General features: G+C 41.0%; 6 protein-coding genes and 1 long non-coding RNA gene across 19 annotated transcripts in view; 4 read left to right on the top strand and 3 right to left on the bottom strand.

Annotated features, from left to right (window-relative positions):
• The window catches only part of PACRG (parkin coregulated), a 242,846-nt gene extending 238,434 nt beyond the window's left edge, over nt 1–4,412 (bottom strand). The window contains exon 1 of one of the 2 annotated variants that reach the window (XM_081855209.1): nt 4,013–4,412. In XM_081855209.1, coding sequence (XP_081711335.1) covers nt 4,013–4,150 — 138 coding nt within the window. In that variant the 5' untranslated portion in view covers nt 4,151–4,412. The remainder of the gene's footprint in view (nt 1–4,012) is intronic. The other variant, XM_081855208.1, reaches the window with a different exon arrangement.
• A 2,701-nt stretch (nt 4,413–7,113) lies between these two features.
• On the top strand, nt 7,114–651,049 carry PRKN (parkin RBR E3 ubiquitin protein ligase). Of its 3 annotated transcripts, XM_081855182.1 has the most exons (13): nt 7,119–7,275; nt 120,278–120,441; nt 210,501–210,738; nt 237,811–237,929; nt 316,746–316,829; nt 334,816–334,931; nt 359,191–359,250; nt 419,990–420,126; nt 555,074–555,135; nt 560,916–561,065; nt 633,876–633,962; nt 648,736–648,853; nt 649,114–651,049. In XM_081855182.1, the coding sequence occupies exons 1-13, from the start codon at nt 7,269–7,271 to the stop codon at nt 649,221–649,223; spliced, it is 1,452 nt and encodes a 483-aa protein (XP_081711308.1). In that variant the 5' UTR covers nt 7,119–7,268; the 3' UTR covers nt 649,224–651,049. The 3 variants fall into 3 exon arrangements, with proteins under 3 accessions (XP_081711310.1, XP_081711308.1, XP_081711309.1); XM_081855184.1 differs by lacking the exon at nt 633,876–633,962 and having other exon boundaries at nt 7,114–7,275; XM_081855183.1 differs by lacking the exon at nt 359,191–359,250 and having other exon boundaries at nt 7,123–7,275.
• On the top strand, nt 168,473–173,669 carry LOC309338209. Its single transcript, XR_014154809.1, has 2 exons — nt 168,473–168,520; nt 173,474–173,669. It is a non-coding gene; the product is annotated as an uncharacterized lncRNA (long non-coding RNA).
• Nucleotides 651,050–678,168: 27,119 nt separating the features above from the next.
• AGPAT4 (1-acylglycerol-3-phosphate O-acyltransferase 4) lies at nt 678,169–719,834 on the top strand. 6 transcript variants are annotated; one of them, XR_014154795.1, is made up of 11 exons: nt 678,169–678,213; nt 683,243–683,478; nt 694,436–694,605; nt 695,263–695,424; nt 697,380–697,533; nt 701,269–701,371; nt 701,602–701,677; nt 703,806–704,004; nt 712,271–712,458; nt 717,725–717,822; nt 718,137–719,834. XR_014154795.1 is itself a non-coding variant. In XM_081855194.1 (9 exons), exons 2-9 carry the CDS (start codon nt 683,301–683,303, stop codon nt 712,354–712,356), a joined length of 1,128 nt encoding a protein of 375 aa, XP_081711320.1. In that variant the 5' UTR covers nt 678,169–678,213; nt 683,243–683,300; the 3' UTR covers nt 712,357–712,606. The 6 variants fall into 6 exon arrangements, 4 of the variants coding, with proteins under 4 accessions (XP_081711320.1, XP_081711322.1, XP_081711321.1 ...); XR_014154794.1 differs by lacking the exon at nt 717,725–717,822; XM_081855194.1 differs by lacking the exons at nt 717,725–717,822; nt 718,137–719,834 and having other exon boundaries at nt 712,271–712,606.
• Nucleotides 719,835–721,061: 1,227 nt separating this feature from the next.
• On the bottom strand, nt 721,062–793,118 carry MAP3K4 (mitogen-activated protein kinase kinase kinase 4). 5 transcript variants are annotated; one of them, XM_081855163.1, is made up of 27 exons: nt 792,737–793,118; nt 757,111–757,298; nt 753,398–754,773; nt 749,146–749,388; nt 747,960–748,106; nt 747,432–747,589; nt 746,819–746,935; nt 746,359–746,458; nt 746,175–746,258; nt 745,105–745,371; nt 743,666–743,815; nt 742,566–742,727; nt 741,439–741,572; nt 740,339–740,417; nt 740,042–740,120; nt 737,631–737,727; nt 735,714–735,833; nt 734,222–734,322; nt 732,828–732,908; nt 731,347–731,538; nt 730,698–730,768; nt 730,489–730,605; nt 729,053–729,212; nt 726,832–726,954; nt 725,514–725,620; nt 723,311–723,490; nt 721,062–721,625 (listed from the first exon to the last, which is right to left on the bottom strand). In XM_081855163.1, the coding sequence occupies exons 3-27, from the start codon at nt 754,766–754,768 to the stop codon at nt 721,605–721,607; spliced, it is 4,461 nt and encodes a 1,486-aa protein (XP_081711289.1). In that variant the 5' UTR covers nt 754,769–754,773; nt 757,111–757,298; nt 792,737–793,118; the 3' UTR covers nt 721,062–721,604. The 5 variants fall into 5 exon arrangements, with proteins under 5 accessions (XP_081711289.1, XP_081711285.1, XP_081711286.1 ...); XM_081855159.1 differs by lacking the exon at nt 792,737–793,118 and adding an exon at nt 776,660–776,844; XM_081855160.1 differs by lacking the exon at nt 792,737–793,118 and adding an exon at nt 776,660–776,844 and having other exon boundaries at nt 740,054–740,120.
• An 11,187-nt stretch (nt 793,119–804,305) lies between these two features.
• Nucleotides 804,306–831,273, top strand: PLG (plasminogen). The gene is made up of 19 exons (XM_081855172.1): nt 804,306–804,430; nt 807,744–807,882; nt 808,496–808,602; nt 811,990–812,104; nt 813,989–814,128; nt 814,866–814,986; nt 815,976–816,094; nt 816,359–816,521; nt 816,667–816,794; nt 817,579–817,750; nt 819,790–819,950; nt 821,465–821,613; nt 822,310–822,403; nt 824,153–824,273; nt 826,017–826,094; nt 826,703–826,843; nt 828,272–828,378; nt 828,867–829,012; nt 830,666–831,273. Exons 1-19 carry the CDS (start codon nt 804,382–804,384, stop codon nt 830,825–830,827), a joined length of 2,412 nt encoding a protein of 803 aa, XP_081711298.1. The 5' UTR covers nt 804,306–804,381; the 3' UTR covers nt 830,828–831,273.
• Nucleotides 831,274–831,869: 596 nt separating this feature from the next.
• Nucleotides 831,870–852,394, bottom strand: SLC22A3 (solute carrier family 22 member 3). Its single transcript, XM_081855178.1, has 11 exons — nt 851,716–852,394; nt 844,895–844,998; nt 843,598–843,752; nt 841,850–842,018; nt 840,812–840,929; nt 837,042–837,139; nt 836,720–836,934; nt 835,579–835,687; nt 834,727–834,839; nt 833,682–833,802; nt 831,870–832,195 (listed from the first exon to the last, which is right to left on the bottom strand). Exons 1-11 carry the CDS (start codon nt 852,127–852,129, stop codon nt 832,141–832,143), a joined length of 1,671 nt encoding a protein of 556 aa, XP_081711304.1. The 5' UTR covers nt 852,130–852,394; the 3' UTR covers nt 831,870–832,140.
• Between the last annotated feature and the right edge of the window lie 19,687 nt (nt 852,395–872,081).

Raw genomic sequence — 872,081 nt, 5'->3', positions numbered from 1 at the left:
TACAGCTTACGTGTTATTGCTGATACCCAGAAATTTCTGTACCTCAAAATCTTCTGCAGCAATAAATTTTTGCATTTATCACTTTAAACACACTTCCATTTTATCTAGGATGTGTTCACTACTAGAACTATCAAATAGTAATACTTCTACCACAAACACTAGTCTCTGAAAGCTACAGAGCTTCATTGATTGTACAAATAGGCTATTTTTTTGGGGGGGGGAGGTCAAACTATTATTTATGACACTTGGTCTTGCAGTCTCACTTAAAATTGTTTTAAAAGCCTCTCTCTTTTTCCTCCCCACACTAAGCAAAACAACAACAACAATCTGTAATATTTCAGATATCAGTTTAGTTGGTGAAATAACATGTTGGAAAGGCTTTTAGCTAAAGTAAAGCCTGACAATCTGGCAATTTGTTCCACTTTTATCAATAAGAACTCTGGCCTTTTGACTCAAAAAGGAAAACATCATTATATATGGTTCAGCTTGGTCTCATTTTCTACACATTTGTTCAAAAAACTTTACACATAATTGCCGTGGTCAAAGAGGGCAAGCCTTGCTCCTGTACTTCTTCATATTTGATAATTCACACTGACCAATCTTGGCAGTCATTTTTTCAAAGCATAAACTGAGGGGCCAACATTAAGTACAAGACATGTCTTGCCCCCTAGTCTTGCTGGTGTCAAGATGTAAGTGCACAGCCAGTCAAGGCTGGTCCATTAGGACCAATGGAACACTGCTCCATTGAACTCAGCCTGCCCTCAGTCAGCGCCCACCTGCCTGTCTACTTACTTGCAATCAGCTCAGGATGGGGGGGGGGATGGGGATGGACAATGACAACTACCTATCAGCTCCCTCCTTCTTAGTCTTAATGTTGTCCTTGTAGAACTCAGCAGGGAGGAGGGTAGGGACAAAAGAACAACTAGTTGGCTCTACCTGTCATTGGCTCTAGCATCACCTACCACTGCTGGTCTCACTACATCCTGCCCTACCAGCAGAAGTCTTATTCTGCTGCACATCAAACCGGGGAGGAGGGTAGTGAGAACTGAGGGTGAACAAGTTAACCTTTAAATGTGCATTTTAAAGTTGTAGGTACTAAAAATTTTATGGCAAAAACTTGGATTGGATGTTTTATTTACTGCATGGGCATTGGAAAAACCAACTACTTACACACACATGCTTCACCCTTCAGAAATGTTTGCTATCACATTTTAAAACTTATCTCTCCAGCATGAGGGCTAAAAATATATTGTTAAGCTACAACTTGACATTCCCTGAATTTTTACTGTTCATCCTAATTCTTGCCAAGCTTGGAGTGGTAGACGCACAAGTGGACCCATACAAAATAGTTAGCAGATACAGGGTTTAAGTAGGCAATTTAAGCAGCATCCCTTCAGCATACTGAGCACCTAAATGGACCCTTTTGAGAAAATACTTTCTGTTTGACATGTATTTTATCTATTAAAAACGGTAAATTATTAAGCAAAAACAATGTAACCATCCTCTCAAACATAAAAAACTTACAGCAAACTGCTTGCATCAATGTTAAATTTGTCCAAGGATTCTACTATTACTAGAAGAAACTATTAATTGTCTCACAACATTTAACCTCTACAGTATTTTTCTCAAGGAATATACAGCAGGTTGTTTTTTTCTAATGCAAAGAACACTATTGGTTACTGAACAATGTCTTTAGTTTTCTGGCATTACAGTCAATCTCACATCATTATTATAATTATATAATTCATTACACTCATAGTACACATTAAAACATTATGAAGTCACACTGCTGGCAGAGGAGCAAGGTGGGCGAATGTACTATTACAACAATGGGGTAAGAGGCTCTATCACCCATAATAACTTGCTGTCCAAGAGCTGTTAAAAACAGGCAGTGCAGGCTTGGGGAATCTCAGTATTTGGAAACTATTATAAGATTCCTTCAAGGCCCCTTTCAATTCTGCAAACTTCCCTCCAAGGACTTGGTTTTTGAAATATTTGCAGCTCTGCTCTGAAGCTTCTCTTTGGCTAAGGCATCAAATCATCAACCCATTTGTAACAGGAGTCCTATTAAAGTCAAAGAGACTGCTATAAAATTGATAGATGGCAAACTGATACTTATAGCTGCAAATCACATACTTCAAAATAGTCTCATTGACTTCAGTGATACTACTTCTGAGGAAGTGGCTGAAGGGGTGCAACCTACACATAACTCTGCACACAGCAGCCTTTACTCAGTAATGTCCTGCCATCAAGAGCATTGTCCTATGCTTTTGCTTATGATGCCATGCCTTCAGCAGCTACAATGTTTCTCTTCCAAATAGAGTAGGCATAAAAATTAGTTTCGCACCTCACATAGAGTGTCTCAACCAGAGGCCCTTAATTTTTATATGAAATACACATACATGAATCCTCATATGTCTTTGCAATACAGGGGCAGGATCCTATTCAAAGAAGTGACTCATACAGGGTAAGGTGTCATGGGCGGGGTTTGCTGGAGATGAGGGATGCACAAAGATGGCAGGACAGTCTGTTTCTGGATTGCACACCACACTGCAAACCTGCACAGATTTATCTGGGGGAAAGTCCTACTGAATTTAGTAGGACTTGTTTCATATAGAAATGTCCTCTAAGTGCTACAGAAAATATTATTTTTATTTTTAAAAATTTCTATCCCACCCTTCTTCCCAAAGGAGCCCAGGTTAACAGAAGAGATGGTGATGTACTGCACATGGGCTAGAGATCGAGTCTCACTGAAATAGTAGGACTTACTTTTGAGAAAAGAGTAGGCTCAAACAATAATTTAGCCAATTCTATGCAGGTCTACTCAGAAGCAAATATTCTGCAACGGAATTTACACCTAGGTAAATGTTACAAGCCTGCAGCCTAAGGCCTGTAAACACACTACAGTGTAAGCCCCATTGACCCATTGACTTTCTAAGTAAACTTGCATACGCTTGCACAGTAATTCTCTACCCTTTGTTCAAAATATTAGAATGTTTGAATGATCACGTCTACATCAATGAATCTTCCTAAATGCAAGCAGTAGTTTGCCAAACTTTGTGAAAGTGTAGTTTAAGTCTAAAAATTTGATAATCCTAAAAGCAACATGAATAGCAATCCCTGTGAAATACAGGATTATGTGGGCTCAATGAAAGATTTAAAAACAATGTTTGTGGTAACACACAGGGGAAGTACCGATTTACAAGTTTTGTCCTGATATCTACAGGTCTATAAGATGGCATACAAATTTAATAAATAATAATAATAGAAGTTAAACAAGGCTCACAGCTCCAGTCTGTATAAAAATAAGCAGTGAGATTTGACAATAGAAATGATTCTAATTAAAACCAGATAAAGAAAAGCGGCTTTGGCCATAGATCTAAATTATTATAGCTGTTGCAGGTGAGGTGGGATATATTATGATGACAGGAGATTGTGTATATATACAGGGCCAGATTTAGGTTTGATGAGGCCCTAAGCTAATGAAGGTAATGCGGCCCTTTATAAGTCCAGCTGTCCTTTGTCAACAACAAATTGTCGCTGTTTTTTTGTGTTGAATATATGCTATATGGTAATTTATGGACCTAATAGGTATCTAAAGCCATTTGCCACTGTTGCTGTATGTATGTAGGTTTTATTTTATTTGTTTTTTTATCTTCTATTTTGGAAATGTACATCGAGTGCTTTTTTCCTTTAAATTTTTTGGGGGCCCCCAAGAGAGTGGGCCCCTAAGCTATAGCTTGTTTAGCTTGTAGGTAATCCTGCATACACACACACACACACACACACAGTGTAGACTGGTTAAAGTGTGGCTTAAATGGCATTGCCCACCGTAGTGGGTGAAGTTCCTTTGGAGGAAGGTGTGCGCCAATGATGCCCAGGGGCACTTTGCCCAGGCTGGCCCTTCCCCACCTCTCGCGAACGAGTCTGCAGCCCCTTCGTTCCCGGTGTGGCTCCAGAGGGGGGAACCAAACGAACCGACAGCCAGCTGCAACTGGCTGGTCACACATACCACGGTGTTTTTCATCATGGCTTTGACGGTGAATCCATCGCTGACCTGCTTCTTGCTTCTTCTGGCATGCCTCAGAGGCTCCTGCAGTTGTGGGGGTCTGTCTTTCTGGGGGCTGGAGCCCTCTTTCTCCGCCACCATCACCTCAGGCGGCTGCTTGGGAAATTAAAGAACGTGAGGACGGAAATTCACAAAAACAAAAAACCCGATAACGACCTTTTTTTTTTTTTTAAAGCACTCCTCCCCTTTCCTAAATTCCGTCCCCCTGCATCAGCTCTTCCTCAGCCCCCGCGCAGGCTTCGGTGCAGATTCGGGATGAAGGAAGGGGGAGGGGGGAAAGATTGGCCTGTTTCTAACACCAACTCGCTTCTAGGGACTCCGTTGCTAGGCGACGCGTCAACAACGAGCATGTGCAGCTCGAGAACGCTGCCCGTGCCGGGAGCCTCGACACCACCGCGAAGCTGGGCTCGATGCGCACGCGCGGTAGCAGCGGCTGAAGTCCTTCGCCTTCTTGTCTTGCCCTCAGTTGAGGCGAGGTTTTTCTTGCCTCTGGCTGAGAACCTACGAGTGACTCGAACCCGGAAGGACCTGAAAGGCGTGCAAAGGTCTGCCGGGAGGCGAAGCGGGGCCCGGCACCGCTCTTGCGGGACTGAGGCAGGTTAAAGAGGACAAAGTATCCGGCGAGAACAGAGCATGCTCGATAATTCATATTAAGGTCGCTGCGCCGCCCTCACCTGCCGTTGAACGCCCCAACGTTTATGTCAGTTGAAGAAGATAGGGAAAATTAGGTTGTCCTATTATAATGAGAGATCGTGTCTGCTCCTGGTCCCGGAGAGGGAAGGTTAATAGGATTGTGCTCTGGGAAGTACCGTAGAAAGGAAAAAATAAAGACAGAGATACCACCTCTCATGGAAATAGAACCACACAGAGCTGGAGTTGGGAGCATAGCTGTCAACGTTTCCCTTTTTTTAAGGGAAATTCCCTTATTCCCAATAGGATTCCTCGCAAGAAAAGGGAAAAGTTGACAGCTATGGTTGGGAAAGAACTGACGGTCATCTAGTCCAACCCCCTACAATACAGGAATCTCAACTTGCGATCCTCTATCCACTTTGAAACTAGAGTGGACCCCCCCCCTTTGCTTTGCAAATGTGCTAGAAGTTTATTGCAATGTGCTAGCAGTTTTATTGCTGCACCACTAGGAGGGTTCCTCTCCATCATCCCTGCCCCGCCTCCACTTGTGAATTATTTTTCTTTTCCTTTATTTCCAAAACATTGTTTCGTATAGAATTGCTGATAATACAGACAGTGCAGAAATCCTGTGCGTGCTCTGCTGAAATAAACAGGACTCGTTTCCAAGGATCTTAACTGATCACTCTCCACTCCTGCAAAAGCAACTCATGGGACAGAATACTGTATATATTATCTATTGCTGACTTCTGTTTATCTTGGGAGACAAGTGCACCTTCAGGGGTGAAGTCAACAGAAAACTGTTGGAGAGTTACAGTGTCTGCTGTGGCTGTAGAGACTGATATGGGAGAGACATGTTTTGTTGCAACTGAAAAGTTGAAGGCTTCCGGTTGTGCTGATACAGATGCATCACAGCATTTCTTCTCTCTGCGCTCCTCCCACATATCATTCCTCCTCTGATCACTGCTGCGGATAAACCACTTGACTGTCTATCGCCCGGCACTGTGATTGTCTGCAAGCATGGTGGGGTTGATGTTGCCAGCATTCATGTCTCATTTGCAGACATCTTTGTAAGAGTTGATTCACCAATGAGCCTGGTGCCTGAAGAGCATGTCGTTGGGGATCCTGCCATCTTCCATTCTGTGGAATATATTCCATTCTGTGAAATATGTGTGTGTACACACACACACACACACACACACACCCCTACACATTATGCCTGTTTTACTGCTTTTGTTTGACTCGCATATCGTATTAGATTTTAGTACACTGATGTTAATTTTTTTTTATAAAGTTCACATAATTTTTGGTAACTTGTGCTCTGAACACACTTGATAAAACTAAACATTATTTCATTTGGTAACTTGGCGGCAATATTACTCAGAAGTGTCATTTAATTTCATAGGTCTTCTTCCCAGAGAAGGGTTGATTGCAGCCTTAGGTTATGTACATTTATTTAGTTAGTTATTTACATTTCTATACTGTATTGCCTTTCATCCAAGGATGACAGGGCGGTTTGAATATAAAAACAATACATACCATTCTAATAAACAAAAACAATACCACCCCATAAAGTTTAAAAGGCCATAGATTGTTTAGTTAGCCAAAGGCTACCTGGGAGTGAGCATCATAGAATTCATTGCTTCTTACTTCTCAGGAGATATGTGGCAGGTTTGTGCTGCATTTGCCATAGGACTAACCAAGGCATATCTTTGCTGTTTTTGTGTTTTTAACTGATTTTAATTATCCACTATGTAAATCTCCTTGAGACTGTGGTTTAGAAGGTGGATAATAAATCAACAATAGTAATAAATACACACGTCTGTTCAGAATTCAACAGAGCTTACTTCCAGGTATAGGAATATTGCAGCTTAAATATCCTGGGAAGTGTTTTAAACTCACACTTCCTTATTGTTACTTTTCCAACACTTCAGTTCACACTTGATTCACCTTTGACACATTTCTTGGGAGTGGTGGAACCCAGCGGGACTTACACCTGCGTAAAAATTGCTATATGAATGTGCTGCACCTGCTACAAATACGCATCCTCTCTCTCCACCTCATAAAGCTAGTGAAATCGTGGTAAGCAAAGGCAAAAAGGTCATAGGATATGCCTGTGAACGAAGCAGTAGAGGAATGCCGTGCTCAGCGCGCCCACTCGCCTCACAAAGGTTGAGGGCAAATTATCCCACCCGCCCTTTAAATCACTGAGGTCCTGAATGCCTGCAGCGGGACTCAGGCGTCGCTTTTATTCCTGTCTCCTGGTACTGAACACAACAAGGCGGCGGCGGGAGGGCAGATACCAATATTTGCTTGTGCTGTGTATTATTGCTGTAGCGACGTCCTGTTATGCGCTATTTATAGACATTAGCAGGGCGAAGCCGGGGAAGTGAGCAAGCAAGGAGACTACGTTTCCCAGAGTGCACTGCCGCAAGCAGCTCCTCACCTCGCCTGCGCAGTATTCGGGTTGCAGCTCGGGCGGCCTGCAGGGAGCGTTGTATCCTGAAGGTTGACATTGCTGTGAATGTGGACAGGGCAGGCTATGTGAGCGCCCCCTCCTCCTCCGCTGGCTATGATAGGTGAGTGGGACCCGGATGCAGCGTCCCCCTTTGATCCCCTCCCGGCACTACGGGGAAATGGCGGGTGGGTGAAGGGTGCTCGTGGTTCTTCAGGAACAGTGCAGTTTTGCTGAATATCCTAATCCGTATGTATGAACACAGAAATACACCCACGTGACACCGCAGCCTGTGAGCTCCAGTTTATATAAATTCTATGTAGCTCGTACACTGCCAAAATACCCGCTGAACATTTTACTTTCTCCATATACATACATATGTATTCCCCCCTTTTTTGCATTCCATCCCACTTAACAAATAATAACGAACGTATCTTTTTAGGTACTTAACAGGCTTCTGATCCAAACAGTAATGCTGTTCATATCACAGAAATGCCTTGGTTAGTGATTGGGGGTGGCGGGGGGAGAGAGACACCTTTCTCCTAAAAAGAGCAGCCTACTCTTTTGTAACACCAAAAGCTCACTGCCTCCTCCATCTGGATGCTACTTTGCACACTCAGCCCTCCCCAGTGTGAGAGCCAAAACACCAGGTTAGGTTAAGCACCCCTTAGGGAGAAAAAGTTTTCACTGTGACACTTATTTTTGAAAGCAGCAGCAGCCAAACTAGCAGCTATTGCTGGCAAGGAGCGGTAATCAGCCAGTAAACAGCTATTTCTTCCTCCTGGACCTTTTTATTTTTAGTTTACCTTATTTCTTCCTCCTGTTACCCTGTAGCAGAAAATGGGCACTGCCGCCCTATCTTGCTGCCCTGCTGCTGTGGTTCTTGAGCTCAGGCAAGCTAGAGAAAGTGCTGTCTGCTTCTCTACCTTCGTTCTCCAGCTCATCCCCTCTAGGCATAGGCAGAAGAAAGCCAGAGCCTCTACCCATTCACTTGTAACCTTGGTGGTACAACATAAGTTAAGGAGCAGCCACCTCATCCTCTCACTCCCCTGTGTCATGGGGCCCTGTGAACTCAGTCCTTCCCATCATACTGTCAAGAGAAAGGTGATGAATAAGGAGGCAGAGGTAACTACTCTTCAAAGAGCAACCTCTGCCTGCTTTTGCTGCCTCTAGATGGCTCCTAGTCTTTACTGCTGTGCCACTCTAGAAAGGGGATGCCCAGGAGCAGGTAGAGTCTTCCAGAGGGGTCTGGCATGTGATCAGTCACCTGTGGTGTGTAAAGCAAGTGTATTAAATGGTCAGGCCACACCCATTGCGGCCATGCAATCCCTGGAGGGATGGCTGGGGTGAATGTGGCCCTAGATCCAATAAATGAATAAACAGTTTCATAGAGAGAGCCTCAGGTGAGATCGCCAACCCTTTGTGGTATACTGCTCAGAGAGAAAGGGGAAAAGCAGAGAGTAGGCAGAAGCAGGTGTCCATTCTTTCTCTCTAGGCAACACTATGGGTGTAATCCTTCCCACTGTGTTGCCCTCAGAAGATGAATAAGAGAGAGGAGACAGTAGAAGCACAGTAGAGACACACCCTCCCTCTTTTAAAGTGAGAGACTTCAAAAGAGAAGGTGCTGGACTGGAGGTTACAGAAGTTTGGGGGGTACCTCTACCCTTCCAGCTTCTCCCCAATCTCTGTTGCAGGGCTTAAATAAGATCATTCATGTTGGTGGAGGTCATTGGGCTAACCTAAACAAAACAACTCTTCTGAAACATCTGTTTTGATGAATTAAGATTTCCCATTAAGCAAAGGGGACTCTTTTTTTATTTAATATTATTTATTTAGAGCATTTGCACCCTACTCTTCAGCCAAAAAAGAGTGGCTTACATACAATCAAATTAAGACAAATCCCTATCCATAGGCTTACAATCTTAACAAAACACAACACACAAGGGACAGGGAACAGGGACGGAAGAACAAAAGCAAAAGTAGGCAGCAGTTTCTAAACAGTTTTTTCTATGATGACTAGCTGGCACATAAACATAGTGTTCTCCACATCCTTCATTGGTAAGAAGTCCATTAACAATGCTGGACTGGAGGGTTTAGTTTGCTTTGGATGAGATAGCACTAAGACACATTTTATTTACAAATAGACACAATGGAAGCAAATAGGCTTTAGCAACAGCTAGCCGAGCTATTGGTTCCTAAAGAACCATTGTTTTAGCTACCTGGATGGGACAGCACAGTTAAGCTACCTCTAGTGAAATATATTCACACTCTGCTTCTTCCCACCTTACAACTGCAAACTCAGGCTCATACCATTTTTTCTTCTCTTCCCCTTAGCTGGTGGGTTATCACCTTCCCAACTCTGATGTGTATTGCATTTCAGAAGCTGGAGAGAGAGCCCCAGTTGTCAGAAATGTTCCTCTGCTTTTGGTCACACCCTTGTCCACTTGGGCCTGCTCATATTAATCAAAACAGCTGGACTCACAATAGAAGTTTCTGCCAACATGTGATCTGTCACAAATCATTCCTGCTATGATTCATAGCTATTGGGCCTGAGTTGCCAATTTCACTAAATGTTTTCTAGCTTGCAAGACCATGGAAGAAAAGGAAGCAAGGCTTAAACAAATTTTCCACCATCCAACAGAGAGTTGCAGCACAATCCAGTACATGATTACTTGGAAATTAACCCCAATCGTGTTGAGTGAGGTTTATTACTAGAAAAGCGTTCATGCGGTTGCAACCTTAGGCATGGCTAAACCAACGGAAAAAAACCAGATTAAACACATTATAGTCTGCGGTTATATTGTGGCCCAGACCACAGCAGTGATGTAACCATATTGTACTGGAAGGAAGAAGGAGATCATTCCCATAAGCCTCTTATTTTATTTATCCCAAGGATCTATATGCACCTCAACATAGTAATTTTTACAGGTTCTACTTCAGTTATTTGGAACTTTATATAATTAGTAATTTATGGTAATTTATACCAAAAAAAGAACAGATGCATATTTATGTTGCTTCAGCCATATTTTTTAAAAATGCTCTTTGATACATTTTAATTGATCTGTATATTTTGCGATACATTTTGTGGTTGGTTGATTCATGGATTTAGGTGTTCACAAGTGGACTGGAATGTCTGTGAAATGTTCAGAAAAGCTGTGATGGTTGCATAGTGATACTCGTTTACTTCTGAAGGATGTGTTTTTTTATATCCCCAAGAGATTGTGCATCCTTGGTCTGAATATCCGAAAAGCTTTTAAAAGTTAAGTTTGGTGGTTTAGTCTGTGTGGGTTTTTTCCCCTTTTCTTTTTTTCTTTTGTCACTGAAAACACTAAGTGAAGTATTTGTAATAGCTCCCTTCATTTTAGTTCTTGCTACTGTCTTGCATTCCAGAGGGAATTTGTGGAAAGTCTGGCTTTCAGTAAAAAGCTGTGTGTGTGTGTGTGTGTGTGTGTGTGTTTCTGTTCTTCAGTAAATAATGTGGAATACTGAGGAAAATTCTATACTCCTTGATAAAGCATACATTTGTTGAAATATTGTGTGCCAGTCTGCTGCATCTTGTTTTGCTGACAGTTATTGTTATCCAGGGTAGAATCACTACTTCCTTTCTGGACAGCAGTGGAGAAATACTACCTGCAAAGAATATTTTATCAGGCCTCTAACTCTATCAGTAGCTGTTATGTGCGGGGCGGATTGATCTAAATAGTCAATTTAAATCAAATTTCCAAGGTTCTAATGCATATATTTCCTGAACAATCATGCATACTAATTGGTTGCTATGAAAATTAAGTGGTACATGTTCACAACTGAATATAGCTTTTATACTACCCAGGAGAATAATCCAAAACCTCTCTTCATGGATACTGTTTGCCTTTTGCACTACAGAAAGTAGACTATACATGCTTAAGGACACTGAGGAATATCAGTTATTTGAAGACTGAACCCTGCAATCTTATACACATATACCTGAGAGCAAGTCTCCCTGGGTATCAAGAGACCTAGATGTTTACTCAGAAGAATAGGATTACATGGTAAGTGCCCAGAAATTTCCAGACACAAGCGCTGGTAGGAAAACATTATCCCATGATATGGAAACTCTACCAAATTAAACTCAAATGAGCGCGCAGCAGACAAAACTATGACTAATAAAAGCGATACATATAGTTTTGCTGAATTGATTCCATTGTGAACCATAAACACAGGCTAGCTGAAAAATGTATCATGTTAAAACTCCACTTGCGCAGCTGATAAAATTAATTAAGTTAAACTACATATGCAATGTAGCAGGGTGGTTGGTACCAGTTTAGATAACACACACGCTTTGTTTCTGTCTTAAATATGGGAAAGCAACAACAAAAAGCATCACCACCATTGCCAAAACAACACCATATCATGAAAATTGTGGTGTGTAAACCATGCCACTGAGAAGAGCCCCTTTAACTGGTGTATTTTAAAGGACAAGAAACCATAAACATCACCAGTGCCTTGTGATGAAAATCATGTGCCCTAGGTTGGGGCCCTTTTAACCTATTCAGTAATCCAGCCCTGGTAAAAATGGCCACAATTTCTGTCATCATCAGAAGGTGCAGCACCAAGTATATATCTTATTGACTGTTCTGTGACCTTTCCATAGACCACCTGAATGGATCTCACAGACCACAGTTTGAGAACTACTTAGTTCGCCTAGAAGACTGACATTGCAGCACAGCCATGCCCCACGTGATAAACCTCTGCCTTACACATTTTTGTGTGTGGAGAGTCCTTTGATGATTAAATGCAAAGCATTTTGTGTGCAGTTGCATGGAAGAAAGTGATTCAGCTTAATTGATCCGTTGCTTGCATTCTGAAAATGCTGTGGCAAGTACAGTGGGTACTAAACTGCAGAACCTCATGTGCTGCCTTTCGGTCAGAAGGAGAGAGAGGCTGAAGAGGTTGAATCACTTCAGTCTTGTTCATCCGAAACAGATGCAGCGCACTACCAAGACTGACTTTTGCAGGGCATTAAATGTTCCAAACCAGCAAGCAGTGCTATTTTTCTATAAAAAAAAGGGTTCCAGAACTCTTCACAAATGCCTTCCTTGTTCTCTTTCAACGGCAATGGTGTCCACCTGAGAGGTGCTGAAACTAAATTCCTGTGAGTTCCGGCTGAAAAAAAGCCCCGCCAGTAAGGAACATAATGCATGTGTGTAGCCTCAGCTTTGGGACTGTGCGCACCAAATCTAGTGAAGTGTCTCATGCGTGGACACCTTATTTTCTGTGTTTGCGTAAGAGGAAAAGTTACGAGTTTGGAAGCAAGCTATAGGCTTGCATGGGCCCTCTCCCAACCCCTCCATCTCCCTCTGTAGGGTAGAGAGAGATGACCTGGGAATCCAGGAATTGAATCTCCAGTCAGCCATGAAGCTCTCTAGGTGACCTTGGAGCAGTCAGTGCCTCTCAGCCTAACCTACCTCACAGGGTTGTTGTGAGGATTTAATGGGAAGGGGAGAACCACATACACCACCTTGACTTCTGTGGAGGAAAAGATGGTACATAAATGCAATAAATAACTAAAAGTGTGGTATCCCCTTGTTCTTTCTGTGCTGCCCATAACCATGGTTCAGATGTACAAGGACACTGGCCTCTCTCCAGGATTCCTTCTGACTGCAGAAGCTGGTTAAGATTTTTGGGGACTGTGTGTTTATATCCTACATGTTGCTCCTGATCATCAGCTTTATGTTTGTACTGCCCGGCTGTGTTCCTTTTTCAGTCTTAATTTTCTAATAAACTGAAATAATTTTGGGCACACATAAGGTTTGCGTTTCTTGCCTTTGCTGATCTGGTATCCTCTGTGGAATACATTCAGTAGAAACATCTGTTCAAGACTTCAGAATAATTACAATATCACTAAAAGCTTCGTAACCAGGTTACTGAAACTTAATGTTAAAAATCTGATTTCCATTGATCTAATCCTTTCAGGTTCTTTCTTTCTTTCTTTTTTTCTCCCCTCAATGAAAAAAGAAATGACAGCAGGACAAAACTGATTAGTATTTACATAATGTGAATTTTAGTAGGCTTTCTTTTTTCTGCTTCTTTCTTTTTTGCCTGTTCAAGTATACTTGTTTATCAAGCTCTCTTAAGGCCTTTTCACCTATGCTGACCCTCTTCAGTTATGTGCTATTAATTCATCCTTTTACCATTATGGCATACTGATAATCAGCATTTAATGTTAGACTCTTCTGGGGAGGTTTTGCCTTGTACCCCACCACTTTTTAAGGTGAGACTGGCATATATGCATTTGCGGTGTTGTCTTAGTTTTGGAACTCTGCTCAGTGCCTTTCCTTTTGTCATCCCCCCCCCCCCCCCGGTCTGATCCCCAGAGTGGGGTTTTTTTAAGTGATGTTGCTGGTTTCACTAAGTTTTTGTTTGTTTGTTTTTTGAAGCAGCACAGTAAGTCCCACAGTGGTCAGTGGGGTTTTTCTCCAATTACACGAACATAGGATTGCAGAATGGTGCTGAGGTTGCCTAAGGCTAACTAGTGAGTTGGTGGCTAACTAGAGATTTGCACTACTTTCAACTAGCTGCTCATGCTCTTAAACTAGCTCTCAACTTGATCCTCTCCCTGCTGTTCATTCTGGAATTTTTGATATGCTATTCTAACTAAAGCCTTGTGACATGAACATCAGATCATTGTAAGCATTGGGTTGGCCATAGCTTTTGTTGGGCAATTTTGTAGACATTGCAGTCTAAATTTTAAGTACTGCTAAGCCAGTGAATATTTGAAGTTCCCCATTAAACCAGATTTGGTGGTACTAAAACAGAAAACTAAAAAGTGCTACCTGGCTTTGCATTGATGCAAAACACTTGTATATATCTAAGTGTTTAACTGTAACAACTGATGTTGTTTGTGTTAACCTAGCATTAAAGAACAGAACTGTTTAGTCATTATGAAATATTTACTCTGGATGTTTGATTATCAGATGAGCTGAATTCCAAATAAGTGCTATTATTTATATTTAGAATTCCGGTCTTCTACACAGACACAAAATGTAGTCAAAAAGTTCAAGTTTCCCTCTGTGCAGACATAATCCCAGTCTCTCTCTCTCTTTTTATATTAAATCATGACATATCAGTTTTCCTGAACCAAAAATGGGTTAGAATAAAAAAAAGAAAAAGAAATCCAGACCCAGTACTTAAAACACATAGAATATAAAAATACAATAATAATTCCATTTGAACCACAACACACACAAATCCACAGTTGGCAAATGAAAACTATATCGCACGGTTATCATATCCAGCTCCCCAGGGTTAGATGAAATAGATGAGTTTTGTAACTCCTCCAGAATACCATCAAGGACAAACAATATTTGATCACACTCTGAGGTCATTCAGGATCCTCAGAGTGATTGTAAAAACTCTTCCCTTATCTGTTGATGACTTCATGTAGTGAGGTAATATGGAACAGAGTTGATTTGATGAGTGCAACTGGTGTGAGGGGTTTGTAAAGTGAAAGACAGGCCATAAAGCATGTTGTCTCAAGACCGTGGCACAGATGTGAGATAAGTTTGTCACAGAACGGGTTGTATACATTCTTGTCTTTCTGTGTTCTTCAGGAGATGAGCTGCTGCTAGGAATGGAATTTTCTGAAAATCCTAATTTGGAGCTTATTCACATGACTGTTTTTTTACTGTCCTTCTCCTTGATGTTGACTATTTTTTACCAGTTTCTCTAAAAAGAAGAACAGTTATTGCATGATTATATCCATCTACACACGTGTGGGCTGTGCCCACATGAGGGCATTTGTTTGTTCATGGGTCACTTTATGTTCACACATGAGCACTCTCAATTTTATGTCTTTGCAATCGTATCCCAGTGTTTCTCATCTACACTAGTGGGCAGTGCTTGATGGGATATCTTTGGGCTGTGTGTTGCTCCCTCCCCTTGAGCAATTAATATTCCCCACCAAACTTAAGTTAGGGAAACCTGAGGTCCATTGTAGGCATGTGCACAGGTACTTTTTAGATTCTGCATTAGGGAGGTAATTGGGCATTTAATGGCCATTGCACAACACACAATTGTAAGATTTGGGATATGGCTGGAGCTTAATTGAGCTGTTGGTACAGAATGGTAAGGTATATCACATTGTTGAGAAATGTTAACATTTAAATTAAAAGTACTCAAAGGTCATTGTAGAACAGATAATTTTATTTGATTTTATGACCTATGTCTGTATCTAATAGGATCCCTGAAGATGACTGTACAGTGGTACCTCAGGTTAAGAACTTAATTCATTCTGGAGGTCCATAGTTAACCTGAAACTGTTCTTAACCTGAGGTGCCACTTTAGCTAATGGGGCCTCCCGCCGCCGCACAATTTCTGTTATCATTCTGAGGTAAAGTTCTTAACCTGAGGTACTATTTCTGAGTTAGCGGAGTCTGTAACCTGAAGCGTCTGTAACCCAAGGTACCACTGTATACATTTTTATACTTGCTCAATGTTTGTTTGTTCTCACAGTCCTTTTTATTATTTGATCTTTTACTTGGTTTTGTCAATTATTATTATGCAATTGATTTTGTGTTTAGGATTTCTCAAACAAACACATGACAAACATGCATGTACATTTCAGCATACATGTAAGTTTTGTGTCATTTCAAAAAAATAAATTTTAGTTTTGTTTTTATTTTGCATTAAATATTGGAAGGCAGCATAACTTTTCAGTGCTTTAGGGCAGGCACAGGCAAACTCGGCTGTCCAGGTGTTTTGGGACTACAATTCCCATCATCCCTGACCACTGGTCCTGTTAGCTAGGGATGATGGGAGTTCTGGTCCCAAAACATCTGGAGGGCCGGGTTTGCCAATGGCTGATTTAGGGCCTCTATTAGTCTTGATTTGTCCCTGTGTGAAAACCTGTGGACCGCCTTATGTAGATTCAGGTCCTAAGCAAAATGCAGGAGCTGCATTTATTTCAGCTAGAGTTTACAATGCTGGCAGCAAGCACTTCAAATGTTTGTTTTCCATTAGAATATTTCTGTTTCTGCAAAATTGTTTTTATTTGGCTCTTCTTTCTCTCTTTTGCTACCCCTCCCCCCTGTTTTAATCTCCTGAAATAGCAGATTAAGCTAAAAACTTTTCCCCAGTACTTCTAACAGTTTTCTCCAGAATTATCTTGTTGGAAGAAAATATTCCATCTGCTTCATTTCTTAACATAGCAAACCTCATAAGTGAGCCTTGTGATAGAGACTGGCTGAATTCCACACAATGTGGTTGTTGGCCCCAAGCAAGATGAATACAATCTGTTTTCTCTAGTTCTATTAAAGGGAGAGTCGAGCGCCTTCATTTGCCTCTTGATTTTGTGATGCTTATGTTTTATGCCCTCCTTTCTTATAATAGCAGACTCCCTGCTGCTCACTCATGTTTGTATCCATACAGGTAAGCATCACACACAAATTTCAATACCTAGTGCGGCAGTGCTTTAGCATTTAAAGCCAAGTCTTCATAGGCCTTTGGCTGCTTGACTTCAATTAATCATTTGAAGTTTGCAGAGGCGTTTAAGAACTTTGCATTATTCTTTCCAAGAGCATACCTGTTCTGTGAAAGTTTACCTGCGTAAGAAAGGTGCAGATTGTCAACTGAGCATTCTTCTGGTGGATTTTGCCCATATTGTGCACATTGTATTCAAAGGTGTGGTAGAATTTTCTTTTGCCTTCCAAATGCGTCACTATTTTTTTTTCTGTATGCCATAGGTTTTTAATTTTCTGTTTGATAAATCTAATACTAAAAATGCAATAACTGAAATTGAGATAAAGCATCTGTTTCATTGAGTTTAGCATTTGGCTTGTTAAAATCCACCAAGACTTTTAGACATAGGAGCCAATTCCTAGGGCCAAGGGGTCTTTGCCCCCCAATAAAATATTTAAGAGAGCCAGCCCCCCCCCCAAAGTTGATGGGCATTGCCATTCAAATGGTGTCTGTGAACCACATCATGTGATTGATTATGAAGGTTAGGGTTCACTTGCCCCCCAATATATTATTCAAGTTGGCACCCCTGTTCTTAGGGGTGCTATCTCAAAGAGACCCCATTCTGCAGAAGTAAAGAATTCCTCACCCTTGGCCGACTCTTCTGGAATTTTCACAAGGCACTGTGTTTTATGGAGCTTTGATTTGATATGTACCTACCACTGTTTCAAGATGGCTGCTGTATCTGTTGGGGAATGCTGCTGGGAAGGCAAAAACATACAGTGGTACGTACCTTGGTTCTCAAACTTAATCCGTTCCAGAAGTCCGTTTCAAAACCAAGGCACACTTTCCCATAGAAAGTAATGCAAAATGGATTAATCTGTTCCAGACTTTTAAAAACAAGCCCTAAAACAGCAATTTAACATGAATTTTACTATCTAACAAGACCATTGATCCATAAAATGAAAGCAGTAAACAGTGTACTGCAGCCACACAATCAGTCAATCAGTAGCTGAACTGGGTTCCACACAGTCACAAAAACAAAATTAAAAGAGCCACAAAAGCAAAAACGCAAAATAAATAACAAAAACAGACCTCAGTGTAACACTCAAAACAGAAGTGTGACACTCAAATCGGTAGCAGAACACTCAAAACGGAGCACATTCGGCTTCCGAAAAATGTTCACAAACCGGAACACTTACTCTCGGGTTTGCAGTGTTTGGGTTCCAAGTTGTTTGAGTACCAAGGCATTTGAGAACCAAGGTACCACTGTATATGCAAGTAGACCAGTTTAGATGAGTGAAAAAAAATCGTCCCCAGCCCTTTTGAGGAGCTGGCAAGGTTCACAGTGATACTGTTCTCTTGAACAAAGCACTGCGAAAATAAAGTTGATGTGGGAAGGGGAAAGCTTCTTAAATAATATTGGACAGAGCCAGCACGCCTGAATCACCCCTTCTCTCTGCCATCCAGATACCCATGAAAAACCCTTCTCTAATCAGCTGTTGTCATTTAACCCATTTCTGCTGGGAGGCAAGAGCAAGGGAACCTGGAGTGGATGGACCTCCTCCAGGTCTACATTCTCCTTCCTTAACTGTACCATCAGTAGGTATACATAGGTATCTTCTGTGGCCCTCCCTCAATATATGTCAGTATCATCCTTCACTTCTTTTCTTCTCTTCTTGTTGGCTATCGGGGGATCTGTCCCCCTCCCCATTGCGATGCCATATCTGTGCATTGCTATTCTTAATAAAAGTGAAGTGCTGCACGGGACTTAGATAGCCATGGTTATTTGCATTGTCACTCATTGAAATGGTTCTTGACAACTTGTGTCAGCATTTGTCAACATTTATATTAAGGTTGCATTGTTAGATCTTACTTCATTCTGCAAATGCAGTTGTTGTTGGTTTTTTTTTTTGGAGCTGTTTATTTCATCAGCTCACCTGAACTAGGCTAAGAACTGGTTATAAACCCATGCAGTATGAGATTGTGTGGCACAGATTAGAAAGCTGATTTAACATGAATACAGTTTTTTAAATCTTAAATTTCTGAAAAGGAATATAATGAGCAACCTTTGGAAGATAAAGCACATTCTAAACAGAGAGGCTTAATTTACTCTGTCATTTGCACAGATGAAACAGAAGTGGGGAAAGACAAGAGCTAGCAATATTGGCTGTCTTTGTTTCACTTTGAGTGAAACTTACACATATTGCATTGCTATATATCATTACTGTAAAATTAAGGTACTTTGAGCTTTGTTGCAATTATATCAAGTACCTATGGGTTTGGGGAGATGTTCTTGGTGGTTTTTGAAGCAGTGGGATTTTTTCCTGCAACATCGATTTTCTTAAGCTAAGTGCGCCTATTATAATAAATGTGCTCATTAAATAGCACTGCCTGGTTTCCATCTCCTCCAAAACATGCTGGTTGACGCTTTTACTTGCAAGTAAAACTGCAGAGTGTGTAGGATACTCCTTTTGTTATTATTTTACCTGAATAGCACCTTTCATTTTTTAAGGCAGAACTCTGGCCAAACGGGGCTCCCAAGCAGACTAGCTGGGAATGTTGGGTGTACATTAAGAGTAAAACGCACACATGAACTAATGTGCCAGTTTGACATTTTACTTTGCAAATTGTTTTTTTTTTTTTTTTTTATAAATATTTATTAAAGTTTTTAAATATAAATGCACAAATAATAAACAGTCTTACTTCTATCACAGACATAATTTCATCACTTCTTTGGGCTCCCTCACGTCTCCCGCTCCCATTTACATCGTTAAAAGTTTTTTCCAAACAAATTATCAACTTGTTTACAATCTCATGTCCACTCATTCAAATATAATCTAGCACTTCTTCCAAAAAAATTTATATTTTCTTTAGTCTCACTTATCATCAAATTTCAAATCTAATTTAGTGGTGGCCAGTTTTTTATAATCTAGCATCCTTCTTAGCATTCAACCAAATTACAATGTTTTTGTAGATACTTCTTGAATTTCTCCCAGTCTTCCTCCATCTTCTCTTCTCCCAGGTCACGGATTCTGCCAGTCATCTCGGCCAGTTGCATATAGTCCATCAGTTGCATCTGCCACTCTTCCAGTGTGGGTAGATCTTGAGTTTTCCAGTTTTTTGCGATGAGTATCCTTGCTGCCGTTGTTGCATACATAAAAAATGTTCGGTCCTTCTTTAACACCTTCTGGCCGACAATACCCAGAAGGAAGGCCTCTGGTTTCTTTGTGAAGGTATACTTAAATACCTTTTTCAGCTCATTATATATCATTTCCCAGAAGACCTTCACCTTAGGGCATGTCCACCAGAGGTGAAAGAATGTTCCTTCGTTTTCTTTACATTTCCAACATTTATTATCAGACGAATGGTATATTTTGGCAAGTTTAACTGGGGTCATGTACCATCTATATATCATTTTCATTACATTTTCCTTCAGAGCATTACATGCGGTGAAGTTCAGCCCAGTGGTCCACAACCTTTCCCAGTCCTCAAACATAATGTTATGCCCAATGTCCTGTGCCCATTTTATCATAGCCGATTTAACCATTTCGTCTTGTGTATTCCATTTTAACAGCAAGTTATACATTCTAGATAATACCTTAGTCTTTGGTTCTAACAATTCAGTTTCTAACTTCGATTTCTCCACCTGGAACCCTAACTTTTTATCATTTTTAAAAACTTCTTTAATCTGAGCATAATGTAACCAGTCTCGCACCTTATCCTTCATTTTCTCTAAACTCTGCAATTTCCAATTGTCTCCATCTTTTTCTAATATTTCCCAATATTTTGGCCATTTAGCCTCCATATTGGGTCTTTTTAGGGCCTTAGCCTCCAGAGGTGAGAGCCACCTTGGAGTTTTATTTTCCAGTAAGTCTTTGTATTTTGTCCAGACATTAAACACTGCTTTCCTGACAATATGGTTCTTAAAGGCCTTATTGATCTTAACTTTATCATACCATAAGTATGCATGCCAACCAAAAGCATTGTTAAAACCTTCCAAGTCCAACACGTCAGTGTCTTCGAGAAGTAGCCAGTCTTTTAGCCAGCAAAAAGCTGCGGCTTCATAGTACAACTTTAAGTCTGGCAGGGCAAAGCCCCCTCTTTCTTTCGCATCTGTTAATATCTTAAACTTAATTCTGGGCTGGTTGACGCTTTTACTTGCAAGTAAAACTGCAGAGTGTGTAGGATACTCCTTTTGTTATTATTTTACCTGAATAGCACCTTTCATTTTTTAAGGCAGAACTCTGGCCAAACGGGGCTCCCAAGCAGACTAGCTGGGAATGTTGGGTGTACATTAAGAGTAAAACGCACACATGAACTAATGTGCCAGTTTGACATTTTACTTTGCAAATTGAATCAGAGAATTCTCAGCGACTGTGTAATAGGATGCTGAACATAACTAGTAACAAAGTGTGAGGATGACGTAAACCCCTCTGACCTTTCCTTAAAAAAGAATGGGAAAAGCTTCAGTTATTATGGTGAAGAAACACAGGAATGTAGAGCTGGAAGTTCAGCTAATCTAGCCACCTGATGTCAACAATCCTACAATTTCTATGCCATTTTGTAGTCTTTTGAAACATGCACACAAATGAATCTGTACTGTCAAGATTAAAGATGCCGAGTCCTATATTCTCAAGGGACACTGCCAGAAAGTGGTCTGGAAGGTACAAATGTTGTGCAAACTGACATCCTCACAATTATTCCTCCCTCCCACCACTCAGCAGTAGTCATTAGCCATGATGGCTAAATGGAGCCACCATAAGAATCAGTGTGTGTCAATATCAGACACCAGGAACAAACAACGGGGGACAATTGTCCTGTGAACTTCCCAGAGACATCTGCACATGATTGGGAAACCCAGCCAGATGGGCGGGGTATAAATAATTTTTTATTTTATTTTATTATTTGTTTGTTTGTTTGAAATGGGGACTTGGATTGGAGGGACTTTAGTCTTAGTTACCCAGGCTCCTTCTAATAACTAAACTAAGATTTAAATGTAATAAGGATGTAAATAAGCTGTAAGTGTAATCTGTGTACTGTTTTTCAAGGGAGTGACTTGTATCTCCATATATGGAGATTAATCCTGTGTTGTTACTTGGAACTTCTCAAATGCATTTTAGTTTTTTTTTTTTTTAAATCCACTTATCCTGGGACCTGAAGCAGGATACAACTGTGAAATAACATTCTTTGTAAAAATAGACAATCCCCTGCAAAATGTTTCAGTTGGGTTTCTGCACATGTTTCAGCCTAGAAGAGGAGAGCAGCCCAAATTCACACCCAGAATGTTTTGCGCACTGCCTGGGGGTGACAGGCAGGCATGACAGTTGTCAGCAGGGAATCAACCTTGGATTTTCTCTGCCAGAACTACAACTCTCAGAAACATAAGACTGTCTATAATCAGTGGAGCGAGTCTTTGAAACCGAGCCTGATCACATCTTGCACAGCTAGTGAATGGCAGGAAGACATCTGATAATAGAAGCCATGGCAGTTTGATCCTCAAAGCACCCACTCTCTCAGCCCATTAAAATGAATGCCTGAGCTGTAACGATGGCATCTTGAGAGACAGCGCCGTAATATATTTCTAAGGTGGTCAGAGGAGAACAATACAATAAATAAATTAAAAAACAATATATGTGTAAAGCGACCTTTTTTGAATGTTGCTGCTGTGGTGCTTTTATTTTAATCTCAGAAGCTTCAGGTAAAGAGTGTCAAGTACAGTTGTACTGAAAACTAGCAACCACTTGAGCATGACAGATTTACAGAACTTAAATGTTTCCACTGTGGCTTTTTGTTAACTGCCCGGTTGCTTGTCTGCTTAGAGAACCACTTGTTCAAACAATAGCAAATGAAAATGCCCATACAGTATTGTAAACCAGAAATCATTATTTTTCATCCTATGGCTTTGCTCCGACAGTCATTGCAAAAAGGTTGCCATTTTATTTTTATTTCCATTCAAGTGCCCTGTATTAATGTGGTTCTTATTTTATGCACTTTTTAATCCTTGTTTAACACCCATGAAACCTATGTCCAAATGACCTCTTCAGATTATGCACCCTACTTGTGGGCCGAGAGACTAAGGAAAACCTTTCATTGAACTTCTCCAAGGCAAAGTGACCTCCTCCGTTGGATTCTCTGGGGTGGGGCTCACTGTGGGGCTCACAGCTGAGTAGCACAAGTTATTTCCCCAACAGTTTTCGTGTGTTGCTGCTGGTGCAAACGGCAGGAATAGCCGTGTGGGCAGCCTATCCACAATTTTGCACTTGCCACACTGCCTAGTGTTGTCCTGGGGGCTGTGTGTGTGTGTGTTAGGGAGGGCTGGAAGTGGCAGCTACCGTAAAAAATGGTGGTGAATGTGTAGAGAAAATCCTGCGGACAGGGCTTCTTTTTCTAAGGGGACAGGGAGGGTGAGTAAAACAAAAATTACCAGATATTTTTTTCTTCAGAAAAATGTCCTCCGAAAAATTTCAGCTGAGCTCGAGTAAATACCATACTTTAACGGGCTCTGATAATAGGCTGCACTTGGGAAATGACATTGATTTTAGATGCTTTTTTTATTCTTATAAGCTGAACAGCTATAAAGTATTTTCAATTCCTTCTCATTCCTTTATATAGATTATACTGCCTTGCATTGCAGATGGCAGATGTGGACAAGATCAGCTAGTATTGACAGTTGTCAGCGTTTGACTTGAAAGCACTGGAGATGGGCTTTGTACCAAAACAGTCAGATCGAATCCCAATCAAGGCCGCTGGTGTTAGCATGGCTTTTGTTGTTGCTGCTGTAAATATGATACCAGATAGGAATGGGTTGTACTAAATCCCATTGTAGGGATGTCCCTTTCTTCTTTCCTTGGGTCACATTTTTATTTTAATCAGCTTAGGTGCATTTCTTTTCTGTGGAATACAGTGGTACCTCGGGTTACAGACGCTTCAGGTTACAGACGCTTCAGGTTACAGACTCCACTAACCCAGAAATAGTACCTCGGGTTAAGAACTTTGCTTCAGGATAAGAACAGGAGGCCCCATTAGCTAAAGTGGTACCTCAGTTTAAGAACAGTTTCAAGGTAAGAACGGACCTCCAGAACGAATTAAGTTCTTAACCCGAGGTACCACTGTACTTGTTTGTGAAATTAGTGGCTTGTCACAGCACTACTGCTGCAGAGGAGCAGTTTCAGTTTATTTCCAAGGTGGATGCAAAGGCAACTCAAAAAATCGGACTATTCTGGATATTGTTGGTGAAATCTTGAGCATGTTTACCTATGAATAAATCTTACTGAACACAGTGGGATTTACTTATGAGTAAGCATATGAGTCATGTGTCCCTTTCATTATTTGTATTATTTGTAAAGCCAAAATGGTCACCCGCAATAATAATAATAATTTATTATTTATACCCCGCCCATCTGGCTGGGTTTCCCCAGCCAATATGTCACCCCTGGTTTGGTGGTAGCAAATTGGAGGAGGCCATATTGCTGCCCGGTTTTAGGGGCTGAAGTTTGACGCCCTCCACACACACACTTTTTAAAACAACTTTTATGCCACTTTTCAAAACAAGGGTTCCTTCCCCCCCAAAAAACCCCTACACAATCAATAGCATATAAAGGAATACAAAAGGAATATAATAAAATAATGGCATCATCTGAATACAATCACTAAAACAGCATACTGGAAGAAACTGGAAATTTTAAAAATGATTTTGGTGGTGGGAGATTTGCCATGATGTCTCTCTTTTTTTCAAACACACACACGCAATCCCCCCCCCCAAAGTTTCTAAGAAAAGAAATACCCAGCCACTGCCATAGTAAGCCCCCAGTCACCCAAATGTGTATACGACTTTGCATTGCTCATGTAGAGGCTACTTTAGCCCTTTGGGGGCTTTGCTTCAGATGCTCCCCCTTGAAATGAGGAGGCTGCTCCCTGCACGATTGCTTTGGAACAAGCCCAACTGAACTTGCTGGGAGGTACTGCTTAATCAACATGTGTGGGATTCGGCTCTTAAAGTGTTTAGAAATGGGGTGTAAGAACTATAGAACTCTTTGTCCTTAGATTTGGTATTGGGACATGAACATAAGGAGAATGGTTTCAATCATTGCTCAATATGCTGCTTCTCCAGTGAATATTAATTCTGTTAACACATGGTTCAAAATATGTGGAACATCCATGATGATAAAACCATATGATCATTGCTACAGACAGAATTAGCAATAGATGGGTTTTGTCTTTGCTGTACGAGCAATCAGAAGAGCTGAATTCCTAATCCAATTAGTTTGGCATTTTCGTCATATGCTGAGTAACATTTGCTTTAGGAGTAAATAGAATTAGGTATCTGAATACTGACAGAATCCATTAGAAGTGCATGAAACACCCAATTTTTGACATTTCAACTTGAGATTGGTAAAACTGAATAGTCTGTTCAGTAAACTTCAATGAAAATCCTTGATATTAAATATTTTATATGGTTGTTTCTTTGTATATATTTTAAAAATTTTATATATGGTTGTTTTATAATGGCCTATACTTTTAATGCCTAATAAAGGTTTGGTGAAGAAGAATCTGTTCAGTTTGTTTAAGACTGGTGCACTACCAAAACATTCCCAAAGCACCCTCTTCCCATAACTTCCCCAGCTTCCTTTCACCCTGTGGGTGAGTTGACCATCCGAACAGAAAAGGTGGACTGTGTCATTGGCTGCCTGTTAGTTACCATCTACTGTGATTGACCAAGCCATGCCAAAGCTAAAAGAGAAACTTTTGAGCAATAGACTGGCAACTGATCCTCTTAAATCTTGTCATTGGTGCAAGTGAGTTTCAAACTTTCTTTTGTGGAGCCCCAGAGTTCCTCAGTGAAAAAGAAAAGAGGATGTTGTTGACGAGCAGGAGAATGTTGTGTTGAGGGATGGTGAGACACAACAGGCATGGCTTGTGCATTGTAGAACATCTCCTGGATCATCTTCAGTGTGCAGGGTTTCTCGGCGGAGAAGTCAGTGTGGAGAGGGTTACTTGACAGTTTGGAAAATTACTCGTATGAATGCTGTTTTTCTTTCTTTCCTTGCAAAGTTTTTTCTTCAGTACAAATAGTACAGAGAGAGAGAGAGATGTTCCTGTCGTGAACCAAGGAAGTTGCCATTAAAAATTAATAACTAGCCTGGTTTCATGTGGCCTTGTAGTCTCCTGAAGGAGTGAAAATGGTACACTCTGTAAAAACCATCCTGTTCGTCAGGTCTTGACAAATCGGAAGCATTAAACAAACCAACAAACCCCCAAACACTCCATACACAACAGCTGCTTGTTAACAAGGGAAGAAAGGTGACTTGGATGCATCAATACTTGAATGTCTCCAAAGGACTGGCAAATCATGTATCAGAAATAGTAGAGATGAGTATCTTTGAGCCTGAAAGTGTTACGCCAATAGCGAACTCCCCTATTAAGCTTCACTACTCTGTTTTTTTAAAACTGAAAAACAAAACCCCATGCCATTGTGTTGATATTTATAGTAACTGGTACAAGAGGAGAACAACCTGTAACTGTTAGTCTGTCAGCAATCATCCCAGCAATTGGGCATTTATGTTCAAGTGTTGATAGAAACACTATAGCGTAAAGTATGGCCTATGACAATCTGGAAGGGATATTGATCATCCTTTGTGTTTACCACAAGAGTGCTTAAGATGAAATAGTTACTAGAAGACAAAATTAAAGTACATGCTTACCGTTACTTTTTATATATCAATGCCACTGCACACTTTTTACTTTAAGAACTGCAGAGTAAATTTGCATTTTTCCTCTTCCTTAGCATCCCGTTTCCCCTTTTGTGCATTCTTTTAAGTAGCAAGCCTGAGGGCAGAGACTGCTGTTATCATTGATTAGTAAGCCATTCTAAGAACCCTTTGGGCCAAATAGGAAGGAAATGTTTGGTTTTTTTAAAGACATTAGAGGCCATAAAGCACTTAAAAGATTTTAGTGACCCCTTATATATCTAATTCAAAATATAAACAATAATGATCTGGAAAATAAAATTTTATTTTTGGAAGTGAATCAAAACCTACAGTAAGATGGAAAATAATGTTTATTTTTGTATACATCCACTTTATATTTGAATTTTTTTTCTTTCTTCTAATTGCAAAGACTTTGATCAGATCCTGAAAACTAATCTTACGTAACACATCTGCTTCTATACTTGGTAGAGATAAAGCATCCAGCCTGCCTTGTTGCATAGTTGTTCTGTTGGGATTTTTAATATACTTCAACTGAGAAAATGAAAACTCAGCTGAGTCATTTGTGACTATTAATGTTAAAAATATACAGAAGCAAATTTCTACATTTGGAAAGGCACACTCAATATTGTATTTTACCATTATTTTATAAAGTTCAGCATGACTGAATCTTGTTTTTACATTTTTTGTTGATGCACTAAACAGGCAATGGAAAAATTCTGTGGTGCCCCCTCCTCTTGATGCCCTAAGCACATGCTTATTTTGCTTAATGGTCAATCCAGCTCTGGTTTACATATTTTGTTTTAGTATTGTTCCACAAATACTAAATTGACTCTGACCCCCATAACATGGATGGTATTAATTTTCACACAGTTACAGATTTTGGTACATACTAATGATTGGTTAGTTGTGGAACTATTTCGAGCCTGAATTAAGCTACCACCCCCCCCCAAAAAAAAATTCCAGACACAATTGGATTGAGTTCAGAATAGCAAAATAAAACACGCTGAAATTGGAGGAGCTGGTATACATCATCAAACATACCGTAATCTGTCTTTTGTAGTGTTTACAACATGTTACTAAAGGGTAGTCGGCTTACTTGAAATGAAGGCAGTCTATTAATTTAAAATTGATTGGAACATCATCAAGAAATGATGAGGGTAAATCAAGAAAATTAAATAACATTGTCTAAAGGGAAATGCGTAGTAAGTAATGGAACGCCAGCTGCGTAAGATCTTACAGTAGATGAAGTTTTCACATCTGTATTATTCAGATGAAGTTCTATATTGTTTGATGTGCTTGTTTTAGTCACCAAAAGAAAAACCCAATGCTTTTTTTGGGGTGGGGGGAGGAACTATACACAAAAGGGAGTCACCAGTTAATGGCTGTGTTCACATCTGAATGTGTGGATACCATTGTTGGATACAATTACGTAATATGTCTGATCTGCAGAATAAGCTGTGACTCCTTATTTGGGGTTTTCATTTGGCCTTGATTCCTCCTTTATTAACTCGGGTTCCCTTTTCACAAACAGGAGCTCACAGATGTCAAGTCATTTATGTTTCTCCTTTGTTTTGCATTACAGTAAGAAGTGAAGTTGTGAAAGGAGGTGTAGAATTTAGATATCTTCAGTCTCACCAATTATAGGAAGTCCTGCAACTTGTAAGCCGCCTTGAGCTTGTTTCCTTTTTCTGAGCATAAGGCAGAAAATAATGGCTAGGCACCTGAACTGGCCATTGCGTTCTGATTTTTTTAAACCTATTTTTTCAACATAGAAAATCCCTTGATCATGTGTGCTGAGCCACAACATATAAATGGCTTGCTGCCTGGAAGCAGCTGCCATAGGGAGCAATTTAAAGTGGTCTCTAATGCAGTGGCTGTTTGATATGCAGCCTTCTGATGTGCCTGATAGTTCCTACCTGATGTGCCCAGTAGATACGCTTGCATGATTTTTATTATACGATTATGCCTACAATAGCTAATTTTATGATGCTCTCCCAGGCTTTTTATCTGAAGCAAGTTTTCTCTTCTATCTGTGATTTGAGCATGCATTACTTTTTACAACATTTTATTTACTGTTTCATTAGATAATGAAATAAACAATCCTTCATATATTTCTAGACGTTTCATAAATGTCTGCAGTATATTCTGGTGTTACTATGTCCCGGTCTTTAAAAGGAAAACTGCATTAAATTAGGTATCCATGGTGCCTCTTTGGTTGGATGGGTGTTAAAGAGGGTGTATTAACTTTAATTGGCTGTCAGATTTTTTATTTTCATGGTGATCATTATTATTTGGTGGAAGGTACAAAGGAGATATTATGTGATTGGTGGCAGTAATAGATGGCTGTGACATTCATACACTGGGTTTGAGATCTAGGGAGTAAGTAGGAAAAAACACAAACACAACCATGGAAGAAAAATCCAAGAACAACAAAAAAAGGACAGCTGTCCAAATAGATATGGGGTTGTATTCAACATAGCACCCCTTCTCCTTCAGCCCCCATAAGTCCCCTCAATCTGTTCTGGGGTTCTCTCAACCCTCCAAATCACATTTGGGGATGGCATGGGGTGTGCCTGGGGAAAGGGGTGGGGGGGGAATTTCCATTGCACTTATGCTCCAATATAAGGAACAGATTATGGATTATATCTTATTCTGGGCACTGAGGTTTGTTAAGGGTTGCTGGGAATTGTTATTCTATGAGGGGTACACTATGGTGCCCAGACTTCTTTGAAGGAAAATACTTCAAAAAAAGCTCCGGCATAGCTCATCCAGTGCCTAATCCCAGCTGAGGAACACTGAAATAATGCATACAAACCAGGCAAAATCTAAAATGGCCAGTAAAATTTCCATGGAAGTCCTCTGCAGCGCTTCCTTTGACCAGCCATTCCTTTAACGTAGGCTGGCAATCCTTTTGGAATGAGGGCTTTATTTACTTACTTACTTACTTACTTGGTGGTGTGCCAAGCCCATGATGGATGGTTTTCAACAAATAACAGTTCAGCCGCTGACCTTTTTGAAGGACAAGGTTTTAAAGGTGAGTGGAGGCTTCCAAATAGGCATCATATATTCTCACTCAAAGAGGCAAGCTCTTAAAAAAACAACAACTATTGAGGAGGTTATACGTGTATTCTATTTCTGTCCTAACAAAATCAACATAGGTGAAATGAGAGGGGCCAAATGTTGCTCTTAATTTAGCCTCAAGCTCCTTTTTTGTTTTTGTTTTTTGTTTTGGTATAAGAACCTGACCCCTTTGTGTTAGTTTACTGAAGTATTTGTCCCTTATGAAAACCAATACAATCAGCAGAGCCAGCATAGATAAAGAACCATATAGGGTTGTATTATACTGGCAAGACTGTTTTGTGACCATGTTCTGCAGGCAGACTGGAGGTGACAGTATTATTTACTTTTGTTGCTTGGGGTCCAAAGAGAGAATAAATTGCTATTGATTTTTGGAACATTATAGTGAAGTGTCTGAATGCCTACAGAATAGCTGGGTGGCAGGACAGCTGCAGAGATTGTATAGAGACTGCCTTTTAAAATGAAAATTTGTTTTCTGGTTAAACTGTTTCTCACCCCCCCTCCAAATTTTAAGAGCTAGTAACAAGAAATCTTAACTATGGCTACTGTTTCTATTATTATTAGGAATGCCTCCATTGTAGAATCTTGAAAAAAACTCCAGTATGATATTGATTAATACTTCTGTACTCTGTTTGTGATGGTATAGTGCATCACAGAAAGTATTTTTAGTGTTGGTGTCTTATTAACTACTACCTTAGAGCCATTTCCCCTATAGATGTAATAGTTGTAATAGTTGTAAGCAAGACTATAGAATGCTAATATTATGCATCTAGTGTAATATGTACATTTCTCTAATAAGCTGATTTCTGTTGTTGGTATAGTGCTGAATTCTCACGTTTGTCCTTGTAGGAAAAATACTCATTTTCCTTTCTGAATTTTGTTGTCATTTTTTCTTTCTTCCTCCCATTCTCTCACACACATTTCTCATTTCCCCCTCTTTCTAATTGCACCCTTTTCTTTTGGATCTATAATCCAATCTATCTTGTAGTGACACCTGCTGGGGGAGGTCTAAATGGAAGACCTACAATTAGCCATGGCTGCTTCCTGTCAGCTCTCCCCCTTGAGTCAACAGTGTGCACCCTGTTTAGCAGCCTGGAATGAGTCATGCTTCTGAACTTCCCTTGAGGCCATCTGCTGTCATCTCTTTCTGAAGAAGCCGACTCCAGTGCCAAACTTACTGAGACTCACTGCCTCGCCAGAATTCCGTTGTAAATGTTGACTCCTGTAGCTAACACTCGGGCTTCCTGCGCCAGAGAAATCGGGATCCCTGCTGGAGAACAGTTTGGTTGTGTGCACAACAATAGGTCTCTAAGTTATAACATTTAAGACATCAGATCTAAAAACCAAAACTTTGTGGAGTCCATTCTTTTGGGAGAGTGGTGTTAACAGCAAACACACAAAATAGAGTCCCGTGGCACTTTTAGAGGCTAGCAGATTTACTGTGTCGTAAGCTTTTGTGGACTAGGGCCCACTGCAGCAAGCGCATTGAATTTTATCTTCAGTTGACAGGTATACATGGCTAGAGAGGCAAAAAAATGCAAATAGTGGAGTCAAAGGCTACGAAATGCAAGAGGCGCAAAAGCAGGATCATTGACTCACAAAGCGGGAGGGGGGGGAGGAGTGTGAAATGTCAGGTAAAATAAAACAAAAAAATGCCTTAACTATAGGGTTGGTTGTTGGGGTTTTTAAAGAAAAATTTGAAAGTGTGGATTGGGTTAGATGACAGCCAACCTGATCCACACCTTTAAACTTTCAGTCTTTGGCCTGAGAAGACCATCTTTGAAAGCATGGATCGGGCCTGCTATTTTTTTTTTTTTTTAATAATATTTATTAAATTTTGTTTGACAATAAGTATATATAAAAACATATCAATTTCAGATATCATCATTTCATAAACATCCTTGGACTTCCTCACGCCTCTTGTTCCTACTCTCTAGACTCATAAGTTTTACCAGCAAATTATTAACTTAATTTAGTTTATCTAATTAAAATTTCCCAATATTCAAATCTCAAATTTAATCTTTTAGATTTCTTTTGTCAAAGGTTAATTATAGGATACCATTTATCCACAATTTATCTTATTTTTCAATTACATTGACTTTTATACATAAAGGTTATTAATTTGTTAGAGCCTTGATGTTACAGATCTTACATTTTTCTTAACATTCATACAGTTTACAATGCTTTTGCAGATAGTCTTTAAACTTCTTCCAGTTCTCCTCCTCCAATTCTTCTCCCTGGTCTCGGATTCTGCCAGTCATCTCATCCAGTTCCATATAGTCCATCAGTTGGATCTGCCATTCTTCCAGTGTGGGCAAGTCTTGAGTTTTCCAGCCTTTAGCAATAAGTATCCTTGCTGCTGTTGTAGCATACATAAAAAAGGTTCGGTCCTTCTTTTGCACACTCTGGCCGACAATGCCGAGGAGGAAGGCCTCTGGTTTCTTAAGAAAGGTATACTTAAATACCTTTTTCAGCTCGTTATATATCATTTCCCAGAAAGCCTTCACTCTAGGGCACGTCCACCAGAGGTGAAAGAATGTTCCTTCAGCCTCTTTACACTTCCAACATTTATTATCAGGCAAATGATATATCTTTGCAAGCTTGACTGGAGTCATGTACCACCTATATATCATTTTCATAATGTTTTCTTTCAAGGTATTACATGCCGTAAATTTCATACCGGTGGTCCATAACTTTTCCCAGTCAGCAAACATGATGTTGTACCCTATGTCCTGTGCCCATTTTATCATAGCTGATTTGACCGTTTCATCCTGTGTATTCCATTTTAGCAGCAAATTATACATTCTTGAAAGTATCTTAGAGCTGGGTTCTAACAGTTCTGTTTCTAACTTTGATTTTTCCACCTGAAATCCTATCTTTTTGTCCAACTTAAAGACTTCTTTAATCTGAGCATAATGTAACCAATCTCGCACTTTATCTTTTATTTTCTCCATACTCTGCAACCTCCAGTTATCTCCATCTTTTTCTATTATTTCCCAATATTTTGGCCATTTGGCCTCCATATTGAGTCTTTTCGGGGCCTTAGCCTCCATTGGTGATAGCCACCTTGGGGTCTTATTTTCCAATAAGTCTTTATATTTTGACCAGACATTGAACACTGCTTTTCTGACAACATGGTTCTTGAAAGCCTTATGTATTTTAACCTTGTCATACCACAGATACACGTGCCAACCAAACGCATTATTAAATCCTTCCAAATCTAAAACATCAGTGTTTTCAAGAAGTAGCCAATCTTTCAACCAGCAAAAGGCTGCTGATTCATAATACAACTTTAAGTCTGGCAGGGCAAAGCCCCCTCTTTCTTTAGCATCAGTTAGTATCTTAAACTTGATTCTGGGCTTTTTGCCCTGCCAGACAAATTTAGAAATATCTCGTTGCCACCTCCCAAAACACTCCATTTTGTCCACTATTTGCAAAGTTTGAAATAAAAACAACATCTTTGGCAATACATTCATTTTAACAGCAGCAATACGTCCTGACAAGGAAAGTTTCAATCTTGACCAGACATCTAGGTCTTTTTTAATTTCAGACCAACATTTTTCATAATTATCTTTAAATAAATTTCTGTTCTTCGCTGTTGTATTTACCCCTAGATATTTTACTTTTTTAACCACATTTAATTCTGTCTCTTTTTGAAACCTTTCTGACTCTAAAGAAGTCAAATTTTCCCCCAAAACCTTAGTTTTTTGTTTATTAAGTTTAAATCCTGCCACTCGACCAAATTCCTGAATCAGTTTCAGTACCCTTTTAGTGCTAGGCTCTGGCTCCTGTAGGGTCAAAACTAGGTCATCTGCAAATGCTTTGGATCGGGCCTGCTATTAACGAGGCAGCCTTCAAAGGTGAAAGTGCCATTCAGGCTGGCTGGATCTGTGCCTTCAAAGCTCCTGGGCCTTCTTAATGTGTGCCTTCAAAGGTGAAAGAATGGAGTGGATTGCGTTCACTATCAGTTGGGCTGTCAGATTTATACCTTTGCAGCTCTTCTCTTCAGCTGGGCCACCTGCTGCCTGAGTAGACCTTTGAAAATACTCCACAGGCTAAACTGGCTGTCAGCCAGTTTGATTAATACTCTCAACATGGGTGGGATGAAATTAAGCACCAGACCATGGTCTTGAATAAGCCCTAATTCAATGGAATCAAACTTGCTGATAATAATCATGCTCCTTTTGTTTGTTTTCTTATATTGCTTTCACTTCTAGATAAGCTAAGAGTTAATTGCTTAGTTTGCCTTTTGTTCTCACTTCTGAGTAATGGAAAAAGTTGGCATATTGAAAGGAATAAGAATGGTATTGGAAGTTTCTTGATCCATGAAGGAGGTTTCTTGTTTTGTGATTGGATAAGGCAGTATTCTTTAAAACATACTTTATGGAAATCAAATGAGCTAATGTGGTTGGTTGGCAAGATAGCAATTTTTATGATAAGAAAGTAAAATTACTTTGAAAAGAAGTGCTTTAATTGAAATCCCATTTAAATAGTAAAATTATGTTATTGATTATGATCAAAATGTCCCTGATGCTGATGAATTAATCAATCCCCATATTAGTCATGTTATAAATCTTTTGGTGGTAGTGGTAATGGAAAGTGAATGAGATGAATCTTTTAAAATTATAGTGGCACATTACTTTTTATGTGTAACTTCTTTTGCTCTCCGCATTGTATTTGAATGGAAAGAGCTTTTAAGAGCCACAATAGAATAGCTCACAATGAAATCTAACCTGTATTATAAATCAAGTTGAAATCAAACTGGTTTATGCCAATAACAAGTATGTTTAAAAATCATGACAAAGTGCTTTGTGGTTTTCTGAAAAATGACTTTGGTAGTGATTCTGCTGAGGAACAAGTCTTTTAGTAAATAAATACTTACATGTATCTAGTGCAAAAAGAAAATGAAGAATTCAGTCAATATTTATGAAGCAAATGTTCAGTTGTGCTTCCAATGTGTACAAGAGCTTTTTAACACAGCAAATGCTATATAATATACATAGTATATTTAATATACATCCTTATAACAATGTCTAAATGAATAGTCGAAATACAGTGGTACCTCGGGTTACATACACTTCGGGTTACATACGCTTCAGGTTACAGACTCCGCTAACCCAGAAATAGTACCTCGGGTTAAGAACTTTACTTCAGGATGAGAACAGAAATTGTGCTCTGGCGATGCGGTGGCAGCGGGAGGCCCCATTAGCTAAAGTGGTGTTTCAGGTTAAGAACAGTTTCAAGTTAAGAACGGACCTCCAGAACGAATTAAGTACTTAACCCGAGGTACCACTGTACACTATGGATTAATATGTAGTTGGTCCCTGCATGGGGTAAAGCGAACTGTGGAAATGTACTGTTTATTTTGTTTATTTTGTTTTTTCTTGGTTACATCTTAGTAATATTCATTCCATTTATTTATTGGAATTTATTTTATTTTGTGGTAAAGGTTGATGATTTCTTATTTATGCAATAGTTATAAATGTCACTAAAAGTTGTTGCCAGGGCCCTGGGTTCTGCCATGCCTGAAAACATGCTTGGTCCTCTATAGTCCTATTAGCTCTTGTCACTTAACCAAGTCTGAGAAATCTGTTGAGGAGTGCTAGGCTGCAGAAGCAGATCCTTTCCACTGACTTTGCAGCATTCAGGACTAGAAACTTGTTTTGAAAACAAAAGCCCTGAAATTGTTAAGATGATGAAGTCTGCACCCAATTCTGAATATGGCTCTTGCACAATATTCTCGCATGAAAGACACAATTGTGAGAATTAGCCAGCAGTAAATGTGCATATATGCATCCCAAAATGAGACGGGACAACAACAGAAATGTGCTTTTTGCAGTAAAACCAGCCCTGCACCAAATGCAGGTGAATAAACCTGCAGTGTACATGCTGGTGGAAACTGTATGAAACAAATATATAGTAGAAAAAAGAATCTGTAATGCACTTTCAAACTACAACCAGGGAATTCAATTTTAAGTCATCTAATTCTTTGAGATGATTTACCGCACACTAAAAGAATTTATTTCTGTAACACTTTCTGTAATCCAGGAACTAATGAAGTTTTTTGCTTCCTCTGGGAAGGTGAATATATTGGAATGTCCTCCAAAACATAGCCTACGTCTTTCTGAATAAAACAATGTCTCAGCGGATGAATTTTAATTATTTGCTTCTCTGAATGTTAGCATATTGTATTTTCCCCTGATTTAACTGAGACAAGAAATTAAAGGTGCCAAATTCCTTCTGCATAATACCTGTGCGATAGCTGCAAGCCTGCAAAACTCTGTGAGAGCAGGTATAGTTGAATTTAGTCCAGACTCTCATTGTATTCTTGGATTTTGCTTTAACCTTTGGCTTTTTGCAGCAGCCCGACATAATGTCACTTTTCAAGATACCCACCACCCACACATACTTTTCAGACTCTGAGCCATATAGATTAGATGAGCAAACTGCTCCCAAAGAGCTCTGTGTATGATAGAATGTATGGCAAAATGGTCACATGTATAAGATTCAAGATTAAGCCCAGCACAGACAAAAGTAAAGGTTGTTGCATAGTCCAGCGAGGACTATGACATTGCAGTAGCTGTGCAAAGCTGTTCCTGGAGGTTGTGATGACGAGCTGTTTGGGAGCACACAATTAGCATGGATGATGAGATGTGGGTTGCTCTTCCTTTGGATAAAGTGCAACAATACTGTCAGAGCTAGAAGATTCACAAGTCATTGCTCAGGGTCTTCCGGGCAAAGTCTGAGGCTTTGCTACAATAAGTGGTGTTGTAGCAAAGCTTAACATTAGTCTTTTTTACTAACACAACAGTAATGACTTTCAGTCATTATTGACTCGGGCTGTGTTTGTAGTGGCTGACCTAAAGGTGAAAGGCCCCACATCTCATTTCCAGTCCCTTGAGAGATCTACTCCTCCACAATTTAATTTGATGGAATGCAATTATCGGCCAATTGATTTTCATTGATTGTGCTATGGGCCATAAACATGATAACGCTCCTGTAGCTGCCAGCCATTAATTCCTCTGGGAGATTCTTCAGGCAGCATCCTGGGCAACAGAACAACCATTTAAACGCGAGGGCTCAATCCAGGCAGCAGAGACAAAGCCTACAGTCTGTCTAGCTGTGTAAGAGCTTAAGGTTAGCACAGACAAGAAAAGGACGGAAGTTGGAGACAAAGACAGATGAGACATCAGAGTACACTAAGAATGTTTGTGTTTATATGAAGTACCTTTTGAATAAAAAATATTTTTCTCCCATCTTGGCATTATAATTTTACTGACATTTTGGGTGCGTTCTGTTTGAAGGGTTCATGTGTTGTAAGTTTGGAGACTTAGACAGGGAAGGTGAATGGGGCAAGAAAGACAGCAAATGTTGTTTAATAATCAGTGGCAACACTACCAGGCACAACTTCTGCTAGGTGGATAACTTCCTAAATGGTCAAGGGAGGCTTTTGAATAGCTAGGAAAATCTACATGGTCCTAAAAGATGGTGAGAGGGAGAGTGCAAAAGAGAGAGAAAGAAGGGGGGAAACAAAGGAAACAGCTTGCAGTTTTAGAGTGGGGGGAACTGATTTTTGGGGCTCTGTAAACTAACAGCATGCGGGGATACAGGAATCGCTCTCTGAAGATCTGATGGGTAGTGGATTTGGCTGTTCACTGAAGTGTTTAAGCCTCCACCTACCCTCAGTCTGTATACAGTATTTGTAAATAAATCAATTATTATTATAATATTGATTATTACATTATTTTTATTTTTAAAAGCTCCAAGTTACCACCTTTTAAGGCAATCATATTTGGGTAAGTGCTACACCCCTGTAACTTCTCACCATATGGGGAAGTTGGAGCAAGTGTAATTAGTTTTAAGCTCCTGATTCAGAACCTGAATCTGCTATGGAAGGAAGTGTGTCCTTCAAATTGTAGAAGGCTTTTGATCCGGGAAAAGATTCTGTGAACAGAAATGGGATGAAGGTATAATTTCCCAAATTGTTTGCTTTGCAGCCCTTTGCAAACGAGCCCTCCTGGAAAATCACTCCAGACTTTGGGGAACCCTTTGGAACAGCATGGGGAAAGCGAATTGTTGCCAAAAAAAATAACCCTCCCCCTTCTGTTCACAGAAGCCTCTGCTGGGTCAAAAACCCTTCCATGATAGAATTAGAACATAAGATTGTTATGTTAATGGTGGTGGTGATTTTAACTTATGGAATCACATTTTATTCCTGATGTAATTTGCCTCTTCTCCTTTTTCCTCTCACACTGGCACTGTGAAAACTGTCATGCCCACATATGTCTTACACGTTTTTGAAGATGTTAAATGCAAATTTCACCTTAAATGTTTGGATGCAACTATACTTTTCCCACAAATATTTTGATAAAAATTTGGCACATTGACTATGTGTTCTGAAACAGAAACTTGACACTATTCTTTTTTAGGTATATACATATATACATGCCATTTCACTTTGTGAATATGTGTGTAGCTTTATTTTTGATTCAGCATACCCAGTATGTAACAGATGGCAGTAAAATCTTGTGATTTTCAGAATGGGTTTTTTAATGTGGATACAAAGAAAAAATATTTTACATTTAAGAATTTACCACAAGTATTTCTGCGGATATACACAGTGCTGTAGGAGATTTCCAAAGGTGTGCAAGGCCTAGGGTGTGGCTTTGCACAACTCAACAAGATGTACAACAACTTGAGATTGTTTCAGGGACTTGGTTGAGAAATATTTTCTGTATAATTAATTTACATTGCGTGTGTTTGTACGTAAGTCTGTATATGTGTGTGTGTGTATACATACATATATATATATAAAATGTAGCACCTCCTAAGTTTTGTCATTTATTTGTAGAAAAACGAATAATTAAGAAACCTAAATATAAAAGAAATGGACGAGACACATCTGGGCGAGGGGGGAATTTGTATTCTCAAACTGTTTCTGAAGGTGTTCAAAATACATTCTCAATCTTTTCTCTGACATTGTAATTACAATGTTTCTAAACAGTTACATAATTTTATAGAAGAAAGATTTGAACCTGTAACAACAAAATCCCTTTGACAAAAAACCTGTCATTCTGAAATTATGTACTTCGCAGTAAATGTGCCATCTAGTAAGAAAATGCTCTACAAGTGCTCTCTATTAATTTAGAAGAATAATTATGCGTTACCTTTCCTTTGTTACAGTGGAGTAGTACAGAAATTGACCAATATGGTCTCTGTCTTCAGCTGGGCATAAATTACTGTTTTAAGGACTGTGGCAAAGGATACAGTGTTTAGACCACTTGGGATTTTTTCTTTTGAAGCTTTAGTTGAAAGTATGGTCCTTAAAAAGGGACTTCTTCAAATAAGCCATTTGGATACAGTGGTTTCGAGTTTTGTAAAAAGGGTCTGCTGGAATCTTCCCCAGCAAAGCACAGCTTCCTTTTTTAAAATTTGTGTCTCTGTGTGTGGTGTTAATTGCAGCATCACAATGGCACTCAATTATTTTGATTTGTTTATCCAGAACAGTTCCTAATTAGTGAAGCTGCAAATCCTAAAAGCACTTACCAGCCCCACTGAACACAATGGAACTTCCAGTTAAACACGCGTAGATTGGACTGTCTGATATCTGCCCTGCATAAAATGGAGAACTTATGATCATTTGAACAGGGGGCTGGGGTTGGTATGTGGATGGTCCTGCTTTCTGGTGCAGTACAAAATAGCCATTCCTTTATGAACTATGGTTTGCAAAAGTATCGGAGTGTGTTCTCTGCATTGTCATTAGTTTTGTCTTAGTGTCAATGCAGAAAGGGTGGAATCTTTCCTCCCACCTGAATCAAAAATGTGACTTCATCCTCCGAATGGATCTTTTTTCTTAGATAAGGTGCAGTTCCCCCAGCCTCTTCTGTCTTTATTGACATTCTTGGCAAAAAGCATAAAGGAGGTAATTGAGACTGCTGCCGCTGCTGCTGCTGCTGTTGTGGTGTGGTTAACTGTCCACTAGGATCCCCTGTTCATGTTGGCACACAAGCAATACTGTCACACTGTTCTTAAGAATCAGATTGATGACCAAGTCCCTGGGGAACCTGGTGCTAACAATATTTGACACAGTGACCTATTAAGTGTTTGCTTTGGGCACTTTTCTGTTTCTCCAAAGATAGCTACATGCAGCATGGGACAGGTTGTTAAGGGTAATTAGAGGTTTCAGACGGAATCTACTAGTACTGACAAAGTTGTCATTCTTGAAGGCTGACAAAACATTTTGGTTCTGCCTTCACAGCCTTAGCAGTAGAGGAACTTCGTCAGTTAAATTGCAGTGGACTGTTTTAAGTACCGCATAACGGGTCTAGCGATAGCACTGCAGTCCATATTCACTATATGGCTTTGCAGCGTTGCAGTGGGGAAACTATTGCACAAAGCAAGGGTAAAACAGCTTCATTGCATCTATTTATTTATTTAATAAACCTAAAGTTTATTAAGTAAGACATTTTAAGAAGGCAGCGCACAGAATTTATGCCTCAAGCAAGTATATAGCAAAAATGTAAGGATTCATAACCTAAAATCACAATACAATAATAATGCAAATAAATATCTACCACTGTGACTAATGTAGATAATATGTGGGCTAGCTGGCATACATCAGTTTACTAATCAACACAATTTTTGTGAACTAGCAGTGCAGCCCTAGCCCGACCCCCCTCGCTCTCCAGGCTTCAGGAAGCTATCCGCAAGCCGTGGGAGACACAACTCTCCCACGGCTAGTGGAGACCTTGCCGGCACCCAGAAGCTTGGGGCGCGCTGAGCTCAGCACGCCCCAAGCTTCGGGCTTCACGCGGCGCTCCGCTAGCCGTGGGAGCGACTTCGCACGGCTCTCCCACGACTAGTGTATAGCAGCCTGTTCTGGGGGCTGGGGTCGGGGGAAGCTCGGGCTTCCCCTGCCCCGGCCCCGCATCTGGGGGGGAGATAATTTTTTTTTCTTTATTTCCCCCCCAAAAAACTAGGTGCGTCCTATGGGCTGGTGCGTCCTATGGGGCGAAAAATACGGCAGTTGCTGCATCTAACCTCCAGGCTGGAGCCAACATTTTCCATTTTTATGGCAGCTGAAAGAGATCTATTCAAAAAGTGTTTAAACCCCATTTTATCAGCAATGACTTCTGCAATGTTGTTGATAAAACGTTTTTTTTGTAAAAGTTTGTAATCATGAATGTGTCTTTGTATATGGTCCAAACCCCCCGCTCAAAAATCTTGAGATCACTAAGAATTTGAGCCCCTTGATGCATGTGTAGGCAAACCTGGTCCTGTAGCAAGAGTTAACATTTGCCTTCCAGTATTTTCATTTCCAAATAGGATTTCATGTTTTATCGTCAGAATACTCTTAACTAGAGTTTCACGCTGGGTTTTCTTCCATTATTCCTAGAAGCTGAAATGAAATCTAGCTGGATGAGAAATGTGCAGCACTAATTTTTTACATCTTAAAGAATGCCAAATAAAATATATATCCCCATATACATACCTGTGTTGGATGAAAACAACAACTACCGTATTTTTCGCCCTATAGGGCGCACCGGCCCATAGGACGCACCTCGTTTTTTGGGGGGGGGGGAATGAATAAAAAAAATTTACCCCCCCCAGCCGCGGGGCTGCGGCGGGGGAAGCCCGAGCTTCCCCTGACCCCAGCCCCCAGAACAAGCTGCTATCCGCAAGCCTTGCGAGCCCGGCGGCAACTCCCTTCGTGAAGCACGGGGCGCTCTCCGGAGGGCGCCCCGTGCTTCGGGCTGCAGGCTGCCGCCCGCAAGCCTTGCGAGCCCGCGGGAACTCCCGTTGGGCACGCAAGGCTTGCGGACAGCTGCGCGAAGCACAGGGCGTCCTCCAGAGGGCGCCCCGTGCTTCGGGCTGCAGGCTGCTGCCCGCAAGCCTTGCGGGCCCGCGGGAATTCCCCCCGGGCGCGCAAGGCTTGCAGATAGCTTCCTGAAGCCTGGAGAGCGAGAGGGGTCAGTGCGCACCGACGCCTCTCGCTCTCCAGGCTTCAGCGAAAGCCTGCATTCACCCCATAGGACGCACATACATTTCCCCTTCATTTTTAGAGGGGAAAAAGTTCGTCCTATAGGGTGAAAAATACGGTATATTGCCCCCAGCGCACCGAGTATTAGTCTCTTGTCCTGTACCAACCTTCTACCACCTGGACCCTTCTGGAAGTTTTCAAGTGCGGCTCCCATCAGCCACAGCCAGCTCAATTGTCTGGAGGTTCCTGGGTTGGCCTGTGCCTCTGAAAGCAAAGAAGCACTTGTTTCTCAACTCCACCTCAGTAGTTCAAGCTGTAAACGAGCTGTGTAGGGAACTAATGCTTTTTTGTTGTCCTCAAATATTTCTTTCTTTCTCTTTAAGAAACATTTCAGTGTGGGATAAACCGCTGCTGGCCTTGGTAGATTTGTGGTGCACATTTGATCAGTAATCTTAATACTTTTGTTGTTCTTCTCTATATGATGTGATTGATGGTATGTCTTACAGGTGCAGTCTAAAAGTAGCCTAAGAACAAATGGCAAACTGATAGATGGTCTGCCTTCAGTGGGATTTTGTTTGCAGAGGTAAATTAATTTTAAGAATAAAACTGAAAATGCTTAATAGCTGCTGTTTTGGTCCTTGATACTGAGAGGTGTGTTTAACTATATGGTTTTGAGATTTATATCTGAGAGAAGAAAGCCACTTCCTTGCCAGGCAGCTAAAATAATGGACTGTTCAGTGAGTTTCTTTTCTGGGTAGATTCTGTGTGCCCTTGCAAATTTATAATTCTGCTACACCTAAGCTATTGGTTGACCCCTCTTGGAGCTGCATTCCTATTTTCCCCTTCCTCTCATACCCAGGAATCTCTTTTCTTCCTTGATTTGCCCAAGCCTCTTTACTTCTGATGCAGTTGCATCTATTCCCACCCACTCCTCCCCACCCCCTGCTTGGTTCAGCTTTCTTGCTATTTTGTTTACTGTATTTATCACCTATTCTATCAAGTCTACACTTGCTGTTGCAGACCCTAATAATCAGTGCTTTTTATAGAACAGTGGAATGACCAGATTCACACTCTCCCCAGTCCTGTCAGCTTTCCCCCTTCTATGGGGCTATTCACCATATAGCATGCTTCCCCCTCTTCCTGTGTATCTGGTGACAATACAGTGGTACCTTGGGTTAAATACTTAATTCGTTCCGGAGGTCCATTCTTAACCTGAAATTGTTCTTAACCTGAAGCACCACTTTAGCTAATGGGGCCTCCCGCTGCCGCCGCGCCGCCAGAGCACGATTTCTGTTCTCATCCTGAAGCTAAGTTCTTAACCCGAGGTACTATTTCTGGGTTAGCGGAGTCTGTAACCTGAAGCGTATGTAACCTGAAGCGTATGTAACCCAAGGTACCACTGTACAGGACAAATATCCCTGTAACTGAAGATGGCAGAACCAGAGAATTCACATCAGAGGGTTGAAACAAAAAAGAATTCGGGGGGGGGGGAATGGAAAACATAATTTCATGTAAATAAGTGTAAAGTGATGCATTTTTTGGGGGGGGGGATTCTTCATTTCACATGGAGTCTGAGCTGGTAGTGACTGACAGCAGCAAGACCGTGAGATCATAATGCATAGCTCACGGTAGATGTTGACCCAGTGTGTAACAGCTCTGCGGGGAAAAGCAAAACTGAAGTGCTGATATCATAACGCTGTAATACCAATCTCTGGTGTGACCACATTTGGAATATTGTGTAAAGTTCTGGTTACCTTCCAACAAAAAGGAGCTGGAAAAGGTTCAGAAAGGGGTAATCGAAATGATGAAGGGGATGGAATAACTCCCCTATGAAGAAAGCTTACATCATTTGGGGTCTTATAGTTTAGAGAAAATGTGAGTAAGATGAGACATGATAGAAGTGTATGAAATTATGCCTGGCATGGAGAATGTCGATAGAGAGAAGCTTTTCTCCCTCTTTTATAGCGCCAGAACTTGTGGCCACTCAATGATGCTGAATGTTGGAAGATTCAGGACAGAATAAAATGAAGTATTTCTTTACCAGTGCATAATTAAACTGTAGAACTTGCTCTCAGGGGGACGCAGTGATGGCCACCAACTTGGAGGGGTTTAAAAGAGTCAAAGTCATGGAGAATAAGGCTATCAGTGGCAACTGGCCTCCACAGTCAGAGACAGTATGTTTCTGAATACCAGTAGCTGGAAACTGCAGGAGGGGAAGAGTGCTGGTATCCCACAATATGTTTTTACAGGATAAGGTAGTCCCATCATTAGTTCTTTCCCTGCTGCTTGTTTTAGTTGCTCTGCTTCTAAAATTCTTTTTTTTTATTAAATGTTTGGATTGATTTTTTGTGTGTGAAATGAAGATAAATAAGGTTGAAATGAAGCTAAAATAATAGAAAATAGACGGTATTAGTCATTTGGGCTACTCGTCTGTCAATAAATTGCTTGATTTGGCTCATTAGTTAAGAAAATGGGAATTTATACTGCAATAAATTTTAGGAATAGCAAGTCTACAAGTATACGGCGTGTGAGGGTTAGATAATGACATTCTTGTTTCTTGCAGTAGTTTAATGTATGTAAGGAAAACGCAAACATGCCAGTGATAGCAGTTTATGGCTGTTAGCGTTTGTCAGATTGTAAAGGCAACTTTAATGCATCATCCGCAGAAGGAAAATTTCAATGATGGTAAATTAGTGGGAGGGGTCATAACGCAATGATAGAGCGCAAGCTTTGCATGTACAAGGTTCCAGATTCTATCCCTATCACCTCCAGATAATTTAAAGCTCCATTTTAGCGGTGATTTCAGTATAAGCCATTTTGTGGTCTTGTGCTAAAGGCCTTACAGTGGTACCTCGGGTTAAGAACTTAATTCATTCCGGAGGTCCGTTCTTAACCTGAAACTGTTCTTAACTTGAAGCACCACTTTAGCTAATGGGGCCTCCTGCTGCCACTGTACCACTGCTGCGCGATTTCTGTTCTCATCCTGAAGCAAAGTTCCTAACCTGAGGTACTGTTTCTGTGTTAGCGGAGTCTGTAACCTGAAGCGTCTGTAACCCGAGGTACCACTGTATTTGTACATCTAAATATCCCCAAGGTAGAGGTAGCACCATATGAGCAGTTCCTAATATGGTTGAGCTGCAGTTTTTTAACCATGGCAGCCCAACACCCCCCCTCTACAAAGTGGTTATGTCAGGGTAAAAATACCCAAGCCATGTAAGTAGACATCTGTTAAATGGCTTCCTGTGTGGAATTTCCACCATGTAGCTTCTAGTGGCAGGTTGTGTATGAATTAGAATATAAGAAAAGTGGAACAAAGAAAGATTGTTTCCTAGGTTTGGGGTGGTGGTTATTGATACCTTCTTCTGTTCCATGTGCTTTGAGATTATCCTCAAAATAGGTTAGGGTAAATATTAAGGTTTCCTTGAGAGAGGAAACTCTTTTTTGTTGTTGACTCCAGCTGACACTAAGGCTTTAACTAGAATCATGTCCAGCCTGGTCTTTCCTACTTGTGAGCAAGCAATTCCAAACAGCAACAATTTAGGCTTGAAAAGTGGATCTGCTGGCTTGCAATATAAAGAATGCCAGATCTGAACTAGCTGTCTAAAAATACTCAAGCTTGTACATCATGCATGTGTTTCTGCAGAAGGAGCTAGTATATTTGCTGCTAATTTTACTTGTGCTTAAGCACTTCTCCAATTGAAACAGAAGCTGGATGCATTTTACAGGGTGATATGTGTACCAATATTTTGGCATTCTGGAATGATGTGCATGCCAAGCCAAGTTTTTTTAAAAGTATATGGTTCAGAACTCGCTGCAGGCCTACACTCAAGACAGTTTATTAATGGTGGTTCTTGTGCTTTTCACTACTGATCATCATAGCCTCAAAATGACCAGACGTATCAGGAGACATCTAATCAATCAAAGCACTTCATACATTTATTCTTCCTGTAAATTCATCCTATTTTATCTGCTAAGTCTACTGGCAGGAGAGAGGAATGTGGTAATACTTTAACAGGGACAGGGCCTTTGTTCAGTGCACTAAAAGCATGACTGGGAAGAATGACAGATGAAGAACTCTTGTTGGATGAAGTCCTTTAGATGGCTGACTGGCAGATCAATGCCAAGATCGGTAAAGAGTTGCTGGAGTAGTGCAGTTGGAGTGTGAAATCCAGCTGAAATTCCTTCCTGTAGGAAGGAAATCAACTTGTTAATGGACAAGTCACTAACTGTTAATAGATTTGTTAATTAGCCAGAGGGATAACCTTTTAATGATTTAGACAGTTTGATGTATTAATTATTTCACACTACTCCAATATACTCTGCTATACTGCCTTCCCTTACCCTTAAAAAAAGTCACTACAAAACCATAAAGATACACTGGGAAAACTCACTTTTCTTGGTCGCTTATTACACCCAGGGCTCCTTTGGGAGGAAAGATGGGATATAACTTTAAGGAAATAAAACTTGGGGGATGATTGTCTTAACTTGAGAAGAACTTTCAGCAACAAAAGCTTATTCAGAAATAAGAGAATCTTCTAACTGCCTGTCAACAGTTAGAAGAATCAATTTTGACATAATTTATAGAATCCTATTTTAAAAATTATAATATTTATACAGCATGTCTGTGTGTATTACTGTGTATTACATATGTCCTCTGTTTCCAAAGTTCAGGGATGAGTGCTGTTGTGTAGGTGTAAGAGTAAGAGTAAGTAAGAGTTGTTCGACAGTGGAATTTGCTGCCAAGGAGTGTGGTGGAGACTCCTTCTTTGGAGGTCTTTAAGCAGAGGCTTGACAACCATATGTCAAGAGTGCTCTGATGGTGTTTCCTGCTTGGCAGGGGGTTGGACTCGATGGCCCTTGTGGTCTCTTCCAACTCTATGATTCTATGATTCTAGGTGCTCCAATACTACAGCAGCCCTGACAGTTGCTTACAAACTTAACATGAGAAAATCCTCAATCTTCCAAGGCAGTCTGTTAAAGAATGTGTACATACCATCAGGAATCTCTTAGTAGAAATCCCCTTGTAATTTTACACTGCTTGGTTTGGGGCCTACTCACTAGAACAAAAGAAAACACATTTGGTCCAGCATGTGTGAGAATAATTGAAGATTGCCTCTCACTTGTCTTTCCGCTGAGCTAATAATATCCAATCCCTTCAACCATTTCTCCAAGACATGGTCTTCTAACCTTCTTTGTTGTTCTCCTCTTGGCATGCTGCAGTTTGTTCATATCAATGTTGTTTTCATATGAGTGTTGACAAATATTTTAAGAGGTGTTTCTTGAGCAGCCAGGAAAGTAGAACTACCAATCAGTATACATTGGAATACATGAACTGAAATATCCAGCTGATCCAAACAGAGATGCACAACAGTTTATACGCTATAACAAAATGCATCTCCCCTGTCAGGTTATTTCCTGAGATATTAAAGTAAGCATAACTAAATTAAAAATAATTTTCATTATTATTCCTTCTCTTTATTTGCCTTATAATACTGTAATACTGGCTGGGAGGCTGTACAAGTAGACATATTAAAGCAGCTCCAATTACTCTGAAAGGTCACTTTTGTACTTTGAACACCAGGCAAATAATGGTAACATTTATGTGACTAAAAATTGCTCTCCCCCCCCCACCCCCACTAATGCATATTGAAATGATGCTCTAGGTTTTGTACTATCATCACACTTCTTCATTGGTTTTCAGCTCATGGTACATCTGAATGAACTTCAGCAGAAGAAATGGCATAAATGCCATGTGGGATTTCAATTAAATGCCCCCCTCCCCGCCACCAAGTTTGGTCCATCATTGCCAGTCATTCTTTCTTGTGCTTCCAAAGTCCTTCAAAGTAATTGTGTGTATGTGTGTGTGTGTGTGTATTAGTTGAAATTGGGCATTCTCTTCCAATTCTGTTTTCTTTTATCAAAGATTTTACTACCCTGGGAGATATGTGTGAATAAATTTGCCTATAATCAAATTAAATATTAATGGCTTCAAAATGGGCACAATAGAGATCTTGTTGTACAAGACTAATCAGGACTAATTAGTACATTGGCCCTTTGAAAAGCACAGAAATAAAAAAGGGGGGCGGGTAACCCCCATGTTGAGCTGCCTTATTGCTATTTCCCTGTAGGCAGTTGAGAAGAAAGCTATTACAAATCCAGTTTTGTGTTTATCATTTATACTATCCGAGCTGGATTCAACTAGCATGTTTCTGCTATCGGAAGCCAGCACAAGGACTCTCACAAGTGCAACAGGGCTGCCCCTTCTCCCAGCATTCCTGCATCTCCTCTGAATCCACTCTGAAGAGTCAGGACAATTCCCATAATATTAAATTCCAAAATATTAAATTGATGTAGCATTTATCTAGAGAATAAATGCTGGATTTGTATTATAGCCATTGTATAGTCACCTTGTAAATATTTAAATATTAAGTTGTAACCAGCTCGGCTGTAAATTTTCCACTTGTATCTTAGGGGCTTAATAAGTAGTGTACATGTATATAAACACTTACACCTTGAGCAGCAATGGTCGTGTTTGAAAGTTCATATTTTGAGTTAATACTATGAATTAAGACTTTTGCCTGCTTATGCAGCCCATTTGCTCCACACTTCATGGTTTAGGATTCTATATTTCTGGCTTGTTCCAAAGCTGGTAACCATAGTTTCCTATTTTGGCTGAAACAGGAAACAGAGAGTTCCTTACTTATTTAAAAAGCCAGAAATATAGAATCCTAAACCATGATTTCAAATTAATGATCCTATCTTACCCTGATGCTGTAGTTTCTCAGTATGGAGTGAGAAACTTTGGTTATTTAGTTGCTTCCTGGGTTAACTGTAGTTCGTCACAAAGGGGCTCTTTGTGTGGACAAAAGATCTATGCACATCTTGGCTTGTGAGGTGATATCATTATATGAACCATTCAGATTTGTCCTCAAAGTGTTATGGAAACATTTTAGGCCAACTACTTAGTTTCACTGAGGTGGACTGCCAGGCTTCTTCTGTTTAGGGGGGGGGGGGCAAAATCACTATCAATGAAGTTACAATGAACACAGGACTAAGAATATGCTGCTAGTTGTAATCTTCTGAAAGAGAGGTTAAGCATAACACTTAAACACACAAAGTAATGTTTAGGAATTTATGGCTCTGTAAATTTAGAGCAGCCTGGCTACCAGGACAAAAACTCTCATCTACATTAGCATAAGGTCTGCTTTCATGAACATCTCTACTCCCTGCAAGATTCATTATCAGCTCTCTCTACCTCAGATCAACACAGAAAATATAAAGCATGGTAAAGATTTTCCCTTCAGTTTCTAACTATTTGCAGCTGTCTCCAGTGTGAACTTGTGAAGAAGCCAAAAATAAGGTATCTGTTACTCATAAGTTTGCAAATGTTTGTTCTACATATTGATCCTTTTTCTTTCCCCTTAGTTTCTCCCTGTAATTTATGCCTAGCCACAATCTAAGCATTGGCACCACTTCATGAAAGCTAATAAGTTGGTGGTTTGTTTTTCCAAACCTCTGCTTCGTGCACTAGACGGTTTGGGGTTTTATGAATATGCATCCCCTTTTGCTTTTAGAAATACTTTGAAGACAAAAGGTGTTCCTGACACATCTTTGAACCTTTGCTGTGTTGTTCTGCAATTCATATTTTACATTTGAATGATTTACCTTTATTACAGTTAATTGGTTCCCACGTGTACAGCAACTGAATATATCATTACATAGCAAGTAATTTCCCCTCATTTTATACTGTTGCCTGTGAATAGAATTATATATATATTCATTCAAAGGCATTGTGTCTTCCACCACAGAAAAGCAAAATTATTTCCTATGACAGTCAATTTTATCATGTTACACAAACCAACAACCAAAAGATCAAGCCATCTCTTTTCTTGTTAGCCTTGTGGCTCCCTAAAGTACATATTCATCTAAATGTGGCATAACTATGCTATTTCGCCACCCCCCCCCCAAAAAAAACCCACACCAAACGTGGTGGTTTGGATTTTATCAGGAATTTCCTTTGATAATAAGAACTGTTTCCAAGTGATAGCTTGTTCATAAAATGTGCCTTGGTCTCATTTGTGCAGAAGGTGACAATTTTGTATTCTTGAACTTGCTATTTGAAAGTGACCATTTTGGCTGATTATTTGAAACAGTATGTGAAATTGTCACATTCACCTCTATTCATCCATTTCGACAAACATTTCATGCATACTGTTCTCCCTAGGCTCTCTCTCTCTGTTTTTTCTCTTTCTGTTTTGAGTTCCCCAGACTTCTGGAGTGTCCTTCTTCTCCCTTGGCTGCTCTGAATAGTGCCAGCAGCCATATGAAAAAAAGTTCATAAATAGTTCAGTTGTTTTGATGGTTTCAAGAGCAGAAAATCTATAGAATGTAGCACAGCTGAACTCAGGGTTTAATAATAATAATGATGATGATAATAATAACAGCAATACTTCATTTCTATACCACCTTATATTTTTAAGGAAATAATCTCAAAGCTGTTTACAAACTACATTAAAACTTCAACTAAAATAACCCAGAAAAAAACATTGCAGAAGAAAGTCAAATATAAAGTATCTATTCAAAGCAACAGAAGCAATAGAAAACTAAAATATTATCTTAAAGATTTCAAAATAAAACATTACAAAGGTCAACTAAACATTAGCAGAACATTGCCTTAAACATTTCAAAGAAAAATTTTACTAAAGAAAGTCAGACATAAAGTGCACATTTAAAACAGCATAATTAACCAGAATAAAATATCATAAGCATAGAAGATATCTGCTACCGTTGCTGCCAGTGGTGTTTTATGGTGGTCATTGGCTGTGGAAGCTAAGATTTGGTGACTTGGGTCAGCACTAAGAGGCAGCCAAGATCGTCTCTGCCCTCTTCATCAGCCTCAGCTTTTGTAGCTGGAGTCAGTCAGGACCCTGCCCTCCCAAGCCAGGTGGAAAGAGGCTAGCAGGTCTTCCAGGTCTCACAGCCAAGATGGGTGGCACCTCAATCAATGAATGTTCTCCACAGTTTTAAAATGACATCCTGAATTGGCCCTTGGTTGTTCTAGACCAGGGGTCAGCAAACCTTTTCAGCAGGGGGCCGGTCCACTGTCCCTCAGACCTTGTGGGGGGCCAGACTATATTTTGGGGGGGAAATATGAACGAATTCCTATGCCCCACAAATAATCCAGAGATGCATTTTAAATAAAAGGACGCATTCTACTCATGTAAAAACACACTGATTCCCGGACCGTCCACAGGCCGGATTTAGAAGGCGATTGGGCCGGATCCGGCCCCCAGGCCTTAATTTGCCTACCCATGTTCTAGACTTTCGTTCATAGCCCGTTTGTGTCTTTTTCTCATCAAAAAACCAGATGAGGAAAACTTTGTCTAGAAAGTATTGCTTCCAACTCAGGCTGCTGGTGCAGCTCACACAGAAGAACACACACATGTTCACCCCAATGAACATTTCTGGGAGAAAGAAACCTCCCCCTAGACCTAGGTTTATGCCAGTCTTCTTTTATCTCAGGAACTGCAATGCTTTGAATTCAGATTCTTATGTATTCGTCCCATGTAGATCTATCTACTGCAGATACCTTTAACAAGTTGGGGGGGGGGGGAGAGAGAATCACTTCATTTCAACTATGTTTTTTCTCCGATTTCCCCCAACAATTTGAGACAACAAAGGAAGTGCCCTCCTGCTGAATCGGATCAAAGGCCTGCCTCCTCCAGCATCTTGTTTCCTGCAGTAGCCAACTGCTTGCCTGTGAGAAACCCCCAGGCAGGATATGAGCGCAGAAGGCTTCTCACGCTCACGTTCCCCAGCGGCTGGTATTCTTGAGGCATGCTGTCTCTGATTCTGGAGGCAGCAAATAGCCATTATGTTTCTTAGCATTATTCTCCATGAATCTGCCTAATCCCTTTCACCAAGCCATCTAAGAAGGTGGTTGTCATCCCATCTCGTCTTAGTGGATTCCAAAGTTTTGACTATGCTCAGTGTGAAGACCTACTTTCTTTTGCCTGTCCTGAGATTCTCTCCCCATTCCATTTTATTAGATGACCCTGCATTTTAGTATTATGACAGAGGAAGAAAAACTCTCTTTCCTCTTTCTCTACACAGTGCAGACTTTTTTAAGGTTACTTATCTTTTATAAGCTTCCTCATCCTTTTTCTAACTCTTCTCCCCCCCCCATGTTAAAATTTCTTTGTATGGGAGTAGCTATAGACCCTGAACAATTTGGTTGCCATTCTATGCACCTTTTTCAAGCGACATCCTTTTTTGAGACACTGCGAAGAGGCTTCAATGCAACATATGATTAATGGAAACATGCAAGAATACAGTTTGGGGGGCCCTGCACTGCATTTCAGAACCTCTATAGTTCATGTCAAATTTAAAGATGAAATGCAAAGTGCCAGATATAATAACAACATCCCACTCTGTCCTTCAGGATAATGTTGGCTAGCTGGCAGTGAATGTTGCACAGTGTTGCATTCTGAGTTTTCCCATGAGAAGGAATCGTGGTCTTAAGCCTTGATATGTCATTTGATATGTTCCTTCACTGCTCAAACTGATTTGCTGGGAACAAAGAATCTCATTTGTTATAAGTGTTCCAGCGTGAGGAATCCTTGCAGCAGGGCAGAAATATTTTCTTAATAAATGCTGCCAATTAAGAAGCAAAGAACCTGCCCATTAGTCACAGGACAGTACGGAACACCATTGTAAAGATGATTTCATCCTCACATTTTTTTCTTTAGTTGCATTCACAATTTCATTAAACAACACACAGACAACGAAAGAACTAACATGACAGCACATGGCAAACTGAGAAAGACAAGAGCAGTAAGTTCCGTATGATGAAAACTTGACAGTTGTCATCTTATAGGCTGCACATGAAAGAGTCTGTTACTGTTATTTATTTTGTATTTGAAATCCCCAACCAAAAGATAACACTGTGATGAAAGCAGCAAGGCTCTGATAATAAAAAATAAAAAAATGGAATTATTTTGTGCTGTTGATGGCCTATACCATGTTTTCCATGTCATCACGGTTAGCTTCAGAAGACAAAGGGGGTCTAATATGATGAATCTTGATGGGATTCTAACTGCCTTGGGAGACTTTCTTGGCTTAGCCTTTGGCAAGGCACTTGTCGCCTTCCCTGGTGAGAAGTTCATGATGTTTCTTGGCATCCTTCCCAACATCAGAATGCAAGCCCCAATGAAGGAATCCTTTATGGGCAGCCATCCCCTACCGTATTATCATTTCAACCCGATTCACTTTCATAGTGTTATGAAAAAGAAATACATTCTTCGGTGGCCCCTATGGTGAAGAACCAGCTTCAGCTGTTTCGTCAACAGTGCCTTTTCCTGGACAGGAATCATTTGGTCATTGCAACATATGTGTTGGGGACCTCATATTTAGAATATTGTCATGCACATGCTTTGGGGCTGGTCCAGAGGCTTCACTTAGTATAGAATGCCGTGGCCCAGGCAGTGAGTGGTACTCTTTATCGGATGCACATCACACCAGTGCTAAGAAATCTGCACTGACAGCCTTAAAACTACCAAGCCAGTTTTAAGATTGTGTGTGTGTGTGTGTGTGTGTGTGTGTGTGTGTAATGTTTTTGCACATGTTTTCCAAACATAACATCCCATCTTATACAATATAACAAACCTTTGGCTATCACAGCCTAGGACTTCTGTCAACTTTGACTAATGGTTTTCTAACTTAAGATCCTGTTACTTTCATACAAAGTCCTCAACAACTTGGGAGCAGGTCACCTGAAAGGCCATCTTCCCCTCCGCTGCCTAGTAAGGGCATTAAGATCTTGCTTAGTTTTGTCACAACCTAATGATTATCAGCTTGGGCTTTTCCACAAGTGTTGTGGAATGTTCTCCCTGCTGAAATAGGGAAATCCCATCGGTTTTAGCATCCCACCATCTATTGAAGGCACACTTGCTTAGGCAAGCATTTCCTTGATCTTCTCTCTCACTTGAATCTCCTGCTTTGGTGGTTATTTTAACTGATTTTAACTGTTAGACTATTTTAATGGGCTTGTTTATTATATATTTTAATTATGAATGTTTTAATGCAGCTGTTTTACTATGGATTTTAATTATGGGCAGCTGTAGCTTTATACATAATTGGTTTTATTTTCATTATTTTGCTGTGAGCTTTTGTTTGTTTGTGAACCACCTTGGTATTTCTTCTTGAAATGAAAGGCAGTATATAAATTATTCTAATAGTAATGTAGTAGACAGGATTGTGTGTGGCTTGGTAAGACAGAGGCACAGTACATTAAATTCAGTGTGAAAAGCTGCAAGTTTGACTTGGAATCAGATCTTTCATAAGGGCTGTGTTCTGATCAGCCCCGGGCCCACCAATCTCATTCCTTCTCTCTGTATATGGGTGGGAAAGAAGAACTCTGGATGTACTGACAGGTAGTTTCAGCACAAATTCTGCTGCTGGAGATTGCACAAGATGTGAGGTGAGATTAGAAGCTTCAGAGCTTTTAATAGGAGCTGTGGGAGAAGAGGAATCGTGGGAGTAGAGAAATACATTTCCACTGACCCCTCAAACTGCTTTTGCAACACAGAAAGGTTTACAAAGACATGAAGCAAGAGAGGAGGAGGGCTATATGGGTATAGCTTTGTTTTAAGAAGAAATTGGGTACCTGTGCACACTAGTTTGTGCATGGATGCTCCCTTGGATTGACTGTCGAATGCAGTGGTTCATAACAATTGGCAATGATCTAGTTTTTGAGTGCCCTGGCCCAAAGGGCTACAGGGTTTCATTTGTTTGTTTGCTTTTGTTTTTGGTTAAAGAAACGACTGTGATCTGCTTTTGACACAAGGAACCTTTTTTAAAATTAAAAATGAACACATTTGTTACAATGTTAATTAAAATCTCATTCCTGTTTGTTCTTCAGTACTGCTTTATCAATTTAGTTTTGTTTTGTAATGATAAAATGGGATCTCTGCAGACTAATTGAAAGTGGCAACAAATTCTCTATCAAATATATTAGTTCATTCAGCTCCATTAGTTCCATTAGTGGATTTCCATTTCCCAGTGGAGCTCCCAGAACCTCTGGAGATGTCGCTGAATTATAATTCGTGTGTGCTATTTAATAATGCTCTCTCTCAAAAATTACACTGAGTTTAGTTATTGCATTATAAATAATAAGGCCTACATCAATGTGTTTCTGAGCTCTTTGAGTTAAATCATTTTCAAGCTTAATTGGTGGTTATGTTCTGTTCCCTTAAAGAGACAGAAACATGGCATCCTTTACAAACAGGAGGACTGCTTGTACTCCAGGCCTTAGATAGCAAAAACTGACGTCCTAGGCCCAAATGCATTTGGGCAAGGTCCAAACATCTTCTCAGGCTCACACTATGGGCTTCCATCAGTCCTGTGAAAGTTTGATTCTCTCCCTTGTTTCAGTTGCTTGACCACCCCCCACCCTTTATGATATATCTCAAACTGCTGTCAGAATTAACTTCCGTTTCAAGAGCAGATTGCTCTTCATTAATTTTTCTTTCAATAATTTATACTCTGCTTTTCAAGTCCAAAAATAAATGCAAAGTGGCTCACATATCGGGGTCAATAGAACATAACTACACACTGCATTGTTGTAAGGCTGGGGGGCGGGGAAGGGTGCTGTTTGTTTGGGGCCTAGCTTGTGACATGGAATCCAGGTGAGACAGGTTAAGGGATGGACACATGAGCCAGGGGCAGGAACATGGACATGAAGGTGCTGGTGATCAGGTTATGGATCATACAAAAGGAATCGGAGGGCAAGAGGCAGGAGACAGAGACAGAGGTTGTATGATGTGAGGAAACAGGGAAGGGCAAGGCAGGTGTCAAGAGAGGGTGTGTGGTATTACTCAGAATAGCCGAGAAGAAAGAGTTTTACAGATAGGATGGCCACTTACCTTTACAAAGAAGAAGAAACACATCACCTAAAATTTCCACAATTTATTAGCATAGACGCAAATCCAGAAAGTTGTGTCAAGTGAATGCAGAAAACCATGTATTTTATTTTGTGCCAGTTCCTCTGGAGCCTCCATGAGTTCAGCAGGCTTCTCTTTGCATCCTCCAATGTCTAGAAAGTGGCAAGACTGGGCATGGAAACACAGTGCCCATTTGTTTCACGTGATACTACTCACATGGGAGAATGAACACCTGAACAGGGCTTCTTTCTTTAATTTTTGTTAGGTACAGCTGAATGCAGAGAAGTTGGATTTTGAAAGATAATGCTGGCTGACAATTATATTGCGCAGATACATTCTTCTAAATTAAGAATGCTGACAGTATTCTGGATCCAAAGTGCTCTCAGATCATTGATAAATTGCCTGCCTGTTCTTGATTAAAGTTTGCTCCCGAGTTTTCTTTTGACTGCTTTCTCTACTGATGAAAATCATAAACAATGAATCATGAACGTCCTGTAGAAACGTCCCACAATCCGTAGCGGAAAGTTTGGAATCCATATTGCTAAATTAGGAACTATAGATGAGAAAAATGCCCATTTGCCCTCTTAGAACAGAATCTTTATCTGCCCCCCCCCCGCCTCAAAATATTACCCCAGCCTTTCATATTTAATTGTGTACAACTTTTGGGTTTGGAAGCAGGCTGCAACATATTTGCTTTTCAGCATAGAAACAATGTGACTAAAATGATACATAAAATTAAACATTGATTTGGAAAACTTGAAAAATTATCTTAAGGCACAGTTTAATTTTTTTAATTTTGGAAATTGAACAACTAGCAACATGTGGTGTTTTTATTTTTAAAATGCAGGGCTTTTTTTCAGGGAGAACTCACAGGAACTCAGTTCTGGCACCTCTCAGGTGGGTGGCATTGCCATTCTAAGAGAACAAGGGAGGTGTTCATGGTGAGTTCCGGCACCTCTGTTTCTAGAAAAATATCGCTGAAAAAATGTATACCACACTTTCCCTCTCCCATCAAAAAGAGTTGCTACAAGCAGCTTACAAGTATAAAAGTTTTTAAAAAACCACCCAGCCACTGAAATGCGAATTACCTAACCAAAAATGATAGCAAAATGCTCAGAGAGAGCAGCACTCAAATTCAATTCCTTAAACAGCAATGAAAGCAAAAGCTTCTTTACAAAGAAATGTTTTCAGTTACTGAATTACAGAACATTTTCTGTAAAGAAGTGTCAATGTCTGAATTCCAGTGTATCTGGCTAGGAGAGAGACTAAGCCTTGATTTCAGCATGATGCAAGGGATGTGCCCTATTTCAATTGGGTGCATCATTTGCTCGTGCAGCAGCACCATGGTAGGAAGCTGTGGCCTGAGGGTCAGTTCACACTGAAGGCAGGTGCATGGATGCTGTGCTACAGGGATGGGGAAACTTTTTCAGCCCAAGGGTTCCATTCTCTCCTGGGCAGCCTTCTGGGGACCACATGCAGGTGGTTGGTGGAGCAGTGAACATGAATTTTACTTTGGTACCATAGACTAATTTCTATACCCTGCTCTGATCCATGCAAACCATGTCCATGATCAGATTTCAAGGACACATTCCAACCCACCAAAACCACTCAAGGGTGGTGGGTACATTGCAGGACCAGTGAGGGGGTGTGGTATGGGAAGAGTCAAGAGGGCAATGTTTGGTCTCTGGGCTTGAGGTTTCCCTTCTCTGACATACAGGCAAGCACACATAAAGTGTTATTTAAATAGGGCATAAGAATAGTTCAGTGGTTTAACTGCATTGGTTTCTGGTACAGCTTGGCCATGCATGCTAACAGTTCATTTGTTCTTTATTGGCTGTGTGAAATGACATCATCAAATTCACTAACTTCTTGGTTAGGAGTATGAACTGTGGCACTTTGTATTCCAAGTGACACATTGCAGCTCTAGGTTCTTACCCTGATTGGATTACAGTGGTACCTTGGGTTAAAAACTTAATTCATTCCGGAGGTCCGTTCTTAACCTGAAACTGTTCTTAACCTGAAGCACCACTTTAGTTAATGGGGCCTCCCGCTGCTACCGTGCCGCCGGAGCATGATTTCTGTTCTCATCCTGAAGCAAAGTTCTTAACCTGAAGCACTATTTCTGGGTTACCAGAGTCTGTAACCTGAAGCGTATGTAACCCGAGGTACCACTGTACAAAACAAAGAAGAATTCCTCTCCACCTTTCTTTTCTCCTGCCTTTCCACTTACATTGTCTAGTGTCAGCAGAAGTAGGATAGAGGCATGGGCGTACAAGGGAGGGGGGCAGGTGCCCCCCTAGATGAAGTAAAACAATAGAAATACTTAACATACTTAACTAACCAATCATGTCAGTTCTGCCCTCTAACAAAAGTCCTCCCCCCCCCACAAAAAATTATGGCTATGCCCATGGATAGAGGTCTTATGGGAATCTCCCCGGTGCTTTGAATTCTGCTATGGTGGTATACCAGAAGCTAGGGATCCTGTGTTTATGAGTACATCTGAATGGCTCTTGTGTGTATTCACTGCTCACTGGATCTCTCGAACACCCACCTCCCAGAGAGGGACCGAATCCTTGCTGAAAAGTGTTCTTGTTGTGCCTGACTGAGGTGTGACCCAAGGAAATACTCACAAACAAAGATTTGGAAAAGGAAGCCTTCATTTATTGAAATGAAAGAATAAAAGGATATAACTCACAGTGCTGTGTTATGACTAATTTATGCACGGCAGCAATAGCATATGTAAATTTTGGGTGCATTTCATTATAGTCCTGACACATTCATAACTCTAAGCTAAATAATTCAAGATGCCCTATGCTAGGAGAAGGAAAAGGAAGGTTTGGGGGCACAAATATGGTATGTATTGTTGTGTTTTTATATTGTAAACCGCCATGTGATCCTCGGCTGAAGGGCAGTACAGTATATAGATAAATTAAATAAATAGGAATAATAATTTGTAATACAAATTTCCAGAGATAGATCATTAAGTTACACCTTTTTCTGGCTCGATGCATAGAAGAGCTCCAAATGGGAAGCAGGAATGGGGTGTTTCATGCTTGCAGGATTCTCTTGGCTCCAAACCCTGTGGTATCAGAAATCCCTCTTCAAGACTTTGTGTTTTAAATTTAGTGAATGCTGTCCTTGTGAGTCCAGAATGAAAAAGATGTGGTAGAGCTCAAAATAGCAAACCATTCAAAAATTAAAGAAATCTACTTGTAGCTCTAGTAACTACATTATGTGAGGGAGGGGTTTTAGTAACTGCAAAACGAAACATGATCAGTCGTGAAGATGTTTATATTTACTTACTCATCTCCCTGCCCCCTGCCCCAACAGATGTGCATCCTGGCTTCAGCTGCCTTAACAAATTTTAGATAAACAACCTCGGCTTCTAGTCCTGTTATGAATAATGTATACTTGGGAAAAATTCACCTCTAGCCGGGGAGGGGGGAGCATTTTGCCAACAGGACTAGATAAAAATCTTTCAAAGCCTGCATTTTGAGGCCCTTCCTTTGAAATTTGTCAATGTCATTTGATTGCTGTTAAAGCCAAGGCATTTGCATCATGTAATGAAGTATCAATGGAGAAAAGGGGGAAAGACAAATATTTCCCAGGGTGCACCACATTTTATGTCGGGCACAGTCCAGTGAGGTGAACCATAGTTCTGGTGCCATGGGCAATCCTCATACCTGTTAAATATAATTTTTCCAGGCCACCGCTCCCCTTTAATTAGATATTGTGTATCCCAGGGCCATTGGCCGCAGGGCCACTTCTAGAGCAGTAGTCCAGCAGACATCAAGGAAGAAGGCCTGCGGTGATGATCTCCTTATTGCCATTAGACCAGAAAGTGGCAATGAGCCAACAGGAAAGTCTATATAGGCTCCCCTGAGGGGTTGGAAGAGGTGTTTGGACCACATTAGACTCTTGCTCATAAAGTGTGATAGAATCTAAATTGAACCCCAGCAAAACTGGGTTATTTATCCTGCCTCTCACCCCTGAGACACAGTACTCAGACTCTTGGTTTGAAGAAGCCTGAAATTTTAGAAATCAGCACATGTTCTCAGCATGAACTCAGAATACAGGATACATGGCTCAAAGGTCCATAAGCAGAGTTCTAGGAAACATGGCTAGGTATAAGCAAAGATATTGTCCCAACACCTAACACAGGGCCAAACTTCGGTAATCTTGTGTAATATGGCGCCCTGTGTGAGGCCAAAATTTGGTGCCCCCAAATGGATCTTCTCAATTAAGGATCTTCTCAGTCTGAAGGTAGCCCAGTAAAGGGAAGCTTTTAAAAAATGTTTAATGTTTTATTATTATTTTATATATGTTGAAAACCACCCAGGCTGCAAATCATGGTTTAGTGCTCTTACTGCATTACTTACACTGAGGCCTAGTTCCCATTGACATGATAAGCTTATATCTCACTTCATTCAAGCTGTACTCTTGAATATTCTGCTATATAAAATTTCTTCCACACAGAAAAGTCAATGCCAAAGAAAAAAGTTCAAGCCAAGTCTTCCCTTTTACATGCCAATTTTTTAAATGTAAGGATTCCATGCACATCTTCCTTTGGAAACATGGCTGTCATTTGAGCCACCATGTACAGTCTGAAGTGGTACAATCTAGGGACAAGCTGACCACATCCCAGGAGTGTTAGGCCTCTATGGGGAAGGCTGGGAAGGGGAAAAGTTATTGTTGGAAAGAGGTTCCCTGAACAGGCTGGCTGGATCGTAGCCCAGAAAGACTTCTGGGAGCTTCACAGATCAGCTCCAGTAAAAATTCTAATTAGCAGAAACTATTGAAATTTAATTGAAAAAGATGAGTGATAAATTACATAATTGAAAAGGATTTTGCCTTTATAGAGGTGGGTGAATTATTGGTGCAGAGTGAGACCTGAACAAAATAATAAGGCTGGCCCTATTCAGTATATGTCACCCTTAGTACCTGAAGCTGTTCTGGCTATTAACTTCACTTAACCCCCCACTCCCTCCTAAAAATAATGGGAGTTAATCGATTTTTATTCAGAGTCCACACCACAAAGATTGTGGTTCAGGTTGGCTAGAGTCTTATCACAACTTGAGTGTTCCTGTGCATAGACCGAGCTTATCATGTTTTCTCTGCTCGGGTTATTTTTGAACTTCATACAGTTCAAAACATCTTCCCCTGTAGTGAGATGTGTGTCTCCAGATACATTAGCATTCACACTTCCCTAGAGAGAAATGCATGTTCCTTCCAAAGTGATTCACACATAGCAAGGAAGCATGAAAAGAGGAAATACAAGTTACTCACACATCTTCTGCTGGACTTTGTTTAAATATACAGAGGTAGCCTAAGATCAGAACGATTCTTATCATCTGAGAAGGGGCACAGCTCAGTGGCAGAGCATCTGCTTTGTATGCAAAGATTCAAGGTTCAACACCCAGCATCTCCAGGTGGGGCAAGGAGAGATCCTGCTCAGAAATCCTGAAGAGCTGCTGCTGCTGCTATTCAGTGCAGACAATACTGAGCGCAGTGGACCAGTGGTCTGACTCTGTATCAAGGCATCTTCCAATGAAAGGTAGAATGCAGGGGTGCGGAGTGGGGAGGAACTTCAGTTGGTGAAGATTACTAGTGATGTTGAGTCTATATCTGAAAGTATAAACATTGCAGACATTTAAAAAAAAAAATGAAACCATCAAGCACCCAAATTCATTAGCTCCAGACACTGGTTAAATTTCCCTATGAATCAATAGCCCTTCAAATAAAAGTTCCACACTCCAGATATACTGCATATTGTAGCCGTATCTTTATGTCCAAATGTAAAAGTGTAAAAGTACAGAGTTTGTCAGTGTCAAATCACACATTTCTCTACAACCCAAAAAGCATACAGTGGTACCTCAGGTTAAGAACTTAATTTATTCTGGAGGTCCGTTCTTAACCTGAAGCTGTTTTTAACCTGAAGCACCACTTTAGCTAATGGGGCCTTCTGCTGCCGCTGCGCCGCTGCTGCACAATTTCTGTTCTCATCCTGAAGCAAAGTTCTTAACCTGAGGTACTATTTCTGGGTTAGCGGAGTCTGTAACCTGAAGCGTATGTAACCTGAAGCGTATGTCACCTGAGGTACCACTGTACTTGGAATAGTCCGGTAGCCTCTGAACATGCAGTCTGCCAGGCTCTGAGACAATGCAGAATCATGTAGCAACTGTAGCCTTACGTAATTCCACATTCTGCCACAAGGACTAGCAACTTTGATTTAATGGAAATAGTTGGTTGAATTTCTATTTTATTTCAGGGCACAAGTACTGATATGAAGGAAGTAATGAATTCAGAAAACTAATATGAGGTTTTTCTTTTTCTTTTTTAAGTACAATTAGTGGAATGTATAGCTGCTGCCTGTGTGGGTGGAAGAGAACATCTGTCTTTAATTAAAGAAAGCTTGCAGTGTTAACTGGTCCTGTGGAATACAGAATTGCTAGGGGGGGAATGATACTCTAGAGTGGTATGTGTTCCTGTAAGCAAACACGCTGAGCAAACACTACACGGAAGGCTCCAAGGATATATACGGATGCTGCATTAAATTTGTCATTTTTATCAAGTGAATATTTTCTTCTAGAGGGAAAGGCTTTAATTTGCACTGTGCTGAGCAGGAAGCAATTAATAAAATGCAAGGATGAACCACATATTGATGGCAAGTGTGACCAAACAGAATTTGTTCAAAGGGCTGTTGTTAGGCCTGGATCTCACTGAGGCAGTAAACGAATCACTGGACTATATTGCTTCAGGCTGCATGTGGGGCCTCACACAAATGCTCCTCCCTCTGTACAATAAGATAACATTCCCCCACTCTGAGGCTTCCTTCTGACATCTAATTCGCCCTGTGGAGGAAAGGGTTTTTGTATGGATAAGCTTTCTGTTATATGAGTCTCCACCTGCAGGCTCTAAGAGTACAGCCTGCACAGGTTTACTAACTGAGTGAAAATTAGGCCAAACTGGACTGATGTTGCTATAATACACTTAGAAGGTAAATTGAAATCTAGAAGCCATTGTAGCAGCAGAAATCTTGGGCTTGGGGAGTTGTGAACAGCTGTGCTCCTCCACCCGCCTTTCCTACTTCAGAACATCTTGTAATCCTCCCAGAGAAAGCTTGTTAAATTTATACTGTTCAGCAAGGGATTTTCCCCAAAGGGAAAGCCCTCTAATGCTCAGGAGCCATTGTTATTCAGTTCACTCCTGGATATGTGATTACTAAACTCAAGGGTGGTTAACTGATCAGCATAGGATATGTTATTTGGCATTTTATGGGAGCAATGCAATTTCACGTGGTGTCTTTCAGAAGACAGTCCCTAGATCCTCAACCACGTTGCAAATTACCAGACAATGGGCAATCTGTTTATAAAATTGCAGAGAAGGTTAGTTCAGATTAGAAGCAGGGCAAACCTACAAGTATATGGAGTGTGTAGAGGTGAAAACATGTTCCGATTAGACAGGGATGCTCTGTTTACTGTGGAGTGGAAACCTGGGACCCAGGCTCCCACAATGAAAGATGACAGTAGGTTTTTGTATTGGGTTTCTTCCTGCTTTCTCTGTGTAATAATTAGTACATTCATCAAGGCATATTAAGCAGTTTCAAATTATTTTTCTTGGAGAATACTCTTCTCTTTCATTCATGGAGCTGAGAATTAACAAACTTGTAAATCACGGGGACAGCAGCAAATGCTGGATGCTAGCCAAATTAGGAAATAAGCAATTCCACAGGAAACAAAATTAATATAAATAAATAGGATTGTATTAAGTAAAATAGGGTTGCATTAATAACCAAATGAAAGCATGACAGAAATCTGTACTGTCAGAGCACATTTGAAACGTAGCATTAAACTGACATTGCTGCAAGACAAACATGGTCAAATACAAAGTCACAATTTCAGCCTTATGGCCATGCGTGCGGTCCTTTCAAGAAGTGTATTTGCAGTGGTATTGATGGGTTTATCCCTAAAGGGCCAGCCATTGCTACACTTGATTTGAGTCTTACACAGTCTGATTTTCTTGGTCACAGCATTAGAAGAGGCAGAACAGAAGAAAAAAACAAACCAACCAAGAGAATGCATATTTCTTAATTTAAAGTTTTAGTACATTGCAGAAACTATGGATTGGAACAAAACGTAGCATAACGGGAACAAGTTTCAGCAAACCTCAGGTTTGTGAATTCTCCTCCGCCCCATCCTCTATTAGCTTGGGCTGATGGGAGTTCTAGTCAAAAACACCTGAAAGGCACCAGGTTGGGAAAGGCTGTTTTAGTGCAACTGCTCAGTTGGTTCCCCAAGCTTAGTATCCCATAATTGTGGCAGTCATTTTTTAGTGTAACCCCACTCAATTTATTAAAGATAACCAGATTTGCCACAGCACAGGCAGACACGTAGTTTCTATTCTAATCTCTGATACGCCCACAAGCAGAGGCATAGCATGGGGGGGGGGGGAGCCAGAGGGGCTGTGACCCCGGGCACATTATTTTGAGAGGGCATGACAAGGCTCTGGGTGCCAGCAACCTGCGATACACCATTGCCCACAAGTTCAGTATTCCAGAATAGCAGGCGTATAATTATGAGAAGAAAAATACAGTGGTACCTCGGGTTAAGTACTTAATTCATTCCGGAGGTCCGTACTTAACCTGAAACTGTTCTTAACCTGAAGCACCACTTTAGCTAATGGGGCCTCCTGCTGCCGCTGCACCGCCAGAGCCCGATTTCTGTTCTTATCCTGAAGCAAAGTTATTAACCTGAGGCACTATTTCTGGCTTACTGGAGTGTGTAACCTGAAGCGTATGTAACCCAAGGTACCACTGTAAGAAGCTGTGAGAGGGCTGTCCCTGTGTGCATGTTCATAACTCCCACATTGATGGGCCGTGAGGCTACAAGGATACATTAGGGTTATGACTAAGTTTGGGCACAGCCTTCCATTAGCATGGAAAGGAAAACCTCACAATCTAAGAAGAGTGACATGTGAGCAAAGGTGGTAACCATCAGTTACAAAGTCACACTTAAAAATGTCTGCTGAATCAGCAGCTATTCCACTATAAACAGTAAGTGCGGAAAGACTATGCTTCAGCAAGAGAAGCATCCTGCATGAACTGAACTTTGAATCCTGGATGTGTATAAATGTATCGTTTACCATAAAACATTGTGGGTGAGTATATATATATATATTTCATCTGATAGTATAGGATCTTTGGCAAAACAAATTATTGAACATTATGAATAATATACCATTAGTCTCGACGGAAGCTACAAAGATGTGGAAAAGGAAGAAGGGTTCTCTGGAGAAAACTCACTCCAGTTAATAATAACCAGTAGCTGTAAAATTGGTACAAAGATTTGTAGGTAATTAGCTAAGAGGATGATACAAGCATATGGCCAGGCATTATGTGTTGCTTTTTTCATGCAAAAATTGCTACAGAATAGGCTTTTCCCCTAATTAACTTGTGTTATCCTTTGATTTATGCAGTGTGTTCCATACTACACTAAAACGTAATTTGCAAATTAATGTAAATATATCAACGTTGTTGGGCTATTTTAGTCAGAGTTTTCATTTCCAATTGGAAAAGCTTTTTGGAGACTATTCTTTAATCTAATTGTAGGAGGCAAAAGGCCTGCTTACATGTCATTTTGAGTATGTTTCTGGGTATTTTTATTCATTTATCAGTGACCTAAATTTGCACATTAAAATAATGGTTTCAGGAGTTAACTTTTTTTATAATTTGATTTTGTTCTGTAAACCACCCTGAGACCTCGGAGTATAGGGTGGTATAATAATAATAATAATAATAATAATAATAATATAGCAAGCTAGTCACAATTTCCATGTAAAATCTTGAGGCGCTTTAACTGAATTAGATTCTAAGCTTGGCCTAACTTGTCATTCTTTTAAAGCACAGAACCACACATATGAAATATCTTACCCTGATAACAGTGTTCAAACACTGTGAGTTTAGAGTTGGCCCTCTGCTTTGTAGATAGGAATTGGTTTCTCATTTTGTGGATTCCAGCTCTGAAGTGCTAGCCTAGTCCTCTTGCATGGAGAATATTTAAAGATGCAGCCTCCAATTCTCTGACTTCTTTGTACTCCGTTAATCACAGTATCACTTGGAATTCACAATAGTGATGAAAAACACTATATGTATCTTTGAGCATATTTTAGAGTGCATTATGACAACAGTTAGACAGTAGAAAAGCTGATAATAAAAGCCGTGAATTCAATGCATTTATAAATAAATATCAATAATAATGCCCAGTGGGAGTTTGCTGGCTATTCAGATTGCATCTTATACATTATCTCAGTTGGAGCTGGCCTCAGTGGCTGTCAGGCAGTTGTCAGGCAGTTGCTGCAACTCAGAGGGTGCCAAGAACCTTCAACTGATCAGAGGTGCTAAAAATGCTGCCAAGCACCTTGTGAATATGCTCAAACATAAACACAAAACTTAGGGACAGTTCACAGAGTGTTAAAATGCTCTGTGACTTTATTGACATGGTAACAGTGGGACAGCCAGTAGAGAGCAATTAAGACATGGCAAGATAGCAGAAGTCTGCAAATCTGGAAGACAGCAGCTGCCCAGTCTTCTTGGAAGCCCTGCATTGCTGATGGTGCTTTTTTCAACTACTGACTTCAAGAGTCCATAGTTTGTTTTAAAATATTTTTACATTTTGATGTAGCTTGGCTTATAATCTACACTACTCCAACGTCTCAATTGCCTAATACAAATGACATGCTATCCAACCCTAACATCTCACAATCTAAATTAGTAAAGGAAAATATGGGCATGTAAAAGAAAGAACAATGTATGTGAAAGCTCTCACCTGTGAGCATTTCATATGATCTTTTGTCTTGAGCGAACTGTGTTGAGTGATAAGCACTATTGACTGATGAAGCTGGCTGCGAAACCTGGATAATATCCAGAGAACAGGTCTCTATTTGGCTCCATTTGACTATTTGTACCACTTTCTCCATGGGAGTGGTGAGGAGTTTTCTGCAATCGAGCAGATATATATCACTTAGCTCTTCCAGCAAATGACTATTTGAAGAAGGCTTTCTCGCAACTGCTCCTACGTATATGGCCTTGTGCTTCCAGTGAACAACTATTTGAAGAATGATTTCGCTCCAGCTGTGTAATGTAATACTTACTGCATACACAACTGGTATAGTAAAGAGAGAGACATTAGTTCACCCTATGTTTATGAGTATCTCCAGGCTTGGACTTTAGTTTGCTTATTGTTTAGTAGGTTTATGAGTTTGTATACCTATTCTAGTAAAATTGTCCTTTATATTCATAAGCCAGTTTTTGGTGGTGTTGGTTTGTTGTACCACCCAGTGCACTCATAAGGAGCACTACACAGATTTGAGAAAATATCCACCTTGCCATTTACCAATCCAAATGAAACACATCAACTACATATGGCCACACATCAGCGGCTCAATGAACCTATTGTAGAAGACTGCTTTCTTGTCCCATGTGAGTACTCAAAGGGAGCAATTACGGTACCTTCTGGAATATAAGGGTTCCAGGAGTAGCCATTCAGGTGTCCAAGAACCCATTTCTCTTGCCTTGAACCAATTTCTAATAACACACTGCTCCTATTTATAAAAATGTAATCAATAAATTGGAGCAGAACATCTTCTAAACAAAGGGGATTTTCTGTCCCTTCCTTAGTACTGCAACCCTCTGTGCCACACTCCTGCAAGTTGAGGGGACTCCCCAGGACAGCCAGAGGGGTGATTAAGAAGAAATGAATTCAGGGAGTTAGGAGAAGAGAGTGAGCACTTTGTACAAGCAGAAGTGCCATTCCATCCACAGAAGTCACAGTTGAATCCAACCTAGTGTTTTTTATGGTTCAATTATGCTTAATTGAAGAAAAGGAATATTTTAACAAAGTGAAGCTGGACAGCAAACGATGCTGTTTTCTGCTGTTACCTTTCCTCTCTGCAGTCCAGATGTCTGGAGTGTCTGGAGCTGAGCATTGTTGAGTTGCTTGTGAGCTCATTTTGAATCATTTTGCCACCTGTCTTTAACTCCATCTTTTGTGGTTTGTTTGTGAGAAGCTGTCTTTTTGTGGAAAGACACTAAAAGACATATTTTAATGTCACTTTCCAACTCTGATGAGATTTCCAATAGACTATCATGTCATACATTTTTTTTCCTTTTTAAAACATTCCCCCAGTGATGGCTCTGATTTCATGAAGAGGAGCCAGTTATCCCTGCATTTTAAGCAAATGGTGAGCCAAGCAAGCACAGACACACCTTTGCTTCTGAGATTGCTGAGTGTCCCTGAAAGTGCTTGGCTTTTTATGTGGCTGGTGCCAACATATGACCCAACTTCCCCCATGCAGTCAGTACAGAAGACTTTAAAGTGGTGAATGTGTAGTAAGTAGCTATCTGCTTCCACTTGTTTTCCTGCACGCTAGAAATTAAAACTCCTTTTTTGGAGTACAGAAATAAGTTTTGTGCTTAGAAATAATCTGCATAGCTCATTTCATAAAGTCTATATAATAGCTCTGGTGTCTCTTTAACTAATGTTAACATATGCATGTATTGCTATTGAAGTTACAATGGTTTGTGGAAAACAGCATCACGGGATAATGGAGGAAAGACAGGCAAAAGGCTTCCCCCCTTTACTTTGAAGTTGCCTTGATAATATTATTTAATGATGAATGGAAATCCATTCTTAATGAAAGGACTATCTGTAGAAAAGAGAGCTGTGCCAAAACTCCAGCAGCAATACACCATTTTAACTTTAGGGACTTCATAGGGGTTATTCCAGGTTGCAGCAGCCAGTGGCCTCACACATTGTTTTCCTGTCTCTTCTCTCTCTCAGATAAATAAACAAAAACTTTTGTCAGTGCTGTATTCATCCTAGATGTATTGTATCAACTGCTATATTCAGTGGAGAAGTATCATCTGCTATATTCAGTGGAGAAGTTCAGCTGGTTGGCAGGGTGTGGAATAGATTTTTTGTTTCATTTTCTACCACATGTGTGCCTTTCTTGCACACACAAGTTTGAAATGACAGCTGGGAATTGCAAGCAAGGAGGATTTGTGTGCATTCTCACCTCTTCAATAAGAATGCCAGTTCTTATGGCTAAAAAGAAAGCAGCTCAGAAATGTTGAAGCTCTTTCTGCTATACTAACACCCCCAGCCATCAACATGAGGGTAGGAATGAGCTCTAAAAAGAGACTGTTTCTGTGCTTTGAATATCCTAAGCAAGGCCTTTTAAGATTGGGAGAAGGCCTTCTCGATCAGGGAATGTGGCTTCCTAATGGGTTTGAGCCCCATCACCTTCCATGCTGACAGTTGTTCTTATCTCACATTCTACTTTGGTCTGAATGACAGGTCTGGCTCACATGTCACAGTAAGCCATACCATGGCTCTCCACGTTATCCTTGGCTACAAGTTGCGGTTAAGAATGGGACAGCATGTTTGGACAACATGCAAAGGCAGGCTTCTGGGGAATCTTCAGCCTGCTGTTGCCATGATACACTGGCCTAAAAAGAATGGGGAAGAACAAAGCGGCTGGGATATCCCCAGGAGCCAACACATTTGTGCATGCTTGCTTAGCCAATATATTGAAAATGGACACACTCCATAGAAAGCTGTGGGCACTTAAGACCTATTGGTGTTGCTTCTTTTTAATGGTATCATGCAAAGAACTATATGCATGCACTCTGCTAATTTTTGTTTTACACATCAATGGACAGCCATAAAATGGGATGATTCAGTAGTTTGCGTACTGTATTTCCATTTGCTGCACCTAGATTATGTTTGCATTTCTCTTTTGTGTCTGGTGCATTTGATTGATTAATGAAGTTATCAGTAATTCAAATGAATATGCAGTTGGAATAAATAACCATTCAGAGGCCTAAGTGCCATTGAATTTTAGGTTTTCCTCCCATCAGCACCTATGAATTAATGAGCAATTGTATATAAAGCCATATGTATTCTGATATTGCATGCATCTCTCATTATCAGTTAACTTTTGTGTCTATTTCCTCCCAGGAAATGTAACACCTTTCATTTATCAACACTCATTTCCGGTATAATAATTTAGTGTCATATTTATCTGCACATGCTATATAATCTATAGGAATATATGTTTCTTTGTACAGTATTAGACAGTGGAATTTGCTGCCAAGGAGTGTGGTGGAGTCTCCTTCTTTGGAGGTCTTTAAGCAGAGGCTTGACAACCATATGTCAGGAGTGCTTGATGGTGTTTCCTGCTTGGCAGGGGGTTGGACTCGATGGCCCTTGTGGTCTCTTCCAACTCTATGATTCTATGATTGTATGATTAAGATGTATAACATGGTGCTTCTACAAGAAATATTCACCAGGATTAGAATAGTATTTTCCTAGATGTGTCATTCTAATACATTTGCTTTTACAGGGCATAGCACTTGTTTTTCACTTGGTACAAGCTAAAAAATGTCCATCTGAATCGTTCTCTTTGATGCTACATTTTTCTGCCATGGGAGGAAGCCACGAGTGTAGAGTTTTATTGGCTCAACAAAAATTCTTGCAGGTTGCTTACTCTGCTGAGCATTTAAATGCTGCTCTTGTTATATAGCAGTAAATGGATTGAACTGTGAATTAAGACTTAAATAAATATTTTTTAAAGAAAATAATTAAAGTTCTTACCACTTTACCTATGTTCCCAATAAGCATATATCCTGTAAGCTAATATATATTCTTGCACATTGTGCTCACTCACAACATAAGCTCATTGCTAGGGATGGAATTTTGTACAAAATCTCAATGTCAAGCTTATCCACAAAGTCCCTTCGCTTTCCTGCCTTGCTTCTTGAGCTCAGTGGAATGCAAGTTGTTCTTTAACTGTTTCTACTAAAAATATGAATATGAATATAGTTCTCACATATTCTAAGCATTATACTTGTTATCATATGCATTATTATTACTAGTATATGTATAATATTATAAACTGCAGGTTTGATAAACAGTATCTATAAAAACACATACAAGAATGTACATGACTGTATTTTTTAAAAAATCAAGTATTAACACTTATAAAATGTCAAGCCCCATGTGGGACTATATTTCTGCAGCATAAAGTTATATGCTTTAACTTATTTTAATATTATATTTTTACATTGTTGTAACCCACCCTGATAACTTGTGGTGAAGGATAGGTAAGATATCTAATACATAATAAATAAAATATGCATAATATTTACATATATTTGTGTTTAATTGCTTTGGGGGGTGTGTGTGTGTGTGTGTGTGTGTGTGTAGCATGAGGAGCTCAGACATAAGCAGGCACTTGTGTAAGAAACAGTCCAATGAGGGCAAAGCTTGAACGGGTTAGCACAGGGTAGCTCAGTTTGCCAAGCCCAAATATTAACTGGACCTGGATGAGGGGTTCACCCATTACTAGCTGGAATTAGAAAACGTTGACAAAAAAGGAGATCGGTTTACCCAAATGGAGGCAATATGGAATGGAAGAAGTGGGAGACAGCTATGGGGATTGCTTGGAATGACAGGAGTGCTCATCACAGTGCCCTATCCTTTCTTCTAATCACTTACTGCCCCCCCCCATGAGGCATTCTGTTTTTCACAACATTCCATCCACATCCTTCCTCTACAATCCATTTCTATAGTCTTCTCTTGTCTTTTAGCCATTCTACTTACTCTTTCTTAGCTGCTCTCCATTATACCCTACCCTCTTGCTGGCCACTCCCCAGAAAGTCCCAAAAATGTATTTCTGTTCTGTTCTTTTGTTGTTGTTGTTTAGTCGTTTAGTTGTGTCCGACTCTTCGTGACCCCATGGACCAGAGCACGCCAGGCACTCCTGTCTTCCACTGCCTCCCGCAGTTTGGTCAAACTCATGTTAGTAGCTTCAAAAACACTGTCCAACCACCTCATCCTCTGTCGTCCCCTTCTTCTTGTGCCAGACACTTAAAGGGACCCGCAACAATAATATGATGCATTTCCATGTCTTCTACTGGACATTCCATGTAATACATTTCAGCATGTAATCACATTCTCATTTGACGTCCGTAGCATTGATTCTAGTTTTAGTGTTGCCCTCATCCTGCAAGAATAGGGTGGAAAGATGAAGGCAAAATGTAGGTGCATGGAATCGTAGGAGAGTCCATTGTCTTAAATTGCAGAAGCCTTGACACAGAATTTCAATACTCCTTGGAGCATGGATAAATATGTACAGCCTTATCTGGCTTCTTGAACTGAAGGGTTTTTGTTTTAAAATCCTAGATCCTCTATCAGTAATAGGTTCATTTATGCTTGGAAAGTGCTGTCCAGGCACAGCAGTAATCTAAACACATTTACTAATCTATGAGATTGATCCCTGTACATACTAATTTAAATGCTATTTAAAATGTTGTGTATCTTCCTTTTTGGAAGCCTTGTGTTTCATGTAATATAGTATTATACAATAATTTACAGCAGCATATGCCACAAACACAACTAATGTCAAAAAGATGCCAATCAGCACAGTCAAGTTAAATCTCCTGCTGTGGGAATACTTTGCACTTTAAAAGTAGGCATATTTTATGCATAATGTAGATAATGTCTACTGTATGTTTGTAGTTTGAAGACTTTATTATTAGCAAGAAGCAATCAATTAAAATCAAGCTATAAACCTTACTGCTGTTCCCCGAGGCCCATGATAATATTTTGCAAAGAATGCACATTTTTTGTTTTGTTTTTAATCGTCTCATTAAGATATAATGATCTTCTTACATTATCATATCAAAATAGCTTGTTAATTGGTAGGAATGAAGTAAAGACCGATCCAAGTCCTGTCCCTGTTTATTTGCACTGAAAAGGTTTGAAGTTATATGGGAACATAGTTTGAAAAATGCAACGTTGGTCTGATTAACTTTGTTGTTGCTATAACAATAATACTAATACTAAAGAACCGAATACTTAAATAGCAGCAGGCATGCTATTTATCATTGCTTTGATCATGTCACATCTACTTCATAATAAGGCCTTTAAAATGACTTAATTAAAATAGAAAAATCATGAGATTTGTATATTTCAATTAAGGAATTCCGTGCCCGGGGTTCTAGGAAAACAGGAAATAGAACAATTTATTTCAGCAATGACAAATGAGCTGGGGGGAAAGAGAGAGCTATTCACCATACCCTTTACTTTACCATTTTCTTTGTGCAATGGTGGTTGGCATGGCTGGCATTTCTTTGTGGTGTGACGGTGCAGACAGCTACACAGGTAGCACTTGCAGTAGATTTCAAAGGGGGAAATTAAAGTATCTGCAGTCTCCTTGCCCCAGAAGGAAATGCAGGGAGGCTACAGAAAGAATGATTGACAGTGTTGGGCTTCCATCTTGCCATTCTTCTACACTTTAAACCATGCAAGGTAGTTCTGCACATCTCTCTGCAGCTTTCCAGATGTGTTTCTGGTTCCAGAAAAAAAGGACCCCTTTCTTCTCTCACTGCATAGTGCAGAGGAATTGTTTAGAGACCTTTGCTTCAGCTTTTTGATCAACCAGTTTGCCATTTCTTCCTGTATGGAAAATGTGGTTAATAAGAACTATGGAGGGCTTAAACAAGCCAGTCTCACAAACCTGGCCCTCAAATTGTCTTGTTTTGTAACCACATTTTGACTGTGTAAGGTTTAAATTGCAAAATGTTACGGATTTTTTACAATATAAAAAAATGAATCACTTATAGAAAGCTTGGGAAAGTTAAATTATGTTCATTTGAAACTTAAAAGATAACAATGGGAGCACTAGGCAAGCCTCGTTGGCAAGAGTTTCTGCACCCAGGACACTACAACTAAGAATGCCCTCTTTTGGGTTGCTGGCTACCTCACTTGAGGGCAGGTTGAGATAGGAGTAGACCCTCCATCAGTTACTTGGCTCCTAAGTCATTTAGGGCTTTCAAAGTTAACACTAGCACTTTGAATGGTGCATGTAGATTGGAAGCCAATGCCAAAAAGTCTGCAATAAAACGAATTGTAATTTCATCCATAGATTCCTCTAGGTTTAACTAGGTTTGGCAGTGACAACAAGAAAATTCCCTACATATTAACAGGGAGTCTAGTATAATGCTCCTTCCATCAATGGAATAAGAATGGATTTGAAGGAGAGAAAATATTTCCTGACTGCTAGTGCTTTAGCTGCAGGCTGATAAATAGTGTGGTTTGGAATCAATTTCAGCATTGATCTGAAAGATAATCCTCTTCACAACCACCACATCCTGGGGTTTTTACTGTCAGATGTGAAAACGAATGGCAGCTTCTAAAGAGGGGGAAAGAAAGGAAATGAAAACTGGGTGTGTAGCAAAAGGCTGCTATTCTTCTGTCACATGTGGGATAATACATTGCCAAAGTTTGTGGGGATGAGGCAGGAGGAAGTAAGGACTTAAATATGCTGAATAAAAATGTGTTTTGTACATCTCCCCACAACCCCCCCTTGCTGCCTGAAATTGAAAAATAAAAATGTTTACTTATAGAATTCGTATTTTCTGTTAAAAGAGTGCATTCTGCAATAATTTAAGTTGCGCTGTAAAAATCTACAGTACAGCCCCTAGATTATAGTGGATTAGTTTAGTGATAAATTGTTCCAGGGAAGAGTGGTTGCAGATATGAAGACATTAGTGGGGGTGTGGTGGGGCAGAGCTGCCCTCCTGACTTTGCCCTTACTGCTACTTATCTGGCGGGGGCGGAGGTTAGGTTGAGGCCTCATGGTTGTACCAGTGGGGTCAGTGCCACCAATCTGGTGCTCCCAGTGGTGCACGCATAGCCTCTTCCTTTGCCTTGCTTAGGTAAGCAGCGGTAATGCTGGTGTCAGGAGGGCGGCGCTGATTCACCACATACGCATGTCACTAGGCCTCCCCATTTGGCCTGTGAGCCTGTTTCAACTAAGCCACATTCAGCTGCCCTCCACCTGGTATCATAAATGGGACAGGCAAGGGTGAAGCTTAGCTGAAAGGGGCAGAGCCTGCAAATCTCATTGCAGTTTCCAAGAAGAGACAGGCACACAACACACATTAACCTGTATCTTACACATGTGTTCATGGAAGCATTGTTTTGGGGCTCTCTACAGGATATGGTTTGGGGCCACATATATTATTGCAATGGACACAGCCACATTTAAACATGCCAATTTAGGCTGCATTGACCTAGGAGTAAATTCCACTGCATTCAGTGGGACTTACTTCTGAGTAGATGCGGTTAGGATTTCAGCGTTAGGTTTGCTTATTTGAGGAAAGTAGTAAAAACCAATAAATGCCAATATTATCCTGCTTGCTTATGGGAATTAGCAATAATCACACCAATTACTATGATTAAGGTATTTATGTACACGAAATGGTGAACAGCAAGTAAAATAGCTTTGCAGCTTGAAATGCCAATGCCTAAAGATAAAATAGCAAGATGGTTAGTGAATACAAACTATGCAGGCTACACAACCAACATTACCTGGACCATAAGCTTAGACAGTTTATTTCAGAGATATAAAATCAAATGATAGTGTGCTTTACATGTAGTTCTGGAGCAGGTGTTTACAAACCCCACAGAACTGCTGAGAATGATGCTACTTGTACTTCAACGAACCTGGCTAAGAAGAGAGAAACAACATCTAAAGCCAAAAAGCAGGAAGTTAAGAAAAAGAATTCTTGCTACTGTAATCATCCATGGGGTTAGTTCAGAACTGGGGCGGGGGGGGGGGGGGAGTGATGGTGAAAAGTTTGAAAAATAGCCTGTTTAGCATCTCACAAGCCTGAACAAAATGAGGACTGAAAGGCACTCGTTTTATAGAGAAGGAACATCTTGGGGGGCATGGGCTCTGACACAGAGAATGAACTTGCTGAGGCCAGGATGATTATGGATAGGCTATTACATGACACAGGAAGTGAGCTGTCGTTAAACATCATAGTATAATTTTCTTACCAGAGAGTTACTTGAGGACTTAAAAAGGGCACTTGAGCAGTCAAAAAGAGCAATTGAGCCAATCACAGCATTCTTTCAGGGTTATCACTCTGCCCACTGCACTGCAATAAAGCGCTGTTGTTTTCCCAAGAAATTTAAATATTGGCTTAATCCAATTACATGGAAAGGGGCTTGCTAGAGGCTGCCCCTCGATTACTATCCTGAATCAATTAATACTAAATAAAGAGATACGTGCATTATATGTGACAGAGGTTATAGGGACTTAGTTGTTGCACTTTAGCTATCTATTATATATATTAATTATTGTGTGGAAATTTCCCTGTATAACAGCTTAGAATCATAGAGTTGGAAAAGACCCCAAGCATCATTTATTCCAACCCCCTTCCAATGCAAGAATATGCAAGCTATTCTTATTATCAGCACCACCCTCTAAGCAACAGAGCTAATGTGCATGATATTTTGGCAAGAAACACAAGAGCTTTCCCTAAATGAAGGATCTTGAGCTTATGCTTCCTCTGATTGCTTGCACTAGCGTTATGCCCATTGCTCAGAGCAAAGCCAAAATGAACTGGTAGTCTTGGGGCATGTTACTGCACTGCTCCCCAGTAACAAAAGGCAAGTAGTATCACACCACCATTTCATTGATTAAACAGATATTAGTGACATATTTAAGATATTGCAAAGTTGCATAATAGCCATTTATTTTATATGCATATAGCTATATTATACAGATGGGACGCGGGTGGCCACAGAGCCTAGGGCTTGCCGATCAGAAGGTCAGCGGTTCGAATCCCCGTGATGGGGTGAGCTCCCGTTGATCAGTCCCAGCTCCTGCCAACCTAGCAGTTTGAAAGCACGTCAAAGTGCAAGTAGATAAATAGGTACTGCTCCAGCAGGAAGGTAAATGGCGTTTCTGTGCGCTGCTGTGGCTTAGTCATGCTCGCCACATGATCCGAAAAAAACTGCGGACAAACGTCAGCTCCCTTGGCCAGTAAAGCGAGATGAGCGCCGCAACCCCAGAGTCGTTTGCGACTGGACTTGCCAGTCAGGGGTCCCTTTACCTTTATATTATACAGAGCATGGCCACACATAGACAAATAAGTACAAATATCTTCTCATTTTTTTCTGCTGTTTTTGTAAGTTCCATCTATAAAGTATTAAACAGATTAGCACACGGGTGGTTCTGACTTAGCCACTTAACCATATCTACATTTACTGAAATTAGATCTCCACTCTATTTATTGAAGAAACTGAGGTCCCAAAGCATGCTTTTAACAATATGGGGCGGGGGGGTGGATCAACATTTCTGAATCTGCAGTCATAGTCAATGTAGTATATAATAGCAGGATTTTCCTCCAGCTAACATGGAGAACAAATGTTTTTGTTAGGGCAAAGTATGGTTCAGTGACTACAGAACGTTGTAGCTGTAATTGTGTAAGAGGAATATGGCAAAACCTGGCGTCAAATATAAATTAGACTTCTGTAATTCAGCAAGTCCCAGGAGTTACATGGGCAATCAGCTTTCTCTTTTGTGGTTTGTATTTATTGAGGTTGAAAGTTGTGTTTGGTTATAGAGTGAGAATTTATGACATTTATGTGAGAAAATGAAATCCCATTGAGACTGAAAATGTAGAAAGCATAAATTATAGGTGTGAGTGAGGAAACCCTGCCTTAATAGACACAGTTGAAATAATGTTAGTAACTTTTTAACCACATACACACAAATGTATTGTAGAGAGCAACATTTACTTTCTTTTGTGAGCATTTAAGAAATACGATAGTAAGGCAATGAAAACAGACCTTACAATTGGATTGGATTGTGAATTGCTGTTGGTAGACATTTTCACCCCATGTCAGCAGCCAGGCACATTCCCCTCAAGTAGGCAGATGCTGGTGATTTTGTTGTTTTTAATGGCTTACACATGTCTTGCTTTTATATGTTTTTAAAACCCTCCTCTTTTTTCACAGTTCACCTCTTAATTTATTAATTTTTTAAAAAACCCCAAAGAAAACCTTGATAAATATATTAACAGACTATAGCAGTTGATTGTATGGTACAGAAAAATGATGATTGTGTCTAAAATATAACAAGGACTTTTATTTTTCATGACTGTGTGTTCTGATAATAAAGTATCTTAAACTGCCTGCAGTTACAGGCTATTTTTGGTTTAGGCTATATACTCCAGAGGCACTTGAGAAAATTTTAACATGCTTACACTTTCTTATTTTTGAAAAAGAAAGAAAAGTGCAGGGTAAAGTGGTGGCAGTGAGGCTGAAGGATTTGTAGTTTGGTGGCAGAGCCACTTTTATGTTTAAACAAAACCAAATTGTTAATAAATTTACATTTTAAAAAACTGGGGAAATGCAATGGGGGGAAAAACAACCTGTGGTTCTAAGGCCAGAATAACCATAAGACCAAGGAAAACTGTGGGGTATGTTGTATGCAAGCACAGTTTGCTAGCATTGCATGACACAAGGACTCCCTCAGTTTCTGTAGGTGAGTTAGTCTGAACAAGACCTTTTAAAGTGCCCCTGAATCGTGCATTAGAGTCGATACGGGGGCAATTGTATTATAGCTGGAAATGTAGTTATTTAGGGTAACATCCAAGGATGTTCACACATCTGCACAAGAGAACTCCACTTGCACAACTTGTCCCTGAGGTTTCCTTTAGTGCCCCCTTTCTCTTGCAAAATCTGCTCTGTAAGGTCTTCTCGGGGATACCAGCTGGGCTCCCTCAGCCTCGCTTGTATAAACCAAAGTTTAGGTATCTGTATTTCTTTTTCTTCTTTAATTTTCTGCTGTGACCAATTCACCCAGAACGCTCTAGAAACTTCCTAATGGTAGACTCTACCAATGGTAGGGACCCAAAGACCTTTCAGGTAAGCTTATTAAGGGAGACACTGTGCAGGCCAGTGCAGCGGAGAGGAGCAGCCAAGTGCACTTGTCCTGGGCCTTGAAGAGGGCTAAGTTGATTGGGGGATCACGCTAGGGGTCTGCCAAACTTACGCTGTCATGCCAAGAACAAGACTCCCACCCCGGGTCTCAAACAAGCTGTGCACAGGCCTGAATGTACATAAGGCAGTATTTCCACCTCAAAGGTGTTCGTTGACAGTGTCTGTAGTCTCAAGAGACACTGCTGCTGATACTAGCCTCTACGTGGCTTTTACCTCAGCGAAACTGCCTAACCCCAGCCCAATATTCCCACAACTCGGTCCAGCTTCTGAAGTCAATATGCCTCTGTTGTACTCCTGGCTCCTTGAACAAATCAGCCAACGTCCTTTGGTAAGACCTTTCTTTTCACAAGGCAGCCTCTTAGGCTAGCTCTGTCTCCATTATCCTAATCTTCACCAGACTAGTATTAATAACACACTGGGCATAAATAACTCAGTTTTCCCTCAACTTCCTCTGGTCTTATTCCTCACACAGCTCCAATCTGTTCTTTTCTCCCTTCCTCAGCTGTCCCTTCCTCAGGCTGATGAGACTAAATTTACCTGATCCAGGTCCGACTTAGTAAAATATTAAAGCAATTGTCGCTCTCTCCTCTGTCGGAACCTGTCACCAAGGTCTACTGCTAGTAGGTTTGCAACATTGTACCAGAATAAGGCCTTCAACTCCGTCACAGAAATCCCAAAACATTTTTCCCCTTTCAGACACAAGATTTCGAGGTATGTTGTGGGGCTGCAGAACAGAGGAAGAGGGAAAGCCCCACTGCATGTGCAGACACCCACTCATGTTGTGTTGGATCTCGACCCAAATGTATAACTTCATTAACATACTGTTTTATGCTGCAGGCTTCAAATGAGAATGGTTGTCGCCTAAGTTAAAAGTAATTCACAATGCAACATTTGTGGCTGTGTGGATGGAGAATGTGAAGTCAGGACTCCCTGGCATTTCATCCTCATCCCATTGAATGGGTTCTGGCTGACATGGAAATAAGAGCTGAATTGGCATGACTCTCTGGAAGCAGTTGGGTGGCCATATTCCCCCTTTCAGTGTGGTTCAATATGTATAATATGATTGGTACAATCCCTGTGGCAGCCATGCTCAGTGAAAGCCTGCTGTCTTCAGAAGCTAATATTGTATGTGGAGGATAGTGGCAGACAGAAAGCAAGCAAGGCCTACAGAGTGTAAATTATTTATCCACTGAAGACAATTTAATTAATGCAATATAAATGATAAATTTCTTATATATGAAATTTATTTTCAAAACGGTGGCTCTCTGAGACATCTGACTGTAGTTTAGTATGGTGCTGCTTGCATCTTGCAATTGTGATGAATGACATTCAGCTACCTATTTCTGCAGTCATGGTAAATGCAAAGAAGGAAAATAGCATATTTCCCTTAACTGTCATCTTCAATTTTAATGAGCATAAATACCACCAAAGGCTGCCATATTTAATTTTGTCAGTGCTTTATTCTGACCGCAGGCTTTTAAATGGTTTCACCATTTAGGAGACAAGAATTAGTCTTAGAAGCTGAGAAACTGTAGAAATCTCAGATCTGAGAAGGCGTGGAAAGTAAGTGTAACACAAAAATGAAAATGAAGATCTCTCCCCCCCCCCTTCCCTGTAGGTTCTGACCTGACTCGAATATTGAGCCTCTTCAGACAGTTTTGTTCCAAGCAATAATAATAGAAAGTATTTTATATATCCCAGTTATACTTTATTCACATCATTTAATTAATTTCTGTGACCAATTGCGTACTCACCTTCCCCAAGTTTTGATATTTAAGGTAACCAGTCGTAGTTCCTTATGTTGATAGTCACCCAAACATCTTACTAGTTCTGCAGGCTGTCCTGTAAGCACTGTCAAGAACCTATGTCATCAAGGGCTTGTATAAGCATATAAGCATATAATGAATGTGAGTTAGTACCTCTAAAGGCCTGATGTGTTGGAACTTGCAGTAAAGAAGGTGTGCTTACAAACCTAAACTGGAATCAACTGTCAGTTATCTTAACAGCAGAGCAGCCAGTGCAGTGGGACAGTGCTGTGGAGCTGTTTTCCCCCCAACACCATCATCTCTACCAATTACTAGAAGAGTGCAGGGGTGAGGTTAAGATGGCAGCAAAGTTGGGGCTTTGGGGGTACACTGGTGGAAGCAAATCATATGCTTGGGTTCAGACATAATGCTAAGACAGATCATTGCTTGTTCCTGTCAGTAGCAGGGGAAGAGTGAAGTACCTGCTATTTAAGCAGTGCACAAAGCACCTTGTATGTCCTGCATGAAACCATAGCTTATTTCTTTATACTATGGGTTAATGTATCATGCAAAGCATTAGGTGGCATGGGGTTGAATCACTCACATGGCCTGGCTGTATGCATCTGTGATTATACAGCTTTTTGTAGTAGTCAAAAAGAGAACGGTCAGCATCAGTGTGAGCTTCTTGTCATTGTTAAGAAATGATCATTCCTCAGTGTGATTTCTCCAAGACAAAGCCTCCTGGTTAATTCTAACCGAGTTGTGCTCTGAATTCAGTCATGAATATCCAAACATCTTCAGTTTTGTTGTTTTTTTAGAATTCATGATTTTGTGTAAGTCATAAGACCATATATAGTAGATGAAATGAATATATTGTTAGGAGTTTTGGGGTGAGGGGTGGGGTAGGCTGTATGCAAAGATCTTTTTAATCTCTGGATCTAGCACATGTTAACATCTAAGCAAGGATTCAAATTCCTGGAATAGCCAGGGTAGCTTCCTGGTGAGCTAATGGGCCATTAAGGAAACAAAAGAAGTGGCTTAGCACCAGAAAACAAATGGGTGGGCCCCACTCCCTCAGTTCACTAGTAGTTGGAAAGACAAAGGCCAGAGCTGAGGGTTCAGTGATGTGAGCTAGAGCAGGGGTCAGCAACCTTTTCCAGCCGTAGGCCGGTCCACCGTCCCTCAGAACATGTGGTGGGCCGGCCTATATTTTGAAAAAAATATATAAATGAATTCCTATGCCCCACAAATAACCCGGAGATGCATTTTAAATAAGTACAAGTACAAATCCGTTTATTGTGAGGACTATGCCTGTGCACAAAAATCAACACTACAGTAGTTAAAAATTGTTAAAATTCATTACATACTATGCCGACAAAACCTTCTTCCCACGAAATAGAAAAGGAGGGAAAACGAGCAGCGAGTCAAACAGACGATGAAGGGGTCTTTACATTGTCGTTCATAAATCTTTCCCTGGCTTTCATGGCCTTCATCACAAAGACCGCTACCACATGGGTAATGCGTGGGTTTGCATCAACTAACAAAAATTTTACTCTATCTTCAGGACTGCTTATAGAGTTGGGTATAATTTGCAGCAATGCATCTCTAAAGCCCGAATAAATGGGGCAATAGAGGAAATAATGTGTAAGGTCCTCTTTAATTTTCATAAGGCAAGGACATAGACGATGTTCTACTGGGGTTTTTGTGTATCTACCGGTCAGGTAAGCAGTTGGCAATGTTTGAAACCGTGCCATAGTAAAAGCTCTCCGAAGGGTGGGATCAGTGATTTCCACCAAGTAGTTGGCACAGATTTTGACTGCTTTTACTCGAGGGAGCCAGTAGGAAAACCCAGAGTTTTTTATCTTGGTGGAGTCCAGAAAGGCGTCTTTTTCAAAGATCCGTTCCCGAACTTTATCAGGGCTCCACAATTTGAGAGTATTTAACTCAGGTAGGTTGTATCTGGATAGAATGTCTAGTAGGCTTTTATGCCAAGTGGTATTATTTTGTAATGATACAAAGGCTTGTTTAGCCAATAAGGTGTTCGGGGCATCTATGAGGTTCGTAAAAAAACGCAGGAATCTTAAGTGTGCCCTGGCAGACACAGAAGGTAATCCTACTTCCACTCTTAGGAGAGCTGCCGGAGTACTCTGAGGGAGGCCTAGAATTCTTCTGAGATAAAAATTTTGGAAGATTTCAAGCCGTTCTAACAGCTTCTGATTCCAACCCCAGAGTTCTACTCCGTATAACATCTGTGGAATCACTTTTCCAACAAAATTTTTTAGTGCCGGGATCACCAATTGCCCTCCCCTCGAATAAAAAAAGCTGAGCAGAGCACCAGTTGTCCTACGTGTTAGAAGGGCTACAGTCTTGAAGTGGGCAAGCCAGCTAGATGTGGCTTGGAAAGTGATACCAAGATATTTAAAGAGCAGACTTTGTTCAATTTTGTGTTCATCTAGAGACCATCTAAATGTATGTCGAGCTCTAGTAAACACCACAATTTTTGTTTTATCATAGTTTATCTTTAGAGAGTTTTGAGAACAATAAGCTGCGAGCCCCTCCAGCATGCTGAGTAGACCCCTTCGAGTGAGTGCTATGACCGCCATGTCATCAGCATATAGCAGTATATTCAGGTGTTTGCCTTCCAGGGCAGGAGCTGATGACTTATACTTTGCCATATGTTGAACAATGTCATTTATATAAAAATTAAAAAGGAACGGTGCTAACAGACAGCCCGCATTTTAAATAAAAGCACACATTCTACTCATGTAAAAACACCAGGCAGGCCCCACAAATAACTCTAGAGATGCATTTTAAAGAAAAGGACACATTCTGCTCATGTAAAAACAAGCCAATTCCCGGACTGTCCGTAGGCTGGATTGAGAAGGCCCATGGGCCGCATCTGGCCCACGGGCCTTAGGTTGCCTACCCCTGACTTAGAGGCTGGAAGCAGCAGGCTCGGAAGCCAGAGACAGAGTGATGTTTGATTTCTGTTTGAATCCAAGTCTGCAGCTATGGGAGAAGCAAGACCCTCTTGGGTTGTAATGCTGTGAACTCCTCCTTCATAGGCTCAGGTTGTACAGATGTGTAAATAAACCACATATAATAAAGACACCACAGTCTCCGCTGTGCCTCATTCCATAGGAAAGAGGAACCCTGCCTTGATCCTCTGGAATCTCAGCACCGCTCAGAGATTGGGGTGGCATGCAACTATATTCAGCAACTGAATGAAGACTGTTACTGTCAGATCTCACCATACCCCACCAAATGTTTGTAACAGGGTTTTCCCGTCTTATCAATGAACGTAATAAGACCTGGCTACTGTAATAGGAATTAAAAGTTCTATTCATCATCTTCATCTGCTGTAATGGCAGCATTTGGCATGTGTTCACAGGGCTTCCCACAGTTCAGTTGATTTGAAAGAGTCTAGGTCAGATACTCACTAATTGTGGCTTTTGGTCTGGAACACATAGTGTAATTAGAAATCTCCTTAATTTGGTAGTTACTATTTAAGTCAAGCTGCTTGATCACTTCATACTTGTTATATAATTGTTAGAATTCTAAGCTGCACATGCAGAACACTTTGAAAAATCCTGTTATATTAATGTAATTAAAGATTAATTTAGATTTGCAGTTTTCAGTGCCCTATAGCAAAAGTCCTAGTTTTAAGTTTTAAAATATTCTAAAGTGGTTTGTATTTTTTTCCTACTCTTTATTTGCTATTGCAGAAACATATCACATAAGTGATGTATGAGAGCACAGGCAAGTTTATACTAAGCGAATATAGAAATGTAATACTATGTAAGTGTTCTTTTGTATGCTACGTAGTTCTCAGATTAGATATATTCATTTGACAACTGAATTTCCAAGTAACACTAGCATAACAAAGCATAATTCTTATCTTTCATTGCCTCTTCATAAGATAGCATCTTTTAATGAAAGTAACCAAATTTGGATCTATTTCTGCCCTTTTCACTGTTGTATTGTTTGAAACCACCAAAACCAATTTCTTTTGAGCAAAGGGGGAATTCTCTCTCCAGAAGAAGGTCAGACCTAGCCCCACCCCCCAGATGAGATGATGCTCTGCTATCCTATCTACAACACCGACTAATATAATGCACCACAAGCAATAAGTGCAGAACTAAAGCACATTATTTCATTCACAGGCTACATATCAATGTACAAACAAATAACATAAGTATTTGTGCATGGTTTATATATATGAATTACACAATTGTAAAATGGGTCATTTTTTTCCTAAGCTGTCTTCTAAAATGTACCCATTATATAGTTGGCGTACATTAGCAACACTGACAAAGAATTGAGTCAAAACATACCCAGAGCAGCAAATTGGTCAAGAAAGGCAGACCAAGAAGCTACAAGCTATAGGTCAACTTTGCATGCATGCATTGGCAAAAGAACTGAACATGTCAATCCAGAGCTAGGAGCATAAAACTGCCCAAACATTTCAATGCCTGAACATTTTAGCAGAAACCTTGGTCAGTGGGTAAGAGAGGAAATCCCTGACTGGATGGGTGCTGAGAAAAGTATAATTCTAAATGATAAAATACTAGGATAGTTCAACCAAAACTAATGCTGTGCATGCTCTATACTTTTAACTAACTTTCAAAGTACATTATTTCCCTCACAAGAATTCTGGGCACTGTAGTTAAGGGAATTGCAAGCCTGTAACCCTTGCTGAAATAAATAGGAATTTGAACTGCTTAACACTAGTTAAATTGTGCTTAAGATGTGCTTGTCCTGTGCCTAGAAAGCATGGGCCTGCATGGTTTTCCACTTGATGTGCTTCCTAGGCATGGATCTGAACTGATTTCCCCTTTCCTGGGAAAACCCGCTCTTTAGCTGTAAATTGGAACAAATGGCAATCCGTGGAATACCCAATTCCCATTTGCTCCAACTGAGCACTAGAGAGTGGTTTTCCCCAGAGAAAAGGAGTGCGACAAGTGGAAGTGTGGATAAGCCCAACGTTACCCACTTCAAAAGTAAGAGCACTTTGTTTTTCCTCCCAAAGAGGCAAAAAAAAATACATGCTATTTGCAAAATGTTTAAAAGCAGAAATGTATTAATAAGCCAAAGGAGAAATCTTGAGAAAATGGTATGGAAGGAGAAAACTGGAAGTACATTACGCAAATTATAAATCTATTATATCTACCAATAATAATTAACACAGAACTGCTCAATGAGACAACCTGAAAAATAAATGCACTTAAATAAAATGAGGGACACATTCATTTTCTGAAGACAGGCAGCTTCCTGAAATCAGTGATTGAAAAGTTTAGATTAGTTAGCAATCTCCTGCAGTGTTTGAGAAATGGAATTGGTCACTGAGAGAACAAGTTAATGAAGGTATTAGCAAAAGGATCAGAATGTCCACCAGCTGGAGTGCATTTGAGTTGTAGGGGCTAATTAAATACTCCCTGTTTTCATTGGCGCAATTAGTGTCTACTTAAATAATGGATGAATAAAATATGTTGTGTTCTACTTCAGCTGCTACCCTATCTAATACTGTTGTTCTTATTGATATTGTTAAAAATGCCAAAATGTTGGTGGGCTTTTCCAGAGTGAACGTAAGAAGCAGGCCTCAATATAATCTTAGTCTTACTATTTGAATCTGCATATGAGGCCAGGATTGAAATTCCTACTTAGCCATGAAGTTCACTAGGTGAACTAGGTGTGTTCCATCCTGAGTTCACATTCCAGGGTTACATCACTGTTACATATTTAGGTCTGGGAAGTGATTGTTGATTTGACTGCATATTAAGAGTTGGATCCAGACTTAGTCATGCTTAGAACTGACACATTGAAATCAGTGGTGCTTGTTAGAAATTACTAACTTAGTCCAATTGATTTCAAGGGGTCTTCTCTAAGCGTAAATATGTCTGAACCTAACACAAATAGTTTGTTTTGTTTAAAATTTATAGCCACTATTCTTATACCATTTGTCATGGGAGCACTCCTTTGTACAAAAAATGAACTTCCCTCTATGGTAGAAATAACTTGATTTTATCGGGGCGAGGGGGGGGATGTATGATAGTTATGGAATATTTTAAATTCTCTGTTTAAAAGGAAATGACAGACGGAAGAAATGCACTATTAGCCAAATATACATTTGTAAGTAAATGGTCAGTATTTTCAAACATCCTAGAATTTCTGTTTTTCTGGGGGTTTTCTTAAATTAAGTCTCTTGCTCTTCATATGTTGTTGCTGTTATTTAATAGATCTGCCAGTTTGCCACAAAGAGAGCCCTGTCAGTAGTCACCTAGCATGGATAATATTCTACCTCCCTAATTTGACTGACAGAAGAGGTCTCATTTTTACATTGCTGTCATGTGGTTTTTTTAAATCAGTAAATAACACACATTTGACTGTGGCAGCAGACATTAAGATAGACAGCAATGTCTTTTAAAATGTTTCTCCACTCCTGCAGAGGTGGAGTTTCTAAAATTATATTTTCATCTGTTCTGCCATTCTGGAATATCCCTTTCTAAAGTTTGAAATCCTATTTGTTAACTTCTGAGTATCACAATTCATGCACTACACAGACCAGATATTGCCATCCTTCTGCCACGTTGGATACAAGATGCATTCGAAAACATCTGGAGGGCACTAGACTGGCAAAGGCTGGCATAAGGTAACACTAGGAAGGTGAAATGAATTTAGCACTTACATGAACTAAACCACTGCTTCCCGTCTTGGAATAAAATACATTTGATTAAATGATACTATTATTTATGGACTGTCTTTCTGGATAATATCTATATTGGGAGGTATTAAGCATTATGTTTTTTGATAGTTCCATTGGCACGAATTGTTCTGCTTGCCTGATGGAACTCCCCCTGCTTTCCTCCCCCAACATGTGGCCAATTGTATGTAGATTAGCCATAAACTTGCATTATTCTTAAGATAATTTTCTGACTTTTGAGGGGATAGACTTAAGTTTTGCAATTATATTTTAGGTACTTGGTTAAAAGCTTAACTTCCATTAAAGTGATTCAGAACCAGTGTGGTGAGAGCAAGTCTACATAATTCATCATATCCCGCCCCCAAACTGAATGCAGTTCACCAGCCATGTGTGGCTGTAGTCACCAAGACCTATCATTGCTGCCTAACTTAAGACTGGAATGAGGGGGTATTTTAAGCATCTGGGAGGAACAGTGAATCACTAATGAGCTATGTTAGTCTGGTGGATCACAAATTGAGCAGAATTAAGTTAAAGGACCACAAGGACCTTGTCATAGTCGTGGTCTGGAAATAGACTCATATGGTGGCTTCAGGCTATGCAAGTTATAACACTTTAGTGTTGAAGTATTTATTATGTATTCAGGATTTGTGGATAATTGTCTATGATCCCATGTGCAGTTTCTGTGCATACACATGCAAAAGCTGATTCAGAGTTTGTCAGACTTCATGTTTCCAGAACAATTCTTAGATTATCTATACAATGAGGTGCATTCTTTTAAATGGACACTCTCCATACTACACTTGTGATATTTGAAATGAGAGTCCTCAGCTCTTTTCTCACTCCTTGATCCACACATTTAACCAACATAGGGCAGGGTGTTGGGCCACAGTTTCTGACCTCACCCCTAACTTCTGCCTAGGAGTTCAGGAGTTCTGATAGCAGTGTTATCTTCATGGTAAAGATGGAAGTCACATCAGAGTCTGAGTGATTTCTCATAGTTGCTAAGAAAAAGCTTGCAGTATCTAATGTGTGGTGTCTAACTTAGATAGTCTTCAGACTTCGTATCTGAAGAAGTGTGCATGCACACGAAAGCTCATACCAAGAACTGACTTAGTTGGTCTTTAAGGTGCTACTGGAAGGAATTTGTTTTGTTTTGACTATGGCAGACCAACACGGCTACCTATCTGTAATTAGATAGTCTAAGTGTGGCTGTCTGAAGGCCAGCAGAGTGCGATCTCTCTCTCTCTCTCTCTCTCTCTCTCTCTCTCTCTCTCTCTCTCATTCCATGTTACCACGATGACAAGGAGGGTGAGGAACCTGGGTTTTGCCAGCAGAGTTCTTGTTTACATTGACATGAATGGTTTGCAAAGTGGAGCAGTTTCTTCCATGTGACTGCATTTTCAAGAGGCTGCTACACTAAATTGCATGTGTTAATTAGATATTAGTCTTTAAAAATAAATAAAGAAAGAAATAAAGAGGATTTCAAGGTTGCAGCTGTAGCTTCCAGAAATACAAATCTGTTAAAAGCTCATTGTTCAAGCGTTCTCCCAAAGCATTTATCACCAAAAAAGTGTGTTTTTCAGTTTGCAGCATCATTTACCTTCAAAAGAAAACTATTATAAATAAGCCAATGGCATGTTATTAATCAGTGCAGTTATTTTATATATTTTATGTAGTTCAACAGTTTTGTGTGTGTGTAAAATTCTGTCTACTTTTTTGCTCAGAGTAAATAACAGTTCTAGACAAAATCATTTGTAAGTCACAGAACTCTGGTGCTGCTTGATAGGATCATAATAAAATGATACTTTAATGGCTTTCAATGTGGGTGTGTTGACAGGAGTATAGGCTGCTCATGAAAAATTCTATGTGGCATTTTATATCATTATTAAGTTGTCTTTTACTTTGAGAAAAATGAAGTTCTTGTTAAAAATTACAGAAGACTTCAGAGGCTTTTTAGCTAGAATTATTTTTTTATCACATCAAGATATTCCCCTCTGAATTGGCATTCACTAGGATTCTTATGCAATCCATCCAGGCAAAGCAGGTTGTAGAAGACATCCAAAAAACCAATAAAATGATGTCTTTGGAGGAGAGTAGTGTTGTCATATTTTAAAAAGTGAAAATCCAGAAATAAAGTTGTTGAGCTTTTTTGCAAGATCTCAGAAAAAGGAAATTCGCCATAATCTACGCTTCCGGCAACCCTAGAGGAGAGCAACTGTTTGTTTCTTTCAAGACCCATTGGAGGAAGCATTCAGATAGCCTGTGTTTTGCAGGACTATTGCAAATCTCTCTTGTTAATATGTCAGAAACCTTTTCATGTGTCTGCTGTCCTCTATAGAGTGAAAGTAGCATCCATCACAGGTAATACATTATTGTACACTAATGATCACACAAAAACATCATGTACCTCCATCCTAAGAAGGCCTTCCCAATGCAAATAACAAATAATAATTAATTTTATTTATAGCCCGCATTCCCCAGCCGAAGCCAGGACCAGGGCAGCTAACAACAATAAAATAGTACAACATTCTAAAATCATTTCATTATAAAATTAATTCAAATTAAATTGATGGCAACCATTAGTCTAAAGTTCTGTGAAGATTGCCAAAGGAGGGAGTCAGGCTGTGCCCTGACCAAAGGCCTGGTGGAACAGCTCTGTCTTGCAGGCCCTGCGGAAAGATGTCTAGTCCCGCAGGGCCCTGGTCTCTTGTGACAAAGCGTTCCACCAGACCGGAGCCACAGCCGAAAAAGCCCTGGCTCTAGTTGAGGCCACCCTAACCTCTCTGTGGCCTGGGACTTTCAGGATGTTTTTGTTTGAAGACTGTAAGTTCCTTTGTGGGACATACCAGGAGAGGCTGTCCCGTAGGTACGAGAGTCCTAGGCCGTATAGGGCATTAAAGGTTAAAACCAGCACCTTAAACCTGATCCTGTACCCCACCGGGAGCCAGTGCAGCTGGTATAGCACCGGGTGAATGTGATCTCGCAGCGAGGACCCCACAACACTTTGTGGCAGGCTCAATCAGGAAGCTTGAGTTTAAATCAGTGATGAAGATCACTGGGTGACCACCTATAACCTGCAGCTTCACCTGCTTCATAGAATTATTATAAGGACAAAATAGGGTACCGTAATTTCAGCTTCTTTTGAGAGGTTGCAATTCCAGTGTGATAGGATGCTCCAGCTAGGGAAATGTGTAACTTTTAAACTTCTACTCATTTAAAACAAATTATTTTTTTCTGATTGACAGAAACATTAGAAATTTGTCAAATAAAGGACCAAGTAATTAATCCCTGAGATGTGCATACAAAGGCAGAAAAAGAAATCACATGCAATTTTCTCCACCCCCAGTAATCCATAAATACAGCATCCGGAAAAGAAGCTTAACTTATGATATTGGTTTTCTAAGAGCATTATTCATATACAATAAAGATATAAACCTTTAAACCTTTCCTAACTTTTCATGAAATAACATCTGATAAATAATCATTACAAACAAATGTTTGATCATTCTGTCACATGCAGAAAAATGGAATGTCTAGATTACTGTCAGATCTATTCCTCTGCAAGTTGAAGTTGTTATGCAGAATCTCACAATCCTATCTCACTTTTCCCTTTGCATTCTTATATATAAACAATACATCATTCAGGGGTATTTTGCCTGGTTTCTCATTACAGGTATTCAGTTCTCTGCTCTGTTTTACAGCAACAGCCAAGCCAGCATAAGATCTAGGGTGAAAGAGGGGGTGGTAGCAAGGAGGTGTGAAAGTAAGAAGGAACTCCCAGTTGGTTGGCAGTGGGCCCTGTCAAATGCCCCAACCATTCTGGTCACTGACATCATGCTAGCTGTTGATAGCCTTCCTCCATGAATTCTTCTTCTTCGTCTTCGTCTTCGTCTTCGTCTTCGTCTTCGTCTTCGTCTTCGTCTTCGTCTTCGTCGTCGTCGTCGTCGTCGTCTTCGTCGTCCTCATCTTCGTCTTCTTCTTGTCTGGCTGCATTATATCCAATTCAGCAAGGTCTGGTAGGTTAAGCTGATATTGCCAGACATGCCCCACGAACTGACTGCTCTAACCTCATTGACGGTTAACTGCTCTGCAAATGGATTAAGTGGGGAAAAAAGCTGCACAAGTGTCTTATGAATGCATGCTTTGCATGAAACCTCACATGAACGAGATAAAACTATAATCTTCTTGGAGAATGAACAGCATATGCATTTCGTAGCATTCAATAGGCACTTTTCTAATTTTGTTTGAACTTTGTGATGTATTTCAAAGTGCTGGTTGGTGATACTAGTCTGCAAAGGCATCTGCATCGAGTTGGCAGGCAGATGGCTGGGCTTATGTTTTGAAAGTTGGTGAGGAATCTTAGATGGCTGCACTGTCTGGAGAGAACAAGCAAGAGTTTAGAATACTTGGGCATATGGTAGATGGTGGCTGCTAAACACATAATTGTGAAAGCTACTCCTAATTGTGGAACGGATGAGAGTGGAACAAGGGGGGGGGGGTTCCATAGAGATGTTAATTGTTTCTGCTTTTGATGAGGAACACTACAGCAGCGTAACAAATAGGATTATATGTATGTTTATGTTTGTATACATTTGATTGGAGAGCATTGTTTGACAATACCTTAAATTAAGACTCCTTTATTATATAGGAGCCGAGTCAGATACTATCAGTGGACTCTAACTGAATCTGTCCATCCAAAGCTGTATAAGGGTGACAATGAAGTTTAATGTTTTGGTCCTTAGACTTGATGCATCAGTATTGTTAGGTTGTGGGTGAACATATCAGACAACACAGCGGTTCTTCCAAAGCAGCTCTTTATTCGTAAGCTGGAACAGAACTGAACTGAAGGCCTCTGTCAGCCTGCTTATATAGAGCTCCAGTACCTTGTTATTGTAACAACTTTCTAAAACTATCCAATCACTGAACGTCACTTTCGATCCTTCATTTGCATACAAACTATCCAATCACTGAACGTCACTTTCGATCCTTCATTTGCATAACTATCTACAGTATCCCCCTGCTGGCCCAGGGTGAGAACTTCAGTACATAACAAGCATGAAATCACACTGACAGTCTCCACCAGAACCCACGAGAGTTGAGGTGCAGAGGGTACATCAAACCCCTGCTCAAGGTCAAAAGGGGACCTGGGAACCAGAGATTTCCTGGAACCTCAGAAAATGTTTACATATTGTATATACTCAAGTATAAGCCGACTTTTTCAGCACATTTTTTATGCTGAAAAAGGCCCCCCCACCGGCTTATACTCAAGCAAGGGTCCCTGTCGGTGGCTGTCGGCGGCGGAGGAACGAGCAGCCTGAAAGCAGCCCTTTTGGGCTGCTTGTTTTTCCTCCGCCGCTGCCGCCACCATCCTCTGCCTCTCAGCAGTACCCTAGGTGGGCAGGGGGATGAGAGGGGCTGGAGGGGGGACAGAGAAGGCCCCTCTGCTGTGTGCGCATGTGCGCGTGCACACACACACACACGCACACACACTCCAATCCACCAGGAGGTTTGTGGTGTGGTGAACCGGCTTATACTCGAGACAATAAGTTTTCCCAGTTTTTTGTGGTAAAATTAGGTGACTCGGCTTATATTCGGTTCGGCTTATACTCGAGTATATACGGTATATTGTGTAAAGACCAGCATTTACATTTTGTGTAAGCCTACATAAAACGCCATGACACTTCCTCCCCTGCCCACTTCCTTTTCTTCTAATGTGCGTCTGCCTACTTCTCCCAGGCAATCCAGACAGGTGGTACTGAAGTCCCAGCGAAAGATAGCACTAGTGGGAAAGGGAAGAATGTGGGCTTGCCTTGCCTTGCCTCTCCTGTGGGTCAGATGCTCTGCCTACTGAAGGTGCAGCAGGTGTCCACGCTGACAGCGGCCTGTCTTCCAGCAGAGTAGAGCAAAGCAGCTCATTGCCACCATTATTATCATAAACAAATGAGGAACTGATTACATCTGGTAAAATTACCATATTCTTCTGTGTATAAGACGCCCCCATGTATAAGATGACCCCTATTTTTTTTAACCCCAAATTAAGAAATTAAGTTGTTTAGCTTTTTTTGGGGGGGGGAGGTCACTTCCGCCAATTGCTCACCTGCCTGCCCGCCACTACTGATCGCTTGCCACAGCCACTGCCGATCGCATACCTCGCCACAGCCGCCAATTGTCTGCCCGCTCGCAGCCACCAACTGCCCACCCACCCACTTGCCACAGCCACCAATCACCTGCCCACCTTGCCACAGCTGCCAATCGCCTGCCCAACTGCCACAGCCACAGCCAATCGCCAGCAGGCCTTGTTGCAGCTGCCAAATGCTGCTGCCAATCTCCTGCTTGCTGCTGCCATTAATCGCACATCCCCCCTCTGCATTCACTATCCATGTATAAGACAACACCCAATTTTGGTCTAATTTTTAAAAGCAAAAACATTGTCTTATACACCAAAAAATACAGAATATTTTCCAAACAACTATTCATACCTTTTTTGACCTTACAGGCTACAGCTCATGGCACGATAGTGGGTAAAAACAGAATAACTAATAGAGAAGGGAAGGGGCCCCAAATAAACTTAGTACCCCCTTATAACATTCCTCCCAGAGCCCTGGCCTCCACAGAGCAGTTATGGTTACCTAGTTTTAGTAATGTTTGAAAACTTAGTGCTTCATGTTATGTCTTAAACAGTGGCGACATGGGGTAGGAGCATTACTGAAGCTTAAGCACATTTTGTTTGAAAAAACCCAGAAAGATACAGGTTGTGTCATTTTTGGCGACTTCACTATACTCAGTATAACTCTCAAACATTTCAACCAAATAAGGAAATAAAATGGACCACTGAAGTGGTGGTTAGTTGATTGCAATATAGCTTACCAGGTGTGATACCATAACAGTGTACCTTCATTACAGGTCTTAAGATGCTATTGCAGGAAGTTGTACTGGGAGGCTGAGCTTTCCTCCACGCTAAGCACTTAAAAGTTCATTTGAAGCTCTGGGCCTGATAATGCTTCAGGCAGTGTGGTTTTTAGTTGGTTTCTAGGAAGTGTGGTATAAAACGTATTGTCTTATTTGTCCAAGGGCTGCTATCCACCTTGATTGCATTATAGGCGGATCCTGTTTTTCATAAAAGGAAATTCTGCTGCTTGAGGTTGGTTGGATTTGCCTGAAGAAGGGTTTGACCAGGTCAACCTTTTTGTTCCAACACACCAAAGTGGTGCCCCCAGTTTCCCAGTGTAGGAACTGGCAACAAAAAGTGAGCTGTAGTGGGCTGCTATGTTACACGTCCGCCATTTGGTTCTGTCACATCCCTTCCAGTGCTGTGCTGTTATTTTTAATAATTGGGGAATACATGGAATTTCTGATTCCCAGACTTGTTTATAACAGGACTGTTACCTCAGGATTCCTTTCCTAAGTCCTCAGATCCCTCAGGCTTACTGGGGCTTACCTGGTAGCGACTATTCAGCCTTGTGTGTAGTAATATCAAGTGGAAATCAGGTAAAGGCAACATTACTTCACTTTGGAGGTTCTTACAGACTATCTTTAAGACTTATGAAAATCCCACGGGTTTCTCAGTATCATGTATCCCACAATATGATGAGACAGATTCTAAGTCCCCTTTCTCTGCACACCATTTACTTTAAAACACATTTTTAATCTCGCTGACATTTAAATTGTGCTCCAGGGAAAACATTAAGAACTGCCATCTCATTGAACTGAGTAGGTGGGAACAAAATTAGACTTAAAAACCTTTGCCTCCAACAGAATTGTTTTGTACTGGTTTCCTATGTGAAATATTTTCTCCATGCAACAATAATTGCTGTAAATCCATTTGATTTTTATTTGATTTTTTCCCCCAGTTTGAGAGAGACTGATGGGTTTTCTGTGGAACATACTTACAAAACAACTAAACAAGAAACACTGTTTAGTTGTAGCTCTGTTTTGCCTAAATGCATTCTTTGAACTTGAGTGATTTATCATTATCATTTAATTTGGGGCTATATAGTGTAGTTCTGCATGTAGTTCTGAGCTTCAAACTTTGATTCCAGTTAAAAACACAATTAAAACATGAAATTCGCTTCCACACCTTGTTATGATGGCTACCAACTTGGATGGCTTAAGAAGGAGTTGATACAAATTCATGAAGGCTAGGGCTACCGCTGGCTACTAGCCATGATGGCTGTGTACTTCATTCAGTGTCAGAGTCCGTGGACCAATAATAGTGCTGTTGCACTCAGGTCCAGCTTGCAGACTTCTTTCAAGCATCTCACTGGTCACTGTGAGAAAAGGATAGCGAAATAGATGGGTCTGATCCAGAAGGTCCCTTTTTATGTTCTAAAAGGTGAATGAGAACATTGCTCATACTAGGAGTGAAACGCTTAGTGACTCTGGGATACCAGCAAGGAAAGAGCAAACAGCTTTACATCTTATTGATTACAGACCTGCAAAGAATTGTAAGTTATTTATTTCCATCTAATTGTTATCTTAAGGGCAAAATACACAGAAAACCCCCGTGTGTAATTGATTCCGCCTTTTAAGGTGGTAGGTGGGTAATTCAGGGTTTGGTTATTACAATAATCTGAGTGGAGTTCAATGTAGCACTACCTGTCAGCTCAAGAATATCTGCATGCACAATGGAATGTTCTCCCCCTCTTTGCCCTGTGCACCCCCCAAAAAAAATGTTCTAGGGCCTACCCTCTGGTGTTGATTTGGGAAATGTGTGGGGCACACTCAGGGGGAGAAGGGAGGGCAAAGTCCCATTGCACAACAGAAGTCCTTGTGCTGGCAGGTCACAGCAGGAATTTCCAAATGCTCTTATTGAGAACCCCGTCCCTGTAATCCTCCTATATCTAATGTGTTCCTTTGATCGGCCCAAAGACTTAATTAAAGATTTGAAGGGAAGGAGTTGAGCTGGTATGCAGGTATTGAATGTTAAAGGAATCCATGGAGGAAGAGAAAGAAAGTGGAAAGGAAGCAGAGTATGCAAGGGAATGAGGCGGTGAAGAATAGGAATAAAAACAATGGGAAGAATGCAGGAAAGAGTGGCAGCAAAAGACCAAAAAGAATGTACCCTGCTCTTAAGGCTGTTACTGCATATGCTCCACAGGGATGGCCTGTCGAAAGGGCATCATATTACATGTGATTATTTCTTAGGGGCATTCACTGCTGTGGTATACAAAAAAGGTAGCCACAAAAATGTTTTTAAAGTGTGTCACTTTTGACACTTGGTCTTGAATATTTCCTAAAGTAAACCTTTGAACCTTGCTGTGAATATTGCACCCTGCCACTGAAGTCTCTTTATCACCCCTTTCCTTAAACAGGAAATGGTACCTCTACCAGCTCTAAGGTTAGCAAAAGGTTCTATATTTTGTTGACTGTACTGGAAGATGAAAAGGGAGAAGATCATCTTTATCTTCGCCTACTTCCTTCCTCTGTTCCCATGTTGAATTGTTCAAATCAGTTTATTTGACCAACTGCCCCAAACTGGGATGTGGGCACCGTTTATGTTAAAGGAAAGCTCAGTTGGTAGAGCCTGGGACTCTTAATTTCAGGCTTGTGGGCAACAGATTGCAGGGAGCTGGACTAGATGACCCCCCTGATCCCTTCCAACTCTACAACTCTATGATTCTATTGTCTTTATAGTGTTGCACATTTCACCTAGGCTACATATGAGTGCTGGCACCCGTGTTTCTAAGGTGATGGGAATGACTCTTCGCAAGACTCTTCTTGGGAATCTTGCTACCAAAGAGAAATTGTTAAATTGTTTTGGTTTATAAACAAATCCATGACTGCTAGCGTGGCCACTTTTTACTAAAATGCTTACAGATCCTCATTTTTATCACTTGTTCCAAAAACCTCTTGGGGACAGAAGTTGAAGCTAGATATCTATAATTCCTCCATTCTCCTTTTTTAAAGCAGGCGATATGTTTTATGTTCTACTGGAACTCACCTGCTGCCTTGAATCCTGCTTCTGGCTATTTCCTTGTAATAAGATAGCAAGAAGAGATGTCTTAATGTAATCCTGTGCTCTTTATACTTTAAACATGTTGAAAGAACCTCTGTTACACAGTTTATGCCACTATTTGTTTTTATCAGTTTGACTGGAGATATAATACATTATTAATTCCCTTTTCATGTGGATTTTTGTTACTGTTAGCACTTCTTGTGTTTTTGGACTAAGGGTGCTTTTATTATTCATTGATTAAATTTCATACAGGCTTTCAGATAAGAACTTGTTTTGCAAACAGGTCATTGAGATTTTGCAAACGGATTTTAAAATTTAACAAATTTCCCCCAGAAACGATAAATCCGAATTAAATTGCATTGGGGAATGCAGGCTGGCATTTTATGTCAACAATGTCATGCGGACAGTGTGAAAAACTTGCTTGCGTGAGGAGCATTGATGCCATAGTAAACACCAAAAGAAAGAATCCCAAATAGCCTACTGTTGCTTAAGTTTCATTCTGCCCTGTTCTGGAAACTGCCAAGCTTAGATACAAACACGTGTTTGTAATTTGTCACCCAGTTTTATATTGCTTCTGATACTTAAACAAATGTAATTTTATAAGAGAGATTTGTTTTTTCTCATGCCCTATCCCTTTCCTGCCATTTCTTTACCTTTTAGTTTTGCCTTGCTTTGCTCCTTTTGACTTCTGGGGGCATAGCTTGATGTATAAAGAACTGTACCATATTGTAGTCCTTTTAAGTTTCACTTGAATGTATGCTCACGTTGTGAATATCAGGGTCAAGGGAGGTTTGGAGAGGGATGACAAGGCACAGGGTTTTATAGGTTGCGGCTCTCGTTTACGGAACACTCTCCCAGTGATGTCTGCCTGGTGCTGACGTTACTATCTTATTGGTGCAAAGTTAAACTTTCCTCTACTCTCAGGCATTAGATGGCATGTATATTAGAGTTTACTTATATATGTATTTATATTATTACGTCATATTTGAGAACGGTGACTAAGAAATGTAATTATGATGGTTATCAATAACAATAACAAGCAGTTATGCTTCTGAATACCAGTTGCTAGAAATCCCAGGAGGGGAGAGTGTTCTTGCGCTTGGGTCCTGCTTGTAGGCTTCCCACAGGCATCTGGGTGACCACTGGAAGCTGGACTAGATGGGTCATTAGCCTGATCCAGCAGTCTCTCTCTTCCATTGACCTTATATCTCAAAAGCTCCATGCACAGGAACTGACAACTTCTGTGTATACGCAGATGACTTTCCAATTGCCCCCTTCCAGCTGCGGCTTCTTGTGCCTCATCACATGTCACCCTAGGGAGTTGACCTTCAAGAGCAGCTTTCAGGAGTCCATGCATGTCTGCAAGCAGAGGGCCGAGATTACGGCCTAGATTCATGCGTCTTCCTAGTTGATAGGGGAATATAGGTGTGAAAGAAAGACAAAACCAGAGCCAAGCAGGGATAATATATCTATTAAACATTTCCAAGGCCTGTGAAAAGAAAAAGAAAAAAAAAAAGATTCCATGTATCAGAAAACAGAATATTAAATATTAAAGTCGGTACCTGTGAACCCCTCTGGAAAAGACATTCTCTGTGTGATTGTCGTCCCCACCTGGTATGTATTGACAGCTGGGCAGCCCTTCTTGCCTGTCAAATTTGTCCCACTGAAGCTGTACTGTGCAGCTCATCAGAGGAGTATGTTCAGAAGGTAGGCAGGCAGCTAAACTGGATAGCTTGCCGAAAACAATTCAGATTGGAGGGGAGATGTGAAAGCAACAACTTGTTTTTGTGAAGAGAAGCTGGCAGACACATAAAGAAGAGAAACCCTACTTCTTCATTCAAAGTGTTTATTATCACTTAACTGTTATTTCGACTTAAGAATCATTTGCCATGAATGCACTCCCTGTGTCCCTTAGCTTGAAAACTGAGAACATTGCACTCTAAAACTGAAATTATATAAATGCGTAATTCCTTAACAATATGATGTGTGTATTTTGTCAGGGTTTTTCTTCTATAGCCAAAGATGGTTGCAATGGATGTATTATGTATTTGTTTTGCCTTGATGTCTGTGGCTTTCTTCATTTGCTTTTTTCACTACCTGCTTGCATGCAGTTTTGCTTGCCAAGTTGTTGTTTGAGTCTGAATAGCTTTGGGCCCAGACTAGGCTCCCACACACATCTCCAACCTCCACCAGACATGTTCAGGAGTGTCCTTATTTTCACCACTGAAATGTAGGAAAAGAATGCCAAGTAAACTGTACCGCTTAATATCCAGCAGTATATCTTTTACTATAATTTTTATACTTGTAAACTCACACAACTGGGAAATAATTTAGCACATGAAACTATATATTACTAAATTATTCTAATACACTTACTCTGAGGTTTGTTCAGGGACCAAAAATAGCTCTGCATTGGGGAAAGAAATCAGAAGCCAATCTGGGATTTCTCCTTATGCTTCTTGCAAGCTTTCTCTCTTGTATAAAACGAAAAGCTGCAAGGCGGATTTACAGCTTTAACTGGACTTGAACTAACCCATCACAGTAATGAACATAATTATTGTGGCTTTTTTTTAACCTACAGCAAAGTGTGATCACTGAGCACTGAATTATATTATTCATGTATTTTTGTAACAGGGACACAACCATATGTGTGTGAGCACGCATGCATTATTCTTCTGCCAAACTCTAGTGATAATAATAACATTTTCATTAACATTAATGTCGCAACATATTTTTATGATTCATAATTAATGCAGTGTGGTTTTTAATTTTTATAAGCTTGATGCACCAGTCTTTATTTTTGGTTATGAAGAGGCTTTCATTCTGTCTGTCTAGACAAGCAGTGATGGACTGTACAGGCTGGACGGTGAATGGGACATAAGTTTTTTTTCTCAGGCAGGGACTCTGTGTGCTTCTGTTTTTTAAAGGCCTTAGCGCAATGATAAATCAGTTTTAACTAAAAGCATCTAGAAAATGCAATTTTATGCATCCTAAATAGTGACTCATGTCATGCATGATAAACCATTAGGTCTTGCGTTGACAATAAAAAGGTTATGTTTTTGTAGTTTGTCTTCTGGTGCCTAAAAAAAGAAAAAAGAAAATATTGGAGATGCTGTTTACAACCTGGCAGTGCTTCCAGCATAAAACTGTTATTGAGCATAAAAGCATGAATTTTTCTACCACAAAGTGTTTCTTATTCAGATAAACCTGTCAAGTTGAGGAAACGAGCAATAATCTTGGATTAAAAGCGCATGACCCAGAAATCTTTACAAGTAATCTTACAAAAGGCTTCCTTCATTGATTAGTGTTTTAAGACTCTTATTTCCTTTGAATTGCTGTCCTAAGAGAACAGTACAAAAGATGTCAGACTGCAAGTTTACTTAACAGCCATGTAAATTCTAATTAGGTTGTCTTTGCATTCTCATATTTATGAGCAGAAAGTTTTAGATGCCTGCTGAAATATTCTCATTGATACATTGCTCCTCACTTTATTTTATAAAAATAGGTAGGCAGCCCATTGGGTTTTTTTGTGAGAGACGTGCATTGATTTGTAGTTTCATAGAATTCAATGCAGCCACTTGCATGGGGATGGCACCAATGGTTCTCTATTTTGATAAGTCTAGCTGGTGTTCCATGTTATCCAAATATCATCTAAAGGGATACCCAATTTTTGTTCTTTCATCTGCATCATAACTTGAATTTTAATACAGACTTGATGAAATTCTCAATGACATTTGTATTATAGTGAGTCAATAGATACTCTGTATTCTAGTTAGTTTTATCATGGCAGACTGAAAAAGTAGCACATGTGTCTCAAAATCTTACAATGTTAGAATGTTCCTGCATTTTATTTTTGTTTGGTTTTTTAAAGAAAATATCCTCACTCTTCTCAATTATTTGAGAATTTCCCATGCTCAATATAGTTGATTGGACCCTCTGACTGAGGGCCCAAATCCTGAAAGATGTCCCTATACTTTTGCACATAAATTGTAATTCTGTGGACAGTTTGGTGCTTTCAACTTCATGAATCGATACCAAATTTGTTTTGAACTTGATAACAAGGGATGATCTGTGGGCTTATCCATACCATAGCTTAATGTGGATTTTATACTTCTTATGTGCCCATTAATTCCACTCCACCCAGGAGCGCTTCACTGTATTCCAGTGCCATGGTATACTTTTCTTTACAAAATCTGAACTTGCCCGGTGTGTGGAAAATCTGAAGATAGATTTGCTCTGCTTTATGAACTGGTTTTCATTCTGCTTATGGCAATGTTTATCCACATTTTCCATGGATCTGCGGAGAGGGGCAGTCCTTTTTCATTTCTTCTGATCTCAAGATTTACAGCTTTCTGTATGAGGAGCAAGAAAACAGTAGGGCATGGTAGAGGGGCAGCGGAGGGAAAAATCTGAGAAGACAGTTCACAAACTTGTTAACTCATAATTAAACCATCAAATGTGTTGGGACCAGGCATAACCAATATACAAACATGTACTCCTCCAGTTGCAATGTAGATCTGACTTTTTGACCTCTGTATCACCAAGAAATTGCTATCCTTAAGCAATCCTCCCCCCTATTATCAAATTAGCATTTTGAATTGTGTTTATTGAGAGGAAATGGATTTTTAGAAGGCATATTTTAATCATGTTATGCAGCTTCTTCCATATTTCTTTCTGTGGCTCACTTCATTTTGAACTCAGCAAATAAGGCACCATCTATTGAGTAATGGTGATAATGACTTGATATTAATTTAGTGCATTTCATCTAGAGAGGTCCCAAATGGCTTTACAAACTGTCCCAACTGATCATACTAATTATGTACAGTATACAAGAAGCACTTCACTCAGCTTTAAATGGAAGTCCTAATGGGTCAGGTTAGTGCCTCGGCTATTTTCTTTCTACAGTTTTCCATTACTGGCAGCAATGGCGCACTTGGTGGCTAGATGTCGTTTTTTGCTCTAGAGTAGGAATGGACAAAACCTCAAGGCAAAAATTTGGGAGGAAAATCAGACTGGATTTTCCTGGAATTTGCTGATTTTTGCTCTGTATTATATATTCTTGTTATTTATTTCATTTATGAAGAGCTTCCTAAGAAGCATCTTGAAGCAATTTCACAGTACAATAAAACAAAATTGTATCCTCCTTCCTCCTCCAGCTAACATAAAGAACTGAGCAGTGTTCTTGATGTTGTGAGAAATTTTGTCAAGCAGGCTGAATTCCCTTCTGGGTAGTTTTATGGGGCCCACATGTCAGTGATAGACAGAGCCAGAGGCAAAAGTGGGCACGACAATTATTGTGACGCTTACCTTTTTGCATTGTACCCATGCAAAATCCAGAGGTTTATAACCCACATTTCTCTATCCTCCATCAATATAAGTAAGAGACATTACCACTGCTCAAAGACACATTACTGCCATGCAAAAGCACTCAAGGAGGTTATGGAGCAGGGCCAGTGAGGGGTGTGGCCTGAGGAGATGACATGATTAGAGTGAGTCCTGAAGGCTGGACAGAGAGGTCTGGAGGACCCACAGGCCTGAGGTTCCATACCTTTGAGTTATGTGGCAGTAAGTAGAAGAAAGCATACAGCTTATCTTTGAGTCGCTTGGGTATAAGACCCACGTTGCCCAGAGCAACATAGTGGCAATGTAGACCAGGCCTTAGCTTCACAAACAGACAGCCACTTACTCAAGACTCGCCCATTGAGCTTTGTACTTAAATACTTGAATCTAGGTTTCCGCCATCTAAGATCATAGTTACTAACCACACTGGTCAAGGATCAATTCAATGCTTCCTGCAAAGTTCGTTGTATTAAAATAAACATAATTTATTTGCTCTGAGTTGAATATTTGTATGCTGAAAACAACTCAAAAAGTTTGCTTATGGACAGCCATTTATTACAAAAGGAATTATTGTTTTGGAAGGCTGTGGTATTTACGGGATAGACCTTAGAAGACTTCTGTGCTGAATAAATACAAATGGCATAGTTAACAATTTTGCAAATGCATGCTATTTACATAATCCCTTTCACAGAGATATACATAATGTTGTCATGATCTGTTTGTGCTTAGTATTAATTAAAAAGCCAATTTGTCTTCTAATGGACCTTAAAAGCTCTCAGAGTTTTGTTTCATCCTTTGTTCATAGATTATGACCCAAGAGACTCATGGTAATGCTTGCTGTGCTCATCTAGGTGATCTGCCCAAAGGCTCCTCAGATGCTTGTTTAACAAAGGCAGCGACGTTTATTTGTACTCTTTTAAAAAAATGTCTGATATTGAAAGACAAGGACATGCTGGTAAAGGGAACAACTTTCACAGTGATGGCATGAACTTATTAGAGCCATCAAACCCAAAGGGTCTATGGGGGCACACTTCTTTCATACATCTGAGGTGAGCAATTTCAGAAACACCACAGGCTGTGGTCCAGCTTTTCAAAAGGTATTTGCTTTTTAGGAGGATGCTTCAATGAAATGTCAAATAGAGAATGTAGGAATCTGTCACACAGATACCTCAAATCCATGTTTCTATATTTTCTCCCTCTTACCATCATCACTTAGATATGTAGGTTTGTGCCCCCAAAGCTTGCTTTGTCATGAGTGGAGCACTTTTAGGCTCTCTCAGTTACATGCATACTCATGCACACCTGTGATGCACAAGAGTTTAGTTTAGTTTAGTTTAGTTTTTATGCACAAGAGTTTTGTATGGCTATCTGGTGATGGCAACTGACTAATGCAGTTGCATTACCTAGATGAATGTGACAGACTATAGTCCCCCAGAGCCTCACTGCCAATAGAAACTAAGTCTTTTCTTTACATTATAGTGTAAAGTGCCATGCACACTGGATGATTATAGATAGAGAAATAGATCAGTTGAACTGAGTAAGTCCACTTGCAGACTTGAGTATACTCACTTGGTGGATAGATGAACAGCAGCTCGTCTGACCAGACCGTACCATTTTAATATGAATATCAAGGATACATTTGGATCTTTATAAGTTAATACAAAATTATTTGAACCTTCAAACTTGTTATCCATCAAATATAGTTTCTTTTACATTGCAAAGTTCTGTGCATGTTAAATCATGAGCGTTGGGATATTTAGAAACTTGAATTTATACCCCCATAAAATTTAGATTTATAAAGTGGAGCTGCTGACATAGCTATACAGTATTTAATGACATGGTAATTTATTCAAGGAAATTAAGATTGTTTGACATACTATTTTTTGTGTTGATGAATTGGAAAGGCTTGCTTATGTTTGGATTTTACTTCCTTTCTTCTTTTTTGCAAATGCATTTTTAAGCTATGCAAATATATGTTGACTTCAGTTGTATTTCATGGTTCTTTTCCTTTCAGGCCCTTGGAAGGCCAGTGCATATGTTTGGTTGTTTATAGGTTTATTAGGTACTATGTTTGCTTTCATTTGAAATAAAGAGAACCCAGACTGCTCCTTCCTAGCAAATAAAGTTCATGGAAGGGCATAACTGTGTTGCTTCTTTTCTCAAACTACCCATGGTACCCTATATGTGGATCTCAGTATCCTTAAAAAATTGCCTCTTGTTCAGAATTCACCATCACTTAAGACAGGCTTGGAGAATGTTGGGTTGTGGGCCAAATTAGACCCATCCTCTGACCTATTTTGACTCACAAGTTCATTCTTCACAAGCCATACCCACCTTATGTGTGATGCCAAGTATGAGGTGGGTAAAGCCAAAGCTGCAAAGGAACAATTGAGAGCCTTCAAGTTCTCTCCTGATCGTTCCTCTGCAAGCAGGGCTTGCATGGGGCACCTTTTAGATTTCATGCCAAAGGCAAGTCCTGCTGGGATGGACAAAAGAAAACACTTTGTGAGGTTATGGGAATAATGTAGATGAAGGAAGCCATGCTGGCAAGGGTGAGAAGGGCAACAAAAGGGAAGAAGTTACGACATGCTTAATTGTATGAGACAGTAGCTCATTAGGCTTTATGACACCGTACTAAGACAGTAGCTTTTAGCTATGCAGATACCAGTTCCTGTGTGAGGCTTCTTCATACCAGTTCTGGTACTCAACCTTATATGTTATTCTGTAACAGCGGCATAGGTGGTCCAAGTCTATCTTGAATTGAGCTGATCTGCTCACACAGATAAATATATTGGATTTGCAAACAAGATATAACACTATTGTATTTTATTCTTCCACATAGAAGACACAAGTGTAAACCTTTCAGGCACTTCTTCTGAAGAATGCAGTTAAAGCGGTGGAGTCCTGAGCAAAGAAAACTTGGCTGTTAGGACTGCTCCAAGTTGTATAATTGTGCTTGCTTCAGAGTTCAGTATTCAGCCTCCTGTCAAGGTGACTCATGTTCTAAAGGTTCTATGCTCTGCCTTTTTTTCTGAATGTTCAAAGCTATCAACAGTACAGAGTTCTGTGGGAGTCTGGCCCACTCAAACCCGTTTTGAGAGAATCAGCTTAATCATGTGTTTTTAAACGTCATCAATACTAGTTAGCAGCAAAACACATCAGACGAAGAGCTGCCTCGACTAGCTGTTTCTCCACAACAGTCATGGGCTGGTTGCTGTTGATCTTGTTTACAAACCTTTTTTACAGTGATATTACAAGACAACAACTGTCTGGGCAGAGACTGAACTAAGAGATTAGCCTGGAAAACTGACTATTAGAGATCTGTGTCTCCTCAATAACATTTAGTAATGAGAAGTATAATTTCATCACATCCAGAATTTCCCTGCAAACAGAAGTCAGTGAATTAGAGCAAGTGTGGGGAATCACTGAACACACTGACATGACACGACATATCTTTTATTACATATCCCCTGTAACATACAGTGAATCCCTGAATACTAAACAGTTTATACCCACTATCTCAGGTTGGCTTTACTTGGTGAAAGTGACCTTGAGATGTCCTTTTCACCAATTCTCCCCCTTTTTGAATTCCTAGTGTCTTGAAGTCAGTGGCTTCTCCGCAGTCGGTCTCCCTCACCTCTGGTGTGGTCATGGTTGTTGCCTTAATTCAGAAACTAGCAGAGTGTGGCTTTATTCCCTTACATTATAAAGAAGCATAAAAAGTGGTGTGGAAATGAAATTAGGGCATAGCACAGGGCACTTTTTTTTAAGTGCCACTGGCATTCCTTAAATTCTACATACTTGGGTTTGAGATCTTGTGAGCTACAGATCCTGTGAACAGAATTATGCTCAAAGAATGAGAGGAGGTGGTTTCCTTTATGCACATTCTGAAAGTCTGGTTGAGTTGGAGAACCTTTAGGAGCAGTGCAGAAGCTGGTCCAGGAGGCTGCAGAAGAAGTGGGAATTGGGTGAAAATCACCTCCACATGATCATAGCCCCTTCTGTGAACAGAATAAGGCTTCCAGGCACAGAAAGTCTATAGGGTAGCTTCACACCATCTGTACTGAAGGCAGATGTTCAGGCAGTTCTCCAGTTCCAAATGATCACACCAAACCCCTGCAATCAAGCCCATAAACCTACTTAGCCTGAATGCCAGCCAAAACATAGTCTTGGCTTTGTTAGTGGAAGCGTCTATAAAGACCAAATTAAGTCATTTCCATATGCATGTTTTGATTGGTTATAGGGAAGGAGAAATGCGGGGGGGGGGGATATATAACGGGACAAAACAATTTAGTTCCTAGATGTATGAATTAACTATTATTATTATTATTATTATTATTATTATTATTATTATTCACATTATGGTTTCATAGCTGTAATCACTTACAGTCATACCTAGAGTTACAGACGCTCCAGGTAGTGTTTTTTCAGGTTATGGACCACCGAAACCCGGAAGTACCAGAACAGGTTACTTCCAGGTTTTGGCGGTCGTGCATGCGCAGGAGCGCCGAATCGCAACCCGCGTGTGCACAGACATGCAGCTGCGGCTTGTGAACATGCATCCCGCATGGATCACATTCGCAACCCGAGCGTCCACTGTATATTGTTAGGTTATCAAATATGTATAACTTTTAAAAGAACAACTGTTCTATATTTCTTTTCCACAAAACAAATACCGACTTAAACATTAACAAAACATTCATTGTCAACCCTTGAACCTACTTTTTAAACATTCCGTTTAGAAATCTTAGACAATATTAGTTGCTTTTTAATTCTGATTCATGATTGGATCAGGCCAGTAGCCCATTTACACCAGCATCGTGTTCTCAAAGTTGCCAGCTAAATGCCCATAGGAAGTGTGCAAGAAGAAACCGAGCATAGGACCTAGTTCTAAGAATGATTATCCTTTCATCTTAAACTTGTAAGCACATATTAGCCTCCAGAAGATCAAAAGAGACTATGAGGCTCTGGGCAGGAAATTGAAGCAATTAAATGCACAAATTGTCATCTCATCTGTCCTCCCAGTTGAACGACGTGGCCCAGGGAGAGAGGGAAAAATAGTGGAAGTGAACAACTGGCTTCGCAAATGGTGTAAACAGGAACGGTTTGGATTCTTAGATCACGGACTGCAGTTTCTTGAAGATGGACTTCTGGCAAGCGATGGGCTGCACCTTACAACGGTTGGGAGGAATGTTTTTGCCAAAAATCTCAGAAACCTCATCATGAGGGCTTTAAACTGACTAACGTGGGGGAGGGAGACAGTGCTCCTGAAGGTAGGAGTCTATCAATTGATGATGATCATCCAAATGTCATAGACCAAATGGAGCAAACAGCACACAGACCTAGTGGTGGGAGGAAAAAATCCTTAAATAAGAGACACGGGGGAATGATTAATGGACTTCAATGTCTGTACACTAATGCGCAAAGCTTGGGTAATAAACAAGATGAGCTTGAGCTCTTGGTACAGCAAACTAAATATGACATGTTACAGATAGGTAGCCGTGTTGGTCTGCCATAGTCAAAACAAAAAAAATTCCTTCCAGTAGCACCTTAAAGACCAACTAAGTCAGTTCTTGGTATGAGCTTTCGTGTGCATGCACACTTCTTCAGATACACTGAAACAGAAGTTTCCAGACCCTTCTATATAGTGAGAAGGTGGGGAGGGGTATTACTCAGAAGGGTGGTAGGAATGGGTGATTGGCAGATAGCTGTGATGAGCCTGTTGACGACTCTTAACGACTGCAATAGGTCTTACAGGAGGAAGCAAGGGGTGAAAAGGTGAAAAATGGCTTTGTCATGTATAATGAGATAAGAATCCAAGGTCTTTGTTCAGGCCAGGTTTCTCCATGGTTTTAAGTTTGGTGATAAGTTGTAATTCAGCAGCTTCTCTTTCCAGTCTATTTCTGAAATTCCTTTGTAGTAAAACAGCTACTTTGAGATCTTGTATAGAATGTCCTGGGAGATTGAAGTGTTCTCCTGGTTTCTCTGTCTTGTGATTCCTGATGTCCAATTTATGTCCGTTTATTCTTTGGTGTAAGGTCTGGCCTGTTTGTCCAATATAGAGAGCTGAAGGACACTGTTGGCATTTTATGGCATACACAATGTTAGACGATGAGCAATTAAATAGTCCCGAAATGGTATGTGTGATGTTGTTGGGGCCAGTAATGGTGTTGTCCGGGTGTATGTGGCAGCAAAGTTGGCATCTGGGTTTATTGCAGGCTCTGGTGCCAGTGTCCGTGTTAGGTCTGGTTGTAGTATTATTGTGGGTTAGGAGTTGTTTAAGACTGGGTGGCTGTCTGTAGGCAATGAAAGGTCTTCCTCCCAGAGCTTGAGAAAGAGAACTGTCATTGTCCAGGAGAGGTTGTAGATCTCTGATGATGCGTTGTACTGTTTTAACTTGGGAGCTGTATGTGATGACTAGAGGTGTTCTGTTATTTTCTTTTTTGGGTCTGTCTTGCAGCAAGTTCTCTCTTGGTATCAGTCTGGCTCTGTTGATCTGTTGTCTAACTTCATCTGTTGGGTATTTTAGTTCTAAAAAGGTTTGCTGTAGATCTCTTAGGTGAGAGTCTCTGTCTGTAGAATTGGAACAGATGCGGCTGTAACGTAGTGCCTGGCTATATACAATGGACTGTTTGGTATGTTTGGGATGGTAGCTAGAGGCATGTAGATATGTTTGTCGGTCAGTTGGTTTACGGTATAAGGTGGTGTCTATGTGCCCATCCTGTATTTTTATAGTAGTGTCCAGAAAATGTATTTCTTGCATAGATTGATTCATTGTTAGGTTGATTGTGGGGTGAAAATCATTGAATTTCTGGTGGAAGGTGTTCAGGGTCTGTTGACCACCCGCATGGCCCCACAGTATGCCAACATCTTCATGGCAGATTTAGAACAACGTTTCCTAAACTCCTACCCACTCAAACCTCTCTTGTACCTGCGATACATTGACGATATTTTTATCATCTGGACACATGGTCAACAGACCCTGAAAGAAATACATTTTCTGGACACTACTATAAATACATTTCTTCTGCAAGAAATACATCCTGCAAGAAATACCCATTCCTACCACCCTTCTGCAAGAAATCACCCATTCCTACCACCCTTCTGAGTAATACCCCTCCCCACCTTCTCACTATATAGAAGGGTCTGGAAACTTCTGTTTCAGTGTATCTGAAGAAGTGTGCATGCACACGAAAGCTCATACCAAGAACTGACTTAGTTGGTCTTTAAGGTGCTACTGGAAGGAATTTTTTTTGTTTTAAATATGACATAATAGGCATCACTGAAACCTGGTGGGATAAGTCCCACAATTGGAATGTAATAATGGAGGGATACAATCTATTTCAGAGAAACAGACCAGACAAGAAAGGAGGAGGAGTGGCGTTATATGTCAGGGATGTGTATACCTGTGAAGAGATCCAAGATTTAGAACCTCAAAGCCAAAGTGAGAGCATTTGGGTCAAAATTAAGGGAGAGAAGAATAACAGGGACCTCATTGTGGGAGTTTACTATAGATCCCCAAGCCAAACGGAGGACATAGATGATGCCTTCCTGGAACAGATGGCCAAGCATGCAAAAGGAAGGGAGATAGTAGTAATGGGGGACTTCAATTACCCGGATATTTGCTGGATGTCAAACTCAGCCAAGAGCATAAGGTCAAACAGATTCCTCACTGGCCTTGCAAACAACTTCATTGTCCAGAAAGTGGGAGAAGCAACAAGAGGAACAGCCATTTTAGATCTGGTCCTAACCAATGTTGATGACCTGGTTAGTGGGGTAGAAGTGGAAGGATCATTAGGCGCGAGTGATCATGCTCTTCTGAAGTTTACTATACAGCGGAAAGGAGCAGCCAAGCATACTAGGACTCAATTTCTTGACTTTAAGAAAGCCGACTTCATAAAACTTAGGGAAGTGCTGGGTGAGATCCCATGGACAGTAATACTAAAAGGAAAGGGAGTTCATGATGGCTGGGAGTTTGTTAAGAGGGAGATAGTAAAAGCACAACTTCAGGCAATACCAATGAGACGGAAACATGGAAGGTGCCTAAAGAAGCCAGGGTGGCTATCTAAAGAACTTTTAACTGAGTTAAGATTAAAAAAGGATGTGTACAAAAAATGGAAAAGGGGGGAAACCACCAAAGAGGAATTCAAACAAATAGCCAGCACGTGTAGACACAAAGTCAGAAAAGCTAAAGCACAGAATGAACTCAGGCTTGCTAGAGAGGTTAAAAGCAACAAAAAAGACTTTTATGGGTGTGTTCGTAGCAAAAGGAAGACCAAAGAAACAGTGGGGTGACTCAGAGGAGAAGATGGTGAAATGCAAACAGGGGACACAGAAAGGGCTGAACTCCTCAATGCCTTCTTTGCCTCAGTCTTCTCCGATAAAGAAAACAATGCCCGACCTGAAGAATTTGGAGCAAATGATTCAGCAGAGGAAACACAGCCCAGAATAACTAAGGAGATAGTACAAGAATACTTGGCTAGTTTAGATGTATTCAAGTCTCCAGGGCCAGATGAACTGCATCCAAGAGTATTAAAAGAACTGGCAGATGTGACCTCAGAACCACTGGCAGTCATCTTTGAGAATTCCTGGAGAACAGGTGAAGTCCCGGCAGACTGGAGGAGGGCAAATGTTGTCCCTATTTTCAAAAAGGGGAAAAGAGAGGACCCAAATAATTACCGCCCAGTCAGTCTGACATCAATACCAGGGAAGATTCTGGAGCAGATCATTAAGCAAACAGTCTGTGAGCACCTAGAAAGGAATACTGTGATCACCAATAGTCAGCATGGATTTCTGAAAAATAAGTCATGTCAGACTAACCTGATCTCGTTTTTTGACAGAATTACAAGCCTGGTAGATGAAGGGAACGCAGTGGATGAAACCTACCTTGATTTCAGCAAGGCATTTGACGAGGTGCCCCATGATATTCTTGTAAAGAAGCTGGTAAAATGCGGACTTGACTATGCTACCACTCAGTGGATTTGTAACTGGCTGTCTGACCGAACCCAAAGGGTGCTCATCAATGGTTCCTCATCATCCTGGAGAAGAGTGACTAGTGGGGTGCCACAGGGTTCTGTCTTATTCAACATCTTTATCAACGACTTGTATGATGGACTGAAGGGCATCCTGATCAAATTTGCAGATGACACCAAACTGGGAGGGGTGGCTAACACCCCAGAGGACAGGATCACACTTCAAAACGACCTTGACAGATTAGAGAACTGGGCCAAAACAAACAAGATGAATTTTAATAGGGAGAAATGTAAAGTATTGCACTTGGGCAAAAAAAATGAGAGGCACAAATACAAGATGGGTGACACCTGGCTTGAGAGCAGTACATGTGAAAAGGATCTAGGAGTCTTGGTTGACCACAAACTTGACATGAGCCAACAGTGTGACGCGGCAGCTAAAAAAGCCAATGCAATTCTGGGCTGCATCAATAGGAGTATTGCATCTAGATCAAGGGAAGTAATAGTGCCACTGTATTCTGCTCTGGTCAGACCTCACCTGGAGTACTGTGTCCAGTTCTGGGCACCACAGTTTGAAGAAGGACACTGAGAAACTGGAACGGGTCCAGAGGAGGGCAACCAAAATGGTCAAAGGGCTGGAAGCAATGCCTTATGAGGAAGGGCTAAGGGAGCTGGGCATGTTTAGCCTGGAGAAGAGGAGGTTAAGGGGTGATATGATAGCCATGTTCAAATATATAAAAGGATGTCACATAGAGGAGGGAGAAAGGTTGTTTTCTGCTGCTCCAGAGAAGCGGACACGGAGCAATGGTTCCAAACTACAAGAAAAAAGATTCCACCTAAACATTAGGAAGAACTTCCTGACAGTAAGAGCTGTTCGGCAGTGGAATTTGCTGCCAAGGAGTGTGGTGGAGTCTCCTTCTTTGGAGGTCTTTAAGCAGAGGCTTGACAACCATATGTCAGGAGTGCTCTGATGGTGTTTCCTGCTTGGCAGGGGGTTGGATTCGATGGCCCTTGTGGTCTCTTCCAACTCTATGATTCTATGATTCTATGATCTACTCTTTTGCTGTCATAGTATTGTCACAAAAGTTTAATGCTATTGTTCCTAATTGCTCGGTTGTTCATAGCTGACTTGCACTATTTGTCTGGCTATGCTACCCACAAATCTAGAAATGTCACATTTTTCAGGCAAATAATTATCAACTCCTTTAACAAGCATCCAGCTGCAATAAACAGACAGTTGTTTCAATAAAAAGACATTCCAAATGTTAAGGCTGCTGAAATATTAAGACCACTTATATTTATAATGAGCTGTTTGATAGTGTATGCTGCTGCTTGTACACACCAAGGTAGAGTAAATTAATTGCAGTACAGTCCTGTGTTTATTTACTCAGAAATACAATCCACTGAGTGCAATTCTACTTATTCCCAGGCCGTAGTTATAAACACATTTACTTGGAAGTAAGTCTTACTGTATGGAGAGCTTCCAAAAAAGAATTAGGATTTGGTGGTTGGTCCATAAAACAGGTGGGGAACTGGAGCCAGTTGGTGGGCCAGAGCCTTAAGTCCTGCCCCCCCTATAAATCAACATTAACAGGTGTGTTATTCTACCCACCTGTCAAAGTGCGAAGTGACTCTCAGCAAGACTCTGTTTGCAGGTGTGGTTTGCATTCAAATGGCCACCTCCATACTGATTGGCTGCAATGGGGAAATGTCCATTTGCCTTTTGAATCCCAGCTGTGCCTGCAGATCGACAAAGCGGGACTGGCTGACAGTGCCCATCAGTTGATTGGCACTGACCATGATCTGCCTCATCTGCATGAGGGAGTTTCTGCTCAAGAACTCCATAGTGCAGCTTTGTGTAGTCCCAGTAGAGCTGACCGTGTCAGTCGTCTGACTGGCAGCCCCACTTTTAATGGAACAATAGGGAGCTCACTTTAAGCTCCTGATTGTACCTACCTTCTGACCTACCCCCATCGGTAAGGGCAGGTGGCTATGGTTGGGAAGTGGACATTGTCTTGCAGGTCAGTTTGTTTTAAATCAATGTTGATTGTTTTTCAAACAAAATTGGGACCCATGCAATAGACCCCTTCTATAAAACATCAGAAGGTACTTTATCAGCTTTCTATTCTGTACCCCATCCTACAATAACCTTAGCAGTTGGCATGACAGTGGGCGCCTTTTTTCTTATATAATTTTTAATCCAATCTTGAAACCATTGTTCTATGAGAGGGGACTACTTGCATTATGTAATGGACCTTTTTGGCTTGTTCAAAAAGAATTAAACATCTGAGGGTAACTGTTCCTGACAGAATAAAGAAGTTACAATGTCCCAGTAACATTAGAATAATGTAAGCAGGATTTATTATGCCCTTCTTCCTTCCCTTTTTCGTTTGCTGGTAGAAAACATTATGCAAAGATGAATATTCTGCTGAGAGTATTATATGTTATGCAAATATGATGTGTGAGTATGTGTGTGTGTGAGAGCATATATATATTTGCAAAGGTATTAAATCACCGAGCAACAATTTTTCCAGGTTTGTTGAGTAGCAAAAAGACCAAGACCTATGCTACAGTGCTGAAAGCACAATTAAATTAAAGAGAGGACAGTGGTGAATAATTTGAAAATGTATTACAGCGTTACTAATTTGAAGTGTATGAAAGATTTTTTAAAAATAATTATAATGCTATTCATTTGTCAATGTCTTTATTTGCAAGGAATAAAGGCTTGTAGAGATTTAATCTTTTGATACATTGCCAAGCAATGCATTTTGTGTTATTGTGCTTTTGTTTCATTGTCCTTTTCAGTAATAATCGCTAGTATGTTTGGATACCTCTTTTATTGAATGTTCTAGCATCAGTGAAAATACACTGACATCTTTAACTCTTGGGTGGAGAGAGACTCCTTAGTCCTGTTCTGTTCAAGAAGGTGAACAGATAGAAGCTGAACACATAGACCTGGCACTTTAAAGGTGACTAGATTTGTGCATATTTTTCTACATTGTTGATGCAGTGTTGTCCTCATCCAAGTGTCAGCCTGTACTTTACCTCCATAATCAGGTTAGGGAAAAAGAATACAACATAAAATTACACACTGTCCAAATGTGGACGTACTGTAGTGCATTGTGTGACTCTTGAATTGTTTTTCATGTGTGGTGACGTGTTGCTCAGTGCCACCTATCACCACATCCTTGACTTCTGTTGATGATGTGCTTCTTGGTGGACTACCGATAGGACTGGGTACAATACATATGTATTTATATTATTATTTTTAGCCCACTGATTTGTGTAAGTTTGGTATATTGGTAAACTTGTATCTCAAAAATTAACTTTAAAATAGCCATGCACACAAATACCTGCATGCCTGACCACAATGAACTTCAGGTTTCTGGAAGTCAGGGAGGGCAGGGAAGGGCCATTTGAGGATAGGGACAGCGACACACAGTGCAAATGCACCCCATCAGCTACTGCTCACTAGGGTGAATGGGAGCTAGAGTTCAGTTAATTCATGTGTTGATGAACATGCACAAAAGCGCAAACTGAAACATAGGACCTCTGTGCCCCATTTGTGCCTTAACACGCTGGTTGTGTACACAGTCAGAATTAGGAAAAGAACCTAGATCCTAGTCTCTGGTTCACTGGTGGAGGAACGGGGGGCGGGGGGGCGCACCATCCCTGGCACCATTGGGCAGAGAGGTACCATCGTGGCCACCCTGGACATGCGCCACACACACCCTGCGCCAGGTGCCATGCCCCCAGGACGCACACCCTGCCCCGCGGATGATGTGCCATGCCCCCGGGACACGTGCCCTGCCACCAGGATGCGTGCCAGCCACGCCCTTGGTGCCAGAGCATGCAGTTTTGCCACTGCTCTGGTTTGGTATGCATGCTGGACAGTATGAGTCCCTTCCTTCCTCTTTCCCAGCAGCACAGAGCCCTGGTTCACATTTCACATATGTATCCATGTCATGACTACCTTAATGGGATGGAGGAGTCAGTGTGTGCTTTTCAATTTTAGCATGCCACAATGCAGAGGTGACATTCTGGCATTGCTCTGCACCTGGCTCCACATTCGGCCTGTACAATGGGGCCCCTGGCCCCCTAAAAAAATGGATTCTCTTGTACATTACATTCTCTTGTAATGAACATGGAATATTAGTCATCCCCTCTGTATGTAATCCTGAACTCTCAACTCTTTTTTAAAAGCAAGCAAGCAAGCAAAAAACCCTAACGCTTTTAATGTACTTAGTAAACCCAAACAAAACTGTTGAGGATTTCATAGTGGTGTAGAGCTTAGTTTTATGAATTCATAATGTAGTGCTTCAAAAATAACTTGAGCTGATCATTAATGTGTATGTAAACAATATTTTAAGTATTTTAAATGTATATTTTACCCCTTGAAATTGCTACTCAGTTTTGTAGCACACATTGTTTTTCATATACAGTTTTCAGCAAACAGGTCATGTCACATAATGTAACATGGCAAAATTGGCCTCAGGCTATTTTGGAGGATGGTGGACTTAGCTTCTAAATCTCTTCTTAAGAGTTTGTTCCTTAAGGGAATCCTATTATTTGGGTATGAGGTGGATAACAGACAAAGACGTGGTGTGTAAACTTTTTTTTTTAAAAAAATGACTGCCACAGGGAAGACAGTGGCAGGTCGAACTGTGAAGAACTCACAAGGGACAGCTGCCTTTGAGATGCGGAAAATCTTCAAGATTGCTCTAGGAACCTTCCTTTAATGGTTCACAACAGAAGTAAAGGGTGGGGGGGGAGTGCTTCTTATGCTAACCTCTAACAACAGATTCCTTTTTGGCCTGCCATAAGAAATGGCTATCCTCCTGGTGCTTAAATTGTATGCTAATTGATATCAGCAGAAATTCTGAGCAACAGTACAGTGTCAGTTCTCTAACTTTCTAACCCCAGGCCCTGCTTGATATGGATGAATATTACTGAGGCCAACCAGTCACAAAATGGTGATGCAGGGGCACAAGCAGGCACAGGCAGTCACAAAATGGAGTCAGGTGAAGCAGGGGCCATGTGACATGTCATGTGATACTGCTGGAGGTGGGATGCACAGAGAGTGATCTTCACCTTTGCTTGCCCTGACTCTGACCCAGTTCCTTGGCTGACAAGCAGGGGCTGGGGCTGGGGCACACGGAGGGCACTCAGCAGCGGCAGGGGGTGGCAGCCACCTAAATATTGGGGGTATAGCCCTCTTCCCCAAAATATTGGGGGGGGGGCTGGAGTCCTTTGCACCCCATATATTCAGCGCCCCTGAGGTGGAGGCAGGGTTTAGTACACCCAGCAGATAATTACTGGCTTCATTTTCTATTGATACCCAATCAATCTCTGCTTCCATGGATGGGCTTTCATAAACCAGGGGTGGTGTGGTGGGGAGAACCTGACAGGACAATGACCTCCATCAGTTTCCTTCTCTTTTGCTGTCTCCAGTTCAAAGGAAAGAGTGTGCATCCTGGATTTCCCTTAAAAAAAAGTTTGAGGACTATATGAATCTCCCTTCCATGTATCTTGTTCCATGTTTTATAGCGTACAAAGATAGCAACTGAAACCAGATGTGAGAAAGAAGAGATAGCCATTGTGCGATTATGGTAGTGCAAATGAATGAATCTGTGTCTTTGTGAACATCTATGTTTCTGGAGTATTTATTATGTAAATAAATACTCAGGGATTAGGAAAAGAGGTTCCATGCCTTTCTAGTTAGTTTACAGGGATTTCCGGTTTGCCCCATATCTTTTATGATTACTATCATTCACAAAGTATATGATTGATTTGATGTGGTTGATTTGATTGACACCCTATGCCCTTTTAATATGTAGGGCTGGGGGGGCTGTTATTGGGTTGTTGTTTTTGCTTTGATTATGTATTTTGTGGTTTTATATTTTGATTTTATTCTGTGAACTGCCCTGAGACCTCCAGGTATAGGGTGACATATAAATTCAATAAATAATAATGATGTAAGTTATATATATCAGATATGCAGATGACACAACCTTGATGGCTGAAAGTGAGGAGGAATTAAAGAACCTTTTATTTTTTTTTTTTTTAAATAATTTTTATTGGGTTTTTACATTTTATAACAACAGACACACACACAAAGACAAAGACAAACAAACACACAAATACAATTACATACCCTAAGTTTCTTTACCCACTTTCATTGACTTCCCCCCACCCCCTCCTCTTACATCCCAATTCCAAAATTAATTCAGCAAGTTCTTACCTAACCTCTTAAAGATATTCACATTGCTTTTAAAAATTAAAATCTTTTGTTTATCTGTATTCAACTATCCAATTCTCTTATAATCATTAACTTCTTTTTTTTTTTAAGGTCGATCTAACTTCCCCTTCACAAATTTTCCCTTTATTATATTAATTATAGGTCACATTGACCAAGTAAAACAAAACATAACATTTTAAAATTCTATTCTCTCCCCCCCCTGCCCCGGTTTCTGTCCCTTCCTAGACAAATGTCCAAAAAACAAACAAAAAATATTTCTAGCCCGGATTCCTCACGTCCGAGGCGTCTGATTCTCTGTCAGTCCCTCTCTGCCAGCTATGTTGGTAGTCCTCTTTGATGGTCCTAAGACCCCGAAGGAGTTCAGTCAGAGTCAGATCATATTTTCTTTCATTCAGAATGTTAAAGAGTGTTTGCTGCGAAAGACCATCTAGTTTTCCATACTCAAGAGAAAAGTCCCAATCATATTGCTTTGTTCTTTCTAGTTTTAATATTCCAAGTACTCCAGGGGCTTCTCTCTTCTTCTTTCTCATCTTTCGCAGGTCTGTAATCCAAAGGTCTTCTTGCTCATACTCTAACGCTGCAGATTTCTGGTTGATATTTTCCACTTGTAGTGTCTGAACTCCTTCTTTTTTCTCTGTCAATTCCAAAGGCATCTCTTCCTGCTCAGCTGCAGGATTTTTATCGTACATCTCCTTTGTGCATTCAGCAGAGTTGTTTGTTTCAGGATTCAAGGTCATAAAAACTTTACTCAGAGCCATACTCTGCTCCTGCAGGATTCCCACGAGAAAAAACATTTTTTCTATCTCCGCCAGTAATTTTCCCTCTGCAGCCATTGTAATGTCACTAATTCCCCCTAGGGGGCTTTCAGTTATTTAGTAGTCCTTTTCCAATAATCTGTTACTTTGTTATTATCAATACTTTGTTTCCAATCGCCTCAGTCCAAATGTATCAGCTTTAATTCCAAGAGTTATTAAATAGCAAAATTCTTTACTTTGTCCGCCCGTTTGACAGCTTCTTTGACAGCTGTCAAACTCCTTTCACTTCTTCCTCCGGGACCCAAATAGGACACTCCCGGGTTTTTTGGGGGGGATACACACAAAGTTCCAAATTCCCTTTCTCTCCAGCACAAAAATCTTGTTCTATCAAATTTGTGAGAAACTTTTAAATCATCAAAACAGTATTCATTCCGCCTTAATTCTCCGTTCCTTGCTTTGAAACGTCTATAAGTAGAGGGGGTGCGGACTTCCCTTTAACACATCCCCCGATCGTGCCGAATTCACAGGATAAAATTTTTAAAGTCCAAATTCCACTACTCACGGGTCCTTTGTTATCCAGTCCAAATTTTGGGAAGAAAGTCAGCGCTCTCCGGCCATGGCTTGCGGCTTCGCTCTACTGAGGTAGCGGTCTACTCTCAGCACCACGCCACTCTCCGTACCCTCTCCGCAGCCTTTAAAAAGGCTCTTCGTGGGTCGGGGAGGGCGCTTAAGGTGCCCACCGAGTCACCAAGTCCGCAGGCTTCCGCGCCTGCGGTTTCTGAGGGTCCCCGTGTCGCCGGCACGGCAAGACCCGTCCTCAGCAGAGCCGATTCCCTCCGGAGCTCGGAGGGAATCCGCCATTAGCCGTTCGCGCTAACCCGGAAAGAACCTTTTATTGAGGGTGAAAGAGGAGAGCGCAAAATATGGTCTGAAGCTCAACATCAAAAAAACAAAGATCATGGCCACTGGGCCCATCACCTCCTGGCAAATAGAAGGGGAAGAAATGGAGGCAGTGAGAGATTTTACTTTCTTGGGCTCCATGATCACATGGCGACAGCAGCCATGAAATTAAAAGACGTCTGCTTCTTGGGAGAAAAGCAATGACAAACCTAGACAGCATCTTAAAAAGTAGAGACATCACCTTGCCAACAAAGGTCCGTATAGTTAAAGCCATGGTTTTCCCAGTAGTGATGTATGGAAGTGAGAGCTGGACCATGAAGAAGGCTGATCGCCGAAGAATTGATGCTTTTGAATTATGGTGCTGGAGGAGACTCTTGAGAGTCCCATGGACTGCAAGAAGATCAAATGCATCCATTCTTAAGGAAATCAGCCCTGAGTGCTCACTAGAAGGACAGATCCTGAAGCTGAGGCTCCAATACTTTGACCTCCTCATGAGAAGAGAAGACTCCCTGGAAAAGATCCTGATGTTGGGAAAGATGGAGGGCACAAGGAGAAGGGGACGACAGAGGATGAGATGGTTGGATGGTGTTCTCGAAGCTACAAACATGAGTCTGACCGAACTGTGGGAGGCAGTGGAAGACAGGAGTGCCTGGCGTGCTCTGGTCCATGGGGTCATGAAGAGTCGGACACGACTAAACGACTAAACAACAACAAGTTATATTTCTGAAATAATGAAAAAGCAACCTTGAGTTGTGAATGGTGGTAGTTTGTATCTTACATGCCAAATGTTGGTGTATGATTTGACTGGTTGCCATAGCTCTGAATTTTGGAGTAATTTTTGGCATTCCACAAGTATGTCAACAGAAGTTATGCATTGCATTTATTTAAGTGAACTCTGAGAAAGACCACACTGCTCTAGAAAAAGACTTAAGGCTCTGCATAAAATATACAATTTTCTCTCCATCATTATTTTCTAGGCAATTATATCTCTGGGAGGCCAGTGTGTATGAATCAGTATTACTATATTTTAAAAGCTTTCCTTCAAAAGCAGCTTGCACACATGTGTTTCTTGCATTTGTTTGGAGAGAGAGAGGGAGAGAAAATATATTTGCTGAGCATATATTTCAATCTGTCCCAAGGGCAAGGCTAAACTCATATTAGTGATGATTGTACATATTGCTAATAAAGTCTGCATTTCATTCCATATAGTAAATGTAATTTAGGATGACATCTGAAACATAATGCATGTTTAATTAGTTAAGAAAATTACATGGTGGAATGTCTTACTTGGAATTATCTATCAAAATAATAAACTGCAATATAACAATGTTGCTCCTTTTAAAATGATAAAACACACTAACATTTTACAGTACCATTTTTCCCATTGTCCATTTTTCTTAGCTGTTTCTTGTGCCATTCTCAGATGCTTCAGACTTCAAAATATTCAGGCATATATATATATATATATACACATATATTTAAAATATGTCTTGTTCTTGGTCAGTATTTGTCAGGTTCAACTCTAGCCATGGTTTCCCAGTGGAGGTTGATTCAGACACCAGCATCTTCCAGCTCAAGGAGGTGGTTGCTAAGCGACAGGGAGTTCCAGCTGACCAGTTGCGTGTGATTTTTGCAGGGAAGGAGCTCAGGAATGACTTGACACTGCAGGTAAGTCTCCCTTGGTAGTTTCCTTTCTGGGATGCTGCCAGCCTAACTGCTTCTGCCTCTAACATTGCCAATCTGACATTCACTCCTGAGATCTAATAGAATAAATAGTGCCTGGGGATTCCTTGAACTTTACTCCACACTGCTTCATTAATTCTGACCTTCTTAATTATGCATTAAAACAGCAAGGCAAAAGGATGGGGAGGGGAGGAAGAAGGAAAATGAGAGGGGGAGGAGAAGAGATCTTTGCTTAGTGAATAAATGTTTACTGACTACAGGAGCAAGCTATGCACATTTTCTGTATCTGTTCAATTTCTACATTACTTATTCCATTTGAATCTTAATGAAGAAGGATGTGAATAAATTGTTCTAAATCAGGCTGCTCAGTCATCACGTTATATGAAATTTGTAACCCAATTGTGACCCCTGGAGGATAGTTGTAAGGCTGCTGTTGCTGCTGTGTGAGAGTGTGTGTAAGTGCACGTGCTGATGAAATAGAGTCCTTTTGAAGGCCTGATCGCAGAAGCCAGTAAGGTTCTCCCAAAGGCACCAAAGTGATGATTTACTTGCGGGGGGAGGAAGGGCAGAAAAAATTAGCTGATAGGGGATGGGAGATGTAGGAGTTGCTGAGTTCATCACATCCTCATGGTTTAGCTAACGGTTGTGTTAAAATGTAAAAATGAGAAGAAGGTAGCCTTAGGGAAGCCCCTGTTCTTTCAGCCAATGTCTGCCCTCCTCTTCTTGCAGAATGGGGATAATGATACTGGCTGGGCTCTCAGGGCTGTTGTGAGGATCGCTGAGACAATGTGCACAAAGTGCTGTATCAGAACTAAGTATTATTACACTGAGAGGGAAAACAGCTTGACTGTACAGGTGTAGAATGAATATACATTTTTGTAAGGCTCCTTGTAGCTATGATCTTCCCCGGTGCCTTCATTGTTACCAGCGTGTCTGATACTTTGTTCAATTGGGAGTTTCCTTTTGATCTGAACAAAAGATTGCATGTAATGAGGTTGCATTTCGGAAACCTCGAATTTGCCAGAGAGAATAAATTGCTCTGTTACTAGCAGCATTATTGTGTTCCTGCTGCTGCTGTCGTCACACCGTCAGTATGTGGTGCTTTACAGTTTCATAAGCCAAAACATCCAGTCTCTGCACCCCCGGAAATTCACAGTCTAAATATGGTAAGGGGGGAATGCAATAAAGGGAGAGGGAAACAAGAGACAAAGGCAGCAAGAGATAGATGTGAGAAAAATGCCATTAAAACATTAGGTTTGGTTCCATTTGGGTTTGCAGTTGGGTAATATGATTAAGGTGTTACAGGGAACACTTCATAGAATCGTCAAATCATAGCATTCCTGAGTTGGAAGGGACCCGAGAGTCATCAATTCCAACTCCCTGCAATGCAGGGATCTCAACTAATGAACACATAACAAAAGGCGCAGGACAGAACCCTGCAGCTAGGTATTTGCTTACCATCTCTTTTCCTATTTGGGCTGCATCTCCCTCCTTGCATTGTTTATTCTGTTATCACCAGGTTGGGGCCTGCTTTCCTTTTGGGTGAGCAGAGGGAAAGTAGGTGTTGAGCAGTTTCACCTTCTCTCTGTCACCCAATAGCATTTCTCAATCTTCTTCATGCAAAGGACCTACTTCTTGCTTGTTCTTTCTATTGCTTTGACCATAGCAGAATAAACCTTTATTATTACTTGCATTAAACCTTTATTGTAAGCCCGAGATCATTATGAGCTTTGGCCCACTGGACCTGCTCCCTACAACTGCTGGCTGCTCGTGTATACCCTTCCTTCATGATTTCTCCAATATTCCATTTCTTATACATGCCTTGCATAAAAATGTGAAGTTCTGAGGTGTGTGAGTCATGTATTCCTACTGTACAGCAGCAGCATCAGAGAACCAGGCACCTTCCTGTGGTCACCCAGGTAACTATCTAAAAGAGGAAAGTTTACCCAAAGGCAAACACTTCCTGTTTTCTAACCAGCACAGATTAATTGACCCTCATGTTTACAGCTGTGTGGGAGCATTGCTATGCATTGAGTAGCTGCTGTGTCTGGTTGCACAGAGAGCTGCTACTGTATTGACATCCTATCACTTCTCCTAGCCAGGTATGATACTTATCTCTTTGCAAAATGCTTTAGGGAGTTTGGGCACACAAAGGAAACTATAGAAATGCAAATTGCTCTTGTCATTCCTCAGAGCATCTTCTGCTGTGGAAGCATACAGTTGCTTCTGTGTCAAGTGTCTCCTTTCCCTTTCTGATGTCTTACTGGAAAAAGAGGGCCTTCCTTGCTGTTGCATCCCCATCTTATATATGATGTTGTTTATTAAAATGCAATAAACTTTTTATATGGGAAGCTTTTTGTTGATAAATGTTAGGATTGTAAGGTTTTGTTAGCTGTTCATATGTTTCTTACACCTGTCTGCATTGCTGTCTAATTCTGGCATCAAAGTGTTATAATTGTTGTTTAATTGTGTCAGGCTGTTTCTGGGTGAAATGCAAACTGTGACTTCAGTTTTCTTCAAACAGGGAAATATAGCTTCCTGCGGCTTGAAACAATGAATGTAAAATGGAAGGTTTATCTGTTTTTTCATAGTAACAAGAAAGGCTTCTCATGCCTGTGTCTAGTTCCTCACATTTATTCACAGTTTTCAGTCATGAGCTTGCTGCTTTGTTGACAATGCGCTGAGCACACACATTAGCAATTGTTCACAGCAAAAACTAGTCCTGCCTCTTGCGGAAGGGAGAACATCCTGTGATGTTTCAGCTGCTCTTCTTGCCAACTTTTGTTGTGAACATTTCACTTTCAGTTTATAGAAACTTAAGTCCACGGATGTGTGAGAGAGAGGATGGGCAAGAGCATGTTGAGGGCAACATGTACACTTTGGCATTCACGTGTTCGGGCAAAAAGAATCCATAGCATAGCAGAAATCAGGTTCGTTGAATGGGCGAGTGGAAGGAAATCTGCTTGCTAGCCTGTTGTCAACAGATTCCTCCAACATTCTTACATTTAGTAAACATCCTCCGACATTTAGTAAACAAACATTGACACTGTCAGCCTTGCTTAATATTGTATTTGCTGTTGGCATCTGTTCATTCCTGCGAATGAAACAGAAAATTTTCTGTGGACATATCACCCCATATCAGGATGTGAATCAGTTTAGGTAACCTGTTCTCCTGCCTAAGTTCCCTCTCTCACACACAAGAGCAATGGGAGAACAACACAGGGAAAGATATCACACGGTATTCTCTAGTCAGAAATGTGTCCATTATACAATTAATATATGCAACTCCCATTATTTTCTAGTTACATCTATTGCTTTTTGTGTTGCCAGTGTGGCCATATTTGCTCAAAGATGCTCTCTTTCTCTTGGCTTCAGCAGGAGAACTGAAGACTTTCTCCACTTGAAAGTTGAGCATAGAAAGCAAGGGAAGGAGTGGGCTGGAAAGGTTTTTGGCACAGGTGTGAAGAAGAGGGGTGCGTAAGGGAGATTCTGAGATGTGCTGTGGCTGTGACAATTTTGCTCAGTACTTTCAGGGTAAAATCACTATTCTCTAATGGTCTCCACAGGGATGTGAACACCACTGATAGTACAGGTCCAAATGAGATGTCCAGTGCACTATCCTGTCCGATTTTGAAAGCTGCTGGTATTTAGAAGCCATCTTGCTTCTAAGAGTTTGACTCTTGTCCATTGTGACTTTGGGTAGTGGGTGGGTTGATAGGGTGGGTCCAGAGAGTGGTGAATGTGTATGTATGGAAGCTGCATTTAAGGTTTAGCCTTCCCTTTAAAAAGTCCTCCTTGGACCCAGAAGCTTGCAATAATTACCACCCAGTTGCCACTACCTCTTTTGGGGGCAAGAGAGTACTGGTTGTCCATTTTCATGTGCTCTTTATAGAGACTTTATAAACAAACAAACAAACAAACAAACAAACATGTTTTGAGGAATCAGAATGGTTGGTGAGAAAATTCTGAGATTCACAACATTCAAGGATTGTGTCTCTCCATATGAACCCTATGATCATAATCTGAGGCCCTTCTTCATGTGGCTCATCCATGAGAGATCTGGAGGGTGGTGACACATGAACAGGCCTTTTCTGCAGTGGCTCTCCTTTTGTGGAATTCGCTCCCCAGAGAGGCTCACCAGGCACCTTCATTATACAGCTTTAGGTGCGAGGCAAAGATGTTTCTCCTCAACCAGGCCTTTGGATGATTAACATTCTATGTCCTTTTAAAGATGTTTGTGGAAGGGGAATGGGGTGGGGCTGGGTGATTATTGGTTTGTGGTTTTTTTGTTCTTTTTAAACTTATGTTTTTATCTTGTATTTTTATGTTGTGAACTGCCCTGAGATCTATGGATGGAGGGTGATACACAGGTTTATTAAACAAATAAATAAATTATCCAGTGTAAAATTTAAAATAATTATCTTATTTCCTTTGACATATTACTGTTTAAAGGAACATATCAGGAGCAGGATGTGAAGTAAATCTCACTGCTTGTAACTTGTACCAGATATAATTAGTGATACAGATAGTTGTGCTATTTTTTACTGTATACTTTATACACTCCTAAGAGGAACTGTAAATTACCACAATTTATGGAGCAGAAGGTTTAGATTTCTAAAATAAAAAAAATAAAAATAAAAATTATTAAATGGTCACAGACCAGATTAACTCGTACAGCTAGTCATCGAAACATAACACCGGAGAAAACAAAGGAGAATTTCAATACAGATTAGGCCATAACAACAATTTAAAATTAGACAGCATGAATAAAATTAAGTATTTGCCTTCACCTGCATGTTGACATTGGAAAGCTCTTGTTTCCTGCGCCTAATACACAGAATTTAGCAACATTGATCGTGATTTCAGGAACCTTATCTTCTACCAAGGCTCTCATACATTGGAGTTCTGGTTCATTTTTAAGCTTTTGTAGAACTGGGGCAATAAAGGTCAGGCGTAGATCCTCGTAATAACTACAGTGCAGCAATACATGCAAACTTGTTTCCACTTCCGATGAGCCACATGGGCAAACACGTGACTCATATGGTTTGCCCTCATATCTGCCTAACAGCAGGGCAAAGGGCAGAACGTTAAATCTGGCCAGGGTAAAGGAGTGTCTGTACTTAGGTATTTGTAAATCAGCCAGATAATTTGCGGGTGAGAACCCTCTCCCAAAGTCTCTAATTGTGGCGTGTTTATCCATTTTGCCCATATGACATTGCAGCTCTATGTCCCTAATGCGCTGGAGCACTTGACTTCTGGCTCTCTCATATCCTGCCGCTATCAAGATCTGCGGGGAGAATCCCAAGCTTCTTATCTTTTCAAACAGGGAAGCTTTCCAGGTAGAATGAAAGGTGTCTAAGAGTGTTAAGGGAGCCAAACCGGCCGGGGAAAAAATAAGTTTTAACCAGTAGTGTATCTTTAGAATCCACAGCCGCGTGTTAACGGGTAGTTGTCCAACTTCTAAGCGGACAGCTATATTAGATACACAGGGAGGGATCCCCAATAAACACCAATAGAATTTTGCTTGAAATGCCTCCATAGCCGCAAATTTTTTAAAACTACAAACCTGGGATCCATAAGTGAGTTGTGGGAGTATTTTTGCAGCAAAAACCTGGGAGGCCACCGGAACGTATTTACCCCCTTTCCCGTGAAAAAATCTTGTAAGGGCTTTATTGGCCCTTCCTGCGTTAGCAATGGCGTTTATCATCTGTTGGTGCCACGAGACCCTTTCCTGAAAAGTTATTCCCAGGTATTTGAAAGTTGCTACCTGGTCAATAGGTTGACCATTAATTCTCCATTTGTGTTTCCTTCTTTTTTTTGAAAACACCATAATTTTAGATTTGCTGTAATTTATTGATAGTTGTTCCGTTTGACAATAATCAGCAAGTGATCTCAAAAGCTTCCTCAAGCCAACGCAGGAAAAGGAGAGTAGGACTGCGTCGTCCGCATACAGAAGCACCGGGAGGGGCATACCTGCCAGTTTGGGAGGGTGGGCATTTTCATTCGCCATATTTACTGCTAGAGAGTTGATATAAAAATTAAATAGCGTTGGCGCGAGGACACATTAGATTTCTGTCCTTCCATGTAATTGAGTATTTGGGTGGGGGAGTGAATTATGTGCTAGGAATTTCCTGAACTAATTCACCTTCATCTTGATTTTAATGTGAGAAGTGATATAAATAAGGTCTGACTGACTCCATGTGTTGTAATTCAATTGGACTCTTTCTGATGAGAAAACTGTTGGGTTCACACAGTAGGAGGCAGTGTGAGCGTCTGCTGTGAGTTGAAATTAACATGATTAAGCAATTTGGGAAGTTCATACTTTTTGTTAATGTTCCCTGTAAGTAGATCTTTATCACAGCTCCATCCCCTGAAAAGGGCTGGCATTGGCACAAAAAAGACGGAGTCCAATGTCAGGACTGGTCGTTGTCCTCCTCAGATCACCACACAAACGCTTCTTGTTCTTTTATAACTTTTTATTGCGTATTAACAAAACAATCTTATAAATGGTTCTTATCTTTAACTATTCTTCCTCAGAGTCACTTCTTTCAGATACCTTCTGAGCTCTGCTTCTCCGTGACCAGCCACTCTCAAAATGGCGAAGGCGCCCTTCCCTTCGCTTTCCCGCTCTTTTTTCTAACCTCCTCACTAGAGCTGGCTTGTATCTTCCCTTCTCCGAATCTGAGCTAGAACTTAACCCTTGCCTTTCCTGGGAACATCCTGTCCCTCCCCGTTGTTCCTGTTGCTCTCTTCTATTAGATTCACTGCTCTCCTCCCCCCCTTGGGGAATGCTTTCTCCCTCTGGGAAACTGGAAACTTCTAACTCTTCTCTGACATCCAAATCGGCATGATTACCCCTTCCCTGCATATAATAATATCCAGTTTTCTGTGACCAGTTGCGCAAACGTACTTTAATGTATATGTTACTCATCATACTGGGAAAATACAGTGGCCATGAAGGGCTTGGCAGCACTAACCAAAGATATTTTTACTGCTTGAAATAAAGGGCAGGATGACAGTCCCTCTTTCCATATGCAGCTGAATCTCTTTCCAACACTGGTGATGGGTCAGTGTTCTCCAGTGCAGCAATATAAGACTAGTTTATATTGAACAGGGTAGGTTGCATGGCATTCACAGCTCTGGCCGTCTGAGGTGGCTGTCCTGCTCTGCCCAATACAAGGGCCAGCCCTAGGGCTTAGAAAACTCCAGTTTTGTTGTTGTTGTTGTTTAGTCGTTTAGTTGTGTCCGACTCTTCGTGACCTCATGGACCAGAGCACGCCAGGCACTTCTGTCCTCCACTGCCTCCCGCAGTTTGATCAAACTCATGCTGGTAGCTTCAAGAACACCATCCAACCATCTCATCCTCTGTCATCCACTTCTCCTTGTACCCTCCATCATTCCCAACATCAGGGTCTTTTCCAGGGAGTCTTCTCTTCTCATGAGGTGGCCAAAGTATTGGAGCCTCGGCTTCACGATCTGTCCTTCCAGTGAGCACTCAGGGGTGATTTCCTTAAGAATGGAGAGGTTTGATCTTCTTGCAGTCCATGGGACTCTCAAGAGTCTCTTCCAGCACCATAATTCAAAAGCATCAATTCTTCGGCGATCAGCCTTCTTTATGGTCCAGCTCTCACTTCCATACATCACTACTGGGGAAACCATAGCTTTTACTATACGGACCTTTGTTGGCAAGGTGATGTCTCTACTTTTTAAGATGCTGTCTAGGTTTGTCATTGCTTTTCTCCCAAGAAGCAGGTGTCTTTTAATTTCGTGACTGCTGTCACCATCTGCAGTGATCGGAAAACTCCAGTAGATTTTTTTTAAAAACCCTATTATTTCTTTTGAACAGCAGATCTCCATGTCCAAATGACAAACAGCCTCTTTATTTCAAAAGATGCTTGACTGGAGCTGCTCTTGGAGAAACATGTGTCCAAAGTTTCCTTGAACACAGGGAACTTTTTATTCTTTTGGTCCAATTCTTTGGATAGAGCCCTAAGAATCGCCCAGCCACTTTCAGGCTTAACTTCAGTGCAAAAAGTATCAGAAGCATATGCTACAGTTCCTTATTCAGCTGATCTTTCTTCTAAGGGTCAGAAGACTGCTTTGAAAACAGCTAGGTACATTGATAATTACAAACCAAGAGAATCAGCTATATTATGCATTTTTTATTATTTTTTGCTCTTGAAATTAGCCTAGACCTTCTGCTCATATCCATCACTTTTGCAACGTAGTATTAACATAAGTGGACTTCCTGTGAGTAACAGGAAGAATTCACTCAGCAGACTTATAGAAGCTATAACTAGCTTTTGAATTAATGAGTAACTAGTATGTCAGCTAAATTTTATATATACATGTTAAGAAATGCATAAATCACCATAAGAAATGCATAATTCTATTTTTCATTTTCAAAATAGAATAATGACTAATGATACTATTTCTGACTGATATGACTTATCTATTCCTTTGTGGCTCTAAAAACTGCTGAGAAGCATTTTGATAATTTGGAACTGGTGTAACCAGTGTTAGAAACTGAGATATGAAACTTAGGCACCACATGGCACCTTTAAGCCTAGGTTATGGGTGCAGCAACAGAATGTCTAGGCATGCTTTTCGTATAACAAGGATTCGAAGCTGAAAATGAATGAACTGCAGCTAAAATACTATGTTCATTTTCCACATGGTCTAATCCTTCCCCTGCCCACCCTCCTAATATTCTTAAGAGGGTCTCTTCTCCAGTCTTCAGAGAGTAGCTGGAAGTGGGGAGGCAGAAAAAGGTCCTCCTTTCCTTCCACTCCACAGTTTTAACGTGAAATCTTAGGTGCAGTACTGCATCCAGGGCTCAGAAACTGCCTGCGCGAATGAAATTCCCTGTTGCAAAATGCACCAAGAACAATAGGAGTTTTGAACACTGCATGTATCTTGGTGATGTATGTTACAGATATCATTTACTTTAGATATTAAGAATAATAAAATTAAGTCTAATAAAACTGAGATAGCAGATGTCAAAGATACCTGGGGTAGTCCAATTGCATCATTTTCCTTATGAAGTGTTTTTTCAAAAAGATATTTAAGTTACATGACATGGTTTATAACAGCATTGTATGCAATGCACATTTTCCAACTGAGGTTGAGTTTTCTTTTGTATTTTGACACGTTTCCACAAAACCAATGACTAGAGAGTCATCTGTCAGTCAACAATCTTGATTCATAGGTGATGAAGATTTTTATTTGTAGCTCTGAGATGTAGATTGCGTGGACAGGCGGAGTCCCCAGATCCCACGCGGTCCCCCTGTCATGTGGAATAACGACTCAAGACAACGTGCTATGGGATTAAATTGGCCACAACTTTATTAAATTTCAAATGTGGGTAGACCTTGGCTCAGGCATTGGGCGTTCTCCCTCCCCAGTCCCCAGCCGGGGACCTAGGGAGCATCAGGGTTATCCAGTGTTGGGGGGGGGGATGGGCCGGCTCTGGAGAACATATGTTCACGCAGAGATAGCCGCCCCCGTTACGCCGCCGCAGGGGAGAGCAATGACGACCTTTCGGCGTACGGCCAAAGCCTCCCTTCAAAAACCCCTTTAATGGGGAACCCTGGTATCGCCGCCGCAAAGAGGAAGATGGACTAAAGGATTCCGCCCAAGGCCTGATACCGCCAAAGTTGTGACGTTTTGCTACGGGAAAGGCGAAACCTGCCAATGCAGGGAAATTCCTTTCCAGCCCTTTAACAGCGACCTTAACGTAGCAGCGCCCGCATACCTGTGAAGAAAATTAACCTGCAAAACCTGTGAAGAAAGGTTAACCTGCAAAATAAGACATTAACTGAGGGTGGGTAGGGTGGGAGAAGCTCTGGAGCCAAGTGAGGATTCCCAGGTAAGATCCTCCCTCTATTGTGTGGGCAGGTAATCCCTCCCCTACCTGGCCTGGTCTCCTTGGCAACACTTCCCCCAGGTGGGATTGGACAACTGACTGAGGTAGGCGGAGACCTCCAGGTATCCCACCTGGGGGGAGGCAAAGCCAAGCCTATGCTGTTGGGGCCGCTCCAGATCTAGGGGCTGCACGCGTCCACGCAAAGGGCACCCCCCGTTTTAAGTGGGGAGCGGTCATTACAGAAGTGAATTGAAAGCCTTGCCTAGGAAAGGCAGTATAGATAGCAGCTGTCCACTACCAATAAAACTCTGAAGTGGATCACTGGCCATTTTAGCCTCTTCATTTGAAAGAGCATTACATGACGAAAGAGGCCAAGGGGTCATGCCATGCTGCTGCTGTAGTTTCATGTCTTTCTAATCCCACCACTGACATCCATGCATTAGGTGTGGACATCTGAGCCAGGGAAGCCTGTGTGTAGGCTGCCCTAGATAGTAGTCTTTTTTTCTACAGCCACTCTCCCTAATCTGCAGTTCAGGTTTGGGCCCCCTTGAAAATGTGTGGGAAATGGATGGTGGTGGCTATAGATGCATTTTTTTGGGGGGGGAGGGGGAGTAGAAACACCCAGAGGAGCAATTTAGGATCCATATATTCAGTATTTTTTTTCTTAAAAAATATTTAGGGGTTCTCTCATTTTGACTCAAGAAAATCACCATCTTATAGTTCAAATCAGGAAAAATAAATACAGTAAATGGACAAAAGTACAAGGATTCACAAAATGTTTAGGGGTATGTGTACCCCTGCATACCCCCTCCAAAAAACCACTGCATATACTATAGAATGAAGATAAAATGGCTGCCACTCCAAAGAGAGAGAGGGTGGTGAAGGGAAGGCCAGATTATTAAATTAAAAAACAACACAGAAATTCCCGTTATTGCAAAGATAAATAAAAAAAGGGCTAGTCTCAGACTGTGCAGCTCTTAGCAACTAAAATTAACAAGATGGCAGAAAAACTAGAGCTGGGACAAATTCATAGCAAACAGATAAAGCAACTCTATACTGCTGAGATGGCTTCTTGGTGTAAGCAAAACTGTGCAGCTTCTTTCAAAGGGATAATACCCATAGCTTGGTTTGGTTTCAGGTAAGCTGTTTCCTGAGGTAAGGGTAAGAAGTTCTCATTTGCATTTGTGTTATTTCAGCCTCTCTAATAAGCTGCAACATTTCCCCTGTAGGTGTTCTGTGTGAATAGTGTTTGAACCTGCACCCTAGGAGATGGCTAGGAGCTGCTTTTTATTCTTAAAAATTACAATCTCTCATATTTAGGAAAGGAAGGATGATGCTTGTACACAGTGAGTGAAATATTTGCATGATCCTGATGCATCTATTTATACAATCAGGCACAAAGTACAGGTTAACAATGGTTTATTTATGTCTGTTTTTAATTTTGTTTTGTTTTTTAATGTATGCCACTCTTCATCTGAAGATTTCAGGGTGGTTCATAGCATAAAAAGACAATATATAAAAAAAAATACAGTGGTACCTTGGGTTAAGTACTTAATTCGTTCCGGAGGTCCATTCTTAACCTGAAACTGTTCTTAACCTGAAGCACCACTTTAGCTAATGGGGCCTCCTGCTGCCGCTGCGCCGCCAGAACACGATTTCTGTTCTCATCCTGAAGCAAAGTTCTTAACCTGAGGTCCTATTTCTGGGTTAGCAGAGTCTGTAACCTGAAGCGTATGTAACCTGCAGCGTATGTAACCCGAGGTACCACTGTACATAATAAAAACAAGAAGAAAGGCAAAACAAACCAATAACCCCTTCCTCCCATAAACAAAGTTAAAGGAGCATAGAATGCTAATCAGCTAAAGGCCTGGTTGAAGAGAAATGTTTTTGCCAAGTGCCTAAGAATGTTTAATGAAGGCACCAGGTGAGCCTCCCTAAGGAGAGCATTCCACAAATGATTTTATGTTTTTATTGCTCTGAACCTTTTGGATATCTACTTTTTATGACACAGTGGTATATAGATATTTTTATAAACAAGTAATATAAACATAACACACAGTACTATCTAGCTCAGCTTTTGCTTATTTGTTATACTTATTTGTATTGCCTGGTAGCTTTGTCACATATCTTCGGAGCCAGGCAAAAGCATTCCTCATTCCCCAGGCCTTTGCCTAATTAAGCAATCTATGGCCTTTTAAAACTGTGTGTGTTGGGGGGGGTATTGTTTTTGTTTGTTACTATGTTATTTATTTTTGGGGTTTATATTGTAAACTGCTGTGTGATCCTCAGGTGAAGGGCGATATAGAAATGTAATTTTTTAAAAAAAAAAACTTTTACATTATCCCTTAATTAGGAAGCATATTAAACCTAAACAACCACTCTGTGAAACACAGTGATGTGCCCAAGACCACCCAGTGCACATCATAGTTCAGCAGGGATTTGAGCAAGAGTTCCTCGTGTCCATTCTGGACCATACCGGCTTGCTGTTTTATAGAAATGGATATGCCAACTCAATGGATATAATATGCTTCTATTTGGCTGTTGCTGTTAATTTCCTAAGCATCTGTGCCTTCGTTCTTTTCTCTTAAACAGTATAAACAGACCATGCAGGATAAACAAATCAGTAGTCTTCCATGAAATTGTTAGCACATTGTTATTAGCTGTAAGAAAATCCGCTTTTAGAAAAAGAAGAAGCAAGGAGAGGGCTACTGAAGTCTTGTTCTGATAAACTTCAGCCAGACAAATTACCCTCATCTCAGAATGTATAATTGGTTATACATTTGACCCACTTATTCTTGAACTAATGAACTCAGCTGATATTGCTGTAATAATTCAATAATTCAATGGCATTTTGCATAAAATATTCTATTTAAATTTTTCATGTTCCTTCTTTTTCTCATTATCAGTCTATGATCTGTTGGTTTCAGATTAATTATTGTCTAGCACCAATTATTGCCTAGCTTTGCTTTTGGCTTCTTTTCACACATTAACTTGGATAAAGAATAAGGAAAACAGAATCTTGTTCTTATCACTTCTGTAAAATTCAGAGGTATTTGTTCTAAAATCAATCAGTATCTTCATCAACCTAACTGACTTGCAAGTTGGAATCAGCAACAAAACATTGACTTTAAACTTTTGAGACGCTGGAGTTTCTAGACATTTAAAATCTGAAGACTGGGCATGTCAGATATTTTTTCTGGTCACATCCATGAAGACCAGGCAATTGGCCTGCTACTGTCTAGTTGGGGTTTGATTTTTAAAACTAGGAAATTGATAGGGGTTTTTTTCAGCTGGAACTCCCCAGAACTCAGTTTCGGCCCCACTCGGGTGGAGCCATTGCTATTATAAGACAACGAGGGAGGCGTTCATGGTGAGTTCCAGCACCTCTTTTTCTAGAAAGATAGCACAGTATAGCAATTCCAAAATGTCCCCTTTTCTGTGTACGTACTGATACTGTGTTGTAGTGCTGTATGGAGCCTTTAGTGTGATGCTTTGTTATCCTTTGGAAAACACTTTTAATGAACGTCAGGCTGGCACCTACTGTATTGGCCTTTAGGTACCTGATTAGAATTTGCTCATTCATCCAGGCTTTCCCTGAAGGGTAATCCATCTTTATTGATGTATTGATCCGATCTACTGTGATGCATTTGTGTTTGTTTTATGGTTGAAATTTTACATTTGTTTTTATGCTGTTCACCACCATGCTATTTTTGTGTTGTTGATATAGGTTGGTTGTTGTTGTTGGTTTGGTTTTTTTTTTTTAAAAAAATTAAATAAATGAATGGAGACAGGTGGGCTGCTTGCCCTGTCTCCTTGTCCACCTAATATCTGTGTGATGGATGATCATGGTATAATAGGGGCTTAAGCATGTAGAATGAAACATGTAGGTTCAGTAATATAAATCATAGCTCTCTTTCCTAGTTTATAAATGGTTGGCATACTTCTGTATAGGGAGACTATTGAAGAGTGCCTTTGGGGGTGAAGTCAAACTATTGGAGAGGAGAGTTACAGCATTACTTTCCCATCTTCTCCGACCATTGGCCATGACAATTGGGGCTGATGAACTACAACAACATTTGGAGGGCTACAGGTTCCCCATCCCTCACATTACAGGACTTGTGAACCTTATGTAGGCATTGGATTGAGCAACAGAAAGGAACGTTTCTCCTGTCTTTTTGAAAAAAATAATGATTTTTATTTTTGTTATTGGTGAAGTTTTGAAACCAGTCCATCTCTATTAGCAAAAAAGTCTTCATTCTGCTCAGTCATCTCAGCAGGAGCAGAAGTAAACAGTGGGGAGTATTTCTTTCATAGGAAGTCTGTATTCATGCTACTGCAAAAGAAGACATGCTAGAGCTGTCATTCAGCAGGAAATAATACAGCTAATCTGTTTTATTTTCGTCTGTGATTATATTTGGTTAGACGTGCTGAGTCAGTGTTAGTTGCTCAGTTGAAAACTTTTCTCAGGAGTGGGTGGGGGGAATTGCTTCAGGCTTCTGTTCAGTCACTGATGCCTGCTGTTCAGTGTCCCCTCCATCCCACCTTGATTGATCATACCCCTCCCCAGGCTCCACAGAGGCTCTTTGCTCTGCAGGAAGGTCAAAGGGAGAGATGCTTCTTCACTTTCTCTTCCAAAGTGACTGATCCCCCCCTTCCTCCAACCCAGGTTTCCACAAGTTGCCCCCCTCTCTGTTTCTTCTTCTTTCTCCTCCTCCTCCTCCTCCATCATCAGAACCTGCCAGCACAGGCCCGATCTAGGCAACACTGTGGGGCTCATGGCAGCCCAGAAGGCAAATTTAAAGCCCTTTTGGTGGCGCTGTGGGTAAAACCACAGAGCCTAGGACTTGTCAATCGGAGGGTTGGCGGTTCGAATCCCTGTGACGGGGTGAGTTCCCGTTGCTTGGTCCCTGCTCCTGCCAACCTAGCAGTTTGAAAGCATAACAAAGTGTAAGTAGATAAATAGGTACCGCTCCGGCGGGAAGGTAAACGGCGTTTCCATGTGCTTCTCTGGTTCACAAGAAGTGGCTTAGTCGTGCTGGCCATAAGACCCAGAAGGTGTACGCCGGCTCCCTCGGCCAATAAAGCGAGATGAACGCTGCAACTCCAGAGTCTGTCATGACTGGACTTAATTGTCAAGGGTCCCTTTACCTTTACCATGTTGGTGTGGTCCCTACAAGATGGAACAATTTGTATCTTATCTGTGCATACACCTTTGATGATTTTGTGGAATATCAGTTACATAAATCACATAGACTTTATAGTTGTTAGAAGTTCATTGCTGGCTCAAGTGGTGTTTTCCTGATGGAATGTGCTGTGCTTAGTGCATTAATTACTTCTGCCATCCGTTATCAAAGCAGCTGACTTCAAATCTTAAAAGCACACATGTTCACACACATAGGCAAAAGACTTGCATTCTATAATGGACAAGTCATCTGTTAAAATGAGAAGCTGGGAGACAAAATGTATAGAATGTCCAGCACCATTACACATTAATCTAATTACTCAGTCATACTGTCTTATTGTTTGGAAACTGAATATTCATGTTGCAACGTGGACAGTACAGGCAGCGATTGCTACTGTTTGGTGGGTCCTAACCAATTTGCAGTAAAATTCTATTTGTGGTTCATAAGCATTTTTACTTTCCAAACAGTTTATGAAAAATGATCAGCAGTAACCTGGATTCAGGGCTTGTTGTGAATGTTTCAACCAAACAACTTGCTTTGTTACATAACAATGTGGTAATTACATGAACAGATGATTCTGATTGACTCTTTGGGGCATTGAAGTAGACATTAAATAAAATGGTGGCTGCACCGCACATTTGCTGTGTGATTTTAATGTGTAGTGATCTTCAGCTGAAACATCTGCTATAATGAACTTGACATTTGCACTAATGACAGCATCAGTTTACTTAATGTCCTGCATTAAATTTGCTTCCCCAAAGAGTTGTCCTTTTGTCAAAGGCGAGGGCAAATTTGCTGCTGTTCTTTAGAAAACACATGTTGTTGCTTTGGGAAATAAGAACAGGAAATGGCCGCATTTATCCATGCAGGGCTGTCCAAAGTGAAACATGCTAGATTTGGTGTTGAAGCGCAAGACCAACACACTCAAGAGTGAAGCAGTGCATGGAAGCAACTGATGAAGACAGACTCAAATCCCTACTGCTCTTGATTGATTTCTTTTTTAATGAGATCTGGAAGAGAAGATAACATTGTTAACCAAAAGAGAAAAGCCTTTTCAACCAAGGCAAGGAGCCAGAGTCCGAACTATTCTGGATAATAACTTTGGCACTGTCAAGCCACAGTTAAGCACTTTAAAGTCTCATTGATTTTACTGGAAAAGTTAAACTATTGTATTCATCATAATAGCTAAGTCAAGATTCTATGTTCAGAAGTAGTATATATCTGAATGTTACAGACTAAACAAAGATAGGGGAAGCCTGCTGCCTTCTTGCCCTGCCTAGATGCAACTTGCTTGCCACCATTGAGAATACAAGGCTGAATCCTTGTACACATCCAGTAAGCATCATCTTATGTTCTGAAACATGTTGAAATTTCTTCCATTGGAATAATGACATTTAAATGTCCCTCACTTTGCTGGATTGTGCCCTTTATTTTTATGTGTGCATACCCCCCAAAAATCCCAATCTCTAGACACGTACTAAATTTTACCTTCAGGGACTCAATAAAGATATGCAGTCGAATATTACATTGACCGAAGAACTGGCTGCCTGCTGTATTATTTGCAAGTGTTCTATATGGAAACATAGTGATTAGATGCATCTGCATTTGGAAACAGCAGCAGCAACAGAAAATGTTCATTTTTCTTGGCTACTGAACCAAATCGTTTGACTGTCTGAGAGTAAAGGTTCAGAGCAGAGAGTGCTGAATGTGAAATGATAGCCTGTTTTGCTTTTTTTAAATTCATAGTTGCATCATGTTTTCATATTGCAGTGCAGAAGAACATAAAGCACTGCAACATAACAAGATGTGATGAGGCAAGGAGAAAAAAACAAATAAGCCTTCATTGTGACATCAGTTTGATTGCTTGGAAGTTGCAGAGAGATTTTGTAATTGTAGAGAACATAATATTGGCAACCTTGTGCATAGGCTAGCAAATATATTTTTAGCTTAACTAACAATTTTTCAAATAACACTTTTAGCCAGCTAAAAGGCGATTATTTTAGCCAGAGTGGATTTATGCTAATATCTGCATGCAAATGTAAACTAAATGCAGTCTCTCAGTTTTCTGGGTGATTGAATATGCCATAAGGTAGGAGCTTGTGGATATCAGAGAATGTGTTGGGATTGATTCCTTGTCCCCTTTCATAAAGCTTCCCTTTTTTCAGATCAGCAGATATTCTCTGTTGGAACTGATGAATATGTCAATCATATGAATGGCCCATCCTCTTCCGAAAGGAAGGATCTTTAGTATATTTAAAGTTGTTGAAAGTGGCACAGGATCTTGGTGCTTATCTAGCTTTTCTTAGGGTATAACTATCTGTGTGATAGTTTTAAGACTTCAGACAAGGCATCTGGTCCAAGCACTCAGCTAATAAGACAGATAACTGATAGTGTAGCAAGTCTACACATCTATAGTCATATTTAACCTTGCTGTCTGATTTGCAATTGGTACTCATCTTTTTAAAGTGTAGTAATATGGAAGGGAGGGACGCGGGTGGCGCTGTGGGTAAAACCTCAGCGCCTAAGACTTGCCGATCGCATGGTCGGCGGTTCGAATCCCCGCGGCGGGGTGAGCTCCCGTCGTTCGGTCCCAGCTTCTGCCTACTCAGCAGTTCGAAAGCACCCTTAAGTGCAAGTAGATAAATAGGTACCGCTTTATAGCGGGAAGGTAAACGGCGTTTCCGTGTGCTGCTCTGGTGCCGGTTCACCAGAGCAGCTTCGTCACGCTGGCCACGTGACCCGGAAGTGTCTGCGGACAGCGCTGGCTCCTGGCCTCTAGAGTGAGATGAGCGCACAACCCTAGAGTCTGTCAAGACTGGCCCGTATGGGCAGGGGTACCTTTACCTTTACCTTTAATGTGGAAGGGATCTTTGTGTGGAATAGTACTACATTCGTTTCATTCCTAGTGTATGCTCAAAAAGAATTTTATTGGCATGCTCTTGTTATACTCTCTCCACTAGTAAGATTTTGAAAATGTAACTTGTATCGTTGAGAACATTCTCAAGCTTACCAAAGGCCGGCATACACTTCCACAATCATTCTCATCTCTGAACACCACTATTCTGGAATCTGATTTCCCTCTCTTTTCCCTAGAGTGCCACTAGGTTTCATTTAAAGGGGCAGTAAAAAATTTGGAATCAATAAAATCAAAGATTAAGGCAGCAGACTCCAATTAGTTTTCACTGTACCACAGCAGAAGAAGAGACTAAAACTATCTGAAGCAAATGCTAGGTTTTAATTAAAAAAAAAAGTAGTTGATCCATTCCTCATTGTACAGAATGCTTCTTATTCATCCTCACAACAAACTCTTTGTAGAGGCTGTTGTTTTACTGCTGAAGGGCTAAAGGCTGAGAGTGAGTTTTCCAAGGCTGCTTCTTGAGTTTGTGGCTGAAGTGGATTTTTACTTGGGTCTCCCAGGTTTTAATCCAACCACATGGTCTTTTCAACCACACCTTAGACATTTGATTAGCACTTACACATAACATTGCATATTGAATGTAATATCTGCACAGGGAGAGTCTGGCAACAGTTATCCATGCTTGGGTACCATCTGTGTACCCATACTGAAATGCATGGTATGTCAGGCTGCCCTTGAATATGGTTTGGAAAGTTTAGTCAGTTAGAGATGCTATACAGTATTTCAAAAACATCCACAAAGTTGTTGAGCTATTTTGAGGTTGGAACTGTTTTTGCCTCTTTTTCTATCACGTTGCCATACACCCGGTTTTTCCCTGATATTTTGCCAATTCAGCAAAATTCTCCCTGAAAACCAGGAGAATATTACGCTGAGGCTAATTTGAGGAAAAGTGTTCTGCCAGGCCTAATGACTTCAACACAATTTAAAAACCTAAGCAGACAGATGTTGGAGTTGCAGGCAGTTGCAAGTGAATTTGACAACCTTTTCTGGGGATGCCCAGTCATAGGCCTTTTAAAAATAAAAATAAATAAACTATCTTAACCTGTTCGGGGTGGAAAGTACAAATCAGAATCAGTTTGGTCCTGGACAAATCCTAGGAAAGGTTAGTTCTGAAATTGGCCACATAGCTATCAAATGGGTATCTCAGAAAGGCAGAAGAGGTGTTTTCACAGGGCACACTAACAGTAAAGTAGATAATCTTCTAACATCACACGCTTCAAGCCACACTGGGTACTGAAGGTTGGATGCAGGACCTTCTACAATTGGCAGCCCTTGGGAAACTCCTGTTTAACAAACTTCAAAAATAAACAAACTTCCAGGAGACTTGGAGCTCTTTGCCAATTACCATAAGACGTACCTAGTTTTTAGAGGAGGAAAACAAGAAAAGAAATATTCTGAATCAAATGTTGTACTAAACTATTTAATAAACTATCGGTATATCGGAATAATATTTCAACCATGTAAAGTGAACAGCAGTCAACAGTGGCATCAAGAACCATCATCACTGTAATTAACAAATGAAGAGAGACTTTATCCCCTAGTAAGGGGGACAGGCAATGGAAATAGATGAGCTTTCCCACATTGAGCCCTTTAGATCTAAGGACTGTATGGTTTGGCCCTACACAATTATTTTAATAAAGCCGAAAGAAGTGGGACTTTCTTCCTTTTTGTTAGTTGCAAAAAGCTCTGGGGGCTTTCATATGAGGGAGGAATGAGGGAGAAATCTCATTCAATTCCCATTTAAAGTCAAACCTACCTAATTTACACCTTTGTACACAGCACAAGGACCAAACCACAGCCACCCTTCAAATTTCACACTTCTGCAAAGAAAGGCACTACTGTCCTAGCAAGACCATTGGCAGAGGGAGGGTCTTGTGTGGTGGCACGTCGCCTGTGGGAATGTGGGACGTCGCCCATGCGAGCGTCATCCCAAGGGGGTGGCACACCCACCCACCCATCCCAATGGGGCAGCTGAGCACGGGGGCAGAGGGATTACACGGCTCCTGCTGTGCTTGCTTTACATCCGTGTAAGTGGCTCCTGCCCAGCTTTGCTGCTTTAAAGCGAGCCACAGAGGAGGGAAGGAAGCGGAGCCATGGCTCCCGTCCATCCCTCTTCCATGCAGCATTCACTTCATAAGACGCACAGACATTTCCCCTTACTTAAGAGGACCGAAGACATATGATCAAACCATTTGTTTATTTATTTGCAATGATTTTTCTAATTTTTAATTGTTGTTTGCTTAATTCTTTATATAACTAGTCAACCATTATTTAACTATTTGGTTACATGGTTAGATGAATGGAAGAATAGCAGGTATATGGATAGTGTTGCAAAAAAGGGGTTGTTGGATTTGTCAGGGGGTGGTAAAGGGTGTGACTGAGAGGAAGAAAATTTTAATGAACTATTAATAACAAAAACTATATTAGGGGTTGCTTCCATTCTTTTGCAATAAAAAGCCCACCCCTTTATGGTGGGCCAGAAAGCAAATAAAGTGCTAAGGGTTAGGTTGGCAAAAGCAAAAAATGCAGTTACTTTCTCTCATTAACATTCAGACATCTATTTGACAGGGAGGCCTAAGACATCAAAGAAGATATTAAGAAATTGAACTAATATGAGAAGAGAAGCTGCAGCAAAAAGAAATCAATTTCATTAATGGCTTTTCTTCTATTTTTATTGCTCTCAATGTTCATGTTTTAAGCTAGAACAATGAAAGCTGTAAAAATGAAAGACAACCAAGTGTACTTAGCTGATTAAAAAGATACCTATAAATTATACTCAGTATGTTCCTAAAAATGCAGCAGAAGTTAAAGTATGAAGTATTGTATATGATGAAAAGTTGAATGTTCCTCAGGGATTTTATGGCTTTCCAAAACGTTTATCAGAAAATGAGAATTGGCATATTATATTTTAAAGTTCTGTAATATGATTTGAAGTACTCTGAAAATCTCACATGCTTGCATATTCTAAACACTAGTAGTCCAGTTTCCTTGACCTACTTATTTTTCTATACGGGTTTTTTTATCTTAACAAATAATAGTAACATGGCAGCAATACCTGGAACAATCTTTATTTGCATTCTCCTTATTAGTACTTAATTTACCTTTAAACTTCAAACTGAAAAATGTGAGGAACACTAGAGTTAATTTGGGGTATGTGCTATTTTCCTAGCATCCATTTCCCTAGTTCTTAGGGCTGATCCTTTTTGTAAACTTTCTCCTCACAGAATAATCCCTATGGGAGGTACATGCATGATTATTATTTGTTTGCCAAAACTCAGAATCCATGTTATCTCGCTATAAAAATCAGTGTGATAATTCCTTTCTTTCCACTGTTGTTATAAGAACATCATTTTTTCTTCTCTTTTGCAGTGTTATATTTTTACACTACTAGACACTGCACAGTTGAGTGGCTTAATGAACAGGAATTCAACAGAAATTCTTGATGTTTACTTCTTAGATACTGATAAGAAGGAACAGGGAAAAGTGTTGTTTCAAAACTTCTGGCTAATGCCAAATTGAAGCAGGGCCTGTCAATATGTTAATATGCAATTTTTAGTTATTGTTGATAGTTACCACTCTCCGCTACACAGTATAGAATTTTAATTATTAGAATCCTGAGATTCTGTCTGTCTTGGGAGACAATGGAGGAGTGTGCTTTTGGGGGTGAAGTCAAACTGTTGGAAGATGACACACCTGCTGTGCCTGTAGAGAACAGTATGGGAGAGACTTGTTTTCTTGCAGCTGGGGCGGATGAAGGCCTCCAGTTGTGCTGCTTCAGGTACGCCACAACATTTCTTCTCTCTGTGCTCCTCCCAGTAGTCATTCTTCCACTAGTCACTGCTGTGGATACCTGATCTGACTGTCTGTCTCCAGGTACTGTGATCTTCTGCAAGGGATTCCCATACTGCCAACCACATTTGCAGACATTAGTAATGCAGAGTTAGTCTGCCTACAAGCCTGGTGGCTCCCTGTAGATCATGTCCTTGAGGATCTTGCAGTCTCCCATTCTGTGTGTATGATCAAGCCAGTGTGGATGTTGCTGAGAAAAAAGTGTGAACATGCTGGGAATGTGGGCTTGGGAGAGCACATGTTTCAGACTCAGTCCTGCCATGTGATACCAAAAATCTACCTTCTGCACTGCATGTTGAAGATGCTGAGGCATCACTCCTGGTGTTTGTAAGTTACCCATGACTCACTTCCATAAAGCAGTGCGCTCAGCATGCAAGCCTGGTAGACCTTCACCTTGATATTGGACGCTAGCATCACATTCTCCCAAACCCTTTCGGAGTGGCAAGCCATTGCCATAGCTGCCATAGTAATACCCTTGTCCAGTTCAGCATTGATGGAGAAGTTCCCGGTTATGGTGGAACTCAGGTAGACAAAGTCATCTACCACCATAAGTATGTGATCACCAGTGCTGATGTGTGGAATGCTGGCGACGTCTTAACTCAGGATGTTGATCTTCATCAGGCTGATGGTAAGGCCAAACTCCCTGCAGGCTTGGACACAGTATGGAACTTTAGTTCCTGGAATCCGGAGAGTAACAGTGAGTGAAATAGTAAATTTCTTCCTACAACTAAAGACCCCTTTATGCACACCCTAAGCCACATAGGGTACTTTATTTGGCTGTGGTGTTTGGATTTGCAAACGTGTGGGCAGAATCTGTTGGATTGGTGCAAATCAAGTGATAAACCACCATGCAATTCAGCATCCCAACCTGGTTATGATATTTTTATACACATCACAACCACAGAGGAGAAAGTACCACTGGAAAATGGTTCTGTATGTGTGAGAAAGTGTTAAGTTAGTACAGATGAGTACAACATTTTGCTCACTTGGAATGAAAGTTAGCACTTATGATAATTGCTTGTATCCAAAGCTGTTTTGCAAAGCAAAAAGCACTGCTACTTGTGCAAGGTGACCCCCCAGTCTTTGCCAGTCTGGGGGGGTCACCTTGCACTCTCCTGCACTGCATCCTATATTGTTCCACCAATCCTCAGGAGCAGCTTTGCGAAGGTGTGGGGGACTGCAGTGAATAGAGGAGACGGATGGAAATGGAAGGTTGCCTTTACATTTGCTCAAATGTCTCTTTAGGTACCAGCCACCATGATGAAATGTTAAACGTGTGCCATTGTCAAAAATGGTTACTGCTTAATACTCAGGTTTCACATGGATTAAATGAGTCCATGTTGGATTATGCATTTAACAAAGTGAAACTTTGTTACAGTGAAGGAAAACAAAGACAAAAGAACTGCAGAAAGGGCATGGTGTTTACATTTGCATTAGACTCTGAGGGCAAATTCTGTTGACAAGTGCTACCTTTGTGGGAATAACCCAAGAGTTAGATGGGAAATCGAACATAATGGCAACCCTGAACCTCAATCACCCCTTGAGCTTCATCCACAGGAGGAAGCTTAGCTTAAATTACTGTAGCTTCTTCTGATTATTTTCAATCGAACTGCAGTCCTTGCTCAGACCAAAACTGAAATAAAGGCATTGTTTTAAGGCATATGCAGAGTACCAAATGAACCAAGTTTCAGTACTGTTTTAATTCCAAACACTGTTGAGCAAAAATATCCAACCCATTTTTCAACTTCTAAACATTTAAGAATGACTAGCCCTCTCCTTTTATACAGTTTGTTCCAAAAAGAGGCTTCTGTCAGTACAATTCCCACTGTTGTTTTCGTTGTTGTTAATGAAATAGAATGGTACATATTACCATAGATATATTTTCTAACTGGCTTTGTTTGGACTCTTTTTGTTTTCTATCCCATATGTTTTCATGCATGAGACAGTGTGATTTGTGGGCAAAAAGAGGTGCAGTTAACAAATATGCTGTGAAATTGAATTTGGTATTTAAGTGTTACTATGAAGCTACTGTGTGCAGACTTTGAAAATGTTTCTACACAAAGCCACCCAGACTCTTGTTAGATAAGAGCATTTGATGGGGGGCGGGGCGGGAAGGGGAGGAGTGGGAGACTCCATCCATTACAAGGACATTTCAGTATTTGAAAAATGTGGATAGATACATTGGACCACCTATTGATTGACATCTTCATGCAATCCTGCTTATTGGATTTAACTAAATCTTTCTTTGAAGTGTTTCTTAGGGGGGACGTGGATGCTTTTATAAAATTTCACATTCATTCATAATAGATTGGTCTGATTTGACAGCTATCGAATAAGGAGTTTATACCAGGCTATTTAAAATGTAAATAGAAATGTGAAGAAAATCTGTGTGCTGTTTTGCGAAAGCTTGCTTCATGCTTCAGTATTTTATAGAGTGTTCTATAGCAAAGCATATATGAAGGATAGTTTCTAAAACACAGGAGGCTGTTCTAAGCAGATATTGACAAAGGTAGAATTTTATCCTTTCTATGGGACCGAGTTTATGTATTTTTGGCAGTTCTTTCCTGTATATATAGTTCTACATAAGTTAACATTTTTCACTTTTCTTAGTTCTGCCACTGTGTATTATTTGTTATTTTTTATTGATTGCTCTCCTTTCCCCCCTTATGTGTATATGTGTGGTGAGGACTGGATTTTCGTCTAGTTAAAATGTCAAATGCTTTTGCTTTATCTGTTCAGCTTATGCCATCCTTTTTGTGTGTGAAATTTTATCTTCTCATCCCCATAAAAGTTTTATATCCAATTATAAATGTGTGCTTTAGCTAAATGCTGCTTTCAGCTATAGCAAGAGGTTCCACCAACATATTGCATAAAGCAAATTTGTAGGTGACACATCTGAGGAACTTAAAGGGAAGCCCAAAATTTTTTATAAGGCAAACCATTTTTTATTTTTTTTTATCAGAGGTGTTTGGCACTTCCCTGGGCTCTTACCAGATTATAAAACAAAGGAAAATGATGTGGAAAATCCTCCTCAAGAATGTAGGAGAAATTTTTGCAGGGAGCCAAGGCAGATTAGGATCTGTGGCCAGTGATTTTCCTTAGGAAATCAATGGTTGAACTTGAACGTGAGACCAATTCACCTGTTCTTATAGCTGGATAATAACACTGAATTTGAACCAGTAAATTCTTCCATATGTAGGCTAAAATTACTATCTGTGGTTTTATATATGCCTGACTTGTTAGTTGACTCCAGTTTCGAATCATGGAATTGTAGGGCTGGAAGGGACAACGAGGGTCATCTAGTCCAACTTCCTGTTTACCTAGTCCTAGATCTTTTCTTCTTCAACAGTTCAACCTATCCTAGGCTGGTAGCCATGTCCTGTCGGTGCAAGGATTTAGGCTTGTGCAGTTGAACTTTCCCCCCTCCTAGAGGTGCACACAGGGGGAGGGGGAACATGAATCCTTGCAGTATGCGTTAGTTGGATACCATCCACATGTTTCTGTTGCCCGTTGCTAATCAGTAAACAACTCTCTCTCTCTCTCTCTCTCTCACTCACACACACACGTCCTTTCATTATACTGCATATAAATCCTATTGGAATAGGGACATTAAAACAGTGCTTGTGAAGGAGAAGGGCTTTTGTTTGTATGTGTGTGTGTGAGAGAGAGAGAGCAGTGATGGCAGAGTATATTACACACCTTAATGCTACAGACCTTCATGAAACAACAATGAACGGAATTACAATGGTCAAAACAAAATAAAAAAATTCCTTCCAGTAGCACCTTAAAGACCAACTGAGTTAGTTCTAGGTATGAGCTTTCGTGTGCATGCACACTTCTTCAGATACACTGAAACAGAAGTCACCGGACCTTTCTATATAGTGAGAAGGTGGGGAGGGGTATTACTCAGAAGGGTGGTGGGAATGGGTGATTGGCAGATAGCTGCGATGAGCCTGTTGACGACTCTTAACGACTGCAATAGGTCTAACAGGAAAAAGCAAGGGGTGAGAAGGTGAAAAATGGCTTTGTCATGTATAATGAGATAAGAATCCAATGTCTTTATTCAAACCAGGTCTCTCCATAGTTTTAAGTTTGGTGATAAGTTGCAATTCAGCAGCTTCTCTTTCCAGTCTATTTCTGAAATTCCTTTGTAATAGAACAGCTACTTTGAGATCTTGTATAGAATGTCCTGGGAGATTGAAGTGTTCTCCTACTGGTTTTTCTGTCTTGTGGTTCCTGATGTCGGATTTATGTCCATTTATTCTTTGGCGTAAGGTCTGGCCTGTTTGTCCAATATAGAGAGCTGAAGGACACTGTTGGCATTTTATGGCATACACAATGTTAGACGATGAGCAATTAAATAGTCCCGAGATGGTATGTGTGATGTTGTTGGGGCCAGTAATGGTGTTGTCCGGGTGTATGTGGCAGCAAAGTTGGCATCTGGGTTTATTGCAGGCTCTGGTGCCAGTGTCCGTGTTAAGTCTGGTTATAGTATTATTGTGGGTTAGGAGTTGTTTAAGATTGGGGGGCTGTCTGGAGGCAATGAAAGGTCTTCCTCCCAGAGCTTGAGAAAGAGAACTGTCATTGTCCAGGAGAGGTTGTAGATCTCTGATGATGCGTTGTACTGTTTTAACTTGGGAGCTGTATGTGATGACTAGAGGTGTTCTGTTATTTTCTTTTTTGGGTCTGTCTTGCAGCAAGTTCTCTCTGGGTATCAGTCTGGCTCTGTTGATCTGTTGTCTAACTTCATCTGCTGGGTATTTTAGTTCTAAAAAGGTTTGCTGTAGATCTCTTAGGTGAGAGTCTCTGTCTGTAGAATTGGAGCAGATGCGGCTGTAACGTAGTGCCTGGCTATATACAATGGACTGTTTGGTATGTTTGGGATGGTAGCTAGAGGCATGTAGATATGTTTGTCGGTCAGTTGGTTTACGGTATAAGGTGGTGTCTATGCGCCCATCCTGTATTTTTATAGTAGTGTCCAAAAAATGTATTTCTTGCATAGATTGATTCATTGTTAGGTTGATGGTGGGGTGAAAATCATTGAATTTCTGGTGGAAGGTGTCCAGGGTCTGTTGACCATGTGTCCAGATGATAAAAATATCATCAATGTATCGCAGGTACAAGAGAGGTTTGAGTGGGTAGGAGTTTAGGAAACGTTGTTCTAAATCCGCCATGAAGATGTTGGCATACTGTGGGGCCATGCGGGTGCCCATTGCTGTGCCGCTGATCTGAAGGAACAGGTCATCACCGAATTTGAAGTTGTTGTGGGTAAGGACAAATTGGCAGAGTTTGGTAGCAAAGTCCGCTGTGGTTTTATCTGAAATGGTATTCCTTATAGCTTGTAAACCATCGTTGTGTGGGATATTGGTATACAGAGATTCCACATCCATAGTAGCTAGTATAGTATTGTTGGGAAGATTATTTAAAGATTGTATTTTCCTCAGAAAATCTGTGGTGTCACGTACATAGCTGGGAGCACTAATGGCATATGGTTTCAGAACAGAGTCCATATAACCGGAGTGGGTGTCCACTCCGGTTATATGGACTCTGTTCTGAAACCATATGCCATTAGTGCTCCCAGCTATGTACGTGACACCACAGATTTTCTGAGGAAAATACAATCTTTAAATAATCTTCCCAACAATACTATACTAGCTACTATGGATGTGGAATCTCTGTATACCAATATCCCACACAACGATGGTTTACAAGCTATAAGGAATACCATTTCAGATAAAACCACAGCGGACTTTGCTACCAAACTCTGCCAATTTGTCCTTACCCACAACAACTTCAAATTCGGTGATGACCTGTTCCTTCAGATCAGCGGCACAGCAATGGGCACCCGCATGGCCCCACAGTATGCCAACATCTTCATGGCGGATTTAGAACAACGTTTCCTAAACTCCTACCCACTCAAACCTCTCTTGTACCTGCGATACATTGATGATATTTTTATCATCTGGACACATGGTCAACAGACCCTGGACACCTTCCACCAGAAATTCAATGATTTTCACCCCACCATCAACCTAACAATGAATCAATCTATGCAAGAAATACATTTTTTGGACACTACTATAAAAATACAGGATGGGCGCATAGACACCACCTTATACCGTAAACCAACTGACCGACAAACATATCTACATGCCTCTAGCTACCATCCCAAACATACCAAACAGTCCATTGTATATAGCCAGGCACTACGTTACAGCCGCATCTGCTCCAATTCTACAGACAGAGACTCTCACCTAAGAGATCTACAGCAAACCTTTTTAGAACTAAAATACCCAGCAGATGAAGTTAGACAACAGATCAACAGAGCCAGACTGATACCCAGAGAGAACTTGCTGCAAGACAGACCCAAAAAAGAAAATAACAGAACACCTCTAGTCATCACATACAGCTCCCAAGTTAAAACAGTACAACGCATCATCAGAGATCTACAACCTCTCCTGGACAATGACAGTTCTCTTTCTCAAGCTCTGGGAGGAAGACCTTTCATTGCCTCCAGACAGCCCCCCAATCTTAAACAACTCCTAACCCACAATAATACTATAACCAGACTTAACACGGACACTGGCACCAGAGCCTGCAATAAACCCAGATGCCAACTTTGCTGCCACATACACCCGGACAACACCATTACTGGCCCCAACAACATCACACATACCATCTCGGGACTATTTAATTGCTCATCGTCTAACATTGTGTATGCCATAAAATGCCAACAGTGTCCTTCAGCTCTCTATATTGGACAAACAGGCCAGACCTTACGCCAAAGAATAAATGGACATAAATCCGACATCAGGAACCACAAGACAGAAAAACCAGTAGGAGAACACTTCAATCTCCCAGGACATTCTATACAAGATCTCAAAGTAGCTGTTCTATTACAAAGGAATTTCAGAAATAGACTGGAAAGAGAAGCTGCTGAATTGCAACTTATCACCAAACTTAAAACTATGGAGAGACCTGGTTTGAATAAAGACATTGGATTCTTATCTCATTATACATGACAAAGCCATTTTTCACCTTCTCACCCCTTGCTTTTTCCTGTTAGACCTATTGCAGTCGTTAAGAGTCGTCAACAGGCTCATCGCAGCTATCTGCCAATCACCCATTCCCACCACCCTTCTGAGTAATACCCCTCCCCACCTTCTCACTATATAGAAAGGTCCGGTGACTTCTGTTTCAGTGTATCTGAAGAAGTGTGCATGCACACGAAAGCTCATACCTAGAACTAACTCAGTTGGTCTTTAAGGTGCTACTGGAAGGAATTTTTTTATTTTGTTTTGACCATGGCAGACCAACACGGCTACCTATCTGTAACTGGAATTACAATGGTACCTTTAGTTACGAATTTAATTTGTTCCGGAGGTCCGTTCTTAACCTGAAACTGTTCTTAACTAGAGGTGTGCTTTCGCTAATGGGGCCTCTTGCTGCTGCTGCACTGCCAGCACATGATTTCCTTTCTCATCCTGGGGCAAAGTTCTCAACTCGAGGTAACTCTTCCAGGTTAGCAGAGTTTGTAACCTGAAGCATTACAGAGGCGTTTGTAACTCGAGGTACCACTGTACAGGGCTGTATTATTGAGCACACTTATTTGGAAGTAAGGTGCACAGTAACCAATAGTATTTAAGTATGAGTAAACAGCTACAGCCAACATGGGGAATCTTATTATCCCTTGGGAGTCATCATTAGTGGTTGCATGCCAGTGACAGGAGGGGCAAAGCCAGTGATTGACAGATCTGAAGTGAGTGGTGGACAAAGAACCACCCTTCCTCTCTCGATCACCTACTCCCTTCCTCTCTCTATCTCTCATTTTCATAGAATCATAGAATCATAGAATCATAGAGTTGGAAGAGACCACAAGGGCCATCGAGTCCAACCCCCTGCCAAGCAGGAAACACCATCAGAGCACTCCTGACATATGGTTGTCAAGCCTCTGCTTAAAGACCTCCAAAGGAGGAGACTCCACCACACTCCTTGGCAGCAAATTCCACTGTCGAACAGCTCTTACTGTCAGGAAGTTCTTCCTAATGTTTAGGTGGAATCTTTTTTGCCACCCCCTTTCCCCTCGTTTCCCCCCTGTCTTCTTCACTTGAAATTAGGGCAAGGTCTGCAGGTTGCCAATCTTTGATCTGTCTGTATGTTTAGGCAAATGAGATCCTTATAGATTTCCCTATATTTAGCGCCTGTGAATTCCCTAAACCCCATGAGTCAGTGCTTTTTTAATATAAAAAGTACTTTAAAAATGTGTCTCCTCCTCCCCCCGGGCAAGCTGTGAAATAAGATCGCATAATATAAGATGGAATAAACATTAGGAGACAATACAGTAAAGCTGGAACATAGTGCAGTGCTCCAGCAATGCTCCTTTCCATGGCCTGCCCCCACTTTCATTGTTGTAGATGAGCAACAGTTACCTCTTACCCTCACTGCAAATTGGTCCTGAAGTGCCAAAGATTCCCAGAAGCTGGGTTCATATCTCATCGATCAAAAATAAATAGGCCGTCTCTATCTAGTTATTCGGAGCAGCAACAAAATACCATAAATAAATGTCACCCTGGATGACTGTGAAAGTAATGCAGAATATTTTATAGGCATCTACTGTATATTCTGAAATCCTATCTGAAGTCAGAGACAGCTGTGCATGCTAAATGCCATGTGGGAATTTTGATGTTAAATGTATGAATCAAAACAAGGGAAATGGAAATCTTCCAGTATTGCTTGGATACCAACATTTAAGACATGGCAGCTGGCTGAATACCCGCCCTCCCTCTCACACACACATACTTTATACATCGACTTCTGCCTCCTTCTTGCCTCATGCTGAATGTGAAGAGAATTGAGGCTTCCCCAATATTTTTTATTTTGCTTGGAAATGGAGTATATGAGTATTAATCTCATAGACTGAAAACTGACACAGAAATTTCAGTTATAGACATTGGGTGGTATTCAGCTCTAGTCCTACTCGGAGTAAGCCCATTGATGTTAATAGCCATGATCAAGATAGGTTCAATGGATATACTGTGAACAGGACTTAGTTTAATATAACTCATTACATTTGCAGCATAAATCAGGATCTCTATGTCATATTCCCCCTCTCCAAAATCTGTGCAGGAATGTAACTTTCCTTGCCAGGTTCAACGGTGTTCACTAGCACAGGGAAAGACCATTTTCATCTGTTTGAAAATGTGAGCCCTCCCCTCAAATGCTTGTTTCAAGTCTGGTCCAGACCCACGGTTGCTTTCCACTTCAATCCCCAGCCAAGGGCTGGAGAACCTGTGACCCTCCAGATGTTCCTGGATTGCAGCTCACGCCATCCCCAACCACTGGCCATGCTGCTGACTACATCCTGGGGGTCTGCCCTAGTCCTCCTGTGTCAGTCCACCTTCCTGTCCAAGCTAAACGGAGGAGAGAATGAAAATGCACAAACCCCCTTAATGTTGCTTGCAAAGTGGGGTGGTGAGGTAACCAGTGCCTAGAGGGAGCTTGAATCATTAGCCCAGCAGATCTATCTACCTAAAGCTGCTGAAGTAGAAATGATGCTTTGAACGTGATCAGGAATGTCTTTTCCTTCCAGGATTGTGGGAGTTGTTGTTTAGTAATAATCTTGGCAGAAAATTACATTTATGAGCATGTTCAAAGCATCAGCAGCTAGAGACCTAACTAGCTAGTGAGATGGACTTCTACTGCTGGTTGCACACACACCTACAAACAAAGGGGTGTGTATGTCCGTCTTATTTTCTCCTCTCTCTTTCTCTTAGCTTGTGACACATTTTGGGAACATTCCTGTTGAATTCTCACAAAATTGAATGCTCTGTGTGGGGTGGGGTGGACATTTCTTTTTGAGAGAAATTGGGGAATGTTTACCTATGCCTAGTTTAAGATCTAAGCCAGTTTTTTAAAAGTTTTGCAATAGGCAGACAAGATGGGCTAGAGTAGGATGCCAAAGACTGAGAAGGAAAGGAAAGTGTGAGACACGTGAAATTCAGAGATTTGTAAACAAATAGGTTCATACTTGGATCAGACCAGTCCAGTATTGCAAAGATATAATCTCCAGTCACTTCCTGGATCAGAGGTGGATTTAGGCGTGTGTGACTAGTTGGGGCATGGAGCACTACAGGGGTCACCACAACTATTATGTAGAATGGAAGGTGAGAGAGGGGGCATCAAATTTTGGCATTGCACAGGACGTCACTGAAATTTGAGACCCCAAGATCTTCCACTGCCTGGATACTTCCTTAAAAAGCACAAGGAATAATTGCAATAATGGTTACATGTGAGAAATAAAGATACAAAACCAAGTCTGGAATAGAAACCAGCCAAAATGCTTGGCAAGAGCTAGAAAGCTGCACATAGCCTGCATCACCAATTAAGAATGAGGAACAATGCTGGTCAGAATATGTTGGACCCACTTAAACCTAGTTTCTGACCATAAAATTCAGGTATTGGAATTATAGACAGCACCGTGGTGTGAGGCCTTGAATAAACAAAGACCTCTTTTCTTCAAGCCCAGTAAGGACTCTAGCAGAATATCAGTTGAGAAAGACTCCTACTAACTTTGCTTATGTTATACCCCTTTCGAGTTTTGACGAGAGTTCTTATTTTATATAGTAGCCATTAGAAAGCACTAAGGTGCTATTCTGTGTTAACTATGAAGGAACAATCTGACAGCTTGAACTGTGACAGAGGATCATAGAATCATCGAATCATAGAGTTGGAAGAGACCACAAGGGCCATCGAGTCCAACCCCCTGCCAAGCAGGAAACACCATCAGAGCACTCCTGACATATGGTTGTCAAGCCTCTGCTTAAAGACCTCCAAAGAAGGAGACTCCACCACACTCCTTGGCAGCAAATTCCACTGTCAAACAGCTCTGACTGTCAGGAAGTTCTTCCTAATGTTTAGGTGGAATCTTCTTTCTTGTAGTTTGGAGCCATTGCTCCGTGTCCGCTTCTCTGGAGCAGCAGAAAACAACCTTTCTCCCTCCTCTATGTGACATCCTTTTATATATTTGAACATGGCTATCATATCACCCCTTAACCTCCTCTTCTCCAGGCTAAACATGCCCAGCTCCCTTAGCCCTTCCTCATAAGGCATCGTTTCCAGCCCTTTGACCATTTTGGTTGCCCTCCTCTGGACCCGTTCCAGTTTCTCAGTGTCCTTCTTCAAACTGTGGTGCCCAGAACTGGACACAGTACTCCAGGTGAGGTCTGACCAGAGCAGAATACAGTGGTACTATTACTTCCCTTGATCTAGATGCTATACTCCTATTGATGCAGCCCAGAATTGCATTGGCTTTTTTAGCTGCCGTGTCATACTGTTGGCTCATGTCAAGTTTGTGGTCAACCAAGACTCCTAGATCCTTTTCACATGTACTGCTCTCAAGCCAGGTGTCACCCATCTTGTATTTGTGCCTCTCATTTTTTTTGCCCAAGTGCAATACTTTACATTTCTCCCTGTTAAAATTCATCTTGTTTGTTTTGGCCCAGTTCTCTAATCTGTCAAGGTCGTCTTGAAGTGTGATCCTGTCCTCTGGGGTGTTAGCCACCCCTCCCAGTTTGGTGTCATCTGCAAATTTGATCAGGATGCCCTTGAGTCCATCATCCAAGTCGTTGATAAAGATGTTGAATAAGACCAGGCCCAAGACAGAACCCTGTGGCACCCCACTAGTCACTCTTCTCCAGGATGAAGAGGAACCATTGATGAGCACCCTTTGGGTTCGGTCAGTCAGCCAATTACAAATCCACTGAGTGGTAGCATAGTCAAGTCCGCATTTTACCAGCTTCTTTACAAGAATATCATGGGGCACCTTGTCAAATGCCTTGCTGAAATCAAGGTAGGCTACATCCACTGCGTTCCCTTTATCTACCAGGCTTGTAATTCTGTCAAAAAACAAGATCAGGTTAGTCTGACATGACTTATTTTTCAGAAATCCATGCTGGCTATTGGTGATCACAGCATTCCTTTCTAGGTGCTCACAGACTGTTTGCTTAATGATCTGCTCCAGAATCTTCCCTGGTATTGATGTCAGACTGACTGGGCGGTAATTATTTGGGTCCCCTCTTTTCCCCTTTTTGAAAATAGGGACAACATTTGCCCTCCTCCAGTCTGCCGGGACTTCGCCTGTTCTCCAGGAATTCTCAAAGATGACTGCCAGTGGTTCTGAGATCACATCTGCCAGTTCTTTTAATACTCTTGGATGCAGTTCATCTGGCCCTGGAGACTTGAATACATCTAAACTAGCCAAGTATTCTTGTACTATCTCCTTAGTTATTCTGGGCTGTGTTTCCTCTGCTGAATCATTCGCTCCAAATTCTTCAGGTCGGGCATTGTTTTCTTTATCGGAGAAGACTGAGGCAAAGAAGGCATAGAGGAGTTCAGCCCTTTCTGTGTCCCCTGTTTGCATTTCACCATCTTCTCCTCTGAGTCACCCCACTGTTTCTTTGGTCTTCCTTTTGCTACAAACATACCCATAAAAGCCTTTTTTGTTGCTTTTAACCTCTCTAGCAAGCCTGAGTTCATTCTGTTCTTTAGCTTTTCTGACTTTGTGTCTACACGTGCTGGCTATTTGTTTGAATTCCTCTTTGGTGGTTTCCCCCCTTTTCCATTTTTTGTACGCATCCTTTTTTAATCTTAACTCAGTTAAAAGTTCTTTAGATAGCCACCCTGGCTTCTGTAGGCACCTTCCATGTTTCCGTCTCATTGGTATTGCCTGAAGTTGTGCTTTTACTATCTCCCTCTTAACAAACTCCCAGCCATCATGAACTCCCTTTCCTTTTAGTATTACTGTCCATGGGATCTCACCCAGCACTTCCCTAAGTTTTATGAAGTCAGCTTTCTTAAAGTCAAGAAATTGAGTCCTAGTATGCTTGGCTGCTCCTTTCCGCTGTATAGTAAACTTCAGAAGAGCATGATCACTCGCGCCTAATGATCCTTCCACTTCTACCCCACTAACCAGGTCATCAACATTGGTTAGGACCAGATCTAAAATGGCTGTTCCTCTTGTTGCTTCTCCCACTTTCTGGACAACGAAGTTGTCTGCAAGGCCAGTGAGGAATCTGTTTGACCTTATGCTCTTGGCTGAGTTTGACATCCAGCAAATATCCGGGTAATTGAAGTCCCCCATTACTACTATCTCCCTTCCTTTTGCATGCTTGGCCATCTGTTCCAGGAAGGCATCATCTATGTCCTCCGTTTGGCTTGGGGATCTATAGTAAACTCCCACAATGAGGTCACTGTTATTCTTCTCTCCCTTAATTTTGACCCAAATGCTCTCACTTTGGCTTTGAGGTTCTAAATCTTGGATCTCTTCACAGGTATACACATCCCTGACATATAACACCACTCCTCCTCCTTTCTTGTCTGGTCTGTTTCTCTGAAATAGATTGTATCCCTCCATTATTACATTCCAATCGTGGGACTTATCCCACCAGGTTTCAGCGATGCCTATTATGTCATATTTAGTTTGCTGTACCAAGAGCTCAAGCTCATCTTGTTTATTTCCCATGCTTTGCACATTAGTGTACAGACATTGAAGTCCATTAATCATTCCCCCGTGTCTCTTATTTAAGGATTTTTTCCTCCCACCACTAGGTCTGCGTGCTGTTTGCTCCATTTGGTCTATGACATTTGGATGATCATCTTCATCAATTGATAGACTCCTACCTTCAGGAGCACTGTCTCCCTCCCCCACATTAGTCAGTTTAAAGCCCTCCTGATGAGGTTTCTGAGATTTCTGGCAAAAGCATTCCTCCCAACCGTTGTGAGGTGCAGCCCATCGCTTGCCAGAAGTCCATCTTGAAGAAACTGCAGTCCGTGATCTAAGAATCCAAACCGTTCCTGTTTACACCATTTGCGAAGCCAGCTGTTCACTTCCACTATTTTTCCCTCTCTCCCTGGGCGACGTCGTTCAACTGGGAGGACAGATGAGATTACAATTTGTGCATTTAATTGCTTTAATTTCCTGCCCAGAGCCTCGTAGTCGCTTTTGATCTTCTGGAGGCTATTGCTTGCAGTGTCATTGGTTCCCACATGAACCAAGAGGAAGGAGTATTTGTCAGTGGGTTTTATGATTCCTTGCAGTCGTTCAGTTACATCTTGGATCTTAGCCCTGGGGAGACAGCACACTTCCCGAGACATCTTGTCAGGCCCACAGATCACTGCTTCTCTTCCCCTCAGTAGGGAATCCCCTATCACCACTACACGCCTCCTCTTAGGTTTGGTCGGGGTTCTTCCGAGAGCTGTCCATTCCAAGGTCGCCTGCACATTCCCTGAGGACTGACTTTGCTGCTCATCTTCATATACCTGATCGACTGTAATGAGGGAGAGATCCTCAAATGGAGTCTGCTCTTTGTCTTCCATGCTAGGGGAGAGGACCTCAAGGCGATTGTGTATTTCTAAACAATCAGAGCGAACCCTGGGCCTCCTACTTCTTTGAGTCACGTTTCTCCATATATCTGGCTCCTGTGTTGGTGAACTAGCCTCCTTCTCAGGGGAGTCCCCTGTCTCCTCCTTGGTGGAGACGGTGTGCTTTGTTGCTTCCAAGAAGAGCTCCAGCTCTCTAATTCTTTGGAGCATAGCTACACGTTCCTCCAGTTGCTGGACTTTGTCTTCTAAGAGGGCAATCAACATGCAATTGCTGCTGGTAAAGCTGCCTGCAACCTTTGGCAAGATAGCAAACATTGCGCAGGAACCGCAGGCGACTGCAGCTGTTCCCTCACCCTCCATCTTGAGAACGTGTCGTTGGGGGTGGCTACAGCGGTCCTCCATCATAAAAAGCGTGCAGACAGGACAAATAACTCCCCCCCCCAAAAAACCTAGGTCTCCCCCAACAAACGTTTGAGACTAGCTCCCCTAAATCTAAAAGATGGATCAAACTGTGCGTGCCGCTAGGTGCGCGCCGCTGCCCTACAAGCTCTGATAAGCTCCTCCCACAGCTAATGGGTGGCAGTCTTGGGAAAGGTAGTTTTTGGTTCACCTTTAATGAAAAAGTTGGTAGCCAGTACCATAACAATAAACAAAGTTATCTGGAACAAAACAAGATGGGAGGAAAAAACCAACTTCACAAAAGAAATGGAAAATGAAATCTTTTCGTTTAATGTTCACACACAAAAATAGCTTTAAATTCACTTCTCCCTGTTCCTCAAATAATGTAGCATGGAAAATAATGCATAAATGACTGATGGAGAGGTAGAGATGTCTTTATGATGAGAAACATTTTCCTTTTGTCAAAAGAAAGACAGCCTGCATCACCGATCAACCCCCACGCTCCACACCTGTGCATGGCAGGGAGGAGAAAGTGTCAGTGATTGCTTCTAAATGTATCATTTAAATCATTATTTCCTTTATGTTCCTTTTTTGCCAACAATATAAATGTACATTTGTGGGGAGGAGAAGACGATGAATGTGAATCCCATCTCTGCTTTTTCATGCTAGCAAAACAAATGAATACATGGGGGGGAAATGACTTAGGGCTTGAAAGATGTATTCTCTGTTGCCCTAGTTTATGGAGTAAGAGCGTTACATTGGAAACTGCAAATTGGCAGCCTGCTATCATAGTTGTGGCCTTTGAAAGTCAAATGGCTTTATATCTGAGCTTCAGCTTATGTTAGGAGAAATTTAAGCTGCCTTTCTTTTTCTTCCCCTCCCTTCCTCGCCTTTCCCCCTTCCTAACTTAAACATCAGTCATGCACCGTTTTTTTTATTACAAATTTCAGAACACATCAGAGAGGGGCTGATTTCCCTGTGTGTTAAGGTAATCCTTTAAAGGTCACCGTCTAACCAATGTGAACTTCCAAGATAAGGTGCTGAGAGTGGGTATTTCTTTTCCTTGTGTGTTATTATGCGATAGGATATTTTGAGAGCTCACTTTGAAGTCTCAAGTCCTTGCCTGCTGGTTCCCAGTTTGCAAATGCTGACTTATTAATGGTTGTTGGTGAGACATGTACCTGTTCGTGTTCCATTGGCACAGAACCAAGCCTTTTAGAGTTTATGATTGGCTGGATATGAATGGAACTGAGTTTGAGGACAAAGTAAATAAATTTAATGGATAAAGATCAGACTACCATATCGACAGCTGAGTAAACATGCTTTTAGATGCATTAGTGTGGAACTTCTGTTCTGCTGTTGTAAAATCAAGTATGAGTTCTTGTAACATGTTTCCATTAAAGCACAGCAAATATGAATCAGATGGAGAGACTGTTTGAAAAATGACCTTCCATTCCTAAGTTGCTAAGAAGAGCTAATATTGTGAGGATTAGTGGAGGCAATGAGAGCAAATCAGGTCCTTCTGAGTGGTTGGCCTACCAGTTGTCAACCTGGATAAAAAGAAGCATGTAGAGGGATGTGGTGGCCATGGCAACAGTATACTTTAGACAGGTGGAGGCCAATCACTCACCATCGCTTCCTCAATGTGTACTTTGCAGCAGTCATGACTACCGCTACCAATAAGATGCAATAAGATACCAATAAGATTTTGGGGATGTATTTCTGCGAAGGTGCCTGTGCAAGGTGGCTTACATTCAAAAATAATGAAATATAAAAAGAATAGTACCAAAATGTAAAACTATATACTACCATATAACAGCATTTACACACTCACACCCAGAAAGGAACATAATTCAGCTACCATCACCCCACTAATAAACATCAATCTTGGAAGACCAGGGGGGAGGTAAATAGTTCTTTGTGGTCTTCCCAAAGGTTTGCAATGTAGAAATTTCATACAAGTCCAGTTGCAGGGAGTTCCATAGGTGTGGGGCCACCACCCACCTTACTGACATAATAGGTGGGCACACCAGAAGAACCTTCAGAGCAGATCTTAAAGTGTGGGCAGGAGTGTTTGTTCCCTGTACTAATAAGCTGGATGAACCTGTTTTCTTAAACCTTCTCCTGTACCTTTTACTATTTTGTTCCATATTTAACAGGAATGTCAACAATATAATCAGGGTCCCCTGACAAAACTGAAAAATAGAAGTTACGGGGGTATAAACAATTATTTTATGCAGTCTGTCTTTGCCATTCATATCCAGAAGCTTGTGTTATAAATATGTGTAAGTAGAAGTGTTTCTAATGGCACCAAACTCACATTTATATCCAATAAGCATAAAAATATTTTAAATGTTTATTAAAAAATCAGTCTTACAGTATCTACTGCAAACGGTTGACCATATCAGCAACATATTACAGCCTTTAAAAACCCAGTATTTAATATCCCTCATCATAATTACATGATATAAATTATGACAGTAAAACAGATAATTCACGCTACTGAAACAGGAAAGTGTTTCTATATCCTCTTCTCTGGATTGGGTTTGGCTGAACCTGTGTCTGGATGGTGTTACAAGATTTCACAGATTTTAATTGTCTGGCCACATGGAATGCAGACCTCTTTAGGCATGCAGAGCTTCATAATGTTACTCAGTTATGATTGTTGCCCATATGACTGAGGTGATTATTACCCTTGTAGTAGGTCTTTGAGCTAGTGGGATGGATAAAAAGCTTTTGTGTAAACCATCCCTGATCCTCTGACTCATCCAGTCAGTCTCCCACCCCAATCCCAACCACCCAGCCCATTAAACAAGGAATTAGGAGGGAAATCTCCTTACAGTTATTCCCATCATGGCTAATAAGTGGCGCTGCAATAAAAATGAAACCTTATTAAAACTGTAAGTGTTTGAGGAAAGAAATGAAAATGTGAAATTGCAGAGCCTGGCAGACTTTTGGCATTACTAACACAAAGTCCCACTATAAAGAAAAATGGGAATATTTAGCATCAATTCCTTTACAAAAATCAGATTCACTTTCTCTCATTCTACTATAATTCCTCGGTATTAAAAGGAGCTTATCAGAGTTGGGTAGTAGACTTTGTAGCTATACTTGGAGGAGTGCAGTAATATGTCCAGCCAGTCTAGAAATAATATATTTCTCCAAACATGAATGTAGCTGACATGTTCTCTTGACATATAAATATATTTACTACCAAGACAGACTGGATTTGTATCAATATATAGTAATTTATCCTTATATATTAATATTTCTTATCTTAATATTGATAATTTGTCACCTTTTTTTTTTTTTTACATGAGAGACACAAACGTTTGAGTGATAGCTCAATCAAAAGCATGTTCTTGAAAGTGAATTCCATTAAAATCAGTGGGGCTTTCAGTGGTTGGAATATGGTGTTCAGACAAATAAGGTAACAATGGTCCTAAATGTTTGCTTTTATAGAAACAAGCTGGAGTTCTGGGTTCCCCTCCCCCTTAGACATACCGAGCACAAAACCAGCAGATATTAAGAAAATAACATTAAGGTATATGAGTAATGTTTATAAGCAATAGTTTTGCCATTCTCTGAAGGGCATTCCTGTCCAGCTAAAAAGACAAATGGTTTTATTTTATAGCTGGTATCTAAAGAACCGGATGGCATGCCAAAGTTTCTGATGAGAATATTTCACTTGTGATGAAAAGTATTTTTACAATGTTAGCTGCTTATTTTTTTTTAAATGTCATTACAGACCATGTCATTACAGAGGAGGCAGGTTTAGTCGTTGTCTGAGGACTATCCCTGCCTCTGGGTCTGGTCCTGACCGGATGAATACTAGAATCAGCAAGGGATACCCACATGACCTGAAAGTGTTGCTGTGCAATGCCAGGTCAATGATTCATAAGACCACTGCCATCCATGACTTGATCGTGGATGGAGGACTTGACCTGGCATGTGTAACAGAGACTTGGTTGGATGAAGCAGATGGGCCTGTCCTTGCCGCTGCTTGTCCACCAGGTTTCTCTTACGCACAGCAACCCAGGTCATGTGGGCGGGGAGGGGGGGTTGCAGTGATTTTTAGGAAGTCATTAGTTTGCACCAGGCGTCCTATTGGGAAGACCCAGTTTTCTGAGTGCATGTTCTGGAAGTTGGGCAATAGGGGCAGTACAGGATTCCTTTTGGTGTACCGACCTCCCCGCTGCACCAAGGATTCCCTGCCCGAGCTGCTTCAGGTCGTGGCGGATGTTCTCCTGGAGACACCTAGCTTGGTCGTCCTAGGGGATTTTAACATCCATGCCGACACGACCTTACAAGGGGCCGCTCGGGACTTCGTGGAAAGCATGGCCTCCATGGGGCTGTCCCTGAATAAGTCTGGCCCAACCCATAGCCGCGGACATGCCTTGGACCTGGTGTTTACCTCTACGGATGTTGGTGATCTGACACTAAGTAAAAGCGAAACGAAAGAAGTGCCATGGTCAGATCACTTCCTGGTGCAACTGGACTTCTCCGCGACCCATCCCCTCTGCAGGGAGGTGGGACCGATTCGGATGGTCCGCCCCCGCCACTTAATGGATCCAAATGGTTTCCAGAGAGTGGTTGGGGATGCTTTATCCCATGTTGATGGCCTTTCAGCCGATTCCCTGGTGGCCCGCTGGAATGTGGAGTTAACCAGGGCTATTGACTGTTTGGCTCCGAAGCGCCCTCTCCGATTGCATGAAGCCCGGAGAGCCCCGTGGTTTTCCACGGATCTGAGGGCAATGAAACAATCGTTGAGACGGCTAGAGCGCCGGTGGCGGATAACTCATTCTGAATCTGACCGGACACGGGTTAGAGCTCAACGTCGAGCCTACCAAGTGGCGATAGCGACGGCGAAGAAGACTTTCTTCACCGCCTCTATTGCATCTGCAGAAAACAGCAGCAGGAGACTCTTTCAGGTGGTTCGCAATTTAGCAGAACCACCTGTAACATCGGGGCCCAGTACGGGCCACATGTTCTCCTGCAATGATTTTGCAAATTTTTTTGCAGATAAAATCGCTCAGATTCGGGAAGAAGTAGACTCCACCGTGGGAGCAGGGCCGGGGCGGGAGAGTGCTAGAGTCCTGTCTGGTCAAGTTGTGTGGGATCAATTTCAATCTGTTACCTCCGAGGATGTGGACAGGCTGCTTGGACGAGTGAAGCCAACCACCTGCCTCCTGGATCCTTGCCCATCCTGGCTTATAAAAGCTAGCCGGGAAGGACTGGGCGATGGGCTTCGTGGGGTGGTGAATGCTTCCCTCCGTGAGGGAGCCTTCCCAGACCCGCTGAAAGAGGCGGTTATTAAACCGCTTCTTAAAAAACCATCTTTAGATGCGGCCACGATGGCCAATTATCGCCCAGTCTCAAACCTCCCATTCTTGGGCAAGGTGATTGAGCGAGTGGTTGCTGAACAACTCCAGGCACGCCTGGAAGAAGCGGACCATTTGGATCCCTTCCAGTCGGGATTCAGGCCTCATCATGGGACTGAAACTGCCTTGGTCGCACTGGTTGATGATCTCCGGCGGGCTAGGGACAAAGGTGAGAGCTGTTTCCTAGTTCTGCTGGATCTCTCAGCGGCGTTTGATACCATCGACCATGACATCCTTCTGGACCGTCTTGAGGGGCTGGGAGCTGGGGGCACTGTCATACAGTGGTTCCGCTCCTTCCTCCTGGGCCGTGTTCAGAAAGTGGTGGTGGGGGATGAGTGTTCAGACCCCTGGCCGCTCACTTGTGGGGTGCCTCAGGGTTCTGTCCTCTCCCCCATGCTTTTCAACATCTACATGCAGCCGCTGGGAGGGATCATCAGGAGGTTTGGGCTGGGTGTTCATCAGTATGCAGATGATACCCAGCTCTACCTCTCTTTTAAATCAGAACCAGTGAAGGCGGTAAAGGTCCTGTGTGAGTGTCTGGAAGCGGTTGGAGGATGGATGGCGGCTAACAGATTGAGGTTGAATCCTGACAAGACAGAAGTACTGTTTTTGGGGGACAGGAGGCGGGCAGGTGTGGAGGATTCCCTGGTCCTGAATGGGGTAACTGTGCCCCTGAAGGACCAGGTGCGCAGCCTGGGAGTCATTTTGGACTCACAGCTGTCCATGGAGGCACAGGTCAAATCTGTATCCAGGGCAGCTGTTTACCAGCTCCATCTGGTACGTAGGCTGAGACCCTATCTGCCTGCGGACTGTCTCGCCAGAGTGGTACATGCTCTGGTTATCTCCCGCTTGGACTACTGCAATGCGCTCTACGTGGGGCTACCTTTGAAGGTGACCCGGAAACTACAACTAATACAGAATGCGGCAGCTAGACTGGTGCCTGGGAGCGGCCGCCGAGACCATATAACACCGGTCTTGAAAGACCTACATTGGCTCCCAGTACGTTTCCGAGCACAATTCAAAGTGTTGGTGCTGACCTTTAAAGCCCTAAATGGCCTCGGTCCAGTATATCTGAAGGAGCGTCTCCTCCCCCATCGTTCTGCCCGGACACTGAGGTCCAGCTCCGAGGGCCTTCTGGCGGTTCCCTCACTGCGAGAGGCCAAGTTGCAGGGAACCAGGCAGAGGGCCTTCTCGGTGGTGGCGCCCGCCCTGTGGAATGCCCTCCCATCGGATGTCAAGGCGATGGACAACTACCTGACATTCAGAAGACATCTGAAGGCAGCCCTGTTCAGGGAAGTTTTTAATATGTGACATTTTAGTGTATTTTTTATCTCTGTTGGAAGCCGCCCAGAGTGGCTGGGGAAACCCAGCCAGATGGGCGGGGTACAAATAATAAATTATTATTATTATTATTATTATTATTAAATTTTCATCAAACTCAAGGTTGTCAGGCTATTACATTTTAAAAGCTGGCATTTATCAATTTTCTCATGAAGGCCCAGCTTTCCATTTTGTGGATGGTGGAGAAAACCAATGCAAGTGACATGTACTTAGCAGAAGCTGGTTCAATGTACTGTGTACACACACACACACACACACACACACACACACACACACACATGATCCTTACTGGATATGGAAAGTTGATCACTGAAACTTTTTCCCTAGAGAGGAGGTGATAATATAAGCTGCTAAGCAGTACAAGTGCACTTTCATAAAGAGAGAGAAAGAGAGATGTACACTTTTTAAAAGCCAGCTATATGCAGTAGCATTTGGGTATTAACCCTCTGCACCCAAACGTAGCCCTTTTGCTAGGCAGCTTCAGATTTATGATGAAAGGTATTAGTTCTCTAGAGAGCATGTGAGTTGACTATTAGCCCTGGGCTTCAGAGCCTTGGATGCCTTATAGCTACACCAGCAGGTGTACAGTCATGGGAGATCTCCAGGGGTTAGGGGGTCTTGTCAAGAAGCCTCAGTAGAACAAAGACAGGAGATGTTTACCTCTCCCCATTCCTGAGAACCTTTGAACTTCAGACTAAGAATACTAAGTTAATACGGACAGGAGGTGTATGAGATAGGAACCAACTGTCAGTTAGTGTCAATGCTCTATTTTGCCCTCCAAAACAGTGAAGCAGCCTGTGTTCAGGAGATAACAGGGATTCCACATTGTATTGAGATGCAGAGTAGAGAATGCAGTGCAAATGTAAGTTAAGCACACATTCTCCACTTATTTCTCTTTTTTGCTGGGGAGGAATGGATGCACGTCCTAACTGTTGGTATAAAAGCAAGCAGCAGCAGGAGGAGGGAGCATTCTCAGAATGGCACCACGTGCACCTGAGCAACAGCCCCTGGAATACCCATGCATGCAGTGGGGCTGTACAGGGGCAACTTGCAGACATGTCCCTTTCTCCCTTTTCCTACATTGTTGCAGGTAACTTTTCCACTGGGAGGTGGTGGAGATGGAAGGAGGAATGTGTTCTACAGCTGGGCCAGAGATATGAATTGGACAGTTATAGAGCTATATAGTGGCAGCAAAAGCAACAGCACTTGTTGAGAAGAAAGAGGGGAGGGGGGTTAAGGGCAAGATAACAGCAAGCCGTATTCTGTTGTACCTTATCCCTGATGCTGCTGGATATGCTTATTTCCCCAGCAACAGTACTGCAAGCACTGTAAACTAGTTTTGGCTCTTATTTTATGGTAAAAATGCTGTACCTGCTCTATAAGCAAGTTTACTTTTTCTCCAGTTTGGCAAAGCAGGAGTGGGGGGCCTTTTTCCACCTAATGTGTAACCACATTCTCTGGTGTACAATCCTTCCTGGAGCTGCCTGCCAGCTGTGACTGGGGCCAGAGATAAAATTTTAGGTAGATCTGCAGACACTTCCACACCCCTCCACCCGCCATCCAGACAAAGCAAGAGGAACAGATTCAAGGACAGATTCCAACCCTGTAAAACCACTCAAGTGTGGTGTGAATTGAGTCTATAGAGATCAGGTATGGCCTGTTGAGAGTGTCACAATTGACCCAAGGGCTGGTGATTCCTTTCCTCTGATGCCACTCTGAGACCACTAAAAAAGCAGACGGGGGGAAAAACCACCACAATTCATCCACTGCCCGGAACTTTTCTTTCTCTACCTGGCACACAGAAAATGTGGAGATTAAATTAGCTAACCCCACCCCACCCCCAGTTCACACAGTTATTCCTTTCTGGCTATTTCGGAATTTGGGATATGATGGGAGGGTATGTGGTACGTAACAGTGGGCTGAACTGTGGATATCTGAATTTCTCCCTGTTTTATTTTCACAGAGGAATGGGATAGAGGAAAGGTATATCATTTGGAAAACAACCTAGGCATCAGTTAACATAGATGTAAAAGGAACAGCAAAATGCATCTTTCCTCTACTTATGTGTTAGGCTTATGTTATCCTAAGCATAAACCCAGTACTCAGATACCCACATATTAATTTGCCTGTTTTGTTTTCCTTGCCCAGTTCACTTATTTTCTCAGCTGTGTATCTTATCTATCTCCTCTGCATGCAGTTCATCATATTCAATAGCGTGACTTATCTCTTTATTTGTTTTCCATGTTTGGTCTGCATCTTCAAATATTTCAGTTCCCATAGGACTATTTTCAATCTCATTCATAAATGGAGTTGATATCACTCTTATCTTGCAAATATAAGAAAATAACCCTGGCTATATATTCTAAAGTGTAGAAGCAGCCAGTTGAGCTGTCAGCTGCAGTGTGAGATTGCCTCTCTGGGAATGTTTGGCTGGTCATTTTACAAACTGGGAATTTTGGGATTGCAATAATGACAGGGATGAATACCTGGGGATTATTGTCACTACCTTTTTTAGGGGTGGGGATGTCTTTCATTCCTATTTCTTTCTTAATAGACAATTCAACTAAGATAAAAAGTACATGCCATTTTTATATTGTGCTGTTTTTTTACCAGATAAAAATTACAAATCATTGTATGTGGTTATTGTTCCATACTAATTGGGAATACAGTTTGTCTGATGGGTCTGGTACAGGGGTTCAAATACCCTTACAATGCCTCTTAGCAGTGTAACTCATTGGAATCAGATGGCTCCTCTTGCAGTCACTCATTGGGTGAATATACATAAATATTTTGATGCACTTGCAGCTACTCAGACAACTGGTCAACTTCTGTATCAACCTGCTAAATGGTGAGGAGAATTTTACCATTACCAATGCAGTATTTTAAAATCAAGAAGTACTTTCATCTAGATCAGAAACATCTTAGGCAGCAAATCTCCTAGATGTAATCCCCTGCTTCCCATGTGTAGCATGTTTCAAAATTACATCTACTGAGACAGAATCTTGCACAGGATTTGGAACCAGCCACTATGTAAAGTAGCATTGAAATTGGCCTTTAAAATGTTTTGGCATTCCTTCATGATCACCATTTACCTGAGGCTCACCTATCTGAAAGGAAGTCAGTTGCAGGGAAAGAAGCTGCCACAGAACTCTTAGACAGCTATTGTTTCCTGGAAGATATTTCATCTGTCTGTTCTCATAGGAATCTTGGAGCCACTTGTTCATTTATAGAAATCTGGGGTCTCAAAATGTAACCAAATGGAGTCCATTCATCATTCATAGGCTGTGCGAAGAGTTATTTCATTGCATGTTGCAAAACTGTATGGAACTTCGAGCAAGACCTACTCAGTGGTGGCAATGCAGCTTTGGAACCAGTTGCCCAAGGAAGTCCTTCATACCACCTTGTTACAGTGGTACCCCGGGTTACAGATGCTTCAGGGTACAGATGCTTCAGGTTACAGACTCTGCTAACTCAGAAATAGTACCTCGGGTTAAGAACTTTGCTTCAGGATGAAAACAGAAATCGTGAGGCGGCGGTGCGGTGGCAGCGGGAGGTCCCATTAGCTAAAGTGGTACCTCAGGTTAAGAACAGTTTCAAGTTAAGAACGGACCTGCAGAACGAATTAACTTCTTAACCCGAGGTACCACTGTATAAGAATTCAGGTCCTGCGTGGAAATACAAGAGGAGTATTAAACCAAAGACCTATCTAGTCCAGCATCTTGTTTCCCACTGGTCACAAGCAGGATGATGAAGAAGAAGAGGAGTTTGGATTTGATATCCCGCCTTTCACTCCCTTTAAGGAGTCTCAAAGCGGCTAAGATTCTCCTTTCCCTTCCTCCCCCACAACAAACACTCTGTGAGGTGAGTGGGGCTGAGAGACTTCAGAGAAGTGTGACTGGCCCAAGGTCACCCAGCAGCTGCATGTGGAGGAGCGGAGACGCGAACCCAGTTACCCAGATTACGAGACTACCACTCTTAACCACTACACCACACTGGCTCTCTTAGGATAGAGACTTATCTAATTTTATCAGTTATTTAGAACTAAAGTGCTGAAATGGGTGGTTCTATTGCTTTTGCTTGTTCTTTAAATTATTCTATATGTTGTTTTCCTGCTTGCCATGTGTGCTTGATTTAGATTTTAGAAATTGTATATTTGGTGTAGGTGCCTTGTGGCAAAAACATGATGAAGCACTTTTAGAAGTAAAATAAATAAAAGAGATTCGTGCAGCCTTGCTTGTGTACCATATGCATGGTAGCTAAAATGTTATTTACCAAGGATTATCTTTTAAAACAGGATCTCTCTTTTTGAAAATAAAACCTTTAATAGAATGTATGCCCTCTACCCTTTTGAAATTTGATATGAAGATGAATTCAGGCCTCTCACTCCTGGAGGACAAAGAGACATATTAATAAATATATAGGTGATGGGACTTTTGACCAACCAGAGTTATTTACATTACTGCAGGGTCAAGCAGTTGCAGTAAGTGTTGGGAGGGGATGGGTGAGGGCCACATTCAGACTCACTGAAATGCTGTGCGAAGAGAGGCCTGAGAAGTTTTATGATTAAAGTAAAGTGCCATGACTAATCCGTATCATACAGCTTGGAAGCTGCTGAAAAATAAATATTTTGAATGCTGTTAATATTTTCCCTCTCAGGTGCTGGCATGTTATAAACACACATTTCCATTACTTGTAAAATAAGGTTGGTTATCTTTTTCATTCAGGATGCTGATACAGATGATAAATTATGGTAAGGTCACATTCAAATCAGCAGCATAGTTTTGGGGAACTGTATTGCATAAAACAACAAGCTTTTTTCAAACTAGATACTGCTGATCTATAATTATTCATTTTTTCCAAACCCATTTTCAGTTATTTGTAAAGCAGTAAAGCTACTCATTGCTTCAGTTTTAATGTTCCTCTGCTGACGGCTTAATGGTATTTACAATTCTGTATATGCCAACTCGGAAGTAAGCCACATTGAATTCAGTGGAGGCTACTCCCAATTCAGTGTGTGTAGAATTGTAGAATTGTATGTTTGCTATCTTGATTTTAAGATGGAAGGTCATATCTAGCTGGTGTACCTCCACAGATGGAAGGTACCTGTCAGTGGACTAGGGAGAGAGGCAAGTTGTAGCAATCTCCCTTCCCCTGCCTCCCAAAATCTGTTCTGGAGGATTGGGGAACCGTCTGGAGCAAATATAGGGGAAGGATGGGGGACTGTGAGGGGTGGTGGCAGAACATGCCTCCTCTGTTCTACCAGCAAATGCCTTCCTTTATCAAAGGGTCACAAAGTGAATATCACTCATTGATCAATACAATGAGCTGGTAAAAATATAACAGTGCATTCATACTGGTAGGCATGTGCAAAGCACCAGTGGTTTTGAATTATTTTTCCTTTTGTGCCTCTTGCAGTGCCATTTTGGATGGTCTCCTCACCACCTGGGTGGCTTTAATTGGCTGCAAGATGGGGTGGAGACCTGCAGCAGAAAGACAATGTGTGACCCTTTGGACCCTGGCCTTAATAAACATAAAAAAACACCCAGTAGATTATGGCATGGCATGCCCAACAGGAATGACAATATCATCACTTGCTCTGTGCATCAGATGCATTAGAGCAGATAACAGAAGGCCTGGGTCAACCTAAACATCCTCCAGTGGTCTTTGCTAGTCCTCTTTTCCTCTGCTGTAAGGCCTGCCACTCAGTACAGAAATCATCTCCATTGGATGAAATAAACAATTATTATGCCAATTTTATGGATTAATGCTTTTCTCCCCAATACTGGAATAGTTATACTCCTGGTGATTCAAGATTTTGGAGCTTGAACTAGTCATGTGACTGCTGTAAAATAAACTTGCTTCCTTAAGTTTAGCATGAAAAATACTGATGGACTTACAATATTGTTTGTATCCTAGCTGAAGTTTATTCTTTGCTTTGTAAATGTAATATTGAATTCTGTCTGGGAGGATTAATATAACTGGAAATTTTTATCTGTACATAACCAAACTACTGGCAAATCCGCAGAGCGTACTTAGTTCTACAGTAAGCAATTTCTAATCAGAACATTTTGATGTCAGCTCAGTGGCTTCTGAATTGGATTTACAGGAATTTGCTATGATGTGATAGCTTTCTTATTTTCAATCAGAAATGCAACAAATTTATGCAGGCAGTATTTTACTTTGAGTAATGAGGACAAGGGCAACAATTTACTTGATTGTACATTAATACTTTTGAGTTCTCATATTATTCTCAGAGAAATAAAAGTGGGTTGCAAAAATTCACCTTTGTGTTAAGATGTTAATTCTTCAGTTCTAGACCAGGGTGTTAGCAAGAGCCTTTGCAGATTAAATACCAAGTGAGACCTGTTTCCCCAGCTTAGATTCTTTATGGACTGTGGACCCTGATTCAATCAGTATTGGTTTGTTATTTCCTAATTGCTTGAACATTAATTAAAGCAACCTGGGGAGCTAGTGTGAAGGGCAACAGAATAAATTCTGTGGACCGTTTTAGTTCCTTTTGCATTTTTGCTTTCCCCCCCCTTACATTATTGTCCATTTAGGTGCTTACTGTAGGTCAAGCAGGGATTTCTCCTAACCTCATTCATAAGAATTTGCTTTGTACTGAGTCAGACCATTGCTCCAACCAGCTCAGTCCTGTCCATACTGCCTGACAACAGCTGTTCAGGGTTTTGCCTGAGTCTTTCCAGCCCTGTCTGGAGATGCTGGGGATTGAGCCTGAAACCTCCTTCATGCACAGCATTTGTTCTTCAATGCAAGTGCAGTCTCAGATGTTTCCTGCTTTAAAATATTGAAATAATTTTAAAGATCCTAAATAGCTGTTACCGCTTATCATCACCCAAAATGAGCTTTCTTTTTAGCCCTTCAGGCCTTTGAAAATGCTTCAGTTTCTCTTACAAACCAAAATACCTTTGTATCACGACATGGTAGTAAAACAAGAACATTTAAGTTCATAGGCAGGCACTGAAGGTTTAAAACCATCGTCACATTATGTAGTAGAAAAGATAAAAGAGGTTATTTAAATAGACATTGAAGCATAATAGAAAATAAGGTATACTTTGTTGTTTAATCGTTTAGTCGTGTCTGACTCTTCGTGACCCCATGGACCAGAGCATGCCAGGCACTCCTGTCTTCCACTGCCTCCCGCAGTTTGGTCAGACTCATGTTTGTAGCTTCGAGAACACTGTCCAACCATCTCGTCCTCTGTCGTCCCTTCTCCTTGTGCCCTTCATCTTTCCCAACATCAGGGTCTTTTCCAGGGAGTCTTCTCTTCTCATGAGGTGGTCAAAGTATTGGAGCCTCAGCTTCACGATCTGTCCTTCCAGTGAGCACTCAGGGCTGATTTCCTTAAGAATGGATCGGTTTGATCTTCTTGCAGTCCATGGGACTCTCAAGAGTCTCCTCCAGCACCATAATTCATAAGCATCAATTCTTCGGCGATCAGCCTTGACTAAAAAGAAAGCTTCCTTTGTCCTCCTGGTGTATAAGGCAGTGTGTGGGGAACCTGTGGTTCTCCAAATGTTACCATCCATGCCTATTGGCTGAGGCTGATGGGAGCTGGAATCCAACAACATCTGGAGGGCCACAGGTTCCTCACCCCAGATAGAAAGTGAGAAGCCACATGTTTGCTTAGCTGTGGAATTCCAGGAGGCAAATATCCATTTTCCAAAGCTAGACCTAGAAAACAAGCTATCTCCATGAGGCCCAAGTACATAAAGCCAGATAACAAAGATGTTTACCCATCTCCAAAACAAACTTTTCACCATATCTCTTCAGCATCAGTATCTCTTGAATCTTGTCCTAGGGAGAATCTGTCAGCACTCACCAAAGGATGCCAATGAATCAGTCAGTACTGCTCAGGATTGCAATAGAAAAGCGAATTGGGGAGGCTTATAGAAATAATACTATATTTACGTGAATCTAATGCACCATCAAATCTAATACGCACCTCAATTTTCAAAACCTTGAAACCAACAAAATATTTGTTGGCGCCATCAAATTTAATGCGCAGCCTGATTTTTGCGACATAATTTGGCCCAAAAAAATGTGTGCATTAAATTCAAGTAAATCCAGTAGGTTTCTATTCTCTAAGCCAGGAGTGGGTAACCTGTGACTTGCCAGATGTTGTTGAACTCCAGCTCCCCTCAGGCCCAGCTGTCACTGCCAATAGCCATGGATGCTGGGGACTGTAGTCCAACAGTATATGGAGGGCAACAAATGTATCCCTGCTCTATGCTAATGAGGTCTGAGTTGGATAACTCCGCATGGCTTGGAAAATCCTGCTTCCCGCTATTATACTTACTTGTAAAAAAGTGTTTTTAAGGTTGAAGGAGTATTCTTAATATGAAAAGCCACTGCTGGGACTTTTGTTCAGGTAGGAATACATTCTATGTGTGAGTTGTTAAGTCTCGCCTCAAATCCCTGTCCTGTGAAACAGGTATATAGTGATGTGTCCCTAAGGCTATGTTTTGAAGAAACATGATGTAGGGTGTATATTTTCAAGCAAACAAACCTCTATTGACTTTTTGTTTTGGTCAGCCTTTTTTTATTGAATCTTTATTGATTTTATTCGGGTTTGTTGTTGTAGCTGCTTTGTTTTAACTGTATTTTAAATGGACATTTATCTTTTGTTTTTGTTTTTTGTAAACCACCTTAGTAGAGCTTACCTTGAAAGATGGGGTATTAATTAATTAGCAATCATGTTAATTGCAGTGGTGAGTTGTAAAATAGCAATATCACAATTCTCAGCCGTTAGGCCAGTTAGTTAGGTTACCTGTTGGCCTCTAAAATGTGCTACATTATAATAATGCTACATGGGTAATTTATCCTCTCTTGGCTTTCTTCAGGGCCAATCAGTTCATTTCATCAACCCTTCCTTTAAAAGAATGTTAAGGCTCAGTTCTGCATAGTAGTCAGATCTGTTTACATTATTCTTCATGCATGTATTTTGCATGCATGCAATTGCACTATTTGCTCTGGTCAGCTTTAGCCATTGTTCATGAAAAGTAGTCCAAGCCAGTGCAAGATCAGTGGATTTAATGTCTAAAACCTGAAACTTGTTTTTGTGGTGGATTTGGGGGAATTATAACAACATATGAAGTACATTGCTGGATTAGACCAAAGGCCTGTTTTCCACAGTGGTCAACCAGATACTGTTTATACAATTTTAACTGTTTATGTTAAGTTGCATATGAAATAGGAACTTTTTAAAAAGTGCACTATGAAAGATTCCTCTATCATTTATGCTTGGAGAAAACAATACAACTGCTTGTGAATTATCTCCTTAGTTGACATAAAATTGTTGCTGAGAAATCAGCAGTTCAGGAAGACTGTCTGCTTGAATTTATACTTTTACGTTTTTGTGTAAGCAAGAAGTCAGTTACTCCAAGAAAAATCTGGTAACAGAAAGCTGCTGAAAAGGTATCGAGTGATGTTCTCTATGCATGTAAAAAGTGGTGGCATTCATTACAGTGCCTACAATGAGTGAATACTCTTTTCTTTATAGGAAGGTTACATAATATGGAGAAGTTTCAAAGCAGCTCAGTAGTTTTTCTTAGGGAGAACAAGAAAAATCAGGCAAACAGCTTTTGAAAAGATAATAATGCTTTGTGTGATGTGAAACTGTACAGACAGTATGTCCAAAATACTTGTTTGCTTTTCCAGCCTCATTTTGTTTCCTCTGTAGAGAATGGTTGTCAAAATAGCACTGCCCTTCCCAGCAGCAACTGATGACTTCTAAAGGAAAGCAACACAAACTGGAACACTCATTTGAGGGGGAGGGAACGCAGTACACATTTTATGGGAGATTCAGAGACAACAGACATTGAGATCGCCACATTTCATGCCAGTACAAAATATAATAAAGCTATGTGTTTATTCTTCTTTATGTGCTAACGGATTGTTTTACAGAAATACAATTTTCCATCATTCCCAGTGTCTATGGATGCTGCCATTCATGCTTGCATCAGTGATCCTGCCTCCTTTGGATTTCTCCACCCCCACTCTGTCACCCCCTTCATCTTCAATGAGTTTGGAAAAGGAAAGCAGATTGCCAAAAGGGCTCAGAGGGAGCTGTTTTGAATCAGTCTGGGCCCCGGAGTCTGGGCCTGATCCTAAATGATAGTAGACTCATTAAATTTCTAAATATTTTATTTATTTATTTTTTTAAAATAATTTTTATTAAAGTTTTCCAATTTAAAACAAATTAAATCCAATTTATAATCTTTTTCCAATAACCAGGACTTCCCCTCCCCTCCCCCTCTTGTCTTCCAGTTTAACAAATCAATTCAACAAATTCTTATCCCCAAATTACACTTATCATCAATAACCCAATTTTTCGAAAATTCCCATCCCCTAAGATCGACCTAATTCCCTTCCACGAGTTCCCCCCCTTCAAGAATAATGCAGATAAAAATAATCAAGATAAAAAATAGTTTTGCACCCTTTGGATTCCAGATTTCCCTCCCCCCTTTCCCGGTTGCGTTCCCAATATCCCTCGACATCTGATATCTTCCTGGGGTTCCCACATCTCACTAAACCCAAACCTCTCTAGTCCTTTACCAGTCATTTTTAAATTCGAATGTCCAATCATAGAAGGAGTCTATCTCAAAAAGGGGCCCATTTCTTCTATCCAGATTTTTATATCCAGGAGCAAAAACTCCAATTTTATTTCTGTAAGCTTGTCAAATCTGAATGTCCCAAATGTTCCCACTTCCAGTTCTGTCCAGATCTTGTTATTTCATTATTCTTATTAATCACACTCCTCCTTTTTATTTTTTGCTTTTTCCCTGCTCTTCTGCCGAAATGTTCTATTTCCAAAAGTTTCTAGTTTCTCTGCAGAGGCTTGTTATTCAGGAGCAAAACATTGCGTCATGTCCCTTTCATTTACATCCATTGTTTTCTGTAGTGTATAGACCTCTGTAGACAAAATAATGTTCCATTTCTGCAGTTTCCCAGGAGATAAAAAGTTCTGTTCAACTGTTCAAATTTCCAGTCAAAAACACTTGCAATATCCCTCAGCTCCTCTAGATGGATTTCAGTAACTGAGTTCCCTTCCAGATCACATCCACCAATCCAAGTAGCTTGTTGATCCTTATTTGAAACATTTTATATCCAATTTATAACCAATGTAACCGGCAAAGTCCTCATAACAAAGTCTCTGTTTTGTTCTTCCGTTTTGACAGCTCTTTGACAGCTGTCAAAACCTCCGTTTCTCTTCCCCAGGCATTTTCACCGATTGCTCCCGGGGTTCCGGGGGGGGGGTGCTTTTTAGTTCAAATTCCACTTTTCTCCTCCAGCTCAATCTTATATTTTTCCCTCGCGAAGTCACTAATTCATCAAGATAAGGTCACTCTCGATCTTAGTTGTTAAGTCCTTTGTTTTGGCTCTTCTACAATTGGGGGGGGATGACTTCCTTTTTATACCCCCCCCCCCCGCTCGCTCCGGATTTTAAAAATTTATCCCTCTTTTTAATCCATATTCCAATTACTCACGGGTTGTTCTTTTGGATCCAAATTTTCAATGGAAGAAGCCAGCGCTCTCCGCCAAATGGCATGCGGCTTCACTAGGCAGGGGAAGCGGAGGACTCAAAGCACCACCCCCTGCAGGCGCCCGCTCCGAAGCCTTTAAAAAGGCTCTTTCGCGGGCCGGGGGGGGGGCTTAAAGGTGCCAGCCGAGTCACCATGTCCATGGGGCTCCGTGCCCATGGTTTTTGCGGGTCCCCGCGTCGCCGGCGCGGTAGAACCCAGCCCCTGCCGAGCCGGCTCCCTCCGGAGCTCGGAGGGAGTCCGCCATTCGGCGATGGCGCCAACCCAGAAGTCTCTAAATTTCTAAATATTTTATTTAGAGGCAATAGGCAACACATTAGATAAATAGGCTTAATGGAATGCATAGTATGCCTGTGTTTTCATGACTCTTAAAAACAAAAATAATCCATTTCAGCAAATTTTCTTACACTTTGTGGATGCGCTCAGTGAAGACAGGAAAGCCTTGTCAATTTCACTTACTTTAAATTTTTATTTTTTTTTAAAAAAAATTAATTTTAAAAAAATTTAAAAAGCTAGATATTTTACTATTAAAATGTAAAAGTGGCTGGGGAAACCGAGCCAGATGGGTGGGGTATTGTTGTTGTTGTTGTTGTTATTATTATTATTATTATTATTATTATTATTAGGCAAGGTGGCCACACACACACTTATCTCTGCAGTTCTGTCATTTCAAGGCAAATTGAAGGTGAACTTGAAAAACAATATGTGAGTTTCAATTCATTTTTGTCTTTAAACTATAACAGCTCTCATTACACTTTTAACTCCAGGAATTCTCAAACTCCAAGAACTTCAGATTGATTGATGGCTTGCCACCCACCATTCCTATGGAAAAAGTGACACAGAGAGGTAGGGATACACACACAATCACCAAACATGCTGCAGACCACATCACTGGGCAAGCTGAGATAATTATAGCTTGTCAGATCACACCTCAAGGGATTGCACTTCAGTTGCAAAAGGTACAAATATCACTACGAAATGGCACTTTAAGATTGGTTCGGCACTCGGGAGGCATGGGGACAGTAAGGCAACAGTTTGGGAGGAACATCATCTACAGTCTTGCAGAGAGCAAACTGTGTTGATGCCAGAGAAAAAGGTTCCCATGTGGAAACATCCTGATAGGACTGTCATAAAGTTCAGAAAGAAAATGAGTAGGTCTAATTACATCAGTATACCTGGTTATCGTGTTCATTATGCCTTTCAGTACCATGGACAGTATATTTTGTACTCCTGCTTGTTTCGCTGTGCTGCTGCTTCCTGACTGAAATTTAAGTGTCGGTTTTAATACTTGGTTAATAGTAAGGTAAAGGTACCCCTGCCTGTGCGGGCCAGTCGTGACCGACTCTGGGGTTGCGTGCTCATCTCGCTTAAGAGGCCAGGAGCCAGCGCTGTCCGAAGACACTTCCGGGTCACGTGGCCGGCGTGACGAAGCTGCTCTGGCGAGCCAGCACCAGTGCAGTGCACGGAAACACCATTTACCTTCCTGCTATAAAGCGGTACCTATTTATCTACTTGCACCTGGAGGTGCTTTCGAACTGCTAGGTGGGCAGGAGCTGGGACCGAACGACGGGAGCTCACCCCGTCACGGGGATTCAAACCGCCGACCATACGATCGGCAAGTCCTAGGCACTGAGGTTTTACCCACAGCGCCACCCGCGTCCCTACTTGGTTAATAAGTAGATATTAATTTGAAAACAAGCCTCCTTGGTGTTGAGTACTACATAGAAATGACTCCATGGGACTTTTTGTAATTAGAACTTTGGATTTTGAACTCTTTCCCACTTTAGTACCTCAAACTATAAATTGCTCATCAACTTGGCTTTGAAGCTACTAAGCCTTGATGCCATTTTCAGTAGTTCTGCCAATATGAGCTGATTTCATCGTGAGCTCTTTTAATATGTGGTTGAACTATAGAGAATCTTCCTTGCAGCTCTGCCAGCTTGCTTGGCAATTACCATAGGGCTATATAAACAGGATATAGGCCTAGGCTGTCACAGTTTTCCTGTTGCACTGGTCGCTTTATTGGACTTGTCACATATACTTTTTTTTACATCAATCAAAACCACCCAAAAACAGTTTCATTGAAGGGAAATCTGGGAAGTGTGTTTGTTTTGCATCAGCATATTGGCTTTGAATCAAATAAAAAGAAAGGATCCGTTTAAGTACCCACTCAGAATTAAAGTGCTGTGCTAGTATCGCTATTGTTAATGGTTGAGAAAACACTTTCATTATAAGCTGCTTTTCTGATGCACATGGCTTTTTGAAAAATTATCCTTCAAGCTGAAATCTATCATAGTTACTCTCCGTCAAAAGGTGATTAGGCTTCTTTTCTTCTTGTTCTTTTTTTTTAAAAAAAAATCAATATTGCTTAGTGGTGTCTGGCTGGGACATTTTCAGCATCATCACTTGGCTTATCCTTCAGGGGAAAAATAACTTAAATGCAGCTACTGCTCTTCGCACTTAAAATACATTTTAGAATTTAACATCCCCGTCCCAAAAATTTAAGAGTTTAAGAGAAGTGTTAAAACTTTCACACACACACATTTGTTCATGTACCAAAAAGCATATAAATGGTACATTAAGACTCTTCTCTTCATCCCTTGGAACAGCTTGTCCCATTTCTGATAGCGTACTTTCCCCTGCCCTCTTCCCTCTGAACAGCCCACCCAGATAGTTTCCATCCTGTGAAAGTGCATCACCTTTATCTCTCTCCAACCCAGTCCTATGTACCAGGGAGAATGTTGAAACTGTGTTAAAAGCACAAAAAATTGGCTGGATTGAGAGAGAGAAATTGCCTGTTTAAGCTCTTAACAACTATATGTATTCTGTAGGTAAATATTAGAATGAGGGTGGGAAAATCTTTCTTATTCTTACTGTTTTTGCCTGCCCGCCCATACAGGCAAGCGGCCCTGAACTTTTAGCACTAATATAGCACAGTAGGAAAGAAAGAATGACAGAAAGGTGTCCTTTGCAAGCCCCAAACACCACTACAAGACTCCAGTTCCAGACTAGCTAGAGCTCTAGACAAAAGCACTGGAGATATACTGCAACATTTTGTTGTGGGCTCCCACACGTATTTCATATTATTGAAGAACTTGTGAGATGTGTTCAGTGTGACACATGCAATCTTCTCCTACACATTCCCTTAAGCAAAAGTACCTGGGCCTGTCAGACTGGGTGGAAAGAATGTGTAGTGATGGCTTCATTAAACAGTTGGCCGCTGAATAAACTCAGAGGTGACTTTACAAACTTGGTGTATTCTTGCTTACACTCTCAGCCAAACCTAGGGGAATGGTATTCTGTTTGTTTTGGATTATGACACAGAGATATTTCAAAATCCACATAGTTGTTATAACCATATAACTTTTGTAATAGTTTTAAAATAATCACAATTTGTCTGCAATAAGGGGCATCAGTGTATATGCATATGCATGTATGTGTTATTTGCTCATTTTAATCATGCTCTTCTTCTGAAGTAGTCAGTATGGTATATGCAGCAGTAAATTGAAGCCCCTGTCTGCCTCTAAATTGGGATGCAAATTTACCTGTGGAATGTTTGGCTCAGTATTACTTTCAAGGCAGTGAAAGGGAATTAGAACAGAAGTGAGAAATTTGTGGCTTCCCAGGTGGTGGTGAAGGGCTATTCCCATCAGCCTTAGCCACCATGGTCAATGATAATGAATGTTTGGCAATATCTGGCAAGTCACAGATTCCTCATGCCTTAATTAGAGGATTGCTTGAGATGTTTCATGTGAGACCACACAGAAAAATTTAATGCAAGTGTGTCCCTTATAGGTACTTTTATTTTACTATATATTACTCTGTAGCAAGTCACAATTCCTTTCTGCATGGTAGTTTAGGTTGAGAGTTAGTGGCTTGTGAAAAGCTAGTCTGAGAAATTCTTAAACGTGACTAGGAATGTGAAGCTAACCTTATATAGTGTATATTCAGCATAGTACGCTTCTTCATCAAACTACATCATCAAGGATGGGTGGTTCTGTAGGTATAATTATACCTGCCATTATCTCATTATCTTCAAGATGTGAATTTCAACTGTTGGCAGTGATGGAAAAGTACTTTTTTATGCACACACTCCACAGTAGATATTCAGTTGTCAGCTTACTTTGGCAGATTCCTCTAAATATATTATTCCTGCTCCACAGTACTGGGAATAAAAGATCTGAACATGGAGGTGCATGACAACCTCAGAAAGCTGCTGTGAATATTGTTTATCCGAGATGACATGGAAAGAGGCTTCAGTGTGTGTATTTAAACTGGTGTTGCAAGTCTAATAGATAAAGCTTAGGTCTTCATTATAGAAATTGTGTGATAAGGTTGCTATATTAGTCAAACATTTATCTTTGGTCACCAGGGGAGGATTCCACAATATTATGTTTTATAATTGCAAAATTATAGTAATTATCTGAAGAGTGGATAAAAGGAATGCCATGTTTGCTTGAGAAGACTACTTTCTGCCTTCTGCGCAAAGCAGATAATTAAGATTTAGAAGAACCTAATTGTATATGATTGAAAAGATTTGAAACTCCTTTTATTAATGCCCTAAAGTGGGGATGCTTAAAGATCTGAATAATTTATTTTGGGGAGATGAATTATTAATCAGATTGCATAACATATACTTTAAAAAGCAACTATATTGTGTTCATTTTTGCATAACCTATGTGGAGGGTGATGACAGTATGCTGAAAGTCAAATTTTGTTGACTTTCTGACAAATGCACCTCTTTTGCACCCATTAGCCATCTTCAGGCATTGTGCCCCACATATGATGTAAGGAAGAGCAGGGTTGAATTGTAACTGCACCCACTCTGTTTGCATTCTTCTCCCTGTCTGTGTATCCCTCTACTTGTCTGTGCATCCCTCCATACATGGATCAAGGATATAAATAGTGCAGGGAGTCTATATGAGTACAACTGGCTCCCTTATGCAGATGTTTACTCTCCAACACACACAAAAATTCAACGGGGGTGGGGGGTGGGGCAGTGCCTTGTCCTTCCTCAGCCTAACACAAATGGAATTACATAAGTGACAATTATGTCACTTGAATAGGGCCTTGGCTGCAGTCCTAGTCACAAATAATTTTGGGTAAATTCCTTGGATAGCCCTTGGATTTGCTCTCATGTAACTATGCACATGATGTTTAGTAATTATCCTGACTATTTTTGATGGGACACTGGTCTAGACTTCTTCCCTTTAAGTGCTGAATAGCCAACAGCAGCCACAGAGTGGTATGAGAGCTGGTGGAATATATTATTGTTCCCAGAAACCCGTTTCAGTGGCTACCTGGGTCCTTGTGTGGCATCACTTTGTAGGGAGAGCCTTCCACCTGCCTTCCATAACGTGGAAGACAATGTCTGATTTTCTCCAAGATTGTTTTCAGTGGGACACTGCCCTCGGCTCCTCCTTTACTTTAAGCGACTGCTGGTGCCTGGCCCAGAAACACTATCCTCCCCCCCATTTGTTTCTGGACCTAGTTCAAAGTACTGATGGTCATTTTGAGAGAAAAAAAACCATATGGTCTTGGGTCTGCAATCTAAGGAAGCTCCCTCTTCTCTTTGTTCCCTCTCCACTTCCTCAGGCAGGGTGGGTCTGTCTCCCTGCTTTTACAGTACTGAAGCCAATGGAACAGAAACAGGTTGTGGGACACACCGGCCTTTGAAACACACAGAGGCATGTGTGAGAATCATAATAGAATTGCAGGGTTGGAAAGGACCCTGAAGGGCCATCAACTCTAAGTCCTGATGCCCCCTTCCTTTTTTCTCCTTTACTTTTTGATGCTTTGCTTAAATGCTTACTGTGCTTGTGTGCTTTCTACATTGTTATTCTGATCCGTATGATTGTATTATGATGTACATCACTTTGGGTGCCATTTCTGTGGCAGAGAAGGCAGTAATGAAGGTTTTTAAATGTGGTGTTTTTGTTTTTTTTACTTTTACTCATCAGTACCTGAATTTTAAAATAATAGTAATAAAAATAATAAGAAAAACACATCTAAACTGCATGTTATATTTGAGTTTATGAGCAGTTTCTGCTATGCCATAGTTTGGATGAGGATACTTTAGTAAGTTAATTGAAATTCAATGTGAAGTGTACAGAACACAGCATTAAGAATCATTTCCTGCCAGCTGCTTCCCTGGCATATGTAAACTCAGCTCCCTGTGTTTGAGAGCCTAACTTGGCCTTCCATCTGTGTTCCCAGAGCAAAGTCCCTCCTACACTCAGTAATAGCACAGGGCATGTTTGTTCCTTACACTGGAATTATCAAAGCTGCAGTCTGTGATGTGGATTGCAGCACCAGAAACCAGTAATTATGTGGTCCTAGACTTCAAATGTTGCAGCGGTCAATGTCAAGCCCAGCAAGTAATGATAATAGATCCACACCTGCTGATCTTCCAGCTGCCAGAGAGGATGTGATAGATAGATACTATGGTGGCTCAGCTATGACTAATTTCTCAAGGGTGTATTTGATGCTCCTGTGGAAAATACTATTTTTGAATCTTACCTTCTATCCTCATCCCCTTTAGATATAATGCAGCAATTTGTTTGAAAATGCCCCTATAAACTGTGTTATGTGAAAACTAACGCACATTTCCAGGTTCTTGGCCATTCAATTTTTCATAGTGCAGCTTAAATTTGAAAAGCATCGAAAGTGTTTTTACTGAACTAACAACAACCATGCTACATAGTTAAGCTGGCTTTTAACACATTGCCCCACCGGCTGATTTCAGGTGTTTGTTTTTCGCCTCATACCAACATGTGGCAAATCATCTCAGCATTCTAATGGTGTCAACCACTGATTCATGGCATGTCTTTCAGATGTCCTTTTAATATGGTATCCTCGGAGTTTGAAGTTGGAGGTTTCTCACGCATATGCAGATATCGACAACTTTGGTTTCTGGGTTTAAAAAGGAAATGCGATAAGATATGGATCTTTCCTAAGATTTCTATCACAAATTAAAACAATTACAAAAATCTTACACCAGCTTCATATTGCCCATGCCGTGGACATGGTATCTGAAATACTTCTATGTACATTTTTAAAACGTTAGAAAGAGCAGAGCTAAAAGTACTCCAAATAATTAATATATAAAAATTCAGTGGGCTTTTGGTTGAGTGATAGCTAGCCTTTGGCTTTACAAATGCATGAGGTACTGCTCTCGTCTCTCACCCCTCACCCCAACTAGCCTTGTTTTGTGTTTCACAATTTGTCATGATCCAATCCAGGCCCAGTGCAGGGGAGGAGGAAAGGCAAGGCAAAAGCTTTTAGTGCAGGAGACACTTGCTTTGAGCTCTCGTCTGCTGCTAATTCTGTGTTCACTGCAGAGTGCCAGGCATATCCTCCCCACACCCTCCCAAATTATACCCCCCTCCCAATTCCAAATTCCCTGAGTGCTATTCATCTAATTTTTCCTCAGAGCAGACCCACTGAAATTTGTGTGATTAAGTTACCTCAGGCCATTGCCGTCCACCAGAAGGAGGGAGAAACTGGTCAATTCTCTCTTTCCACATGTGCTTTATACCCACAGGCAATAGAGAGATTAGCCTACATGTGAGGATATTCACAGCCACTTTAATGGGGAAAGTGTTGTTTGATTCCTTGACTAGAAAGGGGCATCTCAACATTTTCTGAAATACAAGTTTCACCTCTCCTCAGGCAAGCTGGAACTACTGCCACCTGATGCTTTTTAAAACCTAGGATGACTGTCTGCTAACACCGCCTTGCTACAAATAATAGCATCTCTCTGTAGTGTGTTTGTCTGCCACCTACCAGTTACTTCTCTAATGCAAGGGTGGCCCTCCAGAAGTTGTTGGGCTATAACTCCCAGCATCGCGGACCACTAGCCATGCTGGCTGGGGCTCACTGGATTTGTAGTCCAACAGCATCTGCAGGTACACAGGACAGCCAGTCCTGCAATGCACCATTTCTTGAATGGATGCAAAAAAGCGCCTAACCAAATATGCAGAAATTAAAAATAAAATAAAATAAGGATTGGTGTGGATATAAATATTATATAAAGCAGGTTTGAAGAAGCTGTAAAAAGAAGTTCAAGAGACGAATAAGAGCATAAGAAGAGCCCTGCCAGATAAGACTCGTGTAGTTAAGCATCCGCTTCTCACATTAGCCAACAAAATGCTTCTAGAAAGCTCACAAATAGGACTTGGGTACAGGAGCACCCTACCTTCTTGTATTCCCAGTAACTGGTATTCAGAGGTATACTGCCTCTGACAGTGAATGCAGAACAAAATTATAATGGCTAGTATCCATGGATAGCTTTAGCCTCTATGAAATTGTCCCATCTTCTTTTAAAACCATCCAAGTTGATGAAAATCCCACAAAAGTGAATTCCATAGTTTTAACTATGCCCGGTGTGTAAAAGCACTGTACTCCATTTTGTCTGTTCCAAATCATCCAACATTCAGCTTCATTGGATGTCCCCAAGTTCTAAACACGCTCCCTAGCCACTTTCTTTACATTGTTCATAATTTTATACACCTCAATCACTTTCCTTAGTTCTCACCTTTTTGTCTATAAAAGTGCAAATGTTGTAACAATTCATCATAACAGAATTGCTCCATCACCTTGATCATTTTGGTTTTCCTTTTTTGAAACTTTTCCAGCTCTACAATATCTTTTCTGAGTGAAGCAACCAGAACTGTAGACAGTATTCCATGTGTTTTTCACCATAGAGTTGTATAATGGCATTATGATGTTGACAGATTTTTTTCATTCACTTTTCTAACAATCCCTAATATAGATTTCACATTTTTGACAGATGCCACACATTGGGTTGACATCATCACCAAGGTGTCTACTATACAGTGGTAACTTGGTTTACGAACTTAATCCATTCCAGAAGTCCATTCTTAAACCAAAGCATTCTTAAACCAAGGCATGCTTTCCCATAGTAGCGGGGGACACAATTTACAAATGGAACACTCAGCAGGAAGCAAAACATGTTCTGCTTCCAAGGCAAAGTTCACAAACCAAAACATCTACTTCCGGGTTTGCAGCGTTCTTAATCCAAGTTATTCATAAACTAAACTGTTCTTAAACCAAGGTACCACTGTATCCCCAATGTCTTGTTCCTGGTTGGTCAACAAGAGTTCAGATGCCATTAGCATATACAGTGGTACCTCGGGTTACATACGTTTCAGGTTACAGACCCAGAAATAGTACCTCGGGTTAAGAACTTTGCTTCAGGATGAGAACAGAAATCATGCAGTGGCAGCATAGCAGCAGCAGCAAGCGCCACTAGCTAAAGTGGTGCTTCAGGTTAAGAACAGTTTCAGGTTAAGAACAGACCTCCAGAACGAATTAAGTACTTAACCCAAGGTACCACTGTACATGAAATTAGGCTTTACCAGAGAATGGTAGATAGCATTCTTCATAGGGATGACACCTCCTACTAGAAGAAACAGGCAGCGTCCCCTGAAGCATTTTGCCTCCTCTCGAGGGGAAGGAGTCATCCCTCTTGTCAGACCAGACCAAGCTTGCCTGTGGTTGGTGAAATTGGGTCCTCTTATTCTCTCTCAATTATTTGCCTTTTCTTGGTCTGTGCTCTTCCTATTGTGTATTTTGTGAGTTTGTATTTTGCTTTTCTTTTTACTGTGCTTCTTCCTCTCCATACTACAGTTTCTTGAATTGAGTGGGGTTTTTTTTAAAAAAATCCGTAGGACATTACTCCTTTGTTTTCCCTGTGTATGTTTCGTTTCTTCTTTATTCCCTTTCCCCTGTTTTCTCCTTGTGGCCCCAGGGGGAATGGGGTCTTCACAAGGGGCATTTTGACTTCATTGAGGTTCACTGAATGGAGCTTCTTCTTTGGTTGCTAAAGTGGGTCCCCCTGAACAACTGAGTTAAGCAGGAGCACCATTTTCTATTTACTTGTCATGTCATCTGCCCAAGCTGCTCTGTTAATCAAGCAATTTTGCACACCAAAACCCAATGTGATTGCTTGATTGCTCCTCCCTCCTGCACCATCTATCATTGTGGCTTTGAGTTTTGGCATTCTCCAGCCCTGTTGACATTCCTTGGGCCTGAGAACCGCTAGGGGATTGAGCAGTGTGCCAAAGGAGTTAGTGAAGTCTTTGCCTTTTGATACCCAAACTGTTTTCATGCTTCCTCTCCCTCTCTTAAAAAAAACATTTAAATAATCATTGTCCAGATATCATGCCATGTAACATATTCAAAAGGAGATATTTCCTCTAATAGAACTTCTGTCACACTGGGCAGGGAATCTGAGTTGGCTGTCTAACTAGTTGCTGAAATATTTGGTTTGGCAATATATGAATAATGAACTGGAATGAAAAGTGGAAGATACTACTGATGAAATAGCACACATCAATCATTCCCACTTTTAACAGCCTGTATATTCATTTAAAAAACAACAACAAAGAATGAAAGAGAATTAGCGTTTTGTTGTGAATGTCTGTCAATTTAGTGCTTAACAGTTGGCAGAAAAATGATTACCAGATGGGTAACTTGAAGTTTTAAGGACAGGAAAGGCTGTTTGGAGATAATACTTTAGCCTTACACATAAGCATCTCATTTTAAATATGCTACAATGGGCTATGAAAGTGTACTGGGACAAGCAAAAAGGTTTTCCAGCCCAAATCTTCTTTTTAAATCTAGAATTCATGTTTGAGAATTAATTTCGTATTTCCGTAGAAGCTAACGTATATACGGTTCTGCTATCACTTTGCTCCAAGGAAAAATTCAGGGCATATGATTTTGTCCTGAATTTTTTCTTGGAGCAAAGTGATAGCAGAACCGGAGCTAAATTGCACACAAGATGTATTTACTTCTGGTTCGTTGCCAGTATAATTCCTTAGATCTTTGAATATTTACTCGATTCAAAATGGGGCAGTGTTGCTATGAACTCCTTACCTGGTGCCCTCCAGATCTCTTAGTCTACAACTCCCATCAGCTACAACTGCAAGAAGTTATTTATATTGTACATAAACTCACTGAGTAAAAAATGATAAAATGACCTCACTACAGGGTGTGCCTATGGGAAGCATGCAAGCAAGACCTGAGGGCAGGACTTTCCAGGGAGTGTGGCCTACCTCTTCAATTAGATGATGGCTAGAATAATGTAACAAAAGAGACAAGTCTGCAGTGGTGTGGAGAAAATCATATGGCCTGCCTGGTGAGCTGCTGCACACAGATGGCACATCATGGCTTGAGTACAGTTGACACAAGAAGCTATTTAAAATGGCCTCCACTTGTCAGGTATATTTTCTGCACTGCCCCTGTATCCCAGTGATTTTAGAGAATTTTTCTTCTAGGTAAGTGTATCTGGGATCATAGCCTAAAGCACATTACAAATACAAAAGAAGCATTTGCCACTCTCTCATTTAGCTCCTTTTTATCTTTCCTTTTAATAAAGGGTTTTTCGATTTCAAAGGGGAGGAGAGCATTGTGGGTAAGGCAGTTATTTCTAATCTCTTGAAGTTTCATTCTAGTGACCTCAGGCAAAAATGATTCCCCCTATTTATCTAGACGATTAGAGCTCAGGTCTGAGATTTGCATAGCGTAAAAATTGTAGCTCTTTGTAAGTAATATTGATCGTTTTCTGTCCTTAGGCAATTAATACAAAAGGAAAGAAATAGTCTGCTTTGAGATTAGCCTTTAGGTAATATCTTTTAACACAACAAAGTCTAAAAATTTTATTTGTTTAATTAGATGTAACTCATGTTCCCTGCTTGTGGGAAGGGGACGTTCTCTTCCTGAAGGGGCCTTATCCAGCTAGCTATAAAGTCTCAGTTTCCAAGCAGCGCTCAGACTTCCACAATGCTTCCTTGTTACTCCATATGGCTTGCCTGCAATCTAATATGTGTATTATCAGGTGGTGGACTCAGGGCCATAGCTAAGGGGTGGTGAGGTGGCCCTACCGCCAGGGGCGCAGGTGATGGGGGGACGCAAAATCGACTAAAAATATGACCATAAATATAAATATTGATTATTGCCTCATAAGAAATGGTTTTAAATAGAAGGTTAATTGAATGGGGGGGTGGAGGAGAGGCAGAATGAAGAGCTAATTTGTCCGTGGCTAGGGGTCGCAGTCTGGACAGTTCTGCCAGCGGCGCAAGATCACCTAGCTACAGCTCTGGGTGGACTGGATGAGGGCAAATAAACTGTGCTTGAGCCCTGGGGAAATAGAGGCTCTTTAGGTGGATGGTTCCTGTGACTGTGAGATTGCCAAATTACTCATTCTGTTTGGGGTTGCATTACCCCTGAAGGAGCAACAAGTGCATAGCTTTGTCATTAGAAGCCCCAGCGGCTAGGAATGCATTTTACTAGTTTTGTCTGGCTCACCAGCTAGAATATCCATTCTTGGTTAGGGATAGCCTGGCCACTAAAGTCCATGAGTTGGTAACCTCGAGGCAGCATTTCTGCAATGTGCTCTATGTGGAGCTGCCCTTGGGCCTGGTTCGGAAGGTGCAGGTGGTCTAGAATGCAGGAGCCAGATTGCTGGTGGGGTCACAGGCCAAACAACATGCTACATCTAATGGAACACTCCTACAGGCCCCATGGCCTCCTCCGGCAACTGGAACAGCTACACTGTCCTGGTGTTCTGGGACTCACAGCTGCTGTCTTGTGAGCACCCGGTATAGCAGAATAAAAGCAGCACAGATGGAGGTGAGGAGGTATCTGGGCATACCTACTTTACTTCTACTAATTACAGATTAAAGAACATAACAAACACGTATGAGAGGAGCAGCCCTCATACAGACATTCTGTCTTATCGCAAGAAAGAGCAGAAAGAAAAAAATACAATAGTACCAGAGGTAGAAGTCACATAGACAGGATTCCTTTCTCACAGAACAGAAAGCAAACAATAGGATCAGATGATCCTTGCAATGGGAGAAGTGAAAGACTAACAACATCATTGTTAAAACATCTGCTAAACATTGTTAAAACTGGCTGCTCATCTACTGCACCTTCGGGACCACCTAAACCCTTATATCCCATCTAGATCCCCGAGATCATGTGCAGGGATGTTTTAGGGAAAGACTCATTTGACATCAGCGCAGAATAGAACCTTTAGTGTTATCAGCTTACTCCTGTGGAATATTCAGCCACTAGAGATTCAGCAGGCACTTTCTGTTTCAACCTTGAAACATCTGCTGAAAAACAGATGGTGCCATAGTTAAGACTGGTGCCGTAGTTAAGGCTGGCTATTAAGGACACACCTTTCCATTATGGTTAGCTGATGGTCTCTGTTCCGTCTGGAGATTTCTCTCTCGTTCTGGATAGTATTAACAAAGTTCCACAAAGCTATCATACATAGATTTATTGAAGATAATCAAGGCCCATATAGAAATATTACTCACATTCCAATAGGCCGTTCTATGGTTCTATATGAAGATGGTTAGAAGCTTTGTATTAAGTTCTCTGTGGAGCTCTGTAAGGACAAAAGTGAGTTCACCCTTCTTGGGCTTGCCATAACTAGACTGCCACTAGATTACAAAGGAGGAAGGGAGGTTTCTTCCCGCTCTGGCCGAAGTCAATAAAAGGGAGGTATTTTCCTGCTCTCTGGCAGAGCCAAAAGAAAGTAGAATATTGCTGTGCCTACATTTCCCAATACAAGGAATACATTTCCCAACCCACATTTCCCAACCCACCTTGGGATCTAAAAAGGGGGAAAGGCACTATCTTTTCTTAAAGGGGCAGCATTGTTACTCCTTCTACCTAATATTAAAACACAGATTTGCTATCACTAAATAACTGAACCCTGTGTGGGCAGAACAGTCTCTGATACTAAATTTCTCTCTACCTTCCTCCCCCCCCCCCGCATCTCTCTCTCTCTCTCTCTCTCTCTCTCTCTCTCTCTCTCTCTCTGTAAACAACTTGAGAAAGTGGTATATAAGTTTTAAAATAAATAAATAAATAAATAGTGCAACTCTTGTCTGTAAGGAGCATGTTCAGGTTATTTAGGTCGAATCAATTCATCAGATGACAGCTGTGAATTAATTCACCAGACTGACAGCTTTATTTTGTAGTGGTGGCTGGAAGGCTGTGGTCATTCCAACTCCAGCAACCTGGTGCTGAGATGGGACAGCCTTGGCAACCCTCTACCTAAAGAGAACATTTGGGCCCAGTAGAAGGCATCATTATTCCCTTGCCATCCCTGTCCTGTGTTCTGAATGCTGCTAACCAAGGAAGAAGCCTCAATTTGGCCACTTCCCAGGGTTGTGGCTTCTGTGTCTTATCCTGGCAGACAAGCAGCCACTTGTAGTTTTCCTGTTGCTGTTCAAATGAAGGCAGAGAAATCTCTAGATCTGCTTCTCATCTCCATTTTTGCTCCCTGTGAGTTAAGCAAGTGGAAGCCTTTCTTATCCACTCAGACATTTTGCATGGGCCCTACAATATTATGTGGTGGAAGATATAATGGATTATGGAGTTAAAGCAAACTACTGTGAAGAAGCCCTCAGCATAGTATTTAATACACATGTTCATGCTGCTTTGCAATGTCCCACTCCCCATTTTCATGTGAATTATATAGCCATCATTATGTGACCTTTGTTTTTCCCATAACTTGGATCCTGGAGGGAGCAATCAGAAAATATAGGGATTGCATTGATATGCAGATAAGAACTCTCTTCCACGCTCTACTCAGCTTGAATGGGCAGGGTGGCACAGAGCTCCAGTTGGTCTCCTGGGAACATTTTCTCTCACAGTGTGAAATTGCTAAAGTACTGGAAGAAAATGGAAGGTAGATATTATCTCCTGCTGTTGAGTCATGCTGAGCGCAAATGTCGAGGGATTATTCCACCAGTGTGGAAATGGTTCTCATTTGCAGTGATCTATTTATATGATAAAAACCAAAACATAGTTTTCAGTACTCTAAAAATGTGTAGATTTGATTGGGAGGGGGCCAGAGTCCAGAGACAGATTAGGAAGGGTGCGTCTCTTAGTAGTCAGTCCCCTGTGGCTAGGAGCTAAAAATAGTTGAATTACTTAAAGAAATTCTTCCTTAATCTACCCTACACAGTGACTGATAAAGAAGATCTAGCATTTTTATTAATTAGCTTGGTTTTTTTTTGTTTTTTTAAAACATTTTGCATTATTAAAATAATAGAAGTAAAATCGAAACCTCAGATATTATTTTAAACTAATGCTATTTTATTGAAGCTCTCTAGCTACCAATAAAGCAACGGATAAGTGCCACTTTTAGTCTCAAAAAATACTGCTAAAAGTGTTTGTTTGAGATTATGAGGTACCGACCGTTGAGGTTGCACCAGCGAATGGAATCCACAAACTTTGTGCTGCTTTGTTCCTCCCTGATCCGTTTTACTGTTGCGTGCACTGCGCTAAATCAAGGTTTGGCTTAGCATGCCATCTGAACCCAGGACTCATGTTTAAGCTCTCGCCTTCTTAACTATGAACTGTAGTCAAGCTTTTGTCTTGTTCAAGATCAGTGCAGGCTGTTGAACCCCCAGGCCAGATCAGGTTCATAGAGCCCAAATCTAAATCTGTACTTTCTAAAGGTGCCTCTTCCCGGCCTTACAAAAGTGCTACTTCTTCCTTTAGACTAGAGCACTATCAATGCTCTTTCCTTGTTTCCTGAGCACCTCCAACCTGCTAGTAAGGGCAGTGCACAAGAGGAAGGAGAGGTGCCTTTGCAAGATCATGATGAGTTGCCTTTGAAAGTTGTCTTCCACCCCACAGCAGCACTGTGATGGAGAGGAAGAGTCTGTCCTTGATAAACTGGTTTCCAAAGAGCAAAATATAGTGTTTCCTCCCCATTGCAGCGAACCACAATTATTCCACAATTATGAAGCCTCCCGTTCTTTCCTCTCCCCTAGGCTTGTCTTTTGTAGGCTGTGATGAAGCCTTTTGTATATGAATTTAGCACACCTTGTATTTTTGTATAATTTTCTTCCACGCTGTTGCAGTCTATGAGAATTTGGGTGGGATAGGCAATAAATAAATCAGCGTGATCATATTATATTCATGGTTTGTTTGTTAAGTATTGTCATCAGTCTCAAACCTTTTAAAGGAAGCAGATTGCAAGCATAGGTTGTTTTCTTTCTATCGTGTTAGCGGATGTCAGCTGCTGATGGATTAATCAATTCTTTTTTCACAATAAAAAATAGGACCTATATTTTGATATATTTTTAGACACCCCACAAAAAAAATCCCCACCCATTTAGCTTGATTATTAAATGGGCAAGTCATATTAAACTGGAAATGACCATACTGTCACAGTAGAAAGAATCTTGGTGTATGGATGAGTGAAATCAATTTGTTGGCTTGGGGAATTAAAGTTCTCCAGAAAGTGCCATAAATCTTCATGATATATCTGAGTGCTTTAAGTTTTAGCATTTGGATATTAAATTTAGTTGAAAGATTTTTTTTTGAAAGCACAACCTCATGTAGTTAAACAGCTCTGATGCCTGTGTTTCTCTGCACAAGTTTATACATAAAAGTTCTTCCTGCTAATATTAGCAATAATTTGCACTGCTTCAGCACACTTCGTGATTTACGTCTTGCAAACAAAAAGGAAATTGGTTTGACAAAAAAAAAAAAAGAAGTATTGAAACTGTAACTAGTTGCTCCCACCCCACCTCTCACACACAACTGTAATTTTCTGGTGTCCTTGGTTATCCTTCCAATTTGTATGTGTTTTATTTGCTTCTGTTGTTATTATTGTTGTTGTTAAGGGTGTATGGGCCTTCTTTGGTTGTAAAACAGTTAAGGCCAGTTCATTTGTGTTTAAAGTCCTGATAGGGAGTGTTTGTCTCTAAACCTCCAAGAGGCAATGGGATCATCTTCCTAGAGGTGATTCAAATGGGTACAAGGAGAAATGTGTTCTTGTGTTAGGGTGTCCATGCATCATATTCTGCAAAGGACAGACCTCTACTTGAAGGAGTATTTTGTTTGAAAGGCTGTCTGATTTAAATATAAAGAACCACAAGAAGGGAGAGCAGGGGCCTTGAACTCACTCACCACCAGCTTGCTCAACGACAGCAGAGTGAGCAGGCACACCAGTCATCCGGTTATAGTCTTCCCTACTATGGTGAGTTGCAATGTAGTTCTATTGTAGTAATCTTTTCCCCCTAAATTTGCACCTAGTCAAATACATAGGTATATGAAATTCTTCCACAAATTTGTGTCTTGTTTTGTCTTACTTTTTGGGTGTATGTATGTGTGTAAGCAGCCCAGATTCTGCATAATCCTGTAAGGATATACATTACAGCCTCTGTGGTACTGTAACCACAGGACTGCCCCAGATGAGTTTTGTTAGTTTCTGTAAACAAGCCCAAATTGACTTTTCCATTTTACTCTTCCGAAGTTATCTGATCAAGATGACAGTAGTTCTTTGCGTCTATTTTTCTGGGTTCCTCCCCTCCCCCTTCATTAAATCATAATGTGAGAACTTGAGATGGTGAGGCTTCAATCATGTCTTAAGAATCAGAAGCACAGAGGTCATGCTCTGCCATTCACATGACAATGCTGTCAGAAGAAGAGGTATGACCATGCATGGTATTTGGGAAATGTTCTATTCAGCATAGAAATAATAGCTGAAAACATTGCCTCATCATTCCAAGCTTCTGGATAAGCAAAAATTGTCACTTTCCATCATAGTGCCAGAAAACTTGTCTCTGCTTCCACATAATGAGATTATTTTTTCCCCACCTTCAAAAGCTACAGATTCTGCTTGCCCAGGAATTCACTGATATCCACAGATTCGCCAAATTAGTTAATATATATATATATATTCTTATCCTCCATGTAGATAATGTGGAGGGCCAGATGTTTGAATGTTATTTCCAGGGACTCAAGTTACGGATTGAACTTTGCATCATAACAGCTGGGTGTATTAATTTGCCATGTTACAGGGCTCTTAGCTCTGTAATTATGACAGCACCCCAGAAACAGAGATTCCAGGAGGCTTTCTGAGAATGACACAATGTGTAATTGAGTTTGCCTGTGATCCAAGGGCCTTTCTCAGATGGGAATGTGGTCCCTCAAAGGGTTTATCCTTTTACACTGAAGTAATAAATAAGGTATTAACGACAGTTTTTAAATGGCATGACTGTTGCAGCAGACAAATTGATTGGGCATAATTCTGTTTGCAATACTTTTTGAGTTTAGATACTATAATCACAATAGTACCCCTAGTTACACAGGGGTCAGATGTTTAAGTTTATTAGGAAGAAATTTCACTGGGAGGGGACATCTCTTTTTTAAAAAACAACAACAGAAAAATAGCTACATAGAGCCACTGCCATGTTGATGAGATAACTGTGGCATCTCTTTGATAGACTAAAGTTCAACAGCAGAATCCTATACAAGCATACTCTGAAGTAAGCTCCCAATTAGTTCAGGTGTACTATTATTTGACTGAGTTACAGGTTCAATTGTCACCCACAAAAATTATCATCACCACCATTGGATTACCATCTACATTTTAAACCTGCCTTCAATCCAAAGGCTGTTTGTGACTATTAATGATGTTTAAAAAGAAGAAGAAAAGCAGTGTACTCTAATAGCATTTATTACATTTCCAGAAATATAGTGCTCCTGAGGAATGTCCACATAGCCAGGGCATTGTTTTTTTCCAACCCCAGGAGATAAATAGAACCTTTGAAACCATTACATCTTATGTAGAATTTTCTCAAAGTCAGTAGCAAATCCATGGAAAAATCTATTTAGTACGAAGTTCAGACCATGTTCTACCTCAAGAAGAGTGGTGAGGATATGCAACAGTTCACTTAGATGTAACTGTGATTCCTATGTAATACTTTGTGTACGGTATATTTTTAGCGCTTAGAGATGCCTTGTTACAAAGTGTCTTCAATTCTCATTCCCATTACTTTTTAAACAAACCCACAGTTGCTTTGTGTTTTCAGATGTTCATTGATAATTCATAAATGAAAGAATGCATGTTTTAAGTACATGTGAAATTTATTCCAGAAATGAAGAGGATGATGCCTCACAGACTATTATATCTTGCTGAAACTTAGGGTAGCACTAGCCATTGCCCACTGAATGTCTGGAAAATTAAGTTCATCTCTCTGTTGCTTTTCAATTTGGAGACAGTTTTAAAGCTTAAACTGTTAACAGACAGGGTAAGATTAGCAGAGTGGAAGTCAGATCTCTTCAGGAAGAATGCATGAACTCCCTGCCAGAGAGATTCAGATGATAACTAAAATGGCAGCCTTCAGGACAGAGTGAACGGACTTGCTCTTAGCTCTGACTTTCCATAAATAATATGTTCTCCAGGAGAGATACAAACATGCTTTCTCTTTAAAGAGGAGAGGGAATACTAACAGTTAAGCAATGAGAAATAATTCCTACTTGACCCTGAGGAATGAGGAGAAACAGAAAAATCAAGTCACTGTATGTGCAATTGTGTTTGTTACTTTAATTTTCCATAGGAAATGCAAATACTGGGTGTATTTGGGTTGTATGTGTGTGTGTGTGTGTGTGTGTGTGTGTGTGTGTTGCTATGCTTTTAGTTGTTCAAATGGAGTCTCTTAACCTGAGCTATTACAAGATAATATGTATCCTTTTAGTTTAGTTTATTTATTTTACTCTTCTGTCCTTCTTGGAATAGTGAAAAGCTTTGTATGTAAAAAAAAAATCAAATGTAAAGTCATAAAATTAAATCATCATCATCATCAAACATGAGACAAAATAGTTTTAAAGAACTGAAATATTTAAGAGCAGAAGACAGATCACAATTAATAAAAGACAGATCAGACATTAAAAGCTAACTAAAATAAAAGCCTTAATCCACCAATAAGTATTGGACTGGTCCTATGATTTTTGGAACAAAAGCCTATATAGACTTTCTAGACCTCTGCAACTCACTAGCCCAGCTGCTTATATTAGTCTGCCATAACTGTGACGCTCCAAAGTTTTTTAGCTGAATTTTAGAAATGTTGTTTTATCCACCTTTCAATTATCATTGTGAATTGTTTGTTTCAAATTAACTAAATTATTATTAACTGTTGTTAGACAGCATGCCTCCATGGGCCAGGGTGTGCTTCATCTGACTTTGGCTGTCCCAGGGCAAGTTCATATGGCTTAGTTAATCTCTGAATAACATTACCTGTTCCTAAGTAATTTGCTAGTTTTGTTGCAGGGAAGGAAGGGGTTAGTGCAGTGTCAAAAGAAGACAATGAATAGATTTTGATGTAAGGGAAAAATCAGTGTTTTTGTTATTTCTTTTTCTGGATGAACATGGCAAGTAATATTTTTTTTCTTAAAAAGAAGAAGAGAGAGAGCGGTTTTTCAGTAGCTGATTCTACTTCCTTCAGGTATCCCAAGACGCGGATTTTCTAAAACCTGCCAATGCAAACTGCCTACGGTCAGATCCTGGAGCTCTTCCACATGCACAGGAGGGAATGCCATTGAAGTCAAGTGGTTAAAAGAAAATCAAATGGAGGGATTATAAATTTTGTTTGCCTTCGGAAGGAATTAAAGGGGGCTTCAGACTTGAATACCATGATTTTATTTTATCTTTCCAAAGGGAGAGACATCTAATGCTTTATTGCAAGTCTTAACTTAACATAAATCTCAATATACGGCAAATGGTATAACAATTGGGGGACAGGCTCAGTTAAACAGTTGCAGAACACATATTTCCTTCCAATAACGTCCCGTATCCCATTTTTTTGAGGGGAGACTGATGTGCTTGCAACTTATGATATATCTGGATCAGCACATGTAAGCAGGCATTTGATCTTATTCAAGATAATGTTCAGACATGCAAAATGAATTAATAAATCAAATCAGATACCTGCAAAATGTAGGTAGTGCTGATCCGTATTACCGGTGTTTGAACAGCTCCCTCACTCGCTACAGCCTATGGTGTGGAGAGAAGGACAATGTTGAGTACAAAGTGAAAGTGGGGTCCCTATGTGTCCTGAATGAAAGAATGAGGTTACAAAATGCATTTGAGAAGACAGGAAAATTGGTTTCCAGGTGGAGAAATCGAAACTAGAGACAGAATTGTTAGAACCCAATACTAAGAATTTATCAAGAATGTATAACCTATTGCTGAAGTGGAATACAGTAGACGAAACTGTTAAGTCAGCTATGATTAAATGGGCACAGGACATAGGTCATGACATTATGTTTGCGGACTGGGAACAGTTATGGACCACCGGTATCAAATTTACGGCATGTAATGCCTTAAAAGAAAATATTATGAAAATGATTTATAGGTGGTACATGACCCCAGTCAAGCTCGCGAAGATTTACCATCTGCCCAATAATAAATGTTGGAAATGTAATGAAGCCGAAGGTACCTTCTTTCACCTTTGGTGGACCTGCCCAAGGATTAAGGCCTTCTGGGAAATGATTTATAATGAAATTAAGAAGGTACTTAAATGTACTTTTCAAAAGAAACCGGAGGCATTTCTCCTGGGCATGGTCGGCCAATTGGTTTCAAAGAGGGATAAGATTTTCTTTATGTACGCCACTACAGCAGCAAGGATCCTTCTAGCAAAGTATTGGAAGACACAAGAATTACCCACACTGGAAGAATGGCAGACGAAAGTGATTGACTTTATGGGACTGGCAGAAATGACCGGCAGAATCCGCGACCAAGAGAAAGAGACAGTGGAGGAAGATTGGAAGAAGTTTAAAGTATATCTTAAGAACTGTTGTAAAATTGAGGAGTGATAAAATGTCAAGGGGAAGGAAGATGCAGAATTGCAGCTAAAACTGTTTGATGATTTAAGGTGAAATTGAGAATGACAATGAGTTTAAATTTAAAATTTAATTGGCAAAAGGGGTTATTGAAAAACTGCAAAATAAGGATGCAAAAAGGGTGAGGTACGGGGAAGTCTGAGAAACGAGGCGTATGAAAATGAGGTTAAGAAATGATATTTTTTGGGTGTGTTTGTATTTGTTGATGTTTGTGTGTTGTTGCTGTTTAGTGTTAAAAATTGGAAAATTAATAAAAAATTATATATAAAAAACAAAATGCATTTGAGAGCTGTAAAGGTGTTTGCAGGTATATTTGATTTTTAAGGAGGACTCACAATGGATTCTTTATTGGCTGTGGTTAGCATACTAAAAAAATAAAAATAAATCCCAGCTCTAAGGCTCCACTTTAGACAGGCATGACTCCCCCAAATAATTATGGGAAATGTGATTTATTTAAACTGCTGAGAGTTGTTAGGAGACCCCTATTCTCTGCACACAGCTATAAGTCCAAAAGCAGTTTAATAGTCTTCTTTCCAGGGAATTCTGGGAATTGCAGCTCTGTAAGAGGAATAGGGGTTTTCTAGGAATTCTCAGCACCCTTAAAAACTACAATTCCAGCACTCTTTGGGGGAAGCAATGGCTTAAAAACTACAATTCCAGCACTCTTTGGGGGAAGCCATGGCTGTTTAAAGTGGTATGATTCCACTTTAAATGTATGTTGTAAATGGGACTACAATGCTGATGTAATAGCCTTTTCTAAACCACCCTCATTACAGTTTACAGTGGTACCTTGGGTTACATACGCTTCAGGTTACATATGCTTCAGGTTACAGACCCAGAAATAGTGCTTCAGGTTAAGAACTTTGCCTCAGGATGAGAACAGAAATCGTGCTCCAGCGGCACGGCGGCAGCAGGAGGCCCCATTAGCTAAAGTGGTGCTTCAAGTTAAGAACAGTTTCAGGTTAAGTACGGACCTCCAGAATGAATTAAGTACTTAACCTGAGGTACTACTGTATTAACTTTGGTACTTCTGTACTGCCTTTACCAAATAGTCACAGGGTGACTAACAAATTAAAATAGTATAAAACAATTAAATCAGTTAAAATAGTAAACTCTTCTGTAAATATAACAAACACAACAACTTTCAACACATAGGTTTGATGAAACATATTATGACTTTGAGGTCAGGCAAGCTAGGTTGACAGTTCTGGGGTTTCTCAGTACGACAACTTTGATAGATGTTTGTTTTCTTTCAAGCTCAATGGGCATGTCAGGAAGGTATCAAGAAATTAAGTGCACTGTAAAATCTTCTTCTGTGTCCTTGCTTGGAGATGTTTTTCCATGGAAGCATCCCTTGGAAAGAAAAGGAGAAAAGCAGTGCAAACACATTTGTGGAGACATGCTCACATGCTTCCCTCTTTTGTCAGCGTATCAGGCACAGTGGAATCATTACATGTGTTTTTGTTGTTTGGAGCTCTGCAGGGTCACGACACATCCTTCAAATCTTTTTTTATTTTGCTGATCGATGGAGATGCAGCCACAGTGGAGTGTAAAATGATATTCATGTATCTTTCGCCTAGAAAGACAGGGAGATGTGAAGAAGGAGCTTTTGTGATAAGAGAGAAATCAGAACAAGATTGCTTTTGATAAAAGATTGATGAAGAGGCGTTCAGAGCTTGCAGGAGAAAACATTTGTGAAAACAATTGATGTCAGGAGCTTTGATAATACATGCAAAAAAAATTCATTTTAATATTTATTGCTTGTTTGGAAATTGATAGGCAGCTGCTGCATGATGAGGTCGTGAAAGGGGAGATTGGTTCAGGGAAATTCATTATTTCTGTCCATTGTTTTCTCTGTTTTGATATTAGATTGCCATCCCATCCCCCCCTTTTTATAATGTAATTTTTTGCCAGCCCACAAAATGGTTAGGCACCTCCCTAATACATAAGGAGACAGGAAGTACCTTCCTGACTGAAATAGGTCTCAGCTAAAATGCCGTATCTCACTTCAGATACCATGCTAAACCATGGCTTGCACTAACCATAGGTTTGAACCCAAACCATGATTTAAATTTATAAATATACAATAGGCAGACTATGGTTTAGAGCAGTATTGTTTAGAGTAGCAATGAGTCTCCCCATTGGCTCAATTACAAATTGCATTTTGAACTACAAGCCTTATTGGAGAATTCTCAGAAAGGTATTACAGTTTATTGGTTCTAATTCTTTGGGCATGTGCACTTTATTTTGAAGACAGATTAGCATTCTAGCACTACTGCACAGAAAAAGTGATGTGTAAATAACCAGAGGTAGGCTTTTCTAAAATACAAGGAGCTAAGATGGCTCAGTTATCTGGTAGGCCACATGCTGTCTCCCTATGTAAGTTGGCTTGATGATGTGGAGAAACCTTTTCCAGACTTTAAAACTGATTAATTTGCTATCCACAGAGGAACCTCACCTGATCTCCACGGCATGTAAATCTGGCAGAATTGTTTTGTTTTGCATTCCAAGCAGAGTAAGAATTTTGGGCAAATAAGCCTCAGATAAGAATACACTTGGGCGTTAAGAGCTTGGGATAGTAATATTCACAGTCCATTATTTTTAAACCTCAGCAACATCAATAAATTAGTCCCTTGCTTTTATTTTTCAGCAGTGCTTATTTTTATTAGTTCAAATGTAGGACAACGGTTCAAATTATGGTTTATTAATTGTTACATTATGCCAAAACACTTAGCACAAGCTATGGTTTGCAAATTAATTTCGAACTGTGATCTATATTTCTGGTTTGCTGACTGATCACAAACTTTGGTTTGTCATTCAGATACAGTGGTACCTCGGTTTTCGAACGTCTCTGTTGACAAAAAATTCAGTTTTTGAACGCCGTAAACCCAGAAGTAAATGCTTTGGTTTTTGAACACACCTCGGAAGTCGAACATGCCATGCAGTTTCCGCTGAGTGCAAGATCCTGAGGCCTAGCTGTCGGCTATTGAGTTTTCGGTTTTCGAAAGTTTTAGAACTCTAAGTCTTCCAGAACAAATTACGTTCAAAAACCAAGGTACCATTGTAGTATGCCAACCCATTGTTAACCTTGCTAAAGCATAGAGTGGTGTCTGAATTGAGGCCTGTGAATCAGTGTTTGTAAACCACATTAGAGGAGAAAGCTCAATAAGATCAGTCGCCTGCCATAGATTTTTATTAAACAACCTTGACTAGTGCTGGGGTAGCCTGCCCTACGTGTATTTTGTATTGTATGTGAAATAGAGTTTAAGTACTGGAATCAATGAAGTAAATGGCTTTTGTGGGCACTCTTGTAGAAGTATTGTGTGGCAAGGAACTGCATTTTATATTTCCAGCATAATGTAAAAACTTCATACCAGCTTTAAAAATGTAGGTATGAAAAATTAAGGCTGGTATGCATAATGGGAAACACTCTGAAATTGGATTTACTTTGTTTGATTTTTCAAGCCAACCTTATCTCATACATGGGAAGCATAACATAATGGGGTAGTAAACAAAAGTATTTTTTTTCTTAAAATCTTTTTGTATAACACTCCCTTCCAAAAGCAAAACCAAACAAAAAAAATGTGGATTTTTTAAAAATCAGGTTTTAATTATTCTCTAAAACATATGCTCTTTTGTGTCCCTTTGATATGCTGACATAACATAGATGGAAAATGGGCATCTTTTTGGTCTGTCTGGAGCCCAGTCTGTCATTTGCTTCTGCAGCCTAATCTGCGGATTTGCAACCAGTTAAGTTTGTGTTGGAACTTGAATAACTACGGCTTTAAGTCTCCCCCCCCCCCGGGATCAATGCCAAATGCCTCTTATTTGCTGACATTCAGTTATCCCAAATTTTTTGACACCCAGGTTGCAGAAATGGGATACAAATAAGGGTATTATTATATGGTATGCTGACTTAGCAGGAAAAGTTAGGTAGGCAGATTTCCTTTGGCATGACTATGTTTTGCACAACCTGCCCTATTCAGTTGTGGAATTGTATGATTGGGAGGGGTATATTGACTAATGCAGACCTCTATGATTGCTCTTCCCATCCAGCACCTCTAGTAAATTAACCCATATCAGTGGTACCTCAGGTTAAGTACTTAATTCATTCCGGAGGTCCGTTCTTAACCTGAAACTATTCTTAACCTGAAGCACCACTTTAGCTAATGGGGCCTCCTGCTGCCGCTGCATGGTTTCTGTTCTCATCCTGAAGCAAAGTTCTTAACCTGAGGTAATATTTCTGGGTTAGTGGAGTCTGTAACCTGAAGCGTCTGTAACCTGAAGTGTATGTAGTCCGAAGTACCGCTGTAATCTGGTGTGGCATAAGCAAAGACCCAGCAGTAAGCAAGGTTCATTAAGGCAAAAGCCATAGATAGCTCTAGCACAGAATACTCATGGGATCCCTTTTTGAACTTAAATTATAGTTGCTCATAGGACTTGACCCTTTGTTGTCCTCTGTTGTAACCTTTCGTTATAATTCACAGTGGTACAATGAGGACAAAGTCCCACTGCATCAAATGGCATGTTTTACATCCACTTCTTGTAGGATGAAGAATTGGTAGCATAACTCATGCACAATGCAAAATAGCAGAAAGCCTGGTCCATAGTCTTTGTCTAGGTTTATGGCAGTTCTTTTTCTGTATTAACTGCTGTAGTTAATACGTTTAGATGATTTAAGTTGTATCAGGGCATACAGTAGTGAAATAAAAGTGATAGTTGTGTTCAATCAAATTCACAAAGGAAACTGCCTTGATGAAGACAGCATACATCATAGCATTGCAACTGTGTTCATTTTTAATTTAGAGCTATAAAACTGTCATTGATCGGTAGCCTTCTGCATAAATATTGAAATGAGTTAAGGTCTTATGGGCTGTTCTGCAGCATGCAGTGCATAATACTTCTATTGGAAAGGGAAATAATAAGTTTGCTAACTCTGCTTATAGGTTTCAAGTGAATTTAGTACTCATTTTACAGTTGTTCTGTTCCTTTTAGTATCAGCTTGATAAGTTGTTAATGTCATTGTCAAAACACTAATAGCTGCCATCATTCTTTAAATCTAGTGGCAGAATAGGGTGGGTGGGTGGTCCTAGCAAGAGCTCGGTTTTAAAGCTGCAAATTGCCAGAAATGTTCTTAATATAAAATTCTCTTTAAAATTCTTAGATTTAATTTTTCATTTTGCAAATATTAATTTTGTGCCTATGAAAATGCCATCAATAATTTCTTAGGCATTTGTAACATGATGACATTCTAGTGGGGAGAACTTTAAAGTGAAAATAGTTTTTCAGAAGAAAAGAATAATGACTTTGCTTCTTTCCACCCCTTTTTTAAAAAGTACAGATAAAGTGCTCCAACTAAATAGAGACCGAATGTAGTATGGTTGAGAAAGTTGGACTTTGTTAAAATATCTGCCTGTGAACCTAAGCACAGATGCACATGAACACACCTCTTACAGATGTAACCACGGAAAAAAGTTAATGTGGGGTGGCACAAGTTGGTAGTATTGTTCTTGGAATCTTTACTTCCAAGACAATTACATGCTGTAGACAGGCTCCCATTGACCATTAGTATTTTGCTTACTTTGCAGGATTTGCCACTGATTAAAGAATAATATTATTAGTGTGCCAGCTCTAGTGAACGAGTAATAATCACACCAGGGTTGCAATCATAATTTTATTTTATGAAAATAAATAATGGTTTAAGAGTAAAAAAAAATAAATGGCTGTTGTGGTGTGCCATGCAATTACAGAAATATGTAAAGTAGAAAGGACTCATATGAGATTACACAAGCCACCTGCTCATGTTTCCTGCATTTCACTTACTGTTTTCAATGGAGTGGTGATGGTGGGCAGAAACTATGGGTGGAGAGATAGATACCTTTTGTGGAAGTGGAGCAGAGGCTGACCCTTAAAGGCTCAGATAAACAGAATGAGGAAAGGAGGGAATTCACATACAAAGTACTTGCTTTCTGGGAGAGATGAGAGGTACTAAGATTGGTGGAATGGTTGTTGTTGTTTAGTCGTTTAGTTGTGTCCGACTCTTCGTGACCCCATGGACCAGAGCACGCCAGGCACACCTGTCTTCCACTGCCTCCCGTAGTTTGGTCAAACTCATGCTGGTAGCTTTGAGAACACTGTCCAACCATCTCGTCCTCTGTCGTCCCCTTCTCCTTGTGCCCTCAATCTTTCCCAACATCAGGGTCTCTTCCAGGGAGTCTTCTCTTCTCATGAGGTGGCCAAAGTATTGGAGCCTCAGCTTCACGATCTGTCCTTCCAGTGAGCACTCAGGGCTGATTTCCTTCAGTATGGAGAGGTTTGAGCTTCTTGCAGTCCATGGGACTCTCAAGAGTCTCCTCCAGACCATAATTCAAAAGCATCAATTCTTCGGCGATCAGCCTTCCAGCTCTCACTTCCATACATCACTACTGGGAAAACCATGGCTTTGACTATACGGACCTTTGTTGGTAAGGTGATGTCTCTGCTTTTTAAGATGCTGTCTAGGTTTGCCATCACCTTTCTCCCAAGGAGCAGGCATCTTTTAATTTCCTGACTGCTGTCACCATCTGCAGTGATCATGGAGCCCAAGAAAGTAAAATCTCTCACTGCCTCCATTTCTTCCCCTTCTATTTGCCAGGAGGTGATGGGCCCAGTGGCCATGATCTTCGTTTTTTTGATGTTGAGCTTCAGACCATATTTTGCGCTCTCCTCTTTCAGCCTCATTAAAAGGTTCTTTAATTCCTCCTCACTTTCTGCCATCAAGGTTGAGTCATCTGCATATCTGAGGTTGTTGATATCAACAATCATCATTAGCATTAAAAAAATTAGAAAGTGTCTCAAAAGTGAAGCACTGTATAATGGTTACATTGAAAAGAAGAAACACCTAGCCATATATTTGCATGATCCAAAAGCATAAGACTATAATGAAAGGGGAAGAGACACAAAAGGAAGAAGAAAGGAGGAGAGGCAGAGATTAAAAAGTCAGAGAGCTGTTTTCTGTAATGCTGTAAAGAGGGAGATATGTGGCTGGCAAGAGTGAGTTCCAGAGAAAAGGGAACAAGAGAATTAGGTGAAGGAACATGATGCTTAAACAAGGTGAAATATAACAAGGGAACAAATGGAGAGAAAGAAGAGGTTAGTATTAGTATGAAAATAAGCTCTAAACTGAATTTCTGAAGTGGGAGTGTGTTGAAACTCGGATGAAGGAAGTTCAGGTACTGCCAGTTGGGTATATTTGTTATCTCCAGTAAATGATTATCTCATTATGAAGGCAGTCGACAGCGGCAAGCCAGGAGAGCAGCACATGTACTTAATGAGCAGCATTCATGCAAAACCTTTGTAATATGTTACCTTCGGCATCGCGTGGTAGATTAGATTTTTGTAGCTCATTTTGTTCATCTATCTGCATTAATCCCATAGGTTATTATACCACAAGGGTGGACAATTATGTCAGCATGAATGTTAAATGAAGGGCACTCGTGTCTTGTCAGGATCACTGATATAAATTTCACTCCCCATTCTGTATTCTCCAAAGACATACATAGCAAATGTTATCACAGACTGTATGTGAGAATATACTTTCTATTTATGGTTGCCATATTGTGTGTCCCATTATATTGAGTGGAATGATAATAGTATTGATTGCGTTTGGAGTAGTGGCCAAAGGTAGGTTGATGCCCTCTCTGATCTGATGCCATCAACAACACTTTCCTGTATACATGGTGCAACCAAATCTCAGTTCCATTAGTTTCATCAGGAGATAACAAAATACAGTGGGAGGTATATAACCATAGCATAAGGACCTTTCCCTCATTTGAGCTTTGTGCTGTGGGAGCCATTAAAATACAGTTCTTTGTTGCTCTATGAAATGGCAATATGGGAAGAGCCCATGCTGTGGCTCCTCCCACACTGGCATTCCATCCATTTTCACAAGGTGCTGGTGCAAGGAGGAGCCACTGTGTGATAAAAATATTTGCAGATGGGTAGTGCTGGTGGTTTTGACAGTTCTTCAAAAGGAGGTTAATTTTCAATATCTTCTCAATATTTTTTATTTTAAAAAAATAAAAATATAAACTAATACAAAAAACTGAAGCAATGTACAAGAGCATCTACAGGTGTAATAAAACATGATACCCATAAAAGCAATACAACATGAACTAAAAAATGACTGGCTGGCCATGAAAAAAATTAAACAACTGAATAGGCCTACCAGCACAAAAAGGTCTTCAAAAGATGTGTGAGTTAGCGAGGATGCTAATTTTGTCATTATGTAAATCTTGTCATGTTGTAAGCTGCCTTGAGCATTGTTTTTAACTGTGGAAGGGCGGGGTACAAATGAAGTGATGATAATGATGATGATCAAATGTTGAATGGAAGAGTATTCCACAGTATAGAATCAGCCACATTAAATGCCCGACTTCTAGCTGAAGCCAGTCAAGGATAAGGATAAGGATGAACATCTCAACACATGCATTTAAAGCACTGCAGTGTGGATACAAATATGCACCTGATGTACCCCACAGATTTAATGCAATGAATTCTGATGCGAGGAGTAAAGATGCATCCCAGTTGATGTTTGGTTAAGCTGAAAATCTGGAAATATTATCATCATTTCAAAGATGCCCTGAATACGCCATTATTAATTTTGCCAAATATTCATTTGCTATTCTAGCCTTCTGATTTTCTGGAATAGCAAAAGTCACTTGCCTTTAGGAAGATTGGAAAAGTTCTTAAATCTGAGGAATTCATTTGCATGTAGTACCTCATTGTTATTGAGAGCTTCATGATTGCCTATTTTTAAAGCTTGCATCCTTTAATTCGCTATGAATTGCTATTATAGTTCTTCAGAAAGAAATCTATAAAATTGTAGTGGCATTTTGAGTTTGAAAAAGCAATGAATAATTCCCACTCAGAGATATTGCACACATATAAAAACTTGCATTTTTTCATTTTCTAGCCAATATTTAAAATAAATAGAGTTACAGAATTGGGAAAGAATATCCAATGTGAAATCGCATACAGTGGTACCTCGGGATGCGAACGGGATCTTACAACTTTTCTTACAACTTTATGTTATTGTTTTATTTTGTTAAAAATACTAAGCCAAGCCACAATTATTTCTCTTTACTACACAAGGTCCCACTTTGGGAATTTATTTAACAATAAATTGACCATTGTCACTTTGGTCCCTGGGTATGTGTTGAATTGTATACTGTACAAATAAAGTAATTTAATGTAGTTTCTATTGAGACAAAAAAAATGTAATCATCTGTGGAAAGTGAATTCAGACCACCTAGAGATGCTGTGGTAGCATCGTGAAAATAAGCTGTATATGAGTGTTAGAGCTCTAATTCTGAAAGAGCCTATCTATAATGTGTGTAATTGGACCAAAGTCTTCCATTAAACATTGGGAAAACAACCCAGTGAACCCATAGAGAGACATTGACTTAATTTGGACTTTTGCACAGGGGCAAGGGTTGTGTCCTAATGGATTCTGATACGAGATACGGTGTTCCATTTGCTTCATTATTTGAGCTATTGGATTACTGCTTTCTCCACCCTAGGCTTTCTCAAGCAATTGGCTGTCTAGTAACAAGTTTTTACATACAGTACCCGTATTTTTCGCTCTATAAGACGCACCAGACCACAAGACGCACCTAGTTTTTGGAGGAGGAAAACAAGAAAAAAAATATTCTGAATCTCAGAAGCCAGAACAGGAAGAGGGATCGCTGCGTAGTGAAAGCAGCAATCCCTTTTGCTGTTCTGGCTTCTGGGATAGCTGTGCAGCCTGTATTCGCTCCATAAGACGCACACACATTTCCCCTTACCTTTTAGGAGGAAAAAAGTGAGTCTTATAGTGCAAAAAATACGATATATTAGAAGTATCCTATCTTAAACTAAATAATATCCCACCTTTATTTTCCCGAATGAGGGGTGGGGCAGGGTGTAACCCCCCCCCCCATTCAGGTTTTTAAATATCTTATGTGCCATTAGACCATGGAACTGATGTAATTACTTGCTTTTCCCAAATGATTTTCTCTCTGTGCACACAGCTTTTGAGAGATGGCAAGGGCTCCATGCTTTAAGTCCCGGGGGCAATAATAATCAGATATTGTGTGCTTAATTTTTCTCTCATGCAATGACTTCATTTTTGTCTCAGTCACCTTTAGTGTCTCTGTATTCTGTCCCCCAAAATGGATTTTCCATTAAAACATTTGTGATGTCTTCAGTTTTACATAAAACCCATTTTGTGTATCACAGCTTTCTCTAGTGTTACAGTCTCAACAATGTAGTGGTCATCATTAATATGTCATTTATTCCTCTTAGTATCTATGGGGAACCCTCAAAAGAAAGTTAGTGTCGAGCACAAATTTTCTGCTATATTAGGTCTGGTGGACCTTCAAATGTTGTTGGACTGCAACTCTCATAATCTCTTATCATTGGCCATGCTTGTTGGAGTTTATGGGAGTTGGAATCCAATAACAGCTGGAATGCCATAGCCCCCCTACTCCTGAAATAGATATTTATTTGTTTTACTTAAATTATTAATAATCCGCTCTTCGTTGGCCACATAATCCCAGAGGGAGGAATAGCATTAGAATGCAGTAAACACATAATTCATTTTAATACAACTGAACATAAAATCAAACAATATGGTAACATCATAGCTACATCAGCCAAGTGTAGACACTACTTTAACAACATGTTTTAGTGAATAGCAACTTTTTCAACTAGTGTTGAAACTCTGTTAGTGCTGTTGCTAATTGCACCTGGCAGGAGGGTGCATTCCAGAATTGGAATGCCACTAGATTAGCATTGATGTGCTTGTGATGCATCCTGTCCACAATAAACTGTTGTGTAAGCCCCCTTGAAATGAATGGGGTTTAGGAAAGATATTTCTGGAGGATTGTGCCCAGTACCATTGATTTAAGAGTACAGTGGTACCTTTAGATACGCACGCCACTGGTTGCGTATCCTTCAGGATGCGAATGCGGCAAACCTGGAAGTATTTTTCCGGGTTTTGCCACGCGCGCATGCACAGAGGAGGCATCTCCAGTTGCGAATTCCTCAGGATCCGACTGGAGCTCCAGAATGGACCCCGTGCGCAACCGGAGGTAACACTGTAGTTTCAGCATAATCATTAATATGCATTTTGCACTCATGGAGTCACAGTGAATTTGTGTTAATGTACTTATATTAAACTATTTAACTATAATGTTAAAAAAGGCTATTTAATGTTAACATGGAGTTGAAAGTTAAAGCTTAGTATTAGCATTCTTTGATTAATAAGCCAGTAAAGCCATTGCTCTGACAAGTCTCTGTTGACTGGATTATTACTTCCTTGGGGAAAAGGTTCTTAAATTCAATTTCAAGAATCAAATGCATTTTTTCACATTTTAGAATTTTATGTAAGAAATCAACATAAATATTGCCTTTCTGAAAATGATCCAAGGGTGGTGGTTGTCTTCCCGCCCCCTGGCCGATTATAAACAAATGCCAGATGTGGGGGTGGATGGAGGAAAGCAATAGTGCAGAACACATTAAAGTACAAATATTCCTACTCTGTCCCTGCAAATGACCTGGTGCCCAAATATTTGAAAGAGAACATCTTTCAGAATCTGCTAACCCAGTTTTTAAAATCTGCAGGGGAGGCTCTTCTAATGGTTCTGGTTGATAGATACTGCCTATTATGCAGTGGCCTGGAAGACATTCTTCCCATTGGTGGCACCTCACTTGGACAACTCCCTGCCTCTCAAGGTGTGTTACACATCCTTGAAGCAAAGTTTTCATTATATATTTTATTTTATGGGAATCTCTATTTAAATGTTAATAAGTTTCTTACCTCCCAGAGAGGTGGTCAGCCTTGTCACATTAGTTCATGCGCTGGTTACTTCTATACTGGATTACTGCAATGTGGTGCTTCCTTTGCTGCAGTTAGTACAGAATGCTGCAGCAAAATTGTTGACAAGGCTTTCCTGGTCAACAAATGGCCGTAGCCATGGAAGTTGGTCAAAGGCACTTCTAGCCACTGAGACTTCCTGAACCTCCAGTGACAGAGCTGGATTCGCAACACCCCAAATATATTTAAGACATGAATTCCCCTAGGCCAGATCTTTCCAAACTTTTCATGTTGGTAACACACGTTTTAGACATGCATCATTTCGCGACACAGTAAATAAGTTTTACTAGCAAACCAAAAGTTAAACTAACCCTTTTTCAGCCCTGGGAAGAGCATGGGGAGCATTCACGAGACACCTCTACACACTGCAGCCAACACACTAATGTGTCACAACACAGTTTGGAAAGCTTTGCTGTAGGCATTTGAGACTGTGCTGGGTTATTTGTTCCGATTTGTATGCTGCCATATTGTCAATTAATTGCATTTTTTTTAAAAAATTAATATACATTGTGTATTATTATTTTATTATTATTTATTTTTATTATTTTTAGGGATGCGGGTGGCGCTGTGGGTAATACCTCAGCGCCTAGGACTTGCCGATCGTCAGGTCGGCGGTTCGAATCCCTGCGGCGGGGTGCGCTCCCGCTGCTGGGTCCCAGCGCCTGCCAACCTAGCAGTTCGAAAGCACCCCCCGGCGCAAGTAGATAAATAGGGACCGCTTACTAGCGGGAAGGTAAACGGCGTTTCCGTGTGCTGCGCTGGCTCGCCAGATGCAGCTTGTCACGCTGGCCACGTGACCTGGAAGTGTCTTCGGACAGTGCTGGCCCCCGGCCTCTTAAGCGAGATGGGCGCGCAACCCCAGAGTCGGACACGACTGGCCCCTACGGGCAGGGGTACCTTTACCTTATTATTATTTTATGTAGTGTACACTGCTCTGCATAGGAGCCAGCTCCTAAAGGATGAACTCCTCCCCCCTAAAATATTTTATGGGGCTGGAGGACCCCAAAATTGATGAGCATTGCCATTCAAATGGTGTGTGCGTGCCACATCTTGTGATTAGTTATGTGGGATGGGGACTTACCTATTTTATTCAAGTTGGCACCCCTGCTGCCCTAAGGACAAAGGACAGTCTATAAATAAAATTAACAACAACAACGGGGTGTGTGTAGAGGTGTGTGGGTGGTCTTTCTCCCACCCACTTTGTTGTTAGTCACCTTGAATTTTTGGAAAGACCAATTATAAATGTTTCGAATAAGTAAATGTGGGTTTGCAATCTTTATAAGATTTCAGAGAGCATATAGCTTTTCACAAAATATTGTTCAGAGCTGCTACTGACCCACTGTTTTCTTGTTAAATGTTTAGAACTGTCTAAGCATTGTGACCCTGTAGTGAACATAAGCAATCCTAATTTTAGCAGTTTGCTTTTTGTCACTTTTTCTTCAGCCCCATTATTATTCATTGAAATTCTACATGAAATAGATAAGGGAATCACTCTGTATAAAAACCCCACCAAACTGGAGATGGGAAATGCTTCTTTTATTTCAGACTTGAATATTGATGGAGACTTTATTCTTGTTTTTCAGAGCTGTGACCTGCCCCAGCAGAGTATCGTTCATATTGTTCAGAATCCACAGAAAAAGGATGAAGAGGTTGAGACGGAAAGCAAAAATGTCTCTGGCATTCTAACAAGCAATGGAAGAGAAGCTGAAAGCCTCACTCGGGTGGATCTCAACACCAACCTGCTGCCTTCTCACTCAGCTGGCCTTGCTGTGATTTTAGACACTGTGGATGACGGCATCTCCCCTCTAGTTGGCAATTCTGGTAAGTTGCTGAACCCACACAATCCAAAATACAGAGGGTTTCTTTTAAAGCTGATTGTGCAGTAGGGAACAACTTTTCCCTGTTTTTTTGGTGAACCATATATAAAAAACCCCGGAGGCTGGGGCACTGTTTTTGGTGTTCTTTGAGCCCTGTTGCTTATATTCAAGGGATGCATGCTGTGATTATCCTGAGTTTGCTTGACAAGGCTGCTGCCATTTTATAGTTCCCCAAATCCATTTGGGAATCATCAGCCAGTCATGCTGGTGTGCATGTTTCTTTGTTTAATCCTCACTGTCATAGACAAGAAGCACATTGTGTATTCTGTTTAGTCTGCCAGCCCTCCTGGGAATCTCTATTTAAATGTTAATAAGTTTCTTACCTCCCAGAGAGGTGGTCATTCAGCTCCGAGGCACAATGTCATTCAACACTTGCCAGGGATCTAGAGGCATGGAGGGATGATCTTCTTGCTAAAGAGGGATATTTAGATTTAAGGAGCAAGAAGCACAGCTCTCTTCATCCTTTTGTAGCATTCTACATGATGGAGAGTTTAAGGATCACTAGAGTTTAAGGGCTTTGTGGCCAGCAGTGGAACAGGCTGAGGACCACAGTCATAGTATTATGTTGGTTGAAGCTTTCCTTCTCTAGCTGTCAGGGAACTGGTAATCTGATGCCATATCCTGGTTTTCCAACTCTTTTGGAATAATTTGGAAAGGAGATTTAAGAGTTGTGATGTGGAGAATTAGTTTCCATTCAAGCAGTGCAGTGAAAGAGTTGTTCAACAGTGGAATCAACTCCCACGAGAGGTGATGGAGGTTTTTAAGCAGAGGTTGGATGGCCGTGTCTCATTTATGATCTAGTTGAGTTTCCTGCATTGCAGGGGGTTGGACTTGATGACCCCCGGGTCCCTTCCAACTCTACAACTATATGATTCTATGGTTCTATACATGTTTTGAATATCTAGTGGCACATCCCTTCTGGGACAATACCTGAGGAAGACTCTCAGACTACATGGTTGGGGGAGACTTGAGTGTTTGAACCCTCTTCTACAAAAAAGAAAAAGAAAACCCTCAACACCTTCTCCCTGGATTGTATCCAATTTGTGCTATACTCAGAGCAGACTCACTGAAATCAGTTGACTTAAGGTAGTCATAACTTCAATGGTTTCATGATTTCAATGGGTCCACTCTGAGTATGACTTAGTTGGCTACAAGTTGGCTCTCTAGGTAGAAAGTTAGCATATCTGAGAAAAGGGCTGTAGCATAGCTTTCACTTTGATAAGCTCATTTTCTATGGGCAAGGCTCTTTAAACCACTCAAGCATGCAATAACCTACCATCACCATTAAGTGGTAGATCTAGGAAGGACTATACCATATTTTTCTTTTTTTTTTTTTTTTTTTTTAATAATATTTATTAAAATTTTCCAATTAATTACAAATTAATAAAACATCCAATTTCAAATCTTTTTCCAATTACATCCTTTCAGGACTTCCCCTTCCCTCCCCCCCTTGTATTCCAAATCTCTCAAATGATCTCAACAAGTTCTTCTCCTCAATTCAAACTTGTTATCCTTAACCCAATTTTTTTTTTTAAAAAAAACAACAACATTATTTTCCATTCCCCTAAAATCGGCTTATTCCCACCACGAGTTCCCCACTTTAGAATACCATATAAATGTATATAGCCTAAATAAAACATAGTTTACGCCTTTAAGGATTCCACATTTCCCACCCCCCCTTTTCCCGGTTGCGTTCCCAATGTTCCTCAATGTCCGATATTTCCACGTCTCTCTAAATCATAGTCCTTTGCCAGTCCTCTTTAATTTCGAGTGTCCAATCATGGAAGGATTCTGTCTCAAAGAGAGGCCCATTTTTTCCATCCAGATTTTTATATCCAGGAGTGAAAAACTCCAAATTATAATCCTTAAGCTTGTCAAATCTGGATGTCCCAAATGTCCCCACTTTTGACTTGGTCCAATTCTTGTTATTTTGTTGTTCTTATTGATCAGACTCCTCTTTCTATTTCTTTCTGTCCCTGTTTTCCTGCACAAATGTCCTAATTCCAAAAGTTAGTTCCTTTACAGAGGCTTGTTATTCAGAAACAAAACATTACGTCAAGTTCCTTTCATTCCACAACAGATGATTCCATTGTCTTCTTCGATGTAGTGGCCTCTGTAGTCATAATAATGTTCCATTTCTGCAGTTTCCCAGGAGATAAACAGTTCAGTTCCAATTTCCAGCTAAAACTTGTAATATCCCTCGGCTCCTCTAGGTGGATTGCAAAAACTGAGTTCTCTTCCAGATCGCATCCATTAGCCCTAGTAACTTTGTAATCCTTATTTAAAACAATTTGTATCCAATTTATAACAAATATAACCAGCAAAGTCCTTGTAACATAGTCTCTATCTTATTTTCCGCTTTGACAGCTCTTTGACAGCTGTCAAAACTTGCCTTTCTCCTCTCCAAACTCCGTCATCGATCGCTCCCGGGGTTCCAGGGGGGGTTGTTTTTAAGTCCGAATTCTACTTTCCTCCTCCAGCTCAATCTCATATTCTTCACTCGTGAGGTTAAAAACTTGCCAAAATGATGTTACTCCGATCTTAGTTATCAGATCCTTTGCTTTGATCCTTCTACAATGGAGGGGGTGGCTGACTTCCTTTTTTGCGCCTCCCCCGCTCGCTCCGAAATTTTTTAAAATTTTTATCCCTCTTTTTAGTCCAAGTTCCAATTACTTACAGGTTGTTCTTTTAGGTCCGAATTTTCAAAGGAAGAAGCCAGCGCTCTCCGCCGAATGGCATGCGGCTTCGCACGGCAGGGATAGCAGAGGACTCAAAACACCACGCTTCTCCCCGGCACCCGATCCGTAGCCTTTAAAAAGGCTCCTTCACGAGTCGGGAGGGCGCTGACGGTGTCAGCCGAGTCTCCATGTCCACGGCCCCCGTGGCCGTGGTTTTTAAGGGTCCCCGCATCGCCGGTGCGGTAGGACCCAGCCCCTGCCGTGCAGGCTCCCTCCGGAGCTCGGAGGGAGTCCGCCATTCGGCGATGGCGCCGACCCGGAAGTCCCATATTTTTCTGTGTATAAGAATTTCCCTCAGTTTTTTAAAGTTTAAAAATGGGAGTCGTCTTATACACAGATAGTGCATATGGGGGGATTTCTTTATTTGGAGTCCCAAAAAATAGGGGCTGTTTTATACACAGAGGCGTGTTATACACGGAAAAATATGGTAAGTTTTGAACATAAAGTTCAGTGCTTACTTTTCCCCAAATATCACCACCTAATATTTAGAAATAAATGGCAGTATGTCATCATATGGTATTATCATTTCCCTCATCTGAACTATGAATGTGGACACTGCATTTACAGGATTCCTTCCCCTGTCCTGAAGCAGTGGTTCTGTACTGAACTTGGTAGTGAATTCTGTAGGATCCATTGATTTTGCAAATACACATATAAGAACATAAGAAAAGCCTCACTGGATTAGGCGAAAGACTCATCTAGTCTTCCATCCTATTCTTACAGTGGCCAACCAGATGCCTTTAGGAAGTGCCAAGCTGGACCTGAGTGGAACAGTGCTCCCCTCCCTTGGGATTCTCAGTAACTGGTTTTCGGCGGCATCCTTCCTCCCGAGGGTAGAGCTAGAACATAGCCATTGTGGCTAGTAGCCATTGAGAATCTTATTTTCCATGACTTTGTCTAATCCTCTTTTTAAAGTTGGTGGCCATCGCTACATCTTGTGGGAGCAAATTTCATAGTACTTTCTTTTGTCAGATCTGAATTTTCCACTATTCAGCTGCAGTAGATGGCCTCAAGTTCTAGCATTGTGTAAGAGAGGGTAGAACTTCACAACACCATGCATCATTTTATCCATTTCTATCATATCCCCCCTCACGTAATTGCTTCTTTAACAAACTAACACTGATTATTCTAAGTAACTAAAAAGCTTTATGTGATTTTAAAAGAACTGTAGAAAAGAAACTGTAGAACTGTAGAAAAGAACTGCAACTCGCAAGAGGGTTCCCAACTTCTACAATTGACTTGATCAACCTCATGCTGCCAACTAATGATGAATGAGTGCAGTTTAGGACCGAATTAGTGCCTCACAATGCTCCACACATCACATTCTGAATGAATAATGTCGCAAGAGGGGTGCCTTGTCATTTCAATCTGATCAGCTCAGGTGGATGTAGTCCACATTTTATATTGTTTCTTTCTTCAGGTGTGTGCACACCTGTATTCAGTATTTGATTTTTTGTTCTTATTTGCAGGCTGATGCTTGTGTTGGAATAGCTATCACATCTGCTTAGGTTTCCCACAGTGCATTAGTATTTGGTTCTGCTGTCTGCTACTCATAACTCCCCCAGCCATAACGAATCCCACTTTGACAAACCAAAACTTAGCAAAGAGTCCTGATGGCAGGCTGACAGCACAGCAGATGCAGATGGCCCCTGTCTTTCCAACTACTTCATTTTATGATTCAGCTCAACTATATCTTACTTGTCATGAATAAGACAGCCTAGCTGAGTGACATTTCTGCTTGACTGGTAGTTAATGACAAGGAGTCTCTGGTGGGATGTTTTCTTTTCCTCAGGATATTCCAAGTTTCGCTATGACTAAAGGGAGGCAAAAAACACGGTTTTAATTTAGGGTGTTGATGATGATGTAAGCACAGCCATCTGTACTAGTGATAATTGTGACACATGGTTTCCGTGTTCTTTGAGGTAGTTTATGGAGGAAGATGCAAAACTGACAGGGATAGGACATTTGATTGATTTACCTCCAGAACAGATAACATATTGTGTTGTTTAATTGTAGGGAGAAATGAGGGACACTCTCATTTCCAAAGTATCTATATGTAAGGGTGGAGAAAGCTATGCACTCTGATTTTGATTATTTTGAATGATTGTTGGATATTTATACATTTGTTCTTTTGGCATTGTTACTTGTTGCTTTTGTAATGTATGACTGCAGAGTAGATGGCAGATTTAATACTTTGTCTAATAGGCAAAGAACCACCAGATATATTCAATTTGATGTTACTTTATCGGTATATATAAGGGACAGGGAACCCTTGGCCTTGCAGATGCTGTTGGGCACTAGTTCCATCAACTCCAGCCAGCATGGGCAATGTTCATGGAGTTGTAGTCCAATGTTATCTGATAGGGCAGAAGGTGTCTGTCTCTGGAAACCATGATACTTAGAGTAGTGTAATGGGCATAGGGTGGTTAGATGAAAAAGAAGATGGTTCTCCTTCCTTGCTTGACAAACCAATCGCTGCATCCAGAACAGAAAGGAGGGCAAGAGCCAGGTAAAGTGCATGGGAGATATTTTTCTATTTGTTTTGTTTGCTTCACAAAGGGCAGGAGCAAATGGAGACAGCTAACTGTCCAAGCACAGAGGGAATCCAAGAGCCCCAGAAAGCCCCAAAATGGGGAAGCTTAAGAGGTGTGAGTCTCCCTTGGTTGGAGAAGGAGCAAGCGCAAATAAAGCAAGGTCAAGACTCTAACCCAGGAGTGTAATAAACAATTTTTCTGTAGCCCCTTCCTGAAATGGTAAGAATGAAGGCTCTTTAAAAGGACTAAAACTAGATCTTTATGTTGTTTAGTTGTGGATTATTAGAGAGCATTTTAAAAAGTGTTCTGTGTTCCACTTTTGCCTGAGGCAAATGAGAAACCCAAGTTTCTGAGTTGCTTGTCACATTTCCAAAACTTATACTGTCAAATTAGTTTCAGGTCAAGTAACAGTATGATGTGCATCCCTTCTTCCCCATTTTAATAAAGGATTAGGCTGAGAACTCGTAGTCCTAAAATAAACTGCTTTTTTATTTCTTTCATCATCTTCTTGAGAACACCATCTAATGTGAGCATTGATCCATCCAAAATGGTCTCCAACATAGCATGCACATCTATATTGATATTGTGGAACATGAACCTGCATAAACACTCAACAAGTGAACCAGCTAAATCTAAGACAAGTACAACGGCAAAGTTATTACTGCATATGACCCATTTTCAGCCTCCTCCATAAAAAACAAAAACAAACCCCGAATGTCTAAGAATTTACCATTTTATATACAAAAACCAAGCCTTTATGTTCAACACAGGTCTTTGTTTGTTTGTTTTGCAACCACACACACGTTGCACAAAGAAATAATGTCCCTATTAGCCCAGTACCACTCTTGGATGGCTTAATGTTATAATGCATTTTGCAGATAAATCTACTTTTAGTCCATGTTGATCCGTGTGAATCAATAAATGTATGGCAGAAGCGGTATCTTCTTCAATTTGCATACATTAATTAGTTTATCTTTTCAAAGCTTTATCATGTTTTATGGCATAAGGAGGAGCCGCAACAAAGCATTTATCATAGGTCAATCTTGTTTCCCCCCCTGCAAGAATAGATAAATATAGGTATCTATTTTATGAATATCATATACATTTGTTTGTAGTAATGTAATACAGGTTTGGAAATATTAAGTACTCACTTGGTAGGGAACCTGTTGCTCTCCAAATACAGTAAAGAGATTAAATAATCCAGTACACAATAGATTCCTGTGGTACCTATGTGTAGCCCTTGGGGAGCCATGTTTCTCTGCAGGGAAGGAATAGAGATCTCTCTCTTATCCTAACAGAGTAACTGAAGGGGACTAAGAAGAAAAAACTGGTCAGGGCGGAGGTGAGAAAGTAGACACTCAGGCAGAATATTCTTTGTGGTGAGGGTATTGCCACTGTGATAGACATTTTTCTTTCCTTGTCATAGCCCATTAAACTTTAAAAGCCCTTCAGTTGTTACTGGTGCTTGGTGGCCTTTAGCACTGCTGAGGTATTGCTCTTCTGTAGTCAAGTGGGATTTGAATTAAAATTGTGGTTCCACACTCACAAAAATATCATGTGCTATGACAAATCACAACCCTGCAATGCTCATCCCCACAGCAGTGGCAAAAGTGGGGAGCACATTACTACCATAAGCGCATAAGTTACCTGTCACTCCTCTTTTCCTTCTCTGTCGAAATTTGGATTCTAAACTCTTCTTTTATTACTCTTCTGCGAGGTACATTAATAGAGCAATACAAATGACTATTATTGTTGTCATTTTTCATTATTACTACTGCAACATGTATTTATGGCACCTTGCATGACACTTGACTCAGAGTGTTCCTGATGTTAATCCAGTTCCTTCTTTGGGTTGAGCAAAGCATCCATAATGAGCATAAACTCAGAGAGTGTTATCTGCTTTAATAGGACAGTTGCTTCAAAGACCAGGAACTGTCATATTCTTAAATTTGTATACTACCCCAAAAGGGCATCAGATGTCAATCAGCCAAAGGCCTGGTTAAAGAGGAACATTTTCGTCTGGTGCCTAAAAGTGTATAATGAAGGCGTCAGCCAAACGTCTCTGGGGAAAGCATTCCAGAAACAGATCATATTGGATTAAAAAACCCATTGCACAAACTCAAGTTATTTCCTCTTGCCGTGGTAACGATGTACAAGGTTATATATTTCAAGGGAAATCACATTTGTTTAAATACTCTACACAGTGCTATCTTTGGATGGAATGTTTCTTTCTGACCCTCTTAAGTAGTCTGTTTGCACTGCAAGGAAATGTATTTGATTACCTTTTGTGTGTATATCTGGGCAATGTGCCACAAGGACATATCACACTTTAATTTGGTGTTGTTTGAAGCAAGGCTTTCTAAATAACATTCACTTTTAATTAAGTCATTACTTCTATTATCATCAAGGAACAACTGACTATGGGTGCACTTACCAAAGCCCCTGTCTAATGCTAAACATACAAACTAAAACACACCTTACTTTTCTGTAGTTAGCAAAAACTATGTTTCCCCCCCAAAAAAGGTTTGAAAGTTGGCTACATACACGGTATCTCCTGCTGGCCTTAGTGATGATTAGTATGTCAGTCTTCCTCACTGACATAATTCTAAATGTAAAAATTTGTATCTCCCCCTTGACCTTCTAAAAACAGCAGAAAGTGCTTTTCTAAGACATTAACATAATGGAACCTTTTCAGTAAAATGATAAATTGAGCCCATTTCAGCAAACAGAATGCATACTTGGTAATTTATTGCAGTCTTTGCCAATGCTGGGAACCTCATTCATATCATATGCTTTTAGTTCTAATGAGTATGGTGCCATTTCGCTACTTGCTTCACTTCTTTCATATTTGCCAAGGTGAGTAGCATTCTTTTGAGTGGAACCTGAGATGCTTTGGGGAATTCATTGCATCATGGCAACTCACCAAACATCTCTGGTCATTTTAAGCAATGTTTTGTTTTCATTGGAATTTCTTGTTTCTTCCATAAGAATGTTTGCAGTGAGAGAGTTTATGGAAGAAGGGCACAGCTATATTTTCATTCATATGTGAGAGTGAGAGTTCATAGGGGTTTGTTGTTTTTAATTCCCCTGCACAACTTCAGTTAGTTGTGTGAGCAGACCATAGTAGAAATTGTACTAGATGATAAATGTAATCATGGTGAGGGAAATAAAGTCAGATTAGTGACAACGGTTCCGAGTGACTAACTCTTCTGTTTGTTCTTATTTTCTGCCACTTGAAATTATGGGCCCTGGGAGCCCACAGTGTATCTAATTAATAACCTAAAAAAATAGTTAAGCCTCAAAGGAGGTGGGAGAAAACTATTGTATACATTATCCACAGAGAGACCATAGTTGATGCTGATAACTGTTCATTGCAAGACCTCAAAATTGCTTAACCAGTTTGCACCCATAAATTTTCATGGAAACTCAGGGTCTGGAGCAAAAAATATATGATATGATATGATATGATATGATATGATATGATATGATATGATATGATATGATATGACCTTGGAATGCACAGCCAAAGTTTCTCCTGCTCTCCTTATCACTCAGGGGGTTGGCTCAAGATGGCTGAAAAGCTGTGTGGCATCAGAGCATCTAAGCCAATGAAAGCCAGAGTTTAGAACACAGTTGTTGGTTGGTGGTGGATTGTAACTACAGTACTGTTGCTTGTGAATAAGCTACCTCCCTGTTTAAGGGAAAGCCATGAATTTGTACTCTTGGGAGAAAAAATATTTGCATAAAATCATTGTCGATATTGCTCTAAAATAAATAAATAAAATTAATTAATCTGAGAACACCTTTGTGCTAATCTACATTGGGGATCATGAATTTATATAGATTTTTTAAAACAAAAAAAGCAGAAAACCAATTATAAGCTGTAAACAGAAACAGATGTTTAGTTTGAGAGTCAATTTGCATTAGGTTAGTTATCATTTGCCTAAATTTCCCACTCTTTCTTTCATTCAGGAGAGGCTGGTGCAAAAGAGTGGAGTTGTGCTGTTGCCCTCCAGTCATTGTCCCTTACTGGGGTGGTGCAAGATCAAGGCAGGGCTGCAGCAAGCCAGAGCCATGTAAGCACATTGGCAGAGCTAATCTGGTGTTCCTGCTGGTGCACTTGCACTGCCCCAACCTCACACTCATCCTGTCCCATCTCAGCAAGTGGCACAGCACTGTGGTGCTTCTTTCTTTCTTTCTTTCTTTCTTTCTTTCTTTCTTTCTTTCTTTCTTTCTCATAGCAAAAGTTTAGAAATCAGTGTATTTTCTTCCACTGCTTATACTGCCAACCAGTACCACCCATAAACAACTCCTCAGTCATGCCAGTGACTCAGCCACTCAGCTACGTATTTGGTGCTATAACACACGTTAAAAGGGAAATAATTTTGTCAGGAGAGGTAATTTTGAAATGTCAGAGAAAGTACTGACTACAAGAGCAATTACTCTAGTAAGCACCATGTCAACACTCAAGCCCTGACCCATTTAGAGCCAGATAGTATCTAAATGGTATAGTAATGGTCTGTTTCCCGATTTTTGTTCTATCCATAATTGCAACAGTGTGTCTACACAGATTTCATTATGTTTTGTCCATACTGTGGGAATGCCTGCCTTCTTCTCACGCCTTGTGGTTGGTTAACCAGTTCTGGAAGTTTGTTTTCTCCTTCTAATGTGGAAAGGTAAAGGTGTGTATGCAGTGACTTTCCCTTTGGCTGTGCATTCCCTGCATTCAAAAAAGAAAACTGAGTCTGTCCAGTGCTGAACTACCCCTCCCACCTACCTTAACTTTCACAGGGGAGCTAATGTTTGATGCTCAACAATACACCTGCCCCGTGATGCTGCGTTCCTCAATGGACTGAACAAGATCTCTAAAGCAGGCTGCCTCTTTCAGCTGTTTTTCTTCAACCAAGCACAGTATTTCTCTAACACACACCCAGTACCACACACACATTAAGACACTGCAACCAGGATTCCCTCTTTGCAGTCAACAGTCAAGAGAAACTCTCTAATTAGGGGACCAATCAGTTATTGGTGGAATGAGGAAGTAATGAATCAAATGAAAATCATGAGGAGGAAAAGGGAAGATGCTAAGAACTGTCTACACTTGTGACGATTAAGATGCTGCTTTACTCTCTTTTTTTAAGGCTGGGGTTTTTTTGTGGTAGGGAATAATAGAACAATTGCTGGGAAAACTTGTGAAGATTACAGTTAGATGGCAGTGATGTGTGGAGCCATCACAAAAAGTGAGTGAACAAGCAGCTCTTGTAGCAGATTGTATTCCTTGTGGCAAGCAAGGTGGGATTCCACATTGCCTGTGGCAAATTGCTCAGACTGAAAAGGAGGTCTGCCACTTTCTAATAGTATATATTAAAGAATGTCATGCTGTGATAACAAGGAATATCACAAAGGTGTGACAAAACAGTTTTAATAACTTTAAAATGTAAGCGTGAACACATTAACTTTTTTGGAACTAACTCAATGATGTCTCCCTTGTCTTTAATCTTCAAACGATGGTTCTAGCCTATTTTTCCTGTGAGGCATTGCAAAGGCAGGTTTCACATGCATATTCATGGCACAATCCCTGTGCACCTCTGTTCTCTTTCAGCGGTGTAATGCAAGGGTTGGAAGGGGAGGGTGCCATTTCCAAGAAGTAGGCAATCTCTTGGTTTTCTCAGATACAGTGTAAAGTATGTGTACTGCTTTGAATTAGTGACACAGTCTTGCAAAATGAAATAACACACTAATGCCTGCATCTGAAATAGCTGCTGTGCATGAACAGCTGCTGAGTAGGTGTGATGATTTGTTGTACTGCATATATACTGTTGATGCATTTCTTAAAAAAATAGGTTTATTGAAGCCAATGGGTCTTTCCCAAGACTGTTATTCACAATACAATACAGAAGCATTTCCCTCTTAATGTGTTTTTTTGCTTAATTCTCTCTATGTTAATTTTCCCCCCTTTCAGAATGATACTAATGTGAATTTCTTTTTTAAAGATAGCAGAGTTTCTTCTATTAGAGTTAGTTGTCCCATTACAAAGAATTGTGGACTGCCATTTTCAAAGAGGAATCTCAGGTTGTTTGTTGTCATGGCAAAAAAGTGGATCCTTCTAAGCTAATATCACAGTTAAAAATAAATAAATAAATAAAAACTCCATTTGGTAGTAGCTTTCAATAGTATAATTGCATTTGTCGGTCTGTTTAGCCAACATTGTGATTTTGCATTGCAACAAAGTAAGACAACATTGACATACTGTGAAGATGTACCATGACAAATTGCCATGACATAGATATAGACATAATAATTTCTGTCTTGCTGGACATCTATTAAAGTGTCATTCTAAATAAATGAAAGAGATATTGATGGCTATAAGAGGGATTTTTATAGAACAAGCAGATCTTTTTTTAAAAAAACAACAACGACAAAACTGTGTCTCTCATCGATACAGCATGGTCTTTCTTTCTTTCTTTCTTTCTTTCTTTCTTTCTTTCTTTCTTTCTTTCTTTCTTTCTATTATAGTACAAAATGTGACATCCAAATGAATTATAGTTAAATCTCTCTTGGTCCATTTTTCTGAGCCTCATTATTTTCTTGAAAAGTAAATCATCTTTAAAAGCCGCTCATTTAAGAGAGGTTCTGTGTTAACAGGGCACCCTGGATGGAAAGAAATGCTGCAGATCAGTGTAAAATGCCTGTTATTGTCTAGACTTACGCTAACATAGAAGGTAATGAAATGTTTTTGCCTAGCTGAGGAAATTCTGTAGTTCTCTGATGGAGAGCCCTCTTATCAATGGTCATTTCCCCCCTTGCCCACATAATGATGTGATTCTCATTGGGAAAGGGAAAAGCTCAAATTACTTCAGTGTGGCCATGTATGCCTCAGGTGCACGATTAATATAACCAGTTCATGTGATTGCAGTGCAACTAGGCGCAAAATTAATTTAGGTAAAAATAGCTTTTCTTTGAAGAACAGCTGCTCTTTGGTACTGGTACTGGTGGGAGTGGGTGATGTCAGAGAGGGCAAGGGGGGGCAAGTGTCCCTCTCCTCAGACAAGGAGCTTACCCCCACCCCCTGCCACTGAATTCCTGTTAATTCTTCAAGGAAAGGCACAGTTCACATATACAAGTGCATTCATATATTATCATTTTTCAAGAGGCCAAGAGGCCAGTGGCAATCTACGGAGGGGAATGGGAAAGCATCTGATGTGAAGGAGAGAGAAGTAATTGAGGAGGCATGGAACCCCTGTTGTTGTTTTCTTGAGCACCTCTTGGTGTCCACCAGGCTGGGAATGGTTGCTATTTTATTATGCAATCACAGCTCCTCCTCCAATCACCCCGCTGAAAGGGTGGGATGCAGTCTCCGTTGTCATATAGTGTAATCATCCTATATTTAATGCTGTACTGTTTTTAACATTTGATTGGGAGCCGCCCAGAGTGGCTGGGGAAACTCAGCCAGATGGGTGGGGTATAAATAATAAATTATTATTATTATTACTCAAAATTATGAAAGTGTGCATAGAATTGTAGCCTTAGCTACCATGATGAATGTTATCTGGAGTGAGACATAGTCAAATCCTATATGTAAGCAAGAAAACTTACAGTTGATTTTTGTTTGTATTTGTCTTAGTGGAGTGTGGCTGGGGACACACACATTGTGGCTGGAGGTGGGGGGGGGGCAGCATTTGGAAATCTCCAGGACATGTGTACTGCCTTGCAAACAGTCCAATCAGCACTCCAAATGCACCCCCTCCCTGCCTCCAGCCACAATGTGTGTGCCAACCAATTCCCTCCTCTGTGATCTGGAGGCCCCAAGTACCACTTTTCTTGACTACTTCTAGTGAAATCTCTCCAGGTCCCTGTCTAATGGCTTCTCCAACTGCTGTTGTTTGTACAAACAACACAGTCCCTTTGCTGTTTTCTGTTCCCTGCCAACTTTCCTCCCACTTCAGGTGTGAGTGAGAAGTCATGTGTCATGCATATACTCCATAAAATATTTCGGAGAAGATTTTCCTGTCTAGTGTTGCCCTTTAGGGTCATGTACATGTGTGTGTTGCAGCTGAATTATAGGATTTTTCTCATGCGCTTCTCTGACATGCATGTGTGAGCGCAATTGTTTTGAAAAAGTGATTCAAATGAAATTAAATGAACAAGAAAAGACTCATCTATTCCTATGCCATATTTCCATACACATTCCTAACAGTTGATGGACATCTTGCTATCTACTAATAACATCAAAGGACAAAGAAGCCAAATGCTCAGTTTGTCTCTTGGTGTTGCCCTATAAATACATCTATATCTAGCTATGTCTAGTGTGCAACTCAAATATATTGATATGCAGATGTCCTTCTTTATGACAGTTGCCATGAATAGTTAATGCTGTCAGTTACGGCTTATTAAGAGTTTATAATACCATTCATAACATACTAACTAATTTATAAGCATGTCTGTGGCTTTTATGTTCTATCAAGTATTTATCACTGACCCTTACGAGGAAGTGTTACAGATTTTTCTGAATAATTTATATGTTTAATATAAAATTTAATGCTCCGGATTTCTGCCATGGCATTTATTTTCTTCCCCATATGAGTTATTCAGGGTAAGGAATATTTAAAACTCACTTAGATTGGTTTTGATCGTTCTCCCCCTTCCAATAATTTGCTGGGTGGTTTGCCACAATTTGATTCCCTTTAAAGTTCCTTCCCCTTTTAGGACATCTGCATAATCTTTCTTGTACAATATTCATTAATGATGGGTTAATACATACAAGGTTAGATTTAAGCCAACTATATGGTCCTATGCTGATGTAAGTCACTCCTCAAACCACTTATTCCCACCCCTGCCATTCAAGAGGCATAAACCTGTTGCTGAAGGGAAAGCTGTTGTATTCCATTTGTGTACCACTTCTTAATAAAAAGTGCTTCGTAGACAGTGTTAAATCAAGTTAAATTGTCATGTTATAACAATGCAAAATAACTTCTATAAAATCAAGAAGCCATTAACACTATATAATCAATTCATCTGCCAAGTATTTACAAGCAATCCAATAAACCTTCTCAAAATACTTCTACGTTGAGCAAAAGATATCAGAAAAACGATTTCATTTAGCTGCTCTAAGGGCCATTTAGAAGGTGGAAAATCTCACTTCCTTGGACAGCGAGTTCCATAAGGGATGGGGTGGGTGGGGCCTATCACCAAGAAGACTCTAGGTCTTTATAGTCACCCACCGTATTTCAGGCAGTTGAATCACATGTGGAAATACACCACTTTACTTTCAGGACCTCTCTTACACTGTGAAAGTGGAACAGCATTGTTGGTCTAGTACTTAGGATAATTTTAAGATTTTGTGGAGGCTTCTCTGTTTCCTTAACTGTTATTGGCAGCTCTGTGGCCCACCACACTTTTTTTTTTTTTTTTTTTTACGAAGTTTCTGTTTGTATGAAGCTACATGAAGTTGCCCCTGCCCAATTGCGGGCTGCTGTATTTACCCACTCTCACCCAAATAATGCCTCTGAAATGACAGTACATCCTGACACAGCATAATTCATTTCTAGACATGGGATGAATACCTGGACATTGGCAATTTCTTCTCCAGTTTCCATCAGAATTCTCCTGCATCCTTACCGGGGGCCAAAATTAAAGGGAAATTAAAGGGGAAAAAATCATTATTTAACTATGTGCGCATGTAGCCTATACAATGGTACCTCAGGTTACATATGCTTCAGGTTACATACGCTTCAGGTTACAGACTCCGCTAACCCAGAAATAGTGCTTCAGGTTAAGAACTTCAGTGAGCTTCAGGATGAGAACAGAAATTGTGCAGCAGCAGCGCAGCAGCAGCAGGAGGGCCCATTGGCTAAAGTGGTGCTTCAGATTAAGAACAGTTTCAGGTTAAGAACGGACCTCTGGAACGAATTAAGTACTTAACCTGAGGTACCACTGTACACTAATACCAATTTGACATCTTTCTGTTTTTGCCTGTTTGTCACCAAAACTACAGTGCATGCACAAGAGAAATATATCAACAAACTTGGGATTATCCTAAAATATGTACTACTACAAAAAAAGTCCCAGGCTACTGCAAGGGGTTGAACTAGATGACCCTTGCGGTCCCTTCCAATTCTGTGAGTCTATGATTCATGCTGTATGCATGCCTGCACCAAACATAATTGTGTATACTTTGTGGTACATTGCAATGTAATCTGCAGTGTTTTGTGTAAGGATGATATGAAGGGCTATATTGCCCTTGATCCTTTTTGACATCTTTAATTAAAGGCAGTGAAGAAACAAATTTAAATGTAGTCTGTATTAAAGTTAAATTATTCTAAAAAGGCAGCTAAGAGACCATTTTTCAGGCACTGGTCTTGGAAGTTAATTGGGTCTTACCAGCACAACCTTGGTCAGTCCTGGGACTGATTTATCCAGGTATGGAAAAAACAAGTTACTTGTCCTATCATACCTTAAGGAAACGTGTGCTTGATTTATTCCAAGTGAGGAATATAATCTTTGCTTTAAACTAAGCATCTAGAGTTACTGAGATACTGAATATTTATAAAAACAGAAGTTCCATTTTAAAAATCATTATATTCTATTGTTTGATTACAGCGAAAAAATGTAAGAACAGCACTCTTCACAAGAGGAATGAACGCGCAGCTGCTTCAAATGCTTTAGGTAGCTGTTTCAAGGTGTGTGTGTGTGTGTGTGTGCATGTGCGTGCATTCCTAGATAATACAGGCTCATTTTTTCTTGTCTTTCCCCACCAGGTGCACATTTATGTGTTTATGACCATGTTTAGCAAAGTGTATTTAAACAGAATATCAAGGACAACCTCTTTATCGTAGTCAAAATAATTGAGCAAGGAAATATGTTAGAAGGGACCACAAGGGTCATCTAGTTCAACCCCCTGCAATGCGGGAATCTCAGCTAAAGCTTCCATGACAGATGGCCATCCAACCTCTGTTTAAAAACCTCCAAGGAAAGAGAGTCCATCACCTCTCATGGGAGTCTGTTCCACTGCATAACAGCTCTTACTGTCAGAAAGTTTTTCCGAATGTTTAGTCGGAATATCCTTTCTTGCAACTTGAAGCCATTAGTTTGAGTCCTACCCTCCAGAGCAGGAGAAAACAAGCATGTTCACTCTCCATGTGACAGCCCTTAAGATATGTGAAAATGGCTATTGTATCTCACCTCAGTCCTCTATTCCAGGGTTAACATACCCAGCTCCTTCAAGCACTCCTCATAAGGCTTAGTTTTCAGACTCTTGATCATCTGGGTTGCCCTCTGCATACGTTCCAGCTTGTCAACATCCATCTTAAATTGTGGTGCCCAGAATTGGACACAGTATTCCAAATGTGGTCCGACTAAAGCAGAATAGAGTGGTACTATTACTTCCCTTGATCTGGACACTATTCTTCTGTTGATACAGCCTAGAGTAGTGTTAGCTCTTTTTTTTTGCTGCTGCATCACACTATTGACTCATGTTAAGCTTGTGGTCCACCATGACCCCTAGATCCTTTTCACGAGTACTGCTAATAAGCCAGATGTCCACCATCCTATATATGTGCATCTGCTTCTTCCTGCCTAAGTTCAGAACCTTACATTTGTTCCTATTGAAATTCACTTTGTTAGCTTGTGCCCAGATCTCCAGTCAGTTAAGGTCATTTTGAATTCTGATTCTGTCTTCTGTGGCACTAGCTACCCCTCCCAATTTGGTGTCATCTGCAAATTTGATGAGCATCCCTTCAACTCCTCCATCCCAGTCATTTATAAAGATGTTGAACAACAACGGGCCCTGGACAGAACCCTGCGGCACCCCACTTGTCACATTTTTCCAGGATGACAAGGAAACATTAATGAGTACTCTTTGAGTTTGGTCAGTCAACCAGCTATAAATCCACCTAACAGTTACCTCATTCAACTCACATTTTACCAGCTTCCTTGCAAGAATATCATGGGTAGTGATGTTAAACTCTTGAGAATAATCTTTTGGAGACTATTCTTGAGAATATTCTCAATTAATAGAAATATTAGAGAATTTTCATTTAAAATAGGAGTATAAATTTTAATGCATTGAAAATGATATAATTTTAATGGTCATGACTGGACCTAATGGTCAGGGGTCCCTTTACCTTTACCTTTAAACTTGTTCAGATGGCAATCGAAAACTGTATAGATACTTTTATTCAATGGGGCAATGCAGTGAATTTTTTGCACCAAACTTGAAATTGGAAATTCAATGTGAATCACTCACATTAATCACTAAGCCTGCCACATTTACCATCAATTTTGAATTCTAATTATGTTGCATATGTATGAAAAGTAGCTTTTAAAGTAAAAGAAATGTTAAAAAACCCTCAGGTCCACTACATGAGTACATTCTTTAATAAGCATATCTACATGGTACAGTATTTTCAGTGCAGCACTAATAGAATCAAGAGAATCAATATAAAGTTTAAGATAAATGCTATTATTTCCAGAAAATAAAACACAAATAATCTGTAATGACAAGTTACATAACATCAGAAATGCAAATTACTGTCTGCTTAGACAAGTAAGGCAACACACAACATATTTAAATTATAACTGATAAATTGTCACAAGAAAGAAATTTATTTAAAAAAATAGGCTTTAAGTAACAAGTCTCAAAATTATAAATTTATACTGACTCCTCAAACATCTTGAGAGGATAAGTCACCAGCTTCGCCTCCACTGGTAACAGAGTTTTCAGTTCCACACTGATCATCTGGGAGATCATAGAACAAAGTTGATGGTTGTATAAAATTCAATGAGCTTGTTAGAAGCTGTGTTTTCTTCTCTTCTAGGAGTCATGAGCTACATATGTAGGCTTTTCTGCTCTGTCTACAGTAAGCCTATTCCTTTTTGCTGAATGAATAACTCCATAAGTACTGAAGCTGAGTTCTGTTGCAGCTGTTGTTGGTGGCATATTTAAAATGTCCACAGCCACTCTTCGAACCAAAGCATGTTCCCTTCCACTGCATCCACTTTTTCAACATACTTCAATACATATGACTTGCTTAAAAAATCTTCCCTAGCACAATATGCTGCCAGCTCTGCCAAAATATCTTGTGTATCATTTGGTGCACCTGCTGATACTTTGAGATCAATGAACTCGGTACCTTGAATTTGTTCATCTCGTGATAAATGAATGCCATTATACTTGGGATCAAGTTTATTTGCAGCAAAGTGAATTATGCTGTTACACATAATTGTATAGACCTAGGTACTTTAAGTGTATAAAGCATTAAATCTACTTTCTGTAAAAAAAAATCACACTGTATGGCCAAGGGTTTGTTGTTGTTTAGTCGTTTAGTCGTGTCCAACTCTTCGTGACCCCATAGACCAGAGCACGCCAGGCACTATGGCCAAGGGTATAGAATTGCTAAGAATAAGGTCACACCAAAATAGGGGGGGAAAGCTATTACATATAGTTGAAATACATGGATTTCCTCCTTAATTGGAAGAAACCTCTGGCTGGTGAGACCCCCCAAATAAATAAATAGTAACTAGGAATCATGTTTGAATTTTATAGGTGGTAGTTGATTACCCTAATTCCAGAAGGTAAGCTTTTTGTGGAGGCATCTGAAAAGACAGAAGGTGGTATGCTGGCCTGTGAATACATTCTAAGTGTGATGAATGAATGCAAATAGTTCTATATTCATGCCAGAGGTGCACTAATATGCTCAAAGTAAATTGCTAAAATTAATGAAATAACATTTTCTTCTGCCTGAATTTGACATGCTGACATCTGCTAGGTGCATTATATAGACAGATATATGACTTTGGCTTCATGTCAACATTTCCTTTCTGAATGAGACAAGCAATATGATTAATAAGATACCAGCAGATACTTGTCTTGTGCTGCTATGTTTATTCCACGCTAGATCGTATGCCCTTACTCTTACCATAAGTACACTTTCTTTTGTTTATGCACACACTTGTTGTGTTGATTTTTACAGATAAAAGCATGGCCTGGTGATGCTAAGATGCAGTAGTTAAACAAAGTTGCATTTGACAAGTTTGAGCTGCTCAAAGTTTATTTTAGTAATGCAACAGAACCTGAAATAAGCTGACCAGGATCACTTTTGGTATTTAGTTGTGACTTGTCCTGAGGCGTTAGAGTGAAGGGTGTGTTAATAGTAGTAGTAATAGTAGTAGTAACAGTAGCAGTAGTATGTAATAAGTAGTAGTAGTAGTAGTAGTAGTAATAATAATAATAATAATAATAATAATACATCTGTGTGAGCTGTGTACATTGAAACACTTTCATATGCACATCTCTCTGATTTGATCTAGTTACTTTTATTCTGCTCCACCACCGAAGAGCTCAGGCAGGCCTGATACCAGCACCTGGTATCCTCAAGAAACAGACAGGCCAAGGGCCTTATTGGAGCCCATAGGTGCTGAGATATAGGCTGTGTAGTGAATGATGCTATATCAGGGTCACTATCGGAAATTTAAAATGGCGTCTTATAGCTGCCTTCTACTATCACAAAGTAACTTACCAACGAGCACATTGCTGACTGCCCTCTGAAAGTTGGAGCTGGTCTTTAGCTCAGGGCAACAGACATGGTTCTCTTCTTGCCTATTTTATCCTCAGAAGAACCTGTGAGGTAATTTAGGCTGAGAGACACTGACAAGCTCATGATCACCCAGACAACCTCACCTCCTTCAAGAAGAAATTGAGTATAAATGTGATGAAGAAAATGAATGTGTTTTTAAAAAAACATTTGGGGGAAAAATATTTTATTCTGTTTACTGTTGTAACTAGCAGGGTCCTGGAAGTTCAGTAATGAGCCTCTGTGGCTATGAGTTTTGTTACTGATCTAAAGAGACATTGGTACTGAGGGAGACTGAAGAGAACACACACACACACACACACACACACACACACACACACTTACATACAGTGGGACCACAGATTTACATTTGGGATATATGCTACTAAGCAACTTATCCAAATGTGGATTTTTACTCAGAACTGACAAGGTTACGTGTAAAAGATGGTCTCATCCTCTCCCACTCCTCACGTGCGCTGTTTCCTGACATTCATTACTCTACTTCTTTGGGCTGTGGTCTGTGTGTTTAAGTTTTGATCAAACAGGTAAATAATACAAATAATGAAGCCAACCCAGCAGAACAGTGTTTACCCTAACCCAGTTACAGATAGGTAGCCGTGTTGGTCTGCCATGGTCAAAACAAAATAAAAAAATTCCTTCCAGTAGCACCCTAAAGACCAACTGAGTTAGTTCTAGGTATGAGCTTTCGTGTGTATCTGAAGAAGTGTGCATGCACACGAAAGCTCATACCTAGAACTAACTCAGTTGGTCTTTAAGGTGCTACTGGAAGGAATTTTTTTATTTTGTTTTTACCCTAACCCAAATCATTATGTTTACAAAATAAGGAATTTTCTTTCTGTTTTTGAAAGACCTACAAAGGGATTGCTGTGAAGGAAATGATTTGCATTTATGCAACTCTGTAAAATTCAAATTTAGTCAGCGGAAGGATGGGGGATGGCTGGGGGTGGGGGGAGGTAGCCAACAGCAGTTGGAAGTAAATGGGATGAACAATCTGGATTCAAAAATGAAATTAGCCATGTGCATCAGAAACCAGCTGTTAGTTTCAGACTGAATAAATACAGCCCCAAACAGAGATTCAACATTTTCTAGCCAGTAACTGAGGTATTTGTACAATTCTTTCTCAGAAGTTTTAAAAACTAAATAGTTGGAGATGTGTTTTCTCTCATGGCTCTCATGTGTGCTTTGACCATTTGAATCAAATAAAAGCTGGCTGAGGCTTGTTTATTGTTTAAAGGATACCCACTTTTAACAGTGATCATTAATAGAATATTGTTAATTTCTGTACTTCAAAAGGAATGTTGGAATTATTTTAATGTCATGGTGCTGTTAATAACTTGGAATCATGTGATACTTTGATTTAACAGCCGTCTCAGCATATGGTTTGCAACAATTTCTTAAGTTAATTATATACCCATTCAAAAATAGTATACATTCTTACATATTTAATGTTACATTTAAAAAACAAAACAGAACTATGGAGACACTGTGGGTGCAAAAACCAACAACCCCCAAACCAAACCAAAAACAGACTCAGTGGGTGCTAAACAGAAAAAAGAAAAAGAAAAAGTATTCCAATCTGATGCCAAGATCTGTGCATTCAGATTATATTAGATATATTTGCATAGAATATGTGGAGTCTGAAAGATGGTAGGAAGGCAAGGAAGAATGCAATGCAAGAGACTCGCCATTTAGTCCCTTGGAAAGGGCTGAAATTAGACCCCTGCACTGGGTTGACAACAATTTTTCTACAGGGATGGGGTTGGCGTTATGCTCCTTCTGGCCACACATTTAAAGCATTGAGTTGTGGAGTCTCCTGCTCCATTTAATTTGGATGAATTGTGCAAACTGGGCATCCCCAGGGATCCCTGTTATCACAATGCCTTATATAATGTGGTGGAGAGAACTTAAAAAAATCCCTGCTGGATCAGGCCAGAGGACTATCTAGTCCAACGTCCTGTTCTCACAGTAGCCAACCAAATGCTTCTTCATGCTTGCTATTTCCCAGCAATTCGCAGGAGTGAACACGCTTGATCCACAAAATGATCCTAGAAAGATGAGTGTGTGAACATATTTTTATTATTTATTGAATTTATATACCACCCTATACCCAGAGGTATAGGGTATAGGGTGATACATACATAGAGGTAACAGAGTCTAAACCTAATGCTTCAATGGGAAACCCTACCTGCACGAGGTCATCTTTGGTTCTGTGATCTTTCACAAACTTGCCTGTATGTCAAGATAGTCTTGTTTAACAGAAGCTGGAATTCTCTACCATTCCACGCTGCACATTATCAACAAAACACAGTGATATTAGTGCATCTACAACATACACAGATTTTGTATATGTTAAGAGATTTCTGTCTTGCCCTCATTTCCTTCTGATCCAGTTCTATTTTGTATATCCAAATCAGATATCAATCTTTGCTATCAATTGACTGTGAAATGCTTTCTCCAGAGAGGCTTGACTCGGGCCTATGCTGATGACATTTCGTGTCCAGACCTTTTTAGTTCCCCAATTCTTTAATACAGACTCCTTTTATCTCCGAGAGGTTCTTATGCTGCTCTTCTTAGATTGTGGCTCCTGCTGCTTTTATGTTTTGAAATGCTTTTGATTGCATGTGTTTTATTTTGTGTTGTAAACTGCCCTAGGAATTGAAGGGTGGACTCTCCATTTCAATAAAAAAAACAAGTATCTATCTTTTCCTTTTGCAAGTATATGACATCGTATGAAACAAATAAGTGCTACTTCTGGCTCTAAAGGCAAATAATTTCTTCTTTATTTAAACACGTAGAAAAGACTTTACTTCCATTTCAGTACATTGTATTTAATTAATCCAGTCAATGCAAAGTTAAGTTTGTTAATATAATGATGCTTTCACCCATCATCTGCTATGGACAGGCTGATTTACCTAGGGATGTTAATGTACCAAATTAAATTACTGGCCTCAGGGAGGATTGGTTTTGAACTCTTTAGTTTAAACAATTGAATCAAATTAGTTTCCTTTGCCATTTTAATACTCATTTTTAAATCAACTCCTCCACTCCCAAAATTTGACAGCTTGGAAATAACATCCCTATTACATAGAATAATATATAATCTAGTTCAAACTAGAGCTCATTTGAAAGTTAGTGAAAACTTGCAATTTATTAAGGGCTTTTCCTAATAAATAATTGTTTTAATCATCATGAGGTACTGATGAATACAGTGGTACCTCAGGTTAAGAACTTAATTTGTTCTGGAGGTCCGTTCTTAACCTGAAACTGTTCTTAACCTGAGGTACCACTTTAGCTAATGGGGTCTCCCACTGCCGCTGTGCCACCACCTCACAATTTCTCTTCTCATCCTGAAGCAAAGTTCTTAACCCGAGGTACTATTTCTGGGTTAGCAGAGTCTGTAACCTGAAGCATCTGTAACCTGAAGTGTCTGTAACCCAAGGCACCACTGTAATGCACTGAGGAACAAACTGAATGTTACACTGTAGAAAGTATGAGAATGGTCTGGTAGCATATTCTCCTTTCTTTACGAAGTGTCCATGGGAAGCATTGCTTTGACATGAGCTCTGGACATACATTTTGAGAAGTAAACTTGGGTCTAGAATAGATCATTGGTAATCAACTGTGGGTGGGCAGAAGTTTCAGGGGGAAATGGGCTGGTAGGTGAAGGGTTAAGCATCTCCTTCTCCGCTCCTTTTGTTTTAAACACTCACTCTCATTAATGCCATGCAACTGAGAAGGGGCAGTCTAAGCTTTAAACTGTGGAGCTGCAGTCACCTGTAATTTGTCCCAGAGAGTGGCCAGAGCCTCACCAGGCAGTGTGAATGTTTATTGCATTTTCCCATGTCAGGGTAGGGCTTCCCGGTCTGCTCTGAGCAGATATTTAAGGGGATAATTCCTGCACAAAACCAGGAAAGCTGCAAGTATGGAGTGCTGCAAAAGAGCAATGAAATTTCAGACAAAAATGAATATTACTGTTGCATGTAAACCACAGTTGTTCTAAATACTGTTTGGGTAGAAGTGCGCAGCAGGCATGGTCTTCTGTGAGAGAGTTCCATGAGGGTTCTTGTCATATAATTGTCTAGTGATGGAGATTGCCCTATTTTGTCAGATACTCCTTTAGCCACAAAAGGCTTTAGGAGCTTCCATTGTACTCCAGTATCCCTATGTCTAGAACTGTCACTCCTTTACATCTGTCCATTATGAATATTTTCTCTATACTTGTGCTATTTGTTTTTAGTGTCTAGTGACCAGGATGGGTGATTGTCTTTTATATGTACTATAAGGCATTGAGTTATAAAAAAATCTGTCAAATGGAATGGCTGTGTGCTTTGGGTTAAAATGAATCTGGTGTGTTTAGTAACAAACACAGTGGTTCTTTAACGCCAGTCTTATATATGATTATATACCACACACACAGGGTTCAGTGTCACAGTCTTCACTCTGAGAGGATGATCAATGATACAGCAACAATTTATTGTTTTCCCATAAAACACAGACTCCCTCTCTCCCTCATGTGAAATGAAACACTACCTTGTGTATAGCACGTGTCTGTGCATGCACACACGTTTAGCACCAGAGTTTGCATGTAAAAATAAGATTTTTAGTTTTTAATTGGCCATTGCTGTATTTGCACATTTTAGCAGAGTGCCATTACTATAAAATATTAATGGAAAACTCCATGAAAATCCTATAGTGCCTGATTGAATGAGGAAAGACAAGGTTGTAAGGTTGATACTGCAGCAGTTCTAGTGATTGCTGGTGCTATGCCATAATTGCAATTTTCTGCATTAATACCACTTCAGAGTTGGTGTTGTGTTTGAGGCAGATTTATTTTCACCTCCTTTTGCCCCTGAAAACAAAGAGAGATAATCTCAATCAAGGCTGTTTGTGAAAAATTAGTCCTAACGATTCTCAGGGAACAGGGGCTGCTAATGTTAGATTAGGATTTGTGCAGCTTCTACGGCATAGTACATTCATGTTATTTTAATTTATTCTGATTGCTCTTGTACTCATTGCTGGAAATATTGCTCTCTACAGAAGCCCAATAACGTGGCTACAGAAGTGTGAGATTGCTACCAGTCCATCTGCATAAAGCAGCAGATGGGTCGCTGGAAATGTCCATTTACTCCCTTCTCAAATACCTGAGTGTGCCTCCTGTAGTGCTCTCACCATCTAGCAGCTATGCTGTGAGAAAGACAATTGACACGTTATTCCGGATCTCTGCACAGGTCCTGCTTGTTTGCAGGCTTCATCTACCTCTATTCCAGACATATTTCTGCTGTGTTAAGTTTAATGCTTGTGATTTCTTTTTAATAGTATTCATGAAAGAGACTGATGGCGCTGGGGCTTGAGCTTAGCCCAGTGGTAGCCCAGTGTTTTTGTGTAGGATTTTACGACGTACAGTAAATTGGAAATATGCCATAATTCACATATACACCACTCTTATCTTGCACATTATTTTTTTGTCAGAATTCTGCAGCTTATTGACAGTGCCAGTAAAACAGTGGTGTTCTGATGGGATAGAAACTACTCAGAAAAAAGAAATAAGAGCGTGGATGTAATATGTACACTATTGACTTAACAAATTCATGGTGCAATCCTATTGTTTACTCAAAAGTAAGTCCTGCTGTGTTCCTAGTAAATTTGTTTAGGATTGCAGCCTAACTTGAGGGAACAAAAATGGAGAGTATTTTGCATGCAAGGATGTCGTGAACATCCATAATACTACCCTTATTGCATGACAAATACTTTTTTAATTCTAAAAGACTGAAATTAATAGTTTTTGTTTGTTTTTTAAAAAATTGTGGTTCCCAAATAAAATGAACACAGTTGCCCCTCCTCATGCCCTCTTTTTATTCCACTGTTCGCTCAACTTAATGGCACCAGTAAATGTAGTTTACACCTTAAACTACAGGTAAATTAATTACAGTAACTCTGAGCCGGCTCACAACAAGAGCTTACCAGTCATATATTTAATGCTATCACGTTTTAAATTAGTCCAATAAATTGAAAAACCTGTAACTTGTCAACTTTTCTGTTTCATTCTGTGTCTAATGTTGAAAGATTGCCTTTTCATTAAGGAAGCAGTAAATTAACATTTGATAGCCTGACAGCTTTCAGTGCACACAAATGTGATTCTAGCATATTTTGGTGTGCTGAATTAACAGGGCCTGCCTCAGGATTTTGGTTGTCCATCAGGCAAGAATACAATCTTAATCAGCGAAAGGCTAAGCCAGTGGGGAAGGCAGACTAAGATAGTGCCGCTGCCCACCACCACCCCCGCCAGCATGACTTGTGAGATCAAACTTAGCTGCATGCAAAATTATTGATTTTAATTTTTAAAAATTCATCTCCAAACTCTTACCATGGTGTAATAAGCAGCCAGCTTCACCAGTGTCCATTATAGTACTTCCCAGGGGCAGAGCCTTGTATGGCTTTGTCCAGCTCCTTTGGGCATCCCCATTGGGCCACTTTGCATCTCAGCCAACAATCCATGCACTACCAAAAACAACATAGAGGGTAATTCTGTAAGTTAGTTCACCACTGTGTCCATCCAAAAGGAAGATGGAACTGGCCACTGTCATTCATGTCCTTTTTACCTCCAGGTTGGACTACTATGTAGGGCTACTCTTGAAGACCACCCAGAAACCTCAGTTGGCCCAAATTGTTGCTTTCAGATTGGTAGCAAGGCCTGGCAGTGTGGGTGGCTTTTTTCATCCAGAATTCACTGACACTGAGTTCTGGCACCTCTTTGGTGCTTTCTAGCAGCTCTTTAGTTTGGGGCTGTGCGCCAGAGGGTGGCATGGCGCTTGGGACTGCGTAATGCGACAATCGGGTTGTTGTGGCAGTCGGGTTGGCCTTTTAAACTGTGTGTGGAAGGGGGTATTTTTATTGTTTGTTATTATGCTAGATCTTTTTGTGCATTTTTTTATGTTGTAAACCACTCTGTGATCTTTGGATGAAGGGCAGTATAGATATTTAATAAACAACAACAGCTGACAGGTATACAGAACAAGAATGTATTTCATCATTCTGTTTTATAAGTTTCTTAAATAGTTGTCTACTTTAATTCCAGTAAATTTGGGCCCCTATAATTCTCTCTGTCTTGCTATTATGACAAATTAAGGCTTTGGCTTTTCTTTCTTACAAACAGGTGCTGCTAACTACAACAGGTTTTATGTTTTCTGCAAAAGTTTCTGCCAAGCTGTGAAACCTGGAAAGCTTCGGGTCCGCTGCAAAACTTGCAAGCAAGGGACACTGACTCTGGCAAGGGTAGGCAAGCATTTTTATATTTTATATTTTTCAAAAGCATATTGAGAACTTTGAAGTGATTGGCTAGTAAATATTGTGAAGAAACTCTGAATTTGGTGGATATAATGTTTTGTCTATCATTTGTCTATTTATAATACCCTTCCTAGGGAGGTCCTCCTGGTGCCTTTGTTTTTAGTGTTCAGTAGCGAGCAAAACTCTTTCTAAACTCTTTCTTGTGCACTTGTCCGATTCAGTTAGCTTGTTCGGCTCTGGTTGATTATTGTTCAGTTTCTCATATTTTGTTTCCAGTCTTTGTGATGAGTTTTATTTTCTTTTATTGCTTCTATGTTGTGATTTGGACTGTTGTTTTATTTACAGATAGGTAGCCGTGTTGGTCTGCCATGTTGGTCTGTTGTTTTATTGTAAGCTCTTCTAACCATTTCTTGGTAGGGGGTATAAAACAATATTTTAATGACAACAGCTCTTGTGGAGGGGGTGCTTCCAAGAAAATATAAAGGGATTTGTGATCATATAGCATACAATAGCATCTGGGCAGGCAAGGGGGAAGGGGGCTATAAATAGTTTAATAAGGACACCTCGGTGGGTTGTTCTTCCATGAAAACACAAAGAAATTTGTGATCATGCAATATGCCACAGAATCCTGGAAAACAATTAAAGTTTGAGGGTAGGTTGTACATAAGTTACAAACCAGTAATTTTAATTAGATGTTTAAATGATAAAAGTTTTTCCCTTCCACACCTATTCCAAAAATAAATCTCACTACAATGGAATATGTGTCACAATAATGAAGAAATAGATCCTCTGAGTATGTGCACAGAGTGCATTTCCATCACCATTAAATCAACTCTAAATTTTACAACTTTCCCCTGCAGAACTGGGTTTGAGAAGCAGGGGAGTTAGTAGGCTCAAGCCTTGGCATCATTTTTCAAAATTAAGCACCACAGTGTTTTCAGAAACAATAAACATCAAAAATTTATTTAAGGCATTTTAATAGGGCTCAGCCTGATTTATGGCACACAAGTGAAGATCACCAGTGAAAAAAACCATACCCATTCTTAAGCAGAATTCAAGAACACTGCACCTCTTCAGCCAGACCAGCTATCTGGATTTTTTAAAGACTTATTTCTGCTTGAGGAGAAAAGAGAAAACTATGTACGTGTTCATTGCAACCAGACATGAATGCCAGCAGTTTTGTAAGCAAAAGTTAGTGGTCCGAAGCACAAAAGCCTCTCAAGAACTGCTAAGAGACTTCTTTTTGGCCAAATATTCTTATACTTTCTCCTTGTCATTTTCAACCTGCTTCCAATCTTTTGCTCTTTGGGAGAGGAATGCAGCTGCCCTGCTTATTACTCCAGCAAAGGAAAAGGGACTGGAAATCAAAATGTCTTCATTTGAAAATATTTTAGGACATCTTTCTACGTACAGTACAGCTCATCCAAGGTGGCTCACGTAATAAAAATTCAATGTAATATCTACAAGTTATAAAACAGGACATATAATATGTAGACGTTTGGTTTCTATGTTTGTTTTTCTAGCACAATGAATAATATGTCACTATTTAGTGTAGCTATTTCCCCTCTGAATTAACAGAACTAGAATTGCTAAAGCTCACAAATGCAGCAGGTGGGATTCAACCGCCAAGTCACATCAGTGGAAGCTTTGCACAAGCGCCTCTGCCTGCTCAACCTCTCCTTCCCCCTGAAATTGGCTGTTGTAGGAGAATCCCTAGAACAGCGTGTAAGGAGAAAGGAGAGGGGATCATTCTATCCAATGAGCTGCAGTGCTTGCACAGACAGAGAGATTGTAGCAGCGCAAGGTTGAATTCCAACTCAGAGGCCAAAATTCAGTTCTGTACATAAAAGTAAAACTGAAAGATGCAGTCTGCATTGATTTTCTGTTTCTCTCATAGCTTTCATTGACTGTTTCAACTTTTGTGTATGTTTTGGTAATTAGAGGTTTCCACAACATCTAATACATCTATAGATTTACTGCAATCCTTTGTTATTGGCCTGTTTTCATGCCTAAAACCATCTGCTCAGCAGTTTTGCAAGTTGAGTATTGGCTTGGCTTACTTTGAAATTGGCATTTGATTTCTTTTTCTTTTTTGTATCGACAGTGAAGCTGATTATTCCTAAACTCTACATGTAAATATTTCCTCATAAGAAAGGGACCTTTAAAGCAGAGATGGAGGCGGATTTTACCTGGTCTTCATTTCTAAGCTAGTTTGCCTGATCCACATGTCCTGGAATAATACTCAGATCAGAATATAATTTTGGATTTCATGTTCCATTTAGTTTTATGATGTAGTTCTTGACTCTAAACATATACTAAAACATATTTTACAATGTGTATTTTAGGCTAAAGTATGCTTACAGTGTGAACATTAAAATAAAATGAGAATTAAGTACACATTTCCATGTTATTATTATTATTAGTATTATTATTATTATTATTTAAAAATGTTGACAGATTAATGCGGAAACCGGGTGAAATTATCTTATGAGAACATATGAAACTGGTACAGAAGGCAGCCTTCTCCAACCTGGTGCCCTCCAGATGTTTTGGGCTTTGACCTGCCTGTGGTGGCTGGGGCTGACGGGAGTTAGAGTCCAAAACATCTGGAGGATGCCAAGTCAAGAGTTCCCCTGGAGAAGGGATCTAGGGAGGATACAGGGAAGCACAAATTGGTTGGCTTAACGTCTGCCCTGCCCCCTTGTTAAAGTGGCCTTTGGGGCAGAGCTCCTGTTCCCCACCCCTATACAATGGCAAGCCCAGTATGCCATACTCAGTTGAGTGCAGCACCTTCTTAACTGATGCTTCAGATAGTACCTTTTAAGAGCAGTGTGATGGAGGCTGTGTTGCACATGGGGCATAGAATTCATTTCACTATCATCCCTGGTTCAAGAAAAATTGGCAGGTTTTTGCACTACAGTCATACCTCAGGTTGAATATGCTTCAAGTTGAGCGCGTTCGAGTTGTGCTCCGCGGCAACCCGGAAGTAACGGAGTGTGTTACTTCCGGGTTTCACCACTCGCACATGCGCATACACTCAAAATGACGTCACACGCATGTGCAGAAGTGGCGAAAAGCGACACGCGTATGCGCAGACGTGCCATCGCTAGTTACGTTTGCTTCTGGATGCGAATGAGGCTCCAGAACAGATCCCGTTCGCATCCCAAGGTAACACTGTACATGAAAAACCTGCTGGACCTGTTTGACCAGACACGATAACAGGATCTTACTTATTTGCGCCATCTTTGCCTCAAGTTTTTTTCTTTTTCTTTTTCTTTTTCTTTTTCTTTTTCTTTTTCTTTTTCTTTTTCTTTTTCTTTTTCTTTTTCTTTTTCTTTTTCTTTTTCTTTTTCTTTTTCTTTTTCTTTTTCTTTTTCTTTTTCTTTTTCTTTTTCTTGTAAGCAACATATAATACTTTCTGTGTTTTTAGCTTTTACTACTTTATCTGTAAGCCACCTTGAGTCGCAGTCTGGGGAAAAGGTGGGGTATAAATAACCATGGTAACAAGAACAACAAAACCCCTCCAGTGTCTTGTGCTCACCTTCATGTATGTCACCACAGTACACATATCTTGTTTCATAGGTAACATGGCAGAACATAAGCCAGCATTTGTTTCAATTATGCTCTTTTATTGGCATGAAAGAAAAACCTGTGTAAAATCCACATAAAATGTTGGGCAGCATTAACTTTCTTAGGCAACTTAATCCCTTTTGGGCTGGTAAGCTGGGAACAGACAACTTAATTGAATTGAACTTCACAAACACGCTCTTTTTCCGGCAGGAAGACTGACATTTTAAACATTCATAAGTAACCTTACTTTAAAACCCTCTTTAACTGTCATGCCTATTTGCATATTATTATTTTAAAATATGTTAGGAATGAATTTAGCATTTACAGAATGAGAGGAAAGTTAAAGAATCTCTTTTTTATACAAGAAAATTATTGATGACTTGAAGGCTGAATTTTATGAGTATTTCATGACTTACTGCTGTATGAGAGATTTGTTTGGAACTGGGTTTCATGATCAGGAAGCATCACTAGCAGTGCAAAGAAAGAGGCACATTAAGAGTCCTGGATTATACCAAGAAATATTGATAACTCAAGTCTTGCCAAGAGTATCCTCAGACATGCAAAGTTAGTCCAGAAGCAGTAAGTGCAAGTGAGTTTTCCTTCTGGCTTTCAAACGTATTCTTACAATGTTAAAAACTGTAAAATCATTGTGGCTGGTTTGTGCACTGTGCGCATTGTGTGCTCCTCATGTATTGTGTGCTGATGCTTGTTGATATAAAGGCTGCTTGGTATGGAAAGGCCACTAGGTCCCCCCTTGTGCTCCTTGCCCTCTCTGTCTATCTTGTATATTTGTAACAAAACAAAACAAAAATTCCTTCCAGTAGCACCTTAGAGACCAACTAAGTTAGTTCTAGGTATGAGCTTTCGTGTGCATGCACACTTCTTCAGATACACTGAAACAGAAGTCACCAGACCCTTCTATATAGTGAGAGGGTGGGGAGGGGTATTACTCAGAAGGGTAGTGGGAATGGGTGATTGGCTGATAGGTGTGGTAAACCTGTTGACAACTGTTAATGACTGCAATTGGTCTTATAGGAAAAAGCAAGGGGTGAGATGGCTAAAAATAGCTTTATCGTGTATAATGAGATAAGAATGCAATGTCTCTATTCAGACCAGGTCTCTCCATGGTTTTAAGTTTGGTAATAAGTTGCAATTCAGCAACTTCTCTTTCCAGTCTATTTCTGAAATTCTTTTGTAATATGACAGCTACTTTGAGATCTTGTATAGAATGTCCTGGGAGATTGAAGTGTTCTTCTACTGGTTTCTCTGTTTTGTGATTCCTGATGTCAGATTTATATCCATTTATCCTTTGGCGTAGGGTTTGGCCTGTTTGTCCAATATAGAGGGCTGAAGGGCACTGTTGACATTTGATGGCATACAGAATGTTAGAAGATGAGCAATTAAATAGTCCTGAGATGGTATGTTTGATGGGGCCACTAATGGTGTTGTCCAGGTGTATGTGGCAGCAAAGCTGGCATCTGGATTTATTGCAGGCTCTGGTACCAGTGTCCATTTTAAGTCTGGTTTTTGTATTATTGTGGGTGAGGAGGGGTGGCTTGATAAACTTAAAAAAGGATTAAACTCTTTAAAAAAATTCAACACCATAAAACTCAATGCAAAGCATAATTGGCAAAATTGAAAATTTCCCTGCAAAGCTTGACTGAATTGTGTGTTAATGCTAGGTAGAACTCCTAAAGCTGCTCATATGCTCTTTTGCAAGCCATGCAGTTGTAAATCTATACCTGACTTGCAGGTGGGTGGGAGGTTGTGATCTAAAGGCAGTTGAGCATTGTACTAGTCACAACGCTGGTGTGTAAAAAGCAGAGGCATACATGTTGTTTCATAAGTAAAAAAAAACCCTCAACAATCTACAGTTGGGTAATACCTTTTTAGGATCAACCAAAATGTCACAAAAGTGTGGCAAACTATTGAGTTTTATTTTTTCCCTTTTTTTGATTTTTTTTATTTTCAATGCAGAATCATAACAAAAATTACAAATTACAATGAATCCAAAATAATACTATACAAACAAAAAAACCGGAACATACAAAAAAAGGGGGGGGACAAAGGAAACAAAGCTAAACTAAACAAAAATGAAAAAGCACACATCTACAGAAAAAAACCATATCATTACGTACATAAACACAATTTGACTTCCTTCCTTTGTTCTAAGACCTCAAAAAATTTACTCTTACTGTATTGTTGTGTCTAATTAGATTACTTCCACCTTTGTACTGTTTTTTACACCATTTTTCTTTTTCTTTAACCCTGTAAAGCATCATTCATTACATACCAATATACTTACTGACCAAACTGCGGGAGGCAGTGGAAGACAGGAGTGCCTGGCGTGCTCTGGTCCACGGGGTCACGAAGAGTCGGACACAACTAAACGACTAAACAACAACAACAACATACTTACTCCAGAACAATGTTTTTTCATATACTCTTTAGCACAACCCCATTCTTTTAATAATTTCTGGTCCGATTGTCCCCTTATGTAAGCTGTGAGTCTTGCCAGATTTATGTATTCACAAAATTTAATTTGCCAATCTTTCACTGATGGAATTTTTCTGCCTTTCCAGTTTTTAGCTATAAGCATCCTGGCAGCTGTTGTTGCATAAATGAATACTTTCCTTTGATTTTCGGGGATATCATCTGTAATTAAACCTAAAAGGAATGCCTCCGGTTTTTTACTGAAAGATATTTTAAATATCTTTTTGAGTTCTTTATAGATTTCATTCCAGAATTGTTTAATAGGTCGGCATTCCCACCACATGTGAAACATTGTTCCTATTTCTTTTTTACATCTCCAACAGGTATTCGATTTTAATTTGTAAATTTTAGCCAATTTTACCGGAGTTAAGTACCATTGGTACACCATTTTCATAAAATTTATTGTATAACATGCTGTGAATTTAATATCATATTTCCATATAATATATCCTATATCACATGCCCAAAACTATTGAGTTTTCTAAAACTCTTCATCTGGCAAGATGTTACACAAAGCAAGGGGTGAGGGAGATGGGGTGTGTGTGTGGGAAGCAGTCAAATAGAAAAAAAATAGGTTGACGTAGCCATTAGGTCAGTTGTGTGTTCAGTTCCAAATTAGAGACGGCAGGTTGAATAAGTTCCTACCAAGTGCTACATATAAAGGTAAAGGGACCCCTGACCATTAGATCCAGTCGCAAATGACTCTGGGGTTGCAGTGCTCATCTCGCTTTATTGGCTGAGGGAGCCAGCGTACAGCTTCTGGGTCATGTGGCCAGCATGACTAAGCCACTTCTGGCGAAACCAGAGCAGTGCACGGAAACGCCGTTTACCTTCCCGCCATTTACCTTACCTATTTATTTACTTGCACTTTGACTTGCTTTCGAACTGCTAGGTTGGCAGGAGCAGGGGCCAAGCAATGGGAGCTAACCCTGTCGTGGGGATTCAAACCGCCAACCTTCTGATCGGCAAGCCCTAGGCTCTGTGGTTTAGACCACAGTGCCACCCACGTCCCAGTGCTACATATAGCAGTGCCTAAATCCATTCTGACATTCGTTCAAATTTCCATCTGATATTTTCCATTCTTCTGCAACTGGTTTATCGTCTTTCTTCCATTTTGCCTCCCACTGGTACAGAAATATACATTTTTTTACATATATTGTAATGCAACAGACATGCATATCCATGCCACCAACAACTATAACAGATAGTTCGATGTAATGTGTGCTTGTTAAACTGAAACAGATATTTGTGATAGGGCTAGAATCTTCTATTTGTGTTGATATGTTGTCTTGATTTTATAGGGTTGTGCCCTTTGGAGTCATAATTGCGCCAAAACAATTGCTAGCTAGCAGCATGATTGTTTAGCCAAATAGTTTTTCTTAACTCAAATACAGCACCAATATGCTTTAAGAGATTTGGGCTGAGGGGAGGAATTAAACCAGAGAAGCTTATTTGTTTCAGATTTGAAAGTTTTCACATCTTTCATCAACTTGATAGAAAACGATCATTTAAGCTGCTCCTCAACATGACTTAGCCTGTTCTTATAGACTTTTCACACTTCCTTTTCAACAACACACACTGATTTGTTTCTATATAACACTACGAATTGCAACGCCATAAACACACAGATTGGGAAAAGCTGACTTGCCTGTCACTACCATTAAAGTGTGCCTGTGTGAGCAGCATTGACAAGTTGCTTTGCATATGATATAACAGCAAGGGTTAAATGTAAAATGAAAACGGAAGAATGTTGGACAAGAAATCCTGGGTGCTGCAGAGCAAGATATTTTCTTTGTAAAGCCTGTTGGTAAAGAAGCAGACCTAGGTTATCAAACTAACTGTGGGGAGGGACATAGGGATTTGATTAGCCACTGTGGGAAACAGGAACATGGATTAGATAGGTCTTTGGACTTTTATCAGCAGGACTCTTCTTGTGTTTTTATGTTCCTGGAGGGAACCTGCAGGACTATGGTGGCAAGCCAAGAGGGATGGAAGTTTTGAGAGAGTAACAGGGCAGCTGCAGTATAACAAGTAACGGGTTTGAGAGGACAGCAAGTCCTCCAAGACACTTGCTCTCTCCTTTTATCCCCCCCCCCCCCCAAGATCTGAAGTAATAACTTTGTAAGTACAGTGGTACCTTGGGTTAAGAACTTACCTTAATTCGTTCTGGAGGTCCGTTCTTAACCTGAAACTGTTCTTAACCTGAGGTAACACTTTAGTTAATGGGGCCTCCCGCTGCCACCGCGCCACCAGAGCACGATTTCTGTTCTCATGCTGAAGCAAAGTTCTTAACCCGAGGTACTATTTCTGGGTTAGCGAAGTTTGTAACCTGAAGCATCTGTAACCTGAGGTACCACTGTAACAACTTGAGGAAGTAACTGATTAATTCACAGTTCCAGTCAATGCATGGTGTAGATTCTCTCAGTCTTTCTCTCTCATAAGTCTAGAACTTAGTACCATCCTATGTTAAAAAAAAAAAGGTAAATGACCCCTGGACAGTTAAGTCCAGGAGATTTTGGAACATACAAAAGGAACAATTTGTTCACATAGCACATAGTTAAGCAGTTGAAATTGCTACTGCAAGATGCAGATGATTGCCAACGTGGATGGCTTTAAAAGGGAACTAAACAAATTCATGGAGGATAAGACTATCAGTGGCTATTAGTCACAATGGCTATGTTCTACCCACTGTTGGAGGCAGTATACCAGACGTGCTCTCCTTCCAGAAAATGTAATACAAAAATTAACAATGACTTAGTTTGTTTCTAAGGTCAGAGAGCTCTTCCTTAGTAGTGGAAAGCCACCAAGAACACCTGCGTGCCCTCAGTGCATTGCTACTGTCTGTTACTGTTCCTCTTCATCTTAAAAGCTGCAGTAAAAGAAGAAGAAGAAGAAGAGTTTGGATTTGATATCCCGCCTTTCACTCCCTTTAAAGAGTCTCAAAGCGGCTAACATTCTCCTTTCCCTTCCTCCCCCACAACAAACACTCTGTGAGGTGAGTGGGGCTGAGAGACTTCACAGAAGTGTGACTGGCCCAAGGTCACCCAGCAGCTGCATGTGGAGGAGCGGAGACGCGAACCCGGTTCCCCAGATTAGGAGACTACCGCTCTTAACCACTACACCACACTGGCTCCCAAACACAGGACTCAGCTATACAGCTGCAAATAGAACGTTTTAAATGTGTTGTAAAGTGCAGTATACAAATGTGACACTAGATGGCGATGGTGAGCTATGGCAAATTCATTTTTTAAAAAAAGCATTTTCACAGCGTTTTTTATATGTGTGTAGATTCCCCCACAGTCTCTAAAGTGTTTCTGCTTAAGTGAAGTTTACATTTGTTGAGTGGTTATGAGGACCACAGTAATGGTGTCTTTATTTAGCTTGTAGAAACCAAAAATTATGAATTCACACAACCAAGTTATGACTAGAATGCAACAATTTTAGTCCAGGTGAACTCAGTGAAAGTTGCTTCTGAGTAAACTAGCACCACAAAGGCCTGCCTATTTATCTATACACTCAAAACACATGGCTCTTAAAATGTAAATGAAGCACTTTTTATGTACTATAAATCTTGCAGAGTAAACCATTCAAAAATTACTCAGAAGGGAAATCATTTTTTTAAGCAAGAGTTGTACATTTCTGCTTGTAATTCATTAAGTGAGTTGGGTGAGCAAGTCCTATGAATGATTTATCATATGAGGCAGCTGAGTGTAACACTTGGGTGTGAACAAAATTATATACTTTAAAATGTTTCAAAATTTGGACAAATACCAGTTCTTTCAGGCAAAGAGAGAGGGGAGAAAAATGCATTTAGTATTTCACCTGATCATAACATAATGTGAAGCAAACCTTTATTGGAAGGAGCTTGGAGCAAGTTTCTCTATGCTAGGTGAGAACTGTCAAAATGGAAGAGGAGAAAAATTAAAGTAGCTAATTTACTTGCAGAATAATTTTTCCAGAAGCAAATAACATTTTGGATCCAGATGACTGGCTATATAAATAAAATATTTTTTTAATAAATGCACAGCCAAGAACAATGATGTGTTTCCTTTTTCTCATGACTGTCTGAAGAGCGTGCTACCAATGTTTAAGATCATAGTTCCAAAGCTCACCAGTTTCACTGATAGTTAACTTCTAAAAGAATACTTCGTTCTATTCTGAGGGAGGAAATAAGTAGCACTTGTATTGATTTACTGTAAGTTAGTGTGTTGAGTGCTCAAAACGCCAGCCAAAAATCTACAGCCACCATCTTCTGCTGGAGTCTAGGGTTACTAGACTCGTGCCTTTAGTGGCTACCTTTAATATACAGAAAAGTAGCATATTGTGCTTTCCCCATCATTTACTCTCCATGCTAAGCTGAGTTTCACTTCTCTGATTGTAGGGACTTGTCAGGGTTGACCATATCATGAGCCATTTGGAGGCTGTCTGCCTCTTTATGATAGATGCAGTCAACACCAGCCACTGATATGGCCTCTCCTCTCCTGTTTCCTTCAGAAGCCATTCCGGGATACCAATGAGAGGCTTACCCACAAGGCAGCACCAGGCAGCTCATGAGCCAGCTGAAGGGCTCACAGAGGAAATGGGTTTAATAACCGTGGACAACCTGAGAGAGGAGAGCATACATGAAGTTTCACCAAAGAAGGATAAGGTTGTGAATGGCAACTAGTCTTGATGGTTGTGCTCTACCTCTACTATGGGAGGCAGCAGGAATACCAGTTACAGGGAATAAGAAATGTGGAGAGTGCTGTTGCCCTCTGGTCCTGCTTGCACACTTTCCATAGACATTTTTTTGGCCACTGTGAGTACAGGATGCTAGGCTAGTTGAATCTTTGGTCTGATCCAGCAGGACTTTGATTGCGTTCTTATGCAAGCCTCTGGATCACCTGAAGATACTATGAAGGAGTCACCCCCAGAATCTAAAGAAAGATCTTCATCCTCAGGCTGGTATAGAAGAGAGCTGATGCCCCTCCCAGATGGCCTGTGAGTCATCTGAAAGTGAGCCTTGTGCATATCTCTGCTTAATAACCCAAGTCTCAATACTGCCAAAGTTGTTTCTTTCGAAAGTTTACTTATGACAGTTGCTGCTGAGGTTCATATGTCCCTGGGCAAACTAATCGCCTAATTTGTTTGCTTCATTAAAGTAAAGACAGATTGATGTTTCATTGGCAATATTCCCTAGATGGTTCTGGACACTGAAAATCTATTATGTAATGGGGAAAAGGGGAACCAGCATTTTAATTATGAATGTAATTGCATTATAGAACAGGAGGTGGTCTATGTTTTAAGTAACAGTGGGGCTAAAATTAAAAATAAGCACACTGTTTACTTAAAGAGCAGTTTGCATTAATTCCAGTTAATCAGTGCAAAAGCATATGAGCATCTCTTTTGTCATGTGTTGCTGGCCTTAGGCAAATAGCCAGTCATTTTGAGAGGTTTTTGAAAGGTTGTTTTGCTTGATGATTGTCAGGGCCTGAGGGACAATCTAGCCTGAGATGGAAAAACCCAGTAAATTACATGACATAGTTGTTTGGAAGGGATGAATCATGTTTCATTTTAAAATCCTCTTTTAGAAGCTTCACCCACACAGAGGTATTGATATCAAACTAGAGCTCACAGTTTCACCTGGGGCTGATTTAATAAGTTTGTATGGGACAAAGTGTGGGTCCAGACAAATTAAACTTAGAACTTTTAAACCTTTTGGTTCTGTAAGTTAATGAATGAATACATATGCTTAGGACAGAGGTTCTCCAAAGACATTGGTGGGGGGGGGGGCTAATACAAATGCAGGTCAAACCAGAAGCCATTAGAGCCACTCAGAGTGATTCATAGGGTTATCTTTCAGTCATAGTACCTGTAAAGCACTTGCCATGATTCTGGCTTTGGAATTATGAACCTCTTTCCTGTATCATTTGCCATTCTGGGTAGAATCATCTCCAATATAATCTTGTATTAGTTATTAACTTTATTTCCCAAATTAATTTCATAATCATCTTTCTTATTCAGCTGTAACTTGCCAGTTTTTACAATTTGTTGTAGTAAATAACCTGCAATTCATTATTTTTATTTTCTAGCAGCCTATATGCTTTAAAATTTTACAGATGTTGTTATGCACATAGAAGTGATATGTGTGTATAGGTTGGGAAGGGAATAATGGCAAAGACTCAAGGGGCCTGTCATTAGGTATCCTAATGAACACACCAAGGTCAGGAGTGGAGCCTGAGGTTGCAGTGATGCCCAAATGACTTATGTTAAACTTTAACCTGATTCTCATGGTCCAGCTTTTGGCTATTTATGTATTGCAGCACTGAGCTGAGTGATATAGAATGTGCACACTATTGGGGGCCATGGGGGTGCTTGCTGTTCACATACTCAGAAGGGAACGTTGAGCTTCTGTTCCAGTTGTATGAATATGACACACCAAGGGCCCTTACCAGGGGCCAATCATATTGAGCCTGAGAGGACAGGCACAGGTGGAGACCTGGCAGAAGCCAGCTGCACCTCCTCCCTATAAAAGGGAATGGTGCCCAGCCTCTGGCCCTTCTTCAAGCTGGATTTCCTACCACCAGTCATTCTGCCCTGGAGTGAGAGGGTTGCAACATGCATGGACATTACTATGGAATACTCAGTCACTATATTCAGGACCATATTCCCTCCACACTAATTGGCCTGCCTGTAGGTTTTCACCTGCCTTATAGCAATGGTCGCAATTGGTGGTTGAGACATTGGTTCTGGATCTTAACATCTGGGTACCCAGTTAAAGGGGTCTAGGAAGGGGTATTGTTGTCCAGAAGCCCATGTGGGGACAGATGGGCCATAGCACCCCCTTGGAGAGATGGCCCTGGAGGGAGCATCACATTCAATGTATGTTGGTGGGGACGACCTTTTGTCTAGTGTTGACCATCCATTGTCAATCAGCAGGCGGGTTGGTTGATCTCGGATACATACCCAATGCTTTCGCCAAAACTGGTTTACATCTATAATCAGTAAAGCTGTGGCCTATTTCATCCTAATACCGCTGTTCGGTGTCTCATTTAACATGATTCGTCCCCTGCTCCAGACGGCGTGCTTCTCGCAATAAGGCACACAATGAGCTGTTTGGGCTAGAAAAACTAGTGATAAATAAATGAAAGCCGCTTCAGTGTGGTGCCCTTGAAATAGGTGAGTTTTTCTCTTACCTTGAATTTGCTTGTAACTTTTGACCTCATGATAGTTTCTCACAAGCATTCACAAATGCTCAGTTGGTGTTACAGCAATGTAGACCTGTTGTACCCTGTTTGTACAGTCAAGCTAATTAAAAGAAATCCATGAAAAGAATTGCTTCAGTTATGTGCAGAAATGGCCAAGGCTCCAAGCAGGTTTTTTTGTGTTGCTGTTTCTCGAAACAGCAAAGAACCAAAAAACTGGTTCTAGACTTTTTCAGTCCCTGGGTATAGAATAGAATACTTTCCCACGTATTATCAGGTATGTTAGCATCAACTTTATTTAATAAATTAAAACTTAAGGCCACAATTCTGAAAACAACTTATAACCTTTCCCTCCTCCTTGCCCTTCTTGCATTGAAGTTAGTGACATAGTGACAGGAAAAAGTAACATTTGTGGTAGCTCTTGTCCATTTTTGTGTCCTCAGGCTAGAAACCTTGATATTTGTGGGCACCCATCTGTCTCGGGAGACTATGGAAGAGTTCATCTTTGGGAGTAAAGTCAAACTGTTAAAGAGTTACAGTGCCTGTTGAGGCTATAGAGACCAACATGGAAGAGACATTGCTGGTAGGGCAGATGAAGGCACCCAGTTTTTCTGCTACAAGTGCACCATGGCGTTTCTTCTCTCTGCGTTCCTCCCAGCATTCGTTCCAGCTGTGGATACACAACCTGTCTTCAGGCACTGTAATTGTTTGCAAGGGATTCCCATATAGCGAAGGTTAAAGCTTGATATATGCACAGGTGTATGTTACAAAAAATGAAGAGACAATTCTTAGCACTCTCTCTCTTTCCCTCTATGTGTGTATGGCTATATCTGGGAGGGTTCAGTTTGTTTTGCAGGGTTTAAAACTGAAATTGCGGTTGCTTCAATGCTGTCACCATAGTTGAGCTTCAAGAATGAACAACTTTACCTTCCAAATGAACATCTTGTACAAAAATATACGGAGTGTTATGGTGACTGAGTTTGACCTAAAAACAAAGCCCATATGGATTTGCTCATTTTCAAGTGCAGATTGTTGAGGCTTCAAGTCTCTCACTTAGTCACAGTCTCTCTCTCTCCCCCGCCCCCCTCCATCTGACCATATGGTTGCCAAACCTAGTGGTAGAATGGGAAAGAAGTAAATATGATACAGCCCAAAAAGAGACTTGGGAATTGGAGAGTATTTTCATTTTCCACTCTGTTTCACAAGTGCTTTATCTCCAGGTAGTCTAAATTAATCTTGATGGGGTTAAGAAATAATCAAAATGTTTTAAAGTGTGAAAGAACTAACATGTTGAGATGTAGCTAAACAAGCTTTCCATGTAACAATAGGATCAATTGGTTTTCTTCCATGTATTAATAATGAAACCTGTGAAATTGTTTTCAGTAAAACATATAGTTTACAAGAATATCTGACTTTGATCCAAGGGCAGTTCTCAACAGCAAATTAACCACTCTACAGAATCTTCACCTATGTGTAATACACATTTGTTTCTGTCAAAGAGCACCTGCTTATCTGGGGTCTAAGAATGGAACTAAGGAGCAGAAGGAACAGGCATTCTGTTTAATGATGCCTTTTAGCAGTAGAATAAACATAAATTATTCCCAACTTTTGATGGTGCATTTGTAACATTTACTCCCTTGATCTCTTGTTATTTGAATGTGTTACTTCTAACTCTTTATCCCTGTGCTCCTCTTTGCATAGTTTCAGCCTGCATATGCACAGACCACATATAGGAATAATTCTGGGGCAAGTGATAGCAACAAGGAGCAAAGGGAGTCTATACAGTTTACTCATGAGTAAATTCTCTCCAGTGTTCTCATACCAAACAGCAGCTTGAAAAACTAAGCTGAGGTGTATAATTGTGAGCAATATTTCTTCAAAAATATGTATTACAGCCTGATGTTTCAAGTAGTAGGCAAATGTGCTGCCTATACATGAACAAATCAACTTGTTTCTGCTGTTCAACATGATTCAGCAGCTTGATTAATTGTTTCTACCTGTTGTCCAACTTTACATATATAGACTCTCCTAGAGGAAGCTGCTTTTCCTTCTGTGGTCAGGGATAGCCTTCCCCTTCTCACTATATCAGGAGGCTCCCCAGGTTTTACACTATCTTTCTACTTGTTACTTCCCTTACCCAGATTTTCCTTGGAGATTCTTTGAGTATTTCAGATTCCTGGTACATGTCCTGCATATGTGCTGCATGGGCTGCATATGTGAGTGATGGATGGATACTTCTTTGATGCAGAACTTGATTTAATTTTTATTTTTTTACAGCCAAGGAAAAAAGTCCATTCTTTCTTAAGTAATCTTTGTTGGTGCACCATGCTCATTTCAGGAACCATGATGGAACCTGAATAACTCAATCAAAATAAACACCAGCAAAGAAGTTCCCCAAAAAATAGTTTCTAGCTTATTGGTTGTAGAATTTGTCACCTGTCTGGGTTTACTTGGGGTTTTTTTTAAAAAAAGTTTGTTTTTTCCTCTGGTGGAGAACAAGTGGCAGATTCTATTGCGCTCATCAAATGATGCAGATTATATTACGCTCATCAAATGTCGTACTTCAGCTTTCACTTGTTGTTGCCAGCAGTGCTTTGCAACCTTGGGAGTGAGAGGTGAACTACTAAATAACATTCAGAGAAGTGGTAAATTATTCCTCACCAGCGTGCATCTGTTAAAAGTTGCTTCTGTGCTATCTGTTCTTCTCCCCCAAGAATAAGTGTGCTGTATTCACAGCATATGCTGTCCTCTACTGCCAAGAGCTGACCGTGCTAAAGTCATCCCTGAATCTGCTGCATCTGAATTGCCTAGATGACCACTTGTGTTGAGCATTGGGTGGCTTCTGACCCAAGTAAATGATTTGCCTTCCAACTAAACAGACTTCACGCAACTTTCTATACTTAAGGCAGCATGACAACACATTATATTAATAAAATATCAGTACTTTTACTGTCACCTTTCTAAAGGATTTGAAGGTTATCAGCAAATAAATACTTCTAGCATACTATGCAATAATTGAGGACCTGCTTCCAAATCATTCTAACTAGTTATGTCCAGTAATTAGTCATTGAAGCCCTTTCCCCCTCCAAAAACACACCCACCCTTCTTCTACCCTCTATGAGATCACTCTGGTCCTCAGCTCCCCTTTTCATTCTGTGCCCCACCCCCACCCCATTTCTTGCCAGCTACATGCAGGCCCTCATGTCCAGCAGGTGCATCGCTAGTCAGCATCCCATGCCTTGAATCTTTGTCCATTTTGTGATATTATAGTCAATTAAGGTTAGCAAGGGAAAGGGTAGTAAGCGACAAGCAGGCTGACTACCAGTTATATAAGAAAATGTTCCAGCAGGACCACTGATTACTAGCTACTCAGATATCATGTTTTGTAACAGCGTCAAGCGCTGTTTCTCCCACCCACCCTGCCCAATCAGTGCCTTCTTTCTCTCGCCACCTGCCTGATATTCGTGCCACAGCTGCCCCCTCCCACCACAGCCTTACCTTCCTCGGCGGCGGCGGTTAGGCTTCGGCCTTCTCACAGCCTTCTCGCTCTTGCCAGAGCCACCAGAAGTGGTGTGCCTTCTTCCAGAAGTGTGCTTCTGGATGCGCTGCACCCACTCCCAGGAATATGGCAGTGGCAGAGGTTGGCCACAACGGCAACAGAACCTATGGTGGAGAAGCGGGGCGGTTTCATTGAATCCGTGACGTGCTGCTTAATTTAGGACAGTTGAGTGGTGTGCCTTTGTATGGCTGATACTGTCACATTTTGAAATCTATCTTTGCAACCATGAGGGCTAGAAGCTTGTAAGAAAATAAAAAAAAGCCACTGTTTTAACAAAAGCTCACTGTGGATCTAGAGGCCTCATGCTGTTAAATATACCTAACCTAATCCAATGAACTGTGTCCCAAATAATGAAATAACTGTTTGATAAATCAGCCATTAGAGAGAATCCATCTGGTACTTTTGTCTCATCACTCCTTCAGTGCACCCTCAGTCTCTCTCCCTTTCTTCCTTCTTTGTGTGTCTAAACGAAGGCGAAACAGAAATGACTGATTCTGTTTTCTAGCTCTTCCCATTAGTTATTTATTTATGTCTGCTCTGGGGCTATGGAAGACAGTGGGAGGTATGAGAGTGATTTTGCACATCAATGTTTCAGGACAGTATCAGTATAAATGGCATTGGTATAGCAGTCTATCTTCCCATAGGCACTAATTAAAAAGCAATAAGAACCGAGAAATGTTTGTTTCCATTTCTTTGTGTCAGTATTTAATGTGCTATAGGTTTTTTTGTCATCCTTTCCCACTTGAATATAGCCACCCATTTAAAAAGCAGCATAATTAATAAACAAAACATTTTTTTAAACAACTGCCTCATCTCAACATGCACACACAAGCCACTGGTGAAAGCTGCATTTTGTATTCACATTTCAGTCCAAGTAAGAAGCCAGATTCTGATGCTTTGAACTCCCATATCAGTACTGGATTCAGTGGAAGTTCTGAATCCTCAAATCAGGTGAGACTAATAGAAGACTCTGAAAACAGAAGGCCCTTTCTCTCTGTATAGAAGATAATTAGTAAATAAACTACTTGTATAATGCTAAAAAAAATTAAATGCAGATGCTGGAAGTGAATAGAGCCTTTGGGGCAAGCTGGGATATTAAGTGAAGGTAATTTCAGATGCCACATTTTCTAAGAGACCTACATAATGAACATGTTAATTTTTGCTGTGTCAGGCACATATCTGTGTTCTCGGTTATTCCAAGAGCAAAGATACCTGACACTGCTTTTAACGCTACATATAAGCAGGTCTAATCCTGAGCATAGGAACAAAATGTAAAGTGCTTCAAGTCAATTGTGGGAAGCATGGAGAACAAATGAAATCAAGCCTGGCGCCTGCAGTTGATCAAGTTAAGCACTAGCCAAGGGTGGCAGTTGCCAGGAAGGCCTGATCTGCCCATACCACAATTCACTACCCTCCTCACCTGGATGCTTTTAAAAAGTGAGAGGCAGTGCCACTTATAATAGCGGGCTACAACAATTAAAACTCAGTTTTGAATTTGATCCAGCTGAGCTCCCATTGGCAGTGGTTGCATCCCATTTTAAATTACCCAAAATGTAGTGCCCCAGCCCACATATCTGTTGAACTTACGATTCCTTTAATAGATCTGTATTCCAGGTAGGACTGCAAATTAGGAGTGGTGAACTAGATCAGGCCCAAGAGCTTGATCCTTATTTCCCTCACATCCTGCAGGCCAAATTTGACATGTGAGCAAGGACAGCTCCTCCAGCATAGGAACCATCACACCAACTTGGGCAGTGATATCTCAAGAGGTGTCTGAATGCATAGAGAACAGGCATACAGACAAATTAACTGCTTTCTAAAATATAGAATAGGCTATTGCAACTTATCAGAACTATGCTAATGCCACTCTGGAAGCTCTGTTCCTGGTTCTCACAGACTCACCCAATACTAGCTACTGCTGATGAAATAGCCTTTGCTAGTTTTCCTCTGTTATTTCAGTCTATAAGTCTGTTTGCAGTAGCTAGGACCCTAAGATAAGTGAGCATAAGAAAAGCTTCCCCAACCCTCTTCCCCCTACAGACCCCTGCATTGCTAAAACCTTCCAAGGTGTATTAGGGGCCTCTCTTGAACAATGTGAGATGAGGTATAGGGGGCTACTTTGGAACTTTGGAACCACAGAAAATTGGGTGGAGGCTACTGGTGAGTTGTCCTTCTCTGGTTCAGGGATGATTTAAATCTTTGCCCCTGCCACAAACCCATTGAGCCACTATTTCTTAGTGCACACCCATTTGAAATCTGGGGGTAGATAACACTGATCTACCTTACAGGGCTAAAGTTAAGAAAATATAATTATGTATGTGATGCACTTTGAACATTCTAAAGTGTTACAAAAATTTAATATTTAGTATTACTATGAGAATCTGTGTCCTGTATCTATAGTTTTTCCAGCATAACCATCTAATATGTAAAGACTTCACCTTTAGAGAGAAACATGTTTACTCTCTTCAGAATAATCTAGCAGACCTTTAAAAAAATTATTTACTACAATTTTCACTCTAAAATTAAAGAGGAAAATCAACTTTATAGCTCATTTATAATGAATAATGGACAAATGGAGTTAAAATAAGCTTCAGTTGCTAGTAATATGGGTATTTTTCATCTCTTGCTCCCACAATATTATATAACTTAAATGTCATGCTGGTCTTGTAACATTCCTAAAAATGATCTAAACTGAACTTTCTCAGGTTCAGTGAAAGCATACCTGATGCCCATTTTTAAACTACTGAAAATTATGGAAATATTGACAGATAGATGACTATAGCACCACGAGTAACAGTCACATAATATTAACAGAGATAAAGTGGTGATGTTCATTTTAATTCACCATCTTGCCGGTTCTATTAGCACTGAAATCCTTTCATTGCTATTCTATCACTCTGTAAGCTTCTCAAATATTGCTTCAATCTCCTTTAAAAAGGAAGAAGAACTAGTGCTTGAGAAACACTATATATGGGGATATGTTGTGACAAATGTCATAAATTTTCAAGGCTTCCTAAAGTATGAAAAAAGTTGCCCATAAGCAATATTATCTGCTGTGTTTATTAAAGTGGCTTTACTTGAACATGCTGTGAAAGATGTTTATAAAATGTGAGAGAAGTTGTTTTTTGGGTGGGGTGGGGGGAATGTACAGCTTTACCTCTTCTTATTTTCCTGTCCAAATGAATTCTAAAAAGGACTAGACATGTTCCTGCAAGACAAGAACAACAACAGCCTCTTTCCAAATATGTTTGCTATTTCAGTGCCTTAAGTATCTCCAGAATGGGACTGAGTGATAGGAAAAGAAGAGTCTCTGTTTGTGTCTGCGCTGTCTGTTTCTACAAGACTAATATGGGGTGAGCCAAAGAGAAGGGATATGGGACAGATTAGGTCTTTAGTGCTGGCTGCAGAGCTGAATTTGGCTTTCAGCATTTAAGTTAAACTAAATTTATGCTTGAAATTTGTATATCATTCCTCCCCCATTTAATAAATTACAGATTGAGGTGCATTTTTAAACATCCAGGTAGCATCCATTCCATTGTGTGGATGTACCCAGCAATAGTAATGCTTTCTTCCACCATAAGTGGGGTGATTTAAATTATGTATTTTATTATACATGTCACCAACGTGAATTCATTTTCCGAAAGGAAAAAAAGTGCCTCCAGAATAGAAAGCTCTACAAATCCCATTTGCTGGAAGAATGTTGTTGTTTTAAATAAAAGGTCTAACACTCTTTGTATCGGGGATATTTCTTCAAAGTAGTCTGAAGGTGGGGCAAAAGTAAATGCTGTGCCTTCTGAATGCTGTCTCTGAAGCATTATTGGCAGGCATCATGCAGCACCGTGCACCCATGTAGCTGCAGACTGACCAGGCTGCAGATTTCACATGTGGAAATTTTGGATTCTAGTAGCTGAATCCAGAATTGCCCTTCCACAGACAGAAGAGTTCCTTCCACTTGTTGGTTCAGGCTATACAGGTTTGGGGAGCCTGTGCATTGCTGTAACTAACCATTATGCCATTCCATAACAATGCACTTGGTGCTTCAAGCAACAAAGCGATTTTACTTGCTGACTGCCATTTTTTGCCCAGTAAGTAAGTAAGTAAATTAAGTAAGTAGACAGACAGACAGACTTCTGATTAAATCCATATTGGGAATCAGTGGCTTTCAACTAATTCCCCTCCAATAATTTAAGTGAATAAAGTGAAATGATCATGGTGATAATATACAGTGCAACATCCCCTGTGACATGATCCACAGGGTCCCTTCCAACTCTACAATTCTATGATTCTGTGACTCTATGTAAAGTATGATTAGACATATGGCTAAGCCTGGCAACAATACAGATGCCCTCATGTGATGACCGGCATTGGCTACAGCTCGCTTTTGAGAGTATATTAAGTAAACTTGGTTTTGCCTCTGGGTAATGTGTGAAATGGCATAGATTTAAGGCTAAGAGTTTTCTTCTGGAGACTTATCTCTAAGTGCTGAGTTTCCTGCAAATAATTGTTTCCCTTTGCTAGGCGCCAGCCTATTCCATAGATACCCATTGGGGATTTATAGGCAGCTTCATTTCAAGCTGTCCCTTTAGGGCTACACAATATTTTTTAGAAAGCATCTTGTGAGACCAGCTGTTTCCCATAATATCCTTGGGACTATTGACTACCTTGAAGAGACATCAGAAATTTCAGAATGCCTCAATGCCTGCCTCTCGGCTGCATGAGGCCACATGGTCCCCCTGGGGCTGCAATTATGAATGCTGCCTGGCAAACTGCTATACAGAGCATCCCTTGGAATGGTTGGGGTCCCTGGGGAGTCCTACACAGCGCATTGCTCAATTGCTTTGACAGGTGTGCTTTGACTTCTGCAGCTTTTCTAAAGCATCACAGTCCTGGTCTATAAATCCTTGCTCCTTTATGCACAAAGACGGTGTTATCCTCTGATGTGTGAGCAAAGATTAGTTGAGGACTCCCAAATACTTTTATTTGTGACCCAGTGTCCATGTGATTGTTATATTGTAGGGGGGAACTGACATTTCTCAGAAAATAATTTCCTGTTTTCAAGCTCCTCTTGTTGTTGGATAAATTCAGTCACACCCCCCCCCAGAGAATATTTAACAAAATGCCCCTCCCATTTCACCATCCATTAATTTTGGGTGCAGCCAGGAGCCCCAATAAAAACTGTTTGATGTTATTTTAATGTTATTGAAGGAAGCAGTAGACTCAGTCCTCTCTTAGACTAAATTTGGAGGCCATTTTCACTTATTCAAATTGCTCCTGTGGCAGGATGTCTTTGCTTTTTGAAGGTCTCCAAATGCTTCTTGGAGTCTTGGGGAACCTGGTTATTAACCTCGCTCAATTCCTGTCACTGTCCATATACCAATTTCCTTTCTTTTGACTAGATCAGACATAGGCAAACTCTGCTCCCCAGATGTTTTGGGACTACAACTCCCATCATCCCTAGTTAACAGGACCAGTGGTCAGGGATGATGGGAGTTGTAGTCCCAAAAACATCTGGTGGGCCGAGTTTGCTTATGCCTGGACTGGTTGGAAAAGATGAGCTTGCTTATAGTAGCAGTTAAATGTAATACTGCTTAGAAAGTTAGCTTTATTCTCATGTTCTGCTGTCATAAAAATAGTGTTTTAAATTTGTGACATTACAGTTTCCATTTAAACAATTAGAGCTAGTTTTTAGAATAAACTATTTCCAATTTTAAAATAAAATAAAAGCAGTGACATCTGATGCCCTGCCCCCAAGTGGCAGAGGTCCATATGTCAATTACCAGACGTCCCCATCTCTGTCCATCTGAGATTCTCCTGTGTTGACATGGATTTTTCAAGGCCGCCATTTCCTATATCAGACTTGTTAAACTGAAGAGATATTCCTTTAAGCACAATGACCATGAACATATTTCTTCCATACAGTCTGAGGTTTGTGCACTGCACCACAAAAGAAAAGATTGACAGAGAGTGAATTGGATGTTGTCCTTCCCCAGGACAGTATTGGCTGACATCGTTGTTGCAAAACCAAGTTGTTTTTCAGGATCGTTTTGAAGATCATAGTCTTCCCCAGCCCCCTGCTGATGCACAAAGGGATTTATAGATATAGTCAGTGCCAATTATCTGTGTCTGCTTGTGGCACTCAAGGCACATTTTATGTGCTTTGATTGACAGTACCTTACATGTTCACCTCCCAGTTTTCTATAATTTATTTACATCTCATGCTTCCTTGTTTTCTGCATTATTAACTTAGAAAATGTATTAAGCAACTGGTGCTTTTGCTGGGTAAGGTCAAGAAGACCCGCTGTTCAAGCTGACTAAAAACAATAAGCAGAAGGTATGTAATAATGTAAAACAGCATTCTCTCTACTTCGTAGAGTGCTCTATACTGGCAACCCTATTGGTCTGGATTTGTTTTCAAAAGTCTCATACTGTGTTATGGAGAAGCCTCGCGTAGCTGTGTGTGCTATTATCTTTCTTAGGGGGTCATTGCTCTCTTTAAAACAATTTCTTAAAATTTCCTGGCACTATTTGCGTAAGCATCTGAAGCATAATACTGGGATTTTATCACTCATCTACTTGAAGAGTTTTCTTGCTTGCTTCCTCTCCCCCTCCACCCCACTCTTTTCACCCTGAAGCTATGTCACGAATGTTGACGGCATATCTGCGAGTAGTGATGGATTTTGAGTGTTATTTTGGCTACAGATAAACAGCAGGATATGTACCCAACAGTATAGTCATTAGGAAGATGCTATGGGGGCTGTTGACAGTTAAAACACTGATTTTGATTAATGAGCGGTAAAGATGAGCAGCATTTGCCATGCTTTCAGCACTTTACCATCTTCATCATCATCTAATTAATAGCCTTGCGTTATAAGTTAACAAATGTTGTCCACAGTTTGCTGAGTAGTTCACTTGCACATTTCATTTTTAAAAAATGAGAATTCTCTTATGTTGGGATTCATTTTTAATAGCTGCTTTTGCTAATTGTCCATTTTGGTATCTGCCATTAGTTCTCAAGAAAGCAAACAGCCACTGACAACCAACCAGTCTGAGAAACACTATCTATACACTCAAACTTTACTGATAACAAACTAGGCACTAGGGAATTCTGACAGCCAGAGTTTGTCTATTAGCCACTGGGGGAGGAAGGAGGTGCGGTGGGTGCGGCCCACCCCGGGTGTCATCCCTGAGGGGGGTTGACATCACCCTTGCCCCCTGGGATGCTTGCCCCCCCCCCGGGCAGCTAGCCCCGCCCCCAGATGCACAGTATGTGTGCCGATCCGGGTGCCAGAGCAGCTAGCTGCGCCTCTGCTATTGGCACCAGCATGTGTCACAGGGGACATATTTTATCAGCATTCTTATTTTGGCTCAATATTCTTCTGGTGGTTCTAGGAGTCCCCTACAAAGCCCAGTCTCCCAGAGGTCACTCAGCTGGTCCACTGAGTCCAAATTTCCTTTAATATCCCATAAAAGCCCAGCTACCGCCATCTACTGAGTTACAGTGAGCAGTAAGACTCTCATTTTATTTACTTGGTTACGTAATTCAAATCCAGCACATGTGGTGAGATCTGCTGACTTAGAATCCCCTAGAGCAGGACACATTCATGAATTACAAAACCAGTAAACATATTTTCTTATGGAAATAACAGCCAAAAGAAGTAACAATTATTAAAGAATAACAAATAATAGTTTTAATGTCCTAAACTAGCATGCATGACTTCCCTCTGCCTATGGGCTCACTGTCTTTGATCCCTCTCACTCTTTACTTTTCTCGACTCCTAACCCATTAATGCCTTTTAACAATCTCTTTCCTGAATTTTAGATCTCCAGCTCTTCCTTGCATGCCTCTTCTGACTTTCCCCACCTGTCATTCATTCCGATTCCACCTACTGTTCCATCACACTCCCCTGCTGTCAGTCATTATTCCACACACTATTTTGTTACATCCAGATTTAAGAAGTCCATAACATTTGGAATGGTGGAAATTGTTTCTGATTAAGGGTAGTGATGGGTGATTGTTTAGCAGTTCTGTGTTTAACAGTCTAGTCTTCTCCTTCCCCCTTCACTATGAAGCCACTAGATGAGTTTGATGAAGTTCAGTAGCGAGTTGCTATTAGTAAACTGAAAACTCCTAGCTCTATATTTTCTTTCCCCCAATTCTAGTCACTTTAGTGGTTCATTATTTAAGAAGTTAGCCTGTGGCTGAGGGCAGGAGAAGCTGCAAATTCAATCATCATATCTCAGTTGTATTGCTTAATTCCATCCCCCACCCCACCCCAGTCTCCTAATTTAAGCTCTAATTTCACAGACCGTAATTTTCGCATATTGTTGCCTTTCAGTTTCCACCTTACAATTTTCTCTTTTACATAAACTATGGTTTATGTAACCACTGAGCACATTCAATCTTCACTGAACTGTTTTTGGGTTCCCTACTTAGGGATATTTTTTGCTTTTAATTCTGCAAATCTTGAGGTTCTACCCAGCCTCATCATGCCTTGTTTTTCTGTGGGGATGGTACTGGTTTGGCTAAGGAGCAGCACTCACCTCTGAACTTAAAAAGCAGTGGGCGCATTTGACTGTGTGAACCCCAATTGCTTATTTGATTAGGAAAGAATGCTTATAAGTTTTGATGTGGGGAATATTTTGAAATATTATCAGGGAGGATCTAGTGTGATGGAAAAGGATGAGATAGTAATTATATTATATATGGGTTTATTAGGATCTTATACACTTAAGACACCTTTTGATGTAGATATGCGGTGCTGTTAATTGTTCAGAGCAGGGTCTGAAGTGGTAAGCACACAGACTGTAAATGGCAAAGCACATAGTGTATCCAAACAGTGTTATGAAGTCACACATACGAGGATTTAGTGGTGAGATTTATTTTTTGTTTAAGCCAGAATTTGTTGCTGTTTTTAGGAATTGTAACACACACACACAGAGAGACTGTCTGAACTAAATGTTTTTACATGGCTTACCTGCTATAGACTTGTAGTTGAAAAGCCAAAAATAAAAACAGCATAGTTGGAATCCATTTAATTTGTGACCTTTGAAATGTTTTTGTTGCATTCACTGCAGAAAAAACAGACCTTTAATTCCCCTTTGTCTTTCATATTTCATGCTGTTGGTCATTGTGATGATGTTTCCTTGAGCTTGTAACTAGTTTTTTTTTTTTTTTTAACTTTTTGGACTAATAATAGATTAAGACTGCAGTCCCATACATCCACCATAGCTCAATTGGTTAAATCATGGCGCTGATAATGCCAAGATTGGATCCCCATATACATATTCCTGCATTCCAGGGGGTTGGATTAGAAGATCCTCAGGGTCCCTTCCGACTCTACAATTCTATGATTCTATGCTTACATGGGCATAAGCACCATTGTCCTTAGTGGGGCTTACTTAGTAGATATTATTGATTTTGATTTTATTATGTAAGAATCACTTCCAAGAGGCATCCCAAAGGTATTTACAATATATAATAACATATATAAAAGAGTTATATACAGTGGTACCTTGGTTTAAGAACAGCTTACTTTATGAACAACTTGGATTGAGAACGCTACAAACCCAGAAGTAGGTGTTTTGGTTTGTGAACTTTGCCGTGGAATAAGAAAATGTTGAGTGTGTTTCATTTGTAAATTGAGTCCCCTGCTGCTGTGGGAAAGCACGCCTTGGTTTAAGAATGCTTTGGTTTAAGAACAGACTTCCAGAACGGATTAAGTTTGTAAACCAAGGTACCACTGTATATATAATAGTTTTAAAAAATTGCATATATGCAAACAATTTGCATATATGCAAACAATGTGCATCAACATTTTGTCCCAATTCTAAACTTTGGTGCTATCGCTGCTGTATTGGTACATACAAAGGGATAATCCTAGGTGAAGAATCCCAGGTGAAGGCACTGTTTCTACCAGTGCTGTTAACTTAATGTTTAGCAACAAGCTCTTCAGAGTAGAGGAAGAAATTTGCAAGTGTGAGCATGTGAACATTTATAAACAATGCCCAGGAGCTTAGTACGGTATATCACAATGCCATATGATTGGCATGTATTTTCATTACAGATAATTATAGGCAAAGCAAAACAGGGGGTAGCATTTACATTGAGTATCCTCTTATGTGCATCCTGTCCTCATTGGCTGCATTCCCATCCACAATAATAAGAAAGTTCTTGGAAATAGATTATCAGTTTAAGAAAGTAATACTTTACTTCATGTGCTGTGGATGCAATAAATGAGTGCAATCTATTTTCAGAGAAAGCCACAAGAAATGTCAATACCTGTTTTGGTGTTTTGTATAAAAAGCATAAAATGTGGAAGCCAATTCTGAATTTAAGGGTGCTCTCAGAATCACTTAAGAGGGTACATTTCCCCGTAACACCTTAGAAGGTATCATAATGTATTATTATTAGTGTGTGTGTGTTGTGTATTCTGTTCTCACCATCAAGAGCATGTTTGTATATTGTCCAAGGCTTTGTAGCTGATGCTTATGTAAAGGGAAATAGATTGTGGTCCTTAGGACAAACTATTAAAATGGATTATAATGAATGTTCCAAATGGCATTTTTTTTAGGCTGTGACTCCTGGGGATTAAATGTGGGAGGAAGTGTGCTGGAGCCTTCAAATGGCATCTAATATAAATCAAATGCATTTTAAGTATCAGAGCTCCTTGGAAAGCATTCTGACGCATGAATACAGTAGACAGTTTTGTAGTTTGACAGCTGTTATTTCAGGAGATGTATGGGTTACATTTTCTGTTTTAATCTCTTGTTCAAATTATAATGCTGTAGTTCAGGATGATTACTTGGATGCAATCCTACAGTTACTATACAATGGCCAGAGGTCAATATTTTAATCTTGTCACAATAACAGAATAGGACATCTTTAGTTGATTAGATCCACTTTTCATTTAGATCTTGACTGTTATTAATACAAGGATTCTTCCCCCCCCCTCCATAACTTGGACTTTACTGATAATTAAAAATAAATCTAAGGGGTATGTTCCTACTATTAAAAGTAGGTATTGCTCTCCCCACTGAAAAATGGGTTAGTGGTCTGAAAAACTTTTTTGTCTTTCCTCAAAATTTCTCAGATGTTTTGCCTGAGGAAAAATGCTCACTTCAAATTTTGTCTTATGGGTCTGGTGACAAGCTAGGCATCTGAAAAATCTCTTTGAGGAAATTTTCATAAACTTGCTCAGATGGTTTTGTGGTACTGAGTGTAAAACAACATGATAGTTTTTACATGGTCTGGTGACGAGAACCTGCTCGCCATCCGTAAATAATCAGTCTCACGCCAAGATGGGTTGCAGAAATCTCTGGCCGCAGCTCTCCTCTAGAAGCTGCTGTAGCCCCAACCTTTATTGTGTGCTGAAGAAGGATACAAATTCAAGGAGAGAGCTTTGCCTCAGTCAGCAGATAAAAGACAATACAATACATTAGTCTCATGTTCTCACACCAGACCACGCAGTTGATCATGCTATGCTACGTGAACCAATCATTTGGGACAGCACGAGCTCTCCACGCGTTGATCATGCTCCAAGCAATGCTTTCTGCTATGAAATCATCCTTGCAATAATAAACTTTTGCCCATGCTCTTATGGACAAATGACCATATTCCCACAGTCTGGATTTTTTTTTTTTAATCTCAACTTCTGATTGGCCTGGTGGTGTGCACAAACTCATGCACGCTAGGGCAAATCTGACTTTCTCTGAGGAAGAATCCATACCCGCTACCTGGTGGGACATCTTCAGGAGAAGCAAAGACTAAGGAGTAAACCCTACAAAGATCTGGAGTGCAGTCCCTAAGTTGATTGGATGGCTCCTTGTACACCTCCTAACTCCTGCAGCCAAGCTAGTGCCAAATGTATTGCTCTGCTTTCCTTTGGATTACACTGGCGAGGCCGAGAGTGGGGGGTCTTGTCATATAGGCAGTCCAGGACTTCCTTGTGCGCCAGATAGGTCACTATGCAGTTTGCCTTCATCCCCAGAAGCATACTCAATTGTCTTTTGAGACAGGTCGATGCCAGCAGCAATGTTGCATTTACTCCCAAAAGGAATAAAGTAGTGTAGATACATGGCAATGATATTCACTCCTCTTGTTACAGATGGGTAGCCGTGTTGGTCTGCCATAGTCAAAACAAAATAAAAAAATTCCTTCCAGTAGCACCTTAAAGACCAACTAAGTTAGTTCTTGGTATGAGCTTTCGTGTGCTTGGTATGAGCTATTCGTGTGTGTATCTGAAGAAGTGTGCATGCACACGAAAGCTCATACCAAGAACTAACTTAGTTGGTCTTTAAGGTGCTACTGGAAGGAATTTTTTTATTTTGTATTCACTCCTCTTGTTTGTTTTTATTACTATTTGCCCTTCGTCAGACATAAGCTGTCCAATGAAGATGCCAGACACACCTCTGCTTTTACAGGGAATCCCCTGTCCCAGGTCACACATACACAGCTGAACCTCTGAGGGTGGTGGAACTACCAGGAACAAAATGGTTGTTTGAAAGTGACTTATGAATATTGACTGAAGTTCAGCCAGTTATGTAAACTCACTACCATTCGCTTGCAGTGGGACTTAAACATGTGTAACTGAATGAAGCCAATTAGACTGAAACCACTGTAAAATACCTGAGATCTGATGAGAGAAATTTCTTTTGCTTAGCAAAATACTTTAGTATCGTGCTGAATCATTCCTTGTTTAAGCCACTGAAACTGCTCATAAGTGGTTTCAGGATTGCAGCCATAATCTTAATTGAAACAGTGGTTTTAATGAGGTTATTAGGAGAATGGAGGTTGTAGTTAGGCTATGTGATACTGCCAAAATATCCCTAAGCTTTTGGGTGGAATAATTGCAATGGGCAACATTCTCATTAATCATAGCTAATGGTAATGATAGCTCCCTGTGGTGGCTCATGAAGAGGTGATGGCCTTAATGAAAGCTGACTTACAAGGTAACAGATGGTGGCTACATTTTAGTATTTTTAATATGCAATTGCTCAGTTCTTTCTTCTTCTTTAAAAAAGAACTGTTTATTTTTATATCATGTAATAATGGAAGAATTAGGTCCAACTTCCTACAATGCTTTACGGCTGGTTTGTTTGTTTTTCATTAGGATATTGGCTCCAGCAATGCCCCGGAAGATATCTGAGTAGATAGCCCTTTCAAATATGATATTCCCTCTTGATTTTTTTGTTGTGTTTTGATTTGTTCTCTTGTAGACCAAGAAACTCTGTTTCCTCCTCCCATGATATGTCTCTGCATATCTAAGTGACCTTAATGATGAATGCAATGGAATTTAAAATAACTATTTTATTTTCTGTACTGTCTCATTCTTCACAGACACTGCTTTAATACTGAGAACTTTATTTTATTTTATCCTTGGAAGAAAGAATAGAAAATGTATAAACTTAAAGTTGGCACATTCCCTTTAAGGTATTTCAATACTGTTTGGGTTTATGTTTCTCTTTTTTAAAAAAATAAATATTCATTTTGCAATACAAAAATATAAAAACACGTAACCCAATTTTTCACAAATACATTTTTTTGAGTTCCCTCAGCTTTTCTGCAAATCCTCCGTTTTAGTCCTTCTTCCGCATTTCTTAATCTAATATTGCCTTTTATTAAAAACCTCCTCCCTCTTACTCCCTTTTTTACAATATTTCTAATATTATTTTCACAGAGCCTCTTGCAAACCTACAAACGTTAATTGTTCATCGCAAATACTTTTCAAATAGTCTACAAATTTACTCCAGTCTTCAGTGAATTTGTGGTCTCGTAGGCCTCAGATCCTTCCTGTTAATTTATCAAGTTCTGCGTATTCCATTAACTTCATTCTCCATTCTTCCATCGACGGTAATTCTTCTTGTTTCCATTTTGGGCTAGCAGTATTCTTGCCGCTGTTACTGCGTATAAAAAAAGCTTATAATCTTTTCTGTTTATTTCATTTCCTACCATTCCTAACAAAAATGCCTCTGGTTTCTTAACAAATGTATATTTTAACATTTTTTAAAATTCATTATATATCATTTCCCAGAAGCCTTTCACCTTCTTACATTCCCACCACATATGATAAAAAGTCCCATCCTTTTCTTTACATTTCCAACATTTATTACACATTTTGTACATTCTTGCTAACTTCACTGGTGTTATATACCATCTATATAACATTTTCTTTTAACGCAGTGCAGGCCGTAAATTTTAACCTTTCGTTCCATAGTTTTATCCATTCACATAACTGTATATTATATCCAAAATCTCTAGCCCAGTGAATCATAACTGATTTAATTTCTTCACCTTTGGTATACCATTCCAGCAGCAATTTATACATCTTAGATAAAATTTTAAAGTCATTATTCAATATCTCTATTTGAAATTTCAATTCTTTTTCAACATAACCTTTTTCTTTTAGTTCTTTTTCAAACATTTCATTAACCTGATAATAATGCAACCAATCATTAAGGTATTCTTTAACTTCCTCGTAGGGTTTCAATTTCCATTTACCTCCTTCTTTAACAATCAAATTCCCATATGTTACCCAATTCCCCCTCATATTGATCTTCTTTACACTCATCACCTCTAATGGAGACAACCAGTGTGGTGGGTTTATGTTTCTCAACACAGTTGTTTTCCTAGGTTTCTGCAGCCAGTTTTCAGGAGATATCACAAAAGTTGCTTACCAGGCTCCTTTAAATTAGGAACATAGGGTCATAGGAATATAAGAAGCTGCCTTATACCAAGTCAGACGGTTGGTGAATCTTGCTCAGTATTGTTGACACTGACTGGCAGTGGCTCTCCAGGGTTCCAGACTGGAGTCTTTGCCAGCTGTACATTGAGACTACAGGGATTGAACCTGGAACATTTTGCATGTGAAGCATGTTCTCTACCACTCGTTACTGTCCTAGTTTTGCAAATACAGCTCCTGGGGAATTTGTATTTCGTCTTCCTTACTTAATTCCATGAATAGCAACTTATGATTTGTATCCAGTGTTAATCATACTCAGAGTAGACCCATTGAAATTAATTTGACATGACCAACGTGGGTCCTTTTAATTTCAGTGGGTGTCCATTGAAGTTGAACTTAATTGGATGTGACCCCATGTTGCTAAACACGAGTTTTACTAACTCCCCCAAGGGAAAGTGTTTGGTTTTCCAGTAATAGTTTAAAGTTATGTTGACTTACTTAGGAATTAAAACTAATAATTTTGAAGCAAACAACAAACAAACAAAATCACAGGCTTTGCATATAGTGTCTTGTTTTAAATAATTCCCCTTAAAACTAGTAGATACTTTCTGAGAGTGAGTGAGTTCCTGTCTGAAGAAATTCAGACCCGCCTTCCCTAACCCTCCTTTTCCATTAGCAGATGCCTCTACTGAATCCAAAGCTCTTCTGCAAGCAAAAGGGTGGCATTAGGATCCAACCTACAGCATAACAAAATATTTGAAAGGGAAGAAGAGGCAAACATACAGAGAGAACGTTGGCATAATGTTTACAAAACAGGAAGGCAAAGAACATCCATCATCTGGATGGATGGCATCTCTAATTGTATTCCATTTTAATTTGGGCTGTTCAATAATGCATTGCGTTAGTCATCTAAGTTGCATATCTTCATGTTAAGCTGTGTCAAGAATAAGATAATAGTTTATTACATCTAATCAAACCATCACAGCATCGTCCTGTGTCTGGTAAATGAAAATAGTGTGCAGGGTTCTAGAGAGGAATTCCTAGGGAGTAGCTCAGTACAGTGGAAGTTTCTCTGTGCAAAAATGATTTCAAGTATCATGTGTCATATGGCATTGAAGCAATGATGATACAGATTTAGAAAATCCCTGCCTTACTTGGTGTGTACCCAGACACATGGGCTTTTAGAACATCTGCTTGAAATATTTAATATTTTCTTACCTTAACAAAGGGGTTATGCCCAATATTCACCAATCTTTAGCAGACTCCATTGAAAATATCTGAAATATGCATATGTGTGAGGAAGAAGAGTACCCCTGGTTCTGATCCCTGATCTGATGAACTAGGTAGCCAAATGACCCATAATCCCTTCCACTGCCACCCCCTCCCCCACATATGAACAAAGTCCCATGCCCTGTCCTAGTAAAGTAAGCAGGAAACAGGCAGTTAATATCGAGATTCCTGAAAAGAAGGGAATCTGAGGTCTTTCAGGGCCATGTACAGCAGGGTAGCCAATGTGGTGCCCTCCAACAATAATTGGGCTACAAAATCCATCACCATTGGCCATGTTGACTGAGACTGATGAGAGTTGTATTCCAGCAGCTTCTAGATGGCACCACATTGGCTGCTTCTGATGCACTCTGCCTAGGTACCATCCTTTTTATGCTCCCTGAGCCTGAGGACACTCTGCTAAGCAGTATATAGCTTTAAAAGGGCAACCCTGTGGCCTGGAATCCCTCACAGAGTCATCTTTCCAGATGCACATCGGAGGGCTGCTGACTTCATTGGCACAATAGCTCAGTGGAATGTGAGGCCCTTGGAAGTACAGGTATGATAGCCCCTTGATGAAGCTTGGGCTTAAGGGCTGCAGTCTTTGTGTAGTCTTGAGCAACTTGGGTTCAGAGATCTCAGGCTCAGTAGCAGGGCTCTATGCATAGTGTTTTCTCAGCCAACATCATGGCAACTTCGCCTTTTCATGTATTATTTTTCTTCTGCAGTTTTGTGTGATGGTTAGAAGATAGAATCAGCAGTTGTAGCTGGACACAAGGAAGTCTAATAGCAACCATAGCTAAATTTCCCCCTTTCACTCTTTCTGTCTGAATGAATGAATGAATGAATGAATGAATGAATAGCTTGGCCACAGCTGTTATGGGGATGAATGGATAATGGTACTACAGAAAACGGAACTAGGAAGAGCTGGAAAGATGCTATAACAAAAAATCCCAAAACTATAAGTAGGGAAAGCTTTAAGAAATTGTGGGGTGGGAAGCTTTAGGGCAGAAAGCACAAAAGCTGGAAGCTGGAAGCTGAGGCTTGCTTATGTCCAGCGTCAGATAGTCAAAGGCAGTAGTAGACAGGTAGAAATGGTTTGGAGGGGATTAGGTTTGGGTTAAAGATAGAAGGTAGTTTTCTCAGGGAGTTGAAGCTTGAAGGCAGTTTGAAAAGGGGATTACTGCTCATCATGTTTACACTCATCCCAATCTTGCCTCTCATAAATAGTTTTTCTGAGTTTTAGCAATGTTTCAAATCAAAAGCAATAGTGGAACAAAATAAAAGCACGTATATAATGTGGAAAGCAAAACCTTTCTCAAAATACTTTCAGCTCTCTCAGAAACTATTATCTGTCCCCAGCATATTCTCCTTGGTCAGCCAGTTGCAGTACTGACATTCCACTCTTACTCAAGGGACTTCCTGTTATCCACTTTGAGGCTTCTATGGTAGGGGAAGCTATAAATATAAATAACCTTGCTGAAGCAGGGAAGAAAAAATGGCAGGGTGTGCATCCACAAAATGGCATGCCTCAGTGGCCTTCTTCAGCCCCTATTATAATTGTTGAAGCATTCCCAGAGCTTTGGAAGAGAGGCTCTTAGAGGAATTTATCAAGCTTTTTGACAAACATAGTTCCTTGATTCCTAAGAGAACCCCGCTTCAGTGCCTTTTCAAAGCTTTCTGAGGGGATACAGAGAATCCCTCACACACAGAGAGAATTCCCCTTTAGCATCCGTCCTCATTCTCTTCCATTGGCCCACTTCTTCCTCTGCCATCTCCCTCAGCTTCTCATCTCTTTCTGTTCACCTCTTTTGACACACTCTTATCTCTCTTTCCCTTTCTTTCTCCATTATCTTCTTCACCCTACTTCCCTGATTATGGTGGCCCGCAGCAGACATACTACTACCCCTGTAGCTTTCAGTTAGTGGGAGGGAGGTCAACTGTGTGACTTCCAGCTAGACCTGCTGGATACCTTGGGGCTGGCAGTGACTGAAAGCTCAAACAATCCTGGCCCCAATCTACTAGAGAGCTTTTTGGTTTGTTTGGACAGGATAGCTTGTGGCCTGGTACTAGATGCCCATCCCATCAATTTAATGCTGCCCCCTACAGAGGCAAGGATGCCCTTTAAGTACCGTATTTATTGGAGTCTAATGTACCATTGAAACTAATGTACACCTAAATTTTCAGAACCAAAAAAAGTATTTGCTGGCGAATGTAAATGTGCCGTTGAATCTAATTCACACTTTAATGTTTGCAACGTAATTTGGCTGAAAAAGGTGAGCATTAGATTTGAGTAAATACGGTATATGGGCTGGGACGATTGCACTGGCCAGAGGAAGTGCAGCTGTGCTCTCACTGGAACCCCACTGGAGGTCACTTCTGTGAGTTGGTGCAGGAGATAGGTTTTATCAGGTTTTAACAAATGAGAGAACATATCAGCTGGATTCTCAAACTCTTTTATATTAAGACCAGTATTAGGGAATTAACAACTTCTGTTCTGTAGACAGAAATATTCAAGGAAGTGTTATGTTGTTGTTGGAAGAAAGGTAAGCTGGAGGGGATTTTTTTTGGGGGGGGGGGGCATGTTAGCAAAAATCCCTACGGTATAAAAACAGTTGGTTTTCTAATACTCCTGAGAAACCCATTCTATAGTTATGAGTCACTGGAGAAAAACTTCTGTAGAAAATCATTTATCTTTAACTGAAAGTTATTTTGGGAAGCTGGGAAGGGTGGGGGAGACTGCTGCAAATACATAGAAGGAGAGCTGACATATGTTTACATCATATGCTTCCTAGGTTTGACTAAGCATGAAATTTCCCTTTTGGGAAGGTGCCCTTGGGTACTGAAGAATGAAGCGATGGTGCACCTGTTCAGTTAATGGCCATCCACATTCTGAATAACCTGCTGCAGACACTGTGGGCCAAATTGCTGCAGGGAGTTGATTTGCCCTAATATGCATTCTGTTGCAACCAAAAATACTTCGTAAAATATTAGTGCTGTTATCAGTTTATTTTATGTTGGTCTTTACAATTATGCTTGGTGTTTCTTCATGATAAAAACATGCATGTGCCTGTCAAAAATGGCTTTAATCTAGAAACATATTAGAAGAAAAAAAGGAAAGGGAAAGAAATACACAGAGAGAGAGAGAGAGAGAGAGAGAGAGAGAGAGTTGTGTATATTTCAATTTGGGATAAAATGAATATTCAGTGTCAGTTACAAAACTAAAACACTCAGCTTAAAGAGTAAGATGATAAGGCAGTGAGAAAGAAATAAGTTTTTAAGAAACTTGTTTATATTGAAGTATTAATTATCAGAAAACATGTTCCAGAGCAAATGGAGAAGGCAGAGCATGGGTGACAAACAGAACAAGAAACCTTCAACATGACAAAAACAGAATCAGAAGGTCAATGGAGTGGTGCTTAAATATAAAACCAGAAAATGATAATAACCCCCTTACCGTCTGGTCTTGCTTCCTACCACCTCTTAATATTGAATAGTTGACAAACTTTTTTGTCTTTCTTTCTTTTTATTCTGACATGGTCTCCAATTGCTTTTGTTATCTAATTTGCTGCTTACATGTCTGAAATTTTGTTTACATAAATAGAAATGACAAATTTCAAATCAATGTAATAAATGCATTTGCTTGGATATTCTACTATTCTTGAGTGTGGATGAAATACTAGATATAGATATAGATACAGTTTTTGGAGGATTTTTGCTAGAAAAATATAGTTTTTCAGTAGTTCAAAGAGGCTATGGACGATTGCACTCCATTCTGTTAACTGAAAACATGTACCCCATAGTGGTGAGATTCTTTTTTCTCCTAGCCGGAAAAACCCCAAACCAGGACAATCCCTTTAAAAATTACTTTTAAACACAACAACCTGAATGCAGTGTCAAACACCAGCAATGTAGCCAAAATTGAAAGTTGTTTGCTTTAAGAGATGCTTGCTTTGGTGGTGAGGTTGGTGATTTTGTAGAGTGATGGAAGTATGATACAGTCCAGGAAGGTATTTTGATTAATTAGCCCAAACTTGAATATTTATCTTTTCCCCAGTAACTTCTTCCTGCATTTTCCTGTATGTGGAGCAGAGCTCTTAGTTTAGAAGAGGAGGGAATTAACTTCTTGTAGCAATATATTTCACGTGACATATTTCATCTCCGTGTGGTAGACTAAATTGCTTTCTTTCTGAGCAGCTGTTTGAAGGGATTCTTTCAGGAGGACTTCGGGTTGTTTGGCACCTTTCATAAACGTGATAGTTGTCATTTTGCTTCCAGTAGCATTGCTGTTTAAAGATGGCAAGAAAGCAAACCTAAAGCCATTCTTCTTTCAGGAAAGAGCCAGGGAAAGCAAACAGCTTTGTTCCTGTGTCTGACTCCCCTCCTGCTCCCCACACCATTCTTTATTCCTTCCTTTGCCAAATTGTTTTTCTCCTTTCTACCACAGTGAGCTCCTCTGAAACCAAGCTCAATTTATATTGCCAAGACAGATGCTATAAAGTGAAGGGGGACATGGCAGACGTTGAAAGAGTTGTATGTTTGCAAATGATTAGCTGTCATCGTATGTTTTTTGGTGCGGATTTTTATATTACTGAAACACTGGGTTGCGTAGAGGGGAGCAAGGTGGCTCCTTGCCCTTTTGCAGCAAGATTTAATGCCAGTGAGTTTGAAGTCTTGTGTTATACTTCTTGAGGGTACAAGAAATAGGTCAAATAATTTCATTCCAAAATAAGTATGGTGAAATCAAAGGAACTAAGGAATGATTCACCACTGTGAGCGACTCTGTATTACTCTCTTTATATAGCCTGGGTGACCTTTACCTAAAACTGGTGCCTGAAGGCATAGGTGTAGAATCTCCAGATTAAGATCAGATTGTGTTTCTTCAAAGAATCGTCGTCTCCCCCATATATGCTTAGATCTAAACAAATGCCTGATCCAGGGAACAGAGTTTGACAAGTATTTAACTCTAAAAAGAACAACTTTGAAGAAACTAAAACTTGAAGGACAACTGGGATTCAGAATTACTATTCTTTTTCTGAATGAGAATTTTAATTTCGTTGTTGTTGCAGGGCAAATCAGATGTCATGTGGTGCAACCCATCATGGCTCAGGCCAAATTCTCTGAACACATGTTCAGATTTGAAATGCAGAATCAGTGGATGATAGGGGAAAGTGAAATGCTTCCTATGCTTCCCCACCCGAAGGATTTTTGAAAGACAACTTTCAAAAAGAGTATTATTCTATTGGCATTATTACTAACTTGCTAGAACCCCAGCCACTCCCCATGCCCTCTGCCACAAAGATATGCTGCATTCCCAGGGTTATATCAAACCAGGAGCAGTTGGCATAGTAGAGTGAGAGTACAGAGCTGTCCTCCTGACCCAGATGTTTGTGCCACTTCTGGAGACAGTGAGAGTTGAGGCAGGGTGTCATTGTGATGCTTCTGATGGCGCACCTGTGCAGCTCCAGTCTCTCCAGAGCCCTCCTGTCCTGGTAAGCAGTGGCAGTGTCAGGAGGTCCACTTCACCCACACCCTCTTCTTCTTTGGCGATCACTCATAGCTGAGTAAGATTGTCTTCCATAAACACGGTTTTAACAATGAGTCCGTAAGTGACTGTGGAGGCCAATTCTGGATCCACACGTCCTTCCACAGTGGGGACATTGGTTTCTGGATGGGAGTTGATCACAGTGTGGATTTGCCAAGCGTGCCTTCCTCTTAGCATGTTTCTCCCTTGCGTCCTGAGTTCAAGTGTCTTCAAAGCCCATGACACCTTTGGTAAAGGCTGTTCTACAACTGGAGCACTCACAGGCTAGTGTTTCCCAGTTGTCAGTGTTTATACTACATTTTTTAAGATTTGCCTTGAGACAGTCTTTAAACCTCTTTTGTTGACCACCAGCATTACGCTTTCCATTTTTAAGTTTGGAATAGAGTAGTTGCTTTGGAAGACGATCATCAGGCATCCACACAACATGACCAGTCCAACAAAGTTGGATGTTGAAGAATCATTGTTTCAACACTGGTGATCTTTGCTTCTTCCAGCACACTGATATTAGTTCGCCTGTCTTCCCAAGTGATGTGTAAATTTTTTTCGGAGACACCGTTAATGGAATCTTTCCAGGACTTGAAGATGGCATTTATAAGTGGTCCATGTTTCACAAGCATATAGTAAGGTAAACAAGCATTTTGGTTTCCTTGCAAATGTCCCAGTCCTCAAACACTCTGCACTTCAATCAGGAGAAAGCCGCACTTGCAGAGCTCAGGTGATGCTGGATTTTGGCATCAATGTTGGCCCTTGTGGAAAGATAACTGCCTAGGTAGGAGAAGTGATCAACATTTTCCAACGTTACACCATTGAGTTGGATTGGTGGATTTGTTGGATTTGTGGTGCTGCAGAGGGGTTATTTTGTACGTGTGGTTCAGCACTTTGGTTTTTTGGATGTTGAATGATAGGCCAAGCTTTTCACCAGCTTCTGCAAAGATATTTAGGATGGTTTGGAGGTCATCCTCTGAATGTGCACATACTACGTTGTCATCAGCATACTAAAGCTCTATGACGGAAGTTACGGTAACCTTAATCTTTGCTTTCAGCCTGCTCAGATTGAAGAGCTTTCCATCTGTTCGATATATGATTTCTACTCTGGTGGGGAGTTTCCCTTCGACAAAGTGTAGGATCATAGCAATGAAAAATCCACACCCTACTGCACCAGTTGCTCTAGCATCCTGCTAGTAAGTCCTCCCACATCTCATGACTTCTCCCCTGCTTTTTGCCCCATGGACACTTCCATTACAGAATTAAAATTCTAGAGTTGGAAGGGACCCCAAGGGTCATCCAGTCCAATCCCCTGCAGTGCAGGAACCACAACTAAAGCCTTCCTGTGAATGCAAGTTGTTTAAAATTGTGTTTTCATGTTGTAATCTGCCCTGGGTGGTTTAGGGTGAAGGGCGGGCAATAAATAAATAAATATATTGTGCCTTCTGCACATTTCATTGTATATAAATAGTAGTTGTATAGCTGCAGTAATAGCATTTCTCCCTGTTGCGGCAGCATCTCATTCCAGCTAGAGGCAAATCCCTGCTGTGTCAAACGTTTCTTCATGCTAGTATATGATGAGTCCTTTGGTGAGTTCTGTGAGAACATGCTTCCTAGTCCTTTAGTGTCAAGGTGCAGCACTCGCAGTGAAAAAAGCCTTCCACTGGCAAGCATACAAGAACATCTAATTTTCCAATTCAGGCAAAAAGCTTTTCATGCAGCTTAATGTAATGCACAGGATAATCATTATACATAATGAATACCAGCAATCAAGAAGAATTGATGTGCGGGGGCCTTAGGGAGGTCCACAGGATGCATCATGTAGACAGTGATCCATCAATCATTCTCGTCAGTGGTGGCAACTGAAATACGCAGTGAACGTGTGAGAGCAGGCCATCAGCTGACAAGGAACAGTTCAGGCAAAATGGCTGAGGGTTAATAACTTGATAATAGAAGAATAGAAGGAAGTGGGATATGAGTTGTACTGAAGCTAAAGTATAACACTGTTTTTCTCTTTCTGTTGTAACAAATGTCCATTGTCAGTTAACTAGTAAAAATATTTTTTAAATATTGCAGATTATTATTATTATTATTATTATTATTATGAAAAATAAAGCAAACTGAATCTGATAATAGGTTAGCTTTCTGGGGTGTTTTGAGGAATTTATGTATTTATTTACAGACTGCCTGTATTTTAGGACAAACACATTCATTAAACTTTTTACATCATACCTTTAAATGTGATAGACTAGCAGCCTCATACCTGGCATTGCTCATGAATTGTATTTATGTTGATTATGTATTCTGTGTTTTAATATCGTGATTTTATCCGGGGAACCGCCCTGAGACCTGTGGTTAGGGCAGTACAGTGGTACCTTGGGTTAAGAACTTAATTCGTTCTGGAGGTCTGTTCTTAAACTGAAACTGTTCTTAACCTGGGGTACCACTTTAGCTAATGGGGCCTCCCACTGCCATGCAATTTCTGTTCTCATCCTGAAGCAAAGTTCTTAACCCGAGGTACTATTTCTGGGTTAGCGGAGTCTGTAACCTGAAGCGTCTGTAACCTGAAGCGTTTGTAACCCAAGGTACCACTGTATACTAATTTAATTAATTAAATAATAATAATAATAATAATAATAATAATAATAATAATAATTCAGCTTAAAGCAAGCTGGGTTATGCTCAGACTGCCTAGTTGATGAAACTTGTCTGCAGATATGCTTTCTCCATTTGAATGAATAAGGCAACAATAGTGCATGTGAGGACTGGCATGCTTTTCAGATCTCCCACACCTAGAAGAAATTGTTGATTTAAGATAAAAGTTTATATAAGGTCACAACAGCTGGATAGTCACAGAGAAGGCAAATTTCATAAATCTCATTTATATCAGTGAGACTTAATTCCACTGAATAGAGGTTAGTAATAAGATCGAAATTAGGGTAAGAACTGCATATATACTTGCCTAAATGATATAAAGGTCACAATCTTATTTTACTGTTGGTGGCAAGGTTATAATTTATTTGAACTTTGTGCATGAAGATCAAATTCAAATAATAGAGCAAATTTGTACAATCTGAAATTTTGGAAAGTTTGTTTTCAAACACCATAGGAGAACTTTTACTGTATTCTGAGACTGGTATATAACAGTGAGAGTCTATCCTTTTCCATTATTGAGTCTGTTGATTGCAGTTTAATTCGGGCATCCAGGAATCAATTAGGGGAAATATAAACAGGTATTTACATTTTAACAAGATTGAAAAGAAAATGAGCAACACAATTTTTAACTATGTTCATATTTCATAAGAATTTTTACTGAAACATTTTTAGAAATTAACATGCATTGTATTGTACTAAATGGTTTATTAGTGAATTTTGGAAATAGCATAGTGTTTATATATTTCAGAAGTCATTGAAAGGACTATCATACTGAAAAGGTACAGAAATATGAAAAATAATTTGAAACTATGGCTTTTTAGTAGAAAATATATAGCACATTGTTGCACGCCACCCCAATCTCCAAACAGTGCTAGAATCCAGGGACTCTAGGCACTTACCCAGGGTTCAGTTTCCTTGGAATATTGGACAGCAGAGACTGTGATGTCTTTAGGATATGTGGTTTATTTACACATATATACCGTATTTTTCACCCTATATGACGCACTTTTCCCCCTCCAAAAATGAAGGGGAAATCTGTGTGCGTCCTATGGGGTGAATGCAGGCTTTCGCTGAAGCTTGGAGAGCGAGAGGGGTCGGTGCGCACCGACCCCTTTCGCTCTCCAGGCTCCAGGAAGCTATCAGCAAGCCTGGGGAGCCCGCGGGAGTTCCCGCAGGGCTCCCTAGGCTACGGATAGCAGCCTGCTGCCCGGACCATGGGGCGCACTGAAGCAGAGCGCCCCACGCTTCGGGCAGATATCCGCAGCCTAGAGAGCCCTTCCTGCAGGGCTCCCTAGGCTGCGGGTAGCAGCCTGCTGCCCGGAGCGCGGGGCGCGCTGAAGCCGCGGCTGGGGGGGGAATAATTTTTTTTCTTTATTTCCCCCCAAAAAAACTAGGTGCGTCCTATGGGCTGGTGCGTCCTATAGGGCGAAAAATATGGTACATCATGAGCCTAAGATGGAGGGGCTCACAGCATCAATACCCCAATAAGTTGTTGCTTCTTGGATTCCAACAGTAATCTGGCATGCGTCTGATTCTTTGCCTCCCCAGCCTAGCGTGCTCTCTCGCTCCCTCCCTCCCTCCCCCCCCCACACACACCAAAAACAAAAAACTTCTGCCTTTAGCCTTTCTAACTACCAGACAGTTGAGGGTGGGGGCCCCACCCCTTTGCCCTCTGTCCCAAAGCCACCTCCTTTGAGCTATAATTTACAAAATAATATTATTTTGTGGCAGGGAGCAAGAAAGCTAATCACCAATATAGATGGTGATTCCAATGACCAGAGACGTTTCAACTTTGGGGAGATTATTTGGAGTAGGTCTTGACCTCACGCAGCTATATGTCAATGACGAGTAAGTGCTATGACTTTTGTGCTCCTCTCAGAAAATGCCTTTCAGAATCATTATGAAAATTTGGAGGCTAGTAAGCTTGTATGCCTTCCAAATGCAACTGTGTAATTGGAAAATGGCATTGGACCAAACAGGACAGGTGTTCATAATTCTAATCAATATGGTTTGAGCTCCTTCGCATGGTATTCAACTATATAGTTGATATAGCTTTATTGTGTCAATGCCTATTTTTTGTTTGTTTGTTCTCTCCATATCTTACTATGCTATTTACACCATGACTGAATGTTTGCACAAATACGTCCTATGAAAATACCATCCAGATAGAAGTAAGTTCCTGTACTCCAAAATATTTCAGTCAAATGTAAATGGACATTTTGCCATGTAAAATGCTATTGCATGCAATGACAGATAACAGAAATACAAAACTGAAATTCATTTTGGATTAAATTCTGCAATGATTCCTGCTTATTATCCCTAGCCAACACAAATATTAAAGGATTAATGGGAGTATTCAATATGTGAATTGTTATAAATAACACCAAATTAGCCTTCAGAGAAATGGCATTAGAAAACAAGTGCATAATAACAATACAGGAGTTTGGAATGACCCAGATTCTGATCTCATTTACATTAAATCAGTATCATACACAGTGGAACTGGTGAAATTAGTAATTACTTCAAGTATAGTAGGTGAGAATATGTTTCCATCTTGAAGATAATGCATCTCACACTCACCTGAATCAGAAGTGTCTGATTCAGCTGAGTGTGAGAGGCATTATCCTGTTCAGGACAGGTGACTCCATTATAACTTAGAGGCAAGTAGTATGGGTTGGTATTCAATCTTCTCTCTCAGGTAACTGACCATTTAGGTTTATCTCTGCATGTTTCATTCATCACTTGGGGTGTTCATGAGCCCTCATTTGTGGCCTTCCAAGTGGCCCTCCTGTTTTTGCACTCCTGGGCAGGTAGGAAGAAACATGAAGTTTCCTGAATGCTGGGTAGACAACTGTCTACAGCTGGTGAGCTACATTCAGTTGCATTCTGCTTGGTGAGCCTGGTTTGGTATTACATGTGCCCTGACATTAAGCATGATTAATGCTATCCAGGTTCCCTTGTCATAGATATTAGAGAAAAATAGATTCATATTTGTCCCAGAAGCCTTTGCTCTGTTGCTTAAGCATTCTAATTGTGGCATGTTGTGCTTTCATGAACCCTGCAAGACTCTTGCTGTGTAAACAACCTGCCTTATTATTGCTGCCTATTGCTTGTAGTAGAATGTTAAAGTATGCAAATATGGAATATATTTAGTTTTGATTCAGTCTCTTGGGATTTTTTTTTATTTCTGCCCTTTTCATTTTGCCAAGTGAGTATCTGAACCTTTGCCTACATACACCTGTGACATATGCCTTTACTTAGGCAAAGATAACATATGCTTCAGATAAGGAATTCAGGGGGAGCCTAGCTGATTAGATAGTCAAGATAGCACTGTTGACATTTTCTGCATATGATATAAATGAGTGAGGATAGGATGGAATATCTTTGGGCAATAATAGAATTCAAAGAGGTTCGTGGTAAGGCTAGCCCAAGGAGAAATGGAGACAAATATAGGGGGCTCAAACATGACCTAAAAGTAAAGAATCTTTGGAACTTAAAGCAGTCTGTTGTTTGGGAGATGTTGGGAAATACTATTCCCAGCCCGTAGCTGGAAATTTGGTAAAATTAATAGCTTTATCTTATCTGAAAGAATGCTGAAATTTAGATTTTCTTAACTGTTACATATTAGCCACGGGTTGCCAGCCTTTTTTGGTCACATTTGCTAACCAGATAAACTGTTGCATGCCAAGGCACCCGAACCACAAATTTCCCAGGAGAACAATAAAACACACCGACACAGAGTATTTTGGTTTATGGGTTCAAATAGGCCACAACTTTATTGATTTCAGATGTGAGTGGTTTGGCTTAGGCATTGGGGTGAAGCCAGGCTATATCTTGACTCCTGCTCATCTGCAGGGAGTCCATTGAAGGGTAAACCACCGATAGGGGGTTCCCTATGACTTACGTCAGATAGTGGCACCCTGAGGGGTCCCCACAGGGCTGTGACATGGCCCTAGCCCAGGCTTCAGCAGGGGCGTAGGAAGTGGGGGGCGGTCCGCCCCAGGTTCCATCATGGAGGGGGTGACAAATTATCAAGGAACAATTACTGCCCTACTAGGAGCACCTTAAAGACCAACTAAGTCAGTTCTTGGTATGAGCTTTCGTGTGCATGCACACTTCTTCAGATACACTGAAACAGAAGTTTCCAGACCCTTCTATATAGTGAGAAGGTGGGGAGGGGTATTACTCAGAAGGGTGGTGGGAATGGGTGATTGGCAGATAGCTGTGATGAGCCTGTTGATGACTCTTAACGACTGCAATAGGTCTTACAGGAAGAAGCAAGGGGTGAAAAGGTGAAAAATGGCTTTGTCATGTATAATGAGATAAGAATCCAAGGTCTTTGTTCAGGCCAGGTTTCTCCATGGTTTTAAGTTTGGTGATAAGTTGTAATTCAGCAGCTTCTCTTTCCAGTCTATTTCTGAAATTCCTTTGTAGTAAAACAGCTACTTTGAGATCTTGTATAGAATGTCCTGGGAGATTGAAGTGTTCTCCTACTGGTTTCTCAGAAAGTAGGAGAACACCAGTAGGAGAACACTTCAATCTCCCAGGACATTCTATACAAGATCTCAAAGTAGCTGTTTTACTACAAAGGAATTTCAGAAATAGACTGGAAAGAGAAGCTGCTGAATTACAACTTATCACCAAACTTAAAACCATGGAGAAACCTGGCCTGAACAAAGACCTTGGATTCTTATCTCATTATACATGACAAAGCCATTTTTCACCTTTTCACCCCTTGCTTCTTCCTGTAAGACCTATTGCAGTCGTTAAGAGTCGTCAACAGGCTCATCACAGCTATCTGCCAATCACCCATTCCCACCACCCTTCTGAGTAATACCCCTCCCCACCTTCTCACTATATAGAAGGGTCTGGAAACTTCTGTTTCAGTGTATCTGAAGAAGTGTGCATGCACACGAAAGCTCATACCAAGAACTGACTTAGTTGGTTTTTAAGGTGCTACTGGAAGGAATTTTTTTTGTTTTGACTATGGCAGACCAACACGGCTACCTATCTGTAACTGCCCTACTAGGGCGGTTCGTTGTTGTTGTTTTTTTAATGCCAAAGGTCTTATCTTACTACGCTCGGGATTATATAGCTATATATGAAATTTCATGCATATCAGTTAATATATTGACCCTCCTCCATGAAAATAGCTGTTTACTTGGCTGTTTTCCTATGTCGTGAAGGCTGAAATTTCAGTTCAGCGGAGCACTTACTGTTCCCAACCCTAACCCTGCGGAAAAGCATCTAATTAGACTTTAAATTGATTTTGACATGTTTTTAGGAGGTAATTTAATTATTGTTTGATTTTATACCAATGTTATATATCTGATGTTAGCCACCCTGAGCCCGACTTCGGTCGGGGAGGGTGGGATATAAATAAAAGTGTTTTTTTTTAATTACTTATTATTATTCCTTTGTAATAAAATATGAAATAATGTAAACCATTTTTGCAGGCAAAAATAAATTAATCTATGGGGGGGGTGACAAGAACTTTTATGCATCGGGTACCACCTGACCTTCTTACACCTCTGGGCTTTGGGCAGTATTCACACCCCGGATCCCTTTAACAGGATCCCTTTACTGAAGAGGGGCAGGCAAAGGTAACAACCTCCCCTCCAACCAAATGAAGGCTTACCCAATGCCTAACCGAACAAAGGTTGTGACGATTGGTACTAGGTAGGCGAAAGCCAAATGGCTGGTGCCAATTTGCCAAGCTTATCCGAGGGTAGAACATAGTAAATAAAATTACCACAGTTTCCAACCATTATTCAAGAATTGAGTTGTTCTCTGCATATTCTCCGTCCTATAGCAAATGAACCTTTAGCAAATCAGGCAGTCATATTTGATTTATATCTGCTCTAGTGCTAGCTCACACATAGAATAGATATGATCAGTAAAATTGTGCTGGCTCCTCTGCCAATCCTCTTCTTTTCCACAGTCAAAGGGGGGAAATAATTGACTTGGGAACTGAAAGTGAGGGCTGTGCAAGGTGCAACCCAAATAAACACCTAAATCCAAATCTCTTCTTGCACTTGGATTTCACACAATCTAGAAACTTAACAGCTGGACTTGGAAATGCTCAAGAAAACTTATTTATTTTTTGAATACTATTTTGGGATATGGGTTGTATCCTCTGTAGAGCTAAGGCAAATGTTCCTGCTTGACCATAGAACACCCCCCATGTGCCCACTGTATCTGTTCCAGGGGCTCCGCCAGTCCTCTGAAGTAGATTTCGGGTGGGTGTGGGGCACACACGAGAGTGGAAAAGGGAAGCCCCTTTGTATAAGCAGAAACCCTAGTGCTAATGGGATTTGTTAGTAGACCAATGTCCTTTATTGTCAATCCGTGCTCTGAAATTTCATCATTCTGATGTTTGTGTCTGCTTTGAAAAGGCTCTGTATCTGAGGAGACCAGTCTTTTTATGTAGAGATGTTCCTAATTGTACCCAGATTCCTCAGGGAAGCTATTTAAATAAAGAAGACAAAGAACAGTGGAAACTTGATAATATGAGTGGTAATGCTGTTCTGAAAGCTACATTAACTTGCTATTTTATCTAATATGTTTGCTTCTTCACTTGTCCAATTATACTTTCATTAGCAAACTAAATAATGTGTTACTTAAGCATTTAATTTCCAGTTGCATAATGCTGCAGTTTACGGAAAAGTAATGTGCTCACATCCTGTAAGTTTGTATTCTTTATATGATTTTTTACCCAGGTTAGGAGCCTAATTGCACATTACATTAGTGACCTAATGAGCAATCGCTTGGGGGAAAAAAGAATCTCATCCCTAAAAGGAGTGGAGTGACCCCGCCAGCACATCCGTGAGGATTGAGCATGCTCAGTGGGCATGGAATGTTGACTGACACTTAGGAGGAGTGAATAAGGTGGAATGGAGTATCCTGAAAGAAGACAAGCATGACTCATTGGATCCCTGAACAGGAGCATCCTACAATCCAACATTTTGTGCTGGGTCCTTTTTGTTCAAGCAAAATGGGAAGCTGAGCTTGATCCATATGGGTCTTTTTCTCTGGGCAAGTCAGGACACAAGTTGTAAGTAGATAAGCTAGTTCCACTCAGTCACCGGTAAGCAGCCTATAGTATTAATTTATTTTTCACCTTAGCTTCTTTTGTACCACAAAAAGAGGGTTTTGATATGTCGATTAAACTTTTATGAATAGAACTGACAAGCAAATCTCTACGATTACATAAGTATGCTAATTTATTTAAATTTAATTGATTAAAAACCAGGTATTAATCAACTGGTGAAAAAACATTTAATTTGTTGACAGCCCTAATTAGAATTAATAATAATGCTTATAAGCAGCATGTGAAACAGTAATCCCCGACTTTGTTTTGTTTGTTGTTTTACAAGGAGACCCATCAGTGGCATTTTGTGTTTACAGTGGTACCTTGGGTTAAGAACTTAATTCATTCTGGAGGTCCATTCTTAACCTGAAACTGTTCTTAACCTGAGGTACCACTTTAGCTATTGGGGCCTCTCGCTGCCATGCAATTTCTGTTCTCATCCTGAAGCAAAGTTCTTAACCTGAAGCGTATGTAACCCGAGGTACCTTTGCATAGGTAGTGCAAAGCTATGCATGTCAACTCGGGAGAAAGTCCTATTTGGTTCAGTGGGATTTAAACCCAGCTATCACTGTGAGATGCTCTACTGCCCATTTAGATAGGGCAAGGTTCATGGGAGCATGGCAAGGGTGAGGAAAAAGCAAAGGTGGAAATGATGCAGAGGCAAGTCTGCAGTAGAGGATGCCAGCAAGCAGTTCCCTTGTTACTTAGACAGTAAGCTCAGATAGTAAACCTGACCCCTAGGAGTTTTCATATGGATTGTATCTTATCACATGGCATGATGTGGCCTATTGCTGTCTGTGACGTTACCATATATGAGAGAGTGCTGGAGGGGAAATAGTTAAATAGGCTGCACAGACGGGACCCAGGGGGGTGGAGTCAGTGGGTCTATAAAGGAGTTTTGGAAGGAGTTCTGGGAGTTAGTTCGTTGGGAGTTGTGGGTGGGTGGGTAGTTGGTTGGTTTGAGTGGGTTGGCTGGTTGGGAAAGGCAGTTGGTAATAGAGAGACAGTTAGGGCAGTTGGTCTGTGAGTGTGGGGTGGTAGAGAAAGAGAGAGGAACATAAGACTAAGAAAGTAAAGAGGAACACTGTTTGGAAGGCTGTAATAGTTTTGTTTTAAGTCTGAAATAAAATACACTCTTCTTTATGAATTGAAAAGCTGACTGAGACTGAAGTGATTTTACCAGGCAGGACCTGGTTGGTGGCAGTGGATTAGTGGTGTACGGGTCAATAGTCCGTGAGACGACCAGGGGCTCCGTACTAACGCCACACTGTCAAAGAAGCTTCTTTGCTAACTTGGCTTGATATTCTGCATCTGGGCAAGAGCTTGGTGGCAGCATGTGGGCTGGATCCTCACCTGATATCCTACAGGCCAGATGTCCAGGGCTCACTGCAATCTCAAGTCCTGATGTGCAATGTGAGTTGGGTTACCCTTCATCACATTTCCAAGGCTAATTTCTCAGCTGAAGCAAATGTTTTCAGTCCCTTCCATTCATATATAATATGCACGACCCCTCCTCATTCCATTCTGTACGCTTGGACTGATACTACTCTGTTAGTGTATAATGGATTCTGTTAACACACAAAATACATTTTATTTTGTTTTCATGGCTTTTTATTTTTAAATATCTATTATATTTTCTTTTCAGAAAAATATAGCCAAGATATTATATAGGTAAAAAGTTTGATCAGGAAGAAGCAGGCACTTCCTGCTTTCTTTCTTTTGCATGTTCATACTCCCCTTATCTTTGGAAAGCAAGCACTCAACATCCTCAGATTTGCCAAGAGAAACTCTTGATGAGCTTAAATCTGTGTTTGGCACCAGAGAGCAGAAGGTCTGGGCACCAAAGCAGGCATCACTAATGTGCAGAGCCCAGGCTTTCCTATTGACAAACTTTTATGGCTGTCGACAGTCAGCAGCCTTGGCTGAAGGCACTTGCCCAGGGGAAATTTAATTGCCTTGTGTACTTCATTAAAGGGATAACTGTGATGGTGGGGGAAGGGGGTGCATAAATCTCAGCCAAATCTGGTAAACATATTTCTGGCACAATGCTAAATTACACTTTCTGCACCCCCATGTGCATTTGAAGACTCTTGATTCTCAAAGGGAACACTTAGAGCTGGCTATCTTTTAAAGAACACAGAAAGATGCTTAATTGGGACTCTTGCAAACTATAAAGAGATGTATTGGTGGGCATGCTGAGTAGCAAACTGGCTATAAAAAAAGTACTGACACAATTTAATTTTCATCTGTGTTGCAAGTAAAGATAGGCAAACTCTCCCAAGCTTGATTTGGATTCAGATTGGTAATTATGAGCAAAATACAGAAACACTTGCAGAAAAAGTTCCTTTTACCCCCAAGGCTTCTGTCTGCCATGACTGTGAGCCCACAAATCCCATTTCCTCCTGCACAATGACTGCTGTGGCTGCAGCCAGGGAAGGAGGAAACCTATGGTTTCTCCTCTTCCCCTTCTTCTTTCTCAGTCCCTTTTTCTTTCTTTTTTTTATAATATTTTTATTGAGTTTATGAAATACAGAAAAAAAGAATAAAAGACAGATATAAGAAATAAAATAGAAAAGTTGCAAATTTCCATATTCTTTTTTTCAGCAAATCTAATGGACTTCCCCGCATCTTCCTAACCCTGCGTTCTCTGTGATACAAAACATCAGCAATTTGTTAACTTATTTCAAAACTTATTGTATCTTTCATTTTATCATGTTACATAGTTTCCAAAATGTTGTAACCCAAATCTTATACGTTTTAGCTTAAACATAATAAAGTTATTTCATTATTCCACCTCTGACTTCTTGTACCTTAATTTTCATTTCATTAATTTACAATTGCTGAAGCTAGAGTTTCCTAAAAAGTGCATTTTTTAACATTCATACAACTTATAATGTTTTTTCAAATAGTCTTTAAATTTTTCCCAGTCTTCCTCGATTGTTTCTTCTCCCAAGTCTCGGATTCTGCCAGTCATTTCGGCCAGTTCCATATAGTCCATCAACTGCGTCTGCCATTCCTCCAGCGTGGGTAAATCTTGTGTCTTCCAATGCTTAGCAATCAGGATCCTTGCTGCTGTGGTAGCATACATAAAAAAAGTTCTATCTTTCTTAAATACTCTCTGGTCCACAATGCCCAGAAGAAAGGCCTCCGGTTTCTTAGGTAAGGTAAATCTAAGTACCTTTTTTAGTTCATTATGAATCATCTCCCAAAAGGCCTTCACTTTCGGGCAAGTCCACCAGAGGTGAAAGAATGTCCCTTCCGCCTCTTTACATTTCCAACATTTATTGTCAGACAGGTGATATATCTTAGCAAGTTTGACTGGGGTCATGTACCACCGGTATATCATTTTCATAATATTTTCCTTCAAGGCACTACATGCCATAAATTTCATTCCGGTGTTCCATAACCTTTCCCAGTCTTCAAACATAATGTTGTGCCCCAAGTCCTGCGCCCATTTTATCATGGCGGATTTGACTGTCTCGTCCTGTGTATTCCATTTAAGCAGCAAATTATACATTCTCGAAAGTAATTTATTTTTTGGCTCTAACAGTTCTGTCTCTAGTTTCGATTTTTCCACCTGGAATCCAACCTTTTTGTCCACTTTAAAAATCTCCTGGATTTGAGCATAGTGCAACCAATCTCGCACCTTGTTTTTTAGTTTTTCCAAGCTCAGCAACCTCCAATTGTCTCCAATTTTTTCAGTTATTTCCCAATATTTAGGCCAGTAGGCTTCCATGTTAAGTCTCTTACGTGCCTTGGCCTCCACCGGTGAGAGCCACCTCGGAGTCTTACTCTCCAATAAGTCCTTATATTTTGTCCAGACCATCAAAATTGCTCTTCTGACAATATGGTTTTTAAACAATTTGTGAACTTTAACCTTGTCATACCACAAATATGCATGCCACCCAAAAGCATTATCAAACCCTTCCAGATCTAGGACATCAGTGTTCTCCAATAAGATCCAATCTTTCAACCAGCAGAAGGCTGCAGATTCATAATATAACCTCAAGTCTGGCAGGGCAAATCCCCCTCTTTCTTTCGCATCAGTTAGTATTTTAAACTTTATTCGGGGCTTTTTGCCCTGCCAAACAAACTTGGAAATATCCTTCTGCCACTTTCCAAAACATTCCACTTTGTCCACGATCTGTAGGGCCTGAAACAGAAATAACATTTTCGGCAATACATTCATCTTTATAGCTGCTATTCGGCCCAACAAGGAAAGTTTCAATCTTGACCATATTTCCAAATCTCTTTTGATTTCTGACCAACATTTCTCATAATTATCTTTAAACAAATTCAAATTTTTGGAGGTCAGATACACCCCTAGGTATTTTACTTTTTTAACCACATTTAATTCTGTTTCTTTCAGGAACTCATCTGTTTCTGTAGTTGTCAATTTTTTTGCTAGAACCTTAGTTTTTTGCTTGTTCAGCTTAAATCCCGCCACCCGACCAAAGTCAGAAATTAATTCTAACACTCTTTTAGTACTAGAGACTGGCTCCTGTAATGTTAATACCAAGTCATCTGCAAAAGCTTTCAGTTTATATTGTTTCACTCCGACCTCAATTCCTTGTACAGACCGGTCCTTTCTAATCATGTTCAATAGCACCTCCAGAACTGAAATGAACAATAGGGGGGATAGGGGGCACCCCTGTCGTGTCCCTTTTTCAATTTTAAACCCCTCTGTCACCACATTGTTTACTATCAGTTTAGCTTTTTGTTCTGAGTAAATTGCTTCTATTCCATTTTCAAACCCTTTCTCAGTCCCTTTTTCCAGTCTCTTTCACAGTAAAGATACAGAAGAAATAGTACTAAGGTTGCATTTAAAGGCAAACCCATTGCCCATTTTGAAAAAAAAATATGAGTATGGAAACACAAAATTTTCAAACCTGTGGCTTGCCTTTTGAAAAACAGGGGCTCCACAGTACTTAGCTAACTGGGAACCACAGTATTATATAATTTATAGCCAGTCCCTCATCTCAAGACCTGAGGGTTGGTAACAGTAATTAAAATATATAAACCACCCAGGGTTTGAAACACAGTAAAAACTCTTCCATCTGCCACTGTTTCTGTACAGGCCAGTTTCCCTTGAATATTCAAAAAGGCACCAAAAGATGGTTGATATTGGCATGCCATACCTCAGAATAGTCCATTTTTGGGGTGTTATTGCCTAGAAGGGTCTTTGGAAAGTCAGAGAGCCCTGAACTTTAGTATGTGGTGGAATCTCAAAGCATAGGTCAAACAGCACAGAGAGAGGTGGTCCTTTGGGTAACAGGGCTGTATTTATATGTCAAAACCCAAACCTTGAATTGGACGTAGTAGCAAATTGGCAGCCCATGTAAATCTTTAAGGGCTGGCATAATATGGTCTGGCAAGGTCAAGCCATCAGCATGCTAATGGCAGCATTTTGCCCTACCTGCAAACTCAGAACCATCTGCAAGGACAGCACCACCTACAGTTGATTACAGTAACCTTAAAAGGGGCTTAGTAGAGTGTGGCTAACTATGACCAGACTACCCCAGGCTATGCATTATTTTGCAATACCTCCCATAGGGGACCAATAAGTTTCTGTTGTGTCCCCTTCCTATTGAAAATAGGATCATCTGGTGACCAGGATTCCATTAATGAACAGATGACACCAAGTCTTTCCCCTCCTTTTGCATCTGAACAACCATGGCAGTGCCTGCAGTTATTAAGTAGTGGTTGAGGATGCCAGGAATAAAAATCTGGGCCCCGCATGATGCAAAGACCACCCCTTCCCCTGAGATTATTTTCAAAGATCTGCCTTAATTATTTTATTCATTTATTGATGTTTTTATTCCAACCATCCACAAAGAAGCTTAGAATATAAGGAAATGTAAATGTAATGCAATCAATCAATAATGAAAACAATTTAAAACATATAAAACACATGCAAAAATATTCAGATAAGATAGTGCATGGGAACATTCCAATCTAGACCAGCAAGAATAAAACACAGAGCAATAACAATAAAAAAACCCACACACATCAGCATCAGCAACTGAAAGCAGAGTAGGATTAAAAAATAAAACTCTTTAAGGCTTGTTAAAAAATTACTAAACTGCATTTGCCAAAAAGGGTAAAAAAGGACATGTGTCTACTCATAAGGAAGCCCCATTGTGTTCAGAAGGATTTACTCCGAGCTAAGCAAATGTAGGATTGTAGCCAAAGAGATACATTTTGCCTCACTTCTCTTTTATTCCCCAAATAAGTGATCATATAAATAGCAGTCTGGTGGAAACATCTTTGGTGTTCTATTAAAAAAACATGTGAACAACCTTGACATTCTTTTTATGGGTAGGTCAGAATTGTTGTCACCTAAACCTCTAAATCCCGATTCTGAGAACAATTCCCTTAAGAACTTGTGTTGCCAAAGCTCTTATTTGTACTTCTAAAATGGGTTTTAAACTTGAGGAATTTGAGTGGTTGAGGTGTAAAGCAGATAGAGCAAATAAAATACTTTTTATCGTCACATTTAATTGTAAGGATTCAAAGAAATATGAATCTAAACTATAATATTACATTGATAGCAAAGGATACATAATTTGCTCAATAATAATTTTCGCTTGGCTGCATTTTATGATGTTGAACAGAATATAATCAGGCTTGATGACCTTTAAGGACTCCTTACAGGTATCTCAAAATGTATTCTGTACTCTACAAGGTCTCTAAATGTTCTTTTATCCAGGACTTTGAAAGACAAAGCTATTTTAAGATATATTTCATATCCTTTGTTTTAACAAAACTTCATAGTCTCAGATTAGCATGCTTCTTATTTTACCTCTGTTGAAAAGGATTGTGGCTGCAACCTTATGTACACTTGCATGGGACTGGGAGGAAGTCCCACTGAGCTCAGTTGCCTTACTGCTGAGTAGATATGTACAGGACTGCATTCTGTTCCATTCTCCAAGTATGATTTAAAAAAGAAGATGGTACTAAACTACTGTGAAACTTCCTGATAGCTGAGGGAAGAATATCATGAGTTTGTAAAGCATATTAGGATTATTATTTTTGAAATCCTTTGTAGGGTTTTGGCAGAGCGTATTAGTAACCTGGCTAGTAGAACTAATTTTCTTTCTTTAAGGGGAAGGGGAAATGATACATTTTTTTTTATATAAATATTTATTAAAGTTTTTAAATATAAATGCACACACAATAAACAATCTTACTTCTGTCACAAACATAATTTCATCACTTCTTTGGACTCCCTCGCGTCTCCCGCTCCCATTTACATCGTTAAAAGTTTTTTCCAAACAAATTATCAACTTGTTTACAATCTCATGTCCACTCATTCAAATATAATCTAGCACTTCTTCTAAAAAAAATTTATATTTTCTTTTAGTCTCACTTATCATCAAATTTAAATCTAATTTAGTGGTGGCCAATTTTTTATAATCTAGCATCCTTCTTAACATTCAACCAAATTACAATGTTTCTGTAGATACATCTTGAATTTCTCCCAGTCTTCCTCCATCTTCTCTTCTCCCAGATCACGGATTCTGCCAGTCATCTCGGCCAGTTGCATATAGATAGATTCTTTAGATAGATAGATTCTTTATTGTCATTACACAAGTGCAACATTGCACAAGTGCAACGAAATTGGATGCCATCCCTTAAAAACAACAAAAGCAAAACAACAACAACAACCAAACAAACCACATTCCAGCCACACCCACACCCACACTCATCAAACTCCCAGGTCACACTATCGAGTTACAGCATTTAAGAAGGCCACAGCTCTTGGGTAGAAACTATTTTTCAGTCTGTTTGTCCTTGACTTGATGTTTCTGTATCTCCTGCCAGAAGGCAGTAGTACAAACAGACTGTATCCCGGGTGAGATACATCCTGCAGGATATTGTTTGCTTTCCTAAGACAACGGGAACCGTACAGTTCTTCCAAAGATGGGAGGGGATGACCAATAATCCTTTGGGCTGTGGTTATGACCTTCTGGAGCACCTTCCTCTTCCTAGCTGTACAACTGGAGAACCAGGCACAAATACAGTATGTAAGAACGCTCTCTATGAAACCTCGGTAGAAGGACACCAGCAGTCTCTCACTCAGATTGTTCTTCTTTAAAAGTCTGAGGTAATAAATTCTCTGCTGGGCCTTCTTCACCAGAGCAGTGGTATTTGCGCTCCAAGTCATGCCCTGATCGATAGTCACTCCCAAAAACCTGAATTCCGCCACCCTCTCCACCCGTGGAGCTGCATCTGCCACTCTTCCAGTGTGGGTAGATCTTGAATTTTCCAGTTTTTTGCGATGAGTATCCTTGCTGCCGTTGTTGCATACATAAAGAATGTTCGGTCCTTCTTTAGCACCTTCTGGCCGACAATACCCAGAAGGAAGGCCTCTGGTTTCTTAGTGAAGGTATACTTAAATACCTTTTTCAGCTCATTATATATCATTTCCCAGAAGACCTTCACCTTAGGGCATGTCCACCAGAGGTGAAAGAATGTTCCTTCATTTTCTTTACATTTCCAACATTTATTATCAGACGAATGGTATATTTTGGCAAGTTTAACTGGGGTCATGTACCATCTATATATCATTTTCATTACATTTTCCTTCAGAGCATTACATGCGGTAAAGTTCAGCCCAGTGGTCCACAACCTTTCCCAGTCCTCAAACATAATGTTATGCCCAATGTCCTGTGCCCATTTTATCATAGCCGATTTAACCATTTCGTCTTGTGTATTCCATTTTAACAGCAAGTTATACATTCTGGATAGTACCTTAGTCTTTGGTTCTAACACTTCTGTTTCTAACTTCGATTTCTCCACCTGGAACCCTAACTTTTTGTCATTTTTAAAACTTCTTTAATCTGAGCATAATGTAACCAGTCTCGCACCTTATCCTTCATTTTCTCCAAACTCTGCAATTTCCAATTGTCTCCATCTTTTTCTAATATTTCCCAATATTTTGGCCATTTGGCCTCCATATTGGGTCTTTTTCGGGCCTTAGCCTCCAGAGGTGAAAGCCACCTTGGAGTTTTATTTTCCAATAAGTCTTTATATTTTGTCCAGACATTAAACACTGCTTTCCTGACAATATGGTTCGATACATTATTTTTTTAAAGTATGTATGTGAATGGAGTGGGAATATAAAGGCCTTGTTGAGTTTGAAGCTGCAGTCCTATACTCATTTACCTTGGTGTAAGCCCCACTGAGCTATATGTAAGGAAAGGCTTACATGTCATACATCACCATGATTGAAAGCTCTTAAAGTATTTCAATTTATTGTGAGTAGTGTTTTTGAATGAGATGGATTCCAGTTGGACTGATTTTGTGTGTGTGTTTCAGTATTAGATACTTGTTTTTAGATATTTGCTTCCATTGCAAATGGGTCTCATTGCTATACATGCTTTTTCTTTAGTTGTATTTTGGAGCTTTTGCAAAGTGCTGTTTATAATGTTGGCTCTGAGTGCTTTGGAATGAGCTTAATTCATAGTAAAGACTGTTGGACAGCTTCATTCTGTCAAACCAGAAAGAGGAAGGGCAATAGTATATTTAAATCAGTTGGGTATGCACTTTGGAACATGATGATAAAATACTTAACCCGTTTTTATTTTGTTCAGTGCTGTCTTTCAGAAAACATCATATGATCCCCTGACTTTAAAGCAGAACAAGTATGAGACCTTTATAGAAAAGAAAACATTTTCTTGGATATATTTCAACATATCAAATGAAGGAAGGAATAGGTTTCACTTTACTCTTAACATATCTATTTTTTGTTATGTGCTAAAAATGTCTGCTTGTTTCTTTAATCCCTCACAAATTAATCTTTTTTCTGGTGTCATAAAATAAGTGCATGACAAGGTAGAAAATAAAATTCACAGTGAGCTGCCAGTGTCTGTGACTATTTTGAGACAGGGATTTTCACCAGCCCTTTCTTTTTCTGAATCAGAAGTAAACTTAATAAAAAGAAAGCAGAGGCTTATCACAAAGGTAGACACCTAATCAGGCAGGAGAAGCTACTGATGATCACAGTCCAACCGTGCTGTCTGGTTTAGAAGATGCTGTCCAACAGAAATCTAAGACAATAATTAAAAGCAGAATGTGGGGGCAGCATCATTGATAACATAATAAGGTAGAAATGCAACTTCCTTTGTATGATTGATTTTGGACCAGCATCTAACATTTTCAGGCAGGGTGGTAGGGAGGAATCCTTTGAGCTAGAAGTTTCTGATGTGTATTCTCAGACCAGAAAAGAAACGTCTTTGTTGTTTGTACCATTTTTTCTTCTTTTCAAATTGGAAGTTAATCAAACAAGTTGCGTTGGAGTTCTGGGACTTGGGGGGGGGGGAGTTTTTGCTCTATTTTCAGATTAAGCTTTTCTTTCCGTTTGCCTCTCCTTGTACCCTTGCTGATACTTTCTCCATCAGATTTGGCAGAGTGAGCCAGGGGCTCAGTTTGCCTTTACTCCCTAAACACACACTTGCCATTTAATTTGTCTCAGCCCTTAGTATAATTAGTATGCAGCCTGACTTTGCTTACAGCTCGCTGCTAAAAGCACAGACCAAAAATGCCAATGTCTTCCACAGTCACAGCCACAGAATTAGAGCTGGGAAAGGACAAACAGGATCTATTCCCACCTTCTGTCCACACCTAGTACCATCTACCACCAACAGATTCAACTCCTCCCAAACCAGGTCATAGCTGGTTGCTCAGTGAGCTGTGCCTACAGAATAAATAACTAAAGATAAGACAAGCAAGACAGAAGTTAAAATGAAGTCTGACCTGTTAGACAAAGGAGATACTTATCTATCTCAGGCTAAATTAGGGTGGCCATGTGTCCTATTTTACAGTGCTCTGTTTGAAGGGCTCTCCAGTCCAAGGGTCATAGGCCAGGAGTCAGCTTGCGTGCTGAATAGCAGCCTGAAGGGGGAGAAGGCAGAATGGCTCCAGCTGCAGCGACTCAGTCTTGTAGGACACAGAGGAGGAGGCACTGATGAGAACCAGCTGGCTTCAGTCTTCTTAAACAGAGCTTCCAGCAACAGTCAGATGCTGGTAACAACGCTTGTCCTTCCTGGTCCTACTTTGCTGCTTCCTGCCCATCTTGACCCTTGACGCCATGATCATTGGATTCCCTGAACCCTGGACAGCCTGACCATGTGGATTGCTGTTTGCCTGACTTTGGATGCTAACTCGGCCTCCAGGCAAGTAGACCTCAGAGATTCTTCTGGCCTCCCACTCCACTCAGCTCTGAACATTGTTGCTCTGCAATGAGACTACAACACCAAGCCTGATAACCAAGATGAGGGAGAGCAGGAAGCCTTGAAGTTAGCATTTACAAATTACAAATTAAAATTTGTCCTGCTTTGTCCCTGCTTCTTTCCAGCTAGTTTCTTGTTTGAGGTTGAGAAATGCGTTCATATGTTTAAATTCATTCAACTCATTGGTTTTATCAGTTAACCAATCCAAAACGTTTATTTGACAACTTCAGTTAAAGCACCAATTCCATGGGTGCACAGCTGCCTACAATTAAGAAAGAATCTGCTCCTAGAAATGTTATTGTATTGTGATATGCTCTGATGTGCCTACAACTTCCAGGAGTGACACCTTAGTGCCTTCCACCTGCACTACATCAGGAAGATTTTGGGCATTACATGGCAGGATAGAGTCTCAAACAACTCTGTGCTCTCCCAAGTCCACATTTCCAGCGTGTTTGCACTCCTGTCACAGCAACATCAACACTGGCTTGGTCATGTCCACAGAATGGAAGTTGGCAGGAGTTGATTTCAGGCACCAGGCCCTTTGGCAGACCAACAAAGATGTCTGCAAATGAGATATGAAGGCTGGCTGGCTTGCTGACATCACCATGCCTGGTGACTATCACAGTTCCTGGAGACAGATATTCAGGTTGTGTATCCACAGTTGTGACCAGTAGAGTAATGACCGTTGTGAGGAATGCAGCGAGAAGAAACTCCATGGTGCATCTGTAGCAGCAAAACTGGATGCCTTCATCTGCCCCAACTGCAATAAAACACGTCTCTCCCATATCTGTCTCTACAGCCACAGCAGGTATGGTAACTCTCCAACATTTTGACTTCACCTCCAAAGGTGCACTTTTACGTTGTCTCCCAAGACAGACAGATGCCAACAACAACAAGACTATCCTGATGGACTGTTGCAGGACAGAAATTACTGAGGTTTGTCTGAACCATGATAATAAAATCTTAGTAGGAGTTGATCTGTAGTTTCTGGATATGCCTATTGAAGCATCCCATTTATAAATCTTAAAACAAATGCATCTGGTGGGAATATGTTAACATGATCGCATTATGATGGTGTCTACATTTTATCACTTCTGATGATAGGTCAAAGCCTTGAAGGCCATGCTTTGTCAAACTAAATATAATATGTGTTTACCATAGGTAATCTCATTGACACAGAATACATAGTAGAGGCTGAGAGGACCTCAGTTGGTACCTAAGCAGTATATGTTACTCAAGGACAGATCAAGACCTTGACTGAGACCACAATTTGCTCACTGATTTCTTTTTTGAGAATGTGTTTGGGATCTAAAGGGTCATTACATACTGGAAAATAGCTCTGGTGTCAGTTTCTATAGCTTATGACAAAGATAGCCAAACAGTTTCTCTTGTGTTTTAAAAATTTAAGGAATTCATTAAACTGCCCGCTAATGTGCACACACATATATAATAAAGGCTTGAACATTAGAGTAACATTAGAATGGGATGGGGGAGGGGGAAAGAAACAGCAGAAGTCAAGTGGTGACAGCAGTACTCTCGGCCCAGTATATCTGAAGGAGCGTCTCCACCCCCATCGTTCTGCCCGGACGCCGAGGGCCTTCTGGCGGTTCCCTCATTGCGAGAAGCAAAGCTACAGGGAACCAGGCAGAGGGCCTTCTCGGTAGTGGCGCCCGCCCTGTGGAACGCCCTTCCAGCAGATGTCAAAGTGATAAACAACTACCTGACATTCAGAAGACATCTTAAGGCAGCCCTGTTTAGGGAAGTTTTTAATCTGTGATATTTTAGTGTATTTTTTGTTTTTATGGAAGCCGCCCAGAGTGGCTGGGGAAACCCAGCCAGATGGGCGGGGTACAAATAATAAATTATTATTATTATTATTATTATCATTATCTCAACAATGGAAGAAGAAAGGTGGAAGAAATAGTGGTGGTTATTAGGGAGGGGCAAGTGGTAGCAGAATCCTTAGAGAATTGAGACATATCTGACCATGTGGAGAGAAGCCTGACAAAAGCTGGAGTTCTATACAGTGGTACCTCGGGTTACATACACTTTAGGTTACAGACTCCCGCCACCCCAGAAATATTACCTCGGGTTAAGAACTTTGCTTCAGGATAAGAACAGAAATCATGCAGCGGCGGCGCAGCAGCAGCAGAAGGCCCCATTAGCTAAAGTGGTGCTTCAGGTTAAGAACAGTTTCAGGTTAAGAACAGACCTCCAGAATGAATTAAGTTCTTAACCCGAGGTACCACTGTACCTTTTGGTTCTTTGCCATATGAAGATTTTAGTGCAGATAACTGAAACTTAGCGTAATGATTTGCTTCTCGGTAGCAGCCATCACATATAAAACACCACAGAATAAACTTTCCTATCCTCCTACATTATCACAAATACTGTATTTTTCAGCAGAGGTAGTTCACATATCCAGTCATGAGATACTGAGTGATGTGAGATACTGACTTGCAAGCACACACTTGAATCAACCCTTAGGCTGAAAGTAGATGTTGCTGGAGGCATAGGGCTACTGGCAATCAATCAGTCAATCAGTCAGTCAATCAATCAATCAATCAATCAATCAATCAATCAGTGTAGCAACCCTTATCTTCATCTCTTCTTTCACCTGTAGGTTTCCCATGTTTTTCACTTCATTGGCTGCTCCGTGGGCAGCAGAGAAGGTTGCATCATAGTGACATTCTGTAATGTCTAGTGGGGCTTCTGTCTTCTTCTCCCACCTACTGTAACTCTGTTTCCATTCTTAGACTTCAACAGTCTCTGGTCTAATATCTAAATAGTTTTTTAAAAGTTTCCATTTTTGCCCATCTGTGTTTCCTCCCCTCCAAACCTAACACATTTGAAGGGGTTCTATTTGCTGAGATCTACTGTTTTGTTAATAATTTTGGTTCAAGGGTTTGCCAGTTTTCTCAGGTAAGGAGATTTAATTGCTGTGTTGTTAATTTTTGCTTTGTTATGAAGAAAAATCTACCCCCGAAAAACCCAACCAGTTTGTCCTGGGCATTCAGCTATCTTGATCTGATTCCCACAACTATTTCTCACCCAAAGCTGACTTATCTTCTAGGGACTGGATTATCTCATGTGCTTGTTTTAAAGGAAAGGTTGACAGCTTTTTAGAAACCTGGTCTTAGCAGTGTCCTGTGTCCTGATAAAAAACACAATCAATCAATTTCAGTTCCGTTTATCTCCTTTCAGAAGCACACAACCTGTTCTGTCTGTGGAAGTGTGCTGTGGCATAGCTTGATTTGCAAGATTCAGTCTGTTGCTGTGATATACCTTAAGGTCCTTTCACTTGATATTGCTATATAACAAATGATCAGAACTTCAAATTATATAGCAAACAATTTTTGTACAAACATCAAACTGTTGATTAACACAATGAGGGTTTATTTGTGGGGGTGGCAGGGAGGGTGTTATTCTGCTTGAATAAGCCCATTCCTGCGTTCTGGTGTTGTATTCTCAGCAGAAAGCACACAACCAGAACCACTGATAGATGTTGAGAATGTTGGTGGGGAGGGAGAAATAGAGTTCATAATTGGTAGATATTTACACCACTGCTGGTTTCTTTAGCGGTACAAAGGCATTAGTGAAAGTGACAGGGACAAGTTATGAACCATTTACTTGGGCTATCTGGAGGGATTTAATCTCACTCGGGTCATGAAGTTGAGTATTCACTGGGAATTGGTGCTACTGTGATAGGCCATATCTGAAGGCCTGGAGAGCAGAGATAAGACTTTAAGTCCAGCTGGAATTAAAAGCAATAGAATTAGCTGGATTGGCATGCTGTAAACCTTTTGGTTCATATCCTGAAATGCCTCTGGATAGCAGTTCAAATCTCTTCCAGGTGGAATTTTGGCTCTAGGGTCTTTGCATGAGACAAATATAGATAATGTCAGGGACTTTCCTAGGAAGTACACAATAAAATCAGCCATACACAAATCATCATGCAGTCTTGTGGCTTTATTCTTAAAATGTGAATACTTTTCTTTTCCTTCAAGAAGGCTCATATTCCACTTGACTGCCACTCGCATGCTTATCTCCTATAAAGGAAGGATTGGGGGGGGTGTTTAAAATGTCTGTGCTTTTATAATGACTCAGGCAAGTTGTGAATGTGGCTGGCATATGCCTATCACTTGGAGATAACATAGTTGCAATCTGAAATAGCTTTAAAACATTCAAGCTGTGACAATTCAGCTCCACATAGTTAAGGTCTGTTGACTATTTTTTCAATAGAAAGGTTTAAAATGATATCTGAACGTATGGACCAGCTTTATACTGGATCAGACCATTGGTCCATCCAGCCCAGCATTGTCCTCTTTGAGAAGCATCAGCAGAGGTATTTCCCAGACCAGCTGCCAGGTTTGCTTTAACTACAACTACTGGGGATTAAAACTGGAACCAATATGCAATGCACATGCTCTAGCACACGACTTCTACTCTGAGTGAACACTTAGCAAACAGTGAGGGTTTTAAGTGTTTTCTGTTTCCATGGACTACAAAATTTAGCATTTTAAACATTTCCATTGGGAGGCTAGAACCACAGCTATGCTAGTGTGTGCTGTTTGTTTAACTGACTGCACCCTCATGTGATGTTTGTTTAACCAGTGTCTTCTGTGTTGGGTGGCTTATTTCATTTCAGTTCGTTTTAATAAGGGAGAAAACTGCTCTCAGAATGGTGGCAGATAATTCGTGTTGTGAAAGTGGAACAGTGGTTAGATTAACAACAGCTAAATATGATTGGTATCTGTAGCTTGAACAGTGGAATGGCAAAGTTTTTCATACCAGTAGGGATTTGGGTGACCTATCCATTCTGAAGGAAATCAGCCCTGAGTGCTCACTGGAAGGACAGATCCTGAAGCTGAGGCTCCAATACTTTGGCCACCTCATGAGAAGACTCCCTGGAAAAGACCCTAATGTTGGGAAAGATTGAGGGCACGAGAAGGGGATGACAGAGGATGAGATGATTGGACAGTTCTCGAAGCTACCAACATGAGTTTGACCAAACTGCGGGAGGCAGTGGAAGACAGGAGTGCCTGGCGTGCTCTGGTCCATGGAGTCACGAAGAGTCGGACATGACTAAACGACTAAACAACAACAGGGATTTGGGTGTGGTAAAGTATGACACCTAAAACAAAATAGAAAGGTGACCTCTTCCTGTGTTGTCTCTGCATATTTGTTTTTGTGAGTGTGCTGCTTAAATGTTGTGTTCGGTAAATACAAAGCATACATATGTGAAGAGAATACCTTTTAATAAACAAATGGAATAGGTTATATTATTATGGCTGACTCACATATTCTCAGCTTCTGAAGAGGACTTCTCTTGCTGCTCCCCAGCAAAAGGTCCTGCACAAGTGCCTCTTTAAATTCAAGCTATTATCACAAAATATTTCCTCTTTTTTTAAAAAAAATATATTTTTATTGAAACATGTTAACACAAATTATCAATCAACACAACCAATTACATTTCCCCTCCCTCCCTCTCCCACTCCTGGAACAACATCTTCCCTCTTAAGAAATATCTTATTGCAGTCACTCGGGTAAACCAAAGGAAATCTACAGTGAATATGAAGTTACTAACTGAGCACACTGAAAAAGAGTCTTTACAACCCACTTTTCTAGTTCGGTCCCTTTTCACCCTGTGAACAAATTTCCATGAGCCTAAGTTTCAGGGTACTGCCTTCTCAGGGGAATTTGGATAGTTCTCAGGTTCATTAAATGTTTCCTTTTGTCTTGGTGCTCTGTGAAGGACAGCTGGCTGAGAAAAGCACCTAAGGATAATGTGGGAGTACTTGTCATTTTCACAGACTATGGTGAAATATGTTCCCCAGATCTGTCTGTATAACATAAGACCATGGAATCTTCATGTCCTTGATAATTCATCCTTAACCTCATCCACTGGATGAGCGATCCCCTCAGGGAGATTCTTGTCACCTTCTTTCAGTAATGGAAGCTCTTAGGTCCATCTGTTAAAGGTGCATTTCTTTTTTTAAAATTTCTTTTATTCTTCACATGGCCTGAGGTGCTGGAGATCTGTATCTTAGAAGCAGAGTGTTAACATACATAATTTAAAGTTTTATTTTAGCTTTAGCTGCCAAAACTATGAGGAAGTAACCAACTTACTGAAATACTTAGCATTGCAAATTGTGCCATAATCTCTTCTCTGCTTGACAGTTGGAAATATTGTCTCTTGATCCAAACATATATTCAGCTAGTCTTTGTTTCCCTACAGTGACCAAATAGCTCACTTATGGTTCTTTTTTCAGTTGCCTGTGTGACTTCTAAGGGCTCCATCCCTGGCTGCCCTACCAGGAGTTAACAAGATAAGAAGGGTCCTCTTGGATCACACCAAAGCCCCATCTTGTCCCATATCCTGGTCTCCCAGTGGCCAGGCAGATACCTCTGGGAAGCCACAAGCAGAACCTGACTGAGACAGTGCATTCCTCACTTGCGATTCTCAGCAACTGGTAGCTTTGCCTTGAGTTTGTCATGGAGATCAAACAGCATCATTCTGCCAGGGTTAATTGCTAGAGGGACCTGCTTCTTTATTGGGATTGCATGCTTACCTGGTGAGAAATCTGGTCCCTTAAACAGATTCTGAAAATGGAAAATGAGCACTTTGTATCCCACATTATGTTCCACTGCAATAAATTATTTGCCCAGATTAACTTTTTTACAGTGCTCAAACCTGTGTAGCATCTTTCTTCTGTACTGTTATGAAGGAGCTTGAGTGTTTGTTTGTAATAGAGTAAGCTAGCAACTTGTGTTCATTTAACTTGTGTGTATTCACACAAGAAAGGGAGAGAAACCTTAGAGAGTGGTGGGAAGGCAGGGACTTTTAGTCCTCTCAGTTGCCTCATTGGGGGAAGACCCACTGGGAAGACTTGCTGCGATCACTAGGCATGCACTGTTTTGGTTTTTTTGAATAAAAAGTTAACATCACTGACACTGGGTGTTTCATTACTGACCACCTGCTGACAACAACTGGAATTCCCCCAAAGATTCTTGGAGAATGAAGATACTGTCAGTGAAGATATAGTGACTGGCCCACAGCCTCATGTTGTGCAGGTTTGATAGAGGGACCTGCCTGACTGGGTGGCCCAACTCTCACTGACAGGGATTCTGCAGAGGAAGATGCAGAAGTATTGTACATTTGTTTTTGTAGTTTATTCTGCTATACCATATACTGATTTCAGCAGCGAACCCCGATGATGATTCCTGCAGTATTTCCATATACAGTCGTATCTTGGAAGCCGAATGCCTTGCCACTTGTACGTTTTGGCTCCTGAAAGCCGCAAACCCGGAAGTGAATGTTCTGGTTTGCAAACGTTCTTTGGAAGCAGAACAACTGGCACGGCTTCCGTTTGGCTGCAGGAGCTTCCTGCAGCCAATCAGAAGCCGCTCCTTGGTTTCCAACAGTTTTGGAAGTCAAAGGGACTTCCAGAATGGATTCCAAGGTACTACTGTATATAGTAACTCTTTAATAATCTACAGTGGACGCTCGGGTTGCGAACATGATCCATGCGGGATGCATGTTTGCAACCTGCAGCATTCGCAACCTGCAGCAGTGCGTCTGTGCACGTTCGGGTTGTGATTTGGCGCTTCTGCACATGCACGAAGCACGATTTAGTGCTTCTGCACATGCGCGACCACTGAAACCCAGAAGTAACCCGTTCCAGTACTTTGGGGTTTCGACAAGTGCGTAACCTGAAAAAAATACAACCTCAAGCAACTGTTACCCAAGGTATGACTGTATAGACTTGTTTTGGAAACAGCACAATGACAATATAACAACATTTATTCCAGCTAAACACTCCCCCAATTCTTTTGTTGTCCTCCTTTACATAAACCTTCAGACAGGCCAGTTAAACTAGCTAGAACAATGTTCTTTTTATTATGTAAATAGGCTTTTATATTTACATGAAGTATTTGCCTTCTCTTTTATTGTGTTTTTAAAAAGCTAGATTTTCACAGCAACAAGCCAAACATAAGTAGGCAAAACAGAAATGTCTTCAGAAAATAACATGATGATTTCCGGGGTTTATAAATTCAGATAAGCATGCTTTGGCTGTCAGGATTATTAATAAGATTAGCCCTTGTTTGTTTCTGATGTTCTAATTCAGGAGAAGGAATTAGCTTGCCATATGCTTATTACTGGTCTCTTCTTATTGATAAAGACTTGCCCATCGTTGTTCGATATAGACAGTTCTGTATGCAGTGATTCATAAAGTAACACACACACACACACAGAGAGAGAGAGAGACAAAATTTGTGTTCCAACAGTTAAATAATATAGTATGTTGTTGACTTCCTTTTCTCTGCCCAGCTATAAATCACAAAATATTTTAACTGGTGTGGATGCTCTGATTTTAAAGGATGCATGTGCATGAACGCTGGTGTAGGAAATTAGGTGTTAGTATCTCCTAGAATTAAGATTTAGGTATCAGGGACCAAATGTTTTTTAGTTGCCCCTTGTCATCATTAGTCCTTAGCTTGAAAGCTATTGACATTGATCCAAGATGAGTGACAATTCACCTGACTTCATATTTTTGGCTAGCTGCTTGCTCTCATCCTTGGTTCAAAATCTGTTTGTGTTTCTCATGAGCGTGTTTTAAGCCCAGATTCCAAGGAAGCAGATAACAAGTTTGTAATGAGTACACAGGATAGACAAAGTAAAAAAATAAAAAATCCACTGGGAATAGGTTACCTCTCATAGTAAAGTAAGTTTCCTGCTGCTACACAAATATACAAGGGTTAAGGTTCCCTAAAGAAACAGATAATCATATGACACTTTGGTGAAATGTGTGATTCATTTTAGGATGGAGCTTATATTATGCAGGTAAACACATGTTTCCTGAGGAGATGTGACAGTTAATGTGAATGACTGGGTAGTGTGTTTGCAGTGAAGAATGTTGAGGAGAAGAAGTCCTTTAATCTCCTTTCACCTACAGATTCTCCCTTGAAAAAAGCTTCTTCTGCTTTGAGAACTCAGCTAAGAAGGATATGATGATGATGATGATGATGATGATGATGATGATGATGATGGATGAACCCAAGCAAACAGACATGAGCTGGGAGAATAATTTCCAGGGAATAATTGGCAGGTGGGAAAAAGATTTGGCACCTCCTCTCAGTCATTAGTGTTGGAACCCTCTCCTGCCCCCTGCCCTTATATAGGTAAACAATTTGTTTTACGCATTCAAAGTAAATAATCTATGGGTCTTTGACTGCAGCTCTGGAGCAAATCTATCAAAATCTTTTCTTGGATGAATTGGGTGTTATATTCTTTATATGTATGTATTTCCTCTAGAATAATGTTTCAGTAACATATTCCAGGTGTAATTGGTAAACTTTATAAATAGCAAATATGTATGCTAATCTGTTTTATGGTTTTAATATGTTAATGACATTTCTTGTTGGATACATATTTTTCTTTTTGAATTGATACACAGATTCTTTGCTTCTCTCTGGCACACTTGATAATATTTAGTCCCCCACCCATGGATGCTGATTTTGTGCAAAATAAAAAATGGACTAGGTAGCAATCTGTTTTCTTCAGGTATTGTGTGTAATCTTGATTTTACGGTTTTAAAGAGCAGTATCTGAGGAGCTGTGATAGAGCATTTTCCAGAACTTGACCATTTTTGGGGGTCAGGATGGATTTTAACCTAATGTGTAGTGTGCAACTAATATTTTCCAATCTAGCTTTAATATATATATATAGTATACAGAAAATTAAGGACTACGATATAGACATTTTGTTTCAGTGAAAGTTGGATTACTTAGGTGCTGCTTCTCTCTGCATGTTCATTTAGAAGAGACTTGAATTTTATTTATTTATTGGCGTCTTACAGTGTTAGTCCCACAAAAAAATGTTTTAGATAAAGCCATGCATATCGGTTACCATATTTAAACCAGTTTTAATTATTTGGGAATATTCATAGAGAGGCTGTGGGGATCTGCTTTCCCTACATCTTTGATTTATTACCTCTTGTGTATACTTCAGTGTGGCACAAATTATTTACATGGCAGCGCAGCACAAATTGTTATTTAGAAGACAAGGTTGCTAATTATTGTTGTTAATGGCAGAAATGCAAATCAAAGTCCTTGATTTGTATATTAAGTTGTCTTGGTGAGCTTATATGCAAATATGTCTTATTATGAGTGCTTTAAGTAAAAATGTGCTCAAAACTGAGAATTCACATGCAGGGAGAGATTAGAGGAGTCCCTCAGGGTTGGAGAATCTTTAGTAAAAAGGGTATTTTGTTGTTGCTTAAGCCAATTCACACAACAATACAAAAAAATCATTAATATTAATATTTTAGGTTTCTGTGTATTTTGTTCCAGATGAGTAGCAAAATTTGTAGTTTGTACCAAAATAAACATTTGCACACAGATTAATGCTTCAAAGTTAGCCATTAATCATGAATAAATGATGTGATTTTTGCTCGTCCTGCCATCCAACTTGCAATCCAAAGGTGAAATGGAATGAGAAACCAGGTTCAATTAAGCACAATTCCAAGTCACACTGAGACCATTTTTAGACAATTACATCTCAACACACTATGAATCAGCAAACCAGGAATTTTGGATTTGGATTTGATATCCTGCTCTATCACCACCCTAAGGAGTCTCAAAGCGGCTAAGATTCTCCTTTCCCTTCCTCCCCCACAACAAACACTCTGTGAGGTGAGTGGGGCTGAGAGACTTCAGAGAAGTGTGACTGGCCCAAGGTCACCCAGCAGCTGCATGTGGAGAAGCGGAGACACGAACCCCGTTCCCCAGATTACAAGACTACAGCTCTTAACCACTACACCATGCTGGCTCCCAAGTATTCTGTTAACCATATTTTCTTGTTTTGTCCAAACTGGGAAACTAAATAATTCATAGCTGTAATGGAATGTGGGGTTGCTTGTGCGTAAGTCGCAAACTGCTCCAAGCTGAGTAGTTTGGTCAAACTTTTCCCCGGCTGGACAGCCCTTCCTCCGTGGCTGTCTCAATCACTGGCAGAATCCGTCAGTGGGCGTTTCCTGAACTTTTTCCAACATAAAAGCTCTTTGACACCAAGTCGACGCCTCGCCTCCCTGCGCGGAAGCTTTCTGCGCAGAGTGGGCGTCCCAAGCAGAGGCTCTGTGCTCTCCCCGCTGGTTTTGCTGGAACAGTCTCGGAGCCTTCCCTCCGAAGCTCCCTCCACCTCCCCTTTCTTCCTAGCGTAACGCCTATCTCCTTCCCCAGCGGAAGTGAGCTCTCTCTCCCTACTGGGTCCTTCTCCTGCATCGCTCCTGCGCCTTACCTCCTCTCCTGTCTCCGATGGCAGTTCCCTGACAATAGCTTTGGAATGAGCCAGAATATTTATACAAGGTTTGTAGTTTACATAATATTCTGGCTTGTTCCGAAACTTTTTAAACTTACCGTAGTTACTTGAAGAATTCCTGATTTATTTGCTCTAGCAATAAAGGGAGGAGCAAAGGAGCTACTTGCACGGTCAGAAGGTTTACTCATATTTCAACTTCTTAAGCCAATATATGACAATCTGAAATATTAGTCAATTGCCTAAGCTTTCTTACATTAGCCCATGAATGAACTCTTGAGTGAACCAATGTGGCTGGAATCCATTCACTGCATGAGTGCTACTCTAGAGGAGTGAGCGAATGTCCCGGGACATTCGCAGGGAAACAAAAATGCTTGTTTACAAATCTATTGTACTACCAACCTTACTATATGCTTGTGAAATATGCTTGTGAAACATGGACCACTTATAAACGCTATCTCCAATTCCTCGAAAGATTCCATCAACGGTGTCTCCGAAAAATGTTACACATCACTTGGGAAGACATGCAAACTAATATCAGTGTATTGGAAAAAGCAAAGATCACCAGTGTTGAAGCAATGATTCTTCAACATCAACTTTGTTGGACTGGTCATGTTGTGCGGTTGCCTGATGATCGTCTTCCAAAGCAACTACTCTACTCTGAACTTAAAAATGGAAAGTGTAATGCTGGTGGTAAACAAAAGAGGTTTAAAGACTGTCTCAAGGCAAATCTAAAAAATGTAGTATAAACACTTACAACTGGGAAACACTAGCCTGTGAGTGCTCCAGTTGGAGAACAGCCTTTAACGAAGGTATCATGGGCTTTGAAGACACTCAGACTCAGGACACAAGGGAAAAACATGCTAAGAGGAAGGCACGCTTGGCAAATCCACGCCATGATCAACACCTGCCCGGAAACCAATGTCCCCAGTGTGGAAGGACGTGTGGATGCAGATTTGGCCTCCACAGTCACTTACAGACTCATTATTCAAACCGTGTTTATGGGAAACAATCTTCCTCGGCTACGAGTGATTGCCCAAGAAGAAAAAAGAAGAAGAGCAGTGAGCAAATAGTTTTGGGATTCAAATAATATTCCTTGTTGCTGCTTCTAAGTAAAATTTAATGAGAAGAGGCATGGCAACATTCCATTTTAAGAACAGAATAAGAGCCTCCTGGATCAGGACAATGGCCCATCTATTCCAGGATCCTGTTCTCTAACCGTGGTCAATCGGATGCCTGTTGGAAGTCCACAAACAAGATTCAAGCACAACAACATTCTCCCCTCCTGTGGTTTCCTGGAACTGGTATTCGGAAGCATTGCTGACTCCAGCTGTGGATTGCTGTGTTGCTATACTTTAGCAAGTAAATTTTCTGGAGTAGAAGAACAAAAACACACTTCTTGAATCCTATTAAGATTTATTTTAACATTTTGAAGTCCATATTTCTGTGTCACTAGAAGTGCCCATGTCAGCTAGCAAGCACCGTTTGAAAATAGTTCAACTTTTAGACAGTAACTGTCAAGCTAGAGCAACAGATACAAATTTCAGAAAGGAAGGGAAGCAAGGCAATCCAAGATTTTACATGCTCATCAAAATCAAAAGATTTTTTTAACAGGCATCACAATGTCTGTAAAGTGGGCAGCAGACTGATCTCTTGGGGAAGGCAGTACGACAACCTGAACAGATTAGCAGGCTTGTATTGTAAGAAGCAGTCCTTTAAGAACGTAGTGTTGAGTGACTCCCCACCAGCTTGTGTTGGATTGGAGAATAAGCTAAACAAAAATCAGGGACAGTTAAGTTTATTTTCTGAACCAGTCTAACTTCAAAACAGAAAAAGAGGCCACTGTTGCCACGACCTCTGCAGGTGAAGAGTAACATTCCAAAACTATTGAGCCAGATAAATAGCAAATTTTTAAAACCTGGGCAAATGCTCTTGAAAATAGTTGTAGAAATTCCAAAAGCTGTTAGAAAAGTTCTGCTTTCAAGCTTCCCTTTGTGGCAACACCATGACAATGATACACATTTTAGTGTTGAGATGGGCCTATCAGACATATTATCTCAGATACGGGACTGCTGGGTTAGCAATTACCGTACCTTCTTATTTATATAAAATTCATGCCACAGGCCATTTCTGAGATGGCATTGGAATTTTTACCTGGCCCCATTTTTGCTCAGCTTTTTGCTGTGAATAAAGCAAAACAATTACAATATAAGATTTCAATCCACAAGTGTCAATTTTGCAAATCTCTTTTAATATTTAAACGTAGCATGAAATTATGTTAATGACCAACCTCCATGGATACTGCGTTAAAAATCGGCAGAGGTGTCTTTTCTTGCTTCTGCTTCCACACGTCCACTGTCCTTCCACTCCCCCCAGAATAGCCTGCGATGGGTTTTGCAGACTAGAAGGGATACGTTTCCCAAAAAATCCAAGCAAATATTTGGGAGCAAAGTAATCATGTTTACATTATGATAATACCCAAGCATTCACTTGAAATCTAATGTGTGTCATCTCATTTAATAAATGTAGTCCAGTTGGATTAGCAATTATCAAGATATAAGGGCTGGTGAAATAAATGAAGCTTTACATGATAATATCTGTGGGTATTCAAATACATTTCCATGTTCTGAATTGAAATGAGATCTCCTATCACACAACAGTTAGCATATCATGTGGCCATTGGCTGACTCTAGGTTGCTGAAAGCCCCGTTTGTGCCGCAGCAAGTTTATTCCTAGGAAAGGGTGTTTGAACAGATGACGATAATTGCATGGTTCTCCTAAATTAAACCTGTTAAGAATACATTAAAAATTGGAAACCTAATTTGCCTCCTATAATAGTTTTGTATCAGAAAAAAGATGGGCTGTTTTTGAATATGCTATTCCTATACTAGACATAGAGCTTGAAAATGGGGAAATTGTACATTGTCAGTATACAAGGGAGGTACTGTTTTTGATAAAGGAAGTGGGGAAATGATTGGATGCCCTTTTGGGCATTAAGTATGTGATGCATGTAAATTGATGCACCTTAGGAACACAAGGATTGCCTAGCTGGATTAGACAACAGCTCTGTCTAGTTTAGCCTTCTGTTCTAGATGTGTTGTTGCCTTTTCTAACCTCAGCCTCTGTTATATTGTTTTTAAATAACCCTGCTAAACAGACTTGACCCTTCTTACTATTTTTTAAAAATTATCCTTTTAACTAAGCCTCTTATTTTTTGTAATTTCTCCCATTTAAAATTAAATACATCTGTGATGGATTTTCTGGGTAATTTTAATTAATATATGTGAGGAACTTTACATTTTCCAGCACTTTGACAATATTACATGCAAACTCATAGAACCATAGAATTGCAGAGTTGGAAGGGACCCCAGGGGTCATCTTGTCCAGCCCCCTACTATGCAAAAATCTCAACTAAAGCATCCATGACAGATGGCCATCCAACCTCTGCTTAAAAACCTCCAAGGAAGGAGAGCCCACAACCTTCCAAGGGAGTCTGTTGCACTGTCAAACAGCTCTTACTGCCGGAAGGTTATTCATAATAATAATAATAATATTTATACCCCGCCCATCTGGCTGGTTTTCCCCAGCCACTCTGGGTGGCTTCCAACAGAATATGAAAATACAATCGTCAGTCAAACATTAAAAGCTTCCCTAAACAGGGCTGCCTTTAGATGTCTTCTAAAAGTCTGGTAGTTGTTTCTCTCTTTGAGATCTGGTGGGAGAGTGTTCCACAGGGTGGGTGCCACTACTGAGAAGGCCCTCTGCCTGGTTCCCTGTAGCTTTGCTTCTCACAGCGAGGGAACTACCAGAAGGCCCTCGGCACTGGACCTCAGTGTCCGGGCAGAATGATGGGGGTGGAGATGCTTCTTGTAACTTGAATCCCTTGGTTCTGGAGCAAGCCTTCAGAGCAGGAGAAAACAAGCATACTCCCTCCTCCATGGGACTGCCTTTGAGATATTTGAAGATGGTTATCATGCCTCCTCTCAGTCTCCTCCTTTCCAGACTAAACATACTCAAATCCCTCAACTATTTCTAATAAGACTTTGTCTCCAGACTCTTCATCATCTTGATTGCCATCCTCTGCACAAGTTCCAGCTTGTCAATATCCTTCTTAAATTGTGGCACCCAGAAGTGGGCACAATACTCCAGGTGTGGTTTGACCAAGGCAGAATAGAGTGGTACTGTTACTTCCTTTGAGCAGGACACTATGCGGCCTAGAATAGAATCATAGGATCTTAGAGTTGGAAGGGACCCAAGGGTCATCTAGTCAAAGCCCCTGCAATGCAGGAATCTCAACTAAAGCGTCCATGACAGATGATCATCCAACTAATAGCATTAGTTTTTTTGCCACTGCACCACATTGTTGACACTGTTGGTGTCATCTGCAAAATTGATGACCACCCCCTCAATTCCTTCATCCAAGTTATTTATAAAGATGTAGAACAACGAGCCCAGAACAGAACCCTCCGGCACCCCACTTGTCACTTTCCCCCTGGCAAAATGAGGAACCATTAGTGAGTGCTCTTTGGGTTGGGTCAATGAAGCATCATAACCATTTAATACCTTCTAAATGGTTCAAATTATTTGATGAATCTCTGACTTCTGCTGACCTGAGTTTCTGATCTTTCTTTGATTTTGCAGGTCAAAAACTCAGTTCAATCTGGCATTTGATTAATTTGTCAGTTTACTGAATTTCTCTAGTACCATTTTGAGCAGGTTTTTTTAAAAAAAAAGGTGACTGAAACTTCCCTATTTCAGCTGCAGTTAAAACAGCACAATTTCTGTCAGAGGTTCTCGAAATTGTGAGGTGGATTCCCCTAGAGAGCAAGTGGTATCTGGAGTAAAAGTAAAAGATTGAGGGAAAGGATCTGGAAGCAGGTGACAACTCCTTTATCACCCAAGACCTGAGTAGATCGAATGCCCTCATACCAATCCACATTGGAATTGTAGAAACATTCCAGAGTCCTACGCCTTTAGTGGCACAGATGGTTGAGCTGTCATAGCACATAAATAATAAGGATAAGTTCTCGTGTAATTGCTTCTTCAGGGGTATGTGCTGCTCTGATGAAGTTTGAAATGCAGAAAATATGTGGGTGGGGCTTGTGGTGTTGTCACTCACTCTCTACACCATCTGAAGGTCAGTAGCATTAGTGTGGAGTGTGTGTGTGTGTGTGTGTGTGTATATGTGTGTGTGTGTGTGTGTGTGTGTGTGTGTGTGTGTGTGTGTATATATATGCCCCTCCTACGCAGTTTTCCTGTGATCACATAGAAGTAGCAACCATGCTATGCAATATAAGGATTGGTTCTAAAAGCATAATCTATAGATAATTTAATCTAAGGTTACTAGTGTGAGATTTTGACCAGCTTCTGCCCATCTGAAGCTGATACAGGCTCGTCTTATCTTGAGCCCAAGCAGAGCGTCGTCACACAGCAGAAGGATAAGCAGTATGTGCTACATTCTTAATTTTATTTACACTTCTATGCTGAGAGAATACAAACATGCATCTTGCCTCTGTGAGAGCAGAGAAGCAACTCCTTTCGGAAACAAAAAACACTGAGAGAACAGAGAAAAACAGGAAACCAGTGAACGTCACATCCAGTCTCCCATTCCCGTGGAAACCCAACAGTAACTCTGACTGTGGAATGCAAAACAATGTCCCGTGACTGCAGTTGCTGCTCAGTGAGGGAAATAGAAACCAACAACTAGACGTCCCCGTTTCCTGGGGACAGTCCCCGTTTCTACAAATCAGTCCCCATACAAAATCCATTGAAGTAGAAAAGTGTCGCTGGATTCATTGAAAACAATCTGGTAACCTTACTTTAATCAAGCCTGAGTGTCTGTGTGACCAAAATAAATACATGTTCTTTTCCTATTATTTACCCTTGTCTTCACTTTCCTTCCTCTGATGTTTCCCTCTGTGCTGAATTTTAAATTGTTTTGTTTGGGGATGAGGACTGAGAGGCTGAACCAAAATGTTCACGGAGAAAGTGAGTTTAGAGGGCAGATCTGAAGGAAGATACACACACACACACACACACACACACACACACCACTGCAAAAAGGCAATATTAATGTAATTGTATGGTTGCCTCAATATTCCTTTTGTGTGGTGTTTTACCTATAAATGCACGTGTTCCTGTGCATTGTTTTAGCACTCTTATCTCAGGGACCGTGATACTCTGTAAGATTGAGGAGGCACCTACACATAGCATCTGTGCACTATAACAGTGCAGGGACTCGGTTAACAGATCTGAGAAGCTACTGGAGGAAGGGACCATCTCTTACACTCACAGTTGGACTAAACACAAAGCTTCTCCATAGCTAGAAACCTCAATTTGAAGCATGGCAGCTGAAGGATATTTGCAGCATATATAGCCTAGCCACTTTCCCTGAAGATAAATAATTCTTCCCTCCTCTGTATTCAGTTGTTCATATGTTAATAGTAAATTATTTGTAAGTAATAAGTAAAATTGTGACCAAATTTTAAACACAAAATCTATACCAACCTCTTTCTTGTAAATTGCAAAGTCTCAGCAAAATATCACTTAAGTCTGTGAACCTTCTATAACTTTAGAAATTTGTAAAAAGACTATTACCATAGTTTACAGCTTGCGTATGGATGCAGTAAACTTGGGCTTTAATTATTCAGTTTTCCTTCTGCAATCCTCATTTATTTATTGCATTTGCTTTATGCAAAATACCATTTAAATAGATTCCGCTTCTAAGAATTGCTTTTTTAGAACAGAATTGTTGCAGTCACACAGATAATTCTTTCTCAGATGTTTAAATACTAAAGATTGACCATTAACCCTCTCCAGAAATTATGCTCCTCATTTTCAGTGAGTGCGTGAATCTTTAACCTCCATGTATTTACTAAAGGTCTGATACGGGAACCTGCACCTGGATGGTCTTCCTATTTGGTGGTTTATATATCTTGCATACACTTTCCCATTTTTCTTTATTTTAAAAAAATCCATGCCTCATATTTTAATCAGAACAAGTGCTTAAGTTGTCTTAGAAACAGTGAAAACTGTCTCACAGTAAGATCTCATAATGCAACCAATTCCCTCCAAGCAAAACAACATACATAAGAGCAGCAGTAAAGCAACAGAAAGGTTCTCATCTCAGCTTCCTGAAGCACTGGGAGAATTCAGCTGTTTTTCTTGGTCATCTGAACGACAAAATAAATGGTGCCAAGTGAATATGGAGGACATTCGGCAGTTGAGGAGCTGCCACAGAAAAGACCCTGTTCCAGATTTCTGCCTGCCTAACCTCCAGAAGAAGGCTGATCGCCAAAGAATTGATGCTTTTGAATTATGGTGCTGGAGGAGACTCTTGAGAGTCCCACGGACTGCAAGAAGATCAAACGCATCCATTCTTAAGGAAATTAGCCCTGGGTGCTCACTGGAAGGACAGATCGTGAAGCTGAGGCTCCAATACTTTGGTCACCTCATGAGAAGAGAAGACTCCCTGGAAAAGACCCTGATGTTGGGAAAGATTGAGGGCACAAGGAGAAGGGGACGACAGAGGACGAGATGGTTGGACAGTGTTCTCGAAGCTACAAACATGAGTCTGACCAAACTGCGGGAGGCAGTGGAAGACAGGCGTGCCTGGCGTGCTCTAGTCCATGGGGTCACGAAGAGTCGGACACGACTAAACGACTAAACAACAACAACCTCCAGCGGCAGTGAGGTCTCTGATGAAGATCTCAATGGGCAGGCAGGTTCACATGGGATAAAGATGTTCTTTGGATCTCTCAGACTCAGGCTCTTTTGTACTTCATTGGTCAGAACTCAGCATTTTGCATTGTGCTCAGAAAGTGGAAACTGCTTAAGATCTTTTATCTCAGGTGAAATATTTTCAGTGTGGTGAGCCCTGGCAGCTGCTATACCAGAAGTAATAGTATCTAAAGTGTATTTGCATCGGTGTATTTGATTTATGGCAGTGGGAACTAACTCAACATGAATGCATTTAATTTCACATTTCTGTAGTTTTGAATCCCATATCTTTCTGTAATGTGCTTTTACATTTAATGTACATTTCACTGTATGTTCTGGATTCATTACCTTTTTATTTTTATAGGGTTTCCTCTTTCCTTTTGTTATTTCTTGATTTAAGCAGTGTTATTATTGCTTTTCCCATCTCTTTGGGAAAATTCCAAAGCAGAGTAAGTGAAACTTTTCTTCTGATTTTTTTTAATAAAAAATATATCTCTTTTCTTTTTAAGGGTCCATCTTGCTGGGAAGATGTTCTGATTCCAAACAGAATAGCTGGTATTTGCCAGTCAAGAAACTGCAGTGGAGAAGTAGCAGTAAGAGACTGTCAAAATGTAATGACTGTCAAAAAGCAACATGACTCACTTAGGGAAATTAAACAGAAATACTAAATTGTCTCAGATTGTATATTTTTAACATAACTATGATTGAAGAAGGTCCTCAATTCAGGAAAAAAAGATAACATCAACATTTTAAAAGTGACATAGAAGTTAACTCTGTTGAGGTAGGAGTTTTGCCATGTGTGTTCTCATAACATGTCTACAACCTGCCTCTGAATAGTCACATCACTGCTGTGGCATGAAAATGATCCTTAAAAAATAAGATAAATGCCTCTTTGAACATCTAAATACTATAAATGATCCTTCCAGCCCAACGACATGATGGAAAGTCAGCTCTTTTCTATATAAATGCTGTTGTTTTGACTTGTCATTTGTATCTTGTCCTTGATTTTTAGCTGCATCACCACCAGTCCCCACCCCACCCCAAAGTGACATTTGAAATGCATTTGGAGGCATCTTCTTGGACCAAAACACCTGTGGAATTAGGAGGGAAGCTAAGAGAATGTTAGAGTAGCAACACTTGTCATGGGGATTTTACATATCCCTACTGCAAGTATTGTTGCCTTGGTAAAAATCAAATGTACCCTGTTGTAGTAAACTAATTTTCATTTTCATGGAATTATGCATATTGCGTGCTTGCTGGTTTTATGGCTAATGGCCACAGTTGAACTAAGCACCTTTCCCATTTATTTTCTTAAGTTTATGAATGTACGTATAACTGTGTTAGATTGCGGTTGTTGTTGTTTTTCTACAGGAGGGCTGAAATAAACATTGTTTTAATGACATTGTTCACACACTAACTCTGTCCTTTCTGAGTATTAACAGTCATGTTCAGAGGCATAACATTTGATAATATTTGAATATTTTCACAGTAGCCCGGACCAATCCCTAAAGTTTTCCAAACCTCTCCTGTATGTGCTGAAGCATGACTCATGTCACATGTTGTTTCAAGTCATGTTCTAATACGTTTTTGGGATCATCACTTCTTTTTGCCTCTAGGGTGCCTTTTACTTACAGGAAATAGGCAACCACTGGTGGGTAATTTGATGGATTGCTAAACTCTCCATATTATGTTGTAATCATCAGGCTACATCACTTTGGATTATGTGTGCATTTATAGTCTCATCTATGATCATTGCAACAGTGACTGCGTTTATAATGGGGCCTGACACCATGCGTAATTAAAAGCAGACAAAATAAATTCTGCTCTTGAAAACATCGTGGTAGCTGGTGGGATTTATACCTACTTTAAAAAGGTTTAAAAGTTGTTTTCAATCCATCACTGGAAAGAAAATACTTCTGAATACTTTCTTCCAGGGTGCATACTGAGTCCTGGCTGATATGGAGAATGAAGCCAGATAGCTTGCCTGCACCTTTTTCTGCAGCATTCTAGTTTTTTCTTGGGAGGAAAACCTGCTCCAAGATAATCCTTGATTATATCATGTAATTCTAACTGTAATTCTAACTTTAATCTATGATTAGAAGCCAAGATACATCTGGGTATTTCTCAGTCCTGGGAATACCCTTGCCTATGTTCTGATAACCAGAATCCAATTGCTATAATCTTCTGAACATGTGATACCTTTATCCTGTAGGATTTTCACTGGGTATTATGATGGTAGGTTTTTTTATTATCTTGTTGAGCACTTAAATTGATGAGGGGCACTATAAATATCTAGATTGCGATCTTAGACAACATGATTAGAGTTTTACCTCAGGATTTTGGTGTTTCATGAAATAGTATAGTGCAGACCTAGTCATTAGAAATGCTGCTACCTTTGAATTCATTCTCTACATAAAATGCACATATTTATATGCATTTTTAATCAAATGTTGGAAAATTGTGTTATCTGATTGATAGGCAAAACCCAGCCATCCTTTGAAATATGAAATTTGATGAATGTTTCCAATGCAGTTCTTCAACCAAGTCAAGTAATGTTTACACAATTGCGTATACCTGGGTAAAATGTGTGTAAAATGTATAGAAATGTGTTTATTAGAAGAAATTTGCACTAAATGCTGAATATATATGTGTGTGTGTGTGTGTGTGTGTGTGTACACACACACACACACCCCCCCCCCAAAAAAATCACCAACAGAGGTGGAAATGTGGAGAATTTTAAGCTGGAAATATGAGAAACTGAGACAGACAAAAAATGACAGATTTGCTCATTTCTAGTAGAGAACATGCATATGATCAGGTGGCATCCCCCCCGCCCCCCGTTTGGAAATACAGGCATACCTCAGAGATATTGCAGGATCGGTTCTGGGCCGAACAATTTATTCCCCCCCCCCCAATACATACAAAAGTTAGGTTTACAATATACTATAGTCTATTAAACCAGCCCCCTGCCTGCAGGGGTGGGAGAGGAAAAACTGGGTTCCAGCCCTAGCCATCTCTACTCCCATGGCCAGAAGAGGGGTGGGGGACAGGCTGCCCGAAAAGGAGCAATATCTGTAAGGCACAATAAAATGAGGTCTGCCTATAGTAGCTTCTATGATTTGTATCATGACCAAAGCAAAACCTCCTGTAGACAGATTCAAATAAAATCTTCTGGCTATTGCCTAATGGATATGTACTTTCTCCTCAAGGGTTCGATATTATTACATGCATTGTTCATTGGGGGAAACCATCACTGTACTAATTTTCCAACTCTGAAACTTGTAATGGGAAATTATTTTTAAAAGGCATTGTCATGTAAGGGAGCAGAGCCTTCCTGATTGTGAAATGAGTGGATATTCCTGTCTCATTTTTAAAGAGCCAGGCAATTAAGTAGTCTCTTTTCCTTAGTCAAGTTGTGATCGGCATGAAAGCATCATCAAGAGTCTCTTTCAGAATCACACTTTTGAGAAGGTGAGCAAAGAGACAGAACTATGACCTTGCTGAGAGTCACTCTGCAGTAATTCAACCGCAGGGGACTCATCAAACCACTGTGATGCACTGGAGAATATATCAGGCTAAGAGATTTATCCGGTCTCAGTGGGAAAATATTAGATACAGGGTTCAGATCAGTCAGAAAATGTTACATTCTGGATTTCTGGGCTCATGCAAATGACATTATTATCTAAACGTGCTCTTGATCCTGTCTCTTAACTTGGTTCATGGGAAGTGCTTCAGTAATCCTGGAGGCTGCTGCTGGGTGTATCTGATTTAAGAGGCTCATAACATAGCACGTGTTTAAAAGGGTGATGGTACATAGAGGAGAAGGCAGTCTGCAAATCTAAGCGTTCCAGCTGCTTAGTTCTACAAGTTAAAACACTCCTAGCACTTTTAAGAAAGAAAACAGCCAGAACATAGGAAGCAGCCATATCACGACATGGGTCTATCTAGCTCAGTATTGTCTATGGACTGAAAATAGCTCTCCGGGATTTCAGGCAGGGGTCTTCCCCAGCCTTATCTGGAGACTTGAGTGTTACAATGTTCTGCATACAAGGCAGGTGCTCTACCAATGAACTATGGCCCTTTGTGAAACAATATGCCTCTCCCTTAAACAGATGGTACAGCATATGAGCTAGGGGTTCTTCGGAAACATCATGCAGGGTTTCATTGCTGTACTTCCCCCCTCTCTGCCTCACAATTCCTTTTTTTCTTCTTCTTGAGTTAGAGAAATGGTGTGAATAGGATAATGGTGCAATTAGACATTTGTGTGAAGGCCCTGATATGTATGCTATCATCTACATGGTGGAGAGGATTATATGCTGCTGCTCCACCATATGAGGACCCCAGGTAGCACCTGAATTTAGGCAACATCTCAATTTATGTTGTACATTAAAATTATGTGCTTATTGGTGGATTTGGCTGTCCATATGGTGGATCAGGATCTACCCCTCCTGAAAAAGCATTGCAGCACAGCCAACTTGTCCAAACCTCCCCATCAGTCCAGCTTTAAGCACCTGACCATGACTGTGTGTTATCTCCACTGTCTGGTCAAAGTACCTCCAGTCTGCTTGGAAGCATCAGTCATAGCAGAGGGTCAGGTGACAGGTGGGAAGGAGACTTCCCTTCTCCTTTGCCCTGCCCTGGTCCCTCCCTTCCCTGTGGTTTTGCAAAAGCCAATTTGGCATTATTTCAAGTGGCTTAGCATATTCAACTTGGGAGGGCCGAGGTTTGTACAATATGCTAGTAACTCTGTTAATGTTAGTGGGACTCTTTCGAATTAAGTGGCTGGCTTTAGGTAATGTGCCAAATAAAGCCTAACATTGTGGGTAAATAAGTGAAAATGACCCATTCAGAACGGCTTCCGTGTCACTGAGATCACTTAAAAGTGCTGGCCAAGGAGCTTGAAAGGATACTTGGAAGTGCACCGAAGTGTTTCCAGTGTCACTATGCCTCAACGCATCCTTGAAGGGTCTGCCATGGCTTGAAATTTTATAGTGAGGAAAGAAAATAGACTCTGGGTGGCCTGTTATCCACAGTTTATCATGTCAGTGGTCTGTAACAGCTGCTTTTGGAGCCTGGGTAGCCTGTTATGCCAATCTGCCATTAATCTCCTGATCAATGATACAGCTTACTGTAACAGCTCTTTCTGGAGCTTTTAAGGCACGGTGTGTGAATGAATGCTCTGGGAGTTTTGAAGTCTTGGAGCATTAGCAGGAAAAAGTCTATGTTCAGATTCTGGGACTGTGTTTGCAGATTACGTTTATTTTTCAAAAAGTATTTATGAAAGCGAGGTAGTGTCAACCTGACCTGCTGCTGGGCTGGGACTTGGAGACTGTGGTGCAGCTTGTTAATTTGATCTTGATCCAAACTGGTGCATAACATGTCTCATCTTATGAAAGGGCAGGAGTCATTGTGTTATTGTTCTTTTAGTCATCCTCACTGGCAAGTACCGTATTTTTCGCTCTATAACACGCACCTGACCATAACACGCACATCGTTTTTAGAGGAGGAAAACAAGGGAAAAAACATTCTGAATGAAACAGTGGATGTATCATTTTTGGGCTTCATGCTGTGGCCACAGACATGTGATCTGATGGTGAATTTGGGGTGACCCAATGCCAAAATCCTGAGAATTCCTGTGGATCCATGCTTTGTAACCACGTTTTTGCACCATTGCAGCCCCAGGCAACAGTGGGTGCGTGATTTTTTTGGTGCAGGCTGTAGCCATGGACATGCTATGTGATCTGATGGTGAATTTGGGGTGACCCAATGCAAAGATCCTGAGGATCCATGTGGATCCATGCTTTTTAACCACATTTTTGCACCATTGCAGCCCCAGGCAACAGTGGGTGCGTGATTTTTTGGGGGGGGCAGGCTGTAGCCATGGACATGCTATGTGATCTGATGGTGAATTTGGGGTGACCCAATGCAAAGATCCTGAGGATCCATGTGGTATGCTTTGTAACCACATTTTAAGTGGGGAGCGAAGGAAAAACAAAGAAGGGACATTAGAGGGGTGTGCAGAGAAGCAGCTGGCTAAGAATGCAGGAGAGGGATTTAACGGGTTGGAGGAAAGAAAGGCAAAAGTTTTCCCCCACCCAAGCCAGCCATATCTATCTCTCTCTCTCTCTCTCTCTCTCTCTCTCTCTCTCTCTCTCCCTCCCTCCCTCCCTCCCTCCCTCCCTCCCTCCCTCTCTCTTCCTCCCCCCCTCTCTCTCCCTCTCCCCCAGCAGCACCGGAGCTTGCCTGGAGGGGAGGGGCTTTCCCTGCTCTTTGTTCCGTTTCAGCAAACACAGCAACGAAACAGAGAAGGGTGGGCAGTAAGACCCTGAGGCAGAATGCAGGAAAGCAGCCGCTTCCTCTTTTCAGTTTTCCCTTTTCCTTGAAGCGTCGCGATTTGATTTTTGCCTGGTTTTTCGGCTCCAGGGACCACACATTCGCTCTATAACACGCACAGACATTTCCCCTTCCTTTTTAGGAGAAAAAATCTGCGTGTTATAGAGGGAAAAATACGGTATTTGGGCAACTATTTTAGGACCCAAGTCAAACTGGAAAGCTGTCATGTGTCAGAAAGCTGAAACTAATTGGTACGCTCAGTTGTGTGTATGCCTGGGCCTCATATTGTCCAATAAGCATTTTTAATGTGAAAATGGATTTGGGCAGAGAATATTCCCTGAAAGAAAAAACCCTAAAATCTTAATATTTTTTTCACACTGGTTCATTGTTGTTTGCAACAGTGAATGTCTGCAGCTTTGGCAACGGTTCTTGTTCCTCCTAGTAACAATCATCTGTTCACATTGCCAGTTGGATTTGACTGTGCCTGCTTTATAAATTAGCCCCAAGTTATTTGTCTGCTTCCAAAAAGGCAAAATTATAGCCTGTGCTTTGCTCCTAAATGAGGTTAGTGGAGGATGGATGGAGCCCTCCATCCCTCTGTTGCCACCCTCTTGTACAATTTAAAAGCACAGTGGTAAGAATAAAAATAGCAGGCTGGAAACACAGCAAGGTTGTGGAAGAGGTGCAGAACACACCCTTCCACTATACTGTGGAAGTGCAGCATCTTCAACATAGTGTCAGTTCACTCCTGACTTTGAATCAGGGGTCTCCTTGGATAGGGAGTGCAGGAAACAGCCCACTATGCCACTTCCACTTCCACAGAGGAATCTCATTCTTGCAGAACTTTCGGGCTCCAAGATTCCAGCTGGAAGACAAGAGATTTCTAAACAAGGAGTCTGGGCTCACTTCTGGCTGTGAGAGCCTCACCCCATCAACCACAGGAGCAGAGGAGATAGGAGAGGCAGACAGGAGCTACCAGACCTAGCTAGCTGGACAAGGCTACTGTTAATCCGAGATTACGGTACTCAGTGGGGAAGCCTTCTGCTCAGGCCTGCCTGAGAGCTAGGAATGGGCAGATTATCCAGCTCAAATATAAGCTATTAGGAAGGGCTATTTGTTATTTTGAAAAATAGCCATGAAGCTGGAACAAACCATGCTCATGATGAAGATGTTCACACGGAGGTGGTGCCTGCTGTTAATGCCTGAATGCCATGGCTGAATTCTATTGGATCAGCTAAGAGACCAGCTTCACCAATGCACATCAAGATATGTGGAAGGGTGTGATGAGTTTCCATTGCTACTGCTGAAAGACCAGTAACCCTTGGCTACTTCTTTCAGAATTGTTCCATCCCAGCTGGTCATTGCAGGCACTTCGTAACAGAGGCTAGTGTCTGAGCTTGTTTCTTCCCATCTTCCAACTCTCTTCCTTTTGTGCCATGCCTTTTAGACTGCAAGCCTGAAGGCAGAGAATCTGAACTGCAAAGTTACTATATTGAACTTGTAACATGGAGAAAAAATTGTGAGCCACTCTACCTATTTTCTTCTGAACAGCAAGATTAAAAATAATGCTTTAAATAAGCAAATTTTAGTATTAACTCCCCACCCAGCTTGATTCAGAAATGAGTTTGCATCTTTGGAGAACATAATAATAATAATAATAATAATAATAATAATAATAATAATAATTTATTATTTATACCCCGCCCATCTGGCTGGGCCTCCCCAGCCACTCTGGGCAGCTTCCATAGAAACCAAAAATACAATAAAATATCACACGTTAAAAACTTCCCTGAACAGGGCTGCCTTAAGATGTCTTCTGAATGTCAGGTAGTTGTTTATCGCTTTGACATCTGATGGGAGGGCGTTCCACAGGGCGGGCGCCACTACCGAGAAGGCCCTCTGCCTGGTTCCCTGTAGCTTTGCTTCTTGCAATGAGGGAACCGCCAGAAGGCCCTCGGCGCTGGACCTTAACACTCTTAAGAAGCCCCTTAGAATTCAAAATTTCATCCATAATGTTCACTGTAGTATATCTTATTAACTTAAATCTTCATATATTTTTCATCCATTATTCTGGTTGGTAATTGCTGCTCAAGCAAACACTTCCCCAAAAGGATTTTGAAGGCTCTAATTAACTCTGGGAAATGCCACAGTGGAAAATGGATCTGTGCTGTTTCTGAGCTTGCTGCCCATTTATGGGAATGCCTTCAAATTGTTTTCTGGTATGTGTGGAAGCCCCTCTTCTTCTATTAAAAATGTGTTTGTTTATTTTAATGGATCAATACTTTAGAATTTCCACTACACCTTGCCTTTCTTTGTATGCTTGAACTTCATACATTTGCTGATTGGTTGTTTTGTCTTAAACTTTTAAAGAAGTTATGATTCTCTGGGAGCTTACCTCCTATAGGCATTTCCTTCTTGACAATGGCAGCATTGGCTTGCAATGGCAGTGTTGCTTTGTTCCATGTGTGCTATATGCACGTTGCCTGGAAATGTTCTTTGTTCTGAGATGGGTGTGAACATGCAGGTGCGTGTGGGTTTGCCCTTGTTCTTTCCTCATTGGATTTCCCATGCTTGGCAGTTACTTACTCCAAAACGTAAATGCCACTTGCCTTAAAAAGAGAGAGAGAGAGACATCTGAGCAACTTTAAAGGATTTGCTGTGATAGCCAAAGACTGCTGGTCTCATTCAGTAGCAGCCGGAGATTTGAGGAAAGGGATTTTGTTTCCACAGGGTGATTTCATTATATGTGATGGATAAAATATCTCAAGCAATTATATAAGAACCTGATACTATGTGTCTCAGCAGAGCAATGAGCTTATCTGTTGAAATAAAATCCCCAGTAAAATCTAAGCAGCCGACTACGTTTAAAATTTATATATGACGTTGAACTGATCTGGTAATACCACTTCCTACCTAATATAAATTATACAGTGGTTTCGTGGCTCCTTTCTCTAAGGATGCTCCTGAAATTCTGATCCAAATTTATTGCAGCGTTCTGGAGTTTCAGCTGGCCTTCTGAAGTGGAATATTAGGAATTATCCCTTGTTGCTGTTTTCCAATTTTTGTGGAAAACACTGTGCATGCATAGTTTGCTACAGTTCCTTTTCCTCCTTTTCAAACCTCCCCCAGTACATTACCAAAGTAGACATGCACAATGATAAACTGCAAAAGAAAAAGAAGAAATATTGATGCTGTTTGTAGGATTGTATTATTTTGTGTGTGTAAGAGTGCATGCAGTTTTTACTGATATGAGCTAGAAAATAAAAAGCAAAATTGATGTGATTGGCTGCTATTGTATCAAGATTATATTGGGGTGGTCTTTTACCAATGTGCAGCGGTATGTTTGAACATGACTAACAGCAGTCCTAACTATAGGAAGCTGGTGTAACTTAGGCCAGTGTAATTTATACCGGTGTAAGTTACCCTTATCCCAAATTCCATTTAGGAGCCCCATGTTGAGCCACCAGGTGAGTATAGGTCCTAGGTTTCAAGGATTGGACCTAGGTCACACAATCAAGCTGAACAGGGTTTGGAACAGGTGTAAGTCTCCCCTTGCCCTGTCTTGCCTTCACCACATCCCTTGAATATTCATTTTGGGTTTACACTGGCATAAATTATGCCATTTTAAGGAGCTTGCTCATTCAGAGGATCTTGATCTGTGCTGGAGTAAGAGACTTACAGCCTGGCTCAGGTGGGAATGCCCAAGATTCACTAAATCAAAATCATCTCATCCCTGTGGACCTTGGGTTTGGCTTGCGTTGTATAAGGCTATTCAGAAGTAAGCCCTGTTGAATTCAATATGACTTCCAGGTAACTCAGTATGGAATTGCACCCCAAAGGCTACAATCCTTTGTACACTTACTAGAGCATAAGTTCCAGTGCTTTTTTTCTGGAGGTATGTAGGGATACACATACCCCTAAACATTTTGTGAATCTTGGTACTTTTGTCCATTTACTGTATTTATTTTTCCTGATTTGAACTATAAAATTGTGATTTTCTTGAGTCAAAATGAGAGTACCCCTAAACATTTATTTTTAGGGGGAAAAGCACTGGTAAGTTCAGTTATATTCAGTGGAGCTTACTAAGTAGATCTGTATAGGATTTCACTGACCTAGGAGCACCAGATATAGGGCAGAGTGAATTAGAATAATAGTAAGGGGGAAATATTCTTACCCCTGCTTTTCAACAAGAAAAGTCAGTTTTGTTAATAATTCTAGGGCCTCATGATGTGCTATATAAAATGAATATTCTGCCACGGTAGAAATACACACACACACCTTGAAGTAAGATTACTTCTGACCATATTGAAAGAAATCTTGGAAGAAAAGAATAAAAAGGGGAAGACAAGTAATACAATATTTTCCCATTAAGCAAAACTTTGATAGAAGTCAAAGTCATTCCCAGTCCAACAAAAAATATGATATAACAAAAAAAACACCCAATTTTCTCTTTCATAAAATATGCATTGTCTTTTGTACAATGCTAATAAATTTTGAAATGACAATTTTGAACTGTTCTAAGAACTGAAAAGAACATCACTGGGATATTTGTCTTTTCAAACAATCATACATGATCCCTACTATTGTAGGGTTTATCCTATTTTATTTATTAATTTTAAATTAGCAATATGGCTGGGTGTGTGGGTATGGGTTACACAGTTGAATAAAGTGAAGAGTTATTGGCATCAGAAGACATGAGTCAGATACCCACTTATAAGGACATACTGAAAACCTTCTTGTACCAGGTTTGAGTAATAACTTATCTGTCCCCCTAAACTGAATGCAATCCACATGGCATACTTTCTGGTTTATCTAGAACAGTAATGGGGAACAAGTATAGTTGGACTCTTAACTACCACCATTCCCAGCCAGCATGGCAAATAGTCAAGGATGGTGGGAGTTGTAGTCCACACATTTCCCATGCCTGATCTAGCAGAAAAACTTATTTTGCTGGAACTATGAAAACGGAGTGGTATGTCGTCAAAGGCCACAGTATCAAAAACTGCTGGTTAGCATAGTCTGCAGAAGTTTCTCTGCCCATTTTTAAAAGGCATACATCATGGGTTTTTGTTTGTTTGTTTCCTTTGTATACCCCTCTGAACTAGATGAAATAACACACCCTGAGTGTCAAATTAACGTAAAAGACTTTGAATTTATATGCAATCCCAGATTCACTGTCTCTGATACAGTTTGAATTATTGTGACTAGTTATTCAAAGGATACAAGGCAGCTGGGGATGGGTGGAGGAAAATGGCTGGATGACATTGCATGGATTAAGTTTCTTTTCTAGATTATGTTCACTTGAATCTCTTTGAGAAATATGATTATATGGATACGCATTGTCGTGTAGATCAGTTCACCAATGTTATAGTTTCCTTTCCTATTTTAGTGTACTTGTTTAATTATTATGTGGCTTTGATCAGTGGCTTTTTCGTGAAGGCTTGGTTAGTTTGTTTGAAAAGGGAAGGGCACACAGATCTGACAATAAAGTGTTTCTTTTCCTCTTCTAAGTGAGACATTGCCAGAGGACTCAGTCTGTTAGTGTATTTGAACTTTTCCTTCATGGAGCCCCTTTGGAGTCTTAAATTGGCATACAAATTCAAATCTGATTGCCTGTGGAAATTAAGCCTGGAGGAATGGATGGTTTCTCTACAGGAAACACTTGATAATAAAATTGAACAGTTGGATTCTACTTTGAGGGCTGATATATACATGTAAGACCTGAAAATCAGCAGCGATGTCTAGCATAAGATGATGGAGATACATTTTAAATAGCTTCTTTGATGCCAAGCTTTATTTGTAGCTCATATTAGACCATACATATCTTTAACAATCTATATGTTAATGCAGTGGGCTGGGTTCAATACAGCTAGGATGAATCGTGACCTAAATTTTATTGCTGGCACTTAACCTCCTCAAATAATTCAGGCTGGATTCAACAAACTATGACGTCTAGCTATGGTTTTGCAATTTTCGTGTTATATTGCCCAGGTATGCAAAAGGAGGATGCGGACAGTTGAAAATGGGTTTAATCATGGCTTCAATTTTTCTAACTACATCAAACGATGCTGGTAGAGAGGGGGGGGAATATATTTTTATGGTATAACTTGTCTAGAGAGGAGGACTGGGATGAACCATCACAGGATGCTTACACTAAGCAGGGCTGTTGGTCCATTTATCTCAGGATTGTCTATACACAGACTGGCAGTGCTTCTCCAGGGTTTCAGAAAGAGGTCTTTCTTGGCCCTTCCTGGAGATGCCAGGAATTGAGTGGGACCTTCTGCATGCAAAGCAGATGCTCTGTCACTGAGCTAATGACTCTTCCCCAGGAGAATCATGTCCAAAACCCCTCTGTAGCAGACACTTTGTTTATTTAAAAGCCTTAGTAAACTGCTTAATATTTCAAAAATATCCAGTGGTGCAGAGTCTAAAATATAAGCAATAAATCATTCAAGGAAAAACAGAAGCTCGAAGCAATAATACAGAAATATGAAAGTAATTGGAACAGAAATTCAGACACATAAACCAGGGTCCATTCTTGTGGATCAAGGAACGCATGGGCAAAAAGATAAGTCTTCACAAGATGTTTGAAACAATTCACAATTGCTGCTTCACATAAGGCAGAGGGGAAAGAGCATTCTACAGTACAGGGGCCACAGCAGAAAATGCCCGTTTTTGGGTCACTGCCCTATGAGACTCTGTATGGTGTGATAGCACAAGTAGAATTTCTCCAGATGGTATAAATGCTCTTACAGTCCAGGTGGTCTTTCAGGTAACATGACTGAGTTGTTCAGGGCTTTGTATAATAAAAGGATGTTGAACATGGCCTAGGAGGTGATCAGTAGTTGTCAAGTACCTCAGGGTCCAGGGAGGGCTTCCCAAAAGATAACCCCCACTCCCCTGCTAGCTTGAATTAGCCATGGTGGGCAGGGTTCCAGAGAGCATGGTTCAAAATGCAGCTGCAAGGTTACTGACTAGAGTTGTTTTTTATTTGAGATTGTAAGCTGTTTTGAAGCAGAAGTATTTTTTAAAAATACTTGTTGCCCCAAGACACTCTCCTTGCCCCATTGCTTAATTTGTGAAATTCCACAAAATTTCATTTGAAAAAAATGTAGGAAGGAACTAGGAAACCTCTGGTCCTCCAGATATTGCAGGACTCCAAGTCCCACCAGCATGGCCCATCATCACTGAAGGTGGGAGCTGTAGTCTGACAACATCTGAAGAGCACCAGATTTTCCATTCTTGATGTAGTGAGAGGGAATACAGTGACTCAGGTGGGCAAAAATGTTACATAACAAGTTGTACTATTACTGCTGATAATAATGTATATCTCCAAGTTTAGTCAAAGCATTTCCAAGTAAACGGGCAGCAATAAGTTCTTGGGTAGCTCAATATAAAGGCTTTGAAAGTGCACAAAAAATTGAATATGACCATCGATAATAGAGCAATGTGAGTGTCTCTCTCCAATATCTGCTTTCTGTCTGTGTGCTGACTGACTGAACCCACTGCCCTTTTCAGAATGCCTCTGGCGAAGTCGGAGAAAAGACCTGCTATTCATGATAAAAGCTCTTTGGGCTCAGACTCCTTTGCCAGTTCTTCATCAAGGCTGTCCAGATCCAGTACGCTTGGTCTCAGTTAATAGATCAACTCTGACCTTTGTGGGAGAGAGCGAGCGGGGAGCGGGGGTGAGAAATGTATGAGAACACTTTAAAAAATATTTCTGAATGAGGTGCTAGGCCACAGAGGGGAAGTTATGATTCTGCATGCAATTTCATCATACTTCCTTTTCCCCGACTCAGGGCATGAGGCTTTGGATAATAAACTAAGTCTGAAAGAGACTCTTTGGGGGTATCAGGTGTGATGCCCCAAAGGTGACCAGGAGGGCTTGACTTCAGTGGTAGGTGGGGATGGGATAAGGGAGTGAGTCTCAGACTTGAACCCTCCCTGTGTCTTAGGGATGGGAGCATGACAGGACTGAGTATTGGAAGAGGCTTGAAAGTCAAACAAATCTGTTATAAGTGTTTCAAAAAATAGGTTGTTTATCAGCGGGTATTTTGAATCAAGCTCGAGGGAGAGTTGATGGGTGAGTTCTCTCTCTCTCTCTCTCTCTCTCTCTCTCTCTCTCTCTCTCACACACACACACACACACACACACACACACACTTCTAGCGTGTTAGCTTGTTCTTCCAAGTACTGCATAGAAAATAGAGGGTTACATCATTGAAGCAAAATGCTAACTGCACACAGACCAAGAGGCTGGATAGTTTGAGAGTTAATTGTACTACAATGGATTAAGTTCTTTGAGGTTTGCAGCCAGCCTGTTAATCAGCAAACAAATATTATCTGGATTTAATTTTGGGGAAAAATGTTACTTGTATATTTGGTAATCATGCTTTTTATGGCAATATTGTCCTTTAAAAACAAACAAAAAAGGATTATGCACAGAACGTACATTTATTGGCTGCTTTACAAAAACTAATAATTTCCTTTCTGTTAATAACTTGCACAGCATTCTACATAGAGAGCACACACAATTAGAATTCAAAAATAATTAGCAACATTTCCCCCCAAAATGCAGATTAATTACTAATGATGAAAGTTATAATATCTGGTCTCTGGAGACAGCAATGTAGCTAACTACAACTTAATGGAATATCCATGTGTAAGAAATGTGGTAGCTTCTTACGTGTCATAATTTCCTTCCCTGCTAATAAAAGAAGCTTGTCGGAAATAATAGCACAGGTTCGGTGGGAATTGCTTTGGGCGTAGCAGGAAACTCTGCCAATGGTGTTGATGATAGAAAGGGCTTAATATTGCGGAATGATACCTATCCAGTGGAAAGGAATGTTTCTGATGGCAGAGGCCTCAGCTGTGCCCAGACAGGTGGAAAGTTACCGCTGGTGGTTCTCTTGCCAGTAGAAGTAGGCAGAAAGCCATTATATGGCACATTTGAGAGATGGGGATCTGCTGCACTCAAAGCCTTTGCATCCCCCAAGGGACTCAATTCTTATGCCAGCCTGGAACTGGCATAGTGAAAAAGAAAGAAAAACTGCTCTTACACACACCTGTTCTGTTTTGCCTGGTGCAAGCTCACAGCGCTTGTGATTCAGCAATGGATCCATCCCTGCACTGCTCCCCAACCCCACTTAGGATTGTTCTGTAACTCCCCAGAAACTAGACCCACATTATATCAATTTAAACTTCATATCTAAATCATATTAATGATTAAATGCCTAGCAGTTCACCGTAGTTACAGCGTATTCTGTTACAAATCTGTTTATCTGAAAGGGACTCGAGGGCCATTAGCTCGAGGGCCATGGGAATGACATTAACAGTGCATCCTACAGTTTGAAAGCATACCAGCGTGAGTAGATAAACAGGTACCGCTGTGGTGGGAAGGTAAACGGCGTTTCCGTGCACTCTGGCACTTGTCACAGTATTCCATACACCAGAAGTGGTTTTGTCATGCTGGCCACATGACCCAGAAAAACTGTATGCGGACAAACACCAGCTCCCTCGGCCTGAAAGCGGAGATAAGCTCCGCACCCCATAGTTGAATTTGACTGGACTTAACCATCCAGGGGTCCTTTAGCTTTACCTTTTACCTTACTCAGAAGTAAGCCACATCAAGTTCCATGAGAGTTATTCCCATTTAAGTGAGTGCATAGGATTGTAGCCTACAAATATGTAAATTATTCTTAACAGATGTATAATTTTAATAATAATGGCAGAAGGACAAATTATTGGAGAAAGTTGTATTTTTAAATTCTCCAACTTTAAAATTCATATCAGGTTCATGATACAGAACCATATCTTTACCAGTGGTATTACACCCCTGCAGGAATAAAAAAAAGATGTTCAAGGAAATGTAGGTGATATCAATGTGTGAATACAGATTTTATGTGCATTTTGGTGAAACTGCAAGTCATTAACCATTAGTATTGACACCAAATCCCAAAGTCAATGATCCCAAAGTCTTGATAAATATCCAGATAAGTGTTATTAGGGCAAAATAGAAGGAGAGGAGAGGAAGAAATTGTGTGCTTTCATTCTTTTATCCTTTTTACTGGGTTTTCACAGCATTAGACTTTTTCTTAGACTCTTAGACTCAATTTCATGTTGGAATTCAGAAAGAACAGCACAATAATAATATTCTACAATATTCTAAAACACTTCTTGTGGTCATGATTGAATCACCACTTTGCAAGACAGACTTAAATTATCTGTTTTTATAAAATACTCAGAAGAGGGGGGTGTTGTTTTTCACATCACAATATTTTATTTTTTGGGAGAAGCACATGTTCATGTGATGCATGTCAGACTCCAGTAGTCAACACTGCTATAATATATCTGTTCTGGTCCATCAGTTGTTTTCAGTGCAACATGATGTAGTGCAGTCGGCAAGTTATTCATATCATGAAGAACAATGTGGGCATGAGTTTCTCCTGGCAATGGTTCTTGCTGTTTACAGGTCTGACAAATTTTGAAAATACCTAGTTGAAATGAATAGGATCAAATTATACCATAGAGCTGCATTCCTACTGTCAGGGAAGAGTTAGAGTTAGAAGTTTCCAGTTTCCCAGAGGGAGAATGTTTTCCCCAAGGTGGGGAGGAGAGCAATGAATCTAATAGAAGAGAGCAACAGGAACAACGGGGAGGGACAGGATGTTCCCAGGAAAGGCAAGGGTTAAGTTCTAGCTCAGATTCGGAGGAGGGGAGATACAAGCCAGCTCTAGTGAGGAGGTTAGAAAAAAGAGCGGGAAAGCGAAGGGAAGGGCGCCTTCGCCATTTTGAGAGTGGCTGGTCACGGAGAAGCAGAGCTCAGAAGGTATCTGAAAGAAGTGACTCTGAGAAATAATAGTTAAAGATAAGAACCATTTATAAGATTGTTATATAAAAAGTTATAAAAGAACAAGAAGCGTTTGTGTGGTGATCTGAGGAGGACAACGACCAGTCCTGACACCTGCTTGCTAGCTATACATTAAATGACCGTGTAAAAAAAACAAAACACTATGGAGGCAGTAAACTATATATTGGGGGGGACAACAGAATCCCTTTCATCAAGAAAAGTATATTCCTTATTAAATGCAGCACACAGCACAGTGTGTCGTGATAGTAAACTCTGTTCTTTGTTGCTGGGATATTTATGTCCTCTGTTTACACTTTGTCATACCCTTAGCAGTAGATATAATTCTGTTGGGTTTACAACACTTTGTACAGAACTGTACAGAAGCTCTCCAGTGATATACTTTTTAACTGGGTAACTTTTTATGCTTCTGTAATGTCTTTTTGGGAGGGGGGGTGTCCCCACTCCTTCTACAATAGTAAACAGCCACATAAACATCTTCTCTTGATAAGCAACATTTCTGCACTTGTTGCACATTTCTGTTTGTATTTCCATATAAGGTTATAGACCAGATTCTTGATACTCTCAGAGCTTAAAGGTGTGTTTGGTGATGGTTTCAACAGAGTTATGCTTTACTCACAATGTATTAATAGAAATAGAGCTGGAAGAGTCTAGGAGTCTGGCTTTCTGTCTCTGCCTAGTCAAAGGGCAATACCTTCTATTCTCTGGATTTCAACTCAGAAATTCATTAATCCTGGACCAGGGTAGGGAACTGATGGCCCTCCAGATATTTTTTGGGCCGTAACTCCCATCACCCCTGACCATTTCCTATGCTGGCTGGGGCTGAAGGGCGCTAAAGGCAGCAACATCTGAAGCATCACAAGTTTTCATTCTCTGGTTTAGCTTCCACTGCATTCATGTACTGCCTTGTCCTGGTTCTAACATGTTTCCCAAGCTAGAAGTGGAAGTGTACATATGTTACCTTGATTAGCATCTGGATGTGGGGAAATCCACTACCCAACACCAGACTCTTGTGAGTAAGGTATGAGTGAGGAATCAGCCTCCTGCATGTGGATAAATCTTTGTAGAATCCAGGACCTTTTTATTTCTGTACCAGTTTGGTTCTCCATTAATCCCTCATTCCTGCAAGAAAACCACCACAGAATCTATGCAAGTGCTAATGCATTCTCTTTCTTCAGATGATGTCCAAAGAGCAAAATATACACCTTGTACAAAGATACTGTGAGGCATCCTTCCTAAAGCATTCCTAATGAGCACTCCCTTTTTCCACGGGCAGTAGTGATTTATCTACTGCCTCAGACTTCACTTCGACTAAGATAAAGAGAGGACATGAAGTGCAAGTATGTAATCTTCCTTTTATCTCTTCTTCAATATTGCAGGAATTCTACTTTAAATGTGGAGCACACCCAACCTCTGACAGTGAGACATCTGTGGCACTGAACCTCATTACAACAAATAGTCGGTGCATATCATGTATAACCTGTACAGATGTTCGGTAAGTCAGCTTGAAGAATGCCAAGCACAGTATCCTGGCAATACTAAGACTGCATTTTTAGGGTGTGCTACTCAATTTTAATTCTGTTTTGTTACAATGGAATATGAATCACACTTTCCGCAATAGAGTTTCTGGGGGTTTTATAACAGAAATCATTGTGTTGATCCTGCTACTGAATCAATTGGCAATATGCATTACATTGCTTTCCCTCATCCAATCTATTAGGGACACAAATGTTGCGTACATATGCAATGATCATTTTTGCAATTCTGGAATAAAAACATTTAAATAATAATAAGGTCAAGGGATCCACTTTTAAATCTGGGAGAAGACAGTGGTCCAGTACAGAGAATCATTTTAAGTTTTATAAACCCGGTTTATGAACCTGGGAATTAGCATCAAAGCACTCTTTCCTCACACCATATCCTGATTTTGGTGTAATATTCAAGGCTTGTATTGTGCTAGAGTTCCCCATTAGGTCCATAAAGACAGCATGTTTATAGTTGTATACTGGAACTGTTCCATACTTAGTGTCAATTAACAAGCCAGGAAACCACAACTCTGACCTAATATAAGCCAATATCTTCATGCTTCAGCCAGTGTGTGGTAGGAGAGGTAGAGGGAAAGTGTTGAGCCCCAAGACATATTCCCAACTTTGTAAACCAGCATGTATGAAGCCTTGAATGATAAAAGTGGTCTTGAGCAGGGACAGGGAGAGAGAATTTCTGGAAAGGCATACACAGTTTGAAAATAAATAGATGTTATTTTTTTCTCCATCTCAAGCACAACACAATATAGTCCATTAAACTGTTTCGCTGTGCTGCTGGTGCTGCCTTGACTGTCTGCTGACAGTACTTTGCTGTAGAAAATGAGCCTTTCTGATAGGTTAAAAGATAAGTCAGCTTTGAAAAGAATAGTGGGATGCCCATCACTTCACAGATATTTGAGAGTTATAAAACTGTCATCTGTCTCTCTTACAATTCATCTTTCAGGCACACTATGCTGAATCACTTCAATAGCTTGTGCCGTCCATTAGGTCTAGAGTGTCACCCAGCTGCTGGGACGAAAAGTATTGAACACATTCCTTCTCTCTGCTTTTTAGGATGATAGAGACAAAAAAGTTACTTTTGGGTACTAAAGCTCATCCTGGGATAATTTGGTCATCTGTGTGGGGTCTATGTTTTGGTAGATCTGATTTTTAAAAAGCAATATAGAGGGAAGGAGTTGGAGCTGTTGGTCTTTTTATAAAAAATAGTCTGCCATCCAAGTAATAAAGAGAGAATTTTTTCTTTCTAAAAGGTTCAGAAAAAAGGTAACTGCAAAGAACAAGGGGCTGGAGAGCTTGAAAGCATGTAGTCCTATTCCCAGATTTAATTTTACAATTTCTATTAAGCACGTTTGCTAAAAGTGAAAATCAGGACAAAGTTGTTGTTGTTTGTTGAACTTTTTATTTTTTTAGTAAAAGCTACAATAATTTGAGTTTTGGAGCTTCTTATGGCATTTTGGGCACAATTTAACCCCTGTTGTTGGTTTTCTAGGGCAATTGCCCGATTTCCAAAAAATAATCCAGGATGCCATTTTTGGAGGTGAATTCTAGGACATGTCCTGGAAAATCAGGACGTATGGCAGCCCTAGCTAAATCCAGAGTTGGTATACCATGAAGTATAATGCCTTTTGGTGCTTCCTGCTTAACTGCAACAGAAGGAAAAACTGGGAATTGTCAGTTGTTAACACATGCACACATTTTCAGTTGCAGCATGCAAGGTGATGGATTGATATTTTAAAGATGGTCTGAACTGGTTCAGCAAACAGCAAGCACTTAAAACAAATACTGAATATTGTGGTCCCAGGGGAAATACATTTTTGTCAACTATTTCCAATGTTTTTTAAAATATATATTTTTAAAAGAAAAGCATCAAAAGAGTTTGGCATAACCCCTAGGCACTTGAAAATCAGACTCAGAAATCACAACAGTGTTAAGCAACATGAAAACAATATGGGAGAGCAAAAGGGCCTCATGTTATCTTTCAGGAACCAGGTTGTGTGGTGTACAGTTCCTCAAGGCACTATTATTGTTAGTGTTCCAAGAGATGCACAGGTATAAAATATACATAGGACCTAACCTTATTTACTAGAGAAGAAGAAATCCCTAGGAAGTTGAAGTTTTCATTGTTTTTTATTATCATGTTACCTTTTTTTTTTTAAAAAAAAAAAGCAAAGTCCATGGCAGAAAAATAACATAAAATAAAATTGCCCCAATGAGAATTTTATTAAGAATCGTGAGAGCTTCTGTTCATCTTTTCTCAATTTGCCAAGTTTTAAGGGATCCTTACTTTACTTGTTGTTGTTGTTTAGTCGTTTAGTCGTGTCCGACTCTTCATGACCCCATGGACCAGAGCACGCCAGGCACTTGTGTCTTCCACTGCCTCCCGCAGTTTGGTCAAACTCTTACTTTACTAGTGATAATATAACCAGGATGGCAAACCTCAAACAAGTGGAAAGCTTTCCATAACTGCATAATTTCAGGCTGATTCATATTGTCTTTACAAATCTGTAAAGTCTGAATACCAGTTGTATGTTGATAAGAGAGCTCTAAGGAAAATGCAGAATGTCAGAGACATGTTGGAATCTTCTCAGGGCATTGATAAGAAGTACACTACCAGTATGTGGGGAAATGTTTTACTGCCTCAATCTCACTTGCAAAGTATATTGGGGTACTAGAATGTTGCCATGTGGTGTTTCAGGAGAAGAACATTTTTATCTCTTTCCCCATATAATTTTTTTGCTTTTAAAAACAGTAATTATTAAACAAAAACTAAGAAACTGATATCAACGGTTTTAGAGTTTATCTTTATCAACCAAGCCAAATTGAAATGTGTCTCATGGTGGTTCAGTTTTCCCATACCCTTGCCATGTGTTGTGTGTGAGAAGAAGGGCACTTATTTGCTTCTCTAGGTTGGTTTCTACTGGAAGGGAAATGCACAGGACTATTTTTTATCCCATTATATTAACATAGCCTGGTGTAAAAAAAAACCCAAACCCATCCCATTTGTAAAATTCAGGGCAGATCCCAAGTATACATTTAAAGCATATCCAATGCACATTTAAAATACATGACTTTGCCCATAGAATCCTGGGAACTGTAGTTTAAGAGCACTGGAAACGTCAGTTCTTTGCAGGAAACTAGAGTCCCCACGATTCAATGGGGTGTGTGTCATGTTCTTTAAACATGCATTGAATGTCCTTTAAATATATAGGGTGGATCCACCCTGAGATAATCTTATATCTCCAATCATGAACAGAATTAGAAGAAAAATCAGAAATCCACTGAGGAGAGGATGGATGGAATTATTTATTTATTTATTTATTTATTTATTTATTTATTTATTATATTTTGCCTTTCATCCAAGGATCACAGGGCAGTTTACAACATAAAAAAATATAAAATGAGAACAAAAAATACATAATAAAACAAAAACAAGCTAATAACCCCACTCCCACAAACACATTTAAAAGGCTATAGAATGTTAATCAGTCAAAGGCCTGGTCACTGAATTCTGCAGCAGCTGAAGTTTCCAAACCGTCTTCAGCCCTATATATAACGTGTTGCAGTTAACCCTCATAGTTAAATAAGTTTACTGCCACTACACAAATATGTAGGAGTTTTCTAAGTCATTGTTCCCTAAAGGAATAGATCATCAGTTGTCACTTCCTCTTATTATGCCGGTAAACACGTGTTTCTTTAGAAGTTTTGATAGTTTATGTGAATGACTGGGAAATATATGCAGTGTGTTTGCAATGTGTGTTGAATTTGTATTGAACATACTTTAAATGTACGGTATGGATCTGCCCTCAGTTGGTGTTCTTGTGTGTGTGTTTTACCACTGGCATTTGGGGGGGGGTGTTGCATTTTCTTTACAGACTGCTTTACAGAAAGAAAACTATAATAGGTAAGTGGCTCAGATTTGTGGACATTGTTTATTACTTTGCATGTGACAATAGATTAGAAGGATTAAATTGTAGATCTACTTCTGTGTAAATTCTGTGAAGAAAAGTGCCCCTGGGTTGGATTTAAACCTTGTTTTTCATATAAAGGCTAGGGAGATCCAGACACTGCCATGGGAAGTGTGAATTACTTTCGATGACCTTATTTGCTTTTCATGGATTCCATTGCTTGCTTATTCCCTAACTGAAAAGAGAGCACTACCATGGCTGCTGATGGACTTGGTATACTGAATGAGCTGCTCAAACGAAGACTGCTCTTGTTGTTACTTTAGGATGTGATCCCACCAACATATTAGTCCAAACCACAACACATCAAGCCTGTCATCTCTTTTTTTTTAAAAAAAAATATTTATTAAGATTTTGGAGATTACAAAAAGAAAAAAGAAAAGTTAAACATACAAAAACAAAAACACTACATAAAACATTAAATTGACAAAACAAAACAAAAACAATTAAAACACTTCCAATATTTTCGATCTTAACTTTCATACACTTGTTTCATTGACTTCTTCAACGCCTCCCTTCAATTAACTATTTCAGCAAGTCCTTTCCATCTTCATCTATTTCCTGTCTTATAGTTAATTTTAACATATTATAACCTAGTTTTTTTCCCTTTTAATGCATTAACAATCTATCTGTACCTAGTTCCTTCTAACATTTCTGCCAAAGCCATATAGCTTCATTCTACCTTTTTTCTAATGCTCCTTAATTTTACAGTATTTCTGTAAATAATCTTTAAATTTTTTCCAATCTTCTTCCAAGCCTGTCATCTCAACTCATCCTATTGTCTCATTAAAAATGACTGACCTTTAAAGTCTGATTCTTTTGCCTATTGAATGCTGTTGTAAAAGCGAACAAGGAACCATTTTTTCTTTGGCTGGGTTCAGAATGCAGTGCTAATGAATTAAAAGGCTATCCACATGTTTGGAAGGAGACATCTCTGCTGTAATTTCACTTCTGAGGGATTGGCTTTATAAGATTCAGTATGCAATTGCACAGATTAAGGGTGTGATACATTCAGAGCTTCTCTTCATAGGTGTGTCCTCCCACAGTTTCTCCACCCAGCATGGCCATCAATTGTCCTTTTCAATTGTATATGCCTTACATGCTGCTGTGTTTGTTTTCCTTGAAAATTTCCAGAAAAATATTGTACTAAGAGCTTAGGCACTTTAACTAGTCTGCCTAGAGAAAAGCCAAACATATCACTTTTTATCCGCCTCCGAAATAAATGGGATTTAAAAAAAAAATCAATTAAGTGAAATGACAAATTAAGCATCAAAGAATTGTTACTAATTGGTTTAGGTCTTAAAGACCTGTTCAATCAAAGCAGAGTGCACAGCTATTAATGCTTATTTTCAGTTACCTACAAAACCCCATGATAAGACCTTTTATTGATGCTAGTACTTTGAAATGTGGATTTGGTATCTCTAAGTGACCTTCCTTTCTCCGTTGGCATGCTCAGTAGGATCTGCACACAAGCAGTTATATCAGCAGGGCTTCCCGAAAGTGTTAGAAGCCCTTGTGGGTGAGATGCGTTGTCGTGTCTTTTTATCTTACTTTCACTGCTGGTACATTGAGACACTCACTGTCAGTGATAGAGCAACAATGCCTTTCCTGCCGTTCTCTCTCTGAACCTCTCAAGGAAACGATCACACCTTCATCTCAATGCCAGACTTCTTAGTATCCACAACCAAACCTCTAAGAAAACTTTGGGATTAAATATTCATCTATTTTCAAAACCATTTTAACCTGCTTTTCAGCCAAAATAGGCTCCCGGAATGACTTACACCAGTAATAAGATGATGACATGATTTGCTCATCACCAGAGGCAGATTTAGGGGAGTGTGACCAGTTTGGTTGCACTGAGCCTTGGGGGTGCTGCAAGGGGCTCTGCAACCATTAAGCAGAATGGAAAGTGAGAGGCGAGGGGTGCCAAATCCACCTCTGATATCACATTGTGTTAGTGAGACGCACAAATGTCAACTCCCAGAGAGGAGCCTGCTGCTGCTGATATTGTGGTTGGTGTGGAGAGGGTTTAACCATGAGCCTGGGTTCCGGCAACAATGTAAGCCAAATGTTTAAGCTAAACCTTGACTTGATTCACCACATCAGCTAAAAGGGCCAGGGAGGAGAAAGCAGCTGCAAGCTGCTCCCTAGGATCCCACACATTCATGTGTTCACACTTAGTGTGGCTTGTGAATCAGGCCATTCCCTGCCTGCAATCTAAAACACATGGCACACAAGGAATATTAATTAGCTGGGAGGCAAAAAAGTGCAACTCAGGCACGCTTCTTAGTTTCACCTTCACATATTTGTGGAAGTGAATAATGCTTCCCAATGGCTCATTCTTTGTTGGCTATAGGAGCAGGAACTTACCTTAACTATTAATTTTTCAACATGCTTCTCTGTAGATCTTTATAAGAATCCTGAAAAGACCCCCTTTGAACTTCTGCTATGTTTCTAAACTTGCAATTGATTCTGGGTATTTCACAGACAGGTGTAAGGGATGAACTTTCTTTTGAAACCAGTCGGTGTGCAAGTAAATGTTTTAGTGTATTTCACTTCCACTCTGTTCATAACTTTCAGGAGAAGCCTGGCTTGTATTGTGGGCTGCCAGTTCCAGTCAGTTACAATATTTTATGCTTAACCATTTATGAAGCTTCCTTTTAAAAAGTTTTTACTTAGGACTCAGGTTGAAGTGCAGTGTTTCTGAGGCATCAGTGTTTTCAAAGGAGTGGTTTCCACTTGGTGTTTTTGGGTAATGCTCATTGAAAGGTTCCTAGGCAGTGGACATTTGGAGAGATCAAAGAGATGCTACCTGGTACCAATCATTGTGCTTGGAAGAATCATCCTACACAGATCAGTGAACTCTCTTAGTGGCACTGTAGTCCAATGTATAGAGAATAGGCTTCAAACCCCATCACTGCCATTTTCTTATTGCATGGCCTTGGACAACTCATTTATTGGCCCGATCATAATTATAGTGGCTTACTTCCCACTAAGTGCCTTGCAATTTAAATGCTATAGAAACATTATACAGTAGTAAAAGTTACAGAACTGTTTTGAAATATATCCACAACTCAGCATTCCTCTCCTGATTTACTCCAGTTTAACAGTATCAGATATTTGGGCGAAATAGCACAGGAACTGCTAGATAATCTACTTTTGATTTACAAGTATAAATTAGCAATTTAATTGGCCTGGAAATTTGTGCTGGGAAAAAAATAACCTGATTAACATTGTTCTATCTCCCCACCCACACCTGCATTTCCTGCTTCTCTCTCCTTGGATTAGTCACATGTGTTATCTCATCTAATCGGAAACTGCATGGCATTGCCATGATCCACAGCCAGTCAGATATATCTATGTGATGATGTTGCTGAGAGCATGAGGAAAGTGCAAATAAATCATGGATCAGTACTGAAAATCACTGAAAAAGGAATACTTTGGGGGGGAAGGGTCTGCTGAAAATGTGGGCCAAACAACCATAATCTCTGAATACTTTCTAATATCTGTTGTGTAGATATTTGAGTATCTGCTTAGGCTGACTCACATGACAGTGTTCATCATATGAATACTTGGTTATATGAAGCAATGGTTGCTACTAGATGAAACTAAGTACTAATCATGTTTCTTATCATGTACACACAATATCTTCATATCCATGGTGGTGATAAGCACCCTAAGTACTAGAGCATGGGTAGGCAAACTAAGGCCCAGGGGCCAGATGCGGCCCAATCGCCTTCTAAATCCAGCCCGCGGACAGTCCGGGAATCAGTGTGTTTTTACATGAGTAGAATATGTCCTTTTATTTAAAATGCATCTCTGGGTTATTTGTGGGGCCTGCCTGATGTTTTTACATGAGTAGAATGTGTGTTTTTATTTAAAATGCATCTCTGGGTTATTGTGAGGCATAGGAATTCATTCATTTCCTCCCAAAAAATATAGTCCGGGCCCCCACAAGGTCTGAGGGACAATGGACCAGCCCCCTGCTGAAAAAGTTTGCTGACCCCTGTACTAGAGTGATTTCTTCCTCTAATAACTGCCCATTCATCTAATGTTGTGAATCAGCAATAGGAACACTAGCAGTTGGTGGCTTGTGTCACTCAGCAACTTTGCACTATTGAAAAGTACTTCCATTCTTGCAAGATGGTGCGGTCCATTTTTGCCAAACCCCTTGCCTGCTGTAGCCCCCCCCCCCCCATGCCATATGTCTCATACTATTCTGGAGGGACCCCAAATCCTCAGAATTAGTTTTTGGGAAAGAGCACAGGGAAAGTTGCATTTGATAAGGTGGAACTGGCAAAAATTAGATAGAACAGTTTTTCACTAGCCCAGGACCATTGTTGGATACATTCCATGTCAGATCAATATGGTCATTTTTATTTAACTAATTATTCATTGTTGCAGAAGTCCCAGTTTTGACAGAGTAAATCCTTTTAGTGTGTCCCTGCTTCTGTTGCTCATGGCCAGACTCAAGGTGGCACATGCTCAAGCCATTTGCCACCCTCTTCATTGGTGTGTTGATTTCCAGCTTGTGGAATTAAAGCAACAATGAAGGCTGCAGTCCTAACCCCACTTACCTGGGAGTGAGCTCCACTGAATTCAGTCGGATTTACTTCTGAGTAGATTGCAGCCCCAGTTACATTTTTTGCTATCTGCTTAGCTTTTGTTCGTTAAGTTCAGTTGTCTATAATAAGAGAAGTAAGCTGATCTGAAAGGAAAAAGACAGTGACACAGAGAAGTTACAAACAACAATGGAAAATAATGAGCCTTTCTACTTAGCATCTAACTTTTTTGAAGCTGACAAACGATTATCTATGGTGCAAGAGGCACAATGCTATCAAAAAGCTGCTTCTTACAAAATGTCATGCTGGTGAACAAAGATAATTGATAATTGTGTAGGTGGCCAATTAAGCTGTTGCTTATCTAGCAGTCTTTCAAGACTGAACATGGCCATAACTTTCAATATATGTAGTGGAATAGTTTGTTTTCAGGGTAGGGAAAAAACAGCATTTAAATTTTTTTTTGCCTTGTTACAATAAGTAGCAACACTGCACAACCATGAAACAAAACTGCATCAGTATATTGAAAAGCAAATAGGATGCTAGTCAGGGAAGGACTTGCACTGTGGGCCCCTACCCAAGTAGCTGAGAGCTTTTGATGTTTCCAGAATGGTGCAGAATGGTTTCCAGAAAGGTCATGTAGCCACATGAGACCCCCATTCTGCAAAAATAACATAAGAAAGGGCCCTTAGTTGCTGCTTAACTTGCCTGGACCCTGTGATCAACATCTGAGGCTTTTCTTTGTGTGTCTCCTGCAAGAGATATTTGGGCCTTTTTGTGGTGGCTCCTCAATTGTGGAAAGCTATCCTCAAGGCAACTTAGCCGGTGCTGACATTGTTATCATTTGGTCACCAGCTGAAAATATTTTTTATTCTCTTGGGCATTTGGACAGCACTAATGGTCTGATTTTCAAATATTTACTTTTGGTGTTAATTCCTATGTGGATGGTGTGGTTATTTAATGCTATTTCATGATTTTTAGTATGCTTGTTTGGTTTTAATTTTTAATTTTTAAAAAACAAACACTTGTAGATGATATGATACTGCGTTTTAATTTTTGGAATACACACACACTCTCTCTTTCTGGGACTGTTAATCACCAAGTTCTATATCCCTACACACAACGACTGAAATAGTTACTTTGAGGATATATGTAAGGTAGGTCTTGGAGTACAACTTTCATCAGCCCCAGTCAGCATAACCATTCAGGAATTATAGGAGTTGTGGTCCAGGAACATCTGGTGGGCTCCACATTGGCTACCCCAGACCTAAAACAGCTGAAGAAGCTTTAGACCAAAGTGCCACCGCTGCAATTCACAAGCCTTTTTTATATGTTCCCATTCCAATCATTGGGACAGCTCACAAGCAAGTGTACTCATGTCAGTGCATTAATACTTCAACCAGGCACAAAACTGGCTGCAATCCTGTGCACTGGCAATAAGTCCCATTGAAATCAGGGGTGCTTACTTCTGAGTAGTAACATACCTCATTGTTGTTCCTTCCACAGCTGACTGTGGCTGAATGGAGTTGTAGTCTTGAACACCTGTAGGGCACCTAGTTGTTGGAAGCTCTTGTGCAAGCAACTGTCTGTCCTCGCTGGCTTGGTGAGAACATAACCAAAAGTATGTGAAGTGTCTCCTTGCCTACCCCTGAATCTAGAGCCCAGTTATGACACAAGTGACTGAGAACATTGTGGCAGAACTTGCACGGAACCCAGGATCATCGTCCTAAACTAACTGTACATTGGCTGATGTCCCTTGTGGATTTTGACTGAGAGAATTAGACGTGCTACGCATTCAGTTCCCCAAATTAGAATCTTGCAGGCATTCTCTAACGTGCTACAGCACTTTTTGCAGACTTCAAAAGCTAGTTTTACATAACTTAAATATCATCTCTAATTATTTTGGAGCATTTTAGACTTTAGCAAATGTTGATGTCAGTAGGGGGTAGGTTTGCACTCAGTAGGGTTTTCCATTAAGAATTCTCTCTTTGTGTACACGGGCGAGCACACACAATTTTTTTGTCCAAATATCAAAGTGACAAAAAAGGACCAGCTTTTTTTCCTGCAAGTCACATACATTGGTATTTTCTTAATGGATGTTTCTGGGTTTTCCTACTACTGTTTTCTTAGAAGAGAAACAACACAGCAAATTCAGTTTCTTCCCTCAAGGCATATTCTCTGTGGCCTGTGCTACAATATCGCCAAGCATCTGGCAGGAAACAGAGCCAGACAATTAAAGAGCTTTGCAGGAAGCAATGCAGTCTGCACTGTGTCTTAGAGAAATGTTATCGCTGTGAAGCTGGTCAATTTGCTCTTGTGTGAGGATTTCTGAATTTTACTGCTGGAACAGAGGAATCCACAAGTCAGTGCAGTGGCCAAAACAGAGGAGGCTGGTCATTAGGTCATCTCTCTTGGTACAAGCAGAACCAAAAAAATACAGCTCTATCAAGGTATTTGATGCTGACTCCTAGAAATGTGAAATTTCACAGTGTCCAACTTTTTCCCTCTAATGCTTTTGTCTGAGAAGTTCACCATCCCACCAGCTTCAGTAGTTACCAGCTGACAGTGGGCCAAACGATTTGGCAAGATGGGCTCTCTTACCCCATTATTGGTCTGCCATGTGTATGACAATTGGAACATTTTTTTAAAAGTCACTCCTTCGGTGAGGCTGTGTGGTAAATCATAATGTGTATGGACCCCCATTTGGTCAGAAGCATCCAGAAACTAGCTTTTGATGCCCTAGTAATGGTGCATTTCAAGTTCTATATGGTTTCTAAACTGAAAGCATATCATGTAAGAATCAAGGGACAGTTTGACTCAGTTAGGCTAAGCAGAGATAAACTAGTTCATTATGCATTGACCTGCACTCCCCCTTGGCTACATTTGCACCTTGCGGTGGATGGAAATCTTTTGTAAAACCAAGCTCCTGACTTTGGGCAGACTTTGAGCACCCCACCCCCCAATAAAATAAAATAAATACAATGGGGAAGGGGATCTATTACAGCAAATTCTGTGTGAAGGCCCTTAATTTCTTACTAGCAGCAGTCCAATTATTTTAATGTTTTCAGAATTAACAAAACTAGTAACCAAGTAGAATTTTTCTTTCACGATAAATGCTCCATTTTCAACAGCAGGCTAATATAATAGTTTTATATTGATAGATATGCTGTTCTGCAATAGATATGGTGTTTTGTGGAATGTTTTTAAAAATCACTTAATGAAATTAGAATTTCAGGCATGCTCAAGAAAAAAAAACAACAACCAAAAACATTTTTCAGTTCCATCCATGTATTTTATAAGATGAAGTTTAAGCACTTAACTTCTCCATTTGAAATAAATGGAAACTCTGAAAGGATTATGCCTGGTGTAAAGAACTTTATTATCAGACTTTTTAGAAGTATGCACTAAGTATTTTTTCCTTGGCATTAATTTCCCTAGGCATAACAGAGATAAATATTTCTTTTGACTTTTACTTTCAAGATTGCAATGTATATATATGAATATATGATTCTTCTTTTCTACATCATCAGAACTTTGTGGTGGCTTCAGATCAAACAATTTCATCTTCTCTTTTAGTTCACAGTTTGGTATAAACCCCAGAACACAATTCAACAGTTCTATTTAGTAGTTCCATCACAAGACTAGTAAATTAAATCAGATGTTAAATCGTGATGGTTTCCCATTTTCTTTGTATTGGTCAATGAGTCCAAAGACAAGGAACAAAACAGATTTACTGACGAAGTCTGTATCTAACATATTTGGGAAGATTTAATTAGCAATCCTGAAACACTAATTTGTTCTTAAGATGGCTTTTATTGCATGATTTTCACACAGCTTTGGCTTTCTTTCTCTATTCTCATTCATAATCCCTTTCTGTCATAGTAATGAGATGAAGGAGGAACACTGTAGAAGAATACAAAGGAGTGGGCTAGAGATCAGAGACCCCCTAGAGAAAAATTGCTAGTTGTGTTGAAACTATTGTAGCATCTTTTGAAATGCCTCAGAAGTTTTGTTTGTTTTAGATTTTGCTTTGGGCTAAATTTGGGTTGTGGTTCCAAAGATGAGGCACCACAAGCATCCTTACTTGGATTAAGTATTTTATTGTAAACGGATCATGACTTATCTTGCAGGTTGATTTCCAAGACTCTTAAGTTGTGCTTATTGAACCATGGTTGGTTCCATTGATCACAGACCAAAGTTAATCTTTGTCATGTATGCATCCTAAGGATTAAGCGGAAAGGGCCATAAACCAAGTATAGAGCATCTCTGCTTTTCATTCTGAAAGCCTTAGGTTCAACCCTGGGCATCTCCAGGTAAAACTTAGAGATGCCTGCTTGAAATCCTGAAGGGCCACTGCCAATCAGTGTAGACAATCCTGAGCTGCATGGATCAATGGTCTGGGCTCAGCATAACACAGTTTCCTAATATGTGCTCTTTTTTTGCTTTTTGTGGAACATTTATGACATGTGAAATATTAAAAGTAAAAAGTGCTCCTAATAAATAGGAAACACAAATGAAATGCAAATTAAAGCATAAAACCATTAAAAGGGGTAAGGTGTGTACCACTGTTTGAATACATCAAAGCTTATTGCACCTCCCAAGTTAAACATGTTTTAAAAACAGTGGCCCATACTGTCTTAAATGGCTGGAGTGAACAAGAAGGCCTTTATCTACTTGAGGAAAAGTCTACTACACAGATGATGCCAGGCTATTCCATAACAGGGGTGCCACTGTTAAAAAGGCCCTTTCGGGGGGGGGTCACCCACTTCACTTGGTACATTTTAACTTTTTATTGGCACATATGTGAATAATAGTCTGTATAATAATGGTTGTCTGCTTCTACAGTAGAAGACTCCAGTGCTGCTGAGGCATTGCTTTTGTGCAATCAGCTGGAAAGTATATTAAAATGGAAATTCCACGGAGTGCTTAATATTGAGCTGATTTATCCATATATATATATGTTAAGAAATTTAGAAAGTTTATTAGCTCATTTATATTCAAAAGAATTTCAAAAGCAGCATGCGATACAATATATGAATAATCAGATTTTTTGGGGGGGAGGACCCTACTAAAATGATATACTATTCCCAAATGAACAGCAACCAGGCCAGGATAATCCATCTTGGAAAATCTGGTAGAAGAATAAAATGTCTTCAGTGGGTGATGAAATGCCACCAGAAGGGAGCTTTTTAATATTGGAGCTGCTACACTAAAAGGCCTGCTACATGTCACCATAGTTCTGACCTTGGGGCCATGTGGGACTACAAGAAGCTCCTCCCCTGATTACTATAGTGACTGAACTAGTTTGTGGAGTTAAGACAATCTTTCAGCTACCCTGGTTCTAAGTTGCTAAGGTCCTTATAGACCAATATTAAAACTTTCAACCTGGTATGGTAGCATATTGACAGCTTGCTCAGATCCCTCTGTGCAGGTGTGATGTGCTGTTGATAGGTCGCTCTAGTTAGCAGCCTAGCTGCCACATTCTGCTCCAGCTGCAGCTTCTGGACCACATCTAAGGACAGCCCCAGATAGAGTGCATTATAGTAATTGGGTCTGTTAGTCAGAAGTTAGTTCCATTCATCAAAGGCTCCCTCTCATTTACAGATTTTGCCCTTCCACTTGGAATCAAGTATGAGAGCCAGGGTGGTATAGTGACTAGAGTGTCAGACCAGGACTTGGGAGACCAGCCTCATATAACCAACATGTTTAAGTCTAATTGAGGGGTTAATACCATAGCGTAAGCTGTCCTGCCAGGAGTAGCTCACTTTGAGGACTAGGTCAGGGGTCTGCAACCCGCGGCTCCGGAGCCGCATGTGGCTCTTTTACACCTTTGCCGCAGCTCCAGGGCGGATACTAGCGAGGGGAGGAGGCACATTGTGCGCCCCGACACTCCCCACTGTGGCGGGCACTGTACTGGCTGCGACGTCGCATGGGGGCGGTGCGTGCGCTAGTCACGCACCGTCCTGACGTCACCTTCCCGCCCACCCGCTACATTGTAAGGGGCATGTACGCTGGTCACTGCATTGAAAGGGGGCATGTACGCTGGTCACTGTTTTGAAGGGGAGTGAAGAACACACACACAAAAAAAGGTAACTTGTTAATTTAACGTTTATTTCTATGAGGAGGAGTAATTCTGAGGGGTCAAACAAAGAAAATAAAAAAGTGACAAAAAAGTTATTTTTATAATGACGAGTTTTGCGGCTCCCAGTTTTTCTTTCTTCGGAAACGGGTCCAAGTGGCTCTTTTTGTCTTAAAGGTTGCAGACCCCTGGACTAGGTAATCAAGTCTTTGTTCCCCAAGTCTACCAGAGAAGTTCAGTGTGTGAAGAAGCTAAGCTGGTTGTTGCAGCTTAGCTGCATGGCTCTTACAAGCCTTTCTTGAGTTCCTATACCAATAATTTATTAACTTTCACCATTGTAACTAAGCCAAGTTTTACTGTTTATGCTTTCTGACTGATGCATGGAAAAGCACATGAATCTTTGAAGGGTTAGTAAGTAAATCATTTTTAACTTACTAAACGTGTGGTCTTTTTCTATGCTGGGGGAAGAGGGGAACTTTGGAAGGGAATCACAGGGGCATATCTTAAAAGTCTAACAGCCTATATTTTCATGCTTTACTTTGCTGTATATTTTGTGGTTTTAACCAAAGAGTACTTGCCTCAAACTTGGGTCTTGGCATCCAGGAATTCTCCTTTTATACCTACTTTTCCTTGTCAACCACCACTATTCCTACTTGGCTGTGGAGTCCACTGGGTGACCTGAAGCCAGTCATAGCCTCTCATCCAAACCTACCCCACAGGGTTATTGCAAGGATACAGTGGACTGATTTCTACAGTAGTTGCAATTGCTGGACACTTTTCAAAAGCAGCCAGATGTATGTTGCTTATCATAATCTAGCCTGGATGTTATTTGAGCATAGATAATAGCTAGAAATATTTCCTAGAGAATCTTAAATTAGTACGCCCTGTAATTCATTTTTTAAGAAGGTGAAGTTTTCTTCCTTTGAGTAATGTTCTCACTTAGTTTAAACCAGCTATGAGCTGGCTCTGCCTTGTATGTTGAGCTTAGATTTTCAAATGCATTATTACAATGTGTCACAATAAATGAAATGCTTCTTCAGATATGTGAGATGTGGGATGGGGGGAGTGGGCTGCTTGAAAGACAGAATCCGGTGTCCATGTGCCCCTTGCTTTTATGTTGCTCTTTTATTTTATTTTGTTCTCTTGTCTAAAGGAAAAGTGAAAAATATTGCTTCCTTCATTACCAAATAGTTCTTAAGCTCATGAAAAAAGAGCCAGCAGAGAGTCTAGAAAAACCTTTGAAATCCCTTTCACCCTATCTGTGCTTCTAATTCTCTGAAAGAAACTTAGACAGCAAGGTTAGGGAAAGTGAGGAAAGGGGATAGCAAGGAGAATTATGACTTTAAATGAGTTTCCACTATCTGCTGTGATGATATAAAAAAAGTGTTTTGCTGTCTTCTGGCATCTTATTCCAGCTTTTCACTTTAGCAATGTTCCATGGTGCTGTGTTTCATAGATATTGGAACAACAGTAAGATTGGGGGGGGGGGGGAGCTCATAGCCTGATCCACGCATTCAGTGTTTTCACCTAAAGGTGCGATGTTTGTGTAGATTCAAGGTCATGCAATATGAACCAGAATTGACCCCAAACATTTTGCTGCTGGAAGTGAAGCACAATATATCACTGATCCCATTCAAAGCTCATTGGACTGGCAGTTCAGTCCTACTTTAATACCAGGTTATTTTATCCTCACCAAGCATCTCAGGTTCCAAAATAACTGCAGATGTCTTACAGTACCTGCTGGTGGACAGCTTAACATGGTAGTGAATTAACATTTCTCTCTTGTTCATCATGTTAAAGTACCGAATGTAGAATAGGAAACCCAAAGTCTCATGCTGTTCAGTCTTACTGTAGCACCACGCTGGGGGGGACGGGGACCTCTAGCATAAGATGTTGAACCAGCATAAGGGTGCTCAGGGTGTTAGAAGATGGCCCTTCTCCTTGTTTAGCCCATTCTCCAGCTACTGATGTACATAACACACAGGTATGAGTCAACTCACAATAGGTTTCCTGTAGTAAGATCCAGGTGCTTCATAAGGCAATACAGGACCAGAACAACATGTGCCCTCCTGATAGTTCCACCACCCTCAAGGGGATGGCCCATGAGAGAACATTCTCTGTGGCAGCCCCTAAATTGTGGAACACTCTGCCCACAAAAGAGCATCTGTCTGGCAACTTCACTTTGTTTGTTTGTTTGTTTAGTATACTGCCCTTCAACCGTAGATTTTAGGTTGGTTCACAACATAAAGTTTTCAGTAAATGCTGAAGATGCACTTCTTTGCCTTGACCTTTGACCCCCCCCGACCTATGTTTGTAGTAAAGGTAAGGTACCCCAGACTGTTAGGTCCAGTCGCAGACGATTCTAGGGTTGCGGCGCTCATCTCGTTCTATAGGCCGAGGGAGCCAGCGTTTGTCCGCAGACAGCTTCTGGGTCATGTGGCCAGCATGACTAAGTCGCTTCTGGCGAACAAGAGCAGTGCACAGAAATGTCATTTACCTTTCCGCTGAAGCGGTACCTATTTATCTACTTGCACTTTGACGTGCTTTCAAACTGTTAGATGGTCAGGAGTTGGGACCAAACAACGGGAGCTCAGCCCATTGCGGGGATTTTAATCATCGACCTTTGGAACGGTAAATTGTTTTAAACTGTTTTTAACATTGTGCTATTAAATTGCTGTACCCTACCCTGGAGCATTAGGGTGAAGGGTGGGATGAGGAGGAGGAGGAGGAGGAGAATTTTTGTTGTTGTTGTTGTTCTGGGACACGCAGTTTCCACAGCCCATGATAAACAAGTCCTCCTGCTCTTTTTATGTCCTACTATTACAAGTTGCCAGGAGTGATTAACTTGGTTCTCTAGTTTAAAAACAACAGTTTCTGCACAAGACATAATCCTTCATTCATCTGATTTTTATTTTCAGTTGACATATTTTATATGGGAAAATGGGTGACTGTGTTCATGTTGCATCCCACATTCCTCCTAGGATACCTTTGTTTCAATTCTCTGGGGATTCAATGTATGGGGTCCTTTATCCTATTTGAGTGAAGAGGTGTAGAAGAGCAGTAGATCAATACATAACCCCCCCAGTAATGTTTCTCAGACTGTAATCTTCTTGTTATGAAACACCCCCTCATGATGCTTAGATGTACTCTTCAGTGAGCTCCAGATCTATACAAAAAGAAAGAGTATTCCACTTACTTTCTGAACAAGGTGACCTTGTAAATGGAAGGTGAGTGCCAGACATGTGATTGGATGTCTGTAGTCAGTGCTATGGAATGCTGGGACTTGCAGAATCCCAACGTGTTGCTACAGCAACCAGCTGCGAGGGAGGAGGATTTAGTTGAGCCAATTAGGCAAGGAAAGTTACACTGCTGAGCGGGTCTGTGTGTTCTCTCTAAAAGATAGTGGGTCCCTGTGCACTACTGAGGAAACATGCATTATAGCTCTCTCATGCCAAGCACACCAAAACAAAGATGCTGCTCAGCATTTCTGTGTAAGGAACACACCTTTGTACTCAAAAGCCACACTCTTTTACTCTTGATTAATGCGTTCAGAATACCTATTGGCCCTGGTTCAGTATTCATAGTCACCAAAATAGATTGGAATCTCACTTTTACTCAAAAGCATAAATTGAAAATGGCAAAATTGTTTTTAGTTTACTGTACTTTTTCCTAGTGCTAATGTTAGGAATAACAATATCTTCCACTTCTACACCATAGAATTGCTGATTGAATGTACTTTATGGTCTGTAATTGTATTTCTTTCTCCTACCTCAGCACTCTGGTACTCAGATTCATTTGAGAGTTTGATTGACAGTGTTACCCCTCTCCCTTTTCCCCACTCAGCATTTGAAAATAAACTTAAAAGGAGGGAGGGACTGTTGCATGCTGATGAGCAATCTTTATCTGCATCCAGGTGCACCTCTGTGTTCTTCACAGTATCTTCAATACTGCCTTATAGAAAAAGGTAATTTCACATCAACTTTGGAAAATGGCAGTTTTGTTTCTCCTTTTAACTCTGTATACATTTTGAAAGTTAAGAAACTTTCATGATAGTTGTTTTTTAATATATATATATATATATATATATATATATATATATATATATATGCAGGTTTTGGTGTCCTCGGGTGTCTTCCCGTGTAAAAGTTGGGGTGTCTAGGCGACGTTTCGACGAGGTCTCACTCGTCATCTTCAGGCTGGTGCTTTCGGCTTCTTGTTACTGGAACAGAGCCTGTTCCAGTAACAAGAAGCCGAAAGCACCAGCCTGAAGATGACGAGTGAGACCTCGTCGAAACGTCGCCTAGACACCCCAACTTTTACACGGGAAGACACCCGAGGACACCAAAACCTGCATTCCTGTACCCGTGAAAATCTACGAAAGCAAATATATATATATATATATATAGGGAGAGAACTAAAAAAATCATGAAATACAATGAAGTAAAGTAAGTCACTAGGATGCGGGTGGTGCTGTGGTCTAAACCACAGAGCCTAGGGCTTGCTGATCAGAAGGTCAGCAGTTCGAATCCCCACGATGGGGTGAGCTCCCGTTGCTCGGTCCCTGCTCCTGCCAACCTAGCAGTTCGAAAGCATGTCAAAGTGCAAGTAGATAAATAGGTACTGCTCCGGTTGGAAGGTAAATGGCGTTTCTGTGCGCTCCTCTGGTTCACCAGAAGCGGTTTAGTCATGCTGGCCACATGACCCAGAAGCTGTCTGCGGACAAACGCCAGCTCCCTCGGCCAGTAAAGTGAGATGAGGGCTGCAACCCCAGAGTCATCTGTGACTGGATTTAACGGTCAGGGGTCCCTTTACTTTTAAAGTAAGTCATTATTTAAATTTTGGAGGATTTTCTTGACACTAATAGTTGTTTTCTCTGGTCTCAATCCCCTCAACCCCGACTCAGAGAAAGTGTCAAAAGAGGAGGAGGTAATGCTTTGGGAGATATTGCCCTCAACTTCAATGATTGTTCAGGCCAGGGAATTTGGCTTTATCTGACTTACGACACACACACCCTGCCCAATGCAGTCCTTATCATCTTCACATTGTTGGAACAAGTCACAACATAATTGGGCAATGGTTGTTTGTAAAACAGAGCTCAGGAGAGGCAGGTTGAACAGCAAATCTTGACCAAGTAGCATTCATGGGACCTCAGCATGCTGCTGAGACAACAGTTCTCCTTGGGTGAATTCCAGTCTCATTTAAAAAAAACAAAACCAACAACCTTGTATTTGTGACATTGCTCTGTTCATTGTTACTTCAGACTGCATTTTAATAATTTGACTCCATGATTTTGAACCTATTGTTTTGTTGTATTTTATTTTGTTGCTATATTTGTTTATTATGCTTCTTTTACATGAGATTCCCAGCAGTTTCTTATCCAGGGGGCTGATTGGATCCATGCCTCCTTAGTTTCAGCCACACTGCTGCTTTAGGTCTTCCCAGTCCATCACTTGACCCTTGAAACTGGAGTTAATTCTATAACCCTGGAGGCAGAGAGCATTTGGAATCTACTACTTAATCTGAGGCCATATTTTATTTACAGCCTTTCTCTGTTTGTCAGAGTATGTGTAAATTCACTTCACACTCCTCAGGAATCTTGCTCATAGTATAAAAGTTTGATGGTGCCTAACATGGTGGCTTGGGGCTAAATTTGACTTGGTATAGAAGAACTGTTGACAAACGTTTGCCCCTAGTTCAGTTGAAATAATGTTATATACGTACAGTATTCCCTGCTGTAAATATTTCATTCTTTGATCTTCAGATGCGCTTTTGGAAAGGGTTCCCAACTTCTCTCACTGTATATGACTTTTGTTTAGATACAGAAGAGGTTACTTTGTGTCATTACTTCCAACACATTTGTGTATAATGTTTATTAAATAGCCTCAGTACTCATTTGAAAAGTTTTCAAGGTAGCCCAAGAGAAAATACTATCTATCCAAGTGGATAGTGATCTTAATCTTTTTTTTATCTTTTCATAATGACCCAGACAGTCAAGTAGAATAAAAAAGGATGTTCAGGAAGAGAGAACAAGGTTGGTACAAGACAGGCTCATGCAAGGGTCGGTAATTGTGTACATCTCCCCCCCTTCCCTGCTGTAAAGCACCAGATAGATACTAAACTGCAGTCTCGTCAGTTAGTTACTGTAGTTTATGTTGGAATTGATAGAGCTTGATGAAGATCTGTGGGCAGGCTTTGTAGCAGCATGATCAGAACATTAAATGGAAGCTCATGTGACAGAATTCTAATTGGCCTCAGGAGTCTCATAGCAAGACCAAGGATTTGATTTGATTTGATATGCCACCTAATCCTTCAGCAATAAGTCTCACTGTGTTCACTTCCGGTAAGTGCTTTAGAGGTGCTAATGCGTTCTCTAAGAGTATCATCTAAACTGGACAGGTTTAACTGGTATACAGAGTTATATTTTCAGCTCTTTGATAATAAGAAAAATCAGTTTTGTGACTTGGAATATAAATACAAACGAATTGACCACAATCTGATTTGGGGGGGGGGGGCAGATTGATTTGACATCCAACCAGCTGATGTCAAGAAAATTAACCCAAATATCTAAATTCAGTTCTGTTGTCAGGTGCAGACTTTCGGGCTAAAATGCAGGACCTGTGAGCCTCTAGGAAACCTAAATTTGTTCTAGACAATGTTTAGATTGACTGTGGATTTTTGAGGGTAAGGAAGAGGATCATTATTCTGCAAGATGCTGCAAAACTTGGGAACTCATATGAATGAGTCATTTGGGGAGCTCCTGCTAGAGAATTATACAGAAAGCCCATGAACATGCTTTGGACCTGTGGATGTCATTGTCCATCTCTTTCTTCTTTGAACCTTGCTGCTATTATGATGTCAGTGCACAGTCTCAGTTTTATCTACGTATAATCAGCCAGAGAGTGTTGAACAAAGGAGGAGGATCAGAAGTGACATTCCCAGTTTTCACCAGTTCCTCACAGAGGAGATCTTTCATCTTGCTTCCACACAGCACTCCCAAGAGCCCTGTCTCAAATGCAATAGGTCTCCAGAGTTGTTGTGGTAGTATTGCGGCTTCTTCTTTCTGAATGATTGCCATATGATGGTTAGATTCAGATGTAGCCTCAAACCCTGATAAAATTTACTGACATTTTCCTGGTAGGCTTCAGCTCTCAATGCCATGTTTTAACCATTTCTCATTTCACTGACGTTGTGCCACTGTTAATAGAATACCAAAGAACTTCCTAGCCTCTATTCTTGTTCACTTTGTTTTCAAACCTAAGCTTGTGTTGAATTTTATGTTGGGAAATGAAGAGAGACAGACTGCAGAGAAGAATTAATTCCTTCATGTTTTTTCAACAGCTTGCAAATCAGTGTATTGTAACTTTCACACTGCATGCAAATAATCTAGCTTCCACCTTGGCTTCAAGGCACTCCTGCATCCCAGCACACCAGGAGATTTCAGACTGTGCTGTCTTAGCTTCATTTGAAAGGGGTGGGGGAAGCTTCATTTGAAATGCAATTGATAGTTTTTGACTGGAGGAAGAAGTGCAGTGAGGCCATCAGAGGACTGAAATGCATCTTGATTCAACCTTATCTAGATTTTTTAATTCCTTATTTTTATTTGGTTTGTGAAATATATTTTTTCAGTGCATGCCACTGGAGACAGTTGTGTGAATTGGAAAGGCGACCATACGAGATTCTAATTTTTGGGAGATCACACACAATCTGTTGTTTTCTAGCTTGCTAGAAAATAGGCCCAGTAAGATCTCTTTGCCAGTATAGTTTTTCTTCACATAGTAGCATATAAGCTTCAGAGACCCATTGCAGGAGCTTGTGCAGGGATGTTTTACCCATGGCTGGAAGATTTGGAAGTGGGCTCTGGGATTTCCCACTCCATATTCCCAGTCCCTGTCCAACATTCATTCTCCTTTCTCACCAGTTCTAACCATGGTTGATTACTGCATTGCTATGGATGTTGATTATGAGCTCATCCATACTGTTGTTTAATGTGGATAGTAAACTTCCTGTACATCCATTAATTTCCTGTTCTCCATATGGTGTTCTCCTCTAAATCACTGCCTTTCCACACTTTCCCCTCCACTAATTTGGATTTTCTCACGCGTCTCCTTTTTAGAATATCCCTGGTATGTGAAAATCCAGACTGTGGGAGGGGAATTTGTAGGAAGGCAGTGATTTGGAGAACAGCATATGGACAACAGGAAATTAATGGATGTACAGGAAGTTTACTATCCACATTAAACAACAGTATGGATGATACTAACCATGAGGCAAACAGGTCCAGAATTCCTCAATATTCGGTCTGCAGTCCTGCCATAATTTATCCTACCAAATGATAAGAAAACTATTACCACACATTAAGGACAGATGTGTGGCAAAATGGTAATTTACATCTACCACAAATTTCCTTTTAACCAGAGGTGGTTAACCAGCATCTAGCCAACCTCCTCCTTGCCTGGGGAATTCATGCTGAAGAGAAACGAGAAGGCTTAATCCTACATTTCACTGCTGATATCATAGCCATTTTGAAAGAGTGCCAGCATTACACCCAGGGACCTTTATTTTTTGTGCTGCAAATAGTTTGACATAACTTTGAAAGCATGTATTGATTAAAATAAATCGACTAAAAAAAAGCATAGTACCTTTCATGTTATGTATCACATATTCTCTGGAGCCAAAACAGATGCTTTTCTGAGGGAGAAGAAATTGAAATGGAATTGTGGGTGGGTGTGGGTATGGGTGTGCTTGTGCTTGTGCATGTAAGGCTTCTTGAATAAGTTGATTTCTGTGAATTCCTGTGTGAACTGACCTGATCTGCACCTACTGGACTAAGGTAGCAAACTTCTCAGATCAAAGTACCAACATGTGTATTTTAGGAGAAAATGTATTTTAGAGATGTGTACATTATGGTAAAATTGTTATTTAAATACCTATTTATAGATTTTTAAAAACCAAGAATTTGGAGATAAATGCAGGAACCAGATGGAATGGACATGAATGAACATAAATAAATCTGTTGCAGGGTAGAAACAGGCTGATACATACATCCTTACAGGCATCTGCACTTGCTGGCTTGAGACATCAAGGATCCCCCCTTTAGGAAATGTCTGGTTCACTTAAGCTGTTACTGAGTTTCCTCTGAACATGTATAAAGCTGTCAGTGATTATGACTCAGGCAAGTCCAGTGCAGCACAGGGTGGAGTGGACTGCACTGCACTGTGAATGAGCTTCTCAACAGCAGCCCCAAGTGTGAAGGATGTTGTTTGTTTTCTAATTTATACACATGTAATGGTCAGTGTAGAGGGTGGGGAGATAGAGCTGCACTGTCAGTCCACTTGATGGGCTTTTGACTACCCATTTCCCCTCCTAAGTACTCATTTATTGTTAATTATGATGGAAACAATAATGCATTAACCAAACATAAGTAACTTGGATTAATCAGCTGCTTTGCAGGCAGACACTTGCTCAATTCCCTGGAGTTCCCATCAGCAAATTGTAGTAATGATGCTGATTTGCACAGTACTATTGTTTCAGCTGTAAATACCTGAATTGATTACCCAGGAGCCCCTGCCTCAATGTAGCCTTGTTTTTGCTTTGTTCTTTATTATGTTAGGTATCCTGCACAGCAGGGGGCCTGTAACCACGACAGAGTCACCTTGGGACTTCAAGTATGGTAATCTAAATGAATTCTTTGTTGCTGTAAATTACAAACAGAACAACAGCCGCCTGCTCCCACATTTATAAATATGTATGGTTTCTCTGCCGTCGTGAAATTATTATGGCCAGGGATAGATCAAAGTGAATTAGCACCTGCCAAGTAAATTTGATAGGTCATTTTCACTTTAATTTTATTCCTGTGTGTCATGACACAGTACCAAAATTAACACTGATGTTGTCCTTTGTTACAGAAACCATTGATAATGCTAAACTGGGTGGCAGAATTTTTAATTGGTTCATAAGAGTTTCAGCCATGTAAGCCAGTTGTTCTGGCATTAAATAGAGACATCAGAATGGTATTTATTGTATTGCTAAACTACAAAAAATCAATGGCAGAGTTGTATGTAATGATCTTGGTCTAATAAACCATTGTTTGACTGAGAATGAGAATTGTGCTTCCCCCACCCCTTCTCTCATTGTGCTCTAATGAAAGACTTCCAGGGTTGTTAAACCACAGTTTTCTGTTGCATCCAAACTGGAAACTATGGTTTAATCTCCGACCACAAAATTATATCAATCCAGCACTGAAAGGAAGAATATAATCATTTTAATTTTTTTAAAAAATCATAATATCTCTATCCCATTTTCCTATGCAACATACAAAATTAAAACCACAAATTAACAACATATAATAATTTAGGCTGATTAATGTTAATTTAAAATATCAACAATGCTATTTTGAGAGGCTCAGCTATTTTTAAAGGACAGTCTAAACATCCAGGTCCTTTGTCAAGCATGCACTAGCTGTGCTCACAAAAGAACTTCATAAGCCACCTGTTGTGGCTGTCTATTGAGAACACAAAATCAGAGAGTCGTCAAACTGTGAAGCACCTTTCAGGGCCAAGACAAACTGTGGTGGTCTTTTTAAATAAATGTAGGAGAGAAAACATTTGGATTTTTAACAACTGCAGTTGGAAAGGAATTGGTTGACACAGAATGCCATAGGGACATTTTGACTGTGCATAGCATATATTTAAATACACAGGGAAAACTGCTCTGGACCAATTTGCATCAGATTGTATCTATGCACCACTGTTGTGGTTTGTACAGCTATTTTGACCTACATTTTGTTCAGTGGCACATGCCTAAGTGAGGCTCAGCATTGTCTCCATTGAAAGGATAGGCCAAAAATATTTTGGGTTGAGTCTAGGCACATCTGGGATGTTGAGAGAGGAGGTCTCATAACTGGTAGGATTTGGCCTGATGACACCCAAGAAAAGGGGAAGGTTGTAAAATGTCGTTTTTGCACTTTATATGGTGTCGAGCCCAAAGGCTTATGCACCACCATATTGTGTTAATGGGGGAGGGGGGATCTCAGGAAAGGTATGTTTTTGTTTACTAGCAAAGGCTGTCATACCTGACCCACCAAGTATACACATTTCTCGGAAGTTAAAAAATCAACCGGCAGAATTGACAGCATATGGGTATCAAATAACTTAACAACTAAAATTTAAAAAGCAGAAATACAGACCAAAATTATTACAGATCACAACCCAGTCACATTAGAATTAAAGGAATACAAGAAAACTAATAAAAGATGGAGACTTAATGAAAGATTATTAAATTTCAAAAAGATTGTGAAAAAAGCACAAGAACTACTGAAAGAATTTTTTGAATTAAATAAAGAACAGGATACAGACTTCAGGACAATATGGGATGCAAGTAAAGCTTTCATAAGAGGCTTTTACATACAACAAAGTGCAATAAGGAAAAGAAACAGAGAGCAAAAACTAGAACAAATAAGGAAAGAAATAGGAATAAATGAAAAATTATTAACAAAACAACCAAAAAATGAATTAATAAACCAAAAACTAAAAATATTACAAACCCAGGCTTCAGCAATATTAAATAGTGAAATTGAGGACAATATTAAATGGATGAAACAAAGGTCATTCGAATTTGCAGATAAACCCGGAAAGATGCTAGCCTGGCAACTGAAAAAGAGACAAAAGGAAAAACTGATTGATAAAATAGTGGAAGAGGGAAGAACTTTAGATAATCCTGAGGAAATTAAAAAGTGTTTTACAAAATATTATAATAAGCTATATAAAGCAGGAAATGAGAAAGAGGTTGAAATAAAAGAGTATTTATGTGGAAAGGATATACCTAAAATTAAGAAAGAAAAGATTCAAGAGCTAAACTCCCCAATAACCACGACAGAGCTTCATCAAGTGATAATTAAGATGAAACTGGGAAAATCCCCAGGCCCAGATGGTCTTACCGCAATACATTACAAAAAATTAGAGGAACCACTATTATCACCTATGAAGACACTCTTAAATAGAATACTAGAAGACGGGAAGATTCCCAACACCTGGAAACAGGCGCACATAGTAGTAATCCCAAAACAAGGACGAAATAAAGAGTTTATAACCAATTATAGACCAATATCATTAGTAAATAATGATTACAAGATCTATGCACAAATATTGGCAACAAGATTAAAGACAGTTTTGCAAGATTGTATAAATAAAGAGCAGGCAGGGTTCTTGCCGGGCAGGAAAATGAGTGACAGTATAAGAACAGTGATTGATATAATCAAGTATTTAGACATGAAACCAAGTAAGAAGGTAGCCTTTGTTTTTGTGGACGCGGAAAAGGCGTTTGACAAAGTATCATGGAAATTTCTAAAAATATTTTTAGACCAGATGGACATGGGAGACCAAATTACAAGAGGGCTAAAAGCAATTTATGAACAACAAGAAGCAAATATAATAATAAATAATGACACGACTGATTATTTTAAAATACAGAAGGGCACCAGAGAAGGGTGCCCACTTTCACCTTTATTATTCATTTTGGTTTTGGAAATATTAAATCAAGAAATCAGATTGGATCAAGAAATAAATGGAATATCCCTAGGAGAGAAAATATACAAAATAAGGGCATTTGCAGTCTTAATGGTGGAAAATCCAAAGGAAAGCATAGCAAAGGCTCTAGAAAAAATGGGAAACTTTGGAAGGGTATCAGGTTTTGCTTTAAATAAAGAAAAAACGAAACTAATGGTAAAAAACATGGGAGATCAAGAGAAAAAGGAACTGGTAGAAAACAAATTGTAAAAAAAGTGAAATATTTAGGAATACAAATAACAATGAAAAATATAAATTTGTTTGAAGATAATTATAAAAACATTTGGGAAGAAACAAAAAGAGAAATGGAAACTTGGACAAGATTGAAATTAACACTCTGGGGTAGAATTTCGGCTATTAAAATGAATATCTTACCAAAACTTCTGTTCCTTTTTCAAATGATTCCCATAATAGGTAAAGATGATTGTTTTAAAAAATGGAAAACGGACCTAACAAAGTTTATATGGCAAGGCAAAAAGCCACGGATCAAACATAAATTATTAACTGACATAAAAGAGCGGGGAGGTTTTGGACTCCCAGACCTGAGACTATATTACGATGCGGCATGCTTTACTTGGATCAAGGATTGGATCAAATTGGATAACAGTGACATTTTGGATTTGGAGGGATGGAACAACAGATATGGTTGGCATGCCTATCTAATTTATAACAAAGTGGCAGTCCATAAAGAATTTCTAAGCCATGTAATTAGAAATGCATTATACAAGGTCTGGGTGAGACATAGAAGGTTGTTAGAACCGAAAACCCCATTGTGGGTCTCACCGCTAGAAGTAATATCGGTTAAAAAGAAAAATACTATAGGAAGAATGGCAACATACCAGCAGCTCCTAAAGGAAGAACAGGGCCAATTAAAACTAAGACCATATGATGAGGTGACCCAATACTGTACCACATGGTTACAATATCACCAAATTGCACAAATATTCAACCAGGAAAAAGTAATAGGATTTGAAAAAGAAGAATCAAAATTACAAAAAGTATTATTACAAAACTCAAAAAAATATATATCAAAAATGTATAATTTATTATTAGAATGGGAATTGAAGGATGAAGAAGTAAAAGAAGTTATGATTAAATGGGCATGTGATATAGGATATGTAATTCGGCTGGACCAATGGGAGAAATTATGGAAATATGATATTAAATTCATGGCATGTTATACAATGAGAGAAAATTTTATGAAAATGGTGTACCAATGGTACTTAACTCCAGTAAAATTGGCTAAAATTTACAAATTAAAATCAAATACCTGTTGGAGATGTAAAAAAGAAATAGGAACAATGTTTCACATGTGGTGGGAATGCCGACCTATTAAACAATTCTGGAATGAAATCTATGAAGAACTCAAAAAGATGTTTAAAATATCTTTCAGTAAAAAACCGGAGGCATTCCTTTTAGGTTTAATTACAAATGATATCCCCGAAAATCAAAGGAAAGTATTCCTTTATGCAACAACAGCTGCCAGGATGCTTATAGCTAAAAACTGGAAAGGCAGAAGAATTCCATCAGTGAAAGATTGGCAAATTAAATTTTGTGAATACATAAATCTGGCAAGACTCACAGCTTACATAAGGGGACAATTGGACCAGAAATTATTAAAAGAATGGGGTTGTGCTAAAGAGTATATGAAAAAACATTGTTCTGGAGTAAGTATATTGGTATGTAATGAATGATGCTTTACAGGGTTAAAGAAAAAGAAAAATGGTGTAAAAAAAAAGTACAAAGGTGGAAGTAATCTAATTAGACACAACAATACAGTAAGAGTAAATTTTTTGAGGTCTTAGAACAAAGGAAGGAAGTCAATTTGTGTTTATGTACGTAATGATATGTTTTTTTTCTGTAGATGTGTGCTTTTTCGTTTCGTTTCGTTTTGTTTCCTTTTTTCCCCTTTTCTTTCCTTTTTTTTGTATGTTCCGTTGTTGTTGTTTTGTTGTTTTTTGGGTATAGTATTATTTTGGATTCAATGTTTGTAATTTTTGTTATGATTCTGCACTGAAAATAAAAAAAATTCAAAAAAAAAAATCAGATGTAACTGCCTAGACTCTACATCAGTTTCATTTCAAAGTGAACGATCTCCCAAGGAGCTATCTAGTATCTTGCCTGTCTGTTCCAATTCCTCAATTTTTTCATCACTCTTCAAACAGGGATCATTCATATCTGCTAGGATCTTTTCATACATAATGAAATGAAACAATCAGTGGGGAAGAGCCATGGTGCAGAGGCAGAGCATCTGCTTTGCAGGCAGAAGGTGCCAGGTTCAGTCCCTCAGTCATCTCCATGTAGGGCAGGGAGGGACCCCAGTCTACAATCCTGGAGAACCACGGCCAGTCAGTGTAGACAAATACAGAACTGGCTGGACAGCCCAGCTCTGGCTCAGTCAGTAGAACATGAGACTCTTAATCTCAGAGTCGTGGGTTTGAGTCCCATGTTGGGCAAAAAGATTCCTGCATTGCAGGGAGTTGGACTAAATGACCCTCAGGGTCCCTTCCCACTGTATCATCCTCTGATTCTATAATTCTAAGACAATTGGCTTAACTCAGTTTAAAACAGCTTCCTGTGTAATCCACCTAGCAGGAGTGAAACACGTTTTCTCCAGATCATCTTAAAATCCACAAACATGCACACAAAACAAAAACAATGTATATACGTACACACATTTTGTGAGGTTGCGTGAAAAGTTGAAAGAGAAACCACGTAGACTCAGACATTCAGAATAATCACCTTCAGGATTGTACCCAGTCCATTACACACCAACACACACACACCTGTCACTAAAATTAACCAAGCATTGCAGAATCCAGAAGTCACAAGGGAACAAATAGTACTGCTTGCTTTTATCTCATGACATGACATAACATTTGTGGCTGGAGTATAACTTGCCCTTTGGTTGGATTGGAGTACGAAGCTTAAGTTCAGGCCTCAAAACAGATATAACAGTAGCAGGTTTTATATCAACTGTAAAGTAGATAAATGTGACTGGTTGTGTTCCATTTTTGTTTCCTTTGCGGGGGGGGGGGGGCAGAAAAAAAAATGAGAGGATGGAAACTGCCATGCAGACCTCAGTTAAGGTTCACAAGTGTTAAGTTGTCCTGCATTGTTTCTGTAGTGCATGGTATTGGTGATTGTTGTCGTGTTGTGTCACTGGTTTGTAAATATCACTCCAGGGATGTACATAGGCCATTGAGAGCTGCCTTATACTGAGTCAGACCTTGGTACATCTAGCTCAGCCTTGCCTAAGCTGACTAGCAGTATCTCTCAAAAGTTTATGGCAGATTCTCTCCCAGCTATACTTGGTGATGCTGGGGATTGAACCTGGGACCTTGTGCATGCAAAGCAGAGTTAAGGCCCTTCCCCCAAGGAGTGGTCCAAGGGCCAGGGCCAGCTTATGGAGCAATGGCGTTCCTGGGTGCTGGGTGCTCCTTGGCCAGAGTGAAGGGTGGAGTTGTCCCAGCTGGAGTTGTGGGAGGAGGAGGCCAGGAGAGAAAAGAAAAGGGATGGGAGAGAGAGAGAAAGAAAGAAAGATAAGTGCTACCAAAGGTATGGTACAAAGATTGCCCACAGTTTCACTCATGAGGGAAACAAAATTACGGCGTTTTTTTTGCTTTTGTTTGTTCTGGCCTTTTGGATGTAACTTAGATAGGAGCCTGTAAATTTGCATTTGCCACTGATGTTAGTGTGAGCCATATTCCTCTTAGGCTGTGGAATCTAAAGGCATCTCAAGGCAATCTGGCAACCCACCTCTAAATGTGTTAATTGGCTTATATATTTGGAGAGCAAATGTAAGATTCTGGAATAATGTTGTACAAGTACACTAATAGGGGTGATGTTTTTTTTAAAAAAAAATGCACAGTAATTTAGAAATTAGTTAGCAACGATATCTTATAAAAAATGGGGAAACAGTTTTATTTATTTTCACTGAAAGAGATGTCATCTGGAAATGGAGGCAAAGGCACTTGTCATCCTAATGGGAAAGAAAATAATATTCTGAAAACAAATCTCATGTGGATGCAATACATGCTCTGATTCATCAGTTAATGTGCCTTGTTAGGCTTGGCTGCTTACCCCATTATCATGGTTGTTCCCACACACTCTAGCAAAATTTGTAGGCTTTTTTATGAGCCCAAAGCATAAAGTCATATGCAGTGATGTTATGTAATGTACAGCAATGTTATCTGGTGGGCTTTGAATACAAATTCTCTCTCTCTCTCTCTCTCTCTCTCTCTCTCTCTGTGTGTGTGTGTGTGTGTGTGTGTGTGTTGATTTCCTTTTTATCAGTCAATTTTTCAGCTGGTTTGCTGCTCTTTCCTAGTCACTGTGATGCACGTTACACAAAGTGCTACAGAGACTAGTAATGTTGAGTTTCTTGGGTGGAGCCAGTTAATAGCAACCTTCCCTATCCCTGGTCAGGGCAAAGGTAAACCACAGACTGAGGTAACCTAGCTGGCTTGAACACTGCAGAGTCTGTCTGAAACTTTAAGATGATGGCGATTTTCATATCCGACCCTATAAGTGTTCCTATTTTCCAGGGACATCCCTGATTTAGAGAAGCCATCCCAGTTTCTGATTTGATCCCAGAATGTCCCACTTTTCCTTAGGATGTCCCTATTTTCATTGGAGGGTATGGAGTTATCCAGCCCCCAAGCCATCTGAAGGCAATCCTGTATTGTTGTTGTTGTTTAGTTGTGTCCGACTCTTTGTGACCCCATGGACCAGAGCACGCCAGGCACTTCTGTCCTCCACTGCCTCCCGCAGTTTGATCAAACTCATGCTGGTAGCTTCAAGAACACCATCCAACCATCTCATCCTCTGTCGTCCCCTTCTCCTTGTGCCCTCCATCTTTCCCAACATCAGGGTCTTTTCCAGGGAGTCTTCTCTTCTCATGAGGTGGCCAAAGTATTGGAGCCTCAGCTTCACGATCTGTCCTTCCAGTGAGCACTCAGGGCTGATTTCCTTAAGAAAGGATACGTTTGATCTTCTTGCAGTCCATGGGACTCTCAAGAGTCCCCTCCTGTATAGGGAAGGGTTTTTTAATGTTTTATTATGTTTTTATATATGGTGGAAGCTGCCCAGAGTGCTGGGGCAACACAATAATATGTGTGGGGTATAAATAGTAAAATTATCATTATGTAATGGGATGCCCCAATTTTCATCGGATAAATATTGGAGGGTATGGTCTATTCCCCTTCATCCAAGGATCACAGGGTAATTTACAATATAAAAACACAAAAACAGATACCATAGTAACAAACAAACAAAATACACCCTAGTTTAAAAGGCCATAGATAGTTTAATTAGCCAAAGGCCTAGAAAAAGAAGCATGTCGCCTAAAGAGATGTAACAAAGGCGCCATGTGAGCCTCCCTGGGGAGAGTGTTCACAAATGGGGAACAACTGTAGAAAAGGCCCGTTTTGGTACTGCCACCCTCCAGACCTCTTGTGGAGGAGGCACATGGAGAAGGGCCTCAGATGATGGTTGCAGGGTCTGGGTCGGTTCAGCTGTTTTAGACCAGGCAAGGGGGCTTTGACAGGCTTCTAGAATCCTCCATTCTTTCTAAAGCATAGTTAGGACTTGCCTAGCTTTGGGAAGGAGGTAGAGGGCTCTAGGATCCTGACAGAGCCTCAAACCTTCCCAAAGCTGGGCACATGGTGTGAGGACTGTGGAGGGTGTCAGATTTGGGCCTCTTGCAAGGCACTGTATTACCAAGGCCCATGCTGACCCTGGAAGATTTTGTTTCTCCCATAGCCATAGTCCTGGATTTAAGCAGAAATCAAACATTTCTCTCCCTCTCAGGCATCTGCCTGTCTTCTGCCTCTAGCCCAGCACGTGCGTGTGCACACACACACACCCTCAACTCCCCTTTTTGTCCTTCTAACTACCAGCCATGTGAGGGAGGGGGCCCACCCACCTTTTATTTGGCTCAAAGAGCAACATCCTTTGTTACCCTTACGTCCCATACTTTTTTTTACATTTTTATTTATAATTTTCAGTTATATACATTTCAATAGATTTACAATCATTTTAACATTTCGAAACTCGACTACCTTCCCCTTCATTCTGCAGTTCCTTAAATTTACTATATATATATATATATTTCCTGTATATTCCAAATTAACTTAACTTATTCATTTATTCATCTACTTTAAATATATATTCTTATAAAACTGCAGGTTGTTACAATGATCCTGACAAGGTTCTTAACTGTTTACAGTTTGATCATAAATATTCAGTAAACCATTTCCATTCTTTTATAAAAAGTTTGTTATCCTGATTTCTTATTTTTCCGGTAAGTTTCACCATTTCTGCATATTCCATAAGTTTTTGTATCCATTCTTCTTTCTTCAGGACTTCTTCTTTCCATTTTGGGGCATTCTTGTCACTGTAGTTACATACATGAATAAATTTCTATACATTTTGGGTAGTTCTGCCTGTCAGCATCGCCCTTGAGCCAGTGCCACCAACTGAAACTACATTTCACTTCAGCCCTGACTGGGCTAGGTGAGCTGGGTAGCACTTCCAGAGACCAGCTTCCACACAGGAACAGGTCAAAGTGCTGTGGACTCACAGCTTAGAGTTGTGAGCACCGGATTCACTCCAACAAGAAGATAGTCGTCGCACAGCAGAGTACAGCAGAGTCTAGCAGAGCATATAAACGACTCGGAGAGCAGCTCTGTAGAATATCTTCTTTATTCTATCTACAACTATTATACAACTATATACAGAGCTAAATGAGGTCTAAGCATAAATGAATGCTGCACTACACTGAGTGTCTGCAGCTGCTCTTAGCAGCAACCTTATCCCTACACATGATCTGTAACACTCAGTCTCTCTCTCTCCCCGACACACTGACTGACTGACTCTTTGATGTGGTGCTGGAGCAGAATAAGTAGAGAGCAGAACACTGCCCCTCCTCTCTGGAGAATCAGAAGACTCATCAGGAGATTCTTGGATATGGGAGGGGTGAATTCTCCTCACTGCCCCTATAATTCCCAAAAGGAAAGCTTCTGGTTTAATGTCCCATATTTTGAGCCATTACCAAGACTCTGGCCTGGCTATTCCAACAATTGAACCCATGCTCAACCCAGAATTAAAAGAGACTCAGGCATGTAGTCTAACCCCCCCCCCCAAAAAAAAACTCACAACACTGTTATTTATCAGTTAAAGCATGATATATATTATTTTAAAAGTTTCAATTATAGTGCATCCTTTTTAAAAAAATAAGCCCTTTTAAAATGTGTCCCAAATTTAAAACTCATATACGTGAGTTAAAATTCGGTCTTCACTATAAACACAATTCAGGGTGGGAGTAAACTGACAAAGATTGAGCACAGGGCTTTTTTTTTAGCTGGAACTCAACGGAACTCAGTTCCAGCACCTCTCAGGTGGGTGCCATTGCCATTGTAAGGGAACAAGGGAGGCATTCATGGTGAGTTCCGGAACTGCTTTTTCCTGAAAAATAGTTCTTGGAAGTCTGCTCCCCCCAAAAAAAACCCATTGTTGTTTTTATAGTCAAGACCAGACTTTAGTTGAACCTTTTTAAAATGAATAATCTGGTTTACTTTTTTTTTTACAAAATGATTGGTTTTTTTTAAAAAAACAATGTTTGCTTAAAATCCACCTAGTTTAAAATGGAACAAACTTTGTTTGGAAAATGAAGAATCTGATTGATCCATTAAGTGGAGATTTTTAATCATAGCAATCTTAAAACAGTGTAAACAGAAAACAAGGAATGGCAAATGGCAAGTTAAGCATGTGGTTTCTTAAGCCTAATGAACTCTAGAAATCATTTTCTGAAGAAGTGTGTGTGTGTGTGTGTGTGTGTGTGTGTGTGTGTGTGTCTTTGAAGCAGCTTGGAGTGCAAGGATGTTTTAATCCTCTAACAGCTGTGGAGGTGATTCATCCTGTAGAGCTTTAGAAGATGGCTAAAGACTTGAGTATACAGCGAAAGTTCTGTTAGTATAATGTTCTGCTCTGGTAGAGTAGCAACTACGCTTGGCACAGAGCATCCCCTGCAGGTACAAGCTAATCCCAAACCTGGCATACCTCCAAAATGAGGAATCTTCCTGGCTGAACTTTTTGCAAGGAATAGCTTCCCGCTTTCATTTGCTGCTATTTGAGGATATTGGCTGCATTTCATGATTGTATATATTTGCTTTGGCAAAGGGGATAATTTTAAGGACCTCTCCTCCTCCTCATTTGCAGCTTTGCCATTTCTGGCACCCATTTTTAGTATGTGTGAGAAATGTGAAAAAGGAATATGTGCCACCTGGACGGCGTAAGAAGCTTTGCAATCATGAATGAGTTGAGATGTCTGACTTTGCCTGCCCTTGCAGGTGGCAGAAGTCTGCTGAGATGCCAGATGACAGTCTGAAAGAATAGAAATGGGAAAGAATTATTAGAATAGAAATAGCTTTTTTCCAGGCTGTGAGCATTTGAGGGGGGTGGGGGTGGGAAGGAATATCTGTGATGTGAAAAAAAGAAAGAAAAAGATTGTGCTCTCCAGACTCGGAAATAGTCAAAATGTTTTGTGTACTTTAGAAAGTTTCTTTAAATCTGTACTGGAGCTGGGGAGGCTGAGGATTTTGTTCAGGAACCATCACACATAACACTGGCATAGTGCACTAGGGATTTCTCCAGCATCAGCCATTTCAGATGAATGAGCAAGTGTAAAAGAACTGTAGAGGAACAACAGCAACCGGCTGCAGATCTGTAACAGGACACAGCCTTCTACATGACTACTTTGTGAACCTTTGGTAAGAGGCCTTGTTAAAGGCTAGTGTGAAGTCAAGTACCAAGTGACTTCAAGTGACTGACAGCTGCTGTGGATGCTCCCAAGAAGCAGTGCTTTTTTTCAGCCAGAACTCACCAGAACTCAGTTCTGGCACCTCTCAGGTGGGAGCCATTGCCATTCTAAGAGAACGAGGTTGACTGCATATTGCTTTATAAGTCTACAGTTCTCTAGGCAGAAGGAAGTCTGAGTAAGTGCTGAGTGGTATGTAATTTCCTTCTATTGTTTACAGTCATACCTCATGTTACGTCTGCTTCATGTTACGTTCTTTCAGGTTACATCCCGCGGCAACCCGGAAGTACTGGAAAGTGTTACTTCCAGGTTTCGCCGCTTGCACATGCGCAGAAGTGCAAAATGACGTCATGCGTAGAAGCGGCGAATCGCAACCTGCGCATGCGCAAATGCGCCACTGCAGGTTGCGCTCTTCTCATGTTGTGAATGGGCCTCTAGAAAAGATCCCGTTTGCAACCAGAGGTACCACTGTAATGGCTTTGGGAGGATTATCATGCCAAAGTGTGAGAAGACTTGAAATCTGTTGTTAGGAACATTTGTCTAGATTATTATTAATAATGAAATTATATATTTTTGGGGGGGCGTCTAGTTTGGCCAACTTAAATATCTACAATAGAAAGGCTGGATACACATTGTAGTGATGTGTAAATAACAGCCAGTCACAAAGCAAGAATAGAAGTCTGATGTGAGAGAACAGAGATATCTCCTGGTGCAGTCAAAAAGTGGCCGTGAGTGAGGAAGATGGCAAGGTTTGCAGATTCAGAGTAGCCTATGCGAATATTCTGGCCCATATGGTTTATTTTATTTCATTTAACAAATGTTATATGCTGCTTACTCAACCAAGAAGACATCTAGGAGAGCTCTATGTGGGGCTACCTTTGATGGTGACCCGGAAACCACAACTAATCCAGAATGCGGCAGCTAGACTGGTGACTGGGGACAGCCGCCGAGACCACATAACACCGGTCTTGAAAGACCTCCCAGTACGTTTCTGAGCACAATTCAAAGTGTTGGTGTTTTAAACAGCCCTAAACGGCCTTGGTCCTGTGTACCTGAAGGAGCGTCTCCACCCCCATCGTTCTGCCCGGATGCTGAGGTCCAGCACCGAGGACCTTCTGGCGGTTCCCTCATTGTGAGAAGCAAAGCTACAGGGAACCAGGCAGAGGGCCTTCTCGGTAATGGCGCCTGCCCTGTGGAATGCCCTCCCATCAGATGTCAAAGAGATAAACAACTACCTGACATTCAGAAGACATCTGAAGGCAGCCCTGTTTAGGGAAGTTTTTAATGTGTGACATTTTAGTGTGTTTTTTTGTCTTTGTTGGAATCCGCCCAGAGTGGCTAGGGAAACCCAGCCAGATGGGCGGGGTACAAATAAATTGTTGTTGTTGTTGTTGTTGTTATTTTCAAAAGACTATAAAAATTATGATTAAAAATACCAATAAAAGGAAGGCAATACAGCTATCTGTTTTATTTAACGTAACCTAACATTGCCCTTTTCCATTGTGTCCATTTCAGCTACTTGTGATCCTGTATTCCCTGTTCTTATAAATCTGCTTCCACATGATATACAGCTACATGAAAATAGAACAACCTGAATCAAACCTTGCATTTGGTTGAATTACAGTGTCAGCATGTGGTGGAGAAAGAGGAATTATGGGTGACAACAGCTTGAAAATATTTCTGCTCCAAGTTTTATTTCTCAGTGTCAATTATAATCAGTTGTTCTATTTTATTTTATTTTTCAACAAGAAGGTAGGAGGAATGTAAAAAGATACAACCAATATAGTGCAGGATCCAAGGTTATCTCAGCTGGGAGCAGATGAGGTTGACACAGAACATTCAAAGATTAAAAGGGGGGAAAAGGTTAAAAAAGACCAGCTGGCTTGGTAACATATTGCTGTTCAGTGAATGTTGCTACTAAATTGAAAAACAGGTTCAATCTGCAGGTTTCCAAGAAGCTACAGACAGGAATGCATGCTAAATGTGGGAGCTTCAGCAAAGAATGAGCAGACATGAACTGTGGAATGCTGTAGCTGCTGTTAGCAGCTGTTGATCTGCTTTCTGGGGCAGCAGTTAAGGGCAGCTGTAACATACACAGTTCTGGAGGAAAGAATGAATTAAATCAAAATATACTGCCTACTTGGGCCCTGGACACGGTTAGCTTGGCCACTCCTTCCTGTGCCACCAGCTTAATGTTTTCTAGGCAATGGTACTCTAACTGAAAACGGTTCCACACCATGATTTAGGGCAGTGTTTCTCCAACGTGGGTCCCCAACTGTCCTTGGACTACAACTCCTGTCATCCCTAGCGAGCAGGACCAGTGGTCTGGGGACCCAAGTTAGAGAATCACTGATTTAAGATATGTAAGTGGGCTTATATAAACTCAGATGAAAACACTGATTTTTAAAACAAGCCTTTGGTACTATAGTATTCAAAACCTATCCTAGGCAATTGCTTCTTTTTGACATTGATGTTCTCCTGACTTCATTGCAAATTATCTCTAAATTCTTCTCATGATTAGTTCTGTCTGGATTCACCATTCTTATCCACATTTTGGCATGTTAGGTGTAATGCCTGCTTTCCAAAGTGGGCTGTCTATGGAATCTTTCTTTTTTTGCTTTTCTGTAAAACAGCTGTTCGGTTCCTTGTAACACTGTGTGACTAGCAATTTGAATGCCATTATTTATGCTTCTCATCTGTGCTGTCCTGGCTGGATGAAGGGCTCAGACTCTGATTATGTTATCTGCCAAAAACTTTAATGCTCAGATCAGTACAGTACATAAGCAAGGCACGGGTCAAAGGCACATCTGGTGCAAGGCATATGCATAACTAGGGCTGGCCCGTCCATGAGGCAGCCGTCTCAGGTGGCAGAATCCCAAGGGGTAGGAGGTATATAAGAGGTAATACTGTACGTGAAAAGCAGTAGGCATTTGAAATCATGTAATGATTTGTTTAACTCATTCTGTGCCCACATTTTAATGGTTGTGAACCATCTCCTCCTGTAATACAGTTCCACACAGATCTGTTGAACTCCTCCGCTGCCAGCACCCCAAGCAATCAGATGGGGATATGTTGTTCAACTTTTTGGTTATGAGGAGATTAACCATGCAAAAAATTGTTTCAGACCTTTGTACGCATAACAAAACCATTCTCTGCCTTTTGACAAATATACAGTCTCACTTCAGGGATGTACTAGCATGGAACTTTAGTTGGCTCTCATTCAAAGACCTGCCATGCAGGTCCACGTGATTCTTCATTTCAATACCAGGAGCTGCTCCAAGTGTAATGAGTCCATAGCACTGCCCTTGGTACTGAAGTGTAAGGAGAAACCTAAAAAATGCAGAAATCTACAGTAACGCTCTTACATTCATGGGATCGCCTGGATTGCACAATATATGACAGAGACAGCCAGATGATCTGTTATATACAATGGAGAGGGTCAAGTAAGATTAATATTCCTGCCTCCCCTATTCCTTTACTTAACCAATATTTTTTCTTCTTCTGTGATTTTACATGGATTTTCTTGGCATCTCGATGTGTCCTTGTGACTACTACATTTTTCCCTGTGGCTGTTTTTCAGAGGCTGTGCACTGAATGATGGGAGATAGGTGGGAGTCAGGAGGAGATGGAAATGCATCCTTCTTTTTCCTTTGCTTTGAATTCTTCTAACATAAGCAAACTGCTTTTCAGTGGGGAGAAAAATGTGCTTTTTTTGTTGGTATTATTCTTTTGAACAGCTGAAATGGTCTGAGTAGTCCCTCAGGGTTTCCGTGAACACAGTTGTGATTTCGTCAACAAAGGAAAAATAGCAAAGTGAATGCTATGTTTTTACTTGCTGTGCCTGGATTTATGTAGTGCTGGAGCAGCTGCTGCTTCTCTCTTTCCCCACCCCCCAACAGTTCTCCGCTTCCTGAGTATTATGGAGCGGTGAAACTCCCCCAATGTCTTCTTAAAAGAGCAGAGCCTTTTAAAAATAATCCAGTGGAGCTTTGCTTATTATTAGTGTGAAACTGCACACTATGAAGAGTTGGCATGATATCCAGAAAAGGGGCATGGGGAGGACAGCAGGATGAGAAAATGCTGCTTCTTTTTATTCCCCAGCATTTGGTCAAGCAGATATAATGTTTGGTGTCCCAAGCAACCAAGCCTGTTTGTGTGGCCTTGGAAATAGCTGTAGCAACACCTGAGGAGCACAGAAAGATGGTGATGATGCATAAGGCTATCAGTGGCTACTAGCCACAATAGTTATGTTCTACCTGCACTGTCAGAAGCAGGATATCCCCAGATACCAGCTGCTGGGCATCACAAGTGGATAGAGTGCTATTGTGCTCAGGTTCTGCCTTTCAGTTTCCCACAGGCATCTGGTTGACCACTGTGAGAACAGGATGCTGGACTAGGTGGACCTCTGATCTGATCCAACAAGCTTTTCTTATGGGTTTAGGCATTTGGATTTTTGAAGTTGCTCTTCTTTGGGATATGATGGGGTTTAAACTAACAGTGAAGTGTAGGCAATAACAGATTGAAAACAATGATTGGTTGGCTGCTTTTTCCAACTTGTTCTTTTTTATTTAAAAGGAGCTCTCCGTTCCATTTCATCAGTGTTCCTGCAGGAGATGTGGTCCAAAACTTCATCACAGGGTCAGTCTCTCTCTTTGGCAATAGTCTCAGGGTGTGGCTTCTAGACTGGTTTGAAAACCAGGGTCCCACTGTCCCACACAGCAATCCCACACAGCAAGCTGTTACGAGTTTGTATCAATAGAAAAGGCTGTGGGAAGTAGTGCTTTCTTCTGTCTGTCCTGAATCTCCCCCCATTCAACTCTATTGGATGACTTTTGGGGCACTTCCAGACTGTCACTGTTTGTAGGGGAGGTTGGATTCAATCACATACCAGCAAATTCCAATTGTGCAATTAAAGCTGATTTGGAGCTTTTGCACAACAAGTCCACTTCCCTGAAATATCAAGCTCTTTGCCTTTACGAAAGCAATGGGGAAATGCAGTGGAAAGTGTTTGATGTGACATCATATACTCTCCCCACAAACAAATCAGGATGAATGCTCAATAAACAGGTTGTCCAGAGGCAACTTAAGTATTCTGTAAGAGAGAGAACACAAAAATCTTTATCCATTTTCTCTGCACCATGCATAATTTTTAAGCCTCTATTTTGTCTATCCCCATTGTGAGCCTTTCCCCCTCCCTAAACTAAAAGAACCCCAAATGTTGTAACATTTCCTCATGGGGAGCCACATCAGCAGGTGCTGCTCCTAATCATTTTAAAGATTCCCATCATAAAACTATTCCTAACTTGCATTGTTGTAGGAAAGGTACACCAGTGTCCGTAAGAAGAGCAAAGATGCCAGTCTGCTTGAAAAAGTACTAAGCACACAAGCAATTCATTGTGTAGTCTTTGCCATTTCAGCCCTTATGTTAATAATAGTGTGATACTTAAGCTTTCAAAAACCTGCCAGCAGACAGACTTTCAGCTCAAGTGACATTTATATTAAAGCAATGAAAAACAACAAGAAGTGTATTCTCCATCAAAGAGCACAGTGTGTCTCTGCTGTAAAATGTATCAAGTTTGCTTCATAAAATGATGGATGAGTCTTAAAGATATGAGTCATCTAGAAATAAAAGGATTCGGTACATGTTGAAAATCAAAAGGGTTACATAGCTACCTGCATTCCTACTGCAATATGAATAGCAAAACCTGACTGCTATTTCAAAGTACAAGAAAATGTTTTGAACAGGAATTTAGTTTCACTGGCCCAACATAAATTTAGGCAAATAAACGATCATCCTTCGAGAATTTTTCTTTTTTTTTGTAATTTGAAATATTCTTTTTTGACCATTAGTTGGTTCAAAGAAGATACTATTTCACTTACTCTGTGTTCCTTTAAAAATAAAGATGCTAGCAAAAGCTTAATCCTAATCAAAAAGGCAGGATTACAATAGATTACAAAACATTACAAGGAGCCAAATCAGCCTTATGTATATTATTCTAAAAAGCTTTAGTATACTTTGAAGAAATATTCTCTTTTATTCCAGTTTAAGTACAGTCCATATACAAAGCCATCTGCCAGTTTGTCTCATCTCAGTATAAAAATCCCTGCTATGGGATATATACTGGCAAAGCAGGATTTAATGATGATAGGAGTTGTAGCACAAAACAACTGGAGGGCATCAGGTTGAGGAAGATTGATCTAGGAGAATGGGATACTTACACTTGGCTCGTCTTAATCAATGTTGTATGTCCACTTGAGAAAGTAACATGTGGAATTGGGGGTGATGTATTTCAAGCATTTTTTCTGAAAAATGTCCCCCCCCAATTTACTTAAAGGCATGTCATCATTGTTTATGTAGTAGGCTGGTCTTTTACATTGCCCTACCAAGCTTATAAGGATTTTCGCACACATTTTCACCTAATCAGAAATCTGGAGCAGGAGAGGAAGGCAAAAATTTCCCTCCTCACTTGGAAGAGTGATGCAGATGTTAAGCTGACCATCAAACTACATTCACTTTGTGTTAATTTTCCAAATGGTAGGTAGGTTGGTAGCCAGAGTTCACCTAGATTTGTGCCTAGGTGGTGGTGACAGATTCTTGCAAACAATGCAAATTAACCCCAAGAGGAACAGTAGAGTTCGAAAGTTCAGTGCTTCTTGGAGACTGATTTATATATTTGACATTAGCTCATCTCATTCTTAAAGCTTAATGGGTTAAATCCAGTTCTGCCTCTTAGATGTCAGAAGGCTTTTTGATCCAGTATGAGGAGAAAAAATGAAGGAGAGCCAGTGTGGTGTAGTGGTTAAGAGCGGTAGTCTCATAATCTGGGGAACCGGGTTCGCGTCTCCGCTCCTCCACATGCAGCTGCTGGGTGACCTTGGGCCAGTCACACTTCTTTGAAGTCTCTCAGCCCCACTCACCTCACAGAGTGTTTGTTGTGGGGGAGGAAGGGAAAGGAGAATGTTAGCCGCTTTGAGACTCCTTAAAGGGAGTGAAAGGCGGGATATCAAATCCAAACTCTTCTTCTTCATCATCCTCACTTTCTCTTGCTACCTCCCGTGTCACATCTAACAGTGTTAGAGGGGGAGGGGGTTGTCTCACAGTCCTCTGGAGCAGATGAGGGGGCACAAGGGGCTGTAGGGGGGAAGGGAAAAATCAGTGATAATTACTTCTGCCACTTGCAATGGATCAATGAGCCTTCCATATGTGACAGGACACAACAGGATAACCAAGTGTGGATAGCAGTGCCTGATAATGTTCTAATTCATTATGTCTGTTGATTGTGTTCTAAACTATAGACTTTAATCTCAGTCTAGATATACAAAAATGGTTCAGCTGGGACAGTCAATTCCTAGCTTACTAAACCATCACTTAGCAACCAGTAATGAGCAACAGGGCTGTATGCTCCCTCCTCACCACTGTGCTCACCGCCTTCCTTCCTTAATGCTACATCCCAGTTTAATTAAACCACAGTTAACTGTTGTGTCCAAAGCAGGGAACTGTTTTAATGTTAGTTTACTAACCAGGATCTCAAACCAACTTCAAACTGTTACTCATTTTTGAGCATAACAGCTCACTGCACTTTAATTAAACTAGGATGTAAACACAGAGGGAAGGAGGAAATAAGGAGAAGAGTGAAGAGGGAGTGCACCATTTCATTCTTCCATCATTCATTCAAGACAGCTAAACTATGGTTTAGCAAGATGGGGTTTTTTTAAATTGAAAATGGGCCAATGCAGGCAGCAAAAGAAAGGCTGTAAGGTGTGATAGTTACATTTTCCCTTGATATCCGAAAAGCCAGCTACATGTTTCTACATGTATGTCAAGCTCAGTAGTGCAAGTACAGTGACAAGAGCAGGTGAAGGGATTAGTTACTATTTTCCCTATTCTCAGACCCTCAATACATTTTTGAAGTATCTCATGTGTGCAGCAGGTGTTCTTAGTTGTATATTGAAGCTCCCAGGATTTCTTTCAAATATAAGTTCAGAGAGGGATCAGAGTGTTAAATCAACCAGAAAAGGATGCCTGCTATTCATAGACTTTTTAAAAAAACAAAAAAGCAGTTCAGGTGTGTGTTTTATTAAATATATATTGCTTCAAATAAGCCATCATTACATTATTAAAGAAATAACTAACTACACTTCACTTCACATTGGAAACAGTACTTATACGGGCTATATATAGAGAACAATACAAGCATTAAATCAATCCATAGTCAACATATAACAGATACATTCATCACTGGCAACTGAAAGGTTTTGCATTTCCTTGGAAAATAAGTTGGCTTTGGGTTCAAACTTCCAGTCAGGAGGAGGTTCCATAATCCAGGTAACACCATCCAATATTTGCCTCCATGATGATCTAATCTTGATGCTTGCCTTGCTGTTCACATTTGACTTGTAAACTGTTTCCTTAGGAGGGAAGTGATGTCAATCTGCAAACCCTGAAGAAACTCTCCCCCTTTATGTACCCTTCCTGTCAGTTAAGGTTTACATCAGACTGAGTTCCTTGTTCCTTTCTTGTAGAAAGTCACAAACTGAGCAGGTAGTAGGATCTTCTTTATAAATTCCCCAGAGTTTTCCCAGAGAAACAACAATGGACATTTCTGATAGTCTTTAAAAAGGATTGTAAGTCTTACATCTTCAAGATGATATTGGGAGTTGAGTTGGTTATTTGATTGTGGTTGTTCGTTACAAGGGTAGGGAACCTGGCCCTCCACATGTTGACAGACTTCAACTCACATCAAAGCCCAGCCAACATGGCCTCAGTGATCGGGGATGATGGAAGTTGTAGTCCTAAAACAATTAGAGAGCCACAGTTTCCCCTTTCTTGTTCACTGGACATTCTATTGAGTATGAAGATTTATTAGCAGTTGCATTTGTTTTACTTTGTTGTGCGGTGTGAACAGGATAGATATTTCACATAAGTAGGCTTATCTCAGTCACTTGTATGCCCTCTTGGCACAAGGGCATGGTGAAAATCATTAGATCCTCATGATGGACTGCTGAAGCACTTCCATTTGGTTGAACAGTTTTCCTAAACTGAGAATTAAATTTTAACAGCCCCTAGCTTGGTATCTTAAGCATGCTTACTTAGAAATAAGTTTCAGTTAAATCAGCAAGGCTTATATCCAAGTAAATGTGCTTGGGACTGATGTGCCAGAGTCTTATGCCAGTGGCATAATAGCTAGGACAGAAGCAAAACCCAAGACAACTCTGAAATAATTGGAAAACAAGTTTAAATATGCAAAATTATACTTCTGTTTTTAGCTTTTAATTGCAGTGTATAAACACAGCATTTTCTGGGGGAAAGCAAGCAGAGCTCAAATAATGCTGCAACCATCTTGCCTGTACTCCATATGGATCCACAGAGGCAGGCCTTACAGCTGTATATAGCTGGCTCAGCTGTTTTAATTTTATATTTGTTAGCTTGCAGTCAATTTTTAGGGGAAGATTACTCACATCTGTTTCACACAGAGACGATATAATGGACTGGCACTAATCCCCACTTGCAAGAGGCTCACTGCTTTTAGCCCCATCTAGCAGCATTGGCCTTAGGTAATTTGTGGCTCTTCACAAAAAGGTGAATAGCCATTCTTTTTTCAGTCTTCAGTTGCCCAAACAATAATCATTCACTAAATATTACGGCCATAGGTGAATGTTAGTGCAGTCCAGAATCTGTCCCTGAGAGCTACTATTATGACACTTTGTATGAATAATAACCGCATTGGTAGTTATACTCCTTGGGATAAAAATGATAAGTCAGAAACAAATTTCTCCCTGTAGTGCAGTCTGCCACAACAAGGTGCAATATTGAGCTTTTATACTTCACTTTCAAACATCCTGCATTTTTCTTTCTCCCTGTTTGTTTTTTTAAAGACAAAGGTGGCTGGCACATGCTTTATCCAAGGTAAATTCAAATTGCAGTGTTAGTGGCTGTTTTAATTTCTCCATACTTCTCTTCTGCACCCAGATTAATTTGTGCCTATTAAGAAGTTAGTGGGTGATAGTCTACCCATGCAGTTAGAAATATTGAGGTTAACCCACCTAAAGTTAATTGTCACTGTGTCCTGCTGAAGCCAGCAAATCACAACTAATTTGATTCCTACTCCTTTTATTCTGACTGCCAGCAGGGCTGAACCTACCATTAGGCAAAGCGAAGTAATCATCTTGGGCAATAGATGTTGGGAAGCAGAACCCCCTAAACTAGCCTGCTTCCCTCAGGTGCTGTGGAAGATGCTATCCCATTGCCAGTATCAAAGTAACACCCAGTCATGTGGGGTGGGGAGAGGGTACTACATTGTCCTTTGACTCAGGCAGCACTGTCTGCCAGAACTATCTTTAATACTGAATCTTTCGCCCATGAAATTACAGTCTTCCTAATTGTCTAGCAGTGTTTGGCCTACTCAAACACACCAAACCATGAGTTGGCTTCTGAAAATTGCAATACTATCTTTAAGTAATAAAAACTGAATAATACAATACAAATCAGATTAAGCTACGGCATCAGGCTTCTAATAATCATAAGAATTAAAACAATTTTCTGCTGTTACCTGATGATTCCAAGGCAAGGTAGTCTCACATCCTCTAAATCTGCTAAGAGACTTCCTGCAGTTTATCTCATTATAAGGCTTTGATAGACTTCAGGTCCTGTGCACATTTAGGTATCTGCTGGGCTTGACCCTGGATATGAGCTTCCAAGATCATAATGTTGTTTTGTTGTTTTGTTTTAATTAAAGACCTTCTTGGTTCACAAAAAAAGTGCATTGTCTCCCCCCCCCCCAAAAGTAAAGTTTTCCTTCCATTTGATGTGAGACATAATACAGAGTAAAATGGGGGAAGAAGGAGGGGTGAGAGAAGGGGGAGAGGGGATTATGGTGGCAATATCCAGAATATTTGTGGGGTTTTATGCCAGCGTCACTTGTGTAGGTTCTCTATTCATTTATTTTATGTATGTGTATATGTATGTATGTATGTATGTATGTATATACATATATATGCATACATGCACTTACACACATACATACATACATATTTCTTGGTAGTGAGCAAGGTGGGGGCAGGGCGTGGTTGGTTATCTTTAGTTGATTGCAATGAGGTTTGTTTAGGGGGGTTGTTGGGTCAGGTCAGCCATATTGATTTGAAAATGTTTGTCTCAAGGAGGATTAGGAGCTCAACTTGATCTCCATCTTGGATTATAATTTGATTGGGGAAAGAATGTCAAATTGCTTCTCAAGCTAGCCCCATTTCCTTTAAATTTAATTTACCAAGTTGGCATATAGTGATAAGCAGCCTACAACAAGATGGAAGGGGAGGGTCTAAGGCAGGCTTCCTCAAACTCGGCCCTCCAGATGTTTTTGGCCTACAGCTCCCATGATCCCTAGCTAGCGGGACCAGTGGTGAGGGATGATGGGAATTGTAGTCTCAAAACATCTGGCAAGCCGAGTTTGAGGAAGCCAGACCTAAGGAGTCTGTATTGTCAAAAACCTCTGGTGTGTGGATAGTGGAGAATGAATGAACGATATATACACAGACACACAGGACCGGAAAACTTTCAGTTTATAGGATTGGACTATCAGAGTGAAACTGAGGGCGCTAAGGAAGGCAAATGCAGTTCTATGAGAAAGGGATTAAAAAGTAATTTTTAGTGTGTTTTTAAAATCAATTTTTATTAAAAGTTTTCAACATAAAATACAATAAAAGAAAAAAGCAAGAAGAAGAAATGGAAGAAAATAAAGAAGAAGAAAGAGAAGGAAAAAAGAGAAAGTAAATACAAGGTCCTCTATCACAATTCTATTTTAGCCCTTATTCCACACACAGAAGAGTGAAATCTCCCAACTCTCACCTGGGAGCTTCACCCTCTTCCCCAGCATCCTACCTTGGAAGATCCTCTCTACCCTGCCCTTCACACAGGACCCTTCATCTTCCATCCATCACCTTCCTGTGTGTATTTTCATTAATCAAAAATAGGGAACCGCGGGTGCAGCTACAAATTCTGTTGCTATTCAATATCACATGCCAATGAAACAACATGGTGGACTTTGATTATGTATTCTTTTCATGGGCACAGACTGACCTTGAAGCTTGATAGGACAGCATTTCAGGAAGGTTAATTTAAATCACTTTATTTTCACTGTAGCCAGCTTGGCACAGCTTAAATAGCACCGACAGCATTACAGAAATATAGAAATATGGCTTTGGCCCAATTAGCTAACACATTATTATTTATGGACTTACCTAGTGCCATTTACAGGATAAGAGTGTGCTGGGCAATAAAAAAAGTTGGCTGTAATTACAATGTACTCTCAGATAAAAAGTGCCAACCCATTAAAGGTTAAATCACTGAGATACTTAGGCATTACCTTATTGTTGAATTTGATAAGGATTTGAAACAGGAAGCCTATTCAATTGGTCAAATAGAGAAACTTGAGAGCTTTGAGAACATGGAAAAGGAGACATATGTTGCCCCTGAAGAGAAGGAAGGAGGAGCTGTAATTCTGCAGATGTCAAAGGAAAGCTGTAATTTAAGGCCTGACATGATGGCAGCAAAGGAAAATAAAAACTTGATGTGGAAAGTCTAGCCTGAATTGGAGAGTGAAAAATTGAGAGAGCTCCTTATGTGGAGATCTGAAGACCGAAGGATTATAAATTTGATTAAGGTGGAAGTTGGAGCTTTGGGGACATTTGGACTGGAAAGGAGTATGAAACAAGAGTTGGAATATCCCATAGGCTTTACTTTTAAGTATGGAGGTCTGGCTGGAAGAAACATGGATCCTGTTGGGCCAGAGCCTCTCTGAGATTTGGGGTTCAACATTAAGGACTATCAAAAAGGCCGGCAGAGAGGAATTGAGAGAGATTTAAGAGCCTCGGACGTGAGATCTCCAGGCTAATAGTATATTGAGACTGATGGACACTTGCTGGGGACTGAAACCGGGAAGGGGGTGGGTGGAGTTTGGGAATCCAAAGGGTATATAATTATAATTATAATTTGTTTTGTTTTTATTTTGTTTTGTTATTTGTACGAAAATTGGGAAAGTCGTGGAAGGGAATTTTGGTCGACTTTAGGAAAAATGTTTAAGAATGAGTATAGATGTATAAGTATTGATGTTTAAGTTTGGATAAGCTAAAACTGGTCTTTAAAACGATCTAAATTAAATGAAAATAAGGTTTGTAAAAATAAATTGAGGAAATGGATGAAAGAGAAAAAATAAAATAATAACATGTTAAAATAAATTATCAAGTTAAAGTTGAGAAATAAGTAAAAAGGATTTGCTGAGCTAATAATTTGAATTGGAATACAAGAAGGGGAGGTGTGAGGAGGTCTGAGAAGCAAGTTAAAAGAAAATAAGCAATTGAAATTTTATGTGTTTTTATTGTTTTAAGTTTTGTATTTTTGTATTTTTGGTTTATTTTTGTTTTTGTGTTGTTATTGAAAATGCTAATAAATATTCATTAATAAAATAAAATAAAACCTCAGCGCCTAGGACTTGCCGATCGCATGGTCAGCGGTTCGAATCCCCGCAGCGGGGTGAGCTCCCGTCGTTCGGTCCCAGCTCCTGCCCACCTAGCAGTTCGAAAGCACCCTTAAGTGCAAGTAGATAAATAGGTACCGCTTTATAGTGGGAAGGTAAATGGCGTTTCCATGTGCTGCTCTGGTGCCGGTTCGCCAGAGCAGCGTTGTCACGCTGGTCACGTCACCCGGAAGTGTCTGCGGACAGCACTGGCTCCCGGCCTCTAGAGTGAGATGAGCGCACAACCCTAGAGTCTGTCAAGACTGGCCCGTACGGGCAGGGGTACCTTTACCTTTACCTTTACTATGTAGTTTACATTCTGCTTCTTTTTTGTTGTTCCTTTTTCTGTTCCTATTTTAAGAAAATCATGTTCCACAAGTTATACAATTAAGGATTTCTTCATACAGATTCAATATGCTTTCAACAAAGATAGAAGGTTAGATCTTACAAATGCTACAAGGTGCCTAACACATTACATTGTGGGACCTTGGCAACCAAAGCTTTCCAGACTTTTCATGTTGGTGACACACTTTTTAGACATGCATCATTTTGTGACACAGTAATTCAGTTTTACTCAGTAAACCAAACCCTTTCCAGCCAGGAAGAGAGCGGGGAGCATTCATGCGACACACCTACACACTGCAGCCAACACACAAACGTGTCACAACACACAGTTTGGAAAGCTCTGTTGTAAACCATCATTCACCATTAAGCACCCAGTCCAAACCTAAGCTAAAAAAAATAGGACCAAAAATAAGGTATTACAGTACCACAAACTCTTTAATGGTGTTTGCATGCAATCTTACTTTATTTAAAATAAAATAAATAAATAAATGCAAAGTTAATTTTCTATTTTTTTCCTGTTAACCTAATGGAAGTAAAACTTTAAAAAACTGAAACTCCAGGTTAATAACTAGGTTGGCCATGCCCACTTTTTAAAAAATAAGGTCTGCTGGCCCTCCTGAATTCTGCCCGCCCCCCTTGCCAGCAATAGCTGCTTGGTGCTACTGCCAATGATCTGATTAAGACAATGTACATGCAGACCAATGAGGAGTTTCTTTTTGGGGGGCTGGGATTTAAAAATATATATATATTTGGGGAGTTTGAGGTGGATGGTGTACTGTGTTAGATGAGGTGACACAGAGTTTAACATTCTTTCTATTTTTATTATAAGCTTTGGCAAATAGCACTGTTTCCAGGGGCATGGTAGGGTGTTGTTGTTTTTTAAAGCTGCCTACCCCTCCCCCCAAAATGTTGGGCTTTCTTCTCTGCCTTTCCTGACACCTCTGAATACCCCATTCATGTTCCCCTGTTTTAGCCCATGAATAATTTTGTGCCTGCCGTCAGCTGTCCTACTGCTGAGCTTCCTACTCTTAAGCTTTCCAACTTCCTGGAACCACTTCTATTTTCCAGTACAGATCTTCCTGTTACCGTCCTCTGATCATTTTTATCCAAGCAAAACAGGCCTGTCATTTATCCCACAGAAGGCTGTTCATGAATACAACTATTGCCCATTTTATATTTCCTAACAGTTAGAATGTGATTTCTCCAAAGGACCGCATGCAGAGTTTCATGATCAAGTAGGGTTTAAAATGCAGGTCTCAAAAATTCAGAGTCCAACTCCTTATCCTTTACATCACAGTCCATCTCTGCCCATTGTTCGTCTCCATTCATGTGTTCAGAAAGTATCATCACAATTGCTTGCTTGAGTTTTATTTATTACCAGTATTCAGAGGAATCAGAGAGCTAACATTTCTCCACTCTGTGACTTCCTATAATTCAGAGCATTCTGGGTTTTCCCCAACTGTTTCACCAGCATCTCATCTCATGCATCTCAAGCGGAAAGACAGGGTCAAATGTACGCCTCTAATATTTTCTTCCAAAATCTTTCCATTACATCTGGCCTATCATCCTTTCCATTACATCAGGATATAAAAGAGTGCTTCACTGAAGCTGTGAACAATTCCTGCCTGTTTCATTTATATTTGAAAGTTAGATAATTTGTTCCCTTTTGTATTTGCTTCTAGTGTTTGACTAGGATGACCTTCTTCTTTTTCTAATGTTCTGGATGGACAGGCATCTTTCTCCTAATTTGTCCAAAACTGCTTCTGTGAAAATAACCTCTTTTATCCATTAGAATGTTAAGCCTAATTAATTTAGACAAAAGCAAGATGTGTAGCTACTTAACCTGTTAATATGCTTTTAGTGAATGAGAGAAAATTATATAATCATTAAGAAGGCATATTTTTGAACATTTAAAGATGAAGACAGAAGACACCATAAATATACATTTTTGAAAAGCAGGGACAGAGGTAGTTTGCAGAGAGGAAGTCACAGGAATGCTTCCAAATCTTTTCCTTTATTTTCCCTTACTATTTTTTATTCTTAGCAAAATCAGGAAAAAGAAAATGTTTTTGTTTTAGTTTTTAAAAACTTCTCCGTGTCGTATTGGTGAATAGTGTTTCTAACTTCTACCTTCATGTTCAGATGATAAATTGAGTGAAAAGCATGCAACTGTGTTTGCTCAGATTTTTTATTTATAAGGTTGGCAAACTGTTTTTTGTTTCATTGGAATGTAGCAATTAATGGTGTGCGTGTATGTTTATTTCTTCATAGTATAGGATCCTGAAACCCCTCATGAAACCTTCCCAGAGATATTGAACAGCTTGCTGGTCCAGATAACATTGAAGGAGGGGAGTATAGGGCCCCTAGTTTGATTGGTGATGGGGCCAAAGAGCATAATGGGTTAATAATGGGTTCTGCTGCTGGGTCCCCCCCCCCCCGTTTCTGCTGCCAGCATTTGGGGCAGAAGAACCGGCATCCTTATGTGGGGCTCTGGGGTTAAAGCCCTGGGAGCCACCAAAGCAGGAGGGGTTCCTATTGCAAGAGGTGGGGATGAAGCCCACGGTAATGTTCACACACATGTGTGAAACTGCATTGCATCCTATGGCATACTCCTTGGTTGTACTTGAATCTGGCCTCTTCTCAGTGTTTGGCCCAATTAATTCCAGCCACATGTCAGTGTTCTTCAGGTCCCACCTAGAGCAAGGGTAGTTAGAAGCCCTCTTGCAGAACTTGACATCATACCCTATGGCGACCATTAATCCCAAGGTCTCAATTAGCTAACTTCACCATTGCTGTTGGTCGTTCTTCCTAGGCCCTGGAATTATTCACCCAGTGGCATAAGTAGTTGATGGCCTACTTTTTCTGCCAACACACCTTTCTGTGCAATGCATCACTGTTGGTGTGAAGCTCTCAGATTCACTACCTTATCTTGTTCCTTCCTTGCTCCCGAGCCTCCCTGAATAGTAGGGATGGAGAACCTGTGTCCCTTCAGCATTGCCAATGGTCATTCATAATGGGAGTTGTATTCCAATGACACAGTTCAAATATATAAAAGGATGTCACATAGAGGAGGGAGAAAGGTTGTTTTCTGCTGCTCCAGAGAAGCGGACACGGAGCAATGGTTCCAAACTACAAGAAAAAAGATTCCACCTAAACATTAGGAAGAACTTCCTGACAGTAAGAGCTGTTCGACAGTGGAATTTGCTGCCAAGGAGTGTGGTGGAGTCTCCTTCTTTGGAGGTTTTAAGCAGAGGCTTGACAACCGTATGTCAGGAGTGCTCTGATGGTGTTTCCTGCTTGGCAGGGGGTTGGACTCGATGGCCCTTGTGGTCTCTTCCAACTCTATGATTCTATGATTCTATGATTCTATGACACCTGAAGGGCCACATACGCATAGTCCTGCTGCATAGTTTATGCATGCATAGCTTTTACTTACCAGCTTGTGTTACCTACTCTTCTCTGGCACATCTTACCTCTTTGGGCTCTTAACCTAACATTAGGCCAGCCTCCAGAATACAACAGATGCTCCTTCTGGCAATGGCAGAATTAGACTGAGGCCCATCCCTCCTCCATCACGCCAGATCCCAGACGCTTTTATTCTTCCCCAGCTTGGACCCACAGGGAGAAAAGCAGCACTAGCCATGCTGTGGTGCGTCTTTCCCCTACAGTTCTCTATCCTAGATCACACTATAATGTGACAGTTGCTGGAAGTCAACCCAGTTACTGCTGAAATCTCTTGTGACAGCTATTTAACACCTAATCAAGTGCTAAGCTGATAAATAATGCATTTCTTGGCATCATTCAGACCTTAATAAACATTGTAAAGAGTTTAGAGTTCCCAGCTTGTCTTTACAACTTTGCACCATTGCAAGTCCTGTTAGCTTTAAGTCAGTTGTTGATAAAATAGTTTATTCTTTCAAGAAGGATCAGGCATAATCAAGTATAAGCAGTCTGCTGGCTGTGATAAGCAGCCGGCATATTGCAAAAGCATTATTAACAAAATAAAATCGTAAGAGTCATATAAAGCAATTATATAAAATGTGGATGTTGCCCAGAGAAAACAGCTAAATGTTTCCAAAGAAGATCAGAAGTATTTTCTTACCACATAAGCTTCTAATACATAAATTGCATACTCAGGCAGCTCAAACTAGTCTTGTTTTGCCAGGCAGCTGCTACACCAAGCAAATGCCAGTGTTACTGAAACTTCTTTTGGCTTTCTTCAAAATTTATCCACTGTTTCCCCAAGCACGAGTCACTAAATTTGCTTCAAATGTTACTTCAGATAGAATGTTTTGGCTAATTAAGTATGTACAACTAGGGTTGGGTGAATTTGTCAATTTTTTATTTCTCTCAGTTTCGCACTTTTCCAGTCTTAAGTTCAGTTCCCCATATTTCCATAACAGTTTGTGATTTTTTTTTAAAGAAAAAAGTCCTCAGAAAAATTCATCAACATTTTAGTGCAAATTTCTCCCAGGCTGCAATAGCCATATCAGTGATGGTGGCCAAGTGAGGGACAGACAAACAAATAGATTGACAGATGAGCAAGAAACATAGACCAATGTGTAAGCATGCAAAAAACAAACCGGGGTGGGGGCTTATATTTGGGGGGGGGAGAAGGGAGGATGTTTGTGTGTAGAAAAGTTGAAAGTATAATAGAAAAAGGAAATTAAACAATTTTTTACAAAGAATTTTAGGTTAAAAATGAAAGTGGAGGCAAAATGTTATAAATAGAATAAGAGTGGGAGTTCAAAATTAAAAGGCAAGGATAAATAATGAAGTTAACTTGAAAAGGTGAAGTTAAAGACTTAAAATTAACTAAAAATTTAAAAAAATCAGTTAAAATTTATTTTAATTTTTCAAAAAGGAAAAAAATTAAAGGGGTAAAAAGAAACAAAAACAAAAAACCCTTTATTTATATATTTTAATAAGGCTCAATATTTTTTTTAAAAAAAACTTAATAGTTGAGCTGTCTCACAATAATGGTTTAAAAATGATGATGATGATGTGAAGTGAAGACAAAGGAGCTTGAAGAATGATGATCTGACACATTAGACTCCCTCCACCCTCGAGTTCTTATATGTTCCTGTGTTGAGTGAACTCAGATTAATAAATACACATTAGGGTAGAGAATATTAACAGCAAAAAGGCTACTGTTGGTTTGCAGCTTCTGAGAAGTGGGTGGGGCTATGAGAGAAGAACCTATCAGTCATTTTAGAGTTCACAACAGCAAATATTTAAAATGGGGTATTAAAACAGAACAGACAGCCATGAGGACAGATCTAGCCGCCCCATTTTTAGTCACTTTCCCCCTGCCCCTGATTACACCCAGAAAAGATTGGTTCTAATAGCATAAATATACATGTTTCAATCTGCAGCTCTGACAAGCTTCTTTCATCATGATGTTGAGAAATCCTGCTATGCCAAAGCTGTGTCTCTGCTGAATAAACTGCTAATTGTGTTGAACTGTGTGGTTTGTGTTGTGGTCCTCAGGAGACCAGGCTAAAATCAACAACCTCATTTTTCATTAGTGACCTAAGCTACTATGGGAATGCAGTTCTGAAGAACAGAAAGCTGTAATGCTTGAACAGCACAGTGCTGTAGACGGCCATTTCCCCCTCACTTTCATTTTCCCAATGTTATTTTTGTGCATTCCTCAAAGAAATTGCTAACTGTGCTCAAAGAAATATTTCCGTTATTTTAAAAAAAATAGAGTAAAAACAAAAATTTTACTTTAAAAAACGAAAATCAAGAGCTTGGCATTAAAGAAATGCCAAAACTGTAGTGCTGATTCCACGAAACACAATGAGTATTTAATTTGCTTCAATGGGGTTAATTAAATAGGGTTGGATTGGTTTTTTAGTATCTGTCCTAGGTTGAAACATTGTCCTTCATTTTTCCTTGTTAGCTTTTGGAGGACATTTTTGGGAGGAGGTACTATAAAATGAAATTTAAAAATGGGGGAGATTAAATTAAGTATTTTTTTAAAAAATAAATGTGCTCATTGTGCTCTAGCAGTGTAATTCCTTGGGTTTCACACCTCCCCCCCCCCCTTTCTGGCTTGCTATAAGTTCAGTCTTTCTGGTATTTTGATTCTGGCACACATACATTGTACATGCAGGGATGCTTGAGAAATTCTTCATTTATTCTGGTATGAACTAACTAGATCCACAATCCTAGACTCAGGTGCATATTAGAACTTACCTATCCACTAACACTCATCAGACATTTTAGTGATGAACATATGAAAGGACCATCAGCAATGGCTTTGGCAGACTTGCCCTCCAGACGGGCAAGGCAGACCCCTGGACCAGTGTGTGATGAGCATCAGGACGTACAGCAACCTCTGTGGTAATGGGAACATTGCTTAACCTATCAACATGTGTAGGGCATCCTTCGAAGTATCGTAGATTGCACCACAGGTGGGATGTGTTGGTATCTAGGGAGCAGGCCTAATTCACTCATTCACAGTAGCCGCTTTGCAAATCCAAAATGCCTGAAAAGAGCTACTGGTTTTTGCACTTTGTGACTGTTCCAAAGTTTTTTTGGTTTAAAAACTCGGTCAGAATGTGTAGTTTGAGAGAAAATGTGTTTAAACAGAAGTATTTTCATCATTTTTAAATATATATTTTTGGTGTGCCTGTTTTTTAAACACCCATGATTTTATGTGTGACCACTAATAGTGCTTTCCTATATGATCTCAGGTATTGGCTTGGGATGTACAGGACAAAGAGATATTTAAGGTATCCTAGGCCTAAGCCGTTCAGCTGAGGGCTTTGCCTTTGGTGAATGTACTGCTATCTGAATACTGCCATCCTAGAGGCGCTTCTGCATGTACAAGTCCACCATACCGTTCTTAACAGATTCAGCATGATGGGTTAAGTCTATGTATTTTAGTAGGAGAGTTAAGCATATGCTTAAACCTAACATTGAAATCAGTTGCTTAATTTTGGCAAGGTTGTCCCTTTTATATTACAACAGTATTTTTGTTTAAGCATATAGACTGCAACTGAGCATAGCGTTTAATGTGCTTACATGTATTGAAATTACTTACATTGATTTTAACAGATGCAAATTGGAGCCGCAGGATATGAAAAAGAACTGAAGTAAGAGGTTTAAGGACCAATATCAATCAATGCTTGATTGTTTAACCTGTATGTGTTAGGTAAAAAGCAGCAATGCCATTTTTCTGTTTTGATCCTAAATTTCAGTTGGGAGTACATTTGTAGTTTAAAAAATGCACCCTAGAAATGTTTTGTTAGAATAAATCCCCCGCAGCAGTTTATATGTGTGTGTGTGTCTACACATACACATATATATTCCCCTTGTACCTTTTAACAGTGTCCTAGACAAACTAAAATAGACATATAAATGGAAAGTGAAGAGGATTTCCAGGCAAAGGAACCAGTATACATTATTCATCAGCTGCTTCCTCTTCTGATGTTTTGCTATTTCCTTTCTTCCTTAGCAGAATAAAGAATATTAGAAGTGGTATCCACACTGCCATTTTTGCTTTTGTAGCTTCAGTACTGCAACAGGAAATCTTTCAGTGAGGGAGGAGTCACAGTGAGTTAAGAAAATAACAAATGCTGGGCATTCAGAAGCAAACATTTATGATACCCAAACAGATTTAAGCTCTGCAGTCTTTTTCTCTGTTTGCACAGAGACCCTTGGACATTCATAGGCATCTGGGATAACTTTTATCCTGTGTTATTGGAGCATAACAAGAAGACTATTTACTAAAACACAGCTCACTATGAGATTTTTTATTTCTTAACTTGAGGATGGGTCAGGGAGAATCACAACTCTAATCAAAATAAAAGAGGCTTCCTGGTTCTGATGAAGCTACCAGTTCAACTTCTGGACTTTAGCTAAAATTTACATTTTCTACATTGTGCCTGTTCCTTTTGTTTCTGTTTCCACATGTTCTGTCCATAACCTTATAGAGCAATTTTGCATGAGTAGGTATATGAGGGACGCGGGTGGAGCTGTGGGTTAAACCACAGAGCCTAGGACTTGCCGATCAGAAGGTTGACGGTTTGAATCCCCGCGACGGGGTGAGCTCCCGTTGCTCAATCCCTGCTCCTGCCAACCTAGCAGTTTGAAAGTACGTCAAAGTGCAAGTAGATAAATAGGTACAGCTCTAGGGGGAAGGTAAACGGCGTTTCCGTGTGCTGCTCTGGTTCACCAGAAGCGGCTTAGTCATGCTGGCCACATCACCCAGAAGCTGTACGCCGGCTCCCTCGGCCAATAAAGCGAGATGAGCGCCGCAACCCCAGAGTCAGTCACGACTGGACCTAATGGTCAGGGGTCCCTTTACCTTTTTAGGTATATGATAATTTATTCATATAGAAAGAAGAAACACATAACATAAACAACAGCTTCACTTTCAAACATCAGGTGTCAGGGATAGATTAATGAGAATCAGAATCTTGAATTTAAGAGAGAGGACTGGTGACCCTTCCTCTAAATTTGGATTTATCAATCTGTTTTGCCTCCATTGCGCTATCACTTCCCACCCATTCCACTTCAACACTTCCCCCAAGTTGAAAGGTGTCACTTTTGGTGGTCAGAAAAATAGTCGAGTGAATCCTAATGGCCCAGACTGAGCATCTCACCTACTCACAGCAAAAAGCTGTAAAGTGATGCAGAGAGAACCAATGTGTTATTTAAATGGCTAAATATTAACATTTATATTTGTAATATGAATACAGTTTTCCATCCTCCTGGCTTATCAGTCCTCTTGGACCCAGCCTGATTCATAGATTGTCTTGAAATCAAAACCAGGTATCAGGCTTATTTTCAATTTTGATACCATTGACCATGGTATCTTTATGAGCAATGGGTATTAGTGTGATGGGTATTAAGGCATTTATTTTATAGTGGTTCCAATCTCTAAGGTTGGTTTCAGAGGACAGCCACTTTTTAATTCATTTACAACCAGTCAGACTGCATTATTTGCTAGTTATTTTCTTCCTTGAGAGTACTTAGCTATATCTCTTGATGACTGATTGAAAGGGGTGAAACTAGGCCTCATTTAGCACTATTGAGCTGTCAGGCATCCAACACAGCTTGGGTTCTGGCTGTCTCATGCAGGTTGCTCCCTGGACAACCAGAAGCTTCAGTGGTTGCTTTCCAGTTCTTACAAAAATGTGTCAACATGCTGGTCCCCTGAAACTGCCTGCTTATTAACCGTGATGCCCAAAATACCTTCTGGGGTGTTATTTCTAATTATTCTATCTACTTCTTTCCTTTGATTCCTCACTTTGTTAAGAACCAGTTCATCATGTCATAAAGTAGTTTTCCCATATCTGGGGGACCTGTTGTTGGGTTCTCAACTCCCATTAGCCAAAGCCAGCATTTCCTAATAGAAATGATAGGATCTGCAATCTAAGAACATCTGGAGAGCATCAAGTCATACAGAGATACTGGAAACTTCTTTATGAATATCGTACATTTTGCATAATGGTGGTGGTGGGGAATGAGGAGGGGGAGATAAGCTGCTAACATATTTTTCTTCTAGGTAAATAATTTTTTACAATATAAGGAAATCATAGGATTTTTAACTAGTCCAGAGGAACAAGAAAAGTCCTGCTGGCATAACCCATCACTGGCAACCTTGCCAAAGTCAGCATCTGGAATCCAAATATCAACTGTGCCTTTGGATTTCTCCGTCCCCTTTTTTTGAGCAGCAAAATAGGATGTCATGACTAATTGAAAATAGATACTCATAGCAGCAAGTGCCTCTGATCGGTTATGGTGTGAGCCAAGCAGGTTGCCTTGGATCCCCACAGCTGCCTCTTTACCGAGTTCCCTGTTACTCCTCACCTAGGGTCTTCTAGAAAAATGTACAGATGTGGTTAGGTACAACCTTGCTGTCTGAAAAGGAACACTGTCCAATGGATAGGCAAGCCAATCCACTTGTGTTCATGTCACACTTTAACCATAGTTTCATTAGTTCAAACTGCTTGTTTCTCCATCCCAGCTCCTCAGGTGATCTGTTTTCTGAGCATTCATACTGATTTGTTTGCATAAAGTTTGTAGAAAGCTAGACAACATTGGGTATTTATTCAGCATTCAGTCTGGTTTGTTTGCAGGGAAGTCAGATGATGCTGCATTCCACACTTCCCAGTGCCTATTCTTGTCTCACCCCTTATGACAAAAGCCCCCTTCTTTGGGGGAAGCAGGCTTCCTGCATAAGAGCTGCAAATCAACTTTAATTCCCCAATCTGAATTTTGCTGGCTTGTAATTGAAACCCATCTGAAAGTAGTGATCACCTGGAAGCACACTTAGCCGTGCTTTAGAGTCCAGCTCTCCACTTTGCTGTGAGCACAAGCATGACAAAAATGGTAAAGCACTTTGTATGTGAAATTGCTGCCAGTTCCAGGCTTTGGATGGCTCTTGGGCAAACTTCTCTCTGTGGGTCCCACTTCTTGGGGGAGTTCACCTCATCCACATCCCACTGCCCATTTATTTGCTTCTCCCAGAGTGAGAAGAAGGCAAGGTGTGCAAACATCACTGCTCCTTCTATGAATAGTTCTCCTTGCTTGAAGAAGGTATATTATGAACAGGCAGTGATCACAGTGAGAAGGAAGAAAGCCTCAGGGCTCCAGTGATTGGCCATGGTGCAGGCTCCCTGGTGGGACTTAGAATCATAGAATCATAGAGTTGGAAGAGACCCCAAGGGCCATCGAGTCCAACCCCCTGCCAAGCAGGAAACACCATCAGAGTACTCCTGACATATGGTCGTCAAGCCTCTGCTTAAAGACCTCCAAAGAAGGAGACTCCACCACACTCCTTGGCAGCAAATTCCACTGTCGAACAGCTCTCACTGTCAGGAAGTTCCTCCTAATGTTTAGGTAGAATCTTTTTTCTTGTAGTTTGGAACCATTGCTCCGTGTCCGCTTCTCTGGAGCAGCAGAAAACAACCTTTCTCCCTCCTCTATGTGACATCCTTTTATATATTTGAACATGGCTATCATATCACCCCTTAACCTCCTCTTCTCCAGGCTAAACATGCCCAGCTCCCTTAGCCGTTCCTCATAAGGCATCGTTTCCAGGCCTTTGACCATTTTGGTTGCCCTCCTCTGGACACGTTCCAGTTTGTCAGTGTCACACTGTTGGCTCATGTCAAGTTTGTGGTCAACCAAGACTCCTAGATCCTTTTCACATGTACTGCTCTCAAGCCAGGTGTCACCCATCTTGTATTTGTGCCTCTCATTTTTTTGCCCAAGTGCAATACTTTACATTTCTCCCTGTTAAAATTCATCTTGTTTGTTTTGGCCCAGTTCTCTAATCTGTCAAGGTCGTTTTGAAGTGTGATCCTGTCCTCTGGGGTGTTAGCCACCCCTCCCAGTTTGGTGTCATCTGCAAATTTGATCAGGATGCCCTTGAGTCCATCATCCAAGTCGTTGATAAAGATGTTGAATAAGACCGGGCCCAAGACAGAACCCTGTGGCACCCCACTAGTCACTCTTCTCCAGGATGAAGAGGAACCATTGATGAGCACCCTTTGGGTTCGGTCAGTCAGCCAGTTACAAATCCACTGAGTGGTAGCATAGTCAAGTCCACATTTTACCAGCTTCTTTACAAGAATATCATGGGGCACCTTGTCAAATGCCTTGCTGAAATCAAGGTAGGCTACATCCACTGCGTTCCCTTCATCTACCAGGCTTGTAATTCTGTCAAAAACGAGATCAGGTTAGTCTGACATGACTTATTTTTCAGAAATCCATGCTGACTATTGGTGATCACAGTATTCCTTTCTAGGTGCTCACAGACTGTTTGCTTAATGATCTGCTCCAGAATCTTCCCTGGTATTGATGTCAGACTGACTGGGCGGTAATTATTTGGGTCCTCTCTTTTCCCCTTTTTGAAAATAGGGACAACATTTGCCCTCCTCCAGTCTGCCGGGACTTCACCTGTTCTCCAGGAATTCTCAAAGATGACTGCCAGTGGTTCTGAGATCACATCTGCCAGTTCTTTTAATACTCTTGGATGCAGTTCATCTGGCCCTGGAGACTTGAATACATCTAAACTAGCCAAGTATTCTTGTACTTTCTCCTTAGTTATTCTGGGCTGTGTTTCCTCTGCTGAGTCATTTGCTCCAAATTCTTCAGGTCGGGCATTGTTTTCTTTATCGGAGAAGACTGAGGCAGAGAAGGCATTGAGGAGTTCAGCCCTTCCTGTATCCCCTGTTTGCATTTCACCATCTTCTCCTCTGAGTGACCCCACTGTTTCTTTGTTCTTCCTTTTGCTACGAACATACCCATAAAAGCCTTTTTTGTTGCTTTTAACCTCTCTAGCAAGCCTGAGTTCATTCTGTGCTTTAGCTTTTCTGACTTTGTGTCTACACGTGCTGGCTATTTGTTTGAATTCCTCTTTGGTGGTTTCCCCCCTTTTCCATTTTTTGTACACATCCTTTTTTAATCTTAACTCAGTTAAAAGTTCTTTAGATAGCCACCCTGGCTTCTTTAGGCACCTTCCATGTTTCCGTCTCATTGGTATTGCCTGAAGTTGTGCTTTTACTATCTCCCTCTTAACAAACTCCCAGCCATCATGAACTCCCTTTCCTTTTAGTATTACTGTCCATGGGATCTCACCCAACACTTCCCTAAGTTTTATGAAGTCGGCTTTCTTAAAGTCAAGAAATTGAGTCCTAGTATGCTTGGCTGCTCCTTTCCGCTGTATAGTAAACTTCAGAAGAGCATGATCACTCGCGCCTAATGATCCTTCCACTTCTACCCCACTAACCAGGTCATCAACATTGGTTAGGACCAGATCTAAAATGGCTGTTCCTCTTGTTGCTTCTCCCACTTTCTGGACAATGAAGTTGTCTGCAAGGCCAGTGAGGAATCTGTTTGACCTTATGCTCTTGGCTGAGTTTGACATCCAGCAAATATCCAGGTAATTGAAGTCCCCCATTACTACTGTCTCCCTTCCTTTTGCATGCTTGGCCATCTGTTCCAGGAAGGCATCATCTATGTCCTCCGTTTGGCTTGGGGATCTATAGTAAACTCCCACAATGAGGTCACTGTTATTCTTCTCTCCCTTAATTTTGACCCAAATGCTCTCACTTTGGCTTTGAGGTTCTAAATCTTGGATCTCTTCACAGGTATACACATCCCTGACATATAACACCACTCCTCCTCCTTTCTTGTCGGGTCTGTTTCTCTGAAATAGATTGTATCCCTCCATTATTATATTCCAGTCGTGGGACTTATCCCACCAGGTTTCAGTGATGCCTATTATGTCATATTTAGTTTGCTGTACCAAGAGCTCAAGCTCATCTTGTTTATTACCCATGCTTTGCGCATTAGTGTACAGATATTGAAGTCCATTAATCATTCCCCTGTGTCTCTTATTTAAGGATTTTTTCCTCCCATCAGTAGGTCTGCGTGCTGTTTGCTCCATTTGGTCTATGACATTTGGATGATCATCTTCATCAATTGATAGACTCCTACCTTCAGGAGCACTGTCTCCCTCCCCCACATTAGTCAGTTTAAAGCCCTCCTGATGAGGTTTCTGAGATTTTTGGCAAAAACATTCCGCCCAACCGTTGTGAGGTGCAGCCCATCACTTGCCAGAAGTCCATCTTCAAGAAACTGCAGTCTGTGATCTAAGAATCCAAACCGTTCCTGTTTACACCATTTGCGAAGCCAGCTTTTCACTTCCACTATTTTTCTCTCTCTCCCTGGGCCACGTCGTTCAACTGGGAGGACAGATGAGATGACAATTTGTGCATTTAATTGCTTCAATTTCCTGCCCAGAGCCTCATAGTCTCTTTTGATCTTCTGGAGGCTATTGCTTGCAGTGTCATTGGTTCCCACATGAACCAAGAGGAAGGGGTATTTGTCAGTGGGTTTTATGATTCCTTGCAGTCGTTCAGTTACATCTTGGATCTTAGCCCCGGGAAGACAGCACACTTCCCGAGACATCTTGTCAGGCCCACAGATCACTGCTTCTGTTCCCCTCAGTAGGGAATCCCCTATCACCACTACACGCCTCCTCTTAGGTTTGGTCAGGGTTCTTCCGTGAGCTGTTCGTTCCAAGGTCGCCTGCACGTTCCCTGAGGACTGACTTTGCTGCTCGTCTTCATATACCTGATCGACTGTAATGAGGGAGAGATCCTCAAATGGAGTCTGCTCTTCGTCTTCCATGCTAGGGGAGAGGACCTCAAAGCGATTGTGTATTTCTAAACAATCAGAGCAAACCCTGGGCTTCCTACTTCTTTGAGTCACGTTTCTCCATATATCTGGCTCCTGTGTTGGTGAACTAGCCTCCTTCTCAGGGGAGTCCCCTGTCTCCTCCTTGGTGGAGACGGTGTGCTCTGTTGCTTCCAAGAAGAGCTCCAGCTCTCTAATTCTTTGGAGCGTAGCTACACGTTCCTCCAGTTGCTGGACTTTGCCTTTTAAGAGGACAATCAACATGCAATTGCTGCAGGTAAAGCTGCCTGCAACCTTTGGCAAGATGGCAAACATTGTGCAGGAACCGCAGGCGACTGCAGCTGTTCCCTCACTCTCCATCTTGAGAACGTGTCATTGGGGGTGGCTACAGCGGTCCTCCATCATAAGAAGCGTGCAGACAGGACAAATAACTTCCCCCCCCAAAACCCCTAGGTCTCCCCCAACAAACGTTTGAGACTAGCTCCCCTAAATCTAAAAGATGGATCAAACTGCGCGTGACGCTGCCCTGCAAGCTCTGATAAGCTCCTCCCACAGCTAATCACCTACCTCAACAGAAACCCTGCCCCTTCTGACCTTTGCACAGGGAGAGCAGCTAATCAGCCACAAAGAAACACACACACAAGAAAACCCTTTTTGCTCCTTCTTCAGCTGCTGCCCTGCAAGCTCTGACTTGGGCCTCAATGATATGTGAATGACCCCTAATGAAAAGCAAGCTGAGATATTTGCTGTTTCTTCACTTCTTTAAATATGCTTCTATCAATTTACATGCATAATAAGCTTATTAGAGACATCCTGATTCAAGTTGAATCTCACTAATGTCTCTTCCTCCCTTGAATACAATACTGTATATGTCATAAATATACCACGAAAATATAAATGTAAATATAAACATCCCACAGAAACTCTAAAAAAATCTCTTCTCTGTGAAGGTAAGTATACAATATGCTTAATAATAGGTTTTTTAAATAGAAATCTCTCTTTATAACCACATATAATAAATTCCAATCCCCATTATTCCCAGTTTTTTCTTAATATTCTTCTTCCTGGCTATTTTCTGATTTATCTTCTGATCGCTTCGTGAAATACAAATCACTGCTGTTTTCTCATAGTTGTTTTTTAGACATGTTCTTCAGTTAACTTCAGCAGCATCCTTTAAATGTTTGGGCTGAATGTTGAGGAAAGAAAGAGAACAGGGAATAATTGAATTATCTGACATTAACTTCATGCTCTGTCAACTATGAGGAGCAGAGGTAATATGCATTAAAAGTATAGCGAGGTTAAAATATTTCACAAACCCATGATGTTTGATTTCAGGTTCCTTGGTGAATTGCATTTTTCTTATTAAAAAATAAAACAGGACAATGTCTTTTGGACATTAGCCCCATCTAGAGGTAGAATTTAATGTTTCTGTCAACTTCAGTGCTTGGGAATACCATTGTACTAATGGGAGAAATAGTATCCAAAAACACTGAAAGGCTTCTGGCTATGGTGAGATGCTTTATTTCAAAATTGATATAGAGTTCTTGTTTCTTTAACAACTCTTCTGTCTGATGGAAGTTCCACAGGTGCAGTTTGCTCATTCTTAAGGGACTAGAAACCCTGTTCATCTTGGATTCTTATAAACCTAATGAATACTACCCCCCTACCCCCACAAACTAAACAAACAAACAAACAAACAAACAAACAAACAAAGAAGGGTCTACTTTAAGTAGTTACATTGCCTGAACATGTCATATTGGATTTGTAAAAGACAGTAAGATTACTAGAAACTCAAGCACAGATGTGCCTATATGTGAAAGTCAGACCCAACCCTCACTTTTCACCTTTGCTGTCCACTTAGGGTTGTCAGGTAACAATGCTGCAGTGAAAGTGGAAGCAACAACTTTCTCTTGGCCTTTCAGCCCCAATGCTCTGTTTTTAGTATATGATATAGGGAATGTGCACAGCCACCTTGAAGAGGCACAGCCTTCACACAATACTTGTCCCCAAAGAAGGTTTGCATTGTGTTCTGAACATCTTTTTGAGGAAGCTGGAACATGTGGATGCTTGCTGACACATATCTTGAATACTGTGAGAGGACACTTGTATTGCCATCCATATGTTACTGCATACATTATTTGTGTCTGCTACAAAGTTTAACCATGCTTGTAGTGATCGAAATTCTCACCTCCTAAATAACCAGCAGAAAAGGAGCCAGTTGTATCTACCTGAACACATAAAAAAATAATCTAGTAAACATTTGAATGTACCCAAGTGTGTTCTAGTTTGCTGAGACTGCTAGTGCTGCTATTTTATATCTAGAGGTCTTGTGTTTTACATAATGATTTGTTGTTGTAATATTTTGTGTTCTAACACGTTAGGAGTCAGCTTGGGGGAGGAGGTGACCTGATAGGATGCTGATAAACAATCTCTGTGAGAAACAGCAATGCTTGAAATTAACCACAGCCCTAAAATATACTTCCAGAGTGTTTCTCATTGGAGTAGCCAATATATAGCCTTCTATATGTTGTTGGGCTTCAGTTCCCATCAGCCTCAGTCAATATGGCCAGTGGTCAGGGATGATGGGAGATGTAGTCCAACAATAACTGGGGGGGGGGGGCACCAGCTTGGCCGCCCTGCCTCTTGTTTCATATTCTTTCCAAAGGAATTGTGAATGTTGCAGTTCTGACCTTACAGGTCTTTTTCAAAGTGATGTGAAAAGCAGCTCCCTGCTTGACACTGGAATTGAGGACATTCCAAAGCTGACACCTTTGTTATAATGACACAAGGGAGAGGGAAAAAGGCTATTCTAATAAAACCCATCAAGTTGAGATTCATATGGGCTGCCTCTCTCCTGCTCTGTTCCCATGACATAGTCAAACTGACAGTTCAGAGCTCTGTCCTGCTTGCTTTGTGTCTGATATACATTCACTATGAAGCGCAGGGGACAAAAGTAAAACCTCTAGCTTCTGGCTGTCAGAATGATAGAAGCAGAAAAGCGTGGCAGCCTAAGGGTAAAGAGAGCGAGAGAGAGCGCAGGAAAACAAATGCAAATTGAGATTAGCTGTTTTTGAGATATGTTTCGAACACTGGTTATCCTGATGTACTTGATTTGGTTTGGGGGGGGGCAGTGTCACATGAGAAAAGGTGGCGCCTTCCTATAGAAGAACACCATGCTTTCTAACAGCTGATAAGTTTGCAGGTGGGGGCTGAGGTCACTTGTAGATAATTATGAAAACTTAAATAATATACAGCTTAGAGAATTTGGATGTTACCTCTTCAGTGGTCAGTCATAATACCTTTGACTAGCAATGCCCATAGGGGAGTGCCAATCCTTATGCAGCCAAATGGCACCACACACACACACACACACACACACGGGGTAAACCAGAGGTTTGCAGAAATACAAGGAGACTAACACCCCCTGAGTTCAGCATGGCATAAGTTCTGGCATGTCTGTTTAGGATTGCAGCCTTGATCAGTGAGTGTTTACACAGGTTTTGTGAAGCATAAAGAAACTGGCTTCCATGCTGTCCCCGTGTTCCCATTGTTTGTTTTCAGCCTTCATTTCTCAATCTAAACATCTGAAGTTCAGGCCTGATAGGATCACGCTCTCTGACATAGAAGGCATGTCTGTCTGATCTGTGTTGAAGCTAGTCATTACTTAGTGGTCAGGAAAGGCACTTTGCACATGCCCTCCATAGCCTTCACCAAAAGCCCTGGAACCTTTGGTGGGAACAGACGCTAATGCTAGGGAAGGAAAAACAAAGCATCATTATTTATTTTTTGGTTTATTTTCTGTTCTTCTACATCTCCTTAATAGAAAAACAAGGTGACCTCCAATCAAATAGCAGTGCAAAAAGCTGCAGAAAAACAATGCAAATAATCCTCAGCAATGAAACAGAACTTTAACAATCACATGATCAGCTCAGGTCACTTAGTGCTTTTCTACATAAAAAGAGTTCCTAAAAACTGGAGGGTTTCTTGGGAAAGGAAATTGCATTAAACTGGGACAATCAGTGAACTGCTCTGTCCCTTTGTCACCCTAGTGCAGTGGTTCCCAGTTAGTTACGGTAAGTACTGCAGACCCCCAGTTTTACGAAACTCAAGCCATGGACCCTACTTCTAAAAAAATTCATATTGCTATAGTAGCTTTTGTTATGTGAATAGTGCCACGGACCCCCCTGGGTGGGTTACATGGACCCCCTGGAGTCCTCAGACCACCAACGGGGAATCACTGCTCTAGTGTAACACTCTAAGATTGAATATAAAAATCCAGGAAGGTTCACCCAGGGACTGGCACATGGGAGCTGTCCAAGGTTTGTAGGTTGCAGACCGTATAGTTTTTTAAAAAACAAACAGGGATGATTTTAATTCTCATGTGAACATTAGTAGTATGCATTTTCACTACCTGTGTGTATGTGTGTGTAAAAGAGTAGTGCAGCAGCCTGTTTGGCAGTTTCTGCTGCTCTCGAGTCTACATCACTGTCGTATTAGTCTAAGCAGAATGGAGCAGATTGTTTATTTTGGTTCAGCTCTGCTTCAGGCTGTAACATCAGATGTAGCTCCTACAGTGACAAATTCTAATTGCAGTGTCACAGATTAAACAAGGGCACAAAGGAGCCCCGCAAGCCTTTTTGCCCTCGTGGGAAGGAAAGGATTCTGTCGCTTTCTGTTTGCTAAAATTATTGTTGGTTGCATGACCCTGTGTGTAAACAGTCAAAAAAGAGCCTGGGTTTCCATATTCAAAGCACTGATTCTTCAATCCTCAGAAATATATTATTCCCCCCTGACCCCCTCACAATCCCCACCCCCTGGGTAAGCCTCTATATCCTTTAGATTAAAATTTTCTCAGAACTGCTACACGGCATAACATGATGCATTGGTTGTTCTGTATGAAATTGTTACCATATTGCTAAAAATTTGTGTGATTTATAATTACCTTTACATATCAGCTAACACCTGAAAGTTTAATAATTTCATCATTAAAATTAAAGCGAAGCAGAGGATTTATTTTTTTTAATTGCCCTTGTTCATGCTCACCCTGTTGACATAACTGAAGGTGTTTTCTTCTTACTAAAGAAAAGGCCTGCCAGTTCTAACAACCACAGATAAGCTTTCTGCCTTTGAAATATCTATGACTCGTAATGTGAGTGACCTTTTACTATAAAAGTTGTCTGTATAAATAACTAGAGTAAACATGAAGGTAAATGCTTTCAAGGTCTAGGCAGCAGGGGTTTTTTTGCGGGGGGAGCCTTGGCTGAGATTCCATTTAGTGCCTCTCAGAAGCAAACATACAGTATTAACTGTGAAGGAAGAACTATGGTCCCGTTCAGCAGACCAGGTTTACACAAGTGGGTTGTACTCAGCTATAGTATTACTTTCTCTCCGGGGATTTAAGCAGACTAGTTCCATGTAGGTCTGCAAACTCTGACATTAATCAATGCATTGCTTTAGGTGTGAAGAAATCTGCCACAGCTTCTGTTGGTTTCTCCTTCCCAATTCAAAGCACTTTCCAAAAGTAATCTCCAGAGAGTTGAAGGACAATCCCCCACCCACAGAGCAGAGTGGAAGGAGTAATTGGCAGAAGTTGCCTCCTCTCCACTAGCAGCACATATAGTAGGATGGAACCATAGAGCTGATCTCCTGACACTGGAATTGCTGCTGCCTACCCAGACAGGCATGGGGTGGAGCAGCAGCAAGCTTGGTGCCAAGCAGGTGCAGTAATGGGAGTGTCAGACTGGCAGCAGTGCTCCTTCTGGTGCACCTGCATGGTCCCAATGTTGATGTTGCTTCTGGCCCACCTCAGTCAACAGTGATACTGATGTTGGGAGGACAGCTTCACAGTTCTGCCCCATAACACATGGTACTACTGTCCCTATCCTCTACCGTTAGTAGATGCCTCCACTGGATCAAAGGCCGTTTTATGAGTGCAAAAGCACCAGTTGGGTTCTACCCATGCAACAGAATGTCACCTACTGATGTCATAGATCAGTGCTTCAGGCTGACACTTTAAACAGCTCATTTGAACACTTCATATTGTGAACTTGTTGTGATTTTGTAAACTAAAATTAGGTAGGCAGAACCAAGACTGTGGGTCATATCAGTGGCCAGAAGTCTGTACTATTGGACAGGTCCTGTTCCACAGTAAAGTTACTAAAAATGTGCACACTAATAGTGGCCTTCCATATCTGTTTCTAGTGAGGAATATGGAACTGAATAAATTATCAAGCATGGTAAAAGTTATTCATATTTGGTGGGAATACAGAGATGGAAAAAACAAAAATTAAAAACAGCCACAAAACAGGACATTTTTTAAAACTAATGTGGGTGTTGTGGGGGAGAGATACAGAAAATTCCCCAACCCTTGGATGGCCTAGTTCCTTTTCCTTCCATTCCTGCCCACACCTTTTATGTTGCAGAAAACTTCCTGGCTGGGGGAAAAAAACTGCAGGTGACTAGGTTGCTCTTTATTTCTGCAGTGTGTCAGCTGGAATGATGATATGTCATTATTTAGCATCATTCCAGATGCATTGCTGGGGGGAAGGATAGCAGATCAGGCTGATCAACATTGTTCCAACAGATGCATTACTGGGCAAAATGGAAGGCTATTTGGCCATCACCATCAGCTGCTTTCAGCTGCTTCAAATGGCTGGGGAAATTTCTGTGAAAACAAACAAATAAATAACCGCAACAACAACAGCAAGAAAAGCAAGTAAGAAATTGATAGGAAAAGTTTCTGTAGTTCCACCTTTACTGGTAAACCCCCCCCCATACTTTAACTATATAAAAACTTTCCCCTATCTCTGAGAATTTTAATGAAGAATGCTATTTCACAGGTTGTAGGTGGGGCTGCAAAAGTCGGAATGCATCTCATATTTGATAGCAATTAAGTCTTTCACGGCAGCTTGCACAACTGCTTGTTTATTATGGTAAAGTTATGTTTGATTTCACTCCATGCCATGGGAATATATATGTTCCTCAAGTTAATACAAAAGCTCAGGTGCTAGTGTCTATTCTGCGGTGCTGTAACTATTGTTTTTGACTAGGGATGGGATTTTCGGAAAATCTCAGTGTCAAACTTTTCTGCACAGATGTTTTCTAATTCTTAACTTGAGAAGAAACAAGGTTTTTTTTCAAAAGTTCCTCTAAAATTATGAACTGTTTTCATTTATTGCATGCAATATTATACATATAATACTATAAGCCAGAGGTTTTCAACCTTTTTGGGTCCTCAGCTCCCTTTACCATCTACATTCTTTTTGCGGTGCCCCTGTGAGCCAGCAGCCCCTTTTTGAACACACTCCCTTATCGAGTGTTCCCTCAGCCTCATCTCCTCTCCTCTTTCCTTAGGAGTCCTCTGGGCAGCCGCAGCTGCCACCCCTGGTCTCTGAGCTGCACCCCTCAGGCCCCAAAGAGAGGTCCCTCCTCACACTGCTCCACAGGGTCCTGGGAAGCACTCCCTGGCCAGCCCCAGAAGTATCATTCACCTGAGGAGCTTGTAGCCAGGGCTGCTGCAACAAACAGCTGTGCAAGCCCTTGGGAGGCATAGATGCGAGAGGACATCAGAGGAAGCGAGGAAAGGAAAGAGGAACAGGGGCCAGTGTTGCCCGCTGCACCCCTGACTATCATTCAATGCACCCCAGTGTGCCACGGCACACTGGTTGAAAACCACTGCTATAAGCATTTAAATTCCAGGTTTCCTAAAGAAACTAGCACATAAACGGAAACATACAACAATGCATACAGCTGTTTAGAAAAATTTATGTATTAATACTTATGGAGTTGTGCTCCAGTACTACAAGGGGCTTGACTCTTTCATATGTAGTATGTGTGTGTATGTGTGTTTGCATACAATTTTGCAATCTTTATTTTCAATGGCAGCACCCAATAAATTTTGACAAAAGCAGGCACTTAAATTCTGTGTATAAATCCCTTTACAACTGATTTCTCCTCCATCCTAGTTTTGATTTTGATTTACTATAAATAGATATCTTACCAGCAGCCTTCAAGCTCTTTTAGCTTGTTGTTTTTATCTATCTTTCTGTGATTCCCTAGTACTGTAATATAAATAGTTTGTATTATTAGACACTTGTATGGATTTTTTCCCTTTTAAGTACTCTTTTTAAGCCTACAAACAATAAATAAATACATTTCCCCACACCGAAATGACTAAAATAGTTCAGACACCCTCCCAGAGTTTCTTTTTTGATGGTCTTGTCTTGCCAACAAATTTGAGTTCTGTCTTTGTAAGAACATTCCTAATGCAAGGCAACACAAAGAACTGATGACTTATTGTAAGCAGTAGAGATTGTGTAGAATAGCATGGCCAGGGGCACAGCAAAGCTGGTGGAGGATTTTTTCCCCCCAGCTGGAAAGGAAAGTCAATTGAAGCTACATTCAGCACATATGACGTTGTGCCCCAATTATGGTAGAATTGCTTGTTGAAGTATTTCACTGCCAATTGCAGATATATACATATAGAGAGAAACCATGTTTTATTTCTTCCATTTTAGAGTGTTTTGTATTTGTAAAGAGCTTTCCAATCACTTTTTTAAGAGAGACACAAATGCCCCCCTTCAAATAGTAGATGTCACTATTCCCCCCTGTTTTTGTGATGCCCTGTAGAATGGAGGGTTGTTGAAATCCTGTTCTCAATTGGAGGGACCCCCCTAAACCCTAGAAATTAATAAATGGTAGGATATTGATTATTTGGGATGTGAAGGGAGAAACACAAGCTGCAGAGGAATTCCTGAGCTAACCCATGGAAAAAAACAACGACGATCTGGCCAAGGTAGGGCCATTAAGAAACAATACATGGCCATTGAGAGCCATTGGCAGTGCAAGACAACTGACCTTCCCCCTTTGCCCTGATGTGTGAACAAAGACTGGGGGGGTGGAAGGTACCCAGGGTAACTGGGTGTGAGGTGACAGGAAGAAAAAAGACTATGATCCATTTTGGGTAGGGCTGGGAGAGATGCCTTGAACTCCATGGCTGCACTGCTGTGGGGGGCAAGCCCCTCTTGAAATGACCATGCTGTAAGATCTGGACTCCCTCCATGCAGACTGAAGAGGTAAATAGGTGAATAAACCATATTTCTTAAAGCTATAACAGTCTCCGCTGTGTCTCAATTCCCCAAAGGAACACAGACCCTGGGTGAGTGCCTGGAACCCCCTGAGATTGCTCGGCCGAGAGTGGGGTGGCACCCAACTTTTGTAACAATACTTTTGTTCAAGAAGTTAGGGACTCAGGAGGCTTGAAAGAGTACATAAATGAAGCATTTGTGAATCTTAAATTTTAGAGTTTACCATTCTACTTTATAGAAAATATTTCTTTTATTGCTTGTCCAAAGTTATTAAAATTGGGACATCTCAGAAAATGTCTTTAAAAGAAACACATCAACAACCGAACTGTCAGCTGACAAGTCTGGGTAGAGGTGTTCTTTTTTAAGCTGCTGTGTTCCCAGAGTGTGGGATACAGATATTTCTACACTTCTGTCACTTCATGTTTGACTTTAAAAGTAATATGTGAGACAGAATTGGAGGGGGTGTAAACAGCTGACATGTCATGTGTACTTGGTGATGTGTCCTGAATACTAATTTGCTTCTAATCTGATAAGCCTCACCCCTCATTCCATGGCCATCTATAGTGAGGCCAGCTCACAGAGACAAGGTCCTTTCCTTAAGAGCGCTGGAACCCCATCTTGGTGCTGTTTCTAAAATCTGTGCTGCTTCAGTGCTCAAACAATTGCTTGTGGTTTGGTGATTTAAGATGTTTGAAGGCTACTGTTGCTTGATAATAAGAGACAGAGGAAATGTCATTGACTTCTCACAAGTTTTAATAGACCTAGCTACTTTTTGAAAAAGGGAGACAATCTGCTTCCTTCTTACAGGTTTTCTTTGGGGAGAGAAAACCAAAATAGGCAGCAGCAGAACTGTACAGTAGTACCTCGGGTTAAGAACTTAATTTGTTCTAGAGGTCCGTTCTTAACCTGAAACTGTTCTTAACCTGAGGTACCACTTTAGCTAATGGGGCCTCCCGCTGACACTGCGCCGCCGCCGTGCAATTTCTGTTCTCATCCTGAAGCAAAGTTCTTAACCCGAGGTACTATTTCTGGGTTAGTGGAGTCTGTAACCTGAAACGTCTGTAACCCGAGGTACCACTGTACTATTGATTACCATGGGAAGCAAGGACATAATCATTGTCGTGTGATATACCTAATTAAAGTGTATGGACTATAGATGGGACACTGTGAGCCTGAAGAGATGGCTTCCATCCCAACACCAGTGCAACAGGACACCGCTGTGCTGTAGATTATACCCTAGTCATGATGCACCTTGTAAGTGCCATGCAAATAATAATAATAATAATAATTTATACCCCACCCTTACAGTTGAGGCTAGAAAGATATTTCAAGTTTTTAGGAGTCAAAATCAGCGTTAAGAGCCAGCACCTCACAGAACTGAAAAGAGATGTAAATTCCCAAGCATAATTTTAGAAGTTGGGCAACTGGGTTCCTTAGCTGCATCCCTACTTAGCGAGCATGGGGTGGGAGTGGAAATGGCCTGGGCCACAACTGCCTTTCCTACATGGACTCCTCAGGTCCTTTCATTGTGGCAGTTCTGAGCATTAAACATTTTCTTCCTGGGTTTTTAAGTCCCTTTTAGCAAGAGGTTGTTTTCTTTTTCTCAGTTCAGTAGGAAGTGAAGTACACTAGAGGACGACATTGTTTTACTTGGCAGTGATGGATTTAGCTGCCACATTGGCACATTAGCCAAAGTGGGATGGGCAGGATCAGGCTGTATAAATAAAGTGAGATTTTCTGTCAGGCACTGAAACAAAATTTCTTTAAAGGTTTTATAAGGCTGACCACTCTTATTGGAAAAAAACTTCTATTAGTTGGTTTATCAGTTCCCCCATGGCCACTTCTTTCTTTTAACAACAACAAAAAATGTCTTTCAAACATAACTAGATGTGAAGTAGTCTTGTGTTCATTTGTGGAAGGACCATAGCTAAGTGGCAGAGCATCTGCTTTATGTTCAGAGACCCCAAGCTTAATCCCTGGCATCTCCACATAGAGCTGGGAATGTCTCCTCTTCCTAATGCATGTGTAGGGACATATGGGAGCAAAAGTTCAAGGCTACATTGTGGAACTGGAGGCAAAGGGGGATAGAAGCTCAGCACTTCTCCAGTGTTCCCAAAACCTTTGATCGTTTTCAGTAAAAATAAGATAAAAGGAGAGGATGCCCCAGCTTAACTCTTATGTTCTTAAAAGGGTAGAGTTTGAAATACAGCATACTTTTCTCTGCCTTTCAAAAGATAAATTTAGGTTTTTCAAGGGACAGTTTTCTTCCAAAAGTAATGATTAAATGTCATCTAAGTTTTAAAATAAAAATATTAAGTCTACTGATTTATTTAAGAAAGCGAAATTGGTTCCTATCCTTCAGGAAATAGCTTTAGAAATAATAAGGCCAAATTTATTTGTGTTCCATTTTCGTTTCAAAGGTGATAATTATAAACCAGGTTTTATAGCAAATCAAACTGGTAAGGAATATGCATTTCATTTAGCATCACCTACCAATGTAAATATAATTAAGCTTAATGAACTGTTGTTGCACCTCATGCTCCAGAGATTTTAAAACAAATGTAAATGCCAAGAACCAAATATTTTTTTTATTTTGAGATCAAAGAAATGTCCTTTTATTTCCATTTTAAAATGAATGAATTAACATTTAACAATTAATTAACATTTTAAAAGGTTTGCAGCATTTTAAGCTCCTACCCTCAGGTTGAAATAACCTGGGGGCACAATCAAAAAACAATTAAGCCCTTGTAGGTCCCATTGATTTCAGTAGTAAACATGCAGTGCAATCCTATGCATCTTTACACAGTCATAAGTCCCATTGCATTCAATAAGGCTTACGCTTTAGCAAGTTTGTTTTTAGAATTCCAGCCGTAAGCAAGTACTTAATTCTCTCACTTTGAAACCAGTCTAACTTCCAAGTACTTAATTTTGGTTGGCTGGCAAGAATATTGCATCACTCTCAGAGTCTGTCATATTGGATAGAACCAGAGCCAACTTTCACCTGAAGGAAGGAGGGATATGTCTTCCCATCTATCTCTAGCAGACACTGGTTCTTTTCATGCACATTGACCAGCCCCACCCCTGGATTCCCTCGCTGCAAATGTTCATGCTGCATGTGCACATGCCAGGGTCAATGCTAGGCAACATACATGATACTAGGAGAGGGCTACCTGGCACTGCGACACTCACACATTGCTCTTACGCTTGAGTGTAACTTCTGAACAGAGCTACTCTATTATGTGTGCAGGACTGAAGTCTCATACCTTTATCCTGGCTCTGGAAGTATGCCTCTTTTGTGGTTTTCAATTAACCACAGTGTAAATTGGCACATTTCTCCAAATGAACATTAGCTGTTTCTTACAAGAGTTTATTTCGTTGCTGGCCTATGATGTGACTGCTCATTTTTAAGTGTGCATGGTAACCACAGCCAGCTGAATTAAAAGAGAGAAAACTCTCAAGAGGAAATGACCTAAAAACTGCCGTTAATAAGTACTTCTTACATTTTCTGCAGTTTCTCTCTCCCCATCGCAGGGCCATGGAGAAGATAGGAGATGTAATCCATCACCATCTGGAGGGCAAAAGGTTATGCCCTCCCAGGCTAGGGATACCTGGATTCACATTCTCATGTTGTGCTGAAGCTCACAGAATTGCCAGAGGGCAGTCACACTCAGTTGCTAAACTAGTTCACTTGAGTGATAAAAACGGAAGGACCCACCTGCTATGTTGCTCCTATGAGCTCTTTGAAGATGGGCATCTAGCTCACAGTAGCCCACCAGCTCCCACATCTTGATGATAATGTTTTGGTGCTCAGCATTGAGACTGGGAGCTAAAAAACATAGTCTGCTAGGGTGGCAATGACCTTTTAAGAGTGTTCTCTATGTGCGTCCTTATGTGTATGTGGGGGGGGGGTGGAATTGTGTGCCTGCAGGAGTGGTGAGTGTGCACTTTGTGATCTGCATGTGGGAAATGCATTTGCATGCTACATGTCTGATGTCTCTCTGTGTGCACATACCATTAGCCATGTTCACCATCAGCATGTGTCTCTCAGGGTGGGTGACTGACCATCAATACAGCTGCCAGGTTGAAAAAAGTTAAGCCACCCCTGCTTTAGAAGAATACTGAACTATAATGTTATCAATAATGTGGGTAATCCAACCATAGTAAAGCCAATTGATTTCAATGGGTGGACTTATGTGCTCTCCTATTGAAAATCCATAGCGTCCTTAACATTATCTGGATCATTCCCCACTCCCTGGCATGTTTATGTTGTTTTTCCACCACTACCACTCTCCACTGTAGCTTGAATGGGAACTTTATGTCTTTGTGAAGTATCTGTTCTGAATCAAGCTGATTTCTACTGAAAATAGAAGAGAGGTAATGGAAGAGTTTAAAAGTATTTCATTCAAAACACTTTTAGTTATGTGAAGGAATCTTGGGGCATAGAAACATTTTATCTAGAAGGGCTCGAGATGGGAGCTACAATGATAATAGTAGTTCTATAACTTTTTGTAGGCCACAAGGGGTGTTCTGTGGGTGATGGTTGGCAACTTATCTGATCTCTGGAAGCAACTGAACTATTGAAGCCAAGCGTAAAGTTTGTCTGTAAAAGACAAAGTGCCAGTATCTGCTTTGGTAAAACTTCTCCAAGGAACAGAGCAGTTACATAATTCACCTTGCCTTTCAGTTAAAAGATAAAGTTTCATCCACACACTTCTGCTGCTGTGAAAATCCTTGGAATCTAAGGGCTCAACTAGACAGTGAATGCAAACAAATGTAATAAAACCCTGATGAATGCTTCTTCTATTGTTAGTAGCAGCTATAGGTGGGAACAGTTTGTAGTGGACATGCTTAACCCTGGCCTTGGCCACCACATCCCCACTTCCAACCTCTGCACCATGCTGCTTTACTCTCTGTAGGCTTCCAGACATGTTTAATATCCTCCAACATTTATGCAATGAAAATAGGGATCTCCTAAGGAAAAGCGGGACATTGCAGGAGCAAATCAGAAACCAGGATGGCTTCTCTAAATCAGGGACGTCCCTAGAAGATAGGGACACTTGGAGGGTCTGTCATGCTGAAATTTTCTCTTGCATACAACAAAGTTACAGGGCCCTGTCTTCTTTTGTATATTGTCACGATTTCTGTCATATATTTGTAACTAGAGTCCCATGTGCTTTTATGACCTATCACTGGCATGTGAAAAGGAAAGGTTGGTCAGATATAACTTGAATGGTGAGCTGGTAATTCGTTCCCTATCCTCTGAACAGATGTACATAAGCAAAATGTATCCCCCCCCCCTTTAAAAACAGCACTGTAAGTAAATGTAGGTTAGCTTACAGCTGTTCTGAGCTGTTCATCATCTCCCATTTATGAAGATGTGTCAGATGGTACGAGGCCAAACTCACAAAATGAATACTATTTTTAGCAGAACATCTCACAGTTGTGTAGTTTGTCAGATGTGCAATTTTACAGATTTAGGCTGTGTTCTTTGGTTTGCTTACCCTGAAGTAATCCCAGTGAAATAAATAGGATTATTTTGGAGAATGGCTTTTCAGGATTCCTCTGTGAGATAGCAATGGAAAAGGCAGGGACATTAAGTATTATGATTTTGAAACACCCCATCTGTGTGGAATGTGGCTGCTATTTTGAGAAATTCACTGAGCATTTGGTTCCTGTGTTGTATGAAACTGATTTAGACATTCATAAATAGAGCAGATGAAGTCTTCATGAGACTATACTGCTTTAGAATACATGTGGAAATTCATCTTTGTAGTGGCATTCTACTTGTTCTTAAAGATGCACCTCTTTACCAAAGGCATCCCCTTGATCTCATGTTTCCTGTTTTAATTGTTGTGCTGTGATTTTTTATTGTATATTTTAGTAATGAACATTATATTTTAATGTTTTCATGCAATTGTTGTATTGTGTATTTTAATTATGGTGTATTTTTTAATTATCCTGTCCTTAGCACTGTGCAATTGGTTTTCATGTTTTGTAAGCTGCTTAGAAGCTATCTGGGCATTAAGAAGTATATAAATAATATTTTATATTATGCTTCTAATTGTTAAAATCATAGGTTAAACTCTCATGGTTATGGGAAACTTCCTTAATATTCAGAGAGCTAAGAGGTAATTTCTTTAGTGCAAGTATGAGAAAACTGTAGTGTTCAGATGTTGTTATGGTCTGGAATGCTGGGAGCACCATTTGGCAGGGCACACACTAGCTAATCTTGCTTTAATGGCAGTAAATTTGCACAGATAGTGTCTGGCCTGGTCCAAAGGCGGGGGGGGGGGCACTGGGTGTTTAGGTGAAAGCTGCCTTCAGGTATCACTGAGTAATGATAAAGAATGAAGTTGGGCTATATAAACAATTACCATGATCATGTAAATTGCTATGGGAGAAATAAAATTTTAACTTTCGCTATTGCTACACCGGCCTTTCTTCTCTATCAAGTATGAGAGAATGAATCCTCTGTTGAATGTTTATCATATATCCGATTTGGTGGTGATAAATCTGATTTAGAGGTTAACAAATGTGATTTTGGGGTTATATGTGTGAACATAGCGTCCTTGATTTTCTGGAGTTTGGGTGTATTTGTTCATTTGCAGATTTATTTCCAGTGATGTGTCTCATCTTGAAAAATGCTTACTAACCTCCTGTGGATGTTAACAGATAAAATTGTTTTGGAAGAGTATAGAGATCCTCCAAAATTGAAAACGATTTTATGGTGCTTATATGGAAAGCTTTTGAAGCTAGGAGAAGATTGCTAAAACCAATAAAAAATACGTTAATGGGAAACTCTTGGGCATTTTATAATAAATATAGCCCTCTTGGGCGAAGGATGAGCAGCAGCACATTTATTTATTCCACAGCAACAGACTCTATATGTCTATTTCTGCCTCACTGAATGTAATCCTTGAGAGTCAACCATATAGACATATCCCTCTTTTTTATTATTATTTGGTTAAGATATTTGATAGAGGGGGAGAAAAATCCAATCGTCACCTACGAATAACCCCAGGGATTTTCACAGGTTCAATCACATTTTTTTCTCCTTTACGAATATCTGCAGGCTTTAGCTACTTCTGAAGCATTTCAGAATAGTGATGTCAACTTGCTGATTTTTAATGTGACATTCTCTTTAACCTCAGATTGCTTGGTCTCTCTCACCCACCCCACCCCTTCACCAAAACTGAAGGTAATGGACTAACAGGCGAGCAAGCTAACTCAAGGTTTTCATAAGCAGGCAGTGAAAGATGTAGCTTTGCAATCCTCTATTGTGTCTGCAGGTAATTCCATATGCTAAAAAGCTTCTTGCATTCCTAGCCACTGGACTGTCTCTCAATACATTAATAACACCTGTCACAAGATTTTGAGATATACTCAAACAATTTATTTCCCAGTGGGGCTCTTATCTAAACAAGATCAGTCTTCATATCTTTCTCCGTTTAGCCAGGATTCTGTAGCAGCAGCGTATTATCCATGGCTTGCTGTTCCTCAGCTGAGGGCCAGGGCTGGGGGAGGAAAGATGTACAGAATTATAATACCTCCCACCACAGCTTCTTTTTAATTGATTTCCCATCAAGTCCATACTGATAGTATAAAGGGATGGGGAGGAAACACAGGTACTGAGTTTTACCTCTCCCCTTTTCTTTGTCAAGGTACAACAATCGTTTTAGTAGTAAGGGTAATGGACAGTCAGGGGTCTCAGGTTCTGTGTCAGATTCCCCTGAAAATAATACAAATTTGCTTTCGAAAAACTAAAACAGAGGTAGTGTGTGTATTTCATAGGAAGCTTCCTTATGCCACCCTTGCATCATCTAGCATCTGCTTCTGATAAGGTCTTTCCCTGCCTTTCCTGGAGATTCTTGGGGCGGGGGTTTGAACCTGGACCTTTTGCATGCAGAGAATATGTTTCATCTCTGAACTACAGCCCCTCCCTTCCTGTTTTAATCAGGTAGGTCTATTTGCTCACCTGCTTAAAAGAACTATCCCTTGCTACTGAGGAATTGTTTCTGCAGGGAGTTAGAATGCTACTAAAACAACCCAATAGATGTTTTGTTGGCTAGGTAAGAAGCACTGTACTATCCATCCTCTCCTGTGCCCAGCTCTGCATGTTGGGCTGGTGAGATGGGAACCTTATGGGGAGTTTGTTGAGTGCGTTCAACCAACAGCTGCAGTGTATGTACCTCTATGTCAGGCAGTTCTTCCAGTTGCGTTCCTAGCTGAGGACTGCAAATGCCTCAACATATTACCTGTGAGAAGAAGGCTCTCTTCATTCCATTTCCTAAGTAGATTAAGCAAACGTGAACTGTTTCTTTCGCAAAAGCCTTGTTAACACAAGCAAATGTAATATTGAGTACAGGAGGTGGTGGTGATTTTGGTGGAAGGCCCTGTCCGCAGCCTACCCTTCATTCACAGGCTTTCTTCTTCTTTTTTCTTTGCACATAATTGTCTGTTGTCATAGAAAACCACAAGATGGGATGAAGGCCCTGTGTCAAAACTAGGCTATACATGTATACCTGCTCCACTTTCAGTCAACTTTAGGTAGAAAGAAGAAGTGAGGCTGCAGTCCTAACCTCACTTACCTGGGACTGAAGTAAGCCCCACTGAATTCAATAGGACCTACTTCTGAGTAGACATGATTTCAGCCTAAGTGTGTTTGAGGGCATAGCTGGAAGCATTTGAACTGTTGGCAGAGTTATAACGGGCCCCCGCCTGTGATTGATTAAAACCCACAAGTATGATAGTGGCTGTTCTTATGCAGTCCTCAACCTGTGTGCTTGGAAGTCAGCCCCACTGAGTTTAATGGCATCTGCACCCAGTAAGTGAATGCAGCAGGATTGCAGCCTCGGTTCTTCAGGGACTACATTAACTACAGTTTCTGAGATCTGCAGCGTATTCTGTCTGCTGCCTGCCTCTTTTTTTATATAAATCAGAACAGCAAGTGGTCAACTAATAAGGATTAGTAGTGGGGAGGTTTTATTTAATTCAGTTTGTAAGCTGCTTTATTCTGCGAAAATCCCTTAAAACACTGAGATTATATTTTTAATGGTACCAACACACTACCTTGAAATCTACAGTATATGAGGCTTTTTAAGGATATTTTGAAAGAAGATTATGCATGGAATATTTCGCTTCACTGAAGACAAAAGGACACACGCTGAAATAAGGGGGACTTGCAAGTTAAGTGTAATTCGGATATTACCCCATATGGTGACTTCCACATTATACCTGGGTGTTTTAATTTATTGAGTGGCTGATAAGTTTATTCTTGAAAGGAAGTGAAATACTTGAGCAGGTCATCCCTAATGACAATGATTGCTACTTTCCATTATATGGCAGGACACATGCCATTGTGCCATTGTGTAGCTTCCTCTTGGATGCACTGCCACTTAGAATCATAGACTCATAGAGCTGGAAGGGGCTCCAAGGGTCATCTAGTCTAGCCCCTTGCAATTCAGGAATCTCAGCTGAAGCATCCAAGACAGATGGCCATCCAACCTCTGCTTAAAAACCTCCAAGGAAAGAGAGTCCACAACCTCCTGAGGGAGACAGTTCCACTGTTGAACAGCTTACTGTCAGAAAGATTTTCCTTATGTTTAGTGGATTCTCCTCTCTTTTGACTTGAAGCCATTGGTTTGAGTCCTACCCTCCAGAGCAGGAGAAAACAAGCACACACAATGACGAAACACATACATTAGCTTTGCATGAAGAGACCAGCCATACCTTTGAAACCTGCATGAAATACCAGGGTGGGGTGGGGAGCAGAGAGCAGATGCAGCTTTTCCCAAGTCACATTTGAGGTACTAATGCTTTGGGAGGGGAAAAAAAGATGGCAATGCTTCACATGAAGAGCTGCTTTTCAGCTTGTCACTGCTGTTGTTGTAGGTTTTAGTTGTGGTCTGCATGCCATTGGTGGCCATACATGCCTCTGTGCATCTTGGATGACTGGCTGGGGACAGTGGAACCTAATGGGTAGAAGCTGCAAATGCCACTCTCTGTGACTAGGTGTCCTTTGGGACTAAGCTGAGAGAGGATGTCCCGGTTGGTTGGTTGGTTGGTTGACAGACTGCCATATATATATACATACATACATATATATATATATATATATATATATATATATATATATATCCCTTCACCCAAAGATCCTAGGGCAGTTCACAAGAGATAAATACAAAATGAGAATACAAATTACACAATGAAACAGAAACAGAAACAAGAACGAAACAATAACCCCGCTCTCACAAACACGTTTTAAAAATCATAGAATGTAAATCAGCCAAATGCCTGGTTGAGGAGAAACTGTTTATCCTGACCCCTTAAGATAAGTAATGTGTTTTTCATTTGTGATGCTATGGCCAGGCCTCCAAATTGCTTGCTGGAGTAATATCTCCGGTGTCTATATTTGGAGATGCAGTTATTATGGGACATGGTATTCACATTAAGACCATATACTGACAGATCCAAAGCATGGCATTACATTGCAACTCTGTCTGCAGCTGCTGTTTGTTTTGCTGTCACAGGCCTTTATTTTCATCCTGAAATGAATAATGGATCATGAATGTTTGACCAGCAAGGCAATCAGTGGCATGCAGTGCTTGGTGTCCATCAATAAAAGTAGCTGTGTTTCTTATTGCCTTTCCTAGTGAAGGGTGGGAGCACACTTACATTATGGGGTTTGTGGCAAAGAAGACTCTTATCCTGTGTCCTGTTAATGGCAGAAACTGCTGCAAGCTGTTTGGTCAGTGAAGGTTCTGAAGCTAGGTCACTATATTGTAAGGGTGGAAGAATAGACAATGTGTTGCCATGGGTGTGAAATTGCACTGTTGTACCAGTGCAGGGATTATGTCAATGTAGGCCAACACCATAGCTTTAAAGTAGATGGCTTCCTGAAAAGAATCCTGGGAATTGTAGTTTTCCCCTAACAGAGCTACAATTTCCAGCATCCTTAATACATTATTGTTCCCCCAGGGAGGAAAGCCATGCTTTAGATGTATGGTTGGAATGAGACTGTTGTGTTCCACTTGTGCAGCTGTTCATTCATCCTAAGTTCATTCATCCTAAAAGATTGTGGGGGATGGGGGGATAGCATCTTGGCAGCATGTCCCCCCCCCCAATTGAGATGTGCTCATTATCATTATAATGAATCTCTAGAAAGAGCTTTCAATGGTCTTAATTCCATATACCATATTGGCCTGAATATAAGCCTCACTTTCCCCCCAAATTCTGACCATGAAAAGTTAAAATGCGGCTTAAATCCGCAACCTTACAAAAATTGGCTTTTACGATATCACTGCTGAAACAGACATATGGTAAAACAGAACGGGTGTGAGTGCCTGCAGAATTTTAAGGGAGCAGCTTATGCTTGGGTATTGTCTTTTTTTCTTGTTCCCCCTTGAATTTTAAAGGTGTGGCTTATATTCGGGCCAATACAGTAATTCTGCTCAGGTTGAATTATGCAGCGCAAAACTGTTTTTGGAATTATGGCATAATATCACCAATGACTCTGTGGTTTATGTCCCCTCTCCAATCCTCAGAAACATGTAGGATGTTATTGATGGAGACTGAATTACATATTGGCGTTCTTTCTCCCCCCACTACCCTCCAGTCCCTGCTATTAAATTATTCACCCCTCTCCTCTCTGTGCAGTCTGTCTTAATTTAATTACAGTCCTAAAAATCAGTGTCATCACGTTTCGCGATAATCCTGTACAGCCATTGGTAAGCCTCATCCTCAGTGCTAGCATGCTGATGTAGCAGATCTGAGAGGTCTTGGGATGTAAGTCCTCTCTAGGCAGATGTTGTGTCTTTGTATGTTCCATATAAAGCATAGAAGACTGCTAGCATGAAGCAAAGCTATATAGGAATAGCATGACATAATAAAGACAAACTGCTTTATCCTTTCTCCCCTTTCCTTTTAGGAGCCCCGTGTTGGTATTCCAGTGCATACATCGCCATGTCATTTGCCTGGACTGTTTTCATTTATACTGTGTCACTATGCTGAACAATCGCCAGTTTATCCATGACCCTGACCTTGGCTACTCCCTCCCATGTGTGGGTAAGTTCATCCAATATTTTTCCCCTCTCATATTACTTGGCTTAAATAGTAGGCAGGAATTACTAGCTCAAATAACAAATATCTGTCACTCATTGTTTTTTTTAAAAAAATAATCATGGAATAATGATTTGTCTTAGCGTTTGCTTCTTTTGATGGACTGCCTATTGGTTTCAGAAAAACTCCTCTAGTCCTGTTCTGCCTTTGCAGTACTATATCTTGGTTCTAAAGGGCATTTCTTTTATAAGCATATGCATACATATTTTTTCACATTAGTATTTCATCATCATCAAGTGTTAAATGATGATAGCTATAAACTGCAGGGGGGAAAATAGAAAAGAAAAGCTGAATGACCTCCACATGTCTTCTTTAGAGTCAAATAAGTTGTTAACTTCATTGGCCTATCTTCAACAGCTAATAGGAAAAGTATGTAACAGGAATTTCAAATAACCTTCCTGGCTGGTGAAGTTATCTCTGTTAATTACCACTGTGTTGAGTGCATGGCAGATCACCCGCAGCATTTGTTAGGTTGAGTATCCTTTCTGCTTGACTAGGGAGAGAAATGTGGATTAGAGGCATCAAAAATGGTTGATTGTTGAACAACGAAAATTGCAAAACAGCTAATTTTCTTTTTTGCTCTTAGGTGTCAAATTTGCTGGCAGTACCATGCCATATCCATGTTTTTGTGACACATTGAGCATGGCAATCCAAATAATTTATTTAATGCTGGATGAGCCACTTCTGGCAATGGATTTCCATCCTGTTTCTTAGAAGTATTGGATCCAGGAGAGGTGTAATGTTTTCTGTTTATTTTCATTATCTCCACTCATGTTAGTAATGGCCATGGTTGAATTTCAAGCAGGCTCATTCTAACATTTATCAGAAGAGTTCCCACCTTAGGCATCAGCTTCCATGAAATACATGTACAGTTCATCAAATTCCAATTATTTAGTGGTTATCCTATTTTAACCACTGCAGCAGAGGAGAAGTCATTGGGATTTTCTTCCCCATGCTTCAAGCTGACACTACTATTAAAATGGTTTGGGACTCACTGGGAAATTACTTCATGACATTAAAGAGTCAATGCATTGCACTTTTAATTGAAATTTTTGTTGTCATCATTGTTGCTATTCATATTTTAGTTGTGGTCCTTTTGCTCTGTTTAGTTGGCTACTACTTTGGGACAAAATATTTCTTGATAAAGATATCAGTATTCATTTATTGGATTTATTGACATACTCCAGCAATCTATGGATTTTTTATTTTATTTTTTGCTTTACGTTTTTTATTCTCAGCTTGTTAAGTAGTAATTTAGCCTCAGCTATGTCTCAGCCCATGCATATCATCTGCTGTGGGTTTAACTAGATGTGACACTGAGTTCCAGGACACTTTCCATCATTTAAAAAGGAATAAAGGAAAACAGTCTTATAGGTCTGTGATTGAAAGTCTAGGAACTACCGGTGAAGCAACTGCTTACCCCACATTTCCTCCTGCAGTTTGTTTGCTAGAAATACTGCCCTACCCCTGTTTTGCCCACCTTCAGAATAAAATATGTGGGGACCTCATATTTTTTCTCTTCAGGCACAAAACTAGACAGCTGTGGGGATATTTTGTGTGGACAAGCAACAGAAGGGGAAAGAGTTAAGCCCACTCTGCCACTCTTCTGTTCCTGGCTGAATTTTTCAATTGCTGCTTTCCTTTAAAAAAAAAAGGTGTCGTTGACACAATAGATTGATGCTTAGCAAAGTAGCTGAGACTAATTTATCTTTTTGCTTCCACATGGCTTCTTTTGTGGGAAATATAAACCAATATCTTTCTAAAGAGCATATGTCAAAATGCACCATTGTTAACATTACTCAGCTGCAGGGTGAAGCTGAAGACAGACCCAACAGAACTGATTGTTCCATAGTGAAGACTTTTCATTTCCATTACTTCTGAGCAGTTGAATATAGGATTGTAGTGTGTCAATAAAAAACCCCTCTAAAATTAGTTTGTTATTCATACTTGTTGTTGTTTGTATACCACCCTATACCCACAGGTCTCAGGGTATACTTGTGATATTACTCCTTAGAAACACTGACACCATGGTTGTTGTTGAAATTTATATACCACCCTTCATTCAAGGGTCACAGGGCAGTTTACAGTACAAAAATACAACAGTTTTGTTGTATTCTGGACATTACTTTATAGATCTGTTTGAATTAAAAATAGGGTTACTTCAGCTCCAGTCAAGCCACTGATAAGTCTTACTGGTGTCACTGAGGTTGGTCCCAGAAATGCTAAAAAATAATATTCCTCCGTTCTCTTCAGTGCATATGGGTGCAAATACAGGAGGCAAAGTATCAGCTTTGTTTAGATTGCTTAAATGTTAAAATTAACACTGTTCATTCTGGTGTTGTTATTTTGGGGAAATTATATAACATCATTATCATAGCCAGCGGTTTCCATTAACATTTGACTCTCTGTTTTTGATGCTATCAAGGGAATGATCAGATCTTGCTGGAGATACACAGTATGGGGAAAAGAAAGTGCACCCTCTTTGAATTCTGTGGTTTTACATATAGCAATCATTTGTTCCTTAGTAAGTCTTAAAATTAGGTAAATACAACCTCAGATGAACAACGACATATGACATATTATACCATGTCATGATTTATTTAACAGAAATAAAGCCAAGATGGAGAAATCATGTCTGAAAAAACTAAGTATACCCCTACTGCTTCCATAGGAATTAATAGGCTAAGTAGCAGACAGGGGCTGCTAATCAAATGTCCTTGCTTAATTGATCATCAGCAAGTGCGCCCAGCTCTATTAAAGCCAAAGTTTCCGTAATTTGCTGGTCTGGAGCGTTCAGGTGTGTTTTAACACAATGCCAAGGAGGAAAGACCACACAATGCTCTTAGGGAAGCAAGTGCTGCTGCCCATGAAACTAGGAAGGGTTCTAGGCCACCTCCAACCAATTTTAAGTCCATCATTCTACAGTGAGAAAGATTATTCAGAAGTGGGAAACATTCAAGGCAGTTGCCAATCTTCTCAGGAGTGGACACTCCAACAAATTCACCCCAAGGTCAGACAGTGCAATGCTTGGAGAAATGGGAGGGGGGGTAGTTACATCTCAGGCTCTACAGGCCTCAGTTAGCATGTTAAATGTTAAAGTTCATGACAGTGCAATGAGAAAAAAACTGAACAAGTACAGTTTGTTTTGAAGGGTTTCCAGGAGAAAGCCTCGTCTCTCTAAAAAGAACATGGCAGCACAGCTTTGGTTTGCAAAGTTGCATCTGAACAAACCACAAGGCTTCTGGAACAACGTCCTTTGGACAGAATGAGACCAAAGTGGAGATGTTTGGCCATAATGCACAACACTACATTTAGCAAAAACCAAACACAGCATATCAGCACAAGCACGTCATACCAACTGTCAGGCACAGTGGTGGAGGGGTGATGATTTGGGCGTGTTTTGCAGCCACGGGACCTGAGAATCTTGCAGTCATTGAGCTGACCATGAACTCCTCTCTATACCAAACTATTCTATAGTCAAATGTGTGGCCATCTGCCCAACAGCTGAAGCTTGGCCAAAATTGGGTCATGCAACAGGACAAGGATTCCAAGCACACCAATAGAATGACTGAAAAAGAACAGAATCAAGGTGTTGCAATGGCCCAATCAAAATCCAGATCTCAGACCAACTGAAATGCTGTGCATCTCTCTCTTAAGAGAGCTGTGCATAAACAAATGCCAGCAAACCTCAATGAACTGAAGCAACGTTATAAAGAAGAATGGGCCAAAATTCCTCCACAACAATGTCAGAGTGCAAGTAGATAAATAGGTACTGCTCCGGCGGGAAGGTAAATGGCATTTCTGAGCGCTGCTCTGCTTTGCCAGAAGTGGCTTAGTCATGCTGGCCACATGACCCCGAAGCTGTTCGCTGGCTCCCTTGGCTAGTAAGGCGAGATGAGCACCGCAACCCCAGAGTTGTCTGCGACTGGATCTAACGGTCAGGGGTCCCTTTACTACTGCTAAAAGTGGTTCTACAAGCTATTGAATCATAGGGTGTCCTTAGTTTTTCACACATGACTTCAATTTTGACTTTATTTCTGTTAAATAAATCATGACACAGTGTAATATGCCATGTGTTATTGTTAATCTGAGGTTTTATTTACCTAATTTTAAGACCTGGTAAGGAACAGATGATTGTTATTATGTCTTCGTATGTAAAACCATGGAATTCAAGGAGGGTGAACTTGCTTTTTCCCATGACTGTATATATATCTGGATAAATCTAGAGGTCAAAAACTCTTCAGGAAAAGAACAGGATTTAATTCATTGGATCGCTGTAACTGAGAACAGAGATGTGTTTCATAGATGCATAGTAATTTGAGCATGAAATATGTAGTGAAAAATGTATTTTGTACAAATAGCATTTTTCAAATCAATTTTGTAACTTGTGTGCCTTAATGGCAGGGTCATTACACATAGGGTGCTTCCAGACATGGATGATTTAGTAGCACACAGTCATTTCGGTTCTGCTTTAAGATGGAAATGGAATAGCAACTCTTTTTTTCAGACTTCTAGAATCTGTCACCAAGTGGACAGACCTTTTTCCCCTGCTCCAAATGTGAGGGGAGTGCAGTAATTTTCATTGGGACAACTATGTTTATTTATTTCATAAAGTTTATACACCACTTGGTTGTAAAAAATACTACTCAAAGCAGTTTCCCCCATTATGTGTGGAGAAAATGTAGAATACTCCCCCTTGCTGCGTTTCCAGGCATGATCCTGTTACCCATTAGCTTCAGTTTAGGAAGGGAAAAGAAAATGGATATAAAGATAATGATGATATTTGGAAGAGGAAGGATTAAAGTGATTAAGCTGATTCTTAGAAAGGAAAGACATCATAGAGAACATTTATTTATTCTTTTTATGAAGCCATGATTGGACAAACAACCTGTTGAACAGCTGTGTGATGTATGTGTTTTAGAAAGAAAGCTGAACAGAGGGGAAATGTTGCATAGCTGTCAAGTGTCCCTTATTTGAAAGGACAGTCCCTTATTCCAGCGCCATGTCCTGCTGCTGTCCCTTATTAATGGATGTCCCTTAAATGATGTCCCTTAAATTTCAAAGGAAGCAGCTCCTCTCCCTGCTGGTCAGGGAGGAGGGATGCTCCAACTGTGTTGCTTGGCTGTGTTGCTCACCCAATAAGAAGTCTAACAATGACTGGGGGGTGGAGCTTGCATGCCTTGTGTGTGGCTAGTTAATGCAAGCTGAGGGTTTTTCTGAATGCTGGATGCCATTTTGTTGCACGTGCTGCTGCAAACTTTGCAGTGCAAAGCCAGACCGGGGAGCCATCTTAAGTTGAGGCTGCATAGGCCTTGTGGTACATGTGATTCAGATTCTAGTCAGTTGAACCTCTGGTTACAAAGTTGGTTGGACAGTGTTCTTGAAGCTACCAGCATGAGTTTGACCAGACTGCAGGAGGACAGGAAGACTGGAGTGCCTGGAACAGGTGAGGCTGCAGGTCCCTTATTTTGGCTGCTGGTCCATTATTTTCAAGGCTGCTGGTCCCTTGTTTTCAAATCTGTAAGTTGACAGCTATGAAATGTTGTGATCACTGTGTCATGTAGATGCCCTATTAAAAGTGAGTGGGCAGGGGGAACATGACTGTTCCACAGTAGATGTCTCCTTTGGAAGCAACCATAGATTAGAGGCCAGAGAACAAATACTTCTCATGTTATTTCAGATTAATATGTGAATACCAGTTTCCCAATCTACTTTCCTTCACTATGTGCACATTACTCTGCCCCTTCTCACTGTTAGCCTCCCTCGCTCCGGCTTTCATTCTTTCCTGGGCCTTTTGGCTGCCATTGGCTGAACATCCTCTGCTTTCTCCACTATTTGTGACATTAGGACAGCTGAAGCAATAATTGCCAGAGGCTTCAGAATCACCACAAATCCCTTACGATGAATGTAATGTGATGTGTGTGTATGTGTGTGTGCGTGTGTGTGTGCACATGTGCGCTGTGCTCCATAACTGGCATACCTGAATGTGGAGATCTAAGTTACAATCTGATAGATTGCCTAGAAAAATACTACCTGGTGTAGGGTTGTTTTCTATAGATAGTCCAGCAAGTATTGTTTAGAATTTATGAGGACATAAGATGCTGCTTTATACTTATTATCCTTCTAGCCTACTATTGTCTACTCTGACTGGCAGAGGCTTTCCATGGTATCAAGCAGAGAGGGGTGTTTCCCATCACCTGCTCTCTGACTCTGTTGATGTGTGATACAGGACTGAACCCACAATCTTCCATGTGTAAAGCATGTACTGAGTGATGAGCCCTACCCACTCCTTCGGAGGGTTAAAATTCATTAGACAATATCCAATCATGTCAATTCAGAATTCAATTCAGATTTCAGGGCTTCAACTTGCTGGAACACCAATATTTTACAATAGCTGGTCTGATTATTTAAAACAGAGCTATGATTTAAACCCATTCTGTGTGTAGATACTGAGACTTTGCACCTAGGATCAAAACCCACTACAAAATAGTTTTCTCATCTTATGGTAACTAAACTCTATCCCATTTCTCTTTATGGTGTCTTGAATTAATGAGTCTTCATGCATAGATATTTCCATGAGTACTGACCTCTAAATATCTTTGAAATAATTAATAAGGTGCTTAGAGGGATAGGCTTGCATATGCATGAAAGCACATTTATGGTTATTTAGCTAGTAGAAAGGGCACTGAAATTTCATCTGAAAAAAATGACACTTACAGAAAACCACACAGCGTATTTTAACATGAACCCTACCACTTTCCATTAAAAAGGGGTGGGGGAAGGATGATAACTATGTGGGGTTATAGCCCACAAGGGAGTATAAACATGTCATGGAGCAGGAATGCCAAGAGAAGAATGGTGAGGCTAAGAATTGCAAGCTTTTACATTGCTGCAAGCATTTTGCAAAAATGGCTCTACGTCCATTTACGCCTGAAGAGTTCATCATATTTTGTGACATATTCTAAAGAGATCGGAGAAAAAGAAGCTATTCCCATCAGAACTGTAAAATGCTTTTTGTATCTTGAGGTGATCTCTATATTATCACAGATAAATAAAGTTACCTCTAGTTGCTGTTGGGACTATTATTAAAAATTGTGAGGGGGCGGCACACACACTTCTTTAAGAGCAATATAAGAAGACTCCTGGGAATTGGTTCCTATGTGAGTATCCTGTAACAACAAGATATAATTGGTGGTGGGTTCTCAAGCCCCTGGTCTTCTAACAGGAGCTGTCTTTGGATTCAGTCCAATAATTGCCACCCTCAATTTTTCACCATCTTACATAAGGACCTCATATATTGGGCAGTTTCACTGCCAGAAGAATTGAGAGGTAAAGTAGCCTGAGCTGATAGGATATAGCAAAGCCAATGAGGGAAAGTGGAAATTAAAATGCATGGTGCCACATACAGCTCCTAATGCAAGGTGGCTGTGGGATCAGAGGCATGGATGCTGCATTCCCATGGCAGAAAACAGTTAGTCATCAATAGGTTTGCAGCTGAGTCAATACACTGCGGGCCCATTGCTGAGTAACCTTAACTCTTCAACAATTTAAATCATTGGTACACACTCCTCACCTATATAACTGTTCAGGATTAAATGGATGCAAGAGGGTTTTTAGCTTTCTTCCTGACAGATTTCCCATTCTTTCCAGTGTTCAGGGGTGAGGGTTGATGCTTACCCAACTGAAATGACGCCAGTCACACACAAGAGGGAAGTAGGAGCATGTTTGGGAGAAACAAGAGCTTTGCAGAAATACCAAAAAGTGGGCAAAATCCTCACAAAACAGCTGAAACAGAACTATGCATGTGTCAAAATCTGTGTGTGACTATCTCCTTTCATCCAAACAAAATTAAATCTGCAGTAATGTTCCCCTGGTTTCTCAGTGCATCCCTCCTTAGATTGGGTATTTGTGAATATGGTCAATTTCAGTGCTTCTCTGTCTCTTACTTTTGCTGTCTTAAATTTAAGTCATCCCATTTCCACAGCAGTTTGAGCGCGCGTGTGTGTGTGTGTGTGTGTGTTAAAATTTAGTGTGAATTTCTCCCAATGTACACATGTTTGTACACAATTGTGCCTAGTATACACAATTTTTGCAAAAGAATTTCCCCTAATATAATGCATTTTTGTGTGTTATTTTCACTGACGTATGAGTACGTTTCCAAGCATATGCATTTATGTAAACATTACTTGGCTGGAGAATTGTATTGCAAAATTCAGAGAAGTGCATATTTTGAAGGAAGGCTGTTTCAGTTTGTGTATTGTTTCAACAAGAGTGAATTAGGTAAGCTGGTATACAATGTGAACTGAATTGAATTTCTCCCCATCCTTACCTCAGACCTGAGCAATCTCCTGGCTGAGAAGGGTGAGATTTTAAGGCAGAGATTGGCCCCAATGCCTGCCTTCAAAGTATCCCTTTGAGCATTTTATATCTGCACCTTCAAAACCTCTCTGTGTGACCTTTCTCAGACAGGGAGGCTGCCCAGAGCTGAGTTCAGATAGTACAACCTCCTTATTTATGTATTATTTCAACTGTACAGTCCACCCTTCCTCTCCAAAGAGAGCCCAGGTAGCTCACAATAATAAAAAATGCATTAAAATTAAAATAACACTATAAACAAAATGCAAAAAACAGTTTGGGTTCGGAAGGTATCCTAACATGTGTTTTCTATGTGGTTTCACTCTCCCTTTTAATCAAACTGAAGATAGCCCACCAGCCATGTATGGTGGCCCAAAAGGGACTCAATAAGCTCCATTTTTGTTTCATGTCTGAAATTCATAAAGTTACGGGAGGAGGGCTGTCAAATATCTGGCATAGCAAAATGCATGTATAATAGGCTGTGTTTCATTAGATAAGGCACAGGCTATGGTATATGCAGGCCTGGTTTATATGCTCATTTTAAAAAGATATTTTTAATCACGAAGTCCCTCGTAATTCTTCTGTGGTTCATGTTCTCTTGAATATGCTTCAATATGATGAAAAAGAAAATGTTCAGTAGTATAAACCCAGAGTTTATCTGTTTTTCAGCACATGAACAAGAACACTAAACTAGACTGGAAATAATTTAAATGGTCATACTGTCCATTTTGCATTAGTGGGTTTTTTTAAAAAAGAAAGAAAGAGAGAGAGAAGTTTTTAATGGCATATAAATATTTTTTTGCATCATTTTATTTAAGACAGCTTAAATAATGGGCATTGTGGGAAACATAAAAGCAGAAGGAAAATATGCTTCGAGAAGAAGCAGCTATTAATGAGCAAATTCGCCCAATGTAGTAACTACATTGAATTTATTTTGTTCTTGAATTTATTTTGTTCACTTACTTGCAATGGTATATTAAATTGGTTCACACGGATAAAAAGCAAAGAAAAGCACAGTTTTGAGGGCAGTGAATCAAACTAGTTTTAGTTGCCTATAGAATGCTGCTTACAGCTCATCTAAAATGGCAATTGCTGGCAAATTAAAACAAGTGAATAGAAGAGAGATTTCTGCCCCCCACCACGTTTGTGTTTTCTCACCCCCCCTGCCCCAAAATAGTTAGAGTGGTGGGCAAAAAATGGCATGGACATTTCAGTGGTGACACATCTTAATGGAACTTATCCCCATAGGATGGGTCTTTGGCCCCCTCTTTATATCATTTTAAATGAGCCTTAAAAACTTATGTCTTTCAGTCTGCTTTCAGTTGCTGACACCCATCTGTTTTTTTTAAAAATACTATTGTTCTGTGTTTTATCCTTACTGGTCTCAATCAGGATGTTTTTACACTGCTATTTTATTTAATGTTTTAAATGTGTTTAATAATTCACATGGTTTTATGACTGTTTACGTTGTATTTATATTGGTTTGGTTATGTTTTATGTAAACCACTTTGTAGAAGCTTAGAAGCTTTAACCAGGAGAGTGGGATGTTAATACTTAAATAAATGATATACACAACCATAAAAAGTCATCCATTCAGACTCAGGTTTTAATTTGCCTTCTTTAATTTGCTGGCTTTTAATGAAGGTGTCTTTATGTACAGTTAAATTACCATCTCCATTTTCTAAGTTAAGGTGAGCTCCTGGAAATTTATTTATTTAAATGAAGGCATCTAATCTTCCCTCTATTAGAATTCCTAATGGTTCGTATGTGAGAGGGTTCCATAAGCAGGAATAGTTTTCAGCTGGGAAAACCATCACCAGGTGCTTTTAGTTATAACTTGTCTCCAGTAGACAAACTCCAGAGACCATTTGGGCTATGTGCATAGGCGTGTAAGCCTTCAATTAATATTCCTAGACTTACTTTTTGAGCTTTGGTCTCTTGCATGGCATCGTTGCCACATCTCAGAACTGATGAAGAATGTTCTCCTTTGACTATGAGTTGACTTTAATTAAATTTCTTTGCCTGGAAAGTGAAAATCTAATTTTCTTTTTGACATTTTCTATATTACTACTTAGACAAAATTATGAAAATAATTAATCCCTGTGAAGCAGACAGCAGCATTATAAGAGGTACAAAAATATTGCATATAAATAATACCACTAATCACCAATCTGTTATAATTTATTGATGTAAGTGCTTATTACAAATCTTAAATCAAATTTGTTCTTGATGTAGAGAATCTGCCAAACTACTGCAAAAAGTAGCTGGATATCAGTAAATGATTTTACAGCTACTTTGAATCATTTTTACGCCTGTAAAAAATCCGTTTATGTGACTGTTTCCCATCTTCTTCCAAAATATAAGCAAATATGATTGATGAGTTGTCCCACATAACATTGAGGAAACATTTGAACGCTCACTTTCAGCTTTCTGTTTCAAATGCTGTCCAGGCTAGAAGAGGATGGGAATGTTAACAGCATATATTTATGAAGCTAACTTGAGGTAGATCATCAATACTTCTAGTAAAGTATCTCAAAGTATCTACACCTAATTTGTTGCTTTAGCCCTAAATCAAAATTATTGCACATAGATATAATGTGACATAAAATACCTTTGGGGATCACCTCTTTGCACACAAACCAGCCTGCACATTAAGTCCATTTTAGAGGCCATTTTCATAGACCCTAAGGATCATCTATTTCAACCCCTGCAATGCTGGAATCTCAATTAGATCCTACATGGCAAATGGCCATCTAAGTTCTGCTTAAAAACCTCCAAGGAAGGAGAGTCTACCACCTCTCATGGGAGTCTGTTCCACTGTCAAAGAGTTCTTACTGTCAGAAAGTTGTTTAGTTGGAATCTCTTTTCTTGGAACTTGAATCTATTGGTTCTCCAGAGCAAGAGAAAACAAGCCTGCTCCATTTCCCATGTGACAGCCATTTAGATATTTGAAGTTGGCTATCATATCTTGTCTCAGTCCTCTGTTGTTATTTAATAATTTAGTTGTGTCCAACTCTTCGTGACCCCATGGACGAGGGCACGCCAGGCACTCCTGTCTTCCACTGCCTCCCACAGTTTGGTCAAACTCATGTTAGTAGCTTTGAGAACACTGTCCAACCATCTCGTCCTCTGTCGTCCCCTTATCCATCTTTCCCAACATCAGGGTCTTTTCCAGGGAGTCTTCTCTTCTCATGAGGTAGCCAAAGTATTGGAGCTCAGCTTCAGGATCTGTCCTTCCAGTGAGCACTCAGGGCTGCTTTCCTTCAGAATGGATAAGTTGAAGCTTGTGGTCTACTAAGACCCCTAGGTACTTTTCATATTTCCTACTGGCAAGTCAGGTGTCCCCCATCTTATATTTGTGCAGCTGGTTATTCCTGCCTCAGTGTAACACCTGACATTTGTTTCTACTGACATTCATTCTGTTAGTTTTGGCCCATTTCTCCAATCTGTTAAGGTCATATTGAATGCTTGATTCTGTCTTCAGCAGCATTGGCTACCCATCCCAGTTTGGTGTTGTCTGCAAATTTGATGAGCACCCCCTGCATACAGCTACATCCAAGTAGATGTTGAACCACAACAGGTTCTCTGTTGAAGGTACTAGCCAGGGAAAGGGTCCTTTGGGTTGTGGCATGCTGCCTTCAGAACACTGCTTTCAGGAAAGCAATCCAGCTGCCAAATCCCATGTCTTTTTTTAGTGCTGGAACAAATAGTGCAGTAGTGGTGTTTTTGACATGCAAAATACAGTCAACTAAAACGAATACCACATAACAGCACAACAAGATCACCAAGGAGTGTGGTGGTGTCTCCTTTGGAGGTCATTAAGCAGAGGCTTGACAACCATATGTCAGGAGTGCTCTGATGTTGTTGGCAGGGGGTTGGACTCGGTGGCCCTTGTGGTCTCTTCCAACTCTATGATTCTATTTAAGACAAAAGTGGGAAAGATCCTCACTGATGGCAGTTCTTGGGGTGCTTGGTTGTGGGAAGAACTGTTTACACCTGTATTTGATTGGAATTAGAATTGGATCAAAAATGTGAAAGGCTTCCACCCACATAGGAGGTAAATGGGACCCATAGCACTTTCCTTGTTTGCTGCATCCTGGTTGAATTGGTTTTATTTCGCTGTTATGATTTTATGTTCTTACTGTTTTGCTGTTTTTTTTATTTTTTATATGTGGTTTAATTGTTTGTTTCTGATTTGTTAGCTGCTCTGGGAGCAGAAATACTGAGGAATGAGACATATTTCCTTCATACCCAGTAAACAAATAAACTATGCATATTGGTTGTATTGATAGTGCTCCGTGCACTGGTCTTAGTCCCAAGCTGCTTCTGTTTGGGTATGTTGAAGGGAAAAGCAGTTCTGGCTTCAGATCAGGACATATGTGGCTTTGTCCCTGGAAGAGCACTGCAGCCCCTAGTGGAGAAATGTTCACATTGCATACACATGCACGACAAATGTTTTGAAATAAAAAGCACGTAGAAAGACAAATCTCATTGATTTTAACTTCCTAAAGAGATGCATATTCAAGTGTACAAATGAGAAGCTATAGCTTTTCACTTACTTCATACTGATTTATGAGCGTCAGAGCCATTAGCCCACTATTTAAGTACCTTAGAAAGTCTCTTTCTTAATTTCCAGTTCAGCAAGTACTCAGGTTCATGAGTGGCTCTGTTGAATATGGCTAAGTGTGTTTCAGAAGCAGAGCGGACAATGAGAGACTGGAAAAAATGGATCATTGTCGTTCCATGGGTAACAAAATGCCCCCTTAGTAAGTGGAAAGAAAAAAAGGAGAAAAAAGAACAGCAATGAAATGAATTTATTTGAAACTAGGGTGGGTGGGTGGGTGGGTGTGGGTGTGTGTGCACGCACACACACACACACACACACAAGTGTTTTCAACAGCGTGAAGAAAGACATCAGAATTTGGAACAGAATTGTTGACAGGCATTTGATGGAATATAATATAATATAATATAATATAATATAATATAATATAATATAATATAATATAATAGGAGGGTCCAAATTACATGCACCTCCAGCAACAGGGGAGATGCTTCTGATGGGACAATTCCACATCAGTAGGAAGTATCCAAATGAATGAGTAAGCTATATTCACCATTCTAATTTAGAACATGAACACACTTCAATCAACAGAGCCTGCACTGTTAACAGTGCCACACAGTACCCATTCCACAATTGTAATAGTTTGAGCTTTTAGTGTGGCAGCACCTACACATTGGAACCCCCTGTCTATTGATATCAGGCAAGCTCCTTCGGTGTACTCTTTCTGGTGCATGCTAAAAACATTCTTATTCAGACAAGCCTACCCAGATGTTTATAAAGTTGGTGCGAGTTTTATTGTCATTTTAACTTTTGAGAAGAATTAAATTATTGCTGTTAATTTTTCTTAGTGATAATTTTCTTGTTTTATTTTGAGGTTGTCTTTTCTTTTTAAAAAAAAAACAAGCAGCGTACAAAATTTTGTGAAATAAATAAAATAGGACATAATGACATATTGTTTTATTTGAATCCAGTGGTAACTCAGCATCTTTCTTAGATTAACTTGGAGTGCCTGATGTTAGCACCTTGAAATTGGCTCTGTGTGACATTCTTGAGATGCTGCTTTCTCTTCTTTCTTTAGACATATTCTGGCTCTGGATGTTGTTTGGTACACAGATAAGTGGATATATTAATGCCTTGCATTTCCACTATTTATGCAGCCACTGTATTTTCCAAAGCAGAATCCTCACAGGGAAGATGTGCATGCAGCTTACATATCTCCCCTAAATGAGTTCCCCATTGTACAATGCATTGACAGTGCAATTTAACCTAAGAATCGACCCTGGATTAGACCAAAGTGCATCTAGTCTCCAGCATTCACATTCAACAGTGGCCAGCCAGGTAAATTCCCCTTTGGAAGGTGAAAACCAAGGAAGCATGAAACACTTTTACTCCCTCTTGGTGTGTCCAAGGCTGCTCTTAAAAATATACATATAGGAGAGTTATCAATTAAGCTTAGCTCAAATATGGGCTAATGTAACACAAACAAACAGCTATTTAACATTTTGGTTTCTGCACACATAATGTCGATTAACAGAGTGTCAGAGACAAAAGGGAGCTCAGCTTTTCAGGTAAATAGAGTAGTGGCTGGACTGGTGCTGCAGGAGCGGTGCTGTCATTAGGCCAACTAGGCAGCCACCTAATGCACAGGCCTCAGAAAGCTCAAACTAATGACCGCTCCCCGCTTAAAACGGGGGGCGCCCTTTGCGTGGACGCATGCAGCTCCTAGATCTGGAGCGGCTCCATCAGCATAGGCTTGGCTTTGCCTTCCCTCAGGTGGGATACCTGGAGGTCTCCACCTACCTCAGTCAGTTGTCCAATCCCACCTGGGGGAAGCGTTGCTAAGGAGACCAGGCCAGGTAGGGGAGGGATTACCTGCCCACACAATAGAGGGAGGATCTTACCTGGGAATCGTCACTTGGCTCCAGAGCTTCTCCCACCCTACCCACCCTCAGTTAATGTCTTATTTTGCAGGTTAACTTTTCTTCACAGGTATGCGGGCGCTGCTACGTTAAGGTCGTTGTTAAAGGGCCGGAAAGGAATTTCCCTGCATTGGCAGGTTTCGCCTTTCCCATAGCAAAACGTCACAACTTTGGCGGTATCAGGCCTTGGGCAGAATCCTTTAGTCCATTTTCCTCTTTGTGGCGGCGATACCAGGGTTCCCCGTTAAAGGGGTTTCTGAAGGGAGGCTTTGACCGTACGTCGAAAGGTCGTCATTGCTCTCCCCTGCGGTGACGGCGTAACGGGGGCGGCTATCTCTGCTTGAACATATGTTCTCCAGAGCCGGCCCATCCCCCCCCCACACACACTGGATAACCCTGATGCTCCCTAGGTCCCCGGCTGGGGACTGGGGAGGGAGAACGCCCAATGCCTGAGCCAAGGTCTACCCACATTTGAAATTTAATAAAGTTGTGGCCAATTTAATCCCATAGCACGTTGTCTTGAGTCGTTATTCCACATGACGGGGGTGGGGGGGCGGAACCGCTCGGGATCCGGGGACTCTGCCTGTCCACGCAATAAACATGTATACACACTCAGCAAAGTTGCAAAAGAGACTAGTTTACTTGGCAACTATATATATATTGAGCTCCAAGCATCAGCACTTGACCTGAAGGAACTGGTGATAAAATTTGCAAAGCAAAAGGCACACAAACTGAAATTTTGATTCACGTAGGTAGCCGTGTTGGACCGACACAGTCAAAATAAATAAAAAATTGTCCAGTAGCACCTTCGAGACCAACTAAGTTTGTTCTGGCTCTAAGCTTTCATGTGTATCTAAAGAAGTGGGCATGCACACAAAAGCTTATAACCAGAACAAACTTAGTTGAAATTTTGATGTGCCTGATATTGAAACTTTTATTAGACTTGCACTTTTAACATTTCAATTCACAAGATTATTCAAAATGATCCCCATGCTAAAACATTTATTTTGTATTTGAGAAACATTGCCTTACTTATTACTGCAATTTAAAGTAAATTTAGCAGTTTCAAGTTTGGGGCTTTTCATTTTTTTTCTACAAGACATGTGTTTTTGAAAATTGAAGTTAGCAATTGGGGGGGGGGGATAGGTGCAAATACTTAGCCTTGCCTAGGGTGCAAAATAGCCAGGCACAGTTCCATTGGATTTTGTTCCATTGTCCCAGGTAACATCATGCTGGAGTAAGGATTGATATTAAGGGAGATTATTTAGTAATAAGTGCTAGCAGAGAGACAGTTTTTTGCTAGGTATATTGAAATGAGACTCTAAGGTAAATAATAAGCATTTTAGTAGGGCAGGGGAGGGAATCCTACTTAATCATATATTTTAACTGCTTGAAGCCATTCTAGCCTCTTGAGGAAATAGTGGCTCTTGTAACAGCATCTAATTATTTCTTTTCTAAAGAAGACCAACTGCACGAATAGCAATTATTTTAAAGCATTCCGTAAAGGTATTTCTCACCTAAAAAAAAAAACTTTCTAAATTTTAGGAAGAAAGATATTTCCAGGTCTATACAGCACAACAGAACAGGAAGGATAATGTTGAGTCTCTGAATTTGCAGTTGTCACTCATGGAAAAGACTGTGTCTCAGTTTCAAAAAGGTGATTATGTGGTGGGGTAATTTTTGGAATACTTCCTAGCAGTTTGTAAAGGCAAAAGTATTGGGGAAAGCATCCATGAGGAGTGTCAGTAGTTCAATTTTTTGAAGTGCTGTTGAAGGACACAAACAGATACTAGTTATTACAAATAAAACCCTTTCCTAATGGTCCTTTAGCACTCCCTATAGTAGTCAGCATGCTACATCTTCCTCCTCTACAAATGGTCATTTTCCTTTAGCAAGGATCATTTGCATAACCCCTCAAGTGTATGAAATCCTTGGCTATAAACAGATATATTATCTCCCTCAAAAATTACTCAGTGCATTCATAAGAAATCCTGATGGATTCTGTGATATGGTGTCCCACAAAGCACAGCTGTACTTTGTGAAAAGATCAAATTAAGAGATTTTGAAGCAATTTGATTTGTGATGATATGTGCCCCTGTTGTAGAGATGCGGATGCCCGATTCTTTAAAGAATACAGCATTTCTAAGGTATGGTCTTATCAAAAGAAGGTATTTTTGGAAATGAATGCAGGGGTGTGCATTAGATACTGATTCAGCAGCCAGGTGAAAAGCTCTCTATAGTTTTTAAAGCACGATTTAAAGTGTTGCAGATCTGCTGTTGTTAAAACACTACTTGCTTTGGGCCCCAGTTAAAGTTTACATTGAGTAGAACATTTAAATTGGGATTAGTAGAGCATCCCTTAGGTCATGTCAGGTTTAAAGCTCCACAGAGTGCAGCATTAGCGCCTCAAATGGGTGAGTGGCTTTTGGAGCACCAACAAGAGTAAGAGAGAGCATGGTTGTTGGAAAGCCATTCAAAGTCAGGCACTACAAAATGCAGTTCAATCCAAGTGGCCAGCTGTTAGGGCAAAGGATACTGGCAGAATGTCTCAGCTCTTTGAGACTGATTATTCAGGTTGCAGATATAGTAATAAGATAATAATAAAATTTATTATTTGATTACTGCTTGCCAGTATATGTATTTGATTTATTTTTCCTTGCATCTGCTTTTTGCATCTGCTTCCTTGCATCAGGCTTGGGAATATGGTACTGCAAGAAAGTGAAAGGAAACCTGGGATGAACCCATTGGATTCTCAAAGAAACTTGCTATGCTGTAGCAGAATACATTTATAGTAGATCATTATACTTTCTCTTAGGTTTTGGAACAGTTGTGTAAGGGTACTTATCACACTGGGGTTTGGTGTTCACCACTCATAAAAGTGCACCTGCAAATAGTAAAATTCAGGTAACATACTTAATAACATTGAGAAGAAGACATGGAGAATCCCCGTTATCTGCTAAACACGGAGTACACCAGCTGTTAAAAGCCCAATATTAACAAAACTTACTGAACTTCTCTGACATTATGTTAAATACTCTGTGTTCTCTATTTTCATAACTGCAACCAATTTTACCCTGAATAGCAACTGATGCAGTGAGATGCAATTGCATTAATGCCTCAGTGACCTATCATAACAGTCACTGCATAGATGTTATGATTTTATGCCAGATCCTGCTGCATTATGGCAGTCATGGTTGGTTTATTGATGACTCCATTAATTTAGTTGAAAGGACAGACATTTCAGTATTGATTTTCTAAGATATTCATGTGTAGGTTTGGCAGGTCAAAAATATCATCTTGTCCAATTTACAGCTCTTTGGAATCAGCAGCCTTTCCAGACTTATTAGCTTTACCTATTATTAGGGGATAAAACTCAATTAGCACTTCCAGTCTATCCTACGAAAAGAAATTTCCCCAAGGTATAGATGTGTTGCTTAATAATTCGCCTAGCCAGTTATATCCTGTCTTTAGTCAGTATGTGAAAGCTTTGGGAATATTTAAGTAATACAAAGAGAATCAGATTGCACTTCACATTTCGCAACAAGTCAATATACAAATGCTTGGCTGTCCTTTTGAAATTTGGTCAGTGTTGTTGAACTATTATTCTCATTAATCATTGGTTGCTTTTAAAATGAAGTCAAACTTTTACATTATGTATAGTGAAAAGTATACCAGATGGAAAGAACAGTGTGTTTTAGGGTGGCTGTGTTTTTAAAAAAGAAAAACATTGGCCATTTTTAATCTTTTAAAATAATGACATTGAAGGAAACCAATGACACTGTTGACCACTCCAGTGTGTGTCATTAAAAATAAAATATATTGGAAAGACATACCTTTCCAATATATTTTATTTTTAATGACACATTGTAAAAATGCGGCATGAATTTGACCCATATGTGTATGGCATATTACATAGGCATGCTCATCTGGTAGCCAGAAATGGATGGGACAACAGCACTATGCAGATATTCCATCTATACACTATAGATCTACAACACTGGTGAGGGTCAAGATCAGGCTTGTTCGCGATCTCTCTCTCTCTCTCTCTCTCTCTCTCCACCCCCCCACTTAACCCTAACACTTTGAAGGTCCTTTTGATAAGAGCCTGTATGTGTATACCATATCACATGTGAGTGCTACAAAATTAATATGTATTGAGATGTAAGTGTAAACTGCAGACAACCCATTAAACACGTGGATGCTGTGGACAACATGGAGTCATTTACAAAGTGGGTATGGAGTCATTACCCAATGTGGACAATGTGTACCCCATGTGGACAACATGGAGTCATTACCCAAAGTGGGTCCCACCACTGAAGCAGGTCTACATTGATTGTATGCTTTGACTTCATGTTAAATCCAGGTTTGCTGGATTTATAGTGGCTAGTGATTATTTCTCCCCCTGTTTAGATTGGTAAATGTACTGCTAGTGACACTAGCGGCTGTGGCTCCGATCTGGTGAAACACTCTGTCACAAGAGACTAGGGCCCTGTGGGACTTGACATCTTTCCGCAGGGCCTGCAAGACAGAGCTGTTCCACCAGGCCTTTGGCCAGGGCACAGCCTGACTCCCTCCCTCGGCAATCTTCGCAGAGCTCTGGCCCAATGGTTGCCAGTGGCTTGATTTGAATCAATTTTATAATGAATGATTTTAGAGTGTTGTGTTGTGTTGTACTGTTGTACTGTTTTATTGTTGCTAGCCGCCCTGAGCCCGGCTTCAGCTGGGGAGGGTGGGATATAAATAAAAATTATTATTATTATTATTATTATTATTATTATTATTATTATTATTATTCTACTAAAGAAAAAGCAATAGTGAGTGAGAAACAGCCAAGCTTGTTCTCATTGTGAGGTGCCCAAAACTGACTTTGGTTGGATTGCTCTGTTAAGAGTTTTAAACTAGCTTAACCATTTAAAACGATTCACCTTTCAGAGTCAATAAAGTTTTGGAAGGTGTGGCATCATTTGTGCTCAGCTGACCTTGACAATCATTTTTTTAAAAAAGTGGGGTCCTCTTGAAACCCAGAGTTGTGCTGATATTCTTGAGAATGGTGACAATTGCAACAGACACTGACATGCCAGTGCGAGTTCCACATGTTGCTAAAATTTACTATCTGAATCTTTGTCACATTTTCCCAGTGGATCTTTTTCCTATTCCACAAATTGAACAGCTTAGTCACTGATCAGCTTCTGACAGTACTTGAGTACAACCACCATACTTCTATTTTTTTAACCAAGACAGATGTTGGATACACCTTTCACACACAGAGTAGATTTAGTGATGTTGACTAAATCATTTTCAGAGAAAAGGAGAGGGAAATTGTGCATTGCATGCTTCCCAAATACATACAAATTGTTTTTATTATCATGAAGCTTTATAGCACTCTCCAGATATTACTGTGTGAGGTTTCATTTGCACATATAAGCAAAATCTCCACATGATGCTGTACTGTCACTACTAATAACTTTAACTGTAAAATTGTCAGTTCTGTAGCTTTTTAATTTTGTTCCTTTTGGGAGGAGGGCGTGTAAAACCTCACATACTGAGTCTGAATACTGTAGACGTATTTGTACATATTTGCAGGTTTTTTCCTGAATTGTCCTAGAATGTGCTTTGAGAGGGGGGAAATCTTTAAAAATACGAATGTAAACATGCATTTTCATATAGTTGGGGTTATGAAGTACAGATCAATGCAGAAATGAGATGCAGTAATCATGAGTGAACACGTTCAAAAGTGACACCAACCAGAAATGAACTAATGTGCCCATATCTATCCTGAGTATTGTTAAAGTTATGGATTTGGGGGATAGATTCCTACTTAAAGTAATGAAGCCTTTCAGTGCCACCATACTCATCTACAAAAGTATTCTCTCTACTGCCTATTATAAACATAACTGCTTTCTAAGATGGGTGGGAAGAGGTAGACTAGGATGAGGGATAAATTGCTCTGTCTTTTTAAAGATGTATTTTGAACTGACAACTGCATTAGATGATTTGGGGGAAAGCTGGATAGCAAAGTTCCTGTTTGCATATGACTCTAAGAAACATGGATCAGTTCATATAGGAATATGTCACAACTGAATTCTTCAAGCATCCCTGGCTGTCAGTGATGAGAGCTTTCCATTGGCAGCCTGGAATTTATACTTGCTAGATGCTAGTTAGCAGAATGACTATGTACTTTTTGAAATAAGCTGTAAAGTGTGATTGCTGTTCTTGTAGGAATTTATGATTGTGGAGATCCTTGCCACAATGCTGGAAACTAGATTCAGATCGCCTTAGTTATCCTTGCAGTTCAACACGTTCATAAATTTTTGATAGATGCTTTTTGTTTGTTAAAAGAATTGAGTCAAGGAAATATACTGGTGAATGCAGTGGGGTTTCCACTAGGTAGTATATTAGTGGAATAAGCCCTATGTAAGGTAATAAGCCCTCTTGGGTTAATAAAAAATATATTTCACACAGTGCACAAGGCTGAACTGTGTTTGTGTGAGACAGATTAACAAAGTGTTTCTGTCTTGTGTAATAATTTACACTGTGGTAAAAGGAATGTCATTAGCTCCAGGGGAGCTGCTCCAGGTTTTGCCTTGTGCAAGTGATCATTTGCATAGCATGCAAGACAGCAAACTCTGTTCCTGCACAAGACTTTTAAAATGAATGTGGGTTTTACAGGATCAGTAGCAGAGATGGGCTTGGAACTATGGCAGAAATGGAGCACTGTGTTATTTCTGTAGATTCCATTTTAACATGGAAATACATCAGATACGAAAAGGACCTCCAGTTACAGGCATAGTTAAAGTTTTCTATTCTGTATCATTTTAAACACACTATTAATTTGCTTTGCATCCAATTGTCACAGGAGAGCACCACCAAATTCCATTAAGTTCTGCTATTTTGCACAGTAAATAGCCATGAAAATGCCATGGTACTTAGTACAAATCCTTTGTCCCCTGCTAACACCTTCTATTACAACCGTCTAATTACTGTGTTCAGCAGTAACCTTTGGGGACTTCCATAGGTAATTAGAACTCCAGAGCTTTCCCACAATAATCCAGTAAGGACCTTTAACTAGAAAGGATTATGTGATACTAATATTTTCACAACCACACGTTCTCCACAGTTAATCGTTTCAATTAATATTTGGCAGCAATGCCAAAATTCACTAAGGTACATGCACAGTCTATTCTCAGGGAAGTTTTGAGATGAATGAGTTGCAGTTATAGCCATTGAAAGAATTCCTTGTGGGAAGGAGGCAATCTTTTTTAAATGCAACATCTCATTTGTGTCTTGGGAACCTTCTCTATTTATAATCAACTTTTTGCTACAGTAGTTAGAAAAGTGCTTAGTAAGTATTTAGCTGTCATCAAGGTGCATGTACTGAAAAGTCTGCCTAGTTATGTTTTCACTGATTCAAAAAAAGAAAAGAAAAAGACTTATTCATGATGGTGTTTCTTAAAATGTTGTTGGCCTATTCTGTTTATAAATTCCATCCCTCTTCATTGTCTGCCTTCATTCCCTGTGCGCTTATTGATTCCCTGCAATCCAGCATTTTTCAGAATTCAGAAATGTCTGCAGATTTAAATTCCCCTTATTTACAATCTGCATAAACTCACTTGAGTTTCAACAGGTTGCCAAGTCACTTCTGTGACTTGAATTCCCTTTACCATTTGTTTGTGCAGAACTGATGAAATGCTTCAAAGTATCAATTCTGTAATCTCAAAGAAAGTGTGTATATGATATATTTTTCTTTGGTCTTAGAAGCATAATCATTTTTTTCCTTAGGTATTGCCGTATGTCTAAACTTGATAATTGCTTAATTCCATCCCAGCACATATATCTATAACATATATCTATAACCATGTCATTTGCTCATTGTCTTCTGCCTCATATACTGCCTGATTATAATTCTGTTTTATCTCAAATAGTAACTGGGCTGGGGGAGGCATTTTAGAAGGGCTCATTCAGCATGTAGATTAAGAAAAGCATGCCATTTTCTTTGCATGAAGCCATAGATAGAGATAATATCCAATATCCATTTATCATAATATGCAACCTTTGATTAAATATCTTTTTTAGTGCAACTGTATGAGTGACTTTTTGCTTTGTGGCAGATTACGGAAATTAGAAAGAACTTTAGCACAAAATAAAAAGACATTTTGTTATATGCATATTAAATTAAGGAGAAATCCAATCTGGAACTTACGCTAATTAATGTAAAATAGGTGCTATTGAACTCCACAGTATTTCCAAATCATTGTTCAAAGTGCGTTATTTCTCTGAAATTTAAACACATCATAAATTGCCCCAATTTCTGGCAGTTAGCTCAACAGCTCAGTTTCTTTGAAGATTCACAGTGAGATAATTTTTTTAATGTTTCTCTGAAGGGGAGGCATGAGACTCTCAAAATGCTTATCTTCTTTTTTCATTTAATGACAGAATATGTCTCAATTAGATTACATGGCAAAACTTCTGAGTCCATAAGATGATCATTATGAAATTGTAATGAGAATAGGTTTATCACTGTCTTTCCACTAGTCTCAACTTTTTGAAGCACAACTTGAAATACTCCACTTAATCCAGAGATACCTGTAACTGATGAAAACAATTACATGATGAAAGTAAGGTGGAAGCAATGTAAGAATATAAGCAAATAAATGAAATAACATAACATAAATAGTGTGTGCAGAGCAATTGTTTCGTCATACAGGGTCACTGCCGTGCAGTGAAGTGAATCTAGGCAACTTAATTGTCTCTGTGTCCTCCACTATGTAGCTGCATTGCCAGATCTACAAATTTTGGCTTTGGGGGTCAAAAGGCTGCGCTGCTGCTCTCTATCCCTGACTGTGACTCCTCCTTGATGGGATTGGGTTCCTCTTTTGTGGTGACCACTTGCAATGTGCAGAAGTGGTTCCTAAACTATAAGCTATCAAAATATTTAATTAACCTTTTTCTTTTTTTACTAGACATCTCTGTCCATTGATCATTTACCTCTTCCCTTCCATCCAATCCCTGTTCTCTTTTTCTAATGCTCACACTCAGGTTTTGTTCAGTGCTAGTGCACTCCAGCCAAAGGAGCAAAGTTTTTCCCCCTATGCTTTTGAAATTAGCTTTCTTTACACTCACCCTTTCTATTTCCCCCATGCATAGAATTCCAAGAGGATGTGCTCATCTCCTCCCGAGGTTCCCAGTACTTCTGCCTCATTGATCAGTTCTTCCCTGTTGATGAGGATCAGGTCCAATATAGTCAATCCCCTTGTTGCTTCTTCTACCTTCTGGGAAATGAAGTTGTCAACAAATTGAGGAATTTGTTAGACTTTGTATTTGAGGCACAGTTAGAGTTCCAACAGATATCAGGGTGGTTGAAGTCTCTCATGACTACTGTATCTCTCCATTTTGAATGTTTGGTAATCTGCTCTCGTAAGGTATCACCCAAGTCCTCATTCTGGCTTGGAGGTCGTTGTGTACTCCCACAATAAGTCACTGTTATTTCCCTCTCCTGCATTTTTTTTACCCAAATACTCAACCTGCCTTCCGTGTTCCAAGACATGGATTTCTCCACAACTTTACATGTCCTTTACATAAAATGCTACGAATCAGCCCTTACTGCTTAGTCTACTCCTTTTGATAGGTTATGCCCCTCAATTACTGCATTCCAGTATTGAGTCTCATCACACCAGGTTTCAGTAATGCCTCTTATATCATATTTGCCATCCTGTATTAGGTGTTTTCTGTGTGTTGCTCTGGTTTCACCAGAAGTGGCTTAGTTATGCTGGCCACATGACCCGGAAAAACTGTCTGCGGACAAACGTCGGCTCCCTCGGCCACTAAAGTGAGTTGAGCGCCGCAACCCCAGAGTCGTTTGCGACTGGACTTAACTGCCAGGTGTCCTTTATCTTTATCTTTTATTAGGAACTCAAGTTCCTCTTGTAGCAACGAAAGTGTTATCCCACACTTCCCAGTGCATTTCCCCTTCACTTTCCCTATCACAAAAAATCTACCAGTAATCTTTTGATGAAAGCAGGTTTGTTGCACAAGACCTTTCAATAAACTTCAGTTGTGCAACCAGTCCTTAGTTTCAGGTTGCTATACAAAGACAAATTTCAAACAATCCCCCATTTTAAATTGCAGAGTCCATTTGAGGGCAAGCAGTTGCTTACAAAGTTTAACTCTTTCATTCTCAATCCCACTTTACCTTTCTACTATAGCTTTACCAGTGTCAGATTTACGTATAAGCTAAACAAGTTATAGCTTAGGGCCCTACTCTATTGGGCCCCCAAAAATTTTTGAAGGAAAAAATATATATTTCCAAAATATAAGATTATAAACAAATAAAATAAAACCTACATACAGCAACAGTGTTTTGTGTTGTGTAGGCTCCTATGATGTAAGTAATGGGCCCCACCTACAGCATATATTCAATACAAAAAACAGCAACAATTTGTTTTTGACAAAGGACAGCTGAACATATAAAGGGCCCCATTATCTTCAGTAGTTTAGGGCCTCAACAAACCTAAATCCGGCCCTGAGCTTTATTTAAGACTGTGGTGGCCAAACTTGGCCCTCCAACTGTTTTGAGGACTACAATTCCCATCATCCCTGACCACTGGTCCTGTTAGCTAGGGATGATGGGAGTTGTAGTCCAAAAACAGCTGGAGGGCCAAGTTTGGCCACCACTGACTTAAGATATTTACAAGAGATACAGGAATGACTGACATTTTGTAGAACAGCAATCCAGTGTTCCATTTCATTATTATTCTCTCTCAATTACTTTATTGTATTTGGGAAAGCAGCACTCAAACTTCACACACCATTCTAGGTTTGTCAAAACCTCTTCAGTTACAATTTCTTTGCTATCATAAAATGAGCTCCAGTTTGTTCCCAGGATGGGCAAACCTCTCAGGCAGAACTTAAACTCTGTTTGGGGGCAAGATAGGAGAAGCTGTTGTTTGAAGGTGCTCCAACGTTTCTCAAGGGCTAAATAAACTCCTTTCTAGACACAGCTTTGTGAAAATTGCTAAGCTCAATGAATTCTATTCTTTTACCCTCCACATGCTGTTTTGTTGCTTTCAGAAGTACAGAGTAAGAGAATTGGCAGCTGCTCAATGAAATTACTGTTAAGCTCACATCAAATGGAGAAAGTGCAAATCTGCACAGCCAAGGAGATGTCATTGTTTTTCAACTAACTAGTGAAAACCTGAATTCATCCTGTCTGACTAGGTTAAGAAGGCTGCACCTTAATTTTACTTCCAATAAACTTTTCTGCCAAAATTCACAGAATTTGTGGAGTTAGGTCCACTTAAACTCAACAAGAGTGAGAGTCAAGGAAATATACCCTCTATATTTAACTGCCTTAACTGACAATCCACAAAGCGTGCAGTCTCTGGTTTTTTTTTAAAAAAAAATCTCAATAGTAAGTGTAGGGGACTCTTGATTTTCATCAAGGTTAAAGTTTGCAGGGAGGTATAATTTAATCCTTCCTTCCCAAGCTTTGATTCTATTGAGAAGCATCAATCTCTAAACACACACAGAGAGAAAGGGAGAGCGCTATGAGGCTTAAGGGGAAATGCTTTTTTCCCTAAACTTCATGCTGAGGTTCCAATGAAAATTAGGGGGCTTTGCATTTAATGCTATTTTTAAAAAAAACCAGAGATGAGGCTAAACACTATGCATTTAATATCATCTGCACCAGCTAGATTTACCATACTTGATCATAGGTGACAAAGTGTAGTTACATTGGGGAAGGATTACAGATAGGTAGCTGTGTTGGTCTGCCATAGTCAAAACAAAATAAAAATGAGCTTTCGTGTGCATGCACACTTCTTCAGATACTCTGAAGAATTCTTCTTCAGATAATCTGAAGAATTCTTCAGATTCTTCTGAAGAAGTGTGCATGCACACGAAAGCTCATACCAAGAACTAACTTAGTTGGTCTTTAAGGTGCTACCGGAAGGAATTTTTTTATTTTGTTTTGATTGGGGAAGGAGACTTCTCCAAATTGTGCTATGGTACATTTTTAACTATGTGTGTATTAAAGTCAAATAATCAAGGATCATTCAGATTTAGACAGGAGAAATAAACCCATGTAATTCTCCAGTTCTTAACCTGCACTTAGATTTTGATGACAATTTAAATTTAGCAAGCCATTTGTGTAACTAATGTATTATGGCACCATACACCTGGCTTTTTATTCTAACCACAATGTTTATTTCATCCAGAATGGAGCAGTGAATAGAGGTGTGAGAGACTGAGGTGCCTATTAGAAATATATTGCCCATTTGTTGCTCTAGGTGGTAACTAATTTCAGGATAGCACAAGACTAGCAAATACATCCTTTCTAATCATGTGTCAGCTGATGGATGCTAATGTGGGGAAGATTCACAATGGAAGGAGAAGCTTAACCCTTCCCATGCCTGCTAGTTATTCTCAGCATATACCTTTGTAATAATTTTCCATTGCAGTTCAACTGCAACAGTTCAACTTCTTTCCATTTTGGACTTTAGCTTAGATCCTAGGATAGCCATTTTACAAACAAAAAATGGCTATAGCATGACAGCATTTGCAAGGGAGTCTCAGCAGGCAAGGTAAGAGTTAAGCACACACATATCCCCCTGCCAATTTTTTTCCTGCAGATTCCTCATTCCCAAAATTGTGTTTTGATGGGAACACAGGTTGAGAGCACTTTCAAGGAACCTTTGTTCTCTCAGTTAGTCACAGCACCACACAACAAATTCATGCTCAATGTCTTTAAAAAACCTGATAATGAAAGATTAAATTTCAGCTTCTCATCAGAGCATTTGGAACAGGGTGGTACAAGAAATTTTGTGGTCTTCAGAAATGTTTTTCCCGCTTTTTGAAATGTTTTATTATAGTTTAGCTATGAGAAATAACTTTTTGTGAAGTTTTTCAAATAATTGTGCCTATCATTTAAATACAAGTTTGCAGCGTGTACTTTTAAATATCTATTCCATAGCTTAATGAAGGCTCATATATATATATATATATATCTATGGGTTTTTATCATGTTCTGAACCTCCATAGCTTACAAACCAGAAAACCATTTTTTACGTTAGACAAAGTGATTGGTCTTGAGTTCCTTTGTTTCTCTTTCTTTGAACCACAATCTGATAACTTATTTTCATGAGCAAGATTATAAAAGAAAGGCAAACCAGAAAGAAATATATTTTAAAAGTTATTTTCTTCCAAGACAAGCATTGTGTTTCTTTTGAAATGAGGCCTTTTTCTTCTTTTTGCTAGATGTTTGAAAGGCATGTGAGATTTGCTTTGTCTCTCTCTCTCTCTCTCTCTCTCTCTCTCTCTCTCACACACACACACACACACACACACACACACACTGAAAACAATTTTGGATATGGATGCTCTTTTATTTCCCCAATTTATTCCCCAAATGGAATGGAATGAGCTGTGTATCTTCTCAGTTAATGCCCCCTGCTCAAAGCTCCCCTGACATAGAGCTTCCTATTTGACTGCACTTGCCCATTCAGGTCACTGGAGGTGGGAATGCTATTTGTGGAAACAGATCCATTTATTCCAAATATATACAAAGAAGCTTGCCTCTGGCCACATTAATTCATCATCCACCTTGACACAAAGTAAAAATAATAATAGGAGTTCTCTGATATGAACTTTTGAGTTTCTTCTGTAAATCATTTGGGTAACAAATGTTGATAGGCAGGGCAATCCTTTGCCCTTCTTATGCTGGAAGTGGAGGGGTTTAAATAAATCCATGAAGGATAATGCTACCAGTGGCTACTGGTTATGATAGCTGTGTACTGTATCCAGTATTGGAGGCAATATGCCTCTGAATACCATTTGCTGGGTAACACAAGTGAGAAGCCAGCCCCAACTGGCTGGCCATTGTAAAAACAGGATGCTGGACTTCATAGGCCTTTGGTCAGATCTGGTAGAGTTCTTCTTATGCTCTTGATCCACAACCTAACCAACTTCCCATCTTGAACTACATCTTCAACTGGACCACATCTGGAATTCTGTATCCAGTTCTGGGCATCACAATTTAAGAAGTATATTGACAAGGTGGAAGGTGTGCAGAGAAGGGCAACCAAGATGATCAAGAGTCTGGAAACCAAGCCTTATGAGGAATGGTTGATGGAGTTGGGTATGTTTAGCCTGGAAAAGTGGAGGCTGAGAGGAGATATGATGTCCATCTCCAAATATCTAAAGGGCTGTCACACAGAAGATGGAGCATTTATCTTTGCAACAGCCCTGTGAGGTAGGCCACACTAAGTTAATTGATGTATATAAGTAGCACGGGAATCCTGTTGACACCCCTGCTCTTCAGTGTATAAACAGTTCAGGTGATATGTCTCAAATTTTATATAATATCCTCCATTTGGATTGGTTAACTGCATGAGTTAACTGTTCTTACAAGGTTCATAAATATGCTGAAAAGAATTAGCTTTTGTGTGGTGCTAAATGTGGTTGCATATGCAAATAGGCAATGTTATTCTGAGAGAAACAGCAATGCAATATGACAAGTACTTTACTTTTCGGATTCAGGAAATGTTAACAAAGCAGTTAAAATGCTTTGAAAACACTGCTTTTTTCCTGTCTTCTAGCAAGGAAAATAAGAGAGTTCCCACTTCTCTTTTATTTCCAATGAGTTTTATCCCCACAGTCCCTACAGAAAATCGACGGATGCCACAATATGGCTCATAGCAATGTGTCTTGTTTGCAAGCATGTGGGGGAAATCAGCAGTAGCAAAATAGCACCTTTCCTCACTCGGGACATATGTTTTTCAAACTGCTTCCATTTTTCATCCTATCACTCTTGGCAAGCAAAGATATTTATCCTGTCATGTAAACTGGCCACAGGAAGTAGATCAGTGTAGTAAACTGGGGAGCTTACAGCATCATTCAAGTGATTAAATGGATTTTGCAGCATCTCTTCCTCCCACATGTCCCCGCTCCCAATCATCCTTATCTTCAGGATTAGATTCCATATTAGAAGTCAAGATAAGTATGCTTTTAGCTTGCTGAGGCTTCACACTTTTCAGTACACAAGGGCACAACACCATGCTTGGGTGACTTCAGAATGATTCAGACTTTTCATATAGTAAATTAAATCAACAAAAAATAGTTTTGGTAATGGTTAGAGCATAGCTAGAAAGGCAGGAGTTGGAATTCTCTCCTTAACTACCCATGCAAGCCTTGTACACACTGAGGTGCATTCAAGGAACTATGCTACAGATCTCCAGATATTGCTTGTTGGACCTTGATTTCATTTTGAACACGAATTAGAAAATGGAAATAAAAAAACAGATGTAGAGGAATATATAAGGTCCCAGGTGGATAAAGGATAAATGAAGCCTGGTAGGAAATAGAAATATACTTTATTGCAAAATATACATACAAAAAACATACAATATATAGGTTACTAGTTTTATTGTTATTAATTTTATTTCTAAACCACCCTTCATTGGACAGTCACAGGGTGATATACAACAGTACTGTATATAAAATCTTACAAAAATATGAACACACACACTATTAAAATACCATAAAACATATTGTGCGGTAGCTTGCTATGAACTAGAGTTGTGAAATTAATTAGCCATGTTCCTTGTAATTTCTGATTTTCTGAATTGAGCCTTTAACATTGTCTGACATGATTTCTCTATACCATTTCTGTATCCTATACAAGCTGTTTATGAGCAGGACTGATGGCAATGGTCAGCATCAACACCTGGCAATGTTAGGCAGAGTCCAGGCTCCAGCACCCTGTCATGGTCCCCTGATGATGCCAACCTTGGATCACTCCTTTATTATTTCTTATTTCTGTCCAGGCACTCTGAGCAGTGCAAGGCAGCTGAATCTAGCCATTCTTTTGAGTCACTGCAATCAGGGACAGTGTGTCCCATTTTGCTGTTAAAGCCAGAACAGGAATTGCCATGCTGTGGCCTGCCCTTCTGCCTCCGGTGGAGAGGTGGCACTGGCATCAGCTCTGATTCCATGTTATATCTGGCTGGTTTTGGCAGCCTCATCCCATCTACATAATGGCCGTGCTGGCCCTGACTACAATTGTGCTGACCTACAATTCTGTCTCTCTAAGATGCTGTGGAGAGTTAAAAGGGTAACTAGACCCAGCTGTCCACTACTGCTTGGAGCATTGCCACCAAGTTAAGCCCACCAGAACACTGGACGTTTTGCCCACAGCTCCCTCCAACCTGGAGCCAACCCCATCTGTATGTGCAGAATTTGGTAGGACTCAACAACTGCCCAGAAACCTGAGAGGCAAAGTTTTAAGTTTTTAAAGGCAAGTTTCTACTATCACAGTCACACAGATATGGCCCAGGCAGCTCCTGAAAGAATATGGTGCAATCTCCAGCACTGTAATCTGCTTCCATGGAAGAATACCCTGGGGATCATAAGTAATCTGCTCTGAAGTCTTTAGACACAAAGCGGGTTATGCATGGAACAGGTAGTGTCTGCAAATGTCCCATGGATTTTCTGTACCCTGTGGATAAGCATGAGCTAATAGACGCAGCAAACTTTGATTCCTGAGTAGAGGTTAGCAGTTATGGGATAATAGGTCAGTCTTCTTACTGATCATAGAAAGAACTGGTTAACTAACAGGAAGCAGAGATGATTGGACAGTTCCTGCAAGTTTAAACAGTGGTCTTCTCCAAGGATTTGTATTTGGACCAGTTGCTTTTTAACCTGTTCATAAATGGCATGGAGTTGGGGGGTGAGCAGTGAAGTGGCCACAATGTCTGCTTCCCACCATATTTAGTTCCTGAAACTGGTGACATGGTATTGTACATTTCCCTGAAACATGTCTTTTTTGTTATTTAAATAGCAACTATGGAGGTAGAGCAACCAAGACTGGGACTATACTACGTTGGTCCAAACGAACAGTTTCCATTGGTTCTGTAAAAAGAAATAGTAGATTATGGTGCTTCCTGGTAAATCCTAGTGATCAAGCTACTATACCATGTATCTCTTGAAATACCTCATCCGTTCATTTTACTGTGGATATACTTGAAATAGAACAGGCTTTTCAGAATCCTAAATTAAATGAGAAGTTCTTTTTAAAAAAACCCAACTAAAATTCATATCAGCTCCTCTGGAGAGCTGTGCAATTTGAATTTTTGTAATAGTTTGAATAGCATAAGTAATCCACAATTTATTCATTCATAGTTTATTAATTTCCAGTTCATTAGTGCAGAGCTCATAATGTGTGAATGTGAAATTAACTCTCAAGCCGGGTGGTAGGAAATCTACTCAATCAATGAAACATTTCTATTGACATAAGTAAAGTTTCTCATGAGGAAATGGAATATTGACAAAGGGTAGATGATCCACTGAAGCTGCACAAACAAATGTTAGATGATTCCCACTGAAGCATCTGCCAGTGGTGAATCTTCTGCCACTCTGTTTTAGAGGCTTTTAACTGTAGAACATTACTATTACAGTTTTGCTGGTAGCAATGATTCAAAATGGTGCTGCCATGTAGGCATAAGACATCTTTTGTCTGTATCAAACTATCTCCAGCAATGACTGCTTTGCAGATCAAACCCCAAGAGCTGTAAATCTGCAACTCTTTGTTGACTACATAGTTAATATTTTTGGCCTCGCAAACTTATGATTTGTTGTTACAGGTAGGTCTGCCGTAGTCAAAACAAAATTTAAAAAATCCTTCCAGTAACACCTTAAGAGACCAACTGTTACTGGGATGAGCTTTCATGTGCATGCACACTTCTTCAGATATCTGTGCTACAGTGCAAGCAGTGTAGCTGATACTACAAGATGCTTCCCTTTGTATCAGAGAGCGGGATCAAGCCCTTAGTTGATGGTTCTGGACAGAAACTCACTGCTGATTCATAATGCCGCATCTTACTGTCAACACAGACTAGAATTTTATTCTCCACAATGCCAAAGGCTATATGCTCCTTTCTGTTCCTTGTTTGTTGAACCTTTTGCTTTAGTGTACTTTAGTATAAGCTGATAAATATCATTTTATGAAAGCTTCATGTTTTCAGTGATTCTCCGGTGTCCCTCCCACATGCACACATATCCACACCAAAACTTAAGTAAACAAAGCATCAAGCACTAATAATGATTTCAATTATATGCATTCTTTCTCTTGTTCTCTCTCACACATATTTTTACACCAAATCTAAATGACAGACAAAATATCTTCCAGTAATACTATAGTCATACATCTTTTTCCTCAAGCATTTTAAAAATCAAACTAGCATTTTATGTGCTGGTGAAAATATGTAAACCTAGATAGCCTTTGCAAGGCCAGTCACCTGGATACAGAAATGCAGCAGCAGAACTCAGCTCATGTAATGAAGCTTTCCTGCTCCACCCCTTGGAAAGCCACTCTGGAGTCTAGTATCTTTGGAAAGTAAGTATAAAATCTGTGCATATGTACATTAAATATTGGCAGCAAATCTCAAGTATGAATGTATGTATGTATGTATGTATAGGCGGGAAGGTAAACGGCATTTCCGTGCACTCTGGTTTCCGTCACAGTGTCCCGTTGTGCCAGAAGAGGTTTAGTCCTGCTGGCCACATGACCCGGAAAGCTGTCTGCAGACAAACGCAGGCTCCCTTGGTCTGAAGCGAGATGAGCGCTGCAACCCTATAGTCACCTTTGACTGGACTTAACCATCCAGGGCTACTTTACCTTTACCTTTTCTTAGCAGAGGCATGGTTAGGGGGTGGCATATGGGACCTAAGCCCTGAGTATTTTGTTGTGGGATTTGGACACCCTACTTGTTCCTTCATCCTTTTTAAAACTTTTTTTCTTGCTTTGCCTGAAGGACAACTGAGTGCACTGCAAACCATGGGAGACCTCATTCACCCGCTGCCTTAATTTGCAGGGTGCCCAAGCCAGCAAATCATTTTTCCTCCTAAAAACTGACCTGAATTTCCATCTTTACTTAGAAATTAGCATATGCAAATTCCATGCAAGGGTGTGTCATAGACCTGTGTCCTGAGTCTTCTATGTACCAAGCACCACCCCTGTTTCTAGCCCGCCCTTTCCACCTCTCCTCTGTCCTCTTCCATTCTGTCATGTTAGAGCAAAAAGCTATTGATTTTCTAGTCAGTGTCATTATCTGAAATGCAGGGCATGCCAGTTGTTGTTTTGTTTCAGTCTCTCTGACAAAAGCTTTTCTTAAGCAAGAGCAATCTGGCAAATGAAATTAATAATATGCAATGAATAGCTGTGTGGAGTGGGAGGGGCAGAGAACGAGATCTTCTCTTAAGCTGAAAGGACACTTGGCATGTCTATTTCTCTGCACTTCCTTCCTGACAGTATGAGCTGTAAAAAGTTTTGTCTCCCTAGCAGAGAGTGCCCATTGCTTTATTCATCAGAACTGCAGCCCGAGTTGAATACCGTCCTTGCGAAAAAGGTTTTGGAGATTCCAGCCTGTAAAATCATCAAATGTGTGAGCATATATAGGCAAGCAAGGGCTTGAACGGTTGTAGTGGTGGTGTTTTAAGAAGGCAATTCGTTCACTACTTAACCCTGATGTGTAAGCACCTGAAATAACCAAGGGTGCCATGGTACATATTCAGTCATAAGGTACTGATCTCAGCAGAAGAGATTCTGCTTGAACCAGAAATGCTTAAACAGGATTAAAGATTTTCCCTAGAATATGTAGGCATTTCTGATAAAAAATGAGTGGTTTTGGTTATTAGCTTATTCATAATTAAATCCTTATATATCCATTTTGCCCTCTTTAAACCTACTGCCCCCTTATTCTGAAAAGCTCCTTTCGCCTCTTTTCCTCCTGCCTCTGTTATTCATAACGGATAATATTTAATGGTTTGATGGATGCTGCATGCCAGATAAAGGTCAGGCGCTTAGGCTCTCATATGCATCATAAGTACTCCCTCTTCTGTCTTAGGAGAGGCAGTGCAGTCATTTTGGGGAAGGTCCAAGGACTGAACAATGCCAGGGTCACGAAGATCTCAGATCTCCTCCGCCTCCTCTTCCCTAAACCCACCCGCTCCCTTTCACCAATCTTTTCTTTGACATGAGAAAATAGGCCCGTAATTTTGTGAGGATTGAGGTTGGCCAGGCTGTGCTGACAGCTTTGTATGCTACGTGGCCGTGCGCCATTTCCATCTACAACTGTGTCTTACACTGTTGGCTCTGCTGGATAAAGAGAACATTGTGTCTCTTGGAAGTGCTGCTGGCTCGTCCCCTGCTCTCCGTGTGAGAAAAGGAAATGTTCTGTCTATTCATGACTTAGCAACGGTTGGCAAAAATGATGTCATATCCATGGCAGCACCACACACACACACACACAGAGAGAGAGAGCGCAAAAGATCGGTTTCTAGACAGGGTTTTGCACACTGCACTCTGGGAGGGCCACAATAGAATTCAGAAACTTTAAAGCTCTATTCCGAGCAGATATATAAGCCTTCTTTGTTTTTGTTTTTCCCATGCTGGGAACAAATGAGAATTGTTCAGCACTTGCAAACCCAGCCACTCTTTGATAGGCGTCCCTTTAAAATATTATGTGGGGTTTTCAAGCCATCTCTTTGCTGTATAAATATTATAAGTGTTAGAGACATGCCATTACACACTGAGTGGATTACCTGAGTTCCTGATCACTGAATCTAGTAAGATCCAGGTACATGTTACATTGCTGTAAAGCAAAATGTTTATTTGTGAGTGGGTGTAGGAATACAGGTCTCTAGGTTTTAATGAGCAATTTCATAGTGCTGTTGTGGTTGTTTCAATATTGCAGGGTTTTCCTTTCCTCGGTGAGTAATCTTCCCTTAGTAGAAGCAGCTCTTAAATTATTGACTGGAATCTTAAGAACATAGGAAGCTGCCTTATTATAAGTCCATCTAGCTCAGTATTGTCTACACAGACTGACAGTGGCTCTCCAGAATTGCCAGGGGTTGAACCTAGGGCCTTCTGTATGTAAACTGATGCTGTACTGCTGAGTTATGGACCTTCCCCAAAACCATGTTGAGTGGACTTTAGTTACACAAGTATGCAGGCCCTAAATCAAAGATGGCCAATCTGAGCTGCCAGCAGCCCTTGACCTTATTCTGTGTGCTCCCCCCACTATAAAAGACAGTGGTTGCAGTCTGGAGAAACACACATGAGCTCAGATGCTCAGTCATAGAGTGCAGTGGCTAGAGCAGGGGTAGGCAACCTAAGGCCCATGGACCGGATTCCCAATCGCCTTCTCAATCCGGCCCGCGGACGGTCCAGGAATCAACATGTTTTTACATGAGTAGAATGTGTGCTTTTATTTAAAATCCATCTCTGGGTTATTTGTGGGGCATAGGAATTTGTTCATGCCCCCCCCAAAAAAAACATAGTCTGGCCCACCACATGGTCTGAGGGACTATGGACTGGCCCACGGCTGAAAAAGGTTGCTGACCCCTGGGCTAGAGTGTCATTCAGAAATATGCTCTTGCCAATACCTCCAGCAGCCTCTGTGATTAGTCTGCTGAGGTCACCACTTAGACATGTGTCTTTCTGGAACTTGACCACTGGGGATTAAGGAAAGGAGCAGAAGGGAGCCCTGAGGGAGGGATGTGATGGTCATGGTAGGCTGAACTGGTGTCCTCCTTCTCCTGCCTCCATAGGACAGAAGGCGGGGCAGGCAAAAGTGTCCGCAGACATCAGGTGTGTGAGCATATGAGCACGTGCATGGCAAAGGTGAACCATTTGTCCCCTTATTTTTGCATTTGAGGGTTCAAATAGTCACAACTCTTCTTTGCAGGTGTTTCAAGGGGAGGCGTCTCAAAATGCCTGTTGAAATGCGCAGTTTGTTGCATTTCTCCTTCTCCTTCTATGGCTCAGAAAGCACTGTGAACATGGAGTTCTTCAGACTTGCCTTCTAGCTTGCGTGGATTTAGGCAGCATTTCATACGAGGCAGGGCTGCTCAGCAGTCAGTCCTGTAATTTGTCAGCTCGTTTAAAACATTTGCACACTGTCCTTCAGTTTAAACAACTCCCAGGACAGCTCATAACAATAACAAAAACTATATCAAATATTGTAAAATTCAATAGCTAAAGATTAAAACAGCAGAGGCAGAAAACTGATCAGAGAAAGCAATAAAAGGTTGATTTAAAAACCAGCTATGGTGACATGCTGGAAGGCCTGAGCAAACAATAAAAGAGTTGCCTGATTGATGCTGGAGAGATAGTAAGCTTGGTGCCAGGCAAGTCTCCCTGAGGAAGTCATTCCATATACAGCTGAAAAGGCTGATAACTGCTCATCTCAGTTCAAGAGGCTGGTGGATTCAATGGAGAGCCTCTGAAGATGATCATAACATTCAGTCAGGGTCAAGTAGGACATGGTAGCCCCTTTGATACCAGAGTCCAAGCCAGTTTAGGCCTTTAATGGTAAGTACCAGCATCTTGAATTGTGCTAAAATGTATTCCCTTTGGGCCAGTCCTGGAACATAGACTAACACCTCTGTTTTTAACTGACTTTTAAGCATTGGAGAAGTCCTTAAAAGTACAATATTTAGCACATTTCAGTAGTCTCATCTGGAGACTACGAATGCATGGATAACTGCAAATAGGCTAATTCTGTCCAAAAGGGCTCATGGTTTGCATACTGGCCTTAGCTGAAATACGCAGTCAGATAATATCCTTATTAGGGCCAGCCAAAATGCAGCTGTTACCCAAGTGGTAAGGGTAGAAATGTGCAGCTATCATCTGGACAACTGCTGCACTGCAGCTTACCTGGATGGGGCAGCACACAACAGTGATGAAGTTGGGGCTGTATACAGGTGGAGCTAATTCAGTAGCCCCCACTGGCGTGCATTTGGAGGCCTGATCTTGCAATCTCCCTGGTCTTCTCCATCCCTGTCCTGGTAAGCTTCAGTGATGCTGGTGCTAGAAGGGTGTCTCTGCCTCTATGCCCCACCTGATGGGCCAATACTGCCCAAATGTCACAATATAATGAGTATGTGCTTGAGTTGTTCAGAACCCACATACATGCACACGCATGCACACAGATGCCAGAAAAAGCCTTTGTATGCATATAGGTTCACTGGGTTGAATCCACAGCCTTTATCATGTTTTGCTGAGCACTTCTGAGCATATTTTCTAGTTATGAAACTGTCTGAAAACACATTACTGTTTTTTGTATTTATTCAACTGTAACAACAGTGCTCATCACTACATTGGGGTTCAATAATTCATTGTATAGATTCTAGAGAAAATAACAATAAGATTCAAATTTTAGTTCTGCATTATAGAGGGGGAAATGCATTCACTAGCTGCATTAGGAGATGAACATTAAACATTTGTGCAGCTGGCACATTGCTAGCTGCTGTGCCAACAAAGCAAAAGCCAAAATGAGGTGCAATATGCTTATTGTGGCTGGATGCTAATGAGCTAACAGTTTCTATCATTGCTTAATGCAGTGTAGTAATGGTATGTGTGGTCATTATAAACAAGATGGAGCAGTGAGACATATGGGTAGAATATGGAATGGCTCACCTATGCATCATTCAAAGGGCATTTTAGCTATAGTGGATCTAGCTGTGGTGCTGCATGACTACAGGTCTAGTATATCGCAGTAAGAGTTTGAAATGAAATTGCAACTGACAACCAACATTGCAAGATGTCACTTGCCTCTCAAAGAATGCCTCTGTTGCTCAGTGAGCTAATCCATCCCATTACAGTTGTGCTTGTGGTAGGCAGAGGCCTTAATTATATCTAATAAGTCAGGGTGTTCATCCTTCACAGGTACACATAAAGGGAAATACCCAGTTTGGGTAACCCATTGTGCAACAGCCATTCCGCTAACAAGAGTTTCATTCTTTAAAAAAATAAAAAATAAATATTAACCGTCCAATCAAATCAAATTAAATCACATCACATAAATTCCAAATTGCAAAGCTGAATTTTAAAATTTTGTTGAGGGGACCCATATTTCAAGTTCCGAAGGGGGATTCTGATCGTCATCTTGCTACTGCGTTAATATCCAAATCAGTCCAAATAAAGTTCATAAAGTTCATAATTCTATCCAGTCTTATCTTGCTGTTTCCACATCTCATCTTGTTCGTATATTTTTTTCTTTTTTCTTTATGATCTCTTCAGATTATCTCCTTAAGCAGATAAACACCAATTATAATCCTGTGTGAATTTTTCCGTTCGTCCAATCCTCATATCAAGATGGTTTCCATATATCATCACTTTCATAAATAACAACGCTCTTTTCATCATTAATCTTGCAAAACTGTCGCTCTTAAGTCCCTCTGAGGAGTCACATCCACAATATAAAAGCAGCTCTATTTCTCCTCCCAGACTTAAGTCCTCTGACAGAACTTGCCAACATGGTGACGGTATTTTTAACTGTGTCATTCCAAAGCTCTTATACTTTGCATGATCTTCTTAAAACATGCTTTGGTTAGAAAGTTTATCTCCACACAGTCATAAATCCACAGCTTAAGTCATTAAAACGACATTTCTGACTTGTGGGGGGGGGGAGGGATTCTTGGTTAATCACATAGAGGAGAAAAAAGGAAAGCTTTCCCCCCTCCCCCCTCCAGCCCTTTGCCGTACCGAGCCTTGGCGTTTCTTTTCATGATTTATCTTGTTCCTCCGACCTGTCTTGTAACAAGAGTTTCATTCTTGGCCTTGCACAACAGTCAAATCCAATGGGTATCTTGAACTTGGAGAAGATGTGGGACAACACCTTTTGCAACTGCTATTATTATTCTACTTGATGGCAGTTAAACTTGTGCTAACATTACATAGGATCTCACCCATACCATTTTAATTATTTGGAGTGGAATATCTATTTTAAAATATTATTCAATATGACTGGAGAGACCGGCACTGCTGGCTCAAAGGCTAATATTTCAAGCATGTTGGAATACACCTGGATTATCATTTGCATTAATTTCTAAGATAGCGACAGGGATAAGATAAGGAATTTGTACTGATCACATTTCTGGGTCAGCTAGATTGTTTTACTTTCACTTTTGTGAAATAACTTGCTTTTATCTGGATACATCTTGCTTCCTATCATTCTTTGTTTTCATGCATATGTAAGTTTACAGTGGAATGAAATTGAAAACAGTCAGATTATTAACTTTTTATCATACATTTTCCAGATCAGGTTTTCAATCAGTGTGCCTTAGCTGTAAGCAGATCTGTGGTTTTAATTCATTTGGATACAACTGTGTCCTTTTTTATGCTTCATATTTTGCACAGAAAGGGGGGCAGGGAGATAGAATATCCAAAAAGATATTTGTGGTCTCATTTTCCTACAGCATCAGTTTTCTTCAGCTGCATTTGAGCAAACTGAGCAGAAAAAGTTCCTGAAGTTTCCCTCTTTGAGTGTGAACTGCTTAGATAATAATTGCTGGCTATTCATTTTTGGTGTAAAACAGGTTTATTTGTTTTGCTTCACAATAACTTTTAAAACTTACACTTATAATAGCCTTACTTCTATTCAGCACAAGGTTTATGTCTTTTATGAAAAGTATGCATGTGAGTGCATGTGTTTTGTCTTCAGTATGGGTCCACAGGGAACTGACCTTCCTGTGAGTTTACTACCCTGCTGCAGTCCAATATCCTGTCAGCTTTTAGCAATGATTTTCTTATGGAGGGAGGGGGGAAAGGGGAATGATCGTTTATAAGAACAGTGCAACACCACAAGTGCATAAGCCTATCAGCAAAGCCTACATTATTTGGCATAGGACTGCCTTTCAGTGGCATCAAGATTTGATCTTCATTTCCCTCCTCCAACAGTTCCTAATATATTCAATTATTCATTTTCTGCAATGTACTCAGGCTTGATTATTTAAATATATTTCTCATGACTTCCAATTGAATGAGGGCAGAAAGAGAATTGTACAGAAAGAGAGCTACCAGAGGAGGCTTTTTATATGCAATGAAATGAAAGCACCTTCCTTGTTTCTGTAATGCTACAATAATATTTTACATATTACTTTGGTCTTTCAATTTTTAGTGGTGCCCTGTGTGAGGCCAAAATTTGACGCTCCCCCCCCCCCTTACTTTTCATTCTGCTCAATTCACCATGTCATAGTTGTGATGCCCTGCAGTGCCCCCAGGCTTGGCACCCAGTGCGACAGAACCGGTTGTGCTGCTGTAAATCCACCACTGAATTCAGAGGGGTCCACTGAATGCAAAAGTACTTAGCTCAGAGTAGAAATAGGTCGGATTATAGTGTCTCATACCTGCCATATCCCAAAGCCACTGAGTGTGAAAGACTTCATCTTAAATGCATGTTTCTGGGAGGTGCACTGAAGTATTAGATTTGAATTCATTTCAAGGAAAGCATATGTGAATTTTCACTTTGGAAGTAACATAGGTCACCAAATATTAAGCAGTGCTCCTATGCAGCATCCATTCATTTCAGTGCTGGATTGTAGCCCTGCCCTTGCAACTTTAACTCAGTAAGGTGCATGTGGGCCTCTGCGAGGCTGCCATTTCACTTTACTTTTAGAGAATGTGTGCAGTGTAATTCTACATATGCAGCACCCCTAAATGTTGATGTGAGTGGGGAGCCCTACTTCCATGGAGGCTGTGAGCATCTCAGAGCCCATGTTTGTGTGCTTCAGATGACTGCTGGAATGAGGTTTCTGTAAGGAATGATAACACAACTTCATACATACAGTTGTACCTCGGGTTACATACGCTTCAGGTTACATACGCTTCAGGTTACATACGCTTCAGGTTACAGACTCTGCTAACCCAGAAATAGTACCTTGGGTTAAGAACTTTGCTTCAGGATGAGAACAGAAATCGTGCTCTGGCGGCAGCGGGAGGCGCCATTAGCTAAAGTGATGCTTCAGGTTAAGAACAGTTTCAGGTTAAGAATGGACCTCCGGAACAAATTAAGTACTTAAACTGAGGTACCACTGTACTTGGTCAAACCAAGTTGTCATCTCAAATATCTTTCTTAAAAATAGGTGTAAGAATAATCAGTTTTGGCCATGAAACTGCCATCTCCAAAAGCCTATTATTTAAAAACATGTGTCTAGTACATTTGTTAGAGTAGATATGTTTTAAAAAATGCTCACTTATTAAAAGTTCTGAAAGCACTGATCAAATAATGCATCTGGTGCTTTTAAAAAGGAGAGGTTCCTTATTTTTGAGGTTCCTTATTTTTACTCACCTATAGATACTACCATTTTCTTGGTTTTCAGTTTGGTATTATACGTTGATAACAGTGGGGCAAGCAGTTTATAATCCATTTTGTCTGTATAATTGAGAGCTCACCTCTTTATTTAGAAAACCATGAAATACAAAGTAAGCATTTGCTAATATTTCATCTGCTAACTAGTATTGTGAATAAATATTCATTATGGAGGTTGTTTTTTTAAAAATACTATTTAAATTGATTGTAGCCAACAAAATGAGTTGCAGTTGGAAGTGGGCTGTTAAAAAATGTTTTGTGATTTTATTGCTTGATAACATATTTTAAAATCATATGCCACCTCAAGATCGATGTAGCAAGTCGGATAGAATTTTTTAAATAAATGAATAGTAGGCAGCCGCCTGGGCAACATGATCTGGATCTCTCCATCCATGATATATCGGCAGATTTCAAAAATACAGGTGGTTGGGCATGTGGTTTGGTGGGTGCACTGTGCATGGTGGACCCAATGACAGAAATTGTTTCCCACGTTTTCATAGATGTATCTTATCACAGAGTGGGTGAAATGGAACAACAATGGCTGCATGCGTTGGCTCTCTCTTTCTGATTATCTGGTGTCTGCCTTCTTTTCATTTGCAGCTATAAATAGGATGGAGGAAAAATTCAATTTTGTTTGCATTACAATGAGAAATAACCTAATTTGCACTTCTCAGACTAATATGCAAAACAAAATGCCACCACCCTTCTAAATTCTCATTCCTCTGAATTTTGCTATGCACTTTTCTAACAAGTATGTAGAAACATGCATACATAAGGGAAAGATGAGCATTAATTAATGGAAATAACATACCAAAATGCCTGATATTATGCACATTAGTAAAAACTGGATGTAAAAATAATAAAAATTATATTATTATTATTATTATTATTATTATTATTATTATTATTATTAATACCCTGCCCATCTGGATGGGCCTCCCCAGCCACTCTGGACGGCTTCCATAGAAACCAAAAATACAGTAAAATATCACACGTTAAAAACTTCCCTGAACAGGGCTGCCTTAAGATGTCTTCTGAATGTCAGGTAGTTGTTTATCGCTTTGACATCTGCTGGAAGGGCGTTCCACAGGGTGGGCGCCACTACCGAGAAGGCCCTCTGCCTGGTTCCCTGTAGCTTTGCTTCTCGCAATGAGGGAACCGCCAGAAGGCCCTCAGCGCTGGACCTCGGCGTCCGGGCAGAATGATGGGGGTGGAGACGCTCCTTCAGGTATACTGAACCGAGGCCGTTTAGGGCTTTAAATTGTTTAATAGAATAAATTCATACTAAAATGCTGACAAAATTTCATGAGAATTTTTCTTTTTTTAAAAAGCCAGATTACTGCAGAATTATAGAGAACTGAATTTAAGTCTTTAAAAAGGACAGATTTGTGCCTCCTTAAATACTCATTTTTCATTTCAAATTAGTAAATTTCAGTATAGTATTAATTACATTTACCAAGCTATAATACTTTATTAAATACCTGGCGCATCCATATATCTTTTAAGAAATCTGAGACCTGGGAGAAGAATTGGTGGAGGAGGATTGGAAGAAATTCAAGGACTATCTACAAAAATATTGTAAATTGTATGAATGTTAAAGAAAGATGTAAGATTAGTAATAGTTCGGCTCCAACAAATTAGTTATAAGGAATACAAATCTAAATGCAACTGAAAGAAAAGACAAATTTTGGATAAATAGTATGTTATAATTAAGTCTCCAAAAGAGTGATTTAAATTCTAAAATTTGAGATTTAATATTGGAAAACTACATCATATGAATTGAAATAGGTTAATAATTTGCTAGCAAAATCTATGAGTTTAGAATGCAGGAACAAGAGATGTGAGGAAGTCCAAAGATGAGAATGAAATGTGGATATTGGAAAATACTATGTTATTATGTATGTTTTTTATTGTTTAAACAAAAACTTAATAAATATCATTATAAAAAAAACCATATATCTTTTAAGAAATCTGAAAGAATCAGAGTAACAGTCTGCTGACCCATTTTTCTTTTACACTCAAGCAATTCAACTGAATTAGTCGGTAAGTAGAAAAACATTTAGAGAGGTGGATGGGGATTTTGTTCCATAAATCCTACTCATATTAATTCTTGTGTGCTGTGTTGCAGCTGCTAGTCTTAAGTGCCTGAAAGACCTGCTATTCTTATGAAATCTCAAAAGCTAATTGTAGTGGTAAGAAACCCTATAGGAGGCTAAAAAGCAAAGGTTATAGGAAAAAGCAAGCACTATAAGAAATCAGACTCATGCTTCCCACCTGTTTCTCCACGATCACTCTCAGACTGTGAACCTGGCTTTTCAAAGGGAGTGCTACCTTGTCCAAAACTGGCTTGAAACCTTGTCAGTAACAGTACAGTGGTACCTTGGGTTACATATGCTTCAGGTTACATACACTTCAGGTTACAGACTCTGCTAATAGTACCTCAGGTTAAGAACTTTGCTTCAGGATGAGAACAGAAATCGTGCTCCTGCGGCAGCGGCAGTGGGAGGCCCCATTAGCTAAAGTGGTGCTTCAGGTTAAGAACAGTTTCAGGTTAAGAACGGAGCTCCGGAATGAATTAAGTACTTAACCCGAGGTACCACTGTATTTCCAACCCAGAAGCAGAGGTGCCAGCTTATGAGGCTGATGGGGAGGGCCAGTGTCGCATATGTGACGTCCCAGTGTCCCACGTGTGATGTTAGGATACTGGGAGGAGCCAAGGGCAGAGCTGACCACATGGCTTCAATGACTGGTGGCTCTTCCTCTGCCTCCTCCTGGAACCGCCACCAGTGGGAGACTGTCTTGACCCTCCTTCCCTTCCATGGCAGGAGGAGGAGTACAAGGAGCCGGCCACTGGAGCTGCATTACAGTTGTCTCTGCTCTTTGCCTAGCCCTGACCCCAAAATATGGGGGTGGGCAAATGGGCTTGGCAGGCTGGGGATGGTGCCCCTGAGCACATCTATCTTGTCTGGATTGCATTTCACTTTGTTAGCCCACATCTGGTTCATTGCTCATCTCAAAATATGGTTGAGGAGTTAGATGGAAGTCACTTTGGGGTGCTTTGTGTGCAAGGGGGGTTGCTCAAAAGGAGGGTGGAGGAGGCATGGGCACGAGGGTTAAGGTGAAGGCAGGTGCAATGTAGGTCTGCGGAATAGAATTGTGAAGTGGCTTCAGAAATGGGGTTGGGAAGGGGGAAAGTGAGCTTAGTTATTGCATGGGGTGGGAAGAAGCTGCTCCGGGGGAATAACTGCAGGGCGTTGGTGAATGGAGTGAGCATCGGCAGAGCCATGGGTGGGGACCTGTATGCTGAGAATGCAAGACTTTCATTTACATTGCTTTCTAATTAAAACTCTGGACATTTAAGTTGTTCTGAAATACAATATAGACTCGGAAGTAAGAGTTGTACTATGCTATAAAAATAGTGTAAGATGACAGGGAACCATGTTAAACGGAAGTGGGGGAAATGCACTACAAAGAGCAACTGGAAAAGTGATAGTAAATGATGAAACTATAGGAACAATTGCTGCTAAATTGGTCAGGCCATTCATCTCTGCATGATACTTGATTGTGTCATAGTTTAACCCAGTGGAATAAATCTTCTGTGTATACATGAAATTGCATTGGCAGACACTGTATCTGTCACAATAGCATTTTTCAGACACGGTCATGCTTGTTTCTTGTTTGATGTGTTCTTTTCCCATCACTTTATTAGCCATTTTGAGATCTTCGTGTCACTACCAGCACATTACTTTTGTGTGACACTATCCAGATAATTTCCAGAGTTCTCGTGAGGGATAACGGAGGGAGAATGGTATCTTGCAAAAGGCCAATATACCATTTATCCTGTTTTTCTTTAAAAACGACTATAAAAATAGGAGTTACCAAAGGAAAGTACATTTTGATAATACCTGATTGAACTGAGAGTTACACAGCTCACATCAGAAAATGCTTCTGTTGTTGTTGCAAACTTTCAGTTTACAAAGAATCTCAGGAAATAATGAAAAGGCTAGAGTCCTATACATACTTACCTGGGAGTAGGTGCCACTGAGTACAGTAGGACTTACTTTTGAATATATCAGGGGTAGCCAAAATGATGCCCTCCAGATGCTGTTCATCATCATTTGGTCGTCCATCATTGCAGACCATTGGCCATGCTAACTGAGACTGATTGTATCCAACCACAGGGCACCATGTTGGCTACCTCCAATGTATAGGAGGTATAGGGCTGGCCTGTCAATCTAAGTTATTCATTCACCAGTATCACCAAATCATACCTTTATTTAAACATCCGAAGAAAACTAAATGCCAATCAGCATGTGGGGGAGAGCTTTAATCCTGGTCCCGAGTCTCTTCATTTCTTTGTTAGTTTTTAAGCCACTGGCATCAACTTTTTGTTTTTAATTTGTACAGTGTTATTCTGTATCAAGTAAATACTGCTAAGCACTTTGGAGAGGGAGTCAAGGGAGGTTAAGAGGTTAACCTTACTGTGCATGTGATTTGGGACCCAGGGAGGCAGGAGGAAGCAAATGGGGAGGGGGGTTTCAAGGGAAAAGCTATTGGCCGAGAAAGGTTTAAGCAATGTGACAGGCTTCTCCAACATGGGAGTTGGAGGCTCATCAGCATCTGGAGGGCTAGAGATATTTTTGCTCATTATTTTGTATACTTATGTGCAAGATACCACTTATCTATTGACAGTAACAAAGTTAGTTTGTTGTCTGAATAAGGGTCGCTCACTTCAAATGAAGTCCATGTCATCCTTCCACCAGTGTGGAAAGATCCTTGATATAGTAGGCCCAATTCCTAGCCATTGTTCAAGAGCATACGAATTTTCAGTCAAATCAATGCCACCAACAAGAGCAAAAGGCAACTTTTGTGAACAAATAAGGGTTCATAAGATTCTGGATTTTGTACATTTTAGTCAATGACTATATGTAGTCTGTGGCACTGGGCATCTTTGCATGGTCTAAAACATTCTAACCTCTCCCCAAAAGCTAGTAACCTAGAACTGTATAACTGCCATCTCTGTGTGTAGGCAGGCCACCATACATAATTACATACAGGCCTTACCATGTGTGGCTGACACTGAGCACTGAATTGTCTTTGCAATGGCAAACAATGATTATTCCATAAAAAAAATAAGTAGTGTCTGCCCCAGATTCAGGTGCTCTCTTTGCCACTTTCACTACATTAATTGCATGCAAAATTATTGAATCTAAATGAGCAAACCTCTGAGCAATGGTAGAATACTAAGCTTGGATAAAGGACAAATAGCAGGCTAATCCTTTGATGCAAGAACTTGCTGATCACATCATCTGATAATCTTCTTCCAACTCTGTTATTGGGCAGCAGCATTTCCTGAGCCTATAGCAGTGATTGTTGAGCTAACCAGATTTCATTTTATGATTGTCTGAACTGTTTACATCAGAGTGCAATTGAATATTGGTTGACATTTCAGGGACTGCTCCACTGCCCCCCACCCACCAGGCAAAAAGGAACAAAACATTATAAAAATCCCAGACTCATTAGTTTCCTAACCCTTATTACCACCTTCCAAACATTATACTTCCCTGGGCCTTAGATCGTTTGCCTGATTCAGCATCTCACATTGTCCTTGCACTTCACTGCTAGCCTTTCTTCCTGGAACTGGTCAGTTTTTTGGCCATATTGCCACACTGGAGTAGGGAGTTCCTTTTTTTGGTTAGGCTCTGACACATCACTTTCTCCTTCCCTAGATCACACACAAACACACACACACACACACACACACACACACACACACACACACTGAACGGTTGGCACCAGATTGTTAACCAAAGTAGGAGAGTAATGACCTAGGAAATCATTTGTCTATCAGTTTGGGATTTGATGGATTAATGTATGTCAGATTCTCAAAAATTATTTGCATGTATACAGCACTTTGGGGTGTTGCATGCATTCAAGGAGAGAATGAATATTCCTCATTGAATGCTTACAAGCAGAATTGGGTTGAGCAGAGCCATGATACATCTTGCTGACACATCCTCACTCTGATGCTGTCAGCCACTGCTGCTGCCTTTCTCTGTCCCAAGGCCAAAACACTTATCTCTGAACAATGAAAGGCAGAGGAGAGATTGCAGTGGCAACTGAAGGCATTCCAGGCCTTGGTGGAGTGATTTTCCTACTAGTTACTACTGTAGGATTTCCTAGAATACCCAGCAATAAAGTGATAATTTTTTCTACCCAGAAGGCCCAGCACCAACAGTTTTCTACCGGGATTTCTTAATAGAAAAGATACCCTACAAAGGCCTGGGGTACCTACAGCTTCCAACTTCTTCTTTTTTACCTACTTCAGTCCCAAGGTTTGGTTCTTGTCCTTGGGGCAGTGGGAGGCAGCTGCAGTAGTAGGCACTTAATGTGTACCTTCAACGTTATGCATGTTCGCTTGGAATGCACACAAAGTTTCAATCACTTTCAGGCCAAGGAGAGGGATGCTTGCGTTGTTAGGATATTTCCGTTCCACCTTAAAAGGGAGCAGGATGTTTGTGTCACAGCCTGTATATTTCCTGTTCACAGGATGTTTCTGTTGTGTCTGTGCTTTCATTTCTCTCTGTGCCTGAACACGCAAACAGGCAGTCATGTTTTTTTCCTTTGTTCTGACCAACGCTGAATAAACTTCTAAATAATGCTCTCCTGCGTGCATCTTTCGCTGTGCGAATTCTGCTGATAGAGCGTGCATCAGCTCTGGAATGTGGCAAGCTATTTTCTGGAGCTCGTGTCGCTAATTGCTGATACTGTATCTACGGGAGATTGATGGATCGTCCGGAGGCGACGTGGGGGCCATGATGGGCTTTATCTCCCTGGCAGTATCCCAACATGCGCATCCCTGCTCTTAGTGTTCAAAGAACTTCACATACATTATTTCAGTCATCCTTACAACAACTTTGTAAGGTACGTCAGTGATATTATCCCCATATTGCAGGAGCTGAATCTGAAAATAAAATTGCTTGGCTAAGGCCACCTGTTGAATTCAAAGTTGAGGCAAGTGTGGGCCCAAGGACTACTCTTCCTTACGAATTTTTGTTGTGTTATGAAGGTTATAATTTGTTCTTCCAAAATTGGGGCCAAACACATGAACCATACATATGCCAAATCCCTTAAATGGGAAGTAGTTTTTCAATTAGAAAATGGCAAGACATTGATTTACAGTAATTGTTTTAAGTGTTTAATTAAACAGCATACTCAATTTAAATTAAAGAGCATACTCCATTTAAAGGTCACGGCAAATTGAGTTTTTCTAGATAATGGTCTCTTGGAGTGTTTATGGAAACAACTATTGATAGGGGTGACTTAAAAGATTAGAAAGGGAAGCACAGCTGGCTGAGTTTATTGTTCATGCCAAGTTAGGCTTCACCTACTCCTAAGAGAGAGATAACTCTGTTTCTCATATGTACTCCAAAATGTTTCAACTGTCTTCTCCCGCAGAACTGGAAATGCTCACTGTTTGTAATCTGAAATAAACAAATCTGTGAGCTGATTGTTGAGCTTGTTTGTAGGAGACAAGCCATGAGTTCAGATTTGGATAACATGTGAAGCCAAACCATGGCTTAGCACAAACTTGAGTGTTCCTTGTTAGGTCCATGCAGTCACTGCACTTTTCCAGACAAACCATGAGCTGTAAACTCAAGAGCAAACTAGTTACAGCTAATGGTTTGTCTGGAGCAAGACAAACCATGAGCCCACGTTTGAAAGGTATACTGCAGGCATAGGCAAACTCAGCCCTCCAGATGTTTTGGGACTACAACTCCCATTATCCCTAGCTAACAGGACCAGTGGTCAGGGATGATGGGAATTATAGTGTCAAAACATCTGGAGGGCCGAGTTTGCCTATGTCTGGTATATTGAGCCAAACCATTGCTTAGCTCACAGCATTGCAGCAGCAGCAGCAGGACCAGAGGTGGAAAAAAGTGGTTGCGATCACCTCCCTCTGAGCCTGCACATTTAATGTAATTGCTTAGCATTACATGCCAGCCAACAAGGGTGGAATAACTGTGGTTAAAAGGACTATTGTATATTTCAAGCATCTAAAGAGAATTAAAACTTCAGACCTTGGGAAACTTTACAACAGAATTGAAGTAAATTCAAAGAAAAAAATAGAGTTGTGATTCTGCACATTGATAGAATTTTGTGTGAACACCACACAACAATGTATTTTTTTCATAGCTTTAATGAAGAACTGAGGTTTCATGGTCCTAAGTCTCAGACCTTCCAGTTTGGTACTGTACTATGGAACAGGAGAGCTTTGAAGGCAGCTTTTCACCTTCATCTTATGAGTATGGATTATCCCTCTTTGGGGTGGGGTGGGGGCTGTCTCCTTCTATATTTTAGGGTTGCCATATTTCAAAAAGTGTGGAGCTTTTTTGGGGCAAAGTTGTTGAACCTTTTTGGCAAAATCACAAAAAAATTGAGGTTTCTTCCCCAGAAGATATTTTTCAGGGAAAACAACACTGCCAACATGGGTTGCCATATGTCCAGATTTTCCTGGGCATTTTAGCGATTTTCTCCTGGACAGTGCTTCTGACTGCAGTATGTATGGGAAGTACTGTATTTACACTTTTACTAACTCTTGAATGTATGTGTTGGGTAACATTATTCTTCATTTGTCTCTGGAGTGGGCGAATGCACTCAACATGATTATTAGAGCTGAATTGCACAAAGAATGATAAAACATTTACCCATTTATTTTGTACTGTTATTCAAGAGTACAAAAGAATAAAGACTAGAGAAAAGATTATTATGTAAAAGTACAAAAGGCTATAAGGAAGAAACGATTACAAAGAATTGACTTGGCTACTCAGTGTGATCATTATGCTCAGTAGGTATTGAGTTCAATTTATGATCATTATATTCAATAAATAATTACTTTTACTGACAACAAGACTAGCATATTTGCTCTAACCAGCAATTCCTAGCTTTATTTAATATATTGACCACTGAGTCCCCATTACTCTGCACTTCTTTATACTTCTCTGGATTCTAGACACTGAGAGAACAATAAAATTATTTTAAAAATTTATGGGAACAATTGGGAATAATCAGATTAGCATCAATGATACAGGATGATTAAAGTTAATATCATTAATCCCAATTGTTCCCGTAGTCTTCTATTTTAGTTCTTTGTTTTTTTACTTTATTGTCACTGCCTTAATGTATAATATCAATGTATCTGATCTTGGTCGTGGACAATATTCAGTTTTTCAGCATTAGTTACAGGGCTACTTTGAATACACGCCCATGTTTCACCAAATTTAACAAATACATTGGTGGGTGACAGGCATACAAAAAGATACACAATCTCCTGATATGAGGACAGGCTACACATCTTCCCTTGAGGGGAGCTGCAAAATTCTATTAATTCAGTAGCCCAGCACATCCTGTTTCCCCTGAATCTCTGTCATAATCCTTGTCAAAAGCCAAGGTATTTTGATTTGCAAAACTGAGGAGGAAAGAAGTAATGATTCTAGACTGAAATGTTCTCAAATGTTTCTCTAAATTGCACTAAAGTGATTTCTCCTACCTTTAGTCCCCAAAAAACCTTGCAGATGGTAAAGTGGGCAGTGTGTCTGAATGTTATTAGGTGTTATTTTGTTTTGGATGTATAGGATTGGGTGTAATTTATAACTCACAAATCTAGTCAAATATGACCCTGACTCCCTCATAATCAACAGTCAAGGGCTTTTAGTTATTAACAGCATATTCTACATCTATTAGCTGTCATTTAGAATGAAGAATTCAGTAAATGAAAGAGATTGGAAGGTCTTTTGTGACCTTTATTGCATTTCTACTGTAGACAGAGGAACATTTCATGTCTCAAACTGCAAATATTCTGACATGGTTGTGATCCTGACTAGTGTGTTTTATAGGATGCTCAAGGTAACACCACTCAGTTCTCTCTCTGTGTTTTTGCTTACTATCTATTGAGGGTGTCCTTCACAGAAATGCAAGGACCTTTAAAGTGATTTCCAGGCTTTCAATCCTCCTCTATCAGCTGCTTAGTGCCTCAGGCTCATCTAACTGTGATATATGGTAAATATTTTCCCTGGCAAGGAAAGTGCTCAGCGCTATTTCTGTGCATTGATTGAACACATTAGGCTAATATTTATCCATTTGAAACCTGGAGATTTAGCAGTACATCAATTAATAGTTAGGCACCGATTATACAAAGTAATTATACATGAGAATATCAAAGAATATTAAGCCTCTGGTGGAGGAGCCATCATAAATGGTTTAATGGTGATTAAATCTGGGAAAGCTGGAGTAGTTCATGCTTCTTATTAAATTTAAGCAGGCACATGACTCCCTCTGCATTGCAAATAAATAGGTGTTCCAACATCAATCCATCAGTTCAGTGACATATAGAAACCTTGAGAGTGGCCTCCTAATTCCTTGATACAGTCAATTTTGTGTGCTGCTGTTTTCTATGCATCAGGTAAACTACTGCATCATATATATATATGAGAGAGAGAGAGAGAGAGAGAGAGAGAGAGAGAGAGAGAGAGAATAGTTGACTACATCCCTTTTAATTTGTGTCATTAGTTCATCAAATGTTTGCCTCAGTCCTGAGATAATCCTAAAATGGCTTTTCAGCATAGTATCCACTCACTCTCTCCTGGGGTGATACAGCATTGGTGGCCTGGTGCCTCTCCTACGACCAGCTGCTGTGGGTCTCGCTTCCCATGATCAACGGGAAACAAATTTCCCTCTTCCACCAGTGGCTGAAATTCAATTTTGACATCCGTGATTCATCCAATCATGGACGAGCAGGTTTGGCCGCTGAAAGGAGCGGGCCTAAGGCTGACTCCAATGAGTGTTCATTCAGGTCCACTCCCAGGGTTTTAAAGCCGGCATAGCCTCCACTCAAGATGGCAGTCAGCTAGCATTCTCCCTCCCCCCTCTACTAATAGTTTATAAGGTGTTGCTTTGCAATTGTGTTGTAGCTTTATAGACCTTGCTATGGTTGCCGTGGTTGGGGCCAGGTGGGAATTTCTGCCATCAGACAAATTGGGCCCATCTGTGGGTTTCTCCTTCCACATAGCAATCATCACAACTTTGGTGGATATGGCATTGGGCCAGTTCCTAGTCATTGGTGGAGAGAGTGTTGGGAGCCTTTGCTTCCCCTTCCAGGCTGTTGGGGTATCCCATTAAAGGGATCCTGGGGAAGATGCTTCTGTCCTGAAGCCCATGAGGGGACTGGGGGCCATAGCCCTTCATGACACAGCAAGACTGGGAGTTGCACCCACTTGATCTCTGTCATGAGTCAACCCCAGATTCAACCTTGACCCCCAGTGTTTCTCCAATAGGTGGGGGGCTGGAGGTGATATTGGCTAACCCAAACCCATGCCAAACTCACTGACATCTTTAATCAATAAAGTTGTGGCATAATTTTAACCCATAAAATGTTATCTGTGGTTTTTTGTTTTACTGAGCTGTCCTGATGGGGTGGATTCATGGCACCTGGGCATGCAATTCTTCCATTATCCTACCAAAGTGGTTGTTAAGGTCGTATCTGCAATAGAGCTTCCCTCCACATCAGGCCAATATTTAGATACAATTGAGGGAAATCAAGATTAGCATCTGCCTAGAATGCACAACCTCTGTCAGGATTCCACAAAAGCACTCACCAGTCCTGGTGAGTATCCCTTCCTTCCTTTCTGAATCAAGGACATGATAAAGACTCATAAAGACTGTGCTCAGGTGGTGTTGAGAAGCAAGAAGCAATTCACTCTGAAGGAAAGTTGGAGGCAGAGTGCCAATTATTTTATACTTGCTAATGGGAGCTAGTAGGACTCCAGAGTGAAGACAAAGTGGAGGGGAAGGGGCATGCTGGGCTCTTCTTTCGAGCTGCAGGTCACTGAACTAACACTTGAGACTCTAACATAACAAACTGCTAACCTAAAAAACCAAATGCCCAAAAAATGGTATTGGAAAGGGAATTAAAATGGGGATTTTATTGAACAAAGTAAACATTGTTCCCTTTGGGAAATTGTGGCTGACCCAAATAAAGATTTTATCATTTGAAACAATGCTGTTGATACATTTATAATAATTGACAGAGGTGGGATCAGCCTTTAAAATTTGAAAGGGAAAAAGTCCCACAATGCCATGAAATATATCTGATGAATCTGATACTATTTCAAGTTTGCAGAAATATTATGCAGCTGCCTCGTTATGTGGGACTTGGTGCAAAGTCATCATGAGGAAAATTGAACCAGGGCAGTCTTTATTCTGGATTAGGTAATCCAGAGAACTATTGTCTCTGGCTCTGTCCACCTTTGACTCTGGTTCCACCTACCACTGACTTTTGAGCCCTGACAAATTACCCACAAGGGAATTCAGCCCTCCACAGAAAAAGGTTGCCTAGCCCTGCAATAGGCAGTGCAGACAATTGCTTGGATATCCACCAAGCAATCCTGTAGGCTTCTCCCATTCCAAACTTTTTGGGCAACATAGACTGAAGAAAATACAACCCACCGCTCTTTTTCCTTGGCCTTATACACTTGCGAGGCTCAAACATGTCTATTCACATGTAACAGGATCAGGGGAGGGAGAACTTCAATTGCAAACTATAGCTCATGAAGGATACACAATTCCACTTTGCTGCCTTAACATGACAAGATTGGGTGGGGGATGACGACGACGGGAAGCTAAATTAATTTTTTTTGCCTAGAGCACAAAATAGCTTGACCTAGTTCTGCCTGTGTGAAATGCACTGCAATTCAAATGACCTAGTGCAGTGTTTCCCAACCTTGTGCCTCCAGCTGTTTTTGAACTACAACTCCCATCATCCCTGACTAGCAAGACCAGTGACAAGGGATGATGGGAATTGTAGTCCAAAAACAGCTGGAGGCACAAGGTTGGGAAACACTGATCCTAGTGTATGTCAACAGCACAGCAGTGGCACAGAGCAATGCAAAGCATGAGGCCAGAGTGTGCGTCCTACAACTTTCCAGTTTAAACAGGACCATGATGCTGTTCTCTCAACTTAGTCAAACAGAGGGGGCCCCAGGTTTGAGGAAACCAGAGCAAGATGCCCTCAGGGAGCCTCACATCAGTGGAAGGAAGGATCCCCTTTTCTTTCTTTCCCTGCCCCCCAAACAAAAGAAATTGTTCCCTGTTGGGAACAGACCCTTCAACATTTCTCATGCATGTTGTCAGTGTATTGCCTCCAGTTTGCTTATCAAACTGCTTTTCAAAACCTTTTTTTAAAGAAGATGTTAAGCAAAAGGTGGCACTTGATAGAAATAGATTAATCTATCAGTTTGGATTTCCCCTCAGACCTTGATATCACCACCTTGATATTTCATAATATTGTCTATGAGTATAGAAAAACTTTTATAAAGAAACAAATAATAGCAACACAGGGAGGTAAAAAGGGGCTGAAGCAACCCTAATCCTCTGGAAAGCCATCTAATTCAGATTTTAATTTTATCCTGACTTGTTTTTAAGAGGCGATTTAATTACTGTTTGATTTTGTATCAATGTTTATATTTGATGTTAGCCGCCCTGAGCCCGGTCTCGGCCGGGGAGGGCAGGATACAAATAAAAGTTGTTATTTATTATTATTATTTTTATTAGATGCAGTGAAGGAGCATTCAGTGTCCACAGGGCTATGTTACACTTACTGTATGGACAAAACATTGTAAGTTGCACAGACCCAGGGGCGGCGCATCCCATTTTGTCACTTGAGGAGATATGGGAAATGCTGCTTTGCTGCTGCTGCTGCTGCTGCTGCTGCTGCCGCCACCTGTGCCACCCGCTCTGGTGGAGAAGCAGAACTGGCACCAGTGCTGATTTGGGGTGAGATCTTGTGCACTCCGCAAGCTCTCACACAAATTCAGCAAGATTTGACCAGGAATCTGTGCTGATGCCACTAGCAGGGCACCACCATCTTGGGGGCTACCACTGCCTAAGGCAGTTGCGTCATCATGCCTAGCAGCTGTGTCAGCCCTCTATACACCATAAAGCTGCAGGACAGAAATGTGAGAAGTCAACTGCATTTCCACTTGTAGTTCACAGTGAAAGAGCAGTGATTAGGTGGCCCAGGAGTCAGAGGTGCCATCTTCTTGAGAGAATGGAGGGGTCCGTGCATGAATGAATACATTTTTTGGGGGGTGAAACTGCCTTAGCCCCTAGGGCCTAGGGGTTGGCGCACCTGCCAGGAAGCCTCCGTATGGAAGCAGCTGTGCTGGAACTTCCTTTGATATTATCTCTCTCAGAGCACTTCCTCCGCCAGAAGAGGCTATATAGTGCTTGATTCTAGAGAAGCTCAAAGTGGTTTACTTTCGACTATTAACCCTCATCCAGTTATTTGTACATAATTCTCAGCTGTGCACAGATAAGTTACAATTGGCTTTTTGTAATCTTCTTTGAGGTTCATGGTCGTATTTTGTTTTGTTTTGTGTTTTACAATCAAGCAGTATATAAATTTTATTTAAATAAGTAAATGTCCCCTTGCCCCCTTTATGTCTATATGGCCAGTGTCAATGTATGAATGAATGAAACCTGTTCCCTATCTGCAGTGTGTCCTTTTCATTCCCCTTATGAAATGGAAGATTCATGTTATTATATCGTAATTATGGGACTATCTGGGTTGTTTTGTCCTTGAATGCAGACTTAATGGCACTGTGTCGTTATAGCTGGTTATCATATAATAGAATGATCTCACCTCCACAATTAGTTTTATTTCTCTTTCCGATTTTGACACTTCCTAAAATTAATATTTTAAGCTTATATTCTAAAATCTGGAGAAAGGTTATCCATTTTCTTTCCTTTCTCTTTCATCAATAGGGCACCACTGATACAACATGCAACCAAAATGACAAATATAACTCCCACTGATGGTGGTATTGTATCATTACTTATGGAACTGGACATGTGCATCAATGTGCATTAGGGAAAGTTTCCCATTATATGCAACAAGAAATGCAATTATATAAGTGTTCTGGGTGTGGAAGTAGTTGCTTGGTGCTGAGCCTGATCTAAAATTTAAAAGCCAGAATGGAGAAATGTTCCCCAGATCCTATGCAAAAAGAAGTGAACACTGTTAGGAAGAAGAGATTGACTCTTTTGCAGGAAAACATGATCATTTGCCATGGTTATTTACTTTGGTTTAATGTAAACTTCCATCACGTAGCCTTCCTTGTAATGCTCATAAACACCCAGAAGTCAAAAGTATATAACCAAAGTAAACACAGCATTAGAGAGCGGCTGAACCAGAGTAAGTAGTTCAGCAAATAAGCTTTTGGATTGATCTTCCATTTATATGCAGCTCGAATCTATATATTTGTTATTAATTGTTGTGCTTTCCTTTAAACAACAGTTGTTAAAAACAGATTTGCTAGAGCATCTGGAGCAGGAAAAGAGCAATTCTTTCATTAGCACTAGTACACCTCTGCCTCTTTAGTCAGAAGCAGAAAGCGACGTAATTATGCCACTGTATACCTGGCAAAGGCAACACATTCCAGTGTGAGGGAATAAACCAAATTTTAAGAGAATGTCCATCTGTAGCTGAGCCCTGCAGTCAGAACATTCATAAGAAGGGAGACTCTTTACACCATGAATAACATACAAACTGTATTTTAAAACAATGTTTTAATTACAGTTGTCACTATGCAGCAAGAAAGCTGTCACCAGCCAGAGGCATGAAATCACATAATTTGACAATGACAGGTAGGAAGCCAGATGTAAGAGACTATAAACAAATTCTGAGCCTGTTTTAACAGGTGAAAGAAGAAAAAACAGCAACAACCCGAAAGCTTAAAATTTAGGCAGGATGCTGAATATTTAAATCGTGAACTTTCTCTAGTGATTGATTAATCAACATTAAGTTAGTGTGGAAGGTTTATAATGTTTTATATTCTGCAATTGTATGGCTGGCATCATAAATCAATGCCCTTTCTAGCATTACCATCCCTATCAGGCAGTACTTGAGTAGCATATATAGTAAATAGCTTTGTTTTAAAATATATTTCACAGACAGTGGATATTTCCCCAAGTTTTTAACTGACTAGCAAGGGTGGGGGAACGTGTGGCCCTTCAGATGTTATTGAACTACATGTCCCATGAGCCCCAGCCAGCATGGCCAATGCACCATGCTAAATTGTGTTTCAGCAGCCTCCCACTGAAGGCTATAATATATGAAGCAATCTTCATAATGTGGACAATGAGCTATAGACAAAAGTCATCATTTGGTGGAGGTGCTTAAGCAACAGAGCTATAGTCATGTTCGATCCAAGGTGCAGAAACCAAATTGCCGTGTACATAAAAGTACGTCCTAATGCTTAAATCATAAAAAATGCTTCCCAGAACAAGATGACAAAGCCAGTTGGGTAATTGTGAGCTATGTTGGGCCATTGAGCCCTGAATGCTTCCAGTTCCCATAATCCTCTGATTTCTGGTGATGAATTTTATGTTTCATGATGGCTTCTAACACCAAAGTTAATCATCTGGATGAAGATACAGAATACAGTATAAATGACGAATGGGCCTTCTGCTTAGAAAAAAGAATTCATTTTTCACTGCTTAATTGTAGTAAGAGCCTGACATTGTGGGGTATTGGGCCAGGGTACGAAATCCATTATGGGCTATGGCAGTGCAGCTTAGGCTGCTCAGAATAGTATTTATGTGGCCTAAAATGCAACTTTACAGAATGATTAAATGTTTATTCATTGCATCAAGTGCGTGCTAAATTTTTAAGCCAGTAGGAGAAAGTTGCAATGTAAGTTTTAACTTCTTGAATATTTGAGGTTCTAAGCGTTGCATCTTCAAAATATGAAATGGATTGTCTTCATGTACAAAGAACCAACTATATGGATCGGCTGCTGCCTATATATGATTGCAAGTGATATCCCTGGAACAGCATCCATCATTTGGGAGAAAATGGGTGTCTAGACTGCCCTGTGTATTCAGTCCTGATATTATTACTACTCAATGGGGGCAAAATATGTGCTTGGGCTTATAGTGTTGTGGGAACAGCAGAACAAATTGGTGCATTCCAGTGCTTTAGTAACTATTTATTGTTACAAAACACCTGGAAAATCCTAAACATAAACTGATGCAATGTAGCATGACTATCTTAACTTGGTTTGGGGGCCTAGCTCCTCCTGCGCCCTTTAGTTGATGCAGCAGCAGCCAACTTCTGCCTGAAAGCAGTGCCTATATTGCTGTGAAACTGCTTGAGCTCAGTGGTATAAGCCCGAAACATGCTATTTCTGCTGGAAAATTCTCTAAAACATGACAGGGTTCGATCCAAGTACCCCCTTTTCCTTCCTCACAGATTGGCACTGTGGTAGTGCTCCCTATAATTTGTGGGGTAGAGAATGAAACACTAGACTAAGGCTTGTAGTTTTACTCATACAATCAGGTATTAAAATGACTGGCCAAAAGAAATCCACATAGAATCTCTAGTGAGTTGCAGGTGGGGAATCTCAAACTCCACTAAACCACAGCAAAGCACTCGAGAAAACACTATGGCACTAAGGTTAAATAGCATTTTGAACACTTGCAATGTGGCTGGCAAAAATACCTTAGTACAAAGCTTTTTAACAAGGTGGACTTTGTTTAATAACTATAATTCTTTGACATTACATTTTGCGACATTTCATTTGAAAGAAGAAAATGTTCTGCTTGTTCTGTACCCGCTAACAATACAGTGAAAGGAAAACATTGCCATATCTCAACAAGAAGCCACATGCCTCTACAACCTGCTGCAGGCGAATGAAATAGTCTGATTCAATTAGCCATCCAACAAAAGTATTTTTACTGGCTTAGAAGAGGGCAATTGCAAGGGGTTTGAAGGGGCTAGGCTCAATATGGCCCCTTGGAAGTGTCCAGTAGCTCTACCTGGTAATGAATTCAGGAAGAAAGACACATGAAAGGGCCAGACCTGTTTTACCTTTGATGGGTTTGGTTTTTTTCTAAGCAAATTGCTTGGGAATGGGATCCAGTTTGGGGTATTAGTGAGGAGCAAAGGGTTAAAATCTTCTATCCTCCCCCAACTGTCAGGGCTAAATCAGTGTTCGAAACTCCCATTGTTCTAGGCCCATTTTGCGACAAAGAATTTCAATTGTGTGAGCAGTTTTTGAGCTCTGGGCACAGCGCTGCGCCTAAGATTTCAGATTAAAACTGCAGAGTAGAAGGAAAGGAGGATCATTTTCTGCCTCCCCACTTCTAGCTACTCTCTGAAGACTGGAGAAGAGACCCTCTTAAGAATATGGGAGGGGGCAGGGGAAGGACTAGACCATATGAAAAATGAACATAATATTTTAGCTGCAGTTCATTCCTTTTCAACATTGTATTCTTGTTGTAAAAACATTGGGCTTGATGAGGCCTCCACACTGGTGATTTGTGTTTTTAAAATCTGCACATATTTTAAAGTTTTACATATAGGGAGCTAAAATTTAGACTAGTCAGCCCTGCTGCGTTCATTGTTTTCATCAAGGGATGGCTATCTGGTGTGTTTTTTTTAATGTCTCATCACTTCATGTTTTTATTGAACATTCTTGTTTCTCTTATTCCTTTACATTCATGTGAATATTCACTGTGTGGCAAGCACAAGGTGACTTGAATTTCTCTTCATCCTAAGAAACCCTGCGGCATTTTAAATATATCTTGCTTTGTTGAAAACCTTGCAAATCACAGTAATCCTTCCCTTTGTTTCCCCTTGATGATGAATATCCTTTTGAGAGACAAAGTGACTCCACCTTGCACTCAAGTCTAATGACTTCTGAGATTCTAAATTAGCCACATGATTTTTAATGCATACTGTTGCATTCTACAGCATGTTCATTGCATTAATCAAAATGTCCCCCTATTCCCATCAGTGAAGGGCATCATCTCATTTAGACACTTACGGGAATAGCCTCTTGAGGACCAGTTTATGTGTCCTCCTCTGCACTGACAAACCAGAAATTCTCCCAGGGACTTGTTACCTGTAAAAGCTTGTTAAAGCATCTTAGAGGTAGAATAGTGAACATTCATTCCAGTGTTTTTCTAGTTCAGCTACACTCTCTCTAGCTTCCTGTTTCTACACATTTCTAGAAAACAATGCTTTTGATTCTTCTGTTTGAAGAGTAACACTGGAGTTGGTACCTTTCTAAAGAACAGTCACCAGAAAGCATGTATCAGTGATTGTTTGCAGACATAACTTGCACAGATGTATTAGTTGTATGCCTTGTTATGATAACTGTTATGAAGTGTGCAGTTTGCACACAGAGTTGCAGTTCTCACATGCAACTCTGACGCCTCATTTTTAAATCTTTTGACATCAAGACCTGAGCACATCCCAAATTTGGCACTTTGTGGAGCCAAAGTATATTACCAATTATCACTCAAGCAATTCATTATAATGAAAGAGAATTAGCATATTGTTTAAAAAGATGTTAAACAGAATCAAGTGACACAAATAGCACACTACCAATAGGCCAGTTTTAAGAGTTAGCACTACTCATTCAGCTGATCAGTTGTAAAAAGATGCATAGAAATACATAGTAACATTGATCAGGGAGAAGGAATTGTGTAGGAGATATGCTGGCTGGAAAAGGGAGATTTGACTGAAGGTGGGTGCACTGGCGGAGGAAGAGGGGTGGGAGGATCCCAGTAGGGTGCTATTGCGGCTGCCTCTCTGCCCGCGCTGGGACCACGCCCCCTCAGGCAGCACACCATGCCCCCAGGATGCCCCCAGCCCTGTCCCTGCCTTCTCTCTGCCCCCCCCCCCCGGTGCCAGAGCATGAAGCTCCTCCACTGGGTGGGTGGCATCCGAAGGACAGTGGACGTTGGCTTGGGCCAATTGCTTTAGAAAGATAAGGCAGGTTGTCAAAGGAAGAAGGAAGTCTGATCCTTCTTTCACATGCCCTTGTCACTGATTCTCATTATTTCCCATTCATGTACACCTTCACCCTCAGGCCAATAATTCTCCCACTGAGAGTGCAAGCAGCACCTGTTGTCTCCTCTGACTTCTCTGTGATGCAGGGAAGAATGGAGTCTTATGAGTTTTATTCAATTATATATTCTTGTACCATGGTGTATCAAAACCAAAACATTTTAGAAAGGAAGATCATTGGAACATTTGCCATTCTCCTTATTTTAGCAGTCATGAGGCCAGAGTCATGAAACATGGTATTCCCGTTTTGTTATGCATTCTACATACACATGCATGCACACTGAGAGATCTTCAGAGTTTTACTGATTCCTATATTCATAACTTAAGTACAGTTCTGTATGGTTTTGACCTTTTCATGATTCCATGATTTGAATGACTGGCTACTCCCATTTCTCCCCCTGAAATGGCTGAAATGGTCAGCCAATGAAAATGCAGAATACTGAAAAGATCAAAGCAGTAAAACATGCTGCAGTCTTTCATAGGATATATTAGTCATTAACATTTTGCTATCACACCATAAAATATAATTTTTCTACATGCAGCTAAAGAGTATCATGGAAGTTGAAAGATACATTACGTTGAACAATAAATTTGATTCACTTATGTGGATATACAAATTCAAAACTTAGCAAATATTATATTGGTTGTTAATTGCCAGTTAAATATAATTATAAATTATAACAATATAATTTTAGCCCCTGCACTTGCAACGACATCCTGTAAAACAGCCCTTGCTGTGCTGCTGTGGTTAGATCCAGTGTGCCATAGACTCTTGTGTTAGCTTTCAGTACAAGCTGCTCTCATATATCCTAGGCAAGTTACCAATGCAGTATACAATTAATTAAACCATTTGTCACTAAAATGTAGATTACTTTGTAGGAAAGCCTGTCACTTCTCTTTGAACAAGTAATATTTAGGGCATTTACATGTTATACACAGGGTGCTTAAAGTGCCCACAAGACCCTTTATGTGGCATGATTAAAACAGTAGGCGCTGTCACCAAGGAAACAAAGACCTGAAGCTATTCACAAGCGGCCTTCATAGGCGAATAACAAATGTATAGTCTGGGATAATAAGAAGTTATAATATTTGCAAATAGGATAATAATGTATGTAATGAAACCTGTAATTTAATAACTCCAGCTTGTAAAGATGCCAGGACTCTCAGTACCACATTACTTGCTGTTCTGTGGTAGTGACTGTGGCTCATGGGCAATGACGCGGAGCAGCAAGAATGAATCTTCTTCATCAACCAGTCACTCAGTTATATGGTCTCATGTCGCTTGCTATGCAGCTCTGCCTTTTGCCCTTCATCATGCATTATGCTGCTCATGCATCCTCCCGTAGTATTCTATTTGTTTTCCTCTCTTTGCTGCTGGTGACCTTCTTCATCCACTGCTCCCATGCCAAAGTGCCTTAAAGGAACTGCAAAGTGTTCAACAGAACATTTTGAAAAACTGAACACGCATTCATGCAAGAAAATAGTTTAGCAGAGGTTGTGAAAGAAAAAAAACCTATGTGCCTTAAATGTGCAGGAGCCGCGTATAGAAGGATTGAAGGTTGCATCCAACTAAATGGGCTTAAGATAGTTGTCAGTACTCTGAATATGACTGAGTTAGATACAACCCTGAGTAACCAACTCATGGGAAATCCTCCATCCCCAATACAAACAGAACTGGGGACTGGTAGTGGTTATGCTGTGTGCACTTCCTCCACTTTTTCTTAAAACAGCAATGTCGTGTTGCTAGCTACTTTGTAAATGTCCTGGCCACAGCACAATAGAGGCTTAGGCACACGTAATTCTGTATAGTGGTACCTTGTTCTGGATTTCAAACATTTTTCGGAAGCCAAACATCTGATGTGGTTGTCGGCTATTGTTTCCAGGGCACCTGCACCAATCAGAATCTGTGTCTTGGTTTCTGAACATTTCGGAAGTCAAACAGACTGATGGAACGGATTAAGTTTGAGAACCAAGGTACCACTGTATTTGGCACTTTTGTTTTTGCTATTTATTTTGTGTTTTTGTTTCTGAGGCTTTTTCAGTTTATTAGTCTTTTTGACTCCGTGGAACCCAGTTCAGCTACTTATTGATTGTGTGACTGCGGAAATGGATAAAAGCCCCCCATCCAAACAATGACTATCATCAGTGCAAGTAAGAAAAAAAAAATAATTTAAATTTTTATCATCTACAATACTGTCTTTTTATTTTATAGTACAGTACATTGATTATTGCTTTCATTTTATGGATCAATGGTCTCGTTAGAGAGTAAAATTCATGTCAAGTTGCTGTTTTAGGGGTTGTTTTTAAAAGTATGGAACGGATTAATCCGTTTTGCATTACTTTCTATGGGAAAGCGCGCCCTGGTTTTGGAACGGAGTTCCGGAACAGATTAAGTTTGAGAACTAAGGTACCACTGTACTGGATTTTAGTGCCTATGTACACAGCTCCTATTTTACTGTGTGGAAGTCAGTTGCTGTTCAGAAGGAAAGAAAACAAGTTATCCCCTGAACATACATAGAGCACTCTGCAGCAGGGCAACTGGGAGGGCAGTCTGTTTCTGGTCCATGTCAGATCACGTGCTCATTCATAAGTCGGCTCTGACGGATTTCCACATCAATCTGAACACACACCAAAACACAAAAATTGCATTCTTTTTAATAGTTTTTTAAAATAATAATAATAATAACAATAATACACAATTCTGAATACATTTTATATTAAATGTGTATTTTTGTATGTATTTTAACAAAACATGGCCATTTGTATACAATAGTTTTTTTGGGTTTTGTTTTGTTTTGTTTTGTTTTTGAGTCAAGAATTGTATTGAAAAATTTGGAGGCATGTGAAAATGAAAGGATAATGGTGTTCTGGGCCATGTATTAGTCCAGGAAGTCTGACTCAGGTCATTTCACTTAAAAATGCAGGCTGAACCCTGCCACCCTAGCAATTGGTTGTGACAGAATAACACCTGCCTGTTGTATTTATTGAGTGGGCTTCTCTTTAGCAGTTTCCTCTCTGCCTGTCAAATCACATCATCAGTGGATCATACACATAAAGTAGTTATTGGCAATTGCTTAGCTGAGTTTATTGGGCCAATTTTGAAACTGTAAAAAAAAAGGCACAGAAACTTTTTTATTTTGATGTAAGGTTTTTAAAAATAATGTTTTATGTAGTGGTGACCTCAGTGCATTTCATTATAATTGTCTTAAAAATATGTCACATGTCTATAGTCAAATTTTAACAAGGATACTATAATGTGCCAGGTTAGAGTTTATTTCTATCTCTGATACATTTCATTTCCCAGTCTAAATTGCCGTATGTAGTTTTGTCCTAATTCTCGTTAAGGTTGCATGATACTTCATAGTTAAACAGCTCCCCACAGGAATTAATCAAGCTCTGCAAGAATTTGACCTGTGACTTTGTGTGCTCTTATTCTGTGAGGTTGATGTAGAATATGCATACAAATAATTTAAGTTCAAGAAAACCAATTAAATTCCAACTGTTGAGCACTGTTGCTGACAATTATTTTGCCCACAATGTTAGAATCCAAATAGCAAATACCTGTTTGAAATGTTCTCTAGTAATTACCATGAATGTGAAATTTTGTCACATTTTATGAGGCTATTATGTTGTCTTATATATGTATATAGCTTTAATTCTATCAATAATAATAATAATAATAATAATAATAATAATAATAATAATTTATTATTTATACCCCGCCCATCTGGCTGAGTTTCCCCAGCCACTCTGGGCGGCTCCCAATCAGTATTAAAAACAATACAGCATTACATATTAAAAACATCCCTGAACAGGGCTGCCTTAAGATGTCTTCTGAACGTCAGGTAATTCTTTATCTCTTTGACATCTGATGGGAGGGCGTTCCACAGGGCGGGCGCCACTACCGAGAAGGCCCTCTGTCTGGTTCCCTGTAGCCTCACTTCTCGCAATGAGGGAACCGCCAGAAGGCCCTCGGCGCTGGATCTCAGTGTCCGGGCTGAACGATGGGGGTGGAGACGCTCCTTCAGGTATACAGGACCGAGGCCGTTTAGGGCTTTAAAGGTCAGCACCAACACTTTGAATCGTGCTCGGAAACATACTGGGAGCCAATGCAGATCTCTCAGAACCGGTGTTATGTGGTCCCGGCGGCCACTCCCAGTCACCAGTCTAGCTGCCGCATTCTGGATTAATTGCAGTTTCCGGGTCACCTTCAAAGGTAGCCCTACGTAGAGCGCATTGCAGTAGTCCAAGCGTGAGATAACTAGAGCATGCACCACTCTGGCGAGACAGTCCGCGGGGAGGTAGGGTCTTAGCCTGCGTACCAGGTGGAGCTGGTAGACAGCTGCCCTGGACACAGAGTTAATCTGCGCCTCCATGGACAGCTGTGAGTCCAAAATGACTCCCAGGCTGCGCACCTGGTCCTTCAGGGGCACAGTTACCCCATTCAGGACCAGGGAATCCTCCACACCTGCCCGCCTCCTGTCCCCCAAAAACAGTACTTCTGTCTTGTCAGGATTCAACCTCAATCTGTTAGCCGCCATCCAACCTCCAACCGCCTCCAGGCACTCACACAGGACCTTCACCGCCTTCACTGGTTCTGATTTAAAGGAGAGGTAGAGCTGGGTGTCATCTGCATACTGATGAACACCCAGTCCAAACCCCCTGATGATCTCTCCCAGCGGCTTCATATAGATATTAAAAAGCATGGGGGAGAGGACAGAACCCTGAGGCACCCCACAAGTGAGAGCCCAGGGGTCTGAACACTCACCCCCCACCACCACCTTCTGGACACGGCCCAGGAGGAAGGAGCGGAACCACTGTATAACAGTGCCCCCAGCTCCCAGCCCCTCTAGATGGTCCAGAAGGATGTTATGGTCGATGGTGTCAAAGGCCGCTGAGAGGACTGTGTAAAATACAATGCTTAATTGTATTTTAATTATTGCTTTTGCTATGTTTCTAAAAGTTCTTGTTTTTATCTGTAAGCCACCCTGAGTTCCATCAGGGAAATAGGCAGGGTATAATTACATTACTACTACTACTACCCCCCAGATTGCGCCCCTGGAGGGTAAGCATATAAATATGGTATCCCCTGCCCCCACTATCAGTATGTTGAGTAATAATGTATTTAGAATTTCCAATGGATTGAAGTAACACATGGGGACAATGTAATTGTTGCAAATATGATGTCTCTGGCTAACCCAGTGATAAAAGAGACTATATTATATTGGCCTCTGGAACTTTGAAAATAGTATAGTAAAGTTAAAGTGCAAGTGGAGATGATGAAATGGTATGTTTAGCCACTTTTGTAAATTCCAGATACTGGCACTGTTCAGATTTGGTGGAGATATAAACATGATACAAATAATATCATTAGATTGATATATACCTGAGCCCCTTCTAGCTACCCCTCACAGATGTGTCTAAAGTTCTGATCTGCGTCTCTGGCACATACGGTACATTTTTTCATGGAGAAACACATTCATTAATTTTGTCTTTTACAGTGATCTATGGCATGTTTATAACAGGAAATTCTCTATCTTACAGAGAATGGATTCCTAATTGACATAAAATGGTGAGGATTGAGATGTGTGGTCCTTTTGTAAAGTCTCTTTAGGGAAAATCAGTAAATTTTGTTCTGTTTGGTTTGCATCTATAAAAATCAGATCACTTAGCAGCCAAGTTGTGTTTTACAAATACGACAAGGATAAAGATAACATGAAATAAAGTTACTTACAGTGAGCCAGTTTGAACTATCACCTCTTGGCTGATAAGTCAATATGTGAAGGGGCTCCCCCCCATATGCAGTCGCGAAGCTGCATGCTACGGTACTGGGGGTGGATGGGGACGTGGCTGCCGCATGTCCCGGGGGGTGGCATGCTGCCCATGGGGGCGTGGTGTGTGTCCTGGGGGCGTGGCATGTTTGCTTGCGGGGGCGTGGTGCCCGACGCAGAGGGGGGTGCGTGGCGTGTGCTGGGGCGGCAGGAGCGATGGTACCCCCCTCCTTGATTGTGCCGGGGGAGGTGCGCTTCTCCCACCCCTCCCTTCCTCCGCCAGTGCCCATTCATTCATCCCCCAGGAAACTTGACCATGGTTCCCTATTTCACCTGAACCTGACAACCATGGTGGCCAGCTTTGAAATAAGCCAGGATATTAAGCCAATTTAAAACCATGGTTTAATACTGGCTTGTTTCAAATCTGTTCACTATAACTACCCAATTCAAAAAACCCAAGAAACTACGGTTAATTTGAGACTTCCTCATATGTGTGCTTGCACTGCGAAGAGAGGAGCAGAGGAGCTGCATGCCCAGATAAAAAACCCATCCATATCTGCTGAGAACATTTGAACATAGTCTGTATTTGCACGAGTGCTCAAAATTCTTCATGGAAAATCCTATAAAGCAGTGTGCGTGTGTGGCAGTCTTCTGTATACAGTACTTGCCTTCTAAGAAAGCTCAGCCCTCGACCTGTGAACCTTTCTGCCCCACTGGAGATGGAAACTTATCACTACACTGAGAGGTGCAATGTCTGCTGAGCCTCAATTTATGTCCCATTTGCAGATCTGCACCACTACCACCAGCTTCCATTCTGTTGTTATCAGTGGCGTAGCGTGGGGGGTGCAGGGGGTGCCGGCCGCACCGGGCGCAACATCTGGGGGTTAGGGTTAGGGATAGGGTTAGGGGACGCAAATCCAGGGTTAGGGGGCGCAAATTACTTTCCTTGCCCCGGGTGCTGACAACCCACGCTACGCCACTGGTTGTTATTTCACTGTTCCATTATGCCTCTGGTTCTGCTCTACTTGCCTTCCTGCAAGAAAGGAGAATTTCAGAATGCTGATAATGGATTTAGTGCATGCACCCACAAGAAAGCAAGCAAAGAAACAAAAAAGATCCCACGTCCAAGTCAAAGAAATGTTTATTCCAAGGAGGGGGAGTTGCTCCAGCAAAGAGCATTTTTAAAAAAGGAAACTTAAAAATAATAATAAATACTCCACTCCTGGAAAAGAAGAAAATTTCATCATTATTATTATTATTATTATTATTATTATTATTAAAAAAATAATTCAAAAATACATTTTAAAACATATATTTGAGGTAAATTGGCTCTTTTAAAATAATAAGAAAGAACGATTTTTACAATATTTTAGAGTGTTGTACTCCTATAAAAATGCAAAAATTAGAAAATCTCTTTTTTCTTCTGGGGAATCATACTTTATCCATGAATAGTTAAATAAAACATTTTTGTTCCTTTTATTTTTTAAATTACTCTTAACAGGTCTTTAAAATTGTTTAATTAAAAAATAATGTTATTTCTTTGTTTTTACACCCACTGGATAACACCAGTTAATGAACAGGAGGTGGGTCTTGATCATGGGCCTATGTGCATAGGCCACTCTGACTTCCAGATTAAAGTGTGGAGATTAGGTATAGGGAAGGATGACTGAATACTGGGAAATGGCTATGTTGCAGCCAGGCCTGAGTCTTTTAGGATTTCTGTATGATGCACCTGTTTCAAATGTCCTGACATTCATACTTTACATTTTAAGGATTACACTTAACTTAAATAAACACCTAAAAAAACCTTGTAAATGTGTGAAGAGGAACCCGCAGAGTTTGCAGACGTGCAGAAAACACTTTAGTTTCCTCCTGATACCAAGGGTTACTGCCCAGGCGTGGCAGTTGAAAATTTACAGAATGGAAGCTGGGAATTCTGGAGAATGAAACCAGGTAGTGCCTTAAGGTCAGTGCTTTTTTTCTGGGGGGATGCAGGGGTACGCATACCCCTAAACATTTTGTGAATCTTTGTACTTTTGTCCATTTACTGTATTTATTTTCCCTGATTTGAACTATAAAATGGTGATTTTCTTGAGTCAAAATGAGAGTACCCCTAAACATTTTTTTAGAAAAAAAAAACACTGCTCAAGGTACTAAATGGTTGTATGCTATTATCAGTGCTTACACCCTGTCTCCAAATTTTGACTCTAGCGGACTTAGATTAACCTGCAGTTGCTTCATCTCATTTTTCAAATGACAACCTTGAAATTAACTTATTAAAAATTAGGAGTCAAGTGATCATTATTATGTATACTGCATACAGCCCAGTCTATCAAATTTTACACTTCCATCAAAGGTCTGGCAAATGCAAACCGCTCATATCACATAAGTACCAGAGCATCAGAACTTTGGCTTTGCCCACTGTTTGCATAAATGTTAACAACAAAGGCAATCTATGCTGTGCGCCAAAAAATATCATAACCATTATAATTAAAAAGCCTGACCTTTATCAAAATTCCTTGGTACATGCGCTTGCAATTTCTTCTTCTAAAGTGCAAACTCTCCAGCTGTTATTGTTATTAGGGCATGTTTTCCCCTGATTAACTTTTCAAGGATAATTTCTAGTTTTAAGTGATTAACTTTGTTACCCTGTTTAAGTCACTTGGCTGGATTCATGGTAATTTTATTTGAAGCAGAGACAAAGAAAAGTGATCCTTTATTAAGATTTGAGGCTATAATGTGCAGTAATTGGCTAGAAATGCCAATTAATGGAATGGCAGTCATGAATTTTGATGTCAGCCTTTTTCCGGATTCAGTTATATGCAGGAAGGGTGTTCTACTTCTGAAAATACAAGTTACACTCGTTGTTATGACTAAGTGGTGCAATTACCTGGCTTTCATGGATGACTGGCTTGAGCTATCACTCTGAAATGTAGTGTTGGGTGGAAACTAATTTTGTAAGATGAAGTTTGCTTCTTCTTTAAGGGTATGAAAGGCTGCCCAAACACCCTTCACCTGCATGTTATTCTCCCTTCCTAAAAGTTGCCCGTCCTTTGGTTTTCAAGAATGCTAATTTGCAAATTGCTTGCATGTTGTTCTGCCATTTTGACTTTTCTCCAGAACCTCACTCAAAAAGTCTCCATTCTGTCTCAAAAGGCAAGTTAATACAGGATTGGTCATGAAAGGCAAAATGGGTTGCATGCTTTCCTCCATTGTTGGGGTAGCCAACATGATGGCATCTACAGTGGTACGTTGGTTCCCGAACTCAATCCATTCTGGAAGTCCGTTTGACTTCCAAAATGTTTGCAAACCAAGGCATGGCTTCTGATTATTATTAATTAATTAATATTTATTATTTATACCCCGCCCATCTGGCTGAGTTTCCCCAGCCATTCTGGGCGGCTTCCAATCAAGTGTTAAAAACAATACAGCATTAAATATTAAAAACTTCCCTAAACAGGGCTGCCTTCAGATGTCTTTTAAAAAGAAGATAGCTGCTTATTTCCTTCACATCTCAAGGGAGGGTGTTCCACAGGGCGGGCGCCACTACCGAGAAGGCCCTCTGTCTGGTTCCCTGTAACCTCACTTCTCGCAATGAGGGAACCGCCAGAAGGCCCTTGGTGCTGGATCTCAGTGTCCGGGCTGAATGATGGGGGTGGAGACGCTCCTTCAGGTATACAGGACCGAGGCCATTTAGGGCTTTAAAGGTCAGCACCAACACTTTGAATTGTGCTCGGAAACGTACTAGGAGCCAATGCAGATCTCTCAGGACCGGTGTTATGTGGTCCCGGCGGCCACTCCCAGTCACCGGTCTAGCTGCCGCATTCTGGATTAATTGCAGTTTCCGGGTCACCTTCAAAGGTAGCCCCACGTAGAGCGCATTGCAGTAGTCCAAGCGGGAGATAACTAGAGCATGCACCACTCTGGCAAGACAGTCCGCAGGCAGCTAGGGTCTCAGCCTGCGTACCAGATGGAGCTGGTAGACAGCCACCCTGGACACAGAATTAACCTGCACCTCCATGGACAGCTGTGAGTCCAAAATGACTCCCAGGCTGCACACCTGGTCCTTCAGGGGCACAGTTACCCCATTCAGCACCAGGGAATCCCCCACACCCGCCTGGCCCCTGTCCCACCAAAACAGTACTTAAGTCTTGTCAGGATTCAACCTCAATCTGTTAGCCGCCATCCATCCTCCAACCGCCTCCAGGCACTCACACAGGACCTTTACCGCCTTCACTGGTTCTGATTTAAAAGAGAGGTAGAGCTGGGTATCATCTGCATACCCAGCCCAAACCCCCTGATGATCTCTCCCAGCGGCTTCATATAGATATTAAAAAGCATGGGGGAGAGGACAGAACCCTGAGGCACCCCACAAGTGAGAGCCCAGGGGTCTGAACACTGATTCCCCCAACACCACTTTCTGGACACGGCCCAGGAGAAAGGAGCAGAACCACTGTATGACAGTGCCCCCAGCTCCCTGATTGGCTGATTGGCCCCAGAAACAATGCCAACAGCCGAAACGGACGTTTAGCTTCCAAAAAACGTTTGCAAACAGGAACACTTAGTTCCAGGTTTGCAATGTTTGGGAGCCAATTTGTTCAGGAGCCAACCTGTTCGGGAACCAAGATACCACTGTATAGGTTGTTAGACGCCAGCTCCCAGCAACCCCAGCCAGTATGAGCAAAACTCAGGGATGATGGGAGTTGTAGTCCAGAAACATATAGAGGCCACTGATCCTCACCCTCCATTCAGCAGTAAGGGGACCTGCAGAATGTGTGCATGCCCCTCCATCCAGTTCCAATTTAATCAAAGCCTCACAGTAGAGATGATGAACAAATCTGTTTGTTTCCAGTCTGTGTCAATTTTACATGAAAAGGGCATGTCACTAGGAATAATTCACTTGTGCACATGACTCAGTCATATTTATATGAAAGAGAATGAATAGAATAAAATCATAGTCCATCTGGTTCCAACATGGTATTTCATGAGCTGGAAAGTGGGGAAAGCACTAAACAGGCCTGGGGCAGATTGTTCATTGTATCTGAAGGTGCCTTGTTTTGAAAACGCTTGGGCAAGGTTGCTCTTCTGAGAAGTAGGGCAGAGCAATTCCTGGAGTGCTCACCTGTTGTGTTATCCTCTCACCTCAAGCAATACCTAGCACATTATGATGGTGGTGACATAAATGAATTTAGTGTACCTATTCTCTCATGTAAACGTGGTTTGTGTTGGAGATTGTGTCTTGGCATTTGTGATAAAAATGCATAATGAAATAGAATCCAGCATGTGAAAAGCATCTCAGTACTATGATCTGCAGCCCAGAAAGATGCCAAAATGAGTGATTAATTTTGCTATTATCAATTACCAGAAATGCTGTTCATAGGGAATAGAAATTAAATAATGGAGGGGCTTCACTTACCATTCATATGATAAGCCAGACCTCAAGGCTAAAGGCAGAATCTTGACAAATAGGGAGAACATAATGATAGATGTTGACAGCTAGGATACATTTTATAATGGATCTTTTGCCATTTTGATTTGGGGCTGTTTACTACTTAGATTTGAAACTAGCAAGAGAGATGGTTTATTCAGTGCCTCTTATTTCTGTAAGCTGAAATATAGTTCTACAGTGTTGGTTACATTTTTATGCAGGATAATGGTGCCTAAAAGAATAAGAAATCAGAATATGCATTTGGGGTATGCACTCCAGTGCTTGATATATTATTTTGAATTATATTATTTTGAATTAAAAATAATAGTTACATTGGACTTGAAAGCAAAAGAGGACCTGAGGCATGTAATAGGAATGAAAACCATAGGAGTGAAACACTGTATTTGTTAAAGAATGCTGCTTAAATTCTAACTTTCCTGTCTGAATGCAAGAACCCAAACATCATCACAATAATTCTGTATTGTAGTTTAGCAAAACAAAACCAATATTAGAAAGGCTTTCTTTAGAAAAACATAGCAACTGATCCATTTTACATTTTTCTCTGTTACATAGTGGAATCCTAAATGCTGGACAACTGGCGTTTACAATGGATCTCTGCAGGAATAATTTACCAATGCAAAATCTACATAGGCAACTTCAGTTTCTCTATTTTTGCATAGAATTGATGGAGGATAACAGAATGCAAAAATATCCTGGCCATTATTGATACTGGATTCCATCATTCTTAAAGGAACATTTAAAAATTATTACGGTAATTACTAGTGGTCCTCTGTTGAATCTGCACAGAGCATCTTGTGTAAATCCTGCACAAATCTGAGGGATCATCAGGAAGGGCTTAGACAATATGCATAATGTGCACATATACATTTCTTGCAAGGAATGAGATGCAAGTCTGCAATTCATTAACTGAACTATAACAGTGCAAAGGTGTGAGGCTGCTAAAAAAATATTTGGACCCAGCTGTATACTTTTGTATCCTCCAACTCTGGGTTCAGGACATATTGTGCAAATTGAATGTAATTGCATCTATTTATTCTCTTTCTAAGACTTTTGATTTAAATAATACTACTACTACTAATACTAATATGTTGTTGTTGTTGTTGTTGTTGTTAAAATTTCTGTACTGCCCTTCATCCAACAATATAATAACACAAAAATACACACCATAATAACAAACAAAAACAATACCCCCACAGTTTAAAAGACCACAGATTGCTTCATTAGCCAAAGGCCTGGGAGAAGAAGGATGTTTGTGCCTGGCAACTATGTAACGAAGGCACCAGGTGAACCCCCCCTGGGGAGAGTATTCCACAAGTGGGGCACCCAATTTTGGCATTGCAGAGGGCACCACTGAAATTTGAGACCCCGGGATCTGCCACTTTTGTTTTGTTATTGTATGTGTGCTTTGAATCTTGCACAAACGGACCTAGTGGACTTTAGCTATAAGGTTTACTATTTGAACTCAGAATTAGATAGCTTTGATTTACAGTGGCAGCAGACAGCTTTTAAACCTGCCTGTTCTAATATATTTGGTGTTGAGGGTGACAAAATAGGAGTACAGTGGTACCTCGGGTTAAGAACTTAATTCATTCCAGAGGTCCATTCTTAACCTGAAACTGTTCTTAACCTGAAGCAACACTTTAGCTAATGGGGCCTCCCGCTGCCGCTGTGCTGCCAGAGCACAATTTCTGTTCTCATCCTGAAGCAAAGTTCTTAACCCGCGGTACTATTTCTGGGCTAGCGGAGTCTGTAACCTGAAGCGCATGTAACCTGAGGTACAACTGTAAATGCTAGAATAGCCTGAGCCAGTGATTATGTAGGACACCACACAAACTACTTTACATTTCTCTGAAGGCAACCTACTGTAGTTTGAACATAGCCCTGTTTAGGCATTCAGTTATTGCATGCAGTGAAATTGTGGAAGGCAGAGCAGGGGGACACTGCCAACCCCACCTCTTTTAACACATCCCCTTGATTATGCAGATCTCTAAATTGTGTAAGGATTGTCTACACAGGAAAAGGTGATACGCCAGAGGGAGTGGGGCTTAACAGAGTGCCTCCACTTTTCGTCATGCAGTTTTAACTATTCAGGTAGATAGCTGTGTTGGCCTGATGCAGTCGAAATAAATAAATAAATTTAAAAATTGTCCAATAGCACCTTAGAGACCAACCAAGTTTGTTCTGGGTATAAGCTTTCGTGTGCATGCACACTTCTTCAGATACACTGAAATAGAAGTCACCAGACCCTTATATATAGTGGGAGGATGGGGCGGGGTTTTTCTAAAAAGGGTAGTAGGAGATGGGTGATTGACTCAATGGGTACTGTATCAGAAGAAGTGTGCATGCACAAGAAAGCTTATACCCAGTTGAACGACGTGGCCCAGGGAGAGAGGGAAAAATAGTGGAAGTGAACAGCTGGCTTCGCAAATGGTGTAAACAGGAACGGTTTGGATTCTTAGATCACGGACTGCAGTTTCTTGAAGATGGACTTCTGGCAAGTGATGGGCTGCACCTCACAACGGTTGGGAACAGTGTTTTTGCCAGAAATCTCAGAAACCTCATCAAGAGGGCTTTAAACTGACTAATGTGGGGGAGGGAGACAGTGCTCCTGAAGGTAGGAGTCTATCAATTGATGAAGATGATCATCCAAATGTCATAGACCAAATGGAACAAACAGCACGCAGACCTAGTGGTGGGAGGAAAAAATCCTTAAATAAGAGACACGGGGGAATGATTAATGGACTTCAATGTCTGTACACTAATGCGCAAAGCATGGGAAATAAACAAGATGAGCTTGAGCTCTTGGTACAGCAAACTAAATATGACATAATAGGCATCACTGAAACCTGGTGGGATAAGTCCCACGATTGGAATGTAATAATGGAGGGATACAATCTATTTCAGAGAAACAGACCAGACAAGAAAGGAGGAGGAGTGGCGTTATATGTCAGGGATGTGTATACCTGTGAAGAGATCCAAGATTTAGAACCTCAAAGCCAAAGTGAGAGCATTTGGGTCAAAATTAAGGGAGAGAAGAATAACAGTGACCTCATTGTGGGAGTTTACTATAGATCCCCAAGCCAAACGGAGGACATAGATGATGCCTTCCTGGAACAGATGGCCAAGCATGCAAAAGGAAGGGAGATAGTAGTAATGGGGGACTTCAATTACCCGGATATTTGTTGGATGTCAAACTCAGCCAAGAGCATAAGGTCAAACAGATTCCTCACTGGCCTTGCAGACAACTTCATTGTCCAGAAAGTGGGAGAAGCAACAAGAGGAACAGCCATTTTAGATCTAGTCCTAACCAATGTTGATGACCTGGTTAGTGGGGTAGAAGTGGAAGGATCATTAGGTGCGAGTGATCATGCTCTTCTGAAGTTTACTATACAGCGGAAAGGAGCAGCCAAGCAGAGGCAGAGCTAGCTGCTCCAGCACCTGGAGCGGCCCACATGCTGTGCACCCGGGGGCGGAGCCATGGGGGCGGGGTGAATGTCCTGGGGGCACCACCTGCAGTAAGCGTCCCAGGGGGGAGACACCCAGGGGGGCACCGCCCACGGTGGGTGTCCTGGGGGGGGGGCGCCACAGCAAGCGTCTCAGGGGGTGAGCCGCCCATGAGGGTGGAGCGAGCTGCCGCCCATGAGGGTGGAGCGAGCTGCCCATGGCGGGCTGCTTCCTGGTTGGGGGATGGCGGGAGCTGCGCCGCTTTTCCAGCAGCCTTCCTCTCTTCCCTCTTCCTTTTGACAGCTTGGGGAAGCCACCCCCCCCCCGGAAGCAGCCTGGGAATGGGGGGGCAACAGTGTGCAACCTGCCCATGACACCCAAGCCTCCCCCGAGCTGTCAAAACAAAGGAGGAAGGGGGAAAGGCCACCAGCAAGGCAGTGCAGCTCCTCCCCTTCTCCCGACGGCTCAGGGTAGGCTTGGGAGTTGCAGGCAGGCGGCACGCCGAATGTCACCCCCCTCAGTGATGACACCCGGGGTGGACTGCCCCCACCACACACCCTTCCTCTGCCCCTGAGTATAAGGTAGCTTCCTATGTTCCTAAGTATATAACACCACATGTGGCTTCTGTGGATGTACGAATATAAAGAGAGAGTGTCCTGCTGCTTTCTTTTAAGTGGTAGCAGCAGGTATTTTAAGGGAAGTCTGGACTCCCTGGGTTTGTTGAGAGACTGACCAAGTGACCAGCCAGGGACAGGCTATTGTAGAGGGCCCTGGGGGTGTCACAAGTAGAGTGTACAAAACTTCAGATGTGCATTTGCTAACCTTACACTTGCTGCATGAGTTGCTCAGACACTTAAGGCCCAAACTCCATGTTACAGAGAGACAGCTAGGTGCTACTGACCCACATCTCCCAGAAACACGTGCAGGGGCAGCTGGCTCTGTTTTGCTTCATTGGCAGCTGCTTGCAGGTTGGCACAGAAGTGTGAACACAAAGAATTTACATCATTTCCTTCCACCACCCCCCTCAAAAAAATGTGTTTTCCCCTAATGTATAAAGTGGACACTTTCCCCAGGATACCAGTTCATAATAATCTCCTTGCCTGAATCCAAAAGCACTGAAACTTCCAGTGGTCATTGTGTGCAAGAATTCATGAATGAAAATGACACGGGGAAGAAATAAATGAATCTGAAACTTGATACATCTTTCTTGATACTGTTCCATGTTGAACAATGCTATTCAGGCATAAAATGGTTAAGAATCTGCATAATTTTCAGTTGAATTGATCCTAATTTGTGGTTAGAGATGAGCTCTAAAGTTTTATTGTCATCAGTTTTTCATCTGGAGGAACCACAGGGGCAATAAAAACCTGAGAAAATAATGAGGGGCAGGGAACCCAAGTGCTTATTGATATGATTGTGTTCCAGTAACTCACAAAACATTTAAAATTCTTCAGGTGTACAGAAATATTGTGGGTTTTATTGTTCAATTAAGTTATAATTTTTATACATTATTTTTGCCTTTAAATAAGATGAACCAAAATGCTGAAAAAAATAAACCAGAAAATGGGATCAAATATATATATAAGATGTGCAAGAGACATGTCCCAGATCAAATGTGGTTAGAATTTGAACAAATAAACAAAGCAGACTTATTTGCCGAGGGAGGTTGGAAGATTGAAAAGCATTGGGTAAGCACCTCATCTAGAAGCTAATATCTGTTCGTGGATGCTATAAAAAGTTGCTTGCATCAGCAATTTAAACATTTAAAAACCTTTAATATCTATACAGGTTTTAAAGCTATCTTGCGTTTCATTATTCCACCCCCCTAACACCATGTTTCAGTCCCACTTATAGCTGCTATCAACTGGAGTTCTTCATTTTCAGCTGAGCTGTTTAATTGCCTGGATTACCATGTAGGTTCCAGTAGTTTCTATTAAATTTATTTAGGGTACTACATAGCCATCAATTCAGCTCACTGTTTACAGATGATTAATAAAACAGCCTCCAAGCTAATTGACAAAAGGCTCCTTGATATGATAAGTAGAAAATGCCAGCACTAGCTAGCTGACATTAATTGATTTATTGGTAGACACTAGATAGGCATTCTTACACAAATTTTGCAAGGGGTTTACCTCTTATTAAACCAACATCACTTGATAAAAACTTAATTGCATAAATTGAGACTTGAACAAGTGTTATGACAGCCATGGGCAAAGTGCTCTCCTTCTGCAATTGGCACATAGTTATGCTATGAAATTAACTACCACAAGGTGATTGCCAACTTGGACAGCTTTAAAGGGGTGTTAGACAGATCCAATGGCTGATATGGCTATTATTGGCTACCTCCAGTATCAGAAGCAATCTTCCTCTGAACATTAGCTGCTGGGAGCCAAGAGTGAGAGTGCTGCTGTGCTCATGTGCTCCTTGTAGGATTTCTATTGGGGTCTGCTTGGTTTCTCCATGGACAGAATGTTGGACTAGATAGGCCTTTGGTTCAACCCAGCAGGACTTACTATGTTCTTCCACTGAAAATGAAATAAGACAGGCCTGAAAATTGCTTCAACAGCCAGAAAAAGCAGGCTGAGCCTTAAGTAGGACTGCAGGATCTTCTGGGTCACTATCCCCACCACGTGTGAGTATTTATCAAATGACAAAAGTGGGATGTGTGCACACATCAGAAGAAAACAGCCCTCTTTCAAGTATTATTCAACTCTCTTTTTTTCTCAAGTCTGCCTCCATTCTTATCTGAAGAAAAATGCATTAATGAAGCTACTGAATTTTCTCTCTCCAAATAAGACAGAAGGAGGAAATTGGCAATTGGGTACATGAATATTTAGTTCTGAGCTATCTTTCAGTTTTGGCTTCTCTTTTGAGTATTTGAGTATTCACATTTTAATGATTCAGCCTGGAGATTAAAAAGTATGTTTCAGAGCCCAAATACAATATGGCGAGTGCTTGACATTCAAAATGCAGAATGCAGAATTGGGGGGGGGGATGGGAAATCCCATTTAAGTTCTAGTATAATATTTGGCAATACGTTTTCAGTAAGTATGTTTACGTGACACTTCACTCCACTGAGTTCAATGGGACTTACTCCCAGCTAAGTGTGCACAGGATTGCAGTGCTAGTAATATTTTTTTAATTATTTTTTTTTAAAAAATACCAGTTATGAATTTAAGTAATATGTTTAAATCCTCCTCCCTCAATTAATGAATGATTGTTTGTCTTAGCCACTGAGATAATTTCTTGAGCCCCAGTCCATTGGCAGTCCATTACTAGGTCTAAACCCCACCATGTTATATATTTAGTGACAATGGAAAACGGAAAGCTTTTAAATAAATAATACGCCAAGGAAATATTTTGGATCAAAGCCACCTTCAAAACTTTCAATATCCCATGCCCATCGCTTGAAAGTGCATTTAAGAATTGGAGCATTGAGAGACAGAACACATAGCAGACATAATTAGAATTACAAACTGCGGGAGGCAGTGGAAGACAGGAGTGCCTGGCGTGCTCTGGTCCATGGGGTCACGAAGAGTCGGACACAACTGAACAACAACAACATTTTTTGTATTGCAGGGGGTTGGACCAAATGACTCTTGGGGTCCCTTCCACTTCTACTATTCTATGATTCTATGAACTGTTGTGCAGATGTATAATATGACAAAATATGAATATATTGCAGCAGTTTTATAGGCATCTGCCATTGTTTTGCCATAGCTTACTAAGGGTTCCCTCCAACTATGAAGCTGAAGTGGTCCACAAAACCCTTATTTTCACTGCATGCAGAACTCAATCCCCTTGACACATAACAGTCTCCCACTACACGTGCTTAGATGCAGAGCTTAGAAGTGGAGCCAGTAGGTGTTATTTCCAGCCAGCCTGCTGCCTGGTTGCTGTTCAGGCATCTGTCTCTGTGTGAGCTGCCTCCATTGAGATGTCATGTTTGAGGTGATGTGAGTTCCCCCCATCCTTTTCCTTTATATTATCTTCCCCTTATCTGCTAGCCTCAGCCAAACATAGAGTTAAGTATGCTTCAGCCTACTGAAACCCATGGGTTTAAGTGTGCTTAACGCCACGCTGAATTGTGGTCTCTGTCCATATTAGCTTGCAATCCATAAAAGCCAAAAGGATAGTGCCAAAGTAAGTGGGGGAAAGCCATTTGTTTCCCTGGAATCTTCATGGGAATATACCCTAGTCAAAAAGCTGAAATTAGATACGATCCATTGAATAGGAAATAGTCATTGCTTCCACATGCTATGGGCATTCATCTTTCTCAAACCCAGACAGATTGTAAATGGATTTTATCTTAAAGAAAGGTGGCTTTTGTATGGCATTTAGAGGTTGTATCCAACACTGCTGTTTCACTCACGCAGCAGACTTCTGCCCAACAGAACTCCCCCCCCCCCCGCTTGCTCACCTGCAGCCACCCGCACCTGGCTTGAGAGCAGTACATGTGAAAAGGATCTAGGAGTCTTGGTTGACCACAAACTTGACATGAGCCAACAGTGTGACGCGGCAGCTAAAAAAGCCAATGCAATTCTGGGCTGCATCAATAGGAGTATTGCATCTAGATCAAGGGAAGTAATAGTGCCACTGTATTCTGCTCTGGTCAGACCTCACCTGGAGTACTGTGTCCAATTCTGGGCACCACAGTTCAAGAAGGACACTGACAAACTGGAACGGGTCCAGAGGAGGGCAACCAAAATGGTCAAAGGCCTGGAAACGATGCCTTATGAAGAACGGCTAAGGGAGCTGGGCATGTTTAGCCTGGAGAAGAGGAGGTTAAGGGGTGATATGATAGCCATGTTCAAATATATAAAAGGATGTCACATAGAGGAGGGAGAAAGGTTGTTTTCTGCTGCTCCAGAGAAGCGGACACGGAGCAATGGTTCCAAACTACAAGAAAAAAGATTCCACCTAAACATTAGGAAGAACTTCCTGACAGTAAGAGCTGTTCGACAGTGGAATTTGCTGCCAAGGAGTGTGGTGGAGTCTCCTTCTTTGGAGGTCTTTAAGCAGAGGCTTGACAACCATATGTCAGGAGTGCTCTGATGGTGTTTCCTGCTTGACAGGGGGTTGGACTCGATGGCCCTTGTGGTCTCTTCCAACTCTATGATTCTATGATTCTATGATTCTATGCACCTTCAAAATCTCCTGCTCAAGAGGATTGGAGGGCCCCCTCTAGAGCAGTTTTTGGGGGTACATAGGGAGGAGAGAGGAAGGAGAAATCCCATTGTACAAGCAGTGTTCTTCTTGTACAGCATTGGATACAACCCAATGTTTTTCTTCATTTTCATCCTTTAAAAAAAATAGAGGTTACAAAAGTATGTGCATTGCTTCTTTTTCAGGTTGTAAAGTCTTTTCTGCAGATCAGTTACATTCAATGTGAGACATTATTTTTGTATACAGTAAGAGGTTGGGGGAGATGGGGGTGGGCTGGTATAACTTTCATTCTGTGTCAGTGTCCCTTGGGTAGGTTCTTTCTATTCATTTGTTACTTTTCCTTGGCAATGAGAGAGGGGTTTTTTTTGGGGGGGGGGGTCCAGGGCATGGTTTTTTGTTTGCGTGGTTGGGTGGGTAGTGGGTTGTTGGGTCAAGTTAGCCATATTGATTTGTATGATTTTGGTGGGTTCTTGTTGTCCTGTTGGGCTGTGTATAAATAATTTTCATTTTTTAAAGTAGGAAAAAAAATTTCTATAAAAACATACTGTAAAGGGGCTCCTTAAAACCCTGTTAATGACCTGTGCATTTCCAGATGTGATGGATAACATGCTTTCCCTACAGTGGTGCCATCAGGGCAGGACTTTGGGGCAAATATCCAGGGCCCCACTCAGCAGCTTGAAAAAGGGGGGGGACCCCAAATGCAGAAGGGTTGGTCTACTAAATACTGAAGTTACATTAGGATCTAAGGAGCCCTTACCCCCAGGAAGACCACTAAACTCAGAGTCCAAAATTACCTACCTGCGCCACATTTTCTCTGCAGTTCAGTACAGAATGAGGTTCAGCAAACTTTGTTATTTCCCAAAAACAAACAAACAAAAAACCACCAAGATAATAGCTTAGTTTATTCCAAGCACAATTCTGAATCCAATGTATTATGAACAACATCACTAGGAGCGCAGTGGGATCTGAGTTGTATCTGCCAACCCTTCCTTGAGCCTCCAGACTCACCCATCTAGATGCTGTTGCAGCATCAGTGGTTTGTCATGAACACAGAAGGGGAGATGAAAGTCTGTAGTTGAGTGGTAGGGCCCTTTTGCTTGATGAGCAGAGGGTTCTTAGTTCAATCCTCATTGTCATAAGGTATGGCTGGGAAAGACCCCAACTGAAACCTTAGAGAACCACTGTCATTCAGTGCAGACCAGTGGTCTTACTCTGTATATGGCAGCTTCCTATCCAACCTTCAGATTTGTTAGCCATCCTGAGAACATTTGTGCTGAAGGATGGGGCAAAAATTGTTTAAATCAGCAGAATGACCAGCACAGGCTACAGGATGGTAGATGCCAACAAAAGCTTTTTTTGTGGGGTGGGTAGAAACTGACTCTTGACATCCTCCTCCCCCAGAACAAGTTAGTACTGCCAAAGCTGGTAAGCCAAAGCAAGAGACACCCTCTCCCAATGCAGAAACTCACGTCCAGGCAACCAGTGCTTCAACAAGGATCTCTGGATCAGGGTCACGGCCCCAATATATTAAAGTTCATTCACAACTTGCTCTCCTAAACCTATTCATGACAATGTCTCTCGGTGGTGAAACTTTGTGGGATTTAAACAAAACATTTTACATGTTTAAAACAGCAAGTAAGTGAATGAATTCACGGATACATGCTTAGGCAGCATTTTCTGACAGAGGCAGCAATAATAGCTCTTGCACAAATCTACTTTGAAATATCCTTGGATATTCTATTTCCACAATAAAGAGCAACACGAGAAAATAAATTATTGATCAAGAACCACCGCTGTCATCTTGAAATTCAGATTACAGCCATATGCAGCATTTTTATTCTCCTTTTATCTCACCGAAACAATTCAAGGCTGAGCCATAAGGACAACCTCGCCTGCTGGTTGCCACACAGGTCTTCAGAAAGTTGCTGTGCTGCTTTGAAAGAAGGGAGCGTTTGGGTTAAACTGAAAGGGAGATTTCACTACGGAGAAAGCAGGGAGCAGACTTCATTACCCCGAACAAATATTTCCTTTCTTGTTTCGGACTAATATACATAAATTGGTATTAATAATTTGATTTCATAGAATCATAGAGTTGGAAAGTGCCATGAGGGTTATCTAGTCCAACCCCTTGCAATGCAGGAATCTTTTTGCCAAATGTGGGGCTCTAACCCATGATTAAGTGTCTCATGCTGTACCAACTGAGCTATCCCTCAAGCTTGAATTGATTTATTATATTTCTATACTGTTTTTCATTCAAATGGCCCCAAAGCTGCTTACAAACAATAAATAACAATAACATGATAGAACATAAAATAGAACATCACAAATACAACATAAATCATATAGAATAACTAATAAATCATTCTGTGCTGCTATTTCACGCTCCCTGGTCACTAATATTGCACTACTACTAAATTGCAATACATGTATATACAGATCCATAAAATTATAGTGAAATGGAACGTTAATGTTCCCCCTGTGGCACATACATGAGTGATGTAATTATGTGCCTGACATTGTGTTATGGGGGAGATGACTGCCCCCCTCCAATACCCGCCCCCCTCCAATACTACCACATCCGGGGTGTGGGTATGGGTGGGTGTGTATCTCACTGGTCCAGGAGGTGTGGAAAAGGAACATTCTGGACAGTAACGTACCACATTCTTGTGATTCTCAGTTTTCCGGACATAGCAGCAGATTCCTTCCTATGACATGCAGGTGCAGATATATACCCTGGCTGTGTTCAAACATCACACTAACCTGTTGTTTTGAACATGATGAAAATTTGCCACAACCAGCCTTGGACTCTCATGCTCCCTCTTCACCACTTTTCCTCTGGCCACAAGAAGTTTTTGCTTCAATTCTCTATTAATCACATTTTGGTGTTTTATCCACAACAAATTGACTTGTTGCTTGTCCAACTCATCTCTGTCATGAGCTCCATGAGTGATAGAAAATCTTTCAGTTACAGGTAGGTAGCTGTGTTGGTCTGCCGTAGTTGAAACAAAATTAAAAAAATTCCTTCCAGTAGCACCTTAGAGACCAACTAAGTTTGTTATTGGTATGAGCTTTCGTGTGCATGCACACATCTTCAGATATATCTTTCAGTGAATGGCTAATCTCATAGCCCATTTCAACAAATGTTTTATCTATGACTAAGTATGCAATAAGTTTTGGGAACTACTCACAGGTATATATGGCAATGAATCAAGAAGCTGGTAGCTATGGTTGCAATTCTTAATCAAGCCAGTTAATCAACTTGAAGACCTTCCAAATTAGTATCAAAAGTGCCCTTCGTTGGTACCACACACTTCTATTTTTTTCCATTCTAAACTGGAACATGCAGATTTATGCAAATCTATTAAGTGATTATAGAAAAACTAATCCGTAGAATTTCTTTAATTAAATGGCACCCCTAATACAGTATGTATGTGTTCCACTTCTATGGCATCCTTGCATGGGTTTCTCAGTGGTCTCCCATCTACCTTTGCTGATCAGGTCTGCACTCACTTACCATAACCTCAGTAGGTCTGAAGTGTCGGTGCTCCTTCACCATTCACAAAGTCCAGGTAATTAACTTTTGGATACGTAGCTTTGAGTGTTGTTAGAACACTGGTCTCAGAGACCCCTTTGCCTGCTGGAAAAGGTTCCATCTTTTCTAAGCAAATGCTCTTAGCTTCTCTTAAAAAGTGGAAAGGACAGCAAGGTTTCCTTTTTGCATGTGTAAGTTATCAGCTAGTACAGTATTTTATTAATCGTAGCTCATAACATGTTTGCTTTTCTTATTAGTTTTCTCTTTGAGTAAGAGGAATAAAATAAAAATCACTCTTCTTGTATGTTCTTGTCCTTGACAGTTTAATCACAGAAATGCATTTCAGCCTTTTGACATTTATTTATGGTAATGCAATTGATTTGGATTATGTAACCTCCCAATGAAAACCCAGGGAGCTAATGTTCTTTCTGAATTTATACTTAGTAAATTTAAGTGGATGAAAGTGGGGGGGGGGGAGATATTGGCAAAGCACAGAGACATTCAAGCATATGTCTTGCAAAACTCCATCCTATCTTTATTTAAGGATGCAGAATCCCATTTCCTGTTGAAGATGGTTATGGTCTGTTAGTGCTTCTAGGTGGTCTCCTGTTGTTGCAGCTCCTGCTTGTTTCAGATAAGAAATTATACTATGTGTGGGGGTGGCCTTTTCAAGAAATTCTTAGTTAAAGTGTAAGGTAAGATAAAAACAAGCATTCCTACTCAGGAACTTCAAAACGTAGCTATTTACCTCACAAGGCTCTGCATCCTTCAAAAGCATTTGTTGAATCTCTTTGCATTTTGAGTTTAGCCACTTATTTTTCTGATAAAGTTAGCATGAGAAGTCATGGCCTAATTTGCCTTCTGATTGAGTGTAATTTGATTTTTTCCCCCTGTAGTTATGGTTCAATAAAAAAACAGAATACCTGTAGGATTTTATTTGATACTGAATTCATCCTTCTGTGAGTTTTAATGCCCCATCTAAAAAAGACAATTGTTCCAGAGTTCATCAGAATGATTTATGGCACTGTAGCTAAAAAGGTTGTGCCAGATATGAATGTGTACATTAATTACATATTTGTCCTTTAGCACAGCCTGTGGAGCTACTGTTGGATCACAGGTTTCAGATGATCCCAAGAGAGATTTGCATCTAGAAAGCATTTTTAACATTTCAAAAGGAGTGGGTTAACTTGTGAGATGATCGCTAGGTAGAGAAAATAGAACCGGAGGGGGAATTCAGTTTTCTCATTGATACTGAGAGTTTGCCCGCATATATTAGGAAAGGGGTTTTAAAGCTTGAAGCTTCGGCAGTGAAGTACCGGTAGCTCAGACTGAGGTCTTATATAAGAGTTGGAGGCTCAGCCCCTTGAGCAGGACAAGTGTTGCATACACTTCCCCTCCTCCTGAATGGCATCATTTACAGTTAGCCTGGCACTTTGCTGGAAGCCCTGGGACCTCTACCTGTTACACTGCTCTGTTCTGCTTCTGTGGTGTTAGAGGTGACTGGGTGGGGCACAACAGATCCAAGAGCTGTCCAGGAACCCAACCACCTATCTATGAGACCTCTAGTATTGGGACAGGAATTTCTGTATCCTGTGGCCCTTTGGGTTCACTGCCAGTGTGGATATATGACGATGGGTCCTGCTAACAAATTCTTTCCTTCCAAATTTCTCCCTAGATGATGTGGTTCCAAATTACCCATTTCTCATCACAGAGTGGCACCAATACCATAGTTATATGTCATTATTTCAGATTGCATATCCAGATTTGAAAAGATTGCCTCCGTTTACTCTTTTCACAGCTTTTCCTTTGTTTGTAGCAAAATCCAGCACATCTCAAGCTTTCCTCTTTTGAGATTTCCTGTCCAATTTTTCACTTGCAAAAAGTATTTGGCTATTAGATCTTTGGCTTTTCATATAGAAGCAAACCACCTACTATTTTAGAATGTGCATTATCAGGTGTGGTGTTTTTTTAAAAAAAGTAGAAATCTAATTTACCATTTGCTTCATGGTTAGGAAGAACACTTGTACTCTGTCATTCAGACAGAACCATAATATACATTTATTTAACAGCTGTTTTTAAAGGAAAACTTTCTGTGACAAATTGATATTCACCATAGCATGGTTTAATAGTATGTTATTTTGTTGTGTGATTGGGACGATAATTAGCTATTATGGATTATGTATATCTAGGAGTAGTGTGCCTACACAATTTACACATGCATATGGTCACCTAAGAACCTTAAGAGCAGCTTTTCTGCTTCATTTCTGTGAGCCCATATCAGCTATGCATCTTTCGATCAGCTTGCTTCAAAGAGAGAATCTACAGCCTTGCATTCGTTCTATAGCACAGTCCAGATGTGTCTGTTACTTCCATGTAGTATTCTCAGAAGCTCTTAACAGTCTTTGTTAAAAAGTCCATTGTGCTAATTTGTTTGATTAATTTTGAAAGAACCTGGCCAGTCTTCCCCATTACATTAATGCTACTAATTTTCAACAGATGTTTTAAATAGGAAATGTTGCTAAGGGGACTATTGCCAGAATTGCAATGGTCTCATAAAAGCTGGATTTTAGTTACAATAGTTTTAATGGCATGGAAGCTTTGTTATGGGCAGTTGTGCCTGATTTATCTTCCACTTGCCAACCCTCCCAACTTGTAAGTACTTAAGACAGTGCCTCAATGTCCCTGAAAACATTGCAGAATTATTTAACCAAATTATGTGCCAATAAAATATACACTTATGTGAACAACCCCAACGTCTCTCTGCCTCTTGTGTTGACCCCTTACTCACTGCAGCCAAGAAAGACATGAGAGATTTTGACCTTGTAGTCGGTTCTGCTGGACAGTTGGCTGAAGAGTTTAATGGCACATTTCAAACTGGCTTGCAATTTTGTCTAAGTGCTCAAATAAAATAGAATATTAGCTCAAAATAACTTTACAATAAGGTTACTGTTTTGTGGGACACTACTGCAAGTGAAGCTGGTGTATTTGATAACTCTCATGGACTAGCATTGCAAATGGCATGCTAGGGATGTGTTAGCTCTTTTCCAGGGTGTGTGAGCATGCCAGCTTCATCCCCACCCCATCCCTCTCACTTTCCATGAGTACAAAGGCAATTGTCTGAAATAGCACTCATGGAAAATCAGAGTTCTGTGTTGGGCAGGGCAAGGAGTGCAAGGGGCTTCCTTGCTGCAGGCAGTCCACTTTAAGCTGAGACTGAGACTAGTGGGGCAGAGCTGTGTGCTTGTGCTCACACCCTACTCCCATGTGTTTGCTTAACATAGATACAGTAGACCCTCTGGATATGGATTTAATTTGTTCTGGGGGTCTGTGCACACTCTGAAAAATCTGTAACCAGAGGCACCACTTTTGTGCACGCATGCAGCGCAATAGAGTGCTTCTGCACATGCGTGCAGCATGCAGAATGGCGAAACCTAGAAAAATACTTCCGGGTTTCGCTACCCGAAGATTACTATTTCGAGAGGTACATAACCCAAGGGTCCACTGTAATGAGTTAAAGGCACAGTTTAATCCCAGAACATGGTTTTCAGCTGTTTTACAGTACAATTCTATACTAGTTTACTCCGATGTAAGTTCCACTGAGTTCAGTGTGGTTTAGTCCCAGGTAAGCATGTTTCTGTGCACTGCTCTGGTTCACCAGAAGCGGCTTAGTCATGCTGGCCACATGACCCGGAAGCTGTACACCGGCTCCCTCAGCCAATAGAGCGAGATGAGTGCCACAACCCCAGAGTCGGTCACTACTGGACCTAATAGTCAGGGGTCCGTTTACCTTTACCTTTAAGCGTGTTTAGGATTACAGCATTAGAGGATTAGAGGACAATCACACAGTGATGTTGGAAGATTCTTAATAACTCTTTTTTGCTGGGGTGGTGACTAATTTATAACCCTGTCGAGCCTACCTAGTAGCAAGCTCCATTACATCCTCATTGTGCCGTCCAGCAGAGCTTTTCCTCATTGGACGGGGCTTTTTACAGTCTGACCTGAAGGAGGTGACAGAACCAACAGTAGCTGGTTGTGACTTGACTCCTGGGACCTTGACTACCCTGTTACAGCAGATGAATCTCGAGAGCTGCCCAAAGCACTGTCTAGTCCTGTTATGTTGGATGAGTTTCAGTTAGCAAGGCTCAAGGACGTGGACAAGGTGCTTGGATTGGTCAGGGCAACCACTTGAGTCCTGGACCCTTGCCTCTATTGGCTGATAAAAATCAGCAGGAACAGCTGCTGGGCCAAGGAGGTGATTGATGCCTCCTTGAAAGAGGGGGATGTTCCCTTCCTGCTTGAAGGAGGCAGTGGTAAAACTACTCAAGAAACCCTCTCTGGATTCTGAAAATCTATGTAATTACCGACCAGTTGCCAATCTCCCCTTCTTAGGCAAGGTTATTGAGCAGGTGGTTATGTGGAGTGTGGTGGTTAAGGGTTAAACCTCCTGAGTGTCCTGTATCTGGGGAGGAGCTTCTAACGGAAGCTGCAGTTTCTTTGTCTGTGTGAAAGTTAGAGCGAGAGAGATGTGTCCAAGTTTGGATGGAAATATGGCTTGTAAATAAACACTGTTAGAGAGAAAGAACAGTGCGTGGACTTTCCTTTCCTTCTTCTCACACGGAGGCAACCACTGCTCAGCTCTGCTACTGCCTGAAGACGTTAACCACAAAGGCTTTGCGCAGAGAAAATGTACAGAGGTTTGGCGCAGAGGAAACGTACTGGACAGGCAGATATTCCACAGGTTGCAGACCAGATCCAGGCATTCTTGGAGGAAACTGATATTCTAGATTCATTTCAATCAAGGGTTAGGCCCGGTTTTGGCACAGAAACAGATTTGGTTGCCCAGTATAATGGCCTCTGTTGGGAAGGGGTGGAATATGTCCTTGTTAATTCTCCTCAACTTCTCACTGGCTTTCAGTAACATTGACTGTGGAACAGCTGTCTACGTTAGGGGTGGGTGGCACCATTTTCCATTGGTTCCTTCTTCTCTCTTCCATGAGAGGTCTGGAGAGCATGCCTTTTCTGTGGTGGCTCCTCGTTTGTGGAATGCTCTCTCCATGGATGCTCACCTGGTGCCTTCATTACATATCTTTACACGTCAGGCAAAAACATTCCCCTTCTCCCAGACCTTTGTCGAATTAAACAATATATTGCCTTTTAAACTGTGGCTGGTGGCATTATTGTTTTTTTTTGTTTCCTACGATGTTATGCATTTTTGTGTTTTTATATTGGAAACCTCCCTGAGATCCTCAGATGAGGGGTGGTATAGCAATTTAATAAATAAATAAATAAATATTCCCAATGAAGTTTTACTAAGTGGAACCACTTTATAATCTATCCCTTGGAGGCAGTAAAGCTTTGATAAAGGATAGAAACCCTTTAAAGGTTGCTGACTGTGCAAATGGTATGGCAAGCAACTGGTTGCCAAGTCCAAATGCCAGGAACTTTTAGCGTTGCCCAGAGGGAGAATTTCAGCCAGTGTCTAATTTCTAATAACAGTGTTAGGCAAAGTCTCATTTTTATAACCCACCCTTCACTGAGTCATTAGGAATCATCCCTTTACTATCTGAACTGGCAGGTCTACTGAGCTGATTGTATTAAACTTACCACGTTGAGCCACATAGTTACATAATGCCAAAAAATCAGCTACATGAATTGGCCTTTGTCATTCGGAAAGTTCCCACATCAGCACCCACCACCCACTAGGGATGTTCAGCATGGGAACTTAGCATGCTGTTCTTAATAATATCAGTTGGCCTTATGTGAAAAAACATCAGAAGAACCTGGCTGGATCAGACCAATGACCCTTGTACTCTGTCAGCCCGGGTTCATGGTAGCTACCCTGAAGCTTGTGGGAAGCTCAAAAGCAGGACCTGAGTACAACAGCAAGTAGTTCCATGCTCAAATTATGCCAAAGCATTCCATTCTATTTCTTTCCAAGGTCACTTGTGGTACAGTAGCTAGAGTTTCAGACTAGGACTTGGGAGACTGGAGTTCAAATTCCCACTCAGCCCTGGGCCAGTCGCTGCCTCTCAGTCTAACCTACTGTCCCTCACACGGTTGTTGTGGTGATTGACTGAGGGGGCAGAGAACCATGTACTTCACATTGAGCTTCTTGGAAGAAAGGTGGGATAGAAATACAATAAATAATTACCCTCCTTGCCAGTTTCCTATGCTGCTGCAGAAATGTCTAAGTGCAAGAGCTATGTGGGCAAGGCAGATGGCACAGTTTCTTCCTACAAGAGGTCTGTTAAGCCTCCAGGAAGAAAGAAGTCAGCTAGAAAACAATCCAATACAAAAGGGTAGCTGTGGGGCCTTTACAAAAATAGTAAAAACATTTTACTGTGCCTGAGTTTTCCAGAATACCTAGTCATAAAAAATAATTAGATGGTGCTGAAAACCTGAAAGTGGTATGATGGGCTAGACACTCCAGTATTCTAGCCTGATTCAGTAGAAGGCAGCTTCTTTTATTTATAGTTTATATTGTCAGTGGGTGCTCAGGTGCAAAACAAAATCTTGTTATTCTTATTCTGAAATGGGACTTTTCCAGAGAATATTATTATTTGGTTGCGATTAAGCATTCTGCAGTTTTCCTCACTTTAGGTTTCATCTATATTAATGAAGAGAATGTGTGAAGAAAGAGCTACAGTCAAACAAAATCTGTTAAAAAGAAAGGGGGGGCAAAACATTTCCCTTCTAGGCTCCTAAAATAGTGGTGGATAGTGCTTTTTCATAGACAAAAAAATTTATAATTTTGAATTCAAACCCAGTTTTGCTCTATTCTAAGTTGCATTAAATTCTTGTGCTGCAACTTATCACATTTAGAATAGGTTTGGTTTTTGTACATATAATTCATGGGATCATAGAACTGTAGAGTTGGAAAGGGACCCCAAGGGTCATCTAGTCCAACCCCCTGAAATGCGGGAATCTCAGCTAAAGCATCCATGACAGATGGCAATCCAACCTCTGCTTAAAAACCTCCAGTGAGGGAGAGTGCATAACCTCCTAAGAGAGTCTGTTCCACTGTCTAACACCTCTTACCATCAGAAGGTTCTTCCTGATGTTTAATCGGAATCTCCTTTCTTGTAACTTGAAGCCATTGGTTCAAGTCCTGTCTTCCAGAGCAGGTGAAAACAAGCTTGTTCCCTTTTCCATGTGACAGCCCTTGAGATATTTGAAGATGGCTATCATATCTCCTCTCTGTATCTTCTTTTCCAGGCTAGACATATGCAGCTCCTTCAACCATTCCTCATATATATGCATTTTCAAAAACGTTGCAGATTTGTCTTCATTTCACCATCCTAGTCTTACTGCTACCATGCTTATGGCTATAAAGCAGGATATCCTTGTTGACTATATCTTTTGATGATTTTTTTAAAGGTCTACCTAAGATTTTCACCTTAATGAGCTGGGATGACAAAAATGTCTGGAATAATTGCAAATCATGTGAGAAAACATTTTATCACCCTGAATTGTGTTACCTTTCAGTTTATTTGACTATTCCCTTTATTTTATCTTAGAAGAGGTTAATAATAGAAAAACCCGCTCTACCTTCTGTGTTCCATTTATCATTTCATATAATTTTATCATGACCCCCTTCTTAGTTTTTAAGATAAATAGTTCCAATATTTTCTGTGTCTTTATAAAAGAGCATTCCAAGCATTTACTCATTTTTATCAGCATTCAACCCCCTTATACATTTTGTCTCTCCCCAACCTAAATAAAGGCATGAGACAGAGAACTGGGTATAAGACCTACAAGTTCATTAAATGTAAAAGATCACAATGGGCATCAAGACATAACAATAACAACATCAATACCAACCCTCTTGCCTCCTGTTGAACAATGCTACCCCGGGTCTGCAATTGGTCAAAGTTAAAACAGCTCTTGATAGGAGCCTTTCATCACCTGCTCACCGCAAGGGCATACTGAGGGGGCACTTGGCTGTTCAAACCCCACCACCACCAGCATTTGTTGGGTCCAAACCTCAAGAGGCCTGGCCACCTGGAGCCCACAAGTAGCAAGAGGTTGTGTAACTATGCCCTCACTTTCTAGATATGTCATTACACTGTCTATACCAGGGGTCAGCAGCCTTTTTCAGCTGTGGGCTCGTCCACCATCCCTCAGACCATGTGGTGGGCCAGACTGTATTTTTGGGGGGGAAATGAACGAATTCCTATGCCCTACAAATAACCCAGAGATGCATTTTAAATAAAAGGACACATTCTACTCATGTAAAAACACACTGATTCCCAGACCGTCCGCGAGCTGGATTTAGAAGGTGATTGGGCCGCATCCGGCCCACGGGCCTTAGGTTGCCTACCCCTGGTCTATCCTGACTTACTTCCCTCCCTGTCTGCAATTCCTTCTTGCGCAGTAGATGGTGTGTTGGGGCTGTACTGTTCGCCTGACTTCCGCCTGGCTGAGTTGCTGCAGCATACTGAGAGGTTTGGACACAGGTGGCACTGTGGTCTAAACCTGGTTATGTTTTGACTAAATCTTGTAAAGAGTGTAATGGAAAGAGAAAGAATTGGGAGAATTAAATGAAATAAAGAATAATCAACACAGTAAGAAAAAGATATGTAAAAGGAAAGCTGCAGTGAGGTGGTGGGAAGTCACGGGTAGAAAAAGATTTGTATGGGAAGATGTATAATGTTTTAAGTTAAAATTTTATGCTGTAGAGAAATCAAGAATGTATGTATATGTACAACTTATACTCAATAAAAGATAAGTTACTTTCAAAGATTTCTGCACCATTCTCTGCCTTATGACTCACTCTTAATAGGCTGTTTGTATTTTGTTCTATTTCATAGTAACAGTCTTCCTCTTTCATTACATTCTGTGCAAGACATTTTTTACCTACAAATGTATAGCTAGAATTAGCATGTGCTGATGCCTCTCTGTGTTGCTTGCTTTGACATGGTTTGTTTTGGCTTTTCAATGACCTTAGATGATCATTCCTTTGTTTATAGCTTGCAGTACCACACCCGTGAAGTGTTGGCCAGAGGCAGGGCAGATTCCATTACCCCATGGTGGTGCACCATGCAGTTACTTGGAAGTCTATGGCAATTTATTTTATAGCACCTTGGATACTGTGTATGAAGAAGCATTGATCAGACTGGGACTATCTGAACAGCACTCCTTGTGGCATGGTGGGGAGCAGTGTCTTAGCACATAATTCCATGCTCTTACACAATCTAACAAGCTGTGTTACTGCACTGCCTATGCATGAACGACCCATTCCCCTCCCTCCCCCCAATCAATATCGAATGCAAAACTGAAATTTATGCACATGTCGGCATAATTTCATGACCACTTATGCCTGTGGTAAACACTGATCAACATGTACTAACCTGGTTATGTATGTGCACCCTCATTTGCAACTTGTAGCCAACCTGTTTCGACTCACTAGGCAGAGCAGTAAAATATTACAACTTATTATTTCTCTTCTGAGAGCAAATCTATCACTGTACCCCACTCACAGCCAAGAAATAGTGTTAAGTGGCACATAAATTTGCAGGTGATGACTGGCTTTACTAATGGGCTTGGTTCCATTGGCTAAACACCTCATATCATTAGAGAATAAGAGTGCTTTCCATAACCTAAAGTGTCTTGAATCAATTCCAGGTAATGTCTAAAATGCAAAGCCATTTATCATATCACTAATGATATGTATCCAATTTGCTGAAGTCCTATTCACAGCCATTTACTATACTATGTTTCGCCTCCCCAAACAAAAATAAGAACCAAACTAGTGCACTTTGTTTATCTAATTCAGGGACGTAAATTGTATGCAAAGTACTTCCATAAAACCAACACCCTCATTTTAGTGTTACCTGCAAAATTGTTGTATATAATAGATCATTTTTCTTTCCGTTTTCTGTTTTCCTTTAGTACCTATTTAATTTTTCTCATTTTTCCCATTCTCCTTGTGAGTCATCTTTACAACCATCCTGTTAAATACCTGCTGTCTTTAACAAATACTTGATTTCAATAGCATTTCGTCTACAGCTATTATTTGCAAAGAATTTAGAATATCCAATGAATTTCTTTTAGGTGGGTTAAAATTAACATAATTTTCATGGTGAAAGGTTGCTGCTTCAGGATGCAAAATTCTATTTATTTATTTATTTATTTATTTATTTATTTATTTATTTATTTAAACACCTTATACTATTTCAAGAAAGCTCTCTCAAGACTGCTGCTTCAGTGCCACTTTGATTTTTTGAAATTCTTCCTCAGGACATTTCCTCAATCAAACAGGGATCATGTAGCAAATACAATGATATACTGGTGCTGCATTAAAATATATATATTCCAACCTCCCCCATGTATGTTTCCCTAATGGTCCCAAAGAGTTACATTTGCCAACAGACTGGGGTGGGGGGAGCAACTGAGAAGGGCTAAGGCATTGTTCAGTATTGTAAATATGGTGTGACTGAGTTCTGGTGTATGGAAGGTGTCACATTGTGGGGAGGGGACAGAATAGCAACATTGTTGTAATTATTCATATAAACTGCTGTGGTTTTTTTCATGAACATAAAACTGTTTCATGAACAAAAACCGCAATAAATTGTATTTGAATCCTGGAAAGGCAGAGGCTCTTTGGGTAGGTGGTTCCAATGTCTGGGAGATAGGCAAGTTACCTGTTCTGGATGGGGCTCCATTCCTTTGAAGTAGCAGGTGTGCAGCTTGGAGATAGATCTGTCACTAGAGGCCCAAGTGTCCTCTGTGGTCCTTTTATCAGTACTGGGAGGAATTCAACATCTTTCTCTTCTTATCCTTCCATCAGTGCAAGCATTTTGGCTTGCCAGACATAACAGTTTCCCTTCTTCCCATGCACACTGTTCCAGGGGTTCTTCAGACCCTTGAACTAATTTGGGACAGGGCACACAAGGGGGAACAAGAGAAGAGGAAACTGTGTTGCACAAGTGGAAGTCCTTGTGCAGGGCTTCCACTGATGGGACTCATTTGAATCCCATTCTCTGTCTTATTTGCCAGCTACAACCATTCCTGTACAAGGATAGCCTGGCCACTGCATTCCATGCGTTGACCAACAACATGTGACACAACTGTTGGAGCATCTGCACTGGCGGTCCTTCTACTACTAAGCCAGAGCCAAGGTCCTTGTATTAATATGCAGAGCCCTGAACTGCTTAGGTCCAATGAACCTTAGGAACCACCGAAACCCTTATATCCCAGATCAATCTCTGAGATCATCTGCAGGAGTGTCACTGGTTGTCCCCTGGGTTGACAGTGCTCTGACAGCAACAAGAAACCATCATCTCAGTCCTGTGGAAAGTTCTGACTATAAAGATTCAGCAGGCACCTTCTGTTTCACCTTTTAAACACCCACGGAAAACTTTTCTATGCTGCCAAGCTAATGCAGGCAATTAAGAAAACATCTTTCTATAATGCTTAGTTGATGGTATTTGATTGTAAATGGTTACGTGTTATTATTATTATATATAGATATAGTTGTAAACCACTCTGCTTTTTTTAAAGACATAGTGGCATATAAATATGTTTTTATGAATAAACAAATATACATTTGAAGATTTATTCTGAGAAGTAGGTTGTGACTTTATTATGACTGTGAATGTTAGTGTTGGCTATAGCTGTTTATTCTATTCTGACAGTGGATTTTGGTTTTTCCTGCTGGTGTTCCCAAACCAAATTACCACTGTAACTCTCCCAGAATACTGGAAGCAATAAAGAAAAATCCACCTGGGCAAAAATATTAACATTTTAAAGTACCCTTCTTAAGCAGCAAGTGGAGGGGGAAATTTGCATGAAATCTTGACCATTTAAATCTTCTTTTTTTAATGAAAAGGCTGGCAAGGTTTCTGGATTGGCATTGAGGGGGGTGGGTTATAATGCTGGCATTGGGCAGCAGAGGCATGATAAACCACAATAGAAATGTGTTGCTTTGTTGGAAGCAAATTTAGCTATCGCTACTTGCTGTTGGCTCCATTGCTACTGGTAATTATTACTTGGATTTTGCTCAGAGAAGCCAGAGGCTAAATTGGAATATCTGGATAAGGGCAGGATGCCATTTCTTTTTGTTTGGTAGAAACAGACTTTCCCCCATCTTTCTTGAGGCGGTTTGTGGCTGATTCAAAAAGAAGTGGAGGCTTGTTGAGGCATTAGGAGAATAATAGATGCAGGCTATGCCATCATTTTGAATGTATATGAAATCATTACAATAACAGATGAGAAAAGAACTTTTCTTCCCAATGCATACAGGAGAGGAATAATGTTACTGCATACACAAGAATATGATAGAAAATGCAGCAAACATTGGGACTATTTGATTTGGATTTGTTGCTGCTGTTGTTTTCTAGCCAATTCAATTTGGCCTGAATTCACACTCCCCCCCCCCTCAATTACAGCATTTGTCTGTATCAGATTATGATGAGAGGTAATGTCAATATAATTTGTTTGGATCCATTAAATAAGAGAATTACCAAATCTGATTTATGCACGCCGCTTCTGGAATCTACCATGTCTTAATATCCATTGGTCTCTGCGATGGAAAAGACCATGGGTTGTTGGGATTTTGGCCATTTCTTTTTCCTGTTAAATTTTGAGTATTTACAGACGCTGCTGCAGTAAAGTCTGCTGCAGAGGAGATGCCAGGCACTTGGTAATTGTAGTAAGATGCAAATGAGGGAGAAATTGCAGCAGATTTGAAGATGTTTACATACACACACAAACACTGCTAAGGCAGCCTTTTCAGAGGCTTCTGAATATGCTCTAGCATTATGAATTGTATCTGCCTCCCTCATATCCTTCCTACTTGCTTTCTAGATCACACAGTGCTATTTTGGTGACAACATCTACATGCTGAAGCAGGTTTATCTAACATAAAATTATTCTAATGCTTTAGAAAGTGTTCAACATTTCAAGAAGGAAATTCCTTTGTTTGATATTTGGCTGTACCATCTCCATTCACCTTAAGCAAAGCAAACATTTCTGTTCGCTGCAAATAATTATGTGCTCCTGGTAATGTTTGCCCTGCCCCCTTTTTAAAAAAATAACAAATCCTGGCCTGTTTTCATGAATAGCACTAGGTGGCTGGTATCAACCATTTTAATTTCTCATAATACCCCGGAAATAACATAGTTTGTGGCATTGCTGGAAATTAAATGGCAGATCTGGTCACTCGGTGATGCTTGAAATGCAGGCGGTGGCCCTCTCAGGTAAGCCAGCCAGATCCTACCAATAATAGAGGAGGTGTCCATCAGAGGAAACTTTGCTGAAGACCCCTACAAACCTTGAGTCAATTCTGCCAATTATGCTAAAGTGGGGAGAATGTGGAACACGGAAATCTTAAGCAAAGTTGATGTTGAGGTAAAGCTGAGCATGGTCAAAACAATGAGCCTTGCTAACTTGCAACATTATCGTGACCTGGTGTTATCATATGATCTATTTTGAGCTACAGGTGAAACTCGAAAAATTAAAATATCATGGAAAAGTTCATTTATTTCAGTAATTCAACTTAAAAGGAGAAACTAATATATGAGATAGACTCATGACATGCAAAGCGAGATATGTCAAGCCTTTATTTGTTATAATTGTGATGATTATGGCGTACAGCTGATGAAAACCCCACAATATTCCACAATATGAAAATCCCATGATTTTCCACAATATTCTAATTTTTTAAGTTTAACCTGTATTATTGTTGAAGTTCTTTTGATCTGGCAGATTTCCCTAGAGTTCCCTCCCTGGCCCAGAATGGTGATGACTGCCTGACGCCCATCCCCACTCAGATGCCCTCTTCAGGAGCCCTGAATCAGGACCAGTTGTGGATTCTTGATATTGTGCATTCAATATTAATTGTGCATGCATCAATCTTCATACACTTTTATATGTATTTTTCCAGCATTCAAATGTGTGTCAGTAGACATATGTAGCTGGATGAATTTGAGTGGAGAAACTACAAAGAGAAGTGGTTACGAATGGCTAGTAAGCCCCACCTCTTGTCTGAGGTTTTTTCATGAGTTGGGATTCTGTGTCAGATTCTGTGCATTCAAACTGATAGCAAAAGGTGTTGCTCATTTACGGTTGACTGGAATGAGTTTCCATCTGGTCCAGTAGTTAACCCTTGCTCGACGTCGCAGAGCAATTGTGCATGACATCATTTTCCTTTGCACATGCCTATAATTATCACCTCTAAAGCAAAGTATGAAACTTCAGCTTGTACTTAAAATCATTTCTCAAAGTAGAGATTGGAAAATATCTTTAATTACACATAGTGAAGGTAAGTTGTGAATGCTGTTTTAATCTTCTGGATGGCTCTGAGGATTAAAATTAGATTTATGCATTTGCATAATAAAAGTAATGTTGTGAAAGAAAGCAGTTTGAGTGTGCGAGAGATAATTGCATTTGTGCGAGTTGCCTTGGGGCAGCCCTTATTGGATTGAGCTCAGCACTAGATATTACACTGCTGAAGCAGTTTGCATTTTTATGTAGCTGTGCAATAGAATTTAGATTTTATGCACAATTAGGCATGTATTGATGTATAGTATGTAGGCTTAGGCAATAAAACAGAGTGTGACTCTCCAGGGTAGCTTTTTTTGCTTAGAGAGGGAGGGGGAGGGAAAAGAATAGGAAAAACCCAGTCACACTTCCCAAAGAGGATTCAGTGGGGTAATTGTAGCTCTGTGTTGGCAGCAGTCCAGGTGCCTGCAGCATCAATATTCTGTGGTGTGTGGCCTCCTACTTCCTTGCAGTCTCCTGCTAAGGGTTCTCAGGTAGAGACAATGAAGGCGCATTGCAACGTTTTGACTGTGCAGATCCCATTGCCGCTAATCCTATCACTTGCCTCTCTGGCGTGTACCAAATTGAATCCACCTTGGACTGTTTACCCTAACATGCCTAATTAAAGGTACAGTTGCATCATTGTGTGTTTCATATATTTTGGGATGGTGATAACATAATGCGTAGCACTTTATGGAACACTTTAGTGTGTTCAAACCTCTTCACATACATTAACTCATTAACCTTTGCAACAAACCTTTAAGTCAATTTAACCCTGTATTGCAGGTGGTGGGGCATGTGTGCTTCCAAGTACCTTTCCTTTCTTGACCCAACCCCAAGCAACCTCTGTGTAGTGTAGCTTCCACATGCCTAGTCTTTTGTGCATGGTTACTTAATGATCTAACTCAGGCTTCCTCAACCTCAGCCCTCCAGATGTTTGAGACTACAATTCGCATCATTCCTGACCACTGATTCTGCTAGCTGGGGATCATGGGAGTTGTAGGCCAAAAACATCTGGAGGGCTGAGGTTGAGGAAGCCTGATCTAAGTCTAACTCATTTGGAGGATCAGATCTGGCTGTGAGAGTCCAGAGGCAGATGTTGGAACAATGCAGGCATCTGACACTTTTGTGGCACATGCAGAGCAAGCTTATACGTATTTACTCCAAAGTAAATTCCACTCTGTCTATTGGGGCTTACTCCCTAGGAAGTGTGTTTTGAATTGTGGCCTTAGACTTGTAATGGTGCTAATATAACAGCTATATAAAATTCATTCAATAGTTAGTCCCAACACATAATACATTTTTCTGGTAGGTCTTTTGCTCTTTACGGAATTCCAGAATAGGTCCCCAGGTGTTTTGTTCTTGCATGCAGAGTTAAACCCAGCAAATAATTAAATGCATGCTTTTAGATGTGAGCCTATCTACACTTTGATGCATGAAAGAATGATTGTGGTTTTTTTGCTTTCTGCTAGGAGTAATTGCATCATTAATTGCATCAGGATCTCATTCTGAGAACAAAGAAGGGACACTGGAAAATGCTGACGCGTCCCACAGTGTGCAGGGGTAGAAAAGAGAGATTATAGAGGGAATAAGAACTGAGTAATAATAGAACTAAAGAGAACAAGAAGGGACAGTCTACAATAAACAAGTTTTATGTTATTTGAAAGCCTTCCAAACTATGTTCGCAAATACTTTCTGTTATGACAGGAAAGAACTTGTGAATATTTAAGGCTAACAGTTGTTGTTTTTAAGCTGCTCTGTTATGCAAGTTTTGAGGAGCAAAGTTTTCCCAGGATCATGACATCTCAGTGGGCTCTTCCTTTCTCATGCAGCCCCCAGTTCCCCCCAATTTTGAAAAACTCTCCAGACAGGCACACCAACTCGAGGGCGATGTAGGCACCTTGCCCCCCTTCATATTTGTTTTAAAGGAGCTGGGCCCCTCAATCTTCTAGCAGGCAGGCATGTGTTGCATGTGCATGACATGTGCCGCAGGTCCAGTGGCCGGCTCCTCCAGTGCGCTCCGCCTCAACATCACACACACACACACACACACACACACACACACACACAATGCACGCCAGACCTCGCCATTCTTGGGGGCAACCTAGCGCCTCTGACTCCAGGCTAGTCTGGAGACGGAAGGAGAATCAGCAAAAAATGTTTTCTCCTTAAAAAAAACCTAACTTCTGCTAGAATCAAAGGCTCTTTTGTTCACAAAAGGCCACTTTTAGATACAAGCTGTTGTTGTAGGGTTGCCATATCTTGAAGAGCCAAAAAGAGGACAGCACAAGCCGCTGCCAGTCCGAGCCAATGAAACAGGTGGGTGGGTATAGGTGGATGGGGCCGCCGCACCCGTGTGCCTCTTTCCCCAACTTGAGCTGGCAGCAGTCCACCCAGATTGGCATGTTGGCCCCCCAAAAGAGGACATGTCTGGGTTTTCCCAAACATATGGCAACTCTATTACACAGTAATTGTTTTCAGATTGTAACTTGTTCTGGGTTTCAGGATAAGGGAGTACAAATATCTGAGTATCATCAAATACAAAGGGTTTACACATACAGGGGGGAAATTGTGGCAATTTAATTCAGGTTTCAAATCTTCAAATCAATTTCTGGAAAATCTTTTACTTTCTTCAAGAACTGATGTATTGTTCCTGGAAGACCATATAGAAATAACTACTATAATTTCATACATGAGTTTAAAATAGACATTTTCTGGGGGATAACTGAACTCCTGTTCAAGTATCACTGTCCTCTCTTCAAAACCCCTTAAAACCCACTCGATTTGTCTAGGATAACAGCTGTTAAAATGACCCTGCAGATAACAGCATAGTCAAAAAGCACTTGTATATAAAACTGTATCAATATGCAACTTTGTCATATAGTTTATATATATCAGACCTTTCTCTTTGGTCAGTAAATTTCTCTGTTAATGCAGTGCTGAAGTGCACTCAGTCACTATGCATACGAAACCATTTTTTGATCTATTTCTCAGTTGCAATGGTAAATCCAGCCCATGCAGCATCCCTAGTATATACAATTATGAATATAAAACACGTGTTTTATATATTTCAAAATGCATATACCAGTAGGCGTTGCATGCTGTTAATAACAGATAACATTAAATATGATGGATTTGCAAAAACGGTAATATTTTATGTGTTTTTTAAAATACATAGTGTGTGATCATCTGATATTTCTGTAGCATTTGTTCTCATCTGTCAATAAGTAATCACATAATTATATGTATTGAAAAACAGCTACTTTCACTTGTCAAACATTTGCTCATAGATCCCAGTCTCAAGCCCCACAGGGTGATTTTTTAAAAAGGCTGGTTAGTGATGTGTGACAACAGTCCTTGTATTTTATGTACTTCAACTCACAAATCTTAGTAAAAATATGCATTTAACTTTTTGAGAGAGTTGAAATGGAAGTTTAAAATTGGGACATAAAATATTCACTTTAGGGTTTTATAGGGAATTAACTACCATTTAGTCTGCTCATAACAGGACATTGCTGAGTCTTTTGTGTCCAAAAGTCCAGTTGAAACGAAGGCCTGATTAAATGCAACCTTGTAAATTTCTTCGCTATAATAAAATCTTCCATGGCCAAGCTAATGTTAATAATTTGTAAGGGAAGATAATAAGTGCTACCTAGATCTAAGTAATGATTTCCTAAGTATGGCTATAAATCAACAGCAGTGGAAGTTGGTGTGGTCTCATAGGAAGGAGAACTTATGTCAAATAATTCATACAATTATTAGTAATCTGCTAAAAGTGTTGCACAATGGGCTACCATAACACCTCACATGCACACAGTTTTATTATACCCTGTGATTTGTGTTACTCTCTTTTCTGCAGTCTAGGCAAATCTCAAGGAGACCTTGGCAGCACAGACAGAGCTAGTCTATGAATAGGCCTGTGTGCAGAAAATGAAATGGAATCCTAGTGTTGTTTTTAAAAAAGAGAAAATTAGCAAGGCAGGAATTTACAGACAGGTGACTTCTTGACTAGAAGTGAAGTGTTCATTCTGGTTCCCTTTTATCACCTGCTCTTAGCTCCCTCTTTCTATGGCAACAACAGTTATCCATAAATTATACATCAAAAACACCCCATTTGGAACCATTCAACTTGCCACAGGTTAGTATTTGTATGGTTAGACATGTTCTGCTCTAAGTAGCTTAACAACTGCTACTCTCTTTTCCTTTATGTAGCTCTGGTGATAGATTGCAGCAGGTTCAGTCAGCAGGGAGGGGTGGTCCTGCAGACCTGGATATGAGTATCTGCCACTTACAGGGCCAGGGGCCAGTGGTGAAGCTGGGGAGTGTGGGTACAGTAGCAGGAGTACCAGATTGACTCCACCAAAGGGCCCACACTGCCCCAACATCATCACTGTCCTGTGTCTGCACCATTCTTGTATGTAGCTGTGTTGCTACAGGGACACTGTCGGGATGTTGCAGGGAGATGAGGCCCACAGCATTGTCCAGCAACGTATTGGCTGCTCCTGAATTGCAGGGATGGTTTTAAGAGTCCTTTACTTTACTTCTGAAACATGCTCGGGTCCCTTTCAGTGCCCTCAGGTGGGAGGCAGAGCTTGCTGCTACTAAGAGATAGCTGCAGCCTCTGCTTAAGGCTCAGTCTAAGAGTGACTGCTGAGTAATACCCCTCCCCACCTTCTCACTATATAGAAAGGTCCGGTGACTTCTGTTTCAGTGTATCTGAAGAAGTGTGCATGCACACGAAAGCTCATACCTAGAACTAACTCAGTTGGTCTTTAAGGTGCTACTGGAAGGAATTTTTTTATTTTGTTTTGACCATGGCAGACCAACACGGCTACCTATCTGTAACTGCTGCTGAAATAACACGCGAGTCCCACACTTATAGAGGCTGCAGCCTGAGTCCTGTATGCAGCTGTGCAGGGTACCACTGAAGCCTTGCTTCACCTCTGTAGTGCTGAGGCTGCTGCTCCAAGCAGAGCAAAATGAAAGGCAATTGAGGGAAATAATACCTTATAAACTCATTTTTTTTCATGTCGCAGATATTTACTTCACTTTTTATAGTGTTACTTTGAAATTCAGGTGTAGTCACCATGGCTCTGTTATTAAAGGCTGTTTATATTTGGCAAGCCTAAAGTTTAGGATAAATATGTGGTTTTTTCCTCGGCTGGAGAAAAAGAATTTTAGTATGTCAGAGTATAAAATTTTGAATGGCTATAAAACACACAGCTGAGGGAGTTGTTACAAATAAGGCATAAGGCCAAGCTCTGGATCAATGATTGGATTAACAACCCAGGAGTCTAGTTTCATTGGTTCCCTAATGGCCTTGGAATGATCTTTAAAGGTAGCCACATTATTATAATATTGCTTTCCAACAATAAAAGTAGAATTTCATAATCAATTGAATTGTGAACCTATTCCCTGCAAAGACTTCTTGGCTATTTATCTTCTATCGCCAAGGGTAAGTCTTCTCCCCCACCTGCCTCCTGCTACACACAATACAAATTCTTGTATTCCTTTATATTACTAGAGTAGATAATTAATTTGGATGTCAACTAATTTTTTAATGATCCCGTTCTGCTTGGAATTGTATGCACATGGCCTAGGAGCTTTGCCTGGTGATTATGTCACTGGATGAAGAATTTAGCCCTGTAGAAGCAGCACTGCACACTGCAGCATGTTTGAATAAGAGTGTAGAAGTCAGCAACATAAAGGACTGAATCAGGCCAGGTTGGATCTGATACTAAAAGTGTGGCTGCCACCAAGAACAGTCTAAGCCCCTCCTGCTCTTTAGCATCAACGGAAACTTACCCATATATTGATGTCGTGGGCATTTTGTGTTTGTGCTGATGACTGGAGTCAGGGAAGTGCATCACATTTTGACATCAAGACACAAGCAAGTTGCTGAAAAGAGAGATAGGGAGCTAAATGGCTGCCATTTTTGGCAGCAGGCACACATTTATTTTATCCCATCTCCCTCAGGCCCATAGAGCTGCAGTAGAATTCTGAATGTGTCCACCCTAACTTTTACTATCAAATTTCAAAAGAGCAAATAATTTTAAATCACCAATATGTCTAGCATGAAAGTTCAAAATTGGCACTCCTTTTGCATTAATACTACGACATGATCTTTTTAGAGAAGCCTTTCTAACCATCAGTAGGAGCTTCCAGAAATTCCTATTAAAGTGAGATGGGACTAAAACACTTGCGCTCTTTTTTTCATTTATTCAAAAGTAAATTCAAGTAGGTAGTACTGAAGCATCCACAAAAACAAAATTTCATTGTGTAATCTTGCTTTTCTAGCTATATTTGAAGATTATAAAGTATACCACTAGTACTTGTCAGCAATATATTTGATGTTTCTTTGTGTCTTACAAATGAATGCAAGAACGCTGATCTCATAGTTTTCCTATCGCACTCTATATTGGCCTTTGCACAAAACACATTGCACAAAATACAGTGCCATTTGAGGCTTCACAGAGTTAATTTATAGATCTAGAGAGAATAAGAAAGCAGAGCTGGTCAGAATGTCAGACTCAGCATTCAGTAGTGAAGTGCTTTTACCTGTACATTCATGACCTTGAGTGAGATCTAGGATTAAAGGTGAGGGAAGTGTAAATCAATGCTTTGGCACCAAGCTGGTCACCATTTCCCAGCAGTCTACTAAGCCTTGGAAGGATTTAAATTATCCTGAAAAATGCTGAGAGGAAGAACGAATGAGGTACCTTAATGTCTGTGAGGAGGATTTTTTTGATGCTGCCTCTGCCTCTGCTATGGTTAAGATGACAGACGATGTTGAGTTCACCCGAGCTCTTAGTGGAGACTCATCTAGGTTGGGTACATCATTGCTGCTAGCTACTTTGAACTGTGTGTGTTGTTGAAAAATCTCTCCTGGGACTTAGTATTGGCTTTAAACTGCTTAATTTTATTTTATTATTTAGTTGTCATTGTTGTTTTTTCTGACTTGCATAAGTGCCTTGAATAAGTGTTTGGTAGATGGTTGTGGTATTCTTTTTTAATAAATATGAAGCTGCCGTATATGGAGTCAGACAACTGGAACTATTAGGCCAGTAATATCTATTCTTCCTGGCAGCAACTCCGCAGGGTTTTGAGCAGAAATGTTTTCCATCTCTGCTAACTTCAGATCTTTTTAACTGGAGATGCTGGGGACTGAACCAGGGATTATGCTCTATTCTGAGTTATATGGCTACTTCCCAGATTTTGTAGGGTACAGGCCAGCTAGACTTGAACCCAGAAACCCAAACCTGTCAAGAATGCTAGGCCTAAGCTGTGGAACTGCCCTTTATGAGGTAAATAACCCCTTGAACCAGGCATCCTGCTAGTCAGAACAGCAGTTCCCCAGCACAGCCACTGTTGCATGCTCCCTGACATCTTGCACATGATTGACATGATTGTCACTTTGCTATGAGGGACGTGTGATTAAAGCACCGTGTAGAAGGTGAGCTATATAAAATTTATTTACTGATAAATATTTGGAGTTGAGTGTTGATTTCATGCTCTTTATTTCAGCTCATGGTAAACAATGAGTGAGTGCTTTCCCCAAAAACCTCTGGCTATAGATGCATTATTTACACAATGGGTCCCGTGTGACTGGCTGATTCAGTTCCCCTCCTGGAGCCTGACTGGACTGTTCCTGCAGGCCGATCAGGTAGCTGATTCACTTGCTCCTGGAGCAGAATTGGGCGGCTCTTGCAGACCAATCAGGTTGCTGCCTTCTAGGATCCTACCTACCTATTGTTCTAGGATCCAAGCTCAGTACATAACATTTACTCAATCAGAGACTAATTTATGTGCTCACTTCTTTCTTTGGTAAAAGGGTCAGCCAATGGGTGTATAAGCCCTAAACCCAATTCCAATTTCTTCTGAGGTAGACTCTTAGGAGAAAAGTATTGCCTCAATAAACAAGTAAAATAACTCCCTGCTAACTTAACCTCCTACAACCAAATAACAGCCTAAACTAAGAAGTCTAAACTAAGAATATGCCATTGCCGTGGCAGACATACAGAGAAGAGAAATCAGCGTCCACAAGGGAAGAACTGGCAACACCATAGTGCTTGCTGTTGCCGATCAGACTGTTCATGAATTGTAAATTTGAGAGAGGCATGCGGATTTATTTTAATGGTCATGTTCGAACATTGTGCAGCCTTGTCCTATGTATAGTGGTACCTCAGGTTAAGAACTTAATTCGTTCTGGAGGTCTGTTCTTAACCTGAAACTGTTCTTAACCTGAGGTACCACTTTAGCTAATGGGGCCTCCCACTGCCGCCGCGCCGCCCCCTCGTGATTTTTGTTCTCATCCTGAAGCAAAGTTCTTAACCCGAGGTACTATTTCAGGGTTAGCAGAGTCTGTAACCTGAAGCGTCTGTAACCTGAAGTGTCTGTAACCCGAGGTATCACTGTATATTTACCAGAATTGTCACTGGTCCAATTAATATCATGGTAAACCATACGGTACGGTCTCCATCAACAAACCAGGCCAGACCACTTTGCTCCTCCCTTCTAGAGTGCAGAGAAAGAAACTACAGTCCCTGGCTGAATGGTATGTCTGAACTGAGGATTGTGGGGGCTTTTCCACTCCAAATAAACCATGACCTATAGACAAACATTGAGCAAAACAATCCATGGCACCTCGGTGCCTGTTTGGACATAATCCTAAAATAAGAATCATGACTTGTTTCTTCCACATGCTAGAGTATATAGCAAAGGAGCTCAGATTGACACATTCACACTGAGCCACTAACTATGGTTTTACATGATGTGCAAGAAAGCCATTATATCTGTTCATGGGTCAAATTACCATTAGCTCCCCAAAAACTTTCAAGACAGATCCCATGTAGTCAGTACATTCAAGAAGCTGAACTCTATGAAGTGTGTCAAAACACGTGTAGTAGTTCCAGGGAAAATGGAATATGAGAAATAGAGAATGCTGCATTTATTTTTAAAAAGTAAAGGTAAAGGGACCCCCTGACCGTTAGGTCCAGTTGCGGACGACTCTGGAGTTGTGATGCTAATCTCGCTTTATTGGCCGAGGGAGCCGGCGTACAGCTTCAGGGACATGTGGCCAGCATAACTAAGCCACTTCTGGTGAACCAGAGCAGCGCATTTACCTTCCCACCGGAGCAGTACCTATTTATCTATTTGCACTTCGTGCTTTCAAACTGCTAGGTTGGCAAGAGCTGGGACCGAGCAACGGGAGCTCACCCCGGCACAGGGATTTGAACCACCAACCTTCTGTTCGGCAAGCTCTAGGCTCTGTGGTTTAACCCACAGTGCCACCTGTATCCTTTTTTCTTTTTTTAAAGGTACAGCCCTTCAAAAAAATGCCCTCAAAAGATGGTTCTGGAGCAGGTCTTGCATTCTCAAGATGATAGATACCTTTTCAGTGGAACACACTTGAAAATGTTCTGGTTTATGACAATCCATTTACCTAAGAGATTCAGAAGTATATATTCCAATCCACTAAGAAGCTTTTGGTTTGGTTTGGCATTGAAGGACATATTCAAATAAAATGATTTGCACATGTAACGTCCCCTTTCTTTATTATGTAGATTTTTGTGTGGAGGGGTCTGGTCATGGTAGCTAAATAGATGACAACAACAGTAATGAGAAAAACAAATTATGATACTGGCTCTGTGATGTTAGCTCTGTGTTTCTTTGAATTTTAGTTTCTTTGAACCTGAGATCCCAAAGGGAGTATATACCTGCAATGATTAAAAAATGAATTCAAATATTTGCCTGTATCTCTATAACCAAATTCATGGGATCTATCACAACTGATAGTTTGTGATGTTCAGTGGACCCAGTACTGTTTGATGCACACATATAATAAGCACCTTTGTAAACCACCATGCTTTAGAATGTTCAGCTTTGAAGTTCATGTCCTGTTTGACTTTGGTCAAGTCTCTTCAATTCTGTACCATGATTGTACTGCTAACTTACTTAGTGCATCCAAAGTAATTAACAGCAAATACTTCCCTTGCTAAAATCTGAACTGTTTCAATGCTGTTTGGTACCCATTTGTTCCCCTGGCTGCTGCTGTTTCCTGCCTGGTGACATTTTTCTTAACTTTTGCCATCACTGCCTTTGCCCTCATTTGCCCTCACAGGCATTAAAATGAATTAGCAATGCCAACTGGTGTGCTTTTGTCTGTGGGTTTATTGGTGATATTCCTTGTTTCAGACGTATGAAATACATGAGTATCAAAATCACTGCAAATGGGAAGCACCTGTTGACATTCATGAGAACAGTCTAGCTGGCTTTAGCTCAGTCCTATCATACACTTACCAAAAAAACCAAAACCAACAGGCTCAAACTTTTATGGAAGCCATGCTTCATCCCCTGCCCACCTTCAGAAATTCCTCTCTTTAATTCAAGATGTGTAATTATTCAGAAATATGTGTAATTATTCAGTAGTGTAAGGGAACGCCACTATATATGTCTGTGTCCAAAGAGTCCTGGCAGTATTTGAGCACAAGAGCCCTCTTCCCTCCTGCTGTTTCCAGCAACTGGTATTCAGAAACATTACTGCCTCCAGCTGTGGAGACAGAGCAGAGTCATCATGACTAGTAGCCTTTAATAACATGAATTTGTCCAATCCTCTTTTAAAGCCATCTAAGTTGGTGGCCGTCGCTGCCTCCTGTAGGAGTAAGTTCCATAATTCAACAGTACACTACTTTAGGTACTTCCATCTGTCCTGAATCTTGCAACATCCAGCTTCATCACAAGCTCTAGTGTTATGAAAGAGGAAGAAAAAAAATTCTCTATCCATGTTCTCCATACCATGCATAATTTTATAAACTTATACCATGTCACATCTTACTCACCTTTTCTCTTAACCAAAAAGTCCCAAACACTGTGATATTTTGTCACAAGAAACTTTTTCTACCCCCCTTGATCCTTTTGGTTGCCCTTTTCTGAACCTTTCTATAATATAATAATTGTGTAGGTTGTTCAGTGACTGATTTTAATTTTTACTTACCTGTGTCAAAGGCTAACAAAACAGAGTCCTGAGCATTTTGCTTCATCCCCCAGAAGTTCTTCTACATAAGAGCGACATAGATTGGTGCACATGGTTAGAGATGTCCATATGGTAGCTCCTGTTCACACTATCAGCTGTGGTACAGGTATGTCTTGTAAAATGAGATAATTGCCCACAAACATACTTCAAGGTTCATACGCACATCAAAACCCACACCTTCACACACAATATGCATTTCTGTTTACTTCCTTTGGAAATATAACCATGTTTGATATGATGGATTGAAACATGAGTGCTATTAGAAGATAGTATTCTATAGTTCCTCTCAGTTAACAAACCTAATGCCTTCCTCCTTGTTATTTAAAAATATATTCAAAGGAGGAAGTTTCTTTCAGCTATTTTGTTTTTAAATTGTGTGTGTGGCCGTTCTGGCGGATAAGCATTTTTTTAAAGTATGGGCTGGAATGATTCCTGCATCAAAGCAACATCCCATTCTTCAGCATTGCATTAACATCATGAGCTATTTCAAGATTCTGCACCACTGCAGAAGCAGTTCATATTTACTGCTGCTCCAGCAGTGGATACGAAATGTAAGAACAAACTACATGCTGCATGCAATTGCATGTAAAAGGTAAAGGTAAAGAGACCCCTGACCATTAGGTCCAGTCATGGCCGACTCTGGGGTTGCAGCGCTCATCTCGCTTTACTGGCCGAGGGAGCCGGCGTACAGCTTCTGGGTCATGTGGCCAGCATGACTAAGCCACTTCTGGCAAACCATAGCAGCGCATGGAAACGCCGTTCACCTTCCTGCCAGAGCGGTACCTATTTATCTACTTGCACTTTGATGTGCTTTCGAACTGCTAGGTTGGCAGGAGCAGGGACTGAGCAATGGGAGCTCACCCCGTCGCAGAGATTCGAACTGCCGACCTTCTGATGGCAAGTCCTAGGCTCTGTGGTTTAACCCACAGCGCCACCCGCATCCCCACAATTGCATGTAGTGAAGCCCCAACCTCTGCTTCTCTCCAAAGGAATAGCAGCCCCCCCCCATCAGCTACTCACCACCACCAGCAGAGCACATAGGAGATATGACACAGGGACCAGTTCCTGTGGCAGATTCAGACTGATTGATTGATTTCTATACCACTTTTATATTAAAAATATCTCTAAGTCACATACAGAAAACTGAAGCAACAGCAGATGCCATCTCTGTTCCTGTGTCTACTAGTGGCAACAATATTACAAGACGTAATAATATCACCACATCAAGAGTTAATTTGCCTGTTCATCTCCCAGTGTGATAATATATATCACAGGGATGGGTATGCAGATGCTATCATTTGCCAGCAGTGCCCTTCTGCTTCCCATGTAGGACAAACAGGCTAGTTTCAATGCAACAGAATAAATGGACACAAATCTGATATCCACAGTGGCAACATTAAAAAAAAACCAGTATAGAAACATAACTGACCTGAACACACTGTAACTAACCTTAAAATGGCCATCCTTGAACAAGGAACTTCAAAGGTGGATAGTAATATAAAATCACTGAATTAAAATTCATCAAGATGTTCTTTTATCATCTGTTGCTCTTTTTCTTTTCTTTTTTACATTACATGCGTTAATTACCTTATCTGTGCCAGGAAGTCTGTGTTATCGTCAACAACTGTTTTGCCTTGTAAATGGCCACTCTTAATAACATAATTATCACCATCTGTACTTTCTGCATTTCATTTCCCCGCTACCTCACTATTACCGCCACCAACACACATATACATACAAACACATACAAACATATGTATATGTGTATGTCTGTGTTTGTGTACAAACACACACACAAAAACATAATTGTAACTCAGGATAACACTTCGTGGATCTGGAAAAGTGGACTCTAGTCCAACAAAGCTTATGCCATAATACATAGAGTACTTAGTCTTTAAGAAGCTTTGCTGTTCTCGGGAAAAGTGCAAACATTATTTAAGATAAGACAGCTTGCAATTTTACTATGTAGAGTTACAGAAATAGGTCTTAATGTGTAGGAGTGGGCGATGAAATAGCAGATAAAAGGCAGTGCTGGAACTTGCAAAGTGATACACCTGGGGAAAATATAACTTTAAGTATAAATGGCACACACTAAATTAGCAGTAGCTATTCAGGGCAGAAATTGTGGAGACATGTGGATAGCTCATTTAAAACATCAGTTGAATCTACTGCAGCTGTCAGAAAGAAGATAAAATACTGGATACAATCTTCTAAAGAAATGATAAAAAAGCAATGCAGACAAACTTATTGTGATCCAGTTCAAATTCATAGTAGCCAAACAATTCTGGTTACTGGAGCTAAGAAGTGAAAAGATAGGCCAGCTTCCAAAACCACATGCAAGGGAGCAGTAGTGGGTCATGTGATCATCCTGCATTAGCAGCTGTGACATCTAGCTTGGCCTGTGAGTTCATGGCCTCATGGGGTCAGTTCCTTGGCATAAATTCTGCATCTCACCCAGTTTCTTCGCTACATACATGACACATAAACATTTCATAATAATTTCCATATTGAGTTGTTATGGGGCTGATTTCAGCCATGTAAAGGTAAAGGGACCCCTGACCATTAGGTCCATAAGGAGTGTTAAAAGCAGGTGCATCTCAAAACACTGCTTCCTCCAAATTCACCTATCTGAAACCCCAAACTATACCCATTTAAAATGGTCAAGTCTCTATTTCAGTCTGTTCTTTGCTTTTTGTAGCACTTTTATGGCTCTCCCCACCATCTCCAATGTCTGATAGTTGAGAACATTTGTTGACAACTTTCTGGTACTTTTCTTGTCCCCCATCCCCCCCACCCCTCCCCATTTTCCTTTGTTAATTTCCATCCTTGAGTCTATTTCAGACTGATTACTAGGTTGTAACTTCAAAGATAGTTAGCCTCTCAACCATTTGAGTGGATAACTGGGTCCTGTTAAAGCAGGGAAAATGCCTTTTAAAAACAAGCAATTATCTGCTGATGTGTTTTTTTTTTTTTTCCTTAGTTAATGCGCAGTTTACTGAAATAATGCCATAGCTTATAGCTAGCCAAAAGTACATCACTATTTTGAAAGTTCTTGGATAAGGAGCACTTGCATCAAAATTAATTTACTGTCTAGAAACTAATTAGGTGCTGCTTCTCTGTTCTGTGTACTAGTTTATTTCAGCCCGTGTTTGTTCATGTGTGTTCTTCTGACTCTGACCTCTGCAGCACTTATTTAAATTACCTTCCAACTTGAGAGACTCTTGGAAAACATAATCACAAAACACTGTCAAAAAGAAGGCCACTTATCTCTTTGACTATCCTAAGCTGTCTTTAAAATTTAACAATTGTTTCCCCTTAAGACATTTAGTTGCATAAGGCTTAAAACCACACAGTGAAACCCTTTGTGTCTTCCTTTATTGGAAAAAATGTATTGGACTTTCCACCCCTCTAGAATAAATTTTGCCTAGATTGAAAAGAAGACGGAAAACACAATTGGCTAGAGCCATTTGAGATGTGGTTGATTAAGTGTTATATCATCTGAGTCACTTTTATCCTACAGCTCTTTCAAATCAATGGTAATAAGGCAAATGGATCATTCTGCATTTTAGAAATTTGGTGAGTTGATTTAATATCCTGATTTAGTAGGATAAAGGGCAAACAGTCTCTACTGGGCTATTATCTCATTCAGCATCAGCCTCTCAATCTATGAGAACAGAATCATAACACCAGGCTTGGAAGCAGCCACAGGAGTGATTGAATCAAGTCACCCAGACTCAGGTGTGAAGCTTTATGTGTACATGGGCAGCATAAGCCTCTCTGACTTTGCAGAGTAGATTTGGATGTGACATCTCCATGCCGCCAACTAAATATATGCACAGTGACAGCCCATAATGAGTGATGATTCTGCACTTCCAGACAGATGCAGAAATGACCATGCATTTGACTGGCTACTCAAGATTCTCATGTTCAAAGTCACCCTTGCTTTTAAAAAAAACAACCTCTAGTGGCATAGAAGCTACTGGCTTACTTGAACTGGAATGACTCTCACCAATGATCTCTCCTTTACTCTGTCTCAAGATATCCTTTATTTAAACTTTTAATAACTTTTTGTGCACCTGGACTAAGCAGGATTGAACTCACAGTACACCAGTTGATGCTTGGGGAGTTCAGTCTTGCTTTCTACAGGGATCAGCTGACTGCACAGTTGTCATGAGTTCCATTGAGGGGTCTAGGGGTGTGTGTGTGCGTGCGCGTGTGGCAGGCTCAGGAGGAAGGGTGTGAAATCAAAAAGCTAGAGTCTGATGACCCTGGGCAGGGTTGGGACAGGTTCCATTAAGCCCCCAAGAAGTCTTGTAGCTCCCCTAGGAAGATGCTATGGATCAGATCATGGGGAGGGATCAAATGGGGTGTTGGGGATGGTGAAATCTGGCTTTTGTGCTATCAGATACAGTTGTACCTCGGAAGTCGAATGGAATCCATTCAGGAAGTTCGTCCTACTTCCAAAACGTTTGGAAAACAAGCTGTGGCTTCTGATTGGCTGCAGGAAGTTCGGCTTCCAAAAGAACGTTCACAAACCAGAACACTCACTTCCAAGTTTGCAGTGTTTGGGAGCCAAAATGTTTGACTCGCAAGGCGTTTGGGATCCAAGGTATGACTGTAATTCCATTCACGTTTTTCCTGTTGGTGAGCCTCCATCCCCAAAGTTAGTCCTGACTGGCAAGCCATGCATTGAACAGGTGCTGTATCTTCCTCTGCCCCTTAGGACATGGAGGCACCAATGCTAGCACGAAGAGACCACTTAGACCCAACCCGCTCAAAGGAGTGCCCATTTGCTTGCTGTGTCTAAAGGCAGTTTGCTTGCTGTACAAAAGCTGTGCTTGCCACACTATTCAAAAGCAAGGAGCATGGCGACATATCACTCATTGTATGGCTAGGTTATACAATCCACCTGCTGTGCCTTTTAACTTTTGCCTTGCCTATGTACTGTACTGATTAGTTCATTAAAGATTTTAGCAGAAACTGAAATTCAAGTTCTTCCTCCAATGAAATCCTTGACAGCAGATGTTGTCACATATGACATCATATGTGAGGCAGGCACTCATGGTTCAGGAAAATCAGCCAAAATTGGCACACAGGCTGGAAGTTCCCCAATCCTGATTTAAAAGTTTCTGGACTATGGGTTGGGATGGGGTTGAGTCTTGATAGCAAACCCTCTCAATTCAGTATCACAGTTGTACATGACCTCAGGGTGATGGATTCTTAAAACTTTATTGTCTTACACTGTTACATTTTCCATTTGCAGCTTTTTTAAAGATGTGAAGTAATTACAATCAAATATGTATTCCTCAATGTTTTCCTGAAGTCACACAGTCCCAAGAGGGCTGGACCACATGTCTTTTCTGAAATGTGTAAGCTGTTGTTGAAACTTCCATCCCCTGGAGATGGGGGGGAAACCAAGCTAAAGCACCTTCTGGCAGCATTACACGAGCTTCTTTGTTAGGACTCTGTTTTTGCAACCTTGCTTAAGTTTATATGAAGGTTGGGCTGCTACTATGACAAAATTTGCAGTATCATAGATAGTTGGAATGTGCTTTCCACATGCGACATCATAAGCAGTATAATAATTAGAATAAGCGCCAGGACCAGACAAGTAATCAGGATTGGCCCTAGCATTAGGCAGAGTGCAGCACCACCACCTCAGGTAGCAGATGGTGGGGACAGCAATCCATGGCTATTCCCCTCGAGTCCCCCAACCATTCTCTCCTGTTGCCATACAGCCTGTCCTTAATCTGGCCTGCTGCCTCAGGTACAGTGGAGAACATTATCCCATCATCACCAGTGTTGAATAAAACTCATTTCCCATTCTAGTCAGCTGGTGCCCATGGAATGTGATGCCATCTTGTCCACTGCTTTCAGCAGCAAAATATCTTGCACTAGCCCTATAAATTCCGTCTCAATCAAAACAATGAACTCGCTTTACAAGTCCCTCAGGAGAGGAGGGGGAATTAGCAAAAATTGCTTTCCTTCTCTTACATTAGTGGACATTTCTGTTGGATCAAAATCCATTAACGTAAGAGCATAAGAAGAGCCTGCTGGATCAGACCAGTGTAGTGTAGTGTAGTGTAGTGTAGTGGTTAGAGTGTTGGACTAGGGCCTGGGAGACCAGGCTTCAAATACCTGTTCAGCCATGAAGATCACTGGGCAGCCTTGGGCCAGTCTCAGCCTATTCTACCTCACAGGGTTGTTGTGAGCATAAAATGGGGGAGAGAGCCATGTATACCACCTTGAACTCCTTGAAAGAAAGGTGGGTTATAAGTGTGATAGTTAATTACATCAAAAAAACGAAGATCATGGCCACTGGTCCCATCACCTCCTGGCAAATAGAAGGGGAAGAAATGGAGGTAGTGAGAGATTTTACTTTCTTGGGCTCAATGATCACTGCAGATGGTGACAGCAGCCACGAAATTAAAAGACGCCTGCTTCTTGGGAGAAGGGCAATGACAGGCCTAGACAGCATCTTGAGAAGTAGAGACATCACCTTGCCAACAAAGGTTCGTATAGTTAAAGCTATGGTTTTCCCAGTAGTGATGTATGGAAGTGAGAGCTGGACCATAAAGAAGGCTGATCGCCGAAGAATTGATGCTTTTGAATTATGGTGCTGGAGGAGACTCTTGAGAGTCCCATGGACTGCAAGAAGATCAAACCTCTCCATACTGAAGGAAATCAACCCTGAGTGCTCACTGGAAGGACAGATTGTGAAGCTGAGGCTCCAGTACTTTGGCCACCTCATGAGAAGAGAAGACTCCCTGGAGAAGACCCTGATGTTGGGAAAGATGGAGGGCACAAGGAGAAGGGGACGGCAGAGGACGAGATGGTTGGATAGTGTTTTCGAGGTTACCAGCATGAGTTTGACCAAAATGCGGGAGGGAGTGGAGGACAGGTGCCTGGCGTTCTCTGGTCCATGGGGTCACGAAGAGTCGGACACGACTAAACGACTAAACAACAACAACAAATGTTCTCACAATGGCCAACCCAATGCCTAGGGGACGCTCGCAAGCAGACCCTGGGCACAAGAGTGGTCCCCCTATCAGCAATTCCCATAAACTGGTATCCAGAGGCATACTGCCTTGACAGTGGACAGAGCCCACACACACCCCAGCCATGAGACAGTAGACTTCTCCAGATGGTTGGAAGGGGGGTTGTTGTTTTGTCCTTGCTTTTATAATGTATTTTGTCTTTTTATGTTGTATTTTTATGCTGTGAACCACCTAGAGATCAACAGATAAAGGGTGGCATACAAATTTAATAAATAGCAAAATAGTAATTATAACCACTTGCTTATGGAACCTTCCTGCTTTGCTCGCACAAGGTTTTGCATAAGTTAGGCTATATTTGGGTATTTATTGAGCATTCAATTTGATTTGCTACATGACAATAAGTATTCATCCTGATTCGCTAGTGGGGTGTTTATACATCTTCCCATTAATCATTTGTACCTCCCACACTTTTCAATGCGTTCCCCCATCACTTTCCAAACCACAAAAAGTCAATAAAAAGAAGGGTGGATTTGTTGTGCTGGGGTGACAATCAAATTTAAAGTAGGATTTAATATTAGAAGTATCTCACAAAGAAGAGCCCATTTTTAAATCATGTTAGACGTATTGACTTGTTAATCGGCAGGATGGGGTGGGGGTACTACACTGGTTTGGATTAGTTTGTTCTGATTGTATGCGTCCCGCACATCCCATTAATGTAAGATAGGTTAGTGAGAAAAGCACTTGAAACCAACCCCCAAAGCCTCTGTCTATTCATTCAATTTATGATCCTTAAAGGGGGGAAATCCTGCCATGAAGAATATGTTTATCACAATTTACAATCTTTGTCTAGACGAGCTCACAGGAACTGAGCCACGATCAAAAGTAAATCTTAACAGCTGAAATGGGAAGTTAGTGTGAAGAAACTGTAATTGTGTCAACACTTCCAGAGACACAAGTCAGAATTCTCTGGGTAGTGCTGTTATGTTTTCCCCATTAGAATCAATAAGGGCTGTGCAACAACCACTCTCATATTACCGTTCTCGCTTGAGACATGCATTAATATACACTTCTGAATTTATCTTCTATGTTCAGGGGGGTAATCCCTTCAGGAATATGACAACAGCTGGATGGAAGTGAGTGAGTGAAAATAGATGTTTCCAGGCCATGGCAGAGCTTTCAAGTATCTCTAGGATCGCCTCTCTCCCCATGAACTGAGGCCCTTCTTCATGTGCAAGATGTCTGGAGGGTGACAACCTGAGAACAGGCCTTTTCAGTGGTGGGCCCTAGCTTGCGGTACATTCTCTGCAGGGCAGCACACTTGGCACCATCTTTATGTGTTTTTAGGCACTTCTTTTTCTTTGCCCAGGCTTCTACCCCTGACTTTGAAGGGTGACAACGGGAGCTGTAATCACAACCCTCTCTTTTACTGCCAGCTAGGCAGTTATGGAAAGGGAAGGTAAGAACAAGGGAAAGAAAAATGGCAGCATGGGGACAAAATGGAAGTGAGCAGGCAGCAGACCTGTAGTTCTCTTCCACAGCATCCAGCCATTTCAACTGGGCTTGTACAAAAAAATATTGGGAGGAGCTTTGCTTCTCAAAATATAATATGTGTATGCAACTCCACAGCTGCACACATAAAGGCATAAGTTAACCAAGGTGTGGCTGTGTGTGTGCGCGTGAATTTCTCTTTGAAATTGTATATATGGTTGTGGGTTCTTCAGGAAGGCTAGTGTCTCAATAAAACAGAAAGCTGGCCATGGAAAAGAGAACAGTGATTGAGCTTGGGATGAGGCAGAGAAACCTTTTTTGGAATTATAGCTATTATAGTGATTTTGAATAAGTGTGTTCACAAATTGTATTCCTGTTTAGAAAGGCAAGTAAATCATCAGTTGAGTTGAAGTAGAGCCATGCAATCATTCTTATCACAGAAGGCCAGCAAAATAAAATAAAAAAGCCAGCTATCTCCTTAACATAATAACGTATGTTTTCAATAGTGTATATTTTCCTATTATCATCATTTTGTCAGTAATGGAGAAGATTGGTAAGTGCTTTGGAAAACACAAAACAAGTTCCAAACATGATGTGCTGGCAAATAAGCCCTTAAAATGAGGATAAAAACAACAGTACCTACAAAGTTTATTATGACCAGTTACATTCTTCCAGGGTTTTATGCTGCCCCATGGTCATCATGTTTGCAAAATAGGACAATTCAGTGTTTGTGTCCCATAAACAACCACCACCAGAAGTTACTCTCGTAATGCAGGGGGAAGCAGGGTTCTAGCATGAGAAGGAAATGGGCTCAGGTGGAAAGTGTTATGTATGGGACAAAGGTGGTACAGTACTTCAATAGGTCCACCTTTGCAAAATCCAAAGTACCAGTAGCACTGGCACCAATCAACATGACAATCTACAATCAACAATCTACATGATAAGGTGTTAGAATGGGGATGCTGCAGCTGGCATGTGACAAACGAGAATGGATCTATCAAACTGACCTGGCACAGAAGGTTGCTCTGGGTATGCTTTAAAACACACACACATACACACACACACACACACACACACACACACTCTCTTTTAATACACATTACAGCTTCACATATCTTTAGAGCTAGATCACCAAGTAACTGCCTATCAAATGTTGGAAGAAAAACGAGGACAACAGCTGTTCTGGATAAAGCATTGGAAGAAGGCATGGACTGGTATTTTCACATAATGAGAGATTGCTGCAGGTGATTCTAATATGACAGGGGCGCAGAACCTGTGGCCCTCCGAGTATAGTTACCCTCTATATGTGGACAACCAAAATTATTAAGGGGGTGAAGCAACTCCCCTTTGAGGAACAGTTAAATGTGGGGCTCTTTAGTTTAGAAAACAGACAACTAAGGGAGAATGTGATAGCCGTGTGTATGATTTTGCATGGCGTAGAGAAAGTGAATAGGGGAGGAGTTTTTCTCCCCCTCATAATTCTAGAATCTGGGACCATACAATGAAGCTGAATGTTGGAAGATTTAGGAGCGATGAAAAAGTACCTATTCATGCAGCACATAGCTGAACTATGGAATTCACTATCACAAATTGAGCTATAACGATTGCATTTTTATCCTAATTATGGGTGATATTTAGCTAAATTATACACAGTAGACCTACTGAAATCAAAAGACATCCATTGATTTAAGTGGGTTTACTCTCAGGATGACTAACACTGGATAAGACCAGATAATAAAGTGTTTTGTTTATTTCCTATGCAAAGAGTAAATTTTGTGCCATAAAGAAATCCTTTGACATTCACTGACAGAGCTGAAGCAATACATTCTTTCTGAAATACCATTACATAACTAATAATGTGATCCCAGCAGTCAAGTTTGGGCTGCTTAATTTGTTTCCATGGAGTAAGACTGTAATTCTGAGACACTGAAAAATTTTCTCTTTGTGATATATATTGCCTTTATTTTTCAGGGTGTTTTGTATATTATTTGTTGTCCGAGTATATTATTTGTTGTTCTAAGGAAAAGAATCCTAAATTAAGCTGCATTTGTTATCCAAATGATGCAGTTGATACTTAGGTCCGATTTTCAGCATGTGTCAAAGCGGTTTACCTACCTTCTCATTGAAAGTCTGCTGTTCAACAAGATCACAACCTATTGGGGCTGGATGAGGAAAATCATTGTGGTTTGCAATCCAAATCCCCTATTCTCATTGTAAGTTCTGTTGCTGATTACAGTCTCCATCAACAATGCACAACCTGCTTACTCTGAAGCAATCTATTATGGACTGCAGTGCAAGTTTCTACCCTGGGAAACACCAGTGGGTGACCTTTTTAATTTTTTTGTCTCTTTGATAAGCAAGCTACATTCACCATCTTCACTAATTATGCCTTCCAGGATTTTCATCAGCAGAGTATTAGTCATTGCTCGTAATGTAAGAAGCACAATGACATGTCATATACACTGTTATTTCATCTGTTATTATATTTTGCATGGAAGCAGGTTACATTCCGTTGCTGTTTTTTAAATCTCATGTGCACTCAAGATCAAGCCTGTAAGGATAAGTTCAGTGACATCATTGACACTTTTTCAGTTTTATATTGGTGTAAAGGAAGGCAGAATATTATCCTCCAGTGCGTTTCAATTCCAAACTGTCAGTTTAAAATGTACTATGATGTCCTATTAGATTGGGAGGTTGTGGAAGGACAGTGTGTATTGAATGCTGGCATTTTTCATAATTATGTTGCCTGCAGGGTTACCACCTGTCCTAATTTGATCTGATTAAGGTGAAATGCAAAATTGTCCTCATTTTGCAGAAGAGGGAAAGAGTGCCAGGTTCTATCACAGAGCACAGAGGAGGAGAGGATGTGATTATGGATATTGGCGGTGAGGGCGAGAAAGGGAAATGTATGTTGTCAGTTAAGCAGGAGATCAGATGCATGAAAATAAGGCTGGTCATCTATAGGGCATTGCTTTGATTTTGAAAGGAGCAATCCATTGTCTCTTGTCCAAATATTTAATTAATTGTGTGCATAATATCAATGTTCTGTTCTTTGTTTTGTTTTTTTTAAAAAAATATGTCTCTCTTGGCTGAATGTGTGTTTGTGAGCTATTTATTTGTAGGCTAGAATCATTGAAGTCTGAGGCATTTGTGTAGCAGTCTAAATATTTGTTCTAACTCCCATTGAAAGGCTAATGCTGGATTCACAAATGTGACTCAAAAGAACTGCACATGATGAAGTGTACTCCTTATCTCCTTTTAATACGTATCTTAGCAAAATAAGTGGAACAAAGCTGCTAATGCAGATAAACGTGGGGGGCAACAGTCACGGGTTGCCGGTCTCTGCAGCCACAGCAGGCGCTGTGATTCTCCAGTGGTTTGTCTTCACCCCTGGGGGCACACTCCATTGTCTCTTGAGACAGACAGAAGCCAACAACAAGGCAGCCGCCTTCTACTGAGTCAGAAGATTTGGTCTATCTAGCTTGGTATCATCTACAGTGACTGGAAGCGGCTCTCCCAAGGTTTCAGGCAAGGGACTCTCCCAGCTTCACCTGGAGATGCCAGAGGTTGAATATGGGACTTTCTGCACACATAGGCTCTAGCAATGAAATGAAATGAAGTAGCAACTGTGAACATTGCTGCTTTTGTAATCACTTATCATTACATTCCATAGTAAATGTGTGTTTTGAGTTTTGGCTAAGGAGTTTGGATCTAGGACCCAAAGCAACCTCAAAACCTACTTTAGAGGTCTGGAGCTTATTCCTGCTGTTTGCCACCTCCTGCCAACAATAATGTTTCTGGTGATAGTAAGCAAAGTCAGTCCTCAGGGAATGTGCAGGCGACCTTGGAACGGACAGATCATGGAAGAACCCTGACCAAACCTAAGAGGAGGCGTGTAGTGGTGATAGGGGATTCCCTACTGAGGGGAACAGAAGCAGTGATCTGTGGGCCTGACAAGATGTCTTGGGAAGTGTGCTGTCTCCCCGGCGCTAAGATCCAAGATGTAACTGAACGACTGCAAGGAATCATAAAACCCACTGACAAATACCCCTTCCTCTTGGTTCATGTGGGAACCAATGACACTGCAAGCAATAGCCTCCAGAAGATCAAAAGAGACTATGAGGCTCTGGGCAGGAAATTGAAGCAATTAAATGCACAAATTGTCATCTCATCTGTCTTCCCAGTTGAACGACGTGGCCCAGGGAGAGAGAGAAAAATAGTGGAAGTGAACAGCTGGCTTCGCAAATGGTGTAAACAGGAACGGTTTGGATTCTTAGATCACGGACTGCAGTTTCTTGAAGATGGACTTCTGGCAAGTGATGGGCTGCACCTCACAACGGTTGGGAACAGTGTTTTTGCCAGAAATCTCAGAAACCTCATCAGGAGGGCTTTAAACTGACTAATGTGGGGGAGGAAGACAGTGCTCCTGAAGGTAGGAGTCTATCAATTGATGAAGATGATCATCCAAATGTCATAGACCAAATGGAGCAAACAGTACGCAGACCTAGTGGTGGGAGGAAAAAATCCTTAAATAAGAGACACGGGGGAATGATTAATGGACTTCAATGTCTGTACACTAATGCGCAAAGCATGGGTAATAAACAAGATGAGCTTGAGCTCTTGGTACAGCAAACTAAATATGACATAATAGGCATCACTGAAACCTGGTGGGATAAGTCCCACGACTGGAATGTAATAATGGAGGGTTACAATCTATTTCAGAGAAACAGACCAGACAAGAAAGGAGGAGGAGTGGCGTTATATGTCAGGGATGTGTATACCTGTGAAGAGATCCAAGATTTAGAACCTCAAAGCCAAAGTGAGAGCATTTGGGTCAAAATTAAGGGAGAGATGAATAACAGGGACCTCATTGTGGGAGTTTACTATAGATCCCCAAGCCAAACGGAGGACATAGATGATGCCTTCCTGGAACAGATGGCCAAGCATGCAAAAGGAAGGGAGATAGTAGTAATGGGGGACTTCAATTACCCGGATATTTGCTGGATGTCAAACTCAGCCAAGAGCATAAGGTCAAACAGATTCCTCACTGGCCTTGCAGACAACTTCGTTGTCCAGAAAGTGGGAGAAGCAACAAGAGGAACAGCCATTTTAGATCTGGTCCTAACCAATGTTGATGACCTGGTTAGTGGTGTAGAAGTGGAAGGATCATTAGGCGCGAGTGATCATGCTCTTCTGAAGTTTACTATACAGCGGAAAGGAGCAGCCAAGCATACTAGGACTCAATTTCTTGACTTTAAGAAAGCCGACTTCATAAAACTTAGGGAAGTGCTGGGTGAGATCCCATGGACAGTAATATTAAAAGGAAAGGGAGTTCATGATGGCTGGGAGTTTGTTAAGAGGGAGATAGTAAAAGCACAACTTCAGGCAATACCAATGAGACGGAAACATGGAAGGTGCCTAAAGAAGCCGGGGTGGCTATCTAAAGAACTTTTAACTGAGTTAAGATTAAAAAAGGATGTGTACAAAAAATGGAAAAGGGGGAAAACCACCAAAGAGGAATTCAAACAAATAGCCAGCACATGTAGACACAAAGTCAGAAAAGCTAAAGCACAGAATGAACTCAGGCTTGCTAGAGAGGTTAAAAGCAACAAAAAAGGCTTTTATGGGTATGTTCGTAGCAAAAGGAAGAACAAAGAAACAGTGGGGTCACTCAGAGGAGAAGATGGTGAAATGCAAACAGGGGACACAGAAAGGGCTGAACTCCTCAATGCCTTCTTTGCCTCAGTCTTCTCCAATAAAGAAAACAATGCCCGACCTGAAGAATTTGGAGCAAATGATTCAGCAGAGGAAACACAGCCCAGAATAACTAAGGAGAAAGTACAAGAATACTTGGCTAGTTTAGATGTATTCAAGTCTCCAGGGCCAGATGAACTGCATCCAAGAGTATTAAAAGAACTGGCAGATGTGATCTCAGAACCACTGGCAGTCATCTTTGAGAATTCCTGGAGAACAGTCATCTTTGAGAATTCCTGGAGAACAGGCGAAGTCCCGGCAGACTGGAGGAGGGCAAATGTTGTCCCTATTTTCAAAAAGGGGAAAAGAGAGGACCCAAATAATTACCGCCCAGTCAGTCTGACATCAATACCAGGGAAGATTCTGGAGCAGATCATTAAGCAAACAGTCTGTGAGCACCTAGAAAGGAATGCTGTGATCACCAATAGTCAGCATGGATTTCTGAAAAATAAGTCATGTCAGACTAACCTGATCTCGTTTTTTGACAGAATTACAAGCCTGGTAGATGAAGGGAACACAGTGGATGTAGCCTACCTTGATTTCAGCAAGGCATTTGACAAGGTGCCCCATGATATTCTTGTAAAGAAGCTGGTAAAATGCGGTCTTGACTATGCTACCACTCAGTGGATTTGTAACTGGCTGACTGACCGAACCCAAAGGGTGCTCATCAATGGTTCCTCTTCATCCTGGAGAAGAGTGACTAGTGGGGTGCCACAGGGTTCTGTCTTGGGCCCGGTCTTATTCAACATCTTTATCAACGACTTGGATGATGGACTCAAGGGCATCCTGATCAAATTTGCAGATGACACCAAACTGGGAGGGGTGGCTAACACCCCAGAGGACAGGATCACACTTCAAAACGACCTTGACAGATTAGAGAACTGGGCCAAAACAAACAAGATGAATTTTAATAGGGAGAAATGTAAAGTATTGCACTTGGGCAAAAAAAATGAGAGGCACAAATACAAGATGGGTGACACCTGGCTTGAGAGCAGTACATGTGAAAAGGATCTAGGAGTCTTGGTTGACCACAAACTTGTCATGAGCCAGGAGGGCAACCAAAATGGTCAAAGGCCTGGAAACGATGCCTTATGAAGAACGGCTAAGGGAGCTGGGCATGTTTAGCCTGGAGAAGAGGAGGTTAAGGGGTGATATGATAGCCATGTTCAAATATATAAAAGGATGTCACATAGAGGAGGGGAAAAGGTTGTTTTCTGCTGCTCCAGAGAAGCGGACACGGAGCAATGGTTCCAAACTACAAGAAAAAAGATTCCACCTAAACATTAGGAAGAACTTCCTGACAGTAAGAGCTGTTCGACAGTGGAATTTGCTGCCAAGGAGTGTGGTGGAGTCTCCTTCATTGGAGGTCTTTAAGCAGAGGCTTGACAACCATATGTCAGGAGTGCTCTGATGGTGTTTCCTGCTTGGCAGGGGGTTGGACTCGATGGCCCTTGTGGTCTCTTCCAACTCTATGATTCTATGATTCTATGATTCTATGATTCTAAGCTAATAGAGCTCACAAATGCTTTGATTTTCCAGCTGAAAACAGAGTTTGGAGAGGTGATTAAATATTTTTCTCCTTCTTCAAATCTCTTTAACCTGAGGCCAGACATTATTTTTCTGTAGGCTATTTGGTTAAAAAGCATCCTACTTCAGTTTCATTGCTCTTTCAAAAATGACTGTCCTTTTTGCCTTTTACCTGTTCATTCTAGCAGCCATTGTAACCTCCAGTAAGTTGGAAACAGAATTCTTAGACAGCTGCTTTTGCTCCATGATGACTTTTATTCAGCTAGAGTTGGTTGTTGTTTTTTTTAGAAGACAACTTCCCCTCTTAGGATTGTTCTTCACCACATGCTGAAAACTCCTGACCTCACTCTTGCTTTCTGAAAAGGCCCGATAATCATCAAACACCAGTGCCAGCATGAAGGTACAAATCCAAGAGCAGAGTTTGCTTTGGAAATTCCAACTACTTTTTGAATAAAAGATGAAGAAGAAAAATCTTTTCATGAACTGGGTTGATTGTGCTAAATATCTAGTATGCCAACCGTGCAAAAAGCCTTTCACCCTTATTCATGCCATGAGGTTTCCACTGCAATATTTATGGACACAGTGCCAATAAAGAGAGGATATGGACTAGAGGAAGATGGTTACAGATACTCCTGTAGTTTAAAAAATATAATAAAATCCTGTTTGATATTACTTTGTTTTCTAAGTCTGTTGTGCATTCAGCCTCAAGATGCAAACAGCAATGTTCAACCAGATTTAGTAAATATAAATTACACGGCTTGTAGAACCCAAGACTGTGATTTCTGTAGTGGAGGAGAAGTATTCCTATCAGAGAAAGCTGTCCAGCAGTGTCAACAGTCAGAGAGCAGAATGCTAAGCAGAAGAGAAGTGGTCCAGAAGTCGCCTGCACTAACAGAAGCTCTATGGTGGCTTCTAGGCAGCAAAGGAGGGCTAAAGTCAAAGGTAGCCAATGAGGTACTCCCCAGATATTGTTAGACTACATTTCCCATCAACCACAATCAACATGTCCAATGATGGAAGTTGTAGTCCAACGAAATCTATTAGTTTCACAGGTCCTATCCATTAGCACAGGTGGGAAACCTCGGGCCCAGTGACTACGGTGGCCCTCCAAAATTCTCTGTCTAGCTCTTAGGACAGGCATAGGCAAACTCGGCCCTCCAGATGTTTTGGGGCTACAACTCCCATCATCCCTGACCACTGGTCCTGTTAGCTAGGGATGATGGGAGTTGTAGTCCCAAAACTTTGCTGTCTTAGGACTTTCCCTAAGCCAAACCCATCACCAGCTCTGCTCTGTACCCTCCTTGAGTGCTTGTATCTGGCTGGAATGTGTCCTTAAAATGTGGCCATGCCTCTTGCTTGGAGGATGGAGAGATACAACATGTGTGATTGTAGAAACCACTGACTTAGTGTGGTGTAGTGGTTAAGAGCGGTAGTCTCGTAATCTGGGGGACCGGGTTTGCATCTCCGCTCCTCCACATGCAGCTGCTGGGTGACCTTGGGCTAGTCACACTTCTTTGAAGTCTCTCAGCCCCACTCACCTCACAGAGTGTTTGTTGTGGGGGAGGAAGGGAAAGGAGAATGTTAGCCGCTTTGAGACTCCTTAAAGGGAGTGAAAGGTGGGATATCAAATCCAAACTATTCTTCTTCTTCTTCTTCTTTGGTGTGGCAGTAACGTAGCCTACTCTACAAAGGCCAGAGTTGTGTTTACTCCTGTGTGCATTTTTATCTCTGTCCCTACCCACTTAACCACCCCTAGGATGTGGATCCTGGAAAGGTGCTCACAAGGAATATGGCCCTTGGGTTGAGAAGTCCCCACTGCCACATTAGGAAGTGATCATAGTATTACAAAGATTGAAGGCAACAATAAGTCAGTGTAACTTTTGAGGAATAAGTACTCCATGAGGTTATCACTAGTTTCCCTTCCTCTAGGTTCAGAGTATGCTCCCATTCACTTGAATACTACTTGTTCTCAGGACCTTCTGAGTCATGAATCAAGGTTTTCAGTGCTTTACTATTATATGTCAGCCTTCTCAACAGAGCAATCTCCCCCATTTTCTTCAGCCATTCTACTGCTGCTGCAGGGTAGGTTGAGAGTTTCCATACAAAGTTTTGCTGTTTTCAGTAAGGTCACATTTCCTGTATTATATTCAGAATTGTGGTCCAAAATTATTTTATTTTCATATGCATAAAATCTGCCTGGTTGTTGTTGTTTTTGTTGTTGGTTGGTTGTTTTGCATCTCCAGCACTGCATGTCTTGTCTATATTTTTTTCAGGTACCAATGAAATATGATCTTTATCTGTTTCTTTTAGATCAGCACTTAATAATGCTGCTGGGATGTTCTCAGACATCCAGTCCCATTCAGCTTGTGAAGTGGTTAAATTAAAATTTGTTATATCCTGTTTCTATAGATTTTTAAGCACAAATAGGTGGGGTTTTCTCAAACATATAATCATGAATTGGCCAAGATTTTCAAAAGTGAGATACATATTGTTTCTCACTGCCTTGCCTTTTTCAGAAGCTCAGTCTATTAAATCCACAAATAATTCACCACATTTTACTCCAAAATTAGACATCAGTCCCACAATTTGAGAAAAGGAGTACCATGGTAGCTTCATATTTTATGGTCCCCAACGTGTCTACATGGGTGCTTAAAAACATCATCTGCACTTTACTATACTACTTTGTTGTGGGAAGCACTATTCAAAACACCACTGTATGTGCAGTAATCAGGTTTAGCATGTAAAGTGACAAGTGGCCCCTAGTAGCTAATCTAAAAATCTTGCACTACCAATCTTACTAGACAGGCTTGGAATTGGTTTTGGAAACATCACTGCCCTGAGCTTATTTGGATAGTCTGTCATACAGCAGAGTTTTAAAATATCAATTAAATTGTCAAAAGTAACAGCTCCTGGCACCATAAAATTCCTTTAATTTGGCCAAAACTGAGATTACAATAAAGCCCTGTGCTTTGAATACGTGTATAGATTAAAAAAAAAAAAAAAAAAACACCTCTCTAGAATGCAGGCTTTTTTCCCCTGCTGCTATTTTCTGCCATAAAGATTAGCCAGGAAGTATGTTTGAAGCAAATAGCTATAGCGGTTCATTTACTTTGAGTAATTTAGCTTTAAAGCATGCATTAAAATGAAAAGCGCTTCTGCTCGCGGAGGCCAGAGTTGCAGATAATCAGTCCAGCAGAATTTTCCCCATTGCAGCTGACACACTGTGTACATTGCCAGTAATGTATTTCATGTCATTTGTTTTATCTTTTCCAATCTCTTGCAAGGCTCTCTTGGCAGTTCCTGTGCAAGCACATTAGATGTGTGCACAAATTGCACTCCTTTTGCTTGTGATGTGTAAGCTGTGAAGAGACAGGACAGTTAAAATCAAGTTGCCACAAATCTTTCCTAAGAGACTTTTAGGTTGGCCTACTAGAAAGTGGAGAGTCAGCGTAGACCAGTAGCTTCTGAGACACAAGCCCTGCTGGATCAAACCAAAGGACCTTCCAGTCCAACATTGTGTACTCACACATTCTCTTTTCAGATGCCTTTGGGAAACTAACAAGGAGGACTTGAGCTTTGAGTTGCAGACTTGAGCCTAGGATACTGGGGTTACACTGGGAGGCTTTGGGCAAGTCTCAAAATACCCATCAACACAATGGGCATTGTAATGGTTCTAGGGGTTGCTCGTGCGTAAGCCGGTGCTTATCTCCCCGGCTGGGTGCAAACACCTGGCTGGGTTGCCTAAGTGAACCTTTTCTGTCCGGACAGCCACTCACCCGTGGCTGACTCAATCGCTGGCAGAATCCGTCAGTGGGCGTTTCTTAAACTTCTTCCAGCAAAGAAGCTCTTTGACGCCTAGTCTCCTCCTACTCTCTCTGCGCGAAAGCCTTCTGCGCAAGGAGGGCGTGGGCAGCGGAGGACCCCTACTCTCCCCGCTGGTCCCAGGCAAGGAGTCATGGGACAGCCTCGCCGCTTCCCCCATCTGCCCCCCTTCTCCACTGGTGCTACGCTGATTCTCTTCCCCAGAAGATGGGCTGCTTCTCCCGATCCCTGGACGCTCTCTGGAATCCCTCTGGCTTTTGCTCTCTCCCTCCGGCACTGATGGCAGTTCCCTGACAGGCATGATATAGATTTACTCCACAGGAATAATGTTCATGGAAGGGAACCTACAAGGACTCCAAAACTCTTGGAATTACTTAAATGCTGTCAAAATTATGAGAACAATTTGCTTATTAGAATAACCCTGTGCACATTTACTAAAAAGTAAGTTTCATGGTGTCCAATGAGCCTTATTTCGTAGGTTTGCTTATGATTTCAGTCTGAAGGCTTTGTGAATTACCGTAATACACACAGTGGGATAGAAGCTGCTTCTGTTTGGTGCAATAATGTGCCATGGAAAGACTTGCATGACTTGTATATTTTTGGGACTACAACTCCCATCATCACTAGCTAACAGAACCAGTGGTCAGGGATGATGGGAATTGTAGTCCCAAAACAGCAGGAGGGCCAGGTTTGGCCATAACTGGGATAACACAATGAGGATATCACCCATATGACTGCATGTATATCCAATGGCACAGCTTTGGATGCGGGGATGGTTTTGCTGTTCCGTTCAGCGCTGCTACTCCCTGGGAAGTGTTATAATTGCTTCTTTAAATGTGAAATACAAAGGGGGAGCTCTAGGAGAAGGAAATGCACCTGAATGCAAACTCTTTGAATTCAGCTGTTCAGGCACTTCTGTTTCCGTCTTGTTTGGCTCCTGTTTTCTGCTTGAGAGGCACTCCTAGCGTACCTGGAATGTGCCGTTAGGAACACAGAAAACTGGCTTGCACTGAGTCAGAGTCAACAGTCTGTCTCGCTCAGTACCGTTTTCTCTGAATGGCAATGACTCTTCTGGCTTTTTCAAACCTGGGTCTCTCCTAGTTCAACTTGGAGATACCAAGGGTGGGATTCAACTAATGAGTCCCATCATCAGAAGTCTGTGTAAGGACTTCTGACTGTGCAACAAGGCTTCCCCACTTCCTCCCTTCATGCCCCTTCCAAAATTGGCTAGGGGGGCAGTGGTCAGAGAACCTTCCTAACAGCACACAGGGGCATGAGGGAAGGGTTGTTCTGTCTGGCAAGCAGAAATGTTTTTCCTGATTGAACAATCAGTACAGCATTGAATTCCTCCCCTTGTATTGAATTTACGTACCCCCTTAAATATTTCTAGGCCTCATTTTATAGACAAAGGCATCACTTTGGGGCTTAGTTCACACAATGCAATATCATAAAAATATAGCACTATCATTGTCTTTCTGCTGTCCATCAGCAATAAGGTTTCTATCTATGTGTGAGCTGATCCCTTCAGCCAACTTCTTGTTTTTCACATGGTGGAAGCAAAACGGTTGCTACAAACCTCAAAGCATTTAATTAACTCTCGTACAATGAAGTCTCTATCTTTAGGCATCACTGTCTGACACTGCCTGACACCTCAAGAGTAATTAGAGTGTCATGGAGGTACAATTCTTCTGCACTGGATTGGACTCAATAACGATAAAGGTCTTTCATTTACATCAGTATTCTAATTAGTTTCAACAGTTTAGAGATCTGAAAATGACTGGAGGATTGAATCAGTATTTATTAGGGTATTGTGATGTCAACGCAATATTTCCAGCTTTGTTTCCATTGCAAATCATTCTTTCTGTGCTTTATATAAATCATCTCAGTGCTAAAAAAATTGAGTTCGTTTCTGTGTAAATCCCAAAGCTGGTATCTCTTAAATTTTTTTTTTAAAAAAAATCAACCAGTATTGGGTTCGGTTGTTTTTAGAATCTGCAATTTCACTAATTCTGGGATTTCTTGCTCGTCGGGGGGTGGGCTAGTAAACAGCCATGAATTTCTTTTTTATCCTGATCAGCATGAAAGGATGTATTTCTATGTAAATTCCTATATTGTTATGGTGATAATATAATGATGGCATTAATGCATGGGAAAGTATATATTTTATCTTAAAGGAAAATATATTATTTAGATGGAATAAAAGATCCAGAAAAACAAAAGTCCATTTGGTTTCACTGTATGATTTGTTAGTCATCTGCACAGCCTGCTATTTTCATTCATTATATGTGCCGTAAGTACCTGTGGGTGTAACTATACATGAGAGATAAAGAGTTTTTAACAGTCCTTCCCTCATCCCAGAGAATTGCTGAAACAGTAGGGTTTAATAGAACTTATGACTACATACATTTCTGCCAAGGTTGTGGGACTTTTAGAGACTTTTGGTTTTTGGAGTATCCTTGGTCATGTCACTGCTAGACACACCTAATAGCTTCATAGCCCACTGAAAAACATGTTATAAAAAATCAAGGGCAAAACACAGAATTAATAGTTCCTGTAAAACTACAGGAATTGTTTTGGTTATCTTTTTGATGCTGTAACAGTCTACAAAACCTTGCATAAGTTATTTCACTAATGAAAATCTAGGTAGAATTCATCTTGTTGGGATCATATCATCTGCAGTGGAGAAAAAATAAAGCTTTTTACTGATGTTTTCTAGTCTCTTGATCTACCTAATCTGAGATCTTACCCACACTTAGCTTTTGCCCTGTTCTTTTCAATCACAGGTCCATGCTTAAAAGCTTTGTGTCTGAGCATTGTTGACTTTTTGCCCTGGAGCTTTCCCCACGAAAACTCACTCTTTAGCACTCAGTCGGAGCAAACATCAATTTAGGTTACCCATGGATTGCTGTTTGCAGCAACTGAGCTTTAGAGAGCCTGTTTTCTAGAGAAAGCTCTAGAAAGAGTGGAGGAAGCGTAAGTGTGGATAACACAATTGTTTAGCTATTATTTAAAGACACTTATCCACTTCTTTCCCCTTTCTCATTTCCTTTGGTACCACCAAGTTTTCTTTTTACTGAATATGTATATTTGAGTATTTTCCTTTGTAGCTCAGGCTCCTTTTGTAAAGTTATACTTTACAGGGAGAATATAAGAGAGAGTTGCTATATTGAGGCTATGAGAGAGAGAGAGAGAGAGAGGGAGAGAGATTTACCGTATGTGAAAGACTGGTAATTAACCATTAGTGCAGTCCATGCAAAATGGATGTGAGTGCTGGGGCTGCAGATTTTCCTTCTTAAGCTTTGGCATTCATGGTTCATCATGAAACAAAAGGGTTTTTATTTAACCTTTAGTTGGTATAACATTGAACCCCTTGCCCTACTCTTTCCAAGCAAAGATGCGTGGTTTAATGTTAGAATGTTTTGTTAGAATGTTTTGTTGTTTTGTCCCAAGCTTTCCCTGTGAAAACTTGCTCTTAAAAGCTGAATTGGAACAAAGGTCAATTTGGGTTTTCTGCAGATTAATGTTTGCTCAGATTGAGCTTTAAAGAGCAAATTTTCATGGGAAAAACTGGGCAGGAGGTAAGGGCACTTGAAAACAGAACTTTAAGCGTTGACTCTGCCTGGGAAAAGCAGAGTATTTCATGACAATGTGTTCTTTTAACTTTCCAGAGTGGTTGCATCTTTAACACTTCCTTCAAAATGTATAATCTGAGAGTAAACCATTCCCCCAAATCCAGGAGAGCTATCACTCTGTCACTTGATTTTTTCGGGAAAGAAATGAATTATGTTTGTGTGTGTGTAGATAATATATTGTTGGACACTGGTTATGGGTGCCCAAGGCACTGATGTCACCATTCCCTTCCCTGCCCTGCCCTTCAGGCCCCCAGATGCTTTTCAGTAGTGGGGCACTTTTTAAGGGGAGCCAAGCTCAGCACTCTTCCATGGCGGCCCCCTACCATTATTAGTCAGTCAAAATGTAGTGCCCTGGGCATTGCATTTTGGGTAGTGAGATGGGGTGTGGCCACTATAGTTGGGAGTCAAGCTTAGCCCCCATTTAACAGTGCTGCTGCCTGTTAACTGCTGACATGTGCTTGGTGACACTATGGAGGGCAGCAAGTGGCAACACCAATGCCAAAGCAGCAGCAGGAGCAGAGAACGCATGCCACGCCATACCGCAGCCACCACAAGGCGGGCCATGGTTGGGTTGGGACCATGCCAAGGGCCTCCAAGTGTGGCGCTGGCCCTACGAATACACATGGTCTTTCCACAAGCAGCAGCCCCATGAGTGTTTCCAGGGTGTTTCCAGGGGTTGCCAAATGCCATCCCCATTCACCCGACTCTAGCAGATGTGAATAAAAACAAAACAAATGCATTTTCTCATTAAAGTCATTCATAAGCTGCGTTGCTGGTTGTTGTTGTTGTTATTGTTGTTGTTGTTAAAAAAGATAATACCCTACAGAAAGTTTTCCCTTGCTAATCTCTTGCTTTCTCATCATACCACGGAGAGAAGGCCAGACTATAAAGATGAAGACTACAATCCTTCAAAGCTTTCCTAGCAAGTTCTGAAATATGGTATAGCAGGATTGTCGGCTAATACTGTATATCTACTCCAGTTTTCAATAACATTTTACGATGCTACTTAAGCTGGGTATCCATCTCTGATGCTACATCTCTGTGTCTCCTCGCAGTATATCACACTCCCAGAGCCCATGAAAATAAGTTCTAAGCTGTATTTCTCTGTGTTCTTTTACTGCAGCTGGCTGTCCAGATTCCTTGATTAAAGAGCTGCATCACTTCAGAATTCTGGGCGAGGAGCAGGTGAGTTAACATCTGAAAGGCAGCGTCATGGTGTCATGAAAGATAGACGCTAATGAGACAGCTTCGTCTCTCTCTGGGGAAGCACCATGTGTCTCATGACCCTCTCTGCGCCCTGAAATTGGAACGGGGCACACGCAAACACACACACACACACACACACACACACACACAGTATATATGTTTGTGTGTAAGAGGCTTTTTTTCATTCTATCCATCAGCCTTGACAGGTTATTAATTGGTACATCTGCTATCTGCCACAGTTTTTCAACTCTGGGCTGCTGCAGTAAGCAGACAGTGTAAAATGGCAGACAGACAAACAGGGGAATGAGGTCTACTTAAACTGAAGACATATTCTTGCTTGGTGTGATCTCCTTATGCTTGGATTAGGATTGTATTTCTGCCATTTTTGAAAATCTGGTTACTGCCCTCACTATAGGTCAGCTTTCAGGCCGAGTCACAGCAAAGGCTGATTAAGTGAGATACACACATGCATTTCCCTTTTTAAAAATTCAGAGCTACAGCGGGCAGATTCTGTACCCTTTATAAAGGCTTTGTACAGCCTTTATAAAATCAGTCCTCATTTGGAAGGAACTGAACTGCTTTTTTCAGGATTGGGCTTGCAGAATGCATGCCCACCTTAAATTTATGATTAGGAATAGCATCTATGCATTGAGAGAGAGATTTGGGGAGAGATGTTAGGAAATCTAACTGATCCCTTTGTCTTCCTTTTGCAGAATGGCTGCACAACATCTGGTTGCCTCAAGGGGTTTTAAAACCTAGACAGAGAGGCCTAAATTGTATCCACTCACATCCACCTTTTAACATGTGTTCCCCACAAAAGACTTAGCCAAAACTAAATCACATACTCTTTGCTGTATAAAGAAGTAAAATATTTTACACCCAATACATCAGGGGTCACAAAAATGGGGCTTTAAACACGTGTCCATCCAGTCGGCAGAAAGATTCAAAAGGAGGTTCCAAAAATAGTTTTCAAGGAAAAAAAAACCCATGAACAGGTACTCTCCAATTAAGAGCAAACCCCAGGGGAGGAAAGTAACAGCCATCCTTAACTGTCCTGCCCGACACACAAAAGCTGTGTGTCCTTTGTCAGGAAGTTCGTACAGTATGTCGGGAAACAAACATGAAGGAAAACAGGTTGTGTGTATCTCCTGGTTGGGAAGATTTACAAGGTGGTGTTTTGGGAGCAGGAAGCCAGTGGTAGCCCCTGCTCTTGAATCTACATTCTTCCAAAAGAAAGAAAGTGGACTAACCTGGGAGAGAACAAAGCTTGCAACGTGCTTCTAAGTTCTTCCCAAGTGAATGAGTTCATAACCAAGGGACTTGCTGAAGGTGCTCACTCAGCTGAACCCTTGTATACATGCAAAAGGTGAGGCAAAAACTATCCCACACGATGATTTCTTGATAATGATTTCTTGGATGAGGTATTTGGTCACTGAACATTATTAGTATCAGAGTACAGTATATGCTATTTCATCTGGCCCCTGGGCTTCCTTCCAACCACCAGCTGTTCAGTGGGGAGCAGTTGTTAGGAGAAGGGACTTTGATGTTGTGCATAGTTGTACCTCTTTCCTCTGCAGGAATACCTGATAAAAGAAGAATAAAGCATGTGGGGGAAAGGTCTCAGCCCAGAGGTAGATGTGTGTTTTTGCAAATATGCAAAAAGTAGTCATTTGTTTTGCGATTGCATGCTTGCAAGCTTCAGCATGAAACTGCATTTTGAAGTTTGAGGCCTTAAATAGCTGTAAGGCAGGACTCAAAGTTCAACTGTGAATTGACCTTATTTGTGTTAATTCTGCTAGGATTACTGAGCTACGTTTGCCTTTTGTACAGTCAGAACAAATAAGGGATGTTGGAGAGCCCAACTTTTTTCTTAAAGTCTATGGAGAAAATGGAAAGTGAAGTTGTGTGGTATTATGAGGAATGAAATATGTGCTTCAATTTTCAGGAGTGAGTGTGTGTTTGTGTGTGTTAGAGAGAGGGTGGGAAGGAAAGAGGGAGAAAGAGAGAGAGATTGTGTGTTTCTGTGGTTGGAGACTGGCCCCATCCACTACTAGGTGACTCACAGCAGCTTTCCAGGAGGGTAATGTAGCTCTTGGGTCAAAAAAGGTTCACTACTCCTGAACTGTATCTGAGAGTTTTCTTTCATTATGGGCATGGGGGTCCTTATTATCATCCAGATTACGTCTTGAAATAATTTGGGACAGTGACACCATGTTTTTGGAGAAGAGCAATAAATGTGTTTCCCTTGCCTTTGAGATATGCCGTTCTTTGTAAGATGTGCTGTTACTGATATCCGAACTCCTTTCCCATTCTTTTTCCTTTCTTTATCTGGTTCCTTTGAGTGGACTTAATGACTTTGGATCTCCTTTTTGTGAACAATAAAGGCAGAATATATTCTCAAAGCTTTGTGCAGATATGATTTAAATATTCTTAGTGAGTTGTATAAATTAAAAATGTAGGAAATGTTCCTGTGACCCTTTTTAGCAAAATTATCTTTTTACTAAAATGATACAATTTGCTCCAGTTATGTTTACAGTGAGTAAAAGCCTGTCCCACTTAACTTATTTTACAAAAGAGTGGTTTTCAACATTGAGGCTGCAATTCAACACACACTTTCATGGTGGTAAATCCAATTGATCTGTGTGGGGCATACTTTAGATATTGCACTGCCAGTGATTCATCTGGACCAACAAAATATGCAGCAGCCAATTTCTCAAATATATCTTTCACTCTTTAAGAGAGGGTTTTTGAAAGTTCAAGCTTATAAATGAAGACCTTTCAGGAATCCTTGCAGGTGCATGAGCTTTATGATATTTTGGATTTCGAGCTTTTCTACCCTATTGGTTTGTCAATGGGTTAATTCAGAGAAGTGTAGGGAAAGTGAAAGTGGTACAACAGATATGACTGTGTTGCTTCCATTTTGTAAGTATCTTGCTTCTGATTATTTGAATGTATAGGGAGTAGGATCTAGAGATATTTTCCAGTTTCTCCCCTTCTTTCCAATTTGGGAATTATGGTCAGTTCAGTCTACACCTCCCTGCTTTATTTAAATCCTGATCTGCACATGCAGCATAATAAATTGGAAATAATGTGGTTGTATGTAGAGGTGGTGAATGGAATGTACTATTTTCAACTACAGGTGGGTGGGTGGGTGTGCCACAATTTTACAAGCTCCCTTGCATTAAAACAAAAACACAACTCCTGCAAGTACAAGATAAGCACAACAAATAATGAGATGGGGTGGAATCTTCCTCCTGATTTTTTCCCCAGTTGCATAATTTATTTATTTTTATAATGTGGGAATTCCAAAACGCCACCCTCCCTTTCAAGGAGCATCTCCACCCCCATCGTTCAGCACGGACACTGAGGTCCAGCTCTGAGGGCCTTCTGGCTGTTCCCTCACTCCAAGAAGTGAGGGTACAGGGAACCAGGTAGTGGCGCCTGCCCTGTGGAATGCCCTCCCATCAGATGTCAAGGCAATAAGCAATTATCTTACTTTTAAAAGACATCTGAAGGCAGCCCTGTTTAGGGATGTTTTAAATGTTTAATGCTGTATTGTGTTTTTAATATTCGGTTGGGAGCCTCCCAGAGTGGCTAGGGAAACCCAGGCAGATGGGAGGGGTATAAATAAATTATTATTATTATTATTATTATTATTATTATTATTATTATTATTATATAAGCCTGTCGGAATCCAAGCAGATAGGGGCTGACCTGCCCGCCTCTTTTGGAGAACAACCTAAGAGATACTAGATTAGGATGTATGTGTCTATGTATAATTATGTTGCTAACAAAGCTGTACCAGTGTTACTGTTATGTGCCAATTGTAAATAATTTCCTGTCTCTGTTTTCAGCAGTTCTTACTTTTATTTGTAAGCCGCCTTGAATCCCACCGGAGGAAAAGGGGGGATGATGATGATAAACAAACAAACAAACAAACAAACAAACAAATAAAAAACAACTGCCATGCTGTGCATGCTTACATGGGACTGTTTTTGAACATTCAATCTCAAAAATTATTATTTAATGCCCCTTTAAAGCAAGGAGGTATGATTGGAAGCGTGAATTATTCAACCCGTTTGAAAGTAGCTTATTTCACAACAGTACGGCCGTTTCTTACAGTGATACGCTGGTTCAGACAAGACTACATAATATTTGGGCGGGGGCGGGGAGGAATTAAAAGGAAGCAAAATGAAAAAGAGGTACAGTGTACCTAGGGTTAAGAACTTAATTTGTCCCGGAAGTACGTTCTTAACCTGAAACTGTTCTTAACCTGAGGTACCACTTTAGCTAATGGGGCCTCCTGCTGCTGCCGCGCCGTCGGAGCACGATTTCTGTTCTCATCCTGAAGCAAAGTTCTTAACCCGAGGTACTATTTCTGGGTTAGCAGAGTCTGTAACCTGAAGCATCTGTAACCTGAAGCGTCTGTAACCCGAGGTACCACTGTACCTTGAAAACATACTTCAGATTCAAAGGCAGGAGACAGCTCGGTCACTTGAGAGTAAAACGTGTGAATGCATTTAGCAGGATCTTCTCTTTTCAGATGCACCTATTTAGTTGCCTTGGGTAGCACAATTTTTTTTAAAAAAAAAAAATCTTGACAGTGCAATAATAGTTTAATGATTTGGCATGATTTCTCTACTGAGCCAGTAGAAAACGTGAAATTCCCTGACAAAATACAACTTTCCCTCCAAATCAAACCCAGTAAATCAATTTTGTTGCTTATAACTTACAAAAGCAGAATTGATTATTTTTAAAGTATTGTTTGTACATGAAAATTAAAAAAACAAAACAGCAATGCCCTTTATATCACACTGGAAGCTTTTTACTTCAGGTGCAGAATGATAACAGAAATTTTGGCAGCTCTTTAGCTTCAGCATGTGTGGCGCAGACTTTCAGATGTATTTGAGATAGACTTACTCTATCTCCCCACCTTTAACCATACTCTTTCTGCTCTGTCAAAGCATGGGAGGCATTGCAGAGCTGGGGTAGCTGTGATTATCAGCCTTTCTGTTCAGGAGGAATAGCATGGCTGTGTTCTGATATAATTCTTAACTATGAGCTCCCTCTTCTGCTTCGCTGTGGCCATAAAGAGGGAATCAGAAGCTTCTACTTTCACTTTAGATTAACTCTAGTTTAGCATGTCATCTGAACCCAAAACTGTGGTTAGTTGAAATAAACCAGCTTCATAAACTATGGGTCAGAGCTGGGTAGTTTCAGCTAACCATAGTTAAGATTAACCACAGTTTTTCAAGGTTTGGACTACATGTCCCAGTTTGCACAGCACAGTAAGCCAAACCTTGATTACAGGTATTAGTAACAGAGGAAAGAGCTTCACAATGATCCTATGTTCAGACAACACACCTTGGCTTGGTTTCCATGCAGTGCCGCTGAGCTAAAAGAACTGAGAGGGAACACAGCATCAGGGAACTGTGGGATCCTGCACATTTGTGTGTTTGCAGTAAGCCATGGTTTGACTTCTCATGTGTGAACAGAGCCTGCAGCAAGCAATGGTTCATCTAAGAAAGAAGCAAAAGCTTCTGGACTGCTGCAGAAACAGAAACTGCACAGCTAGCAGGAAAGAGGCAAAAAGGGACTTCTGTGAACTCCAAATCCTACTTGTGATGGGCTCAGAAACTCTTTACCACTCATATGCAGAAAGGTGGTTTTTCAGCCTCTGGTTAACTGGATAAATTAGAAGGTATGTTTGAAATGTTTAAATGCTGATAAAGCAGCACATTTTTTTTTCTCCTTTGCAGTACAATCGTTACCAGTGCTATGGTGCAGAAGAGTGTGTTCTGCAGATGGGTGGCGTCCTATGTCCTACCCCAGGATGTGGAGCCGGTCTGCTTCCTGAACCAGAAGTCAGAAAGATAGTGTGTGAGCCAAGCAATGGAATGGGCTGTGGGGTAAGGAAAAAATCCCAGTAGTTCTATGATTATCAGTTAAGGTTGTGAAGTAAAGGAGGGGTGGAGGGGGGTATCTGAATTTATCTGTCTCACTGGTGACTCTGAGCTGCTCTTCGTGGCAGAATGAGCAGATCCCAATAAATAATAATAATAATTCACTGCTGCAGCGCAGAAATGACCACTTTGTCATGTAGAGTATGTCTGTCCCAGAATGCTTTGCTTTAATTGGTTTGTGAAGTTGCTGATCTAAGTAGTTACAGTGAAGAGTGGGGCTGTGCAAATGACAAGCCAAGAGCTTTGACTCTCTTTAAAACTCCCAGCAGTCAGCAAAACGGTAAAGGTTCTGGAGCCAAAGGATTTGTTATAAGCAGCACTCTATTTAAACAGGTCTGGGGAGGGGCAGGGTGCGAAAGAGTCAAGTAAGTAAAATGATGCCGTGTGTTTTGAGCAGATCGATGAAGAATAATGCAGATAACATGACAGTGCCAAATGAAAGCTCGTTTTAAATAAATGTTGTCCAAACCAAACAGAGAGATTGCCTCTGCCTCTTCCCTTGTTTCATTAGCAATAGCTCTGTCAAACAGCAGCACCCTCCATTCATCAAGTAAGAACAATGGGGCTATGCAGCAGACCCTTTAGATAGTTGCTTTTGGCTCTGGATCTCAGGAGTCACCAACATCTTAAACCTAACCCAATCATTTAGTGGGGGAAGGTGATCCTGCCACTTCAGCATGGGTGGGGTTGCATTATTGAATACTCCTCAGCATCAGAGTCTCTGTTCATGGAAAACGAGCATGTCAAGGTTTTTATCTTGGGCTTGGCTTTCTCATAAGCAAACACTTGTGTGTGTGGCATGTCACTTTTAAATGGTGGGAAATTCCAATCATGCTCATCTCATATTCCCTGCTTGGGAACAAGGTAAAGCTGAAGGAGACAAACCATGGCTTTGCTCTCTGCAGCAGAACTCTAGGAGAAGCGAAGCAGCCACAATCTCTCTGCTTTTTGTGCTAAGCCACAGTTTACCTTAGAGTTCAAACTGAGCCATTAGACGCAGGTGTTGTGTTCAGGGATAACAAACATATTCCTAATATAATGTTCTTTGTTGTAAGGGATGCATGATAGCCCTATTTAAGTGACCCCCCATTGTGTTACCCTTTACCCTTGTGGAGCTGCTGAATATATATTTAGGAAAATGATATTAGACAATGTGTATCCTCTATAAGGTTCATTTGGACTCAGATTTAGTTTTGAAAATATATATTTTGCATGCTGCATACCTGAGAGTGATTTCCTGGCTTTGCTGTTGGCTAATCCTTTTTATTTTCACTCATAAAAACAATAATTTGATTTCCCAAGGGATTACCATTACACATTTTTCTTCCGCCTTCATTGCTATTCATCAGACCAATCTTTCTCGCTTTCATAGCTGAGATGTAAAGCACTGACGTCTTTAACACGGGAAACCAGCAAGAAAATATGGAAGCTGTTACACTCTGTGCCACCTAGCCTGACTGCTGAAAAAGCTGGAGTAATCAGGGCTCATGAGAGCTCAATAAATAAAGCACCTTTGTCTTGTTTTGTACTAGACTAGCATATTGCTTGCTATATATCAAAAGGATGTTTACTGTTCAAAGGGGAAGAAGTTCCATTCCTGATAAGGTTAGGCCTGAGTATCAAGGAAGAATACATGGTCTGCCTATTACAAATGTTATTTTATCAGGTACATGTGTAGCTCACGCCCCTATCAGTATTCACAGTACTAATTTTAATTTGTTGCTATGGAATGCAAGTGTAAAACAAGAGATTGAATAAGATTCTTGGAGACCTGTGGAGTGTTCTTGATGCTGGCAGGTGCTGCTGCTGCAATGCAATAAGAGCAAATTGCATCTCTGGATTGTATGCAGTCAGCATCCAACACAATATCTAGGTATATTTCTATGCACAGTGATTCCATTTTTGTGAATTCCAAATGCAAACTGATCTGATCCACGTCTCCTGGACAAATGTGCCGATGAATACATAATTATCCTTTAGATTTCATGCTTCTCTGAACTTGTGTTATATTTCTTGAATCAGAAAATTACCCAAATGCAGTGAGAATGCACGTTTTAGGATAAAATGCACATATATGTTGGGATAAAAATTGGTTTTGTACATACTTTGTAGTAAAAATACGTATTTAAGTGCAGATTAACATTGGAATGGATTTGACTTGTGAATGAACACATGCAAAAATGACATGGCCTGGAAATAGATGGATCCATCCCAATAGTGAGACTGTTCAATTCATTTGTTGGCCCATTTCTTGAATCTTGCTTCAAATCTGCTTACAGTACTTATCTAGAGAATAAAAGCAATTTTCAAAAGTAACCCAGTTACCAATCCACCTAACAGTTAGCTCGTCCATCCCAGCTTATTATTATTATTATTATTATTAGTCATAGTAATAGTACATCATCACCGTCATCTGTGGGGTAATACTAATGTTTAAGTATGTTTAAGCATGGGGCAAGAATTCCTTAGCCCATTTATAAGTCTTTAAAGTGCAAATAACAAGGATATCAATTCTCAAGTTGTAAAATAAAAGAGATTTCTCTTTGCTTGTGCTTTGGATTCTCTATCCCTTATTCATTTTGTTCCAACTCACACTCTTAAGAAAATGTGCTATAAATATATTATTATGGGCAAGGTAACATTGGAGGACGTTGCTGAGATTAAAGAGCTGGCTCACCACAGAATTGTTTCAGGACATCATGTTGTGACTTTTTTTTTTCAAGGGGAATGGAAATGAGACAGACATTTTCCATTATTGCTAAATGCTGAGTTGCTTGCATTATGCCACAGGCTCTAGGCAGTAATCATGTATAGCTTTCTTCTACTGAGTGGGCACTCTAGCCTGTAGAAAGTGGAATTCCATCTTGTTGACACATTATGCTTCTCTTTCTAAGCAAGTTGTTTCATTGCTAAAATATGACATGCTTCTCTAGGATAACTGAAATACTCTTTTCTGGTAATGTCTAACATGGTTTGCAGTGATCTGTAAGAAAACACTAGAGCCTTCAACATGGGCGAGTGTTGATAAGCCTTAATGTCGCCCTCACTTCACCATAGTGCAATGCAATTAACTTGCCATACCACTGCCAAATGACATTATTATTATCTCCAGTATATGTGCCGTGCTGTACTGCAACCCACTGATCCTGTGGCAGATGTAAAATTCAGATGTCAGATCTGACAACGTATAGCAGTCTGAAACCACATTTCCATTATTAAGAGTGTAGGTCATATTAATTATTCTCCTTCTGAGAAATGGCAAAACACAGTTTAGATGCTGAATGCATGTCTGTTTCTGTATTTGGATTTAAAATGAGTAAAAAACAGATAATTTTACCTATACCTATCAACTGCACCAAGATTTGTAGTTATTCCTAGCAGTGTTTTTCCACCAGTATGGGTAAGATGTAGACAGAATGGAATGGAATTTGTAGAAGTTGAAAATATAGCTTCAGACATGTCCCAAGCTTTCTGGATCTGATGGGAGTTTAGTCCAAATAATCTGGAAACCAGACTGGTGAAATCTGATGTATAAAAAATAGTGAGAATCCTTTAAGCCCACCCACATATGCATAGTGCATATGGATATTTAAGTTCCTAGGTTCAAAGATGTAATAGTAACATAAGTAATTCTGTATCTCTTACCCATAATATATTGCTGATACATTTGCTTACTGGAAGCACTGCAAAAAGAAATACTGGGCAGTTAGAAATAGTTGGCTACAGGAAAGAGGGTGATCCAGGCATAATGCAGGATACAGTGAACTTCCTTTGGAGGCGGAGGCTGTGTGTGTGTGTGTGTGTGTGCGCGTGCGTGTGTGCAGCCTTTGCACATTCTATCAGGAACAGTGTGACAAAGAACTAGTTCCACAGCCAGAGGCTGCAGCTGGCTGGTTTTTTTGTTTGTTTTGTTTGTTTGTATTTAAAGAAAGCTACAACCAAGAATTAATTCATGGCAGAGGGAAAATACATTTCAGGATGAAGGCATGGAATTGGGACCAGAAATGCAGCTAAAGCTGAAGTCCGATGCCCTGCCATATTTTTGGAGTGTGATCCATCTTTCAATTTTTTATAAGCTTTCTAATCTTGTTTTGCTGATAGCACCCAGCTCTTAAATTAGAGATCACTGGCTGGGGTTGCAGAGTCTTCTCAGAAAGGTTGTCCTCTTGCTGACTTCAGGTACTGTCTAAAGATGCATAGCACCTGAAGCTATCTAGAGGAGCAAGCACTTCCTCTTCCCGGTGAGGTCTTCAAGGATCTTATGGCTTCTGAAGCACTAGAGACAACATGGTGGGAAGGAAGGATAGCTAAGCCATATGGCCAGGTGAGAGAAATTTTCAGTGGGTTAAATTGCAATATCAAAGAGAATGCCATTAACAAGAAAACTACCTGTGGGCATGTGCTCCTTCTCTTCATGTGAAAGATGTCAGTCAGAGGAAGTGAACAGAAATGCTGGGGTTGAACACTTCATATTATTATAAAAATGCTCAAATTCTCAGAGAATCTTTCCAGGGCATAAAGGGGCATTTTCTACTCTCCCACTGACAGTGTATCATTTTCAACTGACTGCATCTGAAAACAGATAAGGCAAATCAAGATGAATCTAAAAATTAACATAATTGAGGACAAAAGTAGTGAGCTTTTGCTTTGAACAAAGAGGTGCATCACTGAGTCACAGAAAATGAAACATTAATGCAATCAGCTGAGGCTATGGACTGACTGGGAGTGACAGAGACCAACGACAGGGTCCCAATTATAGAACAGCCTTATCTGAGCAATCATCTACAAACGTTTCACATGTGAGCAGGAATAAGGCACATGGTCTGAATGATGAATATTGCTAATAATAAATATAAAAGAAATACATTGAAATCTAACTAAACTTCTCTAGTGCATCACACAAAAGACATTTCACAAAGAGTGCTTTGCATTCATCTTACGATATCACTGTATGTGAGAGCTATTTAAGAAATGGAAAAAGGTGGAAATACAAGATAAAGAGGAGGATTAGATCTAGTTACAGGTAGCTAGCTGTGTTGGTCTGCCGTAGTCGAAACAAAATTTTAAAAAATCCTTCCAGTAGCACCTTAGAGGATTAGAGTGAGCCTATTGACCCAGGATTTATAGTTTGTGTTTGCTCAAACTTTTGATAAGACAAACACAAAGAGCGACCTCCTTGGCTGTCACTTAATCTTTTGAAATGACCCATAAGACAGTTTTACAATGCATTCAGATATAATAAGATTATAGCAGCTCATAATCAGACAGAAAGTCCCCAAATGGCACCAATTAAGCAGTTGTGATCCACTAGTGTGGCCTTAAACACAAATGTATGTGGGAGTCCTAAATGAAGGAAACTAGGCCCTAAAACCTGGTTGTTCAGGAAATACTGGCCCATTTCAGGCACTATGCCGCTGTGAGGGAGAGCAGAGATATGTCTGCTAGTTTTGCCCACCCCATCATCCATCTTATCACTATGCCTCTCTCCACTGGACTCGGTACGTTGGAGGACAAACACCTGTAGCAGGATCCCTGCTGCCCTGTACTAGCACTTCGCTGCCCATCAGTCTCTCTGCTTCAGCTGACAAAGCTGGTCTCAGAGGTGGTGTTGAAGACTCCCAGTCTTCTGGTTCTGGGAGACTTCAATATCCATGCTGAGGCAGCTGGCTCTGGGGTGGCTCATGACCTCATGGACACCATGACAACCATGGGGCTGTCCCAGCATGTCACTGGCCCAACACACATGGCAGGCCACACTCTGGACCTTGTTTTTTCGACTGGGTAGTAAGCCCTGCATGAAGTCTGGGCAGATCCCGATAATTGCCTCAGCCATGTCGATTTGCAGCACAGCAGGTTCACAGTTAGATGACTGATTGCTTGAACTTATTTCAAACATATAGTTTGGAGTCTTCAGCATAATCCTAATTCTGATAATCTAATGAAACTTGTGCTATGCAGAGATGCCTTCCATTAATTTTATTCCTGTGTATGAGTTGTTAATATGTGAAGAACCTTGGTTATTCTTTTTTTAAAAAAATATTCTGAACTGAACAGCCCAGTCACTTTCCCCCTAACAGATGCAATACATATTTCATATTTGAAGTTTTAAAACAAAACTACAGAATTATCAGATTGTGAAAAGAGCATTCATTTGATTACTTAGTTGATGGGGAAACTGTTTTTCTTTAGTATTGGGTGTAGGAGGCTTATGTAACTTCAAATACCTCTCTGAATTGAAGACCAAGCATTAAAAAAATAAAAAAGCCTTCACTTTAAAAGAAATATTTTGGAACTGTTTCAAGTGGCTGAAAATAGACTTAGAATAGAAAATGTGTCTCAACCTGAACAATAACATTTCTGCTGCAAAGCTATATTACAAAAAGTAAAGGGAATATCATAAAAAACTGAAATGATCTGTGAAAAGAAAATAAAGTGATCCAATTAAACAAGAGACATCTCTAGCACATAAAAGGGAATGCTCTGAATTGAAAACAGGAGTGTGTTGTCGAGGACAATGGGCAACTGTATTTCAGATAGAAGCATGGGAAATAATAGACAACCAGATACACTTTGGACATAAAATAATATCCTACAGAAGACGGGGGGGGAGGATTCTGGTGGGGATAATATATCCTTGAGTAGCGTCCTTGGCTGAGGGCAGTGAGTCATGGTTGGATAGTCATATCTCGATTAATTTCATTCTATCCATACATTTCTCTGAAATTAAATTTTGCTACCACTAGCAAGTCCCCTACTTCCAAGACCTTTTATGCTAAATCAAATAGCAGGCAGTGTGACTATTGAGAGTATCTGTTCTGCTGGTGCTTAAGATTTGATACAGTTGAAAAGATACAGATCACCATTTAAAAAATACTAGAGTCCCACATGCTCTCTTAGGATCAGTTATGAACAAGGTTGGACAAGTTATTTGTGCATGTGGGCTCAGTGCTAGAGATCTTTTTACCAATTGCATTGAGATCAGTGGCGTAGCGTGGGGGGTGCAGGGGGGGCTGGCCGCACCGGGCGCAACATCTGGGGGTTAGGGAAATCCACGGGTTAGGGGGCGCAAATCCACGGGTTAGGGGGCGCAAATCCATGGGTTAGGGGGCGCAAATTACTTGCCTTGCCCCGGGTGCTGATAACCCACGCTACGCCACTGATTGAGATGACTCGTTATTCTCACTAGGACACCAGTTTTCACTCTTGGGCATCCCATTGCTTGTTTGCATGACATGGCACTTACTTACTTACTTACTTACTTACTTACTTACTTACTTACTTACTTGGAAAATTCATATCCCACCCTTCAGAGAATATTCTCTCAGAGCAGCTAGCATAAATTTAACATAGTAAAACAACTTGAGAAAATAATAAACACAGTAAGAGCAGTGGAAAACTAAAACAATGCAAGCCAGATTAAAAGCAATGCATAAAAACCCAACAGCTAAAATATATGGGTGAATAAAAAAAGGTCTTCACCTGGCCCTGAACAGATGTCTCCTTGAGGACAGTGTAGGAAAGTCAGGGAACCACAGCTGAAGGTGAGGGGACCAAAGAAGGGTCTCAAAGAAAGATACTGTAATAGAAACTTGTCAGATATGTGTTGAAAGCACTTAATATACCCTATACCCAAACCATTCAGCAGCCAGAAGTAAATTAGAAACCAGCACAGTTGTTTTCAAACTGGTGAGCTGTATTCAATATACCTGGTACCAATTATCAGTCTCTACAGATTTTGTACCAACTGCAGTTTCTAAGCTGTCATCAACGACAGCCCCTTGTACAACAGGTTGCAGTAAACCAAGTGGGATGTTAGCACATTATGAATAACTGTGACTAGGCTATCTTGGTCCTGAATATAGTGATTCATCAGTGCTAGTGGACAAAAGTCATCTAGTGACCTCAAGGCAACTTAGGCCTCCACAGAAAAGTAAAAATCTAATGACATCCCAGGCTTAGGAACCTCATCCTTCAGAAGGAGTGCAACCCTCCTCAAGACTAACCAAACATTGTCTTCCAAAATTGCTAGACCACCCACCAACAAAATATTCATCTTATTGGGATTCAGCTTCATTATTGGCTGTCCTCCTGTCCATAACTAAGACAACAGTCTGAATGCAAGCCAATGCCAGCAACCTGTATTTCTCTTACTGTTCTGCTAAGTAAATGGTGCATTGCCACCATTGCTAAAAATCTGGAATATCCTGGTTTTCCTCACAATGAGAGGCTTTTCAAAGATCTAAAGAGGCTGTAGAGGAGGTTAAACAACCTGTGATCCACTAAGCCAACCAAGTCCTTAGTGGCAAGCACATCCGTGTCCTCTCTTTGACTTAGTCAGGTTCTGTTTCCATAAGCTGCACCAGAAAGGTATGGGGCAAACAGCCTCTCGGACAAATCATCAAACTAGCTCCATGATTGGTCACTTGACAAGAAGACATTTTCCACTTCCAAATTTTATCTGAATCATAAACTAGAAATATAAGGCTTCAATATTTACTGTACAGTGGTACCTCGGGATGTGGACAGGATCTGTTCCGGAGCCCTGTTCATATCCTGAACAGAACCTAAGACACGTCTGCTCGTGCGCGGGTCACATTTCGCCGCTTCCGCATATGCGCATGGCGTCATTTTGACCGTCTGCACATGTGTGAGTGGCGAAACCTGGAAGTAACGTGCTCCATTACTTCCGGGTCGCCACAGAGTGCAACCCCAAAATACTTATCCTGAAGCGTATTTATTCCGAGGTATTACTGTATTGGCCCGAATATAAGCCGCTACCTTCAAATTCTGCACGCACTCACACCCATTCCGTTTTACCGTATGTCTGTTTCAGCAATGATATCGTAAAAGCCATTTTTTGCAAGGCTGCAAATTTAAGCCGCACTTGTAACTTTTCATGGTCAGAATTTGGGGGGGGGGGGAGTGAGGCTTATATTCAGGCCAATACAGTACTTGAAAGTTAACTCAGTCAAATTCAACAGAACTTACATGAAAGAAAATCTGTTTCAGATTACTTCTTTTCCAGAAATCTAAAATGTGACTAAAGCTCACCCTTTCTGAGAAACGCCCCCATTACTTTTATGGTGCTTTTCTGTCTTCTTGACTATGAACAATGTAATGGTGGAAAACATGGTTTATTGACAGGTTTGATCAAATCAATGAGAAAATAGCACCACATGCAGAACAAAATAATAGATTTATGGATGCATTTTTGAGATATGTGCTAAAAGATTTCACCGTTCAGGGAAACCTGTCACTGTTATTGTTTTGCTTCCCTTTCAAGCAATGTAATTCGTCCCAGTGGGGCATAGAATTAATTATTAGCAAATGATCACTTATATTATTTCAGTCAATAGACGTCCAAACAGCTCAATCTTCGTTTTCAGGGTGACATGTAGCTATTGAAAATTGCATTAAAGTACATTGACACATGGCAGAAACAAATTGCCCTCATAACATTTATAAATGCTGCTTGATTATAGAAATGTTATCTGTGTAATTTCAACATGTTAGACCTTACTACAGGAGAACAGTTGTGATTTCGCAGTGTGAACAGATTATGCTGATTTTCCACACTGGAGGCAGGGTGGGATGGGAATACTACCTCCTGTTCTGAACATTTTCATTGACATACTTGCTGGGAGAAGAAAAGAAAGCTCCCAGGTGAGAGCGGGGGGGGGGGGGGTCCACCACTTTCTGTTTGTGACAAGGTTAAGAGGTACCTTTGAGAAAGGACTCTCTGTTTTCTTCTCCCTTTCTCTCCCTGTTTTAGTTTTTATTTAGATTTGTTTCTTTTATCTTACTGTATTATGAAAAAGCTTTAATAAAATCTTATGGGGTGGAACTAAGATAATAGCAGAAAAGCTTTGTAAGCGAATTTGCAGGCAAGGTGTGTAATACACACTGGCTCACTCTTGGGAGAAGAGACAAGGGAGGCGCTCTGGTGTAAACCACTGAGCCTTTGGGGCTTGCCGATCAGAAGGTCAGCAGTTCGAATCCCTGCAACGGAGTGAGTTCCTGTTCCTCTGTCCCAGCTCCTGCCAATCTAGCAGTTCAAAAGCACACCAAAAAGTGCAAGTAGATAAATAGGTACCGCTGTAGCTGGAAGATAAATGACGTTTCCATGTACTCTTGTGTTCTGTTGCGCCAGAAGCAGTTTAGTCATGCTGGTCACATGACCCGGAAAACTGTCTGTAGACATTTGCCGTCTCCCTCCGCCTGAAAGCGAGACGAGCTCCGCAAACCCATAATCACCTTTGACTGGACTTAACCATCCTGGGGTCCTTTACCTTTTTTTTTTCTCTTGGGAGAAATGGATCCCTTGGTCTTGGGAAGTTTTAAAGTGGGGCATTAAAGGCACACGTGTTTATTTAGTCATGATCTTGAGCTACCAATATAATAGAAATGCACTTCTAAGCATTACATATTTTTTCCTTAAAACCAAAGTCTTTGGTTGCTCATATTGTTGTTTCCTTTGTTCTGTTACATCTGAAAATCAATAAAACACAGGAAAATTAAAATACATACTTCACAATTTTTTTGCATCTTTGTACTAATACAATGGTGTGCCAAGTCCTAAACATCTGTGGGTAGTACAACAATTTGGAAGGTTGTACATATGGAGTGGTTCAAAACTATCCAAATCCTCTTGGAAAACTTGCCCCCTCAGGAGAGGCTGGCCCCTCTCCCCGGCTCCCGGGCATGTTTGCCGGTGACCTATCCTGGCTGGCATCACGGCAGTCCAGGAAGATCTTGATAGGTGACATCTCCCAGCATGGAAGATGCACACCCCCTTCCCCTTGCATACCAGCAGGTGAAAGAAGAAAGTCAGAAAGTCTGTTTCATCTACGGTTTATTTCTGACTGTACAACTGTACAAAACATGTCCGATCAGTTCAGTCTCCTCCAAGCAACTACGAAAGACTTCCTTCACAAAAGCAACAGGAAGGTCTCATATTACACAAAGAACAAATCCCTGTGAACTGCCTGGTACATCCTTTCCCAGGGCTAGCCACATCGTGTGATGTAAACATCGAGCTGCTTGTTTGCAGCTGCGTAGTACTCATATTCCAACAAATCCTCCTCCTTTATCTCCCTCCTTTAATGTTTCCAGGCAAACGCGCTATAAATTTTTAGCAGTCCACACAGTAAATGAAATCAAAATGTCATCTTTTAAAACAAACAGGAATTCTGTTGTGAGATTTTTTAGCGTACCTTGAAGTGTTGTTACTCTAGTGGCAAAGTAGGTAACAGCTTAAAGCACCAATTAGCTAAGCCTGCAGCATGAATCCACACACTAATCTTTAAAAGATTGTCAGTATGGTGTATTGATTAAAGCAGCTTCCTCCCGTATGATATTAATATGATATTACCATCGGATATTACCATGACCATTGGTCATGGATGATAGAAGTTGTAGTCCAAAACACTTAGGGGAAACTGAAATAAGAGTGTCTGATTAGGCCTGGGGTTACTCGGCTCAAATCTTAATTTACTCACGAAGTTCACACTGGGTGATGTGCCGGTCACAGCCTAACTTGCTTTGAAGGGTTGTTGTGAGGCTGAAAGAGGAATAGACTAGCACCCCTGCTATGTATTTTCAGCTTACCTTTAACTATAATCACCCAACAAAAGAAAAGGCAGGCTTGTCAGGGGGAAAAAAATTTTCTCTCTTGAGGAAAGAATTCACACTTATTGACAAGTGGCATGAGAATCACTTCCTCATTCTTGTCTTCCAACACTGCTATGATAATGGTGCCCAAAAGAACCACGTGGATCAAGGCAATCACTTAGTTTCTTCCCAAAATAATGTTACCCATAGGGGTTAGTGGCTGTAGTTTTAGATAGATTGTTGTCTCCTCCCCCCACACCCCCATACAGCTTCTTTCCTCCAACTCCCCTTACAGCAGCCTTGCCTTCAACGCATACAAATTATTACTTTTTTAAGTGGAGAAATTGTTGGTATTTGTATTCAGAAAAACTTTTTCATGGCTTCTCAGTTTAACCTTTCCATCGACTTCCTCTGATTCATTGCAGAGAAAGATAAATGTTGTAGAACTGGGGAGAACAATTGAGTTTTTTGGGGGGGAGGTTGGTAGAATATACAAAAAAATCCTTTACTGAGGCTCTTCTCGCAGAATACAGTTTTTTGGCTGCATTTTATCTTGTGTTTTGCAGTAGAAGCTTTTATTATTAGTATAGTGTTCTTTCAGTAAAAGGGGACCATAGTGTTTTAGTAACATGCTATTACAGTCACGACTCTGTCATCATTTTTCATCTGAACCATCATTTCCCCCCAATAGCATTTACACCTTTTGTTATGCATTGTCCTGAAGATGTGTTTTGAAGCAATTCACAGAAGGAGGGGGTTATTATTATGTCGACTTGGGAAACGTACTTCAGATCTGACTTGATCAAGGCTGTTTTCAGAATAGGGTTTAATTTGTAAGTGAGGCTGAGCTTCCTTCACAAGTCAATAGCTAGCTTATTGCAGTCTCCAAACTAGACATAATGGCAGCAGCCATGTTTGGGGTTTTTTTTAACTTATTTGCCCAGGTAAAACTGAGACTGGTGGGGATCTGGTTAGAAATAGAGGAGAAATTTGGTTCAGTTTGCATTCATAAGCAACCCTACCTAATTTGCAACACCAGTTCTCTGGAACAGCCTTCTAATATTGTACTGCTTTTGATACTTCTTCCATTTTTTTTTTCTGTTTAGGCAAACCTACCCAGATTAGTAATTGTGTTATGTATATTTGTTTTTAAACCTGTTGGTTTTATCTAGAATTTGATTATTTTATTAAGTCTATTTGTTTTTAAACTGCTTGTGGTGTTTAGTTTAGTTTTCTAAATTAGGCAGTATATAAATCCTGTTAAAATAAATAAAAAATGACAGAAATGACTCAGACCAGGGAGGTAATAGGAAGGCTTAGTTCTCCTCACTGGGCCCTAAGATTGCACTATTTTATAATCACTTTTAACACAGCATTCTTTATCTGCTGTCATTGAGCATGGTGTCTGTGATTAATTGCAAAGTAAATAATATTTAGAAATATTGAGTACTCAACAAATCTACATGCCGATCTTGAGACATTTAGCAACTGAGGTAGAGGCTCAACAAGGGAAGATAAAACTACATTGATTTCCAACAAATGGCATCTTAGTACTGATCAAACAGTTATGTTCTAAATGCCTGGATTTTCGTTGTGGTCTGCCATGGGAGTCATATGTGGTGCCTCACTTGGTCTGAAAACCTTTCCTGTACCAAGTATGACCTGACTATTTTTGTCCCTTTTGCTATTGTTAATTTTCTCTCTCTACGGCATCCTTCTGATTTGTTATCTAAGTTGATCCCATCCATTATTCTTGGTGTCCAAAGCCAGCACCTCCAACCTCTACTGATTTTTCTAATTATGCAAACTTCCACTGGCTTCCTAAAAACAGACTGTGGTATCTTGTTTTTAGGTATTTGGAGGATTGGCAATCTTGCAGATGTATATGAGTGGCAAAAATTTGCTTTAGATCAAACAGTGGTTTCACACAAGCATTTATAACATCCAACTATGTAAACTATGCAATGGTATTTCTCTGACATCAGTAACTTTGGTTAATTATCATGAAATGAGTGTCCCAGTATCCCCCACTTCCCCAATTTCCAAGCTGCTTTGAGAGCATCATAATTGGTTCATGTTTACAGTTGGGTGACTTTCCATTCAATTTGAGCCACCACTGAGTAACTTTGAAAATGTCCACCCTATGGCTGATAGTCATGTGATTTCATCTTCTGTTGACTAGATCTCTGTTGTTTTGAGCCATGCATCAGCATAACCCTGATTTTAAAGAGTGGCTTCATCCTTTTAATAAAAACTAATGTGACATATCTGAGACCGTGTATCTGATTAAGTCATTGGTCTGCTGCCTGTGAAAACTCAGCCCTGTAAATCACTTAGTAAATCAGCACGGTAAATCTCTGACACATTGCAGCACCTGTCTTTTTGCAGCTGTAGATTAGGAATAGCCTTTTCTACTAATTCTGGAAAAGATGCTAGCTGCAGGGCGGGGGGGAAATAATGCATTTTGAAAAGCTACACACCCACACACATGTCATTGCTGTTCTCTGTAATGTGTAGCACTGCTTAGAGAGAACTACTAAAGCTTTCCCTGCTTTCTGGGTTTTTCTCTCTGTGACTGCTTCTTGCTACCTGGATATGAAAGGCCTGCCACCTAGTGTTACACCTGTTTCTGTGGTTGCTGCTGCCGTTCTTCCTTCCAAGCTTTGCTGCAGTCGTGCACAAGCAAAAGCCCTGTGAATTGAAACTGATGCTCCCAGACAGTACAATGCTCTGCATTTTACATTTTCCCACTCTCCTTGGTTTGGCTATTTACTGGAAACACCAGCTTTGCATAGCCCTAAGACAGCGAGAATGTCTTATGTTGTCTACTTCTAGAAGCTGTTGCAATGCCCTGTAGGGCATCCTAGCTGTTTGTCCTAAATTGAGATGACAGTGTTGCTCATATTAAATTGCCTTCTTGCTTGGCTTGGCATGCTGGGATCCATATCTATTAATGCAGGAGTGTCCAAGTGTCCTGCCAGGAAAGCAATTTGTTCCCCAGTAGGGTGTCTGTAAAGCAGCTGGTCTAGGAAGCCATCAGAGGTGATGTTAGGGGCAAGTTGTGTTTTTCTTGATTTAATGGAAATTTTTACTGATCCATCTCTGTCTTTCCCCCAGAAATTGTCGCCAAGGCAGCACATATCTATCTCCGGTTACCTCTCCTCCCTCTCTTACAGTCCTGTCATATCTTGCTGGTGGTGAGACAGCTTTCACAGCCTGAGCCTCATAATAGACACTCTGACAACAACCAATGTGCTATTAATGGATTTGGGGGTGGGGGAGCTGAAACGCCCTAAAGAGATGACATAGCTTTGGAGCATTCCTGTTAACCATCAGCTTTGAAACTTCTGTTCAAAAACACAGGAAGCTTGTCTCTTAGCTAGAGAGTTGAAGTATATGCACAAGCATTAACACAGATAGGCAATCACATTTAACCTCAGCGGGATAACTTGTGGGCAAGTCTGCTGGTGGTCTTTCAGATCCCGTAGTCATTGCTAATTCCTGAATCACAAGTGTTGCTAATGTACACAGCCACTAGATGCTTATTTTCAGCATAAATATGGTAAAGAGAAGAAGTGATAACAAAGTGGAAAGAAGGAAAGAGATGAATATATGGATTATGGCTGAGATTTCTGGGACTTCTTATATTTTGTGAAGGATGTACATAAGCAGTCACATTACCATATCCATTTAGTCTACACATTAAGAATCAGGGAGCAAAAAGCATGGATGATGAAGACTGCAGTAACCTTTCTTGACCTTGATTAGGGCTCTTTAATCGTATTGTTAGCCACGCCATTGCTTAGCTTCCTACTCAATACCAGGAGAATTTCTGTGCAGTGCTAATATAATAATATAGTTTAAGAAATTACAGTAGGGGGTCAGCAACCGAAGGCCCATGGGCCACAAGCAGGCCATGGGGGGTAAGTTAATCGGCCTATGGACCCCTGCCACCTGCTCGGGGACTTCTGTTGCCCACTCGGTCGACTCCCATGCGCTGCTCTAAACTGCCGCGGAGCAGAGTGGGGACTGCCTTCCGTTATGCTGGCCGGCTTCCCATTGGCTGCAGGAAGCTCCTGCAGCCAATAGGAAGCTGCGCACACCTCCCCCCCCAGAAGGAGCACCGGAAATAGCGTTTGCGTGCGCGTGCGCACACTCCAGCCCACCATGGCGTCTGCAGGACCGTGAACCGGCCCAAGCCACAAAAACTTTGCCGACCCCTGGATTACAGTCATGCACAGGTACACCTTACTATAAGCATTTATTTCCTTATTATTTGAGTGTATGGAATCATAGCATCATAGAATTGTAGAGCTGGAAAGGCCCACGGGGGTCATCTAGTCCAACCCCTGCAATGCAAGAATCTGTAAAGCATGTTACAGGAGTATGTGGCCTTAATCTCTGACCATTGTACATGATTTTATACAATCAAGGTAGATACCTCAACTCAAAGTATCTCAAGACTTCACTGTGCACCCAGTGTAGGATCAATAGGAATATGCAGACTTTCCTCCAGCATTGATATGAATGAGCAACTAAGGCTCACGCAGGAGCTGCTTTATTGGGGCTACTTGATCCTTTTGAGATGTTGAATTTCTCCCATTGGGTTTACTCAACTTAGTTGGATATAACCCATTCAGATTCGCTGTGTTTTTGAGTGTGAATTTTCATACAGTTCTAAAAAAATTACACAAATTAATGCAGAAATTGAAGAGACCAGACTTATGAATTAACACATGCAAAACTGAGACAGGCCTGAAACAGGCTGATCTGTTCATCTCTAGCTGGACATGGGTGGTGCAGTGGTCTAAACCACCAAACCTCTTGGGCTTACAGCAAGCAAACCAACCAATCAACCCTGAGTTCTTCTATTAATCATAGTTTCCCAGTTCAGATGAAAGAGAAACTATAGTTACAGCTTCAGAACAAGTTAGGATATTAAGAGATGGTTTGAATTTAGCTTAACATCCTGGCTTGTTACAAAGTCATTAGCTATAGTTCCTGATTTCAATAAAATGGGAAGCTATGGTTGACAGAAGACTTCCTTGCTGACGAGTGAAGTAAAGAGCAAAGTTGCTATATGAATGATGAAATGGGCATTTTGTCTTGGCTTATTAATCTGAGATATAATCATCTGAATGCAGACACTATGCTTTCCTGTTTGTAGCAGTCACTTTAGAAAGCTACTTGATTCAGAAAATACAGGTGGAAGGATGAAATCAGTCTGTTTGCTAAAGATGTACATTATGCTGAATTTACTGGGCTTTAAAGTCTTATCACAGTTTCATTTAACCCTGAGTCAAGATCAGAATAAAAAGCAAAGGCAGGAGGGTTACTACCAAGCACCAGGGGCAGAGGGGCTATGTCTATAAGAAAATATATATATAACTAACATAAAGGAAATGTAAAAGGGAGAGAACAGTATGAGAGTCCATTTGAGATGGCTCCTGTGGTTGCATTCATTGGTATCACTAAGAAGGATTTAGATTTGCTGTGAGCTTTCATCTGTAGCACAGACCTGGTTTCATCTCTCCTCACATAAACCCACATGCCTGAATCTCTGGTGGTAGGCCAGGAATTGTTCAGTAGTTGCTGGTATGATGATAAGTAGTCGTGAAAGGGAGAGGGAAAAGAAAGTGATCCATCCACATTGGGGGGATGGGACCCACAAACCTGTATTCTTAATAGGAAGCAATATAACAACAAAAGCAAGTGCTGACCCCACAAAGGCTTGCTGACCTTATTTTTTAAAAAAAGAAATCAGGTAGGGTTTCAGTGGTTGACAGAAAGCTTCACTATCCCACGGCTATATTTGAATAAGCAGGAAGAATATTATCAAAATCATCCCAGTCATCCTTCACCAATTTAAAACAAACAAATGTATTGCCTCTATGCCTAGAAGGCAGTAGGGACGGAAACTTAGAACTACATTTCCCAAACTCATGCCCTGAGATGTTTTGGACTACAATTCCCATCAGTCTTAGCCAGCATCGCTGATAGGAGTTGCAGTCCCAACCCTTGCAGAGTGACAGGTTGGAGAAATCTGGGTTAGAGAGTGACACTTGCTTCTATAAAGCTGTCAAGGAGTGAAATCAGCAAAGGGTGGCACTCCTCTTTATGTCTGAGGTGGCACTGGCCTTCAGTTTGAGAGTCATGCCTTGACTTCTGCATTGCACAAATGATATTGCAATATTTTCATTGTTTTGCATTTTTTAAGAAAGAGAAGGGAAAGTGGAAAAGGTAAAAAGATTAGATGTGTATGATTAAATTAAAAGCTGATCCTGTAAGGTAAAGGTAAAGGACCCCCGGACGGTTAAGTCCAGTCAAATGTGATTATGGGGTGCGGCACTAATCTCTGCTTTCAGGCTGAGGGAGCTGGCATTTGTCCGCAAACAGCTTTTCTGGGTCAGGTGGCCAACATGACTGCTTCTTCCTACTGCAGTGGTACCTCTTTATCTACTTGCACTGGTATGCTTTCAAACTGCTAGGTTGGCAGGAGCTAGGACCCTGTTGTATGGATTTGAACTGGTGACCTTACAACTCTGCTTGCTTTTTTCTCTCACACCTGGAGGGAGGAGGAAAGGAGAGGCATATGCAGCCAAAAGGCTTGTACATGAGGACAAAAGGTCATGATCAGTTTCATCTTAGGGTTGGTTTAGGCAAGTCTCACATGATCCTCTCCAGGAGGGCATAAAGCTGCTGATGGTCACATAGATTTACAATGAACATGGAAATATTGATTGTATGAACTGATGCCTCCAGGTGGGGAGGAGCACAGGGTCACAATTACAGGCAACAACCAACTTATGCACATCCAGTTGACATGCAACTACGCACCTGTGCGTTGCGCTAAACCTGGAAGTGACTTTACAAATGGGGAAAACGGCCCTAAAGGAGCCCAGAAAGGGCAAAAAGGCACAAAAACAATCCCATGAGCCTTTGCAAGTACAATCCCACAAGCCCTTGCACCAACTGTTGAGGCCTTTGGAGAGTTGGAGTTGGAATAAGGAGGTTTGGAGGGAGCAATTGTGGTGGAGTTTGGCAGGGTTTGGCATCTGGTAAGTGCTGCTGGCTTTTTAGGGGTTTTCAGAGGTTTGGAAGGTGTTTGCAGGCTTTTACACTGGTGTTTCAAATATACGCAATTTCACTAAAATGTGTGGTGCCTTGGAACATAACCCCAGTATAAATGGGGAATTGCCTATAGTGCAGAAATGCACACAGTGGTGATTATCCAAATCATAGAGGTCACCCATACAGCCCTTCATTTCCTAGATTTAGGAAAGGTTTTTATTTATTATGAGAGATAATGGGACGGAGCAATAGTAATGTAAGTAATTCATAATATAGTGATAATGTATGTAGAGATTAATTCCCTGTGGGATTGTGAGTTTTCATCTTGTTTTAAAAACTTTTTCCTAACACTACATGGCTGTTCTTTCCTGAGATCCTCAAGGACTCTGGGCAGAGTGAAACTGTAATTCAGATTTGTAGCTAACGTAAAGGTGATAGGAGGGCACAACCAAACACAGTATACATAGAAAGGAGACTGAACTGCATTAGAGAAACATGAGCAAAGCAATAACATAGGAATATATAATGTGTAAACACTGCTATAGAAGGTCAGCTGCAACAAATGGATTTCTTTTAAGTATGGAATACACAATCACCAATGGCTGTATTTCTGATAAAGATATAAAATGGGAGTTACAATTCCTATAAAGGTTAGGAGATACTGTAGTAAATTATATGCCAGTGTACCATGGAGTCCAAACAAATACCAAGAAAAAGATACAAGTATTTGAATGTTATTGTTACAAGCAATAGATAAGTATTTGAGCAGTATAAAGAATCACTAACTATTGCTTGGCATTGTATACCAGTTTTGTATGTGCAGAGAAATACTTTTATATTTGTACTTGTGCGTTCTAAACTATAGTCCAAAGTTTTACAGTTTTATCTCCATCTGCCGTTTGTGAGAAGTAGGCCCCAAAGGATGTGGAATATAAGCCAAACAAAAGTCTCATGAACAGGAGAGATGGAAAAGGTGCTGTCAGACCATTGGATTTTTCCTAATCAATGGGGAAGTAGTTGGTTTGAGGGCAGGGAAGTGTAGTATCTGGGAAACTGAAGAAGTTTTATATTAAAAGATTTATGTACTAGCCTTAAAAATGAATGCTATCAGGGTGGCTAAGCAGTAAAAATGAAGTCCAAACAATCAACAGTAAAATGAAAAAAGTTAAAACACAACAGGTTTAAAAGCAAAGCATCAGATAAAATAAGCTTCAGATAACATTTAAAAGGGAAATGATTATTATGTGGAATAAGAACAGCTGTACATTTCTTGAATTGATTGTCAGAAAAGCTCTTTTAAGGTCACTCCAAGAAGAAAAGGGAAGACAGACATGAACTGCTTTGTGGTGACTCTCCAAAAATTTAAAAATGAAATAAAAACTGTGGCTCTTATTCACATTTAAATTTGTTGCAAACATAGCATGGCAATTTGTATTTATTGCTATTTAATCATGGGAGAAAGAAAAAAATGGGTTCAGAATACTAATTGTGATGGGCTACATGAAAGAAAATTGTGCTGTTTACCCATAAGGTTAACAATATGTGAATCTTTTTTTCCTGAAAACGTTTTCAGTTACAAAAAAAAATTAACATAGAAAAAGAGTGCATTTTGGAAAAAGAAAAACAAATTGATGAAAATGGTGGATGCACCTTTTTACTTCTCACTCTCAGGAATACACATTAAATGCTGAACAATTACATTTGCCAGCATGCCTACTTGTTCATGTAAATAACCATGCAATTATGCTGTGTTTGTCTTTTGTACCATGGAAACTACAGGATCTCAGAAGAACTTTGGTGGAAAAATAAAAATTGAACCTACCAAGTTTTAAAATTATAACAGTAAAGTAGATGAGCAAGTTGTAACACATGGAGCTTAGATTCAGACACATCCATCTCTTTCTCAGTACATGTGAAAGTAAGGGAAAGCTAGGAGAGTTTTCCAGATTCATAATGAATTCTCAATAGGATAAGTTCTTAACAGAATATAAATTCACACCATTTAAAAAGGATTGCTAATTTTCTTTCTGTGTAATGTGTTTTAAACTTACCTTAAATTCAAAACAGACTTGGGCTGTTGTCCAGAATGTCACTTTGGGTGTTTCAAATTACTTGTGCACACCTATCATGGCTTTCAATGTTTCTGGTCTTTAAAAAAACTGCTGGCGATATAATTCAGAGGGGTGGCTTTTGTGTGACCAGCTGGCAATAGGACTTTGTTAAGAACTTTGCTACAGGATGAGAACAGAAATCATATGGCGGCGGCACGACGGCAGCAGGAGGCCCCATTAGCTAAAGTGGTGCTTCAGGTTAAGAACAGTTTCAGGTTAAGAATGGACCTCCAGAACGAATTAAGTTCTTACCCGAGGTACCACTGTATATAACCCCTTTAAGAGGGGGACCCTGGAATCGCCTCCACAGGGGGGTGAGTCACCACTTCATGCCCCTCCCATAGGCAAGACTAAAGGATTCCACCCAAGGCCATAACCGCCACAGTTGTGATGAATTGCTATGGGGAAGACAAAACCTGCCAATGCAGGAAAATTTCTTCTTGGTCCTTCAACAGCAACCAGTCAAAGACCATAGCAGCCCCCGCTAAACAGGAAGAAAAAGTTAACCTGCAAACAAGAAACATTAAACAAAGGGAGGGTAGGGAGGGTGACTCTCCAGAGCCGACTGCCTGGCCCCCTATTTATAAATAGGGCTGGCCCCACCTCCCAGCAAGAAACTTGATTACTGAGGCTGAGCGTGAACTTCCAAAAATTAATACTGAGAGGCAAGCCAGCTCCTGTTTGCCAGTAAGCTCCCTGGGAACTGTAGCAAAGGGCACCCGTAATGTAAAGTGTGAGTGCTCATTAATGAAAGCCTATCCTGAGTGGATCCAAATGTGACTCATACTCCAAAACTAGTTGAATACTCTTATAATTAGCTCACACAGTACTGTGGACTAGATGTGGCCACAAATCTCCCTGGATGTACATTGATGGCTGGGGACACAGTATCTATGATTTCCCACTACATTTAAACAGGTTTGGGGAATTATGGTTAGTTCTAGAAGTGGTTAGATGACTCTCAAACATGTTTTGATGCTGGCTAGTTTTAACCAACCACGGTTAGAAGGAAGTGTTTTATTAATTGAGTGGGGAAAATCAGATGCAGTTTAAAGCAAATTTTCATTTTGAAAAGATACGTACTGCAAATTTTATTGTACGTAACTGTCTCATGAAAATCTTGGCTGTGCTGCGTATAGATTCTCAGCAGAATAGAGAATTTCTGCGTGGCTCATCTTTATTGAGCAGTGATGAGGCACTCACGAAAGCTGGCTTGAATTTATCAGCTTTCACATAGGATAGAGGTCCTCTGATCAAGCAAAGTAATTTATGGTAGTCCATTACTGCCTGGAAAACAGCATTCTCACATTTGATGCCCACGTTTTGTTACTTTGTTGGTACCAAACCAGGAAATTACAGATATCTTGTGAGATTATAGCACCATGCTATACATCTCAAGCTGAGAATCCACAATATAAACATTTTGAGACCAAAATACTTAAATCTGTCGTTTGCACTGCAGCTTCTACATAAGGCAACTAGCAATTTTGGAGAAATTCCTTGTAGAGCACACTCTGTTTTTATACAATTTGCACCATATGACTCTAGTTGCTGATTTTTCCTGTCATTGGTCTTTCTATTTTCTGCCTGGCCTACTCATTTCACTCCATTTGACAAACCATTCACATCAGCTGCCAAGGGGGCAAAGGGAATTGTAAGCATTTGTCAATGAAAGGAAGAGGAGATTCTGTAGAGAACAAATAAAAATTACCCAGTAGGCATTAGTGCCTCAGCCTTTAACAAGGGTATTCTTTTTTCAGGTTCCCAAAGGATCATTTGAAGCTGCTGGCAAGCTTACATATCTTCACAGAAATGTCTAATTAGTCTCATTTAAAATAAATCCTTGATGTTGTACAATTCACATTGTACAGTGGTAATCCTTTTCTTAATTCAGATTGTACGATATGATATCAGGAACATTAAGTCTATAGGAAGTGCCTTTCATTGGTCAGTGAATGTACATAGTCTAGATAGAAATCTCATATCGCAAAACACCATCAGATGTCCCTCATTTACAAATGAAAGATATTGAAGTGCTTATCAGCAGCAAAATACTGATAGAAAACCCATGGGAGGCAAGTGGTTTTTTAAAGAACACTCCTAATCTAATCTGGCTAACATTTACATTAGGGACAAAGGAGTTTGACCCTAAGGGAAGTGTAGTTTGTTTGTTATTTTGGTCCTCCTTGATGCTGGGATGCTGGAGTAACTCATTTAAGTACTAGTGATACTTTTGACAATAGCTCTGGTCATTATTTTATTGTTCATATACAGTGGTACCTCAGGTTACATACGCTTCAGGTTACATACGCTTCAGGTTACAGACTCCGCTAACCCAGAAATAGTGCTTCAGGTTAAGAACTTTGCTTCAGGATGAGAACTGAAATCGTGCTCCGGCGGCGCGGCAGCAGCAGGAGGCCCCATTAGCTAAAGTGGTGCTTCAGGTTAAGAACAGTTTCAGGTTAAGAACGGACCTCCAGAACGAATTAAGTACTTAACACGAGGTACCACTGTATGTGTATGTGGCAGGAAAGACAAATAAAACAATATTAAAATTTGGTATTTTTTTAAAAGTTCTGTTTAGTATCCAATCCTCTTACAGACTTTGGATGTTTTCATGCATCATGTGTGCTGAGGGGCCACATTGATTTCCTGATATTCTTTGAATGGCTGGAGATCTCTCTTCCCTGCTTTTGGAAAGTTTAAGTGGAAGAGACCGATAAACAGTGTTGTTGCAGTTTTATAGTTTGAATTGTCCCGTGATTTCCATTGGGTTTTCTGTGGCTAGACAGTAGTAAACAGTGGGTCTTCCCAGGAAAAGCAGCGAGACAAAAGAAAATCCTCTTGGACCTGAGCCAGAAATCACAAGACAAATGGAAGAAAACATGGGACAAATGGAGATGTGGACGAGCACTTAGTCAAATAGAGAGGTGGGTATTTTTGAACTGGAGTTCACTGGGCTACGAAGCAGCCAGTGTGAGGTTGTCGGGGGTCCAGAAAATTTCTGTCTTTAGGATCTGCAGCTTTGCTATTTGCTGTGGGAGTCTGTTATTCCAGTATGCCATGTTTCCTTTTTAACAGCTGAATTTCTTCTGCCTTAGTGAAGCCTACATCCAAGGCCTTGAAGGCTTATGTTAGCAGTATCTTCTAGTTATTTTCCAAAGCCCAATATTTTTTGCTTGAAATAGGGAGACCTGCTCCTTGCTTATGCTGACTTCACTCACTGTGAGCTTCTTGGTGTTTTCTGGGGCCTGGGTGCCATGTTGTCCATCTGCATTTGTATACAACCACTAGGTTCTCCCTCCCTATAGGCCTGGAATAGGTTGTTAAATCACTTTCTTCCTCTCTTGAGAGGCCAGGTAGCATTCCTTAAGTAACTACCTGTTGTTTGATTCAGTGTGCAGATTATGGTATCCAATGGGGGTTTCTTCCCTCCGAGAGGCTGAAGAGCTCAGAAGATAGGCAGTCATTTTGTAGCACTGGTAGCTACACTCCCATTTTTTATTATTTTAATTGCCTCTTGCATTTCCTTAAATATATTCTGTGGAAGTCTTATTTGACAGGTGTCTTGGAAATAGAAAGCTGAAGATGCTATAGCAAAATCTTTAGCGTACTACCTGAGAAGCCTGGAGTGTTGAACTCACTTCACCTCTCTCATCCTCTTTTCTGTCTGCTTGCCCTGCTAATCTTCAACAGGTGTCATAACTGTTGACATCTAGACACCTGAGGCAAAATAACCTTCGTCACAACAAAAGGATCATTTGAAGTTATTGCATACGATTGCACATACAGAACTTTCAAGCAATAGCGTTTCATCTTTCTCTTTTTTTGCTGAGAAATTCAACCCCGTGCTTTATTTTTAAGGGTTAGAATGTAGGTAACATTTTAAATGGTCTCCAAAATAACCTTCCTTACACTCTTGCGAAAATGTATTTATTTTAAGTCTTTTTATCCAGCCCTTTCAAGGCTCCTAAAGTTTCCTGATTTCAATTTTGAATTCAAAGAATATTAAAGTCAGCATCATGATAATGACAATAAATATAGCCCTAAAGCCAAGGAAATTGATCAATTACTTTAGAGCAGGCATGTCCAAAGTCTGTTTTAGGGGCCTAATCTGGCCCCCTGGCCGGTTTTATCTGGCCCCTGCAGCAGTTTATTTCTTGGGGGGTAATACTATAAAAAAAGCTCAAAAAGTTTGGTTGGCTCTCACGCATGTTCACTTCATCAAATCTGGCCCTCTTTGAAAAAAGTTTGGGCACCCCTGCTTTAGAACCTACTGATGCAGTCGGTTTCTGTTACTCTTACAGCTCACCAACTCTCCACTTGCTGCCATTGACTGTGATGGCCAGAGCCTGTGATGGCACGGAGGCCTACATTCCACACAGCTATGGGTTGATTCTGTACTTTGAGATCCGTGGGCAAGATTTACTAAATTAACAGGAAATGTAACATTTTAACATGTTACATTTCTACACCATGTTTGTTCAGAACATACTGATGGGTAAAACACATTCCCCACTTCTTAATTGTGCTCTGTTAAAGCAAAATTTTCTGTGTGTGTGTGTGTGTGAGAGAGAGAGAGAGTGAGTGAGTGAAAGCAGAATATATCTTCTCCCCAGTCCAGTTATGAGCCAGATCAGATTCCATCATACCCAGTGACATTACAGGAAGCCAAAAAAGTTATGCTTTCTCTGTCATTCTCTTCTCTTCCACTCACTCACCTGTTTGCCTCCACCTGGGAATCCATGGCTTACCATCAAAGCAGTACCAAGTGCCAGGTACTGGGAAGAAGAGAGAAGGAAAGACTTCCCTATCTTGCTCGGTTCTGTCTATGGAGCAGCAGCAAGATAAGCAGAATGTGAGGTTCATAAGTGAAGGATCTGAAGGCAATCCGCTGTCTAGCAGTGAGGAGGTAACTCAGGGGTCATAATGCTCACTTTATACTTGATTATGAGCCACTCAGTTTTTGGGTCAATCATAACGGAGGTTTGTATTTTGAGCAAAGAAATACTAGTGCCAGTCTTGGAATCTAACTGGAAAGGGAGACTTCTGTGGGTGCTAATAAGGCAAGTTGGCTATATGGAAGCAGATATTAGAATATTGTATCTGGATAGATTCAAGGAAAATCCATACTTGGTTTCACCCTCACCTTTTTTTGTACAAGAAATGCAGTGAATTGATATATAATAGCATTTTAACACAAATCAACATGAAGGAGTGGCTGTCACACAGGAGCTCTTAAGACAAGTTAAGAGTTGTGGCAGGCTCATAATACTACAGTGTTTCAAGGGATTCACATGTTGTTACTAAAGTGAAGACTGATGATGTTCCAGGAGCTGGTGGCTAGAAGCAGCTTCTCTGACCTAAGTGCATGCTGTGTCTGATAGGATCTTGCGGAGAGCATCTTTGGGCTATTTTAGTCTTGCTGAGATGACTTCCAAACTTAACATTAATCTTCAAGCTAACAGCCAAAATACATCTTTATCAAGTTCATATGACCAAATTTCATTTTTAGTTGCCATTTTAAAAAGCCTTATAATTTATTTGTGTTTATAATTTCCTACATAAGATAATTGAACAATGTCATCAGACTTGTTCATATGTGACATAAATGCCTAGGTTGTCTTTCCGGTTGAGTGCAGTACTGAATCTTGGGCTTATGAACCATCTCCACTGTGGAGATCCAGCACACATATGATTGGTCACAATTCTCAAAGCATTTTGTCCACATCCCTGGGCAATGTCACCTGAAACTGATCCAAGGAATATAGCCCAGTGTCAGTGCTGTACTAAAACCAATTGCCTGCAAACACTTACAGTATATTTGTATGTATTTTTGGAAACATGTTATGGCAAGTGACCAAATTATCTGCTTGCCCCTGTTCTCCATGCTCTCGTAGACTGAGCTCTTCTGTGTGTGCTGTAGTTCGGCTTTAAATGTGTGATGATGTGTCTAGATAGTCTACTTCCAACTTCCCTTATAGAGAAATCGCAAGAATTTGCACTCTGTTTACTATGAGCATCAGTATGTTCCCTCCCTCATATCTTTGGTGCCAAATCACAGCTCTTATATTCTGGTTTGTTGCTTGCAACCAGATTCTTTTCTTCTTCTTCTACAGTCTGAGTAAGATGAATTATCCTATTAAATTGTGTTTTTACAGAAGTGAAGTTGCTTTATTGTTTGTCAGAGATCATGCTAGTAATTAACTTCAAACAACAAGAAATGTCAGTGGTCCCAGTGGGAACTCTTCAAAGTATGTTTTTCAAGATGTGGTGATAATTGTCTATCCTTCATGTACTAGTTCTTAAAGGATCTACCAAAGTTAGGGTGGAAAACCTTGCCTGCTAATAGAATGCTGGATCTGATTTGATAAATTCTACAGCAATTAAATTGGTTCTAATAGCATGCCAGCATATTAATGCTATACAAAAATGCTGTATAGTTGTATAGACAGACAAAATCCTGTCTTCCATAATGCAACATGTTATCTGATGGGCATTGTCTATTGGGTATAAGAAATAGTGACCTTCAGCAATTTTGTACTAATGTATTGGTATTAAGCATAGTATTATAGTAGTATAAAAATAATAACTATATTGTGGGCTAGAACCAAAATTGTCCCACGTGTCAACAGAAGTAATATTGTGATTATGAGAGCCTTTGATCCAGGAGATGCTCTTGAGGAAGGGGAGCAGAAGGGGCCCTCCCTTCTGCAGACCCCATACAATTTCTTGCTTTTCTGGGGGATCCCCTAACCATCCAGAGCAGGTTTTCAGGGGCACGGAAGGCTAGAAGTTGGAGAGGGGATTGGCAAAAATGGCATCCATTTCCATTGGCAAGAGTTTATGTGGGATTCCAATGGCTGGAGAAGTCTGTGGCTGAATGGCTCCTTTTATCATCAGAAACAGACTTCCCCATAATGCTGACCATCTCTAGAGTGAAAAAGCTAGTTTGGTCCTCATTCTCACTACAGTGTTGATCTGACCCTGATAAAGTTGCTATTTCTGGCATGAACCCATATGCTTTAGGAACTATACTAACTATAGCTGTGCAGTGAACTCATTTCACATAAGCCACTTTGCAGTTGTAAATCAGAAATAATTAAACTAGATTTGAACCCATGACCAAGTTGTGACAAGCTCCATTATCGATTCCACCATCCAGTTAGATTCCATCTGTGAAATATACGGGGGGGGGGGGGGCTTTGAGATATCAATCACTTTCCTTCTCAAATATGCGGGTAAAACATTTTTTCAGAACTTTTTTTTTTAAAAAAATCTTGATGAATAAAGGCTTTGATATATTTGTGATAGCGATCTTCCACTATTTAACCCTGAGGGAATATTTTCTGAGCTTTTTCTTGACTTGGTTAAATTCAAAACACAAAACAAACAAAATCTCAACAAAGGCACCCAGTTCTCTACTTCACAGATGGATATTGCTGGTTTATCATGGAAACTCTAAAATAAAGATGATTGATTATGATGGCACACAAAGTGCATGAAAGCACCTTGCCAGCTTTAGTGATCATTAACATATAATCTGAAAAAAAATAATGCTGTACATTTGTATACCTTTAGCTGTTTAATGAAATCTGAGGTGGATAGTCTCTGGGGTTTACATCTGATAAATATAATATGCTCTCCAGTCTCTCATAGAAATCATAAAATTGATGTATTTTTAGATTTGTTGTGTTCTCACAGCCAACATTTTGGTTGCAGGATCAGAATTCAGATGCCACTTACACTTGGGACTAAACCCATTGTGAGATATTTATATTTTTAAAAACCCTCACCATTATGTAACAATATGTGGTCATTTCCGAAACCAGCCAAATGGGAGAATGCAGGTCTGTATAGAAACAGACCAATGTCCCAGAAATATATGCAAATTTTAAGCAAACCCCATTGATTACTGAAAGTTGAAATAAAATCACCTATGAATAACAGTATTATCAGTTTGGTGGTAAGTCACTTTGCCTTGGGGCAAGTTAAAGCGATTAACACATTTAATTGCTAACTGGTTCTGAAATGAAATGAATTTTTCTTTGTAAAACGATACTGGTAGATCTGCTTGAAGACTTGTATTTTTCCCTCTGTCTTGTTGTAGAATTGTGTTGAACCATGGGTGATCTGTTCAGGAAGCTTTGCTAATGCCATCTTGGTGGTGAAGATAACCCCACAATTAATTGGCTGTGGTTGTAGCAATGAGCTCATATATGCTTATATTCACTTGGCTTGTTATCCTTATCTGTAGGTTTGGGGTGCTGGGCTCTGAGCCCAGAATGGGAAAGTATCTGTAAGACTTGGGTATTTGCCACCTATGCCCTTATCTGGGCAGGTGAAGCGATGGAAAGTCCCAGGCAACATGACATATGCTGTTTTGTGTATAAAGAATGTATACACATTTGCTTGGTTGCGGTCAAGCCATCTCCTTGCTCTGGTGTCCTTTCCACATGTGCAAAAGGCTATGGGACCTGGCAGAAGTCTACAGCTTTCTTAATAAAGCTCTAGAATGGATCACTCTGGCATCTTTGGCATCCTTCTTGGGCATCCCTTTGGGTCTATGGTTCAGGACAAGAATACTTTTAAATAGTACCTTGAAACTATTTCCTACCTTGTTATCCCTTCCAGTCAGGATTCAGGCCTCATCATGGGACTGAAACTGCCTTGGTCGCACTGGTTGATGATCTTCGGCGGGCTAGGGACAAAGGTGAGAGCTGTTTCCTAGTTCTGCTGGATCTCTCAGCGGCGTTTGATACCATCGACCATAACATCCTTCTGGACCGTCTTGAGGGGCTGGGAGCTAGGGGCACTGTCATACAGTGGTTCCGCTCCTTCCTCCTGGGCCGTGTTCAGAGAGTGGTGGTGGGGGATGAGTGTTCAGACCCCTGGGCTCTCACTTGTGGGGTGCCTCAGGGTTCTGTCCTCTCCCCCATGCTTTTCAACATTTACATGCAGCTGCTGGGAGAGATCATCAGGAGGTTTGGGCTGGGTGTTCATCAATATGCGGATGATACCCAGCTCTACCTCTCTTTTAAATCAGAACCAGTGAAGGCGGTGAAGGTCCTGTGTGAGTGTCTGGAGGCGGTTGGAGGATGGATGGCGGCTAACAGATTGAGGTTGAATCCTGACAAGACAGAAGTGCTGTTTTGGGGGGACAGGAGGCGGGCAGGTGTGGAGGATTCCCTGGTCCTGAATGGGGTAACTGTGCCCCTGAAGGACCAGGTGCGCAGCCTGGGAGTCATTTTGGACTCACAGCTGTCCATGGAGGCACAGGTCAAATCTGTGTCCAGGGCAGCTGTTTACCAGCTCCATCTGGTACGTAGGCTGAGACCCTATCTGCCTGCGGACTGTCTCGCCAGAGTGGTGCATGCTCTGGTTATCTCCCGCTTGGACTACTGCAATGCACTCTACGTGGGGCTACCTTTGAAGGTGACTCGGAAACTACAACTAATCCAGAATGCGGCAGCTAGACTGGTGACTGGGGGCGGCCGCCGAGACCATATAACACCGGTCTTGAAAGACCTACATTGGCTCCCAGTACGTTTCCGAGCACAATTCAAAGTGTTGGTGCTGACCTTTAAAGCCCTAAACGGCCTCGGTCCAGTATACCTGAAGGAGCGTCTCCTCCCCCATCATTCTGCCCGGACGCTGAGGTCCAGCGCCGAGGGCCTTCTGGCGGTTCCCTCATTGCGAGAAGTAAAGCTACAGGGAACCAGGCAGAGGGCCTTCTCGATAGGGGCGCCCGCCCTGTGGAACGCCCTTCCAGCAGATGTCAAAGCGATAAACAACTACCTGACATTCAGAAGACATCTTAAGGCAGCCCTGTTCAGGGAAGTTTTTAACGTGTGATATTTTATTGTATTTTTGCTTTCTATGGAAGCCGCCCAGAGTGGCTGGGGAGGCCCAGCCAGATGGGCGGGGTATAAATAATAAATTATTATTATTATTATTATTATTATTATTATTATTATTATTATGCTACAGGAACCACAAAGTTGATGCCCACATATCATATACCCAGATGCACTTGCCATGCAGACAGCCTCTATTACAGATATTCTTTGCATGTAAGCTCTTGCTGAAATCAGTTATCAGTTTGGATCAGAGATGTAGGGCAGCTGCCACACCTGTGATCCAATGCATACATGAACTCTAGTTCTAGGGTTATTCAGTGCTTCTAGCTGGGATGGGTAGTGGCAAAGAATGAATTTCCATTCATTCCTGTTCCATCTTTCAAAAGTCATGCCCAGCTATTGGCACATGACACTCCCGAATAACAAAATATTAATTAACAATTCCATCGACTCTACATGCAAACTATAAGTAGCAAAGGAGCTTTCAGAAGTCGGTTCCCAGCTGGATAAAATACTTGTTTACAGCAAACTGAACTCTGAAACTACCAGTCCTTGTCTATGTTAGTGATAGGCAAGATCCAAAATTGCTTCATTCCGTTATGCTGGGGACAAAATGTGTCCAGTGTTTTCTTCTTTTCTTGTGGCTCATTTATCCTTTGCCTCAACAATGAACTGGGGGCAAAAATCTCTGCTCATGCGAAGTCTTGCCATTTCAGGCCATTGGTCCATCTGGCCCAGTATTGCCAACACTCATTAGTGGCAGCTCTCCAGGGTTTCAGGCAGGGGTCTCTTCCAGCCCCTCGAGATGCCTGGATTGAACCATTGACCTTCTGCATGCAGAACACTGAGCTGTGTTCCTTCCCAAGCTGCATCCCTCCCCACCACTTACTTTGTGGCATCATTTGAAGAAATCCAAAAGCCCAGTCCATTAATTTATTTCAGATATTTGTCAACAGTCGTGTCATAGCAGTTTACTTTCCAGCTGCTGTGATAAGGAAGCTCTTCCTCTGTAGGAAACAGTCACTTTGTTCTGGCAAATAATATGGGGAGAATCATTCGGGACCCCTAACTGTAACTTGGTGGGAAATGTAAACTTTTTCTTCCCACCTGTCATATACAAAATGACATAAAAATTCTCCCCTCTAAGTACTGTACTTACGAGCTGTGCTCTGCAAAGCAGATGGGAAATGATGATAATGATGTGGCGCCAGCTTGAAGATATGAATGATCGAAGAATGATGGGTGTACTCCATGTTATATAGGGTGTGCATTCATTCCAGAATAAAAGAAGAAAATGAACCAAATGGGTCCAGTTCACTTCCAGTTATATTTATTCTTAACAGTGAATGTAGAGAGAAACAAATGGTGACTCCAATTCATATCCATTTGTTCCTCACTCACAGGGCTTTTTCCCCCAGACAGAACTGACCAGAAATCAGTTCCGGCACCTCTCAGGTGGGCGCCATTGCCATTCTAAGAGAATGAGGGAGGTGTTCATGGTTAGTTATGGCACCTCTTTTTCTAGAAAAATAGCACTGCTCTTTCACACCCGTTTAGAGTGGCTGAAGGGTCTTATTTAATCTCTGATGGTGTCAGCAGGAAGTGAATTGGTGGCTGCTGCTGGTGGTAGACATTTCTCCCAGAATTCCAAAGAAGAAATAGCTGCTGCCGGTGGTGCCACTATTCCCCCTTTAGAATGTCTTCAAATGGTGCAATATCTCTGGCATCCTGTGTGGAACATGGCAGCTACCAGTGGGCTGCTGGTCAGCTCAGTTGCTGTCACAGCGTCAAAAAGTGAAAAACCGGTAACGAATGTGAGTAATGAAATGGAGTTGAAACAAGGTACTGAAATATATTACATTTGAACCATTGTATACTGAAAGTGATGAGGGTTGGGGGGGGGGTTAATTAACAAAAAATAAATTAAATAACAAATGGGAGGGATGTCTTGCACATTCCTCCTTTGAAATTATGATGAAACTATCTAAGGATGACAGACATCTATGGCAGAGGATAAACAATGTTCAGAGGTCCAATAATAATTCAAACCTCTCTTGTCAGAACTATGGAGTATTCAAATTTATTCTAAAGCCACTTGGGTTAAATCATGCTGCCACAGCCATTCATGCCTAATATTTGAGCACGGACCTTTTAGGACTGAGAGGCAGCGCAGCACAGCTTACTTGTCCTACCTGCCAATGCCCAGGAGACTCCTATCACTACGTTGGTGTGGGGCTTTCTTGAGCACTGTCACACCTATATATATCTCTGGGACTGGCATATCAGAAAGTTGGCATATTTTCAAATAAATCATTTGTCAAATATTCCAGAAAACTCACAAATGCTTTGCAACATCACTTCATATCAGGGACTCAGGGACTCAATCTTCCTTTAAAGCCACCCCTATGGCCCTTGTCTCATTTTGCTCAGGAAACAAGAAACTGAATCCCTTGTTTGTTTGGGTTATACTCTCAATGTGCTCTCTTGTTTCTCAAATACCAAAATACCCTCAATTCAACTGTGCTATAAAGAAGATCCCTCTTGTTTCTTCAGCCAAGAAGGTCTTCAGTGTGTAGAAAACTGGCACTATTAAGGCCACTTCTGGTATGTAACAAATAACTCTGCAATGACTGATAACGTTATTGGACAAGTTTTCCCACAAATAACATCCCTATCCCCCCCCCCAAAAAAAAAGTCAAAGCACATTATTAGATCCACGTGGCACGGAACATCAAGGGGCGTCAAATACATAGGGAAGGTCTGCCTAATAATTGTATCTATGTATGACCTTGGCTTTGAATGCATGAAGTCTCAGGTTCAGCTCTGGGCATCTTAACTATGAAAAAAAAATGCCTTTCATGTGGCAAGCATAGGAGAAGCCCTTCAGAACCTTATCTCTTTAGGGATGAGACTGGAGTAGGTGTGTTAGAGATCTAATATAAAGCAGGTTCTTGTACCCTTCATTGGAAGTCAGGGGCGTTTCAGCATTGCATCTCAGCAACAGGTTGGAATAGGTGACTTCTGTGGTCAGAAGATCACTGCTGGAACATAGCAAAACACCATCTAGTTCAGCATGTTCTCATGGTGTCCAGCCAGATGCCTCCTGAACCAAAGCTACTACATGGCAACATTTTGTTACAGATCCAGGTTAACATTGCATGAAGCAATTGTTCCATCAGCACAAGGACTTCTCTTTGCATGATGGAACAATATTCCCCTCCCCTCTCCTTACCCCCCCCCCATATTGTTCTGAGGTTCACCCCAGTCCGCTAGCGCAGATTTGAGGATGGCACAGAAGCGAAATCCTGTTGCATGGGTGGTAATCTTTATGCTGGAGCAACTGTTTCCAAATACTGCCTATGATCATTATTATTATTCCATTTCCCAACAGTTGTGTTTCCTCATCTAGCTGGGGGGTGTACATGCAGATACTGGCTCCTGGGCCAGCTATGTTGAGGTATCAGAAGTAAGCTTGTGCTATTTCATTGCATGATCACCCTAAGCCACAGGTAAGGTTGTACCCTCCTTTGGATGAAGGGGACATTTGTCCCAGGTTCTGGCCCAGTAGAGTAAGGGTGCACAGCAAACATCCTCAATGATTCTGCTGCTACAGGGAAACTGACTGGGGAAACTGCGGCAGTTGCAGATTTATTCCAGTCACCCACTTTTGTCCCTGTCATGGGGGATTGGGCCTGTCAGCCATTCAGCTACATAATCCTCATGTGGTATATTCAGTGTGTTTTGCTGTGCTTGTGTATATGTATACCTAATATGCATATATAATTTGGCTTGAAATTGTACCCTCTTATAGCTGAAATGTGCCAAAAGGGCCACTGCTCTCTAATAATTAACTGCATTGGTTTATTGAGCGTTTCTGGCTTTTCTTCAGGTTACTTTGCTCTCTGGCTTCATCCAAGTTAATTAACAGACAGGCCTAATGTGTTCCCCCCTCCTTTTGTGCCTTGCCACTTAATTAGAGTTAAATGTGCAGTTTGTATTAGTCAGTTCACCTTCGCTTACCTAATGTTTTTCCTTATTATAAGTTTACTCTTCAGTTTTTACATTTTGTCGGGCGGTTCCTCTGTTCAGTGGTGTGTATTCTTTAAACAAATCCAACAAACCAAGAGCAGCTAGGCAGCATCCTCGCAGCTGATGTGAAACTGTGAAGCATGACTTCATTTCATTGTAATTATGGATTGCCCCAGTTAGAGTCAGGGAGGAGGGTGGTGGAGAGAATACACACGCTAATTCCTCTGTATTTCTAGCACTCTCAGAATTGATCACTGTGTGACTAATAAGCAGCTACCTGTGACACAGTTCAGTGGGTCTTCTGCTGCTTGGCTCGGACAGCTTTTATACACAGTATCAGAACCATTGCTTCTCATAGTCGCCCTTAATCACTTCCTCCAAAGTGGAGAAAACTGTGGGAGATTTTCTTGAGCCCTCGCAGATTTGTTTTTCTTTTCTGCAAGCCAGAGAAGATTTAAAGTCTCATAGCTATTTTGTTTCTTCCGCATGACCAGATTTTCCAGGGGAAAGCATTTTTTCCCCTTCCCTGTGTAACAAATGTAGTATGGCTAGAGTGTTGGTCTAGGATTGAGAAGGTACAGGTTCAAATCCTCAGTCAGCCAAAAAGCTCTCTGGGTGACTTTGAGCCAGTCACTGCGTCTTAGCTTAACCTATCTCATAAAATTGCTGTGATGATAAAACTGGGGAAGAGAAGACATGTTGCTTTGATCTCCTTGGAGGCAAGGCAGGATAGAAACAAATAAATGTGTCATTAAAAAAGTCCGCCAACTTGGAAATGTAAAACTGAACTTGCCTACTGAGTTCTGATGTGACTTTGTGTCTGTGTCAAGTGCTAGGGCTTTGATGTGTACACAGGCTGTTGTTTCCATGTGCGTGTTTGGGCATGAGTGCTAGGTTGATGGCTGAGTTGGAATAAGAACCTTGGTCAAAGGTTGCTTTTAATCCCTTGCATTTAATTCTTTGTGACACATGGGCTCTTTCTCTTCTCTCCTTCCTGCTGTAGAAGCAATGTCATTTTTCTCATGATGTCAGAAGGCAATTCTTTAGCCTTTGGTCTCCTACTTGAATAATGAACCATATTCTCTTCTGCACAATCTTCTGATGCAAGGACAAGGGTGTTATTGTTCTCCGCTAGTTGATGTAGGCTGTGCCTGAGGTGTTGTGCATGTGAATGAAGACATGCTGCACTCAGATCATCTCCTTGGAAGGTTTGCAAGGTCCTAGGTTAAGAGTGGGAAACACTCTTGTTTTCTGAACACTTAATAAGGCTGGTGGGAGAAAACAAGAAGTCTGCCACCCTCCTTCCTGATTCAAAATAAGGTCTGGGGATTAGTCATACGTTATCCTCTAGCGAGGGAAGAAACACATGTAATCAGGTTCCTCTTTGCCTATTCTGGCCTCTAAAGGAAGGATAATTCTACAGAACCCAAAGGGTTGTAGCAAACCAAAGAACAAGAACATAAGAAGAGCCCTGCTGGATCAGGCCAGAGGTCTTATGTAGTTTAGCTTCCTATTTTCTTAGTGGCCTATGGGAAATTCACAAGCTCGACCTGAGTCCCTCCTGAGTGGTGGTTTTTTGCCAGTGGATTCTGCAACATGTAATTGATTCAATAGTGGTGCATTAGTGACAGATTTATACTGGACCATCCACACACCATTTGGCTTTATTAGTTGTTCTGCAATGCTTCCCCAATTTGGAGGGGCATTCTTGCACCACAGCACAACAAAGTGGGACCAAAAAAACATACTGGAACATTCACAGTGCAGAAAAGTCAGTCTATTCTTTGTTTTCAGAAACTAGTGCAAGTGGGACTTTATTCCATGTGTCTGATCAGTCAACGCTAAATGTGTGAATCCGCTCTAAGAATGGCATTTGTTTGTTTACATGTTAAAAATTACCCTCAAGATCTACACATGCTACACGCTACAGAAGGCTGTGGCGAGATGAAACCTGTTTTGCCCATCATTCTGAAACTGCACAGAAAGCAGTTGTTGTTACTTTACTGTCTAAATGCCAACAGGTGCAAACACACTCAGCAATGCCCACAAAGTCAATTTTTCATCCTTGCCACAAAGGACCAAGTTTTCTACTGAGAAGCCAACATTTTCAATTTTATATATGCTGCCTGTCTAAATCTATGGTCACTTGGATAGTTTTGTTTGGGGTGAGGTGCCAAGTAATTTAGACAGCACATGTGTTCATATGGCACCGTTCCATCCCAACTCCATACTCAGAGACAGCCAAGAGATCATCTATGGGCATCAAGCACGGCTGCAGAAGGTAGGATTTGCAGCCAAGGAAGACATCCAAACAGCTGCTCATCCCTATGTTCTGTACCTTTGGTTAACATGCTTTGTGATCATTAATCCATATTTTTTCAATGAATTAAATGTCAAAAATAAGGCACCGCTTCCATTGTCTCTCCGTGAAATATTTTAGCCTTATCTGCTCTAGCTTGGTGCTTGTGAGAGTAAGAAGTAAGCAAATTCTTCCCTCGACTGCCTTTAAGCTTTCAAAGAAATGAAGAGACAGAAGCTGTACTGTCTAGCATAAATGACAAGCAACATTCTGGCTGAAAGGATCCCTGCTGTTGTTTTATATCAAAAACAATTAGTAAGGAATACGAATGTGAAAACCAGACACTTGGCTTCAAGCAGCAAAGCTTCTTACAGCTTACAGCATTTTCAGAGGTTTTTAACCTTTTCTGGTATCTATGGACAAGTGTCAGTCATGTTAGTACTTGGACAGAAAAAACACCAAGGCAGTCAGATTATTGAATGGGACTGATCCAACTTGCTTTCAGTTTGAAATGTAGATGGTCCCAGATTCAGTCCTCAGCATCTCCAGGTACGACTGGGAAAGATTCCCTGTCTGAAACCCTAGAGAGTCACTGCCAGTCTGTATAGGCATTATCTAACTAGAAAGATTGTTGATCTGACTCTGTATAAGGCAGCTTCTTATAAATGTCTTTCTTCCTATGCCACAAGAGCAGTTATGAGACAGATCTTCAGTTGTTTTAAATTGCCAGCAGAGACTACCATGGGCAGAGTATAAGCATGTTAAAATTGGTCCTAGGGTCATGCCATATTTTTACCCATGATTTATTTTTTAAGATGAAAAGGTTTCACCCCCTGGCAGGGGGGAAGCCTTTTTCAGTTTCTCATGGCTGTTTATAGCCACTTCCACCATCCTTCAACTGCTTTTAACATGCCATTTTCTCTCCCCCGCTGCCCGATCCAATCAGGAATCTCATGGGGCAATGATCTCACAGCGTTACTTAACTAGCCAGCTTTGGATACACAGCACTGTCACTCAAGGTGAAGAAAGCAGCATGTCAGGCTCCATCAGTCTCTGAGGGCAGGCTGCCCGAATGGGCCCACCACCCTCACAGGGAAGAATTGCCACTACTAGTCCTAACTTCCTACTGATGCTGTAAATTAAAAGAGGTTGAACAACGCTGTTTACAGTTCAGGATAGGCCATGGCAAGTTCAAATGAAGACCTCCAGCAGCCACATTTGAAAGCATGTTTGTTTGCAGGCTAACCCCTAGAATTGCATTCACCACCTCCATGGTGCGGATTTCTTCCCGTAATTTAAATGAGAAAGTGACATAATCCAATCCTTTCATTTAATTTTGTAAGTCGGCAGTGTTTCCTATTCATGGTCTGTTCGGGAGATTTTTTCCCAGCTACAGGAGTGCCAGTGAGAAAACCAATATACCCAAAAGTGAGAGAACATATCAAATTAAACACATAGCTCTTTTTGTTGTTTTTTATGTTAAGGAAACAATTGGATGAATGCATAAGGATGCCAGTGGGGAGTTTTGATTTAGCTCTTAGAGACAAATGATCAGAAGGCCCTTCAACAACATTTTGAAAAATTGAATAGCCCTTGGAGGACTATATTGGTGCAAAGCACAGTAAAGAGTGAATTGCAGCCTACTTTTGTAAACCACAGTTAGTCTCTTAAAGTTTGCAAAAACCTCCTGAGGTTCACTTGTTTGTAATCTCACAGCAGTAAGCTTGTACAACACATTTGTATGTCTGTCTTGGGAAAATTCCTGTGCTGAGTCAGTCTCACAAAGATGAAATCCTTGTGGTTCATTGATAGTATAAAAAACCTGAAATGTGTTTTGTTTTGTTCTATTTATGAAGATGTCCCATACACAGTTACCTTAAAGGTCAGTGTCTAAGTTGTTTCATTATGTGACTTGTACACCGAAGTACATATTGAAATGGATTTTATTCAAGAGCAACATCCTTTCACTGCTTCCGATACCACCCCAAATAGCCATAAAGGGAATTTTCAAACAAGCCAAACTTCAGGTTTTTACATGTGACGACTGGCACAGGTGCTGTTTTATGTGAAAGCAAGTTTACTTGGGGCAGGGTGTGGGAATGTATTAAAACATGTAGCTTCAATCTGTGGTACAGACCCAGGAGATTCACATGCTCTATTTTAAACATTTGAATTGATTCTAGGTTGATATGGCTACTTGGGAGCTATGGGTCATACATTCTGTTCAGCTCATATCTTAACCCAGAGGTGTCTGTTGACATCACAGAGAGACCCACTTTTTAGCAATCAGAACAACCCTTCTCTGTAACAGCCACTTCTCATTTAAAACAGAACAACTATGTTTGACATGGCATCAGGGCAAACAGCAAGGATGGGCAGTCTTTTTTCTGTGAGGACCACATTCCTTTGAGAGTGATCTCTCAAGGCTCAGATGGTAACTATTGGTTGAGACAAGGCTAGTGATGGGTAGGGCCAGAGCCAAAATTGCCACCTTTTTGCCTCCTTCCTTCCCTCCCTCCCTTCATTCTTCCCTTCCTCTTCTATCTCCCTCTCTCTTCCTTTCTTATCCAGTGGACTACCAGGAAAGGAACAAATTGCTCTTACCAGACTTTTAAGTTTAGGCTCAAGCTGTCTCACAAAATTAGACTGAGGATCACATTGCTTCCCACTAGTTTACAGTGACTCCAGCCAGAGTTATAGGAGTTACCTAACAATACCAACTGCTGGACAACTGTGAGACACTTCTGATGCTCACTTCCTCCCAGTGCAGTCACCTCCAAATACCAAAGTGATGAGATGCTAGTATACTCAGGTAGTTCCATGCTGGCTACTAGTTTCACACTGAATGCTTTCTAGTTAATAAAAATTATAGTGTTGATATTTAATTTCCAAAATGCTACCAAAAACAGGGACTTCGTCCTCCTTTTTTGCAAAATGCAAATATTACGAACAGCAACTGGATCCATCAGACCATATTACTTCAGGCTGCTGACCCCTCTGCTTGCCATTGTTCCCTTGTGGCTTTTACTTCATAAAGTAAAGTGAAGTACTATCTTTGTAAGGTATGTACATGTTTTCTTTCTTTGAAAGTTTGCTTATGTGGACAAGGACTGAGGGAGCATTTCCTGTGTGTTCTCTGTACCACTACAGTCCCGAGTATTTTCAAGTAACACAACGAATTACTTACCTGTTGTGCTGTAATTCGGTCTGTGTCAAATTAGGATCTTCCACATGTTGTACCTGTGATACAAAATTGATGTATTTATTTTTGTTGTGATTATTTTTCCTGAAAGCTTTTCAAAGGAAGGACAAGATGAGTGTATTCAGTGCTTTTATTTTAGTGCTGTGTGATAATCTCTGAATAACAGCCACACACACACAACACAATTTTCTGGCTTCTAATATCATAGTGATGATGTATAAAAGCTCAGAAAATTCAGCCAATCCAGCCTTGTTTACTTTTCTGCAGTATAAAATAACCATGTTTTGAGAAATGTGTGCTTTAATAATAGGTTTGTGTGTTCTGTGGGCTGCTGCTTTATAGCATCTGTGGATCTCATGCATTCTCTCTATTGAATAGCATAGCTTGGTGCTGCTGAAAAAAATACTGCCCCTCTACATGCCCAGTAATAGGCTTTTATAATCTCATGCTAATTTACAAGCAATAGCTATAAGCAGTATCTTAAGCATCTAAGGTATCTTAGGTTTTGAGTTGTTTGGTGGAAATGTTCCTTAGCACCTCTTTAAAAATGCCTTTTCTTGTCAGACACGTACACCTTATTTCAGAGCTGCAGGCAGGGAGTACATCTGGCATATGCAGGCCTTTGGGGAAGCCAAATGGTTGTCACAAGGCTAGTGATTCCTCAGGTGGCCAAAGGGTGGTCTTGATCCAAACAGCATGCCAAGCCAAACAATCCAGCCAGCAACCCTGCGTAATTCTTCCACAGTGTCAGTCATAACTAGGGATGGGGGGGAAATTAGATTCAAATTTAGTTTTAATGTGAACCTAGGGTTACCATATTTAAAAAGTGGAAATCAAGACACAAAAGATGTTGAGCAAAACTCGGGCGGGGGGGGGGGTGCTGCCATACATTTTAGCCAAAATTCTGGACGTATGGCAACCCTATGTGAACCTGCCTAATTCACACTTTCCTAAAGAACCAAAACACAGCTAACTGAGATTCACACTGCTCCAAATTTTGTGATGCAGTGTTCTACTGAAATAACGTGTGCAAATTAGGGGAGAGTGTGTACAACAATGTATCTACACTGAAAACAACCCGTGGCTAGATTTCACTGGGTGCCAGAAATGTTACACTAATTACCCCTTCCATTCTGAACACAGGAGAGGTGCAAAGAGCTCTCTGTGCGCAAGCAGGGCAGTAGATGCTTTTTTCCATTGATGGGAGAGCTATGCCTGCACCATTTTCTGGGCCTGTTAATTATTCTCCTCTTTTAGATGTAGCAGCCATTTTGTGTTATGCCACATACCCACAGCACCCATGTTATGCTTGGCCACATATCCCATGGCAGCAGTTCGTGCTGTGCCACACTCCATGGCAACCATTTCATGGCACCCACAGCACAAAATTCTGAATGTTCCCACTGGCTCCCAGGAGCTGGAAAGCCCTGCCCTGTTACTTCGGGGTATTAAATAACACATGCTGATTGGCTGAAAAGATGTCCATAGCTGCAACTGTATAGGAGACAAAATGAATGCAAGAATAGGAATAGGTCTAAAGGAGGAGAGGGAGGGATGCAAGCTGGGTCATGTTTGGTCACCAGCCTAGAAAATAAAATACTGCCTAAAATATATACAAAATTAAAAGGTAGTTTTAGAAAAGCAGCAGATTATATTATAAGATAAAGTTTTCACCAAAAATGTACTGCTACAAATAGAAAGCTGCCCATTTATTAGTGCACATCATAAATGTTGCTTTGTCAACTCTTATCATTCAAGAAGTCTCATAATAAAATAACTACTTATATATCTGTATCTGGATTGTACCATTTTTTATCTCTGTAATAGGTTACGGTAAAAAAAGAAAGAAAATGTTCTCCCTTTTTTTCTTTGTAATAGCCAGTCGTGTCAGATAAGATCTCTTTAGGCCCAAGCTGTGGGGGGAAAGTTTAATTTTGCAGCTATATAACATGATGGCTACAACAGGTTATACTAGCTAAACCAACATTATTATTTTTTCTGTCACAACAGAGTGATCATAAGAGGATCCAAGTATTGAAAGGAAATGATTACCAGAAAGATACTTTTAGTGCCCTGCCAGTCTGAGGGGATATAATTATTAAAATGCATTTTTTGTGATAAGAGACAAAGCAAGTAAAATCATTCTGTTTCTGTTGCTGCAACCCTATTCATACCTACCTGAAAGAAAGCCCTATTGAATGCAGTGGGACTCAATTTTTTAGTAAATGTTTAAAGGGCTGCGCTATACATATCCTGAATGAACTCCAGGTATCTTCTGCCATGTTTTCTGCACATAAGTGTATAGTAGTAGTAGTACAGTTAGGTGCTTTTTATGAGCTTTGTATCCAAGTATGAATACATGGAACAGGTCTTCCTTAATCCAGATCAGATTCCTTCTGATGTGTGTTTATGCACTGGAACAGTGGTAGGGAAATGACCTTTACCTTTCATATTTGATGCATAGCTCATCTCTTTCTGTATTTGGGTGTTTCTATCTGACTTCAAAATGTTTTGTAAGAACAGGCTCAGGGATGTTGTGATTACTGTAAGGGGCGCAGGTGGCGCTGTGGGTTAAATCACAGAGTCTAGGACTTGCTGATCAGAAGGTCCAGCGGTTCAAATCCCCGCGATGGGGTGAGCTCCCATTGCTTGGTCCCTGCTCCTGCCAACCTAGCAGTTCGAAAGCAACACGGTGCAAGTAGATAAATAGGTACCGCTCCAGTGGGAAGGTAAACGGCGTTTCCATTCGCTTCTCTGGTTCACCAGAAGCAGCTTGGTCATGCTGGCCACACGACCCGGAAGCTGTACGTCGGCTCCCTCGGCCAATAAAGCGAGATGAGCGCCGCAACCCCAGAGTCGGTCACGGCTGGACCTAATGGTCAGGGGTCCCTTTACCTTTTTACCCAAGAAATACTTAAGTAGTTGACTGAAATTGTACATTGTGGTATTAAGTCAGCCCAGACACATCTCTAGGTATGGCTAAAGAGAACATAAAACTTCAGTAATGTTTGTTAAAGCTTATAGAACTCCAACTCTACCTCATGACTTTTCAGTTGCAAATTAGTCTGTCCAACACTTAACTTATTAGTGGAATTTCGCTTTTGGAGGGTGGGGTGTAGGGCAGCTGCCAGCACTCTTCATATTCTTAGAGAAATTAGATAAAATTATTGAGAGATGTTGGAGTAGCTTTCAGTATATTTTATTATTCCAAGGAGAGAAAAGACAAACTCCAGAAGTCAGACTGGACTATGCTGGGTTCAAGGATTCTGAAATTTAAGAAATTTCAGGTCAGATGAGAAAGATCACAAAACATCATTCATGAGTTTAACCAAAGTCCAAACAGTCACATTTTAGAATAATGGATTGTTTTGCTGCTTACTGAGGCATGAGCAGGTTCATGTGAAATTAATAGTGGAGGGATGCGAAATCACAGACTCAGGCTATAACAATTTGTTTGTTCTTCCCACTTCAGTGCACGCTGATGGGAAATGTCTCTGACTGCAAAAAAAAATTCAAATACTATATCCACTTACTTGATTTGATTTATAAAGAACATATCATAGCCACCCCAACCTAAGCTCTGTGCTATCCCTTACAAGATTCAAACCTCACAAGAGGACTGAAATCACTCAGTCATAATATATAGATACCTGCAAAATGGAAATGAAATAGTGTAGTGGTGAAATGTCTAATAAGCTAACATGGCACATTTGAAATAATGCCAAAATTGAGGACTGTGTCCCTGAAAATTATACAATTATGCAAGATGGGATTGCAAAAGAAGTGGCAAATGAAATGGTCCAGATCTAACAAATGTACAGGGATATTGCAAATGGTGTGTGCAACCTTGTGGAATAATGTGGAACTATTTGATGTGCTGCACATGGAGGCATCAGTCAGTGGAGGTTATTGCTGAGTACAACAAATTGCAGATGGGGGTAAAGTGCACAAGATCAAACTGTCTACAGTAGTCACAAAGGTATCCTGTACATTTATCAGCAAGGTTCACAACACATCTGTCATGGCTCCCTCATGGGTCAAAGGAAACATGTACATACCATGGATCAATGCACTTACTTTCCTAGCTGAGGAATGTCAGGGTAGAAGCCCAACTGTGTGTCAGTAAATAAGAAATCTGGGTTGCTTGTTGATTTATATGTATATGTATTTGTGCAGAAATCTGGTCACATGTCTTTGTGTGTGGATTTTTGTTTGCACAGCAAATATTATGAATTGCTGATATTCAACTACCTGACATTCAGAAGACATCTTAAGGCAGCCCTGTTCAGGGAAGTTTTTAATGTGTGATATTTTAGTGTTTTTTGGTTTCTATGGAAGCCACCCAGAGTGGCTGGGGAAACCCAGCCAGATGGGCGGGGTACAAATAAATTATTATTATTATTATTATTATTATTATTATTATTATTATTATTCTGTTTGGGGGCCAGTCTTCCTTAAGGTCAGAAAGTAGTTATGCTTTATGTGCTTTTACTTTACAACCATTAAACCCTGACTACACAATTCATCTTCATTGTCATTTGGGATCACAAGCTTCCTAGCTACTTAGCTGCTGGCCCCAGCCCCAACTAGCTCAAGCAGTCAGAGCCCCTTCCACCAGGACCAGAGCACACAGCAATGAAACAGCCAACCAAGCAATAGTCATATCTCAGACTGTTAAAGAAACCAAGCAACCTAAAAAAATGCCACAAATTCACTTCCACTGTGCTTCTTCCAAAACTCTCGCATGAATCTCCCTCATAGTTGCTTCTGTTCACACCCTAATTTCTAAGGCCACATTTGCACACAACACTAAACTAAACCATCGCTTAGTGCAGATGAGTGGGCTCCTGGGAAGGAGACCACACCTACTTTGCTGCATCCTAGTCCTTTTAGCTTCATTCAGCAGCTAAGCATTTTGTCCAAACCCAGGATCATGGTTAAGCTTTCTCTTCCTTAGTTGCAAGCTGTAGCCAAGGTTTGCTCTTGGCTTACAGTGATGTATGATCAGGCCTATAAACGCACCTAGACTAGCTAGACTTGCTCACTCATCTGAGTGACTCATACTACCACTTTTCCCTTCCTTCCATTCTGCCATTTTTGAAATTGACCTCCATTGCACAGGAACTGTGCTGGGCAACTAAAAACACCAGCCGAGTCAGCACATGGACAGCATCCTAACCTGGCCCTAAAGACAGTCATCTGTTGGGACCTGCAACACTAGGGATTGTTTATTTTGTTTTGTTCCTTTACTGTACTCAGCAGGGTATCTATATTGTTTTCAGTCAACCAAAACCATTGTCTCATGATCCTCTGTGATTTCCCCATACTTGTGATAAATAAATCCCAAAGAGCATTTTCTCTCTTTTTTGTTGAAGGTTAGGTCACCCAGAATGAACCAATGCTCATTAGTAGTTCCTTCTCTCATGAAGAAAGATCCCTTTGTGTCAAAATCTGACCCTAGGAGAATTTCACAAACTAAAATGTTACCCCAACAGAACTACATTTGGCATTTATGCCCATGGCAATCCATTCTCAAATTATTTCTGCTTTATTCATCCTGCATCTTTTATTGTTCACCATCAGCTGTGTTACTGATGGGTAGTGTTGGTTCATATCTCTAACAAGATACAAATATGGTTTCTGTTAAGTGAAGCAAGGGTCTGTTCTGATAGAGACGGACACTGCAGATAAAGACTGTTTAGATTTATACCACTTGGAAACAAGCTGATGTATACAAGCATTCAGATGATAGTGAATCACCGGAATTCTGACTTACTTTTTTGCTTTCAAGTCTGTTTTTTACCAACAGCAATATCTGCCCACAAAAATCATATTGGAATCAGCAAGGATTTGTGGCATTGAAATGAGAGAATGGGAATTCTTTGCAGGCAAAGAATTGGGATAAGAGACTGACCTTCTTTTCACAGAAAATAAAAAGATTCCAGTCCACAAAGCAGCTTCTGAGGCTGCAATCCTACACACATTAATCTGGGACTAAGCCCACCGAACTCAGTAGGACTTGTTTTCGAATAGACACGTATAGGATTGCTCTGTATAGGATTGGGCCTTTTGAGGTGATCAGTTTGCAGTGCTGTAAATGTAAGGTTGTTGCTTCTTTGTTCCAACAATCTCTGATAAAGAAGTAGAGTGGAATTTCTCCCATTTGATGAATACAGCAAGCCTCCTAGAGACAACCCAAAGAAGTAATTTTGATAGAAATAGGAAGATACTTGCATAGCCTCATCTTTCAGCTGTGAAGAGAATTATAGTTGAGAGGCCATCCTTGGTTTGAAAATTTGAAAGGTTCATATAAGAGGGACATTGTCCACCAGTTTTGTAACAGAGTCTGCCCCTTAAATCCTGTGATCACTGTCCAGTTAAGAAACAAGAGAAATAGTGGCATCCTTTCACATATATTTATCCATTTTTGGGGTAATTTTTTCATGTTGTTCAGAAGGTAAGTTTCTGAGAATTAAATGTCACATTAAATGTTGCAGTGCTATTTTCTAGAAAAAGAGGTTCCAGAACTCACCATGAATGCTTCCCTTGTTCTTTTATAATGGCAATGGTGCCCACCTGAGAGGTGCCAGAACTGAGTTCTGGAGAGTTCTGGATGAAAAAAATCCCTGCATACTAGTATGCGAAAATAATTTAAGGGTGCATAGCTGCAACAGTCAAGGCAGGCCGGGTGCCAGCAGTATCCAAATCAGGCACTGGCTACAGGCCCCATCAGCACTGGCATAGGAAGGTGGGGGCGGGGAGAGTGGTCCGCTCTGGGTACCATCCTGGGTGGGGTGCCATCGTGGCTGCCCCCCAGGACGCGTGCCACGCCCCCGCAGGCGGTGCACCACGCCTCCTGGGACACGCGCCGACCACTCGCCCACTTGTTCTCTGCTCCCGATGCCGGAGCATGCAGCTCCACCACTGCCCATCAGCTCACTGGCCTGACCCAAATGTGGTACCTTTTACCACCTTCCTCACTAGATTCCCCCAGATAGTCATTTTAGCAGGTAGTAGTGCCACTTTTGAAAGGGAGCCAAGCTTGGCTGCCATCCACAGTGGTTGCCTGTCTTTTTAATTTACCCAAAATGAAATTCCTCAGCCTAGGTAGGTATTGGGAGATCCATGCCAATGGCCCCCTGGAGTCTTGACCCTGACCCTGAACCCAGCTACTGTTACATTTTGACTTGACAGAGTAAACTCAATAATGGGCAGCCTAGTGGTTGTATTGTGCTCTTTGCCTCTAATGTCAACTGACTAAGTTAGGAAGAGAGCAGTCTAGCCTGCTATGATCATAACTAAAATCTGTCTTTTGTTGATTTTATAATCATGGATGATCAGGATCTGTAACCCAGAAGCATCTATAAGGCCATAGGGCGCTCTCTCTCTCTCTCTCTCTCTCACACACACACACACACACACTCACACATTCAAACACAGGTAATTTTAAAGACCTATCTTAATCATGACTCCTAAGCCTTGCAAAATGAAATCCAACTTCAAAGACCAAGACTTGAGTTTAATAAAGTATTTGTTTCAATTTCTCAGAGGAAGTACCAAGTCTACCCAAGGTAAGGTAGCTGTAAATTAAAAATCTTCCTGTTCCCAAGGTTCTGTCAGCTGCTTTCTGGGATGCTACAGCTCTTGATGTGTCAAGGACTTTCTCGCTGACAGGATACCTCTCAGAGACTTCACTTAATAAGATGCTAAATTTGAAGAGAGTTGCAGGGAAGCCATGCCGTCTTAAATAGCTGGGGGGAAGCATTAATCAGTGCTGTGCTAATGAATTTTTAATTCATACCTGGAGAACAAATTGACTGTGGCTCCTAATCTGGTTTCAGGAGTGTCTTGACTTAAAAGTTATGCAGTTACAGGTACTCCGCTGTGTGTGTGTGTTCTTTATGTGCATAAAGAATTGCTTATTGGGGAGGGGATATCAAACTAGGGGTGCTGGGAGATAAGAACATGTCAGATGAAGGAAAGAATCTGTTTGTTGGGGGGCTGCAGTGCTCCTTTGTGTGCTCAGGCCGATTTTTGCGAAAGTGAAATAAAATATGTACATATTGGGCATTCATGTTAGATAGTTTTACTCCAAATATTTGTCATCCTCTATTTATGGTAATACTACAGCTATATTGAATGGAATGTTATATGCTGGGCCACTAGAGGATAGGGTGATGCACATGGACATCAGATTTTAGCAGGGCTCATCTTCTTCTCTCTCTCTCTCTCTCTCTCTCTCTCTCTCTGTTGTGGCTCATAAAAGAAAATGAAAATACATGCCAGCAGTAAACTTAGTAAGCTTTGCAAACTGGCCTGAGGTGAGGATGTGAAACTCTTCTTTATAAAAGAACATTGATAAAAGAACATTTTGTACAGTGGGATTCAGGCAGGGCTTTGTCTTCATTTTTGGACTATTGCAAGAATTTGGATAGATTGTAATGCCACCCATAGCGCTGCAGAGCCAGGTGATATTATTTGCCAATCTCTTGCAGTTTCATTTTCTTAACTGTTATAGTTGCCACCCATGCAGCTTTGTTTTTGAAAGCCCCCCCCCCCCACTCAGGAAGATGCAAGCTAGGCTAACAAATACCGGCGAATGCTTCTCAGTTTACCAAGTGGTAGCCATTTCCAGGGCAGACGTTTGCTTATTTACATACAATAATAAAAACAATGAAATTCAGTTAACAGTTTAAAAAATCAGTTAAAACAGCACAAAAACATGAGAGAAATCCATATAAAAAAAAAAAGCAGCAGCAAATATAACAGCACCAACATAAGCCAGTAACAGCTTAAACCAGGGTTGGCAAGCTTACTTGGAGTCCTTGGTGAGAGACATTAGAACAAAAGATCGGCCCTCAGTCAGGGTAACATTCATCTGTCTCAGAAGAGAGTCCTGAAGTTTTGTTGTGAGTATCAAAAAAAGGCCTCATAAGAAGAGGAGATAGAATAATGAAAACTTGTGGTGTTTTTGTGTTGTCTGTTTACAAATGTGCTGGTTGTGCAGGTGGGAAGCAATCATGTACCCACGCAGCATTTGTCCCAAATCAACATCAGGATTCCTCCCACCCCATAAATGTCTTGGCAACGTGCAACCACCAGCCTCAAGTAAAGCTGCTTCATGGTCCAGGATCAGAAGCAACTTATCTGAAAATCAGTTGCTGGGGAACAACTATGCAAATGTGCCAGCAGTTTCATATCTGGTTGGCCACGGTAGGAAATAGGCAGCTGAACTAGATAGGTCTTTGGTCTGATCCATCAAGGCCACTCTTATTAGCTATTCAAAAAATAAATAAATAATACGGCTAGAATTCTATTGATTTTGAGAAGCTAAAGGCATGTCTAGGTGACAGGATCCCAGGAGTGAAGGAACTGGAAATCTTCCCATGTAGTGATGTGTCACCTGAAGCCTAGTGCATCCATATGGTTTCATTAACAGTGTGATCAGTGCATTATGTAAGATGCAGGTGATAGCAGCAGCTGCGGCAGTGACAGTAGTTATGGGAAATGACAGGCCAGGTGTCATTAAATCAGTGGAGCTGTCAAATATTCTCAGGCAGAAGAAAGAACGTATCTCGTATGCCTCTCTCCTTCTTGGAGTGAGTTTAATTTTCTGTGAATGATAAGCGAGTGAGTATTTAAAACCAAAGTCCATTAATTTACAGCCCATGCATAATGTAATCTTTGGCAACTATAGAATTCCACCACGGTGCTCGGCTGATATTTTGATCTACAGAGACCATCCTCTGGTGGATGAAAGGAGTAATTTGCCTTTCATGCCTTTTCAGCCTTGAGCTTCATCTGAAAAAGATTGCTTGATTTGGGGAGTGGGGGAGAGGCAGAGGAAAAAAGAAGAGATTCTTATTCAAACAATATGTGGTACTTCTGCAGTGCAACATGGATGCTGCTGAAAGAAAGATATCCCTTTAAAGTTCAGCCCAGCTCATTTAACTTACAGTTTGATCTGTATTCTTCTAAGAGAAGTCAAAAGGTCAATGAATACAGTAATTAACTGCACGATGTATTCTCGTAGCTGACACTTCCAATAACATTCATTATACAGAGGAGTCTGAGCAGCAAAAGTGTCCAGTTTTCAGGGGGTGCTCTAGTTAAAACCTGCTTCTTGTGATAGGCTCAAGAAGCAAAGTCAACGATGATGAAAAACATTTGATGTGGCCGCTCTCACTTCAATCCTCTCTTCATCTCAGCGTGTTGCATATTTACTTTTATGCAGGGGTTCTCAAACAGGGGGCAGAGTTATTAAAAAAATGTTTGAGCCTTCCCTAGGTGTAAATAAGATTAAATAAAGAGCTAGAGTTCAGCTCTTCACTTACAAGGCAAGCAAAGAAAAGAAAAGGAGGGAGCTGTCACATCAGCAGGCAGGATGCTTGAGGGCTTATAGGTGTAATAAGCCCTAGAGAAACAAAAAGCTTGCTAAAACATAGTTTTTCCATATAGACTTCTTCAGCGAAAACAAGCTTATGTTTGTGCCATCCCATGTTGGTGTCAAATAAATTTCCACCTGTAGGAGTGACCTATCATAATGAGACTGATGCTGCATCTGCATTATACATTTAAGGCAGTAAAAAAAAAGGTAAAGGTAAAGTACCCCTGGATGGTTAAGTCCAGTCAAAGGCTACTATGGGGTGCGACGCTCATCTTGCTTTTCAGGCTGAGGGAGCTGGCATTTGTCCGCAGACAGCTTTCCGGGTCATGTGGCCAGCAGGACTAAACCGCTTATGGTGCAACAGAACACTGTGATGGAAACCAGAGCGCACGGAAATGCTGTTTACCTTCCCACCACAGCAGTACCTATTTTTCTACTTGCACAGACGTGCTTTCAAACTGCTAGGTTGGCAGGAGTTGGGACAGAGCAACAGGAGCTCACCCCGTTGCATAGATTTGAACTGCTACCGTTCTGATCAGCAACCCCAAGAGGCTCAGTGGTTTAGACCACAGCGCCATGCCACTTAGTCCTGGCTTCCCCCAAAGTGTCCTGGGAACTATAGTTTGTTAAGGGTGCTGAGATATTTAGGAGAACCCTAGTCCTCTCACAGCACTATGATTCCCCAAGTTCCCTGGGAACAGGGATTGATTGTTAAATCTGTCAGGGAAGTGCAGTGCCTATTAACAACTCTCAGTACCCATAAAAAACTGCAGTCCCCAGAATTCTTTGAGGAAAGCCATGACTGTTTAAAGTAGCATGAAACAGCTTTCAATAGTGCAAATGAAAATGACAGCATGGCCAGATGGGTTTGGCCAGGGTGGACCCCAAGACATTTTGCCATCTGAGATGAGACAGAAACTGTTGTCACTGCACCACACAATGCCACAAGTCGCTACTTGCTGCAGGCACCACAAGAAAGCCAACTGCAGGCTTAACCACAGTGGCATGGTAGTGGCTGGCAAGGGGGTGGACTCATCCTGGCAGCTGGGGGGGGGTAGGGCTTAGGTGGGGGAGACATGCATTCCACTGCCCCTCTCAAACTGCTGCCTGAGACAAGTAACTCAGTGTGGCTCATGGCCTCAGGTTTGGCCATTTTTGTGTCATTGGAGCTGTGCATGTCTTTAGGACTGGGATACCAAACAGTTTTTTCCAAAGGATGTTAATCATACTTCAAAGCCTTTCATGTTAACAAACTGTAAAGTGAGAGAGATGATAAGCTATGAAAACAAAACATGTTCTCAGGCTTAGGAGGATCCATGGAAAACCTGTATCTAAACATGTAGCCGCCTTTTCTGGCTTATTTCACCGATGGCCTCAAATAGCTTAATCTCACTGTTTCAGATTCCCCCCCCCCCAAAAAAAAGGGGAAAACCCTCCATACTTTTTCAGTTCAGCATGCTTGCAGAAATGCAAGATGGAGGTCAACTTTATGAGAGTGGCTGTGTTACTCAGATTTATTAAGATACATAGCGGTTCTATTGATCTGGGAGAACTGTAAGAGCCCTGGTAATGGGAAAAGAAGCAGCACGCTGTTGCCAGCAGCCGCTTTCTTTAAGCCAGTACTGAAGGCTGTATAATTTCCAACTGACTATGGAAGGGAATTGGTTTACAGCTCTGAATTTTTTCCCCTGGTTCTTAATTTCTGCTCCACATGTTGTCATTGATGTTTTAGGCTTCCTAAAAGCCATTTGTATTCTTAGGCTATGTGTGCACCAGCTGAGTTTGTGTGTGTGCTTTGTATCCGAATGGTACCACAAATAGCATGTACAGTCCACATCGTGTCCCCACACTTTGTTCTGATCAGGGCTCCGCTTCCTGGTGTTTTAGCATGAAGACAAAGGGCTCTGTGATGTATCCTCAGTGCTTATGTGGGCGAATGATGACAAAGTGGGAGCTATCAAAAAAGCAACAGAAGCTTTCTAAAAGCTCCATTCCTCTACCACCCACACACAAACATGGACACCACTCACTCCTCCATAGCACTGAGCCTGAGGAGTTGCTCTGACAGTGCTCTGTAACCACTAGGTTTGGGGAGTAGGCACCAGGAAACTTGGCAAAAGCCTACTATTCTCTAGCTTTGTGTCTCCCAAGTCTTCAGCAGCCTAAGTATGTGCTCTTTGCTGCTTTGGTGGGCAAGAGCCAGGGAAGCAGAGGAAAATTCACAGTGGATTAGACACACTTCAAGTTTAGTCCTTCTACTTCAGCATATTTATGCTGCTTAATGTTTGCAGATAGCATGGCTCAGTGGTAGAGAGCACAAGTTTTGCACATAGAAGACTCAGGTCCAGTCCCTGGCACCTTCCATTTACAAAAGGGGGCAGGGTGGTGATCTTAAGTTGCAGGGCTGAGAAAGATCTAAAGTTACTGAAGAAGAACAGAGGGCAAGTGAACCAACTGTCCGGCACAGTGTAAAGCTTCTTTACTCAAGCTATGTATCAACAACCTTTTGTTTGTTCTTCTGTATAATGACAGTCATAACAGATACTGATATGGTCATATCAAAGATTTATATAGTCATCCTGAATATCTCATTTTTCTGTTGTGAAAATCTATAACCCCAAAACTACTATTTAGGATAGTCCTTGGTAATAAGTACATGAACCGATAACAAAGGGACATCATTCATTTTTCGCGTTCTTTTTTTCTTTCCTTCAGGACTGCATGTCTCGGAGATACCACAGTTGTTTGTGACATCATAATTCAGTCACTTGTAAGGAATTGTGATGCTGTAGACAGTGGCCCGTGGCATGGTTACAAATGAATCAGTAGAAATGAAGAGACTGAAACAGAATAAACCATTATTTACACCCAGATACCTCACTAATCAGCACACATGGGGGGGGTATTTGCCAGAGTGGAATAGGGATTATTAAATGGGAGAGAGATTTGAGATTTGTTTGTAGAAAACTCCCTAAAGCACTTGGATTAAAATACAGCTGCGATGCTGAAAGTAAATCAGATGTTAGATTGCATTGGTAGGGTAAACAATGAGAACCAAAGCTTTAGAAGTGATGTTATTGTTATATAAGGCACTAGTCACGGTACACTGGAAATACAGTCACCCGTATTGTGGACTTCACTTGCTTTCGAAAAAGAATAACAGACAAACCAACACAGCCAAGAGCCAGAAAAACATTAATTGTTGAAAGGGCAAAAAATTATTTGGTTTTCCTTGGAGTAAATTAGTTCCTCCACTCTCAATATGTTGCCACATTACATGATCAAAAAGGTGAACACCACCATAAAGCTCACTCATGTTAAGATCTGTGTTTTACTAAGACATCTTGGGGACATAAATTTCACCATCAGTGGAGATGTATGTGTCTGTGCTTAGGACGTTATTAGCAGAGATTCAGAATGTTACCCAAGTCTTACATCATCTGCAGTCCTTCATAACGTAAAATTTGAATCCACCTTGAGATTGCTGTCAGAACAGGAACAAATAATGAGTTACATGGAATACAGATTTAATAAATTGAATAAATGAATGAATGAATAAAATCACTGTAGCCTTAGCTTGGGTCCTTCAAGAATGAAACCTGGCAAAACTAAAGTGTGAATGAATGTGTGTGTGAGAGAGAGAATATAATTTGATTCGGTAAAAGAACATTTAAATGGACAAATTAAAATTTATTCTAATCTATCCATCTTGCCATTTCTCTTATGATTTAATGATGGACCTTTGGGGAGAATTTTTATGCTAGGATAGCATGAAAAACACACCTGACATTTCATTCTGCTCACCTGTGACCTCCCTATTATCCTCTTCAATAATCCTTGAATGAAGCATTTCACGAGCTATTTGCTCTTTCCTGGCCATGTAATTATTATGCCCCTTATTCCTTTTGTTTAGCTGATTAATAAAAGTCATTTAATTTTTGAAAGTTTGAGGCTATTTTCTCATTTGGTATGCCTCCGCTAGGCATGTGTGTGTTACTATAAGATAACACTTGCAGGTCACTGAAGGCATTTGGCTTTACCTCATAGTTCACAACGCCCACAAGGCATGTTTTATCTTAGAATAACACATGCCTTGTCAAGTCTTCTTGCATCCAGGTTTGATGGACCGGCTTTCTGTCAGGTTCTCAAAAGAATGGTACTTAAAAATGCTTTTGGCTTTTCTTATTGTCTAGAGTTCAGAGTGCAAAGATGCATATCCTTCAGATATCAGATGCACATAATGGAAAAGATGTATGGGAAGGTATAGTGCTTGTTTCTAAAAGCATAGAGAGAGCAGCTTCTGTCTTCCTAAGGAGACAATCCAATATTAAATAGTAACATTCAGTTATATAACTCTTTAACAGGCTGGTGAAAATTCCCCTCAAGGAAGAGGTAAATGTGGAAGCTTGAGATTTACATGGACTTGCAGATCATTTACATTCCAATATTGTTCAGAGTTAGGCATGCCTAAACCCATTGAAATTAAAGGTCTTAAGTGCACCAAACTTTGCACAGAATTTGGCTGTTAGTCAGTCCTTAATTGTAGGCTTTGCAACAGTCTCCTTCAGGCAATTTACTTGTTGTTTTGGAAGCTGACTCCAATACACCCTGCTTGAAATTAATCTTCCTTATTCTGGTAAAGTTTAATATCACCAGTGGAGTAGCTCATGTGCTTTCAGGTATGCTCTTAGGTACTTTTGAATTGACACCTACATCTGTAGCTTTGACTCTGTCTACCAGGAGTAAAGAGATATATATTCTTGCAATGTAGAGCAGAGATTGTGGAATGATGGGACATTCAATGAGATTACAGGGCTGGATCCCGATGTATAGTTCAATCCTGTTCAATTCAAATGGATTGCAACCTTAGTCATTCTTAGAGAAGACCCACTGAAATCAATGAGATTTAAGTTAGACATGACTAAACTTCAACTGGTTTTACTGTGGTTGCCCTAAGCATGACTAAGTCTCTATATGGTCATTGCTATGGAAGAGACTAAGGTATTTTTGTGGGAAGGTATAACTCTGGGATAACAAGTTTATTAGTTGACCCTTTAAGAACTTCTTCATGAGTGCCATAGAGATAATGCTATGAATAATGTTATAGGAAAATAATGTTTGTTTTATGTTTTACTGTAAGCCACGTTAGAAGGATTTGTATCCAGAATGGTATTTTGAACAACACGACTTTTATTATTTATTATCTAAGGGCAAAGACCTCACCAATTCCCATGGTACATTTATTCATACCATCTTGAATAATTTTGGTGAAAATGAGTTGACTCTAGACTCACTTAGTTCCTAGTGAAATCAATGGGACTTCAAAATTGTGGTCATGGCTACTTTTTACATTGATTTCAATAGGACCCAGTGTTAGTAACTTAATCTGCATCCAACCCAGTATGCAAAAGGGTTTCTTAACATGACATTTTTAATCAAACTGATATTTGAAATATATTAGGTGATGTCATACTCAGAGTAGCTCTTTTGAAATCATTGGACTTAAATCTATTACTTTCAATGTGCCTGCTCTTAGCATAACTTTTTGTACATCAGCCATTCTGATGTATGGCTAAAGTTTAAATCTACAGATACTACCATGGACAGGGTTCCTGTACCTCAAGTAGTGGTGTAGAAAAGGAAATTTTTGCAGTCATGCCTTACAGTAGAGAACACAGATATTTTATTTTATTATGGCGTTCATACACTACCCCAGGGCAGCTCACAATGCCAGTTAAAATCAAAACAGCAATGATGAAATGTACCACAGTTAAAAAATAAAGAACAACAACTCAAATATTTATCTATTAGAAGAGCAGAGTTCTTTGGGTTTTGGTTTATTTTTTTAAGCCCTCCATCTCCAGTGGTTAAAATACAACCTCCTTCAGTACTTAGAGCACAATTTGTGTTAGGGTTCTTATCAGGGTCCCTATCAAGGGGAAGTTTCTAAGTACAGGAACTTTCTTCAGATCTTCGCTTGAAGATCCCAACTCTGGTGGTTCATGATTGATGGATTTAAGCTATAGTCAGGATTGTGAAAAGCTTTACAATCTCTAAACCACTTTCTTTTTTAGCATGATCCAGTCAAAAATGAATAATTATTTAATCCTATTGGTTTTAGTGAAGGGAGGTAAGCCTATGCAAAAGTTCTTCATTTGAAAGGAATGGTGTTTTAATTTGCTTAACTTTGGCTCATTCATGCTAATCGTAAGGGCAACTTGTCCTTCGCAAATTCTAGGTTGCCTTTGGAATAGCAATAGAAACCTATTGAAGAATATGTTTTTGATTTTAAAGTGTTTAAAGAAGAAATAAGTTTTTTTAGTAGGGTTTTTTTTTTAGTAAAAACCCAAACTTAAAAAGTTGGCTTATCATTTTTTGCAAGCACATCATGCATTGGGCAAAACACTTTATCAGTTGCCCTTTGCTTTACACTTTGCCTGCTCCATTATGCAAAGAGTATGGGGTAATTACTAAGCACAATCAATGTGAACACAGGTATTTCGGCGCGTGTAGCAGGGATTCAATGCAGATCAGCAGCTTCCTCCAGCTGTTTTTTATCTAAATAAAACTAGGAAGAGCCTAAGCTTCTTATATCCTCCCCCCTCTTTCCTTCTTGATTAATTATCTACTCGTATACACGTTCAAGAGTTTATGATGATAGACTCTGGATTATGTTTCAGCTTGTTATTGTTTAATTTACGCACAGTGCTGTAAGTGTACATGATGAGATATGCCAGGTAATCTCTCCCAAACAAATAGCAACAATGCTTCTGCAAGGGCAGCCCACAGCTATGTGCTTTTATTCCCATTTTCAGTGTGAACTACTAACATTTAATGTTAATTCAGCAGCTAACCTTATGGTAGAAAGCGTTTATATTCATTTTGAAAGTATTTTTTGGGTCCATCAATGAAGTTCTGATAACGCCCATCACCTGAAGGCCTGGCCAGCATAGGCTGTATCTAAGAAGTAATGGGACATAATCAGAACAAGATCTAATTATCAAACTTGGCTTTTTGCCACCCTGTGCAATTAAATAAATGGATAGACTCCAGTTTTATGATGACGTTTTAAAACATGCATGTGTGTTCCAGTAACATAGATAATTTTTCATTGCACATCTCAGTACCATTATGATTGTCACCAAAAATCCATTCCCAAAGGCTGGGACTGAAGAGAGCCCTAGGGAAATTTATGTCCATTTCTCACTGGCTTCCCCAGTGTGTGCCATTCCTGCACCATCCCTAGCCACATGGCATTCAAACCACGGAAAAGGAATTTCAGAAGCAGCCACACTGATGCCTTGAAACACCAGTATTCAAACTTTTTGACTGAAGGCCTATCACAGGGTTGCCATTTTTCAAAAAAGTGAAAATCCGGACAAAGGCCCGGGAATTTCCAGACATTTGGCAGCCGTAGCCTATCATAAGCCCAAATATGCATTTGGGAACTATTTTTTAATAGTTATATTTTTTTACATATATGTGTACAGTGGTTGTGCTGCCGTTAGCAACAACCTAATAGTGGACATTGATTTCAGCAAGGCATTTGACAAGGTGCCCCATGATATTCTTGTAAAGAAGCTGGTAAAATGCGGTCTTGACTATGCTACCACTCAGTGGATTTGTAACTGGCTGACTGACCGAACCCAAAGGGTGCTCATCAATGGTTCCTCTTCATCCTGGAGAAGAGTGACTAGTGGGGTGCCACAGGGTTCTGTCTTGGGCCCGGTCTTATTCAACATCTTTATCAACGACTTGGATGATGGACTCAAGGGCATCCTGATCAAATTTGCAGATGACACCAAACTGGGAGGGGTGGCTAACACCCCAGAGGACAGGATCACACTTCAAGACGACCTTGACAGATTAGAGAACTGGGCCAAAACAAACAAGATGAATTTTAATAGGGAGAAATGTAAAGTATTGCACTTGGGCAAAAAAAATGAGAGGCACAAATACAAGATGGGTGACACCTGGCTTGAAAGCAGTACATGCGAAAAGGATCTAGGAGTCTTGGTTGACCACAAACTTGACATGAGCCAACAGTGTGACGCGGCAGCTAAAAAAGCCAATGCAATTCTGGGCTGCATCAATAGGAGTATTGCATCTAGATCAAGGGAAGTAATAGTGCCACTGTATTCTGCTCTGGTCAGACCTCACCTGGAGTACTGTGTCCAGTTCTGGGCACCACAGTTCAAGAAGGACACTGACAAACTGGAACGTGTCCAGAGGAGGGCAACCAAAATGGTCAAAGGCCTGGAAACGATGCCTTATGAAGAACGGCTAAGGGAGCTGGGCATGTTTAGCCTGGAGAAGAGGAGGTTAAGGGGTGATATGATAGCCATGTTCAAATATATAAAAGGATGTCACATAGAGGAGGGAAAAAGGTTCTTTTCTGCTGCTCCAGAGAAGCGGACACGGAGCAATGGTTCCAAACTACAAGAAAAAAGATTCCACCTAAACATTAGGAAGAACTTCCTGACAGGAAGAGCTGTTCGACAGTGGAATTTGCTGCCAAGGAGTGTGGTGGAGTCTCCTTCTTTGGAGGTCTTTAAGCAGAGGCTTGACAACCATATGTCAGGAGTGCTCTGATGGTGTTTCCTGCTTGGCAGGGGGTTGGACTCGATGGCCCTTGTGGTCTCTTCCAACTCTATGATTCTATGATTCTATGATTGACCTACTAGTAGAAAACCAATGCCATCATAATAATAATTTGTGTTGAATCAGCTTCCTGATCTGCAATCTGTTTGGAGGTAAACACTGTATTTACTGTGGTATGTGGTCATAAAGAGCTTTCCTAAAACTGACCTGATACCTTAACTTGGAAACTAATTAAATGATGGTAAAAACAAAACAAATTCCTTCCAGTAGCACCTTAAAGACCAACTAAGTCAGTTCTTGGTATGAGCTTTCGTGTGCATGCACACTTCTTCAGATACACTGAAACAGAAGTTTCCAGACCCTTCTATATAGTGAGAAGGTGGGGAGGGGTATTACTCAGAAGGGTGGTGGGAATGGGTGATTGGCAGATAGCTGTGATGAGCCTGTTGACGACTCTTAACGACTGCAATAGGTCTTACAGGAAAAAGCAAGGGGTGAAAAGGTGAAAAATGGCTTTGTCATGTATAATGAGATAAGAATCCAAGGTCTTTTTTCAGACCAGGTTTCTCCATGGTTTTAAGTTTGGTGATAAGTTGTAATTCAGCAGCTTCTCTTTCCAGTCTATTTCTGAAATTCCTTTGTAGTAAAACAGCTACTTTGAGATCTTGTATAGAATGTCCTGGGAGATTGAAGTGTTCTCCTACTGGTTTCTCTGTCTTGTGATTCCTGATGTCCGATTTATGTCCGTTTATTCTTTGGCGTAAGGTCTGGCCTGTTTGTCCAATATAGAGAGCTGAAGGACACTGTTGGCATTTTATGGCATACACAATGTTAGACGATGAGCAATTAAATAGTCCCGAGATGGTATGTGTGATGTTGTTGGGGCCAGTAATGGTGTTGTCCGGGTGTATGTGGCAGCAAAGTTGGCATCTGGGTTTATTGCAGGCTCTGGTGCCAGTGTCCGTGTTAGGTCTGGTTGTAGTATTATTGTGGGTTAGGAGTTGTTTAAGACTGGGTGGCTGTCTGTAGGCAATAAAAGGTCTTCCTCCCAGAGCTTGAGAAAGAGAACTGTCATTGTCCAGGAGAGGTTGTAGATCTCTGATGATGCGTTGTACTGTTTTAACTTGGGAGCTGTATGTGATGACTAGAGGTGTTCTGTTATTTTCTTTTTTGGGTCTGTCTTGTAGCAAGTTCTCTCTGGGTATCAGTCTGGCTTTGTTGATCTGTTGTCTAACTTCATCTGTTGGGTATTTTAGTTCTAAAAAGGTTTGCTGTAGATCTCTTAGGTGAGAGTCTCTGTCTGTAGAATTGGAACAGATGCGGCTGTAACGTAGTGCCTGGCTATATACAATGGACTGTTTGGTATGTTTGGGATGGTAGCTAGAGGCATGTAGATATGTTTGTCGGTCAGTTGGTTTACGGTATAAGGTGGTGTCTATGTGCCCATCCTGTATTTTTATAGTAGTGTCCAAAAAATGTATTTCTTGCATAGATTGATTCATTGTTAGGTTGATTGTGGGGTGAAAATCATTGAATTTCTGGTGGAAGGTGTTCAGGGTCTGTTGACCATGTGTCCAGATGATAAAAATATCGTCAATGTATCGCAGGTACAAGAGAGGTTTGAGTGGGTAGGAGTTTAGGAAATGTTGTTCTAAATCTGCCATGAAGATGTTGGCATACTGTGGGGCCATGCGGGTGCCCATTGCTGTGCCGCTGATCTGAAGGAACAGGTCATCACCGAATTTGAAGTTGTTGTGGGTAAGGACAAATTGGCAGAGTTTGGTGGCAAGGTCCGCTGTGGTTTTATCTGAAATGGTGTTCCTTATAGCTTGTAAACCATCGTTGTGTGGGATGTTGGTATACAGAGATTCCACATCCATAGTAGCTAGTATAGTATTGTTGGGAAGATTATTTAAAGATTGTATTTTCCTCAGAAAGTCTGTGGTGTCACGTACATAGCTGGGAGCACTGATGGCATATGGTTTCAGAACAGAGTCCATATAACCGGAGACACCCACTGTAATAGTGCCAATACCTGAAATGATGGGGCATCCTGGATTTCCTGGTTTGTGTATTTTAGGTAGAAGATAGAAAGTTCCTGGTTGAGGTTCTGTTGGTGTGTTAGTGAGGATCTGTTCTTGGATGTGTGGGGGTAGCTCCTTAACAATCTTGTTCAGTTCTTTTTTGTATTCTTGTGTGGGGTCTGAGTCCAATTTTATGTAAAAGGCGGTATTGGAAAGTTGTCTGTGAGCCTCCTGAATGTAGTCAGTTTTGTTCATGATGACGACAGCTCCACCTTTGTCCGCTTCTTTAATTATAATGTCTGGGTTGTTTCTGAGATTATCTATGGCTCTCCTTTCAGCATGGTTTAGATTTTGTTGTAAGCGATGGTGTTTTCTGGTCACATCTGTTTGGATTCTGTGGCGGAAGCAGTCAATGTACAAGTCCAGTGTGGTATTGCGTCCATCAGGAGGGGTCCATGTGGAGTCCCTTTTTGTGTAACACTTTTTCGGTGGTAGTTGGTGGTCAGTGTTCTGTTGGGAGGGTGGTTGTTGTTCTCCAGTGGGTTGAGATGTGTTGTGTTGTGAAGTTGTTGCTTGTTCTGCTTTGTCTTGTTGTTGTGTGTGTTGAAAATACTCCTTCAGGCGTAAACGGCGGAAAAATGCTTCCAAGTCCCCACAGAACTGGATCATGTGTGGGGATTTGGCAGGGCAGAATGACAGTCCACGTGAAAGGACTGATTCCTCAGCTGGGCTGAGTGCTTGCTGTGAGAGATTGACAATATTGTTGATCTTGTTTTGATTTGTAGCCTGTAGGTTGGAAAGGTTAGAGAGTTTCTTGTTTTTCTGTTTTTTCAGTAGCTCCAGTTGAGAGTGGTAAATGTTTTGTTTTTCCTTTTGGAACTCTTGCCAAGCTTGGTGGTTCCTGATAGAGTTGTCCAATACAAGAAGTTCCTCCTTTATTAGCTTCTGTTTAGAGTAGAGAACGCTGATCAGATGTTTGAGCAGCTTCTTAGAGAAAGTGTTGCATAGTTTTCTTGCATATTCAGTGGGATACGTGGATTGTAGAGGGTTCTTAATTCTAAGACCCTTGGGTATAATGTCCAGGTTCTTGCATTTAGTAAGAAAGAAGATATCAGTCTGTACCTGTGCAAGTTTCTTGGTGAGGTTGATGGACTTCCATTTCATGCGGCTCAATGTGGTGCCTTCCATAGTTCCAGTTACAGATAGGTAGCCGTGTTGGTCTGCCATAGTCAAAACAAAACAAATTCCTTCCAGTAGCACCTTAAAGACCAACTAAGTCAGTTCTTGGTATGAGCTTTCGTGTGCATGCACACTTCTTCAGCTACAGCTAAATGATGGTAAGTTTAAGATGTACTCATTCACACAATATTCTGTTTTTACCATCTGCTGGAGGTGAAACACCACATTTCATTAGTTGTCTGGGATGGACTTTCTGCCTGCCTTCAATGGCAAGAGTCTGGAAACAGACACAGAGAGAGATGATGTACCAAGACATGAGCAGACTGTGGAGAAGTGCCCTTGCCAGGCACAAGGGAATGAGGAATTGGCCTCCTACATCTGGTCCAATGGCTTGTCATCTGTTTGTGACTGTGAGCCATTGATGGAGAATATATAGACTGCTGTGCTGAATGAAAAGACAATATACAGAGATGCCCCTGTAGAGCTGGGTGACTGGTAGGAATTTCAAGAAATCCAGAATAAAGGCAGGAAAACAGCAAGCTCTTACAATAAGTTTTGATAGATTTTTGAGGATTGGCTTCTTGCTAGGGAAGCAGTTTGTATTGACAATAGATGTTGATTTATTATGGCCAGAATCATTTGAGTTCCGAAAATAATTATTTTACTGCAGAAATGTAATCATGGTGTTTATCAGCTCAATGGGCCTCTGAGCTGTGCAGGGAAGCCTGAAACTGGGGAGATGGTGAAATACCTGACTGTATGTGAGCCAGATAAATAAGAACTCAAACTTCAGAACAACAAACCACAGAAGGATTGAGCTGGACACACATATTAATGATTCACGTGGAGATAATTAGATGAGTGAAACTGGAATTTACACTAAGCCTTAAATCCTAAGAATACTTAGCGAGTCTCCAAAACTAAGTCCCATGGAATATGATTGGGACTAGGCTGCAAATCTCCTAAATCATAGTTTGGGGGGCGGAATCATAAACCTATTCTCTATGGGCATAATCAGCTCTTTCCCCTCCTGCCCTTCTGTTAGTTATGGAAACTATGTTGAAAAGGAGTGTTTCTGTTGTTGCAACACAAATAATAGTGGCTTATCTCAACAAAAAACATGCAATAGAGATGATGAGAAAAAGGCCTCTATGAGAGATCAGTGAAGGAAGCAAAGGCCTTGAATGTGAATTCTGACCTCAGAAGTCTTTACATTTGCAGGAGTCTTTCACTTTTCCAGGTGCATAGGATCAGACCAAAAAGTGACACACATACCCTGCAGATCCAGGTCCCCACTATCATGCTTATGCCTCTGCCATCCCTGTCACCGCAACTGTACTCTCACCCGCAGCTGCAGCCGTGCAATGGTGGGGGAGGGAGTCATATCTGCCACCTGAAGCAAATGGCTTTACTTTGTCTAATAGATGGGCCGTCCCTGCTATTGAAATGCCGGAGCATAAAATCACTACTGGCAGTGACTATCCCAGTTGGACAAGGCAGCTCTTCTCTTTCACTTCTCCTCAGAGTCTTCCCAATACATTCTTTGCCAGTGATGATGATGGCAATGATGATTTAATTAAAAATATCTGTAAGCAGCGTACAGAAAATTGAAGCAACAGCAAACAACTTAAACAAAATATTACACACACACAAAAATTCCTTCCAGTAGCACTTTAGAGACTAACTAAGTTTGTTCTTGGAATGAGCTTTCGTGTGCATACGCAGTTCTTCAGATACAAAATTACAGTTACACACACACACACGTATACACAGTGCTTTTTTCTGGGGGGGCGCATACCCCTAAACATTTTGTGAATCTTAAGTTTGGCCTCCTTGAGTGGCAGTATTTCAATATGAGTAGGAAAATGAGAGTACCTCTTAACAAAATTTTTTTAGAAAAAAGCACTGTGTGTGTGTGTACACACATATTTTCATTCTGACATACCCTCCCTCTCAGCCTCTGGGATCTGGGAGCTCACCCATAAAAGTCTCACAACAAGAATAGTTCCTGGCAAAGTGGATATCACCCTCACTATGGACTCCCAAAGTGGATGGTACTTCCTCAGGCTGCCCTCAGCTGTGTCCCATTTACTTGCCCTCTCCACACCCAGGTCAAGGTCCAGCAGGTTTGTTGAGTTTCTCAAGGGGTCCAGAGGATGAGAAGAGGCTCCCTCCCTCCACTCATAGCTCTTCCTTCATGCTCTGTCCTCCAGCTGCCTATCCAAGTAGCTACATCTCCTTTTTAGTAAGGAGAGTGCACCAGCGGTACAATTAGATAATGTTAGACTCTGGACTTGGTAGTTTTATGATAAGTGGCTCTTTAGATGGTAATGTATATGACTTAATTTACTTCAAAATGTTGTAAGCCAGCCTTGCTATGTTTAAGGGCCTTCCTGCTTGTTCTGCTAAGTGTGTCTCTGGATGTCTGTCTCAGGGCTCAGCTAGATTGGTAAAGAAAAAGCGATTTATATGCGTTGTATACACAATATAACATTGTACCACCAGATGGCGCTGTGGAGCCCTGTTTTTCTCTACCTGTTTTCCTTGTTTAAATTTACGTGTTTAACTGAAACGCTTCTTTGATGTCTCTGGATCCAGCCTCAGAGTCTTGCCCTGACAGCACCACTGGAGAGCACTTTTCAGAGGCAGCAATGCAAGCCACAACTTGGGTTGTAGTGACAGCTCAAGCTGCCATAAGGAAAATGGCAAAAGTGATGTGTTTATTCCTGCTTTGGAAATGTTCTTTTCCCATTGCTTTCTTCCCTTGCTCTGAGATAGGTTGTGGGTGAAGAGGGTAGGGCAGAGAGAAATGCCATAGCATCTGAATTTATGGTGATTTAATTCTTAGCATCTTAATCTCTGGATACCCATTTTGAAAAAGTTGTTGTCGCATTCAGCCTTCTTAAGAAGACTCTGTGTCCTTGAAATAGGAGGCAGCCTTTCCTGCTTTTCATATGTTCCGGTACATCTGAATACCATTTCTCTTTATGAGATGGGCTTGTCAGGACCAGTTTTGCGTGTATCAGCTTTTAGTAACCCTGGACTGAGTCCTGGCTGTTCAGCATGACTTTCCCTCAGCTTGGCTGAGCTTTCCCATAAACATTGATTCACGTACCACTACTGCCATCTTCTGGAAAAAAGAATAACTCATTTTAGGCTGGGTGTATTTATATATTAACTAATTTTATTCCATTCATGAATCACTTCCCATAAACAATCTCAAAGTAGAAACATCAACACTTAAAACAATTAAAAAGAATTTTACATGCAAAAACTATTAAAGACAATTCCATGTATATTAAAAACAATTCCAGTATATAGCATGTGTCCTCCTGTGGAAGTATTACATCTTTGGTAATCAAAGTGGCACAAATGAAAAGGAAATATAACTGAGTTGTCTAACAGCTCTCATATATAGTTAACGTAATAACAAAGATTAATTGTGGACTCCTTGCAGCTTCCCTTTATTGTAAATACCCAGTCAGGACTGAGTCCATGCTTTATTGGAATAACCCTGTAAATGATGACAAGCAACAGATTGTAATTAACTAGATATATGTATGGGTGTATATGCCATCAATATATGTGGCACTTTACAGAATAACATAAGCAAATTAATAAATGAACTTTTGTCCCTTTCTCAAGGAAATTAATTCTGAATTGCAGCAGTGGTGAAGACGAGAATGTTCCCCCTAGTAAAACTACCCTTCAGTAGTCTTACTGAAATACAGTAAAGATGGTAATGGATTTGCATTTTAAAAAAAATAGCTCAGCATTTCATAATTAAGCATAAACAAGTTATGTGGCATTGCTCCCATTTTATGACTTTGAGGCCCAGCAATAAATGAACTAGTCAAAGTTAGATCTGTTGGTATATTCATGGTTAGAATTTTTAAACAAAAATATCAATTAAGTAATGCTAAAGAAGGCGCCTCTGTGCATAGGCAGCATGCTTTCCCCTCACCACTGAGCAATTATAGCAACCACCACTAACCCACTTAGAAATAGATAGCCAGGCGTATCGTTTGATGACACACCTTCCACGCAGATTAGAGCCCCAACTCCTTTCTCAGAAGGTGTAACCATGATGCCACCTCCAGTGCCAGGAAACCACAACAGAGCAAATGCATTCTGTTCCCCTCCACACACAATCCACTCCTTGCTTTCCCACCACCATCCTGCCAAACTCCTGCTGTTGTGCCGCTACCAGTCTAGGCAGGGCTGTTTTTTACAAACATGCTCCTTTGAAGAAGGCTACAAAAACCCTGCTTTAATAACAACTGTGGTGCAAAAATCCCTGTCTCTTCTACCTCTTCCAATTTATGCAGCAGTGTTCCTGATCTGGTATACTTTTCAGATTTTGGAGATTTTTATAAACTTCATTTATTCATGTGATTTTCTTTAACCTTGTTTTGAATACCTTTGTGCCACCTTCTTGTAAATGTTTCTAGTAGTAAATGGTTTCCAAACCCATTTGCAAATCACCCAGTAATGTAATTCTGATATTTATTATTAGATAACCTTATTCCACAGAAATCCAAGTTCTGTTGCAATTCCCAGTGTTGGGATAAAGTGGGTGGTGGGTGTTCCCAATATGGAGACAGTGTTTCAAAGCTCAACTAGCAGAACAATCCTAAATATAAAAAGCCAGCTCAATTTACACTGGTTTAAATTAAGCCAATGTCAAGAGTAACTTACATTGGCTTAACTTAAGCCAATTACTCCTGATAGCAGCTTAACCAATGAATTGCAGTTATCCACCCTCATTTTAAAGCAGAACTCTGCAACTTGGTTAAGTACTTAATTCGTTCCGGAGGTCTGTACTTAACCTGAAACTGTTCTTACCCTGAAGCACCACTTTAGCTAATGGGGCCTCATGCTGCCGCTGCGCCGCCGCACAATTTCTGTTCTCATCCTGAAGCATTATTTCTGGGTTAGCGGAGTCTGTAACCTGAAGTGTATGTAACCTGAAGCGTATGTAACCTGAAGTACCACTGTATTTCTATACCACTTTTCCACATAACAGCCTACAACATGGCTGTGTGGTCACAAATTTTCCTGCTTTTAGCAGTCCCTGTCAGGGCAAACCACAGTGCACAAGTGAGTAGCAGCAGTGGCGTAGCGTGGGTTGTCAGCACCCGGGGCAAGGCAAGTGATTTGCGCCCCCTAACCCGTGGATTTGCGCCCCCTAACCCGTGGATTTGCCCTAACCCCAGAAGTTGCGCCCGGTGCGGCCGGCCCCCCCCTGCACCCCCCACGCTACGCCACTGAGTAGCAGTGTTCAGTATTGTGGGTCACAACATTGTACAGGCCTGCTTTCAACTAATACATTTGTGTGGTGGGTTGCCTTACAAAAATATTTGCTGGCATCTTTCCTGCAGGCTTGCTGTACTTGAACTCTCTCTCTCTGTGTGTGTTTTGTATGCTGGCCCTGTTTGAAGCTTCTTCCAATGTTCTTTCATATGCTGAAAGGAACTCTGTGGACAATGATCTCATCCCATTGCCTTCAGTGGAAATAAGCCTGATCTCTGGGTGAGATGGTGAACTGTTTTCACATCTTATTAGATAATGGATGAGATGTAAAATCAGTTCCATGGTGGAAGAACACCCTGGAGGTTGATAAGTTTGTCAGAATAAATAGGCCTTCCCCGACACAAATGCATTAAGCACTCCCCTGTTGCAGCACAGCATGGATTATCAGAGAAACAAGCATCCGTTTAAGGAAAGAGAGACCTGTTAGCAGCACAGATTTTTTCATTATTAAGTCCCAGTCCCATGGAACTCCCCCAGCCCTTTGGGATGAAAATTAGCATTTGCATTACTTATGGTCATTTGTAAGTAGTCCCATGGAACTCCTCTTCCGATGTTCTTCTTGTTAGCTATGATAGCTTAATGAAAATGTCAAGTTGCCTCTGAACACCAGCTGCTGGGTAGGAGGCAAACAGCTGTGAAGGTGGGCTTAAGATGCCTTAAGATGCAGCCCTTGGGCTTCCCAGATCTGGCTGGCCACTGTTAGAATAGAATCATAGACTTGTGGAGCTGGAAAGCACCATGAGGATCATCTAGTCCGACCCCCTTCAATGCAGGAATATTTTGCTCAGTGTGGGGCTTGAACCCACGTTCCTGAGATTAAGAGTCTTATGCTCAACCGACTGAGAAATGGGACACAAAATAAGAGGTGGGGAACCTCTTTCAGCCTGGGAGCAGCATTCCCTTCTGAGCTACCTTCTTGGGGGAGGGGTGTCACATGCTCGTGGTAGGTAGGACTAGGGGCAAAAGTGGGTGGGGCAATGAATATAAACGTTGCCTTTGTGTAGTAGGCTAGTTTCTAGACACACTCTCACACACCCTGCTGTCACCTCCATCCAAGCAAGCAAGCAAGGTGTACTCTCAGCATTGTTAGGGACAAAGTTGTGGGCCAAAACAGATGAGTGTCCTCTGTGAGGTAGGGAACATGGCTATTCTACTTAATTCACAAGGCACCACCTGCGTGACTGCTGCTGGTCCTCAGGGCATGGGGGGGGAAAGGTTCTCAAAAGTCTTATATACCATTTCAGCTCTTTCATTTTGAGGGACCCCAAGGTAATTTGAAATTAAACTGGATACCTTTGTATATCAATTATTAAGGAGCTATTTACAGTGCAATGTTCTACACAGGTTTAATGGGATCTACTTTCATGTAAGTGCACCTAGAATTGCAACCTTAATGTGCTGAAAAGTTCTCAGGTTGCTGAGTTGCTTTATTTATTCATTCACATAGTGTCCACAACAAGTAGGCAACTTACAGTTTAGAGTAGCTGAAAATATTTGTAGACGTCTGCCTCTAAAACCTTTTTAAAGCATAAAAGAATACTGCAGTTGGAAATTAAGGGCTGAAAATAATCCAGATGTTCCAAGCTCTTCTCTTTAACGCAGTGTTAAAGGGCTTTTTTCCCTACAAAAAGAGGTGGTGGAACTTGCTGAGCACCCACCCAAATTTAAAAATAAAAATAAAAATAAAAATTAGGGGAAGCAACCACAGTTATTGAGCTTTCTTCTTAGGGGGAGCAGCCAAAGTTGCTGAGCAACTACCATCTCCTGGTAATAAACATTTTGTTCTGGGCCAGAGACTTTTACGTGAAAGGATGTGCAATGCCATATATATATATATATATATATATATATATATATATATATATATAAAAGATTGAGTTGTATGTACATCACTGTTTGCTGTTGTTATTGTTCTTTTATTATTATTGGTTCTTAGCCACACTTTTTGTCCTAGGGCAGCTTCTAAATATTGTAAATGAACAAGATGCTTTTGAGCTTATCAAACCATGGAACATTGAAGACGTGATGTATTAAGACACTGACCCCTTCTCATACACATTAAGACATGCAATTAAAGGAGTTTGCCTGTAAATGTAATGAGAGAGGGGCAATTAAAGGGCAGCCTTATTGGCTGAGTCACATTAAGGGAGAGCATAGGTGAGGTGGAGGAAGGAGCTGTGAGGGACCAAGAAAGCAAAAGGGAGGAGGTGGGTGTTTGCTGTTGCAGAAAATGGGAAAGCACTGAAGCTGGAAAGCAAAGAAAGTGGGTGACGTAGTCAGGGTAATGAGCCAAGGCAATGCTTAGAAGTCGTGTTTTGATTAGTTGTAAGCTGAATGAGAAGAGATTCAGCAAGGCCTGGTGCCACCTGGATTAACTATGTTGAGTCTTTCAATTTTACCTCCATTTTATTAGTGCTAAAAAGACAAATGAAGTCGCGGCACCTTAGAGACTGACTCATTAACTACTTGGGCCACAGCACTTTTGTCTTTTTGTTGCTGTAGACTAAACCAGCTGCTCTTCTGGAATCGATAACAAATAAGAAACTCTGCAAGAAAACACACACACTGTCTAAAAAAACATGTTCCAGTCCACACTTGGATTTTTTAAAAAGCCATTAAGTCTATAGATAGATGATGATCACTTCCATCAATAGCTATTGCCCATTTACCCCCAAATGGTTGGCATGTTAGATAGGCAGCTCATAGTAGAACCATCATTGGATCAGAAAACTGCATAATAATCACTATCAACCCCTGAAAAACATGATCATGTCAATCTACATAGTGTCTGTCAGTGAGCATAGGAAGTACGTAATTTATTTATATATTTGTTCTCCAACCATATGTTCTCCAACCTCAGAGCGGTTTCACAGCATAAGAAATAGATATGAATAAAACAGTTATTAAAAACACTTCCATTAATAATCTAGAAAAACAACATAGATGCCAGGCCAGCCAGGCCTAAAACTAGCTTGTGTGCAAAGAACATTGTGCAGGCTTTCAACAGTGCCCCGTTCACTCCTTCCACCTGCTAAATCAGTAGATGGCCAGCCAAGAAGGGAGTTTTGAGGACTGAGATGGAGAAGTTGCAGGAGCCTAAGGCACAGGGATGGTGAAGGTAGGGCTAGGCATGAGGAGAGCCATTGTTGTCCAGTGAAGGTGTTTCATGAAATCCAGCAGACCAAAGAGACCAAGTTTGAAAGAGCTTCCCTTGATTCAGGTTCAGAACATGTCCTCAAAGCACACTGGATGGAGGGCCATGGGACAATTTGCTCCATTCTTACCAAAGGCACTGTTGGGTGGATGCAGCTGGTAGCTCTAAAGACAAACAATAAAATGGGAATTAAGTTGTCTTGGGCTCATGCTAACCTTTCATTCTCATCACCCTGACCACCAGCCATGCTGGCTAGGGCTGATGGAAGCTGTAGTTCAAAACATCTGCAGGGCACTATGTAGGCTACCCTAGTTTTCTGGAGAAACTTACTGCTCATCAGAACCCTGCTTGAATGATGGCTTGTTTCAACATGACTTTCCAGCATGCTCTTTTTAGAGCTCTAAAACCCATAAGACGTCAACCCTTCTCCTTAGCTAGCTGGGGGGAGTGTTTTGTTTCTTCTCTTCATCATGTCTGTTGAGGTTAAAGAGCTTTCAGTTTTTCCAGGAAATGTACTAGCTGTATCCCAATTCTCAAGACAGCAAAAACTGACACAGCAGAGTGCATTCTTTTGGTGCTTTGGTCCTCAGTCCTTCAGTCTTCCCATGCAAAGAGTGCTTTAGAGTGGAGTCAGCCTGTTGTTCTGTTTCATTTTGCATAAGCTTCATTTCTGCAGTGCTTCAATGAATTGTGATTTCCTATGGTACTTAAAGTGACAACAGAAGCGTGACAGAGTGCAAAATGGAACTGCAAAGATGAGACATGAGGCAGATAAACATTTTAGTGTCAAGTGCTGCCGATATGTCTATTCATTATTTGTGAGAGCCAGCTCTGTATCGAGAAATCAAGAGTGGTTTATCAGCTTGGCTTGTCAGTGTAGCTAACAGTTGAGAAATCCTTCACTTCTCTGAAGGTGGGTCAAGATTATGTAACTCCAGAATAGGATGAAAAATACCCTTTTACATTATTGACTTTTCCTCTTGCCAACAAGGACAGTGAAATTAATTGGGAAATGATAGTTCAAAGATCAGTGGCACATGTCAAGGCAAGCTTTCTTCATTACATGATACATAGGAATAATTTTTAGATAGTAATGAAAGGAGGCAGTGATGGCCACTTACTTGGATGGCTTTGAAAGAGAATTAGACAAATTCATGGAAGTAAAGGCTATCAGTGGCTCATAGCCATGATGACTATGGTCTGCCTATGGTATGCTTCTGAATACTCATTGCTGGAAACCACAGAAGAGCAGAAACTAGAGCACAGTTCTGCCTTGCCAGCTTCCCAAAAAAGATCCTAAAGCAAGGATGCTGAAGCTTTTTCAGCTCAAGGGGCCACGTTATGTCTGGGCAACTTTCCAGAGACCACATGCCAGAGGCAAAAGTGAGCAGAACAATTAATATGAATTTTACCTTTCTACAATACAGTAGGCAGGTTTCTTAACATTCACACACCCCTTTGTATCCTCCATCCTGAATTATCAGAGTTCAAGGTTACAACCCAGCCCAACAAAAACATCCAAGGAAATTGCAAAGCAGGGCTGGTAAGTGGCTCAGGAGGGTCTGCCAACTGGGGAGTCCTGAGGGCCACATAGAGAGGCCTCGGGGGCCACATTTAGCCCCCGGTACTGAGTTTCCAAATCACTGTCCTAAAATAAATTTATTTCATTGTGGTCGCTAGTCTGTAAAGGATATCTGCAATTTCTGAAGTTATCTTATTTCCTAGCAGAAAATTATACAAATAAATGGGATTGTGTTAATGAGCAGGCTGTGTAATAAGATGCATGATTAGAAGAGCTGATGAGAATTTAATGGGATGAGAAAGACGATAGATCAGCTGGTGTACAACCCTTTACGATGGTGCTATCATGGCTCTATCTCTGATGTTTGCTCATGTCTTCTGGCTTCTTTTTCCAGTTTGTGTTCTGCCGTGAATGTAAGGAAGAATACCATGAAGGAGAATGCAACACACTCTTCGAAACTCAAGGAGCCACAGCCCAAGAGGTACATAGCACATTTCACAGAAAATTAGCTCCAGCCCAAGCAGGGACACCAGGTCATGAATTACCAGAGTGGGGTCAGGTTGTGGTGTAGACACAGCGAAACACGTTTTTTCAGTGGCCAAGAGTTGCAACCACCAAAATTGCTTTGCTTATCATGAGAGACACAGAAATGCAGGGGAACATTATGGTAACTGCCCCTCTCTCCATGTGTCTCCTTCCCTGGCTGGGAAAGTCTGAGAAACCCTGCTCTTATCCACCTTTTATTGCCAGTGCTGAGTAAGTGCCCCTTCCACAGACATCTATATATAGAGGAGTGAGCAGTGCAGATGAGATGATGTGCAAGGATTCTGTACATTCACTTGCCAAAGGGATGGCTGCCAATGACAGGCTCAGCATCATCATGCAGTATTCTTAGACAGGGTTGCAGCACCACAGCAGAGTTTACTACAGACACCTGCCCAGCTCTCTGCTTTTTAAGAGTGACTGGGCCTGGGAACCGCCATTTTAATTTCTGTTAATGCCCTTGCACTATGTCAAGGAAGTTAAAATGGCAGTCTCTAGACCCAGGTGCTTGTTGCCTACTGGAATGCTGTTGCTTCCTGCTGCCTGTTGTCATTACCACTTGCACCAGGGGAGCCAGAGGTGGTGGGGCACAGGGGTCTTCCCACCAGAAAGTACAGTACCGAGGGCCTCTGCATGTTTGGGGTGTGTGAGAGTCCAGCCCTGTCCGGACTTCAAACCTAGAATCTCCTCAGATGAGGAGGTCATCTCCCCCAGAACCACATGAGCAGAGACAGATGGTCAACCAGGCAGGAACTTCAAAACTGTCATCGAAGTTCCTGGCTAGCGTCATGAGAGAATAGTTGTGGGGGGGAGCTCATAGAAGCACCTGCTTGGGTCAGGGCCTGGCTGAGAGCTAGAAAGGAGTGAAGCCTCTGGTTCATGTATAAGCTCTCAGTCAGAGCTACTTCGTTGCTGAAACAAACTTCTCTCTCAGGCATCAGCCTTCCTGACCTGGGGATACAGACATGGAGCCAGCCCTGACCAGTGGGGTTGAAGAGATAGTTTAGAAGATCTGAGTTCTAGAAGTTTGGGAAATAACTTTTAGATTAGATTTCTTACCTGCCCTTCACCATTAGGTCCTGGGACAGGTCTCAACAATTTAAAATTATGGTACTAAAAACAATTAAATGAGATTATCATCAAGAGAATGGGATGGGTCCTAAAATATGTATCTTGGGTGTCAAAGTCCAGAGTAAAGAGGTGTGATTTCAGCATACAAAGAAGACTACATGAAGAAGTTGCTAGACGCACCTCTATGGGAAAGGAATTCCACAACTTAGGGGCTACACTTTCTCCTGGGCCGTCACCTCTTCAAACATCAGAGTGCACTGGAAGAACCAAGGGGGTTTTCTCTTAACATCTTAACATCTAAGACTGTCTGCAGGAAGAGAGGAGGTTTTTCAGATATTTGGGACCTAAAAAGGTGTTATGGATTATGTCTATGTTTCTGCACTCCACATAGTTGCTGAATTGATTTTATTTTATTTTATTTTATTGATTTTATTGCTTTTTTAAAAATTTGCCTTGCTTTCTTCCTCTAGAACCTTACAGAACAGTGTCATTGGTTAGCACAGATGTGGCCTCTTTGAAAGGCCTTTTGAGATTGTATTTAGTTAACACACATCTCCAAAAAGTTTGTCAGCTTTTTTTGCCAACAAACTTGCATTTAATTCGCTACTAAGGACACTTTTGTGGTTGGAACTAAAAAGTGGGACTTAATTTAACAGTATAAATTGTTTCTCCAAGTACTGAGAGAATTTTCAAACAGGATGGCTTCTTTGGGCTGAATATCATAAGCTGATCATTATCTTTAAAATTCATAGCAGTTCTGAGGCCTGTTGTTCACCCTATGAGGCTAAATGCCAAACTGTGGGTAAGATTATTTCAATACAATTATGCTGAGATAATGTCAAGACCCATTAAAAAGCCATAAACACAGAGATACAGCATGATGGGGTAAAGCAGCGAGCCAATTTATATATTAATCCTAATGAAATGGAAGTTCTTTAAAGTTCAACTTTTTGGCAGTAGAATACTGAGAAATTCACTTTCATTTGTTGCTGCAACAGTAATGTGATCTTGAAGCTGAACGCACTTAAATAGTTCAGCAATATGGGCCCAACACTTTCACCCACATCTCAGCAATCTGTGGTTGTGCTTATAGTTGTGGGAGTAGGGGATTTCCCTCTGTTCTTGTCTGAAATCAAAGGATCAAAAGTAGGCATTATATGCCAAAATATATGTTAATAAGTCCATCTCAGATATCAATACTTCCCTATCTGTACTGAAAAGGTAACATCAGGTTTTTTCCCCCAAGCAGTATGTACAGTATATACAGACCCTCTGTTTCCAAAAATGGCATTTACTTTTTGGGCAACTACCATAAAGTGGGGCTGTAGCTCAGTGGCAGAGCTTGTGCTTTTCTTACAAAACGTGTCAAGCTGAATCCCTGGCATTTCCATATGAGACCAGTAAAAACAAAAACTTTGTCTGAAACATGAGGAGCTACTGCCATTCAGTAAATGACAAGGTGCTAGTGGGCCCAGGGTCTAACCCAGTACAAGGCAGGTTGCTACTTGTGTGTTGTGATTGATTGATTGATTGATTGATTGATTGATTGATCAATGTTTGTTGTGTTGGATGTACAGGACTGCAGAGGATGGGCAGTTATGAACTACTTGCGTAGGGACCTAGAGAAGGTTGCTATAAGAAAACAATAACACATTATGTCTGCTGAATCCTCCAAAAAGCCACAGCTAGGAGGCAAATAAATATATGATTTGTTTAAAGTTGGGCAATACCAGTTGCCACCTGATGTAGCATGATGACAAAGATAGCTTTGATTTCCTTGACTGTCTTGTTAGTATAGGGCTGGCCCAGAAAGTTTTACTGGTAGATGCAAAACAGATAATAATGTGCAGCAGAGGCGCAAGATGAGGATACCAACAAGCATAGGGCACACTGCAAGGAGACTAGATGTGCTGCCCCTCCCAGATTTCCAGCTCCCGCTTCCTTACCTCACCTCATGGGCAGGCTGATGAGGTCTGGGAGAGAGGGAGAGATGCACTTGGGCAGAGAGAGGGGGAGAGAGATGGGAGGGAGGGAGGGAGGGAGGGAGGGAGGGAGGGAGGGAGGGAGGGAGGGGCATGTGTTTCTGTGAACTATATATTTGCAGTGATCCGAAGTCACAGCCGATTCTGAGAGAAATCAAACTTCACCAAGCACAATATTCTAAATTGATAAATCAGGAAATAGAGTGGAAGATTAAATTAATGAAACAAAAAACTTTTGAATCGGCAAATAAATGTGGGAAACTGCTAGCTTGGCAGTTGAAGAGGAGACAAAAATTAAACACAGTTACAAATTTAGAAATTGAAGGAAGAAACATTCAGAACCCCGCGGAGATCAGAAAGTGCTTCCGGGTTGACGCGATCGGTGTAATGGCGGATTCCCTCCGAGCTCCGGAGGGAATCGGCTCCTCTGAGGACGGGTCTTGCCGCGCCGGCGACGCGGGGACCCTTAGAAACCACAGGTGCGGATACCTGTGGACCTGGTGACTCGGTGGGCACCTTAAGCGCCCCCCCTGACAGTCGAAGAGCCTTTTTAAAGGCTGCGGAGAAGGTACGGGGGGCGGCGTGGTGCTGAGAGTAAAACCGCTACCTCAGTGGAGTGAAGCCGCAAGCCATTCACCGGAGAGCGTCAACTTTCTACCTGAAAATTCGATTGGATACAAACACCCCGTGAGTAGAAGAAAACTTGGACTTTAAAAAAATCGTTATTTGTAAATCGGGCAAACGGGGGGATGTGCTAAAGGGAAGTCCGCACCCCCCTTTCATACAGACAATTGGAAGCAAGGAGCGAAAATCTAAGATCGGAAAAAAGATTTTATGTCTATGGAAACTGGTAAGAGACTTTAATAACTTTTAAGAACAAGTTTTATTTTGTCAAGTTGTGCTGGAGGGAAGAGACGAACTTTGGAAACTTTTGTGACCCCCCCCCCTTGGACCTGGGAGCGTCCTGCACCAATCTAGCCTTAAGGAATCGGAGTTTGACAGCTGTCAACTGAGCTGTCAAACAGCTGAATAAAGGACAAAACTGTATTACTATATATCTCTTTGGTTTAAAGGTGTTACATATAAACAGACGTGATTTGAAACAAAGTAATAAACAATAGGGTAAAGGATTGCTGGCGTAGAACTTTGAACAATGGCAATCCCCCTAGGGGAAACCAGTGACACTACAATGGCTGCAGAAGGAAAATTACTAGCACAAATTGAGAGAGCCTCTTTTCTCGTGGGAATCTTACAAGAACAATACATGACCTTGATTTTTAAAACAAACAACCTTGCTGATGGAACTAGAGACTTGTTCTTGAGAGACTCTGTAGCTCAACCAAATATGACATCTTTGGAGGGGGTGAAGGAGGAAGTCGGAGAAGAGAAAGTGTGGAAACCTATGTTGCCAGAGAACAAAGAAACCTTTTGGATTACAAAGTATGAAGACATGAGACTGAGGAGAAAAGTGAAGGAGGAAGCCCTTGGAAACTGTGGAATTATGAAAATTAAAGGAGTAAAGAAATATAACTGGGACTTCCTCCTCTTTTCTGGCCTTTATTATCTGCAACCTGGAGGACTTTTGGTAGAACCCTGGCAACAAGTTTTCTCAATTAGGTTTGAACTGGGAGAAGAGGAAGTAACTGTAACAGACACCCTTCGAGACCTGGAAACCAGCAAAAAGGAATATCAACAGAAAAACCGGAGAGAGACTGAAATAGACTTGAGGGCTGGAGACGTGAGGAATCCTGGCTAGGAATTTTATGGGAGGATAACCACCTGGGAAGGGACAGATACCCGGGCAGGGAGGGAGGGGGGAAAACAGATTTTTGAAAAACTTTATGATTTTTGGATATTGTAAATTTGATTTATACTTTAATATAAAAAAGGGGAGATTGGTATATAAATTTTGATTGATCTTGGAAAAAAGGATTTATTGCATATAAGAAGATAGGGTAATAATATGGGGTTTAATAAGATGAACTAAGTTGGAGAATAATGAGATTAAGTTTAGAGAGAGGAATAAGAACTTGCTGAATTAAATGGGGGAAGTGGGATGTATGTGGGGGGGTGGGGGGAAGTCATATGTGTTGTTTGTTGTTAAAAAATTTGAAAACCCAATAAAAATTTATAAAAAAAAAACAGAAAGTGCTTCCAGAGATACTTCAAAAAATTATATACCCAAGGGCCGCAAGATGAGGTTGAGATTAAACAATTTTTGGAAAAAAATGGACTAACAAAATTGTCACAAGAAAATAGATCAATCCTGAACAGCAAAATAACACGACAAGAGATTGAACAAGCCATTCAGAACATGCAACTGGGCAAATCTCCAGGGCCAGATGGGCTTACCTCCAAGTATTATAAGACATTAAAAGACTATTTGATACAACCATTGATGGAGGTAAGCAATGAAATTATGGAGGGGAAGAGGGCGCTGGAATCGTGGAAGGAAGCTTTCATCACATTGATACCAAAATTGGAAACCGAAAAGACACAACTCAAGAACTATCGTCCCATCTCCCTTTTAAATGTGGATTACAAAATATTTGCAGAAGTTTTGGCAAGTAGATTTTAAAAAGTTCTAAATGAAGTAATTCATAAAGACCAGGCAGGCTTTCTCCCAGGCAGACACATGTTTGCTAATACAAGGAACATTATTGACATTTTGGAACTTTTGCAAACAGACATAAACACAAAAGCAGTGTTAATCTTTATAGATGCGGAGAAGGCCTTTGATAATATCTCTTGGAAATTTATGAAGGGAAATTTAAAAGAAATGGGAGTGGGACGGGGTTTTGAGAATGGGATTGATGCAATATACTCAGAACAAAAGGCCAAATTGATAGTTAACAATGTGGTTACAGAAGAGTTCAAAATTGAAAAAGGAACACGACAAGGCTGCCCGATTTCCCCTTTGTTATTTATTTCGGTTCTGGAGGTGCTCTTGAATAGGATCAGAGGGGACCGGTTGGTGGAAGGGATTCAGGTCGGAGCGAAACAATATAAACTTAAAGCCTTTGCAGATGACCTAGTTTTGACCCTGCAGGAGCCAGAATCTAGTACAAAAAGAGTATTACAATTGATTCAAGACTTTGGTCGGGTGGCGGGATTTAAATTAAACAAACAGAAAACTAAGGTGTTGGGAAAAAATCTGACAGATACAGAGTCAGAACGGTTTCAGAGAGAGACAGAACTAACTGTGGTTAAAAAAGTAAAGTACCTAGGGGTAAACATAACAGCAAAAAATCTGAGTCTATTTAAGGATAATTATGAAAAATGTTGGTCTGAAATCAAAAGAGACTTGGACAGTTGGACAAAATTAAAACTTTCTTTGCTAGGCCGAATTGCTGCTATTGAGATGAATGTATTGCCAAAAATGTTGTTTTTGTTTCAAACACTACAGATTGTGGACAAGACGGAGTGCTTCCGGAAGTGGCAGAGAGATATCTCTAAATTTGTCTGGCAGGGCAAAAAGCCCAGAATCAAGTTTAAGATATTAACTGATGCGAAAGAAAGAGGGGGCTTTGCCCTGCCAGACCTAAAGTTGTACTATGAAGCCGCAGCTTTCTGCTGGCTAAAAGACTGGCTACTTCTCGAAGACACTGACGTACTGGATCTGGAAGGTTTTAACAATGCTTTTGGTTGGCATGCATACTTATGGTATGACAAGGTTAAGATCAATAAGGCCTTTAAGAACCATATTGTCAGGAAAGCAGTGTTTAATGTCTGGACAAAATACAAAGACTTATTGGAAAACAAAACCCCAAGGTGGCTTTCACCTCTGGAAGCTAAGGCCCGAAAAAGACCCAATATGGAGGCCAAATGGCCAAAATATTGGGAAATATTAGAAAAAGATGGAGACAATTGGAAATTGCAGAGTTTGGAGAAAATGAAGGATAAAGTGCGAGACTGGTTACACTACGCTCAGATTAAAGAAGTTTTTAAAAATGACAAAAAGCTAGGGTTCCAGGTGGAGAAATCGAAGTTGGAAACAGAACTGTTAGAACCTAAGACTAAGGTACTTTCAAGAATGTATAACTTGCTGTTAAAATGGAACACACAAGATGAAATGGTTAAATCGGCTATGATAAAGTGGGCACAGGATATTGGGCATAACATTATGTTTGAGGACTGGGAAAGGTTGTGGACCATTGGGCTGAACTTCACTGCATGTAATGCTTTGAAGGAAAATGTAATGAAAATGATATATAGATGGTACATGACCCCAGTTAAACTTGCCAAGATATACTATTTGTCTGATAATAAATGTTGGAAATGTAAAGAAAATGAAGGTACATTCTTTCACCTCTGGTGGACCTGCCCTAGGGTGAAGGCCTTCTGGGAAATGATATATAATGAGCTGAAAAAGGTATTTAAGTATACCTTCACCAAGAAACCAGAGGCCTTCCTTCTGGGTATTGTCGGCCAGAAGGTGTTAAAGAAGGACCGAACATTTTTTATGTATGCAACAACGGCAGCAAGGATACTCATCGCTAAGAACTGGAAAACTCAAGATCTACCCACACTGGAAGAGTGGCAGATGCAACTGATGGACTACATGGAACTGGCCGAGATGACTGGCAGAATCCGAGACCTGGGAGAGGAGAGGGTTGAAGAAGACTGGAAGAAATTTAAGATTTATTTAAAAAAACATTGTAATTTGGTTGAATGTTAAGAAAGGATGCTAGATCATAAATAATTGTGCACCACTAAACTAGATGGAATTAAGATGACAAGTAAGTTGAGGAAAAATTATAAACCTATTGGAGAATTAACAGATTAGAGTTAAATGAATGTGACACAAGATTGTAAACAAGATGATAAATTGCAGGCAAGAATTGACAATGATGCAAGTGGGAGCGGAAGATGTGAGGGAGTCCAAAGAAGTTACGAAAGTATGTTATGATATATGTTATACTGTTTTTTATCTTTGCATTTATGTTTAAAAACTTTAATAAAATATATATTTATTTAAATATATATATATATATATATATATATATATATATATATATATATATATATATTTGCTTTCGTAGATTTTCACGGGTACAGGAATGCAGGTTTTGGTGTCCTCGGGTGTCTTCCCGTGTAAAAGTTGGGGTGTCTAGGCGACGTTTCGACGAGGTCTCACTCGTCATCTTCAGGCTGGTGCTTTCGGCTTCTTGTTACTGGAACAGAGCAGGATCTCAGTGTTTGAGTTCCTATAAATACTGTAGAGGGGGTGTGGTGTATAGCCTCCAATGTTCTGGGCAGAGAGGAAGTTCCCAGGCTAGTGTGCCTTTTCTTCTTTTGTTCCTTAATTACTTGAGAGATATCTTGAGTGATTTCTTGAGTGATATCCTGAGTACCACTTAGGTGGGTCATTAGGTGTGGATTAGTTGTTAAAGTCTTTGTGTCTTGACCTCTTGAACTTTGTGAAGAGTTTTCCTGAGAAGATGGCTGTACTGTACTTAGTTGTGCTCTGGCTTGGCTTCGTGTATAGGGGCGAGCTGTGGTTTTGTGGCTTGTGTCAGCCAGATCTGTGTAGGGATTGCAGGGGGGTGCAGCATCCGGAGGTGCCACCATGGATTGGCTACTGGATGGTGTCTGTAATTCATCTGTGGAGAGGGTCTGGGTTTGGGTCTGGTGTGGTTGATTGGTGTTGGCGTTCTGTGTGCCTCTGGATCTGGTGTCAGTTTTTGTGGGGAGGGCTAATTTCCAGATGTCTGGCAAGCGGGATGTGTCGTCACGCTTGTTCATGTTGTGAGGGTGTTTCTCTATCTCGATGGCTTCCATGAATATTCTCTTGTGGTGATGTTCCGTGTTAAAGAGCAATTTGGAATCTGCAAAATTAATTTCGTGTCCTGTTTCTTTCATGTGTTGGAAAAGAGAGGAAGTTTTTTCTTCTTTTTTGACGGCATTCTTGTGTTCTGCGATACGTGCATTTATTCGTCTGTTTGTTTGTCCAATGTACGTGGCTGGGCAGACTTTGCAGGGTATTTCATAGATCCCTTGGTTTTCCAACTGGATTTTATCCTTGGGGTTTCTGAGGATATTGGCTATTTTTTGGTTGGTGCAAAAGGCTGTTTTGATATTGTGTTTATGGAGGATTTTGCTAATTTTATCTGTAGTGCCCTTGATATAAGGAAGGAGGGCCATGCCATTGTTTTCTTCTGTGTCTTGGTTTTTGGGGGGTGTTTCCTTTTGGATTAGCTTCGTAATCCTGTTTTGCTGGTATCCATTGGCAATTAACACGTTTGAGAGATTCTGTAACTCAGTTGTCAAGTGGTCTTTGTCAGCCAGGCGTTTGGTTCTGGAGATGAGAGTCTTGGCTACGGAGTTTATTTGTGCAGGGTGGTGGTGTGATTGTGCATGTAAGTAGCGGTTGGTGTGTGTTTTTTTCCGGTAGATAGTGTGTCCTAGGGAGCCATCAGGTTTTTTGTAGATTAGGACGTCAAGGAAGGGAAGTTGGTTGTTGGCTTCTATTTCCATAGTGAATTGTACAAAAACTGACACCAGATCCAGATCCAGATCCAGATCCAGAGGCACACAGAACGCCAACACCAATCAACCACACCAGACCCAAACCCAGACCCTCTCCACAGATGAATTACAGACACCATCCAGTAGCCAATCCATGGTGGCACCTCCGGATGCTGCACCCCCCTGCAATCCCTACACAGATCTGGCTGACACAAGCCACAAAACCACAGCTCGCCCCTATACACGAAGCCAAGCCAGAGCACAACTAAGTACAGTACAGCCATCTTCTCAGGAAAACTCTTCACAAAGTTCAAGAGGTCAAGACACAAAGACTTTAACAACTAATCCACACCTAATGACCCACCTAAGTGGTACTCAGGATATCACTCAAGAAATCACTCAAGATATCTCTCAAGTAATTAAGGAACAAAAGAAGAAAAGGCACACTAGCCTGGGAACTTCCTCTCTGCCCAGAACATTGGAGGCTATACACCACACCCCCTCTACAGTATTTATAGGAACTCAAACACTGAGATCCTGCTCTGTTCCAGTAACAAGAAGCCGAAAGCACCAGCCTGAAGATGACGAGTGAGACCTCGTCGAAACGTCGCCTAGACACCCCAACTTTTACACGGGAAGACACCCGAGGACACCAAAACCTGCATATATATATATATATATATATATTTGCAGTGAGCCTGTGCATGAGAGTGAGTGTGTGGCCACCTTGTATATTTTTCCTGTTACAGGAAAATGCTTCCTGTTGTTATTACACAGCAGCAGCATCACTGCGTGAGAGAGATAGAACAATATTGTGTGAGCTCCACAATCAAGGCCAGCAGGACATAGCAGACTTCGCATGGTAAACCTAATGTCGTCTGGGTTGAGGGAGCAATGACTGTACCCTCTCTCTCATTTTCAGTTATGGCTGCTCCCATAGCAGCCATGTTGTATTATGCCATGCTCCCCGGGTAGCAATTTTGTGACTGGATCCCACAGCACGTTCTTGATATTCAAATGTGCCTACTGTTCCAAAAATATTGGTGACCCGTAGTATTACTTTTTACTATTGCTGCTGAAGACTAATGTGGCTACCCCTCTAGAAATGTAATGTTTATTGTAATCATGTACACACTTCTCATGACACAGCAAAAGAGAGTTTCCATCATGTATACACTGAAAGCAATGTTGGGATACTGCCAGGGAGATAAAGCCCACCATGGCCCCCACGTCACCTCCAGACGATCCATCGATCTCCCGTAGATACAGTATCAGCAATTAGCGACACGAGCTCCAGAAAATAGCTTGCCACATTCCAGAGCTGATGCACGCTCTATCAGCAGAATTCGCACAGCGAAAGATGCACGCAGGAGAGCATTATTTAGAAGTTTATTCAGCGTTGGTCAGAACAAAGGAAAAAACATGACTGCCTGTTTGCGTGTTCAGGCACAGAGAGAGAACGAAAGCAATAACACAACAGAAACATCCTGTGAACAGGAAATACGCAGGCTGTGACACAAACATCCTGCTCCCTTTTAAGGTGGAACGGAAATATCCTAACAAGCAGCATCTTAAAAGCAGAGACATCACCTTGCCAACAAAGGCCCATATACCGGTAGTTAAAGCTATGGTTTTCCCTGTAGTGATGTATGGAAGTGAGAGCTGGACTGTAAAGAAGGCTGATCACCGAAGAATTGATGCTTTTGAATTATGGTGCTGGAGGAGACTCTTGAGAGTCCCATGGACTGCAAAAAGATCAAACCTATCCATTCTGAAGGAAATCAGCCCTGAGTGCTCACTGGAAGGACAGATCCTGAAGCTGAGGCTCCAATACTTTGGCCACCTCATGAGAAGAGAAGACTCCCTAGAAAAGACCCTGATGTTTGGAAAGATGGAGGGCACAAGGAGAAGGGGACGACAGAGGATGAGATGGTTGGACAGTGTTCTTGAAGCTACCAGCATGAGTTTGACCAAACTGCGGGAGGCAGTAGAAGACAGGAGTGCCTGGCGTGCTCTGGTCCATGGGGTCACGAAGAGTGGGACACAACTAAATGACTAAACAACAACAAATACAGTGGTACCTCGGGTTAAGTACTTAATTCGTTCCGGAGGTCCATTCTTAACCTGAAACTGTTCTTAACCTGAAGCACCACTTTACTAATGGGGCCTCCTGCCACCAGAGCACGATTTCTGTTCTCATCCTGAAGCAAAGTTCTTAACCCAAGGTACTATTTCTGGGTTAGCGGAGTCAGTAACCTGAAGCGTATATAACCTGAAGCGTATGTAACCCAAGGTACCACTTTACACTGAAAGAGAGAGAGATTTAATCCTTCAGTGACTTCTCTCTCAGTTGAGGGCTTTTTCGCTTTACTTTGGTGCATTTGTAGTATTTGTAGTATTTTACCACATGGTGGCACTATGTTACTAAAGAGAACACATGTGAGCTAAAGAAAAAAAAATTGAAGCCTCTCATACTCCTTAGAGGAATTGAAGTGATCCAAGGATTTATTAAATGCAACCAAACTGTTTTCGTGCCTTCTGTCTTAAAATTTTACAATGTTATTTTTTGAATCTTATCTGCCATTTTGATTCCACTTAGAAAGTATTTTGTGTTAAGTGATATATGCCCAGTGCCTGCTAGAAGCTAACTACCCTAGGATTGCCAAGTATTTTTCTATTCTATGGCATCATAATTTGGCACTAGTTGCAAAGGTGTGTAAAACGGACTGTTTGCAGTATTTGCTCTCCTATCCTATTGTGAAAACAGTTGTTTTGTGAACTTCTTCAAATGTATGTGGGGTAATCCAGTAGAAGAAGAAAACACCTCCACTTCCTGACTCATACAGTCATTCTTTGGGTTCCACTCACTTGTGTGAAGAAATACAAGAGGGGCAGGACAAATCCTGTGTACACTCAGACCAAGGACCAGCTGACAGAGGTGTGTTTCATCAATTAAATCAAATCAGCAATCATAGTTGGAAAAGAAAGTCTTCCCATGAACATCTGCCTCACCACTGTCTAACAGGACACTAGACTAGATGGAGCTTTGGCTTAATGTAGTTGGGCCAATGTACACGGGATTTGACCTGCCTTTCTCGTTTTTCCTCACATGAGTGGAAGCCAAAGAGGGTCAACACAAGTGAGGAAGTGGGGGTGCTTCTTCTTCCACTAGATAACCCCACATACATTTGAAGAAGTTCAAAAAGTGATGTTTTTAATGTAGCCACCTTCTTAGGTCAAGATCAGATGTTCCTAACACGATGATATATAGGATGTCACACAAAGTGGGCTTAGGGTTTCTGCTATTTATACTCTTAAACCTTCCAGACCCTTGATTTTTTATTTTTTATTTTTTGGGGGGTGGAATTCAGTCACATACTGGCAAATTCAGGTTCCACAAGTAAAGCTGCTTTGGTGTTTGTTTCTTGTGAAACAAACCAGCTCCCCCCCCCCCCACGCACACACCCATTGTACTTTTTGCAATAAAGGAAAGTGATGAGAAAATGCACTGCAAAGTTTGAGGTAACATTTGCTTCATATAACCTACCCACAAACTTTATGCAAGCAAGTCAAGATGAATGCTCTATAAACAGGTTCTCTGGAAGCATCCTTAGTTGTTCTAGTAACTTTCTGGCACAGACGCTAAACATTTCCCTTTCAAATCTCGTAACATTTATTTTACTGTAGTGTGAATCATTTCTCCTTCGTGTAAAAGCAGGCTAGGGAAAGGCAGAAGGTACTGTTAATCATTCCAAAGCATGTCCTGATGGCAAAATGAAAAGATCTGCAAAACAGGTTGATGAAGAGAGCATGATCATCAAGAATTGCTTTCAGCCTGCAGTTCTTGCCATCACCAGAAGATGGCAAGAAGTTCATAACTATTATAGTCATTGCTGACCAAGCGATGCTTCATGCTTGCTGAACAACAGCTGTCTAATCTGTTTTTGCTGCAGGTATGCATGATTGAGAAGGCCGGTCTTTTACACACAGGTGATGGTTTCCTAATCATATAGCAATGCATAACTGGTAGTCACAATTTCATAATTTGGCTTCAGTGTGGGATTTTGCGATGAGCTTTCCCAAAACAAGTTAATTGTGGTGATTCCTGGAAGATGGTGAATATATATGCTGGGCTGATTTGTTTTGCTAAGATAATAATACCCAGTCACGCAATACCATTTATCAAGTTACAAAATACATAAATGTCAAGCGCTTTGGTATGCAGAAGTGATGCAAATGATTTCTGTGTGCTTGCAGCTTGGTTGATGTTATTATAGGGGGAATAACATGGCATAATGAAACGTCACTGGGAGAAACAGCATAAAAGAATAAATCTGTCATACTGGAGAAGAGGAGGAAGATGTCAAGGAAAGAGGGAAACTTAGTACACGGTTATGTCAAAGTCAGTTAGCTCAGTTGTAACCATGGTGCTGATAACACCAATGTAAAGCATTTTGATCCCCTTTTGGGCCACCTGCATTTTCCTGCATTGCAGGGGTTGGGCTAGATGACCCTTGGGTCCCTTCCAACTCCACAATTCTATCTTTCTAACACTGGTTAATTTTCATGTAATATTTCCCCCCTCCCATGTAATGAAGGAGAGGTAGAAGGAAACTGTTTAACTGTGTGATTTGGTTCAATTGGCTGCTTCAGAAATGGGCTAGTGATGGACTTTGTGGGGTGCAGGCCCCTGTCCCTTCCATCAAGGACACAGCATCACTTTGGAGCTGAAAACACCCAGTTTACCTGATGCTTCTCTTCTTGATTAGGCAAATGACTTGAAGCCAGTCACCAGCCCAGATACATATGAACCAGACATAGTCAACAGATGGAAAGGAGGACCCTACTGATAGATTTATCTTGATGGTCTTTTCGTCTTTAGTCTTCATTTGTGTAAAATGGGTACAAAACCAAGCCCTCCTCAACAGTGGTGATGATATTCTGGCTTACAGCAGAGCTTTCTTCACATCTTCCTTACAGAGAGAATTCAGTGTGCTACAAGACTCTATGTTGGCTTTGTGGCAAGAGATTAACAGGGCTGCTTCTTTGGAAACTTCTCCTCTGGTCAGGTGGAAGTAATATCTGCCCTCCTCATTATCTGCATAGAAGGATCAAACTGAAAGAAACAGCCACGTGTCCTATTTTCTGCTTGAGCAGCATTCTGTTCATCTCCCCCCCCCCCCCTTACAGGGATATGGAGTTGATGAGCACGCAGCCCTACAGGCTCGATGGGAAGAGGCATCCAAAGAAACAATCAAAAGAACAACAAAGCCATGCCCTAAGTGTCATGTTCCAGTGGAAAAGGATGGTAAGTTTATTGATCAGTATTCAATACTGATCAATACAGCTCGGGGGAGGGACGTCAGGCCCAGGGGCGAAATGTTGCACAAAAGCCTTTCTATTATTAGGCCCTTGGCCTCTCCCTGGACCCTCTGTCCCAAGCCACACCCTCAAGCATAGTAAATTCTAAATATTATATACCCATTATTTTTATTTTTTGTCATCCATCCACTTTTGCCTATGAACTCATTTGCAATTTCTTACTTTTGGTTTTGGTTTTTCTTCTAGGTGGATGCATGCATATGAAGTGTCCTCGGCCTCAGTGCAGATTTGAGTGGTGTTGGAACTGTAGCCTAGAGTGGAACAGGACTTGCATGGGCGATCATTGGTTTGACTGATCATCAAACAACACTGCAAAAAACAGTACATATGACAATATGCTGGTACTTGAGAATGTAGACCCACAAGCACAGCTCCTTCTACCAGGGTCAAATCCTGAACTCCTTGCTCAGGGAGTGAATTCCTCATTAGCCCCAGATTAAGGAATTCACTTAATAAAAACACCTATTTATTTGCTCAGATATGTAGGTAAATGAACAATTGTTTGTTCAGATGGCCCTTATGCTTCCTAAATTCATGATGACACGTAAAATTTAGAGGGCTCATGCTTTCATTTGTTCTGGTACATTACCCCTTGTTCCACCAACACCCCCTAGTGATGTTCCTCCTTTGGGGAAATGGGTAGTGTTACCAGTGTCAGTTTATCTCTTTAATGGGTTTGTTCTTTGATCTAAGACTGGATCACATTAAGTATTTTATTGGCCACATTTGATAAAGACATGCCTTATGGGGAACTGTTTAGCATGATTTCCTATAACATCTGCATTTTCAGCATATGCTATGATAAGTCACCTAATACTGTGTATTAATTCCACTTTCATACACTATGTTTCCATGTCAACATCTATTAAAGACATGTGGCATTGATAATTTCCACCTCAGGTGTTCTGCTTGGCAAACCGTAGTTAGACATACAGTGTTACATGAGCAATATTTGGAATTGTAATTCATTTTCTGACAGGCCTCCATGGAAGTTAAGCACATGTTTTAAAACATTGTGTTTTAAACATGTTGCATGTGCAGTCAAAATCCACTGTTGCTATCTTGCTCATCGAATGCTCTTTTTTTAATCTGACAGAGGCATCTGCTAATAAAGGAGGTGGGCAAATTATTTCCTACAAATTCCCTTCTCTGCTGCAGCCCCCTGTGTCCCAGGGGATTGTGGGACCTTCCGGAATAGTATGGAAGGTGACATGAGGTCTGCAGCGGGAAAGGGCCCCCCTCTTAGGTTAGCAGACACCTCTGCTGGATCACAAGCCATCCTATGGGCAGCACAGCACCTCTCAAATGGATCTGGGCAGATACTCCATAAATATGTGCTACAACTGCCAAGAACAACTTAGTGGTTGCTTTAATCAAGGATCAGTGCTTTTAAGTTACCAAAGTCTGAGTTTGTTTAGGCACAGTTTGGCTGATCCAAGAAGGAATTTGATGCCTGCTGGATACTATGTGTTGGTGATGAATGATGCCTAACAATTCAAGAGTGGAACAAGACAGGATGGCAACAGACCCATGTCTTCATATATAGACTGCCACCGACTAGCTGCCAAGCAGGATGGGGGTGATTAAGAAAAGTGACAGGCAGAAGGGGAGTTCCTAGCCATTCCTCTACCTGTTGTTTTCCAGACCATGACTCCTTCCCAAACCTCAGTTTCCTCCCTAGTTGGACTTATTTCAAGTCTTGGACCCCAGTTAGGGGAGGGAAGTTTGGGAAAGGCAGGTTCAAAAAGATTAAATGTGGAAATTAGCAAGCGCTTCTCCATCAGGTTAATGTGTTAACATGAATAGCTTCACACTGGCAAAGTCTGACAAATGGAAGCCACTCTTTCAAGAAATTGACTTATTAGGTGTCTAAAATTATGACTGCCAAAAAACAAAGAAAAGAATGGGAAAGGATTAGGGAATAAGCTTTTGTACATGTCATTATCAGAGCCCAACAGTACCTCTTCCTCATATCAGCGAATCTACTTTTCACAGAAATAAGATGCACAATCAAAGAAGTTTGCTCTCATGCTGAATCAAATCAATTCTCTTTGTGATGTCTGGCTGAATAAATTCAGGATAAGCATCAAAAGCAAATAATAAAGTTCATATGTTTACTTTTCCAGGTGTTCTCTGAACATGTTATTACATCACTTTTTCAATCTCTACAGGCTGGATTCTGTTTAAGTACTCCGTATTCTTAAGGCCCGTTCAACAGATGCAAGGAGAATACACAGAGTGAATACTGTAAAATGTAGTAAGTGTTTGAACTGCTTCCTTTGGGATGTGATGCTCCATTGAACTAAGAACAGAAAATGTGTAAAGTCTATAGCAAACATAGCAAGAGATATGTCCAAGTACATATGCATGGCACTACACTCTAAGAGCTTCTTGTTGGACTACTAGAAAAGGTGCCCAACATTAAAGTGCTTCTTGATTACTTAGATCCTGAAACTTTTGTATTTATGCAGATGATGTGGGTAATCTTTAACATGTTAGTCTTGTTTAGATCATTGGTCTTGAACAAATGATGATGATCATATGAATACCTGCATCCTTTTCGGATCTGTAATCAGCTGCTCTGTAGTTCCACAATTCAGACGTGGACACAGTACAATTTGGTCTTAATAATTATTGGTCTGCTCTCTACAACATCTAATGTCTTTGTTTCATTTAACCAAGCCTACCTTCATTGCATTTATTGCAAGCCATTTATTGCAGACTTCCACTTGGACTACAGAAATAGGAGTGTTACCAAGGAACAAATGGATTCTCCTTTGAAAAAAATTGCAAGGCCTAGATTTTTCATTCATATATCATATAGAGGTCAACATCCATCCAACCTACTCTAGATTACAGATGTCCACAGTCTTCCCCTGTGCTTTAGCCCATGCACAAAGCCTCTTGCAATGGCATCTGTTCTATAATGCCAAAAAGTACTTCAGTGAGGTAGAGAATTCTACATACATAGATGCTATGATAGTGGCAGAGCGGCATGCATGATGCTATGATAGTGGCAGAGACTATATTTGCTCATGTGCTGCATGGCGTATGCAGATCAGTCTTCCAACCCTGGAGAGGAATTTGCCAGATCCTAGCAAATCTGTTTTCTATTCTGATTCAGCCCTGCTGTGTGTGAAAATGGGCGCATCCATCATTTATCATTCAGTGATTTGCATCAAAACAAATGATTTACCTCAGTTGTTTGAAGTGAGGCGAGGGATAGGGAAGCATTGTCTGAGTGCTGGATTTGTTTTGGCTATTTCCCACATGCAAGTTTTCCATTTTTTATTTTTACCCTACTCTTTGGCTGCAAGAGGCTCGCAGAACAGCTACAATTTGCAACACAAAAGGCATTGGGGAGGGAGAAGGGAAAGAAATATACTCAGGCACTAATTCTTAGTTACAAAGTTCTTATAATCACCAGCTGAAATGGAAACAGTAGAAGATGAGAAGGAAACAAACGTTGCTGATTTTCCAAGTAAAGGTGGAGTAGCCCTGCTTCCCTTTTCTCCCTCTGCTGTAGTATGATAGAAGGACAACCACCAGTTAATTGAAGGAGGAGCATGATGGAACTGGCATCTCAGCAGGAATGGATGAATCTTTTTCTGAGTTTCTCATTCTTCCAGTCTTCAGTTTGCCATATGACTGCAATATTTCCCCAAGAACAAATATCCTCATAGTGTGCATTTCTCCTAATATGTGTATTTTAATACCATTTTGCTACCCATACACATTTTTGCAAGCCATACAATGCTTGCAAAAATGAATGTAACCAACTTTTTGTACACTTTTTGTTTGGCAAACAGCTCCACAAAATTCATGTTTAAGTTTGTGTACAGTTTCAAAAAGTGCAAGTTAGGTAAGTTTGCAGAAATATGTGAACGAAACCAAATTTCTCCCCCATCCCTACTTCTCAGTAGATTAATAGTAGGTGGCCCTGCTTCTCTTTTCTGCCTGCTGCGGCCTGCTGAACATGTATCTGCCATTGAGCCCAATGTAGACTAATGTAGAAAAATCCTTATCCTAATTTCCAATATTTTGATATTGGCATTGGAGTTTTAAGCAATTCAAGGACAGGAGTGATGCCCTAAAATAGGGTGGCATTTCTCCACATATAGCAACTGCAGTAGGATGGTGTTGCTGCTGTCTTTCATAATTTTGTTGTGTAATCTTTTTCACTTCCTCAAACTTTTTTCTCTGCAGAAAGAGAAAGTTAACACACTTTGAAAATTGCTAGAAATTCTAACTCCCGCACTTCCAATATTTCCAAATGCTTGTGTCGTAAGAGTCCAAATTTAGGAGCACATATTTCATGCAAAAACTACATTTGCAGTCCAGTGCCAAGACATTTTTGAGTGAAGAGATGTTAACAGCTGAGTGAATGTGGCAATCACTCACATTTTATTTTTAGATTCAGCCTGCTAGGAACTGAATCATTAAAGAGGGAAGTGAAACATTTTGTAATATCCATTTTTCTTTTAAATTAATTCCTACTAATGGTGGGACCAGACACATAAATACAGGACATTGTTTGTGTTGTAGTGTCACAATAGGAAGAAGGTTGCATCTTTTCACTTGGCTTGCCTATATACATGTTTACCATCCTGGCCCTTCATCTTGAGACTAGTGGGCTTCAGTCACAAAGCTATGCATTATGAGTAAACAGGTTGAACACTAGGTTCGAGTTGTTTTTGCTAAAAACAACTTCAGGAGAAGGGAAATTGGAGCTGGGAAGCAGCAGAGAGAAGGTGCTTAATCCTTTCACCACACACAGATAATCTGCTCCAAAGCACCCTCAGATGGTTACACACACAAACATGTCACACGAACACACATTTTGAACTCTGCATACATAAAACAGTTTGGGAGGGAATCTGTTTAGAGCTTATAAATGGCAGGCAGGGGAAGAGTTAAGTACCTTCTCTTCTCCCCCAATCCCCTCACTGCTCTGCTTCAAATTCTCTCTTCCTAAAGCTGCTTTTCAAAAAAGAAAAAAAAGGCCAGCACTGGGGACTCTCACATTCATGTTTGCATATATGGTAATGTGTAGTCAGTGCCTCTGTTGTCAGCGCTTCAAAAACCTGCAAAATTTATTTAACCAAATAGGTCAGTGGGGCGGGGAAAAGGATATTACACCAATATTACACTAACATAAATTAAGAGAAAAATTTCTTCCTTAATATTGTGATCTCTGACTGGTTTTCTAATTGCAGCTTACTTTAAAGTTTTATAACAGTTAGTGAATTCCAGTGATTAATTTCTTCATTCCAACACAGATTATGGTGAGTATATTGAACCCTGAAGAAACCAACACAGCCAACTTTCAATAATCATTGATGTTTTTAAATTGAATTAGTCCTTGGTGTAATGCGAACCCTACAACAACAAGGGAAATATACAATACAGTATTTAATTCTTGTAAATTTGGGCACAAGGCCGATTAAGGTGTGGCTGGGTAAAATATGCAGCCTAGTCAAAACCTCCAGTTTTTCAAGGCTTGTGCTTCTACACCCCAGTGACACTTACTCTGGCCTGAGTGGTAGCAAAAAGAGAATGAAGGTGCCATTTCCTGCAGCACATTACAGAGGGGGATAGCTGTCCTTCTAATGTCAAGGTATCTACCTCTGACATTCTTTCAGGTGTTAGCTCCCTCCATTTTCTCTTCAGGGGGAAGAGTATGTTGTGACAAGTATTGATTGATTTCTTCTACATTTGTATCCTACTCTTCCTTCAAGATGGTTATGATTGAGCAAGATCAGGTAGATTAGAGAGGATGGGGTAGAGGTATATGTCTCTCATTAGGAAACAGACTTCAACTTTTACATTTTAGTTAGCAATACTCTACTAACCGTTTTGGACAGTATTTGATTATGTTCCATTTAAATGCTACAGTAAGGGATATGCTCCCAACTCTTAACACTTCAACCTCTCATTGTTTCCTATAGCAACAGCATATATTCATCTCTGGTATTGATGCTTAGAGTAAATGCAGCCTTGGAAAAATATATTGGGCCCAATAGTCTGGAATATTCTTATGTGCTGAATTTTGGGTATAAGGCAGAATGAGAATGATGCATGCATATATGATGTGTGTTAAAGGGGAAAGTAAAGTCAACATTTGCAGCTTAGTCCTAGTCCTAGTCCAAAGTGTTGAAAGTGGGTCAAAGAACAGACAATTACATACATTAACCATAGTTATAATGCATTACAATACAAAAATGAATCAATTCAACACCTACAGGTCATTTAAAACACACCAAAAGTTTCAGGGAATATAAAATAATGCCCATAGTTCAATGAACAATACCCAGTACCAATAATATATATATTATACCCACAATAAGAGAATCACATGAAGTTTTACTACTTCTTTTATTTAAAAAATAATTATTACAAATCCCAGGCAATTTGCTTACTTGCTTGCTTGTCTGTGTGCAAAAATAGGAAATGAGATCAAAATAAATGTATGTACCAACTTATTCTAGAAGCTCGTCTGCTATAAACACTTTTTATTTCTACAAGTGCATCACCATGACAATAGCATTCATCCTCTATTACAACTTACATGAAGCCCTGCTCAAGTCCCAGTGTGAGAGTCCGAGATGTGAGTCATATATAAAAGGTCTCTGGAGAACATCCAGGATAAAATCTTTCACCCTACTGAAACCAATAGAATCTTCCCTTTGGCAATGAGGCACAGATCCTTATCTTTTAATATCAACACAATGAGAATATATGACAAGCATAAAATAAAGTTAATGTTCATCCTTAATTTCTGTCATTCAACAGCAACATTAGTCAGTCAGACTTTTCATCATCTTCTATGTAAGTAAACTTTTACATTCTGTAACCAAGCATGGTTATTTGATTCTTCACAATGGTCTCCTTCTGTGTCTCACTTTAAGAGCTAAAATTAGTTGGCTGTTAGACTCTTTTTTTTCTGGGGCAGAATTATGGAGGGGATACTACTGAGGCTTATAAAAAGCCAATAGGAAGGGCTGCCAGATCAAGGAGTGCATTGATCCAGACATGGGGAAAGCATGGGAAATGTCAGGGGTGCAGAAGTTTATTAGGCCTCCGAGTGCTGCTAAACCAATGATGCCATTGGTGTGTGCCAGTGGCTAGAGACATCTGGACCATCTGTTGCCCACATGATGTACACTTAGCTGTTGCTGCTGCCCCCCATCTCCAGCATACTTCAAGGATTGGGGAAAGGCAGGGGAGGGCCCAGTCCCTGCAATGCAGGTATCTAAATGCTGATATACTTGTGCTGTAACTTATTTAAGCCAGTGCTTATGTCTAGAGAGGGCTGTAGGCATATTCAGAAACAGATGGACCCTGTGACAGATTCTGGCAGCTCCTTCTGAAAATCTGCTGCAAAATCTGTCTGCCTGGGCCCCAACATAATGCTGTAGTCTTGTTTTGGCTAACGTTTGATGACATAGAAAGGAAGCAGATACGAAGCTGTCTTTATGAGTGCATAAGAACTTTGCTGGAGCAGGTGAAAGGCCCATTGAGTCCCACATCTTGTGCTCCGATTGGCCAACCAGAAGCCTATGGGAAGCTGGCAAGGAGGACCTGAGTGGAACAGTGCTCTCCCTACTTGTGATTCTGTATGTTATCTATAAGTATGCTTCAGTGCAATTTTACACTTTTTTTGCATTCTGCCTTGCGATGTTTATGTGTATAAAGGTAAAGGTACCCCTGCCTGTACAGGCTAGTCGTGACCAACTCTAGGGTTGTGTGCTCATCTCACTTAAGAGGCCGGGAGCCGGCGCCGTCCGAAGACACTTCCGGGTCACGTGGCCAGCGTGATGAAGCTGCACTGGTGAGCCAGCACCCGTGCCGCACACGGAAACACCGTTTACCTTCCCACTATAAAGCGGTACCTATTTATCTACTTGTACTTAGGGGTGCTTTCGAACTGCTAGGTGGGCAGGAGCTGGGACCGAACAACGGGAGCTCACCCCGCTGCGGGGATTCGAACCGCCGACCTTACAATCAACAAGTCCTAGGCACTGAGGTTTTACCCACAGCGCCACCCGCGTCCCGTTTATGTGTATAGTATAACAATAAAACAAATACATTAGACCATTGATTAGTCCCCATAGTTCAGTTGCTTCCCCGACTAGCAGCAGCTCGCTAAGATTTCATAGGGGGGGCGTCTTTCCAGAGCCCTTCCTGGAGATGCCAACGATTGAACCTGGGACCTTCTGCATGCGAAGGAAGGACCCTGTCACTGAGCCTTTTATACAGCGTCCCTTGATTCCTGCAATGCAATTGTTCTATATGCAGCAAATGAGAAGGGGAGATAACAATCATTGTTATTGCCAGAGGGCATAGATACGAGAGATTCTGGCTTTGGGCCATTGTGAAAATAAGTTTTAAAGACTTCCTCAAAGTATTAAGCCTTAGGCAGAAAGTGTGTTCAGAATGTTTCATTCTTAGAAGCAAACATTTGCAAGGAGCTGGAATAGAAGAGGAAGTCAGGAACGCTTGCACATCTTTAACGGTGGCTTGCTGTATATGGTTATCTGCCATTAGCTAAAAAGCACAGTCATGACATGTCATAATACTGATCCTGTGCATGCAAAGGGAAATGTTATCCACGACCTGTAAAATACTGCACAGGAAATGATGACCTAGGTATCGTAATCTTATCAGCTATCTTTTGGGATTGATCTGTTTGTGTGAGAGTTCAGCATGTAAAGTAAAAGTAAACTATTTGCAGATCATATGGCTTGGATCATAAATTTCATTCTGTAAACAAAAGAAGAGTTCACATTCACAGATCAGAGCTCTCCCATCTTCCTTCTCCCTCTACTGCCCCCTTAAAATCTCCTTCCTCTTCTTTTACTGCTGCAGACTACAGGGCACTTGGGAATGGTGTGGGGTCTGCAAAGTAGGGAAGAGTTGATAGCTGCTTGTTCCCTGCATAAAAATGGAGGAGCAACTCTAGGCTAATGATTCTAGTGGCACTTGAAGCAGGGGTTAAGGACCATACCTAAGCAGTTTGAGTACACCAAGAGGTTTTTGTTTTTTTAAATTCAGTACATTAAATTTACCAATCAGATTACAAAGGGACAAATGAGGCCCAAAGATAAAGCAATACGAGAGAGACAGAGAGAAGATTATTCATAGTACTAGAATTACTAGTAGATGTGTCACAGTATTATTCATAGTATTGTTGTGAGTTTTTGGGGGGTGGGTTAGGCTGTATTCCTGAGTCGCTTCTCATTCCTAGATCCAGCAAGGATTCAACTGTTGGAATAGCCAGACCAGCTTCTTGGTGAGCTAATAGCCCCTAAGTATGAGTGGTTAGGGGAACAAAGGAAATGGCTTTGTTCCAGAGAGCAAATGGGTGGGTCCTGTCCCTCATCTGGCCGGTAATGAGAAACCATATATCCTAAAGACGCCACAGTCTCCACTGTCCCTCATTACAAGGAAACATGCACCCTGGGTAAGTTCCTGGAACCCCTGGAATCTCACACAATTTGGAGACTGGGATGGTATACAACAGCGTTAACATCCTGCTTGATGAAGAGTCGTAGAAAATGTGAAAGCTTGCTCACTAATTTTGATTTCTAACCACTAGGTAATGCTGACCAATCTGGTCCTTAATCTCTGTGTTCTTTGTTTTTGTTCTGTGGTGTACAAAGGATCTGAGTGTTACAGTTAAGGCCAAACTGCCTGTGGTTTTTAAAAACTTGACCCACAAGTGAACATCCCACTATCACACAGGGTTATCTTGGCTATCCAAACCTTTCAGCAGCCTTTCCCAACCCTCCAGCTGTTTTGGACTACAACTCCCGTCAACTCCAGCCAGTGCACTTGTGCTGATGGCACCAATAGTCCACAACAGGTTTGGAGAGGCTGCCTTACAACTCCACCAGCAGCATGGGCAAAAATGAGACCAGACCATGGGCAAAAATGAGACCCCACTGAGCATGTGCACTTCCCCCTCCCTTTTCTGCATTTAAAAGGCCAGTCATCCTAACAGTTGCTATGGCACCCCAGTTCAGCTTTTGATGAACTGCAGTTCATTCACATCCAATGTTACTATATTAATCCATGAAGCATTCTGGCATAAAGGCTTAATGATGATGGCAGTATCCACAGAGAGAGGCTGTAAAATGCATATAGTAATGCAGGTGATTCTCCCTTCTGTAAACTTCTGAGAATGAAAATGAGGGTGGTGATAAATGGTTTATTTGAAAGGATAACCTTGCCTCCACCCACTTCCTTCCTTGCTTAAGATGTGTACCCATATAAAACTAATACTACTACTTAGATTAACTATTTACGATAATCTAAATCTGAGTACATAGATAATTCTAGCCTAGCTTAACACAACCTGATTGTGCTCGGAAAGGTAGGGGAAGGAAAAATACTAAAGGACAGCTGGAGTGAGGAAGGAAGAGGAAGGTCTGTATGGAGAAGTGTTGTAAAAGAAATAAAATTTAAACATTTCATTTTTTTATTTTATTTGAAAATCACATCCGCCTTGAAAGATAAAAGATACACTGGATGTTTGCTTCACATCACTCCTGAGAGTCCACCATTAGCACTCTGGTCATTTGCCCTTTCAGATGGCTCAACTGATAAAGTGTATAGGTTCTGCAATTAATAGAAACTATTAACTATCTTGTAATCATTACTGGTTTGGTTTTACACAGTTTTAAAGTAACACATTACCATGCAATACCAAAAGAGACATATGTTTTAATATAATTTTATACAATTATTTATTAATTCCATCCTAACCTCCTTTCAATGAGTTTAGGATAGAGTACAGTGGTACCTCGCATTACATACCATCCTCCTTACAAACGCTTCAGGTAACAGAGCTCCGCTAACCTGGAAGTAGGTGCTCCTGGTAGTGAACTTTGCCCTGGGATGCGAGCAGAAGTCATGTGCCGGTGGCACGGCGGCAGCAGGAGGCCCCATTAGTGAAAGCAGGCCTGAGGTTAAGAATGGTTTTGGGTTAAGAACGGACCTCCAGAACGAATTAAGTTCGTAACCGGAGGTACCACTGTATATCATTCTATTCTGCCCATACTTTCACAACACCTCTGAGAAGTAGGCTAGACTGAGTGATGCAGTAACTGGCTCAAGGTTCCTTCCTACCTGAGGAATTTAATCTGGCAATCAGATGGTCGGTGGGTAGGTATATATAATGTGGCAGCAAATCAAGTGTGTTGGACATGAGTCTAGTCTTCATATTATCTGGTTGCTTAGTACTGGCTTTGACACTGGGTTAATTTTACTTAAATTAGGGGGAAAGGCCATATGAGCCGTAGCAAGAATATAGATTTCTATCTTCTGATAGTGGCCAGGCGTATTATTACTCAGGGAGGTTCACAAACAGGATATTATGATGATGGTGATATTGATCCCATTAATCCCCAGCATCGGCTAGGCAGAAGCATCTTTGAAAACTCTGGCTATTCTTTCAGCTGCTATAGCTAGTAGTCATGGTATATTTATCTGGCAGGCATTCATCTTTTTAATGTCTTTTTTTGCTAGAGGCCATTACAATATCCTGTGGTGATGGAGTGCTGCCCAATTATCCAGTTTAAAAAGAAGTCCTTCCTTTTGCTTGTTTTCAATCTGCTGGTTGTCAATTTCATTATATGTTCCTGGGCTTTTGCATTTTGAGAATAAATAAATTGGGTTGGATCCGTGTGAAGAGCTTCCTGTTCTCCCAGGCTTTTTAATTACAATCTATGGAGTGCTTCTGTTTTGACATCAAGTTCACCCTTGCTGTGTTTTATCCTGGTTTTAGTTGTTCTGATTTTTTTTTTACAGAGCTTTTTCCTTTAAGAGGTTTTTAAAGGGTTTTTTATTGTGAATTGTATTGTGTATTTTACTGTCTATGTAAACTGGCCAGATTTTTTGTGGGGGGGGGGGAGGATATAAACAATGGCAAGAAGAAGAATCTAGTTTTCCCCATTATGCATCAAGTATGCTCATTGCAATAAATAGGACAAATGGCTATTATTCCATGCAGCTACCTTTATTTCTGAGCCCCAACTGTTTGATAATAGTTCACTCAAAGCCTGTACAACTTCTGTCCACCAAGCCTAACTCATCTTTATGGCCACATCTGGCCAGGTTTCCAGCACCCCACTGTCTGAGTGGTCTCAAGGGGCATTGGCATGGGCATAGCCAATGGCGGGCTGGGGGGGCAAGGGGCAGCTAGTTCCACAAATATTATTGAAAAACATTGAAAGTTCTCAATTATCTGAGCTTCTGCCCCCTCAGCAATGTCCTATTCACCCCAATAACAAAAATCCTGGCTATGCCCATGGGTGTTGGTAATGTCACTGAAGCCTATGATGTCAACAAACCATTTACTAACCAGCTGTGAAGCTGTACCCATCTCTTAAAAGTGGGTTCCTTGCATTTTGATCAGCAATATGCCTAATAAGAAAGGTGAAATACACCTAAATATAATACAAATTCATGTACAATCAAACTAAAGCTTAAACAGTTAAACCTAAACAATTAGTTGCTAACTAGACATTCTTAAGATTTATTATTATATAAAAAGCAGATATAAATGTTAATGGATGAGGTTTACCAGATCCGTTATTTTGAAATTGCTATGTATTGTATCGGAGAAAGACTCTAAAACAGAAAATTTACAGTATTGATTATTTTACAAAATATTTTTGCTGTTTTCAGTACACTGAAACTTCCAATGACTGCTTCCAATGGCTCCATGTAGGTATTACATAGAATTTGGGATAAGATATTTCCAAGTAAACGTACATTGGATTGGGCTGCATCTGGAGTCCAGAGCCAAAAGCTTCCACGCACCAGCTAGCACCTTTAGCTCTCTAAAAGTAATCAGACACCTTTGTCATTCTGAGTAATGGTAACACACTAAATCTCTTTTCCTTTTTTATTTCGAACATTTGTACTGCACTTTTTGGCCAAAAGGGCTCCCAGAGTGCTTTGCATACAAACGAAATAAGAAAGTCCCTACCCAAAGGCTTATAATCTTGAAAGAAAAATTACATGACACACAAGGGAAGAGTGATGCAGAGGGATGGGGAAATCAAAACTATATCACAGATTTCTAAACAGTGTACCAGGTAGCACAGTTCCAGGGGCATGGCGTGTCTGATGCAGCTGGGCTTCCAGCAAAGCTGATATAATGAGCCCCGTCGCTTCCTTTGTCTCTCCCTCTGAGGCAGCCTAATGGAGTGGCTGCTCCCAGGTGAGGGGAGAGGAGGCCTGATGGAGCTGACCTCTCACAGCTGTTGATGAACCTTCCAGGTGATGAATAATGATTTAATTTGGAGGCCACGCTCCTCTGGGCAGGACACGAGGCTCTTTCTGCAAGAGACGTGCGTGCAGAGGGGAAGGAAAAGATGCTCCACCAAGGAGACTGGCTTCTGCAACAGGTGAAAGCCAAGTGTGTATTTGGGGGGGGGGGGGTGCCTGTGTCAGTTTGGCGGGGCAGCCCCCTTTGGCGGGAAGCAGCCCCCTTTTTCCCTCTCTCCCTCTTTCTGCCGCTTTGCAAGGAGGAGCGTCAGCGAAGGAGCCTGTTTTCCTTTTGCGAAGGGACCCACCCCGAGGCGGAGCCTGCCTTCCTCTTTGCTCTCGCCCCGCGCCGCTGCCGAGGACTGCCTTGCGCCAGGTACGTGTCCCGGCAACTCTTCTTCGCAGCTTCCTTCTGGGGAAGGGGGAGGGGGGCAGCCCTGGTCCTCTCTGAGCGCAGAAGCGTCTCCAGTGGATGCAAGCTTAGGTCTCAGCAGGGAGAGGGTTTTGGGTGCTTTGGAGCCGGCCGTGTCCGTGGAAAGAGCTCGCTCGCATTAGTGGGATTTTCCTCCTGCTCTCCCGCGTCCGTATCTCCATTCATTGTGTGGGGCGGGGGGAGGCCGGGCAGCTGGAGGCAACGAGCATCTTCCCGCTACATGTTGGCTCCCTTGTGCTCCGTGCAGCATGCTCCGCTCCAGCTTCCCTTCTTCCCCGTTTCCATGGAAACACCAGACCAGACCATCGTCACCTTATAGACTTCAGAATGACACCCGGCAATGTCCCTTGTGTGTTTCGGATGGGTGCGTTTGTGTCAGGGTCGGACACGCGTTGGTTGCCTTCTCACGTTCGGCGAGGAGAAGGTCAGGGAGGGAACGAGGTTGCTCAGGAAACCAGACATTTGTGACATTCTATTGACCGCCGCTTTGCTGAAGTTGCTTTGCCATCCACCAACGGGAGGTGGTGGTTGTCTAAAATAATCCGCTTTGGCTGGTGATATGCAACAGGGTGCTCAAGGAGACGCAGCCTGTCTCTCCCCAGATGTCTCTCCCTAGATCTGTAATTGTGGGTTCAGCATTTTAGAGCCAAGGGTGGGAATTGCTGCTTGCCTGTGTCAAGTTGTCCCAGAATGGAGGAGTTTTTCCTGCCACTGTCAAGAATGTTTGCTAGTGCTGCTTCTAGGACTGGCACATCCAGCTCCCTAGAGACTGTGGTCTACTCCCCGTATAAAAAAACCCCGACAGAGATCTACCCATTGTCATTGGATGGAGAAGGAGGGTGCATGGGGTGGGTGGATTGCCCAGATTTGTTGAGCTTTTTTTTTTTTTTTGCAGAGGATTGCCCAGAGTTCTTCAGCTTTTATTTGTTAACATTTGGTAAACTTTATTTAATCCCACGATCAATAAAGGTCCCGCGATCTACCAGGGTCAGCCAGGGATCTACCTGTAGATCACAATCTGCTGCTTGGACATGCCTGTTCTAGGGTATTTTTGTTGCAAAACTTTGTGTTTTTGTGTGAACTGTTATTGATTACTGGTATTGGTGGCAAGATAACATAATGCATCATGTGATAATAAGGATTGTCTAAATTTAAGAATGAGTAAAATTCCTGTTCCTTTAGTTTAGGACTTTAACATTCTTGGGTTCTTTCTGTGAAATTATTCCCAAGGTTTAAAGGAGCGGAACAGAGCAGCTTCCATAGGGTTATTCAAGCTGCCCTTTGTGGCTCCTTTTGAACTTCAGAGGTTTTTGAACTCCAGAGATGCAATGCATCTTAATTTAAATCAGTGTAGTTAATGGAACATGCATAGCATCCTATGCAGAAGCCCCTCATAGTTATTAGCCCATTAACTTCAGTGGGCAGCTGTGACCAACTGCAAAGAGCCAGGCTGTACTCTAGCTCAGTGTTTCCCAACCTTGGGCCTCCAGCTGTTTTTGAACTACAACTCCCATCATCCCTGACTAGCAAGACCAGTGGCAAGGGATGATGGGAATTGTAGTCCAAAAACAGCTGGAGGCCCAAGGTTGGGAAACACTGCTCTAGCTCAGTGTTTCCCAACCTTGTGCCTCCAGCTGTTTTTGAACTACAACTCCCATCATCCCTGACTAGCAAGACCAGTGGCAAGGGATGATGGGAAATGTAGTCCAAAAACAGCTGGAGGCACAAGGTTGGGAAACACTGCTCTAGCTGAAGTTTGGCTATGCTACCTTAACAGACTAGAGAAATTTACTTAAAGGCAACTTTCAGGTCACAGCTGCACAGGTGTTTACTTTTAGGGAGGGCAACTGCATGCCTCAAATAATCTCTGCATTTCTCAAAGTACTGCACCTTCAGAATATGCTGGTTGTGGGCTGGTTGAACTGTAGACAGAATAGCTGCTGAGTTGGTAATGCAATCTGCTCTGTATAAGTTTGTTAAAAGCAATACTTCCTGTAGCTTTTGTTCAACACTGCTTTGATGTTAAACCAGGAAGTGCAGAAAGCAACCATGGAAACAATCTTAGTGTTCTGGGATAGATCTTTGTCCTATTTGACTTATACAGGAGAGCTTAGTGGATATTACATTTCCACCCTCCCCACCACTCGATGTCTGCAGTTCAGGGAGAAGGCCACAATGCCCTCAAGGCTTGTGTATGCACCTGGGGTAGTGAAATGGAATTGGTGCTAGTCCAAAAACATTTTGCTTCCTGGAGTCCAAATGGTACCGCAGCCCCCCACCCACAGAGGTATTGCTGCACCATTCAGACACCAACCAAGCCTTGCCTTTATCTTCTACCCCTGCCCCAGTGCCACCTGAAGCAAGTCTATTCAGTGTGATGCATGCCAGCACTGGCCTTGGTTGGAATACATTTTGACCTTGTTTGCATGTAGCACTAAACCATAGTTTAGCATATGAGAATGAGTTGCAATAAGCTGGGTAGTGCACTCCCTTTCTGTCTTTGGCATGGTTACAAGGAGCTTAGAAGCTTTTTCTGTTTTAGATTAACCACTGTTTGTGATTTTACTGAAACCAAGACAAGCTGTTTTGGTTAGTTTATGAATCTGATTTGTTTTTGTTAACCACAGTTTAGGGCTTTGAATGCAATGTTAAGCTGTATTTGAAGCCCTGCAACTTATGCAGGGCAGTGGTGGAGGGGAGGAGTCCTAAGATGAGGGTGAATATAAACACTGGTGGGGCAACAAAACATGAGGCATAAAGCAGCAGCTGTTAACACGAGAGAGGAGAGTCCCAGGCAGGAAATGAAGGGGAGACTACACAGACGATCATATGACCAAGACACATGAAAGAGACATGGAGTGAGCAAGTGGGTGAGTTTGGGAGAGTAATAGAAAAACGTCATGGAAGAATGTGAGCGAAGATGTGTGTATGCATGAGTGGAGGAAAGGATATGCAGGTGCAGGTGATACAGCAAACTGAGTGAAAGGGGCTTGTGCAGTGGAGACAGCGTTGCTGTGTAAGTGGGAGGAAGAAAATGGAATGGAGAGGCAATGAGCAGAGTGAAGCTGTAACCTGCAAAGGAGCTGCTGGCGTGGCAGATTGCCAGGCTCTTCATACAAGGTACAGCAAGGGAAGCCTTAGGGAATTAAGGCAGTAAGGACTAGGGGCTGGCTTCCCCAGAGGCGGGCAAAAGGAGCACTCTAGAGACATTTGGGGCTCTCAGGATGAGAAAAAAGGGAGTAAAAGAAAACTCTCACATCTCATCTAGAATGGAGGGGCAGCATGCAAGCCAGAAGTTTGCTAGCTCATTTCTGTAATGCTAAACCATAGCTAAACATGGCCAGAAAAAACATGTGGCTCTCCAGATGTTGTTGGACTCCACTCCAACCACTCTCATCCTTGACCACTGTTTATAATGGCTGGGGCTGATGGGAGTCGGAGGACTCCTGGTAGAGGGAGGCTGGTCCACACTGATGGACAATGGGTCGCCAGGGTTAAAGGCAGAGGTCTTTCACAATTCTCCCTGGAGATGCAGGAGATTCAGTGGGGGACCTTCTACACCTAAAGCTGGTGCTCTACTGAGCTATGGCTCTGACCTTGGTGAGTATCAAACATAGGAACCTGGCTAAAGGTTTCCTGAGGGGATGGAATAGAAGGAGGCCCTTCACTCAGTCCTCCCACCCTCACAGGCACACTTGGATGCAGGAGAGAGCCTTGTTGGTGGCTACTCCCAAACTTTGGTACTCCTTCCCTAGAGAAACTAGACTGGCTCCCTCCTTGTCCTTCTGCCAGCAGGTGAAGACCTTGTTTCAACAGGCTTTTAGGAATGGACTGCTTTTAATGAAAGGGCTGGTTGTAATTACTGGTATGGGTTTAATAGATTTTGTGTGTATATATATAGATTTATCAATGTTTAATTCTTTTTTAATGATTGTTTTTTCTTTGTTTTTAGCAGTTCTTATTTTTATCTCTAAGTCACTTTGAGTCCCGTCAGGGAAAAAGGTGGGGTATGCATAAAGATATAATCAATGTAATCCAGACTCTAGCCACAATGTCAATGTGATAAATCTGTGTTGCAAGCGAGGCATAATTATTGTTTTGCATGCAGGTACTTTTCATGGCTACTTATGTAAGAGACTATTACATTTCATCTAGCAAGCTGATCTGTGACCCTCATACTTCCAGAATTGAGTCAGAGCTCTTACATTCCCTACTTCCTTGCAAAATGGAATTAAGATTATGGGATTTTAAAATACAGTATTATGGGTTCAATTAATTTATTTTGGTTCCTGAAGTTGTGTACATACTGGGGTTGCATTGGAAATCTTTGCTCATAGTAAATTGAGGGCTAGGAATTAAACTATTTCAGAAAATGTAGTGTTTAGACAGACCCTCACAATCTGAATTTTTAACCAGCCAGTACCTACTGAAGTTTTATTGATGTTTTAATTGTGTTTTACGGCTATTTATAAACTGATTTTACTGTATTTTTAAAAAAATTGTAAGGCACCCCGATACATTTTATGAAAAGTACTGATTACGAATAGTTAAAGGAATAAATGAAAGTAACAAAAGTGTCCTATAGTTTAAAGCTACATACCTCAATCAAACCTTTATTGCATTAGCATACAGCCATAGCAGGATAAAAAATAAAATAAAATAAAAATGCTAGAGGCAAACAACCAAACAAAATTCAAAGCGATATTACTGCGAATGTATATAAAGCATATAATGGCCCCAAAATAGGCTCGGGACATTAGGTTAAAAAGGTAATAAAAGAATTAAGACAGGTCCAGGTCTAGGACACACTACCCCGTCAGAGTAGCCCTGAGTTTCAAGGCCTGCACTATAAAGATTGCCACCCCACGTGTAACTTGGGGATTTGCGTCCACAAGAAGCGATTTCAAACAGTCTTCCTTAGATGTGATGGTGGACGGGATCAAGAGGAGGAGCTTAGTTCTTATTAGCTCATAAATAGGGCAGTAGAAAAAGAAATGTATGAAGTCCTCTACTTCATTCATTGTGCATGGACATAGACGCTGAGTAATAGGGGTCTTAGAGTAAATCCCCTGCAGGAAGGCCGTGGGTATAGAATGGAAACGGGCCATGGTAAACGCTCTTCTCAAATTGGGCTCCGTCAGGTCTATCAAGTAGTTGGCAAGTGATCTTACCACTTTCACTTTAGGGAGCCACATGGAGAGGCGAGCTGTGGTGGACTGTGCCTGGTCCATGGCCTCGTCTCTAGTATAAGAATCCAGGCCCGGATTTTATGTTGATCCCAAGCTGACAGCGTGTCCAGATCTGGGAGGGGGTAGCGTGCAGTAATAGTCTCCATGGCCTTGGACCATTTATTGCTGTGAGAACAAGTTAAAAAGGCTTGCCTGGCTAAAAGGGAACCTGGGGCTTTGATTAATTTACAATAAAAACTAATAATTCTAATGTGGGCTCTCGCAACAATGGAGGGGAGGCCCAGTTCTGTTCTTAACTGTGCAGCAACCGAGCCCTTGGGGAGACCCAGTACCTTTCGTGCAAAGGAGTTTTGTAGAATCTCGAGGCGTTGTAGTGTTTTTAAATTCCACCCCCAGATTTCAACCCCATACAGTAGCATCGGGAGGACGTTGCTGATAAATGCTTTTCTGGTTGGTGGAACCAACTGGCCGCCTTTTGCATAGAAGAATTTCTCCAAAGCTTTGATGGTTCTACGGGCAGCCAGGATGGACATATTTAGGTGAGCTGACCAGCTAAGCCCATACTGAAAAGTGATACCCAAATACTTGAATGCTGAACAATATTCAATAGAGTAGCCCTCAAAATTCCAGAATGGCTTCCGAGTTTTTGTGCCAAAAGTAAGAAATTTGGTTTTGGCGAAATTGATTTTGAGGGAGTTGGTATCACAATATGTCATGAGCCCTCTGAACATGTTGTTTAAGCCCTGCTTGGTTAAAGACAGTATCACCATGTCGTCTGCGTAGAGCAATATGGGGATCTTGAGCTGTTGTAAAGAGGGGGCAGATTGGTTTAGGGCCTTCATGGTTGTAACGATGTCATTGATGTAGAAATTAAATAGAAAAGGGGCCAAGAGGCAGCCCTGTTTGACTCCTTTATTCAGAGGGAAAGAATCAGAAAGGGCTCCCAGAGGGCCAAATTTTACTCTGGCCGATATATCATTGTGAATTTCCATAAGAAGGTGGAGGAGCCTCTTATCTATGTTGGTGTAACTAAGATTCTGCCATAGCCTATCTCTAGGGATGGAGTCGAAAGCGGAGGTCAGGTCCACAAAAGCCGCGTGTAGTTTGCAGTTGAACCTGTTTAGGTATTTATCAATCAGGGTAAATAGAACAAGACATTGGCCAGATGTACTATGACCTTTACGGAAGCCAGCCTGATCCGGGTGGAATAGCTTTGTTTCTTCTGCCCACTCGATTAATTTCTCTAGCAAGAATCTAGAATAAACCTTGTATGAGATATCCAGCAGGCTGATAGGTCGATAGTTACGCGGATCTTGTGGGTCCCCTTTTTTATGTATTGGGATGACTATGCTCTGTTTCCAGTTAGATGGGATCTTAAGAGTAGCATTAATAGTGGTAAAGAGAGATGCTAAAATAGGGGCCCACCACGTCTGGTTCGATAAAAATACCTCCGGTGGTATCATATCCTCCCCCGGGGATTTATCCCCTGAAAGCATGCTGATTAGTTGTAAACATCTCTCTGGGGAAACTGGTTCCCAGGTGGGCGCTACATACCTATTGTTGTGTGAGCTTTCATAGAAGAGAAACCTTTCCACCAGTCACATAAAGTGGATAGTGCAGGGACTGGCTGTTGTTTGGGTCAGGATTGTGGGTGATGGACATTAAATATGACCTTAAATACTTCAATAACTTGACAACAAAAACTGGCAATTGGACACCCACAAGCCTTTCCTCTGAGGCTCACCGAACTTCATATTTGCAGTGGGGTGTAGTGTAAGTGTATCTTTTCCCCCTGTACAAGCTAAACATGTTTTTGAGTTCCTGGTCTTATGAAGGGTGTTAGTTTTTGTCCTGAACATCATTTAAATAGAGATTACATATGGGAATGGTGAAGTTTACAGTATTCTTTATTGTTACTGTACTGAGTGGACTTGTGATAGTTTATTGGAGCACATTCAAAGTAATTTAGTGAAATCTTGTGGCAACTCCATTCTTCTTTTATATTCTCTCCGCCTCCAATGTTCAAGACAGAATCTGTTTGAAACATACAGCTTGAACAAGGGCTGACATTAGTTGTTTTTCCAGGACCTGTTAGACGAAACAACTTCAATCTTTTTAATGTACAAACTGACAGGCTGTGTAAACCTACACTTTGCATTCTGTTCTTAATTTCTTCTGAGGCTTTTGGATCAGGCTGTCTTCAATGTGTGTAGAGGTGCAGGACACTCTGTGAATGACATCATCTGAAACATTCCCCTAAGAAATCCAGGGAGCATCTTTTGATTTGTGGGAAAGAGTTCCACCAACACATTGCTATTATAAAACGCAATAATGCCAAGTTAGAGAGAAGCAGAGAAGCAGATACTTCCTGAGACAACACCGACTTTTTCTGGTGGAATTATTTTGGAACAGGAGAGTTAAATAGAAGAGAAGTCTCCTGTATGAAAAAGTGTTTAAATGTTCAATTTGTAAAACTTGGGGTCTCTACACCTCTCCCTTTTGGCCCTTAGATTTACCAGGTCACAATGCTGGAGTGATAGTAGGAGACACAGCTAGCTAAAATATCCTTGTTACGACATAGCAATCCTGTGGCCTACAGCTCTCAGACTTTTATGTTTCCTTTGGCTGTGCATTTCCTTCTTTCATGGCCCCAGACCTGCTTTCTTGAACTCCATGTGCTGAACCACTGCCTACTCTGTTGTTCTTCCCACATCATTCCACTTCTTGATTCACGGTGACTTTTACCAGCCTTTGTAGCTCTCCTCTACCCTTCAACACAAAGCATGGAAGCCCCTGTGCCTGGAATATGTCAGGGGCACAAATCATTGGCAGGGTATGAGTTTAAGGTGCTATTAGTGGTGGTGGAACTCTATTAGAAGCTACAAATAACATTCTACATGCTTTTCTTAGCTATAGCTCTTTCTGGATCTTCCCTCCTTGTGACCTAAAAGCAAAAAAGAAAATGCCCCAAATTTCCTGTTTTTCTATTGGAATCATGGGGAATTAGTGAGGCTGGTTTTTTAAGACAATATTCTTCTGAAGATATGTAGCACACAGATCTTTATGTAAGACAATTTTAGAATATTGGAGAATGGCAATTCCTGTGTCTATGGTAGACATATAAAACACTCGGTTCCAGATGCATTTTTCTGCCATCATGAGTGGGGCCTTCACACACACACTTACACATTCTGAATTGCTGCTTGCCACCTTCTGGTGACTTTTGATCGTTCTGGTTTCTTTGGAGATACAAGAAGGCAAGTCTCTTCCATCATCTGCCCTTTTGATCTGGCCCCCTCTGCCTTGCAGTTGAGCTTTTCACCTCTCCCCTCAAAGGATTGTGTCACACTCACTGCTAAAGAACTAAAAGAACTTTCATACTAAGGCATTTATGCTTTCGGACTGCAATCCTATGTGCATTTACCTGGGAATAAGCTCTGCTTAGCAGAGTAGATTTTCTGGGTAAACGTGATTCATAAATATACTAAATTGTATACATTTATTATGGAAAAAATATGAATCCCTGTGACCCATGTGTGTGAGGTAGATAACAAAAGAATAGTCAGAGTGCCTGGATTCAAAATACAGGACTAAACCCACTCTCCAGCAGGAAAGAGTGTTCAGTAGCAGAGTTTAAAATCACAAATGTTAGGCAGCAGTACAGTGTTAGAAATATAGGTTTCAGACCCTTTTATCCCATTTAGTCTGCTAGCAAACAGTGCTCCTCTCTTTCTAGTCCTCTCGCAATGAACGGACCACTTACTGTTAAGTAAGTTTAAAATTCTTTACGTACAAAATGTTTCGAGGGTCAGATTCATGCATTTATCCAAGCAGCAGCAAGGAGAACGCAAGCAGAATACTCTTGGGTTTAATAATAATAATAATAATAATAATAATAATTTTTCTACCCTGCCCATCTGGCTGGGTTTCCCCAGCCACTCTGGGCGGTCTGTTAAACATTAAAAGCTTCCCTAAAGAAGGCTGCCTTCAGATGTCTTCTAAAAGTCTGGTAGTTCTTCTCTTTGGCATCTGGTGAGAGGGCGTTCCACAGGGCGGGTGCCACTACCGAGAAGGCCCTCTGCCTGGTTCCCTGTAACTTGGCTTCTTGCAGTGAGGGAACCACCAGAAGGCCCTCGGCGCTGGACTTCAATGTCCGGGCAGAACGATGGGGGTGGAGATGCTCCTTCAGGTATACAGGACTGAGGCCATTTAGGGCTTTAAAGATCAGCACCAACACTTTGAATTGTGCTCAGAAACATACTGGGAGCCAATGTAAATCTTTCGAGACCGGTGATATGTGGTCTTGGCGGCCACTCCCAGTCACCAGTCTAGCTGCCACATTCTGGATTAGTTGTAGTTTCCAGGTCACCTTCAAAGGTAGCCCCACATAGAGCGCATTGCAGTAATCCAAGCAAGAGATAACTAAAGCATGCACCACTCTGGCAAGACAGTCCGCGGGCAGATAGGGTTGTTGGCATCTGTCTGTCTTGGGAGACAATGGAGGAGTGTGCCTTTGTGGGGAGGGAAATATAGAAAGATAGCTTCAAACACATGCCCCAAGCCTGGTGCTTGCTTTGGCATGTCTGTCTTGGTCAGAAGACTTCACTTCTCTCTCATAGGAGAAGAGGGGGTGTGACATAGCTTATTCTAGGAATCCAGCTCTATTGTCTTAACCCCTTGTCTTAAATTGAAAACCACCATTCCAGTCCCAACCACACAAATGACTTCCAAATTTCCAGAAATTTCAACAATGCTTATAAGGATTTGCTAACTGCATGACCCAATGAGATTTTCAGTTTTATCACTTCTGCTGTTGTTGCTATGTTGTACAAGAAAATCTCTGTCACACGGGTGTTTTCCAGGGATATGTAGAGGGAAATGAAAAGAAATATTTCCCCTTATAAATCCTGTGTTAACTGTCACAATGTGACATCCAACAGTTCTATCTAGATACTAAGGGAGCAAATATTTTACACTTTCTCTTATTAAATGAAGTATTTCTGGCAGATGCTCAGGAAAGACTGCCAGAAGCAGCTAAGAACACACCCCACAAGTCCAGAAAGTATAAATGGGTCATTATGCAGGTGACTATATCTTTGAGGAAGCTTTTAAAGCAAGCTGTCATATCTGCAGGTGAATTTGTCCCTGGGTCATTGTAAATATTGAGTGTCTAGTGATGTCTTTCTGAATCAACCCGCCTTCTAGGCAAGAAAAATGAAGGTCACTTGTATTCAGTGATTCTTCAGCCACAATATGTGGAATGGAGGATGCAATCCTATACCCACATGCCTGGGAGTTAGTCCCAGTGATCCAAGTGGGACTTACTTTTGAGTAGGCATGCACAGGATTGCACCATGAAATAAGGCATTTAAGGGCATAGCACAACTATTGCAATTTTTATGGCATATCCTGCTGTTGTCACTGCAGAGCTTTAGGAAGGAGTGAGATATGGTTAATTTATAGATAAAAATCAAAGTGCAGAATGTGATCAGGTGGAGTTCTGCCATGACCTTCAGAAAGTACAAAGCTTCATTCATTCTTGTTTGTACTTAAGGGCACCCTGCTGCACGTATATACAGTGGTACCTCTGGATGCGAATGGGATCCGTTCTGAAGCCCCGTTCACATCCTGGAGCGAACGCTAACTGTGTCTGCATGGGTCGCGATTCGCCGCTTCCGCGCATGTGTGTGACGTCATTTTAAGCATCTGTGCATGCGCGAGCAGCGAAACCCGGAAGTAACGCACTCCATTACTTCCGGGTCGCCACAGAGCGTAACCTGAAAATGCTCAACCTGAAGCACATTTAACCCGAGGTATAACATGGAGACTTGAGTAGTGGATTTGACTAGCGCTACAAACTGCAGGAAGGAGAATGCTCGGATCCTGCTTGTGTGCTTACCTTGGACATCTGGTTGGCCTCTGTAAGAACCGGCTGCTGAACTAGAAGGGTTCCTGGCCTGATCCAGGAGGGCTGCTCTTAAGTTTTTATGCTTCCATATTAGGATCTTTAATGTTGTTGAGAATTTGCTTTTCTACTATGCTGGCCTCTTCTGGGAAGCAGGGTGGTGCGGCGGGGCGGAGAGCAATTGCCAAAGGAAGATGTAAAGCCCACACACAGCTTGTGAAGTGCTCCCCAGCTGCTGCTTCCATGAGGAGCCCCTCAAAACTGGCAACCTCTAATTGAAATGTAATAGAGGAATTAACATTGCAGTGTGGCACTGCAAACAGGAAATGGTAGGGCTTCATTAACCATGTCATCATTAGGCCACTCCTCCTGTCAGTTGTCCCAATTCTTAAGAAGAATATGAGAAGAGCCTTGCTTGATCAGGCCAAAGACCAATGAACTCCAGAATCCTGTTCTCACAGCAAACCAGATGCCCATGGGAAGCCTTCAAGCAGCACTTGAATGTGATAGCATGCTTCCTACTTGCGCTCCCAACAACTTGTATTCAGAACCCTTCTGCCTCTGATACTGGAGGCAGTGCATAGCCCTCATGGCTAGAAGCCATTAATAGCCTTATCCTCCTCAAATTTGTCTAATTCATTTAAAAAACCATCCATGTTTGTGACCATCACTGCATCTTGTGTCAAATTCCAGAGATGAGCTCTGCGTTGTGTAATCAACAACTTCATTTTGTGCACCCTGGATCTTCCAATTTTCCGCTTTACTGAATGATGCTGGGTAATGTTGTGAGAGGAGGAGATTGCATTTCCATTCAAAAGGTGGGTGAGGGGCAGAAATGGTAAACCCTAATGCTTTTGAGGTCTGAGAAAAAAGGGGAAGAACTACAGGGAAAGCATAAGGGGGGGAGCAATGTTTCCACGATGATATGCTCTGTAAAACGCGAGTAAACACACAGTGGTCACACAGCAAATGTATAGTGTGGAAGTACCATGACTGTCTTGCAGGAAATAATTGTTACCTAGAGTTAGTGGCCAACTGTGGAAGCCATAGGAAGAATGGGGTGAGTATAGCCTGTGTGGTTTTCAACCTAGAGTGCTGTTATCATTGCATATCTGGGTTTTTGGGGAGAGCCTTCAGCAAACGTTAGCAGCAGAAAGACACAAATTGAGTTCTTTCCCAAACTGCAACTGGCTGAAACCAAAAGGTGGTGTCAGGATTGTTTCACAGTGGTGTGCCCAAAGATCTCTCCATCAAAAGTTAAAAGATTGTCATGTTTCACTATTATAAGTGGGTTGATAGAGTTCTGTGGTAAAGTGAAGTGGTGCTCAATTTTTCTTTTAGAATAAGAGCTTTGAATTTATTATTGTGAAGCTGAAAGCTAAGTCTTTCTCCATATTTATCTTGTGTATTTCTGGCTTCTTCCATATAGCTTGATTTGTATGTTGAACTGCTAGACTACTTGTTGTAAAAATCAATTTTGGTACGTATGTTGTGTTAACAGTGTGTATGTGTGAAGAAAAGTATAATATAGAAAGAGGGCTATTGGTGTGTCCCTTCCATCTTTGCAGTTTGATTGAGATACATGTACTGCTGAACTGAACCCAGGCTCAACCATCGGTCTTGCCCATTTTATTTCTTCCTCTCTCTTGACAGCGGTGTAGCTAGCCACTTGGGTGCTGGGTGCGGTGCGTGTCCTGCTGCCGGGGGCAGGGCACACTGCGTGGAGCCTCTTTGCTGCCTCCCCCTCAGCTGTAGGGTGGCTGAGGGAGAGCTGGTGGGCAGACACAAGTCCCACGCTGTTGTTGCAGGCAGCATGAAGCCTGGAGGCACCTAAGCCACCACAACACTCCCAGGAGAGACGCGTGGCTCAGGCACGCTGCAGGCCCCATGGTAAGTGCTGGCCTGCGTGGTGTGGCACCCATTGCCAAGCGCATTTCATTATGTTTGTTGACAGAACTAAAAAGTTTTGTGAGCCCAGTTTTTTTTAAAAAAAAAAACTCATATTTTTGTCATTTTGTCACCCCCCTCAGTGATGACACCCAGGGTGGACTGTACCCCCCATTCCTCTGCCATTGTCTCTCAACTACATCCTAAGTTTGCTGTCCCATTATTGCTGTTTTTCATTAGTTTATTCTGTGTGCTTTGTTTCATTTGAAAGCTTAAAATGAGTTTTGTCACCCAATGGGTACTTCATATGACACAATATTCCAGATAGTTGTCTCTCCCATTGTAGGGGAAAGTGTGTACAATGTGTCATTAAATGACATTTCAGTGTGTGTGCCAGTTTTTGTAGCATATACCACAGATGTGAACCTATAGCCAGCTACAGCTTTCTGTTGTGTGAGTGCATGGTGAAATGGGTACATGCATGCTCCTTATATGATACGGAAGCAATACTCGGGTCATCATCATACATTGCCTCTTTTCCTCTTGACTACTCTTGAGAAGGCTCAGATTATTATGGTACTTTCCCCCCTTTTTTAAACTTGGTGAGGTTTTCTGCGCTTTCTGTTACTACAAGATTAAGGGTCATGCTTGAATTATTGGGTGTGGGAGAAATGGGGGCACCCCCTCCAAGTTTAACTCAAACATTCCCTTCTAAAAGGATTAGAAAGAGAGGCTTTGCACATGAAAGCTCATACCAAAAACAAACTTAGTTGGTCTCTAAGCTGCTACTGGACATTTTTAAAAAAAATATATTTGCAAAATGTAATAGGGTTGGCCCCTGCCAACAAACCACCCCCCCCCCCTGTAATTTGAGCAGTAAACTGGAACATTCAGCTCCAGCAATAGAACTGTGTGTCATTACTTTGGATTATTCCCTGGCACCATGGGATATGTGGTGGAGAGGGAATTGTCTGAGTAGTCAAGCTCATAGGCCCCATGGGAGATAAAGCTACTTACATAGTTTTAAATTAGAGTATCCTTTATTAGAATCTGTGACAGCTCTCAGCCGTACCATGGGTCCTGTGCCATGTGGGGAAGGGAGAATTGGTGTAACAGAGTGTACCCAGGGATACAAACAGGATTTCCTGGGCCCAGGACACTGTATGTGGATTGGGCCCCCTGCATTGCCCCCCCCCCACACACACTGCAGACAATCTGTTGACAAAAACTGCTGCATATGCTAGTCCATGTTTCATAGCCCTGAGAGTGACAGCAAAATACCCACACAAGACAAACAAAACATTTGCCAACCATGACAAATAAAAACAATCAAACATATTACTCTATAGTTAGGTGCAGTTTCACAACTGTCTCCTGCAGTGCCAGTGCATGCTTCTTGGAGGCAGGATCTGTCACCTCCTCTACAGCTTCCCCCAAGGCTGCCTCTTGGTGAATAGGAGGCAATGCTGGTGGTCTCCCACCTTTGTTCCTAAGACAGATCTTTACTCTCCCCCCATTATTCCTGATGTAGCTCTTCATTCACCACTTCTTCACTGGCCAGGGAAGAGGGCATTTTGTGGTTCACCTCAGCTACCAAAATGTTTTGGGTCAGTCCTGTACTCGCCTGCAGTGCCTCCATCTTGCCAGGATTCAAGCTCAGCTTGCTTTTCCTCATCCATTTCACCACCAGGCCCAGGCAATGGTGCAGCGATTGCAATGCACAGCCCCTCCTGATTCAGATGTTTTGTTTTGTCTTAAATAATTTTTATTATCCTGATTCAGATGTTACAGATAAATAGAGCTGTCGTCAGCAGACTGATGCCACCTTGCCCTGAAACTCCTAATGACCATTCCCAGCAGCCTTATGTAGATATTAATTGGCTCTGGAGTCTCATACGGCACCTCATAGTGTAGCCACCAGGGGCCCTTGAAGATTTTACCTTTAATGTGGCCATCTTTTGCACACATTTATGGGTGTGAGCTCTACTGAACACAGCGGGACTTACTTCCAAGTGACCATACAATGGCTTGGGGCCTTGGACTGTATCTGGTGTCCAGAGCCAAAACCTTCCACACACCAGGTAGCACTTTTAGCTTCCTAGAAGTCAGAGTTTTGTCATTCTGAGAAAAGGTCGCACTCTAAATGTTTCCTTTTGTTAATGAACTTTCCAGGTGATGAGTAGTGGGGGGGGGGACATTTCCCCGTTTGTAATACTCACGGGCCATGTTTCATTTAAATGAATAATGATCTGATTTGGAGGCCACGCTCCTCTGGGCAGGACACGAGGCTCTTTCTGCAAGAGACGTGCGTGCAGAGGGGAAGGAAAAGATGCTCCACCAAGGAGACTGGCTTCTGCAACAGGTGAAAGCCAAGTGTGTATTTGGGGGAGGGGGGTGCCTGTGTCTGTTTGGCGGGGCAGCCCCCTTTGGCGGGAAGCAGCCCCCTTTTTCCCTCTCTCCCTCTTTCTGCCGCTTTGCAAGGAGGAGCGTCAGCGAAGGAGCCTGTTTTCCTTTTGCGAAGGGACCCACCCCGAGGCGGAGCCTGCCTTCCTCTTTGCTCTCGCCCCGCGCCGCTGCCGAGGACTGCCTTGCGCCAGGTACGTGTCCCGGCAACTCTTCTTCGCAGCTTCCTTCTGGGGAAGGGGGAGGGGGGCAGCCCTGGTCCTCTCTGAGCGCAGAAGCGTCTCCAGTGGATGCAAGCTTAGGTCTCAGCAGGGAGAGGGTTTTGGGTGCTTTGGAGCCGGCCGTGTCCGTGGAAAGAGCTCGCTCGCATTAGTGGGATTTTCCTCCTGCTCTCCCGCGTCCGTATCTCCATTCATTGTGTGGGGCGGGGGGAGCCCGGGTGGCTGGAGGCAACGAGCATCTTCCTGCTACATGTTGGCTCCCTTGTGCTCCGTGCAGCATGCTCCGCTCCAGCTTCCCTTCTTCCCCGTTTCCATGGAAACACCAGACCAGACCATCGTCACCTTATAGACTTAAGAATGACACCCGGCAATGTCCCTTGTGTGTTTCGGATGGGTGCGTTTGTGTCAGGGGTGGACACGCGTTGGTTGCCTTCTCACGTTCGGCGAGGAGAAGGTGGGGGAGGGAACGGGGTTGCCTAGGAAAGCAGACATTTGTGACATTCTATTGACCGCCGCTTTGCTATCCACCAACAGGAGGTTGTGGTTGTCTAAAATAATTAGCTTTGGCTGATGAAATGCAACAGGGTGCTCTAGGAGACGCAGCCTGCCTCTCCCCAGATCGTTGCTTCCACATTTTACAGCCAAGGGAGGAAATGGCCGGTGGGAATTGCTGCTCGACTGTGTGTCAAGTTGCGCCTGAATGAAGGGGCTTTCCTTGCCTCTGTCAAGAATGTTTGCTAGTGCTGCTTAAGACCAGGGCTGAAGAATCTGCGGCTGGCCAAATTTTGTTGCACTCCCGACTCGACTCAGCCCCAGACCCCCGGCCCCTGATCAGGCATGATGGGAGTTGCAGTCTGTTGACAACTGCTGAACCACTAACCCTCTCCCTGAGTTAGACTAAGGTGATGACACAGCTGTTGGAGCAGATGTTTAGGTCCATTGGGCACTGCAGTTCTACAGAATAACATTTGCGTCCGACATGTACAAACAAGGAGAGAAGGATACTCTTGTAAGTAGCCTTATTTCTAAGAGTGTGAGTTACTTCTAGTAGTGCTGCTGCTGCTGCTATTTGTTGCTTGGATCTACTTATACCTCCATAAGAGCTAGTTTGTCACTGAAAGGTTTTGATCTTAAAAACGCTTGGAAGCCCCCCTGTCATCCTTCCCCCTTTTCTATTGACCCATCGGTGCAAATGTGTGAAAGATTCCAACTGTGGCAAGGATAAGAGTATGTTTTGTGGATATTTATAAACTGGTCTTTCGGTGTGTGTGTTTTTTAAAAAAATTATCGTAAGACATTTTAATACTTTTATTCAGCATTTTTTGTAAAATGTAACAAAAGTGGCAAAACTACTTATTTATTGTGTGAGCATTCATGGAAGAGAAACATCACCTATCACATAAAGTGGATAGTGCAGGGGTTGGCTGTTCTTTGGGTCAGAGTTGTGTGTGATGGACCTTAAATCTGACATCAAAATACCTGAAAATGGTCATGTCAGACCTCCATCACTTAACAACTATTAAAAATCGGCAGTTAGACATCCACAGGCTTTTCCTGTGAGGTTTGCCAAAACTTCATCTTCTCAGTGGGATGTAAGGTGTTATTATGGATAGATAAATGCAATCTTTAGTAGTCTGCTATTAAAACTAGTCTGCTTAAGTAGTTTGCTATTTATTAAAAGGTGTATATTTTTACTTTTTTTCTGTATAAGCTGAACATTTTTTTTGAATCTATGGACTTATGACAGGTGTTAGCTTTTGTCCCAAACATCGTCGTCATTATTTAAATGGAGATTGCATATGAAAATGGTGAAGTTTATTGAGTGGGCTTGTGATAGTTTATTGGTGTGTGCTGTATGCTATAGTTCCAACTGTATGCCAAAGTTGCAAAGTATACATTTACAGTATTTAGGGAACTATTGTGGCAGCTCCGTTCTTAGTTTCTATTCTAGACAGAATCTATTTGAAACATTCAGCTTGAGCAAGAGCTGAAGTTAGTTAATTTCCCAGGAAATTTGTTGGCCTAAGCGACTTCAAGCCTTCTGATATATAAACCTGACAGGTATTTTGTTCTTTATTGCTTCTGATGATTTTGGATCAGCCAGACTTCAGTGTTTGTAGAGATGCAGCACACTTTGTCAATGACGTTTTCTGAACCTTTTCCATTAAAAAAACCCCAGGGAGCATGTCCTCTAGGTGGAATAGTAGATGTGGACTTGCAAAATGTACCTTATTTATTTTAAAAATTTGTATTTTTCTCACTTCTTATCAGATGAAGACCAACCATATATAATACTAAAACTTAATACTGTGTGTGTATATTCACACAAACACACCAAGCTATATACAGCCAACAACAGCCCTCACCCCCACCCCCAATATAGCATTGAACAAATCGCCGTTCATCAGAGCATGCATGACAGCTGGTTTTAAATTGCTTCCTATTTTAGCTGTCCTTATACAGAAAGCTCTTTGTCCAATATATATGGCAAGCTTAATGCATACAATCTTCTTCTTGCCAAGGTTCCATAAATCCACTTGCCAGCAGCAAGCACCCCTGATTCTGCCCCACATGTCCAACACAATGATTGTTTTTCTGAGGGGCTACTGCATGATGCGAGGCAGCAGCAAGGCATTGCTGGCAGTGTTCAAAATTAGCCAGGTGCCAGGCACATTTTGCGCCTGGCTATAGGCCGCTTGTGACCAAGTGAAGATGCCTGGGCCCCACCTGGAGTCCTGCGTCCAGTTCTGGGTGTCACAATTTAAGAAGGATATTGAGAAGCTGGAACATGTGCACAGGAGGGCAACTAGGATGATCAAGGGTCTAGAAGCCAAGCCTTAGGAGGAATGATTGAGGTTTATTTAGCCTGGAAAAGAGGAGATAGGATACCCATCTTCAAATATCTCAAGGGCTGTCACATGGAAGATGGAGCAATCTTGTTTTCTCCTTCTCTGGATGGTAGGAACCAAGCCAGTGGATTCAAGTTACAAGAAAGGAGATTCTAACTAAACATCAGGAAGAGCTTTCTGATGATAAGAGCTGTTTGACAGTGGAACAGACTCCCTCAGAAGGTGGTGGACTCTCCTTCCTTGGAGGTTTGTAAGCAGAGGTTGGGGGCCATCTGCAATGGATGCTTTAGTTGAGATTCCTGCTATGCAGGGGGTTGATGACCCTCAGGATCCCTTCCAACTTTACAATTATATGATTCTGTGATTAAGATATTATGGTGAAATAGAACTGAGTGTCATCAGCATACTGATAGCAATACGCTATCATTATGAAACTCCCTAATGAACATTCCGTTCCCAACAATTTCATGTAGATATTAAATAGCACTGGAGATAAGAGAGTCCCCTACAGCACCCCACTGTGTAGCTGCCAGGAGGCTCAAAGGCAATGCTATTCTCTGGACTTGGTCCTAAAGGCAGGATTGGAACCGGTGTAATACAGTCAGTGCTGGTCCCAAGGCTAACTACTTGCATGCGTGCCAACACACACACACACACACACACACACACACACAGAGAGAGAGAGAGAGAGAGATGTCTTGTAGAAAAAATGAAAAGCACAAAACTTGAAACTAAATTTATCTTAATTCGCAAGTAATACAACAAGCTTTGCCTGTGGATGGTGTATTTTAACAAAGGCCACAAAGTTTTTGTTTGACAAAGTTTGCTAAAAGGATAAAATAGGTGGTACAGTGGTACCTTGGGTTAAGTGCTTAATTCTTAACCTGAAACTGTTCTTAACCTGAAGCACCACTTTACCTAATGGGGCCTCCCGCTGCTGCTGTGCCGCAGGAGCATGATTTCTGTTCTCATCCTGAAGCAAAGATCTTAACCTGAAGCACTTTCTGGGTTAGCGGAGTCTAACCTGAAGCGTATGTAACCTGAAGCGTGTGTAACCCGAGGTACCACTTAGAAAACAGGGTTTTACCCTCATAAGTAAGTTTTAATAAATCTTATTGTAACCTTCTGGGTTTGTCTCTCTAGAAGTATCTTTTAAGAGCTATAACCTTCTGCTGGTGATATCTGTCAAGAAGCATCATGTCTTTCTGTCGGGCACGGCAGTAGAGGGGAAGGAAAGGAAGCAGTACATGGTGTTCACAGTATTGACCTTGAAAGTGAAATGAAGAGCTAGCATTGGAAATAAAGGAATAGGTAGTGTTGTGGAGCTCTTATAGAAAGTAAACATGATCCCCTTAACTTGTGGGTGTTCAGATGGGGGGGGGGGACCACAAACTCCTTTAACACTTACTGTTTGGAAATGGCAACATTTCTATGTTCAAGTTTCTGAAGTGGAGTTTTAATGGGAAAAGGATAGAAATAGATCATATTTTAAACTATTTCATATATTTCCTATCCAAGGTTTTAGAGTCTGCAGAGGTAACCAATTTAAAGTGCTTTTTCAAGTTGTTCCTTTTTTGTCTTGTCAGCGCTGTATCACTGGCAGCTAAGAGCAAAGTTCTGAAAATGTTTGTCTGTTTTATCAAAACGCATGCAGTGACCTCTTAATGGGGTCTGCATCTATTAAGGGTGTTAGTAACATGTATCTTTTTGTGTGTGTGTGCCTGTGCGTGCACGCGTCTGAAAAATGTCACATTTTCTTCTTTTCTTTTCTTAATGCCATTTCTACCTTTTTAGAACAAAGTTATAAATGTAGCTTTATATAGCTGCTTTCTATACTTCCCATATTTCCCTCCATCTGTGAAAAAACCCCTGCTATAATCTGGAACGTGTGTTGAAGGGTATGACCCAGTGACCATAGACTACGCCTTAACTAGTGCTACATTTCAGAGATGGTTCCAATATTGCTATGTATCATCTAATGTTAATTTTGTGAGATTTGCCATGGATGTGGAAAGTGGAACGCATCTGTAATAGCTTTTTGTGAGGATGACATTTAAATACGTTGCTGCTCTCAGGTAGAAAAGAGTTGGCTTCATCACAGTAACATGAGTTTAACCTTTTTAAAAACAAAAATTTTCTCATCTTTTTTGCAGTTAACTTTCCGAATTGTTTGGATTGCTTTCTGGAGGCTTTGCATTGCCACCTTAAATCATGGACATCGCTGGGTTTCTGAAGTCTCAATTCATTTGCCACCTCCTTATCAGTTATGTATTTATAGTGTCGGGACTGATAATCAACTTCATTCAACTCTTCACATTAATCCTCTGGCCGTTCAACAAGCAACTTTTCAGGAAGGTCAATTGCAAGCTGGCTTATTGCATTTCAAGCCGTAAGACATATTTATACCTTTTATTTCTGTTATGTTGTGGGAGGGTGAATTATAAATGCGTAAAGCATTCCATGTTGCTTTTGCTAGATGTGTGTTGGGGCATATGTTTCATCCTACTTTGGGGGGGCAAGAAGAATCTCCTAGTTGTTCCTAAATAAATAACATGATTGTGGCACACACAAAAGCCATGTAGAAGTGTTTCCAAGTTTAGCAACGGTGCCAAGTTTTACTGTGATTATGAAGATAGTGATGAATAACTTCTACAAATCACAGGATGAATTTCTTTGGATACCACAAAGGCTAATACAGCTGCATTTGTTACAGCCATATAAAATATCACAAAGTACTGAGCAATTACATTATCATTGCTTTTGGGTTTCCCTCGGACAAACATAGCTTGTGGTTTTTTTTGTCTCTAATGGTTAGGCTGCAGATAGTTGAGCTTCTTTTCTTCCCACACTCTGCTCTCCTCAATTTCCTAACTATATATTATTGAGCAGCCTCCCCTTTCTACTCATGGAAACCTTTGTTATTGGCAGAGGGTTCCAACTGGATACATCTCTACAGATTTGCACAATGAGGGCTTTTTAGTCTGTGTTTCAAACACAATTGGATTAGAAAAATGAAACTGTTCTGCATTATTGTTGTTGAATTCCAGGTTCTAAGGATTTTCTGCCATTCTGTTTTTGGCTTCTAAACGTCTCAGAACGACTCTAAGCAACAAAGCATCCATGCAGAATGTCTGTGAGTGGCATGTACTATACACATGAGTTACAATCACCACTGTGCAGTTCAAAAATTTCCTTTTTGTAAAAACAACAGCAACAACAACCTTCAACAACCTAGTTAGGAGATAGGTTATGAGCTGCCAGCAAGGCTAAATTTCTAACAAACTCTATCTTCTATGATAGCTTTAATGAAGCAAAGTAAGAGATTGTCACAAGGTATGTCCAGCCCATGGAAACAACAAAAGTGGTTTGAAACCATTTTATCGCAAGGAGGAGCTGGTGGGAACCAGGGGACACACACAACTGCCTCACAGTCTCTTAACCCTGGTTAAATGGCAGCCTACATTCTAGTTGCATGAGTCTTGAATTGGCTGCTTTCAAAAATGCCCCGTTCCACCCCCCCACCCCCCCGCTCCCAAAGAAACCTTGAACTCAAGGGAATCTTCCTCTATCTGAAACAGTCTCTCTCTGGAGAGACAGACAAGAGCCGAAGTCTGTGAATAATCTCAATAGCGGGTAACGGGCTCCCTGGTGGCCACTTTCAGAGGAGTGATTTTTCTCCCCCACAGCCTGCTTTGATGACAGGTGTGCTTGCCTTTCTAAGAGAACCAAAGGGATAGTGTGTGTGTGTGTGTGTGTGTGTGTGTGTGTGTGTGTGTGTGTCACGGGTGTTAGTTGTCTTGGTTCCTAATTTTCTTTCTGAATAAATAAAGACGATGCCAATAGCTATTCTTGTATGCTTCAAAGGGATGTTATTAAATCTCTGGATCAAATTACACTGTACAAATTATGACATTTGGATAGATGCGATGAAATCATTCTCCAGTGAATGGCAAAGCTCTTTGGTCTTAACCAGGGGCTGAGTGGAGAGTTTAGAATACTTGCCCTTGGAGGAGGAAAAAATTGAAAAAGGAGTGGCAGTGAAAAGAATAATTTTTGCAACAGGTTTTTTGAAACTCCAGTAGAATAATGGTTAAACAAATAGTTAAGTTGACCAATAAAAAGGAAATAGTCTTTAGCAGATGTGAAGTATCAGAATTATCTCTCACAATAATGTAACATATGGCTGTTTAAATACTGATGGCAGAGTATGACCAAGGTTAGAATATGCTAAATGAAGTTTTTGTATACCAAGCTTGAAATGGAGACTCAGTTGTGTGTGGTAAGTCAGGGACTGGTGCTATTTAACCTATTCATAGGTAATTTATAGTCTGCGGGTAAGCAATGAGGAAGCAAAGTCTGTAGTTGAAACCATGTTATGTGGAAAGTAAAATCCAAAGCAAATACTGAAGAACCCAAGAAAGTTCTCTCCTCAAGCTTAGATCCAGAAAACGGCAAGGGAAATGTAAAGTGGTGCAAGGACTATTTTTTCTATGCTGTTTCTATGTTTTCTAGACCGTCTAGAAATTATTTTTCCAGTGTGTGCTTGCTGAGTGACACAGTGACACTACTTAATGTGTCTGGCATTTGAGAAGCAGGATCGTTAGAGGCTTGGGCCAGTCTTAATATATCTCTCCTTTTAACAAAGTACATAAAAGAGGTGAGGGCTGTGAGGGCTGGAGAAGCTGAGTGTACTTTCAACATCTTTCTGTGAGAGTGAGTTAGTGTGTGAGCCTACTTGGGGCATAGTGCAAATTGTCAATTGTTTTCAAGTATGTACAGCTTTTGGAACAACTTAATGAAAGGGTACAGCACCTACTTTTCTTGTGACTAGGTATTTTCGTCATTTTTGTTATCCCCCAAATTCTCTTGTGTCTTGAACACGTTCCTAAAATAACAAAGGTCTTTTTGCCACCTTAAACAGTGGCATAAGGTTTAGTGGACTGTTGTCCATGAGAACATGAGTAAACCTGTTCATCTTTAAGGCGTCATTAAGTCCAGGGCATAAAAGAAAATAGCTACCCCTCTGGGAAATGAGATTTCTGCCACTGTCCTAGTCCTTCAGTGTCCTCGAGTGATTTTTCTTGTGAAGTAAGTGTACAGTGCATAGGAAGGAAGGAAACTGGCCAGTAGAACAATGGGAAGACATTCTTTCTGAATTCCTAGTGTGGGGGGGGGGGAAAGCAAGTCAGGAGGAATCCTATGCTTGCTACTCAAGCTACCCAACCAGGGATAGAGAAGAGAACTGCTGCTGCAAGAATATGAATCTTTAAAAAAAGAAAAAAGCAAGTGGTGGCAGGCAGGCAGGAGAATAGGTTTGTAAGAGTAGAGTGAGTGGGGGTCCCTGTGTTTGACCCCCCCCGACCTGATATTTATTTATTTATTAAATTTATATACCGCCCTTCATCTGAGAACCACAGGGTGGTTTTCAATATATCCCTAGATATGATTTAGCCTATTGAATTTTCATGTTCTTTGGGTATCTCTCACTGGCTAGCCAGTGTACTCACTGGAGCTGTTCAAGAACTGAAATTGTAGAATGATTTTCTGAAGGGGGGGTGAGAACATGACTGAATGCTAATTCTTACAAAAACTTCTCTGTGTCTGTCTGTCTTAATCCAGATGATTGCACTGGATATCTGCTTGAAAAGGAATGTGTGATCATTCTTCTGAGCCTGCACAAACTCACTGGTCAGATTTCCACACCCCACACTAGAATGGGGCGGTGTCTGCCATGATGTAGTGTGGCACCAACAACCAGAACTGGCAGCAAGCAGCATAGATTTGCACTTGTTACAGGCTTTGCTGCCTTTCCAGACTGGGTATTCTGAAACATCTGGTTTTCTGTTTCAGTGGCTAATTTTCTTTCCCACCCTATCCATCCACTCCTCTTGTAGGGACTCAACTGGAAAATTTTATATCACATTTTTAGAACACCATTCTTCCGTTTTGATTTAGAAATTGAAGAAATAAGATGATAATAATAAGTACTAAAAATGGAACTCCAGTGCATTGTTGATGGTGTTTAATTCCCGCCGCTGCCGCGCCCCCCCCCCCCCGGTACTCAGTTTGTGAGTGCATATCAGATTTCCTTATTTTCCATTGTAACAGTGCCTGTAATGTTAATAGAGAAGAAAAAGACATTGTTGCACAAATGAGAGGATTGTCTTTCGCTTGCCAAGTATTTATTTAGAGTTATTTTCCCGTCTGACCTCTTCTACACACAACTTAGTTGAAAAATGTTTTAGTCTTTCCAAATTATCTATGTCTTATTTTTGGCATTAGGTAGACTACTTTTTCATTTGAGCTTACATTTGTATATTGGCATGGTTAAAACTAAATATTAGATTTGGAAGCCTTTAGGGATTGAGAGGACAATCTCTGACTGAAGTTCACTAGGTGTGGGCATTTAAAACACTGTGACATTCTGCTTGCTTTCCTTCTGCCTCCTTTTCAGTAGCCTTTGGATATATATTTAGTGCAGAATAAAAAGGTAAGTGTTTAAAATGGGGTTTCACCTACTGCATGAGGAGTCAGGAGAATCTAATAAGCCCCTAGTTTAAATAGGATTGGGAAACAAAGAAACATAAAGGAAAAAAACCAATTCTTAATTAGCTCAGCAAGGCTCCTGCTTGCCTTATGGTGGCTTATCTTGATTACATGACTGCATGGGGGTTACCCTAAACCAGGGGTAGGCAACCTAAAGCCCGGGGGCCAGATCCGGCCCAATTGCCTTCTCAATCTGGCCCGCGAATGGTCCGGGAATCAGCGTGTTTTTACATGAGTAGAATGTGTCCTTTCATTTAAAATGCATCTCTGGGTTATTTGTGGGGCCTGCCTGGTGTTTTTACATGAGTAGAATGTGTACTTTTATTTAAAATGTATCTCTGGGTTATTTGTGGGGCATAGGAATTCGTTCATATATTTTTTTTCCAAAATATAATCTGGCCCCCCTCTGGGGATAAAGGGAGAAATGTGTGTAAGCACCTGTGTTCTAAGCAAGTAAGAGCATTGGTGTGTATAGGGGGAGGAATTGTGTGTGTGTAGACGCGGGTGGCAAGGGGACGCGGGTGGCGCTGTGGGTAAAACCTCAGAGCCTAGGACTTGCCGATCGCATGGTCGGCGGTTCAAATCCCCACGGTGGGGTGCGCTCCCGTCATTCGGTCCCAGCACCTGCCAACCTAGCAGTTCGAAAGCACCCCTGGGTGCAAGTAGATAAATAGGGACCGCTTACTAGTGGGAAGGTAAACGGCGTTTCCGTGTGCTGCGCTGGCTCGCCAGATGCAGCTTGTCATGCTGGCCACGTGACCCGGAAGTGTCTGCGGACAGCGCTGGCTCCCGGCCTCTAGAGTGAGATGAGCGCACAACCCTAGAGTCTGTCAAGACTGGCCCATATGGGCAGGGGTACCTTTACCTTTACCTTTACCTTTACCTTTACTATTAATGACTCTGGGCTTATGAATCAGAGGGTCTTCTAGTTCAACCCCCTGCAATGCAGGAATATGCAGCAGCTCCTTAAGGGGATTGGACCCTCAGCCTTGGTGTTATCAGCACCACACACGCTGTAACCAACTTTGTGAGGTTGCGTGTTTGATATAACACTGGATTGGTGTTCCTTTATTTTTCAGGGAAGTTTTTGAACTTTTCTGTCCCTCTCTCATTTCGTACCTTTCCTTCTGTTAGACTTTGAAATCTCTCTCTCTCTCAAACTCTGTAGCATCAGGAATGAGATTTCCTAAACGGCATTTTATCCCAGTTATAGCCCCCCCCCTCTCTCTCTCTCTCTCTCTCTCTGTGTGTGTGTGTGTGTGTGTGTGTGTATTTTGAAAGGATACTGAAAATCTGTAGCATATATTCCCCACAATACCATCTGGTTGACTTCTTTGGAAATAGCTATTTTCAGATCAGTTGCTGGGAAGTTGCTATGAAAAGGTTTTCCATCTCAGTGTAGCGGTGATCTCAGGTGATGTCTGCAGCCAGCCAGATGAAGCTTTTAATGAAAATGGTAGTTTTTCTGAGGAATGGGAAGGGTGTGCCCAGCATACGATTTGGCTTATAAAATGTCTCTTTCCGTATCATAACAGGGTAATAAAATATGGAGCTCCAAAGCTTTTAGAATATTGGAAGTTATGTGCAAATGGGAATCTCCTTTTTGTGCTCTAAAATACATTCTAGTACCTGTCATACTACATGACATAAACGGAACAACCAAAATGGAAAATTCTTCAGGGTAAATTTCTTTATGTAGATGTAGAGCCATTCATGCTGAAGAAACAAGTTAGGCTAGGCATGACAGCAGTACATGTTTTGTCTAGAGGTGTTACTTGTGACATTTGAAGTGGCAGAGCTGGAGAGTAGTAAAACTCAGCCAGTCCTCCCTTAAGGTAGTAAGGAAAGGTTAGCGGAATGCTTAAAATATTTGTCATTGGAGCAAACATGTGTCCCACTTTGTGCAATCTTCTGAAAAGGTTTATTTGGCTGTTTTTTAGGAATTGAAAAAAAATAGCCTGGCAACTTCCAAGATCTATTTTCTAGTTATGCCACATTAATTCTGGCTTAAGGGGTGGGGAAAGGAGGCCAGCTCTTCAAATGTATCTAAATTGTTCAACATAGCTGAGATAATTTATGTCGGCTAATTAGGCTGCTGTCCTAGTTTAACTCTGTGATGCTGTCTCTCTCTTTCTTTCTCTACTTTTCCCTGTGAGTTCTTATAAGACAGTGTTGCTCATGAACTTGGAGGTAAAACTGCTATTACAGAATCATTTATTCATCTCAATATAGTGAGTCTTGCTTAAGCTTCCCACTCTTCTGCTGCTATGCCCTCTGGAACCCTTTTGCCATATTTTTTTTTCCCCTGCACTCTGGAGTTTTTGCACCAGGGCTTGTATGAATCAGAATTAGTATCCAGCTGGTGAAAGGGCCAGGCAGTTACTTTCTGGAGTACAAAAGTTATTTGGGAGCCCTTTCATCCTCCATTGACCTTGCACAGTCCATACATGTGAGCTGGTCTATAGAACTGAAATAAATATCCTATGTTTTTTATGTGCACATGCATGTGTGAGAGAAGTATTACTTAAATATATGAGTGTTGTGCTTGAAGCTAAAGTGTGTATCCACAATAATCTGACAGGAAATTGGGCAATCTGTTATCCTTCTTTAAAACCTTTACTTGAAGTCAGTGCTAGGAAGCTCCTGGATTGTGTTGGTTTTGAAGATGCTCATCTCCCCCACTCCTCCCCATGTGTACAGTGAAGGTTTGACTATAAATAATAAGATTTAATTAATGCTCCTTGAATTTTTATCCCTTAAAAAAAAACTGACTGCAAATGAGTGCGTGCTGTTGCATTTTTCTTGTACTCTTTTCTCATTCATGGGCTCATAGATAAACTGAATAAACAACAATTACTTGGCAAATAATTACTCATCCCTGAAGGCGCTGATTGAATACAGCAGGGAAGCAAAAGTTGCAGCGGTAAAAACATTATTTGGCTGGTAGTGTGGGTGTAGAAAGCAGGAGAAGGAAGTTGAACACTTTTCTGTGTTTTGGCACATTCTGGTTTTGGACACAACAGGGAACAGCAATGCATCTGGGCCAAATACCGCATGATTTCATGTGGCATGTAGTCGTCCGAGGGTACCTTCCACATCACATTTAAATACATGCATTTTGTTTTTTAATTGCTCTGCATTACATCCCTTGTTTGAAACACTAGCCATGCCCAGGAACTACATGTGATGAGGATTACTTAGGAGTAATACAGGGAATAAATACAACCTTCATCCTATTTTCTGCCCTTCATGAGAATGAGGCTGAAGGTCTGAAGTGGTGAGCCTCAGTTAACAGTTAAAGACTTTGAGGCAGACAAATCCACGGAGAGTTGTTATATTTATTTAATTAACCTACATACCACTCTTCAACAGAAAATATCAAGGTGGTTTTATAATAAAATATTTATTCTTTTTAAAAAACAACAACATTCAAAGCAGTGGCAGCTTTTCTTTTCTTTTTTGTGGATGGTATACAAAATGGACTTTTTTTGGCTATGACAGCATCTTCCCTTGTCCTCTCCCCATTTTTTGTAAGTTCTGTTTCACTGTGTTCAAAATATTCACCTCAATACCTGGAGTGTGGGGGTGACGGTAGCTTGTACGACACACATGATAATAAACCAGTAGAATGCAAGTTTAAAATTCAACATGAGGAGCAAAGCCGTCAGGTAAGCAAACGGTTTAATCTGAATCCCTTAATTCTGAGACCTGAATCATTCATGGTACTAAATTTGTGTCTGTTCAAATAAAAAGCTTTGGCATAATGGAATATGTGGGCTTCCTGTTTATGGCACCCACTTTCTTTTGCTCCCCCCTTCTGAAGAAACTTGAGTACAAAGAGTGCTGTTCACAGAAGGATAATTATGCAGTCATTTTACTATTCTGCAGAGTAACACCTGATTTAAATGTCATTTTTTTCAAGTGCACTTGAGAGAACTATTTTGAGCTTCAATCGGGGCTGATATTCTACGTGGCTTTAATCCTTAGTAGGGGAAATGCTTTTTGTTTTGCTTTTTTGCATTCACAGTTGATTCAGGCACTAAAATCAAATGTTGTTTGAAGTTTCTGTATCCAAGTTCTGAAGAAGGCGATTCGTGCTGACTCTTGCCAGTGTATATTTTCATGTCTGAACACTCTTTCGATACATTTTAAAAGTACGTACCAAAATATTAAATATCTGTAGTAGGCTGATGGCAAATTTCCCTTTCTTGGGAAATAAGCTTGAGGGAAGTGGTGGGCAACCAGATCCAAGCACTCTTAGATGCAGCGAATTTTTCCAGATCTTCTTTTGGTCTGGTTTTGGCAGTGAGGGGGAAAAAACCATTTGTTGCCTTTCTATCAGGAGAAAGATGTGGGGAAGGTAACCCTTCTGATTTCTCCTTGATCTTTTAGTGGTTTCTGATACTATTGATCTTCATATCCATCAGGAACAGTTGTCTGAGATGGCAGTAAAAAGGTAAAGGTAAAGGACCCCTGACAGTTAAGTCCAGTCGCGGACGACTCTGGGGTTGTGGCCCTCATCTCGCTTTACTGGCCGAGGGAGCTGACGTTTGTGTGCAGACAGTTTTTCCGGGTCATGTGGCCAGCATGACTAAGCTGCTTCTGGCAAACCAGAGCAGCGCACAGAAATGGCGTTTACCTTCCCGCTGGAGTGGTACCTATTTATCTACTTGCACTTTGATGTGCTTTCCAACTGCTAGGTTGGCAGGAGCAGGGACCGAGCAACGGGAGCTCACCCCGTCGCGGGGATTTAAACCGCCGACCTTCTGATCGGCAAGCCCAAGAGGCTCAGTGGTTTAGACCACGGCGCCACCCGTACTGCATTGCAATGGTTCCATTTATTCCTGGATGGCTCTCTCCAAAAAACCGTGCCGGGGGGATTTCTGCTTGACCCCCTGGCATTTGCATTTTGGGTTCCATCTTTATCCTCCATGCTTTTTAGCATTAAATAAGTACAGTGGTGCCCCGCAAGACGAACGCCTCGCAAGATGGAAAACCCGGTAGACGAAAGGGTTTTCCGTTTTTGGAGGCGCTTCGCTAAACGAATTTCTCTATGGGGTTGCTTCGCAAGACGAAAAAATCTTGCGAGTTCCCGCGTTCCCCCCCCCGCTTTTTTCCGCCCTTTCCCTAAGTGCTAAGCCGCTTATCAGCTGTTCTGCTGATAAGCCGCTTCTCAGCTGATCGCTAAAAGCCGCTAGACCGCTAATAGCGCTAATCCGCTAAGCTGTCAATGGGCTTGCTTCGCAAGACGAAAAAACCGCTAGACGAAGAGAATCGCGGAACGGATTAATTTCGTCTTGCGAGGCACCACTGTAAGTTAGATCAGCTAGGGACTTGGAGTCTGTTGTCATCAGTATGCGATTGGCACACTGCTCTTCCTGCTTCATATCTCTAAGAGTGTAGTGTGAAATGTAAAGAAGAAGGTTTTAGGTGGTGGTGGTGGGGTTAAAAAAATTTTTTTTCTTGCTCTGCCAAGTTCTGAAGTTCAACTGAGATTCTAATAAGTTGCTATTCCTGCTTCATATATCCATTCCCCCCTCCCTTTCTTCTTTCTGGTATGTATGTATGTATGTATGTGTGTATTTTATATACTGCCCTATACCCAGAGGTCTCAAGGCGGTTCACACAACAAAATCAGAATATAAAATCACAAAATATATAATCAAAATTAAGAACAACCCAATAACACCCCCCCAAACCCCACATTTTAAAAGGGCCATTTTGTTAACCATTTCATGCACACGAAAGCTCATACCTAGAACTAACTCAGTTGGTCTTTAAGGTGCTACTGGAAGGAATTTTTTTATTTTGTTTTGACCATGGCAGACCAACACGGCTACCTATCTGTAACTGGAACATTTCAAATTAAGTGCATCTTGGAGAACCATAACACTGGGGTGGAGGACAAAAGCAACAGGCAGGGGAATAAGCCCCCCCCCTACTTTTAAATTGTCCCACCTCTACAAAAAACACATGTAAATTATGTGGCACAACTGTTGTTTGGGATACAGGTCATGTCACTACTATAATATCTATTTACCCCTTAAATTTTATACTTCACTTAGGATATGAAATACTTTTGTTCTAGGAAAAAAATCAAAGAGTTAGGCTATTTTTAAAATAAATAAATAAATTGAGTGGCACTGACAGTAGTACAATAGCAGCCTTAGCTCAAAAGCTTTTAAGCTGTTCTTGCGTGAATGCATGCTTTCCCCCCCCCCCCCATGGAAATGTGTTGCAAAAGATCAGTTCCTAGTTTCCTTGCTTGTCAGCTGTCTCCATTCCTGAGATCTGTCTTCTGTTCCACACTATTCACAATAATATAAAAGGCTAGGTAAAAAATAAAAACCCCACAGAAAACTAAATCCAGGACCTCAGTTGGTTAGTGTGTGCTGCTGAAAATGCCAAGGTCCCGGGGATTTGATCCCTGTATATTCCTGCATATTCCTGCATTGCAGTGGGTTGAACTGCATGAACCTCTGACTCCCTTCCAGCTCTACAGTTCTATGACCTAAGTCCTTCATCCAGTGCTTTTAAAGGGATATAATGATCTCTATGTTTCCTACAACCAGGCCCTGCTTTGTGTATAATTGTATTTGGTTTGTTGGTGCTTCAGGATTCTGCTTAGACAATTATTATCCATTTTCACCATGGGCTGCCTTGGTAGGAAGGGTAGGATATACCGGTAAATATAATAAATAAATAAATAAATATGTTCTGAGGAATCAAGAATGGATGCTCTAACAAAACCTCTGGTTATGTTATAAATGTGTATTCATTGATTTGTTTGTTCGTTCCAGAATTGGTGATGTTGCTGGAATGGTGGTCGGGCACAACTTGTACACTCTACACGGATCCCCAGAATTATGAAAAGTATGGGACAGAGAATGCCATAGTAATCCTTAATCACAACTTTGAAATTGACTTTCTCTGTAGCTGGAACTTTTGCGAAAGATTTGGAGTCTTAGGGGTGAGTCTTGACTAGTATTTCAATCAATTGCCCTTTACAGGAACTCTATGAAGCAAATCGGAGGTCACTTAGATTTCGGGTTGTGCCTTTGTGCATCTTCTTTTTTTAAATTGGCACTTTTATGACTTTCCTTTTTATTGGCTTGGAAGAGTAGAACTAGCTGAAGAAGAGGATGAGCTCAATGTTGCATGGTGGTATATCACAGGTTATGTGGGCCTGATATATATGTGTGTGTGTGTGTGTGTGTGTGTGTGTGTGTGTGTGTGTATCTCAAACCTACCAATCAGTTGTATACCATGGCCAGCTAAATGCTTGACAATCCCGTTTGAGTAATCTCAAGCAAGAAACAAAACCAAGATATTTATCCCCTTCTTCATAAGATGCCGTACTTGGTTGGTGGACTGTGAACAAGTTGCATGTCCCTGCTTTGTAATAGTAATGATTAATTCAAAGCACAGTGACCAGGGTGTTGTCTGGCTGAGGGCATTTGGAGCACATTGCTGCAATGTTATTCCAGTGATGCTCTCTCCAAAGGGATGCATGAATGTATATAAAAAAGTGTACAGGTGTCTCTTTAATTATCCCTCCTCATGTTACAGATATATTGCCTTTTATTTAAATAAACTATTCTCTTCTGCCTTTTCTTCTGTTTTTCAGAGTTCCAAAGTACTTGCAAAGAAAGAGCTTGCTTCTATGCCAATCATTGGCTGGATGTGGTACTTCCTTGAGATAGTTTTCTGCACACGAAAGTGGGAGGAAGATCGGAAGAATGTCATGCAAGCCCTACTCAATCTCCGGGATTATCCTGAAAACTTTTGGGTAAACCACTTGGCAGTAGAGTAAAGTAAAAGTAAAGGGACCCCTGACCATTAGGTTCAGTCGTGACCGACTCTGGGGTTGTGGCGCTCATCTTGCTTTATTGGCCGAGGGAGCCGGCGTACAGTAGGTCATGTGGCCAGCATGACTAAGCCGCTTCTGGCGAACCAGAGCAGTGCACGGAAACGCCGTTTACCTTCCCGACGGAGTGGTACCTATTTATCTATTTGCACTTTGACGTGCTTTCGAACTGCTAGGTTGGCAGGAGCAGGGACCGAACAACGGAAGCTCACCCCGTCACAGGGATTCGAACTGCCGACCTTCTGATCGGCAAGTCCTACGGTTTGTGGTTTTACCCACATCATCACCCGCGTCAGTAGAGTAGAAAACATATATTTTCAGGAGGCACAAAAACCATTAAAATGTAATAACTCTGAATTTGGAACATAAATACTCTTTTACCCTTTTTCAAGGAACCCCTTCCACATCAGCTGCTTTGCCAAAGAACTCCAGCATCTTAGAGGCTTGTGTGGTTGTTCTAGGACAAGGGTGGCCAACAGGAGACCTGTGGGCTGTTATCTGGCCTGCACTTTAGCTTGCTCCAGTCCCCTCCACCATTTTGGGCTGGCAAGCTGCCACTAAGCACTTGACAGGCACCACTCCAAGCAGAAAAAAGGTGAACTCTCATTTGCAGCTTAGAATGGTGCTTGTCAGGTGAGCAGCAGTCCTGATTTTTTAGTTTGTTTTGCTTTTCTTTTTGGCTGGGCAGTGCAGTGCACCTGCCCAAGAGATTTTGCATAGGAAGTGATCCTGGATGGATCAAAAGGAGCATGAGAGCATCCTATCAGAAGGAACATTTCCCATAAGGAAATGGAAGCCTGCTTTAGAGACCTCTTCAGTGACACCTTTGTGAAGGAGTGGAGCATGGTTCTCCTGTGCTCTTTTTCGTTTTTGGCTTGAAGTTAGACCCTTATGTTAGGGACGCGGGTGGTGTTGTGTGTTAAACCACAGAGCCTAGGGCTTGCCGATCAGAAGGTCAGCGGTTCAAATCCCCGCGACGGGGTGAGCTCCTGCCAACCTAGCAGTTTGAAAGCACGTCAAAGTACAAGTAGATAAATACCTTCTGGCGGGAAGGTAAACGGTGTTTCCATGCACTGCTCTGGTTCGCCAGAAGCGGCTTAGTCATGCTGGCCACATGACCCGGAAGCTGTATGCCGGCTCCCTCAGCCAATAAAGCAAGATGAGCACCGCAACCCCAGCGTCAGTCATGACTGGACCTAATGGTCAGGGGTCCCTTTACCTTTACCTTTAGACCCTTATGTTATCCCTGGGGAGGTGGGCCATGTTGCCTGGGTGGGCCATGTTGCCATGTTCCTCCAAAGTCACCCCTCTTTTACACAGTCCACATGAAGCATCTTCCAGTTCTCTTTGGCCTCACTTGAAGGGAGGGCTGAGCTCTAGAGATGAATGGGTGGGACTGGTACTTAATGGCATGTTCTGCTGTGATCTTGGGGAAGCTCCTTCCTACGAAGCTAGTATTTGTCTCTGGAAGCAGATACCCCCAGTGATACCGAGCTATTCTGTGGCCAGCTATTTAAGACAGATACCAGATTTGGCAGATAGTTGGAAAGAGCATTGTGGTATGCATAAGAGCCATGTGAGTCATCCATGCTTCCACACTCGTGCTGCGTAACGCACTTTGCAGCCTGATGCACCTTTCTTAGTGGTTAGGCTTTCTCCTAATGCCTTTGGAGACAGCTGCACTTTTGTGATTTATCTGAAATGCTGCATTAACATACTGCATCAGCAGTAGTCATCTGTTTTCATCTGTGTAAACTGTCCACTGGTATACAACAAAATGGAATGAATTCGTTGCAGGGTTTTGTTGTTGTTATTTCTTTAGTCGGTTTTTCTTCCTTATCAAGCTCTTTGGTGGTATGTATATATTTCTCTTCCAGTTCCTGATTCACTGTGAAGGCACCAGGTTCACAGAGCAAAAACACAAAATCAGCATGCAGGTAGCTGAAGCCAAAGGCCTACCCAAGCTCAAATATCACCTGCTGCCACGGACAAAGGGATTTGCTGTCACCGTCCAGTGTTTGAGAAATGTAGGTAAGGAATTGCACAAGGAAAAGTTTCCAAGATATTATTTTGAAATCTTTTTTCAGAGTTATCTGCATACTGCAACTAAATAAGTGTCTAAACTAAAACAGAAGCAGCAGTTGCCACTGGATCACATCAGCCACTAAATTAGACCAACAGTTTTTCTGTAAAGGCTTAATGGCAGTTCTGCTTACTCATGATAATTTACTTGTGATAATTTCAAAATAACGCTACTTCCCTTCTGTTATGCCTATCAGTGTGGTTGCTCGAGAGCGGTCAGGCAAGGTCCCTCACGGGTCTTTTCAAAGGCTTTATTGTTGGTGCAAAACATTTACAATGCAGAATGCCTCTGTTCCATGTCTTGCTCACACACTAGCAGAATCTGCGAGTGGGTGGTCCTTAAACTTTCCCCTGCAGAGTAGTTTTTTGACCCCCAGCCAATGCCTCCCCTCTCTGCGTGAAAACCTACTGCGCAGGGAAGGCTTGGGTAAAGGGGGACCTCCCTCCTCCCCGCTTTGCTCAGGCACGGTGTCGTGGCTCTTTCTTGCATCCTCAGAGCCCTGCAGCTCTTCCACACTAGAGGCGGGACCTCCCTCCTCCGCTGAGGAAGTGCTGCTTCCCACGATCTTTGGGGGGTCTCTGTAATCCAGCTGCCTTTCCACCTCTCACCACTGAGCTGATAGCAGTTCCCTGACACCTTCCATCAGATCCCTCCTCCAAATGGCTGCATTCTGACCATTGTATTTTGGCTTAATAACTGGAGATATGAACAAGACATGACTGCATATGAAGCTCCTTCATCCTTTCCTTTGCAGCTGGAGCAAACAAGCCAGGAAGTCTTCCATCAACCAGTTTCCCAAGTCAGGATATTAAATTATGGTTTGAGGTTGGCTCAATATTCTGGCTTGTTCTGAAGCTTGTTAACCATGGCCTCCCAGGTCAAATGAACCAGGAATTGTAGTTAACAGAAGGCTTCCTGGTTTAATTGCTAGGAGAGAGGAAAGAAAGAGTATGTTTGTTCATTGTGTGGTTTTTAAAGCTGAGACATGATCATCCAAATGAACCCATGGTCCCCATGACTTTTTTCTCTAGACAAGAGAAAATACTATGTATTAACAGTGAGAAAGTTATAGGTTACCTTTTTGGCTCAGAACAGTGTCAACTGTCAAGGGGATTTTAAAAATCTAAACTATTTGGGGGATGTTATTTTAAATTTTGATAATTTTGCAAAATTGATATGTTTTAACTTACTCTCGGGTTTTCTTTTTGTGATTTGCTTTGTAATGCAGATAGGTGAACTACAGCTCCCATCCGCCCCAACAATCATGGTCAATGGCCATGGATGATAGGATTTATTTTTCAGCAACACCTGCCAGACCTCTTAGCCAACTGAAAAGAAGCTCCATAATCCTTTGCCCCTTCCTTCCCTTTTGTCCTAATTTCAGTTTGGTTGTCCCAAATCTTTTTTTGCTTGCTGGCACAAAGGTACTGCATGAACTCTCCAGTTTACATTTCCTTGCTTTATGTGTTGTCCTTTAGCACAATATATGTGATAAGCATTTTCCCAGCTAAATAGACTGCTATTAGATGCCCTGAGGTAATAGAATATAGCGTTATAGAGAAGCTTATTGGTCCATTATTTCCTGACCTGTACTTTTCTTTTTTCTTTTTCTTTTTGGGATGTATATCTATATAGATTTCAATTTCTTTCAGAGCTCTCTGATTTGTTTTCTTTTTTTAAAAAAATCATATCAAAGAGAAGAGGTGCTTAGGACTCTCTCCTGCCCTCATATTTATGCCATAGAACATCAAATGATTCAGTAGTTTTTGTTGGACAAGCAAAAATAAGCCCATTTTGGGTTGTAACATCAGTGTAGGGAGGGATATGTGTGGTTTTGCATTATTCGATTTCATATATATATATATATATATATATATATATATATATATATATATACACACACACACACACATATACACACTTACATTTTTTTGTACTGACCTATTTACAGTTGGCCTGAGCAAGATTGCTGTGAAAGGTAAATTACTCAAAATTTTTAGGAGTTTGGCTGCTCCTGGTGAGAAAATATCAGCAATTTCCATCCTGAATGAAATGTTCAGCAAAAATCCGGATAGTCAAGAGTTAAAAGATCAATGACAAATAGGGCTGTGGAGTGTGGTGCCAGAATGATATGAGCTGACAAGCTTAATTGTGGATCATTAGCTCTACTTACTTTCAGCCAAACAAGCACTACAGTTCTTTCCTTTCAGAGGACCATTTTAATTGGTGTATAAAGCTCTCTGCACTTTCCTTAGATCTCTAATTCAATTTGTCACTTCATCTTGTATCGCGGACTTGCACGCTACTGTTGTAGCAGTTACTGGCTTACCCATCACTTCCAGAAAGTGAAAGCACAACCTCTAGAGGCCATTTTTCATCTTCATTTTACTCACAGCAGTTTAGGTCTGCCGGAATTCTGGAGCTGCAGTCCTTTCCCTACATTCACATGATCAGCCTTCGGAATGAGAGTGAGATTGTTAACTGAGAATGTGCTCTAAACAAGATGCCACCTTCTTTTCTTCCTATCTTCTGCCATTCTCCCAGGCAGCTGTATATGCCTGCAAAAGGGATGCAAGAAATAGCATGCTTCTTATTGCTAAAACAGTCTTTGAATTTGTTTGAAATGAACTGGAATATTGCCCATCTTCTGACTCTGTAAGATTTTTGGACAACCAAATAGTTTAACTGAAAACCGGCTATTTATTATTTCAGGTTTTTATGCACCGTTTAATCAGTAGCTTTTATAATAGCACAAAACAATAAAAACATAATAAAACCAAACAGGAACCTGTACATCACCTTAGGCTTTTAGCCTGCTGGATTTAGAGAGTCTGAATGTAGCCAGGAGTGGGCCTGTCTGATCTCAGTTTGGCAGAAGTTCCACCGTTTTGAATACCAAGTATATTGCAGGAGAAGGGATAGGAAATCCCATGTTTTCCTAGGATGCTCTCATGAAATGCTCTTGCCTCGCTGGAAAAAGAACCTGGAAAACATATGTGTGTTTGTGCATGTATATCTGGTGCACCTTAAGAGCTTGTGTGTGTGTGCGCGCGCATTTGTCAATAAATAACTATCCACTTTTTGCCTCCCTTGGCTTGGTGTGTGCAGGACATGGTGTGGCTGCTGTATCCATTGCACCTAGTTGCTGAGGTGCCACCTCCACCCTCTGGAGAAGGTTTGCAGGTGGTTGCATATGTTGTCTTAGGCACCAAGCCTTTCTCCTGTCTTCAGCCATCTGCTACTGCAGACGTCACACCACACACTGGGTTGCCACTTCTTTAAAATGTCTCATGTGGCAGATCCAACATCCTGGAGAGCCGGGTGTTGGTTTGCTCCAGCCACACTTACCATGTGCCTTCCTACAGCTCTCACACTCATTTGCTATGTGTAATTTGTGGTTCCGGATCTGTCCTTTTGATTGATTCGAGCTCTAATTTGTTTTTTGATAGGCAGCTCACTTTCTTTCCTACCTCTGAGTGTCCTTCCCTATCAGTTGTTGTAGTATGTATTTTTAAAAGTAAATACATAATAAACCACCGTCTCTGCCTATAGCAAGTGATTATTTTCCACCGTTGGATGGAGGCAGGGGACTTATAAGTGATGCTCCCTGAGATAGCTCAGTAGTGCTAAAAATCATTCTGTGATAGCAATCATAGCGTGTGGTGTCTTCTCTTCCTCTGTAGTTTCAGCCGTGTATGATTCTACACTGAACTTTAGAAATAATGAGAATCCAACTTTGCTGGGAGTTTTAAATGGGAAAAAATACCAAGCAGATTTATATGTAAGGTAAGTATATTCCCTTTGCTATTTCCTTCCTTAATATACTTAACCCAAACTGTTGATTGTACAAGTTGTACCAGCTAATACATTTTGATGCACTCTTGACTCGATTGCATATGGCTTTAGATTGGAATTTGTACACATTTGCCCACTTCTAATTTAATAATTGTTGGTTTTAATTATATAGCAAATGGTAGCAAGCGGTTTTCTCTTTCTCTCCTCTTTATCCTTTGTAGGCGGATTCCATTAGAGGAAATCCCAGAAGATGAGCAGGAATGTTCTAAATGGCTTCACAAACTCTATCAAGAGAAGGTTGGTTTATTATTCAGCAGCTCTTCGGATGATAAAAGGCTCTACATGGATTTTCAGCCTCTTTGCAGACAGTCTCCTGCAGTAGTTGTGTTTCCTAATGCATTTTAAACAGCAGAAACTCTCTGCATCTGTGTTGGTGTAGCCAGTTGCAAAAGGAAGACAGGGCTCCTGCACCTTTAATGATGCAGAAGAAAGGATATCAGCAGCAAGCTACACCTGCTGAAATCCCCTCTTCTACACCACTATTAAAAGTTGGAGAAGCCCTGTTCTCTTTTGAATCTGGTCCCCCTAATTTGTGTTTAGAAATCGAGGAGGAGGCAAGGTAGGGGAGACACACACACACACCCTTTGCAACAGAGCATAAGTCTGCTGCTTTCTTCCTGCTACTGGGACTTTAATTATTGAGCTCTGCCATGAACCATGCACAAGATAATGGCATGTAGTACCTTTAAAAAAAAACAACCCCCAAAAAACCCTTTCCCCATTTCAAATCTACCATCCATTAGTTTGAATTAATCTGTATATTTGAACAATTGGCTGATAGTTCTTCAAGTTGATTAGATATTGTTAAGCTATTGTTCTATGAAGAGAGGAATTGTAACTCTGAATCCACTCAAGCCCCATTGAGTCCAGCTTCTTTGTTTTCAAAAGAAGCCAGCCTAATGCCTCTAGATGCTCACAAGTCTAGAATGATGTTGATGTTCTTCCCATGTAGTTTGTTCCCGATACCTGGAGGATGAGACATTATACTTGATTCTCAAATGTTTAACTTTCCCTGAACGCACAAATGAAGTCATATCTTCAAAATCCTCCATAATTTGCATATTCCTTCTGTGCCTTTTTGGAAGGAAAAAGACATACTTCTGGATTTTATTGATTTATATGCTTTATTAAGTGTTTATGAACACTTCCAACAACACAAAATGATGATAACCAGGAAGGAAGGGGTGGGTAGGTTCTTGCTCACATAATAAAGGGGGGAAACTGGCATGAGGTTGCCCAGTAGAAGGTTTTAAAACATGGAATATGTTCAAATAGTGATCACTGTAATGGATAGAAATAAACATGCAATGTATTTCACCAGTGGTACATAAAAAAAAGGAAGAGTCACTTTCTGGCAGAACACCCCCCCCCCCACACACACTAAATAAATGGAAAAGACAAATTTCTTTGTGAAGCTGAATCTAAGAAGAATGTATTATAGAGGTGCTGACAGACTTGATTAGATCTCTGGGTTATATCTCATTTCCTTGCTTCATCAAAACCAATTTGGAAACGAGGAATTTCTCATGGTTGGCAGCTAGAAATAACCCTCAGGCCTCTTATGTGTCTTTCCCAAAAATACATATTATCTGATCTGAATAATCTAAAGTAACTCAAGCAGCAGAACTTCCCCAAATGGGTTGTTTTGTTCCCCAGAAACTTAAGCACATAAATCAATTCCCAAATTATTAAAATTAGAAAGTGACACAAGGCTGCAGTAGGTGAAGGAGTTGTTTATGTGTACTCCCCCCCCCCATATGTTTATTGCTTGGTTTGTAGAGCAACTAGAAACTAACTATGTTGATGTTGCAAAATGTTACACCAAGATCAGTAAATATTCTTCTCTTTTGATTATAAATCTCTTGGAGATAAAGGCTCATTAAAACTGCAGAGTTGGTAACTGACAAACTAACAGCGGGAAACAGGCAAGCTTGTTTCCTCTGTGATATTCCTCCACAATGTCCACCAAGAGATCAGAGGCGATCAAACCTTCTGCAGGAGTCAATTGGAATCCAAAGGATGGTTATGTGCATGTCTATGTATCTGTTCCTTAGACTTCTGCTGCTCACCAAAGCAGTTTCTATAGCAGCAGCGTTTAAAACTGCACAGTAGTTTGTTTATTAGTGGGATCCATTTCAGAGAAAAGGGAATTCAAAGCTTAGGTCACATGTGTGGTTCTCTCCCTGTGCACATATCATATCTTGGGTTCCTGTGCTAAGGTAGAAGTGAGTGACAGTGTGGCAAAAATAGTTACTAAGGTGAACAAGGAGATTTGCTATGCCTGATTGGAGACTCGGGGGGGGGGGATGGGCATGCTCTGGGCCCCTTGACATCTTCTCACTCTCTCCTCCTTTGCCCTAACCAGGATTCTTTTCAAGAGGAATACTACAGAACAGGAGCCTATCCTGGCACTCCCATGATGCCACCCCGGCGGCCGTGGACTCTATTGAATTGGCTCTTCTGGGCCATATTGTTGCTATATCCTTTGTTCAAGCTGTTCATCAACATGATCAGCAGCGGCTCCTCGCTGACTCTGGCGATGTTTGCCTTTGTTTTCATTGCAGGTGAGCTGTGGTTTGCAACCTTAAGGCTGCCTCTAGAAATAATATTTTGAGGAAATGGGTCCTTTTTCCATTCTGCCTTTAACTAATTTTCTTGAGCATTTGTTCATCAATTAGATGTTTACACACGCACTGAGGTCTGATGGGGTGAGGGAGGAATTTTGTGTACCGGTTGCCCCCAGTAGACCACTCTAGAGGCAGCGCTGGAATTCAGCTGAGTGACATTTTGCTGTGCTATCACTGAAACTTAATCTTATTTCTCTCTCTCTCTCTGAATTAATATTGCTTTTTAAAGTCTGCAGAACTCAACTGAAAAGTACCCGTGAGTAAAGACACTGAAGAACTTCTCATTTCTCTTCCAGTCAGGGAGCAAAATGGAAAGAAATGAACTGAAGCTAGCAAGTTTTCAAATGCACTTACTTTTCCAATGATGAACTGGGCTAATCTTGTCTTTTTCTTTCCTTTCTGTGATGGTAAATAACCAATATATCAAACGTTTGGGCACATGGCTTCAGCTCAGGGTCTCCACTTGACGTTTCAATCCTGTCTGATAGCTAAGCTTCATATTTGCAAAAGAAAAGTAAGCTTTTAGAAAGGGTGATATGGGGAAAACGAATGTCAGGATTGTGCCTATTCTTTCGGAATTGAAGAGTCTCAGAATGGCTGAGTCGGTCCAAAGACTGTTAGCAGATGCTCATTATCAGATTCTGAATTCTTGCAATTTTGTATTGAACTATATTAGCTCTGGGTTTATCTACTAAACCCAACATCAAGATATCAAAACTCTGGTTTTGCAATTTCTGCGGAACAGTTACTAACCAGATTACAACATATATCTGACAGGGATTAACAGATTACAATAGTAGAAGTGTATTTTCTTCAGCAGCACAAATAATTTTGTAGAATGTTTACTTAAAGGTACTTTGTGAATGGTGAGCAGCCTCTTAAAACAGAGAGTGTGTTGTAGCCAGTACCCACCAAGTCTGCAGCATATAGTGAACAGGCTTCCTCATTCTGCACCACACCACTCCAGAATATGAAATATGTCTTTCTATGCTAATGTGTTCAGGTAAGCCACCCAGCATAATTCAAAAGCATCCTGTGTGAAATCAGAGAATGTTTTCTCTTGCCTGTAATGAATTCTCTTTTTCAAGCTACCTTCCCCCCTCTTACATTCTCTTGGTGTCCTGATCCAATCAGCTTATACAATAGCTGGCATTCTCAGCATCTAACAGAAGAAAATAGTTGGTATTCTGTATTAAATCAGAGTAGTAGTACTGCAACGTCTCGGGTATGACTGAGATGACCCTGAAGTTGTTGTTGTTGTTGCTGTTGTTGTTATATATTTCTTTATACCCCACCTTTTCCCCTAAAGGGACTTCTTGTTGGCAAGTGCTTGCTGGCCAGTCAGTGTATGAAGACCATGCTCTGTTTTGTGCTTGTGTTCGGATATGACTCAGATGGCTTATCGATTAAACCCAGAGTTCATCTAGATTCAAGAGCTCTCGTTAACCGTACCAGTCAGATTGCGTAGCTCAATTGGATTAACAGATTCAAAAACCAAGTGTAATGTAATATTTTTGGACTAGGAGAATACAGTGAGGAAGGGTTCGCCCTGTCTTTAACCATATAGTCTGGGTTCTAGAAGGCTGCAATGTAAATTATATCTTTCATATAGTTTACACACAACTGAAACAAATGGCATCAGAGCAGCCCAAATTATGTGCCAACTGCATACATTAAGCAAGACTATTTGGTTGGTTTGCAGTCCTCACTTTGCTCATGAAGTGTGTGGTTAGAGAACTCTGCAGCAAACAGGAACATTGGCTACTGGAAATCCATTCTCAAGCCTATCTTGCAATTGTAGCACATAGAAACTTCCTTTTTTTAAGGGGGGGGGGGAGAAACACCTGATACCAGTTGTTGGGTCTTACACAGAATTTATACAGCCTTACTTTTAATTGCAGGTGCATGGATTGTGTGCTTTCTTCCTTACAAAAGCCTTCAAAATTGGCCCCAGTATTAACAGTTAGGACATAGAAAAATCAGAGGGGCAGGTAGAAGTCGCTGCCTAAGACTGTGCAGAGGAACAGGGCGGAGAGACTTGCTGCCAGTCAGATATGTGGCTGGGCAATATTTCTCCCCTGCCAGGATTGCACTGGTAGTGGTCATGGCAAATCATCTGCTGCAAGCAGAAAATGCAGCTTTGCACATTGTATGCTCAGCCCACGCTTGAATAACTAGGCAGTGTGGTGTCCTGACACATGTGCTTACGCAAAGCAATTTAGAGGATCCATTCAGTTAGCACGGGTGCGGTCTTATCTGGACTAAAAGGGGAAAGAACATTCAGGCAGACCAGTGAATCAACCCCATAAAGGGGACTCCTTTTATATGGAGTGCTGTTTTGGTGGCACGATTGTCATAATGACTGCAATAATTATAACCAAAGGCTTCACCTCCCCCCCCCCTTTTGAGATGGAAGCATCTCTTGTTATTTGTTGATTTTTACTCTTTTTATGTTTTTAGTCAAGAATGCATCCACAGTGGTTTTTTATTTTATTTTTTCAGGCTCCCAACAGTATTATGGTGCAGGATAGCTCAGCTGGTAGAGCATGAGACTCTTAATCTCAGGCCGAAGGGTTCGAGCTCCATACTGGGCAAGAATATTCCTGCATTGCAGAGGGACCCTCATGGTCCCTTCCAACTTTACAAGTCTGTGATTCTATGACAGCTTAGCTCCCAGATGCTCAGTGCCAGAAAGGGGCTATGCTGGGTTTTTAAGGTGGGTTCAATCTGATGCTTTTGAATATTTAATGCTAAGAACATTTGAGAAGTTGTGGAATGGTTCCAGCCCATAAATTTTACAGGCAAGAGAATTAGCTGATAATAAAAATAGCCTTGGGAAACAATGAGGTCCAATGTTGCACGACCACAATTATTATATAGCTTAGTGTGATGATGGTGGAGGCCACATTTATTGATTTTTGTAGTGGAAAAGGATATTCGGAATGTTCTTCAGGTTGTAATCATAATTCTGTGCGGATTGTAAGATTAAGGTTTTAAATGGAGAATGCTCTAAGATTTCAAAGACTACGATCTGCAGTAGATTACACCTAAACTATGCAAGAAATTGCTAGCTGGGCAATTACAAAAAGGAAATGTTTGTAGTTACTCATGTTGCATGTACTGCTGCATGTTTAGTGCATGTGGATTATCTGAAACTGACTTGAAAGTGTTGCCTGTTTAACTATCAAGCTACTGTAAATTTTCATCACTGGCTCTTAAATAACAATCTAGACAGAAATCCACATGGCTATATTAAATGTTAACCTGAAACTGCATGCATAATGTGAGAGGTCATCACACATGTTTCAAATACTCTGTAGTGAGAATTACATGTGAGAATTTCAGGACAGAGTAGCTTGTCACCAATTATGTTTTAAGTACTACTTGTTACTAGTGAGCGGAGATTGCATAGATGAGATGTGAAAGTACACAGTTACTTTTTGATTCTGGAAACGTAACCAGGTTATGTATACAACAGTAGATACCCCAATTTAGTCCTAAAGCCTTCCCCCAAATCACCACAGTGCATACACTCAAGCTCATTGATTAGAAAACTTTGCTGGGTTGTGGATTTTAATGAAAGCAGCTCCCTCAAGAGCTATTTTCATATGTCACATTACTCTGGATTGATTTTAATTTGAATTAAAAATAATTTTATTTTCTCTAATCACAATTTTTCTCTTCTTTTGTTCATGGTTCCTGGAATTACCAATTTTGCTTCTGTTCTTTATATTAGTACGTGGGAAACACTGGGAAAGTTACGATAACGATCCAAGATTATTTATTTAATTGTACATTCAACACATACAGTGTTTTTTTAAAAAAATAAGAAAGGGGGAAAGGTCCTGTATATCATTATAACGATTATTAACAGTTAATTACATTTTTTTACCGTACTTTATTTTGTATAAACGAGTTCCAAATTTCATTATACTTGGCCATGCAACATCTTAATGATCCATGTTAAAAACCAACCTTCTCCTTCTTCCCAAAGTGAAGGGCATTCCTGCTCAAATCTTAAGGAGTGATACCGAGCTGAATAGGAAATGTCTAAGGGTACGTAGCAGCAGAATAGTGTAACACATGCCTGGGCTTTACATTAGTCCTGCTTCTGTTTTGTGCCAGTCTTGTGTCCCTGTTTTATCTGGCTATGTAGTAGAATGGTGGCAGCTCCCTGGAGTGAGGGACCGGTTTTGGAAGCTGGTTAGCTGGTCCCGTCTTTCTGAGAAGCCACCCCAAAACAGTTCTGTGAATGGCAAATATGTTGGGTCACCCAGCTCTCTTTGCTACCATGACAAACCACCTGAGCTCCACTAGATGGTATGACAGGGGGAAGCAGGGGGTTTAGGTTGCAATGTAAAGTAGGGCTGAAGAACCTGTGGCCTGCCCAGTATTGGATTCCAGGTCCCATCAGTTACAGCCAGAATGGCTAATGTTCAAGGATGCGAGTCCAACATTTGCAGGGCCACATTTTCCTCATTCCTGATAAAAGAGGTGGATCAATTAAATGCATTTTATTTCCATAAGGCTTTGACAGGATCTCCTGCTTAATAGTAAACATGTTGCAGAGAAAGTTGCAGAAGCCATCTGGTGGCCAGCACAGGAATAGCCTCTTTCTAGGAAAACAGCTGCACAACTCAGTTTGAGTACATATGTGAATGGCAAGGGTAGATAGCTGCTATCAGGAAGAAAAAAAGTATATGTTCTGTCTAGTATATCAACCTGATTTTTATTTTCTGCATACATGCCTATGAATTGGGTCATGTGTGATTCTAGTTTCCAGAAATACCTTTTCTTTGAAGTGAAGACTTCCTCTAATATCATGCACTCTGCCAATCAGTGACTGGGTATTTCTAGCCATTCAGTGTCCACGCTGGAGTGCTGAATGTCAACAGCATAATATTGAGTTTTAGATCAGGCATTATAGACTACGGGGGCCTTTAGTTCTGTGCCAATCCCTGAATTTGCTGGTGGACCCTTTTGTGGAGGGGATAGGGTTTTCTCCCCCCTTCTCCTTCTGCTCCTCCCTTCTGCTATGGGAATAGCCATGTGTGTTTACAGTTCACATTGAGTCTTGATCCAGCTAAAGTTTGTAATTACCAAATGCCCCTGAAACTGGTGGAGCAAGTTACAATTAAATAAAACCTGTTTGAAAACAATGTGGGTTAGTTCCCACCAAGTTTGGCTCAGAGTAGGCCAACTGAACTTGATTACCCAAGTTAGTAATGGCTATTAATTTCAATGGGTCAGCTCTGTCTTACAATGGGAACTGCCTTGTGAATCCCGATTCACTTTAGCTGGATTGTGGCCTCCCTGTCTCAGCCATCTCTGTCCAAAAATGCCCAGGCAGGTGGAGGGAGGAAAGGAGACTCTGGATAAGGTTTGCTTTTCTTCCCTACCTTTTGGGACCTACCTCCCATGTCATTCTTCTGGTTACTTATTAACACTTTCCCTTCTTCCTTCCATCTCCACTACCTGAAATATTTGGTTTTTAGCCAAAGCAAGAGAGAGGCTGGGTATTTGATTCAGTAGCTTGTTGGGTAGGTAGCAGTCTTTAGGTGGATCTTCCCCCAAGCCATTTCTCCTAAGTAGCACAGCTCCTTTCAGCAATGTCAGCCTTGATAGAATGTGTTTTTATAAGAGCATGAACATGTGTCTTTGAATTGTGCATGTGTCTCAGTGTGCATGGATGTGTCTGTGCCTTTCTTTCCCTTTCTTTCTCTTCCCTCCTTGTTTCTAGGACCCTGCTAGGTGACTATTGGTTAAGGACCTTGGAGGAGGCTTGAAGCTAGTAAGTGAAATTGCTTGAGCTTATCCAGTAGCCAAGACTCTCCAAGGGATACTAGCATGATGTGATGGAGGTGGGGTTGGATACTGTGGCGGCTGAACATGTGCTTTCATTCCTCTTCTCCACTAAGGTGCCGTCGAAAACCCAATTACATTTTTTAAAAAATCGATAACAATTGAGGTTCCTGTTTAAAGCATCCAAGAGCGTAGCTTCTTCCCAATTTGTTTCCTCTTTATCTTGAAAGGTGACTTCATTTATTAACTTGATACCCTAGGGATGGCATATGGGCAAGTTTCTTAATTATAGCGAAACAGTAACATGCTGCAAACTGCCCCATATCCAGTGTAGCTGAAGAAAGAACAGCCTTGAGGTTGAGAAAAGGCCTGAACAGAGCCATGTCTCAGTGTGGAAACTAGGCTTGAGGGTCTGTTGCAGCAATTATCATGGTCAATTGCATGAGAATTCACTGAGAACAAAAATTGGGCAATGCCAGTGACTTATGGTTAGATTGTGCCTTTGCAGAATAGCATATAGAAGAGGTTATGTTGCTACTATTATGTGGTGGTGGGGATTGGGAATGCCAGGGGGCAATTTGCATTCCTGTCCAGTTCAGAGTGGCCAAACTAATAGGTTTCTAGCATTCACTGACCCTGTAGAGTACTGAGTAGTTGGGGCAGGGTTTTGAATTGTGCTGACTGTAACAGGAGTATTCTAATTTTGAATTAGAGTAATTCATGGAGGATAATGCTCTCCATGGCTCCACGGTTGGAGGTGGTATGCTTCTGAACACCAGTTGTTTGAAACCGCAGGCACGTGCTGTTTCACTCATGGCCTGCCAATGGGGTTGCCATAGGCATCACGTTGGCCACTGTGAGAACAGGATGCTGGACTAGATAGGCTATTGACCTAATGCTTGCTGTTACATTCTTCTCCTTGCTGGGTTTTAATATTTGATTATGACCTGTCTTCCTAAGGATGTTGTTTTAGAGATTGAGGTGCATGATGCAGTTGAAAATAGTGATGCAAAGTTCCCTTTGGTTTCATTGGGAGAAAGGCATATAGTAGAATCTCTTCCACATAAACCAAAGTCCTTGGTTTTGCCTTGATTGTGCTCTAGTTTTCTAACTCTTCAACTTTTGTAGCCATGGATGCAAGTTTGCAAAAATCACCACACAAGGACTACTTAGCTGGATTCCTTATGTCACAAACTGACTTGTCAAAGTGGGATTCTTCAGGGCCCACTGCTATAGCCCTGAGCAGCAGCAGTTTCAGTTTGGGAGGATATGGCTTAATTGCCAGGATCTTGTGGCCTTTTTATTAATATGGAACACCAACAGCCACCTTAGCATGTAAAAGCCACAGGTGAAGAAAACTGCAGCATTGCATGTGAGCCTGTCTGGCACACAGTTTGTCTTAAGGCTTGCATGCCACTTGTGGAATTATTTGTACAAGTCAAATGTATTTTCTGCTTGCAGTTCTTATGCTCACAGGTGTAACTTAACTTGATCATCTATTTAAGTCCTTGGAAAACTATATGAGGTAGATGTGATTTTCTAAAAGTACAGACTGGATCTGTATGTTATTGTCTCCAGTTTTCATAGTTGGATACCTTTGGTGGCTAGTCCTTTGCTCTAGAAAGCTAGTTATGGTGACATGTCATGAAGTCCGTACGATCAGAGTTGCTGGACAATCATCCAATCTGGCAGATTCCAGTCAAAGAGCTCTCTCTATTTCTTAGCCTATGCTGACTTTTTGAGAAAAAGTTGTGACTGAATGTAGCCTTACTGGTACATACAGGATTTTACAGCTGAACAATAAAATAAACATTGTGGTGTCAAAAAGTTTTTGACAGTTGTTTACAGGCTCATCATGCTGGCCTATCTGGGTTCCATTTTATGAGTTCACTGAAGGGGGGAACTATACTTTTCTCTCTTAAAAAAATGCCTTATAGAAATACCATTATTTGTACTAAGATACCTGCATGCAGGCTGAAATTCAGTTGGCACTATTCCTGCAAGTTACAATAATAAAATGTTAGAACTTAAAACAGTTAACTTGTGTGCTTAGCAGATGGCATATGCATGCATTATTGTGAACTAGTGCTAGGCCAAGACATTCCTGTTCATCCACCAACTTTTTGAGTGCTGGCAGAGTTGCACTTCTGCTCTCATCAGGTTTTGGCCTATTAGCTGCTGGCCAGCTGTACGACTTCAGATTAAAATGTTTGGTTTTTCTCACAACATCCCAAATTGTCAGTGGTGCTCACTCTTCTTCACAGAACATTCTGAGGTGCTTAGCTGTTTAAAAGATAACACACTAGGCTCTTCTGAATGCCTGAAGGCAGACTTGCGGTGGGCTGCACTTCTCTCTTGACTGGTGATTAATGAAACTATCCTATTCTTCTTCTTATTTCAGCTACTGTTGGTAGTCGATGGATGATAGGAGTTACGGAAATAAACAAAGGCTCGACTTACGGCAACCACGGCCACAAGGAAAAATGAAAGTGAAAGCTCCAGAGACTGCTTCATACCCAAAGGGAACATGCACACCTCCTGTGGACTGCAGTGTATCATTCTCCTTCAAATCTATGGAAGCCGAATGCAGTGAGATGGCCATGAATTCATTCTCTTTGCCCCTTATTCCTCCAACTTGCAGGGGATATTGGTTCATATTCTGCACATTATTTTCAAATTTCCCCCTATTCAAATTAAGGAAAATATGCAATGACGGTGTAGCAAGCATCTGAAGGAATTGATGATCAGTTTCTTCTTACTTCTTCCCCATAATCTTTAGCGGATTAACACTGTCAATCCGTTTTAGTCGTTTTATAAGAAAGTGAAATTTATTTTCTCCAGAAAGTAAGCCTTATCACCCGTGAATTTGTTCAATCCCTTTTAAAAACTGTCTGAAGTTAGCCATCACACATTGAGGCAAGTTTCATTGTTTAATGATGTGCTGTGTGTCATTCTCCCTTTCGTCTGTCTTTAATTTCTTACCATCCAGTTTCATTGGATGACCCTGAAGTCTAGTATCATGAGAGGAAGACATACATTTCCACACCAGGCGTACTTTTTCTACACCATAAATTTGTGTCTCCTCCCTCTTGATTTTTCCCTAAATAACCTCCAGTGTTGATCTTACTTCAGCCCCCTGATAATTTCAGTTGCCCTTTTTGTGTGTTATACAGCTCTACAGTGTACTTTCTAAGTTTCAGTGACCAGAAATGTGCACAGCATTCCAAGTTTGGCAATATATTTTTCTATAAAGGAAGTTTTATTCTCAGCCCTATAGGCCCTTTTCACAGCAGTTGGGTACAGGGCTGTCTTTTATTGGGCTATCCACTTTGCCCATAAAGACCTTCCCAGTTACTGTCAAATTTGACCCCAGCACTGTATATGTAAAGTTAGCATTGGGGACAGTAACTTTTTACAGTTAACTTTATTGCTCATTCACCTCTTTCAGAACTCTCTGTAGTCCCTTTTTGTTTTTAACCACTCTGAATAATTAGGTCATATTATAAACTCTGACATGTCGCTGCTCATCCCTATGAAAAAGTAAAAAAAAACCCACCACCCACTCCAATACAGATATTACCGGGGACCCCATTTACATCCCTCCACTATGAGAACTGTACGATTAGTCTGAGGCTCTGCTTCCTGTCACTTAACCAGTTACTGATCCTTGAGATCTTACCTGCTCCTTTGCCATTATTTCTAAGATGGTTCAGAGCTTTTGTTGAGGGACTTCATCAGAACATTTTGAAAGTCCACATGTCTTGTTGACACTCAAATTAAGGGATAGCGAGACAGGACTTGGTCTTCTGAAGGGTTATGTTCAGCAAGAATTGTTGTTCTGCAGATAAAGTTGCCCTGGAACAGGCGTTACATTAAGTGGTCTGTAATTTCTTGGGCCTTTTTAAAAAATTGTGTTACATGAACTGCTTCTTTGGTGCAGAGGTGGGTGCCTTTGGCAGTGGGGCTCAGCACTTCATCAGCCGGCAGCTCCCAAGAAGCTTGGACCTTTCAAGCTTGCCTTACTTTTCTAGATTAGGAAAGCCCTGTTGAAACATAGTAGTTCCTGTTTGGAAGTGACAAATTTCCCTTCACCAACTTTTGCCCCAAATATCACTGTAGAATTCATGCAGGCGCAGAGAAGGTAACCTGTGCCAGAATGAATGAAACTGGCTGACATCACTTGTAGAAGGATCCATTCCGTTAGGGAAGAACCTCAAGATTTTGTGGGTGATGTCTTAGTGTAGCTTGGCTGTCACCACAGTAGCTATGCAGTCAATATATAAATGTACCATATTATCAGCAAAATGGACAAGTGTTGAAGAAATGGGTGATGCAACCTGTTAGAAAGACTGCTGTTCATTAAATGCTGAATGTGTTTACATTCATTGTGTGTAAGTCTGCAAAGACTGATGGGGGTGTACAGTAACATTGCCAGTGCCTTTAGAAATTGTGTGGGAAGGTAAGGGTTTGAAGTGCAGGTATCATAGGCACCATATGAAGAGAAGCCGTACCTGCCTTTTAATGAGTATACGAAGACTCATTTGGAGTTAAAAGCTGGTGATTTTTAACTGTGTATCATAGGACAGGAATCTTTACAAGCTACTTTCCTTGTTACAAGTACTAGGGTTTTGTTTTCAGTTTTTTGTTTTTGTTTTGCTCTGAGTAAAGGATCTACAGTGGTACCTTGGGTTAAGAACTTAATTCGTTCTGGAGTTCTGTTCTTAACCTGAGGTACCACTTTAGCTAATGAGGCCTCCTGCTGCGGGATTTCTGTTCTCATCCTGAAGCAACGTTCTTAACCCGAGGTACTATTTCTGAGTTAGCAGAGTCTGTAACCTGAAGTGTGTGTAACCCGAGGTACCACTGTATCCAGAATACAACACTTTAAGCATGTTTGAGAAATCACTTGTTCTCAAACGTACTTAATCTGGGCTAGATCATGTACTTGGTAAGCATATTTGACCTTATAATAATAATAATAATAATAATTTATTATTTGTACCCCGCCCATCTGGCTGGGTTTCCCCAGCCACTCTGGGCGGCTTCCATAAAAACCAGAAATACACTAAAATATCACAGATTAAAAACTTCCCTGAACAGGGCTGCCTTAAGATGTCTTCTGAATGTCAGGTAGTTATTTATCGCTTTGACATCTGATGGGAGGGCGTTCCACAAGGCGGGTGCCACTACCGAGAAGGCCCTCTGCCTGGTTCCCTGTAGCTTTGCTTCTCGTAATGAGGGAACCGCCAGAAGGCCCTCGGCGCTGGACCTCAGCGTCCGGGCAGAACGATGGGGGTGGAGACGCTCCTTCAGGTATACTGGGCCGAGGCCGTTTAGGGCTTTAAAGGTCAACACCAGCACTTTGAATTGTGCTCGGAAATGTACTGGGAGCCAATGTAGGTCTTTCAAGACCGGTGTTATGTGGTCTCGGCGGCTGCCCCCAGTCACCAGTCTAGCTGCCGCATTCTGGATTAGTTGTAGTTTCCGAGTCACCTTCAAAGGTAGCCCCACGTAGAGCGCATTGCAGTAGTCCAAGCGGGAGATAACTAGAGCATGCACCACTCTGGCGAGACAGTCCGCGGGCAGGTAGGGTCTCAGCCTGCGTACCAGGTGGAGTTGGTAGACAGCTGCCCTGGATACAGAATTGACCTGCGCCTCCATGGACAGCTGTGAGTCCAAAATGACTCCCAGGCTGCGCACCTGGTCCTTCAGGGGCACAGTTACCCCATTCAGGACCAGGGAGTCCTCCACACCAGCCCGCCCCCTGTCCCCCAAAAACAGTACTTCTGTCTTGTCAGGATTCAACCTCAATCCATTAGCCGCCATCCATCCTCCAACCGCCTCCAGGCACTCACACAGGACCTTCACCGCCTTCACTGGTTCTGATTTGAAAGAGAGGTAGAGCTGGGTATCATCTGCATATTGATGGACACCCAGTCCAAACCCCCTGATGATCTCTCCCAGCGGCTTCATATAGATGTTAAAAAGCATGGGGGAGAGGACGGAACCCTGAGGCACCCCACAAGTGAGGGCCCAGGGGTCTGAACACTCATCCCCCACCACCACTTTCTGAACACGGCCCAGGAGGAAGGAGCGAAACCACTGTATAACAGTGCCCCCAGCTCCCAGCCCCTCTAGACGGTCCAGAAGGATGTTATGGTCGATTGTATCAAAGGCCGCTGAGAGATCCAGCAGAACTAGGAAACAGCTCTCACCTTTGTCCCTAGCTCGCCGGAGATCATCAACCAGTGCGACCAAGGCAGTTTCAGTCCCATGATGAGGCCTGAATCCCGATTGGAAGGGATCCAAATGGTCCGCATCCTCCAGGCGTGCCTGGAGTTGTTCAGCAACCACGCGCTCAATCACCTTGCCCAAGAATGGAAGATTTGAGACTGGGCGATAGTTGGCCATACTGGCCGGGTCTAAAGATGGTTTTTTAAGAAGCGGTTTGATGACCGCCTCTTTCAGCGGATCTGGGAATGCTCCCTCACAGAGGGAAGCATTCACCACCCCGCAGAGCCCATCGCCCAGCCCTTCCCGGCTTGCTTTTATTAGCCAGGATGGGCAAGGATCCAGGAGACAGGTGGTTGGTTTCACGCGTCCAAGCAGCCTGTCCACATCCTCGGGGGTAATGGATTGAAATCGATTCCATGCAACTTGACCAGACAGAGCTCTAGCACTCTCCCGCCCCAGCCCTGCTCCCACGGTGGTGTCTAGCTCCTTCCGAATATGAGTGATTTTATCTGCAAAAAACTTTGCAAAATCGTTGCAGGAGATCTTGGGGTCTTTACAAAGCCCCGGTGGTAAAGGTGGTTCCGTTAAATTACGAACCACCTGAAAAAGTCTCCTGCTACTATTTTCTGCAGATGCAATAGAGGCGGTGAAGAAAGTCTTCTTCGCCGTCGCTATCGCCACTTGGTAGGCTCGACGTTGAGCTCTAACCTGTGTCCGGTCAGATTCGGAGTGAGTTTTTTGCCACCGACGCTCTAGCCGTCTCAGCGATTGTTTCATCGCCCTCAGCTCCGAAGAAAACCACGGAGCTGTCCGGGCTCCATGCAATCGGAGAGGGCGCTTCGGAGCCAGACAGTCGATAGCCCTGGTTAACTCCGCATTCCAGCGGGCCACCAGGGAATCAGCTGAAAGGCCATCAACATGGGATAAGGCATCCCCTACCACTCTCTGGAAACCATTTGGATCCATTAAGTGGCGAGGGCGGACCATCCGAATTGGTCCCACCTCCCTGCAGAGGGGAAGGGTCGCGGAGAAGTCCAGTTGCACCAGGAAGTGATCTGACCATGGCACTTCTTTTGTTTCACTTTTACTTAGTGTCAGATCACCCACGTCACTAGAGGTGAACACCAGGTCTAAGGCATGTCCATGACTATGAGTTGGGCCAAACTTATTCAGGGACAGCCCCATGGAGGCCATGCTTTCCACGAAGTCCCGAGCAGCCCCTTGTAAGGTCGTGTCGGCATGGATGTTAAAATCCCCTAGGACAACCAAACTAGGTGTCTCCAGGAGAAAATCCGCCACGACCTGAAGCAGCTCAGACAGGGAATCCTTGGTGCAGCGGGGAGGTCGGTACACCAAAAGGAATCCTGTACTGCCCCTATTGCCCAACTTCCAGAACATGCACTCAGAAAACTGGATCTTCCCAGTAGGACGCCTGGTGCAAGCTAGTGACCTTACCAACAAAACCAATAAATAATAAAACTGCTAGTAGCACTAAGCAAAGCAGGGTCCAGGTATGGTTTCAAATTGGATGGGGGGCCACGTGTTGGACTAGATGACCCTACAAGTGTACTATTTTATACCCTGCTTTTTCCTTTGTCTGTTTGGGTTTGGTTATGTGTAGGAGAAAATGCAGGAGATATTTGGATGTCTACTATAAATCATTTCAACAATATCTGAGGCCTGAACTGGTGGTGGATAAGTGACAGTGGTCTGTTGAAGGTGAGAAAGTTATGTAAGTGTATACTTGGACCTAGCTATCAATAACCACCAGAAGCAAATATTTGGTTTTTTCCCCCATTGTGCTTTTGTCATAATTTGACAAAAGAAGGGAGAGAAAATAAAAAAAATGTTTTTTTGCAACGAAAGCAAAACCTTTAAGTCTTCATTGAAAAAGGGGGTGTACAACAGTGATGGAACCAAAGACCATCTTGCCAGTCATATATTTTCAGGATGTGCTGTTAAGTTAGTCACATTCTGGAGGGGGGGGGTGAACATATTTTGATTAGTGATGTTGCTTTTACTCTTTACTACAGAGCTCCATGAGCTGAGCAGCTGTTCAGAACTGAAATGCTGCTGCTGCCCTAGTGCTTTTTGCTTGCCCTCTGTCAAGTTCAAGGAAGTCCAGTGGTTCTTAACCTACCCCATCTTTACACAAAAAACAAACAGCAATGAGACCAAACCTGCACATTTGTCCACACAAACTCCTTGTCAGCAGTGACTCAAGTAACTATTCAAGATTCAAGCCTACAGTCTGCATGCAAACATGTCAGAGTGAAGGATCTGGTCCTATCCAAACATTTGTTATAGGGAAGAATTTGATGTTCTTACCCTGTAGCCTGAAGAGAAACATAAAAAGTTCTACTACTTGCATTTTGCTGAATACTTCGTTAAGCAACTCAGAAGGCGATAAAAAAGCTAGCTCGTGAATCTGTCGCTGACTGGGATACAGACTATGTGTGGTCTTTGTTATCTTAAAAAGCCCCAGAACCAATGGGGGAAATAGAATGTCGGCAAGCTTCCTTATAAAATTCCATTCTCCAAGGTGTATGTTTCTGTATGTGTTACATTCTTGGGGGGAAATGCAGTTTCTGCCTCAGCTGCTCCTGACTTTTGGATTATTTTTTCAGAATGTTAAATTTCACCACTTTTAAAACCATGTTGATGCATGCTAATTAGAATTCCCCCTCTCACACCTTATGACTATTGCAGCATGGAGCAAACTCCTCCTCACTGCCACTTAATGGAACAAGCTGTGGCCACAACAGAGGGCCAATGCAATTAACCCAGTCCATAAATACCAACAAGGAAACAAGAGGAGTCTGTTTACACAGTTACTAGCTAATTAAATGCAGAGGAATTACACAACAAACATGGCGTTAAGTGACCCTTACCTACACTGAGCTTCCTCTGAGGAGCGTATTTCTAGGATGACTGATCTGCTTCCAAAACACACAAGCAGTGATCCTCGGACACCACTGAGTCAGTAAAAAGTTTTTAATCATAGTATCATGCATAGGTTGTTCATAATTACCAACAGCCCAAAAGCATCAGGACTGCATTATGAATCTCAACTTTCTGGCAGAAGTATGAATATGCTTAGAAAAGGCACATACCTCACCTGTGAATAGTAGCAGAGGTGTGTTGTTCAGTCTGGGCACAACACTGAGCCAGTTTCCCTATCAGCAAGGCCTGTGCCAAGCCCCTAAAATATTCATTTTAAACAGTAGTTTAAAAAGCAGTTTGGAACTCAGCCAGCTGGACCCTCTGATGTTTGGGAACTACACTTGCCTTTGGCTCATTTCCCAGAAGCAACCTTTTGGAAGAGGGTTATCGTTATAAAAGAAATTACTTTCATACCTGATTCATTCCTTGCACTTCCTCAAATTCTTCTGACTGCAGTGAGAGTTGGAGGCATAAATAGTCGAGGTTTTGTGATGATCTGTTATGCTTATTTTGACATTCTGAAAACCTAAAATTTGAACATGTACATTTAACACTGAATCCAAGCTCTCCACAAGTGGGCAGGTAATGAGAAAAGTTATCACCTGAGATTGAAAGGGTACTTGCCAAAATAACAAAATTTGACTCTGGTTTGGTGTATTAAAGCAATTTCGTATTGTCTTGTTAAGTATCAGTGTTCACACCCCATGAACAACTGTATGTTTTAAAATTGCCTTAACAAAAATAATATTAAATATTATGTTTATACAAAAATAAAGATGTTAAAATAATGAATGTTTAGTTTGTAATTTTTATGAATCTACATTACCCAATAACTTCAAACTGGTAAGACAGAAGAGGTCCAATATCTGGCTTGCTTTTTAACCCCCCCCCCCCCAAGTTCAGCTTGAAACAATATAATGGAAGCATTCAGTTGTCTTTGCTTTTAAGAACAAATAATATATTCTACTGTGCTCTTCACTGTTTACAGGTTTTTAAGATGCCACTGCCAAGCATCCACCTCAAACACTTGGGCTGATTAATACAGCCCAGTTTGTGACCCACACAATGAACACAATCGATGGCCTGCTCATCTGAAGACTTCATTATATTATGATTACAGTGGTACCTCAGAAGTTGAACAGAATCCTTTCCAGAAGTCTGTTCGACTTCCAAAATGTTCGGAAACCAAGGCGTCAGAAAACGTCCAAAACGTTCGGAAACCAAGCCAGTCAGAAGCCAGGGAAGCCACATCAGACATTCCGGTTCCAAAGACTGTTTGCAAACTGAAACACTCACTTCTGGGTTTGCGGCGTTTGGGAGCCAAAACATTTGACTCTCAAGGCATTTGCAAACCAAGGTATGACTGTACAGTCTATTCTTGCTATTTGCACATGATGACCACCACCACCAAGGGATTAGATTTGGTCTTGTCATGTCATCCCAAGCAGTTTTACTTTTTTATACCTAAAAAGGATCTTTTCTGAAACAAAACAAAAGTTATGAAGGCAAATACAGCACAAATGCTTAGTAACTAGCATCAGAGAGGGAGACACATCAGAGAGGGCGAGGGAAGACACATAAGAAAATCACAAAAGCAGCCTTTCAAGATTCACTTCTGTAATGAATAACAAAAGACCTGAAAGTTGAATGTTGTAGAATTATCAAAAGAACTTGGCTATTAAAGGTTACGGGTCTTAAAATGCCACCAGAATTATACCTGCACATGAAATGTGTTTTAGGATCGATAAGTAAGCGCCAGTTACTTCAAACTTCAGACTGGGAAGAGGACTAAAGAGCAGGTCAAGTCACAGTTGTGAACAAATCCTGAAGCTGCTACTTACCTTATCAGTAGACATAAATTGCAACGGTTTTGGTGATGTACACTATCGTTTAAGATCAATGAGCTAAACTAGAACATTAAAATGTTGCAGAAGTACTGTAAAATTACAGCCCTTGAAAGCGCTATCACAGAATTAACACATAACAGCTTCGAACAATGAAATAAAGAAAAAGACTTCCTAAAATAAACAATTTATTGAGGAAAGGCCTTTAGATTTCATCAAACAGCCTTTGCATAACAAATCAAGCTGGCCAATAAAAAAACAACAAAAAAGGTAGAAGTTCACAGTCAGTGCACTCAACAAACAGGAGAGTAAAAACAAGGTTCAGAATACCTGATATAACACTAACCTTTGCTTTTTTTCGAACCTAGAAAGTTCAAAAATACTACATATTAACTTTACAGTTCTCAGCCATATGAGAAATGGAGGCGAAGGAACAAAAATAAGGTCATGGTCCATTATACAGTAGTAATGGCACTTTCACGGAAACATGCAGCTTCTTTGAACTCATGGGCATCGTCCCAGGAGCAACGCCCACCAAAGGAAAATGAATGAGAGCAGCAGTAGAAGTGACGCTGGTCACCTGTGCAGTCTTCAGTCATGGAAACTTTTGAACTGTATCCTGGGTCTCAGCATAGTCTTTATGTAAATATTACATACAGTAGTGATTAAGAGATACTTCACCAGAGAACAGGAGGCCACGTATTGTGCATAACTTCATTCTTCATCTGTACACACCTGGGATGGGTTATAGTGACCAGGAGAAAACAAAAATAATCAAATTTACTGTGCACAGGTTCAATGAGGGCTCTGCAGCTCTCTGTAAAGACAGCACTGCTCATTCATTTACAGGTAGGTAGCCGTGTTGGTCTGCCGTAGTCAAAACAAAATAAAAAAATCCTTCCAGTAGCACCTTAGAGACCAACTAAGTTTGTTATTGTGTGCATGCATACTTCTTCAGATACACACATGATCATTCACATTGATCATGAGACCTCTGCCGCTGAAGATCAATAGGCAAAATGATGGTTACCAGTGACACAAGGGGTCAGGACATCGGATGTTAACCAGAAGGTTGCGGTTTGAGCCCAGCCAGGGATGGCTGTAGGCAGGATTCCTGCATTGCAGGGGGATGGACTCGATGACACCCATGGTCCCTTTGAACTCTTAAAATTCTTTGATTCCATGAAAACATTCCATTTTCATTTCTGAATGGAGTGCCCAACACCAAAGATGTTTGCTATGGTATCAGGCTTTCCCAGCTCATAATAGAATAATAATAATAATAATAAAAGTAATAGTAATAGTAATAGTAATAGTATTTTACCAAGAATTAAGCATGTTAATTAAATGTTTGCAATAATGTTTCATTGAACTCAATCATAGTGGATAAAAAAATCACCAGAAATGCACTATAACCTAAAACAGACTAGGCTGGCATTAACACCCAGAGAAAAGGCAGCTAGCTCCGAAAGGGCACACACTGCTCCTCTTCCAGTACTTTCCCCCATTGTGGGAGGAAATGGAACACTTGCATAGGGTTGCTTTTCCAGACGTATACTGGTGTGAATACTCACTCCCGTGGGGGATTTAACAAGATATATAATACTGAAATCACTTAAAATGTATTTAAACCATAACAACTCACTCTGGGACCTCATGGTCAAGGATGGATAAGAAAATCCATTAATAATAATTTGTTCTTTTAAAACTTAAAATTGTTTTAGTAAGCACTCCATGTCTCTTCCTTCTCCTCTCCGGTTGGCTATCTGTAGTCTTTTAAAGGCACGAAACCCTCAGTAGAATTGTGAGAGGAAAGTGGGGACATCCTGGCTCCCCACCTCCACACATAGGAAAAGGCCTCCAGGTAGAAAACCTTCTGTACTTGCACTGGCCAGGGATCCTACATGAGGACAGCATTTGTCCTCCAGCAGAAGGAGGGTAGTGGGCTGAGCAAGTGAGATGTGACAGAATGGGTGAAGCCAGCAAATATCACATGATATTATCACATGTCTAAGTAGGGCTTAAAGGAAGAAGGAAAGACTCTGCTGTAGTTTTTCAAGCTCTCATGTGATTACAGTCATGTGAAGGAGATGGCAATGTTTTACGGCGCTGCTCTCTAGATGGCATCCTTGAAGGCCCACATGCAAACTGCTGTCCATGTGTTGGTGCTGAAGTTCTGAAACACAAAACCTGCAATACCATGTGCATAGCCTCTCCACATGATCTAGGACCCTGGCCATTTTAGGGGTTTTAACTGTGTGGAGACACAAGGATAGAGCAGACTCCCTGCTTCAGAGTATCAGATCCAGCAACTGCCTTGTGCTCCTGGCCAGTGCAATTGTAACCTGAAGATAGATTCAGTTCTCTAACATCCCGATCCTATTCTTGATGGAAATTAGAACAAAACAAGTTAAACCAACCTTGACAAATGAATGGTCGAGGAGCTGGCTAGCTGTCCATCTCATCTTTGGCTCACTTTCCAGGCAGTGAGAAAGGAAGTCCTTTCCTTCTGGGCTTATCTTTTCTGGGATGGGAGGCTTATGGCCCATCCCTACTCTATACATTATCTGGAAGTTGTGCTCAAATTCATGCCAGGGCCTCTGCAACGAAGGAGGTGTATCAGTGTTGAAAGGGTAAGCTTGCAAATGAATTGATTTAACATAGGCTTGCTGCTGCATTTCTCCATGAGCAGCATAAAACCCTTGAATAGCATACTGTGCAAATTTCAATTCGGACTGCACTCAGGTCCTGCTTTTATGCTTCCCAATAGCATCTGGTTGGCCACGGTGAGAACAGGGTGCCAGACTAGATGGGCCTTTGGCCTGATCCAGAAGGGCTCCTCTTAGGATTTTAAACAAGTGCACAGTCTTATGGAGAAAAATTCTATCAGTATACACTGGCTGAGGAAGAGGAGTGGGGGGGGGAGAGTGCCCCATCCCCGGCAGCACGGTCCCGGTAGGGTGCCATCACGGCTGACCCCCACTTGCCCACACTGAGCACCACGCCCCTGCAGGCAGTGTGCCCCACCCCCAGGACGCATGCCAGCCCCGCCCCACCTTCTCTCCGCCCCCCCCCAGTGCTGAAGTATGAAGCTCCGCCACTGTCAGTATATAGAAAATTAGCTACTTCCCTGTTCCATTAAATACATTAACACTCAACCTGCACATCAAGGAGCATTACATAACAACTATATGGACCTCTATCCATATATATAATATGGGTATAATATGATACAGCTGTTTGCATAAATCCTACACACACACACACACACACACACACACACTTGATTACAGGTCTACATTATCAAAAATGAGGAAACAAAGCCCAAAATGAAATAGGATACAGAATAACACTCAAAGCAAAGAATGGCCATTCTGAAATGACAGAACCGTAGTGGATTACAACCTATTATTATCTTTCAAATATATTAGAGACTGGGGCATTCTGAAAAACGTGTTCCAGCAATAAGTGAAAATTGTTGGGATACAATTACACAGCAGTAAAAGCCCCAATAAATTATACTCAGCAGATGGGGAAGAGGTTCTGCTTTCTATACTGCAGTTATCAGATGCTCAGAACCGAGAGTTTTCTGTATTTCTTGGCTCTGGTAATGGCAGCAAACAAAACATTCTGTCCCCAAAACATTTCCCTACAACTCAGGGATGGCTTAATGCACATGCTGAATACAAAACGGGGCTTCAGTATTAGTTCAATTATTTTGAGTGCTTCTATCTTTGGACTTTTCTGCAGAGCACAGCATAGTGGATGTTTCACTAATATACAACATAAATGCAGTGGCTACATTCCAAACTGGGGGGAAATTTAACAGTCTAGTATCCTGTCCAGCCTGCCTCCCAAAACAGAAGCTCCTTCATAAATTATTAGTTTCTACACAGGAATTAAATCCGCATTGATACTACCACCTGATCTATGTATGTGGGGACAGTCAAATATTTGTGCTTCCAGTCACACACAGTTAACATACAGGTATTTTACTGAAAGGAGAATGAAGACAAATATATGGAGCAGACTTGATTATGTTCTCTCCATTATGAGAAATTTCATGGATGGCATTGGATAACAAGCTGAGATGCGCAACAGCCTTATGCCGGCATGTTCTATTTGGTGCTTTGGATGTAATGGGAAGCTATGATGAACTGCAGACACCCTGGCTTGTTGTGGTGCTAAGAAGAGTCAATACAGTTGGGCACAAAGCTTATTCACATCGCAGTTTATTAACCCAAAGTATCCACATCCAAAGCAGGCCTTTGTATGAGGAGAGCACACTGAGCAAATAAAACAGAGCTTTTATTTTATTATCCAAAATGAGTCCTTGTCCTCCTGCCTATATGACCTTTAATAGCAACACACACACACACACACACACACACACACACACACACACACAAAACACAACAACCCCAAGTACAATTCCTCAACAATTTTCTCAATTTCAGCCACAGGTTTTTTAGACAAAGTTGGGCATCTTTTGCCCCCAGGCCCCCATGCATACAGAAACACTATTTCACACATATGGGTCACAGGTTGTCCATATGTCTTTTAGACTACCATACAGCTTCATGAGTATTTGAGGTTGGCTTAATCTTGCACAATAACGCTTACCTTCCCAGTGACCATTTCAATCACAACACAGCCTAGACTCCAGATATCTGCTGCACGCCCATGGCCTTCTCCTTTAGCTCTAGTGATCACTTCAGGAGCCATGTATGCTTTGAAACAACACAGATAATCACATCAGATTATGTAACAAAAGGAAGAAGAGTCTTCTCCAAATGGGATTCATCTGAGAAACCAAATCATGTCCAACAGAATAGTAAGTTACCCATAAGTTTTGTCTTGCTGGCAAGCACAAATTGCTTATTTGATCATCAGCTCTCTGTTACAATGTGTTAAATGCACGTAGTCAATACTTTAAAAATATTTTCACAAGTTTAATACAAATCACCTCCAGATATTTTCTGCTAAACTAAAGAGTTACACATCCCAGTTTTGTACTTGCCCCAAGCAATGGAAAATTGCAAAACTGTGGTTATGCTGGACTGCTACAGAGCCAGAAATCCACATCTTTAAAATTCTCTTACACTAAGCAGCCGACAATAAGAATTTATGTCAACTTTAAACCGATGCCTACAAAACCAGATTTGTAGTTTAAAACTGATAGACATAACCAAATTATTTACTTGTGCAGCCGTTGATATAAAATGCTTTAGCCAATACCATTCATCTTTTTCAAAAACAAATAATGTTTCACATATAATTTGTTCCCTGTGCTCTGACTAAAGAGGAATAAACGTTTCATTAGTCTTCTGTTGCAGAGCAAGTGCGAAATGAGCTCCCAAGGTAAAGTCATTCTGCAAATTATTTAAAGATTTTTGAAATACAACTAGTACTGTCTAGAATGTCTAGAAAGATTTAGGAATAGAATTCATTTTTAGGAATAGATCTTTTAAAAATTAAATGTCCAAAGTGCATCACACACTCTCTGTTTTCATGACTAACAAATTGGTATTATCATCCCAGGGTATGGGATGGGTGAGGGGGCTGGAAGGGGCATGAAATCAGACACACCCACACAGTGATTTGTTTTTGCATTTTAATAATGTAAAGCACATCTGATCCTTTTTGTAAATGTTAACTTTGAAGCATGACAAGTCAGACTCAGAGTTGCCTATACTGACTGGCAGCGATTCCTCAGGGCCTCAAGTCAAGAGGTTTGTTCCCATACACAAGGGAATGTGTGCCAGTTGAAATGAATGGGTAAGCCAGCATGGGTAAGGCCAGGCACCTGACTATCAATGTGAACATCAGAGCTCACGTGCCCATAGCAAAACAATGCATCAGAGCAAGTGTCTACAATAACACATTTCATTGGTTTTAGTCAGTACACACAAGGAAACTTCCTTGGCATGTTCTCTATTACCTGCAGTCCCCAAAGTACTATTCACTTCGCCAGGCATCGTCTGTGTATTATTCTTTAATTTTACTGAGCAGCCAAAGTCTCCCAGCTTAATCAGCCCCGATGAAGTAAGAAATATGTTTGCTCCTGAAAGGGAGGGGGGAAGAGTGATTGATTCTTAAATAAAAAATTAGACAGGATTTAAAACCCAAAGGAGACAGTTTATTATAGAGTGATCACCCTAATTACTGGTCTGGAGGTCTTACTAGACAACCAGGCATAGATACAGTGGTACCTCGGGTTAAGTACTTAATTCATTCCGGAGGTCCGTTCTTAACCTGAAACTATTATTGACCACTTTAGCTAATGGGGCCTCCTGGTGCCGCTGCGCCGCCGGAGCATGATTTCTGTTCTCATCCTGAAGCAAAGTTCTTAACCTGAGGTACTATTTCTGGGTTAGCAGAGTCTGTAACCTGAAGCGCATGTAACCTGAAGTGTATGTAACCCGAGGTACCACTGTATCTACTTACAACTTGTGGAAACAGAAAAACTTTATTTTAGGTCCAAAAGAGTCTTTCACATAACCAGGAGCTGGGAGATACCCACTTCTTTGATTCATTTGCCAAAGCCTTTTTCCATAACCCAGCACACATCGACTCCCCAAACATGGAGGGATCTGTTATTACACCTCCCCCCACTCAGCACCATTTTTCTAAGGGAGGAACAAGAGAGAGAAGCTGCCATTAGGACTGCAGTTTCTCTACCCCACAAAACGCTAAACAGCATCTAATCTCTTTTTCCATCACCCTTAAAAGCCTTTAGCTGAGATGGAGAAAGAAGCTCAGCCCCCAAGCAGTCTAACTAGTGTTGCTATGAGAATTGAATGTAGTTTTTCTCCCTCATCCCTACCAGACAGCCGGACAGGAAGCATTCAGGCAGCTCTCCCCGACTGCCTGGGCTAGCTCCCAATTTCCTTTTTCTCCTTCTACAATGGAGACATGTATAGGAAAGTGGGGGTCGGTCCAATAGTCAGGGCACATCCTTCCAAATAGAGATGAGAGCACAAGAGTTCCCCTGTAGAGGCAATATGTAGGACTGTTCCCTCAATTCTTCTAGGAAGGAGAAGAGGTGCAGGCCAGCATGCTGTGTTTAGAGTCGAGAAGCAGCTCCTCACACTGCAAATGGATGCACAGCGGGCTGTCTCAGCAACTCTTACCCAAGCACGGGCCTATTTTCAAGCCTCTGCCCAAACTCCACAACTAGAGGCCAAGCAGCTTGTCGGACCTATGACTCATACCATCTTTTGGCACACACAAAGCAAGCCATTTGGGAAACACTTTCATGGGATAACAGTGACCTGATAAAGGAATTTCATTCCAATCCTTAGTTTATGATTGGCAGTGTTAAAACTCTGGCCCTAATGGTGACTTGGATTCCAAATGATGAAATGTAATGGCTAATCAAAGCTATGTAGCCAAGAACAGCTGCCTGTTGGTTATATTCTTTTTTCAGTGCCCAATCTCCTAAAATCTGAAGAGATACTGATTTCTTCATATACTTTTCTTTTATGTATGCTTATGCACAGTTGGGAATTAGTGTCTTGGAGCTTGCCTAACCCCCAGGAATGGGATCTACTAGGATCCAGTGGAGGATTCCCCCGGAGTACAGAGGTGGGGTAGCATTTTTTCACAGATCTCTCCCCTCAACTAGCCACCCTCCAATATTCTCCTGGGCCACCTCTAACCCTCCAGAGCAGATTTCAACAACTCGTGGTGGTGGCTACCAAATGCAGAAACCACCACCAGTAATACATTCTGGCCCCAGAAATAAGGTTCTGGACGCACTATTCCAGAAGGAAAAGGATGACACATTATGTTATAATGCTTTAAACTGTAAGTGATTGTAGAATGTTTGAACTGTTTGAGAATGCTTTTAAAAAAATTTTTTAAGGAATTGCAGGTGTGTTTGCTATCCTAGGCCCCTCTGGGAGGAAAAGCAGAATATGCATTAAATAATAGAATCACAGAATTGTAGCGCTGGAAGGGATCCCAAGATTCATTTTGTCCAACCCCCTGAAATGAGGGAAAGGAAATAAAGAAAGGTGGGGCAATCTCATTAACATGCGGTTTGCGTAGCTTTATATCCCCGAGTTTTGTTATATTCCCAAAGTTTGTTTTTTAAATGCAAACCTGCAGATCATCCCAGAGCAAAAAGGGAAATGAAAGAATTCAGAAGTGCTGCTTACCTTTGATGTCCCGGTGCACTATGCCATGTTCGTGCAGCACATTGATGGCCGTTGTGATCTGCTTAGTGTAAAGCCTAATGACATGCTCCTGGAGGCCCAGCCTTGACACTTCCTCTAGAGTTCCCTCATCACAGTATTCCATGAAGATGTACATTTCTTCCTATAGTTGGGGAACAAAGAAAGGAATCTGGTCTCATTGCATCTTCTGTATGCAGAGTAAGAGTCTTTCAAATATGCATGCTTCTGTAAGCTACGAATGCCTTGTGGTTTTGCCTGGAATGGTAGGTGCACAGCACAGTACCTTGTCCCGGATGTGTTCTATACAGGCAACAGCTGGTAAGGGGGGAAATGGCAACTGTCTGCTGTGGTGGGCTATGAAGATGGTTGCTAAGCATACCAGACAAAAGAAGTTTGGGCCACCATACCTAATGCAAGAGTGATGCTTTTATCTCATACAACATCCATAAGACTCTCTATGCTGCAACATAAAATATGCAGGGCCAGTGTAGACATGGTGCGATATCCATTTCACAGTAGGAACAGACTTTGTAGATTATCGAGTTCACCCGCTGCCTAATGCAGGAATCTTGAAACAAAAGCAACCCTGATAGATGCCGTTCCAGGCTCCACTAAAATACTTCTGCTGGTTTGGAAAACCACCTCCCCAAAACACTCTGTTCTATTGCTTAATCTCTCTTAAAATAAGTTTCTGCTAAGGTTTAACCAAAATCTGCTTCCTTGCAATTTCCACACCAGGCTTGTACCTGGTTGGTGTGGAGGTCACTTTGGTACTGCTAATGCAGTGGTTTGACTGCACTCCATTGTCTCTCGAGACAGACAGATGCCAACAAACTTCTAGTCCTACACTCTGAAGCAGACTGCAGAACAAGTCTGTTCCAAATCTAAACTGCCGCCCACTTCATGCTGCTGTTTGCTGTGGGTACCCACACTGTACCTGTATCCCCACCTCCAGCAGCTTCGGAGAGGAGGGATTTCAGTTAGGGCCATCTCTGCTCAGCCTCAATCCCAAACTGAACCTACTCCAGCTACTCCTTTTAAGCACATAAAATGACACAGAGAAGCTGGAGTATGATGCTTCCATATCACATCCAGTTTTGATTCTTAAATAGGAAGGGTGTTATTCGGCTCAGAGTAGACCCACTGAAGTTAATGGACATGATTCACTTAGGAACATGGATATCCCTGAGTTTACTCTGACTAGACTTAGCTGAAAACATCCCCAATTATGGTTCTGAACTATATCACACATCCACTGTTTCCACTGACCATGTACAGATGTGATGAAATGCAACTTGATAATATTAACGTGGCATGTAAAAGGGGGCCCAAAGGTTCTGTGTGTTCCTACAAATTTAACTGATTAAAGTTTGCGGACCTAACTTATTTGCATATGTCAGCAACTGAGGTTTGCTTACCCTGTGGAGTTCAACACCAAAGTACCGAACCAGGTTAGGATGCTTAATGCCTTCAAAAATTTTCAATTCATCTGCTGTTTCTTTGATTGTTTTGTGATCATTTGGTTGAAATCTTATCTGAAAAAACAGTGATTTTTAAAATTAACATTGCTGCTAATACAAAGCAAAAAATAGAAAAATTCAGTGTGTTTTATTAGTCTAGTACTTACTTCTTTCATGGCCATCAGTTCACCAGTGTCAACACTGATGCAGGTATACACTTTCCCATATTGACCTTCTCCTGCAGAATTGTAAGAATAATAACAGTGTAAGCAGCCTGAACATATTGCTGACGATTCTGCCAGTATGAACAATGACTCCTGTAAATATGTGTATGGATCCTCAATGTAACTTTTCTGTGTTCATCCTCTAATGGTATTAACTGAAACTGAGGCTTTGGGCAAGTTTAAATTGCTAGAACTTCCACACAGAGAAAGCTGCTTGGGCAAAGTCCCCTCTAGGTCATTTCAGAAGAACCTCCTTTGTAACAAATGCAAATTTGTACACACATCACTGAGTACACGAGTAAAATTTTCAACTGATTCCATCCATAAACTACAACAAGACTGTGATTACGCAGAAATGGAAGACCAGGTGATGCACACACATATATCCTCCTTCACAAAGATGATCATGCGTTTGGGGTGGGGGAAAGGGCAATCAGCCCAAGTGCTTCTCCATATACTACTGCACTGACATACTCAGCAGATGCTATCTTCAACAACAGTGCATTGAATATGCTGCTTGGGTTTCATGTATTGTAAAATAAACTGCAATTAGGAATACAGTTTACTGAAAAGCAGCTTACCAGAAACTTACCGATTTTGTTTCCTCTCTGCCACTTAAAAGTCACCTTTCTCAAGCCTACATGCATGACGTTATCGTAAGATTTGGGAGTGTTGCAAACTTGGCCAATAATATTTTTCTGCCTCATTTCTCGGTACCTCTTTTCTTCAAACAGCTGGACAGATTTCTGAACTGCCTCCATAGGTCCCTGCCTGGAAGCAGTGTCTAGGAATTAAGAAAGAAAGGGGGAAATCTTGAACAAGTCCTGTTATTGCAATTTCAATCCCTGGGAAACAGGCTGTAGAGCTGTCAGATCTCTGCCTGAAATCTCAATGAGTTGCTGCGAATCAGACAGTCAGTAGAGGGCTAACACAAGACAGCATCATACATGCGTGACTGTCTGGTATCAGCCAAACTTATCAACCTCAGCAGCAGTTAGAGAATGACTTTTAGACAAAAAAAAGCAAGCAGACTATAGAGAACCATTACTATATGAGTTTAAGATATGGTAAGCTGCAATGCTGATAAAACTCATAAGTCATTCTTTGTACACTTTAAATTTAGGCCATGAATGAGAATAGACAGGAACAAGTATTTACAGTGGTACCTCAGGTTACATACGCTTCAGGTTACAGACGCTTCAGGTTACAGACTCTGCTAACCCAGAAATATTACCTCGGGTTAAGAACTTTGCTTCAGGATGAGAACAGAAATCGTGCTCCGGCAGCAGGAGGCCCCATTAGCTAAAGTGGTGCTTCAAGTTAAGAACAGTTTCAGGTTAAGTACGGACCTCCGGAACGAATTAAGTACTTAACCGGAGGTACCACTGTATTGTCATCTCCCGCTAACCTTTTGCCATGCATGACTGAGGGGTTATGGTGCAGCAACTGTACCACCTCGGTTTCATGTGAAAAGGCATTTTCATCTTTGGGTTAGTTTGGTGCTTCTTGAAATGATTCAGTAAATGCCACAACTTTCTGAATCCTCCACCAGAATTAAGAGCTGTCAATGGCTGTCAAGTTTAAGTTTTGCACCAATATGCACATTTGTGTATACTAACAGAAATACATACATACATACATACATACATACATACATACATACATACAATTTTATTGGTTTTTGCACATGGTTTCCAAAAGTAACATCCCATCTTATACAACATAACAAACCTTTGGCTATCACAGCCTAGGATGTCCGTCAACCTCGACTAATGGTTTTCTAACTTTCTATCTGATTTTGCATTTTATTTTAATAGTTATTGCTATAAAATCCAAATCTTAAATAAACTCCTTTTTAGTCCTTTTTCGCAATAATTCATATAGTTCTCCTTACAAAACTTCTTGCAACCCTACAAGCCATGTACTAACAGAAATACAAGTCCATTTACTAGGAAGATATAGTTTGGCGAGAGCTTACAGCAAAACCAACTGGCATTGAGGGCACTCCTAAAAATCATACCTAGCATTAATGGCAAAACAGAACACAGCTAAGTAGCCAACTCTTATTTTTACCTTTGGTCTGACTGATAAGAGTCCGAAGCTCCCAACTTCTTCGGGCTGATCCACTTGAGTCTCCTTTTGGATACGTAGGCTCTGTGAAAACAAAATGCTTTAAGAAACTGATGGCACTGATATAGAGCAGAAAACTGATTTAGTTTTTTTACCCACTGCTTAGCACTGGTTCCTGTTGATGTTAGGATATGAAGATGGTTCAAACTATTATTAGGGCCCCACGGTAGTATAAGCTATTTACATAAACGCAGAGATTGACTGCATACTCTTTAGAGACTATTTAGTTGCAAGGGTAGAAACAAGCACCACCTGTTTTGGTGGAGGAGGAAGGGGCCGGTGCCATAAAAATGGGCTGGGTTGCCCCATGCAATGCCTTTTAGTAGCCCCCAGTGTCCTCGGAGGCACTGCTCCTGTGCCTATCAGAAATAGCGTTACATGGCACCACAGACTACTGATGCCTCCCCACCTCAAGTGGAAATGCCTTTCTACTCACAGAAGGAACCTCTTGGCTGCATAAATTTAAGATGGATGGGGGGGGGGGAGAGAGGAACTGACGAGATAATGCTATAAAGCATTCATTCTATAGAAATTGAAGGTTATACACACAAAAACAACTGTGCATAGGAATATGATTATATGTAGAAAAAACAAAAAGTGAAAACCAAAATTATTGTCTGAAATAAACTGAAGAGTGTCAAAACCTGAAATGTTCTAGGTTCCCATGAGAATCACAGAATTGTAGATTTGGAAGGGTTAATAATCAAAAAGTTAGGTCTGGAATGGACAATAACCTGATTAGTCATAATGAAGCTGTAAAAATAAGGGCAATTTCTCATTTTATATTTATGGCTAGCTTTCAATAACAGAGTCTGCTTCCTACATGTTGATATTTCAGTATCAATTTGTAAGGGTATTTGTAGGGGTTGGTCCTAATTATGGAGCGCAGCCTTCAAAGTAGTGGTGCCTCTATTTATTCCACAAGCGTAGTCTCGGCAGGAATCCTGCCTGGTTTCATCACTTGTTGACTTTCATCATTTAGTTAATGCCCTCTTTGATCATCAGAGCAGTTAATTAGCAGGTTAGCTGCTCACTTTCCAGACTTACAATTCCTCATTTTACTTACTGTTAGTGGGGCATAAATGATGCAAACAACTACATTAAATTACAATAGCAGATCTGCTACGAAAAGCGTTCTACCATAAGGCATAATATAGATCCTAATCTAGATCCTAATCTGCCGATAGATTAACACCTACAGCACTCATTTGGGAAAGAAGGTCAAACTGATAGTTCAGCAGAAGAACCTGGCCTTGAAATAAAATGATTGTTTGTTTTAGGGAGAAATGCATAAACAATTTGGCTGGGGGAAGCATTACAATTTAGACAGCAATCACCTTCACGTTCTTCAGTGGGACTTGAGTGGCGGCTTAATGATCTAAACTGCAGTTCAGCAGCAATTGAAGCCAGTCTATCATTTTCAGGGACGCTGGAGCCTCTGTTTAAAAGAACACACACTGCTGCTGTCGTAATTAGCACTTTTACTCCCTGCCCCCCAACAATTTTCTAAAAGCAGAAAGCTTAAATAAAGTGGAAATAGCCATGATTCTGTATGTTAATGAAAGCCACATACTAAGAAAGCAAACTAAATGTTTATAGTCTAGATCTGCATCCTGGTTAAAGAGAGAGAGGAATCCCCAAATATGATTGTTCTCCAAAAAAAAGCTGCTACTAATATTTGAGAGGGGTAAATGCAATGGCACCAGTACATGCAAATGTACCATAAGGCAACATTTACATTTGATCATAGAGTCACGGAACTGTGAAGCTGGAAGGGACCTTGAAGGTCATCTAGTCAATGCAGGAATCATCGTGAAGCAGGGAAGGGGGAACACTTGTGGAGGCGCCAGATGTCACTGGTCTACAATAAACCAAGCAACAATCCTGTTAGATCAAAGGACCTTGTCCACTAGAAGTAGTTCATTTTTAAAAAAATGGAGCCATCTTACATATCCAAACACATCAGCAGCAATTGAAAGGAATGGCAGGGCAGTATACATTTCAAAGGTATACATATTTATGCATACAGGTGTATACATACATATGTATATATTAATGGGAGAAAGAAAGAGCCTGTGTCAAGTCGTAATGCTATACCTTTGAAAATCTAATTTAAAATGGGTCTCATCCAACCAGACCATACTCAAAATAAATCCACTGAAACCAATGGATGTAAGTTAGTTGATTTCAATGGGTCTTCTCAAAGCATGGCTTAGATGGCTTCAACCCAATGTCCAGAGAAACAAATAAAATTAAAGATGACATTATCAATGTATCAGACACAATTGCTTTGCTTTTGCTGGGTTTTCTCTTTATCTGAAATAAGGGGTACTCAAAAAGAACAAATGAAGTATGGTAGCATTTGTGCACTGCAAGTTGTTCAGTGTGCCAAAGAAACATCGTATGGTGGATTTGTCACCAGTGTAACTCTTCTTGGAAGGTTTTACTACTCGCTCTATATGCCCATGGGTAGAATTTTATGAAATTAAGAGAGGTGTACATATTATAGGCTCTCTGTTCAGTATTAGTTCAGTCACACCTAGCTACTATAATGCTGCAAAGGAACAGAGGAAATGAACTGCATGCATTAATGGTTCTAAAATAAAACTAAATAAAAAATTGTTCTCAAGCATGCATGGTAAAAAAAGAGATCTTTTTAAAATGGATAAACATATAATGTGCACTTTAAAAAAAATCTCACACTTTTAGAAGAAACAAGGTAATCACCAGGAGCATATAATGGAACCATGATGAACTACTAGGATCTAATTGCAAGCAGTTTATATGAGTGATGGGGACAGGAATGAATCTGCTATGTTGTGGAGCTACCTGATATCATTTGTACTGCTGACAGGTGGTTTTGGCTGAGTTGAGTCACCACTGACGGGAGTGGGGCGACTAAGAGCAGGGCTGCAATGGTTCCGTACATCACATGGAACATTCCTGGTGCTGCAGTGAGAAGAAAAGCTTCAGGAAAAGACTTTCAGGTCCATTTTTACTGGATTCTTAAAACACGGTGACTCAAAACAGTAGTCTGGAAAAATCTTGTGAAAAGTTCATTTTTTAAAAAACCTGTAAAATGATTTGAGCTCTAAGTAGATTAAGTTTCCAATTTGCACTATAAAATTATGCTTGCGACTGAGGACCTAGATTGTTTTCAGCAAGCAAAAGGAGATCCATTTATAAATGTGGAGTACTGAAAACAAAATTGTAAACAAAAAGTGTAGTGAGTACAAATACTGCAGCAGCAGGCATACACTACTCTTAAGCTATTTGGGCTCACATGCTCTGTCTCCTCACTTCTCCTTTCGCAAAGCTGCACTTTTGATTAAACATGGCTTGCCCTTTTGTCAAGACCTGGAACTGTATTTAATCTTAAATACAGTGGTACCTCGGTTCTCGAATGTCTTCGTTGACAAATATTTCAAAATCCCCGAAGTAAATGCTTCCATTTTCAAGCATGCCTTGGAAGTCAAATGGCTTCCGCTGCGTGTTTTTCAGTTTTCTCAATTGGATTAGCAGACAGCCCTTTGCACCTTAGTTTCCGAACATTTCAGAACTTAAACGGTCTTCCAGAATGGATTACGTTTGAGAACCGAGGTACCACTGTTTAAACAAGCCAGTTATGCAAAAGCAGAAGCTTCCAACCTCATTGCAATTTGCAAGGAGAGAGGAGAGGAGAGGAGAGGAGAGGAGAGGAGAGGAGAGGAGAGGAGAGAAGCATATAAATCTGAAATCTGCAGAGGCTGGCTCCAGCGTGATTTAGTGTGATGTGTGCAAATGCTGTCTCCGCATGATGGCTTTGTATAGTAATTCTTATAGTATATCTATTTTTTGTAGGTGTGAAGTGACAACATCAACAGACAAGTTGATGTGGAAACCCTCTAATTTCCAAGATGCAGAAATGCCACCATATTCAGCTAACTTTCATAATCTACACTTAACAGAAGCAGCAACATCACAGGGATTTGCATGCACATACATGCATGTTTAAAAAACCAGAAGAGAAAGCAGCACAACAGAAGCTTCATTTTCTGCATCTCAGTTGTCTGAGGGTCTTAATAAAACTGGTTTTAAAAATCAGTAACATTATTGCTAGAGCTACCACTAATTTGTCATCAATAGCCAAGTTTCCATTTTTTGTATATTATAGATCTAGGAAGGTCCACCTGTTTGGGGGTTAATACTGTTGTTTTGCAATCTTTTGAGGAGAAGGAAAGGAAATAGTCAGCAAGAAAATGAGGGGGGGGGAAGGTTCAAGTGAAGGTTCAAGAAACTGTAGGATAGGACTGTGGTGGACAGAGATGGGGAGAAAGAGCTGCCTTGCTCTTGCTGCTTTTTATAACTCACACATACACACACAAAACAAACCTCTAGCTCCAGCACTGTAGTAGCATATTACTGAATCACATATCATGGAGAACAGAAGAAAGCAATAAATAATAATAAAATTCAGAAAGTTGTTCAGATATAGAGGAGAAAGGCTATGTCACTTATCAAAATGGTGTTACAGAGAAGCAGTGACATTCTTCACAGAACTCATAACAATAAGGAAAATTACTGTGGGGTTTTATGCATTTTTTCAAAGGGGAGAAATTATCATGGGCTTGGCACATAGGATTTTTTTTATCTCCTTTGGATAAAGGCAGACAGCAAGGTTCAAATGGTAAAGTTGCTTGAACAACTTCAGAAACACCAGTTTCCTCTAGAATACAAGCAGTAAGGATCTGGATAAGCTTTTAATACCTGAACCCTTCAGGTGTTGGGATGATGAGGTGAGGATTTGGGGGATCACTATGGCATCGAGGTACTTTCACAGGACGGGGACTATTCCGATGAATAGCTACAAGCAGAAAGAGGCAGAGGGAGGGCATTCAGATGATTGAAGAGAACAGTCAACACATGCATGTCACATTTGATGCAGGATCATTGTAATGGAGGTCCAGTTCATGCAATTTGTTTGAAGTGGAAGAAACTGGGATGAAATCGACCCAGAGAGATTTTCTCAAATAGCAACTGATGTGGCTCACGGTGCATTCAGATTTGCCTGCAAGCCCATGAGAAGCAGACTTAAGAAATTGGTCAGCCCAATGTATATGCAGGCTAGTAGCCAGGAGATGTAGTGGGCTATGGAAAAGCAAGCACTAGTAAGTAAGCTATTCCTATTTATATGTCATTTAGGATACAAATAGTTAAGAAAATGTGTGTGTGTCTGTGTAATATTTTGCAAAAGTACAAAGGCTTCCTTAAGGCACAAGACAACTCCCAATTTATGGGACTTGCTCTGTATATTTAAATATTTAGCTTGACTACAGATATATTCTTTCATAATTAACCTGGACTTGTTTGGACTGAAGTTGCTCACTCTTCCAAGTGCATCTTTGATGTTCAAGCAAAACACGGATTTGAGTTTTCTTCTTTTCCTCCTCAAGTACTGCCATTATTTCTTCAATATACTCCTAATGGAGTATAATAATGCCATTATTTCTTCAATTTGTCCTAATGGACAAAGGTCCATTAGGAGCCATTCCAGCTCAACCACAATAAGCAAGAAAGATCCTAACCTGGTATCAGCAGAACACTTCTAGTCATTTTAATGTTGTCACTTTATAGCTGTACCTGCCATAGTTGTTGATCTCTCAACATAAGCAACTCCCTTGTTTATACATTTTATGCAGGGAAAGGCAAGCTAATTGTGGAGGACACACTCTATATACAACAAGACTCCACATTGGCTTGCAGGCCTCTCTAGTTCATGCAGGCCTGCACACCTCGTGCCCCTCCCGGCACCAGTTTCATAGTTTCATAGGAGGCCCACCAATGGTTTGATCAGTCTTGTTTTTGTTCTTTGCCACCAACAATGTGTGCAGGGCTAAGCTGAAGAATCTCAAGGAAAGCTATTCAATTTCTGCTATTAGTATGAACTTCACTTAATGCAAAATATTCTGTATAAGGTTATTTCCCATATAGATCCAGTTTGTTCCCCACTGTTTTGTGAGCGTGGTCACACGTGCCTTAGCTTGGATTACTATTACATGCTCTACATGGGGCTACCTTTAAGGAGGGCTCAGAAACTTCAGTTGCTGTAGAAAGCAGCTATAAGGTTGTTGATTGAAGCCAATTGTCAGCAGCCTGTGATTCCACTATTGTACTATACCAGGCATAGGCACACTCCCCCCCCCCCGATGTTTTGGGACTACAACTCCCATCATCCCTAGTTAACAGGACCAGTGGTCAGGGATGATGGGAATTGTAGTCCCAAAAACATCTGGAGGGCCAAGTTTGCCTATGCCTGTACTATACTCACTGGTGTCCTGTTCATTCCTGGGCCCTATCCAAAGTGTTGGTTTCTACTTTTAAAGTTAAGCGGTTTAAGTGCCAGGACACCTAAAGGACCACCTATTATTTATTTATTCTTTTTCTGCCTTTCTTCCTCTAAGCAGCACACAGCAGCACATGTGCATTTCGTAAACAATCTCCCATCCACACACTGACAAGATCCAGGCCTGCTTAGCTTCAGCAAGGCCTCTTGTCCCTTCAGAACATGCCCTGGGACCACCATGCTCACTGAAGTCATCTGGACAGGAACTGCCAATTCCTGAGGCTCAGGAAGGAACATGTGGTGGGAACATGTGATGGGACTTAATTAGCTGCTGTGCTCATGCTTTGGAATGCTGTGCCTTGAGAAGAGTTATCTGGCCACCTCACCTCCCTGATGTCATTCCAAGCCAAACTGAAAACCTGTCTGTTCTAGTAGGCCAAGATGGATTATCTGCTGCTTCTTATATTTTAGAGGGGTTTTAAAAACTGCATTCTTTATTGTAGAGATGGGGAAACACTGGTCCTTTACAGGTTGCTAAGACTCCCAACTCCCATCAACCACAACCAGCATGACTAATGGTCAAGGATGATGGAAGCTGCAGTCTAATAACACCCTGAGAGTCTCAGGTTCCCCATTCCTGCTGATTTATTGTCATCATTTTGTGAAGACAGGAGGCCGACATACTGAGTTGGATGACTGGATGATCCTTGTTTTTATTGTGACTCTTGTGTTTTATATTTACACATTCAATTCACTTACAATGACATGTTTCTATAGTTCTACAAACTATAGGTGTAAAGTTCCAGAGGAAGAGACTGTGTAGCTGCTGCCTTACCAAGGTACAAACCTGTAACAGGACTATGAGGCTTTCCAATTACATGGCCAATACATTCGTTCATCAATGCCTGTAAACTCTGGAAGATAGAAAATTAACATCACTGCAACAATAAATACCGTGTTTTTCTAATAAGCACCTGCAGTATCTTTAACAAATTGAAATGTATAACTTAGGAACATATATTATTCAAGAAGTATGAATAAAATGAACCACCAGCAAAACAGCCCTTATCTGGTCTCAAATGCAGCCAATAGTGTTTGTTAACTTAAAATGTGAGAGTGGTTAATGACATACCAAAAAGTCATCTTCAGGAAGAGCTGAAATAAATGCTGGCTCAATGGCTTGAAGGAAATCAAAACCTTGTGTTGCCCACCTGTTGTGCAGAAAGAAGTTACTGGTTAACCAGGAGTACTTATATAAGCAGCTCTATTTATTTAGAGAAAAACAACCTCTGTTGCCATGCTACACAAAAATATTGCCTTTCTAAACACTATGCAAATCTAAAACAATGCCTACTCAAGACTCTGTTCCCTGAAGCTATGTTTTTATGGCTATGCATGGGAAAGAACACTGTAATCCCAACACCCTTAAGGTGGGTTTCAACACAGCACTAAGTGGGACATGTATTTATGGAATGAGGTCCATTAGCACAACAGGACTTCCCCCCTCCTCCATGTGCCTCCTAAACCTATTTTGGGGGTTTCCAAAACCTTCCAGAGCAGATTTAGGGGGCATGGGGGGAGGGGGGGAGGGGAAGTCTACTGACTCCTGATCTAGATGACAACCCTGTTTCCCCGCAGACATTTAGTATGTCCACAATGCAAAGTCTGGCCAAACTCTGCAACGTCTCCAGTCGTGACAATTATCTTTTCAAATTAGTGACAACAAAGGAAATAATGGAAGTGTATGCTATGTAGAAAAGGATGTACACCTAGTAAGGACAGCCAAAATGCTTGGGAACCCACAATTAACCGTAACCAAATTGCCATGACTTTCAGGTCCTTAGTGAATTACAAGAGAATCCTTGGAGGTTGAGTGCAGCTCTTGATGCAGACAATGTGCAGAGGATTATATTCTAAGTCATCCTGATTATTTACTATAGCATGCATTCCCCATACTGTAATTTTAAAAATCAAGTCAAATTAAACTGTGTAACAAACCTTAATTCTAGCCTTGTTTTCTAATCATGAGAGTCACATTTATCTGAAAACTCTTAAATGACTGGTGCCTTGGATTACCTCAAATATCTTATTCTTGTACCCATGTTGTGGTATTTAGCATTAATATAATCTTCAAAGTAATCAAGGCAGCAACCTTGCTCTTTGTTTAAAAATTACAAGTTCCCATAAAACAGAAAGGAGGAAAATCGAAAATAGTTATTTCTCAATCATTACCTTGGTCTAGTACCTCGGCCACTCTCACACTTAGTAAGGACATAATTCATCCACTTTCTTGCAAAACTGATATACTGGTCTCCAATTTTCTGTCTGAATACCCCAGACATCAGACGGATGGCTTCTTTGTGGTACTGCAATATATTAAAATCACCTGTCAAGGCTTTGAAATAAATATTGCCATTTTCAACTGCTACAACAATGTTTCTTAAACTTCAAAATTCTGCATCCGGATTTACAAATTTTCCAATAATTAAACTCAAAATTAATAATAGGCACAACATAAACACACTGTAGGTGGTATCCAACCAAGTAGTTCATTAACACGAGGACTTCTGGCTGTGCAATGGATGTTCCCCTCCCTCCCTTTGTGTTCCCCCATCTCCCCTAAATCTTGTTGATGGAGAGAGGAGAGAGAGGGGAGATCCACTGTGCAAATGGAACTACTTTGTTAAGATACCATCCTGTGAAAAAAGCAAGAGAATAGCATGGTATGTCTCTGTAACACCTTGAATACAAACTTGCTGATAACCAATGCAATACAAAACTGCAGTTATGCATAAATAAAAAGGCTGTTGGGTTAAAACTCCCTGGAGCCTTTCATACATAAGAAAACGAAACCTAGTAGGGAACACTGCTATTTAGCAGCAGCCCTTGACAAAAGGAGAAGAGCTGTGATGGGTCTAATCTTGACCTGAGCAAATTGTCTTCTTCTATTTTCTTATATGCTGTGCTTGCTACACAGCCTCCAATGTTTCATAACTTTCAAACAAAACAAGCATTCTTATAATGGGAAATATATATTGTTTTTATTTTTCTGTGCATTTTTGTTCTTTTGCATAAAATGTCGAGCGGAAGAGCGCTATTGCACTCATGTCTTGCTTGTGGACTTCTCATCTGGTTGGCCCCTGTAAGAATGGAATACTAGGCTAGACGAAGCCTTAGGTCTGATTCTAAACATTCTGCTACTATTAGCTACACAACGCTATTTCTCAGAAGTGAAAAGTGATTACCCAATCAAAAGGCTGCTTTAAAAAACATGACCCATTTAAAAATTCATTTCGAGGAAACAAAATTAAAGCCTTCCACTTGGGAAAAAATAGGCAAAACTTTTCTCTTGAACCAACCTCAAAACCAAAGTTGTAACACTGAATCATGGCTTCCCGATAATATTGCTGCAGGGTGGCAGATTCCGATTCATCAACCTCAGCATCAAATTCAGATGTGAACATGCGATCAACTCTGTCAATGGCACTGCTTATCTTATTGCAAAGCTGTAATGCATCACTCTGGAAAACAGGAAAAATATTTGCTGAAATATTATTTGTGTATTTAATATTTGTATTCTGCTTTTCAAATAGCAAATGCTGGGCTCAAAGAGTCTCACAGCAATCACAATAGCATTTAAAAACAACAAACATTGCAATATCTATAATATCATATACAACAGCATATAAAGCAAACAACAAATTCATCAAAACCATTAACTCACAGTTAATTGATACTTCTTAATCATGTAATACATGGTTCTACAGGAACTTTATGATAATACTCAATGGCTACTTCTCGCTATATCATGGGGTACCTTAGGCTGCAATCCTATACCTATATACCTGGCAGTAAGTCCCACTGAACTCAGTGGTACTTGCATCAGAGTAGACATATATAGGATTGCACTGTTAAAAAATAAAATGCAGATTGCAATGGGCAGCTTCCAAGAATTTGCTGGTTAACCCCTAGAAATCTGGAACACTGGACCAAACATTGATAAGTGACTTTTGTAACCACAGCAGTAATCCAGAAATTAATGGACATGAGTATCTTAGATCCATTAATTTCAATGGATCTACTCTGAGTAGAAGTCAGGGGGATAAAACTGGTGATTTGTAAATAGTAAAGCCTTACAAGAGAAAGGTTTTCCCAAGCACAGCATTTTACTGTTTTCCCAAAGCACAATATAAAGTTTCTTACTTACTATTCAAATCTGTTTGGAAGCTATGACTCATGTGTCAGTGCATAAACATACAACTTCCCAATCTGTATATATAATTCATTCAGCTTGCTGTATAAATTACTTCCAACTTACTTGCACAAAACTCAATGGCAATCTTTTTCTGATCACTTGCATTTAAAAGTAGACCTCGGCCGCCTCTTTAGAGATTTTGTAATTATAAGCGACTGAGAATGCTTAACAATCCAGAGGAATATAAACCAGAAAGATGTGTACCTTCAGCTGCTGCAAAGCTTTGGCGATGACTGGCTGGCTGGATGTTTGCTCCTGATGTAAAGAGATGAGCCCTTCAAGAAACTGTTGGACAGCTTTTCTCTGGTTCACAAGATGAACAGGCTGCATGACTACAAGGAGGAGGTTGTCAACCTAAGAATACAAGGTTAATTTATGGTATTGCTGAAAACAGGTTCCCAAAGTTATAACCATGAATTCGATTACAGCTATTCTGAAATTTAAAATACTTAACTCTGACATGTTTTAAATGGTACTATTTTTCTTCCCACAAAATTGCTAATTTTATGAAAAACATCTCCAGTTGTACTTCTGGATTTTCCAAGGCTGTTCCTTCAACGTTCATTGTGACCAATTTAGAGACAGTTACATATTGATAAACATATTTTGGTGCATTGTCTGCCTCCCTCTATGCACCAGAGGCTGCTAGGTGAGGGATGAGAGCAGCTCCAGTTGTATGTGCAGCTGTGGTGCAAAACCTCCACACAGCAAGTTGGGGAATGAAGTCTGTGCAGAAGCACACTTCAGCAAATGTGTTGCTGAGTGGTGGGAGGAAGAGAGCTCCTTGCACTTCTTGTTGCTAGAATAAAAACTTTATATGCTCACTATACACATTAGTTTCATACTTCTAAAGTGAAGAAAGCCATGTGATTTCTCCAATATGTCAACCGGTGCAAGAACTTATTAATATTATAACAATGGTACATTTTCTACTAACATCCTGTAGCTTCAAACATTGTTTCTTATTTATTTTATAAAATTTATACAAGGCTTGATTGTAGAGTTTGGATATGATATCCTGCTCTATCACCACCCTAAGGAGTCTCAAAGCGGCTAACATTCTCCTTTCCCTTCCTCCCCCACAACAAACACTCTGTGAGGTGAGTGAGGCTGAGAGACTTCAAAGAAGTGTGACTGGCCCAAGGTCACCCAGCAGCTGCATGTGGAGGAGCGGAGACGCGAACCCGGTTCCCCAGATTACGAATCTACCACCCTTAACCACTACACCACACTGGCTCAAAGAAGAAACCTCAAGGCGGTTTTACAAAAAGGCAGAATAATAAAAAGCAATATACAGTTAGGTACTACGGCAAGCTGTTCAGAAAAGAATTGCTTTATTCAGCAAAGCGCCATGCTCTGGATCACAACCCCAATCTGATCTAAGGCTATATTGACAATTTATCCTACTCTCAAATCCATTAAAGACAGAAAAATACACACTTTTTTGCAACATGAGGATCATATGCAAACTAAACCCCTATGAAGAATGCATAGGCCGAATTCTCAAGCACCTAAGATCCTACCCTAGTAGTATTTCTGATTTTCTTACGTGTGAGAAAAGCAGAGCATTTCTTAAATGTTGAGAGTACATAAATAACTACCATTTACCAAATCAGAAAAATACTAATACAGAAATTCTTTACCTGCATACTTCTCAATGTGTCAATTGTCTCCACCTGAGGGACAATTTTGACAGGCTGTCCTTCCCAAGTGCTCCAGCTGTCATCAGGGTCATCATCTTTGTCTCTGTACTTTGTCATAAGTAAAAATGGTTCGCTTGCAACCTCATCAGAGTCTTTTGAACAGTCCTTTCCTGCAGCTGTATTAAGTAGCTGCAGGATGATAGATTTCTCTCCTGAAAGGTTATCTGGCACAAAAATCTGCAAGTTTTCAAGTCCAGGGATCTGTACCTGAGGAACAAACCAATATGGTCCAAATTATTAACACCTAGAACCACAGAAAAATTTCACTCATTTTTCTCAGGGTGAAAGGATTTTCACAGATGCTAAGTGACTACCACCATTATGCACCTTTTCCATGGCTATTTGCACTGCATCCCTCCCCACAACCACCACCTAGTGCTTCTTTATCTCAGTTGTCTCCCCCATCACTGCACGATAATAGCCAGTGGGGATCACACAGTGAACAAGACTACAGAAAATTGACACTGAAGACATACAAAGTGGTGTTGCTCTTGCCCCAGGGTGTATTGACAACGCATCACTAGGCATCACTCTGTCTTCCCATGTTTCATTACCCATCAACACGGCACAGAAAGACAGGAACACCTCTCAGTTGCCTTGGCAACAATGGGACACATTCTGTGTCCTGGTGGGCTGCAAAAGAGGGCAGTGAGGTGATGCCTTTCCTTCCCACCCACCTCTGCCCCACAACGTATATCAGGGAGGTCAGGTGTTTTCCAAGTACACAGATGTATGTCCAAGGAACAGCATTCAGTCACCTGGACCCCCACCTTCAGTGCTACACCCCAGACACAGGTTTACCCCCTCAGTGAGAAATTATTTATTAAGTGTATCTTATCCTTCCCTTCATCATATGATCCGAGTGCAGGTTACAATTCAGCAAAGTATGCCCCCACGAACTGGTCCTTTGGTAGCTAGACAGTCTAACCTTGGTAGTTGGACATGCACAAGATCTACACGCCACACACTGGAGAGCATAATAATCCCTTTAAGCCCCAGGCAGATTTTACCTTCATGTACTGTTGTGCTTTGAGGGCACTGAGGAAGTCCCGCACAGAGGCAGAAAATGTGAACTCTGCTGCTATTTCAAGGTCCTAAGAATAAAATGACAAGTGTTTATCAAACTGTGCTGTTAAGAAGCCTATCAATGCAGCTGAATTGGGCACACTATGTAAAACCACTTTTTCTTTTTACCTTTCTTAATCTCTTGGCAAAGCCAAGAGCTTTGGATGCTCTCTCTCTGGCTTCATGGAACAGCTCTTTCAGTGCCCGGCTGGTCTCTATCACAGACCTCCTACAAATAATTTAACAGAATGCAGTTATTTCAACACATTGTCACACATGCATTCAAATGTGCTGAAGAAGAACACATAAAAAAAGGCTAATCAAGAAGTCAGAAGGCAAATATGTACAAACAAGAAGCTAAAAATGAATCTGGTTTTGAGAAGATGACACATCCTACACAAAAAGACAAAGTGTAAAGTTAAGGAAACAAGGCAGAGAAATTATTTTCACGCCCTTAACTGCAAGCATTATTAGGCTGAGCATACACAAACACTGGGTTTCTGCTGCAATTTTAAAATAAATTCATGCTGCTTCTTTCATGCATATAAAGACATCCGTAACATGATATCTTATGTAGGTCTGGGAATACCTGATTTCATCTGAAGCTGCACTGTCATCAGCATTAGCCCAAAACTCATCACAGCTCTCTTGTAAGCCAGAGTCTAAAAAGATCCCTGTAGATTTAAGCAGCACTCCTGCAATGTCACTGAAACAAAATAAAAAACAATTGTCACTCCCACAGACAATGCAGAAAGAGGCTTGTGCATCAAAACTTCCAAAGCATTCCAGGATTAGAATGCCATTGATATGAAAGTATTAAATAAAGTTTATGTAAAATAAATGAAATGAACTGTTCCCCAGTCAGATACAGTTTTTTTTGGGGGGGGGGACCTAATTAATTTTAAAATTGTTCAGATACACACTGCTTAATATTCAACTTTTACTAGCTTCTTAATAAGATCAACTCTACTTTTTGACAAAACAACAGAATTAGGAGACATGAAAACAAGCTGCTTAAGCGAGCTGTAATCTTAGGAGATAGTTTTTTAAACAAACCTTAGAACTTTCTATCATGTACAGTAATACTTTTAAATGGCAGTAGATTTCCAATTAATAAAACTTTTTTTAAAAAAATCCCTGCTAATAAAACTTAAAATTTTGAGCAAAATGGACATGAGAATCACAATAATAATAATTTCTACCAGAACAATTTTCCAGCTTGAGCTTCACCTCCTCGTATATAAGGAGTGATTTCTTTGGTGAAATTCCATTCTTCCTCCAGGAGATTTTTTAAACTATGAGATGCTTGAGGTAACTGCTGTAGCATTTGGATCCAGCTTCGCATATAAGCAAAATAAACCTTGAAAAGGGAAGAACAGCAATTTAGGCTATATTGTTTCACCAGACTCCACAATGGAGACAGAGCGCACCTGTAATGTGAGGGTGGCTTTGTGAAATGGAATATCGACAGAATGTATTAGGGAGGTGAGATGCCAAGGGAGATATGTAAAAATCAGCACCTCATCTCTGTTTTTGCTTCCAAAGAGCAAAGCTCAGGACCATACAAGACAGGACCCCTGATTATATTGCACAACATAGTTAAAACAGAAACACAATTCCTGCACAACTAGAGAAACTAATGAAAATAAACTGACAACGGTGAGACAATTAAGAATCCGATAGAGAAGCCTACAGAAGTGACCCACTATAAAATAGGATTGCTTGCTTACCATTAACATCTTATGCAGGTCTTCCTCAAAAGAGTCAATGTTGCAGTTGTTCTTCTGTAAGTCATCTAACACCTCACGTAACATAAACTGATAATATTGCTTCATAAGCAGACCCCCTTTCAGGACCTCTTTACACTCTCTCACTAGCTGCAAGGAAACAGTCCATAAAAAGCAATAAATCATTCGGATGCTTAAAAAAGAGTTTCTCTTGAGATTTTAATCATAGATTTAATTTAGAGGTTTTAACAGATCATGTGGCCCTCTCTACACAACATAAAATCGCCAAGCAACACAAGAGCTACAACAGTAGAGTGGGTGGGATTTCAGAGTTGAATTCTACAGACCATTAACTCTGCTAAGTGTTTCACAAACCTTTCTTCATTTACTATCACAATGAGCCTGTAACATGGAGCCACTTTTTACTCCAAGAAAGGCCTCAAATGGTAATGACCAGTGATGGTATCTGAACCCAGATCTCCACAGCTCAAATCCCACACACCTTTATAAAAAGTTTGCTTTATATCATTTCACAAAACCCGTTTTTTAATTTAAGAAACCCATAAAACTTCACATTTTCACATTTGCCTGCTACAATGCTAGAATTGTGGGGAAGGGAGGGGGCGTGATAAACTTTTTACTGTATACTATAACCCAAGCCCCTGCAACAGAGTAGGGAATTAAAACCGATTAAATAAATATAGCTGATGGCTATGTATTTACCGAAGCTAAGGAATAAGTCAATTTAGTTGGCAAAGAAGCAGAGACAAAACCATATTTGCCCTCCACAGAATCCTCAGTAATTGTCGTCATTCTTACAAGAAAGCGAAATAGCAGCTTACAGTACTGTGCTTCCCTCTGAATTGTTCATCACTTTATTAAGAAATGTATATCCTGCTTCTCACCCTGTGTCTCAAAGCAGCTTACAAAAAATTGTAGGCTTTTGGGGGAGAAGAGGTATAAGATCTTACTGTAACTTTTGGTAAAGCAATTAGCAGAGAATTATTTGCAAAATGTTAGAATTGTACATAGAATATTGGCCTTCGTTATCTTTTAAGTATCTTTTTATGCTACTGAAAAATATTACCACCAATCTAAATACGTACTATGCATCCCTTCTGTGGAACAATGTAAGACTTATTGCTAAGGACTGGGGAGGGAGGGGGTTAATAAAACACTTTGGGCAAACCTGTTTAATACTCAAGAGAGATGGCTCCCCAGCAGGCTGCTGTTCCAACCTTAATTTGAGGCATTCATGGATAACATTGAGAAGGACTCGGCAAAGAACTAGGAATGCAGGCTCAAAAGATGGCAAATCCATAGACTTCAGCTCTTCCCGTGACACAGTACTGCACTTTTGATCTGAAGAAGGCGGAGAATTTGACAACTGCACGTAATCTGAACTTAAAATAGGATCTGGGTACTCTGAAAACTAACAAAAAAATAGATACTATGTAACAAACAACCTGAAACACTTCCCCCCCTTCAGTTTAATAACTTATCAGGTGTAAACCCACCACCAAACATTGACTTTAAAACAACAACAATCTTGTTCAATCAAAGTATCAGGCTTTCCTTTCAGACCTGTAGAACTATAGTAGTAGATGTTGGCCACAAGCCAGGAGAAATCACACAATTAACTTTGCATGCCCAGCAGGGCGCTTGAGCTTTCTCAAATCAGCATCATGCCATGCTGCATAGCAAGTCCACTTTTAAGTGAGTGGATTTCAAAAGCAGCTTGTGATGCGGCACAAGCATTGATATTCAAAGCAAAATATATCTGAAGTTCCATGAGGGCACCTCTAAAAAATCTGCATGGACGGGTTGGGATATTTTGTGATAGTTGCGTTTCTCTATGCCATACTGTAAACGTTAAAATGAGCATCGTAATTCCAATCTGCAAACAGTCCTAGTGTTAAAACACTGTCTAAAACACTTGTGTTAACTGATTATACAGCACTACATGCAATATAAAATGTTAATACGCTAAACAAATTGCTACCTACATCAATGTGTTAAAAAGCCATCTGCAACAAGTTTGTCCTTGAGCTACTAACTGTAAATTTAAATGTTCATTTTATAAAAATGAGGTGCATTTTATAAAATTGCACCTCCTTGGATTTTTAGGAAAGGGAAACCCCTGTTAATGTACACATTTCCACTGATATCAGCATTTTAATTGCTTATTACTAAATGGGTTCATCCAAATTAAAAAATGTATAGCTGAGGAAGAGATAGTATGCAGTGAATGATTGAATGCACCTCTAAGTGTGACTGGTATTAAGTTTGTGTTCATAGCATCAGTATTATTATTTTATTTTATTTTATTATTATGATTATGATTATTATTATTATTACCACTATTACTACTGCTAGTAGTACAACTACATTACCATCGTACCTCGGCTCCCAAACACCTTGGGGGTCTAACGTTTCGGCTCTCAAACAATCAAAAACCGGAAGTGACTGTTCCAGTTTTCAAACGTTCTTTTGGAAGCCGCACATCTGATGGGGCTTCCGATTGTCTGCAGGAGCTTCCTGCAGCCAATCAGAAGCCACACTTTGGTTTTTGAACGTTTCAGAAGTCAAATGGACTTCCGGAACAGATTCTGTTCGATTTCCGAGGTATGACTGTACTACGTATTTTATGCCCAAGGCTATGAAACCAACATGGCAACAGCTCATGTAATAAATAAATGCTCATGTAACTAAACATTCATATAGTCATAGAATTGAAAGGGCAGAATGCTCAAAGTCTTTTTTTTTTACTTTGCACATCATATTCCATGAAATTACCATACTTAAGTAGTAAATAACTTTATCAGCATCTCTCTGGAATCAGAAATTTATAATTTTAAACAGACACAGTAAAGCTGCATTCCTATATACACTTACCTGGGAAGATGTCCCACTGAACTCAGTGGGCCTGACTTCTGAGTAGGCATGCATGGGATTGTACTGTAAGTGTCTTTTCATAAATGCAACATCCAATTTGCTTTTCTTTATACTACCTCAGACACATTTCTGACATTTTGTGCATTTATTATTAGATGACTGCTTCTCATTATAGTATTATTTCAGAAAACAAAATATTTCAGGAATGAACACGCTAAGAAATACACCATTGCCAAAATGTGAACTTCATCCTTCTATATACTAAAATAGATTATTAATTTCTGCAGAGCAAAAAACAGTGCAAAAAGTCTACATCAGTATCTTCTAGAGCAGGGGTTGGTAACCTGTGGCTACCCATATACCGTTGGATTGCAACTCTCACCATCCCTGACAATTGGCTACGATGGCTGGGATTGAAGGGAGTCCAACATCATCTTCTGGACAGCCACAGGTTAGCTGCCTTGTTCTAAAGAAAGATGTCTCCACAATAAAGAAAATTTACCTGGAGTAGACTTCAATATTAAACATTCCTTTACAATGGCTGGTTGTTAAAATTAATAATAATAATAATAATAATAATAATAATAATAATAATAATCCAATCCTAGACTCCGAAGTGAGTTAATTTGGAAAATGGAACCAGTCAATGCCTCACTTCTTTTTTACACCTCACTGTTCACCATCATAATAGATGATGAGACCTTGTTAAATAGGTTTCTTAATATCCCATGAGGATTCATTTCATAAGACTTAGGATTCTTTATAAAACAGCTGAAAGGTATGAACTCTATAAGCAATGATAATGCCATCACTGGGTAGTTAACACAACAGCGATGCTCATCTCTCCACATTCACATTTTAAAAATCTGTATTGCAGAAGAGCAGATTAGATAATGGGAAAAACTTTCTAGCAGCGATCATTTTGTTAATGGAAAAAACTGCACAGAAAAGTAGCAGAACCTTCTTTGGACAATTTGAGAAAGTAGCTATAGTAGATAATTATGATCAGCAAATCCAGTCTCAAGGCAAGGGTCGTCTTGATGTGCCTTCTAATTTTATTCTACACTGTGGTTATTCAAATTAAAAACGCAATTCGATATACAAAGCACAATAAGGCATCATACCCACATGTATATTTTCAATTCAATTCCCATACAAGGTTTACAGTATAAATTTATATACTCAAACTCATATATTATAATAAAAGAAAATCCAGTATCTTTAAACCAGACTTTATCTTCTTCAGAACACACATTTGTCCTTGAGCAACCCCCCTCCAAACGCCATGATGAACACAGACATTCTGGTGTAATCTGAATGATACTTCAGTAGCCATGGAAGAGATTGAAAGAATGGGGAGAGTAATGTGGAAGTGATTAAATGGGTTGCCACTCATAATTCGTTTGTTGGTACAACCACAAAACCGAGAAGCTGCTATGCGCACCCACATGCATACCGTAACTCTCCCCTTCCTAACAATAATGCATGCACCCAATAATGTCCAGCACACTACAGTTACCTTGGAAAGAGTCTTTTATTAGCTAAAGAAGGCTTATTTCAGTGGAGGGAGGTGGAAGGACAAAGGAAGATCTCTGAGAGCATGAGGATGCCCATGGGTGTCATGATGTCAACCCATGAAAGAGTGTTGGACTAGAGCCAGGGCAAGCCAAATTCAATTCTCCACTCAGGCATGAAAACCATGGCTTGGTGACATTGGGCTGGTCACTGTATCTCAGCCCAACCCACCTCAAAAAAAGCATTGAGGATGAATTTAGATGGGTAGGGGAACAACTACACACAACGCCCTGAGCTCCTTGGGCAAAGGGCAGAATATAAACCTAATAAAAAGGGAAATAAGTTATTTTCATTTCCATGCCAATCCGTATTCTGAAATTCAGAACTGAACAGATTCCCAGCATGCACTACATTTCACTTGGGCTCCAGCAAGGACTCCTATAAGAGCTTTATTTCCCCACACTTCACAAATACAGGAAAGTTTTCTATTTCATTTCTGTGGGGCTGGACCCCTAACTCTGCCATACATTAACCAGTAGACAAAGCATCACGTTTTGAAAGTCTAGCCTTCATTTCTAGACTCTGCCCATGACTTTATGGGCGGTAAGTAACAACTACGATCCAAACAAGAAGGGAGGGAAGGAAACTGGACTGAAGATCCACCGATGGGAGAGCCAAGAAGAGTAGCCTTCCTCAGCCCTCTGTTCTTTAACAAAGCAGCTTCAAGGAGAGATTTCAGGGCTCAGCACCTCACGCAGCCAACATGGAGCCAGGGCACATGCAAACTTCCAAGGCCAACATGGGAGTTCCACATTGGGTTTTTATATATGATACTTCTCCATTAACACATTGCAGTGATTAAGATGACTCATTAACAAGGCATTGCATATCGCAAAACAACTATGTGCGTATTATACAGAAGAATAGTTTCCAAAGAGAAAATTGAAACAAAGGATCAGTTTCCTGAAAATCTTTTAGCAGCGTGAAGAACCGATTCCCACCCCCCACCCCCCGTTCCTCCCAGAACCTACCTCCAACTGCTGATCGCTCTTTATCAATGCCATTCGGGCCCTTTGCAAGGAGCCGTGCATTAACTTGTGCAGTCTTAAAATGAGCTTTCGCAACCCCATTTGTTTCAGTGCTTTATCTACAAACGGTCTATAAATAGAGGTCAAACAGTGTCTGCTGCACCCCGTCTCACCGCTGCACTCCGTAACAGCCCAGCAGGTTGAGTCGTCCTCAGATTCAAGCCTGTCAAGCTTTCTTGACAAATGGTCCTGTGCCTGAAAGTCAAAATTTGGCTTATTGGCAAAATTATTCTGGATGGCTTGTCTGAGTTCCTCCACACTCTCCTGAGAGATTTGTTCTTCATCTTCACTTTCTTCTGTGCACGCCCCCGAGGTTCCCCTATCATCCTCCTCCTCCTCATCCTCTGGATCGTTGTCCCTGAATGGACGAGGAGAAGGGATTTCAAACACTGGCCAGCCAATGTCAGAGAGATCCTTGATGCCCAAAACAGTTCCCATAATCCTCAGTTTCTGGTTTAAGTCTTTTGTAATGTTCAACCAGAGACAGAGCGCCTGCACCCTGTCCTGAAAATCCCTCGCAGCATACTTTTCGTAGTCACTTTGAAGGGCCTTCAGAGATGGATAAAGTGCTTCTACGTATTCTAGCAGCTCCATTATCCGCTTTACCTGTTCAAATGAGACCCGCTGACGATAGAGATGCTCATGGTAGCTAGAGTAGCCCATAGCATTAGCTCCATGAGCTGCTTTACACTGTCCTCCTGATGTACCATTAAGACTAGCGCCACTGCCTAGACAGGAGAGGTTCCCATAGTTCACTTTAAAAGTAAGGATTTCAACAATAATATCTGGGATGGCTTGGCGGGCTGTGTACAGATAGAAGTCTTGGTCGTTAATAGTCCGCCCCGCGTGCCAAGCTTGCAGTTCAAGCCAAATTAGTTCATTGGATCGGTTTAACTCAACAGCGGAAGTGCTCTCCTGCCCTTTCTGCTCTTTTTCCTTTTTCTTGGAAACTGAGGTAAGCTTTAACAAAAGCCGCAGGGTTTCAAAGAACTTTAAGCGGTCCGCTGGGTAATCAGTACGAGAAGTCTGGCGTGTAGTTTTGGCTATAGGCACAGGTACAGATACGAGAGGCTTCGCATTGCTGCAGCCAAGGCTGAGGTAAGGCTTATTGAGATCAACATCTGGAATTGACTTTTTTGGCAAGGACCCACCAACCGTCTCCAACATGAATGAGCACTGGACATTCTTCTTGTGATCCCTCTCAGTTGTCCTCAGGGTGGCTCGGATCTTTTTCCCCTGCTTATAGCTGTGCTCTTCAGTGTTCTCAATGGTTTTGGCGTTGTCTTTGTTGGACAGCTGGCTTGGCGAGCTCATCTTCTCTGAAAATTATAAGATAAAATTTTTTTGCACCAAAAGTAAAAAGTTCACTTTTTAAAAAATGCACTCATGCCCTGTTTCTTTACTCCATTTGTATCATATTCCAATTCTGTGATGTACTAAACACACATGACACATACTCTCAAAACTTCATATTCTGTTCATATTCATTAGACACCCTTACAATTATTTAAACAGTTCAGAACTCAATGTAACACAAGTGGTTTTAAAATACTGTACCCCATATGTTTTCAAGTTCATTGTCATAAGCAATGTATTAAATCAGTGGCTATCCAACTGGTCTTTAACAACAGCCAGAGGTAAAGTGGCAGAATGTTATTTGTGGCTACAGGTATGGCAACAGCACAGTCATATCCCATGTAATTAAACACTGGTGCCTCAGGGGCTGCATTAAGAAGTTCTCACGGGCTGCATTTGCAAAACTCTGATTTATTAAGTTCCAGTTACCATACAACCACTTCTTCCCATACAGCTTTGACAGCTAAAGATATGAAGAAAACTCTTGTCATGATTGTCAAGGTGCTTCATCTAGGTATCACAAATTATTTCTGGGGTTTCTTTGTTCCCAGGGCTCTTTCTAGGGGCTCAATTTAAACCACAACGAACTCAAATATTCATATTTTCCTGAACAGTCATGACAGATTTAATAGTAATAACTGACAACCACAGAAAAAAAATTCTGGAGCACATTTCACTCCCTGAAATCAAGGCAATGCTGAGTCACTTTGCAACTAAAGGCAGACATAATGATACTGTGGAGCTTTTAAAGTAATAGGTTTAGCTCTGAAACCATGCTAATGGAAACATTCTGTTGTACTAATTGTAATTATGAGAATTGACTTCTCATTATAATTATCTCTTTTGCTGCACATGGCAGCTGGAATGAGTGACTAAGAAGCAATTCTGGGAGCACAAGTCTAATGGAAGGGAGAAGGAGGATTTTTGCTCTCTCCCCCTACCCCCCCCCCCATCCAACCCTGCCCTAACAAGTTTCAAAAAAGAAAATGTTGCATAGAGAATGAGAGTTGTTTTTAGCAACCATTTTTGCACACTTATGCAATAGGGGGATATAATTGTAATAGATCCATTGCCCTCTCACAGAAACTACCAGGCTCTGAGGGTTGGAGAAAACTGCTGTAGCAGTTTGATCCATCTTTGAGTTCTATACTACTGGTATTGGGGAGGGGAGGTAAAAGTATAATGCTCTCGGGGGCGGGTGGAGGTTTCAGTGCAGTATATGTTCCCATCTCTACCACTTTTCTTCTACTTTCCAGCATCATGAATCTTCTGTACTTCAGGCATTGCTGGGGAAACTTCTGTGCTGCTCTTGCCATGAATCACAAATTACGTACTATACATGTTGTACCTGAACCACTAACCGCTTTAACAGAGGGTGGTGAACTCTCTCTTCCTGTTACATAAAATAAAAAGGAACTAAGTGATATATGTTCAACCTAGTTGGAGAGCAGGTTCAGCATAGTGGCTAAGAGAATGAGCTACAAATCAGAAGTCCCAAGTTCAAATCTTGACCTATTATGGGCTTGCCAGGTGGTCATAGAAAGCCACTCTTTTCAGCCTCAGATCCCATTTATGGGGATAAAAAAAAAATATTGACCTACTCTAATCTGTTGTGTTAGGACTGTGGAGTATTCTAAACATTCTGCAGCACTTTATAAATGTTTACAATTAGTATGATGACAATGAAACAGAAGCATAAACTAAATGGACTTCCTATATTCACAGAATGCAGCTATTTTACACAAAAAACGCTAACTAGCATGCTGTACTGTTTGCGAGCTACATTAGTATGAGTGGTAATGTGAGATTTGGGCAGAATCATTAATATCATAAGCACAGCGCAGAAAAATAAATACCTGTCAATACTAATGTTGTGCATACAGATGCACACAATGGCAATGAAGGGTGTTCTGATAACCTTCCTGTATGATTTCTTGGAGAAAGCACCTGCATTATTACTACAAAACTCTGTAGAAAAAATGATTTATCTAATCCTCAGGGGAGCAGTGAGACACATTTGTCCCACAGAATATACAGGAGACTGTATTCAAGGCTCCTCTCTTAGCCACTATCAGAGTTATTAATAGGGGAGGAGTCACAGCATAGTAGTTAGCAATCCATGTTTTTCCCACTTAAATCCTTCTGGAAGGAGGTGATGGGGAAAGGGTTTCTATGCCCACACAGCACTGGAGAGGCACTGCCAGTCAGAGTAGACAATATCGGGCTAGACTGGCCAACTTTGAGCCCTCTAGCTGTTTTGGGCTACAACTTCTATCATTTCCAGTGTACCACACACATACCTCTTAAAAAGCGGCCGGTAGGTCTCCCAACACTATTTTTCAGATGCTTCGTTGACGAGCGCTTATTCTGCCGTGGCGTGCTAGGAGGAGAGTTTCCATAGGAAGTTTCAGCATTTTCTTCATCAGACAAGTCCTCAGGATCAGATTCGGAGATCCTGCCAGAGACATCTTCAGACTTACTGTCTTGCCTAAGTAGCAAAAGGAATTAAGATATAGAGGTCAGTTTAGAAAAGGCAACCCATTAGTGTGTCTCCACCCTATCCTTGTGAACTTTCTGTACTCTTGCCACTCCCATGTGACATACTGCAGCTCTCCCAACAATGCAGCTCCCCACCCCCACCCCAGATTTCTGTCTGAAGTTGGAAAAGGCAAAAAGAAAAAAGAAAAATCCTCCACCACTTACCAGCAAACAAAAAGTTAGAAGTGGTAATATTCCTCGAATAGCATGGTAAGGTACCATGTATACTCTTGTGCCCATAAAATAATAAAGGTCACAGATTTATGTAGCACAGGACAAACACAAAAGGATTAGAACTGCATTCTGGAGGCAGTTGGAGGATGGATGGCAGCTAACAGATTGAGGCTGAATCCTGACAAAGACAGAAGTACTGTTTTGGGGGGACAGGGGGTGGGCGGGGGATTCCCTGGTCCTGAATGGGGTAACTGTGCCCCTGAAGGACCAGGTGTGCAGCCTGGGAGTCATTTTGGACTCACAGCTGTCCATGGAGGCGCAGGTTAATTCTGTGTCCAGGGCAGCTGTCTACCAGCTCCACCTGGTACGCAGGCTGAGACCCTACCTGCCTGCGGACTGTCTTGCCAGAGTGGTGCATGCTCTAGTTATCTCCCGCTTGGACTACTGCAATGCACTCTACGTGGGGCTACCTTTGAAGGTGACCTGGAAACTGCAATTAATCCAGAATGCGGCAGCTAGACTGGTGACTGGGAGTGGCCACCGGGACCACATAACACCGGTCCTGAGAGATCTGCATTAGCTCCCAGTACGTTTCCAAGCACAATTCAAAGTGTTGGTGCTGACCTTTAAAGCCCGAAATGGCTTCGGTCCTATATACCTGAAGGAGCGTCTCCACCCCCATCGTTCAGCCTGGACACTGAGATCCAGCATCGAGGGCCTTCTGGCGGTTCCCTCATTGCGAGAAGTGAGGCTACAGGGAACAAGACAGAGGGCCTTCTTGGTAGTGGCGCCCGCCCTGTGGAACGCCCTCCCTTCAGATGTGAAGGAAATAAGCAGCTATCTTCTCTTTAAAAGACATCTGAAGGCAGCACTGTTTAGGGAAGTTTTTAATATTTAATGCTGTATTGTTTTTAACACTTGATTGGAAGCCCCCCAGAATGGCTGGGGAAACAGCCAGATGAGCGGGGTATACATAATATATTATTATTATTATTATTATTATTATTATTATTATTATTATGCCTAGGAATGAAGGTAAGCACATCTCTCTGCCTGTGAATGTCATGTGCTCCCAAATCATTCTTGGGACACCAATTTCCATGCACATACACACTCACATGCCCCTTGCTTGGCTGGCAAGGTAACAGGGTAACAGATACTCCATTATGGAAGTATCTAGTCTCACAAACCAGGTATTTTGAGGGTCAGAAGCTACCCCATCTGATTAGCTAATGCAGTGTTTCCCAACCAGGGGGCCCCAAAGATATTCCAAGGGGGCCCCAGGTGAAAACCAAGTAGGCTAGGGGACCACAGAAGGAAGTGAGAAGTGAATTTTAAAAGTGATTTTTAAAAAATCCTGATGGCTGGCTATCTGCTTGGCCAACCGCAAGCGGGTAAGGGGGTGGCCCACCAGGGACCAACACTCCTTTTTGCCATGTGTGTTTTCTTGGAGCAGTATTGGTTTGTTTCTGGTGGGAGAGGGTGGTCGCCGAGACTCCCGTTTTGACCTGTAGAGCCCCCAATCCAGAACCTTCAGGTGACCTGGAGTGGGGCTGAGTGAGCCAGAGATGCTCGTTGCTGCCGCCAGTGCTGGGCCTGGTGGCAGCCTGGGCCTGACTCTGCAAGGCGGGTGCAATTCACCCCGCACCTAGCAGATCAGGGTCTTCGGATGATGCAGAGTGGGTGCAGGGCTGGCCTGCCTGCATTGTTGGCCCGGCTCTGCAAGGCGCAGGATGAAATCCACCCCAGCACCTAGCTGAGCAGGGTCGTCTGATGCTACTGTCTACTCTGAGGTCAGTGGGCCTTACTCCCAGGTAATGGCGTGGGGGGCTATAGTATTTTATCTAGGCAGCCAGGGCTGCTCCGGATGACAAATCTTTTTGAACCAGGTCAGTGAGGACCACTTGCTTTTAAAAATTCTCCCACATATACAGAACTCCCTGTGCACCTTTTGGACTTTATTTATAGGTTTCCCCCTCTGTGTCAAATAGCTGGGGTCAAATAAGTGTTGTTTACTTTTTATAATACATGGAAGATGGATCTCCCTTGGGGGGGGGGGATCTTGACTCTCCTTCCTTGGAGGTTTCAAAGCACAGGTTGGATGGCCATCTGTCATGGATGGGTTTAGCTGAGTTTCCTACATTGCAGGGGGTTGCACTAGAAAGATGACCCTTAGGGTCCCTTTTCAGATCTATGATTCTATGTTTTCTGCTTCAACAATATTTCATTATGTTCCTATCATTCTACTCAATTGTATTTTCCATAAATTATAATAATTATAAATAAAAGATGTTATATATACAAACAAAACATTTAAATAACTACCTTTCTACCGGTAGGAGGGAGGCCTGGACATAGCCAGGATTTTTGTTAGGGGGGCAGAACCTCATATTTGTATCAATTTTTACTTATTTGGGGGGCAGCTGCCCACTGCCCCCCCTTGGCTAAGTCTGGGGCGGGGGCACAGGAACAAAACAAGGTCGGAAGGGGACCACGGCCGGAAATAGGTTGGAAAAACACTGAGCTAATGAGATAGAACTGCTACTATGGAGAACAGCCACCCAGAGGCAGAACACTCACTTTCCATGCAGGAAGTCATAGTTCCTGCTCCCTGCATTTCCAGAAAAGGCAACATATGGAAGCAGGCTTGGAAGAAATGTCTACCTGAGAAACTAAAGAGCTGCTGCATTATCAGCATAAATAATACTGAGCTCAACTGACCAACACTCTGAGTCATTATAAGGCAGCTTTTTATGTGCTGTCCCCTCCTGCCTTTCTTTGTGTACTAGAGTGGGAAGTACAACTTTTGAAATCTCACTGAGATGTAGATGGGAAACAAGGAGCAATACTGTACTTCAGAAGGACTAGAAACTTTGGGAGGATATACATCAAAATCAGCCTTCTGGTTTACGAAACTTGTATGCACCTAGTTGCGAAAGGGAAGGCAAACTAATCCACCGACTGCCATTAAACCTTCCAGGAACTTTCTTAAATGCTAATGATAGCTTTCTTTCACTTACATGCAACAAGAAACAAAGGTCAGTAAAACAAAGAGCACTGCTCTATTTGATCCTGGGACAAAGCTTTCAGACATGACTTCTCCAAACCACAAATAAATGCAAACACAAACAACTCCAGCTATAAGGCAGACAGATACCATCTCAAGATCTGGCTCACAAAGTTTCTGTGTGTCAAAATTTTGTTTTACTATTTTGAAAAATCACTTTGAAGCAGACAAGGGCAGCATGTGATGATTAGGGAGCACAAGAATGTTTGGAAAGATGCTTTATTATGTTAACAGTCTAGAAATCTGGGCTGCAATGTTGTTAACTGGGGCTAGATGTTTTGAATTATGCCAGTTGCTTTGTAACTACACTGGATTCCAGTCATTTTCCAGACCCAGCTCAGAGTGTTGGCTTTGACCTTAAAAAACCTCAGCAGTTTTCAGCCAGGTTACATGAAAGGTCCCTTCCTCTCACAGGTTCCTACACACACCATCAAGCAAGAGCTGGCCTTTCAAAACTGATTTTGGCTTTTTGAATTTTTAAGACCTGTCTGTGCTTTAATTTTATTGCTTTATCTGTGCTGTGGTTTCTTTTATGTTGTAGTTGCATTTTTACTGCATTTTAACCCATTTAAATTATGCAGCCCAGAGAACTTTGGTAATGAGGTAGCATAGCATTACTATAAATAAAATAAATCATACTTTACTGTGAGGCAACAGAAGTTTGCTAAACCACATGCTTAACCAACTTGTTCCGATCTACAGTTTCTAACAATTTGCCTGAAATCACTTATATTTTTCATGTTCACTTCCACAGACTTAAAACCTCACCCACAACAACCAAGCTAAATTGCAGCCCTGTTTATAGACTTGAATTGATTATGCTTTTACCAGAGTCAGCTCTGCCCACATCTGAGAATCAAATTCATGATAGAACACCATCTAGAATTCATATTATTGTCAACTTGCCATGTAAACGCATTCTGCATTAAGTTTCACTTTTGTCATGTTTCATTTGATTTAGCACTCTCAAGAGAATAGCTTAGAACTGAGTCACTTCCTAGCCTCAGTATGTATTTAACCCAAAGGAAAGAATTTGGTTGCATGGTATTATTATTATTATTATTATTATTATTATTATTATTATTATTAATTATTATGCTTAATTGTGTCTCTCATACCTTGGTGTTCTGATAGCTTTCTCAATAGCCTGGAAGGATTCAAGATACAGTGGTACCTCGGGTTACAGACGCTTCAGGTTACAGACTCCACTAACCCAGAAATAGTACCTCGGGTTAAGAACTTTGCTTCAGGATGAGAACAGAAATCGGGCGGCGGTGGCACAGCAGAAGTGGGAGGCCCATTAGCTAAAGTGGTGCTTCAGGTTAAGAATAGTTTCAGGTTAAGAACAAACCTCCGGAACGAATTAAGTTCTTAACCCGAGGTACCACTGTACTCATGTTCATTTTAAAATACCTGGTTCTTCTTTTTAAACTCTAGATAGCTAATCGTCAATTCTTTTTTGGCCCAGCTTTTAAGATTTATTTATTATTTAGAAGACTTTATAAACTGCTCAGGAAAAGAATCCTTGCAGAGTTACTTAACTAAGCTTCAACATGCATTTATATGTATTTATTGCTTTTTTGGACATCAGTTTATGAAAATTAAGCACCCCGATGATTTCTCTCCAGGGACAAATGGTTGGGGTATAATAGTAGCAGTAATAATAATAATCGTATTTATGAATAAAAAGTAAAAGGATTTACACTACAGTGGTACCTCGGGTTACATATGCTTCAGGTTACATACGCTTCAGGTTACAGACTCCGCTAACCCAGAAATAGTACCTCAGGTTAAGAACTTTGCTTCAGGATGAGAATAGAAACCGTGCAGCGGCGGCCCAGAGGCAGCAGGAGGCCCCATTAGCTAAAGGGGTGCTTCAGGTTAAGAACAGTTTCAGGTTAAGAACGGACCTCCAGAATGAATTAAGTACTTAACCTGAGGTACCACTGTACTTAACCCGTGGTACCACTGTACTTGTAACTGGCAAATTACAATCTATGCACCTTCTTCAAAACAAAATAAAAAAATTCCTTCCAGTAGCACCTTAAAGACCAACTGAGTTAGTTCTAGGTATGAGCTTTCGTGTGCATGCACACGAAAGCTCATACCTAGAACTAACTCAGTTGGTCTTTAAGGTGCTACTGGAAGGAATTTTTTTATTTTGTTTTGACCATGGCAGACCAACACGGCTACCTATCTATGCACCTTCTTGTAACTTCATGCTACCTTCAGTAGTTTCCCCAATAACAAAATCAACACAAGACAATGGGGAAGCTACAGTAATAGATGCATCAAGAATGACACATTTCTATGACAACACACTGTTCCTACTGTCACTGCAGGCTAGCAGATTAGCTGCAGCAATTTCAGCAAGGACAGCAGAAGCTGATATTTAGATGGAGTAGCCCTGTTCCCCTACTGCACCTGTTGTGGCTGTGAGATGAGAGAACCCACGAGCTACAGCCCCAGAGCTGCTGGTGCCACAGCTGAAGCAAAAGATATAAGAGTTACCGAACTGTGCAGCATCAGCATCAGAGCTAATCCTATGATAACAGAAGTTAAAACAAGCTTTCACTGCTGAGACAAAGTGCTACAAGAATATGCCAGCTTCTCAATTTACAGCTGCAGCAAGTGCTAAAGGAAAAATAAAAGACTGGGTGTACTTGAGTTCAAATTTTGGGTAGGTGAGGAATTTTCCAAGAGACAAGAAATATGAATTCTATATAAAAAGGACAATATGGCAACTGAGCCTTTCTCTACAGATCTTAAGGACATCTATGGCATCTTAAAGACAAAATAAAGGTGTAACTCCCCCCCCCCCCCGAAGATAGATAACTAGATGTCAGAGGCATAATTCGAAGAAGTGGGGGGGGGGGAATCCTTACACTTGTGCTTTTGTTTACGAGGAGAAATGCATGCAAAAAATGTTGTCTTTTATAATACCATCTGGGGTATACTACAATGCATCCTACCAAGGGAGTAAGGCAATCTTAACCCCTAATTTGCTCAGCTGAAGGGGGTGGAGATGTCCAACCACCTGGCTGCACTGAGCTCCACTGGGTTCTGTTGGCAGGAGGCCTCCACTGCTTCAGAGGTCCACAATGCATCCACGAAAAGCATGGGTAGGCAGAGCTTGGCAGAAAACCCCAAAAATGAGGCATTTTGGGGAGTAGAGCTAGGTCAGTCAAGATCTGCTGGATCCTGAGTTGGTCTGTGTAATGATGATGGGCATGGAGCTAGCACAGTGAAAAACATCTTTTTCATGGCCCTGGCCCTCATTACCCTTCACTCGGGTTGGGGCAAGCAGAAGGGTTACACTACATGGGGCTACCTTTGAAGGTGACCTGGAAACTACAACTAATCCAGAATGCAGCAGCTAAACTGGTGACCATATGACACCGGTCCTGAAAGACGTACATTGGCTCCTGGTACGTTTCCAACCACAATTCAAAATGCTGGTGCTGACCTCTAAAGCCCTAAACGGCCTCGGCCCAGTATACCTGAAGGAGTATCTCCACTGTCGTTCTGCCCAGACACTGAGGTCCAGCTCCAAGGGCCTTCTAGCGGTTCCCTCACTGCGAGAAGCCAAGTTACAGGGAACCAGGCAGAGGGCTTTCTCGGTAGTGGCACCTGCCCAGTGGAACGCCCTCCCATCAGATGTCAAGGAAATAAACAGCTATCTGACTTCTAGAAGACATCTGAAGGCATCCCTGTTTAGGGAAGTTTTTAGTGTTTGATGTTTTATTGTGTTTTTAATATTCTGTTTGGAGTCGGCCAGAGTGGTTGGGGAAACCCAACCAGATGGGCAGAGTAAAAATAATAAATTATTATTATCATTATTACTACAGATACAGCGGTTCATCTGTCACTCCATTCAGTCTGCTCCTAGTTATCTTTGGTAAAGCTAACCTTACTCTGTAATGTTTCCAATTAAAAAGAGTATTCTAGACCAAGAAAAGCCAGAGCTGAAATGTTTGGAGAGTATTTAGATCAGCATTAACGGTTTATTAGATTTTATGAGGTAATTAATTTAGTACAAAAATCTTAAGAAGTTATTGTAATATCACCAGCACGTAATTGATAATCTCTGCAAAATACCACTGCTGACATTTAAAATATCACTCAGTCTAAGCCAAGAGAATTGGATAAAAGAGCAAGTGCTTATTTTATGTCTGAGAAAAAATGAACTGACTTGTAATGTCACCATCTGTCAGGCTAATGAAGGAAGAATAATCCTCTCCTGTCACGATGAAGTCAACTCAGAAGAGATAAGAATGTTTATTTGTGTGAAATATATTTACAACTTAGAAAATAAAGGTGACAGTTCTAAAGGAACTAGAGTACAAAATGAGAATTAGCAAATTTATTTCATTTCAGATTCTGGCTGTTCCCCACAGCAGGTCCAAAAAAAGGAATCAGGTGATTACCAAAGTTAAGGACCAAAACGGTAAGACTGACTCCCTACTATTGCATAAGTCTGATTCTTAAGCATAACAACTGTGAAAACTTGAAAATAGTTCCTATGTATAGCACCATGTAGCTAGTCTCTTCCTTTCCCATAGCCTTCTTTAAAGAATCATTTATAGGATGAGCAGAACAAAACAAATTCCTTCCAGTAGCACCTTAAAGACCAACTAAGTCAGTTCTTGGTATGAGCTTTCGTGTGCATGCACACTTCAGCTCATACCAAGAACTGACATACCAAGCTCATACCAAGAACTGACTTAGTTGGTCTTTAAGGTGCTACTGGAAGGAATTTGTTTTGTTTTGACTATGGCAGACCAACACGGCTACCTATCTGTAACAGGATGAGCAGAGTCAGTGATGGAGATGTGAATGCCCAAATGGGAGATATTTTGAGGAAATTATTGCTTAAATGTTACAACCAACTCAACAAGTGTTGGATGCTCAAATGGGAGATATTTTGAGGAAATTATTCCTTAAACGTTACAACCAACTCAACAACACTTGTTTAAATACGTCAGAAACAAGAGCTTTCAGTAAGCAACTGGACTGTTAGATGATAAATGCAATTCAAGAATGACAGAAAAATTGCAGAGAAAGTGAAATAATTATTTGCATCCCACTTCACTGCAAAGGAATAGGAAAGATACCCATGACTGAGCAGATGTTATCAGTCAAACAGATGTGAAGCTCTAGGGCTCATCAACAAATTAAGTATTATATCACCATATCTAGACAGTAGCTATTAAAGATTAAAGAACTAACATGTGAAATTGTTGGTCAAATGGAACTACTTATTTTAAGCATTTATACTGCACCATCAAGGCCAAGTACGTACAACACAAACCAACCAATATAAAAACATATAGAATCAAGTCATCAAAACAAGCAGAGGCTGCTAAAATAATAAGCTAGGACACTTAAAATGCCTAGGTAAGCAGAGAAAACCAAAATGATGCCTACGTCAGCACCTGCCTTGCTTATAAAGGGGAGGATACTGCATAAGTAAAGCAGCACCATGTTTTGAAACCCTCAAAACTGACAGATGGAAAAAGGATATTAGATATACTGGGAGTACAGTAGTCATTAATGACCTGCAGCAGAAGTAAAGCCAGTAAAAATATATACTTTCTCCCGGAGGGGGGGCGGGGAGTTGGAGGAAAAAGAAATTTGCTCTAGTTTGTGACATGAGCAGAATTTGTAAAATACTTAAGTACTTAGCAGCCTTCTGTGGTTCTGAGATCACCAGCTAGTCAAATAAAATCCTTTAGCATTTCTGGCAGCTCTTCATGTTCTCACAACAGAAGAATGTAATCAGAACTCTTGGTTCTCTGTAACTGGCAAGATCAGAAACTGAAAAATATATTTGTTTCTCCATATTCGAGTATCAAACTTTAGTACGACATACAAAAGATTTACTATTCTGAGACAACCTAACTTGAAATTGATGGAAAAACTAGTAAGGGCTTTTAAAATTCTATCTAAAAGAAAAACCAAGAGACGTGCATCCATGTTACCATCCCCAATTTTTATACCATTAATCTTACAGGATGCATGAACAATGATTGACCAACTACCGTATTTTTCTGTGTATAAGACTAGGTCCCCCCCCCTAAAAATAATGTCAAAAACTAGGGGGGTGTCTTATACACAGATATATCTCCCCCTTTTCTTAAATCTGAGTCCCCCCAAATAGGGGGCATCTTATAGACAGAAAAATACGGTAATTTATAACTGCAAATCCTGCTCAAAAGACTGTATCAACTAGTTATCCACAAAACTTCAAAAATAGGAGTGTTAACATCAGAAGAAGAAGAGTTTGGATTTGATATCCCGCCTTTCACTCCCCTTCAGGAGTCTCAAATCTCCTTTCCCTTCCTCCCCCACAACAAACACTTTGTGAGGTGAGTGGAACCGAGAGACTTCAAAGAAGTGTGACTGGCCCAAGGTCACCCAGCAGCTGCATGTGGAGGAGCGGAGACGCGAACCCAGTTCCCCAGATTACGAGACTAGTGCTCTTAACCACTACACCACACTGGCTCTCCTAATGTTAATGGCATTAACCATTAATGGCAAGAGCAGTAGCAGAACTAATGGCCGCATCTAAGCACTTTTACCTCCTAAGCCTCTTGATGACATTGCCTAAAAGCTGACAGTGGTGATTTGGTATTTGTGCCCCTCTGTAGCATACCCATGTTTCCCAAAATTTAGATATTCTGAACTTTTATTGCCCATCCAACAATGACCCACATTCTATATAAGGTAGGGAAATAGTTCTACACAGGAACAACACTTTTCTTTTTCATAATATTTTTGTATTTTTTTCCAACTTTCTACAAACATTCCAAAACTGTAAACTAATCACTATGCAGATTGTTCATGACATATTAGCTTCTCAAATCCAGACTCCCTATGCACTTACGGAATTACCTATATCACAATTTTTTTATTCCATTCACACTGCCTCCTTTAGCTTAGACTCTAAAACTATTGTACAGTTGTGCCTCAGAGGTCGAACAGAATCCGTTCCAGAAGCCCTTTCGACTTCCAAAACATTCGAAAACCAAAGCACAGCTTCTGATTGAAGCTCCTGCAGCCAAACGGAAGCCGTGGAAGCCCTGTCGGACGTTCAGCTTCCAAAGAAACATTCGAAAACCAGAACACTCACTTCCGGTTTTCAATCGTTTGGGAGCCGAAACATTCTGACTCCCAAGGCATTCAGGAGCCGAGGTACAACTGTATTAACGAGTGTGACCTGCAATAAAATATTGAAGTGTAGAGTATTTCTGTTCACTGTTCCAGACCTACAAGATACTCCATTTAGCTGAAATCTGAATAGTTTTATATTTTGCATGAAGACTGGGTGGATAGCTCAGTTTTAGCGCTGATAAATAATTACAACAGAATAAAATGCATCTATTTTCTCAGTACTAATAGTTTGAAAATACAGGCCCTCTAACTAGAGGCAATTGACATTTCTTTGTTCACATGGCAAAGGGCTTACAAAGTGACTCAGTTCAGATGCAACACCAAATAATGTCTTGTCATTACATGAATGAGTGCTGTTAAACTCCCCAATTTCCCTGTGCCCTCATCTTCCCAGTTTCACATTTGCTATTACACCTGAACAACAACACTAGTTTGCACAATCCAATGATTGCCCACGTACAGAATTGGAAACGATATCTGAACTGTGGTTGCCATTTCTGAGTTAAGATGTACTGTGGTTTGAATCATATAATTGTAGGGTTGGAAGACACCCTGAGCGTCACCTAATCCAACTCCTAGTCCAACGCAGGAAACTCAACTGAAGAATCCATGACAAATGGCTGTCCAACCTCTGCTTAAAAACCTCCAAGGAAGGACAGCCCACAACCTCCCAAGGGAGTCTGTTCCACTGTCAAACAGCTCTTACTGTCAGAAAGTTTTTCTGTATGTTTAGTTAAAATCTCCATTCTTGTAACTCGAAGCTATTGGTTTGGGTCCTATAATCCAGAGCAGGAGAAAAACAAGCTTGCTCCATCATTCATGTGACAGCTCTTTAGATACCTGGAAATGGCTCTTATCTCCCCTCAGTCTCCTCTTTTCCAGGCTAAACATACCAAGCTCTCTCAACCATTCCTCATAAGGCTTGGATTCCAGACCATTGCTTCATCATCTTGGTTACCCTCCTCTGCTCACATTTTTTTGCTTTAAGTCTTAACCAAGTCAGTCACTTTACAACACTTTTTTTGCTTAGCAAAAAATACGTTATTTTTCCACATGAAAACTGAAAATTTATCACTCATAGAAAATTAGCAACCATCCTTTGTGTTGTGCTAATTTCTGAGTTCTTTTATGCAGGATTATTTCAAGCAAAGGCATACCCACCTAGTGGTGCCATTGCTGCCTGATGCCTTTACTCTGCCTAAAAAAACAACAACAAAAAAAAATATGTATTGTGAGAAAGTACCAAGCCAGGCTATAATATCCTGAGAACTTTTGTTATGTGTAGCCTATAAATATCTAAAATGAAAGAATAAATAAATCCTTGCACTTTCTATAATTAATTCTTCTTCCTTTAGCTTAGAAGACTGCATTTCTTACCAAACACTTACCAGTGATGCTTATCTACATTTACTATGACTTCCTCTAGGAAAGCAGCATGCACAATTTCTGAACAGAAAACACCAATGTTTATTCACAATTTATTGGACTATTTCAGTTTAAGATACACTGGCTTGGAACTTGGATCTGAAGTCAGTCAGTTGAACTTAGCTCCCACTGAAACCAATAAGTCTTCACAAACAGTAAAATTCAATGCATGTCTACTCAAAGTAATTTCCACACAGTTCAATGAAATTTGATTCCAGGTAAGTGCATATATGAATGTAGTCTATCATTACAAACTTTTCACGGTTATTTCAATGGGTCCTAAGTGCAACTGACTTACCCAGAATCCAATTCATTATCTCACCAAAATCAGAAACATATATTTTTAAAGTTCTATGCAATTCAATAGAGCAATATGCAGACATGCCCTCAGCTATAGTTAAAGCTAACCATTTTGCTACTGAGGATGAAATTCTATTGACATGCACCCAAATATTTTTCTTTAACATAGAGATATTGTTTTGCCACCACAGCATAGTCTACATTCCACAAAGGCCAATACTACTGGGTTGCATAACAATACAGGCAGCCTTGAAAGCACTAATTAAGCCACGCACTTTAAACTAATTCTTTTTGCTATGACTGCTGCAACAGCAGATCACCTGAATCATTTTCACAGACCATGCACTATAAAATCATGCATGTTCCAAATTAATAAACATGAGAAGTATGGTAATTTTAAATTAATTACAAAAGCAAAATTTTCAGAACAATTCCTCAACAGATTAGAGTCTGGCTATTCAATGCCTTATAACAAAGAGAATAGGAACCTCTGGGCACTTGGAAATTCAGCCAGCACTGGTAGTGCAGAAGCCACATTACAACTCTAATCTGCTCCATTTGCAGCTTTGCCATTCTCCACAGGGTGCATGCTACAGAAGGAAAGGCGGATAAAGAGGGCCAGGTGCAAGTTAAGCCAATTTCCTGTTTTCCAGTTCAAATGCCATAAGAAAGACCAATGCAGATTGCATAAAGACCTTCTTTCCCAAGTAACTGGATATTGAAAAACAATCTTCTAGGCAACTGAAAAATCAGAATATAAAAATATAATACCTTACTAAAATGCTTATACAGTATTGAGTATGGTGAAACTGAAGTATCATATGCATAAAATGCACAATTTTTAAGAAAGATCAGTACCATCACTATCAGTTGACAGGGGAAATCAGTTATGTAAGCACTCGTAGAAATTATGTTCTGCTTCATGGTATTCTACATCACTAATAACATGCTTTTCCTTGGAGAGTTTCTCTGGTCACGGCCCGTCATAGTTGTGATGGTGGAAGAAGCTGGAGGATGGCATCAGCACATGGGTAGGCTCAAAGGGACTAGCATCCTCATTTTTGCTCAGTACACTCACCATTGCTATGTGGCACCATCCTCTGGTGAGTATGATAGGAGAAGACTGCAAACCTTGAAGTTGCAGAAGTGGCCTGGGAACATCCTGGAGACGGTTTGACTGTCAAGCAGCAGAGCCAAACCCACAAGCTTCTGAAGCAGAAAAGGGTTGAAGGGGGCTTCCTTGGTCACTGTTCGGTGGGTTTGCCTAGACTGTTTCAAGCACTAGAATTTGTGGATTAGCTACCAATACTAGCTCAAAACTGGCTCCCCACCAATGTAACCTAGTGCCCCTAGTAAAACCTTGAGGGTTAGAACAGATGTCAGCATTGAAATGAAAGGGGTTAAACACTGAAAGTAAAAAGCTCATAACCAAATGTCTCAGCATAGCATCTGCCAACTTTTGACATGGGACATAGAATCACAGAATTGTAGAGTTGGAATAACTCAATGTATATAACTGTATGCATCAACAACAACTTTTCAGTCTGACAAGTTATTAAATTCCCAAACTGGTATCTTATTTACATAATCAGCTTTGTTCTTTCTCTCCAGCCCTATAAACACATTTATCCAGCACTAAAACCTGTTTCATAAATTATACAGCAAACACTTTCACATCAGCACTTCAGAATTACACCCACATAACAATATGGATACAATTCTGAAAACTTCTTGTGCTGGAATGCACATGCTATAAAATGTTTTACCACTCACAAAGCACACAAGTATATTTCTGGGTGGTCAAGAAAGAGGCTAGTCTGGTGTAAATCTGGAAAATAAATTAGCAATGTGCTTTCCAATAGTCTAGTGCAAACTGAATTAAATGTCCCTCATCTTTATTAACAGAGGTAGGGTGGGGGCTCCGTTGGACTTCTATGCTAAGGGGTGGACAGTTGCATGCCCCTCAACGGAGAGGTTTAACGGCAGGCAGCCGAGGGAGGAACAAGCTACATTGGTTCTGGCTGATATAGCTTGTTCCTCCTTCAGCAGTATGAGAGCCAGAGCGAGATGGCGGTTTCACCTGGCAGTATATTGTGAGTGGCACTGCTGCCGCTTCTATGTCCCTCTACCACCAGCATCTGGCTGCACCTTGTTTCTTCCTTGGTGCACTGGGTGCTGGAGGCAGAGGGACTCAGGAGCGACACCTTCACTCACAATATACTGCTGGGTGAAGTCGCCATTGCAGTCTGGCCCTCATACCAGTCCTAGATGATGTATCTATGCATCGTCAAGGCCTACACACATGCAGGCAGGCCAAAAATGTTTTTAACTTGCATACTTAAAATGATGACAAATCCATATTTACAGCAGAGATGCAAATGAATCACAGTGTGCAGCTACAGAATAGATTTCAACTTCAACTGTTTTGAGAAACCCCCCTTAATATGAACTAAAAAAAACCTAAAAACGAATTTAAGGATTTGCTTTCATTTGCTGCAAATCAATTATGACCACACCAACACTCATGTCAAAATTATGCAGATTATGAATAAACAAGATCCACATTACTAAAATGAATTTTAAACAGGAAATTCATGGGTCTACTTCATCCATGTTGCAGAACACTGTACACCCAAACAAAACACCCTCCATTTTTGTTGATCAACCATTTAACTTGTAGAGATAATGCAAGCACACCATTCTACCCCTCTGTTTGTGCCAACATCACACACACCAATCAACAATAAGTAATCAGGTAAACAATATGGATTATGTGTTATGTACAGAAGATACTTCTATTGTATGTGTGCTTGTACATGCACTTAATTTTAGACACACAACAATTATGAGTTTCACTTGATTTATTAGACTCAGGAATTAAACCACCGAGGAACTATAAAAGAAACATCTCAGGATTATACATATTATTTTCAAAAGCATCCACCGACTATTAGGCTGATTCTAGTTTCTGCTAGGCAACAGCACCTTGATCTATTATGCCAGCCAGCTCTGCTAATGGGGGGCGGGGGCAGCCACAAATGTAAGCTTTGCTATGCAAGCTTTTCATGGTTCTGTTACACGAAATGCTAGAACCTGGGATCACCCAATGAAAATTATCAGTAGTTTCAGGTTAGACAAAAGAAAGTGCTTCTTTACACAACAACACATAATTAACTTATGGATTTCACAGCCATAACATATGATGCCATTAACTTAGGCCTATCAATGGCTATTAGCTGTGGAAATTAAGTGCAACATCCATGTTCAGATAGTATGTCACTGAATTTTAATTGTTGGGGTAGAGGGAGTATCGGGATGAGAGGGTGGTATTGCCTTCACACCCTGCCTGTGGGCTTTCTGGAAACAGCTGGCTTGTTACTGTTGGAAACAAGCTGCAGGACCATTGCCTTAACACCACTTAGAACTTTACCTTCTGAGAGTCATCTGCATTTATAAGAAACTGCGCTGCACGTTCATGCAGACATAGGGTTTGTTGCCACACTTTCAAATGCAAGCCTATTATTATGATTCAAATGCCTCAGAACTATGGACCACATATTAAATTGCCTGTTATGCTGGTCAATAGTTCAGCTTTTATAATACTATGGCAATGCAACATGCAGATTAGCACAGGAAAACTTGAAAATGAACACACAAATCCAAAGTCCTTCTAAGAACAAAAACAGAGAATCTTGCAGCATCTTAAATGGCAAAAGCTTTCATGAAGTCAGTTCACTTCTGTTCTGTCAGCTGATATGCTTTAAATGGTTTTGAATTATCTTTTGTGTGTATTTTGCAAGCTGCTTTATAAAGAATTGTCTTGAAAAGTGAACTGCAAATCTGCTAAACAAAAATAAATAAATCTGATGGACTGGCTGATGAAAGCTTTTGCCATAATAAATCTGCTAGTCTTTACATGGCCGTAAGTCTCTCCTGTTTCTGATGCAACAGACTAACATAGCTACCTCCCTGGAAATCTCGAAGAACAAGACACTTTTGCCCCAAAGATGTTACAAGGCATTCAAACTTGCTGCTGTCCAACATCAAAGGCTCCCTAAAAGCCTACATCCATGGGCTATGCTGCTTAGTTTATATAAGCATGCAAAAACTGTCTCCTATTTCCAGCTTTTGGGGCTTACTCTTGACCCCTTAGGATTGCCAAATAGCAATGCTACAGAAGCCACACTTATCCTTTCGTCTCCCCCCAGCTCATTTACTTTAGCTAATGTTTTTTTTCTGGGCCAGATTCCCTAGAACTTGTCTCCTTTCTCTTTTCTAGCATACAGCTTCCCAGAACCCCTCCTTGTCTGAATGTCTTCTTTGTACTCCTCTCCCAACCCCAAAATTGATTAATTCTCCTTCACCTAGAACTTTTCCTCAGATGCTTATTTTTCAGTCCCTTGTGCCTTCTCTGTCCCTTCCTTCAGTTACTTTGCCTTTGTCCCGTCCACATATTTTCTTCCTTTCATCTCGAGACCCCCCTACTCACGCCTCAGTTATCATCACAAAAACAATATAGTCCCTAGTGCTTGTGTGAAATTTTAATTCCAAAAAACCTGACAATTTCCCCTTTCTTCACAGAAGCAGAGCTGCAAATACTCTTAACACAATTATTCCCTAAGCAGTTGGAATGTTCACACCAGCTCAGCCAATCAGCACCAGAATCTTCACCATCACTGTTATGATTGCAATTAAAACTTCCTTTTCAACACTTGACAAAGGTGACTTTCATCATCATTACAAGATGGATCTAGTAAATGTGTACCCTCCAAGCTTTTCCCTCCAGTTGCTAAAATTGAGCTTCTTCATTTATGATCCATTTTGCACTGACTATACACCACTGGATTTTTCAAAGGAGGCATTTCCTGAATGCCTGCTGGTGAGAAGTAAAATGAATCAACAGGATGTTATCTAAGCAAGAGAACTAATTGCTTGGGAATTACTATGAGTTATGCAGTAGCTTGACAGTCAGCTGGAAACCTGAAGACATCAGATCCATGAAGTTATTTTCATTCCCATCTCTAAAGGTCAATTCCTACTAACACAAGTATGGTTTCCAGCCCTGAGATGCAAATGCAGTGATCATGTGAAGTTTGCAATTACCGTATATGCCGACTCAGCACATGAAAAATAATAGATATTTCAAACAATCACCCCCACATGTCCCAGTGCTACTGTAGCTTGATTGTCCATGTATATAGAGTTAAGCTGCCAGTGTCACATCCCTCTTTTAAATTTCAGGAGGCAGAATTAATCCTAGAGTTGGATGTTGCAGATATAGGTTCATTTCCTTATTCAGCCAGTAAAGTTCACTGGGTGCCTAGAGCAAATCACTATCTTTCAGCTTTATCTATCTCATATGGTTGTTCACAGGTTAACACAATATAAAAACATACTATGTCCTGAGTCCTTGAAGGTAGACTTATTTCCTGTGGAATAAACTAGTCAAGCACAATGACTGAGAAGCCTCACCTTGCAAGCTGCACTACAATCTAGTCTCCCCCCACCCCCCACTCTGCATTTCAAAACAGAGGTAGGTGCCAAGCTGGCCTTTAAAACTGAAAGGTAGAACTCTCTTCCCATTTTTATTCAGGTCTCACTGTTCCAGGCAGGCAGAATAGAGTATTGCTTTTTGCATTTTCCTTCATCCATTTGAAATTAGCAATAGGTTTCAAGTTATTCAGACTTGAAAATACACTGCAGTGCTCTGAGTGTATACAAAATTTATTCTATTGTCGTAGTGTTCAGTGGAATTTTCATTAAACTAACTTATGAACAAATAGTATGAGGAATGGGACAATTACATGTAATCTCACATTGTCTGGCCAACAGTATTAGTTAAATACGTGGATGTAAGGAAATATGAATGTGGGCACATTCCGAAAGCAGGAAGGAACTTGAGTCTGTATGTTAACAACTTTTGCAAAGAGTTTGATGAATATCCTATTTGCTACATTATTGGCAAGAGCAGAAAAAGATAGCATCATAGCATCTCAGCATTTATGTGAAAGACCACAAGATCTTTGTCTTTTTTTTTAACACTCTGATCAAATAACAGAAAAGGAACCAATAAACTGAATTAATATACAAACTAATTTGAAGAGAGTATTTGTCCCCTTTTCCACAACCCCAATTTAAAATGCTATCCTAACCCCACTAACATGAGAGCAAGCGCCACTGAATTTACAGTGTGAGCAGAAATGCTTAGGACTGCACTGTTAGTTAATCTACCTCTTCTCAGAGGCACTTTGGAACTGCAGAATTCAACTAAGCAGCCTTCACGCAATCTATACTGTAATGATCACATAGTTAAAGCAAAGTTTATAAAAATGAGGCTCAGACATACTGGTGCTGTCTCCACTATTGCATCAACAGATAAAGCAACCATCAGAAAATTATTGCCTTCTCAACTTTCTCCTGAAAAAAGGCTGAAAACAGCAGAGGCTGCACTAGTTTCACTCCGAATAATTTTCATTGCAATCCTCTGCACCTTTACTTCAGAACATGCCCCACTTAGCCCAGTGGGATTTCTCTCGAGTAAGAATATCTAAGATTAGGCTGCTACATGTACACTTTTGTTTTTCATTTACATGGGGAAAGGGGGTTCAAAAGGATCTTCTTGGGCTAGAAAAATAATAATGCAGGTCACCTTGCATCTGGATCGATGTATACATTTTAATAATGGTTCCCAAATCCAGAACACAACACTTTTTCAAGATGCTCCCTTGCACCAAAATCAACTGAAGTCTAAATAAACACACACAACTGTCAACTCCTAGTTCTGTCCCTCGGTTTGCTTGCTTGTTTTAACCATTAATTCCCTTACCCAGGAGTGGGGTGTCCCCGAGACTGTAAAACTGCAGAGCCCAGCTTTACCCCACAGGCAATGCTACTAAAATCAACGTAGCAGGTCACCGGCGAAGCTGAACATCAGACAGACGGACATCCACTCCCACCCCTTTCCCAGCCAAGGCAGCATCCAGAGAAAAGCTCCATTGCAGGAACAGCCGGGCAAGCGGAAGCTTGCAGACCGGAGCCTATTGTGAAGGGGATGCAAGAGTCTCCTGCTGTGCAAAGAGGCGACCTTGTGGCTGCTGCAATTTAAACAGCAGGAGGAAATAGAAGCGAAGGAAACTATTCCCTCTCACCCCCGGTCCCCACCAATGCGTTACTTTTTGGCAGCCTCGCTGCACTCCGGCTCCGGCTCCGGCTCCTCCATGGCTCGGGCGGCGATGGCGGCGGCGGCGGCAGCCTCTCTCATGCGTGCACCGAGGCTGGCATAGCTGCGGCGGCAGGCCTTCTGCAGGCGAGAGAAGAGGGGCGCGGAGCCGGGTCGGCTGCACCGGCGGAAGCAGCAGGAGGGCGTCACTGGCGACCCGGCTGCAGGGAGACTCGGCCGCGCAGAGCCAGCCGTGCGGCCGCCATCTTGAAAAGAGGCTCCGAGAGGAGCGAAGCCGGGAGCCTCGGTAGTACGGAGAGCGTCTAGGGACAAAGCCCGCCACAGGCGCTCTCGTTCGCTCCTGTGGTCAGAGAATGGAATGGAGCCGGGCGCCTCCACCCGGAAGGAGGAGGCGGCGGCGGAGGCGGGCAGAACGTCCCACCCGCCGCCGAGGCAGAAGCGAGTCGCGCAGCTCCGGGAGAGAAAAGGGGAGGCCGCCGGGCAGGGGTGAAGGGAGCGGCAGGGAAGACGGAGGCAGGCCGAGCCGGGTGTCCGCGGTGGGAGGAAGGCGACTTCGTTCCGCCGGGGATCCTGCCTCCCTCGCAGGTCCAATGATTCAACCTCGCCGTGCGTAATCTTCGCAAAATGATGGCTGTTACAGCATCAGCGCCTCGTGCGCTTGGCCTCATGCCTCCCGCCGGAGAGAAAGCTCTCCGCGTTATCTCACTGATAAAAGCAGGGCAATTTAGCGCTAAAAGTGAGATTACCAGTAACCGGGCGGGGGGGGGGTGAGGGGACGGGACGGGACGGGACACACCTGTGGCGCTGCTCTGTATTGGGTTTTCTTGCTCTTCCCTCGCGATTCTGGCATTTAAAGTACCTGAAATAGGAGCGGGGAACTTGTGGCTCTGCAGATGTTGCAGGAATAAAAATTCTTACCATCTCTGACTATGGGTTATGCAGGCGCCAAGGCTGATGAGGGCTGGAGTCCCAAACGTTCCCCAAGCCTGACCTAAAACATTAATCTGTTTTTTCCATATATGAAACCTTGTATTCTAACATGAACATAAGAAGAGACCAAAGGCCCATCTGGTAGAGAATCCTGTTTGTTTATATTCATATACCACCACCCTCTCATAAAATATCAGAGCAGTGTGCAGCAATATAAAAATATTAAAAGCAGCACAAAACAATTAAAATGACTGACTTTTGTTCCTGCAGTTGCCAGCTAGAGGCATATGGGAAACCCAGAAGCATCGGATGCTGTTCCCACTTAGGATTCCTGTCAACTGGCATTGGTAGAGGCAGTACGAACATGAGTTTGACCAAAGTGCGGGAGGCAGTGGAAGACAGGAGTGCCTGGTGTGCTCTGGTCCATGGGGTCACGAAGAGTCAGACACGACTAAACAACAACAACAGAGACAGTACACAACTATCATGACTGGTAGCCTTATCCTCCATGAATTTGGCTAAGCCTTTTCTAAAACCATCAAAGTTGGCGGCGATTGTAGCATTTTGTGGGAGTAAATTCCACAATTTAACTATGAGCTATGTAAAGAAGTACTTCCTGCAAGCAGTCCTGACCACCTCTAGGTACCCATGGCAAGAAAAGACATAGTTGTCAACCAAATTTAAAGAGCCTGCTGGACCAGGCCAATGATGCACCTAGTCTGCCATCCTGTTCACACAGTGGCCAACCAAAATATTCATTCATTAAATTTATATCCCACCCTTCCTACCAAAGGAGCCCAGGGTAGCTCTGGGAAGCCTAAAGCTGAATAAGCACAACAGCACACTCAATTCATTTCACTTTTAATTTGTATACCAGCTTTCTATATTACTATACACACGGCTGTTTACAAGCTGAAGAAACAGCCACTTATGCTCCCCATCAACTGCCTCCAACTGGAGATGGAACATGCAAAGAAGCAATGTGCTTTTAGACTGGTATTTACATCTTTGGGTTTCCTATAATACATAGGAACTGGTTTAACATACACTTAACAGTGGTGTGTGAATCAGTCTCAGATATGAGATGCAAAGCAAAAAAGTCTAACATCCCTCCGGCTATTTGTTCCATCATGTTTCCTAAGTTTTATCTTTATAAAGTTTTTATCTCCTTTCACTCAAAAACAGGCTAACATTTCTCTTAACCAGCATACAAAAAGATGGGGGAGGGGGAGGGGAGACCAAGGATGAGATTATTTATCAACACTGCGTTAACCTAGGCTTTATAGATGCACATCCTATCTATCATTTGAGATTAGCATCTCTTAAGACATAATGATAAGCATAAGTGCAGGAAGGGACTGAGAAAAAGCAACTGTGGACATGAAGTACCCACAAGGAAACAGCAGGGAAAGAAGCACCAGCTGTAATTACTGAGCTGAGTGAAGGGAAGTAGACCAGCAACTCTCCCTTGCTGGAGTGACAATAACAAGATTCAGAAATTGTATATCAGTCTTCTCCAGCCTGGTGCCCTCCCAAATGTTTGGGACGACCATTTCCATTATCCCTGACCACCAGACATACTGGCTACGACTGATGGGAGTTGGGAATCCAAAACATCTGGAGGATATTAGTTTAAGAAAGGCGTCAGAAGGGACATGAAGTTGTGGTCATACCAAAACATCCTCCAACTGGAAAGACTTCTTTCAGAAGAGAGAGGATGGGTGAAGGAAAAGAGGAAACCCCACCTATCAAACCACAGGGGAAATGGTCTGTGTCTAGAGGGATGCTGCAAACCCATCTCCTGTTGCGCTGAGTTGGGGAATGGCTTCTGGGAAAGGAGAGAGATCCAGATTCCCTTTGCCATGAAAGGTAAGCAGCTTTCAAACCTCTTCACAGTGCTCACCTGACAGTACATATGAATTATACCAGGCAGGCATGCTAGTTGAAAAAACTGTACCACCCCATCAGCACATCTGCTGTCATGCTTCCTATCTGTCACCATTTGGCTCGTGCAGTGGGGTGTGACATGTTACTCTCTCAGAAAGAACAGTACTTAGTGTAGATGAGTGAGCCAGCAGTTAACTGGAAGGCTGTGTACAATGCAACTGTATGCCAGTACAAATTCCCTCATGAAAGAAACTTCTTGTTAAAGTTTTGTCATAGCAATCCAGCATATAAATCCCTTTGTGAAAAATAAGCAGTTTGTGAGCACCACAGAATCATTACTGCCTTGATATATGAAACTATAGCTACAATTTTTTTTAAAAAAAACCATTCTTTCAAGGAGTCTAGGTGAACTATATGGCACCTACGTTTCTTACTTTCACAAAAGCCCAATGGGATAGGTTGGATTGAAGGAATGTGTCTGGCCTAAGATTACTCAGTATGAGTGACGATTCAACTCCAGTACTTTATGGACTATGCCCAACATTCCAGCCCCTATTAACCACATTGGCTTTCAAATTAGAATCATCATTCCATCTCTTTAGCAAGTTCCTTGGCGGCTGGATCCTTAGATAGCCAAAATGGCACCATCCAGGCCAAAGAGGGAATGCTTGAAGGAACCTCAGGGTTTGCTTTAGTATAAAAACAACTTTAAAAAAGAACCTCAGGGCAGATTCCAAAACAGCCCAACGAGGAGTGACCATATTCAGTGGCAATGCAACGCTGACAGCAGTGGGGAGAAAATGAAAACATAGGGAAGTGGTGAGTAGACTGGAATATCCTGGCAGAAAGCATGGCTGGGAGGCCGGAACCCTGAGCAGGAATACCACACTGCAACGTTTTACAGGAGACGGTCAGGAGACACATGAGGCCACCATCTTGCTGAAGCTAAAACTAGCCTGATCGGTGCCTGGGTGGGTGACCACCTGGGACCCACATCTATGCCAGTTTGGGTTCCACAATGGAAGGGGAGGATATAAATGTAATAAAACAACTGTTTGTTGCAGGTTCCAACTTTATGTATATTTATTCTCTAAGTCTTTCCCTAATTCAGTGGTTTTTGATGTAGCACATTCATTTCTGAAGCCTATTATTATCAGGCCTGCAGAGTTTTAACAGCTAGGCAAAAAAACTTGACAGTGAGGAAGGTATTTCTGTCTCAGCACTGTCAGCTCACAATCTCTATGTCAGATCCTAGTTGACTTTGGTGCCATTAAGTCATTGCTATTCTTGGAGTATTTAAGTCATGGTATCATAAGGTCAGAAACATGCTTAGGATTCTTCCCTTCTTGCTTCTGCCAGCTAATGCATTCGTCTCCACTTCCTGTCTTGAAATGTTATTATCTATTACAGTGTATCTTGTCTTCTTATATAATGGCTATTAGTTGTGTACATTTTGCTGACAGGTAAGGTCATGTGACATTATCAGGCCCCAGACACACTCAAGACATTATGTCATAAATGCCAAAATATGTTACCAACGTCAGTGTCTATCCATCACATCACTACGTTTTTCCTTTTAATAATAATTACACAATAATAAGCTGCTGTTGGCAGCATGTGTACAATCTTGTAAAGTAGCTTAGGCTGAGAGATAGTAACTGGTCGTGGATCACCTGGTGTGGCTTATGGCTGAGCAGGTGTGTGAACATGAGTTTCCCCACTCCCAGGTCCATCATTTCACCATACTGTCTCAGCTTAGGGCACAACACATAGGATTAAGCTCAACTCAAAAGCAATTGCCAATTTACACAATACAAACTGAAGCTGGTCGAGGTTTTGGCTATCCTTGCTTTTAAAGTATATTGAACTGACATGCTTGAACTGGGGTGTTCCTATTTTCACAGCATGAATATTGCCAGCAAACATGCATCTTACATTCACACATCATCTGGTATCTATGAGACATTGCAATATGAAAGACCTGAGCCAGCTGTGCTTTTAAGCAATAGATAAATTACTATACAGTTGTACCTTGGTTTTCGAACAGCTTAGTTCTCAAAACTTTTTGGCTCCCGAACACTGCAAACCTGGAAGTGACTGTTCCAGTTTGCGAACTATTTTTGGAAGTCAAATGTCCGATGGGGCTTCCACGGCTTCCAATTGGCTGCAGGAGTTTCCTGCAGCCAATCAGAAGCCACACTTTTGTTTCCGAACATTTTGAAAGTCGAATGGACTTCTGGAACAGATTCCGTTTGATTTCCAAGGTAAGAATGCACTAGCTCCGAACAGCCTTACCTGCTGGTGGCAGGAATCAGCAGTGTATGGTGGTGGGCAGAATCTGGTTGGGACTGCCATTTTAATTAACCACAATACCCCCAATGTAACATGGCTTCAGAGTATCCATCAATCCACTAAAGGAGGCAGGGTAAGACTAGCGTTAGATGGTGGGTACTTATTGGAGGTTTTTAAACAGACGTTAGATGACCATCTGTCAGGGATTATTTAGTCATGATTCCTGCATTGCAAGGGGTTGGAATAGATGAGCCTTGGGGTCCCTTCCAACTCTCCAATTCTAAGCTTCTCTAGTCATTTTGTCAACATGTCAGAAAGGCTGGCAAATGTCTGCACAGCAGGGATGCTCTTAAAAGTTTAGGAGTAAGGGCAGCTTTTTTTGGAGCTTTTTTTTTTAAGGATGGTACAAACTGTTCTTGCTGAAAACTGTAAAGTATGCTAAGACAGGAAAAGACTTCACCAGAACAGTCTATCATACATTGGAAGCCATTGGCTTGATGAATTACTAAATAACACATTGTTTACAGGAATTGGGGATCTTATAATTATTTGTTTTTCCATCTTAAGCTCATGGTGGCACTTATTTCATTTGTACAACAACTCTGTGAAGTGAGTTAGGTTGTGAAATAATGGCTGGCCCATGGCCACCCAGTAAACTTCATGGCTGAAAGTTGATTTGACTTTTGGTCTGTCTGTCTGTCCATCTTTCTTTAACAGTTTCCATTTCTAGTCTGACGCACTAACTACTACACACACCATTGATTTCTTATTAATTCAGCTGTGTAAAACTGTGTATTACTATAGGGAAGCCTGTGCTTAATACATAATTCAATTTAGCTGGAATAACTAATATGTGAATGTAATCAGCAGATATCTCAAGTGATGATTATTTCCCAGGTTCCAGCTCTTCACAATGAAACCCCCAAATGGCCCATAGCATTAATAAAACTATTTGCAAACAATGGTGTGTGTTTTTTTTTTAAAAAAAAGCAAATCCAATGGGCAGAATCAACAACTTATTTTAAAAAGCAGCTGTTACAACTGGTAATACAAAACAAATACACATTGCTGGAAATGTGGTCATCACCTGCCTGGAATCAGAAGGAAATGGGAGATTTGAGTAAAGAAATTTGATTTTCTCTTTTTTTTAGAGGGTTAGGGTGACACTACTATGTGGCTGGTTAACACAAGGTTTTTGACATGATCATAGTGCTATTACAAGCTGCCCTTTCAGGACACTGACTGATCTTCCTAATGCTGTGACACATCTCAAGGCACCAGGGGAGAAATTCAGAAGCTGAACCAGAGCGTGCTGAGCTGCAATATTAACCTGAGTTACAGCATGCAAGAGACTGGTCACTGCACCATAAACTAGAGCTCAAGGCTTTACCACGCAACCACTAACATCAAACAAGTCATGGGACCTGAGACTTTTGTAATGTAATCTCGCCACACCTAAGACAATGTGTAGTACAGAAGGCCATATCCGTATCCAGGTGCTTTCTTATGGACTGTTTCCACCTCTTCTCTGTAACATCTTGCTCCAATTGGAGCATATTCCTTCTCAATATGGGGGTTTGAGATGAATCTTTTCATGGCTAAGAAACAATGGATGATAGGGCTGCGGGGCTGCATGATATAACCCCATCCTCCTGCCATCAACACACACATCAAACCCACCCCTGCCATCCATGCATTCAATGCTATGCCCATATCTGGTGTTTTTCCATTAAAGGTGGGATTGGACCACCATTCCACCTCACATCAAAGTGCAAGTACACCAGCACAAAATAAATGTAGGTCCCTTCTCGCACTTGCCAAATGTGCTGGTGTATGTATCATGGCTAGCAAGTGTGACTCTGCTTCTTCCTCCCCTGTTCACTGCACAGGAGTGTATGAAGGCTTTCCTTGCCAGTGGTGAGCCTTTGATAGCACACCCAATGCTGGCAAGGAAGCTTTCCAGATGTGGCAAACAGTGTGTGCCAACCTTGGAAAGGGCCTTTTCAGTTATGGTGCCTCACCTCAGGAATGCTCTGCCCAGGGTGACTAGTCTGGATTTTGGAGCCTTCACTGTTGTCCTTTCAATGCCAGACAAAGACCAATCAGTTCTTCCAGCTTTGGGGGGATCATTTAAAGCCATGGGATCTACCAGATCGCCTCCCACACAGAAAGAGACCCATTCTCAGTGTGTGTGGCATGATGTTGGATCTCACCTATGTAAGGTTATTATTACCTTATTAACTATCTTCCAAACCACTGTTCTCAAGGCATTTTTTTACATAAGATAACTTAAAAACAGTTGAAAACACAAAAACAATGAACACATTTAAAACAAGAGTAAAACCCTAAAAAGTTGGCATTCATTGTAAAGACCCATTTATTCAGCTGGGAAAGCCTGTCACAACAAAAATTCCTTCAACTGTTTCTGGAAAGCACAGGGTTTGTGTGCCTGCCCTATCTTGGCAGGAAGGCTATTCCACAGAACGAGGGCAGCCCCACTAAAAGCCCTGCTCCAAGTTATTACAGAGCGAAAGGTCTGCAGCCAACTGCTCCCCAATACCTGAGAGATCCAAGAGGAGGCTTCCAATGACATGCTGGGAGAGGGTGTAGACTCTGCCATTTTTAAAATCTACCACCAAACTCCAGAAGTGTCAGAATCAAAATGACTCTCCCGGGGATTCTCTAATTACTTTAGCAGTTGTGCATAAGGAAAGATATTCTTCCAAGGGACAAAGGACTGCTGACAAACTGGTCTATTGGTCTATCAAAGGCATTAGACTGGTCACAAACCTGTGTCCAAAAGTTACATAACCGTATCTTGCCTGTGTGAGGTCATGAAGCTATTTATCATCCAACTCCCTAATTAGGTCCTTTAAACTTGAGTCAGTCTAAGTTTAGACACTGTAACCTTTTGATCAGCTTCTTCATGGGAAGTTATTCAAATGTAAAATCTGAACTGTAAGAGAAAGTGTAGCAATTAGGATGTATTTTGGTATTGTTTCCTGAAACCCTGTGCATACATACATAAATGAAGCAGAATCTTTGAATACACAACTGCATCTACATCCACCCTACCTCAAAGGAAATGTGGACTTCCATGAACTTTATTATTCACAAAGACTGCAGTGCTGCTCACAAGTTAGGCTATTTTAATTGCACTGACTTCAGCCAGTGGGACGTAAGTAGCCTTACTGTATTACGATTGCAGCCAAAGGCATTTTAACTTTGCTGCACGAAGCATACACAGCGTTTTCCTAGACACCAAGTAATTCCCTCTGAGATTCAGCTTGTGGGTGTGTGCATGTGGGTGGGTATTGAAGTGGATATACTCTGTCATAAATTCATTCATTTATTTATTTCTGGTAAGAATATTTAAGCTTGCAGGATTGTACAGTGGTACCTCAGGTTAAGTACTTAATTCGTTCCAGAGGTCTGTTCTTAACCTGAAACTGTTCTTAACCTGAAGCACCACCTGCTGCCATGCCGCCAGAGCATTATTTCTGTTCTCATCCTGAAGCAAAGTTCTTAACCTGGCTTACTATTTCTGGGTTAGCGGAGTCTGTAACCTGAAGCATATGTAACCTGAAAAGTATGTAACCCGAGGTACCACTGTATATCACTTTAACAGCTATCTTTTTGATAATTAACATATTATAGCATTTATTAAGTATTCTTTTATTGCATTAATATTGATACCAACACATTGTATCACTATTTGACTGTCAAAAAGGAAAACACTACAGGCACCCCCCCACACACTTATGCACGTTCTACTCGCGTGCAACCACATATACGCACAGTGCTAGGAAATAAATAATCAAATAGATTCAAACCAAGAAACGGCGGGAGAGAGATGGAGAGTCCTTGTAGCTCAAAAGGAGACCCTCACCAGACCCCAAAGAGGACTTCAGTGAGGGTAGAGGCGGCCCCAAAGAGACCAGAGGTGCAGTAGGGCTTAGTTTAGGCTGCTCAGCCTCCCCGCCTAACAGCTGATGTGCTGGGTAGTGCAGCAGAAACAGCCACTTTCCTAGGCGCTCTTCAGCCTCCAGCCGGCCCCAGAGCTTTGACTGTAGTTGAAGGGAGAGTTGTGTGGAGAGAGAACTGGAAAAAATAGGAATCTATAGGCTTTTTAGAGGCTCCACACTGTATATAATTTCACTTATGGTGGGGGGCCTGGAACATAACCCGCACATAAATGGGAGGATGTCTGGATATTCTTGCCACTAGCCCTTAATTCTGCCACATCTGCAGTAATAAAGAAGAGTGTGTCTCTGAGCTTAGGCCGAACAACTTTCCCTTGTATTGGAATGGCTATAGCCATGTCACCCATCCAAGGTTAAGAAGCAGGATCTTCAGGTCAGATGTAAGTTTGAGTCAGGTTGAAGGACCAGTACCTCTTTTTAACTACTGAAATATACGGTGGTCCAAATATCCCCTTCCTTCTCCAGAATTCTGGCTCTCAGCATTTCCCAAGCTTCAGACAGCTGGCACACTTATTTTCTGAATTAAAATCAGAGGCGCACTTAACATACTCTAAAAATAAATGTCTTCATACTGAAGAGCAAGACTTACCTGCTCTCAGAGGAGCCAAAGCATTAAGGGAGCTGCCAAAGCTCAGTGGCAGGGAAGGTCTCCCATTCCATCCCTGGCATCTCCAGTTAAAATGTAGCAAAAAAGGTGATGGGAAAGAAGACTTCTGCCGGTCAGACTAGATTATACTGAGCTAAGTGGTCAAATACTCAGCCCTGGTATAAAACAAATTCCTATCTTCCTAACACCTGCACTTTTGCATGAGTCACTGATCTGGGCATGCCTCCTGCCTGGAAAGAGGCAAGTTCAAAACAGTGATTCATGCAGACATATAAGAGGCAGTCTCCTCTTAACAAAAGCAACACAGGTAATACTTCTAAAACTTTAGGAGTGACTGAATGACCCAACCACACTCAGTGTCACCCCTCACCCCATAATTCTACTTCGTTACATATCCACCACATGGAGGAAAACAGGAGGGAGAATATCTGCAACAGGCAGTTAAAATCACCTAGAAGCCAACTCTTGAATAGGATGGATTAATGGCTTGAGCTACTTGAAAGAAGCCCGTTTGCTCCCCACTTTTAAGACTTGCACCTATTTTTGTTTCCAAGAAGAACCAGATCGCTTGGATGTGTCTTCATGGCCGTTAAGGAATGAAAACCAAGCTGCTTCATTTAGTGAAGAACTGCAGCTCAGTGACAAAGCACCTGATCTCCATGCAAGAGGACCCAGACTCAATCTCAGGCATCTCCAGGTAGGCTAATTGGTAAAGACCCCTCTGAAAGTCACTGTCAATCAGTGCAGACAATACTGAACCAGTGGGCTGACTCAGTAAAAGAGAGCATCTTATGGTTCATGACTTTGGGTGGGAGAAGAACCATTGCTCCCAAACAGTTGTTATGAGTTTGAAGGACAACTGATATTGTCCATCGCAATAGCTCCACAGCAGATTAGTGTCTCTCTGCTGCACAGAGTGCCAGGAGACCTAATTCCACTGCGTGGGCCAAAAAAGACTAGTTGCCTCCAGTACTACAAACCAGCTCAAAAACTTGGCAAAAAGCATGAATGTAATAGGTTGCTAAAAATATACATGCTTTGCTGATCCAGATGCATGCTTTACATGCCAAGTAGATGATGAATCCAGTTCCCCAAACCCCTTGATGTAAACAAAAATGTCCACTTTTCCATTAAGTAACACTCTGTTCTCCAGGTTCATATTTTGGTCATTTTTATACAAGGAAAAGATACACACAGTTGCGGGAAGCAGCTCTCATGGTAGAAAAAAGGGGACTGCAGCCCACTTTTCCCATGCTTAATTTGGCAGCGAAGCCCCACATATTAAGATAATTAAAGTAGCTTGAGGGAACCAAGCCCTGGAAGAAACATATTTTAAAATCAACACCAGGAAGCAGTAGAACTCATGAAATAGAAAGGGAGGAAAATCCTCTGGGCACAAGCAAAGTGCAAGATAATTTCAGTGAAATCTCATCAGGGCTTAGAACTGGAATTTGTTTTCGGAACCATGGACCTACTCAATAATATATGCAGAAGAATTAATGCCTCTGGGCATGTTCCAGGTGCTATTTCTCAGCAGGTTCAAAGAAAATGCTTTAGGAACACACAAGGACAAGAGCAGCTATTTGGATTTGAACCAAGTCAGTAAAGAGAGAGAGCCAAATTAAAGTACAGTGCTGCTTTTACTTTGAAATTGTGTATGTGGCTTGCAGAAGTCTTGCCAAATTATAATGTTATACAAATAATATACGTACATTAAGCCAATATTTTATTTTTTTATGTTATGCATGCTTCATTTCCCAGGATATTCCACTGGAAAGATTTTTAAAGGAAATGGGATTTCAAGTCACCTCTGTAGCGTGAGAACTAAATTCTACTGAGCTCAATGGAACTTACACCCAAGGAACAGAGAACATAGGATTACAACCTTAAAGAGAGGGAAAAGGTTGGGCAAGAGTGGAGAAAGAAGATCCAGATGCAGATGAGCTGAAAATAGGAGCTATAAGAGGGAAAAGTTAAGGTTCCCGTCGTGGTACCAAAGGGAACACAAAAAGTGGTATTCAATTCAGCTTTACTCAGAGTAGACCCACTGAATTTCAATGGGTCTACTCTGAATACAGTTTAGCTGAATACCACTCAATTCTCTCCTTTGTCACTTGCCAATTTCCCCTGCCCCTCCCAATATGTATTTTTAAATGAATTTGCTTTTGTTTAGTTGGGGAGGGACTGCCTGCTCTTTTATTTTTATTTTTTGATCTACTGTTTGCTTGGCCCGGTGGGGGTGTTCTGTCTTTTGTCTGTGGGAAGCTGAGTATCACCAATTTTCTACTGTGAAATGGGTATTTTGTGGTGCCCACGATTTTTTATATTACCATATTCCCTGGGGCCAAGGAGGGTCTGTAGTCAGGGAGGTAAAATGCTCAAAAACATACTTCGAAGGGCTAGAACAGAGCTTGGGCAGCTGTGCCCCCTCAGATGTTCCTGGACTGCACCTCCCATCATCCCTGCCCATTGGTCGTGTTTGCTGGGGCTGATGTGGGTTGGGAGTCCAGCAACATCAGAAGGGGCCACAGCTTCCCCCCCTTGGGCTAGAACAGGGGTCAGCAACCTTTCTCAGCAGGTGGCCGGGCCACTGTCCGTCAGACCTTGTGGTGGGCCAGACTATTTTTGGGGGGAGATGAACAAATTCCTATCCCCCACAAATAACCCAGAGATGCATTTTAAATAAAAGTACACATTCTACTCATGTAAAAACACACTGATTCCCAGACCATCCGTGGGCCGGATTTAGAAGGCAACTGGGCCGCATCCAGCCCCCGGGCCTTAGGTTGCCTACCCCTGGGCTAGAAGTGGGCACCAGAATAGTTTGTGGGAGAGTGGTGCTGAAAGGCAACCAGCCTGCTCACAGAAATGAGTCCAATAAAAAGCAGCTACAGCCCCTTATCCTGGCCTGTCCCTGCAACAAATATGCCAGCTATGTTCAGCAAAGACAGATATTAACTGGGATTACAACTTGTTTGCCTGCAGAACTGTGCCAGAGTGAAAGTCTTACCCCCTGCCTTCATTTTTTTAAAAAGTAAAGGAAAAGGGAATAGGAACCAAATAATAAGACTACTGTTGTAATTGTGCTGTAAAGCTTATGTTTCTATTGCTCCTTTGTTAACAGTGTTTTATAGATTGCAATTGTGTTATTGATTATTTGTTAATGGCACACGTTTTAGTAAAAGTCAAAGAGCTCGTAAGCAGAGGGAAGGGAGCAATACATTAAAAGGCCTCCACTGGCATTGCATTACATCTGGACCCCCTTGCAAAAAGAGAAATAGTCATCTGTCTTTTCCATAATGGGACAGTTTCCCTTCACATTCTGCTCCCCCACTTGTACAAAGAAGCCTCTTGAGCTTAGGATTCTTTCCTATTGCTTGAATAAACGCCAGCTACTTTTGGAAAGGACGGGAAATAGTTTTAAGTTCATAAAGTAATAAACTTCCGACAGATGTTCCTTTTGCAACAAGTGGACCATTTTCATTGTGTGTTTCATGAAAAGGAGGCCACTTGCTCAGAAGCAACCTTTAACCCCAAACGCTGTATAAACTATATGCTCCTCTTTAAGGGTGTGAACCCTATGACCCTCCAGATGTTGTTGAATGTCATCTCCCATCAACAGTGACCATTAGTCATGCCAATGTCTGGAGGGCTACAGGTCCCCCACCCTTAAAGCCATCTTAGACAAATAGCAGAAGTAGTTCTGGTAGTTTCTGTTATAACTCCAAGTTCCCAATGTTCTCAACACATTTAAATACAAAGGCTAAGTTCTCACAGGAAATGCCATAGGAAATGCCCCCCAGAAAATTGGCTTTGTGAAACACACACAAACTGACAAGTGTCCATGGCAGAGTGAGGTTCCAAACCACACCACAAGTATTGCCTTCTAGCTGGAACTTAGGATTCAAGCAACAGGATCTGAGAACAAAGAGTTCTCCCACTTTGCTGATAAACCACATGGTACAGTCTGCCTGTTCCAGTTAAAATGTGGATCATCTGTGGGGACTGGGAGGTCTTAAGGAACCCAGTGCAATTTGCCACCACACCCATCCCAGCCCCTGTGACCATGTTGCAGTGATAGCAGTTGCACCTTGTGCAATTCTCCCTTCTATGCAACTTCTAAAGTTTCTAAAACATCATGGCCTGGCCTTAACAACCTAACCAAAACTGGATATGGCTCCAATGCATTATTTGGCATGGAATGCAATTTCTAGAACAAATTCTTATGTCTATGATCCAACTTAAAATGGAGTACTTTCAGATTCTTCATTGCCTGTTCCTAATATCCAAGGCAACGGCAAATAAGCACTTAAAACTGGATTATACAGATTGCTGTGCCCATTCAACACCACCATGACAACACCTGTGCAAAGTGTTCAAGATTAGGAAATATATTCCATTATTTTAACTGTGCCAAAAATTGAGTGCAAGGATCCATGTCCAAGTGCTCTGGCGTATGTTTGGCGTGTGGAGCAGGAATGGGCAACCTGTAGCCCTTCAGGTGACAAAGGGACTACAACTCCCATGACAGACCGTTGGCCCACATTGGCTGGGGCTGATGGGAACTGGAATCCAGCCATAGGTTCCCCAACTGTCACATCCAGGCTCTCATGGACAGTGTGTAACCTGCTGCTGTGCTCAAGAATTAGTGCAATGAAATTCAAGATCTTTCCAAGACTGCTACCCGACCCCTCCTTGTCACTTTAGCCTGGCAGCAGGACCAAAGACATCTGCAGCTGAACAACTGCTTTCTCCAACCCAGGCAACTCCAACTCCCATCATGCCTGACTATCAGCCATGTTGCCTGGGTTGATATTGCCTGCAGGTCTAGAGACCTGCAGGGTTTTCCACCCCGTTCTACCCCCCAAGTCCCTGCTCAGGGGAGAGAGAAAGCTCAGCCTTCACATGACTGCAGAGTCCCAACATTCACAACCTCCTCCCACTTGTAGATGGCTTGCAATTCTCTCCAGGAGTTCCTGAAACATAGTTTGAGGACAGCCCAAGAGCTGTAGCATTTGCTGTTCTTCAGCATGATAAGAGTAAAGCATAGCATGATCTGTGAATTAGGAAATGCCTGGTTCAAATCTAACCTCAACAGATGGACCATCATCTCTCAGAAACCTTGTCTGGCATATGAAATACTGCTGACCTACTATGCAGGGTTGTTGTGAGCACTTTGAAGGTTATGTGTTGCTACGTTTTGTTCCCTAGTTCTTCTCTCATTAGCCCCAGTTGTGGCCAAAAACATCTGGAGGGCACAAGGTTGGGGAAGGCCGCTCTTGTTGACTCCCAGAATACTGCAGCCCAAAGCTGAAGTGCAGGCCTGGCCCCAACACACAGCATTCCCCTTTCTCATTTCCAAAGCTGTACCACAAACATGGAAGTGCCCATCACCAAGGGAATGGTTAATAATGAAATGCACAGTCCTGGCATTCCTTTGTTCTCAGAGCAGTTCAGGCAGCTGAGTAACAGCCCAAACTGAACATGTAAGAACTTATTCAGTTTAAATGTTGCTGAAGACCAACCCTGGCCTAAAGAACCTCCAGAGCTTGTAAACTAGCAACTGTTTCCTTGTTTAGTCAACAATATATATGGGTCCCAATTCTGCAAGCTGCAGAGCATCACTGCACCAAAGCCAAAATCCTAGGCAGACTTACTTGGGGGGGTGAATCCTAGGGAAATCACTTAGCCTCTCCTCCAAGGGATGAAGCCCAAGTTGGGATACCAATACTGCTCACACTTAGCAAGTCTCACTGAACTTCCGAACGAAGCTCCCTTGGAGCAGGCTGCACAAACTGGGATAAGGTGTTTAGAAAGCTCGCCCGCAGTCCCTACTAGCTGATCCAGTCAAATATAACATCTCACTTGTTCTCTCCAGTGCTTTCAAGGCAAAAGCTGCCGCCAGTCGGGTAGAAAACACTGAGCTGGAAAAGTCTGGCTTGCGTCAGCTTGCTATGTTCCAGACTAAGTACGGCACACTTTGCAAAGAACATACTTTGCAGAAGCTGTGCGTGCTAGTATCTTAAAACCTTGCACAAGCCTGCGTGCGCTGAAGTGGCCTCTAGTCCAAAGAAGCGGACGCCGCAGTAACAGCACGCGGAGTGCAATGGAGATCGACGCCCACACAAGGATTGCAACCAGCCTAAATCCCGCGCAGCACAATCCTGCGCGGGCTTCCGCGCAAATAACCCCCAGCGTGTGCAATGGAGCAAGTGCGTCGAGGACTACAACTTTGCAGCGCCATCCCAACTAGGTCCAATTCAGTGGGTCTTGCAGCCACCCCCCAGGTAAATGGGGCTGGGATTCAAGGGGCCATGGGGGAATCCCTTGGGCGCAAACAGGCAAGCGAAAGAAGCGCGGCTTTCCTTACTAGCGCTCGGTCATCCTCCAGCTTCCCCCAGAAGATCATTGCGCCTGCTGGGCTCCCGCGACGGCATTCCCATATTCGTCCGGCTTTGGAAACCTCGGAGGACGGCGAGACGGCTCGCTCATGGCGCTCCCGAGCGGGAATGGAAGCAGCCGAGCGCCTTGCTTGCTCTGGGCGGCGTTGCGCAACTCTCCGCCTCCTTTCTTTGTGTAGGTCCCGGAGAGGGGCAGGAGAGACACCACCAGCAGGAGCTGCCTCCTTCCGCGTCGGGGACTGGCGGCGACGGAGGCTCCCCAAGCGGCTGGGTCTGGGCCGCAGGCGGCGGCGCTGAGCGCACGGAGACGGCCCACGAGGCGCGAGGAAACGGCCCGCCTCCCTGGCGAGCCTCTCCGGGCGCTGCAGCATCTCCGCGCCGACGGCTGCTCTGCGCGGCGGGGAGAGGGAGCAAGAGGACGCCGACGAAGGCTCGCCGCGAACGGCTGCCCTCTTCCGGGCGCCGCGGGCGTAGCCGGCTTGGCAAAGGGCCCCCGGGACCACCGGGGAAGATCAAAGGGAGCTTAATTAAAAGCAGCGTCCTGGGAATCGAGGCGCCTCTGTGGAGTGAGCCTCGCTAGGTGAGATTGGTCGGGAGCTGTACGGTAGCAGGTGTGGTTCCCTCCAGGTGTGGCTGGACTACAGTTCCCATCATCCCTCTCCGGTTAGGGTAGCTGGTGAAAGTCCGAACCCTCTGGAGGGCGCCCGCTTGCCGAGCCCTCCTCTGCTGGGGTGGGATTTCGGAGGGATGGGTCTTCCTCCTCCTCTTCCTTTTAATCTCCTAAGGAATTACTAGCCAGGCATTGTTTCTCAAACTTGGGTCCCCAGCTGTTGTGGAACTAGAACTCCCATCATTTTCCTACTAGCTAGGGGATGATGGGAGTTGTAGTCCCACAACAGCTGGGGACCCAGCTTTCAGCAAATCCCGGAACAGCAGAGTTCCACCTCTCTAATGAAATGGAGTGAAACTGCTCCAGGCCCCGGTAAGCTGGAATCACATGTAAAACATGGACTGGATCGGAACAGTACACAGGTGTGGTCTTGGGGCCTAGAAATTGAAAGTGACACCTACCCAGCTGGTCCCTTTCTGTCCCCTGCCTCTGGGTTAGCGGGAGCATTTTAAGCAGGGTCAGAGTTGGGGTCAGGAGACCAGGGGCAAGCTATGCTGGGCTTGGGGGCACCTACTGTGAGTTATTTTATTTAGAAAGATTTATAGACCACTTAATCATAAGCAGTGCACTTCATAAAATTATTCAGCTCTCCACATAATGAAATACACAGTGCCAACAGTTCATGTTCACTTGTCAAGCTGGCAACTCTGGCCTGCATTGTGTTAACATGTACATTTTCTCATGATTTTAAAAATAAAAACCAGTCCCTGTTGGTGTGCTTGTGAGTGATGGTGTACCATTAAACTAACTGAGTACTTGTGTTATTCTTAACCAATGGAGTGGGAGACACCCAATGTGATGCATTTGTGGGGTGCTGTCAAGGTGAACTGGTCATTGGCAGTTTAGTGGCTTTTGCACAGAAGAATAGCCAATCACATTCTGCCTTGCAGAAATCATCAGTGATGATGAGACAGCTATTCCACTGAATTGGCTCCGTGGAAAAGAACATTTTCTTGGCAAAACAGAGCTCTATTTTGCCTTTGCTCGCACACATCCCGCTCAGTTTTGCCTTCTGTTCTGGTGCCAGCCAAACCACTCCTCTCAGAAATCTCTCCTGCCAACTATACAAGCCTTCTGTTTGCATACTTCAGTGTTGCAGTGTGGCTTTCACATGAAAATGACTGCAGCTCAGAACTTTGAAAGTCTCCTGACTTACTGCATTGCAGTGACTCTTATCTATACCACAGACTTAAAACTGGTTTGATAGCCAGCTCTTCGTGCCCAGGGAAGCTGTAGTTCTTGTTGTGTATTGAGTCAAAGGATTTTATATCTGTATTATTATTGTCTGTATTTGCATTAGGGTAAAGTAACTGCCTTTTGGTTCCAGAGGGTACAGCTACTATTGGTTCATTTAAGCTGCTGTATTTGGATCCTCTGTCTTATTGGTTGCCTCCAAAAGGCAGGACTGTGATTGCCTGATATTGTTCCCTCCAAAATGTATCCTTTCTAGCTAGTTCCCTGTCCCTATAAATGTAGCTCTCCCCTCCTCAAGTTTCAGTCTTGTTGCGTTAATAAAGAAGTGTTACTAGAGAACTGTCTCCAGCATATTATGTCAAGAGAGCTGAAATCACAAACCCCACGTCACAACAGTTCTAACAGAGAATAGACAGCACTTTCACCAAAGTAAAGTTCCCAGGATTCTGTAGAGCAAGGATGGCTAACCCCCAGTTTGGGAGTATAATCCAGATCCCAAAACTCCACCAATTTTGGAGGCATCAGCAAAAAACAAAAACAATCTTACACCTCTGAGGTACGTGAAGACCCTCAGTTTGATGGGGAGGGAAATTGCCCTTCCTCAGTCATCACATCCATCACTGGAGGAGTGGAGAGAGAATGATAGCCCCACTTCTGACTTCACAGATCACTGAAGGGGGAGGGAGGCTATGTGTGTACGGGTGTGCATGTAAGAGTGTGGGGTGGCCGCAGACATTTATGGCCAGTTTCTCTGGGAAGAAGGAATGTTTAAACATCAGGAGGAGCTTTCTGATGCCAAGAGCTGTTTGGCAGTGGAATCAACCCACTCGGAAGATAGTGGGCTCTCTTTCATTTGAGGTTTTAAAGTGGAGGGTGGAAGGTCATCTGTCATGGATGCTTTAGTTGAGATTCCTGCATTGTGGGGGTTGGACTAGATGACCCTTCGTGCCCCTTCCAATTCTATGATTCTGTGAACTCTTTCCCCCCTCGAGAGTATTATAGCAGTAGCATAGAGATCAAAGACAGAATAAACTGCTATAGCAGTTTCCTCCAATCCTCACAGCCTGTTAATTTCTGTAAGAAGGCAACAGACCTACTATAATTATATCTCCTATTGCACAAATTGATGGGGAGTTTGGCTAGATGACCCTCAAGGTCCCTTCCAATTCTACAACTCTATGATGCTATGGTTAGGGGGGGAAGGGGGGGGAAATAAGGTTCTCCTAACAACTCTGAGCACCCTTGACAAACTACAGCTCCTAGGATTCTTTGGGGGGGAAGCTATGACTGTTTAAAGTGATATGATACTGCTTTAAATGTATTGTTACGGGTTTGTTGGTGATAGACTCCTATAATCCAGATCCAGTAAGTGTTAGAATTTAATCAAGGCTTGGGGTGTTAAATTGAGTGCCATACTACTCTAATAACTGGATCTAGAAAGTGTGAAATGCTAATTAACCAAGGCTAGGTTCACAGGGCTTTTGCTAGTCAGCACACACCACACAGATAAAGCCAGAGTTTAAAGATATTAGGAATTATGTCACCAAGAAGAAAGGCAGCAAGATGAAAAGCCAGAGAGTCAGAACACAGTGTTTGATGTCTGTCTGAATCTAAGTCTGCGGCTATGGGAGAAGCAAGAATCTTTGGGGTTTCTCTCTCTCTCTCTCTCTCTCTCTCTCTCTCTGTCTGTGTGTGTGTGTGTGTGTGTGTAAATAAACCACATATCATAAAGACACTACAGTTTCCCTTATGACTCATTTGCAAAAGGAAACACAGTCCCTGGATAAGCACCTGGCACCCCGGGGATCTCTCATTGCTCAAAGATCGGGGTAACATGCAACAATATTGTGCAGATTGAGCCTTAGTTGGATACAACCTATTGCAAGCTGCACTTCAGGTCCAACTGTGCTGGTCTGAAACAATAAGACCTACGGCTTTATTGAGTTGTGTGAGCATCAGAAACATAATCATTCTGCTTTGGTTTGGCTTCTAGCTTTCTGAATAAATTTACATGATTTTCTGTCTGAAAGCTTCTTAACAAGTCAGAATGGCAAATGTTGAAATTTGCCTGAAGCTTAGTTGGCTCCTCTTCCTTTCTTCCTTCCTTCCCTCCCTCCTTTCTCTCCACTGCATGGCAATGTTGTCCTACTGCTACTGCATTTGTATTTGGATATACAGGTGTGCATTAAATAATGAACTGCACCCGCAGAAGGTGGGCAGGTGGGCAGGATCTCAAGGGACTTGTTTTTGCATAGCTGATCATCAGGGCTTGCAATGATTACAGCAATTGGGAGGGGATTTCCTAGTTTGGGTAATAGCAGGTTATAACTATTGGCAACCTTGGTCAAGGCACCTCTTAGTGGTTCCCAGTTGAATGGCTAGGTCTCAAGAGAAAGTCATCTGAGGGAGGCAGTGTCTAGAAATCAGAAGAAACCCTCAAACCTAGAGCAACTTAAACAGTTGCAGTGTACTTTGGTCTCTAATTATAGCTTCCCATTTTAGGCTCCCCCAATCACTGGGGAGTGCTATCGATGTTGGCTTTAGAACTCTAAAGGTAATAATTGCCAAAGATGTGCTCCTGTCCTCCCCTATCCCATAAATGCTTGTATGATCCCTTCAAAAAGCAACCTTTTATATTTTGCCAGTCTGTCTCTTGCTAGGTATCTGCTCATGAAACTGGGAGAGAGGAGGAATGATATGTGGTTACAGAACTGATAAGGATTAAATGTGAAATGTGGCTGTCTCTTATCTGAGATGAAATAGTTGTTAAGGTACATGAAACAATAAGAAGGCAAGGAATTTGAGATGCATTTTAAGTCTAGCCTTTCCATTAAGTGGCATGAAGCAATCTCATTATGCAAAAGATTCTGAGAAGACAAGAGTGGGGAATGCCCTCTACTCCAGCATCTATATTTGTGTGGCATTAAAAAGCAGGGGAGGTTAGGGAAGCTTCATTTTGCCCAGGCATAGGCAAACTAGGCCCTCCAGATGTTTTGAGACTGCAGTTCCCATCATCCCTGACCACTGGTACTGTTAAGAAGTGTTAAGTGATACTGTTAAGTATCTGAAGAAGTGTGCATGCACACGAAAGCTCATACCAAGAACTGACTTAGTTGGTCTTTAAGGTGCTACTGGAAGGAATTTGTTTTGTTTTGACACTGGTACTGTTAGCTAGGGATGGTGGGAGTTGTAGTCCCAAAACATCTGGAGGGCCGAGTTTGCTTCTTTGTATCAGTTGCAAAGATGTCAGCTGATATTGCTTTAGAAGATTAATATTATGTGAACATTATATTTCAACATTCTTGCAATGTTTTAACTATATTATGTTATATTTATCACCTTTAAAAATATTGTGTCTGACTCTTTCCCTATCTAGGAAATCAGATTCAGGCATGGCTCATACAAACTGTAGATAAGGTCCACGGGCGTAGCTGGGGCGCAGCTCCCCCCCATCAAGTCAATAAATAAAAATAATTAACTGACCAATTGCATCACAGATGCCCCCCCCCCACATAAAGCCTGCCCCCCCTAAAATAAATCCTGGCTATGCTCATGAAAAGGTATTGAATTCTTTTTCCTGATCTACACCACTTCAGACTGCAGGTGGGGAGATCTTCTCCAAATAAAGTTCTCCCTACACATAGAAAACTAACAGTGAGACCAGGGTTCAAATTCCCACTCGGCCACGAAGCTCATGGGTGACTTTGGGCCAGTCGCTGCCTCTCAGTGTAACCTGCCTCACAGGGTTGTTATGGGGGGATTAAATGACATGAGGGAGAACCATGTATGCCACTTTGAGTTCATAGGAGAAAAAGAAGGGATAAAAGTGCAATAAATAAATAATATGTAACACATTTAGTCTTCACTTCAGTAACAGCCCACCTTCTCCACTTCAGAGGTTCTGCTTTTAATAAGAAGACTGTAAGAACAGGCCACATGCAAATCCTTGTTTTTACATGCCCTGCATTTAGCAAAGGAGTAATTATTCTAACAACAAATAGCAATTTGTCATGTGAGAGCTCTGAAGGATATGATGCAAATGTTACTCATAATTTATTAGCCCACGTATTATTAATTATGCACATGATAGCCCTTTTTAAAAAATTCTCTTGACCTTCTAGTGTTGCATGACTGAGGAGCTCAAAGTGTAACTCAAATATTTCATTTCCATCTCTTCTCTTTTCACAACCAAAATTGAGTTGGATAGCGTTGTTTTTTCCGTCGCATGAAATTGAATAAGATCAGCAAGACCGGTCAGCAATCAAAGTTAGAGAACAAAAGGTCAGATGAAACTGGCTTTCTTTGTTCTAATTTATACATCAAGTGGGCTGTTTCAGCTAAGTGGCAGACCCCCACACATATGAAAAGTTTAACCCACTTCTTCTAGTTGCTCAGTTTCTTCTGTATACTCAGACCAACAAAGTTCATCATTGAGAACACAAGGTGGAGGAAAAGGGGAAGCACCTAATATTCCTTATCAGAATTAATCTAAAGGTCTTTCTTTGGTTCCCCCCCCAACCCAGTTCCCACAAGGCAAATCAATTGACCCAAGGGAAGAATGTAGAAGATTATAACAATCTTTGGCAGGAAAGCAGCCTGATAAGCAGCAAGGACTCTCCGTAAGTTTATTTACAGAGAAAAACACATCCAGAGAATGGTCTTCCTGTCTGTTCTCATTAACAGTAGTTGCTCAAAACAAAATAAAAAAATTCCTTCCAGTAGCACCTTAAAGACCAACTAAGTTAGTTCTAGGTATGAGCTTTCGTGTGCATGCACACTTCTTCAGATACACTGAAACAGAAGTCACCAGACCCTTCTATATAGTGAGAAAGTGGGGAGGGGTATTACTCAGAAGGGTGGTGGGAATGGGTGATTGGCAGATAGCTGTGATGAGCCTGTTGACGACTCTTAACGACTGCAATAGGTCTTACAGGAAAAAGCAAGGGGTGAGAAGGTGAAAAATGGCTTTGTCATGTATAATGAGATAAGAATCCAATGTCTTTGTTCAGACCAGGTCTCTCCATGGTTTTAAGTTTGGTAATAAGTTGCAATTCAGCAGCTTCTCTTTCCAGTCTATTTCTGAAATTCCTTTGTAATAGAACAGCTACTTTGAGATCTTGTATAGAATGTCCTGGGAGATTGAAGTGTTCTCCTACTGGTTGCTCAGTAGTTGCTCAGTAGTTGCTCAGTCTGACTTATCATCCCTCCCCCAGCAGGAAGAACACCAAAATCCCACCTTTCTTCTCCTTCCCTTCTGTTGTTCTCTGAGCTTCTCCAGTACAGGGGCTGAACAGCTGGCCTGTCTCCTCCTCACTCCCAGAAGACACAGCCTCAGATTCTGGCTTATCTGCTAGTTGCCTGGCAACGCTTGGGCCAACTTCTAACTCTTCCTCTCCTTGGGAGCTAACAGCTTCTTCCCTGGGGAGGAGGGGGGGCAGACTGTCCTCTCTAAACTCTGACAAACAGCTCTCATCTGCAGCGTCGGCCCCTTTCTCGCTTAGCTCAGTTTCTGAGGCTGACTCTTCCACTGCGCTGTGGGGGGGGGCATGTTCCTGACATAGCTTTTTCACACAGTGTATGTTTGGACTCATATGCCATATACTGCATCCCAGTGACTTCGGGCACAATCCTAACCTCTGCTCTCTGCCAGTAGCGCTTTTTGGACTGGTGGGGCCACCACTGCATCCACAGCCCTGCTGTTCACAGTGGCTGTGGTGGGGAGTTGAGGGCAGCGGGAGAAGATTTGGCCTGATGCCATCACACAATGGCAGTGAGACCAGCTCAGGATGCAGCAAATAGTGAGACCAGTGATGGCTGGCTTAATCCATGCTCACCTAGCACAGAGTAACAGCGGTTTGGATCACTCTGCCAGTTCAGTGATGCACGTGATCAGATTTTAACAGTGCAAATATTGAATAGTAGTAAAAGCAAAAGAAAAGAGAATTAGACAGCCCAGCAACAGAACCACAAAGCCATATTATTAGTATATACTCAGGTCTGGCTTCACTATTAGACAGAATGAAGCAGGCACCTCAGGCAGCTGATTTTGAGTCTCATGCAAGAGCAGCAAATATTAAGTAATTTAATTTATCACCATTTTATTTTTACTGCCAGGGAGGTATGAAGGTACTTCAGGGATTTTCTGCATCAGGGCCAGAATAACTTGACTGACTTTTAATACTATGCACCATGAATGTGGGCGAGGGGGTGGGGACCATTTATTTTTCTACCTCCGGCAGGAAAAATTCTTAAGCCAACTTCTAAGTCTTCAGAAACCCAGGTTTATATATCAAAATGTAAAATGTAATTAATTTACCAATCCAGAAAACACAAATACGTTGTTACAGAAATATCTACAAATCAACATTTTACACCTAGAGCAATTATGTCTTCAAAAGTGAAACACAATTTTATTTCCCCTCACCTTCAGGCTAATCTTAATTGTCTGTCTAGAATACTGGAAAGGCTTTAAAACAAAAACAAAAAACAAAGCATGCAGCCTCCTAATTCTCAGCCTCCTAATTACTCTGGTTTTGTAGCTGTGATAGAATGTTTAGAAACTAAATGTTGGGTTTCCGAAACAACATTTGGACTAATCTAGTGCTTTCCCGGAACTTTTGTACTCATATTTGCATATGGTTCTCCCACTTCTCATTGGACATTTCCTAGTTTGGCCAGTGACCAGTTTTCCCTGCATCTGACCTTGTCTCTTCTCCATATCTGGGGATAGCCCCTCTGAAGCACATGAACTTTGCCCTTGAAGAGGCTTTCTCCATACATGATTTTGTGGCTGTCATCTTGGGACTTACCCTGACATTTAGGCAGTGCTTTTTTTCTAAAGAAAATGTTTAGGGGTACTCTAATTTTCTTACTCATATTGAAATAATGTTCCTCAATGAGGCCAAACTTAGATTCAGAAAATGTTTAGGGGTATGTGTACCCCCAGAAAAAAAGCATTGCATCTAGGGATATCACAGATTAAATAAATAATATGCATAAATATATTAGCTGACTGGCATGTCCATTTTAGAAGTTAGGTTACAATCACTTGAGCTTTTTGTGTGTGTGTGTGTGTGTGTGTGTGTGTGTGTCTTACAGCAAACACGATTCTGTGACATCCACACCGTACATAGCTCCCCGACAATCCTGGAAAAAGTAGTTTACCCCTCACAAAGCTACAATTTCTCAACTCCCTTAACAAACTATAGTTCCCGGGATTCTTTGAGAAAGTTGTGTACATTAAAGGTATGGTCTGGGTGTGACCTTTGACTGCTATTTGAAAGGTCCTCTGCAGCTGATTATATTTTAACCAATGTTCTAACTAAATTATCCCAACTCTGATTTATCTCAGATAAATATCCTCCTTTAGTCAAGCCTCAGAGGATAACAAACAAAAGAGGACAAACATGACTAGATAAACATTGTTCTAGGAGGAGATGGGATATAGGCAACATACAGAACAAGTGGGAAAGAAGAGCCCCACCTTTCTATTTACAAACCAAAGCATCCTTCAAATGCTGAGATCTGTATGTGTCTTTTACAGCCCCAGGTGAAAATGAGCATGATTGACACATAAGACACAAGCACCAAGAGGAGGGAGCAAAGAGGTAAACTCTCAACTTGGTTGTGCCTATAAAATGTACCAATTCAAGTCCAGCCTTGTGAATGACAGACTGAGCGCAAGGAGACCATGGAGTGCAGTGATCCAGTGTTTTATTATTGAGAAGAGTCAGGTGAATGGTTAGATGAAAAGCTGTCATGTGAAGCCATGTTTTATTTCAGGACCAAGTGGATAAGCTGCTATTGATAAAATTAGAATAGGAGAATACATAAGATACCACTTGAGAGGCGGTTGAAAATAATACACAGATAAGCTTTCCTAAGTCATATAACTAAATACCAGGTGCTTGGGAGCTTGAAGGCATCTAGTCCAGCATCCTCTTCTCACAGTGGCCAACCAGATGCCAGTGGGAAACCAGCAAGCAGGATCTGAGCACAAGAGCATCTCTCTCCTCCTATGGTTTCCAGCAACTGGTGTTCAGAAGCTCCCTCCAACTAAGGTAGCCATTGACAGCCTTCTCCTCCATGAATTTGTCTCATTCTCTTTTAAAGCTATCCAAGTCGGTGGCCATCACTGCCTTCTGGGAGACTTCCATAGTTTGACTATGTGAAGAAGAGAAGAAGAGGAGTTTGGATTTGATATCCCGCCTTTCACTCCCTTTAAGGAGTCTCAAAGTGGCTAACGTTCTCCTTTCCCTTCCTCCCCCACAACAAACACTCTGTGAGGTGAGTGGGGCTGAGAGACTTCAGAGAAGTGTGACTGGCCCAAGGTCACCCAGCAGCTGCATGTGGAGGAGCGGAGACGCGAACCCGGTTCCCCAGATTATGAGACTACCGCTCTTAACCACTACACCACACTGGCTGTGTGCTGTGTGAAGTACTTCCTTTTATCTGTTCTATTCCCCACCCCACCCCCAGCATTCAGTTTCATTTAATGTCCATGAGTCTTCGTATTCATTCACAAAGCCCTAAGCAACTTAGGTCCAGGGTAGGGACTACTTAAACCTTTAGCTCAGTGGTTTTCAACCAGGGTGCCTTGAATGGTGGTCAGGGGTGCAGCGGGCAACATTGGCCTCTGTCCCTCTTTTTCCCCCTTCCTCCTCTGATGCCCTCTCGTGTCTCTGCCTCCCAAAGGCCTGCACAGCTGTTTGTTGCAGCAGCCCTGGCTACAAGCTCTCCAGATGAATGGTGCCTCTGGGGGCAGCTCAGAGACCAGAGGCGGTGGCAGGGGCTGCCCAGAGGACTCCCAAGGAGAGGAGGCCGAGGGAACACTCCACAAGGGAAGGTGTTTGAAATAAGGTGTGAGACTGCCAGCTCTGCAGGCAAGAGGTGACATAACTGGGCTCCTGAGCCCCATAAGGGTGCCACAGAAATAATGTAGTTGGTCAAGGGAGCCATAGACTCAAAAAGGTTGAAAACCTCTGCCTTACCTTGATCACTAAGATCATCTGAGGGAGCACTGTTGGTTATCTCCCAAGTTGGCATGGCTCATCGGGCAATGCCAAGAAACTGAGTCTTTAGTGCAGCACTCAGACAACAGAGAACCTTGACACGCTTGCTAAAAACTTTTTTATACTGCCATGCTTAGTTTAGGCAATTAAGAAAGTATCTTTCTGTAATAGTTAGTTGATGGTCTGTAATTTTAATTTCCCCCACAGTTTTCACTGTATTGTTGCAATCCACTTTGGTACTTCTTTATGATACAACAGTGTGTAAATAAATAAAAATAAATTTGGCCTGGACTAGGCTTTCTCCCTGCCTGGTGGACCCTACCTGAACTGTGCATTTAGTCATTGGGGTTGAATTTGTGGAGAAGCTTTGAGCTGTTGTTGTTGGTTGTTTGGGGGAGGGGGTTGTAACCTAGAGGCATTCTGTGATGTGCTTCCATCCACTACTTAACAGGGAAAAAGACTAAAAATTCCAGAGCAAAAATTCATTTACATATACTGGGAAAGATCTTCTATCCTTTCTCTACATCTAACCAAACATATCTGTGTTATTTTGTAAGATCTTGAATTCAAGGTTATGTTTGAACGTTTTGAGTAGAAAGAGAGGCCTATGGCACCAAGAGAATGTTTAACTTGCTTTGGCTATCTGGTTTGCTTAATGCTTGTCTAAATCTGAGCTGAGTCAATAAAACTTTGTCCATTGAGAGGCAGACCTTTCAGCACACAACCTGCCTGTCCCAAAATGAAGTCTTGCAAACCTATTTTTGTGTTGCTTTTATTTCTCTTCTCAGGTAAGGTTGCTTTTACATTGCTTTTTTTAATGATGCAGAGAATGTGGACAAGGTTTTCAGAAATAGTTTGTAATCTTCAAACCAACTTAAACTGGATTTATCCTCTAGACTTGAAATACGCTGAGCCCATGTAAGTGTTTGAAATGTAGTGTTCTTATATGTTTAATGCTGATACCTAAATAGTTTTTCAAATATATTCTATAAGGACAATGGATTTTCTAAATGCTTTGCAATCTCAAGAACTATGGTACTAAAAGGATTGGCTCGGGGATTCTGTGGTCACATTTAAAGTAAACTAGGATGCTTTTGTGCTGAAATTTTCCCAACACCCGGTGTTTGGATTTGCAAACTATGACCCATATAGGTATACTTAATTATGTAGGTACGAAGATACAGATTAGTCTGTTCTATGAAACATATATTGTGCCATGCTGTATTTTGACTCGGTCCTTTTATTGTATGAATATCCTCCATTCCCCTCTTATAAATATATTCTCTTCTTTATATGAATATCCTCCATTCTGCCTTTAGCTCAGGGAAGATTAGTTATGCTTCTCCAGACTATCGCACCCAGGCAACTTTCAGAGCAAGATATGCTTAGGTTCAGCCACAGAACTGTTTCATATCTCACCAGACTATTCTCTTGCTCGAGTAACGTTAGTGTAATAGGCAAAAACTACACATGATGATAAGCTGCACACATTTCATGTTGTTTCAAGGATGCTTTCGACTGTCCCTCAAAGGGCAGTCAGCAGCTTCATAGGAAGGAAACCTGAACTATTTCTTTTGGAGCCCTGGAGCCTCAGGGGTAGTCAATTTGGTGCGCTCTAAAAATGCTGTTGGACTACAATTCCTGTCATCCTTGATCATTGGATTTGCTAGCTGGGGCTAATGGGAACTGGAGTCCATCTTCTGGCTACCCCAGCTCTAACTGAAGTAACTCAGCAGCCATCTTAACTACAAGGTGTTTGTGGACAGAGGTCATCTCATTCACAATGCATGGTATGTTCATATGTATTTTGCTGCAAGTCAATGCATAGATAAGGGACATGCCTGCTGTGTGCATTTGTCTTGCAACACCTTTGCAGTGGTCACTGTTTTCTTCACATGCATCTCTTCCCTTGGCTTGGTGAAAGGTAGGAAGGAGGGCTCTGTAGAGCAACCAGAAACCAGGTAGAAAGTGGGGAGAAAGCAAAAGAGAATGCTTCCTGTTTTGATGGTTGTAAGAAATGCTTTGGGTTAAACCACAGAGCCTAGGACTTGCTGATCAGAAGGTCGGCAGTTCGAATCCCCGCAACGGGGTGAGCTCCCATTGTTCGGTCCTTTCTCCTGCCCGCATAGCAGTTCAAAAGCACGTCAAAGTGCAAGTAGATAAATAGGTACCGCTCTGGCGGGAAGATAAACGGTGTTTCCGTGCACTGCTCTGGTTTGCCAGAAGTGGCTTAGTCATGCTGGCCACATGACCCGGAAGCTGTACGCCGGCTCCCTCGGCCAGTAAAGCGAGATGAGCACCGCAACCCCAGCGTCAGTCATGACCGGACCTAATGGTCAGGGGTCTCTTTACCTTTACCTTTGTGATGTTTTAGAAAAATATTTCTAATTATCTAATTATTCTAATAATTTCTAATATCGTTCTAATAACATTTAAAAGGTCAGTGTAGATCCAGCCAAAGAGCTGCAATCACACAGCACTCTTTAAGATTTGGTCACAGTGGCCTTGATGCAAAGGCCATCTCAGCCAATCGACAAATTTCATTGGACTTTGGAAGTGGTTCTATAAATCTGTCCACAAAAATTAGTACCATGTCTCCTTCAATTCTTGGTCTTGACTCAACAAATATTGCATATCTATAAGAGCTGCCGGATAGAACTCAGTCTAATGATCACAATCTAAGGCTACAGTCTTCACTGGTCTACTCAGAAGTAAGCACCATTGAATTCAGTAAGGCTTACTCCCGGATGAATAGGATTAGGGTTGCCAGTATGATTCAGAGCAACCCTTCTTACCCTTTTATTGGACATCTATAATCTCTCTCAAGCAAGTGTGCCCCTCAGCTACTGACGGTTCCTCCTTTTGTTTCAAAGCTCAAAAACACAAAGTATACCATTATACAGAGGATACTGTTTCTGCATTCAGTAGCCAGACACCACTCACTGACAGCTTTCTCACTGCTGAGCTGAACAGGGCAACAAAGCATTTTCAGTAGATTAAGCTTTTAATCTGCAGTTGTCTGGATGTTAGAAGATTACTTCTCCAAAATAAATAAATAATTTTACAAAGATTAATAAAGTGTTAGACTATATGATAAGATTTTACTGGTGGGTTGGGTCAGTGACGTAGAGTGGGTTGTCAGCACCCGGGGCAAAGCAAGTAATTTGCGCCCCCTAACCCGTGGATTTGTGCCCCCTAACCCTAACCCCCAGATGTTGCGCCCGGTGCGGCCGGCCCCCCTGCACCCCCCACGCTACACCACTGGGTTGGGTCTGCACTCAGTACTTGCATTGAACAAATTGGACTCTGTTTTCCTTGGTCATTTCCCCTCATCACTGGATTTCAGTGCATCTATTTAAAGCCCAGATTACATAGTTATTATGGTCAGTGCGTAGGCATTCTCTCCTCTGATTCTCTCCCATTTTGGTTTTTGCTGCAGAAAAATCAAATGACACACACATAGTGGTAAAATAAGCTAAAGAAAGCAATAGATGATTTTACTGCCTTTTACATGAGGCCGATAGCCTGCCTCCCTTTCCCTCATCCTAATGCAGATCCCTTTAGCAAGGCAAAATGGGTGACCTGAAGTCATTATGCAGCAAGTTTCTCCACCCAAAATGTCAGCCAATGAACTGGAGTGGGAATGAGGGCACTCACAGTGCTATGATATGACATCATGAGACACTGACATGACATCATGAGATACTGACATGACATCATGAGAAGCTCACACGATAAAGAGGCAATATTCATAATGGCAAAATCCAAAGAAGAAGCATCTTGAATAACATCTCAGAGAGGGTGACCATGTGTCCTACTTTACAGAAGACAGTGCTTTATTTAAATAGTTGTCAGAGGATAGCCCTTTGTTCAAAGGAGTCCTCTATTTGAATGGTTGCCCAGTCCTAGTCTGGTTTAAAGCAACTGGACAGTGGACTGAGTGGTCATCTATGTTGTGATGGCACATGGCGACCCCAACATGTGCCTCAACACATCAAAATTGCCCAGATAAGTCACCTTTTCCCAATAATTTTGTTACTGTTTTTATTAGCTGCTGCATTTTCACCTTTTAATCTTGCCTCTTTGCTCATTTTCTTTTAGTTCGAGGAGATCAGCTTGATGAAGACTATGTAAGAACAGATGGCGCATGGATACTTGGTCAACAAAGCCAGGTCTATAGGACCCTCAATATAGAAGGATGTGCACAGAAATGTGAAGCTGAAACAACATTTACTTGCAGGTAACCCTGACACTGTTACATCCTGTCAAGGATGCCCAAATGTCCTAATGATCAGTTATGACCTCAAATGTTTTGTATCCATTAAGACTAGGGTAACCATGTGTTCTACCTAAAGAGGACGTTTATCTCTTTGAAGGGTGCCCAAATCTGGCTTAAATGTGAAGAACCATCAGAAGAGAGAGCAGGGGTCTTGAAGTTGGCCCTCAATGGTCAGCACAAGGGTAACCAATGTGGTGTCCTCCTGTTGTTGTTGGACTATCACTCCCATCAGCCCCAGCCAGGGGGGCAAATGTCCAGGGATGATGGGAATTGTTCCACCTTGGTTTCCACACATTGTTTTTTGGGTCCAGGTTCAGATGACACAACGTGGTTTGTTTCCCAGGAGCACAGCGGTGGAGGAGTGAAGTGCCTGTCCATATGAAGCCATATTTTAATTTAACTACAGTTTAATGGGACACGTGAATCAGGTTGATCACATTTCATAATAACAGCCTTGATGTAACTTCTGCCTTGATGTAATTTTGTATGAATGACTTTCAGTGAGTTAATTCAATGCAATAGAAGATGGATAAAATTATACTCAGATTGCATTCGCATCTTGCTGTTTCAACAGGTCTTTTATATTTGCCGTCAAAGATCAGCAATGCATTACACTGGGTGACAACACCAAAACAACAGTTGTGTTTAGAAGGGCAGATGCAATTCTCTTTGAAAAAAGAAGTAAGTGTATACAGCTTTTGGCTATCATGTCTTCTCTAGCACCTTATGCAATGTCATGTGTTCACAATATCTTACACAATTGACAGCCGAGGCCATTTGAAATCTATTTGATGGGTGTTTTTGTCAAAGAAACAGTGCCCTGAAGAGAAAAGAATTCCAAGGTCATTCATGGGCTACTGCCATCTTTTGTCACACACGACCTTAGCCTCAGTTTAAGGAGGGGAAAACTAGTTATTTGAGGAAATGAAAATATAGCTGCTAATATTGTTTAAGGTGTGGGTAATCTTTGGCCCTTCAGATATTGCCAAATTATAACTCCCATTATTCTGGCCATTGCCCATCCTCGGTAGGGTTGTTGGGAGTTGTGGCTCAGCAACATGTGGAGGGCCAGTGGTTTTGTGTGCCTGGTTTACAGGCTATTCCTTATTACTTGGAATAATTTCCTGAAGAACTGAGTGGCCTAAAATAATTGAAAATGGCTTGAGTTAAGCCAGAGAGGGACCGCTGGAAACTCCAGAAAATAAGGCAGCCCTGGAGCATCTTCAACTAGATCACTCCCCTCCAGGAAGGCTGCTCTTACATTCTTAGTCTGGTATCCAATGGCTTCATACTCAAGGGGTGATGTTTGCTTTTAAAAATGCTCTCAGGACCAAAGTATACATGACACTTCAGATCTGTGAATTGGATTTCCTCACCATCATTTTCCTAGCTTAAAATCACAAAACATTAATGTTCTTATAGGATGCCTTCCTTGTAACCTTCCCCATCCTGCTGCCTTCCAGATGTTTTGGACTATAACTCCCATCATCACTGATCACTGACTGGGGCAGATAGGAGTTACACTCCGACAACATCTGGACTGCAGCAGGTTGGAGAAGGCCGTCTATATGCCATGCAGCTTAGTGGTGGGAGTTAATTGGGAAAACTAGATCACTCCCCTCCAGGAAGGCTGCTCTTACGTTCTTAGTCCAAAATTCGCTAAACAAGTATGCTCATGTTCCTATCAGCAGTTGAGAAATAGGTCATGTCTGCCAAGATCTTGACATTTCACGGACACTTCAAGACTGCTCCCAAAGGCTGTGCTGGGATTTCTTCAAGGGTGGAGAGGAAACAGCCAGCGAGGGAACAGATGTCTCCTGTAGGAGGATATTTGGCAATGACTTCCTCATTTCTTTCTCTGCAGTAGTGCTGGGTTAATACACAGGAGATCTTCAAACACAGCCTTTGATGTGGTGTTGGCAATAGATATCCCAAGAAAATGAAATCCCCATTGCCTGTATGCAATTGTTTGCCTATCTTTATGTGTACATGCTAGATTATAGATTGTGAAGGTCTTTAAAGATCTTCGTTTGTCTCTTTGGTTTTTCCAAGTCTGTGATGCAAAGACATTGCCACTGTCTGTATTGCATTTCTCTCACATGAAACACAATTCCTTTTTCTGACCCTCCTCCACAAATACTAAAAGTAGACAGAGTTTGCTATAATTGCTTTCCATGCACAGAGGTTTGTGCCAGCTGTCGCAATGATGTGACTTCATTGATGTACTTAATTGAAAACAACAAAAACAACTTTTTAGAGTGGTGTGTTTCTTATAAACTGGGTATTTTATTTACTCCCTTTCCCAGTATGGTTAGCATTTAATTAGCTATAGTTAGCACAATCAACAGATTGTTTCACATGCACTTTTTAAATGCAGGATTAACTTCTGTTGAAGCAAATTGAGAAACTCTTCACTTGCACCTTTTAATATGAGACTAACTTCAGTTGAATCAATTTCGGAAAAGTGTTCCTGTCTGCTGCACTAATTAGCATCTGGCAGACTGTTGGCAACACTGAATAAATTATAGTTGTTTGGCAATTCCATTCCACCCTATTAACATGCTGCAGAGTCTTGCTGCAGTGACTGGAGGAAAGCTCTCTCACATCCCTGTGTGAATGGGCTTTTCCCAGGTCATGCAATTACTTCCAAAAGGGACTCTTAGCCATTAATTTATTTCCCTATGAACAGAGCTCTCCCCACCTGGACACACCCATATATCCCAATGCTACACAGCCACCAACAGTGGCTTGCTAGTTTCTTTTGACGTTTCCACACTTTGGGGGCACTTCCAGACCGACAGTTTATTTGCAAAATGTTTAGTTCTTATCCCACACTTTTCTCATGGAATCATCCTGTCATTTTCTAGCCACAAGTAGTCAAGTAAGAAAACAGATGAAACTTTGCAACAGAAAGTGGGGAATGGCAACCACTAGCTGACAATGGACCCCTCAAAAAAATATTTTTTGTGTGTGCATTCGGGATTATTTGTGCTCATGATGGCATTGGGGCTGTTATACGTGAGATGGATTCCAGTACTTTTTGCACCTTCAGAGCAGGCATACTGCTGTATTTCCAGTTGGCACATGCCTCAATTCTTCTTGCTGAAATCCTGTACTTTTTTAAAAAATACCACAAATATTCTGGGGGAAGGAGAAGTTGTCCTGCTTTTGTTACAGCACAAGAATGCCCCTGCAGATGGCGAAAATGTGGTAACACTGAAGAAGCAACACAGAACAATGAATAAAGCCAAATGATGTATGCATGGTCCAGCAATAATCCACCACTGACACAATATTATTGTGTTAATGACATGTTGCCAAAGACACCTGCAAGAAAAACACCACCCCGAAGGGGCCCAGTATCATATAAGCTCCACACAAACCTATCAGGATGAACGTTGCAGTCTGGAAACCTTTTGGGTAGATAGACTTAGGCATTAAACATAGAGCTGCTCTAATGGCATCATGATATTCTACATTTCCCCATCCAGCAAGCAGTATCTAATGATGAAGAGTGGAGGGTGGGAGGAGGCACAATGCCATGACATGGGGTAAGCATTACTACTTACTGCGGGAGAAAGAAACTCAGCGCAGTGCACTCATGCTTCTTCTGGTTCACACACGAAATGTTGTCTCTCTTGCTTGATCTGTCTAGCCCAGCCACCTGCAATTACATAGGGAACTTGAAGTGCGAACCAGGCTGCCACCATTGTCTGTAACTTATTTCAGCTGCCACAATCGTAGGATTGCTTCTAGCTCGGTCCACATTTCCATTCTTTGCATCAGCAGCACTGATTTGTGTGCAGAAAGGAATGTTTTATGTGAACCGGCCTTTCCTGGATAGTGGCTTAAGCGTGCAGTAAGAAGGAGGGTCTGTGCAGCACCACCTGGATTGCACTGCATTTTGTACAGTATTGTTTATTTCAGTAAATGGAAAGTCAGAACATTAGATTGGGGTGCATAAATGAATTGTGTGTGTGTGTGTGTTCATTAATTCTGAAAGGTGGTGCTGTGTAGTAGCCGTAGCAATAATAATGATAAATAATAATAGTAAGCATTGTCTTTCAGTGTATCTACTTGAATGCAAACGAGGAACTGGACAAGACTACAGAGGAACTGAATCTAAAACTCAGAATGGAGTTGCATGCCAGAGATGGGCAGCCACCACTCCTCATGTACCCAGGTATGATCTGTTCCCATCTGAGAATGAGCCGCTTTCCACTTTGTGCAATGTATAGATGTTCAACTAGACTTTGCTCTCTGAAATATGTAGGGCACAATTCGGTAAAAGTTAGTTGTGCCTAACAAACTCCAATTATCTGCTTGATTACTTGTCAGTAGGCCCCACTGACGTCTGCACGACCAACTTCTGTGTAAAGATGCACAACATTGGGTTGTGAGTCCCCTTGATTAAAGCCCAATCTTTTGTGTGATCTTTTAGGATTAAGTCCCACTGAGTTAAGTAGCACTTATTCCCAAGAAAATGTGCATAGGACTGCAGCTTAAGGTGGACCACCTTCTCATAGAAACCTGCAGTGCTGCACAAAGCGACTCTTATGCTAATAATATTCTTTTTAAACCTATTCATGCAAAACAGTATAAAAGAATTGCCTTTGAACATTATCAAAACAAAATATTCAAGGTTGTCCAACTAAGTACTTCTCTGAGTAGATCCATTGAAAGTCATAGACATAAGTTAGTAATGTCCATTCATTTCAATGGGTTGTAATCATCATCATCATCATCATCATCATCATCATCATATTCATACCCTGCCCATCTGGTTGGGTTGCCCCAGCCACTCTGGGTAGCTTCCAACACATATAAAAACATAATGAAATGTCAAACATTATAAACTTCCCGATACAGGGCTGCCTTCAGATGTCTTCTAAAAGTTGTGTAGTTCTTTATCTCCTTGACGTCTGATGGGAGGGTGTTGTAGTGCTAAGGAGATCATTTCATCAGCGTAAGCATTTCTGTTTGTCTCTCTCCTCTTCACGCACATGCTGTTCTGGGGGGGATCTCTTGAACTTCCAGAACAGATTTGGGGGTGGAGGGAGTGTTCGGTTGCATTAGTGGGAATCTTTACGCTGGTTTCTGCTAGCATAATGGGTTCATTCAAAATGAAACAATGGTCTCTGAGTATGACTAATGTAGAACACAACCCTCAGTAATTACACATAGTCTTTAAAGACATTTCTTTTGCTGCTTCTCTCTCATGTAACAAACATGCCTTTTAAGGATTTGTGACTTTTAACCCGCTGCAATTCAAGCCATGAGCCAGATGATTGGCCAAGAAGATAGAATTTATGTACTTCCTGACTGTGATGGCAGTAATAGGTGGCAAAAGGATTCATCAGAGCCTGCATTGTTCTGCAGTGACAATAAGTTATAGCTCTTACGGGGAAGCAATCCATGCTGAATTACTAACCTGACGTTTAAATAGGATAAGCAAGTAGCTATTCATTTCTCAGTGCTTCATTACTGTTTGCTTTGCATCCCTTGTGAAAATATTTGCCATGTGAATACAGATACTTTAGTTGTGCAGGACACCGAAAGAGCAACAGTTTTGTATAAACTCATGGATGCAAATGCAGTTGATTCAGACCAGAGCTAGTTGTTACAGAGGATGGGTAGCTGTTGCTGAAAGGAGCTGCAACACCATGTCTCCCTTCTGCTCTTTCCTCCAGTAATAGCTGCTGCTATAAGACGTATGGCATGGTCATATTATTGTCACTTCCCTGCCTCTGCATGTAGCAGGCAATGGTGTTGAATGGGGAGATATCCTATAACAGGGATGTCCAGCTTCCAAAAGACTGTGATCTACTCCCACTAAAAACGGCAGTGATCCCATTGTATTGATCAGAGTTGCTGAGCTCCCGAACGATTCAAACCTGGAAGTGAGTTTTCCGATTTTCAAACAAGCCGTCTGACATGGCTTCCGCGGCTTCCATTTGGCTGCAGGAACTTCCTGCAGCCAATCAGAAGCCGCGCTTTGGTAAGTCGGATTCTGTTCGACTTACAATGTATGACTGCATTCCTTATCTGTTTTTTTCTTTCTTTCTAGGTACTCACCTACCACTAACCCTGATAGTGGATTAGAAAAAAATTACTGTCGAAATCCGGATAATGATGAGAAAGGTCCCTGGTGCTACACAACGGATCCTTCTACAAGATTTGACTATTGCAACATCCAAGAATGTGAAGGTGGGGTTGAGCGCACCAGAATTTTACAAGGCAATTTTAAATGCAGCATATACTCAAGTATGATGAAGAAACCCAGTTTTCACATGTGCATGTGCTACAATACAAATATTGTAGCAGTGCCTTTATAGAAGCATTACTCTTCTGATTAATTCTCACTAGTGTAAGCTGCTGTTGGGTTGTTTGGTAATCATTCGTAAGTGCACAGAAGAGTTCCCCAAGACTTGATTTTAAAACACAGAAAATTGGATTACAGAAAAAATCCATCTTGGCGATAATTAGTCTACATTAATCTGATTTTGATGAAACATCATGTTTTTATTCTATAATACCCATTCGGGGATTATTTGGCAAAGAAGGGTCAACTAAAAGACAATATCGCACACCCACACACAAGCAATTCCATTACCCCAACAAACATTGTAAATGTGCTCTTAAAAACATTTTTATAATAGTACATAAGACAGCATAATTAAAAACTTCAGGAAGGCAATATGAACAAATTACTTACTACCTTAGATTTTGAAGGGCAGAGTAGCTTAGCTCCAACACCTTCAAGGAACCAGTCCTGATATAACCTGAGCTCTAAACTTCCTAGCGGCTTTAATAGCCTTATAATATAAAACCAGAACTTGATCACTAAGTTCCTATTATTGTGTACAGTAAGTGGGGAGCAGAAGACCTAACAAAGACAAGAAGACAAAGCTGCATGACTCAAAGAGAAACATTTATCCTTACAGAGCAATGCATGTACTGCAGTGGGGAAAATTACCAAGGCAGGGTCTCCCAAACTGAATCTGGGCTTGAATGCCAGGACTGGGCTTCTCAGGAACCTCATGCCCATGGATATATTCCTTCAAAGTAAGTCACAAGTCAAAAAAACCCTCACCAATTCAACTAATGTCAATTACCAGTGGTGTGTGGAACAGAATGGGGGATAAAAGGATAACACATTGAGTTATATGAAGGCTTCAGGCAGAAACCATTTATTTTGATGATTAATGTATTGCTCAATCCCGCAGTTTCTAAACAGTGTACAGTAGGGATACAGCATGGAGTCCGTCACCGATAACATAAAAAAAAGCCTTGGGGGTAGAAGGCATCAGGCAATCCTGAAGGTATCCTAGACTCGGGTTGATAAAGGCTTTGTAAATTAATACATAAGCCTTGGACTTGGCCTTTAAGAGTTATGTGCTACTGCTAACCTGCCCTCGCCCACAGTCTCAGTGCAGCATTTTGCTCCAGCTGAAGCTTCTGAATTAACCCCACATAGGGTGCAATGCAATAACCAAGACTGTACTACAGTTTTAGTTCTTCTGCCCATTGAAATGAATGGAATCTGTGTGAGATGTCTCTGGGTATATCTAGGATATAGGAACTTCATGTGTGGAAACTACAGAGCTCAACATGTAAAATATGTGCTTGATTCCGAAGTCTTTGAAGCACATTGCTTTGCAGCTCAGTGGCAGAGCACATGAACTGCATGTACAAAGCCATGGGTTCATGGGGTTCATGGGGGATGGGAAGGATCCCTGCCTGACACCCTGACGAACCGTTGCAATTCATAGAATCATAGAGTTGGAAGAGGGACCCTGAGGATCATCTTGTCTAACCCCCTGCAATGAAGGGATATGCCGCTGTCCCATACAGGGATTGAACCTGCAACCTTGGCATGATTAGCACCATGCTCTAACCAGCTGAGTTGTTGGGGTGAAGAGAAGGCAATGCTGAGACAGAGGGACAGATAGTCTGACCTGGCAGAGGGCACTTTCCTGCACCTCCCAAGGAAACATAATAACCAGTGAAGTGGTCAATAGGCAGAAGCCTCAGCTTTCCCATGTGATGTTCAGTTTTCCAGAAAAGAATCTGAAGTCAAACTTCTGCCGTAATCCTGATGGTGAGCCTCGCCCTTGGTGTTTCACCACCAGCCCGACTAAACGCTGGGAATTTTGTAACATTCCTCGGTGCAGTAAGTATTTGGATGATCAATTCCGGTTTTGATGTGATGATATAGCAATATGTTCGTTTTCCTTCGGCAGCGGTGGAAATCCAACACTCAAGTAGAAGAAACTACAGTCCTTTGATCTCACAAAGTGTATGGTAGCTTTTTGGCAACATCAAACATTCCACAGAATGGAACAAATATTCCACTTAAGGAAGTAGTAAATTGGATTGCTGCCTCTTAGGTGTTCTGAAGATGCTGGCTTCATTTGTTTTCTCTTTTCTGATATAGCGACACCCCCACCAACCTCTGGCCCAGGGCGCCAGTGCCTTGCGGGAAGAGGAGAAGACTATCGGGGTAACGTAGCCGTCACAGTATCGGGGATAACATGCCAGGCCTGGGCAGTCCAAGAGCCTCACAAGCATGCCAGAACGCCAGAGAACTACCCTTGCAAGTATGTTAAACTATAGATCCAATATTATTATCTCAGTCTTTGAGACTAGAAATGCATTGCAGTAAGCTTGTCATCTCTCTGGTTTCCTAAAAATAAGTGCAAAGTTGTTCCAGCATCAGTTGCCTTCATGCATTTTCTGTTTTAGGCATTTAGAAAAGAACTATTGTAGAAACCCGGATGGAGAGAACATGCCTTGGTGCTACACCTCTGATCCACAAAAACGATGGGAATACTGCAATATTGCTAGCTGTGATGGTGCACCAGAAGCTACTGGTAAGAGATGCTGCATTTGTGCATCTGCAGTAGATGTGAGCAGAACAAGCCATTTTGATATTAAAAAAACCCAAAGAGCTCATGTGACAAATCTGGCTATGATATCTGGGTTTCATTTTAAGAAGAGGTGACAAGCAGATGCAGAGTAAATTCAACCCTCTGGGTAGTTCATTATGTTGATTTTTATCTGTTGCATCTGTTGTTCCTATCTGCATGAGGAATGGGCTGAGTCAGAATTGTATATTAACTGAATAAATTCCTTCTGTTCTTGGGATTGGCTTGCTTCTCAGGCAAAATTCCCATTGAATTCGTAGGAACTTTTTTTCTGAACACATGCATTTAGGATATTTGCTTTGATCTATACTGTAAAGCAGGATGCAAATCAAATCCACAAGAAATAAATTAGGATTGGGCTGTCAATCTGAACAATATTTTGCAATATAAATCTGCAATCTGCAACAAGAAGGCTATTGATCATTGACAAAAGGTCCAGATGCTCTTAAGTCACCATTTCTTTTCACTTTGCCTTGCTTTCTTGTAGCCTTTCTTGTAGCTTCAGAGAGCCTACATCATTCTATCATCAGGATGTAGAACCAAAGGCCCTCTAGCATATCTTTCAGGTGCCCTGGAAAAAACGGGACATCCTGAGTTTTCCCACGAGATCTTGGTGGGCATTTTGGCTACCACAATCTTGTGTGCTCTCCTGAGGTCTCACCCCAGGAAAAGCACTTGGGGTGTGTGCAAAAAATATGCTTATTTCTGTGGCAATTTTGTTTTAATTTAGCTGCAGCTCCTTCTGTTGCTGAGCAAACAGAACTTGTTGATGACTGCTATCAAGGCACTGGCACAAGTTACCGGGGTACAATGGCCTTGACCATCTCTGGAAAGAAATGTCAAGCATGGAACGCTATGACTCCTCATGCTCACACTAAAACCCCAGAAGCCCTCCCAAATGCGTATGTTTGCCTCAACTTTCCTCAGGCATTGTGACATTTTTGTGTGTCTAGCAAATCATGTAAAATGTCCCTACGTATAGGTAATGTTAAACAAGAGTCTTTAGGTGAGTGTCCCACCTTTTGATTTGAACTCTTCGAACTCCTCTTGGCATTACATACAAACCAGGGTTCTGGATTTGTTCCACTCCTTGCCAGTCATGTGAAATTTCATGTGAAATCAAGAACAAACCTTGCCTTGACAATGTGGTTTGTTTGGAATGAAACAAACTGCAATCCCAGGTTTGGCTATTATGCTAGGCTGGGAATTGCTGTTCCTGCTTGTATTAGGGGATGAGAGAAATGGGAACCTTTAATCTTTAAGCATGGCTTACTGTACCGTGCAAAAACAGCCAGTGTAGGCAATGCTCAGCTAGATGGACTAATGGTCTGTCATGATATAAGACAACTTTTTGAATAAGAATATCAACTGTCCTAACCATAGGCTGTTTAATAGTTGATATCCTTATTCAAATAATTTTTTGAAAAATTCACACATGTTGGATATATTTTGTTAAAAGTGGTACAATGTCTCTGTTGGGGCAAGGTCTATGGTTACAAGTGATGTCATTAGTTTAGGAAAAGAAAGACCTTTGGATCAGACCAAAGGCCCATCTTGTGTAATATTCTGTTCCTAGAAATGGCCAACTAGATGGCTTCTGGAAGTTTATAAGAAGAGTATAAAGCATCAGTCACCTCAGTTGTATAATTATTTTATTTGTTTAAAAACCACAACCTGCCTGAGGCATCTTGCAACAAATTAAAAGAAATCAATCAAATAATCAATTACAAAACCAGCTTAACACATACAGCAGAAACCCAGAAACGTTGCAATGCAGCAACAATTCAGACCCCACCAAACAGGTTTAAGCAGTTATAGAAGCCTTTAAAAAACAGGTTACTGTAAGCCAGGGGTGAGGAGTCTGTGCCGCTTCAATTGTTGATGGCCTACAACTCCCAACTCACAGCTGTACATGGAGGTGCAGGTTAATTCTGTGTCCAGGGCAGCTGTTTACCAGCTCCATCTAGTACGCAGGCTGAGACCCTACCTGCCCGCAGACTGTCTTGCCAGAGTGGTGCATGCTCTAGTTATTTCCCGCTTGGACTACTGCAATGCGCTCTACGTGAGGCTACCTTTGAAGGTGACCTGGAAACTTCAACTAATCCAGAATGTGGCAGCTGGACTGATGATTGGGAGTGGCTGCTGAAACCATATAACACCAGTCCTGAAAGATCTTCATTGGCTCCCAGTATGTTTCCGAGCACAATTCAAAGTGTTGGTACTGACCTTTAAAGCCTGAAACGGCCTCGGTCCTGTATACCTGAAGGAGCGTCACCACCCCTATCATCCAGCCCGGACACCGAGATCCAGCACCGAGGGCCTTCTGGCGGTTCCCTCGCTGCGAGAAGTGAAGCTACAGGGAACCAGGCAGAGGGCCTTCTCGGTAGTGGCGCCTGCCCTGTGGAACGCCCTCCCATCAGATGTCAAGGCAATAAACAACTATTTTACTTTTAAAAGACTTCCCTGTTTAGGGAAGCTTTTAATGTCTGATGCTGTATTTTTTTTTTATATTTGGTTGGAAGCCGCCCAGAGTGGCTGGGGAGACCCAGTCAGATGGTCGGGGTATAAATAAATTACCACTACTACTACTACTACTACTACTACTACTACTACTATAATATCATCCCTGATCATTGACCACGCTAGTCCAGTAGTATTTGGAGGGTCACAGCTTCCCCCAAAACTACTGTATTGGTTGGTATAGCTCAGAAATGCACCATTATAATGAGTAGAATCATAGAATAGAATCATAGAGTTGGAAGAGACCACAAGGGCCATGGAGTCCAACCCCCTGCCAAGCAACCAGGCACATTACCCTGGGAGCAAGACATCATTGAATCAAATGATAGAATCCTAAGTTTCCTAACCTATTATATTCAAACTGTTTTAAATGTTATTCTCACCCTGGATATTATATAGAGTTTTGTATCTACATTTATAGGGACCTGAGGAAAAACTACTGCAGAAACCCAGACAACGATAAGGCTCCCTGGTGTTATACTACTGATCCCAGTACAAGATGGGAGTTCTGTAATCTACAGAAGTGTCCTGATCCTGCACAACAACAACAACAGCCACAGCCCACATTGTCACCAAACCTTGGTATGACTGCTTCCCTCAGTGCAGACAACCAGCCCAGAGTCACCTTTATATAGAAGTGATATGGAATTCAGTGCAGTAAAGATTAAATAATTTATTTTGTGGCTACTTTAAGTTACTATAGGATTGCAATACAGTGGTACCTTGGTTTTTTAGCATCTCGGAAGCCAAACGTTTTGGGTTTTGAAACCCCAGAAGTAATTGCTTCCATTTTCAAACACACCTCGGAAGTCGAACGGCTTCCACTGCATTTTTAAAATTTTTCTCCATTGACTTTGCAGTCCCCCTTTGCGCCTCAGTTGTCGAAAGTTTTGGAAGTGGAACAGTCTTCCAGAACAGATTATGTTTGACAACCGAGGTACAACTGTAGAGAAAGGTGCCTCTAGGGTTGATCTTTTTTTCAGTTCACTAGGTTAACATTCTTTCTGCTACATTTTAGACCACATTTGTTGTCCGTTAAATTCTATAGGTCTGGGGGGCAGGGGGCAGAATATAGGATAGATTATATTTCCCTATGCTGTTTTGAACTTCATTCTAAAAAATTAGTTCAATACTGCAAGCAAATTGGCACTGAAGCATTTGTGTACATGTTATCAGAAGACCATCATATAGGCTTTCATTATCTCTTCTACACAGATGATCTCCAGGTCTTTAAGGAAATTGTAGTGATCAGTAGTTATAAGTTACTAATATCTGTTTCCTGAGGGCTTAAGCAAAATAAACCAAATATATGGTAGTCACATGTGATCATAAAGGTCTGAGGTACTGGTTTCAAACCAAGGTTTGACCCAAATGGTCACAGAAATTGAAGAATATATATTTGATTGATAAATTGAAATAGCAGCATAGCATGAACCCTGATACCAAAGATACAGAAAATACAGATACCCACAAAATAACAAAGACTAACTTAGCCAAGACTAGAATACTTTACCAACACTCTTGGTTTCCCAAGGTTGCTGAAGGTGTCAGTCGGGAGAGTACAAACTTAAAGGATAGACAAAAAGGGCCTGAGGGGAACTAAATGTAACTGTGAGGTAGATGATTCATATATTCTTGTCTAGTAACAAGTGTCTCTCTCCTCAGTCAGTCAAAAGGCTTCATAGCTATAATTATCCAAAACCCTATGTCTGGTGATGCTCCCAATGACAGCATTGCTGAAAAATGTTATTCCAATTAGCAAACTGGCCATGTAAGTCCTTGAGACACTGGCTTGGGATAACGCAGGTGCAGTAATCTTGGGTCTGCCAGCAATTAACTGAGAGAGAGAAAACTGCTTTCTCACGATCCCAGATCTAACTGAGAAGGCTTTCTTGCCAAACCAAAGTTTTACACTTTATCTGGAATCAAAGTCTAAACACAGGACAGAAACAAAGTCCCTACAACACAGAAAGAGCTACAATTCCCAGGTTTCCTGGGCAAAGGGGGAATGACTGTTAAAGCAATTTAAACCTGTAGTGGAAATATGACCTGTGTAAGAAAAGCCCCCAACCACCCATTTTTATCTCTCTTTAAAGACTGTAGGACCGGTTATGGTAAAGATTATCGTGGAAAGATTGCAGTGACAACAACTGGCAAGACTTGCCAAGAGTGGCGTTTGCAGACACCTCATAAGCACGATTTTTTCACACCACAGACTCACCCCCGTTCAGGTCTGGAAAAAAATGTAAGTGGCATTATGTAGCAGGTAGGATGTGTTGTGAAATGTAAAGAAACAGAAAATACCAGACAAGGCTTAAGCAGGATTGACCTTATGAAAAATGTCCCCAAGCCTCCTGATTTTTTTCTTCCCTTTCATATGCTCCTTTTTCATTTCCCCACTAATTATTCCCCCTTTATTATCTCATTCTTTTGCTAAATGTCTATCATGTTTAGCTACATTTTTAAACTGTTGTGATGGTTTGAGTGTTGGGCTGGGACCTGGGAAACCAGGGTTCAAATCCCAGCACAGTCATTCAACTCACTGGGGCAGTTATTGTCTCTCAGCCTCTCAAGGTTGATGTGAAGATAAATGGGGTGGGAGAGAATTATGCACACACTTTGAGCTACTTGGATGAAAGGTGGGATACAAATGTACCAAATAAATAATGTTATTTTATTGCATAAACTAAGTTTGAAACAACATATTGAAGTTGGTTTCTAGAGAGCCAGTTTTATGTCTGCACCAAATCCAAGTAGCTTCTGTACTGTAAACATAGTTACGTTCTTACAGCTTCTATGGAACTGAATTTTCATTTTGGTTGCATTTTGAAAATAGTAAAGGACATAAGCCCTAGCCGCTGGCTGAATGAGGTTGTCACACCCATGAGCATACAAAGATTGAAGATTGAGTAGTTCTGTTTTTGTTGCCCCCCCCCAATAGTATTGCAGAAATCCGGATGGTGATATTAATGGCCCTTGGTGCTATACCACAGACCCAAGCAAAACATGGGACTACTGTGATGTCCCACAGTGCCGTAAGTATGCTTGTAATGACTTGTCAGCTTTGTTATATTTTATTTTTTATTTTAAGTGTTTATTTTTAAGTGTTTAAACGTTTCTATTTCAATGTTGTTTTAGGCTGGAACTAGGTCTGCTGCAGTTCGAAAGCACCCTTAAGTGCAAGTAGATAAATAGGTACCGCTTTATAGCGGGAAGGTAAACGGCGTGTCCGTGTGCTGTGCTGGTGCTGGCTCACCAGAGCAGCTTTGTCACGCTGGCCACGTGACCCGGAAGTGTCTTCGGACAGCGCTGGCCCCCAGCCTCTTAAGTGAGATGGGAGCACAACCCTAGAGTTGGACACGACCGGCCCATACGGGCAGGGGTACCTTTACCTTTTTAGGTCTGCTGCAGGAAATGGCAGGCTCGTGTTGATTTTGCTCACCTCTCCCCATAATGTGTAGCTCTGGTAGCACATAACATGATCTCATCTTGGCATGGTGCCATTTATTCTGACTCTGTTATTGACAGCTGCCACGGTTGGGGAACATCTGATATGATAATTTAATGTCCTACATGTCTATCACTAGACATTAGTGGAAAAGAAGGAGGAATCTGACATGGGGTTGCTGTTTTTTATTGCAATAAAATACATTTTGCTGGGAGTAAGTCCCATTGAATTCAGAGGGGCTTGGTGGACACACATAGGCTTTCACTGTACACTGTACACCTATTGCTGTTGACCATCTCTTCTTAGTCAATAGTTTTTCATCTGCTAAAAAACCAATTTATCTAAACAAGGTCAGGTGCACTGAAAAAGAGAAGACTGGATATCTGCATAAGATAGCAGTCCTTGCTGTTGTTGAAATGAATTACCTCCAGTCTGTTCAAGCTGTTCCACAGCTAGTCACTAGGCAATTTAGGCTTCATTGGATTTTCCTTAACACTAACAATGAGAAAATTCCTTCCAGTAGCACCTTAAAGACCAACGACTCTTAACGACTGCAATAGGTCTAACAGGAAAAAGCAAGGGTCTAACAGGAAAAAGCAATAGGTCTAACAGGAAAAAGCAATAGGAAAAAGCAATAGGTCTAACAGGAAAAAGCAAGGGTTGCTTTTTCCTGTTAGACCTATTGCAGTCGTTAAGAGTCGTCAACAGGCTCATCGCAGCTATCTGCCAATCACCCATTCCCACCACCCTTCTGAGTAATACCCCTCCCCACCTTCTCACTATATAGAAAGGTCCGGTGACTTCTGTTTCAGTGTATCTGAAGAAGTGTGCATGCACACGAAAGCTCATACCTAGAACTAACTCAGTTGGTCTTTAAGGTGCTACTGGAAGGAATTTTTTAAGGTGCTACTGGAAGGAATTTTTTTATTTTATTTTGTTTTGACCATGGCAGACCAACACGGCTACCTATCTGTAACTAACAATGAGCTGAAGGTTTAGGGTTGGTGTAGGAACTAGAACGGGATTATGTTCAACAGGGAATTTGTGGGAGATTAATGGTTTTCAGAGTTGCATACAAACATGTCTCATTATGGTGTCCAGGTGCAAGACAGGGCGCGTGAACCTTTCATGGCTGTGTAATGGAAGGCATTTCTCATGAAAACTACACCTGGTGAGATTTCCTCTTCTATGCAACTATTGAAGGTGCAGGAGCCATGTCCACTTTTGCATCTGACCACTCGGTTTCCCAAATTATGAAGACCTGTTGAGGTGTTTATAATCCTAACATTCTACTATATTTCACATTTCCTCTGTGTCTCTTTCATTTATTCTCCAGCTGCTGAGGAATATGAATGTGGAAAAGCCAAATATAAGCCAATCCTTTGCTTTGGACGGATTGTTGGTGGATGTGTTTCAAATCCCCATTCTTGGCCCTGGCAGATTAGTCTTCGAGTAAGGTATTAAAACCCACAATCCGTTCTGCTACACCAATGGTGGGAAACATTTGGCCCTCTAGATGTTGCTGAACTACGACTCCCATAATTCATGACAATTGGCCATGCTGGCTTGCATGATGGGAGCTGGGATCCGGAAACAAATGTTCCCCACCTCTGGGCTACATAATGTCCCTCAAGTGTTTGTGTTAGCGAGGAAGTGGGAAAGATGTATGTGTTGGTGCAAGGAAAAAATTGGTATAAAGAGGATAATTCCTGGATGCCAAGATCAAAGTTTGGGGCAAGTACTCTTTGGTCAGAGAACCACAGAGGAGATTTAAAACCACAAAATATGCAGCATTGCAAAATAGGAAATATAAGCTGTTGGACCTTTAAAATATCCCCTTGTAAGTTCCAAAATTTCCCTCTTCCCCCAGCATAGGAAAAGACCACACATTTGGTAAGTTAAAAATTGGTTTTCCATACAGCATTCATAAAAGGTTGCACAGACATTTACGGTAAACTTAGTTTGGTTCCGAAGTTATTAGTATTGGAACTCAGAAATGGCTAAAGAGAGCCATGCAGTTTGAACTGGAGCAACCAGCTCAGAACCTCTTCACACATTGAGCTTCTTAGGTAGACTGAGAACAAAAGTTTGATTATCTGGTTCTTCCCAAGGTGAGAAGAAGTGGGCAGCACAGCTTACTCTATGGTATTAACCCCTTCATGCATTAATTAGACTTAACCAACCTCATATAACCAACATGCTTATCTGACAGCACAAGGGTACCTCTAGATGCGAATGGGAGCCATTCTGGAGCCCCGTTCACATCTAGAAGCAAAGGTAACCCATGTCCGTGCGTCTGCATGTGCGCGGGTCACGTTTCGGCGCTTCTGCGCATGCGCATGACGTCATTTTGAGCGTCTGCACATGCACAAGCGGCAAAACCTGGAAGTAACACGCTCCGTTACTTCTGGATTGCCGCGGAGTGCAACTCAAACGCGCTCATCCCGAAGCACATTCAACCCGAGGTATGACTATATACACGTGCTTGGGAAAAGTAAGTTTGAAGTGAAGGTTTCAGTGGAAAAGCTTCAGACTTTTTCTAAAATTCCTTCAACATTTCAATATGCTTAAAGGAAACCACATGGACAAAAGTTATTGAAACCATTAAAACCAACAAACTTTTGTAACTCAAACTCATTGATTTCAATGGGTCTGCTCCAAAGATGGTTTAGTTGGCATCACTTATACTCATCATTTTTATCAATAAGATCACTGTGGGAGAGAGAGTACATGTTCACACATTAGAAAAAATTCTGTGTTATGTTGAAGCAAAGCTGGAGAACCTCTGACCCTCCAGATTTTGTTGGATTCCATTCACCTCAGCCAGGATCACCAGTGGTTGGAGTGATGGAAGCTGTAATCCAGCAACATCTGGAAGGCCACAGATTTCTCACTCTTCAGTTAAAGGCAGTATTGTTTGCCAGCCTTTGGGGGAAATTGGGATACACCCATCCACCCCTGTTATTTATATTGCTGCCTTTAAAGGCTCCCCACCCCCCCACCCCGTCTGAAGACTTTCTAATAAAACAGAAGTAATCAAACAAAAATAACACAATGTATGCAGTAAAATAATGACAGTAATAGGATCTGAAACAGCAAGTGGTAGAACAGATAAAAACAAGTCATCAGGGGGGAAACTCATAGTTAAAATGCCTGGGAGCAGCAGGAATGCAACTAATCTGCCTTTACTTTCTTTTCAGGTCCTTTGATTTGCATTTCTGTGGAGGCACATTGATAGCTCCGCAGTGGGTTCTGACAGCCACCCACTGCTTAGAGAAGTAAGCCATTTCAAAGTGTTGGTGCTACTTTCTCCGAGCAGACAAGCAGCACAATGGGTCTGCCATGTTGCAATGGACTCCCTTTGGACACTGTTCCATGTTTATTTTTTGTTAGAGGCATTTATGCACCCCCAAAGCATGCGGATAATATTGACTTGGTACAAGGCAGCTTCTTACATTCCCCTTTTATAAATGGTTAGTAATCATTACCTGGTGGCCAATTGTGTTGTAGAAGAAGAGAATCAATCACTGGTTCCTAGTTGCTAGGATTGTTATATCCTGCTGTTCCCTGCTTCTCACTAGCGAGAAGTTTTGCTTCTAGCATCTTAATCTACCTGTAGCTGGGCAGGACCAACTTACTACTTTTGCACCTGCCCATAAGCTCCCAAATTGTACCTGCCATCTTGGCTGTAATTTCACTCCCTGTGGTGTGAGATGGTGACAAATGCATAGCTGTATGGTGGGTTGGATTGATGCTGGAGGCATAGTATGTGCTTCAGTCGCCAGTCTCTAACTTTCAAAGAATTCTGCCCTCTTCAGTCATAGTGAGCAGACCTGCGCCTTGGTTATCTGGAGATTCCCTTACACAATGAATCTGCCTCTTGCAGGTCATCAAGACCTTCATATTACAAAGTGACACTTGGGGCACACACGGAGAGGGCTACTGAGCCATCTGTACAAGAGCGAGATGTTGAAAAAATATTCAAAGGACCAAATAGGGCAGACATTGCCTTGCTGAAACTAAGCAGGTATCCCTTTGTGTTATAATTTTAATAGTTATTTTATTGACCAGTTCTTATGTTGTGATGTGATAGCTATTGAAATGGTTGTGTGAAGTGCCTCCCACAGTGGCTGGGGAGAGTCAAATCACATTACGGAGCAGGGAGAAATTTAGCTCACACTTTCACGCAAACCTTTTCAATGCATACTCCCCAAAACCAATATATGAACCAAAGCACAGCTCTCCTATAGAATTTGCACTTGCATCTTCAGGCTCCACACCCTCACTGCTCCTCAACTGGATAGGAGGAACTGACACAACACAGCTTAATTGGGTTATTGACCACAGATGTAAGAGGTTTGGCATAGGCATTGGGCATATGAAAAGGTTTTGGGTTTTTTAAAAAATGTATTTATTGAAAGAAATATACACTAAAAAAATTGGGCACATTTTCACGAGCACTTCTTATTTTTTAAAATCACAAACTGATGCAAAAATGTGAACTTAAGAGTGGAAAAATTAGAAAGCGACACAAACCAAGATTACAGATTTGCCCATCCCTAGATCACCAGACCATGCCTCTCACTTTTAAAAAAAAAAACAACTTTTTTTTTAATGTTAACTTGATTGAAATCACTAACAGCAGTGAATGCTTGTTTTAATCAAATTGCTTTGCACATGGAATGATATCCACCTGTTGAAGCAATAATGATCTGTCTGCAGTATAACCTTGTGTTATGTACACATTTAGGACTAATGGCCCTAATTGCAGATTTTCTTTTAGCAGCGACATGCTGCCATGAATGTGAATTGACACCTGTTCTAGCATATCTGGGGCTTCAGCTGCATGAAGAAATAATGTATGGTCAAAGTGTTCTAATATAGCAAGGGTAAAATCAGTCTTGATATTTAAACAACAGCTATCACGGTGTGATGTTTGCTTTGCAACTTGCCCTATTCAAATAAATGCCTTCAAGTTAAATGCTGGACTCATGCCACGTTCCTATGCTTTAGGTGGATAGATTGCATAAATAGCAATAGATGTGCCTTTCCAAAATTGAAAGGGAGGTTCCAAACAAGATCAGCTGTTCTAAAAACACCGCATCTGTCTTCACCATCAGAGCTTAACCATCAGAGCTTAACCCTTTTTGCTCGGGAGCAGTACTTCCTTCCAAGTAAACAGGTCTAGGACCAGGATACAAGTAAGGCTTACAGGGAAAGCATTTAAATCGAATATTTCTTTGTTAGTTCCAACTTCCATCACTTTTGCTTGCCCGAGACTGGGAAAAGTCAAGCATTGATAAGGACAGACACATTTGGGAACATTAGACTTCTAGAAATGCATTCCTTTAAAAAAAGAAGTTGCCTGAAGGTTCACAACCCAGCTGGTGGCAATCAGGGTAAGTGGAATGATGAAAAAGAACAATGTCAAACCTCTTGGAAATGTTTGTTTCAGCCCTGCCGTGATCAACGATAAGGTCATTCCGGCATGTTTGCCTCCAGCCAATTCAATGGTAGCAGGTGGAGCAGAATGTTATGTTACTGGATGGGGTGATACAAAAGGTGAGTAAATTTTGAGCAGCTAAGTATCCAAAGTAGCTAAGGTTGTGTTGTCTTCCCTCCGTATTCCATTATATTATTCTAATCTCCATCCTTTTGATTTTTGACTTTCTTACACATGAATAGGGTTGCCATATTTCGAAAAGTGAAAAGTTGTTGAGCTTTTTTGCAAAATAATAAAAAAAAACCCATTTTTGAGCTACTTTTAATGAAATTCACCATTTGTACAGATTTTCCTGGACATTTCAGTGATTTCTGCCCAGGCACTTTTTACGAGGACCAAATACTGGCTATGTCCAGTATTGAAAGCCTTCTCCTAGCACTACTTCTCCTATGTCCAGTATTGAAAGCCTTCTCCTAGCACTACTGGGACATAAAAAGAGAAAATTAAAGGCTACCACCCGTCATTACAGCCTGTCACCAACCCTGCCAATGTTTATATCACAATTTAATGTCTGTTTATTTTCTTCCTTTCTCCCTTACTCGCAAAGGAACTGGTGGAGAAAGCATACTTAAAGAAACTGGCTTCCCTGTAATTGAAAATAAAGTGTGCAATCGGCCTGAATTTTTGAACAACAGGGTCAGAACCACTGAACTCTGTGCTGGGAATATTGATGGTGGCACTGACAGTTGCCAGGTAAGAGAGTTAGTGATGGACATATTTGGCAATAATAATAATAATATAATAATAATAATAACAATTTATTATTTATATCCCACCCATCTGGCTGGGTTTCCCCAGCCACTCTGGGTGGCTCCCAAAAGAATATTAAAAATGTGATAAAACATCGAACATTAAAAGCTTCCCTAAACAGGGCTACCTTCAGATGTCTTCTAAAAGTCAAATAGTTGTTTATTTCCTTGACATCTGATGGGCGGGCGCCACAACCGAGAAAGCCCTCTGCCTGGTTCCCTGTAACTTCACTTCTCGCAGTGAGGGAACCGCCAGAAGGCCCTTGGAGCTGGATCTCAGTGGCTGGGCTGAATGATGGGGGTGGAGATGCTCCTTCAGGTATACAGTACAGTACACCAGAAACAATGGACATTCGGGTATTGCTTGGTGTAAGCCTTGGCTGCTCAACATTCCAAACCCTCATTATGGCCCCATTCACATAATACATTTAAAGTTGTATTATGCCACTTTAAATAGTCATGGGTTCCCCCAATGAATCATGGGAACTGTAGTTTATGTCTTTGTGGGAAGGAGTCGGAGGTTATTGGTTTTAGGTTTTTTTTGTTCTTGTTTTTATCTTGTTTATGTTGTGTACTGCCCTGAGATCTACAAACAAAGGGTGGTATACTGATGATGATGATGATGATGATGATGATGATAATAATAATAATAATGGTGCCAAGAGTTGCTAGGAGACCCCGGTTCCCCTTACAGATCTGCAATTCCCAGTGATCCCTGGGAAGAGAGGATTGATGGTTACACTCTTGGAATTGTAGCTCTAGGGCTCTCCTGACATTTGCTGTTATGGAGAACAACCCTGCCTGCCCCCCCCCCATTTAGTGATACTGTGCTGTTAGGTCTTTGAACTGCAATAAAGAATTGACCTAATGACCTAGTGATATTGTAGTTTTGTATGCTAACCTTCCTTCCTAGGGCACTGCATTCACTGGTTATGCTGTGGTTCTGTAATGGCTGCCATATTTGGAGCCGGGAAGGAATTTGCCTGCAAGCATATTAGCCCCGTTTGCAGGTTTTGTCTTCCCCATAGCAATAGTCACAACTTGGGTGGATAAGGCTTTGGGGTGGAATCCTTTAGTCTAACATCAGGCAGGAGGTGAAATGGTGGCTCACCCCCACCTCAGAAAAGGTATGTTCACAGGGTACCTCGTGAGAGGGGTCTGGTTGGAAGTCTCTGCCCCAAAGCCAAGGCTGATGGGCCACAGAGCTTCCTTCAGCGGTTTGGGGGGGTGCTCATCCATGTAGACCTTCATCTTGCAATGGACCCATTAATCCCATGAGCAACTCTGTCATGCCTCAGCCCCCGACCAGGAGGCTGAGAGGGATATACAACCCAATACCTAAGTCAAATCCTACCTCCATCTGGAATCAATAAAGTTATGGCCAATTTTAAAATCCCAGAACGTTGCCTTGTCCAGTTTGTTCACCTTTCTTAGGTTAGGCCTTGCTCCCTAAGGAGGGGTTGCTGCAAGTGTGTCTGCATATATGAATGACCTTGTGTGGGCACAGTCTGAGACAAAACATATCTAGTGAGATCTGTTCATTACATGGTTATGTTTATTTCTGCTCTGTTTGTTCATTTCCCTTTTTCATTTGTAGGGTGATAGTGGAGGGCCTCTGGTCTGTGCAGAACAAGGAAGATACATCCTTCATGGAGTCACCTCCTGGGGTCTTGGCTGTGCGCAGCCTATGAAGCCTGGTGTTTATGTTCGAGTTTCCCAGTTTGTTTCATGGATTGAAAAAACAATGCGTGAAAACTGAATTATTTCACTCTTGTTGAAAGAAGCACATACATATACAGATGTATCACACACACAGAGGATTCAGGGTGCAATGTTGTAAAATAAATTACATGATTGTAAAAATGACCGATTGGCTGGCTGACTTTCTTTACAACACGGTTTACATGCTGCAAAAATTCATTTGCAATGCGCTTAAGCTTGAACAATAAGCCAAACTGGATGTGAGTGATCCATGAATAGAATTGCCAAGATTTTTAAAGGGCTAATATCACCCATAGGGGAAAACATCCATAGGGGAAAACATTCTAGTATCATACAAGGTGCCTGCATTGATTCATTTGTGGGGCAAATAGTTTTGAGGGCTTTAAAAATTCAGGTTCTCTCATGTCACCATAACTACAGCCCCATTTACTACCATTTGATTGAAAGCTATGACAAATAAAAATGAAATGAAATGCTCTTAAATTTGTTTTGTTCGTGTTTTCTGATCTACTGGAAACAAATCTAATGGTTCTTTACCTTCAGTTATTAGATTAATTATCAATAGATTATTTCACATGACTACATAGTGAGGATTAGAGACTCTCCATACTGTGTAGTTACCTCTCATAATTGAGGTAATGGGAGGGCCCAATCCATACTACACATATTGCATCCTTTGCCGTGCAGAACAAGTGATTTTAGTATATTCATTTGTTTTTATTGTTCCATTTTTATTCCACTTTTTACCCTTTTTAAAACCTTTATTAAACTTTTTTGAAAATAAACTAAATCAAACCAAATAGATGCAAAGGGTAAGTTATTAACATAAGAGGCTTAAGGCATCTCAATAAATATACATACTTTTTATTCTGTCTTTGAAATAAGAATTTGTTTCCCCTGTTCTCATTCAGTTCCACTGGGGTATTTGAATGGCTATATTTTTCTTGTTATTTATCACAATGTTGTGGATTCCTTCAGTGTATTTCCTGTTTCTCCAACAGAAGTGTGAAACAATTACTCTTAGGAGTTAGGGAAGATAAAGGATGGCCAGATGGCCCAGACATAAGCAAAGAGTCAAGTTTCAAATAAAACAACTTATTTAATGGAAATTATTTCTCTTCTACAAAATCCACATATAACAGTTTCCCACCTGGAAACAATAGGCTCAGAAAACACATTCATACTCCCAAAGTCATAGAAAAATATTATATTTACTTTAAGTGTCTTTTAGGGATTTTTATTATGGAGAAACAGGATCCATTTTCTCCATCTGGCATGATAATGGCATCCACTGGACATCAGACTGAAAGCCAGGTGATTGGCGGTGCCCTCAGAACATTTGGCAAATGATCAAACATATGTGCTGGAAATCTGATGTTTCTGTTTCCCACACCTTCTGCTGAAACTGTGGTGATAAAAGGAAAGAGAAAAAAGAAGAAAAGTCATGCTTTAAAGGTGGGACAAAGCTTTGATTTAAGCAGAAATGTATGCTTTTAAAAATCACGCTAATCTTTGATGAAAACCGCTGTCGCTGAAGATAGCACTACAAGGGAAGTGGCTATGGGAGCTGAGTGGTATACTGTAGAGATTATAGTATCAGACTAGGAAGACCCAGATTCAAATCCATACTCAGACTTGAGGCTTACTGGGGCAGTTACTGTTTCTAAGCATCACTTCTCTGTCAGCGTTCTTGTAAGGATAAAATGCGGTGGGGAAGATAGGGACAGAATAACAGATTGTTGCATATGCCACTCCAATCTCTGAGTGGTGCAATATTCCAGGGGGTTCCAGGATTCACTTTCCTTGGAATGAGGGACAGTGGAGACTGTGGTTTATTTACACATGGATACAACCTGAGCCCACGATGGAGGGGCTCATGGCATCAACACCCCAGAAGGTCTCGCTTCTCCCATTGTTACAGTCTTGGATTCCAGTAAAAATACAGCATGGCTCTCACTCTCTGCTTCTGCCTGCTTCTAGCTTCCCTCCCTCTCTCACATCACTCTGGCTACTGTGCTTCTTACTACCAGCCAGGTGAGGCAGGGGCCTACCCATTGCCCTCTGGCACAAAGCAACTTCCTTTCTTATACTAACAACCCATACTTAGGACCAGTGCTTTTTCCCCCCTTAAAAAAACATTTAGGGATACAGTGGTACCTCGGGTTAAGAACTTAATTTGTTCTGGAGGTCCATTCTTAATCTGAAACTGTTCTTAACCTGAGGTACCACTTTAGCTAATGGGGCCTCCCGCTGCCACCGTGCCGCCAGAGCACGATTTCTGTTCTCATCCTGAAGCAAAGTTCTTAACCCGAGGTACTATTTCTGGGTTAGTGGAGTCTGTAACCTGAAGCGACTGTAACCTGAAGCATCTGTAACCCAAGGTACCACTGTACTCTCATTTCCCTACTTATATTGAAATACTGCCCCTCAATGAGGCCAAACTTAGATTCACAAAACGTTTAGGGGTATGCGTCCCCCCAGGAAGAAAGCACTGCTTAGGAGCAGGTAACTCACCAAAACCCTGCCTGTCTCCCTTAACAATGGAATCCTCAAACTCACACCACTATGCTGCCTTGAACTGCCTGGTGGGCAGGGTATAAACACAACAAATAAATTAGCACCAATAGCAGCTTCCCTGAAAACAGCAGATTGGAATAGGGATTTTCATAAGGACTACAGCATGAGGTGCAGGGGTGAGGTTAACTGCTTCCATCCACCCAGCTACCCATCTCAATCTGACTAGCTCCCCTCAATGCTTTATATTTGTTTTTTAAAAGCACACATATGCAAGTTCAAGGGCACATTTAACGAACAGTTTGGTGCTTGAGGCTAATGAAAGGTCTGGAGAAGGAACCATTTGAAATCCCAAGAAAGCGTATGAGATTATTTACGGGTAGATAGCAGTGCAGGCATTTGGCAGTTGTTCCACATCCTCAACTGTCTCCGGTAAGGGAAGGCCCTTTGTCTCCGGTAAAAATGTGACCAGAAGCCCACATAGAATGGAAAGTATACCTGTCAAAATGTGAAGCAGGAAACATACAGTATGTCACATGGAATGAGAAATAATATTTAACACTACAGTTTTAGATAGTTCAGAGGCAGGGGACAAGAAAATGTGGGGGAAGCCCTAATTGCTGGGCAGGGGGGAGTGAGTGGTTTATGTGTATATATGCATGTTTATGGGTGGATGTTTATGAAGGGATGCAGGGGCACCAGCTCTTGGGGGCCCAACCCTTTTGGGGGCCCCAATATTAGCCCCCAAGTTAGCACCTCTGAATGGATGTGTGTCGTGAGGAACACATCCCTCAGGCTGGTTATTCTAAGAGCTACTATTTAACTTTAATAATTGGTGCCTGAGTTTGCCTTTTTCCTCTTCCCTACCTCTCCCCTTTCACTTTTGTGCCATGTCTTTTAGACTGAAAGCCTGCAAGCAGGGACTATCTTGTTTATATTGTTATGTAAGCGGTTTTAATTGATTGTGTGGGAGACTTTTTGGCTAAAGAGCAGAGCACAAGTTCTCTAAATAAATAAAAGTAGTATGTAAATCAACTTAATGATGATATTGTTAAGGATTTCTATTACCTACAATACAGTGTTGGTACCTATCCCGCACAATTACACATAAGGAACTGGGCACTGCTGTACTTGTCCCGCTGACAACTCTCCAAAGGACAGGACTGTTCGGTGCTTTCCGAAGTGTAGAGTCAGTGTGGATGGTATCAGAAGGGTGATCTGAAAATTCACTGGGAGAAAGTGGTCGTGGGAAGTGGCTCTCAGCATCACACTTTGCTTTGGGGTGGGGGGATAATTGTATGGCAAAATAGAGCTACAAAACAGTAGTGAGTGTGGAATCCCAATCCCAATATTACTTCCTGAAAGAATCAGAAAAAGAAGAGCCATCTTTGAAAAGAGGTCACTTTTAAAACAATATCTTACAATAAACAATCAGAGGCAGCTCTGACCAGTAGGCTGCTAGCCGGTAGAGAAGAAATGGGGCTAAAATTCCCCCTATGTCACACAGTCCTGAGCACAACGAAACACCAAAGTTTCTATAGGGAAAGAAAAGAGAATATATTACTCAGGATTTATGCACTAGCTTCCAAGATGCTTTACTGTACCTACTTTTCACATGATACCTCCATTCCACTCTGGTTTGCTTTCTTTAACGAACTCCAGATTTGGCCTTTAAGTCAGGATATAAGCCTATCAACAGGCACTTGCAAAAGTGATGATAGCAAGAATGCACTTTGTTCTAGACCACACTTCCCCAACCTCCCACACCCCAGATATATTGGATCCCAACTTGCTTCACCCCCAGAGTTGTGGTTAAACCACATTCATATACTGCTTTTGGAACTGTTTCTTTAGGAATGTCCTAGTCCTAGAAATATTGGGGTTTGTTTGGCTCGTTTTATACGGGAATGCTAAGGAGACTTCATTCAAACCACTGGAGAGCAGGGCTGTGAACTGAGGATTTTTAAATTTTAGACTCTGAGCAAACTGTGGCATGCGACTGCCTTGTAAATGATTTTCTCTATCATTTCGCCAGTGTTTTTTTTATAGAACTCCCACTTTTTTTAATGGACAACTCTAAGTCCCAATGAACTCAGTGGGGCTTACTTCTGAGTGGGCATGCATAGGTTAGCAATGCACATGTATGAGCCACTTCACTGCTTGATTTAATCTGTCAGGTTAACCATCATTTCTGCTCCACTGCTATTTCCTCCCCCAACCCAAGCCCACATCTATGTGGATTACCCCCCCCCCCAAAGTGCTTATTCCATTTACCTGAATATTGTAGGATACAATTCAGAATTCACAAGATAGACAAGCTCAAAAGTTATGGTGATCCCCAGTCTTGCCAAGATGGCGCATGATGTACTTAGCCATGGTATATCTGTGGAGGATACATGCAGATGAAACACTAAAAGGATTTCTTTAACCATGGAAACCAAAAATCAAGATCCTATTCCTGATCCATTTCACAATGAATTCGTATCCTTCTCATCTAACCCCTGTTGCTTCAGCAAAGCTTCTTCACGGATAAATGAGCAAAATAAGTGATGCTATATTCTACTCAAATGAGGTCAGAAGTGGAGAATCATTTGATTATGAATGGACAAAATGGAAGTTTAAAAGAGATATTATTTGTTCACCATTGGTACCTGCCCCAATATTAAGGGAAGGTATTTAATTTTAATCAATAACAATAAATGAGCTAGAAATGCAACCTCGATTTGAAAATAATTAGCAGCGTTACTCACATTTCACATTTACCAGCAGGTGGCACTAAAATACCACTTTTCATTATGCAGCGGCCAATTTAGCTTTAAAGCAGAGCAATGTGAAGCAATGCCAGAGATTCCCCATTAGTTTTCTAGGGTTGCCATATTTCAAAAAGTGAAAATCTCGACAGAAAAGTTGTTGAACTTTTCTTTGGGGTGGGGGCGGGGCAAAATTGCAAAAAAATGCTGTTTTTGAGCTATTTTTTATTTTTTAAAAACGGCAAAAACGGCACTGTTGAGATGGCTGACACATGTCTGGATTTTTCCAGACATTTAATCCAATTTGCCTCTGGGCACTGCTGTCAACTGCTGTATTCTGTGCATGTCCAGGAAATCCTGGGCATATGGCAACCCTAGTTTTGCTCATTAGGAAAGAAAATGAAAAGCAACAGCAGCACAATACCTTTTATTAAGACTCAATATAAGGTCACAGAGCAGTGTGTGCAAGCTTTTCTGGAGTCTGCCATTATTTCCAAGAAGAAATGCAAAATCATATTTCAGCAAGCTTCTGTTCCAAGATATGGTTGGGGGGGTGTTTCACATATTTTAAAATGTGTGTGTGCGCGCACACACACCTGTGGTCTGCCTTGAAAGACAAGGGTGAGTTAGCAACTAAAACAAGCAAATAAAAACGAAAAGGTTACCTTTGGGCAAGAATGCGGTCATTAAGCATGCAGCACCTGCCATGAAGGCACTTGTTGCAAAGAGAGGGCGCCTGCCAATGCGGTCAATTGTCAATAAGATTAGAAAAGCTGAAGGCAATTCCATCAGTGCTGAGACAAAGAACTCCAAATACAGATTTCCTTCTATGATTCCCAGGCGCAAGACAAGCCCTTGATAAACCACTGCACTTGTGAACCTTAAAAAGGAAGAGAAAAAAAACAGCTGCAAAAGGTTCAAAGCAGGCTGGATTGCATGGCAAAGGCCAAAGGGGAAAGCCACAGAGGCAACACAGCTGGGACTCACCAGGCATACATCAGGATTAGAGTGAACTTTCTCATCTGTGGAGTTCTAACCAGTTCGAGGAGAGACGGATTGCTAACCTCCTTGTCGGAGAGACTGATCTAAGTAAAAGAAACAGATACCAAAACCCAAATATAATAATAAGTTATTATTTATACGCTGCCCATCTGGCTGGGCTTCCCCAGCCACTCTGGGCGGCTTCCAACAAAATATTAAAATACAGTAATGCATCAAACATTAAAAGTTTCCCTAAACAGGGCTGCCTTCAGATGCCTGGTAGTTGTTGCTCTCTTTGACATCTGGTGGGAGGGCGTTCCGCAGGGTGGGTGCCACTACCGAGAAGGCCCTCTGTCTGCTTCCCTGTAACTTGGCTTCTCGCAGTGAGGGAACTGCCAGAAGGCCCTTGGCACTGGACCTCAGTGTCCGGGTAGAATGATGGGGGTGGAGACGCTGCTTCAGATATACTGGACCAAGGTCATTTAGGGCTTCAGAGGAGTTTGTACACATAGAAGTGGTATAGAAATGAAACATCCACATAAAAATATGAAAAGTACGGGTTGATGGCAAGTGGAGAGAGCCAGGATTTGCTGCCTGATGTTCCACATGCTCTGAACAATTCATAAAATAATTTAAACAAATAATATCATATAAAACCTTGGGGAGAAGGGGAGATACTTGGACTATATCTACCAAATATTTTGCTTACTTTCAGGGAGGAATATTTATTACCCTTTTTAAATACTGCTGTCAAATAAGACAAGGAACCTTGGGCGTGAGTAACTTGGGGCTACAGCTCATCAATATGCAACCGCCCCCCAAAAAAAACAATATAAGGGTGTTAGGCATTCAGATCAAAATCCAATGTACAACCAAATGAGTTTTCATCAAAGCATTAATATTAAACATTAAGTGTTATTTTTGACTGTCATATTTTTACAGAAAATATGAAACTATTTGCATAATACTGCAAAAGCAGAAAAGCAATCTAGCACAAATTTTAAAAATGATTTATTTTTAAAGGTTGACATTCTGGTTTTTCTAGTTCACATGATAGCAAATATTGTAACTTTTTGATTTTGCTAGGCTTTTACTATTTGGGGAGTTCTTCTATTTGAGTTTATTTCGGTTTTTATTTTGTTGCTTTATGATGTGTGTGTGTGCGTGTGTGTGTGCACGCGCGTGTGCTTAATTGTACTTCTAAGATTTCATGTTTTTATTGTAAAATATCCTAGTAATTTTTGTCATTTAAAGGTGGAACAGAAACAGAATAAACAGGAAGAAGTATAGACAATATTTAGTTATGTGTGATGCTGCCTTAGACTGAGTTAGAGAACTCAGTTGTCCAAACTGTTCGGTGCTGTCTTAATATGCACAGCAGCATATATGCACACCCAGCAGGTGAAGCCATGGCACTCAGTCTACCTCCTCACAGCTGAGCTGCTGCTGTTTTTTGGGAAGAGAGTCAGTGGAATGGAGGTAGAAGGGAGATCAGAATGCTTCAAATACAGTGGTAAGAGTGCCAGATTGGCTCCCCGATGCACTGGCACCATTCTGACCTCCCTGCCACTTCCCTCTTCCCCTCCGAATAGGCAGCAACTCTCAGAAAAGCACAAACAAAAATATTTTGTCAACCTTGATAAACGAAAAGAAAATACTTGTGCATTTTCACTTTTTAAACTCAAATCAGCACTGATTTTGCTCACTTCTAGCCTTGGGCCCCTCACCAACTCTCAGCCTAACCTACCTCACATGGCTGTTGTGAACATATAAGATTAAATAAAATGACTAAATAAAAAAAAGACTCAGTGCTTCTGTCATAAACCTCAAACTTTGATTCTTTAAGCAGAGTGATGCATCTTTGGACTATAAAAGACCATGTTTTTCTCTTCCTCTCTAAGTATAGCTCCAAAGCTTCAACCAATCCTCACCTCTCCCCCCACCTTTGTTGTTGTTGGAGAAGAAGAATGCTCTGTTGTACAAAGTAAAGAAATTATAATGAAAACAACTCTACAACACCACACAGTTCAATGCCACACAGCTCATCATCATTACAGCAGGTTTATCACCACCAGGGCATTAGCATGCCTACAAAAGATACAATACAACAAATTTTCTCAAACTCAGAGCTTCGCTTTGAAAAGCAGAGCTGTGTAAACTTGGAACTAGGAACTCCACTGAGAGTACAGCCTGTGAAATGCACTTGACCCTCCCATTATCACACTTCCGGGAGCATCGTGCTCTCCTTCTGGGCGTAGAATCAAGAATGACTGAACTTGTGTATCCAAAAGGATCTGGAACGGTTCCGAAGTGCAGCTTAGAAGCCTTAGACTATTACTGAGGGCTAAGCAATTGCAGCTGTGACTAAATTAGGGTCACCCAGCTGTGGATACTACTTAAAAATATAGGCTAGGATGTTTGGGAACGATGAGGAGAGAGTAATACTAGCCTGGACATCAAGGTCACCATTCTAAAAATACTGAGATGTTGAACAAACTGAAGAATCTGAACAGATGGACATCATGCAATCCACACATTCCCTTGTCCGTAATCTGATCACATGAAAATATGATCTTCACAATATGGCTGACAGACAACGCGTTTGGAAGATGTATGGCAAAAGCAACTCTTTCATGTATGGCTGTTTAAAAAAGGAAATTTACAAAAAACTGCAGTACCTTTTGTGTTGATTTACACTGATATAGTATAGGATCCTCTGATTTTGGGGAAGGAAAGTATTGAATTCTGCATCTGCTGCTTTTAACATTACTAAATATTTTGAGGGAAATGTCCTTTAAGTTGCTAGACTTCCAACAATCCTCCTGGAGAAGAATACTGCTGCTCTGGAAGAGGCCTGATGTCTGCCTGAGCAGGCAGGGGCCTGCAATTATTGACAGGCCTCCCACTGGTGGTAGCCAGTGTAGAGTTCCCAAAAGGGGTGTTTTGGGATATGTGTAGGTTTGGGCCAGTTACAGATCCCCTGAATCATCATCATCATCATCATCATCATCCTTCTTCTTCTTCTTCTTCCCATGAGGGGCCCTGATTCCAACATCTCTGTTGCACCAGCTGGTGTAGTAAAACCATCCTGACCAACAGGAGTTTGGATGTGGTGGTGGCCCACTGTCCTGTTTGCATAGTTAGTATTTCTCTTGGTAACTAATTGAGCAACAGCAACGTTTTCAAAGCACCTACAGCAACTAAGTGCAGTACATAAGACAAATGAAAGAAAGATCACATGCAAGCCCTGCCATCAGGTTTCCACTCCCAAGAGGCCAGGATCTTATATGCACGCAACAGAATGAGTCTGTGCAGACTTTCTTCTTTGTGTATTCACTGTATAAATGGTGTGTGAACGTTCGTGCGTGTGTTCAAGACATCTGACAGCTGACCATAGCTGTCAACTTTTCCCTTTTCTTGCGAGGAATCCTATTCGGAATAAGGGAAGTTCCCTTTAAAAAAGGGAAATGTTGACAGCTATGCAGCTGACCTGCCTCCAATATGACATATCCTGATGGCCCAATTTGCCAATGTGCACATGTTCAGCACAACATCTGAAAGATGAGCAGGAGTGAAACACACCCCAGAGCAAGCCCTTAATACCAAAAAACAGGTACAAAATGGGGGAAATCATCTCCTCCACCCTCCAGCTAACAGTTAGATGGCCACAGGGCGAGAAACAGAAAACCCAACAGCACAAACTGAACATGCCTTGCTAACACCATGACGATGCTAAAAGTGGTGCATTTGATTCTTAGCACGTATATGCTGAGTACCTCAGTATAATGTGGTGGAAGACATTTCCCATTGTCTTTGGCGATGGACTGAATGATCTTTAGGGCTTTTTCTCCTTTTTTACGTGTCAGTAGCCACCGTGGAGATTCAGGTACTGCCCTGCAAAAGTAGAGACGCTGGTGAGGATGTATCTGCAAGCTGTGTTCAGAAACCAAATAGATTTATTGCCTCTAAGAAGGCAAGAAGCTAATCAACATCCCTGTGCAGTTCTCCTGCCTTCCAATTTTTTCCTGGCAAGCTGGAAGCTCTTTAATCCTCCTGTGTGAATGTGTGTGTGTTTGTGTGAAGGCTGAAACAAGCATCCCATGGAGTCAGCAAGCAATTTGACACTGCACACAGTAGAAGCCTGGTATAAGTGACCCACATAATGCTGATGATTCTGTCCATTTTTTATACATAGTTGGACAAAGAAGCACGTAAATTATGTGGATGACTTGTAATATGATCCCTGGAAACTAGCGAAATGCAAACTAGATTCTAAAGGGAATGTTGCATAGTCAATTTCAGAAACTTTCAGAATTGATTGTAAATTCTGAACTGAACTGAAAAAACTTGGAGTTTACCTTGAAGAGATAGATCAACTCTTTGTAAATAGCACTCCTATTTGTCCATATTTTACACAAACTATATCTGTGGCTTGTGGTTCTATATTCAGCCATAACTCTTTTCAAGTATGTTCAAATAGGTATACTGTTTATAGATGTGGGCTTATATTTAAAAAGGCACAATTTGGGGAGGAGGTTACTGATGATAACTTTCTGTGTTCTTAAACAAAGTATTTTGTTTACATTGTGCTTTAGAGTATTCAAAGCTCTTCAAAGGCATACCACAGCAATCCTTATAATTCTGAATGAAGGTCAGTATTATCGCTCCCATACAGTAGATGTGGGCAATTTAATGAGCTGTGAGACAGAGGACTTCTCATAATTACTAAAGCTCCCAGTTTATACTACAGGACCTCATACTGTGTACTATATAATTATTCTAAAGATACGAGAAAGAAAATAACATGAAATTACCAGTAATACAACAGGAAGAGGAAGTTGGGGAGTGTCGTAGCTAGCTGAATCTCTCGCCATGTGGGAATGAGATAAGCAATTCCAGGAAGAATCACAACTCCAAGGGTGAAAAAGATCTGAATTACAATTCCAACAATCCTTCGCTGATCTGAACCAACTATCTCTGTCACTGAATACAGAAATGGAGAAAATAAAAGACATTGAAAGGAAACAGCCTGCACATTATTAAAACCATTAATAGGGTGATGATAGCAAGTCACTGTTCTGTGGTACACGTGGAGATATTTTGCTTTGGTATTGCTGACTTCTTTACATTAGTTGGCAGAAGAAAATTAATGTCACAGATGTCTGATGTTATGAATCTATGGCCTGGTTCAGACATAACTATCTCAGTTAACAAACCATTGTTTATTTGGCTAAGAACAAGTGGTTAGCCTAGACATTCATCCCTCCCTCCTTCCCTTTCATTCCCCCTTCTTTTGCACAATGTATTGCCTTAAATCACACTTTCCCATTACATCCAAACTTGGAAACTGGTTTAATCTCTGGCTACAAAAGTAGGGCATCAAACCAGATTGTTCAACAATTGACAGAAATCCTGTCATTGTTTATTAAACCAAAATAATTGTATCTGAATTGAGCCCATAACTCATTCATTGGTGAGATAGTGCATGTTGGTATTCTTTGGTCTATTACTATTGAATGAGCATCTATGTAGCTTCATATGTATAAAAATGTCCTATAAAGAACACATTTTTCTTCTCCTGAGTGATGCTGGCTTCTGCCTACCTTCACTGTAAAACAGACGGATGTACATACCAACAATCTGTGTGATGATTCCATATTCTCCACCCCTTTAGTTTTGGGATTTAACTTTTAAAATACCACATGCACACTTCTCCCAATTAAATGTATAATTATATGTCACCTCCCCACCTTGAAAACCAAAAACGGCTCATAGAGTGTGGTGGTAAATTAGTGATGAATTACTTTCCTTTGTGCTCAAAAATGTATGTCTAAAAATCCGAACCCAACCAATGGTGACTGCATTTTTTAAAGCCAGCTCACCACTCAAATTAGGTACATCTCTGTGCATTCTTAAATTTATAAACCGTGGACTTATTTAAAATCTGGATCATATTAGATCAGCTTGTGACCAAACTATACACAATTCAGAAGCCATTATTGTCTTCAATAAACTTATTGTTTTTGCTGTCCCTGAGGCCGATAACAAAAACAGGAGAGCTATTGAGCCTCTGGTCAGCTGCTGTACATGGATCTTGTGTGGAATTTTGCCTGGTGGGTCATGAACTGGGGTGAAATGAGATGTGACCTGGGGTTAAATGTGTTGCTGCATTTCATATGCATGTTTGTTAACATTCAAGTAGCAGCTGCTGGGGATGGGATTGATAATTATCAGGACTGCAGTGTGGCAGAGAGGGAGAGTTTAACCCTTTCTCCCCTTGTTTGACAGAAATGGTTCCTTTGGAACTTTCATCAACATCAGGAAGAAATCTCCACCACCAGCACTATCAGAATAAAATGTCTTCAAATGAACCAATCCCTGCATAATCAGCCCTCCCTTTCATGCAGTAATTTAGCAATATTCACAATGCAATCTACTGATTTTATGTGAAATGTGCCTACAGTATAATAATCCCATTCAAGAAATCCCCTTTTTTCATCTAGTATCCCACATATAACATGCATATATGAAGAGGAAGAATGGAAAACACGCCAAGTCTTACCAATGACAAAGCTTGTCATCCAGGTTCCCTTTCCAAATACACCTTGTAGAAAGCGAAATATCGAAAATACTACAATATTTGGTGCAAAAGCCACTATGAGGCCACATAGTCCTGCCCCAAAGGAAGAAATGAGGTAAATGTTGATTCTGCCGTATCTGTCAAGAACAGAGAGTGTGAGAGTAAAACAGAGAGAATAGGGTTACCTGGTACGAAAAGAGCTTTTAAGGTCTCGGCCTTTCTTCCTGGGCAATGCCTGGTTGGCAAACCAGCTCTGGGAATGGTAGGGATGCTCTCTCTCCCACTCCCACCCCTCACTAGTCACCTCACTGAAGGCAGACTGAACATATTCCTAAACTTCCTAATCTTCACACGTAATGGCATATAAAAGTGCTGTGCCAAAAACTCTCTTCCAATTTCTCTAAAATTTCGTTCCTCTACGAAAGAGACTTCTGCTGTTCTGCCTCATTCAAGGGACACTTTATAATTTTGGTGGGTGTGGACAGGGCTTTTTTTCCAGCCGGAACTCAGTTCCAACACCTCTCAGGTGGACACCATTGCCATTCTAAGAGAATGAGGAAGGTGTTCATGGTGAGTTTTGGCACCTTTGTTTCTGGAAAAATAGCACTGGGTGTGGAGTTGAGTTTACCTTATTGTGTCATTGAGTGTTTTTTTCTTTCCATTAAACATTCTCTCATATTTCCTGATCTGAAAAATCACCATGGGAAGAAGCTGCTCATGATGTCTCTTTCTGCCTTTAACTGAAGCTTGGGAGGCTGGGGTAACTTGCTTCCAAGTGCCTAAGGCTGATGTGCTTCTTTCCTTTTGCTTAAAAAACACCAATTATGTCTTTAAAAATAAATATGCAATCTAATAAAATGAACAGTTGTCAGGGGCATAGTAGATAACCTCTCTCCAGCTTCCCTTGCTAACAGGAAAGGCCAACTGAAGACATCAAATGTTTTTCAGGAAATGTGAGCACCTGGGAAGGCTACAGAATGTAGAAGGAAAGAAGAGACACTCACAAAACCTCTTGGCCACATCAAAATAATTGCAACAACCCCTCCACATTTCATGCATGAAAATTTCACTGAAATTTTATTTCACCTTTGACAATTTTCAAATGCTTTCTCCCCACATGAGTTGATGGAGAATGGATAAAAAACATGGAAGACGTTTTGGGTACAGTACTAATACAATGTAAACACTCACTCACATAAGTAAAATAACATGTGAAGCAGCCCTGTCTGCAGTGGAAGAATGACATGGTTCGTAGTTTGGTTAAAAAAGAAAAATTTACCTGTCTGAAGCGTAGCCTAGGTAAAATCCTCCTACCAAAAAACCGAGATTGAGGAGAGATTGTGTCATATCTATTAGCCATCTGTCCTCACAAACAAGGTTGTACTGTGGGAAGAAGAAAAAGATACAATAAGTTTCTGTAGAAGATAAAGTTTTTATTTGACAAAAGATTCCAGTCTTGAAAACAATATCCGAGGGAGGCTGCAGGAGAAAGGGAATCACTGTAAAAATTGCCTCCCTCCTTTTTCCCTTCATAGAAACCTTCACTGGAGCAAAAAGCCTTCTGTGACTAGAGATGTTGTTGTTGTTGTTTAGTCGTTTAGTCATGTCCGACTCTTCGTGACCCCATGGACCAGAGCACGCCAGGCACTTCTGTCTTCCACTGCCTCCCGCAGTTTGGTCAGACTCATGTTTGTAGCTTCGAGAACACTGTCCAACCATCTCGTCCTCTGTCGTCCCCTTCTCCTTGTGCCCTCCATCTTTCCCAACATCAGGGTCTTTTCCAGGGAGTCTTCTCTTCTCATGAGGTGGCCAAAGTATTGGAGCCTCAGCTTCACGATCTGTCCTTCTGTGACTAGAGATACACCTAGTCTTTTTAAAAAGGGAACTAAAACATTAGAATTGACAGTCTCTATATAAACTATGCCAGGTTTATATAGAACTAATGTTCAGTTTAAGAAACTGATAAAACTATTTAGGATCATATTTTGATGGTGGCTGGGCCTGTGAAGTCCTCTCATATGAAGTTAGGTCCAAAACATATTTGCTACCTGAGGCAAAAGACAAGATGGTGCCTCCCCCCCCGCCATTCCATGTACACAAGCCAATACTGGTAATGGGGCAACGTCCTCCACCATATTTGAGGTCAGCAGGCTAGCTTAGAAGGTGAACGGCAGGCCTAGTAGCACAAAGTTGCCCTTCAACAACTTGCTGCTGCTCCCCACCTCAAGCACCTGCTGCCTGAGGTTGCCATCTTCCTGTCTAATGGTAGGGTTGGCCATTGTTTTTCAGAGGATCATCCCTGGAAGGCCTCAGTGAAAATATAAGAAATGGGTGTAAAATGAAGGGAGTGATAGGTAAAGTGAAGACAGAAGGTGACGAAATGTAACTAAAGAAACAAATTGTTAGCACCCATGTCTTGCCTGCTGTGACATTCTTGCCAGGAACAAGACACGGGGGAGGAAATGCCACTTTCAATAGAAACCATCTGGCTTTGTCAGTCCTTGAGCTAACTTTGGTTGATACCGTATCATCTACATGATAAACATGTCTTAAACTCTGTTGTACTTCTAAGACATCACAGATAAACACTGTTTGTTCTTCCAGTGCTCAACAGCTATCTCCTGACTTAGTGCTGTGAGTGAAATGGTTCTGCCTTTTTGAGCACATCCAAGAAAAAGAAAAGTTTAAAAGAGCTAAGCAAATCTCCATCTCAGTGCTCTGATTTGTAATCCTGAAGATTTCATGAAATCTTTTTGGAAGGATTTAACCCAAATCTACTTCCAAGATTCCAGTGGGATAGCCTGATTAATACCAGTTGTCGTAGAGAACTAGTGACCTCAGTCTCTGAAAACTTGCATGAATACAATAAAACTAGCATTAGCAATAAACAGATTTTGGAGAATGCATAATTATTTAGGAGCATGATTTTTGCTTCGTCAACATGAGAAGAGCTTAAACTCTTCAACACACCATTATATCCTTGACTGAGATCACTAATTAAAATAATGAATGTAATTAATTCCAACACTGATTATCTGAGCAATTCCAGCAAGAACTAACTCCTTTTTAGCACTCCATAGCATTTTATTTATTTATTTTTAGTCTCACATTTAAACAGTCCCATCTTTTTAGTAGGACCAGTTCCCATGCTGGATTACTCAGTTTTTTATTTGGTATGTTAGGGTGTTTTTTCCCCTTAAGGGTGGTATCTGATACATAGAGTAGACCCATTGAAACCAATGCTTTTAATTAGCCATATTTGAATGCTACATTTTAGCATGATAAGATCCATACATGGGGTAGATCTGCACATTAACTTTGTGTATTGTACATTTTTTGCATCATTTTTGGTATGTAGGTTATATAGCATGTATGAAGGAGGGTTAATTGTAGGTGATGTTACAATCAACAGACTTTTATCACACATGGGCCTATATATGTACCAGGAAGAGAATCTAATTCACAGTATGTTCATTAGAATGGGTAGAAATGGTTTCAGTTAGCATGGAACTAGGATTGTTTATGATGGGTTAATTTAATTTCTGAAGTTAAATGCTTATAGCCTAAACCTGTGCAAAATAAATATTATCTAGTCCAGTGAGAAACCATTAAAATATCTATAAAAGGGGTACCAAGATTCCTTGCCAATTGTGTATTTATATTAAAACACTGACACAATCAATATTTTGAGAGGGGGGTGTTGCTTTCTTGTATTTGATTGACAATTGATTTATTGCATTTTGCTGTCATTTTATTATATTAATAAAAAGGTTTGAGGACCTCTGGGATGAAAAGCGGTATATACATGAATGGATAAATAAATCCTGCTGTCCTTAGAGCTAAGTAAGGTCTGTGTATTGATGGGGAATGTAGTACTTGGCCCTTAAAACAGCTTCAACAGCAACAGTAATGTTTCATATAGGACTTTATTATGTTGCTGACATCAGTATGTTCTAAACAACTGGATTTCTTCTTCTAGGAAACCAATTATCTTCCCACAAAGGGCATGTTAATCTGGCAAATGTTAACTTGGCAGAGCGAAAGTGTATGCAGGCAGCGGACCAGAATGTATCCTCCATGGAGGACCAAGTGTCAAGATTACAGCAAAAACAAAGCAGCTCCAGGCGTAATTTGACCTCAGAGCTTGGCAAGTACAGTACTTCCAGAAGTTTGACTCTGGCTTTAGGGGAGAAACACCCTGGGACCTGGATGAAGAACCCTTCATATTTCAGCCACTAGCCAGAATGACCGATGGTCAGGGATGGTAGAAATTGTAGTCTAACATCTGCAGGGCCACAGGTTCCCATCACCGCTCTAGAAGCTCTCTGTGCCCTCTCCTGGAGGCCTGCTACTGCTCTCGGAGAACTGTCCTCTACTGACCAGCCAGCCAGCCAGCTGTCTAGTGGGGTAGCTGGCTTATATAGCTAGATAGCTAGCCATTAACCCAACAGTACCACCTCAGAATGCACATATAGTGTTGCAACACTATCATTTTCTTGAATGCATTTTTTTTTTAGTCAAGGGTGGAGGAGGCAAAACTTCATGCCTAGGCTTTGGACAAGGCTAGGCTTCAGGCATGAGATTCCTCACCTACAGGTGTAGAAGAACTGTCTCCTTGTGCTAGGAGATTGGGGCAAGCCTACTCCTAAGCTAGTCATTAAGGCTGTGCTTGCTTACTGAGGGCTAAGCCCCATCGGACACAGCAAGACTTGCCTGAGTAAACATGCATGGGATTGTGCTACATATTGCAATAGGGAAAAACACATGCAGAGACTGAAGAGTTATAAGAACGTTAACAGTCTGGATTGGTAGTTATATCCAGACAGCCACAGAGCTTTCATTTTTCTAAAAAAGACGATGTGATTGCATCCCAATAGTCACCATCTACATTAATAGGAACACTGCTTGAAGGAAGAGGTGCAGAGTAGTGGAGCAGGATTTTCCACCCCCAAAAGTAAGCAGTAAGAAATACTTGCTGCAACAGTAAATGTTTCCTCCACATGTATCATTTGCCTCTGGTTTGGCAAAAGGTAGGAGGGCCACTGGCCACAGGTACAACTGCTGTCGCATTTCCAGCCCTCGCAGGCTTTAGAACAAAAAGTCCCTGATTCTTGCTCCATCTGCACTATGTATTTGAACATGCTACTACAGTCATGGCTTCCCCAAAGAATCCAGGGAACTGAAGTCCGATAAAATTGCTGAGAGTACTTAGAAGACCCCTGTGGCCCCTGTAGAGCAACAGTTCCCCGGGAAGAGGGATTGACTGTTAAAGCATTCTGGGAATTGTAGCTCTGTGAGGGGAAATGGGGTCTCCTAACAACTCTCCGTGCCCTTAACAAATTACAGTTCCCAGGATTCTCTGGAGGAAACCATGACTGCTTAAAGTGGTGTGATACTGCTTTAAATGGATAGTGCAGATGGGGCCTCAGTCTCTGGTATCTCTTAGTTATAGTATAATAAACAAATATCCAGTTAGAACAGGGAAAGGTCCTTGTCTGCAACCCTGGAGAGCTGCTTCCAGTCAGCATGGAGCATTTGTCTTCAACTGGTGGGTTAGGACTAGGGATGAAAGAGAACTACAACTCGTTGAAAGCTAAATATATCCAATTTGCCCTTTCCAAAATACCGTAAGAACTGAAATGCACCATCCTTCAAAATGCACAGTTATCCAAATTTTACAATGCTGTTCTCCAATCAAAGCTTAATACAATGCATATGTTAGTGGAAATTGTGCATTAAAATAAATATACTGGTGGAAATAGCATGCAAAATGCATAACATTATGAGAAATTGTTTGCAAAAATGTGCACATTTGTCAAAACTGTTTCTAGTGCTGTGTTGATTAGGATAAATTTGCACTAAAATGCGGAAGAATTTTCACGAGGATTTTTAAAAATTCACAGAAATTTTGAGAACTGAAGACTGGAAAAATGAGAAACTATGGGCCCATCCATACTTTCATTTGTTCCATGATTTCAAGTCAAGGGTCCAAGAGGGGTTTTTTTGTCCTGTGACTTTCCCTGGGAAAACCCACTGTTTACTGAAATCTGAACAAACATCAGTCCACAGACTGACATAACACAACAGCAACATTACCACCATGTGAATAACAAAAGCAAGTCCCTAAATGCATGTTGGGACTAAAGGTGAACCCAAGATTGGGAAAGTGTGAAGACTTCAGGCATACAGTAGCTTGATAGGCCAACAGCCCAGCTTAGTATAACACAGCTTTCTGTGTTCATTACAGTGTCTGAAAGCAGCTACTAATGCTACCTTATCCATCTATCCTTAAATCTGTCATATTTCAGTGTTAATGATTAACAAAATGTTACCACAGACAACCAAAGCAGGATTAAATAAAAAAGATCATTGTCCTTTTTCTCATTCTCTAATCACCCTCCTGCCTCCACCAGCAACATTTCAGCAAAACAATTTCTACTTTATTTATCTAAAGAATGTAATGATATGAGCTCCAGGAAAGAAAATGAACAATATCTAAAATACTGTAATATATTTCTATTTCTATCTTAAAATGTATACCAGATCTAATTCAAACAAAACTACCGGTAGTTCTGGAAAGTTATAGTCCACAAGTGTAATGTAAATAAGATATTATTAAAAGTGGGTTCCCTTTTACTATTTCATGAACTAATATCACGAAAGTTAGTGACATAACCTGCATACCTGATCTGCTCCTCCTGTAACTGTGCTTTCTACTGACTACTCCCTAAATAAATGCTGTTCTAACGCTGGTACTGTTTGTTTAATTATTTAATCAGTTGCTTTTATTGTTCTATTTGTTTTACTGTGTTTTAGGTAGTTTGCAATCTGCAAAGAGGTAACTACCTGAGGCAAAAGATGAGTTAGGAATACGAAAGATACAGAATGCAATACTTTTCTTTATTTCAGGACTTGCATGTGTTCCAGTCGGTGCTGAGGAATATTTGAGCACCTTTTAATAATATATTGTATTTTCAACAGGCATTGCTTCTTTATTGCACTATGCTTTGGTGCAACTTAAGATCTCTTGGTGCAAACTAACTTAGGTTACAATCCTAAATGGGCAAGTTGGTTTAGGTTCTCTTCCTTAGTTTGCAAAGAGCCTCCTTCAACATCCAAAATTCACATATCACAGATGGATCTCCACCGTAACCTGTATCAACAACACCTTCTTGCTCACTTCACCCCACCCTCTCTTTTTTTGTTCTACAACCTGTCTAAAAAAAGTTTTGTGAAACTCAAAAGCTACTGCGCTGTTTATGACTTTCAGCCCATCCAAAAATATTAAGTGGTTGTTGTGCATTGGATTTTTTCTTAATGGACCAACACAGCTAGCTGCATTTTTCATACTTGATTGTTGGTGTTTTATGACGTTTGCTCAGTTATTCTCATTTTATAAATGTCCTTGCTGGCATAGTGTTACTTTCCCCTCTCTTTTTTATGGCTGAAAATAATAAAATTGATCTGAACTCAATTTTAGATTTTCAACTTTAAGATCACAGGAAACTGCCTTGTACCAGGTCAGATTATTTGTCTGTTTAGCCCAGTTTTGCTGACAGGCAGCAGTGGGTAGAATTAGTTCCCATCACTGACTATCTGATCCTTTTTTGCAATGCCAGGGATTAAATCTAAGACCTTCTGCATGCAAAGGATGTGCACTACCAATGAGCCACTCCCTTCCTAATGTATTGTCGAATGATAAATGACAAGAAATTCATCCAGAGAGATATACACTGTCTATCTGAATTGGTGCTGCCCTTCTATACAACTGTATCACTTCAGTTTCCAAGAGGAGTCATTTACATATATTCTATTAGCCCATCCATTATCTGAAATGCCATAGCTCTCGTTATACTCTTCTATTTCGAAGAGTCAGTAGAAATGGCTCAGTTTTGGAATTTGCTCACATATTAAACACATTAAACACTGGCGCTGCTGTTTAAGGTTACCTATGAAACTTTCCAATTGCTGTTGTGGAGAAGATTAATTATCTGTGTCAACCCACCATAGTTTGCACTCCAGCCTTCTACTTATATGTATTTTATAGTCCTGTATTGCTAATGAAAATATGGCTGGAGGATGTATTTTGAATTCTCTTACCTCGCTGGCAATAGTTGAATGAGGTTCTTTGTAGAGCCAGCCATCCGGGCGGCATGTTGTAAGTGACACATTGCTCAAGCTGTTGCTGGTAAGATGAGACAGTGGGTTGGTGCAGCTAGAAGAGGTGTTATACCACTCCATGTCATACTTCTTGCACTGGGAAGAATCATTCACCAGACTTGAAGCTCGAATGGTAACGTTGTACTCCTCTTCAAATGTCCATCCACATTGCTTCCTTAATTTAGATGCATAAGGAACCCTGCACCAATATTGCTCTGGGTCCCGGCCAAGGAACACAATACCAACAAATAAGAAGGAAAAGGTTATACCAGTCTGGCAAAGGAGGAGGAAGACCCGCTTTTGAAACCTTCCAAATTCCCCAGCCTCTTTTAGAAACTCTTCAAAAGACGGCATTGTAGACAGTTCCTCCCCTCCTCCAAGTCAGATGAATCCAAGAGGTGACACAGCGTCAACTGCTCTCAAACTTTGTGGCTGTTGCCGGTGCTTCCTATAAATCATGTACGCGCAATCTCTCTCTTCTTTCTCTGTCTTCCTCTCTGTCTCCCTCAGCTACACACACATGCAATCAAGTAGCAAAAGCAATGCCGGGGCAGAGCAAAGTTACACACACACACACACACACACACACACACACACACACACACGAGTTGTACTGTCAGTTTGGCACAATGCTTACGCACAGAACTGTAGGATTTCACTATACACTTGGCACGCATGCTGCCCCAAAGAAGGGGGCGTATATATTTTTTCTGTCTACCCAAAGGAGAGATTATGTAATCAAAATGGTTAACTCTTTAGGGACATGCAAACAGCCGAATATAAAGCAGAACTGTGGTCGTTTCCCATAAAAATGAATCCACATTTGTCAAATTGAGCAGAAATTATGGGAAAGGATCCACTTTGTTAAAATCCATTAAACTTCTCCCTCCCCAAAACACTTGGGTTCTTGCTACTGTAGCGGTTAATTAACTTATTTCAGTTGGTAATTGGAATAGATAACCACATAGGTTACTGCCAAGAGGTTATAATGTGGGTCCAGTGGTGTGAGGGGGAACCAGACATGGAGAATATCAGCTGCTGGCAGTTAGAAACAGTGGAAATGAAGAAAAATGAAAGAGAAAAGAGGTGAAGCGAAAAGGTAGCTAGAAGAGTCACTACTAAGAAGATGAGGAGCAATCATGGGCGTCCACAAGACATTTTACTGAAGGGGCAAAGTAAATACTCCAAATTAATAAATAAACATGTGTAGTTGAAAAGTGAGAGCAGGCAGGTTTTTCACTTTAAAAAATGAGGAGAATGGTGCCTGCACTATTTGCCACATCGCTCAAAAATGAATGCTGGAAATATGGGAATTGTGGTTCATTTGGTGGCACAGGAGGCTGTTCCTCTCCCCACTGGGCACCCCTGCAACCAAGCATGGAACAACAGAAACTTTAAGGGAACATTCAAGTCAGGCTGACTGACTGTCCTCTATCTATGATAGATAATTGGCAGTGTTGCCACAATAATCAAAAAATGGTTTGGGGTGTGTGTGCTCTATCATGTTTTCGTTTTCTCATGTTTATGCTTCTTAATTAAAAGTTTTTCCTGTTTAACTAGAGCAGTGCACAAATTAACCACTCAAAATTACCCAACCTTTTCTGTGGGTAGGATAACTGTGGTGCGTGGGGGGCAGGGAATATTTTAGTAAATTTGTCCAAGGGAAGGGGAGGAGAAAAGCCCCAACGATTTCGGGGGGGGGGGGGCTCACCAGTGGGAGTAGCAGAGCTACTTGCTTGGTTCCCCTAAAAGGTTTAGATTTTTGCTTGTGGCAGTGACCACAACTGTAGTTGGAGGCCTGGGAGTCATTTTGCACCCTCCACAATGCCCCAAATTTAGCACGGTTCCAGGACATTAAAGGGGGTGGGAGCAGAGAGACACCACAAAAAATGGTGGAGAATATTTAGGCAAAGTTCTGCAATACTGCCTTCTTTTAAGAGGGAGACAGGGCTCTACTTGTCTTATAAAATATATAACAAACCATGGCAAAGTGACCATGCACAGGCAATGTAGATAGAACAGTGGTTTTCAACCAGTGTGCCGTGGAACCCTGGGCTGCCTGGAAAGATGGTCAGGGGTGCTGCGGGCAAACTGGCCTCTGTCCCTCTTTCCTTCCCTCCCTCCTCTGATGCCCTCTCACATCTCTGCCTCCCAAAGTCTTGCACAGCTGTTTGTTGCAGCAACTCTGGCTACAAGCTCCCCAGGTCAGGGGTCAGCAACCCTTTTCAGCCGTGGGCCGGTCCACCATCCCTCAGATCATGTGGTGGGCCGGACTATATTTTGAAAATAAAAATAAAAATGAACGAATTCCTATGCCCCACAAATAATCCAGAGAAGCATTTTAAATAAAAGCACACATTCTACTATGTAAAAACACCAGGCAGGCCCCACAATTAACACAGAGATGCATTTTAAATAAAAGGACACAGTATACTGATGTAAAAACATGCTGATTCCCGGACAGTCTGCGGGCCAGATTGTGAAGGCGAATGGGCCGTATCTGGCCCCCGGGCCTTAGGTTGCCTACCCCGGCCCCAGGTGAATGGTGTCTCTAGGGCTGGCCAGAGGGTGCTTCCCAGGCCCCTGTGGAGCAGTGGGAGGAGGTACCTCTCTTTGGGGCAGGCAGCTCAGAGACCAGGGGCGGCTGCCCAGAGGACTCCCAAGGAGAGGGGAGAAGAGAGGAGGCCGAGGGAACACTCCACAAGAGAGGGTGTTTGAAAAGGGGTGAGGGGCTGACAACTCTGCAGGCAAGGGGTGACACAACTGGGCACCTGAGCCCCACAGAGGTGCTGCAGAAAGAATGTAGTTGGTCAAGCAAGACATGGACTGGAAAAGGTTGAAAAGGTTTTGCTTCTTTTACGTCATCACTTCTATTTTCTTCTTTCTTCTTCTGTCTTTTCATTTCTTTTCCAAAAGGTGGCAACACTGGATAGATTTAGATATATCCCACGCCTCGGGGTCAGCATAACAACTTGTAGATTAACCCTAAGACATGGGAAATGTCATTTTTCCATCAGCTGTATCCACAGGGTTCCCACCTTTTGAAAAGCATAATGTTGTTATTTCCATGGATTTAAAGCTATTTTTAACCATTCCATTAGCTGATGTAAATACCAGCCATTACAGAATAGTAGTAATAACAAACTTGCTCTGTAAAAGGACAGGAATCCCTGGGCACATCTGTAGGCAGAAGGCTAAAATGGGAAAGAAAGATAAAAGAGAGTCAGGGATTCAGTGTTAAACTGATGTTAGGGGAAAGAAAACTTCAATTAAACGCACAATAAAAGATCCCAAGAATGTTTTGTCTGATAATATTGTTGCCAAGTCATTACATTCCAGTGTTTTCCATTTAATCTTCCTTTGCTTTTCTAAAAAAAAAAAAAAAAAGTGTGTTTTTAAAACAACCAAACACCACTGCAATGACAGCCCACACTGGCACCACAATTATGTTATTTTTTAAAAATGCTACAAATGAGACCTTGGTGGTGGGGACCACAGGAGAAAAAGACAGTAAATACTGGAATGTCATGGTTTGGCAATCACGTTGTCTAGATCTTCTTTTGAAAACAAGCAAATGATGGCACATCCAGAGAAAAGAACAAGCATGGAATTAAACCACTGCTTGCCTACCACTTCAAATTCTCTGCCTGAAACAACCTTAAAATATTTCAGAAAGAAGAAAATCAGCAGGTACAAAATTGAAAAATTGTTTAAAATACAATGAAGTAAGAGTAGGAAAACTTAAACCCAACACCCTTTTTGTTCCCATATTTCCAAATAAGGAACTTTAAAAATAAAGGTCAAAGAAGACCCTAAGCCACCCCTCCTTATCCCCTTTGGAAAATAAGATCGAATAACCATGCAAAATGAAAAGAAGTATGCTGCTGCAAATTTACCTGATATTATATTAAATATGAGAGAGACTTGACCTTATGCCTGGGAAACTGACATTGGCAGCACAATCCTACACACGTCTACTCAGAAATAAGAACCACTGAGTTCAGAAGAGTTAATCCTAAGTAAGTGGATATACAGTTGTAGCTCGACTGTCTTCTCTATCAAGGAACCTGGAATTGACTTCATTGTAAGGCACAGTGATGCCAGAACCAGGAAACCAGGTGTGTGATACTTCCTCTCCCTGCTGGCTGCTCCCGATGGGTATTTGGCACTCATTAATGATGTTTCAGATCCTGCACAAGCATGCAAGAGGATCAATTTAAAGTGTACTAAGTACTGGCATTTGATCTACACAAAGCTGCATTTAATTTGTCAAGCAGCCTCTGTTGGGGAGCTAAAACTGGTTAGATAGGCTACATTGTGGGGTAGCAGGTCACATCAAATAATACAGACTCTGAGAAGGAGTGTGTGTGTGTGTGTGTGTGTGTGTGTGTGTGTGTGTGTGAAAAGAATAAGGATAAATGCTAAAATGCCATGTAACTATCCACTTGCACATTTTTATATTTTCTCCTGAACCACCGAGATCTTAATTTGAGGCTCTCCTCTTGGTGCACTTTCTGCATTATATTTGTTGATTTATTGAACTTGCATTACTTTCAAGAAATCACAAAGCAATTTCCATATATAAAAACACATGCTTTTAAATATAAAAATCCAAATACCACTACTAATACAATTCATCACATTAAGAAATATAAGCAATAGACCTGTACACAATGTACTTAAGTAAAATAAAAAACAAAATGCACATAACAAAATATAGAGTATTTATTAGCAAACTACCACTCCAAAATATGACAGCAAGCAGGAGGTCCAGAAGTCAACATTCTAAGGTAGGCAAGAGGTTCATATCTGAGCAGAAGCAATGAAGATTTCCTGACAGTTATCATAGTCTCATACTCATTCGACTCCCTTTGTACCCATCACATCACTCCATTCACTCAATTATCACTTCAGAAAAACTGATCAGGCAAGATAAAGGCTATGTAAGGTGTGTGATGATGACTGGAGCTACATTTTAACATCAGTTCGCATTTTTTAAAAAGAATGCTATCTCCAGATGTTAATGAATTACAACTCCCATCAGCTCCAGAAAGCATAGTCAATGGACAGGGATGATGAGAGTTGTAGTTCTACACCATCTGAAGGCCAAAGATTTTGCATACCTGATGTAGAGGAGCGGGGCTGTGTACCAATCCCCAAATCATGGGAGGGAACTTTAGCTCAAGAGTAACCAACCCGATGCCATCCAGATGTTCTTGGATTCCAGCTCTTATCAGCATCAGCCAACCTAGTCAATGGTCAGTGACAATGGGAGCTTAAGCCCCAAAATATCAGGAGAACAATACCTTAGCTAACCCTGCTTCAAACCTTCATGTGTTGAGCGCAAAGATCTGAAGGGAGATTCTTACTGTGTTCAGCTGAGCATGCTTAGGGGGTTTTCACATCATAACAGACCTTGCCAATCACAGGGGAGATTCTAAGCATGCTCAGCTGAACACATTTAGTAGAATCCTTCCTCAGACCTTCACACTAAACACTCCAAGGTCTAAAGTGGAGCTGACATGTGTGGGGACACTGGGGCTGAATGGACTTAGAAGTCTGTTTCAGACCTTCATGTTCAGCACACAAAGGTCTGAAGTGGAGCCAACATACGAGGGGGTGTTGGGGTTGATGCTCTCTTGCCCTGTGTTACTTTAAGCCCTGATGCATTCCATATAATGCATGAATAGGGCTTTAAAGTATGTCTTCAGCCATGCTGTCGGATATAGCAAATGGAATGCATTCATTTTTTGGAAGTGGTTTGCAAAAATGAGTACAAAACATTTTGATAAACACCCTCGGTAGAGTGTAGTTTTCCTCCACTTTTCCCAAGTTGAAACCTCCCATGGTTCGAAGAGCAGCAGAGTCAGAGTTGTATCCAGTCTGCTGCCGTTACTATGGGGATTCTACAAAGTTTTCGGTAGCTCTGCCCCCTATAAATTAAGATTTCGCTGGCATCCAAGATATAGTTCTGAGCAAGGTTGTGGTTAGCTTAAAAATATGGAAGCTAAATCTTGTTGGAAGACAGCTGCACACTTCTGTTCCTGACAAAGTTGAGTAATTCACATCTGTTCTACTTAATTTCATTCTTGATTTCCTAGCTGCTTTTACAGATGTTAATTCTTCCCTGAACCATCAAGTTCAGCAGAATACCAGAAAGAAGCTGTGACAAATAAAAGCCTTATAGCAACTTAAAGATGTTAAATACGTTACAACGTAAGCTTTCATGGTTTAAAAAAGTTTCCCTATTCCTTTTCTAAAGTGAGAGGGACACAATCTTCCAGGAACCCCAGGGGCCTTCTTCCCAAAAGAGTCCAGGGCAGAGATTACTGATATCAGACTGTAAACTTGAATGGTTACTTATTATATTTCTATTATGTCATTACAAATGCATGAGGTGCATCACTCCATTCTCTGTGGCATTTCATTAACTGTTCCTATAGTCATAGTATTAGAATATAAAGCTTCTTCTGATCATCAGAATCTATTAGTGAGTGTTTCTGTCTTTATTGCTTCTGTTCTAAATACTGATTGCTTTATGTAGCATCATCAGTATGCACAGAATTTTAAAGAGGACAAGTCCCTGCGCCCCAAGAACCTTACAATTTAAAACTGATATAGGGGAAATCAGAAGGTGAACCTGTAAGTAGAAGCAGGACAGAGGAAAAGGGGGAAGGAATAAGATGTTGTTTCAATTACATGGGCTTAGGTTTAGTTACAGATAGGTAATGGTATAATCTTAGCCCCATTTACCTGGAAATAAGCTCCCTTGAATTCATTATTATTATTATTTTATTAAATTTTATTCAAAATTATAACAAAACATATTTTCCAAAAACATATCCTTATTTCCCCCCCATTTCCCCCCCCATAAAACCCACCCCCCGACTTCCCTCAGTTCCAGTCTTTGGTTTCTCCAATAATGCTATTTTCTGCATGTTACAGAGTTGTATAGATCCTCCAACTGTTTAGCTTATTATTATCAGTAAAAAAATTGTGAATGTTTATTCAAAACCTGCCAAGGAGTCCAGTTCGCTTTGTTGCATCTTCAAATACTTTGTGAAAGGTTCCCATTCATCCTTAAAGTCACAGTTATCCTTATTTCGTAGTTTATGTGCCAGTTTTGCCAGTTCTGCATAGTCCATCAATTTTTCTTGCCATGATTCTTTAGTCGGAGTTTCTTCAGTCTTCCATCCTTGTGCTACCAGAACTCTCGCGGCCGTTGTCGCATACATGAAGATGTTTTTCAACTTTTTTGGCAGGTCTTTCCCTACAATCCCCAACAAAAATGCCTCGGGTTTTTAAACAAATGTTAAATGTTGAATTTTCTTCAATTCATTGTATATCATTTCCAAAAAAATTTAATTACTTTACAATCCCACCACATATGACAAAATGTTCCCTCCTTTTCCTTACACTTCCAACATCTATTTGAACTAGTTTTGTACATTTTCCCTAACTGCACTGGTGTTGTGTACCATCTGTACATCTTCATGTAATTCTCCTCCTCTGTAAATTTTAAGTCAGTTTTCCATAATTTAACCCAATCTTCCATCATAATGTTGTGACCTACATCTTGTGCCCATTTAATCATAACTGATTTTACCTCTTCATCTTTTGTCTCCCATTCTAATAGTATGCTATATGCGGCCTTCAGTAGTTTCACTTTCCCTTCAATCACTTCCGTTTGAAACCTAAATCTAGTATAACTAAATCCTTTCTTACAGTCTTCTTTATATGTTTCATGTAGTTGTCGATAATGCAACCAACTCTGAAAGTGGTCTTTGATCTCATCATAATCTCTTAATTTCCATTTTCCATCATGGTCCTTTAATAAATCAGCATATGTGAGCCATTTTCCTTTCTTTCCAAGTGGTTTGAACAGTAATGCTTCATGTGGTGAAAGCCACCACGGAGTCTTTTCTTCCAATAAGTCTTTATATCTCTCCCATACTCTCATTAATGATTTCCTGATTATATGGTTGTAAAAGCTTCTATGAATCTTCCCTTTCCCGTACCATAAGTATGCATGCCAACCAAATCTGTTGTCATGTCCTTCTAGTTCTAGTGCCTCTTGCTTGTCCAATCTCATCCAGTCCCTGATCCATACCAAACGAGCAGATTCGTAATACAATTTAAGGTCTGGGAGGGCAAACCCGCCTCTATCTTTTACATCTGTAAGTATTTTATGTTTTATCCTAGGCCTCTCCCCCCCCCCCCCCCGATAAATCTTAAAATCTCTTTCTGCCATTTTTTAAAGCATTCATCTTTCAGGATGACTGGTATTGATTGAAAAAGAAATAACATTTTTGGCAACACATTCATTTTAATCGCTGATATTTTTCCTAACATTGAGAGATTCATTCTGCTCCATATTTCTAAATTTCTTTTTACCGCAAGCCAAATTTTTTCATAGTTATTTTTAAATAGGTTTATATTTCTTGATGTTAACCAAATCCCTAAATATTTAACCTTTTTATGGACTTCAATCTCAATGTTTTGTTCTAATTTGGTTCTTCCTTCTTCCTTCATGTTTTTAACTAATAATTTAGTTTTATTCCTATTTAGCTTAAATCTTGCCACTTTCCCAAAATTCTGAATTTTTTCTATTACTTTAGGGAATGAAGTTTTAGGTTCTTCCACTGTTATCACTAGGTCATCTGCATATGCTTTTAACTTGAATTCGCTTTTCCCAATTTTTACACCTGTAATCTCTTTATTTGCTCTTATGTTTTTGGCAAGTACTTCCAAGACCAGAATAAACAATAATGGTGATAATGGGCATCCTTGTCTTGTTCCTTTTTGGATCTTACAATCATCCGTTATCACCTGATTTATAATTAGTTTAGCTTTCTGTTCTGAATAGATTGCTGCTATTGCTTTTAAAAACTTGAGACCACTTCTGATTTGTCCTAACAACTTTATCATGAACTTCCAATAAACATTATCGAAGGCTTTTTCAGCGTCTATAAACATCATTGCCACTTTCTTTTCATTTTTAGCCTCCAAATATTCTATTATATTCAAAATATTCCTTATATTCTCCTTCATTTGTCTTCCTGGTAGGAACCCGGCTTGATCTTGATGTATATATTCATTTAATATTTTTTTTTAATCTGTTAGTTAGGATATTTGCAAATAATTTGTAATCATTATTTAACAAGGAAATAGGCCTATAGTTTTTAATTTGCAGCAAATCTGCATCTTGTTTTGGAATTACTGTTATATAGGCCTGTTTCCATGTTTCTGGGATTTCGCCTGTGTTCAGTATTTCATTCATGACATCTTTCAATGGGTTCACTAATTGTTCATTTAATATCTTATAATATTTTGCCGTAAAGCCATCCAGGCCTGGAGACTTGCCATTTTTAGAGCTTTTTATTGCATCAAGTATTTCTTGCATTGTTATCTGGGAGTTAAGAATGTCCCTTTGTTCTTCTTTTAAATATGCCATATTGCTTTTCCTGATGTACTCTTCTATGTTAAATGTTTTTTCTTTCCCTTGTCTATACAACTCAGAAAAATATTTAACAAACCCTTCTCGTATTTCCTTCAGCTTGTCTGTCATTCTGCCATTTATGTTAATTTTATTTATGGAGTTCCTTTGTTTGCTTTTATTCAACTGCCAGGCTAACAACTTCCCTGGTTTATTTGCATGCTCAAAATATTTTTGTTTTACTCTTTTTATTTTCCAGCTGATTTCCTCATTTATAATAATTGAGTATTGGATTTGTAATGTTTTGATTGCCTGTTTTACTGCCTCTTTGTTTGCTTTGTTTGGCAGCTGTTTCTCCTTTTCATAATTTCCTCTAATATTTCTTTTTTCTTTTTCTCTCTCAATTTCCTTTTAAATGAATTTTGTTGTATAAAGAGTCCTCTCATTACAGCCTTGCTTGCATCCCAGACCGTCTGTAACTTTGTTATCCCTTGACTATTTATTTCAAAATAATCCATCAAGGTCTTTTTTGCTTTTTCAACAAATTTGTGATCATCTAATAAATCATCATTTAGTCTTTTTGTATTTCCATAGTCAGGGAATTATGGTCTGAAAAGGTTCTGGGAGTGATTTTGATTCTTTTGACTCTTGTTTCCAATTATTTGGAGATCCATATAGAGTCTATTCTCGAACTGCTGTCATGTACATGGCTGTAAAAAGTATACTCTCTATCAAACATGTATCTCATTCTCCAGATATCTATCAGCTTTAAATTTTGAGTCATGTCAAAAAAAGTTTTTGGCAATTTACCTTCTTTGGTCTCTTTTTTCCTGGCTGATCTGTCTTTGTCTAAAGTTGGAACTCCATTTAAGTCTCCCATTAAAATGATCTTTTGATCTGCAAATTCAAGTAGTTCTGTTTCTAGTTTCCTAAAAAAAGTTGCTTTTTTGTCATTAGGGGCGTAAATACCAACCAATATCACTTTCTCTCCCTGGATTTTAATTTGTATTATTAAAATTCTGCCTTTTTCATCCTTCTGAATCAATTTGGGTTCAAGTGCAGGATTAATATAAAAAACAACTCTCTTTTTTGTTTTATCTGATGAGCTGAAATCCATACCTAATTTTTTGTTAATTAAGACCCTTTTATGCTTTTTTGCAATATGTGTCTCTTGAAGACAGATTATGACTTATGTCTGAGTAAGGGATGGAGAAGAAATTTGATTCAGTTTGCATTTAAAGACAAACTTACCTAGTTTGCACTTTCTGAGGAGGGGGGATAGGAAACAGGAAAAAAAGAGAGCCAACCTTTGAACTCCACACTTCTCTGAATTTTGCAGTACGGTTCTTTAGCCAAGTAACAGGTACAAAAAAAGTACATAATTGAGCAAAGTGTGCATAAAAACGCATACATTTGTGAAAATAACAGAGAAACAAATTCTGTTAGAGAAAATTGCTTTGCGTATGTTAAGCAAAATTGCATGCAAATGTTATGAAAAATTCATACTCAAATGTTCATGATTTTCCGTGAGGATTTTTTTTTTAAAAAATAAATCCACAAATAGATGAGGAAATACGAAGTAGATTGGAAAAACAAGAAACCAAAATGGTATACTTGCTCATCCCTATTTTGAGTACACAAGGATTAGGATCATACTGTTAAATTACAGCTTTCGGCTGCTACTTTTCACACTTTTATTTCTCTTTGCACATTCAGAAACATGTAAGTTTTTAAGAAGCTTTTAAAGGTCATTATTGTTTCTGGCTCACAAAGTACTCTAGGAAAGGCATTACAGAAGGTGGGTGCTATCAGCAAGAAGGCAGGTTGTGGAACATCCAACAGGTATCTTGGTCCTAGGCTGCTAGGTCTTGAAATGTCAACAGCGAAACCTTGACTTTGGTTTAATGGCTAATAAGCACCCAGTAACAGATCTTTCCACATTGGTGTAATTTATGTAAAGCTGAGTGTCCCACTTAGCCTCCTAGCAGCTGAATTTTGGGATAGTTGCATCCAGTGCTTTCCAGTAGTCCAATTATGAGGTCACCAATATATGGTTTGCAGGAAGGAAGGCTAAACAGTGGGTGGACAATTTCCATCAGAAAAGGCTGTCACTCCATTCATCACATCAGCTCAGGATGTTGGGCTACATAGTATTAGCATTAATAACGAAACCTGACTTTTAAATCTGTAAAAGCTCTACGAGAATAAATCTACCACATGATTCCCTACATTGCAGTTTCTTCTAATAATCTGGAGGACATAAATGACAACTACATTGCATTCCTGATAGAGTCACAGCTTACAATTCCAGAAAAGGACATGTTCTCTGAGGCATAACTGATTAATCTTGTTTAGATTTGTGTTCAGCGCTGGAGTTAAGTGGCTCAACTGGACAGCATATGCTGGAAATGGCACATGATGAAAAGGATCTGACTGATTGGGTCAAAGTGGTGTGAGCAAAGACCATATAAAAACCCAGATAATTAATCTAGATGCATCTATTCTGTCCAAAGCAGATGTTTCCACCCACTTCCCATTGGTATACTGAAATGCTCTCATTCTTTGTTATTCCTTCTGTAAACCTTAATTCTCATAAATGGATTTTCCAGAAATTGGGATTAAGATATTGTCGTAAAGATTACAGGATTCATACAAGTTCTTATGCTAGCAAATCCTGTAGATCATGATCCAGATCCCATTGCTGACCATGGGAAGGAATGATCCATGAACATTAACAGTTCCATTGAATACGAAAATCCCAGATGTCTTCCTAATACATTTTCACTAGATTAACACAAAGAAGCCACAGAGACTGGAAATGTCACAGCATAGTCTGTACTGATTTAAAATGTACACATTCCCAAGCACAGACATTAGTCTTATTCAAGGCACCAGCATAGAGTCTCTGGTTCTTTTTACATTTTAGGGCAAATGTGTAACACAAGAAGTATCATGTAATATTATTGGTACATTTAGCTCTGAGTTAAAGAAGCTTAAGCCTCCATCAGCCTCAGACAGGATGGCCAAAGGCCAGGGGTGATGGCAGTTGTAGTCCAACAACATCTGGAGAACCACAGGCTGTGCATCTCTATCGTAAACTCTGATGTAAACGCAGTCCCCATCACTTGGAAACTGACAGCATCTCTCCAAGGTTGCAGACAGCTTTTACCAGCCCTATCTAGAGATGTCTGGGATTGAAGCTAGAGATACCTGGAGAAGCCATGGCTTGAACCTAGGGGCTTATACATGCAAGACATGCTGTATGACTGAGCTATGGCCCTTCACCTGGAGGTTGTCCTCGGTACATAATATTTTCATGTGGCAGAATTAGCAAAAGTATACATACTGTTTCTCAAAACATATTACTCATGCAAAAAGCATGCCTCATGTAGATCAAGCTGACTTGAGTTGCAGCATAACTCAACAAAGGGTGAGAGATCAGTTCTGATATAGCCTTAAAACATAAAAATATAAGAGCTGCATTGGATCAGGCCAAAGGCCCATCTGGTCCACCATCCTGTTCTCTCATGGGCTAACTGGAAGCCCATGAGAAGCCCACAAGCATGACCTGAGTACAAGAGCCCTCTCCTTACTTTCAGTTCCCAGCAACTGGGATTCAAAGGTACTGTCTCCAACAGGGCAGGTAGAACACAGACAGCATTTGAACTCACATAGAGCAATCCACAAAAGAAGCAAGACGGAGTGGACAGCTTGATCCAGACTACGCCCCTACCCACCCACCCACCCACATACATACATACACAGCTCAAACAAATAGTTCCAGAAGAGATCAGTCAACATCCATCAGTGCTTCCATGTTGATGTCATGAGGCTCATCTAAGAACATAAAAAGAGCCCTTCTAGATAATACTTAAGGTTTATGTAGCCCAGTATCTTGTTTCTCACAGTGGCCAACCAGATTCCCATAGGAAGCTCACAAACAGGAAATGAAGCAATAGCCCTCAATGGCTGTGGCGGCTATTTCCAAGCAACTGGTATTCAGAGGAATGTTGCCTCTGATCCTAGTTGGAACATGTAGCCATCTTCAGGGTTACTTACTAGTAGACTATATTTGCTGGAAACAAGGTATTGGCAAAGGAGGTACATTTTCTATATAAGCATAATTATCCTTAAGCATCCTGACTGTATAGCACACATCTCAGGCGCTGGAAATCACAGGAGGAGACAGTGCTCTAGTGCTCAAATCCTGCTAACAGGCTTCCCATAGGCATCTGGTTGACCACAGTGAGAACAGGATGGGCCACTGGCCTGATCCAGAAGGCTGTTCTTAGGTTCACTGATGGGTAGCAATATGTCAGGGGTGCATTGAATGTGCATTCAAAATGCACATGGAGGATATGTGAGGGATTTAGTGCTCCCTCTATAAATCTCATTCAATTGTCCCTGAATGCCTTTTCCTGAGCCTATGCCCTTCTTTTTTCAAAACACTCAGTCATGCTGATTTCAGCTCTGTGGGAGAAATTCCACAAGCAAAAAAAGCCGCTGAACTTAGTATTTTACGTAAATTCATTTGATTTATCTCCTCTCCCCCAACACACATCATAAAACATAACAAACTCTGTTGTGTAAGACCAAGCAGGCAAGCACTCTCTCCTTTTGTGGGCCCTTTGTAGAATGTGCAAAAGCTATTTATTTAGTTAGTATCATGTATATCCTGTTCTTCCTCCCCAAGGAGATCAGAGTGGCATACAATGAAAGCTTGTAAAAACAAAACAAAAGACAGCAGACAATAAGAAAACAATAGAAGTTGAAATATCTAGGAGGCCTCAAAAGGCTGATTAAAGATAAAAGTTTTAACTGCTCTCCTAACCACAAACAGCAATGGGGCCATTCAGTCTCCCAGGGAAGGGATTTTCAGAGGCAGGAGGCTGCTACACAAAAGGCCCTGTGGCACACGGGTCTCTGTGGAAGGTCTCAATTCTTGGGTAGAGTTATATGGAAGAAGGTGGTCCTTTGGGTAACTTGGTCCCTTGTCCTACCTGTGGGGTTACCTCCGACAGAACTGGCCCAAACACCAGGCAAGGTGAGACAACTGCGCCAGGCAACAGGATCCATAAATGCCCTAATGCCCTTCTGCCCCTCCACCACTCCATGATGTTGAATTTAGGGGTGCATATCTCAAGCTAGGGACGCAGGTGGTGCTGTGGGTTAAACCACAGAGCCTAGGACTTGCCAATCGGAAGGTCGGCGGTTCAAATCCCCGCGACGGGGTGAGCTCCCGTTGTTTGGTCCCAGCTCCTGTCAACCTAGCAGTTCGAAAGCACCGCAAAGTGCAAGTAGAAAAATAGGGACCACTACCCGGCGGGAAGGTAAACGGTGTTTCCGTGTGCTGCTCTGGCTCGCCAGAAGCGGCTTAGTCACGCTGGCCACGTGACCCGGAAGCTGTCTGCGGACAAGCGCCGGCTCCCGGCCTATAGAGCGAGATGAGCGCGCAACCCCAGAGTCGGTCACGACTGGACCTGATGATCAGGGGTACCTTTACCTTTACCTATATCTCAAGCTACATTTGGCACCTACCACTATTGCCAGTTCTGGGTCTGGGAGGGGTTTTTGAGCAATATGCACTCAATGGATACCTTCCATGTTATATGCCCTTCCCATGACCACAACCCATTTGCTTGCTTTTTCCTCTGGGCCTAAACAGCACAAGCTCCAAGATGAAGAGGATAAGGCTTGCAAATGTTCTTATTGTTTGTTTTCCCTGCTTCCACATTAAGAGAAGGCAGATATATAAGCAGTAGCTGAAATGAGGAAGACCAGCCAGGCTAGGACACTCCAGGGATTGAGGGGCCTGGGAGTTGCTCTGGAGCACAGGTGGGCAAGCTGTAGCCCTCAGCCCAATTTCACATGGCTTTTGGCCTAATTTCATGTAGGGAAATGGTGGCAAAGCTGGAGGAGAAATTGAGAAAAATGAGCGGCAGAGAGAAAGAGAAAAGGGGAAGCCTCACCCACCTTTGGCTTTGACCCTGCTAACTTCAGGCTCTGGCCCCACCGAGAGGGCTAAGCTGCCCTCAACCGATTAACCAGTCCTTGACAGAAAAAAATGTGGCCTGCCCCTGCTTTAGGGGAAATTGCACTTGCCAAAACAGATCCATTTCAGATGGGGCTGCGTCTCCTCAGTGGGAAGACAGCTTGATCCCTGAAATGGATCTGGAGAACAAGAGTGCAAAGCCCGCTTTCCCCAGAGTTTTTCATGCCGCTAGTAGTCAGTTGCCCTCTGTATATGAGCTAAGGCCATCAGGGCAGCCATGGATTGAAGGAGGGGTCAAGTGGTTCCTCTTTCAGGAAATAAACATCTTGCAGATGCTAAGAAGGATAAAGTCAAACTGTTGTGTGGATAGTTCTGATAATTATCAAATGCAATGGCAATGTTTACTCATCTAAATCTAAAATGAAATCATTAACATTTTGGATGATATTTTAGAACCCAAAAGGCAAATTTCCTCTTGTATAAGCACGTATCACTTTTCCCCATCTTAAAAATGAGTGTGTGGTAGATTCACACACACCCATTTCCCCCTTCAAAATTATGCTCAGTCTACAGGAAACTCAGAGCCAAGGAAGTATGTATCATTTAAATATATGGCTAGTTTTTATGTGTGCTTGTGTGGCACCACAAGATGGTATAATCTTAGAAATGAAAGTGTTCGTGGCTGCAGGGCAAGGGTGTTGATTTGTCTGCAAAAGCTGTAGTTTCTCACCATTTCTTGCTGAGAGCAGAACAGTGGTACATTCTAGAAGGCAAATGATGGATGGTAAAAACGCTTCCCAAGTCACTGAAAATGAGAGACAACATTATTAAGCTGCAAACAAACACCCAAAAAACCCAAGTATAGGCAAATGTTCAAAGGTGGCATTGAAAATTTTTTCTTTCTCATCCCTCTAACTACATACCTTTTCACTGCAAACCAAGTTTTGAAAAGAAGGATTTGGCTTGATGTTAGCTTTCCAATTAAGCTAACTGGGGAAGGGAACATTCTAATTGGATTCAGGTAGCTGCAAACAAGTCTTCTTGGCAAGCTTGCGCAAAACTCTTAGCTGAAAGGACAAAAGTCCCCCAGAAGTTCACAGATGGGTTTGCATAACACGTTGCTCAAGAGACCAACCGGTAGCTATGACTTCAGTGGGAATCAAACTAGATGGATGGCTGGTAAAGAGCTGCATACTGTGCTAAACATAATTGTAAAGAGGAACTGTGTGAATACAAACAAAATTTCACATAATTGAATCCCTTTTAAAAAGAAAAGAAAAAGCTCCCAGGATGGGTTTTAAGGGCCTACTAGTATAGACTTTAATAATTAGATCAAAACAAGATTTACTAATGAAAAGGAAGTTCAAAATGTCTTCAATGGCAGGTCAAGTTTTATTTTTTACATTTGGGGGTGGGTGTGTTTAGATCTGTCACTCTTGAACTGTGTTTATTAAAAATGAAACACTAAAGAGCGATAATCTCCTGCCCCCAAAATGATAGAACTGGTAGGATTTGGTCATGTTCAGGCACAGTGAAATCTGAATTGAACCTAGGTCATCCCTGATGGTAATAAATTAGATGAGACAAGGTTGACAACAGAGTGTTTATATGATGTTTCCATTTGCTGAGTTACTTATCACATAGTTTGAAACTTGCTTCTTTCCAACAAATTTTGGGTGGTATCCAAATATCTCGTACCAGAGGCGCAAGAATGCTCACTTGTGCAATGAAACTTCCCTCTCCACTCACTGCATGTCCTCTAAGGGGATTTCCTTCAACACTCTGGAACAGATATGGGGAGGGGAGGAGGTCTCACGGGGAGATGTGAGTGGGGGTGTTTTATTGTGCAAGCAAAAATCATTGCACTGTTGGAATGAGATAGTTGGATACCACCTACAGAGACCTATGTCTGAAGGCTAAATTTCTTGATGGAACAATCTCAGCAAGCTATTCAAGTGAGCCTTCAGAAGTAGTAATCAGGCACCTACTCACAGTACAGAAGTCTCTTTGCAGATTATTGCTCAAACTAAGAAAAGATGGATACTGCTTAATCTTTGAAAGCACACCTGCACACTCTTTTTTCCTTTCAGTTTCCTTGCCGGTAGATGTGTCTCCTGGTGAAGTTCATAAGTCTTCATTGGCGACTCTGTGTTAAAATCAGATTTAATTATCTGAGAAGAAAATTCTCTGCTATTTCAAAGTAACCCAGGACATACCATTGTTATATGTTGTATCTGTCTAGGCTTGTGGACTCTCATTTTTCGGGCCGATGGGTGTGCAGTGATTCTAGCTAGCATAGGCTACATTCAGTGGAAAAACTGCAAAGTCAATCAGTTGTAACAGGGATGTGGAACCTGCAGCTCTCCAGATATTGTCGGACTCTGACTCCCATCAGTCCCAGCCAGCATTCTATTCTGTCAGTGAGGCTGTTGTGCTTTCTACCATTGAGCATTTTGTATCTTGGCTACTGCTCTCCGGCGCAGCCTCTGGTCTCCACATTCCTGACTCCTATGAGATCTTGGCTCTGGGCTCCTGTCTCTGTATCTGCTGCTAGTCTTCCTTCCTGCTCCAGATCCCTGCCATCTCAACTGCTTATGTTGTCTCTACTGCTAGCTCTCTCGTGAAGTCTTCATCCCTCACATTCACATCTTATCTCTTATTCTTCCCCACTGCTGGTCTGGCTTCATGGATTACAGCTCTGCATCTCCAAGGTTCCACTGTGCTGCCTGTAGCTGTCTGCTACTGTCGTAAAAAAGAGTCAGAGATGCACTTCCGGAAGGAACTAAACTACTACTTGGTAAAAACAACAATAGCTTTAACCACTTGTAGGCCTACAATAACAATTGTCAGACAAATTGGCCAGTCTGCAGGTTTTTGCCTACCTTATAGCAAACGTCACAACTTTGATGGATAAGATGTTGGATTGGATCCTTAGCTGATCAGGTACCCCATTAAAGGAGTCCAGGAAGGGGTGTTTCTGTATGGGAGTCCACAGAGGGACCAATGGGCTATAGCACCGTTCCCAATGGTGGCCCTGGTGGGATCATAGCACCTGGTACATGTCAGAGGACAACCCCCCTGTGAGGGTCAACAGGGTTAACCCCCCCCTACTTATCAAACAGCAGGCAGTGTACTTGATACCACACACATACCCAGTGCCTTGACCAAACATACTTACATCTGTAATCAATAAAAGTTGTGGCCTAGTTCAACCCAATACCAATCCCCTGCTTCTTAGTTCTGGTTGGACCCTCACTGGGCCACAAGCATCTTGCACCTGAGTATGCAGTCTAGACACTATTTCCCCAAATATATTCATTTTTATGCACACTTTGCCATAATATTTGCATTTTTGTGCTCATTACTTCGCTGGAAAAGTGTGTTGTGGAATTCAGAGGTGTGTGAATTTTGAAGAATGACTGTGTTTCCATTCACATATTGTTTCAGAAAGTGCAAATTAGGTCAATTCACCTTTCAGTGTGAACTGAATCAAATTTCTCCCCCATCCCTACGGATCTGGAAAAAGGCACTATTTCCATTATCCAGGTTCCAAGCAGTTGTTGTTGTTGTTAATTGAATTTATATACCACCCTATACCCGCAGGTCTCAAGACAGTTTTGAGCTTGAAAACATTTTTTTGGGCTCACTGAGATGTCTCACGGTAAAGATCACAAATATCTCTTGGTTATCCAGCATCAAAGCCACATTTGCTCATTTGTGTGTGCAGGGCTTATTTTATACAGTAAAGCATCTGAATCTCCGCTCACAATCTGAAATGAAGCAGCTCATCCACAGATATACTGTGTGCAGTTTCCACTGACCTGTTGTAGTGCCAGAAGTTCAGAGTCCAAAAGTCCTTATGTGAACTTTGCATGTGTGGTGACATACTTTGCCACAAGTGTGAGATTATGCCATTTTATAAACTGCTAGGTTACTGATTATACAGCAGTAGAAGTGGCCCCAAGGAAGCATTTCTTCATGTTGGGAGATCTTTATTTATTTGTTTTATAAAAGGAAGAAGAGAGGTCCTTCTTCAGTTTTTAAACTTTTCTAAATACATCTTAGCATTTTTAAAATGCCAGGTGAAATACAAGCTGTAGTGCAGTTAGCAAGGCTATCTGGTATTTTATATCTGTGTTTGTTTTGCATCTTCTACATATTATTCTTAGTTCAATCCCACTTCAAAGGTTTGGGATCATTTGCCTTATATATAAAAAAAGGTCCTATTGGACCTTGTTGAATCATGACTATGGAATTCAAGATTCACATTGGTGTTAGTAACACAACAGGATATTTATCTATTTATGACCATTATTTTCCTTCCATCCCATCAGCCTCCAGGGGTGAAGTTAAACCACGGCATTAGTATCACTGAAGTGTCTTCCCCTGGGAGCAAGCCTGGGCAGTGTATATGGAGATCCTGGACTGCCCAAATGACAAGGCCCCCTCTTGGCCTCAACAGGTACTGTAGCATAAAAGGAACATCAGAAATCTAGACAAAACCATGAGCATTGTAACCAAGAAAAACTAACACAACAAAATCCACATCTGAATATAACCCAAGACCCAAAAGGGGTGATACCACTTTGATGGTATCAGGTTTGATGGTTGGAAGCAGCTTCCTATTTTCATTAGAAATACAGTGGCACCTCAGGTTACAGACGCTTCAGGTTACAGACGCTTCAGGTTATAGACTCCGCTAACCCAGAAATAGTACCTCGGGTTAAGAACTTTGCTTCAGGATAAGAACAGAAATCGTGTAACAGCAGCGCAGCGGCTGCGGGAGGCCCCATTAGCTAAAGTGGTACCTCCAGTTAAGAACAGTTTCATGTTAAGAACGGACCTCCAGAACGAATTAAGTTCGTAACCAGAGGTACC

The sequence above is a fragment of the Podarcis erhardii genome, assembly GCF_964252035.2.
Source record: "Podarcis erhardii genome assembly, chromosome: 3".
Taxonomy (NCBI): Eukaryota; Metazoa; Chordata; class Lepidosauria; order Squamata; family Lacertidae; genus Podarcis; species Podarcis erhardii.
This window is presented reverse-complemented; position numbering and strand designations above follow the sequence as displayed.

What these genes read in the sequence shown, in the direction of transcription:
- SLC22A3 (XM_081855178.1), bottom strand. Translation starts at nt 852,129, where the DNA reads ATGCCGTCTTTTGAAGAGTTTCTAAAAGAGGCTGGGGAATTTGGAAGG. An exon ending in ATTCAACTATTGCCAGCGAG is followed by an intron (nt 844,999 to 851,715) that starts GTAAGAGAATTC and finishes TTCTTCCCACAG; the next exon opens with TACAACCTTGTTTGTGAGGA. An exon ending in TTCCACCACATTATACTGAG is followed by an intron (nt 837,140 to 840,811) that starts GTACTCAGCATA and finishes TCTTTTACTTAG; the next exon opens with ATCAGTCTCTCCGACAAGGA.
- PLG (XM_081855172.1), top strand. Translation starts at nt 804,382, where the DNA reads ATGAAGTCTTGCAAACCTATTTTTGTGTTGCTTTTATTTCTCTTCTCA. An exon ending in AATTCTCTTTGAAAAAAGAA is followed by an intron (nt 808,603 to 811,989) that starts GTAAGTGTATAC and finishes ATTGTCTTTCAG; the next exon opens with TGTATCTACTTGAATGCAAA. An exon ending in CACATTGTCACCAAACCTTG is followed by an intron (nt 819,951 to 821,464) that starts GTATGACTGCTT and finishes CTCTCTTTAAAG; the next exon opens with ACTGTAGGACCGGTTATGGT.
- AGPAT4 (XM_081855194.1), top strand. Translation starts at nt 683,301, where the DNA reads ATGGACATCGCTGGGTTTCTGAAGTCTCAATTCATTTGCCACCTCCTT. An exon ending in GGCTTATTGCATTTCAAGCC is followed by an intron (nt 683,479 to 694,435) that starts GTAAGACATATT and finishes TGTTCGTTCCAG; the next exon opens with AATTGGTGATGTTGCTGGAA. An exon ending in ATTATCCTGAAAACTTTTGG is followed by an intron (nt 695,425 to 697,379) that starts GTAAACCACTTG and finishes TTTCTCTTCCAG; the next exon opens with TTCCTGATTCACTGTGAAGG.
- PRKN (XM_081855182.1), top strand. An exon ending in GGAATGACTTGACACTGCAG is followed by an intron (nt 120,442 to 210,500) that starts GTAAGTCTCCCT and finishes CTTGTTTTTCAG; the next exon opens with AGCTGTGACCTGCCCCAGCA. An exon ending in TGTTCCAGTGGAAAAGGATG is followed by an intron (nt 648,854 to 649,113) that starts GTAAGTTTATTG and finishes TTTTTCTTCTAG; the next exon opens with GTGGATGCATGCATATGAAG.
- MAP3K4 (XM_081855159.1), bottom strand. Translation starts at nt 776,748, where the DNA reads ATGAGAGAGGCTGCCGCCGCCGCCGCCATCGCCGCCCGAGCCATGGAG. An exon ending in CAAGCTGGAAAATTGTTCTG is followed by an intron (nt 746,936 to 747,431) that starts GTAGAAATTATT and finishes ATTTTGTTTCAG; the next exon opens with TGACATTGCAGGAGTGCTGC. An exon ending in TCCCACTGAAGAACGTGAAG is followed by an intron (nt 732,909 to 734,221) that starts GTGATTGCTGTC and finishes TTGTTTTCACAG; the next exon opens with AGCCTACGTATCCAAAAGGA.